Source organism: Schistocerca nitens, chromosome 6, assembly GCF_023898315.1.
Source record: "Schistocerca nitens isolate TAMUIC-IGC-003100 chromosome 6, iqSchNite1.1, whole genome shotgun sequence".
Classification (NCBI taxonomy): domain Eukaryota; kingdom Metazoa; phylum Arthropoda; class Insecta; order Orthoptera; family Acrididae; genus Schistocerca; species Schistocerca nitens.
In genome coordinates this window covers 518,515,467-519,589,787 of record NC_064619.1, presented here as the reverse complement: position 1 = coordinate 519,589,787, position 1,074,321 = coordinate 518,515,467, and the positions used below count along the sequence as shown (strand labels likewise).

At 43.2% G+C, this 1,074,321-nt stretch overlaps 2 protein-coding genes and 1 pseudogene across 3 annotated transcripts; 1 reads left to right on the top strand and 2 right to left on the bottom strand.

Annotated features, from left to right (window-relative positions):
- Nucleotides 1-77,666: 77,666 nt before the first annotated feature.
- On the top strand, nucleotides 77,667-125,578 carry LOC126262923 (sorting nexin-2). Its single transcript, XM_049959844.1, has 11 exons — nucleotides 77,667-77,876; nucleotides 78,037-78,108; nucleotides 78,739-78,807; nucleotides 78,880-79,126; nucleotides 81,636-81,791; nucleotides 83,595-83,716; nucleotides 89,302-89,508; nucleotides 101,855-101,947; nucleotides 104,016-104,159; nucleotides 117,610-117,762; nucleotides 125,098-125,578. The coding sequence occupies exons 1-11, from the start codon at nucleotides 77,781-77,783 to the stop codon at nucleotides 125,146-125,148; spliced, it is 1,410 nt and encodes a 469-aa protein (XP_049815801.1). The 5' UTR covers nucleotides 77,667-77,780; the 3' UTR covers nucleotides 125,149-125,578.
- A 121,853-nt stretch (nucleotides 125,579-247,431) lies between these two features.
- On the bottom strand, nucleotides 247,432-834,646 carry LOC126262290 (homeotic protein spalt-major-like). Of its 2 annotated transcripts, none has more exons than XM_049958813.1 (12): nucleotides 834,173-834,646; nucleotides 298,947-299,215; nucleotides 294,445-294,663; nucleotides 290,322-290,600; nucleotides 280,640-283,172; nucleotides 275,397-275,495; nucleotides 271,945-272,081; nucleotides 264,491-264,712; nucleotides 263,330-263,576; nucleotides 262,559-262,704; nucleotides 251,401-251,574; nucleotides 247,432-249,239 (listed from the first exon to the last, which is right to left on the bottom strand). In XM_049958813.1, the coding sequence occupies exons 1-12, from the start codon at nucleotides 834,240-834,242 to the stop codon at nucleotides 248,841-248,843; spliced, it is 4,794 nt and encodes a 1,597-aa protein (XP_049814770.1). In that variant the 5' UTR covers nucleotides 834,243-834,646; the 3' UTR covers nucleotides 247,432-248,840. The 2 variants fall into 2 exon arrangements, with proteins under 2 accessions (XP_049814770.1, XP_049814771.1); XM_049958814.1 differs by lacking the exon at nucleotides 834,173-834,646 and adding an exon at nucleotides 571,982-572,102.
- Nucleotides 294,119-294,236, bottom strand: LOC126264035 (5S ribosomal RNA; annotated as a pseudogene).
- Nucleotides 834,647-1,074,321: the final 239,675 nt, after the last annotated feature.

The following is a 1,074,321-nucleotide window of genomic DNA, read 5'->3' as shown; positions in this document are numbered from 1 at the left end:
AGAGAGTCTATTCTTTTAAAGCAGTCTTAATTACTCAGTAATAACTGTAAAGTAACTGTCCTTTCATTTTGTGTTCCAGTTCCCTATCGTTGTTTCTCATATCCTTCCAATCATTACACCAGTATTCAAATGCGAATGATGGCTTCATTCCAGTAATAGTTCGCTCACTTCTCTGCTATGGCATGGTAGCAGGTATTATGTTACAGAACACCATCTGAAGAGCCATTTAAACATCAGATATGCATATAAAATATTGTCAAACATTTGACTAGTGCAGTTTGATACTAGTTACTGTATATCTTACACAACAGTTAATAAGGAAATTCTTGTTATAAGCCAAGTGTTTTTTGTTAATACTGAAGACATTAATTAGCTAAATTCTTTAATGACTAGCAGTGTTCACTAGAATTTATATTTGTCTCATATTCTGTTCGCATTGCATACATTATTTCATTATACTTTGTAGTATAATAGGTCACCAATGTAAAATGCTTACAACTTCATTTGTAATTAAAGAGAAATTACGCAGCCCTTTATTACAAATGTAAATCTATACTGATTTTCAACACTACCAATCGTTTTATACTATGTGGCTGAATGAAAGCATACTTAATTTGTAACTCCAATTAATATCAGGAAAAAGACTTGACTTATATTTTCCTTATAAATTAATCAAGTATAATTCGAATTTTTAATTCCATATATTATATTGCTTCACGCTTTTAAATTTTTTATTTCATAAACTACCTATCATTACCTATCAGCAAATAGTGTACCTAAATCACACTGTCCACAGTTTACCTCTGAGTATTAATCTTCTATTGAAATTTTGTAAATTTAGATCTTAAACAATAATATTGATTGTTGCTAAATGTATAAATAGACATGAAACAGCACTGTCATTATGCAGACTGTAGTCAGTTTTCAGAGAGTCAAGATGAAGTCAGTTTGTAACGCCAATTGTTCATTGCTGCACACCACCTTTGCAGTAATAAAAGAATTCATTTCAGCTACTGAACTTCTATTGATGATTTCCATGATGTGAAAGAATTGGTACAGTTTCTTACAGACAACAGACAACAGGAGATCAGTAGCAAAGCAGACATGGATCTCCAAAAGTTGAGTATTAAAGTCTACTGTCAAGTTTACGTCACCCAAGAACTTTATTGACATTTTCATTGTTATTCATTTCAGCCTGAACTTTCGGTGCAAGCACAACACGTTCTGTATCTAGTGAAGGAGCCGTTTCTACACTCCTGGAAATGGAAAAAAGAACACATTGACACCGGTGTGTCAGACTCACCATGCTTTCTCCGGACACTGCGAGAGGGCTGTACAAGCAATTATCACACGCACGGCAAAGCGGACACACCAGGAACCGCGGTGTTGGCCGGCGAATGGCGCTAGCTGCGCAGCATTTGTGCACCGCCGCCGTCAGTGTCAACCAGTTTGCCGTGGCATACGGAGCTCCATCGCAGTCTTTAACACTGGTAGCATGCCGCGACAGCGTGGACGTGAAACTTATGTGCAGTTGACGGACTTTGAGCGAGGGCGTATAGTGGGCATGCGGGAGGCCGGGTGGACGTACCGCCGAATTGCTCAACACGTGGGGCGTGAGGTCTCCACAGTACATCGATGTTGTCGCCAGTGGTCGGCGGAAGGTGCACGTGCCCGTCGACCTGGGACCGGACCGCAGCGACGCACGGATGCACGCCAAGACCGTAGGATCCTACGCAGTGCCGTAGGGGACCGCACCGCCACTTCCCAGCAAATTAGGGACACTGTTGCTCCTGGGGTATCGGCGAGGACCATTCGCAACCGTCTCCATGAAGCTGGGCTACGGTCCCGCACACCGTTAGGCCGTCTTCCGCTCACGCCCCAACATCGTGCAGCCCGCCTCCAGTGGTGTCGCGACAGGCGTGAATGGAGGGACGAATGGAGACGTGTCGTCTTCAGCGATGAGAGTCGCTTCTGCCTTGGTGCCAATGATGGTCGTATGCGTGTTTGGCGTCGTGCAGGTGAGCGCCACAATCAGGACTGCATACGACCGAGGCACACAGGGCCAACACCCGGCATCATGGTGTGGGGAGCGATCTCCTACACTGGCCGTACACCACTGGTGATCGTCGAGGGGACACTGAATAGTGCACGGTACATCCAAACCGTCATCGAACCCATCGTTCTACCATTCCTAGACCGGCAAGGGAACTTGCTGTTCCAACAGGACAAGGCACGTCCGCATGTATCCCGTGCCACCCAACGTGCTCTAGAAGGTGTAAGTCAACTACCCTGGCCAGCAAGATCTCCGGATCTGTCCCCCATTGAGCATGTTTGGGACTGGATGAAGCGTCGTCTCACGCGGTCTGCACGTCCAGCACGAACGCTGGTCCAACTGAGGCGCCAGGTGGAAATGGAATGGCAAGCCGTTCCACAGGACTACATCCAGCATCTCTACAATCGTCTCCATGGGAGAATAGCAGCCTGCATTGCTGCGAAAGGTGGATATACACTGTACTAGTGCCGACATTGTGCATGCTCTGTTGCCTGTGTCAATGTGCCTGTGGTTCTGTCAGTGTGATCATGTGATGTATCTGACCCCAGGAATGTGTCAATAACGTTTCCCCTTCCTGGGACAATGAATTCACGGTGTTCTTATTTCAATTTCCAGGAGTGTATTATTCATTTTTGGTGAGACTGCTAGATGAGATTTCAAAGTGAACATTTATATTTAGCAGTTGTAATAATTATATTTACCCACATTTGCAGCAGTAATGTTACAAGTAGTTATACACTCCTGGAAACTGAAATAAGAACACCGTGAATTCATTGTCCCAGGAAGGGAAAACTTTATTGACACATTCCTGGGGTCAGATACATCACATGATCACACTGACAGAACCACAGGCACATAGACACAGGCAACAGAGCATGCACAATGTCGGCACTAGTACAGTGTATATCCACCTTTCGCAGAAATGCAGGCTGCTATTCTCCCATGCAGACGATCGTAGAGATGCTGCATGTAGTCCTGTGGAACGGCTTGCCATGCCATTTCCACCTGGCGCCTCAGTTGGACCAGCGTTCGTGTTGGACGTGCAGACCGCGTGAGACGACGCTTCATCCAGTCCCAAACATGCTCAATGGGGGACAGATCCGGAGATCTTGCTGGCCAGGGTAGTTGACTTACACCTTCTAGAGCATGTTGGGTGGCACGGGATACATGCGGACGTGCATTGTCCTGTTGGAACAGCAAGTTCCCTTGCCGGTCTAGGAATGGAAGAACGATGGGTTCGATGACGGTTTGGATGTACCGTGCACTATTCAGTGTCCCCTCGACGAACACCAGTGGTGTACGGCCAGTGTAGGAGATCGCTCCCCACACCATGATGCCGGGTGTTGGCCCTGTGTGCCTCGGTCGTATGCAGTCCTGATTGTGGCGCTCACCTGCACGGCGCCAAACACGCATACGACCATCATTGGCACCAAGGCAGAAGCGACTCTCATAGCTGAAGACGACACGTCTCCATTCGTCCCTCCATTCACGCCTGTCGCGACACCACTGGAGGCGGGCTGCACGATGTTGGGGCGTGAGCGGAAGACGGCCTAACGGTGTGCGGGACCGTAGCCCAGCTTCATGGAGACGGTTGCGAATGGTCCTCGCCGATACCCCAGGAGCAACAGTGTCCCTAATTTGCTGGGAAGTGGCGGTGCGGTCCCCTACGGCACTGCATAGGATCCTACGGTCTTGGCGTGCATCCGTGCGTCGCTGCGGTCCGAATCCAGGTCGACGGGCACGTGCACCTTCCGCCGACCACTGGCGACAACATCGATGTACTGTGGAGACCTCACGCCCCACGTGTTGAGCAATTCGGCGGTACGTCCACCCGGCCTCCCGCATGCCCACTATACGCCCTCGCTCAAAGTCTGTCAACTGCACATACGGTTCACGTCCACGCTGTCGCGGCATGCTACCAGTGTTAAAGACTGCGATGGAGCTCCGTATGCCACGGCAAACTGGCTGACACTGACGGCGGCGGTGCACAAATGCTGCGCAGCTAGCGCCATTCGACGGCCAACACCGCGGTTCCTGGTTTGTCCGCTGTGCCGTGCGTGTGATCATTGCTTGTACAGCCCTCTCGCAATGTCCGGAGCAAGTATGGTGGGTCTGACACACCGATGTCAATGTGTTCTTTTTTCCATTTCCAGGAGTGTAGTTTGTTATCTGTTCCACAGATCAAATTTACAATAAACGTTATTATATGGAATGTCTCAACAGAACAAACATAGAACACTTTCAGGGAGGTCACATACAGTCTGAAAATCTTGTAATAGTGTTGCAGGGTAGATTGCACTGAGAAATAATTTTTAAGACGAAATTCAATATGTTGCATCTTTTCTGAGTTAATTAGCATTGAAATTAGCCATCGCAAATTCATGGGGCCCACTAGATACATTTAAAGTCAGTTGTTCTCATAGCATAAATGATAGTGCACGAGACTACTCGCCATTTGACTTGGGTTCGCCCCTTACTACCGTTCCACGACCAATTTTTTTATCTTTATCTTGTTCAGTTACAGGTAAAGAATTGAATAACACATTTTGCGAGAATGTCTCTGATGGGCTACTTGAATCTGCACACACAACTGCCTGATTGGCTAATTTCAGTGCTAATTAACTTGGAAATGGCGTAACACATCCAATTTTTTCTTAATAATTATTTCTCAGCACAAACCACTGAGTAACACCCTTACAAACTTCAAACTGATTCACATCACCCTGTATACAACTAAATAAAAAATAATATTTATATTGATACACGGTGGCCTTTTGTAAGTCTTTTTAATGATTAATTATCTCTACTCGAGAGTTCTACTAAGGTGTGGAAGAAGTTGCTGAGAAAACACATCTACATTTAGGAAAACTTCTGCTACCTGTCAGACATTTATTTCTATGGGTTGACTGTCAGAGTTTTATAGCTGCATATTTCACTCCTTTCTGTGCCAAAATTAGATTCATTGAAGGGTAATACAGATCATTTTTGCTTCTAGTGTTGTACTTGTGGATATCTCTGTTACTCAAATTTAGGTGGATTGTTGATAACAAAATTTCTTAAGTGAATGTATACTGTGAGATAGTGGTTAATACTCCATCTGCTTAAAGAGATGCCTGCAAGGTGTACATGTGTGAACTCCAGACACATTTCTAATTAATTTCTTTTGTACAATGAATACTTCTTGCCAAAGTGAGAAGTAATCCCAGAATATTTTTCAAAAGCATTGAGTGCAGCAATCAGTTTCCATTCTAGCTTTATTAAAGCATATCCAGATTTCTCTTAGTAACTAGCTATTATCAATGCTAAAAATACGAGAAGTACATAGAGCATAATACAAAATATTGCAACTCATGCATATCACATGTACATTGAATTATATACCAGTATTTCAGAGTTGTTATACATGTCCTAGTATCTCTACACCTGTTGTTTGGCCACCTGTCACTGTTCGTTAAAGATTACTGTGTAGTGAACGTAGCCTTTGCAGAGAGCAAGTCAGTTGGCTGTGTGACATCCTCTGTATGAACTATGTACTATGTCACCTTCATAGTAAAGCAACTATGGTCTATAACAAAACTTAAAATTTGTTTAGGAATAAAATAAAGTAAAATTATTGGTATTGCTGTACTGATTTACTGCCATATTTAACATTAGAAAATATAAGAAATGCCAAATTCATTCCTAGTGAACTAATTGTTTTGTCGATCTTTAAAGACATAGGTAACAACAGTTTCATAAAAAAATTACATAAAATTTACAAACCACTACGAGGCACATGTTGCATGTAGTGACTATCGGAACTGATTTGATTTGAATTTTTTTTTCTTGTTGGGGTATCATCCACTATCTGGCAGGCCACACTTTCAAATGCATGTGCCGCCAGTTACACGATTGTGTTTCCAACAGCCATCATCAAAGCATGAGGGCAGGGCCATGAACGGTTATGCACCCGTCAATGAGATGCAAGCATCCCCTCTCCAGAGCTCCAGTGATGCGTGCACTTAGATTCAAACATTCATGAACTGAGTCCATTTTGTGTGTTTGCCAGTTGATAACATTTACAGATTTTCATCGTGGCCAGGGCTCAACATCTTCTGAATAGATATTATACTGAAGAATGACAGATTTGTAAATCTTTTGTGCCTGTATATATTTCTACTTTCAGATCTACTATTAGCAACTAACGCTGCCAATACAGTAGCAAAGTTATGTATTATTTTTACTGTTAGATAGTAGATGTAGAATAAACTAATATCTGAATTCTCTGTTCATAAACCGCATCTGTCCCTCGCTCTTGTATCCACTAAAGAACCACACAGTGGAAAGGAAGACATAACACTTTGTACTTTTTTAAATTGTCATGATGAGGTATGTGTCTTCTCTTACTTATTGAATGGTTCACAGATAGCGCCAAAAGTCACCAAGATACATCGTTGGTGTGATTTGTCAATCTGTAGTGGATGTAGAGAGTATTGATCACTGTGCCACTTCAAAACGACATTTAATTATAAATACATTAAAAAGAACGTACTGAATTGCTGTTATAAACAATGCCCATGCACCTAAACCAACATAACATGGAACAAGTTACATAGGTTCAGTATTATAATCATCATTCTCCTACACTATTACATCAATGGCTGCTAAATATTGGCAAGAAGTCATGACCTATTTCGTAATGCCTGTGTCGTATCTTTCACTGCTTCCAAGCAACTAGTTTTTGAGTAACTCCCAAAAATGGGCATTCTTCGTAAGGATCTGATCATTAAATATGTTGCAGCCAACATTTTTTTTATGGCAAAAGATGGCTACATCTTCTAGGAGGTATAGAGAAACCTGCCCTCCTCACAATTATGCAGCACCCTCACACATACATCACATTTGGCAACTTCTGTTTTGGTGTAAGAAAATGAGCAGCCATACTCGACGTCTCTGTGGCGTCTTTTCTTTACAACACAATGTGTTCCCCAAACCTAATTTGTAGCCTTCTTCCCATTAGGCCAACGTAACAGACCCCACAGTCTGGGTAATCAATTTTGTAAACTCCAGAAGCATTAAATAAATTCTTTGTGTCTACAGTATATTGCAAAATACATCCTAGGTTATTTGTAGTTACATAAGATACTCTCACACTATACTTTCTAAAGACAGATACAATCCTATTTATTTTTGATGGGAAATATGTACAGTTGATGAGATGTTGGTGTTGGACAGAGAGGAGTTTAATAAGTGTATTACCTGTAAGCATATAGCTGAGGATTCTGTCCATAGCGTGCTACACGAGAAATGAAAGGAGCTGATAATATATGAGTGTAAGCAGAATACTTTTCAGCAAATAATGGTGATGCAGCAGGATGGACTGAGGAAACATTTCACAACTCGAAGGGATTACTACCTGCGATGGAGCTCTTTGCTTTTTTTGAAATGGATGGTCAATCCACACTGCAGGAGACAACTTTGTCTTATGCCAATACCCCAGACTGAATCAATCAGATGTGCTCACCTTGGCATTTGGGACTTGACTGAGGATTCGTGAGAAGAGTTTTGTTCCTCTTCCGATCACTTGTTTGTGTTTGTGTTCACCTTGCTGTGTGCAGTAGTCACCAATACCACTCCAAATTGGCAAGAAATGGCCCTACTGCCATTGCTTAAAGAATTGCCTACTACCGATCTACAAGTGTATAGCTGCTGAGGAAATTGTACAGATGCATGGTAAGAAGGGATAGGACAGCAAACTGTCACTGAAGGGTAGGAAGAGTATCCTCCTACCACTATACAAGTGAAATAGCTGTGAGGAACTTGTACATGCACACACACACACACACACACACACACACACACACACACACACACACACACACACACACACCATGGTTCAATACACGTTACTACAACTGATAGAAAATGCTTTACAGCTCTAATTACACGTCGAAATTGTGATGAAAAAATTACTACTTGTAAATAATGGATCTTAATGCCTCACATGCACTGGGAATTGAACTGTAATTACATAACTGCCACAAAAACCGACCCCAAAAAATTTTCGCAAGAGAAAGTGGCGGCAGCTGCACGTGTGTTCACCTCGATATGTGGATACAGACTAAGCAGCTTAGAACCAGTCTTACCTCCCCACCTATCTCCTCTCCTGCCTTTTCTCCTCTCCCCTCCAGTATGTGGGGATGCTGGCTTTCCAGGCTTGCTCTAACCTGTCGCTGATGGTAAACAAAGAGATCCATCTTCTGGGAGTGATATACTGTTTCCGATCTGCAGAAATCAGTCACAGATCGACAAAAGACCCAAGAATAGGACGCTTCCTGAAAGCTGTTCAACATATTTCTCAAAAAGACTGGTTCCCCTGGAACAATAGCGAAATACCTGACTTCCCACAATGGATGCAGAACTGAACGGTCAACAGTGGCAAGCTTTCAAACATTCTGGATGTGTTGGCACTGCCTGAAAATGTTCCTTGGCTAAGTAAAACCAGGCTCATTTAGGAAAAACATTGAAACAACACGTCCTGCATTAATGAGATACATATCTTTATACTAGCCATGTCACTGTGTGCCGATCCACCCACTCAGCCCCCAACAGGCGGAGAGCAGTGTCTGCACTCGCTAGCCTTCGCTATTGCATGTGTTTACAAACTGTCGCATTTATTCTACTTCTTCAGGGAAACTGTCCGAACACTGTCTGGCAGAGGTTTCAGGTGTTCAACTGTACCGAATAAAAGCTTTGAGTGTGTGTGTGTGTGTGTGTGTGTGTTTGTGTGTGTGTGTTCTCATATGCTGTGGAAGGATGAGGTTTTTCGCTCCCCTCACAGAATGTCGGCGTTTTTGTTTTTTGTTTTTTTGAGTCTTCAGTCTTCTGACTGACTTGATGCAGCCCACCACGATTTCCTTTCCTGTGCCAACGTCTTTATCTCAGAGTATCACTTGAAACCTACATCCTCAATTATTTGCTGGATTTATTCCAGTCTCTGCCTTCCCGTACAGTTTTTAATCTCTAACCCTCTAATACCATGGAAGCTATTCCCTGATGTGTTAACAGATGTCCTACCATTCTGACCCTATTCTTGTCAGTGTATTTCTTATACTCCTTTCCTCAACAATTCTTCAGAGAATCTCCTCATCCACGCCTTATCAGACCACCTATTTTTCAACATTCTTCTTTACCACCCTCAAATGCTTCGATTCTCTTCAGTTCTGGGTTTCCATGGTCCAGGTTTCACTGCCAAACAATGCTGTGCTCCAAACATACATTTTCAGAAATTTGTTTTTCAAACTAAGTCCTATCTTTGAGAGTAGTGGCTTTCTCTTCGCTAGGAATGCCCGTTTTGCCAGTGCTAGTCTGCTTTTTATGTTTTCCTTGCGCCATCTGTCTTGGGCTATGTTGTTGCCTAGGAAGAACATTTACTTTGTGATCACCAATCCTGATGTTAAGTTTCCCTCTGCTCTCATTTCTACTACTTGTGATTAATTTTGTTTTTCTTTGATTTACTACTCTCAGTCTATATTCTATACTCATTAGACTATTCATTCCATTCAACACATCCTATAATTCTTCTCCACATTCACTGTGGAAAACAATGTCATCATCGAATCTTATCATTGGTGTCCTTTCACCTTGAATTTTAATTCCACTCATTAATCTTCTTTTTAATTCTGTCATTGCTTCTTTGATGTGTGGATTGAACAATAGGAGCAAAAGACTACATCACTGTCTTACACCCTTCTTAATCCGAGCACTTCATTCTTGGTCTTTCACTCTCATCGTTTCTTCTTGCCTCCTGTACATATTGTGTGCTACCCACCTTTCCCTATAGCTTACCCCTATTTTTAATAGAATTTCACACTCTTGCGCCATTTTACATTGTCGAATGCTTCTCCTAGGTCAACAAACCCAATGAACGTGTCTTGATTTTTCTTTAGTCTTGCTTCCTTTATCAACTATAATGTTAGAACTATTTCTCTGGCGCCTTTACCTTTCTGAAATCCAAACTGGTGGTCATCTAAAACATCCTCAATTTTCTTTTCCATTCTTCTGTACATTAATCCTGTCCGTAACTACAATGTTAGAACTATTTCTCTGGAGCCTTTACCTTTCTGAAAGCCAAACTGGTGGTCATCTAAAACATCCTCAATTTTCTTTTCCATTCTTCTGCATATTAATCCTGTCCATAACTTGGATATATGAGCTTTAAGCTGATTATGGTATAATTGTCTTGTCAACTCTTGTAATCTTCGGAATTGTGTGGACAGTGTTATTCTGGAAGTCAAATGACAGATTGCCAGACTCATACGTTATACCCACCAATGTGAATAGGAGTTTTGTTGCCACTTCCTCCAATGGTTTTAGAAATTCTAATGGAATGTAATCTATCCCTGCTGCTTTGATTTTAAGTCTTCCAAAGCTCTTTCAAATTCTGATTTCAATACTGAATAACCTATCTCTTCTATATCGACTCCTGTTTCATCTTCTGTCAGTTCATCAGATATGTCTTTACGCTCATAGTGGCCTTCAATGTACTCCTCCCACCTATCCGCCTTCTCCTCTGCATTTAACAGTTGAATTCCCGCACAACTCTTATCGTTATCGCCCTTGCTTTTAATTTGATCAAAGCTTGTTTCGACTTTCCTGTATACTGAGTACAGTCTTTCAGACAGTCATTTCTTCCTCAATTTCTTCATGTTTTTCATTCAGCCATTTCGTCTTAGCTTCCCTGCTCTTCCTAAGTGCTTTTTATTTCTGCATTCCAGAATTTACCTGAACATTTTTGTACTTGCCTCTTTCATCGATCAACTTAAGTATTTATCTGTTATTTAGGAAAATGCTGTGTTGACTATGCTCTACAAATGTCGATGGGTGGTTGGAGGCTGCTTCGGAAAGGATACGATAGTAGTAGGGAGTTGGCGGCCTGGATGCAATTTTGATATCAAATTGATATGCAGATTAGTTAAACTGATCAATTAATTAACCTCAGCCACGCGCCACCTCCACCCTCGGATGACGTAATGTGGTTTTCTCAGCCATCACATGGGTTCCAGCCTCCTCCCTGGCCCTCCCCCATTCACAGGTACCCTATTGGTGGTAATTTTGAATTTTGACGGCAATTTCGTATTTTGGCGAGAATTTCGAATTTTGCTGGGAATTTCTTTGTACCAGGATTGTGCCGACGTCCCAAACCCAACCCCTCCCACAGAAATTGGCGGGAAATTAAAAATGGCGGTACCCTTTCCGGGACTAAAACCCTAGTCCTTCTGGACGGAGATCACAAGTGCATCCCCTAGCACATGGAAACTGCCCAGATGCAAGAGAGGAAGGTCACGTTAGTATACTTTGTTTATTTTGGTTGGGAAAATGAAGTAAAGCTCGGTCCTAATTACGTAATTAATCATAAAGATCGACCCTAATTACACAACTATATGCACAGTGCTACACAAGGACCACCTAAAATAGCAATACAGCTCAAAAATTGACGATGGCATACAACATATCCCGCTGGGAAAAAAAATCACCATATGACTCGAAACTAGTGGCAGACATACTCAAACTCTGCCCTTCATCTACATGCTGGTGGGAAAATGACTGGGGTGTGAGATACTATCTTTATTGTTTTTGACGGGAAATATGTTCAACAGAAGAGATGCTGATGTTGGACAGAGAGGAGTTTAATAAGTGTATTACCTGCAAGCATACAGCTGCGGTTTGTATCTGTCGCTGTTTGACATCAGAGTTCACTACAGATGCTTGCTCAATAATCACCTGGCAGCTCAGATAATAGAGACCAATACATGCCACCACAACTGATGTAAAAAACTGCATCACTGTTCTGATTATACATCGAAATTATTGTGAAAAAAAAACAGCACTCGTAAAGGACAGATCACATTGCAACACAAGTACTGGTGATAGGAAAAAAAGCGTCATAATAACACAACTACCACAAAAAACTTGCAGCTGTGTCCTCCTCCATGGGCGCTCACGAACTAACCAACTTGGAGGTAGTCTTACACCCCCCTTCCATCCCTCATCCCTCCCTCCCTCCCTCCCGCTCATCACTGTAGGCAGGGATAGATGTATATTCTATCTTGCTGCTGGTGGTGCACAAACAGATCGCTTTGGTGGCATTGGTATTCTGTCTCCAGTCTGTAGAAATTAGTCAATGATAGACAAAACGCAAGAAGAAGAGAACGCTTCCTGCAATCTGTTATATTTCTTGGAAAGACTGGACCTCTCCGGAACAACAATGAAATTTGAGGAGAACACTCCAGATCCATTTTCAAAAATCCGCTGTTTGGAAAATAAGCATTCTGCCTAAAACAACCACAGACCCCAGAGCAGCCTTGCATGGCAGTCTTCAGTACAATGCATCCCCGCTAGCACTTGGCTGGGCGATCAGCGTTAACGACGCCGACATATGCTACATATACTATAGAGCGTGACGCCGACATGCCTCAGAACAAAACTGTGATAAATGAAGACTATCCTGACCACGGATTGTTTGTCTAAGAGGACAGCTGCGACCTCCTATGGAACTTGGCTACCACACCTCTAGTAGCCCAGCCATTCTGAACACTTCACTGTAACATTTGTATTTAACATCAATACATCTCCAATAATCAATCACCTATTAAAAAAGAGAAACACAATCCTGATGATAATAAATGTCCTCTTTCCACGAAAAAAGGCGCAGTCCATTTTCTTTCAGTTTTATGAGCAAAATCGATATAGTTTTTACTTTAACCCTTTATTTGGCAAATGGTGAAAATAAAAACAAAAAATTTTCAGTGCTTATATTTATTTATTATGCTTAAAGAAATACAATTGAGTAAGTTTTAGAAATTTTTGACAAAAATTATGAAAATTATGAAATGTTGCTTACAAGCAACATTGCCAGCAGTAGACCACATTTATATATATAATAGAAAAAAAGTGTTTGCGAATAAACTCAAGCAAAAGGTTTCCTGTACGTGAATAATTTAATTTATAAACACATGTATGCATTCCTGCTGTGTAATAGAACTGTTTCATTTTCCCTTCTAGTTCTTCTTGCAATGGAATTTTTGAAACAGTTCCTCTTTAGAACGAAGCACAATACTAGATTGCATTTTGAACACATGACTGTAGAAAATCCAGATGGACAATAACGACAACGACCTTTGGGACCATATACAGGCCAATGCTCCATATTATCAAATCGGACATCTTGTGTAACAGTCGGAGCTGTTGGCTTCCTCCTCTTCTTTTGTGTTTGGTGTTATGTCTATTGAGGGCCTTCCTACTTTCCTTTTCCCTGAAAACATCAAACCATTGGCAATATCTGCCCTGAACGACTTCAGTGAGGTCTTCTTGTCCAGAGATTCTCTTCGAAATACCAGCCAGGCATTTACAGCACTCAGATCTAGCATAAATCCAAACAATCTCACGTACCAATATCCAGTTTTCATTGGTAGTCTGTAGAGCTCTATCAGCATACCAGCAACATCAACTCCTCCCATATGCTTGTTGTACTGACGTACAATACTGGGATAGGCCACATCAAGTCTTCTTTTCTCATTGCTGTGCCATCATTTGACTGTTGAGAGTGGTTGGAAACCACAAAATGAGCTTGCAAGTCTCACGATTTTATTGTTTCGAATATCCGCCGTAAGCATATGTAATATACTAATGGCACATGTCCCAACTATGGGCAATGCTGCTCATAGGCAACATAAAAGTTTTATACTATTTGCGTAATTAAAAACAATATTAGATTGAAATATTTCTGCTGTAAACGCACCTCTGGGTATTTCTTGAAGAAAATCTGCTAAGATTACTGCCAATTTATTGAAATCCACTCTTTCATAACCAAAATAAGACACCCCTGTTGCTCACACTAGGAGATCTCTGTAACACCACTACACAAACTGCCATCTCGTGTGGAAAACCTTGAATTATTACAGTACAACAACTGGCATTCGCAGTGTGTAAAGGAAGGTTGCCAGAAGGCAACAATGCCAGTAAAGGGCACTGGGGAGTGTTTGTTGTCCCATAAGGCCAACGTAAGTTTGATGTTGCTTGAGAGCAACGCTGCCAAATAAAGGGTTAAACTTAGGTAAAATGGCGGAAAGTGAAGATGTAGTGTGTGTTAGCTCCGCAAATGTGAACAAAAACAGTGGTAAAAACTGTAAAAAATGTAAAAAAACAAAACATTTATAGTGAAGAGAAATGTGTTACATGCCACATGATTGTAAAAATATCAGAAGAAAGGATGGGAAAATCGACAAATTTCGTTAACGCAATCGCGAGTATAGCGTCCACATCGTCTTCCGATCAACCTCGTGGTGAACATTATCGTGTATACTCAGACAAGTGCTACTGCAACAAGCGAGCAACGAAAGGTATTATGTGTGTTAAATGCAAAACTTTACATCATTACAGTTGTGCAAGTGCTAATCCGAAACAAAAATTCTGGATTTGTCGGGAATGTTACGTAGACGACATCGAAAAAAAAAAAAAAAAACTGATCAGTGCAGAATGCGAAAGTGAAGTGATTGCAATTGTTAACTGAGATCGGCATTTTAAAACGTAAATAAATATGACGCCTTAACACAAGAAGACCTATAGCCTGATATATTAAAATATAAAAGCGAACTGGAAGAAGCAAAAATAATAATAAGTTCATTAACTAATGAACTACAAAGACAGACCTCACACAGAAAACACGCAGAGATCGATGAATTTCAACAGAAAATCCATACCAGCGAAGCGAAAATCTGTGCCTAAGTGAAATATTTGTCTCCAAGAATAAATAAGAAATCTTCAGGAAATCTCACTGAGTTAAATATCTACTCAGATAGCCACGGACGCGGACTGGCGGAAGTACTACGAAACCATTACGATCTGAAAGTATGCAGTCATGTGAAACCAGGAGCACCAATGCGGGAAATTATTAGGGACGTTTTACAGGACAAACAAGACAACAAAAATCGTCATGTTGTATTAATTGGAGGAGCAAATGACGTGTATTGTAACGAGTTAGCTAACGCTATTATCAGTCTCAAAAGTGCCATCAGTTTGATAGAAAACCAAAAAGTAACTGTTATTGGTATACCACATAGGAATGACCTCATATCTACTTCATGTGTGATAGCCGTAATTAAGGAAGCAAATAAACAGATACAAACAGTGTGTAAAGTGTACCCAAACATAAGATTTCTATCAGTCGATTTCCTGGATAGATGCGGCTTTACAAAACATGGCATGCACCTGAATAGAAGAGGCAAGTCATCTCTGTCCAAAGCAATTTACGAAACGTTATAAACATATGAAAAACAATCTATGAGTCAGTACCAGCCATTGTAATAAACTACCAATACATTACTGAAAGCAACCATATAGCAAGTGAATCTGTCTTGGAGACAACAACTAAAGCAGCTGTAGAACCACAAATTGTTACAGCATCACGATCCAATTCAGTAACAAATGCAGCACCAGCAAAACCAGCAACATCTGAACCAGCTCAAGCAACAAGACCAATAACAGTAGCAGCACAAGAAACAGAAGCAGAAATGGTGTCAACAACTGTAGCAATTCCACTGCAGTTTCTGGTAGAAAAGAGGAAGGAAACCACAGTGGGTATTGTATCACTACCTCCATGCTACGCCAAAGTGTTATCAAGTGCCTCCACTCAGCCTGCCCACATAAACTATGTAACATGTGAGACAAACAAGAACCTTGAGAAACAGACAACAAAAATGTCATCTCAATTAGCAGATAAGAAGACAGAAACCTCAGTAAGTATTGTATCATCTCCATCCCATAGTGAAGTGTTATCTAGTGCATCAAATCAGCCATCCCACACTAATGTGTTATCAAGTAGGCCTATATCAAATCCCCCATGCCAGATAAATTATGCAGGAAGTGAAATGAAAAAGTCTGCCACCCGAACTTCAAACAGAACCAAAAAAATACCACAGAGAAGTAATGATTTTTTATGGCCTGCCACAAGGAAGTCCAGCCGCTACCGAAACATAACACCATCACCACACCAAACATGAAGACCAGTGAAAGGCAAACCACCATGTGTGCATCCAGTTGGGCCGAAGACACCACACATCTTCCCTCTTGCTGTGAAAAATCAATATTATTCATGCACATAAATATTAGATCTCTGAAATATAAAGCAGATGAACTCGGTGTTGTACTGAATGGAAACAATAGAATAGTACTATGTATTAACGAACACTGGTTAAGAGAAGAAGACATAAAACTGTATGTACCACCATGTTTTAATTTAATTACAAGTTACTACAGACCCAATGAAGGTTATGGGGGTTCCTCAATATATATAAGTGACAACCTAGGGTTAAGATACGCTGTGCTTGATGTTAGGGACATATGTGTTAAAAGCATTCTTGAAGCTGCTGTCATACTACTACAAACATTGAAACTCACAGTTATTTCAATAAACCATTCTACGGATAGTGATGACGATCAATTTGTAGAGTGTTTAGATAAACTTATTCATCGTACAGAAAAATATACCAAACACAAGACAGTAATTTTAGGATATTTAAATTTTGATGTAAAGAAAAAAACATAGAAGAATACTAATTTGCGTAACATGCTAAGATCCCATAATTTCTTCTGTGCAAATTATAGTCCCACAAGACAACTTTCTTGTCTCAACAATTTTATCACAAATATACATAAAGACGAGTTTGAATTGGGACTCCTTAATGTCGACCATCTGACAGATCACAAAGGTATATGGGTAAAACTAACAATTAATGAAACAATGGGGGATTGTGAACCAACCCGGTATGTCAGGTTATTAAATGATAAAAACATAAATAGCTTCAGGGATAAGCGGAAGGTACTAAACTGGAATAATATAATATATGCTTCCAACAATGTTGAGGCGGCTTGTAGCAGGTGTGTTAGTACTCTATCTGAAATTTTCAATACCTCCTGTCCAATGGTTACCCAACGAAACAAAACTATCGCAAGAAAACATGGAAGAACTACTCCACATTGGTGGTTCACACCATATTTTCAGAAGATAATATTAATGGTTTTGATATGCTATGATAAGGTAAAAAATGGTAGTGTTGACAATGCAACGTATGTTAGCCTCAAGAGACACTATAGATCACAAATCAGATTAGGAAAATGTAGAGCAAATGATAGCTTCATTAAAAACTAGAATAATAAGTGTAAGGCTGCGTGGAGGTTCATTAAAGCAGAATTAGGTACAGGTAGTCATAGTGTTAAAGTTACAACTGATGTCAATGTCAGCCCAGCTGAATTTAACCTCATTTTTATCAATGCGGCAAACCCTAATCCATCTCCTCGTAAGAAGAGTTCGAAATCAAATTCACAATCTACTTATATAAACCAGTTTTTACAAAACTTTGCTGATACTGTGCCAACCTGTAATTGGGGACATGTGGAAATATGTGATATCTGTGGCAAAGTTACGTGACTCCAGATCAGAAGATATTTATGGCCTCTCAAATTTTGTGATTAAAAAATAATCGACTTGATATCATTCCCTCTCTGCACACTCATAAACTGGATATTTGACAGTGGTATTTTTCCAGAATGTCTAAAGAAGACAGTAGTAATTGCATTGCACAAAAAGGGTGATAAAACTGCACTAATAATTATCGTCCAATTTCTCTGATACCTATTTTTTCAAAAATAATCGAATATTGTATACAAAAGCAAATTAACATGCATTTGTCAAAAAACAATATACTGACTCAGTCTCAATATGGTTTTAGGGCCCAGTTATCAACAATTAATGCTGTTGAAAATGTTGTTTCTACTGTGCAATCTTCTTTTGATTCCCAATTATCTGCTGAAGTCTCACTAGTGGACTTAAGCAAAGCATTTGATTCTGCAAACCACACAATACCGCTGGAAAAAATATGGTGTTATGGCGTTAGGGATCTGGAACTCTTCGTCATCAAATCATATCTACAATGGTCTAAAGTCACAGTTACTGAATGTCACTAGAGGTGTACCCCAAGGATCAGTGCTTGGGCTATTACTGTTTATAATATTTATAAATGACCTGCCCAGCAATATGCCATGCAAATCTGTGCTTTAAGCAGATGATACAACTTTCATCAATTCAGGGAAGGACATAAATAAACTGAAGGAGCAAAGTAAAGATTTTCTCAGATTATCCAATATGTGGTTCGAAGCCAATGAGTTAGCTATTAACTGTGAAAAGACTGTAAATATATCCTTCAGCTTATCCAATTCTGATATTGAGTACACTTCTACCAAACGTCTTGGCATATACTTAGATACGAAATTAAGCTGGCAGAGTCACGTAGACAACATATCTCGAAAACTTTCGCGAGTTATCTATCTACTGAAAAATTACACACCTGTGATTCTGAAAGCCTGCTGATTAATTCTTACTATGCATTCTTTCATTGCCATATTAGCTATGGTATTCTTCTATGGGGTAATTCTCCATGGTCCAGGAAAATTTTTATTTGGCAGAAGAAAGCCATCAGGAGGATATCTGGGATTACCAAAAATAACATATCATGTAGGTCATACTTAAATGAATTACAGATAATGACAGTCCCTTCTCTTTTTATATATAGCTGTCTTTTGTACATAAAAGAAAACTTTAACAGTTAAAACTTTAGGCGTCTGTTCATAATCATAACACTCATCAAATGTTTAAGATAGACATACCAACAACTCGACTCAAGAAAACACAAGATAGTTATGAATACATGGGAATAAGGCTTTTCAACACATTACCTGTGCAGGCACATTGTGTCTCTCTTAATATATTTAAAAGTAACACTGAAAAATGGCTGAAAGACAAAGCTTTTTACAGTGTTAAAGAATTTGAAAACTCTTCAAAAATAGACCTTGTAACAGCAACAACTGTACATATAATAATTTTTTCTTCTGATTTTCGATAAATTAGTGTAAGCGATGTTCTGATTTCATTTATTTTTTGTTTCATGCCATTATGTTAAAGAAACTGTAAACAATTTTCGATGTGAATATTAATGTTTATGTCAAATTGCAAGCAATATTATAACAAAATGGAAATGTAAGAAATGTTGAAACTGTTGTAAGATGTTAAAGTTGTAATTGTGCGCCTGGTCCATACGTAGGCAATGTATTAGGATATGTGGAGTGCAAAACCTTTGGTGAATACCCTGTCTGTAGGGGAGCGGTAAAAGGTGGATGGCAGGCGAGCGCGGAAAAATGCACACAGGCGCGGCACGGCATAACGGGCTCAGCAGTAGTAGTCGGAGTTGGGCTTTGATCTGAGCAACACGTTCTGGATCGAGGAGGCTCTCCTGGAAAACGTGATTTCGTTGAGCCTCGGATGTGCCGTTTCCGACGCCTATACAGCATGGCAATATTCCATAGGCACTAAATGGAAAAATATGGCGACGCTATGAAGAAGTAAAGTGCCGATACATCAAGAGCCATAGCTGTGCTTGTATGTGTGCTCTGCGCCTCGCCATCTCGCCGCCCGCCAACCGCCGCATCGATACGAACAGGTTGAATCTTTTAGTACTGTATTCGTGTGGACCAGTGTTACTTTTGTTCCTGACTGTTCAATAACAATTTAACTTTTACCAGAACTGTCCTATCATTTAATTATCCTCATCATTAACCTAGATAGGGTCCTTTCCACATGTTGTGCAACCCAAGTGTCCCGAGCTGAAGAATTAAAGTTTATGTTAATAATAATTACCTGCAGACCTAGATATGTTAGAAAAATGTTTAAAGAACTTTATTGTTAATGAATCAATAAGTAAAGAACAAAGGTCTGACAAAGTTGTAAGATAATGTTGAAATTGGTTTAGTAATGAAGTTTAGTTAATTTGAGACAACAATAATGGTAGTTAAATGAGCAGGAAATAAGACAAAAAGAGTAGTAACTCATATATTGCAAATCTTGAGTGCTTAATGATGTCACTAATCAAAAATTCAGTATGGTGATCATAACAGTTTCAGGGTCCACCCCCCCCTTTTTCTTTTCTATTCGTTTAAATTCTGAAGTGTAATGAACTGATTTGACCAGCAAAGTTAAAGTCAATATAAAACCAAAATTTATTAGTGTTTTACCTTTTTCAAAATTGACATTGTATGTGTGTTTCGAAAGTGCTATTTCTAGGGTAACCTATGCCCGATTTTAATCAGATCAATAGACAGTACGAAGTTTGTAGTAAACATTATAGTGTATTGTTGTGTATTTATGGCTTGTTCATATTAGTACAGAAAGTGAAACTATTAGTTCAATAGATTTTTATGGTTCTAAAATTTACCATATTATGCAGTGTTATTACGTGATGTTTTGTATGACCGTACTTCAACTTGTACTGGGAAGAAACTCAGTTAATGCCTAATTAGGCTGGTGACCATATTATTAACAATTTGGTAGCATCTGCTGTGTTGTTTCTTGTACGTCTTAACGTGTAGTTGCACTTCAGACTTGCTTGACGTATCATTGTTGTTACTGAGTGGGTGAAAGTCTGATTTTGCCTCCATTCAGGTACACGTGGTCAACATATATACCAAAATCCTTTCTTATAAGGTGAAGCCCGTCAACTTACCATAGTACAGGCTTTAAAGAGTAACGTGCGATCGAGCATAGTGTTACAACCTGACGTACGAAACAACTTGCAACTCTGTTTGTACCTCTTCTTAAGTTTTTTTTGTCTCTGTAGTTCCACATTTAACTGTTAAACATGTGGAGAAATCCTTATGTATAAAATGTATTCTTTTATTATGCACATTCTTTAAAATGCACACTTTAGTTATGTGGGATATCTTTATGTATCAAATACATTCCTTTATTATGTATGTTCTTTTACGAGGGCAGTTCAATAAGTAACGCAACACATTTTTTTTCTAAAACAGGGGTTGTTTTATTCAGCATTGAAATACACCAGGTTATTCCCCAATCTTTTAGCTACACAACACTATTTTTCAACGTAATCTCCATTCAATGCTACGGCCTTACGCCACCTTGAAATGCGGGCCTGTATGCCTGCACGGTACCATTCCACTGGTCGACGTCGGAGCCAACGTCGTACTGCATCAATAACTTCTTCATCATCCGCGTAGTGCGTTCCACGGATTGCGTCCTTCATTGGGCCAAACATATGGAAATCCGACGGTGCGAGATCGGGGCTGTAGGGTGCATGAGGAAGAACAGTCCACTGAAGTTTTGTGAGCTCCTCTCGGGTGTGAAGACTTGTGTGAGGTCTTGCGTTGTCATGAAGAAGGAGAAGTTCGTTCTGATTTTTGTGCCTACGAACACGCTGAAGTCGTTTCTTCAATTTCTGAAGAGTAGCACAATACACTTCAGAGTTGATCGTTTGACCATGGGGAAGGACATCGAACAGAATAACCCCTTCAGCGTCCCAGAAGACTGTAACCATGACTTTACCGGCTGAGGGTATGGCTTTAAACTTTTTCTTGGTAGGGGAGTGGGTGTGGCGCCACTCCATTGATTGCCGTTTTGTTTCAGATTCGAAGTGATGAACCCATGTTTCATCGCCTGTAACAATCTTTGACAAGAAATTGTCACCCTCAGCCACATGACGAGCAAGCAATTCCGCACAGATGGTTCTCCTTTGCTCTTTATGGTGTTCGGTTAGACAACGAGGGACCCAGCGGGAACAAACCTTTGAATATCCCAACTGGTGAACAATTGTGACAACACTACCAACAGAGATGTCACGTTGAGCACTGAGTTGTTTGATGGTGATCCGTCGATCATCTCGAACGAGTGTGTTCGCACGCTCCGCCATTGCAGGAGTCACAGCTGTGCACGGCCGGCCCGCACGCGGGAGATCAGACAGTCTTGCTTGACCTTGCGGCGATGATGACACACGCTTTGCCCAACGACTCACCGTGCTTTTGTCCACTGCCAGATCACCGTAGACATTCTGCAAGCGCCTATGAATATCTGAGATGCCCTGGTTTTCCGCCAAAAGAAACTCGATCACTGCCCGTTGTTTGCAACGCACATCCGTTACAGACGCCATTTTAACAGCTCCGTACAGCGCTGCCACCTGTCGGAAGTCCATGAAACTATACGAGACGAAGCGGGAATGTTTGAAAATATTCCACAAGAAATTTCCGGTTTTTTCAACCAAAACTGGCCGAGAAAAAAAATGTGTTGCATTACTTATTGAACTGCCCTCGTAAAATGTATACTTTAGCTTTGTGCGATACCTCACAATAGTTATATTTCTTAATATGTAAATTGTACATTACTCATGACGACATCGATTGCATGTAAATGCTTAAAGATGGATAAATAAATAAATAAATAAATAATAAAAAAAGGATACGATTCGCATCTCATTATTTTGTGACATCCATCTTCCACTCCATCAACAGAGTAAAGAAAAGGCGAGAATTTAACTCTAAAGAAGAAACGTCTATGTTAAGCAATATCTTGCACCTTGATGGACAAACTAAACGACCTGAGAGCGTCTCTCGCCTTCAAATCAGTGTCATGCACACGTCTATTATAAACATTTCAGACAAGTGAAATAACACTAGAGAATACAGTCTTTCATGCCATTAGCTCACAAGTTGGGGAAAAACACCACAATCATCTTTATGTTCGACAACAACATGCTATAATTCAAGAGCATGTTGCTGTTTTGTACATTGTGTCAAGTCCCATTTTACCAATGCGATACTATATCACACTGGCGTTATGAAACAAATCGTGAGAGCCTGTCTTGTAATAGAACCTTCTACAAGATTTTACTGCGACTCTCTCTCTCTGTCTTCCATTAGATCGAAACAAATTACCATCTGCGTGCTTACATTAGACATTTTTGCTGCATAACTATCCTCTACCGACACTTTCCATCTTACAGTAGGTTCTCCTGTTCTAGTTTTGTAAGCAATTTGATTAACACAGCCTGTTTCATGCATTCAGCTCACATGTAGGGGGGGGGGGGGGAAACCAACTATCTTTTCTAGGTTCCACAATGAGCTATAATTCAAGTGGTGTCTACTTTATAATTAGACATTATGAAGTATGAAATAACTCAGGACTTGCGGTAACAACTATTTTTTAAACATGCAATCGTGGAAATAATAATAAAAACAATCATGTTTCCACAAGAATAGATACATCCGATTTCTGTTAGTTTTATGAGAAAAATCAGTGCAATTTTGAGAGAACTGTATACATCCAAACTATAACCAGTTATATCGCTCCTTATAATAGAACCTCGTACATCTCTCTCTTCCTATATATCGAAAAAGCAAGTACCGTGTTTATGTTGACATCGAGCATATTACGTATACATGTATCGCCCCATTGGAGCACGTGACCAGTGCTCAAAGTCGTTTCCAGAGATCTGTGTAAAGTTTTGCCGACTGTACTGGAGGAAGACCATATCCAGCAGACTATTAAACACATGATAGGGTTTCTGAATTGGTCGTTCATAAGCGGTTTAATACATTGTTTTTTTTCCAGCTGTAACACATCTAAGCAGCATATGACGATAGGTTTGTACACGGCCATACACTTAGTTTTTCTACCATGACTTCTAGGTATGTGTCAGGTGCTAAGACGGTATATCACGTTTTGATCCTTTAGCTCTCACAGAAAGCTAAACATCGTATGGTGTAAACTACGCAACTCCCACAACACACAGGTTGGTAGAAATAAAACACAGAGGCGTTGTTTCTCATTGACAAAAATGTGGAAAGCATATGAAAACTGGAAGAGTTTTCGGGATTGTAGGGCGTTTCCAACAGCTATCCGAATGTGATGACCTATACAGTTAATCTCATCTTCGACAGCGACGGGACAGCAGATGTCTCTGTGTTCTGTTTCGACGAGCATTGTTTCCTCATTTTTCAGTCATGTACATGATTACTGTTCCACTGACCGTCGCAGGAAGGTGTCGCTCACAACACGCACGTGGTAGTAGAAATAGAAAGAGGTACTGTTACCTTATTAGTGAAAAAATAAAAATAAAAACATCTGGAGGGCATTGCAACATATGGAAATAGGACGAGTCTGCATCATTGAGGAATGCTTTCAAACAACTGTCTGAAACTGATGACCTCCACATTTAATCCCATGGTCCACAGTGACAAGTAGCAGATATCCAGTGTTCCGCCAAGGCTCCCTCCAGTTCAACCAACTGGTGTCAGCCAATCATTATGTGGTAATCACCAGCATACCAGTGGACGGACGGGAGGGGAAAGACACTGTTGATTTGGGATGATGTACTGTCATACATACCACAGTTTATACAGTTTATAGCATGATCAGTTTTAGCAATGACACCTGTTGTTCCGTAACTTCAACGCCAGCCAATGACACAACGGAATGCTACCCAATTTCTGCATCACCGCTAAATCGCCCTCTCCTACTCTGCAGGTACCATATACTATGTTACGAATGCAGCCAGACGACTGTGCAGTACATCCATTCGAACATATACATCAAAGTATACCAGTTTTTCCGTAGTTTCATTGCCAGCCAATGATCCTGTAGAATGCTTCCTAATTTCTGTATCACCGGTAAATCACGCCTCCACTATTTTGCAGCTACAATATACTAGATTGCGAATCCAGCGTCCAATACCGATGCAATTAGGTTATCTACATATTTCCAAAGCATCGATCATAGTGCAGAATCTATGATTACGACCGTCCATCTCTTTCCCTGTGTGGATAGGTGTCACAGAATACTCTCGCATTCGTAGGATAAAGTCGGAGATTGACTGATTACTTCCCCCCCCCCCCCCCGCCCTCCCCACATTGTCCATTGTCCTTGACCAATCCTCACTGCAGCACCAGCCTTGCACATGGCACCTATTCAAAAGCACAAGACCTTTTGAGATGCGTGCGTTTCGAGCAGGGTAGCACCTCTTATCAATATATAGTAGACATGAGAGTGTTGCGATGATACATCAAATGGTTAAGAAGAAACGTATGGTTTATACATGATGGAGCTCCAGACACATGGAATTTGAAACATTTCACGTAAATCAACCGTGCTATCGATTCTGAAGCATTATTCCACTGTCTGGAGTCAGTACCAGTAAGGTACTGGCATGAGAGAAATGATCATAGAGCATAAATACACCCTCTATGGTTACATGGTTTGCACCTCAAAATGTTATAATGTTAACACCGTACAGTTTCTGAAGTATTAGTCATGCGGAATACAATGCTCTTATTACTCTAATGCAGGATATATTTGTCCAATATCAGACATACAGCAACCCTGCAAGTTTCTTCACCAACTACTAAGGTGACAAAAGTTTAAAATGATAAAACTGCTTCCTTCTACACTATTCTGGTGTCCTAGGATGGCATCGTCAGTGTATATCCACAGCTCGAGGCGCTTATAAACCAACTGGAACGAAGTCTGGAGACTGCAGTTCTTTCTCTTAGGAAATTAAAGGATTTTATGTCTTTTTAAGTCAGAAACGTACGTACCCTCAATCACAGTTCCCACGTCAGCCGTGCACACAGAAAGATACCAAAATATATGAAAAAAGGACATAAAACCGGTAAAAATCTAAGAAAACCTGTTATAATCACGACCAATTGATGGGAAATACGTAAAATTGAGGGAAATACGGGGGAATATGTAAAATCGCGATAGAAGCTTGCAAAATTACTTAAACTGACTGGGAATACATAAAATTAGAGAAATAGAACAGTACCATGAAATGCGGGGAACTGAGTTGTGTTGGGGGATACCCGGACACTCAAGAGCGGGAAAAGCTTAAAAATTATGCTCTGGCTGTATTCACTTTTAACCCTCCCCCTCCCTCTGTAAACTAGGTGGGTTTTCGTAACACATACTCCAACAAAGCCGACGTAAGTATTACACAGGGGCGCCATATTAAAGCAGGCAAAAAATATGCACCCCGATACATAATTGTGTTCTCAGACATGCAATCGACTATAGATGTTTTCGAATTACGGATGGTTCTCACAAAAAATGTTACTCCTTAAGTATTAAGAGGAGAATCATTGCGTTTATCAGACTTAAGCCATTCCCTAGAGTGTTCTGTAGGAGAGTGGACCGATGTCACATGTATCACCTTTAATGTTGTGACTGGGTATATTCGAGAGATGTGGTGTTAAGACGAAATTTCTATATTATCCTACACATGAGCAAAACTATCTAACATGAGACCAGGACTTCTTTGTGTGCGAGGAATGCTACCAGAGCTGTGGTGATGCTATTGTAAACAGCAATAAGACTGTTACATCTCCTTTGTCTAATGATCGTAGTCTTTACTCACTCGTTGTAGCGTCTTTGTGTGCATTTTCCTGCAGCATTGTGTGTCTGTGGTACCTCAATGTATCAGCTACCAAAGATATTCATGTCGGTTTTTCTTCGTTTCCTAGTGAGACGTCGCCACATACGTCAAAATCGATACTGCTACTACTAATGATATGCACAACTGAATGGGAAATGTGATTGAGCGTGAGTACATTTCTGACTTAAATATACATATAAAATCCGTTAATTTACTAAGAGAAACAACTGCAGTCCCCGGACTTCATTCTAGTTGGTTTATAAGCGGCTCGAGCGGTGGATAAACACTGACGATGCCATCCTATGACACCAGAATAGTGTAGAAGGAAGTAGTTTTATCATTTCAAAGTTTGCCACCGTAGTGGTTGGGGTAAGAAACTTGCGGGGTGGTTGTATGTCTGATGTTGGACAAATACAGTATAGTCGATGGTATGGAAGAGAACAGTGTCCTAGATTGGGGGAAATATGTTTGGCGCACTTTAATATAGCGCTTCTGTGTAATCATCATACATTGTTCTGTTGAAGTCATAGTTATGAATCCTCACGTAGTTTACAGATGGATAACTAAAACTGCCCCCCCCCCCTCATGAACCATGGACCTTGCATTGGTGGAGAGGCTTGCATGCCTCAGCGATACAGATAGCTGTACCGTAGGTGCAACCACAACGGAGGGGTATCTGTTGAGAGGCCAGATAAACGTGTGGTTCCTGAAGAGGGGCAGCAGCATTTTCAGTAGGTGCAGGGGCATCAGTCTGGATGATTTACTGATCTGTCCTTGTAACACTAACCAAAATGGCCTTGCTGTGCTGGTACTGCAAACGGCTGAAAGCTGGGGGAAACTACAGCCGTAATATATCCCGGGGGCATGCAGCTTTACTGTATGGTTAAATGATGATGGCCTTCTCTCAGGTGAAATATTCCGGAGGTAAAATAGTCCCCCATTCGGATCTCCGGGCGGGGACTATACAGGAGGACGTTGTTGTCAGGAGAAAGAAAACTTGCGTTCTACGGATCGGAGAGTGGAATGTCAGATTCCTTAATCGGGCAGGTAGGTTAGAAAATTTAAAAAGGGAAATCGATAGGTTAAAGTTAGATATAGTGGGAATTAGTGAAGTTCGGTGGCAGGAGGAACAAGACTTCTGGCCAAGTGAATACAGGGTTATAAATACAAAATCAAATAGGGGTAATGCAGGAGTACGATTAACAATGAATAGGAAAATAGGAATGCGGGTAAACTACTACAAACAGCATAGTGAACGCATTATTGTGGTCAAGATAGATTCTAAGCCCACGCCTATCACAGTAGTACAAGTTTATATGCCAACTAGTTCCGCAGATGACGAAGAGATTGATGAAATGTATGATGAGATAAAAGAAATTATTCAGATAGTGAAGGGGGACGAAAATTTAATAGTCATGGGTAACTGGAACTCGATAGTAGGAAAAGGAAGAGAAGGAAACGTAGTAGGTGAATTTGGAATGGAGCTAAGGAATGAAAGAGAAAGACGCCTGGTAGAATTTTGCACAGAGCATAACTTAATCATAGCTAACACTTGGTTCAAGAATCATAAAAGAAGGTTGTATACATGGAAGAAGCTTGGAGATACTAGACTATATCAGATAGATTATATAATGGTAAGACAGAGGTTCAGGAACTAGGTTTGATATTGTAAGACGTTTCCAGGGGCAGATGTGGACTCTGACAACAATCTATTGGTTATGAACTTTAGATTAAAACTGAAGAAACTGCAAAAAGGTGGGAATTTGATTAGATGGGACCTTGATAAACTGAAAAAACCAGAGGTTGTAGAGAGCTTCAGGGAGAGCATTAGGGAACGATTGACAAGAATAAGGGAAAGAAATACAGTAGAAGAAGAACGGGTAGCATTGAGAGATGAAATAGTGAAGGCAGCAGAGGATCAAGTAGGTAAAAAGACGATGGCTAATAGAAATCCTTGGGTAACAGAAGGGATATTGAATTTAATTGATGAAAGGAGAGAACATAAAAATGCAGTAAATGAAGCAGGCAAAAAGGAATGAAGACGTATCAAAAATGAGATCGACAGGAAGTGCAAAATGGCTAAGCAGGAATGGCTAGAGGATAAATGTGAGGATGTAGAGGCGCATATCACTAGGGGTAAGATGGATACTGCCTACAGAAAAATTAAAGAGACCTTTGGAGAAAATAGAACCATTTGCATGAATATGTAGAGCTCAGATGGAAGCCAGTTCTAAGCAAAGAAAGGAAAGTAGAAAGGTGGAAGGAGTGTATAGAGGGTCTATACAAGTTTTGACAGAGCACTGAAAGACCTAAGTCTAAACAAGGCCCTGGGAGTAGACAACATTCCATTAGAATTAATGATAGCCTTGGGAGAACCAGACCTAACAAAACTCTTCCATCTAGTGAGCAAGATGTATGAGACAGGCGAAATACCCTCAGACTTCAAGAAGAATATAATAATCCCAATCCCAAAGCAAGCAGGTGTTGACAGATGTAAAAATTACCGAACTATCAGTTTAATAAGCCACGGCTGCAAAATACTAACACGAATTCTTTACAGACGAATGGAAAAACTGGTAGAAGCCGACCTCTGGGAAGATCAGTTCGGATCCCATAGAAATGTTGGAACACGTGAGGCAGTACTGACTCTACGACTTATCTTTGAAAATAGATTAAGGAAAGGCAAACCTACGTATCTAACATTTGTAGACTTAGAGAAAACTTTTGACAATGTTAACTGGAATACTCTCTTGCAAATTCTGAAGGTGGCAGGGGTAATATACAGGAAACGAAAGACTATTTACAATTTGTACACAAAACAGATGGTAGTTATAAGAGTCGAGGGACATGAAAGGGAAGCAGTGGTTGGGAAGGGAGTGAGACAGGGTTGTAGCCTCCCCCCGATGTTATTCAATCTGTATATTGAGCAAGCAGTAAAGGAAACAAAAGAAAAATTCGGAGTTGGAATTAAAATCCATGGAGAAGAAATAAAAACTTTGAGGTTCGCCGATGACATTGTAATTCTGTCAGAGACAGCAAAGGACCTGGAAGAGCAGTTAAACGGAATGGATAGTGTCTTGAAGGGAGAATATAAGATGAACATCAACAAAAGCAAAACGAGGATAATGGAATGTAGTCGACTTTAAGTAGGGTGATGCTACGGGAATTAGATTAGGAAACGAGACGCTTAAAGTAGTAAATGAGGTTTACTACTTGGGGAGCAAAATAACTGATGATGGTCAAAATAGAGAGGATATAAAATGTAGACTGGCAATGGCAAGGAAAGCGTTTCTGAAGAAGAGAAATTTGTTAACATCAAATATAGATTTAAGTGTCAGGAAGTCGTTTCTGAAAGTATTTGTATGGAGTGTAGCCATGTATGGGAGTGAAACATGGACAATAAATAGTTTGGACAAGAAGAGAATAGAAGCTTTCGAAATGTAGTGTTACAGAAGAATGCTTAAAATTAGATGGGTAGATCACATAACTAATGAGAAGGTATTGAATAGGATTGGGGAGAGGAGGAGTTTGTGGCACAACGTGACTAGAAGAAGGGATTGGTTGGTAGGACACATTCTGAGGCATCAAGGGACCGCCAATTTAGTATTGGAGGGCAGTGTGGAGGGTAAAAATCGTAGAGGGAGACCAAGAGATGACTACAATAAACAGATTCAGAAGGATGTAGGTTGCAGTAGGTACTGGGAGATGAAGAAGCTTGCACAGGATAGAGTAGCATGGAGAGCTGCGTTAAACCAGTCTCAGGACTGAAGACCACAACAACAGCAATCTTATTTTAATGTGATGCTTGATTTCCAGTGTACGATAAGCCACCTCTACTCTTCTAGACAGTCAAGATGAACTTAATGTTTTTTTCCCCTGCTGTATTTTGACTTAGTAGTGTTTTAATAAGTAATAGGCAATGATAGTAAGAGTTTAGAGGATACTTCTTGGAGATTCTACCTTATCTGTGACAGATTAAAGGCAAATATGGTACAGAAAGACATTAGTCTTAATTTCACTGTAAAACAGTACATATAGTAACTTACTACTCAGACCTGACAAGGTTCTGTATGGTGCAAAATTCTAGTTTTTACTAGTTCCTGAATCATAATATGAACTGTTTACTTTCAGTGGGAGTCCAAAGTTGAACGTGGTCAAGAAGAATTTGATAATATTTCAAAGATGATTAAAAAAAATTGGAAAGATTTGAGATCAACAACAACTAAAACTGAATTCAGACAGAGCATAATTATAAGCTTTTCTCGGTCTTGAGTATCTGGGAGGTTGACATCGTATCAAAACGCACCTAAATGGCATCCATATGTCTATCAAAATACATTCAAACTGCAATAAACTGTTCCCAAAACTACAACATCCATCATCAAAACTCTCAGCTCCTCCAACAGTCGAAGGACCCCCCCCCCCCCCTCCTATTGATGTGATTTTTTTTCAGTACAAGCGACAAAACTTTACACAGGTCTTCGATAAGCCTATGGAAACGAATTAGAACTCAGAAATATTTTATCGAACAGATCTGCCTACGTACTCTCTGTGATATTGGTTGAGATGGATCCATCTTCATAATAATTCATGGAAAATGTTTAGTATTGATCCACCCCACAAATGATGTAAAGCAATGCCCAAAAGGTGGATCTGCCAGCGTTACGTGTTCGGAAATTTTTTTCAAGGCACATCCACCAGTCTATACTCTGGGATAACGGTTGGAGTGGTACATTTGCATAACAAGTCGCAGATAACGTTTAGTATGGATCCGTCCCACATATGATTTGAGATATTGTCAAGAATGTAGATTCTTTTACTTTAGGTTCGACGTTTCAACAATGAAGCTGACGACGATGACCTAGGTGTCAGTGGAGTGAGGGAGAATGGGTGGGGAAGGTCACAGCTTGTGGATCCAACACATGAAATGGCGTAGCTATGCAGTAGTACTGTATGTCTTCACAACGGAATAAGGTCAACACCCTACCTCACTGCAGTAATCCATTTGCGTGCATGTCTGTTTTTCCGATAGGTTATAGATACCACGACTCAGTTAGGTGGCTATGTTTCAGAGTTGGATGGTGTAAAAAGAAACAGCAAGTCACAACCTGTAAGCAACAAGTGTACATACATATACATAAATATCGAAAGTATGAATAAAACGTCACAAAATCTGTAAAATTCTGTTGCGAGATGTTCTTGCTGAACATCAGTATTTATGCATAGAGTGTAGTGGAAATGTGTCAGTTTACAGAATAACTGCTTGAGATATTACCTATTGTGCTGCGTGGATAGGTCTGTGATCGAAATCGTTTCCATAGATCTATGTGATCTGTGTAAAGTTTTGTCACCTGTAATGGAGAAAAGCCAAGTCGGTATGGGGGAGAGGGGTGGTTGTTCTAGTTGAGGAAGAGCTGATAGATGTGATGATGGATATTATACACTGAAGAGCCAAAGAAACTTATATAGGCATGCATGCTCAAATACAGAGATATATAAACAGGCAGAATACGGCGCTGCGTTCGGCAGCTCCTAAGTAAGACAACAAGTGTATGGCGCAGTTGTTAGATCTGTTACTGCTGCTACAATGGCAAGTTATCAAGATTTAACTGAGTTTGAACGTGACATTATAGTCGGCGCACGAGCTATGGGACACAGCATCTCCGAGGTAACAATGAAGTGAGGATTTTCCCATACAACATTTCATGAGTTTACCATGAGTATCAGGGATCCGGTAAAACATCAAATCTCTGACATCGCTGGGGCCGGAAAAAAGTCCTGCAAGAACAGGACCAACGATGACTGAAGAGAACCGTTCAAAGTGACGTAAGTGCAACCTTTCCGGAAATTGCTGCAGATTTCGGTGCTGAACCATCAACAAGTGCCAGTGTGCAAATCATTCAACGGAGCATCATCGATACGGGCTTTTGGAGCCGAAGGTCCACTCGTGTAGCCTTGATGCCTGCATGACCCAAAGCTTTACACCTCGCCTGGGCCATTCAACACCGACACTGGACTGTTAATGACTGGAAACATATTGCCTAGTCGAACGAGTCTCGTTTCAAATTGCATCGAACAGATGGATGTGTACGGATGCGGACAACCTCGTGTTCAAGGTGGTGGAGGCTTTGTAATGGTGTGGGGCATGTGCAGTTGGAGTGATATGAGACCTCTGATGCGACTAGATACGACTTAGACAGGAGACACGAACGTAAGCATCCTGTCTGATCACCTGCATCCATTCATGTCGATTGTGCATTCCGACAACCTTGGGCAATCCCAGCAGAACAATGCGACACCCCACACTGTTCAGAATTGCTGTAGAATGATTCCAGGAACATTCTTCTGAGTTTAAACATTTCCGATGGCCACCAAACTCCCCAGACATGAACATTATTGAGCATATCTGGGATGTCTTGCAACAGTCCTGTTCAGAAGGGTTCTCCACCCCTCGTACTCTTACAAATTTATGGATAGCCCTACAGGATTCATGGTGTCAGTTCCCTCAGGCACTACTTCAGACAGTAGTCGATCATATGCCACGTGGTGTCGCAGCACTTCTTTGTGCTCGCAGGGCCCTACTCGATATTAGGCAGGTGTACCAATTTCTTTGGCTCTTCAGTGTCGTTTTGGGAATAGTTTATTGCAGTTTGGATATATTTTGATAGACATTTTGATGCTGTTTCGAAGCATTTTGATACAATGTCAACCTCAGAGACACTCAATATCAAGAAAAGCTTATAATTATGGTGTATCTGCATTCAGTTTTAGTTATCCATCTATAAACTACTTTTGGATTCGTAACACCGTCTCCAACAAAGACGATGTAAATATTACACAGAAACGCTGTATTAAAGCAGGCAAAACATATTTTCCCAAATCCAGGACACTGTTCTCCATCATATCATCGAATGTAGGTATTATCGAATAAGAGCTGGATCTCGCAATCAGCACTTTTTCTTCCTTAGTATTAAGAAGAGGAACAAATGCATCGAATATATTTAAGCCATTCCCTCTTAAGGAAATTACTCCTGTAAATACAGTTAATGTGCTATATGTGGAGAAAGAAAACTGGAGCTACACGACATCAAAGTTATGAAATGAGAGCTGGCGATAACAACTGTAACTGGAAAAAGAAGAAGCAGTTGTAGATGTGCGAGCAGGTTTATGTATAGCTTTAAACATTGTGTATGGGGAAATCTGGTTTCGGCAGGGGGTTATAAGAATTTACACTAAACAGTAATAGAAGCTGAGCAAGTGATGGAATACAATAATGGAAATAAATACAACTGTGTGTTCTGAGGGAGAGTGGATTTATGATACCTATACACATCTTAATAGTGGGAGAAGAGTGCATTATAGAGATTTTGTGTGAAGACGCAACTGCCATATCCCCCTATGCATGAGCAATACTACCTAACATCGGACCATGACTGTTGTCATACCAAGAACTCCCCCACATGTGGTTACACATTGTAAGCCCTAGAAATGAATGCACCCCGAAAGATACAGAGTGTTGTAGTAATGTTGACTGTGTCCAAAGATCTTGGGGGTCAGGACACTCAATGAGGCTAGCATTTTCTGTTGTCCTGAGTGACATGTAAGTGCTGGATTCTTCCAAGAAAGCCATTTACGTCGCCGCTACAGGTTTGAAAGCACAAGCAGGTTTGGGATGAAGTCTGACTTTTTGGTATACACTCATCTTTAGGATCACACACACAGAGAATGTTTGAACCTTTAGAAGTTTGCGTGAGGGATATTGCTCGTTGTATTATTTTAGTTAACTTCACACACACATAAGTAATGGAGGCGTGATTTACCAATGCTACAGAAATTGAGAACCATTATGTAATGTCATTGGTTGATAGCATCACGGGATTGACACGATGAGACATTTTGTTGACATGATAAGTCGTCGAAAGCAGTGGTTTGGAACTCGAGTAATTGGGTAAAATCCGTTGAAATTATGGAGAACTTGGTGAAATTACGAAAATTGATGGAAAATAAGTAAAAGTGAGGAAAATACAATAAAAATGAGTGTACTTACATGTTCGCCTGGGTATATGAAAATCATTCCATTCTTCCACCAGTGTGATTGACAACTGATGGTGCATAGCATCCATGCTCTATAGGTTTAAAGTCCTGCACACTACAATCTGTTCCTCATGCAGATATGCACACTTATTCTGCGGGACTTTTAATTGATTTTAATGCTACATCTGCTATTTGCACTGTTGCTAGCACAGTATTCATTTTAAAAGCATATTCATGCAGCAAATGAGTGTTTGTGTATATACAGCTACTTTTTTAACTAAATGAACTGACATTACAGCAGTTTAGCTGTTAAGAATGACAACACTTTAGGCAGACACACAGTGTGTTACTCCACGCCATCAATTTCTCCACCGCCTGCACAGCTGGAGTGCTTCTCTTTCAACACCAACGTCCCTCAAAGAGTGTGTGTTTGTATTATATCTGGAGCAGATTTTATCAACTCATGGATGTACCTAGAGTACGGTAAAGAGCGTATTTTACTTAAGTGTATGTGCCTAAATACTGAGATACAGATGATATTCAGTGAGAGAAGCGGAAATTCTCATCATTCGACGGTATATACAAGAACACTCTCTCTCTCTCTCTCTCTCTCTCTCTCTCTCTCTCTCTCTCACACACACACACACACACACACAAGCTGTTATTTGGTGCAGCATATGAAACCTCTATCAGACATCTTTGGACAGTTTACTTGCAGAAGTAGAATAAACGCAAAGGATGATGGGTCATAACCACATGCAGCAGCAGAGGCTAGAAAGTTCGGACACTGCTCTCCACCTGTGGGGGCAGAGTGGGTAGATTGGCGCACAGAGAGATGATTATTATAAAGATCCGTGTATATCTCATTTACACAGGATGTGCTATTTCAGTTTTTTTCCTACATGAGACTGATTTTTCTTAGCCAAGGAGCAGTTTAGACAGTGCTTCCATGTCCATATATTTTGAAATCTTGCCACTGTTGACATATCCATGACGGATATTTAGGTATTTCGTTATTGTCCCAGGGGTGCCAGTCTTTCTGAAAAATATGTTTAACGGCTTGCTGGAAGCGTCCTGTTGTTGGATCTTTTATCCATCTGAGACTGATTTCTATAGACCAGAAACAATATATCACTGCCATCAGACGGATCTCTTTGTCAACATCAGCGATAGGTTACAACGGCCCTCGAAAACCAGTGTCGCCACCTATGGTGGATAGGAGTGGGAGGGAGGAGAGAAGGTAGGAGGGAAGGTAAGACTGGTTCAAAGCTTCTAAGCTGCTTCGTCTGTATCCACACATCAAGGTGAACGCACGTGCAACTGCTGCCACTCTCTCCTGCAGAGATCGTTTGAGGTCAGTTTTTGTAATAGTTGTGCTATTACAATATTTTTTCTCAGTTCCCTGTGCATATGTGGCATTATGATTCGTAGTTTATGAGTGACTGGTTTCTTCATGTGTATTGAACCGTCCATGATCTCTCTCTCTCTCTCTCTCTCTCTGTGTGTGTGTGTGTGTGTGTGTGTGTGTGTGTGTGTGTTTCCTCAGCAGCTATTTCTCTTGTAGATCATTAGCAAGCTTCTCTTACTACACTTCATTGATAGTTTGCTGCCCTATACCTTCTCACTATGTGTCGGTGTAGAAGTTCCTCAGCAGTTATACACTTGTAGATCGGTAGGAGGAAAATCTTCCTACATTTCAGTGATAGTTTGCTGTCCTATCCCTTCTTACCATGTATCTATGTACACCTTTCTCAGCAGCTGTACACTTGCAGATCGTTAAGAGGCAACTCTCCTTACACTTCAGTTACGGTTTGAAGTTCTATCCCTTCTCACTGTGTTTTTGTGTACAAGTTCCTCAGCAGCTATACACTTGTACATCGGTAGTAGGCAGTTCTTTCGGCAGCGGCCCTAGGACAGATTCCCGCCAATATCGAGTGACATTGTGGACTAGGGCACACAGCAAGGTGAACATGTACACTTGCTTGTGATCAGAAAGGGGAACGAAACATATTTAAGGTGCCCTCAGTCGAGCCCCACACACAAAGACGAGTGCCTCTGGTTCTTTAAGTCTGGTTCAAAAATGGTTCAAATTGCTCTGAGCACTATGGGACTTAATATCTATGGTCATCAGTCCCCTAGAACTTAGAACTACTTAAACCTAACTAACCTAAGGACGTCACACAACACCCAGTCGTAACGAGGCAGAGAAAATCCCTGACCCTGTCGGGAATCGAACCCGGGCATGGGAAATGAGAACGCTACCGCACGGCCACGAGCTGCGGACCTTTAAGTCTGGAGTAGAGGATTAGGATGAAATTGTCTCCTGCATTGTGGATTGACCGTCCATTTAAAAAAAAAAAAACACACACAAACAGCTTCAGCACAGACAGTAGTCTCTATGAGTTGTGAAATGCATCCTAAGTCCACCCTGCTGCATCACCATTATCTGCAGAAATGTATTCTTCCTACACTTATACATTACCATCTCCCTCCATTTTTCATGTAGGAGGCTATAGACGAAGACCTTAGCTGTATGCTTACAGGAAATATATATATATATATATATATATATATATATATATATATAAAATTCCTCTCCGTCCAACACCAACATCTCATCAATTGAACACATTCCCCGCTAAAAATAAGTAAATAATTATCTTACATCCTTCCTCTACAGCCTTTTTCCTACCAGTTCACAAGTGGAAGATGGGAGACAGCCCTAGAACTATCTGATACACCCCTGCTCTCCAGCAGCTCAGTGCAGACTGAGTCTTTTTCTCACCAATTGCTAAGTGGAGCAGTGAGAGGAAGTGAGGGAGGGGAGGAGAGAAGCTGGGAGGGGGAATACTTCTGGGGGATGGGGGAGGAGTGATATCATGTGACTTGCCACATCTCCCCTCCCCCCAATAGAGAGGTGGTGGGGGACTCCCCAGGGAAAGCGACCATTAGAATAAATTTGGCAACAATGCAAATCGCGCCAACTTTGGCTTTATTCCCCTTCACTGGGACAGTGCCTGACTTCCAGTGGCGCCACTACACTACATTGAATCTCATGGCAGCAACACTTTTGTACTACCATTGTCATAAAAAAGACTTCAGTGCCTCTATTACCGAAATGCTTTTGTTTGTATAACAGAAGTTTCTCGAGAAAGCTGGAATAATTTTTCTGCAGAAATTAGTGACCATCAAAAAGCCCGTCACCTTCTGTTTTCAGTCCCTCTGCGTAAATTAGAAAGTTGTCTGGTTACTTACTTATAATTTGCAGTGTTAACAAATGTTTTAAAGTAAAAAAGTAAATGTTTAAAAGTAACAAAAGTGATCCAGACAATTGGCTACCATTTGTGGCAGCATTAACGGAGGAGCAAAAGAAGGAATGTTATTTCCAACTGGATGGAGCAACTGCCCATACAGCTGGCTGGATCTTGGAGCACATTTACACAAGCTTCATGTCTGAGAGTGTTGTTAGCAGACGTTAGTCTGGTCGCAACCTCAGCTGGCTACCCAGGTGATCCGTCAGTGTGTGACTTATTTGTGTGAGGAGCCTTCAAGACTAAGGTGAATCGCAAGAAGTGCAACAGAATATTTTGGATGAAACTACAGCAATTCCAGCAGTCCAGCTCCGATCCGCCTTCAGCAACTCGCTGACCAGGGTCCCAAAGGGCCAAGAGATGAATGGTGGTCACTTTCAACATCTGCTATAGTCAGTTTAGTATTGTATTTCCTTTCCTCTGCTGCGCTTTTTTTTTTTTTTTTTTTTTTTTTTTTTTGTGAACCCTGGAACTCTGTTCTCCAAGCCACTTTTATGTACCCCATCCTGTATTACAAAAATCGAAGCTCAAAACATTGTTACAGAGTAATCACTTTCATACACTGGTGTAGAGTTCCATCAAACAACTGATTCTAGTAAATGGTTCCACGACATGTAACTGTAATATAATGCTAGTACCTTTTAGTACCTCTCCCTTCGCTTAGGTATACATGCAAATGTGAGTACTTCTAGGTAAGCTGGATGTTCAATAATCTATTCTTTGGAAAGAAAATATTTATCAGACACCTATTGTATTACTCTGCTCTTTAGTATTTAGTATGAAGTTGTAAATATGGTTCTCATCGAGACGTCGGGTGTTGTGACAATTCCACAATATTTCGTCAGCGCAACTGATCAATATCTTCAGGTGTGGCAAACACCCTGTGCAGTGTGTTTGCTACAACTGAAGATGTCGGTGAAAATTCCATAATATTTCAGCGGCATAACTGACCAATGTCTTGAGGTGTGGGAACACAATGCACAGTGTGTTTCCAACACCTGAAGATGTTGGTCAGTTGCAGTGACGAAATATTGTGGAATTTTCATGACGACATCCAGTGTCTCGCCCGAGAGCCATATTTACAACTAGTCTGTCAGGAAAACCCCTAGTGTAAAGTGCCCCCATAATCTGTCCTGTCTAGAGAGCTCTGTACGTGGTAATCAGTATACTGGGCGTGTCAGCCACAATACTCTCAAAACAGATAGGACGAAGTTCAGTGTCGATTAGCAACTTAGAATTACGGTTCTTACATGTGGCGTCCAGATAATCTGGGTATTTAACTTGCAGTTTTAGTGCAAATTGAACGGACTAAGAACCATCTAAGGCTGGGTTGCATCAAGTCTCTTCTTTGAGAATAGTACAAACAAGAAATTTTCTGTTCATGTTGATAGGCTATTTTGAAAGGCCATTGTGTAACATTCTTCATTGCATTATACAGATCTTCCTCTTATTGATCTTCCAACTGGCGAGACGTTATCTGTGTACTGAAGAATATGGACTAGAGATGGGACAGACAACTCAAGATACAACGAATCACTAATATATATCAAGCGGCTTAGTATTTCTCCATGAGGTAATCTGGATGTGAGTGATCGAGAACCTGCAAATTTATCCTGATACTTAAAGAAGACTTCCTTCTCTGGAAGCACCCTATAGATAAACTGCATGAATTCTTAACCAACTGATGTGATTCGAATTTGTCTGTCAATATCATAAGTACCAACTACATACAGAAAGGAAGCCACATCAACTTCTTTCCATTGTAAGACCGATGTCTAGACTTGACACTGATAAGCTACTTATGGCTCCTTTGTCTTTCCTAAGCCGTCCTGTGTTACTGGAAGCATTTTATTTATTTCCAGCCACCATTCCAGCCTTTGTTTTACTAATGTTCCTAACAAAACATACTTTGAACGTTTGAGTATCACACACAAACATAATGCAAATCAAGTAATGAAATTTCCACCAGAAATAGACCGTAGCGCTAAAAACACTGAAGAGCCAAAGAAACTGGTACACCTGCCTAATATCCTATAGGGCCACCACTAGCATGCAGAAGTGCCACAACACGACGTGCCATGGACTCGACTAACGTCTGAAGTAGAGCTGGAGGGAACTGACTCCATGAATCATGCAGGGCTATCCATAAATCCATAAGAGTAAGAGGCGGTGGAGATCTCTTCTGAACAGCACGTTGCAAGGCATCCAAGATATGCTTAATAATATTAATGTCTAGTGAGTTTAGTGGCCAGTGGAAGTGTTTAAATTCAGAAGACTGTTCCTGGAGCCACTCTATAGCATTTCTGAACGTGTGGGGTGTCGCATTGTCTTGGTGGAATTGCCCAAGTCCGTCAGAATGCACAATGGACATGAACGGATGCAGGTGATCAGACAGGATGATTATGTATGTATCACCTGTCAGAGTCGTATCTGGCTGTATCACGGGCCTCATATCACTCCCAAGGCACGCGCCCTGCACCATTACAGAACATCCACCAGCTTTAACAGTCGCCTGTTGATACGCAGGATCCATGGATTCATGAGATTGTCTCCATACCCATACGTGTCCATCCGCTCAATTCAATTGGAAACGAGACTCCTCCGATGAGCCAATATGTTTCCAGCCATCAGCAGTCCAATGTCGGTGTTGACAGGTCCATGCAAGGCTTAAAGCTTTATGTTGTACTGTCATCAAGGATACACAAGTAGGCATTTGGCTCCGAACTCCCATATTGATGACATTTTGTGGACTGCTCAGCACTGAAATCTGCAGCAATTTGCAGAAGTGTTGCACTTCTGTCATGTTGAACGATTCTCTTCATTCGACGTTGGCCCCATTCCTCCAGGATCTTCTTCTGGAAACAGCGATGTCGGAGATTCGATGTTTTACCATATTTCTGATATTCACGGTACACTCGTGGAATGGTTGTATGGGAAAATCCCCACTTCATTGCTACCTCGAAAATGCTGTGTCCCATCGATCATGCACCGACTATAACACTACGTTAAAACTCACTTAAATGTAGATAACCTGCCATTGTAGCTGCACTAACCGACCTAACAACTGCACCAGACACTTGTTGTCATATATAGGCGTTGCCGACCACAGCACTGTATTCTGCCTGTTCACATATCTCTGTATTTGAATACACATGCCTATATCAGTTTCTTTGGCACTTCAGAGGCATTGCATGCAACGATGTTTGAGAGCACAAACACCCTCTTCCTCCACAACGATCCACTAAACATACCTGGTGAAAAAAAGATCCTACCAATCACACAAACTAGCGATCACGAGCCACACGCCATTCGCTGACTACAGGGTAATCCCGTCCACACCGTCCAGGAGAGAGACCCACACTTTCACAGGCCATGCCTGCCCATACTGAGGGCATGCGTGGTGAAATGTATTGAGAAGCGCTAAACACGAGACACTTAAACCATGATCCAATTCGTAGTAGTAGTTGTTGTAATTGTCGTGGCTAGATGTCGCAGATCGCTATCAATCGGGAATTGGACAATGCGATTGGGTGTTTCAAGCCCTATAGAATTCCTTAATTTGTTCACAGGGCTACATTCGGAAGGCCTACTGCATGATGGGATAGAGACAACAATAACACCACTTCAAGACAGAGTCGACTGTGATGTACTGAGAAGCACTAAACATGACACACTTAAACGACAATCCAGTCTGTAGAAGTAGATGTTGTGGCTAGATGTCAGAGATCGTTGAAAACACTCACACATCCTGCTCACTCATGTGCCAGATTTCCACAGTCAGCACGCCCGTCCTCTCGTACACCACCAGCGCCAACGTTCAGAGGCCAGTGAAAACTACTGCCGCAACCACAGCCACAGTCATAGTCGAGCGTGTATGCCAGAGTACACCACCTCTGGCCATGGAAGGCATCTGGGGAAGATTGAAGGGATAGGAATTAGGATGAGATTAATACATCTGGCGCAAAAACCCATAATTTTGAATCTTCTCTCCTGCAGCACACACACACACGTCCACTTCTGATGTGGGCACAAAGCACACTGGTCTCTTCGACAGCCCTAGTAACCCATGGACAAGTTGAGACAGATCAGCCCATTCTTTGTACCTGTCACAGGCTGAGCTAATGCGTTACTTTCGGTTGCCGACTCCTCGTGACCACCACAGCAGTAAACCGCAGCGCACTGCAAAACAAGTAGCCACAGCTTGTAGATATACAGTAGTTCTGAACAATTCAGCCCCGTCATAGTCTAATCAGTTTAAAAAATCCACTTTACTCGATCTGAGGCAGCGATGCTGTTGACCATACACCACGAATTTCTCATGTGAAATCTAGATTTCCCCCTTTTGTACAAATCACTATCGAAGACAGAGGAAATCGACTCATACACGCATTTTCACATCCTTTAACAGTATAGCATCTGATACATTTCCTCTAAGTAATTTATCATCAGCCTCTAAGTAATTTATCATCAGGTAGGAAAAATTTTTTCCCATCTGTTACATAATGCGTCACGGGACTAGAAAATTAAACTCATTTTTGACTCATGACAGAATGCTAAAATCTACCACTATCACAGGACGCCTCCTCACTTTCGAATTCTCTCTTAATGTAACCAAATATCTCATAACATATGAAGTCTCTTAAGGTAACAGCACAGAGATGTTATAAATATAAGGTTTATACCACATATCAATTTACAAATTCGGTAATACATCTGATTTTATTACGATGGTTGTCTCTCCCCCTTCAGGTGGAAAACTGAAATATCATTAAAAGGTATCACTGCAATGAAAACTACAGCTGTTTACCGCTCCCACTCCCGAATCATTTCCATGGTGCGCTAGCCATCGCCTCCACCTGCCAGGCGGCATTCCACTGACATCAAACTAATAGACTAATTAATTAAATTGATCATGAGAGTCTCTTCGCATGGGGAGTAATTTTTCTTTTTCAGTAGTCGTGTTATATTCACGAGCTAGTTAAAATGAGAATTGGTTCAAATGGCTCTGAGCACTATGGGACTTAACATCTATGGTCATCAGTCCCCTAGAACTTAGAACTACTTAAACCTAACTAACCTAAGGACATCACACACATCCATGCCCGAGGCAGGATTCGAACCTGCGACCGTAGCAGTCGCGCGGTTCCGGACTGAGCGCCTAGAACCGCTAGACCACCGCGGCCGGCTAAAATGAGAATTCCTGGAGAGAATACGATGTTCTTTTCAAAGAATACTATTGAGAACCGTCGTTTGAAGCTGACCACAGAAGGATTCTACCACCAACAACATACATTTCGCTTAAGGACCGTGCTATTAAAAACATGATCACAGCGACTATGTTACCGTCATCCTGCATAAAAAGTGGTCTTGGTTTCACAGGCACACACGTGAGTCACTAATAGCATTACGCTTTCTGGTAGAATTGTTGTGTGCGATTTGGAATCAAATCTGTCCATTCAACCACATACTTGCGCTGGATCCTATGTAGATGTCTTTTAATGGTTACAGCTACTGGTGAATAATATTCGTGCCACTCTCATATCTAGAGGTGAGACACCTTTCTTGTACCTGTTTTGCTATAGCAAGAACTCAAGTGCAGTTTTTTAGACACTTCCTCTGCTTCTTGTAGCTGTTCGTCAGTCTCTGTTCCATCCTCCCTGCAACTTTGTCCGTGTGACTGTCCCAATTTAAGTCGAAAGTGAATGGAAGTCAGAGGTTACTATATCTACCACCTTCTGCAGCCTGTGGAGAAACGGAGTGAGCTGAGTTAATGCAACAGGATCACCTTTTTTGACCAATCAGCGGGAATGGGTACTTGTTGTAGCTCCCTCAACTGTGTGCGATGTGTAAGACTAACGCCAAAGAAAGCTTTTTCCTCCAACATGAAGTAGTATAAAAGACAGTACAAGCAGTTATAGTTGTGTTTCTTATTGACAAAATTAGGAAGACTCCACATCGTACAGGAACTGGAAGAAGGACAAGGATTTTGCTACTGCATTGTGAAGCATCTCCAAACTACATAAGGGTAATGCAAGTCGAAGGAGATCTGTATCCCTCAGGGTGCAGTTGCGTCTATCACTCAAACATTCACACTGCTATCGTTATTTTGTACTATCCAATAGAGAAAAAAAAACTGTGAACTATAAAAATCTGCTCACATCATCTGATAGAAAACTTGAGAAGATTTTTATCGCATTCCTGGTTTCTGATATATTTATATATATATATATATCCTGGTTCTCGACACACACACTCATATATATATATATATATATATATATATATATATATATATATGTGTGTGTGTGTGTGTGTGTGTGTGTGTGTGTGTGTGTGTGTGTGTGTGTGTGTGTGTGTGTGTGTGTCGAAAACAAATACTATCTGTTTACGAGCATTGAGCATATGTAGCGATCCTATGAAATATACATGCATTGATCCATTGGAGCAGGTGACCAGTGATCAAAGTCACGTGCACAAACCATTTTAAAGTTTCATCGTCGGTACTGTAGGAGGAGCATATCTTGCAGACTATCAGTTGGAAGAGAGGGCCAGTGTTTTGTTGTTTGATTCATTTTTTTCTGCTGTAATGCGTCCAAGCAGTGTATGATTACAACTTTATACTGCCATACATTTTGTTTTCATCACCACGACATTGAGGTCGTGTCAGGTTGTAAACTGACATTAATACGTTTTGATCCACTGGCTCTCACAGGAAACTGGACATCGAACAGTGCAAATTATGCTGATGCTGCTTCCACAGTACACAGGATGACAGAGGCGGTGTTTCTTATTGGCAAAAATGCAGAAGACATCACAACATACGAAAACTGGAAGAGTTTTGTGGCGTTGAGGAGCGTTTCCAAACAGATGTCCAAAAGTGATTAATGACCTCTACATTTAAACATATCTTTCACAGTGACAGTGTAGTAGATGGCTTGGTGTTCCATTTCGAGTTATTCCTCACACTATAGTCATGTACGTGATCACTGTTTCAGTGGAGACCATCCCCAGAGGGTGTTACCCCTCCACCAAGGCTCTCTCCATCTGAAACAAATGATGTCAGTCAATCATTATGTGGTAATCAACAGTATACCAGTGACGAATTGGATAGAAAATACACCTTTAATGAACAGTAATAAGCACCACAGTTGGTAGTTTGATCAATTTTAGCAATTTTCCAGTTTTAAAGACCGACCAGCGACATGGTAGCATGCTTCCCACTTCCTGTATCGTCACTAAACCAGCTCTTCACTACTTTACGAGTACCATATACTACAGATGACTATGCAGTACATCCATTAATTTTTAATGCTTGAACATACATACAGGGTGTTTGAAAAAGGACTCCCTAGTTTTAAGTATAAATTTAATGGGAAAATTAATGAAATATTACATCAATGAGTACATATCATAAAAGAGAATTCCTTCAAGTTTTGTTTGATGTTAGTAGACATCAACGTGGGATCCATTTGTTGCCCTGCACACGTCAAGACAATATTCCACTGCTCGTCACGTATTCACCAACGTTTCAGGTGTAGCTGTCCCAACTGCCACGACGATTCTTTCCCATAAATGATTAATGTCTCTGATCTTTTCACTGCACACAACATTTTTTATGTGGCCCCAAAAGGAAAAGTCCAGTGGGGTTAAGTCTGGGCTTCGTGGTGGCCAAGGCATTGGGCGAGCCCTGCCTATCCACCTTCCTGGAAAGCGAGTCTCAAGAGCTGCATGCACATGGTTACTGTAATGATGTGGGCCGCCATCTTTATGGAAAAACACAGGCCCCTTTTCCGCCTCAATATCGTCCATTTAGGGAAAGACATAATCTGTCAATATGACACAGTAAACATCCCCATTTATTGTTTTTTCTACAAAAATTAAAGGACCAATCACACAATCTTCCCTGAAACTGCACCAGACATTGGCTTTGGGTGAGTCATGTTGATGTTGAATAACTTCATGTGGATGCTCTGCCCCCCAAATTCTGCCTCATCAGAAAAGAGAAACATTTTTTAAAAATTGACATCATCATCAATTCTTTGTAGAAAGCCAACAGCAAACTTGTATCTTTCGATTTTACCAATAGATTTTATTTCATGTAACAGTTGCTATATGTAGGTATGCAACTTTAGTCTTTTACACACAACATCACACACAGTACCTTTAGGCACATATAATTTTAGACTACGTCTGGCTAATGACTTCTTCCGGTTCCTAACACACGAAACACGGATCTGTTCAACATCTTCAGAAGTTCTCGGTCTATCTGGCGATTTTGTTTTTAAAACACTACCGGTTTCCTTGAAAGACTTTAGTCAATGACGGATAGTTCGGTGGTTCACCACCATACTGGCATCTAAAACTACATTACACTGTTATAACTGACTCAGTTTTCACAAGCCGCGCTGTGCTTTCTGTCGCGCAGTACACATTGTTGCTGAGTTGCTCTGTGCTGCACGCACGCCTGGACTGAACTGAGGGAACAGAGGAGAAAACCAGCACTGGTGCCGTCTCAAGGTCAAGCAGACCTGCCAAATGCAGGAGAGCCAAACTTGGAGAGTTGATGAATCAAACACCATAAACTAGAAAATTGAATGTCACTTTGTACAGATTCTAGGACATATTAAAACTAGGGAGTTCTTTTTCAAACACACTGTATATATACCAAAGTTACCAGACAGCGATCTACATATTTCCAGCACTTTGATCATAGTACGTAATTTACGATTACCAGTGCCCAGATTTTCCTATGTGGATGGGAGCCACAGAGGATTCTCGCACTCTTATGATAAAGTTAGGGATTGAAGGATCTCCTCACATTATCTGTGACCAACCATCCCTGCAACACTGTCACAGATTTAATTTGCAGCTGACCATAAGCCAGAGGCTACATTCCATGTCTCGTGAAGAAACAGAGGGAACTGAGTCCGTAACTGCTGTTCCGCACCAATCTTACTCACAGTACCCATCCAAGTGCACAAAATCTCTCCAGGTGCATGCATGCATGTCGAGGAGGTTAGCACCCCTTATCGGTGTATAATAGGTATGAGAGTAATGTGATGATATAACAGATTGCTATGAAGAAGTAACGATGTGGTTTTACGCATGACGGAGCTCCAGACGAACGGAGTTTGAAGGATTTTACGTAAATCAACTGCACTATCAATTCAGAAGTATTATTCTAGTGTCTGAGGTCAGTATCAAGAAGGTATTGGTAAGAGAGAAATGATCATGGAACGTAAACACATACATTCCTAAGGCTACACGATTTTATACATAAAATACGCTGTAATGGTAGAGCAGAGAGGATTCCGACATATTACTCCTGCAGAATGCAACGCTGTTAATATTCCAGTGTAAGAAATATGTCCCTACCATGTGAAATACATTCTCCATGCAAGTTTCTCTACGATAAACTATGGTGACAAACTGTAAAGCGATACAACTATTACCTTGCACATCGAAGAAAAAATCGTTTTTTTTTTTAACACAAACACCACATAGGTTTCCAGAGGTGAATAGCACTTGATGTTTGCGGAGTTCAAGCTCTATTACTGTTCAGAAATTATGATTTTTTTTCAGAAAAGCCCTATAAAATGATAGTCGACTGCCGAAAATGCGTACGAAGAAACGGAGACATTTTTCGAGGAAATAAGCACCACAATCAGTAGCTAGAGGAGATGTAACAGTCTTACCGCAGTTTACCACCGCCCGTGGTAATCTCCCTCTTGCACACAGAAGTCATGGCCAGATGTTAGGCTGTATTGCTCATGTGTGGGGAATAATTGCCGTTTCGTCTTGACGCCATGTATCTAGAATGCCTCCTCTCTCACTATTAAGATGTATATATGTAGCATCAGTCTACTCCCCTCCTCGAGAACACTCAATTTTATTGACTTTTCTCAGTGCTCTTTTTATGGTATTTGTCTCTAGTTTTATGTATTCTTAATGAATTTCCGTAATTTTACTTGGTTTTCCTCGAATTTTACCGATTTTACGTCATTTTCCATCTTTTCCCACAGTTTTCCATTTGCATATGGTCATACTGCTGAATACCCTTTTCTGTCTGATTTTATACAAATTTGTCTGCGCATCTTATACACCAGCCTAGTAAAAAATCCTAAGACTTCCCATCTCCCCGATGATCCACTTGCTTGCATTTAGGATAGGACGAACATGAAAAGTATAGTAACAGTTGCTTCGTACCTATATGAAACTAAAGACTCTATTTACGTACAAAATGTGGCAGATAAATGGACTGCTTCCCATACATCTTCGTTCGTCTAGAGGAGGGTGCCGAAACAGGTTTTCCACTGATGGACATGTTTCATCACAATTGAGATAGAAGTCCTCTGATGACTGTGGTTTGGAGAGGTTTGCTGTTAACGATCTCTGGTAGATAGTGCTCTAAGTCACACACAGAATACGTACCGTAATTCTATATGTGTCGATCGCAGGTTATACCACACAAACTGATACACCCCGAGAGAACAATGGGAGAAGTGATTAAATGCGTGTTAAATGGCCTGCAGCGACTTCTCCCCCTCTCTCTCTCTCTCAACCGACCACTCCATCTACTTTCTGTATCAGTTTAGAGGCAAATGGTTGTCTTTTCCAGGAGAACATCAAAGACAGCAGGCAACTTGCATGTATTACTATTACCTCAACAGACATACAGTAGAATGTTGTTAAAAAAACATACAGCAACTGTTTTGTTAGCTGACTCCGGAAGGTTGTGATTGGCGGAGAGTCCAGAGAAGCACATTGTAAATACGTTTTACAGAGTTTAAAACACCTAATCAATCCTGCACAAGTTCAAACATGCAGTTTACCCTGTAGTTGTACTCGTATATTGCAGTCAGACAGCTGGTAGTACAATGCTCTGTAGCTGAGGACACTTTATAAAAATTTATAAGGCTGTTGTTTTCGTTGTTGCCGATAACTTGGGGTCACACCTGGGCTTGTGATTCGACATACATAAAATTAGTATTCTACATTTGGTGGTCAACCACGTTAAACATTTTACTCCAACCATCATTCTGCTATCGACGATTTATATATATATATATATATATATATATATATATATATATATATATATATATATATATATATATATTGTTTCCCTGGTTCCTGGTTCTTCCACGTCAACTTTTTCTCAAATTACTCTTACTATCACATACTCGTTTCCATGTACAAGAACTGTCCTGCACCAAGCAGAAGACATGCAAGTAATTCCTCAATTTCCCAGCATTTCAGCGTATTTTCCCTCAATTTGTATTTTTATAGATTTTTATGTCACTTTTGTCCACGCGATCATGACATCACTTCTCGCTCCATGTTCTAAAATTGTTAGTAAATGTAATAGTACAGTTTCCAGCAGTTAGAGCAAATGCACTATTTTTCTGGTCAGATGGTATACTATAGCAGTGTACTCGAAAGCATCCAGTCACCACCAACCACATATTCTGCAGGTGCTGTGCGTTTGCTGTCTTTTTTGCATGTCTGTGTCTGTGCATGTGTCTCGGGCGGCTCCCATGATCCAGTCCTCCCGCCGGTGGAACCAACTTCGAACATAGAACACATCTTCGGACGTAATGTGTGGTTGATCAACATTCGAGCCCCATTCTGGATGTGACGTATTGTGGATCCGCCTCTGAACATCGCTCTGGATATAGCATGCGGAATGTCCACCTTCAAACCCCATCCCGGACGTGGCATATTCTGGATCCGCATCCCAACATCGCTCCGGATATAACACGTGGCGGATCCACACTCTAACACTAACTCGGGTCTACTCTTGTGTGTGCCTGTGAAACCAAGACCGCTTTTCATGCAGGGTGACGGTAACACAATAATTGTGATCGTGTTCTTAATAGCGCGATCCTTACGCGAAATGTATGTTTCCAGTGGTAGAATCCTTCTGTGGTCAGCTTCAAATGTCGGTTCTCAATAGTGTTCCTCGAAAAGAGCATCGTCTTCCCTCCAGGGATTTCCATTTGAACTACCTGGTGAGTGTAACCCGAATGCTGAAAAAGAATAATTTCTTGCCACGCAGAGTGACGCTCGTGATCCATTTAATTAATTAATCTATCAGTTTGATGTCAGTGGCATCCCATATGGAGGGTGGAAGCGCCACGGAAATAATTCGGGACTGGCAGCAATAATCAGGCGCAGTTTTCGTTGCGGCGATATCTTTTAACGATATTTCCATCTTACACCTACACAGGGAGAGACAACCATCGTAATAAAATTAGATGTATTACCGAATTTATAAAGTGATACGCAGTATAAGCCTTATATTCAGAACTTCTCACCTTAACAGTTGCATACCAATGCTGTATGTTGCACTGGCCAACGCCAATGGGAGGGGTGAGCGACCGACCCCACAACCATCACACATTCTCTATCTAGGATAAATCACATTACTTATGTATTTCCATAATTTTTGCAGATTAGAAGATTAAAATGTTGATTGTTATTACTGGGAAAGGTTTTCTGGGACATTTTTAGTAAAAAATAAATAGTTTTTTTACATTTATTTGTATTAATTTCACAATTACAAGGATTACTCAGATTCACATTCAGAACACTTTACAATACTAACTACTTCTTCTTTCTTGGGGTGTGCAGGGCAGATATACTTCCTGCAAGAAGTGCAAGCCTTCATGTACTTACGGTCTTTGCTTCTGGCGCATAAGTAACAGCGTCCTTTCTTTGGCATAGTGATGGGTTCAAAATGGTTCAAATGGCTCTGAGCACTATGGGACTCAACTGCTGAGGTCATTAGTCCCCTAGAACTTAGAACTAGTTAAACCTAACTAACCTAAGGACATCACAAACATCCATGCCCGAGGCAGGATTCGAACCTGCGACCGTAGCGGTCTTGCGGTTCCAGACTGCAGCGCCTTTAACCGCACGGCCACTTCGGCCGGCCGTGATGGGCTAAACTGCGATTTTCCGGTATCAGTGATATCTGTGAATGCTACTTTTCAGTATCTGTTATTCTTAACTGCGATTTGTCGCAGTTAAGAGTCGCAGTTAAGGAACATAGGTCGTGTATCCCTCCGCCACTGCTATTTCTGCGATTTCTGCTACTTCCGCGATTTCTGCGACTTCTGCTACTTCTGCGATTTCTGTGAATTCTGCTACTTCTGCGATTTCTGTGACTCCTGCGATTTCTGCGACTTACCACTGTATGAAAAAGTTACATCTGTCAACACAGAAAATTGCATCGCAACAAACCTGTCATTGGCAAGTATGTTTTACGTTTTTTCTTCTGTTGGCTTTAATTTTGTATTAAAGAAACACCTGTGAAAATATTAATAGTGTAATTAATATGTAAGTAGCCGTACAGTACCGTAATAGTTCGTATTTAGAAAATGAATTCTAACATATTGTTATGTTCACAGGTACCTGAACTACATTTCAGTCACTCAGTAAAGTGATAACTCAAAATATCATTGTCAACAGATCTGAAGAAATTGCCCCTGCATCTTTAGACCGTTTTCGTCAGACGAGAGGTTAGTTTCTAAGCGTTTCGATGGACTTAATTACTTCAGTGAGATCGTTCTTGCAAATGTGATATTCATTATACTAAATATTAGCAATCTACTCTGTCAATTATATTGCTAGTAATTAATGACAGCAAAAATTGTTTAATAATCCTTGTGTTTTTGCAGACACAGTTCTGAGTCTGATTACTGGTTGCTGTACGTATCTATCCACATCAAGGCTGTTGGGAGAGACTCGTGAAGATTCAAGACAGCTCTTAGAGGATTTGCAGTGTAAAAGTGAAATAATTGTGAAATAAGTGTATGAATGATTAAACTGTGTTTTATTGAAGTTGTTGTGCGATTTTAAAGGAATAATAAATGTCAAATACAGTGAGTGAATAATAAAAATCTCATTTTCCACATGTTTAAGCCGTCCTATACCCATAATTTTCCGCCACTTACTTATTGGTAAACACTTGTTGGAGAGCGACATGCCGCCCCCCCCTCCCCCTTTCTCCACAATCTTGGTGTGACACTGACCTGTAACATATCCCGAAGTCTACAATATGCATTTTGAGGCTGTTGATATGAAAGTGGGAAGTACAGATCTTCCAGTTAAATCAGGAATAGCTTAAGTGCATTACTTGAAAGTAACACAGGAAAAGCTTACTTATGTAGGTGGTAGTAGTGTTGGCAAAAAGTTCTTGTGTGTGAAGTTGCCATGTAGAACACCAGGTGTAAAACTTTTCTCCCGAGTCTTGAACTGTGTCGGAACAAAAGTGAGGCATTCATATGACTGTTTTCATTTCTCTACACTTATACAGATTTCTGAGTTCTGCTGTGTTAACATTGCAAAGTCCTGTAGGCATGTGGAGTATTAACCAAAACTGTCATATTCGAAGCAGAATCAAACACATTTGTTACGTTACTTGATATTTTCAGGAGAAAAGGGCAATGTTGCTTCTTATTAATATAATACATTCAGAGTCACAGCAGTATTTGACCAACCATAACTGATGCTGAATGTGCATGTCGTCATATAATATGAAAGGCTTATTTCAATAGTGGTACAAGTCCATTACCTCCACTTTTCTGTCTATAATGCTTCTGAAATTAGTGATCCAAACAAACATAAATAATGGTTCATCTCTAGCAAGAAGCCATATGCTTGAATATTTCTGGTATCTCAACTGCAGATTTTTCAGCGCTCATTTAACTTTACGACTCTGTATCTCAAAATGAACAAAAATGGACTTGTACCACTATTGAAATAAGCCCTTCATATGCACACACAGCACATCGATCTCGTGAGGCACAAGGCTCTCATAACGAAGTCGGTCAACAGATGACACTAGGAAAAGTATGTTAACTGCGCTTTTTAGTTGCTACTTGCGACTCTTAGTTGCGCTTTGTCACAGAAATCGCAGTTTGACTCGGTAGCGAATAGCGTAGTATGAACTTTGCTCAACAGATGGGAGTGCTAACTGCGCTTTTTAGTTGCTACTTGCGACTCTTAGTTGCGATTTGTCACGGAAATCGCAGTTGGACTCAATAGTGTATCGCAGAGATGGGCGTAGTACGAACTTTGACCCACAGATGGCACTGTTAACCGCGCTTTCTAGTTGCTACTTGCGACTCTTAGTTGCGACTTGTCACGGAAATCGCAGTTAGACTCGATACCGTATCGCAGAGATGGACGTAGTACGAACTTTGGCCAACAGATGGCACTGTTAACTGCGCTTTTTAGTTGCTACTTGCGACTCTTAGTTGCGACTTGTCACTGAAATCGCAGAAAGCAGTGCTAAATTCGACCAATAGATGGCTCACGTCTTTGAATGTGAAATACTTATTGCGACTGCTAACTGTGACTGAAATCGTAGTTAGATTCTGTAAAGTTGCTACTGTGATATCTGTGACTTCTCAGTCACTGTGATTTCTAACAGATACGCGATTTCCTGCCCACCACTACTTTGGCAGATTATGCACAGCTGCACGTGTTACTTTCCGCCGCGGCTCCGTAACGTTGCTTCCTCTGCTCACAACACTTTGATTTTAATTACATTCATACCCAAAAGTTGATAACGCTGTAGTGTATTTTGAGGGTAGGCCTACAGCGTTTTGATCGTGTCTTTTCATGTTGAGGTCATAAAGTTCACGAGCAAAATCTTTCATGTACTTCTTTCTTCCAGAACTCTTTGTCGGGTAATTGTTTGTCCATTCCTTGTGTTTATCTTGAAATACAGCATATGAATTGTATGCTACAATGTCAATCAAGTTGAAAAACACCCCCATTGGCCATCGACGCGTTGCTCGACGGCAGATGTACGTTCTTACACACTTATCGAATGTATCCACTCCTGACTTTGTACAATTGTAGAATAGGATGATGTCACATTCATATGTTGTTGGGTTGACAATACTGTAACAACCTTTCCTTTCTTAGGCACGTATCTGACTAAAGTGGCATCATCGCTAAAGGCAAATCGGATTGTTCCTGGTGTAGCTTTTTTTAGAGAAACAGGACGGAGTTCTGTAGGAACATCGCGTTTGTCACTTCGAATAGTACCAATTGTAGTTATTTTCTCTTTCAAAAGTTCAGATGCGAGTGGAACGGTAGTGAACTTTCTGTGCATGGTAACATTTCTTCCAGATTGTTTCAAGTTAGACATTTCAATCAATCTTCTAACTATTTCAGGGCCACTGTTATGGTTCTTCTCATTAGCGTGCTTTCCAGCGTAGGGATCCGCAGCGAAGCAGTATTTCGTATCTGAATCACATAGCAAGTTCACCTCTATTCCATATTTTCCTGGTTTTGTTGGAATATATAGCCTGAATGGGCATCGCCCATGGAAGGTCACAAGTTCTTCATCCACTGTGACTGACTCACTAGGATTATAAAACTCAGGAAATTTACTATCACGTTCCATATATCCCTGATAGGAGGAAATTTGTCGGTCTGTTTTCTAGCTGCTCGAGTTAGAGCATCATCAAAGCGAAAGCACTTCAGTAAGAGCCTCAGTCTATGCTCCGAAAATGAAGCTCGGTACATCGGAAAGTTTTCTTTACTAAATGTATCACGTAAACTGTCCTTGATCTGTCTATGGACTCCACAGTTCAATAGAATTCCAATTGCTGACACAATTTCTTCCCTTTCAAATGCTTTCGAATTTTTTGTGAAAATATCTTCAGATGATTCCCTAACATTTCCAAGCTTTTGATTGGTACACATGAAAATGTTATCCAGGATGTTATCATCGAAGTACATGAGAAAAGTTTTACCTGGTGAATCAGGTTTTATCCCTGGCTTAGTTCCTTTCGGGGTTCTTATTACATTAGCAACAGACCTCCTCCTTTGATTTACGTAAGGGCTTCTCTTCCATATCCTATTTGATGGGGTCACGATATCTTTTTCAAGTTGATCAATTTGTGCTTTCGGCCTGGGTCGTCTTCTTGTTGGTTGAATATCTAGAAAAATACGAAAACAGAACCGAACACTAGCAAACTAAGCACTCTACCGAGACACACATCCTAATATACTCCAAAATATCTGCAAAAAGTAATAAAAATCTGATGTGTCGGCAGCTGGGCCAACACCTTGTAGATAGAGGTGGCTTAAAGGGCACGCGAGACTAACGCAGACGGGCGTGAAGTACTGGAACAGGATACGTAATTAATGCTATGAAGAAAAGAACGGAGCTTCTCATATACTTATCTTTAATGTCTTCTTGTACATCTCTATGGTGAACACAAGTGAGACTCTAATTACAATCACTGTAAGGCTAATGGCGCCTTGCTAGTTCGTAGCCATTAACTTAGCTGAAGGCTATTCTGTCTCTCGGCTAATGAGAAAGAAGGGCTTCGTACGTCTAGTCGCTAGCTCTGTCGTCCGTACAACTCAGCCGAGTTCGAGTCAGTCTCTCGAGACCTGCCTTGTGGTGGCGCTAGGTTTGCGATCACACAGTGGCGACACGCGGGTCCGACATGTACTACAGGACCGCGGCCGATTTAAGCTACCACCTAGCACGTGTGGTGTCTGGCTGTGACACCACAAAATCAATACTTACCCTGTTCACTTTCATCCAACTCGCTGCTGTCAGAAACTATTTGATCTGGAATTTCCACATCAGTTTCACTGCTTGTGCTTTTGAATAGTTCACCACTAAATACATTGTCTGAACACTCAAGCAAATTTCTAATTTCGTCATCTGTCAGTTTCATCTTCTTGTACATTCAGTCAAATGGCACAAAGATATTACCTTTCACTCACCATGCTGTTTACCGGTTGACTGCGAGTGGTGTTTGTTGACCTGCTACACCTTCAGTTATAACAATCGCTATAACTCAACAATGAGTGTAAACCAAAAGCTGTTCTTATTGTCGATTGTAGCAATTATAATTACGATAAACGTCATATATTTATTAAATAAACTACTGAACACGACAGGAGTTTTAGCCTAAAAACTTCGTTGGAGTCAGTTACTGACCCCCCCCCCCCCCAATTGGTATGCAACTGTTAAGAGACTTCGTTTGTTACGAGAAATTTGGTTACCTTCAGAGAGAGTTCGAAAGTGAGGAGGCATCCTGCGATAGTGGTAGATTTGAGCACTCTGTCATAAGTCAAAAATGAGTCTAATATTCTAGTCCTGTGTTGTATGACGTAACGGATAAGAAAAGATTTTTTCCTACCTGATGAGAAAATACCGGGTGGTTATAATTAAACTTTCCCTATTTAAAACGTTATAACACGGAAACTAATTACCGTACGGGTATCAAACCTGGTGGCATTAATGTCCAGAGCATTGGATGCATGATTTCTATGAGTCACAGCGCCACCGTCCAATTCCAACCACGACCACCAGGTGCGATGACCAGTCAACGTGATTCATTGTCTCACACACATGACCAATAGCAGTGCACTTGTTGACGTGCCAACATGAGCTTGGACAAAAGGAGCACGAAATTATTGGTGAAGCTCTATTATCGAAACAACAGTAATGCTGCAGCTGCATTTCGAGAGTATCGCCGGCTGAACGGATTACAGAAAGGTCCTCTTTCTCCATCTGCTGTATGGAGCATGATGAAGTTTGAATCAACTGGAGAACTGGGCGTCGCTCAAGGGAGAGACCGATGACTGGTTGGATCACAGGTGGTTGATGAAATCGCTGTTGCTGTTCAGACAACGCTGCACGCAGTTCCCGATCGTCAGGTAGTGTTCGTGCTGTGTCTCGACAGCTGAACATCCCATGGTCAACTGTACAGAAGGTGCTTCGAACCGTTCTCAAACGGTATCCATGCAAGATACATATCGTACAGCAGCTTGCGCCACAGGACGCGCAACGAAGTGTTGACTTTGCTCTCCACTTTTTCATAAGGATTGAAGTTGACGAGGATTGGCACTGGAGGACCCTATGGACAGACGATGCTGATTTTTCTCTGTTAGGTGAGGTGCACACACAAAATTGCTGAGTATGGGGATCTTCACCTCCAGTCACTGTGCATGAAGGTCGTCTGTATGGTGAATGTGTCAATGTACAGTGCGGCTTCACGGCTACGTTCGTCACTGGCCCATTATTTTTTGAACAAGTCGGCGCTCACGGACCAAAGATGTGCAGTGTGGCTGGCCAGTGTTACTGCAATATGCTTCGCCAGCATGTCAAACCCGCTCCACAGCAGAGAGACGCATTGAACTCAACATTTTTCATGCAAGATGGGGCCCCACCGCACATCGCTCGTGAAGTTCACCTGATCCTCCGAAACACAGTTGGAAGCGATCGAATTATCAGCCGATCCTTTCGAAACGCTCGGCCGCCACGATCACCTGTTCTCATTCCATGTTATTTCTGGTTGTGAGGCTACTTGAAGGACAGGGTTTAAACTAGGGGAACATTCACACATGTGCTGATCTGAAACGCAGCATATAATGAGAGGTAGCTAGCATACCTACAGACATGCTTCGTTCTGTTGTGCAGAATGCAATCCTGCGCTTTCAGACTCTTGTGGACACTGATGGACGCCTTATTGACCCTCTTTTGTAGCAGTATTGGTTCCGGTATGTAATGATTTGATGTACCATAGCAGCACATTAAAATTGTTTCAACTGAATTGATTCTGCATTATTTCTCTTCCCCGTATTCTTGACATTAATGTTATCAAGTTTGGTCCTCATATGGTACACTACTGGCCATTAAAATTGCTACACCACGAAGATGACGTGATACAGAAGCGAAATTTAGCCGACAGGAAGAAGATGCTGTGATATGCAACTGATTAGCTTTTCAGAGCATTCACACAAGGTTGGCGCCGGTGGCGACACGTACAACGTGCTGACATTAGGAAAGTTTCCAACCGATTTCTCATACACAAACAGCAGTTGACCGGCGTTGCCTGGTGAAACGTTGTTGTGATGCCTCGTGTAAGGAGGAGAAATGCGTACCATCACGTTTCCGACTTTGATAAAGGTCGGATTGTAGCCTATCGCGATTGCGGTTTACCGTATCGCGACATTGCTGCTCGCGTTGGTCGAGATCCAATGACTGTTAGCAGAATATGGAATCGGTGGGTTCAGGAGGGTAATACAGAACGCCATGCTGGATCCCAACGGCCTCGTATCACTAGCAGCCGAGATGACAGGCATCTTATCCGCATGGATGTAACAGATCGTGCAGCCACGTCTCGATCCCTGAGTCAACAGATGGGGACGTTTGCAAGACAACAACCATCTGCACGAACAGTTTGACGACGTTTGCAGAAGCATGGACTATAAGCTCGGAGACCATGGCTGCGGTTACCCTTGACGCTGCATCACCGACAGGAGCGCCTGCGATGGTGTACTCAACGACGAACCTGAGTGCAGGAATGGCAAAACGTCATTTTTTCGGATGAATCCAGGTTCTGTTTACAGAATCATGATGGCCGCATCCGTGTTCGGCGACATCGCGGTGAACGCACATTGTAAGCGTGTATTCGTCATCGCCATACTGGCGTATCAGCCGGCGTGATGGTATGGGGTGCCATTGGTTACGCGTCTCGGTCACCTCTTGTTCGCATTGACGGCACTTTGAACAGTGGACGTTACATTTCAGATTGTTACGACCCGTGGCTCTACCCTTCATTCGATCACTGCGAAACCCTACATTTCAGCAGGATAATGCATGACCGCATGTTGCAGGTCCTGTACGGGCCTTTCTGGATACAGAAAATGTTCGACTGCTGCCCTGGCCAGCACATTCTCCAGATCCCTCACCAATTGAAAACGTCTGGTCAATGGTGGCCGAGCAACTGGCTCGTCACCATACGCCAGTCACTACTCTTGATGAAATGTGGTATCGTGTTGAAGCTGCATGGGCAGCTGTACCTGTGCACGTCATCCAAGCTCTGTTTGACTCAATGCCCAGGCGTATCAGGGCCGTTATTACGGCCAGAGGTGGTTGTTCTGGGTACTGATGTCTCAGGATCTATGCACCCAAATTGCGTGAAAATGTAATCACATGTCAGTTCTAGTATAATATATTTGTCCAATGAATACCCGTTTATCATCTGCATTTCTTCTTGGTGTAGCAATTTTAATGGCCAGTGTAATAAGTTTCCGGGTTATAACGTGTTAAATAGGGAAAGTTTAATTATAACCACCCGGTAGTTAGAGGAAATGCAGCCTATGCCATATTGTTACAGGATTTTCACAACAAGTAACGATACTTCAGCGACGTGAAACAGCGTGTATGCGTCGATTTCTTCTGCCTCTGAAAATAACTTGTATAAAAGGGGGAAAGTTACTTTTTACATGAGAAATTCGAGGTGTATGGTCAACAACATCGTTGCCTCGGATTGGTTCAAATGGTTCAAATGGCTCTGAACACTATGGGACTTAACATCTGACGTCATCAGTCCCCTAGAACTTAGAACTACTTAAACCTAAGTAACCTAAGGACATCACGCACATCCATGCCCGAGGCAGGATTCGAACCTGCGACCGTAGCAGCAGTGCGGTTCCTGACTGAAGCACCTAGAATCGCTCGGCCACAGCGGCCGGCTTCGGATTGGGTAAAGTGGATTTTTTAAACTGAGGAGTCTATGTCGGGTTGGAATTGTTTAGAACCACTGTATACATCCAAGCTGCAGCTGCTTGTTTCACAGTGCACCGCGGGTTGCTGCAACAGTGGTCATGAGAAGTTGGCAACCGATGGATTAGCTCAGCATGTGACAGGTACGAAGTATGCACCGACCTGTCTGATCTTGCCCACGGTAGAGAGGGCTGGCGATGTGATCAGTGTGCTGGGTGAGTGCGACAGAACGGACGTCTGTGTATGTTGCGTGAGAAAAGATTCAAAATGACGGGTGTTTGCACTTGACATATTGGTAACATCCGAATTTCTACCACTCCAATCATCCACGGACGCTCTCCAAGGCTGGCACGACTGCGGCTTACGGCCGTGGCGGGAGACTTCACCAGCCTCTGAACGGCGGCGCTGGTAGAGTACGACGGGACGGGCGCGCTGACTGTGGACGTCTGGGAGGTGAGTGCACGGGATGTCCGAGTGTTTTCAGGGATCCCCGACATCTAACCGCGACAACTACTACTATGGACTGGATTGTGGTTTAAGTGTGTCGTGTTTAGTGCTTCTCACTACATCGTAGTAGAGTCTGTCTTGAAGTGATATTTGCTGTCATGCAGCAGGCCTTCCTCCTTCCGAATGTAGCGGTGAGAACAAATTAAGGAATTCTATAGGGCTTGTAAAACCAATCGTGATGTAAAATTTCCGATCGTTGGAGATCGCCGACATATAGCCACGACAACTAATACTACTATGGGTCCAATCGTGCTTTAAGTGTGTCGTGTTTAGAGCTTCTCAATACATCGCAGCATGAATGCGTTCGGTATGGGCAGGCATGTCCTGCGCAGATGTGGGTCTCTCTCCTGGTGAGTGCGGACAGATGTTACCCTGAAGTCGGCGAATAGTGCCCGCCTCGCGATCGCTGGTTTGTGTGACCAGTAGGATTTTTTTTTTTTAACCAGATTTGTTCAGTGGTGGAGGAGAGTGTTTGTGCTCTCAAACGTTGTTGCATACAAGGCTTCGGATATATTTAGCGATACGATCTACTTGTGGTAGAAATTTCATTACTTGATTTGCATCATGTTTGTGTGTAATTCTCAAACGTTGAAAGTATGTTTTATTATGAAGAAGGATCATCATCGTAAGGCTGAGATGAGTGTTGTAAGCGATATATTTGATTCTCGTAAATTGTTAAACAATTAATCTGATAACATAGTCCACGTGGATTATTTCACTCTACCTTTTACATCGAAATTGGGTCAGCTCTCCCTTTGTCTCTAGCATTAGAAAATAGGAACACTGTATTCTAAGGAAAGGTGAAAACCTTCGTCTGCATGTTTCGAGACGTTGGTTCACAAATACAAACAGGGAGTAGCCTCTTCAGAAAGACGGGAAGCGAGTCTGGAATTTACCCATCAACAGAATGCCGCCACTTGATGCTTTGTTTGGGGGCCGCGATATCAAAGAAAGCTGATATGCGGTCTGTAGTCGGTGGTATTTAGTAATGTGATCCGTAATTCAGACATTGGGCGGGTTTGACCTTCGTGGTGGTGCCCTGATGATAGAAACTCGCACAGAAGACCCCAACGGTGGCTACTTACTGCACTTTATTCCATTCATGATCTGTAGACTCATTTTTCTGGATTCAACTGTCAGTGCAATATGTATGTATGTTTCTCGATTTGTACAAAATATTTTGCCTCAGAGTCTAGTAATTTGTCCGTCTGCAGAAAGTGGCGCTGACTTTCGAAATATGTCATGAACTCTTAGATATGTCACAGTTCCGATTTTCTTGTCTTTGCGAGACACCAGTGTGCTTTGGGAAGTGAGGGAAACAAAAAGTAAGAGCCTTAAAATCCCTGACTCTGACTGCAAATATAAACTAAGCCCACACAGAGTTCTCATGCACGATCAGAATAAAAAAGCGCCGCAGTTGTTTAAATATTCCGTACTACAATCGATTTACCGACATATTCTTTAAATAAACTATATTCCCTGAAGCACCTTGTATCCTGTAAATTATTTAAATTAACAGTATTCCATACACTGCAGTCAATTTCTCAACTAATTCTTTAACTAAATGCCGGCCAGTGTGGCCGAGCGGTTCTAGGTGCTTCAGTGTGGAACCGCGCGACCACTACGATGGTAGGTTCGAATCCTGCCTCGGGCATGGATGTGTGTGATGTCCTTAGGTTAATTAGGTTTAAATAGTTCTAAGTTCTAGGGGACTGATGACCTCAGAAGTTAAGTGACATAGTGCTCAGAGCCATTTGAGCCTTTAACTAAATAAGTGAATTATATTCCAAACATTCTCTAAATAAACAATATTTCACACTCTGTTTTAATTGTTTAAACAATATTCCACACATTATCTAAATTGTATAAACTGTATTCCATACACTTCAATGGATTTCCTGACAAATTAATAATCGACTGAATCTTTTTCCCGCCAATTTTCAGGTGGGGGAAGGGAGAGGGAGGACTAGGTGGTTTCCCAGAGGGGAGGGGTTAATTAATTGATCGATTTAATTAATTCGTCAATCAAATTGATATAAAAAGTGTGCTTGTATCGGCGAGGGGAGTTCTGAGAGGGATGAGGGAGGGGGAGTCAGAGGGAGAGGAGGAGGGGTAGTGTGATAGGTGGGGGTTTCTTGGAAAACCAGTTAACCTAAAAATAGGTTAAGGACTTGCCAATCAAAAGGGAACAGTAGGTTTGCCTTTAAATGCATGCTTGCTCTTGATGTAGGCAACCCACACTAAGAAATTGTCTTCATGCCGCCAGTGCCCTACTACTGTCAGTACCCCCAACTTCTAAAAGAGCTGTCTACAATAGTTTCTAGATCAGACGCCACTCATTATACTTAATAGACACTTTTGTGCAACAAACACTTTTTACCTCACTGACGAGTTACACAAGACTACAATGCCAAAAGTAAGTGATCTTTTTGACATTTTCATCTAATTTCATTTTTCTAAATTTTCTCAATAGTGTTCCTCCAAAAATCGTTGTCGTCCCTCCAGGGATTCCTATTTCAGTTCCCGAAGTAACACGTGCATGTTGTTCGAATCTACTAGTAACAAATCTAGCAGCGTCCCATTGAACTGCCGCAGTATCTTCCTTTAATTCGATCTCATACTGATCCCAAACACTCGAGTAATACTCAAGAATAGGTCCTATATGCGGTCTCCTTTGCAGGTGGACCACATTTCACAAAATTCTCCCAATAAACCGAAATCGACCATTCGCCTTTCCTAACCCAGCCCTCACATTCTCGTTCCATTTCATATCGCTTTGCAAATGTTACGCCCAGATGTTTAAACGGTGTGACTGTTTCAAGCAGGATGCTACTAATTCTGTATCTGAACATCATGGGTTTGTTTTTCCTACTCATCCGCGTTAACTTACTCTTCTTTTTTTTACATTTCGTGCTAGCTGTCTTTGATCACAACAACTATAATTTTTGCATAACTCATCTTATAGCTTCCTACAGTCACTCAACTTCGACTCCTTACTGTGCACCACAGCATCATCAGCAAACAACTGAAGATTGCTGCCCACCCTGTCCGCCAGATCATTATGTATAAGGAAAATAATGGCGATCCTATAACACTTCCCTGGGGACTGCTGGTCGTACTTTTGTCTCTGATGAACACTCACTGTCGAAGACATTATACTGGGTACTTATTACTTAAGAAGTCTTAGAGTCACTCACACATCTGTGAACTTGTACCTTCTTTAACGGTCTGCAAGGGGGCACTGCGTCAGGCACTTTCCAGAAACCTAGAAACGTGGTATCTGCCTATTGGCCTTCATCCATAGTTCGCAGTATATCAAGTGAGAAAAGGGCAAGCTGAGTTTAGCACTAGTAATGCTTTCTAAAATTGTGTTGAATCGTGGAGATAAACTTCTCAGTCTCTAGAAAATTTGTTATATTCGAACTGAGAATGTGTTCAAGGATTCTACAGAAAACCAATGTTAGGGATTTTGTTCTGTAATTTTGCGGGTCCGTTTTTTCTACCTTTGTTATATACTGAAGTCATCTGCGCATTTCCCATTCCCTTGGGTCGTTGCGCTTGGCGATAGATTCGCAATGAATGCAAGCTAAGTAAGGGGCCAAGATAGTAGAGTACTCTTTGTAAAACGTAACTGGGATTCCATCCAGACATGGCGACTTACTTGTTTTTAACTCTTTCAGTTGTTTCTCTACGCCAGGCGTGCTTATTACTGTGTCGTCCATAAGAGAGTCCATTCTATGGTCAGATGATGGTATGTTTGTACAAGTCTCCAGCGTGAACGATTTCTTGAAACTTTAGCTTTTGTTTTGCAATCTTCAGCTGCCACACCAGTCTGGTCAACAAGTGACTGGATGGAACCCTTAGGCCCACTTAACGATTTTACATGGGACCACAATTTTCTCAGGTTTCTTTGCCAGCCCTTTGGCTAAGGTACGACGATGGTAGTTGTATGTTTCGTGCATAGGTCTTTTCACAGACTCACGAATCTCTTCTAATCTTTGCCTGTCGTCATTTGCGTTGTCTTTTTTAACTGAGATTGCAACAGCCTTTGTTTCCTCAGCATTTTCAACTGATTATAATTAATAACTAGAGAAATGTAAATAAATTTACTGAAAGTTTTTGTTGCACCACTGAGCCTGTTTCCTTGGTGGCAAAAATCAATGGCCAAGTTAACAGAAAATGCCACTCCACGCTGACGTAAGAGGGATTACAGAATGACATGGACAGGTGCCGTCAAGTTGTTCTGTCACTAGCAAGTACATGTGAGTGGTGCTGACACAACAGGAGTCACTGCAGGACTATACAGTAATGTAAACTATCACACATTCAAGCCTCGACACCACAGTTGGAATGCAAAACTTCTGATACAACGAAAATACAGAAGCCAGACTGTAGTGGTGATGACCAGATTACCACACGGCCAAGCCTCGCATTGATGCTCTATTGGGGCTTAACTCGTGCTGAAAAATGTCCTGTCAAAATAGGGGAGAGGTGAGCCACTATAAATACCACCCATTTCAACTGTGTCGTGTCTGTCTAGCTACACGAAGTACTCTCCACCAATCATCGATCTATAGTGGATTATTCAGTCTGCTATGCAACATGTCACTTCTGCAAGCTACACTGAGCCATACCTTTCTACCAGAAAAGGCTACCCAATTCTTCAAAGGCAGGAATACCTGCCTGCCCCCACATGGGCGCCGAAACTGTGCTTTTTCACCTGCCAGAGAGTCGACATTGTGACTCTGCCCCACTGCAGCCTGCTTATTGCTGTGAGATGGCCATGAGTAGTAAGGCAAAGACAGCATCACCACACTCTGCATTGTTGCCAAATTTATTCAAGATGGCGCATCCAAGATGGCGGCCATAGATGTGCAACATCATAGTGATGTCATGATGGGAAGTTTAAATTTTGGCGGGAAAACAGGTCACTTGGGCTATCTCCACTAACATAATCGCACCCCCTCCCCCTCTCCCTTCCCCTCACTCATCAGGGAATTGGTGGGAAAATGACTCAGTCTGTGCTGGGCTGCTGAATAGGATGGGCACATTGTTTATTTAAGCAGCTAGACAGTAGCTCCATCCAGTATGTTCACCATGAGGTCCATAGTCCAACTGACCTATTTCACAACACCACCATGAGAGGGCACTGTTGGCCCTCTCCCTCTACCCTCCTGTGATGTAATCCAAGTTGGTAGTCTGGTGACAAAAGTGTGGGAAAAGGACTCAGCCTGTGACTAGCAGCTGGACTGGGAGGATGGATGTAGTTGTTTACTGTGTATACCATGTTTTCAATGGACGAGATGTCTATGCTGGAGAAGGAGGAGTTAAATGGGTATATTAGATGTAATCATACAGCTGAGGACTGTGTCCATAGCCACCTGCACGATGTTTGAAAGCAATGATATTTGGTCAATGTATGAAGAAGACGAATACACTTCATCATCAAATAATGAAGATGGAACAGGATAGAGCCTAGTTACACTTCACAACTGATAAATGTGTGTGCTGTAACTGTAGGTCAATCAATAAAAGTCCAGTCAGTCTTCTGAAGCACAAAAAGCGAGACGTTCACCCACTCTGGTGCAAGCACTCATGTGTACAATTGAGGAAATGCAGGTGATGAGCAGTGATGAATTTAGTAAGTGTACTACATGCCAGCACAGCTGAAGAATGTATCCATAGCCTCCTACACAACGAGTGGAAAGATAAGTTAACGGATGAGTGTGTGGTGAATACTTTTAAACAAATAGTGGCAGTACAGTGGGATGGCGTGAAGATGCTTGAACCCAAACTGCCTACCTTTTTTGAAATTGCCTAACACCTCACATCAATTTCGACCTGTTCCACATCGAACCATAGGTGTTCACACTGAGGTTTGGAGACCAACTGGCCAAGTTTGCAAAACCGCCACCAGAGTGCACTGTTGGCCCTCCCTAACTCCCCTCCCATAACGTAATTCATGATGGCGGTCCAGAAACAAAGGACAATAACCAATAGGAACCCTGAATCTGGTCACATGATAGGCTTTGCCCAATGGGATGGCAGTATATGGTAATGTAACCTGAGGGCTACAGGGCAGGCTCAGCAGCTCCATGGACTCAGTCTCACTCAGTCAGCCAGTAGCAGCAGCAGCAGAAGAAGAAGAACCATGATGCATCAACAGAAATCGAGATCCAGAACAGGAAGAAATGGAAAAGTAAGTATCCCATATCACATCTTTGAGTGTAGTTAGCATTATTATTATTGTTATTATTATTGGTTGTTTTCGTGTCTTGGTCTGTACATAACGTTTCATCCTCTTCGTTCGGCAGTAGCCTTTGACATGTCGAAGCCTGCAGGGGCGAGCGCCAACATGTCGACATCTGCAGTGTCCGGACCTGCAGCAACTTCAGCCGCATCTTGTCGAGACCTTTGGACCTGTGTTAGGAACAACTTCCAGCACCTCTGAACCTGTAGCGACCACGTGAGACCCTGTAGCGGACATAGCCCACTTGCTGGAGGAGTACAAGAAGCTGTTATTGCCCATCCCAGCCATCAATTTTGGTAATGAGGATGCCTAGTCTGTTCCTAACATTTCGAAATCTGCAGTTGGTCCTTAACAACAGCAAGATGGAGGACAGTACCGGTCACTGACATATGAGCCATCCAAGCAGAACATCTCTGTGGTAGTGCAGGGACAGAGTGCAGATACTGTGGATAGGAAGGTTTCAAACATACCCCACTTGCTGGAGCAGGAAATGGAGCTGATATTATCTGTCCTTGTCATCGATTTGTGTGATGATTATGTGCAGTCTGTTCCTGAAACCTCCAACGCTGCTGGTGGTCCTAAACAACAGCAAGATGGAGGACAGTTCTGGTCTCCAACATACAACCCATCCCAGCAGAACATCCCTGTGCTAGCGCAGGGACAGAGTGTAGATGACGCAGGTTAGAAGGTATCAAGCGAGCCTATGCCTTTCATTCCAAATACAATTTAACTCCTAGTGAAACGAAACGAGTAAATGAAGGTACAGAAGCACATCATGACTGAGGCTTGCATGTGAGGATAGAAATTGAAAATGCATCGAAGGGTGTTAAAGTGCCTATTTCTGAGTTGGACTATCTATCAGCAGATGACCACAGAGTATTATCCAACTCGTACCCCCTGCACATTTGCTTTACTGGTGTGACACTATCTACTTCAACAGTATATGATGTCTCAACACTATCTGTGAAATTGAGTGATAGGAGTGTTTATCTATGGCACACCTCAGTTATGAACTTATATGATATGGATACTGTGCAATGCCTTGCATTCGAGAGACTGAGTTGCTGGTTGCCCAACATAGTCTCCTCATACATTGTTGTTGTAAACTTTCAACATGTGCATAGTGTACATGTTGGCTATTAGGAGCAGTACCTTTGTTTATGCATGAATGCAGAACGAAAGGAGAAAAAAGTTAAATGTGCATGTGAAAAACCAGAGTATTGTGAGGTACCCATCAGTTTGAAGGAGATACACGCGGAATTTAATGCATATCAAAAATCTTAATTTGGGAAATACTGTACAGATGTGAAGAAGATGATAAAGAAAGTCTGATGGTTTTCTTAAATACTGCATCTGACGTACGATATTTAAATAAATAATGTTTATATACAGTGTCAATTTGTGTTTGTGTTTTATTTCATACCTCTCACATTATAGTCCAAGTATTACACTTATTAGTATCACTATTCTCAGTGCTGCATCTGTAATCATGCAGGAGCAGACAATTGCCTCAACATCTGTTCTCCAGTCATTGTCAAAATGAATAATTAACTTACTTTTCATGGGTATATACATACATCAAAAAAAGTTTTGCGTCACCCCGGTTCCCAGAACTCCTGAACATAGACATTGACTGTGGATATTGTATCACAGACACAGTCCCATTGACTGTTCAGAGACGTCACTAAACGCGCCCAAAGCTGTAAACAACCATGCATGAGCAGCACCTATTAGAAGGAGGGCGTCCGACAGCCTATCAGTTCCAGTCATTCCACCAGGAAGGAGGTACGTGGCTCGTGTTGTCTGTAGTTCAGCAATGCCTAGACGGTCAATACCGTGGTTCGATCGCATCCACATTGTTATTTTGTGCCAGGAAGGACTCTCAACAACGCAAGTGCCCAGGCGTCTCGGAGTGAACCAATGCGATGTTGTTCGGTCATGAAGGAGATACAGAGAGATAGGAACTGTCGATGACATGCCTCGCTCAGGCCGCCCAAGGGCTACTTCTCCAGTGGTTGAGCGCTATCTACAGATTATGGCTCGGAGGAACCCTGATAGCAACATCACCATGTTGAATAATGCTTTCCATGCAGCCACAGGACGCCGTGTTACGATTCAAACTGTGTGCAAAGGGCTACATGATGCGCAACTTCACTCCCGACGTCCATGGCGAGGTCCATCCTTGCAACCACGACATCATGCAGCGTGATACAGATGGGCCCAACAACATGCCGAATGGACCACTCAGGATTGGGATCACGTTCTCTTCACTGATCAGTATCGCATATGCCTTCAACCATACAATCGTCAGAGACATGCTTGAAGGCAACCCAGTCAGGCTGAACGCCTTAGACACACTGCCCAGCGAGTGCAGCAAGGTGGAGGTTCCCTGATGTTTTGGGGTGGCATTATGTGAGACCAACGAACGCCGGTGGTGGTCATGGAAGACACCATAACAGCTGTACGATACGTGAATGCCATCCTCCAACCAATAGTGCAACTCTATCGGCAGCATAGAGGCGAGGCATTCGTCTTCATGGACGACAATTCACGCTCCCATCGTCCACATTTTGAGAATGGCTTCCTGCAGGATAACGACATCGCTCGACTAGAGTGGCCAGCATGTTCTCCAGACATGAATCCTATAGAACATCCCTGGGATAGATTGATAAGGGCTGTCTATGGACGACGTGTCCCATCAACCACTCTGAGGGATCTACGCCGAATCGCCGTTGAGGAGTGGGACAATCTGGACCAACAGTGCCTTGATGAACATGTGGATAGTATGCCACGACGAATAAAGGTATGCATCAGTTCAAGAGGACGTGCTACTGGGTATTACAAGTACTGGTGTGTACAGCGATCTGGACCACCACCTCTAAAGGTCTCGCTGTATGGTGGTACAACACGCATTGTGTGGTTTTTATGAGCAATAAAAAGGGCGGAAATGATGTTTGTGTTGATCTTTATTCCAATTTTTTGTCCAAATTCCGAAACTCTCGGTACCGAGGTGATGCAAAACGTTTTTTGATGTGTGTATATAGCTAAATTCTCTGTGTAGCCAATATAGTTCAGTTGATGAAGTGACGGAGATATGGTAGCTACACATATTATTACCATCCTTACAAGTGTATCTTACCGGTATCTGACGTGGTGGGTGCAACATTCTCGTCACAAGGACTTTATTGTTGGCGACTGGTCTTATGAAGTTGCAAAACAAGACCTGAAGAAGAAGAAGAAGAAGAAGAACGGAATACTCCTTCCTGATAATATACGAGCAATTATTGTAGATCCATCCAACTGTGGCAGGACTAACGTCCCCATGACGCAGCTAACACTTGTAGATGGAGTCCGATCTGAACATGTTTGTGCACTTTCAAAAACACTGTTTCAGCCCAAGTATCAGCTATTGCGCGGTGTAAAAGGCGTTACATACACGACATCCGTTGAAAGCAGTGATATCCCCCTAACAGAGAAAGTAAAGCCAAACACTGTGTTCATACAGGGTGTTTCAAAAATGACCGGTATATTTGAAACGGCAATAAAAACTAAAGGAGCAGCGATAGACATACACCGTTTGTGCAATATGCTTGGGACAACAGTACATTTTCAGGTGGACAAACTTTCGAAATTACAGTAGTTACAATTTTCAACAACAGATGGCGCTGCAAGTGATGTGAAAGATATAGAAGACAACGCAGTCTGTGGGTGCGCCATTCTGTACGTCGTCTTTCTGCTGTAAGCGTGTGCTATTCACAACGTGCAAGTTTGCTGTAGACAACATGGTTTATTCCTTAGAACAGAGGATTTTTCTGGTGTTGGAATTCCACCGCCTAGAACACAGTGTTGTTGCAACAAGACGAAGTTTTCATCGGAGGTTTAATGTAACCAAAGGACCGAAAAGCGATACAATAAAGGATCTGTTTGAAAAATTTCAACGGACTGGGAACGTGACGGATGAACGTGCTGGAAAGGTAGGGCGACCGCGTACGGCAACCACAGAGGGCAACGCGCAGCTAGTGCAGCAGGTGATCCAACAGCGGCCCCGGGTTTCCGTTCGCCGTGTTGCAGCTGCGGTCCAAATGACGCCAACGTCCACGTATCGTCTCATGCGCCAGAGTTTACACCTCTATCCATACAAAATTCAAACGCGGCAACCCCTCAGCGCCGCTACCATTGCTGCACGAGAGACATTCGCTAACGATATAGTGCACAGGACTGATGACGGCGATATGCATGTGGGCAGCATTTGGTTTACTGACGAAGCTTATTTTTACCCGGACGGCTTCGTCAATAAACAGAACTGGCGCATATGGGGAACCGAAAAGCCCCATGTTGCAGTCCTATCGTCCCTGCATCCTCAAAAAGTACTGGTCTGGGCCGCCATTTCTTCCAAAGGAATCATTGGCCCATTTTTCAGATCCGAAACGATTACTGCATCATGCTATCTGGACATTCTTCGTGAATTTGTGGCGGTACAAACTGCCTTAGACGACACTACGAACACCTCGTGGTTTATGCAAGATGGTGCCCGGCCACATCGCACGGCCAACGTCTTTAATTTCCTGAATGAATATTTCGATGATCGTGTGATTGCTGTGGGCTATCCGAAACATACAGGAGGCGGCGTGGATTGGCCTCCCTATTCGCCAGACATGAACCCCTGTGACTTCTTTCTGTGGGGACACTTGAAAGACCAGGTGTACCGCCAGAATCCAGAAACAATTGAACAGCTGAAGCAGTACATCTCATCTGCATGTGAAGCCATTCCGCCAGACACGTTGTCAAAGGTTTCGGGTAATTTCATTCAGAGACTACGCCATATTATTGCTACGCATGGTGGATATGTGGAAAATATCGTACTATAGAGTTTCCCAGACCGCAGCGCCATCTGTTGTTGAAAATCGTAACTACTGTAATTTCGAAAGTTTGTCTGCCTGAAAATGTACTGTTGTCCCAAGCATATTGCAACAAACGGTGTATTTCTATCGTTGCTCGTTTAGTTTTTATTGCCGTTTCAAATATACCGGTCATTTTTGAAACACCCTGTATATATATATATATATATATATATATATATATATATATATATATATGTGTGTGTGTGTGTGTGTGTGTGTGTGTGTGTATGTGTAACTTTTTCAGATTATTTCTAAGAACACTTCATTATTATTATATGTCTATAAAATGATGTGTCACATACATTTTAAAAATAGGTAAATAAAAACACACATGTTTATACCAAGGAAAAACCAATGTAATATATCTGTAATAAAAGAGTATAAAAATCTACACAATGGTTTGTTCAAAATCGTTAAATCTTCATAAGTTTTTGACTGACTGCTTTGAAATTTTGACACATTGTTGAATGTTAATATGGGCAAGATTTTAGGCAACTACACAGGGTGTCCGAAAAGTCTTTCCCTGATTACATAAATTGATAACTCAGGCTAGTTTGCATCTTTTAAAGAACGTTTCCCAGCCACTTTAGTCAATGTGTTTTCATTAAGTGACACTGTCTTCATTTGCCATGATAAGCCGAAAAATGTACACACTGTGATTTCTCGCAATTATATGTTTAAAGTCATTACACTGATTTGTGGGCTGGCCACCTTTCCTGTGGAACATTTCTTTGAAGAATCGTTCACTGAACTGCACAAAACATGGCGAATTGCGCCAACTACATCAGTTTCAACAACAGAAGCAGAGTGCAGTTTCAGCACTTTAAAAAGAATTAAAACCTTCCTCAGGAACAGCAGGAGTCAGAAAAAGTTGAACTGACTGGCTGTTTGTTCCATTTGTAAGGAAGAAATCAGTGAATTCTTAATTTCAACAACAGAATAATTGACATGTTTGCCAGTCAGAAGAAAAGGCGTGCACAGCCACTGTATAAGTAACCTACCAGGATAGAGACCTTGTTAGTTAACATGCTAGTTGGGTAAGATACGCCTGAAATCACTCCTAGCCAAGATTTTCGCCAGATTTTTTTCCCCTTGCCTGTTAGAAAAAACCCAGGGTCCCTATATTTACTCTCTGGTGCATCGCATTCCCAGTGGGAGCACACCACAATCAGAATGCAGAAACACAACTAGAATAAGGATGAACATCAGCAGAAGGAGTGCTGGTGAACTTTGGTTTGAACCCAAACAGCTCAAACCCCTAAAGTTGTTCACAAAATGTGCCACCACAGCATTACCTCACACACTTACAAAGGTACACGGAAAACCAGTGAAGCTGGTGGACCAGGCTGACTAAAGTATTACAGACACACACACACACACACACACACACACACATACACACACACACACACACACACTTACAAATAGTGAGTTCATATCTCTATCTATTTTATTATTGGATATAGTATTTATAACTGTGTATTTTCCGTATTTCCTATCTTTAAGGTATGTTTAAGCAGTATGACATAAATACAAATTATATAATAAACATCTACTCTACATCTACATGACTACTCTGCAATTCACATTTCAGTGCTTGGCAGAGGGTTCATCGAACCACAATCATACTATCCCTCTACCATTCCACTCCCGAACAGCGCGCAGGAAAAACGAACATCTAAACCTTTCTGTTCGAGCTCTGATTTCTCTTACTTAATTTTGATGATCATTCCTACCTATGTAGGTTGGGCTCTACGAAATATTTTCACATTCGGAAGAGAAAGTTGGTGACCGAAATTTCGTAAATAGATCTCGCCACAACGAAAAACGTCTTTGCTTTAATGACTTCCATCCCAACTCGCTTATCGTATCTGCCACACTCTCTCCCCTATTACGTGATAATACAAAACGAGCTGCCCTTTTTTGCACCCTTTCGATATCCTCCGTCAATCCCACCTGGTAAGGATCCCACACCGCGCAGCAATATTCTAACAGAGGACGAACGAGTGTAGTGTAAGCTGTCTCTTTAGTGGACTTGTTGCATCTTGTAAGTGTCCTGCCAATGAAATGCAACCGTTGGCTAGCCTTCCCCACAATATTATCTATGTGGTCTTTCCAACTGAAGTTGTTCGTAATTTTAACACCCAGGTACTTCGTTGAATTGACAGCCTTGAGAATTGTACTATTTATGCAGTAACCGAATTCCAACGGATTTCTTTTGGAACTCATGTGTATCACCTCACACTTTTCGTTATTTAGCGTCAACTGCCACCTGCCACACCATACAGCAATCTTTTCTAAATCGCTTTGCAACTGATACTGATCTTCGGATGACCTTACTAGATGGTAAATTACAGCATCATCTGCGAACAACCTAAGACAATTGCTCAGATTGTCACCCAGGTCATTTATATAGATCAGGAACAGCAGAGGTCCCAGGACGCTTCCCTGGGGAACACCTGATATCACTTCAGTTTTACTCGATGATTTGCCATCTATTACTACGAACTGCGACCTTCCTGACAGGATATCACGAATCCAGTCGCACAACTGAGACGATACCCCATAGGCCCGCAGCTTTATTAGAAGTCGCTTGTGAGGAACGGTGTCAAAAGCTTTCCGGAAATCTAGAAATATGGAATCAACTTGAGATCCCCTGTCGATAGCGGCCATTACTTCGTGCGAATAAAGAGCTAGCTGCGTTGCACAAGAACGATGTTTTCTGAACCCATGCTGATTACGTATCAATAGATCGTTCCCTTCGAGGTGATTCTTAATGTTTGAATACAGTATATGCTCCAAAACCCTACTGCAAACCGACGTCAATGATATAGGTCTGTAGTTCGATGGATTACTCCTACTACCCTTCTTAAACACTGGTGCAACCTGCCCAATTTTCCAATCTGTAGGTACAGATCTATCGGTGAGCGAGCGGTTGTATATGATTGCTAAGTAGAGAGCTATTGTATCAGCGTAATCTGAAGGGAAACTAATTGGTATACAATCTGGACCTGAAGACTTGCCCGTATCAAGCGATTTCTTCTAAGAAACTCATGCTAGCAGCTGTTCGTGTTTCAAATTCTGGAATATTCCATTCGTCTTCCCTGGTGAAGGAATTTCGGAAAACTGCGTTCAATAACTCCGCTTTAGCGGCACAGTCGTCGGTAACAGTACCATCGGCACTGCGCATCGAAGGTATTGACTGCGTCTTGCCGCTTGTGTACTTTACATACGACCAGAATTTCTTCGGATTTTCTACCAAATTTCGAGACAATGTTTCGTTGAGCAACCTATTAAAGGCATCTCGCATTGAAGTCCGTGCCCAATTTCGCGCGTCTGTAAATTGTAACCAATCTTCGGGATTTCGCGTTCTTCTGAACTTCGCGTGCTTTTTCCGTTGCCTCTGCAACAGCGTTCGGACCTGTTTTGTGTACCATGGGGGATCAGTTCCATTATGAGGTCCGAATCTCTCAATTGCTGTTGCTACTATATCTTTGAATTTGAGCCACATCTCGTCTACATTTGCATAGTCAGTTCGGAAGGAATGGAGATTGTCTCTTAGGAAGGCTTCTAGTGACACTTCATCCGCTTTTTTAAATAAAATCCCAGTGGGAGAACAATTCTGTTATAAAGCTTACTATCTTTTTATCTGGGTCTATCCAAGGAAAGCAAACATGAGCTGCCACTGTTGCTTCCTCCTTTGTGTTTAATAGTGAAATTCCCATTCCACTCTTAATGTTAATGGCCTTAATTTTAATTTTACTGAAGGATGTTTTGACTTTTCTACATGGTGAATCAGTTCCTTCAGTGATTATTTCTTTTTCGTTTCGTGCACATGTTTCCTCCAGCCATTATGCCTCAGCTTCCCTGTAACTACTACATATTTCTTTCTAAGTGACTTGTATCGTTGAATTCCTTTATCAAATTATAATGTGACTCAAAAAGTAACCTTGAAAATCTTTCCATCATTATGAGTTTTTTTGAGTAGTTTTTCCCATTTGTGTTCTCTTTCAGTTAGATCACACAATGGCTATCGATAATTTGTAATGGGTGGTTGTAATTATAGTGTATCTACTCACTGAGGTTCAGTGTGGGCTGTAAATATAGTATGTCAGCGAAACTTGGTAGATATTCTAATGCATTAATGTGGAACAGATTTACACTGGAAAAAAATTCAAATTTTGGCCACCAGGCTCAAATCTGGCTCTGTGATTGCAAGAAGGAGTGTAGAAATGTTTCCATGTGTGATGGATTAGGGACGGGATGTGGGCCGAAAAGGTAAAACAAGTGAAAACAACACAATGTTGATTTTATTATTAGCAGCCACTTACGCAGTTTGCCCAATATGAGCACTGTAGACTTCAATGAGATGCTGTAAGCGGCATATTTGCATCTGGTGGCCAAAATTGAAACTAATTTTTCCCAGTGTAAATCTTTTCCACATTATCACGTTAGCATATCCACTACGTTTTGCTGTCATATGATAACTACAGCCCACAATGCATCTCTGTGAGTAGTTGCACTTAAATTAGGACTACCGAGTATTTTTAACAGCTGATTTCGTGTCCTTTGTGCCTCAGATGACTAAATGAGTACGTCTACATTAATCATTTTTCACAGTTACTGCGTCCTTGATATTGGCACATAAAAGTGCACACAAAATAACCAGGCCTGTACCTGCACCGATAGTGTGGAGGGGAAGGGACAACAGTGGTGGTAGGACTTCCACTGCAGTCAGCCACCACATGTGCGGCTCAACATCTGAAGGTCAGTAATAAGAATAACTTGTAAGCTACAGCTATTGTGTCCGTAAATGACGGTATTATTGCATTACACCAGTACGACCAGTAATCTGAGAAGTCAACCTCTTATTATTATAAAAACACAGTGGATTACAGTATTCAGCTGCAGCAGAAGTAGTAATTTATTTTCCTGTGACTTATAAACCTGCTTTATTTCTCTTGTTTCTGTGTTAAAATTAGCTTGTTCTGCCAAAATGCAACAGGTTTGTACAATTTAACCTCACCATCATGTTAGTACAGTTCCAGTTGTGAGAGAATCCTGACGAAAATATGTTATCAAACAAGCAATCGAGGACATGTCAGATCAATAAGTCAAAACATTAAAGGTGTAATTTTTTCACTTACGTTGTTGCAGATAAATACCAATTCTCATTTTCCCAGCTATCGAGAGCTCTTAAAATAATTACATTATTTCGTTGAAAAAAAATCTATAGTTACTCGTGTATTGTGGTTAATAAGGAAGTTTCTCATGTTAACCATCTGCCAAAATATTCTCTGCTTTTTGTGCCATCATTTGCCAAAAACTCGTTTCGATATCTCGATCTGTTTATGAGCTATGAGGGATGTTATGAATATTTCACTTTCATTCTATTGTTTGTGCATGTGAGTGGGTATGAGTGCACTACAGACAATAAATTTTCTCGAGATTGGAGATAGATATAGCTATCGTCTCAAGTTTAAAGAAAAACTTAATATATTAGTTATATGCAGTCAAGGATTACTCATAGCGACTCCTATTTTCCATTGCAAACTATTCGTATTTCTTGCAGTTGATTAATTAATGCCGAACTACCACAGTAATTATAACCATTAACGAAATGATGGACAGTTCATCATGGAACTGACTAATGAGTCTATGTAACGCAAGAGAATCAAATTTTTTACCGAAGCGTTTCCTTAAAAGCGTTTGAACAAGATTGCAGAGCAGCTGTCGTGCGTACACCTCGTTCATGCTGTGTAATGAGTCGGTAAACGACACATCGAAACGGGCTGAGAATGTTTCATTCATAACGAAGGGGCCCCACAACTTATTGTGAGTATGTCACCAAGGCTCACAGCTAACTGACGCTGCCGCCCCTTTGGAAAAGAGGTTGGACCCTCCAAACCTCCGCGGTGAGAACGAGGATGAGTTTCTGCATGGGGGCCAAGTTATCTTGCGCAAGGTCTAACGGGATCATGTGTATCATGAATTGCATATTTATGTGGCTAAGAAATAATACGTGCATTCGTCTTCTGTGATGGTCCGTATTTCTGTCAAAGGTAACAATTTATTTTCACGGAAGAGAAAAGCAATCAGAACAGCTACATGTTTTTAATTTATGTGATTAAAAAGGTTCGAAAACATCCAAGAAGTTCTAAGAGTGACACCTATCTTGTTGTTTGAGGTCTGCTTTTAGTAAGGCAGATATAAATTTCTCCTCATAAATACTTCGAGAAGGCAGAATCATCGTCCAACAACATACATTTCTCGATACCTGCCGAATCTTACGACTTTCTGGATCCCCGGATAGCCACAAACATTTGATGCATTCTTCTCCCTCTTACAGCTATTGGTAGTAAGGGCAGAAATTGAATCACCTGTCTTTAACTAGGCAGTTACAATAGTCCGCCGTCATTGACTCAATATGCAACTCACGGGTAGCGAAAAGGCAGGAAATATCTTAACAATTTTTGAAGTATTAACGATTTACATGATTATCATTTGGAAATTAACATAGTGTATACTTATGACAGTAATAATCGTGACTTAGGCCTAAGGAGATTTTCAATAGGCTCTTCGCCTTGACTCAGGAAAGTTTGAGCTGAAGCAGTTCTTTGCACTATTGCGCATGTTAAATGAATTTGGATATTTTTATTATCATGGCTTAAAGAGCATTGGATTTTATTGATATATAATTACTCCGTAAAGACGAATTTAATACCATTGGAAGTCGTCGCTAGTGTCCACACCATAGATAATTATGGCGAGTTACAAGCAGATGACGGTGATGTCGCTGTAGTGGCGTTGTCGCAGGCGTTGGGAGATAGCAGTATTCTGTCAGTTACTAGTTATTAGGAAGAATGGCGGAAGAAAGGGAACCACCCCCACTTTTTGATACTGTGGATATAACGAAGAAAGAGGAAGACAATGATGACTTATTCACTTCCGCTATTGAAGTAAACTATAATTTTTGTTCCACAACTGGACTTTGACGTGTATTTGTTTATTTGACATGTATCTTGTTTGTGTTGAAGTGTGTTATGCTAACTGAACCTATTTAGTTTGATTGTTAGATTTATTGAATTCAATAAAAAATATGTTTTCATTTTATCCCAGGATGTAAGTCTCGAAGATGAGAAGCGTGTGCCTTTTAGGGACGTGGATGCACCAACGTTACAGTTGTCAGAGGTGTGTGTGCTATTAAATTTATCGGATAAGCAAGCGTTCAATGTATGTTATTAGCCATTTATTGGAAATTAGAACTGTTATTTGCAATACAAACTAAGCAGAGAATAGTGTTACAGATGTTTCATTTTTCTTCTGATATTGAAATAATGTTTTTTCTACATGGAAATGTAATTTGGTCTCGTTATTAATGTGCTTATACCAGAACATGTCAGCATGTTTGCCCAGTTTACATAGCGTTAATTGCCAGGTGTTCATTGTGAGTTCGTATTAAAACATGCGAATTCATACACTGATTTCGTATTGTGTTCGTTGTTCATTAACAAAAATAACCCATGGGGCAGCAGTGTTATGAGAACGTAATTATGCTGGCTGTTTTACACGCTCCAGGAAGGCTTTAATTTTCTATTACGAGCAAGCCGTAATGTATGTCCGCAGTGCTAATATTTTGTAACACTATGAAAAAATGCTTACTACTAAAAAAATGTAAAATTAACATCAGAATTCCTGAAAAAATAAGAGCACAATATATTTAGGGGCCTAATTGTGGTAGCAAAAAAAACAAGAACTAATTATATTCTGCACTAATGTAAATTTATAAAAACATAATTAAAAAGTTGATTTTATTTTAAGGATAATCCCACCTATGAGACTCCACCAGTTGAAAGACCATCGGTGCTGAAGTCAAACTCCCTAGAAGAGGTAAGACAGTGGATATTGTTTGTTGTTCATGTGTCATTATAAATATAATGGGGAAAAAATGTTTTGTTACAGGTGGAGAAGGAAAATGATGACCAGTTTCTTGAAGTTTCTGTAACTGATCCACAGAAAGTGGGTGATGGAATGGGAGCATATGTAGCGTACAAAGTTGTAACGAGGACAAATATACGGCTATTCAAAAAGACTCATTTTGATGTAATGAGGCGTTTCAGTGATTTCCTTGGCCTGCATGACAAACTAGTAGAAAAGTATCTCAGATTAGGCCGCATCATACCACCAGCTCCAGAGAAGAGTGTTATAGGTTTGTTATGGAAATATTTTACAGTTAGTATAAATTGCTCAGTTTGCTGGATTTGTCTTCATCTTTAAATAGCAATTGCTACTTTTGTTGAACAAACCGTTTTTTTTTTTCATATTGTTAATATCAATAGAATGAGTGCTATTAAATACATCAAAATTAGCATGTTTCTAAGACTTCTAAATTGAACAATGTTTGCTAGGCAGTTAGACTCTGACATTTTTATTCCAGTAAACAGTAAATGTGTGGCTCAGTAGTTTACCAGCTGTCAGATTACATATTCAAAAGTCCAGTGTACAGTTTGGCCTGAGATTTTTTGTCATGTAGCTTTCAGTGATAATTATTCATTGATTTGAAATGCCAGGTTGAAATACGGTTCATAGTTCATGTTAAACCATAGGTTCCATAAAACTGGATAAATGAGTTCGAAAATTGGAAGAAGGCAAGGGCATGCCACCACAGATTTGATCATGCTTAGTAAAGCCTTATTGGTGTTCATACCAACCTTTGGGTTGTTGATAACTTCACCTTTTATAGATAAGTTGCAAATGTTTTTCTCTAAGCAACTCGGGTCCAGTTGCAGCAGGCTGTTAAAAAATATTGGATAGCAAATGGACAATAGTATATTCTTACTTGGTTTGCTTTCAGAATACAGTAATATTAAAACTGTGTTCCTTCTGTCATATTTGTTCTGGGATTTTCATAACCAATTATTATATTTGAAATTGTCACATTTGTCATGTAGTTTCTGTGGTGATTTCAAAGTTTCATTTGTGAGTCAATGAAATTCATGCAGTCAGGAGTTACACCATCTGTATTTTCAATTGCTCCTAAAATCTTGCATTAAATCCAGTTGCTAGATGAAGATACTTTTGCAGCAGGATTGTAAATAATATTTAATGTTGATACATGTACATGTACATCATTAGCAAAGTTTATTTTCTTAACTGTGACTGAATCCGAAATCTGGTAGTGTGCTTGTTGCAAGTATTCTTATATTTATTGTTAATGTTTATGGAAATAGGGCTCTGGCCTTGTGATATTGATTAGTTGTACGTGGAAGTTCACACTATGGTCCTCAGTTACAGACAGGTAATAACAATAAAATGTTTTGGGAAAACAGAAGCATCCGAATCCACCTGTCTGCTTTGACCCATGGCAACACCAATATGGCGGAAACGACCATTCACTAAGACTCCAATATGGCGCCTAAGTCATTACATAAACATGACAGCAAAGACAAAAATAGATCGAAAGACCAACACATGCATCTTCCTCCAAAAATATAATCAAACTAACGGGACAGGCATGCAAAATTGGGGGTTTTTGGTTGGGGAAAAACTAAATATAAACACACACTACCATACCAAATGACACAAAACGATGAAATAAATTGACAACACAAAATTCCCAAATTCCACTACACACAGTATCCTCTGGAATTGGTCACTTCCCTTCACCTATATAGCTCAACCACAGTTATCGATACATTATAAAACTCCAAGACTTACACCATCGCCACAACTATGGGTACCACAAAACCAACACCTTGACAAACAAAATTGTAATCGAACACTTCCCTTAACCTATATAACACCACAGCAGTTCACAATACAAAAACACCCATAGCTACGACCACACATTGGAATCGGACACTTTGCTTCACCCCAACCTAGACCTCTTGAACCAGGTACAATGCCTTATGGAGCGCCATAGGTTGTCCCTACGGCACTGCCACGTGTAGCTGTCCCTGGTCGGAGATATAACTTTTGCCAATCGCCCTTCCTGCCAACACACACTGCACCTAACCACTTCTGCGAGCAGCCCATAAAGTTGCAAAAATTTTATAAGGGACAACACATTGATCCCCATTTCCACACGCAAATGAGTGCTGTTAAATTTGTCCGTCATATCCATACCTAACAAAAGCAGCCACAAATTAACACACGACATACAGCAGACAGCACTACAGTAACTGGGACACATCAAAAACTAAATTGTTAACTCACTGAAACCAATTCCTGTTGCAGCACAGTTGAAACCAATACCTTGCAGGACAAGCAGCAACACCACAATGAACCCAATACACCATGTAATACGCAAACCACAAACACACCACCAGAGGGCACCACTGACTGCAACAAAATATCTATAAATACAACACACTCGTAAACTAAACTCTGCGGCATCGTGACGTCACACACACCACCATTACATCATGGGTCAAAGTCGACGGGTGGGATCGGACGCCTCCGTTGTCCCCAAATTTTTTATTGATGTACGAAGTCCCTAAAATTTATTTACATTAATATGCAGTATCTTAATTTCTGAAACATTTGGTGTTTTCAATATGGAGAAATTGTTTGTTATAAGTAATGCATTTGACGTGTGTTGCTGTACCATTGTGAGAGTGCCTTAATACCTTTCAGAACTGTCATCTGGCAAAAAAAATCTTATTTGTGATACTTCCCCAGCGTGACTTATGCACTGTAACCATCCCATTCTCTTCTAGGTATGACAAAAATAAAGATGTCAAATCAAGCAGAACAGGGCTCTTCTGCAGAGTTCATCGAGAAACGAAGAGCTTCTCTGGAAAGATACTTGAACCGTACAGCAGCTCATCCAGTTCTGTGTGTTGATCCTGACTTCAGAGAATTCTTGGAAGCAGGTATAAACTGTGCAAATAGTGTAATGGCATTTTAAAGTAAGAGTAAGATTTTTATAAATAGTGCTTGTACAGGAGAAATGTTGTAAAATAATTCATTGACAATAGTTCTTTGTGTGCAAGTAAGTGATAAATTTTAAAAAGCCTCAGTGCTGAGTCATACCACAAGTGCTGCTCGTTTGTGAAAGGTGACCGCTGAAGATATCTTCGTAACATTGCAGTTGTGCTAAAGTGCCTTGCACGTTTTTCAATGATGTATACTTTTCTTTTGGTTTAGGTGTGTACCCTCTTTCATATTATCAAATTCTATTGACCACCTCAGTGACAGGATGTTAAATCCTGAGTTTCCCTCCTCCAATGTTTATCACCAGTGCCCTAAACGTTATGCAGAGTTTGCTTGGAAGTAAAGTTTTGGAGGAGGGTACAATTGAATTATATATTTTTGTGACATACAATATGTATCATATGTGAGTGAAAATTAAATTGTATTAGAAGGAAAATTCACTTGAAGAAACTTTAAAATTATGTGACAGAGTTGCTGGCAAGTACTTACAGACACACAACCAGCCTTTCAGACTATTATTTCCTTCCTTACATAGGAAGGAGCAGGTTTTAGAATGTTAATAAGATGGGTGACTCGGACCTTCAGATGAGGGAGCCTCCTAAACTATTTCCTTTTCCTCCCCATATTGCACCATGGAGATGCACCAAGCAATAATAAATCAGCTAAGAAAGTCATCTGCAATGGACCTGCTGCCAATAAGAATCCCAGAAGCTGACCTATGGCTACATCTCAATACAGTACCCCATGAATTTCGGAGAAAGTGGATGACCATCATCAGACCCAGCACTCTGAATAAGTGTGTACCAATATCTAGGAATGTTACTTCTCCCCTCTTGAAGAGAAGGTATAATCCTTAACTCTCACACACATACTTGATACAGCAAGAGAACCTGCTGCAGAGTGACCGACAGACCATGACATCTTCCCGGAAGTACGTCAAGACTTGCGTGACCTAAAACATAGGTTGTCATGATGGATTGTTGCCACAGATCCTAGCTGATGATGGAACAAAAGAAGCTTGCATTTCAACCTTACTACTATTTTCCACATCATGTCTCATTACTGTCTGTAAGTCATCTCTTGGAACAGCATCACAGTTCTTAACCCAACTCTACTCCTATTATTCAAAAAGCTATTTTCTTGGCTTATTGATTATGAAGATATGGGGACTAACTTTGATACTGTTGAGCCCATCTGAAATACCATACAGCCTCTCTTTCCTCTCCAAGGAAGACGCCAATAGTCAAAAAGCTACAAAAGTTTCATGTACATCTGTGTCTATTGGCAGAATTAAAAATTTCATCTTCTGAAAGCTAATACTGCCCAGAAATTCTGTCTCATAATCTTATAGAAACTCGTAACTCGTATTGAATGAATGTAGGAATGCTTTCTTTATAGACAAGACACTATAAGATTTTCTGCATCTTCTAATTAATTCAATGCTTTAGTCAATAAACTTTTCTAAGACTTTTGTGTCATTGTCTTATCTACCAGTTGAATTGTTTGATCTTTAAACAACCTAATTTAGTTTGAACATAAATTTACACATGTGAAATTTTTATGAGAATAATACCTGGCTGTAGTTGCATGAAGAAAAGACAGCATTGGTTATTTGAAATGCATTATTGCATACCACTGCCTAACAGAAAATTGACTGTTAAACAATGTAAGTAATAAAATGTAACTGTCAGTGTTGTAAAATATATACATAGTTAATACCTGTTTTTTTTTTATTATTGCAGATATGGACCTACCAAAAGCTACAAACACTTCAGCACTCAGTGGTGCTGGAGTAATGCGGTTGTTTAACAAAGTTGGTGAAACGGTCAATAAAATCACCTACAAAATGGATGAAAATGACCCTGTAAGAGTTCACTTAACTACCTAAAACTACCTAAATATTCATTCTGTTCTATACGTTGTGTTAGAATAGAGTGAATGTTGGCTGTATAGATTTTCTGCGCCCCCCCCCCCCCCCCATGAACCACGGACTTTGCCATTGGTGGGGAGGCTTGCGTGCCACAGTGATACAGGTAGCCATACCGTAGGTGCAACCACAACGGAGGGATATCTATAGAGAGGCCAGACAAATGTGTGGTTCCTGAAAGGGGCAGCAGCCTTTTCCGTAGCTGCAGGGGCAACAGCCTGGATGATTGACTGATGTGGCCTTGTAACACTAACCACAATGGCCTTACTGTGCTGGTACTGCGAACGGCTGAAAGCAAGGTGAAATTACAACCGCAATTTTTCCCGATGGCATGAAGCTTTACTGTATGGTTAAATGATGATGGCGTCCTCGTGGGTAAAATATTGCGGAGTTAAAATAGTCCCCCATTCAAATCTCCGGGCGGGGAGTACTCAGGAGGATGTCGTTATCAAGAGGAAGAGAACTGGCATTCTATGGATCGGAGTGGGGAATGTCAGATCCCTTAATCGGGCAGGTAGGTTAGAAAATTTAAAAAGGGAAATGGATAGGTTAAAGTTAGATATAGTGGGAATTAGTGAAGTTCGGTGGCAAGAGGAACAAGACTTCCGGTCAGGTCAACACAGGATTGTAAATACTAAATCAAGTAGGGGTAACACAGGAGTAGGTTTAATAATGGATAAAAATAATAAGAATGTGGGTAAGCTACTACAAACAGCATAGTGAACACATTATTGTGGCCAAGATAGACACAAAGCCAACGCCTACCACAGTAGTAAAAGTTTATATGCCAACTAGCTCCACAGATAACGAAGAGATTGATGAAATGTATGATGAGATAAAAGAAAGTATTCAGATAGTGAAGGGAGACGAAAATTTAATAGTCATGGATGACTGGAATTCGATAGTACGAAAAGGAAGGGAAGGAAAAATAGTACGCCTAGGTGAATATGGAGTGGGGATAAGGAATGAAAGAGGAAGCTGCATTGTAGAATTTTGCACAGAGAATGACTTAATCAGAGCTAACACTTGGTTCAAGAATCATAAAAGAAAGTTGTCTACGTGGAAGAAGCCTGGAGACACTGGAAGGTTTCAGATAGATTATATAATGGTAAGACAGAGATTTAGGAACCAGGTTTTAAATTGTAAGACATTTCCAGGGGCAGATGTGGACTCCGACCACAATCTCTTGGTTATGAACTGTAAATTAAAACTGAAGAAACTGCAAAAAAAAAAGTGGGAATTTAATGAGATGGGACCTGGATAAACTGAAAGATTCAGAGGTTTTAGAGTTTCAGGGAGAGCATAAGGGAACAATTGTCACGAATGGGGGAAAGAAATACAGTAGAAGAAGAATGGGTAGCTCTGAGGGATGAAGTAGTGACGGCAGCAGATTATCAAGTAGGTAAAAAGACGAGGGCTAGTAGAAATCCTTGGGTAACTGAAGAAATATTGAATTTAATTGATGAAAGGAGAAAATATAAAAATGCAGTGAATGAAGCAGGCAAAAAGGAATACAAACGTCTCAAAAACGAGATCGACAGGAAGTGCAAAGTGGCTAAGCAGGGATGGCTAGAGGACAAATGTAAGGATGTAGAGACTTATCTCGCTAGGGGTAAGGTAGATTGCCAACAGAAAAATTAAGAGAGACCTTTGGTGAAAAGAGAACCACTTGCATGAATATCAAGAGCTCAGATGGAAACCCAGTTCTAAGCAAAGAAGGGAAAGCAGAAAGGTGGAAGGAGTATATGGAGGGTCTATACAAGGGCGATGTACTTGAGGACAACATTATGGAAATGGAAGAGGATGTAGATGAAGATGAAATGGGAGATTTGATACTGCGTGAAGAGTTCGACAGAGCACGGAAAGACCTAAGTCGAAACAAGGCCCCTGGAGTAGACAACATTACATTAGAACTACTGACAGCCTTGGGAGAGCCAGTCCTGACAAAACTCTACCATCTGGTGAGCAAGATGTATACAACAGGCTAAATACCCTCAGACTTCAAGAAGAATATAATAATTCCAATCCCAAAGAAAGCAGGTGTTGACAGATGTGAAAATTACCGAATTATCAGTTTAATAAGCCACAGCTGCAAACTGCTAACATGAATTCTTTACAAACGAATGGAAAAACTGGTAAAAAGGCGACCTCGGCGAAGATCAGTTTGGATTCTGTAGAAATACTGGAACACATGAAGGAATACTGATCCTGCGACTTATCTTAGAAAATAGATTGAGGAAAGGCAAACCTACATTTTTAGCATTTGTAGACTTAGAGAAAGCTTTTGACAATGTTGATTGGAATACTGTCTTTCAAATTCTGAAGGTGGCAGGTGTAAAATACATGGAGCGAAAGGCTATTTAAAATTTGTACAGAAACCGGATGGCAGTTATAGGAGTCAAGGGGCATGAAAGGGAAGCAGTGGTTGGGAAGGGAGTGAGACAGGGTTGTAGCCTATCCCTGATGTTATTCAATCTGTATATTGAACATGCAGTAAAGGAAACAAGAAAAATTTGGGGTAGGTATTAAAATCCATGGAGAAGAAATAAAAACTTTGAGGTTTGCTGATGACATTATAATTCTGTGAGAGACAGTAAAGGACCTGGAAGAGCAGTTGAACGGAATGGACAGTGTCTTGAAAGGAGTATGTAAGATGAACATCAACAAAAACAAAACGTAGATAATGTAATGTAGTCTAATTAAATCAGGTGATGCTGAGGGAATTAGGTTAGGAAATGAGACACTGAAAGTAGTAGACGAGTTTTGCTATTTGGGAGCAAAGTAACTGATGTTGGTTGAAGTAGAGAGGATATAAAATGTAGACTGGCAATGGCAAGGAAAGCGTTTCTGAAAAAGAGTAATTTGTTAACATCAAGTATAGATTTAAGTGTTAGGAAGTCTTTTCTCAAAGTATTTGTATGGAGTGTAGCCATGTACAGAAGTGAAACATGGACGATAAATAGTTTGGACAAGAAGAGAGTAATAGCTTTTGAAATGTGGTGCTACAGAAGAATGCTGAAAATTAGATGGTTAAATCACATAACTAATGAGGAGGTATTGAATAGAATTGGGGAGAAGAGAAATTTGTGGCACAACTTGACTAGAAGAAGGGATCGATTGGTAGGACACGTTCTGAGGAATCAAGAGATCACCAATTTAGTATTGGAGGGCAGTGTGGAGGGTAAAAATCGTAGAGGGAGACCAAGAGTTGAATACACTAAGCAGATTCAGAAGGATGTAGGTTGCAGTAGGTACTGGGAGATGAAGAAGCTTGCACAGGATAGAGTAGCATGGAGAGCTGCATCAAACCAGTTTCTGGACTGAAGACCATAACAACAACAACAACAACATCAACAGATTTTCTGTGTGTGTATTGTTGTGTAAAAGCCCTAAAACTGCAAAATGAGTTGTTAAATGGGTTGGAGTTTTGTGGAGACTGGTTTGCAGACTGGTTTACCTGCTTCTGTAAAGTGTTAAGTTCCTCTGTTTCCTGAGTTGACTTCATTTTCTGGGAATATAGCACCCCGTTATATTCAGCCAGTGTAGTGAGAAAACAGATCTAGCTCACGATGATGATCATCGTATGGCATTGTGGTAAACACACACAACCTAAATTTGTTGATTCTCATAAACCTGTTTATAGTGTGAACTGTCTTGTTTGTCTAAGACATATCCTACAGATGGAATTTATTTTGTCATTATAATCAGTTGCCATTCATTAATCAAATGGAAATAGATTCAGGGTGAGTGGAGAAGTACTGATCAGCAATGAACGCTGCTATAGTTTAAAACTCTTCAGTGCCTTTGTACAGGGTGATCCACAAAGATATGCAAACATGTTAATATATGTTATTCTACAAGTAAAACTAAAAACAAGGTTGATATAATCATAGGTCCTCAAATGTTTGTTACGGAGTTACGGCTAATAAAAGATTTTGCCCGAAGTTTAGCAACTTCGCTAATATGAAGCCATCACAAAACTGTAAGAGGTTAAAATAAAGCACAATTTCAATTTATTTTGTTATTGATTAATAAAACGTGTTCCAGACGTGTATCTGCAATAGTTTTCCAGAACATCCAGAGCAGCTAAGAAGTAATTTTTTAAAGTTTTTAATTTATTAACTACTTACTCCAATTTGTTTTTTTAAGTTCCAGACAACTGCACGAAGTTTTCAACAGAAGTTGTAGAGAATTTAATTTTGGTAAAATAATGGTAGTAACATTAACTGAAACTGCATGTATATGTCAGATAATCGCTTTCATTAATACCATAGCACACATGAGCTCATGTAAAAACAGAAAATATGGTTTCAGTTAAATACACTGTTATGTTTTTTCACTGAACAATACAGAAAACTAACTCGTTTTAAGGTTAGGAAATGACTGAAGCAACTCTAATGCTTGCCAACAATGACATAAATGTTACTACATTCTTAATGGAAAGTAAACAGATTTACTTGTATAATAATCTTTGCTTCTCTAGATGTTTTGGAAAACTACCGCAGATACACGTCTGGGACATGTTTTATTAGATTCGCCAGACCAATAACGACAAAATAAATGCAAATAGTGCTTTACTTTAATCTCGCACAGCTGTGTGATGGCTTCGTATTATCGAAGTTGTTAAATTTCAGACAAAATCTTTTATTAGCCATCACTCAGAAACTAAAAATTTGTGGATCTATGATTATATCAACTTTTTTCTTTAGTTTTACTTCTAGAATAACATATTAAAATATTTGCATATCTTCGTGAATCACTCTGTACACTACAGAAACACTTAAAGGCTAGGCATGCAAAGCTGAAGAACAGCGGCAGACCGTATGTAGAACTCAACTTGTCAGCTGCTCTAAAAAAATGAGACATGAATGCTCAGATTGTGTCCAGTAGGTTTTTGTCTTGTTGCTGCTTTATTGGTTTGGTTGTCATGAAGACACTGTACTGTGCTGTTCTGTTGTAATGCTTGAAATATTGAGATAATCTACACCAAATGGCCTACCTTTCAATTTATAAATGGTTAGTGTTATAGTACTCACAAAGAAAGTGGGGAACAGGAAGATATTAAAACATTATTTATGGCTTTGGTTGCATTATGATTGTATTTTAAAGGTGGACAGCTTATTTCAATAAGAATTTGCTTGAAGGGTATCTTTGCTGTAAAACTGCTAGATTCTGCGCATTGCTAGGTTGTAGAACAGTTCGTTGATGCAGAGACAGTTGACAAAAGGTTATTCGTTTCTCTTCCTTGATAGTTATACAATAAGAACTTTTGCAAAATATGCAAGGAACATAATTAGTTCCATCTGCATTGCATTTCTTATGAAAAAACTATAATTGCTGCTGTTATGGACCTTTGTTTATTACGCAATAGAATATATTGTTAAATTAAAGGTGCAATATCATTATTCCCCTTGTCATGTCCAGTTTGACATTTTTTATGTATACCAGGCCAAAATATTAATTACTTTAGTTTATAATGTAGTAATGCATATGGATTTCAGAAGCTATTTTATCTATTACAGTGGTTTGAAGAGAAAACACAGCAAGTGGAGAATCTGGATCTACAGTTACGCAAGCTGCATACAAGTGTAGAGCTGCTTGTCTTGCACCGCAAAGATCTTGCGACACTCACATCGTCATTTGCAAAGAGTGCAGCTATGCTTGGCAACTGTGAGGAACACACCTCCCTGTCAAGAGCACTTGCACAACTTGCAGATGTTGAAGAAAAGGTATAAAGCTTACCCTATGTTCTTGTGTGGTTGTAATCTTTAGTTATAACAAATTTGTTGTGGAAATCTGATTGACTTTAGTTCATACAGTGGAAATTCCGGGTTGGAATGTCAACAGTGTATGGAAAAGATAGATTGCTACTTACCATAAAGCAACAGGTTGTAGAGTTCACAAGTAAAAGATTAGCTTTCAACCACAGCCTTAGTCAGCAAGAGAACACACACACACACACAAACACACACACACACACACACACACACACACACACACACACACAGTCATTCAAGCAAACACACCTGACTGCCACATCTGTCGGAGGGGGGTGGGGAAAATGAGGGGATAATAGTATATGGTTAAGTGGGGGGGGGGGGGAGGGGGGCTGGGCTAAAAGTGCTGTCTGGTAGAGTGGGCAGGGGCTGGACTGCCAACAGGTGCAGTGTTGGGAGGCTGTGGGGCAGGGAGGGGGACAGGGAGTGAAAAAAGTGAGGAGCAGGGAAAGATGAACCCCTTCCCCCAAGGGCTTACAGTTCCTTTGCGAGTTCGTGCGTGGTGCACATGGGGCCGTGAACTATTGCAACCCATTCTTCCTTCCCGATCTGCATTTCCTTCACCATGCTCCTCCCTCCCCATCCTCACTACTTCCCTGCTACCCCCTCCCCTCCCATCCCTTTCTGCGGGCCTGGGGGTTAGAATAGGCCAGAGGTATTCCTGCCTGTCGTAAGAGGCAACTAAAAGGAGTCTCTCACCTTTCGGCCTTTGTGATGGTCCCCTGTAGGGTTAGACCTCCATTTTTCAAAATTTTCCTGAAGAGCGAGCCAATTGGGGAAGGATGCCTTACATGGTGCATCGTGACCATTGTGCATTGAGATCTTTAGTTCACTTTCTGGTCATGGCATTGCAGTTCCTCTCATCCTCCATCTCTTGCCAGGTGGCCTTTGCTGTGGTTGGATGGCACCCATGGGGAGGACCCTGGTCGGAGTCTGTGGCATCAGGATGGATGACGCGCAATGAAGCGTTCCACGTCATCACTTGCTGATGATAAAGTGCCATCAGTTTCCAAGCGTTCCAAGTCACAGTACAATGCAAGGAAGTATGATCCTAAATCGTTCCCCTCCCTGGCCACACCATGGGAGGAACACCAGGCTAAGGATGGCAGCGAACCTTATTCATCCTGGTACCTCGTATGTGTGAGAGCTGATGGGGACTCCTTTGTCTTGATGAAGCCTCAGTTTTGTGTAGAGGATTTAGAGGACAAATTAGGGGAGGTAGAGAACTTGTCCAAAATGCAATCAGGGTCAGTCTTGATAAAAATGGCATCCTTTGCCCAGTCACAGGAATTACTCATTTGTGATAAGTTGGGGATGTTCCTGTTGCCATAACGCTTCATAAGAGCATAAATATGGTCCAGGATATTATTTTCCACAAGGATCTTCTTTTGCAGTCTGACGACGAGCTGCACGCCAACTTACAGCGACGAGGAGTTCATTTCGTCCAGCACGTCCATTGGAGTCAGGGGGATAATCAGGTTGCCATCGGTGCCTTCATTTTGACCTTAAAGGGTGACACATTACTGGAGAAGGTCAACTGCTGTGATGTCAAGCCATGTATCCCTCCCCCGATGTGGTGCTTTAAGTGCTGGACGTTGAGCCATATGCATTCCCGCTGTACTTCCAGCATCACATGTAGAGATTGTGGACATCCATCCCATCCCATCCCAATACTCAGTGCCCCGCCTCCCATCTGTGTCAACTGCGGAGAGCATCATTCCCCTTGCTCACCAGACTGCAGGATTTTACAGCGAGAAAGGAAAATCATGGAATACAAGACCCTGGACCGACAGACCTACACGGAGGCCAAGAGGAAATTCGAGCACCTACATCCTGTGGCTACGACCTACTCTTATGCCACCATTATGAGAACAGTTGTAGTCCCATCAGTTCTGCGACTTCCATTCGGCTCTCAGAGCTGGAAGGCTACACCTGCCCCCTTGATGGTTGGGGACACTTCCCTCCCTGTTGCTCCCGCAGCACCTACCTCGGGAACACTATCTCGCCAACCATCGGGGGCACCAGTCCCCACTTCTCAACCAGAGAATCATAAGTCTTACTTGGCTCCTCTCACTAGGAAGGGGTCCCTTGGGTCACTCCCTTTCCAGGTTTCTGCTAGTGGCGGAAGTGCCCAAAAGCAGCTGGTGTAGGGCTTCATCATCATCATCCTCAGTTCCGGATACTGAATCAGTGAAGCCCTCCCAGCCAGAGAAACACTAGGATCAGTGAGAGAAATCCAGAAAGAAGACCCCCAAGACCAAGTGAATTGTAGTGGCACCCACACCACTGTTGCCTACAAGCTCTGTGTCTGAGGATGAGGTGAAGATTCTGGCGTCTACTGAGGACCTAGATCTCGCCAGACCCTGTTCAGGAAATAAGTCTGTGGCAGCAGGTGACCCAGAGATGTAGACTACCTCATTGAGTGTTTCATGCCTTCCCAGTCTCTGCGGAATTGCGGTGACTTTTTTTTCCACCACTTGGCTCATCTATGGCAAATGTTAAGCTTTAAACCTGCTTTCTGCATTGCCCTCCAGGAAACTTGGTTCCCAGCAATGCAGACCCCTGCCATTCACAGCTACAGGGATATTACAAGAACCGTAGCGAATATAATAGTGTCAGGTGGAGTTTGCATTTGTCCTGAACTCAGTATGTAGTGGACCTGTGCCCGTTCAAACTCCTCTTGAAGCTGTGGCTCTCAGGATAGGGACGACACAGGAAATAACTGTCTGCAACGTATATCTCCCTCCAGATGGTGTTGTACCCCTGAATGTATTGGCTGCATTGATTGATCAACTCCCTAAACCTTTCCTACTTTTGGGAGATTTTAACGCCCATAACCCCTTGTGGGGTAGCACCATGCTTACTGGCCATGGCAGAGATGTCGAAAGTTTACTGCCTCGACCTCTGCCTCTTAAATACTAGGATCGCCACTCATTTCAGTGTGGCTCATGGTAGTGACTGTCATTGATTTATCAATTTGCAGCCTAGGACAACTCCCATCTGTACACTGGATAGCACATGACGACCTGTGTGGTACTGATCACTTCCCCATCTTTTTGTCACTCCCCCAGTGTCATGCCCACAGACACCTACGGGCTTTAAACAAGGCAGACTGGGTAGCCTTCACCTCTCCTGTCACCATTGAATCTCCCCCATGTGGTGCCATTGATGTTGTGATTGAGCAGGTCACTACAATGATAATTTTTGCGGCAGAAAATGCGATCCCTCGTTCTCTAGGGTGCGCCCGGCGAAAGGGTCCCGTGGTAGTTGCCGGAAGTCGCTGAGGCAATTAAAGAGCGTCGGTGAGCTCTACAGTGACATAAGGGGGCTCCCTTCCCTAGAGCAATTAATAGCCTTTAAGCCGCTCCGTGCCTGTGTTTGCCTGCTTGTAAAATGGCGGAAACAGGAGTGTTGGGATAGGTACATGTTGACCATTGGGTGGCATACGTTACCTTCCCAAGTCTGGACAAAGATCAGACATCTTTTTGGGTACCAGACCCCAACAAGTGTCCTTGGCATTAACATCAATGGCATGCTCTCTACTGATACACACACTTTGCCCGAGCCTCTGCAACGGAAAACTACCCCTCAGCCTTTTGCATCTTCAAACGGCGGATGGAAAGGAAATTTCTCTCGTTCACTACGCGCCCCAGTGAACCCTATAATGCCCCAGTTACAGAGTGGGAGCTCCTCAGCACCCTTGCACATTGCCCCAATGCAGCTCCTGGGTCGGATCGGATCCACAGTCAAATGATTAAACATCTCTCATCTGACTACAGGCGATGGCTCATCATCTTCAACCGGATCTGGTGCGATGGCGTCTTTCCATCGCAATGGCGGGAGAGCACCTTCATTCCGGTGCTAAAACCCGGTAAATATCTGCTTGATGTGGATAGTTATCGGCCCATCAGCCTCACTAGCATTCTCTGTAAGCTACTGGAATGTATGGTGTGTCAGCAGTTGGGTTGAGTCCTGGAGTCACGTGGCCTACTGGCTCCATGTAAGGGCGGCTTCCGCCAGGGTCGCTCTACCATTGATAACCTTGTGTCCCTCGAGTGTGTCATCCGAACAGCCTTTCCCAGATGCAAACATCTGGTTGCTTCTTTTTTGACTTACATAAAGCTTATGACACGACCTGTCGACATGGCATCCTTGCCACATTGTATGAGTGGGGTCTCTGGGTTCCTCTCCCGATTTTTATCCAAAACTTACTGTCACTCTGTACTTTCCATGTCCAAGTTGGTGCCTCCTATAGTTCCCCCCGTATGTAGGAGAATGGTGTTCCGCAGGGTTCTGTATCGAGTGTCTGTATTTTTGGTGGCCATCAACAGCCTAGCAGCAGCTATAGGGGTGTGGGTATCACATCTGTATGCAGATGACTTCGGCATTTCGTATTGCTCCTCCAGTACTGGTGTTGCTGAGCAGGGAGTCATTCACAAGGTGTAGTCATGGGCTCTAGCCCAAGGGCTTCCAGTTTTCAGTCGCAAAGTCGTGTGTCGTGCACTTCTGTCAGTGTTGTACTGTTCATCCAAAACCTGAATTTTATGTTAATGATGATACTCACTGTAGTGGAGGCGTATAGATTCTTAGGACTGGTTTTCGATGCCCGATTGACTTGGCTACCTCACCTTCGTCAGCTTAAGCGGGAGTGCTGACAACACCTCAGTGCTCTCCACTGCCTGAGCAACACCAACTGTGGTGCAGATCATTTTATGCTGCTGCAACTCTACAGAGCCCTTGTTCAATCCCGCCTTGACTATGGAAGTCGGGTTTACAGATGGGTGGCACCCTCAGCATTGGGTTTCCTCGACCCAGAGCACCACTGTGGCATTTGCCTAGCGACAGGAGCTTTTAGAAAGAGTCCGATGACCAGTGTCCCGGTGGAGGCCGGAGTCCCTCCATTGCAGATCTGACGTGCACAACTGCTCACCAGTTATGTTGCACGCATTCGTAGTTCTCCTGAGCATCCGAATTACTGTCTCCTTTTCCCACCCGTGGCAGTTCATCTCCTGCATCAGTGGCCCAGGTCAGGGCTCACGATTGTGGTTCGCGTGCAATCCCTTCTCTCCGAACTGGAGTCCTCCCTTTACCACTTCTACTTGAGGTCCATTCACATACACCTCCATGGTGTACACCTTGGCCAAAGCTTCATCTGGACCTTTTGCATGGCACTAAGGACTCGATTAACCCCCCTGCTCTCCGCTGTCACTTCCTCTCGATTCTTGACATGTTCCGGGGCTCTGAACTTGTTTACAACGATGTCTCAGTGGCTGATGGTAATGTTGGCTTCACCTATGTCCACAGAGGCCATATTGAACGGCTTTCCTTGGCCACTAGTTGCAGTGTATTCACTGCAGAGCTTGTGGCCATATCTCATGCACTTCAGTACATCTGTTCCTGTTCTGGTGAGTCGTTTCTTCTGTTCTGACTCCCAGAGCAGCTTACAAGCTATCGACCAGTGCTACCCTTGCCATACTTTGGTAGCGAACATCGAGGAGTCCATCTCTGCCCTGGAACGGTCCAGTCGTTCAGTGGTGTTTGTGTGGACCCCAGGACACGTTGGAATCCCAGGCAACGAACTTGCTGACATGCTGCCTAAACGGGCTACACTGAAACCACTCCTGGAGATGAGCATCTCTGAAACTGACCTGCATTCTGTCTCACTCCGCAAGGTTTTTCTGCTTTTGGAGACAGAGTGGCATAACAGTATGCACAACAAACTGTGTGTCATTGAGGAGACTGCGAAAGTGTGGAAGTCTTCCCTGTGGGCTTTTCGTAAGGAATCAATTGTCCTGTTGACTCCGCATTGGCCAGAAGTGGCTCACACGTGGTTACCTTCTCAGTCGCGAGGACCCACCTCAGTGTCGCTGTGGCTTCCAAATGACAGTCTTTCACCTCTTGCTGGGCTGCCCACTTTTAGCTGCTCTGCGGCAGACTTTCAACTTTCCAAACACCCTACCTTCAGTGATGGGCGTCAATGCCTCAAAAGCAGCTTTAGTTTCATGTTTTATTCGTGAGGATGGGCTTTATCATTTTATGCACGTTTTAGCGTATCTCCTTTGTCCCTCTGTGTCCTCTATCCTAGGGCTATTAGGATGGAGGTTTTAATGTGTTGCAGAGTGGCTGGCTTTTATTCTCATGGTCAGCCAGCCATGGTAATCTGCTTTCTTGTTTTCAATCTCCTCTCCCTGTTTCTTGCATGTCTCTGTGGGTTTCTTGTCCTGTTCTGTTTATTGTAGTGTTTGTTGTCCTTCTGTCATTCTGCTTTTTCATTTCTCCTGTTATTGTGCCGTACGTCGTCTTTGTTTTCTTCTTTCCCGTGGGCAATTGTTCTACTGGGAACATGAGACTGATGACCTCGCAGTTTGGTCCCTTCCCCCCTCCCCCCCCTTTTAAACCAACCATCCAATCACCCCCTCCATTCCCTCTCTTGATGTTCTGATTTTTCGACCTGGCTATCTGCATGGTTCCATGTGTTCCCTACAGTTTTGTTCCCCTTACCTATTCTTAAATATTTTTTCCCCTTGCATCTTGATCTCCCCTTCTAAATTCTCTGTCTTTAGCGTGAGAAGTTTGGGGAAGAACTCTCTCCCTAGCATCTACAGCAGCGATTCCTCTTCCCCCTTCCTCCCCTGCCGTAGCACCCCCTCCATCCTGCTAGGTCACCAACATGGATAGCCAGTCCATGTGGTGGGGCTCTTAAGTACCCATCTGACTGAATTTCCTGACAATAAAGGGATCATACTACTGATAACCATGTAAGCCAAGGAGTGGTTTCTTGTCATCCTGGGGCATCAGAACTCCCAGCAACAGCTGCTGTGCCAAGCAGATGCTGTAGTTAGGTGGCACCCATGGGGAGAGCCCGATTGGAGTGGATGGTATCAGGGCGGATGTTTGGTACATGAAGGGTATCAAGCTGCAAAAAAAATTTGCCAGTTTCAAATGTCCGTCTTGAGTGATGGTGGATTATTTAATGCTGTTTCGTATGGCCCTGCAGCCTTTCCTCCCCTGGCTACACCCTGGGAAGAGGGCCAGGCTCATTTTCTTGGGATGAAGCAATTACCCCACTACCTGGTCTGTACTAGGATGGATGGGGACATAGTTGTCACCACAAAGCCTTTGTTTTTTGTGGAGAGTATTGCAGCAAGTTTGGCGAAGTGGAGTCTCTCAGTAAAATGCAGTTGGGCTCCCTGTTGATAAAAGCTTCTTTTGCAGCCCTTCATGCTTGTTTAGACTGCCTTGGCGACATCTCGGTGTCTGTTACCTCTCACTAGTCTCTTAATATGGTCCGGGGAGTGATTTTTCCTAGGGACCTTCTGCTGCTAACTGATGAAGAAATCCAGGCTAAACTGGAGTGACGCAGCATTCATTTTGTTTGATGTGTGCAGAAGGTTAGCAAATACAACCGCACCGATACAGATGCCTTTATTCCGGATTTCAAGGAGGATACCCTCCCAGAGATGGTCAAGGTTGTGTTACCAATGCCATGTGAAGCCTTACGTCCCACCACCCATCAGGTGCTTGTGGTGCTTGCGTTTTGGGCATATGTCTTCCCACTGTACGATGGACCCTCTGTGTGGTGACTGTGGCCCCACCCACAGCTCGAGGAAAGTCCCTGTGTTCTGCCACCTGTATCACTTGATCTTTTGGTTCCAGATCTTGTGGAAGGAGGTCATCTCAGGACAAGACACCCCAGTGCACCAAGAGGTGCCATTCTTCCCTTTTGCAACCTGAGTCTGACATCTTATTTATGAATGTCACCGCTTCCTCATTGGTGACTACCACTGACCCTGTGACATGACCTACCCTTTGCTTCTTTACATCTAACCTGGAGTCTCCCCACACAATAATCCAGTGGAGTTTAAACGGATATTACCATCACCTTCTAGATATATAACAACTTGTTTCCTCTTACTGTGCATTTTGTGTTGCTCTTCAAGAAACACTCTTTCATGATGACCAGTCTCTAATCTTGTGTGTTTATTAGGTAGTCTGTCAGGACTGGGCCCGCCCTGGGCTAGTGTCTGGAGGGGTCTGTACTTTGGTTTGCGAATGACCCCAGGAATCACCATATGCAGTGTCTATCTCCCTCCAGGTAGACCACTTCCTTATGTTGACTGCCATCTTAATACAGCTCATCCTTGGGGACTTAAGTGCACACCACCCCCTGTGGGAGAGTGCAACATCAACAAGTAGTGGTCTTCTAATTGACCAACTAACTGCAGACTTTGATTTGTCTCCTCAGAGACAGTTTCCATACCCATTTCAGTGCCACTCATGGCACATTTTCTGCTATTGCTCTGATGATCTCGTCCCTTGCTACCCCAGGAAGATCTTCGTGACAATGACCACTTTCCAATGATTCTATCATTCCCCTGCTGTCGCCGGGCAGAAACGCCCCCCACATTGTGCATTCCGCAGAGCCAATTGGCCTTTATATGCATCTGATGCCCACTTAAACACCTCTCTCTCTCTCTCTCTCTCTGACTGCATTGATGCACTCATGCAAGACGTCTCTGCCACCCTTCAAGCTGCTGACACTGCTCTCCCCCTATCCAAATGTCCCCCTCGTCAACCGGTCCCATGGTGGACCAAGGATGTAACAGTTGCTATCCAGGACTGCTGACAGGCACTGAAGTGATTAAAGGACACCCTTCCCAGACCAACCTTATCACTTTTAAGCATTTCCATGCTATGGCTCACTACCTTATGAAGCAGAGTAAAAAGGAATGCTGAGAGTGCCATTTTCCTCCCTGAGGATGTATGCCTCTTCAGTGCACGTTTGGTACAAGCTCCATAGCCTTCTGGGCCACCAGCAGCAGTCAATTGTCCAGGGTCTTATCCTACAGGGTGCTCTCTTTAGTGCTCCATCAGTCCTTGCGGGCCTCTTTGTGACACATTTTGCGACAGCATCAACAAACTCTTCCTGTCCTGCTACCTTTCTCTGGCAGAAACGTCAAGTTGAGCCTACCTCTGTTTCAACCCCCAGAAGCTGAATCCTTCACTGAATGGGAATTCTTGCAGGATCCTATCTCTTCACACGACATGACCCCAGGTCCAGATTCCTAATCCAGAAGCAACATCTACTCAGGGTCTTCAACCGCATTTGGTTTACAAGTGCATTCCCCTCGCAGTGGTGAGACAGCATAGTTATCCCCGTCCTTAAGCCTGGAAAGAACCAAGCGTCTTTCGACAGCTACCGCCCGATTAGCCTGAACAACTTACTTTGTAAATTGCTCAAGAGGATGGTTAACTTCAGATTATAGTGGGTACTCGAATCTCGGGGCATTTTGTCACTGTATCAGTGTGGATTTTGGTAAGTACAAGCTCCAACTGACCATTTACTCAGATTGGAAACAGCAATCCTTTCACTAACTGCTGGCACCATTACGTGTTCTTCTTTGACCTACACAAGGTATTTAACTCGGGTTGGCACTGTCACATTTAGCTTTCACAGCCCCCCCTCCCCCCTTCAGGTTTTTATCCACAAGTTTTTATCCCACTGGCTCTTCAGAGTTTTAGCTGTTACTTCTCACCACTCCTCAGATTCAGAAGAATGGTATCCCACAGGGTTCTGTGTTAAGTGTCTCCCTATTGTTCATCGCCATCAGTGGGGTTGTAACCTCTGTTGGGCCTCCGGTTACCCGATCATTGCATGTTCACAATTTTTTCATCTGGTGCAGCTCCCACTCGGTAGCTCCTGCCTTAAAGCAGCTCAGACACCATCTGATGAGCCACTTCATGTGCTGTCTCCCAAGGCTTCCAGTTTTCTCCCTCCAAAACACAGGTTATGCATTTTTGTCGTCAACCCCGATCCAGAGCTTCATTTAGGTGACTGATGCCTAGATGTTGTAGTACAGTCCCATTTCTTGGGCCTTATTTTTGATAAAAAGCTGACGTGGCTGCCCCATATTCGCCACCTGAAGACTACCTGTATGCGGAAGCTTAATGCTCTGCGCCTCCTGCCCCACACAGCCTTGGGGGTGCTGCTCTTAATCTTCACCTCACTCTGGTTTTGTCCAGACTAGATAATGGTTGTCAGATTTATGGCTCGGTAGCTCCTTCCACTCTGAAACTACTGACCCTGTTCATCTTTATGGGGTGTGACTAAAATCACTGCCTTTCACACTAGCCATGTTGACAGTCTCTTCGCAGATGTGGGGATTCCCATGCTTTCTTACCCAATTGCTGTTTGACGATTCCATGACCATCCCATGCAGCCTGTCCTCTTTGCGGAAGAGGATTCTCTCCTCTGATATCTGCCATTGGGTGGGATTGCCGGTTGGAATGCATCTTGTTTTCCTCTGTTGGGATCTCCGTATCCACTCACTAGAATGTGCCCAGTGTATTTCTTCCCACAGCCTGCCTTGTATGGTGCCTTAACCACAGATTAGGACCGACCTATTCCAGGGTCCTGAGGTATCTGTCGCGCTTGTGATATTTGTGTGTCTTGTACGTTCCATCCTTGTAGAGCTCTAGGGTGCTGCCATCTTTTACACTGATGGTTCTAAAATAATAGGTATGTATTGACTCAATGAGCAGCTTGGAGGCTATTGACTCATGCTACTCTAGTCACCCTTTGGTCACTGCTGTCCATGACCTTCTCTCTACCCTTGGCCGTTCCGGCTGCTCTGTTGACTTTGTGGGCCCCAAGCCATGTAGGTCTCCCAGGGAATGAACTGTCTGTCTGTCTGTCTGGCTAGAGGAGCATTCTCTTTCACGATTCCAGGTGGAGATAAGCGGATCCGCATCAAATCTCTTTGGCCCAAAAGTCGTATGACGTCTGGTGCACTACTGCTCTCAGTAATTTAAACATAGCACAATCAAAGAGACTAGTGCAATTTGGCACTCTTCCTTCAGCTCTCCTAGGAAGGAGTCTTACGCTGTCTACGCATTTGTCGTACCAGGCTCACCCGTTGTTTACTCTTGTGTAACGAACCTCCCACACAAGGTGGCTGTGGAGCCAGATGCACGGTGTCCCATATATTGGTGGACTTTCCCTTTCTTTCGGTCCTTACTAAATGTAGCCTTCCAGATTCCTTGCTTTTAATGTTAGCAGATGATTCACAGGTGGTTAAACTGGTTCTTAGTTTCCTACATAAAAGTGGTTTTTATTTTCAGACATAAGGTTTTGCTTTACTCCTGGAGGAGGGGTGGGTTGTTTGGGGCCCCTTCGTGTTTTCTAGGTCTGAGACCCGTGACCCCTCCCTTGCGCAAAGACAGTTATTTTATCCTGCTTTTACATTTGGCCTACCTTTTTATGCCTTCTACTGTGTGCATCGTAACCTATCTCACTTCATTGTTTAATCCATTTGACTCAATCCATCCACTTGACTGACTGAGAGAAATTTTTGGACTAAATGTTGAGACCATCACTCGCACGATTGAAGTCAATCTCTGTGACGGCCTAGATATATGATTATGACCCTAGTGTGTGTGTGTGTGTGTGTGTGTGTGTGTGTGTGTGTGTGTGTGTGTGTGTGTGTGGTTTTTTAATGGCATAATGCTTAACAAGGTTAATTTGACAAATTTATGGTCTGTGATAGTACATAATTATGGTCATGAGGGCACCGAAGCAAATGAATCGTACCTGTACTACTAAATTCCTCACATGGTCGTGCAGAGTTCCTTAGTTACATTGCAGTACATACACTCAAAAGAGAAAACATAAGAGTGAAACACTCCAGTGAGTGTTAACTGGTTGTAGTGCTTGTTTCAAATAATTTCTATATTCTGTGTTTTTAATTGATTATAATTTACACCATAATAGGACAGAAAAAATTTATTGTCTGCCCTCATTTTAGCTTATGATGTTACGGTGACTGTTTGCTTAATTTTATGTAATTGATGCTTTGTTAGGGTGGCTAAATCATGAGTTGTCAGTAATTGGCTGTCCAGAGTGTACTGAAGTGTTGTTTTAACAGTTGTTTTCTGTAAAATGCGGAGATTATTTTGTGTTAAGAATAATTTTCTAGTTATTTGATCACATAATTTTGAATTCCTCAGTCATTCTGATCAGTATCTCAGTCTTTAGTTTAGCCTATTTTTGTGGTATCTTTGCTCAATATATGTTTTGTGTGTTCGATATTTACCATGGTATTATTGATTTTGATTTGCCTTTTCCACATTAAATTTACACGTTATACTCAAACAAGATTTTTTTGTTCAAATTTTTTCCTATGGCTATTCCTCCCAGGAAGTTCATTTCAATTCTTGCTGGGTGATACTGTGTTTCTGAATTTCATTTATTTTTGGCCGTATATTCTAGAACTGCATAGACTGTCACTCTGTGTTGCAGGTGGAAGCCCTCTACAACGAACAAGCTAATTCTGACTTCTCTATATTTTGTGAGCTTTTGAAGGACTATGTCGCATTGTTCGGCGCAATAAAGGTAAATTGCTCAGTCTCATGTTTGTTGGCACTTACCTAATGGAAGAAAAATATGCTGTAGTCTGACAAGTTGTAAAGGTAATGAGTGGCTAACTTGTGTATGCATGCTCTTAACACTCGAAATAAATCTCCTATAATTGTCACTGCATTACCAAAAAGAGCTCACTTTTAAATATATGGTTTTGTGTATTGTCATTAATGAAATGGGTGTTCCATGGTAAGATTCTTCAAGCTGTTATGCACAGTACCCCGTAAAATAGTACTCCACAGCTGCAATAGATTTCTTGAAAGACCTGTTCATATAGTTACACCAACAGCTGCTGTCAAAATCTTAAGTGTATATTATGAATTGTTTGGCCAGTGTCAGAAAATATAGACTGAAACTGGTAGGAACTTAATAAAGTTTTTGACAGCAGCTGATGGTATAGGTGTAAAAGAATGTCTTTCATGAAATATAAAGTCTTTGTTAGGGGGCAGACTTTCCACTTAAATGTTTGATGTTTTAATTGCCAGTTTCAGAACAATTCTTGAAAAGTCAGTGTCTCCTTACTTTGTCTTTAATAAAGAATTAGCTGAAGTATAGGCACTACATGAAGTATATAAATACTTCAGGAAATGGGACAAACAGTAATTTTCATTCTTCATATTTCTGGAGACTAAATACTATTAATGTGTAGATTTGGGTGAAATACTAATTTAACCATACAATAAGTATTGTTCACTCTGTGGAAATGGTTGCACCATACGCTCCCAGTTCAGGAGATTTGGTGATTCAGATTATTCACTTCTAATTTTCATTATTTTATTTGCTGCTCTACAGAATTACATTTAACACTTTTACTTATACTGGTTATCACTGTACCTGAAAATTTCTAGAATCTCTTTCTTTGGTAACTTACCTATAACTTCCCAGTGTGTTTCTTTCTTCTTTCTCTCTGTTATTAAATACCTGAGTTCAAAACAGGATCTAAGGACATGTCATCAATTGATCCCTGAATCTTCTGTAACCATGTTTGTGGCTGCTTTTGTTTAATGTGTCCTGTGCTTCCCCAATTACACATTTGTTTTGGAAGAGGGTGTGAATTAAACCCAGTTTAAATCCATCTCAGAACTCTCTTCAATGATATAATATTAAAAATTCTGTTTCCATGCATTTTAGGAATTTCGTAACTTCTGTGTTCTGTTATATCATTACCTGGTGACATGATCATTGATAAGTAAGAAATCTCTTCACGAAGTGGCAGCAGGGTAAAACACACACACACACACACACACACACACACTCTCTCTCTCTCTCTCTCTCTCTCTCTCTCTCTCTCTCTCTATCTCTCTATTCCTTGCCTTTAATATTAGCAGATGATTCACGGGTGGTTAAATTGGTTCTTAGTTTCCTACCTAAAAGTGGTTTTTATTTTCTGACATAAGGTTTTGCTTCACTCCTGGAGCAAGCTTTCAGAGCCAATGGTCCCTTCTTCTGGAGGGGAAGGAAGAGGGGTGAAGGAAAAGGACTGGAAAGGTTTACGGAAAGGTATACAGTTCAGAAAAGTCACCAAGAATGCTGGGTCAGGGGGAGAATTGCCAGATGGGATGAGAACCTAACCTCTTCAGTCCTTTTCGTACAGCCCTCTTTCTTCCCCTTCAACTTTTCTGACAGAAGATGGAACCACTGGCTCCAAAAGCGCATACAGCATGTTCTTTTTTTTCCCTTTCTAATATTTTTCCACTGCTGTTGGCAACATAGAGGCTCCTCACACTGTAAAGCTTCAGCCAGCATTTTAGTCTAATGCTAGCTTTTAGGCTTTGATACACAATTAATGGATATTTATTTGATCTAGTGAAGCAATTTTTTATGGCAGCAGTTGGTTTGCATAAAAACAGAAATTACCGTGTAGTACAAGGTGCTGTGTTCATCATGCACTGGTTGGTTCAAAGACGGATTTCCCATTGTAAATGTCAGTTTTCTGCAGATTTTTCTGTTAATGTGCATGTAATTAATCAGCATCAGTACAGAAACTTATTACATTAACATTATACCAAAATATGTGCATGACAATTATATAATTTTTCAGGAAGTGTTCCATGAGAGGGTCAAGGTGTATCAAAATTGGCAGCACTCGCAGCAGATGTTAAATAAAAAGAGAGAACAGAAAGCAAAATTGGAGCTGTCGGGGAAGTCAGATAAAGGAGTGCAAGCTGGGATGGAAGTTGTGGAAGTAAGGAGTAATATTTTCTATATCTAATAGTGTCATGTTTCTGTTCACAATTTTTGCAGTATCCAACAATATTTTGTTTAAATTCAGTAGCTTTTGCTGTACAAGGAAACATAAATTTTGAACATTTAAAGAAATTTCTGCAAGTAGGTAAGCTGTGACTGTTGCAGGATAGTTGTTGTTCCAAATCCTTAAAATACTCAAGGTGAATGTGCTAATGGTAATGCAAGACAGTGTTGAACTGCTCTCCACCAGTATTTCGAACACCAGTGGCAAATAAAGTACAGAAATCTAGAAACCTTAGTGTGGTAGACACAATGTTGAGAATAAGCATACATGTACTCCAGCCTATGTTTCAAATTACTTGGTTAGTTGTTACAGACTTCACGGAAATAAAAATGCATGTTTGTAACGGGCCCCAAACACAGCAGTGCAGAGAAGTGAGCACTGAATACTGAGAGAGTACAGAGCAGTATGTTCTGTATTACATTTTATGGGAAAATGATGCTCAGGGTAATGGAGCATTGACAAAGTTGATAAGCACTTCCCTGACAAATATTTACTGTTTTGAGTATTATTGTGTTCATAATGTCAAACTTGGGTTTGTAATTTTACACCAGTTTAGTATGACAGATTCTCAGGTTTTACCCAAAAATTCTGTTATCGGAGAATTTTTGGGTGAAATCCTGTTGCTGTTGGCATAAGAGAGTAATGATACCTATAAATCTTTAAACTGTACAATTTAATGATCCATTCTTTCCTTAGAATATTTAAACTGCTCGAAAAAATGTTAAATCATTGGCATAGCTGCAAAGGACAGCAGGAGATGATAGAGGTATGAGACTACAAAATAACTTGACTGTGGAATAACAACAAATTATTAGCCAGTCACTGTTCTAAAGTGCACGTCTGTGAAATCAAGATCTGATGCTGGGTTAACTTCAATACTATGTTGCTCCAAACCTTGCATTGTAACATACTGGGGTCATTTCATCATGTCCACTCAATGGTAGAGACAGTACTGCTCAAGCTTGTCCCACTCGTACACAGTAGTTGTTAAGTCATCCGGTATGTGTGTAGGCTTTCGATCAACTGCTTCAAAGTATGCTCAGTTTGGTCCATGTCAACAGATTTCAGGTCATCCCAGTTTTTTGGTCATGCCTCTTACCAGAAGTGGTTTTTGAGGTGGGTGTGGTGCATTAGTGCATTATTGTATTGAAAGGAAAAGCCATTGCCAAAATGTATAGTGTAGGGCTGGACAATAGGTTGGTGGAGCTTGTCCTGATGGCTTTGATACTAGTGAGAGGTGTCAGACATCGGTACATGGTGTTGGTCCAAACTGTCAAATCCACTTCCATGATAAACCCATGGAATTGCATTGAATTGTCAAACAGCTGCATACAGTCTTGGTCAACACTGTTCTCCTGGTTGCCTCCAAAAGGGCAGTGCACATTTGCATTGCCTCCTCCTCAGGATACTTATGAACAATAATTTGTAGTCACCAGCTGGCATTGGCAGTGAGCAGCCACTCACGCAAGCAAGCACATCTCATACATACACGACCACCAACAGCATCTCAGGCTGGAATGTAACGTCACATGGGATGCAAGCAGCAATCTGGAAGGGAAGGGGAAGGGATAATAGTGTACAGACAGGTAGAGAGATGAATGCACTCTGGTGGAGAGTGCAGGGACTAGACTGCGAACAAGCGCAGCGTCATGAGGTTGTGGAGCAGGGAGGTGCGGAAAAAGGAGAAAAAGTTGAGAGAAGTGGGGAAGGTGAGTGGATGCATTGGCAGAGGGCTGCAAATAAACAGGGTGGGAGATGAGAATGGGGAGCAGATGGTAGGACAGAGGGGTGAAACTGTTGGATGGAAGTTGGGGGAACAGTATGTTACCATAGATTCTGGCTGGGATAATTAAGAGTGGAGAATGTGTTATAAGGATAACTCCTATCTGCACAGTTCAGGAAAGCTGATTGCGGAGGAAAGGAGCCAGGTGGTGCGGATAGTGAAATAGCCTTTGAAATAAAGTGTTGTTGTGTTTAGGTGTATAGTGTGCCACAGGATAGCCTACTTTGCCCTTGGCCACATTTTGGCGGTGGCCGTTCATCCTGGTGGACAGCTTGTCTGTAGTCATACCAGTGTAAAAGGCTGTGCAATGATTACAGCAGAGCTGGTAAATTACATGGCTGCTTTCAGAGGTAGCCTGGCCCAAGATGGGGTAGGATAAACCTGTGACAGGACTGCAATAGGAAGTGCAGGGTGGGTGGGTTGGACAAGTTTTGAACTTGAGCCTTCCACAAGGGTATGATCTTTGTTGCAAAGGGTTGGGATTGGGAGTGGTATAGGGATGGACTAGGATGTTGTGGAGGTTGGGTGGGCAACAGATTACCACTTCAGGAGGGGGTGGGAAGTACATCGGGTAGGATGTCCTGTATTTCAGGGCACTATGACACGTAATGAAAGCCCTGGCGAAGAATGTGGTTAATTTGTTCCAGTCTAGGGAGGCACTAGACAGTGAAAAAGACTCCTTTGTCTGTTTCTTAGGAGTGGTGGGAGGATTGGGGGTGTGAGGGGGAAATGGCACAGATCTGTTTGTGGACTAGATCTGGGGTATAGTGCCTGTCTGTGAAGGCCTTGGTGAGACCCTCAGCATACCTAGCAAGGGACTTCTTGTAACTGCAGATAGACTATCCCCAGGTAGTCAGGTTATATGGGAGAAATGTTTTTGGTTTGAAAGGGATGACAGCTGTCTAAAATCAGGTACTGTTGATTGGTTTAATGTGACAGAGGTGCAGACGGAGCTACCAGAGATGTAGTGATGAAGATCTAGGAAGGTGGCGCGCTGGGTTGAGGAGGGTGATGTGAAGTGGATGGGGGAGAAAGTGTTGAGGTTGTCAAGGAACAAAGATAGGATGTTTTGGCCCCGAGTCCAAATCGTGGAGATATCTTCAGTGAACATGAACCAGATTAGGGGTTTGGTGTTTTGGGAGGCTATGAAGGTCTCTTCTAAATGGCTCACAAAAAAGGTTGGTGTAAGAGTTTGCCATGCAGGGGCCCATAGCTGTGCCACAGATTTTTTTATGTACCTTCCCTTCAAATGAGAGTTCTGGGTTAGGATAAAGTTAGTAATTTGTATGAGGTAGTGGTTTTGGAGTCTGAGAGATGGTCAGTAAAGCTAGTTTTCAAAATCAGTAAGACCATGGGTTTTAGGGATGTTCGTGTGTAGGGAGGTGGTGTCAACAGTGATGAGTAGAGGTCCAGGAGGTAAAAAGGGTGGGTATGGTAGAGTGTGAGTGAGGGAAGTGGTTAGTATCGTTGACATGGGAGGCTAGATTATGGGCAATTGGTTGGAGGGGTTGGTCAATGAGGGCTGAAATTCTTCCAGTGGGGGCTCAATAACCAGCCACAATGGGGCATCCAGTATTGTTGGGTTTGTGGATTTTGGGGAGCGTGTAGTGTGTGTGTGTGTGTGTGGGGGGGGGGGGGGATGTAGTAGGGGTGACGAGGGAAATGGATTCAGATGAGATGTTCAGGGAAGGACGTAGGGCTTTAAGCAGGGATTAAAGTTTGTGTTGGACTTGTGGGATGGGATCAGTCTGGCAGAGTTTCCAGGCGGAGTATTCAGATAATTGACAGAGGCCTTCTGCCACTAGTCACTACGATTCATAACACTGGTGGAACCTGTATCTGCAAGTAGTGTGATTAGGTCAGGATTTGTTTTGAGGTTGTGTATGGCTGTTCTTTCTTCAACTGAAGGGTTGGTGTTCTGAGGAAGGGACCTGGGGAAGGACGATGAGGCTAAGTTGAAGGTAAGGAATTCCTGGAAGGTGACCAGTGGGTGGTTTGGTGAGAGGGAGGGGTGGCCACAGTTGGATGGTGGTATAAACTGGAAGAGGCAGGGTTCAATGTTGGAATTAGGGTAGTTTTGGTTTGAGCGATTGGTGGCAAAGAAGTGCCTCTATTGCAGAGATCAGGAGAGAGTGAGCTGACAAGTTAGACCTATTCTTCTTCTCCCGGTCCCTGCAATGGAAGCACTAGTTTGCCACGAACCCCTCCAACCAAAACCACATTAATTCCAACATTGAACCCTGCCTCTTCCAGTTTATACCACCATCCAACTATGGCCCCCCCTCCCATCTGACCACCTTCTGGTCACCTTCGAGAAATTCTTTACCATCAACTTAGCCCTTGCCATCCTTCCCCAGGTCCTATCCTCAGAACACCAACCTTTCAGCAGAAGAAAGAACAGCTATACACAACCTCAGAACAAATCCTGACCTAATTGTCCTAGTTGCAGGCAAAGGTTCCACCAATGTTGTTACGAACCACATTGACTACGTGGCAGAAGGCCTCAGTCAGTTATCTGACTCCTCCACCTATAAACTCTGCCAGACTGATCCCATTCCACAAGTCCAACACAAACTCCAACCCTGCTTAAACTCTTAGGCCCTTCCCAGGACATTTTCCCTGAATCTGTTTCCCTTCTCTCCACTATGGCACCCTGCACACTCATCTCCTACATGCTCCCCAAAGTCCACAAACCCAACAGTCCTGGTTATTGTGGCCCCACTGGAAGAATTTCGGCTCTCATTGACAAACACCTCCAACATCAAAGGCACCAACCACTCCCTTTAGACTCTCCACCATCCCCCACCCCTTTGCCTCCTGGATCCCCACCTGTCACTGTTGACGCCATCTCCCTAAACGCACAAATCCCTCATGCCCATGGTCTTACTGCTATTGAACACCACCTTTCCCAACATCCTTCAGACTCCAAACCCACTACCTCATTCCTCATGCACCTTACTAACTTCATCCTAACCCATAACTACTTCTCATTTGAAGGGAAGGTATACAAACAAATCTGTGACACAGCTATGGGCATCTGCAAGGTACCCTCCTAAGACAACCTTCCTATGGGCCATCTAGAGGAGAACTTCCTAGTCTCCCAGAACATCAAACGCTTAGTCTGGTTCAGGTTCATTTATGATACCTTCCTGATCTGGACTTAGGGCCAAGACACCTTATCTTCGTTCCAAGACACCTTATCTTCGTTCCTTCACAACCTCAACACCTTTTCTCCCATACACTTCACATGGTCCTCCTCAACCCAGTGTGCCACCTTCCTAAATGTTGACCACTTTCTCTCTCATGGCTCCACCTGCACTTCTGTCCACAATAAACCAACCAAACACTAACAGCGCCTGCAATTAGACAGCTGTCATCACTTTCACACCAAAAACCCTTTCCCATGTAGCCTGGCTACCCGGGGATGGCGTATCTGTAGTGACAAAAACTCCCTCGATCAGTATGCTAAGATCCTCACCATGGCTTTTACAGACTGGCACTATCTCTCAGATCTAGCCTGCAAACAGACGTCTCATGCCATTTCCCCTCACACTCCCAATCCTCCTCCCACCCTTAAGAACCAGCCACAAAGGAGTGTCTTTTTCATTATCTAGTGCCACCCCAGACTGGAACAACTGAACCACATTCTTTGCCAGGACTTTCATTATGTGTCATCGTGCCCTGAAATAAGGAACATCATACCCGATGTACTTCCCACCCCTCCTAAAGTGGTGATCCATCGCGCACGCAACTTCCAGAACATCCTAGTCCTGCACTCTCAACCTCCAGTACATCCTAGTCCATTCCTACACCACTCCCAATCTCAAGCTCTTGCCACAAGGATCATATCGCTGTGGAAAATAGAGGTGCAAAACCTGCCCAAACCACCCATGCGGTGCTTCCTATTCCAGTCCTGTCACTTGTTTGTCCTACCTCATCAGGGGCCAGGTCGCTTGTGAAAACAGCCATGTTGTTTACCAGCTCTGCTGCAATCTTTGTGTTTTACATTGGTATGACTACCAACCGGCTTTCGACCTGCAGCTGAATGTAACACACTTGATTTCAATGGCTGCTTCACTACCCGAGCCATCAGGATCCTTTCCTTCACCATCAGCTTTTCTGAATGGCACATTCTGTGCTCCTATAATTATCCCGGCCACAACCTATGGTAACGTACTGTGTCCACACCCTCCACCTGACAGTTTCACCCCCTCTGTCCTATCGTCTGCTCCCCATTCTCATCTTCCACCCTGTATATTTGCAATCCTCTGCCAATCACATCCACACACCTTCCCCACTCTTCTCTATTTCTGCTCCTTTTTTCTTCACCTACCTGCTCCGCAACCTCATGACGCTGAACATTGTCCTGTTCACAATTGGAAACTTGGCTCTTCACTGAATTGCACACATTATGCAAATTACCGTTAGCTTCATTACACTGGGGCATGTGCGTAGTTTGCTTGTGGTCAGTGGTATTGGAAAAAGCAGGAGTTCTGATTTAGAAAAGTAAAATTACAAAAAGTACTCAGTAGAATCTTATCACATCATAAAAGTTGTACAAAACTTTTTGGACATTTTAATTTTGCTATTTTTTTTTTTTAATAAGTAAAACTGGGATTATTCACTCGTATTTGTTAGGTGGTTTCTTCATAATTTTGGGTGCCTTGAAGAGCAAAGAAATTTTCCTCTTTTGTTTTTCTTGCTTCTTCTTATGGGGTAAAATGCCTTCTGGAACTAAAGTGGTTGTCTCTGCTTAGAAACTTCACATTATTTTACTGTATTTATTTGATTGTATTTTGACCCTGTATGATTCAGCCTTCCTCACCATTTTGAAGGGGCTTGAGATTTTTTATTTTTAGCAAATCCTAACTAACAAGTCACAGTTATACTGAACGAACTGCCAAGAAAGTTAACACTATGCATTGTGAACACACGCTTTTTGATTAATTGTACATATTTTAATAGAAGAAAAACAAGAAACAGAAAGAAATGGTTTACATGCAGTTTTTCACACATCTGTTTTGCCGATTAAGGCAATAGCTGTGATACTGCTATTTTTTTTATTCATTACAAATTCAGAGATGATAGTTTGTACACCAACTTCCATTTCTTCCTTCCTGACACTCCCATATTATGTTACCTCATGATCCATACATGGCAATAGATACACACCACTTTTTCAATCCTTTGGTTATGGTTTCTCTTGAGATTCACCTGCAGGTAGTAATGATCCATTCACCCAGCTTGGGTATTAGGGCTTTTTTGACTTACCCTTGGAGTGAAAGCATGGTGTCCTTTTGGAGTGAAAGCATGGTGTCACCTGTTTCAGGTGAGCACTGACATGTCTGTTCACAGTAACATCCATCATTTGAAGGTCTAATATATGTTGTCAGGAATTATTGTTAGGTCTGCTTTGTTCTTAACCATCAGCTCTTTAGTGTAGTGAAGTGTCTTTTGAAAGAATTCAGCACCAACATTCTCCTCCCCCCTAATAAAATAGCTGAGCATTATGTTACAAATGCTTTTCAACCAACAAGCCTGCACTTTTCTTGACATGTTAAGTGCTGCAATCGCACTCTTTTGGTGAAGTTCTGCTGTGCAGCTTCTGGGGGAACCTTCCTGCCGTGACCTAGAACACTCAGCAGAACTGTTAGTTTGACCTTTCCATTGTAAGGACTTCTTCTAATACTACTTCTAATGCCCTGGAGTCTTAACATTTGACAACATATCAAAATAAATGGGATTAGCAAATAACCATGCTTCCTTAGAATGATTGTTATGCTGATAAGCAATTTTTTTCATAATGACAATCTTGCTATCAGGTAAGTAAGGAGATTGGTTGTACTTGGCATGTCTTTAAATGGATGGACATTATGACCACATCTTTTGAGTGCATTTACTCACTTATGAAGGTTCTTCCAGCAGGCACAATTTGAAAACCGTAACCCCCATAAATATAAGGAGAAAAAAAAATTTGCAAAAATCATTGGCCACGTACCCATTGATGTGAATATTCTGATAGACAATGTAATTAACTTCAAATGCAACCTGACATAATGCCTGATTGGGCACCCCTACTGTGTTGAAAGATTTACTTGACCTTAAATTCAAAGATTCGTTTGATGCCACTCTTATGTGCTATAGTATAGTCGGTGACAGATTATCCCTGCAAAGCACAAAGGCTGCAGATGGAAAAATTAGTCATCTATAAAGCTGTGATAACAGTGAGGAGGAGGTGTTGCCATAGAAACTTTGATTGTTGAGCTTGATGGGTGAAGCAGCTGCACCAAGCCCACTGTAACTGTCAGGGATCATAACTCACAGACTCTGCTAGGGGCTGTCATTTGCAAGCCTTCTCATCTGTATGTATCTTCTGAAACCCACTTACTGTAACTAAACTGTGATCAACATCTAAAATTTTTCCTCCTTCAATCATCCCAGTTACCAAACTGGTAATCCTCGATGCCTCAGGATGCTGGGGGGTATCTGTTGAGAGACCAGACAAACATGTTGTTCCTGAAGAGGGCAGCAGCCTTTTCAGTAGTTGCAGGGGCAACAGTCTGGGTGATTGACTGATCTGGCTTTGTAACACTAACCAAAACAGCCTTGCCATGCTGGTACTGCGAACATCTGAAAGCAAGGGGAAACTACAGCCATAATTTTTCCCGAGGGCATTCACCTTTACTGTTTTTTAAATGATGATGGCGTCCTCGTGGGTAAAATATTCCGGAGGTAAGGTAGTCCCCCATACGGGTCTCCGGGCTGGGACTACTCTGGATGGCGTCGTTACCAGGAGAAAGAAAACTGGCATTCTAAGGATCGAAGTGTGGAATGTCAGAACCCTTAATCGAGCAGATAGGTTAGAAAACGTAAAAAGGTAAATGGATAGGTTTAAGTTGGAGATAGTGGGAATTAGTGAAGTTAGGTGGCAGGAGGAACAAGACTTCTGGTCAGGTGAATAAAAGGTTATAAATACAAAATCAGATAGGGGTAATGCAGGAGTAGGTTTACTAATGAATAAAAAAAAATGATCAGCTATTACGAACAGCATAGTGAACGCATAATAGAAGTTTATATGCCAACTAGCTCTGCAGATGATAAAGAGATTGAAGAAATGTATGATGAGATAAATAAAATTATTCAGATAGTGAAGGGATATGAAAATTTAACAGGTATGGGGGACTTGAATTTGATAGTTCAAAGGAAGATAAGGAAAAGTAAGTGAACATGGAATGGGGATAAGGAGTGAAAGAGGAAGCCGCATGGTAGAATTTTGTGCAGAGCATAACTTAATCATAGCTAACACTTTGTTCAAGAATCACAAAAGAAGGTTTTCTACATGGAAAAGCCTGGAGACACTGGAAGGTTTCAGATAGATTATATAATGGTAAGACAGAGATTTAGGAATCAGGTTTTAAATTGTAAGACATTTCCAGGGGCAGATGTGGACTCTGACCACAATCTATTGGTTATGAGCTGTAGATTAAAACTGAAGAAACTGCAAAAAGGTGGGAATTTAAGGAGATTGGACTGGATAAACTGACTCAACCAGAGGTTGTACAGAGTTTCAGGGAGAGAATAAGGGAACAATTGACAGGAATGGGGGAAAGAAATACAGTAGAAGAAGAATGGATAGCTTTGAGGGATGAAGTAGTGAAGTCAGCAGAGGATCAAGTAGGTAAAAAGACAAGGGCTAGTAGTAATCCTTGGGTAACAGAAGAAATATTGAATTTAATTGATCAAAGGAGAAAATAGAAAACTGCAGTAAATGAAGCAGGCAAAAAGGAATACAAACATCTCAAAAATGAAATCGACAGGAAGTGCAAAATGGCTAAGGCCGGTATTACACTATCAAATTTCTTTGTCCAATATCTTTGTCAAAGATATTTGATAGTGTAATAGGGATCTTTGACAAATGTCGTCCAATATTTGATCAAATCTAGGCCGAGGCCGTATATTTGATCAAAGAAATCGCTTGTCTTCTGTTCACTGCAATGCGATATGTTACCACGCGGAGCGCTAGCATCGCTGCAGCGTTCTGTCGTCTGTAGTGTTTTTATAACCATTGCCGGTAAATACAATTGGTGTGTGCCGACAACTACAGAATTAATAGAGATGTCTGAAGCTGATGAGGTGCTTTACAACGTGAGGCACCCTGAATACAAAAATAGATTAAGAAGATTGGAGACCTAACCTAAACTAACGTAACATAACCCTCTCCTGTAGCAAGGAATCGGAGTGTTATAGTGAGCCTGTCTTCTGAAGATGTAGCAGTTCTTAAGTGAAAATTGTGCTTTGTGATATGAGGATACACTTCATTGAGCACATACAGAAATGTATGCTCATCCATTCTTAAGTAATTGATGTACGACTTGACGTCTTCCACTGTAAGCTCACGTAACAAGTCTTGTTAATGCTTTTATCGTGTCGTCGTAAAACCTACGGCTTCACCCAGATTAGATTAGTTTTTCGTTCCATAGATCCGTGCTGAGGAGATCCTCGTGGATGTGGAACATGTCAATTTTTTTAAGCTGAAATAAAAATACTAATAGTATGAATAAATACAATACATCATTTGTTTCTATTAAAAATTTCGCCAATGGAGTAGAAGGAGTTGGCCAGTAGTAAGTCTTTCAGGCTCCTTTTAAACTGATAAACTGATCTTTATTTCTAACTAAATTTCTTATGTTTCCTGGCAAATTATTGAAGATGAGTGTTCCTGAGTAGTGGACCCCTTTTTGAACTAAAGTAAGTGCTTTTAAGTCCTTGTGCAGATCATTTTTGTTCCTGGTATTGTATGTATGAACTGAGTTGTTTGTTGGAAAAAGAGATATATTATTTATGACAAATTTTATTAAGAAGTAAATATACTGAGAGGCAGTAGTTAGTATACCCAGTTCTTTGAAGAGGTTTCTGCAGGAGGTCCGTGAATTTACTCCACAAATAATACGTATTACACGCTTTTGGACCTTGAAAACTTTTAACTTCAAGATTTACCCCAAAATATTATCCCATATGACATTATGGAATGAAAGTATGCAAACTTTTTCATTTTTATGTTGCCTATGTCTGCTAACACTCGAATTGCAAATACAGATTTGTTAAGGCGTTTCTGCAGTTCTGTGGTGTGCTCCTCCCAACTGAATTTATTATCAAGTTGTAATCCCAGGACTTTTAAGACTGTCAACCTCGTATGTATGGTTCCATTTTTCCCCCCCACTTCTTTCCCGAATGTGCACACAATGCAATTGGAGTACGTAGAACTGCTGCGGTTAATAACAAGTTGTTGTCAGCCATCTTGAACTTTGACGAAAAATTTGATGACAGTGTAATACCCCTTGTAGCGCTACGTCAAAGCCTTTGTCAAATAAATTGGACGGAATATTGGATCACATCTTTGATCAAATCTTTGACAAAGAAATTTGATAGTGTAATACCGGCCTAAGCAGGGATGGCTAGAGGACAAATGTAAGGATGTAGAGACTTATCTCACTAGGGGTAAGATAGATTGCCTACAGAAAAATTAAGAGAGACCTTTGGAGAAAAGAGAACCACTTGTATGAATATCAAGTGCTCAGATGGAAACCCAGTTCTAAGCAAAGAAGGGAAAGACGGAAGGTGGAAGGAGTATATAGAGGGTCTATACAAGGGCAATGTTCTTGAGGACAATGTTATGGAAATGGAAGAGGATGTAGATGAAGACGAAATGGGAGATAAGATACTGCGTGAAGAGTTTGACAGAGCACTGAAAGACCTGAGTCGAAACAAGGCCCCGGGAATAGACAACATTCCGTTAGAACTACTGATGGCCTTGGGAGAGCCAGTCATGACAAAACTCTACCATCTGGTGAGCAAGATGTATGAGACAGGCGAAATACCGTCAGACTTCAAGAAGAATATAATAATTCCAATCCCAAAGAAAGCAGGTGTTGACAGATGTGAAAATTACCGAATTATCAATCTAATAAGTCACAGCTGCAAAATACTGACATGAATTCTTTACAGACAAATGGAAAAACTGGTAGAAGCGGACCTCGGGGAAGATCAGTTTGGATTCCATAGAAATATTGGAACACGTGAGGCAATACTGACCTTACGACTTATCTTAGAAGAAAGATTGAGGAAAGGCAAACCTACGTTTCTAGCATTTGTAGACTTAGAGAAAGCTTTTGACAATGTTGACTGGAATACTCTTTCAAATTCTGAGGGTGGCAGGGGTAAAATACAGGTAGGAAAGGCTTTTACAATTTGTACAGAAACCAGATGGCAGTTATAAGAGTTGAGGGGCATGAAAGGGAAGCAGTGGTTGGGGAGTGAGTGAGACAGGGTTGTAGCCTCTCCCCGATGTTATTCAATCTGTATATTGAGCAAGCAGTGAAGGAAACAAAAGAAAAATTCGGAGTAGGTGTTAAAATCCATGGAGAAGAAATAAAAACTTCGAGATTCGCTGATGACGTTGTAATTCTATCAGAGACAGCAAAGGACTTGGAAGAGCAGTTGAATGGAATGGACAGTGTCATGAAAGGAGGATATAAGATGAACATCAACAAAAGCAAAACGAGGATAATGGTATGTAGTTGAATTAAGTCGGGTGATGTTGTGGGTATTAGATTAGGAAATGAGACAAAGTACTAAAGGAGTTTTGCTATTTGGGGAGCAAAATAACTGATGATGGTCAAAGTAGAGAGGATATAAAATGTAGACTGTCAATGGCAAGGAAAGCGTTTCTGAAGAAGAGAAATTTGTTAACATCAGGTATAGATTTAAGTGTCAGGAAGTAGTTTCTGAAAGTATTTGTTTGGAGTGTAGCCATGTATGGGAGTGAAACATGGACAATAAATAGTTTGGACCAGAAGAGAATAGAAGCTTTCGAAATGTGGTGTTATAGAAGAATGCTTAAGATTAGATGGGTAGATCACATAACTAATGAGGAGGTATTGAATAGGATTGGAGAGAAGAGAAGTTTGTGGCACAACGTGACTAGAAGAAGGGATTGGTTGGTAGGACACATTCTGAGGCATCAAGGGACCGCCAATTTAGTATTGGAGGGCAGTGTGGAGGGTAAAAATCGTAGAGGGAGACCAAGAGATGACTACAATAAACAGATTCAGAAGGATGTAGGTTGCAGTAGGTACTGGGAGATGAAGAAGCTTGCACAGGATAGAGTAGCATGGAGAGCTGCGTTAAACCAGTCTCAGGACTGAAGACCACAACAGCAGCAATCTTATTTTAATGTGATGCCTGATTTCCAGTGTACGATAAGCCACCTCTACTCTTCTAGACAGTAAAGATGAACTTAATGTGTGTGTGTGTGTGTTTTTTTTTTTTTTTTTTTTTTTTTTTTTTTTCCCTGCTGTATTTTGACTTAGTAGTATTTTAATAAGTAATAGGCAATGATAGAGTTTAGGGGATACTTCTTGGAGATTCTACCTTATCTGTGACAGATTAAAGGCAAATATGGTACAGAAAGACATTAGTCTTAATTTCACTGTAAAACAGTACATATAGTAACTTACTACTCAGACCTGACCAGGTTCTGTATGGTGCTGAATTCTAGTTTTTACTAGTTCCTGAATCATAATACGAACTGTTTACTTTCAGTGGGAGTCCAAAGTTGAACGTGGTCAAGAAGAATTTGATAATATTTCAAAGATGATTAAAAAAGAATTGGAAAGATTTGAGATCAATCGTGTGAAAGATTTCAAGGCAATCATCATTCAGTATCTGGAAAACCTGATGAACAATCAACTACAGGTATCTAATTACTGCTAATCATTAAAAAATTTTCAGTTAAGCTTTACAGTGTGATTGAATGATATACCTGCTAAACTTAATAATCAGTTTAGATATTTGAATATTATGAACATGGCAGAGATCAGAATGAAAGTATTCGGTCAAATGTAAATAATAGAAGAAGAAAAAGCAACATTGCTCTGTAGAGTTCAGATGTTGAGTGCTTAATAGGCACCTATGTTTCCTACACCTACCTCTGAAGACGATCGTAAGAAAGCTTAGCAATGTTTCCAGTCATACTCGTGTGCCTCTTTCTTACTCATGTGCCTTCTTAACACCTCAGCTGAGCAAAGCCTTCCCTCGTTCCTTTATTTTTAGTCCATGTAAGTAAGTTACAGATATCTGCTGCTGCCACCAGTGTTGTATTTCCATGTCTACCATAGCCATTTGAGGCCAATTAATACCAACCTCCATATACTATTAACTGACCAAAAACATGCCTTAATGAAGCAGTTTAGATGAGTATCATAAATGCAACTGATTTCTTGTTTGATTCTTGATAGGACCAAGGAGAAGGCAGTGCAAGCGCACAATCATTGTTTAATCAAGATTATAGTAGTGATAGTGTGCAAATGTGCTATACTGAATTTGAAATTACAAAATCAGTCAGAATACATGGGACTTCATTTAATATTTGGTCATAGATTATAGACACAACCACCCCCCTCCCTCCCAGTGGGCTCGCCACTCTTTGGTGGGTTCTTGCTTGGCTACCATAGGGCCTCAGCCGTCGCAGCACCTTTTCCCTTTGGTGTTGCATGTCTATCCTCCCGCTATTCTTTTTACCCTCCCTTGGGGAACGTGTCGGGATGTTCTGCATTTTCAGTAGCCTGACATCAGAACAGTCTCTCCACTGCTTTTCGCTGATCTTTTCTTTCTTTGTTCCCCTTCTGCTGTCCTTCCTCTGCTTCGGTGTTAGAGGTTCCTCTTCTTCTTCCTCCCGGTGCACTCCTGAATGTCGGGTCACACATCTGATAAGTAACAGGTGGCTGGTTAAGGCATAATTCCCAGCCGTGGCTTGATAGGTAGGATTTGGATGTACCCTCTGGTACAGGTCAGACCCAGGGAGGGGTGATCGCCTGAGCTGTTACCTTCTCAAATTGCCAATTGGTTCCTCTGTTAGGTGTTGGGATGTAACCTGAGGTGTGAACTACCATCTAAGGCGGGTGGGACCCCCGTGAGGGTCAGAGGCGGGCAGGGGGGGGGGGGGAAGGCTGGAAGGAGCACACTATTGGACACGCTGGCAGTTGTGTCACAGTGAGTCACTCATCTCCTTCACAGTCTACATCTACTAAACAGAAACAAAATGAGGCTAACGATTCAAAGACCCTCCCAGCAGCACTAGGGTTCCTCGTGGTTTCACATACTGAAGACGGTCAGTCCTTTGCAATGGTAAATCCGTTCATTATCCAGAAATGTGTTGGAGTTGCCAGCCCTGTGAAATCCCACTCTCATGTACACAATGGCACTTTGCTTTTGGAGACTGCTTGCAGCTTTGCTCCTCCATGGCTACCCTGTCCATGTCAAGGTACATCGCACACTGAGTTTTTTGTTTGGTGTTACTTACACTAGGCTGCTCAATTGTCTGACTGAGGCACAAATCCAAACATACCTCTGTGATCAGGGCATTATTGCAGACTATTGGGTGATAAAAAAGGTAGATGCATCCTCGGTGCCCACACGCATTCTTTTTCTGGTGTAGATAGAGTAGTGCTTCCCTCAGACATCAAAGCAGACTGAGTTATCACAGTCTGACCGTATATCCCAAACCCAATGTGCTGCTAACAGTGTCATCATTACAACCACACTCGCATTTCCTGTCAACGCTCAGCCAAATGTGTAACCTGTGGTAAGAATGCTAACGAAGGCAATTGTCTGCCTGCTATTACCCGCTGCATCAATTGCAGTGGCGATCATGCAGCCTCATCCCAAGATTGTCCCGTGTATCTCGATGAGCAGACCATCCAGGAGATCTGGTTGAAGGAAACGGTGACTTAACCTGTTGCTCCCAAGTTGCTAGCTAGTCAGAAACACTGTGTATTACTTTTCAGCACACAGTATGTTGTTGCTAGATCTCGCTCTATGAAGGACGTGGTCACACAGACCTGCGACCTCAAATTCAGCACTGCTGTTGTAAAATCACTGTGTCATGGTAGCATCCCTGTCTCCTTCTCCAGCTGCACAAGCCATAAAAAATCTGCCTCATAGGGCAGCCACCTGCTACACAACCGGCAGGCCGGAAAGGGCAGAAGGAATACTCTCGTGAAGACTTCTTATGCCCTCAAGCCAACAAACATCTGAATCTTCATCTGCCACCCACAAAGGCTCCAAGCAATCGGAGGCAAATGGTCTTCTTCGCCAACTTGCAGATCCTCTTGAACGGTGTCACCACAGGCTGACCGCCGTGTTGCCAGTGCGCACTGCCAACCATTTTTCTGCCCTGGACCCGACAGACAGACGAGAATGCCGGTGCCTCTCCAGATCTCTTAGAGCGGGATCCTACGGCCTTCCATCTCACATGGGGGAGTCATGCTGCTCATCTGGTGTCACCAGGGCAGACTTTGTCCAGGTTATTGGGCAACTCCCTCAGCCCTTTCTACTGCTCAGTGACTTTAATGGACACCATCTTGTTTGTGGTACTCTCAAACCTGTCATAGAGGTGCCCTCTTGGCTGATCTTCTCAACCAACTTGCCCTCATGTGTCATAACACAGGAGCACCCAAGTTCCTTTCAGACTCAGTGCATACCTATTCCCATTTGGACCTCTCCTTCTGCACTGCCGGCTTGTCCATCGTCTAGAGTAGTCCAGTCTCTGACACACACTCAAGCAACCATTTCTCATGTGCTAACAGTTTGCTGACTTCTACCCCACCTATGTGCACACCTGAATGGTAGCTTTCTAAGGGTGACTAGAGGCCTTACTCCTCCCTGGTGAACTTCAATGAAAAAAATTTCCCCAGTTGTGATGACCAGGTAGAATACCTTACCAACATTATCCTTATCGCTGCGTAACTTTCCATTCCCGCACTTCATCTTTACCATGCCATGTCCTTGGTGGAGTGAGGCATGCCGCAGCACAATTCGTGTGCTGAGATGCGCTCTCTGCATTTTTAATCATCTTCCTCCACTGGCAAACTGCATTCATTGTAAACAGTTGCGTGTGCAGTGTCGTCACGTTCTTTGGGATAGCAAAAAAGAAACCTAGCTGAATTTCATTACTAGGTCTTCCAACAGTTCCACTCCCTCTTCCATCATGTGGGCCGAGCTCTGGCCTCTGGGACTGAGGTCCTTTCCCCAATTTATGGCCTGACCACAGCAGAGGATGTCATAGTGAACCCTATTGCTATCTTCAACACCTTAGGCCGCTATTTTGCAGAGATTTCGAGCTCCACCCACTATCGCCCTTTCTTCCTCCATTGGAAACGAGTGAGAGATGCCTGGGCAATATCCTTCTCTTCTCAGAATTGAGTGCTACAATACCACCTTTACTATGAGGAATCTAGGTGATGCTCTCAATTCATCCTGATCCTCTGCCCCAGGGCCAGATGATGTTCACATTCAGATTTTGCAGACCGTTTTTCTTGCAGACAAGCACTTTCTCCTTCACATGTACAATCACATCTGGGCAGAGGGCACATTTCCCAGGTGCTGCCATGAAGCCGCTGTCATACCGATACCCAAGCTCAGTAAGGACAAACACTTTTCTTCTAGCTACTGCCCCATTTCTCTCATCAGCTGTGTTTACAATGTGATGGAATGTATGGTTCGTGCCCTGCTGGTATGATGGCTCAAGTTTTGCAATTTGGCTTTAGAGTGCATCGTTCGGCAGGTGACCACCTTGTCACTTTGTCAACCCATGTCAAGAATGGTTTCCTGTGAAGATACTGGAATGTTGCAATGTTCTTTGATTTGGAGAAAGCCTATGATACCTGCTGGACTATTGGTGTCCTCTGAATTATCTGTACGTAGGGCTTCCGAGGCTGCATGCCTAGTTTCCTTCAGGAATTTTTAAAAGATGGAGTTTCCGAGGTATGTGTAGGTTCTGCCTTGTCGAACACCTATATCCAGGAAAATCGTGTGCGTCAGGGTTCCGTCCTAAGCATTGTCGTCTTGGCTATCACCATTAACCATATTATAGCCTGTCTCCTGCCAAGCAGCTCTGGTTCCCTTTTCGTTGATTTTTGCCATCTATTGCAGTTCTCCCCGGACTTCTCTCCTTGAGCGATGTTTTCAGCATTGTCTTGATCATCTTTACTCATGGAGCATCGACAATAGCTTTCACTTTTCCACTGACAAGACTGTTTCTTTTGGCACAATTGTTTTCTTCCACTGTCTTTACATCTTAAGCCTGTTGCTCTTTTTGTTGAAACTACGAAATTTGTGGGGGCCATGCTCAAAGGAAACTTTCTTGGTCGTGCCACGTGTCTTACCTGGTCAGTCACTGTACATGGTTCCTCTGTGTCCTGTGTGTCCTCAGTGGTACTTCCTGGTGAGCAGATCGAACCACCCTCCTCCGTGTGTACCAGTCGCTTGTCCGTTCGAAACTAGACTATGGGTGTTTCATTTATGCAGCTGCACGTCCTTCCATCGTACACTGTCTCAATAAACTCCACCATCATGGCATCCATTTGGCCTCTGGCACCTTTTACACTAGCCCAGATGAGTCTGTATGCAGAAGCTGCTGAACTACTGCTGTCATACCACCATGATTTTCTCCTCAGCATATATGCATGCTGTTAGTCTGCCATACCTGGCCACCCATCCTTTCCTGCCTCCTTTTATGACTCCTATCTCCAGGATGGGGCGCATCCCTCTTCTCTACTACCTCGTGGAGTTAGCTTTCAGCTATTACTTCAGTAGCTTAACTCAACACTATTTGCCATTTTCCCAGTGGATGTAAACCCTTCACCACCTTGGCTTCGTGTGACAGCCCATTTTCACCTGGAATTCATTCCCTTCCTAAGGTCACTTCTCCAGCCTCACTCTATTGCTGTAAGTTTCTTGACCTTCACATGCAACTTCGCGGTAGTACCTTTGTGTTCACTGATGGCTCTCAGACTGACTGTGGTGTAGTGTGTGCCTTCAATGTTTTGATATCACCTTCCTGAACACTACTCTGTATTTACAGCGGAGCTCTTCACCCTGTATCAGGCAATGCAGTACATCCTGCGACAGGCTTTTTAATTGTCATCTTCTCCGACTCTGTGCCCTTCAGAGTCTGTGTGTGCTGTACACTGTCCACTCCTTAGTGCAAGAGGTCCAGGAAAACTCTCTTGCTCAGTCTTGAGGGAGCCACTGTGATGTTCATGTAGGTCCCTGGTCATGTTGGTCTGATGGAAAAGGCAGCCACCGAGGCGGCTGCCAAGACTGCAGTCCTCGTACCTCAGCCTGCTAGTTCTTCTGTTTCCTTTGATGATCTTTGTGTTGCTGTCTGTTAGCAGGTGGTGTCGCTTTGGCATCTTCACTGGTCTTCCCTTTATGGGAACAAGCTCTTTGAAATTAAACCATTCCCAGCAGCTTGGACGATCTCCTCTCGGCCCTCTCGCCGTGAGATCATTTTAGCCAGTTGTGTATTGGGCATTGTCTTTTTAGCCATCGTCATTTAAGTGGTGATCCCTCATCACTTTGTGCTCATTGCCGTCAACCTTTGACAGTTGGTCATATGTTCCCATTAATGTTTTTGCTGTCTGAGATATCAGCCATTTTAGTGAATGGCTCCCAGGCTGTCAAGTGTGTTTTACTTTTTACCCGTCATAGCAATATGGCGAAAGACATTTAATCTTTAATTCAGGATATCCATTGTCTCTGACATATTTCATGGACCTTTCTCAAAGTCCCTGTATTTTAGCTGTCGTCCCGTCAATTGGGCTTAACGTGTTGTAGTTTTCAACTCCACTTTTTGTTTTAGTGTTCTATGGTACTGAAGTGCAGTTGTTTTTGCATATTAAAAACAAAACAAAACAAAAATGGACATGGCAACATAAATGATTGTGATTACAGAATCAGGTAATCGCAGAAATAATTTTCATGCATCACAAAGTAGTTTCACACCATTGAAGATTTGTGACAGAGTTGTCATCTATTGAAGCTGATTGTTGCTCAGCAGAAATCTGTATTAGTGTAAAACATATTTTGATAGTCTGCGAATAAATATTAGTGAAAACACATCAGTCATGATGATTTGCATTGATGCTGTTCTAGTTTATTGCTTCTGATCTCACTGAGACTTTGGCACAGATTGAGAATTACAGGGGCTACATTTAGCTGCAATGAATTGTGGTATGTACTTTGGAGAGTTTGGATTGATTCCTGGGAATCTTCTTAAACTTGCGTTTACTTCAAAAAAGCACCAGAAATATTTCCTAGGGGACCTCAATATTACTGCTGACAGTCTTCAGATGTGTTCAGTGGAAAACTGTTAATATGCAGCCCAAGGAAGACAATGTTACAATTTTTCATAGAAGGCTTTAATTTTACCTGTGATACTTTGCTGCTGTGACATGATTTAAAGGGTATTCCCTTGGCCGCTGCAATGTGCTGATGTAGCTGCTGTCAGATTGCAGTCACAACAGTAGCATCTAACTCTCGTGCAGCTATCACTGACAGATTGAAATGATTACTGTTCAGGAACACTACACTTTCGACTAAGCATATCAGTGTCAGAGGTTCACATACCACTTGTAGCTGGCATGTGTGTAGCACATTGTCAAATCTTCAATGCAGACAGAAGCTTTCTTTGTGTGAGCTGAAATATCATAGTATGACAAATTAATTTTCCAGAGGTAAATAATTTGCCCTGTTCATTATTACCCATCTGATACAGCACTCCTTGTCCAGATCAAATGACAACTGCAATCTTGTTTCCTTATTTTGGAAGGCTCTTCACCAACTGATTGCATCATAACATTAATCATTCTTGTAACACAAAAACAGGAAATACAGGTGCAGCTTGTGCATATCTGTGCAATCTCAATACCTTTTGCTGGTAACCTTTTCCATACATCCCCAGACCTTAGATCTGTGTGGACAATTCTTTCTGAATGTTGCAGTTTAATTACAAGTGGTGTTGAAAAAGCTAACCATGTGTAGTAATAATGTCTTGGTGGACCATACAAATCCTTTCGAACAGTAGACATATGTAAAGAAGTTAGTGACTGCATTTTTTTGACTTAGTTGTGAAAGGAAGTTTGGTTGTGAAAATCCAGTGATGTTTGATGAGAAAAATGTTAAAATTTATTAGCAGATGGATATTTAAAAAAAAAAAAATGCTAATGTCATGTCATTTTACATTTTCAGCTGATTAAATATTGGGAAGCATTTATGCCTGAAGCTAAGGCCATAGCATGAACAAATTGGATCAGTGTTCAACCAAAAAACATTCCATATTTCCATTCCTACTGTTTTTTTGGTATGCTATGTATGCTGCATAGCAGTCAAAATGTATCATCAAGTGAAGATGAAACCAAACTGTTTGTGTAAAGTCTGTGGCAGTAAATTGACAGAGGAAATCAAACCAATATTTGTGTTGAATGTTTGCTGGATGGCAGTTTTGTACAGCATTGCTACAGGCATATTTCTATGGCAGGCTGATTCCAGCAGTAATTGTTAAAATGCCTCTGTTCCTTGAGTCTGGCAAATATTTACTCATGGAACTGGAATAATAGTTGTTGTTAATTATATATACGTCAAAAGTTTATGTTAAAGAAAACTTATTTTTGTTTCAGAAATGTGAAACTTTCTGTAACCTCTTTGACAAATGAAATGCAAAGTATATGTATAGGATGTCTTACATGGTTAGTTTCAACTGTTAATTTGTTTAATTGCATTGCTGTATATTTATATAGTTCCTATTGTTTAACTCTGTGTAATCTCATGCTTCTCCTTGAATTGTATTTTTGTTGAATAGTGAATCCATGTGATGAAACTGAAAATATTTCTTAAGTCTCAAATGTATTTCTCTAGTCCTTAGGGGCACTGCTTCAGAGGTTTGTTCTCCATGTGCTGTGAATGTTGGAAAAGATCTTAGTGTCATGTGTAAGAATAATATTTTTGTTCATAAATTGTGTAACAGCATTACAAGAATGCTTTGAAGTACTTTGAAAATGAATCTTTTTTTTTTTAAATGGAATGTTAAGATTCAAAGAACTGCAAATAAATTTTTCAACGTTTTTTCAAACGTTTCAGAGTTATGAATGACTGAATATGAAAAAAAAAAAACCTTAAGATTGAAAGAGCATAATTATGTTGTTAAATGTGCATACAAAATTCTCAGATGTAAAGGATAACAAAAGACAAACTGGCTATTAACACAATTCTAAATACACTGATCATCGTATTGCAACCAGAAGGATCCAGTCAACCCACTGCAGACTGGATGGATATGTTGCACACAGTAAGCTATGCTGATGATTACTTTTTCATGGTCAGCTGCACACACAGTGAGTGCGGGAGAGACCATGAAGTAATGCCTATTGGTTCATATAAAGAGGTCATAAGTGACCACATTAGCCAGTACAGCAGGTGTAATGTCACTGCGTAATGTTCTGAATGTGCACAATGCCGAGGCGACTGTTAGACAGCAGATTGCCCATCTAGATGAGACCACTGCTCATTGTCGGTGGCAGTGATTCCAAGAACAAATGCCTGAATGACATGCTGGATGTAGACATCACACACTACAAGGAGGAAGGACCAATGGATTGTCCACCGAGCACTGATAGATGAAATGACAATGTTGGGGGCAGGTCATCAGTGGGCTGACCTGTCTTCTCTGCAACATCCTGCAAGTGCAGGTATCATTATCAGGTGGTTGAATTATGCAGGGTTAGGTGCATATGGATCATTATGAAGCTCGGCACTCTTGCCCTCACCCCCCTTCCCCACAGCACAGGTAGTCCCAGCCTTCAAGAAGGGTCGTCAAGCAGATGCGCAAAACTATAGACCTATATCTCTGACGTTGATCTGTTGTAGAATTTTAGAACATGTTTTTTGCTCGCGTATCATGTCATTTCTGGAAACACAGAATCTAGTCTGTAGGAATCAACATGGATTCCGGAAACAGCGATCGTGTAGACCCAACTTGCTTTATTTGTTCATTAGACCCAGAAAATATTAGATACAGGCTCCCAGGTAGATGCCATTTTCCTTGACTTCGGGAAGGCGTTCGATACAGTTCCGCACTGTCGCCTGATAAACAAAGTAAGAGCCTACGGGAAATCAGACCAGCTGTGTGGCTGGATTGAAGAGTATTTAGCAAACAGAACACAGCATGTTGTTATCAATGGAGAGACGTCTACAGACGTTAAGGTAACCTCTGGCGTGCCACAGGGGAGTGTTATGAGACCATTGCTTTTCACAATATATATATAAATGACCTAGTAGATAGTGTCGGAGTTCCATGCAGCTTTTCGCGGATGATGCTGTAGTATACAGAGAAGTTGCAGCATTAGAAAATTGTAGCGAAATGCAGGAAGATCTGCAGCGGATAGGCACTTGGTGCAGGGAGTGGCAACTGACCCTTAACATAGATTAATGTATATATGAAGACAGAAACTTGTTCTCGAAAGAACAGTTACTGTTGATGACCGTGCGGCTTTTCCCTGGAATAAATGATGACTAACTGACAACCTCAGCTGCCGACAGGTGTTGTTGTTATACCTCGATGTGGACAGCTGAAAATGTGTGCCCCGACTGGGACTCGAACCCGGGATCTCCTGCTTACATGGCAGACGCTCTATGATCCATCTGAGCCACCGAGGACACAGGTGAATAGCGCGACTGCAGGGACTTATCCCTTGCACGCTTCCCGTGAGACACACATTCCCAACTGTCCACAATTCTACATATGTATTGTACCTTACGGGAATCGCCAAAGCGTGCGCGAGTAATGAGTGGGTGGGCAAATGTCTGTAAGGTACAATACATATGTAGAATTGTGGACAGTTGGGAATGTGAGTCTCACGGCAAGCGTGCAAGGGATAAGTCTCTGCAGTCGCGCTATTCACCTGTGCCCTCGGTGGCTCAGATGGATAGAGCGTCTGCTATGTAAGCAGGAGATCCCGGATTCGAGTCCCGGTCGGGGCACACATTTTCAGCTGTCCACATCGAGGTATAACAACAACACCTGTCGGCAGATGAGGTTGTCAGTTAATCATCATTTATAGATAAATGTAATGCATTGCGAATACATAGAAAGAAGGGTCCTTTATTGTATGATTATATAATAGCGGAACAAACACTGGTAGCAGTTACTTCTGTAAAATATATGCGTATGCGTGTGGAACGATTTGAAGTGGAATTATCATATAAAATTAATTGTTGGTAAGGCGGGTACCAGGTTGAGATTCATTGGGAGAGTCCTTATAAAATGTACTCCATCAACAAAGGAGGTGGCTTACAAAACACTCGTTCGACCTATACTTCAGTATTGCTCATCAGTGTGGGATCCGTACCAGATCAGGTTGACGGAGGAGATAGAGAAGATCCAAAGAAGAGCGGCGCGTTTCGTCACAGGGTTATTAGGTAACCGTGATAGCGTTACGGAGATGTTTAGCAAACTCAAGTGGCAGACTCTGCAAGAGAGGCACTCTGCATCGCGGTGTAGCTTGCTCGCCAGGTTTTGAGAGGGTGCGTTTCTGGATGAGGCATCGAATATATTGCTCCCCCCTACTTATACCTCCCGAGGAGATCACGAATGTAAAATTAGATAGATTCGAGCGCGCACAGAGGCTTTCAGACAGTCGTTCTTCCCGCGAACCATACGCGACTGGAATAGAAAAGGGAGGTAATGACAGTGGCACGCAAAGTGCCCTCCGCCACACACCGTTGGGTGGCTTGCGGAGTGTAAATGTAGATGTAGATGTAGCCTTATGCCCAACTCCCCTGGTGTTGGGAATGATGGACATGGGAGGATCCTGCAAATTGGCAATGTGTCATCTTCAGTGATGAGTCCTGTTTCTGCATTGGAGGTGTTGACCACAGGTTGGAGAGCATGAAGAGCCGTTGTGTGGTCTTCCATATCACGTCCCATCAGTTTGGTGTGGATAGTGGTATATTATGGTGCCCATTCATCACTAGTGTCCCTAATGGGCTCTGTGACAGCCATGTGGTACATGAAGGAAGTCCTGCAACAAATGCCTCTGCCATTCGCAAATGACCACACTTATGCCCTATTTCAACAGGACAATGCTTGTCCTCGTACTGCTACCATCTCCTGAGCATGGCCAGCTGCATCGCCTGATCTCTCCCTGATTGAGAATTAGAGGTGTACCATGGACTGTGTCGTCAGGATTTCAACTACTTCACCCACCTATCTGTGGTAACTGTGCACTCGGATGCAAGCAGCATGGGATGGAGTGTCACATGACTTACATTCAGTACCTGTACAATTACATGCTGTAGCAACTGGATGCTTGTATTTACAACCATGGAGGTGTGACGACATAGTAACATTTATGTTTTGTGGGTGTGTAGTTCAAAGTTAAGTGTTCTCATTTTTCATATGTGGTACCATCTACCTGCCTGCCAGCAATGATCGCAGTCCGCCTTGTCCGTCTAGGTGCAGCTGTTTGTATGGCAAACAGTGTGTAGCCATTCTCAACTGGCGAAAGTAGAACCATACTGATCCATGTGGCATTCTTGTCATTTCGAGAAAACTAGTGTTAGTTTTAAGGAAAAGGGTCATTTTTTATGGTTTAATGTTTGCTAAAATGTTGACTAATACGTTCCAATAAATAAAAAGTTTTATTGGAATCTTCTTATTGAAAGGCACAAAATATTTTGGTTTCTGCATTAAACAAATCGCTTGGATCACTTTGGTACAAACAAATAATGAAATTACTGTTGCATCACATTGAAGCAATGAAGATCAGAGGAGGTAATCTAAGTTGATCATCTCCACATCTGGAGGGTAACACATTTTAATCATCCTGGGTCTCATCATCTCATGAGTACATGTGGAACTGATTGGTAGAACAGACGATGAAATGGTGGAACAAATTCATGAATTTCTTTGTCTTGCATCTTTTTGTGTGGTATTGGCTTTGCTGTCCTAGTCTGTGCAGGTATGTAATTTGAGAGGCTTGCACAAATGCCTGCAAGTCTGTTTCGCTAGGTTTGAAGTCAATCGCTTTATACTTTTCTCTATAGCCATAATTGTAATGCATAATGTTTGAGCCCTTGAAGACTTGTCTTTCACAGTGATATCTTTGCACCCTCTTTGAAAACAGTTGGTAGTCTGTGTGGTAATCTGATAGGCTTTCAAAACCCAGAAACTTGGCAGTCATGTCAGGAATTATTGACAGGTTGATGCTTCAGACAGCCACACAGAAAGTGCATCCTCTCCTGAGGTGTGAAGATGTCTTTTTCCTTTTGCTCTTGACTTAAAAAAGAAAAATCCATGTAATTTGGTAAGTATGTATGGACAAGGTTGTGCATAACAATGTTTTCGAGGTGGAACTATTTGTTGACCAGAAACACTATGAAATGCAACATGAGACAGTTTGTATTCTGTCCAGAGCAGCACTCACTTAAAAGGCACAGGGTTTTGATAGTATTGGGTGTAGAATCTTCTGTATAGTGCTGGAGTAAGGTCATCACTTCCTGAGAACCCCTTCAGGCCACATGTTCATAATTACTTTTTCTCCATCTTTTAGGTAGGAATGTATTCCAAAATTGACCATCTGAAATTGCCTTAGATAATAGACCACCTCTTATTTAAGTACTGAATGGGGTGTGGGCACTCAAAGTTAAAGGTTGTAGCTGTTAAAGATTTATCATCTTTAACTTATGCTTTAGTTGTTAAAAATAGCTTGCACTTTAGTTGCCAGTTTGATATGATCATCTCTCTAGGTTCTTAAAACTAAGCAAATTTCTAGGTCTTCCTCTGCTTTTAGCACTACTTGAGACTTATCACAAGTTTTGCATGTATTTGTTTTAGGCACATGAAAGTACAAATTGAATGTTTTGAATACTTTTTGTTGATGTGCTTTTTTTAGAATGGGCTTTTCCTGACTCGCATTATCTTTGAGTAATTCATACATATTATTATTGTACCGCTCTGGAGTATTGAATGGTAGAAGAGTATTGACATGAAGACTTCCTTTCCCCACAGTTGTGCCTGTACTGAGGAAAGCTCTCTGATCCCTATCAATTTCTCCTTGGAGAGCTTGTTTGAAGATGGTTTCCATCCAGTTTTGCATTTTCAGGAATTCCAGAGACTTCTTTTTTTAAAAAAATCATAGTGCATAATCAGTATTATAGCTTGCTTGGATCACACCAACACAGAAATCTTTACAAACTTTTGTCTCATATGAACTGTCCTGTCACAATTTTGTGGCTAGGTGCCTGATATGTTGTTTGGGCCCTGCAGTTTTTACATTATTACATAACCAAGTCATTTGCGCATCCCATGAAAATAACTGGTACTACATGTTATGTATTTTCCTGCATATAAAGCAGCAATTACATTCAATGGGCACGAATACATTTGCTGGCGCAGTGTTGGTGTATTCCTGACAGGCTGTTCTTTCGCATTTTCATACATTCCTCTTCCATGAATCTGTATTTATTAGCTGTTTCCTTCCTCTAATGTGTTAATCAATGTCCACATCTCCCAAATTACCTGTCACATAAAAGGAACAGTGGCCAGTCTCTTAAAGTATGCAGATGTAATAAAATCTCTGATAAAAGCCAAACCACAGAGACCTCCAGTGCTGGAAGTTAAAATGCAAGCTAGTTAATCAGTCAGTCTGATCTCGAGCAGAGTTTTTCTAGACGAGATATCATTCAGAATTCCATTATCTGATGATTCTTCATATAGGCTTACTTCCATATGTTTCCTGAGAGATTCATGTGCCTCGTCAGGGAGTGGTAGGATGAATGAGCACTGGAAACTTCCGTATTACTTTGAGTCACTCAGTGGACTTCATAATGCTAATGTATTTTCTGCTGTAGAGTGTCTGAGTATGTTGTGGACAGGCTGTTCAAACACAGGAAATACACACAAAGAACAATGGTGTTACACTTGTGAGCAGCAAAGAGAATACAGTGCACTGGAAGAACTGTCGAAACCAAAGAATATAAACACTGCTGAAACAGAAAAAATAATGGACTTGAGATGGTTGAATTTGAAATAAAAAATTTCTTTTGTTACCAGTTGAAAAATTACTCTATAGTCAGTTGTATGAAGTATGTATACGATCATTGTTATACATAAAAAAGCACCTGTTTTGACTTCATGAACTCCAAACTGTCACAAGCATAAGAATATTTTGCACTTGAATCACTTCAACTTTATTAGAGCCATAATGATACAAGTAGGGTTTCTCACTTGGATCGGTATGTCAGGTTGTATTTTTCAAAACAATATCAGTTCTAAAGTGGGAGATTGAGACGTTCTTACAGAAGACGGTGATTTGTGCACTTGGATCAATGTGGCACAAATATTCATATTTTCTCCCACGCATCCACGCAAAAGTTTCTAATAAAGAAAAAAAATGTTGTGAGAATAAGTATGAGTTTAATGTCCCCAATTTGTCACTGAAATCATCTAGCTGCTACATTAACACTTTCGCTACGGCTGACACTTATAAGCATCACAAGCCATGAGCCAGTGCGGCCGATACTGATAAGCGTCCGCTCTCACTGTCGGATTACTCAGTCTAGTTGCAGCGTCTAAACTAGCATCAAAGCGTGTAAACTTTTGTTTTGTGTGGTCAGTTATCGAACGTTTATTGTTTGTGATGGTGGCTAATGAACCAACACCTGGACCTTCCAATGTGAAAAGGAGCAGGAAAAGTGTTAAACTGACAGAGGAACAGTTACTTAGTGTACTAGACGACAGTGATTTTCTGTGTAGTGAGGATGAGGCATACCACGGAGATTGTCATTTAGAGGCTGCAGAAGAACTGCAGAGTGATAATAGTGTGGAAGCACAGCTTTCGAATCTGTTTCGTGACAGTTCCGAATCTGACAATATGGATCGCGATGACTGTGTGGAAATCGACGATGAAAAAGAGCCCGACCTGTCACACGGAGATAATCCAGGTGAGTCCTGGCATAAAGAACCACGTAATATGCAATATCACCCATTTACGAAGGAAGTTTTGCAAATTCATCCTGCTGGCAATTCTCCTATGGATTTCTTCAGATTATTGATAACAGACGAATTGTTGCAACTTGTAGTTGACGAAACGAACGATAATGCAGTCAACATATTGCTGAGCGAAAATACAAAAGAGGAATCTAGGGTCTGTAAATGGAAACCTCTAAGTATAGGCGAATTACTAATTTTCCTGGGTGTTCCGTTACCCGTATGTAACATTAAATATCCGCGATTACAAGACTATTGGAAGAAAGAACCGCTGTTTGAGGATAGAGGAATAGCGATGAATATAAGAAGATGGGTATTTGATCATATTATGCTCTCTGCATTTTGCAAAGAAAGTCCACTTCCAGGAAACCCGAAACCAGACAATCATTTATATAAGACAAGACATAGATTGGATTATTTTAACAGGAGCATTACCGGCCCGCACTTACACATTGCTGGGCCGCACTGGAGAGTCGCACGCCTGCACCGATGCTGCAGCGAAAGTGTTAATTGTATTGCTGACTTGTACTGATAACTTTCTTGCCACAAATTTTGTGCTACAAAATTATACCTGCACTTGGCAAACTGTTGTGCAAGAAAACAGAAAATACGAGATTGTAAAAAGTGATTTCCTAAAACATAAAACTGCTGTTGTAAGGCAAAAAATTAAAAATTTTAAAATAGTCTGTGATGTCCAAAATTATGTTGAAATGGGGATTTAAGGGGAGCAGGCAAATCAATTAAGAAATGTGAGGATTAAATTATGAAGGAAAGCAACGAGATAATTTACACTAGTAGTAATCAACCTGGTCTCTAACACTGACTTATGGGTGTTTCAACTTTCATGGTAGACGTTAGTGGTATTAAAAACATTTTTCATTGGGTTTTCATAAAATTTTGACATAAAGAATATCGTAATTATTATTACATACTTTAACTTGCTGTAACTCTGCTTTAGAAATTTTGTAAAGTTACTTCTCTCCATTATAAATCGCCATTACTGTGGAATAGGTGGGTGGTTAGAAAATTCTACTACTAACCAAGATACAAAGGTAGGTAGTAGGTAGAAAAAATGTTGACTACCTCTGATTTACACCAGTCAGTTAGGAAAGATTGACATGGAACAGTTCAAGGGGTAAAGCAAAAGAATGCATGCAAGGAGCAATCCCACATACAAACCAAATTACAACTATCCCATGCTCTGCCAAGAAATTAAGAAAATAATGACCTCTCTGAAAAGCAAAAACTTCGTTGTGATTAATATCTCAATAACTTTAAGTCCTGTTCTTCACATCTATCTGATGTATCTTATGGCGTATGAACAATACAAGGAAAAGGATAGATTGGTGCTTTCCGTGCAAATAACATGTAGACTTGCAGACAGCCACAATGAAAAGGTGGTTACTCATTAGCTTTCTGCGAAAGCTGTCTTCAGAAAAGGAAAAACACTCTCTCTCTCTCTCTCTCTCTCTCTCTCTCTCTCTCTCTCTCTGTGTGTGTGTGTGTGTGTGTGTGTGTGTGTGTGTGTGTGTGTGTGAGAGAGATTAACAAGTAAGCACACTTCATGCACACATGAGCTCCATCTCTGGTAGCTTGGACCAGAATGCAGCTGTCATGTGGAACGAAAGCAGCAGCAGCAGGAGGTGGTGGGGAAAGGGAAGGGATAGCAGGGTATGGGTGGGGTGCAGGCAAACTGCAGGGACTAGGCATGACAAGACTTCCACCAGGTATAGTATCAGGAGGCTGTGAGCAGGGGGGAGGGAGAGGGAATGGAGAATGGAGGAGGAGAGGAGCAGGGAACGGGAAAGATGGGTAGGTGCATTGGCAGAGAGCAGCAGACAATGCAAGTGAGGAAATGTGCATAGGGAGGAGGTGACAGGACAGAGGGGCCAGAAACTGTGGGGTGGAGTGTGTGGGGGACAGTAGGTTACCGTAGGTTGATGCTGGATAATTTCAGGAGCAGAGACTGTGTTGTAAGGCTAACTACCATCTGCACAGTTCAGAAAAGCTGACGATGGAGGGTAGTATTCAGATGGCCCAGGTTGTGAAGGAACCATTGAATTCACACACATTGCATTCAGCTGTATCTTGTATCACAGGATGATCTACTCTGCTGTTGGCCACAGTTTGGCAGTGGCCTTTCGACCCTGATGGACAGCTGGTTTGTAGTCATACCAATATAAAAAGCTGTGCAATGATTGCAGCAGGGCTGATGTGACATAGCTGCTTTCAAAGGCTGCCCAGCCTCTGATGGGATAATATAAGCCTGTGACAGGGCTGGAATAGGAAGTGCAGGGTGGATGGATTGGACAGGTCTTGCACCTGGGTCTTCCACAGGGATATTATTGGTGTGGCAGGGGGGTTGCAATTGGGAATGGCATAGGGATGGACTACGATGATGTGGAGATTGGTTAGGCAACGGAACACCACTTTAGGAGAGGTGGGAAGGATCTTTGGTAGGATGTCCCTCATTTCAGGGCAGGATGATAGATAAAGCCCTGTCGAAGTATGTGGTTCAGTTGTTAATCGTTGGTGATATTGGGTGACGAAGGGAGCACTCCTTTTGTAGCTGGTACTTGGGGGTGGTGTGAGGATTGGGAGTATGAGGGGAAATGCCACTGACTATTGTAAATGATGTTGCTGATAGCTGCACAATTGCGTTTCACAGTTCTTTACTTTCCTGATCACAACCCCCCCCCCCCCCCACTATTACACACAATCATATGACCTATTTACTATTGGTAAATGGTGATAAGCCTCATTAATAGGTTGCAGGCAACATCAGCATACTGCTACAATAGTTTTCTGTTGAACATCTAGAGCAGAATAAACCTAACCACACAGTTCTTGCAGAATAATACAGTACATGTGACACTACTTTTCAAATAAATTAAACAGACATTGTCATTAATTGTTTTAACATATGGCGTATTTGTGTTGCACTTATTCCACTGTTAAGTTGATGCATTGTTGTTAATCTAACCAATACGTGTTTCACGTCTGGAAATCGGCCGTGGACTGTATGTTTCGGGACCAAAAATCAGGCCTTTATATATCCTCTCAATAATAGCCACTGAAACTATACATTGTCTGATGTTTAAGGTACAGAAATAAAAATTAAAATGTTACTCATTCAGTTAACTGAATACACAAAAAAATCCTTCTTTTTAACACAGGTTAGGTTGAATTATTTGTTTAAATAATGAAATTAGCAGATATAGTTGGATGGATATGTGTGTGTGTGCGAGTGTATACCCGTCCTTTTTTCCCCCTAAGGTAAGTCTTTCCGCTCCCGGGATTGGAATGACTCCTTACCCTCTCCCTTAAAACCCACATCCTTTCGTCTTTCCCTCTCCTTCCCTCTTTCCTGATGAGGCAACAGTTTGTTGCGAAAGCTTGAATTTTGTGTGTATGTTTGTGTTTGTTTGTGTGTCTGTCGACCTGCCAGCACTTTCATTTGGTAGGTCACATCATCTTTGTTTTAGATATAAATTAGCAGATATAGTTATACAAACAATACTTTTGACAAACCTGGTACTTATTTTGGAATTAATTAAGGGCTGGCTTTGCTAATATGTTTTCGAATAGAGCCAAATAAATACTTTAAGAATCCTAGTAGTTTTTTTCTTCCAAATGTTTATAATTAGTACATAATTTATATTTGTTTATAAGAAAAAAAAATTCTCGAAACAATTACTGATTTCACCCTGTAATGATCTGTAGCAAAAGATATTAACTAGGAATGGTTAAAATAAATTAGGAAATTAATACATACACAAAACTAAGCACAAAATTAGACCTGGTGCTATATTTCTTAAGACTGAGGGCCAACCTTTTTCTTTTATGGAAATGCAGATTATACTTGTGCATGTTAATGGTAATTAGGTAAAAATGAAAATAAAATGAATATAAGGAGGAAGATGGCAAAACAACAGAGGAAGTAAAGAGATCCCAGCTTGCTTTGTCACAATTTGTGTGATATATCTGTGAATGTGACACATGCAGAAAAAGACCAATATTACAAGTGAAGGCTTAGCTTTTCTCATAGCTTATTAATCTTTGAGACCAATATTACATGAGGAAGTGTAGCTTTTCTTGTACCTGCATCATGTATATTAATTTAAACTATTAACTTTCCCTATGTGCGTGTTCGTGCTATTTAACGGCGATGTTGCTATTGGCTGACTACATCACATGCCCTATGCTCAGAATATGTGCTGTCATCGGCTGGAGAGATCACATCACATGAGCTATGGATTGGCTTACAAGAGGGCATCACAATTTTGATTTCAATGCTTCGGAAACTAACTTGCTGTTTTTGGTGGAATTCGAATTTACACTGTCATAATACTATATATAAAGTGTTGGAAAGTTCTACGTCAGTGTATAAAACCTTAACCAAGAATGAAAGAATGTCACTTAGCATGGAAAAAGTGTGTTTTCACCTGGGGGAAAAAACAATTTTTAACCAGGGAGAATCCGGGAATTTTTTTTCCTTGTCCATGTATATACCCTGAGGTGGTAAATGCCCAGGTTGTGGACTGAGTGAAGTGGATGGGACAGAAGGTGTTAGTTTGTGGGGGAGTGAGGATAGAGCGTCTTAGCCCTGAGTCCAGATCAGGAAGATATCATCAATTAACCTGAGTCGGACTAGGTGTATGGCATTTTGGGAGGAGATAAGGAAGGTCTCCTTAGATGGCCCATAACAGGTTGGCACAGGAGGATGCCATGCAGTTTTCTATGGCTGTGCTGCAGATAGGTTTGTATACCCTCCTTTCAAAGGAGAAATACTTTTGTTTTAGGGTAAAGTTGGTAAGGTGCACGAGGAATGAGGTAGTGGATTTGGAGTCTGAAGGAGATTGGGGAAGAGGTAAGCCACGGGCCTGGGGGATGTTAGTCTATAGGGGAGTGGCATCAACATTGATTGAGATGGATCCAGGAGGTAAAGAGGTGGGGTGGTGTAGAGTCAGTGAAGGAAGTGTTTCGTATTTTTTACTTTGGAGGCTATACTATAGGCAGTTGGTTGAGGGAGTTGCTCAATGAGGAAGAAATTCTTTCTGTGGGGGCACAATAACCAGGATTGTTGGGTTTTTGGTTTTGGCGAGTGTGTGGAAGCTGGACGTGTGGGGAGTCAAAGGAGTGAGGAGGGAAATGGATTCAGGGGAAAGGTTCTCGGAAGAGCTTAAGGCTTTAAGCAGGTATTGGAGGTTACATTGGACTTTTGGATGGGATCACTCTGGCAGTGTTTATAGATGGAGGAGTCAGATAATTGGCAGAGGCCTTCAACCTTTGTCTGCAGGTAGAATGATTAGGTCAGGATTTGTTGTGTATGCTTTTGCTGCTTCTGCTGAAAGGTTGGTTTTCTGAGGAAGGGACCTGGGAAAGGAAAAGCTGGATGGTGGTATGAATTGGGAGAGGCAAGGCCCAATGTTAGGATTAAGTAGGATTTGGTTGGAGGGGTTGGTGACTAAAGAAGTGTTTCCACTGCTGTTATCAGGAGGAGGAGAGTATGTCCTCAACAAGTCCAAAATGGTTAAATTTTGGTGGAAAGGTTACCAACAGTGTTCCAGAAATGCTTCAGCTCAGGATTTGGTGGAGTGTTGTTAGGGAGTTTTGTGGGATTGTGGCAAGTTGAAAAGGTCAGCTAGGTTGGGTTTGGGGCCTGTGAGAGGCTGATAAAGAGGAACACTCTGGGTAGGGGTTGGATAGTGGTGCACCAAGGCAGCATTAGGATGTCAGCAGGTTGGATAATTTATGAAATTGGTGCCTGGAATGCTCCTCCACCTGCTGGAGAGCAAGGGCTTCAGTTTCAGAGATGTGTTGTGTGTAATAGAGATTGCACAGTAGCAGTATCTTGCAGAGGGAGCAGAGGTGGTTTTCTAATGCCCATGCAAGAGAGATATGTTTTTGCAATACCTGGTTTGTGAGGGCCTGAAACTGGCAGAATCTGAAAAGATGAAGGTCATTGTGCACGGAGGGGTGGGATTCCAGAGAAAGGAATTTTTATGGTTAGGCCATTGGGGTGAATTCCATGGTTTAGACAGCATTTAAGAAACAGGATGTAGGACTTGGTTTCAGCCAAGGAAAGAGATGCTTTTGGGTGAGCTGGTGCAGAAATATGCAGAAGGGATCTGTTGTGGCAGGGGTGGCATAGGGGAAAGAAGACTGATGTGGAAATGAGCAAATGAAAGTGTTATGTGGTCATGAGGGAAGCTGGATGATACAAAATATAAGTAAAAATATGTAAAGATATGCACAAATACATAAAAGTATGCAAAAATGCATGACTACGTAAAAATACAAATATATAAAAATATGGGAGAAAACCAAAGGTTAAGATACATATGGGAGTGTGTGTTTGTTGGGATAAGGGAAGAGAGGAGAGGGAGATTGGTAGATCGAGGTTCACAATTTCATATGGCACAGGTAGATGTGAAAATACGTGAGGATGAGAGTTGAAATGGGATTGATGGGAATAATTATAATTATCATTGGGAAGAATTTGTGGCGTCAGATGTTGCACCAAATCAACAGTTAGCACGGTTACATAGCCATGCGTTGTGTATGGAGGAGGTTGTTGACACCAAGTGGCTAGGAATTTGGAGCATGTGCAGTTTGGAAGGCGATGAAAAATCTCAGGAAGGAATAGAAAGAACGGACACTGAGAAGAGTAATGCCTAAGAGAATAGTAACAAAGGAAAACATCACAGGGTTGTGGGATGGAAGAAAAGTTGTTAGGCAAAATCATATAATGGAAACTCTAAGTATGAATGTCAACAATATAAGGAAAACAATAAATTGCCGTTCACTTTAAAGATGACATGTTGAGTTGCACGTAGACTGTTCTACATTTAGCTTTCAGCCAAAGCCTCCTTCAGAAAAGGAGAAAGAAAACACACACACACACACACACACAAAAAAGCAAACACACGTTACTGCCCTCTCTGGCAGCTCGGACTGAAATGCATTCCACATCCTGTTCCTTAAATGCTGCCTAAACCATGTAATACCCAACCCCCCTCCCCCAACTGCCTAACCATAAAAATTCCTTTCTCTGGATCCCAACCCTCCTTTCCCAATGACCCAACTTTTCAAATTGCACTAGTGACTGACCCTCACAAACCTGGTATTGTATAATCACATTTCTGAGACACAGGCATCCCAGAATCACCTCTGCTCCCTCCACAAGATACTGCTACTGTGCAATCCCTACTACATACATTACATCTCTGAAATTTAATTCCTTGCTCTCCAGGATGTGGAGGAGCATTCCAGACACCAACTGCATAAGTTATCCAACCTGTTGTCTTATGGCATCACTAATCAATCCCTAACCTATCTACAGTGTTCCTCCTTGTCAACCTCTCATAGCATCAAGATCCTGCTTAGCTGACCTTTTCAACTTGCCACATCCCTAAAAACTCCCAAACAACACTCCACTAAATCCAGAGCTGAAGCATTTTTGGAACACTGTTGTTAACTTTTCCACCAAAATCCCCAGCCACAAAGAAGTTTCACTAATATCCAAAGGCCTCACCTTTAGCCCTACACTGAAATTTAACCATGTATGACTTGTCAAAGGCCAGCCTCCTTCTACTGATCCCTGAAGTGGAAACACTTCTTTGCCACAAATCCCCCGAATCAAAGCCAACCTATGCCCAACAGTGAACCCTGCCTCTCCCAGTGCATACCACCAATCCAACTGTGATCCTCCATACCTCCCTCCTAACCACCCAATGGTCACCTCCCAGAAATTCCTTACTTCCAACTTTCCAACTTAGCATCACCTTCCTTACCACAGTCCCTTCCTAAGGACACCAACCTTTCAGCAGAAGAAAGGACACCCATACACAACTTCAAAACAAATCCTGACCTAATCACCCTAACTCCAGATGAAGGTTCCACCAGTGTTGTTATGAATCGCAGTGACCACCTGGCGGAAGACCTCTGGCAATTAGCCGACTCCTCCATCTATGAACTGTGCCAGAGTGAACCAATGCCAGAAGTTCAACATAACCTCCAATGCCCATTTAAAATCTCAGGCCATTGCCAGAACCCTTCCCCTGAATCCATTTGTCTACTCACCCAAAGACGACTTGCACACCCACCTTAGACATGCTCCCAAAGATCCACACACACAGCATTCTTGGATGCCCCACTTTAGCTGGTTATCGTGCCCTCACTGAAAGAATTTCAGCCCTCGTTGACCAACACCAACAACCAAATGCCCGTAATCTTACTTCACTGACTGTCCACCAACCCCACCCCTTTTACCTCCTGGACCCCTATTTGTCAATGTTGATGTGACCTCCCTGTACACCAACATACCTCATTCCCATGGTCTTGCCGCTATTGAACACTACCTTTCCCAGTGTCCTGCAGACTCTGAATCCACTACTTTATTCCTTATATACCTTACTAACTCTAACCTAACTCACAACTACTTTTTCTTTGAAGGGAAGGTGTACGAACAAATCCATGACACAACCATGGGCACCTGCATGACACCCTCCTATGCAAACCTGTTTATGGGACATCTAGAGGAGACGTCCTTCCTAAATTCCAAACCCCTAGTCTGCTTGAGGTTCATTGAGGTATCTGCATGATTTGGACTCAGGGCCAAGACACCATATCCTCATTCCTTCACAACCTTAACACCTTCTCTTCCATCTGTTTCAAGTGGTCCTCATCAGTCAAGCTTGCCACTCCTTGGACATTTACCACATTCTCTCTGATGGCTCCCTCCACACCTCTGTCCACATTAAACCCACCAACCACCAACAGAAGTTGCATTTCAATAGGTGTCATCCCTTCTACATCAAAGAATTCCTCCCATACAGCCTGGCCACTGAGAGACAGCATATCTGCAGTGACAATATGATGAAGATCTCATCAAGGCCTTCAGAGGCACTATCCCTCAGACCTAGCATGCAAACAGATCTCTCAAGCACATATGCTCACATGACCCAAATCGTCCCACCACTGCCAAGAACCAGCTACAAAGGAGTGCCCCCTACATCACCCAATACCAGCCTGGGCTGGAACAACTGAACCACATCCTTCGTCAGGGCCTAATGTGGTGTTCTGTGAACCACCCACTCTCCACAACATCCCAGTCCGTCCCTATGCCAATCCCAATTGCAACCCCCTGCCACATGGATCATATCCCATTGGAAGACCCAGGTGCAAGACCAGCCCAATCCACCCACCCTGCACTTCCTATTCCAGGGCTGTCACAGGATTATCCTTCCTCATCAGAGGCTGGGCTACCTCTGAAAGCAGCCATGTCGTATACCTGCTCTGTTGCAATCGTTGCACAGCTTTGTAGGTTGGTATAACTACCAACCAGTTGTCCACCAAGCTGAAAGGTCAGCACCAAACTGCGGCCAAGAACAGTGTAGACCACCCTGTGGCACAACATGCAGGTGAAGGTAACGTTCTTGAACTCAGTGGCTGCTTCACAACCTGGGCCATCCTGGATCCCCCACCTCCGTTTCCCCTTCACCACCAGCTTTTCTGAACTGTGCAGATGGGAGTTAGCCTTACAAGACGTTCTTCACTCCTGAAATTACCCCGGCCTCAACGTTTGGTTAACTGCTGTCCCACACCTCCACCCACAGTTTCTGCCCCCTCTGTCCTGTCACCTCCTCCCACAGTTTCTGCCCCCTCTGTCCTGTCACCTCCTCCCTATACAGGCCTCTTCATCCTCATTGTGTGCTGCCCTCTGTCAATGCAACTGTCGTCTTTCCCCTTCCCTGTTCCTCTCCTCCTCCACGCCTCATTCCATCCCTCCATAATTCCCTACCCCACACCTCCTGATGTTGTGCCTGGTGGCATTCTTGCCATGTCTCCATCTAGAAGGCTGTGGCCAAAAGCTAAATGAGTAACAGTCGTTCTGTTGTGTCTGTCTGCTACTCAATGTGTCATCTTGTAAAGGTGAGGAGCAATCCGTTCTTTTCCTTACACTGTTGATATTCCAACTTGGAGTTTCCATTCATTGATTTTGTTACAGTGTATTGTGTGACAGGCTGGAATATGCCTCTATCAGCTCCCTTTTAAAGAAAGTTAGTAAGGTAGTACTTACCAGTCTCACTACTTACCGCCTTGAAACTACTAGAAAAGAATGTACACAGAATAACAACATGCCTATCCTGACACACCTGGATATCTGAGTATATTAAGGCCAAATTTCCAGGATTTGGGGAGGTGAGCCTGCTCCAGATGAATTTCGCCTTTTGGATTAATGATGAGAGCTGTTGAGCTGACCAGCCAGGATGCGGTTTATAGGTTGTTTCCTGCAGCAAACTAGGTAAATACTGGGCTACAGTCTACTTTCTGCCTTAGACAGACTATGCAAACATTTAGAAAACTATCTCACATTCAAATGTGAGATTTACTCTAGGTGCACAGATTCTATCCTGGGGAAGGGGAAGGGAGGGGGGGTTGCTAACATTAGAAAAGGCATTCTGCCACCTCCTATCTCTAATATTGCCAAATAATGTATGTCAACTCCATAGGGAAGTAGGAAAAGAAGAAAATGAAAATATCCTGTCTCAATGTGGATTTCAAATGTGGTCTCTTCACAGAGTATACCACTTTTGATTCTCAGATAAGATCATACAAAATATTGCCAGTATAACAACAAAAACAATCAATAATTGACAATATAATGTAAATGGACAGATAAAAAATATACTCACCAAGCAGTGGCAGGGGAACACACACACAAAAGAGTTTAAATTTTACAAGCTTTCAGAGCCAGTGGCTTTTCTGGCAGAAGAGCTGAAGGAAAAGGAGGAGGGGTGAAGGAGAAGTACTGGAGAGGTTTAGGAAAAGGGATACAGTTCAGAAAAGTCACCCAGAATGCTGGGTCAGGGGAGACTTAGTGGACGGGATGAGAAGGAAATACTGATTCCTGGGGACTGCACTAGATGAGATTTGAAAATCTGTGAGCTTAAAGGTGGAAGACAGATAATATGCAAGACAGAGCTTACTACTAAAACATTATGCATGAGTTAATAAGAGTGAAAAGCTATGTACATTATATGTGACAGGAGCGGGATGGGGAACAGTGAAAAATAGACAGGTCGGAAAATAAAAGGTGTAGAAAACTAAAATGGAGTGAAGAAAGGAGTAGTTACTGTGAAGAAATGTTGAGTTGGAAGGAATTAACGTAAATTAAGGCCAAGTGGGTGGCGAGAACCAAGGACATATTGTAATGCTACTTCCCATCTGCGGAGTTCTGAGAAACTTGAATCTGGGGGAAGAATCCATTTGCACTTGTGGTGAAACAGGCACTGAGGTCATGACTATGCCCATTCATCCTGACTGATAACTGGATGGTAGTTACGCCAATGTAAAAAGCCGAACGTTGTTTAAATTACAGCTGGTATATAATGTGTAGTTTCACAGGTGGCTCTCCCTTTGATACCATATGTTTTGCCTGTTACAGGGCTGGAATAGGTGGTGGTAGGAGGATGCCAGGGGCAGGTCTTGCCGCGGGGGTGGTCACAGGGGTAGGAGCCACAGGGTAGGGAGATGGCTGCAGAAGGAGCATAGGATCTGATGAGGATATTGCAGAGATTGGGAGGGTGACAAAAAGCTATTTTAGGTGTGGGCAAAATCTCAGGCAGAATGGATCTCATTTCAGGACATGATTTTAGGAAGTGTTGATTAGGAGGAGGCCAGTTGAGGGCCTTCAATCTACCTAGCTGTGTGCTATACACATTGGACCTACACTTGGATTTATGGTCTGGGGTTTGATTTTACATGACATTAGGAACCCTCTCGTGAGTATTGCATGCACTCTGAATGCAAATTTGTATATCAGTTTTGTGATTTGACTTGTGCTGCCATTCATGATCAGCATAGCAGTGGGTGTTTTCCAACACGATAACTCTTGCCCACATACCGCTGTTGTAACCCGACGTGCTCTACAAAGTGCTGATATGTTGCCTTGGCCTGCTTGATCACAAGATTTGTCTCCAATCAAGCGCGTAGAGGACATCATTGGACAATAACTCTAGCATCAGCCACAAACAGTGTTAGCCATCCCCGTATTGACCAACCACATACAGTACGCATGGAACTACATCCCACAACCACAAACTGACATCCAGCATCTGTACAACACAATGCATACACATTTGCATGCTGACATTCAACATTTTGGTGGTTATATCAGTTATTTATGCATCAGCACTTCACATTTGCAATGGCTTATCTCATGCTTACATTAACCAGTGATCTTGCAATGTTAATCACCTAAATACACTCCCTAGACAAACATATTCCCAAAACTTCATTACTCCACACTAATAACTATTTGGTGTTATGATTTTTTTCCGTCAGTGTATTTAGATTTATGAGACTGTATGAAAGAATTTTTTATCTTCTGTGAATTGTGATTTAACCTCTTATAAACATTTTGTTTGTGTACAAAGTGAACAACATTGTTATTTCTTTTGTTTGTGTACAAAGTGAACAACATTGTTATTTCTTGATTGACCACTGGAAATACAAAATGTGTGGTGCGTTGAGGCTCAATGGACTGCCGACGAGATAGGATATCAGTTGCTGATCTCATGACCATCTACATATCGAGAGGAATAGCAACAGGTAAATCGATGAAATGACTGATGGTCAAAGACATCAGGTTCGACTTGTTGACCTTCTCCGCAAGTAGTTGTTCAGCTAACAAGTGTCAACACAAACATTGATCAGGCAGTATCAGCGTTGGATAATAAGTCTAAGATGCTCAGAAATAAAATTCTCGTTAGCACAGTTATATAAATAAAATGAATTGTTACTTATAGAACAGTTATGTGATCCATGTATTGGGGATTTTCATCTTTTACTTGTTTTTAGTTGGTAAGCCTGCTTACTGGCAATGACCTACTGCATTATTTTACAAAGCCAACCATTTCTGTTACCTCATAAGCTGTAATACAGTTTGCTGATGCAATTCCACTTACATGAGTGTCTACCATAAATGAAAGTCAACCATCTCTGTAGGGCACGTTTATTATTTGAAACATTTAAAGTTTTTGTAGCTGGGTGCACAAAGTTGCATGAGTCAGAAATATTGCACTTGTTCTGGTGTACCGCCATAAGGGCTGGTTGATGCATAACTGCTCTATTTGTGTGCTGCCTTTGGTGCTGATAAATGCAAGCGTTATTTAGTTCATGAAGAATTTTCACCAGTTAGTGATCGCCCTTGGATTTACTTCATGACAACAACACACTTCCAGTTTAGCCAAGGTATGTGAATTTCACTGTGTGCCCTCTTGTATTTTAAAAGTCTTATTGTCAGTTCGACTTTAGAAGTCACTCGTTTGAGTGCCCTATATCATGAGCTGTAGTGATGATGTCCACTTATTTAGTAGCACCAAGTTCACTTCAGAATTCGGTTCAAACATATTTTCAAATGGAAGCATACATTTCATACACTTTCACACAGATATTCATTTAAGGGGAGTATAAATTGACATTTTGATGAAAAATTTTAATTTTATTAAATGCAGAAATGTTATTTGGAAATGCTGATTAATTTGGTGTACAATTTATTAAATTTCGTTGACTGTAAGTTTTTAATTTAATTTATTTTAGCTGCATGGGACATATTTAGGACTTCATGAACCATTGATCAGTTAAAAATTAATATCTCAAGAACCATAAGGTCTTGCAGGCTGTGGTTCGATTTACGTTCTGTTAGAAAACATTGCTGTGTAAGTTGGTAGGACTGGCACAACATTTGTGATTCTTATTTATGTTGTGCCTGCAATATTATTGGTATAATGTGTGCAAGTACTTCATTCTTTGTGCTGGTGTACTGTTGATCTTACATATTGATTATTACATTTGATCATGTTAAGAGCAAAAGGACTGTTCAATAAATGAAAATAACTTAGATGATATGAAAAAGACCTTGTGAGCAAACTATTTCCATAAAATATCAACAGATGACAAGCTGATCTGCAACCTTTGTTCAGGTGACCAGTGCAAATATAAAAGAGCTGAATCAGAAGGAACTTTATTTAAGTTTACCCACAAGAATTCTTTATCTGAGGCTCTCATGTTGCTATAAAGCCATTTTATAGAGATTTGGCAAATCCAGAGCTACTGAAGAAATGACTGACAGGGAAAAACACAAAATGTGACTTTTTATTTATTTATTTATTTATTTATTTATTTATTTATTCATCCGTGGAACAATAAATATTGTATGGATGTCGTCAGTTTACAACACATGAGCACACATTTACATTTACAATGAAACAGGTTTCTCATATTTTGTGTAGTTTTTATAACTAGTCATACACACATTTATAATTACATAATATTTTGGTGATAATGTCATATGTTGCTAATAATCTACACCTATGTTAAATATTCTTTTACAGTATAACAACTTTTACTTACTAAAAAGGTTTTAAGCTTTTGTCTGAAAGTGAGGGGCTCGTTTATTTCTTTAATTTCTTGTGGTAATTTGTTATACAGTTTTATCCCATTATAAAATATACTTTTTTGCGTCTTTGCCTTGTTCTTTCTATCTAGATTGAGGTGGTGATTCATTGAACAATGTAGTGTGCACAAGAGTGCCTAAAATTATATTTGTGAGGTACCACACATGGAAATTGGGTGTGTATGATGCTGTCATCATGTTTAATGATGATAATATAGGTTGATTGAAAGTCTTGGAGGAGCTGAAAGTGAAGACTGGATGGAATATGCGAACCATACTGGAATAACTGGACAATGAGCGAGTCAACAAGGCTGAGCTGCAAGCCCAAAAAGTGTCCAAAGAGGCAAGACCTTTAACAAGAAGGAAGAGGATGCATTCAGACAATCAGAACTTTATAAAGACCACAGAGCTGCCATGTTTTAGCAATTGTTCCTATTAAAAATGAGTTTTAATTTCTCGACTTTTTACAGCTAATTTATGATACCATAATGACACTGTACCTCTAGAACAGTAGAGATAGCTTGTATATTTCCAGTAAAATGTACAAAAATTTAAGGAAAAAAAGTAATAATAACAATATAATAGCAAAAATATTCTATCCGAACTCCTAGAATATATAAACTTCAGTAAAACTAGAGAAGAAAGGACATGAAGCATCTATAAGTAACATGCATAAGTTCCATTAAGTTGTATAAAGTAGTTACTGAGAAAATGGGTCATGAAATCAGCAAATTTTACATTAGCAAGATTGGCCGTTCATACTCCCCTTAACCTTTATTCCCACATAAGAATGAACGTAATTCTTTTTTTATTCCCATGTAACATCATTTTTTTACAAGTGATTTCAACAGCATTTTTGGCTATTTACAGTATATACCTAACTACATATTTTTTTCTTTTTTTAAATTTTATTTCATTTTTCTCATCTGCATGGCTGTGAAGTGTTTAACACATTGGCCAGACATTTATGTATAAAACCATTTCTATCTTCTCATCGATTAGACATACATTTAGAAACTGAGGACATCATTGCCTTGTGTTCAGAACAATGAATCCTAAAATGCCCCTACTAATCAGAATTTAACTCAGAAAAAAATATTACTATATACACAGAAAAAATGCACTCAAAGCTGCAGAAGAAAACTGATTGAGCTAATTATAGTTAGGCACACATTAGATAACTCATGGCCCATACTAACATAGTACCATGATATTTAATGATCTTATTAAGTAAAGCAATTTTAGTAATCATTCTATAATCTTATATGATGAAAATCATTAATCTTATAGTGAACAGAATGTAAAAGTACTTGCTCATATACAGTACCAAATAAAATAAGATTGCAGTTACTTTTAAAGCTAAAATGACTTATTTTACAGTTTTTCTAGGATAAATGGTCCCATGGACACAGAAAATCTGTTTACAACAGTTCTCTTTTGTAATTATGCAATATACCAGAATGTTTTATTATCATGTACGTTATTAGTATTTTTCAGCTCTCATTGGTTTGGATCTACTACACACATACATCCTTAATAGATGGAGTCCATCATTATTTTGCAGAGTATGAATAGCAAAGAATTTTGTAAAACACGGGGAAAAAAGTATTGTTTTCCACTAAGTAACACAGATACAAACTTTCATAAAATCACTGTATAAAAATGAAATAATTGTTTCCTTCATGGTATTTAATGCAAAATAGTCCATAACAATGTGCACAATCGAGTCAGTTTAGAAATGCTGTTCACTTATGATCTATGAATTCATAACTTATTAAACTACAATACATATATCTACATATATGCAGCACAGAAATGTCTGAATTATGTTTCCTTTTCTTGTTTTGGTCAGTTATATGCTTTATCTTTAACATAAGGTCCACACACCCTCATCTAAGTGTACAAGCTTATTACATAGCAACCTATATAAACAAAAATGTAAAATGGATTTGTGTGAGTGTTCTTGACCTTTGAAATTTTGACACAATGTTGCATTCCAGTACAGATGTACATATATATATATGGGCATATTTTTATGCAACATTGAGTCAAAATTTCAAAATATTCTGACAAAAGCTTTTGAAGATTTGCAATTACAAACATTTTTTATACGAGGGTTGGAACTTAAATAGTGGCAACTATTTATTCACAATTGATACAAAAGAGTTACATGTTTGCACCTGTTACTGTCCTTCAAAGTAGTCACCAGCGTTATTTAGAACCCATTGTCAGTGATGTGAAAGGCGTAGTATACTGTTAGCAGAGCCTGTTCTGTTGATGGTGTGAATGGAGCGGTCTACTGCCTGTCGAATCTCTGGAACAGTTCTGAAGTGAATCCCATGAAGTGGTTCCTTCATCTTCGGAATCAAATCAAAGTCACAAGCAAGTAAGTCCAGGGAGTACTTCCCAGTCCCATCGACTGAACAGAGCAGCCACAGCTTGCAATGTATGCGCCCATGCATTGACGTGCACAAAGATGGGTGGGTTGTGCAGAAAGTGTCGCCACTTCTTTCGCAAAGCTGGTCGCAGGTGATGCTCTGAAAATGAACAGTAATACTGTGCACTGACGGTCTGCCATGGAGGACTGTACTGAGTTAGGAAAGCACCACCACAGTCGTACATGAGAATCACCGTTACATTGTGTTAGACTGCTCGCTCACAAGTGACTGTGTTTCCTTCGATTGTGCCCACGCCAGTGACATGGGACGGGCAAGTCCATTTGCTCGGAGATAAGGTAGGTATGTCAACAATGTGTGCTATCAGCGATAATAGTAGATTCCATTGCATAGTGTCTCCACAGCTGTGTTGCCACTATTTGAGTTCCAACCCACGTATAAGTACAAACTTAGATGTTCAGTTTTTCAAAATCTCAAATTGGTTTATGATTACAATGCTATTACAAAATTTGAGTTTGTAATAACAATAAACAAGGTTCAAGGTCAGAGAGAGGGAGGAAGAGGAGATGGACAGAGGGGTTGGAGGATACGGACATAGAAAATGAGTAGGAGGAGGTGGACAGAGAGAGGGGGCAGGATGAGATGGAGAGGGGGGGGGAGGAAATGATGGGCAGGGAGAGGGTGAGGAAGTGGTGTACCGAGAGAGGGGGAAGGTGGAGGAGATGGACAAAGAAATGGGGTGGGAGAGAAGGAGATGGGGACGCATATCCAGTTCCCTTACATGTTAGAAACACGTGCATTCTCTTTTCTTTCTTTTCCATTTAAGCAGACTGAGCCCCTGCAAAAACATAAAATGTTTGACTGTATGTTTTCTGCTTTCCTCTTTGCCCACGGGATGGAGTATGTGTCATGGCGTGACAGTTAAGCCATACCGACAACACCTCACGAACCAGTGCACTTCATGCGGCAGTGGCTACACTGCAGTGTCTTGGAGGACCAGCCTTGCAGCAAAGCCAATGGAGGGTGGCAGCTCCAGGCCATCCAGGACATTCACCGGTATGCACACCTTTAGAGATGCGTGCTTGTGAAACTATCTTCTTCCACCAAAGCGGGAAATGCAGTCAATAGAAAACTTGTTTCTCTATGCCATGGTCTGTTTAGTTTGGTGCAGTGGCCCTCAAAGGCAGAATCATCACAGCCTATGGTCAAGAATCACCACCAACATCACTCCGGACTTCACAGCTCAGTAATCGCCTCACTGTGTGGACCCGTGACGGCATTCTGTTCGGCTCCCTGAAGAGTGGTAACTTGTGATTGTTCCATACTTTGTTCAGGCTGTAGAAACTCTATTTTGGACTTAGAAATATTTCGTTGGTTGCTCAGTAGAACTGAACTCCATATTACAAAGGAACTAATACTGTTAACGTGCAGAACGAAATTTACAAGTTATTTTGCCAAAGAGTGTTCTTAAGTTTAGGTCAAGAAGAAACCTTGTGTTGTGCGATTCATTTCTGCAGTTTCTCCATGGAATGTAAGCCATGTTTCTGTTGTTATAAAGTTTATTTTATGTTCATGAGACTGTGTCAGTTGTCAGACTGCGAATAAATGTGTTAACTGCTAACTGACTTTCCATGTTGGTTACCTCCAGGGTATCAGAATAACAGTATGTTGTGTGACAGTACATTTTGTGAAGAACTACTTCCTAATGTTTAATAATTCCTGGTCTATCAGAGAAAACTTTGATGATAACTTGGCTAGTTCAGCATGCTATACTTCATTTAAATTCTTTGATCCTAAAGGTTTCTTGTGAATCAAAGTCAAGTCATTTTTTACTTTGGCAGCTTTGTGTGACATGTTTACATGTAAGGAATGAGACTGGATACAATCAGTATATAGCACTTGAGCTCGTAACATTTTGATCTTCAGCTATTGACCAAATATACCTTGTTGGGCCTTAGTTCGTAATAATTCTAAGACAATATTCTCTTCATTAATCATAAAATAACATTTTCTACTAGGAAGGTCAATTCTGACATTCCTCCCTTGTGAGAAATCCATTCCGAGTATACAGTTTACAGACAAGTCTTTTACAATAAGAACTTTGCAATATGTTCCTCTGCTTCCGGAATCTATCTTCATCTGTGGCTGTGTTATTATGCATTGTGATCTAACACCAATAGCACCAAAAATCATCTCACTTATCCTCTTGAAAATGTTGCTTGGTAAAACATGTTTACTGTTGCTCCAGTATCAGGTATAACAGTAGTACGTATTCCATCTGCTATTGTATTTACAGCTGCCTGTACACTCTTTTCCCCCCTTTTCTTTGGATGGCTCAGGGTTGTAGCAGACGTCATCTGGTATATCAATACCATCATTACATCTTAACATATTACCTTGTTGATCTAAATTAGTGCCCCCTTCCCCAAATCCACAACTAATATTGGAGAGGTTGTTCTGGGCATGACTGTTGCCGTGGTTGGAGGAGTACGGAGCCTGTTTGCCACTGTTCCCACTGTTACTCTTAGAATATTCCAGAATGAGGTCTGTAGAATCTGATACTGGCAGTAAATTTTCTACATTGGTTTCCAGGACATGAACCAACTTTTCACAAATATTAATGGTAATTTTGTTTTAAGGGGCTCCGGAAAGGCTCAAAATCATGAAAAGTTCAATTTTTACTTTTTTGCGTTTTCTGAATCTGCAGACTATTACCTTTTAATAGATATATAATTTATTCAATTCCGAAGACTACAACTATTTTTAAATTTTTTTTGAAATGTGTTCTACATGGGCGTGACCCACTGTGGCGCTGTTAAACTGCTGTCAAATGGTGTTATTATTAACGTCCGTGTTCATCAGGTACATTTTAGTGATGTGAGATAAAGTATGTGTTGTGGCTAACCTGTGATGGTTCAATATATATCGCTGGTGTGATTGTCAATTGTTTCATGTTTATTTACTCTGTCGTTATCTCGAAAATATTCGTAATTAATTCTGTTTCTTGAGTCTCTGTTTTGTTGAAGTATAATAATGAGTAAAAGTAAAGTTATTAGAAATCCTCTGAAGGCTTTTAAGAAAAGGAGAAATGTTGGAAAGCCAAAGGTATGTGTTATTACTGTAAACAATAAAGACGATAACCAAGTGAGTGAACCTAACCTCTCAAGTACACCTGCCCATAGCAGTCAAAGTGGGAAAGAAAATACTTCACAGAAGAAGCTTGGTTCAATGAGTGAAAACTATGAATGTTTTATGGGTGAATCAGATGTGAATGAAATATTTGATATGTTGGTTCTCAAAGGAATTTTTTCAAACTGTGTAAGATGTATTCATTGTAGTGAAGTTGGTCTGGAACTCTCCATAATAAAGCACGTAGGACTTGCTAGTGAAATACAACTGAAATGTGATAAGTGTTCATACATGACCACCTTTTGGAACAGTGTTGCAGTAACTGCAACTGAAGAAAATGGTAGCAAAATCTACGGACACAACATTAGATTTGTTTATTCCTTGCGTTCAGTTGGTAAGGGTGCTACTGCAGGTGCAATTTTCTGTGGCATCATGAATCTTCCAAATACCCCAACCAAGTTTACGACCTATAATATATTAATAGGGTCTAAAGTAGAAGATGTCTGTATAGAATCTATGAAGAACGCTGTGGAAGAGGCAGTAATGGAAAATAATGGTAACAGAGATTTGACTGCAGCGTTCGATGGTACCTGGCATAAACGGGGACACACATCTCTTCATGGTGTAGTATCTGCCACCAGTATGTATACAGGGAAAGTTTTAGATGTAGCAGTAATATCAAAGTATTGTAGATGTCCACAAAAATATAAAGGTACACATGAAAATAATTGCAAAGCTAACTATAGTGGCAGTAGTGGAGGAATGGAAGTGGCTGGTGTTGCCAGTATATTCCAGCGTTCTGAGGCGTGTGATAAAGTGTGATATGTTAATTACCTTGGTGACGGTGATTCTAAAAGTTTCAAACATGTTCAAGGACTGAAGCCCTATGGTGATGATGTTGTAGTGCAGAAATTTGAGTGTATTGGACACGTACAGAAGCGAATGGGAACAAGACTTCGGTGACTGAAAGCTTCGTACAAAAAACAAAAACTCAGTGATGGTAAAGGGTTGGATGGGAAGGGAAGGTTAACTGACAGTGTAATTGACAAAATACAGAACTATTATGGAATGGCTATTAGGCAAAATACACAAAGTGTCGACGAAATGAAGAAGGCTGTTTGGGCTCTTTTTTTTTCATACTTCTTCAACCGATGAAAATCCCCAACATAGCTTGTGTCCCAAAGAAGAAGACAGTTGGTGTAAATATAACAAAGGATTGCTAACTGGTGAAGTGTACACTCATAAGTATAGTCTGCCTCATGCAATAATGGAGGTGATAAAACCTATTTTCAGAGACTTAGCAGCACCTGAACTGTTGAAAAAGTGTATTCACGGAAAAACTCAAAACCCCAATGAAAGTGTAAATAGTGTTATATGGTCGAGAATCCCCAAGACTGTATTTGTTGGAATAGAAACACTTCACTTTGGTGTGTATGATGCTGTTGCGACTTTCAATGATGGCAACATTGTAAGGTGCAAGGTATTTAGAAATATGGGAATGAAGATAGGTTCTAACATGGTACGAGCGATGCTTGCTTTAGACAAGGAACGCCTTCGGGCTGCAGACAGGGCTGTAAAGAGTCTTAGAAATACAAGCAAGAGTAAACAGGAGGAGGAACAAGAGGAAGCTGGAGGAGGAGTTTGCAGAGGATGAAGGTAATCCATCCTATGGACCTGGAATGCACTAAAAAGTTAATCCAATCTTTGTCGCTCGATTCCCAAAACTTTTATTTTCTCATACTAATTACATGTTTTCTAAGGATCTTCCAAACATATTTGTTTCAAACTTTCAGTAAATGTTACACAGTACCTTCTGCATAATTTAACACAGCCTTTTTCCAAAAAACTGTATATTTTTGAATATATAAATAAAAAATTGCAAAAAAATGTTGTGAATTTTCATTACGATTGAAAAAAAATCATCTTTAATAACTGAACTAAAATTTTGTAAAATCCCTGTGTTAAGTTGTAGCCCATATTCCAATAAATAATCTGTAAAAAGTTCAACTTCCTACCTCAAATACTTTGTGAGGAAAGATGTAATTTATAAGCGTTATTTTAACATTGCAAGTATAGGGCATTCCGGAGCCCCTTAATACTCTCAGGATGTCTCTATGCGAAATTGGTTCACCTCAGTATTGGGTTTTGTTTATACATAATTCAAAATACTGTGCAAGCTACCCTGCTTGCCACAGTACTGTTCAGAATTAAAGACTTCCTTGCAGAGATGCTCTTGAACACAAGGTGACCAATATTTCACCAAAAATGCCTGTTCAAACTATTTGTAAGTAGTACATTTTTCTGCAGTTTCCGTTTCCCAGAGAGCATCTTCACTATGAATGTAGGCTGTGGCAAATTGGATTTTTTGATAATCTGTCCAAGTCCTTGACAAAATGCATCTCTGATGTACTCATAGAAATAATTGGAGGTGAGAGTATGCTGGGCTGTGATACAGAATAAGAGTATACAGAAGGGAAAGCAAACGTTTGGCTACTTCGATTTGTATGAAGTCAAGAATTGCGCTCGACACCATACGGAAACCAAGTAAAAGTGAAATGACAGCGGGTTATTACAATGGCTCAAAATGGACATTCTTACAAAATGGAAGTAATCTAACTGACTAGATGAAAACTTTTGGGAAAAGAAATGCTAATGAAACAATTTGTAATAAATCTTTAGTGAAAAATGTATCACATAAGCGTTTACATTCATTACTGTTAACATGTGCAAGCTGTGAAATGCTACTGCTTATACACTCCTGGAAATGGAAAAAAGAACACATTGACACCGGTGTGTCAGACCCACCATACTTGCTCCGGACACTGCGAGAGGGCTGTACAAGCAATGATCACACGCACGGCACAGCGGACACACCAGGAACCGCGGTGTTGGCCGTCGAATGGCGCTAGCTGCGCAGCATTTGTGCACCGCCGCCGTCAGTGTCAGCCAGTTTGCCGTGGCATACGGAGCTCCATCGCAGTCTTTAACACTGGTAGCATGCCGCGACAGCGTGGACGTGAACCGTATGTGCAGTTGACGGACTTTGAGCGAGGGCGTATAGTGGACATGCGGGAGGCCGGGTGGACGTACCGCCGAATTGCTCAACACGTGGGGCGTGAGGTCTCCACAGTACATCGATGTTGTCGCCAGTGGTCGGCGGAAGGTGCACGTGCCCGTCGACCTGGGACCGGACCGCAGCGACGCACGGATGCACGCCAAGACCGTAGGATCCTACGCAGTGCCGTAGGGGACCGCACCGCCACTTCCCAGCAAATTAGGGACACTGTTGCTCCTGGGGTATCGGCGAGGACCATTCGCAACCGTCTCCATGAAGCTGGGCTACGGTCCCGCACACCGTTAGGCCGTCTTCCGCTCACGCCCCAACATCGTGCAGCCCGCCTCCAGTGGTGTCGCGACAGGCGTGAATGGAGGGACGAATGGAGACGTGTCGTCTTCAGCGATGAGAGTCGCTTCTGCCTTGGTGCCAATGATGGTCGTATGCGTGTTTGGCGCCGTGCAGGTGAGCGCCACAATCAGGACTGCATACGACCGAGGCACACAGGGCCAACACCCGGCATCATGGTGTGGCGAGCGATCTCCTACACTGGCCGTACACCACTGGTGATCGTCGAGGGGACACTGAATAGTGCACGGTACATCCAAACCATCATCGAACTCATCGTTCTACCATTCCTAGACCGGCAAGGGAACTTGCTGTTCCAACAGGACAATGCACGTCCGCATGTATCCCGTGCCACCCAACGTGCTCTAGAAGGTGTAAGTCAACTATCGTGGCCAGCAAGATCTCCGGATCTGTCCCCCATTGAGCATGTTTGGGACTGGATGAAGCGTCGTCTCACGCGGTCTGCACGTCCAGCACGAACGCTGGTCCAACTGAGGCGCCAGGTGGAAATGGCATGGCAAGCCGTTCCATAGGACTAGGCACATGCCGGGATGGTTCCTTTCAAATGGCACGGCCGACTTCCTTCCCCGTCCTTCCCTAATCCGATGAGACCGATGACCTCGCTGTCTGGTCTCCTTCCCCAAAACAAACAACCTCCATAGGACTACATCCAGCATCTCTACAATCGTCTCCATGGGAGAATAGCAGCCTGCATTGCTGCGAAAGGTGGATATACACTGTACTAGTGCCGACATTGTGCATGCTCTGTTGCCTGTGTCTATGTGCCTGTGGTTCTGTCAGTGTGATCATGTGATGTATCTGACCCCAGGAATGTGTCAATAAAGTTTCCCCTTCCTGGGACAATGAATTCATGGTGTTCTTACTTCAATTTCCAGGAGTGTAGCTTCAGATGACAATGAAGCTACTTTGTTTTCTAAATATCAGTTTTTTCTTAGTAGCAATCTTATTTTACTTCTTAATTTCTCTTTTCTGAGACTATGAGCTGATACACTAACTTCGTTTCCAACAGAAACAGCTGTTGCAGGTTCATCTGCAGGTCTTTAGTGTTTATATCAGTGCTAGAATTGCCAGTCATGTTTTCAACCTTAAAGTAAAACACTTACTTGTGTGTCTGGATGAGCAATCATTAATGATGATTGACAGCCATCTGAAATCAATTGGCATGCACAGATAGCCAAAGTGGTTATGACGACTGCTCATGGTAAGTGGGAATCTGGTTTCAATTCTTGGTCCAGCACAAATTTTCATATTTCACTAATAGATGATATAACACAGCTGATTCCAAGATATTCATAGTCAGTGAATTTATTTCAAATTAACATAGATATTATTTTAAATGAATACAGTAGGCTGCGTTAAAATTCAGTTTATGCAAATGTTTTGAATTAGGCAGGGACCTATAAGAATGTAACATGAATCATATCTGTTTGCTAACTTATGACTGATAAGTGCAGCAAAGGAACTTTTAGTCGAGTTTTGTCCTAAATGTGAGACCTGTTTCAGCTTTTCCACGATGTAATTGTTGGTGTAGAATATCTTCTTTTTCATCATATTCTTGTGGCAGCAAGTACAACAACAAACTGTGGTCACTAATTTGAGAATCGCACACCTATTTGCACAAACTGTTTATGTCTGGTGCTGTCAGGCAGTGCACGCACGTCAAATACTTTAAATTCTATTTTCTCCATACTATAGTGAGATGTGGCTTTCCTTCCAACTTTAAAAGCAATTTCGATATGTTAGCTACATTTACCACATAGCAACATATCACCTAAAATGAACCAAACGTAAAATAGCCAATGACCACATTTTTCAAATTCTATGCTGCAGAGTACTAGGAAATTAAATATCGCAGTAACTGTGAGCAACAGCAAAAAATAGACACTTCATTATTGAGCTGTGATATAAAACTAAAAGACACAGAAGAAATCAATTTTTTGCAGCAATTAGTTTTCATATTGGAATGAGAGATATTGTATACAGTAGTGAAGAAAACATACAAAAGCGAAACAATTCTTTTTTAATTTTCTTAAAAGAAAAGGAGAAACTCTACTGAAAAATTAACTCAAGTTGATGTAGCTTTGTTTCATTTACATAGAGTATTTTTACAGATTAATGAGCTTTTACTGTTTATGGCAAGAAAATTGGAAAATCATTTTTCTTGTGTACAGCTGTCAGGACTTCATGGGAATTATTCTTTACTTCCATGTGTTGCCTTTTCTCTTACTTCTGTTCATTATATACTTCTAACCTTAACAGTATGTCAGACAACTGTTAACTTGTAGATAAGCCCAGCAGCTAAAATGCACAATTAATACAATAAACAAGATATATCCATTCACCTTTGGCTTCAAACACAGCTGTTTACTCAGTTTCAGTATGGCAGATTTCACACATGTGCACTAGATTTTTGTGCATGGACTGCAGCTTAGTTCCCATTCTGTTACTCCCTATTCTGTGATTGCAGTTAGGGGAGAGAGGTGAACGCCTGACATGAAGTTGCTTCCCCAACCACCAACTCTTCAGTCCAATCAAAGTTGCATTGCCAACAATCGTGTTTGTGTGATTGTTCCTTTCCATTGCATGTGTATCTTCTGTGCTAAGCTACAAACTATAAAGTACGGTATGCTGTATATTAATACACTGTAATTAAATATATGTCTGAAAGATGCGAATGCCACAATAATCCCTTGCCTGCATGTCAGTGCTTGTATACATGCATTTGAGTCACTCTACATTGCTCATATGCTGCAGCAACATCCTCAAATGGAAATTTTTTAATCACCCCTCAAAATGAAGGACTGTATAGTACATATTAGATTTTGTGGCCTAGCTGAAAAAAATTGCTATCTGAAACAGTTTTCCCCCACCCTTTAGTTCAGTTAAGTGGGTTTTTACTGTAGTAGCCATTATAGCCGCAAGTCTGTCAAATAATTTTGGTATTGGATTTGAGCTTAAGACTGTTTGACAAGTAGTAGCACTGGGTTGTGACTGGGGTTGCAGTTCAGTTTCAACAAAATTAGTACCTACATCATCTGTTGTCAGATTACTTGTATTGCTATCATGGACATGAAATTGGTCTTCACTGTTATTTGATGGTGACGCATTTGTAACTTTCCCAAATTTAACAATAACACATAGAAATAATGTGATGCTTTCCAAATCCATGCTGATGTGTGGACAGAAGCTTTTCTATCTCACAAAAATTTCTTGTGTTAGAACTCAGTATGTGTTCAAGAATTCTGCTGATAGCTTATGATAAGGATATTGGTCTCTAATTATGAGGGGTTCATTCCCTTACCTTTCGTATAAATTGGAATCAGCTGCGCTTTTTTCCAGTCCCTTTGGACTATGCCCTGGGTGAGAGGTCTGCAATAAATGCAGGCTAAGTAAGGTAAACCAAATTGGGATTCCATCTGGATCAGATGACTTATTTGTTTTCAGCTCTTTCAGTTGCTTCTCTACGCCGGAGGTGCCTATTTCTATGTCCTCCACGTGGAAATCTGTATGTCAGTCAGAAGATGGTATGTTTGTACAATACCCCTGTGTAAATGATTTCTTAAAAGAGTAATTTAAAATTTCGGCTTTTGTTTTGATGTCTTCTATTGCCATGCCAGACTGGTCAATGAATACTGGACAGAAGGCTTCAACCTGCCTAGTGATTTTATGTGTGAGCAGAATGTTCTTGGGCTGTTGGCAAGATCTTTCGCTAAGATATGATTGTGAAAGTTGTTGCATGCTTTTTGCACTGACCTTCTTACGGACACACAAATTTGACTATCCTTTGCCTGCTGATGTTTACACATTCTGTTTTTGAACCAAGAGCACAGCAAACTTTCTTTCCTTAACATTTTCTGAATTTGATTATTAAATTACTGGGTGGTACTTCCCATCCTTAATCCACCTTCTTGGCAAATGCATCTTCAGAGTGTGATTTACAATCAGGTAATTCATCAATCATGAATACACAACAAAAGTGTTTAATTTTTAATGATTTAAATAATTCTTCTATATCAAAATTATATAAAGGATTATTATATTTTGTATTATTTCTTTGATTTTTCACGTATTTCAATTCTTTTCCTTTCTTTTACATTATTAGAGTACCTCGTTTTTTTCTTCTAATTCCTCACCATATTTTTTTATTATGAACAGATGAAACAACAGAAGAAATACCATTAATCAACGAACAAATTTCACCTAAATTTGTCAATAAAATTCGTAAAACTCCTCCATTGTGTTTTGTTAATCAAGAACCTTCTTTCTTTATTATAAGATATTCAACATGGTTGTCACTACAGGAATACCTAATGTAAAAAGTAAATTTCTATCACTTTTCTTCTTTCCCTTTGCTTTTTGAGTATCATTTAAAAAAATTATCCATAAGAATTTAGTTTACATTTTTTAATTCAACTGATTTTGGTTCAATTTACCGTTTGGAAGTATATATATTTTCTGTTGCAGTTAACTGTAGTCATTTATCAGCTACATGTTTTTTTTCCAAATTTTTATTGTCTCTATAAGAAATGTTTTTTTACAAGCTTCACCTACTGGATTAATTCCTTTATCATCTCTAGATAATCTTTTTTCTATTCATTTTCTAGGACCACAATAGTTGTAACCAAGAATATGTAGTTTATGAATTAACGTATTAACTAATCCTTTTCTATATTTTTCTGATTTCAAAAATCTAATCAAATACAGAATTCCTTTTGGATTATTAATAACAAAACCAATAAATTTATTAGCTTCATTTGAGTTATTCTAACCTTTTCATTGTGATAATTATTACTTCTGTAAAATTTTGAAGAAACTAATATGGAAATCAAAAGCCCTTTATTATGAGAAGAAAATAGATAATTCTAATAATAAAATAAAAACAATTTGGAGCATTGTAAAAAAAGAAACAGGAAGAGATACAACAAGTAAAGAAGATGTAAATAATATCAGATATGAAGGTACCCTAGTAGATAACCCCAAAACGGTGGCTGAGATTTTTAATAAACACTTCCTGTCAGTAACTCAACAGATTGGTTGCAAGCCCAATGTTGATGAAGCTGTAACTCTTTGTCAAGCAGTATATTCAAACACAATTTCAGAAATGCACCTTAATCCTGTCACTGCAGAAGAAATTCAAAAAATCATCATGTCTCTAACAAGTACGAATTCTGCAGGGGTTGATAATATATCTAGTAATTTATTGAAATATTCTTGTGTATGGATAAGGGACATTCTCTGTCATATTTTCAATGCTTCCCTTCAGAAAGGTGTTGTTCCGAGTAGACTCAAGTATGCCATTGTGAAGCCCCTGTACAAAAAGGGCGATAAAGCTGAACTAACTAACTTTCGACCTATCTCTTTACTGACAGCTTTCTCCAAAATTCTAGAAAAGCTAATACATGTAAGAATTACTGATCATCCCATGAAGAATGGAGTTCTCAGCAAGAGCCAATTTGGCTTTCAAAAGGGCCGTTCAACAGAAGACGCAGTCTACGCACTTGCAAATGAAGTACTAGAAACCCTTAATGAAAAAATGCTAGCACTTGGTGTCTTCTGTGATTTATCCAAAGCATTTGACTGTGTTCATCACCTGATTCTCATGCAAAAAGCAAAATTAGTAGGAATAAGTGGTGTTGCAAGCAATTAGCTACAGCCGTACCTCCAAGACAGAAAACAAAAAGTTGTCTTGAATAGCTCGGGTGGAGTATGTGACACTTCCTCAGATTCTGAATGGAGTTCCATTACATGTGGAGTGCCCCAGGGCTCAATTCTTGGGCCACTATTATTCCTGATTTTTATAAATGATCTACCATCATGTTCAAGCCTGCCATGTAAATTTACATTATTTGCTGATGATACCACAGTTTTTATGAGCAGTAGAACAGACAACAATCTTGAGGAATTCATTAATCACATACTCTCAGATGTGGTTAATTGGTTCAAGGTGAATGGTCTCTCATTAAATTCCAGTAAGACCAATTCAATTCTGTACAAAAACAGAAAAAGAGAGAGAGATAAGTGTGACATGTGGTAATCAACCAATAGTTAGAATGCAAACAACAAAATTTCTTGGAGTGCACATTGACAAGAAAATGAACTGGTCTTCACATATTATTGATCTCTGTAAGAGTCTTAGATCAGCTACCTATGCTTTACAGGTTGTCACTACATGTGTTGACCGTAACACTGCAAAAGTGGCATACTATGGCTATTTTAATTCTGTCATGGAGTACAGAATTATTTTTTGGGGCAACCAGCCATTAGCAAGGAAAGTGTTCATTGCACAGAAGCGAGCTTTAAGAATTATATGTGGATTTCACCCAAGAGACTCGTGTAGAAATAGTTTTCGTAATCTTAAAATATTCACAACTACATGCCAATATATTTTTTCTCTCATGTGTTTTGTTTGTAAAAATATAGAGCTATTTCAACCAAACAGTAATTATCATGAGCATAACACACAGAGGAAGAATGACATACACAGTGAACTCAGAAATTTGAGCTTGGCACAAAAGGGTGTCCACTACATTGGAGCAAAACTCTTCAATGCTCTTCCTCCCAAAATAAAGACAAAGATTCATAACAAGAGTGAGTTTAAGAAAGCACTAAAGATATTGCTGCTAGAAAAAGCTTTTTACAGTCTAGATGAATTTTTAACTAAATAAATTGTAATATTTTAATATTATATAATACAAGTTGACATAATGCGACTAATAATTTTATTTAACCTGAGCTCTGTATCTTTGTGTGCTCTGTATCTGTTTTCTGTAGTGTTTTAATGATTCTAAGAAAATATGTATTTTCTTTTTCTGTATTGCTGCCCAAAGAATTTACTGTATAAATTTTTATATAATTATGTACTCAAACTTCTGTATATGCTATAAGATTATCAGATTGTATTTGTAAAAAACTGACTCGTTCCACGTTCTTGTGTATCCAACACAGTTGTACCTATGGAACACGAAATAAATCAAATCAATCAATAAATCGCTTCCAGATAGTTCTTCACCATGAATTACTGCTAATCTATCAATTAACTACTGAACATAATTCATCCAAATATATTTTAATTAAAGCTTCATCAATTTTTTTCCAATGAACTGTAAGATTTCTCTCTGAAAACTAGGAAAATTTTCTTCAACAACCGTTTTATCAAATTATTATATTTATTTCCTTTACTCGATTTTCTTTTATTTGGATTATTTTCATTATATACTGCACATGATTTGAATAAAATTCTACCATAATTTTGTAAATCAGTGGAATCAGATTTTCACATAAATCATCTATGTTAATCTGTTTTTTAGTTAAAAATTCATTAATCCATCTGTACCTTCATTTTCTGTTTCATAAATTTTTGAGTTATCACCATTGAATCTGACTAGATATTTACCAATATATTTAAAAGTACCAACAGGTCTTAATCTAAAAACTGTATCTTCACTATGGGTGATAAATTCTAACATTCTTTCACTTATCTTTATTTTTTTAAATCTTTGTCTTCTAATTTTTTCTTTCTTTAATTTCTTCTTCATAACTCTTTAACAAATCATGTATTTCTGATTCACTTAAAATATAATCACATTGTGAACATTTATGTTGTTTAATTGGTGGTATATCATTTAATCCTTCTAAATAATTTCGATTATAAGGAACCAATTGTTTTTCTATTATTTTATTATCTTCAATTGCCTTCTAAACTTTTTCTCCTGTACCTTCGATATTATCAATAATAGGTTGATTTTCTTTTTAAATTTTTCGTATTCCATTCTTGTTCCTTCTTTTCCATCTTTTTAAAACTCTTCTTTTAATTGTTCTTTTACTTCATTGTTTTGTCTAGTTTTCTTAATAATGTCTTGGTCATATTTTGTAATCATTTATTAAGGATAAAAAAACGACAAACAATTATATTCCACATTTTTATTTAACGTGCTATGATTATTTTCAACATTCAATATGTGATGTTCAGTGTAGTTGTCAGACATTAAAAAAATTCTTTATCTTTTCTCTGTGTTTATCATTATTAATTTTTCTTGTAATATCCATCATAGTAAAACCGAATTCACACTTTTCTTTAAAATTGTCAAACTTTAAATCACCTCCAACAAACTCATGAAAAATGATTTAAATTTGTGTCATCTTCTAAGAAAATATTTAAAAAATAAGATGATCTAATTTTTTGGTATTTATCAAAATGTTTGAGTTAAATAAAAACAATTTATGCTTTAACTCTACCTCTAGCAAAATATTTTTTAACTACATAACGATTTTCTAGAATGAAATCGTCCAATATAAGAACTGAATTATCTTAAAATTCATCTAATGCTGTAATTTCTTCAATAAAAGTAGTGTTTTGTTCATTAATTGTATCCTTAATTTTCTCACAACTTCTGATAAATTCTTGATATTATGGTTAATCGAAGCTTTTAGAATAAACTTACAAATAGTTAATTTTATTCGATTTGAGCAATCCCAGAGCTAGAATATAATTATCGGTTATTAATGTCGTTTTCCAAATCCATTTGATCCTATTGTTGAACATTTCCATTTTCTTCTCTGGACTTCATATTACTGGTTTTCAATCTGGTTTCATTCATTTATGTAATTATTTGTTAATAAAAATGACTTGTCTTTCTTAGTTGGTATATCATCTGTTCTTAAAAAAGTTTAACGCATCCTATACAAAATACTAACAAAAATGTGGAACTAGTTGGCTTTCATACAATTTTTTTAACACTGAATATTACGCTGAACAATAATAAATTATACACAAACAAAGAAACGATAGAAATTTCTATGTATCAATATAGTTTGAATAACTTGGACAATTTAATTCATTCAAAAAAACTACTATATACATTAAACAATATACAATTTTAAATAGAGTTACTGCTGAAAGAGATGTTAAATTATTTTTAGATACAGAATATAGTGTAGGATGTATTTTAGGTTCTAAACGTCAAATTATTGGACCGAATCAAAAAAAGGTTGTTAATAATTTAACGAAATAATACTGTTCAAAATAATAAATATAAATTTCATCTGGCCAATGGACTGTTTGTTAAATATACTGATTATTTTTATTGAGAAACTAATATTATTTCTTCATTTAAACCAGATGTTGAATTTGGAGGTCCAATAATTTGTGAACAAACGTTCACTTTGTTGATATAACTGATCCTATACCACGTCAGAGTGCAGTATTCTGCAGCAGAGTAGAATAAGGCCAGTGCAGTGGTTCTCAATGTGTTCCCATTCGCTCCCCACGAGATTCCAGCTAGTTTGCTGAGAATGTTGTTACTAGACTTTATTTTCTGGGAAGTTTTTGTCATAGGTTGCTTCTACGTCAACGATCTGTCCAGAGTGACTCCTGGGTATTGTTGTGCCATTGTCTCTTCCCTCCAAAGAAACCTCAAGTTTACGGTTAGCCAACTTGTTGCAAAGATGGAAATGACTTCCGATTTTTGAGGATTAGGACGAAGGCATCATTTCATGTAGTCTTTGTGCATTATTTCTAGGTCTTCTGTTAGCTGGTCACTTGCTTCCTCCAATGTTTGATGTTGGATTGTCAATGCCATATCGGCAGCATAGATAATTTGATACTGCACCACAATAACAGCTGCGAAACTGTTTCCCACATAGGCTGTAGTGTCAATAACAATGAGATACAGCTCCATGCCAGTAGAAAGCACCACTGGGCGTCGATTCCTAGCTACTCGCTAACACCCTCAGCCCTACATACGCCAATAGACGCTCCAGCAGCTAACAGTGAACACAAAAGTTCTGTGCTAAGTTAGATGAAGATCATTTATCTTCATGTAACAGATTTCTGTATGTATAAGCACCTGATGATGAGCAAAACATGCTTGAAATGCTTTGCAGTGTGTTAAATTAAACATAAAGTGAATAACGAATCACTTTGTCTCTGCCTTAGATTGTACTATAATAACGAGAGAATGTTCTTCACGCTCTTGATGCCTGAGTAGCTGAAAGCAATGGGATAAAGCGGCTCTAGTGCAATTTTGATATAATATTAATTATGCAAATTAATAAATTCATCAATTAATTGCCCCTGCACCTTCAGCTGACACCATGGATTTTCCCCACCCGGCATGTGCCCCCCCCCCTCAGGGAACTCCCAGCCTTCTCCCCTCCCCTACCCTACCCCTTGAAACGGTGGGAAATTGAAATTTTGGTAGGATATTCACATTTACTGTCGCAATATCAAATTTTGTGTGTGTTCAAGTTGAGGTTCAGAGACCAACTGGCCTAGTTCACAATAACACCACCAGAGGGTTGGTCCAATAAATGTATATTTAGTGGAATCGCCACTTATGCTTTATGTTAACACCCAGAGAGTATTTGTTTCCAAATATATCAGAAGAGCGAGGTGTGGTAAAATGTTATTGAGTTCTCTATGGAGTGACATTAGGGGAGTTTTTATAGTTTGTAGTTTTTCTCTGTTGGATGGTACAAAATTACTATTATAGAGCAAAGTTTGGGTGATAGACCTGAATGCAACTTGAGGGACACATACTCCTTTAAACTGTAGTACCTGTATGCAGTTTGGAAATGCATCACAATGCAGTAGCAAAATCCTGTCCATCTTCCAGTTCCCGTAAGATGTGGAGTCTTCCTAACACCACTCTACCGTCTTTTCTTCTACAACATGTTGCAGGAGAAAGCTTCGTTTGGCGCTGGCCTTGCACATTGTCAGCCTTCTAACTAACGGAGCAGTGCTGTTGGAATGTGATGGGATTTCGAGAGAATTAGTGGGGTCCATAACCTGTCTGGGGGAGCTTCTTTCACCCATCGAAATCAGGTGAATTCTAACGTTATATATAGAAGGCTGTAAGATTCATGAGAATATGGCAGATAAGCAATAGTGTAATGACTGGTGTAGTTTGAGAGGTGACCTCCATACCGTTTCTTCTAAGCATTGTGGGCAAAGTGTATCACAACCTCTCACATATGTCTCACAAAGTGACTGCAATGAGAAAATTAGGTACTAATGTGAAGGTTGTACAGAGAGACAATCAGCTGCAGAAGTTACGTCTTTTGTTTTCTCAATAAATAAGTTCTTCTGTAAGTTTTGTGTCCCTATAAATGAATGGACTGACTTCTTAATAGGTAGACTAAATTTACATCCATATGCTTACTTTGCAAGCCATTATACGGTGTGTGGTGGAGGGTATCCCATAGCACTACTCGTTATTTTCTTTCCTATTTCATTCGCAAACACAGGGGGGTAAAGAACTATCTATATGTATGCCTATGAGCGCAGACTTTTCGTATCTTATCTTCATGGCCCTTCTGCATAATGTACATTGGAGGAGAACATCATCTTCCCTCCAGGGATTCCCATTAAATTCTTGAGTCATCTGTCCATTAATTTGGCGGAGGCAATAGGAACGCTTCTACTGGGCTGCATTCTGAGGGAAACATAGGTCTGCAGACTCGTACACATTTGGGATGTTGCAATCAGTACTTTGGCATTTTGTTATTACTCCCTGTGTCAGCTTTTCCAGGATATTTCGAAAACACATCTCAGAACGTTTCCTTCTGCAGGAGGGAGGAGGGGAAGCATATTATTCAACATCCCGGTAACAACCCCAGTGACATTTAAGCGCCCAGTCCTTCCAGAAAGGATAGGACAACTTTTGCGAGTCTGGAATCATTAACAGCTGTCTGGCACGCGAGTGGCGCAGTCCTGATGTGTGGGGAGAGGTTCACGTCCCAGTGACAGCTGTTCACATGCAATCAGGGACAGGAGAAGAGAGTGAGGCATCCTACTGCCCCATAGACTGATAGGTCTCAGCAGGACTGATTCGGGAGCAGATACCAGTTTTGTAAATGACTTACTTCTACCAGCATTGTTAGACAACCAAGAGACAGAAACCACAAACTGTTGAATGTTTTCATGTATTTGATGACAGTTACCACTCATTTTGGTATCCGGGGTAGTGCTTACCTAGACTGTGAGACACCTGCAGAGATGTCACAAAAAAAAGAAGCGCCTATAACAGTTACCTGGCGAGTGTAATCCGATTGAAGGGAAAAAAGTTACCACGCAAAGCGACTCTATGATCAAATTAATTAATTAGCCTAACAATTTGATATCAATTACATGCTACCTAGTGGGTGAATCTGCAGGTGACACTACCACGGATTTGATTTGAATGTTGGAATGTTAATCAGGCGTTTTTTCGTTGCAGTGAAGACTTTTATTGGACACTCCACAGGGCGAAATGATCATCGTAATAAAATCAGCTATATAATAGAATTTATAAAGTGACATGTAGTATAAACCTGATATTTATAGCTTCTCTGTGCTTTTACCTTGAGAGGCTTCGTATGTGACAAAACATTGGTTTACTTTAATAGAGAGTTCGAAAGTGAGCAAGTGTTAATCAGACATTTTTTCGTCGCAGTGTGATCTTTTAACAGAACCTGGACAGGGCGAGACGATCATCTTAACAAAATCAAATGTATTAAGGAATTTGTAAAGTGGTACATAGTATTTACAACTTCTCTATGCTGTTATCTTAAGAGACTTCGTATGTGGCGAAGCATGTGGTTACTTTAAGAGACAGTTCGAAAGTGATTTTATGTGCGCAATGAATTGCTAGCAGTGTTCCTTTAACTTTATGTTGATTTTTTAACTGTCCCCCCTGTGCATATCCCCATATTAGTGTGTATTTTAACTCCCATCATCTCCATTTGCTGTGTGTTTTTTTTGTCCCCCTTTTATACACCCTTTCTTGTAAGCACTCCCCTTTAATGTATGTTGTAAAACCATTTGGCTGAAAGTGGTGGACTGTGCCACTGCCAGCCCTCCCCTGCCCATTACAATACAGAAAAAAAGAGGTGCAATGGTTCCTACCAATTGTAACCTTGCCTTGTCCCCCCCCCCCTTCCCAGGCCCCCCTTTTCCGCTCCCCTCCTTCCCCAGAGCAGTTTTTCCTCCTTTCCCCCCACTGAGTCTCTGCACCCCTTCCTTGGCTTTTTCCCTCTCCAATCCTTCCCTCCCTGGCCCCCTCCAGCTCGCCCCACCTGTCTCCCCTTCTCTCCCCCCCTCAAGCACTGCTTGTCCCCTCCATCTTCTCTTCTCCATCATCTCTATACCCCTGGCAGATCCTCTCAGTTTGTCCTTGGTGTACTACATCAGTGTTGTAGTGTTGTGCTCAGTGCTGTTCTACAGTGACATCAAGCTATGTGATTTTAATTCTGTGCTGGACCCTTCCCATAGTGTGGTTGTCCGTGATTGTTCTGCGCTACACCGCCCATTGCAACTTTTATGCTCTGGCCCTATTTTGCCTTGTGTTTTTAATCATCACAGTATATGGTTTTTTTAGTAGACTTTTTTAGATTTTTGTCTCCATTTCTACAGTCACCCCCTTTTGTTGCTATGTTACATTATGTTTCCCCTTTGTTTATATGTCTGTTTCGCCATATTTTCTCCTTTATGTTGTTTTAAATGTCTCCCTGTTATGTACTGTCTCTCATCTGAAGAGCTGCTGCCAGCCCACCCCAGGTGGTAAACTGAAATTCAAGAAAGAAAAAAAAAGTGCAGTGAGACAGTGGTTTGCTATTGTAATATTATTATTACCTATCCTTATGTTCCTCCCAGCAGCAGCTATTCACTTGTATATTGGGAGGAGGCTAATCTCCTGTACTCCCCTGATAGCTTGCTGTCCTATCATTATTTCTCATATAAGGCTATTGCCTAGAATCGTAGGAACGACTCTCCAGTTCTAGACTAATAGTGAAAATATCCACTCCGCATCTAGCTGTTATTGACGAAACTGGATGGAGCTACTGTCTAGTGCTCAATCAGTGGCAACTCAAATTGTTTAAATAAGTAATGTATAGTATTGCACACAAAATAATAAAGACTTACATCAGTAATATCAATCAGGCTGCCCAGCACAGACTGAATCTTTTCCCACCAATTTCGAGAATGGGAGAAGGCAGGAGTGGGCCAACAGTTTTCTCTGGTGGTCTTGTTGTGAACTAGGCCAGCTGGTCTCTGAAACTCAAGGTGAACACACACCAGATTTGATATCTCCGCTATTAAATATGAATTTTCCGTCAAAACTTCAACTTCCCACCGGTTCTGGACGTGGGGAGGGAATAGGAGGGCGACCGACATGCTGGATAGTGAAAACTCATGATATCGTCTGGGGTGGGAAGTAATTAATTAATCAATTCATTAATTTGCATAATTAATTTTACATCAAAGTAGCTCTGGATCCTGCTTTATTCCACTTCTCTCAGGTACTGAGGAATCAAGAATTTGAATAACATTCTCTCATTAGTGTAGTACATACTAAGATAGAGACAAGCAGTATCATTTTTTATTTTATGTGTAATTTAATGCACTGCAAAGCATTTCAAGCATGTTATCATCAGCTGCTTATGCATACAGAAATCAGTTACATAAAGATAAATTATCTTCATCTAATTTAGCATATAACTGTTGCATTCACTGTTAGCTGCTGGAGTGGCTATTGGAGTATTTAGTGCTGAGGTGTAATATCCATGACTATATTTTATTTAGAACAATATTCACGATGGCATTGTGTGTGCAACTCGAGGAAATAAAAATGGTTCAGATGGCTCTGAGCACTATAGGACTTAACATTGGAGGTCATTAGTCCCCTAGAACTTAGAACTACTTAAACCTAACTAACCTAAGGACATCACACACATCCATGCCTGAGGCAGGATTTGAACCAGCGACCGTAGCAGTCGCGTGGTTCCAGACTGAAGTGCCTAGATCTGCTTGGCCACTGTGACAGGCTTTTGAGGAAACATTCTTGTTATATTAATAAAAAAGGACTTCATCAATACAAAAATAACAATAATTAATTATTGTCAGAGTTATAAATTAATTTTCTGAGAAAATGATATCTCAGACAATACTCATGGAAAAAGATAATGGAAATCTTCATTGTTTGTTATCTCTGATAATTCTTGAATAATTATTCTTCTTGTACAAACTGTTGTAATGATTGGACGTGGTTGATGTATTGTAGCACTGAGGTCAGTAAAAAAAAACTGTATTATGTTGCTAAGTAATATTTGAGAAATAGAGTTCCTTTGTCATTGAAATCAATATGTCTGTTTGAACTTTTAGTTTAATATGATTCTCGTTCTATATAAATGTTAAGTTTTATGTTCAGCTACAATGGAGTGCAGCCATTAGCGCCATTGATCTACAACCTGGATTACTGGTTAAGTGCTGAAAAATGAGTGATTAACATGGAGAAATAGTTTTAAATGCTAATGAATATAGTTAAGGTACAGAAAATATTTAATAAATATATTATTTGTTGAGAGTGAAACAATGCCTGAACCAGAATTGATAAGTGACTGTCTTATGTTGGCCGCCACCTTATTGAAATATTGCAGTGGCAGTTTTATATCAAACTACTAAGGACACAAGAATCTTGATTGTCAATTTTCATATAACAATTGTGTATTGGTAGCCCAGAACCCACCCAAAATTCATAAATTCGACTTAGATTATGAATAATCTTTAAATATGGTGCAAACATTATCTTACGTGGTGAAATTGTTCTCTACTAATGTATGAACCCTGATTATTTCGTAAGAACTATAAGGAAATATTTTTTGACAGGAAAGAATACATTATTGTTGTCTGTGGTATTGTGTGTAAAAACAGTTCATTTTGTCTAAGGAAAATGTTGCCACCTTGAATAATAGTTCACTAAATCATGTGAGGTCACAGTTGTGAAAAAATTTAGTCTCATTTACACTGCTTGACAGACAACATTGGAACATGTTCTCAGGTGGAGATTTCTTTGACAGGATAACTATCTTTAGCTGGGAGAGGAGCGATTAAATGAAACCTCATGCTATGCTAATCATAAGTAATTGGTTTTGTTGTAGTACTGCTCACGATTTGTAAAATACCACAATCCTAACCACACGCCACAAGGTGTTAGTGAGTGGCCAGAAATCGACATCCAGTGATGCCTTATGCTGGTGCAGAGCTGTATCTCGCTATGATTAACGCCATAGCTTATGTGGGAAACAGTTTTCCAACTGTTACTATGGTGCAGTATCACATGAAACACTTTTGGTATGTAAAATGTTCACTTACAAGTTAGACTTCCCAAATTAATTTTTTTTCGTACTCTGGAGGATCCGTGTCACAACATAAAACTGTTGCACTGCTTAAGGTGACAGTCATTTCTCCGATAGTATTGCATAAAATCCTGGTTCCTAAACTTAGCAAGCATGGCAACAATTACTGAAGAAAGTAGCAGGTGTCCCACAAAGTAACTGACGAAAGACAACGTAGTTTTCTCATTAAATAACGTTCTTCGAGTCCAGAATTGAAAGTTTCCAACCCGTGTTGTGTATTACACACAAATTGTTCAGAAATGTCATCAAAATTACATGTAAATATCTAGTGAACTGAGTAGGATAATTCAGTTCCAATCCCAGAAGTCAACTGATGTCACTGAATGGCCAAACATTATTCAGATGGTATTTTACACGTAACTCTTTTCTGAGAAAATAGCTTATGAGTCTCCCAGAGAATGTCATGTTTTGCAATCAATGCTGTGTTGTTGCTTGTAGTATACGAATATAAGTTGTGGCTCACTTTGAAAAATCGTATGAAATTTTAAGAGTTAACATTAGTTTCTTGACAAAACACTGTTTTAAGGTTCAAGTTGTAGTTTTGTATACAATATTTATATTTAGCTGTAGTTTGATTTCCTTTGAAAATATTCAAGAAAAAAGGATTCGTACGATGTAGTTGTACTAACTTCGAGAGAACAATTATGTTGAATTTCCGTTTCAAATAGGTTAAACAGTTAATTTTTTAACTCTTTAATTTCATAATGACTATATGGTAAAGTATTTATTCTATATTCTAATGTAAATCTTTAATCATCATTAGAACTGTAAACAAATTTATTACATTAAATAGTAAATAATTCTACTTTAAACCATCGAATCACATTCATTTTTCTACATTACTTTATTTTATTGCCAAGCAATGTTCATAATCTTTAAAAATAATACGTTTTTATGTGAGATTTTTCCTACTCTAGATTTTTATATATTCTTGATCGTTTCCTCTATAAGCATACATTTTCTACCATGAACATAATTTATTCACTACTTTCGTCATTCATTTTTTTTAAACTTTAATGCTAACTTGTGGAATTTAGCAAACATTACTTTCTAGTGTCTAATTCGTTTATTATCCATTTCATGTCTTCATAAAAATATTCAGTTGTTATATCATAAATAGAAGAATCTATATCAATACTTTCATCATATTTTCGTTTCATTACATTATAATCTAAATGGTGCAATTTTAGTTTCGAAAGATCCAACATACTCATTGCAATGTAAATTGGTTTATTGATTTTATTTCGTTTTTTTCATATGAATAACCATTAACTTTATCTAAAATACCATTGTATATTCATAATTAGGTTTATAAATATATTTGGTGCATTTTTCGAGAACTATATTTTTTGTAATACATTGTCTGCTACTCAATTTTCCTTCGTTTTACCGAAAACGGAATTATTCCACAGTTTATAAAAATCTTTTTTGTATTTGTTAGCTGCATCTTTCCTCATTTCTGTATTAAAGATCAATGTATTTTTTAACCAATCCGATTGGTTAAATACTAAAATTCTATAGACTTTTGTTAATTTTAATCCAACATTTAGAAACTCTTTAAGAATTCTATGATGTAACATATTTTAATTTATTATTTACTTTGTTAATAGTTTATTTCACCCTCTGGGTGACAGAAGCTTATCCTTGTGTAAATCATGAAAATTAAATTGTATATGCAAAATCGGCTTCTGAAAGAAATCCACACTTATAATCATCTGATATTGCCAGTGTTTTTCCAGTATTAGAGTTTTATAGATTTAACCACTAGTAATTTTTAGACATAACTCACCAACATAAATTATTGCTGTCCAAATGGGCCATATAATGTGATTCATTTCCTGAAGGAAAAGATTTCATACATTTATTATTAGCTTCAGTGTATATTTTAATACTTTGAGAAATTCCTATTCGAATTTCGTTTTCAGTAAATAAAATCATGTCATAATCATTTATTACACCTAATTCAGTTTCAATCATTTTTAATACTGCATCAGCAGGCAAACCTGTAACAGTAAAATACCAAGATGGATCGAGTTTATAAGATTTAATACAAGTACCTCTAAAATTTTCAAAAAATCTGAAATGTTAAAACATGAGTTATATTGTATAACATTGTATATTCTTCTAAATTTTTAAAATTGAATTTTCCCAGACTAGCCTTGCATGTATATAATCTTCGTCTGAAATACTGGATTTATTGAGTCTCGAATAAAAGCTCCTTTTACTACGTAATTTTGTCTTTTTCAATTTTTCTTCAGAATTCATATATTTGTAAGGATGAACGCCTTCTTTAATTGTTCAATCTGTTCACCTTCAAATATTTTGAAGTTTCTTTAAATTGTTTAATATCAGAAGACAATTTGTCGATACTTGAAACCATAAACTTAAAAGTATCCAAAAATATTAAAGTTAAACCATCTTCAATCGTTTTACTGAAAGAAATATATTTCGGTACAGTATATGGAATAGTAGTAATATCTTCATTATCTATTGCCAATGCCTTAATAAATAAATGAATGTCAAAATTTGCTAAATTATGAATATAAAGTAGATTAAATGAAGGATTTTTTTCGATTGTGATCACAATCTTCATGACTGCTTCCTTGTTTCCTTTTAAATGACAATAAACTCATGTTTCTTTCTCCTTCACTAAATAATTTAGGAATTTTTAAAAAATTTATTCTATCTTGTGTCGTAATTATTGGTAGATTTTGTTAATATAATTTTTTAATTTCTATAGATGCTTTTTTAATGTTTCAACAATTTTTTTGCAGATTCTTATCAGGATACATAACAGGTGGTTCATAATTACCATTAGAATGTTTTATATAATAACTGTAAGAAAATGGTATTTGTTTTCGTTATTTTTTAATAACAGCTTTCTCAAGTTTTTGTTGACAAGTACTAGCATTTTTTAATAAACATTCAAAAGCGCTACAAATGACAAAACATTCCCATAATGAATAATTATAATACTTTAATTTATTTTTATAGACATATTTATTCTTACTTCTGAATGTCCTTTACAACCATTTTCTTGAATGTCCAATTTTTCATGTAAATAAAAAGATCTTAAACATCTATCGTCAGGATAAATTTTTTTCTTTATGTTTAGTTTATTTTGATATAATGCATCTAGATAAATTTTTCATGCAACAACAATGTGATTTAATTTCATATCGAAATAGACAGGATATACAACAAATTTTTAATTATAAGCATAAACGTTAATGGAAGTTCTAGATTTTTCAAATTTTGGAATATCTGTTAATTGAACTGGAAAAAGAACTTTTCTCTTTCAAGAGTTCCATCTAATTCTATTCCAGTTTATTAATGATTACTAACTCGTTTGGCATTAACCTTTACCAGATATAAATCTGTTTTACTGAATAAAGGAAACATTTTAGATCGATATATTCAACATTAATTACGAAGTTTATGTCTTTAATTTCATTTGGTAGATCGATATAAGAACAACTGGAATTGGATTTGGTCTAATAACACTTAATTCTAAATATTTGTAAATAATGTACTCCAACCAGATTTTTTCCTTTGGATTTCTTTCATTTTTGTTAAGAATATATCTGTCGATCTTTCATGATAACTAACTAAATACTCTGTTATTAATAAAACTTCGTTACTTGTTTTAAGATTCATTTCTTGTATTTGTCTCATCTTTTAAAATTGTAATAAAAGTTCATATTAATTTTAATCGATGTCCTTTGTGTTAAAACATTCTTAAATATAGCAATTACTTAATCTTTAATTTGATTCAAAGTTCTTGTGGTTCAACAATATTACCTGTATTATTTATCTGATAAGTTATTATTGTAGATTCAAAAGCTGAAGTTTTTCTCTTAATTTGTTTAGTTGTTTTAAATTCGTCATTGTCAAGATTACAATCTGAAACATTTTTCTGGTAGGTTTATTATTTTATTTCTTCACACTTATCCACTAGAAGTTCTCGAGAATTTTTTTTTTCGATCCATATTTGTTATTATTACCATTATCCTCAGGATTTTCGATTAATTTACACTCAGATTTCCAGTAATCCTTCTTTATTAAGTTTAGAGTAATATTTTAGGTATCTTGTTTTACAAATCTTTTGAAGTTCTTCTACAGTTTTCTGTTTCAGTTGCTTCTTATTATATTTTTCAATGAATTCAGTAAGATCACGTTTGCTTCAATTTGCATAACTGTTAAGTTTATTTGTCTTATAGAAGTTTGATAAATCTTGACACCTTAATAGGAACTCGCAGTTGTTATTCATTTTTTATAATTTTCGTTTTATTTATACGTAAAAAAAGATTATTTTACATTAAAACGTTATAGTTGAACTGTACCTTTGAGTTTTTGAATTTTTCAAAAATTGAAAAGTTTACAGTCAAAATGTACCTTTGAGTTCTGATAATTATATAAAATGCTCAGTTAATATATTTTTTATTTATCATAAGTTAAATTCTTTTACCATACTTCATTACATATGCAAGTGTATCATTCAGTATGTTTTGATTAAAAGTGGCACATAATTTCGTTGTTCTTTTTGTGTAGGTACATAGATAGTATAATTACATAGACAGTATAATTTTCAATAGAACTGAAGTGACAAATATTAAAATTTTATTCAATTGTGTTATTTTTAAAAACTCTCGAAAACCAACATAAGCTTTTAAAAAGTTGTTTGGTGGATCAAGTTTCTATAATTCGTGAGGAAAAGTTCATTTCTTCTGTTTGTATTACACATGTTTTTTAATTTTAATATGATCAAATAATGAATAATCTGGTCACTTATTATTTTTTCGATTACTTTAGAAAACTTCGAAAATAAAGTGGGGCACATCAAATTCTGTAGGAATATAATAATTAATACTAGCTAATTTAAAATTTCTGTTAGCACAATTAATGGTTTGCAGTTAAAAGTAAGAAATGGAAATTTATGCATTTTTTGGCCTTTCTTGTCTACTTTGAGTAACTATCCCAGTTCATATTTAATGACTGTAACATGGATTTCCATCGATTCTAGAACAATTTTACCTTCTTTGGGAAGTGGATTTTTTATTTTGACTCCAGCTTGGTTACAATCAGTCCACCTAAGAATAGAATGTCCAGAACATCACCTCCAACTGAAAATTAGAGTTAAATCTGCTTCACAAATTATTTATTTAAAATCTTAAAAAAATTCACCATATAATTGTAATAGATAAAGTACGTTGTTTTTTAATTTTTTATTTTTCATTTGTAAAAATATTTCCTTCCATAGTTAATTCATTTGGTAGAGAGAAGTTAGTCGAATAATAACCGATGAAGAAATAGCTGAATGTTCTATTTTAGGCAGAATATTGTTTCCTTTTTTAATTGTGGTGACTTCAGACAGTTTTTTTTTGGATTTTCCATCACAAGTTGACTAATCTGTTCCATTGGTGCCAATGATACTGAAATTCATATAAAGTTTTGAGTAATGAGGAAGATTGCATCCATCTCCAATATTAATATTGATTTACTATTCTATGATTGGAATATTTGAATTATTTTAAGTTTTTCCATTAATAGGAAAAGAGTAAAACTGGTAACTATTGATTTTATTCATTTACGAATGAAAAAAATAATTAATTCATTTTTAAATAACTGTGAAGTTGAACCATTCATGTGAATCAAACTTTCATTTTCATTTGAATTTGTTTTTTCGAAATTCCAAACAGTATCAAAAATTGAAATATTTACAGGTACATTTTCTTCACAAATTATTGGTCTTCCAAATTCAGCTACTGGTTTAAAAGAAGAAATAATGTTAGTTTCTCATTGAAAATGATCAGTATGTTTAACAAACAGTCCATTGACCAGATAAAATTTATATTTATTATTTTGAACAGTATTATTTTAGTAAATCATTAACAACCATTTCTTTATTTGGACCAATAATTTTATGATTAGAATCTAAAATACATCATACTATCTTCTGTATCTATAAATAATATAACATCTCTTTCAGCAGTTTATTTTTTAATGTATATATTAATTTTTTTGAATGAATGAAATTGGCCATGTTTTTCAAACTATATTGATACATAGAAATTTCTATCGTTTCTTTGTTACTATGTGATTTATTATTTTTCATTTTAATATTCGGTGTATGAAAACCAACTAGTTTCGAGTTTTTGTAAGTATCTTACATAGGATGTGTTAATGTTTTTTAATAAAAGATGATAGACCAACTCTAAAAGAGAACTTATTTATTATTAACAAATAATTACATAAATAAATGAAACCAGATTGGAAACCAATAATACGACATCCAGAGAAGAAAATGGAAAATAGGCACAGTAAACCTTTACCGAATTCTATTTGATGCTCAATAATAGGATCAAACGGATTTGGAAAACTGCATTAATAACCGATAATTGTATTCTAGCTCTGGGATTGTTGAAATCGAATAAAATTAACTATTTGTAAGTTTATTCTAAAAGCTTAGATCAACCGTAATAGAAGAATTTATGAGGTGTGAGAAAATTAAGGATACAATTAATGAACAAACCACTGCTTTTATTGAAGAAATTACTGCAGTAGACGAATTTGAAGATAATTTAGTTGTTATATTGGACTATTTCATTCTAGAAATCCATCATGTAGTTAGAAAATATTTCACTACATAAAGGAATAGATTCTTCATATTTAACTTAAACATTTTGATAAATACCAAGACAATTAGTTAGAGGTAATCTTATTTTTTTATATATTTTCAACAAAGATGACACAAATTTTTATCATGAGTTTGTTGGAGGAGATTTAAAATTTGACGATTTTAAAGAAAAGTGTTGTCAATTTTTTAATGGAGATGAATTCGGTTTTAGTATGACAAGAAAAAGCAGTAATGACAAATACGAACATAAGATTAGGAATTTCTCTAATGCTGGACAACTTCGTTGAACATCACACATTGAACGTTGAAAATAATCATTGCACGTGAAAAAATGGAGAATATAATTGTTTGTCGTTTTTTATCCTTAAAAATGTTTACAAAATATGACCAAGACATTATTTAGAAAACTAGACAAAACAATAAAGTAAAAGAACAAAAAAAGAAGAGTTTTGAAAAGATGGAAAAGAAGAAAGAAGAATGGAATACGAAAAAGAAAATCATCCTGTTATTGATACTATCGAAGGTAGAGGAGAAATACTTTTAAAGGCAACTGAAGAAAATAAAGAAATTGGAAAACAATTGGTTCCTTATCATCGAAATTATTTAGAAGCATTAAATGGTATTTCACCTATTAAACAACGTTACAGTTCACAATATGATTATATTTTAAGTGAATCAGTAATACAGGATTTGTTGAAGAGTTATGAAGAAGAAATTAAAGAAAGAAAGAAATATGAAGACAAAGATATAAAAAATATTGGTAAGTGAAAGAATGTCAGAATTTATCAATCAAAGTGAAGATAAAGTTTTTACATTAAGACCTATTGGTACTTTTAAATATGTTGGTAAATATCCTGTCGAATTCAATGGTGATAACTTAAAAATTGATGAAACAGAATATGAAGGTGCATAAGTATTAATGAGTTTTTAATTAAAAAACATATTAATGTAAATGATTTAGGATAAAAATCTGATTCCACTTATTTACAAATTTATGGTAGAATTTCATTCAAATCAAATCCAGTATATAATGAAAATAATCCAAATAAATGATTTTTGGGTAAAGGAAATAAATATAATAATCTGGTAAAAGTATTGTTGAACTATATTTTCCTAGTTTACAGAGAGAAATCTTGACGCTTCATTAGAAAAAATTGATGAAGCTATAATTAAAATATATTTGGATGAATTAAGTTCAGCAATTAATTGATACATTAGCAATAATTCATGGTGAAGAATTATCGCAATGAAAGGGTTAGAATAACTCAAATGAAGCAAATAAATTTATTTGATTTTTATTAATAATGCAAAAGGAATTCTGTATTTCATTAGATTTTTGAAATTGGGAAAATATAGAAAAGGAATAGTTAATACTTAAATTCATTAACTACCTTTTGAACACATATTCTTGGTTACAACTATTGTGGTCCTAGAAAACAAATTGAAGAAAGATAATCTAGAGATGATAAAGAAATTAATCCAGAACGTGAAGCTTGTAAAAAAAACATTTCTTATAGAGACAATAAAAATTTGGAAAAAGTATATGTAACTGAGAAAGGACTTCAGTTAACTGCAGCAGAAAATATATATATACCAACAGTCCTTCAACTGGTGGAAAATTAAGTTCAACACTACTGAGAGGAATAATGCATGCAAAAAAAACTGCGAATGAGTATTGAAATTGATGAAAATGGATGGAGTCCATAAAATTCTTTATTAGTTTTTTAATCTATATAAATGAATAACTTTAATTTAAAGTAAAAAATAGTCAATTTAAAACCATTGATAATTTTTTAAATGACAACAAAGGGAAAGATGAAAATGTAGAAATGTAATTTTTACATTAGGTATTCATGTAGTGACAAACATGTTGAATACATCATGATAAAGAAATAAGGTTCTGGATTAACAAAACACAATGGAGGAGGTTTACGAATTTTATTGCCAAATTTAGGTGCAATTTGTTCGTTGATTAATGGTATTTGTACTGTTGTTTCATCTGTTCGCAATAAACAAAAAATTGGAAAGAATTAGAAGAATAAAAACCAGATAATCTAATTTTGGAAAAGAAAGCAAAAGAATTGAAATACGTGAAAAAATCAAAGAAATAATCCGAAAATAAAATAATCCTTTACCTAATTTTGATATAGAAGAATTATTTAAATCATTAAAAATTAAACAATTTTCTTGTGTATTCATATTTGATGAATTACCTGATAAACCATTGCAAATTGAATGTGAAGTAGTTAATTTAGATTTCTTTTATGATATTGATACTCAAATTATTAATTTGTTTGTGATTTTTTTGGTGGAAATATACCAATGGAATTAATTATTTGTTCCAGAAAAATGACTTAAATCATGACACTGAAAGAATACAACATTTAAAAAATTTTATTTCTGGTCATTTATGTTTATTTGTGTTAAAGCATTGGTCATATAATAATAAATTTCTAGATATTTTAAATATAGTAAATGGTCATTTTTGAAATAAGTTGAATCCTAGACACAATGAGAACCGTTAGAACCGAAAATTAAGGGAAAAAAATCTAATTTTAGTAAGATGATAACGATATTAGGATAAAAACCAAAGGTATTCAGTCACTAGAACCGAATATTTAAGAATAATTAACTTCAAAGCTTAAGATTTTTCAATCGTAAATGGAAAATTTCCCAGTAAATGCTGAACAATGCTTGCTTGGTGTAACAAGCTTAAACATTGTATGATTGAACAGTGGATAAATGTTGTGTGAAGTGACGAATCATAGTAAGCACTGTGGCGATCCGATGGCAGGGCGAAGGCTTGGCGAATGCCCAGTTAGCAGCATCTGCCACATGTGTAGTGCCAACAGTAAAATTCGGAGGTGGCAGTGTTAGGTGTGGTCGTGTTTTTATGGAGGAGGCTTGCACCCCTCGTTGTTTTTCGTGGCACTATCACAGCACAGGCCTACATTGATGTTTTAAACACCCTCTTGTTGTTGAAGAGTAATTCAGGGATGGCGGTTGCATCTTTCAACACGATCGAGCACTGGTTCATAATGCACGGCCAGTAGCGGAATGGTTACATGACAATAACATCCCTGTAATTGACTGGCCTGCACAGAATCCTGACCTGAATCCTTTGAGATGTTTTGGAGCACCAACTTCATGCCAGGCGACAGACATGATACCTCTCCTCAGTGTAACACTCCATGAAGAATTGCTGCCATTCCCCAAGAAACCTTCCAGCACCTGATTGAACATATGCCTGTGAGAGTGGAAGCTGTCATCAAGGCTAAGTGTGGGCCAATACCATATTGAATTCTAGGATTACCAATGGAAGGTGCGACGAACTTGTAAGTCACTTTCAGCCACGTGTCCAGATACTTTTGATCACATAGTGTACATTTTGATTAGTGTGTGGTATAGTTGAATCAATTCACAGCTGTGACTGAAACAGTTTTCCTTTATTACATCAAACATTGGTCGTAAGATATATATGATAAATCTATGACTCAACTGCTTTTTCTGATATATTTCAATCATGGCGATAGAATATATGCTTCAAAGATTCTCAAGCTATTTGTCGACATTTCCGTTATCAGGAGTTAAATTCTGACACTCGCCCGTCACAGCATCTCCAAAACAAGCATATCTGAGATATGAAACTTCCTGGCAGATTAAAACTGTGTGCTCAACCGAGACTCGAACTCGGGACCTTTGCCTTTTGCGGGCAAGTGCTCTCATTCTGGAAATATCTGAGATATACTTGCTGTATCACATTCAATTATCAGAGTACTTACGGTATCACATTCAGTTAGCTTATGTTCTTCATAATGGAGTTCATGTAATTTACATCAAAGACACACTGTAGCACTTTCACTCGATATAATATTTCTTTTTCAGGGAAAAGTCTGGTGTTACAGGCTCTATCATACCAGCGTAGCATATATGATTGTTAGAATGGAGTAGTGGTTAAGGCAGTTAGTTTCTAATATGCAGGTAGTGGTTTTGAATCCTATCACTTCCATGAGTTTTACATGGTGGTAAGTGTTATTAGTCCAGGAGGGCAATGACAATTATTAAGTATGCATAATTTTAAAGTATTACATCCACACCGTTGGTCTTGTACCATTTTTTCTCTTTATGTAGTGTGATTTCCACTTGCAGTAAAAGAGAAAAATACCTCTTTTGTGCTTCCATCGGTATTGGTGTGAGAGGTGGCATGAGCCCCCTCTCATATTTGTATCTTACTCTGAGTAATTCGATTTTCCTCTCTAATTGCATATGGTGAAAAGTTGCTATTCCTTCACACACGGACTTCCCATGCAGCGTCTCTCGTCACCCAGGTGGTCTGGTGACAGGCAAGTTCTGCTGAGCTTGAAAGGGTTAAGCCGACGGGTGAGGGAGTCGAGTGGATGCTTTCCAGACGCCGACATTGTCATAAGAGCGGGAGCGACATGCCCATAGGGGCCAGAAGGAGCGGCTGAGCTAGATATTCCATCACTTCGCAGAAACTTAGTGAAAACACTTTCTGGCGGGCTACCAGCGAGGTGTGAGAATGACTTGTGTTCCCAGGCAGACTTGGCGGGCAAATTCCCGCGTGTTCTGCAAAATCGTAACTGTGATTGGCTTGCCCAGGGCATAGCCCCGTGACGTAGCAAAATCGGCGCAGGAATTGGCGCCAAGTATCTCCATTGGTGGAATAGTACTGCGTCAGCAATAGAGGGGAATTTTCCGCCGGTTTTCGAGTTGCTGATTGGAATGTTAAACCACGGCCACTGTCGTGGGGGCGGGAATGTTCTGTATTCGGCTTGTACAGGTGCTCTTGAGAGAGTCGGCTCTCACCTTTCGGTCGGGGTAGGTTACAAGACTGAGCTCTCGCTGCTCTGGACAGCCTGCCTTCCGTTGGATGTATAATATACTTTCATTTAATTGTAACTGTTTGACGAAGTTGCTGAAGTTTCGACTTCAACGTAACTTTCCGAATACAGTTGGCAATTGAGCGTTCTGCGTACAAGCGGCCTATGTTGTCCGTCTTGAGCAGTTTTGGCTAAACTTGACTGTATCTGAGTTACTGTGTGACTTCGCTTGTTAAAATCAATCACTGTACCGTCAGTGATTGTGTGGCGAGCCTTCTTCGTCTCCCTCAGAGGCGCAATTGTTCCCTCGTGTGGAACAACGAGACCAGGATAATTTGTTTTGGGCTATACTTGCAACATTATCATCACCACGACGGGATGTCGAAGCAACCAGCCATCGCTTCCAGTACACCAGATCGTGTCCTTGCAGTTAAGAAGACAGCTTGGTAACGTATGTCCGCAGCACCGGCAGATTAGATAATTTGCTCTTTGATAATCAGAGCTCAGCAGAGTGTGCCTGTTCCCGTCTTTTCTTATGTGGTCCTGTCTTGGATGTTCATTGCCTGAGTTCTCACTACTATAGCAGCAATTAATGTTGTGTTGGCTGGGTGTTTCTCTTAAGATTTGAGTTGCAGGGAATTGGCTCCACATACCACTTGGTCATAAACGTCACAAGCTGGTTTATGGACAACTTCACCTTCACAGCATTTATTTGAGTATCCAATTTGACGTATTGTAAATGTTTCATGTGTTTTGTTTATTATTTTGAGTTTAGTCATAATAAATCAAATTGTTATTTTGGACAGAACTTTCATTCTGTGGATCAGTAAAGCCACCCTTTCATTTCTCACTATGCTAATGAAACTTTCCTTTATCAAATTAAATTATTGCAGGTGCCAAACTCTTTGCTACTCCACTTGCAGGGTCGATTACAGTCAGTTCACGTTTCTTCTTAATCCATGTGCAACAGCAAAAGTTGGAGTTAGAAAAAGGGGGGCTTAGAGCATCATTTCTATATGAAGATTCTAGAAGAATTTAATGTTAAATACAATGCTGGCACCGGCACCTCGGAAGTGTACAGCATGAAGGTGAGTAAAATGAACGCAAATTAATATATACTTTTCGGACTTGGCTAGCACTTGGATGGGACACTGTCTGGATCTGTCAAGTACTGTTGGCAAGTGAGGTGCATTCAGCCCGTGTGAGACCAATTGAGGACCTACATAATTGAGAAGTAGCAGCACCAGTCATGAAGACTGACAATGGCTGGGAGAGCAATATTCTGATCACATGTCCCTCTCTATCTGGTGACACCTAAGGGATGAGGGTGATACGGCAGCCGGTCGGTACTGTTGGGCCTTAAAGGACTGTTCAGGTGGTGTTTTTTTCGATGTAAGAGAACCACATATATTCTCTTTGATTACTTCATCAGCGCTGACATGAAGTGCCATGTAAAAAGAAAAATAGTTTCATGTTTGTTTTAGTATTTTTGATCAAATGTGGTAAAATAATTTTAAATCAAGAGTGTATTGAACGACTGAAAAGAGTGAAATAGACTGCTTTGCTTATATGTGAATTCTGATCACCACGAATTTTCCTCTTCTTTGAAGGAGAGCGAAAGATTCAATTGTCATAAACAATAAATAAACAAAAAATAAAGAAAACATGATTTTGCGACTGGTTGCTGCTTATTTGGTAATTTTATAGTTTACGGTCGCTGCACAACTTGGGCACCATATGGAGCCTACCATTCATAAACAGTTTCTTCCTAACAACACCTTAATTCTGTACTGTGTCCAGTTTATGTTCTCCTGTATCACTGCATTTAGTCACCTGGAAACAGAGGCACAAAATTTCTGAATGAATCTGTTATCCTACAACTCTTCCCATATGTGATGACCTCCTTCAGACAATGTTGTCGTGGTTATCAGCGATGATCTGCAGGTAATAATTGTCTCCATCACTGTCCAAATGTGCTATGTGGGACTGAGGTCAGCACCTTTGAGAGGTCAGTCCAACAGCTTAATGTCTCCATTCATTTCAAACCAGTGTTCTACTTGGTTTGCTGTATGGACAGCAGATCAGGCACGTTGGAATATTATTCTGCCTCCTGAAAATCTCTAACAAACAGAAGGAAGTGTTACGTTCTCAGCATTTCGCAATAGTAATGACCAGTAAAAGTATGGTTCAGTTACATCAGAACGCCGCAACCATTTACTGTGAACTAAATATTTCCCTGGACTTGGACCACTGATCTAAAACTGACCAAGAGGCATGAAATGTTTCCTTCAAGCACACATTAGCAGCAGCAAGATGAAGAAGTTAATAGCGATAACGGCAGTAGTAATTGAAGTATGTAGTAACTTCACACTTTTGAATGTTATTTCTTGATCTAAGAAATTTCTTGAAATAGTAAAAATTTCAGAATGGCATCCAGTCGAGGCTATGATGACTAAAAGCATCTTTATATCCCGCTGACGTGTGACTAGCAATGTTTCTATGTATATAACATTTCTTGCTATTGACACGTTCATAACTATCTGACAAGTACATTGTACCAAATTTGATCTCCTGTGCGATGGATGAATATATATATATATATATATATATATATATATATATATATATATATATATATATATATATATATATACTGTATATAATTATAATGGAGGGTACATGTGAATAACTATCAAGGTTCACCACAATTTAAAATTTTGTTTGTAATGCATTTTCATCGACGAATGGAAGTATTATAATATGACAAGGTTTGTTTTTTGTACAAGCAATTAAGGTGTCCAAAAATCTGTGCTTAAGTTTTGATATACTTAAGAAAAACGTCTACTCAGAACTGAGGAAGGATGATCGAGATACATTTTCTACTTAGAGATTTTTTCTCCTCCTTTTAAATTTCTTCTTGTAATACTGTAGCTTCTTGTTACTGGCTTCCAACAATATTTGCGAGTTACTCAAACATCGTAAACAAAGCTCGAACTGTTAAACTGTTCAGTAATAAAGCAAAGACTGATATAAAAATGTGCTACTATTTGCATCCAAAGTAAGTGGGAAAGGAGTTTTTCTCAGTAAGTTGAGCAAAAACACTCATACATTACTGTTGCAGAGATTGTGTGTTGTAACCTCTCCACACGAAATTTTGTTAAATGAAAATGGAAATGGAGCCAAGTGTAACCTCCCCGCAAAAATTAAGGAATGAAAATTGACCATAAACCAACAATAATATTAATTAAATAATGAACCATGAACGAAATGTAGCCTCCTAACAGAAATAATAATATCTGGTAAATTTTATAAGGACAGCAGCGCTGACCTTCGGCCCTGTATTCTGAATAACAAAAGCAAAAATTCTTACCTCAATAAAAACTGCAACTATTTCTGCTCTTATTTATCGACACAGCTTCGTGCAATGCTGGCATATATATATATTTTTATTCTTGGAAACAATGATAATGCATTGGAAAAATTCTTTAAATTGAAATGAATGCTTTTTCTTCAAAAGAGTTACTTTATATTACAAAAATTATTATTGGGGCATTTTTTTGAACAAATTAGATTACAATTAACATACATTATTAAATATGCGCAATGCTGCTTCTTTACCTTCTACAACAATACTCATCGTCCAGAATCCTGACCAGAGTTGCAAGCAGAGCACACAGCCGACGCATGCCGACACCCGCAGACTACTACCGTCCACTCGCTACTAAAGCCGACCGACTACTACTGTATCTGACTGACTTCTACTGCAGACTCGCGCAGACAAGCGCAGACAGACTTCTACTGTCGACTTGCGCAGACTAGCGACTCGCGACAAGCAACAACTAACAATAAACTACTCTCTGGTCAGAGATTCTGTCATGCCTCGCCCATCGCCGGCGAAGCATACACCTTACAGTGTGAAGTTATTTTTTAAATGAAATGAAGGCATCAGAAATGACGGAATAGAAGGTAAACTGTCCATCCTTTTGCAGAATACAAGTGCAAGGAAAAGAAATATTTTGCAAAGTTTTGGAATATATTTCTTTTTCTTCAAAAATATTATGGGTCATGAGTTACATTGCAAGTGACGACTGTGGGTGCTTATGATGGAGATGTTTTCAAAATGCTCCATTTATAAAAAAGAATAGATTAAGGAATTCTACCAAATGGCTTCTTATGCTATACAAAACCTACCTGATTGGACTTATCAGCGTAAATCCTGTGATGTGAAGAAGTCCAGATGAAGCTGCATGCCAAGATTCTTTCTGCTTCTGTAAGGTGCATGTTAATAATGATGGACAAATATAGGATGTTTATGTATTGTAACGTGTATGTGTATGACGTTGCTCATCGAGCCATATATGTTATCTCGCATTTCTAGCTGCTTCTCTCACACAATTAATGATAAAAATTCAGAAATTCAGGGTCGCCACCAGCCCAAGCCCTTCCTAACCATTTACAAAAAAAATGGAGATGGAAAATTATTAGTTTAATTACTTTAATAATTTAATTACAAGTACGCAAATTTCTTTAAGAAGCCAGATAAATAGCTCTGCATATCATGCATAAAGCAACTTGATTAATTCAGGATTGGAAATCAGAGTAAGGGGGTAAGATCGGCACCAAAGAATTTATCTTTCTCGTAGATTATATATTGTAACTAAATATTTGGTTGCATGTCCTAACTACACTTAACTGGTGGCAGACTCGAAATATTTAAGTAAGAATTACGTGAGAATGAAACAGAGCACAATTTAACTACAGCAAGAAGAAACACAGAAGACGGGGGTGGGAGACAATTATAGTATCATCTCCTTTGCATTAATACCATGAAAATATCTCAGTGAGATTTGCATTACGATTCTATGCATGAACTATTCTGAACAGAGGTTTAACCAATACACAAGGCTGTGTAATTATTTAACATACTAACTGCGTCTGCTGCTTGCAAACGGCCGAACTAGAGCACGTGGTGCATTCTGACTCAAACTGCTGTGCTGCTATGTCGAAAGCGCACGAAAGGACAGATATTTTAGCAGAAATTGTAGCTCATTACACAAGAAAACTGGTAAAATAAACCCATGGTGGACTAGAAGGGTCATTGATTACCAAACACGTGGCACAAAAAATGGTTCAAATGCCTCTGAGCACTATGGGACTTAACTTCTGAGGTCATCAGTCCCCTAGAACTTAGAACTACTTAAACCTAACTAAGATAAGGACATCGCACACATCCATGCCCGAGGCAGGACTCGAACCTGCGACCGTAGCGGTCGCGCGGTTTCAGACTGTAGCGCCTAGAACCGCTCGGCCACGCCGGCCGGCCATGGCACAAAATCGACACACAAAGACAAAAGCAATTTCCACAAAATATAAGATTAAAAATCATTAAAAAAAATAACTCGCTTCACACGCTTCAGTTAAGCTCAAGTTCTTAAGTATTTCACTAGTTAAACATAATGAAGTCCTAACTCAGCCTGATTCCTATCACCAGAAACCCCCCCTTAAAAGCTACGATGCGTACTCACCAAGTGTTCACCGAAGAGTGCCGCATCCTCTTTCGAGATTACCTAGCTCCCCGTGCAGCAGAAACTACCAGAGGGGAAGCCCTCCTTCACCAACCTCACACACAAAAACAGCCTTCGACACAGAACTCGTCCACGATGGGTAAACCTCTCTGTTCAGGTATTGGAAACCTAAGTTGGTTAGTCTGTGCTCTCATTTGAACGAGAAGCAACATCGTCTGCTCCCAGCAGACGATGACCAATTCAGCGATTCCCACAAAACAAAACCGAAGCCCCACATTAAAACACACATATAATAGTCAATAGGCCCTATTTCAGTGCTCAGACTTTCTGGAGGAGTTCGTGAATTGAGCTAAAATCAGGTAGTAAAGTGAATAAGTTGTACCGAATTCGACAATCGTCTTATGAAACGACTTCACAGAGACGTTTCAGGATGTCAATCAGCATTCTTGGCATTCTGGGACTGCATGGCATCACCAACAGACATCTTATTATTCTTAGAAAGGCATTGGCTACTACGGGGGAAACACATGAAGAAAGCAGAGAAAAACATAGCACTAAACAAAACAATTTTAAAGGAGAAACCGTATCTAAAGTGTATTAACGTATGCAGTCATTGAGAGGGCACAAATCAAGTTATAGCGTTCACGATGGAAAACAGTTATATTTACCAGAAGAACTTAATATTTGAAACTTTCAGTTGCTATATTCACAGAAAAACCTCCAAACATTGTGTCATTAGAACAATAATGACTGTTTTTTGTGAGAAATTACAACGTAAGTTTTGGCTCCCCAGAAATAATACGCATTCAGCGTGTGGCAAACTTAGAGGCAACTGTTCTAAGCTTGATATACAGATAAACAACAAGACAGATGCAACTGAGATACAAACTTTGAAAAAATAGAAGCAACAAGTACGACTTAAAATGAACTACATAAGAGGAAAGCAGACAAAATGTACGAGATTAAGCGTTCTGATCGTCTGTACTCCAGAAAATCTGTGATTAAGAAAGTGGTCTGTATGGATTACCAGCCGAAGTTTCATATTAACTCAAGCAGCGACCATTTTATTCAATATTTATTTGCTTTTTTCCGGGAAATCTGTATTTTATACATTGGCAAAAAACTTTCCAACAAATGACCCTATGAAGTGTGTTCATGTTGTGGCATTTCTGGACAGATTAAAAAATGCTGAAGGTAATGTTTCGAGGCAACTAAGAAGGCGCTCGTCAGCTAAAAGTATTTGATGTCATGACAAGTTCGTTCAAGCAGCCGTCAGCGGACTAATGCGCATGCGCAGAGCTAGTTGAAACCGCGTATAACTGCGTCTTCTCCCTCTTCTGACTACTTGGAGTGTGGCTGTTCGCTGTATGAGCAGTGAGAGCAAGCAGGCAGACTCTACCCGGAAAAATTTCTTTGGCGTGACTCGTGTTTTGTTTGTGGCGGGTTCTTCAATCTTTAGGAAGCTGTTGCAGTCCCCGTGTTCGACTATTTCATGTTTACGCTCCATCATTAACTGGAAGGTAAGCATTTTACTTTATCTTATAAAATTACTTTTACTTGTAGAAGTGCAAAAGACTTGCATTTGGATAAACTGCTATTTATTCCGCATGCCTAGCCAATCAGAATCGGATTTTACGTCGAGTAACGAGGAGTTGTAAGTGTTTTAGGAGTTGTAAGTGTTGCATAATACAAAAAAGAAAAGGATCAAAACATATTGGAGAATGTGGTGCTGCAATATAGCGAATTAGTGACATTGAATTTACGGAACATACGCACGTGAATCCAACCAGGCAACTAGATACATGGGAAGCAGGGCAAACATAGTGAGAACAAGATTAGATTAATTACAACGTGCACGGACCGGGGAGAATGGAACGGGAAAAACTCTAACTGGTTCAATGTGACATTTCCTCTGCCATGTCATAGTGGTTTGCAGAGTGCAGTTGTACTGATGTACGTTTGTAGTCTTTGTGGCAGTACCGGTAGGCCACAGTTCGTAACTATTTTCATCTGTCGTACAATCATCATGAATCGATACCAGTACTTTCTAGATCTAATTAACTGATCATACAGATCGTGAGCCTGTAATCGTACGGAAATCATTTGAACTTTCCTTCGTGATGAAAATAATTTTTGTCAATACGTTTTCTTTCCTTTCATAAGTAAAATTCATTAGGCCTGTGCAAATATCTGAGGTTAAAAGCTACATTTAAATTACTTAACACAGTTGTTGCTAAATAATTCTCATTTAAAAGCTCGAAATTAGAAATCTCTTAGCTGTAATCCTTCACTGTATCAATATTTTCAACTGAATATTTAACAGAACGTAATTCTCAGCATGCACAAGTACGCAATGATCGCATAATTATTAAGAATGGCAATCAATTTGACGGACAATGTCACTGTTGTTTTTCTATGGAATGTTGTAATGCACATTCCATGAGAATTACTGGTGACCATATCCGTCGATACAGTGATATCCACTTCTGGGAAATAGGGCATCTTACCTTGTAGCTTCTTGCTGACGTGGCAGTAGTATAAGCCGCAAACTATAACCTGCGGCTCGATTAAATCATACTAGCGTAGTTTCCATTGTCTGAATGCTGCTGTTAAGAAGCTACTTGCTCGTCTAATTGTAACAAACATCCGATACAGGTGATTTCCAGTGTGTTCCTAAGATCATTAGCGTAATATCGTGCGGAAAACAGAGCTGCAGAATAAATATTGTCATAGCTGAAACAGCTACCAGCAAAACCAAGCTTAGACAAAGTCATAAATAAACGAAATTAGTGTCTGCCATGAAAACACCAATAACCTCATTAACAAGAAGGATGAATTTATCATATCCGTACAGCGAAATGAAAGGTCACATCGGTATGCGGAATGTCAGCAGATATGTTGTGCATACCAAGAGCATCACATAGGAGTTACTGAGATGGAACAGATTCATCATGATCGATCCAATCAAATATTGTACCACTGTCGAACCAGTAAGAAGAATGGGGGAGGTGGTATATGTGCAAAAAATTGATTTAAGTCCCAAGACCTTCAAGTTAATGAATAATGTATTGAATAGGTCTTTAACTTTTGTACCTTAATACTGAAAAACGAGAGCGGGAAATATATTTGGCTTCACAAAACAGCCATGGACATTTTCAGTAAAGCTGTGCAGACTTAACTAGAGAATCATTGTTAGCAGAGAATTTAATATTGATTTTTCATCACATATTACTTTGTTTATTTATTTTATTGATCCAGTTTTAAGCATTTGCATGCAGTTGAAGTTGTAAGTTTTACATTGAAGAGTGTCATCTTAGAGAATACAAAGTAAGTTCCTGTATAGTAATACATATAAAACACCAAACTACGAGCGCTAAACAGGAAAAACTGGTGTTTAAAATGATGTTGATAACTTTTTCAGAAATATAGATATTTATAGTACTATTCTTCCCCATTAAATAAAAGTTGCACCTCAAGTAAATGTAAAAATAAAAACGTCAGCTGTTATACAAATGAATTGACACAATTTAGAGAAAATATGTTTATACTGTATCAAATACAGAAAATTGAAGGTAATCGAGGGACTGAGCAGAGGGTTATTGTTTACAATGCCTACTTTGGATGTAAAAAGTACTACAAAGTTAAGCTTGTACAAGCAAAAAAATCAGCTCGTGAAAGGTACTGGTACATAAAATGTACTCCAGATAAGTGCAAGGCAGCATGTGAAGGTACTAGGCAGGATAATTGTTCCAGCAAACAACTCCTTCATTGGGGAGAACTGAATATCTGCTTTGCCACATCATTCGGAACACCTGGCGACAAAGTTAAGGCCACTGACACATCTGCAAGAGATCTGCTTGGTTCCCAGCTGTCTGAAAGGCCTGTCTTTCAGTGAGATATGATCACACCCAATGAGATCTGTTAAACAGTATATAAACTCTCCAATTCCAAAAGCATGAATTGTTAAGTCTATATGTCTGATTACAGTATTAAATAATGATGATAATAATAATAATAATAGCTTAGTCAACATCGAATGGTACACTGCACATGTACAAAGAAACAGTAATGATTAAAGTTATTTGTATAATACACAAGACACATTCTTCTGAATACATCATTAATTTACAACAAAATTACAATAAGATGTTTACTGATTTCTATTCACATAATTTCACAAAGCATTTGTTGTTCTTCATATAAGTGTGGTACTCTTTTAATGTGTAGAAAGGGTGTTTTACTAAAAATTTCTTAAGCTGATGTTTCAGCTTAATTGCAGGAAGATCCATGACTACACTAGGCAGTGCATTAGCTAATTTTATACTTGCGTACTGAGGCCCCTTTTCGTAAAGTGCTGTTCTGTGGCTGCGAATGTAAAATCTTTCTTTATTTCTAGTACTGTACTGGTGGAAATCTGAATAAGTGTTTGGGTGCAGTCTTTTCATAAGCAGTATGGCTTTTAGAATGTATGTGTTTATAACAGTTAACACCTCTGGTTTTGGAAACAAGTTGCGACAAGATTCCCTATATTTTGCTCCACAGATTATTCTCATGCCCCTTTTTTGAAGAATGAGTAGCTTATCTAGATTAGCTTTGGTTGTTGCTCCCCCAAATTTCAATACCATTGTTTAAGTGAGAGGAGAAAAGAGCATGGTATGCAGTCTTTAGGACTACAGTGTCTCTACAGAACTTGCTGACAGTACTGACTGCAAATATATTTTTTGACAACTTAGTTGCTAGGGAGTCAATATGTGTGTCCCATTTCAGGTTGCTTAGGATTGTTACGCCAAGGAATTTTACACTAGACTCTTTCTTTACCAATTCGTTGCCAATGTATAATTTAATTTCATTATTCAAACTACTTTCGTTAAACTCCATCAAACAAGTTTTACTGGTGCTTACATTTAAGTGGCTTTCATTAAAAAACTGTACAATTTCTTTTGTCACATTATTACACTCGGCCTCTAGTTCATTACATGATTCCTTTTTACACACAATCGACGTGTCATCAGCATACAGAACAATTTTGGAATGTATAGTACAGTATTTAATATCATTTACATAGATCAAGAACAGAAGGGGACCCAACACCAAGCCCTGGGGCACACCATATTTTATGCAAGTGATCTCTGATTTGTAGACACCACTTTCCGTTTTAAGTAGAACAAACTGTTTTCTATTGCTCATATAACACTTTATTAGGTCATAAGCAGCGCCTCTAATGCCCATGTTCCATAGCTTGTCTAATAGGATTTCAACATTCACACAATCAAAGGCTTTTTCCAGGCCTAGGTATACACCTGTCACATGTTCCTTGCCTTTGATACCCCCTAGCACCTCGTCAATTAGTTGAGCAGCTGCAGTGCTAGTTGATTTAACTTTTAGGAATCCATTTTGATTTTCGAACATCAGGTTGTGTTTGTTAAGAAAGTTTATAATCCTGTTGTATAAAACTTTCTCAACTATTTTGGAAAAGACAGGAAGGATTGATACTGGTCTGTAGTTTTCTATTTTGTTGTTGTCACCTTGCTTAAAAATGGGTGTTACCTGTGCTATTTTTAGTCTGTCTGGAAAGGTGCCTGATTCTATTATGCTGTTGACTGCTACAGACAGAGGTACATAGACATTTTGGCTACAGGCTTTGAAAACATTAATATTTAGGCCATCATGCTCAGCTGAATTAGAGGGTTTTAGAGAGCTAATGATGCCCATTATTTCTGCACACTTTGTGGGGGCTAGATATATACTATGGTCACATGTATTACCTTTAAAACTATACTGCATGTTTTATGTTTGTCATTTATGGCTTCCCCTGCGGAAGAAAAATTGTTGTTGTTGTTGTGGTCTTCAGTCCTGAGAATGGTTTGATGCAGCTCTCCATGCTACTCTATCCTGTGCAAGCTTCTTCATCTGCCAGTACCTACTGCAACCTACATCCTTCTGAATCTGTTTAGCATATTCATCTCTTGGTCTCCCTCTACGATTTTTATCCTCCACGCTGCCCTCCAATACTAAATTGGTGATACCTTGATGCCTCAGAACATGTCCTACCAACCTATCCCTTCTTCTAGTTACGTTGTGCCACAAACTTCTCTTCTCCCCAATCCTATTCAATACCTCCTTATTAGTTATATGATCTACCCATCTAATCTTAAGCATTCTTCTGTAGCACCACATTTCGAAAGCTTCTATTCTCTTCTTGTCCAGACTATTTATTGTCCATGTTTCACTTCCATACATGGCTACACTCCATACAAATACTTTCAGAAACGACTTCCTGACACTTAAATTTATACTCGATGTTAACAAATTTCTCTTCTTCAGAAACGCTTTCCTTGCCATTGCCAGTCTACATTTTATATCCTCTCTACTTCGACCATCATCAGTTACTTTGCTCCCCAAATAGCAAAACTCCTTTACTACTTTAAGTGTCTCATTTCCTAATCTAATCCCCTCAGCATCACCCGATTTAATTTGACTACATTCCATTATCCTCATTTTGCTTTTGTTGATGTTCATCTTATATCCTCCTTTCAAGACACTGATCATTTCGTTCAACTGCTCTTCTAAGTCTTTTGCTGTCTCTGACGGAATTACAACGTCATCGGTGAACCTCAAAGTTTTTAATTCTTCTCCATGGATTTTAATACCTACTCCGAATTTTTCTTTTGTTTCTTTCACTGCTTGCTCAATATACAGATTGAATAACATCGGGGATAGGCTACAACCCTGTCTCACAACCTTCCCAACCACTGCTTTACTTTCATGTCCCTCGACTCTTATAACTACAATCTGGTTTCTGTACAAATTGTAAATAGACTTTAGCTCCCAGAATTTTACCCCTGCCACCTTCAGAATTTGAAAGAGAGTATTCCAGTCAACATTGTCAAAAGCTTTCTCCAAGTCTACAATTGCTAGAAATGTAGGTTTGCCTTTTGTTAATCTATTTTCTAAGATAAGTCGTGGGGTCAGTATTGCCTCACGTGTGCCAATATTTCTACGGAATCCAAACTGATCTTCCCCGAGGTCAGATTCTACCAGTTTTTCCATTCGTCTGTAGAGAATATGCGTTAGTATTTTGCATCCGTGACTTATTAAACTGATTGTTCGGTAATTTTCACATCTGTGAGCACCCGTTTTCTTTGGGATCGGAATTATTATATTCTTCTTGAAGTCTGAGGGTATTTCACCTGTCTCATACATCTTGCTCACCAGATGGTAGTTTTGTCAGGACTGGCTCTCCCAAGGCTGTCAGTAGTTCTAATGGAATGTTGTCTACTCCCGGGGCCTTGTTTAGACTCAGGACTTTCAATGCTCTGTCAAACTCTTCACGCAGTATCGTAATTCCCATTTCATCTTCATCTACATCCTCGAACATTTCCATAATATTGTCCTCAAGTACATTGCCCTTGTATAGGCCCTCTATATATTCCTTCCACCTTTCTGCTTTCCCTTCTTTGCTTAGAACTGGGTTTCCATCTGAGCTCTTGATATTCATACAAGTGGTTCTCTTTTCTCCAAAGGTCTCTTTAATTTTCCTGTAGGCAGTATCTATCTTACCCCTAGTGAGATAACCCTCTACATCCTTACATTTGTCCTCTATCCATCCCTGCTTAGCCACTTTGCACTTCCTGTCAATCTCGTTTTTGAGACATTTGTATTCCTTTTTGCCTGCTTCATTCACTGCATTTTTATATTTTCTCCTTTCATCAATTAAATTCAGTATTTCTTCTGTTACCCAAGGATTTCTACTAGCCCTCATCTTTTTACCTGCTAGGTCCTCTTCTGCCTTCACTACTTCATCTCTCAAAGCTACCCATTCTTCTTCTACTGTATTTCTTTCCCCCATTCCTGTCAATTGTTCCCTTATTCTCTCCCTGAAACTCTACAACCTCTGGTTCTTTCAGTTTATCCAGTCCCATCTCCTTAAATTCCCACCTTTTTGCAGTTTCTTCAGTTTTAATATACAGCTCATAACCAACAGATTGTGGTCAGAGTCCACATCTGCCCCTGGAAATGTCTTACAATTTAAAACCGGGTTCCTAAATATCTGTCTTACCATTATGTAATCTATCTGAAATGGATCAAATGGCTCTGAGCACTATGGGACTCAACTGCTGAGGTCATAAGTCCCCGAGAACTTAGAACTACTTAAACCTAACTAACCTAAGGACATCACACACATCCATGCCTGAGGCAGGATTCGAACCTGCGACCATAGCGGTCGCGCAGTTCCAGACTGTAGTGCCCAGAACCGCTCGGCCACTCCGGCCGGCACAATCTATCTAAACCTGTCAGTATCTTCAGGCTTCTTCCATGTATACAACCTTCTTTTATGATTCTTGAGCCAAGTGTTAGCTATGATTAAGTTGTGCTCTGTGCAAAATTCTATCAGGCGGCTTCCTCTTTCATTTCTTGGCCCCAAGCCATATTCACCTACTACGTTTCCTTCTCTCCCTTTTCCTACTACCGAATTCCAGTCACCCATGACTATTAAATTTTCGTCTCCCTTCACTATCTGAATAATTTCTTTTATATCATCATACATTTCTTCAATTTCTTCATCATCTGCAGAGCTAGTTGTCATATAAACTTGTACTACTGTAGTAGGTGTGGGCTTCGTGTCTATCTTGGCCACAATAATGCGTTCACTATGCTGTTTGTAGTAGCTTACTCGCAGTCCTATTTTTTTTTCTTTTCTCATTATTAAACCGACTCCTGCATTACCCCTATTTGATTTTGTATTTATAACCCTGTATTCACCTGACCAGAAGTCTTGTTCCTCCTGCCACCGAACTTCACTAATTCCCACTATATCTAACTTTAACCTATCCATTTCCCTTTTTAAATTTTCTAACCTACCTGCCCGATTAAGGGATCTGACATTCCACGCTCCGATCTGTAGAATGCCAGTTTTCTTTCTCCTGATAACGATGTCCTCTTGAGTAGTCCCCGCCCGGAAATCCGAATGGGGGAATATTTTACCCAAGAGGACGCCATCATCATTTAATCATACAGTAAAGCTGCATGCCCTCGGGAAAAATTACGGCCGTAGTTTCCCCTTGCTTTCAGCCATTCGCAGTACCAGCACAGCAAGGCTGTTTTGGTTAGTGTTACAAGGCCAGATCAGTCAATCATCCAGACTGTTGCCCCTGCAACTACTGAAAAGGCTGCTGCCCCTCTTCAGGAACCACACGTTTGTCTGGCCTCTCAACAGATACCCCTCCGTTTTGGTTGCACCTACCTGTATCGCTGAGGCACACAAGCCTCCCCACCAACTGCAAGGTCCTTGGTTCTTGGGGGAAAGGGAAGAAAAATATTCATTAAAAATATTTATAATTTCCAGTTGGTCTTTTATGAGCATGCCTTTGTGGTTAATAGTAAAGTCCATACAGGATTTGTCATTGCAGGTTCTAAAACTGTTTATGACTGCCCAGATGCCAGCAGTTACGTTGTGTGAGTTTTGAAGCTTATTTGCAACATAGTTGCTCCTGGTCTGTGTGAATAAGTCCTTATAGTGTGCTTGATATATTTTGAAGGCTTCCTTTAGCTCAGGAATCTCTCTATTATTCAACATTGCACTGTGGAGTAGTTTTAATTTTTCCCTCGCTTCAGTGACATTACTATTTACCGAAATATTTTTGTTTATATTTTTTGTTTGTTTCTTTTTTGTGATTACAACTGGGTATGTGGCATTAAAGCAGTAATAGAAGTCAGCAGCAAAGCTATAATATGAAAAACTATTATTTTCAAACCATTTTATTTGTGCTAGCATGCAGTTTAGTCTATTTATGTTGTCATGATACATTATTCTTTTAGTTACAAACTGTTGCTTTGTGGTGACAGTGGGGGCCTCATGGAGCTCCAATTTAAGCTGTACTGCATGGTGATCTGAGATGGCTAGTTTTAAAACCGATGCACTGTGGGATAGGTGGGTCATGTTTGTTATTATGTTGTCAAGACATGTTTTACTAATGCCAATTTCTATAGTGGGTTCCCAAATGAGTGGGGTCAGGTTAAATTCATCACACAGGCAATGTAACTTTTTGGTGCTGAGATAATTTGTTAATAAATCTATATTAGATGCCCTGTAACTACAATATTTCCATGACCATTTGGCCCAGAAAATGTTGTGTCTATATATACAAGCAAGCCAGAAAGATTTACAAGAGAGGTATCTGTATTTGCTGCAGATGGCCTGTAAACACCAATAACTGTTATGTTATCTCTACCCCATTTTAGGTTTATTGCAGCAAATTCTGAGACTCCTTCCAAGCAGAAGGCACTCACATCAATAACATTAAAATTACTTTCATTTACAGTGAAAATTGCTACACCTCCTACTACTGAAGGCTGTGCAGAATTTCTTACACAGTGGTTTACTAATGCTAATCAGAGCTTCATTGTACCAATGTTCAGTTACAACTAATATATCAGGTTTGTCAATCTGAGAAATTACATTATGCTTATTTCTAAGACTACCAAGATTCTGGTGTATGATTTTAAGGCTGAGTTTTACCTGCTGGACCTTAGAGGATAATTTTGGACTAGCAATGGGACCAGCAGGCTTTAAAAGTTTCCCTGGCTTGTCAGTGGTGGCTGGTGTTGTGGGAGGTTTTGTTGAGGTGGATTGTACCACCCCATGACAATGGACTTCTTTTCACCACTTTGTGAACAATGTCGCCTGACTTCCTCAATAATTTTGCTACTAACAATCTTTTTGCCTCTTTTGTTCATGTGCAGACCATGAGATGTGTGCAGCTCCCTTTCTAGATAGCTGACATCTACTAGAGACACATTCTGAAATTTATTACATAGAGCTTTAATCCTATCATTTGTTTTATGAACTTCCCGGTTCACAATAGACTGTTACATAAGATCATGCCTCTGTGGAATGTTGACAACAATTGTTTTAGTCATTTAACTTACCCAGTACCATTTTCATATGTCTAAATGCATAATTTTCTTGATTTCTTGCTACATCATATGAACCTCCCATAATAACGACTCAGTCATTGGATGAGAAGGAGTCACAATCCTGCATGCACGGCTTCACCACAGCAGAAAGAGGGGCTCCAAGCTGGATGTGGCATACAGCTGCAAAGTTGTCTTGCATATTTGCGATGTTTTGCGCTATTTCATGTCCATGGCTGTCTCCACATAATAGAATCCAGCCCTGCTTGTGTTTCTGATTGTCGTAATTTCTTCTGTTTTTCTCTAGGGACGATTTCTTGCATGTACTTTCACAGATTACATTTCCTTGGACGGTTTGTTTACTTTCAGTTTCACATTTTGCACACGAGTTTGGGACTTGGTGTTTTCTGAACTTATCACTGACAGTTTTTTTGCTGCTTGAAGGATTACTTCTAGTTTGCACGGACTGAACTTGTTCTTGTTCCACTATTTTGTTGAGAATTTGAAACCTGTTTTGAGTAATGACGGCAGGAAAGCTTTCCTTGGTTTTTAGTTTAGGCCTACAGTCGTTCATCAGATGCTGTTGTTCAAATTCACACACCTTCTTATTTAAGAAAGTAACTTCAGCCTTTAGGCTCTGGATTTCACTTACCATATCGCCGACTAGTACAGATAATTCACACCTTCAGTCACAAATTTTTGCTTTATGATAGTTATCTGAGTTCTTAACGCAGCACTGACTACAGTTCCAGCATGTTATAAATTCATTATTTTCTTTCACAGATGAGTCCACTTTTGCACATCGAAAATTATACGAGTTATTACATTCCTTGCATGTGATTCCGGTTTTCAGTACTTTTCCACATTTTTTACGCTTTTCCCCATCAAAACATGAGTTTTTACGTAAGCTAAGAACTTTACCATTACTATTTGCCACCATCTTGCCATTCACTTGTTTTAGTTATTAAAAGAACACTTCACTTGATAAGTAGGCCCCTAAGTTTTATTTTTAATAAATGTGTAGATTATGGAGTTTTTGAGGATTCACTCAAAATCTGAATAGTTATCTTCGTATTCCGAAAAGGCGATAAACAACTCCCCCAGAACTACCTACCAGTTCCTGCTGTGCCATTATTCTCAAAAATATTTACTGTAGATCATCCATGTACATTCAGTTCAGTAGTTATTTTGAAATCATGTCCTTTGCAACAACAGTATGAGTTTCAGCCAGTTAGAGATACCTCTGCACCTGTTCTTGAAATTGTCAATCAGACTTTGACAGCTATTGAAAATAAGAACATAGTGTTACTTGTTTCATGCAATCTAAGTAAAGTATCTGATTACACCCCTTTAAGCATATTATGAACAAAATTGGAGTATTATGTTGTACATAAATCTACATTAATGGTAATTTCCTCCTAAATGAGCAAAAGAAGACTGTTTGTCTCAGCTGCAACTAGACATTCCCATTTAGTAAAAACTGGTGTGGATGTTTTGCAGGGTTCTGTCATTGGTCCCCTTTTTTCCATTGTGGCTCACAATGACCTGCCACATTGTGTATCACAGTCTGTAAATTGTTATGGTGAGGATATAAATTTACTTATTTCACACCATGACATCCCAGCTCTTGATAAGATTATGGTACACAAGAAACTTGGGTGTCTGCATTAAACTGGTTTGCAATAAACTTATTTGTAAACCAGTTAAAACCCTAAAATTTGTGGTAGAATTGTTAAAGAATATTGAAAATAAATATGTCAGACTTTTAGGAATACAGTGATTCCAAACTCAGGTGGGAAGAGCGTATCAGCCAAGTCTGCAGGAAGGTCTCCAACTTCACTTGGAAACTGAGAGATATTGTCAACAGCAGCTATCTCTGTATGACATGTTTCAGGCTCTTTCAGTCACATATCTCATGCTGCCTACTCAAATGGGTTCATTCCCCCTTGTCTCAGTGAAAAATAGGTAAAAGAATATAAAAAATGTCCACGTAATATTCAAGGATGGTTGCTCTCATTTGCCTTCTTTTTAATAGGCTTGTGGTACTGTTAAGTTGTGAATCTGTACATCCATGTGTCTGCAGTCCTTGTCAGGAACAACATTAGCGATTGTATTTCCAGGGAAGCACTTCACATACCTGACACTAGAAATTAGGCAAACATCGGCATTCTAAGGCACAAGCTAACAATAACAGGAAACTCCCACAGAGTGAATCCCGTCAAAATATTTAGCAAATGTCCTCTTTATGCTTGAGCCATGCCATTTAAAAACTTCAAAACAATATTATATTACTGGCTAAAAGAAGGCTCATCTTGCAATATAAAATAGTTCTATGATGTGGTCAGTGTTGATTTTAATATTAAAGATTGTAGCTGTACTCTTTCATTCGATTTGAAATGTTGATTTTAATATTTAAGAGTGTAGCTGTATTCATACAATTTGACTACACTACTTTTACCTCATATGATGAAATCTATTGCATGTAAAATGATTAATGGCAAATAAATAAAACTTTAAAGATTACACAATCAAATAAACAGATACATGTAAAGAACACTATAGAGGAGCAAAAACTAAATTTTGTGTGTAAAGTTACAATCAGTCTTACAAATAAATGAGTAATTTAAGGTCATCTTCAGCATAGTTTTTAAATTCTTCAAGAGTGGAGAAAGCCTTTTTCTTTCAGCCACTTTTGGGTTTTATTTTTGAAGCCATTTAGTGAGATGTGATATGACCGTGAAGATAATTTATTAATAACCTCCATGCCTAGATATTCACAACTTCACCCTCTCTTCTTATGCCTTGTTGTAGGTATGTCTATTTTTAAAGTTTGATGAGTATTATGCTGCTGCACAGACTGTTTAGGTTATACTGGTATATAGTTTTCTTTTCCATACACTTAGCAACAGTGTATGAAGAGATATGGGATGGTTAATATATATGACTGTTTGAAATAAGGCATATGAGATATTTTAGTTATGGGGCTTCTTCTGCCAGACAAAAATTTTTTGGCCCCAGAAGAGAACGCCATATATTAGATATATATCTCACTAGATCGAATGGTATTAGAACAGGTTTAGTCATTCTGATATTTGGGAAGTTTGAAACTTCCAGCTCAAGCTATACAAAGGAAGTGAGATACAGAATCTCCATGGGAAAGAGAGCTATCGGGAGAGTGAAAGGTTTGCTGACAGCCAGAAGCATCCCCAGTACTCTTAGGAAGAGGTTCGCCAAATGTTTTATGTGGATTGTGGTGTCTTATAGCTCTGAAACATAAACAGTTGGACAGAAAGAACAAAAATATTTAGAAAGTGTTGAAATGTGGTTATCGAGAAGAATGAAGAAACTGAAATGGATCAACAGAATGAGAAATGAGGATGTGCTGAGAAGGGTAGGAGAGAAGCTTTATGAGGATGATACAGAAGAGGAAAGCATCTTGGATGGGACACAATATGTAGGAATTATATGCTACACAGAATCATGCAGGGAAAAGTAGAAGAAAAAAAAAAAAAGGGAAAGGAAGAAACTGAAATGGATCAACAGAATGAGAAATGAGGATGTGCTGAGAAGGGTAGGAGAGAAGCTTTATGAGGATGATACAGAAGAGGAAAGCATCTTGGATGGGACACAATATGTAGGAATTATATGCTACACAGAATCATGCAGGGAAAAGTAGAAGAAAAAAAAAAGGGAAAGGAAGGAGAAAGTTTTGAATAGTAACAAATGTGAAGGAGGGTGATCAGGGCGGAGATATGGACGATGTCCAATTGATACCTGTCTGAGGAGAAATTTACTGAAATAAGATAAGAATTAAGCAACATCTTTTCAGAAACTCTTGTGTGTATTTTACTCAACATAGAAATTACATGTGGCAGCTTTTTTCATGTATACTCTGTATGACTGCTCCAAGTTAATGCCTAATCTAGTACGGGAGATGGGGGGGGGGGGGGGGGACACATTCCAGCAAATTTTAGATTATTATTTTTCTATGAAACATGATATACTACTTACTGCAATTGGAACTATTAATTGCTATGTTGTTGTTGTGGTCTTCAGTCCTTAGACTGGTTTGATGCAGCTCTCCATGCTACTCTATCCTGTGCAAGTTTCTTCATCTCCCAGTACCTACTGCAACCTACATCCTTCTGAATCTGCTTAGTGTATTGATCTCTTGGTCTCCCTCTACGATTTTTACCCTCCACACTGCCCTCCAATGCTAAACAAGTCCTACCAACCGATCCCTTCTTCTAGTCAAGTTGTGCCACAAACTTCTCTTCTCCCCAATCCTATTCAATACCACCTCATTAGTTACATGATCTACCCGCCTTATCTCCAGCATTCTTCTGTAGCACCACATTTCGAAAGCTTCTATTCTCTTCTTGTCCAAACTGGTTATCGTCCATGTTTCACTTCCATACATGGCTACACACCATACAAATACTTTCAGAAACGACTTCCTGACACTTAAATCTATACTCGATGTTAACAAATTTCTCTTCTTCAGAAACGATTTCCTTGCCATTGCCAGTCTACATTTTATATCCTCTCTACTTCGACCATCAACAGTTATTTTACTCCCTAAATAGCAAAACTCCTTTACTACTTTAAGTGTCTCATTTCCTAATCTAATCCCCTCAGCATCACCCGATTTAATTTGACTACATTCCATTATCCTCATTTTGCTTTTGTTGATGTTCATCTTATATCCTTTCAAGACATTGTCCATTCCGTTCAACTGCTCTTCCAAGTTCTTTGCTGTCTCTGACAGAATTACAATGTCATCGGCGAACCTCAAAGTTTTTACTTCTTCTCCATGAATTTTAATACCTACTCCGAATTTTTCTTTTGTTTCCTTTACTGCTTGCTCAATATACAGATTGAATAACATCGGGGAGAGGCTACAACCCTGTCTCACTCCTTTCCCAACCACTGCTTCTCTTTCATGCCCCTCGACTCTTATAACTGCCATCTGGTTTCTGTACAAATTGTAAATAGCCTTTCGCTCCCTGTATTTTACCCCTGCCACCTTCAGAATTTGAAAGAGAGTATTCCAGTTAACGTTGTCAAAAGCTTTCTCTAAGTCTACAAGTGCTAGAAACGTAGGTTTGCCTTTTCTTAATCTTTCTTCTAAGAGAAGTCGTAAGGTTAGTATTGCCTCACGTGTTCCAACATTTCTACGGAATCCAAACTGATCTTCCCCGAAGTCCGCTTCTACCAGTTTTTCCATTCGTCTGTAAAGAATTCGCGTTAGTATTTTTCAGCTGTGACTTATTAAACTGATAGTTCGGTAATTTTCACATCTGTCAACACCTGCTTTCTTTGGTATTGGAATTATTGTATTCTTCTTGAAGTTTGTGGGTATTTTGCCTGTCTCATACATATTGCTCACCAGATGGTAGAGTTTTGTCATGACTGGCTCTCCCAAGGCCATCAGTAGTTCTAATGGAATGTTGTCTACTCCCGGGACTTGTTTCGACTCAGGTCTTTCAGTGCTCTGTCAAACTCTTCACGCAGTATCTTATCTCCCATTTCATCTTCATCTACATCCTTTTCCATTTCCATAATACTGTCCTCAAGTACATCGCCCTTGTATAAACCCTTTATATACTCCTTCCACCTTTCTGCCTTCCCTTCTTTGCTTAGAACTGGGTTGCCATCTGAGCTCTTGATATTCATACAAGTGGTTCTCTTCTCTCCAAAGGTCTCTTTAATTTTCCTGTAGGCAGTATCTATCTTACCCCTAGTGAGACAAGCCTCTACATCCTTACATTTGTCCTCTAGCCATCCCTGCTTAGCCATTTTGCACTTTCTGTCGATCTCATTTTTGAGACGTTTGTATTCCCTTTTGCCTGCTTCATTAACTGCATTTTTATATTTTCTCCTTTCATCAATTAAATTCAATATTTCTTCTGTTACCCAAGGATTTCTATTAGCCCTCGTCTTTTTACCTACTTGATCCTCTGCTGCCTTCACTACTTCATCCCTCAGAGCTACCCATTCTTCTTCTACTGTATTTCTTTCCCCCATTCCTGTCAATTGTTCCCTTATGCTCTCCCTGAAACTCTCTACAACCTCTGGTTCTTTCAGTTTGTCCAGGTCCCATCTCCTTAAATTCCCACCTTTTTGCAGTTTCTTCAGTTTCAATCTGCAGTTCATAACCAATAGATTGTGGTCAGAATCCACATCTGCCCCTGGAAATGTCTTACAATTTAAAACCTGGTTCCTAAATCTCTGTCTTACCATTATATAATCTATCTGATACCTATTAGTATCTCCAGGATTCGTCCAGGTATACAACCTTCTTTTATGATTCTTGAACCAAGTGTTAGCTATGATTGAGTTATGCTCTGTGCAAAATTCTACAACGCGGCTTCCTCTTTCATTTCTTCCCCCCAATCCATTGTCCTTCATCCATCTATCACCTCGCCTGTTCCATTCCAGCACTAGACAGCCCTCTGTACCACTAGTGCATCCACAGTCTTTTCCATCGACCACCTATCTCCCCTGCTCTCCATCTAACCTACTGCATCTAACTGCCCTATCCTCTCCCCACTTTGTCCTTGTTTGCTTCCACAAGTATCACTTTACCGTTCTCAACCCCTAACCTGCTATCACTCCCCCTCTTTGCCCCAGCCTCCTCCTTGCCCCCAACACACAGTTTGCCTCTCCTGTCATGCACTGCTTCTTACAGAGTGACCTGGGCAGTCAGTGACTGTAGTCAAATGTGTATGAGTTGAATTTGCGTGAGTGTATTTATTTATTTATTTATTTACACGTCTAGTTCTGTAGGACCAAATTGAGGAGCAAATCTGCAAGGTCATGGAACATGTCAGTACATGAAATTACAACGTAAAACTAATAACAAATAAAATAAAATGTTTATGAATCAAAAAAAAGTCAAGCCAGAAGTTTTAAGTAAACACAGTCAACAATATAACATAAGAATCAGCGTAATTTTTCAAGGAACTCCTCAATAAAATAGAAGGAGTGATCTATGAGGAAACTCTTCAGTTTTGATGTGAATGTGCATGGATTACTCCTAATATTTTTGAATTCTTTTGATACCTTATTGAAAATGCATGCAGCAGTATACCGCACACCTTTCCTCACAAGAGTTAAGGAAGTGCGATCCAAATGCAGATTTGATTTCAGCCAGGTATTAACTGTGTGAAAGCTGCTAATTCTTGGGAATTAGCCAATATTGTTAACAAGAAATGACAGTAAAGAATATGTATATTGAGAGGCCAATGTCAAAATACCCAGAATAGTGAACAGGAGTCGACAAGAGGTTCGCAAACTTAACACCACTTGTTGAACAAACAGCCCATTTCTGAGCCAAAAATATTTGTTTAGAATGGGAAGAGTTATCCCAATATATAACACCACATGACATAAGAGAATGAAAATAAGGCAAAGTAGACTAATTTTTGTGTTGAATGATCTCTTACTTCAGATACCATTCAAATAGTAAAAATGGCAGTATTAAGTCTGTGAACAAGATCCTGAACGTGGGCTTTCCGTGACAGTTTACTATCTATCTGAACACCTAGAAATTTGTATGGTTCAGTTTCACTAATCATATGCCCATTCTGTGAATTTAAAACATCGTGTTTTGTTGAATTGTGTGTTGGAAAATGTAAAAATTGACTCTTATTGTGATTTAGCATTAGTTTATTTTCTACAAGCCATGAACTTATGTCATGAACTGCACTATTGGAAACAGAGCCAATGTTACACACAACATCCTTTACTGCCAAGCTAGTGTCATCACCAAACAGTAGTATTTTAGAGTTACCTGTAATACTGGAGGGCTTATCATTTATATAAATAAGGAACAGGAGTGGCCCCAGCACTGGTCCCTGAGGCACCCCCCGTTTGACCGTACCCCACTCAGACCCCATAGCTCAGGCATTCTCAACATTGTGAATAATGACTTTTTGCTGTCTTTTCTTAAAGTAAGAGATGAACCAGTTGTGTGCTACTTGCCGTATTCCATAATGGTTCAACTTCTGGAGCAATATTTTGTAATCAACACAATCAAACGCCTTAGTTAAATCAAAAAATATTCCTAGTGTTCGAAACCTTTTGTTTAATCCATACAGTACCTCACAGAGAAAAGAGAAAATAGCATTTTCAGTTGTTAAATGACTTCTAAAGCCAAACTGTATACATACACAGGCTTTTCAATAACTTTAGCAAACACTGATGGCATAGAAATAGGTCTAAAATTGTCTACATTATCCCTTTCTCCCTTACTATTGAGTACTTTCATTGTCCTGTAAACTGGCCATTCTTAAAGGAAAAATTACAAATATCGCTAAGTACAGGGCTAACATGTGCAGCACAGTACTTTAATATTCTTCTAGGCACTCCATCATATCCATAAGAGTCCTTAGTCCTCAGTGATTTAATTATTGACTCAATCTTCCCCTTGTTAGTATCACAGAGGAGTATTTCACACATCAGTCGCGGAAAGGCATTTTCCAAGAAAGTTATAAAATTCCCTGTAGAAGCTAAGTTTTTATTTAATTCACTAGCAATGCTCAGAAAATGATTGTTAAATACTGTACATATATCTGACTTATCAATAAGAGAAATATTTTTACTACTAACTGACTTTATATCGTCAACCTTGTGCTGCAGACCAGACATTTCCTTCACAACTGACCATATGGTTTTAATTTTATCCTGTGAATTAGCTATTCTATTTGTGTACCACATATTCTTTGCCTTCCTAAAAACATTTTTAAGTACCTTACAGTACTGTTTTGTAATGGGCTACTGTAGCTGGACTGTGACTACTTCTAACATATTGATATAATTCCTGCTTTGCTCTACATAATATTCTTATCCCACTAGGCAGCCACCCAGACTACTTTTTACTGCTAGTACCTCTTTTAGAATGTTCTAATGGAAAGCAACTCTCAAAGAGCATGAGAAAAGTGTTAAGGAAAGCATTATATTTCTCATCTATGTTGTTGGCACTATAAACATCCTGCCACTCTTGTTCTTTAACGAGGTTTAAAAAACTCTCTATTGCTGTTGGATTAGCTTTCCTACTTAGTTTGTAATTATATGTGACATATGTTTGAGTTTAAAAGCCTTTTAGTGTTAAAATTTGTGCGTCATGGTCTGAAAGGCCATACACCCTTTACTAACAGAATGCCCATCTAGTAATGAAGAATGAATAAAAATATTGTTGTGGCTGTGCTACTGTTCCCCTGCACCCTAGTTGGAAAAAACATGTTCTACATCAGATCATATGAGTTTAGGAGATCTACCAAATCCTTTTTCTTGCACAATCATATACAAAGTTAATACTGAAGTTATATAACTAATTTCTGATACTTTGTATAGCTTAAGCAGAAATGCTCTGAAGTCAGAGCTAGGGGACCTATAAACAACAACAATTAGAAGTTTATTTTCACTAAATTCAACTGCTCTACACAACATTCAAATATCTGTTCAGTGCAGTGCTGTGATACAGCTTTGGACTCAAACAGAATACTGCTTTTTATGTACATGGCCACTCCCCAAGGAACTCCTTGGAAAACAGCCAGCTAATCTGTACCCTGGTAAAGGATGCCTCTGAATTGTCAAATTATTTAAGTGGTGCTCCAATATACCAATAATGTCAGAGTCAACATCTATAAGCAGTTCAGTAACTTTATCTCTAATACCTCATATATTTTGATGACGTATTCTAATTTCTTCCCTACTTGAATACCTGAGCTCCTCTGAAGGTAATTCCTTAGAGGGATATCCTTTAAGCAGGTATACCTATCAGCTGATTTCAGTCTAAAAAAGGTGCAGCTCTAACACCAAGTACTACAGGAATTTTTCCATGAATGATCCCACCACCACCCACTGTTGTTTATGATGTCTCTTCTGATGAAGACCTGTGTGGCTGATAGATTTGTATGACAGTCTTTTTGCCGTGCCGATCTGTGAGACAGAATCTCTGCCACTTGGTGAGTAGCAACTATCCTTTTCACAATATTGTCATTATTCCATCCTGGATTTTCCATTGTTTACTTTGTAATTTAGGCTGTATTTCTCTTCAATTTACCTTTGTAGCTGTGTCTTGCCAACTCCATAGGTTCAAAATCATTTGTTTGTAATCCTTAAATCATCCTCAGCTGAGTCCATACCTGCACGTCAGACTTGTGAAAGGCGTCCTTCACTTGTGTTTACTTACAGTTCGTTGCAGAATTTTTGTTATTTGTTGTTTAAATTACTACAGCAGACTAACACGCTTCAAAATTCAGTTCTTGTAGCTCTTTAGCTCTTTCACCCATTAACAAAAATGCGGCTGGCTATTATTATTGATCAGAGTATTCAAGAAGTGGGTACCATGGTAGGATTGTAAATCAGAGTTTGTCAGATAGGCTGAAAAAATGAATTAATTAAAAAACATTATTTTATGTACAGCATAAGCAAGTACCTTTGTACATTATATAGAGAATGTTAGATAGGCCCTCCCCCCCCCCCCCCCCCCCTGCGGGTTTGGGGGTTAGAATAGGCCCGCGGTATTCCTGCCTGTCGTAAGAGGCGACTAAAAGGAGTCTCAAATGTTTCGGCCTTATGTGATGGTCCCCTCTCGGGTTTGACCTCGATCTTTCTAAATTATTCCGAAGAGCGAGCCAATTGGGGAAGGGCGCCTTACATGGTGCACTGTATCCGTCGTGCATTGAGACCTTTAGCCGGCTTTTTCGTCGTTGCAATGGTGTCCCGCTCTTGGGCGAGGATACGTCCCTGGGTGCGATTACCACGCTGCATTCTGCAGTGTTGCTTTTAACTGCAACAACGACCTTGGACATTTTTGCACCTAAGATCCAGCATGGTAGCCAGTCCGTTGTGGTGGGGCCGCCATGTACCCCGTTGGTTGTAGCCCCCTGACAACACAGGGATCACTCTACTGATGCCTGCGCCGTTAACTCCCCACGTATGCCAAGGAGTAGATGCCCATCTCCCTGGGGCATCAGGACTCCCGGCAATGGCCATCCTGCCAGGTGGCTATTGCTGCGGCTGGGTGGCGCCCGTGGGGGGGGCTCCTGGTCGGAGTAGATGGCATCAGGGCGGATGACCCGCAATGAAGTGTGGTACATCATGTCTCGCTGGCGGCCAGCTACCAGCAGTCTCTAAGCATTCGAGGGCTCATTTTAAAGCTAACGTTTATGAACCCAAATCATTCCCATCCCTGGCCACACCATGGGAGGAACGAAAGGCAATGAATGACAGTGACGTGTATTCGCCCAGGTATCTCGTCTGTACCAGAGCTGATGGTGACTCGTTTCTATCCGTGAAGCCTCAGTTCTTTGTAGAGCATTTAGAGGACAAGTTTGGGGAGGTGGAGGGCTTGTCCAAAATGCGCTCTGGGTCAGTTTTGATAAAAACGGCATCCTCTGCCCAGTCACGCAGGTTACTTGCTTGTGACAAGTTGGGGGATGCTCACGTTACCATCACCCCACATAAGAGTTTAAATATGGTCCAGGGTATTATTTTCCATCGAGACCTACTTTTGCAGACTGATGACGAGCTGCGCGCCAATTTAGAGCGCCGAGGTGTACATTTCGTCCGGCGCGTTCATCGGGGTCTGAGGGACAATCAGGTAGCTACCGGTGCCTTCATCTTGGCCTTTGAAGGTGATACATTACCAGAGAAGGTCAAGGTGATGGTCTACCGATGTGACGTCAAACCCTATATCCCTCCCCCGATGCGGTGCTTTAAGTGCTGGAAGTTCGGTCACATGTCCTCTCGCTGTACTTCTAGCCTCACATGTCGAGATTGTGGATGCCCATCTCATCCCGATACTCCATGTGCTCCGCCTCCCGTCTGTGTCAACTGTGGAGAGCCTCATTCCCCTTGCTCGCCGGACTGCAGTATCTTACAGAAAGAACGCAAAATCATGGAATATAAGACCCTGGACCGACTGACCTACACTGAGGCTAAGCGGAAATTTGAATGGCTACATCCCGCGCGCATGATGTCATCTTATGCCTCCACTGTCACTCCTGCTCCAGCTCCTTCAGCTGCAAGACATACAGTCAGCTCTCAGAGTCAGAGGACCTCACTTGCCCCCTTGACGATGGGGGCCCCTTCTCTCGCTGTTGCTCCCACACCATCTACCTCGGGAGCAGCACCCACTAAACCACTGGGGACACCAGTTCCCACTTCTAAGCCAGAGAAGCGTAAGTCTTCTTCGGCTTCTCTCGCTCGGAAGGGATCCCTCGGGTCACTCCCTTCCCAGGTTCCTACCAGCGGCACAGCAGACACCAACCAGTGGCTGAAGAAGCCACAGGTCGCTGGTCGACGGGCTTCGCGATCCTCTTCGGTCCCGGAGACTGACTCCAATAAGCCCTCTCAACAACGGCAACCAAAGGAACAGTGATAGAAAACGACTTTGAAGACCCGTAAGACCAAGACACCTGCGGTGGCACCTACTCCACCGCTACCTAAAAGCTCTGCGTCTGAGGATGAGGTGGAGATCCTTGCGTCCGCTGAGGACCTCGATCTCGCTGGTCCCTCAGATGCAATGGATAGCACTTGCACGGGTGCTCCATCGGAGGCAGCAGGTGACCCAGCGGCGTAATCTGCCTTCCCAGTCCCGTCACGCCTTTCTCCGCCATGGACAATACCATCCTCCAGTGGAACTGGAGCGGTTTCTTCCACCATCTAGCTGAGCTCCGCCAACTTATCAGCCTTCACCCTTTCTTCTGCATTGCTCTTCAGGAAACTTGGTTTCCAGCAATGCGAACCCCCACCCTCCGTGGCTATCGGGGTTATTATAAGAACTGGGCAGCATATGAAAGGGTGTCTGGTGGCGTCTGCCTCTATGTCCTTCACACTCTGCACAGCGAGTCTGTCCCTCTCCAAACACCTTTAGAGGCTGTCGCTGTTCGGTGTGGACGCCACAGGCTGTTACCGTCTGCAGTCTTTACTTTCCACCGGATGGTGATGTCTCACAGCATGTCCTGGCTGCGCTGATAGCCCAATTGCCGCCACCTTTCTTGCTATTGGGCGACTTCAACGCCCATAACCCTCTGTGGGGTGGGTCAGTGGCAACAGGTCGAGGCGCCACCGTTGAGCATTTATTGTCGCAGCTCGATCTCTCGATTTTAAATGATGGTGCCTTCACACACTTCAGTGTGGCGCATGGCACATACTCCGCCATTGATCTTTCAGTCTGTAGCCCTAGCCTCTTACCGTCTGTCCAATGGAGTGTGCATGACGACCTGTGTGGTAGTGACCACTTTCCGATCTTTCTGTCACTACCACAGCATCACTCTTCTGGGTGGCCTAGCAGATGGACTGTGAATAAGGCTGACTGGGACTTGTTCTCCTCCACTGCCGCTATTGAGCCTCTCTCTGATTATGACATTGATGCGGTGGTTCAATCGGTCACCACCGGCATCGTTACTGCCGCCGAATCTGCCATTCCCTGTTCCTCTGGGTCCCCTCGGCGGCGGACTGTGCCTTGGTGGTCGCCTGAGATCGCTGCAGCAGCTCTATTGACATTGCAGCTGCTGAACGTCAGCTACAGGGCGCAATCCGCAAGGCGCAGTCTTGGGCTGTAGCGCGTGGTTTTCAGTTTTCGGCTGCCAAGACCCGCGTTATGCATTTCTGCCGGCGCCAAACGGTCCATCCTGCGCCGCGGCTTTATCTTGACAGCGAACTTCTTGCTGTGGTGGAGACCCACAGGTTTTTGGGTGTACTTTTTGATGCCCGGTTGACTTGACTGCCTCATATTCGGCGGCTTAAACAGGCGTGTTGGCGGCATCTCAATGCTCTGCGATGCTTGAGCTGCACCAGCTGTGGCGCCGATCGATCTACCTTGTTACGGCTCTACCAGGCATTAATCCAGTCCCGTCTGGATTATGGGAGCCTGGCTTATGGCTCCGCTTCCCCATCTGCGTTGCGGGTACTGGACCCAATACTACACAGCGGGATACGACTTGCCACTGGTGCCTTCCGCACCAGCCCTGTGGACAGCGTGCTAGTGGAGGCAGGTGTCCCTCCCCTGCGGTTACGGTGCCAACGTTTGCTGGCCGCTTATGCTGCCCATGTTTTTAGCTTGCCCGGGCATCCAAACTATCGTCTCCTGTTCCCGCAATCGGTCATCCATCTGCCAGAACGTCGGCCCCGGTCTGGTTGTAGGATCGTGGTCCGCGTCAAAGAGCTTCTCTCCGGGCTTAGGGTTTTCACTGTTCCACCTCCTTTCCGGGCCACTTTGCGTACTCCCCCATTGTGTGTTCCTCGCCCTTGCCTTCGGCTCGACTTGGCACTGGGCCCGAAGGACTCCGTCCCTCCAGAGGCCTTCCGCCGCCGCTTTTATTCCATCCTGGCCACATATCAGGGCTCTGGCGTTGTTTACACTGACGGTTCGATGGTTGCCGGTCGTGTCGGGTATGCGCTAACTCTAGGGGACCATTCCGAACAACGTTCCTTGCAGGATGGCTGCAGCGTTTACACTGCTGAGCTGGTTGCCATCTTTTGTGCCCTAGAGTATATCCGCTCCTGCTCAGGTGAGTCCTTCGTTATCTGTAGCGATTCCCTGAGCGGTTTACGAGCTCTCGACCAGTGTTTCCCTCGTTCTCGTCTGGTGATGGCTATCCATGAGTCCCTGCATACTCTTGCCCATTGCGGCCGCTCTGTGGTCTTTGTGTGGACCCCCGGTCATGTCGGTATCCCGGGCAATGAACGTGTTGACCGCCTGCCCAAACAGGCCACCAGTGAACCCACTCTAGACATTGGCCTTCCGGAGACTGATTTGAGGGCGGTCTTACGCCGCAAAGTTATCTCGCTCTGGGACGCTGAATGGCACGGTCTGACCACCCGTAACAAACTCCGTGCCGTCAAGGAGACGACGACTGTGTGGCACTCCTCCTTGCGCGTCTCTCACAAGGAGTCTGTCGTCCTATGCCGACTGCGCATTGGGCACACACGGATGACCCACGGCCACTTATTGCGCCGTGAGGACCCACCTCTATGTCGCTGTGGCTCCATTTTATCTGTGGTCCACATTTTCTTGGAGTGTCCGCTTTTAGCTGTGCTCAGGCAGACGTTCACACTACCTGACACGCTCCCTGCCATTTTAACTGATGACCCTGCTATGGCTGGCTTAGTTTTACATTTTATTCGGGCAGGGGGTTTTTATCATTTAATCTGAGTGTTTCTTTTTTTTAGTATTGATTCTGGCTTTTAGCCTCCGATTTTAAACTGTGTTTTTAATGTGTTCTCGGTGGTTGGCTTTTCCTTTTTTTTTCTCTATGGTCGGCCAACCACCGTCACACTCTGTGTGATTTTAATTTGTTTTGTCTGATTTCTGTCGGCGTATTTCTTGTCCTGTGTCATCTGATGTCTTTCCTGCTGTTCGTTTTTATTCTCTTTGGGTGGTTTTAATTTTTTGGACAAAGGGACCGATGACCGTTGCAGTCTGGTCCCTTTAATCCCACAAACCAACCAAATGTTAGATAGCCAATTAGTGTTTTGTGTTGAGGTCAGTGAAAATTAGGTTGTCACTAATATAATAGAAAGTATGTTGCCAGAAGACCATTCGCGGATAGTTTTTGCTAATGAACCCTATGTTTCCTTGACTTGGATCAAGTTGTGTGAGACATAGAAAGCATTAGTTTTGCTAATTGGAAAAGAAGGGTTGCTGAGCAGAAGAGTGGCTTGTGTGGCATCTCTTTCCCTCAGTATCACAGAAATGGTCGATGTGGGTGAGATAGTTTAAATTGTTTTAGGTGTAATAAACCAGACATTTTGTTTGATATTGTCAAGCTAGATTTGAAAAGGTAATGACGTATGATGTTTTTGGAAATGGGGTTAAGGGAGGTGAGCAGAGTAGGCACCCAAGGGTGTAACCATTTAAGTGGAATTAGCAAGTCCTCCCTACTCGTTATCTGTGACACCTTTAACCATCAACAACTCTGTGGTCTCTTGGATTCTAGCAGCAATATTTCCTTGGTTAATTAATCATGATATCTCAAGTGTGGTAAGATATGTAAATTTCCCATCTTTAAGACCACTGGATAAACAGGTCCGGACTGTTAATGGTTAGTCATTGCCTTTATTGGGTGGGATAAGAGTTAATTTAAAATTTCAGCAATTCTCATGGCCTATTAGAATCCGTGTCAGCAAACATTTTTTACTGAGTTACTATTGGGATATGATTTCATAGAAAAAATGGGTTGTGTTTTAGACTGCTTTGGAAACAAATTTGACTTTAAATTTCATCCAGTTAGGGACTATCAGTAATATAGCCATGGTCAACTTTCTCCAGTTAACATTACTGATTCTAGTTATTTCCAATTTGATGTGTAACATTTGAGGGCGGATGAAGTCCAACAGTTATTAAGTGAATTCCATATGTTTTAATGGAAGACTTGAGTGTAACCAACAAAATCAAGTATCGGGTCAGGATACCCTAAATGCATAAGTTAAGGAATATAGTTGATAAACTGTTCATGGAGGGAGTCAGTAGGCCTTCTGCCTCTCCGTATGCTCCCCAGTGTTTGTGGATTCTAAAGGCAACCATGAAGGTTTTAGGCCCATTGCGGACTAACAGACACTTTTTCACTTTTTTAATATTTAATTATTTATTGAAATGACTTTGATCATTGTTTTTATTCAGTTAATGGTTTAAATGTAATTTTTTATTTCTATCCCTGTGTTACATCATTTTAATCATTGTACAATTTTTCATTTGTTCTTTTTTTTCTATGTACCATTCTTTTTTCACTAGGAACTGTTGTGAATGTGAATGTAGTTAATTTAGCTGTAATAATATTTAAATATTTGAAAATACTGATCTGTCAGTTAATAAACCAAAGACAAAATAATCTATGCAATTGTATCAAAAATTATTATTTGTCATTACAAGATGTGCATTTTCTTGGGTGGCAATCATGCTACAAACATTAAAACATAGCCTAAATTCCTATTGCACTATGGGCAAAATAACAACTGAAGATTTAAACAAAAGGAAGGTTTATAAGTAAAATGAAATCCAAGTAAAATGAGGAATAGAAGTACTGAATTCAGTATTTATCTGGTGATTTTTCTGACATTTTGCCAGCCAGTCGTGCTGCACCCTCCAACTGCAGTGGTGGAATGGAGCCAAGCTCGTGGCTGCAGACTATATGTACCTTGCGCCAAAATCCAAGGGCTTCTTCATGGTTATTTCTGGTGTAGTTCTCCTCTTGCTACAGGCAACTGTCATTCGCTGCAGCGTGGGAATCAAGGATCTGTTTACCTTGAGCTTTCTTCTTTCTTGTTGAAGCTATTCTCGTGTTTGTGTATTTCTATAGCTTCTATGAACAAGCGGATGTGATAGCTCTTCTTCACAGCCAGAGCATTCATGTTGGTGGATTTTACTATGTGGTCAGCCTCACACAGCGTGTGCTCTGCCACGCCCAATTTCTCCACCTGCCCCAGCCTGCAATGTCACTTATGTTCTGTGATCCTGGTGTTGATTGATCATCCAGTCATTCCAACATAAACTTTTCCGCATGTCACATGGGCATGCTATGCGATATATGCCTGACATTGCAAGGGGGTCCCGTTTCTCCTTAGCTGTTCTGAGACACTCTTTGAGCTTCTTTGTTAGTTTATAAATAGTCTTTATGCCATGTTTGCACAATATACGGTCAATTCTGTCAATCAGTCTGGGAATGTATGGCGCAAAGGCCGTACCCGACATTTCTTTTTCCAATATGTCTCTTTCCGAGTGTTGACTCTGTTATACTTCTAATATAACTTGTGGCGTACCCATTCCTCCTTAAAACACTTTCCAGGTGTTGCATTTCGCATGTGAGGTGCTGCAGCACACATATTCCTTTTGCTCACATTACGAGTATATTAATCATGCCTCTTTTCTGGCTCTTGTGATGATTTGACAGTTTGTGTAGGTATCGGTCCATGTGCATCGGCCTTTGATAAACGCTGTGCCCCAGGTTTTAACTGTCCCTTGCGACCAGCACATTTAAAAATGGTGGTTGTTTGTCCTTTTCTACTTACATGGTTAATTTTATGTTGGCATGGAGGCTGTTCAATTGTCTCAGGAAGTCATCGAGGTGTTCCTCACCATGTCTCCACGTAACAAAGGTATCACGAAGTACCTGTACCACACCTTAGGTTTACAAGGTCGAGGTTGCCACAAGTTCTGAAAATCAGGGACTTTCAAACATGTCAGGGAAATAAAGGAAATATCAGGGAAATTTGGAAAAAAACACTGGAAAAATCTTGTTTTTGTCTCAGTAAATGAAAGGGTTTGTTTGATGACATGCATCGTCACTGGCTGGGCACAGTGGAGTACCTGTGTTGCTTCCTGCTCCCTCATTCTTACTGCTTCTCCCCTTCCTACCATTCCCCTCATCTTGCAATCAGTGCTGCCACCACTTCTTGCACTAGTCTAGCAACTGCTGATGAGAGGTAGGGAGGCGCGACGAATAGTTTGTTTGAATGTGATTCTCAGAGATCATTGACACAGCGGGTGGAGACAGCAGTCATGTGTGCATTTGTTGTCTGAGTGATTGTGTGTTGGTATATGCATGCTCTCATTTCCTGGCAGAAGCTATGGCCAAAAATTTAGTTGTGAGAGTTTGGTGGCCTTTTCTACGTGCCTGTCTGTGGTTTAGCGATCATCTTTATGGTGACTTGCTATCTATCCTCATTAGTACTGATTCTCAGAGTAGTTTCACAAGTTATCTGTTGCATGGATTGATCACCCCAGTCTCATTCCATCAACATGGTGTCTGTGACACGTGAATAGTTGGCCACATGAGTGGACTTCCAGAACGGGCCAAAACCGCAAGCCATTTCTGTGTGTATCTCTTAATAGATCGGGCCTGCCGATCTGAAGCTTATTGTTTCCCACTAATGCGTAAGCCCTGCCCATTTGATCTGCCTGCAGGCCGGTTCTGTCTGTGTGTGGCATAATGCGGTGGATTTTTTGTGGTTTATCCAAGGACACAGGACTACAGTGCTCCTTGACAGGCCAGAAGCCATAGGTGATGGATCTCAGGAATTGCGACTGTCTCACCACAAGTACATTGTACAGTGCAGCATTTTATAGACATTTTATTTATTCTAGTACATTTTGGCACTTCAAAAATAATTTATATATTAGAAGATATGGACGATAAGACGAAGAAAACTGTGGCAGTCACTGGCGGTTTATACACTATGTACTCATATATTTCTCAGACGAAAAATCACACAATACCTTTAAAGTAATAGACACAACACAGTGGGTAATAACTGTCAATCACAAACATAGCAGAATGAACATTTTATTGATGGTCACCTATAGTGTTGGTTTACACAACTCATGTGTGCCTCATACACTTCTTTCAAGAGGCCTATTTTTTTCTGAGGTTATTTCTTAAATTGGTGAAGGTATTTTAAATCTGTCTTGCAACTCCAAGGAAATGTGTATTTTTGTCACCAAATGCATTTCATTTTATTGAAATAAAATAACAACAGCGGTCTTAATGAAACACATGTACTATTTGACTTGCTTTCTCCATCTAAGGTCAGTTCATTACAAAAGATGTTGATGTTAGTACTCAAGTGAAATACAGAAGTTCTTATGTTTTTTTGTCAACTCATGTATTTACTTACCCCTGCGAACACAAAATTTGTCAGGTAAAAATGCTAAAGCTTGCCTGTAAACCAGGGAAATATCAGGGAATCTCACTTGGGAAAAATTGTGGCAACCCTGAAGGTGCCAAGTCCAGCTCCTGTACTTCGAAATGTTCCATAAAGAAGTTGGTCACCACTGGACTAAGAAGCTACCCATGGTGATGCCTTGCCTTCCAGGTGTTTATAGACGTTGCCATTCTTCATGACATAGCTCATGGTGAGACATGCATGAAAGAGTCCTTTATTTATATGTCAGTCTTCCCCAAGTACGACTGGAGCAGAGAGGCCAGGTGTTTTGCCAATTTATATGTTGGTGAGTGAGGAGCAGTAACAATCAGTCTTAGTGGAATGTTACTCTTATGTATCTTTGGTAATCCATACAGCCGAGGTGGTAGGGATTGCATGTTGTGCAAATCCCTCTGTATGTCTGCCGGCAGAGAAGATGCTATGCTTTGATTAACTAATTCGTATTCCGTGTGTTGGATTTGCACTTAGTTTTTGGTTTTTGATACATCGTTGGATCTAAAAGGTCCCAGATCTTCTGCTCTTAACCTTCGGTCTTCATTATAATGATTGCATTTCCCTAATCAGCAGGCTGTGCCAACATGCTTTTGTTGGCATTAAGACTCTTGATAGCTCGTACCTCTTCTTTCTGCAGGTTGCAAGCTGGTGGCTTTGCTTGGCGCAGTATCCTGGATATTTCAGTGCATATTTCCTGTGTTATTTCGCAAGGGGAAGGGTCCAAATGGCTCCTTTGGTATTAACAATGACATCCTGTATAGGTATAGTTCTCTGGATGATAGCGAAATTCCCTCTATAGGTATAGTTCTCTGGATGCTAGCAAAATTCACTCCTTTTTGAACCACAGACTCTTCTTCTTTGGTCACTTGACGCTCAGTGACGTTGACTACTGTGCATGACATGTCGGGAATTGCCCTGTCAATCTGCTTCTGGCATCTTGCAAACTTTTTCTTACATGGTGCTCAGTGCAGGGCTGGAGTTTGTTTTGTTTGCTCCTGTGAGTGTCGTCTCGATTCATTCTGCTACTTAGTTGATAGAAAATGTCCAAAAGTTCCTCATCCATTCTTGCGAAGTATCTCCGTGAAGTATGAATTCGTTCACGAAGAAAAGCTTGTTCCATTCTGCCATAGATATGATGTGCTTGGGCGGTGGTGAATTCGTGCTTACATTTCAAGAACTTCTGTGTTGCTCCTTCATCCTTGCACCACAACAGAAAGGCAAGAGAGGACATCAGTCACACTTTCTTCTTCTGTCACTGGTCAAGGCATAATTACAATCTGCAAATCTCCTCCCCGTAGAGGTGTAAAACAAAACTGTTAAGGCTTTTGTGCCCACTTGTTAACAAACTGCCGTTGGCTTCTGTCTCAGTTTTGTCGGCCGAAATATCTCTGGTGGTTTTTCTGATGTTTCACCAGCACAAGTGGCTTGCATTGTCAAAGCTTCTCCTTCCATTGCTGGTGGTGGACTAGAGCTGAGCTCGCAGCCGCAGGCTATATGTACCTGGCGCAGCAACATCCAAGAGCTTCTCTGCAGTAATTTCCAGTGCGGTTCTCCTCTCGCTGCCTGCAACGGTTGTTCACTGTAGCACAGAAATTCAGGACCTGTTTACCTTGAGGCTTTCTTCTTTCTTGTTGAAGCTATTCTCATGTTTGTGTATTTCTGTAGCTTCTCTGAACAAGCGGGTGTGATAGCTCTTCTCTACAGCCACAACTTCTGTGTCAGCCAATTTTACTGTGTAGTCAGACTCACACAATGTGTGTTCTGTGAAGGCCGATTTCTCCACCTGCCCCAACCTGCAATTTTGCATATGTTCTGTTATCATCATGTCATTCCAACATACACTTTTCTGCATGTGCATGCAATACGATATATTCCTGACATTGCAAGAAGGTCCCTTTTCTCGTTTGCCGATCTGAGACATTCTTTGATCTTCTTTGTCAGTTTGTAAATAGTCTTTATGCCATGTTTGTGCAGTATACAGCCAGTTCTGTCAATCACTGTGGGAATGTATGGTGCAAAGGCCGTACCCGACATTTCTTTTTCCAATGTGTTACTTTGCTGAGTGTTTGACTCTGTTATACTTCTAATATAACTTGTGGACTGTCCGCTGCTCCTCAGAACACTTTCCAGGTGTTGCATTTCGCATCTGAGGTGCTGCAGCTCACATATTCATCTTGCTTGTGTTACAAGCATATTAATAATACCTCTTTTGTGGCTCGTGTGGTGATTTGATAGTATCGGTCTGTGTGTGTTGGTTTTTCATACACATTAAGTCCCATGTTTTCACCGTCCCTTGTGAGCTGCACATCTAGAAATGGTAGCTGTTTGTCCTTTTCTACTTGCATTGTAAATTTTATGTTGGCATGGAGGCTGTTCAGGTGTCTCAGGAAATTACTGCACTGTTCCTCACCATGGCTCCACACAATGAAGGTATCATCGATGTACTGTAGCACACCTTAGATTCACAAATTGCCAAGTCCAGTGTCTGTGCTTCAAAATGTTCCCTGAAGAAGTTGGTCACCAATGGACTAAGAGGTCTACCAATGGTGACATTTTCAGCTGTTTGTAGAAGTTGCCATTCTTCGTGAAATAGCTTGTGGTGAGACATGCATGAAGGAGCTTGTTGATGTCTTGAGGGAAAATGGAACTGATGTGCTACAGAGTGTCACTGAGTGGCACTTTCATAAACAAAGTAACAACATCAAAACTGACTAGGATGTCGTTTGGTGCAAGTTTTAGTTTCTTCAGCCTCTCAATGAAATGTCCTGAGTCCTGTATGTATGTGTCCGTTATCCTCATGTGTGGCTGTAGCAGAGAGGCCAAGTGTTTCACTAGTTTATATGTTGGTGAGCCAGGGGTGCTAACAATTTGTCTTTGTGGAATTTTATTCTTATATATCTTTGGTAATCCATACAGCCAAGGTGGTAGGGCTTCTGTGTTGTGCAGGTTCCTCTGTGTGTCAGCCAGCAGAGAAGATGCCTTGATTAATTGATACGTATTCCTTGTGATACACTGCGTCAGATCTGTGTTTTGTTTTATGGTATGTTCTCAGATGTAATAGGTCCCAGATCTGCTCATAATCTTCGGTCTTCATTATGGCGGTTTCATTTTCCTTATTGACAGTCTGTACCAATATACTCTTGTTCGCATTAAGATTCTTGATAGCTTGTACCTCTTCTTTCTTCAGGTTGCAAGCTGGTGGTTTTGCTCAGTGCAGTATCCTGGCTGTTTCAGTGCGTTATTTCCTGTGCTCCTTCACAAGGAAGGGTCCAAATGCCCACTTCGGTCTTAGCAGTGATGTGCTCTAGAGGTATAGTTCTTGGGATGATAGTGAAATTCCCTCCTGTTTGAAGGACAGACTGTTCCTCTTCGGTCAGTTTTCATTCAGTGAGGTTGACAACTATGCATGACATGTCAGGTATCATATTGCCATTCTGCTTCTGGCACCTTTCAATCTTTTTCTTCTATCACTCAGTGCAGTGCTGGTGTTCATTCTGCATGTTGCTGTGAGTGATGCTGCCCGTCCTGTTCCAGTTGTCTTGATACATTCTGCTACTTAGTTGATAGAAAATGTCCAAAAGTTGCCGGCCGGAGTGGCTGAGCGGTTCTAGGCGCTACAGTCTGGAACTGTGAGACCGCTGCGGTCGCAGGTTCGAATCCTGCCTCAGGCATGGATGTGTGTGATGTCCCTAGGTTAGTTAGATTTAAATAGTTCTAAGTTCTAGGGGACTGATGACATGAGAAGTTGAGTCCCGTAGTGTTCAGAGCCATTTGTCCTGAAGTTCCTCATCTATTCTTGCCAAGTATCTCCATGTTGTATGAATTTGCTCATGAAGAAAAGCTTGTTCCATTCTTTCGTAGATACGAAATTCATGTTCAGCGAATAATTTGGAGTAATATTTCTTACAGCTGCTAATCATCAATTTGTACATAAGTATCATAAGCTGAGACAATGATAAAAATGGTCTTATTTTCTTGTGGGAGTGTCATTCTCACTGAGCAAGAAGTAGTGTTGTGAGCTTAAAAGGAGGCATACATAAGACTGCAATATAAGAAAGTAGGCTGTGACATATGAGGTTTTTTTCGGGCATGGAGTGTGCATGGATAGTGGATATGGTTATAGTGACCATTCACAATAAGCAGGAAATCGGTTTCTTACAGCTGCTGATCGTCAGATCGTACATAAGTCTCAGAAGCTGAGAAGGGGTATACCATGATAAAAGTAATCTGATTCCTTGTGGTAGTGTCATTATCTCTGAGTGCGAATTAAGAAATGTTGCAAACTTAAAAGGAGACATACATAAGACTACAATATCAGGAAATAGTGTCGTATGGAGGTGTGGATCAGGCAGGGAGCGTGCATAGATAGTGGAAATGCTTAAGGTGATCATTCATGATAAGTAGGAAATCTGGGTTTGAAACCTGGTCCGCCACAAATTATCAAATGTCACAACTGGGTAATACTTCTATACCCATTGCAGCTGATGGGAGTAGGAAACAAAACGAAACTTCATTGGTTCAGAGAGTATGTGATGTTATTGCAGCGATTAAAATACTGTGTCACATTGATGGAGAACTTAGCAGATAGAGCCCACTTATCAGTGTGACGTTTGTACCCCCTCTGGCCTGGACGCATGCACTGATTCAGTTGGAAAAGATGTCATAAAACAGTTGTATCCTGTCATGAGACAAGCTCACCAGCAACTGTTGCACCTTGTCTTAGATATTCTCTAGTGTGATGCTGATAGAACTGTGATTCCTTACTGAACATAATGTGTTGCCGTTTATCAGCAGCTTATTCTTCTCGGTCATGGCACTATGCCAAATGCAGCTGTTTGTGTTGTGGTGTTTATGGCAGCCTAGGTGTGAGAAAGTAATTCCCTAGTCCAACTGCTACTAATAACCGACCAATGTGGTGCAGGGTGGCACACTGTGGTGCAGGGAGTCCAATACTTGGTGATCTTCCCTGGTGGTGGTCAACTGGATCCTTGACAATGAGTACACTTGCCCTGACGTTCCAGTACATTTCAGTATTGGGCCACTGTTATGTCTGAATGCCCCACAATACTGGATATTGTACAGTTCGATCTGCCGGTTGAATGGAGACTCATGATAAGCTCCCTTTCAAACTATATCGGATGCTGATAACACTCTCTCATGTGAGTATGTAGCATATCCTTGTGCTATATAGTGATCACTCAACACCGTACACTGTTCACACTCCTTATGTACCCTACTGGGTTGGGTAACAATGCTAAACATGCACAACTCTGATGCATTCTAGTGGCTGTTCTACCTTTGACAGAGAGTTGTAACTCTAATCACTTACATGCCTGCCAATGGTGTGTCTCTTTATGAAGTTACATTGACATCTGACTGGGAAAGGGGAGAGGTGCCTGATTTGACAGGTTTGATCTCTGTCTAGTCACCTGATGTGTTCCTTTTATAAGTTACAAACTGCTATTCTAGTTATGTCACTATTCCAGACAGGTTGGTTTTGAAGATCAGGTGCTACAACAGTTTATGCAACAACTGCGTCTCCAACAGTGATGGAAAGAAGGGAGAAAGAGAAAAGATTGAGGCTGAACATCCTATTAACAACACTGTGATTGGAGGTGGAAATGAAAGCTTCTGTGAAGAAGGGATGGGGCAGAATATAACCGAAGTCCTTTTCAAAAGAACAAGTACGACATTTGCCTTAAACGACTCAGGGAAGCCATGGAAGGGTGGCTGCACAGTAATTTGAATCAATGTCCTTCTGAATGTTATTCCAGTGTCCTTCCACTATACCACCTCACTTAGTTCCAAAGATGACGAGTCCTAGTCCAAACAGGATATATTGCAACATGCAACCTAAAAACATGTACTTTCTTAGTTGTAATTAGTCAGTTAAAAGTACAGTATATATTATTTCTGAATTGCTGCTGCATAGGCTCAGTTTCTGCAATTTATGCCATTTGAATGGTTCGTTGCCAAGAAGTACAATTCTTTTCATGTAAATCTCTGAGGAATCTAACGCTTAAGAAAAAACGTGTGAAATCTTATGGGACTTAACTGCTAAGGTCATCAGTCTCTAAGCTTACACACTACTTAACCTAAACTATCCAAAGGACTCGAACCTCCGGCGGGACCAGCCGCCCAGTCCATGACTGTAGCGCCTTAGACCGCTCGGCTAATCCCCCACAGCTAATGCTTAACAATAACTTTACTCCACAACCCAGTAGTGCTAATTTGTTTGGAGAGTAGCACAAATTTCCAAATGACCATTTTTAATTGAATAAGAAACCTTCTCTCCGATGACCATAGTTTTATCAAATTTGTGGTTGGTAGGTTAATGTAGGGACAACATTAGAATATATTAGTGATAAATTGTCTAGAGAAATGTGCTCACCTGCCTAATAAATTGTGCACATCTGTGTTAGCACATCTTATTCTGCATTTTTTTCAAAGCATTATGTCACACACACACACACACACACACACACACACACACACACACACACGATGTTATATGAAAAAGAACTTACTAGAGTTTAAAGCCAAGGAAATTACAGTACAAGAAACAATAAACATGTGTGTGCACCATATTGTAGATTATGAAGATCCATTAACAGTTAGTAACTCACAGGACTTATACTATTTAACACTAGAAGGACCATACCTGTCATTCTGATGGGTGCTGTGCTTTAGTAGACTTATTTCTTGTTCATGGTTTATTCTACAGTTTCCATATTCTATGACTTTTGTTAATATATGTAAAGTTGAGAATATGTATGTATGTCTGGGAACTCCTCCCAGGCCCCTGGACCGAAGTGGAGCAATTTTTGCACACAAAACTCTTTGCCCTGGGAGAGCTGACATGGAGTGGGGGGTTTTATGCTCTAACTCTAGTATTTACAGAGATACAGTCCTATCACATTTTTTTAAGCACCTGCAATATAGGCTGTCCTTCACGACAGGTGCATTGTGTGGGAATAGCATTGAGCTGCTCTGCAGTGCAGGCTACATGTCAGGCCCCATATGGGTAATCAGACAGATGACTCGCCATTCATGGCTGTATTACATCCCCAGGAATATGTCATATCCAAGGTTGTGATCATCAGTACATCGCAGCAAGCATGCTACGTGTGTTGCAATTGCACACTCGTAATCTGCCCCATGTTGTGAGGCCACCAGACATATGCCATGCTCTTACACAGGTATGTACCACTGTATTCATCCAATGTGAAATACCAACATGTGTGCGCTGCCATTATACTTACATACAAATACTACATTCATTACACATCTGGCAATGACAACATAGTACGCTGTGCGACCTGGCTGAATGGCATTGATAGTCCCAATAAAAGACCTGAACACCCTTCACAGCTCCTCTATTGCAATACAGATGGTGTACATGGGTAAGAGTGTCCCAGTACCAAATGCAAAGAATGTTACATGTGCAGGAATGTTCTGAAGACATGCAACGACATCATGCACAGAACCAACTGCAGCAAAATGCTGAGTCTTCGAGTATTCTGACGACTGTGCTGCAAGGCTTTAACATCTAAGACACTACACCTCCCACTCACGAGCACGTGGGACTCCACTACAATGTGAGAGACACCTCAAAAATATGCAACATTGTCAGGCAGAGGCACATCCACACCTCTCCATGCTGACCTATCATTATATAGCTCGTGAGACATGATCATAAATACAGACTGTTAATGTTGGTGAAACTTTGGCATTATGTTTACACTGATGTGCAAAACAGTTTCCTGCCAAACAACCTGGCATACGTTATAGGAATGTTCAGATTAAAGTTCAACATCCCCATCCACCACCAGCCGTAATACATGCATTGACACAAGGAGACACGCTGCAGTTGAAACATTATTATAGCACATACAAAAATATAATACAGTGTTCCAGATGATGTCATTCAGTACAATAGCACCATGTACGCACCACTACAGTGGGACCACTTCCAGGATCCAGGGGCAAGTATGTCACTGGGTAGAGTTAGTTTTGCCACCTGAAGGCAATGCATCCAAGTACCTACATTTGTATTTCCTAGCTAACGAGGTCCTCGAGGCAGACAGACTGTGTGAAAGAATTACTTACACAGTCCGGTAAGTGATCATCAGGGGAGCATGATTGCCACTTCAGTCCACCCCAGTTGCCTGAAATTGCAGTAGTCATATTCACAGATGGCACTAATGTCCAGGACATCATTCTACACCTACGCAGTTCAAAAGGTTATGCATATATCCAAATTGCACCGATTATATGAAAGTGTGCAGTAGCCCCTCATCTTTCCCCACAGAGATGATGGCTTCCTTTCTGGCCTCCTGCCTATTGATCCATTGTCCAGTGAGACCAGGCCGAAGAAGGTGTCTGCAATGGAATTTGATGTGTACCAACTAATGCTTTACAATGATGTCTCCAAGAACTTTTTAAACTACCGCCAAATTTGCAACAATTCCTAGTGGATATGTATGCAAAAATTGGTACTGAATGCCTCCAATGCATATGCCAAAGTCAATGACGTTTGTGTTGAGCACTATATCTTCAGAAAGCATTTGAAAAAGACGGAAGTGCCGATAATGTTGGTGCAACAGTAATTCTGTCGGCTATGTTCAGTGGTAGACCCTACCAGATATGTGAAGATACACAAGATGCCTTGACGTACATCAAGAAATATGCCCCCCCCCCAACATTTTTATCACATTTATGTGCAACACCGAGTGGCTCGAGGTCATACATTGCTGAGATGCAGCCACGCTTCAATGATTGCAATGACGTTAAGGTATGGGTATTCCATTGGAAGTAACTGAAACTGAACTGTAAAAAGGATAGATTTATAACAATGAAAACAATCAATTTTTGAAAGTATAATGTAGCTGGATAAATAAAAAAAAATCTGCTTACCAAGTGGTGGCAGAACACACACACACACAGTAAACAAAGTTATAATTAGGCAAGCTTTCGGACTCAGTGGCTCCTTTTCAGGCAGAAGGACTGAAGGGGTAGAAGAAGGGTGAAGGAAAAGGACTGGAGAGGTCTAGGAAAAGGGGTAGATTTCAGAAAAGTTATCCGGAACCGCATGTCGGGAGAGACTTACTAGATGGGATGAGAAGGGAAGACTCATTGTTGGGGACTGCACCAGACAAGATTTGAAAACCTGAGTTAGAAGCTAAGTGCACTGACCTGTGAAACGACACATGTTATATATCAGCTGTTACGTAAACACTATTTGGCCTTTTACATCTGCGTGACTACCACCAAATTATCAATTCGATAGAATGGGCATAGGCAGACGGTGTATGCTGGCAACACACAATACCCTGTTGCAGAGTATGCTCCACTACAAGACAATCATGATCACAGTACCTGTTTTTGAGTTCAATGCATGACACAATTATATCAACGAATCATGCCATAAAAACCTTTCAGAGTTAGAGGCATACTACAGTAACACCAAGTACAGCATCGATGTCTTCAACTGAAAGGTTTGACTTTAAACAGTGAAGTATGGACGTTGCAGATGGCTCATTGTGTTTTTCTTCTTCTTCTTCTTCTTCTTCTTCTTCCTTACTTTCTTTTGTTTCCTTCAACGTATTGGACTTGGCAGCTATTAATGGCTGGGTACTCTATAAGAAAGTAGCTGGTGAAAAGATAAACAGACATTACTTGCATAGAAATTGACTGAAGAGTTGGCTGCGGCATATAGGGCAACAAGGTAACAGAATACACTTCCTAATATAGTGCTGCATTGTGACAACACTTGCAAGAATTGGCAAATTGGAGGATGTAGAGGGAAGAACAGGAGCAAGCATTTACGTACACAATGCAGTAAGTATGTTTGTGGATCATGTATAGGCAACGCAGAATGCACACATATTAGGTGTCGCCATGCAACAGGTGGCTTTGAGTGAGACAAATCAAGATTATAAATCTTTTCTCTGCCATATAGTGTGCTCTCCAAAATTTTATGTTAAAACACATTTTTTTGCTAAGGGGATTTATCCATTTCACATTACGTGATAATATATATTTGGATTTATTATTGTGCATAAAATGTTCATTGTACCATGTGATTCTTCAGAAAAAAGTAAAGCTCTACCCTGTTAAAATGTATAAATAGTATGAAATGAATTGCTATATATGCAAATTTGTTTACTATTTTAAAAAAGTCAGATAAAATTGCACCCACCAAAATGATGACATGGTTCTTCTAGGTATCCCATAATGCCCAGTCCTTATAGTGTTAATTAGCTCCCACTAGTTGTACATGATCTCCCAGAACTTGAATTTGAACAATCACCATACGACTGTTTAGCTGCTCATCCATTCTGCGAGATAAAAGGATGCATTAATCTAGTAATAGTATTGTAATTTTAGTAATTGACCCATTGTATTTTGTGTATATTAACTTACACTTTTAAGCTGCATTTTATTGTAATGTAGCTGTTATTCTATGTGTTTGAATCTGTCTATTGTTGTAATGGCTTAACGAAAATAAAATTATTTTTACTAGTGTGGTGTAACAGGAGTTTCTGCAGAATAACATGTTCCGGTTTTATTTCCTTAGTCCAATGAAAGATGTTCTCAGAAACTGAAAACTTCGATGTTGTTGTTGCAAGTGGAACATAACACTGTGTGCACCATTGTCTGATGTATGTGCAGGTGGATGCAAAAGGAAGTCACCTTGGCATATCAGCAAGGTATGATGGTGAATGTGGATCTCCATTAGCTTTGCAGGCCTGCTTGTGCTTTGGCATCACGGCTTGTAGTATCTTGGAAGTCAAGAAGAAAAGAGCCACTTACGAGAATGTAAACAATGGGACAACTGAAAAATTGGAGTATTGTCATTTGATCTCTATTGTTGAAGTATTAACACAAACATCCTACAATCTATTGTGACCTATAAGGTATGAGTGATTTGCATCACCCGTCATTGTAAAAGTAAATGTACAGTAGAAATTTCACTGTTACAATACAGAAGAGTTATCACATACTTGACTACATAATTTCAGTAGCATAAATAAATCAGAGCTCTCTTTCAACACCTGCCCCAACTGCAGAAGGAGAAGACGTCCCACCGCAACTGAAGCAATAAACTTCAAGAATGGTGACTGCAAATTGTTTGTAAGGTAAAATTGGCATGCATGTGCAACTGTGTGACAGATGGTACATGAAAGTGCTACCTGACAACCCTTGCAACATCCCATTTTGGCACCCTAGTGCAGGATGTGAATTAGTGGTGCAAAAAGAAGAGGGCATTCATGATTTTTCAAGAATTTTGACAAGAATAATAAGAGGAGGTATGATGTTGTTCAGAGCAATCAAAGTCAATAACCAAGAAGTGCTAACTGGGCATAAGCAGTAGTGTTGCCATACTTGTTATGAGTAATCTAAAAGAAATAAGTGTAATGTGGCTACAACCAAAGGACTGTTAACTGATCTCAAGAATCAATAAACGAATGTTAAATGTTAGTTGACTATAGCAATGAAATAAACAGTGAAAGATATGTGCATAAGCAATATATATATATATATATATATTGTGTGTGTGTGTGTGTGTGTGTGTGTGTGTGTGTGTGTGTGTGTGTGTGTGTGTGTGTGTGTGTGTGTGTGTGTGTGTGTGTGTGAGAGAGAGAGAGAGAGAGAGAGAGAGAGAGAGAGAGAGAGAGAGAGCTAGTCAGCTGGCTACGTAATAGTTCATTTCTGCGTCACCTAACCTACGCGGAATGCATCGACAGTGCAGTCCAGCTTGTTGTGTGCCCAATTAAGTGAGCTGTAAATAGCACCAACCATGTTTTTTTTTTTAGTAATTCATTCTGTGGAGAGATGTAGAATTACATTTCACCAATTTTGTGTGCTTGTGTCAAAACAGAGTGACCTTATTTAAATGATGTGAAGGGAAGATATTGTTGTCTATATTGTATGTCAGTTGCTACTGACAAGATGGAAGAATTAATGGCTCTCATGAAGGATCGGACAGAGAAATTAAAGAAATTAGAAAAGTTGTTGTATAGTATTTTAGATTCAAAAAGATAAGGTGAGGAATTAAAAGCACAAGGGGAAGAGGTATCTATAAAAGTAGATGAAATTTCTATGTGGAAACAATAATATTAAATTTGCTTAAGAAGTTACAGACGGAAATAAATAAAATGAAGTGAATGAACAGTATAAAGAGGTGCATGATGAACCAAAGATATAACTTAATCAATTCTCAGCTTCACAAGGTCGGGCAGAGGCATTAGATCAAAGTAAAAAATTTGGTGAAGTAACCGGTGCTCCAAACACTTTGACTAGTTTGGAGAAGTTAGTTAAACAAAAGGTGCAAAAGAAAGTTGAATCCACTAGTGCTACAACTAACTCTTTGGGCGATACTGTAGAAAACCAGAAGGAATTTCAAAAGTTGTGGGAAGAATTGCAATGAGATTCCAAATACCTGAACAATTTTAAGACATTATGTCAGTTCAGTGAGTCTATGAGAAATAATGTACGTGTTCAAGCATGTTTACTGAAGTAAACTCAGTTTTGAAAAATATTTAAGATATAATGAATACAACGATGACTATTTGAGCCTTGAAAGCACTGTAACTGGAGGCACTGTAAGTACATATAGTGACACTAAGATGTGTTTATGTGTTAGGGCTTTTGGGAATAAGTATGTATGTCTTGCAGATTACCTGAGGGAAGCCCTATGTTAGAATTATGTAGTATGTAAGCTGTTGTGTCAAGATACGTCTGTGGAAGGAAGCAAGTTTCATGGTAATGGAATATGCATCATGTCATGCTTACTACATTTTATAGAGGTGAGGGATTTGGTAGTAAAAAGAATATTGTTTGTCAGAGAGGCAGATGGAAGAGAGGGGCTGTGAGGTGTAGCGTAGAGGGCATCTGGAAGCAGTAGTGATATGATGTCTCCTGTGGCCTGGTACAAAACAGTACTAACTTTATTTATTTACTAAAAATGGATAATTATACCTACATCTACAGCTATACTCTGCAAGCCACCTTTTATTTATGGAAAAGGGTATTTTGTGTACCACTCACTGTCACTTTCCCTCTTTGCTGTTTGTCATGGATAGTTCGCGGGAAGAATGATTGACGCTAAGCCTCTGTGTGAGAAGAGATCTCTAATTTTATCTCCATGGTCGTTTGTGAGGTATATGTTGGAGGAAGCAATACATTTGTTGACCCTTCTGGGAATATATGCTTTAAAAATAAACAAAAAAGTGATGTAGAATGCCTTTCTTGTAACATCTGATACTGGAGTTGGTTGATCATCTGATGAACCACTGTTAAAGTTCATTACGTGGCCACCTTCAATAGAGATTATAGCTGAAGAATTACAAAATACGCCGAAGAAAAATTTTCAAAAATAAGTGGAAAATAGGCTATGGAACAACAATAGAAAAGCAATTATACCTGCATTCCAGGCTGATGACTGAGTATTCGTTAAGGATTTCCCTCCTTGTTCTAACTCGCAGAAGGAAACAAGCAAATTTTTCCCACGTTATAGGGGACCCTTCAAGGTATTGGCTCTTCCTCATCCAAAAGTAATATGCTTAGTCGATCTAGAGGCTGGTCAAGAAAAGAGGTTAAACAATATTGATGTGTTAGAAAAAAACTAATCCCCAGGAGAAACTGCGACCTCTGCAGATTCGGCGGATTGACAGCTGTTGTGTGCCAGAGTTAACTGTTTTAGTATTTCACATTTCGTTTTCTCTGAAGCAGTTTCTTCTACTCTCTGTATAGGTTGGTTGGTTGGTTTTGGGGAATGAGACCAGACAGCGTGGTCATCGGTCTCATCGGATTAGGGAAGGATGGGGAAGGAAGTCGGCCGTGCCCTTTCAGAGGAACCATCCCGGCATTTGCCTGGAGGGATTTAGGGAAATCACGGAAAACCTAAATCAGGATGGCCGGACGCGGGATTGAACCGTCGTCCTCCCGAATGCGAGTCCAGTGTCTTACCACTGCGCCACCTCGCTCGGTCTACTCTCTGTATACTTTGATCTTTAACTTGAATACATCTTCCTCTGTCAGGGTGTATACATGGACGAGGAAAAAAAATTCCCGGATTTCCCGGTTAAAAATACACTTTCTCCCGGATGAAAATACACTTTTTCCGTGTTAAGTAACAGTATACTTTTCCTCGGAACTGTAAAACTTATCAATCCTTTCAATGGTTGTGGTTTCATACACCGGCATAGACTTTCCCGGCACTTTAGAAAACGAAACTCAGGGGAAAGAAACACGTTTTGGAAAGATGTCTGATGTGCAGCAACATGTACACTGCGTAATTTCGTATTACGAAAGTATAAATTCGACTTCCACTAAACACCACATGTTACTTTCCGAAGGATTGAAGTCGAGATTGCAATGCGCTTTTGTAAGCCAGTCCGGCCCGATAGCTGAGTGGTCAGTGGGGCGGTCTGTCATGGGAAGGGGCCCGGGTTCGATTCCCGGCTGGGTTGGAGATTCACTACGCTCAGGCACTAGGTGTTATGTTGTCTTCATTATCATTTCATCATCATCAGTGGAAGGCAACGGGAAAACACCACTGGAGTCACTCCCCTAGACTCTCACGCGGTGGACCTCTCTGACAAGGCTTCCCCCGTGACCAGACCTGCCGTAAGGCAGAACACAAAGTTTAAGTTTTTGTAAGCCAGTTGTACCTCATGGCAAGCGATCTCGCCAGCCGATGACAGCGGATATTGAGAGCATAGGACACATGATGTAGTCGGCCGATAGCAAGATCACTGTTAAGTATCGCGAACACACAAATTGGAAAATGAATGGTTTAAATTAATATACATAGTGTTGCTACAAGAAAAGTAAAGCTTTCACATATAATATTGGTCTCTAAGATTAATAAGCTGCAAGCGAAGCTTAGCTTTCACACATAATTTTGAACTTTTTTGCACCTGTTACACTTTAAGATACATCACACAAATGTGCCAGTAAAATTTTTAACAATGACGTACACGTCTGATCTTCTGGGCTCGAAAATATTCTAAATGGTCGTCCTCAAAGATTTGATTTTTGAATGAGAGTCAAACGCTCTATGATTTAAGAAATTCATCGGACTTTCGCGCACAGAGTTCATCTTGTGTAAAAGGAAATTTACTTTGAAAGTAACACTTTTCAAACAACCATTCGGAATATTTTCCCATGACCTGTTAGAAATAGATTAGTTTCAGCAGTTGCCAGAGAGCGCCAGATGACAGGCGTCGCCGCGCTTCCGCAGCTACGATGACGGAGGAAGCCCAAACGTTCTTATATTATGTCATAAAAGAAACAAGAAATTAGAGGATACTCCAAGAGCATGGGGATTTTGTGAACCTTACTAAAATGCATACTTTGGTGTAAAGTGCACATTCGTATGTCCAGATTCAGATGAAAATTTTATTGGAGTACCAGTACCGTATTATCTCATGTTTGGTTCTTTATTATGGCATAATGCCATACGTGTTAGAAGATGAAAACAAGAACTTGAAATGCAGCGAACAGTTGAAACTAGCCAATCGTGCGGATGTAAACACTTCGTTTCAAAAAAAATTGACTGCCTCAGATTAATAAAAGTCAAATTTCTTTAACAAACTGACAAAAATAACTTCATTGCTCTGCAAGGCGATTAATGCTTGACTGTCAGAAGGTGGAAACAAAGTAAAATCTGAAACCAATAACATATTTTAGCCTTCCGTAATTATGTGAATGTATTTTAATTCTCTTGATAGCTCCCGGCCACAGAAATCCGTTTTGTTTACATTTGACGTGAGAGCAATAAATGAAGAGGAAACAAAAAAATCACTTAACGTAAACACGGGTCACGTGGAGGTGTCCCCACTACTCAAACTGCTCTGTGTATCAGGTCTGGATCTACGATATTTCCGAACCGGGGCAGTATTAGATAGTGGCGCTCCCCCTCCCTTGAGCGTTTGAGATAGGACACAAAAAATTAAAAAAATCGACTTTTCAAAAATATCTTCATTTTGTAGCACAAATATTCCTGAAGTGTCTAATATATAAAACATATTTGTTTGAGGGAACGTAAGACATTTTATTTGGTCTTAAGTGAGCCAAAGTGCAGTGCCATGCCTCTTCACACAGCATTCTTCCATTGCACGTCACTGCATTTCGCTCTGTGGAATTCAAGCATGTAATATTTTGTAATGGGTGCCATCAAACTATATTCAGGGCAGTGGAAATTTTAAATATAGGGTACATAAAACGAGTAAAGACAAGAGACAAGCAAGACAGTACACATTTCTTCAATCCGTAAGTCCTAGCTTTTTTTTCTCTCTAATCTTGCCACAGTTTTATATGGTGTACTTTACTTTCTGGGAAAGAATCTATTTACCTCATCAAAGTTTGTCAACGTTTTGCTACATGCAAAAACAAAATGTCGTTGTCTAATACTAGAAAAGCAGTTAATACAAATAGTACCCAAGACTGGCGTGGTTTCTCGATCTGATTACATGTATTATGTCACTGTCTGCTAGATAAAACGAAACAGGCCTGTATAATATTGCAGCAATTGTTACACACACCAAATAAACAAGACTGTTTTGGCACAAATGGTCATTTTCATAACACTACAGAATATAATTCACGAAGTACCAATATCAAATGCGTATTAGGCCCACTGCAAGCAAAAAGTTTTATGTTATGAAATAGTTTCACATTTCATTCATACTCTCTAGCTTCTGAAGCATGAGATCAAAAAGAAGTAGTACGAAATTTTTATATAAATTTGGAATCGTCATATTCTTCCGTAATTTGTGTGGGTCACCGTTTCTTCTCCTTCCTCGTTCTAACAATCAATCTTGTCATCACTAATTCAGTAACTATTCCTGCCAGTGTCAAAATTTATTCTCTAGTTAACTTTACTAACCCTGCCACAGTCCCGCATTTATTCTCCGGTTAGGCGTTATTACGTGTTCGTACATCGCATTTTCCGTGCTACTTATGGAATAGAACTCGGCTACTAGCTGGGGACTGTATAACTGGCCCTTAGTAGTGTAGTGGTCTGGCCAAAAATTTTCTGTCAAAATTTCATTTTCTTGGGTACACGGAGAAGACAATACGTAATCTTTGTTGCCTGTTATTCCTGTTAGTCCTTTATTTCCACTCTGGTAGTCTGAATCTACGGAATGTACTAGTAATTATAACAATGCTGGTCATTTGTAAACCCAGTCAACCACATAAACAGCGATTGTCATTCACCCTTTCGGCTTTATTCGCTCAATTCGTATAGACCTGTCCCCTTTTGTCTGCAGGAAAGTTTATTTCTAGATGCGACAGAGATTCCCCTGTCAGAGACATCACTTACACTATGCACACATTCAAAAATCCACTTATGATTCATTCAGAAATCAACTTGGAATGGGATCAGAAATGTTCAACAACCAACGGGGATGCGTTCAAAATCATATGAGTAATCGATAGACCAACGTGCGCTGGATGCTAGGCGCTTTGTGAAACATGGTCTTTTTCCTCAATAATATGAATTTGCCCCCCAGAAACTGCCGCCTGGAGCAGATATCCTGGTTTGCTCCCTAGTTCCGGGCCTTTTGCGCATACGTGAGTCTGGCAGCTTAGGTGCAACAGTAAAATTTTTCCGGATAGCATCTGGGTATACATGGAAGAACCCTGGAGATATTAAAAGGTATCAGAAAGATTATATAATGGTAAGACAGAGATTTAGGAACCAGGTTTTAAATTGTAAGACATTTCCAGGGGCAGATGTGGACTCCGACCACAATCTATTGGTTATGACCTGTAGATTAAAACTGAAGAAACTGCAAAAAGGTGGGAACTTAAGGAGATGGGACCTGGATAAACTGAAAGAACCAGAGGTTGTACAGAGATTCAGGGAGAGCATAAGGGAACAATTGACAGGAATGGGGGAAAGAAATACAGTAGAAGAAGAATGGGTAGCTTTGAGGGATGAAGTAGTGAAGGCAGCAGAGGATCAAGTAGGTAAAAAGACGAGGGCTAGTAGAAATCATTGGGTAACAGAAGAAATATTGAATTTAATTGATGAAAGGAGAAAATATAAAAATGCAGTAGATGAAGCAGGCAAAAAGGAATACAAACGTCTCAAAAATGAGATCGACATGAAGTGCAAAATGGCTAAGCAGGGATGCCTAGAGGACAAATGTAAGGACATAGAGGCTTATCTCACTAGGGGTAAGATAGATACTGCCTACAGGAAAATTAAAGAGACCTTTGGAGATAAGAGAACCACTTGTATGAACATCAAGAGCTCAGATGGAAACCCGGTTCTAAGCAAAGAAGGGAAAGCAGAAAGATGGAAGGAGTATATAGAGGGTCTATACAAGTGCGATGTACTTGAGGACAATATTATGGAAATGGAAGAGGATGTAGATGAAGATGAAATGGGAGATACGATACTGCGTGAAGAGTTTGACAGAGCACTGAAAGATCTGAGTCGAAACAAGGCCCCTGGGGTAGACAACATTCCATTGGAACTACTGACGGCCTTGAGAGAGCCAGTCCTGACAAAACTCTATCATCTGGTGAGCAAGATGTATGAAACAGGCAAAATACCCTCAGACTTCAAGAAGAATATAATAATTCCAATCCCAAAGAAAGCAGGTGTTGACAGATGTGAAAATTACCGAACAATCAGTTTAATAAGCCACAGCTGCAAAATACTAACACGAATTCTTTACAGACAAATGGAAAAACTGGTAGAAGCCGACCTCGGGGAAGATCAGTTTGGATTCCGTAGAAATACTGGAACACGTGAGGCAATACTGACCTTACGACTTCTTAGAAGAAAGATTAAGGAAAGGCAAACCTACATTTCTAGCATTTGTAGACTTACAGAAAGCTTCTGACAATGTTGACTGGAATACTCTCTTTCAAATTCTAAAGGTGGCAGGGGTAAAATACAGGGAGCAAAAGGCTATTTACAATTTGTACGGAAACCAGATGGCAGTTATAAGAGTCGAGGGACACGAAAGGGAAGCAGTTGTTGGGAAGGGAGTAAGACAGGGTTGTAGCCTCTCCCCGATGTTATTCAATTTGTATATTGAGCAAGCAGTAAAGGAAACAAAAGAAAAATTCGGAGTAGGTATTAAAATCCATGGAGAAGAAATAAAAACTTTGAGGTTCGCCGATGACGTTGTAATTCTGTCAGATACAGCAAAGGACTTGGAAGAGCAGCTGAACGGAATAGACAGTGTCTTGAAAGGAGGATATAAGATGAACATAAACAAAAGCAAAACGAGGATAATGGAATGTAGTCGAATTAAGTCGGGTGATGCTGAGGGCATTAGATTAGGAAATGAGACACTTAAAGTAGTAAAGGAGTTTTGCTATTTGGGGAGCAAAGTAACTGATGATGGTCGAAGTAGAGAGGATATAAAATGTAGACTGGCAATGGCAAGGAAAGCATTTCTAAAGAAGAGAAATTTGTTAACATCGGGTATAGATTTAAGTGTCAGGAAGTCATTTCTGAAAGTATTTGTATGGAGTGTAGCCATGTATGGAAGTGAAACATGGACGATAAATAGTTTGGACAAGAAGAGAATAGAAGCTTTCGAAATGTGGTGCTACAGAAGAATGCTGAATATTAGATGGGTAGATCACGTAACTAATGAGGAAGTATTGAATAGGGTTGGGGAGAAGAGAAGTTTGTGGCACAACTTGACCAGAAGAAGGGATCAGTTGGTAGGACATGTTCTGAGGCATCAAGGGATCACCAATTTAGTATTGGAGGGCAGCGTGGAGGGTAAAAATCGTAGAGGGAGACCAAGAGATGAATACACTAAGCAGATTCAGAAGGATGTAGGTTGCAGCAGGTACTGGGAGATGAAGAAGCTTGCACAGGATAGAGTAGCATGGAGAGCTGCATCAAACCAGTCTCAGGACTGAAGACCACAACAACAACAGCATCTGGCTGCTTGCTGCTATTGCTTATACAGCTAACTGCCACACTTCTGTAGCCAGAAGCGGGAGAAGGTACTACTAATACGCGACTCAACTACGCATGCGCATAAGCTCGCTTGCAATCTCCCAACCGAATCTAATGTAAACAGTTGTGACGTCACACTGTTGGCAGGCGCTTGTATGAGCACTGTGTTTTGTTGTTGTATATGGTGCATTTCCTTTTATTTTCGTTTTTTTCTCTCGTTCGTCTTTTGTTGCTGCAGTATTATTCTGCAGTAGCGAGAAACAGTAAGATCCTTTGTTAGAGTATTGGTTCTTACCAGTCAGTTACAAAAATTTAACTATAAACTAAAACAATGAATTCTAAAAAATTCCTGGGTTTTTCCATATCTCCCAGTTGTCCCGGGTCGTATACACCCTGTCTGTGCTATCCTAATTTTAGTCATAAAATGATATTGAAATTGCCACTGCCCCATTACTTAGAGACTTACCGTATTTCTCTTTTAAATAAAAAAAATATTGCAATACTATAAAGAAAACCTATTACAGCTATGATATATCGTATTGCAGGATAAAAATGATGTATCATATATGTTATGTATAATAAGATATACTTTTTCTATTCTGTGATGCATTAGGGTGAGGTTTGTATGACTTTTTAAATGCGACATTACATGCAATAAGCACATAGCAGCTTGTGGAGATAGTGACAATAGATCGACTTAATTTGAATGTTGACGACATCACGAATTATGACTATGTTGAATAACTTCATGCTTACCATAGAGGTAAGTTAGGATCAATTTTAGGGACCTGTATGGGTTAACCCAAGACAAGTCCATTCTCCAGGGTATGCCCAACACACTTCATCCTCCAACGTTCCACATTCATACATTTCTATAGCTGAAACCTTCTTTTCTTTACCACGATGTCATAATTAAGACCTGTTAATGTAGCATAGCATGGGACAGTAGTATACATATGATGACAAAACAAATGCACAGTCAATTGACGCAGGTGCTATTTTTGGTGGAAATACACATGTTAGGCATGTCACAAGAACAGGAAGAAATGGGTAGGAATGGGAACCATTCTCTAAGTGAATGCAAGTGTGATGTGCTAACATGTAAGTGAGAAAACAGAGATAGTTTGGTAAGCAAATTATCTAGCTGCCATAGTTGAGCATGTTGTTATTTCTGGAGAGAGAGAGACCACTAATGGAGTTGTCAACAGATGAGGAGCAAAAGTAAGATAGAGAACTCAAGTTACCTCTGAAGAGAGAGTGCTAGTGACTAAGTGATTTGAAAATGCAATAAAATGGCTACAATTGTTAATATGTTATACATCTTAATGTGAAATTGAATGATTGATGAGTCATTAAGTAGATGTACATTGTCTTGTAAGAACTGGAATGATTATTTAACAGAGACTAAGAGCAAATATAGAAGTATTTTCAACAAAACTTGTGAAACTACCTGCTGCTGTATACATTGATAGTTTTTCAACTGATGACCTCAGATGTTAAGTCCCATAGTGCTCAGAGCCATTTGAGCTAGTTTTTCCCAAAAGAAATGAAAATTAACAAAATTCACAATAGATTTCATGCAGCAATCTTTTGTGAGTATTGGCTGAAAGGAGCAAAAATAGTAATTAAAAAATAATAGATGTGAGAATGTGAAGACCACCTGGAGAAATATACAGGAAGGTTGTTAGTAACAAATAAGGTAATAAATGTATGAAGAATGCTGCGAGAGCAGGCTTCTTTTGTATATTTTGATATAGGTAATTTATAGCATTGCAGGAAGCAAAGATGGAAGTTATAAAAGAAGCAGTCAGGAAACATCTGGTGGAGTAACCAGGTGGAGTTGATATGTTATGGAAATATTTCATCTTTGGGAGGTGGTAATATTAGGTTATGGGCTGTGCATGCTGTTCTAGATTTAAGATGGATATGCTCAGTTTTGTGTGTTTACTGGAGAGGTAAAGGGTAGGCAGATCCTTGGAAGGGAAGGGCTATACCTAGGTCAGATTAATCCACAGAAGGAATAACCTGAAGCAATTTTTTTATGTGGAGGGGTGAACAGAGGGATACCCACATCGAAACAGCCTGTACAGAGGTAGGCAGCTCTACAGTGACTGTTAGTCACATTGTTGGAATGTTCACCAAAATAGTTAAAGGCTAATAGACTTATCAGGACACTGACAATTCTTTGTCTAAACATTTCTGCATGTGGTTGACTTACCACAGATCTGAGACTTGAAATTATGTAAGGTCAGCACATAAGTCCTAATCATTTTTTAATAAACTAGAATAACCTATGCTCTTGTAATCAATAATTTAATAGCAAAAAAGAAAGGCAGTTATATTGCGGTAACTGTGATAGAATCTAATTAAACAATTCAACTATTTCTCATATTCTCTATGAAAGGGAAACACTAGATACCAGTCCCATACAAAAGGAGCAATAAATGAAAAACAGGATAACCGTAGAATGTATTTAATGAAGGAATGATTGGTCAGACATATACAAATATTTTTAATGAACTATGTTAAGTAAAACTCTATCCTTTGTCTTTGCATTTGATGGAGATTGATTTTTCGAAAATAAAATTGGATTTTGTCTTAATAGACTTTAAGTGCAGAAAATAGTAACAGTTGATATAATGTAAAACCCTATTGTTATTTAAAGAATAATTTTTTAATGTTCTGTGATGTTGCAATTAGTTAAATAAGTTGGTTTATCACAACATCTTTCATCTCATTGGGGGGGGGTTATTTGTGTTGTAACATGAGTTTCAATGGAATAACATTTTTGAGTTTTATTCTCTTAGCCCAGTGAAAGATGTTCTTGGAAACTGAAAACTTATTTTGGGTGGTTGTTGCATGCGGAACATCCCACTGTGTGCACCCTCATTTGATTTATGTGCAGGTGGATGCAAAAGGAAGTCACCTTCGCATATCGGCAAGACACAATAGCAGTTGTGCATCTCCACCAGCTATGGAGGCCTGCTGCAAGAATGTAAATGATGGAACCACTGAAAAATTGTGCTGAGGATTGTCATTTGGTCTCTAATGTTGAAGTATTACACATACATATTACAATATATTGTGAGCTACAAGTTACGAGCAATCTGCATCACCCGCAATTGTGTATGTAAATGTACAGTGGAAGTGTTGCTGATACAATACAGAGGAGTTATCACAAACCTTTCTGCATAATTTCAGTAGCTTAAATAAATCCGAGCTTTCTTTCAGCATCTGCCTAATCTGCAGAAGGAGAAGTCATATAGCTCATTTTAATGGCAAAGCAACTGAAAATTATTTGTAACGTAAAATTGGCAAGCACATGCAACCAAGTGACAGATTGTACATGGAGTTCAGCTCAACAACACATGTAGTGTATTATTATTATTACGAGGGGCATTCAGTAAATAATGCAACACATTTTTTCTCTGTCAGTTTTGATCGAAAAATTCAGAATTTGTGGAACATCACAGAATATTCCTGCTTCAGCCCCTATAGTTTCATGAAGTTCTGATTGGTGGTGGTGCTTTATGTAGCCTTCAAAATGGCGTCCATGACGGAGATGTGTTCCAAGCAGAGAGCTGTCATTGAGTTTCTTTTGGTGGAAAACTGGAGCATTGGAGATATTCATAGGTGCTTGCAGAATGTTTACAGAGACCTGGCAGTGATCAAAAGCGTGGTGAGTCATTGGGTGAGATGTCTGTCATCATCACTGCAAGGCTGCACAGACTTGTCAGACCTCCTGCATGCTGGCTGACTACACACAGCTGTGATTCATGCAATGTTGGAACATTTGGACACACTCATTTGACGTGAACGACAGAAACAACAATCAAACACCTCGCTGCACAACTGGGTAATTCTATTGGTAGTGTTGACATGCTTGTTCACCTGTTAGGGTGCTCAAAGGTGTGTGCTCGCTGGATTACTCACTGCCTCACAGAAGACCATAAGGGGCAATGAAGGTCCATCTGCGCAGAGTTGCTTGCATGTAACAAGGCTGACCGTGACAATTTTTTGTCGAACATAATCACAGGTGATGATACATAGGTTCATCACTTTCAACTGAGAGAGAGAGAGAGAGAGAGGGGGGGGGGGGGGGGGAAACAGCTATCTCTGGAGTGTGCCACACCACACCATCTCTGAAGAAAAAGTTCAAATCCGCAGTCTCAGTCAGTAAAGTCATGGGGACAGTTTTCTGGGACTCTGAAGGGGTTATTCCATTTAATATCCTCCTCTATGGTGCAGCAATCAACCCTGATGTGTATTTATGCTACTCTCAGGAAACTGAAGAAATGACTTCAGCGTGTTCATCGCCACAAAAATACAATGACATTCTCCTTCTCCATAACAGTGCAAGGTCTCACATAAGTCTGTGCACCTGAGAGGAGCTCACAAAACTTCATTGGACTGTTCTTCCTCATCCAACCTACAGCCTAGATCTCACACATTGTGACTTCCATCTGTTTGCCCCAGTGAAAGATCATGCCAGAGGAAACTGTACACAGTTAATGGGGAGGTTACTGATGCATCATGATGTTGGCTTTGACGTTGACCAGTAGAGTGGTACTAAGAGGCCATACAGGCCCTCCCAGTTAGATGGCATAAATCAGTCGCATTGAATGGAGATTATGTTGAAAAATAGGGTTTTGTAGCCAGAAGAGAGGAGGAGGAGGAGATTAGTGTTTAACATCCTGTTGACAACAAGGTCATTACAGACAGAGCACAAGCTCGGATTAGGGAAGGATGGAGAAGGAAAGTGAGCATGCCCTTTCGAAGGAACCATCGCAGCATTTGCCTCAAGTGATTTAGGGAAATCACGTAAAATGTAAATCAGTATGGCTGGACGTGGGTTTGATCCATCATCCTCCCAAATGCAAGTCTAATGTGCTAACTACTGTGCTACCCTACTTGGTGTAGCCAAAAGAGTGTATAATAATATAGTGTATTGGAGTTCTGAATAAATCCAACCTGCTTTCAGAAAAAAGTGTTGCATTACTTATTGAAGGCCCCTAGTATCATCCAGACAGCCAGAACAACGGCACAAAAATCTCCACATGCAATATATTTCCCACCATAATTTCTTGTCAGACCTACAAAATAGTTGTATAATTGAATTTATCTCATACATACCTGCTTAATTCACTGTCTTCATGTCAGAAAGTAATGAAGTTGCAACATTTGTTTAGGTGGAGAAAATACAAATATCATTAATGAGTTAACAGTTGTTTCAAGTGAAAAAGTTAGGTGCCTCACCCTGCAAGTGTAAACTTTGAGTTGAAATGATGAGTCACTATCTATTGCTTGGCTAAAATTAACACTTGTATATGCTTTTTTATGATGATGAGTGTCATCAGGAATAGTATTTCTGTTTTCTCTGTCTTCATGAAATTAAGTCAAACCATTTGCATTAAGAAAATAAATAGCTCCCATGATTTTATGTGATAGTATTCATATCCTTGTGAACTTGAACATTCCTATAGGTATTTCACCCTGTACTCCCTGCTCACTGTTTTGCACAAGAGAAGTGTGACTACAGACAGAAATTCACTTACAAAGAACTACAGTAAATGAAAAATGCAGTTCATTTTATCAATAGTAAAAGACTCAAATGATAATGGGAATTCCAGCATGGAAATAAGATTGTTAAAAGCTATATTTCAGTGATGCATATCTTTTATATTTCATACCTGTTCCTAAATCTAAAGTAGCCCAGTCTTGTACTTCATATAGTTCATTACAGGTGAGTGACTTCTAGCTAGAAAAATGTAATGTTGTAACACCCTGTAAAGAAAATCTTTTAAAGAGATTTTTTGTGACCTCAGACTCCTAATACATAGAAGTAGACATTTCAGCAATGGTTTTCTGAGGTTTCCTTGATGCATTTGACCTGGTTGGAGTCATATCTGACTGTCGAAATCTAGTTCTCAAAAACTGAACTGCCTGTAAGGTTATAGAAATGAAAACATGCCATCAGTATTAGCATGAGCTCCCTAACAGATTAAAACAGTGTGCATAACTGATGATTGAGCTCACATCTTTTTCTTTGAAGGCAACAGTCCATCTACTGACCCCTGCAAACATATCTTTGATCCCATACTCAGCTTTGGTCTGCCAAAGGGAAAGCACTTGTTCTATAGTTCCTAACTTCATATAAGCTCTTCCATGATGCAGCAGGACTAGAACTTCTGTGAGGGGCAAACTCTACTGAAGGTTGGTAGGTTGGTTGGTTGACTTGGGGGAGGGGACCAAACAGCGAGATCATTGGTCCCATTCTATTAGGGAAGGATGGGGGAAGAAGTCTGCCACGCCCTTTCGAAGGAACCATCTCAGCATTTGCCTGAAGCGATTCCGGGAAATCACAGAAAACATAAACTAGGATGGCTGGACATGGTTTGAACTGACATCCTCTACTGAATCTAATGTTGATTTCTGGGTTTGAGACTTTCACTAGTTAAGCTAAGTACCCAATGATATTGAGCCATATGGCACTGAAACTTTATTTCATATCATGACATGCGAACTAGTGATAAAACTTCAGTAGAGGTCTCATCATAAGTAATTTCTATGCCGAAGAATATAGCATCATATTTCCATGTAATAACAACAGTATTGAGCCACAAACACATTATATGTAAGGAGCTTATGTGAAAACTTCAGAAGTAACTATCCTTATTGTTGTTTTTCTGACATGTTCCACATCCTGGAGGACCTACTCACTACAGATCAATTGGAATGAAAGTAAATCTAATCTAATCTAATCTAATCTTTTCTTTTCTTTGTAAGCTTCATGTCTTGTATCTCTTTTTGAAGTACAAATTACATATGAAAGGTTAAGGACTGAAACCTTTCTCCATTAATTTCAGTAGCCACGAGAGAAAAAAATATCAAGTATTCTCTTTTATAGTCCAGTATTGTGCCCTTATATAGAAACATTGCATTAATATTTCAGTTTGCAAGAGAAAATTTGACGGGAAACTAGGGATGAAAATGTAGCTGATGGTAGTGATTCACAATTAACATTTGTGCTGGAGTTAAATCCCCAATAATCAGAGTAAAAGTAAAAAAACAACAACATTGTCCCAATACTTGGTAAATTTCATGGCACTTGTTTTGCCCAGTTACTTTCTCTGTGAATTAAATGTTTTACTTAATAACACTGAATAGTGAGCTTCAGTACGTGTTGTTACAATTTAATACTATTTCCCTCTGATGCTTGACAGTTTTACTGGGACATTTTGTCACATGGAGCAATATGAATTATGTTTATGACTACAAATTTAAATGCATTCCAACAAATATTTAATAATTGCAAGAAATCTTTTGTAATGAAAATTCTGTAGCACAGTCTGCGATGTGCAGTGATACAAAACAAAACTCAACAAATAGTGAATGAGCAATGGTTTTCTATTGCAGACAAAGGAAGTTGGGAAATATTTAATTAAGACTCTCACAGTAAACACTGATACTATTAAACTTGCACTATACACATTTTTACATAATTTTTGATGACGTACAAATAGCTCCCCTTGCTCCCAGTTGCTTCACTAACATGACAAACAAATACAATCTTTTGTTCTTTTACACAGCTGAAAGTGGGAGGTTGACAGGAAAAGCTTAACTTCAATTTCATTTTCATTGTATGCATTTCAAGTATGTACAGTAACAAATAAAAGAAAAGAGTTTAGGTAACAATGGTAAAACTCAATATCTTTATACCATCTTGACAACATACACTTAACAGCAATTGTATGTAATTGAATAACACCAAGTACACAGTACAGTAGCAAATTTATATATAGAGTTCACACATCACCAATGTTGAGTGAATGTTTGAAACAGTCCATAAACATTAATTAAATAAATTATTGGCTGGAGACACTGAAGCGTCAGTTCCAGTTCATGATGGTGTATCACTGAAAGCACACTTGGTGGTAACACTTGCGGTAATGCTGTTATGGCCATTAATAAGTACAACTGTCACAAATTAAGTACAGCTAATTGAAACATGACTGCCACAGGTGTAACCCACATGCATTGCACTCCAAAACCTCTTCTGCAGTTGACATATCACAGCTAAAAATTAAACAAATACAAGGGGATGTGAGATTGGTTACACCCCCAAATTGCCTCAGCCCGATAGTAGCGCACATGTGTTGCTGCCAGAGTCAAGTATGAGCAGCAACATGCCCCTCTCCCTCTTGGTATGAAAGTGGTACATTGGTTCTTTTATTATTTGAAACAAATTTTTCATCTATAAATAGAGTAGATAATCTGTAACAACCTAATTTTCATTTTCATGTTTCTTGATTTTTTTCTATTCTTACATATACATATGCATATATAACTATGGTAATAATATAGATCCGTACAGAAAGTTTTACTTGTTATTGAATAGCTTTGTTTGATATTTATAATTTGCATGTTTTATATTATATAATTCAAGTTCACACATATGACTCTTTTGATGTCACATCTCTATTTAGTACCTTGTTCTTAATAGTGTAGACTAGTTTTATAATAGGAACATTACAGCCGCAGTGGTACATTCAGCTAGCATGGAATTAGCCATGATGAAAAATATTCACAAAACCACAAATTCTATTCACTCTCATTCTTCTACCTGTACATCAATGAATAAATAGTTGATTGTTACAGTTAATGGATGAGATATGTAAACTGATGTACATGGGTCCACATACATACGCGAGTGCGCACGCACACGCCCACACACCCAAACACACAACCCCACACGTGTACACACACACACACACACACACACACACACACACAAACACAAACACACACACAGTCTTGTTACTCAAGGTCCTATGCAGCTAGTCCTTCTCCCCTTGGTGGGGGTTGTGTGTGAGGATTCACATGTCCTGGCGGCGTAGGCGACACTTCCATAGGTTCATCACTGTGACTTGCTGAGGGTTTTCTCTCATAGTGAACATCCCAAACTGCTCTGTCAGAAATGGAGAGGTCACCAGTGATTCGCGGTGGTGAGCCATGGTGACTGCTGCCGAGAGAAAGAGGCGGCGGTGAAGACACTGATGAGGGAGGTTTGTCTGAGAGTGGTGAGCCTGACTGTGAGCGTGCAATATCAGGCATTAGAGGTTTGTCTGAAGGGTAGCCCCCAAAACCAAGCAGGCTTGCATATTTGTTGCCAGGGGGACTGAGACCACTGTTGCTGTTCACACTCTGAATTACAGAGATCTCGTTCAGCTGGAAAACATTGAACATGCATTTGAGTCATTTCAAGATTTGTCTTGTCATAGCAAAACACAAAAACCTATGATATCTTATTTAATAAGTATCAAATGAAACTGTCAAAAGGGAGGATAATTCTGTGTAACTGTAGGTTTAGAATTATGATAAACATAAAAATCATTATTATGTAGTACTTCTCTCTCTCTCTCTCTCTCTCTCTCTCTCACACACACACACACACACACACACACACACACACACACACACACACACACACACACACACATGTCAGCAAAACTTAAAATAAATGTTTTATTTTGTCAGTATTTATATTTGCCTCTCATTGTTGCCAAGCAGACATGCAACATCCTATACAAAAATTCTCAAATATATGATGTAATATTTATCAAAAATTTCTATCAGCACTTGATACATTCCAGAATGAGATTTTCACTCTGCAGCGGAGTGTGTGCTGATATGAAACTTCCTGGCAGATTAAAACTGTGTGCCCGACCGAGACTCGAACTTGGGACCTTTGCCTTTCGCGGGCAAGTGCTCTACCATCTGAGCTACCGAAGCACAACTCACGCCCGGCCTCACAGCTTTACTTCTGCCAGTATCTCGTCTCCTACCTTCCAAACTTTACAGAAGCTCTCCTGCGAACCTTGCAGAACTAGCACTCTTGAAAGAAAGGATATTGCGGAAACATGGCTTAGCCACAGCCTGGAGGATGTTTCCAGAATGAGATTTTCACTCTGCAGCGGAGTGTGCGCTGATATGAAACTTCCTGGCAGATTAAAACTGTGTGCCCGACCGAGACTCGAACTCGGGACCTTTGCCTTTCGCGGGCGAGTGCTCTACCATCTGAGCTACCGAAGCACGACTCATGCCCGGCCTCACAGCTTTACTTCTGCCAGTATCTCGTCTCCTACCTTCCAAACTTTACAGAAGCTCTCCTGCGAACCTTGCAGAACTAGCACTCCTGAAAGAAAGGATATTGCGGAAACATGGCTTAGCCACAGCCTGGAGGATGTTTCGAAAATGAGATTTTCACTTTGCAGCGGAGTGTGCGCTGATATGAAACTTCCTGGCAGATTAAAACTATGTGCCCGACCAAGACTCGAACTCGGGACCTTTGCCTTTCGCGGGCAAGTGCTCTACCATCTGAGCTACCGAAGCACGACTCACGCCCGGCCTCACAGCTTTACTTCTGCCAGTATCTCGTCTCCTACCTTCCGAACTTTACAGAAGCTCTCCTGCGAACCTTGCAGAACTCTTCTGTAAAGTTTGGAAGGTAGGAGACGAGATACTGGCAGAAGTAAAGCTGTGAGGCCGGGCGTGAGTCGTGCTTCGGTAGCTCAGATGGCAGAGCACTTGCCCGCGAAAGACAAAGGTCCCGAGTTCGAGTCTCGGTCGGGGACACAGTTTTAATCTGCCAGGAAGTTTCATACTTGATACATTGTGTCAACATTGCCACAGCAATATTGTTACTGTATGTTTGATGTTTATATTAAGGATCAGAGAACTAGTGAACAAAAAAGTCAACCTTGGCTGTATAATGACAGTAAGGTATAACTAGTTTTGCTAATAATCAAAATTATTAAGAAGAGAACAAGGATGATGTGTGGAATGAAGCTGCCAGTCAGTACAGAAGAAAGGAGAATTAAAAAAAAAACTTGAGAGTAAATACATAAACAGGCTAAGAAAATATTCTCATGTGCAGAAAAAATAATGTGGTTCTCAACAGATATGCCTGCATGATTGTATTCACTGTCATCTTACCGTGTATCATGGCACCATATTTAAGTGACTTGAGCTAAACATCTCTGTGTAAATATATTTTCTATTGAGTTCTATTAAACTGTTCAGACAAGAAGGAAGAGAAGCTTCAGGCTGTAATATTACAGTTCTTATTAATATGACAATGCTGAAAAATTCATAATTTCAAGCTTAAACTTGAAAGTAGAACAATTATATGAAGGTATGTAGTTCAGAGGGTTGGTTGGTGTTAATTTTTCATATTGAGTATAAAAATAACAAAACAAAAAATAAAGAGATTGATGCAACACTGCAGGTATTCTCAGACAGAAACTTTGATACTGACAACTGACATTGTGTGTACATTAATGGTATTGTGAAGTGATGTGCGAATATTCATATTATTTAAGATACTTACTTTCTGTTGCATTCCATTAAGGAATGGAGTTGGAAGATACGGATAGAAAAGATCCGGCCTCCGTTGAAGAAATTCTGAGTCTTTGGGAGTCATTGGGATGGGAGGCAGATCCAGGGACATGCGACGCCCTCGTCGGGATGCTCCATTGCTCCACATGTGTGTTCCCATGTGGACCTTTGAAATTAAAGATACACTTTAAGATTAAAAATAAGAGAGATGCCATGCAAAATATCATAATACAACTTTTCTATTTACTAACAAAAGCAAATTGTTTTTTCTTTGAGTACCATTTTCAGTTGCAGCATTAATTGCTTTTAACATTGTCCCTCATTTGTTCCTGACTTTTAATGAAATTATTTAATTGGGTAGATAAAAAAATCTACTCACCAAGCAGTGGCAGGACACACACAAAAAAGACTGTTGTGATTGGCAAGCTTTTGGAGCCAGTGGCTCCTTCTTCAGGCAGAGGGGTTGAAGGGGAAGGAAGAAGGGTGAAGGAAGAAGCGTGAAGGAAAAGGACTGGAGAGGTCTAGAAAAAGGAGTAGGTTTCGGCAAAGTCACCCAGAACCACGGGTCAGGGGAGACTTATCATATGGAATGAGAAGGAAAGACTGATTGTTGGGGGCTGTATCAGACAAGATTTGAAAACCCGAGAGCTTAAAGGTGGAAGACAGGGTAATATGAAAGACAGAGATTACTACTAAAACACGGTGCATGAGTTAATAAGAGTGAAAAGCTAAGTGCACTGTTTGTAACAGAGGTGGGAGGGGGATGGTGAAAATTAGGCGGGAAAGACAATGAAATATGTAAAAAACTAAAATGGAGTGAAGCAAAGAGTAGTTACAGTGAAGAAAATCTGAGACAGAATAAATTAACATAAATTAAGGCCATTTGGGTGGCAAGAATCAAGGATATGTTGTTGTGCTAGTTCCCATCTGCAGAGTTCTGAGAAACTGGCAACTGGGGGAAGAATCCACATGGCGTGTGTGGTAAAACAGGCGCCAAGGTCATGAATGTCATGTAGAGCATGCTCTGAAACAGGTTATTGTGAGTTGCCAGTATACACCCTCTGCCTATGCCCATTCATCCTAATTGATAATTTGGCGGTAGTCATGCCACTGTAGACAGCTGAACAGTGTTTACATAATAGCTGGTATATGACATGTCGTTTTGCAGGCAGCTCTCCCTTTGATAGTATATGTTTTCCCAGTTATTATAGATGGTGGTAGGAGGATGCATAGGGCACGTCTTGCATCAGGGATGGACAAAGGGGTAGGAGACATAGGGTAGGGAGATGAGTGCAGAAGGATCACAGGGTGTGACAAGAATATTTCAGAGATTGGGAGGGTGACAGAAAGCTATTCTAGGTGTGGTGGGCAAAATTTGTGACCTCAGCGCCAGTTTTACCATACGCGCCATCTGGATTCTTCACCAGTTTCTCAGAACTCTGCAGGTTGGAACTACCACTACAATATGTCCTTGGTTCTCGCCACCAAACTGACCTTAATTTATGGTAATTTCTCCTGTCTCAGCTTTTCTTAACTGTAACTACACTTTGCTTCACTCCATTTTTAGTTTTCTACATATTTCATTGTCTTTCCCGCCTAATTTTCACCATCCCCCTCCCACCTCTGTTATAAACAATGCACTTAGCTTTTCACTCTTATTAACTCATGCACGATGTTTTAGTGGTAATCTCTGTCTTGAATATTACCCTGTCTTCCACCTTTAAGCTCTCAGGTTTTCAAATCTTGTCCAATGCAGTCCCCAACAATAAGTCTTTCCTTCTCATCCCATAGGTAAGTCTCCCCTGACCCACGGTTGTGAGTGACTTTCCCAAAACCTACCCCCTTTTCCTAGACATCTCCAGTCCTTTTCCTTCATCCTTCTTCCTACCCCTTCAACCCTTCTGCCTGAAGAAGGAGCCACTGACTCTGAAAGCTTACCATTCACAACATTCTTTTATGTGTGTGTTCTGCCACTGCTTGGTGAGTAGATATTTTATCTATTCCATTAAATAATTTTATCAATAATTGATTGTTTTTCTTGTGACATTTGATGAAAGTTTTGTGTGCTTTTAATTTTTAATGTAATAAGTACTGATTTTGTACTAATTTCTTCGGTTTTATCATGTCCATATCTCAAAATATGAAAGAAAAATATATTCTCTCAAGCCACATGCTCAATTTCAGAAGCCTGACACCGCCACAGAGTTTCATAATTTGTGTCAGTCTTATTCCTTTATTGTACTATATTTTACTCCTAATAGCCTTACAATACTTAACAATCATGCAAGGCCTTTAGTTAGTGCATAGTTCTTCTGATGGATATTTTCAGAAAACTGAATTACCTTTTGAAATACCAGTGTCAAACCAATGAAAGCTCCCATAAAATTTACAGCATTGTCATTCCTCCACCTTCTGAACATAATCAGGAAACAGTTTAGGATAGACACTTCTTTGGATACCTGGTTGAATGGGGACAAGAGGTACAGCCTGTTGCAAGGATGCATTAAAAAAAAAAAAAAAAAAAAAAGGAAAAGTCCAACTAGAAGAAAAGTTCTCTTCCATTATTTCTGACAAGTGGTTCAAACTACCGAAAAGTAAATACACCATCCAATGCTGTCACACTGTTTACCAACAACACCACATAATGAGTGTATTGTTCTGTGTTGTTCTGGTAATGAAAGACTGGAGCACATTTATGAGCCAATGACAAATGTAAGACGAACAGAAGCTGCAGAATTTTAATTATCATACCATAGAAATGTAGATATTTCGTTCTGAAATGTTGGGTAATGATAAAATTACAAATTGATGATTTTTATAGTGCTGATTCATAATTCTTATTTAATGTTGTCATTATGTGCTCTGGTGAAGTATATACCTTTTATATGTATTTTATGACAGGTTGAGATATACAGTGGTGTTATGGAAAAATGTGATTGGAAACAAAATAGGAGATAATTGTGTTTTTATTACAAACTGCAATGTAGCATCAGAAGGGAAAGAAATATGACATGGAAAAGGAAGCCGTACTTATTAAGGTTTCTTCTCAATCGATTCACACATGGAGTGCAGAATTCATGACTGCTTAAATCTTTCCGTGCACACTGTAATTAGTTTAATCTTGTCTTTACTACCTCCATGTGAACAATACACAAGAGGATTGTAGTATATTCTTAGCTTCCTCACATAAAGCTGGTTCTTGAAGTTTTGCAAGTAGGCTTGCATGGGATAAGTTGCATTCATCATCATATATCTCCCAATTCAGATTTTTCAGCATCTTACTGATGCTCTCCCATGGTTTAAACAAACCTGTGACCTTCAATGCTGCCCTTCAATTTGAGTACTTCGCGAAGACCTTTACTTTTTGCAAATACTCTTAACTGCAAGTGTCCAGCATACAGCATGCAGTTCTGTACATTTCTATCATGCTCATTATGAAACAATTTTGTTTCTGATAAGAGGGAGCTTTTTGTTTCAGCCATTCTTGTTGTTCCTTACCAATCATGAGAATGGTTGCAGACCACACATAAATTCTATGCTTACAATGGATATTTTAAAGCAGCCTATCCTTTTATATCCATAACAAAGAAACAAAGGATTTGTAGTCCACATTTTTGATTAAAGAGACCCAACTAGCTACGACCAGTATGAACTACTTCATACTTTGGTTTATGTTGCTTCACTGTAAAAACCTGAACTTCAGGTTAATATTCTTCTTATTCTCTTTCAGGAATTCATAGATATTTTTGTACTACATAGTTTCTTCAGACAATAATGTGAAAATATTATATATGCAATTATCATCAGATTCAACAATGATGTGGGCATGGCATCATTCGCCTCCCAACACACATTTTTTCTAAAAGTTTTGTGTGGTAGTACTCCTTTGGCTCTGTGATAGATTCCTCTACACAGAATCATCCCAATATTCTGATTAGTAAAATTTCATTGTTGCTAAACTTATACAACTAATTACAAAAATATATTTGTTGTACTAAACATAAGTCTTGGTCATTTTGCATGTGTGTTCATTTGAAACATGAACAAATATTTTCAAAACCATTTTAAAGACTGTTCACAGACTATAAAAATCTTGTATGGTATGTTGTTATGTTGATAATCTGGCTCCATGTTTCATCGTTGTCATTGCCGCTTGTGAGGTATGGACTATCTTTGGGTTGTCATTTCCTTTCATCTGTGTATGAAAAGTAATATTTTTCTGTGAATGCACAAATTATGAACAGTGTAATTGTAGTATGTATTTACCATCATATACCACACTCTACTTACTGGTTATGGGCCCAGGACAGTTAATTTGTGCAGTGAACTAAGTTTGCTATGCTGGTAGGAATATAAATAACTGAACAAGTGTATTGGGTTATGAGACCATGTTGTGAATGATACTTGTTACGATTCGTGTTTTGTCAAACTCAAGGGTGCTTGAACTCTATGTAGTTTTTTGGAAGAAATCAGTTACATGATGTAATGAATGTGAATTCATGTTTCTACAAATGCCTTCACCAAAACACTATTCCAGTGGTAAAAAAACTAAGGAGCAGGGTGATTACAACACATGGGAGTTTGGAATGAAACTAATTCTAATGCATGAAAAATTATTGGACTATGCCATGGGTGCAAGTGCAGCTAAAAATGCAGAGAAGGTTACAGATGTGTGTATACTTATTCTTTTGCATATGGACAAATTTCTGAGTGCACACGTGGATAACACAACATAGGCAAAGAAAGCTTGAGACACTCTGGAAAGCCTGCTTGTAGGTAAGTTAAAACTAAGTGGATGAATCTCAGATGCAGCCAACAAACTGCAGAGCATGGGCAAACTGTTTGATGATGGACTAACTGCACTCATTATGCTAGTACATTTACCAAAAGTTTTTCTGCCTTACTGGATGGGTGTAGAGTCAAGTAGAACAGATGAAAATTTCACATCAGAAAACATGGAAGTGTGGAATACCTCATGATAGACAAATGTGTTGGTGATAGTGCTTTCTTCACAAAACATTGTAAGCAATGACAGCAGGATTTATCCAAAGACAGAGAAGAAAAGAAGAAAAGGTTTCATTTGCAGGAGGGGTGGTCACTTCTAGTCTGACTGTCCACAGAAACAAGACTCATCAAAGAAGCATTCCAAGGGAGCAGACAAGTCATTATTTTGTGCACTTGGTACACTGGATTTCAACATGAGTGGGTGGTTACCAGAAAATTGCAAACAAAAAATTGTGAAGTGTGCTGTTGATGTTGAATAAGTAAGTGAAAAAAAGGAGATTTTATTAGATTTTATTTTCTATTCACTAGATATACTGTATAGTCAATCAGGAAAGTTCTTGTCCTTGGCCCAGCCACTAATTTGTCATCAGTTTCTGTTGTGGTTAAGAAAGGCATAAATGTTGTCTTTGACACAGATGGATATAAGATGTTCAAAAAAGGCGAGCTATTTTATTCTGAATCAGAGTCAAATGGCGTATGTTTAACCTGTGTAATCAGGTAAGAATGCTCTAGCTATCACAGAATTTTAATAATATGGAACACTCATGGCACTGTTGAACTGGTCATGTTAGAGTTTACACTGGACTTATATTTACAGAGTAGAGGGAGGTTGGTGAGCTGTAAGTCTGAACCAGTTGACAAGTGAAAATCATGTGTGCTTGGCAATATGTCTAATTTTCCATTCCCTAAGGGTGAATGACAACATGCAGCTGAGGTACTTGGCTTGGTGCATGTGGAATTACGTGGTCTTGAGGAGTAAATGTCACGTGATATGGCTCAGTACATGTATGTACTAGTTGGTTTGCCAGGACATTCTGTTATTTTCATAAGCATAAAGATCAACATTTGATTTTTTCTGTGAGTTTAAAACATGATCAGAAACTAGGGTTGGTGGACAAAGCTGTTAGATCAGATAATGACAGTGTATTTGAGAACTCTATGTTCAACTCATTTCTCAGTGAAAATGTAATAGACCATTAGATAAGTGTGCCCTATAGTCCAGAACAAACTGGTGTAGTGCAAGGGTCTAACACATCAGTTTATGAGATGGAACAGTGTATTTTATTAGAATCTGGTCAACCTAAGCAATATTGGGCAGAGGCATGCAGTACAGCAGCCTACATAAAGAACAGTGTTCCTCATAGAGCACTTAATGGTAAGACTTCACATGACTCACAGAAGGAAAAGATACCTTCTCTGAGCCATTTGAAAGTGTTTTGTTGTCATACCCTTCTCCATATACCATCATCAAAATAGGCCCACAAGAAACTGAGATGCCAGATCTAAGGAACTTATCTTTCTAAGTTATGATGAAATTACTTAAGGTTACAGACTAATTGATCTCAGAACTCCAAGAAAATTGTGAAAGGCCAGAATGTTTTTTTTTTTTTTCTGGAGAATTAGTGCAGGATTGACAGTACCAGGACACCAGCTGTAAGTGAAGATTACCATACGTTCTAAATGAATAAACAGTATGCTGAACAAAGCAAGGCAGAAGAGTTAGTGGAAGTCAGCAGTGCTGGAAGTGGCAGCTCCTCAAAAAAGAGGAGTTTGAAGAACTGCATGTAACTGGTTTTGTAGATTCAAATTTTGTAGTTGTTTTAACTACTGACTTATCACAATACGGGAGTGTTTTTCTGTTGGGTAAAAATATAATTTCCTGTGAAAGCAAGAAACTGAAGGATGTTGCTGGTGAATATGCAGCTTTAAATTCTAGAAGCAGCATATTTGAGGTGACTGACAAGAGAATTATTAAACAGCAAGCATAAAAGTCCTGTTATCATTTTTCATGACAACCAGAGTTTATTAGGATGTCACAAAACCCTGTGTTGCATTCTAGATTGAAACACATTTGTGCTAAATGACATTTCATTAGACGATATGTAAAGAGGAGTGAGATGGTACATGCAGTCAAAGGAAATGCCTGCTGATGTATTAACTTTCCCATTAGTTAGGGAGCAACACATGTATGTTATTCTTAAGTTGAAAATGTTTTGTCAGGTTAAGTGGTAGTGTTGTTATGTTGCTAATCTGACTCCTTGTTTCTTCTGTGTCATTTCTGTCTATGAGGTGTGGTCTATCTTTGAATCATTGTTCCTTTTGTCTGTATGTGCACTGTAATAGGTTTCTATTAATACATGAATTATGGATAGTGTAATTGTTATTTATATTTACCATGAAAACCACACTCTGCTAACAGTGAAAAAGCAAACCCAATCTTTATTCTGAGTTAGCTACAGCCACACACAAGAAAAATTCAGTTGTGAAAGAAATCACTTTTTGTTAATGCAAAATGATTTTTGGTGCCTATGAGAGCTGCATAAGGTGGCTGATCAAATTTGTCTTTAAATTCTTATGATGTAATCATTAATTATATTACTTGTATTTGTGGGTCTTCTGCACATTAAATCGGTTATTTATGTATGCACATAACATGACTTATTAACTTGGCATCTTGATAAATATAATGAACCCTTTAGCTGACACCAATACGTGTTAGCTGAAGGGTTCATTATATTTATTCAGATGCCATGTTAAAACATTTATAAATTCCAGATCAAAATGAACTTTGAGAAACTATTTCCATTTTTCATTGTGAGTTTCACCATCACAACACCTGGTTTGAAAGGGGTCATATTTTCCAGGTGTAACAAAAAACTAACTAATTTCATATAATAGGAGAATGTGAATATTTTAAGTCACTGTTGACTTTAGAATCACATGTAGTTTATTAGGTTTTCTGTCTCCACTAAAGACGAGTTCTTACCATCACATTCTCCTAGTATCTTCATTACTTTCTTTTTCTTTAGTCAGATTTCCATAGCTTCAAAAGGGAGAAACTTTGACTAGTGATTACTGACACCAGCACTTGGTGAGCACATGTTTTTGTTTGTACTCACAGGTAGAAAAGTTAGTTATTGTTTATTTTATAGCAATGGGAGGTCATCCTTTAGAAGCATATTTACTTATTTATTTATTTGTCCAAATAAATCTCTTTTTTAGTACATATATTGTACACAGGATATTGGACAGAAAACTTTTTTATCAATTGGTTTTTCAAACATCAAACTTACATCACTTAAATTTTTATAACAAATTGGATCTATACAGTTAATAATTACATTTTTTTTAAGTAGTGTGTATTTATAACTTATTTCTGCAATTAAAGAAACAAATTACATTTTTTCTTGCATGATATACTGTGAGCTTGAACAGTAGCAGTTTTTCAGAAGGTAGGCTGTCACAGACTTTGTAGTTAAGGAAGAGATTTTATGTGTCATATTTTTGTTCCTGCATGATATACACACACCTTTTTGGCATAATGTGGTGTTACAATGATTAACATATATGTCAGTGTCTGACCTGGTACTGTAATCACGGACACTTTTGTTTCGAGGAAAAAGGTTTTCTTTTCTCAGTAGTATACTTTTTTTGACATTCGTGACTACTTCCAGTATATAAATGCAGGGAAGGGGTAAGCTCTTTAGATCTTTAAAGAAAGATTTACATGATTTTCTGCCCTTTACTTGTTCCAGTATTCTTATAATTGTGTTTTGTTTCCTGAAACCTGGCCTGGTCTACATTTCCCAAGAAAATGATACCGTACTTCAGTATTGAATGTACATGAGAAAAGTATACAGCCCAAACTGTTTCCGCACTAGAATTGTTGCAAAGAATTCTTACTATGTAGCTCATTTTTGATAGTTTTGAATTTAGAGATGTGGTTTGAGTGTTCCATTTAAGATTTTCCTGGATATGAATCCCAAGAAATTTAGTTTCAACAAGAGCACTAATGTTTTGGTTATCTACAAGTATTACAGGTTGTGCGGCATTTTTATTTTGATCTTTGTGGAAATTTACGAGTATTGTTTTTGGGGATTGACTATTAGCCTGTTTCTGGTAAACCATTCTATTGTAATATCTTTTGCAGAGACAGTAAGATTTTCTTCTTTATTTCCTTCAATCAGTAGACTGGTGTCATCTGCAAACAGTACTGGCTCAGAATCCCTAACATGTGATGGGAAGTCATTAATGTGTACCAAAACAAGAAAGGGACCTAAAGTAGAGCCTTGTGGAACACCCATGACTTAGTCCACATGGTTCTGAAAGGTGTACCTGGAGTTCATTTCCTTCCAGTTATTTAATTTCAATTATCTGAGAGTAATATTCCAGATATGATTTAATCCACATACCCAATACCAATCAAGCTTTTGTTAGGTCCAAAAATAAACCTGAGATTTTTCAGTGGTTGTCCACTGCATTTAAGACATGGTTTATCAGGTCGAAAGTGGCTGTTTCAGTTGATCACTGTGGTCTGAAGCCATGTTGACATCCAGAAATAATACTTTTCTCGTCGAAGAATGTAACTGGTTATGAAAGGAACACTTTTGTAATAATTTTCAAAAACCCTGAAAGTAGTGACACAGGCCTATAGTTACCCATACATTTCTGATCATCTATTTTATGTAGGGGTTCTACTTTTGCCATTTTCAGTTGCTGTTACTTTTATAATATAATATAATCCGTAATATCATCAATACCAGTCATACCAGTCATCTTCAATGAATTAATGGTGTTTAGAAGCTCTGTTGGGCCTATTCGACGCAGGGACAAGGATATATTATTTATTTCAATAAATGAAAGTTCTTTTTCAACATTGTACTAGGTGGATTACCAAATTTTTCCTTCACTAATTTTCCAGCAACAATTGGATAATAAGAATTCAAGCTGTTTGCAACTGTCCAAGGGTCAGTGAAATTCTTGCCATTGTGTGACATCACAATATTTTCGTGAGTTGTCTTCTTCTTTATAAGATCTTGCACAGCTTTCCACATGCACTTAGTTTTATTGGATGACTTCATAATATATTTGTCATTTTTCTTAATTTTTGCCTCTTTTATGACATGTTTCAAAACTAACTTATGTTTTTTGAAATAACTAAGAAATTCTGGTCTGCTGTGTTTTTGAGTGCAGAAAAAGTTCCCACATCCTTTTACAACATACTCTAATACCTGATGTAATCCAGTTTTTGAATCTCTCTGTGCTCTGGAAATCACTTTCCTTTGTGGAAAAGCTATGTCAACATTATGCTTGACAATGTTCAAAAAATTTGGACAGCACTCTTTCAAGAACGGTGATAAATTCACTATGTTTATTTCTGGCAACATCATTTGCACCTACAGAAATTACGACAGTCTTTTGAGTCTAGGCAATAGCCCTGCAGGCTCCTAATTAAAAAATTGAAAATCCTCTGAATGTGGCACATGATCTGTATTATTGCATGGTAAATTTATCCATCTCAGAACAATGTAAGTTTTGTATACATGTTACAATTTGCAGATTGTTTCGTACACTGTCAGTCTTGTATGCTATTACACATGCATATATAATATCATCCACTGTGTTTGTCTGTATGTGAAGGCTCATCCCAGGAAATACTGGAAGTGTTCAAAATGGTTCAAATGGCTCTGAGCACTATGCGACTTAACTTCTGAGGTCATCAGTCGCCTAGAACTTAGAACTACTTAAACCTAACTAAGCTAAGGACATCACACACATCCATGCCCGAGGCAGGATTCGAACCTGCGACCGTAGCGGTCGCTCGGTTCCAGACTGTAGCACGGCCACTCCGGCCGACACTGGAAGTGTTTTGATATGGTTTTCACTAATGGACTGTTGCATGAAAAAGGTTTGTGTGTATCACCTATTACTGCCATGCTGGTCAATTCATCTGGGCTTAGATACTTAGTGCTACCAGTGTGAAGCTGGGGCAGGTTGTGAGTATAAAATAAATATCATTTCTTATGGTTTTCATTCATTGTTGAGATCTGCTGTATTAACTCTAACTTAAACAACTTAAGTACACAAGATGTACGATGTAGCCTGCTGCCATTGTATCAGAAAATTTGTTAGTAGATAAGCTGCAGTGTTACAAAAGCAAACAGTACAGTACTTTTCAAAGCAAAGCATGTATAAGGACATCCGAGTTAATCGAAAGCAGACCCAAATTGTTTGTTTGTATCCAGCACTTTTTGCAATTTTTAAGAAAGAAGAAGGAGAGAAGAGGAATATATATATATACATTTAGAATAGACTGAGGGACAGTAGTCTCCTCCTGAAAAATGTCATGTCAGACAGATAGTTACCTTAAGATTGCCTTTAGTGGTGAATGCTTTTTGACAGATTGTGCACCTGAAAGGCTTGTCGCCAGTATGGGTGCGCATGTGTATCTGCAGTGCTGACGAGGATGAGAAGTTCTTATTGCAAACATGGCACAAGTGTTTTGGTAAGCCTGCAAACACACACACACATCACACCTTTAATCACAGACAAAGGCTGGCTTAGGAGCCTACTGCCCCTCTTTTTGTGACAGTTGTTATTGACAAGCAATCCAAGTTACAAAAGCAACAGGTTACAGTGTGATCCTGATTTCACATTAAATGCTGAAGTTAATGGGTATTGTTTAATGTGACTGAAATGCACCAAATAAAAGTACTAAAAAAAATACACAAGATAAGTTAAGCAGACACATGAGCTAATGTTGGAAAGTTTTGTTCTGAATGTTCTGTACTCATTTTGTCAAGCACACAGACACACTAAACAAAATCTGTTACTATTGTTAGTGTTTTGTGTTGCAAATAAAGTCTTTTCCACACTAAAAAAAGGAGATATGTAAAATCAGGCTCCACTATTTTTTATCAACTTAGAATAGGTTGAAGGCATTGAGTCCCAAAATATATTTCAAGGAAAGATTTGGAAGTATGTCTCATGTTAATGTTAAATAACATTTCCACAAACACTAGGTGTTACTTGCAGGTATTTTAGTACAAGCTAAACACATAGCACATTAAGTAGCTACAAAATGTTTAGTTCCAGTACCATGTACTCTAATATAGCAGTTCTTTATTCAACTCTACCTGGCTGTCGCTTTGGAATTGGAAGCATAGTTTCTCCCTCTGGTGGAGATCGTTTTATGCCCAGATCAGACTTCACTGTTAGTTCCAGAGATGGTGGTGTAGCCATACTCTGTTCCTCCCCACTGGCCGGCTCTTCTTTCACTTGTGTCATGCCTGATGATGGTGGTGGCAGTGGAGGTTTACTTTCAAATAGATGGGAAGGCATGTCACGGATTTTGTGTGTTAGCATGTGCTGCTTCATATTTCCCTGCACATGATCAAAATGTGGATTATTTAATAATGATTGAAGAAGAAAACATTTTATCAATGTCTATAACCTAAGTAATTAGTAAGCATTATGCACTACACAGTTACAAGTATTTGTATAAAACCTCCTAACCAATAACATTGAAGAAAGTTTTTTCAGGTAATGTTTATTGTTTACCTGGTCATATACCTTATTAGTACTTGATCAATACACACTATTACAATATCAAAACTCTCCTGTGAATTTTCCTGTCCTATGCTACAGTAATTCACAAAGCACCTGTGGAGGTGAAAGTCAACAAGAAACAAAATTTATGTCTATTATAAGGCAGCAGTCATAATGAAGCTAGTATTGCTGACTTGAGTTAGGTATGGGTAAGTGAGACGCTGCACAGCTTAGTACAGTTTATGCCTTTCATTCCTAATATTGTGTATGTATTCTAGTATTTGCAATATATTGTTTGTTTAAAAATGTAAGGAAGAAACTGAAATGAATGATAATGAATCTGAAGTGAAACAGTACCCAGAAAAATAAACTATGGAGTTTTTGTGATTATGTTGTGTATGTGAAATTTTTTCAATATGTACAAATAATCTTCTAAATTCAAAGTCAAGACTTATGTGAGTTTACAGTCTGTTTTAAACTGTATCACTGAGAGATTGTGGTTTTATAAAACTCTACTATTATATTATAGTTCTTGCTGCTCCCTTACATAGCCTACAAAAATTAGTGGTCATTCATCTTAAGGTCTACTTGGTGAAATTTATTTCATTAATGATTATAATATGTACATTGCTCTACTACCAAATTTATGTAACAATACTATAATAAGTTAAAATATTTCTCAGTGAGACATGTCATAGAGACTATTAATTAAATATTGAAGTCATTGGTAAGAGGATAGAGACCCTTACCAACAAAGGGATCCAGTCAGCGGCGTATCCAGGGTTGCATAGCAGAGGGGGCAGCCTACCAGTATACTTCTTTCCACTTCTTTTTTTCCTATTTGCATCATTTCTCTTTGTCTGTGCCTTAGGTTTGTCATTGGCTCGACCCCCACTGTTGTCCCGCTGGATACGCCACTGACTCCCAAGGTCACAGATACAATCATGGATCGATTGTTTGTCAGTACTGTCCTGAAATTAATGGAAACAACACATTTTAGATCGAAAGTGTGCAGCGGGAGTCCTTATGGCAGAATCTTTGCCATCATCTACACATACTTTCAAGCTCTAAATTGATTAAATTTCCATTTGTAATTGAGCTATACAAAGATTCATGTATTATACCTGTGTTTTTCTTGTAAAGAATTCTATCGTCTGCTATGAATAGTGTAGCAAAAGTTATATTTTGCAATAAACTAGAGTTTTGTATTTATATGAATAACACGATATAAAGTAACTCAACACAAAGAAGTGAGCAAGTACATATATCATGTTAGTGGACTCGAATGTATACAAACTTGACATACTGTTCTGGTTACAGTATGTATGTCACTACATTGCTTTCAATATAATTATCTTTCAGCATCAGTTAAGGATCTAATAACTCTTCCTGGAGTTGCGGTAAGGCAGAAGAACATACAGAAAAACAGATGACTGGACTGAATGCAAGTATCTGAAATGTTAAGAACTAATACTGGCCAATGAATCAAGATATGACGTCTTTATGATAGACTAATGGAATGTGATGCTGTGTCAACAGAAATATTTCGTAACATAAATTAATTAATTAACACAAATTTTTAATTTTTGATTATGTTTCTGTGCCTGACTTACACAGTTTTGTTCTTATTGTAATCCATACAATGTAACTGTTCTCAGATTTCACTGCATTAAAAACAACTCAAAGAGGACATAAGTTTTTTTTCTTTTTCTTTTTTTCTTTTTTTTTTACTTCGATCAAAAACATTTTCAGCATCTCGTAATTCAACTAAAATCTTGAAGATTTCACCTCTGACCTAATAGAAAGGCTGTAGTTTCATGATTTTAATAGGTTTAAAACCGCTCTATAAACAGTATCTAAATTACTTGAATTATCATAAATTGTGATTGGCTGATGCATCATAATCTGACGTCTTCTAGTTCTGTGCAAGTTTAGCCACTTTTAATTGATTGAAAGTAAGTTTGTTTATATGGAATAATTTCACAAGTTACAAATGGCATGGCTATTTCAGATGCACTTTTAATTTGTTAGGTAGTTTGGAGTCCTTTATCAAATATGAATTAATTACAGAATCACACATGTGTAATGGTAAAAATAACTGGTTACTTCTGCAACTATCCAACTGTTTATAGTTTCATGCCTTCATTTATGGGTAATCATAGTTCAGTAAACTATTCTTTTTGAAAATAGCAAATTTAGTTAATTTATTTTTAATAATTATATATATATATATATATATATATATATATATATATATATATATATATATATATATATATATATATATAAATAAAGATGATGTGACTCACCGAACGAAAGCGCTGGCAGGTCGATAGACACACAAACACACACACAAAATTCAAGCTTTCGCAACAAACTGTTGCCTCATCAGCAAAGAGGGGAAGGAGAGGGAAAGACGAAAGGATGTGGGTTTTAAGGGAGAGGGTAAGGAGTCATTCCAATCCCGGGAGCGGAAAGACTTACCTTAGGGGGAAAAAAGGACAGGTATACACTCACGCACACACACACATATCCATCCACACATATACAGACACGGTAACTTGAAATTAGCTGAGATTGAGGCCTGGTGGGTAACGGGAAGAGAGGATATATTGAAGAGAAAGTTCCCATCTCCGGAGTTCAGATAGGTTGGTGTTGGTGGGAAGTATCCAGATAACCCGGACGGTGTAACACTGTGCCAAGATGTGCTGGCTGTGCACCAAGGCATGTTTAGCCACAGGGTGATCCTCATTACCAACAAACACTGTCTGCCTTTGTCCATTCATGCGAATGGACAGTTTGTTGCTGGTCATTCCCACATAGAATGCATCACAGTGTAGGCAGGTCAGTTGGTAAATCACGTGGGTGCTTTCACATGTGGCTCTGCCTTTGATCGTGTACACCTTCCGGGTTACAGGACTGGAGTAGGTGGTGGTGGGAGGGTGCATGGGACAGGTTTTACACTGGGGGTGGTTACAAGCATAGGAGCCAGAGGGTAGGGAAGGTGGTTTGGGGATTTCATAGGGATGAACTAAGAGGTTACAAAGGTTAGGTGGACGGCAGAAAGACACTCTTGGTGGAGTGGGGAGGATTTCAAGAAGGATGGATCTCATTTCAGGGCAGGATTTGAGGAAGTCATATCCCTGCTGGAGAGCCACATTCAGAGTCTGGTCCAGTCCCGGAAAGTATCCTGTCACAAGTGGGGCACTTTTGTGGTTCTGTGGGGGATTCTGGGTTCGAGGGGATGAGGAAATGGCTCTGGTTATTTGCTTCTGTACCAGGTCGGGAGGGTAGTTGCGAGATGCGAAAGCTGTTGTCAGGTTGTTGGTGTAATGGTTCAGGGATTCTGGACTGGAGCAGATTCATTTGCCACGAAGACCTAGGCTGTAGGGAAGGGACTGTTTGATGTGGAATGGGTGGCAGCTGTCATAATGCAGGTACTGTTGCATGTTGGTGGGTTTGATGTGGACGGACGTGTGAAGCTGGCCATTGGACAGGTGGAGGTCAACGTCAAGGAAAGTGGTATTGAATTTGGAGTAGGACCAGGTGAATCTGATGGAACCAAAGGCGTTGAGGTTGGAGAGGAAATTCTGAAGTTCTTCTTCACTGTGAGTCCAGATCATGAAGATGTCATCAATAAATCTGTACCAAACTTTGGGTTGGCAGGCCTGGGTAACCAAGAAGGCTTCCTCTAAGCGACCCATGAATAGGTTGGCATACGAGGGGGCCATCCTGGTACCCATGGCTGTTCCCTTTAATTGTTGGTATGTCTGGCCTTCAAAAGTGAAGAAGTTGTGGGTCAGGATGAAGCTGGCTAAGGTGATGAGGAAAGAGGTTTTAGTTAGGGTGGCAGGCGATCGGCGTGAAAGGAAGTGCTCCATCGCAGCGAGGCCCTGGACGTGCAGAATATTTGTGTATAAGGAAGTGGCATCAATGGTTACAAGGATGGTTTCCGGGGGTAACAGATTGGGTAAGGATTCCAGGCGTTCGAGAAAGTGGTTGGTGTCTTTCATGAAGGATGGGAGACTGCATGTAATGGGTTGAAGGTGCTGATCTACGTAGGTGGAGATCCGTTCTGTGGGGGCTTGGTAACCAGCTACAATGGGGCGGCCGGGATGATTGGGTTTGTGGATTTTAGGAAGAAGGTAGAAGGTAGGGGTGCGGGGTGTCGGTGGGGTCAGGAGGTTGATGGAGTCAGGTGAAAGGTTTTGCAGGGGGCCTAAGGTTCTGAGGATTCCTTGAAGCTCCGCCTGGACATCGGGAATGGGGTTACCTTGGCAAACTTTGTATGTGGTGTTGTCTGAAAGCTGACACAGTCCCTGAGCCACATACTCCCGAAGATCAAGTACCACGGTCGTGGAACCCTTGTCCGCCGGAAGAATGACGATGGATTGGTCAGCCTTCAGATCACGGATAGCCTGGGCTTCAGCAGTGGTGATGTTGGGAGTAAGATTAAGGTTTTTTAAGAAGGATTGAGATGCAAGGCTGGAAGTCATAAATTCCTGGAAGGTTTGGAGAGGGTGATTTTGAGGAAGAGGAGGTGGGTCCCACTGCGACGGAGGACGGAACTGTTCCAGGCAGGGTTCAATTTGGATGGTGTCTTGGGGAGTTGGATCATTAGGGATAGGATTAGGATCATTTTTCTTCGTGGCAAAGTGATATTTCCAGTAGAGAGTACGAGTGTAGGACAGTAAATCTTTGACAAGGGCTGTTTGGTTGAATCTGGGAGTGGGGCTGAAGGTGAGGCCTTTGGATAGGACAGAGGTTTCGGATTGGGAGAGAGGTTTGGAGGAAAGGTTAACTACTGAATTAGGGCGTTGTGGTTCCAGGTTGTGTTGATTGGAATTTTGAGGTTTTGGAGGGAGTGGAGCTGGAAGTGGGAGATTGAGTAGATGGGAGAGACTGGGTTGGTGTGCAATGAGAGGAGGTTGAGGTTTGCTGGAAAGGTTGTGAAGGGTGAGTGAGTTGCCTTTCCGGAGGTGGGAAACCAGGAGATTGGATAGTTTTTTGAGGTGGAGGGTGGCATGCTGTTCTAATTTATGGTTGGCCTGTAGGAGGATGCTCTGAACAGCCGGTGTGGATGTGGGAGACTCTTTGACTGGCTAAGGTGATGAGGAAAGAGGTTTTAGGTTGGGTGGCAGGTGATCGGCGTGAAAGGAAGTGCTCCATCGCAGCGAGGCCCTGGATGTGCAGAATATTTGTGTATAAGGAAGTGGCATCAATGGTTACAAGGATGGTTTCCGGGGGTAACAGATTGGGTAAGGATTCCAGGCGTTCGACTCTTTGACTCTTCACTTCCGCCTCGATTGACATCTCTGCCCAAACTCTTTGTCTTTAAATATGTCTGCTTGTGTCTGTATATGTGTGGATGGATATGTGTGTGTGTGTGCGAGTGTATACCTGTCCTTTTTTCCCCCTAAGGTAAGTCTTTCCACTCCCGGGATTGGAATGACTCCTTACCCTCTCCCTTAAAACCCACATCCTTTCGTCTCTCCCTCTCCTTCCCCTCTTTCCTGATGAGACAACAGTTTGTTGCGAAAGCTTGAATTTTGTGTGTGTGTTTGTGTGTCTATCGACCTGCCAGTGCTTTCGTTCGGTAAGTCACATCATCTTTGTTTTTAGATATATTTTTCCCACGTGGAATGTTTCCCTCTATATATATATATATATATAAACAAAGATGATGTGACTTACCAAATGAAAGTCCTGGCAGGTCGACAGACACTCGTACTCTCTGCTGGAGGTATCACTTTGCCACAAAGAAAAATGATCCTAATCCTACCCCTAATGATCCAACTCCCCAAGACACTATCCAAATTGAACCCTGCCTGGAACAGTTCCGTCCTCCGTCACAGCGGGACCCACCTCCTCTTCCTCAAAATCACCCTCTCCAAACCTTCCAGGAATTTCTGACCTCCAGCCTTGCCTCTCAATCCTTCTTAAAAAACCTTAATCCTACTCCCAACATCACCACTGCTGAAGCCCAGGCTATCCGTGATCTGAAGGCTGACCGGTTCATCGTCATTCTCCCGGCGGACAAGGGTTCCACGACCGTGGTACTTGATCGTCGGGAGTATGTGGCTGAGGGACTGCGTCAGCTTTCAGACAACACCACATACAAAGTTTGCCAAGGTAATCCCATTCCTGATGTCCAGGCGGAGCTTCAAGGAATCCTCAGAACCTTAGGCCCCTACAAAACCTTTCACCTGACTCCATTAACCTTCTGACCCCACCGACACCCCGCACCCCTACCTTCTACCTTCTTCCTAAAATTCACAAACCCAATCATCCCGGCCGCCCCATTGTAGCTGGTTACCAAGCCCCCACAGAACGTATCTCTGCCTACGTAGATCAAAACCTTCAACCCATTACGTGCAGTCTCCCATCCTTCATTTGTGTGTCTGTCGACCTGCCAGGACTTTCATTTGGTAAGTCACATCATCTTTGTTTTTAGATATATTTTTCCTACGTGGAATGTTTCCCTCTACTATATATACATACAAAGATGATGTGACTTACCAAACGAAAGCGCTGGCAGGTCGATAAACACACAAACATACACACAAAATTCAAGCTTTCGCAACAAACTGTTGCCTCATCAGAAAAGAGGGAAGGAGAGGGAAAGGATGTGGGTTTTAAGGGAGAGGGTAAGGAGTCATTCCAATCCCGGGAGCGGAAAGACTTACCTTAGGGGGAAAAAAGGACGGGTATACACTCGCACACACACACATATCCATCCACACATATACAGACACAAGCAGACATATTTAAAGACAAAGAGCTTGGGCAGAGATGTCAGTTGAGGCAGAAGTGCAGAGGCAAAGATGTTGTTGAATGACAGGTGAGGTATGAGTGGCGGCAACTTGAAATTAGCGGAGATTGAGGCCTGGTGGATAACGGGAAGAGAGGATATATTGAAGAGCAAGTTCCCATCTCCGGAGTTCGGATAGGTTGGTGTTAGTGGGAAGTATCCAGATAACCCAGACAGTGTAACACTGTGCCAAGATGTGCTGGCCGTGCACCAAGGCATGTTTAGCTACAGGGTGATCCTCATTACCAACAAACACTGTCTGCCTGTGTCCATTCATGCGAATGGACAGTTTGTTGCTGGTCATTCCCACATAGAATGCGTCACAGTGTAGGCAGGTCAGTTGGTAGATCACGTGGGTGCTTTCACACGTGGCTCTGCCAGTATTATGATGAATATAATTAAAGAATTACCACAAAATGGAGGACACCAATATTGTGATCAGGAAAAGATACTAGAGCTAAGTCTTAAGGTTTTCATTATTGATAGTCATTATTAATATAGGTGCAATAGTATAATTATTGCAATGTTTTATATATTTTGATGATTATAATCTAAAAAATTAAGTTGATCATGGTATGGTCTCAGTGTAATATTGATAATGGAATAATGAAGGCACTCTCTGTAAGCACAAATGCTCATATATGTGCAAACACATGTACCTCTGACCTACCTACTCCCTCCCTCCCTCCCTCTCCCCCCTCCTCCCTCTCTCCCTCCCTCCCTCCCTCCCTCCCTCCCTCCCTTACACACACACACACACACACACACACACACACACACACACACACACACACACACACAGAGAGAGAGAGAGAGAGAGAGAGAGAGAGAGAGAGAGAGAGAGAGAGAGAGTGTTGTTTCTGGCTAAGTGGCTTGACTTGCTCGTAAATTAAAGACTTCCAGGCTATGACTCAAAATGGGTTAACCACTGTTGCCTACCACTTCCATTCATCATGTTGCTAGTCCTGCTAGTGGGTGATGGTTAAACACTTGCAACAAACATGTATGTCAAATGCAAGTAAGAATTGAAGCACTTTGCTTGGTGGTATGGAGCCAGATTTTCAGTCTACAAGAAATATAGGTAGTGGAATTAATCTGCAGTGATGTATCAGAACATCAGCAGATACATGAATTTTTTATGGGTTCCGTAGCCCCAGTGCTTAGAAAATAGCTCTGTGTGTGTGTGTGTTTTTTTTTTTTAATACCTATTCCACAAAATTTTTACTAGGTGCAATTCTCCAATAAACCACACACTATTAATTATTTTTATGGTTTCTTTTCAAAACAAATGTAGTGACTAGCAAACATCAGAGTGCCATCCCAAATATGGTATGTATATGAAAAAAAAAAGACTATTAGTTCAATACAATTAACTGCTGTATCTTTTCTTACCTTAGTTGAAAATCCACGATCACAAACTGTGCACTTGAAGGGTCTTTCTTTGGTATGACTCCTGTAGTGAATCTCCAGGGCAGAATTACATGCAAAAGTCTTGAAACAAATATTGCATGTGGTGTTTCCTGGCCGCACTGTAATGGAAAACATTGTGTGGAGAAATTACAAATGTAAAGCAAAGTTTCTAAAGGGTTGACAAGAATAGATTGTTCACATATACTGTTTCTTACATGATAAAAAAGAAAAAACTGCATGCAATAAGTTCTTTGTCATCATCAATAACCAGCTGATTTATTTTTGTAACAATATCCAGCTACAAGTGAATTTTGATGTATAAAATATCTATACTACTTGAACTAGTAAATCGATAAGATTGCTTTCCTTTGGGTAAAAATATAAATACCATATATGAAATGGTCAAACCCATAAGTTACAATTGTTGATGCAACATTAAATCCTAATCTTCCTTCCTTCTTCCTTTACTTCACTTCACTTCACTTCACTTCCTTATGAAGGGAAGAAAATCCCACACAGTATTTTGTCGAAGGAAGGAGGTCTCACAAAGACACATATTTTAAATGAATTAATATTCCAGTTCCATTAGCGTTACATCTACATATTCTTTGTACAGTTTTCTATATCCTTTAAAACTGAATTCTTTCTTTCCACTATCTTAAACGTACTTGTTCTCCCTCAACCACTTTTTAAAAATTTTGAACTTCTATTGTCGTAAAGAAGATACCACATCTTGTTTTAAGGATGCTACCTACTCTCATAATGCTATTAATACTGCTGTTTGTCTGCTGTCACAATAGTCACCTTTCAACTGGGACATGCATGTCACATATGGCTATTTCGGAATTGACACCTGTAAACCATTTGAGCCCCAGTATCAGGGGAGATTTTGTGTGTGTGTGTGTGTGTGTGTGTGTGTGTGTGTGTGTGTGTGTGTGTGTGTGTGCGCGCGCGCACTCTAATCAAGAAAATATGTTTGGTAGTTGAGGCTCAGTAATCAACTTCATGTTCATATATTCTAGCAGCTGTTCAATGCATCTTCCATATAGTGAATGGCCATTGTTTTTTCCCTTACTGTTGCTTATGAACTATTTATGTGGAAATAATGTAATCAGGCTGTGAAAATTTGTCCATTTGTTTGTAGGAGTGACTACTTTTTAATATGTGTGACTATATATTTTTACTAACATGTGATAATAATCCATTGGAGATTTCCTGTTGAAGTGTAGATATCTGTTCTGTGCCATACTACAGATATTGATGACAGAACTTTTCGGTCAATAGATATGAAAAGGTAACTGCCTTAAATAGTTGTAAATAAAGATTTAAGGAAGTTTTTTTACTATAGTTCTGTATCTAGTGATTAAGGAAAACAGGAGTGGAACACAATCTGAAGGCACACACCATGTGCAGCATAACAAGAAATAGTAAACTGGAGGAAGAGTCATGTTTCTTTTTTTACCAATTTTACAGTATGTGTTATTTTCTAATGAATGCTGTAAGACAAAACTTCTGATTATGAAACTTGAAATTTTGAGAATTTATCGTATTATTGTTGACTGCCCTACTAAATGTTAACTAAGTTATGATAGTCATTTGCAGTTGAATTGTACAATCTTATTTATGATTTTTCAGATATTATATTGTCTTCTACATTTTGTGTCTGATTTTGTGGTAGAGCTCAGTAACTGCATTATCACAATTCAGACGAAGTGGAGCATTAGGTGTAATGTAATTAATGCTAAATGAATGTTCTTCAGCATTGTGTGTCAAGCAGAATGAATATATTTCAATTCACAATATCATAAATGCTCATATATACTTGTGTATGACATAAGATGGAACTGTATCTGGCATACACACAACAGTTTTAGATAGAATAAATTCTTGACTTTTTGGCTCAGAAGTATTATGTTATGTAAAAATGCAAAGCTCTCAGCAGAGAGATCTCCACATTTTGTGATTGTTGTCTTCTTACCAACATAAGACTATGTTAATAACTGAATCATTCATTCATCTCCTATAATGTAGAAAATTTTCACAGTTATTACAGAAAATATACAAATCTTTTAGGAGATAGCCATGCAACATTTAAGTGGAATAACAAATATTTCAAGTACAGTTTGGCTAGTAGAATATAAGTATAAACTTCCTAGATTAAAGCTATGTAGAGTTGCTACTTTCAATATTAGGAGAACATTATTTGACACAGTGTCTGACAGTATGTAAGATTTTCCACAAAGTCAATAGCACTATGATACGAAGACTTAAAATTGTTTAAATACAAAATGAATAGAAAAAAAATTATATAAAAATCAGGCATATTGTCATTGATGGCATTTGTTAATGCACAAATTTATATTTGTTACTCTTATTGTGGTTTGGTGTTTCATTCTTTCATGAGATTTAACAGAAGCAAATGCAAAAAACCAATTCAATGGCTTACTCTAAAATACCTTACAATACTTTTATAACTATTACCAGTTATTTTTCCATACTTAAAATTAGATGCTATGTTCATGTGAGAGACTGTAAGAAATGAGAACTGAAATAAGGTAATGTTGGTTCATGGCTTTTTACCACTGATTTAGTTATACAAAACCTAATTTCTAACATATTATCTTAAACAAGTTAATAATGTCAGTGCCAAATATTGCAATTTGCAAAAAGATTTTTTTTAATTCCAGAAATAAGTCAATGAAATAGAAATTAAACTGTTCACTTTATTTGTTACATTCAGAAGAAAGCTCATAAATATTTATCTAGCTTTGACAATAGATCAGCTGTTGTCTAGGAATAGTTGTGTTTTCATTGGGTTATTAGGATTCCCATGCCATAAACTGAATGCAGTCAGACAGACATAGCATGCAAATCCAATTGTGAGTAGTTCAGTCAAAATACATTTGTTAGGCACATTGTCACATTTCATTTCTGAATTAGGAAATTTAAATTCAAATAATAAATTCCTGCATATACCTGTAAGAAGTAGTCCCTTTAAAGTTCATTAGTAAGAAGTGACTAGAACATATTAGATAGGGCTAATGCTTTTTTCCATATTCTTAAATGACAGATGATTTTCTGGATATGGAACCATGTAACCTCAAAAAAATATTGGTACTCTCATGCTTTTCTTCTGAATCAGCAAAAGAACTAGTAATGGAGCTGCAGAAAATAAGTACTCTCTGTTCAGTTGTCCTTCCATTTCTTCTGACTTCACCTTTAAGATGTTTATAATCACCTTTTCTTTCAAGCACATGTTTCTTATCCTATGTTTTACATTGTATTAACATTGTATTTCCATATTCATACAGAAGACATATTGTTTCAAATGTGTGTTTTCTGCCCTTGAGAATTGTTTGCAGTTTCATGCTTATGTTCATGTGTTACATCAATAGTATTTATCTTACAAATTTAGGAACTATAGTCAAACTTACTATTGATGTGAGAATCTAGAAACGAGTAGGGTATTTTGTCTCGAAGTGAAGGTGCCAGCGGATGAAATGGAAATCTGCTTCGACCATTGAACTCTGAATCTGAAAGATAAGTGGACTTCATCTTATGATTTTTGTATAGTTTGCATTTTCTGTACAAAGTTTTTTCCTCTTCATGCAGTGAGAAAGAGTTAAAATCTGAAAGAAATAGAATTAATTGTGCTATCTAAAAAATTATGTATGTGACAAAATAAATGTCACAATTAGTGCAGAGCTATTTTTGATATGCTGTAAGTGAAGCTTTCTTTCTCCGACAAAAAATGTAGACATAATTAACAAAATGATACTGTCCTGTATTGCTTATAAGTGTTCGTTATAATTTGAGTTTGGAGTAATAGTAGTAGATTTATAGGTGCCATCTAAAACATTGTTAAAATTTATTTTGCATCTGATACACATACTTGTCAACTGACTCTGGAGTGCTAATTAAAATAATAACTTCATTGAATGTGCATGCATGGCTGTCTCCAGTGTTTTGCGACCTCAGATCTTGTACGCTATTTTTTTTTTAGGGTCACCATTTCATAGACTGACAGTATTCTGCTTAACTTCCAAAAAGGTAATAGGAGAAAAAAATACTCTACCAGCAAATGTTTTGTGAGGATATATTTGATGTAAGAAAATCAATGCTTTCAAGTAAATAGTCTGCCAAAAGAGACTGCTTTTTTGTTTTGGAAGTTAGGTATCATGGCCAGTTTCATAGAGAATTGAATTTCTTCTTATCCGGACATATAGATATTTTCCAAGGTCACCAGTTTTATAGCCCCATACCCTGGCAGTGATTGAGTGTTTGGTGAAAGAATATGCCAGTCTCCTCATAGTGGGAAATGTGTCACTGTGTAGCCAACAGGGATTTAACTTCAATTATTTGCTTACTGGGTCATCTTAGCTATGACAGATTAGAGGAATAGTAATTATACTTAAGTAACTCTGACATTTTTAGAGTATATCTGTTAAAATCCAACTGAATTGGTATAGATACTTTATTTGTCTGAAGTAACTGGTATCCAAAATTCTATAGTCGCTATCGTATATCAAAATGTGTACAGCCTTTCCTACTTATATTGTCCGGTAAGTTCCCTGGACATGGGTTTCTGGATGACTTTTTCGAACTCTCCCCATTTCCTAAACTTCATCAGCCCTTTACCTTCACTTCTCCTTCTTCCCTTTCAACCCTTCTGCCAGAAGAAGGAGCCACTGAATCTGAAAGCTTGTACATTTCTTTAATCATATGTACAGGGTGTACATAAAGTCTAGGAACACTTTCAATTATTTATTGCACAAGCACCAAACCTTGTACAGATATCATACATATGTCATTTTGAAGAGAAATGCTGAAAGTCTTTTTTTCATGTATACTGCCACAACCTAGTTTGGTAATTTGGTGATAGCCAGTGCTAGTCCAAACATGGCAAGTTCAGGTGCAGGGCGAGCTTTCTGTGTGTAGTTCGGCAAAAACAAGTGTGCTGCAGCTGTTCAACAGATGTTTAGAACCAAGTACGGTAAGAAGCCATCAACAAGGAAGGCCATTTACCACTGGCACAACAAATTCGTTACAATGGGTTGCTTGTGCCCGGCAAGGAGAAGTGGACATCCCAGTGTGAGTGAAGTGAATGTGGAGCACGTACGAGAGACATTTATGAGTCCAAAGAAAATGATGTGTCGTGCATCTCTTGAACTCGAAATGGCTCCAGTGACACTGTGGAAAGTCCTGCAACAGAAGCTGTCTTTGAAACCATTCAAATTGGAGCTAGTGCAGAAGCTTAATGATGACAACAAAGACAAGCGTTTTGAGTTTTGTTCGCAGTTGAAATGACTGAATGAGGATGAGGATGGCATTCTTGATTGTTTGTTGAATTCTGTTGAATCTGGGGTACAAAGCATCCACATGAATGCATTGAATTTGAGTGTGATTCCCCAAAGGTAAATGTTTTTTGTGCCTTGTCACGTCGAAAACTGTAAGGGACATTCTTCTTCACCGAGAGCACTGTCACTGGATATATTCCTACTTGGACATGTTGCAGAATGGCTGATGCCTCAAATGCAATCGGACTCTCCGTTCATCTTTCAGCAGGATAGGGCTCCACCCCATGTTCATCGTGAAGTTCGTGGGTACCTGAACACGGAGCTGCCACATTGATGAATCGGCCGTGCTACAGAAGGGGACAGCTGTTTCATGAAATGGCGTCCCCGATCACCAGATCTCACTCTGTGTGGCTTTTTTCTGTGGGGACACATTAAGGATCTGGTGTATGTATCGCCTCTACCACGTGATGTAGCAGAGCTCCGGGAGAGAATACGGGAAGCAACTGTCACAGTTGGCAATGCCATGCTGGGACGGGTATGGCAAGAATTTGATTACCTTATTGACGTCTGCTGGGTCACTCATGGTTCGCATATTGAATGTTTGTAAAAAAGACTTTCAGAGTTTCTCTTCATAATGCAATATGTATGACATCTGCACATTGTTTAGTTCTTGTGCAATAAATAACTGAAAGTGTTCCTAGAGTTTATGTACACCCTGTATTTTCTCCAGCCGCTGCTTGGTGAAGCAATGTCTCATGTTCAAAGAAACATATTGAACAGGAGGCACAGGACTGGTAATAACCTACTCAATAGTTTTCAGTGACAGATTTCTTTGATATCCAAAAGGGAAACACTTTTCCATTAATACACAGATTGTTTCACACACACATACACACACACACAGAATTCTGTTGCCAGGCCCCATTGTAATTATGACAACACATACCATTTTTGTCCACCTACAACAACAGCTGTGAGAAACTTGTACATTCAAAACTAGGCGATTTCACTGTAGTGTTCCTCGGACATGCTGTACTCTTGACTTTTGACACGATGTTCTGTGTCATGTAGAAGAAAACTGACAATCAGTACTTGAAACTTTGCCAATGCCATGGGCTCCCTGTAGATTAGACGGGTCAGTTCGTCTATGCTGTGTGTGTGTGTGTGTGTGTGTGTGTGTGTGTGTGTGTGTGTGTGTGTACACCATGAAGTGGGAGATTTGAAATCGATCTGATCTTCAAACTTATCCAAATGTTACATTTGTAGACATGTTCCTTACTGAAACTCTTGTCTAATAAGTACCCTCTACAACCCCTGAAAGCTTGTAATAGAAATTGTGAAACACCATGTACACCAAACAAATACTTTGATATTATTATAATTATTGTGCAAGACACATTTTCAGACTTTCTTAGCAGTGAGCTTGAGAAACAGCATCTGAATCAATTACTTTGTAAGTTTTCTTTGTGAGTTAGTTCACAGCTCTGGGAGCATATACTACTGACACACTGGCTTGATCTGCCAAATGGTGCAACAATTTTCATGGACTTCCTTCCAAGGCATCTAGTGTAGCTAAAACTGATATGCCACCTGCCAGAGTCTGACTAATGGTGTAGAACATCATCAGCAAATGGAGCCGGCCTCACTGCTATCGATTCATATGCAATGCTGTACACAGAACATGTGTTTTATTTGAAACTTCCGGTATTTATATCACTAAATTTGCGTCATTGGAGCTACTAATTTAGGGCCGGAAACAGAATAGTTCCAGCTGAAAAAAACAAAGTTGATGTCCATTTGTCAAAGGTTAACAGAGCTGCAAAAACAAGCTGTATATTGTTTCGTGAGCCCTTTGTGGCTGTTTCTCAAGTTCATAACACATTATCAATATTTATAGTTTGTTAAGACGCTAGAGATGAAAAATTTATTCACTTGTAGCTTATAGCTGTGATCTATCTTTATATACACTGCCTGAAATGGGAAGTGCTACACCATGAATATCTTGACTAAATGCCATTGAAATGATACTCCAGTATTTCCTCCTGGATATGTTGGTTAAAACTTTGTCCTTATGCGATTCTGTTTTAAGCACAGAAAAAAAGGCATTCCTACAAATGAACGATGATGTGAGTACACAACAGCTATTGGGCATGTCTAACACAACTGAACTTTTTAGGTGGAGATCACAATAGAGATTCCTATAGGGCATTCACAAGCAGTGTATTGCCATCTTTTGGTCTTTTGAGAATAGCTAAATCATTGGCAGGAGGGAGCATCACACCAAAAGATTGCACAGACAGTTGGCTGCAGTACAATGATTGCAGAATGAAAGATTATGAGAAGGATTCAGGCCAATGGTGTGGCAAGAAGGGTAGGTACAGGTCCTTCTAGAAGGACTATGCTTCACATGGATCATAGGATTGTTCAGCTGACTCTGACAGACAGACAGACAGATTATAACAGCTGAAATCTGTACATAGGTTACAGGCAGAGTGCCACCACAAACTGTTAGGAGCGACCACAAACCATTAGGAGCCTATTGCTGAGTGCTGGATTGAGATCTCATGTTGCCTAGATCATTTACTGCTGGAACCGTACCAATGGCAACAGAGACTTGCATGGTATAGAGTAAAGAGGAACATTGAGTGGGTTTTCATGATACTCAGTGAAGAGTCTGGCTTTTGTTTGTGGCAGATGGACTTTCAACCAGTGAAAAGTTCACTAGAAGCAGTGATTCTTGAGACCCACACCCCTCTAACTCTCGGAACCATACTGTGCAGAGCTGTTGGGTGTAACAATAGTACTGATTTGATAATTTTCAAAGAGAGGCTAGGTACTTGCCAGTGTGTGTCAGGAACAGTAAACCTTGTCATTCCCCTCATGATCAAATTGTATATTCCAGTAGAATAATACAAGAACCCACAATGCAGTTCATACCACAAACACCTTGAGGAATGAGTGGGTCCTTAACTAACGTGCCTGGTACCCTCGATTTTCACCAATATGGCATGCGTGGGATGCAATGAGCAGTAACATACTACCATAGCATATGTTTCTGGCATGTTAAGAAATTCCCCCTGATGACATTTGGAGGCTGTCTACTCCAATGCTACAATGAATACAACATTGGTTCATGCACATAGCTGTCACACATCACACTGATGTTGGTGGTGGACATCGGTTACAAATGGAATGAATGTTTCATCATTTTGTACCTGTTAGGTGATTAACATCTTCACCAGTTTGACATGTACCAGACTAGTGTTCCATGAAGTAACAATTTCCATTTCCTAGTGCATAAATCCACAACCAGTCATGTATTTAAGTGCAAATATGACTCTTAGACAGCAGTAGCGCTGCATCTGAAATTCTTTGCTTACCTGCCCCAAGGCCAATGGGACTGAATGCAGTCGATGTGAGAACAGAGGACGTCAAGGCACTGCCAATGGGTCCAGGTGGTAGTAAGCCGAAGCCTGAGAAGGCGCCAGGTGGTGGTGGGGGTAGTGGCGCTGCAGTTGGCCCCGAGGCTGATGTCGGCGGGCCAGGAGAAGGTGTCGGAGCGCCGACAGAGGAAGAGCGTGGCGTTAGGTCGAGGGCGCCACTCAGTGAGCCACCAGACTCCGACGCCGAGGGGCTGGCTGCGGCGCTGGGGCCGGCGGGGGCACCAGCGCTGGGAGACGGCGAGCGGTCACCGTTTAGGGGTGGCGCCGAGCCTGGTGTGGCCGCCGGTGGCGAGCACTTGGCCGCCGAAAGCTGTGACGCCATTGTTGTGATGGTGCGCACCTGGTTCTCGAGTGCCGCCAGGGACGTGCAGAAGATTTGTGGTGGCGGTTGCTGCTGCAAGGCAGATGTGCAAGCCTGTGGTTGCTGCTGATGCTGCTGCTGCTGCTGCTGCTGCTGCTGCTGTTGCTGTTGTTGCTGTTGCTGTTGCTGCTGCCCTCCACCACCACTGCTACTCGAGTTGTCGTCATCGGGGTAGTCGGGCTTTTCCTCTTTGAGCTCCCCGTGTGCAGACCCTGCCGGGAGCTTGGTGTGGTGCTGCGCGGGTGGTAGGTGAATGCCTGGTGGTGGCAGCGGTGGGAAGGCCTGCAGAAAGGAGACGGGACCGGGAAAGGGAGGCCCAGGAGTCGAGGCCGCTGCAGGGAAGTCTTTCACTTCTGCAGCTTGTATCTGTTCCGGGGTCAGATCTGTGGGTTCTCCCGTATGTAGCCTGATGTGCTGCTGTAGTACCAGCGCATTAGTGAACTTCTTGTGGCAGACGGGGCACTGGTGCAGCACTCTCGCCGGAGGCTTGGCACGGTGCACGCCCATGTGCGTCTTGAGGTTGCCCTTGGTGGTGAACGCGCGGCCACATATCTTGCACTTGAACGGCCTTTCACCGGTATGTGTACGGTAGTGCATCTGCAGTGCACTCTTGCACGAGAGGACGCGGTGGCAGATGACACACTGGTTGGGGTCCGTCAGTTTGTGCTCGATGTTGTCGACTAGCTGCTGCAGCTTGGAGGTCTCCGACGTTTTGGTGATCTCGATGAGAGACTCCCACGAGTTGTCGTTGCTACCTGGCCGCGGGAGGAGACTGGTATAGATGGCCGGGTCCTTGGCAGGGTCGATGGCAACTGCACTACCGGAAGACGTCGAGCTCGGTGGTGAGAGCCTGCTGGAGGTGCCCGCGCCCTTGCTCGACAGGTTTTCTGGCTGGTCCTGCAGGCTGTTCTCCTCGTCCTGGCTGTTGTATTTACTGTCCAGACTGTCGTCGTACGGTGAAGACGACGGGAACCTGGCGGACATATCGACATCTTCAGGGTCCTCGGGAGGTTCCCGTTTCGGGCTGAGGCGACCTTCGCAGTCGTCTTCCTCTTGCCGCCGCTGCGTCGACGCGGCATCGTCCATCTCTTCCTGTTTGACGAATGGCGGCTCCTCGTTGCCGTCGTGTTGTTGCTGCTGTTGTTGCTGTTGCTGTTCTTGCGGTCGCGGTTGTTGCTGCTGCTGTTGCATCGGGGGAGGGGGAGACTGCCTGGTTGGCTGAGGTTTCGACAAGTTCTCGGGCGCATCCTGCTCCGCTGGCGCGATGCGCGGTAGCGGTCCGGGCGCGAAAAGGGCGTGCGGCGGCAGTAGGGGAGGTGGGGGCAACGGCAGCAGGTCGTGCGGCGGCACGGCGTGCGGCGGCGGCGCCGGCTGCTGCGGCGGCGGCGGCTGTGGAGGTCTGTACAGCGGGAAGCTGAACGGACTCTGCGGGGGCGGAACTGGCGGCACGGGCGGCGGCGGCTGCTGTCCGTGCGGCGACAGGCTCTGCCCCAGTTGCGCCAGCAGTGGTGGATGGTACTTGTCCAGGTGCTCTGGCACCGGGTTCGGATTCATTTTTATGTGTGGGAACTTGGCCGAGTGCCTCTGGAAGTGCACCTTGAGGTTCCCCTTGGTGGTGAAGCGGCTGCCGCACACGTTGCACTTGAACGGCCGCTCTCCCGTGTGCGACCTGATGTGTATCTGCAGCGCCGAATCGCTGCCGAAGACCTTGCCGCAGTAGCGGCAGCGGTGCTTGAAGAAGGGCTCGTTGCGGCCAGACTTGGAGTCGTACGGCGAGAGCGAGCTAGACTTGCCGCCGGCGCCGCCCTTGCGGAAGGCCAGCTCGTCTGCCAGGTTGTTGGCCAGCAGTCCCTGGCTTGCGTTCTCCAGCACCTCTTGCGCTCGCCGCTGTAGCATCTCCAGGGTGTTGGGTTCGTTGAGTGGCGGCGGCTCCGGGTTGGTGATAATAGACGCTGCCAGCGATGACGAGATGGAGCACGGCAGCAGTTGCTGTGGGACCTGCGCCGGCGGCTGCCCCTGCTGTGGCTGCAGCTGCGAGTGGAGTTGCTGCTGCTGCTGGGGAACCGCCTGTGGAGGCGGGGGTGGCGGTGGAGGAGACGGACCTGCCACCTGCATTTTATATTTATTACTTTATTATATGTAGTACACAAATTACTGGAAAATATTATTGTGAGAGCAACTGAACATTTACGGTTGTGAAATAAAACTTGTTTTGTTCATACAAGACATCTTCTAAACAACAGATGCGGGTGAATAAATATAACCCGTCTTCCTAGATTTGCGAAAGGCGTTGGACACCACCACATTGCCGCCTAGTAACAAAATGGAGCTTCTTCGCAGATATGTGGTTGGCTCGATGAACGTTTGACAAATAGAACCCAGTACGTTATGAATGTTCCGCAGAAACGAAACTGACATCAGCTGTGCCCCAAAGAAAAGTAATAGGATCTCTAATGTTCTCAGTATACATGCACGATTAATCAGACAGGATCAGCAGAATTGTTCAAATGTGTGTGAAATCTTATGGGACTTAACTGCTAAGGTCATCAGTCCCTAAGCTTACACACTGTTGTTGTTGTGGTCTTCAGTCCTGAGACTGGTTTGATGCAGCTCTCCATGCTACCCTATCCTGTGCAAGCTTCTTCATCTCCCAGTACTTACTGCAACCAACATCCTTCTGAATCTGCTTAGTGTATTCATCTCTTGGTCTCCCTCTACGATTTTTACCCTCCACGCTGCCCTCCAATGCTAAATTTGTGATCCCTTGATGCCTCAGAACATGTCCTACTAACCGGTCCCTTCTTTCATACTCCTCTTCTCACCAATTCTATTCAATACTTCATAATTAGTTATGTGATCTACCCATCTAATCTTCAGCATTCTTCTGTAGCACCACATTTCGAAAGCTTCTATTCTCTTCTTGTCCAAACTATTTATCGTCCATGTTTCACTTCCATACAAGGCTACACTCCATACAAATACTTTCAGAAATGACTTCCTGACACTTAAATCTATACTCGATGTTAACAAATTTCTCTTCTTCAGAAACGCTTTCCTTGCCGTTGCCAGTCTACATTTTATATCTTCTCTACTTCGACCATCATAAGTTATTTTGCTCCCCAAATAGCAAAACTCCAAATAGGTTACACACTAGTTAATCTAAATTATCCTAAGGACAAACACACACCCATGCTTGAGGGAGGACTCGAACCTCCGCCGGGACCAGCCGCATAGCCCATGACTGCGGCGCCTTAGACTCAGAAGAATTGTAAGATTGTTTACTAACGATGCTGTTATGTACAGGAAAGTAATGTCGTCGGAGAATTGCGAAAAGACTTGAATAATATTTTCATTTTGTTTATTGAATGGCAACTCTCTTTAAATGCGGTTAAATGTAAGATAATGCCAATAACAAAGGGAAGCAGGCCCATAGTAAGTGAAGAATAGTGATGAATACCGTGACCTCGTCAGGTCGTTTAAATATTTAGGGGTAGTACTAAGAAGCAATATGAACACGTAAATTCAATATTAGCGATGCGAATGGAAGACTTAGATTTGTTGTAAGGGTTCTGAGAATAAGCACTGCATCAGGATAGGAAATAGCGTACAAACTAGTGCGACAGTTCCAGCGTATTGTTCAAGTATTTGGAGTCGTTAACAAGTTGCGTGACAACATACATCGAGGGAATCGGCGAATTCTGAGACGCGCTGCTAGGATCATAACAGGTGTCAGTATAGCCCATACGAAAGTGTACCAGAGATGCTCGGGGAACGTAAATGAGAATCCTTGGAATAAAAATGATGGAATTATGGGGAAACTCTGTTCGGTAAATTTAGACAACCTTAATTCGAAGGAGACTGTGCGACCATTATTCTCTTACCGTTGTACATCACGTGTATGTATCATAATAAGATAAACATTAGGACACGTAAAGAGGCACATAGAAAGCTTTTCCTTGTCAATAAGCAAATGGAATACAAAAGAAAATTGGTAATACTGGCATGTAATGCCCTCCCGCCGTGCACTGCACAGTGGCTTACAGAGCGTACTGTAAATGATTTACTGCGTGGAAGACATTCTCGAGTCATGCTGAGGAAATAAAGACTTCAGTAGTAAACAATGATAAAGGACAAGTTGGTTGTTTTGGGGAATTGCGTGGGAAAAGTTTGGATAAAGTCTCATAAATAAGATTTTCAATTACATGCAACGTGAATTTTTTGTTCAGGTAAGTCATTGTTTTCAAATATATCTACAGTAACCACATATTTTTGAAATGGAACGTTCTACACTATTTCTAAAAACTCATCAATGGGTACTTAAAAATGTTTACTTGCAGACTAAGTGCATTTAACATGGGTTAGCATTAACTTACCACTGTTTACTTGCTGGGCGAATTGACGAAGCTGTACTGTGAAACCTCTCACAAATGCAAATTTAAAAGGTCCGAATTGTTTCTGGGATTGGTACTAAGATCTCCGTTAACAGTTGCTACAGTAATAAAGTACACTCCTGGAAATGGAAAAAAGAACACATTGACACCGGTGTGTCAGACCCACCATACTTGCTCCGGACACTGCGAGAGGGCTGTACAAACAATGATCACACGCACGGCACAGCGGACACACCAGGAACCGCGGTGTTGGCCGTCGAATGGCGCTAGCTGCGCAGCATTTGTGCACCGCCGCCGTCAGTGTCAGCCAGTTTGCCGTGGCATACGGAGCTCCATCGCAGTCTTTAACACTGGTAGCATGCCGCGAGAGTGTGGACGTGAACCGTATGTGCAGTTGACGGACTTTGAGCGAGGGCGTATAGTGGGCATGCGGGAGGCCGGGTGGACGTACCGCCGAATTGCTCAACACGTGGGGCGTGAGGTCTCCACAGTACATCGATGTTGTCGCCAGTGGTCGGCGGAAGGTGCACGTGCCCGTCGACCTGGGACCGGACCGCAGCGACGCACGGATGCACGCCAAGACCGTAGGATCCTACGCAGTGCCGTAGGGGACCGCACCGCCACTTCCCAGCAAATTAGGGACACTGTTGCTCCTGGGGTATCGGCGAGGACCATTCGCAACCGTCTCCATGAAGCTGGGCTACGGTCCCGCACACCGTTAGGCCGTCTTCCGCTCACGCCCCAACATCGTGCAGCCCGCCTCCAGTGGTGTCGCGACAGGCGTGAATGGAGGGACGAATGGAGACGTGTCGTCTTCAGCGATGAGAGTCACTTCTGCCTTGGTGCCAATGATGGTCGTATGCGCGTTTGGCGCCGTGCAGGTGAGCGCCACAATCAGGACTGCATACGACCGAGGCACACAGGGCCAACACCCGGCATCATGGTGTGGGGAGCGATCTCCTACACTGGCCGTACACCACTGGTGATCGTCGAGGGGACACTGAATAGTGCACGGTACATCCAAACCGTCATCGAACCCATCGTTCTACCATTCCTAGACCGGCAAGGGAACTTGCTGTTCCAACAGGACAATGCACGTCCGCATGTATCCCGTGCCACCCAACGTGCTCTAGAAGGTGTAAGTCAACTACCCTGGCCAGCAAGATCTCCGGATCTGTCCCCCATTGAGCATGTTTGGGACTGGATGAAGCGTCGCCTCACGCGGTCTGCACGTCCAGCACGAACGCTGGTCCAACTGAGGCGCCAGGTGGAAATGGCATGGCAAGCCGTTCCACAGGACTACATCCAGCATCTCTACGATCGTCTCCATGGGAGAATAGCAGCCTGCATTGCTGCGAAAGGTGGATATACACTGTACTAGTGCCGACATTGTGCATGCTCTGTTGCCTGTGTCTATGTGCCTGTGGTTCTGTCAGTGTGATCATGTGATGTATCTGACCCCAGGAATGTGTCAATAAAGTTTCCCCTTCCTGGGACAATGAATTCACGGTGTTCTTATTTCAATTTCCAGGAGTGTATAACAACCTCTTAAGAATAATCTATGGTTCAGCATGATAAAAGATAATTATAGCAAGAACCTTATTACAGCACGTAAGGATGGATCTTAACATTTCAACTATCATTTTCGTAAACTATGTTAAGGAACATAACGAAACATTGTTTATTTGCTTAAGTAAGTACTCACATTTACCTTATTAGCTAAAACTTTTGAGGTGCATTGGTGCTCACAGACTTGCTGTGGATTTTTATCTGAGTTTCAGTTATCCACAGCATCTTCATATTTGTACAAATCGCTCCTGAAAAACATTTTCCTGGCACGAACGCCATATTCGTTACCGCTACTGCATCCGTGTTTTTGTCACTTGCACACATCCTGACAAAGTTGCCGTTAGCAAGTATCGTAAATTTGAGCTAACGTTGTCACATCGCTGTTTATTGCGGAACTATCAACTAATATGAATGAACACACTATTTTCCATGTTTTACCTGCAAGAACTTTGTTTCTCGTCGACTGTCCTTCATCATTGTTTACAGCCGAGGTCTTCAGTTCACTCCTGATGTACGTTATTTTCCAATTTTACAATTTCGTTCATTTTCAGTCTTTCACTAATGAATTACGTTCTCTCCTTGCGAGTACTTACAGAGTGTAATTTAGCAGTATCTTATCACATGCTGGGCTGAATCAGCACTAAGGGACCAGGAGAGGGCTTTCATTCAACATACTCTGTTCACGGCGTTCTTATGTATCGTGTGGTCCCCCAGAACGAGCCATTGTTACAAAAATTCGCACGACTTGTCCTTCGGTCCACACACAGCAGCAAGGACTAAAAACGAACGTCTGTAACAGGTAATATTATTTTGGTGCTTCAGAAGCTACCTTTTTTAACTACCTTATAATGGTCGATTTTCAGCCCGCTTTGTTCTGTTAAGTTCATCTTCAGTTGTCGAAGAGGAGCAAACAATAGCTGCAATGTCGTCAGCGAACTGGAGATGGTTCAAGTAAGATCCATTAACACGAAATCCTTCTCGTTTTCCCCACCCGAAGTGCTTCAGAGGGACAGAAATCTGAATACCTTACCTCCAACCTCATGAATGCGAATTCAATCTGTCGTTCTGTTACCAAACTTGCAGTTCTCTGCAATGCACAAAAGACGCAGAACTTGGACTGATGTTGTGCATGTGACAGTTCTATCAGCATACTTCATGTTGAAGACCGTCGTATGATGTTTTCTAGCGTTATAGCTGTTTCAATGTTCTTTTTCTATCGGGCAATGGACCTTCAAGTCTGGACCTGTTTTATCCGTTTCTCCTTCATTTGCCAACATGTTTTATTCAATCTGAGTGTCATGGAGCATTTGTTTATGTAAGCTGCGAGCTAGATTTTCTGCTGCCGCTGTATGTCTTTTTTTGTGGCATATTGGGCTGTGAATTTATTATTAAATGTTTCCCAGATGTTCTCCTCGGTGATCTACGATTTCCGCAAATATACAGTTGAATTTTCCAGTCTAATACGAAGGCATGCTGAAAAGTAATGCCTCCGGTTTTTTTTCTGTTCTCGATATTGTCTGAGTTATGTACATATTACTCGGTCAACGTTCCCGCTTCACTGACGCAATTTGCAATCATCTACTACTAGAGAGCTCCGAATTGTATTCCGTAACATGGCTGTGTGTAACGTACTACGTCGGTGCGTGAGAAACAAATTGCTGTAAACGAGTTTTTAACAGCAAAAACGTACCTCCAACTGAAATCCGTAGAAGAATGAAAGCTATGTATGGTGATGAGTGTATCGACATCAGTAATGTGCGACGTTGGGTTATAAGTGCTCATAATGAAGGAAACAATGGTGCTAACTTCAGCGTATGTGACTGAGCTCGGAGTGGACGACCATGTACGACAACCGAGGAGTCTCATTGGAACCGGGTTGAAAAACTCTGAGAAAACCGAGGCACTCACCGTGCACTCAGTTTTCTGCAATGATGGCCTGCACATGCTCTCGTGAGCTGTGTCTGCGTTATCCGACAATTTTCTCTGGTGGAATCATCAACCCGATTCCGTCGAGTTTGATCGGTTGCCGCATGCGGTCGTCCACCCCGAGCTCTGTCACACACGTTGAGGTTCCACCGTTTCCTTCATTACGAGCACGAACAACCCAACATCGCATATTATGATGTAGATACAGTGATCACAGTACGCAGCTTTCATTCTTCTATGGATTTCAATTGGAGGCACGTTTTCTGCGGTTGGAAACTAGATTATAGCATGCTGTTTCTCATGCACCGACAGATACGTTACACACCGCCATGCTACAACCTACAACTCGGAGAGACATCTAGCGGCAGAGGATTGAAACTTGCGTCAGCGAAGCTGGAAAATCGACCGAGGAGTATGCACTACATGTAATACCCCAACCGATATTGAAAAAAAGAATAAAAAATTCGGAGTCCTTACTTTCCAGCACGCCTTCACATCTACCCTTTGAAGAGTGATACACTGGAGCCCATGAACTTGGATCGGTGTTTTGAAAGGAAATTGGGCAGGTTCAGGTCTTCGGAGATAGCAGTGCGGGGACCTCTCATGGGAAAGAACCGCTGACAGATTTCGCTGAGGAAACGAAAATCTGTGATCTGAAGTTTTCCCGGCGTATTTCTAACTTGTAAAATTCTCTAGCGCCCACCTGGGTCGCACAAGCATAGCATCAATGGCTCTGAGCACTATGGGACTTAACATCTATGGTCATCAGTCCCCTAGAACTTAGAACTACTTAAACCTAACTAACCTAAGGACAGCACACAACACCCAGCCATCACGAGGCAGAGAAAATCCCTGACCCCGCCGGGAATCGAACCCGGGAACCCGAGCGTGGGAAGCGAGAACGCTACCGCACGACCACGAGATGCGGGCAAGCATAGCATCAGTCGGCAGAAACCACCTGAAGATGGGAACAAGTCAGTTGCCGAAATATCTTGGAGAACTTACGACGTCACGCGATCGGACCTCCGAGAATTCTACAACTACAAAGGATAACAGCCTTTTGAATAAACAAATAACGAGGAATTTTTTGTGGTTATTATTTATTTATGGTTGGTTGGTTGTTTTGGGGAAGGACAACAGACAGCGAGGTCATCGGTCTCATCGGATTAGGGAAGGACGGGGAAGGAAGTCGGCCGTGCCCTTTGAAAGGAACCATCCCGGCATTTGCCTGGAGCGATTTAGGGAAATCACGGAAAACCTAAATCAGGATGGCCGAACGCGGGATTGAACCGTCGTCCTCCCGAATGCGAGTCCAGTGTCTAACCACTATTTATTTATGGAAACCATTGTGGAAATGTAGACAGAAGCTGACCTTGAGCTGCTGCTTGGCGGCTGGCGGAGAGGCGGGCAGTGACTGCGTGCTGGGAGGCGTCGATTGCTGCGTCTGTGCTAGCGGGGGGTGCTGCTGCTGGGCCGGTAGAGGCAGCGCCAGCGGGGGCGGAGGGCTGGCGCCGGGGGCGGAGGAGGGTCCCGGGGGCGGCGCGGGCTGCGCGGACACCGGAGGTGGGCTCGCGAGCGCCACCGCCTCCTTGGGGCAGCGCGTGATCTGCAGCTGCTGCTGCAGCTGCTGGATCAACGATAGTTGCATCACCTGCGGTGCGAATACACGGCTTTTGTCAGATGCTGTGCCACTTTGCTGTCTCGACATATTGCTTGTGCTACAGATGAACCGCTGGGGCTGCGAAATTTTTGGTGAGCGAGAAGCTTGTATTCCATGGCGCGATCGATACATAGAAAAAGGTTACATTAGCTTTTCAACAAGCGCTTTTGACTGTAGTAAAGTATATTTTGCATCAGCTGTTCATCTGTGCACAAAATTTGTGATAGTTGCAAGTAAACAAACAAGAAACACGTTCAATATCATAGTATATGTGAAACTACACATAGTTGTCGCAGTGCGTGTTCTGCAGTCCTGACAGGTTATATATGTCTGCCGGATCCATGGTCGCACCTGAGCCTATATCTTTTGAGTGTGACGTTCTACCAGAAACTGAAGGAATGAATGAAAGGAAGAAGATTAGAAATTAACGGGCCGCCGGTGGCGAGGTCAGCAGAGAAAGAGCAAAAGAGCGGAGTCTGAATTGATTGACCACGCCGCACAGCTCGTCTAAAAACTTATAACAGTTTTTGGGAAAAAATATCTTCTGCACGATTTGGAAACGTAGCAAATAAATAATGACAGGATGGAACGCGCCTGGAGGGCGCCGTCTGCAGTGTGCTGGTCGTAAAAGACAGTTATCAGTGTTCGAGTTTCGTTCTGCAAGCGTCTTTACAGGACCGAAATTTATCCCCGTATCGACCAAGCTGTGCCTGAACCATTCACCGGACAGATTTTCGCTCAGAGATACGCTGGTTCAGCATGGAGTTTTTTGAATTCTCGAAAAGATGTTTTGGATAGTATTTATTTGTCCTTTAGTGTGACAAAACAGTTCGTTACACGAAAATAACACAAATTACTAACAGGTAATTCGATTTATGGGGCAAAAGTCTGTGGTGGACAATAAAATGATAAACTCAGGGCAATTTTTTCAGCGCGGTAGGAGAGACAGTAGAGTCAGATATACTCCTACACTTCACTTCTACAGCTGCTGCGAGATATCTCAAGTTCCGGTGGTAGATAGCTGAAGACTTTGCTTCTGAGACAGAGCGATGACGATCAGTCATTACTGGGTAACACCTGGTGTAGTCATACCTTGCCACAGCCACTCACAAGGGACACTCATTGCTAGATTTGCTGTCATGGTAGACATTGCGTGAAAACCACAAGCCGTCCAATACTAACAAACTGGTCATCCACTACCTTTTAATGATACGCAGTATAGTATCCCACTGAAGGTCCATCTGCTAGTTTTCTGTTTGTCGCAAATTATTTAGTGCCCAGGAATGTGATCCCAAGATTATCGTTAAAAGAATGGGCGTATTATTTTAAATCTTAGTGTGTGATGAGATGTTAGTTGTGTCTATTTAAAAATTTTTCAAAAATTATTAAATAATTTTGTGAGGGCAGTTTCTATGAATTTAGCCGTCGTCCAGATTAGATATATTTATGAAAATAAAAAGAATTAGGATGTATTTACATTATATTCTTGTATCTTGCACACCTAAAACATTTATTTTATTGTGATTCTTGAGTTTCTCCCGGCGTATTTGATAATCAAAATATCCACGGGTGTGCTGCCGGTCTATAGTGTCCAACGGGCACAATATTTCGGCGATCATACATGTCGCCATCATCAGGTGAACTGACGGACTGAGCTCCTGTGAATGTGCCGGCACGGAGATCCGTACGCTATGGCTGCTCAGAGGGAACTGGGTTCGGTCGCGGCGGCGGCCGATTTAAATACCCTCCGCCGTACGCGCCCCGCGCCACGGTCGCGCGGTGGAACAGGTTCCGACGGCGTCTGAGATGACGTCGGTGTGATGGCTCTGTCCGCCGTGGTCGTCACAACTATACGTTTGCTCGATTTACTCTTGATTAACCCAATCGCTGGTTCCCAAGCCTTGCTAAGATTATAGCCGCAGTCACGGTTTATGAGGTCGTCATTGGTGCGAATTTCGATGGCCTCTCTAACAACGCTGTCCCAGTATCTCGACGTCTGTACCAGAATCCTCGTTCGGTCATACTCCATGGCGTGATTTTCCGACAAACAATGTTCAGCGACCGCCGACTTGCTCGGATACATCAGTCGAGTGTGCCTCTGGTGTTCACGGCATCGATCCTCGACGGTACGCATCGTCTGACCAATATACGACTTGCCACATTGACACGGAATCTGGTACACGCCGGCCTTCCTCAAACCGAGGTCATCTTTGGCGCTCCCCACCAGTGCACGAGTTTTATTCGGAGGACAAAACACAGTTCCGACCCGGTGTTTCTTCAGAATGCGGGCGATTTTCCCCGAGAGTGCGCCTGTGTATGGAATAAATGCAGTGCCTACCTCCTCCCTCGTGACTTCATCCATCTCAACAGGTTGTGCTGCAGTGGTTGGGCGGAGATCACGTTGAATCTGCCACTCTGAGTACCCATTTTTTCGAAATACAGTTCTCAGATGTTCCAATTCCTGGGGTAGACTCTCTGCGTCGGAGATAGTGCGCGCCCTATGTACCCCATTCCTCTGTGAAGGGTGGTGGCAGCTGTCTGCGTGCAAATACAGATCAGTGTGCGTTGTCTTCCGATACACCCCATGACCTAGGGTGCCGTCAGCCCTTCTCTTGACCAAGACGTCAAGGAAAGGTAATTTACCCTCCGTTTCAGTCTCCATAGTGACTTTGATGTTGGGGTGTATGGAGTTTAGATGTGTAAGGAAGTCAAGGAGTTTATCCATACCATGTGGCCAGACGACGAACATGTCGTCCACGTAACGGAAAAAGCAAGTAGGTTTCCATACGGATGACGACAGGGCTTCCTCCTCGAAGTTCTCCATGTACAAATTCGCTACCACCGGTGAGAGTGGGCTACCCATGGCGACTCCCTCCATCTATGATGGCACCACGTAAGGTCATGATTAACCTCCTTCTTCGACTGCAGGGTCCCCCTGTTCGTCGAGTTCTTCGAGCGTGGAACCGCCCCCAAACTCCAAAATGGACGAAAGCTACGCTGCAACGATTTGGTTGGGAAACAGCGCAACATCCTCCATACAGCCTGGATTTCCATATCTTTGAGGACGTGAAGTAAGTCATGCGTGGAGGTCGGCTTCAGTCGGACGAGAAAGTGCAAGAGTGGGTACGTTTGTGGATTCGTCAGCGACCGACCGCGTTGAACGAAACAGGACTTGATTTTCTCGTCTCCCTGTGGACAAATGCCTTAACGCGTGTGGAGACTACTTTTCAGTGGACCGACGCCATGGTCCTGTCGTGGCGTGTGATCGGTTTTCATTTGACTGCCCGTCATAAGTGCATTATCTGTAATTAGTAAATTAGCTAGCCAAGTTGGGTAATGAACTCCGTCCGAACAGGCCATGCCCTCAGGTGTCACTGGATGTGGATATGGAGGGGCACGTGGTCAGCACACCGCTCTCCCGGTCATATGTCAGTTTACGAGACAAGAGCCGCTACTTCTCGATCAAGTAGCTCTTCAGTTTGCCTCACAAGGGCCGAGTGCATCCCGCTTGCCAATAGCGCTCGGCCGACCGGATGGTCACCCATCCAAGTGCTAGCCCAGCCCGACAGCGCTTAACTTAGGTGATCCAACGGGAACCGGTGTTACCACTGCGGCAACGCCGTTGGCAGCCAAGTTCGGTACCGGAACAAAATTCATCACATAAAAGATCTGCGCAACTTGGAGGTAACAAATCCACTGCAGTCAAGAAGCAGGTATAATTATGGGATAAGTAGAGCTTTGAATCTAGCTGTGTGGCGAATTCAGACGGCCCAGCTGGTAGAACGTTACCTGCGATAAGCTTTGACAGTGTGAGTAAGGCCGAGGAATACGTCACCTGCTGGTGCTGCAGCGTGAAGAGCGTGGACTGGAGTACAGCCAGCTCCTGCAGCGCGGCCGCGTTGTCGGCGTTGCCGGCCATCGCGGTGGCGGCGAACTGTGCGACCGCCACCTTGGTGTTCTGCAGCGCCTCCAGCGTCACGTGGCCCGCCAACGGGAACGGCGCCACGGCCGCCCCGAACGCCGACACCACGCCAGCCGCCGGCGACGCCAGGGCCTGTCGGCGCATCGTGCTACCAGTTAGGAACAGAAATTTCCCTGCGCACACGAATCCAGGGTGCGATTTGTGCTTTTACCAGTGTGTGTGTGTGTGTGTGTGGGGGGGGGGTGATGTCTTAGGGGGTTAATAGAATTATATATGTTACTAGCTTGGACCGTGGCGTTACGCATGGTTAAACAGCTGTTTATAAATAGATGTTACTGCCGAAACTCACTATTCACGCGTATGCACTATCAGAAAAGCCATCCCTTGTTATATCTTTAAAAGTAAATTATAGGTAAAGCTTATTTACAAAATCATCTACATACAGGTATACAAAGGGAATTCAAAAAGTAGAGGCACATTTGTGAAAGACTGTACTTATTTTGATGATAGAAAACTGAAACATATTAATAGTATTAATTGTAAGACTTATTAAAAACTTTCAGTGTTCGGCTCCACAAATTTAAATTATATGTAAAGTTTTACATCCCAGGTTGGGATGCATAAACTAAAACCAGAGGAGGGGATGGTCTGATGCAGAGGGGGGAAAATCCCCCCCCCCCCCTGCAAATCGCACACAGCACGAATCTGACTAAAACCGTCCCCGCCTATACACTCCAGCTATTCTGCGGTGGTAATGCGAAGAGAGTGCCGCACGGCGCAGTTGCCATATCCGGTAACTGTTGGAAACATTGGTTACTATTCACGTTTTACTGTCACCCCCGCTAACATCCGTGGGCTCGATATTATACCAGGATAACTTGACTCTTAGTTGCAATAGACGCTATCGTAGGATAATTTGGGGTTGATCTATCGATTGGATACACAAAATTACAACTTAGACAAATTTTGTTTAAAATGAGAAACAAAACGAGGCCTTCTTCTGTGCTCGACACCGTACTACATTACTAGCAGTTTTTTATTTACACTACTGGCCATTAAAATTGGTACACCACGAAGATGACGTGCTACAGACGCGAAATTAAACCGACAGGAAGAAGATGCTATGATATGCAAATGATTAGCTTTTCAGAGCATTCACACAAGGTTGGCTCCGGTGCCGACACCTACAACGTGCTGACATGAGGAAAGTTTCCAACCGATTTCTCATACACAAACAGCAGTTGACCGGCGTTGCCTGGTGAAACGTTGTTGTGATGCCTCGTGTAAGGAGGAGAAATACATACCATCACGTTTCCGACTTTGCTAAAGGTGGTATTGTAGCCTATCGCGATTGCGGTTTATCGTATCGCGACATTGCTGCTCGCGTTGGTCGAGATCCAATGACTGTTAGCAGAATATGGAATCGGTGGATTCAGGAGGGTAATACGGAACGCCGTGCTGGATCCCAACGGCCTCGTATCACTAGCAGTCGAGATGACAGGCATCTTATCCGCATGGCTGTAACGGATCGTGCAGCCACGTCTCGATCCCTGAGTCAACAGATGGGGACGTTTGCGAGACAACAACCATCTGCACGAACAGTTCGACGACGTTTGCAGCAGCATTGACTATCAGCTCGGAGACCATGACTGCGGTTACCCTTGACGCTGCATCACAGACGAGCGCCTGCGATGGTGTACTCAACGACGAACCTGGGTGCACGAATGGAAAAACTTCATTTTTTTCGGATGAATCCAGGATCTGTTTTCAGCATCATGATGGTCGCATCCGTGTTTGGCGACATCGCGGTGAGCGCGCATTGGAAGCGTGCAATCGTCATCGCCATACTGACGTATCACCCGGCGTGATGGTATGGGGTGCCATTGGTTACACGTCTCGGTCACCTCTTGCTCGCATTGACGGCACTTTGAACAGTGGACGTTACATTTCAGATGTGTTACGACCCGTGGCTTTACCCTTCATTCGATCCCTGCGAAACTCTACATTTCAGCAGGATAATGCACGACCGCGTGTTGCAGGTCCTGTACGGGCCTTTCTGGATACAGAAAATGTTCGAATGCTGCCCTGGCCAGCACATTCTCCAGATTTCTCACCAACTGAAAACGCCTGGACAATGGTGCCCGAGCAACTGGCTCGTCACAATACGCCAGTCACTACTCTTGATGAACTGTGGTATCGTGTTGAAGCTGCATGGGCAGCTGTACCTGTACACGCAATCCAAGCTCTGTTTGACCCAATGCCCAGGCGTATCAAGGCCGTTATTACGGCCAGAGTTGGTTCTTCTGGGTATTGATTTCTCAGGATCTATGCACCCAAATTGCGTGAAAATGTAATCACATGCCAGTTCTAGTATAATATATTTGTCCAATGAATACCCGTTTATCATCTGCATTTCTTCTTGGTGTAGCAATTTTAATGGCCAGTAGTGTATTTACTTTTTCAGTAACTCCACCTTATTCTTCTTCACTTTCCATTTTAGACTATTTACTACCTCTCACTGTTCCCATTTTCCCAGCTACGTGTCACAAAAGCAAAATTTAAATATTTTTAGAAACGACATATAAAAATGGCGTTTGGAGACTCTTAGGTGCGTCAGCAGGTAGGACATAGTCTGCGCCCTAAGGGAATAAAATATTTGTGCGGAATCATTGGTTAGGAGTCCGTTAAGAGAGGTGTTCAGTCGACTGGTACAAGTCTTCCTATTGGAGGCCACTTCGATGACTTGCGTGTCATTGAGCTAACCAATAACCCTAACCAGGGAAAGGGGACCTACAGTTTAACGTTGAATCCGAACCATGTATCGTTTCATGGAATATCTGACGGGGTTTCAATCTCGCGACCTCTCGGTTCCCAGGCATGCGCTTTACCACTCGACCACCAAGCCCGAGACACTCCAAGGAAGGCCGCTGCAACAGGACGAAAACGTCGTTTATATTTGGTATTGTAATAGTTTCAGTATTTTTTGTGATGAAGCGTCCGTATACGCAAGAGGGTGTCAATGAAATGGACACTGCACGCAGAAGTCTGCGTATCGAGCCTCTCTCTTAAATTTTAACATGTATCATTATCTGAAACAAAATTTCTCCTTTCTTCATTGCTGAGGAGCAGAAGCCTAATTAATACTACTGTTGTTAATGTGGATAACGTAATCTACACCTACACCTATACTCGACATGGTATCTTGATGAAAGACACCAAATTTTGCGTCGACACACGTTAAAAAGTAAAAGAATCATAATATTTAAATGAACTAAATTTCAGTGTATAACGATACACAGTGTCCCAGAAACGTTGTGACAAACTTCGAGGGGTTGTAGAGGGTGTCTTGAGGAACCAATCGAGGATAGGAACCCGTGTCTGGAAACGTCATCCAACGACACTTCAGTGTGCCTAAGTTGTAGGATCGGCGCCTGCCTTGTTATTCAGTGATCGAGACCGATTGTCTCGATCGTCATTGAAGAAGATGGAGCTAGCTGCATAGAACGGCTTTGTCTCCTGTGAATACAATGCTCTGTTGCATTGATTGGTGAATGACAGCTTCGGAAACGGGTTTCCATCTGCAGTTCATCTTTCTCATGCACTCCGAAAAACACCGGAGGTTTTAGAATCGCAGCAGAAACACGAATTGCGGATGGAAACCTGTCTCCTAAACCATCATCCCGAGAGACAACAGAGCATCACATTCCTAGGAGACAAGGCCGTTCTACGCAACAGATTGCTCCATCTTCTCCACTGGAGATAGTAGTAACCAGTCGCGACCACTGTGTAACATACAATACTGTGTGGCCTTCTGCCTACAGTCCGTCAGCGTACGAAGTCACGTTCGGTGCCATAAGGGTGGCCTAGTGGCAGGGGCTAGCGCCTTAACTTCGACTTTTTGTAGTGTCGTCGGATGAAGTTTCCGGACACGGGTTCCTACCATCGGTTTGTTCCTCAAGACACCCTCTAGAATCCTTCGAAGTTTGTCGCAACATTTCTGGGAGATCCTGTACATTACAAATGTTTTTAAAATAAAAACTCGCTACTGATGGCGAAATTACCACAGAAAATAGCTTGGAGATTCAAAAAAAAGTGTTTACTTCACTACAAATACTATAACTGTCCCAGAATTTTCGAGAAGTGATTTAAGGGAGCCATAGAAAGACTACGAGAGTGGACGCACATTGTTTAATAGCCACTCTTCCCGAATGTGACTTGGCGTCTCTCGCACAGATCGTACTCGAATGCTTGGCTGCAGAGTGGTTAAGAGTCACGCATACTATTACAGTAGATAGGTCCAAACATAACCCGAGCTGCGACCTACTTATTCGTTTGAGTGACTTAACGTGGCATACAACTGACACTGTAGGATGGCACATGTTGCTGTGTTCCCCGACAGGTGAGCTAGTGCGTACCTCAGGCTCGGCGTCCGGCTCAGGCTCGTCGGTGTCGGCGTCTCCGTCCCCGGAGCCGACGACGCCGTCGCCAACGTCGGCGCAGACAGCGTCCTCCGGCTCGACGTCGTCGTCGTTGTTGTTACGGTCGTCGAGCAGCATCATGTCGCAGTCGGCGTCGGGCTCGCCGTCTGCGTCCACGTCTCCATCGGCATCGGCGTCGGGAGGCTCATCGCAGACGGCCGCCTCCGAGCACGAACTGCCCTCGTCTTCGTCGCCGCACGCGGACACTGCAACACGCCGTACGTGCACGTCTATTACGAGAGCATTGAAGATCGCGCCTGCCTCACAAAAGGTAGGTGGAGCCTTTGCTATGCACTATCTACAGTTTAACAGAGCCTGTCATTATGAAGAATCATACTCTTTAGTGAATTTTCAATGTGTTAATTTATGTTGTTATATGTTGAAGCTTATCCTGAATGTATACTATCCGTTATCTGTCTTATAGCAGTAATAACTACACGGCCCAGTCACGTTAATCAGACCACCGACAATGTTCCACGTCAATGTGCAATAACCACTCACAGATGGCCAGTAGTGGATGGCGTATAAAGCGTATCGAGGGATACTTATCGGCGAAGTGGAACCTAGTTCTGGATCCCCTGTGTTAAATGCACGGACGGGTTGATCGGCTCTAGAAAGGACTGAAGTTCAATAAGCAAAGTAGTAAGTTCAAAAATTAATCACAATGTAAAAGTATCAAGTTTTTCGCATATTAGATGATTATAAGCCTAGATAAAATAACCCAAGCAAACCTTACTACAGAATATTGCTATAGACGCACGAAATCACGGGGATAGCTCACCTCCGCCTGATATGACACACCAGACTAGAGCAGCGTGGAGAGCTGCATCAAACCAGTCTTCGGACTGAAGACCAAAACAACAGCAATGCTGGTTTAGCAGTATTCTTTCGTAGTTACGCGATGAATGCGGGAGAAAACACGCCTGCATTCCTCGATTTACAATGTTTTCGATACTACACACTGCGCGAGTATTTGTGCGCCTGCGTCCCTCAGAAATTACCTCCTTGTTATTATAGCGAACAGACAATGACGATCGCGCGAGCGAAGCATCTCTTCAGGTAGGGCAGATGCCCGGCGTGTTTAGGCGTCCGCTCAGCAACGCGTAGGCAATTTGCGGCCAAAAACAAACAGACGGGGCGCGCGCACGCACGCACACACACAGATCCGCTTAAGATCCCCGACTGCCACTCGTCCCTGAGTGCTTAATGAAGGCTCGCCTCGTGATTATATTTGCATTCCTCCACGCCGCAGACGCGCAAACGAATTGCCGCGGGCTCGCAGCGAACGGGGTGGAGTGGGCTGTCAGCGACGGGGGTGGGACAGACAGGACCTGGCGAGAGAGACAGAGACAGGCGGGCGCGTGTTTGCTTTTTCATCACCTCACAGGCGCCGGTGTTTCGCTCCGGAACCCAAGTGTACACACTCACACACAGCGCGGTGGCAATTTTTTAAATTCCTTTGTGCAGTGTTTCATATAAAAGCACCGCGGCCACGCGCATCAGCCCTCGCGACGTTCTACGCCCGTAACTCTAACCCTTTCTCTAACACTCTACCGATATGACGGTATGGGGCTGCGGCACAGCATAGTGCAAAGCTGAAAAAAAGTGTGTGTGTGTGTGTGTGTGTGTGCGTGAGAGAGAGAGAGAGAGAGAGAGAGGAACGATGAGCGCTGTGTTCGCGGCGTTTGCATCAACAGCCTCCGGGACCGTACCGGCAGATGACAGGAGAGAGAACAACTTTATATTTGTGCCACTATATACGGCGGAACTGAGAGGACAGCGCTTTTGTTTTCGCCGATGGCCCGCTTGTTTTTATTCCAGCGTTAAAAATATATTGCACCCAGGAATGTCTCATTTGCGGCGGCGCGTGCCGCTACCTGGCCGCCGTTTTCTTTGTGTAGCGATATTTAGGTTCGTCGCCGCTGTTGCTGTCGTTTTTTTTTCCCCCTCCCGCGGTTTTTCGCTCTCTTTTTTTTTTGTTTCGGAGCTCTCCGAATCGCAATCGTCGCGGTTATCGCAGTCAGTGCATAAACGGAGCCGTCGATGCCCTGCTCCGCCGCTGTTCGTGAGACGCTGGAAGACTTCGGGGCCCCAGGCGTGTCGCCTCGTCGCTGCGCTTTTGTTTCCCTTTCTGCGAAGACGGAAATAGTCGAGGCCTCCCCCGGCCGCCCCAAGGTATCGCTCCGGAATTGAGCTTTCGGGTGGGATCCCCGCATAACTTTATGGCGGCGATACTGGAAAAGTAGGAGCTACAGAGATGGAGGTAGGAGGACGGCGTGACAGGGCAGACAGGACTGAAATGCTGAGATGAGCGTCGCCGTAGTAGTACTCGGAACTATTTTTAAGAGCACAGAAAAAATAATGGATGCTGCTTGTTGAGGGGCGTTCCGCTAACATAAAGGGCCCATTACCTCGCAGACAGATAGGGAGAAATCGAGAAAACCTTCAGGGGCCCAACTCCTCCCCTCGTGTGGTCTTAGACACAGCGTGTTGAGCTCAATATTTTTTTCTCCAAATGTCCTCATTCACTTTACATGCAACACCCCTCTCCACTGGTCCCACTCCCTTTTTCTGTCTTTCCCCCAAAAAAATAAAAGAAGAGGTTTAGTTCCCAGCACCGTTTAAAGCCATTACCAGTTCTTCACTTCCTCTCGCCTCTCTTTGCTCGTCCGGTGGAGCCATCCCGATTCCCACCAAACCTTCCCGTCTTATTTTTCAGCAGCTGGAGTCTTTGACAGTATAAGAAGGGCGCGACGACTGCGCCGCGGTGGGTGGCGAAAGGATGTGAGATGAAAGGCACGTCTCAGCAGGAAGCTCTCGGTTAACATAAACAAAGATTTTTCCAGGAGGAAAAGAGAGACAGGGAACAGGAGAGGGAAAAGAAAGCATCGCCGATTCAGAAGAGACGCAGCTCTCTCTCTCTCTTTCTCTCTCCTCTCCCTCTCTCCCTTCCTTCCTCCTCCCCCCCCCCCCCCCCCTCTGACACACATACACACACAGATAGAAAGAGAGATAACTGCGAGAGCATAGCATTCTAGTCCCCTTTCCTTTTATTTCTATACGGATTCCTGGATTTTAGCACTGGCTGGCGCTATTCTCGCGACCGGCCAGGAATAGAGCGGAGGCAGATATACGCGCGCCGTGTCAAAGTTGATGCATTTGGATGCGTCCCAAGCTGACATACGGCAGCTGGCTCGCGGCGCGTTAACTCCGACCTGGGAAATGAGTATCCGCACTAGAATGTGCTCCCGTCCACTTCAATTGCTCTCGTGTAATTATCTCAGTAATGTCCTAAAATCTCAGTTTCTCGCCAAAATTCGATCAGTCATTTTTCAGTCCGTTCATTGTGTAGTCTTTTGCAACATATTTTTTTTGTTCCACCTTTCTGTTTCTCAGACATCTACAGTTCATTATAATAGTTTAGTTCCCGTTCTTGTTTGAAACTGTTTTGATCCTATTCCAGATTCTTTAACCGTTGGTTTTCCTGTGAATTGTGATAATGAGAAATTCCCAAAAAAATGCTGTTCCGTTCATACTTAATGGCTACTGAAGTAAGGTATATGCATTATGTATAGCTCTACTGATATCAGACACTGATGCAGATGTGATAAAGCAGTTCCTGAATGTGCACTGGAAGTGTACGCACTGAAGTGAAACATGGACCATGGAAATTCGGGAGGACAGAAGTACTAAAAGAGCAGGGGAGGACAAAAATATCTCGAAGGGCCATACGGGAAGAAGGGGCACGTTAGTGAGACATCTGCAACACCATCCTGGAATGGTTGTCCAGGCGCTGTAAGGAGCAGTGGAGACGTAAAATAGTAGGGACAGGTCATTACTAAAATATTCGAAACAAATTAGAAAAGATGTTGAGAGTAACAGTTATGTAGAGATGAAAATATTAACAGTTGATTGGAAGAGACTCAGGAACATTATCCAACCATTCGAAAGACTGATATCTTAAAAACTGCATTGAAGACAACATCGGCTATGAAAACACTGCTTGAGGACGGTTGATGACGCACCTGACCGTATCGCTCGCTCAGGTGTGCGCACTTGGTGGTCATAGTGAGTTATTAGGCGCAATGTGAGTAGGTCGAATGTACGACGTAAAAATCGTTAGCCTGAACCGAGTGTTTCTTTCGGGTCGAGCACTAAGTCTTAAGTTTGCGAAGCTTGCCCCAGTAAAATGTTCATAACAATGAGAGTCTTTTAAAAATGAGGCTCTTATGAAATGTCCAACATTAATTTAAAAATTTCCGTCCGAAAAGGCTTCCGAAGGCCCAGTGGTACCCACCGACCGCCGTGTCATCCTCACCCGATAGGCGTCGTTGGATGCGGATATGGAGGGACATGTAGTCAGCACACCGCTCTTCCGGTCGCTCTCAATCAAGTAGCTTCTCAGCTGGACTCACAAGCAATGAGTGCACCCCACTTGCAACAGCACTCGGCATGTCCGAAGGGTCACCCATACAAATGCTGGCGAAGCTCAACAGCGCTTAACTTCGGTGATATGACGGGAACCGCGGCAAAGCCGCTGGCTAACATTAAGTTAAAAATATATCTAAAATACCAATAACATCATCTGCAATGTTTTTTTTGTTAATAATCATCTTGAGAGACACAATTTAAAAATTATGTTGATTTTTCTAAGCCATCGTATTGGTAAACGTCGCTCACGGATTAGGCCCTAGTCCTGTTACGACTGCCTACAACACAGTGCGAGGAGCAATGTGTGATCGTGGGACATGTGATCGCCAATCCCCACAGCCGTAGATGATACCGTTGCTTCATTGCTCAAGAAGTTCTCCGTTTGGCCTTAGGAAGATGAGTAGACCCCGATCACGACCTCCATACCGCAGAAAAAAATGTCGGGAGTTGCCAGAAATCTAACTTCCACACCGAAGGCAGTGACGAAAACCATTCGGCTATAGAGGCGGTCTATCGCATTTGCATCATGGTTAAATCATTTTTTTCATACATATCAGAAATGAACAATATTAGTTCTCTAACGGTGGTAGAAACCGTTGGCGAGCTAACACTATACTGCCTTCATACGACACGTAAATGGTACAATTGTAAATTCGAACAAGCTAATCTATGATGTGACGAAACGTACTTTTATTAAATTGAAATAACAAAGAATTCTGAAACGCAGTATTTACTTCCGCTGAACGAAAAAATCCCATGTGTTTATCCTGAACTAATTGTTGGAGTACGATAGTTTGGTAGATTCGTTGTCATGATTCCTGAGTTTTTATGGGCGGAAATAGAAAGCAGCAGCATGGATGTGTAGTCATTTTCTTAGGAGAGAATTGGTCGCTAGAGCAGGAAAAAGTAGGGCAAATTGTGCAACTAAAATTAGATTTATGCTAATTTATATTACCTACACTTAACCTGTCCTGAACTGTAATACCACAGTCTAACTTAGAGTTTAGGTAATGGGCGTTAATGTATCAATAAACTGACGACTGACTTTAATCCAGATCATGCCGAGATGTCATGTTTCAAACACGTTACAATCGTTCATTGGCTGAGCACCAGAAGGCTACGAACTGAATATCCGACTGTTCCCCGCTTGTCTCAACCGTGTCATTGCTTATCCTTAACGAGGTTTTTATGGTAGAAGAGAATATTTGCCAAATAAAGTTTATTAAGTTCGCAAATTATGATAGCTTCTCCCAGAAATTTCCCTTCGGCATCGTCACAGTTTATTGGTTGTATAGAAATAAATAATTACTTATACTTCACTCTTAGTTATTAAGCATGCGGTTCGTGCGCAAATAAGAAAACGGAATGTTAGAGTTCAAAGTTTTGATTGAGGTCGTTAAAGATAGAAATCTGTTGTACCATGTGCGGAAGAAAATACGGCAAGGTGTTTTTGTAGGAACCATCCAGCTACTAGGCTATAGCGATTTAAAGCAACCATAGAAAACCCAACGCAGAATAGTCGGATGGGGATTCGAATCCCACTCCTTTCGAATTGAGTACAGCGTTCGAGCAAAATGTAGTTTCGGAGTCCACGTGATCGTCTGCTATTTAACCATTTAGCAACATGACAGCGGTTCCAACAGGGTTATTTCACACTTGCGTAATTTTTCGGGATGAATTATTTAGTCACATCACACTGAAATAAAACGAGTACAGCAAAAAGAGTTCACAGAATTTATTTTTGAGACTAAAAAGAAAAGGCGAATGCAACGAAAACTTAAGTATTCTTTGAGGAAATACAAGAGAAAAAGTAAGCTGCCAGACGGTGGTAGCAATACGACTACAATGAGTTGACATGCATGAACGAACAGACAAATGAGCATGAGAATAGAAACGATTGTCATAGAAGAAACATGTGGCAGCAAATTAAATAGCGCTGCCATACGGGCCGGCGGGTGGGATCATTTTAAAATAGAGTTCCTGTATTTAAAATTCACTCCGACAGTCCTTTTTTCTTTTATATGTTACAAGGATGTACTCTCGGGCTCAAAATAAACCTTTGTCTGGTTCTATTTTCTCTCTAGAGCCTGGTGTACTTATTTGACGTGGGCGTGCTTGTCATTAATATAAATCTCTGGAAGTGATGTGATATCCTATGAGCCACATCTAAATGAGAACAGTATTGTAGCTTAAGGATTCGTGATGCAATTTCAGCTTGTTTGTGCGAATTACGCGCTGCTTGTCGAAGGTAGCAAATAGCGCGTATACAGATTCAGTTGAGTGCTTTATTAAAATCCCATGTACCACCCGATGCACTTTGCCCTGCCCTATATTTATACGGCTAGCCCATTTAATGATTAAATATCGTTGAATTTTTCATTCAAACGTGTATCACACTACGAATCTGACTACGAAGATTTAAGGATACGAGTTTATATCAGGTTATAAAACAAGGATACTAAACGCACGTACGTCACTGGACACTGGATAGTGATTAAAAAGCTCAAAATGTAATTTCCACCCAGAGAAAAAGGAGGAATCATGAAGCTCGGTGCGCCAGTAATACACGATAATGCTAAACTAGAATGTCGAAGTATCTTTTTTTTTTTTACGCGTACTCATAGAAATTATCTTACAAGGATCAGGAAAGTTCTTAATCACTGATGTTACAGAGAAGGGTAGTTTAATTAAAACTGTTAGGCGTGCACGGACAGTTCTGGCGCATCGATAATTTGTAACTTCGCTGAAGAAGCTGTTCTTTCTAGCAAGAGGTGCATCTAGAAGGAGAACATGAATTTTCCTGACTTTGACGCGTAAAGAACAGCTGACTCTGTGTTGCTAGACTGAAGTCACCACCTGTTGACACCCACAAGTACCTCTTCACAAAGCTACTTTTAGACCTTGAGATCTACAGATACCCCAGAAGAAAAGTTAACTGATATTTTCTTTTAGAGATAACAGAGTACGAGACAGATGGATATCAATGGAGAGCATCTGTAAAAGAAACATAGGTATGTTAAAAATGCACACACTAAACTAAGTGTATCGCATTTCTGCTATCAAATTTCTGACTGGAACGAGAATGATTTGAAAGCGTCATTGTTGCAGCTTGCACAGTGTGACGCATAGGTGAGTCAATACTAAGTATAATCGAGGTGTTCAAATAAAAGAAGAAAGCAAAAAACAAGAATCACTTTCAACAGTCACACTGAAGTTAACAGAGCGTATCCGTCGCTTCCTACTTTTCACATAAAAAGCATTGATACCCTGTTTCCGTGACCTCCTGTCTAAAATGTAACTAAAAAAAGACCCAACGAACCTCTCGCTACATTTTAAATTTTTTGTTTGCGAAGCGTTTCGGAGGCTTTGCATCTCGATGACACCATTGGCTGAGGCTGACACAGCGGTGCTTTCCTTCGGTGTCTTTGACCCATCATCAAGGGGTAGTTCCCGTGTTTAGCTCAGTTGCACTGTTCCCGGGAATCCAGTGAAGTCTAAATATCTGTATTCCTGTGCATCCTCGCTGTGAAATTCCTCGAGTGCGCTGCACTTGAACTTTGAACACTTATTGTTTGCAGACTTCAGCAGGGGTGTTACAGCTTTTGTTTCTTAGGAGCGATGCACCTAAGCTGTACACCGGACCTGCCATCCGATGTGGAACAAAGTTTCCGAAACGCGTCGTAAATAAAAAATTCAAATTCGGTTTTGTTATTTACGCCCCCTTTACCTTTCCATTGACGTATGTAGCAAGTAAATGTGAAACTGAACGTGTCCAAACGTTCTCTAATCTTTTTAAGATTATTGTAGTGGTCTTGCACACAGAATATGCGGCGAGCGATGTACAACGGTTTCACAGGACTCCAGAAATACTGATTCTGAAATTTAACACTCAGGCATTTCTTGCAATGATTTCCATGTGAGTGCCGTGAGCATCTGCGTGACACCTTCATGTTTACTAAACCGTTTGGTCACGATCCCTACATCACCACATCGAATTCCACGTGAACGATTTGATGAGGTTCTCCAGCACACGAGCAATACTGTTGTATAGGTTCTCAGGGCAGTAGTGGATCTAGTGTACGCTTTCTAGAGTGGGGGTTCAAAGTTTGTTACTATGTCTCCCCCCCCCCCCCTCTCCCTCCTCAACGGCAGTTACAACTTGCCGTCAGCCGTTTTCTTTAAAGTGTCGTAGACGTCTACAATAAATTGTAATAAAAATTAATACATAAATTGTTTAATATACATTACTAATAGAGTATTTAATTACGATAAAATATTTTTATGTAATTATTTGTTAATATTTGAAAGTATTATGTTGTTTAGAATACAATTGAGAAACATTTAGCTTTTTCTAAAGCAACTTCATAAATTTTGTGACGTAATTGATTTAAGAACCATAGCAGTAAGACTCCCTCTCCACTTTGATATCGCCATAATGTACACAATACAACATCGAAGTGCGACTCACAGTTATCAGCATTTCGTTAAGCATTGCCATTGTAAACACTGATCTGAAAACTAGTGGGGATCTTTCCATTTCTGTCTGCCCTTATTCAACTTCCAGTTCCTTGCCAGTTCTTGGTCCGAAACGTGTCAGATTTGTTGTCAACAGCGGGTAGAACAGCCTGTGCGCATACACCCTTGCCTGGTTAGAATGCAACCGATTAGGTCTCAAGACCATTCCCGTGAGCAGGCCCTCACAGAAGCAACTGAAAAGTATCCTGTGTTAAACGTACCTCGCAAATTCTTGAATTTTTTGCCATTAGTTTTCAGAGTACAGTATTCTCCCAAAGTTAGCTATTAAATCTGGAAATTGACAAGGGCCGGCCGCTGTGACCGAGCGGTTCTAGGCGATTCAGTCCGGAGCCGCGCTGCTGCTGCGGTCACAGATTCGAATCCTGCCTCGGGCATGGATGTGTGAAATGTCCTTAGGTTAGTAGGTTTAAGTACTAAGTCTAGGAGACTGATGACCTTAGATGTTAAGTCCCATAGTGCTTAGAGCCATTTGAACCATTTTTTTTAATTGATGGGTGTAATCAGAATACTCCCAGAATTCGACGTCTTCATTCCGCCATTTAAGAATCTGATGTTACTGTTCGTGACGCTTAGTATCACTTTATAACGTGACCGCTGTTTAACATTTCAGAAACCGGCCACTTGAAAGAAGATTGGGCCTAGGAAGCCGGCCATTTATGCCATTATTTAAAGCGTTACTGTCACATATGTAATTATGTATCTTCAGGAGTAATAAATATTAAAAACGGGCCAAGCTTGAGGATTTATTTTTCATATTTACTTCAGTTCTTTGATACACTAAAAAGTTTAAAATAATGGCGATAGGAACTATAATTATCCTCCCAAGAAAAAAGTGTGAGGTGAGTTATCGAGTTGTTTCTCCCCTATGAGCTTCCTTTTTCGTGCTCACTCAAAAAAGGTGACGCATTTGTAGCAGAATTACAGCAAACTGCGAAACCTAATAAGACACGCACGAAATTGCGTCACTGTGATCGTATTGGTTCAGATATTCATGACAACAACTGTTGTGTTCGCTGATATTTCCTTCGAAATAATTCTAGAAATTGACAATAGAAGGCAGCACCATTCAACGTGCACGCTGTGAATTGTCCGTACCTTGTTCTCATATGAAATGAGTCCAATTTTCTAGTGATAGGTGACTCGCGCGTCGAGAAAGTCGCGGCCCGATCTATATTCGGGCGCAGACTTTTTAACGCAAAGTAGCAGTCCGAGCTGTGCTCGGGGTTGGTATTAGTAGAGGCGTGTGTAGAACTGGAGCCTGGTGTTCGAGATGTAGCTGTTAATAAGCAGGTTGCAGCTGCGGAGTGCCGAGTTAAACAGTGTGGGGGAAAATCCCGCACAAAAAAAGTGGCGGCAGCTGCGAGTCGGGGTCCACGTGGGCGCCACGTGTCAAGGCGGTGGCGCGTGCGCGGCCGTAGTTATGACAGGTGGGCGGCGCGGCGCTGGCCACGCCCCCTCGGCCACTCTGCACGCTGTCGCCTGCCCACACCTCCCTCTGCTGCGCGTATTAAACTACACAGCCGCGCCGCCGGAACTCTCGCCGTCTGCAGTAACTCCAGAACAGAACTCTTCGTCTCGCTTTGCATCGCCCACGAGCCTTTCGTAGACCTCTCTAGAGCCTCAGAGCTACCTCCGCTTCGAGAAAGGTTCCACTGGGCTGCACAGCTGTTTTATGCACGGACTGCGCGGTCCCCAACAGAGAAACATTCGCGCCCAGTGCAGCGGATGAACACAACAACATCGTGAAACAAGTCTTACACGCGAGGAAAACCGCCACAGACTTCAGCCTGGAGGCGTAACTGTCACGTTTGGACTCCACCGCTAAACGGGGCTTCAGTTATCCCCATCATGTGCATTAGCAGCAGCAGCAGGTGAGACATGTTACATCCATACTCTGTTCAGAATTGCTGTAGGGTTGGCATTTCAGCAGGAGGCGCCGAGCAAAGCTGACACGCCCCGCATCGAACAGCTCACAAATTATTCAGTGTACAAAGATGGCATCGACATGTTATGGAAGAGTTGTACCATGTTACCATTCTAGTTTTGTTTACGACAGCAATTTTTAAGACGATACAGTCGACTCCCGATTGCTCGAAGTTCAAGGGACGTAAAAAATTTTTCGATTTAAGGCAAGTTTAACTGATCAAGGTAGAATGAAGTAAAAAGCACTTCGTCTTCAGGCCACAAGTGGCCCACCGGTACCATCCGACCGCCGTGTCATCCTCAGTTGAGGATGCGGATAGGAGGGGCGTGTGGCCAGCACACCGCTCTCCCGGTCGTTATGATGGTTTTCTGTGACCGGAGCCGCTACTATTCGGCCGAGTAGCTCCTCAATTGGCATCACGAGGCTGAGTGCACCCCGAATAGAATAAAGTAAAACTCGGAATATTAGTACAAGTGAAAATTGGTGCTATATTTTCAAAAATATACTATTCCTTTACAAAGGGAAAAACGAAGTAACCAACCAGAGTCCAAAATAAATTTTATTTTGTATAAGTTTTATTATACGTTTCAAACGAAAGGCAGACATAAATTCCCTTGAATACATAAGGAAACATAACTTCGTTCATTTTTCCGTGCCAAACCGAATTTGTCATCAACGCTCGCATTTCCTCCACAACTCTTTTAAAAAGGAAGTTATGTCGTTTATTTTTCAAAGTTAGTGAGCCACATCTCACATGCGGTGGAGCCTTCAAAGCCGAGAGTAACAGCCAATGACATAAGGGCTATTTTTACTGCGTAACATCCGACAGATATGTTGTGGCCTATACATTGACTAAACCATTTCAATAAGCATTCTTCAAGATGCGGGAAGTCACCTAGTCGGTTTCGCTTTCTCTCTCCTTATGATACTTTTAAGCAATCTCATCTTTCCGCTTGATGGTTGTCGACAGCAAGGATAACGGAATCTCGAAACCCTTTACTTTTTTGTTGCTCCACATTCTGCATGCCCAATAAGTCGCATTTTCTTTTTTGAAGCTATTCTTGCAACTTATTTATAAGCTGCGTAAGTTATTTGAAAAAACAAACGTGTGTCGCAAAGAGTTGAATGACGAAACCATTTATTATCAGAACAATTCGAATCAGCTGATTTCGAATTATAGAGTGTTTGCGATTTAGTCTGTCGTGAAAATCTCTTCGATTTATCGTATGTAAAAAGGCATATGATTTCTTCGATCTATTGAGGTTTTTGAATGACCCTGACAACACGTTCGATGTATCGAGAAATTCAATTTATTGAAGTTTGAATTAGGAATTTTTTGATGAAATTACCGAATTTTCGACATTTGGGAATTTTTTTGTAACTGAATTTATGTGAGCATGCAAAGGGCAATCAAAACGTTTCCGTTTGAAAGCCACATCTACCCATGCTACACGTTGGTTCTTATATAGCCGTCACAGAGGTCCAATGTGGGCTGTAATTATCATACGGCAACGAAACTTGGTAGATATTCTAATACATTAATGCAGAATCGATTTAAACTGGAAAAAAATAGTTTCTATTCTGGCCACAAGATCCAGATTTGCCTGCCGGATTGGACGCGCGGTTCTAGGCGCTACAGTCTGGAACCGAGCGACCGCTCCGGTCGCAGGTTCGAATCCTGCCTCGGGCATGGATGTGTGTGATGCCTTTAGCTTAGTTAGGTTTAATTAGTTCTAAGTTCTCGGCGACTGATGACCTCAGAAGTTAAGTCGCATAGTGCTCAGAGCCTTTGATCCAGATTTGACTCTGTGAATGTAAGGAAGACGTATAGGGATGTTTCCACACATAATGGGTTAGAAACAGGACATTCACAGAAAAGGTAAAACAAGTGAGAAAGGCATAATGATGATTTTATTACTAGCCGCCACTTACACAATTTGTTCGATATGAGCTCTGGACACGCCGACGAGATGCTGTACAGTGACAGATTTGGGCCTGGTGGCCAAAACTGGAACTTTTTTTTTCAGCGTAAGCTGGTTCTGCATTAATGCGTTAGCATATCTACCAAGTTTCGCTGCCATACGATAGTTACAGCCCACACTGAGTAGCTGCACTTTAATTACAACCACACGATACGTACCTTTCATAATTAAGCACTTCATCATACTACAGTGGCTTGTGTTTTGCGACACTTAGCTCTTAGCTCTGCAAGGCAATGTGGATGGTATGGAAAGTGGCGAGAAAAAAGAGGGGTGTGAACAGAAGAGAGAGAGAGAGAGGGGGGGGCGGGGGTGGGGGGGACGGCACGGTCGCTGTGGAGAAGAAAAGGACAAGCACGAGCGGGCGTAAGGTGCTGTGCAGATTGCATCGCGCGGTCAAAGTGTCAAACAAAAGCCGCTGGCCGAGTTTCTCGCCCCGAGCGACCGCACCGCTGCGAGGCGATACCATCGGGCGCGAACCCTAGGCGAGTTGCGCTCACGGCCGACCTATCGCATCTCTCACGGCCTTGCGGAAGCTCGCACAGTTTCCAGCGCTTATGCATTTTACATTTGCTTCTGCTACGCTGCCACGATTTCGCGATGAAAGTTACTTCTTGCATTTTACGGTACTATTCTATGCTTAAAGACAACAAGTGTAACCGGAAGATAATGGCTAATTATTTAATTTGTAGCAACTGCTTCTACATAGATCGAAAACAAAGTCTTATCTGGTTCCATTCTGTTATTTTCCACGTTCCCCTTCGTTACTGATGGGTTACACCACTAACTGGTCTTTTTTATGTACTTTTCATTCTTTTTCTAGAGCGGGTCGTTCGAGTATAAGTCCATTGTGTATTAGCCAAATGCCTGTCGAGCATAATGCGGCAAAAGTAGCCCCCACTTGAGTATATTTGGGACAGGATTTCCAGTGCCAGCATTTGCCTTACGACCCTGTGAAACCTCCGTAAACTTTGCTTAGAGTCGGGGAATTGGAAATATCTTTAATCAAATTCTAGGACAATATGTCCAGAGAAAAAATGAGAGCCTAGTGTATATGGGAGTACAGATGTTTTACAAAGTAAAGTGACTTGTGTCACTGCCTGTAGCAGGTGATATCTAAAATGTTACATCTTTTATACTTTCTGTTACAGGTACATAATTTTTACTATTTTCTGGTTATACTAATACAACAATTATTATTATTATTTCTTTCCTTTCTCAGACGTTATGTTTGGTTAAAAATGGAAAGTGACGCGGACCTTGATCAAGCGCGACTTCCTTTTAACTGTACGGTATATGTTACAGTGCATTTAGGAACTTTCGGGTAATTGAACATGTATCAATAATTACAGATTTCTGTAGTTGTATATATACGTTTGGATGTAGCTGTATTGCGTTGATGTACTGGAGGATATTGTGTAGTATGACTCCTGTAGTTGATAGTATAATTGATATAATGTCAACTTTATCCTGATGCCACATGTCCTTGACTTCCTCAGCCAGTTGGATGTATTTTTCAATTTTTTCTCCTGTTTTCTTTTGTATATTTGTTGTATTGGGTATGGATATTTCGATGAGTTGTGTTAATTTCTTCTTTTTATTGGTTAGTATGATGTCAGGTTTGTTATGTGGTGTTGTTTTATCTGTTATAATAGGTCTGTTCCAGTATAATTTGTATTCATCATTCTCCAGTACATTTTGTGGTGCGTAATTGTATGTGAGAACGTGTTGTTTTATTAGTTTATGTTGTATGGCAAGTTGTTGATGTATTATTTTCGCTACATTGTCATGTCTTCTGGGGTATTCTGTATTTGCTAGTATTGTACATCCGCTTGTGATTTGGTCTACTGTTTCTATTTGTTGTTTGCAAAGTCTGCATTTATCTGTTGTGGTATTGGGATCTTTAATAATATACTTGCTGTAATATCTGGTATTTATTGTTTGATCCTGTATTGCAATCATGAATCCTTCCGTCTCACTGAATATATTGCCTTTTCTTAGCCATGTGTTGGATGCGTCTTGATCGATGTGTGGCTGTGTTAGATGATACGGGTGCTTGCCACGTAGTGTTTTCTTTTTCCAATTTACTTTCTGTGTATCTGTTGATGTTATGTGATCTAAAGGGTTGTAGAAGTGGTTATGAAATAGCCGATGTTTTTATATGAGCGATTGCTTTGTGTATTTTGCTAGTGTCTGCTCGTTCTATAAAGAATTATTATTATTATTATTAAATGTTATATTATAATTGAGAGGGTCACAAGCAAAGAGGTATAAGTACCATTCTAGAAGTTTTGAGGAAACTGAAGTTAAAGTTCGTAAGGTTTCAGAATTCTCGTGAGATAGCAAAATGGAATTTCAATTTTTTTTGTGTACTAGGCATACAAATACTTTGTAGTATTTTCTGTACCCTTGGCCTCCGTAAGAGCTCGTATCTTATCTTCGTGGTCCTTATGCGACATGTATATTGGCGGCAGTAGAATCGTTCTACAGTCAGCTACAAACGCCTGTTCTCTAAATTTTCTTAATAGTGTTCCCCGAAAATAACGTCTCCTTCCCTCCAGGGATTCCAATTTGAGTTCGCAGAGGAGAATGTGATTTATGTTTTTTTCTCTATAATCCTTTGTTATTGGTTGTCATCAATTCAGTTATCATAAAATTGCTATTTAGAGCTATAACAAAACATGCATGAACACTGTGTCTACTCGTCTGTCTCTAACTGCAGATTTTTCATACGAGAATATGAGTGATTTCTGTTGTAACTGTGTGTTCGCTTGGTGTGTTTCTTTGCGTAAGCGTTGCCAATTTAACGAAGTAAATTGTGAAAACCTAACGACTATTCATTTGTATTATCTGTATGTAACTGTCTGTGCTTTTGTGTGTGTGTGTGTGTGTGTGTGTGTGTGTGTGTGTGTGTGTGTGTGTGTGCGCGCGCGCTTGTATGCGTGTACGTGTGTGTTCAAAAAAAAAAAAAAAAGTCTCTGAGCACTATGGTAGTTAACTTCTAAGGTCATCAGTCCCCTAGAACTTAGAACTACTTAAACCTAACTAACCTAAGGACATCACACACATCCATGCCAGAGGCAGGATTCGAACCTGCGACCGTAGCGGTCGCGCGGTTCCAGACTGTAGCGCCTAGAACCGCTCGGCCTATGTGTGTGTGCTTACATTTTATTTGCTTCACATATGTTATCGTTATATTAACAAATTTTGGCGAGAGAGGGGCTGTAAGTATGGCTAGACGTAGAGGGAATTGCAGGAATTTGAATGTGGATCTAATGGCTGTCGCCAGGAAGTAGATAGAGAGTCCTAGGTGTCTGTATGCTTGTATTTATGGTTTAAATATTATTTCGAGGGTACCACGGAAGAATGAGGGGGGAAAGGGGTTTTGTGGCATTATTCTGATGGCCATCTGTTGTGGCGTTGCTCCACTATTTTATCTATTAACATGAGTTGTTTGTCGTGTAAACTTGGTCATTCAAAAGAGTTTTGTTTTTTCTGCACACGCTGATTTTTTCGCTAGATTATAAAGTGCCTTTTATTGTCTATCTGATTATTTTCATGTCTTCTCTAGAGGTTGGCTTGTGGTGATGATGAAGTTCTCTGAGATACTCTGCAAATGTGGAGGAATTTGTCTCATACTTCCAGGCTCTCATGTATTCCTCGTATCTAGCATCGAACGTTCTACTTGTTTGCCCCAAATATCAGCCATCATATGTGTTACATTGTAATTGATAGGTACCTTCTTTTTTCGCATAAGTCAATGTCTCTTTTCAGTTTTTGATCGTATTTATTCTTAGACACAATTGTAAGTTAGTGGCGAGAGTCTGTCTTCTTGTCACACACTCTTTAATTTCAAACAGCTCCGAAATATATCCCTGATTGTTACAATATTAAAATATTTAATAGAGGGTGATTCAGCTGCCCCTACCGCTGTCCCTTTAGGCAAACCGCCATGTTATACCAGGCCTTCGTAAACCATGCGCGAGATCCGATATCCGCACGGTCGCTACGCGTAAGCTATTGGTCTTACAGAAAACATGAGCGAGACTTTTCGTAGGAAATTTAATGTAGTTAAATTTTGTACTGGGAGACATTTTCGCTGGAGACCACGGTTTTCGAATTACTCAAGAAAAACGTACAAAACTGACCTTCAAACGCACCTCCTTTCTCACATGTATCCCTCAACGGTCAGTATTTCCCGTATGTTGTTCATGGCACTCCCTCCTACCACTGTACAAAAATGTACAACTACGCGAACTATTCCCCTTATTCGACCTTTTTTGGTCTCCGTTGATTACGTCACCACCATATAGTCGGCTACTATGTTAACATTATTATTTTAAACGTGCCCGTGAGAGAAATGAATGATAAACAAATTTTGTAAATGTTGCGCTAAAACTAATTACTTTGACAATTCGATGCAGATTTAACTCTTACACCACGGCAGTTTCGTAGTCAAAAGGGCTGATGAATAAAGCTATGTAACTGTACATTTTATGTCCGCAGCTCGTGGTCTTGCGGTGGCTTTCTCGCTTCCTGCGCACGGGGTCCCGAGTTCGACTCCCGGCGGGGCTAGGGATTTTCTCTGCCTCTTGATGACTGGGTGTTGTGTGTGTCCTTCATCATCATCGTTGACTCGCAAGTCGCCGAAGTGGTGTCAACTAAAAAGAACTTGCGATACGGCGGCCGAACTTCCCCGCATGGGGCCTCCCGGCCAACAATGCCATACGATCATTTCATCTCATTGTACATTTTATGCTGTTAACTTCACAAAACTGCCCGTTAAAATTTACACGAGCGTCAATTTTACAATTTGTAAGAGCTAGACTAAGCCTGTGGCGTAATAAGCCCAGTCACTGTTGATCAAAAAGGGTCGTATGTAGGAAATAATTCGTGCAGCCGTAGATATTTGTATCTTGGTAAGAAGGAGTGCCATGAAGCGCATACTGGAAATTGTGACCGGTGTGTGCTGAGTGTGGGAGTGCGGTTGCTTTTGAAGGTCACCTTTGTACTCTTTTCTTGAATAACTCGAAAACTACGGCCTCTAGCGAAAACGTGTCCCAATACAAAATTTAACTAAAATAAATTTCCTACAAAAAGGTCCCATTCATCTTGTTCTGTAGGACTCACAGTTTGCGCGTAGCGGACGAGAGAATATGTAGGCCAGCAATAACATAGCAAGCTGCGTTACGGGCAGCTGAATCACCCTGTGTGTTTTTTTTTTTTCTGTTATAAACGTAGACATCTGTGCTATGTTGGAAGTGGGTGTGGGAAGGGGGTAGGAGAGATATATAATGAACTGTGACTAACCGAGCCCTGCATTTGCTTCTGACGGATCTTTCAAGTCGCGCCATCAGAAGAGACTTCGACGACGCCGCCGCCGCCAGCGACTGCAGCAGGTCATCGTTGGCGGCCGCGGAGCGTCGACAGGATTTAGTGGGCGCAGAGACGCGTCGCATAACTCGCCCCCGCGGGCCGTATACCGTATACTCGGCGCGTCGCGTATTCCCCGCGGGAGCGGCGGTGCGGCGCGCCCGCATAGCTTATCCCGGCCTGATCCCGGGATCCCACCATACCGCCATATTACGGCGCCAGTAATATCCCGCAGGCGTCTCCCGCGTCGCGGCGGCTGCTCTGATTTATGCTAATGTACTGCCTGCCGAATGTAGCCGCCGCCGTCGACGATAACTTTGCCATCAGCGAGTCGTCGCTCCGGCTCCTAACCCCTGCAACCTCCCGAAAGGAAAATATCATTCCATAGTGGAGGCTGCGCGCGCCGCGACATAAATCCCCCCCTCCCTCCCCCCGTCCCCGCTGGCTGTCTTCGCATGTGAATGGGTATCGGCCGGCGGAGGTGCACTGTCGTTCGTAAACACCTCACGGCTGAGTAACTGTTTCCAAACACAGCGCACCATCTTATCTTCCTTGCGGCTCCCATTTTCGCTCCCAATTATGGTTGTTAGGTGAAGCGTTGAATTATCTTAAAGCTCAATCTGCCGACGGAAAGATTGTCAGCGCCAGGAGGCTGCAACGGCTGGGAACTCTGATGCTTCTGCTAACCAGAGCATCTACCTCCTCTATGCGTGTTGAGTCATGAGCCGACCACTCTCCTCTCGGTGCACACAGACTGAGTCAGCCACAATATTTCCTGTACCGTTGAAGATATAAAATCAAGATTTTCTGCCAGTGGCAGTTCGCATAGAAGGATGTATTTTGCTGTAGAAGCAATGCTTGTAACTTTTCGGTGTCGGACTATGTAATTTCCAATTAGCGTCAAAGCTCCTTAAACTAGAGATCGTAGCTTCGACTCTTGCTGTGCTCATGAGTGTGGGTTTTAAATGTGCCTTATTCCACCTCTTACAGGATCTGCTCAGCATGAGTCTACGGAATGCATGTTGCTGGAATCCTGTATATCCGATGTTATTAATAAGTACGTCACGGCTTTCAGAAGGCAGCATCGAAAAAACTACGAGATATATCGAAAAATGACATGTATCAGGGGATAGAGCGTTTCGATTAGTAATACGCGCCGTGGAGTAGTTCCACTAGCATCCAGGAGTTTCAGAACATGTAGCCAAATCATTCGGTCCGTACTGTCGCATCGAATAAGTTCGCGCTTTCAGGCAGGCAACTTAATGAACAGATCTCCAAAGCGCAGAGCAATTTGTGTGAGTGATTTCAGTCAGTTGCACACACGTATTGACGGTCCCACATGGACCCGCCGGGTTAGCCGAGAGCGCTAACGCGCTGCTTCCTGGACTCGGGTAGGCGCGCCAGCCCCGGATCGAATCCGCCTGGCGGATTAACGACGAGGGCCGGTATATCGGCCAGCCTGGATGTGGTTTTTAGGTGGTTTTCCACATACCGCTAGGGGAATAGCGGGCTGGTCCACACGTTCCGCAGCAGTTACACGGCTCGCAGACATTTGAAACACATTCGCACTCTTTCATGATTTACACTAGACAAAGACAGCTGGGGTACCTCATTCCGTCCCAGGGGGTATGGGGTGGCAGCAGGAAGGGCAACCGGCCACCCATTAAAACTTAACCATGCCAAATCCGTACTTGACCCTGCGCACGATGTGGGACCAAGGCAGTAGCAAAAGAAGAAGAGGATTGACATTCCCACATAATAAAGGGTGACCATATTGAGCACCTGTAATGTGTGTTCAGAACTTTGAGAGGAGCTTTATCCACTGATATGTGTCGTCTTGTAGATTCCCTGCAATCGTCTTCTGAAAGCCTGGCGTGAGTAACCCTGTACATTAGAATATCAGTTTTTTTAACTTAATGTATTGTGTGTATTTGGCAATTTGAATCCTGTTGAATAGCTGTAAAAAAGAAAAAGAGGATGTTCCGTTACTGCATTTGATATACTGTTCATTCAGCAGGTCCTTACAACGGATAATTTGTCTAGTGACTGTGTTTTGTTGAAATCTAAACTGTGCCCGGGCCAGAAGTGTACAGCAGACGGCAGTACATTTCACATAAAGTTCACTCTACAAGGTCTTTATTAAAGGTAGCTTCTCTGGTGTCTTTCACAGAATGCGTTTGCTTAAAACCTACAACGTAAGCGCATCTATACTAAAGAAAAGAAATCAATCCAAAAGTGTACAGAAGGTTACAATAAACCGTGGAAGCACGATATACAGGACAAAAATAATCAGATGAGGAAAGTCTCCGAGTATCTGACAGGTGACAGAAAAAGAAAGAAGAAAAATCGCACACGTTATGGATGAAACCTTTACGGATGAGATTTCCCTGGGAGGGAAAATAAGAAAAAAATACGAGGGCGATTTGGAAACTGCTGTCAGATTGTTCGCGAAATGGAAACATTTGTGAAAATCAAGAATGTTTCATTTGCAACAATTATTTACACCTTCCAGCTACTTCCCTAGATAGGTGCCGCTCCGACTTACACATTTGTCGTAGCGTTGTACCAACTATCTAATTTCCTTGTCATAGGAGGCAGATGCCTGTGCTTTCCGCCAATTCTCTACGCTGGTCTACAGCTCACTGTCTGTGCTAAAGTGTTGTCTTCACAGCCAATGGTTCATGTGAGCAGTTATGAAATTCAGGGGCAGTCAATTGCGGGCTGTATAGTGAGTGCTCAAACAATTCCCATAGAAAACGCTGCAGGAGCATCTTCATTGGCCCTGCAGAGTGCGGCCGAGAATATTGTCAGGAAGAAGGAAACGCATGACAGTTATCTTATGTGGGCTGCATGACATCAGGCGAAATCTCTTACCAATTCCTCACACTTGGCGGAAGACTATTGATCTAAGCATCTTTAGGTGCTCATTGTGTGCTCAAAACCGAAAAGAGCGACGTGAGGCAGTCGAGAGGCATAGACCTACTAGAGACACTACTCAATACATCTGTGTAAAGCTTCATCGGACTTTCACCATGGTTTCATTTCGCGCCCGAACTCACCTTACTTTCCGAACAGACCTTATAATTACAGCTGCTATACAAGCATTATATTATTGTGTAATGGAAATGAATAGCTACGTTGGCCTGGACAAGAATTGGTATGTCGAATGTCTGAAGAACAGTAGTAGACCCAAAATATATTGGGTACATAACATTCAGGACGATATGGAAAAACTGAATATTAACAGATGGGTGGCTGATTCTGAAAGGTGTGGCAAATCGGAATGCCAGCAACAAATGAATGGGTGATTCCGAGGATACGAGCAGAATACAGTGAAAGAGGTTTACTGAGCTGGTGTATGGTCGACTAGTTCCCGCCACAACAATGTACAGAGAAGACGATCCACAGAAGTTAGTCGCTATTTGGAACTTCTTACTTGCAGACACCAGATACTTCTTGTCTATAAGAGACTCTTCAGGTTTACGTGTAAAATTCCTTCTCTCCTTTCTTTATGCGAGTGTCTAATTTTAAAGCGAGCTGGTTTATTACAGTTACCGACTGGGGACGTCCCACAATCCCTGCTTCCGGCGTCGCGTTCTCTAATAAGCGTGTGGTGCGGGAGGCGCTCTGTTTCCCCAGATGACACGTCTCATCCCCCCGGCGCCCGTTATTTCCTACTTTTCTGGAAACGGAGCAGGGGGAGCGGTGGCGGCGGTCTGGCATGTGTTGCGTGGGGTTGTTATCGTTCGCCCGGCCAGGTCGTCTGCCGGCGAGCAGTTAGGGAGGCGGGCGGAAGTTCTATATCGTCACCTCATTTCAGCCCCTGGCGCGTGCGCAGACTCCCTCTACCCCCGTTGCCCCTTTTATGCACGTGCGGGAGAGGGCGATAGTTGACACAGCGCCACCCTGCTTCTTTCCGCATCCACAGAAATCTTTTTTTATGACGGGAAAGTTGGGAACGGCGTAGCTGTCTCTCTGCCTTTCTTTTTACTGTGAGCCATTTGTCTACCTCTCCCTCTCCCGCACCGTGTCTGCGTTTCAGAGCTGTAAAATACCGTCAAAATTGGCCACGGGCCCTGTTGGGGAGGGTGAGGATATTCTTTTAAAATTAGAGCGAGTTTTGCGGCCGGGGTTGGGGGCTCGGCGAGTGAGTAGCCACACGCCCGGCTTCCCCTCGCTAACAGCCCCATATGTCACACGCCGCTTCCTGCGCTTATAAATGATGGCCGCACGCGCCGGCAGGAACCGCCTCGCGCCCAGCTTTGTCTGCAGAGAAGCTGTACAGCCGGCGAGAGCCGTCCCGGCATGCCCGCACGTGCCTCTCGCATCAATATAAGCCCCGCGTTCTGTGTTCGTATCTGCAATAAGTCTCTCGACATGCATTAATATGGATGCTGCACGAACGTGTGTCACCTTTACGACAAATGTCCCGGAGTTACGACGTGTCCTGGTATGGAACGAATACCTAGGCAAATGAAATGACACAGCGTTCGATTTATTCACAGGGTGCCATTACTGAGTATGGTCCGCCAACGATGGGAGAATAGTTGATAAGGATTTAAAAAAGATCCGAGCTTACGGAATAGGTTCTCAGTACGTGAGTGGCTGGAAGGCTATTTAAGTAACACTACCCAGCACTTTGTCCTGGGAGAGGTGGGCTCATCGGAGGCAAAGGTAAACACAGGAGTGTCCCAGTTGTAATGGTACTTGAATTACGCAACCATTACGGCACCTCACCTGAACCTCTCGATACCAGTAATATTCTACTGTGTTTCTGTAAAGTAGTTGACATATTTCTGAGACAACATTCAGATTTGATTTCATTAATGTAGAGATACTTTGATGCATCGATATGTTTATGTTGCAATGATATTATTCTTATGTGTATTCTTTCTTTTGTCACTATGATCTTTGACGTACTTGTAACTGTGATTTTTGGGCGCGTAAGGGATTATTAAATAGTTAGTTAGAGAGTCGGACCTTGAGAAAGTCAAGTCTTGGACGTCATGTAGGAAAGACGCATAACGTAGTCAGCTTATAAAATGTGAACTTTAACAGTGAGGAAGATGTTTTCAAGTATGTTTTGTATTGTGAAGTGATGTTTTGTGTGTTACGTGATATTGCAATAAAAGCAATTAAAAGGAAGTGTAACTTAAATTCGGAGTGCTGATTATTTTTTTTACATCACTATTGTGCTAACTTTGAAAGGTTTAATCTTCAAGAATGGTTTGTGAAGCGCATCTACAAAACTTTTGAATATAGTTGAATAAAACCTAGGCCTCTTTGCATCCGAGCTTGGAATCATCACCACCTAGATTTTCGACGATTGAGCCATGATTTTACAACGAGACCAGCGTTGGAAACACGAAAAGATGAGTGCCTAGTTTATTCATTATTACATGAAATGACTTTATTAACTGTGCTCTAATGACACATGCCACATAATAACTTAGTTGTTGCCCGAAAATGCAGCATTTAGCAGCGTGAGCAACACCACAATCGTTATTAAATTTTGACCTTTGTTGTGGTAGATAGTGAACTGTGATAGGACCGCTCTTGTTCTTTGGACAGGGTGTCCCAGGAGGGATTGCCATTATTCAGTGGTATGACAGGAATGATCATTCGAAGCAAAAAGGCCTAGAATAAACACTGGCTTAGAGCCAGCATACATTTCATACTGTGAAATAAATGTCTCCTGTTGCAAGTTCTTTGGTTGGCATATTTTGGGAGGAGATAAAATGGACCAAAGCAAGAATAAATGGTCTAGTAAACATCAGCTTTAAAATGCATACCTTATGAGCTATGAGCACTAGTTCTGTGCAAGAGACGTGTTTCAAAGTAACGAAGATGAGCAAGTGCTGATAGCTCTTAAGTTATCCACTTTAGAGCCCATGTTTACTGGACTTTTTTTCTTGTTTTGGTCCATGCTACCACCTACAAAAACATGGAAAGCAAAGAGCTTTTAGTAGAAGAGATTTGTTTCACAGTATCGAAGACGAAGTGCTCGCAGCTCTTAAGGTGTGCTTTTTACAGCCCAAGTTTGGTAGACTTCTTTGCTTTTCATGGTCGTTCCTGTCACATTCCTGAACATTGATCATTCCGCCTGGGACACCGTGAATACATAAACGATCTGATAGATAGGGTGAGCACGAATCTGCGACTGTTCACTGACGACTCTGTGAATAACTCTAGGATGACTTGGTTAGAACTTCTATTTGGTGCGATGTATGGTGGTTTGCTCTAAATGCGTATAAATGTACGTTAATGCAGAAGAGTAGGAAAAGCAATCCAGTACGATTCGAATACAATATTAGTGGTGTGCTGCTTGACACCGTCACGCCTATTAGGTACCTCGGCTAACGTTGCTAAGCGAAATGAAATGGAACTTGTAGTGGTTCCTAGGGAAGGCGAATGGTCGACTTCCGGTAAAGTAGAAGTTTATCTACAATAGGTTCAGAAAAAGGCAAGTTATGACATTGAAGTACCAATATGATCGTTCGAAAATTTAATTAGAGTGGCCTTGGGTATTGGACTGCTTGAATGCAGAGGTGACGCTGAATATGAAAAAGTGGCTTAGTCAGAGGTTCATACTGATCTCTTCCGCATTTCTTTGACTACTTCATTCAAATCCCACACCTTCACTTTGAATAGTATAGTAATACGTCACGACATTCGTCTTACTACATCGACATTTTGTTTCTTCACGTTACCTAAGCTTCTCTCCTAAACTGCGAATAGGTGATCATTCATATATCTCTCGTGGTAAGAGGCGCAGTTTTGCATGCGAATGGCTCATACTAGTGTTTCGGAATGAGCGAATTATTTTCTAAGTACGTGTTAGTGCGGTTCTGAGCGTTAGAAAATTCTGAAATCAGTATTCAGAACGAAGTCTGTGAATATTTCTGCTGTCTCCCTATCGCTAGTGCAGAGAGTGTGAGGATGAAACTGCACCGAGCGCTAACCGTAACCGTCCATGAACGGTAGTAGAGTACAGCTTAACAAATGGTTCAATAAAAATACCCTCTGTCACGTACCTGGCGGCGATTAGCAGATATGAGAGGAGCTGTGCAGAGCTCTAATCTAACGCAGGTACATTTGGTAGTAGGCAGATTTCTTTTTTTAACTATGGGAATATATAAGAATGAAGCAGAGATCATTAGGGCTGAAGTACTTGTTCAACCCGATTAGTAATATATCGGCATTCGCTTGAAGTGCTTTATGAAATTCACGGAGGACCTAAATCTGTATGTCGAATGGGGATTTGAACCCGATACTCTCATATGCGAGTCTATAGAGTATTAGTACCGCGCCACCTCACTCGCTGACTGGTGGGTGGATATGACGAGTGTTAAAAGCATGCAACAACGCCAGGTACAAAGCATGCTTTAGAGCTCTCTTTTGTGAAAGAGAGAGGAGGAAGCGAAGGTTAGAGTTTAGCGCACTGTAGCCATGGAGGTCGTTAGAGAGAGCGTTCTAGATTGGACAGGACAAGGTTGTGGGAAGGAAACGCCCGTATTGTAGCACAACACTTGCGTTCAGCCGAAGCAATTCCTTTTTTTTTAATTATCCACATCCACAACATGTCGGTTGGTGCGAGCACCACATCGCTTAGCTAGCGTGGTCCTACTGGATGCGGCTTGCTCTGGCATTCCTCTGACCTTTCGGCTGACTTACTCAGCCAGTAATAGGAAGCACTACAGTTATCAGATGGACAGAGGTGAGAGAAGCGATGAGTGACAGGAAAAACCCCAGGATCGACGGAAGACTGAACGATAGAGATTTCGAGTTGTGTGTGGCAGGTACCCACACATTTAACGAACCACATTAATGGAAAAAATGGCTCTGAGCTCTACGGGACTCAACTGCTGTGGTCATCAGTCCCCTAGAACTTAGAACTACTTAAACCTAACTAACCTAAGGACATCATACACATCCATGCCCGAGGCAGGATTCGAACCTGCGACCGCAGCAGTCGCACGGTTCCGGACTGCGCGCCTAGAACCGCGAGACCACCGCTGCCGGCACACATTAATGGATTTGCGTAAGCTTTGTTCAAGAGTTTAATAATGGCAGATTGTTAACGAAATCGATATAAGTAGGCAACTTCACTATTTTGGTCACTCCTGTAATAAAAAAGTCACAAAGTTTCCTTAGCTATTACTGAATGAATAAAACAACTCTTCTTTGACTTTCTAGTTTTGTTCCCGTTTAGCGCTGTAGCTGGATAACGAATGCAGAAACAGAGAGGAACAAAAATATGTCTGTAGCTCCCAGCCTGGGAGCTTATTTATTCAAGCACGTTCTCATGTGGCCTCACGAGGACCCCATTCTAGATCTTTCCACCATGCAAAAATGTTAGGTGGTCACTGGGAATCGCCCCCATAACATCCGTCCAGTGTTCGTAGCGATTACCTATACAGGGTGCTACAAAAAGGTACGGCCAGACTTTCAGGAAACATTCCTCACATACAAAGAAAGAAAATATGTTATGTGGACATGTGTCCGGAAACGCTTACTTTCCATGTTAGAGCTCATTTTATTACTTCTCTTCAAATCACATTAATCATGGAATGGAAACACACAGCAACAGAACGTACCAGCGTGATTTCAAACACTTTGTTACAGGAAATGTTCAAAATGTCCTCCGTTAGCGAGGATACATGCATCCACACTCCGTCGCATGGAATCCCTGATGCGCTGATGCAGCCCTGGAGAATGGCGTATTGTATCACAGCCGTCCACAATGCGAGCACGAAAAGTCTCTACATTTGGTACCGGGGTTGCGTAGACAAGAACTTTCAAATGCCCCCATAAATGAAAGTCAAGAGGGTTGAGGTCAGGAGAGCGTGGAGGCCATGGAATTGGTCCGCTTGTACCCATCCATCGGTCACCGAATCTGTTGTTGAGAAGCGTACGAACACTTGGACTGAAATGTGCAGGAGCTCCATCGTGCATGAACCACATGTTGTGTCGTACTTGTAAAGGCACATGTTCTAGCAGCACAGGTAGAGTATCCCTTATGAAATCATGATAACGTGCTCCATTGAGCGTAGGTGGAAGAACATGTGGCCCAATTAAGACATCACCAACAATGCGTGCCCAAACGTTCACAGAAAATCTGTGTTGATGACGTGATTGCACAATTGCGTGTGGATTCTCGTCAGCCCACGCATGTTGATTGTGAAAATTTACAATTTGATCACGTTGGAATGAAGCCTAATCCGTAAAGAGAGAATTTGCACTGAAATGAGGATTGACACACTGTTGGATGAACCATTCGCAGAAGTGTACCCGTGGAGGCCAATCAGCTGCTGATAGTGCCTGCACACGCTGTACATGGTACGGAAACAACTGGTTCTCCCGTAGCACTCTCCATACAGTGACGTGGTCAACGTTACCTTGCACAGCAGCAACTTCTCTGACGCTGACATTAGGGTTATCGTCAACTGCACGAAGAATTGCCTCGTCCATCGCAGGTGTCCTCGTCGTTCTAGGTCTTCCCTAGTCGCGAGTCATAGGCTGGAATGTTCCGTGCTCCTTAAGACGCCGATCAATTGCTTCGAACGTCTTCCTGTCGGGACACCTTCGTTCTGGAAATCTGTCTCGATACAAACGTACCGCGCCACGGCTATTGCCCCGTGCTAATCCATACATCGAATGGGCATCTGCCAACTCCGCATTTGTAAACATTGCACTGACTGCAAAACCACGTTCGTGATGCTACGTACTGATGTGCTGTAGAGCAATGAGTCGCATGTCAACACAAGCACCGAAGTCAACATTACCTTCCTTCAATTGGGCCAACTGGCGGTGAATCGAGGAAGTACAGTACATATTGACGAAACTAAAATGAACTCTAACATGGAAATGAAGCGTTTCCGGACACATGTCCACATAACATCTTTTCTTTTTTTGTGTGTGAGGAATGTTCCCTGAAAGTTTGGCCGTACCTTTTTGTAACACCCTGTATACATCTAACCAAACATCGAATGTCACTTCATAGAACTTTCTCTGGTTCACTTTCATCCCTGAGGTGCCTGGCAGTATATACAGTCCCATCACCCTAAACTGTGTAATAACTACAAAATTGATTTCTCCTGTCAGGTATTATCAATGAAGAAGCGATCAAATGTAAAGTGCAGCTTTGCGTTTCCATCAATCTAGACGATAATGGGAAAAAGCTAAAATGTTGTACTCGTGGTTCCGGACATCATAGAAGGTCGTCTACATGCTTCTTGAGTATACGAATAGAACTGCTGTGGGCACAGTCTGTCTCTCAGAACATTCAAAATTTTCTGCACCCAGCTAGATCTCTTGTTATGTACACTACTCGGAGGTGGAGTTTTGTCTGACTGTACTGCAGCAGCACTACGGAAAGCTTTGGCTGTCAGCAAGCAGAGGAGAGGTAGTGTTCTGCCCAGGTGGCGATGAGAGACACGGCGCCGGTGACAGTCGAGACGGGGGCAGTGCAGGACGCCGGACGCGTCTCTCATTTGTGCGGCTTCCGCGAGCCGCATCGAATTTCCCAGTTGATGAGGAAACCCCGCCGCTGCGGAAACGCATGTAAACTGTCGATACTAGCCGATATGGCCGGCGCACAGCACTCGTTTCCTGCTTCCCTACTGCTGCTTCTCACGGGTATTGTGTCAACTCAGTCGCGCCGCTGCTGCATTGCCAGCACGATGGATACGAGTTTCGACCGACACAACAAACAGGAGCGTCGTAAACTCATTACGTACAATCATCATAAAAAATGGTTCAAATGGCTCTGACGTAACTTCTGAGATCATCAGTCCCCTAGAACTTAGAACTACTTAAACCTAACTAACCTAAGGACATCACACACCTCCATGCCCGAGGCAGGATTCGAGCCTGCCATCGTAGCCGTTGCGCGGTTCCAGACTGTAGCGCCTAGAACCGCTCGGCCACTCTGGCCGGCACACTTATCATAATAAACTGCAATGTATACTTATGAGACCCATAGCTAGTGTCTCACAAGTACAACATTCCTTTCTGTAACAGGTCGGTATGCCACTTTGAGCGAAAGCGATTAGCATGTTATCACGTTCTCGACGGGAGGTCTTAATCGTAAGTAATGTCTAGGAATAAAATTTTCTTGTAGTAGTTACCGCAGCTATTCATTGGAAGCAGACCGCTGTGCCCGAGCAGTTCTAGACGTTTCAGTCCGGAACCGCGTTGCTGCTACTGTCGCAGGTTCGAATCCTGCCCCGGGCATGGATGTATGTGATGTTCTTAGGTTGGTTAGGTTTAAGGTCTAGGGGACTGATAACCTCAGATGTTAAGTCGCATAGTGCTTAGAGGCATTTGTATTTTTATTCATTGGACCAGTCCGCCTTTTATTTGAGTGTAGTTGAGTACAAGAACATTTTATAAAACAAAATCTTGTAGTAAGTCATTTCCTCTTTCTGTTTAATTAATCGGTATTCAGGCAGTCTAGTGAGCAGAATCGTATGAGTGATGGCAATAATGGGTTGGGGTGGGTTGTGGTGGGGGAGGAGACCATACAGCAAGGCCATTGGATTAGGGAAGAAGGTCGGCCGTGCCCTTTCAAAGGAACCATCCCTGCATTTGCCTAGAGCGATTTAGGGAAATCACGGAAAACCTAAATCAGGATGGCCGGACACAGGATTGAACCGTCGTCCTCCAGAATGCGAGTCCAGTGTGCTAACCACTGCGCCATCTCGCTCAATGATGACAATAATGATGACCCCTAAACATTGTAACAGATATATAACACATATATAAACGTCAAGCACATGTTTATTCATGCAGCACCTGTGTCAAATAAATACTAGTTCAAATTGGATCTTAAGTGCTCCAGGACCGTTAGTGCTTTGACTCGTGGCATAGGTAACGCACGTCCACTGTGGCCATAATTTAGAATTGTATAGGCTGGATGACAACTGTTCGATATAAGAAGCATTAATGTCTGAGGCTTGTGTCATCTGCTGTATAACAAGTATATATCCATTTTTGTCAGGTTGCCTTTGGATCCGTGTATAGTTGCTTCCAGCCGGATACATGAAAGATACAGAGAAGAGTGAATAAAGAACTGAGCTATTCGTCATGATTTTGTTTAGTCAGTGGTAGAGCGTTACAGAAATGCTCAGGAAGCTCCGGTGGAAAAACTGGAAATTTGTGGTAAGCTCCAATGGGACCAAGCAGCTGAGGTGATTGGTCCCTAGGCTTAGACACTACTTAATCTAACTTAAACTAACTTACGCTAAGAACAACACACACACCCATGCCCGAGGGAGGACTCGAACCTCCGACGGGGGAGCCGCGCGAACCGTAGCAAGGCGCCTAGACCACGCGGCTACCCAAGACCGCGCGGCTACCTCGCGAGGCGAGATCCAGTGGGAGACACTTCATGAAATGCGTTGTGCGTCCTGAAGAGGTTTCGTAATTACTGCAATCGAATTATGAAATCATGCAGCTTGTGTAAACAGTTCAAACCTGAACTGTGTAAGACACTAATGCAGAGCATAGTGTTATGTGGATTTCAGCAATCTAGCCGTTTGGAAACGGAAGCTGATGGTATCGGGGAAGATCTGAGGCAAGTGGCTGTGCTGTCTGACGGCAAAGAGCAGCTGACAGGAAGCAATGGGGAGCAGTTTTGTAGCAGCGAGTGGTCTCCTGGTCCTGATCGCGGAAGGAGCTTACTCCTAAAATCGCCGTGGCCTGTGTGTCAACTCGAGTCAATAATTATATTCATTCTCGCAGTACACATCTTGCAGACGATCATGAAAGTAAAATTAGAAACAGTGACACCGACAACTGTTCTTCCTCCACGCCATCTTTGAATGAAACAGGAAGGGAAGAAATGTTTCTGGTAGACTGTGTACCCCTCCCATACCCCGCTCCTTACGCACACGCTACCACACACCATAGTGTGACTTGTGGAGTACAGATGTATACTTATATATGAGGTAGCCTCTCATTACGATCAGCACATGCCAGGTTTACAAATTTACAGTTCTTCTGTTCATTTAAACTGGACTAGCTTCAAGACTTTAACGTTCGGAAGGCTGGTTCAAATGGCTCTGAGCATTATGGGACGCAACTTCTGAGGTCATTAGTCCCCTAGAACTTTGAACTACTTAAACCTAACTACATCACACACATCTATGACCGAGGCAGGATTCGAACCTGCGACCGTAGCGGTCGCGCGGTTCCAGACTGTAGCGCCTAGAACCTCTCGGCCAACCCGGCCGGCAACTTTCGGAGGGACTTTGTGTTAAGTGCGTAATGAGCAACTCGCGGTACTTTAATTTTTGAAGAAACTTAGCGTTGGGACTTAGAGTAATTAGCCGGTGCTTCAGTTTCTTCAATGGGACTCGGTAAAATTTAGCTTTAGTGAGGAAAGTCGCGAATTACGAACATTTATTTAACAGTTCTGTACGGTCGTTTATTGTGTCCGCATAACTGCGCACAATTAAGTAAGTTTATCAACACTCCAATTTCTGTGTTCGAATCCTGCATCAGGCATGGATGTGTGTGATGTCCTTAGGTTAGTTAGGTTCAAGTAGTTCTAAGTTCTAGGGGACTGATGACCTCAGAAGTGAAGTCCCATAGTGCTCAGAGGCATTTGAACCATCTTTTCAGTGTTCCATGCTCTTACAACATAGTATCTGTAGTCAGTTAAGCCCGAATGGTCGTAATATTCACCACCCTCTGCACGTATGCCTGAGAGCAGTAGACAATTAATTGAACTTTGTTTCTCACGTGTCTCAACTACCGTAATTTGAAATCACCCTGCGTTATTATTTGAGAATATTTGCAAGTGTTTTCGATGAACAATATTTTCAGGAACAGAATGTGATGTTACGTGGAAATCCCTTCGACACAGGTGAGCCATAAGCGTTAAATAATTATCCAAGCATCGCGTTACACTGCCGAAGTAATAACGTTGAAACATATTTTTTAATCCCAGGTAGGTACAGTAGCGTCGCAGTCATTGAAATAACGGGATATGAGAAGGCAGCTCACCACTATCTCCAGACTGCAACCCCGATGGAGAAAGTGAGAAGCTACGGTAGACAGTGGCCAATCTCGAGCTTGGCTAGCCGCATGTGTCTGGGTGCGTCCCCTCGCCGCGGTGTGACACCCCGAAGCCGCAGCCGTAGCCGCAGCCGAGGAGCACGTGGCGGGCCGCGCTGCGCCACCAGCCAAGATTCCCCGCAGCAGCCGCTGTTGTTGTTCTGCTCTGCTTGTCGTTAATTAAAGCCGTCGCGCCGGCCGGAGGTATTGGTGTTTGTGCTGCAGCCAATATCGGCAGGCTGGCCGGGGCGGCCGGTTTTAATATCCCCCCTCCCCCGCCGCCCCCACCCGCCGGCCACAACGCGCGCCATCCCGACCGCTTGTTTGCGTTGTGCCGGCGCCGGCCCGACCTAATACGGCACGCCCGGCGCCACCGATATTGCATACTCGGCCACCCCCGCCGCCACTCGTTCACGGCCCGTCCGCCTACCGCCTTGCGGCCTGCCTGTAACCCTGGCCGGCTACACTTCCACTGGCAGTTCGCAAGATCTTTGCCGAGATGCCAAACACGTGACAGCTATGTATCTGTTGCATACAGGGTGAGTCAGCTGCCCCTACAGATGTCGCTGAATGCAACCCGCAATATTATACCTGGCCTTCATAAACCACACGCGAGATATTCGTATTCTCAGGCTCGCTACGCGCAAACTACACTACTGGCCATTAAAATTGCTACACCAAGAAGAAATGCAGATGATAAACGGGTATTCATTGGACAAATATATTATACTAGAACTGACATATGATTACATTTTCACGCAATTTGGGTGCATAGATCCTGAGAAATCAATACCCAGAACAACCAACTCTGGCCGTAATAACGGCCTTGATACGCCTGGGCATTGAGTCAAACACAGCTTGGATGGCGTGTACAGGTACTGCTGCCCATGCAGCTTCAACACGATACCACAGTTCATCAAGAGTAGTGACTGGCGTATTGTGACGAGCCAGTTGCTCGGCCACCACTGACCAGACGTTTTCAGTTGGTGACAGATCTGGAGAATGTGCAGGCCAGGGCAGCAGTCGAACATTTTCTGTAACCATAAAGGCCCGTATAGGACGTGCAACATGCGGTCGTGCATTATCCTGCTGAAATGTAGGGTTTCGCAGGGATCGAGTGAAGGGTAGAGCCACGGGTCGTAACACATCTGAAATGTAACGTCCACTGTTCAAAGTGCCGTCAATGTGAACAGGAGGTGACCGAGACGTGTAACCAACGGCACCCCATACCATCACGCCGGGCGATACGCCAGTATGGCGATGACGAATATATGCTTCCAATGTGCGTTCACCGCGATGTCGCCAAACACGGAATCGACCATCATGATGCTGTAAACAGAACCTTGATTCATCCGAAAAAATGACGTTTTGCCATTTGCGCACCCAGGTTCGTCGTTGAGTACACCATCGCAGGCGCTCCTGTCTGTGATGCAGCGTCAAGGGTAACCGCAGTCATGGTCTCCGAGCTGATAGTCAATGCTGCTGCAAACGTCGTCCAACTGTTCGCGCAGATGGTTGTTGTCTTGCAAACGTCCCCATCTGTCGACTCAGGGATCGAGACGTGTCTGCACGATCCGTTACAGCCATGCGGATAAGATGCCTGTCACCTCGACTGCTAGTGATACAAGGCCGTTAGGATTCCGCACGTCGTTCCGTATTACCCTCCTGAACCCACCGAGTCCGTATTCTGCTAACAGTCATTGGATCCCGACCAACGCGAGCAGCAATGTCGCGATACGATAAACCGCAATCGCGATAGGCTACAATCCGACCTTTATCAAAGACGGAAACGTGATGGTACGCATTTCTCCTCCTTACACGAGGCATCACAATAACGTTTCACCAGGCAACGCCGCTCAACTGCTGTTTGTGTATGAGAAATCGGTTGGAAACTTTCCTCATGTCAGCACGTTGTAGGTGTCGCCACCGGCGCCAACCTTGTGTGAATGCTCTGAAAAGCTAATCATTTGCATATCACAGCATCTTCTTCCTGTCGGTTCAATTTCGCGTCTGTAGCACGTCATCTTCGTGGTGTAGCAATTTTAATGGCCAGTAGTGTATTAGTCCTGCAGAAAAAAATCAGAAGGACTTTTTGTAGAAATTTTATGTAGTTAAATTTTGTATCGTGATACCATTTCGCTGGAAGCCACGGTTTTCGAGTTATTCAAGAAAAACCTACAAAAATGACATTCAAATGCACTTCCATCACCACACTCATCCCTCACGAGTCAGGATTTTTAGCGTGTTGTTCGTGACACTCCTTCCTAGCACTGTACAAAAATTTCCGACTACCGGGCTATTCCCCATATTCGACCGATCTGATCTCCATTCATTGAGCTATTACGCCACGACCTTAGTCTTCTCCTTCGTTGACATTATTAACTTAAACGTGCCCGCGAGGGCAATAAAAAAACTAATTACGTTGACAGTTTGATCCAAACTTAATCCTTACGAGCAAAGTAGATTAGTAGTCAGAAGGCCTGACGAATACAATGATGTAATAGTTTATTTTAGGATGTTGAAATTCACAAAATTGTCAGGAAAAATTTACGCAAAACATCAGTTTTGCAATTTGTAATTGCTCGAATAAGCTGGTGGCGTTATAACGCCTTTCAATAAAGACCCAAAAAGGTCGTATATGGGAAATAATTCGTGCAGTCGCAAATATTTGTACAGGCATAGGACAAAGTGCCATGAACAACACACTAGAAATCTTGACCGGTGGGGGCTAAGTGTGGGAGTGGGAGTAGAGGTGCATTTGAAAGTCACTTTTGTACGTTTTTCTTGAAGAACTCTAAAACCACGGCGTCTATCGAAAACGTATCCCAGTAGAAAATTTAAATACATAAAATTTATTACAAAAAGGTCCTCTTCACTTTTTTCTGTAACACTAACAGTTTGCAAGTAGCGAGCAGGAGAATATGAAAATCTCCCACGAGGTTGATGAAGGCCAACCATATAACATTGCGGGTTGTGTGAAACGCCAATGGTGCATCAGAGGACCACATTTCAGTGGAGTATGTAATGAAACAATAGTCTTTTGGATGTAGGCTCTACAGCCGCTGAGAATTTCTTGAGGGAAGTCATTTCCTGCACAGGCTGTTGTTTTTGTTTTTTTGTAAGTAAACACTTTATTTCATAATTTAGGAATCACCTAATTTCGCCCCCTTTGCAATTATCAAGCTACTGTCTTAGACGTGAACTCCATACGTAAAATAGAAAAAAATGCAAGTTTTATGTGTGTTTAGTTTCTGTGCCAGCATCAGCACATTACAATACATTCATCATCAATCTGTGGTGCCTTCATTATTTCATCTCACAAAGCTATCCATACGTCTTCCACTATATTCATTTCTCCTGTTGTAGCCAATCGTTGCCCAATGCTCTATCTTAATCTTTCAACAGCGGCTGATTCTTCAACTTATCCAAGCCCCATCTCCTTAACTTCCTATCTTTTTGCCACTTCTTGTGTTTTAATGTGCAGTTAATAACGAATAAACTGTGCTCAGAGTCCATATCCGCCCCTGGCAATGTCTTACAGCTCAAAACCTGGTCCCGAAATCTTTGTCTTACCATTATACATTCTAGGAAAAAAAGAAAAAAAACGATGCACCACGACAGAATTATCCGAATGGGACGGAAATTGATAGATATGGTCTAAAAGTGCAAACAAAAAAATGATGGTACCCGCAAGTCAGCAACGCGTTGGTCTACCTCTGGTTCTTACGTAAACCGTTATTCGGCTTGGTACTGATTGTCGGAGTTGTTGGATATTCTGCAGAGAAATGTGCCAAATGCTGCCAGTTGGCGCGTTAGGTCGTCAAAATCCAGAGATGGTTGTAGGATCCCGCCCATAATGCTTCAAGCGTTCTCAGTTGGGGAGAGATCCGGCTATCTTACTGGACAAGGTGAGGTTTTGCAAGTACGAAGACAAGCAGTAGAAACTCACGTCTACTGCGGGCGGCTGTTATCGTACTGAAATGTAAGCTCAGGATGGCTTGCCATGAAGGGCAATAAAACGGGGCGTAGAGTATCGTCGACATACCGCTGTCCTGTAAGGATGTCGCGGAAGACAACCAAAGGGATCCTGCTATGGAAATAAATGGCACCTCAGACCATCTTTCCCGGTTGCTGGGCCGTATGGTGAGCGACAGAAAGGTTGGACAGTCAGGCGGCATCGCACCGCTGGCCATAGCGTCTCCAGACACTGTGCTAGCTAGATTGGTATAATACTATTTTAAAACATTTCAACTGTGTCACACAGGAAGGAGCAACCGGCCCTTGAGCTTTAGGTAAGTAGTTTAGGTCTTCATATTTTTCACGTCCTTTGGGTAACAACACAACTCGACGCACCACGTGACACACAAAGCCAGGATTCAAGCAGGTATTTGAGAGTAAAAATAGCGAATTGAAGGTAGGTATGTAGGGAGATAGATATATAGAGAGATAAAATTCCATTTAGTGATTTACAACATTACTCACTAACTTTGTAAAATATCGTGGAAATAAATGTGCTTCAGAAAGCACGTAAAACCACATGTGCCATTTGAATATGTTTTATTCTCCCTTCTGATTGCTGGTCTGAATCTTACATATCACTTGCCCTGTATCCTTAATGGCATTTAGACGACTGTGCTACGGTTGTCAAGATCTTCTGTATTTCATGGCCTCCTACACGAAATAGACATGAGACAAACCGGTTACTCAGAGGGTCGTTCATTAAGTAATCACCCAGCCCCAAAATCTGTTCCCTTTTTAAATGTTTTTCTGCAGTTCTATTATGTATTTTATTGGCTGTTATTCTGCAGTCTTTTTATCTGTATTTCGCTTTATTGTTTTTGTGACTTTATCGATCAACGCTGTATTTTAAATCCTGTTTTTTTTTTTTTTTTTTTTTTTTTTTTTTTTTTTTTTTTTTTGCGTTCATGTTGCGAGGTGGCGGGGCTATCAGTGTATTTAACACTGAATTCGTTTAGAATCTTCATATGGAAATGATGCTCTAAGCCCCCCCCCTTTTCTAGCTCCGACTTTTGCTGTTGCACATGGATTAAGAAGAAACGCGAACTGACTCTAATCGACCCTGCAAGTTGAGTAGAAAAGAGTTTGACACTCGCAATAATTTAATTTGATAGAAATTAATTTGATAAAAAGGTTTCATTAACGTGGTGAGAAATGAAAGTGTTGCTCTACCGATCTACAGAATGAAAGTTCTGTCCAAAATAACAATTTGATTTATTATGACTAAACTCAAAATAATAAACAAAACACATAAAACATTTACAATACGTCAAATTGGATACTCAAATAAATGCTGTGAAAGTGAAGTTGTCCATAAACTAGCTTGTGACATTTACGTCCATGTGGTATGTGGAGCCAGCCAATTCCTTGCAACACCCAGCCAACCCAACATTAATTGCTGCTACAGTAGTGAGAACTAAGACAATGAACACCCAAAACAGAACCACGTTAGAAAAGACGGGAACAGGCGCGCTCTGCTGAGCTCTGATCATCACGCAGCAGAATTCCCTAATCTGCCAGTGCTGCGGACATACATTACCAAGCTGTCTTCTTAATTGCAAGGACACGATCTGGCGTACCGGAGGCGATGACTGGTTGCTTCGACGTCCAATCGAGGTGATGATAATGTCGCGAGTATAGCCCGAAACAAATTATTCTGGTCTGGTTGTTACAGACTAAAGATTTCCTAGCAACACAAATGCGCCTCTGAGGGAGACGAAGAAGGCTCGCCACACAATCACTGACGGTACAGTGATTGATTTTAACAAGCGAAGTCACACAGTAACTCAGATACAGTCAAGTTTAGCCAAAACTGGTCAAGACGGACAACATAGGCCGCTTGTACGCAGAACGCTCAATTGCCAACTGTATTCGGAAATTTACGTTGAAGTCGAAACTTCAGCAACTTCGTCAAACAGTTACAATTAAATGAAAGTATATTATACATCCAACGGAAGGCAGGCTGTCCAGAGCAGCGAGAGCTCAGTCTTGTAACCTACTCCGAACGAAAGGCGAGAGCCGACTCTACCAAGAGCACCCGTACAAACCGAACACAGAACATTACCGCCCCCACCACAGTGGCCGTGGTTAAACGTGCCAATCAGCAACTCGAAATCCGGTGGAAAATTCCACTATATTGCCGAAGCACTACTATTCCACCAATGGAGATACTTGGCGCCAATTTCTGCGCCGATTTTGCTACGTCACAGAGCTATCCCCTGGGCAAGCCAATCACAGTTATGATTTTGCAGAAAACGCGGGAATTTGCCCGCCAAGACTGCCTGGGAACACAAGTCATTCCCACGCCGCGCTGGTAGCCCGTCAGAAAGCGTATTCACTAAGTTTCTGCGAAGTAACGGAATCTCTAACCCCGGCCGCTCCTTCAGGCCCCTGTGGGCGTGTCGCACCCGGTCGTATGACAATGTCTCGACTCCCTCACACCCCTTGGCATAACCCTTCCAAGATCAGCAGAACCCGCCTGTCACCGGACCACACTGAGTGGGAAGTCCGCGTCTGAAGGAATAGCAACTTTTCACTGCATGCATTTAGAGAGGAAAATATTCATATCTTCTGACTTCTCAATACTAGCCTTGTAATGACCATACTCGGCTATACTTCCGCAAATCGAATTACTCGGAGTAAGATATAAATATGAGAGGGGGCAAGTCACTGTAAGCATTGTAAAGGCATGCCACCTCTCAATATGACAATCCGTTTTCTATTTATTATCGTTTTAACATATTTTAACCACACTAGTCTTTATTTACACTGGGTGGTTATAATTAAATTGCAACTACTCATAGAGGTCCAGTGTGGGTTTAATTGTCGTACAGCAGCGAAACTTGGTTAATATTCTAATACGGTAATGTGGAACCGATTTACTCTGGCAAAAAATTAGTTAGAATTTTGGCTACCAGGTGCAAATCTGGCACTGTACAGCATCTCGTCGACGTCTGTGGTGTTCATATTAAACAACTTGGGTAAGCGACAGTTTATATCACCGTTATGCCTTTCTCACTTGTTTGACCTTTTCTGCCCACATCCCGTTCCTAATCCATAACATATGGAAACATTTCTACACGTCTTTATTGTATTCACAGCGCCAGATTTCCACCTGACGGCCAAAACTGGAACCAATTTTTTTTTCAGGATAAATCGGTTCCGCTTTAATATATTAGAATATATACCAATTTTCGCTGGCATACTGTAATTACAGCCCTCACTGGAACTCAATGAGTAGCTGCACTTTAATTATAATCACTCGGTATGTGCGGAGGCTGAAGACTCAGCGTTATTGACCCCTTAAAGCATTATCATCTTTGTTATCGTTCGATATTACAATGAACACAATCGATAATACTTGCAACATTTTAAAATTAACGAGTATTAGGTTTCCAGTTGTGCCACCGATCAGAGTTACGGCACGTACACACCGTATTCAGTGTGAGAGTCTCTCTCCACCAGTAGACGTACGCTGCGATTTCCGTGGCAGTCGTCAGACGTGGACAGGAGACCTCGGGCATGGCGGAAGACGCGTCCTCGCTTAGCTCGGGCATAAATCTGAGCGAGGGCGGATGCGGCCAGAGTGCGTGCCAAAGCCGGCCGCAGCTGGCAAACGGCACGCCGTTATTTTGAGGCTTCGCGTGAGGCTGTCCCGCTGCGACAGTAATGAAAATCTTATTCTCGACCGGGAATGCGCCTGTCTTCGCGGAACCTCTCAGGAACACGGGCCGACGCGCCGTGGGTAATAGCTGTTACTCGCACGTCACGGATGCTTTGCCACGAGTGCACTTCGTGTCCCAAATGCTAGCCGCTGTTCTGCTAACTGTGCCAGGTACATTAAAACAGAGACAGATAGCAGCGACTGCAAGTAGCAAAGCACGGTTTTGTAGTATCATACAATAAAAAGAGAGCCAGGTAAAAAATTATTGTTCACATTTCGTCAAAAACGCTTACTTGACGTGCCAAGTCATTAAGAATGAATTCGCAAATTGCGATTATGGTTGCACATCAGCTGCAAACTATGTCAGAAGAAATGAGAATTTATGCCGAATCGGGACTCCAACTCGGATTTCCCGCTTTCGCGAGCGGTCGCTTCAACAATTTCGGCTGTCCGAGCACTCTTCCAGGAGTGGCCTAAATGTCAATTTGTCCTGGTGTCTACTCTCCCTTGTGCTTCGTTCTTAAGTGAATGCGGTTGTTGATCGTCAATGCAGTGTCTCAGACACTGCACTGCATTATTTCATGTTATAGCAAGGAAATGACGAGAGAAAACAGTGTCTCACCCTGTGCGGGAATCACGGTAATATAGTAGGAGCACAAGTGAGAGTAGACACCAGGACACATAGAGATTTGGACCGCTCGTTGAGGTGTGCTCGGATAGCCGAAGTCGAAAGACTACCAGCCATGACTATCGGGAAGTTCGGGTTCGATTCCCGGTCCGGCACAACTTTTCACTTCTTCTAAACTGGTCTATAGCTGATGCAGAACACAATCGCAGTTTGAGAGTTCATCCTTAATTGAATTTGGCTGTTGATCGTGAGTGCAGTGTCTCAGACAGTGCAAAGTGATTGGTCTCCGGGAAATCGCCACTCCATGCATTATTAGAAGCCCTGTGTTAAGAAGAGTTTTTTAAAAAATTTTCTCAACAGTAATGTCAATTATGACGATACGAATGCAGGGACAACACAAAAACCAGTACCCGAGCGGCGAAAATCTTCACCCCAGCCGGGAATCGAATACGGGCCCCTTCGCTTATCAATCTGCCGCGCTGCCCGCGCACTTACCGAGACGAGCGGGAAAATTCTTGCGAAAGTGTTTATGCTAAACTTATGCTCATCAGTTTAATCTGGCTTAGAACAGCATACACTCCTGCTAATCAATCTTCAACGGCACGGCACTGACCTAGATGATATGTGTGAATGAAGGTGATATGTATGTGCGTGCGCGCACGTGTGTTTGTGTTTGTTGGTGTGTGTGTGTGTGTGTGTGTGTGTGTGTGTGTGTGTGTGTGTCTGTAATGCACCCTATATGCTTACTATATTTACATCTTGGTCACCTTTACAACTCCTACTGTCTCTCGCCCTCCGTTACCAAACTGACTGCGAGGGGTAATTCTAAGGCTTTACTTATCACTTATCAGCTCCAAAAACTAAAATTACGAAAGATGGTTAAGATGTAACGTCCCTTCGACATCATGGTTGCTAGACACGAAGCACAAGCTCTTTAAGGATGGGGAAGGAAATCGACCGCAGCCTTTTAAAGGAACCATCCCGACATTTGGTTGGCACGTTTTAGGGAAACGCCGGAAAACCTAAATCAGGATGGTCGGTCTCACATTTGAACCGTCGATCTTCCGAATGCGAATCCTGTGTGCTAACGAACTACGTAATTAATTTTTAGTTTGCAGATACATGGCAGTCCTGCGTTTAGCCGTTTTGGTGGCATGTTGCGGTACTAAGGCGAGGGAATTTTGAATGTGTACCACGACTGCAGACATGGACCTACAAAGGTACACACCACTGATACTTCTTGGTAGATCAGCGCACACTCCTAAGCAGAGTGAAAATTTAATCTGGATACAAAGACATTAAATTAAGACGTTATGACTAACTTTGTTTTCCTTGATGTCTCAGGTTGTCTCTTTTCAATCTATCCTGTCTGTCAAATTGTGATGTAAAGCTCTTTTCTCCCCGTCTGATATTCAACATTCTTCTGAGTACATTATTTCAGAAGGCTACTTTGTTCTAGTCGGTGGTGTTTATCGGTAATGCATAAAATTACAATAACAACAACAAAACTTTCGGGAACGACTTCATAACACTCAAATTAATTTCGTTGTTAACATATTTTTTTGGAATTTTTTTCGTGCTATTGCCTGCCTGGATCTAATAGGTTAACACATTCACTGTTTACAAGCTCAACATCTCTGGTAAAGTTTGTAAACAGTAAACGCGTAAAGCTCAAACACAGTGCTGTCGAGGAAAGCACACAATGAAGATGTACAGAACTGCTGATATTTCATCGTCGTTGTTAACACAGGACCAACGCACCTCAGCTAAATAACACACTTGATGATGAGGAAAGGACTCCGGAACGCGTTTTTTTTTTAAAGGGTTATATTGTGGTTTTATATTTTACTTCATGCTGCGTCTTATTTTCTACTGTAATTCTTTCAGCAGCACCTGAATACACTCCATTTCCTTGTTTTACTTTTATTCGTCCTTATTATTCTTCTTTTTCCTGGCCTATCCCGTACCTTCATGGAGTCAACTCGTTTATTATTGGATTTTGCAATGGTAGCGGCAGAGGGTGGCCAGATGTCCTTCCTATGCCCCCCTCCCCCTCCTCCACTCCTCTGGACGGAATGTGTCTACGCTGTCTGCGTCTAGTGTTATCCCAAGTGAAAGTGTGCGAATGTTTTCCATATGTTGGCGAATCGCGTAACTGAGGTGGAACGGAATTCACGTAGTCGCGTGTGGGAAACCGGCTAAAAACCACATCCAAGCTGATTGGCACACCGGTCTTCATCGTTAGTTGCTCGCGACGGGACTGGCAGGCCTCTTCGAATCCCGAAAGCGGCGTGCAAACGCGCGCGACTGTCCGGCCGGTTTCTTGTTTTCGTTTTTATTGGTGCTCACCCTACAACCTCTTCTCAGAAAACGTAAATAACTGAAACGAAAATCCACTGATGATGCTACGGCAGTGGCGATACACGCTCGTATGAAGAAAAACGTAATGTTACTTACTATAAACTAGACATAACATCCAAAATTAATGGTAAAGAAATTCGTGAGGAGGTGATAGCAGAAGGGTTGGTGGGAGGCGCAGCCGGCGGTCGCGTGCGGAGCGCGTGTTGCCGCACCTGGCGGGGCAGCCGCCTCCACCCCCGCACGACCATTGTCCGAGGTTCTGGGGAGAAAGTCTGGCGCGGCCGCGCGTCTCCATTGTGCGGCCGTTTTGACAGCGGCCCTCGAGCGACGCGTGAAATATGAGGGTCATTGTGGTGGACGCTGCGCGGGGTGAGAGCAATAAATTAGCGCCGGTATGACAAAGCCTCGCCTCGCCTCGCGGGGGTGGCCGGCTGGCCGGCCGGCGGCTGACCGCTCGCCGCGCCGGGCCGCAGCTGCGGCTATCCCCGCCGCCCCCGCATACCACTATATAGTTCACCACCAACTGCAACACTAGGCTCAGCCCGCCACGAGACTGCCGCGGACTCTCGAGCGCTTTCTAACATACCGTACTGGCCCGAGAGTAAGCACCACTCTTTATCCAGATTTCACTCTCGAAAAGTTTGCATGCTCAGTGTATCCGCTACCTTACGAACCCTTGCTGCACAAAAAATTATACTCATTCGCCACAGTGCAACTAGCGTCTGTAACTGAACTGGCGCCAAGCCTGTTTATTATACAGCAATGGAAACTTTTACTGCATATTGTTTCGCTATCTTAGAATTCATCTTCAGTTGTATAGTGGTAAGAAAGCCTGATTTATGCCGATATGAACGACCATTTAGAGCGAAAAGCATCATCGAGCGAAGGAATTTGGCGCAGTTACGATGTAAGCTTCAAACTTGCAGTTATGCGTTACGCCAAAACCAACACCAACAGAGATGCCGGAAGAAAGTATGGACTGACTGGAATAATCTAATGTGCGACGTTCAGTTTTGTACAGAAGAATAACGGAAGAAGGCAATTTCGAAGAGAAAATCTTCAGGGGACCGAAATGTGTCAAATAGCCGCAGCTTCAGGTTAAAGTTCTATCCTATGCGCAAGTCAAAGGAAAGGTGGGATGCTTCTCTAACGAGAAATAATCCACCTGAAGGCCTTGGAAATCGCAATAGTCTTAAACGTAAGCATGGGGGGGGGGGGGGGGGTTTCCCGGTAGTCCTCCTTCCTATCACCTAAATGAAATTATACACGGCATAGTTGTCATGTAGAGAAATTGAGAAAGATATTTTGATTTTCAAGGGATACGCACTGTCGATAGTCAACAAGGCCATCGATAGATTTAAACTATTGCTATGTCGATTGCACTACCGGCTGTCGCCCATCCGTATTTAGCGGAGACCCACTACCGTACAGTGTTGGCCTAACTTGGGCTCAGTTATTGGTTTGTTAACCAATTCAGTTCTTACTTGCAATTTAATTTAAACTAAGTGTTGCCGTTTATTACTTTTGTGCTGTGCGCTGTTATGATAGTTTGTAATTATGGATAAGCTTGTAACGAGAAATGAGAACACCGATGTTGATTCGTTCACAAGCGTTCGGGTAAGTTAAAAATATGTACGTGCTGCTGTAATAGCCCAAATGGTTCAAATGGCTCTGAGCACTATGGGACTCAACTTCTGAGGTCATTAGTCCCCTAGAACTTAGAACTAGTTAAACCTAACTAACCTAAGGACATCACAAACATCTATGCCCGAGGCAGGATTCGAACCTGCGACCGTAGCGGTCCTGCGGTTCCAGACTGCAGCGCCTTTAACCGCACGGCCACTTCGGCCGGGTAATAGCCCAATTACCAGCCTATAGCAGTTTAACGTTAGCATTGGAGTCGTTATTTGCAGACTGGCAGAACTTTGGGGTTGCAATATTTAAGTATTTCACAAGGCAGCGGAGCGGCAAACATTACTACAAATAAAGTTAAACTAAGATCAATCCACTCTCGTTCACCTTTGGTGTTTCTAGAGGGGACACCAACAAGCGCTCGCTACCTGCAGGATGTTGTTAGACCCGTTCTTTTGCCGTTGTTGCAACAGGAAAGTGATCTCTTTTTTTCCAGCAGGCTAATGCTCGCCCATACACTGCCTGTGAAACTCAAAGCGCTCTGCAAGAAGTGCAACAGCTTCTCTGATGAGCACGATCTCTGGTCTTGTCTCCAATCGAACCCGTGTTGGAAATGATGGGACGAGAAGTTACTTGTGTGACTATTCAACCAGCAACTCCTACAGATCTACGTAGGATGCAGGCCTGGCATAACGTATTCCAGGACAGTGTTCGCCATCTGTACGATCGACTGCATGCCAGAGTCAGCGCCTGTATTACTACCCGTGGAGACTACACCACATGCTAATATGGGTGTTTCAACATGAGTCGATACCTGGTGCATCAGAATTGCTTGTGCTAAATCTTGAGTTAATTAGAAACTTCTAAAAGGGTAAACTAATGTTTTTCCGGCAGTGTATATAGCAACTTCCAGCGGAGATTTTGCACGTGGCTCGAATTTCGCAGACCCGTATGCTCAATACCAGACAGGCAGCATCATTCAAAGGAGAACTAGATCGATAGGAAGCTAAGAAAAATATTATAGTTCGTTGTAAAGTTCCTTGTGGTACCTACTACCAAAATGAATAAACGGCATCCATTCTACGGGAAGTATGCTTGATTATCATTGTTTAGGTGCACTGACTGAGGTCCTTTTCTATTAACCTAAGTTTTTGTACATAAATTATTGATACAATGATTGAGTTCAATATAGCGACAAACATCACTCCAGTCGAAGTTATGGCATTGGCAGTGTAGGTAGATGATCTCTCCACACCTTGATCGCAGCTGCAGTCTAGTGAAACGAAGTAGCTCTGAAACGCATAGACAGTTCTCTACCTTCACCCTAGATCCACCGTTAATGTCATCAGCATAAAATCTTTGCGTATCCTGGAGAGAGTACTAGTTGAGATGCGAAGCAGCAGTTTGCGCTGCACACAACTTAAGGACAGCATCAGCGCTACCCGATCGGGGGTTTCATTGCTCTGCATGCCTACATTTGTTTTTAAAGGTTACGTTACGGCCTTATTCGAGCACAAAGAGGCCACCCCCGTCACGACCGTAAATGTTAATTGCTATGTGTTTGCGCGGTTTGGCTCCAGTGCCCTCTGATGCGACTGCAATAGTCACTTTCTCCCTAGACTGTACACCGGGCGCGTTTGAAGTCGAAGAGTATGGAAAAAGAAATCGGCCCGTGAGCTCTCTCTCTCTCTCTCAGCCCTCCATTCCTTGTTGCTACTATTGCGACACAAAGTTTCAGCGTAATTGTTTCCCATTCGCCACTTCGCTTTTTTGGCAAATTCTAAAACCGATCACTGTTATATTTCTGAATCTACGAGGGCTATTCTGAACGTAAACTCCGATCGGTCGCAAAATGGAAACCACACTGAAAATAAAAAAATGTTTTATTTGTAGCAGTTAGCTACACTTTCCAGCTGCTTCTCTACATTGTCGCCGCTCCGACTGAGAAATCTCACAGCGTTTTACCAACTTCTCAACACTTTCGTCATAGAAGGCAGCCGCCTGTGGTTTCTTCCTTCAATTCAGAGCATTACACAAAATCAGCTAAACTCGAAAACACACAGAAAAGGAAATACATGATTTGCTGTTAGGGGATATATATGACTTTTCGTACATCCGTAGATTAATTTAAAAGAAAGGGCTAGAACCGCAATGAATAAAACTTTTTATATATGCATTGTGCAAAGTATTAATATTTTACTATCATTCCCTTCGTTTACACTTCTTGTACATGTTTCAGGGCGTATGATCTCTTAGGACCTGTAGTTGCATTGATGATTTGTCAATTTATTGTGTATTGGATGAAGTCCCTCGTAGACAAATCGTACAGCTCTCGTTATGATAAATTCAAAAAGCGTGTGTGTGGACGTAAGGCTTTCGAGATATCTCTGTACACACATACAATTGTAATTTACACATTCATTCACAACTATACAGCGCTGCAAAATGCTAATGTTTGTCATCGACGCCGTTACACTGTAGTTACATCCACAAAGTGCCCAAACCTTTAGCGTGAAAGTTATGAAGGGGTTTGCAGTGTTCTTAACCGAGTACTCTGAGACGAGGAACTGCTGTTCGGGTAATGATATTTGTTGTTTTTATTGAAATAAACAACTAACACTTTATTGCAACAACGAAAGTGCGTGTTAATCGTCCAGTGTGACAGCCGTCTCGTTCGGATGTTCCTCTCATGAACTATAAATAGCTGACATATCCCAACATTGCAAATGTTGCATTGTTCCTAGATGTAGCGCCAACAACATCGATTCAACAAGCACTTGTCACGGAGCATAAGCAATTCACAAACACGTACTGCTGATTCAATATTTCTCACAGTCTGAGATATACAATTCCGGTTATTGGTTCCTTATCTCGAAGTATTTTGTTTAGGATCATCTACCGTCTATATAATATATTTTGACTGTGAAACATCAGCATGGGTTCCGCAAACAACGATCGTGTGCAACACACTTCGATCTCTTCGTCCAAGCGTCTCAGAAGGCGGAGAGGTTGTCATCGTGTTTCTTGACTTCAGGAAGTCGTTCGATACAATTCTGTACTGTTGGTTAATGAACAAGGTAATACGTCATTCTTAACAGAGAGAAATCTTCAAATGTATAGAAAATTTGGGCGTTTCTTAAGCAAGTGGGACGGTCCATTACTATTCCCTTCGTATCTAGACTGTTTAAAAAAATGTTCATATATTTTGCAGGAGGTAGTATTGATCAAAACTAAAAGAAAAATTCCTATAATGATACATGACATGATGAAAAGTATACGAAAACTATTAGTGTACCCATTCCGGGCGGACCGAGCGAGGTGGCGCAGTGGTTAGACACTGGACTCGCATTCGGGAGGGCGACGGTTCAATCCCGCGTTCGGCCATCCTGATTTAGGTTTTCCGTGATTTCCCTAAATCGCTCCAGGCAAATGCCGGGATGGTTCCTTTCAAAGGGCACGGCCGACTTCCTTCCCCGTCCTTCCCTAATCCGATGAGACCGATGACCTCGCTGTCTGGTCTCCTTCCCCAAAACAACCAACCAACCAACCATTCTGGGCGGGAAGGAGCGCCTGGTCCCCGGCACGAACCCGCCCGGCGGATTTGTGTCGAGATCCGGTGAACCGGCCAGTCTGGATGGTTTTTAGGTGGTTTTCCATCTGTCTCGGCGAATGCGGGCTGGTTCCCCTTATTCCGCCTCAGTTACACTGTGTCGGCGGTTGCTGCGCAAACAAGTTCTCCAAATGATTCAAATGGCTCTGAGCACTATGGGACTTAAGTGCTGAGGTCATCAGTCCCCTAGAACTTAGAACTACTTAAACCTAACTAACCTAAGGACATCACACACATCCATGCCCGAGGCAGGATTCGAACCTGCGACCGTAGAGGTCGCGCGGTTCGAGACTGTAGCGCCTAGAACCGCTCGGCCACCACGGCCGGCTCAAGTTCTCGACGAACGCGTACACCACCATTACTCTACCACGCAAACATAGGAGTTCCACTCGTCTGGTGTGAGATGTTCCCTGGGGGGGGGGGGAGGGGGGGGGGAAGGGGGGAGGGGGGGTTCACCGGGGGCCGAAACGCACAATAACCCTGGGTTCGATGTGGGGCGGCGGAGGGGTGAAGTGGACTGCGGTAGTCGTCGTGGACCACTGCGGCTGCGGCGGGGACGGAGCCTCTCCGTCGTTTCTAGGTCCCCGGTTAACATACAATACAACACATACAATTAGAGTGGCCAACCACTGCGTTTATGGCGACTTGAACTTCGCTGGGCACACTTTCAGTGACGTGTCTGAACGTATGATGAGGAATCTCCTAGCCTATTCTTCATCAAGAACCGAAATCAGAGACGGTAGTGACGTTGGACGCTGGAGTCTGGAGCGGAGTACGTTCTAACTCATCTCAGCTTATCTCTGGGCAAGTGCTCGATCAGTCAATCGCCCATGCAACGTGCCGTCTTGCCCAGTGAATCTGTCACTGACAATTCCTGACCAAACTCTGGTAATGAAGCGATACTGATGTTTCACTTTCACGATTGCTCGAGGATTTGCATCAGCCCACACATGCGTTTTGTGGTAATTTACTGTGCCATTTCTTGTGAATCCTGCCAGGCTGTGAGCTGCGGATCTTTACCGTCCTATGCCTCTCGCAAGCGCACAGGTAGCTAGCTGTGGGCACGCGCCAGCGCTGCTGACGCAGCCATACGGCGTATGACAGCGGCGGCGGCGGCCGGCTGGCGACTGCCGAGTGAGAGCTCCGGCACTCATCGATGCGTCGCGGCTGTCGACAGCGCAATAAATCTCCGCACAATCGCGCGGCTGCGCGCTCAAAAAGCGGTCCTGGCCGCCGCCGGCCGCATTTCTTCGCGTGCAGTCGCGCTCCTCGACTGCGCCACCACCAGCCGCAGACTCCGCGGATGTCGCGCCGTCCTCTGCGGACCCACTAGTCGCTGGCGAGTCCGCTCGAGGTGTCGATGGTAAAACGGACTTCCGCGGGAAAAGCCCACACACTTGCGACTTTGAGATGTGTGGTGTTCGGTTGTACTCCATGCAGATAATAACCGCTTTGGTGAGTTCCGAAGTGTTCCGCATGCTGGTACACAATAATCTTTTACAGTTCTGCCCAGTGTTTCTCCCTGTCAGCACCCATATACATATATTTTCATTTCAGAAGTTTTCTCAGAGCTTCCGGGGTCCAGTTGGTTTTTCATTACCACTCTTCTCCACAATACTTCAGCGACCGACGCCGCCGTCTTCGCCGCATGCTACGAGCGAAAGTATAACATGCAGTGTGCATTGCAACCTACGGCAGCTTTCATAAGTCTCATAAGTATAGGCACCAGCCTTTAAACTCCGCCGCTTTTCCTATTATAAGATATCAGTGATTTTTTTTAATTCTCCGATTACGACATGACACAAGCAGCCGTCTGCAAAATTCTAACATCGGAAGGTCCCTGCCACTCTAAAGAAGATAAAACTCTGCCGAGCGAGGGAGTATCGGAGTTTGTTCTCTATACGCTGTGAGCATTCCGCATAATGATAAATCCCCAGGTAGAGAGAAGTGTAATACATTACGCAATCATAATTAATTGGTTCAAATGGCTCTAAGCACTATGGGACTTAACATCTGAGGTCATCAGTCCCCTAGACTTAGAACTACTTAAATCTAACTAACCCTAGGACATCACACACATCCATGCCCGAGGCAGGATTCGAACCTGCGACTGCAGCAGCAGCGCGGTTCCGGACTGAAGCGCCTAGAACCGCTCGGCCACAGCAGCCGGTTCATAATTAATTACTACATCGTTTATCATAAGTAGTCCCATAATATTTATGTAAATAGGAAGTGGAACTAAATAATTGACAGACGTAAAGCTGTCAGTTCATAAGTTACGTGAACTTCATATCAGTGGTCGTACTCACGAAAAGATATGTAATGAAATGAATAACCATTGAAAGAGACGGCTTTGTTCACAAGTTTTCGTGCACGGGAAGGAGTAAGGTGCCGGGGACAGATGGCGCGTGGGAAACTTGCTGTGTGTTCGCTCCAAAACAGAAAAAAAAATTGGAAATTTGTGGTCAGGTCTTATTGAACCAATCTGCTGAGGTCATCGGTCCCTAAACTTACACACCACTTAATCTAACTTAAACTAGCTTACGCTAAGTACGACACACACACCCATGCACGAGGGAGGACTCGAACCTCCGACGTACAAAACAGATACTCTGCACCACCCACACAGGTTAACAAAGCAGTATCTTTGCAACATTTCAAAGAGTTATTGGTCTGCCTCTTCCACAGGAATCCCACCATCCGCGGGTGGTGTACGGCCACGGACTCCACATATTATCAAAAATATTAAATTTCTAGTAGCATTTTTTAAATCGATGTATGTAAAAAAATTGGTTTTTACAAAAGTAAAGATGCGGATACGATTGAATACATCAACGTAGTCAAGCAGAAGAGGTACTCCGATGAAGGTAGGATGGCATTCAATCTTCCTCTCACAGCAAGCCAATATGCCGTGCTTTAGCGTCACTCCACACGATGCCACAGGAACTCCCCCTCTACTCCACTAGTCCCCACTGCCCCCGCCATCACTCACTGATGCTAGTCGCTTTATTGCTGGACGGTGTGATTAATTGGTCGGAGAGCACCCAGCTCTATTAGCGTCCAGCCCCTGTCGGCACCATGCTGCTACTGCAGCCCTCGGTGACTTGACCAACAAGTGACGATTGTTTTGTTACTGTGGAAATTTTACTATTGTAGAAATGCGCGAATTCGTGACTAAGAGAAGATACCTGACAATAAGAACTGCACCAAAACAGAAGAATAATAACCATTCAGTCTTTGAAAAACACTAATACACAAATATTGAAACGAGGAGAGTTAATGTAGATTTAATCGCAATTGAGGAATATGGGGGAAACAAACAGCATCTACTTATTTTTATCTAGATATAATGTCCTTCTACCACGTTTGAATTCCTCAGAGCGCAATGCAGTGACGTGCGATAGAAGACTGCTGTGTGAAGAGGCGTGGCACTGCACTTTGGCGCACTTAAGACCAAATAACAAGTCTTACATTTAACTCAAAATGGTTCAAATGGCTCTGAGCGCTATGCGACTTATCATCTGTGGTCATCAGTCGCCTAGAACTTAGAACTAATTAAACCTAACTAACCTAAGGACATCACACACATCCATGCCCGAGGCAGGATTCGAACCTGCGACCGTAGCGGTCGCTCGGCTCCAGACTGTAGCGCCTAGAACCGCACGGCCACTCCGGCCGGCTTACATTTAACTCTTGAGAAAGAAGTGCACCACAAAATGAACATAGTTGTGAAAAATAGATTTTTTTTAATTTTTACGTCCTATCTCAAAGGTTTGAGTGAGAGGGGTGGGGAGGGGGAGGGCACCATTATGCTCCGGTTCGGAAATATCGTAGATCCGGGTTTGGCTGTATGCCTCTTGTATGCCTTTTCATGTGGTTTATATTAAGTAGTTCATTGTATAGTTGAAAGAAACTGACATGAAAAATAAGGTACAATACTTCCTTCTCAAAAACAACATAACGAAATCTGCGAAATGAGTTGCCCCTTTTTCTGACCCTCGACGGAAGAAACTTTATATTCTTTATGTCCCGTTGATGTAAAGTTGATTTGAGACAAAAAAGGTCGGATAGTATGAGAACTGGGCAGGAATGTGACCGCAGCCTTTTTGAAGAATGTAGTCTGACAGTTGCCTGAAGAGATTGTTGGGAAATGCTTGACACATAAATGAGGGGGTAAGAACGAAAGTTGAATCTTGATCCTCAGCTATATGTGCGCCGCCTTAACCGTGCTCGCTCTTGCATTTGAGTTTAATTCTGAAGCTAAATCGTTAGCAAATTTTTTTGGATGTCAATCTGTATAACCAGCTCCTTTCGCCTAATCCAAAATAACAACTCTTTCATTCCATTTATAAGAAGCGTAAAATAATGAATTAGTATTTAGCATCCGATTTACAGATTAGTAGTCAATGTCTGGAGCCCTTTAACTCGTTTAAATATTTAGTGATGTGATGAACAAGTAAAACTCTAAAAAGAAAGGAAAATGGAAGGAAATCGACGTTTCTCTAGCGAAAGCCTGATTGATGAATTTAAAGAATACTGCTCTACAATTTTTTTGTCACAATCGTATGTCTCGTGCAGAAATCATGAGAGTAAGATAAGAAAGCTTAAGGATTGAGCAGAGACGTATGCACGGTGTTTGTCTGGGGCGAGTAGAGGACAATGAAAGAAGCAAGTATTCCTGATAAACTTAGGTCCGGGAACAAACGGTTTCTCTGATATGGTCAAATTTCCTTCCTGGCCGACATAATGGTTTTGTGTACATTAATTTCCTGCAACAGAAGCTGATCGACTATTTGGATTATGTTCCTGATGGTGAAAGGATGCGAGTATAGTATATGCATGATGGAGCACTGGCGTATTTTCATGTGGCTATTCGGGGATAGCCGGCCGCGGTGGTCTAGCGGTGCTAGGCGCTCAGTCCGGAACCACGCGACTGCTACAGTCGCAGGTTCGAATCCTGCCTCGGGCATGGATGTTTGTGATGTCTTTAGGTTAGTTAGGTTTAAGTAGTTATAAGTTCTAGGGGACTGATGACCACAGATGTTAAGTCCCATAGTGCTCAGAGACATTTGAACCATATTCGGGGATAACAAGCGTATCAGTGATAGCTCGCCAATAGCATGACGTTCCAGGTCCTCCGACCTGAACTAGTTGGACTTTTTGTGTAGAGTATTCAAAACTTTTGCTGTGTTCCAGACGTGTTGATAGTGTCTCTGAGCTTGGTACTGCATTGCGAATGGTGGTCAATACATTCGGAACACGCCTGGGTTTTTTGAAAGTGTACGGGCATCGGTGAGGAGATTTGCTGAAAAGCCTTCATTCATATGAACGATGGTCTTGAGGAATACTTGTTGTAACGTGTTTGACTTCAAGTGCATATCTGCAGTTTGGATAGTCTGGGACCTTGCTATGAGGTGTTCATGTACTAAGTCGCAATAAGTCGTATCGGCGAAACCATTAGTTTCTGGACATATGTTTTCTTGAATTATTTGCTTGTTTCACTGATCTAGCAAATCCTTTTTGTTTTTTAAAATAAAGAACTACTGCCTTCACTCGCACTCGAGATTTTATTTCAAAGGGCGATGCATTTAGAGCCGTGGGGCTCATCGTCAGGTGCTTTGACAGTCTACATCGATTTTTTTCCGGATTTAGATTATTTCTGGTCCTGATTTGTAGTATCTTACTAAGTTAGCACATTGCGAATATAAGTTTACAGAACTAATACAAATCGAAAAATAACATACTGTTTCCAATGGTGTATATATGATTTTGGAGCACAGTATGAGTAAAAATATATACTTTTTCATTCTACAGCACGTTTTGTTAACACAAGTCAAAACAAGTCAAATAATTTAAAATGTTAAGATGCCGCATTTCTACAAATACACAGTTATTAATTCGAAGAAGATACGAAGCTATTACATTATTAGTTATACAGGATATTATGGTAGTTATACGCATATTTAGAAATATTTCAAATATGGATTATGTTATCAAATGCTTCCTAAAGAAACGAATATTTGATAGTGCAACCATTTGGCAACATAATCCACATTTGACATATTCACAAATATCCCTTCTGTAAATAATATCCTGCATAAAGAATAATGTAATTGCTTTGTATTTTCTCTCAAATAACAAAACCTGTGAAACTTCCTGCCGGATTAAAATTGTGTGCCGGTCCAAAACTCGAGCTCGGGACCGATGCGGACGTGAGTCACGCTTGGGTAGCTCAGTTCGTAGAGCACTTACCCGCGAAATACATAGGTCCCGAGTTCGAGTCTCGGTCCGGCGCACATTTTTAATCTGCCAGGAAGTTTCATACCAGCACACACTCCATTGCAGAGTGAAAATTTCGTTCTGGAAACAAAACCTGTATAGTTGTAGAAATGTGGTCTTTTTACATTCAAAATTATTTGACTTATCTTTACAAAGTGTACTGTGGAATGAAAAGTGTATATATGTACATAAACATTTTTATTCATAGTGTGCTTCAAAAGCATGTATCCACCACCGGAAACAGGAAGTTATTTTTTGATTTGTATTAGCTTTGTAAACTTATGTACTTGTATTATACCATGGTAATCTTACCTGAACCACAATTAACCATAAGGGGGGTAGGACGTCAAACGGGACGACTTGGAGCAGGAGAGACACCACAGGAATTATCAATTTCCACTGTCTATACTTTTAAAAATAAATTCATAAAACTTTGTCAGAATGGCCAGAAAGGATTCAAGATTTACCATTATAGTGGTGGAAGTTCAAAAATATAAGAAGACAATTTATTTTTTTTACATCCGTATTTCACCTTTTGTTAACTTACCATTGGCTGCATTTGTTGCTACAGGTAAACTTTTCTTCATAAGTAAGGGAGATTCTTCGATGAATTTTGCACAGCATACAAACCATATTTACAGGTGTATGAAAGTCTAGAATTTTCCAAATCTATTAAAAACTGTGGTAAAAATTGAGATAATTAACTATAAAATTTGAGTTTTTCCTAAGCATGAAGTTTAAAATGTAACAGCACATCCATTTTTTCATAAATTAAATAATTTCTAGAGTCTCATACACCTGTAAGTATGGTTTGTACAAATGGTTCAAATGGCTCTGAGCACTATGGGGCTTAACAGCTACGGTCATCAGTCCCCTAGAACTTAGAACTACTTAAACCTAACTAACCTAAGGACAGCACACAACACCCAGTGATCACGAGGCAGAGAAAATCCCTGACCCCGCCGGGAATCGAATCCGGAAGTATGGTTTGTATGCTGCGCAAAATTCATCGAAGAATCTCTCTTACTTATGAAGAAACGTGTACCTATAGCAACAAACGCAGCCAATAAAAGTGAAAAAATGATGAACTTTCACATGTACAAAAAATTTATTTTGTAATTTTTTTTGAACTTCCACTGCTATAATTGTGAATCCTGAATCCTTCCTGGTCATGTTGACAAAGTTTTATGAATTTATTCGTGAAAGTATAGACAGTGGAAATTAAAATGTCCTGTGGCGTCTCTCCTGCTCCAAGACGGCCCGTTTGACGTCCTACCCCCCCTTAATGTGGAAAAGAAGTCGAAGAAGACTATCAAGGCATCTGAAGATGAGCCCCTAGGGCTCAAAACTCATCGTGTATTGAAGTAAAATCACGATTGTGACTGAAGGTGGTTGTTCTTTATTTTACTAAAGTATTACAGTCGCGGAGGAAACACTGACAGCAATGGGTAAAGTTAAGTCATTTTTTTTCTTTCGCTCAGTATGCGAATGAAATAGGACAGAAAATCGGTAAATTGTTACTAAGTACTCTCCACCACAGAGTACATGTGCAGTAGGAATGTGGTAGCTTTGTGTTCGTTCGCGGTTAGACTCTCCACTAAGAAACCGCTTTGGCCACGGGCTGTGCCACCGCCGCCTCTTGGGTGGCATTCAATAATGCTACCGCGGCGGGGCCACTACATCTGTAATGCTCGGTAAGCCTAAGAGCCTCCTCCCTTTCAGCACGGAAGATAAAGTTATGCGGGCTTAAGAGAAGCCTGCAGTACTTACGGCAGCCTGTATGGGAGGGCTACCGTCACCGATACGGGGCGAATACTGTCGGCGAATGACAGTCTATTGCGGACTGAGAACGGAAACGTAACGACGAGCAGCAACAACAGTGCTTCGAGGGTAGGCGGCTGTTCCCCCGAGCGTCAGGGCACGCCTGGTTTGCCGAGGCACAATGCGCGTGGTTGTGTGCCGCGTCTTCTGCCGCGGCGGTTCCTCTATTGACGACAGAAAGGACATGGGAGAGCGGTAGGGGGGTGAGGGGAGCGCGACACACAAGGACACGGGGCCGCCGCCGCCTCTCCCCCTAAGATGACAACGCTTTGTGGCTCGGCCCGCGACCAAATAATATGCCCCGCCTGTGTCCGCAGTTATGTTTTTGCTCTCCTGCCTCGAGGACAGACGGCTCAAAGAGACAGAGACACACCACTCCACGAGACATGATACAGAAATCTGGGTCTCGTCTTCTCGAGGACGAGCGAGTAGCCTTCATAGAGATCTTATTTTGTTCGTGAAATTCGCCGGCCTGAGGGAAAGAAAACGGAGGAGCGCAGGCGGACCAAGGAAGAAAAGATAAACATCTCGGATTTCTGCGTTTATGTCCTCAGGATAGGTTTGTGTCCCTTCGACCGATGTGACCCGGGACACTAATATACTGCGGAGAGAGGGATATTGGCCCAAGACAAACAGGCGGCGTGCAGCGCCGTGTCACGGGTATTCGCGCGGCTGTGTCCGCAGCTATCAGCGAGGGCCCATCGGCGCCACTCCGGTGAGGACCGCCCAGGCGGAAGAGCGTCCGGCCTTTCCCACGGGCCTCTGGGACTCTGCTGCGGGGTATGCCTTACCTTAAATCGCATACGCGCACACACGTTTACAACTGTTAACAGATTCGCGCTACCTTAAGCGTCTTCTACATCTTCTTGTCTCAATCGAGTAATCGTAGCAAGTGAGTCCACCGTACCGGTCCTGGCGCATTGTGCTTGTATCGAGCCCCACCTGTCACGAGTGGTCTTTATGTTTACACGAATATTGCGCCTGTTGTGAGAGCTGTGTGCTGTGCAGTTTGGCACCCAGACGGTAAAAGGTATCAGGGACCGTCCTTACAGAAATTCGAAATATAGTAACGCAATTAGGGAACTAGCAACGATAATAAGAGTTCCCGCGCCACGAAACGGGTTACCTGCTGCTTGACCACAAACCAGAGTGAAGACATATAAGAGAAGTTTGGTGTTTAGAGCATCAGTGATGTTGTTGAGGTCTTCAGTCTGAAGAAAGGTTTGATGCATCTCTCCGAGCTACTCTATCATGTGCAAGCCTCTTCATCTCCGAGTAACTACTGCATCCTACATCGATCTGAATCTGCTTACTGTATTCACCTCTTGGCCTCCCTCTACGATCTACCCCCCCCCCCCTCCCCATTTTCTCCAGCACTAAATTCATGATTCCTACATATTTCAGAATGTGTCCTGTCAACCGATCCCTTCTTCTAGTCGCCGACCGGAGTGGCCGTGCGGTTCTAGGCGCTACAGTCTGGAGCTGAGCGACCGCTACGGTCGCAGGTTCGAATCCTGCCTCGGGCATGGATGTGTGTGATGTCATTAGGTTAGTTAGGTTTAATTAGTTCTAAGTTCTAGGTTAAGTTCCATAGTGCTCAGAGCCATTTGAACCATTTGAGCATTCTTCTAGTCAAGTTGTGCCATAAATTTCTTTCCTCCCCTATTCTGTTCAGTACCACCTCGTTAATTAGACGATCTAACCATCTAGTCTTCAGCATTCTTCTGTAGCACCACAGACTCTATTCACCTCTCATCAAAACGGTTCATCACCCATTTTTCTCTTCCATACATGGCTACACTCCAAACAAATACTTTCAGAAGAGACTTCCTGACACTTAAATCTATAATCGATGTTAAGATATTTCTCTTCTTCAGAAAAGCTTTTCTTGTCATTGCCAGTCTACATTTTATATCCTCTCTACTTCGGCTATCATCATTTATTTTGTTGCCCAAATAACAAAACTCGTCTACTACTTCCAGTATTTCATTTCCTATTCTAATTCCCTAAGCATCACCTGATTCGACCACATTTCACTATCCTCGTTTTGTTTTTGTTGATGTTCACCTTATATCCTCCTTTCGAGACACTGTCCATTCCATTCAACTGCTCTTCCAAGTCCTCTGCTATTTTCGACAGAATTAGAATTTTATTGGCAAGCCTCAAAGTTTTTATTTCTCCTCCCTGGACTTTAATTCGTGCTCCAAAATTTTCTTTTGTTTCCGTTACTGTTTGCTCAATGTGTAGACTGAATAGCCTCGGGGGTAGGCTACAACCCTTCTCAACTTCTGCTTCCCTTTCCTGCCCCTCGACACTTTATAAATCCATAACTGCTATCGGGTTTCTGTATAGTTGTAAATAGACTTTCGCTCCCTGTATTTTATCCCTGCTACCGTCAGAACTTCAAAGAAAGTATTCCAGTCAAAATGGTCAAAAGCTTTCTCTAAGTCTCCAAACGCTATAAATGTAGGTTTGCCTTTCCTTAGGCTATCTTCTGTGAGACGTTACAGAGTCAGTATCGCCTCGCGTGTTCCTACATTTCTTCGGAATCAAACCTGATCTTCCCCGAGGTCGGCTTCTACCAGTTTCCCCATTCTTCTGTAAATGATTCATGTTAGTATTTTGCAGTTGTGACTTATTAAACTGATAGTTCGGTAATATCCACACCTGTCAGCACCTGCTTTCTTCGGAACTCCTGTCTCGTACATCTTGCTCACCAGATGGACGAGTTTTGTCATGGCCGGCTCTCCCAAGGCTATCAATAGCTCTAACGGAATGTTGTCTACTCCCGGGGCCTTGTTTAGACTTAGGTCTTTCAGTGCTTTGTCAAATTCTTCACGCACTATCCTATTCCCATCTCATCTTCATCTACGTCCTCTTCCATTGCCATAATATTGCCCTCAAGTGCATCTCTCTTGTACAGATTCTCTATGTACTCCTTCCACCTTTCTGCTTTCCCTTCTTTGCTTAGAACTGGTTTTCCATTTGGGCTTTTGATATTCATGCTGGTAGTTCTCTTTTCCCCAAAGGGCTCCTTAATTTTCCTGTAGGTGGTATCTATCATTCCTCCAGTGATATGTGCTTCTAAATCCTTGCATTTGTCCTCTAGCCATTCCGGCTTAGCCATTTTGCACTTCCTGTCATCAGTGATACAATAATGAAATACAGGACCAATTGGTTACAGCACTAGCAACGCGAGCTAGATTCTAGCTTGGTAACTGATACCAGTAGTTCGATAAAGATAATGATGTTCCTGTAAAAGGTAACCGGAAAAGGCCTAAAAACCTAAGCCCTGATTCTTCTTCCACTGGCCATGGCTCGTGCTACAGCTGGCCGAGGTGGTCTTGCGCGTGATTGCCCGTTTACTATACAGGGTGTAAACGATAACTGTTTACAGCGTACCACAGTGGTGCAGGTGATTTTATACAGGGTACTTATGCTCTATCATGCCGAAAAATAACCTCAAAGTGGAGCGCAAAAGCCATCTATACTACAGCGCATGAGATCCACGTGAGATTTTCAATATCATCTCTTATGCCACTGGCACAGTCGGCTATTTCTTTAACATTATTAATTAAAAATTTCGCCTGGACGGAAATGAAAGAAAAAAAGACTTTTGTAAACGTTAAGCAATCCTTAATTACGATTACAATTCGATGTGATCTTAACCCTTGAAAATACAATTCATTCGTAGTAAGAATACAAGACCAAAAATGATTTAATTGTTAATTCTATGCTGTTAAAATCTACAATATTTTGAGGTGAAATTTACAGAAACGACGGTTCTACATTTTTTGATTGTGAGAACTAGGGGTTTTTAATATTCAAGAACTAGGGGTTTTTAATATTCAAGGATGATCTTAGCAAACCTCTCGCGTTGCACGCATGCGCTGTTGCTTGGACGGCTTTTGTACGCTTCCTGGCTTGATAGACCGCAAGTGCCCTGCAGCAAATTGTTCGTATCGTCTTCACCTACACTGTGGTGCGTTGTAAACCATTACCCTATACAAACGATATATGTCGCAAACAAAAGTGGCATAAGGAATTCCGCCAACCTGAATATGGAACCACAGGACACTCACACGAAACGTTCCGATGGAATTCCTTTAAAACGAAAAGGTCTGCCTGAAAATAGAATCAATAATAAACTGTACGTTCTTAGAATGACATTTAAACTCTACTTGCACGTGATATAACTTTAGTAGAAAACATAACTCTTTGAATGCTGTCGCTCTCTCTCTCTCTCTCGAATCAGTCTATTCGTCACCTATCACAGTCACCCCAGTGGTTTACTTCTTTTTCACCCAGAAAGTCGCAACGTAGAGCGGTGTTCAGTTCTTCTTGGAATGAGACGTGACATATTTGGGCAGATACGGACAGGTACTTCGGTCATTTGTGATGAAACTGAGAAAGGACAACACAGCAGGGAGTGGATACAAGTAAACTGCAAATAATTAATCGGACAAGATGAGGCAGTGGCTAACACACAGGTTCTTATCCACGTGTGGCCAATATTATCGAGGTTTCCCAAGGTTTTCCTGAACACTGGGATAGTTCCTCAAACACACCAGTGCAGGATTCTCGCCACGTGCATCTAAATGAACAAGCGCTTTCAGATGATCTCGACTTAACGTCGAATTGATGTCATTCTTGGCTTTCTGTTTAAAATGAGCTCTTTCGAAAGGAGAATTGGGGTGCCCGACTACGTGAAAAGCACAATACGCCGTAATTTAAGTGTTCAAATAACATACGTAACTACAGCTGGGTGATGACGTCGATAAGAGCCGATATTACGATAAGAGCACAGCCTGTCGTTTTCAAGGCGAAAATGCAGCAAGGAGCGATATGCAAGTGAATTTAAAACCTCGCATTACAGATCAATTCCGGAAGTTATCTGAAAGGAAAATTAATAACCAACGGGTGCTGTAATATTAGCTCTATCCCCCCCCCCCCTTTTTTTAAATTTTTTTTTAAGTACTCGAGTGAGAGCAGGATTCCAAGTAGAATTTAAGCAAAAAACTCCAGCTCTGTTTATAAGGTATCTTACTAATTTAATTTCAACTGCTACTTTAATAACACTATCCCAATATGTGGAAGCGCATACCAGAATATCCGTGTTGTTATGTTCCATAGGATGACCGGTGCCAAGATGATGTTCTACAGTAGCAGACTGCTCGACTGTTGTAATAGTGTGTGACGCTTGTACTCAGTACGCCGGTCCTCCACGGTCCTTACAGCATGACCAATAGATGACATGCCACAAGTGCAAGGAATACGATAGACACCCACCTCACGCAAACCAAGATCAACCTTTGCGGAACCTAAAAGGACCCTAATCTTAGATAGTGGTCGAAAAACACATTTCACATCATTTTTCCACAAAATACGACCAATGCTGTCGGAAATTCTCCTTGTGTAAGGCAAAAAGGCGTACTGTTGCCACTTCGGTATTACCATCACTCACCCGGTGGGAGGTTCGTCGATAGCGCAACGCACGTCTGATCTGTCTTTCACTATAATTATTCTGACGAAAGGTGACCTCAAGATGAGCTACCTCATCTGACAAATTCTCAGGGTCTGAGATGATGTGAGTCCTGTGAACCAAAGTACAAAACACCCCTTCATGCTGAGCCAGATGGTGGTAACTATCAGCCTGCAGATACAAGTCAGAGCGAGTAGGCTTCCTATAAACGGCATGTCTCAATGGATCACCAGTCTTCCTCCTCACCAACACATCAAGGAAGGACAGGCAGCCGGTCGGAGTGTCCGAGCGGTTCTAGGCGCTTCAGTCTGGAAACGTGCGATCGCTACGGTTGCAGGTTCGAATCCTGTCTCGGGCATGGATGTGTGTGGTGTCCTTAGGTTAGTTAAGTTTAAGTAGTTCTAAGTTCTAGGGGACTGATGACCTCAGAAATTAAGTCCCATAGTGCTCAAAGGCATTTGAATCAAAGACAGGCAGCCAGCCTTTTCCGCCTACATCGGGAAACGAATATCCGGGTGAATTAGATTCAGGTGTTTTAAGAAGTCGTTCAAATTCTCACTGCCAAGCTGCATTCCCGTAAGTTATTTGAATACTGTGTACGCTGATAGAAACTCAATCTCAGATAATTTAAGTTGTTGATGAGGTTTTGGTAAACTGTAATTAGTTATTATCGCCTACTTTATTAATGCCCATCAATCTCATAATAATTATGGAAAATACGGTAGAAACTAAAAGGAGTAATGCAGAGGTACGGGTCATTCTTTTCTCATGTTATTTTCCTCTTTCACCTCCTCCTACTCCCCCCTTCCCTCCCTCCCTCCCTCTCTCTCGGACATCCTCCGCCCCCCTCCCTCATCTCTTTCTGGAGATACAATCTTCTTGCTGAATTAGATTAATACTCGACCTGCGAGCGTACTCCTTGATTTGCAAAAGCGCGGACGGAACGCACTTAAGCGTGTGAATTAAATCAAGGAATGAAAAATAATTCTACTGTGTATAACTTTGAGTCAAAGGAACAAAACGTAGTATCGTTACTCAGACCTGACTTCCATCCGAAAAGGTCCACCATTTAATTTACAAGCGGGCTACGGATCAGCAGTCGCAAGCGGATACAGAATGGAAGATGCTCGATTTTATGGTTGACATGCGCACAACATTTTATGAAAGGCTAGGACACGTCTCTTTCGCGTTGCCGTTGCTACCCACTCGGGAACAAATGAAAAGTTGCGGGAGCGAAAGCATCTGGCGGTGCGATCCAGACCGTCTATTATATCGCAGTTTAACTACTCGCGTCGTCTTATTTCACTGCAGCGTCCGATGACCCGCTTCCTGGAGCAGTAAAGCTGGAACGCCGTGTCTGTTGGCTGAGATTTATCGTCTTATCATTTCGGGCGAAACGAGCCTTCAGCAGTTAAATAATTTATTTCCGGTCCGGGATCATTACATATTTTACGGCCGCGAGGGAAATGTCTGAAGCGCCGTGTTAAAACAAAGTCGTTTTGATCGCGACTGCCGTGAACAACGTCCTCTGTTTTGGGAGGCTCGGACTGGGGTCTTCCCCTGTGCTAACAGATTTAAGGCGTGGACGTCGTCGTTTTCACTGTAAAACATGTTTCTTGAGGCTTTTGCACTTTACCCAATGTGGTATCGCCAATGAACATTACTTACGAAAATTCTGTCCTTGGATCGCTGCAGGCGTCGATCAGAATCAATCGTAGAACAAAGAGAGAGAGGCGCAAAAAAACCTTCTCATGTTGTCCACGTGTCTCTCGAGTAAAGATTTCTTTAAACACTTAAAACGGCTACGGAAAATATTTTTTTTTACAAAAATACCCCCCCCCCCCTCTGTTCTATCAAACATATATGTAACATTTGAGAGACTTAACAACTCTTTGCGTTCTTGTTCTTCAGCGTTTGCATCACTCGTGGTAATGATCGCTAATCACGGGCAATCATTCATTCACGAAGTGTTTTAGTGTTAATTCCTTGTCCTTCCAGTTGCTGTAAACGTAATTTGACGGTTTTCACATTTTTCCGATCGCTGGAGTCGTCCTACAGTGTAAATTTAATGATATACGTCCCCCTGTCTTTCATATTATTCCAAAACAATGTATTGTATTGTCTTGTATGTTAACCGGACGAGTGTAAACCCTATGTTTGCGTGGTAGAGTAGTGGTGGTGTACGCGTACGTGGAGAACTTGTTTGCGTAGCAATCGCCGACATAGTGTAGCAGAGGCGGAATAAGAGGAACCAGCCAGCATTCACCGTGCCAGATAGAAAACCGCCTAAAAATCATCCACAGACTGGCCGGCTCACCGGACCTCGACACAAGTCCGCCGGGCGGATTCGTGCCGGGGACCGGCGCTCCTTCCCACTCCGGAAAGCCGTGCGTTAGACCGCACGGCCAACCGGGTGGGCCCCAAAACAATGTACTAGTCTTCTACGTTATATACTGAGGTGACGAAAGTCATGAGATACCTCCTAATACCTTGTCGGACCTCCTCTTTCCCGGCGTAGTGCAGCAACTCGACGTGGCATGGACTCAACAAGGCGTTGGAAGTCCCTTGCTGAAATATTGAGCCATGCTGCCCCTATAGCCGTCCATAACTGCGAAAGTGTTGCCGGTACAGGATTTTGCGCACGAACTGACCACTCGATTATGTTCCATAAATGTTCTTCAGGATTCACGTCGGGTGATCAAAACATTCGCTCGAGACGTCTAGAATGTTCTTCAAACCAACTGCGAACAACTGTTGCCCGTGACAAGGTGCATTGTCATCCACAAAAATTCCATAGTTATTTAGGCTCCAAGTAGCCGAACATAACCATTTCCAGTCAATGAGCGGTTCGGTTGGATCAGATGACCCTGTCCAGTCCACGTAAATACAGCCCACACCATTATGGAGCGACCACCAGCTTGCACAGCTCCTTGTTGACACCTTGGATCCACAACTTCGAGGGGTCTGCGCCACAATCGAACCTTACCATCAGCTCGTACCAACTGAAATCGGGACTCATCTGACCAGCCCACGGTTTTCCGATTGTCTAGGGTCCAACCGATATGGTTACGGGTCCAGGAGAGGTGCTGCAGGCGATGTCGCGTTGATCGACTGTTGCCATAGCTCAGTAACGTCAGATTTCGTCGCTCTGTCCTAAGGATACGATCGACGTACGTCCCACGTTGATTTCTGCGATTATTTCAGGTAGTGTTATTTGTCTGTTAGCACTGACAACTCTACGCAAACGCCGCTGCACTCGGTCGTTAAGCGAAGGCCGTCAGCTACTGCTTGGTCCTTAGTGAGAGGTAATGCCTGAAATTTTGTATTCTTAGCAAACTCTTGACACTGTGGATCTCGAAATATTGAATTCCCTAACAATTTTCGAAATGGAATGTCCCATGCGTCTAGCTCCAATTACCATTCCCCCTTCAAAGTCTGTTGATTCCCCTAGCGCGGCCGTAATCACGCCGGATACGTTTTCACACGAATCACCTGTGTACAAATGAAGCTCCGCCAATGCACTGCCGCCATCTGTATACGTAAAGATCACTATCCCCTGACTTTTGTCACCTCAGTGTCAACTCTACGTGCCGGCCGCTGTGACCGAGCGGTTCTACGCGCTTCAGTCCGGAACCGCGCTGCTGCTAAGGTCGCAGGTTTGAATCCTGCCTCGGGCATGGATGTGTGTGATGTCCTTAGGTTAGTTCTTAAGTAGTTCTAAGTCTAGGGGACTGATGACCTCAGATGTTAAGTCCCATAGTGCTTAGAGCCATTTGAACTATTTGTAAACTCTAAGTTGCTGTGCCGCTGAGAAGTCTAGTACAGTGAATAATACACTCTTTGGGGGCATTGAAGGAAACCACTCAGTTTCCCCTGCCCTAAAGATCGATCATCACTCGGAAGGTTACTGAACGAGAGGTATCTCACACACAGGCAGAGGGAGGAGTACTGAAGGAAACACCGCAGACGGGGTTGCAGCCTGAGATGACCGCTTCCTGCGCTAATTGCCACGGCCTTGTCATCGTTGGGGCCAGGCCCGGTTCTCCTTAATTAAATCACTTATCTCTGCGCTGCGGCTGCAATTCCTCACTACCAAATTTATTGGAGCGATTCTTCTCCTTCCACCTTATTTTTTTTTATTATTATTTGTGCTGCGATGGCGATGGTAGTACCTCCTCCTGCAATAAATCTGACAGGCTGGCGTGGCGAAAGGCAAAATCGTGTCCAGTCCTTGTGTGTGTGTGTGTGTGTGTGTGTGTGTGTGTGTGTGGGCCGAGACGGAGGAACCGGGAGCGCGCTTCTCGATGTGCATCGCCGAAATAAATCGCCAGCCTGGAATGAATATTGCGAACAATGGAGCCGGGCGTGTCTGCGCCTGGATTACGGAGAATTCCGTCTCTACGGCTTTCTTTTTCCCCCTTTTTTTATATCTGCCCGTCCTCCAATCCCACACTCCCGGTTTCCCTCTACCTCCCCCCCCCCTCGGCATCCATTAGCGCTCGCCGCATTAATTAAAAAATTTTGGCCGAGTCCGCAAAATGGCCACCACTTATAAGCGGCGCAAACAATAAGATTCCGGAACGCGTCTCGGGATGCCGAGACTAACAAATCAGCGGGCAAAAGGCACCGGTGCCGTGACTGATGGATTCCCGCGAAAGAAGATGGCATGCTGACTTTTCGAGGCGTTTTTACCATCCGCCGCCGTCGCCACTGAGCCGAAACCAGAAACGAAACTCCGGTTTCCATCACCAAACGCTCACAGGATTCAACGCCGAGAAAGTTAAGAATACAATAAGGCTAGAGAAAATTACGAAACTGCGAAATCACACACCTGCACTAGCATGCCTCCTTCAGCTTACATCAATTCTAAGACAGCTAAGAGCTGTTTCTTTAATAATCTATTCTAAAGCATCATTACGCTGTGCCATAATTTATTTATTTGGTGTAGTTACCTTGACAGATTGCTCTCAATATCACAAATTGATGTTAAGGGTATGATAATCAGTATTCAATCTTTGGCTAAAGGACTGTCTAGAAAGGACTAGTCATGAGTGGTGTTAGCAGGCCGATGTAGCGCACGAAAACGAAAGGAACCAAATGGTGCAGGCTACATGTCCTTGTCACTTCAGTCAAAAAATTGGCTTTAATTCCACAATATAGTCCTATTTTCTTCATATAGTAACTCCTGAATGTGTTATGTTTTCGCTGGTTAAAAAATTATTTTTTTCCTGGAACCCCTCCAACAAATCTAAGTATTCCGTTCTCCTTCGTAACAGTGATTTTAGTTGCTCGTCCTATTTCATATCGCTTCTTGGAATTACGATGCTGCGCGCTTCTAATGTTCACCACTAATCTTTTAATCCCACTTTTTTTTCTTTGTGTTATGATTATCCTGCATTTATCTAAATTAATAGAGGTTCCACATTCATTACACCAAATGAAAATTTTGTCCAGGCCTTTCTGCATTTCTTTACTATGGTCCAACGACGATACTTTCCTTTAGACAATAGCATAATCAGCGAACAACCTTATAGTGCTGCTCAATATATCTGATAAATCCTTTATGTATACTGAGAATATTAGCGGTCCTGTTACGCTTCCTCGGGGAACACCCAATGATACACTCATTTCTGTGGTAAGTTCAACTTCACGAGTGTACCGTGAATATAAAGAATCCGGTAAAACATCAGATCTTCGACATCGATGCGACCGGATAAAGATCCTGCAAGAACGGGACCAACGACGAATGAAAAGAATCGTTCAACGTGACAGATGTGCAGCCCTTCCGCAAATTGTTGCAGGTTTCAGTGCTGGGCCATCAGCAAGTGTCAGCGTGCGAACCATTCAACGATACATCATTGATATGGTCTTTCGAAGCCGAAAGCCCACGCGTGTACCGTTGATGACTGCGCGACGAAAAGCTTTAAGCCTTGCCTGGGTCCGTCAACACCGACGTTGGATTATTGATGACTGGAAGCATGTTTCTGGTCGGACGAGTCTCGTTTCAAATTTGTATCGAGCAGATGCATGAGCACGGGTATGGAGACAATCTCATGAATCCCTGGACCCTGCATGTCAGCAGGAGACTGTTGAAGTTCGTGGTGGCTCTGTAATGGTGTGGGGCGTGTGCAGTTCGAATGATATGGAACTCCTGATACGTCTAGATACGACTGTGACAGGCGACACGTACGTCAATATTCTGTCTGATCATCTGCATCCATTCATGTCAGATTTGCATTCCGACGAACTTGGGCAATTCCAGCAGGACAATACGACGCCCCACACGTCCAGAATTGCTACAGAGTGGCTCCAGGAGCACTCTTTTGACGACAGTTATGTCGAAATAAAAAATGAAAGTCTTCAAAAGCATAGGCATATAGAAGTCGTTTCCCCTCGTTCTGTTTGCGAGTGGAATAGGAAAGGAAATGACTGGTAGTGGTACAGGGTGCGGTGGTTTGATGAGTATATGTAGAAATTCCTAAACATCGACACAGACAACATCCGTCATCTAGTCTACTCTACCCTATTCTCTAACACCCCCAGTGTTTGACGTCAAACAGCTTCCTACATGGTCAAATATTTGACGAAGTAAAGTTTGGCAAATTGTTTGGGAGTCTACGGGGACCTTTAATCGAATATTCTTGGAGTCAGTCACACATCTGCTCAAAATGGCTCTGAGCACTATGGGACTTAACTTCTGAGGTCATCAGTCCCCTAGAACTTAGAACTACTTAAACCTAACTAACCTAAGGACATCACACACATCCATGTCCGAGGCAGGATTCGAACCTGCGACCGTAGCGCCTAGAACCGCTCGGCTACGCAGGCCGGCACACATCTGTGAAGATAGTTGTTAAAGACGAGCGAACGACTGGGTAGGTATGCAGCCTGTAGGCTAGCTGCATTCTAGGAGACGGCTGGCTCGCTCGTTCGCTGCCCTCGCAGCGGGGCTGCGTTCGGCGCCGGCGGTATGCCCCGGGGCCGAGTGCAGGACTCCCGCGCTCAGAGCGAGTGCGCTCCGTGCTTGTCTGGGCGGGCGGGCGAGCAGGCAATAGGCGTGGGACGTGTTTAACTGCCGCCCCCTCGCGCCTTTGTTCAAGCTGAACAGCTACAGGGTGCCCAGCAAGCGCTGCTCGCTGCTCGGCTCTCCGTCTCTCTCGCGCCTCGTTACCCTGCTGCCTGCGCATACCAGGCTCCGGTGGCGCCGGCCGGAGGTCATCGCCGGAGCATCTGCCCACGCGGCTCGAGCCGTCGCGCCGGACCCGCCTATCGCCGTATCACTTGCACTCTGCTGCGGACAGAACGCGTAGACTCCACTGGAGCATCTAGTTTCAGCGACAAATGCGTCTGGAAACTCGCTGTTTCGTGTCAGTTTGTCTTGAAGTTCTGCCTGACAATTTGCCTCTCTCGTGTTCGGAATGGGTGAGCACTATCGTTTAAGGCTGCTGAAATTTTAAATGTACTACATAAAACTTATGTATCTAATTCATTATAGGAGTCTGCTATCATGATAGCACTAACTGATATACTTCTCCGCCTTGGTCGTTTTTAGTTTCATAAACAAGCCAAGTTTACGCGTTTCGGGTTAAGCCATCTGAAGTCTCTCAGATAGGAAGAAAAATAGGAGAAGCAGTTTTATACAGAACCCCGCTCCCTCCCCGCACACACACCCACACCCACACCCGCCCACCCACCCACCCACACTCACACACACACACACACACACACACACACACACACACACACACACACACACACACACATAGACATTAAAAAGACGTCGGCGGAAATTGTCCATGGTAAATTCGTATAACGGAAGCTGACGTGATACTCTATATCCTTGTCTTTTAACTCTTTATTGCATGACATTTTATTTTCAGGAAAGCATTTCGGTGAAAAAAAAAATCTGGGGTTGGTTCTGACACACAAAATACTACGTAACAGGTTGAACATAGAAATTCTGATTTAATTTTGATTTACTAAAGGTTTTAAGTTTGGTACCAGACGGCAACAAACCGAAAATACTGTAAATCGTTCAGCTACAGAAACAAGGAAGCACAATCTGTGCTATCATTTAGCATCATTGTGCATAGTTTAAAAATCTAACTAGATATTATCTAATTGCCGGAAATAATTATGTCTTTCAGGCGCTTTCGGGTGTGTTTACGTATGCTCGACTTTCAGCAAAGAAAGTCGACTCCGAATTGTTTTTACCAACATAATGACGCTAAACACAGTCTCTCTCGATGCAGGTAGAGTATGTGTGTTGCACGACGGCCACATCATGCATATATGAGTGGTTTCCTTAACATTGCATGCAAATTTTCGGTTTGCTGCCAAATGGCAAGGCCACGCCATACAGCGTTAGTGCGGTATGTTGCGTAACGTATAGTATTGACAAATGGCAACACGATTCTGCAAAGCGTTAATGCGGTATGTTTCATTATGTATAGTGACGCGTTTGGCTGGAACTTCATGAAAATGAAAAGCCATTCTTACGGAAAACTATATTAAGTAGTTAAATCTAAATTATCTATTCTGTTTCACGACTCCCTTTTATGTCATGTCGTTTCATGGTTTTACTCCTAGATATTTAAATGACGGAAGCGACCGTATGACAACTAAAAAAAAAAATTAAAGAAGTAGATGCTTTCAAGTATCAAGGAAGTAAATTAACCAAGAAAGGAAACACAAAGGATGAAATTTCGGATAGGACAGAAAATTGTTCGAAATTTTATTATTGTGTACCTAGCATAATTAGAAATTGTAAAATATATGTCAAAGCAAAGATCATTATATACAAGTCATTATCTGCTAATTTTGACCTGTGGGTAAGAAGGCTGGATTGGGCAAAGAAGATCTGAGCAGAATACAAGCAACAGAGATGCGCTTTCTACGAAGCAACCTGGGTAAGACGAGAAGGGACAGGATAAGGAATGAAATAATACGAAACACCCTTCGGATTAATCTACTAAAAGAAACTATGGAGAGAAATAGGCTTTAATGGTTTGGCCAAGTAAAAAGAATGGAAGTAGAATGTCATAAAAGAAAAGCTCTAGCACGCACAGATGCTGGACGAAGGCCAATTGGAACACGAACAAGATGGAGAGACCAGGGGAAGATGATGTGAGTCGAAGAGGAGTGAAGTAAGGGAAGATGCTAAATGGTAGACGGTGGGAGAAAAAGAGAAGCTTGGAGGAGGCTGTGAGAACGACCCGCACAAGCAGAAACGTTTCAGGAAGAAGAAGATGATTTAAATGGTATGGGACGTTCTGGAAATTTCCTTTCTGTAGTTATTTTGCACCTATGTGTATCATTATGCATTTCCACACAGTCCTAGTGAAATGATACTTTCCGGCAGAAAAAAGTATTGTCAGTGAACATGTTACCAATCCTACCCGATAAATCGCTTTGTATATGGGAACCATTAGTGGTCTTATTATGCTTATTATGGGACATTCTGTCTCCAATGATGAAGAAACCTTTTTGGGTCGTGGAGACTATTGGGATGCAATTCATCACACGTAGCCGTTTCGCAGTTATCTTACAAGTGCTTCTGTACTCACAACCAGTTCGAATCTTTGCACCATAATTATGGTTCTGAAGTGTGCCATTTGGAAGCGACAGTCAAGAGTTACTTGTATGACAGCTTTCCTTAAGAGTTAGGATTTTCAATCTGTAATACATACATAGCTTAAATACATACACCGACCGAGACGCCGCTATGTTAAAGAAACTAATAAAATATTCAAAACATCTGAAGATCAAACTTTCATCTAGTCATTCAGATTTGAATTCTCCTTAATTCTGTGGAGTCCAATATCAGGACGCATCCTTCAAAAATAACAATTTGCTTTACCCATCCTTGTGTTATTGAGTTAGTGGTCGTTAAGTTGATTGAACAGCCAGCTTAAAAGAAAAAACGCCCGTATGGAAAGGATTAACATCAGGAAATTTGGGTATGTATCGCGTGAATTGTACCTACATTGTCTCCAGAAGTTCGACGTATATTCCCTCTCCTTACAGAAAACCTTTTTCACATTTTCTGGCGGTTTACGAAGAGGGAGTGTTTAGCGTTCACATCAGTATTGATAAGCGTCTTTATTACTATACGTGCGCAGTGTTTCCCGAGAAATTATTATAGAATGTAAAGACTGAGGACGACGACAACGGCGGCGACGACAGCGACGACCACAGCGAATCAAAAAAACCCAAGTGGCCGTAAAAATAATGTGTGGGAAAGCGCCGCTTGAATGGACTCTCAATGGCGGCGTTGTAAATAGTTGAAATAAAGACTTAGCACAGGCCGAAGCAATAGCGAGACGAGTATTTTAAGGACCCGGGGCATTTAACAAAAACCTCTATAAAAGTCTCGGGTGGGAGAAAAAAGAATGGTGAAGAGCGGTGCCGAGGTGAGCCAGTGTGTGTGTGTGTGTGTTTTCCCGGAGGACGGGGACCCGGGGGGACCAATATTTTCGGAGCAGGTAGTATAAGTCCGGAGCAGCTAATAGCGTCGTCGGTGGGTCGCGCGCTGCCCTGGGCCGGCCGGACCGGGCCGAATTTATGACCGCTGTATATGACGTGGGACATGTCCCCTGGGCCGTCCCCCTTCCGCCTCCTCCGCCCCCAGCGCCACCCCCACCATTCCAGAAGACACCAGTTGTAAATTTATGCTGGGCCCCGTACGCGTCGCTGCCGCTGCGGCTGCGGCGGCCGCCGGCGTCAGCGTCCGCGGCTATGAGCGACGTGCCGCGGAGGGCCGCACCGCCCCAGAGCTGCTATTCCGCCCACGCCGCCCGCGCGCCTGAATAAATCACGCCACACGGCGCCAGAGCCGTATCGCACCCACTCCCGTGCCCGTTATTTTCCGTGTCCCGGCCGGACGCGCAGACCTGTCAATCCGCTCGCATCGTTTGATCGGTCGATAGCCACTGGTTGTCAGTCGCGAAAGCCGGGCCCCTGGCAGGTCGCAACATTGCCCACTCCCCTCGAAATGCTTTTGCCGCTCATCTGCAAAGATTTTTTTGTTTTCAGAGGCATTTTCATAGTGCGCTGCACCTACACGGCGTGCCTCTCCTGCCCTTTGCCAGTTTAAATACAAATCTTTTGTTTGTACGACGTCATCTTAGTGTACAGCATAACAAATTGCCTATGTGTATTGCAGGAGGCCTTTATCGGAGTGGTTCATAGTCAGCGAAACACTACATCCGCTGTGGTGCCAAAGTCATGGGATGCTCCCCCAATATCGTGTCGTACCTCCTATAGCCCGGCATAGTGCAGTAACTGAGCTTCCCATGGACTCAGCAAGTCATTGGAAGTCCCGTGCAGAAATATTGAGCCATGCCTCTATAACTGGCCATAGTGGCGAAAGTGTTGCCGGTGCAGAATTTTGTGCACGAACTGACCTCTCCATTATGGTCCATAAATGTTCGATGCGATATATGTGGGGCGATATGGGTGGCCCTAATCATTCGCTCAATATCTAACTTTGTGGCCCAGAGACATGGAAAATGTCATCCATAAAAATGCCATTGTCGTTTGGAAACACGAAGTCCATGAACGGCTGCAAATGGTCTCCACGTAGCCGAATATAAATATTTTCGGTCAATTATCGGTTCAGTTGGACCAGAGGAACCAGTCCATTGTATGTGATCACAGCCCACACCTTTGTGGAGTCACCACCAGCTTGCACAGTGCATTGTTTACAACTTGGGTCCATGGTTTTGACGGCTCTGCGCCACACTCGAACCCTACGATTAGCTCTTACCAACTGAAATCGGGACTCATCTGATCAGGCCACGGTTTTCCAATAGTTTAGGGTCCAGTCGATATGGTCACGAGTCCTGGAGAGGCGCTGCAGGCGATGTCGTGCTATTAGCAAAGGTACTCTCGTCGGTCGTCTGCTATCGTAGACCATTAACGCCAAATTTCACCGCACTGTACTCATGGATACGTTCGTTGTACGTTCCATATTGATATCTGCGTTTATTTCGCGCAGTGCTGCTTGTCTGTTAGCACTGATAACTCGACGAAAACGCCGCTGCTCTCGGTCTTTAAGAGAAAGCCATCGGCTACTGCCTTGTCCGTGGTGAGAGGTATTGCCTAACATTTGGTATTCTCGGCACATTCTTGACATTGTGGATCTCGGAGTACTGACGTCTCTAACGATTTCCGAGAGGGAATGTTCGTGCGTCTGGCTCCAACTACCACTTCGCATTCAAAGTCTGCTAATTCCCGTCGTGCGGCCATAATCAAGTCGAAAACCTTTTCACAGGTATCACCCGAGTACAAATGACAACTCCGCCAATGCACTGCCCTTTTATGCATTGCGTACACGTTATTAGTGCCATCTGTACATGTGCATATAGCTATTCAATGACTTTTGTCACCTCTGTGTAATTAAACAGCTTTCCATCCATTCTGCTTAATTGGAACCATTTACAAACATTAACTGTGTTACAGTATGCTGATGATAATGCAATTTAACTCGGTTAGAAGTGCAACTAGGGTTAATCCTGAATGCCTTCTCCCTAGCGTACAACAAGATTGGTCACATACAGAATACGGCGAAACACAGTTCATTCAACAACCAGCACTTCGAGAAGGACGATGAAATATCAGTGTAACTATCGACGAAGTGAGTCTTCAAATGGCTAATATCTTTCTTTACTGGCGGCAAAGGCGTCCGCAAGGCGACACAAAAGGTTGTACTTATGCCCTCCTGGAATCCTGAGTACAAAATTTTTATTCGTTACATGATTCTCATACACTCCTAGAACTGATTCCCCCTGATTCTGCTAAATATTTTCGTAACAACTGTGAATCTTATATAATTGGTAGCTGCGTAAAAATATATTTTCCAAAAATTTTAGCATTTCATTTCCTTAGTTATTGATCATTCTGTTGGATAAATGCAAGATTTAATCTTACAAGTATATAATTGCAGATCACCAACTTAAAAATGGTACGTTCATAATAATTTTAATAATACACGAAGGTATTATTTGTAGATAATCACGATATCATGTCTACCTGTTGAGTATGAAATGAATGTATCTATAACAGGTACTGAGTTGATAACCATCAGTTCTCTGGGGTATAATAAGTATTTTTTGTCCCTACAAAATTTAGTTCTTATGACATGACACACGACTGACCAACACATTAATCAAAAAATGGCAATTTTAGATTCTTGCCGTCTTTTGTGCTGCTGCCATGCATTTGTTAGACGTCCTTATTCACATTCAGCATTAATATAATGAGGAAGTGGCTTAACACAATGTTAATAAGCCTGACATGTCTTAAATTCCATAGGCTCATTACTTTGTCATCATCATCGATACGTTGCGCCAGCTCCAGCGCCAGCATCGTTGGCCTGCTAGAAAGAGTTAGACAAATTTTATGTGCCGAGATAACTGTATGAGAGTCATATCTCGTCCTCTTCTCTTTCATAAAATGTGAACCGTACAATTACTAGTGTGCGCCCCTGAGCACCGTTTACACACACTCACTCAAGCAAGTTTTAATTTGCAGATACGGACGTGAAGCAGGTTATAGCGAACCACCCAACCGCTTCGTTTGTTAACAGTTCCTCTGTTAGGTGGAATAAGCGCGCGCCGTTTCTTAAACGGTACGCATTACATTGGGAAACGTTAGATCCAATTTGTTCTGGCGACTAGAGCTGTATTAGCCAACACTTAGCGGACAGGCTTTCAGGGAAATGCAGAGAACGTATAGATTCTCATCGGAACTGCTTCTGAGAAAGCCGATTTAGACCGTGTATATCAAGCCTCCGGGCCGGAATGTTGGCCGAGGCGACCGCCTTACCATCCTCCAGATGTGGGAAGGGCAGTCACTTCGGCTGATGGCTGCAGCACACACAGAACCGGATTTCCACTAACTCGGACGCGTCCTTAGCAGATCTGCTTCCAGAAGTCCACCGTCAACCACTATGTTTTATCTGGAGGCCTTTTCTCACTTAAGATTCTTTAAGGGCGATTAATTCAAATTGTTAATAACACTTGAGAAGGAAATGTGAACTATCTCGTAATGAGCAGGTTGTTTAGGTTTACTTGTGCAAGAATATTCGTATCAGTACATCTCGTTATGCCAGTTTTACACCTGAGAAGATCGAATAAGTTTCATGTGGGAGTGGCCAACTGCCTATAAGCCCACAGACTAGAGTCATTTACAAAACAGGCGATACCCTGTGGAACATTTTTATAGGTTCCTTTATATGAAAGGCTAGATGTCAGAAATTTACGCAGTGGATGCGTACAGCATCTTTATGCCTTCTTGTCACACACTTCATGGAAGGGGCTGACTGGACTTATTGAACGATAAGAATTAGTGCTGATGCATCCACAAGTGAAAGTCATGTTGTCGTAGATTCGGTGATCAATCCATTCTAGTCGTTTGCAGGCAATCCTCCTGATTTCAGCAAAGCTGCAACTCAACCATCTGCCTTTCATACTCATACCCGAGCGTGCTCGTTCGATTGCTTCCTTCCACCACACATTTAACTATGCTTCCGACGGCGATATATGTTGTAACAAGCACCCAAAAATTATTTTGTAACACCACGTTCAAAGGCTTCTAATCGTTTCATTCCTATCTTCCTCTCTGTCCACGTTTGGTATCCACACTCAGTTGTGTCCTAAAAACAGCACTTCTCGAACCTTTTTCTGGTCTCCAAGTTTATATATTTGGATGTAGCGGTTGTTTCTTTTTATTTAAAGCCCTTCCACCTTGCGCAGTACTTGCTACATGCGTTTATTACGACTTCCTTCTCTGTCTTTTCTACGTCCTATACAGCAAAATCGTCCACATCTCCAAAGAGTTTCTTGTCCAAGACAAAGATTCAGCCCAATGGGCGTCCACCTGCTACACGTACCACTAATTTTGTTTTAGTTTTGTCTCTGTGCATATTGTATCCGTCTAGCACTTACTTCTCTTCATTAAGCGCTCATCACAATTCCTATTAATTTTCAGTGATAACTGTTACAGTAACAGCGAAACGCAGATAACCTTATAGGATACGGGATCCTTATACTTTCATATTTCTAGCCTATGATTGTTCGGTTTGAGGAACACGCTTAGCGGCGCTATCTCTGGCAGACTGGTTGAATTTGCGCGCACGACGACTTGATTGGCTAAATTCAATGAAAAGTAATCGGAAAACGGCGCACCGTAACGATTTGTTTTTGACAATTATTTCTCAGCATAACCTCCCCTGCAATACCCTTACAATCTTTGCAGACTGTTTCTGACCACCATGTATATTGCTCCCTGTTACACAGACAGTAATGTTGACGCACTGGTTACATGTAAGAGGGGACGTGAAGGTTCTAATATTGGCAGGTCAAATAAATAAAAAAAAAATATCCCTTTAGTATCCCTAACATGGCAATGACAGGATATGTGTTGACAAGAAGCGTGCGAGTAAGTGTCAAGAAGAGAGATGAAGATTGTTTGGGAGACTGGAACCGAAGTGTGTAGTCTGACATCATCGCTGCAATTGTATTTAACATCTAATGGACCGTGTTTTGAATCAGTTTACAAATTTATTTGCCGTCTTGATTAGAACAATAACTTTCTTTTAAGTGTTTATTGCGAGCAAGGGTATAATTAAAATTATTACACTATTACCGCCGAGTCGCCCAAGATGGAATGGTCCATTAATTAATATTAGGGTTACAGAATGATAGATCATTGAAAAGTATGGCCAGTTCATCTTTTGGTACAAATTATAGTTTATTTTTAAATAAGAATTTACACAAAACTTGCAAATTCAGACAAGTGCACGGCGTGCGTCAAAGCAAATCATATGACGAGCTATAATATGCATTAATAATGCACAAATACTATTATGAAAAACCTAAACTTCTCGCTATCGCGTCGCGCCTTACGGTTCGCTCTCAGTACTGGTTGCCCCGAGTCGATGTAAACCGTAGGGCTACGCAGACGAGACATCACCCAGCGCTCGTGCACCTAGCTACTGGCGAAGAAGTACTCAGAGGCATCGCACAAAAGATTCACGTTCGAGATATTTGCATTAGGAAACGATCTCATAAAATGTTAGCCCATAAGCTGACTGGTTAATTAAATGGGCATGCCACATTTCACGGCGCGGCGCAGGCAGCGATGGTAGCAATGGCCGTATCACTGTGTAATTCAAATCCGGGAGTCGGCACCGCGTGTAATTGTCGTACGGCCGGCCAGGCCGGCAATAATGCATGTACCGCTGAATGAGCGCCCCGGTCCGGGGTTGTAATTGGTAGCAGACGCCGAGGGTCCGCCCGCATAATGCGGACACAGCGCCGCTCCGCCAATACGATTATTATTCTGCAGCCCAATTAATAGCCGCCGTACAAGATTCCTCGACGTCCGCCTGCAAGGCAGCCATAAATACTCGCAGGGAATCTCCCCGCCCCTCGCCAGCTCCCGTCGTGCGTCCTTTGTTCCGCCAGTGGTCACCCTAATGTTTCCGCTCCGCCACGCTGCTGTACTATTTGCTAGTGTGATGTAACTCCGCAGAGCAGAGGGCATTGCTCTTAAGAGAATACACTTCGGCGTTCACTACGCCTCAGTCTCTGTTACTTCTTTATACGCGATTGTTTCGCTATACAGGGTGTTTTGAAGTCTTTGCTCGCTCCAGGATAGTTCCTTTGGAAGGGCACGGCCGATTTCTTTCCCCAGCCCTAACAAAACAATCCTATATAACAGAGAAAGGTAGTCCAGGTCGCATTAATTATTTATTTACTGTTCCTGGTAACCTGTTTCAATCTAAGTGACCGTCTTCAGACCAGAAGGTCCTTGGTGACGTGTGGAGCCACTTCACGGAGCTGCTATGAGTATGAACGGTTAACCAGTCAACAACTGCAGCTCCGTGAAATGGATCCACATGTCATCAAGGCACTTCTGTTCCGGAGATAGTCGCTTGGACTAAAACCGGAATTACGAGGGGCATTCAATAAGTAATGCAACACTTTCTTTTACTCTGCCAGTTTCGTTGAAAAAATGCGGAATTTGTTGTGGGACATCATTGAATACTCCTGTTTCAGCCCCTGTATTTCGATGAAGTTGCGATAGGTGGCGGCGCTGTACGCTGCCTTCAAAATGGCGACTAACGGAGGTGCGTTCCAATCAGAGAGCTGTCATTGAACTGCTTTCGGCGGAAAACCAGAGCATCTCAGATATTCATACGCACTTGCAGTAAACGGAGACCTGCCAGTGAACAAAAGCACGGTGAGCCGTTGGGCGAGGTCGCGCAAACCTGTCCGATCTCCTGCGTGCTGGTAGGCAGCACACAGCGGTTACTCCTACAATGTTGGAACGTGCGTACGCACTCATTCGAGCTAATCGACGGATCGCAAAGAAAACCTCGCTGCAAACCTGGACGTCTCTGTTGGTATTGCTGACACACTCGTCCACCGGTTGGGGTGTGAGCCTGCTGGGTTCCTTCTGTTAGAGAAGACCATAAAGAGCAACGAAGGACCATCCGCGCGAAATTGTGTACGCGTTAAGAGGTTGATCGTGACAATCTTTTGTCGAACATTGTCACAGACTATGAAATACGGATTCATGACTTCGAACGGGAAACAAAATGGCGGCCCGTGGAGTGGCGCCACACTACCTCTGTTCCGAAAAAGAAGTTCAAGATGTAACATCAGCCGGTAAGGTCATCTGGGATTCTCAAGGGGTTATTCTCTTTGACGTCAAGGTGCAACGATCAACTCTGAAATGTATAGTGCTACCGTCAGGAAATTGAAGAAACAACTTTAGCTTGTTCGCCGTCACAAAATTGCAAACGAACTTCTCCTTCTCCACGACAACGCAAGGTCTCACACATCCGAGAGGAGCCCACAATTCTTCATCGGACTTTTCTTCCTCGTCCACCCTACAGCCCGGAGCTCGCACCTTCCGACTTCCATCTGTTTGGTCCAATGAAAGATGTACTCTGCGGGAAGCAGTACGTGGATGACTGGAAGGTTATTGATGCAGCGAAACATTGGCTCCGGCGTCGACGGTAGAGCGGCACTCGCAGTACTGTGGCATAAGGCCGACGCACTGAACGGACATTATGTTGAAAAACAGCGTTTGGTAGCCAGAGGAGCTGAGAATAATATGGTGTATTGGAACCCTGAATAACACGATCAAGGTTCAAATGGCTCTGAGTACTATGGGACTTAACATCTGAGGTCATAAGTCCCCTAGAACTTAGAACTACTTAAACCTAACTAACCTAAGGACTTCACACACATCCATGCCCGAGGCAGGATTCGAACCTGTGACCTTAGCGTTCGCACGGTTCCAGAATGTAGTGCCTAGAACCGCTCGGCCACTCCGGCCCGCCACGATCAAGGTTTCAGAAAAAAAGTGTTGCATTACTTATTGAATCCCAAGGAATAAAACATTTATAGCGATCTGGACTGTCTTTTTCTGTTATACTGTTAAATACGGGCACTATCGTTCCGCTATGACATCAAAAATCAAACCGATCCGAGCTTGTGCTCCGTCTCTAAAGATCTCATTGGCGACGGGGCGTCAAACCCCAATCTTCCTTCCTTCCTGCCTTTTTTTTTCAAAGGCTTTTCATCAAATCTCTTGGAGTATGAGATCAAGTCACAGGGAAGAACTTTTGTTAGAGGCCAAACGTTAGCTGACGGTTCCCAGTGACATACAGAGGTGAACCGATTAATACCTGCTGAGAAGAGTGCGTGTGAACCCGTAGGGCCTAGGACAGACCAAAAGCCGCTCTTTAGAAGAGGTTTCCCCGAAGATATGGGTGACTTCGAAAACAAAACAGAGGTTACACTCGTTAGAGCAGCTTGGAAGCACCCGGCCTCACAGAAGAAAAGTCGTTGTGTGCGACGATTTCTATAGAGGCTCGAAGACGAAATGTCAGCCCAGTTGTCATCTGGCACCACAACTTTGCGAACAAGAACATTGGGGACAGTAATGAGCTCGATCTAACAAAAAGACTGTAAAATATACGTGCTCTGCTAAGTGATGGGTGAATACGCACTTTAAACAAGTCGCGGATTTGTGTAGATAAATTGAAAAATGAAACCGGGATGGGCTGCCGTTTTCGGGAACGAGACTCAAATTTTTTACCTCAGCCATGTACTACAGTCACCTACATAGTGGGTCAAATTAATGTGATTGTATACTGGGGCGGGATTGAATTCGGATCTTTGCGGTTCGCCGTCTCGGTACAGAAATGCAAACGCCTCGCACTTGTAATCTGCCAGTTCTACGTTTCTGCAGTTGCAAACTCCACACGGTTCTTCCCTGATTCTTCAGGGGCTACCTATCGTGGCAAAGGGACAAGGCTCGGTATATAGCTTCAGCTCCGATAGATTAGCAGCGACTTTCTGTAGAACCCTTCGGAATCCCGGAATTCTCCTTTAAACTTTTTCCAAATAGATTCCGATTTTGGAGATAAGCAGCCCTCTCCCACCTGATTCAAACAAAGCAAATCGGTGCTCAATGTCAGTCCCTTGTTTGCAATTTAAGCTCAAGACTTTTTTTTTAAATATCAACCTATCAGCTGATCCAGTGAACTGGGTAGCACACAAATGACTGTAGACAAGAATTAGAGTCAATCTTAGAAACACTGATGATCTTTGTTTTCTTTTGGCGATAAATGTGCGGTGGCGAGGAAGCACTACTATTGGTCACATTTCACTCCAAAACACATTCATACGCTTAAGGGCATCATAAGGGATGGAGCTGTAGTTCAGATGAGCAAGAATGGGGTAGGACTCTACCGTGACTTTCTTGAAAGGACAATTTGGCAGCACCAGAATGCGCTTAAGGGGGAACTGCATTCCAATCTAGTTGATTGTGGTCTCTTACTTGTCGGTCCGGACGTCGGCTGCTTCGGGGTTTGAGGTAGTTCCACTGCCATTTCGTGCCTCACGACTGTCGCACATAATTCACTGTAAATAAAAATGGGCTCTTTCTGGTTGCCAGATTTGGAATTAAGTTCTGAAAACGATTAGATCTGACTTGTTTATGTCTTGTGAATTTCTAAGCCCGAGCGGTGTAATTATTTGGCCTGTGACTTGAATAATGGATACAGGAAAGTAACCTGGAATTCACCTTCATCTCTACGGGGCACTTCTTAAATATCTCAGCTATGTTGATTGGCTCGTTACGGCATTCCAAATTAAGAGTGCATAGCGTCTCCAGGAAAGAAATAATTCATCGTTATATCTTGTTGTGAACTATTAGTCTGGCGAAAATCCTGCGGTCACTGTGAAGTATGGAGGTACTGACAAGTGTGGAACCTTCTCTGGCGTAGTTCACGACTGACGAAGTGTTCAGACACTATACGTGCGCCAGAAAAATGGCAGTAGCTTCTACACATGGCAGCTGATGCCAACGCTGCAGCATGAGCTGTATTAACAATGGCCCACATACCACAGTAACATTGACACCACAGAAGTTTTCCGCTAGTAATTCGCTACTTTCATTTCCCCGCTCCACTCGCTACTGTTGTTTACTAAGAATTGATGACTACAAAGAAATACGGTTTCATGCATCTGTATCACTTTGCAGTGTTGTACAACATTCAATAAAAGTTACTTGGTCAGTCATGATAATGTGTAACTTACTTTCTGTAGTCCTCTCGTAATAACTTTTCCGATATAGAGCAGTAGTGCACGCGCTTTTGTGGGTAGCAGACGTGATCTGCTTTGATGCTAGTGCTTTGAAAGATATTCCAGAGTTTTCTATATACTATAGTTTCACTGAAGGGATTATACAAAATACTATACAGACACAAGTGTGTACAACTGCTTTCAGTTTTTGATTCCACTGAAGCAACTATAATTCTTATGTAACTATAGGGGCTATTCTTAGTCAAAACTGAGACATTGATATGAATGGAAAACTGAATGACAGCGTCGGTCCATTCTTTTCCCAATAGCATATTTACTTCGAAATGTACATTTCGAAACAGAATTTCATGTTCATTTCTCCAACTGGAAAATTAGAAATTTGTGGTAAGGTCTTATGAGATCAAACTGCTAAGGTCATCGGTCCCTAAGCTTACACACTACTTAATCGAACTTAAACTAACTTACACTAAGGACAACACACTCATGCCCGAGGGAGGACTCGAACCTCCGACGGGGGAAGCTACACGGGCCGTGACAAGGCTCCTCCAATTGGTTTTCGAAAGACTTACATTTGTTGTCAGCATGCTAGAAAAGCGTATTCGTGATTTTTGCTGGTTTATGTTGTATATGACATCGCAATGAAGTAACTTTCACACTTTTTTTTACGCTAGTGTGTGTACACACAGTTTTCCAAGATGTTACCAATTGTTACGTGGAAGTTACTTCATTGTGATCTCACGTAAAACAGAAATTTACAAAATCCACAGGTAGGCGCACCTTCGATAACCAACTGAATCCCTGGTGATGAGGCTGTAGCTGAAAATATGCCTTGGCGAACTATATTGTTGAGCCAAAAAATTATGATCTACGACCACTACGAGACTGAGAGTCAGTCGTCTCTTCGCATCGCGGGCACATGGCGCGGCAAAGAAAATATGCAAGCTTAGCAGAGACGAGTGGCATAATCATTCTAGCGACGATACGAGTCACAAATTGGGAAAACTACTGACATTTGCGACTTTGGCAAAGGACAGATTGTCATGGCCCAGCGCCTGGGAACGGGCATCACGGAAACAGCGAAGCTAGAAGGCTGCTAGCGAGCTGCTGTCGTGTGCATGTATTAAAAGTGGTTGAAGGTCGCTGAAACAACGAATAAGCGACGAAGCGTTGGACATCCACGCCTCATCTCTGAAAGCGGAGACCAGATGCTTGCCCGCTCAAGTACGATAGGTAGCGATCGGTGGCGGATCTGACGACTGAATACAATGCTGGCGCAAACGCAAGTGCTTCGGAGGGCCTGGAGAGCCCACACTGTTGAGCATGAGGCTCCGCAGCAGACGACGCCTACGTATTCCCATGCTGACCCAACGACATCGTCATTTACAGTTGCAGTGAGTACGGAATTATCGGAACTGGACCATGGATCAACGGGAAGTATCGCCTGGTCGTATGAATTACGTTTCTTGTTGCACAATGTCGATGGCCGTGTTAGGATATACCCTCATCCAAGCAAACGACTGCTCGGAACACACACAGCGCTACGGATGCAGGCCTGTGGGACCGGTATAATGCTATAGGAAAATTCACCTGGGCTGGGACCTTCGGATAGGCTCTCACACACGAGTATATTTCTGTGTGTGTGTGTGTGTGTGTGTGTGTGTGTGTGTGTGTGTGTGTGCGTGTGTGTGTGTGTGTGTGTCTGGGGGGAGGGGGGGGGGAAGGGAAAACTCTTTTTACCTAGTGTGACCTTTTATATTATAATATAAATACAGATTCGACTGAACCTTTTAATAGATCAGACAGGTGGACAAGAATTGATTTGCTGTTTTCATTCGCCCTAAACGATCCATAAACGCGTTAATAGCTCAAATTCCCGCAAAAGTGCTAGATAAATATTTATTTAATTTACAGCAGTATTTCTGAATTGTCGGTCTCTCATAGTACGCACTAGAAAAGCAAATACCTCGAAAAATTCAAAGAAACTGACAGAAGATTGCAAAGTAAAGTCATCGAGGGGATCGAGTTATAACGTCGCGGTTCACATTAACATGTCGGTTAATGGCGAAATATTGCCGCCGAGACCGGAGAGAAATGAAGCTAATTAGCTCAGACCTATCCTTGGGTGATCTATTTTCAACTACGCGGACATCTGAACGCAAGTACAGATTTACGAGTCGTAATGTTATGAAACTGTTCACCATCTACTCTGCTTTACAAGAGTTGAAGCCTCATGTACTAGTAGTTTCGTGAATCTTTCTCTGCTGTTTTTCATCAGCTTCTTTACAGCTGAAACTCCTTTCACTTGACTGAAAGTTGTAATCGAGAATGAATAATACTAATAAAGCTTTTTGGTACTAGAAAATTTCCATTGTACCTAGTATAAGGCCAAACATTTCGGGGGGATGGAGATGGATTGTCACGGGCCCCTTACCTACTGGAACATACCTGAGACTCTATCGGGCTCCAGCTCCGCCTCCACAAACCACCAGTCAGTATTCAGGCGGCAGTGTTTGACCTGTGCACAGACATCTGTTCCCACAAATCACCGGGAATGTACCAAGGACAGGTCGAACCCATTACACGAAGAGTCGCTGCTGTCGCTACATTCCAAAGGTACACCAGCGCGTTATTATCATTATGTTTCGGCTCATTGGGTCAATACTTTGTTGGAAAGACAGTAGACAGAATTCATTGTCAAATTTCCCAACTATAGCCCAACTCCTCGATGTGGTGCCACCACCTGACTAACAAGCCGTCGGCACACGGACCGTGCTGTCGAACGTTAACGTTGAGCGTGCCAAGTTCAACGTGCTGCTGAACGCTCAGGAACGAAGCGACTTGTGCATACGGTACGTGGGCTCCAACGTGGTATACGCGATAGCAACGCACCCCAGCGACATTTAAGGGGTGTTTCTAGTTCGTAAACCATACTGTTTACTCAACGGGTGCGGGCAAAATTCCAGCGTTAACTCTATTAAAACGCACATTTCCTCCATTTACCACGAAAAGGAAAGTACCATGTCCAATAAATAAGGACGCAGGCTTATAAAAGTTCCATTACAAACAGTGTGGTACAAATTTGGAATACTTCTCTGCATAAGATAAACTTTATTTCACCATTCCCACATTTTACTAAAACCCCAAGTTCAGTCTTTACTTGATCACTGTTTCTACCCAGTATCAGAATCTTTGCAACATTTGTTTTGCGGAGCGTAAAAAGAAGAAGGAGGAAAATATCTTCATACAAGTACCGCAAGCTGTCATGTAGATTAAGCCAATCGCACAAAGTCACCCCTCAAAAAAAGGTGATCTTATATTTACATCAAATATTACAGCATATACTTGTATTAAACTAATAATAAAGAATCAGAACCCAATAAAAACGCGAATGTTAGGAAAAAAATTTGGTTTTGTTTGGACGCGAACCACCGCCTCAACAAAGTTCTCCACCTCGGACAGTTACACTACTCGTTATGCTAAACCAATAACACACAGTTGGTCTCCAATCGTATTATCTTACGCCTTGCTGAAAACGTTAATCGTAGATAATTATGTTACTAATTGACATTTAATTATAACAAATTGTACCAAGAACAATGCGTTTTGGGTGGATCTTCAGTGTGTCGCTGCCTTCAAATAGCCTACTCTCATAATACGCAAGTTACAATAATTCTTTTGCCACGTATATGATGTTTCTCATTATTTTATTGGAACGAGTCACACAGTTAACAACGGGCTTTCCAGTGATTCTCAATTTGCTGGTGCTCAGAACGGCATATATACATGTAGACTTGAAATGAATGCCAATATGGCGCCTCACAACTCTGTACTGAAGGGAGACGGCGTGCGTGTGACGTAGGTGGCGTTGTGCCATCTCATTGGTCAACGCTCAGACGCACGCTCAGAATATCTGACATGCCAGATATTGCTCTGCACGTTCGGAAAGACTCCCGAACGTGCTATTCCACGCTATGACATCAGAAACTCGAGTCGCTCAACGCTCAACGTTCGGATGCACGGTCCGTGTGCCGACGGCTTAAGCGGTAGTGTTCCGACAATACCGTGAGGACGGTTTCTGTTGCACCTTCCGGACTGCCGCCAGAGGACTGACATGGCGCCACTGACCACGGCTCGGAACAAAGCTGGCCACCCGAGTCTGCGGCGTCCCACGTGGCCACAATAGCCAGCCGGCTACGGCGCCCGCCCCGGCCGAACCGGGCCGGAAACTCTAAATCACAGTCGCCCCTCATTGTGGCGCTGCTCCCAGCCGTGTTTTCGTAGCGCGGGGGTGCGCCGCCCGCTTCCTTCCTCAAGCATTCCTGGCCGCGTCAAAGAGACAACGACCCGTGGCCGTCGCCTCTGTGTCTCGGCTGCATGGCGCAGAAGACGCGGCTGCGGCGGCGCCAGCTCCCACTGAGAGGTGGCAGAGGCGCGCTGCCTGCTGCCTGGTCTCTTCCGCGAGCGCCGCCCGAGGAAGCCACTGCCTGGACCGACCTTCGGGGTAGATCGGCATAAATCGTCATGAGAAAGCAATTTGGTCGTTAGCGCGAACCGAAGATGTCTCTGCAGTCTTTGCGCTTTGCACACGGCAGTGGTCCTTCGTACACATATACATACATTCTCTGCGAGCCACCGTATGGTGCGTGGTGGAAAGTACCTTTCACCACTATTACTCATTTCCTTTCCTGCCCCACTCGCAAATATATAGAGAGAAAAACGACTGTATGCCTTCGAATGAGCCCCACTACTCTTATCTTAACCCCATGGTTCTTTCGCGAAATGTACGTTGGCAGTGTTGTCTACTACTTTGTAAACAACAGTAAGAAGAGGTGGTTTACAGATTGGTGCAGCAGCTGTTGTCGTAGGGAAGCTGGACGGGAGCAAAAATGATTAACGAACAGATAAATACAGTAAACAGAACCTTTATTTAGCATATAGCTTTCTCCAAGCGTTGCGAAACAACTTTACAAAAGAACAAACAGCAATCAAGCCAATTTCTTACGAGAAGCAAACGAAAGAGCGTCTACAGTGAGAAGCTCCCGCTACTAATGCACGAGCGAGCTGTCGACGGTGACGAAGACTGAAGCCTGTCGAAGACGACGACTGAGGCTATTCGTGTAGAGGCAGAGGGCGCTCTTATTCGGAGCTGCTGAGGACGTCGCTCAGTAGGCGCGCAACATTGGATCGTCTGGGTCCCCACGCGACCGCTATTGGCGTCTGTCGGAAACGTATTTTTCCGCTGCGCCTGTGAGACGCCAGTGAGGATGGTAGCGATCTATGATACCACAAGTGGCAATAGAATCATTCTGCAATCAGCTGCATATGCCGTTTCTCAACTGCGTTTGGTGAGAGGAACGTCATCTTCCTCTAGGAATTCCCATTTAAGTTCATGACTCATCTACCTAAATTCACCGGTAACAAATCTAGCGGCTCGCCTCTGAATTGCTTCGATGTCTTTCTTTAATCCAACCAGGTGGAGATGCTACGCACTCTAACAGTATTTAAGAATGGGTCGCACTAGTAGCAGTCTCCTTTACACACTGTAGCGCCAAAGGAACTGGTGTAGGCATGCGTATTCAAATACGGATATATGTAAACAGGCAGAATAAGGCGCTGCGGTCGGCAACGCCTATATAAGACAAGTGTCTGTCGCAGTTGTTAGATCGGTTACTGCTGCTAAAATGGCAGGTTATCGAGATTGAACTGAGTTTGAACGTGGTGTTATAGTCGGCGTACGAGCAATGGGACACAGCATCTCCGAGGTAGCGATGAAGTGGGGATTTTCCCGCACGATCAATTCACGAGTGTACCGTGAATATCAGGAATCCGGTAAAGCATGAAATCTCCGACGTCGCTGCGCCCGGAAAAATATCCTGCAAGAACAGGACCAACGACGATGAAGAGAATCGTTCAGCGTGACAGAAGTGCAACCCTTCCGCAAATTGCTCCATATTTCAATGCTGGGCCATCAACAAGAAACAGCGTGCAAACCAGTCAACGAAACATCATCGATATGGACTTTCTGAGCCGAAATCCCACTCGTGTACAACGACACAAAGCCTTACGCCTCATCTGGGCTCGTCGACACCGACACTGGATTGTTAATGACTGGAAACGTGTTGCCTGATCGGACGAGTCTCGCTTCAAACTGTATCGAGCAGATGGACGTGCACGGGTATGGAGACCTATGAATTCATGGACCCTGTATGTCAGCAGGGGACTGTTCATACCGGTGGAGGCTCTGTAATGGTATGGGGCGCGTGCAGTTGGAGTGATGTGGGACCCTTGATATGTCTATATACGACTCTGGCATGTGACACGTACGTAAGCATCCTGTCTGATCACCTGCATCCGTCCATGTCCATTGTGCATTCCGACGGACTTGGGCAATTCCAGCAGGACAATGCGACACCCCACACATCGAGAATTTGCTGCAGAGTGGCTCCAGGAACACTCTTCTGAGTTTAAACACATCCGATGGCCACCAAACCCCACAGACATGAACATTATTGAGCACTGCAGCGTGCTGTTCAGAAGAGATTTCCACTCTGTCGTACTCTTACGGATTTATGGACACCCCTGCAGGATTCATGGTATTAGGCGCCTACAAAGTGACTGCTTTCAAAACGCTCGTGCATCTTTGAATATTTCTCAAGCGCGTGCGCAAACCAAATGGGACGACAGGGGAAACTAATCTAATCTTAAAACTAGATTATCGAATGTAACTGGAGCAGCGTGGCATTTATGATGTTAACAAATCGATGCAAGAGGTGAAAGAACCTATAAGTAATAAAAAACAGAAAAAAAAATCACCGAATCAATGTGAGATTGACACCAGACTGGTTGGCTAGTAGTTACTGACTGTGCCACCGAACCCGATATATACAAGCAACTAAACATACACATTCAGTATTTTATTAGTGGGGGTATTTCTTCCTATAAAATTCACGTCAGCAACGAGAATGAAGATAGCAGGTTCTGAATTAGGAAATAAGGAAAGGTAGTAATACCTTCAAAAAGTGCAATGAAGTTGTCACTGGATAATGTAACAAGCTGCTGTTTTACTTTGTCTGATAGAATGGCTTCCGCCGTGTAGGTTCATGATACCTAGAGAGCGTCTGTGCTCTCTAAAGATATCCTGACTAGAGAGACATCGATTCGTACACGACCAAGCTGCCTTTCTTATGACATCATGAACGTTAGCCAATCTGGAGTCCCGACGCCGGCCCGTCATGAAGTGAATCTATCGCCTGACCGCAGTCACTTCTTACCTCTATCGTTAGATACAGTATCTGCGCGAATAGGAATTATTGAGATCCGCATCCACAAGTCCCCTACCGGCAATCTTTCATCCACATCTGCGAATATTAGGATATTGTGAACCTTTTCAAAGTTTGCCCTACGCTGGCGCTCTGACAGTAGGCTTGCTGCTGGCCTGAATTTTCGTCTGCTGCCGTCGGACCTCGTAACTTACATTACATTTATTAAGAAAGTAGACACCGATCGTCACCACATTTTGATGCAACATCGTCTGTCTTATTCCTCATACGCTCCGTGGGTTACAAATCTCTGCCATAATTAGTGAAACTGCCTTTGTGAAGTTGTGTGCGAAACATCTGCACGATAAGAAATCGTATTATAAGTTGTCATCTCATATCCACAAATTTCTTGTTTTTCAGAATTGGTAATTTAGTTCTTTTATTAACGGACTCACCATAATGTTAAATCATGCTAACGTGCTACATTTCTCAGTGTGTTAAGTTCTGGACTGAGTACTTGTGAATAAACAGCAGTGTGCAATATTTAAGGACAAGAGTAACTTTCGCATCGTGTCAGTACCAAGTTGATGAAAATGTAACTGCACATAAAAAAAAACCTGCTGCACTATAGTGCTGAAGGTAACTGATAAAAGCGTGCAATAAAAAGAAAAGGAATGACAGTTTTATTCAAAGAAGTCACCGCGATTTATGATGGTTCCCTGGACATTACAAATGGCGGTATATGGTTCTTAATAGAGTGTGTAATCACTACGGACGGCATAGCATGCCCTGCAGCGTGCTGCCATGGTGGTCACAAGGTTGGTAAAGAGTTCGTGCGGTTGACAAGTGCTGGATGATCGTTGGTGCATATAGAAGTGCTGTAAAACGTCTCCCCAGCGCATCCCAAACATGTTCGAGAGATTGTAAATCGGGGGAACGGGCAGGCCAGGCCAGAGCATTCGCCGAATATCCTTTCGTTCTAAGGTCTCCACTTGCGCTGTTCGATTCGGTTGCACATTTTCAATCTTAGAAATGAAGTGAGGGCCGAATGTATACCTGAAAGGACGCACATGGGGAAGGAGTACAGTATCACAATAGTACTGTCGAACATGATCGTTTTCATGGTCTAGGTAATTTGACATGAACCTAGTTTCGGTTTCTTGAACCGTTAATGATGTTAAGGGTGCACCGGTTCGTGTCAGATTGGGCAGACGTGTCAAGTCTCATTTCAATTTCTCCCATTTACGATTGAACGTAACAGTCTTTTCAACATGGAGACTAAGCGGAGTCCTGTCATATTGTTGAATAAAGAGTCGATCATACCCTTACGTGGCCTGCCAACCCTTCACTTGACAGAATATTGGAAAAATAAATTATTTTAAAAAATTGATAGGCAGAGCGCCAATATCACTATGTATCCAGTGTTATAAGCTGCTCAGCCCTCTTCCCCCCTTTCTCTATCCTCGATGGAATTTTGTTGTGCTTCGTTATAGAAAGAACCGATGTATGCGGTGTGAGATGTCATCTGCTTATACTGCATGTCATTGGAGTGGCGTGTCGGATGGCTTGTACACGTCATAACTTGACTGCCTTATCCTTGTGCTCAGTTATTCGTAGAAATAGTGACTAATCTAGACTAGTGATCACGACAATTTTGTAAGATGGAGTTTTGTTTCTGCCTCCATATCGGAGTTTTCCCGACCACAACTCTTCTGTGGCCCAAGAAGCCACAATACAGGCAACTGTTCTGACACATCTTATAGAGTAGATTTTCTCGTCAATGATTGTTGGTGGGCGTCTAAAATAGTTGGTTAAACACTTCGAATACGTGGGCAGTACCGGATAAAAGCACAAGTAATGCAACACCAACTGTGCCACTAAAAGACAAGGACAGGGGAATATGAGCCGCCCTTTCTTGGCTGGCGGTCGGGATTAGGCTAGGGGAGGGGGCCCGTCGACCAGGAATGCACATATATAAGGAGACGCCCGGACTGACGGATGGCGGGCTTTTTGAAGACGCCGCCCGGCGCCACACGAGTTATGGCAATCGCTGATTGGATTGCTAATTTCTGGTCCGAGAGATACACGGCCCGCCGCCGGCTGTAATACGTCAAAGGCGATGGGAGCCGCGGATGCGGAGGAAGAGAAGGAGTGATGGAGCAGCCGGAGCGAGGCGAGCTACCTGTTATTATACCAGCGGGAAGAGGCCGGGGCGAGCGGCAGTAACTCGGAATATGCGAAAGAATGTTTTTGTACTGCGTGATAGCCTACAATTTGCTTGTTAACTGTGAATTCATTCGCAGGCCAAAAACTTGTACATCTTCGTCCGCTGCGCACAAAACGCTTGACAGCGCCCAGGTCGGCTACAAATCCATCCAGTCGCTTTACCCTTCTTTTTTTTCCTCCCATCTTCTTGTTCCGCAGCGGGATATTTCTTCTGCTTTTTACACAAGCTGCTTCTTGCGGCCTTTCTCAGGAGAGCCACCTTTCCCGCCGACGGGTAACAACGGCGCTCTCTCTTTTGCAGTTCTCTCGAATTGTGACAAAGGTATTTGCCAGGCAGGGGTATAATGCTGCTGCACCCTTTATCCACATATTCGAGTGTCTGAGATCCTCGGACAACGGACGGGTGGACAAGGCGTGAGGGGGCGGGAAGTAGGGGAAGAGCAGGAGGAAGGGTTGGAGGGAAGGGGGGGGGTGAGGGAGGGTTGAAGGAGACTACACTTGGAGCAACGAGCAAATCCCGTGGCGGGCGACGCCTTGTATATCATGCAGTGTCGGCGTATGCCCCAGCGACGAACAATGGCTCGGGCAGGGCTGCGAGGCACGATTTACGATCGCCGATCGACACTAAACTCGGCGAGGACACGCGGTCCGCCCTCCCCAAACCGGCGCGTATTTTTAATGCCGTCTCGCTGGCCTTATTGCTCTCGCTTACGCGCTCACGTATACGTGTGTGCGCGCGCGTCCGTGTGTGTGTGTGTGTCGAGCGGGTCTGTTCGAGACCTGGCATTCTCGCCCTCCGTCCGCGAAGGAGGATAACGAATTAAATAACAGCGCGAGCAGAAGGCCTGGAATGTAATTAAGTGAATGTCAGTTGTTTATGCGGAGCCGATTGCAAATTACAGAGGGAGCGAGAGAGAGAGAGAGAGAGAGAGAGAGAGAGAGAGACAGTGGTGGCTGGTGCCTCTCCTACTGCGCGCCTGTACGCCGAATGACATAACACATAAATCAATGCCCGACCATTATGTTCGCCTTGAATTAATGGCGTTTATTATCTGTTTGCTGCGAGCCGGAACATTCCCTTGCTCTGCCTCTCTTTCTGTCCCTCCTCTCTTTACCTCCATCTTTCTTTTTTACTATTCCCCCGCCCCTCCAACCCACTTTTAACGACCTGCCCTCTTATAAAGTCGTTAGTCTCTCAAACGCGGACGCGTTATAACATATTCTGTGCTCTTTATCTCTCTCGCCCGCACACAATTTATGCGCAGGTGTGACATACTAGCGCCTGGCTGCGAACGTATAGCGGCTCTCATATGTGGCAACGCCCCCTTTGTTCTAGCTGGTACTTCCTTCGGCCCGTATAACAGCGGCGCTTGCAAATGTGGCAGCTAATCTGATATGGAAACTGCGCCGGGATGCATTAGTGTGGAAGTAACGTCATCCATCCTGCGGATGTGTCCAAATCAGAAACTGACAATGGGGAATGTCGAATTGTATTGCTGGGAGGCCGTGGCGAATTCGCAATCGCTGAAATAGATTAATGCGTCATTCTGCAGTGCCAGAGGCAATTCAACGCGGGGTCCGCCTCTCCACCGCTCGCTCGTACGTTATATGCAGATTGCTGTCAAATTATAATAGAAACTCCTGAATGGAGATGATTAATAGCGCGCTGGAACATTTTTATGCTGTCGCTCATTGAACATTCGTCAAGAAGGAAGTACATACAAACCGTAAATTATATCCAGATATAGTTTGTGCCATTCGTGATAAAGTGTAACACCTTTTTAATGTTGACAGTATACTATACCATCAGATAACCATCACACTTACAAACTAATAATTCTTAACATACATATGACTATACTTTATTTACACTAGTTAATTTCAGCAAAGATGGGGATGCTGACTGACATTGGCCTAGTCAGATCGAACCTGAAAATTGCCACGAATGATTTAAGGAAAAGCTCTATGCGGATGGTAGCTGGGGGTTCATCCGAATGTCATTTTTCCCGGTACAGTACAACACTTATTTTCGTTACCGATGAAGGGGATACAAATCTGTCATAGACTTTCTGGTCTAAATGTACAGAAATACTCAGCAAGCCACCGTAAGGCGCACGGTGGAGAATACCTTGTACTACTACTCTCCATTTCCTTTTCTAGTCCCATTCGCAAATATAGCAAATATAATCATTCCAACAAGCCATAAGTTTTCTTCGTGGTCCTTATGCGGAATGTACATTGGAGGCAGCATAATCGTTCTGCAGTCAGCTTCAAATTCCGTCTCTCTATACTTTCTCAACAGTGTTTCGCGAAAAGAATGTCGTCTTCCCACCAGTGATTCCTGTTTAAGCTGACGAAGCATCTCTGTAATACTCGCGTGCTGATCGAACCTACCGGTAACAAGTCTAGCGGCTCGTCTCTGAATAGCTTCGATGTCTTCCTTTAATGTGATCTGGTGGGACCCCAAACACTCGAGCGGTGCTCTACTCGCCGTCTCCTTTATAGATGAACTACATTTTCCTGGAATTCTCTCAATAAATCGAACTCGAGCATCCATCCTCCCCACTATCGACCTTACGTGCTCTGTTCCATTTCACATCACTTTTCAACAGTACGCCTAGATATTTAATCCGCGTGGCTGTGTCAAGCAGCAGACTACCTAGCTGTAGTCGAACATCACGGGATTGTTTTTCCTAGTCATCTGCATTAACTTTCATTTTTCTACAATGGGAGCTAGCTGCCATTTATCACACCAACTAGAAACTTGGTCCAAGTCATCTTGCATCCGCCTACAGGTACTCAACGACGACACCTTCACGTGACAGGCAGGTAAGGGCAGCTGCTAACAGAAATCAGCCAGGTGTCACCGAGCGAAGTGACAAAGCGGTAAGACACTGGACTCATATTCGGAGGAACGGAGAGTAAAATCCCAGTCCGACTATCTAGATTTAGGTTTTCCCGATTTCCCTAAATCGCTTAAGACGAATGGAAGGTCACGGCCGATTTCCTTTATCCATCCTCCCGCAATCCGAGCTTGTGCTCCGTCTTAATGATCACCTCGTCGACGGAACGTTAGATCCTAATCTTACTTTCTTCTTTAAACCCCCTAGTTCTTAAATCGTACCTCAAAGGTCTCTTCAGTGCAAACTTCCTGATCTTGGGAGATGGTGTCGTCCTTAGGAAGCAATACCCATTGTATTATGACGACTGTTAGTATTCCTAGAACTTGCCTTTTACAGCACACACAGCTGAAGACTTTAAAGTGACTCAGGCAGGCACACATCGGTCTTCAGGAGTGAAGGACCATACGAATTATGCGGCCACCTAGAGCTGTGCAGTCTTAAGAAGGTACAGGGTTCAGGATTCACACAGCATACGATACAATGAAAGTAGTTACATAGAAGATGAACTGGTTTAAAAGGGGAAAGTTTCACGGGCAAGGAAAATGCTCCGAACATTGACAGTATGCGGGCGATTCTAGGCGCGCGACAGGACGCTTTACTGATCTTAACGATACTATCCCAAATACCTCATCTCCGTCACTGAAGACAGAAATCATGTATGAATGAACGTGACTTAAGAAAAAGTAAAAAGGAAGCCAGGAACTTAAAGTGTCAACGAAGAGGAGGTTATTAGAGACGGAACACCTGCTTGGGTCGGACGAAGATTTGGAAGGAAGTGTGCCGTGTCCTATTGAAAGGAACGATCCTGTCTATTCGCCTCAAGTGGTGCAGAGAACACACAAAATCTTAAATCAGATAGGTACGACCTGGATTTGAAGCACGCTCCTCCTGTTATCGAGTCCTGTGTCTTAGCCATCGTACCACTTCGCTCGATGTAATTAGCGAGAATCCGAGGATGGGAAAGGGTGCCTTTCACGTGGATGAATAGCCCTTAAAAACACCATGGAATCAATTCCCAATCCATAACGCCCCCACACCTGTATCACCAACCCTTTCTCCCCTGCGTAGCGTTCTTCCACCAGTTGCTTGTGCGTCAGATATCAGTTTTACTTTTTTTGTCGAATGACATATGGGAATCTATAGAACTGTCCCATCAGCAGGTGATCAAGCATTCACGGTAGTACCTCTACTGTCATTTTTTAGTCAATATAAAAAGACAGCTCGTCGTCTGGCTAAGTCACTCCAACCGAACGCGGATTCGGTTCTTTCGAATGGGCCACGCCTGATTTGCTTTTCCTTCCTTGTATAGAAAATCTTATGTAATTAGATAAATAAACTATCTGATCTAAAGTATGCGAATATGTACTTGTGGACATTAAACTGGGGTGTTGCCACCTTTCGCCGTTATGACGCTTTGAACTCTGCTGGAGACACTGTTGGGAAATTGCAGCCCATTCTTCCTCAAGGGCCGCAACCAGAGGAAGTGGTGATGTTGGACGCTGAAATCTGAAGCGAAGTCGACTCTCTAGCTCATCCCAAAGGTATTTCATTAGGTTCCTGTCGGGACTCTGAGCAGGCCAGTCCATTTCAGGAATGTTATCTTTTACAAAATATTGCCTTGCAGAGGCTGCTTTATGACAGGGCACATTGTCACGCTGCTGCAATAAACGTTTCTGAACTGTTCCTCTGCTGTAACAGTACACAATTCTGTAAAATGTGTTCAGCATTTAGGAGTTTTTTGAAGTGAAATGAAGGGTACCACATGCTAACCAGGACAAACACGTCCATACCGTAATACTACCTCCTCCGTATTTCAGTGTTGGCACGATGGTAGAAAACATTCTCCAGGTGTTTGTCAGACTCAAACATATCCCTCGGATTGCAACAGGATACAGCGTGATTCATCGCCCCAAATCAAATGTTTCCAGACACCCACTCTCCAGTGACGTCATTCTTTACGTGGCTAAGCACTGACTGTGGAAATGCGTGGTTTATGTGAGCTACTCGAGCACTGTACCTCATTCTTTTTAACTGTTTGTGCACAGCCGTTGTGCTAGCTTGGCTGCTGGTACCTCTTTAGAACTCACGAATGGTTCCTTCCGCAATGTTCGACGGTCCCTTTCCGTCACTACATGAGTACTGCCTGGTCTTGGTTCAGCTGTGATGGTTCCGCTGCGTTCCCACTTCACAGTCGCATCAATAATAAACGGCTTGGGCACCTTCAGAAGGCTTGAAATGTCCTCATACGGTTGTATGGATACTTTTGATCAGATACTGCATTTATCAGCATACTTGTAAAGTACAAAAAAATTCTGGTACGATGGACGCCACAAAGCGTTAGACGAAACTTGACAAAACAAGGTTATTATACTAAAACAATCAAATATACCATCGATGGTTGAAACAGACCAACTGCAAAGATGCTTTTTTTTTTTTTTTGGGAGAAGCGAATGGCTCCCTTCGTTTTAATGTGAGTGTGCGGGAAACTGCAGTTTGTCCACTCACGTCATCGCTTGTAAAACACTAGTGCGTCCTTCACGGAAACACCCATCGAGGGTTTTGGAAATATTTGTAGCTTTTCTGAAATGGATATCACAAGGAGACGAAATAAGGGCTCGGTAAGTCACAACATGTTTTTTAATCTCCTGGAGAATAGGTCACAGGTATTGAAAACATTCTGAAGGTGGCAGGGGTCAAATACTGGGAGCGAAAGGCTATTTACAATTTTTACAGAAACAAGATGGCAGTTATAAGAGTCGAGGAGCACGAAAGGGAAGCAGTGGTTGAGAAGAGAGTGAGACAGGATTGTACCCTATCCCCGATGTTATTCAATCTGTATATTGAACAATTAGTAAAGAAAACGAAAGAAAAATTCGGAGTAGGGATTAAAATCCATGGGGAAGAAATAAAAACTTTGAGGTTTGCCAATGAAATTGTAATTCAGTTAGAGACAGCAAAGGATCTGGAAGAGCAGTTGAACGGAATGGACAGTGTCTTGAAAGGAAGATATAAGATGAACATCAACAAAAGCAAAACGAGGATAATGGAATGTAGTCGCATTAAATCAGATGTTGCTTAGGGAATTAGATTAGAATATGAGACACTTAAAGTAGTACATGCGTTTTGCTATTTGGGAAGCAAAATAACTGATGACGGTCGAAGTAGAGAGGATATAAAATGTAGACTGGCAATGGCAAGGAAAGCGTGTCTGAAGAATAGAAATTTGTTAACATCGATTATAGATTTAAGTGTCAGGGAGTCTTTTCTGAAAGTATTTGTATGGAGTATAGCCTTGTATTGAAGTGAAACATGGACAGTAAATAGTTTAGTCAAGAAGAGAAACGAAGCTTTCGAAATGTGGTGCTACAGAAGAATGCTAAGATTAGATGGGTAGATCAAGTAACTAATGAGGAGGTACTGAATAGAACTGGGGAGGAGTTTATGGCACAACTGGACTGGAAGAAGGGATCGGTTGGTAGGAAACATTCTGAGGCAACAATTTAGTATTGGAGGGAAGTGCATAGGATAAAAATCATAGTGGAAGACCAAGGCATGAATACACTTAACAGATTCAGAAGGATGTAGGTTGCAGTAATTACTCGGAGATGAAGAAGATTGTACAGGATAAAGTAGCATGGAGAGCTGCATCAAACCAGTCTCTGAACTGAAGAGCCGGCCGAAGTGGCCGCGCGGTTCTGGCGCTGCAGTCTGGAACCGCGAGACCGCTACGGTCGCAGGTTCGAATCCTGCCTCGGGCATGGATGTGTGTGATGTCCTTAGGTTAGTTAGGTTTAACTAGTTCTAAGTTCTAGGGGACTAATGACCTCAGCAGTTGAGTCCCATAGTGCTCAGAGCCATTTGAACCATTTTTGAACTGAAGAACACAACAACAACAACATTGAAAACTGAAATTTGGTAGATTCTCGATGCAATAAATCTGATGTCTCACGAAGCTTACTTAAAAAGTTAAGAGGGATCGATTTCTACTATGCCGAATCTAGGAATACATACCATGTGTGAAAGTGTCATGATAATACTGCTTATATAGAGGCACATAATCAGTCGTTCGGTCACATGTTACTGGAACGGGAAAGGGTCATAAAGATATGCACTTTTGTACCGATGTCTACATCTACACTCTGCAAACCACCGTGAAGTGCATGGCAGGGGGTACGTCCCATTATACCAGCTATTAGGGTTTCTTTCTATTCCATTCACATATGGGAGCAGGAAGAACGATTCTTTCAAAGTCTCTGTGTGTGCAGTAATTATTCAAATCTTGTCCTCACGATTCGTGTCTGATCCAAAGCTTTCAGTATGTCATGCGGGAATTGTGCGATTTGGGTTTCAAACGATCGATGTTATCCGAATTCAGCGGGTTGGCATGGAGGTGGTTAGTTTGTTCGAGATAACTCATTATGTTTGAGTTCAAAATATGTTCTAAGATTCTACAAGAAATCAATGTCAGGGATATTGGACTGTAGTTTTGTGGATCCCTTCTGCTATCCTTCTTGTTGACAGACTTGAACGGAAACACCTAGCCGCAAGACAAAGCGCACTGTATTTTGTGTTGAAGTCCTTTGGTCAAGACAAGACAAACCAAAGTACATTTTTACACTGCTTGGGTCCCCGACAAAAACTAACCAATACTACTCAGCTTGGTTGGTGGATACCATTCGGAATACTGAACTTTCCTGAAAGAACGGTATTTGTTGTTGGGGAATAATCTGTAAAAATCTCCGTTAAACTCTTCTTTATTGTAGACACTATTACAACGGACCTGCCTCATGGTGTGTAATCGTTAGCCTCTAATGCGATCTACAAACCAGAAGAATGTAATAGAAATCGACAATGGTCGCGAAAACCTGCGAACTTCATTCACAATTTAGCTAGAGAGTGCCCAGAATCTCTATCTGCTCCTCTGCCAAAATCGTTGGCAGACTGAGGGTGACCCCATATGCCGGACGTCTTCGATCTCTATAACTGACAAATTTTATTGAAAATCTAAGCAGAGTTTGGGATGTGACCTGGGACCCAGGGTCTTGTGATTAGTAGTCAAAGACATAACACCATATAAATCTACTTTTGTTATAGTGCTTTGGGCATAAAAATGGAAAACGGTAAGTGTTTGTTTAATGGAATCATGTAACGAAGAAGGTAGACTAGCACTCACGCACATCGAAGACGAACGTCTATGCCAGAAGAATTTAATTAAGATATGTTCACGAACTGGGTTACTTTGTCTGCATAGTACCCTACTATTTTAGCGACGTATCCGTCTGTTTTTCTCTCTGTCCTGTGTTGTTTATAGTCGAAATTCTTCGTAGTTAACCCTTTTATTTACATAAAGCACCGATCACTTCACGTGATGTTTGCAATACGGGCGCTAGATTTCATCCGCATATCCGTCTACGCCTTCAAACATTTGTTTCAACAGGAAATTTTCAGTGATATTACGAATTTGGATTAAAATCTGGAATTCCTTAGAGCGTAGAAAATAATAAAGAGCTTATGCTATTGTAACCATTTGATTACTCTGTCTCAGCTATTTGTATGTTGCATTGTATCATATGAGTTTTAAAAAACTGTGTATACTACATCAATTGTTTAAAACGCTTTATGTTTTCACATGCTTAATTTGACAATGTAATCATAGCAGAGTCTCATTGTTGGTTATACTATAGTCAACTGAAAGGTAGTCAAACTGATCGCTTCGGGAGAGACTACTGAAAAGAGACAGTATGTCTTTAAAATATGAAAAGTCTATTTTATGTTCCCTGTAGTTCACCTGAGAACACAATAACACATAGGCCTACGCACCTTCATTTCCATCTTCTTCTGTCTGCAGTATTTTTGTGTTATTCCGGTGGTATGTTTAATGTGCTTCGTCCTATGTATACACTACAAACCTGTGAGCATTAAAACAAAATTCGTCAGAAGCAGACAATCAGAAACGGAGGAATGTTATATCCTAAAGGTAGACCTATATCCCCCTCTGCCGATATTGGATAAATGGTAAGTTTCCTGATAATGAAATCGGCTGAGCAGATGCAGTTGTGTGTAGAAAGGGAATTAAATAAGAATTGTCCTCTCGCTGTCTGTTTCATCATTTCAATTACAATTATATTCAACAGTGAAAGGCAAAAACAGTCGAGGAGTGATAAAAGTTGTTTTTCTGTCAACGCATATAAGAGCCTAGGTTTCATATTTTTTCATTGTTGCTGTATTTTTTTTCGTGTCGTATCAATAAAACCTTTGTACCACAACAATGAAAACAGAAGTCGATGAGCTTCGTAACGTTCATGTCAGAGATATCGCCACAAAAAAATTTTGTGTTAAGATCTTATGGGACCAAACTGCTTAGATCATCGGTCCCTAAGCTTACACACTACTTAATCTAACTTAAAATAAATTACGCTATGGACAATACACACACCATGCCCGAGGGAGGATTCAAACCTCCGACGAGTTGAGCCGCGCGGACTGTGACAAGACGCCTCAGACCACGCGGCATATCTCCACATTTGCTTGTAGATGATTCTGATTAACCAATTATAACGTCAGAATTGCATAGCTCGACCATGCAAATCATACTTTTTTTTTAGTACCTAGGGACGGGGCAAGCACCGAACCATACTGTGGTTCAGAGTGCCGTATACCATGCTATTGCAAACTGTATGCAACTATAAAATGGAACCAGCGTTGCCAGGTTTTCTTAACGAAGTTCCGACTTTTTGTGAAGCTGATACTTTCAAATTGAAGGCAATCGGTATTTTTCGAAACTGACATCTCTAAACATAGAATTAACATATACAGATTGGTGAGTGCAGGTTTGCCAATTAATCTCTCTTCGAACTAAACGGTGAATGTTGATTTCAGTTACGTAAACAAGTTCTCCTCTTAAAACCCACAAAATGAACGAACTTCGTTATCCGGGTGTAAAAGGGAGTCGAGTCATCAACAGGAAAATCGAGATAACCCCATATAGGCTAATGGCCGAAATTTCATTCTACTTTAAGAAAAGTCATCTGTATTCTGTATAGTTGTCCTCTTAGGTGGGGGAATTTTGTTGTACAATATGTGGGATAGTAGAACATTAAACGTATCAATCTAAATTAATAAGAGGATAGGATAGTAAAGCAGGTCCAGTAACATTCAGATGCAGAAGGCAAGGAAGACGTAGGAAAGTAAACGATTTTTCTGGTGGCAGCGTTCCTCCATAAATAAGGCGAATACCACCGGCCGGCGAGTACTTGGGCAATTAGGAAGCAATTTCCGAAGACAAAGGTGAGAAAGGAGCGCACGTCGGCGGCGATTTCGAATCGATTTGTCCCCCCGGGAGGAGGCAGCCGCCAGCGCGCCGCAGCGGGAAGGGGAGCCGCGCGTCGCCATTGGCGATATGCCCGTTATGGGTTATGACGAGCCGGCGTCATTGGCCGGCTACCTGCCGGCTGGCCCCTCCCCCCTCCGCGGACGCCCCGCCCCGCGGCGTGCACCGTCGGCGGCGCGTCGTTGCTTTTTACGCCTCTTTGCGGCTCGCTGCCTGGCGGACGAAGCGGAGCGGCAACAAAAAAACGCGCCCGGCCTGCCTGACGGGTGCTCGCAAGAAAACGCGCCCGCCGCGGCGCGGTGGTGGGGAGCCGCGTCGAGCGGGAAGGGGCAGCTGGCTCACCTGGCGGAGAGCCCCTCACACGGAGCTATGCTCGCGCGACGAGCGGACAACATTGCCGGTTACACTCACAGGGCACGCTTTACAGGCTTTCCGTCGCGCCCGAAACGGACGCTTGTCTAAAAAACATGAGCCGTCCTTACTCTCACTGTCGAGAAAAACGCACTTGCGTATTTTTCCTTGTGAACTGCAAATACCACCCACTATTTTAGTATAATTGTTGGAATACCAAATTAGAGTTATGATGAAATTTGTCTTCCAATGGTTGTTGCTCTGAGGGAAATGAAGCGAGTACTGTAAACTGACAGCATAGTACAAAAATTCAAACGAACCACAGCATATCTTTGGTACCAACAATGGAATTTCTGGTTTGCTCGTCTTCAAGAAAACATCCCTCATATTCTTCATTAACTCTATTCTTTGATGTTAGGTTCAGACATAACGCGTGATAACACAAGGGGTATACAAGGAAGATGTTTCCTGAGGTTCTTTAAATGTGACCGATTTTTCTTTCTCTCTGGATACAACGCTTGTAAGCGAAGGACAACCTATTTTTCCAGCCCTCAGTGTAACAGACGGAATATGATAATTTCACTACTACTGAATAGGTACGATCTATAGCAAGCCTCTAAGTATCCAAACATTTTAGCTGCTGTAAAAGCCAATTAAGGATTATGCTTTAATTATCCTAGTACATCACTATAAAAATATTTACCTTAAAAGATATCAATACTGAAATATGTTGTTTTTGCTTACTATTATCTTGTGTATATTTGCCATAAAAGTGTTACTTCAGACCACAGTCTGCGACTTTCAACTCTCATTATGTTACTGAACAAAAGTGATTTCATTTGAAAGTAGTACACAAATCTGTCAACAGATGGCGGGGAAAGACACAATTCGGGACATGATACGTGTTCTCCCTCGCAAGTCAACCTCTAAACTACAAGATGCACTGCATAACTCAAATAATCAAGCAAACGGCAAACATTAACATGGTCCCTATTCTTACTCAAGTGTCCAAATATCTCCACCGGCGTCAATGAGCAAAGCGCTCGCAACGTATTCTAAATGTTGATCATCACTTCATATTATTCTAGAGAATTACACGATGCATGAAGAAGTTATCATTTGCCTAAAGCGAAGGCGTGTTGAGTGTAATAACTGGGTGCATTCTGAGTAGTCACAACAGCAGAGGCGCAACCCAACTAAGATCGACCTGGCCGTTCATTCATTCGTTTGTAATGTAATACTGGCTCTGCACAACGAACGAAGTGAACTATTGATCCGAGAGAAGCTCGGTAGACAGTTGAAACTAACAAGTCACCAAAGCTCTGCGGGTGATTCTTTACAAGCCCATAAAACCTCTCAGTTTCGGTGCATAGATGGTCAGATTGTCCGGTCAACGTGTAAGTAGGTACTCTTGTCTGTCTCGGTACGTTTGGCGTTTACCAAATATTTTTACCTTGTAGCTAATTCGCAAAATGAAGCTTTGGCAAACGATAGGTCAATTCGAGGCGTGTGTTCACGAAATTGTTAGCTGCAAGATTCAGATACTCTAACAAAAAAATTCCATTTGCCTACATTCTCCCATTGTCCTCGGCTCGGTTACCCATACTCCGCAACTATACAGAAGCTTGGGTGATTGTCATATTACATAATTTCCTTAATGATTCCTATAAATAGTATCTTCGCACTCTAGAAACAATTCCGCTGATTGTTTTAGAAGTTATCTGTATGTGGTGTCGCATCCGAGATTTTTAAAAACTTATTAGCTTTTCTACGACAATATTATTCAAACGTATTTGTGATGCTTTAGTGTTTCGTCGTAAAGAATTCATGTATAGTATTTCACAGTTGCAGGCTTTTAATTCTGTTACGTAAAGCAAAAAGACAGCACGGTTAGGCAGCGGTTTGGGCTAACGTCTATGATCTATCCCATAATATCACGATAGTATTGTTCAGAATACACCACATCACATTAATTAAATGCATTTTTGCTGGTTTCACTTATTTCACCCTTTTCAGACAACTTTTGCATGTATAAACTTACTCTGATTTGCACTGTTTTTACTGCAAACAATCGCTTTGGCTTCAAAATACCTTACATAATTATCACAGGAAAATGTCAGTACTAATAATTTTGGATTATTATACGGAGACTGAGCAAATGGACAGTGTGTAGACTTCACATTTGGCTGTAGTCTAATGAAACGTGGGTGGAAAAACCACAAAGTACGCAGAGAAGAAGCAAAATAACTTACAGCCGTTACAGCAAACTCTGCACGAACAAGAACAGTTTGTGCCGTCGTACAATTTCGTCTGTGTTCACATTTCTTTGGTGATCAACACTGATATGCATGCGCTATCTCCACATCATTCGTTTCCAAACTCCTACTTCACGTAAGGACATAGTTAAAGAATGTTCGCTGTATGTCTGCTACCTAATGTGCCGTGAAATACATGTTATCGCTGTGTTCCTTACAAGGTACGACTGTTGGTGGATATAAATAAATGCAGTGTATCTGCGATCATGATGCATGCCTTTTGATCTGCTGTCGCTTCAGCGGCTTGAGTATCAATTTCGTTGACATTTATTCAAGAGGATTTTCAGTTTTTCTCATTTAGCGCCACGAGGCTGAATCGACCCCTTATAGACTCCCCCTCTGTCATGAGAGAAGATCAAAACGTAACTGATGAACTGGGTAGAGGCGGGCGGGTGGATGGAAGGTGTGAGAAAACACGTTATTGAATAAAATCTCGATTTTCAAGCCGCTTCAATTCGAACAAAATTCTCGATTTTTCGATGGTTAGCTCCGCCATCGTCGTCAGGAGTAAAACTACTGACCGAGAAGATTTTTTTCAGTCATGCCTCCGCGAAGGACTTCGAGGATATCAAGTACGTTAATCATTAAGATGCAAACGTTGAAATTTAACTCTAAGACTCCGTAGCAGAAAGTACCCGAATAGAGAACGCGAGAGGCCAAACTCGCATCGATATGAGCCCACTGTAGCTCACTTCAGTTCGGATTCCCGAGAAATATAGAAACATGCTATCAATTCTGGACCTGCCTTAGAAGATAAGTTAAAGAAAGGCAATCCTACGTCCACAGCGTTTGTAGATTTAGGGAAATCTCTCTACATTGTCGACTGGGAGACACCCTTGGAAAACCTGGAGTTAACAGGGTTAAATTCCGAGAGCGAAAGGTTATTATTACAGCTTTTACAGAAACTAGACTGCAGTTATAAGAGCCGAAGGATTTGAATGATAAGCAGTAGTTGAGAAAGCAGTGAGGTAGGTTTGTAACCTATCCCCGATGTTACTCAATCTGTACATTGAGCAAGGTGTAAAGGAAACAAAATAAAAATTTAGAGTAGGAATTAAAGTTCGGGGAGAAAAAAATAAAAACTTTGAGAATGAGATTTTCACTCTGCAGCGGAGTGTGCGCTGATATGAAACTTCCTGGCAGATTAAAACTGTGTGCCCGACCGAGACTCGAACTCGGGACCTTTGCCTTTCGCGGGCAAGTGCTCTACCATCTGAGCTACCGAAGCACGACTCACGCCCGGTACTCACAGCTTTACTTCTGCCAGTATCTCGTCTCCTACCTTCCAAACTTTACAGAAGCTCTCCTGCGAACCTTGCAGAACTAGCACTCCTGAAAGAAAGGATATTGCGGAGACATGGCTTGGCCATAGCCTGGGGGATGTTTCCAGAATGAGATTTTCACTCTGCATGGTTCGCAGGAGAGCTTCTGTAAAGTTTGGAAGGTAGGAGACGAGATACTGGCAGAAGTAAAGCTGTGAGTACCGGGCGTGAGTCGTGCTTCGGTAGCTCAGATGGTAAAGCACTTGCCCGCGAAAGGCAAAGGTCCCGAGTTCGAGTCTCGGTTGGGCACACAGTTTTAATCTGCCAGGAAGTTTCAAAAACTTTGAGGTCTGCAGATGATACTGTACTTCAGTCGGAGATAGTAAAGGATTTGGAAGAGCAATTGAACAGAGTGGACAGTGTCTTGAAAGGAAAATATAGGATGAACACTAACAAAGGAAAAGCAAGAGTAATGGAATGTAGTCGAAATAAATCGGGTGATGCTGAGACAACTGGATTAGGAAACGAGACACTAGTATAAGAGTTTTGCTGTTTGAGCAGTAAAATAAGTGATGACAGCCGAAGAAGAGAGGATATAAAATGTAGACTGGCAATGGCAAGAAAAGTATGTCTGAAGAAAAGAAATTTTTAAACATCGAATATAAATTTACATGTTAGGAAATCTTTTCTGATGTGTTTGTATGGAGACGACAGAGAGTTCAGACAAGAAGAGAATAGAGGTTTTTGAAATGTGTTGCTACAGAAGAACGTTGAAGATTAGATGGGTAGATCACGTAACCAACGGGGATGTACTGAATAGAACTGGAGAGACAAGAAATTTGTGGCGCAGCCTGACTAAAAGAAGGGATCGGTTGCTAGAACACATTCTAAGACATCGAGGGATCACTAATTTAGCACTGGAGGGAAGCGTGGGGGGAAAAATCGTAGAGGGAGACCAAGAGATGAATACAGTACACGGATTCAGAAAGATGTAAGTTGCAGCAGTTGTACGGAGACGAAGAAGCTGGAGCAGCATGCAACTGCATCAAACCAGTCTTCGGACTGAAGACCACAGCAGCATAGTTCAGTACACCGTCGCTGGTTACCTTCGATAGGGAAAATAGAGTTGTTAACGAATTCAGTGTTTCAGTGCGACAGCAGTCAGGAGCAGACACTGTTGTAACACATTTGTCTGCATTCAGGATCTAGAAGAACTAACAATTACATAATTCGGTCTTCTCCGGTAAATGGCAGCTCCTGCTTATCTACGATTTTGGAGTGCCTATGTTATCCTGAATTATGGTACTAAGTTCCTTTGAGCATGCATGGATGTCCAAAGGAATAGGCACTGCGGCAACTACAGCCGACATGAATTACTTTTGCGAATATGACAACCATCACATGTAGAATGGAATGATGGCAATGAAAATTTGTTCCGGACCGGGACTCGAACCTGGATTTATCGCTTATCTCGAGTGGTCGTCTTACCATTAGCACGTCTCAAGTCTTACCATTAGCACGTCTCAAGGCCACGCCCAAACTTCAAGATGTCTTCAAACATGGGTCTGCAATCTGTACTCGTACATCCATGCCGTACAAGCGACATTCAAGTAAGGTGGCTCACCTATACATGTAGATACATAATGGATGTACGAGTACAGCTTGTAGACGCATGGTTGGTGACATATGGAAGTTTAGGTACAGCCATAAGTCGTGCACGGGAAGTCAAATGGTAAGGCGACCGCTCGCGATAAGCGGGAAATCGGGGTTCGAGTCCAGGTCCGGTATAATTTTCATTGTCGTCATTTCATTCTACAGCTGACGGTTGTCCTGTTTATCTATCAAATTATTTCTGACTGAGACTCTCACCTACAGATAGTTGTTTCGATAGGGCCTCTATAGTCGTATCTGCAATTTCGGCTGTGAATCCGTTCGCGTTATCTTATCGAGAAACTGGAAGAGTTGAGTGATCTGTCGTCCTCCTTTGTTGAAATGTCTTCTTCCACCTAAAGCTTCTGGCGCGCAAAAAGATAGCTACGTTGTTCGTTTTTCGCAGACATCTTTCGCTAAGTCGTCAAACCCGCAGCGCTGCTGAAGGCAGCATTTAACAATGCAGTCGTCACATCTCTCCAAGGACACAGGGAGTCCTAAATTATTTGCGCTAATGATCAGTGTCTGTGACGAAATATATAAACAGAATTGTCCTACATCATTATCAATAAGATATTTTATGATTAGAAAATGCTTTTGAAATGACCAATACGTAGTTTCGTATGGGGGGACTTAAGGAAAGCACATATACCAAAATAAGAATCGATACTCGAGTCATATCCTTATATGTAATTAATCAAGGCTGTCGGCTATACTGCTCGGTTGCTGTTTCTTGCCTTCTCATTAATGTGTATTTTACATCCTTCGAAAGTACCCTAGAACGTACTTAGAGTAATTTCGTTTTTGTTGAGTGTATTCCAAGGTTTCCATATTTTCTTTCAAAGTATTTCGTGCGTTTTCTCATTTCTTTCTTCCTTTTGTCGAACATCTGGCCCTGAACATAATTTGTACCCATTACTACCAAACTGTTCTTTTCCATAATAATTGCCCCACCAGTTTTATCAGGTTATTGTAGCCCTACAGAGTTTCCATCCTACCTGTTTTAATATATGCCCATATCATAATTTTATTTCACTTTTATCGTCCCGGTGGACCTGTCCAGCGCCTTCCGCCTCCTTTCTTCACTACCAAAATTCATCCTCGTAATGTGCTAGGCTTAAAAAATTGCAATTTTAAGAACTTATTGGCAGTTGTAGATGAATGTTTCATACAAGCAGGTTTACTTTCTGGAACGCAGAATTATGCGGGAGTCAAACTTGGAGAATGAGATACCCAATTAAAATTTAAAAAAAAAAAAAAATAAAAATAAGTTCCTGGGTGGTTTTGTCATGCGGACCAATAACAGAATATTACAAATTAAGTGGACAGATAATATACGAAATGGAGACGTTATAGAAAGAATAGAGGGAAGAAGTCTACGGGAAATCTTTACCATAAAAAGGGAAAGAGCTGGTGAGTTATCTTTAGAAACACACATCAGCAGTTAAACTGTAGTTCGAAGGATTAAATAGAGAAAAAATTATGGGCGAAAAAAAAAGATGACAGTATACGCCGTTATGGAGAAGATTGTTCGGAGGAGGTAGATATTAATTGTTCACTCTAGGAAGAACCTTTGCGCATTGGCTGACGGGAGTAGCTGTTTCGATAGAAATCGGAAGACGGTGTTTGACTTCGGAGCGACGTCTACGTTTCCCCGATCGCTACCAACTTAAGCTTTCCAAACAGTGTGCTAATAAGCTAACATTACTACAAAATGAAATGGCTCTGAGCTCTATGGGACTTAACATCGGAGGTCATCAGTCCCCTAGAACTTAGAACTAGTTAAACCTAACTAACCTAAGAACATCACACACAACCATGCCCGAGGCAGGATTCGAATCTGCGACCGTAGCGGTCGTGCGGTTCCGGACTGTAGCGCCTAGAACCGCTCGGCCACTCCGGCCGGCTAACATTACTACAGCCATACTGATTTCATTATAACGTTACCGATAGAGCCCATTCGATTTCAGTCGACAGAGCCACTTTTGTTAGCTACTGCACCGACAGTCTTTTCAGAGTGGACGATTTATGTGTAGAGATGGAAATATTAGAAGGAGACAGGAAGGAACGAGACGCTCCCAAAAGCAGTCAAGCGAGCGTTATACCTTTGTAAAAGTCTGCACTGTTCAAATAAGTTTTGTTTAATAGTTGTTTATTGTGTGGGTAAATTACCAAAGATCATTTCCGAACCATGAAGAGACACGTCACTCGGGCTGTTTCGATGGGATTTTCGTCTCCGTTTACGCACTTTTTGCTTCTCCTGTGCTTCCAGGTATCGCATTCATCACCCCACAGACAATTTCAGGGATACCTCCCTCTCTCCTTTTGTATCAAGTTTCCGGATGTCATATCGCAGGTGCAGACCCCGGCTCCTGTTGGCTCCGTGTTGGTTGCCGTGGCGGACATATTGATTTAAGCGTGCAGCCCTGCTGACGGATGCCGGCCGCCTGCTCGCCCGAGCGAGACGGAGGGCCTCGGACAGCGACGTATTTACGGCCAGCCCCTCACCACAAGGAGAGGAGAGGACGCTACATTCCCTGCAGGGCCTTCACCGCGGAACGGGCCGCGGCCGCGCTCTGCCCAGAGCGGGCAACAGGTCACTGCTGGCCGCGTTCACCGATCCACGCCACCCCGTCTCGGCGTGTTCTCCACCATTCCAGTCACTATTTCAGTACTCTTCTCTTTTCGTCCAGTCGGAGATCATAACGCGGACGACAACGGCACGCCAACAGTCCTTGAATGGTCATTCATTTACAGAAGCCAAGGATGCAGTCCTGTCGATACACAAAATTTTAGTTTTCGCTGACAGCATTTCTCCAGATCAGTGTGCTTCTACCGAACTGTTACAATACAAAATACACTCGGTGAAAACGTGGCCTGTCATGCCCGTAGTTCATAACCACCCCTTTCCCCCCTCCCCTCCCCTCCCCTCCCCCGAACAGCATCCTAGAGTACCAAGTCAGTCCTAAAATCGACAGTGCCCATTTCGGAGGCAGGGCTCGGTAACTTTGTTTCGTTGGTGCATGATTCTATTATTCAACAGCAGAGTTGTAAAATTACAGTATACTACCGTAGACTACCACAAGTAAGCGTAAACTACGGCATTTTTCCTAGCGGCTTTGGTCGGTTAGGGTCGTACACAAGTGACCTGTGCGTTGAGTGTGTTGCATACGTATCAGGCGTTACCTCCTCATAACGATCACTTTCTTTACATAGGCAATCAGTGTCTTACTAGAGCCCCAAAAAATCTAGAAAATGAGTAAGGATGTATAGAGGTCTGAGTAAACAACAAAACATTTTTATTCTACATATTTATCCTCCTGTTTGTTACTTAAGAATAAACAGTATTTGCAGCAAAACTGAAATTGTCAGTGTTTAGTTCAGGTTTTATTCGAAAATTGTTGATTTGCATTGTGAAACAGTAAAAATGAAGAAAACAATAAAGATTAATCACAAAACGCTGGACAACGCAATGTCTTCAACAAAAAGGTAGAATAAAAAGTAACACAAAACAAAAATGTATCAAACATCGCTTCAATACTTCGTCGAACTTACATAAAATATGTTTCTATTATTCATAAACAAATTTCACATTTATCAATAATGACAGAAACCCCTGCATTTGATCGTGATGAAGAACGTTGCAGTGAGCACAAAATGACAACAATAACTGTATTGACTTGTCAATAATATACTTCAGCTATCAGTCGTCCTTTTTAAATTTTAGCGGAAGATCTAGATTTCAGCTACAGACTAGCCATTCTCAATGCACTATCATTTTTGCTCAATGCATATAATGCTTAGTGTGTGTGTGTGTGTGTGTGTGTGTGTGTGTGTGTGTGTGTGTGTGTGTGTGTGAGAGAGAGAGAGAGAGAGAGAGAGAGAGAGAGAGAGAGAGAGAGAAATCCTTTGCTCCCATTTTCTGTCTTAAACATTCATGTATGTTTCTTTCCGTACCAGTTCTGCCAATAGTACTGGTAATCCTACCATTAACTACGTCATGTATGTAGCGTACCAAAACTAGGTACGGTAACCGTAGTTTTGGTAGAGCGCTACTCTGTTCAACAGTGAGCTGAAAACCTTCAGGGGTACTGCACGTTGTGTTTTCTGCAAGCTTCCTTCACTGCTACGTCTGCTTGTTCATTTTCCCCTATTTCCACATGCTCCTCTCCTCATCTCACGCCAATACCGAATTGACGTGCTGCACGTTTCTTATAATCTCAGCTACATTTTTCAGTTTCTGTCTTACTCTGAAATTCTAGGCCACTACTTTCTGTCGCTAATTAATTAATTCGAGGATTCCTACCACCGCCACAATAATATATGTTATCTAATGTTCTGCTTTATTTTCTCTCGTGCATATTCTTTTATTGCTATACTGATAACCTTTTTTACATCCTTTAGTATCCTTTTCTAGACCTTAGTATTTTAAAAATGTATATTTTTGATGTAGGATGTAGCTGAACTCAGCGGCTGTGGTTCGGACAGAAACAAAACTAATCACGGTTTAGCGCCTTGAAATATTTATTACCGTGTGTGCTAATTTGCAAGATACTTCAGACTCACGGAGATGGTGACACGCGCGGGGCGTTATTCTGTGAACTACGTGTATCGACGCCGGTGTTGTGGCTGGGTCGTAAAGGTAAAACCTTACGCAAAATTTTGTTATGTCGATGTAAAACGCGCACCGACGGCGCCAATTCATTAATAAGGAGCCAGCGTAGGCACAGAGAACTTAAAATATAAAATGTAAAAATTTCACACAAAGTTAAATAGAACAGTGGCAACAAGAGCGGGAATACGAACACCAGAGTCACTGTAATGTTACTTCTGTAAACGCTGCTGCCCCTATAGGAAGAAATTTGCGGATCGGACCATCCTTCCCCCTCCCCCCTCCCTATTTGCCTTCTTGTGGACAAATTATTACTGTATGTGCAATATTTGCTCTCTGAAAACCATACCTACATACTCACTCGCAACCTCCGCCTCTCAATTTTTTTCTTCCTCCAGACGCCACAAAACATACCAGCAATTTAATTTTGTACTTTACCTCAGGGTTTGATTGAACTGTCTCGTCAGTAACGGAGGAAACACCAAGGTGTGCTTCCTCTTTTTTTCAGAACACTAAGAAAAGTGTTTATAGCCCATCGTTTTGTGAAGCCATATTTCATTTTTCCCGAACACCTACGCAAAAAAACAACTGAAATATGAATAGGTTTTCGTGCGTGTTTCGACGATTTGAGTGACATCTATTGAAATAATGACTCACAAAATAGCTTTATTCGGGCATTTGGAAACCATCTCGCTTCGTTCAGGATATCAGAGAAATGTTAAATAGAGAGAGTACGGGACCACAAATCTATTCCTTTTACAACGACGTTCAAGGAACGGTAATATACAGGTGCCGTCATGTGCCACCTGTTGTGCAATGGTATATGCTGTCCTACAGAGTAAAAGTAACGATGTCAGAATATATACGGTCTATTGATATTTGATTCACTGGCTGTATAGGAATCCAAAACCAATTGTGGAAACAAAAGGTGTATCCGATGATTCCATTATGCTGCTCAAAAGAAGCCCTCAGAAAAAGAGAAAGCTGGATAGCAACGCTTCATTGACGCTGAAGACTTGATTTCTCCATCTACAGATGCAATGGTAGTATGATCGCCTTACAAAGAAAGCTGGCCTTTCTTGCGCCGTCGCGGAAAGGATACCGGTCACGCAGCCCTTGTCTGCAGCAAATGAAGAACAAGTCGTCCATCTCTGCCGGCCCGTTACATCCCAGGCTTTTTAGATCGAAGTATATCCCCCAGCTCCGGCGTCAGCATACAAGGACGTACCGCCGCGGTCCGATGACTCCAGAAAGGAGACCTGGCCGCGCAAATGACGATGGATGGCCGCCGACGCTCCAATGACTAGCGGAGCAGCTGCAGCGGACGTATGGTTGGTCCTTAGCGCTACGGAACTAACGCACCTGTTCTTCAGTGACGTAGGCAGCCCGCGGAGAGACGGATGGAGACGTTTGCACAGGTGCTCTCCAAGAAAGGCCGCAGCCTTACAACGCAACGCGCTGGACGCTGCTGTTATCTTGATGAGCCTGTGACTAGTATGTGTACGGGGAATATAGTGGAAAGAAGATCAACTAAACATGTGGCGCCAGATGTAAATTGGCGAGATATTATCTGTTAGACATTAAGATTGAAACTTTCCGGTAGGTTAAAAATATGTCGCATATTGGAACTCGAACCCAGATCTTTGCCTCTCACGGGTAAGTGCCCTACCGACTGAGAAAACCTAGCACAATTTTACTTCTGCCAATACTTCTTCCACCTTCCAAATTTCATAAGTCCAAGTCCTGGTCTGGCACACAGATTTAATCAGTTTCAGACCAGCACACACTTCCATAAAAAAACGGTTCAAATGGCTCTGAGCACTATGGGACTTAACAGCAATGGTCATCAGTCCCCTAGAACTTAGAACTACTTAAACCTAACTAACCTAAGGACATCACACAACACCCAGCCATCACGAGGCAGAGAAAATCCCTGACCCCGCCAGGAATCGAACCCGGGAACCCGGGCGTGGGAAGCGAGAACGCTACCGCACGACCACGAGATGCGGGCACTTCCATACAGATTGAAGATTTATTCTGGAGAAATTAAGATGTGTTTGGTGTATAGTCTGGCATTAATATGTATGTTCCACATCTCCTCTGAAACCACTCGATCGAATTCGACCAAATTTGGTACACACATACTGCATAGAAAGAATTACTGTGGGCATAAGTACCACATAGCTCACAGAGGGGTAGGGACTGGAGTGAAAAAGAGTTGGTAATGTCTGAGATCTAGACTGCCCTGCACGACTAACATATCTGTGGGTAGTGTCAGAATGTTTTCTAGGGGGTATACATGCGGAGGGGCAAGGATGAGCAGAGAGAAGGGGAGGGGAAGATAGATAGTGAGAGGGGGAAGGATGAGATGGACAGAGAGATGAGGGAAGAAGAAGATGGAAAGAAAGAGGGAGGTGGAGAAGATGGACAGAGAGGAGGAGGAGGAGTAGATGTGTGGAATATATGTACTGTATGTGTATGTGGGCGAAGCTGCAGGTAAAACGCTAGTTAAAAATAATGCAAAGAAGTATCTCATTTAGAGAAATATAAACTAGAATTACGAAAAAGGGTATTGCGTGAGTAATGCGGCAACCTTCTTGTTAAGCACGTATTCTTTCGTTACACTAACATTCAGTTTATGTATATTCAATTTATTTTTCCGAATATCGACCGGTCATTCAGTCCGTAAGGTTTCACAACGCTGTGGAGAACACCAATGATACATTAAAAAATCGAGAATTAAAAAAGTCAACAGCTGCGATTGCTAAGCACGATCTCACGAATCAACAACAATCATGTCGCACACCTCCGTCTATCTACTGGGATGCTATCATCAAAGAGGCAGTAGACATCAGAATGTGCAATAGTAACTTTAACTAGGACAGCAGGTATAATCTTTGGTGGTGACTTAACTACAGATAAACTTGCGGAGCTGTTTTCGTGCCAGCGTGGGCGGTGTTGTCGCTGGCGTCCCTCTATCGTAGACACTGACATATGTGTCCAGTGGTTGTAGCCTGACATTTACTGATCACATTGTATAGAATTCGCCTGTTTGACTTGTTAGCATCGTCCTAGCATAAGCCCAATATATTGCTTCTTCCTACTTAAATTAGAGAGACTCGAGCTTACACAGATGCTTACCAGCAATTGCTCTGTCCGCGGACTATTTGCGGCTGGAACAGGAACAACTCTTTGCCACACAGTTCTGGCTCGTCCGCAGAATATAAATGTAGATGTAAAGTATAGTAAGAGGTCAGTAAGAATGGGAAACCTAGAAGAAAGTGCTCTGATTAAAACGGCTGTAAGACAGGAAGGTAATCTTTCGGCCCAGCTGTTCAGTTTATACATTGAGGAAGCAGTCTCAGAAATAAAAGAAAAGTACAAGTGTTTGGTAAAATTTGAGGATGTCAGTGATAAGATTCGCTAATGGTATTACAAGGGGCGATCATAAAGTTTCCGTTGGAAGGCCGTACTGTCTAGAATCACGGTGTGCATTAAGGAAATCATCCCACCGAAGCACCAGGTTGGAGAACACGGTTGGTAAACCACCGTCTCCTGCTGCGCGAAGAAGTCTGCACCTCATCGCTGGACAGGAACCGTCGAGCATTCGAGGGCTTTTTTAAAGGACCGAAGGTGTGGCAATTGCATAAAGAGAGGTCAGGACTGTAAGACTGGTGCTCGAGTGCCTCTCAGTTTTGTCCGTAATGCATGAGACTGGTCTCCCACATCGACCGGCGTCTTGTGTCGAATCGCGACCAAACAGAACTTGGTGGTTTTCGACAGAAGTTTTACCTCATATAAATTCTTAATTTTTCGATAGATGTCTACCTTCGGTCGCCAAGAAAAGAATAATAATAGCACGTTGGTCCTGTTTGGTCGCATTTGGTAATAAAGTCGCCATAGTTCACTTTTGCGCATTTATCGCACGTACGACGGAAACGCGTGAATGCCACACGAGGCCCTTGCATATGTGTCGGTGCCTCTATACCGGCATGGAGGTGCGCTGCTTTGCATATATGCCACAGCTATGTCCCGAAACGCAACTTCTTGATCGCCCTTTGGAGGTTGGGTTGTTTGGGGAAAGAGTCCAAACTGCGAGGTCATCGGTCTCATCGGATTAGGGAAGGACGGGGAAGGAAGTAGGCCGTGCCCTGTCAAAGGAACCGTCCCGGTACTTACCTGGAGAGATTTAGGGAAATCACGGAAAACCTAAATCAGGATGGCCGGACGCGGGATTGAACCGTCGTCCTCCCGAATGCGAGTCCAGTGTGCTAACCACTGCGCCACCTCGTTCGCCCTTTGTATTACCCTCAGTGAAAATGAAGAAAAATTACAGGACTTGTTGAATAGAATGAAGTCTAATGAGTACAGAATATACACTCCTGGAAATTGAAATAAGAACACCGTGAATTCATTGTCCCAGGAAGGGGAAACTTTATTGACACATTCCTGGGGTCAGATACATCACATGATCACACTGACAGAACCACAGGCACAAAGACACAGGCAACAGAGCATGCACAAGGTCGGCACTAGTACAGTGTATATCCACCTTTCGCAGCAATGCAGGCTGCTATTCTCCCATGGAGACGATCGTAGAGATGCTGGATGTAGTCCTGTGGAACGGCTTGCCATGCCATTTCCACCTGGCGCCTCAGTTGGACCAGCGTTCGTGCTGGACGTGCAGACCGCGTGAGACGACGCTTCATCCAGTCCCAAACATGCTCAATGGGGGACAGATCCGGAGATCTTGCTGGCCAGGGTAGTTGACTTACACCTTCTAGAGCACGTTGGGTGGCACGGGATACATGCGGACGTGCATTGTCCTGTTGGAACAGCAAGTTCCCTTGCCGGTCTACGAATGGTAGAACGATGGGTTCGATGACGGTTTGGATGTACCGTGCACTATTCAGTGTCCCCTCGACGATCACCACTGGTGTACGGCCAGTGTAGGAGATCGCTCCCCACACCATGATGCCGGGTGTTGGCCCTGTGTGCCTCGGTCGTATGCAGGCCTGATTGTGGCGCTCACCTGCACGGCGCCAAACACGCATACGACCATCATTGGCACCAAGGCAGAAGCGACTCTCATCGCTGAAGACGACACGTCTCCATTCGTCCCTCCATTCACGCCTGTCGCGACACCACTGGAGGCGGGCTGCACGATGTTGGGGCGTGAGCGGAAGACGGCCTAACGGTGTGCGGGACCGTAGCCCAGCTTCATGGAGACGGTTGCGAATGGTCCTCGCCGATACCCCAGGAGCAACAGTGTCCCTAATTTGCTGGGAAGTGGCGGTGCGGTCCCCTACGGCACTGCGTAGGTTCCTACGGTCTTGGCGTGCATCCGTGCGTCGCTGCGGTCCGGTCCCAGGTCGACGGGCACGTGCACCTTCCGCCGACCACTGGCGACAACATCGATGTACTGTGGAGACCTCACGCCCCACGTGTTGAGCAATTCGGCGGTACGTCCACCCGGCCTCCCGCATGCCCACTATACGCCCTCGCTCAAAGTCCGTCAACTGCACATACGGTTCACGTCCACGCTGTCGCGGCATGCTACCAGTGTTAAAGACTGCGATGGAGCTCCGTATGCCACGGCAAACTGGCTGACACTGACGGCGGCGGTGCACAAATGCTGCGCAGCTAGCGCCATTCGACGGCCAACACCGCGGTTCCTGGTGTGTCCGCTGTGCCGTGCGTGTGATCATTGCTTGTACAGCCCTCTCGCAGTGTCCGGAGCAAGTATGGTGGGTCTGACACACCGGTGTCAATGTGTTCTTTTTTCCATTTCCAGGAGTGTAGATCAAGAGTAAACCTAAGAAAGACTAAAGTAATGAAGAATAATAGATATGAGAAGATCGACAAGCTTAAAATCAAAATTGGGGACCGCGAAGTAGACAAAGTGAACGAATTCTGCTACCTTGGAATCGAAGTAAGACTCGACGGACGAGGTAAGGGCATAAAAGGAAGATGAGCAAGAGCAAAGAGGGCAATGCTGGCGAAGAGAAGTCTACTAGTATCAAACATCGACCTTAATTTGAAGAAGAAATTTCTGAGAATGTACGGTTGGAGCACAACATTGTATGGTAGTGAATCACGGACTGAGGGAAAACCAGAACAGCAGAGAATCGAAGTGTTTAAGATTTGATGTTACAGAAGGCTGTTGAAAATTAGTTAGAATGGTAGGGAATGAGCAGTTTCTCCTCAGATCAGAGAAGGAAGGAACGGATAGGAAACACTGACAAGAAAAATGGACAGGACATTAGGGCAACTGTTAAGACATCAGGGAATAACTTTCATGGTAGTAGAGAGAGCTGTAGAGGGTAAAAACTGTAGGGAAAGACGGAGATTGGAATATATCCAACAAATATTTGAGGACGTTGGCTGCAGATGCCGCTCTGAGATGAAAAGGTTGGCCGAGAGGAATGGCTGTATGCGGCGGGACGAGCGGCAAAACACACCCTGTGTTCTTCACCAGTGAAATGTCCTCTGTACCTCAGGTGGCAAGCAATGTTGTTAAAAATGCAATACAACATCCTATCGCATTGGGACGCTAGTGTAGCCATCCGTACAGCTAATACTTATCGGATTCCTTTTTCATTGTTAGTACCCGCATCTGAAAGTGCTTCCCCTGCTTATCATCTAGCACCATGGCGCACGGAAGAATGTGAGGCAGTTGCAGCTAGCATGACAATAAGGCGCCATCAGCAGCGAGGACAGTAGCGTGGCGCGCAGACAGAGGCGGAGCCGAGGCCACGTTCACACCTGCTGGCGCGGAATGGAGCGCTGGCGCGCGCCCAGGACCTCCCAGGGCCCGCCAAACTGTGCGCCTCGTCTGGCCACTGGCTACTTAGGCGTTCCCAGCATCCCCACGGTCACGGCGAGCTTACACCATCGCACTGCCCTTGCGCTAAAATAACGCTCCCAAATGACTGGTGCTTCTGTAAAAATACTAGTATATACGTCTACCTTTACATATATACCCGCAAAACAACCTTACGGTGTGTTGCGATGGGTACTTCATGTACCACTGTCGCTTAACCCTTCTCCTGTTACTCCGGAAGGACTATGGCTGGTGAGCCTCGTTGTGGGCTCGAATCTCTGTAATTTGACATTCATAGTATTTTCGCGAGAGATATTGGCTGACTTTTCTAGGGACGTACACTTGGAATTCTATCAGTAAATCACACCGTAGTGCACAAAGCATCTCTCGCAGCGTTTGCCACTAGTTACGAGAGCATCTCCTTGATTTCGTGCTTGCTGAAGGAATCTGTGACGAAACGCGATGTTCTTCCTGAGGATTCTTCCAAACTCGGTCGAACATCAGCACTTCCTACGATTATTGTTATATGGTTTGCCGCTTTAAATCGATCGGTACGCATGCACCCAGATATAGCATTTGTTCGGGCAGTCGTGCAACCATACAGTATCTAGTCTTTTAGCCTATTTATTTGCAATATGTGACTTTTATTTACGTTGAAAATCAACTGCCAATTCCTGCACCAAGCTTCGATCCTCTGCAGGTCTTCCTGCATTTTGCTATAATTTTTTAGTGTTGTGATTTCTGTTACACAACAGCATAATCCGTGAACAGCCTCATGGAACTTCAGAAGTTCTGTACTACGACATTTATATACAGGGTGCAACATGCACTATGTCTGTATCAGGAACGGTGTCGAGGCAGGCGACAGCCACGTAATCTATATAAGTTCCTTCCCAGACTTTTGGTTGACTGTTAGCAAATGGAATCGTACTGTAAAAAATACGAGGATTGGCCATGAGCTAAACGCTGTGTTTGGACCAAAATATACCTTACTTCTGCCAAACTTATCTCTCTGTAAGTTTATTCAGTTTATAGTGCTTAATCAATCGTAAATGGTTCAGAAACGTTTACTTACAAATTGTGTTTCACGCTCGGAAACAAGGAAATTAACACGAGATATCAAAATGGGAAGCGTGGAAAAGATTAACATATGACTCGCCACATTAATGTGCTAAAGTAATTTCTGCGACATTTTGACAATGTACTTCACATCCCCACAGCGAACTAGCCAAAATCGTTGTTTTGTCATGTGGAGATGATTAAAACGACATCGATAATGACAGCTTAATTCCCTGTTTGTTGTGCATTGTGTATAAATTTTACAAATGAAAAGGAAAGTCGGACACCGCCGTGAACATGCTTCTACAGCTCTCAAATATTCAGATTGTGCTTGAGGTAGACGAAACGCCGCGACCGCCTGTAAAATTCTTTGAACACAATTTTGAACTGGTCTTTAAGTTTATAACGTAATTCTCCTTGTATAAAACCCGAGATATCACTCACCTAAGTTACTTTGCTGACGTACTTTGCGGCTATTTGTGCTGTAATCCATTTCAAAATGTGTAAATATTTACTCTATATCCAATTATTCTTTAGCTGCGAGCACAAATGGTTTATAAGAGGTATCTTTCAGTATTTTAATTTTAAACGTGTGCTTCCTTTCTTGGGAACCATTTTTAATGATATACTCGCGTTGATTCTCACCTCTTTCACCTTAAATGTTCCTTTCCTGGCCGCTTTCATCTTGGCTTCTTTGCAAAATGTATCTTTAGGTTGATGCTTTGCTTGTTTTTAAAAAATCTATCGCAGTACCACAACTTCGCCAGCCGGGGTGGTCGAGCGGTTGTAGGCGCTACAGTCTGCAACCGCGCGACCGCTACGGTCGTAGGTTCGAATCCTGCCTCGCGCATGGATGTGTGTGATGTCCTTAGGTTAGTTAGGTTTAAGTAATTCTAAGTTCTATGGGACTGATGACCACAGCAGTTAAGTCCCATAGTGCTCAGAGCCATTTGAACCATTTGAACCACAACTTCACCGTCAAAAGATACAGGGACATAAGCGCACCAAATGTGAGCATGTCCAGTTTAACTATAGGACGGATATCATACTAAAGAAGGCCTCAGCTAAACTCGGAGTCTCATTGTTGAAACTAGATATTATAGAGAGCTCGTCAGAAATGCAACCCGAATCAATAGTAACCTCATATTAAATATTTATAATTGTTTTAATTATATACACGGTCTAACAGCTACGTCAGTACTGTGTTGTATGTTGCAAATTCATATCATGTTTTCATGGTGTTAGAGATGTTCCAAAAACTTAATACTTCTTGGTGTTGCTTTCACTTATGTATTTTTATGCGCAGCCGAAATTAAATTGCGTAAACGACCACTAGTTCGTAGAAATATATTGATGAAAGATAAAATCACTTTGATCAGTATAGATGTCGGTATTTCAGACAATAGAAAGTAATGCAATTAGTTCGAAGGGCATCACAGAAGGAACGGGGTCTACAAAGAAAGGGTTCAGAAGGACCACGAGTAGGCATGTAGTGAGAAAGGCTGTAACCTGAAAGTGTAGAAAGTAAATAAAAGGGTATGGCAAGCCTAAAATTTTCATAAAATAGTTATACTAGAGTGTTAGTTCCCCATCTTCTTAACTTTTGCCTCGCTTCGGTTTTGAAAAGCTATAGCTGCCACTTCCGAAACGTTTCACACACAACGAAAGCGGGAAGGATATCTCTTCCAACAGATCGATGTCCAGTGCACTTGAATGCGAAGATGTACTCGCTCCATTACCCGGGCGATTTACCGTGACAGAAGCGATTAATGTCGTAATGAGCAACCTGTATTGTACGTTTCACCGCGCCGCAAACTAGGAATTAGTGAACTGAACAAACGTGTCATTTGCCCGTTGTATTATGGTTTGCAGCGCGCTAATGTGGGCGTACAGCAAAAACAAACCGGCACGAGCCTCGCGTCGATTGCTATCCTATTAATGATTTGACACCAAATACGGCGGACGAATTAGCGACGCTGATGGGCAGCGGCCGGTCGTTGGCACCTGGGCGCTCAGGGCTGCCGGCGACATATGGCGCTCTGGAGCCGGTCGAGCCGCACAGGAGAGGAGAGAGAACCGGGCCATATGTTGGCGCTGGGCACTCTTCACTTCGGTGATTTTTTTGACGACACTCTGAACACCTGGCCGCTTCACTGTGCTGAGAGATGGTGCTGCTGATATTGCTCCTGCTGCTGTCGCTACAGCAATGTACACGCCCTGGCGAAGGCGATTGTCGCTGAAGCAACCGGTTTTCGCTTACATCAGTTTTTTCACTCCAGTTTAACCTAATTATCAAAACCACTCGAAATAACCGGTTAATGAAATAACATATTTTAGGTTTTTTATTCCTATCATTTCCTGTATTGTCGTTGTCTTCAGTCCTGAGACTGGTTTGATGCAGCTCTCCATGCTACTCTATCCTGTGCAAGCTTCTTCATCTCCCAGTACCTACTGCAACCAACATCCTTCTGAATCTGCTTAGTGTATTCATCTCTTGGTCTCCCTCTACGATTTTTACCCACCACGCTGCCCTCCAATGCTGAATTTGTGATCCCTTGATGCCTCAGAACATGTCCTACCAACCGGTCCCTTCTTCTTGTCAAGTTGTGCCACAAACTCTTCTCCCCAATTCTATTCAGTAACTCCTCATTAGTTACGTGATCTACCCATCTAATCTTCGGCATTCTTCTGTAGCACCACATTTCAAAAGCTTCTATTCTCTTCTTGTCCAAACTATTTATCGTCCACGTTTCACTTCCATACATGGCTATACTCCATACAAATACTTTCAGAAATGACTTCCTGACACTTAGATCTATACTCGATGTTAATAAATTTCTCTTCTTCAGAAACGCTTTCCTTGCCATTGCCAGTCTACATTTTATATCCTCTCTTCTTCGACCATCATCAGTTATTTTGCTCCCCAAATAGCAAAACTTCTTTACTACTTTAAGTGTCTCATTTCCTAATCTAATTCCCTCAGCATCACCCGATTTAATTCGACTACATTCCATTATCCTCGTTTTGCTTTTCTTGATGTTCATCTTATATCCTTCTTTCAAGACACTGTCCATTCCGTTCAACTGCTCTTCCAAGTCCTTTGCTGTCTCTGACAGAATTACAATGTCATCGACGAACCTCAACATTTTTATGTCTTCTCCATGGATTTTAATACCTACTCCGAATTTTTCTTTTGTTTCCTTTACTGCTTGCTCAATATACAGATTGAATAACATCGGGGAGAGGCTACAACCCTGTCTCACTCCCTTCCCAACCGCTGCTTCCCTTTCATGCCCCTCGACTCTTATAACTGCCATCTGCTTTCTGTACAAATTGTAAATAGTCTTTCGCTCCCTGTATTTTACCCCTGCCATTTTTAGAATTTGAAAGAGAGTATTCCAGTCAACATTGTCGAAAGCTTTCTCTAAGTCTACAAATGCTAGAAACGTAGGTTTGCCTTTCCTTAATCTATTTTCTATAAACGCAGAAATCGAATAAAGCCTAAAAATTTTTACTCTCTCCGTTTCAAGATAAATAAGACTCACAATATTAAGTAGGCAAATAAAAGAAAACTTAGTCCGTGCACCATTCGCTTCTTTTCTTGAAAAGTGATAAGTGGTTGAATACTACAAAAGAATCACCAGTAGCTGTCCGGGGTGGCCGAGCGGTTCTAGGCGCTACAGTCTGGAACCACGCTACCGCTACGGTCGCAGGTTCGAATCCTGCCTCGGGCACGGATGTGTGTGATGTCCTTAAGTTAGTTAGGTTTAAGTAATTCTAAGTTCTAGGGGACTGATGACCTCAAAAGTTAAGTCCCATAGTGCTCAGAGCCATTTGAACCATTTTTTGAATCACCAGTATTCTTCTACTGATTCCAATTTTTTGAAACTTTGCTCAAAAATCATTTTGTAATCGGGTAACATACCACTGTTTGGGCATTACGACTAGTCAGTGCTAAAAGATGAACACAGAGATAGAAGAACTCTGTTTTTCGCGCTATTTTGTCCGTTTTTAAGGTCTAGAAGCAGATAAAGGAATATTATGTAGACACAGGTAGCAGATAAGCTACTTTCTATTTTTACTGTATGCTATGAATGAACTGTTGTCAAGTTTTTAATTTATTACTGTTAATTTATTACTGTTTACTTCCTTTTTTATTTCTTCATGGAAATGGAAGAAAAATCCTTAATCTTTTAAAGCAAATGATACTTTTTATTTCGTTGCCACGTCACTTCATAAAAATATTTCCCCACGAAAGTTGGTTCCATTCTACAAAACAACGGCAACGAGCAACTACCGTGCAGACCAGGTGGGCGCCAGTCTTGCACGCTGCACGTACTCGCGTACCTTAAAGTCAAAGACACTATTGTCTCAGCAATGCTGTGACAACTCTTATGCCATGCGTCTGTTGCTCTTTTCTGTCGGCATTGTTATTAAAATAGTACAGATCGCTTTTCCCGTTTTCTTCAAAATGGTTCAAATGGCTCTGAGCACTATGAGACTTAACATCTGAGGTTATCAGTCCCCTAGAACTTAGAACTACTTATACCTAACCAACCGAAGGACATCACACACATCTATGCCCGAGGCAGGATTCTAACGTGTGACCGTAGCGGTCGCGCGGTTCCAGACTGTAGCACCTAGAACCGCTCGGCCACTACGGCCGGCTTTCCCGTTTTCTATTCCAATGCAGTATTTCAGAAGAATGCAGATTTTACGAATAAAAATTACTCCTTTTGAAAAATGTATATTTAAAAAAGAAAAACTTTAGCATTACTGCTACGGTTAATGGATATTTCTTTTTTTTTTACTCACTTACCATAAAAAAAAATGTAAAAAAGACACATGCTATAAGCGAGACCAAACAAATGTAGAACAATGCCGGTTATTCACAAGTAAAATATTGGTATCGGTTTTAACCGGTCGGCCTTTCCCATCCTTAACACGCCCTCGTAAGTTGCCGTAGACTCCCTCCACTATCAGTAACTTTCACAAATTGCGCACGTTATTGTTTCCCGTTTGTAAGCAAGATTGCTCACGGACAGATGGTTTTCATACCGCATTAAAAGATTCGATCGAAGAAATTTTAAACATTTCGATGCTACTGCGGAAACTAGTCCACCTTCACGATTGATACGTAATAGAACAAACTTTTAAATTTGTTACTTATCTGTCACAACACATTTCAAGGAAAATAACAACGTATTAGTGTTTCTATGTGGTTGTGTTGGAAATATGAGTTTCCTGACTCTGAACATACTGATCATCAGCTTTTTACAGAATACCGTACTGCTGCACGAGAGCAGCTGTGAAGTACCTCTCAATCTGTTACATTTTTGCAAGCAATCTTAATAGTACTAATATTAAAAAGGAAAAACACTTCCTAATGTTCTACCTAATTGTATTTATTTTGTAACGAACCAGCTTTCGTCTTCTCAGTCCATCTTCAGGTGACAATTAAATGTCACAAAAACAGATTATTTGGCCCGACCGCATTTTGCGTGTTACCGAATACAACAATTTCAACACCTGAAGAATTTTAAAACACCGCAACAGGATGTGATTTGAATAAATAATTAGTACAACTGAAGCGGATGTCTATAAAACACATTAATAATCTAGTTCCCTTAATTTATTTCTCTGTTTACAACAACGTTACGGCCACTGGTAGCATCAGATCAGAACTTAGAACTTGTATAAGGAGGCCCAGTGGCTGTTGCTTTCCCAGGCATAAACATAGGCAACTGACACTGAACTTCCTTTTACAAGTTCTAAGTTGTGATCTGATGCTGTCAGTAGTCGAAACGTTTTTATAAATAACGAAATATATTAAGCGAACTAGACGTCTTTACTGGCAAAACAACCGATGTCTTAAGAAGAAAACAGCCCAGCCTACCTTTTGGTGTAATAGAAGATGAGAACAAAATTTAGTGTCTATCGTCCTGACTACGTTTCGACCCAAAAACAGCTTTCCCAAGAACACGAAAAATATTGCTGATGCAAACGTTGTTGTAGTAACGTTTGAAGTAAATGACGACAAGAGTACTATTGAAACAACTTAAGTCTTAGAAACTGGTTCATACTTCAGTAAACCATCAAGACGACGCTGGAAGGATCCGCCCATGCAATCAAATTAAAAAAAAAAAAAAAAAAAAAAAAAAAAAAAAAAAAAACACTCACTAATGTTATTCTAACGTGAGGTGAAGAAGTCCTTGACTTGCAGAAGATATGTCTTCTAAGCTGCGTAAATTATTGCAATATATCTTTTTCCCCTAAGGGTTTATGCCAGATCCTGCGACTCCAATTATTTCGTGTGTATTCACAGCAGTTGTACGTTTAGCATTGTTCAGGAAATGACAGTCCCACCAAAACCTGAAGGGGAGCTTTAGAATTTAACGCGAGTTTAAATTAACTTTCAACACGGCACAGCAATGCCGTGGAAATAATTCCCAGTGGATGAAGCTTCGCGAATGGAAACCTAAAATTATGGTTCCCTGCAGCGAGGACGCGATTATGTTCGAAGTACACAAATACACGGATCTTGCCCATTTTCGTGGGGCATTCCCTGTCGCTAGAATAACAACATACCTTGACGTATATCCGTTTCGGAGCGACCACCATTAAAATGCATGAAGTATGTATTTAATGGCATCGCCGATCTATTCCAACTGTTTATGTTGGAGTTAATAACGGGCTCCAAAGCCTATTTCCAACTTGCGGAGCAATTAAATATTTTATAGCTAATGAAAGCGACGGGCCATCTTAAAAGTGGCAGTTAATAAGAGCCGTGTCGCTGCAATCTGGCGCTGTGAGCCCGTGTCTCCGCCCGCCCCCGCGCCCGTATAAACCGGGGCAATTAATATCACCCGCGTCCGACAGAGCTGGAGTCATAACTCAGGCGCTTAACGCGGCTCAGATGAATGGCGGGGTCGCGCCGGCCGCCTCTGGAGCTGCAATGGCTTCTGCGTGCGCGCCGATGATATAATGCGAAGGAAAAACAAATTATGCACTGATTTCAAACCGAGCAGAAAGAAACGAAGCTGCCACATTACAATGAAAGATATTTTGATAAAATTCCTCTGAAGTGGTTGTGATGTAAGTTGTTAGATTAAGATCATGGACTTATCCCCGATAAAGAATTCTGTAGGTCTTCCGCTCTTATTATTCCGAGCTAACTTATTTTTGAAGGAGCAGTAAGATGAATAAATAAATCTGGGTATTAGGCCACGTCATTATAAAACACTAAAGAGAAAAAAATCCTGAAGAGGACCGCGGCAAGTCTGTTGACACATCTTTGCTTTGGTGTTTCACAATGTCGCAGCTTAATGCCCAAACACAGCCAGTGAAAGCCTACGAGCGCATATGAACAAGAAGATGATTTATTTTATAAAGGCTGCCGCTAAAATCCTTCCTGATCATGGCCAACAGAAAAAGAAATTTGTACTATGAAAAGGTTCTTGTAGAACACTGTTTTACAGCAGCACAAATTTAACATGCCCCTCCTTGGTTTCATTTTGGATTTTAATGTCTCAAATTGCCACGACGTTGGTTACGTTGCGAAATTAAGATTCACTGTCTTAAGTAAAAGTAATTTACTAATGTTCAAACAAGGAAAGCTGCCGTAGTATAAAGTAAACGACAGGTCATCTAAATGGCGCACATGTTGTCTTAGCAGTTTTGACCAATGTTTACCTGTCTTCGGTGTAATTACGTATCCCGTATATGTGTTGGCTGCCTACTGTGCACAACATTCACGGGTGCTTTTCCCATTAAGAACCCCAGTACACGAAATGAGGATTCACTGTCTTTAGTAAAATTAATTTACTAATGTTCAAGCAACGAAAGCCGCTGTAGTATAAAGTAAACGACAGGTCATGTAAATGGCGCACAAATTGTCTTAGCAGTTTTGACCAATGTTTACTTGTGTTCGTGTAATTACATATCCTGTATATGTGTTGGCTGCCTATTGTGCACAAAATTCACGCTTGCTTTTCCCATTAAGAACCGTCAGTACGCGTGTAACTGAAGATAACACAAGGATTTTTTTTTATTTTTTATTTTTCTTTTGTACAGCCAGAAACAATTAGATGTAAACTCCTACTCGATGTAGCACCTACATGAGGAACACACTAATACTTCTTGAATTACACTATCGCCATCTTCGACTTATAACACTATTTTGTCCGTCCCCTATTGCTGAGTGGTCAGCGCGACAGAATGTCAATCTTAAGGGCCAGGGTTCGATTCCCGGCTGGGTCGGAGATTTTCTCCGCTCAGTGACTGGGTGTTGGGTTGTCCTAATCATCATCATCATTTCATCCCCATCGACGCGCAAGTCGCCGAAGTGGCGTCAAATCGAAAGACTTGCATCCGGCGAACGGTCTACCTGACGGGAGGCCCTAGTCACACGACATTTTTATTTTAACACTATTTTAACTGTCAAAGGTGACGACGGTGTTTTTCAAAAAGTTTTATACGGGGAAGAATAGCGACCTCAAAAAAATTAAAACTTAATAAAAGTTGTGAGTGGCTTTACAGCAGACTTATTTGTTAATAGTTTTCACGATGTAAACGACTTGATAAGGGTTTATGTGTTTGGTTATGTGTGCTTCCCTGGCAATAAGTACAACTCCACGACGGATACAAGACGTCGAAAAATAACTAACATACGTTACCACGCCCTCAGCTGGACGCACCTAGTGTGTCATCTACAGTTTGCCCGGCCGCTGTGGAGGAGAGGTTCTAGGCGCTTCAGTCCGGAACCACGCGGCTGCTACGGTCGCAGGTTCGAATCCTGCCCCGGGCACGGATGTGTGTGATGTCCTTAGGTTAGTTAGGTTTAAGTAGTTCTAAGTTTAGGGGACTGATGACCTCAGATGTTTAGTCCCATAGTGCTCAGAGCCATTTGAACCGTTCTCTACAGTTTGCCTTAGCGAGCTTAGGTGGAAAATTAGAGCCCGAAATTAAATGTTTCAAACAGAAGATACGAGGGTAAGAATTTCTGCAACGTGACCAAAGTTGTAATTTGGAGATTCTATGACTCGGTTCTACAGTACACCACTTAACTTATATAACTACACTTGTTTTATTTCTAAAATAATTTTCCAATTTTACAACGGTGAAGCTTTTACGTGCCTGCCCCTCGGGATATATTTTACGATTACCCTTATCATCAAAGTTTTCATTTGCCTTTCAGAAATGATCGATATCCCCTCCACCGGACGATTGTTAAACTTTTGCCAATATGTTTGGATCGCAGTAGGTGAAGGCTTCTTACAGAGGAGACGGTATCTGGCGGGAAAAGCAGTAAACTCCAGAGGACGGCGAAGCTTGATCAGGATCTGTACATAGGTAGACAATTATAAATATTACAAAGTCTCCTGTTGCGTGTGTAAAGGTTAATCTCAGAAATTGTTCTAGGAATTTTTATGGGTTTTCACTATCAGATAGACTGATCCATTAGCAATGTTTGTCTACATAATTTACCAGTGGAAAAATGCTTCTATCGGAGCACAGAAAATGAGAATATGCTCCTGTTTATTAAAAGCCTCTGGCTGAAAAGTGGGGTACCAGCTGCCTTATTCTACTGTCGTCAACATCTTTAAAAAATTTTGGTGTGCGAACATATTCACACTCTTTTTAACAATCAACTCACCTCTCACTTCCACAAGTTCCCCCTATAGTAACTCGCTCACATCCGCTAGTCCATAGCTGTAAGTTGCTCATACCCATCCACTCCCACTTGCCCAGTCTAGCCCATTCATTCAACCCAACTCATTGTTATTAACTATTTGTGTCTAACTCTGTCACTGTCTCCTATCTCACAGCCAACCTCCTTCGTTCTGTGCCAGTAATACTGCCTCCTCTTACCGTCATTGTTTCCTTCTTTTTCTCTGCCCGGAGACTCGAGTTTGTGTTGTCCTTATCATTGCATCATCATCCTCATCGTTCGTGGCAGAGGCTAGATTGAACTGTGAAAAGAAAAAAAAATTGGACTGTGACAAGGTTGGGACTTTCCACGGGAGCTGATGACTACGCAGTTGAGCGCCCCACAAATCAAACATCATCCAACTGTCTCCTACTTGCCGTCTCATGCTGCAACTGTCTCATTCACTACTTTCCACTGTTACTGTCTCCCCTCATTCTCACTAGTCCTCGTTGTCCTTGTCATAGACTCTGCCTCTCACTATCGCTGGATCTCACTCGCTTCCACTTTCTCCTTTCTTTATCCTTCTCCCACTGCCGCTGCCTCCTTTTCTCTCAGCGCAAAACAGGGGGAACACGTTCGGATGCCATAATTTTTGGGAACATTTTTAAAGGTGCTGAGGTAGGTGGAATGAGGCAGCTGGTGTCTTTTCAACAGGAGCATATTAGCCTTCGTTGGGATCCGATAGGATAATTTTTCCGTATAATATATATATATATATATATATATATATATATATATATATATATATATATATATATATACTCCTGGAAATGGAAAAAAGAACACATTGACACCGGTGTGTCAGACCCACCATACTTGCTCCGGACACTGCGAGAGGGCTGTACAAGCAATGATCACACGCACGGCACAGCGGACACACCAGGAACCGCGGTGTTGGCCGTCGAATGGCGCTAGCTGTGCAGAATTTGTGCACCGCCGCCGTCAGTGTCAGCCAGTTTGCCGTGGCATACGGAGCTCCATCGCAGTCTTTAACACTGGTAGCATGCCGCGACAGCGTGGACGTGAACCGTATGTGCAGTTGACGGACTTTGAGCGAGGGCGTATAGTGGGCATGCGGGAGGCCGGGTGGACGTACCGCCGAATTGCTCAACACGTGGGGCGTGAGGTCTCCACAGTACATCGATGTTGTCGCCAGTGGTCGGCGGAAGGTGCACGTGCCCGTCGACCTGGGACCGGACCGCAGCGACTCACGGATGCACGCCAAGACCGTAGGATCCTACGCAGTGCCGTAGGGGACCGCACCGCCACTTCCCAGCAAATTAGGGACACTGTTGCTCCTGGGGTATCGGTGAGGACCATTCGCAACCGTCTCCATGAAGCTGGGCTACGGTCCCGCACACCGTTAGGCCGTCTTCCGCTCACGCCCCAACATCGTGCAGCCCGCCTCCAGTGGTGTCGCGACAGGCGTGAATGGAGGGACGAATGGAGACGTGTCGTCTTCAGCGATGAGAGTCGCTTCTGCCTTGGTGCCAATGATGGTCGTATGCGTGTTTGGCGCCGTGCAGGTGAGCGCCACAATCAGGACTGCATACGACCGAGGCACACAGGGCCAACACCCGGCGTCATGGTGTGGGGAGCGATCTCCTACACTGGCCGTACACCACTGGTGATCGTCGAGGGGACACTGAATAGTGCACGGTACATCCAAACCGTCATCGAACCCATCGTTCTACCATTCGTAGACCGGCAAGGGAACTTGCTGTTCCAACAGGACAATGCACGTCCGCATGTATCCCGTGCCACCCAACGTGCTCTAGAAGGTGTAAGTCAACTACCCTGGCCAGCAAGATCTCCGGATCTGTCCCCCATTGAGCATGTTTGGGACTGGATGAAGCGTCGTCTCACGCGGTCTGCACGTCCAGCACGAACGCTGGTCCAACTGAGGCGCCAGGTGGAAATGGCATGGCAAGCCGTTCCACAGGACTACATCCAGCATCTCTACGATCGTCTCCATGGGAGAATAGCAGCCTGCATTGCTGCGAAAGGTGGATATACACTGTACTAGTGCCGACATTGTGCATGCTCTGTTGCCTGTGTCTATGTGCCTGTGGTTCTGTCAGTGTGATTATGTGATGTATCTGACCCCAGGAATGTGTCAATAAAGTTTCCCCTTCCTGGGACAATGAATTCACGGTGTTCTTATTTCAATTTCCAGGAATATATATATATATATATATATATATATATATATATATATATATATATATATATAATTAGAAACATGTGTGTCGAAGGACAAAATTTGTGCTGTGTTTCACTCTAAAATGACTATATGGCCGTAACTGCAATGGTGGGCTTAAATAAATAAATAGTTTTAACAATCATAGGTGACGTTGACGTCTTTCAAAAATTTTTTATATGAGTGTGAACTCCAATTAAGAAAATTTAATCATTGCTCCACCGTCAGATGGCAACTTTTGCTTTTAGTTCGCCAATATGTACTTTATTCTGCATTCCGTTGAAAGGCCTTTAAAGTGGACCGACTTAATATCAGGTTTTTTTCTGTGAGATTAGTCTCTTCTTTTGCCTGCTAGAGCAGAGCATGTTACTCATGTGAAAAGAACTTGCCGGCCGGAGTGGCCGAGCGGTTCTAGGCCCTACAGTCTGGAACCGCGCGAATGCTGCGGTCGCAGGTTCGAATCCTGCCTCGGGCATGGATGTGTGTGATGTCCTTAGGTTAGTTAGGTTTAGTTCTAAGTTCTAGGGGACTGATGACCACAGCAGTTAAGTCCCATAGTGCTCATAGCCATTTGAAGCATTTTTTTGAAAAGAACTTTATAGGTCATTAATCTTTTGATTGTTTACCTTATGTGAAATTGAAATAACACAAAACTACATAACTTTACACCTCAGATCGCATTTTATGCGCACAAAAATTTTGCACGTGCTTTAACACTACAATAACATGGGGTTTCCAGAACCGTTCTGACGATAACGGAGACACTTCACGACATATTTCTGCGTGCTACGTCATTCTATAAAATACATTTTCGCCTAACACCGGGATTTACGTGCGTAGGGTAACTTGGAACCCCTCTACATCCGAGACGGATAAAGAGACCAAGAAACTTTTCAAGGTTGTTCGACATCAGAATCTTTGGAATACACAATAAAAATTTCAGCCATTTGCTATGCACAGCCGTCTTGGAATCCGCGGCTCGGTTTTGGCACCCAAAAAACGTGTTTTTCGGGTTGTCTCAAGAACCGCTCATGGTGCCTCCATAAACGTCCTAAGGTGCACCGTAGACCATATCTTATGCAGAAAGAACCAACCGATTTGCTCCACTGCCTAAGCTGGAAAAAGTGTGTAATATTCAGCTTTGGCCCTGCTCTGTAGGATAGTTACAGTAAGACTATCCTTCTGTTGGGTACACAAATGGTCCCTAGACTAAGAGCTATCCAAAACACTTGACCCTACCTTTCTCTCACCAATAGAAACTGAGGTATGATACCCGGCGTTTTGGAACACAGGACTAATGGGAAACGTATGCCGTCGCATGCGTACTGGTAGGTGCTACGCCTGACAACTCGTCAGACTTGGTGTTAGCCGATCGAAGTTCGGGCTGGTCTCTAGTAGGCCTAATTTATAAGCAGAATTGAGTATGGTGGGGCATCGTTGGTAGAGGTATAAGAACAGTCAATACTTATGAAATAAGTGGAAGAGAAAAGCTCAGCAGCGAAACAATGAAGCGAAGAGAACATGCTGAGGCATCGTGGGGTGAGATACGCGAGCTGTCCATGCTAATCGAATGAGTGCTAGAGGAAGGTCCATCGCACAAATAATGAAGCGAAGAAGTCTGTACGTCGGTGTTAAAGGAAACGAGACATTAGACGGGTCGGCAGTGCGAGCTGGGGCGTGATGTGGGGAGCGGAAGCGGCGGCGGCGGTGCGACAAAGACCCGGGGGCAGACGAGCAGAGGCCGCTTTGTCGCAGGTAGGAGGTGGCAGCTGCGCGCTAATAGCGGCGGCAGTTGTCTTTCCACGCCAGTTGATCCACAGAAACAGGATAAGCCGCGCCCCCGGCCGCCATTCACGGGCGCAGGTATCGAGCTGATGGCTCGTCATCCGATTGACAGGATTTCAAACAGCGGCGCTCCCCCGGGCCATATCGGGCGCGGCGGCCCGTGTACCGTGTCCCGTCGCCTAAGCCCTGCTCTGCTCTGCTGTGTGCCGTGTCCCCGTGCCAGACAGACAGCGGCCGCTCAGCCCGCGCTGCCCCTACCCTGTCGCGGACGCCAAGTCGTGCATCTCTTCAGTCGCACTCTTCCACCGCGTACGACAGTAACCAAAAGTCATAGCGCGCTCACCAGTTAAATGAACATATTTTAAGGGGCGCCGGACAGGTGTAAGTCTTCAAGTTTTAATTTTTATTATTACACTACAGGCCATTACTACACCAAGTAATGCAGATGATAAACGGGTATTCACTGGACAAATATACTGGAACTGACATGTGAAAACATTTTCACGCAATTTGGGTGCGTAGATCCTGAGAAACGAGTACCCATAACAACCACCTCTGGCCGTAGTAACGGCCTTGATACGCCTGGGCATTACGCCTGGGCATTGAATCAAACAGAGCTTGAATAGCGTGTACAGGTACAGCTGCCCACGCAGCTTCAACACGATACCACAGTTCATCAAGCGTAGTGACTGGCGTATTGTGACAAGCCAGTTGCTCGGTCACCATTGACCAGACGTCTTCAATTGGTGAGAGATCTGGAGAATGTGCTGGCCAGGACAGCATTCGAACATTTTCTGTATCCAGAAAGGCCCGTACAGGACCTGCAACACGCGGTCGTGCATTATCCTGCTGAAATGTAGAGTTTCGCAGGGATCGAATGAAGGGTAGAGCCACGGGTCGTAACACATCTGAAATGTAACGTCCACTGTTCAAAGTGCCGTCAATGTGAGCAAGAGGTGACCGAGACGTGTAACCAATGGCACCCCATACCATCACACCGGGTGATACACCAGTATGGCGATGACGAATACACGCTTCCCCCGCGATGTCGCCAAACACGGACGCGGCCATCATGATGCTGTAAATAGAACCTGGAGTCATCCGAAAAAATGACGTTTTGCCATTCGTGCATCCAAGTTCGTCGTTGAGTACACCATCGCAGGCGCTCCTGTCTGTGATGCAGCGTCAAGGGTAACCGCAGCCATGGCCTCCTAGCTGATAGTCCATGCTGCTGCAAACGTCGTCGAACTGTTCGTGCAGGTGGTTGTTGTCTTGCAAACGTCCCCATCTGTTGACTCAGGGATAGAGACGTGGCTGCACGATCCGTCACAGCCATGCGGATAAGATGCCTGTCATCTCGACTGCTTGTGATACGAGACCGTTGGGATCCAGCTCGGCGTTCCCTATTGCCCTCCTGAACCCACCGATTCCATATTCTGCTAACAATCATTGGATTTCGACCAACACGAGCAGCAATGTCGCGATACGATAAACCGCAATCGCGATAGGCTACAATCCGACCATTATCAAAGTCGGAAACGTGATGGTACGCATTTCTCCTCCTTACACGAGGCATCACAACAACGTTTCACCAAGCAACGCCGGTCAACTGCTGTTTGTGTATTAGAAATCAGTTGGAAACTTTCCTCATGTCAGCACCTTGTAGGTGTGGCCACCGGCGCCAACCTTGTGTGAATGCTCTGAAAAGCTAATCATTTCTACACTCCTGGAAATGGAAAAAAGAACACATTGACACCGGTGTGTCAGACCCACCATACTTGCTCCGGACACTGCGAGAGGGCTGTACAAGCAATGATCACACGCACGGCACAGCGGACACACCAGGAACCGCGGTGTTGGCCGTCGAATGGCGCTAGCTGCGCAGCATTTGTGCACCGCCGCCGTCAGTGTCAGCCAGTTTGCCGTGGAATACGGAGCTCCATCGCAGTCTTTAACACTGGTAGCATGCCGCGACAGCGTGGACGTGAACCGTATGTGCAGTTGACGGACTTTGAGCGAGGGCGTATAGTGGGCATGCGGGAGGCCGGGTGGACGTACCGCCGAATTGCTCAACACGTGGGGCGTGAGGTCTCCACAGTACATCGATGTTGTCGCCAGTGGTCGGCGGAAGGTGCACGTGCCCGTCGACCTGGGACCGGACCGCAGCGACGCACGGATGCACGCCAAGACCGTAGGATCCTACGCAGTGCCGTAGGGGACCGCACCGCCACTTCCCAGCAAATTAGGGACACTGTTGCTCCTGGGGTATCGGCGAGGACCATTCGCAACCGTCTCCATGAAGCTGGGCTACGGTCCCGCACACCGTTAGGCCGTCTTCCGCTCACGCCCCAACATCGTGCAGCCCGCCTCCAGTGGTGTCGCGACAGGCGTGAATGGAGGGACGAATGGAGACGTGTCGTCTTCAGCGATGAGAGTCGCTTCTGCCTTGGTGCCAATGATGGTCGTATGCGTGTTTGGCGCCGTGCAGGTGAGCGCCACAATCAGGACTGCATACGACCGAGGCACACAGGGCCAACACCCGGCATCATGGTGTGGGGAGCGATCTCCTACACTGGCCGTACACCACTGGTGATCGTCGAGGGGACACTGAATAGTGCACGGTACATCCAAACCGTCATCGAACCCATCGTTCTACCATTCGTAGACCGGCAAGGGAACTTGCTGTTCCAACAGGACAATGCACGTCCGCATGTATCCCGTGCCACCCAACGTGCTCTAGAAGGTGTAAGTCAACTACCCTGGCCAGCAAGATCTCCGGATCTGTCCCCCATTGAGCATGTTTGGGACTGGATGAAGCGTCGTCTCACGCGGTCTGCACGTCCAGCACGAACGCTGGTCCAACTGAGGCGCCAGGTGGAAATGGCATGGCAAGCCGTTCCACAGGACTACATCCAGCATCTCTACGATCGTCTCCATGGGAGAATAGCAGCCTGCATTGCTGCGAAAGGTGGATATACACTGTACTAGTGCCGACATTGTGCATGCTCTGTTGCCTGTGTCTATGTGCCTGTGGTTCTGTCAGTGTGATTATGTGATGTATCTGACCCCAGGAATGTGTCAATAAAGTTTCCCCTTCCTGGGACAATGAATTCACGGTGTTCTTATTTCAATTTCCAGGAGTGTATATCACAGCATCTTCTTCCTGTCGGTTAAATTTTGCGTCTGTAGCACGTCATCTTCGTGGTGTAGCAATTTTAATTGCCAGCAGTGTATTATTTTTGATTGATCTTTATCTACGGGATTTCTCCTTTGCAGGGGTATACAGTACATATACACTAAAGCTCAGAAAAAAACAGAACACCTCGAATGTCTAGAGATCGGACGTTCATATTCACACGACATATACATTAGTATGTTCCGCAGAAATGATTAGCATTTGAACCATGTGGGCGCGTATGTTCGAGGTCCACATCTACATCGCAGCGCAACACCATCCACCGGTAAAATGTGCCAGCGGCTCTCGTTTTCTCAATAAACCGAAGGAGTACATCGAAAAAGTTCAAAGAAAGGCAGAACGTTATGTATTATCGCGAAATATGGGAGAGAGTGTCACAGAAATGATACCGGATTTGGGATGGACATCATTAAAAGAAAGGCATTTTTCGTTGCGATGGAACCTTCTCACGAAATTCCAATCAACAACTTTCTCCTCCGAATGCGAAAATGTTATGTTCACACCTACCTACATAGGGAGAAACGATCACCACGATAAAATAAGGGAAATCAGAGCTCGAACAGAAAGATATGGGTGTTCGTTCTTTACGTGCGCTATACGAGACTGGAATAATAGAAAATTGTGAAGGTAGTTCAATGAACCCTCTGCCAGGCACTTAAATGTGATTTGCTGAGTATGCATGTAGATGTAGATGTAATGGGTCAATGTAACTTGAGCAGAAGTGCGTGATGCTTCGCAGACGTATGCGCGAATCGTACCGTCAAATCAGCGAGTTTGAAAGAGGGGGGCGCATTATTGGCGTGAGAGAAGGTGGTGTATCGTGCCGGGAAGTTGCTGCTCGTGTGGGACGAAGTGTTTTGGTACTGCGAAGGGTGTATGCAGAATGGTTTACGGAAGGCCATAGAACACGGTGAGGTGGATCAGGTCGCACCACCCAGCCCACGGCCCGAAAAGATCGACACTTCATCTGAGTGGCATCAGGACAGATCTGCGTCCTCCAAGGTCTGGCGCAACAGTGGAACAGTGTAACACACTGTACACTATCAGGGGTGACAGTCTGTCTCCGTTTATTAGGGCATGGGTTACGTGTGCGTCGTCCACTTCTCCGCCTACCTGTGACGAACGTGCAGAAACATGCTAGACGGCTGTGGTCTATGGAACGTCACTGGGGACAGGAATGGCATCAGATAGTGTTTTCTGACGAATACAGGTTCTGTTTGCTTGGAACTGATGGCCGCACAAAAAAGGCTACTGGGGTGCAGGAAATGGAATTAACAACTCTGCTGAGCGCCCGAAAGCACACCGATAATCATTGACGATGAGAAAACCAGAGTACAGCTTTACCATTTGATTGACACTGCGTACGCACGGAGCGATTTTAAGTTTAACTAGCACATAAAACTAATCCTGGGAAAGGCAGACGACACACTTAAAAAATCTTTGGAAAGATCCACAGGAAGTGTAGTCCACCCACAGGTGAGATAGCTTACGATGACTGTATTGTATCAACGAATTTACTTAAATGCCATAAAATTATAGCAAAACGCAAGAAACCGTGCAGAGGGTTGGAGCTTTGTGCAGGAAGTTGCTGCGGACCGTCAACATAAATAAATGTAAAGGCAAAGCTCTGCGTTCTGGCCCATTCACACCAATTGGGACCGACCGGTCGCCGTTGCGTCCTCAGCGAGTGAAGTCATTTGGTTGCCGTATGGAGGGCGTGGGGTCAGCACACCGCTCTTCCGGCCGTTGCCGGCATTCTAGACTTTGTCACTTACGTAGCTCCTGAACTGCCATCACGAGGCTGAGTGCACCCTGTGCCAGTCCACCTAACAAACATCCCTGGCAGCATCGGAAATCGAACACGAGTCGTCCGTACAGCAGCCACACAAGATGACCACCGAGCTGCAAAGGCAGACTAATTAAAAGTGATATACTGCGCATAAATGGGCAAAAAAATCATTGTTCGTTTACACTGTTCTTCAGCTGGCTGCTAATGTTCTGTAATTTGTTGTTACAGACAATTTCAGCTGTTATGAGTAACTTACCAGCAAAAACTTTCAGTAATAACAAAAAATGACGTTATAAAATCAGTCAGTTGTGAAATAATATCTTCCAGAAAAATTAGTTTGGTTATAGACGCATAAGGTACAAAATTATACACATAAGGTACAAAATTAAATTTTCAAGCAAATATGTATTATCAAGATTACAAATGCGTGGAGCAATGCAGCCACTTGCGCCGTGCTGAAATTTCGATAAAATCGATGGAGATACGTATCAAAAACGTAATTCGCTCACTTCTATCCAAAACCGAGATACGGAACATATTCTTGGATGAAGAAGACGACCTTCTCCATCGCGAGCAGCTTGGTTGGAGACAACGTGAATAGTGAGAAACTCTACGCGAATGAGATCCAGGCGCTCATGGATAGACATTACCCGATCGATTCAGAGTTTAATTTTTGAAAAGAATTCAGTTCAGTAGCGCAACGATTCTTGCTGAAGAAACTCCGGTGCCATCGATATTTGTCCAGTTTTACGACTAGACTGAGGACTTCCTGATATGCAAAATGCAGCGTATTATTCTAGAGGAAGTTATCTACATACACAGAAGTAATTTTCGGTGTGGTCCAGGGAAGTGCGTCAGGGCGAGGACTGTTCGTCTCACATATTAATGACTTAGCGACTGATATTTCATGCAGTGTCAATTTTTCAAAGATGAAACAGTTTTCTGCGAGGGAATGCCTTTCGATGGTAATTATTTGTGCAAGGGACTGAGAAAAGACGGATATGCTCGCTCATTACTGACTCCACCGGTTCTTTTATTTTCTCACGGAACACGGACACCACTTTACTTCAGTGTCCAAGCTTTCTGCAATTAAAAATTAAATGCAACTTCAAATTTCCCTGATTTTAGAGAATGCTTTAATTCGTCATATAACTTTCGAATGACGATTCAGGTTTATGGATGAACTTGATCATCCTACATAATGGTCCGTGCAATGAAGGAAAAAAACTGACGAAAGGGAATACGTTCGGTAAGTCAGCAGTCAGTTTTCGATAACTTAAAGTGTGTCAAGCGAAATACAGATACAGTATCGGCTTATCCTTCTTATAAAGACTTAAGTGCACAACCAGGGGCGAAAATGCACTCGGTAAGGTAATTACAAAAAAGCCATTAGCGTGCGCCTCGAGCAACATAAAGAATGCTGCAGTGATAACTGCTGACACTTGTTTCCTTCGCGGTTAATAATAGCGAAGAGAGCTGGATAGCGCCATTCCTGGAAAGGAAATTGTCGCTGTCTACCACGACCACCATAAAGCAATCACAGATATGCGAAATGAGTTCGATATACAACATTAAACTACTTCCGCTGAGTAGATAAAACATGCTCTCCAGTCTCGGGACATATCAGTATTCTAACCTAATGTAGTATTTTTATTGGAAAATATTATGCTGCCCGTTATTTTTAAGAACTGAAGTTCCTGCAGAGTTAATTAATCATGAAGTTATCCGTGGAAAGTAGTTACTAAGTAACTGGGGAGCTCTGGTATCATAATGAGTCGCATGGAGTCACAGAATAAGTCATTGCGTGTACAAATTTACGATCCTGAAAAGGTTTCAAGTTCGAAACTTGTGTGAATTTTGTAGTGCAAAAATCACTCGAAACAAATTCCTGTGTGTGTGTTTTTGCCCACGCGTTTGCCACGTTTTATAAATTATTCATACAAACTGAAAAATATTTTGGCTTTTTGTTCACATTAGTCAAATGTGGATTTTCCATTGAAACCCTGAACAAGTATAGTGTTGGGCCCACGAAAGTGAAAAATAAGTTAACGACCGAATACTGAACTGCAGTCGTGAATTGGGGTGTGTGCATGCGGCTGACACCCATCACTGTGCGCCGGCCGAAGTGGCCGTGCGGTTCTAGGCGATGCAGTCTAGAACCGCGAGACCGCTACGGTCGCAGGTTCGAATCCTGCCTCGGGCATGGATGTGTGTGATGTCCTTAGGTTAGTTAGGTTTAACTGGTTCTAAGTTCTAGGGGACTAATGACCTCAGAAGTTGAGTCCCATAGTGCTCAGAGCCATTTGAACCTATCACTGTCAACAACCTTCAGCCTCGCAGCCCAAGTTCATAACTCCATCGTATCACAACATTTGTGTAGACAACAATTGTGTCCGTGAGCATTACCGGTCGAGATAAATGTTGCTTACATAAACGTTACTTCATCTCTTCTTAATAGTCGGACGAACATGCCTAGAGAGAGGAGTAAGAAAAATGGCAAAGATCTGATGAGCGATTTCCAGGTCCACTAACCATTTTCGAATGAAGATCGTCACTGGTTGAAGCATTAGTTTATGTTGCTGCATGCAAACTAAAAGTAGGATAAAGTACAACTTGCCGTTGTTCTGTGGACTTTCTACATGTAGCGACGTTTATCAATGATGAGATTACAGAGCTAAGGGTGGAATTTGGGTAGTATTGCATTCAAATCGCGATCTTGCCATCCGGATTCGGATTACGTGCCTCGCTTTAGGGAGGAGCGGTGTTCAAATCTTTTTTCCATGGTTTTCTTATACTATTTAGGGCCGATGTTGCGACCGTTTGCTTAAAAATGCATCATCGATTTCCTGCACTATTCCTATTCAGTCGTAGCTTGTACTCCATCTTTAATGGCTTGATTGTACAAGAGAGTTTCAATCGCAAACTCCCTTTCTTTTAATTTAGATTTACCGCAATTTCGTCCCACGACTGATAATGTAAATTTCGGTAGGAATTATTTTAAGTTAAAGATGACGGGTGGGGAGAGGGAAGGTATTATCTGGTAATAATGAAACGAGGAATTGTGAATGACCTTCAGAGAATAACATCACAAATGGAGATAGCACCATAAACATGGAATGCAACAGATAACAGCTTTCGAAACTGACGTGGAAAAAGATTTTGTGAAAGTGTGAATCCGACTGCTATTGGAATCTTTAGAGAGACTAGAGAAGATTTGTTGGTTACTCGACTAACATGTCACGTTGTCCGTCAGGGACTAACATTATAGCTGCAGTAAACATCCTCTGGGATTCCTTCACGTCTACGTTGGCACTAAGACATAGCCAAGTACATGACCAGCGTTTTCTCACACTAATCACTAACAGGTAACACATGGGCGAGAGGAAATTCTGATGTATTCGCGCCCACACTGAATTTCAAGTGCGGTGCTGTTTTTAATATTGCGAGTTATCTACGTGATAGTTAACTATTATTTTTTTCAGTATTCAGCAACTTTTCCAACTGGTGTCTTGTTATAAAAATTCTTCGTTATTCTAATTTTCTATCCTTGCGCTACTACTAATAGAAGTTCTCACTATACACGTGACACATTTAGAAGTACATCATCACTATCATCAACAACATCATCACCACCATCATCGTCTTACTACAACGCCATAGTGTTCCCGCTGCAACCATGTGTTCAGTTTCCTGTTTCGCTTTCTATAACCTCACAGTTTTTTTTTGTGCGGTCCTCATGTCTTCGAAGAAATGTGTCAGCCACTACAAATTTTACCCACTACTTTAGACTTACAAGAAATAAATGCAAATAAAATGCATAAAACATTGAATTTTTATTTTAATCTTAACATCGTGCCCACAGTTTTTTCCCTAAGATTAGATTTAGTTGTTTTTCAAAAACCTGGGTAGCTGCGGAGCACGCCAGCAAATTAGCGAAGACATTAAGTTAATAGAAGAAGATATTACTCGCTAGATATTGAGTCATATGTATATAATGTTTTTTTACACTCTAAAGCTGTTATGTAAAGCACCGTTATCTTGTTACTGCAACATGCGATCTACTAAGGTCATGTTTACCTACATAACACAAGTTCTAATTTCCAGTATTCCTCTTATCGAAGCCATCAACGTATAGTAGTACTGCGGCGTTGGGCCAAGAGGTACCTGGTTCCACTCCCGGCAGTTGGTGAAATTATCATTATTAGAATTTGGTAGGGAAAGAGGGAATAAGTAGTGTGAGTCAATGTAAAGTGTTTACGTACCAACACTATTCACAGTGTCTCAAGGAATTCTGCGGATGGTGACATTAAGCTCCTGCAGCTCTCAGAAGAAGTCTTTCCGGCTGCTACTCATTTCGTTGTATACTTTGCTGTTTGGCACACAAATAGATCACCATACTTAACACATTCTCAGCACAGTCATGTACACTGAATAGAAACGTTTAAGACAGAAGTCACACATGACACCCTTATGGACGCAATCCGCGCGAGGGAGGGAATCCTTGTCAGTAGACCGCTGTACAACTCCTTACCATGTCAAGTGTAACAATCCCAGGCTTTTTTTTTTTTTTGCTTCCTAAATAGTGTCAGGCGAAAGCCATGTTGGTTCTTTCGAAGAAAACGAAATTGGAGATGATATTCATGTTCATCCAGTCTTATGTTCAGTCCCCAAAGATCACATGTCGATGGTATGTAAATATGAATCCTTTCTTTCTGTGTTACAATAACTGCATAGGGACACATTGCTCATATCGAAGCGTAGTAGCATTTGGAACCGAAACTTGATCGCTGGAGGTTACACTAGATAGCAAACAAGAAGAGAGATTTTGGATTTTCGTATGTACATCTACAACGAGAACAGTCTTATGCTGTGTGAAGGAGGGTAGTTTTTGTACCACTGTTACTCCCCCTCTCTCCCCCCCCCCCCTCATTCGTGTTCCAGACGCGAATGGTTGGTGGGGTGGGGGAGAAATATTCCTGGAAAGCCTCCGTGTGAGTTCGAATCCGTTTAATTTGACGTTAATGATATTCAGCGACGTATTTGTGTGATGAATCAATATACTGATTGAGCCCTAGGACGTTCTCAGTACTTTAACAGTAAACAAAACCTCGACGAACATCTCTCTCGCTGCGTGTGCCACTGGAGTTGGATGAGCATCTCAGCGATGCTTTGGGGTTTGCTACATGACACTGTGACGAAACTCGTCGCTCTTCTTTGGACTCTCTTTCCTCTATGAATCTTACCTGGTACAGATACAAGACTTAATAGCAATAATAAAGTATTGATAGAACGAGTGTTTTGTAAGTGACAAGGAGGGAGGGGTCGAGCACCGTTTATGGGGATTTTTCCAAAGAATCTCAGTCTGGCCTCTGTCTTATTAGAGATTAGTTTTACGTGACCGTTCCACATTAACTCGCTCCGTACGCATGCTTCTAGATAATACACTGCTGGAAATTGAAATAAGAACACCGTGAATTCATTGTCCCAGGAAGGGGAAACTTTATTGACACATTCCTGGGGTCAGATACATCACATGATCACACTGACAGAACCACAGGCACATAGACACAGGCAACAGAGCATGCACAATGTCGGCACTAGTACAGTGTATATCCACCTTTCGCAGCAATGCAGGCTGCTATTCTCCCATGGAGACGATCGTAGAGATGCTGGATGTAGTCCTGTGGAATGGCTTGCCATGCCATTTCCACCTGGCGCCTCAGTTGGACCAGCGTTCGTGCTGTACGTGCAGACCGCGTGAGACGACGCTTCATCCAGTCCCAAAAATGCTCAATGGGGGACAGATCCGGAGATCTTGCTGGCCAGGGTAGTTGACTTACACCTTCTAGAGCACGTTGGGTGGCACGGGATACATGCGGACGTGCATTGTCCTGTTGGAACAGCAAGTTCCCTTGCCGGTCTACGAATGGTAGAACGATGGGTTCGATGACGGTTTGGATGTACCGTGCACTATTCAGTGTCCCCTCGACGATCACCAGTGGTGTACGGCCAGTGTAGGAGATCGCTCCCCACACCATGATGCCGGGTGTTGGCCCTGTGTGCCTCGGTCGTATGCAGTCCTGATTGTGGCGCTCACCTGCACGGCGCCAAACACGCATACGACCATCATTGGCACCAAGGCAGAAGCGACTCTCATCGCTGAAGACGACACGTCTCCATTCGTCCCTCCATTCACGCCTGTCGCGACACCACTGGAGGCGGGCTGCACGATGTTGGGGCGTGAGCGGAAGACGGCCTAACGGTGTGCGGGACCGTAGCCCAGCTTCATGGAGACGGTTGCGAATGGTCCTCGCCGATACCCCAGGAGCAACAGTGTCCCTAATTTGCTGGGAAGTGGCGGTGCGGTCCCCTACGGCACTGCGTAGGTTCCTACGGTCTTGGCGTGCATCCGTGCGTCGCTGCGGTCCGGTCCCAGGTCGACGGGCACGTGCACCTTCCGCCGACCACTGGCGACAACATCGATGTACTGTGGAGACCTCACGCCCCACGTGTTGAGCAATTCGGCGGTACGTCCACCCGGCCTCCCGCATGCCCACTATACGCCCTCGCTCAAAGTCCGTCAACTGCACATACGGTTCACGTCCACGCTGTCGCGGCATGCTACCAGTGTTAAAGACTGCGATGGAGCTCCGTATGCCACGGCAAACTGGCTGACACTGACGGCGGCGGTGCACAAATGCTGCGCAGCTAGCGCCATTCGACGGCCAACACCGCGGTTCCTGGTGTGTCCGCTGTGCCGTGCGTGTGATCATTGCTTGTACAGCCCTCTCGCAGTGTCCGGAGCAAGTATGGTGGGTCTGACACACAGGTGTCAATGTGTTCTTTTTTCCATTTCCAGGAGTGTATTTGTGGATGTGAGTGCTTCCAGTGATCGTTCTGCAATCGTCTGATCTTACAATAATGGGTGTTTCTTCCTATTTATGCACAGCACGCTACATTTGTTTATGCCGATCCACACATCAAGTGCCGGTCCTCTGCAGATCTTCCTGTGTTTCGGTACAACTTTCAAACTTTGCGACTTCTCTGTACACAACAGCAGATAGCCTCATGGGACATCCTAAGTAAAGCACTATATATATATTAATTTATTTGATGTGATAAGTTATGGACCTGCAGATTTCTCTCCGTGATATTCCGTACACTCTTTATTTTATTTATCACGCAGCAATGCGGAACTGTATCGAACGCCTTGCAAAAGCGAAGGAACACGGCATCAACCTGGGCGCCGGTATCTACTGCTTTTTGGGATTCGCGGACAAACAGAGCGAGCTGGATATCACACGATCATTGTCTATGGAACCCGTGATGCCGGCCGGAGGGCCGAGCGGCTCTAGGCGCTACAGTCTGGGACCGCGCGACCGCTACGGTCACAGGTTCGAATCTTGCCTTGGGAATGGATGTGTGTGATGTCCTTAGCTTAGTTAGGTTTAAGTAGTTCTAAGTTCTAGGGACTGATGACCTCAGAAGTTAGGTCCCATAGTGCTCAGAGCCATTTGAACCAATTTGAACACGTGATGGTTCCGGCAGGGGAGATTTTCGCTGTTCAGAAATGTCATAATTCACGAGCTCAAAACATGTTCCACACGAGCAAAAACTTAGAAGTGTTTACTGCCTACGGCATAGCTGGCGAGATAAAAACAGCATTGGGAATTATAAGTGCGAAGGCTTCCGGGGATAGAGTCAGTTCACATAAAAGTTTTCTGAGACACGTACCGTGTCATAACGTAAACAACTAATCTGGAGAAACCAACGCTTCGGTCACAGTTACAATGATGTCCCCAGTTTCTCGAGTATAGTTTTCCACATTATGACGCAGTTCGACACTCAGAAAACTTTTTCGTTAACAGTATTAGGAAGCGCGCTGTTAAAGCGACCACCTTTATTGATTTAAATGTTAAAACACTGAATCAGTCACTTTTACATGTACCTTTTCTTCTAAGCACGACGAGCGTAGAGGGAATTTGGTTGTTAACGAATTTGTCGGTGCAGAATGTTGATAGCGTGCGGAACAAATTGCCCAAGCCCCGGCGACAGCATATGAAATATGGCGGAATTATTATGTGCAAGGGTAGTTCGACCTTCCGCAGCTGTCAATTAGGGTATACAACAGCGGGGGCGATTCTGGTGGGAGGCTACAGATAGTCGGCACACACACACACACACACACACACACACACACACACACACCCTTCATCGTCTGGAGGGCGTGAGAGCTGGCAGCAGCAAAAACAAAGCCTGCAGTGGTCGCGGCGGTCACTGTTGACGTACAATACAAATTACCGAACTATTGTGCGCCAGATAGGGATCGCAGGAGGGAGGTGGGAAGGGTGTGCCGGCTTAACGACGGCTCATTTTCATATCTGGAGTGGGAGGGTGGAAGGGGGGGGGGGGAGTGTGTGCGCGCCGAGGGGGCGGGAGCAGGCGGTGGTGCGTATCTGGCTACCATTGTGCGTAGCGCACGCCCGCCGCACAATGGGAGCGGCCGAGGACCCGGGCGCTGCTCTGGCGGAGGGCGGGTTATCTGGGCGCCGCCATTGCCGGCATCTTGTAACAACTGTTGCACTTCTGCAGGGCCGGCCCGCGCCCGTTATTATGCTAATGGCCGAGTCCCGGGCCGCGTCGCCGCCAGGGCGCGCTTGACCGTTGCGACGATACCGGATCGTTGGCCGACTACCGACACACAGCCTGCCACTCTCACCGCCCTCCTGGACTTGGCAAACATCTGGGTGGCGGAGGAGTCAATGGGCCCACTCTGAGATAGAGGCTACTGCGCTCGTCTACGTGGCCGATGGCGTGTGGATTGAACTTGCATTGGCTCTGACTCGTGACGTTGCGATATGTGCTGTGATACGAGTGGAAGCAAAGATACAACACTGACAATATTTGTTTTTCCAGAAGTAATCTTTCACTTCCTGTTCACTACCCGGCAACTTCCAGGGTGTTTATAAATATGTACCGGACCGCGATACGATCTCGGAACCTTGCCCATCGCGGGCAGTGCTCTTGTCGATTGAACCATCTTTTTTTCTTTTTTGCCCTACCACCCCTACATCTCTGCCTATCTCTCGCCATATACACTCCAACAACCCGAGACGAGAAAAGAAAAATTCCGACGCACCACCAAGGAATTGTCCGAATGGGATGTAAATCGGTAGATGTGATGTACATGTACAGACAGGCAAATTACTACAGTTTCAGAAAAATGGGATGTTTTATTCAAGAGAAAGAGCTCCACAAATTGAGCAAGTCTCTGGTACTTACTCAAGCAGCTACTCGGCTTGGTAATGATTGAGATTTATTAGATGTCCTTCTAAGAGATATCATGCCAAATTCCGTCCAATTGGCGCGCTAGATCGCCAGATGCCGAGCTGGTTGAAGGACACAGCCCGCAATGCTTGAAACGTCCTCGATTGGAGAGAGATCTGGCGACACTGCTGGCCAAGGTAGGTATTAGCAAATATGAAGACATGCAGCGGAAACTGTCGCCGTGTGTGGGCGGGCATTATCTTGCTGAAACATAATACCAGGATGGCTTGCCATGTAGTGCAGCAAAACAGGGCGCAGAATATCGTTGAGTTACCGCTGTACTATAAGAATGCTGCGGATGACGACCGAAGGATCCTGCTATGAAAATAAATGGCACCCGAATCCATCATGCCTGGTTGTCGGGCCATATGGCGGGCGACATTCAGGGTCGTATCCCAACATTGTCTGGGGTGTCTCCAGACACGGACGTGAAAGCCTTCATTGTATGAACTGCAATTCTTGTTATTGGGCTTCTTTTACGCGTCGTGGGTTTCGAATGCTTGCCGTTTGATAACGCCTGTGTCGAAGCGATGGGACCTACCGGTAGGTTCAATAGATCCCAATTACTTGTCGGCTCACAACGCCGTGATCATGCTCATTAGACCACATTTAATAGTTACTGTATGTGCCTTTCCATGGTTCACTGCACACTGTTCCAACGCATGGCAAGGAGTCTGAATGTTTATTTCTGTCACTAAAACTCACGACGTTTGAAACTTCCGAAACTATACCTTCACAAGAACAATATTGTACTCAGTAGTGAAACTTGTATGCCATGTTATAACACAATGGCACACAAAAATCTAGAAGTGAAATTATTGAGATCTGGGCATTAGAACCTCTCATTCAAACAGTTTTTCTGGCGTAACGTCACGTGATGATTTGAAATATCAGTCGCCATCGGCGCAGGCTGGCTGCGCAGCATGCATCACGTACTGTACTCTCTTGGGCGTGCCTTCCCACAGAGGTATTCCGTGGCCGCAGTAGTGGCCCCCGGCGGCCTCACGCTATTCCACGGCGGGCATATTAGTTTATGGCTGCCCGAATACAGCCATAAACACATAATAAGACCGCAGCCGCCGTATGATCCTCTGGGAGAATTAATAACCGCCCGCAGCTCCCAGAGGCCATAAACGCCCGCCCATCTCTTGCTTCACAACACTCGTACTTCACACACTTTCCGTGCCCGAAACAGCGGCGCTGATGGGAACATCGCGTCCTCGGCCCTCTTCACTTTCATCTTTGACTGCCCTGCAATCTTGATCATTTGCACCACTTCTTCTTGATAGGCGCGCTGATTTCTTGATGTGTCTGTACAAACGGAGATCAGGCGATGCTTTCAGTCGTGCTTCTATAAAGGATGTAGGATGAAGAGAGGGTAAGAGATGAAACAGGGTACGCAAAACTAGCAGTCTTGGCGTGTTTGCTGCTCTCTATTTTGTTTAATGAAGAGAAAAAGAAGCGGAAGTTTAACTTCGGTCAGAAATATTGAAATAGGTTATTACAATAAACTTTGATTATCCATGATAATACAGACCAAACAAAGCCTGTCCGAATAACGGAAGAACACGGACAATCCAAAATAAAATGTTTATACCCCGACTGCTACGTGTTACATTTAGAAGCCCATTGCATTATCCACGCATTATTAGCCGAAAACTAATTTACTTACAAAATGACACTTAATACGCTCTGTAGTTCGTATCACTTGCATTCAATTCGCTTTCTGGAAGAATAGTTCAATCTTACTATTTCTAATTTTGCCTAAATTCTTTTAAGTTAGGTTAAGTAGTGCGTAAGCCTAGGGACCGATGACCTCAGCAGTTTGGCCCATTGTCCTTACGACAAATTTCCAAATTTATCTGACGACGGTTCTCACTGACATATTCCACAGCGTCAAAGCATCGGTATAATCAAACAAATTCTCTCCTTCATCTAATAACAGATCAATGTATTTCACCGCCACGGCCTTAAGTAAGCTGGATATTATGGTCCTTTAGCTCCTAGTGAAAGTAATCAGATACGCAGACATGAATCTTCCGGTGACATTTCACAGGGGTAGAGTCAGTACATTTACTAGGAGACGAAATGGGAAACAATGAAAAAAAATTTTGCGATGTCCGACTGCTGTGCTGCGCCCCGCTTCGCCTTACGACGGTAAAATACAGTGTGAATTATATGCGTAATGTGTATTGGAAATTTGTTATAAGCTGCTATGGGACCAAACTGCTGAGGTCATCGGTCCCTAGGCTTACACTCTACTTAATCTAACTTACACTAAGGACAACACACACACCCATGCCCGAGGGAGGACTTTGAATCTCCGACGGAGAGAGCCGCGCGAACCGTGACGAGACGCCCAAGACCGCGCGGCTACCCCGCGCGTCAATGTGTATTCTAAACGAAAATACTCAGTTCCGAAATTACCAGTTTCGTATGTGTGCAACTGCTGTGCTCGAGTCACCTGTATATCTTTCTTCTAGACTTACTTCAAAAATTTTCGACGCTAGAACGAACTATAAAAATATGTTTTGTCAAATCTCAAGAATAAAATTTGGCTGGATCTTTGGCTGCTCAAACTTTTTAAAAATATTGTAGAGCCTTTTTTTCTACAGCAAAACAGCTTATTTGTATCAGAAAATATTCATTAACCTGAGAAACTGGACCTGAGAGACAGTCGTTGACTTTTTAAGGGATCTCCAGACACATCTCTGAAAAAATTAAAATTTTTGGAAGTCAGTAATGCACAAATCACTAATGAACTTTACAGAAAGAGGAAATTCCGTCAGGCAGCGGAGGAACACTAGTGTCCTGGCTAGAAGGAAGGAACGTAGCGACAGTGAGACAGATAACTGATAGTCTATACTGTACAACTGAACATAGTGATATACTACGTGTTGCTATAGTCATGTACAGCAAGCATACAATTGTTATGTGGCATACGTCTGCACAAAACTGGTTCACAACATAACAACAACTCCTTCCTCATGTTCATATTTCGTTACCTTTCTTTCTTCTCCCTTTTGTCTGTGAGAAAATTATTATCTTTGCTCACAACGGGTAAAGAAGAGATGTCTGGTGTACAAAAAGGGCAAGAAGAAAAATATATAATATATAACTAAAACATTAATATCCTTGATGCTTCATTAATTTTACGTACAAAATTTTGAAACGAAGTTGCTTCATTGCAGTGGCCTTTCTACGTTTTGTTATTAATAGGTTTTCGCGGAGCACTTATTTACTTCTTCCGAAACACCAGTGTCCCGCAGAACACAGTTTGAGAAACCCTTCCAGCGAAGACACGGGAAAAGGCAAAGTAGAAATATACAATGCCTGGTTAAATGTAATAGATGGCCTGATGACCCTAAACTTGGCAAGATAAGTAAAGAAACAAACAAATAAAGGATTTTAAGTCAAAAGTGTCGATGATATCATTCCAAAGTAGTAATAATAAGTGGTAAAAGGTAAACGTAAATGATGGCAGAGTTTTACTATTCCAAAACAATGCACGGCCATGTGTTTATTAGTTTATTAATCTGGTCTGTAATCTCCGTGGTGTCAATACTGTGATACGTTCAACCGTTGTTGCTCGTCTCTTGGGCGTACTGAAGGGAAAAAAATCGGAGGTATATTTCATAATTGAAGACATGACGTCTTGTGGAACCTCGACCACTTGCGTTTCTTCGTTATAAAAAATGCTATATTAGTGTGGTGAAGGATCGAGCTGACTACTCAGTAGAAGTGCCCCGCAGCTCCTACGAGCTAGCCTTCCCCGGAAGGCGCGCTAAATACCGGAGCGACGCGAGTGCTGCGGCGGTATGACGGCCGTGCTTGTAATGAGCGTCCACAAGTGGCGTGCACTTGCTGGCTAACGGAGTCTGCCTCTGCTCGCTATGCCGTCAATGCAGCCGCGTGCTCAATGGGCACTGTCCGTGCATCGCCAACCGCCGCCGCCGCTTTGTGCTGCTGTAATAGGAACGCGCCTCATATCGCCATTTTCTCGGCGCGTCGCATCAATGAACGTAGGTTAAATATTTATGAAAGCGCTCGCCGCGCCGTGCGGAGCCGGATGTACCTGCAGCCTCAGCCTCCCTGTCCCCCCTCCGTCGCGGATTGTATTTACTGTGCAGGAATAAAGTCTTCCCTTCTGGCGTGCAAGAAATCCGAACTGCTCCTAGCCAACCTGCGGGCCCATAAGGCCTTTTAGAGGCACGGAGATAAAAATCGCGAAAGGGTATGCGCGCGGGCTACCGGTCTGGATCAGAGACGGCCGCCTCGCCATAGACGGCGGCGCCCTGCCTTTCGCGGCCTCGAGGCGCGTCTAATGGCGGCTGGGCTAGCAGACGCTGCTCTACATACTCAGTAAGCGGCTTTCTAGCCGCCTGCGACAGGTGGAAACCGTCATATCTGCGCTCTAATAACTCCCTCGCCGCGTCGCCAATACCGCAGTAATCTGTGACCGCCCGAGCAAAACGGCAGAAGACGGCCAGGCGGGCGCAACCGAGGAGATGGTATGGTATGCATGGCAACGCAGAGAGTATTAGTCCCGCCGGCATCGAGCTCATTTGGACAAAAAAGTCCACCGCTCAACATTCACTGTTCTCCATTTAGTGGTCTGCAGAGTCAGCAAGCTCAACTGAAGCCGTTGTTTCAACGAAAAGAGTGAAAGAATAAATCAGAAAGTCAGCAATCGCGCAGGAGGAACAGCTACCAATTCTAAGGTTTGCGGACGACGTAGCCGTTTTTGCGCAATAGTAACAAAGATTTAGAAAAACCGTTGAATAGAAAGAGTAGCAAAGAACATCGGTTTGCGGCATAATTCGGCAGGGGTGGCCGAGCGGTTCTAGGCGCTACAGTCTGGAACCACGCTACCGCTACGGCCGCAGGTTCGAATCCTGCCTCGGGCATGGCTGTGTGTGATGTCCTTAGGTTAGTTAGGTTTAAGTAGTTCTAAGTTCTAGGGGACTGATGATCTCAGAAGTTAAGTCCATAGTGCTCAGTGCCATTTGAACCATTTTTTGCGGCATAATTCTTCAACAAATTCACTAGTCGAATAGAATAAATTTCATTGACACATAAAAGCTCCTGTCCACAAAACAGCACAGACTTAGAAAGCATCGCTCGCGGGAAACTCAGCTTTCCTTTCCTCACACGACATCATGCGAAACATGGCTGAAAGGCAACAGACGGATTCCATATTCCTAAATTTTCGGAAGTGCTTGACGCCGTGCCCCACTGCAAGAGCATACAAAATAGGTTCACAGATATGTGAGTGGCTCGAAGACTTCTTAAGTAATAGAACACAGTATGTTGTCCTCGATGGCGAGTGTTTGTAAGAGACAAGAAAAAGGTGCCGGCCGGAGTGGCCGAGCGGTTCTAGGCGCTACAGTCTGGAACCGCCACGGTCGCAGGTTCGAATCCTGCCTCGGGCATAGATGTGTGTGATGTCCTTAGTTTAGTTAGGTTTAAGTAGTTCTAAGTTTTAGTGGACTGATGACCTCAGAAGTTAAGTTCCATAGTGCTCAGAGCCATTTGAATCACTTTTTTTTAGAAAAAGGGCGAATTAGGAGGAGAAAGAGGAAAAAATGGTTCAAATGGTTCTGAGCACTATGGGACTTAACTGCTGAGGTCATCAGTCCCCTAGAACTTAGAACTACTTAAACCTAACTAACCTAAAGACATCACACACATCCATGACCGAGGCAGGATTCGAACCTGCGACCGCAGCGGTCGTGCGGTTCCAGACTGTAGCGCCTAGAAAGAGGAAGAAGAAAGGAAAGGAAAGGAGGACACTAAAACGCAAAATGGACGGAGATGTATGCAAGGAAATCATATTGAGATTAGAGTTGGACGTTGCTGAGCAACAGTTCCGTAAGACCTGCTTCTTCCTGGAACAGAGACGCTTGTTTCTTGTTTTAAGCAACTGTATGGACCCACTCTCGTTATGCCATGTGAGTTTTCGCATCGGAAGTGTAAACTGTATGTTTTGCTTTTGATGTTTTGTTTGTTTCTGCTTTGCGTTGATCGGCGGTGAAACAATGAAAAATTATCGCGTTATTGTCACAAGCAAATCGACTTTTGACTGTGTGTTGTTCCATGATTTGAATTCTATCACGCGAAAAGGAATGACTGAAACGTGTACACTTTATTTCATTGCAAAGTAGTGTTGATCTCAATAAAAAGGCTGATAATTAAATAAGGAGCAGGGAGACAATTGCACGCGGAAACGGGGGACAAAAAATTGAAGTTTGCCCACGTTCTGTTGTCACTCACTGCGTACATACACAGCCAAGCCTGTACAGATAATGGAGAGATACGAGAGAGAGAGAGAGAGAGAGAGAGAGGATGAGAAAGAGAGAATGGTAAGTGAAAGTAAACGCGCGTGCCCCTGTTTGTGTGTGTGTGTGTGTGAGAGAGAGAGAGAGAGAGAGAGAGAGAGAGAGAGAGACCGTAAAGTAAGATTGACATACATCTTCAAACATGTAAAAGAGAGAAAGGGAAACGAACTGGAAAGAAAGAAAGAAAGAAAGACTGAGCAGGCGATAAGCCGACGTCGGTGGGTGAGCGAGACGTTTTAATTTAAGTAGAGCAACACAAACATCGTTACACACACACACACACACACACACACACACACAGAGCAGCGGCAGTCTTGGCAGCAGACGTTGTTTCCCGCCGTGAGTCACCTGCTATTGTCTCCCGAAATAATACATATCAAGAAAGTGGTAGGATCGGCCATCTGACTGGGCGGGCGGAACGCTGCCTGCCCGTAGAAACAGCCACTCACTCGCTGCCAGATGCTTCCCAAACGTTAAGATTTAGTTCCACACGCCCCTACCACAGCATATGGCACGGGTTGCCGGGTTTCGCACTCACTGCACGTACTAATGTCATAGCATTTTCAAGGTTAAACTTGACCAGAGAACTGCATGAAACGAGAAGAAGGGAAGGTTAGAGTTCAAAGTATTAGCATCGAAGTCCTTACAGATGAAGCGGAAGTTCTGGTTCGGGGTGAAGGGGAAAAAATCTGCCGTACCATTTCGGTTTGAATCGAGGGGTACAGAGAAGCAACTAACAACCAAAATCATTGTTCCATTGCCGATTGTTGTAAAGTCGGCGGTAAGGCAGTCTTGTGGTAAAGTGCGTGACTGGAAACCAACAGGTCTCAGGATCGAATCCTGGCTGGACCATGGAATATTTCAGTCCTCGTTTTATCTAGCCTTCTTCTCTAAGCTATGTGAGGGGTCACCAGGATGACACGTGGTTCGTATCCCACATCAAGCTGCAGGTCCCCGTTCCCCGATTGGAAAACTGTAGTAGATTAAGCCATTCCTCGCCTGCAAGCGATCTGCTACCATGTGGATAGTCGCCCACACAGTGCACTCCATCTATCACCTAGTGACACACCGAGAAATTACCATTTCTGGCCTTACCTATGGGACGAACACGAGAAAAAAGAAAATACCAAAACATGAAGAAAATTTTATCATATTTAAATCATTTCATTAGACATTGCCTTTAAAAAAACTGTGGTGAATGCTGGCAACCAGGTTGATCAACAAATTGTTTAACAAAAACAACAACAACAAACCGACGGGTTTCTGTCAACATCAAGACGCAGCAACACAGTGCGTCAAGATCGAGGTAGGAGGAAAGCTGCAGCAACCAGACGAAAGCGGCACCATTCTACACGGAGTCAACCTCCCACTAACCTCAAGCCAGAATGAACTGCGTCAAGTGTAAGATTATCTCCAATTTACAGTGTTGAATTAACTATGTAAGTTCACAACATAATAATAATTTAAGTAATATATTATATTATTACATATGGTATGTAATATTATATTTAATTATATAATATAATATGCTATAATAATAACAATTTATCAAAAAAAGATTGAAACATTTGCTCTCGGCCACTGCCTTACACGAAATTATTATTATTATTATTATTATTATTGTACAGTCGTAACATACAAAATAACAGAATTAAAAAGTGCTCTTTACGCTTTTGTTGCGCTGCCGTCGTTGACTTGCCGTAAAGAAAGTGTCTCCGTCTAATAGAGGTAGGCCTTACGAAACTATTGCTCAGCAGAGTCCTATTTGAATCTTCTCATAATTTCCTTTCGCACTTTACACCTCTTTTCCATTTCAGTGCTGTACAATTACACCCCCCCTCTTTCTTCTTCTTCTTCATCACCTTCTTCCTCTTCCTCTTGTTCTTATTTTTCTTCCCCCCCCCCCCCCCCGCCCTCCTAGTTCACATTGCCTCTGCCCATTTTCTCTGGCGTCTTATACTGGGCGAGGAAGTGTACCTCCGTATTAGTTCTAATTTCTCGGATTTTCTCGTTGTGGTCCTTTCGCGAGCTGTATGTGAAAGGAAGGCATATACTGCCCGACTTTTTTCGGAACGTGCTCTCTCACAGATTCAGTAGCAACCCTTCCTTTTAATACACAACTTTTCTCTTGTAGCGTCTGTCACTGCAACTTACTCAGCATCTCCGTAACGCTTTCTCGCCTACTAATCGTTCCCGTGACGAAATACGCCGCTCTTCGTTCGATCTTGTCTATCTCATCTATTAACTGAACCGATTATGGTTCCCAGACTGATGAGCAAAACTCAAGAAACTGTGGAACAACTATTTTGTAAGCCACTTCTTTCGTAGATGAATTTCATTTTCTAACCGCCCTTCCTGCGTATCAGCCTGGTACCTGATTTTCGTACTACTTGTCTTACACTCCCTCTCCACTTTAGGCCGCTCCCGATGCTTACTCCTTGGTATTTTGTGATGGTTACTGTTTCCAGCTATTTGTGCCAACAATATAATTGTACAGCAGTGGATTTCTTCCTTATTTATACACACTGCATTACATTTACTCACGTTCAGGGCCAACTGCCAGTCTCGGTGCCTATCATTAATCCCTTGCAAGTTTTCCTGCAGTTTATACAGTCTTCCGGCGTTGCTATCTCCGTATAGACAACCGCATCATCTGCAACATCCTTATCGAGCTGCCGGCGTTGATCACAATATCATTTGTAGTGACAGCAGTGAGCCGGCCGAGGTGGCCGAGCGGTTCTAGGCGCTACAGTCTGGAACCGCGCAACCGCTACGGTCGTAGGTTCGAATCCTGCCTCGGGCATGGATGTGTGTTATATCCTTAGGTTGGTTAGGTTTAAGTAGTTCTACGTTCTAGGGGACTGGTGGCCTCAGCAGTTAAGTCCCATAGTGCTCAGAGCCATTTGATTTGACAGCAGTGATCCTACAGCAGTTTCTGAAATTATCTTTACGTCAGTCCTTCCAAAAGGACGCAACCGAGCATTAACTCCGTCTGACGCACTCGTCTTCGGGACGTTAATCTCAAATTTACCGTGTTTCGAATTGTGACAGACCTAAGTCACATCAGAGATGTATCACGGAATGGAACAAGTATCATCCGAGGTAGAGCTTCGTCTCTAGGTACTCTAAAGACCAAGATTCATTCCTTCCGACAGATTTTATCACTGGAGTCACACCAGTCACCGTACCTGAGGTACCGCAGAGCCGTTCGGGAAGCGAGAGAGACGTGGAGAAGCGGGCAGTGAGAGGCGTGGGTGTCGGGCGACAGCTGCGGGGCATCTGCGCGGCGCGGCGTGGGCGGACAAAGACGCATCCATCTGAGCGCGGCGGACAATGGCCTCTCACTGTGCGCGCCGGCAATTACCGCCGGCTCGCACTTTACTCAAACCTTCGTCATTAGCGGCAGGGCCGGGCTAGCCACCCCCGCCGCACAACGAGCTGCAGCTAGGCAACCTAATTGTGCTCAAAATTCTCGGCATAGCTGCCGCATGAGGAGCCAGCTGTCGATAATAAATCGTCGGCCGCCGCCGCCGTAACGGCGAACACGGGTCCCGGCGCGTGCCCAGTCGCAGTCGCAGTCGCAGTCGCGGCATCTGGCGCTCGTCGCCCTTCCTTCCTCTGCTACAGTGTTACCGCGTACCTGCATTGTGCTAGATTTTAATCACTCGTGAATACTTCTGCAGACACTACACTGCTACAGGATGTCACAAGTTAATTCTTATGGCTGGACGGTATCGCGGTTTCCTTAGCTTTGCTAATCGTCACTGAGGCTGAAAACGGTAAAACTTCAAGTGTATTTCACAACACGTGTTAGACGGGCAAGTGCCCAGCGTAGTTGTGGCGGTTGAAAGTTGCTGTGAAAGCAAAGAGAGTTTCAGATTTTATTTTCATCGAAGATAAAGTTGAGACTCAGTATGTCTCCAGGAAAATGTAATTTCATTATATCAGCAGATCACCTATGCTTGCTGTACAGGCAGGATTTCCCAATTACGTACAAAACTGGGGTGCTATTCCATTACCGGAGAGCCTCGGCAGTACTGACGATTTAATAAGAGGAAAATCAAGATGGTCTGAAGTGTGAATTGAAGTCTGTGTTAGGGAGGGCACTGGACTAGGGTAATCTGTGCATCTGTACTAAGCCACAATGCCAGGGTGGTGTAGTGGGTAATACCTCTGCCCAGTAAGCAGGAGACGCAGGTTCAAATACTGGCCATGGCACAAATTTTAATTCATTTCTTCACTTCCTATCTTTATCGAAGATAAAGATGAGATTCAATATGTCTCCAAAAAAAAAATGGTTCAAATGGCTCTGAGCACTATGGGACTTAACATCTATGGTCATCAGTCCCCTAGAACATAGAAGTACTTAAACCTAACTAACCTAAGGACAGCACACAACACCCAGCCATCACGAGGCAGAGAAAATCCCTGACCCCGCCGGGAATCGAACCCGGGAACCCGGGCGTGAATATGTCTCCAGGAAAATGTAATTCCATGAGATCAATAAAGCGAAGTCAAAGTGTGTTTAAGGATGTTAATGCGAGAGGAATTCATTGAAGAAGAATACAATATCTGCTCAAGTGAACCCTACAACTTTTTTTTAAGCCCTTCTGCAGACACTACACAGCTACAGAAAGTCTGGAGTCAAGTCTTACGGCTAGACAGAATGTTCAGACTGGCCAGATTTCTTTAGATCTACGGACCATCATTGAAGCTTAAAATAGCAAAAATGTGAGAGTATTTCACAACACACCATATGCAGACATACGCCGAACAAATTTGTGGCTCCAAGGTTCTGTAGCTCTAGTTGAAGGTTACGACAAAATCTCAGAAAACTTCAGCACAATGAACAGAGAAAGCCTTGTTGACAACGTAAAGCTGGAGGAAGTCATAATGAACGTAAAGATAGTAATACGAGAAACTTTCGATAAACTGGGAAATAATGTTTTATTACGCGAATTGACGCAGGAACCTAAAGCGTATTGATTTTTCGTAAAGTCAGACGTTCGAAGCCGCCAATGCGGTCACATTTATCACAGTGACAGCGAAATGGAAATTGAAAGTGATGAAGACGAAATATAGAGTTTTATCTTCCGACATGGTTTCACCGTTGATTGTCCGACTCATTTTGGTCCTTTCGATCGTAGTACGAAGGCTGAAACGAGGTAAGCCATTTTGAAACTGAAAACTCAACTACAATCGGTCAATTGAGAAAAGGTTACTGGACCTAATTGGATGCCGGTTCGATTCTGTTCACGGAAGATGCTGTTAATATAAGCAAGGATCAATTTTTTGTGAAATGCAGAGGATCGACGGGATCCGAGGTCTGGCAGGTAACTTCAGCACAGATTCATATTACGGATTCCGTTTGTTTGTCTCCATTATTATTCATTGGCTCCGTTAAATACAGTTTGAATGGCATTTTGTTTCTCCCCATTAAATGCCCCCCATTAAATGCTTCCTGCAGTATTTTCGTTCGTGGTGCGCACCGAGGACATTAATGAGCCTTCTACTGCTGTGACTATATTACTGACCGCCCTGGATATTAGCATTTGTTTATATATGACGGTCGTAATGGCATACCAGGTACCTCAAACCTATATACTATCCAAACTATATCCATGACACTATTAACGCTTATTTCATTGCCATTTTTGGTCAGTAGATGACAGTAATTTGTGAATATTGTGTCATTCATAGTAGATATTACGATGTTTTCGGTAAGTAAATGATAACACGGAATTAAGCAAAAGTTGTCTAACATTGCTGACTTTGAAATTTTGCTACGCGAGAAGAATGACACACGTCTTCATTTTCTTTACTTTGTGCCGCTGCAGTCGGATTGAAATTATCAATACTTCTGTTACACATATTTGTATGCTTACTGAGAAACAGTGGCGCAACGTGCACTTTCTTGGAGGTTACCTGGCACGCACTTGTTCGCTTTCCATTCTATTCCATTCGCGGACAGAATGTGGGGAAACGCTCGTTGAAGTGCTTCCGCATGCGCCGTGCGACCCGATTTCTCTTCCTCGTCATAATCTTTATAGGCAATATCGTTGGTGTCTGCCAACAGCGAGTCTTCTTTCCTTAGAAAGCTGGTCTACGGTGTCTTTAAAGGCATAATCGTAAGTTACAGTCCTTTGAAATGCACGCACGAGTCGTTTGTATGTTGTGCTTTCTTTATTTTTAAGAACGAAGGAAAGAAGGTCGAAGTGCACCATGACAACAAAATATTATCGTGGTTGCTGGTAGCTATCCTGATTGTGAATTAATATCTAATATACTACTGTGGAGTGGAGATACTTTCGAAGGCGGATCTAAATGTCCTAATGCAACTGTCCTGCTCCCTCCCCCTTCCGCATCATCTTTCAAGTTATTGGGAAGAAGCCCTTGTCAAACTTTCTCTTCTGTGTTCGTTGTGGTGAGCTAGTAATATCAACAGACCGAAAAGTAACCTGAAGTTCGTTGAATTGAAGGGATGTAGCATCCAGGTAGTGGCTACATTCCCGAATGTTATCTGTTTGCGATTAAGATCCAGTTCACGGTTGTGTCTTTCGCTATTTATCCTGATCCAGCATTACTGTTGATTTTTTAACTCACTGCGTCAGAAAACACGAAAAGTTTGTGAATTTAGAACGGTTCAGTGCTTCTGTTATCTAAATGCCTACTTTCAGGTCTGCTTACTACAGCCTTGGAGTCATCTTTTTCTGGAGACTTGGCAAATAGTACTCCTTTGCTTCTGAGGAGGCATCGTCAGGTGCCATATACTGGAGACTAAAAAAGAAAGAAACTTCTCGTACGGTCGATGCTAATTATACAGGATGACGTTTTAAAAATGTGGGGATAGGTCCTAACACGAAAACAAGAAAAAATGTCCAGAAAACAAAGTCTCTAAAATTAGTAACTTAAGAAGTATGAGCACTTGTTCATCCTCAATAATGTGAAACACAACTCTTCTATTGCAAACTCTTTGCCTTCCAAATTTTAGGAGAAGGTAGTATGGACTAAGACAAGAAAAAAAGTCCAGTAAACATGGCCTTCTAAATTGCATACATTAATAACTATGTTCAGTAGAAGAGCCGTATTTCACAGTAGCGAAGATGAAAAAGGGCGCGTAGCTCTTATGATATGCCACTTAGAGCCCAGGTTTACTGGACAGAGGTCTGAGGAACCTGTCACCACATTTTTAAAACATCGTCCTGAAACACGCATTATATTTATGACAGTAGACTCCACATGCAACATTTTGGCGATAGTAAAATGATTCACTATGGAAACACGTGTCATGTTTCAGAGAACCACTCATGAGAATGTCATCTACGAATTAAAACAATAAAAATCAGTCTTTATAGCTTCGAGAGATTCCTGCGAGGTAGAGAAGTCTTTTACGTAGCCTCCCAAAACAAGGTCTCCAAGTACGAGGTTACGATATTGCAGTGACCGTGTTGTTCAATTAAGATGCAGTGTTCCATAATTGCAGTATCGTATTTATTCGCTGACACCAGACAAGCGAATTAATTAAAATGTCCCCCCTGTATGGGAATAAACTGTTCGAGTCAGGTTGTAGGCACATGGCTAACAACATACGGAAGTTTGGGCCTGGTCGCGGAACGTGCTGGAATAGTCTAACGGTAAGGCGTCATTCCATTATACGGGGTGTTCAAAAAGTCTCTCCGCAGTTCCGTATGATTGTTAGCCGTGCGTGCCGTATGCCGCAGTGAATATACCGAAATGAAACTCAGTGAAATACAAGTTATTAATTTATTGAATATTCATTTTTACTTACAAATTTTCACATTAAATGTTTGTTGTGTACATAGTTCCGCGTAGTCAGCGCGTACACAACTTTTCCACTAGAGCGCGCCCCGCTAAGCACAACAGCGCAGGCGCAGCGCTCGTCCGTCTCCGCACTACGAGATGGCGCTGCCTTAGAGACGGACCAAATTCTGCTTCCGCCGATCCGCGTATTAATAAGTAACGCAGCCAATGAGATTGCTGCTAACGTAGAACCTTTTCTCCTCGCGGATCACACTCACGCAGTGATACCTGAACGCGCGAGGTATTATAACGAGTGTACAGACCTCCGATTACCAGTCTGCATTAGTCTGTACCAGCCTATAGTCAAGTTTCAATCTGCACCTAATAAGATTATCAAATTCCTGTACATAGCCATGAATAGAAATGTATAGACACTTTGTCAAGTATCAGAGATATGAATAAGATTAATGTACCAAGACTAAAGGAACGTCAGATTGTCAATTGTAAACAGCATCCAGAACCAAGTTAAGTTATTTTTATGCTTGTTATTATTTTAATAAATTTTTGTTTGAAAATCAATCAAGTTCTGTTTAAAGTTGGTCACCATCAATCTGCTACTCTAAGCGTGCAAGTGGCATTTCTATTGTCTGACCTAACGGCAGAAGATAAACACGCCACAATAAGACCACGAGACATATTGCTGACACTCGCCTACTTCGTTAGAGCGACAAGTCAAATAATCTGATGGTGTGTGTACGGAAGGTCTTACAGTACGCACACCACAATGTTGAAAGTGTCCCCCCTGTTGTTGAATACACAATTCAATTCCCAGGCAGGCGAACAATCATACGGCACTGCGGAGAGACTTTTTGAACAGCCCGTAGAGCTGATGGTTGTCCATATTCGCAACTGCGAATACATTTCATGTAAGTATTAGATTGAGCGACTTTGGTGCCTACGTACGAAATTCAAAATCCTGGGTCGTCGGCCGAATAATAAAGCCACGAGATACGTTACGAATAAAAGTTTCAATATCCTTTTTAGCCTTCTGACGTAGTTATAGCCGGAGTGGTAATTGTGAGAAGTAGTTTCATTTACTTTTTATTATATCCTCTACCGTTTCCATTTAGCACCAATGCCCGGTAGTTAAACCAGCCTTTCTGATCCCCGTATAACACAAGGACGGCAGCAACTGAAAAGGTACGATTCGCCGAATGAAGGATCGGGTTTCACGCGCTGGATGGCTCAGCCATTCTGCTGCCCGGGGAACAATCCGCTCATTGCCGGCGCATTTCAGCGGCGGAAATCGAGCGTAGTGAAGCGGCGAGATCCGCATCTGCGGGGGCGGCCATTAAGGCGAGAGGGTCGAGTGGACTGGCATAACGAGAGGTGACGGCCAGCTGCGTGCGGTGTGAGCAGTCAGTGACAGCTGCGGCTGCGGCCGCGTCCATCTGGCCCGCGGCGGCGCGCTGGCGTCGTTAAGAGCGCGGCGCGGGGAAAAACTCGACCCTTCCGGCGCTGTGTGCCGCTGGCTCCACGCGGTCGCGCCTCGGCGTCAGTCTGAGGCTCCGCCCGTTTTTACGCGTCTGTCGCCCCGTTGCATTCCGGACGACACCTCGCCTGCTACCTGTCGCCAGTTCCGCTAGCTGCTCGCTTACTCGCGCTGCGTGCCAAGACTGTTCTGCTCCGCGTCGCAGGTCTGTCTAAAATGCGTGCAATACTTTATATTAATTTTATCGACTTCCTGCTCATCAAGTCCAAGAGACACGAACTCATTTTTGCTATCCAGGCATTCCCAAACATATTGTCGTGTCCTGACATAGATGGGAGAGGGAAAAATGGGGTTACTGGTCAGTCTGCGCTCCCGAGCGGTACAGAGCAGGAGGCAGAAGGAGAACTCACAGTGAAGGCATTTGATTGTTTTCTTCTGCCCGAGCCGACACTGGTACAGGCGTTTACTAGAAATGCAGGTGGTGAGACTCGGTAGGGAACTCATTGTGGGCCGGCCAGGGTGGCAGAGCGGTTTTAGGCGCTACAGTCTGCAACCTCTACGGTCGCAGGTTCGAATCCTGCCTCGGGCATGGATGTGTGTGATGTCCTTAGGTTAGTTAGGTTTAAGTAGTTCTAAGTAGTTCTAAGTTCTAGGGGACTGATGACCTCAGAAGTTAAGTTCCATAGTGCTCAGGGCCATTTTTACACTCATTGTGGAGACTCTTGGACAAACAGGGTTTTGAAATAGCTGTTTATTCCAGACAGGACTAACTAATACACTGGAGGCTAGTTCTAGGGTTAGGAAAAGCATGAATAACACTGTTACAACAGAAGCCAGTGCAGAAGTCCCAGGAGTGGATGCTAACGACAGTAGCAAACACTAGCAGCATCTTACGGCAACAACTTACAAGGGGAGGCCGCCAATTGTGAAATTCAGATTCGATTCATACTGCGCATAATAAAAGCTCATGGCCAGAGGTGTAATGTGGCAAAGCAACAAGATGCACCTAAGCCGTTGTCGAGAAAATCGACAGTTAAAAGAAACCGTTGCGGTGAAATACTCTCTACGATTAATTGTTTTCTACAGCGTCGTGGCGCAGCGGTAAGCGTTCGGGTTCGTAATCCGAAGGTCGCCGGATCGAATCTCGCGCCATGCGATTTTTTTTATTATTGGTTTTTTGTAATTCAAATATATATATATATATATATATATATATATATATATATATATATATATATATATATATATATGTGTGTGTGTGTGTGTGTGTGTGTGTGTGTGTGTGTGTGTGTATACACATTTGAATTACAAAAAACAAATACTAAAAAAAAACTGCATGGTGCGAGATTCGATCCGGCGACCTTCGGATTACAAACCCGAGCGCTTACCGCTGCGCCACGACGCTGTGGAAAATTATTAGTTGTAAAGAGTATTTCACCGCAACGGTTTCTTTTAACTGTCGATTTTCTCGACAACGGCTGAGAAGTGCATCTTGGTGCTTTGCCACATTACACCTCTGGCCATGAGCTTTTATTATGCGCAGTATGAATCGAATCTGAATTTCACAATTGGCGGCCTCCCCTTGTTAGTTGCAAAACAAAACATACTGAATGTGACAATGTTCACTGAGGCACTCCAAGTGAGAGAGCAGACTTACGCGGAGCTGGACCGAGGCTGGAGTCGACGGACGTGGATTCGGCGCCTACATCGTCTGACTGGGAACTCTACCAAAATGCGGAATCTAGGGGTTTCAAAGAGGCGCATGGGGGCACTGTTTTCCCACTTAGCACCCAGCCAATCCCGAAGGTCTCTTGCAGGTGCCTGCCAATCACGGTTTAGTTAGGTCCCCTCTACTGGTCTTAAGGCGCGGATGTTAATGCAGTTGCACTAAGTCCGTATTTGGTATCAACATTGTTCAGCTGAAAGCTAAAGGTAGTTGCTCTACCAAATAAGGCTTGCAACATTATTGTTATATGTCATTTAGCCTGGCCCCTCGGGTTCGCCGGTGTAGGGACTGCTAGGTTTACAGTTTTTGGCGTTTTCGCTCTCTTTCTAACCCTTGTGAGCTACTGACTGGTATCAAGTTGGCTTTATATGCTACTAAGTGCCTTTTGGTTACAAAGTTCTACGGTGGCAACCTACTACAGCGTCTAGACGGCATATGAAGTTACATGTTAATTCCTTGAAGAGTAACTAACGCCCTGGGACTGCGTCTTGGGGCGTCTGCATTTTCGCAAGGTTCTCCCCTTACGGTTAACTTCATGTAAAAATATCTCTCCTAGTTTGGTCTGCTCTCAGCATCGTCTCTGCTTCCGCCCCTTGGAACGCCTGCCCTCCTTTCTCACAGCTTCAAGGTAACACTACAGTGGGAAGGAATAATCAGTGTATTATAATATTCATCACCAATTAAATGCTCGTAAAGAGTGAACATACAGTTTCTTTCCCTTTTCATGCAACGTCTCTCGAGGCAGGCACCAAATTTGAAAAGCTACCAAGATCGCCGCCTTTTAAGCTTTGTGCCCTTACATAGCACACTAACTGATCTTCCGGTTACGCAGTTTTTTCAGTATAGTCAGAAACATTCTGAAAGGCGTGCAAAGGTGTTGCAGGGTAGGTTGTCATGAGAAATAATTCTTAAGGAAAAAATTAATTACGATGCGTTGTTTCCGAGTTAAGCAGCACTGAAGCTAGCCAGTCAGACTATTGTGTGCCCATATTGAAGTGGCCTGTCGCAGACGGTGTCGCCAAACGTGCTCTTCTTTTGGTTTCCTAAAACCGAACAAGAGAGAGATAAAAAATTGGACATGGGTCGTAGTAAGAATTGAACCTATGATAAAGACTGAGAAATCTCTCGTGCTATCATCCATGCTGTGAGAACAACTGACTCTAATTGTATCTGATGGGCTGCTTGAATTTGCTCGTGCAATGCCCTAATTCGCTAATTTCAGTGTTAATTAACTTGGAAACGGCGCAAAGTAATTTTTCTTAACAATTATTTCTTAGGGCAACCTTCCCTGCAACATCGTTGCAAACTTTTCGTACTGTTTCTGACCACCCTGTATATATTTCCAACACTATCTCGGCAACAGAGCACATATGTCGTCGGGTTGGCGCCACCAATGAGCCAACAACCCTGAACGCCTTTCGATATAACAGTAATATCAGTAGTTTTAGATTGTTTCTCACGTCATCATGCGGCCACGCCTATCCTCACCCCTACGCGTGGATATTACGCAGTTCTTCCTCTCACTCCTTTTTTTCCAAGCAGTGAGTGATACTCCGAGGAAAAGATTTTCTGAGAATTCACGTTTGGAGCAAGTATTGTATAGTAGTGAATCATAGACTATAGGAAAATCGGAACGGAAGAGAATCGAAGCGTTTGGGACGGACGTAGTGCAACAGAAGGATGCTGAAAATTGGGTGGACTTTTAAGGTAAGCATGGAGGAGGTTTTTCTCAGAATTGGCAAAGAAAAGAACATATAGAAAACACTAACAAGAAGGAGGGACAGGATGTTAGGCCATAAATTAAGACATCAGGAATAACTTGCATGGCATTGGAGGAAGCTGTAGAGGGTAAAAGCTGTGAAGGAAGACAGAGAGTGGAGTATATCGAACGAGTAGCGGAGGAAGTGTCGTGCGAGTGCTACTCTGACATGAAGAGGTTGGCAAAGGAGAGGAATTCGTGGCGGGCAATATTAAATCAGCCAGAATTTGTGCTTCAGATTCTCTACCTTTTGACGCCTCCTCCACCCCACCGGGGCTGTTGCCAGTCTGACTCGCTACCCAAAATACTATGCGTACAACATTAAGATTCATCATTTTGTTGACTTTGTCAGCTGAGGTTGTGACATACATATGCACCAAAACTATCTTCCATATAGAAAAATAATATGTTTATCTGTTAATACTCAATGTTAAAAATTGAAATGTCATACCCAGTCATTAACTAAAACAAAAATGCAGAAAACTCGCCAGTGGCTAGCTTACCAAAGTCGCTAAAGCACTCTCAGTTTTGCGTCCTCTGCTTACGGAATCAGCTTGTAACAATGTATTGTTCTCTAGATCTGGGCGCTAAGTTATTGGAGCTCCTATATCAGTTATTAATAGGTTCTTGAATAATGGTCAAAATTAATTAAATGTTGATAATGGGTTAAGGGAGTGAGGAATAAAAGATTCCATGTCACGGACTGCGCGGCCCCTCCCGCAGGAGGTTCGAGTCCTCCCTCGGGCATGGATGTATGTGTTGTTCTTAGCAGACGTAAGTTTAAGTTAGTTTAGGTAATGTGTAAGACTGTGGACCGATGACCTCAGCAGTTTGGTCCCATATGACTTCACACACACACAATAAAAGATTATTTGTTAATCGGTTGTTGTCATTTAATAAATGGCTCTGGGCACTATGGGACTTAACATCGGAGGGCATCAGTCCCCTGGAACTTAGAATTACTTAAACCTAACTAACCTAAGGATATCACACACATCCATGCCCGAGGCAGGATTCGAACCTGCGACCGTAGCAGCCGCGCGGTTCCAGACTGAAGCGCCTAGAACCGCTCGGCCACTCCGGCCGGCTGTCATTTAATAGACAAAACGCATTGCTAGTTCCGTGTGAATTTTTTCCTACCGCTGTTTGTGCACACAATAGTATCCATCCTTAGTGTGACGATAAAAGGTTTTTTCATATGTGTCGTTACATGACTGAGCACTTTCGTCAGATTCAGATGATCACTTGCGATTCCCTCAATCTACGCTTAAAAGCCGGCCGGGGTGGCCGAGCGGTTCTAGGCGCTACAGTCTGGAACCGCACGACCGCTACGGTCGCAGGTTCGTATCCTGCCTCGGGCATGGATGTGTGTGATATCCTTAGGTTAGTTAGGTTTAAATAGTTCTAAGTTCTAGGGGACTGATGACCTCAGAAGTTAAGCCCCATAGTGCTCAGAGCCATTTGAACCATTACGTTTAAAATGGAACCTCGTGGCTTCGAAATCATATGAAATTTAAGTGAAAATCATACAACTATTATGATGCAGGAATAAGGAATAGTTACTATACGGACTCAAAATTTTGGCAGTTGATGTCCTCCACCTCGTCCACCACTACGTGATATACGAGATTATCTTCCTTACGAATATGGATGAAGACGAAAACCACATTGTCGCTAGCAGCCAAATCCTCCTGACAAATGTACAGGTGTCTCTTGTAAGCGATACTGCCTCCAGCGGGGGGGCCGGCCGGGGTGGCCGAGAGGCTCTAGGCGCTACAGTCTGGAACCGCGCGACCGCTACGGTCGCAGGTTCGAATCCTGCCTCGGGCATGGATGTGTGTGATGTCCTTAGGTTAGTTAGGTTTAAGTAGTTCTACGTTCTAGGGGACTGATGACCTCAGCAGTTAAGTCCCATAGTGCTCAGAGCCATTTAAACCAGCGGAGGGCCCAGCAGACGCTAGGAAGAAGGCGACCGGCGCTCCAGCGGCTGGAGACGGTCTGCTGTGACCTGGAGCTGGCCTGTGGCCAGGAGGCACCTGCGACCGGCGACCGGCGCCGAGCCGCCAGTTTTTACCAGCGCCTGCGCCAGGCGCAGAGGCGCTGCGCTGTGCACGTGGTCTGTTGTGTCTCGCGGCCCCTGGAGCGCTGCCAGCGGCGCCCGCCTCTGCCGGTGCCGGCGCCGGCTGCTTAGCGACCGACGCTTCCGCAGACCGCCACGCTATCGCATCCCTCTCCGTATCCGTCTAGTGGTACGGCGGCAGGCTAATCTATTGCTCGTTTGACTACTGATTACTGGTGCTACTTGCCCCAGCTGAAGCACGATAGAGTGACTGCGCTCGGCCTTGCGGGTATCTAGTTCGAACCCCGATAGTGCAAAAAACTGCTCATCGGTACAGTTTCTAGAATGAGATTATCGCTCTGCATCGTGCGCTGATATGAAACTTCCTGGCAGATTAAAACTGTGTGCCGGACCGAGACTCTGGACCTTTGCCTTTCGCGGGCAAGTGCTCTACCAACTGAGCCACCCAAGCGCCCCCGTCCTCACAGCTTTACTTCTGCCAGTACCTCGTCTCCTACCTTCCAAACTTTACAAAAGCTCTCCTGCGAACCTTGCAGAACTAGCACTCCTGAAAGAAAGGATATTGCGGAGACATGGCTTAGCCACAGCCTAGGGGCCGGCCGGAGTGGCCGAGCGGTTCAAGACGCTACAAGGTGGAATCGCGCGACCGCTACGGTCGCAGGTTCGAATCCTGCCTTGGGCATGGATGTGTGTGGTGTCCTTAGGTTAGTTAGGTTTAAGTAGTTCTAAGTTCTACGGGACCGATGACCTCAGATGTTAAGTCCCATAGTGCTCAGAGCTATTTGAACCATTTGAACCACAGCCTAGGGATGTTTCCAGAATGAGATTTTCAATCTGCAACGGAGTGTGCGCTGATATGAGTCGTGCTTGGTTGGCTCAGTTGGTAGAGCACTTGCCCGCGAAAGGCAAAGGTCTCGAGTTCGAGTCTCTGTCCGGCACACAGTTTTAATCTGCCAGGAAGTTTCATATCAGCGCACACTCCGCTGCAGAGTGAAAATCTCCTTCTGGAAACATCGCCTAGGCTGTGGCTAAGCCATGTCTCCGCAATATCCTTTCTTTCAGGAGTGCCAGTTCTGCAAGTTCCGCAGGAGAGCTTCTGTAAAGTTTGGAAGTTAGGAGACGAGGTACTGGCAGATGTAAAGCTGTGAGGACGGGGCGTGAGTCGTGCTTGGGTGGCTCAGTTGGTAGAGCACTTGCCCGCGAAAAGCAAAGGTCCCGAGTTCGAGTCTCTGTCCGGTACACAGTTTTGATCTGCCAGGAAGTTTTATTGGTACAGTTTGTCGAGCAAAAGCAAGAGATTTGACGAGGTAAAATGCTTCATGTAGTCAAACATTGGTCACTCTACAATTTTTATCATCCCCTCCGTTCCTCACTCAGAAAAACGCACACTTTCCACCATTACCAAAGTCTTGGGAAAGTAATGGGCAGCTGTGGGTGGTCCTTTTCAGGATGATATTTCTTTTCAACAACGTTCTGTTTATTCTTGAGTACAGCGTGCAATTTTTCACGCCCAGGGCACAATACCAGACCACTAGCCAGTCAAGGTGGCAACGGAAAGATGTCTTTTTGTGTAGAGGTAAGCTCCGAAACAATCAAGAGCGAAAGCGGTGCGTAGGGGCTTGTCGGTCAGCGCATTTTACTGAAAGAAACATCCTACTCGTGACGTAGGGCGAAACGAATTGTTCTCGAACATCGCAAACAAAAATATAAGTGAAACTTCCTGGCAGATTAAAACTGTGTGCCCAACCGAGACTCGAACTCGGGACCTTTGCCTTTCGCGGGCAAGTGCTCGCAAAGGCAAAGGTCCCGAGTTCGAGTCTCGGTCGGGCACACAGTTTTAATCTGCCAGGAAGTTTCATATCAGGGCACACTCCGCTGCAGAGTGAAAATCTCGTTCTGGAAAAATATAAGTGTAAAAACATCTGGAAATAACAATAAAAATTCGCGGTATCACTTGCACAGAAACCCACAATCCGGGATTAAACTGTAAGTCTGTTCACAGTGGTTCATGCGCTGAGGACATGTGAGTTATTGATGATTATTCGCTCTCTGGATGGGAGGTCAAACAGAGCAGACCACGTGGTATTATTCGGGCACACTGGGCTATGGGCAGCATTGGGCTTCATCCTCTCCCGACTTTTCACTTACACAAGTATTTATAACTACACTATGAAATATGAACGGTAACAGGACAGGTAAGAAGGGCGTAAAACGTCTGAAATGTGGTGTTTCTACAGAAGTAGACTAAAGTTTACATAAGTAGATCACGTGACTAATAAGGAGGTACTGAACAGAGTAGGGGAAAAATTAAATTTATGACATATTTTGACTGAAAGTAGAGAGAGGTTTGCAGGACGCTTCGTGAGACAAGCAATCGCGACTTTGGTAATGGTGGAAAGTGTGCGTTTTTCTGAATGAGGAACGGAGGTGATGCTAAAAATTGTAGAGGGAGACCAATGTTTGACTACATTCAGCAGTTTCAAATGGAGAGCCGGCCGGAGTGGCCAAGGTTCTAGGCGCTAGAGTCTGGGACCGCGCGACCGCTAAGGTCGCAGGTTCGAATCCTACCTCGGGCTTGGTTGTGTGTGATGTCCTTAGGTTAGTTAGGTTTAAGTAGTTATCAGTTCTAGGGGACTGATGACTCAGATGTTAAGTCCCGTAGTGCTCAGAGTCATTTGAACCTTTTTTTTTTCAAGTGGAGATGCGTTCCAATATTTATGGAGAAACAAAGGAACTTGCACAGGATAGACTTGCGTGGATAGTTGCATCAAACGCGTCTTCAGGTTGAAGACAACGACGGCGGCGGCGACGACGACGACACTATGGGACTTAACTTCTGTGGTCATCAGTCCTCTAGAACTTAGAACTGCTTAAACCTAACCAACCTAAGGACATCACACAGATCAATGCCCGAGGCAGGATTCGAACCTGCGACCGTAGCGGTCGCGCTGTTCCAGACTGTAGCGTCTGGAACCGCTCGGCCACTCCGGCCAGCGAGATAACAAAGTGGAAACACACAGAGCCGTATTAGTGCAGACAGGTGTTTGCATTTCCCCCTGTCCTCGCCCTGGTAGGTTTTCGTTGGTTTCCATAAATCATTCGAGGTGAAAACGGAGATGATCGATCAAAACTGTGTGCCAAACCGAGCCTCGAACGTAGCACAATGACTTTCGCAGACAAAGCTCATACCGCCTCACGATCCACTCTCAAAGCTTTAGTTCCTCAGTAGCTCACTCCTACCTTCCAAACTTCACAGAAGTTCTCCTGCATATCTCGCTAGCCTAGCATTCCTGGAGCAGTCTAAATTACTCCAGCGAAAGCTGGAGCTACTTCTTCAACAGCAGTCACACACTGGAACATCTTGGCTAGTAACTCATCACTCTTTATGTTACTGTCACGAAGTAATAAATTATAAATAAATTAAGCCAAGTTCTTTATTTTTGTGTATCACGTAGTCACGGATGTTTCCGAATCTATACCCGTAATGCGCAGCGCGCTAGCTTATGAGACAGCGAGGTGAGCCAGACCAAGATCGAATCCGTGCGGAGGGTTAACGGTCATGGCTGGTGCACTGCCAGACCGAGTGGGACTTTTAGGCCGTTTCCCGCGAAGGTTTGGCCGCAGTCACGACCGGTCCCCGGTTTCCGCGTCAGAAAATACCATACACAAAAAGTTAGAGCTAAGTTTATAGATGTCACTGGCACGTAGTGCACATGACTTCTACCACTTATGTGACTGCGGGTACAGGAAGGCCATCCGGCCACAAAGTTAAATAAACCTGCCAAATCTTGGCTACAGCCGAGTCCGTCCTAGACGGGATGAACGCTAACAAATGAAGTCACAGTATTTCCCGACGTGGGGAAGACCAGCAGCTCCAAAAAGCTCGCAGTGTGCGACACCGGAAACAGTAGGCTTGTAACGTGAGCTCTCTCTCCAGCCGCTTCTCGCACACCATTTGTTTGCAAACAGTGGAAGAGGTGCGCCACAAACACGTGCCGGCTCGTACTTCCTGTTTGAACTCGAAGCGCTTCGACACCAGTAGGCAAATGATGCGCCGAGGAAGAAGTTGGACGCGCGGTTAATAACGATGTGGCGTGGCGGATCTGGCCCGCTGTTTACGGAGCGTGCGACCGCGCTGCGCTCCTTGATATTCGCGGCGGGTTCGGCGACGGGCAGGAAAGCGCGCTGGAAGGGCTCCAACGTCCGCGTGTGGCGCCACGGCCGTAGCTCACGTCGCCCGCTCTCAGAGATGCGCGGACGGGCGGCGCGCGCATGCCAAACGACCGGACCGTACACATCCGAGAGTATTTTCATTTACATATTGATACACGCAAACCCCATTCTCTAGGTTCTAAAAGGGACCGTACTACTCACCAATCAATAGCTACTTTGCACAGTGCTGCTGTGCTTCCTATTTTAATCACATTTACTCACTTGCAATACAGGGCGTCAAACAGTTGATTCCATATTTTGGGAGGTGGTAGTATGCACCAAAACAAGACAAATATATGCAATAAATATGGCCCCCAAAATGCATGCATTAAAAGGCGTGAACACTTGCTCACGGAAAAAGCTGTTTTTCGAAGTGCCGAACTCTTTAACTTCTAGAGACGTATATGTCCGTGCAAAACCGTTGCGCCTCCAGTGCAAACGACTTATAGCCGCACGGGATAAGCCGAGCGGTCTAGGGCGCTGCAGTCATGGACTGTGCGGCTGGTCCCGGCGGAGGTTCGAGTCCTCCCTCCGGCATGGGTGTGTGTGTTTGTCCTTAGGATAATTTAGGTTAAGTAGTCTAAGTTTAGGGACTGATGACCCTAGCAGTTAAGTCCCATAAGGTTTCACACACATTTTTTTTAACGACTTATATACGTGACGGGAGAGCCAACGACGTGTCTGTCCTCTCGGGCGCTATTCATGTGGGGGCTCTTGAGATACTGCACGGCGCTGAGAATGGCTCACCTAAACTCATCGATTCCAGTTCGCATGACAGTTGTGGCATCCCGACCAACGTTAACAGCTGTACCGTGGAACGATAAACCGCAGTCTCAACCTACGACTACTTCACTACCCTGCAAGTGACACTTAAGCGACTGGCAGAGGGTTCACCGTACCACTTTCACACTATCTCTCTACACTTCCGCTCTCTAACAGCGCGCGGAAAAAGAAACACTTAAATCTTTTAGTGCGAGCTCTGATTTCTCTAATTTTGTTACAATGAATATTTCTCCCTGTGTATGTAGATGTCAACAAAATATTTTCGCATTCTGAGGAGGACGTTGGAGATTGAAATTTTGTGCAAAGAAGTCGCCGGAACGAAAAAGCCTTTGCTTTGATGATTGCTACCCCAACTTGCGTATCATATCCGTAACAACCTCTCCCTATTTCGCAATAATACACATCGAGAAACCCCACTTTGAGCTTTTTGGATGTCCTCCGTTAATTGTGACTGGTAAGGATCCCATACCGTGCAGCAGTACTCTAGCAATGGATGGACAAGCGTAATGTACGCAGTCTCTTTAGTAGATCTGTTGCATCTTCTATGCGTTCTGCCAATAAAATGCAGTCTTTGATTTGCTTTCCCCACAACATTATCTATGTGGCTGTTCCAATTTAAGTTGTTCATAACTGCAATTCTGAAGTATTTAGTTGAAATGACAGCCTCATAGGGTAACCGAATTTTAGTACCATGTGGATGACCCCACAAGTTGCCTCATTGACAGTTGCCACTTCCCGCACCAAACACATGTCTTACATAATTCATTTTGCAGTAGTTTTTGATCATATGATGACTTTACTCGACGGTAAATGACAACATCAGCTGCAAACAATCTTCGCACAACTGAGACGATACTCCAAAGGCAAGTGATTAGAAGCCCCTTATGATGAACGACATCAAAACCATTCTGTAAATCTTTAAATGTGGAGTCGATCTGAGATCCGCTATTGGTAGCACTCATTACTTCGAGAGAATAAAGAGCTAGTTGTGTTTCACAAGAACGATATTTTCTGAATCCGAGCTTATCTTGTGTCAACAGATCGTTTTGCTCGAGGTAGCTCATAGGCCGCGGTCTTCCTCCTGTCGTATTCTGACATGAACACATTTCTCCTTTTTGCAAGAGGCATATCAGAATTTTCTCACGAATAACCAATATTCAGATGCGACCTCTGAATGAGAAACGTGCTGATTAGTCTTTCCTTATATGCAGAACGTAGATAGAGTTATTCCTACCTAGTTTTTGCGGTTGCCAGAATTTCCAATTATTTGTTCAAATGTTCAAATGTGTGTAAAATCTTATGGGACTTAACTGCTAAGGTCATCAGTCCCTAAGCTTACACACTGCTTAACCTAAATTATCCTAAGGACAAACACACACACCCATGCCCGAGGGAGGACTCGAACCTCCGCCGGGACCAGCCGTCCAATTATTTGCTTGTCCAAGCATGTAATATACTTTTCCCCGGTTTTACGTTTGTTCCATGCCGTCTTCATGGTGTTGAAATTTTAACCCTATAAGTAACACTGGTAAATATAGATACCACGTGTCTTTAGTGGTGCTTATTTCTTTATTTACTATAAACAGTAAAATGTGTTGGTGCTAATATATTCACCGTAGTTTCTCTGATGAGTATGAATACTATTTTCAAGTTTCTGAGTAGGTAGCCTTGAGATATAGGCGAACAAATGACTAATAGTATGACTATTTACCGGTGGTCTTTGGGGCACTCATCTTCAGAAATGGTTTTGTTTTCACCTAGCTTTTGTCATCTGTGAATTTACCCTTCTGCTATCATCTGATATAAACAACGGTTAATTGAAATAACAATCACATTCCGTGCATTATAAATCATAAAATCGATAAGGGAGTCGTTTGTAAGCATATTTACAGCTACTTTTCTTCCTTGCCATACATGTAGGGAAATAGACTGACCTGAATTCAGTTCATAGTTACATCCACTTTTACTGATTATGTACTTTGTAATTCCTCTTCTAATGAATAATGAATATTGCAGGTAATATTGTTTCACAAATTAATTCGAAACTGTTAGTCGCTGAGATATTACAAATTATTTCTGCCGACAGTGCGCTTGCAGGATGATTACTGAAAATGTGCAACATGACGAAAACAGATTAAAACTGTGTGCTGGACCGAGTTTCGAAGCTGGGACCTTTGCCTTTGACGGGCATGTGCTCTACCAACTGAGCTACCCGAGCATGACTCACGACCTGCCCTCATAGCTTTACTTCTGGCAGTACTTATCTCCTACCTTCCATAGGCACAGGTTCTGGGTTCGAGTCCCGGTCGGTCACACAGTTTTAATCTGCCAGGAAGATTCATATTAGCGCACACTCCGCTGCCGAGTGAAAAATCCATTGTGATGGCGAAAACAGTTTATGATCGCACTTGAATGTTATAGGCATATTATTTACTCACTTTTGGTCGGTTTTAATATTTGGAGGGATCACTTTGACATTCGTAAATATTTCCTTTAGATTTATAAGAATGACTTGATGAAGGTAGCATAGCTCAACGACAGATGAAGTTTTGTCTGATTGTGTAATGAACTGCTGGGAAGAGGCTGCGGAAGAGGACGCAGATGGTTCAGACTCTGGAGGAGACCCTGATGCAGTAAATGTAGGTACTACTTCCACACTTTCAAACCCTATTGCAGTAGTTGATGCTAGTCTGGGTAACACAGTGTCAAGTGGACCAGTGCCTGAAACATCTAATACAGATGCAACTGATAAGGTAGATTGCTTGTCTGTCCTTGGAGAAGAGTTTCGTGAAAGTCGTGAAACTGACTGTGGTACTGAGATGACTGCAATTGTGGATTTATACATATAGTCTAAAGTTGGAGCCGTGCGGGATAGCTGCGCGGCGATCTAAGGCGTCTTGTCACCACGGTCCTCGCGGCTCGACATCCCTCGGGCATGGGTGTGTGTGTCGTCCTTAGTGTAAGTTAAGTAAGTTAGCTTAAGTTAGATTAAATATTGTGTAAGCTTAGGAACCGATGACCTCAGCAGTTTGGTCCCATAATACCTTACCGCAAATTTCCAAAATTTCTAAAGCTAGCTGTGAACACCAGTGCCTTGGGAAATATCTTCCTCCTGAGGGCGTCTGTTTACTAACACAAGTTGAGACTGCTAATTTCCTGCTCAGATTTTTTAGTTATCTTCAGCACAGATTCTTTGCTCCTGATTCATTGGTACGAATATTTACCACCCCATAACCCATGGTGGACTTAGAAATACGTGATAAATTGAGCAGCTTCATTGATTACTCTTCCCAAAGAGTACGTGCTGACGTGTATTTCATTGTTATGCTCAATAAAACATTTCGTCGCTTCAGGGGAGTAGGACGTCAAACGGGCCCACTTGGAGCAGGAGAGGCACCACAGGGCATTTTAATTTCCACTGTCAATACTTTTACAAATAAATTCATAAAACTTTGGCAGCATCACCAGGAAGGATTCGGAATTCACACTCATAGCAGTGGAAGTTCGAAAACATAACGAAGTAATTTTTTTACATGTGAAATTTCATTATTTTTTTCACTTACTAATGGCAGCATTTATTGCTATAGGTACACTTTTCTTCATAAGTAAGAGGGATGGTTTGATGAATTTTGCACAGCATACAAATCATACTTAAAAGGTGTATGAAACTCTAGAATTTTCTAAATCTATTAAAAACTGTGGTAAAAATTGAGGTAATTAACTACAAAATTTGTGTTCTTTCTAAACATGAAGTTTAAAACGTAACAGCTCATTCATTTTTTCATAAATTATATAAATTCTAGAGTTTCATACACCTGTAAGTATGGTATGTATGCAGTGCAAAATTCATCGAAGAAGCTCTCTAACTTATGAAGAAAAGTGTACCTATAGCAACAAATGCAGCCATTAGTAAGTGAAAAAATGATGAAATTTCACACGTAAAAAAATTATTTTGTTATGTTTTCGAACTTCCACTGAAATGAGTGTGAATCCTGAAAAATGGTTCAAATGGCTCTGAGCACTATGGTACTTAACATCTGAGGTCATCAGTCCCCTAGAACTTAGAACTACTTAAACCTAACTAATCTACGGACATCACACACATCCATGCCCGAGGCAGGATTCGAACCTGCGACCGTAGCGGTAGTGCGGTTCCAGACTGAAGCGCCTAGAACCGCTCGGCCACAGCGGCCGGCTGTGAATCCTGGATTCTTCCTAGTGATGCTGAAAAAGTTTTATGAATTTATTTGTAAAAGTATAGACACTGGAAATTAAAATGTCCTGTGATGCCTCTCCTGCTCCAAGTCGGCCCGTTTGACGTCCTACCCCCCTTAAAGGGTTAATGGCCAGTGGTGTAGATGAAGAAGCGCTGAGAAACAGAAGGTACGTACGAGATCGTACGTGTCGTTGCGGCTTGCTGTTTTGGGAAGAGCGACAGTGGGCTAGGTTTGGCGGTGCTCAGCTAGGGCGATGCTCTGCGCTAAGCGCCGCGGCACGGCGATTAGGTGGCTGGACAAGTCGGACCGGGGGCCGTGATTCAGCCGCGATGAGGGGCGAGGGGCGCGGCCGAGATGTGAAATGACGGGCGGTGGGGCGGCGGAATGCGAGCTATTCATAAGGACGGCTGGCAGCGCATCAAAGCTGACGGCGCGGCCGGTCGCGTTGTGGTTTTACCAGCCAGCCCCTCGCCCGAGGGACGGGCTTTTATTAAATCGGAGGAAGTGGGCTGAATTGTCTTGCTGCCCCTCCATTCCGGCCGCGCATTGTGCCACCGGGGCAGAGGGGAGGAGACGTATCTCATTCCTGGTTGGCCTTGTCATCTCAGCCTCCACTCCGAAATATTCATACACGGCTGGGGGAGAAAGCCGGGTAGGTAGGCAGCGAGTGGGGGTTCTGCAAGCATGGCCTCTACCGCCATGTTAGACCACGCACCGATGTAAGCGCGTAACGCAATGCAAACGCCAGAAACTATTTCGTGGCAAGTCGTTTCCGAAGTTACAAGGGATACGTAACCAGATAACTACAGATGTGTACTGGAAAAGGCTTTATACGTTAAATTTTTAACGACACTAAAGTACTATTTTATTTGAAAATGACGAGAAGAGAGCAGGGGGGTGGTAATCCGAATTTCCATGCAACTACTATCTCGTCCCATTCCTCAAAGTCAGAGTTTCTGTGTGTGTGCACTAGATACTACTGGAATGGTGTTTATAAAACTTTGAAGCATTCCAGATTATTTATTGTAGTTCGTCAAATAATATATAGGAATAACAGGACTACTGAGTTTGTGAGCTACGAGGAAAAGGGAGTGAAAAAATCATTTCGAAATGCCTTTGCTAGGGTAATGATTCACAACAGGTAAAGGTATTTTTGACATTGGGTAACTTATGACCAAACTAACGCTAAGTTTTTGGACTGTGTCTTTTGGATGGAGCACAGCGAGAAACTCTAAAAGAAACTAGTAAAACTTATACAGGTGTGAAAAATGAAAAGAACTACGTACATAGGTGACACCAAGATAGTAAGAAAATTTCAAACAGCTCAGTCATGAAGGATTTGAAAACAAAATTTACGTTAGTACTATGGAAAGAAGGGAAACCAGGCATAAGTGGCAAAGAAAGGTATAATCATCACAAGCAAAGGAGACGGTTTGATGATAAATGAAATAAGGCATGAAACTAGGCCTAGCAGGTAAAAGTTGTGACCGGTGACAAATATTGATATATACAACGCTCATTACTAAGAATATAAAGACTTAAAAAATTAAATGGTTGTCACAAGTATACATGGAAGCTCCCATCGTTACGTAGACTCATTACAGCTTTTTTAAAATACATGTTAGTTGTCTTAATTTATTTCTTACGGAACTATGAATGTGATCAGGTGACCAGGTAAGGTGGTATATTGTGTGGTATCAAGCAAAAATGAATAGGACAAAAGGATTTACATTAGGTGATGATTTATTTTGCGGAGTGAGTCTCATGCATTACATGACACGGTTAGGGCAGTGCACTTACCTAATAACGTCCAGGCTTTCGAAAAACTAGACTTCTGTAAGCCAAAAGTAGAAGGCTAATTATCTTCACCATTTCACCCATGTCTCCTCCATCCCCTTCCCCTTTCACGCTCCTTTCCTCGCTCACATATTACTATTACAGTACTCACACAAGAACAACGAATAACATACTGAAAAGCTGTAGAGAAGTGAATGGGTTAATAAGACATGTAAGGCTAATAAAGTGACAGGCAAATCATGTAGTGCATTCACGTCATGGTTCAGTCGCAGGAAGGACGAAAGATTAGGATTTAACGTACCAACGACGACGAGATCATTAGAGACCGATTGGTTAAGCACTTGAAGGACTGGAAAGGATATTGGCCGTGTCCGTAAGCGATTTAGAAAAAACCACTGAAAGCGCCACTTCTCGGTTCGTCCACTCGATGCGCTAATGACAATCATATCGGGAAAACGACACTGTTTTCCTGCTCCTTTGGCTGAGTTTGAGTTGTGCAGGTCGCCGTATACTCGGAACATAGCTGACTGAAAAATGTCGCTGCACAGGAGTGGTGGGTCGCTACACAAAACGCCGCCCCGGTTTCCTAGTCGCGCTCCCCAGTGCCGTGCGGAGACGGCGAGATGGCAGAGCCGAACAAAGACGCACGGCGCGATCCGCCCTTTTTACGACACGGGCCGCCCCATATTTCCGATGAGAAGTCCTCGGGCAGGAGAAAGGAGGAAGAGCGCGCCGGCGACAGGCAACATGTTAATCTGCCGAGAGAGGCCCCCGGCACCGACGCCCTTATGAACAGATTTTGGGCGTGGCTGCGCTGGCCAGCAGTTTTATGTGGGCTTTCGGCGAGATGAGGCGCCGGCGGTGGCGGTGGCGGCGCACGCTATACGCCTGACACTTATCGGCTGCCGCTGGGGGGGTCGCGATCGCAAATCTCCCGGCCGACCTGTCGTTCCGGGAACAGGGGCTGGGCGCGCCGCGGCGGGCTTCACCACTGTCACCCGGGGACACAGTCAGGCCACTGGCGTGAGCATCCTAAGTTACTCTGCCTCACACCTACCTTGCCATATTACTGCTGGCTCACCTATTTTTGCTTCTCCATATACACTACTGGCCATAAAATTGCTACACCAGGAAGAAATACAGATGAAAAACGGGTATTCATTGGACAAATATATTATACTAGAACTGACATGTGATTACATTTTCACGCAATTTGGGTGCATAGATCCTGAGAAATCAGTACCCAGAACAACCACCTCTGCCCGTAATAACGGCCTTGATGCGCCTGGGCATTGAGTCAAACAGCTCTCGGATGGCGTGTACAGGTACAGCTGCCCATGCAGCTTCAACACTATATTACAAAAAATGGTTCAAATGGCTCTGAGCACTATGGGACTCAACTGCTGAGGTCATTAGTCCCCTAGAACTTAGAACTAGTTAAACCTAACTAACCTAAGGACATCACAAACATCCATGCCCGAGGCAGGATTCGAACCTACGACCGTAGCGGTCTTGCGGTTCCAGACTGCAGCGCCTTTAACCGCACGGCCACTTCGGCCGGCACTATATTACAGTTCATCAAGAGTAGTGACTGGGGTGTTGTGACGAACCAGTTGCTCGGGCACCATTGACCAGACGTTTTCAGTTGGTGAGAGGTCTGGAGAATGTGCTGGCTAGGGCAGCAGTCGAACATTTTCTGTATCCAGAAAGGCCCGTACAGGACCTGCAACACGCGGTCGTGCATTATCCTGCTGAAATGTATGGCTTCGCAGGGATCGAATGAAGGGTAGAGCCGCGGGTCGTAACACATCTGAAATATAACGTCCACTGTTCGAAGTGCCGTCAATGCGAAAAAGAGGTGACCGAGACGTGTAACCAGTGGCCGGGTGATACGCCAGTATGGCGATGACGAAACAACACGCTTCCAATGTGCGTTCACCGCGATGTCGCCAAACATGGATGCGACCATCATGATGCTGTAAACAGAACCTGGATTCTTCCGAAAAAATGACGTTTTGTCATTCGTGCACCCAGGTTCGTCGTTGAGTACACCATCGCAGGCGCTCCTGTCTGTGGTAAGCTAAGGTCTTATGGGACCAAAGTGCTGAGGTCATCGGTCGCTAAACCTACACACTACTTGTTCTAACTTAAACTAACTTACGCTATGGACAACACACACACTCATGCCCGAGGGAGGACTCGAACCTCCGACGGGGGGAGCCGCACGGACCGTGACAAGGCGCCAAGACCGCGCGGCTACCCCGAGAGGCGAAGTGATTGGAGGCTGATGTGTAAAAGACTTGCTTAGTTTGAAATGCAAAACGAGTGTAGCGAAGAGTCGAACAAATCCGCTGAAAGCCCGATGACAGAAAGTCCAAAAGACAGCAGTAAACACGTCACCGACATGACAGGGCGATAATGGAAATGCCCGTGATAATAAGCTATCGCAGAAGCCTTCTGACGCTAACGCGAGCTTTCACAAAAGCGACGTCGCTGGTGGAGATATAAGTACAGTCAGTGTGACAGAATGTGAAACCCCTTCTTCGGCTAGACAAAGAAATATTTTGAGTCTATTTTTTTCCTTATTAAATAGGACTGGTTACAGACCGCAACCGACTGATATGGGAGTAAGGAGGGTTGAGGATTGCAGTATCAACGATTTCAAGTTACAAGGTCGGACTGGGCAACAATAGGTCAAACCTTGTTAAAATAACCATCTCAGATGCGGTTTAGGGAAACCATGGACAACATAAATTAGGTTGGGCTGACGTAGATGTAGACGCTGCTTCTCCCAAAACTCTTGGGTTCAGTCGCGGGTAGAGAGGGGTATTTTTCGTTGTTCCAGCCCCTCTAGAACGGCGGCAGGCCCACTTGAACCGGAATGAAATGTTGGGGTAAGTCGGCCGGTGTGGCCGAACGGTTCTACGTGCTTCAGTCTGGAACCGCTCGACCGCTACGGTCGCAGGTTCGAATCCTGCCTCGGGCATGGATGTGTGTGATGTCCATAGGTTAGTTAGGTTTAAGTAGTTCTAAGTTCTAGGGGACTGATGACCTCAGATGTTAAGTACCATAGTGCTCAGAGCCATTGTTTTGTGGGGGTAAAAGCCAGCTGGGGCGATGTCCCCCTCCCTCCTCTCCCCCCCCCCCCCCCATAAACTTTTCCCTCATAGTGCCGCTGCGAAGAAAAGCCTTACTGGGTCAGAGCAATAGCCCGGTCACGCTCTTGCGACACTGACTTTTTACTACCCAAAAGCGAGTCTAGTTCCTAAAACATTCCTCTCGGTCACTGACTAGTGTGATTGGTGCTATAGTTGGTTTAAATAAACACTTTTAATACATAGTCGTCAACTGATTTAATTTACGACAATAAGTACATTTATTCTAGCTTATTAGAGTAACATGAACAAATTGTGTCAGCAATAGTAGTGAAGTTTATTCGAAAATCTCATAGAACCTGTTGTCAATACGTACTCCATCTTCCTTTTTTTTCCCATACTGAACGCTCAACGAAAGCACACTTGGCAGCTTGGTTGGTTGCATTGATTAGGTAGCACACTTGTGTGGTAGATGCTGAGGAAGAAAGGAAGGGTACACACACATTTCACGTTTCGTCGACGACGATGCGATTAGAGATGGGGCATAAACTCGGGTTGGGGAAGAAATTCGGCCGTGTCAGTTTTCAAAGGAACTATTCCGGCTTTTGCTTAATCGTTTAGAAGAAACTAGGGAAGATCTCTTTCTGGATGAAGGGGATCTGAACCAACGTTCTCTCGAATGCGAGCCAAGTGTCACACCACTGCGCCTCCTCTTTAAGTGGCTGAGAAAACAAAGATCTCACTGATTCCTCCGGTAACATCATTCTAGGCGTTTTATCTTTCTTTTATCTTCGTTATACCTCCACTTTTATGTTACAGACCCGTTTAAAAATACATTGGGGCTATCACAATAACGTGTGTTTACCTTTCATTGAGAAGACGAAAAAGGTAACGCAAATATTTGAAGATCACTGGGATAAAAGCCCTTATTATCTGCGTTGAGTGTCTTTGACGAGAAGTCACATGTCTTACGCAAAATTTGTGCATAAAATACAAATAACAGTAATTATGACTTTGGATAAGGAGTGATTTTGTATGTTTAATATACAGAAAGCGGAATTCCATAGACAAAAACTTGCGAAATTTTCCAGATGTCATATGTAACACAAAATATGAGTATACGTCTTTCATTCCAAGCTGTTTCTGTAATAATATTTGAAACGAATGCATAAATTTGTTTTTTAATTCCTTTAAAAAGCTTTGGTTTTGTCAGGTACTACCTTTTCCATCTAAATGCACCAAATATAATCTATATCAGATAACCATCGTCTGATCCACTACTCTGTGTCAAAATGTGTTACTATAGTATGTATGCGGTAATGAAAATGTGAAACAAACGCCAGTTAACGTATCCTGTAGCTTGAGATATTGTTATCGCTGTAGATATAGATATCTTTCTACGAATTGCTATCGTTTGTTTGCTTGTAGTCTACGACCGCGACCAGACGTGCGTTATATGTTCAGAACTAGTCACAAACAGAGCACAGTTGTCTTAAGACACCTTAGCAGACACATTCTGGATTAAGATGCAAAGGAATTACACACATTAGCTGCTAGTGGGCACTGATTTAAATCAGTGGGGAAAGCTGAAAATTTGTGCCGGACCGGAATTCGAACACAGGGCTCCTGCTTACTAGGCATATGCTCAGACTATTAAGCCATGTGGACACAATGGTCATAGGAACTGCACGGACTACCCTAGCACGGTCCCGGCGTACTCAAATTTTCAACTCATCCTTACACTACTAACGTAGTGCCAGTTGCCCATTGTTCTCATTAGTAGCGGCATCTCGCGGATTCCAAAAAATGGTTCAAATGGCTCTGAGCACTATGGGACTCAACTGCTGTGGTCATTAGTCCCCTAGAACTTAGAACTACTTAAACCTAACTAACCTAAGGACATCACACACATCCATGCCCGAGGCAGGATTCGAACCTGCGACCGTAGCAGTCGCACGGTTCCGGACTGCGCGCCTAGATCGCGGATTCCCGTAAGAGTTCTAGCCGGGCGTGCATCCGCACTGAAGAGATAGATAATCGATCGTTCAAATGGTTCAAATGGCTCTGAGCACTATGGGACTTAACATCTGAAGTCATCAGTCCCCTAAAACTTAGAACTACTTAAACCTAACTAACCTAAGGACATCACACACATCCATGCCCGAGGCAGGATTCGAACCTGCGACCTAGCAGTCGCGCGGTTCCGGACTGAAGCGCCTAGAACTGCTCGGCCACCGCGGCCGGCACATCGGTCGTCCTCTCGTAAATTATATATGTGTGATTTCTGTCTTTTCGGACATGTCCACGAAAAAGTTTTCGACTTTCTCCACTGATTTAAATCAATAATCACTCGCAGCCAGTGTCTGGAATTCCAAAACTCATAATGTCTGTTGGATAAAAATAGTGTCTGTCTTGTTCTGAATTTGGTCTGTGACACTGAAACGTGATGTGTTTGAAGCTTTCGTATTCAGTTCTGTGGTTGCATGTGTCTAAGGATAGATAATTTTCCTTAAATTGTTGTATTTTGTATTTCTACGAATTATCAGCTTCAGCGTTTTGCAAGTATAACTGCAGGTTTAGACAAGCAATTTCCTATTATCTTTCATGAGGGAAATATTATTTCTTTCTAGGTAGTAGACATACAAATCAGTTTCGCTCATTCATCACATTTTTGTAAAATAAGTATCTCTGAACACAATCTGAAGTAATTAGGCGTAAAAAAAAGACCTTAGTAGAAGTATATTGCTGAGTGAAACTCTCACTTCTACATCTACATCTACACTCCGCAAGCCACCTGACGGTGTGTGGCGGAGGGTTCTTTGAGTACCTCTATCGGTTCTCCCTTCTATTCCAGTCTCGTATTGTTCGTGGAAAGAAAGACTGTCGGTGTGCATCTGTGTGGGCTCTAATCTCTCTGATTTTATCCTCATGGTCTCTTCGCGAGATATACGTAGGAGGGAGCAATATACTGCTTGACTCCTCGGTGAAGGTATGTTCTCGAAACTTCAACAAAAGCCCGTACCGAGCTTCTGAGCGTCTCCCTTGCAGATTCTTCCACTGGAGCTTATCTGTCATCTCCGTAACGCTTTCCCGATTACTAAATGATCCTGTAACGAAGCGCGCTGCTCTCCGTTGGATCTTCTCTATCTCTTCTATCAACCTCATCTGGTACGGATCCCACACTGGTGAGCAATATCCAAGCAGTGGGCCAACAAGTGTACTGTAACCTCCTTCCTTTGTTTTCGGATTGCATTTCCTTAGGATTCTTCCAATTAATCTCAGTCTGGCATCCGCTTTACCGACGATCAACTTTATATGATAATTCCATTTTAAATCGCTCCTAATACCTACTCCCAGATAATTCACGGAATTAACTGCTTCCATTTGCTGACCTGCTATATTGTAGCTAAATAATAAAGGATCTTCCTTTCTATGTATTCGCAGCACATTACACTTGTCTACATTGAGATTCAATTGCCATTCGCTGCACCATGCGTCAATTCGTTGAAGATCCTCCTGCATTTCAGTACAATTTTCCATTGTTACAACCTCTCGATATACTACAGCATCATCCGCAAAAAGCCTCAGTGAACTTCCGATGTCAAGGTCATTTACGTATATCGTGAATAGCAACGGTCCTACGACACTCCCCTACGGCACATCTGAAATCAGTCTTACTTCGGGACCGAGCGAGGTGGCGCAGTGGTTAGCACACTGGACTCGCATTCGGGAGGACGACGGTTCAATCCCGTCTCCGGCCATCCTGATTTAGGTTTTCCGTGATTTCCCTAAATCGTTTCAGGCAAATGCCGGGATGGTTCCTTTGAAAGGGCACGGCCGATTTCCTTCCCAATCCTTCCCTAACCCGAGCTTGCGCTCCGTCTCTAATGACCTCGTTGTCGACGGGACGTTAAACACTAACCACCACCATCTTACTTCGGAAGACTTGTCTCCATTGAGAATGACATGCTGCGTTCGGTTATCTAGGAACTCTTCAATCCAATCACACAATTGGTCTGATAGTCCATATGCTCTTACTTTGTTCATTAAACGACTGTGGGGAACTTCGTGTTTCTATGAACAACAATAGTTGTAACTTAAACTAGAAAAGCGAAAGTTTAGGCTTTAATAACTTAGCGACGGAAGTGTTTTCTGGAGATCCTAAGATGCGTAGTCCTCTGCTATAATAGAGGCTTGCGTTTAATGTAAATACAAAGAATAATTTTTTGTCTTTCATTTTTAGGCTTCTCTTTTCTGACAGGGGAAAATGAGACGGTGGAACCTTCGTTTCGTCAAAGCACGCTGGACCTCAGAGAACAATAGCGCAATTCAGAAACGCTCCCATGCCGAGCGGCATTAAGAAGGCGACTGATAATGGGTTATATGCGATCCCGGAATAACGGCAAGCTGGCAGCGACTGCCTTCTTTGCTGTGCACCCGCTCACGCAAGGCTGTTCGGAAAGAAGCGAGTAAAAACAAAGGGAAAGTCGTGCGGATTCCTGAAGGTCATAATATCATAATGGGTGAGTCGCACCTGCCCGTGGACAATGCACAAAGGCTGGTTGGACGAGCGGGTGACGGGGACGGGGAATATGCATTCTCAGCGCGGAAAAACGCCGCCGAAGGCCGCCGCTCGCCGTTTCCGCCGGTCGGAGGCTGTCCTACCGCGACCAGCTGCTCTAGCAGGTGCCACGCGGGGACGCGAGGAGATACCGCGAAGCGAGACATCGCAGCAGTTTCCGGAACAACATTGCATTCACGAGCAAAGGGATCTGATTGCAAACACCGATCTGATCTGTATCGTATGGTGCCTACTATATATCAATGTGCCCAAATCCACCATCAATCACCTGTACAGGATAGCAATGACCAGCATCTCTCCTGTATCTTCTTAATGTTATCTGTTCTGACATTGCAAATAAATCGTGTTCACCTCGACAATTTCTGAGAAACAGCAGGACGAGAACGGACTTGATTGCAAACCTCGATCTGATCTACTTTGCTTAGTCAGATTAATGTGACCACCTGTCAAAAGCGTGAATAGCCATCTTTGGGAGCACAGAACGCTGAGAGTCAGTGAGATTCTGGAGTGTACCGACAGGCAAGTCGAGCAATGTCGACTCCAGTACCGCGGCCAGTTGCGCTAGGTTTCTCGGATCAGGTTCCATGTCGCGAACAATCCTATCAAGGTTGTCCTACAGATTCTCCATTGGGTTCTAATCCGGTGAGTTTGGTGGCCAGGGGATCAAGCACGTACACTGTGAGCTGTGTGACACGTTGCATTGTCCTTCTGGTGTGCGAGGAAAAACACACTTCATTGTAGGGGTGACATGGTCGCTAAGGATAAATGCATACTTCTGTCGATCTACTGTGCCTTACAGAAAGACGAGATCACACGGGAAATGCCGGGAAAGCATTCCACAGACTATAAAGCCCCCCCCCCCCCCCCTCCGTTTGATATCAGACATTTCACGCCGTAGACGCCAATGACGCCGAAAACGTGATTCATTTGGAAAGGCCACGTGTCGCCACTCAGTGGACGTTCAGTTGCGGTACTAGCGTGCAAATTCCAGCCTACATAGTCGATGATCCGCAGTCAGCATGGGTGCATGAACCAGGTTCCTGTTGCGAAGGCTCCTACGCAGCAACGTTCGCTGAACGGTCGTTAAGGAAACACTCTTGGAAGGTCCTCGGTTCACCTGGGCGGTAGCTGCTTAAAGCCCATCTCACACGGAGCGAGATTCGCTGTAAGTTTCCTTGCTGGCTCGCGCGACGGCTACCTCGCGGGCTCCGTCGTCTGCTAGCGGGCTACCTTGCTGGGAACCTTGTAAGATTTCCAGGATAGATCCGGTGCTATTTTTATTGTAAGGTTCCCTGCGTGCTACCTGCGTTGGCCAATCATGAGACGTTTCGTTTGTGACGTCAGACCCGGAAAGCTTGGGTGGGAGGCCTTTGTCGATAGTCGCTTTTCTGCTGTTGTGAGGTGCGGTAGGAAGTTCTTATAATCATTAAATAATGGCACCGCAGTGGTCCAAGGAAGCGATTGAAGCATTGATATGTACTTATAGGGAAGAACAGTGTCTGTACGTCGTGAAAAGCGCAAACTATTATAATAAACACTTGCGTGCAGAAGCACTCGAAAGAGTTGCAAGTGCCGTGTATCTTGTTCGACCATATACATCCATTCGTATAAAATTTGCAAAGGATGTACGATCTTCTATCCTATAAAATAAAGTCGTATATAACAGTCATTATTGGTATAGTTATAAAGTCAAACAGTAATAAAATGGTGATACTTTTTAAATTAAAGTAGGTGTTATGCGAACTAACCTCAACTCTTTATGAAGCATGGAGAGCACACCTTTTCCAGCGTTTTTCCTCTCAATCCAGTTTTTCGTCCATTCTTTCTTTCTTCTTCTCTCATTAGCATGCATTTCTGTATCGTTTAGCACCAAAACAGCTAATAACGCCAGTTTGCTCTGAACATCTGAACCTGAAGCAGCCATCTTCGTTCGATACAACATGCAGCCGATCACAACACGACTAGCTGCCAATCCTGCACCGTGGGAGAGCTTCGGCATGGAAGATAGCCGGCTCCTTTCCCTGCAAGCCGGCAGGCATGCACGCCATCTCGCAAACTTGCGGCGAACCTTGCTCCGTGTGAGACGGGCTTAACAGTTGCACTTTGTAAGTCCGCATACATTTCTTCAGCTGTCATCCACCCGTGTCATCTACGGCACACGGTACATCACAGTTGCCTCGGCGCCTGTTTTCTATAACACCGTTTTGTCATCCTAGGTATATTTTAACCCTGGCGTAATGCAAACATTTGACAGACTTAACCATTTCGGAAATACTTCTTCCTTCGGCCAGAAACCCAATAATCATGCTCTATTGGACGCCAGATTAATCGCTCCGTTTCCGCATTACAACATCGACTGCTCTGCTTTCCGCGTCCCCCGACACTGCTAGTGCTGCCACTTCCCGCCAGTGTGTGGTTGTTGCACGTTGACCCCAACATAGGCGGTGGTCGCATTAATGTGACGGGACAGTGTATGTCATGTGTCAACGATATATCACTGTGCGGAAGGCCACTGACCGATAGCTAGTAATTACAGGAGGACACGAATTACCTTAATAGTGTAGTGGTACGCTGCTCTGCTGGTGGACGTGCCTTGGTGTTACGAAGGTAATGTGGCTACCACATGTTGTACTCCGGATCACTGCCCGGATCACTGCCCCGGATCACTGCCCGAGGCAGGATTCGAACCTGCGACCGTAGCAGTCGCGCGGTTCCGGATTGAAGCGCCTAGAACCGCTCGGCCACCGCGGCCGGCTACAATCACATGAGAACGCCAGCAGAACAGAGACGAGTTTTCGATTAGTTGACCACAGAGCTGTGGAGGTGCATTCCTGCGCCGTAGAAAGTGCTAATTTCGTTCCCAGTGATGTTCCGACGATTCTACGGCCACAGAAGGCGCTCCGCAGAAGCCGCAAGAATCGGCGTCAGTGTCGGGCGAGTGTCACGTAGTAATAAGAGTGGCCGCACACCGGCGGACGGAATGGCCGACCGCGCTACCGTAAATCGCGTTTATCTGGCGGCGCGCCGGCGGCGGTCAGGTGGCGCGGCCGGTGGACGCCGCCTGGCCGGCCGCCGGATGGATGCGCCGCAGGCGTCGTTGGGCGTCGGCGTAACGCGCGCCTCGCGGCCACTCGTCACGGCGCGCACTCGATAAACGGCGTAAATTCCGCAGATTACGAGCCTCACCCTAATGGCCGCCGCCGCGCCGTGGCCCCCGCCGCGTTATATCAATCTCCTGCGGCGTGGCGGCGAAGAGCTCGCCGCGCCGCGGGGCAAGGCCACCGCCAACTTGGATGAGATAGTGGGGACCGGCCTTCCCGGTCCGCTCCGCTTTTTCCTCGCCTCGCCTCGCGGAGCGTACGTCTCCATTTGCCGGACGTGGCTCCACCCACGGCGGCAGATAAATTTTGATAAGCGGTACCGCCATTGTTGGTAGCCGCCCCTGCACACCGGTGGGCGTCCTCTGACGGATCGAGACTTACTAAAACACGGACGGAAAAAATCGCAACACAAAAATATAATTAATGGAGAATAATGAAATCTCGGGAATACAAGAATAAATCTGTCTAAGTAACATATCTGAGTGATTAACGTAGCAAGATCACAGGTTAATATAAGCGCGAGATAAGCCATTACAAATGTGAAATGCTGATAACTGGGTTAGCCGCGCGGGATTAGCCGAGCGGTCCAGGGCACTGCAGTCATGGACTGTGCAGCTGGTCCCGGCGGAGGTTCGAGTCCTCCCTCAGGCGTGGGTGTGTGTGTTTGTCCTTAGGATAATTTAGGTTAAGTAGTGTGTAAGCTTAGGGACTGATGACCTTAGCAGTTAAGTCCCATAAGATTTCACACACATTTGAACATTTGATAACTGGGTTAATGCGAGGATGTTGATGCGATCATGTAAACGCGAATGATTTGGGATGTGCAGGTGTTGGAAGTCAGTTTGTGTGATGGAGGTGCCGGCCGCTGTGCCCGAGCAGTTCTAGGCGCTTCAGTCCGGAACCGCGCTACTGCTACGGTCGCCGGTTCGAATCCTGCTTCGGGCATGGATGTGTGTGATGTCCTTAGGTTAGTTAGGTTTAAGTAATTCTAAGTCTAGGGGACTGATGACCTAAGATGTTAAGTCCCATAGTGCTTAGAGCTATTTTGGGATGGAGCTCCATGCCTGTCGCACTTGGTCGGTCAATACAGAGACAATTAATGATGTTTGTGGATGATGCTCGGGTTGTCGTCCGATGATGTCCGATATGTGCTTGACTGGAGGCAGATCTGGTGATCGAGCAAGCCAACATGTCGGCACTCTGAAGAGCATTGATCCTTCCTGCCATATACTAGTATGATGATCATTCTTCCTGGGACAGACTGTAGAGTCCAAGTTAAGCAATGTATTTCGAAGGTAGATCACAATGGAAAGAGTAGGACAGTAGTGTGGGTGGATGCGGGCAAATAAACTTGAGGATAATTAGCATTAACATTAATAGTACATAACTAAACGTCATCGATATTTCTAAATTAAAAAAAGTGATAGTAGTATCAACAAACGTACTTGTAATTAATTTGACCGGAGCTGAGTAGCTATCGTAACGATTTCACGCAGTAAACAGCTAAGAGGTCAATGTTCTATGTGAAAAATTCTGATTCAATGCAAAATGCTTCAAAACGACAACAACATTGTTTTAAAATAATCATTCGGCTCTAATTTTTTACTTGCTTTATTTGTCAGTTTCTACCTTCTCATCGTGGTACACTGTCTCGTTATCTCATAAGCTAGTGTTCTTCAGTGGAACAAACAGTTTCCACGTTCATCGAACTGTATAATATATTATTTCATTGGAGAATGGATGTAAATCGAGAGGCTAAATCAAACTACTTTTTAGAGAAGCCTCTCAGTCATAAATGGAATTACCTTATTCGGTATACGTATCACTAAAGCAAGGAAAAAATGTTCGACAGCTTTTTTTAGTACCGCAGCAACTTGGGATGTGAAGCGTCATTCGTACAACGCATAAGATCTCCAAGCTCGCATCTCCTCAACAAACACATGGTTCAGTCGCATCACGTATCCACCGAGATCGTTACCGTCCGCCGTTAAACACGGTGCCGTGCGATGTTTTGCAGATCCGGACTACGACGGGTCCAAGATCTCTTACCGACCATTAAGTTCAACAACGAACGGCAAGAGAGATACCTATCTAGTCTCACGATCCAAAATATTATACTTTATATCTGAGGCACTATTTATTGCACATTAACTTTACAGCCTTTTCATGACCCTGCAACCATAAAATTTTATCTGCGACACGCAACTCAAACACGAAACAAAAAGACAACAGGAAAAAAAGAAAGACGAAAGAGTAAGAGACTTATTACCCTTTTGATGCCTTCTATAACACGCAAACTATGAAGTCCGGTAAAAAAGCAACGAATTTTCGAGCCGGGGCTGTAAATTTCTGGGATGTTTCCTCGGCGAAGGGGCAGCGTTAATTGGCGGAGAGCTCTCCCGGCTGTTTTCGGTGGTGGGAAGAGAGGAGGGGAGAGGGGGGGGGATCACAAATGAGCGGGAGGCGGAGAAGATTGTTCAATAAAAGTGAACGTTATTAATTGCACCTGCGTTCACCGTAAAGTTTTATGCGGCGCGCTCCGTCCGATATGACGCGAATCTATGGGCGCGCAGTAAAGAGATACCCGCACAATTAGGCTCGGGACGAGGCTCGCTGCGTCCCCGTATATCAGCCCAGTATCGGATGCCCGAGGCAATAAAACCAGCCCGCAGGCCGGGCTGTGGGCGTTCCCCGGTTCCCACATCCAACTGCCAAGGCAGTGCGCCGCCTTCATCGATAGACAACACCTGCTCGCGTGTCATTTCCACATCCAGCTCTCACATCTTTTTCTGTCACTTGCGCAGCCGCCATCACCCCAGTCTCCATCTTACACACTGAGGTGACAAAACTCATGGGATACCTCGTTATATCATGCCCGGCATTGTGCAACAGCTCAACGTGGCGTGGACTCAACAAGTCGTTGGAAGTCTCCTTCAGAAATATGCATGCTCTCTCTCTATCCGTTCGTAATTGGGAAAGTGTTTCCGGTGCAGGATTTTGTGCACGAACTGACCTCTCGATTGTGCCCCGTAAATATTCGATGGGATGCACATCGGGTTTTCTGGGTGACCAGATAATTCGATCAAATGGTCCAGAATATTCTTCAAACCGGTGACATGGCGCTTTGTCGTCTGTAAAAATTCCATTGTTGTTTTAGAAGGTGAAATCCATGAATGGCTGCACATGGTCTCCAAGTAGCCGAACGTAACCATTTCCAGTCAATGATCGGTTCAGTTGGGCCACAGGACCCTGTCCACTCCACGTAAACATAGCCCACACCCGTTATGGAGCCACCACCAACTTGGACAGTGCCTTGTTGAAAACTTGAATCTATGGCTTCTTGGGGTCTGCACGACATTCGAACTCTACCCTCAGCTCTTACCAACTGAAATCGGGATTCACCTGGTCAGGCCACGGTTTTCCATTCGTCTAGGGTCCAGCCAATATTATCACGGGCCCAGGAGAGGCGCTGCAGGCGATGTCGTGCTGTTAGCAAAGGCATTCGCGTCTGTCGTATGCTGCCATAGCCCATTAACGCCACATTTCGCCGCACTGCCCCGACGGATACGTTCGTAGTACGTTCCACATTGATTTCTGCGGTTATTTCACGCAGTGTTCCTTGTCTGTTAGCACTGACACATGTACGCAAACATCTCTGCTCTCGATCGTTAAATGAAGGCCTTTGGCCACTCACTTGTCCGCGGCGAGAGGTAATACCTGAAACTCGGTATTCTCGGCACGCTCTTCACGCTTTGGATCTCGGAATACTGAATTCCCTAACGATTTCCGAAATGGAATGTCCCCTCCACGCGTCTAGCTCTAACTACCATTGCACGTTCAAAGTCTGCTAAGTCCCATCGACGTAATCACGTCGGAAACCTTTTCACAAGAGTCACCTGAGTACAAATGACAGCTCCGGCAGTGCACTGCCCTTCTATACCTTGTGTACGCGATACTACCGCCATCTGTATATACCGCTAACCCATTTGTCACCTCAGTGTATTGCTGGTCAGTCTGGATCCTGTACCAGATAGAGTTGACAGAGGAAATAGAGGACCAAAGAAGAGCAACACTTTTCGTCACAGGTATGTTTGGTAAGCACAAAAACGTCACTGAGATGATCATCCAAATCTGGTGCAAACGTTGTAAAGCCGGCCGCAAGATGAGACGCAGGTCCGTGACGTGACGCAGGGTGGCTCACGCCAAATTTCTCACGGCGGCGTGAGTCACGGCGACAATCACCGCAAGTTGGATCGCAGTTTCAATACGCAGTTTGCTGCGGAACTTCGGCTCTGGCAGAGATGGCGACTACTTCTGCTATGTTAATAGATTTAAGTTCAGAATCGGATTCCGATTCTGAGTTCGAATTCGAAACAGTGTGTTACATCGCTTTGATGAAACAAAAAGCAGAAAAAAGTGCATACATGAAAAGAAGACTAAGTCATGGGGAATTCGCTTTAACTAAGGAATTTGATGATGAAAAATTCACGAACTATTTTAGATTAAATCGTGATCAATTCCAAGAAGTGCATGGTCTCATCAAGAATGAAATTGACAGAGAGGGATGCAACGCTACAAGGCCGATTGGAACCGAGGAGAAACTAGCTGTGTTTTTAAGGTAAGCTATTATGATTAACCTATATCTATATCTCTATAGTGCGTTTAAAATTACTTGCGACGTTTGACGGATTCTTTGTCGCCCCGTGCTGCCGCTACACCAGCTGATGCTAACCACGCCGCAACAACGGCGGTTCCTTTGAAGTAACAATGTGAGTTATGCGGACCACGCCGCCACAGTGGCGGATCCTTTGAAGCAACAATGTTTCCTAAGACCGACAACCCCTCCACTCGCTCAACGCCGACCTGTCAAAAGTCGCAAGTAATTTTAAACGCACTATAAAATTAAAAATTTGAGTTGGTTTGTGTATAGCCATTAATGTGCGAAACACTTTATTGAATGAACGCTTTATTGAATAAACATAAATAATATTGAAATGGCCAAAATGTTCTGTAATAGCACATAAATTCACTCTGTACATCAAATGTGAATAGCAAAGTTTTTACTAAAAATCAGTTTTCAGAGAAATTATTAATAAATGTGAGCAAATTGCTTTGTTGAAACTCACAATTATCTTCTGTTGTAAGCGAGGGACTGTTGGATTGTAAGGACTGGGATGGAGTTGAACTAGTGTAGGATGGACTGAGGGTTTGGTTACTGTACGGTGATGATGGCCGCTGAACTGTGTTGGACTGTGGAGATCTCACGGGAATGTTCAGCAACGAGGCCTCCATTTCTGTAACCACACGGAAAATGTCATTTCTGACGACATACTGAGATGACGGTGGCATGCGTCTGGTCATCTGGTACATTGACATGAAGAAGTGGTACAGAGGATCACTTGGAGCACTCGTTTGTGCCAACAGATTTCTTCTTTCCTCTGATCTCGATTTTCTTCGTTCTTCATGTTGTTCAATGCTTCGTTTGAGTAATCCAGCAATAGTGTCTTTCTTAATTTTTTTTGCTGATGTCGGTTCTTCTGGCGGGGGTGAAATTTCAGGAAGTGCCCGTGACTGAAGATCGTCCCGAGCACTTGTGATTCCCTGCTGCATGTTCAGTGATTCCTCACCCTCGTCGACTACATCAGTTGGACTATCAGTGGCAAAAGTTTGTGGTGTTGTTTCACTATCGTCATTGCATTCGATAAGGTTCCCCTCTCGTGCTTTATTGGCCATATATGGTTGTAGAAAACCCATCTGCTTTTGAAATTTCCATTCTTTAACCGATTCAGCCGGTGCCCCACTTTTCATGGATTTTTGCTGTCTTCTGAGAGCATCTCTCAGCGAATGTCTCAATTTCTCCCACAACGCCTTCGCTTCAACACCTGCAACAACCGCGTCAAATGAGAATTTCGCTATGTCAATTATTCACTTTTTAATTACAAACGTAAAAAAATACAGCTACAAATTTATCATTCCTTTTTTAATTTTTTTCTTTTACGTTCTAGGTATTTGGCGACAGGAAACACATACAGAACTATTGCTTACAGCTACAGAATGGGAGAACGAACGGTCTCTAACATCGTATCAGAAGTATCTCAAGCTGTATGGAAAGTAATGCAACCAATATTTATGCCAGAACCCACAAAAGAACAGTGGGAATCAATCGCAGCTGGTTTCCAACGAAGATGGCAATTCCCACACTGTATAGGCGCCATCGATGGGAAACATGTAGTAATAAGAAAACCTCGTAAAACTGGATCCTCCTATTTCAATTATAAACACACTTTCTCCATCGTGCTAATGGCTACCGTAGACTACGAGTATAAATTCACTACAGTTGATGTTGGGTCACAAGGGAGGTTCAGTGATGGAAGCGTTTTCAACACAAGCGTTTTGGCGAAAAGAATGGTGAAACGCACTTTACAGCTTCCGTCACCTGCAGCACTACCACAAATACAGGAGGCAATCCCTTTCGTATTTGTAGGAGATGAGGCGTTCCCTTTATGTGAGCATTTGATGCGGCCTTATCCTAAACGAAGCGTCACTGACAATTATGAAAACAAAGTGTTCAACTATAGACTGTCAAGAGCACGCCAAACGGTAGAGTGCGCTTTTGGTATACTTGCTTCGCGTTTTCGAGTTTTTCGAGTACCATTTGAAATTAAAGTAGAAAGTGTTATCAGTGTTGTCAAAGCAGCTTGTGTGTTGCACAACTATTTAATTACTTCTAAAGCTGAAATATGTGGAGACGACACTATGGAAGATATGCCAGAGGATCAAATGCGACCATTATTACAATCAAATGTAACACGATGTTCACAGAAAGCTTTCACAATTCGACAGAACTTCACTACATACTTCAACACTACAGGAATGGTTCCTTGGCAAAGGGAAAGTGTTTTTAAAGGAAAGTACTGAGAAACTAAGAATATCTATACAGTTACAGTGCTACGACATAATGTTTCAAATATATAAATAAATATATAAATTAATTCATAACATTTATGTCATCCTTCTATTTTGTGAAACAATACCTTGGTACATGTTAATTGTAGTAAAAGTCTTTGTGATGGGCTCTATGTTCATGTAAAATGTTAACAATGAATTACAATGCAACTTACCACTTCGTATGTCCGTTTCCTTGGCCACTTCCTCCCACTTCTCAGCTTTCAGCTTCGTTTTCAAATAATCTTCATGGCTTGTATCATACAGTACTTTGCGAACACGTACGGCTTCAATTAGCTTCTCCTCCATTCCGAACTACGAAACGCTGAACGCGAACAGCCAGAATCACCGTGAGCCTCGCAGGAAACTGCGTACAGGAAACTGCGCTCCGCAGGGTCACCACGCGCAGGAACTGCGCCACGTCACGCTGCGCTCTAACGTGCGCTGCCCCATTCAACTGTGTGGTTCGCAGAAACTCACCGTGAGCCACCCTGCGTCACGTCACGGACCTGCGTCTCATCTTGCGGCCGGCCTAAGAGAGGCGTCGTGACTCACGGTGTGGTTTACAGTTGAAATTCTCAGAGCGTATTTCCCTAGAAGAAAAGATCGTGAAAGTAAAATGAAAGAGATTCGAGATCTCATGGAGGCGTATCAAAATTCGTTCTTCCGGTGAATCATACGCCAATGGAGAAGGGAACAGTAGAAGTGGGAATGGTAAACAAAGCAGCCCCTACTACACATTATGAGGGTGATTACAGAATATGGCTGTTATAGGTATAGAAATCTGGACGCAACGTTTCCGGTTGTGTAACCGATATTGCTCAAATGCCCTTCATAAGGGTGGTCTGTTACTGAGCCAGTGCAGCTTTCAAATCTTATACAGGGTAATTTTGCGAAATGAGGACAAAGTGCAGAAAACTATCCCTAGAGGACAAGTAATAAAAAGTGGTCAGTTAATGCCGGAATAGCCTCCCAAGGGACCTATAACCAACTGCAGGTGGACATAAAAGACCTTTGACAGCGACCATGGTATCAGCACCACGGAGGTGGTTTGCCTCCGATTCGACGGTTTTGTCGCTGGTTCGTCGCACAGGCAACCATGGTGCTGATATTCCCGTCATCCATCCTATTTAAAGTTGTGGGTGCCTTTACTAGGAGCGGTATCGCCAACCTTCACCCTTCACAACACCCACCTGTAGACTACGGAGAATCCCCTTGGTACGATGACCTCGCTGTTTGGTCTCTTCCCCCGAAAACCAACGAACGAACCAACCAATCCCCTTGGTATAGTGGCAGCAAACGTCAGCACTTGTTGAACCTTAGTGTGTGGGCGGAGATTATTGGTGACTGTCTCGGGGAACTAGTCATCTTCCACAAAACCTCACAGACGACGCATATCTGCACTTCCTATGGGTCATCCTGTCTCCCCTGCTGGTGGACGTGCCTTGGTGTTACGAAGGTAATGTGGCTACCACATGTTGTACTCCGGATCACTGCACTCTTGAGTGTGGAGATAAAACACTAGTACAAACAGAAGAGTCCCACTTTCCTGGTGTGTTTTCATGGATATTTTCAATCATTGTAACGTAAACTGACAAAGATGTTATCTCTCTCTCTTCAAGTGGATGTACTCTCCTTGGAAGCATTTACCCATGCCGCTTGTTCTCTTAGAAATCGTTTTCTTAAAGTTTCTTGCCATTTAGCAAACGTAGTGTCGATCTGGTCGAAGAGGCAGTTTGTCAGGAACATTAGTGACCCCTAGTTTGATGGCTGGCAGGGATGGCAAGGCAGGAGCTGACCATCTCTGTTGGTAATGGGTATTACCTACTGTCTGGTATCAGCGAATGAAGCGCCAACCTGTGAGGTAGTGTTTTGCTCCTGCTGTTCCTGATGAAGGTACGTGCAACAGTGTCCAAAACGTTGATTTTATAAACAACACGGCGACGCACTCACGTACCCGGAAACATTTTTCTGAAGGTGCCAACGACCGCGGAAGCCTGTGCACGCATAACCCTCGAAAGTGTTTAAATGTCGGGCACTAATACTGGGTAATATTGAATGCCAGCGACTGAGGTCAAGAAAGATGCGTTATTTTTGCCTCACATCAATCGAAGCTTGTATACTTCGTGTGTCTCAAACGTGCAAGTGCTGTACCTGCTGGAAACAATGCCAGTAAAATATAACTGAACTTGGTTACGTTTCATTCTGTCCATGGGATACCTCTGTTATATCTGCTTGCTTCTAATCGTCGTTTGTGCTGCTTGCATTGCTGAAGCTCGTACTTATATTGCCTTGGTATACGTGATACCCGCAACATCATCTATATTATATCTGTTTATCTTTACAGAATTGAGACATTGTTTTGAGTGATGCTGTGTTATCAAGCCTAGACGCATAGTAATAAGCCCAGCTGTCACTTTAGTAGCACTAGCCTTCTCATTAGAGGTAACACTTCAAATCAAATGGCTCCAAGCACTATAGGTCTTAACATTTGAGTTCATCAGTCCCCTTGACTTAGAACTATTTATACCTGACTAACTAAGGACATCACACACATCCATGCCCGAGACAGAATTCGAACTTGCGACCGTAGCAGCAGCGCGGTTCCGGACTGAAGCGCCTAGAACCGCTCGGCCACAGCGGCCGGCAGAGGTAACACTGCTCTTTAACGTTGTTCTTTTGCCTGTAAGAAAAGTCCAGCGATTGTGGTTCATGAATTAGGATTAGATTACAAAGAAGTGATGTTTACTGGAAATATATATGGATGCCTAGTTCGATTTTTAGCTTAGTATTCCGTCGTTTTTAAAAGTGATGAAATGTTTTTTATGTGACTCAAGTCTGAAACACTATAATTATCCGGCATGCCGATCTAGAGGACGAATGTGAGGATGCCATACATTGGATTTATAGAACAAGAAAAAGTATCATTAATATCGTAAAGAGTACATTCGCTAGTATGTTCTAGATGACCTTTAAGTTACAGACGACAGGTCAGTTCTTAATGGTAATTTCATAACGTAAATCTGTCGCAAGTCCTGCTGTAGAAATAAGTGAGAACAGCTATGGTGGTGACGTGAATGAGAACGACCGCAAAATCTCAGGTGTGGGCAAAGCTAACGACAAGCTTCAAGTCACTGGCTCGACGTACAGAAACAAATTTGAAAATGCTGTGTATCTAGCAATAGCCTGTAATACTGCTGCGGCGTTGCTGAGTAAGTAAAAGAGGAGAGATAATCTGGAAATACGGGGCATTAAACTCCGCGAAAATCTGCATCGATCAACAATCGTTTATCCTACAAGGAGAGATGGGAACGATTGAAAATAAAGTAAGACGTTCTTCTTAAAGAACTGCACTAGTAAGCTATATACTTTTCAAGAAAAGTTCCTTTAGGCATAAAAGTTCATCCACCTAAGCGACCTATCTTGTCATCACCAACACGATAGGCTGGTTTTATTCATCGGTCGGAGAGAGGACAGAAAATCGAGACCATATCAAAAACCTATAGAAATAAACTACTTCTCATTTACAGCCAGTTAAGTGCTCTATGACTTCGTGTACACAGCGTGAGACACCAATCTTCATAAATAATTTCGATCTCGTGTCCCTTATACGGCACGAGAACCAGCGTCATATCGTTGCCTGCTTAGCAGTGACTCGACTCGTAGCGGCCACGCTGCAGCTGATTCATGACTCACGGCGGTGAGGCACCTCTCACTTTGTCTTTATAGGCTTTGATTCTGTTGTTGACACTAATAGCTTTAGCCAAGTCCGCGACTATTCATCTTTGTTTCTAAGGCTTGCACTGCATTGAACGCGAACAGTGCGAATTATAATGTACACAACTCACCGCCAATCTTAGGTCGATCTCTGTTAAGAATGCCGATCGAGTTAAATTTATTGTATTAGAGACGGAAATAGCATTGATGTCGATAAGGATGATTATCGCAAGCCTTCTACATGGACATTTCTGGTTTATTTAATGTTAAAAGAGCCACTAAGGACTCGCGCCTGGGATAGACGCTCCCCATCGAGCATTATTCTGTCTATCACTTCACGAATGTGGTTCATGCAATCTGCAGTGTATAAAACCATGTTTTACTTGGTGGTTTAATTCCATTAAGAAATTATTTATGAGACTACTGAAGAATAGAACGAGTGTCCATTTTCCACTGTGATAAGGGCTTGTAGTATATGCTCTCCATCTTTGCGATTCAAGGTTTGTTTTAACGAAAGAAGAACCAATAGTCCAGCAACGAATACATGTACTCACTTGCACATATCGTGGTTGTATTTCCACTTTTATTGCTGCCAGAACTTAACGAGCAGCTGTGAATGTCCCATTAAAACGAGTGATCAGATTTTTTCGTAGAAAATATATTTCATAGATGAAGTCGATAGTTCCTTATTCTCGACCGCAGAGGGAAGACGATAGTAAAAATGGTTATAACTGCGTCCGAAACTTTGTTGCCTTCACGGTAACTGCTGTATTAATGAGCTATTCGAGCAAGACTTGTCTGTTATCATTGCGCGATACATTAACAACAAATCCAGAACTGCTCTAATGAATCACATCAACAAGCAGGAGAAGTAAACTATGAACACTTAAAGCAAGACTTGGGCCATGGAAATTATTGAGGCAGTTAGCGCTCCACACTGATGTACAAGTGGCATGTGATCACAGAGCTGTGCAAACTGAACCCTTACGAAGAAACGGAGTGCGTCGACTGGAAGATTCAGATAATGTTGCTCGACGTCATTATTGCAACTGGTAGTTGCACTCTGTGACGCTGAAGTGTTATTTATTTTATGAAGTAAGGCTGTATTTATCGCAATGCGTGAACTTTCTGAACATTCGACGTTGATTGGATTTGAATGCAGTCAATGATGAAGAAAAAAAAAAAAAAAAGAAGGGAATGTGGTGTAGTGCGACACGAATCCGTTCGGGTAACCAAGCGCGGTAGCATCCGCTTCGGAGGTTAGAGGAGGCGCGCCAGCCCCGGATCTGTTGGTTGGCTGATTTGGGGGGGGGGGGGGGGGGGGGACCAAACAGCGAGGTCATCGGCCCTATCGGATTAGGTTAAGGATGGGGAAGGAAGTCTGCAGTACTCTTTCAAAGGAATCATCCCGGCATTTGCCTGAAGCGGTTTAGGGAAATCACGGAAAACCTAAATCAGAATGGCCGGACGCCGATTTGAATCGTGGTCCTCCCGAATGCGACTCTAGTGTGTATCCACTGCGCCAGTTCGCTCGGTCCCGGATCGAATCGGACGGTGGATTAACGTCGAGCACCGGTATCGCGGCCAGCCTGGACGTGGTTTTGAGACGATTTCCCACATCAGACTGTGTGAATACCCGGATGCCACGACTCGCTTCAGTTACACGATTCGCAAACCCTTCGCATACGTTCTCACGCTTTCACATGGGATAACACTAGACGCAGACAGATGGGGTACACAAATACAGACATCTGCTACCCTCTGCCACTAAAACTGTCGAATCCACATCAGCATGCCGACTCCGTGAAGATATGGGATAAGGAAGGAAAACTAAAGAGAAGAATGAGTGCAATACGTATTGTTGAATGGCTCTTTCTCCATCTTTTTGTGTCTCTTTCTGACGAAAAATATTAACTGAATGCTTTCTACTTTTCTTTGTCCCGTCCCTCTTCATTATATATACTGCTCGCTTCGTCCTTTTTTTATGTCATCCTTTCCAGTTCTTCCCTGCAATAACTACCTGTTGCAGGAAATTTCTTCACAGTAGACGTTCCAGAAATCTTATCATTTCAAATAGTTTCCTTTCCTCTTTTATTCTTACAATCACTACCTCAATCGCCATTGTCTGTCCAGAACTGACAGAATGATAGTAACTATCCTTGAAGTAAGTGCTAAATGGCGCAACTGTTTACTCAGACTTCTACCCAAGACCTATCCTAAGTTCTGTAGAGTATTCAGGGCTAAAACGGATACGCCACCTGCTAGAGTCCTAGGAACGTGTCGGAGCGTTTGGCTCCTGGCTTCATTGCATTGCTTCCCGTGCAAGGCCGGACCCAGCGTTTGCACTGTGTGAGAACCATCTTGTACAGTGCCCAGTTGATATCTGACTACCAAAGAACTTTTCCATGTAGATGGGGTAGGCTGACAACGTGTGACACTTAGGTAAAAAATGATAAAAACTATTTGGAAATGGAATGCACTTTCTGGCTACATTTGATACAACGCGAACTGCTGATGCAGGCATCGTGCAGCCGAAATGCGTCATGCCAAATCTTCTTCGGTTATAATAAAGCCACCGAAATTCTATGATCCGTTGCAGTACGAGACTGGTGTAACGTTACAATGTGAGGTGAAATATGTCGAAAGATGGGTATAGGAGAGATACTATACATCCATATATTTTTTACGTGAGTTTTGTCGGAGACAAAATTGACATATCAGTTATCCCCAAAATTGAAAGAAAAGAAGAAGAAGAAAAAAAAGAAATGCTATGTTCCAAAGTTTATACCCATCAAGCATAATGAGATACAGAAGTCTGTATAAATCCGCAATCGAAAGAGATAATCTAAGATACAAAAATGAATATTTGCTTGCTCGTCTTGTTTACGTTCCCATATCATTCATCTGATTACGATGAAACTTTGGTGTGCTGATGTTCTCACTCCGCGAAGGCTTCTGTAGGGGTAAGAACCACCTACCACCCATAGGGCAGAGTGTGAAAGGAAGGTGATATAGAAGGTTAACACAGAATGGTCTGGAGCATTGTCAATCGTCGCTGGTTTGAATCCTGCCTCGGGCATGGATGTGTGTGATGTCCTTAGGTTAGTTAGGTTTAAGTAGTTCTAAGTTCTAGGGGACTGATGACCTCAGCAGTTAAGTCCCATAGTGCTCAGAGCCATTTGAACCATTTTTTTGTAAGAATATTTGACAGTGACCGATATTAGCATTAGTTGGTTCGCTACACTGATTGATGACAGTCAACACTGCAGTTGCAGAAACAGTGACATATCAATATATGCTTGTAACACCTGAAGCAATTTCTGCCAAAATTGGCACACGTATGACTTGCTGTTTAAAAACTTATTCCGACAGGTGGGTACCCCTGGCACCCATACGGGCAAGAGGTTAAGAAGACTTGACATAAAAGCGTAACACAGGAGCACCTGGAACAATTTCAGCCAAATTTGGTACATAAAGGTCCTGTTTATTTTTTTTCAGGGCTAATAGTTTGCCCGTAGAGGGCGAGAGAATATGAAAATCTCGCGCGTGGTTTTTGAAGTCCAGGTGTATCATTGTGGGTTGCATAAAACGACATCGGTAGGGGCAGCTGAATCAGCCTGTGATACGTTTGAAATGTATGTGACATATGCGCACACGGACAAAGCAGCGGGCAACGCTAGTTTTGTACTAAACGAAAGAGGAAAGTGTTTGAGTGTTAACAGTTTTTGAGATATGACGTGACAGTCTTTAAGGTGTCTCCCAGACTGAGAAGTTAGGGGGTAGGACGTCAAATGGGCCGACTTGGAGCAGGAGAGGCACCACAGGACATTTTATTTTCTACTGTCTATACTTTTACAAATAAATTCATAAAAATTTGTCAGCATGACCAGGAAGGATTCAGGATTCAGACTTATAGCAGTGGAAGTGCAAAAACATAACAAAATAATTTTTTTAGGTATGAAATTTCATCATTTTTTCACTTATTGTTGGCTGCATTTGTTGCTATAAGTACATTTTTCTTCACAAGTAAGAGAGTTTCTTTGATGAATTTTGCACAGCATACAAACCATACTTACAGGTGTATGAAACTCTAGAATTTTCAAAAAATGGTTCAAATGGCTCTGAGCACTATGGGACTTAACTGCTGAGGTCATCAGTCCCCTAGAACTTAGAACCACTTAAACCTAACTAACCTAAGGACGTCACATACATCCATGCCCGAGGCAGGATTCGAACCTGCGACCGTAGCGGTCGCGCGGTTCCAGACTGTAGCGCCTAGAACCGCTCGGCCACAACGGCTGGCTAGAGTTTTCCAAATCTATTAAAAACTGTGGTAAAAATTGAGATAATTAACTATAAAATTTGATTTTTTTTCCAAACATAAGTTTAAAACGTAACAGCTCATTCATTTTTCATAAATTAAATAGATTCTAGAGTTTCACACACCTGTAAGTATGGTTTGTATGCTGTGCAAAATTCGTCGAACAGTCTGATGACCTCAGCAGTTAAGTCCCATAGTGCTCAGAGCCATTTGAACCATTTTTTGAAAGTTCTAGAGTTTTATACACATGCAAGTATGGTTTGTATGCTGTGCAAAATTCATCAAAGAATCTCTCTTATGGAGAAAAGTGTACCTATAGCAACAAATGCAGCCAATAGTAAGTGAAAAAAATGATGAAATTTCACATGTATAAAAAATTATTTTGTTATGTTTTTGAACTTCCAGTGCTACGAGTGTGAATCCTGAATCCTTCCTGGTCATGCTGACAAAGTTTTATGAATTTACTTGTAAAAGTATAGACAGTGGAAATTAAAACGTCCTGCTCCAAGGCGGCCCGTTTGACGTCCTACCCCCATTAAAAACGAAGTTTACACAACCACGGCCATAATTAAAAATTAAGAACAGAATTTTGACATGCTTAGAGATTTTATAGCGATCCATACCGTGAGTGAATTTAAGACTTTTTACGTGATGTTTTTTTGGTAGAGTGAGACTCTGAAGCGAGATTCTACCGTCTCAGGCAGAGAACGCAGTAGCGGCTGTCTGTAGACAGTGCCACTCGCGACAACATAGCAGCACTGGTACTTAAACTTAAGAGGCCAGCTAATTTAAATCAGACTGTAGTGAAATTCGTGAACAGAGTTCCATTATGAGATGGCTTGCCGGCGATCCTAGGTAGCGGGTCTGCCGAAAGCGCCCGCTCCCGCCCCGGCAGCGCCACCGCTAGCACGCGCGAGGCCCCCGATGCGTCGTATCCGGAACGGTCATAACTCTAATAAACGGCCACTCCGCCACCGCTGCCGCCTTCCATTTCGTAATGAGGGGCATTATGGATTTATGAAATGATAAGGCGCCCCGTTGTGCGGTCGACCAGGTGGGCGGGCCGTATCTCAGCCGGCCGTGTCAGTCGCGCGCCGAGTCGATAAATATCGAAACAGCGGCTGCGGACTCCTGCTCGCCAGCCGGCGCTGCGGAGAGAGTCGCGCGCCGAAAGCCGGGCCTACCTCCCAGATTGCTGGTGCATATTTGAAAGGAGTGGATTGCTCAGAAAGATATTTCTCGCTATAGGGTTTCCGGCCTGGGAGGGGGGGGGGGTGAGCCGTTTTGTGCAGGGGAGAGGAACAAAGAGACAGAGAGAGTGAGAGGGGGAGAGAGAGAGAGAAGCAGCCTACAGGTTTTGCTGGGCTTGCACGAAGATGAGATTTTCTGCGGAACCAGGGCTCGTCGCGAGATGGAGCCACTCCTCCGAATTGTCAGCGGAGGGGGAAGCTCGTCTTGCATGGAGAAGTGCCTGGAGACAGCCAGACAATTTCGCATTCACAGTAGCGTTGTTCGTATAAATGTCCCAAAAATTTATGGATACAAGTATTGTTACCGAAACACGAACATTTGCTGCCAATATTTTCTTTACTGAGTCGTGGTAATCGGAAGCGTTGGCAGTTATTGGTGCTGCGTAATCTCAAATGAAATGATTTCTGACTATTCGGTGTATTCTTAAGGAGATGCTTCTCTTCTGAGCTGCTCCTCACAGTGCAATCGTCCATTACGATCACAATTGCAATGCCTGCCTGTAAGCCGTACGAATGCTGATGACATCCAAGAATGTACATTTTGGCAGCAAAACTACGAAGCGTGTTTGGTCAAATGGCTCTGAGCACTATGGGACTCAACTGCTGAGGTCATTAGTCCCCTAGAACTTAGAACTAGTTAAACCTAACTAACCTAAGGACATCACAAACATCCATGCCCTCGGCAGGATTCGAACCTGCGACGGTAGCGGTCTTGTGGTTCCAGACTGCAGCGCCTTTAACCGCACGGCCACTTCGGCCGGCGTGTTTGGTCACAATACTTAAAACTATTACAGTCATAGAATAATCAAATGGAGACAACTGTAAACATAACTTATTTTTTCTGTAATGTATAATGTTGTGGTGTAAGTTTTCAGTTAACAGAGAAGTCTGTGTACAATCCGATGTACCTTAACAGTTATCTTTGCACTTAGTGTGTACAAACAGCACTAAGCAGTACATGTAAGTGACAGAACTGAAACAAATGGTGACTGTGATATCGTCAGAGAGGAAACAGTACATTAGTCATAAATAACTAATATTCCTATTAGAATCGTCCAATAAGTAATGCGAAATATTTTCTCGAAGCAGGATAGTATTACTCATAATTTCAACGCAGCACGCTGTTTCCCAATTTCTTGCCTACAAAACCCTATGTTTCATCGTCATCTCCGTTCAGTTCTGTGACCGTGTGCCGCCTCAATGTGACATCCTAAATACCGTCATGGAATCAGTTTACTGGTGTGCGTCCCAGCCAAGTTATTGGAGCATCAACACCTTCCCCATCATTGCTGTAATGTCTCCCTCGGTGTCTATCCTTCAGTGGATCAAAGAGATGGAAGGCAGGAGGCGCGAGATCCGGGCTGTAGGGCGGATGAAAGTTTCGTGGTTTCCTCTCGGGTGTGCAGACCTGTGTCTGTCGTTGCGTTATCGAGGAGAAGGAGAAGTCCGTCCATATCTTTGTGGCCACGAACGGCCTGTAATAGTATCTTCAGTTTCCCTAACAATCTCGCAATAGTCTTAAGAGGTCATTTCTTGACTATGAGGAAGGACATCGGACAGACTTACCCTTCAGAATCCCAGAACGGTGTAGCCATAAGTTAACCAGCTGAGGGTACTATTTTGAACTACTACTTTGATGGAGGGGTTCTGTGGACTGCCGTTTTGTTTGACTCAAACTGGTTAACCTATCTCTCACCGACTGCGCCAATGTCTGACAAGAAATCGTCACCTTTAGCCTCATAGAGAGCAAGCAGTTAGGCAGGGATGTTCCTTCTTTCCTCATTATGCACTTCAGTTCGACGTCAAGGAACACGGCGAGTGCAAAGCTTTGAATACGCTAACTGGTAGTCAGCACTACCAAAAGAGGTATCAAACTGAGCACTGAGTAGCTTGCTGTTATTCGTCGACCAACTCGAATAAAAGTGTCTGCACTTTGCAACATTGTAAGCGTCACACCCGTGTATGGCCGACCTGTGCGTAGGGTATCAGAGTGTCGAACCAAATTTCTCGGTGACAGTTTTACATTCATGACATATTAGGATGCTGCGGTTCAGCACACACAAAAAAAAAAAAAGAACGTGCTTGCAGATATGTACCATTTCGGTAACTACGTATAAATGCTTCAAGATGAAGCCTTAAAATGCTTCGAAATCGATTGCAAATAAAATAAAAAAGAAACGATGCTGAGTGAAAGGTAAATATGAAAATAGCATTTAAAGTTGTAATTCACTGACCATCGTATTGATGTATTCGTTATACTATTCTGTTGATTCAGTGGCAATATCTTCACTGGCGAAGTTATCTTCTATAAACCGCAGGAAATAGTTGTTCTGCTCTTCAGACCGACGGCGGCTTTGTTGCAGTTCTCCACGCTACTCTATCCTGCACAAGCCTCTTCATCTGCTGCAATCTACATCCATTTGAAACTGCTTATGTTTTTCGAGCCTTGGTCTCCCTCTACAATTTCTACCCCCCCCCCCCCCCACCTCTTTCAAATGATTCAAATGGCTCTGAGCACTATGGGACTTAACTTCTGAGGTCATCAGTCCCCTAGAACTTAGAACTACTTAAACCTAACTAACCTAAGGAGATCACACACATTCATGCCCAAGGCAAAATTCGAACCTGCGACGGTAGCGGTCGCGCGGTTCCAGACTGTAAGACTGTAGCGCCCAGAACCGCTCTGCCACTCCGGCCGGCTCACCTCTTTCCATTGTCAAACTGACGATTAGTTGATGCCTCAGAGTTTGTGCCATCAACCGATATTTTCTTTTATTCGAGATTTCCTCTAGTCACGCATTCTTCGTGAATTCGGTTCAGTATCTCCTCATCAGTTACTCGATTTACTGATCAGATCCGCAGCATTCTTCCGCAGGCCGAAATTTCTCTTCTTGTCTGAACTGTTTATTCTCTACGTTTCACTTCCGTACAAGGCTACACGCCAGACTAACCGCTTCAGAAAAGATTTCCTGGTATTTAACTTTCTAAATAACAAAATTCTATTTTTCATAAATGTTTTTCGTGTTCTAGCTAGTCTGCATGTCATATCCCCTCTACTTCGCCCATCATCAGTTATTTTGCTGCCCATATAGCAAAACTAATTTACTACATTTAATGTCTCATTTTCTACTCCCATTCCCTCCGCATCCCGTGTTCTAATTGGACTATATTCATTCACAGTTGCTTTATTTTTGTTCATGTTAAAAGCTCTTTTCTGTTCATCTACATCTACATCTACATGATTACTCTGGAATTCACAATTAAGTGCGTGGCAGACGGTTCATTGGACCACCTTCAAGCTATTTCTCTACCGTTCCATTCTCAAATAGCGCGTGGGAAAAACGAACATTTAAATTTTTCCGTGCAGGCTCTTAGTTCTCTTATTTTATTAAGATGATCATTCCTTCCCATGTAAGTAGCCGCCAACAAAAAATTTTCAAACTCTGAGGGAAAAGTTACTGAATGAAATTTCGTGAGAAGATACAACCCGAACGAAAATAGCTTTTTTTGAACGACTGCCAGCCCAGTTTGTGTATCATATCCGTAACACTCTCTCCCCTATTTCGCGATAATACAAAACGAGCTGTGGTTCTTCGGACTTGTTCCATGTCATCCGTCAATCCTGTCATCCCTATGGTAGACCCGTTGCGTTTTGTTTTGCCAATAAATGGCAGTTTTTGATTCGCTTTCTCCACAGATTATCTATGTAATCCCAAAGTATTTTGTTGAATTTGCAACCTTTACATTTGTGTGTTTTATCCAGTAACCGAAATTTAGCGGATTCCCTTTAGCACCCACGTGGATGACTTCACGCTTTACTCTATTTAGAGTCGACTGCCGCTTTTCGCACCGTATAGATATCTTGTCTAAATCGTTTTGCAGTTTGTTTTGATCATCTGATGACATTATAAAATGATAAATGACAGTATCTTCTGCAAAAAAGTGCTCTTCCGAAAACCTTTACTGTAATCAACGGCCGCGCGGTTAGAAGCACCATGTTACGTATTTCGCGGTCCCTCAGGTCGGCGGTTCGAGTCCTCCCTCGGGCATGGGTGTGTGTATTGCTCTTAGCATAAGTTAGTTTAAGTAGTGTGCAAGTCTAGGGACCGAGGACCTCAGCGGTTTGGTCCCTTAGGAAATCGCACACATTTCAATATTTTGCAATCAACGACAAAGCACAATTATTATTTATTCTTTCTGAATTGTAACTCCATTTCCTTGTTTCTGCAACCGTGTGGTGTTCCTTTCGCAAAGGAAGAAGAAATACAGAAGTGATTTTTTGGTTCTCTTCGTGAGAAAATATCGCTACAGTAGTGCAATGTTAATTCCGCAATCAGGTAGGTATGAAAAAAAAAGAAAGAAAGGCTCTGAGCACTATGGGACTTAACATCTGAGGTCATCAGTCCCCTAGAACTTAGAACTACTTAAACCTAACTAACCTAAGGACATCACACACATCCATGCCCCCGGCAGGATTCGAACCTGCGACCGTAGCAGTCGCGCGGTTCCGGACTGAAGCGCCTAGAACCGCTCGACCACCACGGCCGGCAGGTAGGTATGCATTTAGGACCAATTTCACTCTGTACATAAGAGCTACCATCGCCTCTAGCATGATTACACAGCCAGGAGGTATTCTGAAAATACGGTTGGAGGATGTCGATTGCGAATTGTAGCAGGCGTTTCCCGGAAGCAGCGAGTAGGCTCTGATTTCGAGTGTTTTCCGGCTGCTCCGTCTCGCTGCGACGGGCTCGTTCCGAGCACTGGCCGGCGCCAGGTAGAACGCGCGAAAATGGCATTCCCGTCAAAACGGGCCGTGGGAACGGCCGCGCCACTGGCGCCAGTATTTGCCAATGCGCTTTCGAAACGCGGCCGCATATCGTAACGGCGCGGCGCGGCGCGCTGGAAAGCCCGGCTCCCGCGATGCCGCGACGGCCGGTGCATACCCATCGCGATCCCGCGCTGCGCCGTGGTGGGGGCCGCGATAAAATGGCCATCAGTTCTGCCGCCTGCGGCGATTGGCACCGCTCCTGGGGCAGGCGCTGGGCGCAGCTCGGCCGGACGGAGGCGTCACTTTTTGACACCAGATATTTTACTCCGCTCAGGCTTTCTCTAACGGGCTACACACAAAAACTACAGCGATGGAACCCTGTCCCTTTCACCTGGAACTAAACGCGGAACGTTTTCATTGAAATACCTGATGCACTACATACCACGTGATTTCTTTTCCATCTGTTTTCGCCGAAACTCTGTTTGACGATTTCCACCAGTGCTGTGCTGATAGTTCAAGCCGTGTGTACCTGCTACTGTCAGCATTTCCAGTTAATTTGCTACCTGACCTAACATTTTTGCTACCTAAAATTCGCTCTTCTTTGGGCAAAAGGATGAAAAAAAAACGAAATAGTATGACTCTCTTAGGGCGAATAGTAACAACTTTGACCAAAGGGTATAAGCCTATTTTCAATACAAACAGGAAGAATTTTTTAGTCTTGATGGTAATATAAATAACCTTCAGATGAGAGGATATGTGTGTTTCCAGTTAAACTGAGGAATTTGTACTAGTTCAAATGGTTCAAATGGGTCTGAGCACTATGCGACTAAAGGAGGTCATCAGTCGCCTAGAACTTAGAAATAATTAAACCTAACTAACCTAAGGACATCACACACGTCCATGCCCGAGGCAGGATTCGAACCTGCGACTGCAGCGCCTAGAACCGCACAGCCACTCCGGCCGGCAATTTGTACTAGTACCATTCTGCCGAAAGAAGAGTGAATTATCGTAAGCCTCCAAGGCTACGCGGTTAGCTAATCTCTCACACAAGGACCCGAGCTCGATTCCCGATACCGCTGAGAACTGGTGCTGTCTGAGGGCAGGAACTATGTCCTTTCAGCCCCGTAAATACAACTTCGAAGCTATACAAATGATAAGTTACTGTTTCTGTTCGAAAATCTGTGTATTTCACTCTATGCGACTTCTTTTTGAGAGATCTGTTATAATTTATGAGGACTCTGCTAATTGTTACAGTTAATACTAAATGAATAATGTGTTGCCCGTTTGATGGTTGCAGTAGCAACGCAACAGAATTCAGGGAGTTGGTAGCAGAAAGGATAACGAGTGTACAATCTCGTTGGTTGGCTCCTAGCGTTGGACATCGTTACCAGTCTTGCCATTTCTTTACAAATGCGATAATTATCTAGACCAGGGTTTCCAAAACTGTGTGCTCAGCCAAAAGCTATTAATAACATAGCGGCTGTTTTCTACATTTTGGTGATACGAATTATGCTTTAAAATTGTTTATGACTTTTGTATTATTATTTATGATTTAAAATTGAAGTTATCATGAAATAAAACAAGTTTTTCTCGTTTTTTTTAAAGTTACTAATCTTCAAAATAAAAAAGGTGTTCCATTAAAGTGCATTACCAGGATTGTGAAAATATTATGTCAGAGGAAAAGTTTGGGAACCCCTCAACTAGTTCATTTTGAAAAGTTAGCGTCATTTCATCCAGCAGACGATCAGAGTGAAATACATTACTCTAAGACGCAAACGTAACTTGGATTGTAAACTACTCAGAGACTAATTTTGTTGCTTCGACAATGCTGGATCTTAGCTGATAAATACCTTATCGCGGAAAATAAAATCTATTTATTCTTTTTATCATTATTTTGACATCTAACCAGCTTGCGTTATTTATTGGTTTTTACTATTTCCAAATACTAAATAGCAAACGGCAACAGTCAATAAATCAGCTGGTCGGCGAACAAAATAGTAATAAAAGAAAAAATAATTTTCAATTTAGTCTCCGAAATAAGGGCTACAAATAGTAGTAATTTTGAAACACACTGTGCAGCGTAGATATTGGAAAAGTAACTTAGAAGCAATTTTCTACGCTGGTTTTAGGTTTTTCAAGCTGGAAACAAATTTTGGTACTGTTGTTTCCTGTTTTTTTTTTAAACTTTATTGCTGTCAAATTTTTTTTGAGGATGGTTTTAAGGACCAAATATGGAATTATCAAACCCGTCTGCCTTTTTAAATAGAGTTGTGCTGTTTACATGCTCCACTTAAATGACACCGTACGCTGATTATACGAAGGGCAGTCAAGAAGTAAAGCAAAACGTTTTTCCCTCCGCCGAATTCCGTTGAAAAACTGCGGAATTTGCCGTGGGGCACTGTCGAACACTCTCGCTTCAGTCCCTATAGTTACATTAAGTTCCGATACGTGGCCTTGTAACGGAGATGCGTCCCCCAGATATCCGTAGGCGCTTGCTGAATGTCTACGGAGACTTGACAGTGAACTAAAGCAAGCTGAGTCGTTGGGGGAGGCGTCTGTCATCATCGCAACAAGATAGAGCAAACTTGTTCGATCTCCTGCTTGCCGGCTGGCCACACACATTTGTGACTCCTGCAATGTTGGAACGTGCGAACACTCTATTTCGAGATGATGGACGGATCACAGTCAAACACCTCGCTGGTCAGCTGGACGTCTCTGTTGGTTGTGCTGACATACTCTTCCACCATTGGCGTATTCAAAGGCTGCGTGCCTGCTGGGTTCATCGCCGCCTAACATAAGACCATAAAGAGCAACGAAGGATCAGCTGTGCGGAATTGCTTGCAAGATACGAGGTTGATCGTGAAAATTTTTTATCGAACATCGTCACAGGAGATGAAACACGGGCTCATTGCTTAGAAGCGGAAACAAAACTACAATCGACGGAGTGGCGCCACACCATCTCTCCTCCGAAGAAATAGTTCAAAGTCACATCTTCGGGAGGTAAAGTCCGGACGACATCTTCTGGGATTCCAAGTGGGTTCTTCTGTTTGACGTGCTCGCTCATGGTGCAACGATCACATCTGAACTGTATTGTGCTACCCTCAGGAAAAGTGGAGGTGTACGTTACCACAAAAATGCAAACGCAAGACCTCGGACAAGTCGGCGCTCCCAAGGGGAGTTCACAAAGCTTCATTGGATCGTTCTTCGACATCCACCTTACAGCCCGGGTCTCGTACCTTCCGACTTCAATCTGCTCGGCCCAATTAAGGATGCAGTCCACGTGGAACAGTATGTGGGTTATGGGGATATTAGTGATACAGCATGACGTTAGCTCCGACGTCGACCAGTAGAGTTGTAAAATTCGGGCATATAGGCCCTCTGTGTCACACTGAAGAGAAATTGTTTTGAAGAATAGGTTTTGTAGCCAAAAGAGTGGGGAATGATACGGTGTACTCGAATCCTGAATAAAACCAACCTGCTTTCAGAAAAGAAGTGTGTTGCGTTACTTATTGAACGTCACTCATATTATCCTCTTCATGTAGCACATATGGTTAGGAGCAGCTTAAATTTTTTTTTGTCGAAACTGAGCACGTATGAGCTGAAAATAAACAACGGCCGTCTGTTCCTGCGAAGCTGCGACGTTGTTCCTTTTCTTCTGGTGGCAAGTACGCACGCTGCAGCGGGTAGCTGCCGCAGATCGTATCCCGCGCCTCACAGCTGCCGCTAGACGCGGAATAAAGAAATGATCTCTTCCGCGCATGAACGAGCACGGTACGTGCGCCGCATGCGGGCCCGCCCGATTCGGCACGCAGATGCATATTAATTTTTGTCGCCCGCAGTCCGTCCCTCGCTTCGCTACGCCGCGCCGGCCACGTTCAGAAACCGCGGGCCCCGAGGCGGCGGCCGTGTCGTGACTCGGCCGCTACCCGGCCGTCTACGAAAAACGCAACAGCCGTGTACAAAGGGCCTGTGTCTGTGTACAGGCGCGCCGACCGGCCAGGAAGCGCTTCGGTTTCCTGTGAAACAGCTGCGGCTAATAATCTATCGTAACGACTGTTCGTCACGCGGGTCGACTAATTGATTTGTTTCTTCGGTGTTTTGCGGACGCCGCCGGAGGGAATTACTCTGTTGTCTGTTTTCCACGGTGGTGGGAATACACATTTCTTCACGCAATATTTATGGAAGCACCAAAACAGATTTGTCCATACCCTGAAATAAGAAAATCTTGAAACACTTTCATAGGGTAACAGAAGACGTTGCCATAAAGTGACAGGCGTTTAAGAGGAACTGTGTTGTGGCATCCTCCCGTGCTTGAATAGGAAAATCGAAAAGAAAATTCATCCCAACGCCACGAAAAGCTGTCACCGAATCCTGGTTCTCTATTTTATTTTTCCTGTGTAACACCTGCACTAGTAATCAATTGTGAGGATTTGATGATCAAAATTTTTTTGTGTTGTACCGCGTTATTGTATAAAATCTTTAATTATAAGCTCAAAGCGCGACTGCTACGGTCGCAGGTTCTAATCCTGCCTCGGGCATGGATGTGTGTGAGTAGTTCTAAGTTCTAGGGGACTGATGAGCTCCGATGCTAAGTCCCATAGTGCTCAGAGCCATTTGAACCATTTTATAAACTCAAAACCAACGTTTCGACCGTATTACAACGCCTTCCTCAGTGCAAGACTAGTTGGTGGAGTAAAAGGAGTCTGTCTATTGCAGGCGATGAGTGTGTTGGGGAAAGAGTCGTGGGCGCGCCAGCGGAAAATTCAAGAAGCGATTGAAATTATTAAGCAGCTTGACAACATCCACAGAGAGGACGGCTACAAACTTCCCGCGTCCTGGCTGCCGGCTAAACAAGTCCGACGGGCCGGTCGCGCGGCAGAAGCCTCACGGGACGCGGATTCGACGGCCTAAACAAACAGCTATAGGGGGCATGTCACTGCATTTCCGCGCACAGCAGAAGCCAAGCCCTTACTTGAAGACTATCGCCAATCACTTACAAACTGGATAGTCCATCATCAGCTTCTTCCCTACAGTCCCGTTCGTTCATGACTAGCCTATTATATTATAGGGCCAACAAGTTAAAAAAAGACTAGTCTATTACATTTTAGGGCCAATAAAGTTTCAATGTTTCAAGGCACCCATCGATTGCAATAAATAGAGCCGTCTTTCCCTCACCAAAACCAGTCTTGTCCTGAGCAACGCCGTTGTAATACGATCGAAACGTTGGTCTTAAGTTTATAAGTAATGTTTTGTATACAGTGTGCAACACCCAGAATAATTTTAACCATCACGACACCGGCTGCGGAAGCCTAAGTGGTTGTGTATTGTAAAGACTGTTCGTCATGCCACCGACTGATCTATTTCTTCTGCGTTTAGCGGACGCTGGCGGTGGGAGCACATATTTCTTCGTATAACATTTCTGAAGTAGCCAAAGCAAATGTGACGACATACACAGTAAGAAAAAATCATGAAAAAGTAATAATAAGCTAACAAAAGACATTGCGGTGACGTCCCAAGCTTTTAAGAAGTCTTTTTATGGTCTCAATCCTGTGTCTGAATAGGAAAACCAAAATGAAATTTTCTCCACCACCACAAATATCTTGAAATTTGCCTACAATGATAATGTTTTCGGCATTTGACGTATTGTATTCCTTCTGGATAAACTACTGTAATTTTGACAGTGTAGCCACTGTCAAGTGATTCGACAATTAACATAGACATACATGTTTTTAGTACATTATTATAACATTGCAATTTACACCACGAAAAGTCGTACCGAGTACACTATTGATACGTAACGTGCTGTTATTGTTCTTTCGCAATTACTTACTTTGCGTGTCGTAGTACATCCCAAGAAGATCACAGTCTTTATTTCACCATAAAAGGATTATCGTGCTAATGCAACTTATATTGTATGTTAAGAGTATGAAGTGAAAATATCATATAGATTGTCAACAATTTTACTCATTGATCTAGTTCTATACTGACATCATACGTAAAGTTTCTCTTGTAAATTTAGATCTTCAATACCGGTATTTGTAACAGGGCATGTGTTCCATGAATTTTACTAATCGCCACAGATTTACGGTTAGGAAACAAGATCTTTATCTTTTACTGAATGGCGACGATAGCATATGTAATCCATACAAATAAGGCAAACTTAAATGGTGTAATTGTGCTGAGATGTGTATATTAATCAGTTGATTATGTCTACAATACAGAAACTGTAATACTGTCTCCAGAACAACTGTAATAACAGTTAAATGGCGAAAGTATAGTTATGTAGATAATTCTACGTGATTGTGGCTGTAATGATTAGAACATAATCGAATTCTGAGAGTTCATTTTATTTTACCGACCGAGACTTTATTCGCCCGACTGTCTTTTAGTAGTCACAGACAACAAATAATTTGAAACCTTATGGCAAATTAATCCTGTCTGCCGGACCGCGACTCGAACCTGAGATCTTTGCCAGTCTTGGTTACAGTTACTGATTATTCTTCATATTCTCCTCTATTGGCACCTTGTAAATATAAGGATGCTCTGTGGAATGGTATTCAAAATTACAGTTTAAACAACGTATTACTTGCAGTTAGAAACAAATCGTGCCTTCGGTTGACATTGGGCGTCGCATGGAACACCACAAGAGCAGTTTTTGTGGGCAGGCTCCACCTACACTTTACAAAAAATAGATTTGTAGTATTTTTCAAAACAACAACTACAGGATGGTTGTCAGCTCTTAGCAAATGCATATGTTATAATTATCACCTAAAGTACAGAGAAAATCTCTTTAATAATTGTTTAAAATAAAAAAATATATATTTGCCACTAGTTCATAGTACGCAGAGGCCTGGATATTTTGTTATACAATTAAAGTTCGCAAGGAAGAATTTCTTCCCTTACGAACCGTAATAACATAGCAAAACTTTCATAACATAGTCGATTTCTCTAGTGAAATGTTGTGCACAAATAATTTGAATAAACTGCGTACATGATAAGGGGCGAAAGACACGATTGTGGAAGCATTTAGAGCTGCTCTGTAAATGGAAGTTAATATGAATTTTCCGTACATTTGGTGTTGTCGTTGATAGAAGAAGATATTACCTAGAAACCCCGAAGGACGAGGGCGCGGCCGACTGAAAGTCAGACGGATATATGGTACTCAAGAACACCCACAGAGAAGGGGTTATATGTTTATCGCTCGTATACAAGAAATCTGCCACTTAGAAACTAAAGCAGACTAACTTTCTATTGTTTATAATAATTATTACTTTATAATTTTATTTGTTAACAATTTTTAGATATAACAATTTCCATTAATTACTGGGATAACACTACTAGGAAACTAAATTAATCGACGAATTAACTACTTGCTAATTATGGTTTAGGTCCTTTCTTGAGTGCAGTTCACTTCAAAGCAGGTGTAAGGATTGGGAAGCACTGGTACAAAATGGGAACGTCTGATGGAAAATCGTGAAAAATGTGAAGGCCCACAATCGATTGTAGAGTCTTAGAAGAAGACTCATCAAGTCCAGTTGTAAGTTGCGTCTTTGAGGAGAGGTTGTTGTATCACTAGCTATTTCACAAAGAGCACAAGTTTTACGCCGTCTCCTCAGGCTGAAGTCAGACAAATTCTTACTGTGTCAGAGAAGTTCTTACTGCCCGCTGCATTGTTCTTTTCTTATATAATCTGTAAAAGGAGTGAATTACATCTAAATTTTCTGGCAGTAGCATCTTTAGTCTCAAATTATTCAGAAAGGGACCAAAGAAGCTCCGACTTAGTCTCTGAGTACGGACTGAACTTGCTTACTTAGTAGCGGTGTGAACGAGTAAGACATTGCTTGAAACGCTGCCGCCACAGCCGCTACTGTCAACACCTTCGCAAATGTATTGGTTTGGTGCGTAAATTCGTAGCGTTACACCATAAATTTAATAAACAAAACAGATATACATAACAGAGAATTTAGTATCAATAGTATATTCTCATTCACTATTTACAACGGTCTGCCAACGCTGGGGTAAGTTGCGACCAATGTTCGGAGCGCATTTCCATCTGGAAAGGAAGTTCTTTGAAGGTTTTTGGGCAGACAGCGGAAAAGGTGAAAATCTGAGGGCGTAACATTGGATGAATAAGGCGGGTGCGGGATTGCTCCCCAATCCAACTTCTTTATAATGTTTTTTGTCAATCCAGCAGAATGCAGGCGGGCGGTATCGTGGAGTGCATCACTTCAGGCAGTCTTCCAGGACTGCGTCTACAAGACATCTCAGTTGTTGATTACGAACGCCAGCGCTGTTGTTTACACCTCTGGGAAGCCATTCGTAGTATACTACATCGTTGCTGTTCCACCAGATGAATAACATTATCTATTGTTGATGCACGCAGATCTCTGTATTGATAGTTGCTGCTGTGTTTGGGCTCAACCATTCTTTTGTTGGCCGGCCGCGGTGGCCGAGCGGTTTTAGGCGGTTCAGTCCGGAACCGCGCGACTGCTACGGTCGCAGCTTCGAATCCTGCCTCGGGCATGGATGTGTATGATGTACTTAGGTTAGTTAGATTTAAGTAGTTCTAAGTTCTAGGGGACTGATGACCTCAGATGTTAAGTCCTATGGTGCTCAGAGCCATTTGAACCATTGTTTTCTTTTTGTTCATGTTAGCATAAAGACACTATTTCTCGTCACCAGTAAAGACAGAAGACGGGAATGATCGGTGTTGTTCACGAGCCAGCTGATGACGAGCAAGGTATAGATGCACTAATGGCCACCTGCTGATTTTTATGATTTTGGCTCAGAGCATGCTGTACCCATACATTCGATTTTTGAACCTTCCTCTGCTGCATACAAATGTCACACGAAGTTGGAACGAATATAGTTCAACACATTTGTCAGTTCTCGAGTACATTCACGTGGATCATTGTGGATCAACGCGTTTAAATGATCTTCATCGAACCCCGAAAGTCTTCCTGTACGTAGAGTGTCACTATCGTCAAAACGATGCTCTGTCCAATGGCATTATCCCCATACACGACGCAAATGTTTATGGCCACCTTTGCTGCATTCACTCCGCTACTGAACTCAAACAGAAGAATATGTGGGAAATGTTTAGATTTCTGCACTTGGCACTCCATTTTCTAGTGTCCACAGCTCTACGCACTACCTCCGAATGACAAAATGACAATATGTAAACTCAAATAGCAACAGTGGACTACAAATACAATCGATAAATAAACTCAAAGCTACAGGAATACCAACATGCAAAACAAAAACGCCAACAACTTATGCACCAACCTAATACAGTGATGTAACGGTAGAGTTCCCTCGACAACGGGGAAGCGAAGACGGCGGAGTAGGCGAATAATCACGCGAAGTGCGGTGATGTAATGCGGACGGACGGAAAGCCGGACGGACGAGTTGGCGTGCGGGGTCCAGCGCAGCCGCGCCGTCTGTCGGGAGACGAGTGCTGAGCAGGGCCTATAAAGCAGCCGTGTAGCGACTCAGCCGCAATTACTGGCCGCGTGCGCCTGCGGGCCAATTACCTGCCAGCGTTCGGCTCTGCTCGTGGTCGGAGTGGCCGTTCGGCGTTGCGATGCCCGCAACCCCGCGGCTCGTCCCTCCGAGACGCTGTAAGCCTCCCTATTAATCTGTCACAGCCGGGCTGCCCCGCCATAATTGCTGACCGCGGCCCAAGATCTGCCCGGATGCAGCTCTCCACCGTATGACGTGAGGAACAGTTCTCTACACAGATTTCACGCTGACGAATTAATCTGTCGAAAAGTAGGTGTGTCTAGACGAATGTTTCAGAACGCGGGTGTACGAGCTACTTCGAGATAAAAACTCCGTACAAAGTACCGTCAAAACTCGTGTGGCTGCAGATCAAAATTCGCCTTTGAAAATTAGAAAATTTCCGGTAGCTAAGCGTGTAGCGGTGTAGCGTGGCAGTCTGTTAAGTCTTGGCCGGCCGGAGTGGCCGAGCGGTTCTGTGCGCAGAGCCATTTTTGTTAAGTTTTTTTTTTAATATACTATGGGACCTAAGCACATCACACACATCCATGCCCGAAGCAGAATTCGAACCTGCGACCGTAGCGGTCGCGCGGTTCCAGACTGTAGCGCCTAGAACCGCTCGACCATCCCGGCCGGCTTTTGTTAAGTCTTGTGTTTAATTCTCGGTCGTAGAATTTTTTTCCTTTCAACCCTGGGGTATCATAATTAATTTAGATAGATCCGCTTCTGTTATACTACTTATTTATCCAAAAAACGACCAAGTAGTTACCGTTCCTACCGTGCAGCTGTCCGGCGGCGCCAACAAGCACTAACTGGAACTCTTGCACTGACTGGCTCGATCGTATGGTGTTACCAATACAATAATTTCATAAACCTGAAGATGGGTCGTGGTTCGAATAAGTAACTAGTACAACAGAGGCGGATCTTAAGTGAATTTTATCCACAGAGGATGTTGTCGAAATCCGTTGCTATTCCGTCACAGGATGTAGAAAATTTCCGTTCCTAGTCACAGTGAAAGATTATTTTTACGTCACACGACCGGTTTCTGGTTTTTATATACATTCACGTACATGTTTATATTGCTGGAGATCACTGTTTCAATACGAAGAAAATTATTTGCTGCTGACTACATAAAGATGATGTATCCTTATTGGTGTGGTGACAGTTTTTCTATCACAGAATAATTATAATAAGGATACTCCATCTTAATGTAACTACAAATATATTTTCGACAAATGCTGCCTTGTCACTGACAACTGTTCCACTTGTATCTATTGAGTCACCAGCAAATAATTTTGTTTGTATTCAAACAGTGATCCCTAGCAATATAAACATGTACATAAATGTATAAACACCTGAGGATGGGTACAAGCCAGAAACCGGTCGTGTGACGAATAAATAATGGTTCAAATGGCTCTGAGTACTATGGGACATCTGAGGTCATCAGTCCCCTAGAACTTAGAACTACTTAAACGTAACCAACCTAAGGACATCACACACATCCATGCCCGAGGCAGGATTCGAACCTGCGACCGTAGCGGTCGCGCGGTTCCAGACTGAAGCGCCTAGAACCGGTCGGCCACAACGGAAGTTACGTCGAAATGAAGTGGAAGTGGACTTACAGCGGAGTTATGTTGACATCTCTAGAATGCGTGTTATGAGAAAAGACACCACAAGGGAATACACCGGAGGCAGGCACAAATGAAACGTAACGACATCTCCGTTATGGACATCTGCAAAGGATGAATTGAAGCTACTGATGTCGTCTTCAGTCGGAAGACTGGTTTGATGCAGCTCTCCACGTTACTCTGTCCTGTGCAAGCCTCTTCATCTCCGAATAACTACTGCAACCTGTATCCATTTGAAACTGGTCACTACATTTACCCCTTGGTCTCCCTCTGAAATTCCTTCCCTCCACGCTTTCCTTCTTTACGAAACTGACGATTCCTTGACTCAGAATGTGCCATCACTTCAATTTTTTCCCCTTCGATTCGGCTCAGTACCACCTCATTAATTATGTGGCCCAGCCATCTAATTTTCATCGTTCTTCTGCAGCACCATATTCCTAAAGCTTCTGTTCTGCTCTTGTGCGAACGGCTTATCTTCTGCATTTCACTTCTGTATAAAGCTACAATCCTTAGAGATACCTTCAGAAAAGGCTCCCTAACACTTATATCTATAACCGCTATTAACAAATTTCACTTTTTCAGGATCGCATTTCTTCCTATTGCCAGTCTGCATTTTATAAGGGGCAGCCAAATGAAAACGAGACAGATGGAAAATGTTGGTAAACTGTTTATTATTTCAAAAGCAATTCCCGTAACTGTTAATACATTTATTCCACTGTGAGACAAGACAGTCAATGCCCACATGTTGCCAAGGTTGTTGCGATTACGTTGCAGAAGTTTCTGTGGAGAGCTCTTACACATCCTCCACACAGTCCCGATACGTCCCCATGCGATTTCCAAATTTTTTTGAGCCCTGAAGAAATTCATTCATGGTTGTCGGTTTGCTTCGGATGAAGAAGTGCACGCTTGGGTAGAACCACAGTTCTGTAAGTAACTGGAAACATTTTTCCATGAAGGCATTGATTGTCTCGTCTAACAGTGAGGTAAATGTATCAACAGCTATGGCTATTACTTTTGAAATAATAAACAGTTTACTTACTTTTCTTCATCTGTATTTTGTTGGCCAAAAAACAAAACTCATCTGCTACGTTTAGTATCTGATTGCCGAATCCAATTCTCACAGAATCGCATAACTTATTTCGAGTACATTTCATTATCCTTGTTTTACTTCTGTTGAAATACATCTTATAACTTCTTTTCAGGACAATATCCATTGCTTCCAGCTGATCTTTCAGGTCCTTTGCCACATGTGGCAGAACTACAATTTCATCGGCAAACTTTGAAGTTTTTATTTATTCTACCTGACCTATAATTCCCGTTCCAAATTTCTCCTTGATTACCTTCATTGCTTTGTTATTGTACAGATATAATAACTTTGGGAAGTGGGTACAATCTTCCCTCAATCCCTTCGCATTTACTGCTTCCCTTTCATGCCCTTAGGACCTAATAACTACAATCTAATCCGTAAAACGTGTAGGTAATTTTTGACTCCCTGTATTTGACCCCTGCTACCTTCAGAATGAAATGGCGGTAAAGAGCGTGCAAGACCGTGAACCTTGTACGCAGTATTGCAGTGCACTTGCATAATGATAATTGAAACCAACAGCTGTATTATAATCCAACATCGTTTATTCAAAACACGCTACCAGTTTTGACAACAAAAAGCGTCATCTTCAGGCCCCTTTTTATGTAAACACGCATAGCATGAGAGAAAATTATGAGAGCACAAACAACAAAAATCACAGTTTGTGGATAAAATGGAATAAATCACATCATTAAATTACGTACTAGCAACATACTGTCGTTACCGATGCAACGCAAAATTCAGCATCTGTTTCTGTAATTTGCTGTGTGCGTGGGTTCCCCTCGGGTACGTTGCATCACTTGAGTATATGATTACTGGATAAAAAAAATTAATCAATATAAATTAGACGTTAAATTTCGCTTTTATGAATAACGATAGTACATTTTATTATGTAATTTTATGACGTAAATTATCACCGATTGAGTCAGAAACTGTTATTTTTGTTGTCTGTACTCTCATGCTTTACTATCATGGTACGTATGTCTCTATATACATGGGCCTGAAGATGATGCTTTCTGGAGTCGAAAGTGGTAGCACGTTTTGAATAAAGGACACTGGATTACAATACAGCTACTCGTCCAATTACCATTATTCAAATAGTGCACGTCAGGCTCCTGTCCCACTGTCCTCGATGGATTACCGCAGTGTTACAATGTTGTCAGTGCGATGACAGCAGGGAGACTGGCAAGATCGGTAGCCGTGGGGGTTGGGAAGCAAGGAATGAGGACAGTTGCAAAACATAATAAAACAGAGTAATGCTCGTCCAGCGTGACACCGCTGCGAGTAGTGTTTTCCCGCGTAGAAAGCTGCAAGTGGAGAACCTCGTAGGCACACGCAGGGGGAACAAGGGCGGCGGGACAAGGAGAATTTCACCTCGGCTCGTGTCGGGAGACACGGCGCGCCGGCTCGCACCTGTTTATTCAAGCGCAAGCAACACGCCATCCAAAAATACGCAGTTAGGACCCACACTTTGTCTGAGCGTTTATATATCCTAGCGACTGATGTAAAACAGAGGTAACTGGGATAGCCTAAATAATAGAGAGGCTGTGCTGTGCGCGGCGGCGCGGCGCCCTCGTGGGGCGGCCGCTGTGTGTTGGCCGGGCTGTCCGACTGTCAGGCCGTTACAGCCACGGATTATGACTTAAACGAAAACAATTACACGGCCCGCCGCCATCCGAAATAGTTGCGGCGGATTTTCATCTCTCCCCGACGTCCCTTGTCAAAATATTAACGCAAGCCTGGCAGAACGGCCCGCGGGATTTGTAAATATGAGCGACGGCCGGCTGACACTCGGCTGCCGTGACGTATGGCCGGGACTAATAATACCTGACGTTTAGTGTTTCGTGTTTGTGTTGGTAGCCGCCCGGAACAGCAGCCACTGTGCCCGCCGGTAAACAATCCCACCGGCCGCTCCTCCCGCCGTTTGTAACACTGTGAACTCGCGCGCCCGCTTCGTGTATGATTTGTAGACAGTAGCAACCCTGCCTCATCTTCCGAGATGCTGCTCTCCCGCCCCATATATCTCCTTCCTAATTCTGTTTCTCTCTGTTGGTCTTGAACTTTTCTCATTACCACAGTGTCTCACAAGGGAAGCATACACCCAACTGGCTACCGATTTTGCTCAACTTTATTACACGATTGTAACACGTACGTAGATGTAACAGATGCTACTCTAGTACGATACGCTTCAGAAGCATCTTCGAGAAACCGAGGTTCAAAGTTATACGACGCATACATTAGCGCCAGATGTCGAGGAGCGTAGTTAGCGCAACCAGTTGTAGCTGCTTACACTAGACGTTAGGTGCAGGTAAAGTTTCGGACCAATCGGCCGCCGTGTCATCATCTACCAGTGGATGCAGAATGGATGGCCGCATGATCAGCACATTGCTCTCCCTGTCGTGGTCGGGTTTCTTGACCTTGTAACCACTACTACTAGATCAAGTAGCTCCTCAAATGACATCACGAGGCTGAATGCACTCCTTTCCAGTCCTCTCAACAAGGAAAAATTCCTGGCAGAACCGGTGATCGAAACTGGGTCCTCCGCATGGGAGTCAGCTGTGCTGACCCCATCCCTTTTTTTAATCTCATCTTGTTCATTATCATTCGTTACAATTACTCGGTGCGGAAGTCCCATGACACCCGCCGGCCGGAGTGGCCGTGCGGTTCTAGACGCTACAGTCTGGAACCGAGCGACCGCTACAGTCGCAGGTTCGAATCCTGCCTCGGGCATGGATGTGTGTGATGTCCTTAGGTTAGTTAGGTTTAATTAGTTCTAAGTTCTAGGCGACTGATGACCTCAGAAGTTAAGTCGCATAGTGCTCAGAGCCATTTGAACCAACCCATGACACCGTTTCAGGTTCATCGTTGATCCATTCACTCAGTTTTTTTAATTACAGAGAGCAGCTAACCCTCTGACCGAACACGCTGAGCTACTGTGCCGACGTCCCCTCAGCTATGGAGATAAATTTTTATATGAATTGGGGAGAAACGCTCTAATAAATGTGGTTCATGTAGTTCTAAATGCTCGAGTTTCGGCACCTTTCATTGAATTCCCCCTCCCCTCTCTACAAGGATGATCGCTTAATGTCTTTCGATGTGTGCGTGAGCGAGCCTCTATCAGGACTGTCTGCGCCCTAACAATCACGTCTTGAGGTAAGCGCGCTTCTCAACAATATTCTCAACCAGAGTGTTTCTACGCGAAAGATACCCATCATACAACATTAATGTTCTTACACACACACACACACACACACACACACACACACACACACACACACACACACACAGTTTCTATCATCATTATTGGTTGGTTGGGTTAAAAGAGGGGGGGGGGGGGCGACCAAACTGCTAGGTCATCGGTCCCTACCATCAGTATTCTCTGGGACCATCTGACGTACACTCTTGGATAAAGGTCTCCTCTTGTCACTCCTATGCATTATAATTTTAGCTCCTGTATGTTTTCTACCCAACTGCCATTACGTTGTCATTTCTGACTTTTCTTATCTCTTGGAATTCAGTGCTTTCAGTTACGTCACCTATGTCAGCATCAAATAATTTGCCTTTTCTGTTAAATAGTGAACTTCAATACTGAATATGTGGAAACAACCTGAAGATGGGTATAAGACCGAAACCGTCTTCAGCTGTGACGGGTAGCAAACGTTCATCAGTCTCCCCATTTAAAGGAACAGTCACTGTGTTTAACAGCACCCATTACTGATAAAATTGTCTTCATCCATTTGTTTGTTCTCCTGTCTTCTAATAATTTCCAAAGTGCATCTCTCGGTTTATCGCTGAGGAAGCCTCAGTTTTTGAACCGATTTGCAATTTAAAGTCCACGTTTCTCTGACACGTGTCAAAAGTCGCCAATACGCACCGATTTTGTAAGCTTTATTTTTCAGATACATTACAGTCTTGGTTTCGAAACCATGTTTAATTTACCGAAAGTGCACCAGGCCACCTTCTATGTTTATTTCTCTTGAGTTCCATACAGTCAGTACTTTCACATGCCCTAAATATAAAACTCTACAAATGATTCCACGCATTCACTGTTAATTTGTAGTACTTTATTTTTTTATATACTCGTTATGCGCTAATTTTGGCTTACTACATTTTTACTTCAGGCCTAGTTCCAAACTTACTATATCATATTTTTTCCGTAAGTATTAAAAATCATTTGCAGTAGAGGGAAACAGTACACTGCCGTCAGCAAAACGAAAATCGTACAGACACGTTACTTTAAACATGTTCATTTTCCTGTTTCAGAGTCTAGGGATCCGAAACCTCTACGGCTGCTGAGAATTTTGATGATGACATGGATTCTCGAACCCTGATTCCTGTTTCACAGAATTGCCCATTATCTTGATAAAGTCTACTGGGAGCAGTAGTATGACGTACATTTTCTTTCATATTCTAACGTAGACTGAAAACAAAGCTTTATTTCTCGAGTGCTGTCAGTACAGATTTTCTGGGATATGGCATGGGGGAGGAGAGGAGAGAGAGAAAGGGAGTTGTGTAAGTGAACAAGTTCTTCCACAGAGACCATTTCTCACTTGAACATGTAAAGTACACGCGGCAAGTTGGCCTTACTGTGTTGTGGGCTAGTGGTACAGACAGCAGGGCGCGTGAACTTAGAGTTGCTGTCAGGCGCAGTATCCGTCGAAGGCTCTGAGGCGAAGCCGTGGAGATTCCCCCCCCCCCCCCCCCCAAAAAAAAAAGATATATCAAAATACATTTTTCAGTAATCTACAAAAGAATTTAAATTATGGAGAAGCGTGATGTACTACAGAATTTAAATTATCGAGAAGCTTATCGAATATTTTCTACGTAGTTTTATATAACGAGGGTCAACTTTTTTTAGAACTGTTGATGTACACTGAAATTTTTCAAACTGTTGGTAGCTAGTCTTAAGGCTGCAACCTTGACATACTAATTAGCTCCGTGTAGCAGAGGTTTTGGCGCGTGGCTTTTATGGAGCATTGTGGTTATGAGTTCCAGAAGTTCAAGAATAGTACGAAACGATGGGGGATCAACAGAGTGACTGACTCTTCAGTCTCGAATTCTTGTCTCCGTTTTCATTCGCTTGTGGTTCGAATCGTCATTAATGGAAATTTTATCTTTATGTTTTGTTTGTGGTAAAGACAATTACTTGCTTCTGGCATTGGCAGTTGTATCCACTGTAGTAAAGGCATGGTAAAGGTACGTGAAAGTCTCAGTAGAGTGTACTACGGTACGGTAGTCACCATCAAGCGTAATTCTTCCGAATGAAATAAGGGCGTCAAACATGTTTCGTTACTAACAAGTACTTTCCTTGCTGACGGGGTTTGGTTGATACAGTACGTTATTTGCAATTCTCTTTTTGATTCATGAGGTGCACTTTAACGGTATTACCGACGTGTGTGTTAGATAGAACTGCAAGAAATATGAATTCTGACACACAAATTGAAGAGGAAAAAAAAAGAAATTGGTAAGATTCTGCGGCATTTGAGGATTGGATCTCACTGGCGAAACTCCACAGCCTTTCCCAGTATGGTCGCCACGTCCCTCTTGCACCGGGCAGAGTCGGCTCCCTTTTCGGAGGAGGTGACGACGGAGACGCGGCAATATTGTGATTGCAGGCGGCGCTAGCGCTGTATACGTGGGCCGCGGGGCCAAAGCCGACACCGCTGACGGAAGAGAAGCGTACATCGCGACGACGGACAGCCGCCAACGCCTGCTGGCGCCATCTCACTTGTTATGGTGGCGCCAGCAGCCAGAGCCTAACCAGCAGTTACTCGCTCGCGAGACGGGCACACAAACATGCTGAACATCGTTATGATTTTTCAGAGGATTCGATAATACTCAAATTCTTTGATTCGAACCGATTACCTCTCCATCACAAATGGCGAGTACTGTAATAATAATTCTGACATGTTCTTCAGAAAGCTCACTTAAGGAGTCCTTTTTCTGCTTGTACAACAAAAATATGTATCTTAACAGCACAGTGCAGTAGTTCTTCTCCAACGGCAAGATACATAATAGCTTCACGTAAATGAATTAAAATGGCCGCCAGGGCGATTGTGGATGACCGCGTTGGAAAAGTTGGAGGTGTCTGTAGTCTCTCCCTCTTCATAGCGAAATATTCAACCAATTAATATTGAAATCCAAATATATTTTCTATGTAGGACCTAGCCAGTTCAAGGAAACTGTTTTAAGATGTTTTTGTTATATCACTTTCTTGTCTGACTGTTAGGTACAAATTTTGCAATGGATTGTAGTCCAATTTGTCGATGAGCTACAGACATAAGCCTTTCAATATAGCTCAGTACTGGGTCACAATGCAATATTAAATCGCTTTCTTGTGTGGTGTGAGCGAAGGGTACTTTATCTACCACCGCTATTTCCTCCTTTTCCTGCTACAGTCGCGAATGTTTCGTGGTGAGAACAATTGCTTGTAAACTCCCATGTGAGGTCGATTTTCGCTCATTTTTACCTTCACGTTCTTTCCACGAGATATACGTAGCAGAGAGCAACATATTGTTCGACTCAGTTGAAGAGAAACTGGAATATAAATGAAATTTACCATTATCTCTCTGTTATACTGAAATTTACCATTATGTCTCTGTTATACTCTCATCAGAATGTTTGAAATCGATTCATAAATTTCACACTCACAAATCTAAAAAGCAGAAAATGATGACTTCACCAAAAACTTTCTAATGCAACACGTTTTTGAAATGGATTAAGAAGTATGAAACAATTTCTTCTCGTCCCGTACAGATTCCTAGCATCATACAGATAGTCCTGAAAATTTGTGCTTGTGAATTATTAATATCTATGACAAGATCTGTAAAATTTAAAAAGAAAAACGTGGGATGTGTGCAGCACGTAATAATGAGGAATGTAGAGAGTAGTTGTTGTTGAAGAAAATGACGCAACTGGTTCATATTATTTGCAGTGCAGTAAAATCGTTAGTGAGTTAGGGGATCTATTCACACATAAATTATCTACGCCATTCGCCCCACGTTTTTCTTTTTAAATTTTTGAATTATTGTCATAACTATTAAAATTTCACAGGCACAAATTTTCTGGTCTGTGTGTACGGGGGTAGAAATCTGTATGGGGCTAGGAGAAATTATTTTATGCTATGTAGTCCGTTTTAAAAACGTGTTGTGGTGAAACGTTTTTTAATTAAACAATTATTTATTGCTTTATGACAGAACAAATCCATATATATTTTACATTTTTCGTAATATTTCTTTCCCACGGAGAAAAACTGCTACACGTACTGTTAAGATAATATATACATTGTGTACAACAGTTATGAGTGAACAGCGAACAAGAAATATGTATGCGTTTGTTGTGCAGGCAGAGAAAGACCACTAAGTGCAGTTTATATGTAGAAATTCTCATATACGAGCGTTTGTTCTTTAATAGCAACAACTATTTATTTTTACAGCTTATACAAAATGTACATTTGTTTCAAAGTTTTACTGTCTTTCAAAGTAGCTACCAGCACTGTGCATAACCAGGTGCCAGCGATGTGGAAGTTGTAGCATATCCTTACCAACACCAGTTGTGTTGGTTTCTTGGCGAATATCTATAACAGTTCAAAGTCGAATGCCATGACGAGTTGTCTTCATTTCAGGAATCAAGTTGAAGTCACAGTGAGTATCGTGGGTGGTACAGCACCTCCCAGCCCCAAAGATCGAACGAATCAGTCACAGATTGCGCCATATGTCCGCGATCACTATCCTGCAAACTGATGGGCGGGTCCTGCAAAAAGTGCCGCCGTTTCTTTATCTACGTTGTTCATCTTTGGAACACAGCCTGCGATCAGATTTACCGGAATTTGTAGACGCACATTCGTTTTTCGAAGGAACCATTCTGTTTGTTGGACCACAATAATCGCCGCGTTCACATGAAGCAATACCGATGCAGATGTCGGGATACAGATTGCCTTTTCGAGCAGAATGGTTATAACTACGTTGTTCCGAATGCGTATATGCCCACTAGCGTCGGGCAAGCATTAGAAATAACCCTTTCTACGATTGTCAGAGGAAAGAAGGGTGTGTAAAATCCTTATGAAACTATGTTCCCCAAAGACCTACTTCATCTTTTCAAAGGTCACTCGTGGATTCCTCACGTTTAACACAAAACTTGATCGCCTAACGTTGCTCTAAATTTCGCTGTTCCATTTTCGTAACACACAACAGAAACACAACTCCACTGATAGCGCTCTCAAAAATCACATGAGTGTTGTACGGAGCTGAAATTCTAACTGAGCATCTGGAATGGATGAATACACTGGTCTACACAAGTTCATAAACAAGTGGCCTTGGTTTACCGTGTCGTGGAGGTACTCAAACGTGCAAAGCCCTTTTCGATTTTATACGAGTTATGAAATTTGGTGTACTACCAGTTATGTATTATCAATGCTCCCCAATCTTCGTGAAGTTCTTTTTCATATACTACTTTTCGACAGTTGGTATCCTTTCGAGATTCTTTAACTGTAGCTATTGTGCCTATGTGGATACTGTCAAATAATCTTAAATCATTTTTTAGACATTTTATATTACGATCTCTCCGTACATGTGCTTTTACGTTTGTACCGAACTGTAGCAGTATTTGCAGAATGAGATTTTCACTCTGCAGCGGAGTGTGCGCTGATATGAAACTTCCTGGCAGATTAAAACTGTGTGCCCGACCGAGACTCGAACTCGGGGCCTTTGCCTTTCGCGGGCAAGTGCTCTACCAACTGAGCCACCGAAGCACGACTCACGACCGGTACTCACAGCTTTACTTCTGCCAGTACCTCGTCTCCTACCTTCCAAACTTTACAGAAGTTCTCCTGCGAACCTTGCAGAACTAGCACTCCTGAAAGAAAGGATACTGCGGAGACATGGCTTAGCCACAGCCTGGGGGATGTTTCCAGAATGAGATTTTCACTCTGCAGCGGAGTGTGCGCTGATATGAAACTTCCTGGCAGATTAAAACTGTGTGCCCGACCGAGACTCGAACTCGGGACCTTTGTCTTTCACGGACAAGTGCTCTACCAACTGAGCCACCGAAGCACGACTCACGACCTGTACTCACAGCTTTACTTCTGCCAGTACCTCGTCTCCTACCTTCCAAACCTTACAGAAGTTCTCCTGCGAACCTTGCAGAACTAGCACTCCTGAAAGAAAGGATACTGCAGAGACATGGCTTAGCCACAGCCTGGGGGATGTTTCCAGAATGAGATTTTCACTCTGCAGCGAAGTGTGCGCTGATATGAAACTTCCTCTGGTAGAGCACTTGCCCGCGAAAGGCAAAGGTCCCGAGTTCGAGTCTCGGTCGGGCACACAGTTTTAATCTGCCAGGAAGTTTCATATCAGCGCACACTCCGCTGCAGAGTGAAAATCTCATTCTGGAAACATCCCCCAGGCTGTGGCTAAGCCATGTCCCCGCAGTATCCTTTCTTTCAGGAGTGCTAGTTCTGCAAGGTTCGCAGGAGAACTTTTGTAAAGTTTGAAAGGTAGGAGACGAGGTACTGGCAGAAGTAAAGCTGTGAGTACCGGTCGTGAGTTGTAGCAGTATTGTTTAATAAACCCAAGCCAAATGAGAAGCGTTATTTCTTGCCTTTCATGCCTCATTCTGATGAACCACGAACTGTTTTAGAATGAAGCATCTAGTTTCCCATTGTGGCCAGTAGGGATTCCAAGTGTTTCGAACTAGGTGCATTGTAGGTTGAAGTTGCATTCTGTCAGCATTTCACTTCCAGAGCTCTCTTGCCAGGGGCAATATATGTTTGTTCCAAGCACTGTTGGTAGTCAGTTCCTCGGTCTGACCGTCAGTCACGCAAGTCGATACTACTGTACTCTTCATAGAGAATAAGATTCGTAATACAGAAAATAAAAGCATAACATAAATAGAGGATGGACGCTACTCTCTCCCGGAAGGGTAATAAAACAGATGCCCGCTATGTGTGGCTCCACAAGCACCGAAAATCAGCGCTGCCCTCTGCTAGTTATGGCCACACTGTTACGTGGTCGGTCGTTTCAGAGGCCACACAATACGAAATGTCCATCTCTGCTTCCTGGCCTCCCTCGGGACAGATGGAAGGATTCGAGGGAAATTTTGATCCGTCGTACATTTCCGCCGCGACAATAAAACATGCGAAAATTCTAGAGTCAGCGCACGGGCCATAACCATATTACAGTAGCAGCAGCAGCAGCCGGAGCTAGCGAGCGGCATGTCGCGACTCCATAACCGTAACGCGGAACGCGCATGGTTTATGGGGAGGTCGGCGCGGTCGCCACCATAAAAGCTGACAGTGCCCTGGGGACCGGGATTCCGGGAACCCAGGGGGTGGTGGTGGTGGGAGAGGGGAGCGGGGAGGTTCGCGCTGCCCGGTTTTCTATTCGGCCACCGAGGGGCGAGGGGCGCCACTGTTATGAGAAGCCGTGCAGACGTCCAGCGCAAAAGGCGGCCAGCGTCGTGCTTACACGCGGCATTCTCAGTTTTGTTACATGTTGCAATTTGAAACTGCTTCACTTTCCATATTTGGCTGAATTGTCATAAACGAGATGGAACTGTACAGAACGAAATGAGTGAAAAATCACTTCTGTGTGTGAAAAATGTTGCTCGAACGCAATTTAACCACCAAAATGAAGGAAGAGATATTTAAAAAAATAATTCCATTGTAAGTGAGACACTAAAACTAAATTTTATAAAACTATGTCGGTTCCTGTACTTCACTGTAAACGGCGAGAATTGGACCCTTGTCAAATGACAGAGAAATAAGATTCAAGCGTCTGAAACGGCATTTCTAGGAGCTGCGGAAGAATGTACAAAATTAGATAAAATAAAGATTGAAGATATCAAAAAAACTTGAACAGATCAACGATGTAATAATTGAATGTAGAGGTAGATGGAAGGATCATGTGGACTGTTATGTCAGAGCTCCAATTACCCTTACAAATCACCAATTAAACTTACTTCAGCAGCTCCCTTATACACACCGGGCTTCGGCTAAACTGTCTTATTCTTCATTTTGGCACAGTTTGCGAATTACTAAGTTTTATTCCAACGGCTGCTCTGTTCTGAAGGTTTCTCACTAGCACATACAAAATCTTTGCTTGTTATATTTTTGTTGATTGAAGCTTTGCACAACTCCGTTATATCTTCTTTGAAAAGATTCGCTGTGGTATTTTTCTTTCGCTTTACGACTCCCTTTGTTAATTGCGGAAAACGACATACGAGAGTATTTTTATAGAACTTTTGCTCGTTTCTTAATTATAAACACTAGGAAACATGTTTTATCAGCGTAACTTTCATTACTAACCAAGTATATATGCCTTAGTTCCGCAGAGAATGGAGAGACTGAAAGGATCCATAGTGAGATAAAAGAAATTATACAGACAGTTAAGGGAGAAGAATATTTAATTGTGATAGAGGCCTAGAATTCGACAGTAAGAAACGGAGTAGAAGGAGAATAGGGACTGAGGAAGAGGAAGGAAAAGGAAAAATCTTCAGGTTGAATTTTGCATCTAGCACAATTTAATCATGCCAATACTTGATTTAAAATCATGAAAAAAGCCTGTACATATAGAAGATATCTGGAGACACCGACATGTTTGATATTGATTATATAATGATAAGACAAATACTTTGGAACCAGATTTTAAATTGTGAGGTATTAAGTGAGAGAGACATGTGTCATGACAATAATTTATTGGCTACGAACTGCAGATTAAAAGTAAAGAGATTGCAAAAAGTTAGGGAATCAGTAACATAGGGCCTGGATAAGTCGATAGAACCAGAAGTTGGTGAGAGTTTCAAAAGGAGAATTAGACAACTATTGACTGAAGCAGCGATAAGGATGAGGAGTGAAGACGAATGGATTAAAGATGAAATAGTGAAGACAGCAGAGGTTCAAATAGGCAAAAAGACAAGGCTCGGTAGAAATCCTTGGATCTAAGTGACGAAAAGAGCAAATATCAAAATGCAGTAAATAAAACGGACAAAAGAGAATACAGACGTTTAAAAAACGAAATTGACAAAAGCGCAAAGTGGTAAAGTAGGAATGGCTACGCGAGAAAGGCAAGGCTATATAAGCACTCAAGACCATGGGAGTGATAGACGCAGCGTGTAGGAGAATAGAAAGAAAATCATCTGTATGAAAATTAAGATTCAAATGGTTCAAATGTCTCCGAGCACTATGGGACTTAACATCTATGGTCATCAGTCCCCTAGAACTTAGAACTACTTAAACCTAACTAACCTAAGGACATCACACAACACTCAGTCATCGAAAATTAAGAGCTCAGACGGTAAACCTGTACCAGCACACAGTGTCTTCGATCAGCGGCTTCTCATTAGGTTTGGCTACGTTAATTGTGGTTTGATCATGGTCATTATAACCGAAACCGCCTGCGACTAATAGGAAAAAAAATAAACTGCGCTTTGGATTAATACTTTTTTCCTCTTAGTAATGCGTAAAAACACATTGTATTATAGGAATATTATCTACAATGCCAAAAGATAATAATAATAGTCCAGTTGCTTGCGCAAAATTATACTACAGGTGCTCAAGGTTGCTTCCACAGACTGCTTGGACATGTATGCTTGTCAAGCTTGCAGTTATATGTGTATAGTCGAGCTAGCGTAAGAACGTCCCTTACTGCTGCCAGCTTTCTGCTGCAAACGCTAACGGCCGTCTACAGAGCTATGACAACACTGATCATAGAGACGTTTACAAAATCGCGTTACGTTATTGGTTGACGTAGGTCTGCGAGGCTGCCGCGCTAGCCCACTGCAGCTGTCGGGGATCAACTTACGACTTATGCCGACTCAGCTACAGCACCTACAGCCATTTGCTGATAGTGTGGTGCTATCCTACAGATGATGCAGCGTTCTTGCACGCTCGTCAAGCTTGCAGTGCGGCGCGTGGCCTCCTTCAGCCGCCTGCTGTGCAAGGCGGTCGCGTTGCGCCTGCGCTGGCGGCCGCTCGCCGCACGCTGCCGCCGTCCCGCTGCCTACACCGAGGCGAAGGTGACGGCGACGCCGACCGCAGGCCCACGCCTGCTTGCCGCGACTATAAACCGATTTCTGCTAGTGGCACTTGAGTCTCAGGACGTAGCCCCCACATAAGGAGCGGGCCTGCGAGCCTGGCCAACACCTGTGGCGCACTTGCTGCCGCGCTGCCGGTTGGACACGCTCCGGCGCTGGTCAGCCACTGAGTTGGTCTCAAGGAGCTCGCTCCTGCTGCTCTGCTCTGTAAACCAAGTGCGTGGCAGAGGGCACATCCCACTGGACCGCCTATTAAGGTTCCATTCACTTACCGATCGTGGGACAGACGATTCCTTAAATGCCTCTGCGCGCTGTAACGAGTCAAATCTACAGAATTGATATATAGGGTGTTGTAGTTTAATGTAAGGAGGCAGCTGTTCTTTGAGCGAAAAAGGTGGCCTGGCAATTGGAATAGAAAAGGGGAGAGCGCGGGTTGTGGAAAGGGGGAGGGGATGGGTTGCGAACGTCTATCCACCCACAGAAAGCTGCACCCTCGGCAAACACATTCCATTAACGATCTTCTTCTTCTTCTTCCCCTTCTTCTTTTTCTTTGGCTTTTTCCGTTACTCTACGGGGTCTCCATTATTGTACGTGTTTTATACGGCTTTTGGCCAGTTGCCTCACCTGAAGCCGAGACTTTCCCTGCGACGGAATTGTGTACCTCATATGTATGCGTCTAGAATACATCCCATGTCCAAGTGAAACTATATGGGTGTAGAGATCGTTTCAAGTCTCTAACACTTAAGATATACACATACAGACTGAAGCGACGAATGAAAATCTGGGATTCGAATCTGGGTCTCTTGCTCACTAGCCATACGCGCTAACCACTACGCCAGCCTGGCAAAGTAGCTTCGCAAAACTGCACGGAATTCCTTGGCATGTCTCCCTCCTCAGTCCAAATTCCCATTCACGTCTCAGCTTACCCCTTATGTACAAGAGTGATGGAGTTCCCTGATATGTTTGCGTAGGGTATAACTGAGGTGAAACGTGGAAAGAAGCTCGGTATTTATCTATCTGGACGTGGGAACAGCCTGAAAACCACATCTACGTTGGTCGGCTCACCAGCCCTAGTTGTTAATCCGCCTTGCGGTCTCGGTGTGGGGGAGGCTCGCCTCACCGAATCCCGGAAGCGGTGCGTTAACGCGCCCCGCTATCCGAGTGGGTCACATTCCAACAACAATGAGGTGTTTTTCCCAGAAAGATCCTCTACATGGTCGGCATCACTTTCACCCGCTCCTTCTATCATCGAGCACTTGAATGAACAGAGAAATCATGGGAAGAGACTATGGCACGAAATAATGAATCTATTAGCACAGTGAGAGACGTGAAGCAATATGAGATTTCGAAAATAAAAATATTCCTATTAAAGGAAGAAAAATAAATTACAAATGTTACACAATAAATCAGTATTTGTAACTAGAGGAAGTGGCCTGAATTATGGAGGGGAATATGGCAAATCCAGTTGCTTCATTTCAAAATTGTACATTTAAGTACTGGTTCGCGCGGCTCACCCCCCCCCCCCCCCCCCCCTCCCTGCCGTCGCCCAGTCGGAGGTTCGAGTCCTCCATCGGGCATGAATGTGTGTGTTGTCCTTAGCGTAAGTTAGTTTAAGTTAGATTAAGTATTGTGTAAGCCTAGGGACCGATGACCTCAGCAGTTTAGTCCCATAGGAACTTACCACCACCACCACAGTTAAGTACGAGGCAAACGCCAGCCCCCTAAAGCCGCTGTGCAGGACCACGCTCTTGGCTGCGAACTGAAAGAGGCAGGACGTGCCCTAAGTGCTCCATGGGACTGACTGAATACAAGGTCAACGGAAGTGCGGTAGCACACACGGATTAGTCTCCAGGATCAGCTGTGGAGACCTTTTGTATTATTTCTAAGATTTTTTGTCAGTACGTGGTAACAAAGTTATTTAAATTGAATGCCGATGAAAGCTTATTGTGTCTCGTGAGGAGAAAGAATCATCACGGCTTGTATGTTCTGCAGGTTGACGGTATATGATTGGGAAAGGAGAGTCGCTTCTCTGAAGTAGACATGAAGAGCAGATCTTACTTCTTTATTTTATAGGTAGTAAAGCCTATGTACGACTCTGTTATTCAATATTTAATTTATTTTCATCATATTCCAGAATCACCCGTTGACTTGCACCAGGGCCTTAGTGATACTGTAATAACAAGACGTGGGCACTGCGGGAAAACAATGGAAGTGCTTAAGTAATGAAGCGGCTCAAATTTTGGAGGAAAAATCTCAACTAGCCACTAAGAAAATACCACATAACTCCACAGTAGTACATTCCAAAGTTCCTCACGTAATGCAGGTTCCTGAAATTTTGTAAGTTGGTTTTAACAAAATAATATGCGTCGATCTTCAAGCGTCTGCTAGTCACGGTTTTTCAGCTTATCCGTGACGCCCTCTCATAGGTCAGACAAGCTTGTCACAATTCATGCTTCCATTCTTTGTGTACCTTCAATATCTCCTGTTATTCCTATTCGCTAATAGTCCCAAACAATTTGGTAATACTCTAGGATAGGCCGCACGAGGGTTTCGTCAGCAGTTTCCTCTGTAGACTGACTACATTTCAGTATTCTACCAATGAAATGAAGTCTGCCACCCGCTTGACCAGCGATTGCGCCTATCTGACCATTTCGTTTCATATCCCTACAAATCGTTACACCCAAGTATTTGCTTGAGTTGCTTCCTGCAAGGGAGGACATTGTGTCTTTTCCACCCGGAATCTCTCAGACGTCGCCTCTGCTTAAATATCGTTTGCGAATACATGACTTTTACTTGATATAAATCTCTATAAGTGTCTGTATAGCTGAATACCGGGGCTTGTAGGATTATACTGCATGCTAAGACAGGAAACAAGGCGCGTCTAAAATGGCCGGTTACCGGCCTGACACCTATGTGGCTACACACCTCTTTGTACATCAGCCTGAAGAGGTATGCTAAGAAGCACGACGAAGCAGTGGAAACATTGATTGAACTAGAGAAGTTCTGTCTGCTCCGACATAGTGAATGTACCGAATGTTGTGTGTTATACTGCAGCAGTAATGGATGTCGTTTTAGAAATAGTTTGGGACCCGATACTGGAGTCAGAGCTTAGAAGAACTGCGAGCAAACAAGGTGGAAAGCAGAATGAGATTTTCACTCTGCAGCGGAGTGTGCGCTGGTATGAAACTTCCTGGCTGATCAAAACTGTGTGCCGTACCGAGACTCAAACTCGCGACCTTTGCCTTTCACGAGCAAGTGCTCTACCAACTTGCCCGAGAAAGGCAAACGTCCCGAGTTCGAGTCTCGGTCCGGCACACAGTTTTAATCTGCCAGGAAGTTTCAAGGTGGAAATATATTTCTTCGGGTTTTCTAAAATCTTTTTAGGACGTGGCAAACAAATGATCAGTCAAATTAGTGTATAGAATCTATGATACTGGGGACATAGCGTCGAACTTCCTGAAGTATATCATGCACCTCATTCCGAATATATCAAAGGACAGTAATTGCGAGAACTGTAGTACACTCTGCTTAACAGCTCTTTCATCTTAGTTGATAACAAGAGCAGTACACAAAAGAATGGAAAACAAAGTTGAGAATCTACTAGATGAGGATTAGTTTGGGCTTAGAAGAGGTTACGGTGCTGGAGAGGCGGTGATAATATGGAGCTTGGTAATACAAGCAAGGTTTAAGAAACATCAAGACGCCTTCAGAGGATTTATCGACTTAGTAGAAGCGTTCGGCAACGTAAAATGGTGTAAGGTAAGTATGAGGGCCATTTTTATTTCATCCTCCAGTCGGTTGCGAAATTAAAACCACACATAAAAGCCTGTGAGGCTTTGTGCAGATGTGTTGCGGAGTGTCTCTAGTACGCCCATCTATCACGTCTCGTCACGCTTTTCAGTCCGAGCGCACAGTGAGCACGAAAAGATGCCTAGAAGCTAGTGTCTCCCGCTGTTTGTGAAATGCTGCTGAGGGGTTTCGACCGATTTCGTGCAGCTCAAATAACATAACCGTCATGTGTTTCCTTTTTCATGACAATCCTCGTCCGCATACTGCAGGTGCAACGAAGGCGTTCCTGCAGCGTCTACAATGGAACGTGTTTGGTCACTCTTCAGAGTGGCAGACTTGGCCCCCTCTGATTTATATCTCTTCACTCATATGAGCCGCTGGCTATGAGGACAGCATTCTGGCACAGCGGCTGCCTTCTGAAAGGAGGGTATTGGAAACTTGGTACCACGTTACGACAGATGTCTAAGTCGGAGGGGCGACTGTGTGGAGAAGGCTACGTCCGGGTGAGGACCATGTAACTTGCATGCTTTACTGATCATGGATACAATGCAGACTACGAAAAAGTGAGAAATTTGGTTAAAGAAAAAGAATTATACACCTTTAGCACACGACCGAAAATGAAAGCTCAGTCTTTATCCACAAAAAATTGAAACATTCCAAGTATCCACCTTGAGAGGAAACTGTTTCTATGTCGAAAATAGAAACACTTAGGTTAAGATAGCGTAACTGTAAAATTCTCGCACTTAATTACACACTAAAACAAAAAAGAAAGCAGCGAACGACTAAAGAGAAGTAAAATGCTCCGCTTTGTTTTCAGATGGTGGGTGTAAAGTGCGTGCGTGCTTGTTCGTGTATGTGTGTGTGTGTGTGTGTGTGTGAGAGAGAGAGAGAGAGAGAGAGAGAGAGCTGTGTTCCTACAAAGATGCCTGTCACAGAGGCTATACTCTCTGAAATTCGTGTTGAATATCCAAGAAATGTTAATGGCCTCTGCGTTCAAAGAAACGGCCAACTGCTCGCACCCGTTCCTTTCAGTTCACATTAAAATACATTTTTTACTGATGGAAACGTGTAAATGTTTGCGCAGGGGAAACCTCCGAACAAAAGCGCTTTATGATGGATTGAATTAGCGCTCCGTCCCACTTCCAGCGAGCGGATTACGACGAAATATCAACATTCGCCGTTTCTATGTCGCGAATATCTCGCTGACAACCGGATATACGAAATTAATGTCTGTACTGTTTTTAAGAACATTAGGCGTAACTGTTCGAAATTAGCATACTTTACGTATGCAACAACTGCTATTGAAATTGACAGCCGTCAACAGCAATTTACTGTGTACAAAATATCTCTAAAACACCTAATGGAACCACAAAACTAAATATATTAACAATACCGGGCTGAAACTGTGGAAAATTTGATTTTAATTATTTCTCCGGAAAAATTTAGAGTTCACAATACTCTGTGCGCAGTGCTGTGAATCAGAGCGACAAATGGTAACTCCGACTCACGGTAAGTTATTGTGACATCTCTTGTAGCATCGAGTGCCATGGCTCTGCAGCTTGCCAATTTTAAGAACCCATTAGCGCGATTCACAAATAGAAAATAAATGTTTTATAACTGACTATCGGAGTGGGTACTCAGTATTTACTCGATAACCTAGCGTTCTCTCAATAAATGTTTCATTCCCGTAGTCGTCAATTGTGCTCCGTCCTGGTAGGAAAAACCCTCTTCGTGTGGATAGTATCGAACGGTCGCAATTATCGCTCTACTGGAAACTTGATTGTCATGTATATGTTGATCTGATTTTTACTATACGCCCCCATCAAGTTCGTATGTACACTTGTGGCAACGTAAACTACAGTTTCCGTGGGTGTTCGTTGAATGGAGCAGCGATGTTAGGTTTGTGATGCCCTAAAAGGGAAGCAATAAACACCTACCAATTCTTACTTATCAATTTTTAATGACGATGTCTGAAAATATATTATTTTCTCGGTCGACATCGCTATTAGTTCTTGTATGCACAGTTGTCCGAAAATTATTTTTATCTACATTCTACGCTAAGTTAATACAGAATGTTTTAGCTGTGTGACTCAGATAGTGTTATTCCTTAATTAGGAGCAATTCCACATTCATTTAAGTATGTAGCTATCACTCATTTCACTGTGCATTGTCAGTGGGTTGTTGCAAATGCTGTAATTATGGAAAACCTTGAGATTCGTTGTTTCTCTGACTGTCCTAACTACATTAGGTTAACCGTAACATTTTAAGACTGTGTGTCTTGTGCAAACTCGCACCGATGCGATAGCGGACACATGTTCAACTCCGTTTCTCTCTCTCTCTCTCTCTCTTTCTCTCTCTCTCTCTCTCTCTCACACACACTCACACTCACACAAATAGTCGCCAAAGTTCTTAGTTAACCTTTTTTTTCTGCGTTACTAACATTGCTTTTATTCAAATAACGTAAGCATTATTATTGGATACTCTCAAATAGAGACAAAAAATCGCTCTGAGCACTATGGGACTTAACATCTGAGGTCATCAGTCCCGTAGGATTTCGAACTACATAAACCTGACTAACCTAAGGACATCACACACATCCATGCCCGAGGCAGGATTCGAACCTACGACCGTAGCGGTCGCGCGGTTCCAGACTGAAGCGCCTAAAACCGCTCGGCCACACCGGCCAGCAAAATAGAGACAGTTTGGTGTGAAGTGGTTGGTAAATTAAAGTTGATTTTCACTACATTAGATTAATCATAATATTTCGAGACTGCGTACATTCTCAAATGCGTATTTGCAGGACTAGGAGGAAACTGTATTTCAGAATTTATCGCCTTTTTCTCAATCTCTCTTGTGCCAAATAATCCTTTCAGTGATTGCCTTGCTCACCGACCCTCTCCGTGTGTCTGTTTATCCTGCTTCTGGTTTACGAATCATCTCACCATACGATCACTTTCTAGGAGAACATGGGTCACTACATAGATTTTTTTATTATTATACGAGAGCTGACCAGCTGTCGCTAGAAAAACAAAACCCTGAAGATCAACGGAATCGCACTCATATCTAAATCTAGGGCCGTTCCAATCTAGCCTGACAATTTATAAACTCTCATTCTCAGAGGCAGTCACGAAAAATCAAACAAGTTGATAAGTTGGAAAACTTAATAACAATAATAAAATAGGACTTACTGTCTTCAAGCATTTTTGCTATGTGAATGAACATGTCGAAGTTGCAACTTCATAATCAGAGCTTTCTGTTGTTATGTAAGGACCTTCACTGCTATGTCAACATGCCAGAAACGCACATCTATGGGAGCTACAGCGCACTCTTAAGTGCACTTTGCGAATGTGTGCGGGAATATATAAAGATTTAAAGAAGATTATAAGAAAATTTTTGTTGAAAATCACAGCATACATGTGAAATTTATTAATTTCTTTCGTAAATGACATAGCAATGAAGCGACTCCAACTTGTTCAATACACACAATTTTCAAACATGAGATTACAGGTAAAAACAAGAGCTCCCACAGATAGACTCTTCTGGAGTGTTGACATCGCATTGAAGGTCCTTACCATTAAAAAAAAAAAAAAAAAAGCTCTGATGATGAATCTATGGCTTCGAAGTATACATCGGCACAGTGAAAATGCTAATTGTGACATTAGACGGATTTAATTATTAAATTTTGCAGTTATTCGATTGTCGCGGTTTACCAAGAATAGTCGCTATGGTTACCACGAAAGCTGACGAGTTGACTTTTTAGGTACATCGTTTTCGGGAATAATTAGTAAGTGCAAGGTTTGGCAATCCACAGATCAAATATTTTCCTGCCACATATATCTTGTACGAGACTATTGTTATTTCCCCTGCAGTGATACGAGAAGGCGGAGCTTGCAACTTCACAGGCCCCTGTGGTTTGCGGCAGCAGGAGCGAGAGCAGGAGAGAAAGACGCAGCGCCGTGGCGTGGCGGCAACAGCGGCAGCGTCTGCCCTCGAGTGGGCGACCGGCAGCTGGTTAATTACGGCGAGCAGCTTATGATGCGCTATGATATGTGGCCCGGAAGTTGTCACTTAGGCGCGCCCCCCACGACCGCACGCTCTCACGCCCACATCGGAGTTATGGCTCCGCCGTTACGTCCGCTGCCGTGCTGTGACCACTTGCCGCAATAAGCACTGACTGCCCGCCTGCATCACATACCCCCCCAAAAGGTAAAACTTTTTTGGAGCACTCGGTTACTTTTCGCAATACTTTTCCGCTCAGCTGGTTTGTTGTTACATCTATCTGTACGTACTTGACACTCTGCAATTCATCCTTAAGTGTTTGAAAAACGGTTCGTAGAACCGTTCCACTCTCGAACAGCATGTGGCAAAAATGAACACTTCATCCTTTCTGCGCGAGCTCTCATCTCTCTTATTTTATTACTACGGTCATTTCTCCCTGTTTACGTGGGAGCCAACAAAATATTTTCGCATTTGGAGGAGAAAGTTGGTGATTGTAATTTCGTGACAAGTGCTCACGGCAAAGAAAAAGTCTTTGTATTAATGATCGCCATCCGAACTCGCGTATCATAACCGTGAAACTCTCTCCTCTCTTTCGTAATCATACAAGACTACGCGTCCTCCTTTCAGCTTTCTCGATGTCCTCAGTCAATAATATCTGATAAGGATACCAAACCGCGCAGCCCTACTCGAGAAGAGGACAGACAAGCGTATGTTTCATCTTCTAAGTGTTCTGCCAATAAAATGCAATCATTTCTTCGCCTTCTCCACAACATTTTCTTTGTGATGCTTCCAATTTAAGTTGTTCGTAGTTCTAGTACCTAGGTACCTAGATGGACTGACAGCCACTCATCTTAAGTGCCTCGCACTTTTTATTGTTTAGACTCAATTGCCACACGCAGATACCTTGTGTCAATCATTTAGCAATTCATTTTGATCTTATTAAAACTGTAATAGACGGTAAATGACACTATCGCCTGTAAACATCCGAAATGGGCTGCTCAAATTGTCTCCTAAATAGCTTGCACAATTAAGAACACCTGAGGGTCTATAATGCTTCCTTGGCAAACTCGGATACCACTTCTGTTCGTGCCAGTGACTACCTATGACCTTCCTGACACTCGATTTCGGAGTATTTCATGACTTTATCATAATGCATTTGAGCAGTTATCGAAATGAAATATAGCTGTACGTATACCGTATGTTATTGGTGCACTACAGAATCCACTAATATAGCAAATATAACATTTACTATACGAGAGGATGCTCTGATAAGGCAACAAGACATTCTTGATGACGCATTTTATTTCGATAAGTGTCTAAATGCCTGAGAATCAAGGCGTAAATGGCTTATAAATCGACTGCAAATAAAGTAAACAACAAACACAGCACGACGGAAAATTAGTAAAGAAATAGACTGTGTGCTCCAAAACAAAATAATTCGTAACTGAAGTCCCCATTATCCTTGGAGGCATCAAGACAATCAACATTATTAGCTTATCTGACCATTACTTGGCTTTTACGAAGGCATTGAAAGACTATAAAACAAATGATTATTGCGTTACACCAGTTCGTCCAAATTATATCTGAAAAGACTTTAGATGTAATTCCCGAGATAAAAAGAAAAAGCGTAACCCAGCCACTGGCGAATGCTGCCCTGCATAAGTGAGACTAAAAATGTTTCTGCTATACACACAGACGCGGAAAAAGAAGTTACAAGTTAAAAGTTAATAAAAAAGTTGTATTGTGGAAGTTATAAATGTATTACGCCAATTGACGATGTATGACAGGCGCGGGGTAAAAGAACAGTTTACTAAATCCATTTATATTTTTGCATACAATAATTTTCAAACCCTTTAGTCTTCTGTTGGAGAAAAACGTAACTTGGAAACCGAGGGGCTGGATAATGGTAAGGAATTCCTCTTTTTGGTTGCCCTTCTGAGGGGTGGTCCACGTGAATGGGCTGCCGCCTTACTGGCTGGAATAAAAATTCCAGATAGGTAAAGGCGATCATGACACGTTGAACATAACTGTCGCCAACAACAAATGCGATACCGTTTGTGACTTCAAGGAGGTCACTATGGCAAGACAGAGGGGGAAAGGTCTTCCACTAAGAAAATAGTAAAGAAAGATAACCATGTCGCAAACTTAGGTGGAAATTACTGATTCTGGTGAGTGCAGCCTTAGATTTATATTGTGTGCTGTTATAGTTGTTCACTCAACAGCATGACACACGTGTATCTCAAATTTTGTGACAAGCATTTTTCGAATGATGTTCTTTTTTTAATTTCAACTTTTTGGGCTTATGCTGTACAGATGTTCTAAGCACAGACGGAAGTAAGTTATATTAAAGCAGTTTATATACTGTTATTTATTGTAATATTTTATCGACCTTCAGCAACTGCAGTTGCATATATCGAAACAATTAACAATAATTTAAGAGCTTTTATTGTAATAACGGCTGCATTATTGTATTACTTATTGCTCTTTTTTTTAAGACCACAGCAATATACTGCATGCATCGTATTGTTGGCACTCGCAAATAATGCGATAGTAATAAGTATGTACCATTTTTTTCTTTAAATTTTTTAAAACTTTTTGTCCTTAATTTTAATACGCTTGTCTAGCTTCTACTTATTTGTGTATTTTTCTGTACAGCCTTCTGAAGGACATTATGTGCCTAAACCGGTTAAGAAATTAAATTTCCTTTTTGCAACTGGTTACTGATTATTTCGAAATCTATTATTAAGTTACTGTTATGAAGATACTAGTGATCTGTGGCGGTGTGTCACTTGAAACAACGACAATAATCCGTGACTGCAGTGCGAGGAGGGGGGGGGGGGCGAGGGGTGAGGGGGACACAAATTGACACTGAAAGTAGGCTACATACTGAACAATAGAAAACAAAACTGCAATGTGAGGTTAGGGGTCTCTTTCTCTCATCGTCCCTGACCATAACATAGACGCCAAAACTGGAATATATTTTGAAAATTACCCTAATCACGAATAAACGGTGGACCACATGAGAACGGAACCTTGGATCCGCCTCTGATGGGTGACAGCTCGAAGCGGTTCTTAGGATCAATAAAGCTATATAAAAATGGCCGACTTTTGTATTTCTTCAGGTAAGTTAATCCACAGTCACGGAACTCGACCACGACTAAGATGAGTAAATTAATTTTAATCGTTTACTGGTCGCAGGACGGGAATATTCAGTTCTTAAATGATTCGCATTGTTCAATATTGCTCCAAATTATACTTGGGGCAATCTGCAGTATTTGCGTACCATCTCTAAGTGTGCTTTACCTTCGCTACGGGTTTATCTATTAGTAAGAAATACAGCTACAAAACAGAACAAAAAAATCCAATAGGATCTAGTTTATTTTCGTTTACGCTAGAGAAGTGACTGTTCAGATAAGACAAGAACGGGAAGGGTCCCAGAACTGAACCCTGTGGGACACCAGGACACCATCAGTAATTTGTCTCCATAAAAAAATAGTTGTGATATACAAGTAAGTTGTACCCTACAAAATATATACCTACCCTATGTATGTACCCTACAATATATATATATATATATATATATATATATATATATATATATATATATATATATATATATATTCATTGACGAAATTTGTTAGTAATCATGAAGTCTTTGAAGCCAGCAAAAGAGGGCAGTAAGAAAATATAGAACGAGGAAGGTCACAAGCGCGCGAACGAATTAGAATTCACTTTGCTATCTGTGCCACAAAGGTGCTTTAGTAGGAGGAGGAGGGGAACGAGGAGAAGGAAGGGTGGGAAGAGGTCGAAAAGTGGGAGGAAGGAATAGAGGGCGGGTAGCCCTTATTAATTTCAGCCTGGCAGCCGCTACTGGTAGGAGAAAGAGAAGTAGCAGTAAGAGAGAGAGAGAGAGAGAAGAGCGAGAGGAAAGTGGTAGATAGGGCTGCGCCGGGAGATTTACACTGGCGATACGCGTTAATAAATAAGCAGTCGCGAGCCCGCGATAACCCGGTCCGAAATGGCGTGATGTATGCCCGCCGGCCGGCCGGGGGCGGAGGCAAAGTGTGTAATATCTGTACGCCGGCCGCCGGGGGCCAAATTCATTTTCCGAGCGGCGCCAAGTAGAGCACAGCGGCGCTGGGTAGCGCGGCCGGAGGGGGCGGGGGCGGGCGGGGGTGGACAGCAGGAAGCCGCCGCGGGGGCGGGGAGGCAGTAAATTGGAATCCGCCAGCGGCCGGCGTGACCGGCGGCGTGGAAACGGAGTAATTTGAGCCCGCGCCCGGCCTTATGACACGCGCGCGTGCGTATGCGCGCCGCGCCGGCCATGCAATAACGCACGGGGCGCAGGTGGCGCTCGCCGACCAATTCGCAGGCGCAGTCCCAGAAATTGTTTAATGCCGAATCGCGGCAGCCGGCGATTAATGATGCAACCGGCGGCGCGCCCCTGTGCTGGCCACAATCCCCGCCGTACATATACGTCGCGTTCGGCAGCGCCAGGCGAGAAATGTTGCCGACAGTGTCACGCCAATTGCTCTGCGCGTAGCACCCTGTCGGTTGACGAATCACGCTACGCTACTTTCTATTGCACAGTAGACGGGATACCTAGCATCCGTACTTTTAGTGTGCTTTCTCAAAATATGCTTTACCTTCGCTACAGGCTTATTTATTACTAAGAAACACAGCTACAAAAAATCCAGCAGTATCGGGTTCAGTTTCGTTTACACTTTCCAAGTGAGAGTACGGATATACAGGGTGAATCACCTAAAACTTGTGCCGCAAAAATTGCGGAAGTGGAAGGTGCTATTGGTGTGCGATTTTTACACAATTTATTGGTAGTCAAGAACACGTATTGTTTGCCAATAAACAGATTGTAACGATACTTGGAAAGCGTATTTTTTCTGCAAACATACACTTTTCAAAATGGAACAATGCCTATTGACATTAACAAACTAAAGTAGGGTAAATTAGAATGTCATTGGTCTTTGTTGCAAGATTCTAGTGAGAATCGTTTAGAAGATATCGTATTTTGAAAAGTTTCCACTTCGAAGCTCGTTTGTGCCATTCAACCTGCGTACTTGCTAGGTATGACGTTGTTACGTTTGTTACAATGTGCTTATATGTTCCTTGAGTGCATTGCAACATGATACTCAGTTAATGTGTGACAGTCCAAGTAGTAGGCCGTGAGTGGACGATGAGATTTACCAATGCAGTTATCAACCTCTTCAACCAGTCAAATGAAAGTAGTAGTGTAACACGTAGACGACGATACAGAGGAAACAATAGACGACAGAAGAGGGGGGAAGTAACTTTTTGCTGCTGTAGCGGTTGATCCGCGCGTCAGCACCCGCGCAAATCGCACGAGGATGTGGCATGAGTGAGCAAGTGTCTACGCATTCTCCATCGATATAGGTCCCATCCCTATCACATCTCTCACCATCAAGAGCTGCATGGATATCTCGTAAACGACTCACACTAGAATCCTGCAAACAAAACACCATTGACATTCTAATTTCTCGAACTTTTAGTTTCTTTATGTCAATAGCCATTATTCCATTTAAAAAAAGTTTATGTTTGCACAAAACTGCACTGTCTAAGTATTACTGTAATCTTTTGGTTGGCTAATAGGACGAGCCCCTGACTGCGAATCCATTCTGTGAAAACCGCACATCAATAGCACTTTCCATTGCCGCAATATTTGCTGTGCAAGTTTTCGTTGATTCACCCTGTATACCAAGAACAGGACTGGTCCCAGAATTTAACCCTGTGGAACACCAGTAGTAGTTTCGTTATGAGAGCTGGATGAGCTATCTAACATGACGCCTTGGTTCCTATCAGCTAAATACGGAGTAAATGAATTATTCAGTGTTGGCCAGGGGTCCCAAACTTTTCCTCTGGCGGAACGCTTTGAGAACGCCGGTACTCTCATGGAACACTTTGTTTGTTTTAAAGTTTAGTAAAATGTTTAAAAAATGAGAAAAACTTGTTGTACCTAGTGATTACTTGAATTTAAAATCACAAGTAATAGCACAGAATCATAATAAAATTTTTAAATAAATTAGTATCGTCAAAATTTCGAAAGAACGTCACCTTATTAATAGCGTGGAGCACTTATTCACTTCCAGCGGAAAATGAAATCACTTTTCAATCATCAAATAAAATTTGAGATTTACGAGAAATATGCACAACTGGATCTAACAGATAAAGAGTGAAGAACACAACTATAAAACCCTTGTTAAGTTTATGTACGCGTGAAATAGAGAGATACTGCCAAATGTCCAAGAAACGGTAGTGCGTTTCAACTTTGGCATTTAAATAGTATGTTTGTTTGCACGACCATCTTCAGCGGTAGATATTATTATTGGTATTTGCATATTAAGTTAGGTGCTGTTAAAGTGTATGTTTCTCCAGATGAGTTTCAATTTTATTTATAAAGTATCTTTGTGAACATTCTCTGAATATAATACAGATAATATGCACCTGCAATTATAGGTTAAAAGCAATATTTATTTATAAAATTGATGCAAAATTGATTACAGTTCTAAAGTTGAAATTACTGACCTGGAAAGCAAAATGTAATATTTGGTTTAGGTGTCCGCGAAAGAGCAGCGTTTTTACAGTGTTACTTTACAGAAATTGGGTCTTATGTGGTTTCTGTAGTCTAATTTTGTTTCTTGTACCTACATCGCAACATAGCAAAATTTGAATTCATAGAACCGCAATATTGGGTTTGTTAAAGAGGAACGGATGTTGGACGGCATCTTGATGTCGAGAAATTGCTGAATTTGGAAACAGAAGCAGAGAGAAACAAAACCTCTTTTTGGACAGGTAACAGTACGTGTGAACCTGAAGTATTACCTCCACGAAAGCGAAACGTATCAAAACCTACGTTAAACCTATGAAGACGCTATTCATACATTGCAGTCATTTACGATAGTTATGTTTATGTAACAAGAGTTACGCACGAGTAATGTGCAGTTTCTTTAAAAAAATTGAAATCAAATGATACTGTTCTAATATTTTTTTATTACACCGTATTATCGCATGTGTCTCCACAATGATTACCAGTTTCTCATATTGTGAAGATCTCCAGATTTGACAAAACAAGTAAAAGACATGCAAAGTTTAATGCTAAATAACTAATCTGAAACATGTGTTACTGTGAGTTAACTATAAATAACATGGAAATCAGAAAATTTTGTTCACATTTCCTGTCACCTCACACATACAACATATAATTCTGTTTTTAATTCTTCAATTATTTTCACAATCATCAAATCTGAGCTAATCACAGAGCTATATCTCATACACAGTAACAGCAGGCGACATCATGGAAAAGACTACTATTGAGACATCAGAAGATAAGCATTGCTGTTTGGAAACAGCTTTTTCTCGAAACAGGGAAAGAAATTTTGTGGAATTATGACTGTTGAAGCCGTTTTTCATCATGAAACAGAGTTACTAAGTTAGATGAAGTGATGAAAATCCTTGGATGTTCTTCGCAGTTTCTATGTGCTGCGCGTAAAACTAATGCCCTGTGGAATTGTGCAGCATGTGCCCTACCGCCACCGAAAAAACTTACGAGTAATTTAGTAACTTTTTCAGAGTATTTTGGAACAAGGGACCTACTCTCAGACAATATCCCTGGACAACTTCCGAAATTCGAGAGACACTCATGCTCGCTCATTTTCGTATGTACCTGTATGAGGCATGTGACACTACAACTTTCAAGGAGCTTCATTGTATCGATGAAACAATAAGTCGTCAACAAGGTGCAGGCTGAGACTTGATAACGTGGCGAGAGAGCATGTGACTTGCCGGACTTAGCAATTGGCAAACTCCGACTGTTTCGAGGGACGACATATGGTGCGCCATGAACTGCGAGCTACATTTCCTCCTCTTTTTGCACATTTAAGTTTTACAACCTGACGCATCCGGCCGCATACATTGCGTTCCGCACACAAAGAGCCGGTGGTTATCGCGCCACAAATTATTCCGGGCAAAGCTTCCTGTAAGCGAAGGAGCAGCGCGAAGTAGTTAATGCTGCCCCTCAATTAACGCATTCGCATGCGAGTTAGTGAGTTTACGGGCTGGATGAAGAGTTCAGGTGCGAAACGGTGGCTAGTCGCTGTCCGGAGTCGTGTGACACGTCGCTGTTTATACGTTAGTAGGCCTGGCCAGTTGCTAAGTGGGAAAAGCGCAGCCCCCGGCGGGGCGGAGAGTAATGGCGGGAATTGCTGTGCACGATGCGTGCGGCATTCGCGCCGCGGTGCGTGGCGTGCGTTTCCATGCAAAGCGGCGGCGTGAGAGCGCACCGCGCCGCCTATCGGCCGGCGGGCATCGCCTTCCCGCAGATACATCAGCGCCAGCAGAGGCCGAGCATTGCTATGCGCGCACAGCACAGCACAGTACAGTACACACCGGAATATTTCACCCATCCCTGAAATCGAGGGTCCCGACTACTTTTGCCTCTTACCGACACTGATACTGGCAAGATGACGGTTCCGGGAATTCCAAGACTTTCGAGAATGTTTTAATTTAATGGTTGAATTAGGATAACAAATACAAAAGAATTTTTTTCGTGTGCTGCAATAAAAAATTAATAATTTTCTGATTTTTCCCATTTACCTTTTCTGTGAAACCTTGCTCCTTGCCAAATTCTGTAATTCTAGGTCAACCGGAAGTACCCTATAGCTTCAGATGAGTGAGTTTGCGAGTACACCTTTGGGTTCAGTTCAGAACCCTGTGCAGGCGAGTCCGCCTCAGGAACGTTATTGTCCACAAACCATTGCCTCATAGATGTTGCTATGTGAGAGAGTGTGTTGTGATGCTGATACAAGCATCGCCTCTGAATTGTTCCCATATTGTATGCACTACCCAATGCTGTAAAATGTGTTCCTGTCTCTTCGTATTTAGCGTTTTCCTCAGCGCAATAACTGGAACACACCATAACCTCGGAAACCACCCCAATACCGCAACACACTTCCTCCGTATTTCACTGATGGCAGGCAACGCTCTCCATGCATTCGCCAAACCGAAACCCTTCCATCGGATTGCCACAGGGTACAGCGTGATTAATCACTCCAAGTCACTCGTTTCCATTGATCCTACTGTTCACTGGTGTCTCTCATTATACCACCTCAAGCACCACTTAGCGTTAACTGCAGAGATTTATAGCTTGTGAAGAGTACCTCAACCATGGAACCCAGTCCTTATTACCTCTCTACGGACAGTCACTGCGCCACTTGGATTGCTGTTAGCACTTCGGAACTCGCAAGTGTTTTTTTCCGCTGATTTCTCGCGATTTTTTACAACCACACTCCGGAATGCTCGACGCCCCTCTCCGTCAATAAAGGAGGGCTGCCTCGTCTTGTTTTAGTTGTGGTCGTTCCTTGGCGCTTCCGCTTTACAGTCGCATCAGCAACAGTCGACTTGGGCGGCTTTAGAAGGGCTGAACTGTCCCTGATGGAGTTGATGTTCAGATGACATCCGGTGACTAGCCCACTTCAAAGTCACCGATCTCTCCTAACCTGCCCATTCTGCTGCTGCTACTATTACGAGGTGCATTCAATTTCTAAGGCCTCCGATTTTTTTCTCCGGAGTGGAAAGAGATAGAAACATGTGCATTGTTTTAAAATGAGGCCACGTTCATTGTCAATACGTCCCAGAGATGGCAGCACCGTACGGCAGATGGAATTTTACCGCCAGCGGCGAGAATGATAACTGTTTTAAATACTTAAAATGGCGACGTTTTCCTTACTTGAACAGCGTGCAATCATTCGTTTTCTGAATTTGCGTGGTGTGAAACCAATTGAAATTCATCGACAGTTGAAGGAGACATGTGGTGATGGAGTTATGGATGTGTCGAAAGTGCGTTCGTGGGTGCGACAGTTTAATGAAGGCAGAACATCGTGTGACAACAAACCGAAACAACCTCGGGCTCGCACAAGCCGGTCTGACGACATGATCGAGAAAGTGGAGAGAATTGTTTTGGGGGATCGCCGAATGACTGTTGAACAGATCGCCTCCAGAGTTGGCATTTCTGTGGGTTCTATGGACACAATCCTGCATGACGACCTGAAAATGCGAAAAGTGTCTTCCAGGTGGGTGCCACGAATGCTGACGGACGACCACATGGCTGCCCGTATGGCCTGTTGCCAAGCAATGTTGACGCGCAACGACAGCATGAATGGGACTTTCTTTTCGTCGGTTGTGACAATGGATGAGACGTGGATGCCATTTTTCAATCCCTTTGCGTTCCAAAGGGCACTACGGTAACAGGTGCATACTACGAAAATGTTTTGAAGAACAAATTCCTTCCTGCACTGCAACAAAAACGTCCGGGAAGGGCTGCGCGTGTGCTGTTTCACCAAGACAACGCACCCGCACATCGAGCTAACGGTACGCAAGAGTTTCTTCGTGATAACAACTTTGAAGTGATTCCTCATGCTCCCTACTCACCTGACCTGGCTCCTAGTGACTTTTGGATTTTTCCAACAATGAAAGACACTCTCCGTGGCCGCACATTCACCAGCCGTGCTGCTATTGCCTCAGCGATTTTCCAGTGGTCAAAACAGACTCCTAAAGAAGCCTTCGCCGATGCCATGGAATCATGGCGTCAGCGTTGTGAAAAATGTGTACGTCTGCAGGGCGATCACGTCGAGAAGTAACGCCAGTTTCATCGATTTCGGGTGAGTAGTTAACTAGAAAAAAAAATCGGAGGCCTTAGAACTTGAATGCACCTCGTACTATAGTGACGTCACAATACTCCACTAGGAGGTCCGACATGCGTGACATCTAGTGGTCAATTCTGCATTACTTCAGGCTGTCAGAATACTTCAGATCAGATTGTGTTAGCAGAAGAGGTGGTCAAAGCTCTACAAGCCGGCCGTAATTGCGGGTCGCGGGTCGCTGCCGCGAAGCCAGGCAGCAGCAGGTGTTTGCGCTGCTAACAGGATCTGCCGGCCAAAGCCGATCGCTGCTGCTTCTGCGTGCTGGCAGCGCGCCAGCGGCGCCCATTCAGCCGCGTCGCCACCCATGTCTCATTGTTACCAGGCCTGAGGCGTACACCGTGGTAAAAACGCTACTGGGATGCGACGTCTGCTGGCGACTTAAGTACGGAAGGGAGATCAGGGTCTAATGTTCCATCGACGACGAGACTAATAGTAATGCAGCACAAGCACGGGTTAAGAAAGTTTGGGCCATACCAGCAGTCACGTAACAATTTAAGAAATTAAAAGTCACATAAAAACATAAATCTGTATGCCGGGACGGGGATCTGAACCACCGTCTGCCGAAGACTTCGCTCGGTAGGTACCTGTACAATGAGACAGGTCTGCTTCTGTAAGTATTTCGTTCACTGCTGCCACGGCTATAGGAAGAAATTTACCCGAGGTGCGAAAGGGTGTTTAACTGTTTATACAGGGTGCTCTAAAATTTCATTTACAACTTCGGGGAGTTGTAGAGGGGACTGAGCAGACAATATTTAGAATCGGAACCCAAATCCAGAAGCGTACCATTTCCGTGCTACAGCCATTTGTAAACATGTTTTGAAATTTAGAATTTTGTGGTAAGGACTATGGGACCAAACTGCTGAGGTCATCGATCCCTAGGCTTACGCACTACTTAATCTAACTTAAAACAAACCTACGCTTCGGACAACACACACACACACACCCATGCCCGAGGGAGGACTCGAACCTCCGACGGGGGGAGCCGCGCGAACCGTGACAAGACGCCCAAGACCACACGGCTACCTCGCGCGGCCGAAACATGTTTGTTACATAGGTGTGCAACAGGGTAGTCATGGTATGCGGTGTTTACATTGGTTTGGCTGATGTCACTTGACGTCTGACCTACCTCTCTGACCTGATTCAAGGCTCATTCACGTATCAAGACATGTGGTTTCAGCATGTCGGCGCATCCGCTCACTTTTCGCGTCATGTTCGTTTACATCTGGTCCAACTATTCGGATACAGATGGATAGACCGGGGTGGTTCAGTCACGTGGCGTCCGCGATCATCGGATCTGAGTCCATTACACTTTTTCTTCTGGGGTCGAATGAAGCGTTTCGTTTATCAGACTCCTCTGTAGACAAGGAATATCTGGTGGGACGAGTTGTGCCCGCTGCAGGACAGATTCCAGAGACAACAGGTGTGACAGAGCGTGTGTACCACAACATAAATCGTAGATACAATGTTTCGCTCCGATCTTGGTGGTCGCCACGTCGAACCTTACTTTTAGTAGATGAGAGTGCTAACCCTCCTAAAACTAATTAAGTTTCCTTTTTGTTTCTTTGGTTATTAATGAGTGGAATTGTAAAACAAGTGATGTACTGTGTCACATCTAATAAATTACTTGTAAAAGTAGTGGCGTTGTCAATATGTTTTCAAAAAATTTGTAGCACGAAAACGGTACGTTTTCGGACGTGGGTTCCAATTCAAAATATTATCTGCTAAGTCACTTCTACAAGTCCTAGAAGTTTGTAAGGTGAATTTTAGAGCACCCTGTATACATCTCTGATGTAAGTGTAACGGTTACCGATACCGTTGTGAATTACTCTCGCAGTATCTGTGGAAAGCGATGTATGATGTGTTGAACATCATACGTCATCTGCATTTACAGCTGCACTGTGCAGGTCCGTTTATAGTGTGGGGCGGAAAGTACTTGCGGTACCATTGGTATTTCTCATTTTTCTTATTCCATGAACAAGTCGTTTGTGGGAAAGGCGACTGTCGGTATTCCTCCGTATATGGTCTCATTTCTATAATTTTTTCCACCATGATGGTAATTTCGTGAGAAGTGTGTTGCAGGAAGTAATATGGCGCTTGACTCTCCTTGGAACTTACGCTCTCGGGATCTAGACAAAAAACTCCTCCATGCCTCAGTGATCACAGTGCTTCTCTTGTAGCGTCTGGAACTGGATGAGCATCTCCGTAATATTCACCCGCTTTCTAAAATAACCCGCGAGAAGACACACTGCTTTTCTTTAGATCATCTCCAACTTCTGTATTTCCCCTACCTAGTAAAGGTCCCAGACTAAGGAATAGTATTCATGAACTGATCGAAGGACTATTTTGTAAGCCACTTCTTTCGTGGATAAATTACATTTCCACAAGATTCTTCTATTGCTTCTCAGCCTGTTATCAGCGTTTTTGCTACAACTAGTATGACGCGGTCGACCCACATTAGGTGACTCCCAATGGACCCTCCTACATATTTTACGGTTGTTACTGTTTCCAGTGGCCCACGTTCGCACTTAGCGGTCTGGCGACTGAGCACCATACAGAGGAACCTAGTTCAGTTCCCGGTACTGCCAGGGATTTTTCCTTGGTGAGAGTCTCGTGATGACAGCTGAGTAGCTACCGGAGTGACGAATAGCGGCTCCATGGTTTGCAAAGCCAACAACGGACGGGAGATCGGTGTGCCAACGCCACATCCTTCCATCTGCTTCCAAATGACGCCATTGGCAGAGGATGACACGACCGTCAGTCGATCCTGATTGGCCCGTCTGGGTCAGAACGACGGCGCTATGTTATACTATTTGCAGTGATTTTTGTCCAATAGTGTATTTGGGTGCAGCATTTGGTCTTTCTCCATACTTATGCACAGTGCTTTGCATTTATCTACGTTGAGGTTCAATTGTCGATTCCTGCACCAAGTATCGGCTCTCCAGAGGTTATCCTGCACTTCGCATGAAGATCACCTTCTGAAAGATCTAGCGAACAACTACCGCCTGCGCCGGCCGTTGTGGCCGAGCGGCTCTAGGCGCTTCAGTCCGGAACCGCGCTGCTGCTGCGGTCGCAGGTTCGAATCCTGCCTCGGACATGGATGTGTGTGATGTCCTTAGGTTAGTTAGGTTTAAGTAGTTCTAAGTCTAGGGGACTGATGACCTTAGATGTTAAGTCCCATAGTGCTCAGAGCCATTTGAACCATTTTTGAACTACCGCCTACTGTACCATAACCTGCAGGCAGCCTCAGATTCGAAGCATGTAGAAGATTTTCTTAGTTGAAGGAATATGTGGATGGAGCTGAACGTGTTCATCTAAGAAACGGCCTTGTGATTTTTCTAAGACGAGAAGCTACAGAAACCTAAAGGAGATTACTAGACTTGGAGTTGAATACTGCTCCTTCAGAATACAAATCCAGTATCCCGTGAATAGACCTAAAAACATTTTACCACCTCTATCAGTTAAAGTAGTAATTTTGGTCGGTCTAAGCAGAAAATTCAGGAAAATAAAGCAGTCTAGGCTTATCAGACACCTAGACCAGCACGATGTGTGTGATAAGAAATGACTCAAGCACGACGAGGCTGAGATGAATTCGATATTATTACAAACAGGGTTTCAATGTCTTGTACGTTCACCTCACTGGTAGGCTCAAGACAGCCAAAGTTCTATGTAGGATCGAACTTGTCATACGAAATAGAAAGGCAATAGGTAAAATTCTCTGTGTCTAGAATGTTCAGAAAGATCGGACGGTTGGATTTATTGCGGCTATCCGAAACTGCAAACGAAAAGAGACGAGTGTTGATGAGAAGGTGTCAGAGAGAAGTGTGAGTGTCATCTGAGTTCCTTCCCTAAACTAGGAGGACGTTTCTGAAGAGTGCACGCAAAGGCAGCTATGTCCTTAACAACGTGTATATAAACAAGGTGCTAAATACCGGGGCGTCGCTGTAGACGGACGCTGGTTGCGGCGACCGCCACCGACGCCTTCCACCGCCGTTGCCGCCGGTGGCTAATGACAGAATTCCGGCGCTCGTGCTTGGCCGCGCTCCAAGCGACACGCCGCACGTCGCCTGTGTTATTCTCGCTTTATTACCGCCGCCGTCTGACAAAAAACCTCGCGGCGCGCCTCGGCCGCCTCGCTGTGGCCACCACGTTGCCTAGCAACGTGTGGCTATGGCACGCGCCGTGCCTTCATCCCAACATCTTTGATGAGCCCATATGACTAACTACCTACATGCATCGAAAAGTGACGAAGGTCGAGGTGCTCCTATAACGGTTCGAAGTGATGAAAATACTCTGGTGCGATATTCGGGCTGTATGGAAGGTGAGTCCCTCGGGAATGCCAACCAAAACCATGCACAACCGAGTCGCCTTTTGCAATAGTTTTAGACTGATACAATAACTGGCATATTTCACTGATTGCATGCTTAAGGAAAGATTGTGTGGGTAAGGAAAGATTGTGACCATAACTTTGTTCAAGGGTACCACTGGTTTCAACTTCTAATGGGAAGAGACAAGGTATGTCTCATGCCACCGATGCTCTCTTTCACGACGCACCCACAATTCGTCCCATTTGACGATACGATGCAGGAATGGACTACACATACACCTGATACCGCGGTAAGAGCTTGGCTTTTGAGCCGTGCCGGCTCGTATCGATAGCGGTTGTCCACTGTTATCTGTGATAGTTACCCAGCAACGGGTTCGGCTGAATCCCACGAGAGTGCGCGAGCTGTCCCCTTGAGAGGGTTTTACAGGGTGCCGCGGAAGCTGGGATTGATTCTTTCTTGGCGTTCGGATTTGAGAGGGTGGACCACGCACTGGAGCTGTGCAGACACGCGACATCAAGCGAACGTTCTGGCAGGACTCTACTATGCGAAAATGTGTGGTACTCTGAGGGCACCGGACTGAGGAAATCGCTGCTGTGAATTCCATCTCATATTTCAGCTGCCCGCACCAGAGTAATAAAATTTAGTGAGTGCGTTTCTATACATTCCCTTCCGATGCTTCCACGTTCTGCAACCCGAGCCTGTTGACACTGATCCTAGCCAGTTTCGGTTAGGCTGTCAAGCTTTATCAGTCGCTGTAACGTCTGGTTCTCGTATTCTATTAGGTGCGTTGACCTGCCTTTGCTTCTCGTTATAACAGGAGCCTATGAACTTGCATTAACTGATGGCTCTTCTATGTTTTGGAGCGTAACAAACCGATTAACCTTACCTGTTTCTTTTTTTTCTAGTGCTCAAAAATGTTATTTCATAAACTGCTGCGTGGTTTGGAACTTAAAAAACTGACTGACTTCACCTAGTGTTTTCCTAAAATCAAAATTGTAATTTCGTAATTTTTGATGGGTGAATCCCGCAGGTTAATCGCCCTATTGATTGTATTAGACAAAATAACGCAGTTTTTTTAATGTTTGTTGATGTTTAATTTCTTTCTAAATACTTCTGCGCCCAAGAGTTCATGCAGGTGTACGTCATGTTTATTTGGTGAAAAATTGTTATGCCAAGGTTTTAATGATTTTCTCTTAAATTTATTTAATGTGGTAGCCAGAAACCTAAATGTGATCGTATTTACTCAAAAAACAAAATGTATGACCACATTTGTCGAACCAATTAAATGCAGACTGGAAGTGGATGGAAAATTTATTCAACAGGTAGTGGCATTTAAATATCTTAGTATTGAACTATCCAGCAGTGAATATGTCGAAAAGGAAGATAGAGATGTATGACATAGAGTAGCGAGAGCAAACAAAATTGCAAGGGGGAAAGTGTTTAAAGATACTATTTGAAAAAACCGTAATAACGGCCTTGATACGCCTGGGCATTGAGTCAAAGAGAGCTAGGATGGCGTGTACAGGTACAGCTGCCCATGCAGCTTCAACACGATACCACAATTCATCAAGAGTAGTGACTGGCGTATTGTGACGAGCCAGTTGCTCGGCTACCATTGACCAGACGTTTTCAATTGGTGAGAGATCTGGAGAATGTGCTGGCCAGAGCAGCAGTCGAACATTTTCTGTATCGAGAAAGGCCCTTACAGCACCTGAAACATGAGGTCGTGCATTATCCTGCTGAAATATAGGGTTTCGCAGGGATCGAATGAAGGGTAGAGCCACGGGTCGTAACACATCTGAAATGTAACGTCCACTGTTCAAAGTGCCGTCAATGCGAATAAGAGGTGACCGAGACGTGTAAACAATGGCACCCAATACCATCAAGCCGTGGATACGCCAGTATGGCGATGACGAATACACGCTTCCAATGTGCGTTCACCGCGATGTCGCCAAACACGGATGCGACCATCATGATTCTGTAAACAGAACCTGGATTCATCTGAAAGAAAAATGACGTTTTGCCATTCGTGCACCCAGGTTCGTCGTCGAATACACCATCGCAGGCGCTCCAGTCTGTGATGCAGCGTCAAGGGTAACCGCAGCCATGGTCTCCGAGCTGATAGTCCATGCTGCTGCAAACGTCGTCGAACTGTTTGTGCAGATGGTTGTTGTCTTGTAAACGTCCCCACCTGTTGACTCAGGGATCGAGACGTGGCTGCACGATCCGTTACAGCCATGCGGATAAGATGCCTGTCATCTCGACTGCTAGTGATACGAGGCCGATGGGATACAGCACGGCGTTCCCTAGTACCCTCCTGAACCCACCGATTCCATATTGTGCTAACAGTCATTGGATCTCGACCAACGCGAGCAGCAATGTCGCGATACGATAAACCGCAATCGCGATAGGCTACAATCCGACCTTTATCAAAGTCTGAAACGTTATGGTACGCATCTCTCCTCCTTACACGAGGCATCACAATAACATTCACCAGGCAACGCCGGTTAATTGCTGTTTGTGTATGAGAAATCGGTTGGAAACTTTCCACACGTTAGTACGTTGTAGGTGTCGCCACCGGCGCCAACCTTGTGTGAATGCACTGAAAAGCTAATCATTTGCATATCACAGCATCTTCTACCTGTCGGTTAAATTTCGCGTCTGTAGCACGTCATCTTCGTGGTGCAGCAATTTTAATGGCCAGTAGTGTAGTTCAAATGGCTCTGAGCACTATGGGACTTAACATTTGAGGTCATCAGTCCCCTAGAACTTAGAACTACTTAAACCTAACTAACCTAAGGACATCACACACATCCATTAGTTAGGTTTAAGTAGTTCTAAGTTCTAGGGGAGATCACACACATCCATGACCGAGGCAGGATTCGAACCTGTGACCTTAGCGGTCGCGCGGTTCCAGACTGAAGCGCCTAGAACCTCTCGGCCATACCGCCCAGCTTTTGGTAACCACGGAAATGAAAATTCTGTGAAGTATTAAAAGGGGAGACACTGAGAAACAGAGAAGTGAAAGAATTAGAAAAATAGTGTAAAGTGGACTCCATTAATCAGTGGTACATAAGAGAAAGCAAGAATGGAGCGAACAAATAGACAGGACGGATGAACGGAAGACTGTGGAAAGCGTAAGAAATAAACCACCAGCTGGTAAAAGAAATATAGCCGGTCAAGGAAAAAATGGAGCGACAACATCAGGATAGACGGATGGATACTGAAGGAAACAGGCTTTAGCCTAGGAAGAAAGGAAGAATAAGAAGAAAACTCTTGTTTCATTACTTATCGATCCACCCTCGTACGTGTAGGCGTTACCAGTTGATTGCGAGGGAAGGTGACTGGCCTCGCCGCGGCGCGTGACGCGGGATGACGAGCAGGAACGCCTGCTTGTGCAGGTCAATCAGCGACAGAGGTGTCGCTGGCGGCGGCACCCACCATAGTACTTACTACCGGCCGCGGCAGGCGCGGGCGGCGCCGTCATTAATTGATTATCGCGGCGGACGTTATTCCAATTGGGCTAATTGCTTTTTCGAGGCGGGTCGGTGAGGCTTGTCGCAGCTGGCACCCGGCCGTGCGCTACACGTCACGTCCATCAGGCTGACACGGGCCCGCTCATTTAGTCGGGGGCCGCGCAGGTTAACGCGAACGGCTCATTTCGCAACCTGTTCCGCTTTTTTATAACGGCGCTGCTCTTCTAATATCGTTAAAGGCGGGAGTGGCTGTCGATCGCCTAATTGCGCGGACCCGCCATTTACGACGCTGCGGGCGAGGGAGAGACGCATTAGTATCCGTTGTTCATCTGGGGGACACTCTCGAGTTAAGAAATTAATGTGGGCAGGCGGGAGGCGCGGTAAGTACCAGTTCGGAAGAAAAATAGCTAATTATACGTAGTTAGCGTCCAGTGAGATTGCGGTTTACGTTAGCTTTGGAACGCAGGCATCATAGTTAACTACTGCGGAGCTGTATGAAGTGAGCGATGCCCACTGTCAGAGTACACGCCAGGGAGACGCTTGGTAGCAAAACGCGTAATCCACTTCTACGTCTACAGCTGCAAGTGCATGCAGCAAGCATGGAGCGGTGAGTGGCGGGAGGGTACACAGTGAACAGCAATTGTTGTTGTTGTGGTCTTCAGTCCTGAGACTGGTTTGATGTAGCTCTCCATGCTACTCTATCCTGTGCAAGCTTCTACATCTCCCAGTACCTACTTCACCCCACATCCTTCTGAATCTGCTTAGTATATTCATCTCTTGGTCTCCCTCTACGATTTTTACCCTCCACGCTGCCCTCCAATAATAAATTGGTGATCCCTTGATGCAACAGAACATTTCCTACCAACCGATCCCTGCTTCTAGTCAAGTTGTGCCACAAACACCTCTTCTCCCCAATTCTATTCAATACTTCCTCATTAGTTATGTGATCTATCCATCTAATCTTTAGCATTCTTCTGTAGCACCACATTTCGAAAGCTTCTATTCTCTTCTTGTCTAAACTATTTATCGTCCATGTTTCACTTCCATACAAAAATTAACCTCTCTCAAATCAATTGTGGATGACAGGAATCCGTTGCACCTGCTTCCGACAATGGTAAAATGAAATAGTCAGATGTGTATCTACTCTTTTTTCTTAGCACTGTCTTTTGAGGACCTAAGGACCGACTCCGTGAGTGGAAGTATCCTCTGTGTTCATTGCGCAAAAGGAAACTGCCTAGCAGTACATTTCAACACACCATCATCGAATTCGAGGTTTCTAGCCTCATAATGTCTCTGGTACACACTGGGTGTTTCACAATTCCTTTATATTCTTGTGGCGTTTGTAGAGAGCACTAATCTACTAAGACCATCTCCGGAAATGTGCTGTTTGGGTGTAAAATAAGTTCAGTGAGCTCTGACCTGTGTGCTACACAGAACACATGACTTGAGCAATGTTTCGGGCGCTTATGGTCGAGTTCTCTCCAAAGTGACGAAGGACGCCTTCTACAAAGTCAAGAGCGCAGCATGTCTGTGAAGTACCACAGTCAACCCTACTAGTTGCGAATGTACCAGTTCATCGCGACGGCTAATGTAGTGAAAACGAAAATGATATATGATGTAATTACAACTGGAACTCAAAACTAATTTCCAGACATGGATCCTTATCAACACTTTTATCTACCAAGTCCCCTCTACAACCTCTACAATAGTGTAATACGAATTGTAAAACACCATGTATACATCGAATTGATACATCTTATTGAAATCAAATGCTCTTCAATAACGTACACTGCCGCTCGGCGCCTCACTTCGTCAGTGGTGTTGTGGGTCCTTGGTTCGACAGGGGGACTAAAAGCCTTACGTGTGGATGACCCTGCAACAGGGAAAGTGCTATCGACGTTCCAAAATGCCACAGTTGTTAGATACTGTATACTTAAGGTATTATTGTCGTCTACTGTTAGGATAATAAATATCTTCTTTCTATCCGGAGTATTTGGAACATTTCATGTGTTAGGACTCGAAACAAACCTGTGGCTGTTTTCCTGGAAATGCGATGAACGACTAACGTCTTCGGCAGTGCCACATTCCTTGATACAAAGCGAAGACATTTAGGACTAAATGGAGGGCTTTCACGTAGAATCTGTCAATGAGGAATTGCAGGCTACCAGCCCTCCTCTCATTCCCTTCAAAATGAAGAAACTTTTAGACCAGACTTCGAACCGGCCACTTCCCGAGTCGAGCGCCACAGCACAATCGCGCCTTACCTCTCCCATCTACGGATGCTGATACGTACACAATCTAATCAAAAGTGTGTGGACACCCCTACGTAATTGGTTTTACCACTAGATGTCACCGCCAGTACGAAAGGAGACGGAGGCTACTGTGTTGTCAGCAGAGCAATAACAGCGGAATGGGTCGCCCAGGAGAGGTCAGTGACTTCGAACGTGAACTAGTCACTGGTGTCACCTGCGTAAAAAAATCCATCAGTGACATTTCAACCCTTGTAAAGCTGTCCACGTCCACTGTGACGTGATTGTGAAGCGGAAAGAGAAAGAACAACCAGAGCTAAACCAAGATCACGTAGACCTAAGATACTGACCGACATATGCAGTTGAGCATTGCATAAGGCGCTCGTGAAACATCGCATGAAATCAGCGGAGGGAGTCACTCGCGAGTTACAAAGTGCTACCAGCGGTGCAGCTAGCACAATCACTCTGCGTAGGGAGCTAAAAAGAATGTGGTAAAGACGTCGAGCAGTTCAATCATAATCTACATATTTCTGTAGTTGCTGCTAAGCGACGTTTCAGGTGGCGTAAAGAGTGACGCCACTGGTTAGTGGATGACTCGAATGATTTGAAGCGATCAGTCACGCTGTACCCTGTGGCAATGAGTGAAGCTTTGGATTTGGCGAACACCTTGAGAACGTCACCTGCCATCATCATCTGTAGAGTCCACAGTGAAGTACGGAGGACGTGGTGTTACAATAATGGGGTGTTTCTGGTGGTTAGGATGCGGTCGCTTTATTGTGCTTAAGGAAACGCTAAATGCTAAAGGATATGAAACCATTTTACAGCCTTGTGTCTTGCGTACAGTAGAGGAACAGCTTTCAGACGATGGTTGATTGTATCAGCATGACAGTCTCTCATAAAGCACCATCTGTGAGATAATGGTTTGTGGAGAGTAGCATTGCTGATTGGGCTCGTAAACCCAGAGTCCTTAATTGAACCCAGGGGAACACTTTTGGGATGAGTTAGAACATCGACTCCCCTCCAGACCTCAGTGTTCAACCTCAACATCTTCTTTGGTGTTTCGGCTCTACGGGCTGCCATTCCTCCACAGACATTGAGACACCTTATTTAAAGTGTCCCCAGAAGAGCTTACGCCATCATTATGGTGAAGGGTGGACACCTCCCCCTCCACCCCACACCCCCCCTCCCGAATTAATGTCCACTAGGGCCGGCCGCGGTGGCCGTGCGGTTCTGGCGCTGCAGTCCGGAACCGCGGGGCTGCTACGGTCGCAGGTTCGAATCCTGCCTCGGGCATAGGTGTGTGTGATGTCCTTAGGTTAGTTAGGTTTAAGTAGTTCTAAGTTCTAGGGGACTTATGACCTAAGATGTTGAGTCCCATAGTGCTCAGAGCCATTTGAACCAATGTCCACTAATAGATAATTTTTATCAAGTATTGTATGTATTGCCTGATTTCAACGTATGTGATCTACCGGCAAGCTTCTCTTTGGCAATTGTCTTTCGACAACCTGCAGAGCGTGTCTATTGGTTGGCGGCGAAGTAGCAGCGGCTAACGTTGTTCCCTCCTGGCGAAGCGCCAAGGTACGGAAGGAACGGAGCCGACGCGAGAGAGGGGTGGGGGCGGTAAAGAAGGCGGCGAGATGCTGATATAAAATTTGCAATCCCAGTCCCCGGCCACAGTCTGCCTTATCTCCAGCTCGGGGCGAGTCTAGGTGGTTCCGGCTGCGCTGCGGCGATGCGTAAGCGCCCGCCGGTGTATTAAGGCCGTAATGGCACCGGGGCGGGCGCCTGATGAAGGTCGCATATTACCGCCGATATCCCCATTCCGGAGTTACGGGAAACGATGATGATCACGAGATGAGGCAATCAGGAAAATGAAATAACTTCTGCGTCGACTCCTCGTGCTCACGAACCCGCAATAAACTCCAGAAGCGCTCTCCGCCCGCGCCGTCTGCTCAAGTCAAAGGCACACGAAAATGCTTCAACGGATGATGCTGTTATACATGACATTTACAGCGAAAGCATCAACAAAGAGCGAATTATTGCCATGAAATAATTTTTGTCCTGTAAGCAATGACACCAACGCAGAATTGCAGACATATGGTAACATTTACAGAACGGTATTTGATGTACCACGAGGAGATAGTCTATGAAATTTCTTCGTCCTAGGAGAATGAGCGATGTCCAGTTTTGCGAGAATGGAATGAAAAATCATTATTACAGCATTCATAACGCAGTAGCCTAGAATTAGAAGGAAAAAATATTTCCCTAATTTTTTCTGTTCATGAGCCCTTCTGCGGCTTTCTTGTTTTCTCTCATTATTATTATTATTATTATTACTATTTAGTTTGACCCTATAAATGGCCTGTAGAACCACTAGTTGCCTTTGGTCTTGAGGTTCTTATCTTCCCAAAGCTTCTTCACCCTGCTATTTAAAAAAAGTCTGTCTTCATCTAGGGCCCACGTTTTCTTTCGTTTCTGTCTTCTTTCGGTTAGGTGTTTTGGCGTGAACTTACGAGAGTCACTCTTCCGTCTGGATGTCATGGTGTTGAAAATGTTTTCCCTAATTGTGAGTACTCCATTCGTGCTACATATCTATAAAATTTCAGGCATCTTTTCTGTGCAAAGGAACAATTTTTTTCCCTCAGGGAATATAATTCTTCTGAAATTTTTCGCACCGACATACTTTCTTGCATCTTGTATCTGAATATTTTCCACAATATCTGTCGTTCCATTTACTCACTGACATTGTGAGCAGCGGTTAATGGTGATGTCTCAACGGTATTGAGTACTTCTGAGAGAACGACTGTTTGGTAATAGCGTATTTTGACTTCGGTGGAAAGGGATTTCTTGTCATTAGTATTTCAAATGATTATGTAAAGCGTATGCGTTATTCTGCACAAGTTTCATTACTCACCTTGTCATTCTCAGTTTTCCCAATAACTTTGTCTAAGTTGCCATATTTTGTAGTGAGGGATTTCATGGCTGGTTGTTTGGGGTCCAAGTGCTGTCTCTTCTGTCATTCATTTACAAATACACTTGCTTTGTACCCATTAAACAAGACTGACAGTTAACCGATTAGTTATACACACGAAAGACTTGATAATAGTGCTCCCACATTTGGCAGTGTGCCGAAGCATAAAATATGGGCTTCTTGGAAAAACGAAATGTCTCACAGGGTCTAATTGCAAACATTCAGATACTGTTTGATAATTATGGGAGCAGTGCACAAATAGGAGATGGGAAGTCAAAAGCTGCTTAAAAAAAAGAGAGATATGTAATAGCATAGTTCCCTTTCATCATTACCCCTCATCACACCCATGGATACCATAACGAAATGAGGAAAGAAGACCTAAATTGTCTTGTACTTGCGGGTCACCTCTCCATTTTGAGTGAAACCAACGTGCATATACAGAGGAGGGTGATCAGTGGAAGATCGAATTCAAAGAGTTCGGGTTAGTTATGAGCAAAAACAACAGAGGAAATGCGAATGCGTAGAACACCCACTTCCTGTAACCCATTGTTAGAGGGTAAGAAGATTGGGAATGTTGACGTATCTAGGCAGAGTTGTGGCAAATGACGGGAGGAGCAATTGTTTAGTTCTGATAAAGGTAATCAAAGGATCGAAATTCTTCAGTCTAATACGAAGACTTGTCTGCAATATGTGATCATGCGGGAAAGACTGAGTGCAGAGGGACTGAAGTGATGTGGTCATGTGAAGCGGATGTAGCCTAACCGAATTCCCCATCAGTTCTTGGAAAGAAACCAGCCGGGACGAAGAGTAATTGTGCGTCCAAGAAAGAGCTGGCACGTCCACCTCTCTGTTGGACCAAATTAAAGACTCTTGAATGGAAAGGAGAGAGATGGGATACTGTGGTAAGGGAGGAAGTGCACCAAGACGGAAACAGGTGGAGCAAATCGTTCGGAAACATACTACCCGGATAGCTTAGTGGACCGCCTGACGAGCATGATGATGGTGACGGTGATGACAACGAATGAAGTCCCCCATGTCACAGGCTGAAAGAAGGAGAACCAGGTCAGCACACGTGACCCAGCTGCTGCTGAGAAAGATCGTTGGTGACGCTAATAAAAATATTAACAGGACGGTCGCCGAGGTAATTAAGTGTAATTATATAGCGGCTGCTCGGCGTGCAGCGGGCCGCTTTCACAGAAACACTCAGCGCGGGACTGCGCCGTATGCGTTCGACGAAAAGCCTAGCAGTCAGCGGCTGTGACCGACTTACTTCACATCTGAACTCACCCACTGCCAGCTCGCGCAAATCAGCCTGCAAGCTACACTGTCTGTACTAAATGTAATTTCGAAGGTCAGAGTTTCGCATTTTGTTGAGTAAACAAGTAAGCACTGGTTCAGTGACGCAGGGAAGGGCGAAGGAAATGGTTTGGCCTTTGCCAAGGAACTACACTATCATTGAAGTGGACGCCGTTAGCGGACACCACAAAAACCACCACTCACTATAGCCGGAAAGAGACTTTAACTTCGTACCGATCGAAATGGTTCAGTGTTTGGCACGCTGGACTCTCAACGAAGTTCAGGTTCTCGTCTGGACATCGAGATTTACCTATCCGTGATTTCTGTCTCTTAAGGCTAATGCCAGGCTAGGCAATAGCCGGTTTCCTGCCCCCTCCTTGTCCTGTCCGAGCAACTCTCTCATTATCACGTCGTCGACATTGCCTTGAAACCTAATCTTCCTCACTTCACCTGTTGTCTTGCATCCCGCTTTTCTGGAGTTTGAGTCCAACGACCTCACAACAGCACATTCTTATTCGGTTTGAAACGCAGAGAAAAGACTTTTCGTCTTTGTTTCATCTACGATTAATTCGCTCATATTAAACTTCCTGACAGATTAAAATTGTGTGCTGGACGGGAACTCGAACAAGAATCATTGCTCGCACAGTGTCAAAATATTTTGACAACTCTTTAATAAAGCTAAGACAAAACCTACTTTTATAATAAACAAGATAAAAGTACCCCAATACACAATGAAAAATATTATAAAACGCCTTTATAAAAAACGTTTGCGAAAGTGGTTTCCTATCTTCACAGACCCTACGGGTCACTTACCGAAAAAAAAAAATCACCCGCTCTTCTGTCTTATATACTTTCGCAAGAGTGTCAAATGTCTAACAATGTGGGTCAGAATGAAAAATCGTGAATAACCGCAAGCTCGAACCGTTTTTCAGTTGAGAACCTGAACTATAAGTAGTAGACAAAGACATTTTCCTCACTGACTTTGCTTTTCAGCTTCAGATAGTGTATACGACCGTCTATGTACAAAGTTTGTCTCGCCTCCATTACGTTGTGAAAGGTATGTCTCAGGAACATATTTTTTGGTATCGTCCAGAGACACAAATGCCACATCAAAATCGGCAATGCGAATCGGTACCACAGACATTAGCGAAGGCTCGTTGCAAACCACAACGATGTACGGGAGGCCCTCCAGAAGACACCACCTCCCTCCCAGGAACAGCAGTGTCCCCACACTGAGGTCAATATAGTGTTGAGCATGCAGGAAGTCGACCCCAGTTCGAGACCTCAGCTACAGGCAGTCAACATCATCGTATAGGATCAATGAATCATGAAAGTTTCAGGTGAACTTGTAGTGTTATCAATGTTGAACATTGTGTACCTCAAGAGAACAGTTTGTTAATTAGTGCATCAAGTGATGCTTTGTTAGCCCATGACAGTTGTAAATTACCCAGTACTCTTATAGCAAGGAAGTGTTTCAATGTTAAGTAAATCTTTTATTCATTCATGTAGTAAAGTGAACCAATATTTCATGCGTTCTACTTTAATGAGCCTTCTTCCAGAACAATGAAAGAATTTACAGTTGTAGCTGGACGAAAGTTGGTTCACCACAACAGTATTACTTTAGTTAAAGAGGGAATAATTCAAAAGCATATGAACTGCTTTTCTATATCTTTATTAGTCTCTGGGCAGAGATGCTACATGAGAAATTTACGCGTCTTTGCGATAGTAATGTAGATTTCTATAAGATGGCAAAAGGGGCAATGATATTCGACTTGAGTAGTTTCAAAACGCAGGTGCGTTGTAACAACTACAGTGCGTTCAATAATTACAGTAAGCTTAGTCTCCCCAGATTATCAAAGCACTGAAACTACGTTAAACCCATTTACAATAGCATGTAGGCACACTTAAAATCCGTTGCGAAGTTCTTCGAATGACAAAGTCATCTTTTTTGGAGCTGTATCTGTGGTATCAATTACAAACTGCAACACGTTAATACTGAATTACGAAGATTAAAAATGGAGCATGTCAAACAAGGCGCTGTTGTATCGTAAAAAAGAAGTGAAATAGAGGCTTTTTGTGTTTACTTTTGTCATTTGTTAACAAATAGTATGACTTCCAATTGTGTCCTGCTTATTCTAGCAAAAGTGTCTTATAAAGGAGACAATGCACTCACGAGTATAATTAAAAAGTAAATTCGCTTCAAATGATACTAAGTAACTAGAACTTGTGTCCCTTCTTGAAGGCAAAATGTGACGTGGAACGCTGAAGTTTGCTTCACTACATATAAATACAGTGTTTTAAATTACTGTTAAACAACAGACTTGCTGGACGAGACGTAATTAAGAATAGCTAAATTGATTATGATTGGAAAGTATAACTAGTAGAAGAAAAGCATAATCACTCAACCGCAAACTGCTCGCTGAGGTATTTATTTTCTGGAAATTCTGAAATGGTGAACTAACTCCCACTACTTTTTCTTGTATTAGAAAATGCAGAGGGATTTTTCCTTCTATTCCGTTGTCACTGTTCGATGCAACTAAACGAAAGACGAAAAAAAAAAGAAAATATTTATCTGATGTTACGCGTAAGTACACTGTACTGCATCGATTGCTGACCACTCGAGAAGCTGAAATCAGGGTCCAAATAGGGTTGCAAATCATAACAGTCAGATAGAGTCATACGCCACATTGGCAACATTTAATTACTTCATAAGAATAAATGTTTTCTGCTTACGTGCAGCGGCGAAGGTCAGCCTCGTAGTCTTTGGCGATGCGACGCATTGCAGATGACGCTGGGGTTGTAAGTCTCTTTTATCGTGATTTCGAGAGCGAATACTGAACTGGTAACAGGCCACTTCAGAACACGGCGAAGCTTGCTCCGACTTACCTGAAACAAGCAAAGATGACGTAAGTTTTTATATATTTACTTATAATGGAAAATTATAATTGTTATTTCTTAACAAACTGTGTGTAATCTTCGGACGTCTGACGGGCAGTAACGAGAGAAACCAACAGATAACACAGATGACAGCTTTAAAAGGACGAGTGGAGGAACTGCCGACCATATTTAACGAAGAATCAGAACTATCGCTTATCTAGATTTTCTGTTTTAGCCGTACCAGACGCGAACGCAGACTATTGTCTTAAGTGGGGATTTACTCTTCGTACTAACAAGGGGAGGCTGTGACGTTCGGATCACGGCTGTACTTCAGATTTTGTACTTTAAACTTAGTAGTCCATTAGGAAAACATAATGTGCAACTAGTAAGACGTACCACTCAGGCGTTTCGGAAAAAATCGCAAGAGAATTTTTAAGGGTGATCGGGTGAGATACCGAGAAATGGCTTTGCGCGTGGACGCTTCGGTCTGCAGACACAGATTTCTAGGAAGAGTGACAGGTTTGCAAAACCCAAGTCAAACACCGATAAATAAAGGCTTAAAAAACTTTATTCAATAATAGAGTTAGTTACAATACGTTGGGATATGAGGATAATGTACGATTAATGGTCGGATGTGGCTTCGACGCTGCAAGACGCAGGATGATATTTTTCTACAGACACGGAAAACATAAATTAAAACGGCATCTACTATAACGAATGAATGCAGTGTTCCCACGTGCACAAGAAATCGTCAGAGTTTCTAAGGAAAAACAAAGCTCTTTGACAGTTTGAAAACTTTCTCTTTTTTCTGACAGTGTGGGTAGAAACAGTGCGTTAACGCAACATTTTCGTAAATGGAGGTGACAGAAATTGGCGATGTACGGTTGAATGTATTTTAGTAGCGACTTCACGAGAAGTAATTTCTCGTTAGTTGTCAGTCGAAAATGAACAAGTCAGTTGGCATTTGATAAAGTTTTTAACTTGCCTGTATAAATAAAAGTCGCTTAATATTTGATGTAATAAGAAAAATTAGTAAACAATGAAATAACATTGGAAACCCCAAAAAAGTTTATGTAAATACACATCTTTTCATCATATTACCTTTCAAATGTAATATGTACGAAATAATATGACTGGTGTTGAAAAAAATGTAAGTTCAAAAGCCCAACTCGTTATCTGGGTCGCAACGCACCGGACACCGTTGACGCGTAAAACTTCTCTGGCCTTAACTACCTGCACATCATGTTGTCCTAATGTACTACTAAAAGTGTACAAAGTTTAAAGTAAATCCATGGTCCGAACGTCGTGGCCTCCCCTTGCAATAAATTTCGTCACGTCTCATGCTTCGATAAACAGCTTCAATCTGCCTGTACACGAATCTTAAATTCGATATATCTCCTACATACATTGCTGGACTAGCTTCAGTGAGAGATAGGATGCACTGCGCGTCTAGGCACGAGATTTCATTCCGCGCAATTTTAGAATATCAGCTTTTTTGCAGCGTGCACCTTGCGGCTCATAACGCATTACCTGTCATATTTTCTGCCAAGAGTGGTAGTTCATAAGAAGTTGATGGTTTGAGCAGAGTCATTAAAGGTGCTCCAGTTGCTTATTGCATCGTTGCCCCCCCTCCCACCCCGCCCCCGCTCCACCAATATTTTTTGATAAGCAGTTTCGATTTTTTGCGCCTTAGTTGACAAAAGTAACACCGTTGAACGAATATATCCAAGCTTAATTAATTATACACACGAAAAGCTGTGAGCTGTGCCGCAGTAACAACTGATGCTTTGTAGGATTTACTAATATGCCAGTAAATCAAATACATCTATATTATCCACTAAAAAGACAGTATTCTGAGTTTTAATGAACTGCGTTAGTACGACTATGAATGATTAAGGAGTGGGGTGGATAAGCACGAATCTGCTTGGTTTTGCTGTAAGTTTTAGTAAGAGGGATGGCTAGGAGACTGACGGCTAACAATCGAACGCCACGCGACAATCGCTTAAAGTCTGGTATTGGTATAACAATAATCAGAGCATCTATGAAGATGAATTGCTACGAACAGAGTTCGCGGCAAATTACCAGTAGCCGGCTGAGGTGGCCGAGCGGTTCTAGGCGCTACAGTCTGGAACCGCGCGGCCGCTACGGTGGCAGGTTCGAATCCTGCCTCGGGGATGGATGTGTGTGATATCCTTAGGTTGGTTAGGTTTAAGTAGTACTAAGTTCTTGGGGACTGATGACCTCAGAAGTTAAGTCCCATAGTGCTCAGAGTCATTTTGAAATTACCAATATTGTCTTTTCTTAACAAACAAAGGAATGATTCAAAGAAAAAAATTCATTGGAAAATATATCCCAATTTATTCATTTTTGCCACTGGAATGTGGTATCGAGCAAGTCAAGCAGAATTTAATTTGAAATATATTCAGTTTGAAACAGTTTCCATAGTTCGTTAAGACGCAACAGATAATTTTCTAATAATCTTACACGCAGCGATGAAAAAATTTGCATATTAATAACAAATAACTTTTTTTTACTCTCTACTCGCAAAATTCGTTCTAGTCCAGGCTTAAACTGGCACGCTTTAAGAGTTTTAAGTCTGGTCTGAGGCGCCAACAATGTTCCAAAATATGGTTTTAGGGCCTGATTTATTCGACGTTTTTCAAGGGGATCTGCCGTTTAGATCCCCTTATGATCTATACTCGATGTATTGAGTCCTCGTCCCCAGTAACTTAGTGCAAGTGACGCGCAAGGTGTTTTACCAAATGGAAGCCTCCGAGACTGTGCGCCCCGGCGGGAAATGTCGAAATCTATGGGACCCTCTGGCGCTCTGCTGCTCTCATTTTGGTCTGAGGTCGAAAATACGTCGTATGGCAGCGCAGTGAGCGCGACGGCCACGGCGTGAGCACGGGGCGCCGGGTAACGGTACAGCGCAGTAGCGCGCGTGGCCACTGGCTGTCTCCTCCGCTGGCAGCGCGCTGCGTTCCCACGTCACGCCGCGAAGCCGCGGCCAGCGGAGAACACGGGCCCCGCGACGAACTTGTGACGTCACACTAGCCGGCTTGTCCGCCACGCTTCGTGAACACTCGGCTCCGTGCAAGGCCCACAGGAAATCAATATGAAATTGAAAAGATTCCCACTAATGGTCTTAATTTTGTCGTGTGCTATCGAGAGCTTGCATGCATTTAAACGAGCAGTCAAGAATTAAACTCGGCTCCCCGCAGTGCTGACACTAGTAACGTTAAGCGTGCCAAATTCAAGGTGCTGCTGAACGCTCAGGAACGATGCGACTTGTGCATACGGTACGTGGGCCCCGGCGTCGTATACGCGATCGCAACGCACTCCAGCGGCAGTTGAGGGATGTTTCTAGTTCGTAAATCACACTGTTTACTCAACGGGCCAGCGTAAAATTCCCACGTTAGCTCTATTAAAACTCACATTTCCTCCATCGTTCACGAAAAGGGAAGTACTATGTCCAATCAATAAGGACACAGGCTTATAAAACTTCCATTACAAACAGTGCGGTGCAAATTTGGAATACGAGGGTTGTTTTTTAAGTAAGGGCCGTTCGCGCGTATAGTCCCGTAGTTTGCGCGGACGCCGCAACAAGCCACCGCGCCAATTGCCGGCATCTTTCCCGTTCACACTGATGCAAGTTGCAGCTCTGTAGCTGACGTGTACGCATCGCTGTGCTACTTTATAATGTTTATGGCTTGAATGCAATGAGTGAAGGTAAAGTGCGTCAATGGGTTCGAGAGTTTAAAAATGGCCGTCAAAACGTCCATGAGGAAGAACGCTCAGGCCGGCCCTCTGTGATCACTGATGATTTGGTGGCTGCAGTCGAAACAAAGATTCGTGAGGACAAAAGATTCACAATTTCCACTCTTTCTTTGGAATTTCCACAAGTTTCAATATCGGTTTTGTACAAAATTGTGTCTGAAAACCTAAACTTTAAGAAACTGTGCTCTCGGTGGGTACCCAGACTCCTCACAGAGGACCACAAAGGGAAGAGATTTGCCACTTCAATGGACTTTTTGACTCGTTACGAGGAAGACGGGGATGACATGTTGAGTCAAATTGTCGCTGGAGATGAAACATGGGTATCCCATATCACTCCCGAAAGCAAGCGACAATCGATGGAATGGCGACACACAACCTCACCCGTCAAGGTCAAATCCAAACAGACGCTGTCAAAGCGCAAGATTATGGCAACTGTGTTCTGGGACCGGCGCGGTGTTTTGCTAGTGGACTTTATGCCACGAGGAACGACAGTCAACTCAGATGCCTACTGTGCAACTCTAAAGAAGCTCCGCAGAGCAATTCAAAACAAAAGGCGCGGCATGCTGACAAAAGGAGTTTTGCTCCTGCACGATAACGCTAGGCCTCACACCTCTCAAAAGACTCGGGATTTGATTGATACTTTTGGCTGGGAAGTTTTGGACCATGCACCATACAGCCCCGACCTTGCTCCTAGCGATTTTCACCTTTTCCGGTACCTGAAACACCATCTTGGCGGGCAGCGCTTCAATGACGACGATGAAGTGAAAGCAGCCGTGAACTCTTGGCTGTCGGAGCAGGCGGCCGAATTCTTTGAAGAGGGAATTAAGAACTTAGTTGTACGGTATGACAAGTGCTTAAATAAACAAGGCAACTATGTAGAAAAATAGGTAAAAGTGTGTAGAATCAGAAAATAAAAGTTTTTTTACAAAAGTATTTGTATCTTTTTTAAAAAATAAAAACGGCCCTTACTTAACAAACAACCCTCGTACTTCTCCGCATAAGAATAATACATAATGTTTATTATTTCATCATTCCCACATTTTAGTAAAACCCCAAGGTCAGTCTTACTTGATCACTGTTCCTACCCAGTAGCAGAATCTTTGCAACATGTGAATTACGAAGTGCAAAAGAAAAAGGAGCAAAATATCTTTATACAAGTAGCGGAAGCTGTCTAGTAGATTAAGGCAATCGAACAGTCACCCCTCAAAAAAAGGTGAACTTATATTTGCATAACATCAAATATTATAGTGTATACTTATATTAAACTAATAATAAAGTATCAGAAACTAATAAAAACGCGAATGTTAGGGAAAAAAATGGAAGGTGTGACTCTACTCATTACGCTTTTTTTTCTTTTTTTAACTCATTTTGTTCGCTTTTGTCCGTTGCATGTCCTCGGGGCGGACGTCGTAAGACACCCGTTAAAGTTCGTGGTTGATCGATTAACTCAGTTTTTTTATTACAGAGGGCAGCTAATTCTCTGACCGAACACGCTGAGCTACCGTACGACTGATAGTTTCTTACTCCATGCTGGAAACCGTAATCGTTGATAATTACTAATTGAAATTTAATTTTAACAAATTGTAGCAAGAACAATGCGTTTTGGGTGGATCTTCAGTGTGCCGGTGCCTTCAAATAGCCTACTCTCATAATACGCAAGTTACAATAATTCTTTTGCCACGAATATGATGTTTCTCATTATTTTATTGGAACGGATCACACAGTTAACAACGGGTTTTCCAGTGATTCTCAATTTGCTAGTGCTCAGAAACGGCATATATACATATAGGCTTGAAATGAATGCCAATATGGCGCCTCACAACTCTGTACTGAAGAGAGACGGCGTGCGTGTGACGTAGGTGGCGTTGTGCCATCTCATTGGTCAACGCTCAGACGCACGCTCAGAATATCTGACATGCCAGATATTTCTCTACACGTTCGGAAAGACTTCCGAACGTGCTATTCCGCGCCATGACGTCAGAACCTCGGCACGCTCAACGCTCAACGTTCGGATGCACGGTCCGTGTGCCGACGGCTTGAGACCAGCAGTGTCACGTGCCCTGACGTGCGCGCAGTGGTCGACCACTGCGACACCTATTTTCGTAGTGATACCATCCCACCAGCGGTTAATTTACGCGTTTTCCTCGCGGAATGAAATTTATACGCCCGCCAGACAACTACCCTTAATATATAAGGTGATAAATTCGACGTCGTTATTTTAATGCGGCGCGAGAGACGGATGTCTGCGAGCGACTGGCTGGCTCGCGAGCGAACGGGAATGAATGGCTCTTCTGCTTAGCGTCACTCGACCTGTGTTCGCTGAAGAGGTGGATAGTCATTTCTGAAGCGCGATGCTTCGTTTGTCGCCTACGATAACCACAAATACTAATCTACGTGCATCTCGTTGCTAGTCAGTTACAGATGAACCGCATCGACAGCCGAGCTAAGTAAACTCTCGTGTATTGAAATTTCCCGGCAGATTAAACTGTATGTCAGACTGAGAATCGAACCTGGGACCTTTGCCTTTCTCGGGCAAGTGCTCTACGGACTGACTATCCTAGCACGACTCACGATCCGCCCTCACAGCTTTACTTTCGCCACAACCTCATCTGATAGTCTCACAAAGTATGCAAGAGGACGTCTGTGAAGTTTGAATGGTAGGGAATGAACCACTGGCGGAATTAAATCTGTGAGGATTGGTCCTGATTCGTGTTGAGATAGGGTTCGGTGAGCTGCCTGGCACAGGGTTTTAGTCTTCCAAGAAATCACAAAATCAGCGCACACACCGCTGCAGAGAGAAAATTGATTATGGGAACTCAGGGGTACGTGGTTCGAATAACGGTCGTGAAAAAAGTTTTGTTGTCAGTACTTACTCAGCAAGAAGTCCCCATTAACTAGACATTGCGCTTGTATACTTTGTTAAAATGTAAGTAAAATGGAACATTAGTGACCGGAAAAAATATTGAAATAGAAACAATACCGCTGTTTAGACTAAGGATTTTGGGGGAAAGATGGAAGATCCCTCCTAAGTACACACAATTGGGAACAAACCTTGCTGCTTTCCCAGGCTACTATGATTTTACATGAAGCAACAGAGCTCACTGGAATCTGAGTGGCAAAAAACTAAAGTGCTACAATTCCCTGCGTGCATACTTGGATTCAGGGTGACTTTTCGGTACATGCAGAAAAATCGCCTGTAGAAAGTACACAAGACGATACAAACGAAAATTTGTCTTTCGTTTTATTCTTTGGTCAACGGTTCAACTTTCAGCAACTTTCAAAGGTGCTGGTGTCTAATAAACATGTGCTTTAAAATGCATGCCTTAATAGCTGTGAGCATCTGTTCATCTTCGATACTGTGAAACACATATCTTCTTCAGCAAACTCCTTGGTTTCCTTATGTTTGGAGTAGGTATTATGGAGGAACACAAAGAAAATATTCATTATTTATGGGCTCTAAAATGCATACCTTAAGAACTATGGGCAGTTGTTCAGTGGAAGAGATGTTTTTAACAGTATCGGAAATGAACAAGTGCTCACAGAACATAAGGTATGCAGTTTAGAGCCCACATTTACTAGACATTTTTTTCTTGTTTGGTTTGTACTACCACCTCTGAAAGTTGCCTACCGTGCAACCTTAGTAACGACATACCGTTACGTGTGTTCCACGTCAGCTATTTTATTTTAAAACTTTCAACTTGGTCATTTCCGGACCAGGTTCCCTTACCTCTAATTAATGATTAATTTACGTCTCTCCATCGTCCCTGAAAGTTTGTAACGTCATCTCGCGATCATCCTGCATAATTTCTACACTCTAAGTTGAAATTAGTTCCAGGATTCTTCCCCACGCCCTAGCCTCTTTGCTTCACAGCGAATGCTATCGCGTCTCGGGGGGCTGCCTTTGGTTGTACGTCAAATGCCGAAACTGGGAAGTCTCTTCCAAATATTCGCAACTGTCAATATTCTTTACCTCACTCCCAGCTCGAGTTTTAACTGAAATAAAGTTCTAAAACAGACGGCACATCTGACGAGGAGTGCCATCACGCAATTACCCAGAAACTTCGCTCTGTGGAAGAGCAGTCAAAATAAGCAAACCCGTATCTCGGCTTCTCCGCAGATAATCGATCGTTTCTGAAAAAAACAACGGTCAAAGTTTTCGATGTACTTTATATGCCTTTTACCGTGTAGGGGGTGGAGATCTCTTCTAAACAGCACGTTGCAAGGCATCCCAGATATGCTCAATAATGGTCATGTCTGGGGAGTTTGGTAGCCAGCGGAAGTGTTTAAACTCAGAAGAGAGTTCCTGGAGCCAATTTGCAGCAGTTCCGTCTCATTGTCCTGCTGGAATTGCCCAAGTCCCTCGGAATGCACAATGGACATGTATGGATGCAGGTGATCATACAGGATGTTTACATACGCGTCACCTGTCAGAGTCGTATCTAGATGTATCAGGGGTCGCATATCACTCCAAGTGCACACGCCCCTCACCATTACAGAGCCTCCACCAGCTTGAACAGTGCCCTGCTGACATGCAGGGTCCATGGATTCAAGAGATTGTCTCCATACCCGTACACGTCCATCCGCTCGATATAATTTGAAACGAGAGTCATCCGACCAGGCAACATGTTTCCAGTCATCCCAGCATTGAAATCTGCAGCACTTTACGAAAGGGTTGCACTTATGAGCGATTCTCTTCAGTCGTCGTTGGTCCCGTTCTTGCAGGCTCTTTTTCCGGTCGCAGCGATGTCGGAGATTTGATGTTTTACCTGATCGTGATATTCACGTTACGCTCCTGAAATGGTCGTACGAGAAAATCCCCAATTCTTCGCTACGTCGGAGATGCTGTGTCTCATCGCTCGTGCGCCGACTATAACTCCACGTTCAAATCTTTATAACCTGCCATTGTAGCAGCAGTAACCGATATAACAACTAAGCCAGACACTTGTTGTCTTATATAGTCGTTGCCGACCGCAGCGCCGTGTTCTGCCTGTTCACATATCTCTGTACTTGAATACGCATATGCCAGTTTCGTTGGTTGTTCAGTGTATAATGTATGTATGTTTGTATGTATGGTATGGTATGTAGTATGGTATTTTCTGGCATTACAGTCTTTTTAAATTCCCATATTCTCGTATTTCATTCTCATATCACTTCTTATGTTAATTCTTACGTTTTATTCTTACGTCTTTCTTCATGAAGATTTTGTGCATTGCCTTGAATGATATCGGTGGTAGAAACATTAGAAATATGGAAATTTCGAACACAGTGAGCAGCGCGCGAAGGGAGGTTCGCCGCAGTGACAGTTTCTTCGCATGACTATTACTCCGGAGGAGGGAACGTCGTTTACATCACTGAAGAATTGGCACTAATTTAGCGGCAAACCACGCATAACCGATCATTTTTCCGAAAACTGGCGATAGCAATCGTTTATGAATCACGATACACTGCAGGAATTTCACCGAAGACAGGTTCAAATAATTTTCTCATTTATTTAGTTTTTTAAACTCTTTCACCAGACAGACATGTAGTAGGCGAATTATGACAACGCCGCTTCAACAACATTCGTCTAGTAATCTTCTACAGACATGGGTAGATTATTGAAAAAAATAAAATAAAATAAAAACAATAATCTCATTTCCAACCGCAACGCTAGCAATGTGTCAACACTTCGTCTGAACTTACTGTGTGCTAAAAGGTACATAAATTACAGTGGAAATTTGAACGTAGTTTTATCAGAAATGGTCCAGTATCTGCGGATAAGCTGAGACACGAGTTCGCTTATTTTGGTCCCTCTTTCACTGAACGAACTTTCTGAGAGATCGGGTGACGGCACGTGCCGTGTTCTGCTCAGGTGTACGAAATGAAAGGTTAAGGGAAAGACAGAGGAGACGCATTATTCACCTGGTTTCCCGACCACCGAAAAAAAACTATCTAAGCATTACCGACAATCGAACCCGGCTCCTCCGTTTGGTAGTATGCGCGAGTGTGACCGCCCAGCTACATGTTAGGGAGAATTCAAACGGTTCATATGTAGCTCGCTTCGAACTACCCACGGAGCAGCAGCGCCAGCACCGGGGTCTGCCCTCCGTCTTGAGTAATGACAGGCGTCTGAGGGCTGTCATAACGCTTCAGACGCCGCACCGAGATGCGCTGCCAGCGCTAACACGGCGCCGCCGGCAACAGGACGAGCAAAACCGCAGCACTCAGTCATAAGTCAACGCCGGCGAGAATGAGATGTTTTAATAAGCGGCCGTAAACACGCGCCGCGTCCCACAAAGCAAATAATCGCCGGCCCCGGCGTCAGTGTTTTGAAAATATATCAGCCGCGTGTGGCGCCGAGACGCGCCGCTCCGCTACAAAGCGACGCCGACGCCGACGTCTGCGCTGGCAGGCCGGCGCTGTCCTGCGTGTTATTTCGTCCGTGATGTCTGGAGATCACTGCGACTGTTCATAGTTATAACGATCAAGTGGCTCCCGGTCTAATGCGAGCTTCTAGATTTGATGCCACTTCGGTGTGGCGGGCTTGTCCATCTCGCTGCTTATTTCTTCGGACAGCTGCTCATTCGGCTAACCGCTAGTCCACCGAGGTGGAAAACTGCTAACCGTCTCACTTTCGTTAAATTACTGATCTACGTCCCTTTAATTACTTTTGTACGCGGACCTATATTTCTTGTACAAATTACATTTCTTCCTTTTATATTATGATCAACTTTTTTAAGTATATTACAGGTATTTGAAATCCGTATGTGCAACTGCTGAAAACTGTATTCATTTTACCATAGCCTTTCCTTTTCGTTTAATTAATTTAAAACATCTATAGCAGTAGGGAGCGAAATACACCCTACAAAAAAATGTGAAGCTCGTGAAAATGTGAAATTCGCATTTCCAAATATGGATGATATGAAAGGAGAACATCTTGAACAAGAACTAGAAGATTATAAATAGCCGGCCCGTGTGGCCGACAGTCCGCTGTTAGCAGCGGTGGGGCAAGGTCGCCGTGCCTGTGTCCCCCTGTTAGCGCACCGCGCGCGCGAGTGTTTACTGTTTACCTTCCGCTGCGGCGAGTGTCACGCGTCCGTGTCTCGGTAGTACCATGGCACACTCGTATCGCAAGTCCACCATTAAGATCACATTTCAAGCGGACTATGCAAGACCTCGAGCACTTGACTTTGAACGTTTCATCCGGGAAGAACTTCATATTGCACCTCAAGACATCACTGGGATCCACTTTTCTATAACACAAAGTGTCGTCTACATAAAAATGATCAATGAAAAGGCGTGCACTGATGTTGTGTGTCGACACGCTCATGGACTTAAATTCAAGCATTCTGATGGTCACATAGGAACTGTCACGATCGACCACGCTGGATTAGGCCTTCGCACTCTGAGGGTCTTCGAGCTGCCATTCGAAGTCCCGCCAGATGTTGTGGTGACAGCTTTCAAACCATACGGCAACGTGCTAAGCCACTTGGCTGAAGAATGGCAAACGTTTGAAACGTACCCCGTCTTAAATGGAGTGCGACAAATTAAGATTGAACTGACGAAGCATGTGCCATCCTATTTAGTAATTGGCGGCTGCAGAGCCATTGTCATGTACGACGGACAACCGAGTACTTGCGCCGGCTGTGGCCAGGAAGGACATGTCCGATCGGCCTGCATTCAACGCCGACTGACTCAGACACCGGTTGGTGAAGTTCCATCCCCGGCGACGCCTACTTCACTCCCCATCACTTATGCAGCGGCTGCAACCGCAACAGCTGTTCCTGCCCAGGATCGTAACACCTTATTGCAGTCAGTGGTCGATGACAGTGTGGCGGACAGCATATCCCCCTCTACGACGTCATCGGTAGACTTGCCTCAAGACGGTGATCAATTGTGCCACCAAGACGAACCTAAAGAGAAGATGGAAGTAGAAACTGAAATTGTCCCGACCTCTGCCTTCCTACCAATGGAGACCGCATCAGATGATTGTCGCCCGCACTCTGACACAGAACAACATGTCCGGAAACAACGGTCCCCTCGAAAACGCAAGAAACGGCGCCATACGCCATCCGATGATTGCCTGCTTCGGATGTGTGACCCGGACGAACATCCGGAGTCGGACGACAATCAGGACTCTACCACCACAACTCACCCTTCCCGTCACGATGCTACGGCGGATACAATTTCTGAGCCTCAGTCTGACAACATCACTTCTGCTACTGAACATGCGCGCGAGCGCTCTACTGACAGCACTCATCAACAGTTACCAATTGCTGCATCTGATTCTTGGGCGGATGATGTCGAGGATGAGCCACAGCACCAGGAGGATGCAGAAGGCAGAGATGCTCCCTCGGCTGTACCCAGCACCGACCAACAACAGTGACTAAGGCTGTATCGTCAGCCTCTGTGGGGCCGCCCCTGCCGCCCACACCTGGCCTCCTACACAACCCAGTTGCCGACCTGGCTGACCAAACGTACCGTCTAGCGACGATTAACATCAACAACATACGTGCCCGACATAAACTAAAGATGCTACAGGACCTGCTCAACGCAGCAGACATCGACATTGCGCTCCTTCAAGAGGTGTATGTCACAGACTTCAAGGGACCCTATGGCTACAAGACTTGGGTCTCACACGCGTCTGCAAATGTCAGTGGTGTGGCGATCCTCCTCCGCGAAGGTATATCCGCAGAAGACGTAGAGTATCTCCCTGACGCCAGAGGCATGGCTCTTACTATCCAAGGAGTCAAACTTATTAACATCTATGCACCGTCAGGATCTGGTCGGCGTCGCGAACGATCCACCTTTTTCGCTCATACAATCACGCCCCTCTTTATGGGCCGTCAGGACGCCTTGATAATGGGAGGGGACTTTAACTGTAGCCAAGCACCTAAGGATCAGTTACCACATCATTCTCCCTGCGCAGAACTTACGACAATTATAAATAATCTTCAATTGGTGGACTCGTGGGAACATGTTTGTGGCGATCGGCCCGGATTTACTCACTACACCAGCCATTCGTCCAGCCGCATCGACCGGATTTACATCTCGCGCTCCATAGCGGTGGGGACAAGAGCTGCCGAAGTTTGGCCCACAGCTTTTTCTGACCACGAGGCCTACATCTGCGCTATTACCCTCGGCCGCCAGAAGGTATGGCACAGCCGTGGTCCTTGGAAGTTGAACGTCGCCCACCTCGCTTCTCAGGAATGCCGCCGCCTTATAGAGAACACGTGGGACTCTTGTAGCCGCCGGCGTGGTACCTACCGGTCTACACTGTCGTGGTGGTTACTCTGCGCCAAACAAGCCCTCCGGAAGACCTTGATAGGCTACGGCCGAGATGTTGCAGCATGGAAGAGACATACCATCGACTTTTACTACAGCATCTTAAGGGAATGTACAACACTGCCGTACTCACCTGCACGGCAGGTGACGGTGAACCGTGCCAAGGCACAGATCATCAGATTAACACGTTGCCACCTTGAGGGTGTGATCGTCAGAGCGCGCACTCAAGACAGAGTGGCCCAGGAGGAACCGTCTATGTACCACGTCATTGCAGAACGACGGCGCCGACGCAGGACACTGATCCACGCTATCACGACGGAAGACGGACGACGCCTTGATACCCAGCGCGACGTAGGAAACGCCCTTCATGCTCACTACACTAGGCTGTACTCGGAACATCGACATCCCCCAGAGGTGATCGCCGAAGTCTCTCAACTGACTTATGGCTCGATCTCTCCGATAGCGGCGGCGGATTTGACTGCAGATGTAACGGAAGAGGAAATCATTGAAGCAATACAGGCTGGGGCTGCTCATAAGTCCCCGAGACCTGATGGCCTTCCTCTGGAATTTTACCGGACGTATCAACAATTGCTGGCACCAGCATGGACTGATATTTGCCACGATCTTATGTCTCCCACGACGCAGATACCTGGGGCCTTCCTAGAAGGACTGATTGTGCCTATACACAAACCACGAGGCGGATCCAGGATCAGTGACTATCGGCCCTTGACCTTACTCAACAGTGACTTCAAGATTTTCACCCGGCTTCTGGCGGCACGCCTAAAGCGATCAGTACGATGTGTTCTGTCGCAGGACCAGGCATCGTTAGGTGGTGACCATAATATTCGCACTGCATTGTGCCGATATAGAGATATGATCGCGCTAGCCAAAGCTCGCCAACTGCCAGGAGTTTTGGCCTCACTCGACTTTAGCCAGGCCTTTGACAGAGTCGACCACACATTTTTGATGGAGGTACTGCGACACATGGGGTATCCGGACGTCATAGTTAATGTACTGATGCGTCTCCTACGCGGCGTGACGTCCAAGGTGTTATATAATGGCCGTCTTACACCGCCGATACAGATCCAGCGATCGGTGCGACAAGGCTGCCCTATTTCGGCGATATTGTACGCCCTCGTCTTGGAACCACTCCTCTGCGGCCTCCGACAACGCCTGACTGGAATGTCCCTTGGTGGACACACTTTTTGCTGCACTGCCTATGCGGATGATCTGGTACTCCTTCTTCACAATAATGACGAAGTCCGTGCAGCACTGGCGTGGGTGGCGACCTACGGCGCGGCATCGGGGAGCCATCTCAATCTCCACAAATCACACGCCCTGTCTATAGGCAGAGGCCTACCCGACGAGAGTGTCGCACCGCTAAGAATCAGTGACACAATCCGCTGTCTTGGCATTGATTTCACATCTGACATGAAGCGTTCAACAGCCCTTAACTACAGGCGTTTATTGAATCAGATGAGAGCAGGAATAAGTGACCACCGACTGCGACATATAGACCTCCTGCAACGGACACGATATGCTAACGTCTATTTGGCGTCACGTATCCCCCATTTTGCACAGATACTCCCCGTACCACCTACCCTGGCTCACCGCATGTTGGCGGTTTTGGGATCCTTTGTTAATATGGGCATGTTATTTAAGATTCGTTACGAGTCCCTAACCCTCCCGAGGAGCAGAGGGGGTTTAGGCCTTTGTCATGTTCAGAACAGAGCGAAGGCCCTGTTCGTCAGCTGTCACCTGCAACTGTGGCGACGAAGTCCGACGTGCCTCACAAGTCTCTTACTGGAAGCCTTACGACCAATCTCACTCGCACCCCCTGTGATGATATCGGACATCCCAGCACCTTTCTTCTACATTAGCCAGTTCTTCCCTGAATTAAGCTACATCCGCACCGCACTACTACCCACACGCTTGATGATGACGAGGGCGGTATATGCTGCCATGCAAATGAACAGGACGCCGAATGTGATTGAAAGCAAACACCCCAACACCAAGTGGCGCGCTGTGTGGCAGGCAGTGAATGCCACCACCCTTGATACTAACGTGCAATCTGCATGGTACGTAACTGTTAATGGGAAACAGTTGTGCCAGTTCCGCCTACATCACATCCACCTAGCTGATTCACCCTTGTGTGCCACATGCCAAGTGACTGATATGGATGAACATCGTTTCGAATGCGGGTCGGCAAAGGACGTTTGGTATTTGGTGCGTCAGATATTGGCTTTTCTCACACGCACGACTCCCGACAGGATAACTACCCGATCACTTCTTTTCCCCGATAAGATTTATTTCCCAAGAGCAAAAACGAACTCTGTGACGTGGATCAGCGACCACGCTGTTCACTACCTCTTCGGTAATGGCGAAAAGACAGTACCCGATTTTTGGTATTACCTCAACGAACGACATTGTGCGATCGTCAAGAACCCTAAATATGGGCAATATTTTTCTAACTTTCTTTGGAGCGCATTCCATAATCCGCCTCGCAGCTGGATTATCGATGACATGAGAAGATAACCATAGCACCTCTTCCCAGTTCCTTTTTTTTATGAGATTGAACAAACAACGGAAACAACACAGCAACGAGAAGACAGTCATCGAAAAATTCGCAGCGGGCTATAGTATGGAGCATCCTTTGTCGTAACGGGACGACTTCCTATTATTCTGTTTATGTAGCCGAAGAGGAACGGCCTTCCTTTTATCCATGTGTATAGAAAATAAAATAAAATAAAAAAAGCAGAAAAACAAACCTTCCAAAATCATTTTTCCCTTTTTTCATTTTTGTTCAAAAACAAAAAAGTGGCTAGGATAGCTGAAAAAAAAGTGGTCGCGTTGTTGGACCATAAAGCGGAGGAACCGCGTTTTTTTTTTTTTAAAAAAAAAGCGGCTCTAGGCGCGTCAGTCTGGAACCGCGCGATCGTTACTGTCGCAGGTTCGATTCCTGCCTCGGGCATGGATGTGTGTGATGTCCTTAGGTTAGGTAGGTTTAAGTAGTTTTAAGATCTAGGGGACTGATGACCTCAGAAGTTAAGTCCCATAGTGCTCAGAGCCATTTGAACCATTTTTTGAGATTATAAATAAATAAATGAATGTTCTGTATAGTGCACGCAAATAAATTACATTTATTTGAAGTTTGAGATACTCACGTGCAAGAAAAGCATTCTTTTTTTTTCACCTTTCGATAAATTTATCTTAAGTGTATGCAAGTAATACACAAAAGAATGCGAAGGAAACTAAGGTTCTGATAGATAGCTATCTGGATCGTTTTCGTAAAGATAAATTCAACAGTGAGACAGCTGTCACTGGGATCGGGAGTGTAATCAAGACTGACGAAAAATCGAGACACCCTTATAAGATTCATCGACATAGAAAAAAGGGTCAACTGTGTAAAACAGGGCAAGGAGATCGAAATTCTGAGAAAAATGGGGTAAGGTAAACGGAAAGATTGTTAATGTACACTGTGAACCAGGACCACGAGGGAAAATAGGAGTGGAAGACCAAGAACGAAATGCTCGGATTGTACAGCGTGCAGTCTTTCGCTTCTACTTTTTATGTATCGAAGAACAATGGTAGAAATGAAAGAAAAGTTGAAGAGTGGGATTCTCACTGAAAGTGACGAAGAAATGCAGGAGCTGTTGAACGGACGAACAATCTAATGAGCGCAGAATGTGGATTGAGAGTGAGCCAAACAAAGGCGAAAGTAATGAGGGGTACCAGAAATACTAACATAAAAATTGGAGACCATGAAGTAGACGAAATGAAGGAATTCTGCTAGCTTGGAAGCAAAAAACACATGACTAAACAAGCAAGGAGCGCATGAAAAGAAGACTAGCACAGGCAAAGAGGGAATTTATGACCATAAGAAGTCTACTACTACCGAACATCGGCGTTAACTTGAGGAAGAAAATTCTGAGGATCTGCTTTTGGAGCACAGCGTTGTGTGACAGTGAGTCATGGACTGTTAGGAAAAACGGAAAAGAAGTGAATGGAAACGTTTCGGATGCGATGTTATATAACGAAGTTGAAAATTGGGTAGGCTGATGACATCAGGAATGAACAGGTTCTCCGCAGAACTGAAGAAGAAAGGAACGAATGAAAAAACAAACTGACTAGAAAAAGGGACAGGATGACTGGACATCTGTTATGGCACCGGGAAGTAGCTTCCAAGGTGGTAGAGGACGTTGTGGTGCGCGGGAAGACAAGGGAGTGGAATATGTTCAAGAAATAATGGACAATGTATGGTGCAAGTGGTACTCTGAGATGAAGAGGTTAACATAAAAGACAAATTCGTAGCGGGCCGTATCAAACCAGTCAGCAGACTGATGGCCCAAGAATGCAATTGAGCACCTATATTCTTCCGTAATAAAGCGGAATGAATAGGCAATTTTCACAAGAAATGCTTGCTTAGTTTCCAAACTAGTTTCACCAAAATAAATCGATGATGCGACGCAACAGACTGTCGACAGTACTTTGCGGTTAATACCACAGTGTTTAGTGACTTCAGGACAGGGCAAACGACGGCAGGGTGGCAAGACAAGACGCCCTGCTGGCGAGCTTCTGTGGAGAAGATTAGGCCCTGCGGCGGGCTGATACGAGGCCGTGATTCAGTGCGGCTGCGGCAAAGCGCGCTGGCGCCAGTAGCACGTGCTCGCCGGACATTCCTGTGGCGCCAGCGCGCCGTCGCGCTGTTTAACACGGCGCGCACCAGCGCGGCATTCTTCTCTGGTAAAAATTACGCGGCAGCCGAGCTTCTTTCCGGCGCTATCGAACTAGCTCTTTCATAGTTTGTGCACACCGACGACGACGTTAAAATAACTACAATGATTAATGTTAACCGTGGTTCAACTATTGTTACTCCAAGTCTGTAGATAGGATTTCAGCGGGCCCGACTGCCACACGGCGGACCCGGGGTTTGCTCCGTAGAAAAGAACTTGTTGGGAAGACTAAAAGCAGTGTGAATCACATTTCTAATGTCGCGTCCGGGTATGACCTCATCCAGGCAAATAAGTGAAAGAAATATGAAATATGCACATACGCAGGCCAGTGGGGGCAGTATTATGCTAGACGGACATTCGGTTGGGCTTCCGTGGGACTGGGACTTGCGTAAGTAACCGAAGGCACCATGAGAGCTGTTGATTACGTGAGCTTACCTGCGGATTACCTGCGATCTATTCATGCTTGATGTCTTCCTCAACGGCGACAGAATTTACGCCAGGATAACTGCATGATATCGTGCAACAGTGGTTTGATGAGAAAGATGGTGAACTCGCGTTAATATTTCGATCACGAAATTCGCCAGATTCGAATCCGATGGCTGTCGGGCGCTAGTTCGTCATGTAGAGAACAGCGGTTCGTAATTTACGGAAAATGAGTGACATTTCTTTAGATGTTTGTTGCCACATACCTCCGGAAACTTAAGTAGGACTTGTCACAACCATGCCACGCTGAGTCGCTGTTATATTTGGTGCCAAGGGTGGAAAAACACGCTACTAACCAAAGGTCATAATGGTTTGGCTCATCAGTGTATTGTTCAAGATACAAATTGAAAATACTTCTAATCCTCTTATTCTGAATAGTTTTCGGGGTGTGTCCCTCGGTTTTAAGGCAAGTACAACCACTGGAAATTCCTTTCCAGATATACCGGACTAATCTTCTATCGCAGTTCTAGTTCGATGGTAATAGGTAAAAATATTGCAGTTCTCCAATGGGCCAACATCACAAACAGTCTCTCGTGTGCAAGAGAGGAAAAAATTTAACGAAAAATAAAATGTAACAAGAGTTGTGGCATGATGTAAATCAAATGAGAGCAAACGGCTACACGTTTAAACTGAACAAAGTTGACAGACTTACTTGCCAGATACTGCGAACCTACGAACATTATCTTTTATACTACACTTGACAAAAGGGAATCGATGACTGACGGATTTATAACCCAGTCTGAAGCCGAACTACCATTCTACGTGCTATCTTTTTTTAAGTTGCCATGCGACTTGAATGCAGCGTGAGAAGGCGAACGCTATTCCCCCTAACAAACGATCGTGGCCACATCAGATCGTCGCCTGTTCCCTAATGTTTATTTCGTTACCTGAGCCGCGTCGAACATCTGTGCGCCGTCCTGAACTCGCGCCGAACGGCGGATCGAATTACATCGTTGCACTTCCTGCGCACCTGCAGTATTTTTCCAGCCGTCGGAAGCGGATGAAGCGTAAAACAAGGAGCAGGCGAATAAAATTTACTCTGTTGCGCATTAAATGAAGCTTTTTTAGGTCTATTTGCCTTTGAGTACTGCGAATAACGGTAATACGAAAGTACTGCTCCTGACTCCTTCTGATGAAAATGACGCAAATTACTTACGAACATTTTTGCAGGAAAATGTGCAGTTTTCGTATAATTTGTTTTAGTTCTAGATATACCAAATTTTACAGTGCCTTGCCATAAGCTGGCAGCTGTCCTTGTCTGGTTTCAATCTATAGTTCCGTTTGTTAGCATTACTGTAGTTCCCCCTCATAAAAGACGTTTATTTGTGTACAGAATAGCACAAGAATAAGTAAACATACTAAGAACTGGACTACACAAAGCCAGTAATTACCACTTCTCTCCCACTTATTTAATTTCTTCGAGCTGCCTATTTCCGACAGCCTCCGGCCCTTCTGTTACTGCTTGTGTATGCGTTTTTGCAAAGCACTTGGCAGCGAGCCACTTCATTTCTGTGCCTCGTGTCTGCAAATACATTTCAGAGAGAAATGAGCCTTTGGGATGAGAAGGGCACGCCGTTAAATAGTTTACGTTTCCAATTCCAAGAAAATGCGAGTGCGCCTGAGAATCCGAACGAGTTTCGTCGGGAGCAATGCATCGCGCGAAGGCCGAGAAAAGACAAACGGACTTGAGACTTACTTGAAACTTTACTTTAAATGGCACCATTTCAAGAGTACACCTGTAAGTGATGACTATTGTGTATACGCAGTTCGACCCAGGTAATGGTCAATTTGTCAGAAGTCGAGAGAAAAAAAACGTGCTATTTTCGACGAGCAAAACTGACAGCTGGCTGTAGCAAGAACGGCTGCAGGGTGTTAATTGTTGCTCTAGCTCGCTCGATGCTGTCAGCCTGATCAGCAAATTATATCCGTTTAAGACAGTTGTTTACCCTGATGGGGGATTATATTATTGTATGTATTCTCTAGCTAGCGTTGGAATTCATTACCACAAAATGTATTTTGTTTGGAAGTAGGAATGTGGTGTCTCATAATTTTTGAAAACCAGATGCTGTGCTATTGTCATAGGGTAAAACTCTAATCTCTTCGTAGTGTTTCATAGAATGAGTGAAATAAGATTATGAATGGTGATTGGTTCATCGGACTGTCACTTTCGTTGGCTCCCATACTGTTATTTGAGTAGGCTGTGTGCCCGCTCTAGGTTATCCCCCCCCCCTCCTCCTCCTCTCATCCAAACCCCTCAACAACACTACACTGCACTGCACAAACAGTCGTCGTCCACCAACACACTCTTATCCGTAACAGGTCGGAGTAAAACGACGGCAAGCCACGTCCACTACCAACTTGACGACGTTATTAATGAGCGATTCGCTGGAACGGACTACTCAGCAGCATCCCTATCAGCAGTGATCATTGTAGTGACTCAGTAGAACACGAGAAGCTTTGAGGAGCATGTTCATCTGAAGACATGAGACAATGACGCCTCCCAACAGACCAGCCTGGTTTTGACGAAGGAATGAACCATCCCGACATCAGCGTGAACGGATGTAGTGAAACCACGAAAACCTAAGTGAGGATGGCCTGATCGGATTTTGAACTATGGATCCTCCGAATACGAGTTCAGCTTCTAAACTACTCCATCATTTCTCTCGTTCAGTGCTGATCCATGATGAATCCATGGTAGACTAGAGGTTGCAAAGATTTGACGGAGAACAGTCTTATGCATCCACGTTTCTCTCATCAGTGCTCTGTGCAACTGAGATCATTTGTCTACACCATCTCGGCAAGGTCAAACGCTGATCCATGATCATTCAGTTGTAGCATACAGTTAACAAAGGTTTGTCGAAGAACAGGTCTATGCATCTACATTCCTTTCATGAGCGTTCCAGAGGAGCAACTAATATCATGGACCATAGCGAGAAACCAGGTATGGTGATGTCCGTGGATAGTTCGTTTACCCTAAACAGTACCCAAGAAATGAGGAAGTGCACTGGCTTGCAGAATGTAACGCTGTTCATTGAAGATCTGTAGACGAATCAATGGATCTGCTTCATTTGCTACTCTTGTCATTTGCTCTTGAGCTTAGACAGCTGTAGAAGTATTCCATTTCATTTCGCGTACTCATATCCCACAGGGAATCTTCGGTGCCCCAGTTCCATTATGAACTAAGGCTACCTATTGGTGACCCGGTAGGTGAAGGATGCGACTCTTTTCAGGGTCTAAAGCGTCATTGTGCATTTCACGCAGATTACACAGCAGCTGTAGACAAAGTGAGAAGCGAATTAAAATTATTAACGTTTTTATTGTATTGAACACAGCTTAAAGGCGATTGCTTAAACCCTTGCTTAATTTTCGAGATTTTGTGAAACGTGAAATCCCGGAACTTGACCTAATGTCAAAAATTCGAATTTTATATCACTCGGCGCAGGAAAATAAACATTCAGAACAAAAAAAAAAGAAAATAAAACACACATCACAGTATATAAATCTATATTTATTTAGAAAATTTAAGTATGAAACAGCGTTATCAGCGGCTGACGAAGTTTGAAAGGCGCTTCATTGCACGTTTCCATTTGGCCGGATGGTTGAATCGTGCAATATCCACATTCTTGGGACATTCATATATGACAGTGACCTGACGTTGGGTTGCATGAGAACCAAAGGACAAACATACTCGCCGTCAAGGATCCGACTGACGACGCCCGACCACCCCTAGGGAGGATAGTCGTATTGTGCACCAGCCACATAGCAATTCCCTCACTTCTGTGCCTGTCATTGGAGAAAAAGTATTCTGTGTCATTCCGCACCACTGGTCGGGGACACGCAGCGGCCAGACTAGGGAATTACTGTCCAACGAAAATCAAAACATAAACGTTTGCTTTTGGAGTTGTGCCATGGCCGGGACGCATTGTGTGCAGCAAAAACCTGTTTTGCGCAACTGTCGTGAGTGCGGCAGCGACCTCAGGAGGGATTTCACTCCCCCAGTGTTTTGGAGAGGCACAAAGGTGTTACTCCTGGCTTCACGGCGTGGAGAGTCATAATGTATGACTACACGTCACGGTAGGTAGTGATTGAGGGAACTCTGACAGCACAATGGTACGTCACAAACGTACTGCATCTTCATGTGTTGCCTCTCCTGCGATAGCATCGTGGTGTCATTTTTTGACAGGACTATGGTCGTACACGTACGCACGAGTCTCTACGAACTGTCTGAGTGACGCTGAGGTATCCTCGTGGCCAGCAAGATACCCAGTTCGCACGTCGAGTTGTTAACCAGCTGTGGAGCCACCTTGCCTCAGGGGAGGATACAACGGCTTTACGACACCCTTAAGAAGCGTATCAATCCATGTATCCAGGGCAGACTGGGTGCGACGTCGTACTGATAAGTGACCTCATACTTGCAATTTCTTCGTAAATTTTACTAGATTTTGTAATTACAGCATCAGATACAAGGGTATCGTCAGGAGTGGCCCAGGGAAGTGTGATAGGTTCAAATGGCTCTGAGCACTATGGGACTTAACATCTGAGGTCATTAGTCCCCTAGAACTTAGAACTACTTAAACCTAACGAACCTAAGGACATCACACACATCCATGTCCGAGGCAGGATTCGAACCTGAGACCGCAGCAGTAGCGCGGTTCCGGTCTGAAACGCCTAGAACCGCTCGGCAGTGTGATAGGAGTGCTGTTGTCATTTATATATATATATATATATATATATATATATATATATATATATATATATATAAATGATTTGGATGACAAGGTGGGCAGCAATCTACGGTTGTATGCTTATGATGCCGTGATGTACGTAAGGTGTCGAAGTTGAGTGATTATAGGGAGATGCAAGACGACTTAGACAAAATTTCCAGTTGGTGTGATGAATGGCAGCTAGCCCTGAATGTGGAAAAATGTAACTTAATGCTGATAAGTAAAAAGATCAAATCTGTAATTTTCGGGTACAGTAAGTATCCTGCTTGATTCAGGCAAGTCGTTTAAATATCTGGGCACAGCCTTGCAAAGCAATATGAGGTGGAACGGGCATGTGAGAATGTGGGTCGACTTCGGTTTGTTGGGAGAATTTTAGGAAAGAGTGCTTCAACTGTAAAGGAGACCGCATATAGGACGCTGGTGCGACCTATTCTTGAGTACCACCGGAGTGTTTGGGATCCGTACCAGGTCGGATTGAAGGAAGACATTGCCGCAATTCAGAGGCGGGCTGCTAGATTTGTTACCGGTAGGTTCGAACAACGCGTAAGTGTTACGGAGATGCTTCGGGATCTCAAAAGGGAATCCTTGGAGGGAAGGAGATGTTCTTTTCGAGAAACACTATCGAGAAAATTTAGAGAACCGGCGTTTGAAGCTGACTGCAAAACGATACTACTGCATCTTACATACCACCAAGATAAGGTGCGAGAAATTAGGACTCATACTGCGGCACCCAGTCAGTTGTTTTTACCTGGTTTTTTTGCGAGTGGAACAGAAAAGGAAATAACAAGTAGTGGTAGAGGGTACCCTCCGCCACGCACCGTACTGCGGCTTGTGTAGTATCCCTTCCCGATTGATTAATTTTTTTGGTCTGCTAGTGTATTTCGTGATTGACCACGAAATTATCATGAGTTTCCTCCCTCCCTCCCCCATCCCCACGGCCACCACCACATTTCTCCTAGCTTAGACCCTGGATACGCTGTTGATGGCAGTTGTCTCTAGATCAACTACTCTTGTCAGTGCATTTTCGTTATTGTCAGTGAAACCGGAGGTAGGCTGTTGCCCTCATTACAGCGCGACTGGAGCTCGTGCGTTTGCCCAGACGCCAGTTAGTGCAACGCACGGAGACGCAGCGTGATTCCTCACGGAGGGAGGGCCAGCGTGAGTGAGGGATTTACTGGTCGGGCAGCAGCGCGGCGGAATAGCGGACACGATTTGCGCCGAAGCCGGCACGTCTGCGCCCACCCCCGGTAGCGGAGGCGCGCTTTCTGTTAATGCCAATCAAGTGTCTTGCAGCTGGCACCACAATGTGGGCGCGAAACGCCGGTCGCCATTAGGGCTTTATTTATACAGCCGCGGTCGCTGCACCGCAGGTTAATATGCGGCGCTGCGCCTCCGTGCCGCCCCGTCATCTGTCATCGCGGCCCACGCCGCTGTGATAGCCTTTTAGAGCTTTCGTAAAATGTTGGTCATTTAGCTCAATTTATGGATCATTACGGTGGCGGCAGCGACTGATGACGTCGCCCTGCGCTCGTGCATCAGCGCCCCTATGACAGAGGGCTAAGCGCGTGTCGCGCGCGGAGTCAGTTTACGGTAATTAACGGGAATATATGTACCCGCCTGCGCTGTTGCTCCACCGCGGGAAATAAAAGCACGTGGCGCCGAGGAAAGGCGCGAGATTTAGGCGGAAGACCCTAGCGTTATAGCCCAGTGAAACGGACATAAAACACGCGGAGGGCTTGCGCAAGCTGGAAGAATGCCGCGGTGCTAGGTATCGCAGCATACTGCTATGTCTGTTCGAAGCTCGAGATGAACATTTGACCATGCCCATATCTCTTCTTCAGGCCGCTAAATGACAAGAATTCACTTGTCATAAAAACTCTGTTGACACATTATGGACATGACATGACCGACAAATAAACTTGCTACAAAGTACCGTGCCAAGAGATAAATCTACTAACGTCGATCTCATTGAGGTATTACTTACAAATGGATTCTTGTTCTTTAGCGACCTGACACTTTATCAGGTGCGTGCTCAGTGAATCGAATCATTAACATAATCAGCCAATTCAATCACTTTGTGATGTGACCTCTTACAGTTTGCATGCAACGTCGGATCCCTACATGTTCTTCTATTTTTGCCGATCTTCAGCTTGTTGTTGCCTACTGAAGCCAGCTGTCTTTCTTTATTCTCTTTCCCGTCTTGTAAACTGAAATCCAGTCCAGTGTTTCCTTGATACAAACGAAATGAAGACATCAGATGCCTCTGGGTATTGAAATACAGCAGTAGGGGAAGTTGAAAATCTGTGCCGCACCGATACTCAAACGGGATTTTTCCGTTTCTGGCGAACGTTAGCCTTGACCACCTCGGCCATCCGGACACATTCCCTGACCGACTCAAATTTCCAACATAACCACACACTACTGACGTAGTGCACCTGCCCGTCGGCCTCACAACTCGTTTCGATTTCTGATTCTCGTCGGAGTGCGCGCGTGTATGTTACACCGCACCGAAGGGATCATTGGGCCGTATCGTCCAAGTTATATTAAACGAAGTCTGTTCTTTGCGATGTGTATATAGTGTTTCATTGACCATATGTCATTCTTTCTTCGAGCAACACAACCAACCCATTGACATTTCAAGGTATTGTCTCTTTCTATTATGTCACTGACCTTTGTTGTACCTTTCACGTCTACTGCCTTCTGTCTGTCTTTCTTTGTGTAGGCCGACATTGATTTTTCCATTTCTGTTTGAGCTACTATGAATTTTTTGACAGTGAACGCACTTAATGCTCATGTCTTACAGCTGTAAATTATTACTGGCAGTGGGGATTATGCATTAATCAATAATTGTTTTCTTCAGCTCAGCCGACGTCTTAGATTTGAAAACTGAAAAATATCTTTCGTAAACCTGCCTCCATATTATAACTTTAGTTTCATTTGTTAGAATACAATGAGACCTTATTGCCTTTTTCTCTACCAGTACTATTACTGGAAGAAGGTGCTGTGTGTGGTGGAAATCTTACTCCATACAGTGATAATATTTTACTTTGTGGGAGCTTCAGAAATACTTATTATGTGGAAACTATTTTGTCATCCTTGTCAGTTATTTTCATCAGTTTCGTATACTTCTAAAGATTTCTTCGTTGTATGCATACGGTTTTGTCCAGCAGAGTATTTATGCTCAGTGTCACCAAGAATGTTTCTGTAGTAAAAGATAGAGTTTACATCCTGTCGACAGCTCGGTCATAAGAGTCGGGTTCCTCTTGCGAATTACAGTTGCGATTCTCGTTTTGCTTGTACAGCAGAGAGACCTAGGATTTTTTGAGTTTCGTTTGTGCCAGTTCTTTATGCATACGGGAAATAAATAGTTGTGCTGCGGTTAATATTCGACGTTATATTGTAAGTCATTGTCTGGTTTAGGCAGTACAGAGAAGATAGTCCCATCTTCGATAGAACCATGACTAACAGAACACTATACTGTTCAAAGCAGTCTTCGGCTGATGACACATGTCTTTTTTATACTGACCTCTACTATAATAAATTCACTGATGGAAAAAATCCCAACATCAAGAAATAATTAATGTAGGGTAATGATATTTAGGGAATACTTTTATCTGGGTAATATATTTAAGTGATTGACGTTGCACGATCACGGGTTAATGTATGAGCGAGATAAGTCATTGCAAACATGAAAAGCTGGTACATAACCGGTGTAGCCGCGCTGATGTAGAATGCAAGCATGCAGACGTGCATGCATTGTGTTGTACATGTGTCAGATGTGAGTTTGTGAGATGGACTTCTATGCCTGTTGCACTCGGTCGGTCAGTACAGGGACGGTTAATGCTGTCTGTGGACGTAGCTGGAGTTGTCGTCCGATGATTTCCCATACACGCTCGACTGGAGGTCGATCTGGTGATCGAGCAGGCCAAGGCAACATGTCGGCACTTTGTAGAGCATGATGGGTTACGACAGCGGTATGTGGGCGAGCGCTGTCGTGTTGGAAAACACTCCCTGGGATGCTGTTCGTGAGTGGCATCACAACAGATCGAATCACCAGACTGACGTACAAATTTGCGGCGTGGGATCACCACGAGAGTGTTCCTGCTGTCATACGAAATCGCACCCCAAACCATAACTCCAGGTGTAGATCCACCGTGTCTAGGCCGCAGCCAGGTTGGTTGTAGGCAACATTCGGCCATAACTGGTACCGAGGCACAACTGGATTTCATCAGAAAATAAAACAGACTTCCAATGAGCTCTCGCTTGGTACCACTAAAGACGCAAATGGGGTGGTCTGTAGTTAGTGGAATAGACGCTACAGGCGTCTGGCTCGGTGCTGTCCTTGAAGTAACCAATTTGTAACAGCTCGTTGTGTCACTGTAGTGTGAACTGCTGCTCGTTTTGCTGATGCATAACGGAGTAGGATGAGCCACAGCCATACGCCTTCCCTTTCGGTAGTGCCACGTGGATTCCGGAGCCTGGCGACCGTGACAACCGCTCCCAGCTGTCATGTGCAGTGGCTACGTTCCTGGCAAGTCTTTCTACAATATCGCAAAAGGAGCATCCAGCTTCTCGTAGCCCTATTACACGATCTCTTTCAAACTCAGTGAGCTGTAGATAGTGGCGTCTTGGGTCGCTTTAAAGGCATTATTGACTAACACCAACTCACTACGTCCAGTCTCAAAAGTAACTAATGCTCACGACCGTTACAACGTTTATTTACAACAAACCTTGTGTGGATGCTCGCAGTGGTGCTACTAGCGCCACTCTGATGCGACTGGAGTTAACCTGAGTAGACGTCATCTTTCATATGTAAAAACACGCCTACCATCGTTTTCTCGCACATCTCTTTCTTAGGGTTGGGATTTTTTTCCCGTCAGTGTGTTATGTAGAGATGGATCGTTCGCGAACTAATGGGTCCAAAGGAACGGTTCACCAAGATGAACGGAACGAGCGAGGAACGAATTCCAAGGAACGGTCTTTCGTAGTTCACTTCGGTCGCGGCTTTGTACTTATACTTCCCGGGAAAGGGAAACGGTCGGTCTCGTTCCCGAACGGCAAGCCGGCCGGTCTCGTTCCAGCCTCGGTCCCGTTCCCATCCGTCTCGGTCTCGCTCGGCTGGACTCGTCGTTCTTCGCGTGGCCACTCGTCCCAGTCCCACTGCAGACTGCCCATAGTTCAGAATCGAGTTGTTGATCGTTTCGTTCGCTTAGCACGCCCGTTCTAAATCTGTTTCAAACCTTTTTTGAACTGTGAACTTCTTGTTCTTTTCATATTCTACTCAGCATCCACGAAATGTATTTCATAATTATGTAAACTGCATAAAAATTACGTGGTATGTAATACATACATCTTTTCAGGTAACAGAACGGCGTATCAGCGTACTTCACTATTTCGATAAACAGCAGAACAAATACTTGTAAAACGGCCATATTTTTTGTTATTACACATGCAAAGGACGTCGGAATGGCACACACGTGTGGCCATTTTCCGTATTTTTTTGATCCAAGGTAAAAGATCATGTTCATTGTTATGGAAGGAAGACCGACTTACAGCCGAATGAAGCCCGCACTTTGTAATCGAGTGTATGGTCTCATATTTTGCAAAGAGAATATGAAACTCCTGCAATATTTTTTCAGTGGTACAGGGTGGCGCACGAAAAATCGGGCCCGAGTACCAGACTGCTCATTATCGCTTACCAATCGTCATCTATTGTTTCGAAGTTGTTTGCATTAGCTTATTTGTTATTTCTTCACTGCCTAATTATTACATGTTTATCTATTCTGCTCGTAGCGGTCAACAAATCGTGCGTAATTGGCGAGCAATCTGTACTCGGGGCCGGTTTCTCGTGCGCCACGTTATATTATTTCACTGCGTTCAGCCGCATAATGCCACATTTGGCTAAACGAGATGTTCTGCAGAATCACGAAAATTACAAGTGTGTGAGAATTCTGTTATGAATAAAAACTCTGTGCTCCAGAGGGGAGGCAAGTGTCCCCTCTTTGTGCCTCCCATTTTCAGTCACCTATGCTACTAATTTTCAATTTTTCATAAGAACCATATACCAAGCACAATGAATGGTGAACGAGTAAAAATGAACGGTTCCCAAAAAAGAGCGTTCGCCAGTGAACTAGTTCCCAAGGATGAACGAGTTTGCCCATCTCTAGTGTTATGAGGTAGGCGCTAGAGAACCATAACTCCCAAACGAATGCAAAATCTTTTGGTCTCAGGTGTTGCGGGCGACTTTTACGACAACCCTTTCGTTGAGTGTCGTGGAAGTATTTACGGTTTTGCAGCGTTTAGTGCTCTTCGGATGTAGAGCGGAGCTGATGGACACGCAGTGTCGGGGAGACTGCGTGGCGGGTGACAATTAGAGCTGCAGCGGCGGCCACGGTGCGTGGCGCTGCGTGGGCGATGAGATCACCGCGTTGCGTGCCGGCCGCGCCGCATCTACATAAATCTGCAGAAAAAACACGGCGGCAATTTGTAGCGCCCGCCGACTGTCGCTGCCGCGGCGCGCATGCGCGTAGCCCCGTGTCTCCCCCACCGCCCTGCCACTGCTTCTTCGCGTCTCTCTCCGTGTGTGTGTGTGTGTGTGTGTGTGATAGAGACAGAGAGAGAGAGAGAGAGAGTGATGCAGCAGGCATGTTAGCAACATTTGTGACGTGCACCAACCGTTTATTAAATAGAAATATACGAGGTGAACCAGAAACCCTCAGAAAAATTTTCTGAGGTTATTCAGGGATACCTTCTGAGTAATCTGGCTCGAAGGACCCACGGACTCAGGTTGCTCGGTACAGAGTAATAACGTAATTATGATTTATTCGATTTGTTACAACAATCATTCTCGTTCCTGTGAAACTAACTTCAATCTGTGAAGGAGCCTCCAATATGCAATAACTTAAAACACACGACAAACAAGACATAGTAATACAACAACGTTGAGACGAGAACATGTACAGTTTCATCACAGAGTGTTCTGTCTGTTCTGTATACTGTACAACACGTAATAAATGTAGAGCTGTTTCGTTGCAGGTACTGTACAAAATTTCGACGGCGGTGATTACACTGACGAACCATTGTCTGTCTTACACGCTCAAGAATGCCAGGAGTTGAGAGTACGACTCCCGCAGCTGCGATGATCCTATCAACCAGTTCCGTGTGAGTATAGATCGGTGTCTCGTAAGGTAAGCAAATGGAACAAGTTTATTTCCAAACAAGACATATAGCACATGCCATCGACATGTTATCTGTTTTGCACTATTTTCAGTGCCTTTCAAATTCGAAGGTAATTGAGGCAAGAAACCAAACGACACGCAGTAACCAAATGGCTCTGAGCACTATGGGACTTAACATCTGAGGTCATCAGTCCCCTATAACTTAGAACTACTAAAACCTAACTAACGTAAGGACATCACACACATCCATGCCCGAAGCAGGATTCGAACTTGCGACCGTAGCAGTCGCGCGGTTCCAGACTGAAGCGCCTAGAACCGCTCGGCCACTCCGGCCGGCACGCAGTAACCCTGTAAGGAATCGCTAGCGACCATGGGTTCCATGTACCAAAATACACTCTAAGAAAAAAATGACGAATCACAAAGGGGTTACCCGAATGGGATGGAAATCGGTAGATGTGACGTACATGTACACACAAAGAAATTTCAGAAAATTTGGATGATTTATTAAAGACGTAGAGCTTCACAAAATAAGCAAGTCAATAACGTATTGGTCCACCTCTGGTCGTTATGCAAACAGTTATTCGAGCTTGCCATTAATTGAAAGAGTTGTTGGGTGTCCTCCTGACGGATATCGTGCCAAATTCTGTCTGGCACGAATCGCGAAAACTAATGAACTGTTCCGCTGATTTTACGTAAAACCACAATCTTGCCCCACTTCTTGGTCTACTTTCTAGGGCAGAAACCACATATACATAATTTGCAAGACCAAACAAATTTACGGAACAATAGACATTTAACATCTCATACTGCCAATTACAAACACCATTCGCTTCTCCCTGTCGTTCTAGCCTGGGCTCAAATTCTACGTCATACCACACTGCTAGTTGTCTTCGCCGCTTTTCGCAGACTTCTTTCAGTTTATCCTAGCTGTAGACAGGAATTTCCATCGGATATCGGCACGGAGAAGAGCAGCACTTATGAAAAAACGAAGTCATTGTATTGCCTACGCGATCAAACATTATCATTAACTAATGCAGTAACTGTTAACATCCGTTGCAAAAACTGCGAAACTTTGTGTCACAGTGATGTATATGATGAATGTCGAGTACTGAGATGGAATAGGATGCTATCCAAATGAACACGGAGGTAGCGAGAAATGTGTCTGTCACAAAAGTCGTGCGAACTCTGCTGCGTAGAGGGCCACTGGAGCAGATGCCGCATGCATCAGTGGGAGTTACGGGTAAGCTGGCGTGTCTAACGATATTTTTTGCGTGTGCTGCAAATTAGTTCTCTGCGTATTCAATCTTGATTTTCTTTCTTATTTGACTACCATTTCCGTGAATAATCGAAAGGATTTTTAAACTCTTGTCAAAAAAAAAATTCGCTTCTCTTATGCCTGAAGCATCGTCAGTGGTGTCTAACACGCAATTTGGTCATACACTTGAGATGTGTCAATATGTTTTTCAACAGTGTAATGTCAGAGTTTTTAGCATTAATTTCGTAGTAGAGGATGTAAACAGGTAATAAACCGGAAATTTCTAGACGCAGGAGAACTAATACATTACTTTACTTTCCAAAGGGGATAACCAACCCAAAGACTAATGTTATATGCCGATTGAATCCCCGAATGAAAATTTGTACTAAAGCTAGGATTCGAACTCGGGTCTCCTGCTCATTAGCTTTGCACAACTGCATCGACTACCCTAGCACGCCTCGCTGTCGTGATAAGATAGTCTTTGCTGTTGAGCAAAGCCACTGTCCTAGGGTGGCGTAGTGATTAGTGCATCTACCCAGTGACCAGGAGACACGTCTTCGAATCCTAGCCTTGGTACAAATTTTTATTTCTCATTTCAGTCTGCACAAATGCATGATAGATGTTTGAGAATTGAAAAGGTCTTTAGACGACAGTTTCATTTAACACAAAAATTGTTTGGAACTGCACAGTACATTATTAACGATGTTCCTCCTGGAGCTAATATGACCTCGAATTACCGAGAATCTAAGACACGTGAACAGGTTTAAGGAGGTATGATTTCGGTTCATGGAGTTAAACATGGGATCTGAAGCACGGAGCAACTTGGTATTTTGCATAGACACATTTAAACTCCAGAGCTCGAAATCGTCCTAATATCTACATTCAACGAAGGAACATAACCATTTGGATTTTCCCCCTGGGTTTCAGCCACTGAGCACTGAGTAATGTGAAAGTGAATTCTATCAACACTGTGCAATTTCCACAGCCGAGTGCTGCAGTCTTAAAAATCTCATATTCCGATCGAATCAGCATCGGTCTTTCGCAGCCGATAATCCGAGAAAAACTGTGTGGAACGAAAAAATCTGGAGCGCTGGGAGCGGGTATGGCTCTCTCTACCAAAAAATCCACACCGAAGCTGCACTGCGCGCGTAACGTAAATGGATTTACCGTCGCCCCTTGTCTGTCTCCAGGGTCCTTTCCAGCAACTGGACCTGTCCACCCCCTGCCTTTTATTTACCGCGAGGCTCAGAGAGACAGTCGCCGGTGGCAGCAGTAACAATACATTTTTATATTCGGTGCGCCGGTTGTGGCGTTGTAGCTATTCCTGACGGCGGCGCCGCTGATGGAATGGACCGCAGTCGCCGGAGGAGGAAGTCGGAGAGGTAGCCGCGGGGTAAATCCGATCCCGGCCGGCGGGGGCGGAATGGCCGCCCGGATCGCTCGCCGCTCCCAGCACTGCTTGAAATTCATGGCCGCGGACCGCGGGCGCGCCCGCACCCGGCGACAACGGCGCGGCCCGGTTCTCATATTTAGAAGGCGCCGACCGGTAATGGCTGTTTTATTGTCGAGTTTAATTCTCTAGGTGGACAGGTCTCGCTGTCTCCGGGTTTCTCGACAAGTGACGTTTACTCCGCTTCATTTCGAGGACTCTCCGCGTGTAATTTGTTGCACAGCTCCGAGGAACAACGTCGTGAGACCCGCTGCGTAGACAGCGTGGCTATTCTGAGCTACAGCTGCTCCTTAGCATTTCAACCATCCCATTTCATCCACATTAATTTAATATATTTGGGGAGCATTCTTCGCCATTGCGACGACATCGTTCCAGGTACAAGTTAATAGCAAGTTTTACACTGGGAAGTCATATTATTTTATCGCTGGCCTTTGTGGCCGAGCGGTTCCAGGCGCTTCAGTCTGGAACCGCTCTGCTGCTACGGTCGCAAGTTCGAATCCTGCCTTGGGCATGGATGTGTGTGATGTCCTTAGGTTAGTTAGGTTTAAGTAGTTCTAAGTTCTAGGGGACTGATGACCTCAGATGTTAAGTCCCATAGTGCTCAGAACCATTTGAACCATTTTCTTATTTTATCCACCCGTTACTACGCAGGGGGGCACAAACAATAGCTAGACGAAGCCGTACTAGGTACCGAGACGCTGATGTATCTCATTGGATATCAGAAACACTTGTTCACAATGCTTCCTTTAGCTGCTGGAAAGTGCGAGCTTCATTAGCTAAACGATTGCAGAAATACACTTTTGGGTTCAGGTCTCAAGAAATTTGGTGACCAAAGGACTTCCAGAGCCTTTCTGGGCACTGCCGGATGTGGACCAAGGTGTATTACTTTATTGAAAGTTTTACGACCTTTAAAACGTAGACAGCTATACAGTACCTCTAAGAAAGTATTAGTTAACCAAACTGGCCAAGAGTGCCTCACACTTAAGCACAACAATTACCCCATTGCATTATCTTCATCCAGCAGTAGTTCCAGACCTTCTTCTCCCGTTATTTCTCGCTAGCTCTTACGTGGCGGAAAATATATCTGGAACAGTCATGTTTCGATGCTAACGAGCAAACTGAACTCTGTTTTTTCCGCTGATGCACGGTCAATAGTATGGGTAAGCTTTTTTTACAGTGACGACGTATATGACGGGAACTTCGCGTAAATTTACAATCTTCTCTCAACCGACTAGAAACCTTCCCAGATTTTAGCCACTAAAGTTTTATACGCCTATTTTAAAACCGAGATGTATACTTGGGAAGCAAAGAGAGAATATACTATCCATAAAGATACACACGAAACTGGCATAATTCTACACCATGTACAATAATACACCAGTGTCCTGTGTGTTTTCATTCGTAATATAGAAAATATTCTACTAAGAATGCCGAAACAATCAATCACTGCAAAAACAGAATAATTTCCTGAATCGAAATTATATGTTACGATCGTGGTCAGTACGTAGCCTTAGAGGAAGCGGGGATACAGTTTGCAGCTAAGTGTGATGATCGTCAGAAGTGGCCTTCAACCAGCAACACTGTACGAACATAGTAGTAGTGTTTTGAGACGATCGACTGACATAAGTGTTGTCAACATAGGCGTTCGCAAGGATGACGATGATGTTTCGCTTGCGGGGCTTTCAACTGCGTGGTTCTCAGCGCCCGTACAAATTCCCAACCTTTGTTCAGTCCAGTCTCGCCACTTTCATTAATGATCGTTCGCAAGGAGGGGGCTATTTAAGTTTGACACTATCATACCTTAAAAACATTTAGTCAACACGTATCTGTAGTTTGGGGGCAACGGCCTTGCCGCAGTGGATACACCGGTTCCCGTGAGATCACCGAAATTAAGCGCTGTTGGGCGTGGCCGGCACTTGGATGGGTGACCATCCAGCCGCCATGCGCTGTTGCCATTTTTCGGGGTCCACTCAGCCTCGTGATGCCAATTGAGGAGCTACTCGACCGAATGGTAGCGGCTTCGGTCAAGAATACCATCATAACGGCCGGGTGAGTTGTGTGCTGACCACACGCCCCTCCTGTACGCATCCTGCTCTGACGATGACGCGGCGGTCGGACGGTCCCGGTAGGGCTCTCGTGGCCTGAAGACGGAGTGCTTAGTGCTTTCTCAGAGTATGATACGTTCTCAGAGTCACCGAATCAGGTGCATGAAAGGCTATTTTAGAATGTTGACCCCTCTTGGATAAATTACTGGGGACGTCCAGATCGCCCAGAGCGAATGATTTACAAAACCTTAACAAGGTTTCAGTTGCAAACTGGTTGTGAAAGGTTTTTCGACATCTTGTTGAAGCAAAACATAAAATGTGTTGTCTTCGTTCTTGTTGCGTTATACTTGTAAAAATTCTTAACCTGTATATGGTTTCCTCTAGCGTCTCCTTCGGGAATGTAGAAGTTACCGCCCCAAATTTATTATCTTTCTTTAGTGTTAGCATAAGCTGATTTCTTGGCGTAACATAAGCTGGCGGGTTAACCTAAACCCGACGTGGCAAGAAAGCCCAGAGATCCACGAAGGACGCCCTACGCGAAACATTCAGGCGGAAGAGGCTTTCGGACGGGGTTCGAATATTTTTGCAAAAAAGCGTCGACATCGAGTGGCGGCCATAGTTGGGCCCGCCTTCCAGAAACTGTCCATGCGCGCTAGGAAAACGCTGCGGCGGCAGGCGTAGGCCGACAGTGCGGTGTTTGCGCGGTGCCGCCCTGTGTATACAGGAGCTCATTTCGGCGCAAACCGCGGTCGCGCATGTACACGGAGGCCAACAGCGGATGTATCGGAGCGAAGTGAGCCGAGTTTTCGACGCGGAAGTAATTAATTACTCAGCGGAGCGTCACACGGGCAGTTCAGTTTCACAGCCATCGATTATTGGATACCACAGTGGGGGCGTGGAATACAAATGGCGCGGAACAGTCATCCGCTGGCTCTTCGCGGATATGTCTCGCATCACTAGGAAATTTATGAGTCCATAACCGGACAAAATTACGCGGCAGAAAGCTACGCAACCTGAAGCGAAATCCTTCTGTGCTGTGCGTTTATCGTGAAAATGACGCTTAGATGCTACCAAAGTTTTCTTACTTTTAATTTTTCTCCCTTAATTGCAGTTGGGGTGGCTTAAAATCCAAGTCATCACATTGTAAGCGCAATGCAATCAGGAGTGACAGTCATGTGGCTAATTTGCCTGAAATAAGAAATGTTGTAACAGTGTGCTAGTTCCTAGCAGAGTCAACGTCGTTTCGCCTTAAATGTGTGCCATTATCTCTGTAGTAAGCGTGTTTTCTGTTACATTATTGACAGCACAGAAGAACAAACACTAGATGTAATCGAATTGTGATGGACTATTGCCACAGTTAAAGAATACAACTTAAGAAAATAAGGTACGCCATGCAGAATAACAAGAAATTTTAAACTCTTATTGTTACTTGTATAAGAACACAGATTATGTGGTGTGTGTGTATCAACAAATATTGCAGGCTTTTTCCACAAAGGTCTGATTTGCTGCTTTTTTCGAAATGTCTGAACATGTGGTTATTCCTCCTGGTACAAGTGGGGCTATTTCCGCTCAGTGAAATGATTAGTTTATTGATGTTTTACTGCGAAATTCTAGAGAACACGTTTTTTTTGGTTTCGTTTTAGATAGTCCGTACATCCAAAGGGAAAAAGCCAAGTGCTTCATGGTCCGAGGAAGATATCAAACACATAGTAACAAGTGTTGTAGGCAACTCCTCTTGAATAAAGTGCCAGCAATGTGATACGTGGTTTCACGAAGTGTATGTGGGTGTAAAGCGACGAAAAATGATTACTTGTGCTGAATGCTTGTCATGTTGACACTGGAATACGCTGGGCGGAATAGCGTCTTGACAGGGTGGAGTAGCCCCACCATTTTGATATCTGCCTTCTTCAGATGTTTGTTCAACACTTTGTTCGTGTAAAGGAATTTCGACCTTTCATATACTGGAATATATTCAAAATTAACATACCATAATTGCATCACACTGGCAGACTTTTTGCAAGGTTTCATGTCATATTATATAGGGCATAGATCTGAAATGAGTGTAATAGCTTCGCTGTATCCTATCTTAAAATACTACGTTACCCAGTATTACGGCAGGCCAACTAACTAGTATAGAATGCTGCAGTACACTTGAAACGACTCAGATACATACCATTATTTTTCAACACAGTCACAAAGTCTCTGTAAACAAAGATTGTAACGTTCTCCCAATTATTCAGTTCCTCGACGACAGAAATCCACTCCTTGGTCTCGGATTCGAGAACCGCTTTGTGAACAGCCTCGTTTTGGAAAAATCTTTTTGCCCCCATTATTTCTACACCACTGAATGACATTGTGGTCGATGCCGATGGGTCCGCAGCTCGTGGTCGTGCGGTAGCGTTCTCGCTTCCCGAGCCCGGGTTGTCGGGTTCGATTCTCGGCGGCGTCAGGGATTTTCTCTGCCTCGTGATGACTGGGTGTTGTGTGATGTCCTTAGGTTAGTTAGGTTTAAGTAGCTCTAAGTTCTAGGAGACTGATGACCATAGATGTTAAGTCCCGTAGTGCTCAGAACCATTTTTTTTTTATGCCGATGGTCTTCCTTCCCGATCAGCATTATCCATGTCTGTGTAGCCTTGGTCAAATTGTTGGCATCATTTTTCACTGCGGTGGGACGTTACACAGCATTTGGTTCATATAACGCCAGATTTTCACTGTGAATCTGTAGCCAATTTAGACGTTTTGCCGCCAAGAATCGTACCTCCTGCGTGTTTCAACTTCCGAGTAGTTTTCCAGTTGCCACGCCATTTCAGTCGCACTTTCTGAGGCACTGTTACCCGCACCGGAGCAGAACTGTGTCTGCAGTTAATCCAGAACACGTACTGTATTCTGACTGTGCGCCACTCTTGTTGCGTAGTGACCTTGACGTGTTTGTTTTCTAACGTCTGGTCAAAATACAGTATTTGTACGACTAATAACATGCCACCTTGCGCGAGATGGCGCAATGGTTAGCAGACCGGACTCGCATTCGGGATTTCGACGGTTCAAACACGCGCCCGACCATCCTGATCTAGATTTTGGGTTATTTCCCTAAATCTCTCTAGGTAAAACTGGGATGAGTCCTTTGAAAGAGCACGGACAATTTCCTTCCCAGTCCTTCCATAAGCCGAGGTTGTACTCTGTCTCTAATGAGTTCGTTATCGAAGGGACGTTAACCCTATCTGGCCCCATCCCTCCCAAATACCACGCCATTGTTTACGCCTTGTCTCTAAAGATTTCAAATAAAATAAAGAACGGGATGTTAAAATAGACAAATAGATGTAACATGACAAGTAGTCTGTCCGTAAATACCTGGTTTTACGCTGTAACTCGTAAAGATACTTACATATGTATTACTGTTCGCATACGTAATGGAAACATTCATGTAACTTCGAGCTTGAACCAAAATAGCTTTTTGTATTGTAGTGTCAGATAGTGCCACAGGCTACCCAAAAGTCGTAATAGAATTTAAGGAATAAAACATCAATTTGTTAACTTCTTTCTCGTGAATAAATCATCCACTTTTTCTGAAACTGTAATTACTCGTTTGTCTGTTCATGTAAATCACATCTACCGATTTCCGTCCCGTTCCGATAATTCCTTCGTGGTGCGTCGCTTTGTTTGTCTTAGAGTTTATTATATACAATTTTAAACATGATTGTGACCCAACAACAGTACAAGAATATGATCTGTATCACATAGACAACCGCTTGCAGCAAGATTTAACTTGATGGTTTCGATACCGACTATAGGTGTCTTTATCAGAGAAAACCAAAACCAGTCACATGGAGTGACGGTTGAAAACAGTGTAACGAGAAGGATGCTCCCTTCCTATGAAATAACTTTTTTAAAATTTTGTCCTGGGACACGTTTTCGCTAGTGGCTGTAGTTCTCGAATTTTTCAAGAAAAACGTACAAAAGTGACCTTAAAACGCATTTACCAAAATCGAAAACCGTGGCCTCCAGCGAAGTAATATGGCAGTACGAAATATAGCTACATTAAATTTCCTACAAAGAATCCAATTAATTTTTTCTGTAGCACTAATAGTTTACGTGTGGCAAACGAGAGAAAATGAAGATCTTGCGTGTGATATTTGAGGCGTTGCGGGCTCCATACAGCCCAGCGGTTGCGGCAGCTGAAACGCTGTATAATAAAAATGACTTACGGCAAGTTGAGTTTTGTTTCTGGCAAGAGGACTCAGCCACGAAAGTTGCAGAAGTACAGAAAAAGTTGAGGGAAAAGGAAAGGGGAGATGATTATGGTCCTTCACTATGAGGGCAACTAGCAAGTACGGAGGTGACAGAATAAATGGTGAGGGGTTTGAAAAGTGGAGGCATATAGTAATAAATGGTGAGGAACGCGAAAGAATACCACCACGTTTCAGGGCTGCAACGGTGTCCGCTCGCTCTCTCGCGTTATGACCGTTCTGGGAAGCTGCTGGTCCGCGGGCACGCAAGAACGGCCGGCGCTCTTCTGATGTTCCAGCGCTGCCCGGCTGCTCGCTTACTCGGAACTCCCACACATCATCACAAACACTGAGGTCAGTGGCCCCAAAATACGTAAAGCATTCAACTGGCCTTACCGTACCGTCTCCTGAGTCCTACTTCTTTTCATCTTCAAACATTCCACACCGTTGTATCTTACGATGCGCAATATCTGCATTTCTTTCTTTCGTTTAACTTGCTCCTAATTTTTTTTCTTCTTATTCTGCTCATAAAGAAGCCCTGTTTTAGCTGTAAGCGCCCAAATTACGGGTTCGATGAGCCGAGACACATGAACGCAGGAGGATATGGATTGTAATGAGGCTATATCTAGAAAAGCTTTGTGGTATTTAGAACAGCAATGCTTCCGGCACATGAGACGAACAACATGATGCTATGGTCTCTTTTCCCGCCCCTGAGCCCTCAAAGACTGGTTTTGCCGTTTTGTTCGACCACTGTCTCTGGATATCTGATATTCTATGGAAGGCGGATACCATGGCGCTCTAAGGCAGAACAGCAAGTAATATCGATGCTCGTCAATAGCTACCAAGATTGGGTAGGAAGAAAGGAAGGTTCCCGTTGACGACAAGGTCATTAGATGTATATGAATGGAATCGTTTCACTTTCGTGAGGTCGCCAACTACGGCAGAGCGTCTGCTCAGCATGCCATTAGAAGTCTGAGCGCTGGAGTCAACGCAACATCTGCGACGGTCTGTCGAATGGGAGAATAGCCATCATCATAATCATCATCATCGTTAGATAATAATCTTCACGACACTGTTCTTGCGTTGGGGCTTGCAGTAATGACTTGATTAGGCTACTCATGGGTACAGTGGGTACTGCTTGCCTCTTGATTACGGCAGAGGAACTCTTGGGTAGCGTGGAGTACTCTAATCACTCTCAGATACGAGATGGCCATGGCAGACATATCACTTTTGTAAATTTTTTTCGTGCTCAAATAATATAATGAACAAAACCATGTAGATTACTATTTTTATGCGTATTTCCTTTTCCAGTTTTAGGAGATTGTATATACTACTGTCCTGTATCTTCTGTTCCACTTGCTCTTCAGTATGTTTTTCTGACTTAGACGAAAATAGAAAAAATATATAGTTGATTACGGTTTCATTATTCTGTTACTGGTGTGTTAAGCACACAATGGAAGACTTGTGACGGACACTCATACTGAGTGCCAAATTCGTCTTCGGGAAATTTTAATCTTTTAATTATCTTCTAAATTCAGTTAGAGATGTTTTGAACAAAAGTTTTTCCACTCAGTTAACGTTAACTCTTATATAACGGGAAATCAAAAAATTTCCGTTTGAGGGCCTTGCTGCAGCGTATATGGAACCTAGCGCTGCTTCGTGCAGGTATATAAGCACCGACATGTACGCAAGGGGTTAGTGTGGTATTTGAACGTAAATCTTTCGATCGCTCCTTATATAAATATGCAATGAAGAATTATGTTCACGAAAGACTGCCTTGGTACTCACGTAATTAAACAATGTTTATGATCCAAAAATCACTAAAAAATATGTTTCGAGTTTCTCAGACATCTTAAAAAACTGAGCTTGAACGCAAAAATTATGTTGACTGTTGTGTGTAAAACAGAAAGTAGCTGCATCGCATCGGAAAATAAATGAAATGTCTGAATAGACTGAAAAAAAAGGCCTTCCGTGGCACGCCCTAAGATTTCAGTTGTCTGCTTTACAGTACAGACATTTCATGAATTTTTCGGACGTCTCAATCATTTTGCGTAAGCACATATTTATATCATATTTCAGTTGTTTCAATTTTTTATCGTTTCGTTTTCAACCGTCACGCATATATTCGCGCCCTGCAGCTGCACAGCTTCCACATAGCAGAGACAAATTTGAAACTCAGATCCATAGCGGGGATTTGATTCAGGCACAGATGCAACTCAGACCACTTAAGACGCGTCGGCGGTTTTATGCGACACCTTGGCGCTTGTAAGAAATGTGTCGTTTATTCAGATCGTACACAGGATTCGTGTGACGAGGCAACTTGTATACACTGGAACTACGGTGTTTAGAAATACGTGCCGAAGTAAGTACGTGAAAAACTGTGAAACGAGGGATTTTGAGTAGAATGAGGGACTAAATATGTGACTGATGAGATGCTGATGGAAAGCTCTTTAGTTTCCAGCCGGCAGGCAGTGCTGAGATACTGTGACGTTTTGATGAGTGGTATAGCCAGCATCTCGTTGTGAATAAGGTAATAAGACTCGTCAAAACGTCACGGTTTCTCAATGCCTCCTGGGTGGAAACTCGAGAGCATTTCATCTGCAGAGTACGCCGAAAAAGTCTGCATTCACACATGATGACGTGTTGGGAGCATATATTGCAGATTATTGCGCTTCGTAGTCATAGAAGTGATACAGAGTGTGAGAACTGTAGCGGAAGAGATGGAGTTGAACAGGACTGGTGACAGTGCCAATACGCGGTCGAGCAGAACGGCACCTCAGATGAGTTGAGAGAATCGTACTAACTACTGGCAGATAACAGATGTTACAAAATTGCGTCGATTGTAAGCTTCGCATAATATAGAAGGAAAAGTGTGCGAGAATCTTCAGAGCTGGAGCGATAATGAAGACTGGTAGAGGAAGGGGAAAATAGAAGGAAGAAGAAGAAACACCATCAAGAGAATAGAGCCAATAATGAGACTTGCCACCCGCATCGCAATAAATCTGTCCCACCTGCCGGATTACACAGTCTCTCTTGTTTACGATACAGCTTGGCATAGTCTCTTCTCTCATCTCTCCTCCCATGACGGCGAAAATAAGGTAAAAGAAAACATAAACAGTGCTTTACGCCCACCTTAATTATGTGATGCAAAATCGCTGAGAAAATGTTAATTAAAACTTGAGAAAACCGTCTGCGGAGCGGCTAAATTGCTATGCAAGAAACTATTAGCCGAGGGAAGGGGGGCGTGCATACAGAGAGGCAGAGCTTGGCCGGGCCCTGCACGCTCCGCTCCGCTACCCCGCAGGTATCCGAAAGTTCGCCTCGGCGCGGTGGCGCGCTTGTTTGCCGAAGCCGCCGCCTGCCAAACGGAATAACGCTACCTGTTTTGTACGCAGCCGAGAGGCGAAACAGCTGCTCAGAATTTTCGATCCTGCAGACGGAAAAATCTCGTTACAAATGAAGCACCTCTCGTGTCCGTTTTTGAGTTTACTCGGATCTGCCCAGGTCCATTGGTACTGTCAGGCACATAGTCGTCCATTCGTCACTGTGATGGGGCCAAAATATTATCTGATTGAAACAGCCTAAATATACAGTGTACTGAATGAGCAATCGTCATGTACCCGGTGTAACGATACCGTATAAACTTGGATGCCATGCCATGCACTCAGATGGGGATTCATGGACCTAGCGGAGGCTTGGAGAATTATATTTCCCAGAGCGTTTTGTGACGACAGTGAAAGCCGGTGGAAATAAGTGGTGATCTATAGTTGTTTCAAGTCATTTTCACTTGGATCGCTAGCTTCGTCTTTAGAAGAATGAACTCCAGAGCTTGTGGAAAAGTTTTAGATACGGACGTTCTTCCCATAATGTGGCGACACTCTGGCATCAGAAACTTTTTCATCAGCTACATAATGCTCCTATTCACAGAGCAAGGGCAGTTGCGTCGTGGCTCGAAGAAAATCACCTGGATTTACTGGAACGGCCCCCTCCAATTCCCGACCTAAGCCCCGCAGAACATGGCTCGGACGAGCTAGAATGTCTATTCCATGGCATATAATTTCAACCAAAAATAAGAGAGAAATATTCCCCACGCTTCGACTACAGCAGAAAAGTGTTTTACCTATAGCGTATCATAACCTTATGCAAAGACTTCCCGGAGGATTAAATACTGCAACAGAAGCAAATAGAGCGCGTACGAAATGTTCGTCACTCTGCTGCCGTCTTTAGAAAGGAGGTACATTACGTCTCCAAGGACTATTGGCACATGGTGTAATTATTTTTTTTTACTTTAGAACGTAATTAAGAGTTCGTGGTGAACTGTATTATATTAAACGGAGACTGGTCGACAGAATCAAAGGTAAAGACGCGCGTACCCTACATCCTTAGTACAAGGGTTGGACTCGAATTCCACTAACCTCACACTTTATACCAAAATCGTATATCATCGTTCTGTTAGAAAACTGAAAACCATTCACTTGTTATCCGAATGACGCCACTGTGTACGGGAAAGTATCGTCGTTAGTTTTCTTCAAGGAAGCTCAGAACAGATATGGACATCGATAAAATTTTCTTCAGCATCTGAAGTCGAGTATGTGTTATTCTGGATAATATATTTACGCCTGAGACCACATGCAACATTCCGCCACAGAAAATTTTCCATGGTTGTAAGTGAGAATGTACGGAAGACATTAGAAGTTTTCCACTAGAAATGCATTCAACAAATTTAGAGAACTGATATTAGAATGAGGCTACAAAATTCCCCACGGCTTCAACTATATACTTCGTATGCGCAATGCAAAACCAGTCAATGCGACAGTAACGCTTGCGAGGGTATTCAAGTACGTTATTTTCTACTCATTTGATCATAGAGGTAGATGTAGAATCACTAATAATCGTTCAAAGAACATAGTATCATGTACCGTACAGTGACTTGTAGCATTAATGTGCAACTGTAGATTGTATTTGTATTACCGCAGGAAAAGTTCCACTCATGATTTGACTTCATCTTCGTTGCAAGTTATCTATTGATCTGTTGTTTACAGGAAGCATATCTAACAAGCTGTACAGTAACAGTTTGGATCAGCCGGAACCACTACTTGAAAATTATTTAATTTCACGGCTAAATGCGTAGTTACTAACTTTTGCTCAGCAATCGCGGTGACGTTCTGCTTTTATAGCTAACGGTTCGGTGTTTAATTGATACAACTACCGCCCGCTAGCAGCCACAGAAGCAGTGCCACTTTCCAACACAAAGCAGACACAAAATTACACTGCGGTGTCTTTCAATTTAGAACAACGATTTTCCGCCATCTAATAATAGAACCCTACTTTCACGTTTCGGTGGCTACTGAACATCGAATCAGACAGTTCTCTAACAAGATCTGAAACACGTGTGCTTTATAATATGGTCGGAGCGGCAGTTAAAATTAGCAAGTCAATTACATTGTCAGCCAGTTGCCGCTGGCAAATGTGTCTCAAGAAATAAAGACGTGTGCGGGAGGAAGCAAAGCACCTGAATACAGACGAAGTGATGAAATTATAGTGCCTTAGAAAGGCTGCTTTGGTTTGACATATAGTTGATTGAATCATCTCTGAATCTGAATGTCCCTGAAAAATATCTTGTCGCCCATGAGCGGTAGCATACGCAAGCCATTTGTGAAACGGGGTGTCTCATTTGCTTATAAGGATTACCACTGCAACAGCACATACTCCTTGCTTTTAATGTTGGTGTATAATAATCTCCGAAAACGTAACTTGTTGCCTTGGTGAAGATAACAGCACGTCTCACTCACGACGTGGGGCATAGAACTAGAGTCCAGTCACTAGGAACATTTTAACGAGTACGGGTGTGAATTACCAGATTGTTTAGGCTTGTCACACCTGCTATTTCGTTTTCTCTCTTTGTGTAATGGTGGTAAATGTATGGCGTTCCTTCAGAAATACAAGTTTCTAATTCGGGAGCATATTTAAGAAGACAGGTCCCGTTTTCATGTCTTATCTGCCTGGTTTCAAGAATTTCGACCGCTTAACAGCGAGATTATTAGCAAGTTTGATCTTCAGCTCTAGCTCAGCAGCTGTACTTTGACTGACTTCCTGTGTCTATCTGTTATCAAAACGGTAGTAATAGCACAGCTGCATTGAAGGAATATCACCGACAGGAACAGCTGCGAAGAGGGCCCAGGTGAATAAATAAACTAAAGTACATGATCAAGAAATGTAAAGAAACGGGCGAATTAGGAGGTGCAGCAGGGAGAGGCAAGCGGCCCATTCCCATGGCAGCTGTTGACGAACTTGCTGTAGCTGTAGCGCATGCCTCAAATTCTGCAGCCAGTGCTCGAGCTGTCTGATCGGAATTGTCTCTCCCCTTGTCAACAGCTGAAGAGATTTTGCAGCGAATTTTACTGCGGTATCCCTTCAACTGTATGAGACAGGCGAAATACCCTCAGATCTCAAGAAGAATATAATAATTCCAACCCAAAGGAAGCAAGTGCCGTTAGGTGTGAAAATTACCCAACTATCAGTTTAATAAGTCATGGTTGCAAAATACTAACACGAATTCCTTACAGGAAGATCAGTTTGGATTCCGGAGAAGTGTGGGAACACGTGAGGCAATACTTTTATAACATTTGTAGACTTGGAGAAAACTTTTGACAATGCTGACTGGAATATTATTTTTCATGTTCTAAGCGTGGTGGGGTAAAATAAAAGGAGCGAAAGACTATTTACAATTTTTACAGAAACCAGATGGCAGTTATAAGAGTTGAGGGGTTTGAGAGGGAAGCAGTGGTTGAGACGGGAGTGAGGCAGGGCTGTAGCCTAGTCCAGACATTACTCAATACGTGCACTGAACAATCAGTAAACGAAACCCATCACATCTTTCATCCCTACAACGGAACTGGTCTCTAGCTGCATAGATGGACTATATTTCAAATTGTGATTAATGTCTTGTGTTCTTGATATTCTCTTTTAATCTGTGAGTTGTCGAGTCTTGCACCACAGTCGCTGTCTTCCTTGTCTTTGTGTTTCCTGCTTACTTTAACTTTCATTAAAAACTGAATAAAATGCAGGGTGTCGGGGCTAGAGGTATACAAGAACATTTGTTTACATTTCAGTACCTACTAAGGTTTATGACTTTATCTTTCCAACATTGTACACAGGACCTCAAACATTTTTATGCCTGTTGGTACAGTTCTGTGTGGACATTCTGTGGCTCGACAGATATCGAAAGGGCACTACTACTCGCTTGTTAATAACCGTCTGCGCCGTAGGTCTGTTGACTCAAATCTACCACATCTCGAATCTTTGTTCTATAAAAAAGCCGGCCAGTATGGCCGAGCGGCTCTAGGCGCTTCAGTCTCGAACCGCGCGACCGCGACCGCATCCTGCCTCGGGCATGGATGTGTGTGATGTCCTTAGGTTAGTTAGGTTTAAGGAGTTCTAAGTTCTAGGGGACTGATGACCTCAGATGTTAAGTCCCATAGTGCTCAGAGCCATTTGAACCATTTTTGTATAAAAAAGTCGCCCATGCACTGAAATCCAGCGAAATCAGATTGGGAGACGTAGGGGGCCAGGCATTGGGACATCCCCCCTCTCCCCCCACCTTCTGATCCAAAGCTCAGGAAACGGCTCGTTGAGGAATATGGTAATATCCCCATGATAGTGAGCGACAGAAGGGGGGAGCACCATCTTACTGGAAAATGACATGGGGAGGCATTTTTAGTTCACCAGCAAGTCGAGACATGTGCACCATGCTACTCAGCGTGTGGTGTCGCGTATCCATGACACCTGACGGGCATCCCACAGGGGGTAACGGAACTGCAAGTCGATAGCAGGCGCGCGGGATCTGGCAGAGCTAGTGGTGCACACCTGCTGAGCCACGTCTCCAGTGAGTCTGGGCTATAAGAGCCCTCTGCCCCACTTGCACTTGGAGCCTCATCGCCATGACACAATCTTTCGTGCTTAGTAAAGCCTCATCCTAGTTGCTACTGTATGAGCTGGTTCAAATGGCTCTGAGCACTATGGGACTTAACATCTGAGGTCATCAGTCCCCTAGAACTTAGAAGTACTTAAACCTAACTAACCTAAGGACACCACACACATCCATGCCCGAGGGAGGATTCGAACCTGCAACCATAGCGTTCGCGTGGTTCCAGACTGAAGTGCCTAGAACCGCTGGTCCACACCGGCCGGCGTATGAGCTGGACTCTGTTTCTTGCAGCATTATTTGTGATGAGTATGCTTCGAGAAATACAAGTTAAGTGGATCTTCAGTTCGTTGAGATATACTGGGTGATCAAAAAGTCAGTATAAATTTGAAAACCGAATAAATCACGGAATAATGTAGATAGAGAGGTACAAATTGACACACATGCTTGGAATGACATGGGGTTTTATAAGAACAAAAAAAATACAAAAGTTCAAAAATGTCCGACAGATGGCGCTTCATCTGATCAGAATAGCAATAATTAGCGTAACAATGTAAGACAAAGCAAAGATGATGTTCTTCACAGGAAATGCTCAATATGTTCACCATCATTCCTCAACAATAGCTGTAGTCGAGGAATAATGTTGTGAACAGCACTGTAAAGCATGTCCGAAGTTATGGTGAGGTATTGGCGTCGGATGTTGTCTTTCAGCATCCCTAGAGATGTCGGTCGATCACGATACACTTGTGGCTTCAAGTAACCACAAAGCCAATAATCGCACGGACTGAGGTCTGGGGACCTGGGAGGCCAAGCATGACGAAAGTGGCGGCTGAGCACACGATCATCACCATACGACGCGCATCTGTCGGACATTTTGTGAACTTTTTTTTTGTTTTTCTAATAAAACCCCATGTCATTCCAAGCATGTGTGTCAATTTTTACATCTCTATCTACATTATTCCGTGGTTTATTGAGTTTTCAAATTTATACTGACTTTTTGATCACCCGCTATTTTTCGCCTCACATCTTGGAGAGCGTCTCTGTCGATTGTGTTTTTACCCAACAGCATGAAATGTGGAGTTCTTTCGTTATAATCATTTGTTTGTGTACACCTCTAGCAAGGACACCCCGTATTTCTGTCCCTTCTCAAACTCTGTATGTTGATTTTAGGGAGATTACAGCGCAGGCATTCGTACGAAAAATTAAACGACAAAAATGAGCAACTGTTTTAGGTACAGCTATTGAAAATGAGTGGTTGTCCGTTTAGTTGTTCGTTGGAAGCAGGGAGGTATGTTCACAACTAATTTTACCTTCTGTATTTTCTCTTTTTTACGGAATGAGAAGGGAGGCGAGGGAAAAAATTCGCGAGGAATTTACAAACCGGAATTCGTCACAATTGTCTCCCCTGACGGAGGATTAAAGCGGCGGAGGCCGGAGAGCGAGGAAAGAGAAGGTCAAACAAATCAGATTATGTCAGCGGAGGGCAGCGGACGGGAAGAATGCCCATCAAGACAGCTGCGGGGGAGGGGCCTGCCCTGCGACCCGTTTTATTAATTTAATTCGGGCGGGCGCCATCTATCATTTCCGGGCCCGACTGCCGCCGCCGCCGCCGCCGCCGCTGCTGCTGCCCCCTTTAATCAGGAAGGCGGCCGTCATATCGGCTGGGCTGTCCCCGGCAGCGCGGCGCGTCACGCCTGCTCATAATTTTACAAGCCATTAACCCCTTGCATAAGGGAAGCAGGCGCCCGCAGCGCACGCCGAGGGGAGGGAGGACGCGCCGCTTCCAGCCGTTCGGCTGTGTCATCGCTGGTGGCTGCGCTGCGCCGCTCTGCTTTGCTTCGCGACACCTGTGGGGACGACCTGCGCTACTACCACAGCGGTGTCATTCTGGTCCTACACGTGTTTGCTACGACTCCGCCGGGATACATTGCAGTATTCTCTCCATAAGCAAGGTACGGGATATGTCGCTGTTGAATGACTTTTGGAAGGATACACGATGATTCGGATAGACTTTCTACGTTGGGCGTTCAGTAAGTTATGCAACACATATTTTTTCTCTGCCAGTTTCGGTGGAAAAAACGCAGAACTCGGCAGGGCCATCGTGAAGTATTCACGCTTCAGCCTCTACAGTTTCATGAAGTTCCTATAAATGGCGGCACTATACATAGTCTTCAAAATGGTGTCTCAAACGGAGGTGGTTCAAAAAAATGGTTCAAATGGCTCTGAGCACTATGCAACTTAACTTCTGCGATCATCAGTCGCCTAAAACTTAGAACTAATTAAACCTAACTAACATAAGGACATCACACACATCCATGCCCGAGGCAGGATTCGAACCTGCGACCGTAGCGGACGCTCGGTTCCAGACTGTAGCGCCTAGAACAGCACGGCCACTCCGGCTGGCTCAAACGGAGGTGGGTTGCAAGCAGACAGCTGTCATTGCGTTTCTTTTGGCGGATAACCAGAGGATGCAGATATTCATAGGCGCTTGAAGAATGTCTGTGGAGACCTGGCAGTGAACAAAAGCACGGTGAATCGTTGGGCGAGGTGTCTGTTATCATCGCAACAAGGTGGCACTGGCTCGTCCGATCTCCTGTGTCAGCCGGCCGCACACAGCTGAGACTTCTGCAATGTTGGAACGTGCGGACACTCTCATTCGAGATGATCGATGGATCGCTCAAACACCTCGCTGCACAACTAGACGTCTCTTTTGGTAGTACTGACACATTCCTCCAGTAGTTGGGGTATACAAAGGTTTGTGCCCGCTGGTTTCCTCATTGCCTAACCAAAGGCCATTAAGAGCAACAACTTTGACCCAATTAAGGATGCCCTTCGCGGTAAGCAGTACGTGGATGATGTGGAGGTTATTCATGAGGTAAGATGTTGGCTTTGACTTTGACCAGACATTGCCCCACACTGCCAGCCGGCCGGCCGGAGTGACCGAGCGGTTCTAGGCGCTATAGTCTGGAACCGCGCGACCACGTCGGTCGCAGGTTCGAATCCTGCCTCGGGCATGGATGTGTGTGATGTCCTTAGATTACTTAGGTTTAAGTAGTTCTTAGTTATAGGGGACTGATGACCTCGGCAGTTAAGTCCCATAGTGCTCAGAGCCATTTTTTGAACACTGCCAGCCACTGAAACTCCCACCAGCACATGGCCTTCTGGTCACGTATATGGTAACAGTATGCAACGGGAATGCACATCGAGCAGGATGCAGAAGGATGCAAGTCTCCTTGGCGGCCGCATAAGCGAGTTCATTTAACACGGATACCTAAGTGCCCTGGAACCCAGCAGAAAAGTATGTCTTTTTCCCGCCGATGCCAGAGAACTAGAGCGTCCTGGACGGCCTAGCACCATCCTATGATCTGATGGGTACATCTGACCAATAGCAAGAGGGTCACTTAGCGAATGAGTCCGGTTGAGGAATTTCTTGCCACGTTGCCGTCTCATCTGCTCCAGTGCCCTAAGGGTAGCAAATAGTTCCTCATAATTAACTTTCAACTGCGCCAGGAGCCCTATTCGAAGAAAAAAAGTCGGGTAACACGACGAAGCAATCGATAAAATTCCCCTGCTTAGACCCACCTGTGTAAAGACTTTTAAATTCAGATGGTGATTTAAAATCTTGTAAAATTGAATTCTAAAAATATGATATGAGGTACAATTTTTAATGTACTCATTCAACTCAAAGACACAGAGAGTAGTGAACCGACATTAGCAACACAGTTCCATGAACAGAGGAAATGCTAGAATAAATTATGCAAGGATTTAAAAATGATTTACTTTGGCTCATAAAAGTGTATACAGGGTGTCCAGGCGGAATGGTCAACATTCGTTAGAAAGAAAAAAGTCTAGTAACCATGCGTTCTAAAGCGCATACATTAAGAGATATAACCACTTTATCTTCGATACTGTGAAACAAATCTCTTATACCGCAAACGCTTTGCTTTCCGTATTACCAGCGGTGGTAATATAGACCAAAACACGAAGTAACTGTTTAGTAAACGAGGCCTCTGAAATACATACCTTAAGAGCTACGAGCAATTGTTCAGTAAACGAGATGTATTTCATTGTAGCGAAGACGAACAATTCCTTTCCCACGACCGGGTTCCCGGGTTCGATTCCCGGCGGGGTCAGGGATTTTCTCTGCCTCGTGATGACTGGGTGTTGTGTGCTGTCCTTAGGTTAGTTAGGTTTAAGTAGTTCTAAGTTCTAGGGGACTGATGACCTTAGATGTTAAGTCCCATAGTGCTCAGAGCCATTTGAACCATTTGAACAATTCCTTATAACTATTCAGGTATGCACTTTAGAACCCATCTTTACTGGACTTTTTTTTTTTGCTTTGGTCCATATTGCCACCTCTCAAAATATGGGAAACAAAGAACTGTCAGTAGAAGTGATTTGTTTCAATGTATTGAAGATGAAGAAGTGTTCATAGCTCATAGGTATACAATTTAGAGCTCATGTTTACTAGAATTTTTTGCTTCGAGTGATCGTTCCTGTTATCTTCCACAATACTGACCATTCCTCCTGGGACATCCTGTATTATTCAGTAATACATATTTTCAACAACTTTCGATCAGCTATATAGTTTACCTACTAATAAACTACAGTTTATGGGGAGCCTAAAGGATTTATTGCTGGTCAATTTCTCTTACTCCACTGACGATTTCCTTACAGGTGTCAAATGATATTTTTGTATGTATGGCTATTAATATCAAATAACATTATTGTTACGCAAAATCTTTTAGAAACCTTCATTACAGTGAAGTGATGTGTAAAAATTTTGTAAACTGCTAACTGTTTGTTGATGATATGTGACTGTGACTATAGTAGCCGGAGGATTATTTTATGCACTTCAGTATATATACTTTTAAATGTTTTTGACAAGTTTCATATTTATTCTGATGATAATTTTAATGTTGATTGTATTTCAGCATCAGAGACTATAGAGACACCAGTGAGTTCAATCCGTCCGTCCTTTCGCGACGCTTCTATAGTCATGAGTAAACATGAGAGTCCCTTAAGGAAAAACTGAAACTCGTATTAATCTATTTGTATGGATTGTAATGAACGACGCGGTGTTCGCGGTAAATATTGAATATTCTTGTTCGAGAGAGACAATACTGCGATCAGAATAATAACCTTGAATATTTCATTTCAGCGGAGAGAGAGATATATGCGTACAAACACATAAATCCTTTAATGCTGCATTCACCTGCCTGGCCATGACACACGCTATCGGAGTTATTACCCACTGACTTCGTCCGCGGGAGATCGAACATGAGTAGGTTATACGCGCCAGCGATTTAAAAGCATGACGGCCCTAATTAACCGAGCGCTAAGCGACCGTGGCGGCAAGAAAGGAGAAGCAGCGTGCCGATATCCTGAGCAGGATCCGAAAATTGTGCAACAGCTCGTAACTTTTATCCGCCCTCGTCTCCGTACGGCCGAGACACCATCAAATCACTAGTAAGATCCGGGGAGACAAAGCACGAAGCGGTGCCTCATTGACGAAGAGTTGCAGTTCAAGACATAACCTTAAAGGGCGGTATGTAGGAGTGTTTAAGGAACTGGACAAACTTTCTGGAGAAATCCCGTAGTTTTTTTCCGATGTCGCGTAAGGTGAATTCCGAGATAGTTACTTTTAATAGTTATCGCCGATTTCCTAACCCATCTTTGTTCAACCTGATTTCGTGCGATAATGCCCATTATGAAGTGTGTAAGACACATAACTCCTTCTCCGTTCATATTTATCAATTTCTAAGTGCGCCCTGGCATCTCCTTTGTTTCTCATTGTATTGCTTCGCCTGCTGCCGCTTGCAAGTAACATGACTTTCGACTATCGATTCTTACACACCTTGTCTAACATTAACCTTCCATCAGTTCAGCTATGATGTTTGTGTCTCTTCCACTTCAGGTGGTGTATGGGGTAGTGATTAACCAAAGCCAGCTTTCATCAGCATTATGCGAGGAATGTTGAAAATGTTGCCATTAGTGTTCTGCTTCAACAAGACATTGGCACATTTGCGACGAGAAGACGTCGCATGGAAACGAGTTCTGATTGCAGGAAGCATGCTTCAGTAAATGATTACCGCCTTCCAGAATGAGGTTTTCACTCTGCAGCGGAGTGTGCGCTGATATGAAACTTCCTGGCGGATTAAAACTGTGTGCCCGACCGAGACTCGAACTCGGGACCTTTGCCTTGTTTTGGAACAGTATGCAAGCTACGAACACATTTTTTAAATTGTGTTCACCGTTGTTTTCTGGTCAAAGTAAATTTTCCAGCCTGAATACTGTTGCCTGTGATATGCCAGACCAGGTAAAATAGTTAGTACTGCTTTTTATAAGTAACAAACCTTCGTCTCATACCTTTTTGTTCTAAAAATGGTTCAAATGGCTCTGAGCACTATGCGACTTAACTTCTGAGGTCATCAGTCACCTAGAACTTAGAACTAATTAAACCTAACTAACCTTAGGACATCACACACATCCATGCCCGAGGCAGGATTCGAACCTGCGACCGTAGCGGTCGCTCGGTTCCAGACTGTAGCGCCTAGAACCGCACGGCCACTCCGGCCGGCTTTTTTGTTCTTTCGGACATGTTTCGTTTATCTAGTGGCTTGGATTTTTGGTTTTGTTATTTAAGACTTGGACTAGGAAAGCTACTGTATTAAGCCTTTTGTCAGACTGTCACTATTTAAATGTCTCATACAAAAGGAATTTTTAAAAAAGTGTTTAATCGTAGCACGATTATCCCTCAATTCCACAAATTGCATGCTTTTGCTTGAAGCAGAAAGCCTTCAAATAAATGTTACTAAAATATATCCCTTCAATTTATTTAAAATAATACCAGGAACAGACTTAGCCTCTCAGATTGCTATTCTGTTCCGTTTTTTTTGCACAGGTCATAAAACTGAAACATTATCAAATTAGTTAATAATTCATTTGATATCTGACATTTATCAGAGGTGCCTCATTTCAGCCTTATATACAGGGCGATCAGAAACGGTCTTGGAAGCTTGTAAGGATGATTAAGACTAGGTTGTGCTGAGAAATAACAGTTAAGGAAAAAAATCGATACATTGCGCCGTTTACGAGTTAATTAACATTGAAGTTAGCCAATCAGGCCGTTGCGCACGCAAATTCAAGAGACCCGCCACATACAATTAGTGTCAATTGTTCTCATAGCGTAGATAATAGGGCGCAAGATTGCTCAGTCTTTGGCTCGTGTGCGATTCTTACTACTGCCCCACGTACAGTTTTTGTGTCGCTCTCTTATTCGACTTTAGGAAACCAAACAAAGAGCGCGTTTGGTGACACCCCTTGAATTTACGCGTCAACGGCCTTACTGTCTAACTTCAATGCTAATTAAGTCGGAAAAGGAGCAACGTATAGTTATTTGTCATCAAAATCTACGGTGCAATTCTCTTAGAAGCTTTTCAGATTGTTTCTGACCCGATAGGACTTTAGTAGTTCATCATTCCTTTTAGTATATTATTGTGCTTCTCGGCTCTGTATCGTAGAAGCAAACAATCATAGATTGTAGCTAATACTCGTACATGATAATTAATGTATGTTTCGGAACACAGCACCCTTGTCAGATGGGAATGTCATTTATTTGTGCACTTTGTCTGTCCTTGTTATTGCGTACAAACAACAGTCTGTGGTACGCTACCTGATTTATTGGCAGTTCCTCTCGTAACTGTCAGAGCGTTGGTAAGACTTTGCAGTGGACGACTCTGAGCTCCGAGAACAGATTGTTGGCTCTGTATTATGGAAGATTGCCAGTATGTTGGTGTCTCGAGTGTGACACGGTTCTAGGTGATGACAGTGAACACAGCCCGTGTTAATAAGATAAGGAACGTCTGTGGATTAAGAGCTGTTATCAGTACATTACTAAAGGAATCTGTCTCGGTTTTGATGAAGAAACTTTGCTGACATCCACTGATGCCACAGAACAACTAATGTCAGCAAGATTCCAGCAAACATTGAAGATGGATTCTGTGGCACTCTCTTGCTTGGCCTTGGCAGTTAACTAGATGATAAATGAGTGTCCAGGGAACAAGGAAAATTTCTAGGAATCTTCAAGGCTAGAGTGTGAAATGCAACCGTGGAACTACGTTATTATAAATATAATTCTAACTAGAGATGACAGTGTGTTGCCGTTCTCTGGCGTAATGACGAACCTCTCCTATTATTAAACAGTTTTGTACGGAGATGCCAGGTACCACTTTTTTTAATTAGGTATAAGTTACGTAATCAGTAGCGCGTGGTCCACACGTTGGAGAAAGGAATAGCCATAACACATCCAACGGGATCATGTCTTGTAATGGAGTGTGGTGTTAAAACTAATCTTCAAGGTAATATCTATTCATTTTGTGAGCTCCTGGATGTTAGTATTGGCTTTCGAAACCGGAACGTATTCCTAGACTGAGTATACCCAGTTCTAGCCCTGCCGAAAATAATGGTTCAAATGACTCTGAACACTATGGGACTTAACATCTGAGATCATCAGTCCCCTAGAACTTAGAACTACTTAAACCTAAGTAACCTAAGGATATCACACACATCCATGCTCGAGGCAGGATTCATTCCTACTACCGTAGCGGTCGCGTGGTCCCAGACTGAAGCGTCTAGAACCGCTCGGCCACAGCGGCCGGCCCAATTATAATAATAATAATAATAATAATAATAATAAAATCTTGGAAGTGTCGGAGACCAAACATGGATCTTCTACATGGTGGAGACCTTTCAAATAATAGAAACACAAATTCGGTATTACATTAAGAAGGTTTTAGGTTTTTTACCGTTCATAAAATGCTTTTATAAAATTCTGTGGTATTTATCCCGTAATATGTCTACTTATTCTGGTGGTTGTAAATGCTGATTAAATGGCGGTGGTCGCAGAGGGAAAAAAAAGCACTTCTTCATGGTAGCAACTCCCCTTACACAAAGTCCTCCAGGAAAGCATACTGAGGTTTACTGTGGTTACTTCACTTGTAACGTTCACGTACATGCATGACAAAACAGCAGTTTGCAGCCTTCGGTCGAATATTTGTATCTCCTTCCCCGCTTTAACTGGGAAACTTTTGTGGCGAGAGAGACAAAAAGTCTCCTATGTGCATATCTGCTTCAAATGTCGACGCGTTCCTCATTGCGTCGCCCCCCCCCCCCCCAGACAAAGCCGGGTGGTGGCGAGGTGAGGTGCAGTAATATGCGGCTGTGTACTGCGCAACACGCCTGTCAATAGAGGTTCAAATGGTTCAAATGGCTCTGAGCACTATGGGACTCAACTGCTGAGGTCATTAGTCCCCTAGAACTTAGAACTAGTTAAACCTAACTAACCTAAGGACATCACAAACATCCATGCCCGAGGCAGGATTCGAACCTGCGACCGTAGCGGTCTTGCGGTTCCAGACTGCAGCGCCTTTAACCGCACGGCCACTTCGGCCGGCGTCAATAGAGGAATTCCAACAATACTGTCTATAGCGAGCGCGTAAGTGTGTGTGTTGCACATTCAGCGTTTTTTCCGTGATATTTTGTCATTTTTGTTTTCTTTAGAGGTGACACGTAAACCACTGCAAATTTTAGGTGAACAACCAAGAGCAAGTGTTACAGTGATAGGAAGTGCTAGAACTAAGGGCACTGTCCCCACGTGAAGCGTGCCTCAGCCCTACCAGGTGGAAGGAGACAGAAGGGTTATCGCGCGTGTAGCGTGACAGAGACAAACAGCGAACTGAGGAAGCAACTTAATAGTCTCCTTCTACCGCTGCGCAGAATGCATCAAGCACTCAGTTGCTTGCGCCTCACACCAACAGCCTCCAAGAGCTTCTGCTTCTTATCGGAGAGAATTTTAGCCTCGAGGTGGCCAAGACTTTATGATTAATTTTAAACCGCTGTTATGATGCGAATTCCTTGTACAACACGGTGTGCGCACTGGGAATGTATCTGTCGTGTAGGTCATTCAGCTGCTAAATCTTTTGGTACGCACGGAGGTTCTCATCGCTTATTTGGCACCTAGCCGTATCGTCCTTGTATCCAACAAGTCACGAAGACATTGCCCTTTGTCCCGTCTGTACATGCTGGTTTCTCTGCGCACTTCAAACCATCAGCAGCCTCTCAGGCTTTTTTTCCCTTTCTTTCTTAGTGGCGCTCAACATCAAGGCCACCGACATTCTAACTAAAATAATTTGAGATGACAAAGGCTAAAATATTTAAAAATAAATTTAAAAATTTAATATACCATGTAGAAATTTGAAAATACAATGTAGAAATTTGATGCGCTGTTCTCGACTTTCATTCACTATTTCTCGCAGAAGCATAAAATAAAAAACTCTTATCTACAGTAATCCTGTATAATCCATTGTTAAAATACACAGCCTACACAACAGCTGAAATAATGTAATAGGGTACTGTGAATGGCTGATCACTGGAAAAAATAGGATGAGCCAACGACTCTGAAAACACATCAAATCTTTTACGTACGAGTAACAGCCTTTGTAGTGTGTTAGACGCTACACGGGATCTTAAAAACCCAACCACATTCGTATCATCGTCTCTTTCAAATGGTTCTGAGCACTATGGGACTTAACATCTGTGGTCATCAGTCCCCTAGAACTTAGAACTACTTAAACCTAACTAACCTAAGGACATCACACACATCCACGCCCGAGGCAGGATTCGAACCTGCGACCGTAGCAGTCGCGCGGTTCCGGACTGCGCGCCTAGAACCGCTAGACCACCGCGGCCGGCCATCGTCTCTTTAAACAGTGTGCAACTCAGCAGGTAAATCGACTGCAGCCGTCGTATATATATAAGACAGATAGAGTTAAAATGTAATGTTCAGATATTGTTAACATATCAGAAGCAATGCATTCTGAATCTTTCAGCGTAGCGGTGCGTGTTAAAGGTCGGCTTCCGGGACGGGGAGATGCACCGCCCCACATCGAATTTGTTCCGTGAATTAACGACGAGTGTCCTTGTGCCGGTCAGCCTATATGTAGCTTTTAGGGTGTTTCCCCCATCCCACTAGGTGAATAACTGGCTGGTACCCAAGGGGGACGGTCCAGTTACGAGATTCGCAAACATTTAGCAAACTTTCGTTCACTAAACGCAGAAAGTGGGGTACACGTACACTACTGGCCATTAAAATTCCTACACCACGAAGATGACGTGCTACAGACGCGAAATTTAACCGACAGGAAGAACATGCTGTGATATGCAAATGATTAGCTTTTCAGAGCATTCACATAGGGTTGGCGACGGTGGCGACACCTACAACTTGCTGACATGAGGAAAATTTCCAACCGATTTCTCATACACAAACAGCAGTTGACCGGCGTTGCCTGGTGGAACGTTGTTGTGATGCCTCGTGTAAGGAGGAGAAATGCGTACCATCACGTTTCCGACTTTGATAAAGGTCGGATTGTAGCCTGTCGCGATTGCGGTTTACCGTATCGCGACATTGCTGCTCGCGTTGGTAGCCTGTTAGCAGAATATGGAATCGGTTGGTTCAGCAGGGTAATACGGAACGCTTTGCTGGATCCCAGCGGCCTCGTATCACTAGCGGTCGAGATGACAGGCATCTTATCCGCATGGCTGTAACGGATCGTGCAGCCATACCTGAGTCAACAGATGGGGACGATTGCAAGACAACAAACATCTGCACGAACAGTTCGCCGACGTTTGCAGCAGCATGTACTATCAGCTCGGAGACCATGGCTGCGGTTACCCTTGACGCTGCATCACAGACAGGAGCGCCTGCGATGGTGCACTCAACGACGAACTTGGGTGCACGAATGGCAAAACGTCATTTTTTCGGATGAATCCAGGTTCTGTTTACAGCATCATGATGGCCACATCCGTGTTTGGCGACATCGCAGTGAACGCACATTGGAAACGTCTATTCGTCATCGCCATACTGGCGTATCACCCGGCGTGATGATATGGGGTGCCATTGGTTACACGCTTCGGTCACCTTTTGTTCGCATTGACGGCACTTTGAACAGTGGACGTTACGTTTCAGATGTGTTACGACCGTGGCTCTACCCTTCATTCGATCCCTCCGAAACCCTACATTTCAGCAGGATAATGCACGACCGCATGTTGCAGGTCCTGTACGGGTCTTTCTGGATACAGAAAATGTTCGACTGCTGCCCTGGCCAGCACATTCTCCAGATCTCTCGCCAACTGAAAACGTCTGGTCAATGGTGGCCGAGGAGCTGGCTCGTCACAATACGCCAGTCACTACTCTTGATGAACTGTGGTATCGTGTTGAAGCTGCATGGGCAGCTGTACCTCTAGACGCCATCCAAGCTCTGTTTGACTCAATGCCCAGGCGAATCAGGGCCGTTATTACGGCCAGATGTGGTTGTTCTGGGTGCTGATTTCTCAGGATCTATGCACCCAAACTGCGTGAAAATGTAATCAGAAGTCAGTTCTAGTATAATATATTTGTCCAATGAATACCCGTTTATCATCTGCATTTTTTCTTGGTGTAGCAATTTTGATGGCCAGTAGTGTATTCCATCCCGGGGATAACGAGCTGACGACAGGAAAGCCATCCGGCCGCCCATTAAATTAATCATTAATCCGTTGATAAACATGCCGAGGCACGACAGGGGAACAAGAAGAAGAACAAGCAGTACGCCATGATGGGCCCTGTCGACAACGGAGGAACCTAAGTGTCAGAGGACACAGCCCTGTCGTTTTTCTTTATTTATTCGTATGGCTCACATGCAGTTTAAAAATACCCATATAAAGGATAAGTGTACATATACAATAAGAATACAGAAAGGTTCAAATGGCTCTAAGCACTACGGGACTAAACAACTGAAGTCATCAGTCCCCTAGACTTAGAACTACTTAAACCTAACTAACCTAAGGACATCACACACATCCATGCCCGAGGCGGGATTCGAACCTGCGACCGTAGGAGCAGCGCGGTTCCGGAGAGAAGCTTCTAGAACCGCTCGGCCACAGAGGCCGGCAATACAGAAAGACAAAAATACATATAAAACTAACTAAATGTCAAATGTAGCAGCAGCGCGGTTCCGGAGAGAAGCTCCCAGAACCGCTCGGCCACAGAGGCCGGCAATACAGAAAGACAAAAATACATATAAAACTAACTAAATGTCAATATCTAAGTTCCTGATATATATAAAAGTTGTATCATCAGTTTTCGTGAGGTCTTTCCTACTCCCCTGATAGGAACGCAAGGGGCATTCATCTCTAATGTGCTTGATTGTCTAGTTCGGAGCCCCACAGTCACAGACCGGAGACTCTGCAGCATCCCATTTGTAAAGAGAGGCTGCGCATCGTCCTTGCCCAGTGCCAGCTCTGTTCAGTTTCCTGTCGAGTTCTGTGCCAGCATTATCACAGTTATACTTTCGGAACCATATTCACGCTCTTCAGGATTTTCAAGAAGTTGACATTTCTGATCCCACAGGCCTCTCATCCCGGTATTACTGGAATCTACTTGTTCTGATTGCTGTAATGGTGGGTTTCTTGAACGGAGTCTCGACGTAGACTTGGTATGTCTTCCCATCTGCGTAGTTTCAGGTGTATTTTGCGGTATTCTCTAAGCAAGGCCTCGCTTCTGCGAGTTGCGGGTGGATAGACGTTGCTCAGCAGAGGAAGCGAATAAATCGGATTGTCCTAGTTGTTAACCGCATAGTGTGGCTCAACTGGACGTAGAATCGAGTTGGTGTGGCAACTGTTTAGCCACATCGGGGCACAACACTCGGCTGCTGAGAAGACCAGCGCAATGTATGATGCGTGCAAGGTATCTGCTGAAACTCCCCATGTAATAAATAAATAAATAAATAATAAAAAAATGTCGTTCTGAGCACTATGGGACTTAATATCTGAGGTCATCAGTCCCCTATACTAAGAACTACTTAAACGTAACTAACCTACGGACATAACACACATCCATGCCCGAGGCAGGATTCGAACCTTCGACCGTAGCAGCAGCGCGGTTCCGGACTGAAGCGCCTAGAACCGCTGGGCCACAGCGGCCGTCTTCTCGATGTCATTCCACACAATTTTTGAATAATATTGTTTCGAGTTTTTATCTTGGCATCAAGATGTTTTCTATATGAAAGGGTGCGGTCAAGGGTGACACCAAGGTACTTAGTGTACTTGCTATGGCAAAGAGTGAGACGTGTGAAGAGTACTTCTTCCCGCCTCAAAGACCGTACAGGGGAGCGCCGCGGCTATTTTCACCGACAGCTGCTTGTTGTTCCTCAACGCTAACCACCTCTTCTCCTACAGAGATATGATCTTGCGTAGCGACAACAAGTTAACGCCTCTACGGAAAGGGGTGGGGGAGGGGGGAGAGCAGAGCATCGTGAAACTGCATTTACCATCCTGGTATCCCTAGCTGCTTCATTACCCCGAATTCCCAGTTTCTTGCGCTTATGAGGAACTGAGTAGCAGAGACGACGGGGACACGAGTGGCTATGCTCTCGATGCAGACAGTGATCCACGGGCGAAGTGCCCGTCTCCGGTGCCAGGCGATCACTTGCGCGCAGAGGCGGCCAGCCTGTGACACTCAGATAAGACGCGCCTCGGCCAGATTTGTTTCCGTGACGTCCACCCCGCGCTGGTCACGCCACGGGCGAGCGCCCTCGGAGGGTGTCGTTAATTGTCAGCCGGCGCGTGCTGTCCGGGACAACCACCGCGCCAGACAAACGGTCCGGGCGGATCTTCATCCGAGAAATACGATGCACGGCCGACAATGCCGGCAAGTAACTGCGCTGACTGGCAGACGTTTTATTGCGGTCTAATGAACTCGTAAAGTGTTTCGCCCGAACCTTACAGGAACTCCGCGGGGCATACGGAACTGTGAAGCGCAATTAATTTAACTAGCTGACATACATTTGACTAGATTATCTTCACAGAGAAAGCTAGGAATTATCTTTTCCACTAAGTAGGCAATTAAAAGACGTTCGTAAAATTTACTGATGTGTACTCTTCTAGGTTCTGTGCTCCGAGGGTACACTATCACTACGAACACGTCATGAAGTATGCAATTCGTATAGCTCGTGACACTACAGGTGCGTTGACGAGATCGAAGATTGACCCTGATACGTTGGACCTGGAAACAGACTCTACATGTATATTCATACTCCGCAAAGTAGATGGCAAGGGGTACTTCTTATTGGACCTGTTATTACGGCGCCGGCCGAAGTGGCCGTGCGGTTAAAGGCGCTGCAGTCTGGAACCGCAAGACCGCTACGGTCGCAGGTTCGAATCCTGCCTCGGGCATGGTTGTTTGTGATGTCCTTACGTTAGTTAGGTTTAACTAGTTCTAAGTTCTAGGGGACTAATGACCTCAGCAGTTGAGTCCCATAGTGCTCAGAGCCATTTGTTATTACGGCTTTTTCCACAGACATTCACGTATGGAACTCGCGAAGAACGATGGCTTAAACGCTTCTGTGCACTCAGTAACTAGTCCAACGGTGTCCTCATGATCCCTACGGGACCGTTACGTAGTGGGTTGTAGTACACTCATAATTGGTTCTTGAAACTTACTAAGCAGGCTTTCACGCGATTATTAGGGTTCATCTTCAAGTATCTGAAAATTCAGTTCTTCCTGCGTCCCTGAGAGGCTCTCCCATGGGTCAAACAAACCTGTCACAATTCGTACTGCCCTTCTCTGTATACGTTCAGCATGTCTTCATGATCCTATTGGGCACAGGTCCCACACACGTGAGCGATATTCTAAGATGCGTCGCACGATTGTTTTGTAAGCAGTCTGCTTTATACAGTGATTGCATTTCCCTAGCATTCTACAACTAAACCGAAGTCTGCCATCTCATTTACCTCCGACTGCGCCTATGTGATCGCTTCATTGTATATCCCCACAAATTGTTACACCTAAGTATATGTACAAGTTGACCGATTCAAACTGTGATTCACTGGTGTAGACACAGGATATTACGTTTTGTGAAATGCATAATTTTACATTCCTGAACATTTAAAACAAGCAGCCAATCTTTGCACCTTTTTGAAATCTTACCAAGATCTGAATGAACATTTGTGCAGCTTTTTTTGAGACAGTAAATAAACTGACGGGTAACTACATCATCTGCGACAATTCTAAGGTTATTATCCTGTAAAAGTACACAGATAATGGACTGTTACATATGACTTGAACCTTATGTAAGTGCGAATTCGTTCATTCATTCATTATGGTTTGTGTGTGAACTCTCGCTTACTTGACAATTTAACGTAAATTTTCTAGTCAGGTCTTGTAAATGATTGTTTACTACTTAAAATTTTAACGATTCGTTTGAACAGTAAACTGGGAATATCACTCGCTTGCGGGACATTTCTGGAACACCAAAAAATGGTTCAAATGGCTCTGAGCACTATGGGACTTAACATCTGAGGTCATCAGTCCCTTAGGCTTAGAACTACTTAAACCTAACTAACCTAAGGACAGCACACACATCCATGCCCGAGGCAGGATTCGAACCGGCGACCGTGGCAGCAGCGCGGTTCCGGAGTGAAGCGCCTAGAACCGTTCTGTCACAACGGCCGGCGGAACACCAAAGCTTATGAAACGTTCTCACGTGTATAGTGAATACACTAGTTGCGCATGTATGAGCTTTATGAAAACCTTAGTTTCTAGGTGATAGTAAACTACTGACAGCACATGAGGGCGAGAAACAGGAAGGATGAATACGGTTTAACGTATCGTCGACGATGAGGTAATTAGAAACAAAATTTAAGTGATTGTAGCGGGAGATCCAACCCATACGATAGAGTGGAACAGCTCAATTTGCAAAGTAACTCAGGGACCTAACAAAAGACAGAGAGCATCTTTCAAGAGAAAACTGAAACTCTTAGGGTAAACGAACGGATGTTTTGGACGGATCCGGTTACAGGAGAAAATTAAATGTTAGGACGTGGTGCGTAACACTTTTAGCCCTCCTGGCAGCAGAAGAACGGCCCTCTTGTCCTCCAGTAGCGTCGCACATAATTCAATCTGTACATCAGTGAAACAGCTTAAAAATATTAACAAAATACATCATGTCATGGCAGAATGGAGAAAAAAATATCCTTTGAGATTTTAATTTGTATCGCTTTTGGTTTTAAGGCTGATATAACTACTTTAGATCCTCACTATTATGAATGATGATGAAGAGTCCCATACTTCTTTACAGAGCGTAGGGGAGCGACGCGGGAGACCCGCGCCGCCTTACTAGGCAAGGTCCTAGTGGAGGTGGTTTGCCATTGCCTTCCTCCAACCGTAATGGGGATGAATAATGATAATGAGGGCGACACAACAAGACCCAGTCATCTCGAGGCAGGAAAAATCCTTAACCCCGCCGGGAATCGAACCCGGGACCCCGCGCTCGGGAAGCGAGAACGCTACCGCGAGACCACGAGCTGCGGACTCTCACTATTCTACTTGCGTCCATAAGTTCACATCTTGTTCAGCTGCAGATGTCTGCATGCTCAGTGCTAACATTTTTTACATATACATTTGTTAATTTGTAAGTTAAATGAATGTTTTGATTGTCTGGTGAAACTAGAGACTGAAGTGCCTCTTATAAATCACTTCCATCCCGTGTGTCTGTTTTTGCGAAACCGTTCCCTGATACTCATTCATTATGCTTCGTGTGCGGAGTCACACTGTTTGCACAATCAGATCTTGTAAATAGTAATTTATCACTTAAAAGTGTGGTTTTATTACGCTCAAGGTCCAGCATTCGGAAACAAATATAAACGGTGCTATCGAGATGTTACACTTAATTACCAAATGCGAACGCGCGGCGTTCTTTAAGAGTCCTCTATTGATATCAATTGATATTATTTTCTCCTGGTCAAGCTACGTTTGATATACGAAACAAATTTTAATTCTCACGGAGCTTAAAATCAAAGATAATTCCTGTAATACAGGCTTTATTTGAGTTAGGTGAAAGAATGATTTTTGAAAGACACACATTCGGTTCTGTCCTGTGCACTGCGCTATTAAATTCTTTCTCATCATCGTGTATAGAACATAAAATTTTTCTGAATTTGTCTTTTATGAAGTTGGTTCTCCACCGTTTCGGTATTTCTAGCGCTTCTGTAAATTTCTATATGTAATTAAAAGCATCGTGTTGAGAAGTCTTGGGCGGAAATAAAATCACTGGATAAAGATTTTTCAGCAGTAAAAAGTTCTGTGAACGTAGTGCCAACAGGAAGAGCGCCATGAAAGAAACAGTGGGGATGATGGAGGTGTGGAAGTGGCTGAAACAATATCTCGCTCCTGCAAAATGAACTCATGGCCTCCCCTGTTTCCACGATGAGAGGGCGAAAGACAAACAGGGATTTTTTTTATTCCTTTTTTCATACGGGCCTCCCTCGCTTTATGCTAACATTGGCAGTATGATGAAGTCACGGTACAATATGGTGTTCTCCCGACCGTGTGAAATAAAATACGAGGAACAGAAGGACGAGAGCACACAAAGGCCTGCTATATTAGCTGCACGCAGACGCGTCGAATTTCATATTTGCCAAAGTCAACACGACCCCCACTTGCGGGCGCCAGTTACTCTCCCGGAAGACATCGGGCTCTCCGTGGGAGTAGTGAAGCGCTGTACGGCGCTGGCTGCATCTCTCTGGCCTGTTAACTTTTTAAAACGTCACGGCCACCTTTCCGAATCGCAGGAACGTCGCTTTTCTCCTTCTGTGAGGGAAGTGCCAGAGTGATCCGCAATTTCTTACACAAAATTTACGCTCTGGTGTTTTCATAGCAGACTCCACATCTACATCTACGCTCTGCAAGACACCTTCAGGTGTGTGGCAGAGGCTGGTTTGTGTCCCACAGTCCCTTTCCCCTTCTCCTGTTGCAGTCGCGTGTGGTTCGCGGGAAGAGACAATTGCTGGTAAGCCTACGTGTGGGCTCGAATCTCTCTGATTTTATTTTCATCGTCTTTTCGCCAGATATACGTTGGAGGAAGCAATATATCGGTTGGTGCTTCTAGGAACGTACACTCTCGGAATTTTAACAGTAGACCATACCGTGACGCAGAACGCCTCTCTTGCAGCGCCTTCCACTGCAGCTGACAGAGCATCACCGTGATGCTTTCGCGCTTATTAAATGTACCTGTATCGAAACGTGCTGCTCTTCTCTGGATCTTCTCTATCAATCCTGTATAGTGCGGATCCCAGTCTGACAAGCAATATTGAAGGATTGATCGAACGAATGGTTTGTAAGCCACTTCCTTTGTTGATGGAGTACATTTCCTGAGGATTTTTCCAATGAATCTTAGTCTACCTACTGCCTTACCGGAATTAATTTTACGTTGTCGTTCCACATCTCATTTCTCCTTACGTATATTGATAGATATTGCATGGAACACAGACATACATTACTAGACTGGCAAAGACGTAGCTTTTACTGAAGCTAGACGTTTGGTGAGGTAAGACGGCGGTGTCAGCAAATTTGTGAGTGACCCTAACACGATTTTCTGAAACGAAATGGTGTTGTAAGCTTTACGAAGTGACTTACAGAATTATTACACTTGAGCAAATATTTGCATACTAGTTGAGTTTAACATACAGTGTATAGTCCTGTCATGAGAAGAGCATCAAGTTACATACATACACGTTTAAAGCAGACTACAGTTTTCGTGAGAACACACGTTTTTTACTATTTAGATCAATCTGAAGATGATCATAATGATTGAAACCGGTAAATGATTATAAAATGCTTTTGTTGTTTGGCCTCATGGCAGTCAGAATTTGTGCAGCTTTGTGGAGCAAACAGTCCACCCGATTGTTCGCTTCACTATGCAGGTGGAAAAGTATGATCACTTTCCTTTCGTTGATGTGTTGGTCAAGAGGAATGTAGTAGGTACGTTGTGACATACCAGCTGTATAAATCCAGTGAAAACTGATTTTTATGTTCAGGCTTATAGTTGTCTCTATATAGCTCAGCGTGAAGGGGTGCTTCGTACGTTGGTTCACAGGGCCCACGTCAACTTAGATCCTGGAAGTTTGTCAGCTGAGTTATTCCACCTCGAACCACCTTTCTCCAGAATAGTTATAGTGAAAGACGGATCAGACGCGCGTTGCACTGGCGACAGATGTGAATCGAGTGAGTGATGAAAATAACGAGGTGGTACGACATAACAGGACTACACACTGTGTGTTAAATTCAACTAGTATGCAAATATTTGCTCAAGCGTAATAATTGTGTAAGTAGTAAAGGTGTTTTGCTATTTGGGGAGCAAAATAACTGATGATGGTCGAAGTAGGGAGGATATAAAATGTAGACTGGCAATGGCAAGGAAAGCATTTCTGAAGAAGAGAAATTTGTTAACATCGAGTACAGATTTAAGTGTCAGGAAGTCGTTTCTGAAAGTATTTGTATGGAGTGTAGCCGTGTATGGAAGTGAAACATGGACGACAAATAATTTGGACAAGAAGAGAATAGAAGCTTTCGAAATGTGGTGCTACAGAAGATTAGATGGGTAGATCACATAACTAATGAGGAGGTATTGAATAGAATTGGGGAGAAGAGGAGTTTGTGGCACAACTTGACAAGAAGAAGGGACTGGTTGGTAGGACATATTCTGAGGCATCTAGGGATCACAAATTTAGCATTGGAGGGCAGCGTGGAGGGTAAAAATCGTAGAGGGAGACCAAGAGATGAATACACTAAACAGATTCAGAAGGATGTAGGCTGCAGTAGGTACTGGGAGATGAAGCAGCTTGCACAGGATAGAGTAACATGGAGAGCTGCATCAAACCGGTCTCAGGACTGAAGACAACAACAACAACAACGACATGCAGCATTTGCGATTGGTCGTATTCTGCGGAAACACTGCGTGATGCGTATTTTTCTACCACTGTCTATGATTAGCGCCCTTCTCGAGTTAGTGATGGATGATCTCGTTTTGCATAAAGCGGTCGTCAGCCACATTGCATGCACTGTTGGCATGTCATACATGGATCACGGCATCAGGACCACGACGAACCCGTGTGCTGAATATAAGTATCAACCGAGCAAATCTGATACTGCAGAGGAGTACCTCGGTATCGGTTATTCTATGGAACTTCACAACCTGGAGATTTTGTCATGTAGCTCCAGCTATTGGTATAGTCTTATTAATAGAACCAGTTGAAATTAAATTAGCAAATTAATTGCACAAATTCTGCTTCGAATCCTGGTCTTTATATGGCCAAACAACAGATCCATCCGTTGGTAATTAATATTCATTATTGATAACTTCTGATGACAACCTTTGATTTTATGGTAGCGCTAGCTATTTACAGTGTGTCATTGTGTGTGTGTGTGTGTGTGTGTGTGTGTGTGTGTGTGTGTGTGTGTTGTCTTTCTGAATATGCCGTATTATTGTTCTTGGTCTACGTAGTCCCTGCTATCGAGGGTTTAAATTTCCTTGCACAGCCTAGGTGGGGTGTTTACCTGTCGAAATATCGGCGAATGTCGCCAAAGTCACGCGGCTGCGTTCCCGCAAGTTGAATGAAGAAATTGCATTAGTCTCCAGAGCACAAGTGATGTTGTAGCTGCAGAAGTCACGACACTAGCTCGTCACGAAGTAAAGGAGCAAACTTCTGCGAAGGATATAACCCTTTACACTAATTCGGCAGGTCAACATCGGTCTGGCGAAGTTACCAAGCCACTCTTTCCCTGTACCGGGATCCTTGAGAGCAATAAATGACGCCTTGTTTGGGTGAGTCGCGCCCGCCGCTGCCCGTGTTACGGGGGAGCCGGGAGGGACGACGTCGCGTGCGCCACCTCCGGCCATGTTGGCGGCAGGCTGGCTCCGCCCCCGCGCTGCATCGCGCATATTCATCGCGAAATATGGGGCGCCGCCGACGCCGGCGCCGGCGCCGACGCCACCCACGCCGCCGTGTTTATATTGGCGCCGCAACGCCGTGCCCGCCACGGACGGCCGCGCAGGCGCCGTTCGTCCACCGTGGCCAGATTAGCAGCAGCCAGGAGGGGCTGTATCGCAACGAACACGCTGCTGGCAGCGGCGTGCACAGGTGCCCAGAAAGAAGTCTGTGAGTCATCAGTGCAGAGCAGAAAGTAAAGAAGGTTAGGCATCAGCGTCCGTCCGCAAAGAGGACCTAGTCCCTGGCTCGGTATAGTCACTATGCCTTATTCGGGCAAATTTCGCGCAATTTTCATTGAAACTATTATAACACAACAAATAAACAACTTCTTATGTATATCATCAAGGTAAGAAAACATACTACCAGTCTCTTACCTAATATGTTCCAAAAGGCCGCGCATAAAAACAGGATTTTCCAGTTCTCATACCTCGGTTTCTATTGGTGGTAAAAAGGTAGGATCGTGTTTCGAATAGAGGGATGGACTTAGTCTCACTGTCCTACAGTACAGGGTCAAAGCATGAATATTACACACTTCCTCCAGCTTAGGCAAATGGAGCTAAACGATTGGTTCTTCTTGCATTGGATGTGGTCTACGGTGGACTTGATGGGACTTACGGAGGCACCACTGCTTCGTGGGTACTTCACCGGAGAGCCCCAAAAATTTCCCAGAAGGCTATGCACAACAAATGGGTGAATTTTTTGCGATATATTTCTAAAGCCGTCGGCACACGGACCGTGCATCCGAACGTTGAGCGTTGAGCGTGCCGAGATTCTGACGTCACAGCATGGAATAGCACGCTCTGGAGTCTTTCCGAACGTGCAGAGCAATATCTGGCATGTCAGATATTCTGATCGTGCGTCTGAGCGTTGACCAATGACATGGCACAACGCCACCTACGTCACAAGCACGCCGTCTCCTTTCAGTACAGAGTTGTGAGGCGCCATATTGGCATTCATTTCAAGCCTATATGTATATATGCCGTTCAGAGCACCAGCAAATTGAGAATCACTGCAAAACCCGTTGTTAACTGTTTGATTCGTTCCAATAAAATAATGAGAAACATCATATTCGTGGCAAAAGAATTATTGTAACTTGCGTATAATGAGAGTAGGCTATTTGAAGGTAGCGGCACACTGAAGATCCACCCAAAACGCATTGTTCTTGGTACAATGTGATATAATTAAATTTCAGTTAGTAAAATATCTACGATTAAGGTTTTTCGCGAGAGGTAAGATACTATGATTATATACAGGAAGTGTGGTCTTGGATTAGCGTAATGAGTAGCGTCACTGTTTATTAATGAGGTTTTTGGTTGGGGCGATGGTTCGTGTCCTGACACAACAATTTTTTTTCCTAACATTCGCGTTTTTGTTAGGTTTTGATACTTTATTATTAGTTTAATATAAGTATGGATTATAATGTTTGATTTTATGTAAATACAAGTTCACCTTTTTTGAGGGGTGACTTTGTTCGATTAGCTTAATCTAAAGGACAGCTTACGCTACTTGTATAAATATATTTTGCTCCTTCTTCTTTTACGCTTCGTAATTCACATGTTGCAAAGATTCTGCTACTGGGTAGGAACAGTGATCAAGTAAGACTGACCTTGGGGTTTTACTGAAATGTGGGAATGATGAAATAATGTTTATGTTATGCGGAGAAGTATTCCAAATTTGTAACGCACTGTTTGTAATGGAACTTTTATAAGCCTGTGTCCTTATTGATTGGACATGGTACTTTCCTTTTCGTGGACATTGGAAGAAATGTGCATTATAATAGAGCTAACGTGGGAATTTTACGCGCGCCCGTTGAGTAAACAGTGTGATTAACGAACTAGAAAGATCCCTCAACTGTCGCTGGAGTGCGTTGTGATCGCGTATACCACGTTGGGGTCCACGTACCATATGCACAAGTCGCATCGTTCCTGAGCGTTCAGCGGCACGTTGAACTTGGCACGCTCATCTTTAACGTTCGGCAGCACGGTCCGTGTGCCGACGGCTTAAGCTTCCGATCTCGAACTATGTTGACAATGTTCTTGATATTTTAATCCATTTCCAAGATACAGAGGGTCATAGTTACCGCACTTTCATGGTGAATTCTCGTATGAGGCGAAATCTAAAAAATAAACAACGGCATCGAATTGCTTAAATTTTAATGATGTATTCTCTAGGTATTCATCTCCTCCTTTTGAAAAAAAAAGTTGTATCCGCTGTCGAGAAACACTTAACGTACTTGTAAGATAATCAGTAACAATCAGAGAGGCGTCAGCGTACAGGCCGCTGAAAAGCATTTAACTCTGATCAAATTGATAAAGCAACTGGATAGGTTGTGATGAGATTGCGTGTAGTGGACATAAAAATATGTTCAAAACGTACTTCCCCTGGCAAAGTCGCATCTGTAAATACAGGTCCACTTAGGGTCACTTGGTGTTTTGTATGGATGTGAAATGTCGCGAAAAATGGCAAATAATACACACAAATATGAATAAATCGAAGATGGATTAAGTTTTAATGTCGGTAGTTGCTAGGTATAATGGTTCATTGTGGAGAAGCGAGAAGGACAACATGCATAAACTACACAAAATGTTAAAAAAAGTACGTACTATTCGACAGCAAAGGGAGGCAACAGAAAGGAATTACCTTCACATGATGTTAAAAAGATGAAAAAAAAAAAACAAGAATACAGTTTAACGTCCCGCCGACAACATGATAAGAGCCGCGGCACAAGTGCGGATAGGACAGGATGAGAATAAAAACGTCAGAGTCCTTTTCAAAAGGAACAGTTTGCGTTATTCATATTAAGGGAGAAAAAAGAAACCAAAAGTATGGGCGGACGGACGCAGTCTTTTGTTCTGCTATCGCCAGATACACGTAAAGTGATTTCCTGTTAAGCAAGTAGTACGGGACTTTGACAATAGTTGTCATATGGACTGTTTTATATTAGTATAAATGGAGGAGGTGAAGAATCATGGAGCTTATGTCGCGATTAATCCGGTGAATCTCAGCATTTCGATGAAAGCTCGTTTGTTCAGTCTATGACGAATCTTGAAATGATGTGTATGCACCTGTTCCATAAATTTTATATCCTGTCACGAATTTCCCACGACAAAACAGTGCACCTTGTAATCAGCTATTCGTGGAAGCACCTTTGCTCCTCTGTTTCGATGCTGTGTGTGCCTCTGGAAAATTGGTTCGGATACCGCTAAGGTAGAGCAGCGGCTGCAGTCGGCCAACGTTCGCCGAAGCAGTCTGCGTTCCGGGTCGGTGAAAGGCCACGTGATTTCTGCGCACTGTGAGCGAATAAATAAGACCTCCGATGGGTCGTGAGCGCACTGCCGCAAGAAAGGCGCCCGTCGCTCCATTTAACAGGTCGCTCCGGCCGATTGAGACTGCCGATAAATATGTACATTCATTTCGCGGTAGAGCGTTTTAAATTGATGTGCTACTTACCGAGATGCAGGGCGAAAAATGTATGACGTACAGCCACGGTACAGGTACCCGCGGGAACGCCGCATAGATGCGATCGTGCGGTAATGTATCTCGCAGGAGTCACGCAGATAAGCCGGCTGCCTTTATGAAGAGTATTTATGACGAGCGCGTAAGTAGGCCTACTGCAGATTTGTCACGCGATCCCAGACGTGTTCAAATGGTTCAAATGGCTCTGAGCACTATGGGACTAAACATCTGAGGTCATCAGTCCCCTAGAACTTAGAACTACTTAAACCTAACTAACCTAAGGACGTCACACACATCCATGCCCGAGGCAGGATTCGAACCTGCGACCGTAGTGTAGACGTGTAGTTCTACTTAAGGGTTGCGACGATGAAGCAGTATAACCTGCTATGATACAGTCAAGATTATTGACTAGCAATGTAGTTGTGCCTCGCATAATTCAGGAATTTCCTGGAAAGCCTACAGTTCAAAATTGTTCAAATGGCTCTGAGCACTATGGGACTTAACATCTGAGTCATCAGTCCCCTAGGACTTAGAACTGCTTTAACCTAACTAAGCGGTCGTGCGGTAGCGTTCTCGCTTCCCACGCCCGGGTTCCCGGGTTCGATTCCCGGCGGGGTCAGGGATTTTCTCTGCCTCGTGATGGCTGGGTGTTGTGTGCTGTCCTTAGGTTAGTTAGGTGTAAGTACTTCTAAGTTCTAGGGGACTGATGACCATAGATGTTAAGTCCCATAGTGCTCAGAGCCATTTTTGAACCTAACTAAGCTAAGGACATCACACACATCCATGCCCGAGGCAGGTTTCGAACCTGCGACCGTAGTGGTCGCGCGGTTCCGGGCTGTGGCACCTAGAACCGCTTTGCCGCCGCGGCCGGCAAAAGCCTACAGTGATCCTCCTCTGTTACATATTTCGTTATTTGTGCCAAAATATTGTCTTCGTAGCCAGCGGTTCACGTGAGCAGAAATGAACAACGGAGGGAGCCAATTAAGGGATTATTGTGGGTGATCGAACACTTCCCATCGAAAACGCTGCTGGAACGTCTTCATTGGCCCTGCAGAATGCGGCTGAAACTTGTACTGAAGAAAGAAACGCATGACATTTATGTTATGTGGGCTGCATAGTTTCAGGCGAAATCTCTCACCAGATCCACATACTTGGCGGGAGATACTGTTATTTTAGGCGTTTATACGTGATCACTTTGCACTCTGAACCGAGAAGAGAGACGTGAAGCGATCGCAGGCACACTAAAGACACTGCTCAACACATCTGAGTAAAATTCCACCTGATTTTCACAGTGGTTTCCATTTCGCGCCTAATCGAACCTTACTTTCCGAATATACTCGTATATATGAGAGCTAATCGGAAAGTAAGGAACGATCGGTAGCTGAATGGAAACCAGTGTGAAAATCAAAAATGTTTCATTTGCAACTGTTAGCGACACCTTCCAGGAACTTCTCTACGTAGTCGGCGCTCCGACTTAGACATCCCTCACAGCATCATACCAGCTCTCCAATACCCTCGTCACAGAAGGCAGCCAATATATTGTCTTCACAGTCAATGATTCATTCAAGCAGAGATGAAAATGAGAGGGAGACGAGTCCGGGTTTTATGGTAGGTGATGAAATGCTTTCCATCGACGCTCCTGCCGCATCCTGCTTGCCCCTGTAGAGTGCGTCCGAAAACTGTAATGAAGGAGGAAATGCGTGACAGTTGTGTTATGTGGGGTTGCATGAAATCAGGCGAAACCTCGCAGCAATTACTCTCACTTGATAGGAGAGACTATTTTGGATCATTACTTAACTGGTGGCGTTCAGTGTCGAATTACGTCTCAGTTACGCACAGGGCAGCGTATCAGCTGATTAGGATACACCAGCGTGGTTGGCTGAAATCTGACACAAAGGACGACGACTTAAAAATCTGCGCTCTCCCTGTCTGTAGCAATGTAGCCCTACTGGGTAGAGGTGAGTGCAGCCAACCTGATGTGCAGTGTGGGTCACTGGGACGAGTGGGGGGCTGAGGGTGGACGCCGACGCATCCGATCCCCAGGGCGTCGTACGAGACCTCCCTGCTCGACCCTCTTGTAAGGCTGGTCGCTGTCGGAGCAAACCAAGTAAAGCCACCTTGTTCTTTCCGCATTTGACGTCGCGCGGTGGGAAGTGACATTGAAAGGAGGCGTTGTTGGACGGGGGAGTCAAAGAGACAGTTACATCACCCTAATGGGGTTCTAGAAGACTGGGAAGGCGTGAAAATTGCTTCTTAAATGGTTCAAATGGTTCTGAGCACTATGGGACTTAACTTCTGAGGTCATCAGTCCCCTAGAACTTAGAACTACTTAAACCTAACTAACCTAAGGACATCACACACATCCATGCCCGCGGCAGCATTCGAACCTGCGACCGTAGCGGTCGCGCGGTTCCAGACTGTAGCGTCTAGAACCGCTCTGCCACTCTGGTCGGCAACTGCTTCTTAACTACAACTTTTCAACGTAGGTAATTATTTCTAACTGGTGCATGTGCACGTGACTTTCGATGTATTTATTTTTTTTTAGTATCTGATTAGCCAGAAAAGATGTCAAAACACAATGATTGCTTGCAGCATGTCCTTCACTAATACCGTTAAAAGGGTCGTTACGATTAGCTTTACTATCGCGTCACTATCGCATGGGCGGAGTATCATTAGCAGCGTCTTTTATGCTCATACCAGGAGACTGGCTCACCCTTTCTTTTCTATGCTCCAAATTCCGGCGATAAAAACTTTTATTGATGAACTTGTGCTCCTTAACTGATTAATATAAATGTTTATATTAGTATAAATGTTGGCTGTATTTCAGGCAGCTTTATTACGTTACAACAGGTTTCGCTCTAAATGAACATCTAAGGGTGACATCGGAAGTTCACCAACAGTCTTCTGAACTAGTTCTTGCCAAATGGGAAATATGTGCTGGCGTCATGATTCAAAAATGAGTAACACACTCAGTGTGCTCTTTATGTTACAGATGTGCCTGTTAGGTATTTCTGAGTGATGACACAGGCAAGTTTCTGCCAATTTGCGAGAACTATTTACGAAGGCTGTTGGTGAATCTAGCGTCACCTGAAAACGTTCAGTCAAGACGAAACAGGTTGTGGCGTAATAAGTGTTTCTCAAATACAGCTGTGGTGCTTTTCATTAACATTTACATTTAAAGGTCTTTTCATACAACACAAGATTTCGCGGAAAGGTTGTTACTTTCTTGGTGCTATATGGGATTTATTTCTAATTTTTGGCCCGCTGCATCAGGGCAAAAGATGTGTGTATATATTAAGGGGCATTTATTAATTAGAATAAGCAATTTTCCCTCTCTCTTCAACTCACAATAGTAATTACACTTACTGAAGTAGCTGTTCCAAAACTTTCTAATAGCCTCCGCTACTCTTCAGTCCTGGTACACTGATGCCTGTCTATAGCAACTCTTTCTGCCAACTATACATTTACACACATTCCACAACCTCACCCAAATTAACTTCATCCGTCTGTGCTTTCTTATGTTTCCACTGAGTATTGACAGATCGTAAAGTCAGGAGTGTCCAGACATACTTCGGTTCCATTTTTAGGCAAAAAGAGGACCAACAGTTCTCTTGGACTCTGAATCGACACCAGCCAACGACCATATCATTACCAAATCATAAAATCTGTTCTGAGAGACTTTCCTTGCCCTTTCCACACCGGTACTCCTTTCTCTGCTATTGCTATGCATCGGCTTAGAATTCATAGTTGTCGCATCGCTTGTCACTAAATAGTTAAAATATCTATACCTCTACATGAAACACACGTGCCACTAATGCTGTGCGTACACTATTTATCACATTAGGCAACTCCCTTCTCTTCAAAGCTTTGCATAGAACTGTTTTTCTTTCGCACCTTAAAAAAGCTACTAACTCCCATTATCTTAATCCTCTTATGAACGCCAACTCTTTCTGATGTTGTAAAATTTCAAATCAATTTTCTCTTTTCGCACATAAATAAAAAATGCTTCGTATTTTACTTTTAATAGCATGTGAGGGGAGATTAAGACTTTATCTGTTACCATTGGCTGTCACAACGTAAACTTTGTGTGTTTCTTCTCCACTTTTGATTCCTTCTATAATGCTGCACACATTTCTGTTAGCTGTCATTACAACAAATACAAGATGTCTGTGTGTACACCACCTGATGCTGGGATGCTTCCTTTCAAAGGATTCGGCCGACTTCCTTCCCCATCATTCCCTAATCCGATGGAACTGATGACCTCGTTTTTTGGTCCCCTCCGCCAGATCAACCAACCAAGCAAACAACCAACCAACGAACACTAGCTCACAAACCCGGCATTATCACAGCATTCATTTTGCCACTTTTATGTTAGAAACGAGAGCAAAAATTGAACTGTGTTTGTAGTGCGATATCCAGGACAGTTTTTGTATGTTGGGCGCAGCTGCTTTGCGTGTCTTCAAAGCTACTTTGTAAACACCTCTTGTAGCTCTATAGACGGAGATTGTTTTCCCCTACAGTAGTTTGCGCTTCGCTCTTGAAAGCTGTTAAAAGCGCTACCAGTAATCACGGATTTTCTTAAGCTGACTCGAATGTACTGTAGGTGAGTCTCAGCAGTAAAGAAAAAGTGTATTAAAATTTCAGCCACGTGCGGCATTTTTTCAGGCATCTCAGTATTTATGAAGCCATACCTCCTGAATTATGACAGGTTGGCTGTTCTTACTATGACAGTAAGGGATACGTGTGCGAAGTTTGGTTGAATCGGTTCAGTGGTTTAGGAGCAGACGTGGAATATACATAATTATACACACACACACACACACACACACACACACACACACACACACACAGAGAGAGAGAGAGAGAGAGAGAGAGAGAGAGAGAGAGAGAGAGTGGTGAGAAACAGTCTCAAAAACTGCAGGATAGTTTGTAGCGAGAAATATGTGTTAAAATGTTATATATGTTGCGCCGTTTCCGAGTTGATTAGCACTGAAGTTAGCAATCAGGCCTTTGGGCGCGAGAATTCAAGCGGCCTCTCCAGATACAATTTGTGTCAGTCATTTCCATAGCGTAGATGATAGCACACGAGACCGCTCAGCCTTTGGGCCGGGTTCGATCCTTACTGCCGTCCCATGTCCAGTTTTTGTATCGCTCTCTCGTTCGGTTTTAGGAAACCAAACGAATAACGCGTCTGGCGATACTGTCTGTGGCGGGCTGCTTGAATATGCGCACTCAACGACTTGATTGGCTAATTTCAGTGCTAATTAACTCGGAAACCGCGCAACGTATCGAATTTTTTTTGAACAGTTATTTTTCAGCCCAACCTGGCCTACAGCAACACTCTTAAAAGCTTTTCATACTGTCTCCAACCACCCTGTGTATATGTAATCTTAGCAGATGAAAGAAGTGCAGAATTAAAGTTGGCTTCAAAATAAATCAAATGGCTCTGAGCACTATGGGACTCAACATCTGAGGTCATCAGTCCCCTAGTACTTAGAACTACTTAAACCTAACTAACCTAAGGACATCACACACATCCATGCCCGAGGCAGGATTCGAACCTGCGAGCGTAGCGGTCGCGCGGTTCCAGACTGAAACGCCTAGAACCGCTCGGCTTCACCGGTCGGCTCAACATGGAGCTTGGTTTCAACAGCTTTATCAGGTGTGATCCCATAAAACGTGGTCTACCCTTCTTAGATCATTGAATTGACCAGTTATAGGAGAGCTGAAGTGTTTACATGGATTCCGATTCACAATTGAACTGGACATTCCTTTCACACATAATTCGTATCAGAGGTAAAATAATGAGTGAGTTACAGCAAAATTTCCCAGACCAGCTGAGAATTAAACTCCGGACAGCCATTGAGCCTCACCAATATTTTACGTAAGTTTTGTTTATGACTAAAATGTTTGGTAGGTGTTTACGTTATGGTGACAACTGATGCACGGTATCTCTACCTGTTCGTATGGCGCGAGTCCAGATGAAACGAGGACAATGGGGAGTTGCTGACCGCAACAATCCCGTTCCAGTTAATGTTTTGACGCTTCAGACTGTCCTCGGCTGCCCCACCGGCAGCGGGCACGGCGATTCAGCTTCGAACCAGTTGCAACTTTCACACGTCGATTACGGCGGCAATAGATAATTCCACGGGTGTCTCGCGGCCCGCGGTGGCTGCGGCCGACGGCCACAAAGGTGCCGCGGGCGACATCAAAGCGGCGCGATATAAATAGAGCGCGCCTCTGTGTGGGCTCCGCGCGGCCCTTCATTATAGACATGCTCGCCGTTATTTATCGCCACCCCGGACTCAAATTGGATGTTATTATTAATATTATTTTGTTTGGAATGGCGCGGCGGCTGCCCGAGAATAACTTTTCTTTTGAAGTAGTGGCGGCCCGAGCACAAAAGGTGTCTGTACTGCGTCTCGCGCGTCGCGACATTGTCGTTATGTGTTCCTAAGATCCGCCCCCAGACCTGGGCGCTGTTCTTCTCTTGTCTTTATGGTGCATTAGCGCCTGACACCAAACACTTCTCGTAATTTAGCCAAGAATTTAGCAGTATTAATTTAGGGAGCCCCGGCCGTTATACGCGTGGGACTATTACCGCTGTCTCGTGAACGAAGGCGAAGATTAGTGAATGGATTTACGAGCTGTCTGTAGAATGCAGACTATAGAGCAGTGGTCGTTAAACTTTCTTGCTTAAGAGCTAATATTGACATTGTATGGCGATACTCTGGCCGGGGATGAAGGGGGGAGGGGATAAAGAGGCTACTCAATGAGAAATTCAATGTTCCAAAACCACCGTTCCTGACAGAAGCTTACTCATTTTTAATCTACATATTATAAGGTATCACATCGAATACTCTAAAGTGAAAAAGAAAACAAAGTATTGGAACTAAATGCATTTCTCTGAACGGTTACATGGTGACCGTTCAGCTACTGTGGCGAGTGCCATCGCAACAGGATGTCATTTTTGTTTTTCTGATATCTGGACACATTTTCTAGGCCTCTTAACGCCCTAATATCTGATAAAATACCACGCGGCTGCCGCAGCCTTTTTGAACTTGACTTTTGTAGTAGGTCAAATAGAACTGCGTCGCTTATGATTAATACAACTTAATTATCTAAAAATAGTCACAAAGGGATACAATGACAGATGACAACTTTGTATATAAAAGGGTTTAGAATTCAGTTTTATGTAATGTAATATGCCCGTTTTTTTGAAGTAATTAACTCTTATTGGGGTGAACATAGGGTTGCCATATCTAGCTGGGACCTCGTCGGGACATTCTGGGATGGGTGTGAGGAAATGAAGTAACATATTTATTTAATGTAATTACGTTTTATTTAGATAAATAGGATAATTAGTTGATGAATGAATTGGAGGAAACTGAGCGGAGTACTGTGTGATAAGAAGGTCAGCTGCAAAATGCAAGGAAAGCTTTAGAAGGCTGTGTAGCGCAGAAACTTGGCCAGTTACAAAAACCCAAGAGAGAAAGATGGAAGTAGCAGAAATGAGTATGTTAAGGTGCCCATAGGGAAGAAGACCCAAGAAAGTAGGCTAAGATGGTATGGACATGTACTGAGAGGAGGTGAGTACTACGTGGGGAGAAGAGTTGAAGACCTAGAAATCGAAGGATCAAGGAGAAGAGGAAGTGCGCACATTCGAACAATTAATGGGGGGTTTACAGCAGAATTACCATAAACATAACAGCGCAAGATCTTTAAGAGAGAAATTGAGTGGATTAGTGCAGAAAGCCAATGAAACTGTTGAAGCCTTTTCTGACAGAATTCAAAAAGTGAACACGCAGACACATGAGTTGACACAAAGTCCAGAAGAGGATCAAGTCATGCTCAGAGAAGAAGAAAATAGTTCTAAGTGATTACGAGAGGTGTGGCAAAGGATGAAACGTGCCAACACTAAGGCTTTGAAAAACCTGGAGCATGGGAGCTGATGCAGGAATCCTGCATCGCTTTGCTAAGCAAGGTACTAGGGGAAGTCGTTTGTTGTTGCGTTCCTCTGGGCATTTATGAAGCCCCAAGTTCGTATCCGTGTCGTGTGGATAACTGTGATGTGAGCTTGCGTAGTGTTTGTGTTGCTATCAATGAAGGGACCGACTGGGTTAAACCCAGTGCCGGCTCCTCTCGAACAGCACCGAGGCGGCCGCCGAACTTAATGTTTCCACCAGACGGATGGATCACCATCAACGTGTCACATGCCCCCAATTCATGAGATGCTGCGGAGAGGTTTTGGAATTTAGTCCAGGGCATCGGCGCAAAGAATGGTGATCGGGAACTTTACCCTACTATCTCTCCTCCCCTTTGCGGCGAAATACTGTCGGTGAAAGTTTTCCACCACCGGAACTCGAACCGGCTTATCTCCGAGGCGAGCGCTGTCGCACAGACGTGCATCAGCGAGCGCCGCTGCAGATGCCGCACAACTTGAGTAAGAGAAGCGATCGGTTAATAGAACACGTCCTTCCCCATGGTACTGGGCGATTCAACAACACATTCAACGCTACCCTCGATTTCTCAACTTGGCGCTCACGAGAAGAGAAATTGTTACTATTGTGTAAATGCAGTGAAGAGCCAAAGTTATGGTGATTCTCGTGTACGACTGTGATTGTGTTATCCTAACGCATTACGTTCCTGCACAGCAGACCGTCAGTGCATAGCATTACTATTCGTTTTTGGAGCATCGCCTGAGACCAGATTTGCGAAAGAAGCGGCGAGACTTTGCGCGCAACCCATTCATCATTTTGCACGAGAATGCGCTGGCGCATACAGCGCGAGCTGTGGCTGCTCTGTTCGGTCAATGGGACTAGGAAATACCATCCAGCATACTCCCCGGACATAAGTCCTTGCGGCTTTAATTTGATTCCGAAGATGGAGGAACCACTTCGTGGCTTTCGCTTCAGAACTGTTCCAGAGATTAGACAGGCAGTAGAGCACTTCATTCGCACCATCAACAGAACAGGCTCTAGTAACGGTACACGCCTTCCACATCGCTGGCAACGGGTTCTACACAACTCTGGCGACTACTTTGAAGGACAGTAACAGGAGAAAACGTGTAACTCTTTTGTATCGGTTGTGAATAAATAGTTGCCTCTATTTAAGTTCCAACCCTAGTATTTGCCATTTCATTCGTCTTTGTAAAAAGGATCTTTAAAATCTGATGATATCTTTATACTTAATTACGAATCTATACAAAATTTCGTTGCTGTTATTGTAATGGTGGAGACAAATGAGACAAATGTACTTTATTGACTCCGTATTTCCGTTAATTATGTTTTGCCGGCCGTGGTGGCCGAGCGGTTCTAGGCGCTACAATCTGGAATTGCGCGACCGCTACGGTGGCAGGTTCGAATCCTGCCTCTGGCATGGATGTGTGTGGTGTCCTTAGGTTAGTTAGGTTTAAGTAGTTTAAGTTGTAGGGGACTGATGACCCCAGAAGTCCCATAGTGCTCAGAGCCATTTGAACCATTTAACTATGTTTTATAGTTGGTAAAGACGTTAGACCAATACCCTATTCGTTTCAATATGTGTGATAATTGTACCTGGTGAAATTGGCAACTCCTGAAACCACATGAAATAAAATAAAATGAAGAACGCGTCCTGAGGTTTCAAAATTGTAGAGAGTGACTAAGGTCTATTTCAGTAAGCAGGTTCAAATGGATATAGATTTGCAATAGTTATATAGAGATGAAGAGGCTTGTACAAAAAATGCTTCAAATGGCTCTGAGCACTATGCGACTTAACGTCTGAGGTCATCAGTCGCCTAGAACTTAGAACTAAATAAACCTAACTAACCTAAGGACATCACACACATCCATGCCCGAGGCAGGATTCGAACCTGCGACCGCAGCGGTCGTTCGGTTCCAGACTGCAGCGCCTAGAACCGCACGGCCACTCAGGTCGGCCAGGCTTGTACAGGACAGACTAGTGCAGAAAACTAAATCAAACCAGCCTCTGCAATGAAGACCAAAAAACAATAAACAAAAAATAGAAAATGTAAAATTTACCATGCGTTTTACAACGCAGGCTTTCGGAGTAGTTATTTGTATCTTATATAATTTTTCCCTTATGTAAACTGTAAATGAATGTGACATGACAGTAATTAAGTCAAAGGTTGGGACTACAAAAAAATCCAGGAATCGTTACTGTGTCACTTCGGCTGACAGTACCCTTCTTCGGCGAGCTGTGCTCGTTGCACTGGTGACGAAAAGCGTTCTGTGGTTGACGTGTGTATTGCGCCACTGCTTTAGGACCGCCTACGAAGCCAGCACTAGAGCCTCTGGTAGTTATCAAAACGGACGTCGGCGCCGGAAAAATATCGTGGCCGGCGGGTAAATTAAGGCCGGACACACACACACACACACACACACACACACACACACACAGAGAGAGAGAGAGAGAGAGAGAGAGAGAGAGAGAGAGAGAGAGAGTAATGTCGCGCTGCTACCGACGGTATCCGCGTCGGCTACGATGCGCAGCCGAGATGAATCTGGGGTCGCCATTAAACGAACAATTGCGTCATATTTCACAGGCGAAGTGTCGCCTGCGGGTTTATGAGTAATAAACCGCATTTAGCCCGCCGGCTGCCGCGAAAGAGCAGGACGGCGCAGGGCCACCGCGGGCGCGTGACGGGAGGCACTCACTGGTAGTGGTAGTGGTAGCAGTTGCAGGAGTTATTAATCCGTGGATCGCTCTTGGAAAGATATCGGAAACGACGTTTATTACAGTTTCAGGACAGAAGAAAATCATGAATGGTGTCCCATTTATCTTGACCAAGCCACATAACTTCCCGTCCAGAAGTAAAATGAAAAACGTATCAAGCAAACGTTGTTTGGCTACTATGGGGGACACAAGGCAGCATGATTACCTTCCCTGTAACTTCGTTCGGTACAAAATACACTAATGGCCATTAAAATTGCTACACCACAAAGATGACGTGTTACGGACGCGAAATTTAACCGACAGGAAGACGATGCTGTGATATGCAAATGATTAGCTTTTCAGAGCATTCACACAAGGTTGGCGCCGGTGGCGACATCTACAACGTGCTGACATGAGGAAAATTTCCAACCGATTTCTCATACACAAAAACAGCAATTGACGGCGTTGCCTGGTGAAACGTTGTTGTGATGCCTCGTGTAAGGAGGAGAAATGCGTACCATCACGTTTCTGACTTTGATAAACGTCGGATTGTAGCCTATCGCGATTGCGGTTTATCGTATCGCGACACTGCTGCTCGCGTTGGTCGAGATCCAATGACTTAGCAGAATATGGAATCGGTGGGTTCAGGAGGGTAATACGGAGCGCCGTGCTGGATCCCAACGGCAGTCGAGATGACAGGCATCTTATCCGCATGGCTGTAACGGATCGTGCAGCCACGTCTCGATCCCTGAGTCAACAGATGGGGACGTTTGCAAGACAACAAACATCAGCACAAACAGTTCGACGCAGTTTGCAGTAGCATGGACTATCAGCTCGGAGACCATGGCTGCAATTACCCTTGACGCTGCATTACAGACAGGAGCGCCTGCGATGGTGTACTCAACGACCAACCTGGGTGCGCGAATGGCAAAACGTCATTTTTTCGGATGAATCCAGGTTTTGTTTACAGCATCATGATGGTCGCATCCGTGTTTGGCGACATCGCGGTGAACGCACAGTGGAAGCGTGTATTCGTCATCGCCATACTGGCGTATCACCCGGCGTGATGGTATGGTGTGCCATTGGTTATACGTCTCGGTCACCTATTGTTCGCATTGACGGCACTTTGAACAGTGGACGTTGCATTTCAGATATGTTACGACCCGTGGCTCTACCCTTCATTCGATCCCTGCGAAATCCTACATTTCAGCGGTATAATGCACGACCGCATGTTGCAGGTCCTGTACGGGCCTTTCTGGATACAAAAAATGTTCGTCTGCTGCCCTGGCCAGCACATTCTCCAGATCTCTCACCAATTGAAAACGTGTGGTCAATGGTGGCCGAGCAACTGGGTCGTCACAATACGCCAGTCACTACTCTTGATGAACTGTGGTATCGTGTTGAAGCTGCATGTGCAGCTGTACCTGTACACGCCATCCAAGCTCTGTTTGACTCAATGCCCAGGCGTATGACGGCCGTTATTACGGCCAGAGGTCGTTGTGCTGGGTACTGATTTCTCAGGATCTATGCACCCAAATTGCGTGAAAATGTAATCACATGTCTGTTCTAGTATAATATATTTGTGCAATGAATACCCGCTTATCTTCTGCATTTCTTCTTGGTGTAGCAATTTTAATGGCCAGTAGTGTATGAAAGGCATGTGATAGCTCAGTTAGTGAGACTATAGTCTGGAGATGTAGTTAAACATTATACTGGTCTTGCTTCAATCAAAAGAGAATTCAAGCGCGACCTCTGGAGTTGTTGTGGAACCATAGCGGTTCTATCGAAGTGTAAAAGGATGGAAACGGTTGTTAAAGGATGTGAATAAAATCCTTTTCACCTTCAATTTGTATTGCCAAGTTCCTTTGACAGTTAGTCTCTCCACTTGTGTGTGTTATGTCCTATGTGCCGTCATTTTCTTTTCATTACCGCCATAACGTTTTTATGGAGAGAATCGATGTTTAAATACAGTGCTTGTATTTCTGAATTGGTTTTCCTCCTGTTAGGCGATCGTTATGAAAGGACGCTGGGTCTTTTCGGGTGCCAGATGGACCAATGATTTTCTTTCGGAATAGTTCCCTTTGTCTTAGGATGTGAAACTTTTATAGTGAGGCTGGCGACCCAAATACCTTGGCGGTGTTGGGAGAGTGGGTATTAAAGGCTGCAGATAGCAATGAACTTGATTAAGTAGTACATTTAATGGCGGGACAGCTGAAAACATTACGTCATTTTTGAAAATCAGTCTTATTTTTTTATTCGCAAATCCACTTCCTCTTCTCAGAAATGAAGTGAACACTGCCATAGTAAAAACGTAACTCAAGACTGACTTCGACTCTGCTGTATTAGCATGCATTACTGTTGCCAGCGGTGACGTAAGTCGTTCACTTCCAGCAGTTGACAGTAAACGAAAGGAAACACAAGGAAAACGAGTATCTTCGTTGCAGTTGTACTGTAGTTTGATTTCATCACCTTGTTGTTAACGGTATTGGATTCGTCACACGTCAGTTCCAACACATTTATAACCCTGTATATAAAGGGATTTTCAGTCAAACAGGTGCTAAAAATAGTTAAGTACTGTTAGAGCAGGTAAAGAGTCGCTGAGTAAGAAATGGAGAGCTGCCGTCACCCTCGAGCAGAAACCTGGTGCTTCCAGTGTAGCAATAGGTTCCGCAGTCGTGACAGTTGCCTCTGTTGGTAATTTCAAGAGTCCAGACTTCTACAAACACGCTTTGTAGCTCGTGCTTCCAACAGAAACACTGGTTTATAACCGTCAGTACAGATATACAGGGTGTCCACATGAAACCTCCCTGATACCTAAACGCAATTAAAACAGAAAAATCCGTCACACATATGTGTTTTCGGGTTACGGCATCCACAATGCCAGTTTACTGCCAATTTCAGCCTACTCCCTGCTGCTGTGGCCGACACTAGGGTGACATGGTATTCCCAAAGAACACCCGTCGCCCAGTGTATATTTGCTAGCGTATCTGCCTTTTATAGTGCGCGTCATTTATGACGGCGGCCGAGTTTAGGTTCGTTCTGTGCATCTGACGTAACAAAATACAGTCAGACAATGAACAGAGAACGACGTTGCCAGAGCTGGACTGCAGTGCAGATCACGGACGAGTGTCTTCAGTTTTAGATACGTTCAGTCATAAATAAACTAATAGAACAAAAGCAATGTCTTGATAGCAGACTTCCTTTTATAGAAAGTTTGGAAAAAGCATTCTTTATACCAATTGCTTCATATTCTATTAATTAATTAAACCAAACAAGCAATAAGCCTCCTAATTCAGGCGATAGCAAGGAAAGATGTTTGTATCAATCTCACGAACCGCTTTTTCGCAATAAAGAACAGCGGTAATTGTTTATTACCTATTATACTTCGACGAAGCGTGAGTAATTCATAGTCATACCAACAGTGTTTGTCAATATTTTGCGTCACGTGTTAGAGTCCTCAAGGAGGTATGATGGCATGCAAGCTGCATTAGCGTAACAGTTAAGGTGTTGGGCTACTAAGCGAGAGGTTATAAGTTCGTAACTTATGCGGTGCTTAATATTTTCTTTATTTAAAAACAATATCGAAGTGTCTTACTTCACGAATTTTATTCGTTTGACTGTAATTTTTTGAAATTTCTAGTGCTTTGTCTCTTCATTAACCCTTTCGCTGCTACAAAGACGTGCTCCCTGCATTCCGCGCTGTGCGCGATTTTGTCACTGCACTGCTCGCCTGTGCAGACACATCGTGTTCCGACTGCTTTGACACACTTATCATTCGATTCCACAAAAAGTATTTGACCCAAAAATTAGATTTTTACACATCTTCTTGACTGATACCTTCCCCCCATAAATGACTTAATTTTGCTTCGATGTTCAACGAAGTTATTGTGCAGCGTTAAATGTAGTAAACCATTGCACGAAATTTTGAAGAGTTTGCAGAGGTAAAAATCCATAGCGTATACTTTCCGTATGGTCGATTTTAGTTGCCACAATGTTGAGAATTAAATGTGGACAAGGTACCTGAATTTCATATAAAACTTACTGTATAACAATATCTCATTTAATTTAAGTACCACATAGGTGTCGTATGTAATATTGAGATATTCCGTCTTTTACCTCTGCAAGCTCTTCAAAATTTCGTCCAGTGATTTACTACATTTAATGCTGCACGATAACTGCGTTGAACATCGACACAAAATTAAGTCATTTATGGGGGGAAGGTATCAGTCAAGATGATGTGTAAAAATCTAATTTTTGGGCCAAATAGTTTTTGTGAAATCGAATGATAAGCGTGTCAAAGCAGTCGGAACACCATGTGTCTGCACTGGCGAGCAGTGCAGTGACAAAATCGCGCACAGCGCGGAATGCAGGGAGCACGTCTTTGTAGCAGCGAAAGGGTTAATGCGGCCTGGTGGCTTCATGAACTGCGCGCTCCCCCCTAAACGTAAGTTTGCGAACTATACTATACTATGGCGCTGCTTCTCTTGGCGCATGCGTCGTGTGCAACTGGCAATGCAGCAATCTCCCGCATCTGGGCGGGCACGCGCGAGCCGCCAAGATAAAAGAATTGAACTATAGTGAAAGAACAGTTTCGACTGCGATTCTATACCTGCTTTCACAGTCAGTTAGTGGGCTCAGAAACTTTCACCAGCATACAGAAATCAAATGCAGAAGTACTAATTATATTCACAATCATTGATGTTTGTTTTTGTTACACACATAGTTTCGTGTATTGCTTTTAAATTGAATTGATTTTGTACTCTAATTTGAATAGCGGGTGATTAATGAGGTTACAGAGCAATTTTGGAAAAACTGTAAGTAACATTGCCTCCGTATGCTGTACTATGCTCAAAGGTAATGTCGCTTATTACGTTCAACTGAGACCCTGAAACTGTTTAGTGCAGCTACCGTAGTGGTCCTCCTCGTAATCTTCTCACAAGGGAACCTCCCCATCGCCCCCCCCCCCTCAGATTTAGTTATAAGTTGGCACAGTGGATAGGCTTTGAAAAACTTAACACAGATCAATGGAGAAAACAGGAAGAAGTTGTGTGGAAGATTATCCTACCTGGCCCTATTTAGGTTTTCTTGTGGATGTGATAATCACTCCAAAAAAGTGATCGCATCGGACGGACGGATGGACAGATAATAATTCTCTGAAAATAAAAAATTAAACTTTTCACTTGAGGGAGACTTGAACCAAGGACCTCTCATTCGGCAGCTGCTCACGCTAACCGCGAGACCACGGCGCTCCGCAGCGCACATTGTCCTTGTTGTTGCTTATGTTACGGATGGACTACTCAGTTTGTATATTTTGCTTATTTTTTTCGTAGTTCCACACAACTTCTTCCTGTTTTCTCGATTGATCTGTGTTCAGTTTTTCAAGGTCTATCCACTGTGTCAACTTATAACTAAATCTGAGGGGGGTGCGATGGGGAGGTTCCCTTGTGAGAGTCTGATCGAAAGGTTCGGCACGCGAGTGGATCAGCGTTCTGAGGAAACGGCAGCGGCCGTGGCGGCCGCGGTCCCAGGCGGACGGGTGCGTGTGGGGATGTGTCCGGCACGGCGGCACTCCGGAATTTGCGATGCGCGGCGCGGCGCGACGCGTGAAGAGCGGCGGCGCCCGCGGCTGTCCGTCAGCGTCGCGGCGCTCAATATTGATAAAATGTACACGGCGCGCCCTGACGCGGCGCACTCTGCCCGATTAGCGCGTCACTCCGACGCCGGCGCCGGCGCCGCGCGGGGCCCGGCCTGACTGACGGACGAGCCCGCGACGTGCGTCCGCGGTGAATCCCCGCCCCGGCCGCGGGGGTCTCGCTCCCCACCTGACAGCGAGCTGTCTCGCCCCACCAAGCCAGGAGTCAACCTAATTTTTTAAATTTTTAAATTTTTTTTTTATGAGCGCGGTGTGATATCGACTTGGTTCACTAAACGAGACGCAGAGCTCAACTGCTTGTGTTCTACACTACTGGCCATTAAAATTGCTACACCAAGAAGAAATGCAGATCGGGTATACCCAGAACAACCACCTCTGGCCGTAATAACGGCCTTGATACGCATGGGCATTGAATCAAAAACAGCTTGGATGGCGTGTACAGGTACAGATGCCCCTGCAGCTTCAACACGATACCACAGTTCATCAAGAGCAGTGACTGGCGTATTGTGACGACCCAGTTGCTCGGCCACCATTGACGAGACGTTTTCAATTGGTGAGAGATCAGGAGAATGTGCTGGCCAGGGCAGCAGTCGAACATTGTCTGTATCCAGAAAGGCCCGTACAGGACCTGCAACACGCGGTCGTGCATTATCCGGCTGAAATGTAGCGTTTCGCAGGGATCGAATGAAGGGTAGAGCCACGGGTCGTAACATATCTGAAATGTAACGTCCACTGTTCAAAGTGCCGTCAATGCGAACAACAGGTGACCGAGACGTGTAACCAGTGGCACCACATACCATCACGCTGGGTGATACGCCAGTATGGCAATGACGAATACACGCTTCCAATGTGCGTTCACCGCGATGTCGCCAAACACGGATGCGACCATCATGATGCTCTAAACAGAACCTGGATTCATCCGAAAAAATGACCTTTTGCCATTAGTGCACCCAGGTTCGTCGTTGAGTACACCATCGCAGGCGCTACTGTCTGTGATGCAGCGTCAAGGGTAACCGCAGCCACGGTCTCCGAGCTGATAGTCCATGCTGCTGCAAACGTCGTCGATATGTTCGTGCAGGTGGTTGTTGTCTTGGAAACGTCCCCATCTGTTGACCCAGGGATCGAGAAGTGGCTGCACGATCCGTTACAGCCATGAGGATAAGATGCCAGTGATCTCGACTGCTAGTGATACGAGGCCGTTGGGATCCAGCACTGCGTTCCGTATTACCCTCCTGAACCCACCGATTCCATATTCTGCTAAAAGTCATTGTATCTCGACCAACGCGAGCAGCAATGTCGCGATACGATAAACCTCAATCGCGACAGGCTACAATCCGACCTTTATCAAAGTCGGAAACGTGACGGTAGGCATTTCTCCTCCTTACACGATGCATCACAACAACGTTTCACCACGCAACGCCGGTCAACTGCTGTTTGTGTATGAGAAACCGGTTATAAACTTTCCTCATGTCAGCACGTTGTAGGTGTCGTCACCGGCGCCAAGCTTGTGTGAATGCTCTGAAAAGCTAATCACTTGCGTATCATAGCATCTTCTTCTTGTCGGTTAAATTTCGCGTCTGTAGTACGTCATCTTCGTCGTGTAGCAATTTTATTGGCCAGTAATGTACATCTGCTTATATATTCTACAAGTCGTCTTAAGGTGTGTGGCGGATCCTGCTTTGTCTACCTCTGTCACTTCACGTCCTGTTACAGACCCGAGCGATGGAGAGTACGACGATCGTTTTGTTGTAAGCTTGTGTGTGAGCTAAAAATCTTTATAATTTTGTCTTCACTGTTTTTTCAAGAGGTACACATAGGAGCACGCAATATACAGGGTGAGTAAGGTGATTCAGTTGGTCCTAACGCTGGTTTTTATGCAACGTGTAGTGCCTTTAAATACCATAAACAAAACTGTTATATTCTCTCGCTCGCTACGCGCTGGCCCGGAGAAAAAGTGAGTAGGACCTCTCTGTAGCAAATTTAGCGTAGTCAAATTTTGTTCTAGGATACGACAGAGGCTGTAGTTTTCGAATTATTCAAGAAAAACGTACAAAAATGACCTTCAAATGCGCTTTTCTTCAATAACACTAAAGAAGTGGCCTCCAGAGAAACCATATTCCGGTACAAAATTTAACTATATTACATTTTCTACAAAAAGGTCATGTTCATTTTTTCTGTAGGACTAACAGTTTGCATGTAGTGAGCGAGGGGATATGAAATTATTGCACGTGCATTTTGAAGGCGCTGCAGGCTGCATAAAAGCCAGCACTAGGGGCAACTGAATCACCCTGTGTACAATGACATTTCTTAGAACCTATTTCCTAGAAACATTTACAGTGGTGCACAAAGCTTCAGAGTACCATTTACCAGTGAATTTCGAGAACCATCTACATCACGCTTTCACGATTACTAAACGATTGTATGACTAAATGTGCTCCTCTTCTTACAACTTATATTTCTCCCATCACACCTAGCTGATAAGGGTCCCATATGAATGAACAATACTTAAGTATCGGTCGAAGGAGGGTTTTGTAAACAAAATCCCACAGTACAGCAGACGCAACCCCACGCTCATGTAATGGATAGCTTCAATTTCGTGTGCTGTATATTTACATCTGAGTGTACACGCCATCTTACTGTGTGTGGCTGAGGAAGTGTAGCACAGTCACTTCCCGCTTTCCTGTTCCAGTCGCGAATGGTACACTGCGTGGGAGGAACGATCGTTGGAAACCTCTGAGTGAGCTGTAATTTCTATATATTGGTTCACTCTTATAAAAAAGGGAAACTGATCAACTGAATTTTTACGTTTTTTGGACAAAAGAACCAAGGGGTCCAAATTAACCTAGGTTCAACGGATCGAAAAGTCGGAATCACAAATGAAACACAATCAGTTACGAAGCCCTTTCCCGAAGAAACGTGGAACACACAAACGTTTCCAAGAAATGCGAAAGTTGGAAACTGACAAGACGTTGAATGGAGAAAGAAAGGTCACAGAAACAAATATGAGAATAACAGGTGCAAGCTGAAGCTCAAGGAAACTCACGGTGGCCCGCTCTGGCCAAAACGAAAGTAGAAGAAGGACAGTGATGTTGATGGCGTGCGATGTTCGCTATCGGAGACACAGCCAGTGACAGGTAAGTGGTGCTAGGGACAGCTGGGCCTGGCTGCTAACGTGAAGCTGGAGACAAATCCTTGACGCTGGTCGGCTACAGGACACTTCGACTAGAGCTGTGCTAAAGTCACTACATCACATACTCTGTACTTTCGTGACGTGGCTCCCTACTGGATTTCAACGGAACTACATTTTAGGTTGGTGCTCTGCAGCCCTGGACTATCCTGATTATTCCCTTGAAGTGTTCTACAATTTTTGACGACCTGACACAGACTGGAATTGTTAACAAGCCGTGAACAAACTATTTCAAGGCACACCTTATTTCCTGCCTTGCTCAGTAATTTACGCATGGGTCATGCGATCGAGTCACTCCACAGGGCGCGGATGTCAATAAGATGCCTACGCAGCCACACGCAGGCTCATGCCGAGATTAGCTGTAGTGGTGCAGCGCAGCAAAAAGGGGTCTGAAGACCGGCACGGAATCGGTGTTATTCCGTGTATTCGCAGGACTCAGATGTAGATGTACATGTAGGCGTGCACCTGCTGTCGCCATCAATCAAACAATGCAGCCCCACTGGAGCAGTCCCTCGGGGGTTGGATTCTGACGGCGAAAGCAGTCAGATCCTGGAGGGAGTTCGGAACCGCCGTCTGAAGTGTGGAGCTGATAGTGTGGAGGTAACAAAGCAGTGGGACTGTGGAAGGTCAACACGGGGTATGGGTAACTGTTAACACGAGGCGTCATTTGGCTGGAACAGAAAGTGATATTTGCCTCCGCACTTCCAGAGGCTTAAACAGCCGGAAACTTGGACGTGTATAGGCGGACTCGTTCCGTTTAATTGTGTTGGCCTTTGAGTCCACGCTCGCATTAATGAATAACCAAGGTTTTGAACTGACTAAGCACAGTGGTCAGCTACAGGCCCATAGTATGTGCAGGAGTGCTTTGAATAATTGTATGGCATTTGGACGAGGCATGGCGAGGCCATTGTGAGACTTGAATATTGTAAACAGAGAATTTTTTGAGGATATGTACATTAGTGATGAACCTTTTTAGCGACTGAAGTCTTTTTTTTATAAATTTTTATTACGGTGTAAGTAGGTTGTTGTGTCATTAAGATTCTTTATGTTTGTACATGTTGTCTGACCGATGTTCACTTGAGTTGCTGGTCATAGCCGGATGCGCTTGTGCTGCCTTTTTGGCTAGTGTGTGTTGTTGTAGACTATTTTAGTGCCCTCTTTGTAAAGCTGGTTTCAGGAAGTTGAAGTAATTATTGTGAATGATATAGAAAAATGCTTATTAGGCTAAGATCCTCTGTTTCTGCATTCAGTGGGGCCTCCTTGAAATTTGTATTTATTATTCTGAGACAAGTCAGGTTATTTCCGTGGAATTTTATACTGCTTATTGTTGTATTAGAGGTTAAGTTATTTTGAAAACTCAGCGCTAATTCATGATTTTTTTATGCATACTCTTTGGTATAGTGTGTTTTTCACGGTTAATAAATTGAAGTACGGTGGGTTAAGAGCACATACTTACACAACCCGCAGCGAAACTCCATTCCCACAGAAATCCTATCAAGTGATTACAGTGCATCCATATTTTCTGTATAATAAAGAGGGTTGTGCTCCATAGCAGGTGTAAGAAGAAGAACAAGAAATAGGAAAAAGTGTTTAGTTTCATTGTACGGATATAGCGAATCATATCTCCATTTTTGGCGTGAGATTTTCCTGGCTGTGGAGGCTGGACAGTTGTAGCTGTAGTGGCCAGAAAATCATACATAATAATATGTTTCTAATGCCTGGCTCTTGCCACACAGTTCTGTCCTAAAGTAAATTGGCGAGGCCGCATGCCATCAAAGTTATTTAGGGGGACAAGCGAAGACACACAGCGCCTGTATGAAATATATGTCGAGGGGCAGGCTGCCAAATAAATAGTGAGATATTAATTAGCACTGGGCCGTAGATCAGCCATAATTAGTCAGAGCGAGTCCATCCATCATGGCGGGAGGCCCTGGGCACAATGCTGGAGCCGCGGCAGCCGTCACACGTCTCCTGTCGACGTCATCGTCATGGTGGCTGTCACGACGAAAACGCGGACCAGCATTACAGGAAATACTGATTATAATTATTCATTCCCTTCTTCGTAACATTAGGATCCGCACCTGATGTATCTCATCTCATCGTAAATCTGCTACTTAATTATGCTCTTTGCTCTTCTCACGTTACATCATCTCAATCTAAAGAAAGGAATTTCGTGTACATTAGAGACCATTGAATCGTCGTAACTCAGTTCTGCGGGTCTACTTTTCAGAGATGGGTGGAGTGGGGGGGAGAAGTAACCAGCAGTCGGCTAAACTGTTGTGGGAAATCTAAAAGCGACACACCTACTATACGACTTCTCAAATAAATGGCGTTGCACGGAGCACAGGTCTGATCAGGGTCTGGCCCACACTGTACGTGTTACAATACATGCACATATTACATGGAATATTTGGGACGTGCTGCAAAAACTGCTTCGAAAATGAGTTCTACTACTCATGGCACACAATATTTTTGCAACAAGAGGCGTTGCTTTCTTAACAGATATGCTGTAAGCCATCATACTTTCTACATTCACTCCGTGTGCTTCAAATCGTGTTATTCATCTGTGATTCTAATTTAATCCGACAATCAGGCAAGACAATACGAAGGGGGTTAGGACATAAATGAATTACTAAAGTGGTTTTGGCATGGATTTATTTAAATCTGTCTCCTTTGTGACCTAGACAATGCTCTGACTCATTAGAAACTTGGTATAGCAGATGTATGTATTCCTGTGTGCATATTTGCATTTGTGATGTTTACTTTAAAATGAGGAATACTCGAAATTGCAGTCGAAATAAATAAAAAAATGTTTGACAGTAATACTCGATAGCCACTACGTTTAATAGTTTGTAATGTGTTGCAGTAATAGCATTATTCGATAATTCACACTTCCCTATTGCAAAGGTATAAGGCCAGAACTTAACTGAGCGTCTGGTTTCTTGTGAATTCAGCGTTTTCTCATTCCTCCAGTTTCGATAAACAGTGTCTGTAGCTTTCCGTTACTTTCCGTAAGGTATAAAGCAACTGCGGCTCTCCAAGATACAGTGTGAATGTTCTGGAGTGAGGATTCAGATGGACAGAGCGTTTGTTTGTCGACATAAATCGACTCCAAAAGTCACGTGACTGTTTGGGCAAAGTAAGGTTTGTTCGTAAGCGCACTGCAGATTTCGAATGTCATTACATTGCTTGTATCGAAAGATCTCGTTCAAAGGTATCTTGGTTTTCTACACGCGTTTCACAGGCATTTCAATATTTTGCATTCGATATCTCGAATGAACTTGGCATAGAGTCGGAGAATTACAGGAATTTCACTTGTTTGTGACGAGAGTTACAGATTGTACATATCTACATTTTATTTGTTATAAGAAAAGAACCCAACACTATCTTCAGGGTTTGTATTGCGCTTGATCGTACTCCCTAGCAGGAAGCAGCTATCTTAATGAACTTATTACAATGTCATTGCCAGATGGGTTCCTAGTAAACAGAAGTGAAAGTGTTCCAAAAAGTCATCGAATCTGGAGGAATCTCATGAAGCGAACTAGCGATTTATCACAGTGTGAAGGATTTTTACGGACGAAATTTTTCCACTTTTTTACTTTCTGATGTCATGTGTTTAGTCTTAGTTTTCCCTTACGGACTAAAATGTTGATTACACATAATCCTTCTCAATGTCTGAGGTACTAGTTTACTCTTATAACTGCTTTAAAACAAATGTAATGATGTGGAGAACAGTACAATGCGGAGGTAATAATTAGCTTGCCATATACAATCTTTTCTGCAGCACGCGCGCGCATTACCAAATTTATATGGCACTTTCGTATATATATGTTCATACAGTCACATGAAGTAGGCCTACGATACCAACACTTTATTACTCTGCGTCTCGATATTGATCAACATAAAATACCTCTTCTTACTAACATGACAACTGTAGACCTTCGTGGTACGTATCTACGAAAAGTAACTTGTTCTCTATGGGGAATTTAGACTTGATTTTGTGACAGCAACAATTCAGTACCATTGCCGTTAGTAATAAATACAAGCGTGAAAACAGTATAATATTAAAGTTTCGGTCGAGGCGCAAAACCAACTACTTCAGTTTGGTTCTTGCGACTTGCGCAGTGGCTATTTATGTTATTAAGCGCACGAATCCAGATTGTCTATCTAACGGTTTCCAACGGAAACGAAAATTCAATATTCAATTTAGATACTGACCGAACGTAAAAGTTTAAAATACTGATGTAATCTCCTCATTATGAGGTATAATCTCATGTGGAAGGTTCAGCGCAGTAAGACAGCTATTACAGTTATAAACTGTGTATACGTCTGGAGCCAGTGTAAGTCTCCGCCCGCGAATTCTCAGAGTATATTTATCCAGTATTTGAGAATGAGAGCATTTAATGCCTTGCAACAAACTTGTCACATAATTTCAAACCTTCGCGAAGCTTTTTCTCGCTGACATACCGCACAAAATGATGAAAGGAAAAAAGTGTATCCCTTACTATACTTTCGTTGACCATGCAGTAAAATTGTCGTGTCAGGCATCAGGCCTTAATTTATTTTTTCCTTACTACTTTCTGTATTCGCAACGCACTTAACAGGCAATATGTACATGTACCAGTGAATGTGCCTGCCAAATTATATCGTTGTACGATATATGGTTCGCAAAATACGACGTCATAAACACTGAGACTCGTGAGAAACTAATTTTTTCTTGGAACGGAGTGCAAATTACCCAGAATATTGCCATCAAGTGTTTGAGAATGAGAGCACTTAGCAACTTTTGACAAACTTAAAAAGTAATTTCAAACCTCTTCTCAACTTTTTCTCGCTTATATACTTAAATGTCAAAACTTTAATCTGTAAGCACACTCGGCATTAAAATGTAACCGGGTAGCCTTGATGTTTTGTTACCAGTTTTAGATAAATTTTACACCTCTGACCTTCCACATACCTTTCAATCAACTGTCCTTTTCATGTAACGACGTTTAAGTCCCACTCTTTGACGCAATGTCTTGTTGAGTACAGGCGTATCTTCTAGTGCTTGGTAAAATAAATAAATAAATAAATAAAAATCCAGCGTAGGATAACGTAGCCACTGAAACCTCTGAACTTTGGGAATAGATTGCACATTCGGACATGATAGAGACACAGCTACCTATGTAGAACATTAGCAGATGAATGTAAGATAAATAAAGAGTGTGAGAACGAAAGTGACCACATTTCAGAGAGTGATAATAATACAGATACGGAGTAAGACGGAGAAGTGATGATTCAGAGGATGTGGCTGCAATATTTCGAACGAGCTATAAAGGAAAGGATGATAACTTTCTGTGGAAAAAATCTGCACAACAAAGAAGCACTTGCCCTCACTTATCAAATCTGCTGGAAGGTCCACGACTGGAGTCGAAGAGCCAAGACAGAAGCAAGCTAGATTGTCTTTTGGGAAATTTGATGTGTCCCCCGAAAAAGACTGGAAAACCGAAACTACGTGCTACGCTTGCTACAGATTAATATGTAAGGAACATAAATTTTCATTTTTTTTCATAGCTGGGATTCACAGTCAGGTGAAATTTCTTGAAAGACATCATGTTTACGGCAGTGATTGTTAAACTTTTTATTTCACTATGGCCTTAGCCCACTATCAAGTGCAGACGTTTTGGCTTTAAGCCATGTCTACTTTATACAAGCTGACACATTTAAATGTCGTTGTCATTTGCGTTACGAATGTATATAACAGCAAATGACAACGACATATAAATGTGTCAGCTTGTATAAAGTAGACATGGCTTAAAGCCAAAACATCTGCACTTGATAATGGCCTAAGGCCGAAATTGCGATAGTGGAAATAAAAATTTAAACAGTCACCGGCGTAAACATGGTGCTTTCTATTACTTTTCAGTTTGCAAAGAATATATCAGCAATGATTCTGGTTAGATATAAAAGATAAACTCTCCAGAATACAATGTTTTTGTGAGATTTATTTTTTGCCGCCATGAGAAGTGAGTGTTTACATCCTAAACATAATTAAATACATATTTAAGAAAAAGAGTGTTCAAAGTGAATGACCCGATTTCAAAATGCCGTATTTATTGCTAAACATACTACAAACATGGAATGTATTGGAACATACTGACAAAATATTAAAGTTTTAGCTACGCTGTTATAAATTCTCTGTGTGTCCAGAAGTAGCAGCACGAACAAAATCTAGACGATAAATAACTTCGTCATAAACTTTACACACTGCATCTGACTCAACAGAAGTTATGGTAGCTGTTATTCTGTTTTCACTTAATCTATGCCAGGAGGTAAAGAGGAGGTGAACGCAGTTTCCTTCACATATCACTACAAGAAAAAATTGCATGGAGTCATGTCCGGCGACCTTGGAGGCCAAGAATGCAGGGCAGTGTCTCGGGGTCTTGTGCGCTCTATCCATTATTGAGACAGAGCGTCACTGAGAAACTGACGCACGTTGTTGTGACAGTGTGTTGGAACTCCATCCTGTTGGAAAATGAAGTCATCGGAGAGCTCCTGAAGTTGTGGATAAAGCGAGTTGCACCGCATCTGTAGGTAGCTCAAGGCTGGATAGGGCGCACGGCAGCCCGAGAGACTGCCCTGCATTCTTGGCTTCCAAGGTCGCCAGATGTAACCCCAAGCGATTTCTTATTGTGGGCATATGTGAAGGAAAGTGTGTTCATTTCCCTTTTACCTCGCAGCACAGAAGACGTGAAGAACAGAATAACAGCCGCCATAATTTCTATAAAAGCTGATACACTGTGTAAAGTTTATGACCAAGTTCGCTATCATCTAGATGTTGTTCGTGCTGCTACTGGTGGGCGCATAGAGCATTTGTGACAGCATAGCTGCAAATTTAAGATTTTGCGAGTATTTTGCAATTCATGACATATTTATTGTATGTTTTTATTTATAAATATGGAGTTTTGAAATCAGATAAATCTTATGCTATTTTGTCTAAAACTGACATGGTGAGACCGTGGCTGTGTACAATTAACGTAGGTTAGTTCTTACAAAGAAGAAAACAGCAACCAGCCACTATTAATACTGCTATTTATTTAGGTAAATAGCGCCGTTACCGGTTTCGAACTGGCAAGTTCGTCATCAGACGGCTGTTCCCATGATTTCCAAGGTACACTTTACATTATCGTCCGTTTTCGATTTTTATTATTCCACTGTGGCGAAGTATTTTTGGTGAGTTGTTGCCCTACGGTAGAAAACAGTGTTAGAAGCACCCTATGTGAAAATTACTAACCTCCAAATAATGAAATACAGCATAAATATGTGGGGTTAAGTGGTTATGGAATTTTCGACGTAAGTATCATAACCACTTAACCTCACATATTTATGCTGTATTTCATCATTTGGAGCCGGCCGAAGTGGCCGCGCGGTTCTGGCGCTGCAGTCTGGAACCGCGAGACCGCTACGGTCGCAGGTTCGAATCCTGCCTCGGGCATGGATGTGTGTGATGTCCTTAGGTTAGTTAGGTTTAACTAGTTCTAAGTTCTAGGGGACTAATGACCTCAGCAGTTGAGTCCCATAGTGCTCAGAGCCAGCCATCATTTGGAGGTTAGTAATTTTCACATAGGGCGCTTCTAACACTGTTTTCTACCGTAGGGCAACAACACACCAAAAATACTTCGCCACAGTGGATTAATAAAAATCGAAAACGGACGATAATGTATAGTGTATCTTGGAAATCATGTGAACAGCCGTCTGATGATGAACTTGCCAGTTCGAAACCGGTAACGGCGCTATTTACCTAAATAAATAGCAGTATTAATAGTGGCTGGTTGCTGCTTTGCTCTTTGTAAGAATTAACCTCAGATAAATCTTTCTGAAACACCATATGCTCTAATGTTATGGTGTACGCACGTACATTCAAATTTCCCGAATAATTTCATGAAAATATATATTTTTTCTAAGTGGGGTAAAAACCGACGCGTGTAAGGACGTCACAAAAATTTGCTCACGGGTTAATACATTAATTCATTTTTAAAGTTATAAGAAGTGCACGAGAGTTCGATTCTTTGAAGAATAGGGGGTTCACTGGTTCCTGTTCTACGGAATGTATCGAGTGCTGCTAATGTACTGTTGGCGCAGACGGAGAAAGAGTTGAGTTGTCTCTGGCCCGCGCGTCAAAAGCGCCGCGCCGCTGGGAGCAGGCCGGCCGCGCGTGACAAACTGGCCACCGGGCGTCATAACACTGGGATTTACTGCGCTTATGAATGGGGTTATTAGTGCCCGGATAAACGTCGCCTTGTTGATGCTCCTCGGCGCGAGTAATTTACTTCCCGGCGCCGCGTAAACACCGGCGCGTTCAGTGCGGCCGCGATACACACGCCAAGCGCGGCTGATAAATCATCGCAGACGAGGGCCACAGCGCGCACCGCCCGGAGGTAACACCAGTCGCCTCGCCGGCCCGGCACCTCGTGTGGCCCGGACTACCGACACCGGGAGCCCTCCCCAACTGCGGGCTGCCAACTCGTGCCCCGACTCCGGTATGAAAAGACATGGATGTCATTTTTAGAATGTATGTATCCTCGTGCTTGGCATGATAGCTCGCTGGTTATTTTTGACTACGTAACCCGGCAGTTGCCAGCATTTCGAAACACCCTTGCCCAAGCTTTACACCAGAGAAAGTACTAGTATACCTCCCAAGTAAGCTCACTTGTGTATAAACTCAGCTCTCCCAGCAACAGCGGCAAAATAAGATTTAAATATTGGCTCTAAGCACTATGTGACTTAACATCTGAGGTCATCAGTCCCCTAGACTTAGAACTACTTAAACCTAACTAACCTAAGGACATCACGCACAGCCATGCGCGAGGCAGGATTCGAACCTGCAACCGTAGCAGCAGCGCGGTTCCGGCCTGAAGCGCCTAGAATCGGTTGGCCACAGCGGCCGGCTTTCAATGTTAGTCTGGTGCATAAGTTCGTAACGTTTTTGTTTTACATATTGGCATTTCGGTTGCTGTGGGTTTATTCATCAACTGTCATTTTTTTTTTTTTTCACTTTTCTTGAGTTAACATACTCTCGATCTGTCATTTGGAGATAGTGAGTCGTCGCGCGGGATTAGGCGAGCGGTCTTAGGCGCTGCAGTCATGGACTGTGCGGCTGGTCCCGGCGGAGGTTCGATCCTCCCTCGGGCATGGGTGTGTGTGTTTGTCCTTAGGATAATTTAGGTTAATTAGTGTGTAAGCTTAGGGACTGATGACCTTAGCAGTTAAGTTCCATACGATTTCACACACATTTGAACATTTGATAGTGAGTGGAGCAGCTGTGGACGTTAGCAAATGGCGTGCCAGTTGGAGAAATGTAATATTTCCCACAGATTCTTCTGTTGGAGTTCAACAGAGGGCGCGGTGGTCTAGCGGTTCTGGCGCTGCAGTCCGGAACCGCGGGACTGCTACGGTCGCAGGTTCGAATCCTGCCTCGGGCATGGGTGTGTGTGATGTCCTTAGGTTAGTTAGGTTTAAGTAGTTCTATGTTCTAGGGGACTTATGACCTAAGATGTTGAGTCCCATAGTGCTCAGAGCCATTTTTTCAACAGAGGGGTGACAGCAGTGGAGGCAGCTAGAAACATTCCCGCTGTCTATGGGGATAATGTCATTGGACAGAGCGCGGCAAGAAAATGGTTTTCTCGTTTTATGAAGGATCATTTTGACATCAGTGACTCTCCCCGTTCAGGAACACCTTCGGAGTTTGATGAAGATCGTTTAAACACATTAATGCACAATGATCCACCCGAGAACTGGCAGATGTGATGAACTGTGATTGTATTGTATTGTATTGTATGTTAACCGGGGACCTAGAAACGATGGCTCCGTCCCCGCCGCAGCCGCAGTGGTCCGCAACCCCACGACGACTACCGCAGTTCACGTCACCCCTCCGCCGCCCCACACCGAACCCAGGGTTATTGTGCGGTTCGGCCCCCAATGGACCAACCAGGGAACGTCTCACACCAAACGAATGTAACCCCTATGTTTGCGTGGTAGAGTAATGGTGGTGTACGCGTACGTGGAGAACTTGTTTGCGCAGCAATCGCCTACAGAGTGTAACTGAGGCGGAATAAGGGGAACCAGCCCGCATTCGCCGAGGCAGATGGAAAACCGCCTAAAAACCATCCACACACTGGCCAGTTCACCGGACCTCGACACAAATCCTCCGGGCGGATTCGTGCCGGGGACCAGCCGCTCCTTCCCGCCTGGGAAGTCGAGCGTTAGACCACATGGCCAACCGGGCTGGCGAATTGTGGTCATTCGACCATTGTGCGACATTTGCACGCAGTGGGGAAGGTTCATAAACTGGGTGTAAGGGTAACACATTCTCTAAATCAAAATCACAAAAATCAGTGGGTGGCCTTATGTGCAACTCTGGTTGCTCTTCATCAGTTGGCTCGTGAACAACACCGACCATTCGTATCCTGTATCGTTACTGGTGACGAGAAATGGTGTCTTTAAGCTAGCAAATGAAAAAGAAAGGAATGGTTGAGCTTGAGCCCAAACAAAGCAGTAAGCCCTTTACAAAGACCTACGCACGTTCACAAAAGCTCATGTTACGCACCTGGTGGAATAACGACGGTGTGGTCAACAACGAATTGCTTCCCCGAGATGTAACCGTCATTGCTGATATTTATTGTCAACAACTGAGTTGTAGACGCAGTCCAAGAAAACGACCGGGAAGACTGCGTGAAGTGATGCTAATCCACGCTAACGTCCGCCCCCACTCTGCTGGACTGACAAAAAAAAAAAAAAAAAAACCACACACACTAGACAGGAGTTATGGCGGAAAGTCGTCCCGCGTCACCTCATTCATCTAATCTTGCACCCTCACCTTTTCACCCTTTCCGCTCTCTATCGAACAACATTCAAGGAACTTCCTTTCAGGATGACAATGCGCTCCGAACATCGCTCGACAAGTTCTTGGCCCCAAAACATGTAATTTCTACAATCACGTAATCGAAAAGTTACCCCATACTGTTGTAAGCAGTGAAATACAATATATTATTGATGACTAACGTCCCTGTTACGTGTATCTGTTGTGTTGCGGTGGCCGAGCGGTTCTAGACGCTTCAGTCCGGAACCGCGCGACTGCTACGGTCGCGGGTTCGAATCCTGCCTCGGGCATGGATGTGTGTGACGTCCTTAGGTTATTTAGGTTCAGGTAGTTCTAAGTTCTAGGGGACTGATGACCTCAGATGTTAAGTCCCATAGTGCTCAGAGCCATTTGAACCAGAGCCGTTTGAACCAGAGCCATTTGAACCATTTGTTGTGTTTATTAAACTTTCGCAAAAACGCTACGAACTAGTTTTGAGGGAGAAATCTCTATCGCAAGTGACACAGCTAAAGAGTGCCCTACAGCCTGCGCATAAGTCCAGTTAATTTGTTAATATTGTTTTTGTCAACAAACAGTAAGGGTGAATAGTTTGGTGGTTATTTGTTTGCGCCCACAGAATACATACGATAGAGACAACTTACATATCTATTGGTTCGGTGTTCTTGAATCTCAGACACTCATGAACATCTTTTAGTTGCATGTGGGTTCTCAAACGAAGGAAACAAAATATTTGAAGGATAACGTTGTTCCGCACAGTAACATGGCAGTTACTAAGAAGAGTCCACAGCTCGTGGTTGTGCGGTAGCGTTCTCACTTCCCGCGCCCGGGTTCCCGGGTTCGATTCCCGGCGGGGTCAGGGATTTTCACTGCCTCGTGATGACTGGGTGTTGTGTGATGTCCTTAGGGTAGTTAGGTTTAAGTAGTTCTAACTACTAGGGGACTGATGACCATAGATGTTAAGTCCCATAGTGCTCAGAGCCATTTGAATTACTAAGAAGATAAAAATAGGCTCCCTCGACGTTAGCAGAGAGTTTGTCCATTCGGTATTTCATGATAGGAACTGTCTGTCTTTGACATAACGGTTTGAATTAATCAATATTAGTGTCAAAACGCTCAGCCAAGATTGCCGAATAACTTCCAAAGCCAGTCATTTTGAGTTTAGTCTTTTGAACGTATTTTGACATTTAAAAGTATTCACCATCAACCGTATCGTGTTTATAAACTGCCCATCCGAGAATGAGAAGCTGAGTAATGCAACGGATATTGACGACGAAAACGACAGATGGAATCGAATAAATTAATAAATAAATTGATGCATTATGCGTGAATATTGAACTACTTTGCTCTGTTATTCGCTTTTATTATAGCTATAATAATCTCAATCAGTCACTTGTTTTTTTCCTACTATTCATTTAACAATCATGTTAATTTTCAAGTGGACTAACACTCACCTTAATACAGGTGAAACACCGGTTGATAGAATAGTTTACACGGCAGTATGTGACAGTAGCTTTAGATGTGATGCAGTTATTCGTAATATGAACGAATGTTATAAAAAAAAAAGGTCAAAACTGATACGTATCACTGCTTGGCGTAACTGCAGAAACAGGTGATGGCAATACAAGAATGTTCACATAGTCCACAGGAGGACCAGCTGTTGGGCATGCATGTTTCAGCAATCCGAAGATGAACTGTTAATCACTTGAAACGAATTATGGGTTTTAAACAAAGGAAAGAATAGTACTTGGTTGCAGTTATTGTAATCAAATATGTAATAAATTAACAGATGCCAGAGAGCCATCTTCGAGGCGAAGCTGTCTGAAATACTACAGTTTCGTTGCGATATATTTTACTTTATTGTGTAAAACAGCGCCCTGATCCCTATAACGCGCGCGACTTATGTGAAGGAACTGCGACTCTTAAGTGTGCCTACGATAGTAAAAAAAACGTATGCCTGACCGCAGACGAATCTATGATGGGAACTCAGCTTGAAATGAGATGAGTTCGCAATTAAAATTATAAATCCGATTATTTCCTATAATACGTAATTTTAGTCCAACATAAAACATAACGATGAGAAATGGGTCAATATCTAGGACAAATTAGTTCACTGAGTAGAGAAAAGTTTCTGTGGCCATGTTCAGAGTTATTTCTGCTCTGTTTGACGTGGAAAAATTCTCTTCGTCAAAGCTCGGTGGCTGAGTTTACACTTTCTGATTTCTCCCACAATTTTGAAATGAATAAATCAACAAAACGAAACACATATATGTGTGAGACGGGGCACACGATGTTCGTTTCCTCGTGTCTACGCCGTGTTGTAGGCAGCCTAAGCATATGTCAGTGGCACGAGTGTCCCATTTAATAAAGGCGGCTGCATCGGATTTAGTGAAGCCCTATTTCTGTCCGTGCAGCGCTTGCCAATGTGCGCAGGAAAAGGTTTCAGTTATTATCTAACTGTGCCTCTAACATTCCGCGCGCATCGTTGCGCCGTAATAAGCCCAAATGCTGAAATGAGCCCGATCCCATCACACTATCAAATTAATTTCATTTTCTCGTTGTATAAAAGGAGCGAAAAACTCAATAGTTTATGAAACTAGTCCCAGCTAAATACTTAACTTTCCTTCCCTCGGTTCATACATAAATTTTCCTGTACTGTGGTCTTTCACGAAGATTTGCAAACTAACAGGAACGTCGACTACCAGTATGAGCAAGGTTTGTTGATGCAGTTACTCGGCCACTTACACAGGTGGTCAGAAACAGCTTGATAGTGTTGCAAGGTATGTTGTGCTGAGAAATGATTATTAAGTAAAAAGTTCATGCGTTGTGTCGTTCCTGAGTTGATTAGCGTTAAAGATAGCCAGCCAATCAGACGGTTGCGTGCTCAAATTTCAAGCGCACCGCCGGACTCGATAACGCCGAACGTGTTCATCGTTTGGTTTCCTAAAACCGAACAAGAGAGCGATACAAAAATTGGATATGGGACCGTAGTAAGGATAGACCGTAGTCTAAGGCTGAGCACTTTCGTGCGCAATCATCTATGCTATGAGAACAACTGACATTAATTTATTGTATCGGAGATTCCTCTTGAATTTACTCGCGCAACAGCCTGTTTCGCCAACTTCAACGTTAATTATCTTGGAAGCAATTCAACTTATCTAATTTTTTTTGAACTATTATTTCTCAGCAAAACCTAACCCGCAACACCCTTACAAGATTATCAGGCATGTACAGGGTGTTTCAAAAATGACCGGTATATTTGAAACGGCAATAAAAACTAAACGAGCAGCGATAGAAATACACCGTTTGTTGCAATATGCTTGGGACAACAGTACATTTTCAGGCAGACAAACTTTCGAAATTACAGTAGTTACAATTTTCAACAACAGATGGCGCTGCGGTCTGGGAAACTCTATAGTACGATATTTTCCACATATCCACCATGCGTAGCAATAATATGGCATAGTCTCTGAATGAAATTACCCGAAACCTTTGACAACGTGTCTGGCGGAATGGCTTCACATGCAGATGAGATGTACTGCTTCAGCTGTTCAATTGCTTCTGGATTCTGGCGGTACACCTGGTCTTTCAAGTGTCCCCACAGAAAGAAGTCACAGGGGTTCATGTCTGGCGAATAGGGAGGCCAATCCACGCGGCCTCCTGTATGTTTCGGATAGCCCAAAGCAATCACACGATCATCGAAATATTCATTCAGGAAATTAAAGACGTCGGCAGTGCGATGTGGCCGGGCACCATCTTTCATAAACCACGAGGTGTTCGCAGTGTCGTCTAAGGCAGTTTGTACCGCCACAAATTCACGAAGAATGTCCAGATAGCGTGATGCAGTAATCGTTTCGGATCTGAAAAATGGGCCAATGATTCCTTTGGAAGAAATGGCGGCCCAGACCAGTACTTTCTGAGGATGCAGGGACGATGGGACTGCAACATGGGGCTTTTCGGTTCCCCATATGCGCCAGTTCTGTTTATTGACGAAGCCGTCCAGGTAAAAATAAGCTTCGTCAGTAAACCAAATGTTGCCCACATGCATATCGCCGTCATCAATCCTGTGCACTATATCGTTAGCGAATGTCTCTCGTGCAGCAATGGTAGCGGCGCTGAGGGGTTGCCGCGTTTGAATTTTGTATGGATAGAGGTGTAAACTCTGGCGCACGAGACGATACGTGGACGTTGGCGTCATTTGGACCGCAGCTGCAACACGGCGAACGGAAACCCGAGGCCGCTGTTGGATCACCTGCTGCACTAGCTGCGCGTTGCCCTCTGTGGTTGCCGTACGCGGTCGCCCTACCATTCCAGCACGTTCATCCGTCACGTTCCCAGTCCGTTGAAATTTTTCAAACAGATCCTTTATTGTATCGCTTTTCGTTCCTTTGGTTACATTAAACCTCCGTTGAAAACTTCGTCTTGTTGCAACAACACTGTGTTCTAGGCGGTGGAATTCCAACACCAGAAAAATCCTCTGTTCTAAGGAATAAACCATGTTGTCTACAGCACACTTGCACGTTGTGAACAGCACACGCTTACAGCAGAAAGACGACGTACAGAATGGCGCACCCACAGACTGCGTTGTCTTCGATATCGTTCACATCACTTGCAGCGCCATCTGTTGTTGAAAATTGTAACTACTGTAATTTCGAAAGTTTGTCCGCCTGAAAATGTACTGTTGTCCCAAGCATATTGCAACAAACGGTGTATTTCTATCGCTGCTCCTTTAGTTTTTATTGCCGTTTCAAATATACCGGTCATTTTTGAAACACCCTGTATATGAATGAGTGCTTGCACGAACTTAATGTCCCTCAGTAGCATTATCGATTTCAGTATACTCCATGCTGGACCGAACCCGACTGAGAAAAACAGTGCTTTGATGTGCCGTCGCAGATAAACGAACGCGAAGTGCTATTGAAGACTGAGCTACACGTACCTGCTAAAATGGGGAGGAAGTTGGCTGCCGAGCAGACCAGTTCAAAATTTTCGTTACCTGAAAGATAACAAATTACGATATCCGAAATTTGCATAAAATCTTTTCTTTTAGCCGAAACACTGGGAGGGTGTGTATAAAACGAGGAGTGAGAGCATAACTAGCTTCTTTACTAGTTTATTGCTATCTCTTCCTGACAGGCCTGAGACGACCGACCAGTTCCGCGATTAATGGCGCCTATTTATGGATCTCTTCGCTACAGTAAACACAATACTCAAGTCGACAAATGTGATTAATCACACAATGTCAGTATCATTTCCTCGCTCGATGTCTGTTTTCAATTCGTCGTGACATATGCCATTAAGCACCGAGTCTTTCAACGAATACTGATTTTCAAACAGCAGTCTCTTCGGCCTGCGTACTTGTAGTTTCACGGGACGTACGTCCCATCGCCGCCGCGTGACAGAAATCACTATTCATAACAGTGGCTGCAGGCCACCGATGAGAGCCACCCATCAGTATTCCGCCGCAGCGACGCGCCTGCGTCCACTTGCATTCAAGAAGCGAGCGCTCCCCGCCAGTGAATTTCTGCGCTTACAATCGTTGGCAAGGCAATCGCACTGAGGAGGCATCAGGGGGTGACACCTGGCTGTGAAAACGAGTCGTAGCTGCTCGGCTCTCAGTAAGTGTGTTACTGTCTTTTTTTTAACGAATCCATAATGGTTTCACCTGGCACACAGAGAAAGTGAATATTTTATGAATAAAAGTTCCTCGACTGTCTGTATTTCGGTTATTCTGTTTTCATTTCCTTTCGGTATTCCAGAGCAGAAGTTTCATCGTCAGGGTTCCAAAGATGAGGCTTTATGTCATGGGTCTGACAAAGCAGACACACCTAAGGTAGATTATCTTGTTGTGTAAATGGAAAATCATACGAGCGCTAGTAAAAAGGAAATTATAGCACTATAAAATACCTGCTTATCGAAAGAACCTGCGGTAATGGTACTTTTCATTACTCAAACGGCTCTAGCACTATGGGACTTAACATCTGAGGTCATCCGTCCCCTAGACTTAGAACTACTTAAACCTAACTAACCTAAGGACATCACACACATCCATGCCCGAGGCAGGATTCGAACCTGCGACCGTAGTGGTCGCGCGGTTCCTGACTGAAGCGCCTAGAACCGCTCGGCCACTCTGGCCGGCTTCATTACTCTAATATGTCGTTAACAAACAGAAGCATGAAAGCATTGAGAATAAACATGCTGTGCGCGCTAAGATACACACTTAATGTGGTATTATTCTATAGATAGGATACATCGGATAAACAAGATTTCTGTCAAATATAATTTTCTAGATATTATGAGAAATTATATACATCGTAATGAAAAGAAGTACAGTGTTTTTTTTTCGATTAATGTTTGTGACGAGTTCATTCTGAAGGAACAGATGAAGATGAAATAAGAGTTAACAGTCGGTGGGACCCGTTAAGCCAACTTTCTTGAGCGTGTTGAGAACTGCAGTGTATTCGCTGTCTATCTCTGCCTTAAGTATGTGCTGTGATAGTGTGCCTCAAAACTTTTTCAGTGTTTTAGAATGTCCAGTTATCGGATTTTGTTCTGTGTAACACTTCTAGGTAGATAGGGAATGTTGCAGATGAACAGCAAGGTGTTTATTTAAACCTCGCTCTAAAATTTCTACCTCTCTGAGCTATGTAGAAATGGCGCAGTTTTGACGATTGACCTTATGTATTTCAAACTGTTTTGGCTTGTCTGTATTACTGCAACTGTTTAGTGTCTTGTGTGAAAGATCATATAAGAACGGGACCAACGACAACTGAGGGAAATCGTTCAAAGTAATAGTAGTGCAACGCTTCCGCAAATTGCTACAGATTTCAATGCTCGGCCATCAAAAAGTGTCAGCGTGCGAATCATTCACCGAAATATCATCGATGTGGGCTTTCGGAGCCGAAGGCCCACTCGTGTACCGTTGATGACTGCACGACAGAAAGCTTTACGCCTCACCTGGACTCGTAAACACTGACGTTGGACTGTTCATGATTGGAAACTTTGTTGCCTGGTCGGACGACTCTCGTTTTAAATTATATCGAGCGGATGGACGTGTACGGGTATGGAGACAACCTTATGAATCCATGGACCCTGCATGTCAGCAACGGACTGTCCAAGGTGGTGGAGGCTCTGTAATAGTGTAGGGCGTGGTGCAGCTGGATCGATGTGGGACCCCTGATACGTCTAGATACGACTGACAGGTGGCACGTACGTAAGCATCCTGTCTGATCACCTGCATCCATAAATGTCCATTGTACATTCCAGCAGGTCAATGGGGTAGAATTGCTACAGAGTGGCTCCAGGAACATTCCTCTGAGTTTAAACACTTCCACTGGCTACCAGACTCCCCAGACATGAACATTATTGAGCATATGGGGGATGTCTTGCAACGTGCTGTTCAGAAGAGATCTCCACCCCATCGTATGGACAGCCCTGCAGGATTCATGATGTCAGTTCCCTCCAGCACTACTTCAGACATTAGTCGAGTCCATGCCACTTCTTGTTGGGCACTTACGCGTGCTCGCGGTGGGCCTTATACGATATAAGGCAGCTGTACTAGTTTCTTTGGTTCTTCCGTGAATTATGGCACGTAACTTTCTCCAGGCATTTCATAGTATAGCCGTAGGATACAGCGTGATTCATCACTTCAGCTCACTCGTCTCCAGTCATTGACTGTGCAGTAGCGTCACGTTTTACATCGCCCCAATAATATGTTAACACTAACTACAGAAAAATGGTTCAAATGGCTCTGAGCACTATGGGACTCAACTGCTGTGGTCATTAGTCCCCTAGAACTTAGAACTACTTAAACCTAACTAACCTAAGGACATCACACACATCCATGCCCGAGGCAGGATTCGAACCTGCGACCGTAGCAGTCGCACGGTTCCGGACTACGCGCCTAGAACCACGAGACCACCGCGGCCGGCACTAACTACAGAAATGAATGTCTTATGAGAAGAACGATTATTGTACCCAATTCTTTTTAGCTCCCTAATCACAGTGATTGTGCTAGCTGGATTGCTAGTGGCACTCTGGAACTCACGAGCGATTCCTTCGACTGGTTTCATACGACTTTTCACAACGACCCTCCGCAATGCGTCAGTATATGAGGTCTGTCTGGTATTGGTTTAGCTATGGTTCTTCGTGTTTCCACTTTACAGTCACATCACTAACAGTCGTCTTAGTCAGCTGTAGGAGTGTTGAAATGTCCCTGTTGCACAGATGACATCCAGCGATTAGTCCGTATTTGAATTCACTGAGCTCTCATGACTGAACCATTCCGCTGTTACTGCTTCATAATTCTTCCCGCCTTCTTTTAAATTGGCGGACCCGACTCTCGTGATATCTAGTAGTCAGCTCCGCATTACATAGGAGTGTCTAGATATTTTCAATCAAATAGTGTATATTCAGTTTACACTTGACTATGGCGTTTCAGCGTCTCGGAATGCCAGCGTAAGACAGCGGCGAACAGTCGCCTTGGTAGACAAGCATCGCCTGCCACGACAAGTACCCGCTTGCCGTACCGTCGTAGACGGCGCGCAGGGATCGCCGCGACGGAGGGCGGTGCGTGGCTGTGGGTGCGCGGCGCGGCGCTCGCCCATTAGGCCCGCCGCGTCTTGCCGCTTTGTGCGGCTGCGGCCTCGCTTTGTCAAGGCGTGCAGATTAATAGGCTGCCATCGGCACAGCGCACAGTTTCGAATGATAATTAACGCACATTTTTACATCCGGGCGCGGGGAAAAAAAAATTCTCGTGTTACCCAGCTGCGCGGTAACTCGAGAGCTGATTGAGCCTGGACTGCGGACGAGGGGAAAGGGGTAAAAAAAAAAATATCCGCAGCCCTTTACTTCGTTCTCGCCAACTGGCTGGAATTTTTTCGGCGCTCGTAATTTTGTCCGCGTGCCACGTGTTTCCCATAGATATTCGCTCCTATAACTAAACACTTCTAGTGGTCCTCGGCATGGTGCACGTAACAGTTTAACAGGATAATATACTCGGAGAGTTACGACTCTGCACAAAAGCTGTCCAACCTATAAACTTTCAAGGGGAAGATACGCGGACCTCATTCAAAGAGAACATCTCTAGTTCGACCTTCAAAACTGCAGCGGTGATGGATCAGTATTTTCTTTAATTTGTTTTCCTACTTTCCTCGCGTCCTTGAAATTCCACCAAGAATAATTTGCACAAGCGGGACCTCAGGTTTAGTATATCCTGTGGAATATATGTGTGGCGACTGTTGGTCTTGGCTCTCTGCAGCGTTGTGCGACAAAAAGGAACACGAGAAAGTGAACAGGGAGAAAAAAACAGAAGGAAAGCGGGTGTCTACATTTGCAGTTCCCGTTGTACCTTCACGTGTTAATTTGATTTTTGGAATAATATCTTGCAAACTTGTCTACTACTTAAACTGTTTGTGGAGTAATCATAAACTTGTGTAAACTCTAGCCGTTGGGAAAGCGAGGTACCAATAACTGTCATATTCACTTTCACTTAATAATAATGCTTGCTTGTGAGACTAGGTGACCTGGAACTTCAAAATTAACAGAATTATTGTGTAATTAACTCCAAGAGAATGAGGTGAATTTATATTACTTATATTCTTTTAACTGTACTCAGTAGGTCAGTTCATCAATTATTAAAGAAAAAGCAAAAGGTTACAAAATACGAAAATGAGGAGGAAAATAGCCTGTGGCTCATCCAAGGTTTGTTTTCATGATTTCAGACTCATTGCACTATTTCCACAATTTTTGTCCGACATCCAGATCAGACGATTTAATTATGTTGCGGGAGTCCTCTGGCGTTGCCGTTTCGTTTCTGTTAAACTCATTCAATGTAACATCATCAACAGTAAAATGTTGTGGTAATACCATTACTTTTTTTCTATGCAGTCATTTTAGTTTCTTTTGGCTGTAATCATAGATTTTTTTCCCTATGCTATCTTTATCTACTGCGCCCTCATCGCTGTTATCGCGAAGCAGTAATTTACTTTGGAGGTTACTCCTGACTGATCGCATTGCGTGGTAAGAGGGTAGAAACGGACACAAGTATAAAACACCTAGATAGTAGGAAGGCGGATGGTCGATTTCGGTTTATTGCGAGAGTTTTAGGAAAGGATAAATAGGGAGAGGGGGGGTTAGCACAATGGAATCGCATTCGGGAGGACGACGGTTCAAATCCACCTCTGGCTATCCTGATTTAGGTTTTTCGTGATTTCCCTAAATCGCTTAAGGCAAATGCCGGATCGTTCCTTCGAAAGGGCACAACCGTTTCCCTTCTCTTCTTCTTCTACTTTCACTGGTGCCATGTCGCACGCTGACGCAGGGTCGACATTGTTAGGAACGTATTTGGCAAGGCTAGTGGAAAGGGATGGCCAGATGCCCTTCCTGCTGCCACCCTGTACCCCCCCCCCCCCCCCCCCCCGGGATGGAATGAGTGTACCCCTGCTGTCTGCGTCTAGTTTAAGTCATGAATGGAATAGTGCGAACATGTTCAGAGGTCTGCGAGTCGTGTAACTGAGGCGGAACGTGGGGACCAGCCCAGTGTTCACCTAGCGGGATGTGGAAAACCGCCTAAAAACCACATCCAGCCTGGCCGGCATAGCGGCCCTCGTCGTTAATCCGCCGGCCGGATTCGACCCGGGGTCGGCGCGCCTACCCGAGTCCAGGAAGCAGCGCGTTAGCGCGCTCGGCTACCCTGGCGGGTGATCGCTTTCCTTCTCTATCCTCCCCTAATCCGAGCTTGTGCTCCGTCTCTAATGACCTCATTGTCGACGCGACGTTAATCACTAACCTCCTCCTGCTCCTCCTGTAAAGGAGACCGCTAGTACGACCCATACTTGAGTAGTTCTCAAGGGCCTGGGATTCCCTACTAGGTCCAATTAAAGGATGATATCGAAGCAATTCAGAGGCTAGATTTGTTACCGATATTCGAGTGTTACGGAGACGTTTCGTGGACTGAAATCAGAATTCCTCTAGGGAAGACGAAACGTTACAGAGAAAATTTAGAGTTGCAGTTGACTGCAGAAAGATTCTTTTGCCGCTCATGTACATTTCGCGTAAGAATGGCGTAGAGGAGAAAATAGAGCTCATGCAGCGCTTGATCGACAATCGTTCTTCCCGTGCACCATTCGCGGATGTGACAGGGAAGGTGTAGATGTAGCTGATGTGACTAGATAGGATAAACGACCAGATGGAGACGGATTAGTACCGTGGTGCATGAAGCAGCGGGCTAGGTAACCCGTGGTGTCGCAGTATTTTGTGAGTCTCACGCGCGTACCTCGCCAGTCATTATTTCTACTCTCTGCGCGCAGCTCGGTGATCAGCCACGAGATCGGGCAGAGGCGCCCCGGGTCCGGTGTCGGCGCTCCCCATTGTCCTGTGGGACTGTCGCGTCTGTCCCCGTGAAGCGGCTTATAAATAATAAGGCACGGGCAGGAGTAGACCGCGCGGCCAGGTGCTCGCCGGCTAATCCTGCTCATCTGTAGCGGGTCCCGTCTGTCCTAATGCGGCGCCTTTGTGCGCGTTATGATAGTTTTATGATAGCCGGCCCCCCGCGGGCTGCCGCTGCAGACTGATGGAGCATGACAAAGGGCGCCGCGTTAGCATAATATGACAAATTAGGCGCCCTATCCGGCTCGGCATCGCAGGCGCGTCCGTAGGGCAGGGACGAAACAAGAGGTGAGGCGGGGCGGCGGTCGGGGCGAGGCACGTGGGCACTCGCCTCCACTCCTTCACCGGGGATACGACTCGCTGGAAGCGTGCAATACTGACATAGCCCCGTCACGCACGTATAAAACTGTGGTCTCTTAAATCGACGGAAGAATACACAACTAACGATAGTTGAAAATATAAGTCTAGGCTTCCGCGGCCTTTGTCACAGTCCATTTTTTCCGAGGTTTCCGACACAATTGCAAGTGGCGTTCCTCAGGATGTCCTTTACGCTAACCTCAGATTGCGAAAAAGATACCCTGAGAAATGCCACTTGCTGCAATAGTGGCCGGAACGTCGGAAGTTTTACACACTGAGAATGCTGTCACACCGAGTGAGGTGGCGCAGTGGTTAGCACACTGGATTCACATTCTGGAGGACGACGGTTCAAACCTGCGTACAATCATCCTCATTTATGTTTACCGGGATTTCCCTAAATCGCTTCAGGCATATGTCGGGATGGTTCCTTTGAAAGGGCACGGCCGACTTGCTTCCCCATCCTTCCCTAATACGATACGACCGATGATCTCGCTATTTGGTCCCCTCCTCCACATCACCCAACCAACTGACCAATGCAGTCATCTCCGCCCCCCTCCCACCCTCGGATAGCTGTGCGTGTCTAAACGCTATTTTCGAGACAGACTGGTGCGCCAGCCCCGGATCGAATCCGTTCAACGGATTAACGATGAAGCTCGGTGTGCAGACCAGCCTGGATGTGGTTTTTAGGAGGTTTCCCACAGCTACCGAACGGGATACCGCGCTGGTTTCCAAACCCTGACTCAGTTACACGATTCCCAAATCTTTAGAAAACTTCCGCTCACTTCCACATGACTGACACTACACGCAGGCTGTTGGGATACAAGTATTCGGTGGCGAAATCAAAGGCACCCGGGCGCCCTTTAACCATGCCAAAACGATTGAAGACCATGCAGACCTTGCGCCTATGCGGGACAGAGGCACAAGAAGAGGAAGATGAGACGATGTCCCGATATTCTACATCTACATACATACTCCGCAATCCACCATACGGTGCGTGGCGGAGGATACCTCGTGCCACAACTAGCATCTTCTCTCCCTGTTCCACTCCCAAACAGAATGAGGGTAAAATGACTGCCTATATGCCTCTGTACGAGCCCTAATCTCTCTTATCTTATCTTTGTGGTCTTTCCGCGAAATGTAAGTTGGCAGCAGTAAAATTGTACTGCAGTCAGCCTCAAATGCTGGTTCTCTAAATTTCCTCAGTAGCTATTCACGAAAAGAACGCCTCCTTTCCTATAGAGACTCCCATCCGAGTTCCTGAAGCATTAACCTACCAGTAACAAATCTAGGAGCCCGCCTCTGAATTGCTTCTATGTCCTCCCTCAATCCGACATGATAGAGATCCCAAACGCTCGAGCAGTACTCAAGAACAGGTCGTATTAGTGTTTTATAAGCGATCTCCTTTACAGATGAACCACATCTTCCCAAAATTCTACCAATGAACCGAAGACGACTATCCGCCTTCCCCACAACTGCCATTACATGCTTGTCCCACTTCATATCGCTCTGCAATGTTACGCCCAAATATTTAATTGACGTGACTGTGTCAAGCGCTAAACTACTAATGGAGTATTCAAACATTACAGGATTCTTTTTCCTGTTCATCTGCATTAATTTACACTTATCTATATTTAGCTTCCATTCTTTACACCAATCACAAATCCTGTCCAAGTCATCTTGGATCCTCCTACAGTCACTCAACGACGACACCTTCCCGTACACCACAGCATCAGCGGCAAACAGGCGCACATTGCTATCCATCCTATCCAAAGCATCATTTATGTAGATAGAAAACAACAGCGGACCTACCACACTTCCCTGGGGCACTCCAGATGTTACCCTCACCTCCGATGAACACTCACCATCGAGGACAACGTACTGGGTTCTATTACTTCTGTTCCAAGAAAAAGACGAAGACTTGCGTCATGCAGTATGCTGTCTGAATTATCTTTGTAAATAATAAGACGTTGAGATTTCTAAACGCAAGAATAAAGTGATGCGTTCTGGGGCAAAGATCTGATACGACTAAAAAACATTGTGGGTGAAGTGAGTTAAAGAACGTGTCATACTTCACTTATTTGCAAATGTCAAATTGCAAGCAAAGTTTTTTTATGGACCTTACTATAATGGTGGTTACTTTGTTTTTGTTTTTGTCTTTATTAAGGTTCCTCCACGCTAGCACGTGGTTTCGAGATATACGGTAGACTTTTAAGGATCTCCCTCCTTAAAAAAAAGGGGAAAAAAAGAGTCATCGCTTATCTGGGAAAATGAGAATAAAATCCGTTCACAAACTTCATGAGGGTTTATTTAGAACATGAACGTTACGAACTTACGTGCTTCCCAATAAAAGTAAACCACAGATTCCGATTGCATTTCACCAGAAAAAAAAAAAAAGGGAGAGAGAGAGATCTGTCGACGTAACCAATAAGCTGAAGGCCACTCGGGACCGTAGGACGGAAATAACGCCCCTGGAGCGTTTTTTCATGGGTCGCCTCGTTATAGGAACTCTGCCAGGGCTGACGATTAGCTAAAATTTTGAAACACGTCCGGCGGCAGTTGACGAGCAGAAATTGGGGCAGCCAGTGACGGCTTGGTGCGACGCTCAATAAGTAATAAACATGACGCGCGATAGCGGAGGCGGAAGCGCCGGGGGCCGAGGAGGAGGCAGTGGCGGCGGCGGCGGACAGCGCGTGAATAAATGGACGCTCGGCGCGCCAATGGCTGCAGAATCGTGCCCATCAGCGGGCCCCGCGCACAATGGCGCCATCACATTAATGTTCCACGCTTTTCATACTCGAGCGAAAACATGCCGCGCGCGCCGGCTGGGGAAGCCAAAACCCTACAACGAGTCCGAATGGGAAATGTATGTTGCTATTGAAATGGGGCATTATCCCCAGTCACTGGAATAATTCGCGTTGTCTATATATAATGCCGGCTGCGGAATCGCCAATGCCCCGCTCGCTCGCTCTCAGTCGCTCTCTCTTGCTCTCCCTCTCCCCCTTTCTGCGCGCGTATTCTTTGTTTTGATTGGACGCAGGTCCGGCGTGCACCGGCAGAGCCCTCTCTGCCTCTCGATAGAGTCCATTCTCGATCATAATGAATATTGCCGCCGCGTAAATGCTCGGAAGGGATTGCAATCGGCTGCCGGCCGCCATCCGCGCAGACAGAAAGGCGAGCCAGAGAAATGCACGGTAAATATGGCAACCCACATTTTCATCCTAAATTTCGCTTTGAGTGTTGAATGGAAGGGCTCCGAAAAGAGCGTCTGAAAAATTCCGTCCTGTTGTTACGGATCCGTTGCATGTTGGCCAGCAGGTAGGACAGTGTCTCGTCTCTTTGCAAGCGATGTACTGTAGTCGCACGTTCGTTTCAGCGTTCTTCAGCTACTCGATATCACATCTCAAACACAACTAAAATATTAACACTAGAACCTAAAAGCGGGGAAAATGTTAAGTTGTTACTAAACCACTGTAAAATTTACTACTCCATGTTTTATTCAAACTCATAATTTATAACTTGTGCACTAGTTAATTACAGTTATAAGGTCTCCAGCGGTACGTCATATACAAAATAAGTGCAAAATATCCTGTTTTACACAATATACTGACAATACCAGATTGGCGGGAATCGCGACATAGTACCAATGGCAGTCGTAAATTTTAGGAGAGTTTAATAATCTATGGTTAATTTAAATGGTTCAAATGGCTAAGAGCACTATGGAACTTAACTTCTGAGGTCATCAGTCTCCTAGAACTTAGAACTACTTAAACCTAACTAACCTATGGACATCACATACATCCATGCCCGAGGCAGGATTCGAGCCTGCGACCGTAGCGGTCGCGCGGTTCCAGACTGTAGCGCCTAGAACCGCTCGGCCACTCCGGCCGGCTATGGTTAATTCATGACAGGCATATTCATATAGTTGCGCTATCTGCTGCTGTCAAAAACTTGAATTTATTACTTGTTTCGGTCCTATACGCAGAACACCCTCTGGTACTTGTCAAAAAGTTCGTCATAGCAATTTACTTTTCTCATGTATTACAAATTATTGTCTGAATGTTGATCTCAACAGGCAAGCATCAGTGTTGTTAGAGCACGACACTAATACACACTAGACACATTTGCACTTTGGTTAGTAATAACTACACTGATGATTGCCTATTTAACTTAATTAATTATTAATTAATTAATTTGTAGTGCGTGAGAAAGAAAAAATGCTGTAACGAAATTGTGTTACTGGCACCAGTACCAACAATTTCGGCATTACGGCAATTTCAGGTACCTATGATACATTTGTTGACAGTATAATCGTCGACATTCACTGTTGTATGCCATGGCCATCTCTTGCCCACAAATCATGTGTGCAGCTTTGTATTTCTGAGTATAGATGCCATGTCTATTATAATTAAAACTGTACAAATAGCACCATTAGTATGGCAGCCTGTCTCAAGCCTAATGTCACGTACATTCGATATACGTTGTGTTTCGTTTCGGAACTACATAATCGAAATTTAAATAAGCACTATACAAAATCGAGACTTAAGTTTCTAGTCTAAATAGACAAAAGATGCACTTATTACTTTATCGATTTTATCTTCCCTCTGCACTCTCACATCTGTTGTCTGAATCCGTGAGAAGCTTGTGCATCCACATTATCACTCATCGAAAGTTAAATGGCGCAGCAGGTTTTCACCGAATAGACTAGAAATAATTAAGCATTTTTATTAGAGGCGGTTTGTTATTATTGAATACCTTACGCTCTAAGATTGTTCTCAGACAATATTACATTTGCGAAAAACAAATACGTTGTGAAGTGACTTACAGTTAATAAGAAACATAAGCAAATACGATAAAGTGGTTATAAAGTAGGTTCGAAAGCTCAAACTTGTCTACTGTCATTGTTAGATGTGACCTTTCAAGCCTTTCGGTTTAAATGAAGTAAACATCTTATTACATACGTCCTATCACTCTAGCTTTCTTCTGCCTCAGCTGTGACATGCCGATGTAAGTTGTTTACCATTAGCACGACGAGAACTTTGGAAGTTTCTTTTCAATAAAATGCTTCTGGTTGTGTCACCGCATCATACGTTATATAACTCCGATATGACAGTGATAAATTCAAGATGACAATATGAAATGAAAAAAACGTATTATTAATGTAGGCGTTAGAAAGAACAGACATGGAAAAATCGTTACCAGTAGCAGGCACATGTTAAAGCATCCAAGATTTCTTGGATCTGGAGGGAGTAGTAGATGAACATTATGATGAACAAATGTTATTAAGTGTAGAACCAAATACGGAAATATCTGATGTGCTATATGTTTGTAGAAGTGAAAAATTAGCCCAAGGAAGACATTTCTACTAAAAAAAACAGCCGAAATAACGATGTGTGAATAAAAGAGGGTTAGTTGCACTTTTCAACTAAATTATTCCAAGCTGATATCTTGCTCCTTCAAAACTAACATTTTCTACTTGCCCCACTATAGCATAACTTCTGTGAAGTCGACGGAACCATATAACTTTGTAAGAAATTCTTTATCTGTGTAATACGACACATTTTCCGACAAACATTACACATCATGAGAAAAAATTCATTCCACTTGCTTCCCTTGGAGACTTAAGTAAAGGCTTTCAAATGGTTCAAATGGCTCTGAGCACTATGGGACTTAACATCTGAGGTCATCAGTCCCCTAGAACTTAGAACTACTTAAACCTAACTAAGGGGGCCGGCCGAAGTGGCCGTGCGGTTAAAGGCGCTGCAGTCTGGAACCGCAAGACCGCTACGGTCGCAGGTTCGAATCCTGCCTCGGGCATGGATGTTTGTGATGTCCTTAGGTTAGTTAGGTTTAACTAGTTCTAAGTTCTAGGGGACTAATGACCTCAGCAGTTGAGTCCCATAGTGCTCAGAGCCATTTGAACCATTTGAACCTAACTAAGGACATCACACACATCCATGCCCGAGGCAGGATTCGAACCTGCGACCGTAGCGGTCTCGCGGTTCGAAACTGAAGCGCCTAGAACCGCACGGCAGTAAGGGCTTTGACTGTGGCAGTGTCCACTGGTCATTCCACAGAAAGTACGGGGACAATTTACAAAATTCCACTAGAACCAGTTGCGCTACTTCGCATTTCGATCCGTCACGACGTTTATTCGGAAATGGTTGTGGGCAATCGAATACTGAAGGAAGAGCTCACGCTCCACCACTCGTCGAATATAAGAAAGGAGCTTCCCCGAGCATCAATAACTCGCCGCGCGCACATTAGCATTCAGCGGCAGCCGCCGCTTGCCATTCTCTTCATAAATACAGAACACCTGCTACGTGGCAGCAAGGTCGGCGCGATTTGTAAGAGCTCTTATAAAGTATGCGAGTTAAAATATTCTAATTCGTTTCCGTGTAAGCAGGAAGAGTCCTTTGAATTTTAATGAAATTGGCACGTACCGATATGACGATGCTATCTGCTTGCAAATGCCCGCGACAAACAAGAGGCGGTGCTTGCTCATTCCTCGCGGCGCCACCGAGACAATGCGCGCCGTCGGCCGCTCATATCGGAGGCGCATCTCGCCTCAGGGATCTCACGTTGGCGCGTGCTCCGTAATCTATCGATAATCTGTAAAAATGAGCTCGAGTTCATATGCAGCGGTAGTCCAGAGCGACCTGGTAATGGCGCTATGCCTGAAAGAATAATGCATTCATTGAACTCCCTTGTTTTGCCAAGGCGGAAACGCCGACGTACAAATTCTTCGTAAGCCCTTGTCTGCGTGCGTTCTGATCTCGCGAGCCAACTGTCGTGCGTCACCGTTCGTGCCTTTCATATGGCGTCATCAGCTGCACACAGGCCGGGCGATAAGATTTGGTTGGATGTGGGAGGTGGCTAGTGTATGTGCGTGTGTGTTTGGGGGGAGGGGGAGAGTTGGACATAATTTTGTTGACCTTCCTACAAAATAACAGAAGAAAGTACGAACTGTTCCCTAAGCGAGATACGGCTATCGTGAGTAGGTTGTTGGGATGCATGTCTCTGTAAATTTCAAAGTTGTTTTTAACAAAACTGAATGTAACGTCCCATGTAAGAGACGTTGTCATCTCAATTATCCATGGAAGTAAACGTCCCCGAAATTGAATGTATGTGATCATTCCGCATAAATATCCCTTCGGCAATTTGACCTTTCGCACCTGATCAATGTGACTGCAACTGGTCGGGTATTATCGGTGTTATATCTCCACACTAGCGCGAGTTGGTTCTGAGAATTGAGGCAAGGTAATGTAACTACAGCTACAGCATTGGTGAGCAGTTAATAATGTGAATGATTCCTCCACTTAGAGAGAGAGAGAGAGAGAGAGAGAGAGAGAGAGAGAGAGAGAGGGGGGGGGGGCTATTTTGCGGTGTCGACGTTTCTGGTTCAAATGGTTCTGAGCACTATGGGACTCAACTGCTGAGGTCATAAGTCCCCTAGAACTTAGAACTACTTAAACCTAACTAACCTAAGGACAACACAAACATCCATGCCCGAGGCAGGATTCGAACCTGCGACCGTAGCGGTCGCGCGGTTCCAGACTGTAGCGCCAGAGCCGCTCGGCCACCAGCGGCCGGCCTCGACGTTTCTGTCTTCGTCCCTTACCACATATGTAGCTTTCCTCTCTCCTGTCAGTTAGCAACCCTGGGATATTCTCCACGTGTCGCTTCTAGTGCTTCTAGTGTGGTATCAAGTATTGATAGCACACTATGGATGTTGGAGTTGGCAACGGAATTGCAAGTTTCTGTCTGGCGCCGATAGCGGGTGTGTGGGATCTGGCGGACCCAGTGATGCATGCCCGCTGAGCCATGCATCCAGCAACTCAGGACTACGAGCGACCCTTACTTTTGCCGACGCTCCCTAGTCGTGGCTCCGGCACCGTCATTCGTGCTTTAGTGCAGAGAGTCTTTTCGTTGTTGACGTTTTGAACTATGGACTCTGTTTCTTGTTGCATTATTTGCAATGAGTTTTCGGATGCTTGGAGAAAGGTAAATAAATCTTTCGTTCACTGTGTTAACTGGTTCGCTAATCATTTATGCTCCTGTCTAGCTCTCCTACAACATCAGTTGCTGCACCACACCGTAGCTCGCCTCTCTGTACCATTGTGTGCGAAGTCATTCACAGCATATAATTTTTCCGTACAACCAGTATACAAGCTTTCATTTTAACGAATACTGTTGTTTTGTGCTACCCTTATGCCGCCCACAAAAAAAACTGTAATGGTAAAACAGCTAATATCATACAGGGAGAACATGAAAACCGACGCTGAGTACTCACGCACACCCCGAAGTTCCAGCAACGAATAGAAACCACCACATGATGTGTATGGCAGATGCGTCACTTTGAACAATAGTTCCTGCTGCGTAGGAACTTCATAAAGTAAGTTACACAATAGTTCCTGCTGCGTAGGAACTTCAGCAAGTAAGTTACACACTTCGTGGCTCTGAGCACCAAGGGACTTGACATCTGAGGTCATCAGTCCCTCAGAACTTAGAACTATTTAAACCTAACTAACCTGAGGACATCACACACATCCATGCCCGGGGCAGGATTCGAACCTGCGACCGTAGCGGTCGCGCGGTTCCAGACCGCTCGGCCACAGCGGCCGGCTACTCACTTCGTCCCACGTTGAGACCATAGCTCAACAAGAACAGCGCACTGTCGGAAAAGAATACATGTCCCGGGTTCCGTGCAGAGACACTTGTGGCAGAGACAGTGCTGCCGCGGTACGGGAACATCTGCATCATAGTGTGCAAGCGAAATGGCACGGCAACTGGAAATCTACTCCAAAGTTGAAGTACGCAGCACAGTAAGAGTCTTGTAGGTAAAATTAGACATTTTACCTACAAGAATCTTACTGTGCCGCGTACTTCAACTTCCATTTCCAGTTCAACACAGATTCGTCGTGAACTTACGGTGGTTTGCGGATGTGTTGAGCCCAGTCTCTGTATGTCAGTCTTTTCAGAGATGGATGCGGGACCTCGGCTGCTCAGTACAGAATGTCAAATCAAACACCACTCAGCCGTCCAATTCCTAAAATGTTATTTTATTGGATGATATATTACGCCATCTTCAGGCCCCTGACCGAAATTAGGAAGATTACAACATCGGTTCCGGTCAAAATAGGAGCCAGCATTCAAAGACTAGTGTCTGTAGATTTCTACTTTATACAGAGATCACTTGAAACATCATCTTCCGACTGCCGCCGGATGTTTCAAGTGATCGCTGGATATCTACAGATACCAGTGTTTGAATGCTGGCCCCTATTTTGACCGCAACCGATGTTGGTCACGGGGGTCTGAAGATGGTGTTGTATATCGCCGAAATCGGTAGCCCAATAAAATAATAGTTTGGAAATTAGAGAGCTGAAAGGTGTTTGATTTGACACTCAGGCGCTCCATTCGACGTGAAATGGTGTCAACAATTTGACGAAGGCCACAGAGATGTGAGTGATGCTGGTCGGGAAGGAAGGCTATCGGTATCGACGGCAGGTGACAATGTCATGTAATCGAGGTAGATGCGGGGGAGGGGGCATAAGATTTCCATTTTCCAACGATGAGGACTTCACACAGTGGTTCTCTCAGATGGTTCCGCGACCAGGAAGCAGACTTCCTTCGTCTAGAAACTGTGCGATTGGTAAAACAGTCCTACAATTGTTTACAGAGACTTGTGAACTATGTTGAAAAATAGTGCCATGTATCTGTGGCACTTCGATGTCTATTACAGCGTTCAATAAAAGTTTGTTGCTCTGCCAAAATAATGTGTAACTGACTTTATGTAGTCCCCTAGTACCCTGCATCACATCACCTAACGCCGTGGTATGTAGTCACCAGCCTTCACTATCCTGGTGGCATCCAATTGAACATTCCGATTCGTTACCACATTACCTTTCTTATAATATCCAGGTCAGCTGACTTTATTATTTTTTTTTTCAGAGCTGTGTATTGTTTGTTATAAAAACATAAAGTGCCAACAGTTCGCTGAGTCACAGCGCTGCGTCACGCGCAGGTAGTGCGAGAGACAGCCTGTGATCGCGTTATACACGGTGCGTGGGCGTAAGCTTACGGAAGGTGACCCCGCGACTGCCGCGGTGACCCCTGGGAGGTGTGACGTGTGGCAGGGCGCGCCGCTGGCCTTTGTGGGCAGTCGTTTTTCTGGCCCCCTGCGCGTCCACCTGTCCGCGCCCCCCCCCCCCCCACCCCCCCCCCCCCCCCCCCACCCACCCATCGTCACAGCCCGCTGACGCCACCGGCTGCAAGTCACGCCGCCAGCTCCTACCGCGCTACGTCCTCTGCAGAGGAAAGCCTCCCGAAAGTCTCTGGTACTCACGATGCAGTCTCCCTTTTATCAAACTTATTTACCGTTAATTTTATATCGTAACTTGACTCCTTGTAGACCAGTTACAAGGGTACTACACTACTGGTCATTAAAATTGCTACACCAAGAAGAAATGCAGATGTTAAACGGGTATTCATTGGACAAATATATTATATTAGAACTGGCATGTGATAAAATTTTCACGCAATTTGGGTGCATAGATCCGGAGAAATCAGTACCCAGAACAACGACCTCTGGCCGTAATAACGGCCTTGATACGCCTGGGCATTGAGTCAAACAGAGCTTGGATGGCGTGTACAGGTACAGCTGCCCATGCAGCTTCAACACGATACCACAGGTCATCAAGAGTAGTGACTGGCGTATTGTGACGAGCCATTGACCAGACGTTTCCAATTGGTGAGAGATCTGGAGAATGTGCTGGCCAGACAGTAGTCGAACATTCTCTGTATCCAGAAAACCCGTACAGGACCTGCAACATGCGGTCGTGCATTTTCCTGCTGAAATGTAGGGTTTCGCAGGGATCGAATGAAGGGTAAAGCCACGGGTCATAAAACATCTGAAATGTAACGTCCACTGTTCAAAGTGTCGTCAATGCGAACAAGAGGTGACAGAGACGTGTAACCAATGGCACCCCATACCATCAAGCCAGGTGATACGCCAGTATGGCGATGACGAATACACGCTTCCAGTGTGCGTTTACCGCGATGTCGCCAAAGACGGATGCGACCATCATGATCATGTAAACAGAACCTGGATTCATCCGAAAAAATGACGTGTTGCCATTCGTGCACCCAGGTTCGTCGTTGAGTACAACATCGCAGGCTATGGTCTCCACGCTGATAGTCCATGCTGCTGCAAACGTCGTCGAACTGTTCGTTCAGATGGTTGTTGTCTTGCAAACGTCCCCATCTGTTGGCTCAGGGATCGAGACGTGGCTGCACGATCCGTTACAGCCATGCGGATAAGATGCCTGTCATCTCGACTGCTTGTGATACGAGGCCGTTGGGATGCAGCACGGCTTTCCGTATTACCATCCTAACCGCAATCGTGGTAGGCTACAATCCGACCTTTATCAAAGTCGGAAACGTGATGTTACGCATTTCTCCTCCTTACACGAGCCATCACAACAACGTTTCACCAGGCAACGCCGCTCAACTGCTGTTTGTGTATGAGGAATCGGGTGGAAACTTTCCTCATCTCAGCACGTTGTAGGTGTCGCCACCGCCGCCAAGCTTGTTTGAATGCTCTGAAAAGCTAATCATTTACATATCACAGCATCTTCTTCCTGTCGGATAAATTTCGCGTCTGCAGCACGTCATCTTCGTGGTGTAGCAATTTTAGTGGCCAGTAGTGTAAAAAGCGGTTCATCTGGAGGCAAGTCTCACAGCTAACAGCTTCGGGACCAATTTTGTACTCTGCCTACTCCATTCCACTGGTGAATGGTGCGAGGAAAGAATGACTATCTATACTCTGTATTACTCTTAGCTCTAATTTCTATAATTTTCTCACTACTATCGTTTCGCGCAACATATGTGGGAGAAAATATTATGTTGCCGAACTCTCCCCAGAATATACCTCGGAACTAGAATAGTAAACTGCTTCGTAATTTCACTACGCCTCTCTTGCAGCGTGTGCCATTGCAGTTTGTCGAGCATATCTGTAACGTTCTCGGGCAGAATAAAGGATTGCGTGACGAAACGGGCTGCTGTTCGTTAGATTCTGTCTATCTATCCTATTAATCCAACCTGACAAGGGCGCAGCATTCAAGAACTTGACGAACAGGTGTTCTGTAGGCTCCTCTTTCCTGGATAAATTGCCTTTCCTTAAAATTTTTCCAATGGGCCTCATGCTGGCGTCTGATTTTCCTACAACTTATTTCTTATGATAATTCCACCATGTGCAGCAGACGGATACTGTGGCTGATAATGATTAGTAACAATCGGAACTAGCAGCGATAATGAAGGTTTTCATAGTAGCTGGTGGTGGTACTGCACGATTTTCGATAAAAGAACAGACATTATTTATTTGCCACGTTTGTGTTTTAATGTTATTATATGGCATTTCGCAAGTCACGTAGAGCGCTATTGCTGCAGTACGAATCGTCGCTTTTTAAGTCAAGGCATTGCTGTTAAAGCCAGTCCCGTAATTTGTTGAGATAGTTTCTTTAAACAGACAGGACAGGTAGAGAATTTACGAATTTACGGTGCTTGGAATTGCGAAATCATGCGCCACCTCTGAATCAACTTGCTGAGATTAACTGCAACCTTGGAAACAGTAATGAATGGTAAAACAAAATGAAATATTAAAAATAGGTTTAATGTGGCTTTGTTTACACCAGTTAAGTAAGAAGACTATTATATGTAAATTTATAATACTAGGCAGCTGATAAGCATTATGTGCGATCTGTTTCGCAAATGATGTAAAATTAATGTATTTATAGAAAATGTAATCTTTTGGTTTTTTTATGATGTCAATAACTGACAGATGGGAAAAGAATAACTGTATCTGTGGCCGTAATCGTAAGCGCCTGATTTCTCATAAAGCGGTCAGAGAGTGGAACATAATGACTGATAAAACGGGAACTAGGTATACACAAAAAAGAACTAAGCTTAAATGAGAAATACCTTTGTTTCTGCAGCCACTTTCCGCAGTGACTTTTAACAGTCAAGAGGTAACTGCTTTATTTTTTTTTGATTTTTTTCCTTTACTAGCAGGTTCGGCTGCAATTATCAATACGAGGACCTGACGTTCATTTCTCGTGATACGGTAAAATAAAACTATTGCTTGGAGTCGGATTCTCTTTACGTCATCCTTAATTAATAAGAAATGGTTGTTTCCAGAATGAGATTTTCACTCTGCAGCGGAGTGTGCGCTGATATGAAACTTCCTGGCAGATTAAAACTGTGTGCCCGACCGAGACTCGAACTCGGGACCTTTGCCTTTCGCGGGCAAGTGCCCTACCAACTGAGCTACCGAAGCACGACTCCCACCTGCACTCTATAAAAATGCATTACACGCATATGTGCTTACGCTACAAGCAAATTAAATCCCTCTGGCTGGTGATTGGTTTACCCTGAGCTCCCTTGTGCGGCGTAATAACACTCAACAGCGCATTTCCAGAGCTGCATGCCAATCGCAGTTATTTTTCAATTACAATTACGGAACGCCCGCCTGTGAATCTCGGTAGAATACTTGCTGCTCCAACGAACAAACGGCGAAAGCAGAAAGAAGCGGCGGTAGCGGGTCTCGAGGCGTGCCCGGAAAGAACAAGGAGCGCGCCTGGGCGGTCCGGAGTCGACTTTAAGCGGCAAGTTCCTGCTAACGCAGACTTTCTTCTTTTTCTGGGCACAAGCAATTTCTGCGTTTCCGTCTCGACAGGCCCGTATCCGCACAGACATGATAATTACTAGCACGGCCACGGTATGAGAAAAGCGAGGAAGACGGAAAAGAGAAATTTAAGTGGAGGTACAACACACAAGTGATCTAGCACGAACATTGTGTTGGAGACAACGGTCTGTAAGTGGATAGGCTGCCGCTGCTGGAGCACTTCTAGATAAATGCTTTACTATGTAAAATAACCCAACGTTTCACCAATATATCAGGTGTCCTTCATTGAGACCATGTGGGTCACTTCAAATCTCTCTGGTAAGAGTAGAGCGATAGAAATGCTACGGTGCTCAGATATTACTAAAACAATGCTGCACTAGCGTAACAAGAGTGTCAAGAAACAACTCCTACCAAGTTTTTCATGTTCTTATAATAAACAAAGCTTACAAATTTCATTGTTGTGGAATTAGAGACATACATTATTTGCGTTATGCCTCATAAGGGGATGAAACCGAGGGGCAAACATGTATACACTGATTTCCAAAACAGAGTGCGTCGTGCAGCAACACTGGCAGAAGAAAGTGAATCCACAGCTACAACATCAAAAGGGCAATTCAACTTTTTTTTTTACTTTTTAAAGAACATGCACGATGATTACAGACTTTTTGCAAGGAATAAACTCATGCTTGCAATTCGACCAATTTTTACTATTCGGCAGTGAATGGATGGAATAATCATCGAGGCAGTCTGAAAACCACGACGATACTGTCTGACACGCGAGAGTAAACGAAATCAGAAGTCTGCGGGAATTTGTATGTATCTGCGAAAGTGAAACTTTCTGCTTTCTGCCCAACTGAAATCTTGCACTGCAAAAAACTATCATTGGATTCTCCGTGATGCCCACAAGAATTTGACGTGATTGCAGCCAGAGTGACAAAAGTGGAAAGAAGTGCCCATAAGAGAGATTTTTAGTGCCTCCAGGCGTCTGAATTTTGGAAGACACGGTTGATGACAAGTTTGGGATTGAGACAGTGTCGACCTAGCGATGAGAGTAACTAAAATTTTTCCACTCCATTAGGCCGTCTGGTACAGAAATTGTATGTAGTATATCTTAATTAAAAACAGTCTTCCAGAATGAGATTTTCACTCTGCAGGAGTGCTAGTTCTGCAAGGTTCGCAGGAGAGCTTCTGTAAAGTTTGGAAGGTAGGAGACGAGATACTGGCAGAAGTAAAGCTGTGGGACCGGGCGTGAGTCGTGCTTCGGTAGCTCAGTTGGTAGAGCACTTGCCCGCGAAAGGCAAAGGTCCCGAGTTCGAGTCTCGGTCGGGCACACAGTTTTAATCTGCCAGGAAGTTTCAAAAACAGTCTTGTTTGCAATTAATTTTTTTATTAACAACGCGTTTCGCCTTCGTAGGAGATCTGCAGATTATCAATAGGTATAAGAAAATAAGCAAAAATTTGGGTATAATCTTAGCTTGCATGATTTTGAATGCGAATAAGAACCTGCAATGATCCAGTCAAAAAGACTAATATAATGGCGTGTAACCACGGGACAGAATGCTAAATAAATGCTCAAAATGAACGAGACATAACTTAATAAATATGATTCGACGAGTGCTTCTATCTAGCACAGAACCGTTTTACTTTTTTTTAAATGTTGGTAATAGAAATGGTCTCGGCGAGTCCATCTGGTTCGACTCGTGCTTTAGTACAGCACAGAGCTGTTTTATTATTTTTAATAAGTTGTAAAAGGGAATTTTTAATGTTTGTAATAATTTCTTATTTATATTTAGAATCGTGCAAGCTAGTGCCTGTGGCGGTAATTTTTAAGTTGATTAAAATACGCACTTTCTGACCGCTAGGTAGCGATAACATCTGTGACAGCGATAAAAGATAGCGAAGCCAGAGATGAGCAATCCACGGCGCACTAATGAATTAGTAGCTGCCTGTCTGTCCGTCTGTCTGTGTTGAAATCTAAAAGAGAGTGAGAAGCATGTGTAAAAAATTGTATGCACGCCACGTATTATTAACCTTCTGAATGTATTACGTAAGGGTTATGTGTAAAAATATATTCAGTATAGTTTCAAAAAGTTGTTTATATATTTATTTATTAGGTCATGAAAGCACTGTGTAACAAAGATTTGGGCGATCGTGAGGACCTGCGAGGACACCAGTAATAATGGAGGGAAACACCAACGTGTCACAGCAGCCATGAAGAGATGTAAGCAATTATTTCAGGAAGGGACATAAGAAATATATTTAATTTTTATAACTATGTATTCATAACGAAACCTTATTGTTCAATTTTTTATTTATTAGCTACAGTGACTGTTCGCATAGCCGAAATTATCCGATAATACATACCGGAATAATCTTATTAAAATAATTTAATCCTTTAAATAGTATTTCCTTTATTTCCTAATCCGTTTTTCCCAATAATTTTCCTACCGACCACGCCCTAATTTTTGCTTATTTGTTATGTCCCATGAAGAAGAAACGCGCTGTTAATAAAGGAATAAGTGGCAGTCAAGATTGTTTTTAATTAAAATATGACAATAATTCTCGAATTGAGGTCCACTTTTAGTTCCGCAGCGAATAAAGTTATTTCTTTCTTTATTTATTTTTACAAGCGGCACAGTAGGCAGAAATCTCGGCGGCATGAAGATCAGTTAACAGAACTTTGGCTCGCAAAACACCCGATAAATCCTTGTGTTCGGCTGAAGTAAGTGTAAACGTAGGATGCGGCCTAGGAACTTTGCTGTTCGGAGAATGATTGCAAAAGTGTGTGAAGTGGAAAGAAGAAGAAAGCGGTGCAACGCTGAAGTGGGTAGCCATTCATGCAGTGGAAAAATTTGCTTGCGAATAGGTGCCTTGTGTACAAAACTCAGCTTTACAAGATACAATCGTCTAGTGATGAACGTCAAGAGTTAGTTACTTCACTTAACCAGAGCTTACATGTGTTACGAATCTTCGTGAGGCGGAGTGCTGGAAGGAAGAAAGATGAGAGAAACAGACCGTAATCTTTCCAAAGGAAAGACTGAGAGAATTGTATGACATTGTGGGCTCAGTATCTCCGAGGGTACGTTCAGCAGCTTAATCGGAAAGGATATCTTCCCAAGTCTACAATGGCGCCTATACTCGCTTCGTCCGAGAGTTGAGTCCTATGTGTTTAGTGCAGGTACTGTAATAGATGCGTGTGTAGTACAATGTTTTGTTGGTGTTTTATGAGGTTGAGAGAGAGAAGGTGGTACATGGCCTGCTCCTCTCGAATAACATTTGGACTGGTCATCGTTAACAGTGTCACATGCCTTCATTCCAAGGCACACTGCGTAGAAGTTGGGAATATCGCCCAGGAGATTGGCGCAAGGTCTAGTTATGCGTGATTTTACGCTGTTGGAGGTGGCAGGTTTCTCAAAGGAATCATCTCGCCATTCCTCTTAATCGGTTTCGAAGAAAACAAGGAAACCGTTGGGGGTATTTTGAATCCCTCCCTCCTCCCCGGATGCTAGCTGGTTCGAAAATTTTGGAGTGCTTTCGTCTCTCGTTTGGGGGTAATCAGACACTGAGCCAATGTAGTCTCTCCTGTAAAGTCATTATAGTCGAAAACTAAAAAGGAATACTGAATTCTCTTTCGTTTATAGGAGAGGCGCTAGGAACTACGAGGGCTGATCAATAAAGACAGAAATTGATTTTTTTCACAGTTGTGTATTACTCCGTTTAAGTGTTTACATGGTCTTTTTCAAAATAGTCCCCTCCTACTTGAATGTACTGTTCATACCATCTCTTGCCAGTCCTCGATCACATGGTGCAGGCTATTCTTTGTCAGGTCCTTGGGAATCGCCTCACTTCTCTTGAGCACTGCTTCAGAGTTCTCAAATCGAATGTCCCTTCATTTTTCCTTTAGTGTTGGAAAAAAAAAAGAAAAGCGGATGTGATACTCAGGTAATGTTGAACTGAGCCAGAAAGTGAATGACTTGATTTGCGATTTGAGGCCGCACGTTATCATGATGAAGTTGCCACCCAGTTCGAGAAAGTGCTGGTCGTTTCCTTACAATGTGCTTCCTCGATTTAGCCAATACTAACGCTTAGTATTCTGCAATTCTGCAGTAACAGTAGTGTGAGGGAGAGCTCCATGTTGGTAAATCATTCTATGACGGTAAAAAAAAATGTGATCACCATCACTTTCCCTGCGAATGGAGCAACTTTCGCCTTTTTTTTGGTGTTGGAGAACCTGGCGATTTTCACCTGTGCTATATCGATTTCCAGCAAGATCATAATGATGAGCCATGATTCATTACCGGTGATAATATTCTAGAAAAGCATCCCCTCTATCAGCAAAGAGACGCGGCACCTCACGGCTTGTCTCCATTCGCTCCGCCCCTTTTGTTTCGGAGTCAACAGACGTGGCGCCTAACGGGCGTAAACACGGGTCATATGCTTAATCATTAAGACACTATCGTATGAAATTCTCAACACTTCACTGAGGTTACGTAATGTTATCCGCTGATCCTCACGCCGGTCGCAGCAACTGTGTTGATGTTCACTTCAGCTACAGCAGAAGTGGAAACACGAGGCCCACCTTGCTCATCATAGACAAGTCGGACTTCTTTGAAGTCACTGAACCACTTACACACTTTACACGGTATTGTATGAGGAAGTGCATCTTCATCTTATGTTTGGTGCAGCTTTTCGTAAGGCTCATTGGCTGTATGGTTTAAACAATCCCAGAATCTTACGGCGCAGTACTCTTCGTCTTGCGTCACTTCCACTATCTGGTATGCGTAATGGTAAGAGCACTACAAATTGCTGGGTGAGTCAAAAAGGATTTTACAACTTTGGAATGACATGGAATTTTATTGATGTATTTTACAGAATCGATAGATGTGTCAGTTTTAGCAAACAACCTCAATCTCCGCATAAAACTGTCTCGTGTCATTTTTGTTCGATGTGGCTACCATTTGTGATGCAGCAAACATCCCACCGGTAATTAATATACTCCCACACTCGTTGCAGAAAATCAGGCGTAACTTGGGCCCATGATTTTCTGCAACGGTATGGTAGAGTTGATTTTTCAGGTCGGCTGAATTGTTTGTTAGGGGAGGGACTTTCACACGGTCTTTAATGAAACCCCAGAGAAAGGACCAGCGGTGTCAAGTCTGGGAAGCGAGGTGGCCATTCGATTGGCCCTTCACGGCCAGTCTAACGACCTGGGAAGCGATTATAGAGGAAGTCTCGAGCTTCTTGTTGTGTTGGCTGAAGAGCCAACACCGTGTTACTAGAGGAGGCCGAAATGCACGCGTTTTAGCTCACGCAGGCTGGCGTGAGGAGGGAAGAACTATACTGACGTGAGGTCTGGAACATGACAAGGAATGAGAATTCAGAGAGCGGACGTAATTAGTTTCATACTTAACTTTAACCCATTAATGATGAACGTCGCTCTTGACGGTACATGATTCACAATATTATCTGTTCAGATTATAGTAACTGAATATGGCGCCTTGCTAGGTCGTAGCAAATGACGTAGCTGAAGGCTATGCTAAGCTGTCGTCTCGGCAAATGAGAGCGTATGTAGACAGTGAACCATCGCTAGCAAAGTCGTCTGTACAACTGGGGCGAGTGCTAGGGAGTCTCTCTAGACTAGACGTGCCGTGTGGCGGCGCTCGGTCTGCAGTCACTGATAGTGGCGACACGCGGGTCCAACGTATACTAACGGACCGCGGCCGATTTAAAGGCTACCACCTAGCAAGTGTGGTGTCTGACGGTGACACCACACTTCTTCTTGCTGGCAGTAAACTATCCCATCTCGGACATCCTCATCGGTCTGTGGAATTAAAACGTTGTGGCAGAGTTCGTTTGATGAAACCAAAATTAACAGCGAGCACACTTCGCACCAGTGAAAGTAGCCATTGTAAGTTTGCGCGACGCTGGCGCCTCCTGGTGGCGAAATGGGGTACTGATGCAGTGCATTAATCAAGGTTGAGGTTGTTTGCCGCAAAATGACACATCTACCGACTCTACACGTTATCTTAATAAATAAATTTATGTATCATTACAAAGTTGTAAAGTTCTTTTTGACTTACCCTTTAAAGCGTTACTACCAACCTAACGATACGACAGTGCTGCCGACTATGGACATTATACATAAAAACCTACTCTTTCCAAATATTCACAATACAGATGGGGAACTACCACGGAAGCTACAGAAAAGAAATGTCTCAGTCCTCTTTGATCATCCTTCCTAAAATTGATTTGCGGTGGAGGTGAGGAGATACCTGCCGTATTGTGTCAAGGAGTGTCGGAAGGGGAAGTGGTGCAGCTGGGCGCTTCACAGGCGGCCGGTGCGGTCTGCCGGGGTCCTGTCGCCGCCGCCGCCCTGACCTGCGCCAAGTGGCGGAGGCTGCGAGAGTGGAGCCAGTGGAGCGCCACACCCGCGCTATTATTAGCACACGGGAGCGGAGCGGCGAAGATACGGCCGTCCGATACAGTGGCTACCGTGCGTGACCTAGACCACGCCACGGCGCGCGCTCCCTCCCGCCTTCACACACACACACACTCAGAGAGAAGCCAGAAAGGAGACTGGCCGGCCGCTGCCGCCCGCCGGCTGCTAATTATAGGAGCACACAAGACGCGCGGTAACGTGCCGGGGAGGCTCGCGTCCTCCGCATTCCCACGCCGCGGCCGGCGGAGATGACTCGCCAGGCGGAGCCACGGCGGCTGCCCCGCTCGCCGCACCGATAGCCAGCTTCCCCAGTCCAGAGGCAAGGTCGCCCGCTCGATCCTACGGATACCAGCCGTCTGCTTTAATCTGTGACTGTGGTATCGCGTATCGATACCTCACTACCAGTGTCTTTAAACTGGCAACGGAACTGCAAGCTTCCGTCAGAGGCCAAATGCAGTCGCGCCGGATTCGGCAGAGCCAATGGTGCGCACCTGCTGAGCCACGCCAGTAGCGGCTCTGGACTACGATCGACCTCTCCCGCCACTATATAGGACTGTCGGCGGCAAGCACTCAGCCCACTTGCACTAGGAGCCTCTTTACTACGATACCATCGTTGATGCTCAACACAGAGCCGCGCGGAGTGGCCGCGCGGTTTGAGGCGCCATGCTCGGATTGCACGGCCCCTCCCGCCGAAGGTTAGAGTCCTTCCTCGGGCGTAGGTATAAGCTAGTTTAAGTAGTGTGTAAGTTTAGGGACCGGTGACCTCAGCAGTTTGGTCTCTTAGGAATTCAAACACATTTGAACATTTGAGCTGAATACAGAGAGTCTGCCGGCCGAAGTGGTCGAGCGGTTCTAGGCGCTACAGTCTGGAACCGCGCGACCGCTACGGTCGCTGGTTTGAATCCTGCCTCGGGCATGGATGTGTGTGATGTCCTTAGGTTAGGTTTAAGTACTTCTAAGTTCTAGGGGACTGATGACCAAAGAAGTTAAGTCCCATAGTGCTCAGAGCCATTTGAACCAACAGAGTGTCTCTTGCTCGTTGAGATTGAGAGAGGGACTTCACTTTTTACTGCTTTATTTGTGTTTTCGTATGCTTGGAGAAATACGAGTTAAGTGAATCTTTTGTTTACTGTGTTAGCCTGTTAGCTTACCATTTCTACTCCTATTCAGCTTTTCTAAGACGACAGTTGCCACACCACTATACATTCCACCTCTCCCTACGTTGTGTACGAAGTCATACACAACAGTGACTCCGTCATAAGGGCAGACATATAACACTCAGTGAACTGTAACAGGTGGAAATAAGCGTCATAACGATAATTATAGTTATTCTCGTGGTACCACATTCATTGGCTTCGCCAAATCACAACTTCTCACCTTTCACTCTAACCTAGGCCTCGGGCTATAATACAGACTAGTCTGTACTTACAACTTACATAAAACAAAATGTGTGATCAGACTAGCATCCAAAACCGAGGAACGTATTAATATAATAAAACATTCGTTTCCCTTGCCAGTAATTTCTTATTTATTGCACGACAGCTTTCAAATTTGTAAGCTTCATCTTCAGGCGCCACCGGCTGGGAACAGGAGGAGGAGCTACTAGCGCACAAGTGGTTGACATACCGAATGAAAGGTAAAGCAGTGAAAAGTGGTGTACTTACGTAATCATGGAAAAGGCGCTAACATAGGGGGAGGGATCTGGACAAATATGTATGCACTCACGCACAGGACCAGCGACTACAATGCTCTGGTTACTTATTTGTTTATCTATTATATGAGTTCATTTTTGTCCAGACCCTCCTTCTATGTTAGCGCCTCTATTCCTGTCCCATGCGTTTGTTTGACGTCGATGTATTCCCCCACGATTGACTGGCCTGACCGCCACACATTTGTGTTTCCATAATTACACGAGTACACCACTTTTCACGGCTTTACCATTCATTTGGTATGTCTACCACACAGTACTTCTACGCTAGTAGCTACTCCTCTTGTTGCAGTTGGTGGCACCTGAAGATGAAGCTTTAGGTTTCGAAGCCGGTCGTGCAATAAATAAGAAATTACTGGCAACTGTAGCGGATTATTACTATATAAATTACATGAAACAGAAACAGATTAATACTTTCTCTCACTAACTGTAGATCACTTTATTCAGACTGTCAGGCCCACAGAATGAATTCATAAAAATGAATTTATAAAAATATATATAATATAATAATAATAATAATAATTATATAATATGTAATATATAATAATATAATTATAATATAATGTAATTCATAAAAATGAATTCATAAAAATATATATAAAAGCCGTAAATCATCGCAAAGTAATAACGCACACATATGATGTCACACGTCAATTTATTAGGCCACGTCTCAAAGCCGACACCCAGAATCAGTAGGTTCAACCAATCCTCCTTAAGTTTCTGGCCGGCTCTTTAACGCATCTTCGTTAATGTATTATTATTACTGTTATTATTATAACTGTATGTTGGGATATTATACTCCCAACAGACACAATGTCAGACTCGTGGGGAGAGAAGTGGATGCATTTCCTTTACGGGAAACGCCGTAGGGAAAGCTCAAAGTAACGAATCTATTGCTTCTGTCGTGTATCTCGCCTGAGAGTAATACAAAAAATAAACAACAATTTGCAGTAAATGCACTATCTCGGAAACCATTCGGTGTAGGGCGTATGTGCGTATGACGCTTTTTTGTTCAGTATGACTGATACTTTCAGCCCTCAAAGCATGTACTTTTTCTCGTGACTCACCCTGTATATTGACCCATTACGACATTGGCACGATACACCTGATGTGTGCTGAAAGCGTACAGTTAGTCACGGCACACATTCAACGAATTCATAGCGCATGGTCGGTGGTACACTCCTCAAGACGTACACATATATTTACTACTGATAACGTACACTTTGCTGGTTTACCCTTGAAGTTTCTCACTCTGACATTACAAACTTGATATTAATGGTTGGAACCCAGATGATTTGGGGTCCATGAAATCAAGTGTCATTCTTCATTCCGCTCACTCAAATTAAAATCTGTTATGCTGGGTCGGGTTGCGATAATCACATGGTGTCAGTCACAAACTGTGAGCATTTGGCTTGATTAAAAAGCCACGTTTGTCAACTGTTAGACTGATGTTTCGTAATAACTGATGGTAGATTATGTCATCAAAAAGTGGTTTAATTAGCAGCTTAATTTGTTGTGTATGATATCAAAAATGCTTCAAATAGTTCTGAGCACTATGGGACGTAACTCCTGAGGTCATCAGTCCCCTAGAACTTACAACTACTTAACCTAACTAACCTAAGGACATCACACACATCCATGCCCGAGGCAGGATTCGAGCCTGCGACCGTAGCGGTCGCGCGGCTCCAGACTGTACCACCTAGAACCGCTCGGCCACCCCGGCAGGCTGTATGATGTCCTTTACATATTTACTAGCTGTAGCGTATCACTTACATAAATTTGAAATCGCCAGAAACTTGGATCGTTAAAGTAGTTAAACAGCATGACGAAGACTAAGCGCAAGAGTTTCTTTTCATGACGTAGCTATGGACTTGTATAGAATAGTAACACACTTCAAGGATAAAATCTTTGTATCCAGTGTCCTCCATACACATACCCGATGAAACGTGGGAAATGAGAATGGTATTAAGGGCTCGGGCGTCACGTATCGGAAACCAGCGTAGCGTGAATGTCAAAAGTAGTGTACAGATGTTTCCATGTCAACGGTAGTGTATAGACGTTCCCACAACACATCCGTACTGTGAGAGGGTGCACTGTGCGTGTTGCCGCAGTGACGGCAGCGACCGAGTAGCGAATCAGACAGCTGATCGTCGGTAGGCCCTCTGGCGGGCCTCGGCCACCCAGCTGCGCGACAGAGACCGGTGGGCTGTATTTTTAGCTCCGCCCTAACAAACGGTGTTCTGCCCGGCCACGTGTTCGCCCGTAGAGCATTGTACTCAGGCGTGGTCCACAGCTTTAGACATAAACACAAGTTTCTGCTTCTCGACACCCGATCCACTGCGTTTCATAAACACAAGTTTATTTCGTCGCGCTTCCGACCTGCTAGACCAGCTGTTTAAGAAGAGCGCTGTGCTCCGGAAGGGCACATGGGATGCATCCAGTCTGAATCCTCTCGCTGGCCTGTGGGACTGCATGGGCATAGAACTCGGGCTATTTTCACGGCCTCTGTATCAACGCACACAAATAGTAAGAAGCTGACGTGCACAGTTCTTACGTCGACACAATGAATCAAAGGCTATTGGCCTGTTTAATGTTCGCGAGCAAAGGCGGGATTGTCGCATTCGTGGCAGCCAGGAGAACACAAACAGGATATGTAGAAGCTAAAGGCGAAAGATAAGTCTTCGTATCACCACTGAAATTCTCTGCGTTATCGCATTACGAATAAAAAATAGCAAACTTTCTATATCGTTGGCAACTGTTTCTTTTGTAACAAAGAGGCAGGTATACCTTTCTGCATTAGAACACCTCTGTGGCCGAGCGGTTCTAGGCGCTTCAGTCCGGAACTGCGCTGCTGCTACGGTCGCAGATTCGAATCCTATCTCGGGCATGGATGTGTGTGATGTCCTTAGGCTAGTTAGGTTTACGTAGTTTCAAGTCTAAGGGACTGATGACCTCAGATGTTAAGTCCCGTAGTGCTTAGAGCCATTTGAACCATACATTAGAAGATACGGGTAAGTTGCGGTCTGAGTCTGAGGGAGTATTGGAAGAAGCAATTACCACCAAATCAGCCTTTCTGAATGAGATAACTTCGTAGTTACTGGAGTCACTTAAGGTTTCGGAAGTGGCTGGTTCTCGACACAGCAGCAAAAATATATGACAAACTTTATTTTTATAGTGCGTGTCCCTTCAAACATGCAGGGGCGAAACGACGGGAATGATAACGTTGAACGCCGGCCGAAGTGGCCGTGCGGTTAAAGGCGCTGCAGTCTGGAACCGCAAGACCGCTACGGTCGCAGGTTCGAATCCTGCCTCGGGCATGGATGTTTGTGATGTCCTTAGGTTAGTTAGGTTTAACTAGTTCTAAGTTCTAGGGGACTAATGACATCAGAAGTTGAGTCCCATAGTGCTCAGAGCCATTTGAACCATTTGATAACGTTGAACACGTTGTTATCTCACTCTCCCTATTGCGGAAATCCAAGCAATGTTGCGACCATTAGGAGATGAGTGGTGGAGTTTGGGTCGGTCCGAGGAGCATGTACGGGTAGTCGAGCTGCCTAAGCCGACCGCTCGCTACAAGCTGGAAATCCGGGTTCGAGTCCCGTCCGGCACAAATTTTCATGTGTCACTAACAGGTAGCGTAGCTACACTTAATACAGCTAATGTCAAATATTTCACAACCAGCGAATACATTTCGTACTGGAAAACATATGAAACTGGAGACGAATGATCACTCCTTTTAAAAAGAAAAGAACTCCGTCAGTCTACCTAAAAAGTGACGAACAGATGAATTTCAAATGATCCCACACTCAGTTCGACTTTCTGAGCTTTTAAAATTCGAGTAGGATATTAAGTATAGCTAGTGAAACATAAAATGCGGAAGTTTTCAGAGATCAGCCAATCCGGTTTGAGAAAAGTCATAAACATCGGATGCAACTGAAATATACTTATACCTCCACTTAATTTTTGTGCGAAAATTACCGGCCGTGTGTCTGTTTCGTAGTCAAATACGTAAGCTACTACACAAGAACAATTTCTTTGGTTGGGTGGGTGACTCTTAGCGTGATAAGCCAATGAAGAAGTATCATTCACTAGTAACCAGCATCTGAAGCTGTCCCCACAGTCAGCGACTCATTCTTGGTGGTCATAAAATTTTAGAGTCAGATAAATTTGACAGTGAGAAATTAACGGAATCTGTTGTATAATGGTTATGCTTATCAACAAGTTTATAGAACTACAGTCACTGCAAGTAATAATACTAACAACAGTAATAATAATCATCATAATATGCACAACTTATCTGACAAAACAAAGAATTGTTTTGTGGAACATTGTTGTAATGCACATCATTAAGTACAGTACAGGACAAGAACGAAATAGTGTGCAAGCTTCTGAAATTCTCCTCACAGCTTTACTTTTTCCGTTAACATTTTGAATAGATTCAACATAGTTCATGCTTACACTGCACACGAAAGCAGATACCCGCAAACAACCAATTCAAAACACAAACTACCGCTTGTGGAAATGATTAAACTCAAGTTGTACAGTCTACAACATGGTCACTTGATTAGAATAATAAAAAAAAAAAGATTCAAATGGCTCTGAGCACTATGCGACTTAACATCTGAGGTCATCTGTCCCCTACACTTAAACCTAACTACCCTAAGGACATCATAAACATCCATGCCCGAGGCAGGATTCGAACCTGCGACCGTAGCGGTCACGCAGTTCGAGACTGAAGCGCCTAGAACCGCTCGGCCACTCCGGCCGGCATTAGAATACAAATGAGGCGCTGAGATCCATAGGGGCCTAAAGCACACCGACGTCGATCCCACATTTAACTGAATATCACAGAAACCGGTGATACAGCTTTTCGTTAATTTTCATATACACATTGTGGGCCTGCTGCACAGATAAACGTGACTCACCCTAAGATCAACAGATCTCAGAAACATGAATAAATGCTACAATCTCACAATCGACGGTAGCCTTACTTTAAGCCCTTATGATTCTCAGCACCTCAAATGGATTAATGTATTATACAATTCAAAACTTAGTGTACTATAACACATTCAGAAACACACAGAGTAGTTTTTTCTGCCAGCATAATTGTAACATGTACTGATGTGCGATCTAATTTTCTGTATAGTGAGTGAATTGGCATATCTGGGGAGTGTGCTATCATCTAGTGGGATTTGTGCCGAGCGAACGGCGATAAATGTCTGCCGCAGTGTGCTACCACCTGGTGGCACTGCCGTAAACCTGTAAGGGCTAGCTGGGCACGTAGTGAACCATACACGTTGCTTATCAAATCCATATGTATTAGGCCCATAAGTCAATTACGTCACACCAATTGCGCATGCGCAAAAGCTCCTTAAAACGTGCACAACCGAAGGTGTGTTCGCGACACTTATGCCAATTTTCAAGGAGTCTAGAGGAGCAGTAGCGCAGTAGATTTAAATGCCGTATCTTTCAGATTGCACATCCATGTCACGTTTAACAGCATTTAAAGAAAAATAACCCATAAATCCGCAAGGTGTCGAAAGTTAGGTTGCTCACGAAATGCACTGAGAAGCGTATTTTTTTTTCCTACCTGAGAGGACATTGTTTACCAGTATTTATTTCTGAATTGTCTGACAGTCACATAAGCATCGTACATACAATGAACAAAGTATGAAGTTTTCTTGTTTCACTAAGGGGCAATGACAACATGTTCTCTGAAGCTGCGACAGGCAGTAGCAACGAACAAGTTAACAGAAGAGAATCTCAGTAGCATAGTCTATGTTTATGAACATTTGTTTTATTAAGAGGTCGAGATTTCCATCCTTTACGTCGAGTTGAATTGTCTCATCTGCAAGTGCGCAGTTTTTACGCACGAAAATGCCCTGCTTGATGTACTCAGGGGGCTGTAAGGTTGTAGTATAATTGCTCGAATGGCCAAACAATTAGCAGGCCGGCCTGTCAACTAGCCGCGGCAGTGACAAGTGTGACACACATCCGCGGCACGCTCCGACAGCACTCGCATGCATATTCCGCGGGACGCGGGACGCAAGGGGAGAGTGGCGTGCTGGAACGCCACATAAAGGCGCAGCGAGCGGCAAAATTATTTCAATGAGCTTGTGGCCTTCCAGGAAGCGACATATTACGCAGCAATTCAGCTCATTTAAGGCGTCTCACTTCTTAGAAGCGCACAAAACTGTAAGAGGCAAAATTAAATAATCATCGCTTTCAATTGCGGTGCTTTGTACACGCACGCGAATCCGGCACGCTCTCACGGACAATTTGGGTTTTTAGTAACCGTCATACAGTGAGATACTCCAGTTGATTGTTACATATGGCTTAGAGAGTTCGTCCAAACTTACGACATTTGTTATTTATAATCCACTTGGGCCCGCTGCAGTCTTACGTTTGGGGTAAAGTAATTTGGAATGTCCGCCATGGTTTCATTTCTGGACCACGTCTTCTCTAACATTCATTAACGACTGTAAAAAAATATTTGCTTTGGTCTCTAATGGCACTTTTATTTTGTCTAGCGCTACAGGTTTCAGTACTAGTAGTCACTAGTCAGAATAAAAGTGTGGCTGTAGACTATTGCTTTCAGTACTACACGGTCTACTCACATTAATGTTTCGGCCGGCCGGTGTGGCCGAGTGGTTCTAGGTGCTTCAGTCTGGAACCGTGCGACCGCTACGGTCGCAGGTTCGAATCCTGCCTCGGGCATGGATGTGTGTGATGTCCTTAGGTTAGTTAGGTTTAAGTCAAGGCGACTGATGACCTCAGATGTTAAGTCCCATAGTGCTCAGAGCCATTTGAACCACATTAATGTGACCGTCGCCAATGTTCGACGTCAACGTGCGATAACCACTCACAGATGGCAGCACTAGCAGTGCAGGTTATGTGAAGCGTGTGCATGGGGGGGGGGGAGTGCAATCTTTGTTGTAATGCGGAAACGGAAAGAGATTTATCTGACGTCCAAAAGGGCACGATCAGTGGCCTGCGGACCAAGTGTGGAAGCACTTCCGAAACGGCTAGGTCTGTAAGCTGTTCGCGTGTCGCCGTGGTTAAAGTAGACAGTGCATGGCAAAACGGCGTTACACAAAAGCAGCCTCGTGGCAACTGTGGTGCACCACGGGCCATAGATGACAAGGATGAACGACGGCTGCAGGGATGTGTACAGGCGAACAGGTGGAACTGGCGATCAACTGACAGCCCAGATGAACCAAGAGTTTACCAGCAGCGTCTCCTCAACGACTTTTCAGCGAACGTTGGTGTGTAATGGACATTCGCCACAGGCACCTGATTCATGCACCCATGATAACTACTGTTCATCGGCGACGAAGGCTGGAATTCGCGCATCCAAATCACAACTGGGCGTCCACTGAATGGCGACAGGTGGCTTTTTCGGATGAATCATAATTTCTGCTCCATCAAGAAAAAGTTCAAATGTGGTGAAATCTTACGGCACTTAACTGCTAAGGTCATCAGTCCCTAAGCTTACACACTACTTAACCTAAGTTATCCTAAGGACAAACACACACACCCATGCCCGAGGGAGGACTCGAACCCCCGCCGGGATCAGCCGCACAGTCCAAGACTGCGGCTATGCTGCATCAGACAGATGACCTTGGGCCGCTCGGGATTAGCCGAGCGGTCTGTGGGCGCTGCAGTCATGGACTGTGCGGCTGGTCCCGGCGGAGGTTCGAGTCCTCCCTCGGGCATGGGTGTGTGTGTTTGTTCTTAGGATAATTTAGGTTAAGTAGAGTGTAAGCTTAAGGACTGATGACCTTAGCAGTTAAGTCCCATAAGATTTCACACACATTTTTCTTTGATAACCTTGCCGTGTACGGCATGAAACGTCTGAAAGCAAGCACCGTGCAACAGTCATCGGTAGGATACAGACCGGAGAAAGAGGCGTTATGATCTGGAAAATGTTTTCGTGGCGTTCCCTGGGAGGTATCGTGATTGTGAAAGGCACAGTGTACCAACACAAGTATATACCTATCCTTGGGGACCATGTCCAACCTTACATGCAGTTTGTTTTTCCTCGACAAAATGGCATCTACCAGGAAGACAATGCAACGTGTCACACAGCTCGCAGTGTACGTGCGTGGGTCGATGAGCAACAGGGTGAGTTTACCCTACTTCCCTGGCCATCAAACTTCCCAGATTTAACCCAATGGAGAATCTGTGGGACCACCTTTATCTCGCTGTTCGCGCCGCGGATCCTCAGCCACCAAACCCAGTGCAGCGGCAGGCCACTGGAACTGGCATGGTTCCACATCCCTGTCGGAATCTTCTAGAACCTCACTGAATCTCTTCCAGCTCGTCTCGCAGTGGTCCATTCTGCAAAAGGTGGTAATTTAGGCTTTTAACAGGTGGTCGCATTAGTGTGATTGGACAGTGTAGTAATCAGTAGGGAAAATAAAAAGCCGGCCGGGGTGGCCGAGCGGTTCTGGAACCGCGCGACCGCTACGGTCGCAGGTTCGAATCCTGCCTCTGGCATGGATGTTTGTGATGTCCTTAGGTTAGTTAAGTTTAAGTAGTTCTAAGTTCTAGGGGACTGATGACCTCAGAAGTTAAGTCCCATAGTGCTCAGAGCCATTTGAACTATTTGAAAATAAAAATGACGCTATAGACTAAACCAATTAATTTCTTCTGTGTTGGTAACTGTTCCAGCCGACAGTATATCGGGAATATTTATCAATTGCTTACTACAGACCGTTCCAACACTTTCAAAGTCGTTTGATAAAACTCTCCCAGATTCAAATCAAGTCGTGACTAATAAATCAGTGAATGTATTTAGAAACACACATTCTGATTTGTAGGTTATACGTTACAATGAAATCCTTATATTAAATATCTCACAAATATTTCTATGAGGGTTGACAACTTCATTAAAGTGCTGGAATGATTAGTGGGCTGTGCTCTTCAGTCATCTGCAATTGAGAATAGATGGGAATCTCTCATGAGTACCATCGTAAGATTGACGCATTTAGCTTTACCACCAGAATTTCGTCCACCGTCAGCACCTGTGATACGCTTCAGCTGACTTACTTACTAAGGTCTCATTCCTTAGGATTAAAGGGGAATTGTTTGTGGTAAAGGATGGTTCCAGTCCTTAATTATCTCATTCGGTCCATAAGCGGTGTTAATTATTGAACCTTATCGCAGTATTTAGCAAGCTGAAGAATCTTACACAGGCATCGCTATACGTCCACTCGTAATTCAGATTTGTGTATGCAAGAACTGTATTTGTTCTTGGATACGAGAATAGGGAACATAACTTTCTTTGTCGTTCAAAAAAGTGTGATTTTCTCTATGACATACGTTTTAAGTTTCTGTAAAACTAGAAACAACAAGTTTTTACGTCCAGATTTCAACGTACTCGTTTGGCAAACTTACTTTATTCTCTGCAGCATCACTGAATTTTTAACGTTAAAATTTGTTATTTAATTAAGAAAATTTGGTTCTTGTAATGAAAACTTTTGTGTTTTGGTATGTCTGTCGTTTTTCTTTTCTCTGCGCCTTCATTTGTAAACACAAGTTAACCACTTATGCAGACACATTATTATTATTATTCACTGAATTATTTAACTGGGAATTAGTGCCGTGTGCTTATCAACAAAAATAAAACGCGAAACTATATATCAGGATTGCCGAAAATTGTAGCTGTCTTATAATGTGTCTTTCTTGGAGAGCCATGACGAATTTCGAAAACGTACTAGCAGAAAAAAAATCTGTTCGGAAAGCCACTATGCTTACTGGAACAGAGAAAAAGCAGCGGCAGCCTGAAAACCACTAACACACAAGGGTAAGCTACGAAGCGAAAATCGGCTCGAGCATTTTTGTTCCCCAGTTCTGAGACCTAACATTCTTGATTCAGGAAGGCAAGTTTTCGTAGGTGACATATCAAACCAATTTGTTCGTCAACTAACTGCTCGCGTACCATTTAGAGCTCTGAATAGAACTGAAGCATGAATCACGCAGCTCTCTATTCTGTCGCAGTTGTGGTAAGTAAGCTCCGCACTCCGGAACAGAAGTTCCACTCAGGTTTGCGAGAAATACTTCCACTCAACTGCCCCGCATAGGGCGACGGTACGGTGCACTCCACACTGCCCGCATCTCCAATTAACTCGGCATGAAGCATTACTGACAGTTATTCGAGTAAGGGTTGGAACCGTGGGAAGGGGCACAGACAATGAGAGCGTCGTTGTCGTTAGGTTGTGTAAATGAGGAATTAGTGTCGTTACCTACGTGCAGTGGCCCACTGCTTGTCGCTATGCCCAACGTACAGTAGAAAAAAGTACCCATCCCTTCTTCATTTTAACACTTTCGTCACTTTTCTCATCGACATTTCCACTTGTCTATTACTGTTGATCAGTAAATTTAGTGTGTTTAGCCCTCTGACTACCAGTTTTATTTCAAAAACGTTTATGTATGGTTATTTTAATCAATGTTTTAAACAGAAGAAACAATATTAAAAGAATACTTCTCATCGTTTGGTTTTCCAAGATGGTTGGGAGGAGGGGGGGGTATGGGGTACGACATACAAGATTAGTCATAAGTACCTCCAGACCGAGTGGGGCAGGGGCAGGGCGTTGGTTAGCACTCTTGACTCACATTCGGGAGGACGACGGTTGAAACCCGCGTCCGGCCACCCTGATTTAGGTTTCCTGTAATTTTCCTAAACCGCTCAATGCAGATGCCGGGATGGTTCCTTCGAAAGGGCGCGACCGCTTCCCTTCTCCATCCTTCCCTAAGCCGAGCTTGTGGTCCGTCTCTACTGACCTCCTTATCGACGGGACATTAAACACTAATCTCCTCCTCCTGTGCAAGTACCTCCAGAACTTCAGAAGACGACTGCGCAAAACCTGTAAGACACACATCCTGTAAGACTCACATCAATGGACAGATAATCTCGTGAAGTTTGTCACACACACTACAGGTGCTCAATAAAGGCTTCGGCCGTGATCTGCCAAGAGTCAATTATTGGGTGCAAGTCGTTGACGCAATGTGTCCGGGAAAGGGCGTAGCCAGCCAGCTTTGCGAATCTGGTAATTCGGTAGCCTGTCTGCAGGTGCGAACTAATTCGAGGTCGCAGTACGGGATCAAGGATTAACAACGTAACTCGAGGACAGCGCAACCTACATGTGCAGTCTGTAAATATAAGAATTCTGCTAACTGGCAGCAGGTTTCCCTTTCCCAATTATTAGTGGGACACAGATACGTGACAGCGACATGCATAAAATTCCAATTGGTTCCCTGATAACCTATCGTGGGGCACAGACGTCCCGTTGGTAGTCTTAGGGCTAAGAATAAGCACCAGTGTCTCTACAAGAATGCATTTTCTATTATTTGTTCCTACGCGTAACTGCAAAATAAGAAACATCGTACCGTTCTAGATGGTCCAAATGGCTCTGAGCACTATGCGACTTAACTTCTGATCTCATCCGTCGCCTAGAACTTAGAACTAATTAAACCTAACTAGCCTAAGGACATCACACACATCCATGCCCGAGGCAGGATTCGAACCTGCGACCGTAGCGGTCGCTCGGTTCCGGACTGTAGCGCCTAGGACCGCACGGCCACTCCAGCCGGCGTACCGTTCTAGAGATAAATGTGGTTGCACCTTCATCTACTTATAAACTCCACAAGTTGCTGTACAGCGCATGGCAGAGGTTACGTCCGATTTCTGGTCTATTCAATTCGCGTATTGGGGGACGGACAAATGACTTTTCTATATGTCTCTGTACATGCAAATCTCTCATTTTTTCTCATGATCCCTACGCGATATACAGAATGGTGGGAGCATAATGCTCGCAAGAACCTTGCTCGATTACAGCTTCTCTACATTTACCCTAGTGCTCCAAACATCTCTGTTACATTAGCTTCCACATGTAGTGGTCCACAGCATCGACGTGATTTCTAAATGATTAAACCTTTTCAAATATGCACCGTAAACAGCCAAATTCCTTAGACAAGATGGTTCAATTGGCTCTGAACACTATGGGACTTAACATCTGGGTTCATCAGTCCCCTAGAACTTAAAACTACTTAAACCTAACCAACCTAAGGACATGACACACATCCATGCGCGAGGCAGTATTGGAACCTGCGACCGTAGCGGCCGCGCAGCTCCAGACTGAAGCGCCTAGAACCGCTCGGCCACTCCGGCCGGCTAGACAAGATGACCTTATGACATATTGTACTAAGTTACACTAATGGGCGGTTTCATCCTATTTATGACACTGACTTGGGTGAAATATTTGAAAACGTACGACTAAATAGTTCTACCGTTCCTTAAGATCCTGGTAGCACTATTCTGAATTCATTCGATGTCTGTTCTAATGCCTCCAAACAGTGGAATAATACTCTGGAATTGGTGATCACGTGACCAAGAGAACGTCACAGTGGACTTCGCCCCGTGAATCCCTATTCCTTTTCCCTTGTGTCCTCCCACAAGTTGCTATGGTCTCTGACAAGGTGGCAATCAGTCGTTCAGAGGCCTGGAGGGAGAACGGGACGATACGCCGCGTAGAGACACCTGGTCGCGGTGGAGCTTCTCACGTGACGTAACATCGGTGGGCACAGTCGACCGCACGCGACCAACAGAAGCGCAGAGGAGACCGAGCAGCGAGCGGCACGGGGAACTCAGTGCGGGGATAAGCACGAGCGCTGTATTATTCTGAGCCGGCAGCGTTTTTACTGCGGGGTGGGGGCGGCGGCGACACGTCCGCAGAAAGCGCACGCGTCTCTCGAAATACTGCTCATAAAAGCCCGCGCGCTGCCGCGGAAGCCGGCGGCTGGGTGCCGGTCGCTGGAAGGACGGTCCATCCTGCGGGCTGCGTGCTGCCGCGCCAGCGGTGTTAAAGCGCGCGAATAAAAACGGGAGGGGCCGCTGCCTCGTAAACGGCGACGCCTTAATTGCCGGGCCTCGGAGGGCGGCGTCGCGACGCCGCGCGACTCTTTCGGCACGACGCCAGCCGGCGGGCCGCACCACCGTCTCCTCTCTCTCATTCTGCGTAAGCCGAGTCGCTGCCGATTTAATGCGTTTTCTTCTGAGGCGATGGGTGACGGCAGGGACACTCACCCGTCTCGTGAGCAACTCTACGGCTGCAGGACTTAGTGAGAGTGTAGAATAATGGTCGCTTGTATTTCATTAAGTAAAAAACGGAAATCTCTATAGAGAAAAGGCAATGTCCCGACTGACTGAGTCATTCACACACTCGTCATTTCCCAGCCCAAATCGCAAAGCATAGAAACTTGAAATGTGCAGAGGGTAGTGATCTTACTTTGCAGGCTTCGTTTAAGAAGAGATTCTTCGAAAGTCCACCCCTAAGGTGGTGAAATTGAGGAAGAAAGGTCTCTTTAAAATATGTCGCCATTAAGACAATTTTGAAGCTAGACCTACGAAAACTGGTATTTCATTTCTCAGTCAGAAATAAATAAATACGTGTTCCAGTATTTTCGGAAATTCAACTTCTGTGGGATTGAAATAGGGGATGAAAGTTTTTTTTTTGGAAGATAGATCATTATTAAAGAACTACTAAAACGTTTTTAAACCTACATGTATGAAAATTAGATCTGACTCCTCGGTTACAAATAAAATAATAAGTGTTTCAGTATTTTTGGAAATTCAACCTCCTAAGGGAATGAATAGTGCTATGAAACTTTTTGGCTTTTCTGTCTCTCTCTCTCTCTCTCTCTTTTTTTAATTAGTTCATTGTTACTGGAAATTCAATATACGAGTGGGTGAAATAGGGAATTATAATTTCTAAGCTAATATTTCGTTGTATCAAAAAAATTTAAAGCTACATCTATGAAAAAGACATTTGTGTTAGTGAATCAAAGTTTACATGAAAATATCTTTCTGCACCCTATACGAGATCGGAATAATAGAGAATTGTGAAGGTGGTTCGATGAACCTCTGCTAGGCACGTGAATGTGATTTGCAGAATATCCATGTAGACGTAGATGTAGATAGATGTAGATGAGTAAAAGCACACAAAAGACATGATAAACAAAAATCTACGACTTCAGCTACCAAAATCACGTTTTGATCGGAAGTACATTCGGAAGTACATCCGAGAAAGATCATGCTTCTCTGGCCTTAATTAGTGTGAAACGTTTAGAAGGTTTGTAATTTATGAACAACATAAGTATTCAATTAATGGAAAAAAAGTCTGTGCAGGGCGTAATCTACGCGAGCGAAGCAGCGGACGCTAAGCTAGTAGCTGTATATTTGTATTTACCACATCTACCACGGTACGGCGTGTCATTCAGCCTGCGTCAAACAGTCGTGAAAGTCTACAGGGGAAATAAATGCAATTTTTTAGCAGCTGCAGCGATGCTAGAGCTCCAGGCGGCTAACTTGCAGTAACAGAAGAATGGCTTAATATATATAAAGTGAAAATGGGTATTTTTTACGCTGTTACTTCTTTATTTTCAAGTCACCATACGGGGCTGTGATTTTTCCAGTACGATTATGCTTTTCTGTTAGTATCAAAATATAATAATAAATGGTTCAAATTGCTCTGAACACTATGGGGCTTAACATCTGAGGTCATCAGTCCCCTAGAACTTAGAACAACTTAAGACTAATTAACCTAAGGACATTACACACAGCCATGCCCGAGGCAGGATTCGAACCTGCGACCCTAGCAGCAGCGCGGTTCCGGACTGAAGCACCTAGAACCGCTCGCCCACAGCGGCCGTCTTGGAATAAGAGCGCTCTATGTTTTGGGAGTAAGCTTCCCTTCTATGGATAACGTTTTCTTGTAGGTTGCTGAATATTTCCGTTGTTAAATTCAGTGTTAACATCAGTTCTAAAGGATATCTAATTTCTAAAGTAGCTCATTCCACATCTTTACGATACATTGTACAACTAAACCTGGGCATATGGTACTGTATACAAATGACAATAACGATTTGATCATTAGTGTAAAAGAGTTTGTGTTTATTATAGGCTCACTACTTGTGTTTCCTTTTTTTAAATGTCCTGTAAGTAACCTCGAAAGTGAAAGCCTTCCAGTCGCTTAAATAATGTGAGAAAATGGTTACAAGCTGTACTGACTGGTTTGCCAATACTTCTAGATAGCTTTCAAATACGGAGAGGTCTAAGTGAAGAAGACAGTGAACAAGAAAATGGAATGAGTGAGATGTGTGTGTGCTGGAGGGTGTGAATAGCTGCTACACGTCCTGTATAAAGAGGGATACATGATGTTAGAAAAACTTTGTACGCCAAAATGAACTAAAACACAAGATTAATATTCACGGGTACTGCTAATGATGCGCTGTGATAATTAACAGGCGATGGTGAACCCTACATATATAGATAAGAACAAAGTTCAAACAGGAAGAAAACATGAATTAAATGCAGTGAGACTCATAATATGATCTGTTCCTCTCTCTCATTGACATATCTTTCGCAATTTTTCTACTGCTTGATGTGACAGAACTTCTCCATCCTCTATGTTTCCCTACGCTGAGCCTGAAGTGTTGTCAAAATTTGACCAATGCTCCTGGTTATTATTACTAAATTAAATTAAAAATGTGCTTGGAGCTCATTTCAGCATTTATTATATCTGTTGCATCTTTCAGATAACACAAAAATAATAGACTCTGAAATATCATCTTCATTCAATTGAAAATCAAGAAAATGTGTTTTAGCGTGAGCGTAGGTAGTGTCTGTCATTGTATTTTATTTCATCCATTAACCGGGGAAAGACCAAAGCGTGTTTGTAAAGACGAATCGAACACAACTTGTCCACCTGCAAACAAATCCGATTTGTTGTTACCACAGAAAATACAAATGTTAATGAGTCACGTATGCATTCTACATATTTTACGAAGTCCCATGGGTAATGCGACACTGTTCCTTTTTGCTGAATAATAATAAATAAATAATGACAAGAATACACAATTCTGTGCATTAAACGTACTGAATATTCGCCGCTGCGGAAACAAACGAAGAAATATCACCTTTTGTCATTGAGGTCAGATGGAGCAGGTTAGCGAAGAACTCCACCATGCTGTATATAAGGTGTTACAGCGTCATTCATCCGATATTATTTTATGTGAACAGTAGAAGAATTATGTGAGGAAGTCTGGGTGGAAATCTGGACAAGCCACCTCTAACCAAGCCACACAGAATGGTTAGGAACAGGCTACGATCAATGACCGGAGGAAAACAGCAAGGCGCATATTCTCCATATGGGTAGTAGCAGCGCGAAACGACTGGTCCTCCGTGTTTACCTAATGCCAGCAATAATAAGCTAAAGGCCGGCTCCACACCCTGCAATTAAACGTGACCCCAGCTAATGAAGAGAAGTCGGCCGCTTTGAAACTCGATTTCCAGCGGCAGCGACGCGTGACGATAATGCAATATTGCGGAGCGACCGGGGGTGGGACTTGCCACCTACAGCGGGTGAGACCCCAAGGGGTTGCTAACGCGCATCCCTCAAGCACCGCCGCAGTTACCCTCCCCCTGAGCCACACACCCCCAACCACTTCCGCCATCACTGAGGACAGCTCAGCAGTTGGAAAATGCCGGTATCTGTGGTCCGTATCTGCCGCAATGCGCTCACCTCTCGTCTACACCTACGATTACATCCTTATTGACCACAATATCTTTTCAAATTCTTCTCCTCAGCGAGCTTCTCGTCCAGGCCCTGAAGGCTCAAGCGATGTCGACAAGCCGCCGTGTCATCCTCTGCCCTGCAAAGTCATGCGGATGCGGGGCATGTGCTCAGCACATCACCCTTCCTGGCCCTTTTTGCCGACATTCCTTACTGTGGAATCACTACTTCTCAATCAAGTAGCTCTTCAGTTGGCATCACGACTCTTGAGTGCACGCCGTGCCAGTCCTCCCGCCATGGAAAAATCCTTGGAAATACTGGGCATCGAAGTCGGGTCCCCCGCATGGCAGCCATCTGCGGAGGGAGACCTTATCTTCACATTCACTGATCAGACATCCAAATAATGCAATTTACTTTCATTCTTACAATCACGTCATTACAAGGCTGCGTGTGGAAGAAAGTAGTAAGTTCCATCCGTAACCTTGGAAGTGTGAATTTACTGGCAGTATATTTGTGTCGTGGAGAATGTGGTGTTTCCTATAGAGCGTGATCAGAACCAGTCACAAAAGATCGCAAGGTTGCCGCTGAGAAACTGTTAAAAACAAGGTCAGCGTGTCGTGCCGTTTCCGAGTGGATTAGCAATGAAGTTTTCCAATCATAAAAAACTGGACATGAGACGGTAGTAGGAATCGAATCCGGGCAAAAGGTTGAACAAAATGGCTCTGAGCACTATGGGACTTAGCTGTTGTGGTCATCAGTCCCCTAGAACTTAGAACTACTTAAACCTGACTAACCTAAGGACATCACACACATCCATGCCCGAGGCAGGACTCGAACCTGCGAAAAAGGTTGAGCAGTCTTGTCCGCTATCTTCTGCACTATGAGATCAACTGAAACTAACTGTATCTGACAGTAGCTTGAATCTGCGCGCACTACGGCCTCGGTGGCTAACTTCAACACTAATTAACTCGTAAACGGTGCAACTCATTGAATTTTTTCTGAGCAATTATTTCGCAGCACGACCTACCCTCCAACATCCCCACAATCTTTTCAAATGTTTCTGACAATCCTGTATATAGTAGTTTCTTGAGCATTTCCTTACCACCATTTTCACAACGCAAAATCTTGTCCATCTCATCTGTGAATCCAGCTTGTTAAGGATCTCCAGAATGACGGACAAAACTAGAAAACAGGTAGTACGAGTGGGTTGTATCAGAAATTTTTGAATGCTCTCCTTCGAAAGACAAAAACGACACTGTCTCCCGATAAATCTGCGTGCATTAGAAGGCACAAATGCAGACGTGTGGGGACGTTGTGGATGGCTAAAGTGACACATTCAAAATTTAAAAGTTTATTACAATGTTTAAAAATGAAACTTCAAACAAATTACCATTCTTTTGCCAGTATTTATATAATGCGAAACAGTTTCCAGCTTATAAGCCAATCTTCCAGCAACAACTATTTATTCAGTAAGCTGAAAGCCGTTCCTTAATAATAAAGAAAGGATACTAGCGGAACAAATACAACTTTGAAGTATGAAATACTTCTACCACGAATCGAGAAAGAAACTAATAAAGATGAAAATAGACATACCTGTGCTGTGTAATACCCCGACAAGAGGTCTTGATTTAAACGTATTAAGTAGAAACGCCATCATGCGAATACGTATTATTTTGCGGCCTATACTACACACTCGGCCGCGCGGGTTAGCCGTGCGGTCTAGGGAGTCTTGTCACGGTTCGCGCGGGCCCCTCCGTCGGAGGTTCGAGTCCTCCCTCGTGCATGGGTGTGTGTGTTGTCCTTAGCGTAAGTAAGTTACATTAAATAGTACGTAAGCCTAGGGACCGATGACCCCAGCAGTTTGGTCCCATAGTCCTTACCACAGATTTCCAATTTCCTGCACACTCGACAACAACGGAAGTGATTTTAATCCAAGTGTGCCCTCTCTAAGACACCATCGCGGCAAAGCCTATTGATAAGCAACTAAAAGTATAAGCGGAAGACTGTACCACGTGAGTTCGCTCTGGGACGTGTAAGACTTGCTGCGTCTATCAGTAGGAACTCGCGGACGGCGACCGCGCGTGGCCTGCGTTGTAGAAACGAGTGTAACGTGCCGGGCGGATTACTTTGATGTCGCGATTAGTCGCAGCAGGCGCGGAGGGGAGCGCGAGAAAGGGGTACGGCGGACGAGGGCGCCAAGGGGTGCGTGGCGGGTTGCGCATGCGCACGGCGCGCCCCGGCTCGGCGTCGGCGTCGCTTCCCCCTCCACGCCGCCGCCGGCTGTCATATTAGCATGCTGCGCGCCGCGTTGCACAACAGAGCTCGGAGCCGCTAATGGGATTATGATACGAGCGAACAGCCAGCATGGCGGCCGCTCCCATGCACGCACGCGCGGGCGTATTTAACCAGCGGTGCTGCGGAAGGGCTGGGAAGAGCGGTGATCGGGATCGGCAGCTACAGAATCAACTGCTCTGTGAATGCAACGCGTCATATCGTCGTTTGCGTCGTCTTCAACGAGTGTGTGGTAGGATGAATTTGGAGCATAGTAATGAATGCAACGGACATATAAGTATGATGGTTGCCACGTACTATGGACACTTATTACATAAGATTTACTTCCATCTTATGTCGTTCTATGTACAATAGCTACTACATTATTACCTGACATCTTACGACCATACAAACGTTGTTAGGAATTTCTCACTGCAGTATAACTTTTAATCCGTGTAGACTGACCACTTGCTTCCCTAGTAGCTTCATATTAAACGTTGAAGAAGTCACATACAAGAATTAAGAAAGGAAGAAACTTCTTCAGACTGCAGTTAAATGGTCTTCATTTTCTTATGGCACAATCGATGTACCTGTTATGCCGGCCGGAGTGGCCGACCGGTTCTAGGCGCTACAGTCTGGAACCGCGCGACCGCTACGGTCGCAGGTTCGAATCCTGTCTCGGGCATGGATGTGTGTGATGTCCTTAGGTTAGTTAGGTTTAAGTAGTTCTAAGTTCTAGGGAACTGATGACCTCAGATGTTAAGTCCCGTAGTGCTCAGAGCCATTTGAACCATTTTTTGCAACGTGTTCATCTTTGGACTATGTCATGCTGAAATCAACTGTCCTTCAGTAACGTGTACTGTCAAACCAGGGTCCCACAGCACCACTGACGAAGCTAGCTGCAACCAACTGCCTAGGTTGTCGCTTCTTGAGTGGTGCCATGTGTCCTTGGTTCGACAATATACGTTACTGAAGAACAGCTGACCTCAGTAACAGAGAGTCCTAAGCGGAACATACTGCACATCCATCTGACATGAATGTATCGGGCAATTTTGATGATAGGGCTAGAAGCACTGAAATCGATAATGGTATAATGAAATGGAGACCATTTAATTGCAGTCGGTAGCAATTTATTTTTTCCTTATTAAACATACGACTGCGTTTTCCACAGCCACATTAACGACGGAAATCTTGAATCATATACAAGAGTTATGTGACATACACTGTGTGATCAAAACTATCCGGACATCTGGCTGAAAGTGACTTACAAGTTCGTGGCGCCCTCCATAGGTAATCTTAGAATTCAATTCGGTGTTGGCCCACCCTTAGCCTTGATGACAGCTTCCACGCAGGCATACGTTCAATCAGGTGTTGGAAGGTTTCTTGGGGAGTGGCAGCCCATTCTTCACGGAGTGCTGCACTGAGGAGAAGTATCGGTGTCGGTCGGTGAGGCCTGGCACGAAATCGGCGTTTAAAAACATCCAAAAGGTGTTCTATAGGATTCAGGTCAGGACTCGGTACAGGCCAGTCCATTACAGGGATGTTATTGTCGTGTAACCACTCCGCCACAGGCCGTGCATTGTGAACAGGTGCTCGATCGTGTTGAAAGATGCAATCGCCATCCCCCAACTGTTCTTCAACAGTGGGAAGCAAGGGGGTGCTTAAAACGATAGTGTAGGTCTGTACTATGACAGTGCCACACAAAGTAACAAGGGGTGCAAGCCCCCTCCATGAAAAGCACGACCACACTTAACACCACTGCCTCCGAATTTTACTGTTGGCACTATATACGCTGGCAAATGACGTTCACCGGGAATCCGCCATACTCACACACTGCCATCGGATCGCCACTTTGTGTACCGTGATTCGTCACTCCACACAATGTTTTTCCACTGTTCAATCATCCAATGTTTACGCTCCTTACACCAAGCGAGGCGTCATTTCGCATTTACCGGCGTGCTGTGTGGCTTATGAGCAGCCGCTCGACCATGAAATTCAAGTCTTCTCACCTCCCACCTAATTGTCATAGAACTTGCAGTGGATCTTGATGCAGTTTGGAATTCCAGTATGATGGTCTGAATAGATGTCTGCCTATTACACATTGCGACCCTCTTCAACTGTCGGCGGTCTCTGTCAGTCAACAGACGAGGTCGATCTGTACGCTTTTGCACTGTACGCGTCCCATCACGTTTACACTTCACTATCATATCGGAAACAGTGGACCTAGGGATGTTGAGGAGTGTGGAAAACTCGCGTACAGACGTATGACACAAGTGACACGCAATCACCTGACCACGTTCGGAGTCCATGATTACTAAGGTCACTGATATGGAGTACCTGGCAGTAGGCGGCATCATAATGCACCTAATATGGAAAACGTTGTTTTTAGGGGTGTGACACCTAACCCAGTTTAGAAGAATTGCCTCTTGCTGCTGAGTATGGAAGTGTTGATGTTTCAAACATAGGAATTAATTTTTCGAAGAACTATAATTTTTATGTTCCCTGTAGCAAAACAAGAAGTTCAGTTTCTTGATTCCTTTCCATGTACGATAATCACAGCCACTAATGTCTTTTCGAAGACTGCAGAACTTTTATGAATATTCAACAGTCTATCAGTTGAATATGTGTAGAGAATAGAGTGAATTTTATAGGTCATTCGGACACATTTACCAGGGATTTGAGTATTTTTCTTCCCATAATGCCCGAGACCAGAAATTCAAAAGTCCACAAAGGATGAAACATCTAAATTGTATGATGAGATCAAAACTTGAACAATCGCTGAAAGAATATTTTTATGTTAATGAGCTGCAACCTAAAAAAAATTGAATATGAAAAAGAAAAAGCATATTAATGGCAGCATATTCGTGGAGGAGTAGGGGAGAAAAGAAAGGAAAGGGAAGGTATTCATGATGTCAGCTGCATCGCGACTTCATTCGAAGTCAGCGACGACAAGTGAAACTATGTGAGGGCGGGTTTTCGAACTCAGGATCTCCTGATTACTAGAGAGTTGCGTTAACCACTGCGCCACCCGGACATAGTGTTTACCGTAACTGTGTGGACTATTTCGGCACGCCCCTCGGCCGACCCACATTCTCACCTAGCGAAACCCATCCGTAGTCGAGGTCCATGTCCCCTTGCTTGCTAATTTGAGATTCCCACAGGAGGTCGAACGCGATAGTGCATTCGCACTGAAAGTGGTGGATTCATAGCCCATTGAGGCTGTTATATGAATGCGTGGTGTCTACTCTTTCGGACATGTCCAAAAGAACAGACATCACGCATTCATAAAATTTATCCTAATGCACAAGAAAAGCGTATAGAAATATGTAAGCAAATTCCAATGAGACAAATGAAGGTATTTTGACGATTAGGGAGATAAACCATGATGATGGTATTGACAACGGAAACAGGGAAGAGTTTTTGGTCGATGAGATTAGGATTTGTTTCCGTACCAGAAAATTTTCTGAAAAAAGTAAATAGACTAAAATTTGTTCCCCGCAGCTGTGATTCTGTGTGTGTGTGCGTGTGTGTGTGTGTCTGTGTGTCTGTGCTGAATAGATACTAAAGTCTCACTGAAATTTTTCAGTAGTAGGCAACGAAGACAGTATTTGATCAAAGTATTCCTGCGACTCATGACAACAAGAATCCGACCTGCTGCCAAAGGTAGTTGTATGCCTAATACGTTGCAGCTCGGTGCGAGGGACCTGTTTACTAATTGCTCTCTAATGGCCCTGTAGTGTGGCCTCGGGCATCGTTGCGTGCTGTGCGACACAAATATAAATGGCTGACAGATTCTCGGGTAAGACAGCGTGAACCCGGATCTGCGGTTGCTTCTACTGTCAGGCATTAACAGATGTCAGTTCTAATGCCGAAAGTGTGTTGGGGGTGAGAAACCAGAGATGATGATCTCCTCGTAAATTTGGGTCTATATTCAGGTTGTGGTAGCGAACAGCTGTTCATGAATTCATTTTTTAAAGATCAATGGCGGGCTAGTCGATGGTATACATTTCTGCTAAAATATTTTGGGCGTAGAAAAGGGAAAGAGTAGTCACTCTTTTGCGAAACTCCATTGTAAACCGAGCGAAGTGGCGCAGTGGTTAGCATACTGGACTCGCATTCGGGAGGACGACGGTTCAATCCCGCGTTCGGCCATCCTGATTTAGGTTTTCCGTGATTTCCCTAAATTGCTTCAGTCAAATGCCTGGATGGTTCCTTAGAAAGGGCACGGCCGATTTCCTTCCCCATCCTTCCCTAATCCGAGCTTGTGCTCCGTCTCTAATGACCTCGTTGTCGACGGGACGTTAAACAGTAATCTCCTTCTCCTCCATTGTAAACAGGTACGCTGGGTCAAGCAAGAAGTAGAAACTACAGTCTTTATCACGAAGGTCGCAGGTACAAGGACACACATGCTATTTTGTTAATCCACAATATTGAAGCATGCATTTGATGTTGTTTCCAGAATAGGTCAGCGCTCTGCATCTGAATAATCTGTCTCACTCTATCGTCTCAAAGAAATTACAGCGACATTTTCAAGCCTTTTCCCACGAAAGATACAGGGTTTGGAGCCCATCGCTAGATAACTTTCACTTTCTAAAGTTGGCTGGCGTAACAAGATTTTTTGTGCTTTATGTGGGCTGTGTATGATTAATAACGTACGGGTTAAACTATTTTCTCCGTCAATGGGGCCGGTGAAGAGAACTTTTTCATTTGAGCAGCTCACACGAAAATAAACACGAGATAAAATAAGAAACGACGTTCTTACATTATTCTTCACTGTTCCCGACAATTTATTTTCTGCAATAAAATGGGTATGGTTCCAAATTACTTCGTGAAGTGACTGGTTGACCACTGGTTAATACTAACAAATATCGAAATTAGTTTCAAGGATTCCGGTAAAAAGCAAGTTATATTAAAAGTGACAAGTCTATGTAAGTGAATAATTATCTGAAGATTTTAATTCTCTGTACCAAAACGGCTGATCACTGAAGGTCACTGGTATAAGGACACACATGGTATTTTATTTTAGTGTATATGCAATCCTGATTCTTTTATCTCAGCCAAGGCTACCTTAGCTCAATTATTTGGCACAGTTCTCTACTGCTGTTAACACACTCTTGGTCTTTCTTCCTTAGTGCTATTAATAATCAAGGGTTTTATTTTAAATTATTAGCACACTAAAGGTTTTACTATTTAGTTCATAATTTTCATAGAAGCTTAGTTGCCGGCAACCCGAAGACTGGTTTTAACATTACAGTGCTCTAAGAAGGGTGACCTTGGAAGTGACTTAACGTAGCCAGCTGCAGCGTGCCCCGCAGTTCGAAGTGGACACCGAACCACCTTGCGTGTGTTGCATATATACGAAAGTGGAATGTTTTATGGATATCCATTGACATTTCTGGAAGAATATCTGAAAGGAAACTTTTCTGTATAAAAGATTCCAGTGAACTACGTGACACACAAGACTTCAGTTCCTGCACTTGGCATTGTTGCTAATGTAACTGAGGGACAATGATAAGCCATGAACTGTAGATGGTGGGAATGAATGGACTGTTGTTGTGATATTGAGGGAACTATTGCATAATACCTGTAGTAAATGATTTTGTTATCAGAACACTGAAGACGTTGAAACAATTAGGCAACATATATTTGATTAGAAAAAAGAAATAGAATTCAGTTGAACAAGCCGCGTGATTGTTGTTCTTATCTACAAGATAGCCAGCGTAGTGAACTTATTTTTACATAACATTATTGAGCCGTGTGGCGGCTCGCGTTGGTGCCGTTGGTAGGTAGGCATCGTGTAATAGGGATAGTGGTGTCTCGTTTTCTTCTTGTGTTTACTGGCGCCACTACGTTTGCTAGCGTTGTCTGTCCCCGAGTGGCAGCAGCAGCGGTTATCGATATTTAGTACCATGATACTATCTTTGGAAGGACGGCCTTCAGCTGTCAATGCAACTCCTACGAATGTTTAATTAGATATTGTCTCTCAACTTTGATGATTGTGTTTTTTTTTTGAGTTATTACTATTGGGCCTTCAGCCGACGAATAATTTGAATTTCTGGTCAATAAGGCCTTCAGATGTGAGTGCAACTTGCTTTTTATTAGACATTGTGTCTTAATAGTCAAATTTGATAATTGTTCCTTATTGTCAACCTCATTTGCAATTGGTTCCAAATAAAGTGTACGTGATTTAAAAAAGAAACTGAGCAACTAACAGTAACTGAGTAAGGCCCCGTCCAACCGAATCCTGCCTTTCCCTAAGTCCCATGTTTCAATTATAGATACATTTGATTATTTTTTTGTTTCTTGTTTTATTGATAATTGGTCCGTAAGACCTTACAGTCGTCCTATTTGCTTACATATCACAATTATCTACTAAATTTTTAAGTTAGAATCTTCAGTACAAAATTTATTCATTGAACCAGTTACAGTACTCATCTGGGACCGGAGATGTTAGTTTACAGATCATGTGAAGAATAAAATATCAACCCCAAGATGTTGTAGCTATGGTGTAATTAAACGCGAAATCAAATAGTAGAGCTGCTTTTCGATGTAAATTCAATGATTGCTGTAAGAACTTGGTCATTGTTCTCACTGAAAAGTGAAACTTTTATTGTTTTTCTGGTAAATACGTAACTGAGCAATGACAAATGAACAAGTATTTTTTTTACAAAAAGGAATAATGCAACAAACAGCAGTCAGTTCTCATACACTATCTGATCAAAAATATCAGAAAAAACCTATGTAAAGAGGAATTGAACATTGGAAATCAGAAGAGACGGGCCTATTAGTATAAAAGTAGGCAGTGTTATGTTGTCAGCAGAGAATCAGTAAAAGCAGAATTAATCTGTCAGAAGAGTCCAATAACTTGAGCGACTACTAGTCGCTGGGTGTCGCCTGAGTAGCAAATATGACAGGGACATTTCAATCCTTCTAAGTTGCCCAAGTCGACAGATGGTTTAGCTGTGGTTGTTCCTTTGCGCTTCCACTTTATAAAACACCTCACCAAGACCCAACAGGCGTCATTTGCTGATGGAGAGGAACCATCGAGCTTTGTGAAGGTTTCTTGTAAAGAAAGGCATGAAACCAATGGAAGGAATCACTCGCGAATTCCATAATGCTACTACAAATCCAGCTAGCACAATGGCTGTATAGGAATGGGGTACAATAATCGAGCACCTTCTCATAAGGCACTTATTTCTGTAATCAATGCTAAGCGACGCTTGAGGTGGTGTAAAGAGTGACGCACTGGACGATGGGTGACCGGAAATGAGTGATTTGGAGTAATGGCAATCTGATGGTAAGGTTTGGATTTGGCGAATGCCTGGAGAACCTTACCTACCGTCATGTGTAGCGTGAACAGTGAAGTATAGAGAACATGGTGTTACGTTGTGCGACGGTTTTTCTTGCTTAGGGCGTGGTCTCCTTATAGCGATTGGGAAGCTAAATGTGACAGAAACACATTTTATAGCGTGGTGTACCGGGTACAGTAGAGGAGTAGCTCGAAGACGATGCTTGTTTTTATCAGCAAGACAATGCGCTCTGTCATAAAGAAGCTACCGTGAGACAAAGGTTGGTGGGCCACATATTCCTGAAATGGACCACCCGCTAGGTTAGCCGAGAGCGCTAATGCGCTGCTTCCTGGACTCGGGTAAGCGCGCCAGCCCCGGATCGAATCCGCCCGGCGGATTAACGACGACGGCCGGTGTGCCGGCCAGCCTGGATTTGGTTTTTAGGCGGTTTTCCACATCCCCCTAGGTGAATACCGGGTTGGTCCCCACATTCCGCCTCAGTTACACGGCTCGCAGACATTTGAACACTTTCGTACTATTCCATGGATTACACTAGTCGCAGACAGTTGGGGTCCACTAATTCCGTCCCGGAGGGTACAGGGTGGCGGCAGGAAGGGTATCCGGCCACCCCTTCCACTACCATTGCCAAATCCAATTAACCATGCCGACCCTGCCTAACTACAGGAAAAGGCAAACGCGAAAGGAAGTGAAAGAAAGATATTCCTGAAACGGACTGACCTGCCCAGAGTCCTGAACTGAAGCCAATGGAACACCTTTGATATGAGTTAGAACGTCGACTTCGCTCCATACCTCAGCGGGAAAAATCGCTAACTGGTTTCGACTCTTGAGGAAGAATGGGCTGCACTCTTCCCTAGATGTTCAAACACTTGATCGAAACTGTCCCTAGCAGAGATTAAGCCGTCATAAAGACAAAGGATGTACACACCCCATATTAACGTCCAGTAATAGGTTTTCCAAGGCGTCCAGATACTTTTGATGAGACGGTATATCTGTGCAATGCCTGGTGAAGTAAATACCAACGGTGAGCATCTTCTCAGAAATCCAGCGGACGTTCCCCACCCCGGGAATGGGGAGGGTCGGACAATACAGAAATGAAATAAGTTCTAATTTTAATAGTGTGCCCGGTGGCCATTAGTTTTACAAGTGGCTGTTGGGCGGTGGGCGCGAGCATGTTCGGTATTTACTGCCGGTCGGAGCATAAACACGCCGTGGGCAGCCCGCCGGATCAATGACAGGACTTCACAGTCAACCGCACCAGGTAGGACGAGCCGCGCCGGCTCACAATAAAACGCCGACCAAAGAAAGGAGCCCGGGATTAAAAAGAAGAGGCGCGCACCTCGGGTACGGCGGCTAACATATGTAGCGTATATATGGATATGGTAATGGCTTTTTGCGAGGCGAGGAATTTACGACGTTTGTGCCGAGGCTATGCGTGGCTCGCGTGACGCCCTCACCCCCTCTCTCCAGCCGTCCTTCCGCCCTCTATCGCGGCACAGATTACTCGTCCGCGCAGTAAGTCCTACTGTGTATCGGACGTGGGACCAGAGCCGCTCGCCTTACAAAGTCGTACATCGCCGAGAACATTTGGTATGATTCTCTTACACGCTCTTCGACATTTAGCCTAGGCCACTGGTTAACGAAGGATCAGCGCTCTATTTTCCACAGTTCTCACCAGATTGCAAACCACGATGGCTCATCCCAAGACTCCGCTGTTCACTAAAACAACAAGGTAGGGAGGGTGGGGGCGTAGTACAGAGTGAGAAATATTCGTAACGGTGATTTATTGTTATGGCGCTAGAATAGAGAACAAAGAGACAACCTTCTACATTTTATACGGTATTCGTTCGCTAGATTTCTACCATATCATACCTGACGTATTTGTTTTACAGAAGTCATCTAAAATGCTTCAAATGGCTCTAAGCACTTAGGTCATCAGTCCCCTAGACTTAGAAGTACTTAAACCTAACTAACCTAAGGACATCACACACATCCATGCCCGAGGCAGGATTCGAACCAGCGACCGTAGCAGCAGCGCGTGTTCCGGACTGAAGCGCCTAGAACCGCTCGACCACATAGGCCGGCCAGAAGTCATCTCTGCGCAGCGAATAAATAGCAACATCAATATTTGTGTTAGGGAAGGCATTGGACAAGTGTAATTCCTGGAGCACTGTTCGCCGCAATGCCAGGGTGGTATAGTGGATAGCTCAGCTACCTAATAAGCAGGAGATCTGGGTTCACGTTCAGGCCTTCGTACAAATTTTGATTCATTACTTCAGCTTCTATTCTTATCAATAATCTATATTCGTTTTTGGTACAAATGGCTGCTACTGTCTCCTGTTCAATTTACAATATCCAGTTTTATGAATCGAAAGAAACATTTTTTCAGCCATAATATTTATTTCGAGATGTCTTGAGTACTAGAATTTGATGTAATTATCTCAATAGAAATGTCGATACGCTATTACATTTTTTAGGTTCGCTGTTATTTATTATAAGCTGTGTATTACAACAGCACTTGCGACGTGAAAATTTATTACTGATGCCTTCGGTTACTGATAGAATGTTGACTCGTATACGGAGGGAGTTTCTAGGATTTTCTATCACGTCAGATACGTTTCTAAATTCAAATTTTCAGCGACGTAAAAAATGGTTCAAATGGCTCTGAGCACTATGGGACTTAACATCTGAGGTCATCAGTCCTCTAGAACTTGGTACTACTTAAACCTAACTAACCTAAGGGCATCACACACATCTTTGCCTGAGGCAGGATTCGAACCTGCGACCGTAGCAGTAGCGCGGTTCCGGACTGAAGCGCCTAGAACCGTTCGGCCACCGCGGTCGGCTTTCAACGAGTCTGAAGAAGATCATCTGGAAACTCTTTAAAACGTGGCTTCAGTACGGCGACCGATGACGCGAGGAGAGTTCATCTGTAAAATTTTTCGAGAAGGGCTCCCTCTTCACTCAAATTTTATTCCTTCACAATTAAAAAAAATTGTACAATATTTCCGGAAAGACATAAGATCTTTATCTTACAGGTAATCTGAATTTCAATGGAAGTTGAGCAACGTTACTGTAGAATAACTAGCATAGCTAAACGAGAGCCGTTCGTTTTCAGCGTCATAATGTAATCACTGGAATACATAATGTCCTATTGGCCGCCCGGGCTTATCTCTCGAACGGGCCCACATTCGTTCGGGACACGACATTTCTAAAAATAGACGCGAATCCGTCGCCAGGTATGGCCGCTCAGCCGAGAGCGCCTGTCGCCGTAATAAATTATGCACTTAATATTATGACGGCCGCCACTTTGTGCTTCAAAATGTGCGCGCCAAAGAGCGTCGAGGCGATAGCTCGAATAATTTAATAACCGTCGCGGTCGTAAAAGTCGCAGAGACACAGGACGGAATAAGAAGGAAAAAGGAAGAGCTTGTCGATGGGAACCGGTTGCGCGCGCGGCCCCAGCCGGCGGTATGATTCGCTGAGGCATCGCTAAGCCTTAGCCGGCTGGGGCTCTCTCGCCTTGTCGCCTCTCGCTAACGGCTAATAAACGCTCCGCGATCCGCCGGCTGCGCTGCACTCCGCGGCTGCAGACCTGCGCGGACTTCGCACAGCGTAGAGGACTTCTGCACGCTGCCCGCATGAAAACTACACATTGTGGGACAGCGTTCGGCCCAATGTGCCCGCCTGCAATGAAACTGCACGCCCTCGAAGGGAATATCGGTGACTCTGTACTCGCAGTTACATTGTCTCCAGTTTTCGAAGACGGCACGAAAAATCAGAAACTACCAAACTGGAGAGAAGGACTTTTTTTTTGTCTCCTACTCGGATCGAACCGTGTGTTCCCCATTAGGTTACGTTACATTAGTTGTTCTGCATGCATTCTATGGAGAGTGATTTTTCAAAGTGAAAAGCAGTCGAGGTTGTACGTCTAATTTAATATAAATTGAATATAGTGAAATGACATCACATTACTGTATTGCAGTGCTCAGTTAATTATACATTAAACTAAGAATAACGATTATCTGTGAAATGACATGATCGTACGACATTATTGGTCTGGAGACATGTCTGAGGTTGTTCGAGCGACTGGTGCAAGTTTTTTTTATATATATTTGATGCCTCTTCGATGACTTACGCGTCATTGGAAATGAGATGAAATGATTGTGACAGCACAAATACCCAGTCCCTGCTCGAAGAAAATCTCCGTCCCGGCGGGGAATCGAACCTGAGACCCGCGATCTAGAGGCAGCATAGCTAAGCAATTTTATTCGTTTCTTCTAACTATCAACTTATCTATCTAATTTAATCTTAAACAAATGATAATTTTAATTATGAACAGCCTCAGTTGTACCGTTTACCTAGAATTTACCTAAGTTTCAGTCGGGATAACCCAACCTTCTTCAGAATAACAGTATCTATCGTTTGTAATGGTTCCATTACAGCACTCGCGGCTGCCGCATCTCGGTCGCGAAGTGGGGCCGTGGCAGTGCCAGATAAGTTTTACAATCTGAAGATAATTTATGGATTTGTAGTTTTAGCTTGACGATATCCGCTTTGGACAAACAAAGATACTGTTATTCTGAAGAAGGTTGGGTTATCCCGGCTGAAACCTAGGTAAATTCTAGGTAAACGGTGCAACTGAGGCTGTTCATTATTTAAATTAAAATTAATATTAATACAATTGCTGACAGGGCCGCGAAATGTTGAAGATATTAAATAAATGAAACAAAACACACAATTACCCATACTTGGAACTGCCATTTTTACCCTACCATAAAAAGTAAACTATCTTCCGTCAGGTGTTGCCCGTAACCACTTCGCCGGCCGCGGTGGCCGTGCGGTTCTGGCGCTGCAGTCCGGAACCGCGGGGCTGCTACGGTCGCAGGTTTGAATCCTGCCTCGGGCATGGGTGTGTGTGATGTCGTTAGGTTAGTTAGGTTTAAGTAGTTCTAAGTTCTAGTGGACTTATGGCCTAAGATGTTGAGTCCCATAGTGCTCAGAGCCATTTGAACCCTAACCACTTCCAAAAATTCTCCCAAGGCGATGGGGTCCATTGTGCTACAGTTATTTTTCACTACATGACTATACACTGATGCGCCAAAGAAATACAGAGATATGTAAACAGGCAGAAGACGGCACTGCGGTCGGCAACGCCTATATAAGACAACAAGTGTCTGGCGCAGTTGTTAGGTCGGTTACTCCTGCTACAATGGCAGGTTATCGAGATTTAAGTGAGTTTGAACGTATGTTATAGTCGGTGCATGAGCCATGTAGCGGGGATTTTGCCGTACGACACTTTCACGAGTGTACCGTGAATATCAGGGATCCGGTAAAACGTCAAATCTCCGATATCGCTGCGGCCGGAAAAAGATCCTGCAAGAACGGGACCAACGGCGACTGAAAAGAATCGTTCAACGTGACAGAACGGCAACCCTTCCGCAAATTGCTGCAGATTTCAATGCTGGGCCGTTAACAAGTGTCAGCGTGCTAACCATTCAACGAAACATCATCGATAAGGGCTTTCGGGACCGAAGGACCATTCGTGTACCCTTGATAGTACATGTTGCCTGGTCGGACGATTCCCATTTCAAATTCTATCTAGCGGATGGACGTATACGCGTATGGAGACAACCTCATGAATCCATGGACCCTGCAGGTCAGCATGGGATTGTTCAAGCTGGTGTGGGCCGTGTGTAGTTGGAGTGATATGGGACCCTAGATACGTCTAGTTACGACTCTGACAGGTGACACGTACGTACGCATCCAGTCTAATCACCTGCATCCATTCCGAAGGACTTGGGCAATTCCAGAAGGACAATGCGACACCCCAAACGTCCAGAAGTGCTACAGAGTGACTCCAGGAACACTCTTCCGAGTTTAAACACTTCCGCTGGCTACCAAACTCCTCATAAACGAACATTATTGAGCATATCTGGGATGCCTTACAGCGTGCTGTTCAGAAGAGATTTAAAGCGCCTCGTATTCTTACGGATTTATGGACAGCCCTGTAGGATTCATGGTGTCAATTCCCTCCAGCACTATTTCAGACATTGGTCGCGTTCAATCCATGTCGTGTTCCGGCACTTCTGCGTGCTCGCGGGCGCGCTACACAATATTAGGCAGGTCTTCCAGTTTCTTTGGCTCTTCCGTGTATGAGGAGGGATTATCCTATATAAATTTTAGTAATATTTAATTATGTCTTGACAAAAAGCTCACCCTCTTGCAAACACTGGTAATTAACTCTTATTGTACCTAAAGGCAAAATTACCCATTTGACGTAGTTTAAATACGTAGTAGACCTTCGATTACTAGATGAGCCATTAGCTATGTCTTAAATTAGTTATATCTTAAAATTAAGTAACAGCATGTAGATGCATGAAATGGGAGTGTCTTAAGTTTAAGTTAGTTGCAAAGCAAACAGCAAGATTGGATTTGTTGGCACGATGCTAGGAAACTGCATTTTGCTTACGAAACAGTTGTATAGTGTACAGGGTATTTCACAATTTATATTACATACTTCTAGATGCCGGCCGGGGTGACCGAGCCGTTCTAGGCGCTACAGTCTGGAGCCGCGCGACCGCTATGGTCGCAGGTTCGAATCCTGCCTCGGGCAAGGATGTGTGTGATGTCCTTAGGTTTAAGTAGTTCTAAGTTCTAGGGGACTGATGACCTTAGAAGTTAAGTCCCATAGTTCTCAGAGCCATTTGAGCCATACTTTTAGATGCTGTAGAGGGGACTTAGCAGATCAAGTTTTACATGGGAACCCATGTCCGGAAACGTCATTCAACGACGCTAGAGAGCGTCAGAGGTATAGAAGCCGTGGCCTATAAGTGTATGTACGTACAGCGTGATTCCGTGGTGATGTTACAAAATTTGTAGGATGATGGAGAAGGATAAATGTATCAATTTGAGCTTAACGAACGAGTCGAAAGTTATGAAGGAAAACCGTTCTGATACCTCTTGACAGTGGAATACACATACTGGTACTGTAGTTGCTAAGATTATAGGATAGGCAACATTCCATCTTAGCATGGACCAAAACAAGGTAAAAATGTCTAGTAAGTATGGGTTCCAAAATGCATACATGAAGAGCTATGAGCATTTGTCGCCGGCCGTCGTGGCCGATCGGTTCTAGGCGCTACAGTCTGGAACCGCGCGACCGCTACGGTCGCAGGTTCGAATCTTGCCTCGGGCATGGATGTGTGTGATGTCCTTAGGTTAGTTAAGTTTAAGTAGTTCTAAGTTCTAGGGGACTGACGACCTTTGAAGTTAAGTCCCATAGTGCTCAGAGCCATTTGAAGCATTTGTTCATCTTCGCTGCTGTGAAACGCATTTTCTCTACAGAGCAATTCTCATAGCTCTTAAGTTATACATTTTAGAGCCCATGTTTACTGTGGACACTCCCTCTTCCCTATGTTCTCATCTCTCTCCTCCTCCCCTCCTCCTGCCAACCCTATCTTTCTCTCTCTTTGTCTCTGAGATTCCGAGCTTCCGTAGAGAAAGGGACTGTCCAAAATGTGCTGGCAGTCCGAGGCTGTGAGGTAGGTCAAGAGGGCTTAGTTGACAAGGCGAAAATTCCGGCTTAAATATCAAGCCTTTTAAGTTGGATCTTAAAGAATCTCACTTCTACGGCTGGAGTAACAGAGGAGCAACGCAGGAAATCCCTAGTATCAGTGAATAACAAAGAAACGGGCATTAACTGTCAGATAACTTATTTTTCACTACAGAACGCATGTGGAAGTTTATACAACGAGTAATGCGTTTTCAGTAAACAGTGCGATGACCTTTGGTGGAGGCTCAAATCCTGTTAATACGACACCTGCAGCATAATCGTCTTCCGATCTCACGTTGGTAGTGTGTTTACAGGCCGGACAGGAACCGGTCTCGCAACCCACCTAAACTACTTATTTAAATGAGGAAACAATTTTTCTGTCGCTAACGAGTAATGTATCCACTTCTCTGTGTAGCGTTCAGATACGAAACGGTGCGAGTGGTTAAGACAACTGAACCCTAAACTCCAATTACGAGAGAAAACGCTCTTCTCCCGCTTATCTGGAAGAAGGCAAGTCTTTCGCTATTTCTTAAGAAAGTTTTTGATCTCACCGATGAAAGTTGTTATCGCTACGTATTACGATGTTTAGATGTGATGAATATTGTGTTTCTCCGGCGTGACAAGTACTTTAACAAGCTTGTTGTTTGTAGCAAATTACGTCGCGTGGTTTGGACTTTGCTAGCGGGTTCGCTACCACACATGTCGTGACGAAACGAGACTCAGCAGGGTGACTGTAAGTCGTTCAACTGAATTGCAGTGGAATGCCGAACTGAGAAGAACATCGGGTAAAAGGTTGCGGAATCCTGTTCGAAAGGAGGCTGCTTCATTTCTCTGACTGGCCATCCAAATTCAGGTTTTTTTTCTGCTTTCCGTAAATCACTTAATGGGAATGGCGTTATGGTTGCTCTTTCTCTGACCCGCCCGGCTAGCTGCACGACTTAGCACGCCACTTTCGGAATTCGGGGAGGCACACAGGCCCCGGATAGAGTCCGCCCGGTTGGTTTAACGACGAGCACCGGCCAGCTTGGATGCGGTTTTTACCGGTTTCCCACATCCGACTATCTGAATACCGGGCTGATAAACGCGACCCGCCTCAGTTACACGATTCGCAAACATTTCGCACTCTGACATGTGATAACGCTAGACGCAGAAGATGGGGTACACAAATTTCGTGCTGCCAAATCCAGTTCAACATGTCGATCTAGTGTGGTCTCGGGCTTAAAAGCCAGAAAACGATGGTATGATAGCTATCTCTGGGCGACGGACCAACTGCCAGATATGAGCTGCTGCTCCGTTTCTCATGATCTCGATGTTGACGGGATCGTAATTTCAAAAAAATGGTTCAAATGGCTCTGAGCACTATGGGACTCAACTGCTGAGGTCATTAGTCCCCTAGAATTTAGAACTAGTTAAACCTGACTAACCTAAGGACATCACAAACATCCATGCCCCAGGCAGGATTCGAACCTGCGACCGTAGCGGTCTTGCGGTTCCAGACTGCAGCGCCTTTAACCGCACGGCCACTTCGGCCGAAGGATCGTAATTTCTTGGGTTACTTATAACGTTGTCTTATGCACAGTATATGACTGTGATACAATCTGACATTAAAGCAGAGAAAAGAGTTACAAAAGCTGTGTCTTTATAAGAGTGTAGGCTTTCGCGACCAGAGTTTATTCGTTAAAATCCTTGTGGATATGTGACAGCGTCATGATGTGATAAATCTATCCAAGTTTCCTTTGCTATTGCCGGCAGCCGTCATCAGGTCAACTACTTGCGATTTGTGGCCACTACTTTGTATACATGATCTGAAAAGGGCTGAGCGGCCTGGCATGCGATATTTTGTTTTGGTGACAGGTTCGGGCGGGCGGGGGGGGGGGGGGCGGGCGGGGGATATCATGTTCTTATTGCAGGGAATATTTGATATTTTTTTATGGTTGTCATCGACAAATCCGGTGGAAGGTGCTACCGTGACACAGTACTAGCCGGTGGCTCCTGAGGTCTACCAGTACTTTCTACTAGCTCAGTTTGGCTCCACGTTGCGCTACGTCACGATAGCAGTTTCCACCCGGTTCTCCGTTGACAACCGATAGAAATTAATACAAAATATTCCGAGCAATAAGCATCTGACATCCGTCGACCATGATTCTGCCACCCAAGCAAAATACAGTATGCCATCGAGTCCAGTCATTTTCAGATACTGTACGAGAGTTATTCGGAAAGTAAGGAACGATCGGTCGCGAAAATGAAACCACAGTCAAAATCCGATGGAGTTTTGCACAGGTGTGTTGGGCAGTGTCTCTAGTATGTCCGTCGATCGCGTTACGTCGTTCTTTTTAGTTCTGAGCACACAGGGAGCCCATAAAGTTATCTAGAACAATAGTGTCTCCCGCCAAGTACGAGGGCCTGGTGAGAAATTTCGCCTGAAGCTATGCAGCCAACATTACATAACTGTCGTGCGGTTTGTTCTTCAAGACAATTCCCAGCCGCATTCTGCAGGGACAATGAATATGCTTCTGCATCGTTTTCAGTTGGAAATGTTTGATTACCCACAATACATCCCGTAATTGTCTCCCTCTGAGTTTCATCTCTGCTCACGTGAACCGCTGGCTATGAAGAAAACATTTTGGCACAGACAATGAGCTGTAGGCCAGCTTAAGAGAATTGGCGGAAGGCACTGGCGGCTGCCTTCTTTAACGAAGGTATTGGAAAGTTGGTACAACGCTACGACAAACGTCTAAGTCGGATCGGCGACGCTACAAATAAGTAGTTGGAAGTTGTAGATAACAGTTGCAATAAAAAAGTTTTGATTTTCACTGTGGTTTCCATTTCGCGACCTATCGTTCCTTACTTTCCGAATAGACCTCGTATTCATAACAGCAGCCACAAAACACAAGTAGTCACTCTGATGAAAGCTGCCTGCAATACAAACGGAAATATTAGATAATGTTCTGGAAAGTTATATTTATTTGGTCACGAAGCAGCTTTCGACATCTCATGACGTCTTCAAGTGACAACTGAATGTCACAAACACAGACAAACATGACAGCCGGACGTGGTGGCCGTGCGGTTCTAGGCGCTACAGTCTGGAACCGCGTGACCGCTACGGTCGCAGGTTCGAATCCTGCCTCGGGCATGGATGTGTGTGATGTCCTTAGGTTAATTAGGTTTAAGTAGTTCTAAGTTCTAGGGGGACTGATGACCTCAGAAGTTAAGTCCCATAGTGCTCAGAGCCATTTGAACCATTTTCGAACCACGAACACGACAAGCGACGTACGCAGATATTATTTGTAAATAAGATACAAAAATGACGAAGTGTTTACATCAAAACTTTGCTGTGATTACTGTAACTACATCCCCACTTCCTTTTTAATTAATGTAATTATTGTAATGTTTTCATATGAAAACACTTTCTTATTTTTGTATCCTCTACACAAGTAATATCTCTGTACGTTGCACCTAATGTTTGTCTGTTTTTGCGACATTTAGTGGTCACCTGAAGATGGGCTGAGAAGCCGAAAGCCGGTTCGTGAAGAAATAGATATAATTTTGTACGACATTAGGAATTGTTTTTCTTTTTAATGTTGCTCTCATTTTCTGCCAATTATCGGCTGAAAATTCAGTTAATGTTATTAGTAGTTTAATGATTTGATGATGTGGTCACTCACTCATGAGAATTTTATTGTAACTCTATCATTGCTATTCTTTATTATTTCTGTTTGGATGAATATAGACACCCGACACCCACCCACCCACCCACAGACACACACACACACACACACACACACACACACACACACACACACACACACACACACACACGTCTCTCTCTTTCCCCCCGTCCAATAAGGCCTTGAAAGCCCCAATGGTACCGACCAACCGCCGTGTCATCCCGAGCCGACTGGCGTCACTGGATGCAAGTATGGAGGGGCATGTGAGCAGCCCACCGCCCTCCCGGCCTTTGTCAGTTTACGTGGACAGCACCGCTTCTTCTCAGTCAAGTAGCTTCTCAATTGGCTGAGTTCACCCCGCTCCCCAACAGCACTCGGCATAGCCAGGCAGTCGCCCATCCAAGTGCTAGGCAAGCCCGACAGATCTTAACTTCGGCGATCTTAAAGGAACCGGTGTTACCACTGGGGCAGGGCAGTTGGCTGGAATGAATGTGAAGCTATTAATAATAAAAAGTCTTCATTTTGCAAATTTTATTCAGAGCCATGGAAGGTAAATGGCGGTCTTGGCCTATTACTAGCAGCCACAACGAGCTCTTACAGTATGATTGGGGAACATCTAAAAATCTTGAGTGTACCGGATTAGCTAAACAAGTATTTATACTCTTAATATTAACAATATGTCTCCATTTTTCATCAGTTTCCGAGAGTCACGTCTTGTGCTGACATGTTTCGAAATGTCTTGTGGGGTCGTCAGACTCCCGACTACACAAATAGTTTACGTTCGTGCCACGTTTGCCTAGAGTCTGACAAGACTCGTGTTCTTTGCGTTACTCGGGACTCCCCGCACATCACTCATTTGGAGAGCGTGTACTCAAAGGTCTAAGTGCCGCAAAAGACGGGTAGCCCTTTCGGGTGGGAGACAAGATAGGCTTTCCGAGAAGGGGCACGGTTATGACGGTCGCCTCTGCCGCCGCGCCGCACAGAAAAAGGGGTCGCGAAGCGAGTGCTAGGGCCGACAGAGGCCGCGCGCCGTGCATGTGCTGTGCTGCGCTGCCCTGCGGCCGCGATATGCGCGCCAGCCGTCCTTTTACTGCCGGGAGCCGCCAACAAGCACATTCTTTGATGTTTTCCTCAGCTCATCAACACTTTTGATTCCCTGCCGCGGCGGGGCCAGTAAAACGGGCAGTAAAGATGTGTGGCCACGTGTTGTGTGGTTTGTGGGACCTCCCAGCGGGCACCACAAAGCCCGCCATTCAAGGTGGTTGCTGGCCGGCGTCTGCCAGACACCCGCCTCGCCAGCACCCGGTGCTCGTGCGTGGCCCCCACGTGGTGGTGCGTCTGCATGCAGCCTGAGAGATCTGGCGGCGCCAGTACCCGATAGCCTAAACCTGGCTACCTAGGCAGAACGTTAGACTTTCGTTCTTGCGACCGATTCCAATATCTCATTTCACTTGCTCTGCTGTCTTAGAAATAACGTCGAAATATGTCCCCCCCCCCCCCCCCCCACACACACACACACACATACAGAGAGAGAGAGAGAGAGAGAGAGAGAGAGAGAGAGAGAGAGAGAAGGAAGGAAAGAAGGAGGGTAGGTTCAAATGGTTCAAATGGCTCTGAGCACTATGGGACTTAACTTCTAAGGTCATCAGTCCCCTAGAACTACTTAAACCTAACTAACCTAAGGACATCACGCACATCCAGGCTCGAGGCAGGATTCGAACCTGCGACCGTAGCGGTCGCGCGGTTCCAGACTGTAGCGCCTAGAACCGCTCGGCCACCCCGGCCGGCAAGGGGGGAAGGTTAAGGTTTAACACCCTATCGACAACGAGGTCATTAGAGACAGAGCACAAGCCTATTACAATGCAGTTTGGGGAAGGAAATCGGCTGCGCTCTTTCAAAGGCACCGCTCCAGCATTCGCCTGGAGTTAAACAGGAAAATCACGAAAACTCTAGATCAGGATCGTAAGACCCGGATTTGAACCGTCGTCCTCGCGAATGCAAGTCCAGTGGTTAGCACGCGGGGCCAACTCGCACGGCCTGAGAGAGAGAGAGTGAGGGAGGGAGGGACGGACGGAAGGACGGAGAGAGACAAGACACAAGGAATGTTTGAAAATTAATCTTGATACTAATATCCAAGATGTACAGGCTCTTATGAAAAATTATTCCATATGTTGAATGGTGGGTAGTATGACCAAAACAAGAAAAAAAGTCAAGTAAATATGGGCTCTAAGATGCATATCGTAAGAGCTACGAGCACAGCTAGGTCTTCTCTACTGTGAAACCCATCTCTTGTACTGTAAGCTCTCTGCTAGTATGAACCGATTTGCAGAACGCAGCGCCGGCCGCTGTGGACGAGCGGTTCTTGGCGCTTTAGTCTGGAACCGCGCTGCTGCTACGGTCGCAAGTTCGAATACTGCCTCGGGCATGGATGTGTGTGATGTCCTTAGGTTATTTAAGTTTAAGTAGTTCTAAGTCTAGGCGACTGATGACCTCAGATGCCATGTCCCATAGTGCGTAGAGCCATCTGAACCATTTTGAACAGCGAGATATACCAGTATCGCATAAAATATACCGTTTAATCTATTTGACTCTCGCATTTTACGTATTTGCACATGAAAGAGGAATCATCTAGAAAGATGAATGAGATGCAATACCAGACGCTTGCGCATCAACTGTCTGTCGCCTGTCGTAATCGGGTGAAATAATCGATAGTGGCCTTATCGAAATAAATACGAGGGTTGTTCAGGAAGTAATACACCTCACTTTTTTTTCTCAGCCGAAAACAATGGTACGAAGGTAATATGTTACGTATATATTATTTGAAGTCTCCTGATTGAGCGCGCCAAGTTTCCGTCACTTCCGCCAGATAGCGTAGCTGCAGGGCAGTTTCAAAATGGTGTCTGTAGGTGATGTACGTTACAAGCAACGTGCCGTCACTGAATTTCTCACTACAAAGAAAGACACTGCGGGAAATATTCACAAACGCTTGCGCGAAGTCTAGGAGCTTCTGCTGTCGACAGAAGTACAGTTAGTCGTTGGGCACGGAGGGTGAGGTCATCAGAAGGCGGTTCGGCGGAGCTCCACGATTTGCAGCGGTCGGGGAGACCATCCACGACTGTCGCACCTGACAGCTCTGACCTAGCCCCCTCGGACTTCCACTTGTTTGGGCCATTAACGGATGCCATTCGTGGAAGACATTTTGACGACGATGAGGAGGTGATTCACACAGTGAAGCACTGGCTCCGCCACCAGGACAAGTATCGGTACCGAAAGGGCATACACGCCCTTGTTTCGCGCTGGAGGAAAGCCATAGAACGGGATGGAGATTACGTAAAAAAATGGTGTGTGTAGATAAAACGCCATTCCTTCGCGTGTGTAATTCTCATTGTGTTCAATAAAGGATTGTTGAAGAAAAAAATGCGGTGCATTACTTTTTGGGCAACCCTAGTATATGAAATATCGCTTAACCTCATTTAGGGATATCATGGAAAACACATATTGTGAGCCATATTTTGGCAGAGTATGCAAGCACATTTAACGTTGTGATTTAAAGTTTACTAATCTTTGTTACTGAGCAAAAAAATTAAACATCACGGTACGGGCTGAAATGTCACATTACATATGCTTCGAAGTGTTACTGCAATCAATATAAGGATGGCTCTGATTTAGAGGATTAAGAGGGGCCATCCCTGTGTTACAGCACTCCGAGAATAACTGAACCGTCGTTAATGCATCTCAAATCCAGTGGCTCGAAACAGGTTCCCAGCGACTGTGTAAGTTGACTGTCTGTCGTTTCGTCCCGTTACCTTTGCGCCGCGTACTTCCTCACTATTCTGTGGCGTGACTGGAAATGTGGAGGAGCACAGGTGTAACAGTGCCGGACGTAAAGACACGGAGAGAACATTACTTCGGCGCTGTACTGATTAGGCAAGTATGCTACCGAGCTGACTTTCTCACGTCAAACGCTCCGAATGGAATGCGAGGGCTGATCCTCGTTTACGGCAACTGGTACTATGAAACACGCGGCCCGCGGTTCAACGCTTCGTCGAATGTCATTATTTTCTTAACCTCAGTAACTGTTGAGGCCATCGCATTGGACAGCGAGCAATAAAAATTACATTTTGACAGCGAGATGTACAAGCATCGTATAGAATATACCGTTTAACATATTAGGTTCTCGAATTTTACGTATTTGCGCGTGAAAGAGGAAACATCTAGGAAGATGAATGAGATGCAATACCAGACGCATGCACATCAACTGCTGTGCGATAGAAAGAATACAGAATCACCTTACAGCAGGATGTGAGCTTACTGGCAACTTAAAACTTGATCGAACCACGTGGTGAAGTTAGATTTGCTGGCAAAAAAGTAAGCAAGAACGCTTCTTAAAGAAAGTGGAGTAGCAGAAATGGCGAATCGTCTATCGAGTCACTTCGTGGTATATGCTTGATATTCCACAAACTTGATCGCTGAAGGCAAAGACCGCATACTTAGAGCTTCATTCGGTAACTAAAAAAGCGTGCTGACGCGCAACTGCTTTTGTCAATGACAAAATCTTTTCTTATTTTCTCCTTTTTCTGCGGAAGCACATTACATGACAACCTAGCATCGTTTGGTAATTTTAGGACTACAACATCAGAAATGGTCCCCGACCTAGATATTATACACTCGTGTCCAGAGCCGGCCGGTGTGCCCGAGCGGTTCTAGGCGCTTCAGTATGGAACCGCGCGCCCGCTGTGGTCGCAGGTTCGAATCCTGCCTCGGGCATGGATGTGTGTGATGTCCTTAGGTTACTGAGGTTTAAGTAGTTCTAAGTTCTAGGGGACTGATGACCTCAGATGTTAAGTCCCATAGTGCTCAGAGCCATTTGAACCATTTTTTCGTGTCCAGAAGAAATTAGAACATTTTGAACGACTAGAGATAGGACGTTCATATTCACAGGACATGTACATTAACGTGTTCCGCAGAAATGATTAGCATTTCAGTCACCTCGGTTCAGCATGCGTCCTGTTGCCTTGTTGGCACTGGGTCAGCCAGGGGCCCTGATAACTTAATCCATGCGTGATGGCCTCGACGCGTATAAGGCGCGAATGGCGTCCTGCGATATAGCCATCCATGCTGCATTCACTTGTTTCCAAAATTCATCTGTGGTGGTTGGCATTGGGTCACAGCGCTGCACCTGCCGTTTCACCATATCCCAGGCCGGCCGAAGTGGCCGTGCGGTTAAAGGCGCTGCAGTCTGGAACCGCAAGACCGCTACGGTCACAGGTTCGAATCCTGCCTCGGGCATGGATGTTTGTGATGTCCTTAGGTTAGTTAGGTTTAACTAGTTCTAAGTTCTAGGGGACTAATGACCTCAGCAGTTGAGTCCCATAGTGCTCAGAGCCATTTGAACCATTTTGAACCATATCCCAGACAATTTCGATTGGCGACAAGTCTGGTGATTTGGCGAGCCAGAGCAAAAGGCTGACATCCTGTGACACCAAGTAGGCACGTGTTCTTACAGCAATATATGATCGTGCATTGTCTTGCTGAAAAATGACTTCTGCGATGTTAAGAAGGAAGGATATGGTTACGGGTCGCAGGAAGTCATTCACATAGGTCACACTGGTCACAGTGTCCTGGACACACACCAGCTACGATTTGCGATTGTTCCCAGTGGCATCCCTCACCATAAGGCCTTGAGTTGGCGCTGTATGTCTTGTGCGAATGCAGTCACTGTGATGCCGTTTCCTCTGTCTGCGGCGAATCACAATGCGGCCATCATTTCCAAAGAAACAGAACCTGGACTGGTCCGAAAACACCATCTGATTCCATTCCTGTCCCCAGTGACGTCGTTCCATACACCATTGCTGTCTAGCATGTTTCTGCACATTCGTCAAAAGTAGGTGGAGAAGTGGACGCGCACGTGACTCATGCCGTAATAAAAGGCGACGGACTGTCATTCCTGGTAGTGTACAATGTGTTACGCTGTTCTACTGTTGTGATGGAGCCAAAGAGGACTCAGATCTGTCCCGCAATGCCTTTCGCATTAGGTGTTAATCTCCTTGGTAAGTGGGAGGGCAAGGGCGGGAGGTGGTCTGGATGGTGCGGCCTGACTCATCTCGTCGTGTTCTACGGCCTTCCGTCAACCACTCCTCTGACACCCGTTGCACTGCCGAAACACTTGGTACCACACGAGCAGCAATTTCCCAGATGGATGCATTCATTCTCTCACGCCAATAATGTGCCCTATTTCCAACTCATTACATTGACGGTACGGTTCGCGCAACATCTGCGAGGCATCCTGCACGCCTGCTCAAGTCACACTGATCTGTTAGGGTTGGGGTTGGGTTGTTGTGGGGGAGGAGACCAGACAGCGAGGTCATCGGTCTCATCGGAGTAGGGAAGGACGGGGAAGGAAGTCGGCCGTGCCCTTTCAAAGGAACCATCCCGGTATTTGCCTGGAGCGATTTAGGGAAATCACAGAAAACCTAAATTAGGCTGCCGGACGTGGGATTGAACCGTCGTCCTCCCGAATGCTAGTCCAGTGTGCTAACCACTGCGCCACATCGCGCGGTCACACTGATCTGTCACCTTCGCTTTATAGCGACAACAAGAGCGGCAGGCACATTTTACCAGTAGGTGGTATTGCGCCGCGATATCGATGTTGACCCTGAACCCGCGTTCCAACATGGTTCAAATGCTAATCATTTCTGCAGAACATACTAATGTACGTGTCCTCTGAGTAGGAAGGACTTACCTGTAGCCATTCTAGGTGTTCTTTTTCTTCTGAACATGACTGTATTATTCAGAAATTTTTCCTAGATGTGGACTGAGTATCGATGAGCAGTGGTTAATGCGTTGCACACGTAATACGGAGAATCGGAGTTCAACAAGCTATTCCATCATCGATTCCCCCTGCCTTCCCTAAAGCGCCTAAGGAATATGTCCATCTGATTTCCCTTTATATGCCGTGGCTCATTTTCTCCCCCAGCCTTGTCCAATCCGGGCATGCATTCGATCTCGAATAACCTCGTTTAGGATACGCGGAAAACATGCAGTGGGATATGAACACTGTTCCTGAAAAAATACGATGTGAGTAAGCAGAATTCTAAACATTCTTCATCCCCCTAAGCGGCAGTGCAAAGGAATATGAATCACTTTTTTTTAAATAGAGAATGCATGCATGAGAGAACTCTGATTTAAATGTGCGGCTGTGATTTTCTCTGGGAACGTTAGCCTCTTGTATCAGCTGTCACAAGAACGGGCAATGAACTGACCGATAAGAATGAAACAAATATTGGATCAGTATATGAACGCTGGCTGGAGACCTGATAGTGCGTATGATGAGCCGGAGAAGGCAGCCGACGCAGCTGCGCCGCTGCCCGTCTGGCTCACTTGTGCCCTGGAACGAAACACGTGTGAAAGCTGGAATAGCGACCTGAGGGCTGATAGCGTCTTTGGATCGGCGGGAAAGCGGCCACATATCGTTCTCACTAAGATGTGCAGCCGAGAACCACAGGCACACTAATTTCAGTCCCTTGTTTACTAAATGTCCCGTGTCGGCTCTTGAGGCAGACTAGCTAATTATGGAGACTCACTTTTGAGTCGATGTGTGATACAACTGGCAATTAACGTTCATTTACTAAAGGAAATTATTAACAGCCTCAAGTTACTGCGAAATATGCTAAAAAAGGAAACTGAAATGTCATCGTAATGCATAACATGCTTGTATAACATCGTGTTGATGGCCACACTAACATTTTGTGGCGAAAAAAAAAAAAAAAAAAAAGGTTCAAATGGCTCTGAGCATTATGGGACTTAATTTCTGAGGTCATCAATCCCCTAGAACTTAGAACTAGTTAAACCTAACCAACCTAAGGACATCACACACATCCATGCCCGAGGCAGGATTCGAACCTGAGACCGTAGCGGTCGCGCGGTTCCAGACTATAGTGCCTAGAACCGCTCGGCCTGTAGCGAAAAAACTGAGCTTTTCTTTCACTTACAAACATGGCAGAAGAAATAATATTGTAGCGGAAAAATGAGAACCAATAGACCTCCACGAGAATAAGTATTTTATTTTTAGAAGTGAAATAGGGACTACTGATGGGTGTCCTAGTGAAGGAAAAGTATGCTATACTGGCGTAGTTCTACTAGTATTGAAAGATGTCATGCTAGAAACAGCAATACAGCTAGTGTTGGTACAAGTCAGGAAAGGGAGAGAGAGTTTTAAAACGCACGGCGGTTGGATAAAATACATGAAAACACCGCGGGAAATGCTTGTTTGAACGTAAATTCTGATGCTAGTCAAACTTACAGGTCGCGCTATTGTATTTGACTACGAGCGGCACCAGTGCGATTTCAGTACGTTTCAAGTATCGGTCTTGGGTTCAAATGGTTCAAATGGCTCTGAGCACTATGGGACTTAACTTCTGAGGTCATCAGTTCCCTAGAACTTATTACTACTTAAACTTAACTAACCTAAGGACATCACACACATCCATGCCCGAGGCAGGACTGGAACCTGCGACCGTAGCGGTCGCGCGGTTCCAGACTGTAGCGCCTAGAACCGCTCGGCCACTCCGGCCGGCCCGGTCTTGGGCAGAACAGTGTTCTGTGTAGATGTGAGTGCATTATGTTGCAGCTACGTGGGTTCCAAATTGGAGAAACTGTTGGCTCTCTTGTGGTGGGTGCTTCCGTAACCAACGTAATCGAAGTTGTCCGTGTTTCAAGAGGCACCGTGTCGAAGATTTATACCGCATACATGGTAAACAGAAAAAACATCACACCTACTAAGTCACAACGCTGACGAATGTGAGTGCAGAGTGATCTTGATTAACGGTCCTTGAAGAGGACTGTAGCCAAATATAAGACGACGACAGCAGCGTAAAATACTCCAGAACTGAATGTCGCACTCGCGAACCAGTACGAACGGAGTTCTCTTAAGCAGGGAACTGCAGTGATAGCTGGCATTCCAAAATCACACATCGGCGATGCAAATGCCCGTAAAATGAAAATTTGATGCCGAAGCCCTGAAGCCTGGACTCTGGAGCAAAGGAAGAAAATCGTTTGGTCGGATGAGTCTTGTTTCACACCATTTCCAACTTCTGGCAGAGTTCACATCCCAGGAGTGGAACATGGCGGGTATCCAACGATGATTTGGGCAGCCATGTCCCACGGGCCTCGTGGCTATTCTGTAAGGTCTCGTTACCCTGCTAAGGATCATGTGACCATTTTGGTTGATCAGATCCATCCCATTGTGCAATATTTGTTCCGCAATGGTGAGGCTGTGTTCCAGGGGGACAGGGCCCCTCTCCACACAGCTCGCATGGTCCAGAACTGGTTTTGTGAGCGCGAGAATGAATTGCCGGATCACCCCTGGCTACCACAGTCACCAGATCTCAAAATTATTGAGCTTGCGTGATCAACATTCGAATGAAAGGCGCATGATCACCGTCCATCTGTATCACTTTTACCTAAACTTGCCACTATTTTGCTGGTATAATGTTATAAGATCCCCTTGAAAACCATACGGGACCTGTATTTACCCATTTCGAAAAGGCAGGAAGCTCTTTCGAAAGCCAGCGGTTTTCCTGTACTGAATTAGGTATGGTATGTGTGTTTAGCGTTTCCATATTTTTGTCCAACCCTTGCGTGTAACGAGTGGACCAGTTAACGTTAAGCGGTAATATGGAGCCTGTGTGGTGACATGGAAAAGCTACATAAAAGTGGAAGAAGTAATAGCACTTCTAACACTAACAGAGTTGTAACAATAGCAGCATGGAAGTGTAACTGTTAATATTTACTCCAATTTGGGCGTTAGTCATGGTAATAAGCCCTCGATTAAGTTTCTAGGTTGCACACTAAATTCGTGAATTAGTAGCATTGGTACAAGCGTGAGAGTCTTGCCACGCTAATCCGTGCAGTGGCTTTTTAACGATGTAAATACAGGTGCCATGCGACTACCAAACGACATTAGTGCACGTGTCTACGGGTAACATTAATACTGGCTTAGAACGTTGTACGCTATTTTGAGCTAGGAATATATATATATATATATATATATATATATATATATATATATATATATATATATATATGCTAGAATCAGTATTATTACTAAATCATTCGGGCGGAAATAACATCGTCAAATTTTATTCTTGTCCGAGAAATGTCACCAAGGTATTTGTCACGGCATGTGCAAAAAATTGTTTCGAACAATCCATTTCAATTTTGCTGAAGAGAAAGGAAGCGACACAAAAGGCTCAGTATCGCTTAATTTGACGGAATGAATCATAATTACAAAGTAAGGGGGCTCTGCATTGATTCATGAGCAGCGGCACACGTCCGCTCCAGATGCCGTCCCGATGTGTCACCAATTATTGTGAAGTAAGTACACTGTCTTGTATTCTTGACGGTTGTATCTGCATTATTTATGCTCTGGTTTGTCCAACGGGTGAGCGAAGAACAAGTCTCCATCACAAAATTACGGACACTGCGACGAAAGATTTCACTTCCTGCACAAGACCAGTCATCATCAGAAGTAACATAACTGGTTAACGGACGTAACGACGTATCTTTTCGCCAAGTACAAGTTGTTTTGCGTCCAGTATATATAGTTATGGAGATAGTTTTATTTTTGTCTTCCACGGCCTGTCGTGCTGTAATCATTAACACAAGAATTCTATTCTTTAAACTATAGGAACAGGAGGAGTACTTTATGGTTTTACAGAAACTAACTGTCAGAAATAAGTAATTACTTTGTGATTCTACAGACGCTCGAAAGTAGTTGTTGCACAGTACATAAGCAAAGCTGTTTGTATTTTACCATCCGTCACGTAATATCAAACATAGCGCGTTCATAGGAACTTAGACCACAGTGACGAAATTTAGTATCAAAAGAATACAAACAATTTTGCCAGAAGTAAACAACTTCTATGATCAAAGCAAAATCTGGGGAAATGAATTTATGTGGTTTCAACATTCGAAATACGGATTTATTACGGGAACCTTAAAATACAGATTCAGAGGATTTCATGATTCTATGGAATCAGCAAGAAATCAGCGATGTTGTGCTGTCGTTATAAACGTGTCTTATGTATAAAAAATGGAATTTACGTAATATCATTTTAGGTTAGGGTCAAAGAGTGTGTTGCTAGGTGTCGTGATCGCTTTTGCTTCAATAATTGGTAATCGGTTATGAAATTATATCACAATCTGGTATTTCCAGGAAAACAATAGATGGCGATGCATTCGTACAACTTTTTTCTGATCTGACATTTAAATACAGAGTGTTCCAGGAGGTAAGGTCAATACTGAGGGATATGAAAGTAACGATCATTGAAAGCTAATTAGTCGAGTTAACACAGGCTCTTAATGTACCCCTCAAGAGCTATGAGCACTTCTTCATCTTCGATGCTGTGAAACAAATCTCTTCTGCTACAAGCTCTTTGCTTTCCGTATTTTGGGAGTAGGTAGTATGAACCAAAGCAGGAAAAAAATGTGAAACAAACATAAGCTCTAAAATGCATGAGCACTTATTCAGTAGAAGAGATGTGTTTCACATTAGCGAGAATCCTCTTAAGGTGTGCATTTCAGGGTCCATTTTTGCCAAACATTTTCTGCTTCGACCGATTTTCTCATCATATCTCCGAATATTGATCATTCCACCTGAGACACCATGTATAACCAAATGACACTTTTCGAATACTGCTCGTATTTTATATGATTTCGAGAGTAGTTCTTCAAAGAAAAGCAAAGTGTTTTACTCTAAAACTGGAATAAGTCAAACAGTTTAGCGCACTTTTCATCTAAGGAAATGAGCTTTTTCACTACTAGGCAGAATGTGATACTCCTTGCCTTCGTGAGCAGGATCCGGCGGAAACTCACATCGTTTGCTAATCTCTGAAATTCTCAGACGACTACATACGCCACCTTCAGCTGCTGAGTTTTATTTTATTTATGTGCTATTGTACCATTCCGGTCTTCGGTCATTTTCAAAAACCATTCATTGGCTGTTTGGCCAACCAAATTTGCCGTACAGGTCTATTGTATGAGTTGTACAAGAAGCACACCATTTAGCCTAGAGCTTCTTAGTGCAAAAGGGCATGTGTATGATTAAACTGTCGCAACTAACACCTTTGGTAGATTCTAGCTTACACCTCGAATGTGACTATGTGTTTTACCATTATGTGTGATTTTAACCTAGTGACGTGCTACCATACCCGTTCTGCTAATTGTAATGTTTTAATCATACCTAAAACGTTTTCACTAAAATGTTCTAGGTTAAGTTGTGAATTTCATGTTCAACGGATACGACATACAAGTATGGCAGTATTAGTTTTCAAAAACTTTTGTTGGCCAAACAGCCAACGAATGGTAGTTGAAAGTGGGCTAAGGCTGTCATTGTGCAATATAGCACAAATAAACTAAAACTGTACAGTCGAAAGAAGCATGGAATAATATTGAGAACTTTATGGCAAATGTGGACCCACCTTCAAAATAAAGGATTTATGTTCAAATGTGTGTGAATTCCTAAGCGACCATACTGTGGAGGTCATCGGTCCCTAGACTCACACACTACTTAAACTAAATTACGCTAAGAACAACACACACACCCATGCCCGAGGGAGGACTCGAACCTCCGGCGGTAGGGGCCGCTCAATCCGTGACACGGCGGCTCAAACCGCTCAGCAAGGATTTATGAATGTAAATAGCAGTGAACCTATCGCTATGCCCTGTGGTATGCCCGACACTACAAGAGCTTTTGGTAACTTTTTCTCATCCAAGAAGGCGTTTCCCAGAGCTGCCAGGAACTCTGATAGAGGATGGATGTTGCAAATATCAGTGGACCTAGTACTGTGTATACCCGGCACTACAAGTATTTTTGATAACATTTCCTCTTCCAATTACTCGTTTACTGATAAGCCAACCAGCGCCGCCTGGAAGTCCGATAAAGAGGGGATGGATGTCCTATGGTACTCCTGGCACTACGTGTGTTTTTATAACATTTCCTCTTTCAAGAAGACGTTTCCTGATACGCCAACCGGACTGCCTGGAAATCTGATAAAAGGAGTCAGGATGATAATGTAATCGTTTCCTGAGACATCTATGGAAGTTGCGAATAGCAGTGGACCTGTGCCCTGTGGTAAACCTGGATCAATTCCTCTCTCGGGAAATATTTCCTTATATGACAACTAGAGCTGTCTTGAAGTCTGATAAAGAGGAGGTCAGGTTGAAAATTATAGTTTCTCCAGAGCTATTTGTGGATGTTGCTAAAAGCAGTGGACTTAGCACAGTGCCTTGTGGTATATCTGGCACTAAGAGTGTTTTTGATATCATTTACTCCTTCAAGAAGGCGTTTTTTGATACGCCAACTGGAGCTGCCTAGAAGTCTGATAAAGAGGGCTCAAGCTAAAAATGAAATCATCACCTGAGCCATTTATGGATGTTGCGAATAGCAGTGGACCTAGAATTGTGCCTTGTGGTACGCGTAACATTACACGCGTTTTTGGTATCACTTCCTCATCTAGGAAGGCTTTTCCTGGTACGTGAACCGGAGCTGGCTGGAAGTCGGCTAAGGAGACGAGCCGCGGCGGCCCGCCATCGCGATGCGGCGACCGTCTTCTCGGCGGCGTTAATGCGGCGACGTGCCGCCGCCGCCTTATGCGCCACGCATCATCATAGCCGGAGCTGTCTCCATGTAGCAACACGCGCGGCGCGGCGCGCCTGCAATAGCTATGAGCGAAAACGCGCCGTGTCCGGGACTGCGGGAGCCGACAGGTGCTTTCTACAGTACCTGCGACCCGTGACGGCGCAGAGCTCGCGATTCTCAGTTGTGGAAATAGTTATGGAAATAAACTATCGATACACTAAGACACTGATGGCAGCTGTCTGTAGCTACAACTCATTTAATACACAGTGCAAGTATCTATAATGAATGAGATTGGTGGTGGTAAGTTCCTATGGGGCCAAACTCCTGAGGTCATCGGTCCCTAGACTTACACACTACTTAATATAACTTAAACATGCCCTCCGACTGAGGGAGCCGCGCGAACTGTGGCAAGGCGCCACAGACCGCACGGCTACCCCGCGCGGCTAATAACCTTGTTTTAAATTCCGGGAGCCGCGCGAACTGTGGCAAGGCGCCACAGACCGCATGGCTACCCCGCGCGGCTAATAAGCTTGTTTTAAATTCCCAACTTCGTGTTTTCTCCAAACACGTTCTTGACGCAATATTCTCTTTCCTTATGAATGCATTGTGACAATTCAAAATGCGTCTAGATTTCCTGCTTCCTGAGAACAATCATCTTATACACTGATTACCTGGGGACATCTCCAGACCTGATTTAAATGTTTGTCATGTTTGATGTTTCCATCTATTATTTCCAGTCAGTACATCGAGAGGTTCTTCCTGGAGGGGAGCGGAGGAAGCCACCATGGTGGTAGGAGGTCGGCGGAGGAGGCAACTTACCTTGCCCCAAGATTTATACCAGGGCGAGGTGAAAAGCAACGGCCCCGAATTTTTTATGCGAAAATTGTTAAAGCTTTTTAAAGAAAACAAATGTTATTAACATTCTACATCTCTATTCTTCATGTCTGCATGTTTATTTCTCAATATACTTTCCCTGGCGACGAACGCATTTCTCTCAACGAGAGACCAGTTTGTTGATACCGTCACTGTAGACGTTTGACTTCGTTGACGGAGCCACAACCTCACCTCTTCTTGCACCGCTCCATCACTGTCAAAGTGAAGTCCTAGATGGTTCAAATGGCTCTGAGCACTGTGGGACTTAACTGCTGAGGTCATCAGTCCCCTAGAACTTAGAACTACTTAAACCTAACTAACCTAAGGACATCACACACATCCATGCCCGAGGCAGGACTCTAACCTGCGACCGTAGCGGTCGCACGGTTCCAGACTGTAGCGCCTAGAACCGCTCGGCCACTCCGGCCGGCTCCTAGATGGTGTTCATTAAGTTTTGGAAACAGAAGAAGTCGGATGGGGTGAAGTTAGGACTGTATGTAGGATGATCGGTTGCAGTAAACCCAGGACGTCGTATTGTTGCAAATGTTGCAGCGCTCGTGTGTGGTCTAGCACTGTGGTGCTGAAGGATAGGGCACTCGATTGGTAGAAGAACTCCTCGAATTCGGAACTCGATTATAGCTCGCTGTTTCTCACGCACCGACGTGTTTGGGTTACACATCACGATGTTATACGCTACAATTCGGAGACGTCTAGCGTGAGAGGGCTGCAAATACTATATGTAGACATGAATATAGAGGCAGAATGTTAATAACGTTTGTTTTATTTTAAAAGTTTTAAGTTCCCACATAAAAAATTCAAAGCTACTAATTTTCAGCATGTCCTTGTACACTGGGTTTTTACCGTCAGCTTTGCCCATATACGCTTATTTAACCTATAATTGCTCATATCTCCTCCCCCCCCCCCTCCTTCCCTGCCCTCTCTCTGTCAGCCTACTATGTCATAGTGTGAGCTAGTTCTTACACTCACAATACCTCTTCCCCGACGATAAGTGGTGTGTGTACCACGTTTAATTGAAATCGATCCACTGGTTGAGGAGGAGATGTGGCACATGCATAAATAAATGCATTTTATAACATATCTGAATTAATAAAATGGATCATTGGGATGAAATCTATGAAGATTCAGTGAACTGAATACATATCAGAGAAAATCGATTAGAAGCTCGCTTGCAAGGAATATACCATTATTACAACTCCAAAGCCAGGTTCATGGATTTTGATGTTGCTTAGAAACTAATGGAATAGTATTAGCACTCAGTAGTATTTAGTAGAATAATGAGAGTATTAGTTACTTCGCCCGGGAAAAACTGTGTATTATACTTTGAAGTAAAGCTTGTCCATTTTGTGAATAGAACGTAGTGATCCGCTAGGTTACCTTAAGTCTGCATATTTTTATTCAAATTGTTCAAATGGCTCTGAGCACTATGGGAATTAACTTCTGAGGTCACTAGTCCCCTAGAACGTAGAACTACTTAAACCTAACTAACCTAAGGACATCACACACATCCATGCCCTAGGCAGGATTCGAACCTGCAACCTTAGCGGTCGCGCAGTTCCAGACTGTACCGCTTAGAACCGCTCGGCCACCCCGACCGGCTACTTTTATTCTGCTAATTGTTACTGACCTGTAGTATCCGATGAAAGACATTCCAGTAGAAACTTACAAGATCTGTGGAGTCTGTAGCTTAGCATAGCGTCGAAAGGACTTCATTTTGAAGGATGCATCACGGTAAAGATCAAGGCTTGATCGAGCGCCTGTCACATTTTCAATAATCGTGAGCTTTTACAGAAGTGCATCCCATCATTCAGTTTTGCACCTTATCACCAACCAACATATGACCTATCAAATGTTTAACTTGCGTTGTTGTAATAATAGTCGTGTTAATTTAAAGTCCGGTAAATAACATCAAGCTTAATAATGTTTACGCTAACAATTATTTTCTGTTATTCTTTCACATGTAAGAGCGTATGGTGCTGTTACTGTGGATAAGACGGGCACAGACACAGTGTGCTAGTCGTCAGAACAGCAATTGTATATTTAGTCCGAAGTTTCAGTCATTAAGGGAACAAATGAGAGAACGCGCGTTCGACCGAACAAGAGGAACAGTCCACTGGCTCAGCTCCCAGCAGGGCGTATCAGAAGAAAACACCCCAGAACACAAGTGGCTACGTACTGAGTGTAGATTAATGCCAGCAGTGGCTTGTCAACTTTCTGGCTCCTGCCGGAGGGAAAGAGGTCATAGGAAAGAGATTATGGTCTATGTAAAGCAACTGGGTGGGAGCTATATTCAGTAGGCTAGAAACAGATGTGCCGTGAAACTGCTGATACTGCCTGCAAGCACGCAATCTGGTCTATCCTGCAACAGGCAAGACACCTCGGCCTGGCAAATGTTCCGTCATTATGAGGAGAACGAACCCGGTTACTTGCTACCTGACGCGTGCACGGAAACGGAAATTACAGTTACTAGAAACGTAAAGGTCTAAATGGACAGTGTTATCAGAAGATTAGATTCCTCTACTTTTAGCCTCAAATGAAAACCGAACTGGAAAGGAAGATACCGCACCGTTATACGATTTGAATGCAGTCTAGTATCTGGTGGTAAGGGAGGGTGTTGGGCTGGTTTTCAAGTTGCATCTTACCATTGTTGTTGACGTTCGTCTATATTGGCTGTGTAACTTACCTCAGTGGCGTATACATCTTTCACAAACAAACAGGATTCTCTTCTTTACCTGTCATTGACTTTTCTCTAATACTACAAAGTAACTAAATAACTCAGCTGCCTTAATTATACGAAATATTCTGCTGATGAGATGTACTATTCTTCTAGTCAAGATGCCTACAGCAGCGAAGATAATTAAATTATCATTCTGCATCAGGACGCAAGCAGAATTTTTTTTATTCTGTTTAAAAAATGGGAATTTCACAATTCTGATTAGTAGGGGGATGTTTGTGCGACTGGTGTTACTGAATATAAAATTAATTACAGCAAGTATTCATTTTGCTAAAAGGAACCACGCCACACATTTCACACATTCTCAAACTTTCTCGACACCTCGTTCTCTCCTGCAACAGTTTGTCATTGGCGTACAAACTTTGGTATCACTTCCGGTATTGGGCCTTAACTTGAATGTTGTGTAGATTTTATATTCCAGAAGCTGTTATACAGGCCTTCTGCAATTTCAGTGTTAGTACATTTGACCGAAGAAGAATGGCCGTTCTTGGGAGAACAGTTAATGAATACAAGTTGTTACGTTGTCTCGTGTAGGCGAAGAGAAGCGATATTGCAACAATGCAGACACTACGTGCTTTACGACACAATAATTAAGTAAAATTTTCATTGGGGAATGAGAAATATGATGCAGTATTACAACCAGCGCAAAAATGCTTCTATCGGAGGACAAAGGAGGCTAAATTGTTCCTGTTTTAGAAGAATCTGATAAGGGGGAGGGGTACCAGCTGCCTCATTCTACCTTCCTCAGCACTTGAAATTTTTCCCTAAAAATTTTGGCATGCCAACATATTCGCGCTCTTTGTAACTCACCTTTCGCATCTCACTTCCACAAGCCCCTCTAACTGTAACTCGCTCACACTCACTAGTTCATCGCCGCAAGTCGCTCATACCCATCACCCATTCTCACTCAGTCCTTCAGCCCTACTCACTGTCATTACCTCTTTGTGTCTCTCTAACTGCTACTGACTCCTATGTCACTGCCACATCCTAATTCGTTCTCTTCTACTACTTCTGTCTACTCACTGTCACTGTCGCCCTCTTGCTCTCTCTTACTGCTACAGTATAATTCATTCCTTCGTACTGCTGCGGTCTTTTCTCACTGTCACTATGTTTCTCTTCCTCGTTGTTAATGTCATAGACTCTGTCTCTCCTTGTCACTGGCCCTCAGCCAATTCCACTTTCTCCTTCTCTTTATTCCTCTCCCACTGGCACTGTTTACTTCACTCTTTTCCTAGCATTGTTCTATCACTGCCATCTGTTCCACTGTCACTGTGCCCCTCTCTTCCTTTCACACTACTATTGTCTCCTTCGCTCTTTCTGTACCACAACCACAGTCTTTACAATTTTCCAGTACTTATTACTTTTCCGTCTTTTTACTACTGTCAGTGTCTCCTATTTCTCAGCATGGAAATCACGAGTATGTTCGCATGCCAAAATTTTTGGGAAAACTTTTAAATGTGCTCATACAGATAAAAATGAGGCAGCTGGTACCCCACTATTCAGTCAGACACTTTTAAAACAGGAGCATATATGCCTTTATTGTACTCCGATAAGAGCATTTTTCCGCTGGTTCCCTTCTTTTCTCTGTTAGAGCAGGTCATGTCACTTATATGAAAAGAATATTACGGGTCAGTAAAATTTTGATAGTTTGCTAACGTGCAATTGAAAGAACGCAGAACTAATTTAACACCTCAGTCAGGATTTTACGTGCACGAAAATTTTGCATGTGCTTTCGTACTACAACATAGGGTTCCAATGATAACAGAGATAGCTTACAGCATATTTCTCCAAGCTACGTCACTTTATACATTAAACTTTCGCCTCACACCGGGTGCTACGTGAGTATTTTACATGTACAAGTGGGGTAACTTTGAATCTCTGTGTCTCGAAAATGGATAAATATACCGGGAAAATTTTCAGGGGTGTTCGAGATCGGGATATTTCGTCTTGGAATCCACGGCTCGGTGTTGGTACCCAAAAACCATGTTTTTGGGGTTATCTCAGGAACCGCCCATGAACTAAATGGAGCCCCCTTAAGCCCTCTAAAGCGCCGCACAGACCACATATAATGCAGAAAGACACAACCGATTTGTTCTATTTGCCTAAGCAAGAGGAAGTGTGTAGTATTCAAATTTTGACCCTGTACTATAGGATAGTTACAGTAAGACGATCCTTTTGCTGGGCAATCAAACGGTCCCTAGCACGATGACTATCCAAAACGCTTGACCCTATCTTTCTGTTACCAACTGAAACCGAGGATACGCCCTGGGACAACCCGGTTTTTATGCGCGGCGTTTAGGAACATATTACGTAGCGCATGCTGTTGCATACGTACCGATATACTAATAGAAAGGTTTAAAATTTAACTGTTGTGTGGAAAGCCTCATTAATCAGTTGAGTGCATTTATCAACGAACTTCATACTGCTGAATGGCTGGGTTTGATTCAGATAATTCGGTGAACGGTGAACGCAAGAGACTGAAAATCATTAGTAACAATTTTACGTTTTTATATGGTTTATCACTTCCGTGATCTAGCTGGCTATCGACATGGAGGTCCTGTGTTCGAGTTCATGTTGTCACATCACATTTTTTATGTAATGGGGCCATTCAGCCTTGTGAGGTGGAAAGATGACCTGCTTAGCTAAATTAGTATCAAAACTGACGACCTGGCTCGCGAAGCGGCGCCTTGTCAAAAGAGGGGAAGGGAATCACACTACATTTATTTGCTTACGTGATGTGCGAGAACTGACTATCACAGAAACTACAGTCCTCTTGAGAGGTCAGTCACACAACAGAAATTACATATTGTTTATAACGAAGAAGGAAACTTAGACTCTTTGTCTGTCTTGGTTAGAGTTGCCACGAAATAGGCCGTATGTAAATTTTATGTTTAAGAACTGTTTCACTTTAACGATCAACGATTGGTAGCGCTAACAGATAAATAAATTCCAGTAAAATAGCACAGCTTTTATTGAAACGAAACACATTTTTAGAGGAAAATTCTCAGTAATGCAAGAAGTTTTTTGTAAATATTTCAAATTGTTACTACATTTTTATACGCAGAAATTGTCTATTTAATATAGATCTTACAGTGGGCAAATCCGATTGTGACAGACGTTGATCCGCCGTTTTACGAATCGAAAACACACTGTCTGAAAAGTCAGTGACGTAAGCAGTATGTGAAAGCATGAAGTCGCAATGAATTCGTACGCCCATGAATTCTTCATCGGGCAGTGGAATCTTAAAAAGCATCAGACCGCAAAACAAACGAAGGGAAAGAGGTACCTGGCTGCATCTAGAATGTGCCGATGGAATGCTAGTGATAAATTACCAAAGCACTCATAAAAACTGGTTTCGGCTTTTTTTGTCTGCAATTTAGTTTATGTCCGACTTTAACGGGCGGGAACTCTGCATATTTCTCGAATGTATGCTGATAAGCCGAATAAGATAACTTTTAAAAAGTCCATGCCTGACAGCCATTTCCGAACTAAAAGCGGGTACAGTTTATGTCTGCGATCTCCGCGGAAAAATTAACTCGGAGAAATATGACAGCCAAGAATTTTACGGGTCCTTATAACCTCTGCTTCAAGCGCACTGACAGCTATCGACGTAAACACTGCAGCGAATAGAGGCGGCCAGATATACTGCCATCTAAAAGTTAATAATTGCTCAGTCTTTTTGACGAACTCCTATAAGCCGAATAAGTGAGTGTACAGAAGAGGCTGCTTCAAGGCCGTCAAAACAGATCGACAAATGTACGGAAATTAGAGAATGCGCAATAAGTCTGCCAGCAGTCCCATACTGAATCATAATTTCTTCTTGTATTCATGATATATTGGACCACATTAGGCCCCATTCTGTACTATACTCTATGGATTGCGCATCGACGGAGGACACCGAGTATGGGCAACCACTGACACAACGAAGCAGCAGACACTTTCTACTTAGAAGAGTAGTTATTGCAGAACTCATTTATCGCCTGTATAATATAGGCCATAAGATTGTAAAGTCTGGTTGCTGGTTAGTACCGTTTGCCTAACCAAAAGGAGAGAACGGAAACAGAAAATTTTGAAACCACACAATATAAAATGAGCGCATTTTATGAAAGTCCATACCGTTAAACATATGATAATTATTGTACGTGGACAGATAATTAACTTCAGATAGAATCCATTGAATTATGATAAATGGTCTGTTCTACCACTATGTCATTTTCAGCAATTCTACATTTTTATTTCAGTTACATAGTCAAGGTTTTTGAACTACTTCTATGTTAAGCAATCGACAGTACATTGAGTGATGTTATCCAGTATTGCGACCAGGCTAATATTAAGCCAAGAATGGGACAAATGTTGTTTCAGTCTTTATTTAGAAAACGGAAAGTCTTAACCAAGGTCTGCTTTTCCGAATACTGTAATATTACAAGAGGTAATTATATGGTTTTAACAGTAAACTTCCTATTGTATCGACAGTCACTGGAAACTGATTAACATCTCGGTAAGCTTGTTGCGGCTCTTCGTTGGATCTGGTCTCTCTCTCTCTCTCTCTCTGTCCCCTCGCTACTTGGTTAGAGTCCCAAACCTACGAAGGATACTCACGAATTTTTCAAATTGATTAGTACGCCACTTCTTTCGTGGATGTACTGCTGTTATTCAAGATTCTTCAATTGAATCTCAGCCTGGTGCTAGAATCATTCGAATCAACGTAAGGGCAACATTTTCGTGCGTCTGTGAGTCCTTTAATGTCGCGAGAGCCACAGATCAGTTGTACGTCGTATTTGGGAAATACTAATGATGGAAATATCAAATGAATTATCCGATGAACTTGACGCCAAATGAATTGCTAGGAATGTAGGTATTTGGTCCACTTTTTACCCCAAGTTAGTACGTGGGTGTCACTTCTGCCGAGTGCCTTCCGGTAGTTAAGCAGAATGCACGGTGCATCATGGTCGTGAGAGTGCGTCTAGAGTGAAAGGTAAAGCTGGCCTCAGCTCGAAGGTAGGTTTGAACACTGGAAAGCTTTGCCCGGTACGTTCTTACTGGTGGTGGTATGCCCTAGCCAGTGAACTGTCTTCTCCAACTAGTTATAGGAGACGCTTATTGTACGTGGTGGACTCGAAATCACGGTTAAACTTTGTATTTTCATGTATAGAAAACATTGTCAGATATGATCAAAACAATGAGTTTGTAGTGATACGAAAATTTTGATTCGGTACCACACACCCCGCCGTCTACTAATACTATGTGCTTTTCGATATGGTTTCAAAACAGTCAATGACGTGAGCGAGGGAGATAAAAGGAGACAGCCTCTCGCACATTTGGCGTCACTTAGCGCTTGGTTGCTGTGTAGGAGCGATTTTCCGAGAATCAGATTCCTAAGTTTATAAATCCTTTTGCGGAATAAAAACAAATAATAGATTGTGTGTAGCTATCCCGACTCGTTTTGGAAGTCTGAAATGGATCTACAGTCACAATATTGCTGTCAGTGCACTGCAACTAGGATCGAACCGATGTCCTTGGATTCAGAGCTTTTCTGATAATACTATATACTTTTGACTAAAGTCCACAGACTGTATTTCGGTACTTAGAATTTTACTTTCGATACGTATTTCGGGCGAAAGCTTCTTCTTGATATGGTGAAGCAGTTGCATCTGAGAGATATTGTGATGTTATATGAACGTAAAACACACACGAGCGTGTGTGAAAAACGGCAAAAAACTCTGTACCGTTTTTCAGTATCATTTACACAATATCTCGTTGTAGTAAGAAAATTATGGCCTCCAACAGCAGTTATTTCTCTCCAATGTCTCGTACCTACAGAGGAGAACTTCTGTAATCGAATATCTTTGGTCACAATGTTTTTTTTTTATTTTCAGTGTTTTCCTTCATACATTTGTACGACGTATGCAATAAAAAGCAAACAGTCTCGAGGATTTCTGCCACTGGCCACCAGTGAAGCAGTTTCTCACAACATTCACATATTTTACAGCACCGTAGTGTGCTTTATAATGGCGCTCGTGTGTTTTTACATTTATGTATCAAAATAACATCTTTCAGGTGCGACTACTTCACCAATTCAAGACAGAAAACATCATGTGAATGTTGAAACCCTTCAGGACGAAACTTTCACTCCGAAATACGCATGCGAAACAAAACTCTAGGAACTGGAATAAAGACAGTCGGCGTCTTTTATTCGTAAGATAGATCTCCACGTGAAACCATTATGGACTCATCAAAATTTGTGAATAGCATTTCGAAGGAATCATCGAGTAATATTATTCTGGTGACCGACTTTTATCCGTTTACTAGATTTTTATCCGCGGCTTCGTCCGCATACGCTTGTCAGATAAATTGCACAAGTCCATGATTCTCTGCTGTTTTACACAGTATGACTACAGACAGAATGTTCATCTGTAGTATTCAGCAGTGTGTCTTGATCTTAGGCTCCGAAACAAGCTGACAAATTGATTGGCGCTTCGCAGTGTTCTTTCTCCGGGCCTCCTTGACACATCCAACAGCACAAGTAAGAGACAAATTGCACTTCATACTTTTAAAAGTATTTCAAGTCATCTAAATGTAGGAAATAAATACCAACAGGTCGTTTCAGAACATTTTTGCTTATCGCCCCCATCTCATCCTCGCCCCATGCTTTCTGCAGCCTCACAAAACGACTTGGCCACCATGCATTACAACTTCACGCCAAGTCTGTACGTGATGAAGCAGAACAGAGATACTATGTAAAGAGGAAAGTTACATCTTTGTCATAGACAATCGCTGGAACATTTTGAAAACTTTTATAGATTTGAATTTACAGTGTTTTACGTAACATCTTCAAACTAGTTCTAAGGATATGAAGTATAAACGTTTAATAATAACTACATTTTACGGACGTAGCTTTCGTATGAACGTTTCGTTTTGTAAACGAAGCTATCTATACATTGTAGGATTCCGAATATGTTACAGACTCGAATACGTTATGACCACCACCTCCCAAAGTTTGTCGGAGTAGTACTGGTTCACCCTGTATACAGATTTCATCTACACATAAAGGCTCAATGGGTAGAAGTAATCAATGAGCCTTGGGTTTATTACAGTGAGGTGGCAAGTCATAGAATAGCGATACGCATTTATAGAGACGGCGGTAGTATCGCATACACAAGGTATAAAAGGGCAGTGCATTGACGGAGCCGTCATTTGGAAGTAGGTGACTCGTGTGAAAAGGTGTCCGATGTGATTATGGCCGCAGGACGAGAATTAACAGAATGGTGGTTCTAGCTAGACGTATGGGACATTGCATTTCGGAAATCTTTAGGGAACTGAATATTCCGAGATCCACCGAGTCAAGAATGTTCAGAGAATAGCACATTTGAGGCATTAGCTCTCATCATGAACAACGCAGTGGCCTACGGACTTCACTTCACGACCTAGAGCAGCGGTGCTAACCGACAAACAAAACTGTGTGAAATAGCCGGAGAAATCAATGTGGGACGTGCGACGAACGTATCCGCTGTGGCAGTGCGGCGAAATTTGTCGTTAGGGGGCTGTGGCAGCAGACGATCGACGAGAGTGCCTTTGCCAACAGCACTACATCGCCTGCAGTGCCTCTTCTGGGCTCATGACCATACCGGTTGGACCCTAGACAACTGGAAAACCGTGGAGTGGTCGGATGAGTCCCGATTTCAGTCGGTAAGAGGTGGTGGTAGAGTTCGAGTGTGGCGCAGGCCCCACGAAGCCGTAGGCCCAAGTTGTCAAGAAGGCACTGTGCAAGCTGGTTGTGGCTCCATTACGGTGCCCCCCTACTTGGAATGGACTGGGTCCTCGGTTATGTTCGACTACACAGAGACCATTTGCAGCCATTCATGGACTTCATGTTTACAAACAAGGATGGAATTTTTTATGGATAACAACCATGTCACCGGGCCACAACCGTTCACAAATGGTGTGAAGAACATTCTTGGACAGTTCGAACGAATTAGCCACCCAGATCGCCCCACTTGAATCCAACCGCACATTTATGGGATATACTTATGTGGATATGGTGTCCGTTCTTTCGGACATATCCGAAAGAACAGACACCGTTGATGACCTGCAGCCGTTTAGAACGAAATTAGAATTATATTAATATCTTCTGCTGCTAACGAGCGTTGATATATATCAACGGGAACAGGTGAAAATGTGTGCCCTATCCGGCACTCGAACCCGGGATCTCCTGCTTCCATGGCAGACGCTCTGTCCATCTGAGCCACCGAGGGCACAGAGGATAGCGTGACTGCAGGGACTATCTCGCGCACGCCTCCCGCGAGACCCACATTCTCACCTTGTATGTCCAAACACTACATTCGTAGTGTCCCACTCCAACACACTCATTACTCGTGGAAGACATTCTTACCAAGTCCCGTAAGAGTTCGTGGAATATGTGTGCACCCACACAGGAGAAGAAGTTCATGGCCGGTGTTGCCAGAACTATATACTTATATGGATATGGTTTCTGTTCTTTCGGATGGACACATATTCCCCGAACTCTTACGGGACTTGGTGAGAATGTCTTCCACGAGTAATGAGTGTGTTGGGGTGGGACACTACGAATGTAGTGTGTGGACACACGCCCGCAGCTCGTGGTCGTGCGGTAGCGTTCTCGCTTCCCACGCCCGGGTTCCCGGGCTCGATTCCCGGAGGGGTCAGGGATTTTCTCTGCCTCGTGATGGCTGGGTGTTGTGTGATGTCCTTAGGTTAGTTAGGTTTCAGTAGTTTAAGTTCTAGGGGACTGATGACCATAGATGTTAAGTCCCATAGTGCTCAGAACCATGTGGACACACAAGGTGAGAATCTGGGTCTCGCGGGAGGCGTGCGCGAGATAGCCCCTGCAGGCACGCTGTCCTCTGTGCCCTCGATGGCTCAAATGGATAGAGCGTCTGCCATGTAAGCAGGAGATGCCGGGTTCGAGTCCCAGTCGGAGCACACATTTTCACCTGTCCCCGTTAGCAGCTGAAGGTATTAATATAATTCTAATTACGTTTATGGGATATGATCGAGAGGTCAATTCGTGCATAAAATGTATCGGCAACACTTTCGCGATTATGAACAGCTATACAGAGAGAGCATGGCTCAATTATGTCTGCAAGGGACTTCCAGCGACTTGTTGACTCCATGACACGTAGACTGGCTGCACGTCGCCGGGCAAAAGGAGTTCCAGTTCGATGTTAGGAGGCATCCCATGACTTTTGGCACCTCAGTGTGTTCAGTGTCAGGTGAGACTAGCGGGGAGGGCACGGCCTCGAAGCGCGCAGCCCTCGTCTGCGCCGGCACGGTCCACGCAGCTGCCCGCTCGCTCGGCGCGCTATGAGAAGCGGCAGCAAAAACTGAGTGGGGGCATTCCGGCGGCGGCGACGGTGGCGGCGGCGGTCATGCACGGCCTTCGATGATGTGTGGGGCAGGCGCGCAGCATCAATTCGCGTCGCCTTGTGTTTATCCGAGCGCAGTTCCCGCCAGCGCCCAGGTGCGGCGCGCGACAAAAGCGGCGCCGTACGAGTGTCGTCCCGGCTTCTTGCCCCGCACCTCTTCTGCCCGGCGTGAAATAACGCAGCCCATATACGCCTACGTCCCCAGAGTCGACCCCTCCCCCCGTCCCCCCACCCGCATAAAAATGCGAGGTTCCCCTGCATACTTCGTCACAGAGCCTGCTGTCGCCTGAGGCGCCGTGACAGCGATATTATTTCTGTGCATTACTTGCACGACTGGTGGTATAAAAATAAGGGGTTCTTTACGCCGACCCGGATCCGGCGCACATTGATATTTTTCCCCGCCACGCCAGCTAGACGGCAACCGCCGCGTGCTTCCCCTCCCCCTCCCCCCCTCCCACCCCCTCCTGGCACCACGTTCAATTTTTGTGTTGCTGCCGGAATGGCGAATTCGTCACAAAGGAGACCGCGCAGACATCCTGTTTTCCGCACTTCTAAACACGGCTCATTGTTTTAATCGTGGTGACGTCACTTGCGCGGCCACTCTCCCGGAACGATCTGTGTATTGAAAACGTGCAGTTATTCAACCGAATTCGTTTCTCGTTGTTTAATATCCGTAGCGCTTTTTCCTCTCAGTCGGTACTATTCGTGCGCAAACCTGCAATGAAATATGTGTGTTACATAGTATTTGTAGCCGTTTCCTCTAAACCTGAAATACACTATTGGCCAATAAAAATGACGTGCTACAGACGCAAAATTTAACCGACAGGAAGAAGATGCTGTGATATGCAAATGATTAGCTTCAGAGCATTCAAACAAGATTGGCGCCGGTGGCGACACCTACAACGTGCTGACATGAGGACAGTTTCCAACCGATTTCTCATACACAAACAGCAGCTGACCGGCGTTGCCTGGTGAAACGTTGTTGTGATGCCTCGTGTAAGGAGGAGAAATGCCTACCATCACGTTTCCGACTTTGATAAAGGTCGGATTGTAGCCTATCGCGACTGCGGTTTATCGTATCACGACATTGCTGCTCGCGTTGGTGGAGATCCACTGACTGTTAACAGAATATGGAATCGGTGGGTTCAGGAGGGTAATACGGAACGCCGTGCTGGATCCCAACGGACTCGTATCACTAGCAGTCGAGATGACAGACATCTTATCCGCATGCCTGTAACGGATCGTGCAACCACATCTCGATCCCTAAGTCAACAGATGGGGACGTTTGCAAGACAACAACCATGTGCACGAACAGTTCGACAGCGTTTGCAGCAGCATGGACTATCAGCTCGGAGACCATGGCTGCGGTTACCCTTGACGCTGCATCACAGACAGGAGCGCCTGCGATGGTGTTCTCAACGACGAACCTGGGTGCACGAATGGCAAAACGTCATTTTTTCGGATGAATCCAGGTTCTGTTGACAGCATCATGATGGTGGCATCCGTGTTTGGCGACATCGCGGTGAACGCGCATTGGAAGCGTGTATTCGGCATCGCCATACTGGCGTATTACCCGGCGTTATGGTATGGGGTGCCATTGGTTACACGTCTCGGTCACCTCTTTTAGCATTGACGGCACCTTGAACAGTGGACGTTACATTTCAGATGTGTTACGACCCGTGCCTCTACCCTTCATTCGATCCCTGCGAAACCCTACATTTCAGCAGGATAATGCACGACCGCATGTTGCAGGTCCTGTACGGGCCTTTCTGGATACAGAAAATGTTCGATGCTGCCCTGGACAGCACATTCTCCAGATCTCACACTAACTGAAAACGTCTGGTCAATGGCGGCTGAGCAACTGGCTCGTCACAATACGCCAGTCACTACTCTTGATGAACTGTGGTATAGTGTTGAAGCTGCATGGGCAGCTGTACCTGTACACGCCATCCAAGCTCTGTTTGACTCAATGCCCAGGCGTATCAAGGCCAGAGGTGGTTGTTCTGGGTACTGATTTCTCAGGATCTATGCACCCAAATTGCGTGAAAATGTAATCACATGTCAGTTCTAGTATAGTATATTTGTCCAATGAATACCCGTTTATCATCTGCATTTCTTCTTGGTGTACCAATTTTAATGGCCAGTAGTGTAATCCAACCTCCCCTTACCACCTTCCGCGGCGGATATACTCGGAAAAAAAATTCATTGTACGAAAATGCTAACTGGAACGTCTGTTGGGGCTATTCAGTCAGCTTCTTGAAAGGATTTCTCTCTACGTGCCCACTGACATAATTACAAGGTGACGTGTGATTGTTTCCCGTAAAGGTATGTGAAGATATTTTTGAGATGGTAGTGAGACAGCAGTTTATGCGACGGGTAGTCACTTAAAAAGAGGTTACGAGATCAATAAAAGCAAAAACAGGTAATTACGTCAACTGATAATATAGGAATTAGATTAGAAAATAAGAAGCTCAAAGTAGTTCACGTGTTTTACTATTTGGGCAATAAATTAATGGCACATGTAAAGTGTATATAAAATGTACAGCTGCAATAACGAGTAAAGCTTTTCTGAAAAAAAGAAAGTACTTGGCCATTAAGAAATAGTCGACATCGATTATAAATTTAAGCCTTATATGTACTTGTCAGCAGTGCAGCAGCATCGGTGTAAATGAAACGTGGACGACTAATACTATGGACAGAAAATAGCAGCTGTTGGAATGATGTGTAACAGAAGAGTGCTGAAGAGTACACGGGATCAGTAATGGAGAAGTGCTGAATCTGATTGGGGACAAATTATCTTCAGGGCACAACTTGACTATAAGGACTAGATTGTCGAGAGAGACCGGGGCTTGAACATAATAACTTAGTTCAAATGGCTGTACGTTGCAGTAATCAGAGACGAAGAAACTTAAACGTGATAGACAGTCGAAGTCCGCTGCATCAACCTCGTCTTCGGACTGAAGACTACAATAATAACAAGAATAACGATTGTGCTTGGTGTAACTGACTGCGAAGAGGGTGGTTGATGACTGAAGGCGAGTAAGATGGTTCAAATGGCTCTGAGCACTATGGGACTTAACATCTCAGGTCATCAGTCCCCTAGAAGTTAGAACTACTCAAACCTAACTAACCTAAGGACATCACACACATCCATGCCCGAGGCAGGATTCGAACCTGCGACCGTAGCGGTCGCTCGGTTCCAGACTGTAGCGCCCAGAACCGCACGGCCACTCCGGCCGGCTACAAATGAGTTTCGTATTCTTATATGTGGTACCATAGGGGAACGTTATCTGGGATGTATGTCATGAATTGATATTTCTGCGTCGTTAGGCTACTGTTATATTGTGTAACAAAAATCAAAGACCATACACATCCAAGCCAGATCGACCTCTTTCTACCTCATCTCTCTGTGTTCTCTGACGCACACACACACACACACACACACACACACACACACACACACTGGAAATTATAGGAGGTAGCCAGATTAAAATGTGTGTTTGTCGAACTGAATTTATGTAAAAACTATTCAATAAAGGTAATGAAGCCCTCGCGAACACGATTAGGATGCCATGAATAAATTTCCGAGATGTACTAGTCACTTAAAAAGCAATGTCTCACAGATATTCAAAGGGAATATTTACAGTGCTGATTTCGTCTCTTTAAGTCTAGTTGTGATTGAAAGCAGGTATAGGGGGGGGGGGGGGATGTAAGCAGGTTCTTCTTTATAGTCTAATTGTGAGTTCAGAAAGCGACTGGATGACAATGTCACTGTCCCTCAGGAAGACAATAGCAGATATTTTTGTTTCATTTCTTTATCACTATGTGTCCAAGTGTTCCCCGCCAACGAATCAAACGCATTTCTGGCACTTACAGAAATATCACGGCCCATTGTTCAGGCACTGTATCGTTGAGTCAGCCCGACAAACATAAATGTACTGTTATCTTTCTCTGATTACCAAAGTCCTGTTTACAATATTGAGAAAAATAACCTCTGATTCTCCAAAGAAAATATTTCCTTTGAGCAGTACAATCTTTCCCCGCCCGTTGTATTTATCATTTGATGGTCAGAGTAGCGGTGCTGAAACAACTTTCTAGTACATCATAATACAAGTGCGTATAACCCAGGCACGACGAAAACTCGGCATACGTATCTATGTTGCTTACTGTAAGACACACTGCAGAAATCTGGAAGTATTATGTTAATGACAGGAACATAGAAGATTTTAGATTTTACAGGACTAATAGCTTTGATGACTGACGTATTATTGCTGCTGAAAGCATCCTTGTGCTAACTGCCAGCAACACACGATTAATTGAAAATGCATTTTAGTCATATAAGCACTATCTAAACACTAGCAGCAGAACTTATTGCGCAAACGAAACACAATGTGAACACTTACTTTTGAAAAGTTGTTTGGTCTAGCTCATCGTACAAGTGTTTAACATTCTATCCTAATAGCATTATTCTTGTTTTGGGCAGTGTTCCATCCAGTTCGCCATAAGGTTTTACAGTATCGTCACTGCGACTTCTCCTCTGGTTTTCTGTTTGACTTAAATAGAATTCAAAATAAGGAAAATTAAAATCGGGTGATTATTAGGACAAGCAAGCCTCCTTAGTAGAGCGTAGTATGGTGACTTATCTACGATGTTAAAATTTCTCTTTACCTCTACATATCCTTCAGCACAATGAGTCGTATTCTAAAGTGTACTGTGCCAATTGCAGATACCATATTGGTAAAAACAGATAAGACGATTCTGAAACATTAGAACCCAGCCCAAGACCGATCGAGTTACCAATGCCTTCCAGGCATGTCTAAACCAAACCAGAACGTAGAAACCGACTCACCTCTCATATATTATTTAGAATGTAATTATGAAACTTGGAACAATTTTACCAACAACTTAAAAAAACACTCATTTAGTATCATAACACTTAAAATTTGTTTACCATTACGTGTTACCGAGCGAGGTGGCGCAGTGGTTAGACACTGGACTCGCATTCGGGAGGACGACGGTTCAATCCCGCGTCCGGCCATCCTGATTTAGGTTTTCCGTGATTTCCCTAAATCTCTCCAGGCAAATGCCGGGATGGTTCCTCTGAAAGGGCACGGCCGACTTCCTTCCCCATTCTTCCCTAATCCGATGAGACCGATGACCACGCTGTCTGGTCTCCTTCCCCAAAAAAAAAACGACCATTACGTGTCAAGATCGTGTTAGTGTTGTTACATATGATATCTCTTGACGAATAAAATAGATATTTCAAAAAGTGTGATGCAGTGAAGCATCATATCTTACACTTCGATATACTTGGTGTTTAAGTAGCTGTAGCATGTAAACCTCATGAGTCTAAGTGCTGTGTTTCAAATCTAGTGTGAAACTGATACTTTCATAGTGCATTTCTTCTAACATTCTGTATCTACATATAAGTAATAGTAATAACTATCCAGAACTTCTGCATATTTTCCACAAACACCACCTATATTCATATATTTTCACACCCAGAATAAAGTTTCTGTGAATGTGCCCCATCTGATGATAGCTGGCCAATGGATTCAAAATCGTTTCAAAAGATTGCGAAGCGACTAGTTGCGACGATTAGCATTTTCTTACTTAGTTGGTTTTTTGGTTCTTTTATATTTGTGCCAATTTTTCATGTTTAGGACACCGATCATAATTGATAACCTGTTTTACGTAGTCCAATATTATCGGCTCCTGTTCTCCTTATTGCCCCTCCCCCTCCCCCTTCCCCCAAAAAAATCCCTATTGCAAGGGTTAAGTTAACAGTTTCCGAATACCTTTTCGCATCTATCCGATGTTTTATAGAATGTTGCCTATTTTTTCTATAGCGATTTCGTTGTCTTAGTTACTTGACCATTTAAATTTCAGTTTCCGTACACACATGCACGCATGCACGTGCGCACATACACATATACAAACACACACAGACACACACACACACACACACACACACACACACACACACACACACACACACAAAGGCATGGAGAGCGAGAGAGAGAGAGAGAGAGAGAGAGAGAGAGAGAGAGAGAGAGAGAGAGACAGGTTGAAAGAGAGAGAGCACTGCTGTTGATACTTCTCCGATTATTAAAGACCCCTGAGCAACACAGCGATATATAACATTTAATTAGATGTTGCCACGACGATATAACAAGCAGTTACTTAACGCGCAATTTGTCGTAAGACATCGTGGTCGTACAGCATGCGAAAGATCGTAGGCAGAACTTCCAGTGTCAGATTTGCTCTTTGGATTAGAACACGTTCAGATAAACGTGAAGAAGTTCTAGCAGAGATAGAAGGAATGGTTATTGAGACAATTCGCGAAGCCGTGAGGCGGCAGCACGTGCTCTGTGATTGAGAAATCTCGGCGCGGCGCGGCGTAAACGAACCAGATGGCTTCGGTTATAAGGCAAGCGACAAGTGGGACGGTGCTGACGATGTGTTCGTACGCTGAAACACGACGCTGCTTCCACCAAGGAGACACCTTAACAGGCGAAGCTCGAGTCCTCGCGGGAGGGACCGCACTTTGCGCTGCTCTACTTCTAGAGAGGAATGCGCTTTCTGAACTCTTTGACAGTTGGAAATAATCGCAACTGATGCAATCTCGGAAATTACCACCGGCGAAAGCAAGTCGTTCTCAACGGAAGGGGTGCTGCGGCGCGCGTTCGGTGCACATTTTACGCTCGTGTTCCTCTGCTTATGTCACGAATTTGTACAACTGTAAACGTCTGATTTCCTTACAAGACCACCTGAAAGCGTCAGTATTCTGTTTTACATCATTTGAATGGAACGCAAAACAAAATTAAAATTTTTTTTTGGCAAGGTGGGCATTCGTATTCTACAGCATGCTACATGCTATGCACGAGTACATCCATAGCTCGATAAGACGGCGACGTTTAATAGCTGTGAATTGTATTTTACCGATGGAGATCTGAGTATCAGATACTAATCCAATTGAGGGAGACATTGCAACGATCGTTACCAGGTATTAACGCTTCTTTCTGAGTCTCTCACGAGTGTTACTTTGGATCAGCCCTTTTCTCAAAAACCTTATGCTCGTCATTCGGACTGTATACACAACTGTGATTTCTTACGACGCCAACATTTTCATTACAGTGTTGCTGGTGACTACGCATCAGATTATAGCTCGACGGACTCGTAAGTAGATAAGAGGACTTGCTATCCAACCAGACGTTCACCTCCGCCAATGCGCAGAGTATCTGAAACATGTGAAGCCCTTCCGCGACTCTGGTTCTGTGTTAATAAATGATTAGGACAGCCGGTTGTACGGACGAAGGAAGACGATGTATCCTCCTCTAATTATATATTGTCTGATAAAGCTTGGTAGTGCTCAAACTAGCCAATCCTTTGGTAACTGTTGGGGGAAACAAAAAAATGTTAAAATGTGTGTGAATTCCTAAGGGACCAAACTGTTGAGGTCATCGGTCCCTGGACTTACACACTACTTAAACTAACAACAACACGCACCCCCATGCCCGAGGGAGGATTCGAACCTCCGACGGGAGGGACCGCGCAGTCTGTGACATGCCGCCTCAAACCGCGAGGCTGGGGGAAACAATCTGTATATTGTCTATCTCGACAAATTAACACTTCACAACTACATATACACAAAATTACTTGGATCTTTGTGATGGCCAATTGCCTTTGTTTTGTGGTATTGTCGTACCTCGTAGAGGTTGCTTCTGGTCTAGATGCAGGCCTAAAATGTGTCATTACTATTTATGTTCCGAAAAAGGCAAAAAATTATGATGAAATACTCATAGGTGTGTGTGATAAAAACATATAGAACATTATTGTACTAACAAGACATGTGGGAACATCGATGCAAGCACAAGAACTGACGAGATGGCTCTATGACCAATGTGAATTAATTAAGACAAAGCTCTTTAATGAATTATCGCTGCATTCTCTCGCTTCAAAGACTGAAAAAACAGATACGGCTAGTTAAGAAAGAGTCATATAGTGGAATTTATTAAAGAAAAAAATTTCTAGAGAAAAAATTACTTTCTTTTTGGAACCGCAATTCCTGTCGTGCGTCTTGCACACAAGGTATAGAAGTGAAATGTGGAGGCTGTAGGTCGCATTTTCATGAGAAATTTCCGCATATAACTTCATTAATCAGGTAACACTATTACCTAACTACAGCACACAAACACACAAACACACACACACTCACACTCACTCACTCACTCACTCACTCACTCACTCACTCACTCACTCACTCACTCACTCACTCACTCACTCACTCACTCACTCACTCACTCACTCACTCACTCACTCACACACACACACACACACACACACACACACACAAAACTTTCTCTTTTACTATCATGTTTCGTTTTATCTGCAAGGAAACAGAGAAATCTGAAGTATTGCTTCCTTGTAAATATGATCACGTCAATGTGCAACTTATGGTTTCCTCGAGAACTGAAAGCAAAATCAAATGGTTCAAATGGCTCTGAGCACTATGGGACTTAACATTGGGGGTCATCAGTCCCCTAGAACTTAGAACTACTTAAACATAATTAACCTAAGGACATCACACACATCCATGCCCGAAGCAGGATTCGAACCTGCGACCGTAGCAGTCACGCGGTTCCAGACTGAGCGCCTAGAACCGCTCGGCCACCACGGCCGAACAACTGAAAACAAAGGGAAGCATTATTAATTCATACGAAGTTTGTATAGGAAAAATGTTTCCAGTATGACGACACTTGCGATTCCGATGCCGTCCCGTCCACAAGCGGAAACCCCTCGCTAAGGAGCTAAATCATAAGTTTCCTTTTTGTGTCTATAATTATTTCGTATATCTCAGTTACTTACAACTTCTCACAGCTACTTACAGCCCACTAAAAATGCAAATGGCGAGATTTCTTTTCTGCCCTTCACAGTACCACAAGACTAAACATGTTGCCCAAAGCAAGTGAATTGCTATTAAATTATTGTTAGTCATCTTTCATAGAGCTCGCTAGCATTAATCCTTCTGCGCGACGCTCTTGCTCACATGAAATCAGTTTTGCTTGCTGACAGAAATATTAGCATACGTCAGCTCTAGGTAGTGTGCGGATCCCCCTTCCCGTGTCGTGGGAACATTAAACAGTGAATCAGTTGCGCTTAGCTGCGTTGAACTTTAATAATAATGACCTGAACAGACTGTTATTATTGATTCGGCATAACCCAGCAGACGGCTTGATGTTGTTCTTACTCGAAAATGCTTGATATATGTACAATAGTGCCGGCATTTATGATCGTGGGGTAGCTCGTAATAGATGTGACAAGGACAATATTAACAGCAGACAGAAACGCACGAGCAGAGGAGGGGCTCGAGAATAGCTCCGTGAGGAAGTGCATGTATAACTAAATGACGGCTTTCAGCACGAAAATTGATGTCAATCGGCTCTTTTTTCATCCTCTTCTTGCCTAGATGATAAAGGTAAACAAAATGAATAATATCTAAAGGAAGGCACTTCGCTGCTGTTCTACAACTAACATTTATTTGCTCGCAAAGTGGTTCCCTCCTTCTTAGGACATCTTCAGCGATGAGTGCACGTCACAGCAGCAGATAAAATGACGTACGACTTACAGAGATACAAGTACAGAGCTCTCACAATAATATATATATAGTCACATTTGAAAACGAATAAAGAAGTTCATTTTACTGCTGTTTTCTTACTTGTGCATAATTGATACTTGCTATAAAAGAAGAAGGAAGAGAATTGTGTTTTGCCATTTGTGTGTTTTCTTTTTGTCAATATTGTCATGTTATGCCAAGCACCAACGGAGAATACAGCTAATTTTTTCAATTAAATGGTTTGGAACTAAATGTCTTATAACATTTTCATCTGCTAACTGAATTGGAAGACACAGAAACACTAGGTGTGGCAATAGTGACGTTATACAATTGCTTTCAAATGCAAATATCAATTACATTCACTCTGTGAGAGAAATCGTTCCTGTATTTTTTTGTTCATTATTATTTTGGAGTTTAATGTAAAAGCTATGGGACTATGTAAACAGAAACTTAGGAATGAGGGTTGATTTATTTCTACATACACAATTAAAAAAGTAAATATGTGTTTGGACGTTCGGAACATATTCACTGATGCATCTGTTTTTCTATTGTATATTCACATGACCGACAAAAAAGGAAATACGAGATAATGAAAGTTAAATGTCCTTGATACTTATACAGGAAGCAACTACAATTCAAAACAGTGCAATTAAAACAGGAATTGTCATGTCTTCAGTGCAAGATGTATTCCAGTACGTGACCACAAATTAAAATCTGTTTCCGTATCCAGAACACAGAATAGTTGATCTACAAGTATTCAGATGTGTAAGAAATAATTTGAAACAGCCATGTTTTGTGGAGTGTGTGTGTGTGTGTGTGTGTGTGTGTGTGTGTGTGTGTGTGTGTGTGTGTGTGTGTGTGTGTGTAGGGGGAAGGGGATTCAGCCATATAAGCGATAGTAGTTAGGGGCTAATCAGTAACTGTTTTCTTCGGCGTCTTTGGCGGCCCCGTATCGCCAGCTATCTGATAAAAAGCAGTAAATTTGGAAACCCGACGGCTGCACAATTATACGCGTTAGCTGAAGTCAAAATAGTCGAAAGCTTGCATAAATTGCTGGTCGATTTTCAGACTTTGAAAATACTGCAGAACATGCCTCCTATATAGCCCACAAAAGAGAATAGCACTATTCAGTGCACCATCTAACAGATTAAGAGTTAATGAACTGTAGAAAATCTTCTATAATTAGAAGTCAATAAATGGGTTCGTGAGGAGGACAATGATGTATTGTTCTGTAAATGTCAGCAGCTAATTTCAAATTCTTCATTATTTTTTAATCCATCTTGGAAGTGTCTTAAGCGTTGTGTTACAACCCGTCCGTTCAATTTGTCTGCAGCCTGACACCATTCTGTTCTCAAACTTAATTATAGATAAGTCTACACAGTTTTACAGACAGATGGAGCTCTGCTCTATTTATTTCAGTTGGTGATGATAAGTATTATTAGAAATCTGTCATTAAAATTTAAAAATAAAAGCCGGCAAAAGATGAAACAGGAACATTGTAAAATAAGCGGTACCGGATGTTTGAATGAATCGTTTTAACTAAACCATCCACAATGCAAACGAAATAGCTATGTCAAAAACCGAACATGCAAATTAACTTTAAGCATCTTTCTAACCCCCACAAAATTATGTCAGTCGAATTTTGAATCTGTTCGTTGTATCACCGTCATAATATTGTTCAAACATTTATTGATATCCATCTCTTGCAATACTTCGATGGAAGAGAGTGTGAATATGCCAATTACAATAACAACATTTTTAAATTATATATTGTTGGATAATAGCAGGCAAGAAATCATTAAAAGTAGTGCATCTAATATTTACCACTGTTACTGTCGTGTTAACAGCTCAATAAAATTAACGACTACGTGAGTAGGTGTCTACAGATCATGTACTTAACTAGTAACATAAGGAGAAAGTAAAAAACATACTTATCAGAAGGTTCTCATAAATGCAAACACACATTCCTTACAGAAGCGAGTTTCCTATACATAACGAGGAAAATCCTCGAATTATTGCTGAATATTTTACCAGCAGGTCGCACAGAGAAAGTAGTTCGCTTTTCTTGACGGCTCGGTCAATGATACTCAGTTGACATCATACTATTCCATGTGAAGTGTAATTTTCAAATGATGATGACTAAATGACTCACAATAAGCACAGCAATATTTTCGTCCCTGTCGGTCGGCTAGCTTAAGCGAATGTTTTACCGCTCTAGTAAAATGTGCAGTTCATATCGTCTTCAGAGCACAGCATTTTTTTTTCAAATGGTCCGAATCTAATATGTTGATGGGTTCGTACGTAACCACTATAAGCCCCGAGGAAGTATGACTGTAACGCTCTTAATCGTGTAGATCCGCGCTCAGTTCCCAAATAGATCACTTCTTTTCAGAATTTTCTTATTTGCTGAAAACCAGTTTGATTTGTTAACTTTTATCAATTGAGTCTGTGAGTAGCTGCGTTGTCTGTACTCCGGAGTTAAAGAAACGTTGAATACTAATAGCACAAATATTATTTAACTATTGTTCACGACGTGAAACAGCTGGTCCACCATCTTTGAATTTCAGTGAGTCCTTTATTAGTAACTGTTCAAAATTAGAAACTTTTGGAAATGATAAAATTTTAATTGTGCTTTACAGTAAAAGAGGGCCAAATCCAGTTACGGAGACGAAATGCCATGACGAAATACCTCCAGACCAAACACTGCAGAATGTCCTTACCGACACAATGAATAAGTGTCGCCAAGAAAACGGTTCACGTGACTAACAATAGATGGCAAAGCTTTGAATGTCGACATGGCGTGTATGTCTTCCCCACAACAATATCGAATCTAGAAGTCGTGGCGTCGCCGCGAATGAGGGAACAGTAACTGTGAGCATGTTAAGTGGTATCTGAGGCGTATCTACAAGCTCAATGGAGACAACATTGTATGAACGCTTCGAATACCAAATGAAGGAAAAGAAAGTTTAGTTTTCCGTCGACTTCGAGGTCATAAGAGACGAAGAACTAAGATACACTTGGCTGTGCATGCGACATTGGTATTGGATAATAATGATAATAATGCTAAACAAGTCCAGCACGCATCTGCATTTATTTGGGAGGATATAAATATGGATAATCGAACCCAGGTTGGAAACGTAACCTCAAAACCAGATCATTTTGACAGAGATGGGAACGAATGGCAAGGATAGGCTACCGAAAGTGTCAACTGTTGACAGCTTTATCTCTAACGTAATTTAGAAATATGTACTTGAGATATAGTTATGAATAAAACATGCCAGTTTAAAACGCTTGTTATTGTGACACTAAAGACCTTATCTCTCCATAAAGTATTTGTCCGAGCATCCTGCACGAACTACCACTTGGGGCTTAACAAAGAGGAAGCTATTTCGCATTCTCGTTGCAGAATAATTATACATCAACAGCATTTTGTCGACAGCGGAAGGAAAGATAGCTGCGTTTCTCATCACCATACTGTAGCTGGTATCCTGAGGTCAGTGCGAAGCCATTCCGCAGTGTTTCAAGAAGTGAAAGCATGTTACTCTGTTGATGGTGATTCGCCCGTTGAACTGGGGAAACCCCTTTGCAGCTATTTTAGAAGAGTAGTCTACGCTCAAGCACCTACCCCCTTCTTACATCTTCATCGAAATCACCAACACTCTACCTGAAATCGTCAGTTGTCTACAGTGAACAGACACATCCATGACAGTGAAGAAAATATTTTCAATTTAGGATGCTACATCTCAATGTAGACATCACAGACAATTATAACTTAGGACCTTTAATTCTTCTTCTTCTTCTTATTATTATTATTATTATTATCATCATCATGTGTATGTATAAGGAAATTATGGTAATTAAAAACGACCAGCTATGTCCATACTTACAACACCAGAAGATAATGATCATTATTACTCATTATGATAGCTGCCAGATGATCAGAAAGGAGTTCAATATGCACCAAAAAATTTTCTGATCATCCACCCTATAATATAAAGTGTCTGACAGTCAGCAAAACAAGTTTTAAATCTAACCTAAAATCATTTCTTTTGGACAACTCCTCCTCTTCCATAGACGTAAAAAATGGTAGCTGTAAAACAAAGAGCCTAGTTTTAATTGTAACTGCGTGAGGAGGACTGACAAACAATGTGTTTATTAATCTTAAAACTAATCACATTAAAAGGAATCTTGTATACCCATCCTGTAAACTGATATGTCCCACATCATTAAAAAAAATCTTCAGGTGGTCTGTGGCACATGTAAATAACTAACAATTTTGTACAGTTCATTACGCATGTAAGCTTTCTTTTTTTTAAATGTTGATGAACTTTGTAGAGAGGAATCTAATACAAATGAGCTCACAATCGCTCTCACGTATGCTGCTTAAACAGCAACGTGCACTGGCGGTTTTAAGTACCGTACATGAAGTATGTTAAGTACAAGTTGTAGCTTTATCGTAAGATGAATTCAAAGTGTAGACTTGTGGCGGAACTGGTAAGTGAGAGCCGTACAAAGTTTCGTTGGCCTGTTAGTCCTAAAATTTGTCCCGACGTCTACCCCGCATTTCATGCGATTATACTATATTTAGATTCTCAGATAACATCCAGGGTGATATGGCTCATCCAGGAAGAGGAGGGAGAGGGAATATCATAACCTGTGTGTGACCATTCCCAGTAAAACGCAGTATTCGAGCTGACGACAGATGGCGTGCGTTCAAGGTCTACTAACCAAGAATTCGTTAACCGGTTCTCCCTACCCCCAAGCGTCAGGCACTGTAACCTCACAATAATTTTCCTTTGTTTTTATTTCCATCCTATGTATTTGCATCAATAGACTACCAGGATTATCGTCACATTGCTTTAAACGCCTCACCAGAATGACACCGTGACCGGGTAGTGCAATACAAGGCATTGCGAGTGCTCCATATGCGCGTGACCAGTCAGCGACTAGCTGACCGCTGCCTATGGCTAATATCTGAACGCTGCCCGTGTCAGCGCAGAAGTCTGCTGTGTGGCGCTAAGCCAGGCAGCGGTGGGGTGCACTGACAGCTGCCTTCTGCCTTCTGCCTTCTCCTACCCCGTTTCTACCCCAGCTCCTATCAGCTCCGGACCGAGCATTGTTCTCATGCCATTTTAATCGTTTGGTAAGGAGCAAGAATAAGAGTAAGTACATAGTTTCTATTAATAGCTGATACAGTACTTATTTCCTCGGATGTTGTGAGTTTATTTGCGTAAGCGGGAAGTAAAAATAGTGACTGTTTCAATAAAAAATACTTGAATACTTTGCTAAATTTTAACGCCTATTCAGTCTTTAAAAAACACGCAATAGTTTGATGCCTTTGTTTGGACATTTTTCAAATGAAAAATTGTCCGTTATGGGCAGTACAAATTTCAGATTTATTTGCTATTGGCCAAATTCGACTTTTACTCATGATAATTTTGTTAGGTTTATGTATCTATGATGAAGACACTAGGTGTGTGAAGACACCAGGTGTACTGTATTTCGAAAATGTAGCACGTGATTATCCCCATTCCTTGCCTCTTGAACAAAGAGCTTTCTTTAATGAATGCCATCTGTAGGGTACACAGTATCGATATAAGCCTCGAGTGAAACAAAGTCTAATAATATGTTTGCTTTACAGCTGCTTTTTACATCTCTCTGCATGTGGACATACCAGAAGAGTAAATTTGAAGGATGGTGCATGAAATGACGTGAACTCTCAGTGGGTAGTAGGTACTTAAATTATACTGTAGGTGGTTCTTCCTCATGCATTACAAACATGTGGCTCCACCTATGGGCTGGCGGATTCGCTCGTAAACTACATGTGTTGCGACGTGTTACACGAAGGTTACCTGAATGTAGGTATCCCAAGTTAAATTGACAACGCTGTCATTTGGTGTTTTTATATAGTTTCTTTTACGTAAGTGCAGGCTCTTTTCCATTTGTGGTTTGGTATGTTGTAGATTGTTTGATAATCAGTAAACTGCCGCAATTGGCACCTAACAAATAAATTTGAAAATAATAGTAATAATAATAATAGTAGTAATAATATTAATCATAATTTTGTGTGATTGAGCGGCCTGGTGTTAAGTCTTTCAGATGGACGCCACATCGGCGACTTGCGCGTCCCTAACCTATCCCACATATCCAGCTGGGGATAGGGGCACCTACAGTTTAACTTGGAATGTAAACCACGTGTCGTTTCTAGCTACTCCTCACATGACTGGAAGGTAAAAGCCACGTTGAAACGCTGACTAAATCCGTAGTCCGACAGGGATTCGATCAAGCAAGCTTTTCGTTTCCAAGTCACGCACTTTCCGCTGGACCGCCAGGTTGACGGCTTAAACGTATTAGAGCCTATAACCGACAATGTTTCTATCTGACTTAACTATCTGCTACTCTCCACGTCTGGAACTACCCCTCGCTTTGCACAGAATTCAGTGCCTTGTTGCTTGCAAGAAGAAATTGAAGTACTTCCTTCTGTCAGCCTCATAACGTTTTCCCAAAAATTACCGTATATGGCCAGTTTTCGCTCCGTCAAACAGTACAGGAAATGCTCCCATGTTCTCCAGTTATGGTTTTTCTCTCGTCCAGTAGCGCTACTTTCTTTCTCGTATCTCCACTATTTGGGTTTGGATCACTTTGCTCTTTCTCTCCTTCTTACAGCCCTACTCTGATGTCTGTTTCTGCTAGAACGCATAGTTTTTTTCGAACATGACCGGATATCTGCGCTCCTTAGCGCTCTGCTTCCGGGATTCAGGAAGGCGCCCCTGCTCCGCATCGAATCCGCTCGCCGCATTAACGGCGAGGGCCGGTGTTCCGGCCAGACTGGATATCATTTTTAGGCGGTTTTTCACATCCGACTACGTGAATACCAGGCTGTTACTTAAGTGCCGCCTCAGTTACACGAACATTTCGAACACGTTCGCACACTTTCACATGGAATAACGTTAGTCGCAGACAGGTGGTTCGCACAAATTGTGTCCCAGTGGTGGGAGACAGGAAAGGAATCCTGGCACTATCTACCACTAGAACTGCCAAATACGCGCCTGAAGACATGGTACAAAACCAGTGCCCGTAATTTGTCTTGATTTCTGTACGTCTCATGAACGAATCTCAGCAAGTTTGTTTCTAAACTACTTATGTCATAGGAAATTTCTAAATGTAAGATTCAAGATATAACATGCTTATCGTAATGAAAGTGCAAAATATGTAGAATGCCTGGTTAGGGTAAGAGAGGACCTAACGGCCCCTAATATTGCCAGGTTAAATAAATAAAAGTGTTAGTAGGCTAAAAAAGTCTTGATTTTTTGAACTTTTTCTAGGGGAACGGCGGCTACTGTAGCCCACTCGAGCCAAAATTGCTACAAAACTTTTGTTGTTGTTTTGAAATAAAGTATAACTGCATAAAACCTTTGCTTGGGCATGTGTTTTGGTCTAAATAGGAGGAAAAAAGATTTCGAATCAAAAAGACCTATAGCAAGAAAAAAATTTTCCAAGACTTACAATTCAAGCTATTAACAAAAGTGTTGTGTTGGAAGGAGCATGCAAGAAATTAATGATTTTTTAATAAAAAAAGTGTTTTGGGGTTCACAAACTAATTACTCTGTTTACATATCAAAACTGCAAGAAAATAAAAATGACGCAAGATCGGAACTGGCTAATCGTACAAAATAAATAAAGAGAATTAATATACAGCCTACAACGGACCGTGCGTTCATTTGTAAGATATTTAGAAGCTGTGGACCCACACAGACAAAAAAAATTTTGATAAATGATAGTTGAATAAAAACCATTTCAACTTGTGATCGATCAAACCTGACAAAACGCGTTTAGCATCTGGGCTAGGAGCGTTAACCTTGAATCTAATCTTTTAAGTGTGCATTTCTCTGTAATTATTTCAAATGTTGGTTTTTGGTTTGAGAAATCCCGTATGAGGTGTCATAGATGTCCGTTGATTTCCTACAACCTATATTATTCAGTGTAGTTCGAGGAACATTACAACGATCGGTCATTTTGCCTTCCAGAATACTTGAAATTGCTTGCTTCATTGCAGTCTCAGATCTCGTCTTTCGACCGTCTCCGACCGGCTCGTTTTTCAAATTTGGCATCGTTCCCTAAAAACAAAAAGCAAAACTGCTTATGTGGCCCATAGTTTGTTACGGCTGCCTGAGCGACATTGCACATTTGAAGAGGGAGGGAACGAAACCGGCTTGAGTAAGGGGAGGTTCATTATTACGATAAATCTATATTAGACAACCTAAAATTAATACTAGTATGATAATAAAACTTCTTACATTTAAAAGTATAAACTAATGCTGAAAATTACACCATTCACCAGCATCGGCACTCAGAAACTAATAAAGTCTACTTGTGACACAAACTCAACAGCTGCATCCCTCAGGTTCTAGCAAATGACGGAGTGATGTCTGTGCTTTATTCCAAGCACTGCAAGCGTCGGTTGTTTTGCGTCAAACACAAGAAACACCAAGTGGCGCACCCTGCCCGATGGCACATGCTAAACGCCACTCTCCTGTAGAAAGAACTTATTAAATTATTTGTGTAAACTGTATGGCAACTACATCTCTTCCCTTTCTGTTTTCATTACAATGAATAGCATACTGAATGTCACAATATACTGAATTCCACTGCTCTCTTTTAACTTCTCTAGAATTCCGGGAGAAATACTGCTTTGAGGTGCGTGGTGGTAAAGTTCCTATGGGACCAAACTGCTGAGGTCATCGGTCCCTAGTCTTACATGCTACTTAATCTAACATAAACTAACTTATGCCAAGGTCAACACACACACACACACACACCCATTCCTGAGGGAGGTCTCGAACCTCTGACGGGGGGAGTCGCGCGAACCGTGGCAAGATGCCTAGACCGCGCGGCTACCCCGCGCGGCTGAGGTGCGTGATTACGTGGAAAACGGATCTTCAATCTGACGCACATAAATTACTTAAGAGGGGAGGGTCTGACGTGTCAGTCACCGATTTTGCTCAATTTTTGCAAGGACTTTCTACATTCAAAATAAAGAGATACGTGTTTCGGCTTCTGGCTTGACACTTCAGTTTTTGAAGACAAAGAAAAGGTGTCAAAGGTAATGAAGATAAATCATGTTTTCAGTGCTATGCAAAGAAAGAGCGTCTAAAAACAAACATTTTTTAGATTAAATATAGGGGTCCAAAGTTAATAACGTTCGATTTATTATTTTTTTTTTGTGTTTTCATGCTGTAGCTAGTGTACCCGTCATTCTGTGCGTCTAGTAGAGCGAGGTCGGCGGTTGATGCGTTAGACTACCAAACCGCTGGTCCATGTTCGATTCTTGATCGTAGTTTTTTTCATTCCATCTTTTTCGGTGTATCTGATAATATTCTGATAATGTGAATACTTCTCCTTGCCTTTTTTGAAGTACATACTTATCCGAATATTAATCACTCCACGCCATGTTTTACTTTTAAAAAAAGGCAAAGAAAAGTATCCCGATTATCGGAATATTATTAGAAGCACCGAAAAAAATATCGAATGAACAAAAGCCCCGAACAGGAATCGAACACGCACCAACGGTTTGGTAGTCTAACGCCTCGACCGCTATTCCCCCGACGCTCTACTAGACGCATGGAGTCATGGGTAGGCTACCTTAACTACAGCAGGAAAACATGACAGGGTTAAGAACTCTAATATTATTAACTTTGGGTGCCACATGATGTCACCGGCCGGAGTGCCCGAGCGGTTCTAGGCGCTACAGTCTGGAACCGCGCGACCCCTACGGTCGGAGGTTCGAATCCTGCCTCGGGCATGGATGTGTGTGATGTCCTTAGGTTAGTTAGGTTTAATTAGTTCTAATTTCTAGGGGACTAATGACCTCAGAAGTTAAGTCTTATAGTGCTCAGAGCAGTTTGAACCATTTGAACCACATGATGTCAATACAAATGATTATTTACTGAGAGTCTTTCGATGCACAGCATTAAAAATACGAGTTTCCACCATCAAATTTGATCTCGATTTTTTTTTCAAAAACTAGTTAGTGCCTAGCAAAAAGTTGAACCATGTGTCTCTATAAATCGTCCTTGCAAAATTCAATCAAAATCGGTGACCAATATGTCAGACCCTCCCCTTGTTAGAAAGTCTCTTAAATGTGGGTGAACCCTTGTTAGCATTTTTCTTCCCTGCAGGTGGCCAGCACACACACCTACGGGTGCGTGTTAAGTAGCTCGCATGCAGGGCGGAGAAACCAGCACGGTTACCCGCTGCAGACTTTGTCAGGTGACGGGCAGCAGCTGGAGGCGGGGGCGGAAGGCTCACTTGGCGCCTCCGGGCCGCCGGGCGGAGCTGCCGCCCCCGCCGCAAATATTGGCTGCGAGCCGCCCCCCTAACCTAGCGCCAAACCCCAGCAAACAAAAGAGCCGCAGCCGCCGCAACTGCCACCCCACCCCCGCCCCTCGCCTCCGCAGCGTTTATATGAAAAGCGCGACATGAATGGCAGGAGGAGAAGGAGGCGGCAGACGGCGGAAGGCTGTTGACTCTTGCACTTTGGCGGTGCCGAAGTTTTCGTCAGCGTAGCGAGCACCCGCGGCTCTGCCGCCCGCGGAGATCGCTCGCTGCCTCGCTTCATTAGCTGCGCGGTAGGTAATCCCTGCGCTCGGCTGATACGAACAGGGTCAGAGGGGGGCGACGAAAAGGACATCGGAGGATGGAGGAGGAGAGAAATGGGCTACAGCCAATTAAGTGGACTCAGATTCGCGATCGTTTTATCGTCCCAATATAAAATGCAGAACCGTCGCGAGATAACGCTAAATAGCTGCTCCTAGTAATGCGAGGAACCACGTAGGGAACCGAGCTATCCCGCAAATTGATTCGCCTTTCCGTTTTATTTTCCACAGCCTTCCTTCCGACGTCTTGTGCGCCTTGTCTACAACTTTGCTGCAAAACGCGGCACTTATATATTCTGCCGTTCCTTGCAGTGTCAGTTGTATGTCAGTACTTCGCTTTCGAATGGTAGCCACAAATTTGTACTGGCCGATACATGTGGTAATTATTACATAGTTCAAGATCTTCTTGTATCATTAAAGCAACAGTGAGCAAATGCTGCCATATCTCACGCCCGATTTCGATCTTGGGAGGTCCGCACGCTTCATCGCAGTGACAAATTAAAAGCGAGAATCAAACAGCTTTCCCCTGACAGGTTGACTGCATCGAAGATAAAAGGAAAGAGAGATTAGTATTTAGCGTCCCGTGGACTGCGAGGTCATTAGAGACGTTGTACAAACTCATACTGAAGAGGTGAACTGTCCACGTTAGTTCCAACGAAACCATCCTAGCATTTGTCCTAAGCGATTTAGGGAAATCGTGGGAAACATAAATGCGAATGGTCCGACGGGGGTTTGAACCATCGCACTCCAGACAGACGCCAGCCGTGTTTTGGGTAATACTTATATAATCATATCTACAGAAGCATTCATTGTCATTTACAAGTAGTTTATTTACTTTAAAATATTATTGAAACTACGTAAATTTTTAGAACAGTTCAAATATGATCGCATCCTCTAACTGGATGAGACTGACATGTTGTCCGTATATACTCGATTGCGGAATTCATTCATACATACAACAGAGAGAAATTCCTTAATTTGCAGATCCGTTGTATGCTGGGCGTTTGATAGGTTCACGGAACTTTGCATCTGAGTGCCGGGATGCGAAGAAAAAGAGGAAGCAGGCCAGAATTCAATTGGAGTAGTTTAGGGAAGCTATGGAAAATCTAAGTTTGGATATCTCGAAGAAGATTTAAGCATTGACGCAAGTCCGACATCTCAAATGTTGCGTTAGTTTCCAGGCGCAGTGCTAAGCTTCATGAACAAGTACGCGAATACTGCGACACAGTTGCGGTGGATCAGGATTCAGCTGTGTCGACTTGCGTTGTCGTAAAATTATTTAAATGTGCGGTATGCTTTCTCTAAGATACTTTAACTGAGGTCAATGATAAAATGAACGAGGATGGAACACTTCGATTTGACCAGGAGCGTGTGGATAACAGTACAGCGTTTTGAAATGAGGTCACGTATTTTAGTCTGCCCCGTGGAATTTGCTGCAGAGCAGGTCAAGCACTGAGTATAACGATAGTGAAATACGGAGCCACTTTCGTGCTTCACTGTCTTAATAGTGAGGTGGTATCGTGGTGTTGTTGGCTTTCATCGATGACTATAAACGCCTTTAACAGTGTGTGAAGATAGGCATGAGAACATGCAAAATAACTTCAAACACTTGAAAAGAGTGGAAGATATGTTTCCAGTGGAAATTGTATGTCTATAACTGTTGCGGTACGTCACACATATTTTATGAACACCTGATCAGTACGTAGGTGCTAACGTCATTGAGAATATGTGAGATGAACTCCACAGTGTGACAGTATGGAACATATCATAAACGTTTAAAAAGACGTACAAAAGAGGCGTACATGTAAGGGACGACCAGCGCAAAAGAGGTTAAAAGAAACTGTCTACAGAAGAGGCGCGCACAAAAAATATTTACACTCGTATTTTTGGTTATATAATAACAACATTTTAAAATTATCCTTTCTGTTGGAGTACGTTCTTGCCTGTGTTCAGCTGTTGTGTTCAAAACATTGCGTGTCACTAGTGCTTAAGTTTCAAAAATATGAAAAGGTTCAAGACATCTGTGCATCAACATTTGGCATAATTATGTGTACTTAGTATTGAGAACACTACTGCGCTATGTTGTGATGCGGGGAGGAAGGCAGGAGACGGAACTGTTTGTACTCAACGAAACTGAAAAAAAGTAACAAAAGTATATCACTACTATTTTGCTCTTGGAAAACAATAAAAACGAAAGATTAGACGTCCAAAGAATATTGCAGTAATCTTTATTTATTTTGCATTGCAGTGCTGTCCTTCCAGTCGCACGCTTCGCTAGGCCAGACTGTAAATTTCATTTCATGTACAATTAGTATTACTTTCGCCGGACTCGGTTGTCCGCAGACGGTGAAGATAAACCAGCGAAGTACTATTTATACACGTCGCTGAAAATTGCTCACACTGTACACAAAGTCGCAACAGTAAATCTTTAATCGTCAGCGTTTAGAAGCTAGGCGAAGACCCTGTTTTTACGAAATTTGTTATTTGCAGCAATGAAAACGAAAGGCAACTATTTTTGTTTCTACAAATGATACTTGCAATAATTTCGCAACCGTTGTTAATCCAAGAGATTGTAAATCAGCAAATTCCAAGGTTGTTATTAGATTTGTAATACAGACATGTCATCAGCAGTTCTAATTAAGGTTAACATTTCCTTAAGGTTAACATTTCCTTATAGTTTAGGACTGCAATACATTGAAGACGAAGTGAAATAAGTCACAGTGTCAGTTGGTTATTCGCTAGTTCACGCATCTGATTAACATTCAGTTTAGACATTAAAACTGTCGTACAAAGTGCTTCCTACTATCTCTCAAATCTAGCACATAAACGTTTATAAGAGGTGCTAATTGTTTATGCTCGGTTACTTTCTCCCTATGAATAACGGAAGAACGGTAGGGACGACATAAGCTGTTAATAGGTGTGCATGTCTCTTTAATTTGGACTTCAAGGCTCTGAGCACTATGGGACTTAACATCTATGGTCATCAGTCCCCTAGAACTTAGAACTACTTAAACCTAACTAACCTAAGGACAGCACACAACACCCAGTCATCACGAGGCAGAGAAAATCCCTGACCCCGCCGGGAATCGAACCCGGGAACCCGGGCGTGGGAAGCGAGAACGCTACCGCACGACTACGAGCTGCGGACTGGGACTTCAAATCATTGTCTATTGTGACGGGTGACTATGTCTTCAGTATAAGTGTTCGCAACGGTGACGACGTAAAGTGCTCGTTATTTTAAGACCGTTTAAGGTGAAACATTAAAGACAGTGAATGTTGGTGCCGGTGCATACCCCACTACTCACGGTAAGTGCCAAGGAGAAACTCGGATTTCAGGTTTACGTGCGACGAATGAATCACCATAAAGATGTCTAATCTCACTTCACATGCGATATGGATTTTAATTCAGTACGCCTACATCGAAGCACATTCAGATCATCAAGAAAGGCACGCTGTCACCCTTGTCAACCAAAGAACGGTGACCTACGTTATTTCTGCCACATGCCAATCGAAATGCATGTTCGTTCGGTATTTGGGGTAACTGCAGATAGGCGACCTTTGTCAGAGACGTGTAGTTTGAACTTTTTTACTCTCCCCGCATCGATTACGTGGACGGATTCCAATACACTGTAAGGAGCTCTAACTGTACTTTGAAAGAGCTCCGATATTGTTCAGAAAGTCTTCTATTGTTCATTATCGTAAGTCGAGAACAGCTGATAAAAAGGCAAAAACAAATGAATTCAGCCATACACCTCATGCAGCTGAAGATTCTGCTGCTAAAATTTGTTTTATCACTAAAAAAATATATTCTTTGGCTGAATTACCTAGATTAGTACTGAAGAAGACACAATTTTTCGAAATATTCTAAACAAATGAAGGATGTCTATTGGCATAGCATGAATTCCGTTGGGAATTCTAAAGTTATAATTATCTTCGTTCCGATTTGACAGATGACAAATTAAATAAGAGAGCTAAAGTAGTAAATTACCGTAATCGACTCACACAATTTGAAGTAGGCTTTTTCTAACTCATACATTTATTATATGGGTTGGAGAAGTGCTATCCGGTTTTGTGTTCATAATTCCGGGTCAGTGTCATTATCTAGCAGTAATCACAGAATACTACGAAATTCTCGAAATTTTAAAAGAAATATTGTACTACAAGTATCCCATAACGTCGGTAATCCCTCAGTGAGCAATATTAGAAAAAAAACTGCTGTGGAATTGTTTGAGGTAATAACATAAAGAAGTACTCTCTTCCGTTACAAAGCTTTGTACAAAATTGCGATTTATGTTACAAAAGTACTACGTACTTTCTGAGAACATACGTCAATTAGAGTTGTATGTCCCACATACCTTAAAATTCTTACATCCTGGCAGGGAACGTGACGAACTCTATCATTAGTCTTTGAATGTGCTGATAGTTTGTGACTTACTACAGTTCATGGGAATATACGAAGGTGATGTTTTTGAACAAATCGAAAACCAGTTCTCTCAAAAAAAAAAAAAATTGTTCGTGATATTAGCTATAGTGAATGTCTTTGACTGATAAGACCCTTGGGACCTTTGGTAGAATTTCGGCACGAGAACAACGCCTACGGGACGCATATCCGAACTCGAGCTACGTTATTATCCCATAAACGATATCAAGTTGAATATTATTTTCTTTATAGAAATTAGCAGTGGAGAAATAAGTGCAACAGTAGCTGAGAATACCTGGAATTGCGTTCCGTGATTTGTTTGCTGGAGCGGATCGGAAGAGAAATGAACAAGTATTCAAGTCTGAAACCACGAATGTAATTACATACAACGAGTGTTTGTTCTATATTCTTCAAACTCTTTCGTACGCACAGGAAGTGATTTAGGAACAGGGATGAAAACTATTTTCTATCGCCCACACGTTGGCGTTTCCTTAACGTAAGAGGAAATGGAGTAAATTTAACAACTGTCAATGTGCTATCGTTGCAAAAGGAAGATGTAGAATAATTGTTTTGAATGTTTTCCAAGCCGTCATTTTTGTCTCGGGTGGCTTGTTTTCTACTGTGTTAAAAATTCTGCTGTAGCTACAAGCCCTGTCTTTATAAAATTATGTTATTACTAAAAAAATTAGCCTTTTGAAGTCCCATTTTGTTTAGTTTTATACCTTGTTCAAATCTAACATACATCCAGTGTTACATGTATCATCTGTTGCATGATAGCTAATTGTATTTAATAATTTTCACTTCCTGAAACTGTGACTAATGGTTGCGTTGACACTATGGTATAACTGAGCTGTTAAACTAAAACTTATCTTAGAATAAAACGAGGGTAATATTTAGAACATCAGTATTCTAAGTATGCAGAGGACGACCAAGGACTTTCGAATAAGGATCACTGGATGCCCAGATCTAATAACAGTTGAAAAAATGTGTATTCTAAGGATGACCTAGGAGGGAAAACGAATGTGCTTCTCATGACAACACAGAGCAGCCAAGGACAGTGTAGACGGCAACTGATTCACATTTGGGAGGTGCAAGATTCGTACCCCTGTAAAGCCATTCTGATTTTTAGCTTCCATGATTCTCTTGAATGACTTGCGGCAAACATTGAGTTAGCTTCTACAGCAAGAACACAATGAAGTGGCGTTGCACTGCCTCTCCAGTGACCTGTTAGCATATATTTTATTTTGTTCTCTGGTAACAATTTGATGAAAGCAGAGAATCCAGCGGCAAACTTCAGATACGATATGCGGGTTACAGCCGTCGCAAAGAAGTACTAAATGTACTATGATAACATTCTATATGCGAGTCGACAAACAAGCACAGCGCTTCGGTTCAGTAAAGGAATAGGACGCAAAACTTGACTAACAGTTATTATCTCTGTGTTTATTAAGCTAATATAAAATCAAATGAACAGAATCGATCTAGATAACAGTGCTACGGAACGGAAATGTCGCTATGTGAGCATACAGAATAAGTGACTTAGACGCTGTGTTCCTTATTTGCCTGGTATCTCCTAGTTTATCTTGGAGCAAATGGAAATCTATGTTCACGATTTATCAACCGCCTCGAAACCTGGACACGGATGCATAGAGAAACGAGGTGATCAATCTGTAGGTTGAGCCTAGCGCGATGACAGGGAGAAAAGGGAAACACACGAGTCGAATCGAGCTTCCTGGCTTTGAGAAATAGCTCGGAACGACGCGAATGTAATGGAACATTCCGATGCGCCAGGCGGTGCCCAGCGATTGGAAAATCATCCCTGTCGCAGCTGTGCGGCGACGTACGCCGGCTGTGGCTATCAGCGCTCAAAACGCGGCGTCGGCGATGGCGGTGGCGGTCCGCTCCATTTAGTGGATGCTGGGGCTGGCAGTGAACCCGTTCGTAGCCACTGGCCTTCAACGGGTAACAAAGGCTAGACGGTCTCTATAGTTTCTAACAGTGTTGGAGACCGAAAGAGATTTGTTAATACGCACACAAGCACGTTATCGAAACGAGGTTGAAGGTAAATGAGAAACGTAGAGGGAGACGCAAGTTTGCTACACGGTTAACAGTCTTAACTCCTGCATAAAGCGAGATATTAAAACAAGTATAGATTTTAAGTGCAACGATATCTTCTTTATTCTAAATATCACTGTTGGGTCTGAAACTCTTTCGCGTAAGTTCACGAGAAACATGGTCAAACTGAAAAATCAGACGATTGGAATCGGCTAATCAGGTATAAACACCTACAAGTGCTGCACTCGTGCCGGGCCCCACCGTTGTATGGAGCAGGGAGGAAGCCTACGCTACTGAGATAAAATGTATTTCCTACTGGCCTTTATATGGCAGTAGTAAACCCGGCAATGCTTCACAATTGCCAAATATGCATGGAAATTGGATATACGTCCTAATCTCCTCTCCCCCCGCCCCACTCTGTCACTCCCCTCCTCTTCCTTCCTTTTCTCTGTCCATCACCTCCTCACCCATGCCTCTGCACCCCCACCCCCGCCTCCTCCTTCTCGTCCTCTCTATCCATATTCTCCTTCCCCGCTCTATATCCATTCCCTAATCCCGTCCCGCCTACCCTCCTCACTGCCCTCTCCTCTTCGCCCTCTCTCCGACCTTGAGTCTTGTTTATTGTTACTGCCAACGAAACCTTGATTAGGAATTGAAGTCACTTAAAATGAAAGGGTAAATCAATTGGGATCATCGATATGTGAGTTATGAGAGACCTCTCCCGCTGCTGGGTCTGTGAGGATAGTAGCATCAATGACAGAATTTCAGATAGTGTTAATCTGCAAACGCGGAAGATTGCAAAGTTTCGGACGACTCAGATTCTGTATATGTATTCTAATCATAAGCCGATAAGACATAAATACAGCTTTCATGCGAGAAAGAAAACGAAACAACACATTGTTGTTTATAATTTTTGTGAAATAGTATAATCGTATTACATTATAGAAGAGAAACAGTTCGTCTAATGCTTTAAATTCCCTGATATTGTGGTTAAAATTGAGCCCGAAAGAAAACAAAAAACACGAAACCGCACATTTTTACATCATAGCGTAGAAGAGAATTTCTTTGCTTTCATTTTATTTTAATAGAAAATCTATACAATTGTGTTTAAAAAAATTATAATGTATGTCTGTCCCAATGTTTATTAGTGTATGATGCAAAAATTGGAAGTAAATTGCTCCAAAACTTTGTGAGATTTTTTATAACAATGTTTCCCCTTTGTATATAGTACTATGTGTTTACATACCACATATATTAAGGAATATATAGTCTATGTGAATCCAAATGTTTATGAAAGTAAACATTTGAAGTAAGTCATCAAAACCTATCGAGACTTTTGGAACCGCGTTAATCAACGACTAGTCTCTGTACGTGTGTACGTTAGTACTGTAGATGTAGATAAGAGGTATCTGCATTTTTTGTAAATAGAACTATACGCTGACTTGTAGCATATCACAAGAGGCCTAGCAAAACTGTCACAAATGTGTGTGTATGTACGTATACATCTTTGCGGAAGCAAGTGAAGGCTTGGTACAACGATGTAGCATGGTATAAGCGCGGTGTGTACATTGCAAAAGTCACTTCTGGCCGCCTAGCCTCACAATTTTAGCATTTTCCTCCGATATTTTTGCAGCCAGTATCAGGGACAAGATTATGAACCGTTAAAGCACTGCACTTGTATTTCCATGAACTGTCGAACATAGGAATGCAGAATCAATGTGCCGGTTCAATTTTACATGTATGATGGAAGAATTCCTTCGTGGCGCACTGAAGGAGCCACCTTGAAAGTTGACAGAAAATCTAAGTCAGACGAAGTATCGACTGTTGTATCACGGTTTTACAGTTTTATTATAACTATTAAAGAATTTTTCGTTTCTTCCAGATCATATAACGACAGTCGGTTTCTAATGCACTTACTCATCTTTAGAGCAGAGTTAGATGACGCTGTTCTTGTAGTTAACCAGCAGACATATCCAGGAATGACCCGAAAGAGTTCCAAATTCACATCTGTGCATCCAGACATAGATTTTCCGCATGTGGTGACGGGTGTCTGAGTGGTTTCAACAGCCATTGTCTTCCCCATTTGTGTGAGTCGCTTCCATCTTTAATGGTATTCATGTCCACGGAAATTAAAATAACTTTTGTTACTCCCATTACTAAACTTATATTTCTTTCACTTGCAATTAACGTTAGTCTGTCTCATGAATTTTTGTTTTTTTTTCTACTTTTCTTTCTATATTTCTCGATCATTTTAATGTTCACTGTTCTTTTCAGAGCACCAGGCTGAACTTAAGCCTTGATACAGTCACTGCAAAATTTCCGTCTAAAATATAAAAACTTGTGTAAGACTCTCATCTCTTTAAACACTGTAATAATAATGGAAACACTTGTGTAGAAACAACCGAGTGTGGAATCTCCATTATCGTGCTGTTTGACTGAAGGATGCACGAAAGCTCCATCATTAACGTTCGGTTTGCCCTCTTAGCAAGGTTAAGAGTTTAAAGTCCCATAAATCACAGTCTCATTACAGTCTCTCATTGGTCTTGTCACAGAAACGACAGTTGATCTCTCCTGATAACATTAGAAGAAACTACTGAAAAATCTAAGTATTTTTGACTAGACAGGGATTAGAACACCGCATCTCCGGAGATTTTTTGAGAAAATTATGCTGGATATCTACTGATAATCTGAAAAGTCTGGCTGGAGAGTGAGGTCCCGTACTGAATTTAGAGGTAGTGGATACATTAGCCCCACCTTATGTCCATAAGCCAGCATTTATTTTCTTTGTCTGAACAGTAGAAGCAAAGAGGCTCTTATTCTAAGTGATAAGAAGTGATTCGTCAAAGAAACGTTGCTGCGACTCAGTGGCGAATCTTGGCGATAAATTATACGTTCCCTTGTATCAAAGTATTGCACACGTATCTTACGTTTCCGTACTTCAGCCGTTGGTAGATACCCAGTGACGATATGAATGATTGCTTTCGGGGTTTCAGAGCGTCTATATGACTTATCGTGTTTTCAGAACACTGCACACTCGCAGCACGCTAATAAACGTCGCCGGTGCGGAGCGGTGTACCAACGTGAGAGAAACAAGTGCCGTACAAGAAAATCTGGCTTTCGGTAAAAAAAGAAAGCAGTCGACAGCAGTAAGAGAAAGCAAATTTCACACGCTGCCAACAGGGAGAACAATCAGGAATCGGAGCACGAATCACAGGACGTGAACACTGATTTTGGGACACTAGTGCAACGCCTGACGCTTGCTCGATAGCTATGTAGACCTGATAGAGCAATCACATTAAAATGGAGGCTACTCGTACGTAACCGTGCTCCCTTACCTGCTTAAAAATACTGGCAATAGTTGAGTATGCTTCATAATTCGAGCTCTGAAATTTTATTTTTTAAGCATTTTACACTTTATGTAATGTGAGGTGTATCAGATAAAAAACAGTGTTATTAAACCGGACAATTTGTTCCGAATTTAATTTTTAAGCAATGAAATCACTTGATGAGAAACGCCAGCACTTAAGGAATTCTGTGCACCTGAGCCATTTTACTCGTAGATGGATATTCAGTCGACGAGAGAAAGAACCGTATCAGTGCAAAGAAGTTTAAATGAAACTAAACTGGAAGCAAATGGAAAAGCTCGACCATTGTCTATCACGCATGAAGTCCTTCGGCATAAAATTCAACGTCAACGATGTTTGTATGATCACTGCTCAGACTATTACAGAGAAATATGTGGAAGATTACGGTATCTATACAACGGCTTAAATTGCGAAGAGAATTTCTTGGAAGTCTCACATCTGTCTACACATGGCTGAAAATCACAATGCCGCGAATTTTTTATTTTTTTTTTTACATTTTTACGAAAGAAAGGAAGGTAAGTGGCTTGCCTGTAGTCGTTTCAGTATACGTTATTGGATGAATGGCCTCCTTGAGAATAGATGATTAACAGATAAATTACGAAGTATTATGCTCATTTCGTTTACGAACAAAAACGGTATTTAAATCAAAGCAGTTTAATGACTACAAGGAGAGCAATGGTCAGGGCAGCAACAGCAATTTGTTGCATACATGCATATTTCTTACTGGCAACTCTGACTTGATAAATATGGTAACGCTGCATTTGAATGTGGGTGACTATGAACTCATTGTGTTACACCCATAGGTACTTAAAGTTACTGAAGTCAGGAATAAATTCATTCCGTACAAAAGCACAATATATAGTGCCTCCTTATCTGTTACCAAGATAAGAAAATCTTTACAGTTATCTTATTATAAATATTTTGATTCATTTTCTTTCTTGTATTTGTTTAATCGCTTTTTCGTACAGCATTTAGTGTATAGATCTTCTGCAATAGATAACTGACATGTATTTACACTTGAAGTGTTTCGCTTATCATTAACAATATGCATCGCCAGTGAAAGAGCTATAACTGAAGAATAATATCTGAAATTGTATTATTTACTTTCATGTGACGTACATAGTATTGATGAATAATACAAGATTTTGAATTATTGGAAAGACAGTATTATAGGGGATATGCTTAAGTATTTTGCAACACTTTGTAAGTGTAAATTGTTAAGATTAGGTTATCGTCCTTGTGCAATAGATAACTGACATGTATTTACACTTGAAGTGTTTCGCTTATCATTAACAATATGCATCGCCAGTGACAATTATTCAGTAATTACTACGTTGCCACAGGTAATGCCCTTGTTCCTTTACTACAAGGACTGGTCACTTCCTTCCACAACATAGTATCACTAATCTTACAGCGAAGAGCACTTACCGTACACAATGGACAGAATTCGCCAGACATCGGTTTCGTAAGAGATCGCTGCCTCCACATTAAATTTCAGTTTTACATCACATCACTTCGAACAAGCAACAGCAAAACTACAAAAGATAATTTAAACACAGGTGTGTTTTGACAAATCTATTACTTTTCGCTTCCTGAGCAAAGAATACCCGAAAAAATACGCTTGGAATGCAGCCTACGCAGGCCACATTCTTCAAAGCAACATGATGGTATGCGAACCACTCACCAAGAGATGTTAACTCAACATTTATGAAACTGACAACGAATATTATTCACTTATTTTTCATCACAGCTCTAACTGCTGGTTTAACTAACGAATTAGCGTTTCATTTGTGCCAGTGTTTAACACCGGTGTTTTCATCATATTACAACTATCAGAATTTACTGGACGCGTTGATTGTTTTCCAGTTTGCTATTGACGTTCTACCGTGTTTTAACACATGTCACGTTAATGTAGTGAATAGTAGTCTTTTGTGCGTCAGTATCCTATTGTAAAGTGGAACTGGAACTTTTACAAGTTTATACTTCGGGATCATGATATAGGTACTAAATTTATGGGGTCAGTTCATAAAGTTCCTATTTCAATAGAACAGAAAAACATAATTAATTAATGTCTCATTCGGGACAACTTTCTCCGTCTATTGTAATCACAGTGATTTCCGCACAAACAACAAATGGAACCGAGTATGTGATATAATTATATTACACATCATTCACGGATGTAGATGAATAGCAATGAATGTCGTTTACTGACTGGGGACTAATTTCACGAATGGGATAGGATACGAAACGAGGCTGACTAAAGACGTGTATTCTAAGAGCATACAATTACCAACGGTGATGAGCTACACGGAAGTACTGAAAGAACGAACAACGTTACAAGATAGGAAGACAAATCCGCAGAGCTACAGCGATTCCGGGATGATATATGATCGCAGATGTGTGCATATCAGAGGACAGTTACTTCAGCACTGAAGAGATAAAGTAATTGCTAAAAACATGTTTGGCTAATGTAAAGTTTTATAAACTTTGTGTTTACATTACGTAAATTTTTCGGCAAAACAGTCAACGATGAGTTTGAAATTATTATCATTTACATAAGAATTACACTCAGGCTCACTTAACATCTAGTTAACAACAGGACTCTACAAAAGTATCGAGTATACATTGAAAATACAGTAGTAGTAACATCACTTGTATCTTTCTTTACTTTCACTTCTTTTTCCCTATGTGCTAAATTTTGACGTCCTCTTTCTTTGGTTTGACTATCACGAATAGGAACCAGAAGGTACTGCCTTCATTCCTATGTTTCCTACCCACTCAATCTTCTGATTAGCAAGTTTGTCCCTTAAGTGAAATACTGTACACTATGGTAGTACTAACTTCAGAAATAATATAACTAGTATTTTTTTATCTGAGAGTTTTGAATTGAAACTAAATTGCTGCCGATTTGCAGCCTTAAAACCTTCAATAACGAAGAGAAACGAGAACCTGTTACTTCACAGAACGTGAACGCTACGGGTTTTAGACTGCAATGTTAATAAATCTCAACATCTCACGCAAATTGTGGGAATATTAATTCTTAGGCATTGACAATGAAATGATAATACAGTATCAGCTGTGGTACGGAAAAGTGTAGGCTTCTATTCACTGCTAAGACTACCACAGCTTTTATTGGTCTCAGCATGTCACGTAAGTCTAGGTCTTCCACGACCTGTGCTGGTATATTCTGTAAGTGCGTGGTATCATTTTAATGTTGGAGTAAGAATGGGCAGCGAATAAATGCAAAAAGGGGCGGCGCGATCGGTTACTGGTTTCTTTGTGTGGTTAAGGAATGTAACAAAAACGTGGAATGTATGAAGTGGACGACACTAGAAGAAGAAAGCTTAATATCTTGCGAGAACTTGCTTAGAAAATTTCAAGAGTCAGTTTTCAGTACGATATCTACGTGTATTCTTGAGCCCCCTCCATTTAATTCATGTAGTGTCAGAGTAGATAAAAGCTGATTTAAAAAGCTGCCATAGAGGCTTATAAGGAATAGACCATCCCACGCCCCTCACAGTAAATGGAACGGAAGGCTATCTCAGTACATGGGACAGTGGAAAATGTGTTACAGAGATTTCCAGAGTATAGCTGTTGCAGGTTTAGTCATTAGAAACACAGCAATACATTAAAGGAATTAAGCACTGTTGACAATCGATAAAGAGAAAACTCAAAATAATTGATAAGAAGAGAAAGTCAGTGTTTACGATTCCGTTGGTAGACAACTAGCTTCGACGTCGATCAAAATTCCTGACGTAAATAATCGGCATATTACTGTAGCGTCGTATTGCTGCTTCCTAGAGAAAACAGACCTCGTTACGTACTGCAAGAATGAGCGATTACAACACTTCATATGCTCCTTAGACCACTAATAATCACAACCCTAAATGTCTCTCCTCTAAAACTTGCGATCCTTAGATTTGAAATCACTTTTATTCTTCTCTCATACCACAACTGCTGACACCATGTCACCTGTGTTGCAGACACTCGACTGTGGCTTTATCATCAGAGAAGGTGTAAATTTACCAAAGTTCAAAAAGAATCAGAATGTTATAAGAGTCATGTCGGAAAATAAGTCAGCGACGAAGTAAATCTCCCTATTGTTTCACTTGTTTCGATTTATAAGATCGTCCCAGTTCACAAAACATCACCTTAGCACCCGTTCGTATAGTCTGATTTCGATAATGATCTTTACGTCTCAGGTTTAAAAACATGTAAGGGTAACTTGATGCAGAAAGTTCATTATCGAAATCATGATGAATTAAAAGACTCCCTGTTTCTTCTTTCTCATTTCATTTTAGTTTTTCCTCTTCGTCAAAAGGTTTCATTTCGTACAATAGATAAAGATAGATCCAACGAGGGAAGCTATCCCCCTCCGCCGTTGACTGAAAATTATGATCTTTGGAAACCGAAGTGGCAGCCTGTCTCGTCACACATGCCGAATTCAGTATCAGTTGGAAGAACGTCACAAAATGTAAGCGATATTGACGGTAGCAATTTGTCGTGAAATCTCAAAACTATTTCACAGTTCCCCGCGATGCTCCTTGCAGCTCGAAATACCAAATAGCTCTGGGTCCTACAAGCATCCAGTAATATTGTATATTCATTTCGCGGTGTTATCCCTTTTATTGCCAGCCAAAGTCAAAAACTACTAATACTATTCACATATAACTGAGTGTCATGTACTTGATAGGAAGATAGTATGTACAAATCTCGTACAAACTTCATTTTCACATTTAAGAATTTTATAGGTGGCTGATACCTATTATGAAGTGTGTCTGGTAAAGAGAGACACAAGTTTTATATAGTTTTGCGTTTTTTTCTGTAAGAAATTGTGCACAGTTTCATTCACCCCTTCATCATCCACGAAACTAGTGAGTTGTAACCACCTGCCCGCAACACACACACGCGTACGCGCGTTCACACACACACACACACACACACACACACACACAATGTCATAGCTCTGATTATGTGTAAGCTCTTAAATTCCTACTAGATCGTGGTTTAAGAGAACACATCTAGACGGATGATCGATTTCGAGCATCATTAGACTCTCCTTTAACTAAGCCTTTTTTCTTCTACGTCTACATAGAAATAACATTTGGGGTTGTCCTGTATGTGTGTATGATCCTGATGTAAACCACATATTGTTTTCGTGGACCAAATTTGACTTTGAAAAATCGGAATTTTTGAAGACATTGATGAGTATAGGGTACCGGCTTCATCAATCAGCTTCTTCTCTTTTATTTGCTAAAGACATTAACCTTTATAAAGCGATTGTTAATATTCTTAAGAGTATAGGGAAAAGATCGGTAGACTTTCATAGTGTTAATATTTTAATTTTTACGGAAATTGTGTGGATTGGTAATCAAAAATTTTAAATGTAATTCTGCTTCTACTGGCAAAATATTTATTGTAATAAAACTTGTGTCACCTTGATCTTTTGCATCTGTAATTATGCATTTATGTATTCTTTTCTTTGACTAGTAAATATTCAGTGTAAACGTGTGCTTTAGATGACTGAAAAGAGCACAGTGTCTGGTGGTCAAATAAAAAAAAGCTCTTTACAACAGATATCACTACATAGTTCGGTTACATGCACTAGTGTATTGCTGTTCATTATTAAGAAAACAGATGTGTGCCTATAGTGTAACATGTGAAGTATCTGGTCCCATGTAGAAAAATGGTTCAAATGGCTCTGAGCACTATGGGAATTAACTGCTGAGGTCACCAGGCCCCTAGAACTTAGAACTACTTAAACCTAACCACCCTAAGGACATCACACACATCCATGCCCAAGGCAGGATTCGAACCTGCGACCGTAGCGGTCGCGCGGTTCCAGACTGTAGCGCCTAGAACCGCTCGGCCACACCGGCCGGCGGTCCCATGTAACATGCAGCACAAAGGCTCTAATCCGGACAGGATAAACAGCAAAATTATGAAACGTAGGAGCATTCACTCAGGTTTGGTAAGAGGAAGTTGACCGTGTTCGTTTGTGCGGAATATCGTCAACGGTCCTACCGACGTGGGTACACCGGTTCCCGTCAGATCACCGAAGTAAAGCACCATCGGGCGTGACCGTATACTTGGATGGCTGACTATCCGGGTACGCTACGCACTGTTGAAAATTTTCCCTTTTTCTTTACGGCAAAGGGGATGGGAGATGTGGTGGCGTAAAGTTCCTGATCAACAGTCTTTTTGCCAATGTCTTGCATTCAGTTCCATACCTCTCCAAAGTGCCTCACGAAGTGAAGGTCATGTGACACTGTTGATGGTGATCCTCGTTAGGCTCGACGGCACCCCTGATGCTGTCTGAGAGGAGAAGGCTGTGTGTTTTGTGTTTGCGCCGGGTTTCACCCTCTACCTTCTCTCATTTCCAGCACGAACATGCTACACTACACACACACACACACACACACAACACACACACACACACACACACACATTACAGTCATCTAAACTTGAAAGTTACGCCTCCACACATAGCTCATCATACGCGAAGGAAAGGTGTGTGCGGGTAGGAAGGACAGGGGAAATCTGTCCCATTAGGCGGCCGAACATGCTCTTCGGGATCTTCAAGCCATTCATACCATACGACTCAACATTTTTGCGGAATCTGCTTGAGACCATTTGGATGCATGCAGTTCCTTGACAGCACGGCTCTATGGCGTTACTTCGCTCGTGCTGGGTGGCAGGGGAGGATGGGTAAGAAGAGAAAGAGACGAAGTTTTTACCAGCAGTGCAGACGGAAACTTTCGCTCGGCAGTGATCTTCCGCTGCCTGTTACACGCGCACACACACACACACACACACACACACACACACACACACACAAACGGAGCGGCCGACGACTGCGGTGGTCCGTATAGCTGTGGTGTTGAGTCGCGGCGAGGTTTTGAGTGACCGGCCGCGAGTCAATAAGCGGCGAGACAACAGGCGCTGGGCGGGTAGGCGGCGACGAGAGCCCGAGGTGAGGTGCCAGGGTCCAGCCGCGCCTTTCCCAGAGGACAGTACCTCCCGTCGTGCCCGAGTTCGGCTCCCAGCCGCTGTTCTCAGCTGGTGGCGAGCCGGTGCTAACGGTCTCTCCGCTGGAGCCGAGCACAAGAAATGTGTGCCGACACCTCTGACAGCATTTCTCTTAGTACCCTGTAATTATACGGCATTTCGATAAAGCCGGAATCGACTGCTGCAGGACCTACTTCATTGTGAACCTCCGGATTACGCTTCGGTAGTTTCCTCCGCCGCTGCGTCCCCATAAAAAGACAGAACGAGGTACTGACAGGTCTGAAGCTTGAGTCGAGCTACGAATCGTACGTGGAAATCATTACACCTGTCTACATCGACATACGTACCCTACACGCTATCATACGGTGCATGGCGGAGAGTACCTCGCAGTACTACTACTCACTCCCTTTCCTGCTCCACTTGCAGATGGAACGTGGGAAAAACGACCGTTTCCAGGGCTCCGTACGAGACCTGATTTCTCATCCACTCCTACCGGTCGTTGCGTAAAATGTGTATTGGCTGCAGCACAATCGTTCTATAGGTTCTCTGAACTTCCTCAATAGCGTTTCACGAAAAGAGCATATTTCCTGCAATGATTCCACTTTGAGTTCACGGAGAATTTCCGTAATTCTTGTCTGATAATACCTACCGGTATCAAATCTAGCCAAATGCCTCTGAACTGCTTCAACATCATTCTTCAGTCCGATCTGGAGGGGATCTCAAACACTCGAGCTGTACAAGAGAATCGTCACACCAATTTTCTGTATCCGGTCTCCTTTGTAGACTCCGTCCCTTATGACATCGATATCGACTGAACGTTAAACTCTAATATTACTTCCTTCTTTTATAGGGGAGTTACACTACTCAAGAATCCTTTCAATAAACTGAAAAAGACTTCGCTTTTCCTGCAACAGCCCTTACTTTCTCGTTACTTTTCATGCCGCTTTGCAGCGTTAGGTCTGGATATTTAATGGATGTGACTGTGTCAAGCAACGCGCCACAACCATTACAGATTGGTGTTCTGCATTTACATAAAATCGGTTATTAACCATAGAAGACCACAAACCAAGCTGCCAGTGAGGTATGATGTCCAGAAGAGCTATCAGTTTGACCGATTTTCGTGGAATTCGTTACACTAACTCAGAGGCAGCTACCTGCTACTATGATAACTGAAGAAAACTTCACAAGCCAAGATTGATAAAAATGCATTTTATTGGGTAACTGGTTTCGACAGAGCTATGCTGTAATCATCGGATCTTATGCCTTAAATTTGTTTAAACATGTTATGTATCGGTCTTGCAAATTGCTTCACATTGCTCATACACTTCTCACTACCATCAAGATCACCAACATATAGTTATGTTTATATCTATACATAATACTTTTACATTTGACATGCCGATGTACCGTGATCTTCATGATAGTGAGAAGTGTATATGCAATATGAAGCAATTTCCAACACTGCTGGAAAACGTGTAAAAAATTTTTAAAGCGTAAGATCCGTTGATGACAGCGTAACTCTGTCGAATCCGGACATCCAATAACATACTTCTTTTTTAGCGATTTTGGATTGTGAAGTTTTCTTCGGTTATCATAGTAGCAAGTAGTTGCTGCTAGATTGACCATGCCAGGAATATATTCTTGCTACAAGGTGAGGCCAATGCATCGCACAAATGTAAATCATAAAGCAGCCATTTTTTCAATTTTATAGAGAAGTCATCATACGTGCATGAAAAAATTAATAATAAGCCAGATTAAGACGACATATGGTTAATCCCCCCCCCCCCCCCCCCATGAACCATAGACCTTGCCGTTGGTGGGGAGGCTTGCGTGCCTCAGCGATACAGATAGCCGTACCGTAGGTACAACCACAACGGAGGGGTATCTGTTAAGAGGCCAGACAAACGTGTGGTTCCTGAAGAGGGGCAGCAGCCTTTTCAGTAGTTGCAAGGGCAACAGTCTGGATGATTGACTGATGTGGCCTTGTAACAATAACCAAAACGGCCTTGCTGTGCTGGTACTGCGAACGGCTGAAAGTAAGGGGAAACTACGGCCGTAATTTTTCCCGAGGGCATGCAGCTTTACTGTATGATTAAATGATGATGGCGTCCTCTTGGGTACAATATTCCGGAGGTAAAATAGTCCCCCATTCGGATCTCCGGGCGGGGACTACTCAAGAGGATGTCGTTATCAGGAGAAAGAAAACTGGCGTTCTACGGATCGGAGCGTGGAATGTCAGGTCCCTTAATCGGGCAGGTAGGTTAGAAAATTTGAAAAGGGAAATGGATAGGTTAAAGTTAGATATAGTGGGAATTAGTGAAGTTCGGTGGCAGGAGGAACAAGACTTCTGGTCAGGTGACTACAGGGTTATAAACACAAAGTCAAATAGGGGTAATGCAGGAGTAGGTTTAATAATGAATAGGAAAATAGGAAGGCGGGTAAGCTACTACAAACAGATTAGTGACCGCATTATTGTGGCCAAGATAGATACGAAGCCCACACCTACTACAGTAGTACAAGTTTATATGCCAACTAGCTCTGCAGATGACGAAGAAATTGAAGAAATATATGATGAAATAAAAGAAATTATTCAGATAGTGAAGGGAGACGAAAATTTAATAGTCGTGGGTGACTGGAATTCGAGTGTAGGAAAAGGGAGAGAAGGAAACGTAGTAGGTGAATATGGATTGGGGGGAAGAAATTAAAGAGGAAGCCGCCTTGTAGAATTTTGCACAGAGCATAACCTAATCATAGCTAACACTTTGTTCAAGAGTCATAAGAGAAGGTTGTATACCTGGAAGAACCCTGGAGATACTAAAAGGTATCAGATAGATTATATAATGGTAAGACAGAGATTTAGGAACCAGGTTTTAAATTGTAAGACATTTCCAGGGGCAGATGTGAACTCTGACCACAATCTATTGGTTATGACCTGTAGATTAAAACTGAAGAAACTGCAAAAAGGTGGGAATTTAAGGAGATGAGACCTGGATAAACTGAATGAACCAGAGGTTGTACAGAGTTTCAGGGAGAGCATAAGGGAACAATTGACAGGAATGGGGGAAAGAAATACAGTAGAAGAAGAATGGGTAGCTCTGAGGGATGAAGTACTGAAGGCAGCAGAGGATCAAGTAGGTAAAAAGACGAGGGCTAGTAGAAATCATTGGGTAACAGAAGAACTATTGAATTTAATTGATGAAAGGAGAAAATATAAAAATGCAGTAAATTAAGCAGGCAAAAAGGAATACAAACGTCTCAAAAATGAGACCGACAGGAAGTGCAAAATGGCTAAGCAGGGATGACTAGAGGACAAATGTAAGGATGTAGAGGCTTATCTCACTAGGGGTAAGATAGATACTGCCTACAGGAAAATTAAAGAGACCGTTGGAGATAAGAGAACCACTTGTATGAACATCAAGAGCTCAGATGGAAACCCAGTTCTAAGCAAAGAAGGGAAAGCAGAAAGGTGGAAGGAGTATACAGAGGGTCTATACAAGGGCGATGTACTTGAGGACAATATTATGGAAATGGAAGAGGATGTAGATGAAGATGAAATGGGAGATACGATACTGCGTGAAGAGTTTGACAGAGCACTGAAAGACCTGAGTCGAAACAAGGCCCCCGGAGTAGACAACATTCCATTGGAACTACTGACGGCCTTGGGAGAGCCAGTCCTGACAGAACTCTACCATCTGGTGAGCAAGATGTATGAAACAGGCGAAATACCCTCAGACTTCAAGAAGAATATAATAATTCCAATCCCAAAGAAAGCAGGTGTTGACAGATGTGAGAATTACCGAACAATCAGTTTAATAAGCCACAGCTGCAAAATACTAACACGAATTCTTTACAGACGAATGGAAAAACTAGTAGAAGCCGACCTCGGGGAAGATCAGTTAGGATTCCGTAGAAATACTGGAACACGTGAGGCAATACTGACCTTACGACTTATCTTAGAAGAAAGATTAAGGAAAGGCAAACCTACGTTTCTAGCATTTGTAGATTTAGAGAAAGCTTTTGACAGTGTTGACTGGAATACTCTCTTTCAAATTCTAAAGGTTGCAGGGGTCAAATACCGGGAGCGAAAGGCTATTTACAATTTGTACAGAAACCAGATGGCAGTTATAAGAGTTGAGGGGCATGAAAGGGAAGCAGCGATTGGGAAGGGAGTGAGACAGGGTTGTAGCCCCTCCATGATGTTATTTAATGTGTATATTAAGCAAGCAGTAAAGGAAACAAAAGAAAAATTCGGTGTAGGTGTTAAAGTCCATGGAAAAGAAATAAAAACGTTGAGGTTCGCCGATGACATTGTAATTCTGTCAGAGACAGCAAAGGACTTGGAAGAGCAGTTGAACGGAATGGACAGTGTCTTGAAGGGAGGATATAAGATGAACATCAACAAAAGCAAAACGAGGATAATGGAATGTAGTCGAATTAAGTCGGGTGATGTTGAGGGTATTAGATTAGGAAATGAGACACTTAAAGTAGTAAAGGAGTTTTGCTATTTAGGGAGTAAAATAACTGATGATGGTCGAAGTAGAGAGGATACAAAATGTAGACTGGCAATGGCAAGGAAAGCGTTTCTGAAGAAGAGAAATTTGTTAACATCGAATATAGATTTAAGTGTCAGGAAGTCATTTCTGAAAGTATTTGTATGGAGTGTAGTCATGTATGGAAGTGAAACATGGACGGTAAATAGTTTGGACAAGAAGAGAATAAAGCTTTCGAAATGTGGTGCTACAGAAGAATGCTGAAGATTAGATGGGTAGATCACATAACTAATGAGGAGGTACTGAATAGGGTTGGGGAGAAGAGGAGTTTGTGGCACAACTTGACCAGAAGAAGGGATCGGTTGGTAGGACATGTTCTGAGGCATCAAGGGATCACCAATTTAGTATTGGAGGGCAGCGTGGAGGGTAAAAATCGTAGGGGGAGACCAAGAGATGAATACACTAAGCAGATTCAGAAGGATGTAGGTTGCAGTAGGTACTGGGAGATGAAGAAGCTTGCACAGGATAGAGTAGCATGGATAGCTGCATCAAACCAGTCTCAGGACTGAAGACCACAACAACAACAACAACATGGTTTTAATAGAGAGCTATAAAAGCCAATATATTCATTATTTTGGCAATTTTACATAGAAATTGTAATTTAGGAATAGAGACGACGGTCGTCAACCAGTCAGGACGGCAAAACATTAATTTTAAATGGTAATTGTTAATTAACGTGTTTACCATACCTAGAGACCGAATGGCTCAGCCGATAACGTACTTCCTACCAAAGGTTTAAGTCCCGGTTTCACGCTCCGGACACAATTTTAATCTCGGCATACATATTTTGCTACACACTGCATAGTAAGTGGTGAAGATAACTTCACTGAAGCAATAATAAACACAGGACAATGGCTAAAGTGCATTAATACGATGTGCCATAACCTGAGAGTAAATATCACAATATGCTCACAAACAGCAAATTAACAGATAAAAACGTCTGTTGTATGCTTTGGAGTTTGGTCATTCGATTCAGGGAGGTGTCTTACACAAGAACGCATGTTGGGGATCTGTTTGAGGAATAATGAAACAAATAATCACACACTTGCAGAAATTATGAAAATTCGTAAACACATTTTCATTTACAAAACTAAGAATTTCTTACATTCTTAAATACCAAAACCAGTAGCCAGTGGTTCGCTTTAGTAACCTAGTCTTGAACGAGAAGCTGTAACCACTGTGAGACGGTTGCCGTCCAAATGCTGGTTCAGTCATGCTGGTACTTATTTTCTCAGGTTTCTGAATATTCCTCCAGACCACGGCACTAAGGTAACATTACGTAAGTCCATGGCAGAACTGCTTCACTGTGATTATCTGTCCACAGAGTGTGTACCCTTCCTAATCACCATATCGTCAACAAGAAGCCAAACAGTAATTAATAAATTAGGGGCACGAACAATTCACACCTATGGGTGGCACACGAGTCAATAATTGGTGTTAATATGTATGTATGTCGTCTTCTGCTATTTCTCTTCCACGACAAAGGAGCTCCTTGCACTGTTGTGTCCTTCCTTGTAGCAGTTCTTGGATCGAGTCTAGTGGCTGGAGAAGAGCGAATGTTCATAAATGATTTACAACAATCACTAATAGTTTTGATATTTAACGTGTAAACTTGCTATATAAAATCTTAGTTGGCATTAAACTGCCTTGTCTTCATATTTAAGTCTTCATCAACATAGTTGTTACATTTAACATACAATTCTGCGTCTGCCACATTTATCAGTTCATCCTCTATTTAGCCCCACACCCAGTCCCCTTATTTTCAGATAATTTGTAGTGCTCCAACCACATCGATAACGAAATGATTACATAGTAAGCGCCATTGTTAGGCATTGTTTAGTCTGCTTATGGAAGTAGGAATGTTAGCAAAATAGCTGGTATATCATCAGTTTCACAGCTGTCATTAATGAGTGAATTAATGCATTACATTATTGTCCGCAAAACGACTATAAATAACATTGCTGGGCTTTACGTAATCATTGGAATAAAATCCGGAATGAATTACGTTGTCGTCGCACTGTAGTATGGTATCAAATAGTGTGCATTGTGTAGCGTACTCCTAATGGGGTGAAAGAGAGAGAGAGAGAGAGAGAGAGAGAGAGAGAGAGAGAGAGAGAGAGCAGTTTCATTAACGGTGTGTCCATGCAGAAGTCAGTACAAGAAATGTATCCCATATTATGTTTAATAATGGTGGAAGTAACAAATAGAAAAGGCCGTAATTATGACGTACACACTCGCAAAAATTCAAGATCAACGACTAAGTTGAGGCAGTCATCTGTGAGACTCCCGAGAGTCCTATCAGAAAGAGACGTAACATAGTGTTACAGACACTTAAGAAAAGTCTGCCATACATGATTGTCACATATGCCGACCAATGGATCACATTACTTGCTGAAATAATCTGTCATGTGCGTTAATCAAGCAACCAGTGAGTGGTATCGCTTGTTGCATTGGTGTCTGGAGCCAAGATCTGCGAATACCTTGCCTCAGTAAAAATGTTACATGAACTAGAATCTTACAGTTTATTGTTCACAAAAGCTGTTGTCCATCTCCGCTAAAGACACTTCGCAGTGCGAAACTTTGATATTGATGTACATTGTGGCAGGATGAAATAGAAAAAGTTCGAAGGGTTTTCATAGAAAAAAAGTAACCTCTTACCGTGAAGCTAGAAGAAAGAAAGGCAACTCTGTTTTATTTTGTTAGTCTCAACCTGTTTCATGACGCTAGCCAATTTCAGTCGCTGCAAGTCAAGGGGCTATTGTTTGTGCCGTTCGAGAATTGTGTCTACTAGGAATCAACACTTCTCCTTTCGAAACTACCTGGCAGATTAAAACTGTGTGCCCGACCGAGACTCGAACTCGGGACCTTTGCCTTTCGCGGGCAAGTGCTCTACCAACTGAGCTACCGAAGCACGACTCACGCCCGGTACTCACAGCTTTACTTCTGCCAGTACCTCGTCCCCTACCTTCCAAACTTTACAGAAACTTCTCCTTTCGTTTAGCACCTTAGCAATGTTGAGATATGGACACAGATAATTACGATATTAGGATATTGCTTTCAGGTACCGCTGCATCGTCAGCAGAGCGCTACAGCAACCACTATAATGCTTCCTTCCTCCCTAGGTCAGAGACGGCAGACGCCATAACTGTGTTTAATTGCTATGTCTTAATTGTGAAGCGCACAGCATCCAAAAATGAGTAGCCTGAGTACGGCTGTGCTTGATGACGTCCAACGCGCAGCACAAACCACAAAAACTGGGACACTGACGGGGCAATATTTATCATGAACAATAATAACGTGGTACGCCCCCTCCTTCCTCATTCGAGCCTATTGCCGCTTGTGGCTGCCGTAACAGCTTGTCTCTGCCGACAGGGAGAATCAAAAACACACAAACCGCAGGACTGATGAATTGTCATTGTGGGAACGTTTTCATCGAAAGCACATGTAACTTGACTACTGAATTTTGTGAGTATGCAAAACATATTTAAGAAGTATGTCTATATAAATCGTCAAAGGAACGAAGGATTGGAAAAATAATAAATCTGCTTTTATTTCTTCATTCAAGCAACAAATTCCTTCCCAAGTCTATATATAATGCGTCTGAATATTTTTACCCTAGTAAACCAGTATTTACCATTCTGTTAGCTTAGAGAATGTGTTACAGTTAAGAACTGACTTGACCTTACGACAAATACGATAAATGCTGTATCGCGTGATCAGCTGGACTATGTTTATATGGACAGTTGTTATATTCTGTCTTGTCTATATACAATGTGTTGCAATATGCTTGACATGTTCACAATAAGCAGTGAACATATCAAGAAAATTTTCCAAGTTGCTTAGAGAATTAATTACAACCGATTACACGTAAGAGTTGCTTTCTTCCGCGATTTTCAGCTAACGAAAACTAAATTCACCAAGTGGACCTATTACGCGAAAGACTATGAAAACTCTTATTTTTAGAACTAAAGAAGTGTGCTACATTGAAAGCTCCACGCAGCTCAACTGCGAGAGGCAGCGGTGTGCACTTTTAAGAAATAGTACGATAATAATCTAAAAAGAAATTCTTATCACATCTGAAGACTTCATCTTATATTAGCGGTAGTTAGAAAGTTACCATTTCGTATGGCTACCATCTCATATACATCACTGAGTGTTTTATGAGTATGAATACGTATGCATAGTAATCATTCACAAGTAATACGTTAATCAGAAATTTCATTGTCGAAAGGCCATGTTAAAACATAACACCTCCAACTTTCTTTACCCCTTTTCTACAACGAAGCGAATGACGTTCGTAATACGGAAACGACCACTTCTGTACTTTACGAATAATTCGCTGCCAAATTTTGGTTGTAATCTTAGCTGGAGATGCAGTTCCAATAGACAACGAAGGGTTTTCTTTATTAGTGTAATGAGAAGCTCTACGGAGCATGATATTCCAAGGAAAGGTAGAGAAAGCATGCTTTCTTAGATGTGAACGTAATAAGGGGAACTTCTTACATGTAGTGTTACAAGAATGCGACAAAGAAAGGAAAAATATCTTAAAGCGGCAAATGTACGTAACAAGCTATATGACGAAAAGCTAATAGTATCAGTTTCATTAGGTTTCCATTCCTAAGTGGGTAAAAACACTTATTGACATGCTTCAAAGGCATTATTCTGATCGCATATCAATAAAACTACGAGACACTGAACGCTGATATTGTTGTGGCTACCAGTATCAAGAGCTCACCCAGAATCATAAAGCGGCGTGAAGATGGTGTATTGTAACACCGAAACCGGTAGCATATGAATAAAACCAATGAATATAGTTGATGATGTTACCCTCACCACAGTACGTGTAAGATACAATGTAATAGCAACGGAAATAGATATTCAGTGACCTAAGAACCATTAGTAGGCGTGTTCCAGTTATTAAGTAGCTAACCATTACATTGTGCAAAATTCACGGTGTCAGTTTCGATAACCCTCAATGTAAATGTAATTTTTGAGTCAGAAATTAATGTAATATACATTTCGTGCCTTTGCAGTTGATATTTCACACGCAACCATGGACGTCTCCTCGTGACTTACGAGATGTTGGAGAAGAGCACAAAACAAGACTAACGAAGTTTGGACTGACCAACAAAATACAAATTCCGGTATTATTTTCCGAATATGCGCTCTGGTATTATCTAGATTGTAGCCCTCAAATGGTGTTTGCCCAGTTTAAAAGTTGTAACCCATTGGTGAATTGTATTTCGCTAGAGAGCATTTTTTTCTGAATGCGCGACGTATGACACAAGCAGTAACTCAGCGTAGTGTACTATGACGCTGAAGGCAAGGAGTGAGTCTTAACGGCGAGAAAAATAGTGCGACCGGTCGCAGTTTCATCAGGCTATAACGCTTTAATTACCTGTAACAACTCGCATATTTTTTCATGCGGAGGAAACGTGTCAGTTATACACACACGCCTGCTCTTGAAACAAGATCATTGATTCGTTGGTGGAATGGGGTGCTCGACTTGCAACGTCCACATTTCCACGATAAAAAATGAGTCGGCGTCCAAAGTAACTGCGAAATTGCTACAGTTGACTGATGTGCCTAATTAGTAAGAATATAAGTTCCACAATGAGAACACTTGATTTCCTAAAGAAAGGTTGGAAAGGTCGGAGCATTAGTGGTGCCGCAAGGCGAACCCAGAGGTGTTCAGGGAAGGCAGGCATGAAACATCTGTGGTCTTATAACAGAAATCATCCCGGCATTCGCGTCGATTAATGTAGGAAAACCAAGGGAAATATCCTTTTGACCATACTCACAGTGCATTCTGGATTTAACTTTCCAAAATTTGTACGAAGTCTAATAGTGGATGACAGAATTCTGCGAGGACAGCAGACGAAAACTGGTAGCACACTCCAAGTGTCTCAGCAATAGAGGCAATGACTTAGAAAAGCAATGTACATTAGCTTACAGGGTGTTTCACAATGTTTTCACAATTTCTAATTTGAATAATGCACGCCAAAAACAAGATACAACGTCTACTAGTGGTAAGGAGTGTCACGTTTCATCCCACATAAAAGTCAGTAATTATGTCGTACTTGACCGAAGCAACATCGTGCGTTCGTGGAGGAGTGCTATTTTCGCTACGGCGAATCTGTAGCTCGCTTGCCACGTGCCTTAAGGATTTCAAGATGCAGGCGCGATATCCAATTCCAGCTCGTGGAACAATATTGAACCGGGGCAAGAAACTTCCGGGCAACTGCCTGTACATCGAATCGGAAGTCAGCCAACCATCGGAAAACCGTCCGAACTCCCGAGAACATCGAACGTGTGTGTAAAAGTTTACAGGCAAGTCTTCGTCATTCATGGCGAAAACGTGCCCAAACGCTGAACATTTCGCCGGCGTCCATTCATCGTAAAATACGGCGTTTTCTGCGTGAGCGTCCGTATAAATTAGCTGTGACGCAAAAGTCAGGCTTTGGAAAATCTCGAAAAAGAAAAATATTCGCCTTGCAGATGCTCGAGAAAATCAAGGACAAAGAAACTGACCTCCATCAAATTTCGATGACGGACGAGGCGCAGTTCCATTTAACTGGCGGAGTGAATAAACAAAATTATCGCTAATTGGGCTCCTGAGAATCCCGTGTTATTCAAATATGAAATCTCCAAAACACTGTATCGGAGCTTGATTCCTGGGTGCTGCCCGCCCGTATTAAAATTACTGAAACACCTTGACTAACACCTAAACCTCCAGGTGTCAAGACACTCAGATCGCTACCAAATGCTGTATGTCGACGGAGTATCACCCAAAACTCCGATCAACTTCGCACTATGCTGTCGCCCAGCAGAACGGGCGTAAACGTTAATTAAAAGCAACACCAGACCTACGGAGACCTGTGAGTCGTAATTTAGCATCACTTCCGTGAGGGAGTTGGTAGAGCGTTGGATCGTCGTACCAAGGGTCCTGGATTCAGACCCCAATCATGACATTTTTTTCTGTATTATGCGTGACAGTGTTATTTGGGACAACATGTCTATGACATGCAAAAGGGCTATATGAAGTTAACAGTAACGTTTTCTTGGCAGTCTGCTCTCGCTTCGTTTCTTTAAAAGTAGTAAACCTATAGACTACGTTTGTAGTTTCACAGAATATACAATCAGAACAGAAAAATTACGAAACAATTGCATCACACGTGAGGAAGTAATGGGAGCGGGAGTAGTAGTAGTTGCTGTTGTAGTAGTAATAATACACATAATAAAACCAACAGTAGTAATAACGCACAAAATAATAGGCACATAACATTCTAAAATCAATCCAATCTCGACACCCTCCACCCCCCCCCCCCCCCCACACACACACACAGCGTCATTCACTCAGGAACAAAGGCTTCGCAATAATGGTTGCATTCTAAGAATTATGTGAAGTAAATTACATCTTTCAAATTCTAAAGGTTGCAGGTATCAAATACCGGGAGCGAAAGGCTATTTACAATTTGTACAGAAACCAGATGGCAGTTATAAGAGTTGAGGGGCATGAAAGGGAAGCAGCGGTTGGGAAGGGAGTGAGACAGGGTTGTAGCCCCTCCCCGATGATATTTAATCTGTATATTAAGCAAGCAGTAAAGGAAACAAAAGAAAAATTCGGTGTAGGTGTTAAAGTCCATGGAAAAGAAATAAAAACGTTGAGGTTCGCCGATGACATTGTAATTCTGTCAGAGACAGCAAAGGACTTCGAAGAGCAGTTGAACGGAATGGACAGTGTCTTGAAAGGAGGATATAAGATGAACATCAACAAAAGCAAAACGAGGATAATGGAATGTAGTCGAATTAAGTCGGGTGATGCTGAGGGAATTAGATTAGGAAATGAGAAACTTAAAGTAGTAAAGGAGTTTTGCTATTTGGGAAGCAAAATAACTGATGATGGTCGAAGTAGAGAAGATATAAAATGTAGACAGGCAATGGCAAGGAAAGCATTTCTGAAGAAGAGAAATTTGTTAACATCGAGTATAGATTTAACTCTCAGGAAGTCGTTTCTGAAAGTATTTGTATGGAGTGTAGCCATGTATGGAAGTGAAACATGGACGATAAGTAGTTTGGACAAGAAGAGAATAGAAGCTTTCGAAATGTGGTGCTACAGAAGAATGCTGAAGATTAGATGGGTAGATCACATAACTAATGAGGAGGTATTGAATAGAATTGGGGAGAAGAGGAGCTTGTGGTACAACTTGACAAGAAGAAGGGACCGGTTGGTAGGACATGTTCTGAGGCATCAAGGGATCACAAATTTAGCATTGGAGGGCAGCGTGGAGGGTAAAAATCGTAGAGGGAGAGCAAGAGATGAATACACTAAGCAGATTCAGAAGGATGTAGGTTGCAGTAAGTACTGGGAGATAAAGAAGCTTGCACAGGATAGAGTAGCATGGAGAGCAGCATCAAACCAGTCTCAGGACTGAAGACAACAACAACAACAACAAATTACATAAACAGTGAAAAAAAGAAAAACTGTCGTGAGTGGGATTTGAACGAGGAATCTTTGATATGACGAGCTCACGCTCTACCAACTCATCCACACGAGACCTGCAAATAATTACCCACAGATACGCTTTTCCTGTGCTTCGTAGTTCTGGGGTTACTTTTAATTTATGCACGTTCTTATAGACGACAGCCCATAACACGAACTAAATCGTTGGTTTGCTTGATACTCTATCGACATACAACGTTTGGTACCGATGTCTGACATCTAGAGGCTTGGGTATAAGGACGTACGGTAATTGAGTTCCTCATCGCATGTGTTACAGCTAATAATAAAGGACAGAGAAGCTTTTATCATTATCTGGACAGTATGGTCGCCGAAAAGATGAGGTAAGAAAGTTTCCAGATGTTCCTGTGTACATGCGGGCCGTGGTCACCGGGCGGTGCCTAGGTGCGGCCACAATGGGCTGGAAGTGAGTTTTAATTTTAGACCGCGGCAGAAGGAGTCCCCAGCCAGCGACGCCGGCGGTCGCGCGGAGATGGCGGCGGATACAGCGCGCAATTTCTCAGCGCCCGCCGACGATCTGCGCGCCGTGCGTGATTCACGGCTCTTCCCGCCTCCGCGGACGACAAATACGCCGCTGTCCGCGTATCGCGGAGCCGCCGCGGCCCCCGCTTAGTCACTTTGGAGCCTCTGGTAGCGTCTTTACCTCCGGCGCCCGCTGCTGGCCGCCTACCGAAGTCTCGCAGCCACAAGCCACCTCCCTGCGGAGCAAGCTGCCCTTGCCGGAGTATCTTGCTGATCCGATATTTTCTCCGACACACCGGCAACAGTCGCCGCGAGCACTTTCGCAGGCGGGACAAGAAAGGCGCGATATTTCACCGATTTGAGGTAATGCTAGTCCTCAGCAAAGAAACATTCCTGGTTACTCGGAGATGCGTACGAGAAATACAAAAGTAATGTTCAAATGTGTGTGAAATCTTATGGGACTTAACTTCTAAGGTCATCAGTCCCTAAGCTTAACACAACTTAACCTAAATTATCCTAAGGACAAACACACACACACACCCATGCCCGAGGGAGGATTCGAACCTCCGCCGGAGCCAGCCGCATACAAAAGTAATCTTTGAGGACATTAGAAAGTAGCTGAAAACGGATTACAAACACTCTCGATCGCTAAGTCATTTATTTCGATGATTACCAGTTTCTATCAATATCTGACCATCCTCAGACCGCCACACCTTGATAGTAGGCGGTGACGGTGAACGGAGGGGGTGATGCGACTCCAAGAACGTCGACTGCACTTGAGTATCTGAGGAATGTCGATTATTGAACAAAACCTGTAACCATCGAAATAAACGTTTTTGCAGTCGAGGCAGTATGTATTTTATTTTTAAAATATAATTTTTTTTATTTGCAATTGTTTTGATCGCGTCTTGTGTCTTTTACCAGTTTTCACTCTCAGTGCCTTGTTGGGAAAATTAACACGTAGAATAGTCATCTGGTGCCCGTCTTGCTCACTTGGAATCAACTTTGATACCTGACGTAAACTAAACATTAAAAACAAAGATAACCGTCAACACACATAGAATCTTTGGTCGTGACATTATGTCAGTACTCGTCCGTCTCTCATGTGATTCACTACTTTGTGATCCAGCACACTGCAGTGCTAAATTACTCGTACAATTTATAATTGGTGCATTACATGACTAACGAGCGCTCGATTTGACATTTCACACTTAATGTCATGACCAAACATTCTGCATGTGTCGACTGTATATTTGTTTCTAATGATTCGTTTCCTACACATTAGTGTCTCTAATGGACACTACACAATTGTTTCCTGACGACGGCTCAAAAAGGCGAAAGTCGCCTCGAAAATAAAACGTGAAATTGCCCAGAAGTGACGGAATAATACAAAAATACCACTTTCGTAACAAAATTACTGGTTCTGATAATGACAAAAGTAGGAACCTATAAATTATTATAGATCCGCCAAGACTATTGTGATAAAAGAAGTATTTTTCAAAATAGGCCACATGTTCAAGTTTGATAATGTCATATTTCGTGAAATACGAAGGTGCTGGGCAAGGGTTTGGGACCTATCTCATTCTAATCAATCCGGAAAAACTACAGCCGGGTTTAAAAATTTGTTGAGGTTAACTTGTTAATTTTTGTTGTTCGTACTGGCGCTAAGTAGACATTTCGATCTAAAACAATAGTTTCCCTAAATTGCAAACTTATTTAAAACGAGAGAAAATAATACGACACTTGTGTAGCATTTATCTGAAGGGCACCGACGTTTTACAGTCTTAGACAGGCGAAATTGTGCAGCTGCTCGTAGCTCCACGTATCTTCACGTCTGTGAACTTAACGAAAATTTTCGTTTTGTTTGAACAGTGGGAGGAAAAAAGAAATGCTGATCAGAAAATGCTTTTCTTTTTAAATATTTCAGATGCTGAAATAGTCTTTGGAGACATTTTCATGCGTCGCTTAACAGGCAGGTTTGCGTTTATAAATATTTATATTAAAACATTAGATGCCCGATACTAAATGTGGCACATTTTTCGCTGTGCACAAAGCAGCCGTCTGCAGAATTTTTTATTGATCGTATTACAGTTATTATCTAGCGAATAACCTTTGATCAATTAATATTTCAAATCCGAAACTGTTGAATATCAGATAAGAATAACATAATAATTAGGAAACAGAAATTAGCTCCGACTGAAAACTGGTACAACTATCAATATTATTTACTGTTCGATAATGATTTGAAACTATCAGAGGTTCTTCTAAAAGCATAAACTATATGGGTGAGGTAAATGTCAATATCCGTAAGCTGCACAGGATAATATACAATATTTTCTTTGTTGGCTACTTAACAACCTATGATTATTTACTACTTCGCTGTTTGCCACTTCATATGATAATGTGCCTACAATTCCTCGTTTTGCTATAGATGAAATATGGCAATACGACTACTACACTCAGATTTATCATTGCTGATGTTAATGCGACTTCGATGGAAATTGTAACTGTGATGAATTACTTACAACGTACTATTGACCAAGACATATTCTAGCAGAACGTTAGTTACTATGAGATATTTCACTTATTTTTAACAATGCTCTCGCGAATCTTGATTAAACATAACCGCGCAGTTTTATTTACAGCTCGTAATGCCGCTGACAGGTTCAAGAGCACTTGCACTTAAGTTAAATAAAACCTAAAATGTTAACCAACCCGGGAAATGGTCTGCGAGGCACATTTTTAGCTGATGCAAAGCATCAACTGTGAAGTACGCCTGCTTCGAGTTCTGGGCGTCACAGTTTCACTTCCCGACCCTACCGTTGTACTACCTAGTCTTAGTTACACAGTTCCGCTTGTGTGGGTACTATGATGTGTCAGAGCTGTACGCCTATGACCTATTTCTAAAGAGGCGTTGGCTGCCGCTTTGTGGAACAGTGGTGAGAAATGGAGGAAAATGGTTTTCGAAATCGAAGCAAGAATTTGCTGAAAGTGCTCGGAGAGAAAAAGAATTGCGCAAGCCGTACGCGAAGCCGGTGAGCGGTTAAGCGGCCATCAGAGGCGGATGGTGGCGGCGTCAGGCGGTGGCGCCACCTGTTACCCTCCCCCGCCAACAGACGCCTCCTGGAGTCTGCTGGACCGCTTCGTTTCCGGGAGACCAATTCCCCGCTTCCCTACAATCCACGACCCATGCACAGTCTCTCTCACTCGGCTAGCGCGCCTTTCTTAGCCCGGAATACGCGGCCAACGAACGAATGAACTACTTAACGTTCAGAAGCTGACACCTGGCCAATAAGCAACAGGCGCTCAGGAGGGTGTTACAGCTCTTAGAGCGCGTATTCGGTCTTCCATGGAGTTTGGTTCTCTAGGTATCACACAGTCTGCCTACACTAGCGGATTTTACTTTTCTGTATTGTACAGTACGTAAATTTTCACAGTGGTTGACTATTTGTATGTCTTAGCGACGACGCCAGTGAACATGCTTTGCAGTAAATTTAACACAGTCTGTCATGTCATTAAAAATATACTTATCAAATTAGCACGTTGCATCTCGGCAATACACTCCCATCTTCAGGTACCTTACCACTGGCTTACACTAATGTTTCACATTTGCAAGGTAGTATTCACAAATACCTCGTTACTTTTCTTAGTTTGGCACTGCAGGAACAAACATCTTCAGACCTAGCAGAATGTTCAAATTTGACTAAGACAAGAGACGGGAGAGATTCAAAGAAGAGCCGTGCGATTCGTTGAGGATTTGCTTAGTCATCCAGAGATGACAACAGTATTCCACAAACTCAGTGGGAGATGCTATGACAAAAGTGTTGTGCATCACAGAGTTCCTTAAAAGCCGAGACCTCACCTCCCAATATGAGTCAAGAAGCATATTAATTTATATAAAAATCTCCTGTAACTGCTACGTCGGGAAAATTAGAGATATTTGATCTTATCCTGAGATTTATATCGTTATATCGACACGTATTCTTTCAACTATCATTCGAAAATGAAACTGGTGCCCTCCGCCACGCATCGCACGGCAGCTTGAAGGCTACATTGTAGATGTAGAACAAATCCAAAAAAAACAACGTGCAGCTCTTTGTCCAAAGTATCACACAACCGTATGATTGTGAAGTACACGTAGGGACTACAAGAAAACATTACCCAACGTATGAAAAAAAAAAAAAAAAACCATTCCGTGAGACATGTATAAAAGATTAGACGCTAACCATAACCTATTGCTTCGACAAACCATTGTTTGCTGCTATTATATTACTACAATCACCGTTTGCTCCTTCGACAGCCATTTAATAATAACACTGGTATAATCCATTTCGTCACCACGTCGCCTGCCCCGAATGACTTGTTATTGCCTCATGTTACTGGTTTACATTCACGCAGTAGTCTCCAAACGGCTCTGTTGCGCACTTTTACGTACGCTGAGGATAATACGCGGGGCACAGTGCCATACAACCACAAATAACTCCGTATGACGACAGTGTATGCATGAAGATATGAAGAATTAATGTGAGGCAATAAAAAGAGACCCGGTGGCGGTATCGCGATACCTTAAGGCAACGCGCTTTTTCAATAAGTAAACAATCTATTAAAGACAAAACTGTGTGTAATTCATTAAAAGTTACTAGGCCTTACATAAACCTCAATTTTCACAATGGAGAAACGGCACCTTCAACAAATTTCTGCCGCTTGATGAGAGGCCATTCAGCGGTAGAGTGCATTATTAAAATCTGCCTTTCGACTCTCTCAATTTCCATTTCTTATTTATAAAGTCGCCGAACCAGTGTTACATGGTAATGCTAGAAAATTATCTGCGAGGGAACGTAACTGGAACACTACCTGCAAGTTATGGGTGAAGACACCTTTCATCACATCGAAAGACGATTGCAGAATGATTAATGTTTTCACCAACAAGAGAAAGACTAATGAACGCTGACCACTGCATCTATTATTGTTGTTCATAGCCTAATGCTACACAGTTCGTTCCTCTTTTGATATAAATTATTTTTCGAGTGTTCGCGTGGTTGACATCATCTCGTGACAATTCGTACATCAGTTGTTTCATTTCCTTTTCTTCTATTTTGCATCAAGATCTGTACTTCATGGGGTGTGTACATCTACGAATTCTACTCAGCATTAATCACTTTGCCATCCTCCGATCTGGCTTCGTGAAGAGAAAATACGAAGTTTCACAGTCCATGCACAGCAAAGCTCGGTCACTACGTTTGACTGTCGCAAATTATTGTAAACCGCTATCTTTTTTCTGTGTTTTCACTGTTTTCATTTTTAAAAACCAGGCAAGATGAGACACTTCTGAAACATGAGTAAGAATAATGGTGTTTTGCAAAATGTACTCACAAACCCTGCATTGTTATGCGATTACGGTGAAATATAAATGACAATTTTTTTTAGCCTACGTTCTTCTTACATTAATTGTATGAAACAAAATCTGCCATTGGTATTTTCAGTGGTATTATTTTCATAAATTATACAGAAACGAAAACACGGGATTTTTCCCTTTTCATTTCACATTCGACGCTCACCGACAAGTACTGTGTTAAGTGGTTTTGTGGTTGCAGTTTAATATTAATTCAAATGAAACATTTATATTTATTTATCCTGTACGAATAGGGACTTGACGATAACGCGAACAGAAACAAGACACAAAACGAGACAGCAAAATTTTAACGAGCGTTCATGTGTCGAAAAACTGCTAGGGTTGCAAGGAAGGTATTGTAAATGTTACAAATGAAAACTTCCAGCAGTAAAATGATGAAACATGCTGAACCGAAACAAAGCGCAATTTGGGTCTTGATTAACAACCTGGAAGTCGAAACTACAGCTGTAAGCAGCGAATCCTGCGTTCAACATTCACTAGGTTTCGCCTGTCAGAAAAAAGTTGTACTTTGCCCATAAAACTATCGTGATTTCTAGAATTTTATGTGATTCATTTCGTGAACGCAGGAAGATAACCTTGCTTTAGTCGCGATACAGTAAACTTTTATCTTCCGCCTGTTCTAGTGACAATTCTTTGTTTCATAGTGAGAACACAAATATTGTGTTTTATGAAGCTAGTACTTAAGATATTCACATGTCAGTTGTAAATGATACGTACAGTGTTTTCAAGGAGTGACATGTGTACGCAGAGTAAGACAACTGCAAAAACACAAAAAGTAGCCGAACTAATACGAAAAAAAGTTCTAAAAATGAATAAAATTTTAATTAAGGTATGGCGCAGAAGCTGATTAAGGAATCAAAAAGAACTTGTATTTTGTAGGTATCTTCTGTAATCCATTCCGTGACGTGGGAATCAAGCTATGATTAATTCACGTTTTTTTCCTCTTGACATAGATTCTCGCAATGATGTTAATGTAATCTCTGATAACAACATCACGACTGAATGTTACCGCTCGTTGGATCTACAACCTGCGGCATATTTTTCCTAGGATTTACCCCCTCGGGTCGACATCGGAACGTCGAGGTGCATATCAACGAAACGGCATCATTTCAAAATACAAAATAATTTCGGAAATTGTGTCATGAGTCACTTCAAAGTACAAAATAATTTTTGACGTGAATGCAAAACTACTGGAGCGTCTTGAAAGACGATCAGCTCTAGAAATTTCAATTTTAAACGCTTTATTGCTCGCTGAAAACAAGGAAAACTAATTGAGGTTTTCGCATATATGGTTATGATTCTGAAACGCGCTGCCATGTATGTGCCGATGCTTAGAAACAATATGACACCGTACTTCAAGCGAAATTTAGCCCTCATTCAACAACCATAAATGAGTGACTGCGTCCTTTCTCGTTCTGCCTGTAAGTTATAGCTCTTGAGTATAGTAAACGCATTCTGTTGACCCATACTTCCTGCTTTTTATCTTTTAAATAGAGGACAGAACAGACGTATTCAATTAATTTGCGTATAGGTCATCGAGTTCTAGACTAGATAAAAAAGACACAACGCTGAGGTAAAGAAAAATAAAGGCATTGTCCCCGTAAGAGGGAAGAGTACCATCAATAACACACAGGAGAAAAATCAGCAGAAACAAAAAAGTGAAAATTCTAAGAACGATGTCTGTCTATGTAGAGTGAATATTATACAAATGGAGAAAGAAACAGAGGAACCTCTAGAAACATTAAGAGTCGAACAGATCTGCATTCGAATGAATGCAGTAGTAAACCACAGACATGGAAGAACTGATGTGAATGCACTTGCTCATGACGATTTGCTGATAGGGATAGCAATACTAATTACCACAAATGAAAAAAAGCTCTGATTCTGGATTGGATTAATGAAAGAAAAAGTTTATATGACACTACTGACGCTTCCAGAGTATTCTCTGTCTTAAGGGAAAAAATAAAAATTTTGACCAAACGTCTACATTCATTTTCACAGAGTGTACGACAAATTAATAGCATTTTATATGGATAAAATTAAGCGTAATCAAGTAAGTAACTATGTTTGAAGAGTATTTTGACGATCATCTCTGTTTGGCAAGTTAGATAATGCAGAATAAGCGCGAAGGGGAAGGGCCGTCAGCAGAATGTTTGCTACTCCTGAACTACGAAAAGAGTTTGCGAAGTGTCAATTTTTTTTTTTAGTGGAAATTCGATTAATGTTAAGTGCTATGTAAAACCACAATGACTGGCTGTGGTAAACGCACGGTATTTTTTTTTAATCATTAAAAATAATCTTTGGGTATTAGTACCGCACGAATGCGCGTCCGCATTATCGAAGCGTATTGCAAAAAAAATTGGCAAACGTTTGCAGTGACATGAAAGATTAATTACGAATTCTAAACACTAGCGAGGTCACCTGTAGTCGATCTCCCTTGGAATCCACTAATGCACATTTTTAAATTGTTTGCAGGCGTTCAGATTTTTTAAAGCAGTAGGAATTCACACCTTGTGACACGCGTATAATACTTCCAACATATGTAGTTACGTTTTTCCTGCATAAAAGAAATCGAAATAGGACACAGAAACATCAACTACTTTAGTATCTAGACACAGTTTCTTCATCATATACAGTATATACTGTGCAAGTATGTGACCCAACTACAACTGTTAATAGGGGGAAAAAATCCCTCTAACGTTCCTCGACACTCAAGACATTTTGTCTCAGTATATAGAACTGGTTTATTTTACTCAACCATATTAGTTGCGTAAAGCCTCGCATTAAAATAACGGGTTAATTGCATGTAAGGAGACACGCAAGCTTTCCCACTTAAAAACATGTTGCACTCATGCGTATTACATGTCAAACACTATTTTTCTTATTTTATCACTTGATGCGGTAGAATGTCACTATGAAAATTTCACTACAATTTTTCAGACATGCTGGAGAAAGCTAAGTCTGTGATGAATATTTTGCGTAGCGTGTTGTCACATATCCAACTTTCGTACACTCTCTAATATTCACACACGCTATGAAAGTATTCTACGATATGGTAATCAATTTCAACGATATGTCAGGAATTATTGTTCAGTCAGAGTCGGTGATGTCTCTTTTTATTTCCGTAGTGGCTTTCTCATCATAGATCTAAGAATAAGGAAATTTAGTTCAAAATCCCGAGTTCACGCCACTAACCAAGCTTTCACTGCACTATGACGACAAATCACTTTTTGCAAGAATTATGGAAAATCCAAGTTGATTTTATTTTCATACAAATGATTTCGAGTTAGTTTATAACCAGAGCGTTCTTGTAGGGCAAAAACAAACTCCTATATGGTTGATAGGAATAAATTACTGATTTTTTATTTGTTTATTTATTTTTTAGCATTGCTACTCTCTACAGCCCCTATAAAGAGTATAGAAATCTAGATTGTTAATCACACTCTTGCAAACAAACTGAAACAGCCTATAAAAAAACCGGAAATATTGTAAAAATAAAGTCTAACAAACAATGAGAAAGCGACTCCACAGTTAAGGTGGCGATTTTCTAGCAACCATTCTTGTGGTAGCATAGAAGTCAACCGTTGATATAGGCGAATGGCTTAACTACAAAAACGTAATTACCTTTCCAAAAACAATAAAACAAAACGTTTCACTCTCTCCTTATCAACTGTCAAACTGCTATTACTTAGTGCCGTGTCAGTAATGAAGCATGTGTTTCCTGGAAAGAAACATAGGTAGGGCACTTCGATTTACATCGTCCGGTTATCGCTGCTCTGGTATCCTACAATCAATTTTATTCACTCGAGCATTGGCAGTTTTTGAATTGGTTATCTTCTCGACAAACCTAAGATGACACCCCCAGCGAGAGTAACAGCGGTGTTCGAAAAGCGCGATGTTCGTAATTCACATTCGAACGACCGTACCTGTAGCGTCTTCAGAGAAGAAGCATTAAATCCTTTCAGAGTTATCAAATACTTATTTTTCATTGCCGATTCCTTTCTTAAAATGTACAGAATAACCTTTATTATTCACTGAAAGACCCCGTATTGTGACTCGAAACTCATTTCCGTTTCGCGGTATTTAACATCAATAGTGTGATTTCAAGGTTTTATAACTTATTTCCTGCGCGTAACGTCACGAAGAATATAGCAACAGAGAATACGATGAATTTTACTTGATTACAATATGTCAGAGGTAATGCAAGCATTGAGTAGAAGACCACAGTCGTTATTAGTATGAATAAACGTTTGGCGCACATTTCAAGGAATATTTTCTCGGAAAATTTATAGAGCTTACGATAGTTATCCGTGTTAATCGTTTGCAAGAGCGTCGCCTGATTTTTTTTATTTTTGTGATCAATTTACATTTGTTGACATTTCATCCATTTCCTCCGCTCCGATACTTTGAAAATGCGGGGAACGTATCAAATAACTTTCGATTTTATGAGTTCTGCATCGCAGTAATAATCACTGATTATAATACGAAAATATTTTTCGTTTAATTTCATTATTTTGACTGAAGAGGAAATGACAAGATAAAACCAACACTGACTAGGACGTAAACATACAACTCATGGTGTCATAAAACATTTCTCAGAAATTTTTCGCTATGACGGCAAGAACACTATTAATATATATACTTCCAGGGGCATAGACTGAAAAATATTTCGTTAATTCGGCCCAGACACGTACTGATCCGAAGGAGTGCAAAATTATATTTTATTGTGGGCTTTCTTACGCAACTTTCGTCCTGAGAAAGCTAAACATCCCAAATGGATAATATTTGTTAAAGCCCTTGTGTTAAAATATTCTAACAAACGTCTTTCTGAACAGCAGAATAAGAAATTTTCGTCCCTGGGTTAACAACAAGTCATGAAATACAATCGCTATTATTTCTTATTATTTTCTTTGGTTTCTGCCTTTGTTGGGGTAGGAATTAATGTATCGTAAATACTATAACAGAGGCACTTTTCAACGAAATACACCTCCGACTCTTATAGACGAACTAGAAGCAAAACAGCGTCTGAACAGTCACGAATACTGATCGCATGACAACGTAAGATCAAAATATCACTGATAACGCATATCTGCTACGTAATCATATAGCTTATACTTCAGTCACTGCTCTGTCCGAACGAAAACATAGTTATGTTTACCAAATTTTCTACGGTTATCAGCCCTGTAACAAGTTAATCTTTTCGGCAGGTTTCTCGCTCATCATCTTCTGGACAAGAGTACCTCTAACGGAAGATTACGAGTAGGAAACTAGTCGAAACGTTGCTGTTACGCGGCTGGAAAGCCGGCAGATTTCATTGGTGAAAGTCTGCGAGGAAGTCTGTAATAACACATAAATATATGGTAATGTTCGACGTAAAGTAAAGGCTGTTACACGGGGAAGTCGTGCGTTGATTTCCGCGCGGCGGGTAGGCGGATCGGTGTACTGGAGAGGGTGAGGGAGGGACTCACTGCCAACAAGGGGGCGTGTTTTGCACGCTGGAATTTTGATCGTACGCGGACTCTGTAGCGACACACTGGTGGAACTTCACGACACATGGGCACTGCACGAGGCACTCGCTGGCACGGCTGGCGGCGTGGCGGCGGCGGCGGCTGCGGCGCCGACGCCCGGCGTCCGTGTCCGGTACTTACCGCTGGCGAGCGCGTCCTCGGCGTCGGCCTCGAGGTGTCGGCTGGGCCGCGCCTGCTTGCGGCGCGACATGTCAGCGCGGCGCTGCCGGGGCGCTGCCGGCGTCGGCTTCGGCGTCGGCGTCGGCGTCGGAAGGTCCTCCGGGGCTGTCAGCCGCCGTGTCACACCCCCCAGCGGGCGCGCGCGCCGGCGTCACTCGCTGCGTGGGCGCGTCGCCGGGACAACACAGTTCGCGCGCGGCCACGCCGCCTGTCCTGCGCCACGCCGTCCGTCGTCGTCCAACTCGGCGACGGCGGCTGCTGTAGCGTCGTCGCCGTCGTGTCCGGCCCCCTCCCTCGGACCTTCGCTATCTCTCTCTCTCTCTGTCCTTGTCCGCGCCTCTCTCTCTCTCTCTCACTAGTTCTCTCCGTCACTCCCCCACCTGATTTATATCGGCACGTCGGGCGCTCAGCGTCGCGCTGCAGTGTCCGGTGGCGAGTGGCGCGCGCCGCGGCGGCTGCGGTGCCGTGCGGCCGGCCGCCGGCGTCGGCGTCGCGGGGGCGCTGGGTCGGGTGTGCGTCGCCGTGGCCTCCGGGCCGCGCCTGCTCTGTTCTGCTCCCGTGTCCTGTGGGCTCGCAGTTGCGTGCGCCTCTGACGCCCGACAGCCGCGCCGTCACCGCCGAGCCTCGTCAACACTCGGCGCGGCTCGGCCGCTCTCGGGCCCGTTCGTTGAGGCGCCGGCCGCTGGGCGGCGCGCGAGTCGCCGCAGGGAGCCGCGCGCCGGGCTGACCACGCGGGCGTGTCTTGTCGTGGAAGGGGCTGGGAGGGGCGGCCACTGGCGCCCTGGTGGGGGAAGTTGTGTCCGCGGGAGGGGGAAAGGGGTGCAGGTTAGCTGACCTGTGTGCTTTCTCATTCAAATAGCCCGCCGGCGCCAAGTGCCACAGCCCCCAAATTCTACGAGGAACAGAAACCAGTCGCCTTGACTTCTTTTCTTAATGAAAACTTTGCGTGTATGTCAACCCTCGAGCGGGCACGCTTAAGTATAAAATGCGCCAGTCACTAAAAAAAAAAAAAACAGTTTTTTGTACCATTCCATTATACAAGAGTGAGCCCTTACGTATTCCTGCATTACTGCTTCATCTAACACAGTGATCACTTGTGTTGTCATCCTCCAAGTGAGCTGCACTAACATAAAATAAGTAGCGAGCTAGGCGAGAAAAAATTACTATCCGCGCAAGAAAATCACCTAGATTCCGAGCTAGGAGCGTAATCTCACACTGAGGCAGTTGTGTACGAGGTGATTAGTAATCAAATTAACGACTGACAGGGATCTGATGCAACAGCGTTGTTTAATGCTCCGAGTGCGTCATTAGCGTGGGGTAACACTTGTACGCAGTAACAGAGTGATATACTGAAAGGGAATTCTTGTACTGTTGAACTAAACAGTGATTTAGCTCATATAATGTAAGTTTATGCTATCGTTGGTACGCCGCGCGGCCGCTCTTGTTCTGAAAGGATCACTCGTTAGCGACAAGTTTCCGTGATATTCTTACAGAGGAGATGCACGTACGTTGCAGATTGTTTATTTATTTATTTGTTTATTTTGACAGGATCAGAACCACAATTTTCGCATAAAGGCAAAGCCGCTGTAGAAGGATTTATGCTTAATGTGGTATACAATACTTAGATGTAACTATGATACGAATTATGGAAATACGGTTCTGCCTTGAGCAAAGTTTGCTCGAAGCAGAAGCGTATTGCTGTAATTCTACATCAGAAGTAAACATGAGCTTCAGTCACAAGACGAATATAACAAGAACAGTGGAAAGCAATAGTAACTACAGTAAAAAGTTAATGAGAAGCAGAGAAGCAAAGGTAAATTACAATGAAGGTTGTTTTTCGCCTCTTTAGCCGCTTGACAGCAGCATTTCGTCAAGTTTGCTCTTCCTTATTTTCCGGTGAAGGCATTTTTCGCCAGAGGGTGATATGCTACTATCCTGTCGGAAGACTACGTTGTTACAGGTCTAAGACTACGTAGAAAATTTGGTAAACGTAAACGTCTGGATGAAGCAATAGCTGAAATGTAAGCTATATGATTACAACGAGTTTTGTCTACGAGGTTTTAACAATAAAATTATGCAAACTTTTGGCTGTATACTTTATTTATTTAAAATTTATTTGTGGTTGTTGACGTCAACCATGTCTAAAATCGTAAAATTACAATCACCTAAATTTAAGCTAAGTGCAGTGGCAGGAATGGTGTTGCAGAAGGGGTGGCAGAGGGAGAGAAATAGGATTGTGATAGAAAAGCAGGGAATGAAGAGAGGCGCAGAGACAGTGGCGTAACTGAGGAACGAAACGAGGATGAAACATAAATGGGAGAAGATGGAAGAGTTTGCTTTACTGTTGACAGGGAGAAAAGTGGCCGTATATGTGTATTTAGCGGTAAGCTATGACGTTGACAAAAGGAAGAGCAGCCCCTTTTTTCGAAATGCAACAGGTCGTTATTCCTTTAATATTCTATTCTTCAGTTTGCTGAAGCAACATTATAAACGTCATACAGACCGTATCATAAACAGTAGTGAAAACTGACACCTATGAAAATATACAACAATTCAAAGATAAACGTTTCCTTAAACATGGGTTTGCGCTGTTTTTCTATTTGTTTATTTATTTTGGCTTTCGGCATCAAAGACCAAACAGCCAATAGCATTTCCGAAAGTGTCAATTAAAATAATTACAATTTCCACAGCAGAATAATAAAAAGAGTTCGATGTACAAACATAAGTTCTTAACGTAAAATAAAAACACTAAAAAACGAACACGATGTAGCCAGTAGTAGTTAGAACAGTGCCAAGGTGACATTAGTGCAATTTTCACAGTAGAGCAATGATAACAATGTGAAGTGCAAAGATAAGTTCGTTATATAAATCAGAAGACAAAATTACTACTAAGTGTTCCAACCGGTCCTGTTCCAGAGGAGAATGGCATCCACAGCTGCTTATATCTGGAAGCTGGACAACGGTGTTGCTTACAAAGATAAGTTCTTAATGCAAAGTAAAAACACAAATAGACATCCCGGTTTCCCAACCGGACTGGTTCCATGGGTGGACCAGATCCACACAACTTAGGGGGACCTAAGATCAAATGTGGATATCGGCGTCTTTTAAATAGTTCACGAGCACGTTATACCTGTGTAGTACAGGTATAATATAGCTCTTCCTTTTGTCAGCGTCATAGCTAACCCCTAAATACACACGTACATCAAACCGTTGAAGTAAAACAGATACAAGTGTAGGGGTGGGTAGCTTGGCGATGATTTGCTAGATTACTGCGGTTATGTGGACATGCGCTGCGACTCACTACACCATGGAATATTGTCCTACTTAGTAGAAATGTATTTGGGTCAGATTTCACTTGTGGTGTTCATAAACAAGAAACAAAATGCTGCTTTAGCATGCTGCATGTTACAATTTACTGTAGACTCGTGCCCGCTGAATGACGTAGTCAAATCATCACCCCTGTGAGAAACGTAAGACTGTCAGGCTATTTTTAGTTTCTCATCAGCAAAGTCTCTGCATTTTTGCTCCGTTTTTCTTCTCTTTCAATTGACTACACAGCTCTATTGAATTTATTCAGTGTAGCTGAGTCCTGCCAGCCATCATAAAATATTTTCATTGTTAAAAAGAATTAAGAGTAACAAGAAAACTCGCTTGTGTCCTGACCGTGTTGTTGTATAGGCGCAGAAAAGGATAGAAAACGCGCCGTTTCTGTGCTTGGAAGAACAAAATCATTTTGGTGAGCTATATAACTGAGACGCGTGTTTTTATTCAGATAACGTTATATCAGTATCTGAATTCAAGCCAATTTCCAGTGGCAGTCGATTTTGCGATAACAATATCTCACCGCTAATAAGAAACGTTAAAAGGAATGACATCCACGGTAATTGAGAGAGCTGTATACGGTAGAAACTGTAAGTGAAGACAGAGGTTGGAATATATACAAAACATAATTAAGGACGTCGGATAGTAGAACCCAGGATTTTGGTCTGCGGCGGGGGAGGGGAGAAAGGGGGGGGGAAAGGGAAGGAAGGGCTGGGCTCAAGGAAATTTTGTCACTGTGCTATCTGCTATTTCTCTAAACAAAGGTGTCTTCCTAATGTAATATAACACGAACTACAATAGCGAGAAAATATTGCAGACTGTTAAGTCTGAAAGCTATGTTGCAAACAATCGCCTTCTTTTTCTTCTTCTTCTTCTTCTTCTTCTTCTTCTTCTCCTCTTCCTCCTACTCCTCTCTCTCTGTATCTCTTTTTTTTTTAGATTAAGAAAAATCAGGTGCAGTTCTGGGGAAGTCTACAGCCCCATACCCATCCTCCGTCCCCACTGGGTTCGCTCTGATACTCTCAAATAAAGAGTTTGGCACTAGAAATAAGTTCGTGACAGGCCGCATCAGACCGGTCAGAAGACTGTAGTTTTAAAAAAAGGTGGCTATATAGGTTTTTGAAAGTGAGCTGGACTCTCAGAAGTGTTCCAGGTGTCTTCCTCGCATTTGGATGCAATACTGCATTCGTCTCATACACTGGGCTACGAATTCTTTCGAACACCCGCGGATCATCTCGTAAATCGTGACGAGACGGTACAATCCGCTGTTCCAAACGTTCACAGGGATTTCTGTACACTTCACTTACCCCAGACAGGAAAATCCAGAGGTATGAGGTCAGGCGATCTTAAATGCTAAGCGTGAAAATCTGCTTAGGAAGTTTCTAAAGCCAGCTTTAACAGGGCAGTCTAAGAATATACTACCCCCCTCCCCTGTAAGTATCTCTCCAATAGGAACCACGGAGACAAGACTAGAGTAATTACTGTACGCACAGAGGCATTAAGCAGTCATTCTTCCCGCGATACATACGTGAATGCAACGGGAGAAAGTCCTAAAAGTTGGGACAGTGCGACGTATTCTCTGGCATACACTTCACAGTGATTTGCAGGGTATAGATGTAGATGTCGATATGGGTGCAGGTACAGGTCCTCCTTGACATTTTCATGTTTTTTAAAAAATGTTTTAATTAATTAAATAATGATGATTAACTGACAACCTCAGCTGCCGACAGGTGTTGTTATACCTCGATGTGGACAGCTGAAAATGTGTGCGCCGACCGGGACTCGAACCCGGGATCTCCTGCTTACATGCCAGACGCTCTATCCATCTGAGCCACCGAGGACACAGATGAATAGCGCGACTGCAGCGACTTATCCCTTGCACGCTTCCCGTGAGACTCACATTCCCAACCGTCCACAATTCTACATATGTAATGTACCTTATAGACATTTGCCCACCCACTCATTACTCGCACACGCGTTGGCGATTCCCGTAAGAGTTTGGGCAACCTGTGCGCATTCGCACAGACGAAGGTCAATGGCTGGGTAGCCTTTAACTATATATATGAAGACAGTAACTTGTTCTCGAAAGAACAGTTACTGTTGATGACCGTGCAGCTTTTCCCTGGAATAAATGATGATTAACTGACAACCTCAGCTGCCGACAGGTGGTGTTGTTATACCTCGATGTGGACAGCTGAAAATGTGTGCCCCGACCGGGATCAGGGAAAAGCTGCTCGGTCATCAACAGTAACTGTTCTTTAGAGAATAAGTTACTGTCTTCATATATATAGTTAAAGGCTACCCAGCCATTGACCTTCGTCTGTGCGAATGCGCACAGGTTGCCCAAACTCTTACGGGAATCGCCAACGCGTGCGCGAGTACTGAGTGGGTGGGCAAATGTCTATAAGGTACAATACATATGTAGAATTGTGGACAGTTGGGAATGTGAGTCTTACGGGAAGCGTGCAAGGGATAAGTCTCTGCAGTCGCGCTATTCATCTGTGTCCTCGGTGGCTCAGATGGATAGAGCGCCTGGCATGTAAGCAGGAGATCCCGGGTTTGAGTCCCGGTCGGGGCACACATTTTCAGCTGTCCACATCGAGGTATAACAACAACACCTGTCGGCAGCTGAGGTTGTCAGTTAATCATCATTTACTCCAGGGAGAAGCTGCACGGTCATCAACAGTAACTGTTCTTTCGAGAACAAGTTACTGTCTTCATATACACTCCTGGAAATTGAAATAAGAACACCGTGAATTCATTGTCCCAGGAAGGGGAAACTTTATTGACACATTCCTGGGGTCAGATACATCACATGATCACACTGACAGAACCACAGGCACATAGACACAGGCAACAGAGCATGCACAATGTCGGCACTAGTACAGTGTATATCCACCTTTCGCAGCAATGCAGGCTGCTATTCTCCCATGGAGACGATCGTAGAGATGCTGGATGTAGTCCTGTGGAACGGCTTGCCATGCCATTTCCACCTGGCGCCTCAGTTGGACCAGCGTTCGTGCTGGACGTGCAGACCGCGTGAGACGACGCTTCATCCAGTCCCAAACATGCTCAATGGGGGACAGATCCGGAGATCTTGCTGGCCAGGGTAGTTGACTTACACCTTCTAGAGCACGTTGGGTGGCACGGGATCATGCGGACGTGCATTGTCCTGTTGGAACAGCAAGTTCCCTTGCCGGTCTAGGAATGGTAGAACGATGGGTTCGATGACGGTTTGGATGTACCGTGCACTATTCAGTGTCCCCTCGACGATCACCAGTGGTGTACGGCCAGTGTAGGAGATCGCTCCCCACACCATGATGCCGGGTGTTGGCCCTGTGTGCCTCGGTCGTATGCAGTCCTGATTGTGGCGCTCACCTGCACGGCGCCAAACACGCATACGACCATCATTGGCACCAAGGCAGAAGCGACTCTCATCGCTGAAGACGACACGTCTCCATTCGTCCCTCCATTCACGCCTGTCGCGACACCACTGGAGGCGGGCTGCACGATATTGGGGCGTCAGCGGAAGACGGCCTAACGGTGTGCGGGACCGTAGCCCAGCTTCATGGAGACGGTTGCGAATGGTCCTCGCCGATACCCCAGGAGCAACAGTGTCCCTAATTTGCTGGGAAGTGGCGGTGCGGTCCCCTACGGCACTGCGTAGGATCCTACGGTCTTGGCGTGCATCCGTGCGTCGCTGCGGTCCGGTCCCAGGTCGACGGGCACGTGCACCTTCCGCCGACCACTGGCGACAACATCGATGTACTGTGGAGACCTCATGCCCCACGTGTTGAGCAATTCGGCGGTACGTCCACCCGGCCTCCCGCATGCCCACTATACGCCCTCGCTCAAAGTCCGTCAACTGCACATACGGTTCACGTCCACGCTGTCGCGGCATGCTACCAGTGTTAAAGACTGCGATGGAGCTCCGTATGCCACGGCAAACTGGCTGACACTGACGGCGGCGGTGCACAAATGCTGCGCAGCTAGCGCCATTCGACGGCCAACACCGCGGTTCCTGGTGTGTCCGATGTGCCGTGCGTGTGATCATTGCTTGTACAGCCCTCTCGCAGTGTCCGGAGCAGGTATGGTGGATCTGACACACCGGTGTCAATGTGTTCTTTTTTCCATTTCCAGGAGTGTAATTAAATAATATTTTATTTTATACGGTTTCGACCCCAGGGTCCTTACGCCCAACTACGTACCGCTCCGTATATCTAGCAGAAAATGACAGTAATGGGGCAAAATATTTGCCACGGAGGCAACAAAGACGCCACAGCATGACAAAATACAAATGAGTATAGAACATGAATTCAAGTCTTGCTTTACAAGGGCTAGGTCATTAGTAACTATAAATAATGGAAGGGAATCAGTGATCATAAGGCCGTTGCAGCATCCCTGAATATGGAAGTTAATAGGAATATAAAAAAAGGAAGGAAGGTTTATCTGTTTAGCAAGAGTAATAGAAGGCAGATTTCAGACTACCTAACAGATCAAAACGAAAATTTCTGTTCCGACACTGACAATGTTGAGTGTTTATGGAAAAAGTTCAAGGCAATCGTAAAATGCGTTTTAGACAGGTACGTGCCGAGTAAAACTGTGAGGGACGGGAAAAACCCACCGTGGTACAACAACAAAGTTAGGAAACTACTGCGAAAGCAAAGAGAGCTTCACTCCAAGTTTAAACGCAGCCAATACCTCTCAGACAAACAGAAGCTAAACGATGTCAAAGTTAGCGTAAGGAGGGCTATGCGTGAATCGTTCAGTGAATTCGAAAGTAAAATTCTATGTACCGACTTGACAGAAAATCCTAGGAAGTTCTGGTCTTACGTTAAATCAGTAAGTGGCTCGAAACAGCATATCCAGACACTCGGGGATGATGATGGCATTGAAACAGAGGATGACACGCGTAAATCTGAAATACTAAATACCTTTTTCCAAAGCTGTTTCACAGAGGAAGACCGCACTGCAGTTCCTTCTCTAAATCCTCGCACAAACGAAAAAATGGCTGACATCGAAATAAGTGTCCAAGGAATAGAAAAGCAACTGGAATCACTCAACAGAGGAAAGTCCACTGGACCTGACGGGATACCAATTCGATTCTACACAAAGTACGCGAAAGAACTTGCCCCCCTTCTAACAGCCGTGTACCGCAAGTCTCTAGAGGAACGGAGGATTCCAAATGATTGGAAACGAGCACAGGTAGTCCCAGTCTTCAAGAAGGGTCGTCGAGCAGATGCGCAAAACTATAGACCTATATCTCTGACGTCGATCTGTTGTAGAATTTTAGAACACGTTTTTTGCTCGAGTATCATGTCGTTTTTGGAAACCCAGAATCTACTATGTAGGAATCAACATGGATTCCGGAAATAGCGATCGTGTGAGACCCAACTCGCTTTATTTGTTCATGAGACCCAGAAAATATTAGATACAGGCTCCCAGTTAGATGCTATTTTTCTTGACTTCCGGAAGGCGTTCGATACAGTTCCGCACTGTCGCCTGATAAAGTAAGAGTCTACGGAATATCAGACCAGCTGTGTGGCTGGATTGAGGAATTTTTAGCAAACAGAACACAGCATGTTGTTATCAATGGAGAGACGTCTACAGACGTTAAAGTGACCTCTGGCGTGCCACAGGGGAGTGTTATGGGACCATTGCTTTTCACAATATATATAAATGACCTAGTAGATAGTGTCGGAAGTTCCATGCGGCTTTTTGCGGATGATGCTGTAGTATACAGAGAAGTTGCAGCATTAGAAAATTGTAGCGAAATGCAGGAAGATCTGCAGCGGATAGGCACTTGGTTCAGGGAGTGGCAACTGTCCCTTAACATAGACAAATGTAATGTATTGCGAATACATAGAAAGAAGGATCCTTTATTGTATGATTATATGATAGCGGAACAAACACTGGTAGCAGTTACTTCTGTAAAATATCTGGGAGTATGCGTGCGGAACGATTTGAAGTGGAATGATCATATAAAAATAATTTGGGTAAGGCGGGTACCAGGTTGAGATTCATTGGGAGAGTCCTTAGAAAATGCATTCCATGAACAAAGGAGGTGGCTTACAAAACACTCGTTCGACCTATATTTATTGCTCATCAGTGTGGGATCCGTACCAGATCGGGTTGACGGAGGAGATAGAGAAGATCCAAAGAAGAGCGGCGCGTTTCGTCACAGGGTTATATGGTAACCGTGATAGCGTTACGGAGATGTTTAGCAAACTCAAGTGGCAGACTCTGCAAGAGAGGCGCTCTGCATCGCGGTGTAGCTTGCTCGCCAGGTTTCGAGAGGGTGCGTTTCTGGATGAGGTATCGAATATATTGCTTCCCCCTACTTATAACTCCCGAGGGATCACGAATGTAAAATTAGAGAGATTGGAGCGCGCACGTAGGCTTTCCGACAGTCGGTTATCCCGCGAACCATACGCGACTGGAACAGGAAAGGGAAGTGATGACAGTGGCACGTAAAGTGCCCTCCGCCACACACCGTTGGGTGGCTTGCGGAGTGTAGATGTAGATTTACAAATAATAATACAAATAACTATGGGACAACAAACATTGTGAAATAAAAGAGCAAAACACAATTCGCAGTGCACAATACTGCAATTACAGCATGACAATTTGTTACAGAACATTATTTACAATGATGTGACACCGACAACATGCACAAATATATGAGAACAATGGTTAGAATAGTGCACACGGTCGTCGGCCGCAGTTAAGATTACCGACGCGGTAACAACTCCAGCTTAGGACGTTTACGTTTGTGCTGGCCATTGATAGCTTACGTGGGTGTATTGGTGGAGGAAGGAAGCTGTCATAAAAGCTTTCGGATATGGATCCGATCTCCTCTGGAAAAGTGTTTACCTGTAAGACATCGTGGATCGTGGTGTTCCTTAGGAGGCGTGGAGCATTTAATATGATGCCCAATGCTATCCAGGTTGGTGCGTTAGATGTCACATGACGCGAGCAGCAAATTGTGCCAGTACCTCATTACTCGTGTACTACATTTCGCACTCATGGGCTACGGGTAAAATCTGAATCCAATTAGACGCATTCCAAATCCATTTGTACTGAATAGGACAACATTTCATAACAAAATAAGTGGCGGTTCGAAATCACAAATTCGCAGTTTTCTGCAAATGGCTCTTTTTCAATGTTCTCAGTAATGTTTTTGTTCCTATTATCAGACACTTTCTCCCAAGTCACTTTTCGCTGTTAACTGTGAGACATCCTGTATAATCAAGCGTAACATATGTCACGTAAATGTCTACCTTTACAAATGTAGAGAAATGCAACCAATTAGCGGTACGTTGTATTTGATCTGCGTTTCCCAGCAGTCGTACTAACCAGACAAACATCTTGATGTTTTGAAAGATAAAGAAGTCTACCATTGATGATGATGTGGCTGTTGTTACGCGTATGTCTCTGTCTACAAATTCAGCCGTACTAGTACTTACAGGAACAGGATCATGAATGGTGCTTATTCCAGCTTATGACTGGTAAACTGCTGATCTGTCTTCTCTGATCCGTCCCATGTTATTTGAATCCAGTGGTGCTCCTCTTTGTGCAACGTACAAAAAATGTCCATCGCACACTAGAACCATAAGTCTTTCAGGGCAGAAACCACGAATATTCTACAGCCCTCCTACGTATATATTCTACACCTAAATTTACTTGATTACTCTGTAAATCACAATTAAATGAGTAGCAGGGAGTTCATCGAATTATTTTCAAGGTATTTCTCTATCGTTCCACTCTCGCACGAGCACTTAAATCTGCCCAGTGAGAGCTCTGATTTCTCTTATTTTATCATGGTGATCATTTCTCCCTATGTAAGTTTGCGCCAACAGTATTTTTGATAACAGAGGAGACAGTCGGTGACTGAAAATTCACGAGAAGATCCTGCCGCAACGAATAACGCCTTTGTTTTAATAACTGCCACCCCAATTCACGTAACATGTCCATAACACTCTCTCGCTTATTTCGCGATAATACAAAACGTGCTGCCCTCCTTTGAACTTTTTCGATGTCCTCCGTCAGTCCCATCTGATGCGAATACCACACCGCACAGGAACACTCCACAAGAGGGCGGAGATGCGTGGTGTAAAGCAGTCTCTTTAGTGGACCTACTGCACTTTCTTAGTGATCTGCTAGTAAACCACAGTCTTTGGTTTGCTTTCACCACAACATTATCTATGTGATTGTTCCAAGTCATCGGTAAGTGTAACCCCTAGGTACTTAGTTGAATTCACAGTCTTTAGATTTGTATGGTTTATTGTGAAACCGAAATTTAGCGGATTTCTTTTAGTACTCACGTGGATGACTTCAAACGTTTCATTATCTAGAGTCAACTGCCACTTTTCACACGACCATATATGTTGTCTAAATCATTTTTCAGTAGGTTTTGATCATCCGATGACTTTACTAGACGATAAAAGACAGTATCATCTGAAGTCAGTCTAAGAGGGCTGCTCAGATTGTCTCCTATGACGTGAATCAGGAACAGCAGAGGGCCTATAATACTTTCGTGGGACACGCCAGAAATTACTTCTGTTTTACTCGATGACTTTGCGTCAATTACTACGAACTGTGACATTTCTAAAAGCAACCCATCAATTCAGTTGCACAACTGAGGCACGCAATTTGATTAGAAGGCTTCTCGAAATCTCAAAATATGGAATCAATTTAACATCCCCCGTCTACAGCACTCTTTAATTCGTGAGGTTAAAGAGATAGTTTTGTTCCATAAATACGATATTTTCTGAATCTGTGCTGTATATTTGTCAACAGATCGTTTTCTTGGAGGAAGTTTATAATGTTCTGACACAGTATGTGTTCCAAAGTCCTACTGTAATTCGACGTTAGTGATGTGGGTGTATAATTCAGTGGATTACGCCTATTTTCATTCTCTGGTATTTGTGGGATTTGTGCAACTTTCCAGTCTTCAGGTACGGACTTTCCGACTGACCATGCAAATAAAAATAACATACAGAATCTCGTAGAGATGGGTACAAGCAGCAACTCTTCCCATGAAGCACTCGTTAACATGGATGCGTTCTTAACATAGATCGTCCATTCAAAAAGTTCCGGGACTGATTTTATTCTTGGCGCATAAGCGACATCAGCGTACTAACTACGGTGGCAGATTAAACTAACAACTGTAAGTAACAGATGTGCATTCGACCCGTCTGTTGTAAGCAGGCAATGTTAAGCAGTGGACGTGCTGGCGTAGAGTGTCAACGTTGTTATGTCACAAATCACAATGAAGCAAGATCTCTGAATTAAGTGTTCAAGACATTCTCTACAATGTTTTGAAGAAGAGAACGATGATTGTGAATTTTGTTCCGCACACGATGCCTTCCGAAGAAAAACAACGACGCGCGAATGCCTGCCGCGACTTGACCGAAACCCAAACGCGGACAATTCTTTTCCGAAAAAAAACTAACGAATACGTACCTACCACAAAACAACACGGTGCAGAAATTCACGTGAAAGGTCAGCGTTTTAACATTCAAGTCAGTGTGAAGCGCGAGTTGAACGATATCCCAAACAACACTTTTATAACAGTTTCATATGCTTGTATGGACATTCTGCGCGTTTTACTCAGAGGTGGGGGAACTATGAGAACGCCTGAAACATTAAAAACTCCATCTAAACCTTTCTCTATTTTTCACTACTCTAATCTCGAAACTTTTTGGACTGACTGGTTATCCGCATCTACATTTGTACTCTGCAAAGCATTGTGAACTGCGTGATGGAGGGTACGTCCCATTGTACCAGCTTTCAGAGCTCTTCTCGTTCCACTATGTATGGAGCACGGGAAGAATGATTGTTTAAATGCCCCCGTGTGTCCTGTAATTAATGTAATCTCGTCCTCACGATCCTTAAGCGAGCGGTACCTAGAGGGTTGTAATATATTGAATGGTATCATTTTTTAAAGCCAGCTCTTGAAATTTTGTTAGTAGGCTTTCTCGGGATAGACATGAACTATCTTCATGAGTCTGCCTGCTCAATCTCTTCAGCATCCCTGTAACACTCTCCCACGAGTCAAACAAAACTGTGACCAATCGTGCTGCCCTTCTCTGTATGCGTCCAATAGGCCTATCCCCTGTTAATGCTATCTGTTGTGTCTAGACAAGACAGCCTAGACACAATGAGAGGAAGCCGAAAGGCACGCGCTTAAACTCACGCAGGCTGGCGTGAGGTCTGAAACAGGATACGTAATGAATGCTATAAAGAAAAGTACGTAGATTCTGGAATACTTAACTTAATCCACATTTGTAGAACATCGCTCTTGATGATACATTAATAGAATATCAATATCAATTGAATACGGCGCCTTGCTAGGTCGTAGCAATTGTAGCTGAAGGCTATGCTAACTATCGTCTCGGCAAATGAGAGCGTATTTGGCAGTGAACCATTCGTTGCAAAGTCGGCTGTACAACTGGGGCGAGTGCCAGGACGTCTCTCTAGACCTGCCGTGTGGTGGCGCTCGGTCTGCAATTACTAACAGTGGCGACACGCGGGTCTGACGTATACTAATGGACCGCGGCCGATTTAAAGGCTACCACCTAGCAAGTGTGGTGTCTGGCGGTGACACCACACTGTCTGCTGCGGGTCAGACATACGAGGTGTGGCTAGAAAAAAACCGGACTAGTACTGGTGAAACAATAAAACGAATGCAATAAGGCTGAAAGTCGCGTGGCCTGTCACGTGACTCTCGCTCCGCCTACTGCTCGAGTTTCATGTGCCTCCTGCACTCAGTCTGCCCGTGGCGTCTGTTTTAAGTAGTTGACGTTTTGTCTGTGCGTCGGAAAATGTTGAGTGTACAGAAAGAACAGCGTGTTAACATCAAATTTTGTTTCAAACTAGGAAAATTTGCAAGTGAAACGTTTGTAATGTTACAACAAGTGTACGGCGATGATTGTTTATCGCGAACACAAGTGTTTGAGTGGTTTCAACGATTTAAAGATGGCCGCGAAGACACCAGTGATGACACTCGCACTGGCAGACCATTGTCAGCAAAAACTGACATCAAAGGGATTGTGCACATTGATTGGGTACCAGAGGGACAAACAGTGAATCAGCATTACTACATTAGCGTCCTGGCTACCCTACGTGAGCGAGTACGGAGAAAACGGAACGATTTGTGGAGAAAAAAGTCATGGATCCTTCACCAAGACAATGCCCCAGCTCACAGTGCGTTGTCAGTGAAGACGTTTTTGGCAAAACACAACATTCCCATCTTAGATCATCCACCCTACTCACCTGATTTGGCCCCCTGTGACTTTTTTCTTTTCCCTAAAGTCAAGTCAGCTTTGAAAGGAACTAGATTTGAGACTGTTGAAGCAGTAAAAGAAAAAGCGACGGAAGTAATGTATGGACTTACCGAAAATGATCTGCAGCATTGCTATGAACAGTGGAAAATTCGTATGGAGCGGTGTAGAGACCGAGGAGGAGATTACATTGAAGGAGATAACATGAAATTGTAAATAATTGTAAATAAATGTTTTTCCAGCATCAGTCCGGTTTTTTTCTAGCCGCACCTTGTACTTGAGCAATATTCTTGCATGGGTCACACGAGCGATTTGCAAGGAATCTCTTTTCTAGACTGATTACATTTCTACTGTATTCTACTAATATACCGAAGTCTGCCACTTGTTTTACTTAAGATTTAGCCCATGCGATAATTCCATTTCATATCTCTACAAAGTATTTGTATGAGTTAACCAATTCCAGCTGTGACTCACTTTTATTATAGTCATAGGATACTACGTTTTTTCTCTTTTTGTGATGTGCACAGTTTTAAATTTCTGAACATTTAAAGCAAGTTGCCAGGCTTTGCACCACTTTGAAATCTTATTAAGGTATGACCGAATATTTATGCAGCTTGTTTCAGGCAGTACTTCAAAATAGACAACTGCATAATCTGCGAAAAATCTGAGGTTACTGTTAATAATGTCCACAAGGGCATTCATATAAAACATGCATAGCAAGGGTCGCAACACACTTCTCTCGCTGCCGCGCGGGATTAGCCGAGCGGTCTGAGGCGCTGCAGTCATGGACTGTGCGGCTGGTCCTGGCGGAGGTTCGAGTCCTCCCTCGGGCATGCGTGTGTGTGTTTGTCCTTAGGAAATTTAGATTAAGTAGTGTGTAAGCTTAGGGACTGATGACCTTAGTAGTTAAGTCCCGTAAGATTTCACACACATTTGAACTTCTCTGGCTGCACCCGAAGTTAACTTGCTGCGTCCTCCCTACTAAAAAATCCTCAGTCCAGGCACAAATTTCGCTTGATACCTCAATGAGATCGTACTTTTGACAGTAAGCGTAGATATGGTGGCAGAAATGATAGCCTCTGATACGCACTTCACATTCACCAAGTGTAGATGTAGATGGGGAAAAAATGTATACTAGTGTGCCTTTTGAGTTAAAGTCTGTTTTAAGACTGTATCTTGAAATGATTAAGGCTAAATGACTATATTTCGACAAAACACACGTGTTTTATGGAGACAATCAGGACTGTTGTGCGAGGACAAAAACATGTTCATCATACCGCTTCACCATCTGCTCCACATCCTGCAGTTCTCTTGTCAACGGTACCCAGTCCGGCAATATCCATCACTTCATGCACGGCTGTAAAAGCACTACACATGCATTTGCCAGAACAGGGGTTCAGGTTCTTGTCTGGTGATTCACATTTAGATTTTCGTGGTTTCCCTAAATCGCTTTGGGTGGTATCTGGGATGCTTCTTTTGAGAGAACCACGCACGACATTCTTCCCCATTTCGAGCTTTTGCTTCGTCCGCACTTACTTCGTCGGGGGACGGGATGTTAAACCTTTCCTTTCGTTTTCTTTATTCTTTAGTTTTCTTTATGTATTTCATTTTCTTTTCTTATTATTAAACTTTTTAGTACTCGTAAGCTCATTTGGTAACTAAAAACAGTACCGTACTGAAATAGTGCTGAAGAAGCATCATAAGGGTAACGTCCTACAAAATGCTTACATATTTTGCATTTGTATTTTGGAAGGTTCCATCGTAACACTATATTATCTTATTACATGAATGCGTTGATAATTATAGCAATAAAAGTTTCGTAATATAATTTTCCTGAAGCATTATTTCATAAACCATAGCTAACGTTCATTTTCAATGGAAAGCTGGAATTAGTGGACGATCCATCATTACCAGGATCACCGAATCTAAACGACAGTACAGATTGTGACAGGTGGAGAAATCGGCCGTTGGTGAAAACATGCTGTGTGAGACAGACCACATAGTAAAATTCGCTGACACAGAGGATTTCGCTGTGGTGAAGAGCTGCCACGCTCTCTTGTTTAGGGAAGCCACAGAAATTCAGAAGCATGAAAATAACTTCAACAGGAAAGCCTCAAGGTAAACGGATGCTGTATTCCTGTGCTGCAGCGAACGACCGAACGACCGTTGCAGGTATCAAGGGCAGAACCACTGCGGGAAAAGAGCTCAGACGTCCACGCTACAGGCGCCTGTAATCCACAGTCACCGGTTCGACTCCTGTCCGCCACCACCAATGGAGGCTGGAACTTTGACAGCTGTTTTAAAACAAGATTATTGTTCCAGATTTGTAAAAAATAATAATGAGCATGCAGTTTTCGAAATGAATAAATGTAATTTGTCTTTTACCACATATATTTTGCCTCCATTTATTTGAAATGGCTTCAGTTATCTGCAAAAAAAGTACTTTTCTCTTGCCTGCAGCATTTTCTGTTTGCGTATTCTTACATTGTACTTGCACCTGATAAGCAGGCCTGGCTCTGGCGATTTGTGGCCTATTTCATATTTTTACTTAGGGTGTGTGATGATGTTGCACTACATTGAGCTTGCTTGTCTGCTGGTGGAATTGTTCCACTACTTCCTCGCTACACCAACTGTCAACACATCACACAAAATGATCATACACTTTTCCATCATGCTGTTGTGTGTTATTTTCTTCAACGTTAACAACTGTTGAACATATTTGTAAGTGACAGTCATTTGGAAATGAGACAGATGGAAAAAAAGTAAGTAAACTGTTTATTATTTCAAAAGTAACCTCCATAGCCGCTATACATTTATCCCATTGTGAGACAAAACGATCAGTGCCTTCATAGGAATATTATGCTGTTGCCTGCAGAATCATAAATACCCGTGCGTATAGCTCTTCGTCCGAAACAAACCGACGACGACGAATGTTTTTCTTCAGGACCCTCAAACTAAGGAAGTCGGTGGAGAGAGATCGGGACTATATGCACCATGCTTAACGGTTTCCCAACGAAACTTCTCAGAGTAGTCGAAACAACCTTGGCAATGATTGGACGACCCACATGTTTTATCCAGGATTAGGACTGGCTATGTACATGGTACATAGGGACGTTTACATGATTTTGTTATTTTACGTTTTTCCTTTTTATTCCTTTCATTTTTTATTTTTTATTATTTTTATATTTTTTCTACAACGTTACTGCAGCAAATGATTAAACTTCTTGTCCTAGTTTATAAATTTCAATCCCCCTCTAAATTTTTGTAAGAAAGTCAGAGACTTTAAAAACCTTCTTAAATTTCTCGAGTATTTATGAATTATATTCTTACTATGTCTTTTGACCTTTGTCAAAATCTATGTATTTTTTCTTCTTATTTGAAGAGACCAGTTAGAGGGAGGGAGGAGAGGTGAGGACACTCGTGCTGCGAACCGTCAGAAAAATCATTAAACAAACTCGGCGGCAGATCCCGGGAGTAAAACCAAGAGGCAGAGCGTCAGCTAGTGACCAGAAAGACTGAACAATTTCGCATTCTTCAGCTTCTGTTGGGTGAAAGAGCGGTAGTAACGTAATACGACTCTGTTGTTTGTTAGTTTACGTATAACCTAACGCCTAATGTGATAACAATACCGGGCGCTTACAATAATAAAGTACGGGAAGAACCATAAGTGGAAGAAGAAATTCCGAGTTTGTAACGTGACACGTGAAAATTGTACAGCTCGTATGCAGCAGGAAACCTCCGATTCTGTAATGAATGGAACTCCCACGAATAAAGCAGCTTTTCTGTTTACTTTACAAATGATTTAAGTGTTAAATATTTGATGCTTAACAAGTAAATGAGCAAAATTTTAGAACAGGTTTCAAATTACGTTTAAGGTTTGTTGGAGGTCGCTACGTGCTTTCATATCAAGCAGTGCATGAGTATAGTCCGGGTAATTTGCGCTTCGCTTTAAGCAAGAGCTAGCTTTTCACGCATCTCAAAGGTTATCATCTCATATCACCAGAACTAAACGCCGTACATTGATATAATTTTACGGGTACATCAGTGATGTATTTGGGTTCTGTTTGGAAAATGCTTGTTGTAAAGAAGTAACAAATTGAGTCATCATGACTAATGTAGCAGTTTTACTGCACGAATAACGAAAAATGAAGAGACAAACTTTTTTCCTTTCATCATTTTATGGAGGAGATGTCAGCGGGAAAACGTTTCGTAAAGGTTTGAAATTATGTGTAATGTTCGGTGCAAGTCACTAATTGCTCTCCCTCTCAAATAGTGGGTCAATTTAGTATGGGTATTTGCGCTCCGGAGTTATGTTGCTTCGAGACATATACACAATATTTAGCTGTAATACTTGTCTTACTGCTTTGTGCTTTTTGCATGATATACCTCTTAATCAGACTCTTATGGCAGCATTTTAAAATTTTAAATTCGGTCAGTAATTATACGAAATGTTGAAAATCAAGATTTTAGCACCTGGAAACCGTCAGATAGGCAACCTGCAACTCGATCCCTACACCGTGAATCATGAATCGGGTTAGTCTGTTAGTAATAGAGGCGAATGCCTCACCTCTGCGCATACCTTCTGCGTTACATTGATTACTTGGAAGTTTTTAAAAAAGGACAACTAGTTGGCTGTTTTGAAATGCGACATTACTATTGTTTTAAAAATTAATTTATTGTGCTTAATACAATGGCACCCTCGGACTGGTTGAGTAGTTTGTTTACAGTGAGAGTTTATACAAACAGTGTAATGAAAGAAACGTAAAGTCACGCGGATGATTTTTTATTATTTTCGTAACGATGCCTCAAATCAGTTCGATCAACTTTTGTTAATACATCACCTTCAGAAGAGATTGTTTTCAACTGGTCTGCAGAATTTCGATGTGGTTCTGCTTCGGTCAGAGAAGAATATCCGGAAGGTCAACATAAAACGATAGTTGAAAAGGACCGGCTCAAAAATGGTTAGTTCGCGAAGCACCTCCAAGATATTGATCGCTTGTTTCTTTGGTTACTCTGCACCGTTCAGAGGATCGACTAACAGTTAATGCGGATTGGTATAACTATACAATAATTTGGCTATCACGAGTCATACACGAAATCAGGAAGTCGATCGAAAATGTTTCATCATTCACCATAGAACATAAGCTGTCACATATCAGACTACTGATTATTGGACTGAGAGAAGCATCGAATTAGTGTCTTACAGCCCTTGGCTTAACGATTTCTTTTGGACACCTTACGCCAAATAAAAAATACATGAACAACCATTAACATTATCTCGAGATGCTGTTGAATTTTTCCAAAATAATCTTTTTGATTTACCAGCATCAGGGCGGTAAAAATGTTTCCCGTATTTGTTTGAATCCATCCAAAAGCTTATAAATTTCAAGTAAATATTTTAAGAATTTTATCACAGAATGTTTTCGTTCCATTGTTACTATAAAAACTTAAAGAGCAGTGCTCTCAGTAGTTACTGCAGTCGCAGTATATTACTATTCTTCATCCAGCCGGCATTTGTGTAATTGTAAACACATGTTTGCTGCCGAAGCACAGAATCATTTCTTTCCTGGATATGTGTTCTTATTGAAATCATTTATCCATTTTGAGTTACCTGCGTGTCACATGACCTTGTAAAGGGAATTCACAGGCACCACCACTACTAACAATACTAAATCACGCGGTTTTTGAAAACGGGAATAACGTCGAGAGACTTACTTGTTACTTGTTGCTACGGTCTTCAGTCCGAAGAAACCCTCTATGCTAGTCTGTGTAAGCCTCTTCATTTTTTCCAAAGTACTATAACATCAGTCTATTTGAACCCGTTCATTGTAGTCAATCGTTGGTCTCAAAACACATTTTAGCCCCCCCCCCCCCCACATCCACCCTCTACCACTACTTACTTCCATTACCAAATTGATGATTCCTTGTGTCTCAGTATGTGTCCCACCGACTAATTCATTCTTTTAGTCAAGTTGTGCCGTGTTCTTCGATCCTTCCCAAATCGACTGAGTTCCTCCCAGTCAGATATCTAATTTACGTATCCCGTCTTCAGCATTCTCCTGTAGCAAGCACTACATTTCAAAAGCTTCCATTCCCTGCTTGTCGCCGGCCGCGGTGGTCTCGCGGTTCTAGGCGCGCAGTCCGGAACCGTGCGACTGCTACGGTCGGAGGTTCGAATCCTGCCTCGGGCATGGCTGTGTGTGATGTCCTTCGGTTAGTTAGGTTTAAGTAGTTCTAAGTTCTAGGGGACTGATAACCACAGCAGTTGAGTCCCATAGTGCTCAGAGCCATTTGAACCCTGCTTGTCTGAACTGTGTATCATCTCCATTTCATTGCTGCACAGGGCTGCACTACAGTCAAACAGTTCCAAAAGGCATGAGAAAACATAAAATTTTAGCCGATGTTAATAAAATGGTTCAAATGACTCTGAGCACTATGGGACTTCTGAGGTCATCAGTCCTCTAGAACTTAGAACTACTTAAACCTAACTAACCTAAAGACATCACACACACCCATGCCCGAGGCAGGATTCGAACCTGCGACCATTGCCGTCGCGCGGTTCCAGACTGTAGCGCCTAGAAGCGCTCGACCACCCAGGCCGGCCGATGTTAATAAGATTCTTTTCAGAAATGCGTTTCTATCACTGGCAGCCTGCGTGTTAGATTCCCTCTACTTCGACCGTCTTTAGTTATTTCGCTGTCCAAACAGCTAAACTTATTTACCACTTTTAATGTGTTTTTTCCTCATCTAATTCCTTCAGCATCAACTGATTTTAATTAACTACTTTGCGTTATCTTGTTTTACTTTTACTGTTGATCGCATAATAATCGCTCTTCAAGACACTATCCATCCAGCTCAGCTGCCCTTTTAAGGTTTAACGTCTCTGACAGAACTGCAGAATTTCTTCTTTTTGAACTACAGTTTCATTTCCAAATTTCTCCTTAGCTTCCTATACAGTTTGCTTAGTGGACAGGTTGAGTAACAATGGGGATAAGCCCCGGTGAGATCTATACACGGGCGCTGGATGAATCACATATGGCTTTCGTCATAGCTGTAAAACTCCCGTTAGTCTACCAGAATAGCAACACAGACACGAATACCAGACCCTCTTCTCTCTCTCTCTCTCTCTCTCTCTCTCTCTACCTGCTCGGCCCCTTTTATCATTCTTTTTTGTCGGGGCGGAGGATGTCGGAAAGGACGACAAACAATTCGCACCCCAGAAGGCAACATTTTTCTGGAAACATCAGGGGTGCGCTTTCTCTTTTATGAGGGTGCGGCAATATTGTGGGCGGCCGCGGCCGCGGCGCGGGGTCTGCTTATTCATCGGCACGACGGGCCGGCCACAAAAACCGGCAGAGCACAGCAGAGCACGGCTGAGCGAGGGCACCTGCAGCCGGGTGTCAGCACGGACGCTGCTTTGACTGGCCGCAGGCCGCCGCAAGGGTAGGCGTTACAGGGCATCGCCAGTGGGACACATTAAAGGAATTCGTAGAACACACGAGTTTGGAGAACTTACGGAGGAGGCGGTGCGTTGTAGGAGTATCTTCTGCCAACGCTCGGCGACAAAGTGGGTAAAATGCTGCTCTTAGGTGCAGTCTTCGTTATACAGCGAACTAATGAGACGACAATGAGGCAAGGAACTGTAGCTAGTTTAGGGGTCACCTCTAATGAATGGTTTATTAGCTCAGCATTAAAAGAGACAAATCTGTCATTACTTTGCTAATGAGACTTCTAGCACACAGAACATCAAGCACGTTTTGTGTCACACCTTATTAATTGACCTATATCCACCTGATAAGGGAGGTATAATCCTCCGAAACACAATGGGAGGAATAATGAATTGCGACTCATTACAGTAACTTGTAGTATCAGTTCGTAACAGAAAGTGGGAGAATACTGTGCACTGAAGAAGAAGAAGAAGAAGAAGAAGAAAAGAAGAAAGAGACGTGCATTTCCATGTTTCTACAGTAGGTCACTTAAGGAGAACAGTACTAATACGAGTGGCGTAGGTCTCTATATTTAACTAACGATATGTCTAATCAGTACTAAATTAGATATGTATTATCAATGCAGTGATAATACACTACTAAATAGGATTGATTAGACCTTTTGGTGCTAATATATAATGTCTTACTTTAATTACAGGGAATGAATAATAATGGATTTATAAAAATAGAATGAAATAAAATCCGTCTAAACGCACCAGCGAATAAGCCAAGAACACCTGACGTACACACTGCGCAGGTACTGCTGATCGTGGTTTCATGACTGTCTTGGAGAAACTAAAAGGCACGTTAGTTGCTTATTGTGCATCTAACCTTCAACAGCAAACCAATACTGACAACAATAATTCAGGTGTGCATGCCGACGCCGCAAGCAGGACATGAAGAGAGAGAAAGTTATGAGTATACAACGATACCGAATGAGTAATTCAGTACGTAAAGGAGATGAAAATCTATTAATCATCGGTGATTGGAATGCCGTTACAGGGGATTTAGTAGAAGAAACGGATATGAAAAAATATGGGAGTGGTAATAGGAATGAGAGAGGAGGAAGACTAACTCACTTCTGTAAAAAATTTCAGCTAGTAACAGCGAATACTTTATACAAGAATTACAAGAGGAGGAGACATTCCTGAAAAAGGTTCGGAGATTTCAGTTAGACGACTTCACGGTCAAGCAAAGATTCCGAAATCAGTTATTGGATTATAAGGTATACGCACTAGTAGATGTAGACTCAGATCACAATTTAATAATGATGAAGAGTAGCCTGATGTTTAAGAGACAAGTCAGGAAGAATCAATGCGCAAAGAACTGGGATTCAGACACGCTAAGGAATGAAGAGATGCGACTGAAATTTCCTGAAGCTATAGATACTCCGATAATGAATAGATCAGTAAGGAATAGGCAGTTCATCTGAAGAGGAATGGACATCACTAAACAGGCCATGATAGAAACTGGAGAGAAAAAAGTAGGTACAAGGATGGTAACTGAGAAGAAACCTTGGGTAACAGAAGAAATACTTCTGTTGATCGACGAAAGAAGGAAGTAAAAAAGTGTTCAGAGTAATTCAGCAATATGGAAATACGACTCACTCAGGAACGAAATAGAAGAGCCGGGAAGCTAAGGTGAAATGGCTGCACGAAAAATGTGAAGAAATCGAGAAATAGTTGGTTGTCGGAAGGACTGACTCAGCATATAGAAAGTCAAAACAACATACGGTGAAATTAAAAGCAAGGGTTGTAACACTAAGAGTGCAGTGGGAATTCCATTGTTGAATGCAGAGAAGAGAGGGGGTGTGTGGAAAGGGTACGCTGAAGGTCTCTATGAGGGAAATGTATCTGATGAGGTAGAAGAAGAATTAACAGTCGCCCGGGAAGAGATAGGGGATCCAATATTAGAATCGGAATTAAAGCTTTGGACGACTTAAGATTAAATAAGGCAAAAGGGAAAGATGACATTCCATCAGAATTTCTAAACTCATTGGGGAAGATGGCAACAAAACGACTATTCACGTTGATAGGTAGAATGTATGATCCTAGCAATATACCGTCACAATTTCGGAAAAAAAAACATCATACAAACAATTCCGGAGATCGCAAGAGCCAACAGTTGAGAGAATTATCGCACAAGCAATTTAACAGCTCATGCAAAAAAGTTGTTGGCAAGAATAATATAAAGGGGGGAATGGAAAGAAAAATTGGGGATCTGTTAGATGACGATCAGTTTGGCTTTAGGAAAGGCAAAGGCGCCAGAGAGGCAGTTCATAATGGAACCAAGACTGAAGAAAAATCAAAACAGGTTCATAGAACTTGTCGACCTGGAAAAAGGGTTTGACAATGTAAAATGGTGCACGATGTTCGAAATTTTGAGAAAAAAAGTGATAAGGTATAGGGAATGGGGGGTTGAATAAAATGAATAGTCTAATGAGTACAGAATGTGGATTAAGTATAAATCGACGAAAAACGAAAGTAATGAGAAGTAGCAGAAACTAGATCACTAAGAAACTTGACATCCGAAGGTCACTAAGTAGACGAAGTTAAGGAACTCTGCTACCTGGGTAATAAAATAACCATAGATGGTCGGGTCTAGGAGGACATATAAAGCAGACTAGCACTGGCAAAAAGGCATTCGTGGTGAAGAGAAGTCTACTAGTCTCTAACATAGGCCTTAATTTGAGGAAGAAATTTCTGAGAATGTACGTTTGGATCACAGCGTTGTGTGGCAGAGAAAGATGGTCTGTGCGAAATCCGGAACAGAAGAGAATCGAAGCAGTTTGGACGTGGTGTTACAAACAAATATTCGGTGGACAAGTAAGATAAGGAATAATGAGGATCTCCACAGAATCAGTGAGGAAAGGAATGTATGGAACACACTGAAGAAGGGACTGGATAACACGATATTTGTTAAGACGACGGGGAATAACTTCCATGGGACCGGAGCGAGATGTAGAGGGTAAACACTGTAGAGGAAGACAGAGATTGGAATAGATCCCCCAAATAATTGCAGACATATGTTGCAAGTGCTACTCTGAGATGAAGAGGTTGGCAAAAGAGAGAAATTCGTATTGGGGCGCACCAAACCAGCCACAAAACTGGTGACTGAGAAAATAGAGAAAAAGAAAGAAAAAAACTTCGACTACTGTGTGGCTCCCAAAGTATGTAGGGGTTGAGAGATCGATTACAATTAGTTCTAGAAGAGTTGCTTTTGCCTATCGTATACTACCACTGTACTAGACGTCAAGCTTGAAAAAGTATGGTTCACTTGCATAATCACGTATATCACAAAAACTGTTACGACAGAGAAGTAATCTCGTTTATACACTCCTGGAAATGGAAAGAAGAACACATTGACACCGGTGTGTCAGACCCACCATACTTGCTCCGGACACTGCGAGAGGGCTGTACAAGCAATGATCACACGCACGGCACAGCGGACACACCAGGAACCGCGGTGTTGGCCGTCGAATGGCGCTAGCTGCGCAGCATTTGTGCACCGCCGCCGTCAGTGTCAGCCAGTTTGCCGTGGCATACGGAGCTCCATCGCAGTCTTTAACACTGGTAGCATGCCGCGACAGCGTGGACGTGAACCGTATGTGCTGTTGACGGACTTTGAGCGAGGGCGTATACTGGGCATGCGGGAGGCCGGGTGGACATACCGCCGAATTGCTCTACACGTGGGGCGTGAGGTCTCCACAGTACATCGATGTTGTCGCCAGTGGTCGGCGGAAAGTGCACGTGCCCGTCGACCTGGGACCGGACCGCAGCGACGCACGGATGCACGCCAAGACCGTAGGATCCTACGCAGTGCCGTAGGGGACCGCACCGCCACTTCCCAGCAAATTAGGGACACTGTTGCTCCTGGGGTATCGGCGAGGACCATTCGCAACCGTCTCCATGAAGCTGGGCTACGGTCCCGCACACCGTTAGGCTGTCTTCCGCTCACGCCCCAACATCGTGCAGCCCGCCTCCAGTGGTGTCGCGACAGGCGTGAATGGAGGGACGAATGGAGACGTGTCGTCTTCAGCGATGAGAGTCGCTTCTGCCTTGGTGCCAATGATGGTCGTATGCGTGTTCGGCGCCGTGCAGGTGAGCGCCACAATCAGGACTGCATACGACCGAGGCACACAGGGCCAACACCCGGCATCATGGTGTTGGGAGCGATCTCCTACACTGGCCGTACACCACTGGTGATCGTCGAGGGGACACTGAATAGTGCACGATACATCCAAACCGTCATCGAACCCATCGTTCTACCATTCCTAGACCGGCAAGGGAACTTGCTGTTCCAACAGGACAATGCACGTCCGCATGTATCCCGTGCCACCCAACGTGCTCTAGAAGGTGTAAGTCAACTACCCTGGCCAGCAAGATCTCCGGATCTGTCCCCCATTGAGCATGTTTGGGACTGGATGAAGCGTCGTCTCACGCGGTCTGCACGTCCAGGACGAACGCTGGTCCAACTGAGGCGCCAGGTGGAAATGGCATGGCAAGCCGTTCCACAGGACTACATCCAGCATCTCTACGATCGTCTCCATGGGAGAATAGCAGCCTGCATTGCTGCGAAAGGTGGATATACACTGTACTAGTGCCGACATTGTGCATGCTCTGTTGCCTGTGTCTACGTGCCTGTGGTTCTGTCAGTGTGATCATGTGATGTATCTGACCCCAGGAATGTGTCAATAAAGTTTCCCCTTCCTGGGACAATGAATTCACGGTGTTCTTATTTCCATTTCCAGGAGTGTATATACGGGTCCAGCGCAGCTGTAAATTTCTTGGGGGAACTACTCATTTTCCTGAGAAGGAGTTTGTATTTCTGAAATAATCTCTTTATTTCCCGCTTCAGCTATTAGCCAATTTCACCTTGGACATTTTCGGGCAATCTCTGTTTTTTTGCATCATAATAAAAAGCTGTATGCATTTAGAATCCCCACTTCTGTGAGGAGGAAATAAAATCTGATAGCGTCCTTAATAAAAGTTCCTTTCGACCATGGTAATTAAGGGCACAACCGGTATATACATGACATCTCAGACGTGAATTCCATATACAAAAAGAGAGCATTGTGAACATTTTGCGAGTTTTGACACTGTGCCAGCGTACAACACATTTTGATTTTAAAATCTTGACCAGACCATGTGTAATTTTATTTGAGATCTGAAACTAATATATTTTAATGTGTGGTACGCTGGTATCGGCATAATGGTCGTAATTTTCTCTGTTTTTTTAAATATGGCATTCACTTCCGAAATATGGTGCACATACAGGTTTTGTCTGTCAACTACAGTGAGCGTAAGAAATCCTTATTAAGGACGGCGTTAGATCGTATTCCTCCTCACAGATTTGTGGAACGCAAGATGCTATGCTTAAATTTTTTCACTATGATGCAAGTAACAGAGGCAGCATGAAAATGCCAAGGGAGCGAAATTAGTTAATAGTTAAACCATGAAATAAAGCATTTCAAAATTAAAAATAGCCTAATCTCATCTGGTTGTAATTTACAGTTGCAAGGTTTTTCGCCATGCTCAGAATATCGTTAGCATCATAAATGGCGCCAATGGAACCGTTTATTACGTCATAACATGAAAGCCTCTCACAGCTTGAGAATTTATGTTGAGTATTTATACTTCGGATTATTGTTAAAACTGTTGTGTCTAGACAAGACAGCCTAGACACAATGAGAGGAAGCCGAAAGGCACGCGCTTAAACTCACGCAGGCTGGCGTGAGGTCTGAAACAGGATACGTAATGAATGCTATAAAGAAAAGTACGTAGCTTCTGGAATACTTAACTTTAATCCACATTTGTAGAACATCGCTCTTGATGATACATTAATAGAATCTCAATATCAATTGAATACGGCGCCTTGCTAGGTCGTAGCAAATGTAGCTGAAGGCTATGCTAACTATCGTCTCGGCAAATGAGAGCATATTTGTCAGTGAACCATTGCTATGAACGTCGGCTGTACAACTGGGCGAGTGCCAGGACGTCTCTCTAGACCTGCCGTGTGGTGGCGCTCGGTCTGCAATTACTGACAGTGGCGACACGCGGGTCCGACGTATACTAATGGACCGCGGCCGATTTAAAGGCTACCACCTAGCAAGTGTGGTGTCTGGCTGTGACACCACAAAAACCTCATGGCAAGTTTCTATCGGATTATTTGAGGAAAAATGTTGATTAAAGCAATGACGTGTATTCGAAGTTCCAGTGAAAAGAGACTAGGAATTTTGTAATGCTTTAACGATGGCCCGACCACTTCTCTTGGATCAACGCTACTTAGCTTCGCAATGACACTTTTACAAACATTTCGCACTCGTATCACGTAGCGGGAGCCTTTCTTTGTATTTGCTAGCCATTAACATTTGAATCGTTTTCAAGAACAAAGCTTTACGAGTCGAATTGGCTGTGTTTTGCTAATGAAGTAATAGACTGCAAAACAATGTTTACATTTACTTTGTATTTGGTTATACAAGGTGACAGAAGCTTCACAGAAATGGCAGACAGCGTTTCCGTTGCTTCGAATCTCCAGCTGAGTCATTGTGACAATACAGCGGTATGTTGATTTGAGGGTTGTTCATACAGGTTCGAACAGAATGTTTTTTTAGCAGCAGCATCGGCAAAACAAATTTGATTTGTTTGGTCGCTGAAGTTGTGATACGCAGAATTACACCTCAGGCCACTTTTTTCGCTAAGACGATCTGGTTAAAGTTCATCAGCGTCTATGCGTGGCGGCATTGTCACCTACGAAACAGGACCAAAATGGCGTCTTTGAGGCATGGGAATGCAAACTTTACAGCCTACACTCTTCTCGTGAGGAAGTGAAGAATGACTGAGATGTTACGGATTTCATGCAGTGCTTCCTTTGTCGTTAAAATAATTACTCCTTTCTTACATAGACAGCATAATTCCAGTTTGTCGAAGGAAGGAAGGAAAATTATGGTTTAATGTCCCGTCGATTACGAGATCATTAAAGATGGAGCATAACAGGCTGGGACTGGAAGTTGATAGGGAAGTAAATCAGTCGTGATGTTTCTTAGCACCACGCGAAACCAAAATGTGAATGGCAGGACGTGGATGTAAACTGACGTCCTCCCAAGTACCCAATAAGTCGGTGTCTTTGCACTGCGCCTCCTCACTCTGCCCAGTTTTTGGAGAAATCTTGTCAGTTACTTCTTCTTAGCGCCTTCTCGTTGGACTGCGGTCCGCTGCCTGGATTAATGCACGCTATTTTTTACAGTACACTTCCCGTTGATTTAAGCTTCTTGATGTAAAATCTGATTTTATACTGCCTAGGCGCCGTAAATTAGGCCTTCCACGTAGTCTCTGGCCTTCGACAGTGATGTGATATGCTGAGCTGATTACTGAAGTAGGTGGTTGGTGCCCGTATGAGGTGTCCGTACCACCAGTTTCTCCATTCTTGCTTCATTGATTGGAGCTACTTCAAAATCTTCAGTACAATTTAATGAAACACAATAAGAGGAAACGATGCTTTATTCGTACACAGCATAATTTATAACCGAAATATTTTGAACTAAAAGTACATCTTATACATTGTTCTCCCCAGGACAAAGTATTCATGAATAGCAGAACTCTCTAACCAAAATTCACAAAGTCTTGTTTTCACTTTGATTACTTATTAACAAAAATGAATTAACACAGAAATTACACGATACGTAATGTACTGATAATATCATAGAGCGACCACACATATTCTGTCGCATTCTACACATACCCACCACAAAGCTCCCTTTTTTTTTCTACAACTAACAAAATAAAAACACCTCGAAACTGACTCGGATAACCATAATTTCCAATACAAAATGACAGAACACTCTTATGTCGTAAAAATCACAGGGATTCTGGCCCCATTAATCACCACCTGTTAACTTGGGGCTCCCTAGACACCGCTAGCTATCTCTCTCTACTCGTGCAAGCTTAACACGCATGCGAATTGTGTTAAAATAGATACCGATACTAAAATTTCACATAAAAATCTGTTAGTGAGTCAGCCTCGTCTGGAAGGCTCCTTTCTACATTATTTTGTTAGATCATATCAGTCCTTGCTGTATTTGATAATTAATTGAAACCCTCAGCTGCCGACAGGGGTTGTTGATATACCTCGATGGGGACAGCTGAAAATGTGTGCCCCGACCTGCACTCGAACGCGAGATCGCCTGCATACATAACAGACACACTATCCATCTGAGCCACCTAGGACACAGACAAATAGCGCGACTGCAGGGACTTATCCCTTGCACGCTTCCCGATAGACCCTCATTCCCAACTGTCCACAATCTACATAGGTAGCGTTTCCAGTAGATAGACAGTTGGGAATAAGGGTCTCGCGGGAAGCGTGCAAGGGATAAGTCCCTAAAGTCGTGCTGTTTCTCTGTGTCCTCGGTGGCTCAGATGGATAGTGCGTCTGTCATGTAAGCAGGAGATCCCGCGTTCGAGTCCCGGTCGGGATACACATTTTCAGCTGTCTCCATCGAGGCATATCAACAACACCTGTCGGCAGTTCAGGGTTTCAATTAATTATCATTTATTCTAGAGAAGCTGCACGATCATTAATGGTATCTATTCTTTCGAGAACAGTTACTATCTTCATACCTTGCTGTATTTGGTTAGACTGGATGCGACAGGACAGGCGACGCGTTTCTCTCTCGCTCTGTTTTCGCCATCAGTTTCTTAGCCACTGTAGTCTTCAGTACCTCTCCTCATATGTCACATATCTATCACCATTCCACAACTGCAGTACCAGATAAGATAGGTCCAACATAAGATTAAATCTTTCTCCATCTCCTTCATTTCAGCTGTACGGTTGTGAAACAAACTGCTCTGTATCTTGTGCCTTATGCAAAATCATACTGCAATGAAGAGATGATTAAATCATAATCTACATCTACATCTACATCCATACTCCGCAAGCCATCTGACGGTGTGTGGCGGACGGTACCTTGAGTACCTCTATCTGTTCTCCCTTCTATTCCAGTCTCGTATTGTTCGTGGAAAGAAGGATTGTCGGTATGCCTCTGTGTGGGCTCTAATCTCTCTGATTTTATCCTCATGGTCTCTTCGCGAGATATACGTAGGAGGGAGCAATATACTGCTTGACTCTTCGGCGAAGGTATGTTCTCGAAACTTCAACAAAAGCCCGTACCGAGCTACTGGGCGTCTCTCCTGCAGAGTCTTCCGCTGGAGTTTATCTATCAACTCCGCAACGCTTTCGCGATTACTAAATGATCCTGTAACGAAGCGCGCTGCCCTCCGTTGGATGTTCTCTATCTCTTCTATCAACCCCACCTAGCACGGATCCCACACCGCTGAGCAGCATTCAAGCAGCGGACGAACAAGCGTACTGTAACCTACTTCCTTTGTTTTCGGATTGCATTTCATTAGGATTCTTCCAATGAATCTCAGTCTGGCATCTGCTTTACCGACGATCAACTTTATATGATCATTCCACTTTAAATCACTCCTAATGCGTACTCCCAGACAATTTATGGCATTAGCTGCTTCCAGTTGCTGACCTGCTATATTGTAGCTAAATGATAAGGGATCTTTCTTTCTATGTATTCGCAGCACATTACACTTGTCTACATTGAGATTCAATTGCCATTCGCTGCACCATGCGTCAATTCTCTGCAAATCCTCCTGCATTTCAGTACAATTTTCCATTGTTACAACCTCTCGATATACCACAGCATCGTCCGCAAAAAGCCTCAGTGAACTTCCGATGTCATCCACAAGGTCATTTATGTATATTGTGAATAGCAACGGTCCTACGACACTCCCCTGAGGCACACCTGATATCACTCTTACTTCGGAAGACTTCTCTCCATTGAGAATGACATGCTGCGTTCTGTTATCTAGGGACTCTTCAATCCAATCACACAATTGGTCTGATAGTCCATATAATGTTGATGAGACTGAAATTTCTTAAATTCCATATACACATAATGGAAAAAAGAACACATTGACACCGGTGTGTCAGACCCACCATACTTGCTCCGGACACTGCGAGAGGGCTGTACAAGCAATGATCACACGCACGGCACAGCGGACACACCAGGAACCGCGGTGTTGGCCGTCGAATGGCGCTAGCTGCGCAGCATTTGTGCACCGCCGCCGTCAGTGTCAGCCAGTTTGCCGTGGCATACGGAGCTCCATCGCAGTCTTTAACACTGGTAGCATGCCACGACAGCGTGGACGTGAACCGTATGTGCAGTTGACGGACTTTGAGCGAGGGCGTATAGTGGGCATGCGGGAGGCCGGGTGGACGTACCGCCGAATTGCTCAACACGTGGGGCGTGAGGTCTCCACAGTACATCGATGTTGTCGCCAGTGGTCGGCGGAAGGTGCACGTCCCCGTCGACCTGGGACCGGACCGCAGCGACGCACGGATGCACGCCAAGACCGTAGGATCCTACGCAGTGCCGTAGGGGACCGCACCGCCACTTCCCAGCAAATTAGGGACACTGTTGCTCCTGGGGTATCGGCGAGGACCATTCGCAACCGTCTCCATGAAGCTGGGCTACGGTCCCGCACACCGTTAGGCCGTCTTCCGCTCACGCCCCAACATCGTGCAGCCCGCCTCCAGTGGTGTCGCGACAGGCGTGAATGGAGGGACGAATGGAGACGTGTCGTCTTCAGCGATGAGAGTCGCTTCTGCCTTGGTGCCAATGATGGTCGTATGCGTGTTTGGCGCCGTGCAGGTGAGCGCCACAATCAGGACTGCATACGACCGAGGCACACAGGGCCAACACCCGGCATCATGGTGTGGGGAGCGATCTCCTACACTGGCCGTACACCACTGGTGATCGTCGAGGGGACACTGAATAGTGCACGGTACATCCAAACCGTCATCGAACCCATCGTTCTACCATTCCTAGACCGGCAAGGGAACTTGCTGTTCCAACAGGACAATGCACGTCCGCATGTATCCCGTGCCACCCAACGTGCTCTAGAAGGTGTAAGTCAACTACCCTGGCCAGCAAGATCTCCGGATCTGTCCCCCATTGAGCATGTTTGGGACTGGATGAAGCGTCGTCTCACGCGGTCTGCACGTCCAGGACGAACGCTGGTCCAACTGAGGCGCCAGGTGGAATTGGCATGGCAAGCCGTTCCACAGGACTACATCCAGCATCTCTACGATCGTCTCCATGGGAGAATAGCAGCCTGCATTGCTGCGAAAGGTAGATATACACTGTACTAGTGCCGACATTGTGCATGCTCTGTTGCCTGTGTCTATGTGCCTGTGGTTCTGTCAGTGTGATCATGTGATGTATCTGACCCCAGGAATGTGTCAATAAAGTTTCCCCTTCCTGGGACAATGAATTCACGGTGTTCTTATTTCAATTTCCAGGAGTGTATATCCATTATCAAATATGTTGTCAATATTGTTATTATTATTATTATTATTATTATTATTATCGTTGTTTTAGTTATGTTACTCGTACTACATATAAATTGTAACGTTGACTCACTAAAGATGCCTAGTTACATAAATGACGCTTAACTGTAGGAATTGGTGAATGTAGTGTTTTTACACCACGACCTAATCTGGAGTAATGAATTGCCTGGTGACAATGCAGCAAAACAACATCATAGGGAGAGACATGCTCCTATCTTGTAGACTGAATGATATGAAGCAAGAAGACATACTAGGAATGCAAGAGCATTTTTTCAGTATGCCGAAATTGCAAAATACACCCGCCACCGCTTCTGAGAAGTGACATTTGGGCACCTTTTAAGCTATGACAGAATGTCCAGAAAAACTGACTGGAGGAGAAAACAAGGCCATACAAATCACCGTTACTCAATGGTGGCGGCCAAACACGCCAACTTATTTTGTTTCTGGGCTAAAGCACAGTCAAGAAGAAAACATTCGCCAGACTGCTAAATAAATATGACTCGAGACAAACCCTCTCTCCTAGATGTGCTCTGATCTGCTTACATGTTTGCATTGAGCATCCAGGCATATACACAATGCTGAGTGACACTGTTAATGCTGATCATTAGCGCCAAGATGAAGACCGTTTGCAGTACACAACAGTGCAACCAGTCACCTGCTCTGTACTTCAGCTTGTGCTTGGCCGGCACTCGCCATACACGACACACAGTCTCCGTCAGCTGCTGCAGTCTTGCTGACATAGAGGGCGACACTGCATGTGCACACAACATCTCTGGCGGCCCTGCTGACGTTGGAACACTGAGCTTCTGTGGCTCACGACTTCATCTCAGGGGCAGTGGTCCCCACTCCAGTGATGAAATGAACTCTGTACCTAACATAAATAAAGGACTGATTTATTCAGCAATGTCTTTCTAGCTCTTTGTCGTTCGATTCCAGCCATCATTACTCTGAACCCCCTTTCAGGTGCAGGAAGTGGTGCTCCATTCTGACAGTCAAACAGCCGATTCCTCCGTTACTGGTGGGGCTACCTTCGAGTCCCGGCATTCTGGTGTCAGAAGTATTTACTACAATGTGAGCTGCTGCTATTACTCGAAGACATTTTCCGTCTGCAGTGTCATCGTTCGCACTTGCTTACGATTTTAGTTGTGAGAGTGTGGTGATTGGGATTTATATTTATGTGCTCTTTTTGTTTTGTTTTTGTGCACAGCCATTAAGGGAAAACTGATATGCGTAGGAAACTGTAGGTGCAATTTGTGAACCTGAAGGACTTGCAGTTTAAGGGAAACTGTAGGGAGCGCTATTTACAACCATTGTAATTTGTCAGGTCGTGAGTAACTTGTACAGAGTCAATGCGAGCTACAAATGCAATGAAACTCCGGCTAAACCCGCTGGGCAGAACAGCTGACGAGGATTGTGGAAAGGGCCAAATAAGGTTACTGTCAGTTTCACCTTCTAATTGGTGGTAATTTATTGTAATTTAATAACTCATTTACAACCAAAGCGGCACATAGCCGAACCTGTACCAAATGCAACTCTTCCACGGCTGAAGGCCTCCAAAAAAGAAATCTGAACAAATCAACAAGATAAAAATCCAATTAAGATAGCAATAAAATAATTAAAGAAACATCTATTGCAGCTAGGTGGAAAGCCTCAAAGCAAAGTAGATAGAAAAAACATATGCAAGGTGCAATACAAATGGCAGAAGGCCACAATTAAGTTTCAAAATTTTAGAATATATTACCTTAGACTTTTAAAGACAGAAGGCCACAATGTTTAAAAACAAGAAATTGTAAAAATCAAGAAGATAAAAACGCAATTAAAAAAAAAATAAAAAAATATAAAACGTATATCACGGCTAAGTGGAAAGCCTCAAGCCACAGCAGATAGAACAACATATGCAAGATGCAATACCAATGGCTGAAGGCCACAATTAAGTTTCAGAATTTTAAATAATATATTATCATAATCTTTTAAAGGCAGAAGGCGGCAATGTTTAAGCTTGAAAGATAATTTTAAGAATAAGGTTGCAAGACTGCAAGCCCACAGTTAATTTTGGAAAAATTTTTAAGAAAAAAAGAAAAAAATAGCCATAAGCCTTGAATTTTAAGTAGCTGAAAACAGATAATTGCACACCGGTGGGAAAGACAATAAAGACAACGGCACTCAGAAGCCTCCAGGGAGATCGGTCTGCCCTCGTTCACTTAGGCGAGACAGGTGGCGAGCCCAACTACACTTGATCCGTCGTAACCCAACCAGGGGAAAGCCACGGACCGACCGACACAACAACTTGCTTCCCATCAATCAGTACATGAGAACTCAAACACAAAAGGTTACAAACGTGCTAATCCACAATGGAGTATGTATTAGCTGTCAAAATTACACACCATGTTGGGGAGCGACAACAGGTGAGGATAGGACGCTGCCTGAAATTACGTTAGTGGCCAGGGCAAGTAACCGGAACACTAACGGCCACTAGGCAGAAAATTCCACTGGTGCACACGAATTGTAGTCAACCAGTAGAAACACTCGGTGTTGCTCACAGGAAAAGCTCCCCAACAGCAAACCACCGAAACGAACCACGACAACAGGAATGGACGTGAGTTGGGTAGTTGAAACCACTACCCAACTTTGACGTCTTGGGTCGGTGAAGCACGAAGCTCGTAGCGATCGGACAGCTCCACACACGCTCTGACACTGCGCATGGACCGCCAGCGGACCCAGCCGACTGCACCGTGCGGAGATAACTTCCCTCGTCTGCAAGAACCGACCGAGTCCCGCAGAATGCCGAAAACATCTAAAATCTGCCAGGAAGTTTCATATCAGCGCACACTCCGCTGCAGAGTGAAAATCTCATTCTGGAAACATCCCCCAGGCTGTGGCTAAGCCATGTCTCCGCAATATCTTTTCTTTCAGGGGTGCTAGTTCTGCAAGGTTCGCAGGAGAGCTTCTGTAAAGTTTGGAAGGTAGGAGACGAGGTACTGGCAGAAGTAAAGCTGTGAGTACCGGGCGTGAGTCGTGCTTCGGTAGCTCAGTTACTAGAGTACTTGCCCGCGAAAGGCAAAGGTCCCGAGTTCGAGTCTCGGTCGGGCACACAGTTTTAATCTGCCAGGAAGTTCCATATCAGCGCACACTCCGCTGCAGAGTGAAAATCTCATTCTGGAAACATCTAAAATAGTCGTCAGTGGAAATAACGCCAACAATACACACAAGCTGACAAACACTTGCATGAAGACCTGAACGATACTCAACAGTAACTAAGCATGCACGAAGACAAATCGTGAGTCGATGCACACACATACAGCCGACTCATGAACGATCGGCGAGCCAAAACGCGTCGTCTGGTAGGATGACCGACCGACGATCCACCAAGACCGTGGGCTGGCTCAAGTGATGCGTGGCGTTCATGGTCGGGCGAGCCACAACTCCCCGACTGGCAGGTCCGGACTGCCCTCCAGACGCGTTCCAACTGACTGGCAGCCCGAACTCGCGACCCAAACTCACTCACGACAGACAACGACCAGGACGTAATAGCAGTCGAGCAAAGATGCTAAGAGAGGGGACATATCGATACGCGCTGCTAACGCCGCTCACGGTCAGGCAAAGCAGCAACTCAGTGACAGCAGTAATTTAAATTAACGTAGTGAGGTGGAACTACGTTAAAAACCGGGTGTAATATACATGATGGCGCGAACACGAGCAACGCACGGCTCATAGTTATTTCTTACAATATGGACACAAGGCACATCAATGTATGGAATCAAGGAGGTTAGCTATTCGCCGTAAAGACTGAAAGCATTTCTTCTTGTTGTAACGTCTGAGTGCTTGTAGTTGTTATCTTTACATTTTTTGTGTACTTCAAGTGTATTGTACTTTTTGTGGATAGAGTTTGGACAGATACCACCAACGACGAGCGATGTAGACGCAGCTAGTGATTGAATCTTTGATGAAACAGGTAAGCAAGCTGAAGGAGGCTGGTTTGAAAAGGCAGGTGGGAACTTCGATGGCAAACAGTATCCGTAAACAGGGTGAACGAGCTGCTACAGTAGAAACAAAAGCTTCATTCAGTATACTCTGTCATCTTTTGAATTCGACTGCAGCAAGTCTAGTGATTCCCTTTTCGGGTAAAATGGCTGAGGATGTGTGATAATTTATTAAGAATTTGCAAGCTGCCGCGGTTCTGCCGGACTGGTTGGATGAAGTATGTTTGAACACAGCCATATTACAGTAACGGTTGAAGATTTATGTAATTTACCATGAAGGGTCGAATGAGGCACGTACATTTGAACAACTTAAGAAAGGGCTCTTTCATTACTACGGCAAGCAGGACAGTGCCAGGTTCTTTAGAGAGCAACTCAATGGAACGAGTGAGAAAATGAACGATTTAGTGGTAATTTTATTGGAGAGGATCATCAAAACAAATGCAGTAACTTACAAGTTAACACAAAATGAGGAACTGGATAAAATTATCTTGCAACAGGCAGAACACAGAGTGCTAGATGTGTTTTTGAGGGGGATACAGAGGAAGAATCCAAAGGATTTGGCTGCTGCCATTAAGGCTGCTATGCAACTGGAGGAAGTGGACTCAGCAATATGGGTAGGGAAGAAACGTAGTGTTTTTTCCTCACAAGTAAAGTGTTGTAGATAATGACGTGTGGGGAAAATTTAGAAGCAATGCCACCAGCCACAGTGCTATGCTTTCTGGGAGGTAGGACATCACGCATGGTATTGTTATTGTAAGAAACAAAGAGGGCAACATCATGGTAAAGGTTCACTGAACAACAACAGGAACTTCTGGACTCCCAGACAATAAAGCACAGTACTAGGAAGACGTAGACATAGGTGGAGCGCTAATTGTTGAGCATGTTAAATGGTACAGAACTTTAGATTTTAGTGGGCACAAAGGCTCATGTGTCGGCAGTGAAACTGGACCTCTTGAGTAGGAAGGTACTGAATTCCCCATGCTATATTTTACGTGGAGTGTGGGACAATGGTGTGGCATCATTTGGGTTAAAATTTCTCAATTCCTGGAGGGAGAAAAGAATTTTTGGGAGTAAATGGAAGTATTTCCGCATGTCAGTGAGTGGTACCGTGCAATCTTAACGTTGTATTTCTTGACTAGGAATTAAGCAAATATTGATCTTAGGCTGAACACTATCGAACTCAGTGGGACATTTTTTCTGGTTGGGAGAGATGCTACATCTGTCGCACTGTCACATAGTTCGCCGATCATGGAGACAGAAACGAGTAAACTGCGTACACAGGTATTAAGGCTCAATTCACATGGTAAAGTACTGAAGGGCCTGGGAAAGCTACTCTGGCTAAGAGTGGGTACCGACCTACTGAACGATATTTTGTGTGTTATAGAAGCACTGGAATGCAACTGACGCATTGTTTACTTCACATTGTTTCGTATGCAGGAGCGTCCTACACATGTAGGATATAAATGGAGATTACATGGTTACAGTTAGTGTGGATAATTTTGGCTCTGATGAAGTGAATCTGCCAAAAAGATTATGGATTGCCAATTTTGATGTCCTGGATGAGGACGATTTAGACAGGTTGAGCGGTGAACTTTGCCACAAGCTAACTGTCAGTGCATCTGCATTATGCGAAAAAGTGCAGCATTGGAAAGGGAAAGACAGGGACCTGTGGTATCGCTGTTGATGTGGTTTGCAAACTTGTTCAGTCCTAATGGGCCATTACTAGCGATACCAGTGACAAGACATAAAACAGTAAATGGTACAGTTCTCCTGTTTATGTAAAACCATACAGAATATCTCGAAGCCTGTAACCAATGATGAAGGTATTCATCAATCAACAATTAGCAGCCGGCCGCGGTGGTCTCGCGGTTCTAGGCGCACAGTCCGGAACCGTGCGACTACTACGGTCGCAGATTCGAATCCTGCCTCGGGCATGGATGTGTGTGATGTCCTTAGGTTAGTTAGGTTTAAGTAGTTCTATGTTCTAGGGGACTGATGACCACAGCAGTTGAGTCCCATAGTGCTCAGAGCCATTTGAACCATTTCTTGAACAATTAGCTGGTGGCATTATTGAAATTCAGTTCCTTCAAATTCTGTAGGTGACAGGGATAAAATACAGGGAGCGAATGGCTATTTACAATTTTTACAGAAACCAGATGGCAGTTATAAGAGTCGAGGGGCTGAAAGGGAAGCAATGGTTCAGAAGGGAATGCGACAGGATTTTAGCCTACCCGACGTTATTCAATCTGTATATTGAGCAAACAGAAAAGGAATAAAAAGAAATATTTGGAGTAGGAATTAAAATCCATGGAGAAGAAATAAAAACTTTGAGGTCTGCTGACGACATTGTAATTCTTTCAGAGACAGCAAATGATCCGGAAAAGCAGCTGAACGGAATGGACAGTGTCTTGAAAGGAGGATGCAAGATAAACATTAACAAAAGCAAAACGAGGATAATGAAATGTAGTTCAATTAAATCAGGTGATTCTGAGGGAATTAGATTAGGAAATGAGACACTTAAAATAGTAGATGAGTTTTGCCATTTGGGGAGCAAAATAACTGATGATGGTCGAAGTAGAGAGGATATAAAATGTAGACTGGCTACGCAAGGAAAGCGGATCTAAAGAAGAGTAATTTCTTAATATAGACTTATGTGTCAGGAAGTCTTTTCTGAAAGTATTTGTATGGAGTGTAGCCATGCATGAAAGTGAAACATGGACGATAAATAGTGTAGACAAGAAGAGAAAAGAAGCTTTCGAAATGTGGTGCTACAGAAGAATGCTGAAGATTAGATGGATAGATCACGTAACTAATGAGGAGGTAATGAATAGAACTGGGAGCAGAGGAATTTATGACACAACTAGAAGAAGGGATCGATTGATAGGACACCTCAAGGGATCACCAATTTAGTATTGTAGGGAAGCGTGGAGGGTAAAAATTGTAGAGGGAGACCAAGAGATGAAGGTGGAAGTAGTTACTCGGAGATGAAGAATTTTGCACAGGATAGAGTAGCATGGATAGCCGCATCAAACCTATCTCTGGACTGAAGACCACAACAACATTAATGAAGAGAGTGATAGTCCCTGGGCGGCCCCTGTTGTCATCATGGACAAAAAGAATCAGACTGCACAAAGAAGTACAGCTTTCGTTGTAGTTATCGATATCTAAACACGAGAAGAGTATCAGACCCACATCCTGTACTGAATGTAACAGACACACTGGACAAACTTTTAGAGGATCCATGACTAAGGAGGACATGGGACTGTGGCTAGTCAGAACCCTGAAGAAATAAGGAATACAACAGCCATACTTTTTACAAAACATATTAATTACGCAACCAGTTTTGACACTGCATAGTGTCATATTCAGGCCCCTGTTCATCAGAAATGACAAGACAAATATCTAATGTATTAAAAGTATTTCGCAAGAGTTGGTAATATTGTAATCATAAAGTAAGGCACCATAAAATTGTTATTTGAAAAAATTAAAGCAGTGTACGAACTGATACCTGCAGTTATGTACATACTTAATGTACAAATAAAAGCAATTGTTTAGATACTGATAGGTACTGTTAAAACAAAATAGATACAATACATTAAAACTACAAGAGAAGTGAAATATTACATCAGACGTATGAACAAATGTAACATACATAATACTCTGAAGAACCAAAGAAACTGGTACACCTGCCTAATATCGTGTAGGTCCCCCGCGAGCACGCAGAAGTGCAACAACAAGACGTGACATGGACTCGACTAGAGGGAACTGACACCATGAATACTGCAGGGCTGTTCATAAATCCCTATGAGTACGACGGGGTGTAGATTTCATCTCAACAGCACGTTGCAAGGCATCCCAGACATGGTCAATAATGTTCATGTCTGGAGAGTGTGGTGGCCAGCGGAAGTGTTCGAACTCAGAAGAGTGTTACTGGAGCCACTCTGTAGCAATTATGAACGTGTGAGGTATCGCTCTGTTCTGCTGGAATTGCCCGAGTCCGTCGGAATGCACAATGAACATGAATGGATGCCGGTGATCAGACAGGACGCTTACGTACGTGTCACCTGTCAGAGTCGTATCTAGACAAATCAGGGGTCTCATATCACTCTAACTGCACACGCCCTACACCATTACAGAAGCTCCACCAACTTGAACAGTCCCCTGCTGACATGTAGGATCCATGGATTCCTTGTCTCTTTACCCGTACACGTCCATCTGCTCGATACAGTAGCCGGCCGCTGAGGCCGAGTGGTTCTAGGCGCTTCAGTCCGGAACCGCGCTGCTGCTACGGTCGCAGGTTCGAATCCTGCCTCGGGCATGGATGTGTGTGATGTCCTTAGGTTAGTTAGGTTTAAGTAGTTCTAAGTCTAGGGGACTGATGACCTCACATGATAAGTCCCATGGAGCTTGGAGCCATTTGAACTATTTTGAATTTCGATACAATTTGAAACGAGACCCGCACGATGAAGCAACATATATCCAGTCATCAACAATCCAATATCGGTGTTGACGGACCTAGGCGAGGCGTGCAATCATCAAGAGTACACGATTGGGCATACGGTTCCGAAAGTCCATATCGATGATGTTTCATTGAATGGTTCGCACGCTGACACTTGTTGACGGCCCAGCACTGAAATCTGCAGCAATTTGCGGAAGGGTTGCACTTCTGTCACGTTGAACGATCCTTTTCAGTCGTTGTTGGCCCCGTTCTTGCGGATCTTTTTCCGGCCGCAACGATGTCGGAGATGTGATGTTTTATAGGATTCCTGATATTCACGGTATACTCGTGGAAAATCCTCACTTCATCCCTACCTCAGGGATGCTGAGCGCCATAGCTCGTGCGCCGACTATAACACTACTTTCAAACTCACGTAAATCTTGATAACCTGCCACTCTAGCAGCAGTAACCTATCTAACGACTGCGCCGGACACTTGTTGCCTTATATAGGCGTTGCCGACCCCAGCGCCGTGTTCTGCCTGTTTACATATGTCTGTATTTGAATACGCATGCCTAAACCAGTTTCTTTGGCGCTTCAGTGTAATTCCTATTGTAGAGTATATGCAAAAGTCCAAATGAATCTTCTTAATAATATTAGGGCTTGAAAAGGGAGTAATGTAACTACAGTATCGGGGCAAAATGTATACAATAAGAAAATAATTTATTATTATGAAGATGAAATATATGGTAAAAGATTATATCCATACATTTGGCTGTGTATCATTAATAGTTTGGCGTCTAGTTACTGAATGGGTAAAAAGTATCTAACAAAGAAAACATAAACCATAGGAGGACAAACATGAGTGATGTCCTCTATGGTTCAGAGTCTGGGGATACAACGAGAATAACTGTATTACTTTGGCAGTATACCGTAGGACGGTTTGTTAAAGAGTTGTATACAAGGAAATAACGGTAGCTTCTGTTTCAGGCACTCACAATACACATATCAACAAAAGTTTTGGATCACCCCAGTTCTCAGAACTCCTGAAGATAGACGTTGACTGTGGATTTTGTATCACAGACACAGTCCCTTTGATTGTTCAGAGATGTCACTAAACCCACTCAAAGGCGTAAACAACCATGCATGAGCAGCGCCTATTAGACAGAGGGGGTGTAACAACCGATAAGTTCCAGTCATTCCACCAGGAAGGAGGTACGCGGCTCGTGTTGTCTGTAGTGCAACCATGCCTAGACGGTCAATACCGCGGTTCGGTCGCGTCCGCATTGTTACTTTGTGCCAGGAAGGCTCTCAACAAGGGAAGTGTCTATGCGACTCGGAGGGAACCAAAGCGATGTTATTCGGGCGTGGAGGCCGGCCGAAGTGGCCGTGCGGTTAAAGGCGCTGCAGTCTGGAACCGCAAGACCGCTACGGTTCCAGGTTCGAATCCTGCCTCGGGCATGGATGTTTGTGATGTCCTTAGGTTAGGTAGGTTTAACTAGTTCTAAGTTCTAGGGGACTAATGACCTCAGCAGTTGAGTCCCATAGTGCTCAGAGCCATTTGAACCATTTTTCGGGCGTGGAGGAGATACAGACATGAAATGCCTCGCTCAGGCCGCCCAAGGGCTACTACTGCCATGGATGGCCGCTACCTACGGATTATGCCTCGGAGGAACCCCGACACCAACGCCACCATTTGAATAATGCTTTTCGTGCAGCTACAGGACGTCGTGTTACGAGCCAAACTGTGCGCAATAGGCTGCATGATGCACAACTTCACTCCCGACGTCCATGGCGAGGTCCATCTTTGCAACCACGACACCATCCAGCGCGGTACAGATGAACCCAATAACATGCCGAATGGACCGCTCAAAGTTTGGAGGCAACCCGGCCAGGCTGAACGCCTTAGACACACTGTCCAGGGAGTGCAGCAAGTTAGAGGTTCCCTACTGTTTTGGGGTGGCATTGTGTGGGTCCGACGTACGCCGCTAGTGGTCATGGAAAGCGCCGTAACGGCTGTACGATAGTGAATGCCATACTCCGACCGATAGTGCAACCAAATCGGCATCGTATTGGCGAGGCATTCGTCTTCATGGACAACAATTCGCGCCCCCATCGTGCACACCTTGTGAATGACTTCCTTCACCCGATAACGACATCACTCGACTAGAGTGGCCAGCACATTCTCCAGACATGAACCCTGTCGAAGATGCCTGGGATAGATTGGAAAGAGCTGCTTATGGACGACGAGACCTTTACGTAACTTTTGTTGATGTTCTATCTTATAAACTCTTTTCAAGAAACTATCCATTTAGTTCCAAAGCTCTTCCAAGACCTTTGCCGACAGTGACACTGGGAAACCCAAAGCTTTATTTCTTCTTCTTGAAGTTAAATTCCCTTTCCAAATTTGTCTTGGATTTTCTTTCCGGTTTGGGCAATGCACCGACGGAATAACATCACGGACAGACTATGATCCTACTTTACTCTCTTCTCAACACCGCTTCCCGTCTATGTTCTTCAATACTTATAAATACTAGGCACAAAGTAAAGCAGAAAAGGAAACCTAGCGTTCAGTTCCGGCAACCGAGATACAATAAACTAAGCACCGTACAGACGACGCCTACGTGCATTTGTGGTAAGCGACCTGGCATAAGATCGCCAACACAATTGCCTGCAGCAGAGTGTATCTATCCAGATTCACTCCATTCGACTTATACTCCTTGGACTTGTACGAGATTCTTTCTTAGACTGATTCGTTTTTTTTATTTAATGATGACTGCATGCTGCTTTCATGGACTTTTAGTGTGGACACTGACGACAGATCGACCATTCGAACTTGTTAGCTTCATGATATTTATGCCTGATGTATGTACGTGTAAACTGTCATGTAACATAATCTCATAAACAGATATTGGAAAAACCCTGAAAATGTGTAAGCCATTCACGAAGGAGGTGGCTTACAAAAGCGTCTTTCGATTGATACTAGAATATTGCTCGCCAGTCTGGGACTCATACCAAAAATGTTTCTTCGAGGAAATAATTAAGAAATAAGAGCGACGTGTTTGGTCACAGGTAAGTTTACTAAGTACGGAAGTGTCACAGAGATGCTCTGGCGTTTCATTGGCAGACGTTAAGAAGGAGGCGTTGTGGCTCACTGTTTAAATTCGACGAGCGTACTTACATTGAAGGGCCAACCAGTATATTGCTTGCTCGTACGTGTATATGTGTATCTCGCGAAACGACCAGGACGGTGAAACCAGATTGATTCGAACTCACACAGATAGTTACCAACATCCGATCCTCCCGCGCACCATTCACGAATAAAAAAGGAAAGGGGGGATAGTGGTACACAAAGTACTCCTCCTCACACATCATAATATGCCTTGTGGAGTAATGATCTAGATGTACAAATAGATGTAGATGTACAAACAGTGTGTGACAATCCAAACTACAAGTTCAACGTGAAGACAAAAAAATTGGACATACTTAAACTAATTCTAATATAAAGATGTCAGTTTACGTGTGATCATTCTGGAATACTATCGGTAACCACAGAGAAAAATGAATAGTCTGATTCCGTCTAAATTATTGTTACCTGCCACTAGGAATTTAAGGCGGATAGGAAACCCACATCTCGAGGCTAATGTATCAATTTACTGTTGCTGTAGTAATAACTACAATGGGAAGCACGTTCTTGTTCGTATCTCACTCGTAAAGCTTATTTCGTTTTTGAGACATCAGTCTTCTGACTGATTCGATGCGACTCAGTACGAATTCCACTCTTGTGCCAACCTCTGCATCTCAGAGTATCACTTTCACCCTGTCCGCCCCCGGTAGCTGAGTGGTCAGCGTGACAGAATGTCAATCCTAAGGGCCCGGGTTCGATTCCCGGCTGGGTCGGAGATTTTCTCTGCTCAGTTACTGGGTGTCGTGCTGTCCTAATCATCATCATTTCATCCCTATCGACGCGCAAGTCGCTGAAGTGGCGTTAAATCGAAAGACTTGTACCCGGCGAACGGTCTACCCGACGGGAGGCCCCAGTCACACGACTTTCACCCTACGTCGTTATTAATTTGTTGGATATATCCCGATCTATGTCATCCCATAAAATGTTCCCCCTCTTCAGTTCCCTCTAGTACCATGGATGTTATTCCCTGATGCGTTAACTCATGTCCTATCTGCCTGCCCTTCTCCTTGCCAGTGTTTTTCACGCGTTCCTTCTTTGGCTGATCCTGCGGAGAATCTCCACATTCCTTATCTTATTAGTCCACTCGATTTTCTACAAAACTCGATTTTGTAGCACCACATTTCAGACACTTCGACTTTGTTTTCCGTTTTTTCTACAAACTATGATTCACGACCATACAGTGCTGTGCTTCAAACGTACCTACTGAGAAACTTCTTCCTCAAATTAAGTAGACATGTCTTGACCAGAAATGCCTCTTTGCCTGTTCTAGTCCCCTTTCTATGTCCACTTTGCTTCGTGTGTCATGCGTTATTTTACAACAAAGGTAGCAGAATTCCTTCACTTCCATTTATCGCTAACCTCATTTTGGCTAGTACTCATTCATTTCGTCTTTCTTCAGTGTACTTTAAACCTATATTGTGAACCAATTAGGCCAGTGGTAGTCAGCCTTTTTCGCTGAAGAGCCAAAACTGAGATTCTGGGATGGTGCCTAGGATCGCGTATGTAACGATCTTATAATTAATTGGTAACCTACATAAATTATCCTCTTATAAGTCCCAAGTAGACTAGCTACAGTAAAGGCGCTTTTGAGCTGGCCGCAGGCTCCCAAGTGCTGATGGCTAAAAGTTGGACCTTTCGGAACACTTCGTGTCTGTTTCAGATTGCTGCCACTCTCAGTGACCTCAAAGTTATGACACTGATACTGCCTAATTACAGCGTTGTAAATACAAAAATAATGAAAAAATACACAATCAAATTGGGTAATCATCTTGGGGTTGAAGCTCTTTTTTCCGTGTTTGCTTTAACAATACGCATGTTTTTGGATAGGGTCCGCCTTTAGGAAAACACAAATTTGTTTTTTAACCCAAACGTAAGTGAAACATTATGTAAATAGACACACACACACACACACACACACACACACTCAACGAATTAATAAATTTCAGGCATAGAAATAACAATTTCAAATCGTAATTTTGGCTTAAACAATTGATCTACTTTAAGGTGTAAGTGGTTGCAAAAATAATGAAAAAATACACAATCAAATTGGGTAATCATCTTGGGGTTGAAGCTCTTTTTTCCGTGTTTGCTTTAACAATACGCATGTTTTTGGATAGGGTCCGCCTTTAGGAAAACACAAATTTGTTTTTTAACCCAAACGTAAGTGAAACATTATGTAAATAGACACACACACACACACACTCAACGAATTAATAAATTTCAGGCATAGAAATAACAATGTCAAATCGTAATTTTGGCTTAAACAATTGATCTACGTTAAGGTGTAAGTGGTTGCAGATGACAAACTGTGGAACAAAACAGTCACTGTAGAAACACAACACATCACAAAAACCACACCATGTGGTAAAAAGGTACGAATTCATAATTTATGCGTTTTTTCAAATATCTGTAATAACGATTTAAAAACTAATAGTTACATGTATACAAACAGTAAAGAACATTCTTTATCTTCAAAACATGAGAAATAAAAGCCAACTGAAGATGTTGCAACTACAGTGAAACATGTTTGGGTTAAAAAACAAAATTGTGTTTTCCTAAAGGCGGACCCTATCCAAAAACATAAGTATATTCAAATTGGGGTAATGCAGCAGTAGTTTTAATAATGAAAAAGGAAATAGAAAATCAGGTAACGTACTACGAACAGTATATTGAATGCATTATCGCAGCCAAGATAGACACAAAACGCACACTCACCACAGAAGCACAGATTTAGCTGAATAGCTCCGCAGATATGAAGAAACTGAAGAAATGAATCATGAGGTAATGGAAATTATTCAGATAGTTAAGGGAGATGAAAATTTAGTTGTGGTGGGTGACTGGAATTCAATAGTAGCAAAAGAAAGAGAAGGAAGAATTGTAGGTGAATACGGACTGGGGGAAATTAATGAAAGGGGAAGTCACCGGGTAGAATTTCGTATAGAGCATAATTGAATAATTATTAACAGCTGATTTAAGAATCATAAAAGAAGGTTATATGCCTGGAAGAGACCTGGAGACACCGGAAGGTTTCAGATTGATTAAATATTTGTAAGACAGAGGTTCCGGAACCAGATTTTTAATTGTAAGACATTTCCAGTGGCAGGTATGGACTCTGGCCACAATTTATTGGTTAAGAACTGTAGATTAAAACTGAAAAGATTGCAGAAAGTTTGGAAATTAAGGAGATAGGACCGGGATAAGTTGAGAAAACCAGTGGTTGTCGAGAATTTCAGAAGAATCATTAGGCAACGATTGACTGGAACAGGGGAAAGGAATACAGCAGAAGACGAATGGGTAGCTTTGAGAGATGAAATAATGAAGGCAATTGAGGATCAAATTGGCAAAAAGGCAATGCCTAGTAGAAAAAAATGGTTCAAATGACTCTGAGCACTATGGGACTTAACTTCTGAGGTCATCAGTCCCCTAGAACTTAGAACTACTTAAACGTAACTAACCTAAGGACATCACACACAACCATGCCCGAGGCAGGGTTCGAACCTGCGACCGTAGCGGTCGCGTGGTTCCAGACTGTAGCGCCTAGAACCGCTCGGCCACTCCGGCCGGCCAAGGCCTAGTAGAAGATGTTCAGTTTAACTGATGAAAAGCGAAAATATAGAAATGTAACAAACGAAGCAGGCGAAAGGGCAAGAATACAAAAACTCATATTGAGAAGAAGTGCAGGCACGAATGGCTGGAGGACAAATGTAAGGATTTAGAGTCGTATCAGGAAAATTAAAGAGGCCTTTGAAGAAAATAGCAATAGCTGTATGAATATCAAGAACTCAGACGGAAAACCATTACCAAGCAAAGAAGGGAAAGCTAAAGGGTGGAAGGAGTATGTAGACGGTCTAGGCAGATGAACTTACAGGTAATGTTACAGAAATAAGAGAGAACGCAGATAATGAGGAGATGGGAGACATGACATTGCAAGAAGAATCTGACAAAGCACTGAAAGACCTTAGTCGAAACAAGGCCCTTGGAGTAGACGACATTCCGCCCGAACAGCTGACAGCCTTGGGAGAGCCAGCTATGACGAAACTCTTCTATCTGGTTTGCAAGACGTAGGTCTATGACGCAGGCGAAATATCCTCAGACTTCAAGAAGAATGTAATAATTCCAATTTCAAAGACAGAAGGTGCTGAAAGGTGTATGACGGAACTATCGGTTAAATAAGGCATAGTTACAAAATACTAAGACGATTCCTTACAGAAGGATGGAAAATATGGTAGAAGCCGACCTTGGGGGGAGATCAGTTTGGATCCCGGAACACGCGTGGTAATACTGACCCTATGATTTGTCTTAAAATAAAAAATAAAAAATAAAAAAAACATTATTGAAAGGGAAAACTATGTTTGTAGCATTTGTAGAGTTAGAGAAAGCTTTTGACAAAGCTGAGTGGAATATTATCTTTGAAATTCTGAAAGTAGCAGGGGTAAAATACAGACAGCAAAAGGCTATTTAGACCCTGTACAGAGGCTGCAAACACGAGAGTCGATGGGCGTGAAAGGGAAACAGTGGCTGGGAAGGGAGTGAAAAATGTTGTAGTCCGTCCCCGATGTTATTCAGTCTGTATATAGAGCAAACAGTAAAGGAAACCGTAGGAAAATCTGGAATAGGAATTAAAGTACAGAGAAAATAAATCAACGCTTTCCGATTTGGCGATGACATACTATTTATGTCAGAGACAGCGAAGGACTTGGAAGAGCAGTAGAACGGAATGCAGGATTTAAGATATCAACAAAACCGAAACAAGGATAGTGGCATGTAGAAGAATTAAATCAAATGATGATGAGGGAATTACATTGGATAACGAGACACTTAAATTAGCAGATGAGTTTTGCTATTTGGGCAGCAAAATAACTGACGATAGCCGAAGTTAAAAGTATATAAAAGCAGACTGGCAATGAGAAGAAAATCGTTTCTGAAGAAGAGAACTTTGCTTACATCGAATATAGATTTCAGTGTTAGGAAATCTTTTGTAGAGATATTTGTGTTCACTGTAGCCATGTTTGGAAGTGAAACATGACAATAAAGGATTTAGATAAGAAGAGAATAGAAGCTTTTGAAAAGTGATCGCCGGCCGTGGTGGCCGTGCGGTTCTAGGCGCTGCCGTCCGGAACCGCGGGACTGCTAGGGTCGCAGGTTCGAATCCTGCCTCGGGCATAGATGTGTGTGATGTCCTTAGGTTAGTTAGGTTTAAGTAGTTCTAAGTTCTAGGGGACTGATGACCTAAGATGTTAAGTCCCATAGTGCTCAGAGCCATTTGAACCATTTGAAATGTGATCTTACAGAAGAATGCTGAAGATTATGTGGATAGCTCGTCTAACTAATGAGGATACAGTGAACAGAAATGGGGATAAAAGAAATTTACGGGACAATATGATTTAAAAAAAGGATTGGTTGTCAGAACACATTATAAGACATAAAGGGATCACCAGTTTGGTATTAGAGGGAAGTTTATGTGTGTGTAAGTGTGTGTATGTGGGGGGGGGGGGGGGGTGTAAAAACCGTAGAGGGAGACCGGAAGATGAATGCAGCAAGCAGATTCAGAATAATATAGATTGCAGCAGTTATTCGGAGAGAAAGAGCCTTGCGCTTGTGCATGATACAGTAACATGAAGAGCTACATCAAACCAGATCACAACAACAACAACAACATCAACTGCCTGATGAACTACTGCTGTGTTGTCTGTGTGAGTGAACGATTAACTGATAAACAGTTGTAATTCTACTTGTATTTAAACGATTCATGCAATATGAGACACTATCACTAATAATGCCATTTTTCTTCTACTCATTGCATTATATTACAATAACCGTAATTTAATTTCATATTCCTTGCTACAAATAAATAATGTATTTGCAGATGACCACGTGCACATTCACTATTCCGTATTAGTTCCGTTTGAAATTTATACTTTATTGGCTGATCGGTACGAGGCACACACGCCAATGAGTTGTCAGTCTTGGACCACAAACAGTTATTCTCACACCCTCTAACCCTCTGCCCCTGAGGTTGGCGGCCCCGTTATATTAGACTGCACTTACCAGCGTCAGTTAAAATATTACTCTGTTCTTTTCCACCTTCATTGGGGATAGTCATTTCATCACTGAATCTTCTCTTTGATATCCTGTCACTCTGAATTTTAATCCCAGTCTTAAGTCTGTCTTTAATTTCCATTATTGCCTCTTCGCTGTATAGACTGACCTGTAGAAGCGAAACATTGCAAGCTTACTATTGACTCTCAGTATCCGAGCAATCGTCAGTACATAATATTCATAGCTCATTGGGCAGATCATTTGCCCGCGAAAGGGTAAGTTTTCGGGTCCTAGCTTTGGTTCGATACACATTATTAATCTTCCTGAAAGTTTCAATAATGTTCAGATTATGAACGTAATTCAGAAATTTGCTCTGCTACAGCCGTATCCTACGTCGATAACTTCACGAGCACTCCGAGGCATCGAGCAAAGTAAAGTACGTGTATCTTCTCGAAAAAGAAGCCAACGGACAAAGTCGCTTGCTTATCGCCGATTCCAATGATTCTGACCACATCCCTGAACTTAAGACATGGAGCAACGTGTGGCAAGAAATGTGCCGTCACAGATAACTCCAGTACTACAGCTGAAAGGAGCAGCTCGTAGGATCGTTGCTGTGTGCGTGTGACGTGTAGGGGCTGGGTAGTGGAAAGTGTTCTCTGCCTGCCACACTTGCGTGCTCATGACACACGCGGCATGCGAACTGGTGTAAACCTTATGTTGCTTTAACCCAAGAAAATTGTTACTCACAGAAACTGAAACTGCTCTGGGATTCCAAAGGTGAGAAAAATAAATGAGAACAAATCTCTTCAATCGTTTCTCATGCAAATTAATCAAATTTCCCACCGCACATTCCGTGTAGAGGCACCTGCCTTAAAACGGAAATGCACCACATTAAGGACACAATTAACTTATGCAGAATAAATCGGTCATATTTCTTTATTGTGAGTCGCCTGATCTAATTCGTTATAGGAGAAAAACAAATAAGTTCTTTTACATAGTACATTCATTTTCCCCAGATATGTTCACAGTGAAGCGAATATTTTCACGAAAATGAATCTATGGACAGGTTCTGATTTAATGCTCAGATAAGAGACAAATTGTCTCTGCAAAAATCTAACAAAATCAGTTTCCATAATGCAATGTACGTTTACGTGCCGAAAATTAATATAAATGATCGTTTGAGAAAAGCTCACTTGGGGCAGACTGTTCTGCTAACACGTGGTGGACACCTCTAATTGAACAGACGACTGTTACGGAACAGTGACTGGCTTTCCAAACTCTGTGAAGCTCGCATCCGCAGGTTAAAACTGGATCCAAGATCAAAACAAATAAAGACATTGGAAAAGCAACACGTGTTTCCAAATTTACCTGGAAAATTGCGAGCTGCTCAGAGCAAAAGCAAGTCTAGCGCGGAAAAGGCGACACTCGATCGAGTCAGCATAAACTGCCAGGCTGCAGCCACTTGCCTCCCTCTCTCGATGCGACCTCTCGACCACGCGTCCTCGCACCGATTCCACGAGTGACTAACTTTCCCCTCCGCTTCCAGAAAACTACCACCTGGTGGGGAGGATTTACAACTTTCGCCACAGTGACGACTATGAATTCCTCTCAACACGCTGAAAGGCCAGAGAAGCTACCAAAACTTCTCCGCTATCGCTTACAGCATGCCCATTAAGTATCAGAGGTTGGTACACTGCATATGCTGTGTCGCCACTCATTTATTCATTTACGCTACAGTGCCTATGGCGATGACTCTTCTGATTGGCAGACATCATCTGGACAGTTAGATATTAGAATTTTCCAACACTGAACACGGCACAATATCGGTGACGCATATTTGCAGCCGCCGACAGGAAATGCAGATCCGTCACCCGAACATTGCCGAGAAGAGTTGTAGTCGCCCAACTGTCTTTCAATACCGAGCCACCTCGCGACACCAGAAGTCGGCCAGCATGTTGCCATATCATTGCTGGGAACCAACAGTTCAGCAGGGGAGAGCTTTAGCCGCCCCGTATTCATAGCGCTGCGATCAGCCAGGTCCGTCACCGTACGCTCACAGGCCTACCTCAGCGAAGGGAATTCACGAATCTTCCACCAGATGCTAGTAACGATGTATTTCCCCCAAGCACAGTTAAGAATTTTACTGTAACAATGTTACCCATTATCGGAAAGCTATGTATGTGACGGTACTGTCACACACCCACCACACTCTTTTGTGAGAGATTGGTCGTCACCTTTCCGTGAACGCTAGTACGATTATTACTGAGCAGGAAATATTCACTTCAGCGCTACTGTTGAAATACATCACACAAGATTTCAGATTCATCGGAGTCTCCAGCTGTGACCTGCATCAGACACCGGGTGGTGTCGCAACAGAAGCGCAGCTAATTGTAAGAAAGACGCGACCGGAAGCTGATGTAACAACGGCTGCTGTGTTCTCGTAATGCGCGTTAAAGCCACTTAGTTGCTAGTCTCGAACTCTGGAGATTACGACATCGATGTTGCAATTACGTCTGCAGTGAAACAGGTGCAGGAGTGTAGTGCCTGGCAAGATAGCTCTGGTTGTGGAGTGTTCAAGTGCTGCAGTGCATTAGCGCAGTGATCTCTGACGATGCGATTCAGGGCACTTTGCATCACGGTCTTCGGATGCTATTCCAATTTGCGTAGGGACGAGAGTGGTTAGAAAGAAGAAATGCAAAAAGTCTTTGCTGTTAAAATAAAAACGTACCTTTAAAACATACAAACATTTTGTGGTTAGCCGGCCGGGGTGACCGAGCGGTTCTCGACGCTACAGTCTGGAACCGTGCGACCGCTACGGTCGCAAGTTCGAATCCTGCCTCGGGCATGGATGTGTGTGATGTTCTTAGGTTAGTTAGGTTTAAGTAGGGGACTGATGACCTCAGATGTTGAGTCCCATAGTGCTCAGAGCCATTTGAACCATTTTTTGGTGCTGTAGTTTAATTTCTAGACTCGCATTCAGGCCCCCTAGGTTTATTTATTTATCCTGGTAAAGTTAAGGTCAAAAGGGTTAACAGAACGTTGTAAACATTTTAAGTTATGTTCGTTGTAACACACATAGCTTAGAAATGTGAAGCTGTTATCCCCATCGGTCTCACCGTTCCTGTATAGGATTTGTTGTTGTCAATATTGACTAATTCAGAAGAAACTGCAACATTCATTCAGTGAATACTAGACGCAGAAACGATATAAACTTGGATAAAACTTCCTAGTGCATTTTACAAAATGGCTCTGAGAACTTAGAACTACTTAAACCTAACTAACCTAAGGACATCACACACATCCATGCCGGAGGCAGGATTCGAACCTGCGACCGTAGCAGTCACGCGATTCCGGACTGAAGCGCCTAGAACCGCACGGCCACCGCGGCCGGCTGCATTTTACAGAAAGGTGCGCTGTATTCAGTACGTTTCAGCTACAATAGGCTTCCAGCAGAACTGAAAATAAAAGAAAAATTGAGTGATAAACCCCACGTATTCGAAACCAAGCTGGAAGGTTTCCTTGAGGCTCTCTCCTCCGATTCTGTACACGATTTACTCGCCATAACTGAGAACTTTCCTCTGTATTGTGTTATTTATTCGTTTACTCTCTCACAAATTGTTTCTGATTCATTATTAAGTAATTTGATTCGCAAATTGCGGATGTGAATTGACTTTACCTGTACTATTTATTGGTGACACATGAAAATTTGTGCCGGACAGGAACTCGAAACCAGATTGCCCGCTTTACATGAGCGGTCGCCTTAACCACACCGACTATCCGAACACGCCTCCAGGCCCGACCAAGACTTCCACGTGTCACACTTGTCTGTTTACTAATTTCTTAATGCTTTTGTTTATAAATTTTCTATTCAGGATTCTATGAACTGTGTACTGGTTCGTTCCACGATTAGACATCTTTGGGTCGCATTGTCAGACGGAACCTGATAAGTAAATAACAAATTGGCCAAATGCGCGTAGGATCCGCGCACTTCCGTACCAACTAAATTATATATATACACAGTACACCCATTTGTGAAATCGAGAATCTCGACAATTTTTGTCTGTTATCGAAAATGATACTAGCAAGTTACTGGTCCCAGGGATTGCAAGACTTTCGAGGATGTGTTAATTTCAAGTTTGAAGTCGGATAACAAATGACAAAAGAAATATTTTTCGTGTGAAGCACTTACAAATTACCAATTTCGAGTTTTTTCGTTTGGCTGTAATGCGTAACCTTGCTTCTTGACAAACTTCACAACTCTAGACTAACGGGACGTTTTGATGAGTGATTTTGCTACTATCAAAATATGATATACTCGTAAACAGCTGTATCTTTTGACTGCATCGACTTAGAAGCTAACGTTTATTGTACTACTAAGAGAAGGTAGAGCTTAGTATGTGACACAAGATTCAATTTGACACGTCTACCCAATCAAATGGCTCCAAGCGCTATGGGACTTAACATCTGAGGTCAGCAGTGCCCTAGACTTAGAACTGCTTAAACCTAACTAACCTAAGGACATCACACACATCCATGCCCGAGGCAGGATTCGAACCGGCGACCGTAGCAGCAGCCCGGTTCCGGACAGAAGTGCCTAGAACCGCTCGGCCTCAACGGCCGGCTGACACGTCTACCCTTCCTGAGAAAAACGGGTCTTAACAGACGGACGGGCAGACAGATCGTCTGATAACAAATAACAAAAAAAATTTTCCTGTGGTGTAATTGCAAATTTATAATTCTCTCATTTTTTTCCTTTGGTTGTAGTGTAAAATCCTGTTTCTTGACAAATTTCGTGGTTCAGCACTAATGAGGTTTTTATGAGTGAGTTTGCAAGTATCAAATTATGTGACATAAGCGGCCTTATCTTTTGGCTCCAGTGACTTAGGAGGTTCACTTTTTTATATCGCCAAGAGACCGTAGACCTTAATACGTGACATAAATTTCAACTTAATACATCTACCATTTCCTGAGGAAAGAGATTTTGAAAAGTCAGATAGACGGACGGACAGTACAGCGATTCCAGAAGGGTCCCGTTTTTACCGATTGAGATGCGGAACCCTAAAAGTGAAGAAAGTAAGAAGTGTACAAGTAATACGGGATACAATACTTAGGGAAAACTACACTACTGGTCATCAAAATTTCTACACCAAGAAGAAATGCAGATGATAAACGGGTATTCATTGGACAAATATATTATACTAGAACTTACATGTGATTACATTTTCACGCAATTTAAGTGCTTAGATCCTGAGAAATCAGTACCCAGAACAACCACCTCTGGCCGTAATAACGGCCTTGATACGCCTGGGCACTGAGTCAAACAGAGCTTGGATGGCGTGTACAGGTAAAGCTGCCCATGCAGCTTCAACACGATACCACAGTTCATCAAGAGTAGTGACTGGCGTATTGTGACGAGCCAGTTGCTCGGCCGCCATTGACCAGACGTTTTCAGTTAGTGTGAGATCTAGAGAATGTGTTGTCCAGGGCAGCAGTGGAACATTTTCTATATCCATAAAGGCCCGTACAGGACCTGCAACATGCGGTCGTGGATTATCCTGCTGAAATGTAGGGTTTCGCAGGGATCGAATGAAGGGTAGAGCCACGGGTCGTAACACATCTGAAATGTAACGTCCACTGTTCAAAGTGCCGTCAATGCAAACAAGAGGTGAACGAGACGTGTAACCAATGGCACTCTAAACCATGACGCCGGGTGATACGCAAGTATGGCGATGACGAATACACGCTTCCAATGAGCGTTCACCGCGATGTCGCCAAACACGGATGCCACCATCATGATGCTGTGAACAGAACCTGGATTCATCCGAAAAAAATGACTTTTTGCCATTCGTGCACCCAGGTTCGTCGTTGAGTGCACCATCGCAGGCGCTCCTGTCTGTGATGCAGCGTCAAGGGTAACCGCAGCCATGGTCTCCGAGCTGATAGTGCATGCTGCTGCAAACGTCGTAGAACTGTTCGTAAAGATGGTTGTTGTCTTGCAAACGTCCTCATCTATTGACTCAGGGATGGAGACGTGGCTGCACGATCCGTTACAGACATGCGCATAAGATGCCTGTCATCTCGACTGCTAGTGATACGAGGCCGTTGGGATCCAGCACGGCGTTCCGTATTACCCTCCTGAACCCACCGATTCCATATTCTGCTAACAGTCATTGGATTTCGACCAGCCCGAGCAGCAATGTCGCGATACGATAAACGGCAATCACGACAGGCTACAATCCGACCTTTATCAAAGTCGGAAACGTGATGGTACGCATTTCTCCTCCTTACACGAGGGTTCACAACAACGTTTCACCAGGCAACGCCGGTCAACTGCTGTTTGTGTATGAGAAATCGGTTGGAAACTTTCCTCATGTCAGCACGTTGTAGGTGTCGCCACCGGCGCCATCCTTGTGTGAATGCTCTGAAAAGTTTATCATTTGCGTATCAGAGCATATTCTTCCTGTCGGTTAAATATCGCGTCTGTAGCACGTCATCTTCGTGGTGTAGCAATTTTAATGGCCAGTAGTGTATAAGAAAAGAATGGAAATATAATTACATTAGAAAAGGAAAACACATTTTATGTTATTTCATGGAGAGTAGAAAAACCAATTGGAATTACGCACGGGTAGATTCTAGCGATGTTTGCCAGACAGTGTTGAGAGAACTGCACTGCGATCGTTCTCGCCGACCTCCCCCCGCTGAGAGACGTGCCGGGGCACTCGCGGCTGCTGGCGATTCTGCCGATGCTTTTTTTCTTTCGAGCAGAAGAAAAGTGAAGAGTACGTCGATGGCCGCCAGACCATAGGTCACGCACATTAGTCGCGCCACTCTGTCGGAATAGCTAATCAAAGGTCGGCCGCTGACTTGTGCGGAATTCGTTATGAATTATATATGACAGCGGCGGGAAGAGGCCGCATCTAGCCCCTGGAATTGGTGGCTTTATCGATAACTAGCGTCATGGGGCTGAGAAGGCGCCGGCAGCATAGCCGAGGGACGAGATCGCCCGAGGGGGAAAGACAACGCCGCTGTGCGTGTAGGGGGCGCTGAATGCAGGTGTTTGTGTTCAATTCTGCCCTCTACCAGGCGTGTGCTACCGCTAGACTATATTCCCGTTCAGTTAATAGGAACTGTACACTATTTTGCCTCTAGGTCCTGATATTGCCTGGGATGATTAATATGAACTCCTGTTTAGGAACAAGGATGACGACCGAACCTCGGAACTTCGTGCTTGTAAGGGCAGTTTCAGTCTTACTGTTCTGACGGATTCGGTATTGGTTCTTTTTCCTTACCAGATTCTGTGTTATCTTTTTTTTTGCCAGATTCAGTGTTTCTTTTGCAAAATTCGATGGAATTTTTTGCTACATACGGTGTCTTTTTGTCAACGTCACTGTAACTTTTTGCCAATTTCGGTGTCTTTATTGCCAAATTCGATATATTTTTTTGCCAACTTTGTGGTATGAACGTTCGATACCACAGTTGTTACGGGTTGCGGTTATCGACCGCGGTTCCGTACTAGTATCGCTGGACCCGCGAGTCGAGACTAGCGCGGCTTGCAACAAGTCTCTAGCGTGCGCTCGGCCTCTCTTGCTCGGGACGTCAAGTAGGAAAGTAGTATAGCCTTCAGCTGATAGGAAGCAACCTCTAACAAGGCGCTTAGTTAAAGTATGGCCTATGCGATGCCTCTATAGCTCTCTGTTTGTAACTATATTCCTCCTGACTATGAAGACTCCTGTACCACCAGTTAAGTACAATATATTATTTTTTACCAACGACTTCTCATTATTTTAGTCGTTGTAGACCCAGACCATACAGCCAGCTCCTTATCGACTTCGCTGACAAACCTGCTGTATATGCAAAGAAGATATTTGTATGTTTTTATTTAGCATTGGCCACCAGTCATTCACATTGGCTACGATTCGTTCGTCGTTATGATAACAAACTTCACTGCAGTTGTTGACAATTTCTGTGCATATTTATGCCGAATTTGGTGTTTTTTTGTACACCCTCGTGGCCAGTTTTGTAAATGCCTCGTCGCTACGGATGTGGAGGCGAAGTTGCCACTGTTGATACGGTAGGCCTAGTTTGTGAGTTCGTGAAACAGTTTCCGGTGCAGTAAACCGTGAAGACAATTTCTCCCTGCCACTATTACACAGATATAACCCCGGATTATGTAACAGGATAGGAGAACGAAGGTTTTACAACACTCCAACAAATTAGCAACAAAGTCAGACAAATGATTTAAAAACGTTTACGTATCTTTATGACTTGTTGAATAATGAAGTCTGCCAATACTGCTTGTAATATAACACAAGAGAGTCCCGCAATGGCTAAGTGCAAATAATGGCAAGTAAACTTCACAGTACATAACAAATGCAATTTACAACTGTCTGTTAACTTCTGAGAGTTCACTAAACGACGTTTCCTGTTTAAGTCAGCAGTGGACGCTGAGCTATAACCAAGTGGGCGAGAGCTGCTCTTCTATCTTCCGAGTAGCCTTCTATCCGTTGTCGTCCGATCATTGGCGGATTGTGCTCGACCGGCAATTGGCCGAGGCGAAGTCGATATCTTCATCCTCAGCGTCGCTCGTGGCGCTGGTGGAACTGGCGCAAGTGGCGATTCTCTATGGCACTGGCACCAGCTTGCGCCTGCGGTGTCTTTGCCTTGGCTGTGCCTTGTTCGGACGTCACAGCAGTGTTATTTTTTGCCAAATTTGGTGTTATTTTTTGCCGAAGTCGTTGTTTTTTATGCCAATTTCGTGGTTATTTTCTTGTAACTTTTGATGTTTTTGCCTGTTTCGGTGCTATTTTTGAAGTCATTTAATAGTTCGTTACACGGAAAATGAATTGCCGTTTTAAGATTAAACACGAACCTTAAGCTTGAGGAAACAAAGGCAAAATGCAGTTTCAACATTCAGTAAATATCACTTACAAGTATTGATAAACTGTCGTCCACGCATTTATAACATTTTTAATACATCAAAATGACAAACTTCACGATATTTCATAAAAATTTTCGATCTTGTGTTATTACCCTAAATACATTGTTCAAAATGTTTCTGAGAACTATGGGACTTAACTGCTGAGGTCATCAGTCCCCTAGAACTTAGAACTACTTAAACCTAACTAACCTAAGAACATCACACACCCATACCCGAGGCAGGATTCGAACCTGCGACCGTAGCGGTCGCGCGGTTCCAGACTAAATACATTGTATTTATAGCTATTTTTCGCGTTATCATTCTCGCAAAATTTTCTTTTCTCTTCTAATGACTACCTGCTTAAACAGCGTTATTGGGGATCGTTTAAGTCATAAGGCGGCTGCGATGCTGCATGGCATGGATTCCACAAGATACTGACACGTTTTTGTAGGCATATGGCACCACATGTCTATGCACGGGTCACTCGAATAGGTCGCACCAGCGTCATTTATCCGGTCTATTCTACACATGAAACACACTTTCCTAAAATTCTCCCAAAAAACCGAAGTCGACCATTCGTTTTCCCTGTCACAGTCCTCACATACTTGTTCCATTTCAAATCGCGTTATAAAGATACCCCCAGAGATTTAAACGAGGTAACTGTGTCAAGCAGTACACAACTAATGCTGTATCCGAACATTACAGGTTTGTTTTTCCTACTCATCCGCATTAACTTCCATTTTCCCACATTTAGAGCTAGCTGACATTCATCACACCAACCAGAAATTTTGAGTCATCACTTAAAAAATTCGGAGACATTACTTCTCAGCATGACCCCGTAATTTCAGCCTACCTAGGGCGTTAAGTGTTATCTCACTTTCATTTTTATGCCTCCAGTGTAGGAAGTTTCAAATATTTTCGATATAATTTAAAGATAATGTCCTCTACGACCTGTAGTGAGGCAACGATGTGTTCTCTCTCTTTGAACGCTGATCTGTCTCCCTCTTTACGGAGACGAATATGGCTGCGGAGAGAACAGTTTGGGTACATCAGTTCGTTGAATTACATGCATTTGTGACAAGCAGCACAGTATAGAATTATCCTCCAGCACAAGAGGCATAAGCATTTGAATATTGCGCGGGAAAAAATACTAAAGTCAAATATATTTCAATTTTTAACATGAGTGTGTGGGTGGAGCTTTTGTTACCTAACTGTGCTCGGAGCAACAGTAAACCAAAAAGACAAAAGAAAATCCTCTTCCGTTATTTGTATATGTGAACCGAACCACTTAGAAATTTATAATTCAGATTAATTTGCTACATATTGAGGAAGTAAAGAATCATTGCAAAGAGGTTACACGGTGATTCAATTAATCCTAAGACGTGGCAGATAACAATATATTATCCAGGCCAGATAATATAATTTCATGTTGTGAATGAGGAGAAAAGATATATAAGAAGCAGAGTTAACATGATATCAGATATTACAACTTGTTTCTTAATTGTCCGTCTGCGTAAATATCAAGGATACCAGTTCGATAATCAATTCAGTCGCGCTGAATTTGTTGTGACATCTCTCTGTCATTTAATTCAATGTGTTACCAATCACTTCGCCACCGGTTCATGGTGTCATTTATACATCCATATCTATACTACACAGTTTGGTTACGCGAATTTTGTGTGCCATTGGCGCTGCAACTGCGATCGTACGTGACGATGACTGCATCATGACAGAAGTTTTGGGGTTTGATATATATGTAACATATGTCGGAAAACAGTTCACGAGCACTGTCCAGGAAAACTCATCACTTGACTGCAACGACATCAGGCAATATTTATCAAATTGTAATAGGCGATTCAGTGTGCGTATATTGATAAGCAAATATAACACAGCAACGGAAAATAAATTGGATCGAATTAAAGTGACATAGAAACAATTGCCATGTGCATCTTATTTGATATAAGGCGCCTGACGATGAGGGCATGGCCCCGAAATGTTTACTGTCGATCAAAAAAGTAAGAATAAAATACTACTGACATTTTCATTACAGATAGTTTTAAAACTTCAGTAAATACAGCTGTTGCGACTACTGTATTTTTCATTCAGTTTTACACTTAATAGTTTTAATACTTGTATGTAAACACTTGTGTTATACTGTATGGTTCAAATGGCTCTGAGCACTATGGGACTTAACATCTAAGGTCATTAGTCCCCTAGAACTTAGAACTACTTAAACCTAACTAACCTAAGGACATCAGACACATCCATGCCCGAGGCAGGACTCGAACCTGCGACCGTAGCGGTCGCGCGGTTCAAGATTGAAGCGCCTAGAACCGCTCGGCCGCTCCGGCAGGCTATACTGTATGAACAGCCAATCAATTATGTATATTTTCACTATAGTTTCATCTTCAGACAGATGTATAGTGTTTCCACATCATGACTGTTTAGTGGTTTGGGTGTGAATGGTGGGTAGGTGGATTATATTTCTTTTATTTATGTCAGTGAGAATGTGCTCTCAAAAACTCTTTGTCGATGCCTCCACCGTGACTTAAGAAATATAAGACCGTCTTTAGAACACAAGTGATTCAGTTCTTTTTGTCAGTACAGACCGTTCTTGCCAGTTACCTTGCAAGCTAACTGTCCCACTGTCGTCACGGTGATAAGGTTCTCGTCTGGCTGCATCTCGGACGCTAGAGATTGACAATTTAGATCTATTTCGTTCCGCCGTTGTCTCGTATCTTTACCTCAATCAACTAGTCTTTTGCGGAGCGAAATGCACCATGGCGGAACACTGGACGCTCGGCCTTATTTGTTCCGGCCAGTGCTTCGGGCGTTCCTTTACATGTTAATACTTTGAATGATTGAAGACCCGGCCGGTAGAGAAATATGCGTCCGCTCGCCGGACCCCGCCAAAGAAAAGCAGAACGATCGGGACAGGGAGACGTGCGCGGACAGCGCCAGATTAATATTAGCGGAGAGAGAGAGAGGAGCCGTTTATACGGCGAATATTTAGTAGTGAGCGATGCGAGATCGTGGATTTGTCCAAGAGTTATGACGCCTGGACGGACGCGCACCTGGCGAACGGTAGGCGGCGAGCGGCTTCCCAAACCAGTTATAGAATTCAGAATGACGGCGGCGAGATCCCATCTGCGGCGCGGACAGAGTTATGCGCCTGTTAGCAGCGCCGCGCCGCGCCGCGCTCGGCTAGGCGTGGCCGGGTCGGGAGTCGAACCCGGGAGCCCGCGGCGGCGCGGCTGCTCAGCTCGGCGACCCCGCGAGCGCTCCGCGAACGGCTCGGCACGGCCGCCTCCTACACCTCACGTCGGCGCCTCTGCTAAAATTTTGAGCGGCCGCGCGCGTCGCCCGTGGATTTCTCCGGAGACATTTCCACACAATGGGAATCTCGGAATTTGTTGGCTCCGATCGCAGATAAGGCGGTCCTTCGGTTCCCTCACGAAATATGGCGCAGATCCGTTCCAGTCGTGTATCGCTGCCCGCCGGACACCTCGCCGCTGACGGGACAAAGCGTGAGATGAATCATACAGCTATGCGGAACCTCTTAAGGCGCGAGATTACCTTCCGTCCGTGGGACTTTCCCACGAGCTATCGACTGCGCGTGTTCTCCTACAGCATTATACACAGAAATTCAGATTTTTCTACCGGCAGATGTGAGTGCTAAACCAGAAGCACACTCCGTTTATTCTTTGCCTCCATTTTTGCACTGAGGTGCCAAAAGTCGTGGGGTACCTCCTTTCACCCGGCGTAGCTGAGCAACTCGACGTAGCACGAACTCGAAATTCGTAGGAAGTCCCTTGGTTAGTACTTAGCCATGCTGTCTCTATAACCGTCCATAATTGCGAACGTACTGCCGGTGAAGCACGAACTAACCTCTCGACTATGTCCCATAAATGTTCGATGGGATTCATGTCGTGCGATCTAGGTGACCAAATCATTCACTCAAACTGTCCAGAATGTTCTTCAAACCAATTACAAACAACTGTGGCCCGGTCACATGCCGTAATGTCTTCCATTAAAATTCCATCGTTGTCTGGGAACGGGAAGTCCATGGATGGCAGTAGATGGTTTCCAAGTAGCCGAACGTAACCATTTCCAGCCAATGATTAGTTAATTTGGACCAGAGGACGCATTCCATTCCATGTAAACACAATGCAGCCACCACCAGCTTGCACAGTTCCTTCTTGACAACCTAAGTCCACGGCTTCGTGGGGTTTGCGCCACACTCGAACCCTACCATCACCTCAAACCAACTGAAATCGCGACTCATCTGACGAGACCATGGTTTTTCAGACGTCTAAGGTCGAACCGATATGATCACGAGCTCAGGAGAGGCGCGCTGTTAACGAAGGCACTTTCGTAGTTCATCTGCTGCGATAGCCAAACTTCACAGCATTGTCCCAACAGATACTTTCGTTATGCGTCCCACGTTTATTTCTGCAGTTATGTCACACAGTGTCGCTTCTCTCTTCGCTCTGAAAACTCTATACAAACGCCGTTGCTCTCGGTCGTTAAGTGAAGACCATCGGCGGTTGAGATGTCTGTGGCAATAGGTCATGCCTTTTGACTCTATGGATCACGGAATGTTGAATTCCTTAACAATTTTCGAAATGAAGTGTACCTTTCGTCTAGTTCCAATTACCATTCCGTGATCAAAGTCTGTTGATTACCGTCGTGCAGCCATAATGACGTAGGAAACCCTTTTCACTTGAAGTACGTGAATACGAAGCTACCGCCATATGTGTGTATGCTCTGCCCTTCTGCATGCCAGAGATAATACAGAGGTCCGGTCATCCGTCTTCAGTCCCACGTATGATCTTTTTCTGGCGTATATCGCAACTTCTTTCCCTCCTGGAAAAGCTTTCTGTATGTGAAAAATGCCTGGTACCCATTTGACATTAAAAGTTGATGGGTGAATCAGTTTACAGTGCAAGATCCCGTCGCAAAAAATAGTTCAAATGGCTCTGAGCACTATGGGACTTAACTGCTGAGGTCATCAGTCCCCTAGAACGTAGAACTACTTAAACCTAACTAACCTAAGGACATCACACACATCCATGCCCGAGGCAGGATTCGAACCTGCGACCGTAGCGGTCGCTCGGTTCCAGACTGTAGCGCCTAGAACCCCTCGGCCACCCCGGCCGGCATCCCGTCGCAGTACCGAACCTCCATTATTTACTAGGTGCGTTCAGTAAGTAATGCAACATATTTTTTCTGCCAGTTTCGGTTGAAAAAATGAAGAATTTATTGTGAGACATCGTGGAGTATTCCCACTTCATCCCCTACAGATTCATGAAGCTCGAATTTTTAGCGGTGCTATACGTAGCGTTCAAAATGCGTCCCATGCAGTGCTGTCATTGAGTTTCTCTCGGCAGAAAACCAGAGCATCGCAGATATTCATAGGCGCTCACAGAATGTCTACGGAAACCTGGCAGTGAACAAAAGCAAGGTGAGTCATTGGGCGAGGCGTCTGTCATCATCGCAAGGTCGCCCAAACCCGTCCTATCATCAGGGTGTTGGGCGGCGCCACTGCTTCTACAGCGGTGAAAAATACCGACATTCTCATTTGAGGTGATGCAAAGGACCTTTTCCTTCTCCATACAACGCAATGCCTCACATAAGTCTGCGCATTCGAGAGGGGCTCACAAAATTCATTGGACTACTCTTCCTCATCCATCCTACAGCCCGGATCTCGTACCTTCCGACTTCCATCTGTTTTTCCCAATGAAGGATGTACTCCGCGGGGAACGGTACGTCGATGATGGAGAGGTTGTTGATACAGCAAGTCCTTGGCTCCGACGTGGAACAGTAGAGTGGTACCATGCGGGCGTACAGGCCCTCCCAGTGAGGTGAACGGAGATCATTTCGAAAAATAATGTTTTGTAGCCAAAAGAGTTAAGAATTATATGGTGTGCTGAAATTCTGAATGAAGCCAAGCCATTTTCAGAAAAAAATGTGTTGCATTGATTATTGAACGCTGCTCGTAGTTAGCGGTCCACAGAGAGTGCTCTTGGAGACGAGCATTGTAACTTTTTTTTTTTTCATTCGACGCCACATTGGGCGACCTGCGCGCCGGATGCGGATGAAATGATGAGGAAGACAACACAACAACCAGTCCCTAAACGCAGAAAATCCCCGACCCAGGCGGGAATCGAACCCGGGCTCCTTAGGACGGCAGTCCGTCACGCTGACCATTTTTTTTTGGTACTTATCAAGCTAAGCACTAAACCACTTTTTTTTGTTTTGCTAATGCTCTTCGACCTTTTTTGTAACATTTATTTATTGGTATTCTATTTGGATACAAAATTAGGCAGTTCACAAACACCAAATGAAAAGCATCCTCTGCAAAAAAAAAAAAAAAAAAAAAGGAAAAAAAATCATTTTAAAACGAATCACAAATTTAAAGGAACATGGATGTTGTTTTTTTTTATTTATTTATTTTCAATAAAGATCACTCTGTTAAAAGGAACATGTAGATCATTTCATGGTATAGTATGTGCATTACATATTGAATGGTGAGAGAAGCGTGAGGTTCATCATCAGCTGTCAAATGTGCACACCGACTGCACCCGGCACATCCCAACTGCGTGGGGGGTCAAGGAAGACTGCCTGAAGATAATTGGCAAAAGTTTTCCGATAGTGTGACCATCTATGAACCTCATTGCGGGCTTGCTGCAAGAAATACCAAAAGTCAAGTCGCGACTTGGCAGCATCCCCATAGAGGTACGCGATCGTCCAACTTTGATCCAGATGATCGACTGTGATTTAGTCGCCGGAAAGTAGTCACTCTCCGGATGTAAGAAGGAAGCAGGGGTAATATGTTGCGGGGTCACACGGAGGTAGCAAGCCACCATCTTTCTTCCTAGGAGCCAGACGTCCTCCACCGCGATACAAGTTAAGCGGTGATGGTCGTCATCCACTTGGTGACATTTCAGGCATAGTAGAGTGTCCACTAGTCCAATTGCATGGAGCCGTTGGTTGGTGTTGAACTTGCCACAGGCGACAGAGAACCACAGTGCCCGAACGAAGGTAGGAAGGAATTTTTGGTGCACATGTCTCCAAATCTTCGGCCAATGCAACCTGGGGTGTTTGAGTTCAATGACATTACGACTTATCCGTCGTAGCAGCCGAACATAAAAATCCTTCGCGCATGGCGGTCTCGTGCGCGGAAACTCGTCTCTGATATAACTAAGTTCCACGATAAATGTTGAGACATGCGCAAAATGTGGCGTAATGTTGCCCACCGCCACCGGAGGTGTGAGGGACGCTGGAACCAGGAGATCCAGTAGGCGGGATGTAAGGGAATCACGTCCGCTACGCCATTGCTTGTACATCGTGGCTAGAAAGAGCGCCGTCGCTCGGCAGTGAACATTCGTAAGTCCGAGTCCCCCCTTGTCCGTAGGGAGAGTGAGCGTTTCGTATCGCACCTTGAGGGGCGATCCAATCATCACAAAATAGCCTAGTGCTGATTGAAGTCGACGTCCGAGCGTGAGTGGTAGGGGCAGGATCTGCGAAATATGCACCATTCGAGAAACCACATAAGTGTTCGGGTACTCGACTCGCTGCAAAGGATCAAGGCGCCGTAGGAGATGTTGTCGGACCATGATACGTGTTGTCTGTAAAATACGTCGGTAGTTAACTGCCGCAGTATGTTTTACAGATGAGGTAAAGTCTATGCCGAGATAGCGGAATCGTTGCACATAAGGAAACGGACTGATTTCTTCCGGCGTAAGGCCCCTTCCAACCGGCATTGCCGCCGATTTGTTCATGTTCACTGCACTACCCGCCGTCACACTGTGGTCCAACAACAGTTCAAGGACCGTCTTCACCTCTTCCTCAGAACGAACGAGCAGCAGGAGGTCGTCCGCATAGGCACGACATTTGAAGGTGTAGCCCCGTAGTTCCATCCCAGAAAGAGAATTGGTGAGCCTCCCAATTAATGGTTCCAACGCTATCGCGAACAGCAGCATCAAAAGAGGGCAGCCCTGGCGAATGGATCGTCGAATTTGAATGGGCCCTGCTATACGCCCATTAACCTGTACCAAGGATTGTGCGCCCCCATAAAACCTTCTAATGAGACCAGTAAAACGGTGTGGAAAACCCATTTGTTCCAGTACAGCATACAGATAGTTGTGGCGCACCTTATCAAAAGCACTGTCAAAATCAAGCGCCACCATCGCCGCGTTAAGCCGGCACTCCTCCGCCAGCGCTATCACATCACGGCATTCGCCAGTAGCTGTTTGCACATTCACCGATCCACCCGGTGTCGTCTGTTCTGGAGAGAGAACGCTACGAATTAACATACGACACCGGGACGCTAGCAACCGTGCAAAGATCTTATAGTCGGCATTAAGCAGGGTGATGGTGCGATAATGTGTGACCGTAATTCCTGGCTTCGGTTTATGTACTGGCACCAGGAGGCCTTCCATAAAAGCCGGTGGAATAGGCGCATCGGAATTTAACATCTCGTTGTACATTTCCGTCCATCGTGGTGCCATTTCGTTGCGAAATTCTCGATAAAATTCAGCAGGAAGTCCATCAATGCCTGGGGACCGATTCAACGCACCTTGTGCGATCGCGTCATGTACTTCCTCACAGCTAATGGCTTCCAGTAAGGTTCCCGCTGCTTCCACCGTCAGTGTACGGGAGACGGACGTGGCTATACGGTCGAGGTCATCGACAGAGGCTGCCTCTTCCCGATAGATGTGTTGGTAATGGCAGACGAATGCAGAGACAATGTCCGCTTGACGCGTCACTCTTCGGTCTTCGCGGGTAATTAATTCCCGTACCAAAACGCGTCGTCGGTGCTTTCGTTCATTCACGACGTGGTGCATGGAAGGAATCTCGTGCCTTATCGTATCGTGACATCTGGCACGCACCATGGTTCCCTGAAGATGTTTCCGAGCTAAAGCCACTAGTTTAGCTTTTATCCTTTTGCGTTCGATCCAGATGTCCTGTCCCGGCGGACCATCATCTAGGTCGCGCAGTGCTGCAAAATAAAAGTCGGTAGTACGGCGGCGCCATTCTGCCATCTCCCTGCTAGATGAGATGAACGTACGGCGAAGCGCCGGTTTAGCACAAGTCAGCCACCAATCAAGCATCGTCGCATACCTTCCAACCCTTCGCTCGCACATCGTCCATGTCTCAAGGATCCGTTGACGGCATTCATGATCATGTAGATGTTGAATGTTTAGTTTCCACGGGGCCTTACTGTTCCACACCTCTCTACGGGGAAGAAGCACCGTACAGATGTAACCATCCCGGCATTTGCCTGAAGCGGTTTAGGGGCGGGGAATAGTGTGTTGTCAGTAGAGAAGCAGTAACAGGAGAACCAGTCTGAAGAAGTCAGTGACTTGAACGTGGACTAGTCAATGAGTGTCACCTAAGTAACAGACAAATCCATCAGGGACATTTCAACCCTTCTGAAGCTGCCCAAGTCGACTATTGGTGATGTGATTTCGAAGTGGGAAAGCGAAGGAACAACCACACCTACACCAAGATGAGGCACACCTCATGTAGTGACGGAAGGGGCCATCGAGCATTGTGGAGGGTGGTTGTAAAAAGTCTCATGACGTCAGCGGAAAAATCACTCGTGAATTTCAAAGTGGTGCCAGCAGTCCAGCTAGCCCATTGACTGTGTATACCGAGTTAAAAAGAACTGGGTACAACGGTCGAGAGGCTCTTCATAAGCTACACATTTCTGTGATCGGTGCTAAGCGAATCTTGGGGCAGTGTAAAGAGCGTAGCCACTGGACGATGGATGACTGGGGAAGAGTGATTTTGAGAGTTAAATCACGCTATGCTCTATTGCAGTCCGATGGAAGAATTTGAGCTGGTGAGTGCCTGGAGAACTGTTTACTGCCACCGGCGAAGAGTGGAGGAGGTGGTGTTACGGCATGGGAGTATTATTCACGTTATGTATGGTCCGCTTATTGGTTTAAGAATACGCTAAATGCGGAATGACATGAACGCATTTTAGAGCATCGTGTACTGCGTACAGTAGAGGCTCAAAAATGGTTCAAATGGCTCTGAGCACTATGGGACTTAACATCTGAGGTCATTTGTCCCCTAGAACTTAGAACTACTTAAATCTAACTAACCTAAGGACATCACACACATCCATGCCCGAAGCAGGATTCGAACCTGCGACCGTAACGGCCGCGCGGTTCCAGACTGAAGTGAACGTACAGTAAACGCGCAGACGATGATTTTATCAGCATCTTTGACGCAATGGTTTGCGGAGAGTAACATTCTTGAGTCCAGATCGGAACACAGTAGAACACCTTTACGATGAGTCATCGCTCCATACCCCAGTGTCCAGCATGACTACGTACCTTGTCTAGTTTCGGCTCCCGAGGAGGACTAGGCTGCTATTCCTCCATAGGTTTGCAGACACCTTATGGAAAGTGCCCCAGTAGAGTTCAAGCCGTCATGAAGGCAAAGGATGAATACACTCCATACTGATGTTCAGTAACAAATTTCCGTACTTTCGATCAGTAAGGGTGTTCAACATTTGAATGTTACCCAACTGTGTCACTGAATGTGTGCTATACTCGACTGACTAAACAGTGCCACAGAACGCAAACGAATCATATCTTGTACATGCTTGGTACGTTACTCTAAACAAATGGTTCAAATGACTCTGAGCACTATGGAACTTAACATATGAGGTCATCAGTCCCCTAGAAAGAACTACTTAAACCTAACTAACCTAAGGACATCACACACATCCATGCCCGAGGTAGGATTCGAACCTGCGACCGTAACGGTCGCGCGGTTCCCGACTGAAGCGCCTTGAACCGCACGGCCAATGCGGCCGGCTTCGTTACTCTCCACTGGTCTAGTAGATACCCATACTTTTATTCAGAATCATTTATTAGAGAAAATACTGTTCTCGCATTATGGTGATACTGAAGAAGTGCTCTCTTCCTGTTAATCACTAAACAGAAGGTACTTCTCCAATGGGACAAAAATCTTTCCGTAAACCTACCTAGAAGTCGCCCCAAGAATTGGCACATATGTGTTTTACATCTGATGATGGTCTCATCACATGCTCATGGCCTTGAAATAACAATTTTATGCAGTACTGTCTTCACCTCCTCTGCTCTACCTGGACGTAACTTAACACGATACTGGTGTCGGAAGAAATACTGCTGCTCTGTGTTGTGCACAGGATGGTCTCTTCTGCTTGCGACTGTGGTGCTAAAGTGCAAACCATTCCGATTTTTGTTTTAACTTTATTTTCTAACCCGAAGGGCAAGGCAGGTGGTTTGACATTCGGCACATTGTAAAGTAAGATTCGTTTCTGCCAAACACTAGGCGAGCTGTTACCTTCTCGGCGGCAACTTGACGAATAGTACTGAGGAGTATCGCAGCTCGGCTTATTTTCTCTTTCTGTGACTATGTGCATTAGTCACAGTGGGAGATCTCCACACAAGCATCTAAGAACGCCTTCCTGGCGATTTCAGTTCTCAGTGACATCACTACAAATGAACCTCGGCACGTACAACTCAGCTGAAATCGCACTGACTGAATGCCTAAAAACGACGTGCCTGCCTTCAAGCTCAGTTAGATCTCGCTCAGTTATCCATTCACTCGTTTTGATATAAAATGAGTTTATAATGTCGATCCATATGCCTAAACTTTTGGGTACACAACAGAAGGTTACGCGGAGATCGTTAAGGAAGGCCTGAGTTTCATATCAGAAGACGTCGACGATATTCACTCGACTGAAGAGTTACTAGCAAATACAGCCCAACGTAACCATCTTAACGGAGAGAAACCTTTAAAGGAACTTCGGGCTTATCCCAAGCAAGTGTTACAGGACCAGCGCTTTTAACAATTATGTAAACTATGTTGTGGATAACGTCGGAAGTTTGAAGAGACTTTTCGTAGATAATGATGTTATATACATAGACGTTTCAACGATAGAAAATTGCAGCGCAATAGAGGAAGACCTGCAGAGGATCCACGATTAGTACGGGGTTTGGTAGTTGACCATCAACATAACCAAATGTAACTTCGTGTCGTGCAAAAATAGGGGGAACGATTCCTTATTGCATGATTGCACGATAGCAGAACAGTAACTGGGAACAGTCATATCCATTAAATATCTGTGACTATCAGGACGGAGCGATTTAAAGTGCAACGCTCGTATTAAAGTAATCGCAGGTTAGGTAGCTGCCAGGCTGCGACTCACTGGAAGAAACCTCTGAAAGTGCAGATAATATACGATAGAGGTAGCTTAAAAAACCGTCTTTCTACTAGTACTTGAATACTACTTGTCGGTCGGGGATCCGTACCAGTTAGGACTGGTAGAGGAAATAAAGAAACTTTAAAGAATAGCAGCGCGATACGTCACAGGTACGTTCAGCAAGCGTGAAAACGGCACTGAGATGCTCAGCCAATTATAGTGACAGGCGCTGCAAGACAAACGTTCTGCATCACGACGTGGTTTACTGTTAAGATTCCAAGAGCACACATTCCTAGAAGAGGCAACTACTGTACTGTTTCCTTCTGAATACCTCACGCGAAAAGACCACGAAGGCAAGATTAGACAGATTCGAGCTCGCACACAGGCTTAACTTTCATGAATCACTTACCTCACAAAAATCTTCGTTACTCGAACTACGGCAATACAGCGAGCGCCAATACTGCCAGCTAAATAAAAGATTCTAACTACTGAAGGCACTAACTACTGATAGGCATATCGTTAGCAAAGGAAAGATTTTGATAGAGCACAGCCGGCCGGGGTGGCCGAGCGGTTCTCGGCGCTACACTCTGGAACCGCGCGTTACCAACATAAAAACCTAAACAGCCTACTTACATAGCACCCACGCTCCCCACAAAAAATTTTTACAAATTGTTTTGGACAGTGGCAATACTTATTTGCTAAAATTTTTAACATTAACAAAGATATCAAATGCACACACTTATTGATACAATGTTGGTCAAAAGCAAAAATTGTTCTCACAGTCCATAAAAACGGTTCTGATCATTCATCAGAGTAATAATGATAGTTTTATGCACAAAGTCTGAGAAGTAAAAGAAAATGCACACAGAAGCAGTGGATTTCCATGCCGTCTTGAAGAAGTAGCGTTGTCCTTCCAACGGAAATATAGGTAATGACATGCAGACAGGTAATGGGCCACAACAGAGAGAACCCACAGCAGAGTCAGTCGAAGTTTTGAAGAATGTTGATAGGTAGGTCATCACAGTGCAGACCCACAGTATTTCTCATAGAGGTAATGGTATTGGTGGGCCACCAAAGGTGCAGACCCAATGTAGTCCTTGTAGAGACTATGGTATTGGCGGATCTGACCCAATGTAGTCCTTTCAGAGATGGTCAGCAGCCATCCGTTGTGACTGTGCAGTTGCACAAGCACCATCAAGGAGTCTTGCAGATAATATAGCAAGTCCATGAACCACCACTTGTGCTCTCACAAACTTTTGGAATGACCTTAGAGCCAGCAACTCTGTTAACCGGTCCCTTGCTGAATTATCAACACATGCGCGAGCACTAACAGTCCTTTTTTTTTTTTTTTTTTTTTTTTTAGCTTCTCACATATTGTGCGTATACTATGACCAACAGAAATGTGTGCCGTGAAATGAATCCCTACTAGTTACTTAATTTGATGAACTGGAGTCAATTACAATTTTAAAACATGAGAATACAATTACAAAGGTACAGAAAACATAATTAAAGAGCATAATAATACATATAACATTTGTAATACAGGCTTTACAAAAGAACAGAAAAAAACATATGCATCAGTGTTGCAGGAATTATGACACAAGTAAATAAATTAAAAAAATGTGAATATCTTTCGAAACATTAACTTCGCACATGAGCATTAAAATAAAACATAACAGAATAAATAATGTCTAAACATCTTCACAAAGTAAAGAACATATTATTAATGCAAATTATGTTTGAGGATAACAGTATTCCTCATCATAGTAAATGCAGCGTAGTATTAGAAAATTCTACAAAATAAAATTATCATATAAACACATAAAGACAGGAAGAACATAGACAAACAAGGGTACACATAAACACATAGCGGAATAATACAAAAGGGAAGGACAAGGTCTATTTTCAGTGTAACATTTGGTACTGAAGTCCAACTCAAAAGTTCATTCCATAGATCTTTCCTCTTATTTCAACATTTTTTTTTCGCAGAAAGGTCCTATCTGTACGTGTTTTATGTATTCAATTCATATCCTCTTTCAAAATAATTATTCTTCATTATACACTACTTTTTTGGCCAAACTTTTTCATACAACTTCTAATGCATTCTTTCCCTGTTCTTCATTGTTAGTTTCTCATATAGTATCCCCCTTCTGAATCTAACTTAAGTCTACTGAGCTCAGATACATAAATTAAGGGAAGAGGCAATGCAGCAGCACAAACATTAACACACACAAGAATGAGAAAAAATGCATAGTGGCAAAGCAAGAAGCAATAAATATAAATTAGCAAAGCAGATGCAACATTAGAACTAACATAAGGCAATGAGCAGCAACGAGAAGAAAAAATCAGTAGTAAAACTGGCTTAGCAGAGTAATACAAAGTGAAATTCAGTAGGACTATGCCTGGTGAGCAGCAGCAGCAAATGCAATAACTTATACCTAAACATGACAAAGCTCAAGCAGAAAAAATATTACAGTAAAGATAGGAAATGTCTAATACCTATGACACATCTTAACACTAGAGGGATGAATCATGATAACTTACTCTACCAAACAAGTTACCAAATTATTGAAAAAATTATGTATGCAATTCCTGTGAAGGGAAATGTCTATTTTTGCTTCCTATTTTTTTTAAGAAAGTATATCATAAAATTATTATTTAATGGATTTGTAGACAGAAAATATTTACATTAGTACATCTATTAAATTTTATTTTAACCAATACTGCAGCACAGCTTGAAACTTTACTGTATGATTAAATGATGATGGCGTCCTCTTGGGTAAAATATTCCGGAGGTAAAATAGTCCCCCATTCGGATCTCCGGGCGGGGACTACTCAAGAGGACGTCCTTATCAGGAGAAAGAAAACTGGCATTCTACGGATCGGAGCGTGGAATGTCAGATCCCTTAATCGGGCAGGTAGGTTAGAAAATTTAAAAAGGGAAATGGATAGGTTAAAGTTAGATATAGTGGGAATTAGTGAAGTTCGGTGGCAGGAGGAACAAGACTTTTGGTCAGGTGATTACAGGGTTATAAATACAAAATCAAATAGGGGAAATGCAGGAGTAGGTTTAATAATGAATAAAAAAATAGGAGTGCGGGTTAGCTACTACAAACAGCATAGTGAACGCATTATTGTTGCCAAGATAGACACAAAACCCATGCCTACTACAGTAGTACAAGTTTATATGCCAACTAGCTCTGCAGATGATGAAGAAATTGATGAAATGTATGACGAGATAAAAGAAATTATTCAGGTAGTGAAGGGAGACGAAAATTTAATAGTCATGGGTGACTGGAACTCGTCAGTAGGAAAAGGGAGAGAAGGAAACATAGTAGGTGAATATGGATTGGGGGGAAGAAATGAAAGAGGAAGCCGCCTTGTAGAATTTTGCACAGAGCATAACTTAATCATAGCTAACACTTGGTTCAAGAATCATAAAAGAAGGTTGTATACCTGGAAGAATCCTGGAGATACTAATAGGTATCAGATAGATTATATAATGGTAAGACAGAGATTTAGGAACCAGGTTTTAAATTGTAAGACATTTCCAGGGGCAGATGTGGATTCTGACCACAATCTATTGGTTATGAACTGCAGATTGAAACTGAAGAAACTGCAAAAAGGTGGGAATTTAAGGAGATGGGACCTGGATAAAATGAAAGAACCAGAGGTTGTAGAGAGTTTCAGGGAGAGCATAAGGGAACAATTGACAGGAATGGGGGAAAGAAATACAGTAGAAGAAGAATGGGTAGCTCTGAGGGATGAAGTAGTGAAGGCAGCAGAGGATCAAGTAGGTAAAAAGACGAGGGCTAATAGAAATCCTTGGGTAACAGAAGAAATATTGAATTTAATTGATGAAAGGAGAAAATATAAAAATGCAGTAAATGAAGCTGGCAAAAGGGAATACAAACGTCTCAAAAATGAGATCGACAGAAAGTGCAAAATGGCTAAGCAGGGATGGCTAGAGGGCAAATGTAAGGATGTAGAGGCTTGTCTCACTAGGGGTAAGATAGATACTGCCTACAGGAAAATTAAAGAGACCTTTGGAGAGAAGAGAACCACTTGTATGAATATCAAGAGCTCAGATGGCAACCCAGTTCTAAGCAAAGAAGGGAAGGCAGAAAGGTGGAAGGAGTATATAGAGGGTTTATACAAGGGCGATGTACTTCAGGACAGTATTATGGAAATGGAAGAGGATGTAGATGAAGATGAAATGGGAGATAAGATACTGCGTGAAGAGTTTGACAGAGCACTGAAAGACCTGAGTCGAAACAAGGCCCCAGGAGTAGACAACATTCCATTAGAACTACTGATGGCCTTGGGAGAGCCAGTCCTGACAAAACTCTACCATCTGGTGAGCAAGATGTATGAGACAGGCGAAATACCCACAGACTTCAAGAAGACTATAATAATTCCAATACCAAAGAAAGCAGGTGTTGACAGATGTGAAAATTACCGAACTATCAGTTTAATAAGTCACAGCTGCAAAATACTAACGCGAATTCTTTACAGACGAATGGAAAAACTGGTAGAAGCGGACCTCGGGGAAGATCAGTTTGGATTCCGTAGAAATGTTGGAACACGTGAGGCAATACTAACCTTACGACTTATCTTAGAAGAAAGATTAAGAAAAGGCAAACCTACGTTTCTAGCATTTGTAGACTTAGAGAAAGCTTTTGACAACGTTAACTGGAATACTCTCTTTCAAATTCTGAAGGTGGCAGGGGTAAAATACAAGGAGCGTAAGGCTATTTACAATTTGTACAGAAACCAGATGGCAGTTATAAGAGTCCAGGGGCATGAAAGGGAAGCAGTGGTTGGGAAAGGAGTAAGACAGGGTTGTAGCCTCTCCCCGATGTTATTCAATCTGTATATTGAGCAAGCAGTAAAGGAAACAAAAGAAAAATTCGGAGTAGGTATTAAAATTCATGGAGAAGAAGTAAAAACTTTGAGGTTCGCCGATGACATTGTAATTCTGTCAGAGACAGCAAAGGACTTGGAAGAGCAGTTGAACGGAATGGACAGTGTCTTGAAAGGAGGATATAAGATGAACATCAACAAAAGCAAAACGAGAATAATGGAATGTAGTCAAATTAAATCGGGTGATGCTGAGGGGATTAGATTAGGAAATGAGACACTTAAAGTAGTAAAGGAGTTTTGCTATTTAGGGAGTAAAATAACTGATGATGGTCGAAGTAGAGAGGATATAAAATGTAGACTGGCAATGGCAAGGAAATCGTTTCTGAAGAAGAGAAATTTGTTAAAATCGAGTATAGATTTAAGTGTCAGGAAGTCGTTTCTGAAAGTATTTGTATGGAGTGTAGCCATGTATGGAAGTGAAACATGGACGATAACCAGTTTGGACAAGAAGAGAATAGAAGCTTTCGAAATGTGGTGCTACAGAAGAATGCTGAAGATAAGGTGGGTAGATCACGTAACTAATGAGGAGGTATTGAATAGGATTGGGGAGAAGAGAAGTTTGTGGCACAACTTGACTAGAAGAAGGGATCGGTTGGTAGGACATGTTTTGAGGCATCAAGGGATCACAAATTTAGCATTGGAGGGCAGCGTGGAGGGTAAAAATCGTAGAGGGAGACCAAGGGATCAATACACTAAGCAGATTCAGAAGGATGTAGGTTGCAGTAGGTACTGGGAGATGAAGAAGCTTGCACAGGATAGAGTAGCATGGAGAGCTGCATCAAACCAGTCTCAGGACTGAAGACCACAACAACAACAACAGCTTGAAACTAGATATCAAACAAAATGAGCATATATAGGTATAAAGCAAGGCATGGAACATCATTAAAATCTCTCAACTAGAAAGACAGTAGTCATAATCAGGTGTGTAGATGTAAAATATTTTTCATCATTTTTTTGGCATTTCAGTAAATATCAGAAATTACGAGCTCCAAAGTGTAATCATATGTTTTCATGTATGAGTGTGTCATATTTGCGATGCTTTCTACAAAGAAATGTCAATATCAAGGTTAATGGCCTCTTTTTTCTACACCTGCGCCTCGGAAAGGCACACAATAATGGCTTTTGTCCAGATGACTGTCGTGCAGCTGGGCGCCCACAGTGCATTACATCAAGGTCACTCAGCTTCTTTGCTGAAATATTTATGACGGTAGTTTCTGCTACAGTGACACTCTCAGATAAAATAAAAAATTTCACAGGTTGAAAATCTACATTAGAAGTGTGTAGAAACAAAATCTCATATATAATGATGTCCAAAATGTTTTATCAGCGTTGTGGAGCTCACATTGACATATAAACTCACATCTCATAACTCTTAATGTACAATTCTATAATAACATCACATAACAGATCAATCAAATCTCAAAATCGTCGTAGCTTCCTTCAATAACCTCAAAAACTTAAAAAAAAAGCTCTCTGCTCGTTTCAATAGAGTCATCTACCTCAAATGTACTTCAAAAAACATGATCCCTTACAAATACACCATTCAAAGCTCTCATAGTATCACAAATTATCAAAAAAAAAATGAACAGTTCACAAAGTACAGAAAAAATACAATTTCATAAGTGTGAAGTTATCCAACTGTGTAATTGCGTAAACATGTACCACTGATGTAGTAAAAAAAAATTGTCTCTCAGTTAAATAATCAGTTAGCTGTGTACTTCTGTGTTAGAGAAATATGGTACTGATGTGTAAAGTTGTATAAGCAAATACCATATTAGCTAGGGCTCCTTGCACTTGCCACACACTTAGTACACAAGTAAATGTGTACCCCCTGAGGGTTAATGTAATTATACCCTCAGGTGTTACAGATTACAGCAACTGAATGAAATGTCTCACTGACAACCTTCTTTGTTTCTTTGGAATTGAAGAATCTCTCTAAAATTTAATCAGTCAAATGCGTTTCCTTTAGTGCAAAACTGTGTGTCTTACTGTAAGATAATGTCCGTCATTACTTGACGGTAAAAATGTGCCAAGTGTCATAGTTATCGTCGTCCATAAGCAAATGTTCTTACCTCATCACAAACAAAAGTGAAATGCTATGCATATAGATGTCGTAGTTATTATATTCATTGCTGTGATCAAGAAAGTACTGTACTGTAACGTATTGTTGTGTTATGGAAAAGGCTGTCTCATCGTACCTATATCACAAAAGTTACTACTAAAACATGTTTTGCTTTCCATAAGAATGTAAAAAAACTGTGCAGATAAAGAACAGATACAGCGCAAAAGCAATAATATAAATGCTGTCACTCATTAACAGCATCGTGATATAATCGTGTAGCTGTCAAACAAATAAAATACTAAGTCATCTGTAATCTCTCAGGAAGTACTTTAAATAAAGAATGTCTTTTCAAGTAAACCAAAATGTTGCATTAAAGTCTCATTAGCAGTATATGTTCTAAGTATAGTCGTTATGTAATCGTGCAACTAACAAGCAAGAATGTACACACAATAAGACTGCGTCGTCTGTTCACTATAACAATGCATTTGTAGTTAATCTAAATAAGTTCAAAATGACTCTGAGCACTATGCGACTTAACTTCTGAGGTCATCAGTCGCCTAGGACTTAGAACTAATTAAACCTAACTAACCTAAGGACATCACACACATCCATGCCCGAGGCAGGATTCGAACCTGCGACCGTAGCGGTCGCTCGGCTCCAGACTGTAGCGCCTGGAACCGCACGGCCACTCCGGCTGGCTCTAAATAAGTTCCTTAGGTTCTTGCCTGGATAGTTGACTTCAAAACATTGTTGCATGTTAACAGTTTGTAAGTGTGACAAAGCGTACTAGTAACGTGAACTGAAAAATTTTATGGCAAAGAGTAAGTTATCTCCCAATAAACGGTTTTACTTTACTTCGTATGCAAAGTGTCAACTTCAAAGCTATTATCATGCCGTATACGTCGGTAAAGAATACTGCAATTTTTCTCAAGGTTAGCTTCTAAGTTATTTTTCTCAGGGCCAGCCGGCGCACGTGGCTGCCTGGGGTGTGAGTCATTGTATACTGTTTCTTCGTTGTCGCGCGTTGTTATTGCGATTTGGGGATCTAACTTCTACAGTTTCGACATGTCGAGAGGGCCCTGCCCTGCTTGAATCCCACCAGTTCTGATGAAATTCAGGTGTGTCATTATGATTATAGCGTCTGTCGTCATGTCAGTAATTTCTGTAATTCCTTTCATGTCGGTCACGTGGTGAAGAATTTCTCCCGGAATAGTAATTACGAGGTGGGCTGTTGCGTCTGAAATTATTCTCTCCTTTGATAATAATAGTTCTGGTTCTCATATTGTCTGTTTTGATGATTGTCTCTGTCATAGTCATTACCGCAGAGAGGTGATCTTTCCCTGTAATTATTATTACTTTGCCAACGGTTGTCATACGGGTAGTGTCTGTTTTGGTCACGATTTGCGTTGTAAGAATAGCCTTGTCGTGTCCAGTTATTATTTCTGTCGTCACGGAATTGTGACGGATGTGACCTGTAATTGTTGTTTTCCTGGTTTCGCGTCCCGCAATTGTCAGTGTCAATTTCCAACTCTTGTAAGAGTCCCTGAAAAGTTTCGATATCGTCTTTGCAACATCCTGCCAAAATAATGTCATAAATGTTCAGGCAATTTGATTAAGCAAATGCGGATGAGTTCTGAGGGGCTGTATGGGTTTGACAGGTACTGAATCTTGTGCAACATGTCTTAAAAATATTTGACAAGACTAGAGATTTCAGATTGTTCGAAGTGTTTCATCCTTATGATGCTATGTTTTACTCGGTCTTGAGTAGCTTGAGACCAATATGCTTAAAGGAAGGCATGATAAAATTCTCCTTCAGTGTGACAATCGCGAATGACCGAACGCATTCTTCATCAGTTTCATTTTCCAAATAGCCACACATAAATTCCAATCTGTGTTCTAATGACCAGCTGGGAGGAAAACAATGAGAGAACTGATGAAGCCATGCTTGTGGATGAATGTCGTTGCCGAAATTCTTAAATGTTTTGAATTTACATGTCGTAATGAACAGCTTGTAGGCAAAGTCGCATATCGGTCATTGTGACGTCGTGTCGGCGGTTCTATCTCAAAATTTGGTGCATCTTGCCAATTTCTTTCAAAATTTCCGAAATTCCCTGTGTTATTACTTTGTGGCTTTTCCGTATTTCTAAGTCCCTTTTTCCGTTTAGGAGCGCAAGTACCCTCTGAAATTTGTAATTCTTTCATTACGTGTGTCAACTGATCTTGTACCTTCCGCATTTCTCTTTTGTACTGTGTAATAATTTGATTCTGATTCTGTTTCAATTTCTTAATTTGTTCATATTTTCTGTGTCAGTGAAGGCTACCGGTCTTGTATCATTCAGATCATCGTCTACCTTTGTAGATAAGTTAGTGAACTGATCCGAAAGTTCGGCTACTTTTTCCGATAATGAACTAATTTCCTCCGTGTGTTTTTCTGAACCAAGCATCAGAGTGTCCATTTGTGTCGAAAGCGTATCTACTGTGACCTTTAAGTTTTCTTGAGTTTTTGCAAGTTGCGTAACCAAATCGGTAGATGCAACTGAGTCAATTTTAGCTTGCATGAACCATGGACCTTGCCGTTGGTGGGGAGGCTTGCGTGCCTCAGCGATACAGATGGCCGTACCGTAGGTGCAACCACAACGGAGGGGTATCTGTTGAGAGGCCAGACAAACATGTGGTTCCTGAAGAGGGGCAGCAGCCTTTTCAGTAGTTGCAGGGGCAACAGTCTGGATGATTGACTGATCTGGCCTTGTAACATTAACCAAAACGGCCTTGCTGTGCTGGTACTGCGAACGGCTGAAAGCAAGGGGAAACTACAGCCGTAATTTTTCCCGAGGACATGCAGCTTTACTGTATGATTAAATGATGATGGCGTCCTCTTGGGTAAAATATTCCGGAGGTAAAATAGTCCCCCATTCGGATCTCCGGGCGGGGACTACTCAAGAGGACGTCGTTATCAGGAGAAAGAAAACTGGCGTTCTACGGATCGGAGCGTGGAATGTCAGATCCCTTAATCGGGCAGGTAGGTTAGAAAATTTAAAAAGGGAAATGGATAGGTTAAAGTTAGATATAGTGGGAATTAGTGAAGTTCGGTGGCAGGAGGAACAAGACTTTTGGTCAGGTGATTACAGGGTTATAAATTTAAAATCAAATAGGGGTAATGCAGGAGTAGGTTTAATAATGAATAAAAAAATAGGAGTGCGGGTTAGCTACTACAAACAGCATAGTGAACGCATTATTGTGGCCAAGATAGACACAAAGCCCATGCCTACTACAGTAGTGCAAGTTTATATGCCAACTAGCTCTGCAGATGATGAAGAAATTGATGAAATGTATGAGGAGATAAAAGAAATTATTCAGGTAGTGAAGGGAGACGAAAATTTAATAGTCATGGGTGACTGGAATTCGTCAGTAGGAAAATGGAGAGAAGGAAACATAGTAGGTGAATATGGATTGGGGGGAAGAAATGAAAGAGGAAGCCGCCTTGTAGAATTTTGCACAGAGCATAACCTAATCATAGCTAACACTTGGTTCAAGAATCATAAAAGAAGGTTGTATACCTGGAAGAATCCTGGAGATACTAAAAGGTATCAGATAGATTATATAATGGTAGGACAGAGATTTAGGAACCAGGTTTTAAATTGTGAGACATTTCCAGGGGCAGATGTGGATTCTGACCACAATCTATTGGTTATGATCTGCAGATTGAAACGGAAGAAACTGCAAAAAGGTGGGAATTCAAGGATATGGGACCTGGATAAACTGAAAGAGCGAGAGGTTGTAGAGAGTTTCAGGGAGAGCATAAGGGAACAATTGGCAGGAATTGGGGAAAGAAATACAGTAGAAGAAGAATGTGTAGCTCTGAGGGATAAAGTAGTGAAGGCAGCAGAGGATCAAGTAGGTAAAAAGACGAGGGCTAATAGAAATCCTTGGGCAACAGAAGAAATATTGAATTTAATTGATGAAAGGAGAAAATATAAAAATGCAGTAAATGAAGCAGGCAAAAAGGAATACAAACGTCTCAAAAATGAAATCGACAGGAAGTGCAAAATGGCTAAGCAGGGATGGCTAGAGGACAAATGTAAGGATGTAGAGGCTTGTCTCACTAGGGGTAAGATAGATACTGCCTACAGAAAAATTAAAGAGACCCTTGGAGAGAAGAGAACCACTTGTATCAATATCAAGAGCTCAGACGGCAACCCAGTTCTAAGCAAAGAAGGGAAGGCAGAAAGGTGGAAGGAGTATATAGAGGGTTTATACAAGGGCGAACTACTTGAGGACAATATTATGGAAATGGAAGAGGATGTAGATGAAGACGAAATGGGAGATAAGATACTGCGTGAAGAGTTTGACAGAGCACTGAAAGACCTGAGTCGAAACAAGGCCCCGGGAGTAGACAACATTCCATTAGAACTACTGATCGCCTTGGGAAGGCCAGTCCTGACAAACCTCTACCATCTGGTGAGCAAGATGTATGAGACAGGCGAAATACCCTCAGACTTCAAGAAGAATATAATAATTCCAATACCAAAGAAAGCAGGTGTTGACAGATGTGAAAATTACCGAACTATCAGTTTAATAAGTCACAGCTGCAAAATACTAACGCGAATTCTTTACAGACGAATGGAAAAACTGGTAGAAGCGGACCTCGGGGAAGATCAGTTTGGATTCCGTAGAAATGTTGGAACACGTGAGGCAATGCTAACCTTACGACTTATCTTAGAAAAAAGATTAAGAAAAGGCAAACCTACGTTTCTAGCATTGGTAGACTTAGAGAAAGTTTTTGACAATGTTAACTGGAATACTCTCTTTCAAATTCTGAAGGTGGCAGGGGTAAAATACAGGGAGCGAAAGGCTATTTACAATTTGTACAGAAACCAGATGGCAGTTGTAAGAGTCGAGGGGCATGAAATGGAAGCAGTGGTTGGGAAAGGAGTGAGACAGGGTTGTAGCCTCTCCCCGATGTTATTCAATCTGTATATTGAGCAAGCAGTAAAGGAAACAATAGAAAAATTCGGAGTAGGCATTAAAATTCATGGAGAAGAACTAAAAACTTTGAGGTTCGCCGATGACATTGTAATTCTGTCAGAGACAAGAAAAGACTTGGAAGAGCAGTTGAACGGAATGGACAGTGTCTTGAAAGGAGGATATAAGATGAACATCAACAAAAGCAAAACGAGGATAATGGAATATAGTCAAATTAAATCGGGTGATGCTGAGGGAATTAGATTAGGAAAGGAGACACTTAAAGTAGTAAAGGAGTTTTGCTATTTAGGGAGTAAAATAACTGATGATGGTCGAAGTAGAGAGGATATAAAATGTAGACTGGCAATGGCAAGGAAATCGTTTCTGAAGAAGAGAAATTTGTTAACATCGAGTATAGATTTAAGGGTCAGGATGTCGTTTCTGAAAGTATTTGTATGGAGTGTAGCCATGTATGGAAGTGAAACATGGACGATAACTAGTGTGGACAAGAAGAGAATAGAAGCTTTCTAAATGTGGTGCTACAGAAGAATGCTGAAGATATGGTGGGTAGATCACGTAAGTAATGAGGAGGTATTGAATAGGATTGGGGAGAAGAGAAGTTTGTGGCACAACTTGACTAGAAGAAGGGATCGGTTGGTAGGACATGTTTTGAGGCATCAAGGGATCACAAATTTAGCATTGGAGGGCAGCGTGGAGGGTAAAAATCGTAGAGGGAGACCAAGAGATGAATACACTAAGCAGATTCAGAAGGATGTAGGTTGCAGTAGGTACTGGGAGATGAAGAAGCTTGCACAGGATAGAGTAGCATGGAGAGCTGTATCAAACCAGTCTCAGGACTGAAGACCACAACAACAACAACAACAAGGTGTCGTGATTTTCATGAACAATAGTTTGCAGTTCTTTTATGGTTGTTTCGTGATTCTATAATGCATTTCCATGACGCGAAAAAATAAGTTGAAAATGTTCACGAATTTGTGATTTTACGTCTTTACAAACTTTTTGACATTTAGATTCGATGTTATGTAACTCAGTAGTTAAATCTTAACGTGTTTGTTCAAGCGATTGCTTCATTGAGTCTAACTTTTGAAGCTTTTGCTGTGTTTGTCTCTGATTTTGTTCCATTATGTCTAACTTTTTGAAGCTGTTGTCTCATTTGTTTCTGATTTTGTTACATTCTTTGCATGAATTGCAATAACAATGTTTTAGTGTCTGGAACATGTTCCTTTATGCTTTCGGCAGTGCATTTGCACCGGCAACATTCGCATTTTGAAAAGCAGAGAGTGAGTCTTGACTTAATTGGAAAAAGGTGAGGACGCAAAACCTGAATCTACGCTATTTGCAAGATTTTGTCCTTTCATTTCGGATTCCTGGGGCTAACTGTTGCCGACCGATCGATCGACAATTCTACCCCGTTCACTAGCTGTTTCAATGTCTACACCATTATTTATTGTCTGGTCCATTTCCCTATGCACAATTACCAGATTACCATTCTGAATATTTGTTAATTCATTTCTCAATTTACTTTGGAGCCTACTGTTACGTTTTTCAGACGTCATAATTATCACATATTTCACACGATAACACAGAAAAGCACAATTTGAAGATCAAAACAAGAAAACATATTAAAATAGGACTGAAAATAATATCTACTTAATTGCAAGCGCGGCTGCGAAATACTTGGTCCTAATTTACTTGTATGTCACAACTGTTTTACTGTACAACATTGAAAAACTACAACTAGAAAGGAAATTCTCTCTACAATTACGGGCTAGCAATAAACAATAACGACACTAATTACTCAAATCACAAGAAAAAATCAGAAGATTCCAGTGAGGTATCCTCGGCTAAGGGTTGACATCTGAAACTTCCCCTTACTATGTGAAGAATTACAGTGCAGGAAAAGCTCTTACCTTATTTGGTTTTCAAACAGCTGAACGAAACTGAACGTTCTCAGTTCTCTCTTTACTTATTCTGATCATCACTGAACTGACACACAGTATTTTTAGCGCAACGCAATCTGACTCTCAATAATCCCTAAAAAAGAATGGCCCTGACTAACCATAACCTATACCTTTCATGAAGCACTTACCTCACAAAAATATTCGTTACTCGAACTACTGCAATACAGCGAGCGCCAATACTGCCAGCTAAAAAAAAGATTCTAACTACTGAAGGCACTAACTACTGATAGGCATATAGTTAGCAAAGGAAAGATTTTGATAGACAACAAACAATGTATTTACCTTAATAGTGTTCAAAAGTCATATATATGTCAGCTCGTGACATCCAGTCTTACAAATTTCCTTTTTCTGACTGACATACGTCCAGATCGTCCGCTCATAGTAACCTCTCAAAACTCTGGCATCTCTGTCACCACATCCACCACTGCTGGCGGTTCACCTCCAACTGCCCAACGCTACGCTCAGTTCACATCCAACTGCCCAACGCTACACTAACGAATATTCCAACAATGAGTCCAACCAGCCACAGACTGCACACAGCGCAGTCAGTGATTTTCATACAGAGCACTAAATGGCGTTACCAACATAAAAACCTAAACAGCTTACTTACAACTTGCTGAGTAGAGATTTATATGAAGTTAGTAGTGGCGGACTAAGTGCAAGCATCTACATCTGGACTCCTTTTTTTGAGCCCTCGGTCTTCTGATTGGTTTGATGCGGCCCGACACGAATTCCCCTCCTGTGCCAACCTGTTCATTTAAGAGTACCACTTGCAACCTAAGTCCTCAATAATTTGCTGGCTGTTTTCTAATCTCTGTCTTCCTCTACAGCTTTTGCCCTCTACAGCTCCCTCTAGTATCATGGAAGTCTCTAATACGATGATGCCTTAAAAGATGTCCTATCATCTCGTCACTTCTCCGTCTGAGTGTTTTCCACATATTCCTTTCCTCTCCGATTCTGCGCAGAACCTTCTCGTTCCTTATCTCATCAGTCCACCTAATTTTCAACATTCATCTGTAACACCTTATCTCAAATGCTTCGATTCTCTTCCGCTGCGCTTTTCCCACAGTCGTCCGCAGCTCGTGGTCGTGCTGTAGCGTTCTCGCTTCCCGCGCCCGGGTTCCCGGGTTCGATTCCCGGCAGGGATTTTCTCTGCCTCGTGGTGACTGGGTGTTGTGTGCTGTCCTTAGGTTAGTTAGGTTTAAGTAGTTATAAGTTCTAGGGGACTGATGACCATAGATGTTAAGTCCAATAGTGCTCAGAGCCATTTGAACCATTTTTTTCCCACAGTCCATGTTTCAGTTTTTTGGATTTTTCAAGAGAAATGCTCTTAGTTTTTTTTAAGTTTTTTGGATTTCTCATGGGTGCTGTGATGTGGGGCTACCTCTTAGATTTTTCATGCACCGAAGTGCAAGGTTAATTTGGATGAAGTACGGAAAATGGTACATCGATCTTTACAAAGTTCAGTCATTTTCTGTGCTAGAACACATCACATTTTAAAGTCCTTAAATATTTCGCTTTATACTTTAGAATTCCTTAAATATTTCATAGCTATGCTAATGCAGATTAAGTCCGCTCTATCATAAATAAGATTTCATTACTTCTAAAGTACATAGTTTCATCGGGTTATTTAATAAAATATTTCTCAGTCTTCTTCACTGTTGTCTTCATTGATCTGCAGCAGATCTCCAAACCCGCCGAACAGCGAATCTCCGATTTTGAAGTTTTTCGAGCCGCCTCTTGAATAACTTGCAACTCTACTCGATTAATCCTGGTATTCATGTTGAGACTCTGCTTCAGTTGTTTGCTGTTGACGTCAGCTTTAGCGAGAATGTTACCCGTTGTTGTACCCGCCTCTTCTTTTGACTTGCGGTGTACAATCATTCGGAAATGACACACATTATTGCTTGTCATCTCCATGCCTTTGATCGTAGGTTCAAAATGCAAGTTTTCTCGCCGTGCTGCAGATAAACTGTTGTCCACAGCCCTGCAGCCCTCGTATACGTTCACCATCTTCGTAAATCTGGTAGCTGGGTGTTGTGATGATCCGCCGGCTGCTGTTCGGCTGCGACAGTTGAGGCAACGTAGACTGCATCCCATCACGCTCAGCCAGGGCGTATCTGCAGCGCTCGCCTACAGCAGTGGCACCCAGAAGATTTCAGAGCCTATGAAACGTGACTGACTACGATGTTAATATCGTCATGGACGCAGCTTCTCGCCCCATCGGGTTGTTTGGGCGGTGACAGCATGTTGCCTCAGGATGGTACACGAACTGTTGTGTATCACAACTCAGCATGGAGAATATGAAACATAAAGAAGTGCATATATTTTGGCAACAGCTGGGTATCAGCTCAGGCCCAAGAATAAACAATATTATTACAGACAAGACACATATATATGTATGTATGTATGTATATAGATAATTAGAATAAGTCCTGTAACGCTTTAGCGACTTCCAACGATGTCGTTATCAACAATGATTACTTCATTACTCAGATAAAATCATACTAACGATAGTTTCACGAATTATTACGTTTTGTTCCACACACGTAATTAGACATTTATATTGTCGTAACTTTAAGTTTACAAGCTTAGATTCTGTCTTTAGCAGTTCCGAACCAGTAATGCGATCACAAGATACATATTCACAATCGGCATCGAGTCCGGATTGTGTCCATTGTCAGTTACGAACACGTAACGCACTTTCTACTCACACACTTAATAGTTCGTCGCGAGTTCGGATTCCGTCCACGATCAGCTCAATATTGTGGATCGGAAACAGTTAGCTTCCCATTGTAGGATAAAATTCTTCCGGGCTATACTTCTATTAAACCCCCCAGTCCATCATAATGTTTTTACAAAATCACGCCTGGTGAACTGACTTTACAAAAGAGGCATCCTTAAAACTATAATACATAAATTCCAAGAGAACATAGTACTACGAAACAACAACAATTAAAAGACTCTCTTTACTACGTAGACTTGAAAATAACAAACCTTGAATAGAATCTTGAAATTATTTTCTAAACCCTAAAACTTATTCATAGAATTTTTTCAAATCTTTATGAGGAAATAATCCCCTCTTGTTAACAGTATTATCGATATCCCGTAGCACATAGCTACCAGCATGTGGTATGTCCACAAAATGGTAATGACCCATATACAAATGTTGCCATTTCTTGTTCAGTCTTTTGATAGCTGACGATTTTGTATGTTTTCTTAGCAAGACCTTATCGTCGATGTTATAAGTACATACTCTTATTCGTTTTTTGTCATATTTCTTTTTACGTAATCCAGCTTTAGCTAAGGCAAATCGAACCCGATCGAGAAGAACTGGTCGTCAATATCCGGTTTCACTATCCATAGTAGATGTTTAAGCCACTCGTCGTTTGGTTTTTGGTTAAACTTAAACTTCTACCGGACTAAAACCGTGGATGAGTGAGGCCGTCCATTATGTATGTTTCCAAATAAACTTTCGTATTCTAAGCACCGATAACGATTTTTCTCAAGACAAGTTCAGTTAATATACTTCATACTAATTTGAAATTCTTGCAGGATTAAAGCCCACCGCATTAATTGGGTGTGCATGATCCTGCAAGTCATTAAAAAGGTGAAAGCCTTATGATCACAATAAATATCTGCTTTTCTAGCACACAGAAAACATGTAAATTTGTGCACAGCCCACACAACAGCCAAAATTTCAAGTTCTTCAAGTTCTGTCGTCGTACATGCTCTCTTGCACTTGGATAACGTACGACTTGCAAACGATATTACACGAATGTCCTTCAAAATTATCAGGCTCTTTAACTTGAAACAATACCGAGCCAATGCCAGTGTTGGATTTACAATAGGTTTGATGCGTGTAGACATCCATAACATATTCATAATCTTTAATAACGCCTGGTTTAGTATCAAATACATTAATATACGCATTAAGTAAAACTGCTAAATTACCTCTCTGTTCGTCCGATAAGTTTTCGGACTCTAATGTTTTTTGAGATACTAATTCTTTTATTTCCGACACAGGCTTCTCAGTTAATGAACATAGGTGATAACCATTATTCAAGTAAAGAAATTTTACTTCTTTACTCTGAACTATTATTATATTACATATATTTTGCACATATTCACGCTACCATACTAGATGCAACGTAACTACCTTACCCTGATTATTCAGAATACACTTTCCTTTCGCGATGTCGAGCATTACGTCTCGTCCATGCATAAAGTCAGTCCCCCAAATACAAAGAAAAGATAGTTGAGGAGCCAACAAGAAGGTACATTCTATTATTTCCCCTTGTGCTTCTGCAGCCACTTATACTTGTTCTTTAATGACGACGGAGTGTGGTCCCAACGCTCCACACAAGGTGCAGTTAGTTACAGGTATTACAGGTAACTTTTGTTTAGTGGCTAAATATTTAAACAACGCAGTATTCATCACACTGAAGGCAGCACCGGTATCTAACAGAATTTCAACATCTTCGTCAATAATTTTGACCTTAACGACAGCCTGTACTACTTCCACGGGACTATTATGTATTTTTCCTGGGTTGTCTAACAGTTCGTCTCTTATGTCTGCTCCCTCATTATACCTTAAAACACACAGATTAATATTGTCATAGCCTCTCAACACTCCACCAGCCACACTGGGAAGTCTCAGGGCGTTTGGTTCTAGTTTGTTGTATTATTTGGCTGAGGGCTATCCGTCTCGTCGAGCACCACCAACCGAACTCCCAAACTTTGCCCGTTCCATTCAGTGTTATTATTGTATTAGACTCAGGTCTAGGGAGTACCGGTGTTGGCACATATTGACTATTTGCCATTATCACATTCGTAGGAGCCCCCTCGCCTCCCCCCCACCCCCACCCTCCTGTACATTCCTGCTCTTTCCCGAAAATAACACGCCTATCATTAAATGGTCCATGACTCCCCTGCGGTTCATCATAATTCCATTTACTATTAATTCCCTCGGAACTATCTCTCGATGCATTGGAAAAATTTCTGTTATTACGTTCGTAAGGATATTTTCTACTCTCGCCTTTATTTTGACTAGAGTTATCAGGCCAATAATTTCGGCTTCCCGGATCATTATTTTTACGATCATTGTAGAGTTCATTGCGATTCCTCTTACCATAGTTGCAATTCCCATCATTTTTCGCTTTTCCGTTTCTATTTTTACTGTTACCATGTTGCGAATAGCAACCCCCATTAGTATAAAATTGGTTTCCCATGCTTTTTGCGTCTTCCATAATGACATCCAATGAATCAATAACTGATAGAAAGTTATCTACGTCATCTGCCGGTACGTTTACCAGCTTTTCTCTTACACGTATGGGCAGTTTTCCGATCAGTATTCTAAGTACCTCACTATGTTTGATAGGATTATCCAGTATCTGGTTTTATTAATGTATTTTTCAAACTATTTCCTGAGTGTACCCTTCTTGGCATTAAAAAATTCTGGACAAAAATTTCATTCCTAAGCCTATTTTGTTTGCTTTGCGACCAATATTTCGCTACAAACAACCTTTCAAATCTTTACACGATCGACGTTTCTCAGCAGCTTCAGACGCCCACAAAGATACTTCACCACTTGTTTTTGATACAATGTACTGAATTTTATCTCGTTCTCCCCATTAACGCGGGAAAACATTTTTAAAACTTTTTATGAAAACCATGGGGAGTACGGAATTCTTATCATTAGAAAACGTCTGAAACTGTCTATATTTAAATATACGATGTTCAACCTTCGATGACGCAGTAGCCCCCCGATACACTTACCTTTGTTCATCATCATCCATCTCATCGCTACTACGTTCATTATCATTATATCCTTCACACCATTTAGGTTTCCTTAAAGGTGACCCATCATGATAATTGACATCTGAATAGTTGTCCATATAATAATGTTTCCTACGCAGAATATTGCTTTTATTTAGTTGCCTATCCACATAGGCAGTTCAGACATAACTTTTTCCTTTATTAAATTGAATTCTTCTTTAACCTTATCTGCCGTTTCAGATTCGTCGCGCTTTGGTGCATCTGCTCTACATTGTTGCCTCACATTATTAATCGCGCTATTAACCTGAGTCTGAACCTCCACGGATTTTGCTTCCAACCACTCAGATACATCGTCTTCCAATTTTTTTGCTTGTTTGGTCTGATAAGTCATCAATATTCTCCTGGCCGACTACTTGCAACTTCTTAACCTGATCAGAAACCTGTTCGATCTGTGTGGTCATTTTATCATGTTCTTTATTAATGTCATTTACATTCACTTCTGGATTAGCTACCGAAGCTTTCAAGGAATCGGTGACACATTGAGTTGATTCTACAGTTAGTGATAGCTTACTTAAAGTATCTAACAATTGCTTATCTCTTTCTCGATTGGCCTTTTCAAACTTATTAACTAAGTCGAGCATTTCCTTCTTAAAGGCATAATCTCTACGTTCTTGTTCCCTAATAGATTTCATTATTTCTAAATTCTGTTCCCACAAAGCTTTATATTTGCGTTCTTGTTCGTTATTAGAATTAACTAAAAATTGAAACAACATTTTCATACTTATTGATGCAGAGCACTCAATGTCTACACCCACAGTTGGATTGGCGCTAGGCACGCCTATAGTATCTAGCTCATCATGTTCATTCTGTGAGCTAGTCCCGCCGAACCTCTGTTAATCAATTCAGATTCCTCAATCTCCATGTTATTATGTTTAGCCACATTTTCTATACAGCGCTCATCTCTATGAGCTTCATCGAATTCGACATCTGACGTGTTGACGTCAAGATTGGACCTCAGCTGATATGTACGCTTCATTTTGGTGGGTTATTTTACACCGAACACCAGTATGAAAATCACTATTACTACGTCACTAATTACTTAAGATACTCCTGAGCTGCGAATCCGCCTCGCTCAAACACAGTACTATGACTAAATAAGCACTATGAAGAACTGCTTTATATGCGATCTGAAGTTTTCCCGGCGTATTTCCAATTGGAACAGTTCCCGGGTATCTGATCGGGTAGCGTCGTAATTTCTCCACAATGGAGAATTTCGAGGAGAAGGCACTAGAACAAGCCAAACAAAACCCAGCTTGTTTCTTCCGCTACGTGGATGACACGTTCGTTGTTTCGCCACATGGACGGTACAGCTTAAATGAATTTCTCGAACACCTCAACTCGCTGCACCCCAACATACAGATGATGATGGAGGTGGAGCAGGATGGTGCCCTACCGTTTCTTGACGTCCTGATGAAACGGAAACCCGACGGCAAGCTGGGACACAGTGTATACAGAAAACCTACACACACCGATTTGTACCTAAATGCCTTCAGTTGCCACCACAATTCCCAGCGTGAAGGCGTTTTGCGCACACTTGTTCACAGGGCACGATCAGAGCTGCAGCACCTCGAGACAACATTTCGGAAAAATGGGCACAACCAGAAGCAAATAAGACACGCACTCTGACAGACTGCGCCAAGAGAACAAGAAGAAGAAACAGAAGAACACAAGTCATTGGCGTGCATTCCGTTTGTCGGAAACACCTCAAAAAAAATCGGTAGACTCCTGGGGAAACACAATGTGAAATGTGTATTCCGACCCCCTGCAAAAACCTTGACTCTACTGGGTTCAGCGAAAGATGACCTAGGCCTTCGAAAACAAGGCGTTTATAAATTCCCTGTCAGTGCGGAAAATCATAGATTGGGGAGACAGTCCGCACTGTAGAAGAGAGGTGCGCGAACACAAGCGCCATACCTAATTACGCCTGGCCACTAAATCAGCCGTGGCTGAGTATTGTATAAAGACTGGCCATATTATGGACTATGAAAAAACAAAAATACTCTGTCAATCCTACTTCTGGGACTGCACTACTAAAGAGGTCATCGAAATCCGACTACAGGACGATCTAATTAATAAAGACAGCGGCCTTCAACTTAGTCAGGCCTGGAACCCTGCACTCTGCTTGGAGAGAAAGATGCGGTCCCAGAGATCGAGGACCGCCCCCGAAGGCGGCAGCAGGGAGACTGCAGACCCCAGTTCAGACCCAAGCGCCGCTTCCCCCACCACATCCAGTAGCCGCCGCGCCGGCAGCACCGAAGACACCAGGAGAGGAACGGTGGAGGGGGTAACGGCTAGTATATATAGGGCGCCGACAGGAAGCTCATACAAAACAAAGTACTCAAAATCATAAGCAATGCTCCACGATACACACGCATCGCGGACCTTCACCGGGAATACCGACTTGAGACTCTCACGGAGGTAATCCACAAACTCACCACAAGACTATACAGAAACTCCAGACATTCGCAGAACCCGTTTATTCTGAATCTGGGGAACTACGACCACAACCATAGATGGAAACATAAAAGACGAAAAGACATACTTGCAAGGACATAACATCTATGGCCAAGCATACGCAAACATAATGGTACAGGCGAGACCCTGTTAATCAGACGCCATTACTGGATATCCAGCTGAAATACACTGTCGAATAACTGGCACCACACAAGGAAGCCGTACCGTACACTGCATGCAAACAAGCTCCACACATCCCCCACACAGTGAGATGATCTACGGCCGATCTCCCACTACTGTATAACGATCTTGATTGTTCCAGGAATGTAGCAGCTGCAGCAACTGGGATACATCGCCATCGCTTGTCACGGTAATGATGCATGATACCTATACTAACAAATCCAACCTTGCATGAACTATCGCAGCTAGTAAGCCACTACTGCTCTTACTACCCATCCCACTGCCGCAGAGGTTTTTTTTTTTCCACGGCACGAGCCATGGCACTTTTTTCCCTCTGCTCTTGAAGTCGCTACCCTCACTCGCGTTTCGTCCACTATCTATCACCTGATGGACCGTGTTAATGCGTAGTCTTACCCAGACGCACGGACAACATCACAGCCCAGCATCCTGTGATCCACTTACTAGATAACTAACATGTTTACGGTGGTGACAGTAGAAGTTTTGGTTTGGTCACCACGTTGGTGCGGGCGTGGAGGGGCCCCATCTCTTATTAAAACAGCACAGCATTCGTCAGAAACCACCTGAAGATGGCAGCGTGTACGTCTGCCGAAATATTGTGGAGAAATTACGACGCTACCCGGTCGGATACCCGAGAACTGTTCAAACTGCTTTATAGATCAAAATGATTCTATACTCAACCCAAAATCTGCGCCACAGAAGTGAACTGTTTCCTACCTGAGTTTCTTCACGGCTTCCGATATCACTCAGCGATGACTCGAGAGACAGCGCCGCGTCGTCAGCAACTCCTCGCAGACGACAGCGCCAACAGAAGACAGCACGCTGGTTGGTGGTCCTCCTTCAGACCCGCGTCGATCGGCGTACGTTATGACTGAGTCACAGCCACGTCGTGGCGTCGTCGTTGAAGCAGTCGGTGGTGACGGCAGTAACTCCAGTTACTCTCGTCGATAGTAACGCGGATATTCCTAATTTTCACGTGGCTTTATATCCGTGATCGGGCCACGCGCTGACTGCGCCAGTTTATGCCCGCTCGCCCACCGTCGTCGCAACTGCTATGATACCGCTTCGACATTTCCCTGTTCGGCAGCGGAGCTGATCTCACAAGTTTGTGTATATATTGTCACGGTTACTTCAGAACCATTCCCTGCCCTGTGAATCTAATTGTGTGAACTAGCAGTTGGGAATTGATCTCGTTTTTTATTTCCAGAGTTATTTCATACACTTTCAACCACGACGGATTCAAAGACAGTGATTTTATTTATTACTCGGGAGTAACATAGCAATCGTGTGCCAGTCTATTTTTTCTAATTTTTGTTTCCCAAATAATTTGATTTAGTTACCTTCGTAGTGAAAATAGCTTCGTGAAATCCTATTATCTGTGTGTAACAGGTTGACCAGCTTTTCTCAATAACCCTTGAAGGGGAATCAATGAAGGAGTTGATCCTAGTGTGTATTGTACCACATTTCTTCGCGTTCCTATCACCAAAGGTATGATTTCCATGAAACTGTCCTTTACTATTAATGTCTGATAAATCATAAATATGTCGCTGGCTTTACAGTGTCTAAGCTCCTTAATTCTCCCGACACGATATTAATTATAAGTTCGAGTTCTTTCAATGTCTATTTAGCACAAATTTTGGCTTTTCACGGGCACTATATCTCACGTCTCGTTTATTAGCAGAATCGCCTTGACAACGCTCAGCAAAAATTTTAGTATGGGAAGGTCCAACTATTTTCCGTCCTAATATCTTAAAATGATCTATTATTCACCACTCCAATGTCTAACCCAGTTATCAGAATGATATTTAATTAGGCTTTTAATCCCTAGCTTCCGACTACCACGGAAGACTGCGAACATGCACCATTGAAAACAAAGACTCAATAGAGCTAACAACGCTGCGCATTGGCTTATATTTTACGTTCAAAACAAAACGCAGCTCAATTATGTCTTCCTTGGATTCCCTTTGTAATACTTTGCGTCACTATATTTCGAATATCTACTCTTTGTAAAATTTTAACTAACTATTTCTCGGAAAGACTACTACCATTTTTTGGCTCTTGGATAATTTCGTATTGCAGAATTTAATCTAATATTCGTTTCTGAACACCCATTCTCTAAAGAGCGGTTACAACTACCATACAATGCAGTGTCCCAAACGTACATTCCCCGACATTTCTTCCTCAAATTAAGGTCTATGTTCGATGCTAGTAGACTTCTCTTGGTCACGAATGCCCTTTTTGCCAGAGCTTGTCTGCTTTTGATGTCCTCCTTACTCCGTCCGCCATCGATTATTTTGATGCCTAGGTAATGATATTTCTTAACTTCATCTACTTCGTGACCATCAGTCCTGATGTTAAGTTTCTCGCTATTGTCATTTCTGCTAATTGTCATTACTTTCTTCTTTCTTCGATTTATTCTCAGTCCATATTCTGTACTCGTTAGACTGTTCATTCCATTCAGTAGATATTGTAATTCTTCTTCACTTTTACTCAGGATAGCAATGTCATCATCGAATCGTATCATTCCCATCCTTGCACCTTGAATTTTAATCCCACCCCTTAACCTTTCTTTTTTTCTCATCATTGGTTCTTCATTGTACAGATTGAAAAGTAGGGACGAAAGACTACATTCCTGGCTTACACTCTTTTCAATCCGAGCACTTCGTTCTTGGTCGTATACTCTTATTCCGTCTTGGCTCTTGTACGTATTGTATATTACCAGTCTCTCCCTATAGCTTACACCCATTTTTCTCCAAATTTCGAACATCTTGCACCATTTTACACTGTCGAATGCTTTTTCCAGGTCCACAAATCCTATGAATGTCTCTTGATTTTTTATTATTCTTGCTTCCATTACCGATCGCAACGTCAGAATTACCTCTCAGGTGCCTTTACCTTTCATTTAGACAAAAGTCATCGTCATCTTACATATCCTCAATTTTCTTTTCCACTTTTCTGTATACTAGTCTTGTCAGTATCTTGGATGCATGAGCTGTGAAGCTCTTTGTGCGACAATTCTCGCTCTCGTCAGCTCTTGCAGTCTTCGGAAGTCTCCAGACTTATACATTTAAACAGACGCAAAATCCCCAAGATGGGCGATCCTTTACAGAAGCTCGAAACTTAGTGCAGAATTCAATGCGAGACGCCTATAACAGTTTCCACAACGAAACTTTGTCTCGAAATCTGGCAGAAAATCCAAAGAGATTCTGGTCGTATGTGAAGTATGTTAGCGGCAAGAAACAATCAATGCCTTCTCTGCGCGATAACAATGGAGATACTATCGAAGACAGTGCTTCCAAAGCAGAGTTACTAAACACAGCCTCCCGAAATGGTTTCACAAAAGAAGACGAAGTAAATATTCCAGAATTCGAATCGAGAACAGCTGCCAACACGAATAACGTAGAAGCAAAAATATCCTCGGAGTAGTGAAGCAACTCAAATCACTTAATAAAAGCAAGTCTTCTGGTCCAGACTGTATATCAATTAGGTTCCTTTCGGAGTAAGCTGATGCATTAGCTCCATATTTAACAATCATATACAACCGTTCGCTCGACGAAAGATCCGTACCCAAAGACTAGAAAGTTGCACAGGTCACTCCAATATTCAAGAAAGGTAGTAGGTGTAATCCACTAAATTACAGGCCCATATCTTTAACGTCGATATGCAGCAGGATTTTAGAACATATATTGTGTTCGATCATTATGAATTACCTCGAAGGAAACGGTCTATTGACACACAGTCAACATAGGTTTAGAAAACATCGTTCCTGCGAAACACAACTCGCTCTTTATTCACATGAAGTGCTGAGTGCTATTGAGAAGGGATTTCAGATCGATTCCGTATTCCTGGATTTGCGGAAGGCTTTTGACACTGTACCACACAAGCGGCTCGTAGTATAATTGCGTGCTTATAGAATATCGTCTCAGTTATGTGAATGGATTTGCGATTTCCTGTAAGAGAGGTCACAGTTCGTAGTAATTGACGGAAAGTCATCGAGTAAAACAGAAATGATTTCAGGCGTTCCCCGAGGTAATGTTATAGGCCCTTTGCTGTTCCTTATCTATATAAACGATTTGGGAGACAATCTAAGCAGCCGTCTTCGGTTGTTTGCAGATGACGCTGTCGTTTATCGACTAATAAAGTCATCAGAAGATCAAAACAAACTGCAAAATGATTTAGAAAAAAATATCTGAATGGTGCGAAAAGTGGCAGTTGACCCTAAATAACGAAAGTGTGAGGTCATCCACACGAGTGCTAAAAGGAACTCGTTAAACTTCGGTCACACGATAAATCAGTCTAATCTAAAAGCCGTAAATTCAACTAAATACCTACGTATTACAATTACGAACAACTTAAATTGGAAATAACAGACAGAAAATGTTGTGCGGAAGGCTAACCAAAGGCTGCGTTTTATTGGCAGGACACTTAGAAAATGTAACAGACATATTAAGGAGACTGCCTACACTACGCTTGTCCGTCCTCTTTTAGAATACTGCTGCGCGGTGTGGGATCCTTACCAGGTAGGACTGATGGAGTACATCGAAAAAACTCAAAGAACGGTAGCACGTTTTGTATTATCGCGAAATATGGGAGAGAGTGTCACAGAAATGCTACAGGATTTGGGCTGAAAATCATTAAGAGAAAGGCGTTTTTTGTTGCGACGGAATATTCTCACGAAATTCCTATCACAAACTTTCTCCTCCGAATGCGAAAATATTTTGTTGACACCGACCTACATAGGGCGGAACGATCACCACGATAAAATAAGGGAAATCAGAGATCGTGCGGAAAGATATAGGTGTTCATTCTTTCCGCGCGCTATACGAGATTCGAAAAATAGAGAATTGTGGAGGTAGTTCGATGAACCCTCTGCCAGGCACTTAAATGTGATTTGCAGAGTATCCATGTAGATGTAGATTCTACACACATACTCCAGAAGTGATTTTTAGAAACCACGAAAAATCTCTCTCCGGAGACTCTTAAACATATCATGTAATTCGAATTCTTACATTGTTTGCACCTCGGCACCGAAATAATGCTTATGACTAACACGTCAGGAAGGTGTGGCGTTCTAGGTCGCACAAACCTCCAGAGTTTGTGGTTTTGAAGCGTTCCTCAGAGAACGTCCTATGCTTCTGACAGGAAGAGTCTCGTGAGTGGGTGGAGAAGGGAACGCCTGGTGAGGCCGTCGTATGTGGAGACGGATCAGAGCGAGCCGAGGGGCAGAGCGAGCGGACGTCGTCGTATAATAAGCGTAATGACCGGTTATTGTTTGGTGACCTCGGCGCAGTTATGAAGCCGCCACAAAGGCGGGCGGGCTATTAGGGCTGCCGCGTGTGGCACTTGTATCAATCACCGTGAGCGGCCGGAATCTGGACACGCATGTGTCAGCGCTCTTTGTTGTCGTCTGGGGAAAATATAGCGCCGCCAGCCCCCGTCTCCTCCCCTCCCCCTCCGTCCCCTCACCCATCCTCTTACTCATATTTACATGGGGTATTATTTAGCTGTCATTCCTCCAGATGGCTGTCGTATGAAGTCGTTTGGAGTGGCTGTTCCTGTACTAGCCGTGCTGAAAACATTGTACTCTCGTGTTCCTCTTTCACGTGTTGCTCACAGTCCAAGATTCAGAAACAGCAGAAATGTAAGCCTGAAGATGAAAAATTGTCAAATTACGTATAAGGCATAATTTCACAGTCCGTACGAGTGCGTTCCGAAAAGTAATGTCTCCGAATTTTTTATGTGGAAACTCTTAAGGCTTTTTAAGTAAAACAAACGGTATTAACTTTCCACATCTTTATTATTCATGTCTACATATTTGTTTCTCGACATAGTCACGCTGGGGACGAACACATTTCTTGCAACAAGAGACCATGCAACGTATTGCTATGTTTACGACGTTTCTCATCGAGCCATATACGTTAGCTCGCATTTCTAGCTGATTCTCTTACAGAAATAATGATAAAAATTCAGAAATTCAGGATCGCCACCAGCCCAAGCCCTTCCTAGTCATTCAGAAAAAACGAGGCTGGAAAAGTATTAGTTTAATTACTTTAATAATTTAATTATAAGTAGGCAAATTTCTTTAAGCAGCCAGATAAATAGCACTCCATGTCGTGCAAGAAGCAACTTGATTAATTCAGGAATGGAAATCAGAGCATTTATCTTTCACGTAAATTATTTATTGTAACTAAATATTTGGTTGCACATTCTGAATACACATAACTGGTGCCTGACTAGAAATATTTAAGTAAGAATTACGTGAGAATGAAACAGAGCACAATTTAACTACAGCAAGAAGAAATACAGAAGACGGGGGTGGGAGACAATTATACTATCATCTCCTTTGCATTAATACCATAAAAATATCTAAGTGAGATTTGCATTACGATTCTACGCATGCTCTATTCTGGACAGAGGTTTAACCAATACACAAGGCTGTGCGATAATTATTTAACATACTAACTGCGTCTGCTGCTTGCAAACGGCCGAACTAGAGCACGTGGTGCATTCTGACTCAAACTGTTGTGCTGCTTTGTAGAAAGCGCACGAAAGAACAGATATTCTTGCAGAAATTGTAGCTCATTGAACAAGCAAATTGTTAAGCAAAAACCTATTGCGGTGCCGTGGTGAACCACAAGGGTCATTGATTACCAAACACGTGGCACAAAATCAACACACAAAGACAAAAGCAATTTCCACAAAATATAAGATTAAAAATCATTAAAAAAATAACTCACTTCACACGCTTCACACGCTTCAGTTCTTAAGTATTTCGACAGTTAAACATAATGAAGTCCTAACGCAAACTGCTTCCTATCACCTGAAACCCCCCTTAAGAGCTACGATCCGTACTCACCAAGCGTTCACCGAAGAGTGTCCCTTCCTCTTTCGAGATTACCTAGCTTCCCGTGCAGCGGAAGCTACCAGAGGGGTAGCCCTCCGTCACCAACCTCACACACAAAAAGAGCCTTCGACTAAGATGGGTAAACCTCTCTGTTCGGGTATTGGAAACCCTATGTTGGTCATCCTGTGCTCTCCTTCGAACGAGAAGCAACATCGTCTGCTCCCAGCAGACGATGACCAACTCAGCGTTTCCCACAAAACAAAACCGAAACCCCACATTAAAACACACATATAATAATCAACAGGCCTTATTTGAGTGCTCAGTCTTTCTGGAAGAGTTCATGAATTGAGCTAAAATCAGGCAGTAAAATGAATAGGCTGAACCGAATTCGACAAGCGTCTTATGAAACGACTTCACAGAGACGTTTCAACCAGTCTGTTGATACCGTCACTGTGGAACGTTTGACCTTGTTGATGGAGCCGCAACCTTACCTCTGCTTTCATCGCTTCGTCTAATCAAAGCGAAGTTCTCGAAGGTGTGCTTTGAGTTTTGGAGACAGATGAAAATCGGGGTACCGAGTCTGGACTGTATGGCGGATGATCGATGACGGTGAACCCAAGGCGTAGGATTATTGCAGATGTCGGAGCGCTAGTGTGTGGTCTGGCATTGTCATGCTGAAGCTGACGGTGCTCCACGTGTAGACGAACTCTTCTAATTCGTGCTTTCAGTTTTCAGAGGGATTACAGCACTCTGCTTCTCCCGGCATGGTTACGTTACATACCACGTTACAATTCGGAGCGGCAGAGGGTTGCAACTTGCATCAGCGAAGCGTGAAAGTCGAACGAGTAATACGAGTATGCATGAGGGAAATTGAGAATAGAAAAAAAGTCCGCCCCTGGTAGCTGAGTGGTCAGCGTGACAGAATGTCATACGTAACGTCCCGAGTTCAATTCCCCTCTCGGTCGGAGATTTTCTCCGCTCAGGGACTGGGTGTTGTGTTGTCCTTATCGTCATCATTTCATCCCCATCGACACGCAAGTCGATGAAGTTGCGTCAACTCGAAAGACTTGCACCAGGCGAATGGTCTAACCGACGGGAGGCCCTAGCTACACGGCATTTCCATTTCCAATAGAAAAAAAAGTTCGGAGGCATATTTCAGCACGCCCACGTTTGTTGTTGCCTTCAGTCCGAAGTCTGGTTTAACGCAGTTCTCTATGTTAGGCTGTTCTGTGGCAGTCGCTTCATCTCTGAATAATTGCTGCAACCTACGGCGTGTAATCATGTGTCAGTTATCACCTCGAAAAAATCATGTTACGTCCATAAACCATTGTGATGTGTTAGTCCTTCTCTGCTTATTCACCCTTCAGTGTGGTGCAATGTGCCAACGGTAGAGATCTTGATTCCAGAAGTATCAATTTTCAATGTTCAGGAAACTTTCTACCTCCAAAATCACCTAGCCGTCACGCTGGAAATGCGTGCCATGTAAGGGTTTCTTCCTTCGAAGAAAAAGAAAAAATACACTGAGAATGCAAGGTTTTAGGCTAAATATGATAGCCCATAGAAGCAGCGTGTGTGACTGTCACGTGCAGCATGAGCGGGAGCCTTACTGTGGAGCGAGAACACCTCCTTGCACAGCTTCTCGCTATGCTTCGCATTGTAACCTCGTCAGATGACATCGGTAATATGCTCCTTTGATGGTTTTCCCTTACTGAATGTAATGTCTTAGCCCGGTACTACCAGAAACACGCAGCATTACTTTGCCCAATGATATATTTTCGGCACAGGTTTCCACTGCTTGCTTCGCTCCATTGCGTCGAGGTCATTGTGGTACATCCAGTGACCTTGCACGGTGATAAGGTGGCTGTAGAAGTCGTTTACATTGGCCCGACCAGACACAGCAGAAATATTTCCGCTGCTGCTTCAGTGAGGCGGGCTTCTGAATGGCTGTGAGCGGTGGAGGAACCCATCTAGCAGTGACATTTGCCATGTTCAAAATGCCGTGCAAGATGTCGAAAAGTGGTACTGAATGATTTTCAGTCGCCACGATACGCCAGTCTTCGGGTACCAGGGCCTCCACTTCTCTGTCGGTTACCGATTTTTCACAGAGAGCAGGTCTGCCACTTCACTCTTCATCCCTCGGTCTCGTTTGACCACACTGGGAGCGTCTGCGGCACCTATCGGTTGCGTCATACGATGGTCCGTTGCTGTTGTACTCCGACCGTCCCAATATGGTTTGTTGCAGCGCCGTTGTCCTTCAAATGCAGAAAATAAATTACCAAGCGGTACTCCGCTTTCTCAGTGGGTTGCATCGGCGTACTACGGTACTGGGGCGCTGCGATTTTAATACAGTGCGTCCGTGAACACTTGGTGCGGTTACGAAAGCTTTTTGTGGCTAACAGAAACGAAAGGAAAGGCTGAAACTTGCTCTACATTGGACATATCGCAATTAGTTTCTGTAGCGTGATGTTCAATGGTGTGCACGTGCAGTTGATGACGCAACACAGCGAACCGTGTAGCAGCAGCGGATCAATTCACGTCAGTCGAAGTAGGGACCATACAGAGGAAAGTCCAGAGTATTTAAAACAGAGAATCACAGACTTTTTCACTCTGTTACACTAGATTTACCGTTTAGATGCGTGTAGAGCAACGAATAGAAGCCACAGGTAACTGTGCTGAACAGGTATTTACAATGGATAGTTTTCCTTTCATTTCCATCTTGGTGCACATTTTTAATATTGTTTCATTGCTATTCTATGAGCTATTAAAGCTGCACCATGCCTTCACGGACGCACTGTATGTACCTAGACTGCAGACATGTACCTGCAAGTAATCAAAAATTAATTATCTAACACCATGTTTTTCGACACAGTTAAAACAATATGACTTTCTCTCGCACATTCCTTTGAACCTGCCTGCCGTATTCAAGGCTTCGAGTCTTTTTGCAATTTTTACCCCTTGAAGTTCCCTTTATCACCAAATCAATTATTCCTTCATGTCTCAGGGTGCATCTTATCAACCTACCCTTCCTTTTAGTCAAGTTGTCACACAGGCTCCACTATGTGTCGAGTAGGGATGAGATATGAATGGATTGTGCCACACTAACGATCTTGTAGTCTTGAAGGAAGTCATTGCCCTTCCTAGGCTGTTTTGGGTATTTTCAAAAATAAAGTAAAAAATGTACAGAAAAACGTTTTACACATCTCCGTAAATGTGAAAAACTGTGATCACGTATCTTTCACACATCAGTGAGGATGAAGCGTCATTTCATGGTCTCTCTAATAAAGGCTACAACCTGCTTGAACATCGCTAGTTAGCACAGTTCACTCAAAAATCGTAAAAATATGAATTACATTTGGCGTTGCCATAAATTGTGGCAACTAGTATATGCAGATCGTGCCCCATATCACCACGTTCGTAAGTAATCTTTATTAGAGATACAGTTAGACGGCGTTTCCTTCACACTAATGGGTGACTTTCTACGACAAGACCCAAGGATCCCAACTGAACATCCCCCATAGCATAGTACTGACTCTACTAGCTGGCGTCCGTGATCCGTGCATGATCCCAGCACTCGATAACCTGAATGGTGACTGTCAGGACAAGAAACACGACCTTGTGCCACAAGAAACTTGATTCATCCGATCAGGGGACACTTTTCCATTGATCCATCGTCCAGTCTTAGATACCCCGCGTCCAGTGCAATCGTAATTGACGATGTTGGTTGGTCAACATTAGAACACGTAAGGGCCGTCAGCTACGGATCCCAATGACAAGAATATGCGCTCAACAGTGTGCTTCGAAACATTTGTACCTGCAAAAGCATTGTACACTGTAGCCGCCCATTCTGCTTTACAGACCGGGCGAGCCACCGAAGCTACATTCTCTGATGAGATGAGGACGTCCAACATCTTGTCCCCTACTCCTGGTTTCACCATCCTTCTGCCACTATCCATAGATGCTCACGGCACTATCAGGCAAATGTATATCAGCTTCGGCATTTTTGAGATGCTCTTTCCCAGACCCTGGGTCGTAACGGTCTGCCCATTGTCAAAACCGCTTATGTTAGTTTGTTTGTTTTGTTTTAGGGCGCAAAAACAAGTGGGGTCATACGCGCCCAAGTGAAATCTATAGAACACGAGGACAGAGAGGAATTATAAAACGACTACACGTCAATCCCAATTGACATAAGAGAAGATAGCTAAAAGCAGGCACGTGGAGAAAGGGCTACAAAAGACACCATACGAAACGGAGGTCCAAAACTAAAAATTAAATGGGCTTCGCCATATTGCTTTGACGGATAAAAAGTAAAACGTGGTTGACATCCCGTGCGTCGTTTGCTAAAACGGCCGATAACTCAGACGACGAACCCAAGCGGGAACGTAAACGGTTAAAAAATGGCCATTCCTTCAGGAAGTGACGGACAGTTAAAACTTGGGCGCAGTGTGTACAAAATGGTGGGGGAGCGCCACTTAACAAATGGAAATGGCGAAAAAGGCAGTGCCCATACGCAACCTAGTTAAAACGACCTCTTCCGGGCAGGAGGGCCGAGAGGAGGTCGTCCAAGCGGCTGGGAGGGGCTTAATAATCCGGAGCTCGTTCTCACGAAGGGAGGACCAGTGGCGATGCCAAAGTGACACCGCCTCCTGACAGACGGCAACACAGAGATCATCGGCGGGACTATAAGAACTGGTGGGGTGAAGTACAAGGACTGCATCCTTGGCAGTAGCGTCAACAGCCTCGTTTCCTGGCAGACCGACATGACCAGGAACCCACATAAACATCACAGTGGCTCCATCAAAAGTGAGGAAGTGACAGTTTTCCTCGACCCGTTGCACTAAGGGGTGGGCGGTGTACAGCGCACATAGACTTTGAAGGTCCCCGAGAGAGTCTGAGCAGATTCCCTATTTTCTGCCCATATTGTCGCAAGAATGATACCTTATTCGTCTCTTCTCTGCCTATAGTGTGCGTGTGGTTTCGGATCTTATGGGCGCCCAACGGCGAGGTTATCAGCTCCCTAACAATGATTAAAATAAACGAATGTGAATAAGAACGAAAACTGTCTCACACACATGCACACGAAATGACCACACCGCGCAGGCACTGTCACAGGCACTAAAACCAATGAGGAGGCAAGATAGCTAATCAAGAAATTAAAACAGAAGGAAAACAAAACACAGAAGAGCTAAAAGAACAGCACAGGGAAATGTGACTGGCTGACCACTTACAGAAAACTTGGATGAGCCAGCCACCCTGTTGAGACATTAAAAACATTTCCCTAAAATCTTGTTGAAAACTTGGGACAATTCTCAAAACATTAAAACGCGAACCACATTCGTTTCATCATTGCATAAAATAGACTACATATCCGCCGGCAAACACGCTGCAGTCCGCTGGTCAGCAAATAAAATGCAGTCCAATAAAATATGGTGCACCGTGATCTGCACGCCACAAGCACCACACATCGGAAGGTTCTCTCGCTGGAGTAAAGATCCACGCGTCATAGGAAGACGAGTAAGGAGGACGTCGTCCCGTCGACGTGGCTGGAAGGAAGTGTGCCACGGCCGAGTTGTGGGCTTGACGACACGGAGCTGGTTGTCGGTCACTTCAAGCCACTCATGTTCCAAGCGACACAAGACTTTATACCGCAACAGCGAGGTGAGGGCATGCTGGGGGATAGCACACTGAAAGACCTGACGGTCACGACACGCCTCCTTGGCTGCTCGGTCAGCCCTTTCATTCCCCAGAATTCCCATGTGCCCTGGTAACCAGAAGAAAGAAGACACCTCCTTCCCCAGTCGCTGTAGTTGGAGGAGGGCGTCCTGGATAGTCTGGGTTACTTTATCTGCTAGGTACAAACGCTGGAGAGAGTAAAGGGCGCTCAAAGAATCTGAACAGACGAGAAATCTAACGCTGGGAGAATGTCTCATCTGCTCCAATGCCCGCAAGATTTCTTACAATCCGGCGTCAAAGAAGGTAAATTCGGGAGGCTGTCTGACCTTGAGAAGACGATCCGCGAAGACGACAGAGCAACCAACGGAGTCGCCCTGTTTGGCCCGTCCGTAAAAACAGCTACATGGTCTTGGCACTCAGATAAAACGGTAGAAAAGACCGCATTAAAAACGGAAGCAGGAGTGCTATTTCACCTGTACCGCACCAAATCTAAAATAATTCTGGGTCGCTCCAGTAACCAGGGTGGCAGACGGTTAAAACGCTGGACTTGGGGTCGCACTGGCGCCACACCGAGTAACTCCAGCACATGCTGCACACGGATCCCAAATGGCATCGTGGCTTGTGGACAGTTGGAAAAAAGGCGCTCCAGATAGTGTTTGGGTGAAGTTGGAGTTGCGAGGAACTTACATGCTTTGATGGTAAGTGGCGGTTCCACCGCCTCAGCAAAGAGGCTGGGTATGGGACTGGTCCGATAAGCGCCCGTGGCCAGCCGAATTTCCTCATGGTGGACAGCGTTAATGATCCACAAAGAAGAGGGCCTCGCTGACCCATAGACCGTGCACCTGTAGTCCAGCCGCGAGCGCACAAAAGCCCGATAAAACTGGAGGAGACGCGCCCTGTCCGCTCCCCAAGATCTGTGGCCAAGGCACTTCAGGATGTTCAGCGCCTTCAGGGTTAGGGCTTTTAAGTCTCGTAGGTGTGTCATCCACGACAATCTGGATGCTTTCCTAACATTGCCATGTCGATGAAAAGCCACAAGGCGGCAGTCAGTAAAATGGTTCAAATGAATCTGAGCACTATGGGACTTAACATCTGAGGTCACCAGTCCCCTAGAACTTAGAACTACTTAAACCTAAGTAACCTAAAGACATCTCACACCTCCATGCCCGTGGCAGTATTCGAACCTGCGACCGTAGCGGTCGCGCGGTTCCAGACTGAAGCGCCTAGAACCGCTCGCCCACTGCGGCCGGCTGGCAGTCAGTACCCAATGAGCTGTGATCATAATGTCTTGGTTCATCTGTATGGGTTCTCAACCGTAACAGCAGACTCTTAGTACCTCTGGATTACAACAAAGAAGATACTCTTTTAAAAGGCCAAGTTGCGATGACAGTGCCGTATGAAGAAGCGAGCGGGGCTCTGACGGGCTTTGTTTCTGCAGTTGCGTCGGTACATTTTTCTCTTTCACCATCCATATTCAAGATGCTGCCAATCTTGTGTCAGAGACCATTCTGCTCAAAAGCATAAGGGACATGCGGCGTTATTAGGGTCTGAAATCGGATGTGATATACATGTAACACTGAAACAGACTTCCAGTACTCGTTTTTGCAGAGCTCCTTTAGTTCTGCTCGCAGGATGACCTTAAGAAAAAGCTAGATTGCCAAAAAAAAAAAAAAATATTAGGAACGGTATTAATACAGTGAGCTACCCCTTGGTGGTGATACGCAAATATAGTAGAAGTTCTAAGCTCTGCGGTAATTTCAACAATATCGTGAATACAGAGACCGAAATAGGTACTTGTCTCATTCTGGGGCACAAGAATTGATAGAAATGCTCATAGGGGCACGTATTCTTCTAAAATCGATCTGTCCGATGCATCTCTATAAATTTCTTCGATGAGGTTCTCAAAAGGCTTATGATAAGAGACCCACCGTTACCACTGTACGTTTAGAACCACAATCCGTTTGGGGTAGCTACCCGACAGTACTTACTATAACTGCTATCAGGGAACCCAGGTTGCGTAACTTACCTCGTTAACATTGTTGTCACATATATAGTGAGCGAATAGCACATGCAAAACCTTCAAACCTTGCTTCAGAATCTGCGGTTCAGCTGAGTGAAAAGTTGTAGAAGTAAATGCTGCTTCCTCCAGCCGACAGCTGCATGGTTAAGGCATATTATAAATAGTAGTACTAATTTTTGCTGTTGTTTTAAATCCAAAGACTGGTCTGATGCAACTCTCAATGCTATTCTGTCCTAAGCAAACTTCTTAATCTCTTTATAACTTCTGCAACTTGAATCTATTTGAACCTGCTTACTGTAGTAAAGACTTGCTCTCGTTACACAAGTATTACACTAGTTATTACACCACCTACTTGCCTGTATTAGCAAAATGACGAAATATTGATGTCTCAGAATGTGCCATACTAACCGATCCCTTCTTTTAGTCGAGTTGTGTCATAAATTTCTTTTCGCTCCAGTTCGGTCCATAACTTCCTCATCCGATCGATACATCCAATTTTCAAAGTCTACTATGGCATCACATGTCAAAAACTTCTATTGCATTCCTGTTTGCACTGCTTATTATCCACGTTCCAAAACACTGCAAGGCCAAGATACATTCGGATACCTTCGGGAAAGACTTCATAATGTTTAAATTTATATGTGATGTTAGCAAATTTCTCTTTCAGTATAGCTTCCTTGCTGTTGCCAGTCTGCATTTTGTATTCTCTTCACTTCGACCACCGTCATTTGTTTTACTTTTCAAACAGCAAAAAGTATTTACTACTATTAGTGTCTCATTTCCTAATTCCCCCGGAATCGCCCGATTTAATTCGACTACATTCCGTTATCCTTGTTTTCCTCTTGTTGATATTCAATTTATATCCTCCCTTCAAGACACTTTCCGTTGTGTTCAGCTGCTCTTCCAAGTCTCTTAATGTCTCCGACAGAATTACTGTGTCATCGAAAAAATTCACGGTTTTGTTTCCTCTCCTTGAACTTTAATTCCTTCTCCAAGATTTCTTTGGCTTCCTTTACTGCTTGCTGAATGTACAGATTGAATAATATCGGAGATAGACTGCAACCCTGTCTCGCCCCCTTCTCAAGCACTGCTTCCCTTTCAGAGCCTTCGTCTCTTATAATTACAGAGTAGTCCTCTATAAGTTGTGACTAATCTTTAGCTCACAATATTTTGTCTCTGATACCTTCAAAATTTCAAAGAATATATTCTAGTCTATCTCCAGATCTTCTTAGGTAATAGCAGGGTTAGTTTTGCTCGAGCGTTCCTGCACCTCTCCAAAACTCAAACCGATCTTCCCCGAGGTCGACTTCTATTTTTTCTATTCTTCTGTAAATAACTAGTGTTAGTATTTTGCAATTTTGACTTGTTAAACTGATAGTTGAGTGACAGTTACACCTGTGAACACTTACCTTTATTGGAATAGGATTAATGACATTCTCTTGAGGTTTGAGGATATTTGCCCTGTCTCATATATCTTGCATACCAGGTGGCATATTTTGGATATTACTGGCTCACCCAAGGGTTTAAATAATACTGAGGCGATGTTATCGGCTCGAGGTGCCTTTCTTACACTAAGTCGTTCAGTGTTCTGTAAAATATTCTCGCATTATCGACTCTCCCACTTCATGTTCAACTAAATCCTGTTCCCTCTGTAATACTTTCTGTAAGTTCCCTACCCTTATTTCTTCTTCTTCTTCAGTAGCTCTACAGCCCTTGGTGAGCCTTGGCTTCATCAACAATCTTCCTCCACACTTCTCGGTTATTTGCTGCTCTTTTCCACCCCCGGACTCCCATATTGCTGATATCCATTATTACCTCATCGATCCATCTTCTTCTAGGTCTCCCTTTTCGCCCAACTGAATGGATCATACCTTTCATCATTTTCTTTGGAATTCTATCCTCTGCCATTCTCTCCAAGTGTCCTAGCCATCGTATTCTCTGTGATTTCACAAATTTTACTATGTCCCTGCCTTGTATTAACTCTTGTAATTCGGCATTGTAGCGTATTCTCCAGCCTTCTTCCTCCCTTATTGGCCCATAGATTTTGCGTAGTATTTTCCGCTCAATGCTTCTTAGAGCATTTTTATCGTGTTCTGTCAACATCCATACCTCTGAGCCGTATGTGATAACTGGGCGGACTAGGGAATTATATACTAGCAGTTTAGGTTTTCTTGTAACAAGGCTATTTTTGAAAAGCTGCATATTTGCAAAGTAAGCTCTGTTTCCTGCTTGTATTCTTTCCCTTATAGCCTTTCCAATACTGTTATCATTTGTTATTAGGGCTCCCAAGTAGTTAAAAGAGGACACTCCATTGAAGCATTTCCCATTGATGTTTAGGTTTTTAGGGGTTCTTCTGGCCTCAGATTGTGACATTACCATGTATTTTGTTTTGTTTTCATTTACTATGAGGCCAATTTTTAAGGCTTCTGTTTCCGTTGCCCGGTATGTTTCTAGGAGTGTATTGGTATTTCTTCCTACTATAGCAATGTCATCAGCGTATGCACATATCTGGCTAGTTTTCATAAATATGATGCCTCTTTTGTTGATTTTATTTACTGCACTATGCAGGGCTATTTTGAATAGGACAGTGGAGAGACTATCCCCTTGCTTCACACCTTTATTAAAGACAAAGCTTTCACTTGTTCTGCTAAGGACCTTTACTTTTGCTCTTGTCTCTGTCATTGTCATTCTGATTAGTCTTATTAATTTAGCACATATACCAACTTCTTTCAGTTCTCTGTATAGTTCTTGCCGATTTATGCTGTCAAAGGCTTGTTTGAAATCGATGAATAAGAAATGCAGATCTATATCATATTCATAGAACTTTTCCATCATTTGCCTTATCACAAATATTTGATCAGTTGTTCCTCTGCCTGGTCGAAAGCCACACTGATATTCCCCTAGTATGCCTTCTGCACACTTCCGTATCCTTTCGTTTAATATACTTGTGAAGATCTTATAAGCTGTACTTGGGAGTGATACACCTCTATAGTTTTCACATGCTGTTCTGTCCCCTTTCTTATAAATGGGGACTATTATTCCAAATTTCCAATTATCTGGCATAGTTTTTGTTTCCCATATATCTGATATTAATGTGTGCAGTTCCTTTATTACAGCCTCACCACCAGTTTTTATTAATTCAGCAATTATGCTGTCTTCCCCAGGGGCTCGATTGTTTTTTGACTTGTGCACAGCCTGGGAGACCTCTTGTCGTGTTGGATTTCTTGTCTCATTGATTTCATTATATACTTCCAGCTCCACTCTTCCCTCCTGTGCAGCTGTCTCTTCATCTTCTAGGCTGGTGCTTAGTGTATCTTTGAAATACTCTGCCCATCTTCCCACTATCTGTTCTTCCTCCCTTATCATTTTCCCATCTTTACTGGAACAGGCCATTGTTTTTGGTTGGAATCTATTCTTCATTTTGCCTATAGCATGATAGAACTTTCTTATTTCACTCTGCTCCTTTAGTTCTTCTAGTTCTTGAAATTTCTTCTTATTCCTCTCTCTTTTCTTTCTCTTGCACAGTCTGTTAGCTCTTCTCCTTAATTCTCTGGTTTCTCTCTGTAGCACTTTTGTTCTTGCCCTGTTCGTTTCCTCTATTGCTGACTTGCAATCTTCATCAAACCACTCCTGGGTTCTTCTGTTCCTTCTTATGCCTATTATTTCCTCTGCAGCATCCTTAATGGCTTTTTAAAACCTGTTCCACCTTTCATCTACTCCTACTGTGGTCTCTTCATTGCTCAACTTTCTGCTTAGTGTTACTTGGTATTTTTTTACTTCATCAGGGATGTTCAGTTTGTCTGTATTCCATTTCATCATCTTTCCCATTCTGTTGCCATTTGCTAGTGACAGTTTCTCTCTCACGACTGATTTTATCAAAAAGTTGTCTGAATCACAGTTTGGTCCTCTGCAGCTCCGTACATCCGTAACTGACGTGGAGTGGCGTGCAATCACTAAAATATGGTCAATCTGATTGACTACTCCATTGGCTGCAGACTTCCAAGTACCCAGATGGATCCTTTTATGTGGAAAGCAGGCACTATTGATAATCATATTATTCCTTGCTGCGTATTTACATAGTAAGTCTCCATTCTCATTGTTTTCTTCATGTAGTGAATATTTTCCAGAAACTCCATACGGATGTTCATTCCTCCCTATTTTTGCATTAAAATCTCCTATTACTAGCATCAGGTCCTATTTAGGTACTGCACAGTATACTTCGTAGAACTGTTCTTTAATCATATCCTCTTTTTCCTCTGTTGGTGCATGTGCATTAACTATTGATATATTCCTAAATTTACCTTTTAGTCTGAGTCTACACATCCTTTCATTTATGGGTTCAAATTCTAGAAGGCTTTTCCTAACTTCCCTAGTTATTATAAATCCTGTTCCAAGTTGGCCTGTTCTTTCTTCTGGTCCACTATATACCAATGAGTACTCAGGTTTATCTATCTGCCCATTCCCCTGCGATCTTATTTCCTGTAGCCTTACAATATCATATTTGAATTTAAAATTTCATTGGCTATTTCTTTCATTTTTCCAGGCTGAAGCATTGTCCTCACATTCCATGACGCTACTGTTAGATCCTTTATCCGTTTCCTTTGCCGGGGTCGTGATACATGCTTTCCATCCAGTTTCCGAGGCTTCTGTTGAATTTCCGTAATATTCTTTTTTTTTAATGGGGTTATTAGCCCCATGCCCAACCCCCAACCTGGAGGACCAGGATTTGTATGAGGTTTACTCCTCTAGGGAAGCTGGCTTCACTACGCCTCTAGAGTCCTCCCTGCCCTATGTTGTGGGACACACTTTGTCTGGCTCCTCTGTCGAGACCAGTCCGGCTTGGGAGACCCTGCCAGTAGCTATGCTACCGCCGGCATAGCTCCCGACTTCACCGAAGCACGCAAACCGTCCCGCCCGGCACTGAAGGTGCCTACTATAAGGCGGTGTCCCCTGGGAGGGACCCTTATTTATTCCTTTTATATTTTCCTACTACTCTTTCCTTAGCACTGGCTTACATGTATAGTCTTTATATTCTCTTTACTCCAAGGATTTCTTAAGTTTTCTACTGGCCGCATCTACCTTTCATGTAATCGTGTCTGCTTTTACAGCTACTCATTTGTTCTCTAGCGTTTATGTATTATTATCATTTTGCATTTGCTACATTTTTGTATTTTCTTCTTTCATTATTAAAATTTAACAACTCCTGTATCATCCAAGGACCTTATCTATTTGCCTATTTGACCCTCTGGTGTCTTCTGTATTTCATTTTTCGAAGCTACCCTCTTATCTTCAATTTTATTCAGTCAATAGTTGTCCAATACCTTTCTTTTTCATTAATGATAATTTGTATTTTCCAAGCCTGATGATGGCATAAATGTGCTGAAAAATGTTGGACCAAAAGCAACACTGGCTGCTTGGGTAATAGACAGAATCAAATTTTAATGATTTAGTCTGATAACACGGCTGCTGCCAGAGAACCAAAAAACAAATATGATGTAATACAAGTTAAACTTGTTTTTGATTTATTAGAATAATAGCGCCGCTTTTGTCTTTAATAGGAAAGCAAAAGCCGTAGCAGGATCTAAAAGTCACTGCAAGTCGTACTTGACACGGCTTTTCTTAAAATTGACCTGTAATGCCGTGTAGTCCAGTCCCGGAACGTCGGAGCCACCCTCTGAGGTGACAGAGAGCGAGCACACGCTGGCCTCCGTCACGGCGGCCCCGGGCCCACAGTGGCACACAATGCGGCCCTTATTCCAGCGTCAATGCAGATGAGGCGGAGAGGTCTGACGGACGTCTGCGCTGTCAGGCTCCCGTCTCAGACGCCGGGCCTGGATTTGCATTCAATATACGGGATGACGTATTGGACAGGCGCTGCGAGCCCTTCGGTATGTTGCCCACGTCAAAACTGACATTGAAAACTTGTTAGACCATTGTCACAAGGGACTTGAGAGCTAACGTGAACATGGAGCAGGACGAGTTCCTTGAAGTCACAACGTAGAATTTCACGTTGCGGAGCATTCCCAAAAGTGAAAGAAAGAATCACACGCATTATATTTTTTGCCTCCTTTTGGTTTTTATTTTTTACACTTACGAGCAAAAACATTGCGACCTCTGACCACGCCTGCTGACGCTGCGGACACGTGACACGGCAAGGGAAATTCACTACTGGCCCTTAAAATTGCTACACCAAGAAGAAATGCAGACGATAAACGGGTATTCATTGAACAAATATATTATACTATAACTGACATGTCATTACATTTTCACGCAATTTGGGTGCATAGATCCTGAGAAATCACTACCCATAACAACCACTTCTGGCCGTAATAACGGCCTTGATAAGCCTGGGCATTGAGTCAAACAGAGCTTGGATGGCGTGTACAGGTACAGCTGCCCATGCAGCTTCAACACGATACAACAGTTCATCAAGAGTAGTGACTGGCGTATTGTGACGAGCCAGTTACTCGGCCACCATTTACCAGACGTTTTCAATTGGTGAGAGATCTGGAGAATGTGCTGGCCAGGGCAGCAGTCGAACATTTTCTGTATCGAGAAAGGCCCTTACCGCACCTGAAACATGAGGTCGTGCATTATCCTGCTGAAATATAGGGTTTCGCAGGGATCGAATGAAGGGTAGAGCCACGGGTCGTAACACATCTGAAATTTGACGTCCACTGTTCAAAGTGCCGTCAATACGTATAAGAGGTGACCGAGACGTGTAACCAATGGCACCCCATACCATCAAGCCGTGTGATACTTCAGTATGGCGATGACGAATACACGCTTCCAATGTGCGTTCACCGTGATGTCGCCAAACACGGATGCGACCATCATGATTCTGTAAACAGAACCTGGATTCATCTGAAAAAAAAATGACGTTTTGCCATTCGTGCTCCAGGGTTCGTCGTCGAATACACCATCGCAGGCGGTCCTGTCTGTGATGCAGCGTCAAGGGTAACCGCAGCCATGGTCTCCGAGCTGATAGTCCATGCTGCTGCAAACGTCGTCGAACTGTTCGTGCAGATGGTTGTTGTCTTGCAAACGTCCCCATCTGTTGACTCAGGGATCGAGACGTGGCTGCACAATCCGTTACAGCCATGCGGATAAGATGCCTGTCATCTCGACTGCTAGTGATACGAGGCCGTTGGGATCCAGCACAGCGTTCCGTATTACCCTCCTGAACCCACCGATTCCTTATTCTGCCAACAGTCACTGGATCTCGAACAATGCGATCAGCAATGTCGCGATAGGATAAACCGAAATCGCGATAGGCTACAATTCGACCTTTATCAAAGTCGGAAACCTGATGGTACGCATTTCTCCTCTTCACACGATTCATCACAATAAAGTTTCACCAGGCAACGCCGGTCAACTGCTGTTTGTGTATGAGAAGTCGGTTGGAAACTTTCCTCATGTCAGGACGTTGTAGGTGCCGCCGCCGGCTCCAACCTTGTGTGAATGCTCTGAAAAACTAATCATTTGCATATCACAGCATCTTCTTTCTGTCGGTTAAATTTTGCGTCTGTAGCGCGTCATCTTCGTGGTGTAGCAATTTTAATGGTCAGTAGTGTATATACATTGCCGGAAAAAGGAATCGCAACATCAAGCGAAAGTTGGTAGTCGTGTTTCTACATCTGAAAGATGATATCTATTCAAATTTCGCGCCAGTCGCTTAAGAATGGCGCTAGCAGGGCCACTATGAGGATGCAAATCAGGTTTGCTTTAAATACATGCGGTAAAGGTCGCGAGAGTTAGTTACCTTTGAGATTGGACTCGGTGAGTTGATGTTAGTCAAGAATGCTTTTCAGGTGTCAAAGACGCCAATATCAGCACCTCGCTGAGTTTGAAAGAGGTGGTGTAAAGCGGCTACGAGGAGCTGGATGTTACTTCTGTGATACGGCTTGATGTCTTGGTAGTAATGTAGCCGCTGTACATGGGTGCTGGCAGCTGTGGACACGAGAACAACGAACTGCTACAAATCGTTACTTCAAGGACAGCTCCGAGCCAGAAGCCTACCGTTGTAGTAATCGAACATGGTCTACGGAGTGTCGACGTGTTGCCTTGGTCTGTTCGATAACTAAATCTGTCCTCAATCGATGACAAAAGGGACATCATCGAACAGTCACTCCAGCGACATCCACAACCAGTATTAATCGTCCCTGTCTTGACCGACCAAGTACGACAGCCATGGAACTACATCCCAAAAATTGACATCTGGCAGGTGTACAACACCAAGTATGCACGTTTGCGTGCTTGCGTTCAATATTTTGGTGGCTACACCAGTTATTAATATATCAGCATTTCACATTGGCTATGACTTACCTCTCGCTGACGTTAATCTGTGATCTTGCAATGTTAATCACTTAAACATGTTACCTAGGCAAATGTATATCTGGAATTTCATTACCTATATTAATTATTGTTTGGTGTTGCGGTATTTTTCTGTCAGTGTACTTGGGGGTACACAATGGCGTAAGAGGTGAAGTATAAATGATGTTCTCTGCTACAAATCGTTTGTCACCGAAATGAAACAGAGTATTAAACCACGACGAGTGTAATCTGGTCTACTGCGGACAATATCATTTCATCGCCAACTTTGGATGCTAGAATAAGCAACATATTAGCAGCCCGAATGGCAATACCTCTACCGATTCAGCTAGGGAGATAATCAGCCAAGAAACGGTGCTCACACTTATTGGGATTAGGGGGTAAGAACTGTACTGGCCCAAAGTCAGTAAAGCTGATACGTTGTTGTTGTTGTGGTCTTCAGTCCTGAGACTGGTTTGATGCAGCTCTCCATGCTACTCTATCCTGTGCAAGCTTCTTCATCTCCCAGTACCTACTGCAACCTACATCCTTCTGAATCTGCTTAGTGTATTCATCTCTTGGTCTCCCTCTACGATTTTTACCCTCCACGCTGCCCTCCAATGCTAAATTTGTGATCCCTTGATGCCTCAAAACATGTCCTACCAACCGATCCCTTCTTCTAGTCAAGTTGTGCCACAAACTTCTCTTCTCCCCAATCCTATTCAATACCTCCTCATTAGTTACGTGATCTACCCACCTTATCTTCAGCATTCTTCTGTAGCACCACATTTCGAAAGCTTCTATTCTCTTCTTGTCCAAACTGGTTATCGTCCATGTTTCACTTCCATACATGGCTACACTCCATACAAATACTTTCAGAAACGACTTCCTGACACTTAAATCTATACTCGATGTTAACAAATTTCTCTTCTTCAGAAACGCTTTCCTTGCCATTGCCAGTCTACATTTTATATCCTCTCTACTTCGACCATCATCAGTTATTTTACTCCCTAAATAGCAAAACTCCTTTACTACTTTGAGTGTCTCATTTCCTAATCTAATCCCCTCAGCATCACCCGATTTAATTTGACTACATTCCATTATCCTCGTTTTGTTTTTGTTGATGTTCATCTTATATCCTCCTTTCAAGACACTGTACATTCCGTTCAACTGCTCTTCCAAGTCCTTTGCTGTCTCTGACAGAATTACAATGTCATCGGCGAACCTCAAAGTTTTTACTTCTTCTCCATGAATTTTAATACCTACTCCGAATTTTTCTTTTGTTTCCTTTACTGCTTGCTCAATATACAGATTGAATAACATCGGGGAGAGGCTACAACCCTGTCTCACTCCTTTCCCAACCACTGCTTCCCTTTCATGCCCCTCGACTCTTATAACTGCCATCTGGTTTCTGTAAAAATTGTAAATAGCCTTCCGCTCCCTGTATTTTACCCCTGCCACCTTCAGAATTTGAAAGAGAGTATTCCAGTTAACATTGTCAAAAGCTTTCTCTAAGTCTACAAATGCTAGAAACGTAGGTTTGCCTTTTCTTAATCTAGCTTCTAAGATAAGTCGTAGGGTTAGCATTGCCTCACGTGTTCCAACATTTCTACGGAATCCAAACTGATCCTCCCCGAGGTCCGCTTCTACCAGTTTTTCCATTCGTCTGTATAGAATTCGCGTTAGTATTTTGCAGCTGTGACTTATTAAACTGATAGTTCGGTAATTTTCACATCTGTCAACACCTGCTTTCTTTGGGATTGGAATTATTATATTCTTCTTGAAGTCTGTGGGTATTTCGCCTGTCTCATACATCTTGCTCACCAGATGGTAGAGTTTTGTCATGACTGGCTCTCCCAAGGCCATCAGTAGTTCTAATGGAATGTTGTCTACTCCCGGGGCCTTGTTTCGACTCAGGTCTTTCAGTGCTCTGTCAAACTCTTCACGCAGTATCTTATCTCCCATTTCATCTTTATCTACATCCTCTTCCATTTCCATAATATTGTCCTCAAGTACATCGCCCTTGTATAAACCCTCTATATACTCCTTCCACCTTTCTGCCTTCCCTTCTTTGCTTAGAACTGGGTTGCCATCTGAGCTCTTGATATTCATACAAGTGGTTCTCTTCTCTCCAAAGGTCTCTTTAATTTTCCTGTAGGCAGTATCTATCTTACCCCTAGTGAGACAAGCCTCTACATCCTTACATTTGTCCTCTAGCCATCCCTGCTTAGCCATTTTGCACTTTCTGTCGATCTCATTTTTGAGACGTTTGTATTCCCTTTTGCCTGCTTCATTTACTGCATTTTTATATTTTCTCCTTTCATCAATTAAATTCAATATTTCTTCTGTTACCCAAGGATTTCTATTAGCCCTCGTCTTTTTACCTACTTGATCCTCTGCTGCCTTCACTACTTCATCCCTCAGAGCTACCCATTCTTCTTCTACTGTATTTCTTTCCCCCATTCCTGTCAATTGTTCCCTTATGCTCTCCCTGAAACTCTCTACAACCTTTGGTTCTTTCAGTTTATCCAGGTCCCATCTCCTTAAATTCCCACTTTTTTGCAGTTTCTTCAGTTTCAATCTGCAGTTCATAACCAATAGATTGTGGTCAGAATCCACATCTGCCCCTGGAAATGTCTTACAATTTAAAACCTGGTTCCTAAATCTCTGTCTTACCATTATATAATCTATCTGATACCTATTAGTATCTCCAGGATTCTTCCAGGTATACAACCTTCTTTTATGATTCTTGAACCAAGTGTTAGCTATGATTAAGTTATGCTCTGTGCAAAATTCTACAAGGCGGCTTCCTCTTTCATTTCTTCCCCCCAATCCATATTCACCTACTATGTTTCCTTCTCTCCCTTTTCCTACTGACGAATTCCAGTCACCCATGACTATTAAATTTTCGTCTGCCTTCACTACCTGAATAATTTCTTTTATCTCGTCATACATTTCATCAATTTCTTCATCGTCTGCAGAGCTAGTTGGCATATAAACTTGTACTACTGTAGTAGGCATGGGCTTTGTGTCTATCTTGGCCACAATAATGCGTTCACTATGCTGTTTGTAGTAGCTAACCCGCACTCCTATTTTTTTATTCATTATTAAACCTACTCCTGCATTACCCCTATTTGATTTTGTATTTATAACCCTGTAATCACCAGACCAAAAGTCTTGTTCCTCCTGCCACCGAACTTCACTAATTCCCACTATATCTAACTTTAACCTATCCATTTCCCTTTTTAAATTTTCTAACCTACCTGCCCGATTAAGGGATCTGACATTCCACGCTCCGATCCGTAGAATGCCAGTTTTCTTTCTCCTGATAACGACGTCCTCTTGAATAGTCCCCGCCCGGAGATCCGAATGGGGGACTATTTTACCTCCGGAAAACGAACAACAATTTTAGACCACGCTTCATTAAGTTTATAAGATGTCTAACATCTAAAACGCAAATTTGTTTTCTGATAAAAATACAGCTAACGTTAGAAATTCGACAACAATCGTTAGAAATTCTTATATTTTATTATTTCCTGCGATATGTGTATGTGTGTGTTTCAAGACACCACGGTCACACTCGACTTGTAGAAAAGTTGTCTATATGAGCGAATAGAGATCACTTGGCACGGAAACTTCGTAAGAGAATGTACAATTTGTAGTATTCCGATTTTCCTTTAGCTGCAAAATTTATAAAATTTATGCTCCCCGAGCAGAAGATGCCTCAGACAAACCTTGATTAAAAGATTGCATGACCAGCTTGCAAAATCACATTGCGCTGAATATAACAACAGTGTCGAAGATCTCCAAATTTATAAATATAAATACCTATGAGAATTTATGTTACGCTTCTGCAGAAATCCGAAATTCAATTTGAAGCCTGTGGTCTGGGTGCCATGGATTCCCGGAACTCAGGTGTTTGTTCATGGCTTACCTTCTAGCTGGTATTGTTACCCCTTGTTCTTGGTAAATTTTACGGTTTTATTGAGATTTTCCTGACTTGGGATGGACACATTTGTGTTGATCGCCAGTTGCCTCGTCTCTGACTGACGATAAGCAATGGCATCGGGCGCTGCAGAACCCCTGCATTGTTGAGAAATTCATCACGTCACTATATGTTGTATGCTCTGAGAGGATATGCAAAAAATAATAAATGAACATATAAGGAAACTGCGCAGCGATAATAACGTAATGCCCGCAAAGTTAAGATGCCTCTGGAATTTAAAAAAAAATAGTAAAAATGACACTGATCATTATTTAATCTGCAGTGAAATTGGGATTGTGAGGCCGAAAGTGCAGGAGGTCAGGTCCATATGTAGGAGGATAAGAGTGGAGAAACTTCAGGATAAGGAAATCAGGCACAAGTACATAACAGCGATCTCAGAAAGGTACCAGTTAGTTGAATGTAGTCAATTACAGTCATTGGAAAAGGAATGGACAAGGTACAGGGACACAGTACTAGAAGTGGCTATAGAATGCCTTGGAACAGTAGTGTGTAAAAGTAGGATGAAGCAAACAGCTTGGTGGAATGACACAGTCAAGGCAGCCTGTAAAAGGAAAAAGAAGGCGTATCAAAAATGGCTACATACTAGAACTCAGGTAGACAGAGAAAGTTATGCTGAAGAAAGAAAAAAAGCCAAACCAAAAAAAGCCTTGCAGCATCCAAGAAGAAATCTTGGGAAGACTTTGGAAACAGGTTGGAGACTATGAGTCAAGCTGCTGGAAAACCATTCTGGAGTGTAATTAGCAGTCTTCGAAAGGGGGGTAAGAAGGAAATGACTAGTAATTTGGACAGGTCAGGAAAACTGCTGGTGAATCCTGTGGATGCCTTGGGCAGATGGAGGGAATATTTTGAAGAGTTGCTCAATGTAGGTGAAAATACGATCAGTAATGTTTCAGATTTCGAGGTAGAATGGGATAGGAATGATGATGAAAATAGGATCACATTTGAGGAAGTGGAGAAAATGGTCAATAGATTGCAGTGCAATAAAGCACCTGGGGTTGATGAAATTAAGTCGGAACTCATCAAATGTCAGGTCTTAAATGGCTACACAGGATAATTGAAATGGCCTGGGAGTCGGGACAGGTTCCATCAGACTGGACAAAAGCAGTAATCACACCAATCTTTAAACATGGAAACAGAAAAGATTGTAACAACTACAGAGGTATCTCTTTAATCAGCGTTGTTGGTAAAATCTTCTCAGGTATTGTTGAAAGGAAAGTGCGAGTATTAGTTGAGGACCAATTGGATGAAAATCAGTGTGGGTTTAGGCCTCTTAGAGGTTGTCAGGACCAGATCTTAAGCTCACGGCAAATAATGGAGAAATGTTATGAGTGGAACAGGGAATTGTATCTATGCTTTATAGATCAAGAAAAGGCATATGACCGGGTTCCTAGGAGGAAGTTATTGTCTGTTCTACGAGATTATGGAATAGGAGGCAAACTTTTGCAAGCAATTAAAGGTCTGTACATGGATAGTCAGGCAGCAGTTAAGAGTTGACGGTAAATTGAGTTCATGGTTCAGAGTAGTTTCAGGGGTAAGACAAGGCTGCAACCTGTCTCCACTGTTGTTCATATTATTTATGGATCATATGTTGAAAACAATAGACTGGCTGGGTGAGATTAAGATATGTGAACACAAAATAAGCAGTCTTGCATATGCGGATGACTTAGTTGTGATGACAGATTCGATTGAAAGTTTGCAAAGTAATATTTCAGAGCTAGATCAGAAATGTAAGGACTATGGTATGAAGATTAACATCTCCAAAACGAAAGTAACGTCAGTTGGAAAGAAATATAAACGGATTGAGTGCCAAATAGGAGGAACAAAGTTAGAACAGGTGGACGGTTTCAAGTACTTAGGATGCATATTCTCACAGGATGGTAACATAGTGAAAGAACTGGAAGCGAGGTGTAGCAAAGCTAATGCAGTGAGTGCTCAGCTACGATCTACTCTCTTCTGCAAGAAGGAAGTCAGTACCAAGACTAAGTTATCTGTGCACAGTTCAATCTTTCGACCAACTTTGTTGTATGGGAGCGAAAGCTGGGTGGATTCAGGTTACCTTATCAACAAGGTTGAAGTTACGGATATGAAAGTAGCTAGGATGATTGCAGGTACTAGTAGATGGGAACAATGGCAGGAGGGTGTCCACAATGAGGAAATCAAAGAAAAACTGGGAATGAACTCTATAGATGTAGCAGTCAGGGCGAACAGGCTTAGATGGTGGGGTCATGTTACACGCATGGGAGAAGCAAGGTTACCCAAGAGACTCATGGGTTCAGCAGTAGAGGGTAGGAGGAGTCGGGGCAGACCTAGGAGAAGGTATCTGGATTCTGTTAAGAATGATTTTGAAGTAATAGGTTTAACATCAGAAGAGGCACCAATGTTAGCACTGAATAGGGGATCATGGAGGAATTTTATAAGGGGGCTATGCTCCAGACTGAACGCTGAAAGGCATAATCAGTCTTAAATTATGATGATGAGTAAAAATGAAGAAAAATTAAAATGGGAAGGAAAAGCGAATAATTTAGTAAACGACCAGTCACGAACAGTCTTTCACTACGTTAAATGAAATCTTTTTGGAAACGATTGTGAGTTAAAGATATGAGAATCATTTATCTGCGATACTCAGATAAAAGACCAGGCTGCATTAGGATACAGAAATCAGTTAAGTGAATACATAGAACGAAAGGGACTGGATGTGTGGAAGCATTCGCCGAGGGTATGATTGAACAACTGTGAGCGGCGTATACAGCGGTGTGCTAAAAAATAATCAAGTCATAATTAAAATTTTGTTGTTAAAGATACTGTGGAGGCTAAACAGTTGAGAACACCTAATTTTTTTTTCGCAGTATGTTACGGTCGTAGAATTTGTTAACGTGTTCCGTGAGAACTTCAAAAGTAATGGCAAAGACACGGACGCACTGGACTAGCAAACAGGAAAGTGTATGTAGACTTACGAATTCACTGACTTTATTAAGGCTCTCCGACAAAAATTCGTACGAGTAATAAATGTGACGTCGAAATGTAGCAATAGGTCTTCAAAACATAATATTACCTTTTCAGAGTGAATATAAACCGCTAGAAAAAATTAATACATCACCCAACGCCTTACAATTTGAAAGTGTGGGCGTTGAAGCTTCGTATGATTCTTTAGGAACTGCGCTGTCAGAAACAGAGGAGGCAGGTAAAGGTTTAACATCCCGTAGACGGAACACAGGCTTGGGTAGTCGAAGGGTGGGTGAGGAAATCGGTCGTATCCTCTTTAAAGGAATCAGTCCGGCTTTTGGGCCGAAAGTACGGAAAAATTCAATGGGGATGGGCGGGCGAGGATCTCAATCACCCGAAACCGTCAACATCTGTCAAAGAGAGGCCATTGAGTGTAACTTGCCTAACAAACGAATTAAAGCAGCAGAGAAACACTTCGATGAGTTTTGCAGAGCCGATAACTGGGCTTTTTTATCCAATGATTATTAACAATTAAGTACCTGGTTTTAAAGAATGAAACGTGTTAAAGACTCTTTCGTAGCAGTATACCCTTTTTCATATCTACCGCCTGTGTCGAAGTTCTAAAAAATGAAGCACTTAAGTTTTTCAGTGACACTTTTCCATGAGAATTTCCCTTGTTTCCAGCATAACTCACTTTGATGAGAACTTCATTTATAGTCGTCCTGATGCACCTAACAGAACCACGGCTGATTCAAAAGCTGAGCTTTCGTTTCCCTAGCTAAAAATATTAATGATAAAATTCTTACATTCAACAATGAGTTATGAATGGTTATCCGGTTCGGAACTACTATCAATAGGAGAGTCCCCTAGCAGGCACCATATTATGCTTCCACCACAAATCATACCTATTCGTCAAAGCTATGCGGTGACGCCACATAGGGCGCTGATATTAGCGGCTACAGCCAGCTTCCGGCTGATTGTTCCCAAATGAACATCCATCCGCCGACCGCGAAATTAAGCGGACGCCCAGACTGACGCGGCCAGTTGCCATCAGTTGCTGCAGTCATCGTACACTGTCGTAGAATACGCCGAGTGTCACCATGCGCTTTATTAACAAAGCTAGACCTTAGATGCAGTTACTGGCAGCAGAGTCAGACTTCACTTACTGTTAGATTAGTTAGTTTTCATTATTACCGTTAGCTTTGGATCAGAGTCCATAACTTCTTCATCTACGTCACGCCTTCAAATCATCATCATCACACTGAAGCTGAACACACACACACACATTGATGAGCCAAAACATTATGATCACTGCTCACAGCGAGGTTGAATGCCTCCTGGTGGTGTTGCGGCCACGTGACACAGCAAGGAAAAAATGTAAGAGAAAGAGAGACCAATGGCAGTCATTAAAGCGAAAATACGGAAATCCACTGATATAAGAGGTTCTGACAAAACGCTGGAAATGAGAATCTCTGCTCGTCTGTCGGCATACTACTGTCTCGAGCACCTATGAAAAGTGGTTGGAGGATGGTGAAATAACGAGTAGGCCGTATGGCATTAGAAGACCACGTCTCATAATGCAGCGTAGAGGCCGGAGCATCCCCCACGGTGTAATCCAGTACAGGCAGCCATCTGTGGCAGGTCTAATGGCAGAGTACAATGCTGGTGCAGGCACATGTGTTTCGGAGCACACAGTTTAAAGGCCATTGTTGGACAAGGAGCTCCACATCACATGACCCCTAGGTGTTTGTGTGCTGACCCAATTACATTGTCAGCCATGATTGCAGTGGGCACAGCTTCACTGAGTTTTCACCGCGGATCAACAGAAACGTGTCGCCTGTCGAATGAATCGCATTCCTTGCAACACCAGGTCGACGGTCGGGAACTTCACGTCATCATCCGGACGACTGGCTGCACGAAACATGCACAGCGCCACAGGTGCGGCCTGTGAGAGAGCAGAAATGTGCTACAGGGTTCGTTGAGTTGGGCTTCCGTGAGATCTGTGGTGTTAAACGAAGGCATCATGACAGCAGTGAACTACGTGAACATTACTGCGGGCCATCTGCAGCGCTTCATGCTTGAAGTCTCCCCCACCAGGAAAATGTCTGTGTTGCAAGGTGAGAATCGTGCCGTTGTGGTTTGAGGGGCATTCTAGAGAACTCGCATTGATATCTTGGCCAGCAAATGTACCTAATCTGTACCCATTGGATTACATATAGGGGCCCAGTTGTGTGCCCATAAACCGAAATTGGCGAGAATTGCTTGATCTGTGAGTATAGATCTGGTGCCACATACTTTTGAATCCTGTCAAGTACTTGTAGAATCCATGCCAAGCAGAATATCTTTTACACCGTGTTTGAAAAGTGGAACAACACGCTATTAAGCGGGTGATCATAATGTTTTGGCTCATCAGTGTATATATTGTTATATTGTGGTCTTCAGTTCGAAAATTAGTTTGATGGAATTCTCCATGCTGCTCTATCCTGTGCAAGCCTCTTCATCTCCGAATAACTACTGCATCCTACATCCTCCAGAATCTGCTTACTGTATTCTTCTCTTGGCCGCCCTCTGCGATTTTTACACCACGCACTTCCCTCCAATATTGAATTGGTGATCCCTTGGTGTCTCAGAATGCGTCCTACCAACTGATCACTTCTTTTGGTCAGGTTATGCTACAAATTTCTTGCCTCACCGATGCTATTCAGTACCTCCTGATCAGTTATGTGACCTGCCTATACAATCTTCAACATTCTTCTGTAGCACCACATTTCGAAAGCTTCTGTTCTCTTTTTGTCTAAACTTTCACTTCGATACACCGCTACGCTCCAGGTAAATACCTCAGTAAAGACTTAAATCTATATTCGATGTTAACAAATTTCTCTTCTTGAGAAACGATTTTGCTTTTTTTTTGCCACTGCCAGTTTATATTTTATATTCTCTACTTCGGCCACCATCAGTTTATTTCGCTGACCAAATAACAAAACTCATCTACTAATTTAAGTGTCTCGTTTCCTAATCTAATTAACATCACCTGATTTAATTCGACTACATTCCGTTATCCTCCTTTTGCTTTTCTTGATGTTCATCTTGTATCCTCCTTTCAAGGCACTGTCCATTCCGTTCAACTGCTGTTCCAAGTCCTCTGCTGTCTCTGACAGAATTACAGTGTCATAAGGGAACCTCAAACTTTTTATTTCTTCCCCCGGACTTCAATTCCTACTCCAATGTTCCCTTTGGTTTCCTTCAAGACTTGCTCAATGAACAGATGGAATAGTATCGGGGATAGGCTACAAACTTCTCTCATACCCTTCTCAACTACTGCTTCCCTTTCATTCCCCTCGACCTTTATATAACTGGTGTCTGGTTTCCGTGCAATTTGTAAATAGCCTTTCGTCCGTGTATTTTACCCCTGCTACCTTCAGAATATATATAATTTTAGTAAATGTTTGTTAACTGTTACTCATTATTTTGCCAGCATTGTATTTCCTGTAGTGTAGCGTTCCCCGTGACGAGACTAACTGCACCGTGCAAGCACGATGCGTCAATATAACTGTTACTTCCTGTGTTATGGTTTCACTTCCTGGTGCTTTGTTTGGTGAATACAACAGTGATATTATTCAGCTTTTCAATTACTTTTTATGTTATTATTCTCAACGTAAGGAAATTGTCTGACGAGTTAACAAAGACTCTCATGAACATTGTGGTTTTGTATGTAATTAAAATGTTTTTCAGATAGCGTGCAGTGTCATGTGCAATAATGTAAGGATCAACAGTTGGACCTTCTTCGTATAAATCTGAGAAGAATCATTAAATTTATGTCTGACTTCACCAATGTATTTAATATACGATGGTTTTTTAAAAGTTTCTTTACTTATTTCACTTTTTGTCTTAGTTTAACGAAAGCGGTCTTTGAGTGGTGGACTTCAGACTGAATGTACGTAAAGGGAAAGGAAGGGATAGGGGACTACCTATGAGAGTCGATGTATGGGCGGTGTTGAGTGGGGAATAGGCCGGAGTGGGGGTAAGCATGTAGGAGGAAAGGGGTCCCCACTTTATATACTTGTCCGGTGCCCGCATGGCTGTAAAAACTTCTCTCTCTCCAATTCAACAGTTTCTTTCGTTCATAGTATGAAGGCTTTCACGACCGGATGACATATCTTCTGGTAAACCTTCCGGGATGTAAGGTCGTGGTCCATGAAACTCTTCAGCTCCTAACGTTTCGTCCAGAGCTGTGCTGGACATCTTCAGAGGGGGGAAACACCCCTCTGAAGATGTCCAGCGCAGCTCTGGGCGAAACGTTAGGAGCTGAAGAGTTTCATGGACCACGACCTTACATCCCGGAAGGTTTACCAGTTTCTTTCGTAACAGCCCTTGAGAAACGAGATACTAATTCAGTCTAAGTTAGTATGCTGCAAAACAAAAACGTGAACTTTGTTTGTTAGTTCTACAGATCATATTCACGACAAGTGTTGCAATACTGAACCACGTTTATATGAACCTTTTTCTTTAGTTTTTCTTGTAAAATAACATATTAAAATATTTGCATATCTTCGTGAATCACACTGTATAATTAAAACAGGCGATCGTTTGAGCGCCAATCCTTAAAGGCGACAAGAATGAGGGATAGAAGATTCCAGTAACCATGAAACAACGATTTTTGTTTTTCGTACTAGCTCCGTTCGTTGGCCTGCACGTGTCGGTGCACCATACCATGGAAGATGATCACATCTACATCATGAAAAGGGGAGACGCGGCACAACCCGACTGTGGAGAGGATGGTTGGGAGAGGGTCAAGATAGGCTCTTTGGAGATATCCTGCGAAGGTTCGTCGGTAATGGGGCGACCGTGTGAGCGTGCTGCGCGCGATCACAATCCACTCAGCTGCTCTCATGTTATAAAGCAGACAGTTATTGTCAAAGCTACAGTAATGTGTTTCACACCATTTAGTTAACGATACACGAACTGTGAGAAACGAGAAAACCGAAATATTTCACTAGAATACGGGCAAACTTTTCGTAAGTGAAAATAAAGTATCAGGTGATCAAAAAGTCAGTATAAATTTGAAAACTGAATAAATCACGGAATAATGTAGATAGAGAGGTACAAATTGACACACATGCTTGGAATGACATGGGGTTTTATTAGAACCAAAAAACTACAAAAGTTCACAAAATGTCCTACAGATGGCGCTTCATCTGATCAGAATAGCAATAATTAGCATAACAAAGTAAGAGAAAGCAAAGATGATGTTCTTTACAGGAAATGCTCAATATGTCCACCATCATTGCTCAACAACAGCTGTAGTCGAGAAATAATGTTGTGAACAGCACTGTAAAGCATGTCCGGAGTTATGATGACGCATTGGCGTCGGGTGTTGTCTTTCAGCATCCCTAGAGATGTCGATCGATCACGATACAATTGTGACTTCAGGTAACCCCAAAGCCAATAATCGCACGGACTGTCTGGGGACCTGGGAGGCCAAGCATGACGAAAGTGGCGGCTGAGCACACGATCATCGCCAATCGACGCACGCAAGAGATCTTTCCCGCGTCTAGCAATACTTTGTTTTTTTTTTTTTGGTCTAATAAAACGCCATGTCATTCCAAGCATGTGTGTCAATTTTGACCTCTCTATCTACATTATTCGGTGGTTTATTAAATTTTAGTTTTCAAATTTATACTGACTTTTTGATCACCCGGTACGTTTCCCAAGCTATGACCAAGTGACAGAACACACGGGTTTTGGCATGTAGTAGAGATAAATGTTAGCAACATATTATCTATGTACCAACTGTGGTGTGAACGGCCCGAATCGATCAGTATCATATACAAAGAGGAAATTGTCTTAGTGAACGACTTTTGAATCCTTCTCACAAGAGCGCTAATTCCGCAACGTGCACTGTCTGATAAAAAGTATCTGGAGACCACTACGTAAAGCGGTATTGACCACTAGATTTCACGAGAGGCGGACCCGCCAGTATAAAAGTAAAAGGAGGCGGGGGGGGGGGGGGCATTGCAGAAGCAGTGACAGCAGGAGGGGTTGGCTAGGAAAGCCCAGTGCCTTCGAATGTGGTACTTGGCATTGGATGTCATCTCAGTAACAACCCATTAATAAGCCATGGCTGCACAATACTAACGCGAATTCTTTACAGACGAATGGAAAAACTGGCAGAAGCCGACCTCGGGGAAGATGAGTTTGGATTCCGTAGAAATGTTGGAACACGTGGCGCAATACTGACCTTACGACTTATCTTAGAAGAAAGATTAAGGAAAGGGAAACCTACGTTTCTAGCGTTTGTAGACTTAGAGAAAGCTTTTGACAATGTTGACTGGAATACTCTCTTTGAAATTCTAAAGGTGGCAGGGGTAAAATACAGGGAGCGAAATGCTATTTACAATTTGTACAGAAACCAGGTGGCAGTTATAAGAGTCGAGGGACACGAAAGGGAAGCAGTGGTTGGGAAGTAGTGAGACAGGGTTGTAGCCTCTCCCCGATGTTATTCAATCTGTATATTCAGCAAGCAGTAAAGGAAACAAAAGAAAAATTCGGAGTAGGTATTAAAATCCATGAAGAAGACATAAAAACTTTGAGGTTTGCCGATGACATTGTAAATCTGGCAGAGACAGCAAAGGACTTGGAAGAGCAGTTGAACGGAATGGACAGTGTCTTGAAAGGAGGATATAAGATGAACATCAACAAAAGCAAAACGAGGATACTGGAATGTAGTCGAATTAAGTCGGGTGTTGCTGAGGGAATTAGATTAGGAAATGAGACACTTAAAGTAGTAAAGGAGTTTTGCTATTTGGGGAGCAAAATAACTGATGATTGTCGAAGTAGAGTGGATATAAAATGTAGACTGGCAATGGCAGGGAAAGCGTTTCTGAAGAAGAGAAATTTGTTAACATCGAGTATAGATTTAAGTGTCAGGAAGTCGTTTCTGAAAGTATTTGTATGGAGTGTAGCCATGTATGGAAGTGAAACGTGGACGATAAATAGTTTAGACAAGAAGAGAATAGAAGCTTTCGAAACGTGGTGCTACAGAAGAGTGCTGAAGATTAGATGGGTAGATCACATAACTAATGAGGAGGTATTGAAAGAATTGGGGAGAAGAGGAGTTTGTGGCACAACTTGACAAGAAGAAGAGACCGATTGGTAAGACAAGTTCTGAGGCATCAAGGGATCACAAATTTAGCATGCAGCGTGGAGGGTAAAAATTGTAGTGTGAGACCAAGACATGAATACACTAAGCAGATTCAGAAGGATGTAGGTTGCAGTAAGTACTGGGAGATGAAGAAGCTTGCACAGGATAGAACAGCATGGAGAGCTGCATCAAACCAGTTTCAGGACTGAAGACCACAACAACAACAACAACAAAAACGAACAAAGGCCGTCGATTACTGCGGTCGGTGGTTGTTTACAATTCCCACTGGAAGGAATCACTCGTGGGTTCCAGAGCGCTACCAGTAGTCCAGCTAGCACAGTGAATGTGTGTAGAATGGTAATAAAGAACGTGGTACAATGGTCGAGCAGCTCCTCATAAGCCACAGATTTCTCTGGTCAGTACTGAGCGACGCTTGAGGCGGTGTAAAGATCGACGCACAGTGGGTGACTGGAAACGATTTATTTGGAGAGATGTATCACGCTATACTCTGCCACTGCGACGAATGGGTTTGTTTTTGGCGAATGTCTGGATAACATTAGCTGCCATCATATGTAGTGCCAACAGTGTAGTACGGAGTAGATGCTGCTGAAGGTATATGGGTGTTTTTCCGTACTAGGGTGTGGTTCCCTTATTGCGCTTAAAAAAACGCTAAATGCCGAAGGGTATGAACACATTTTACAGCACAGTGTACCTCGTGCATTATTGGAACAGTTGTGAGACGATGATTATTTCTATCAGCTATACAGTGCGTGTAGTCATAAAGCAACATCTGTGAGGCAACAGTCTGTGTACAGTAATGTTCCTGAGATGGACTGGCATGGCCACAGCACCTACCTGAAGCCAATGCAACACCACTGAGACAAGTTGGAACGTCGACTGCGCTCCAGACTAGAGCGTCCAGTATCACTGCCTTCTCTGGTTTCGGCTCTCGAGGAAGAATACACTGCCATTGCTCCACAGCATCACCTCGCTGAAAGTGTCCCTAGCAGAGTTCAAGCCGTCGTAAAGGCGAAAAGTCGACTCGCTTCATATTAATGTCCGTTAACGGGTGTCCAGATACTTTCGATAAGATGGTGTGCGCAGGAGAAATACGAAGCCTGAAAAGCAAGAGAGAGCTAAAGGCGGAGTAAGAGTGAAGGTGTGTTGCGAGATGTGCCTGAGTAAGTCAGTCGGTTGGCTATGTCCCCGACAGTGACGAAGGTTCTAGGTTTCAGTCCATTTGCAGAACACATTATTAATCATCGAGAGAGATACATACTGGACCGTGAATTTACTTTCAAAATCTTTTCTTAAAGAATTTACTTTATTTACTAGCGATTCATCAAGAACATTAACACATTTAATCACACTATGTGAGCGTGGAAGTAGTTGTCAGTGGGTAACTGATGAAAACAAATTTCTTTCAACCTATGGAAATTTTATTCCTAAAAATCCTTTCTTTTTTTAAAAAAACATTTATAATCAGAAAGCACCCTCAAAATATCAAGTTACAATTTATTCAGGAACAAAAATAACAATTTTTTTGACAGTATGAGCTTTTGGGGCTGAGAACCTTGCCGTTCCCTTTTAACACGGCCATAGTCACGACCGCTCACAACAACTTCTGAAAGACTACACTGGTGCAAATGTGCAACACACCAGATAACTTTAAACTAAAAATTATAACAACTCACACAAACACATAACTATGCACCCGGTAGGAGGGATGGAAATGTTACAAACACTCACATTAAAAAAATTACTTGCCACTGAAAGTGCAACTTGTTTTTAAAAGAAAACTCTTACAGTGGAAAGGTGGCAATTTTATATACTAAAATGACCATTTAAATAAAAACCCATGAAATGCAGTCTTACATGAAATGTACAAACATGCTCTACATTACACATATACCGCCTATCAAGATGATAGGCAAGATAAAAACATATTTCAGGAATTCGTCCTTTACACCTTAAGCAATAAATTCGTTAACACCGAAACCGACCAACATGACAGAGGCAGCTATTAACGTACGGCAGACCGACAAGCAAACAGACAGACACTAACTGCCTAACAAATGCGGACGAGAGACAGACGAGTAAGCTGGGGACGAGAGACTAACCAAGAAAACAAGTAGAATTTAACAACTAAATGAAACAACATATCATGAATGACTCAACTTTCGATAAACTGCGATGTCTGGCGAAGACCTGGCGCAGCACCCCCAAAACGCTCTCCCGAACCGTCCGCTGCCAGCCGCTTCAACGGACGCAGGAAGGCGCGCCGATCTCCCGTCTCACGGCGTCGCAGCTCGCGCTGGCCAGACCGATGTCGCGGGTTGACTCCTGCTGCCCTCGTGTCGGCCGCGAAGACACTACCCCTCGCTATACGGCGCGGCCCACTGGACTGACGTGGCGACCTCACATGCGCCGACGCTCAAGACGGACAAGTCATCTTGTGTCTCAGTGTGCGACCGACCAACCGATCGATCCAACCGCCAATGCCCATTGCCTGAAAAAACTCGAGCAGACTGGCGGCCTAACCCATACTAGCTCTCCAGACGACAGACAGACACTGACTGCCCCACACTGACACGGCTGACCAACTGACCAGACTCGCTGAGACTGACAGACTGACCGACTGCCGAGTATTTTTTCTTTATTGTGATTTCATTCCCCTGCCCCATATGGGCAGGGGAGGGCTGTCAGCGGCACAATCCGCCGCTCTTCAGCCGAGTGACACGACAACTAAAACAAGAATAAATTGATGCATACATAAGGCGATGAAAAAGGGGAACATAAAACAGAGTAAGGGGAGAAAATGGAAGTAAAAAGACTGACATGGAGACGTTCATGGGGGACAGTTAAAAAAAGTCACCAGAAAGTTAGAAAACACAGTTGGCGATTCTTAAAACACAGAGAAGACACTGAATGCGCATGCACAGGTTAAAAGTCGGCCACATTATTAAAAACACTCCGGAACAACACGCTTAAAATCCATTTGGAGCACACACGGCAAAGAATAAAACTGCCAGGTGGGACCTGCTGAGGGAAAGGTCAGAGAGGATGGAAAAGGAGGGGAGAGCAAGGGGCAGCAGGGGAAGTGGCGGGATGAAGAGAGTAGGGGCGTCAGCAGGTACACTAAGAGGCAGGAGACATGTGGGGCAGGAGATGAAGAGGGAAGACAAGGCAGGAGGAAGTGCAGAGACACTGAAAGGGGCACAAGAGAGGGAGGGGGAGTAGGAGGGGGAAGCCGCTCAGGAGGAGGGAGGGGGAGGAGAGGGAGCCCTGAGGATGAGGCAGGAAGATGGGGTTAGTGTTGGTAGGAAGGGCAGATGTCAGGGCGTAGTTCATCATCCGGGAGGGGTAGATGGCGGAAGTTGCGTTGGGAAAGGAAATGGAGGGTGTGGAGATGGACTGAGGGTGGGACACAACGGTAAAGGCACGGCAACTGGTTGCGGGTGGGGAGGAAGGGCGACACCAGGGGGTGAGGGGGATCAAGGTGGCGGACAGTATATAGTGTGCGGATGTGTTCAAGGAAAAGGAGAAGGTGGGGGAATGGGATGAGGTCGTAGAGGATGCGCATGGGGGACGGAAGGCGGATGCGGAAGGCGAGGCAGAGCGCAAGGCGTTCGAGGATTTGGAGGCCTTTATAGAACCGGGGAGGGGCGGAAATCCAAGCTACGCTGGCATAACAGAGGATGGGGCGGATCAAGGATTTGTAGGTGTGAAGGATGGTGGAAGGATGCAGACCTTACGTCCGGCCGGACAGGAGTTTAAGGACGCGGAGGCGGTTGTGAGCTTTGTGTTGTATGGTAAGGAGATGGGGAGTCCAGGTGAGGTGGCGGTCGAGTGTGAGGCCAAAGTATTCGAGGGTAGGAGTGAGGTGGATAGGACGGCCATAAATGGTGAGGTAGAAATCATGGAGGCGGAAGGAGCGGGTGGTGCGGCCTATAATGATCGCCTGTACTGCCGAGCTCATAGCGCGCCTTAAATGCACCTGAACAGGCAGCTTTTCCCCTTTCCCACCAGAGGGAGACAACAAAGCTGCGATTTCCACAGCGGCGCCACCGCCAGAAACGGAAGGCGCCTGCTTTACACTACACACTGCGGCGCGCTCTTCAAAACAGCAAATTTTACCACGGCTCACATACCTCTGTTATTCCAGAATAAAAGAAATTATGATGCCTTTAATATAAAAGGGTAAAACGTGTCTGGAAAGTAATATTATGTTGGTGAATGAAAAAGACATTTGAATTAAAAATGGGGAATGGCATGTATTAATGAAATTGTCAATGATTTTTTAATCTGGGGTCCTTGTTCTAAAGACATACAATGTTAAGCATTAACATCTACCACTACTTGCTAATCTGGTGGTGGTGGTGGTGGTGGTGGTGGTGATGGTACCCCTCGTGCACGCAGCGGCGCCAGATGGACGCAGTGAAAGCGAGGCAGGGCGGGAGGACGGCTCTCAGCGCGGTGACGGGCGGCCCGTCTGCGGAGGAGTTGGATGGAGCGCGGGCGGCGCTGACGGACAGCTGACGGCGAAAACACAGGCCACAAAAAGCGGCGCGGCGCCACGCCACGTCGCACGCGAGCCCAGCTCCAGAGCTGGAGCTGGAGGCGGCCACTTAGCCGCCCTCCACCTGGCCGGCTCCTCTAGTGTGTTTTCACCCGCTGGCACCAAGCCCTGGAAAAACAGTCTTGGGTTTCCAGTGACTGAAATAAGCACGGCGGAAAAAAAAAATTAGTCATAGCACGATGACGTCATGCTTATGCCTAGTCTCGATGATGGCTTCAGGTCGGCGGACGGGGGAGTCCACACTTGTCATCAGGTATGACTTATACAGTAAAGCCCGCATATCTGTAAAACAGCAGGGGAGTTAATTGGATCATTTCACTCGGTGTTCCAAATAGTTCCAGACATTTTGTATGGGATTAACGTCGCGTATTTCAGTGGAGCAGTCTAGGTTAGGATGGCTGCTATCGCTGAAACAATGGGTTTTCATCGGTTTTTCATCTCCAGTTTAAACTGACTATAACGGTTTCTAAAATACCCGATTTTCGGATTTTTATTGCTACTATTTCCACCAATAAATCTACACATCGAGCAAAGGTTGAAAAATTCTACGACTCTATCAGACTTTTGCGTTATATGTTTCAAGATACATACACTGATGGAAAAAATCGCAACACCAAGAACAAATTATGAGACCTAATTGAGAGTCCGTAGGCGTCTTTCTACATCTGAAAGATGATGTCCAGACAAATTTCGCTCCAGTGGCATATGGGTGGGGCTAGAAGCGCCCCTATGAAGAGGCAAATCAGAATTGCTTTAAATACACCCTGTAACGGTGGTGACCGTTAGTTATCTTTGAGACTGGACATGGTGAGTTGACGTTAGTCAAGAGTGCCTTTGAGACGACGTGGACGGCCTTATCAATACATCACAGAGTTTGAACGAGGTCGTGCAATAGGCCTACCAGAAGCTGAATGTTCCTTCTGCAGTATTGCAGAAAGACTTGCCAGCAATGTAGCCACTGTTTATGACTGGTGGCAGCGGTGCTCACAAGAATGTACAGTCACTAGAAAACCGGACTCCGGACGGCTACGTGGCACTACCGAGAGAGAGAAGACCATCGTGTTCGGCGTATGGTTCTGGCGCGTCGTACCGCATCTGCAGCAGCAATGTGAGCAGCATTTGGCACTACAGAGACACAACGAACTGTTACAAATCGGTTACTTCAAGGATAGCTCCGAGCCAGAACCCCTGTAGCGTACATTCCACTAACCCCAAACCACTGACAGTTGAGACTTCAGTAGTGTCAAGCGAGAGCTGAGTGGTGGGCGCGCTGGAGGTCTGTTGTGTTTCCTGATGAAAGCTGTTTCTGCCGCAGTGCCAGTGGTGGCCGTGCGTTAGTTAGAGGAGGCCCGTTGAGGACCTGCAACCAACCTGTCTGTATGCTAGACATACTGGACCAACATTTGGAGTTACGAACTGGGGTGCGATTTTGTGTGACAGTAGAAGCACTCACGTGGTTATACCACGCATCCTGACTGCAAATTTGTACGTCACTCTGGTGACTGGACCTGTTGTGCTGCAATTAATGAACAGCATTCCAAGGGTGTTTTCCAACAGGATAACGCTCGCCCATATATCGTTGTTGTAACCCAATATGGTCTACAGAGTATCGACCAGTTGTTGTGGGACCGGCCGGAGTGGCGCTTCAGTCTGGAACCACGCGATAGCTACGGTCGTGGGTTTGAATCCTGCCTCGGGCATGAATGTGTGTGATGTCCTTAGGTTAGTTAGGTTTAAGTAGTTCTAAGTCTAGGGGACTGATGACCTCAGAAGTTAAGTCCCATAGTGCTCAGGCCCTTTGAACCATTTTTTGTTGTTGTGGCCTGTTCGATCACCAGATCTGTCTCCAATAGAGCACATATGCGACATCATCGAACGACACCTCTAGTATCATCCACAACCAGCATTAACCGTCCCTGTATTGGCCGACCAAGTGCAACAGGCATGGAATTCCATCCCACGATCTGACATCCAGTACCTGTACAACACAATTCATTTACGTTTGTATGCTTGCATTCTACATACTGGCGTTATACCGGTTATTAATGTACCAGTACTTCACAGTTCCAAAGGCTTTTCTCGTGCTTAATCACTTGAATATGTTATCTAGACAAATATATTCCCGAAATTTTATTATCCTGCATTATTTATTTTGATGTTGCGAGTTTTTCCCGTCAGTGTAGAATCAAAATGTCAAATAAAATAGGTAAATAAACAAAAACTTAATCCGTCCATAGTTCGCTGCTTTCCTTGAGAAGCACTACAAAAAATTCCTCAGTATTCTCCTACTGAATCTGATGTTTTAAATCTGTTAAAAATCACGTTCTCATCGAGAATCATACCAGTATATGACATTACGAATAGTCGGTACCAAAGGGTTTTCGTGTAAGTTGTCCTTTTCCAAAGGTTACAAGCAGATAAAGCCATATTATGCAGACACATGCATCAGATCACCTACTTTCAATACGTCTTTACTGTTAACATAACATCCTTTTTCTTTTAGTTTTTCACAGAAATGACAGATAAACGATAAGCTTTTGTATAAAAATTGTAGCGTTCTTTTTCTTTAACTATTTCGAAGGAAAACCCCGTTTTTAGTCAAATGTATATCTTTTCTTTTTATTGGGATTTGATGTAGTTGATTTTTTGAAGACAAAACAAAAAATGGTCTTTCAAAAGATCAGATGAACAATTTAAATAGTAGGCAAAATACAAAATTTATATGACAATAGTTAAAATTTCAATAATGAATTTGCTCAATGGAAAATATTTACTGTCTACTCTGTTAATAAAGACCTGTTCTAGAGTATTATGTGTTGGTCTGTAAGATGACTCCTTTCATCAAAAATAATATCATTCAAAGACAATACAAATCCTTCAGAAGTCACAGAACGGCCTACCAAACTCGTGTTTTTGTAAGTTTTATTTAAAACCAAAACTTTTAGCACAGTCATACGGCAGACTATATATCTGTTTAGCAACCGGTTGTCAGTAAAAGAGAAAAATGCGAGATCTGTTCAGAAAATCCCGGAACTTCGTCCAAAAAATTTTTTTGCGCTTACCTTTCACTTATTGTGTGTGGTCTCTTTCGAAATACTCTCCTCCACGATTTATACACCGCTCCAAACAGCGTTTCCTCTTCCGGAAGCGGTCTTGGTACCCCTCTTTCTGGTTTGCGCGAAGCGCCGTCTGCGAATTTTCTTTTATCTCGTGCATCGTTGCAAATCTTCGTCCCTTCAATGGGGTTTTCAACTTTGGAAATAAAAAAAAGTCCGCAGCTGCGAAATCTGGATAGTACGAAAGATGACGCAGCACAGTGATTTCGTTTTTCGTGCACTAGTCACGCACCAACATGGATGAATGGGCGGTTGCTTTATCGTGATGCAAGGGCCACGAATTGTCTCACCACGTTTCAGGTCGTTTCCTTCTCACACTTTCTCGCAAGCGTCGCAACATCACAAATTAACAGTCTGCCCCTATGGCACGATTGCATGATGAACTATTCCTTCAGAGTCAAAGAAACTGCCGTCATGGCTTTGACATTTGACCTGACCTCACGAGCTTTTTTTGGTACTGTAGAACCTTTGCCTACCCATTGTGAAGACTGAACTTTGATCTCTACATCATAACCGTAGACCCACCTCTCATCATCAATTACGATTCTCTTAAGGAACATCTGGTTCTCATTTGCGCGAACCAAAAGCCCTACACAGATTGCGAGGCGAAGGTCTTTCTGGTCTTGCTTGACTGATGAGCAGTGGGACGAAGATACTGTGTCAGGATTTCATGACATGATGATACCGAAATGTTACATTCTTCTGGAATCTCTCGGACAGTCAGTCTTCGATTGGCACACGCAATTTCGCTTACGTTCCTGACATGAGCGTCGTCGGTGGACGTCGAAGGGCGTCCTGAACGAGAATCATCTTTAACTTCCGTCCAACCATTTTTAAACCATGCGTAACAGCAAGAACAGCTGAAGCACTCATCACCGTAGGTTATCTGCATCATTTTGTGTGTCTCTGTAACGCTTTTCTCGAGTTTCACGCAGAATTTAATGGAGATGTGTTGCCCCTCAAACTCTGCCATCTAGAAATTCGCTAACTGTAAGACATAACGTTCTACTCAGTACAGCACAGAACAATAACTAACAGACATACAACAATGAAACTTCCGGCAGTTACACATTAAATACAGACGTGTGCGGGGATGCGAACCACATTTCAGTCCAGCACATTGGAATTTTTTGAACAAAAGTTATACATGTTATAACCGAGACCAAAGAAATACTGAAAAATACCGGTTGTTCAAACCAAAACACCGGCATCGCTTTTAACTGGTCGGTTTTCCACATCCCTAGTCGAGGTGCATAGGTTGCCTGAGTGTTCGTCGAACTAGGGGCGTATGAATGCAATCCTGTCAATAAGGCTGTCGTCATCATCGAAGATGTGCGCGTGCATAGCATACCCATCATTGCACCGTGAACTGGTGCTTCATGGCGCAGTTCAAATGTCTCCCCGCTAGCCAGTTGGCGACAGCGCTGGTGATGCGTTCCCTCCACAACAGAGCGCACACGAAACTAGAAATAGCCTACTATGATGTTGTAAATGAGTGTGCCATGATGACGTTATATGGACCGAAGCTGGTTGTTCGATACAGAAATTTTAGCAGTAGATGTGTCAAACAAATGTTGACAAAGTCTGGGTGATTGGTTTGCAAGATCAGTTTAAACTCTTGTGTAACTGCAGTCTCCATCTCCATATTCATTAAATATACATGTCTGTGAGAATTTATGTTCCCAGAGAAAGTTCCGATCTGTTTTGCACCGGTGTTTTGGTTGCCACGGATTGGCAGACGTCAGATGTTTGTTCATGGCGGGAACAGAGCAAGGTTCAGTTCCACCCGTCTGCTTTGACCAATTATGCTATATTACGCGTAAAACCGGTCGTTTATCTTAGTTACTTAGAAAACCATGGGTATAACAGTTAACAACAAGCCGATTACATCCTACAAAACGGTGACCACAGGACATACGCTTACGATCGGAAACAAACCCAATAAACAGGCGAAATGTATCAGTCAGCTAATAAAATCAAATTAACGGGACAACCGCGCGAATGAGGGGATTGTGGGCGGAGACACACTTAGAAGGAAGGGTTAATGAAGGTAAGTTCATTCGAGAGCAAGCAAGGCATCCAAACATAGGAGACGAACGCATCTGGAATATTCAAATAGAAAGTAAATCGAAAATAAAAAAAAATGGAATGAAAAAATTCTCTTCACCTACACAGCTGAAAGGAAGACAGCCTTGCCAGACAATCCTCTCTCCGAAACAGCAAAGAAACGGAAAATTTACGAACACAAATTTTTCTAGAATAAACCAAACACAGAAGCACAAAGATCGAAATATCGGAATCGACTTTTTCTTGACATATAGCTCAAACGAAGCCGGCGATATCAGATACCACAGACTGAACCATCAGAAGCAATATCGTACTTTCGTTAGGACTATACTCGTATGATTGAAACGCATGTACTGGTGTCGAAAATACAGCCCTACAAGTGACAATACCAGTTCAGTAAACTGAAAACCATCAATGAAAATAAATTTCCCTTCCAGAAACGATATAGAAAATTAAAAGAAATAAAGAAAAAACACATCGAACATTTCGCTTGACCTATGACTCAAACGAAGACAGCGATACCGCACACTGTCCTACCATACAAGGTAATCGAGAAACGACACACAAGAATTTCACGAGGATTAACCGGATATAAAAATACATGAATCGCACAATTAGAAACGAATTTTTCACTTGGATGATAGTTCAAAGGAAGACAGTAATATCGGAAACCGCAAACGGAGCCACAAGAAGCAATATCACGGTTTTTGTCTGACGTATATGACTGGAAAGCAAGTATCGATACCAACAATATATCCCTCGAAATGACAGGAACAAAACATTAAATAGAAAACCATGACTTTTTTTCCAGAGGAAACAAACAAACGTAAGCACTCACCACAAGAGTACTTCACCGCTTACTTCAGAAAAGTGTGCTATTTGTGCTTTTACCAGTGGGGGGAGGGGGGGGGGGAATGTCTTAGGGGGGTAGTATAATTATATATGTTACTAGCTTGGACCGTGGCGTTACCCATGGTTAAACAGTTATTTATAAATAGATGTTAATGCCGAAACTCACTATGAGTATGCACTATCAGAAAAGCCATCCCTTGTTATATCTTTAAAAGTACGTTATAGTTAAAGCTTATTTACAAAGTCATCTACATACAGGTATACGAGGGGAATTCAAAAAGTAAAGACACATTTATGAAAAGCTGTACTTATTCTGATGATAGAAAACTAAAACATGCGTTATTTTTCTAAGTAACCTCCATGGACTTCAATGCAGTTTTCTCAACGTTTTACGAGTTTTTTTTTATTTCATTAGAAAATTCGTTTTCCGGTTGCATCTGTAACCAATTTTGCACCGCAGCTATGACGTCTTCATCACTTTCAAATCTTGTTCCCTGTAGTGCTTCCGTTAAGGACCCAAACATGTGAAAATCGCTTGGAGCCAGGTCTGTACTGTATGGTGGATGTTCCAGCACCTCGAATCTCAACTCCTTTATTGCGTCGGCTGTCCGTTTGGAAAAATGTGGGCGAGCGTTATCTTGCTGCAGGATGACACCTCTTCACAGTTTTCCACGACGTTTGGATCTGATTGCAGGTTTTAGTTTCGTACGCAACACATCACATTCACCATACAATGCAGACCTGGCTCTAAAGCCTCGTTTATGCAGGGGCGACGTCTTGCAACATTGTGGCATGCTACGGAAATGTGGCGTGCGTCGTCTTGTAGCATGCTACAACAGGCAACATCTTGCGGTGTATGTTGCATGCGGCAGGTTAATTTATACCAAAGCAACAGAATTTGTGCCACACGTGTGTCGGTCTTGCAGTAAAATGGATGATAAAGTGATCACAGCGGCGGCCTACTTGGGACTTGCACATGCAGCTAACAACGGAAATGAAAACCAAAGGAAAAGAAAACGATGATGGAAGAGAAGAGTATTTAAAGAAGGTCCACGAAATAGTATCCTAGGAACTAGAAGCAGACGATGGTGCGTTATTTAGAAATTTTACGAGAATTTCGACTGAAGACTTTAATTACTTACTGCAGTTAACTACACCTCTTATTGTAAAGAAAGATAACAACTGCAAAGACAGTGTTTCACCAAGAATTCGATGAGCCATCACATTACGATTTTTAGCCACTGGCAATTCATGCAAGTCACTAATGTACTTATTTAAGGTATCATATTCTGCTATTTCCCTCAAAGTGCCAGAAGTATGTGAAGCTATTTAATTGGTGTTGAAGAATTACATAAAGGTAAGCACGCAACATTCAATACTGATTTCATTTAAGTAATGTTTTATTGGCATTTTTAAGCAAATTAAAATGGATATTAAAGAACTGTTAAAAATACTTATTTCTAAAATCGAATTAATTCGAGCTCTTCTGTTTCTCTTTGAACAAATTCGTCACAATTATTACTGTCCACATATACAATTTTACAGCTAGGTTTTTCAACCAATGTTTCGATGCTCGGAGTTTGCTGTTCATACTCCCCCAAGGCCGCTTTAAAAAGAAAATTTGAAAATATGTGCTTGACTCATGTGGGAGGCACATGTTCTTCAAATCTACATCGCCGTCATCTTTTGATACTGTGTCCTCTGTGTCATTAGTCTGAAAAAATAGGGAAAGTAATGAGTATATTTTACTTTTCAGATTCCAAAGGAATGGATGTGTGTGATGTCCTTAGGTTAGTTAGGTTAAATAGTTCTAAGTTCTAAGGGACTGACGACCTCAGAAGTTAAGTCCCATAGTGCTCAGAGCCATTTTAACCATTTGATAAGGTATGTTACGCTTTCTTGTTCCAAGCCGAGTATTTCACATGCTTTAAAAATTCTGCTACCTAATAGAGACAGTGAATAAGTAATAATGCCCTTAGGATTTTCCTAAAATGAGAACGATGAAATAATTTACATCCTTTATGGAAGAGTATTGTAAATTTTTATCGCACTATTTGTAACGGAATTTTTATAAGCTGATGGCTTTACTGACTGGACACGGAACTTCCCTTTCTGTCTAACAGGTTCATGGATATTGAAGTTTTTATTTATGTATAATACAGAGAGAACAAGATGACTACTTGTGACCGTTTGCTGGCGTTAGTCAGCCAGTCAGGCAGCAGTAACCGGCCGAGACACAAGCAGTAACAGAGAAGTAACGGATTTTGTGACTTTTACGAGTTTCTAACCAGGAGCGTATGTTTTAGTCCCACCTGTGTGCTTTAATAGTTTAGTTCCTTGAGTTTCTGCATGTTTATTTAATATCTAATAGCCACAGATCTCGCGTTTTCGTTTGCGTTGGAAAGTAAACCGATTTTGTGACATATTACAAGTTCTAAATCAGGGGCGAATTATTTAGTATCACCTGAGTGCTTCGGTAGTTAGGTTTTTAAATCTCTGCGTGTTAATCTCATTTATTAGACACAGTTCCTGCGTTTTCGCCAGGATCTACAGCAGAGTCGCGCAGCACGTGCCGTTAGTCTGTTTATCTGCATAGTTTAGTTTTCCATGGTCTTTAGTATGGACAGGGACTGCGATTGTTTTGTGCGGATGCGAGCCGAGTTGGTCGCACTTCGCTCTCGGTTTCAGGCTGTGATGGCTTCGGTTACACAGATTGAGGATACAGTGGATGGGCACCACTGTTATGGGCTGGCCGTGGGGATCCAACGGACGTCCAGCACGTTCGAGTCCTCAGATCGGCCCTCACCGGTGGCCAACCCAGTTACTGCTCGCACGGAGGTTGACTGCTCACCTGTGGTCGAGTGGGAGGTCGTTCCCGGGCGTAGCAGGCGGCGAAAGACTTCCCAAGCGGACTCAAGTAAGGTCTCCCCGGTTTGTCTGACAATCAGGTTCCAGGTGCTGTCTGTAGCTGACACTGTCACTGAGCCAGATGCTGTCGCCTGTTCTGTTTCAGAGCTAATCTCTCAGCCTTCAAGATACGCACAATCACAGAGGGTGGGATTATTGATTGTTGGGAGCTCCAACGTTAGGCGCGTTATGGGGCCCCTTAGGGACACGGCTGTCAAGAAGGGAAAGAAAACCAATGTGCACTCCGTGTGCAAACCGGGTGGAGTCATTCCAGATGTGGAACGGGTCCTCCCGGTTGCCATGAAGAGCACAGGGTTCAGCCAACTGCAGGTGGTTGCTCACGTCAGTGCCAATGATGTCTGTCACTCTGGATCGGAAGAGATTCCCTTTGGTTTCGAGCGGCTAACGGAAGTGGTTAAGGCTGCCAGTATTGCTTGCAAGGAGAAAGCAGAGCTGACCATTTGCGGCATAGTCGACAGGACTGATTGCGGACCTCTGGTACAGAGCCAAGTGGAGGGCTCAGACGGTTCTGCGACCGTGTAGGCTGCAGATTCCTCGACTTGCGCCAAAGGGTGGTTGGGTTTCGGATTCCGCTGAATAGGTCATGTGTCCACTATACGCAGGAAGCGGCTACACGGGTAGCAGGGGCTGTGTGGCGTGGACTGGGAGGTTTTTTAGGTTAGTGGGCCTCTGAAAAACACAAGAAGGGCTTCAATCACAAAGGGTGCAGGCCGAACACAGGAAGAGCGTAGATACAGGAACCATCGATATAACAGTTGTTAATTGTCTTAGCTGTGTTGGGAAAGTACCAGAGCTCCAAGCGCTAATAGGAAGAACTGATGCTCAAATCGTTACAGGCACTGAAAGCTGGCAAAAGCCGGAGATAAGCTCAGCCGAAATTTTTGCGAAGAACCTAACGGCGTTACGAAAGGATAGGCTGAACACGGTTGGCGTTGTCGTGTTTGTTGCTTGTAGAAGCAGTTCATCTTGTCGCGAATCTGAAGTAGATAGTTCCTGTGAATTAGTATGAGCAGAGGTCATTGTTGGCAACCGGAATAAAGTAATAATTGGATTCTTTTACCAACCTCCCAATTTAGATGATAGAGTTGCTGAAAGGTTCAAACACGTACTAGACTCATACGATTATAGTTGGTGGTGACTTTAATTTACCCTTGATATGTTGGCGAAAATACATGTTTAATTCCAGAGGTAAACATAAAAAATCATCCCAAATTGTGCTAAACGCATTCTCTGAAAATTATTTCGAGCAGTTAGTTCATGATCCCACGCGAATAGTAAACGTTTGTGAAAACACACTTGACCTCTTAGCAGCAAATAAACCTGAGTTGATAACGAGCATCAAATCGGATACAGGGATTAGTGAACACAGGGCTGTCGTAGATAGATTGAATACTGTAACCCCCAAATCCTCCAAAAATAAACGAAAAATATACATATTCAAAAAAGCTGATAAAAATTCACTTGACGCCTTCCTGAGAGACAATCTCTACTCCTTCCAAATTAATAATATAAGTGTATACAAGATGTGGCTTGAATTCAGATAAATAGCATCGGCAGCAATTGAGAGATTTATACCAAATAAATTAACAAACCACGGAGCTGATCTTCCTTTGTACACAAAACGGGTCAGAACACTGTCGCAGAAACAACGAAACAAACATGCCAAATTTAAACAGACGCAAAATCCCTAAGATTGCGATCTTTTAGAGAAGCTCGAAATTTCGGGCGGACTTCAATGCGAGATGCTGATAACAGTTCGCAAGACGGAACTTTGTCTCGAAACCTGGCAGAAAACCCAAAAAGATTCTGGTCGCATGTGAAGTATATTAGCGACAAGAAACAATCAATGCCTTCTCTGCACAATAGCAATGGAGATACTATCGAAGATAGTGCTGCCACAGCCGAGTTACTAAACACAGCCTTCCGAAATGTCTTCACAAAAGAAGACGAAATAAATATTCCAGAATTCTAATCAAGAACAGCTGCCAACATGAGTAATGTAGAAGTAAATATCTTCAGATTAGTGAAACAACTTAGATCAGTTAATAAATGCAAGTCTTCTGGTGTAGACTGTACACCAATTAGGTTCCTTTCAGAGTATGCTGATACATTAGCTCCATACTTAACAATCTTATATAACCGTTCGCTCGACGAAAGATCCGTACCCAAAGACTGGAAAGTTGCAGAGGTCACTCCAATATTCAAGAAAGGTAGTAGGAGTAATCCACTAAATTACAGGCTCATATCGTTAATGTCGATATGCAGCAGGATTCTGGAACATATACTGTATTCGAACATTATGAATTACCTCGAAGAAAACGGTGGTCTATTGACACACAGTCAGCATAGATTTAGTAAACATCGTTCTTGTGAAACACTACTAGCTCTTTATTCGCATGAAGTGTCGAGTGCTATTGACAAGGGATTTCAGATCTATTCCGTGTTTATGGATTTCCGGAAGACTTTTGACACTGTACCGCACAAGCGGCTTGTAATGAAATTGCGTGCTTATGGAATATCGTCTCAGTTATGTGAGTAGATTCGTGACTTCCTGTCAGAAAGATCACAGTTCGTAGTAATTGACGGAAAGTCATCGAGTAAAAAAGAAGTGATTTCTGGCGTTCCCCAAGGTTGTGTTATCGACCCTTTGCTGTTCCTTATCTATATAAACGATTTGGGAGACAATCTGAGCAGCAGGTTGTTTGCAGATGACGCTGTAGTTTATTGACTAATCACCAGAAGATCAAAACAAATTGCAAAACAATTTAGAAAAGATTTCTGAACGTTGCGAAAATTGGAAGTTGTCAAAAAATGTTCAAATGTGTGTGAAATCTTATGGAACTTAACTGCTAAGGTCATCAGTCCCTAAGCTTACACACTATTAACCCAAATTATACTAAGGAGAAACACACACACCCATTCCCGAGGGAGGACTCGAACCTCCGCCGGGACCAGCCGCACAGTTCATGATGGCAGTTGTCCCTAAATAACGAAAAGTGTGGGGTCATCCACGTGAGTGCTAAAAGGAATTCATTAATCTTCGGTTACACGATGAATCAGTCAAATCTAGAGGGCGTAAATTCTACTAAATACCTAGTGATTACCATTACGAACAATTTAAGCTGGAAGGAACACACAGAAAATGTTGTGGGGAAAGCTAACCAAAGACTGCGTTTTATTGGCAGGACACTTAGAAAATGTAACAAATCTACTTAGCAGACTGCCTACACTACGCTTGTCCGTCCCCTTTTAGAATACTGCTGCGCGGTGTGGGATCCTTACCAGATAAGACTGACGGAGTATATCGAAAAAGTTCAAAGAAGGGCAGCACGTTTTGTATTATCGCGAAATATGGGAGAGTGTGTCACTGAAATGATACACGATTTGGGCTGGAAATCATTAAAAGGAAGGCGTATTTCGTTGCGACAGAATTCTCTCACGAAATTCAAATCACCAACTTTCTCCTACGAATGCGAAAATATTTTGTTGACCCCGACCTGTACAGGGAGAACCGATCAACACGATAATGGAAATCAGAGCTCGTACAGAAAGATATAGGAGTTCATTCTTTCCGCACTCTATACGAAATTGGAATAATAGAGAATTGTGAAGGTGGTTCGATGAACCATCTGCCAGACACTTAAATGTGATTTGCGAAGTCTCCATGTAAATGCAGATGTAGATGTAGACTAGCATGTGCACAGGGAAGGAAATGTGTGTTTTAATAGAGTTAACATGAAATTTTACACACAACATTTCGTAAACAAACTGTGTGATTTGCGAACCAGATACAACTGCCACTGGAGATCGCCGCAGTCGTGAATCATCATGGTATATAGACGAATCATATAAACATCATGTCCAACGTGACAGGCGTACTGTATTTCGTATGGCGGCTCCCTGTGCGGTTAAAAGAGTACTGCTACGTATCCCAGAAAATAATAAACCGATGGGTCTCAGGGAGAACGGAAATAACATCGTAAAATGACTTTTCGAAATGGAACGTGGAACATTCAGAGCTTGATCAATAAATTCCAAGAGGTGGTTCAAAGGCTCTGAGCACTATGGGACTTAACATCTGAGGACATCAGTCCCCTAGAACTTAGAACTACTTAAACCTAACTAACCTAAGGACATCATACACATCCATGCCCGAGGCAGGATTCGAACCTGCGACCGTAGCAGTCGCGCCGTTTCGGGCTGAAGCGCCTAGAACCGCTCGGCCATCGTGGCCGGCTCAAGAGGTGTTTTTAGAGGGTGAGAAACAAGTAATTCAGTTTCTATCCTTATCGAAGATAAAGTTGAGGCTGATATGTTTCAAGGAAATTGTAATTCCATCAGATCAACATGTAGATACTTTTGAGAGCGACAAAGAAGAAAGGTAGAGGCAGAGAAAATGTTAAGTAATATTATCATATATGGAGTAGTGTTGACAAAGGCACACGGGCTACAGCTGGGATGTCTGTATTGGTAAAGAACAGATGAAAAGGAAGAATAAAGAACAGGGAGGAGATAAATGAGAGATTCTTGAAGTTGGTAATTAAAATGTTTGTTAGTGAAGTGAATATTCTGACTCCCTTAGAGATATTATTGAATCGTCATTTCCACATCAGTAACTGTTTGTTCTGTGTGACTTAAACAATGCAGTTGGATCTCGGTTATACAATAGTGTGATTGGGAACTTTGGCGAAGAAACATGTGCATGAACCAGCCGCCTGCTATGGAGGCCCATACACACCATTGTTCGCTGAATGGTCGTTGAGGAGACACTCTTGGTAATCCCTTGGTTCATCTGGGCGGTGTCCGCCCCTGGTAGCTGAGTGGTCAGCGCGACGAAATGTCATACCTAATGGACCGGGTTCGATTCCCGGCTGGGTCGAAGATTTTCTCTGCTCTGGGACTGGGTGTTGTGTTGTTCTTATCGTCATAATTTCATGCCCATCGACACGCAAGTCGCCGAAGTGGCGTCAACTAGAAAGACTTGCACCAGGCGAACGGTCTACCCGATGGGAGGCCCTACCAATTCGGCGCATTTCCATGTCTGGGCGGTCAGCTGCTCAACAGTTGCACGTCTATTTCCTCGTACACATCTCTGCAACTGTCGTTCACCCCTGTCATCTGCGGCGTGTGGTGCCCCACAGTTGCCTCAGCGCCGATTTTGGATAGCGCCATTTTGGTACGCATGGTATATTTCAACAACGGCGGCTCGCGAACAATTAACATACTTAGCCGTTTTGGAAATGCTTCCACCTTTGGCCCGAAAGCCAATGATCATCTCCTTTGGATCTCAGATAAATCGACCCGCTTCCGCAATACGAGAACGACTGCACTTTCTCCGCGTTCCCCGGACACGCTTTATATACCCTCCACTGCTAGTACTGCCAACTGCCATTTGTGAGTGTTTATTGCACTCTGACGTCGAACATAGATGGTGGTCACATTAATGTGACTGGGCCGTGTAGTTATGGCGAAATTCTATTTTATTACGTTAGTCCATAACGTATCGCGGCTTTTAAATTTGTAAATTATTCCCATTCCATATACTAAGGCCTTTCGGAAGTTAGCAGGTCTCTGACATATTTTATTTTACTTGGATCAGAAGCCATACAAAACTGTACATCACATAACTGTACAACATGATGGGATACTGAGAGTTGACAATACGCTCTTAGGATTTAAAGGTTGGCTACAGCACGCATACACAAGCTCTGGAATCTAAGATATTGTTGTTGCGCTTCTCAGCGCACGGATTAACTAGTAGCAATTTGGAGGCCAGTGTAGGAGCCCGCCTGCTGTGGTGCGCACGTGTGTTGGGCGAGGGGTCGTCGCCGAGCTGCCGCACTGCTGTGTCCGCCAGCAGCGACACAGGATTTGGTAGTGAGTTGATATTTTTTATAATTTACAGCGCGCTTATTAATTTAAAGAAAAGGGTTTGTGTATGTGCGTAGCAGCAAACGGTAATTTTGATAATGATAGGAGTTGAATTCTTAAGGGAAACCATTGTTAGGCGAATAGATCAAGTATTGATTTTTGTGATTGATTTCTTTTGTAATTGTCAGGGAATTGTTTCACTATGTACTTAATTGAGAAGTATTTCAGTCTGTCTCAAGAGTTTGATTAATTTGTAATATTGCTTTGATGCCACTGGAGGCAGATTTACATACGAAGCGATTATTCAAAGAGCTTCTAGCGTTTTGTTAATTGAATGAGAAAGAATCGCTTAAAGAATACAGTTTTTGAAAAAAAGGAATTACTTGTTTGGGTTATCATTTATCGAGTTTAATTTTGATCAAACCCTTTCTCTTGAATTGCATGTAGTTGTAGTATGCAGCAGCAGCCGCAGCAACAGCAGGAGCCGCCATACAGAACATGCATTGCACTCAGCATGAATAATAGGTTTTTTATGTTTTTGTTAAATGATGGAATGCAGCAGATCAAGCAGTGGCAGCAGAAAGACCAAGTAAGTTATCTGTTGCGCAAAGGACCAATTTAAAAAAAAAGTTTAGGCGATCTCTGTAATAGTAAAGTTAACAAGAGTACAAGCACGAGATTTTCAGTAGAAAACACGAGATAAGAAGATAGAGCTCGCGACTTTCAGTACTACGAAAACAACAGTTTACGTAGTTTACAATTTACATAGTTTACGTGATGGAAATGAGCGTTTGGCGTCATTGGCAGGGAGGCCCCTTACGCGCAGGTCCGCCTTGGTGCAGGTCTTATTACATTCGACACCACATTGGGCGACCTGCGCGCCGGATGGGGATGAAATGATGATGAAGCAACACAACACCCAGTCCCTGAGCAGAGAAAATCCCCGACCTAGCCGAGAATCGAATCCGGACCCGTAGGAAGGCAATCTGTCATGCTGACCATTCAGCTATCGGGGCGGACGTAGTTTACGTCATGAACAAAATGATCTTTTCCCAGCATCGTGCTACAGCAACTGAATCATATTCAGCCTTCATCAGCTCTTCATCACTGCACGACTCAGGGCAGCAGGGTCAGTGTCATGTTAACCTGTTCAATGAACTCGAGGTGGGCCAGTCTAAAGAACCTCCGGCGGTAGACACTCAGCAGGTTTCATCAACATTTGAAGTTGGTCACGTCTAGCTGCCTACGGTTGTTCTCTGGCAGCGCGTGAAGACATAGTGCTGACGTCGAACTAAGGAAACTTCTTCTGGATTTAGACCTAAATCTTGGTGGCTGGTGGCCATGATGAGGTTGTAAATGATTTAGCTCGAAGTACTGCAGCTACTTTAAGACGTGTATCAGGTGGTGCAAAACCTGCAAAGCTGATCCAGGATCGCTCGTGCAGTTTAATTCTATGCGACGTCCACTTGCTCTACATGGACAGAGCTATGCCGTAAAAGGGACGCATACTCCACTGCAGAGAAAGGCAGTGACATGGCGGAGGTTTGATGGTTTAAGATTGCGCTCCCCATTTAATGCCTATGAGTTTCAGAACAATGTTATTTCGGACTGTTACTGTTGCCTTGTTCCTGAGACAGTGTTTGCGGCATGTTAAAAGAGCTTTCTACAGTGTCTCCGATGTATTTAAGTGTAAAGCAGTGTTCCAACTCATTGTCGCCCTAATGCATAATTACTGATACAGCTAAATTCCAGCGGCAGTAGTCCACCTGCTTAGCTGGGTGGTAACGTGCCTGCTTCCCACGCAGAGGAGCCCGGGTTCGATTCCCGGCCGGGTTGGAGATTTTCTCCGCTCGTGGACTGGGTGTTGTGTTGTCCTCATCATTTTATCCTCATCTCCGGCGCACAAGTCGCCCAATGTGGATCGACTGTTTGGATGTCCTCCTAAGGGATATCGTGTCAAATTATGTCCAATTGTTGCCGTTGATCGTCAAAAACCCGAGATGGTTGCAGGGCTCTCTCCATAATGCTCCAAACGTTCTCAGTTGGAGAGATCCGGCGACCTTGGTGGCCAAGGTAAAGTTTGCTAAGCATAAGACCAGCAGTAGAAACTCTATCCGTGTGCGGGCAGTTACTCTCTTGCTGAAATGTAAGCGCAGGACGGCTTGCCGTGAAAGGAAACGAAACGAGACGTAGAATATCGTCGACTCGCCGCTGTGCTGTAGGGGTGACGACCAAATGAGGTCCTGTCGAAATATCGGTGGTTGTTGACGATGTCATCCGGCTGCATTCCCGTAAGCTATTTGAACATTGTAAACGCAGGGAGAAACTCAGGTCTAAAGTGGATACAAATTATTTTCTACGTATTGTCAATCAGCAACAAAATTTTCGTTGCCAAATCAATGAGACAAGATTACCAGATTTGTCATCGAATGCATACAATGAAAATAAGTAAAAGAAAACATTATGTTGATGATTGAGAAGGTCCGTTGACGACATCAGAGATTAGAGATTTCCGTTGACGATGTATCGCTGGCGGCGAGGTGTCGGGCGTGGAGCGCCGAAGCCTCAAGGAGGAAAAGCCAGACCGGGGAGCGACAACTATGACACGCGAAGGTGGATGTCGCGGCTTACACACGGAGCGGCTTGCTGTGCTTCTCTCGAATTTGACTTTACGACAGGACTAAGTGATGCGGTGGTGTGTACTTTAATAGTTGTAGACAGCAGTGGAGATCGAGCGATGTCGTGAAGCGTTATTAGCCCTTCGTGTACAGGCCTGCATGCACATACGGCGCTCGGCATGAAGTGCCACTTTGCAGAGGGGTGAGTCGGCTCTTGTAACCGCGGCCTTGTGTGGCTCACAGAACATAGAATACGTCAGTCGCTGATACGGATAATTGCATTATTTGAACTTCTGTTGTCCAAACAGTCGCAGTTCCTCACAACAATCCAACATGGACGACATAAGGTAAAGATGAACTGCACTTCGGCACGACATCGGTGAGCGCCTGAAAATCTATAAACTTGCTCGTGCTTTAACTATTTTAGTGAGTTTCACTCTATTCAAATGGTTCTAAGCACTATGGGACTTATTAACATCTGAGGTCATCAGTCACCTAGACTTAGATCTACGTAAACCTAACTCAACTAAGGACATCACACACATCCATGCGCGAGGCAGGATTCGAACCTGCGACCGTAGCAGCAGCGTGCTTCATGACGGAAGCGCCTAGAACCGCTCGACCACAACGGCCGACCTTCACTCTGTTTCTAACAGCACTGATTTATATTTATTTTATGGGAATTTTGTAAGTTATTTGAAGGCAAAGTAGTAAATGACCAAACTTTACAAGTGCTTGGGGGTTATCTAATTTGAACAAAAACTATCATCGGGTTAGTTGGTAGGGAGAGTCTGCAATGTGTCCAGTATTTATGTATCTGGTACGCAGCTTAATTTCAGTATATGTGTGAGAGTTGAGCTCGCATATTTTTACTTACACCACCCCATCTCTACAGCGAACCAAGTTAATGTTTGCACGTCATTTACAGCAACGAGTCTAGCATGTGACCCAGAAGTATCGACTCTTATGATCCGATCCTTGTGTGGAAGACAGAGAATTTGTTCATTCTGAAAGTGAATGTAGCAGAGGGTACTAAAATCCTTTTGCTTTTGATACCCGAGATTCACATATGAATTAATATATTTATACTCATGAAGTAACAAGTGCTATCGACAGCGGATGTCAAATTGATTCCATCTTTTTAGATTTCCAGAAGGCTTTCGACACCGTTCCTCACAAGCGTCTTCTAACCAAACTGCTTGCCTACGGAGTATCGCCTCAGTTGTGCGACTGGAGTCGTGATTTCCTGTCAAAAAGGTCACAGTTCGTAATAGATGGAAAGTCATCGAGTAAAACAAAGTAATATCCGGCGTTCCCCAAGGAAGTGTTACAGGCCCTCTTTTGTTCCTGGTCTATATTAACGACATAGGAGACAATCCGAGTAGCCGTCTTAGATTGTTTGCAGATGATGCTGTCATTTACCGTCTTGTAAAGTCATCAGATGATCAAAACGACTTGCAAAATGATTTAGATATCTGTACGATGGGAAATGTGGCAATTGACCCTGAATAAAGAAAAGTGTGAAGTTATTCTGATGAGTACTAAAACAAATCAGCTAAATTTCGATTACGCGTTAAGTCACACAAATCTGAATGCTGTAAATTCAGCTAAATACTTAGGGATTACAATTACCAATAACCTAAATTGGAAAGATCACCTAGATAATGTTGCGGGTAGAGCAAACCAAAGACTGCGATTCATTGGCAGAACACTTAGAAGGTGCAACAGTTCTACGAAAGAGACTGCTTACCCCACGCTTGTCCGTCCCATTCTGGAGTATTGCTGTGCGGTGTGGGATCCGCATCAGGTGGGACTGTCGGATGACATCGAAAAATTACAAAGAAGGGCAGCTCGTTTTGTATTACAGTGAAATAGGGGAGGTAGTGTCACAGACATGATACGTGAATTGGAATGGAAATCATTAACACAAAGGCGTTTTTCGTTGCCACTCGATCTGCTCATGAAATTTCAATCACCAGTTTTCTCCTCTTATTGCGAAAACATTGTTAGCACCCACCTACATAGGGAGAAATGATCATCACGATAAAATAAGAGAACTCAGGGCTCGCACAGAAAAATTTAAGTGCTCGTTTTTCCCGCATGCCGTTCGAGACAGCTTGAAGGTGGTTCATTGAACCCTCTGCCAGGCAATTTATTGTGAAGAGCAGATAAATCACGTAGATGTAGACGTAGATGTAGAGATATACTACACATTCCAGAAGAAAAATCCCTCAAGGAAATAAAATTACACTATGTATTAAATTTTCTCAAGGTTGAGATGAACTGTCCCGTTGAAAGGCTAGTAGGAACCTAATATTTACTTTCTTCAACAAGACGGCTACGAGATGTATCACGAAAAGCTTTGCGCATACGAGTGGTTATCTCATTGGAGCAAGATTGTTAAACGCTTTGGAGTCACCGAAAGAATACCTCTGGTCAGTCGAAACTAGCTGCAACAGTCCGCCGGCTGTGGTGGCCGAGCGGTTCTAGGCGCTTCAGTCCGGAACCGGGCGACTGCTACGGTCGCAGGTTCGAAATCTGCCTCGGACATGGATGTGTGTGATGTCCTTAGGTTTAAGTAGTTCTCGGATGTTAAGTCCCATAGTGCTCAGAGCCATTTTTTTGCAACAGTCCACTTGACGCCATTTGAATAGATTTCGCCCAGTCACAGACCACGGGAACTGGGAGAATGCCTGCGTCGAATGCATTCACGTGATTCCAACAGCTGCAACAGTTCTTTCTCAACAACCACTATTAACAGTGTGGTAACGACACTGAGAATCTTTTTATTGCCACTGGGCATATTATTGTTTTATTTCATTGGTAGTAACGACAAGAGATAAAGCATTTTTAATAGAAATCCTTTAAGTATGTAAAGCAGTGGACCAAAACAGAATTGTCTGCCAAAATAAATGTTTGTGACAGTCCAATTACATTCTTGCACTCCAACAAATAAATAATGTACAGTAATGAAACTCGGGAATACATTTGTGTAGGTGACATATGTAAGTAATTAGGATTGCGATATCATAGGTTAACGTAAGTGCGAGTAAAACCATTGTAAATGAGAAACTCTGGTACAGTAATAACCGGTGCTTGCGTTGTGTTGTATGAGTGATGAATGACAGTATGTGGGATGGAGTTCCATGTCTGCTGCAGTTGGGCAGTCAATACATATGTTGAAATTACAATGAAATCACTACGCTTAGCTGCATACAGACGTTGATATACGTCAACGGATAGTCGAAAGTGTGTGCCCCGTCCGGGACTCGAAACCGAGATCTCCTGCTTACATGGCAGACGCTCTATCCATCTGAGCCACCGAGGACACAGAGGATAGATTGCTAGGACTTATCTCCGGCACACCTCCCGTGAGACCGAAATTCCCAACCTACTGTCCCGCACTATATGCATAGTACCCCTGCCCATTATATATAGCGTCTGCCATGCAAGCAGGAGACACATTTTCGACTGTCCCCGTTGAGTTATATCAACGCCTGTATGCAGCTATGCATAATGATTTCACTGTAATTTCATTCTAAAAACGAGCTGCATGGTCATCGATATGCACAATACATATGTGCTCGACTGGAGATAGATCTGACGATCGTACACGCCAAGGCAACATGTCGAAAGTATTTGAAGCATGTTGGGTTACAACGACGGTATATGGACGAGCGTTATACTGTTGGAAAATACCCCCTGGAATACTGTTCACGACTGGCAGCACAACGGGTTGAATCACCAAGGTTGAAATTATGATGTTTGGTATAACCACGAGAGTGCTTTTGCTGTCGTTCGAAATCTTACCCCAGACCATAACTCCCGGTGTAAATCCAGTGTGTCTAGCACGCAGACAGGTTCGTCGTATTCTCTCATCTGGCCTCCTTCTAAATAACACACGACCATCATTGGCACCCTGGCAGAAACAGCTTTCATCAGAAAACACACAGCCCTCCAGCGAGCTCTTGCTTGACACCAGTGAAGTCGCAAATGGCGATGGTTTGGGCTCTAGAATGCACGCTACAGGGTGTCTTGCTCCGCGCTGTCGTTGAAGTAACCGATTTGTAACGGTACGTTGTGTCACTGTGGTGCCAACTGCTGCTCATAGTGCTGCTGGAGATGCAGTACGGTGCGCCAGAGATGTATGCCGAACACGATGGTCTTCCCTCTCGACAGTGCCACGTGGCCGTCCAAAGTCCGGTCTTCTTGTGACCGTACAGTCCTGTGATCATCGCTACCAACAATCATGTACAGTGGCTACACTCCTGCCAAGACTTTCTGCAGTATCGCAGAAGGAACATCGAGCTTCTCGTATCCCATTACACGACCTCGTTGAAACTCAGTGAGGTGATGATGATGTCTTTGTCACCTTAAAGGCATTCTTGACTAACATCAACTCACTATGCCCTGTCTCGAGGGTAACTACGCTCATAAACGTTACAGCGTATATTTAAAGCGAACCTCTTCTGCTTCCTCGACGCTGCTAGCACCACCCTTACGCGAGTGGTGCGAAATTTGAATAGACATCATCTTCCAGATGTAGAAACACGTCTACCAAGTTTCGTTTATGCCGCACAAGTTCTTCTCGGTGCTGAGATATTTTTCCGTCAGCATATTATGCAAATGCCGCACTCCAGTGCAAATTAAATTATTATCTTTGCAAACCTACCAGAGCGGCAGCGATCGCAATGAGATAGTAATAAAATATTATTTAAAAGTCTTGACAGCATAAAAATAGTTTTATTCATCTTCGGACCAGTGCTGACGTGTGGAAATGATGGCATAGAGCTGGGAACTGTGGAAGCCGCCCATTGAGCAGTTGACTGCTAGCAAAAATTTGCTTGTAGGATTGAACTTTGTAGGTTATCACATGCAAAATGTAAACGTATGACTTGTTTTTAAAATACTGTTCAACAGGCCTTTAAATACTCAATAAAATGAAATGAAATATTATATTCGTGTTATACGATTATGAGGATTGAATGGAGAGAATGAAATCCAATGTCAGCACATAGCTTACTCCTCTGGAATAGCACCAAAGGGGCCACTAAGCTTTATGTCCCTATCCACTGACGGTTCACACTCAACGGTACCAGATGGTCTCTGTGGTATCATGTACCAGTTACTACCCCACGGCATATTAGGGTTGGAAACAGAATGGCGAGTTCCTGTCAGATGAGGCGGCATCTGGAAGACCCAAGGAGCACGTCCGCTGAGCCACATCTCCAGCAGCTCTGTACTACGACTGCCTGCCAACATCTCTCCTTCCCTTGCCAGTCAAATACTGGCAATGAAAAATTCGCCCACCACTAGGATTCGAATCGGCTTACCTTCGAGTCGAGCGCCACCACACAGGCGTATATTAGTGACCTCGGCTACAGAGTCGCAGAAAGCGTGATTGTACGAGGTGCATTCAAGTTCTAAGGCCTCCGATTTTTTTTCTAATTAACTACTGACCCGAAATCGATGAAACTGGCGTTACTTCTCGACATAATCGCCCTGCAGACGTACACATTTTTCACAACGCTGACGCCATGATTCCATGGCAGCGGCGAAAGCTTCTTTAGGAGTCTGTTTTGACCACTGGAAAATCGCTGAGGCAATAGCAGCACGGCTGGTGAATGTGCGGCCACGGAGAGTGTCTTTCATTGTTGGAAAACGCCAAAATCACTAGGAGCCAGGTCAGGTGAGTAGGGAGCATGAGGAATCACTTCAAAGTTATCACGAAGAAACTGTTGCATAACGTTAGCTCGATGTGCGGGTGCGTTGTCTTGGTGAAACAGCACACGTGCAGCCCTTCCCGGACGTTTTTGTTGCAGTGCAGGAAGGAATTTGTTCTTCAAAACATTTTCGTAGGATGCACCTGTTACCGTAGTGCCCTTTGGAACGCAATGGGTGAGGATTACGCCCTCGCTGTCCCAGAACATGGACACCATAATTTTTTCAGCGCTGGCGGTTACCCGAAATTTTTTTGGTGGCGGTGAATCTGCGTGCTTCCATTGAGCTGACTGGCGCTTTGTTTCTGGATTGAAAAATGGCATCCACATCTCATCCATTGTCACAACCGACGAAAAGAAAGTCCCATTCATGCTGTCGTTGCTCGTCAACATTGCTTGGCAACATGCCACACGGGCAGCCATGTGGTCGTCCGTCAGCATTCGTGGCACCCACCTGGATGACACTTTTCGCATTTTCAGGTCGTCATGCAGGATTGTGTGCACAGAACCCACAGAAATGCCAACTCTGGAGGCGATCTGTTCAACAGTCATTCGGTGATCCCCCAAAACAATTCTCTCCACTTTCTCTATCATGTCGTCAGACCGGCTTGTGCGTGCCCGAGGTTGTTTCGGTTTGTTGTCACACGATGTTCTGCCTTCATTAAACTGTCGCACCCACGAACGCACTTTCGACACATCCATAACTCCATCACCACATGTCTCCTTCAACTGTCGATGAATTTCAATTGGTTTCACACCACGCAAATTCAGAAAACGAATGATTGCACGCTGTTCAAGTAAGGAAAACGTCGCCATTTTAAGTATTTAAAACAGTTCTCATTCTCGCCGCTGGCGGAAAATTCCATCTGCCGAACGGTGCTGCCATCTCTGGGACGTATTGACAATGAACGCGGCCTCATTTTAAAACAATGCGCATGTTTCTATCTCTTTCCACACCGGAGAAAAAAAATCGGAGGCCTTAGAACTTGAATGCACCTCTTATAGGAAAAGGTCTGATGGTCCTAATCTAGACAGGTTAAATAAATCGATAACCAACTAAGTCCAGGCATTTGAGGTCGCTAGCAGAAAGAGCGCCACTTCCATTCAGCAAAATCTGTCTATTTTTCCTAATTGAAAGAGAGTTCCAGTAGGAGTTCAATAGTTTCTTTAATGTTCCTTCGAAAACCAAAAATCTGTTCGTCACAGGTTGTAATTACAAATTAGCTTCGCATCTTCTGCAGTTCCAGACGAAATACGATTCTGCGGATTCGGCTGCATCTGACAGTGTAACTAAACACTGAAATCATCAAGACTCAAAGAAACCTGTTTTACAACACAGGACGCTACTTCTCTGCGTTGTGATGTCCTGACCGACGGCACGTCGACTGGAGCTTAATTGAGGGACTGCAAGCAGTCGAATCATGACTCGACCAGCTCTCGTCAACGGGCGCTGTCCGCAGTGATTTGTTCTCCTTTATTGTTATTTCAATTCACCAGAACCAAAGTGTGCTGGCAGCGTATAAGATCACCCTTCAGTCAAAGGTTACAAAACTATGTTTAAAGATGGTTGAAATGCGTAAAAGATGAGAAAAACAGATGATTTTGTAAAAAAAAAAAATTACATAGGTGGACGATTTTGGAGATTTTTACATAAAAACAGGTGACAATAAACGAGGATTTTGTAAAATACACACAGATGCAAAAGAGTGATGGTTTTTAAGACTTGTTGTCGATTTTACACTGAGTCGCCAAAGAAATTGGTGTAGGCATGCTTATTCAAATACAGAGATATGTCAACAGGCAGAATACGGCGCTGCTGTCGGCAACGCCTATGTAAGACAACAAGTGTCTGGCGCAGTTGTTACGTAGGCTACTGCTGCAATGGCAGGTTATCAAGATTTAAGCGAGTTTGAACGTGGTGTTATAGTCGGCGCACGGGCGATGGGTCACAGCAAAAAATGGTCAAATGTGTGTGAAATCTTATGGGACTTAACTGATAAGGTCATCAGTCCCTAACCTTACACACTACTTAACCTAAATTATCCTAATGACAAACACAGACACCATTGCCCGAGGGAGGAATCGAACCTCCGCCGGGACCAGCCGCACAGTCCAGGGTCACAGCATCTCCGAGGTAGCGAAGAAGTGGGCATTTTCCCGTACGACCATTTCACGTTTGTACAGTAAATATCAGGAATCCGATGAAACATAAAATCTTCGACATTGCTGCTACCGGAAAAAGATACTGCGAGAACGGGACCAACGACGACTGAGGAGAATCTTTCAACGTGACAGAAATGCAACCCTTCCGCAAATTGCTGCAGATTTCAGTGCTAGGCCATCAACAAGTGTCAGCGTGCGAACCATTCAACGAAGCATCATCGATTGGGCTTCCCTTGATGACTCCACGACATAAAGCTTAACGTCTTGCCTGGGCCCGTCAACACCGACAGTGGACTGTTGATGGCTGGAAACATGTTGCCTGGTCGGATGAGTCTCGTTTCTGATTGTATCGAGCGGATGGACGTATTCGGGTATGGAGACAACCTCATGAATCCGTGGACGCTGCGTTTCAGCAGGGGTCTGTCAAAGCTGGTGGAGGCTCTGTAATGGTGTGGGGCGTGTGCAGTTGGGGTGATACGGGACCCCTGATAAATCTAGGTACATCTCTGACAGGTGACACGTACTTAATCACCGTGTCTGATCACCTGCATCCATTCATACCCGTTGTGCATTCCGACGGACTTGTGCAATTCCAGCAGGACAATGCGAAACCTCACATGTCCAGAATTGATAAAGAGTGGCTCCAGGAACACTCTTATGAGTTTAAACGCTTCCGCTGGCCTAGAAAAACTCTCCAAACATGAACATAATTGATCATATCTGGTATGCCTTGCGACGTGCTGTTCAGAAGATATGTCCACCCCCTCCCAGTCTTACGGATTTGTGGAGAGCCCTGCAGGATTCATAGTGTCAACTCCCTCCAGCACCAATTCAGATATTAGTCGTGTTCGTGCCACGTCGTGCTGCGGCACTTCTGTGTGCTCGCGAGGGCCCTATACGATATTAGACATGTGTAACGTATTACTATCTTTACGACGTTTCTCACCGAGCCATATACGTTATCTCGCATTTCTAGCTGCTTCTCTCGCACAAATAATGATAAAAATTCTGAAATTCAGGGTCGCCACCAGCCCAAGCCCATCCTAATCATTTAGAAAGAAATGGAGCTGGAAAATTATTAGTTTAATTACATCAATAATTTAATTACAAGTATGCAAATTTCTTTAATTAGCCAGATAAATAGCACTCCATGTCGTGCATGAAGCAACTTGATTAATTCAGTTTTGGAAATAGGAGTAAGTGGGTAAGATCAACACCACAGAATTTATCTTTCACGTAGATTATTTATTGTATCTAAGTATTTGGTTGCACATCCTAACTACACATAACTGGTGCCTGACTAGAAATATTTAAGTAAGAATTACGTGAGAATGAAACAGAGCACAATTTAACTACAGCAAGAAGAAGCACAGAAGACAGGGGTGGGAGACAATGATACTATCATCTCCTTTGCATTCATACCATAAAAATATCTCAGTGAGATTCGCATTACGATTCTACGCTTGCACTATTGTGGACAGAGGTTTAACCATTGCACGAGGTTGTGCGATAATTATTCAACGTACTAACTGCGTCTGCTACTTGCAAACGGCCGATCTAGAGCACGTGGTGCATTTCGAATCAAACTGTTGTGCTGCTTTGCAGAAAGCGCACAAAAGAACAGATATTCTTGCAGAAATTATAGCTCGTTAAACAAGCAAACTGCTAAAATAAAGCCTATTGAGGTGCCGTGGTGGACCAGAAGGGTCATTGATTACCAAACATGTGGCACAAAATCGACACACAAAGACAAACGAAACTTCCACAAAATATAAGATTAAAAATCATTAAAAATTATACTCGCTTCGACACAGTATTACACTCACGTACGGTTGAAGTGATCCTAACTAGCCCGCCTCTCGTGGTCGTGCGGTAGCGTTCTCGCTTCCCACGCCCGGGTTTTCGGGTTCGATTCCCGGCGAGGTCAGGGATTTTCTCTGCCTCGTGATGGCTGGGTGTTGTGTGCTGTCCTTAGGTTAGTTAGGTTTAAGTAGTTCTAAGTTCTAGTTGAGTCCCATAGTGCTCAGAGCCATTTTTTTGATCCTAACTAGCTTTTCCTAATCAGATTTACCATTTGAAATTCTACTTCATCGTTGTTCTAAATGAACAAAGTAACTTCCACACTTTTAACTCAACCACCCAAAAATCGCCTATTTAAAGCAATATAATTAAGGTACATTCGGAAAAATAACTCACTTCACACGCTTCAGTTAAGCTGAAGTTCTTAAGTATTTCATCAGTTAAACATAACGAAGTCCTAACTCAACCTGCTTCCTATTACCTGAAACTCCCCTTAAAAACTACGGTCCGTACTCACCAAGCGTTCATCGAAGAGTGGCGCTTTTTCTTTCGAGGTTACCTAGGTCCCCGTGCAGCGGAAGCTACCAGAGGGGTAACCATCCGTCACCGACCTCACACACAAAAACAGCGTTCGACTAATATGAGTAAACCTCTCTGTACAGGTATTGGAAACCTAAGTTGGTCATCCTGTACTCTACTTCGAACGAGAAGCAACATCGTCTGCTCGCAGCAGACGATGACCAACCCAGCGTTTCCCACAAAACATAACCGAAACCCCACATTAAAACACACATATAATGAAACTTCCTGGCAGATTAAAACTGTGTGCCGGACCGAGACTCGAACTCGGGACCTTTGCCTTTCGCGGGCAAGTGCTCTACCAACTGAGTTACCCAAGCACGACTCACGCCCCGTCCTCACAGCTTTACTTCCGCCAGTACCTCGCCTCCTACCTTCCAAACTTTACAGAAGCTCTCCTGTGAACCTTGCAGAACTAGCACTCCTGAAAGAAAGGATATTGCGGAGACATGGCTTAGCTACAGCCTGGGGGATGTTTCCAGAATGAGATTTTCACTCTGCAGCGGAGTGTGCGCTGATATGAAACTTCCTGGCAGATTAAAACTGTGTGGTAGAGCACTTGCCCGCGAAAGGCAAAGGTCCCGAGTTCGAGTCTCGGTCCGGCACAAAATTTTAATCTGCCAGGAAGTTTCATATCAGCGCACACTCCGCTGCAGAGTGAAAGTCTCATTCTGCATACATATAATATTCAATAGGCCCTATTTGAGTGCTCAGTCTTTTTGGAAGAGTTCGTGAATTGAGCTAAAATCAGGTAGTAAAGTGAATAAGTTGAACCGAATTCGACAAGCGTCTTATGAAACGATTTCACTGAGACGTTTCAGGGTGTACGAGTTTCTTTGGCTCTTCATTGTGTATTTCAGTTAAATGCGAATGATGCCAGGGCGTCGCAGTGATCCATGGGTTTCCTTAAACAGCTGTTTTTCAGGAAGAGACGTGCTGCACCCTTGCAACTCGTGACCGGATGTAGGCGTGCTCCTGCGACGCGACCGGCGACCTCTTGCTGTTGCTCGGCGAGGTGCCTGATGGTACGTTGATCTCGATGCACCTCCTGGCGGTCTGTGGACGTACGTGAAAATCCCTCGTGGCTGCTACGGACCGCGTCAGCGTTGTTTCCCGTGACTAAAGCCGTCGGAACACGGACCGTGCTGTCGAACGTTAACGTTGAGCGTGCGAAGTTCAACGTGCTGCCGGACGCTCAGGAACTATGCGACTTGTGCATACGGTACGTGGGCCCCAGCGTGGTATACGCGATCGCAACGCAATCCAGCGGCAGTTGAGGGATGTCTGTAGTTCGTAAATCACACTATTTACTCAACGGGCGCGCGTAAAATTCCCACGTTAGCTCTATTAAAACGCACCTTTCCTCCATAGTCCACGAAAAGGAACGTACCATGTCCGATCAATAAGGACACAGGCTCATAAAAGTTTCATTACAAACAGCGTGGTTCAAATTTGTAATACTTCTCTGCATAAGATAAACATTATTTCATCCTTCCCACATTTTAGTAAAACACCAAGGTCAGTCTTACTTGATCACTGTTTCTACTCAGTAGCGGAATCTTTGCAACATTTGAATTACGAAGCGTAAAAGAAAAAGGAGCATCTTCATACAAGTAGCGTAAGCTGTCCTGTAGATTAGGCCAATCCAACATAGTCACCTCTCAAAAAAAGGTGAACTTATATTTACATAACAACAAATATTATAGCGTATACTTATATTAAACTAATAATAAAGTATCAGAAGCTAACAAAAACGCGAATGTTAGAAAAAAAAAATCGGAAGTGTTACGACGCGAACCACCGCCGTAAGAGTTGTTGGACAGACACGCTAATCATTATGCTAAACCAACAACACCATACGGGTTAATAACCAAAGTGTCTTACGCCTTGCTAAAAACGTTAATCGTAGATACTTATGTTACTAATTGAAATTTAATTATAACAAATTGTACCAAGAACAATGCGTTTTGGGTGGATCTTCAGTGTGTCGCTGCCTTCAAATAGCCTACTCTCATAACACGCAAGTTACAATAATTCTTTTGCCACGAATGTGATGTTTCTCATTATTTTATTGGAACGAATAACACAACTAACAACGGGTTTTCCAGTGATTCTCAATTTGCTCGTGCTCGGAAACGGCATATATACATATAGGCTTCAAATAAATGCCAATATGGCGCCTCACAACTCTGTACTGAAGCGAGACGGCTTGCGTGTGACGTAAGTGGCGTTGCGCCATCTCATTGGTCAAGGCTCAGACGCACGCTCAGAATATCTGACATGCCAGATATTGCTCTGCACGTTCGGAAAGACTCCCGAGCGTGCTATTCCACGCTGTGACGTCAGAAACTCGGCACGCTCAACGCTCAACGTTCGGATGCACGGTCCGTGTGCCGACGGCTTAACGCGCTATAGCCGTCATGTGTGTTGCGGGTGATGCACGTGGACACCGCAGCACATTACTTTACCGGGAATCTTAGGTTTCGCAGTTTACCGGACATCACAGCGCTCCACCATCACAGGTTTTTTTCACCTGCTGTAAGGAGTCTCGAAGACAGAAGCATCCGGCATCGGGACTGGCCGCGTACTCCCGGACGCCGACGCGGCTGGGACACATTAGCGCAGGCGCGGAAACGGCGGTCCGCACCTCGAGAGCGCCATTAATCGCGCCGCATTCTTACCGGCGCGAGACACGTGTTCGCGGCTGGAGAAATGCCCGGTACCGCGCGGCGCACTCTGTCTTGCGCCGGAATACCTGGCCGCTGCCCGCGGACGTGTCGAGCCCGGGACTCGGGCGATTAATCTGGCCGAGCGCCGCGGAGAACGATGAGCGATTCACACGTGACGCAGCCGGACCCGGGCGCGGGCAACCGGCAGCCCGTTGCGGCACTCACTGTCCGTGTCCGAGATTTAGCGGGGCCTGTACGGCCGGCGAAGGCGATACCGCGGCCGCCGCGGAGGGGGGCGTAAGTGATGAGGAACGCGCCGGGGAATGCGGGCCTGGGAACTAGGCCCGCGCCGCTTTTACCTTTGTCAATATAATCGCGCATACTTCTGCGCCGACCCATACGTGAGGCTCATTTTCCGGCGCGGTTATAAAACAAAGCCGCAGATAATGTTCTGGACACAGCGGTCCGGTAACCTCGGAGGAAGTGGAGAACCAAAGGCGGCAAAAGGAGGAAAAAAGAAACTGCAACGGGTGGGGGGAAGAGAAATATCTGACCAGCTCGTAATTCAGATCTCTCCACTTGTCTCCTTTCCAGAGCGGGAGAGGTCGCGAGATGGCGTCCGAGGCGTTTTTTAAACTGGAATGCCATTCCGAGAGTGTGGAGTGTACGCGGCTCGAGATACCTGCGGCGCGCAACTGTTTGACGAGTGTGGATAAATAATATGGGGCGAGTGGCGGTCGCGCATAAACAACGGCAGTTACCGCGGCGGAGTCGTGTAGTCTCGCGGGCCGTGTCATAGCTCGTTTTTGCAGCGCCCGCCGCCGGCGAGCGGATGCTGGGAAAGGCTAAAGACAGACCTCACGCGCTGCACCGGCTTCCCTTCCTGCGAAATTTTGTTTCTTCCACGTGTAGTGAGGCGAAGATAGTAATTAAAACTGAAAAGTTCCTTCCTCGCTGCTTGCGTGGCACCGGTTCGTGACCTTGGTACATCTGAGTAAATTAGCTTACCACGCCTATTTTCATTCTCTGCTTTCGTATGGCATCATATTCTGGGGTTCAAATGGCTCTGAGCACTATGGGACTTAACATATGAGGTCATCAGTCCCCTAGAACTTAGAACTACTTAAACTTCACTAACCTAAGGACATCACACACATCCATGCCCGAGGCAGGATTCGAACCTGCAACCGTAGCGGTCGTGCGGTTCCAGACTGAAGCGCCTAGAACCACTCGGCCACACCGCACGGCCTATTCTGGGGTAACTCATCATTTAGTAAAAGAGTGTTTATTGCACAAAAGCGTGTAAGCAAAATAATTGCTGGAGCTAATCCAAGATCATCCTGCAGACACTTATTTAAAGAGCTAGAGATCTTCACTGTAGCCTCACAATATATATATTCACTTATCAAATTTGTTACTAACAATCCGAACGAATTCAAAAGTAATAGCAGTGTACATGGCTACAACACTAGGAGAAAGGACGATTTCAGTACTCAAGGTTAAATCTAACTTTGGCTCAGAAGGGGGTAAATTATGCTGCCACAAAAGTCTTTGGTCACTTACCTAATAGCATCAAACGTCTGACAGATAGCCATGTAACAATTGAAAGGAAATTAAAAGAATTTATTAATGGCAACTCCTTCTACTCATTAGACGAATTTTTGGATATAGTAATGGGGTAATTTCCCCAACGCCCACAACAAAATTGTAATGTAATATTTTGTGTAATGTAATATCTTGTATAGACACCTTTTATTAACCTGACACGTTCCGCATTATTACGAAGTGTCGTATTCATGATCTATGGAACAAGTACTAATCTAATCTAATCTAATCTTGGGACTCTTGGCCATGTCCGGTGCGCGAGACAAATTTACATCTTTTTTAGAATCTGATTGTAGCAGGGATAAAATACAAGTAGCGAAAGGTTATTTACACAGCGTGTAGAAACCAGACTGCAATTGTGAGAGTCGAGAGATGTGAAGAGAAAATTGTAGTTGAGAAGGGGGATAGCCATAGTTCTAGCTGCAACGTACTAAAAATGTCTTTCGTCACACTTTATCTGTGCGTCAAAAGGGTTTAACTAAGTCCGCCACCGTTTTCTAAAGTTCACTGGCTTCGTATGTATCTGGCGGATGGGCGCACTCCTATCACATTATCCTGTTCTTGTTCTCATAACGTTTTACAACTTGATTAAAATTGCAGGCAGAATTATGATGGTGATCCCTGCGGGGTAAGGGATTTTCTCTGCCTCGTGATGACTGGGTGTTGTGTGATGTCCTTAGGTTAGTTAGGTTTAAGTAGTTCTGCGTTCTAGGGGACTGATGACCATAGGTGTTAAGTCCCATAGTGCTCAGAGCCAGAAACATTTTTATGATGGTGAATTGAATGGTTGACAACACAAGCGGGCACCGTTTAGTAATGTAGAAGCTGATTCGATCCTTGCTTAATATCGCGAAAATAACGACACATTGAACCACTAGCTCAGTTAAGAATGGTGGTGGTACGTTCTCATGGGACCAAACTGCTGAGGTCATCGATCCCTAGGCTTACACACTAATTGATCTGTCTTAAACTAACTTACACTAAGGACAACACACACCACCATGCCCGAGGGAGGACTCGAAACTCCGACAAATCAAGTTGCCGCTCAAAATTAAAGCTCAAAAAATCGGTTGTTTAAAACTTCTAGAAGTCTAAAAACCTGTTCAGAACTTTCAGAAGTTTTTAAATACGATGCAGCAGCTCGAAGTCCACGAAACTATGCGGAAATTTCACAGTTCTGTAACCGCTCTCCTTATCAAAGTACATGAGTGTAACTTTCAGAAACTTCTCTAAGTTTCTGAACTCCTGGAGGAATTTTACAAGTCCTTAGACCTGTCACCAAAATTTTAAACACTTTAATCACGACTGACACACCACTCATTAGCACATGTCTGAAACCGTCAACCTATCACAGCGAACGGAACCAGGCAAACATGCCCACTGCCGTGTACAGACTCGATCAATCGTTGCAAAACCCACAAAATTACACATACAGTACTTATTACTGTAAAAATCACGCATCCAAACACTTTATGTGGCTTGCACTTGCGTGTTGATCCCAGTGAGCTCTTAGTAATTCGATTTGGGAAAGTATAGCCGAGTATGGTCATTACAAGGCTAGAAGGTATGAATATTTTCCTCTCTAATTGCATGCGGTGAAAAGTTGCTATTCCTTCACATGCGGACTTCCCACACAGCGTCTCTCGTCACCCGGGTGGTCTGGTGACAGGCAGGTACTGCTGATCTTGAAAGGGTTAAGCCGACGGGTGTGAGGGAGCCAAGTGGATACTGTCCAGACCCCAATATTGTCATAAGAGCGGGGGCGACACGCCCTCACGGGCCAGAAGAAGAGGCTGGGGTTAGAGATACCGTTACTTCGCAGAAACTTAGTGAAAACACTTTCTGACGTGCTATGAGCGAGGCGTGGTAATAGCTTGTGTTCTCGGGCAGTTTTGGGCAACAAAGTCCCGCGTTTATTGCAAAATCATAAATGTGATTGGCTTGCTCAGGGGATAGCTCCGTGACGTAGCAAAATCGGTGCAGAAATTGGCGCCAAGTATCTAGTTGCTGATTGGCACGTTTAACCACGACCACAGTCGTGGGGGCGGTAATCTTCTGTGTTCGGCCTGTACGTGTGCTCTTGAAGAGTCAGCTCTCGCCTTTCGGTTGGAGTAGGCTACAGGACTGAGCTCTCGCTGCTCTGGACAGCCTGCCTTCCGTTGGCTAATATACTTTCATTTCCAGAATGAGATTTTCACTCTGCATCAGCGCACACTCCGCTGCAGAGTGAAAATCTCATTCTGGAAACATCCCCCAGGCTGTGGCTAAGCCATGTCTCCGCAGTATCCTTTCTTTCAGGAGTGCTAGTTCTGCAAGGTTCGCAGGAGAGCTTCTGTAAAGTTTGGAAGGTGGGAGACGAGATACTGGCAGAAGTAAAGCTGTGAGGAGTGGGCGTGAGTCGTGCTTCGGAAGCTCAGTTGGTAGAGCACTTGCCCGCGAAAAGCAAAGGTCCCGAGTTCGAGTCTCGGACGGGCACACAGTTTTAATCTGCCAGGAAGTTTCATACTTTCATTTAATTGTAATTGTTTGACGAAGTTGCAGAAGTTTCGACTTCAACGTAACTTTCTGAGTACAGTTGGCAATTGAGCATTCTGCGTACAACCGGCCTATGTTGTCGTCTTCAGCAGTTTTGGCTAAAGTTGACGGTATCGGAGTTACTGTGTGACTTCGCTTGTTAAAATCAATCACTGTACCGTCAGCCTTCTTCGTATCCCTCAGAGGCGCATTTGTGTTGCTAGGAAGTCTTTAGTCTGGAACAACCAGACCAGGATAATTTGTTTCGGGCTATACTCGCGACATTATCATCACCACGACGGGACGTCGAAGCAACCAGCCATCGCCTCCGGTATGCCAGATCGTGTCCTTGCAGTTGAGAAGACAGCTTGGTAATGTATGTCCGCAGCATCAGCTGTTTAGGGAATTTTGCTATGTGACAATCAGAGCTCAGCAGAGCGCGCCTGTTCCCGTCTTTTCTAACGTGGTTCTGTCTTGGATGTTCATTGTCTGAGTTCTCAATACTGTAGCAGCAACTGATGTTGGGTTGGCTGTGTGTTTCTCTTAAGATCTGAATTGCAAGGAACTGGCTCCACATACCACTTGGTCATAAATGTCACAAGCTAGTTTATGTACAACTTCACCCTCACAGGATTTATTTGAGTATCCAATTTGACATATTGTAAATGTTTCGTGTGTTTTGTTCATTATTTTGAGATTAGTCGTAATAAATCAATTTGTTATTTTGGACAGAACTTTCACTCTGTAGATCGGTAGAGGAACCCTTTCATTTCTCACTACGTTAATGGAGCTTTCCTTTATCAAATTAATTTCTATCAAATTGAATTATTGAAGGTGCCAAGCTCTTTTCTGCTCCACTTACAGGGTCGATTACAGTCAGTTCGCGTTTCTTCTTAATCCATGTGCAACAGCAAAAGTCGGAGTTAGAAAAGGGGGGAGGGGGCTTAGAGCGTAGTTTCCATATGAAGATTCTAGAAGAATTTAGTGTTAAATACCCTGTTAGCCCCGGCAGCTTGCAAGCTGTTAAAGGATACGAGTTTAATTTTTTGTATCAGAAAATACAGTGTAAGGCCTTTCGCTTGTTGCTCATGAATCTCATAAGCTTGTAAAAATTACTTTTACTTAATTGCTACCGTAAGTGTTGTACATGAATTAGGGATAGAATTCCTCCAGCACTTTTCATCACATAAGTTTTTTGCTGGGATTCTTACTTTGCGTGTTTTTGTGTTATGAGATCGTCGAAATTAGCATTATTGGAAATCAAGGTGAAATTTTGAAAGGCAATTTAAGTCCAGATAGAAGTAATAAAAACATTGTATGAGAAAATAAAACACCTCCAGCCGTCTTATGATCTAATTTATTGTGTAGCTACCAGTTTTGGCACTTCTATGCGCCATCTTCAGGCCTCAGTTGACGCTCAAGGGGTTATCACGATCCATATATACCATGTATCAGTGACCAACATTGTTTACGCAGACTATAGGTAATGTCAGCACTCCAACCGTCATCTGACATCGTTACAGATTGTCTGCGTAAACCAGTTATGTTGGTCACTGATGCATGGCATATATGGATCGTAATAACCCCTTCAGCATCAACTGAGGCCTGAAGATGGCCCTCCGCTACACACCGTCAGGTGGCTTGCGGAGTATGGATGTAGATGTAGATAGAAGTGCCAAAACTGGTAGCTACACAATAAATAAGATCATAAGGACGGCTGGAGGCGTTTCATTTTCTTGCAGTAGTGAAAGGCCGTGGTCCGCAAGACCTCCAGTCAGAAGGATGGATGGACATACAAAAGCATTGTGGTATGCCGATGACGTAAATTTGTCACAGACAGTAAATGACTGGGAGAGTACGTGAACGGAATGGGTAATGTGTTGGAAAGACATTACAATATGAAGATCAGCAAAAGTAAAATAAGGGTAATATAAAGTAGTAGAATTGAACGAGGGGATATTGAAGGAATTAGATTAGAAAATTAGACACTAAAAGTAGTATATGAGTTTGCTATTTGGGCAAAAAACATATAATGCTGATCGAAGTAGAGAGGATATAAATGCAGACTGACTATAGACCGAAAAAAACTTGTGAAAAAAGAGGTGTTACTTAACATCTAATATAAATTTCAGTGTTAGGTTGATGTTCCATGGAGATATTTGTCTGGAGTGTAGACTTTTGAGGAACTGAAACATGGGAGATAAGCATTACAGGCAAGATGAGAATAGAAACTTTTGAAATGTCATGCTACAGATCAATGCTGAAGGTTAAATTGCTAAATCGTTGAGGAGGTACTGAATCGATCTGGGAAAAAAATCGGAGATGAAGAGGCTTACACAGGACAGAGTAACGTGGAGAGCAGAGCGAACCAGTCTCCAGACTGTTAGAAACGTTTATTGGCGGACACGAATTAATTCTCTGCCCTATTACAAATTGACTTCCAGCCCCAGTAAGTATCGCTTGCCTCACTTTGACTCGCAAGACAAGATTAAAATCTAACTACTCGTACACCACTAGTCAGTGACTTGCAACCGTCTAACTACTTTCAAAAGACCCTCAGAATCGACCACGAAACTGGAAAAATAGGGAAAGTCTACAGTTGAAGAGGAGCACACACACAAACACACACACACACACACACACACACAGAGAGAGAGAGAGAGAGAGAGATACAGTGTCCGCTGGAACTAATGGAATCTATTGTTTTCTATGGGACCTTGCTGAGTCTGCCTCGTTGTTATGAAACACTACCTCCAGATAACTGATGTGCGACCGTCCAGCAGGTAAAAACGTGAATGTGTGGCACTGTCGGCTGGGATATGCGATGGGGTATGTTCAGCAGCCTATCGGAAACAGCGAGCTTCCACCGCGCTTCCCAACCCCTATTCTCGCGACTATGTGAGAGTTGTGTCGTATGTTATTAGTAGAGGTAACTAACTGTAATGGCTGCGTGTATAGTGTAGTTCTGTGATTGTGTTGTATGATGGTCGACATAGCAACAAGCAAACCTGGCGTAGAGAAACAATTGAAAGATCTGAAAGGAAAAGAATCGCCATGTCCGGATGGAATCAGAGTTCGTTTTACAAAGAGTACTTTACACCGTTGGTCCCTTACCCAGCTTGCGTTTATCGTGAATATCTCTCCCATCACGAAGTCCCAAGCGACTGGGAAAAAGCGCAGGTGATTCCAGTATATTAGAAGAGTTGAGGAACGGACCCGCAAAGTTACAGGCCGATATCCCTAACTTCTGTTTGCTGCAGAATCCTTGAACATATTCTCAATTCGAGTATAATAAACTTTCTTGAGATTGAGCTGTCAACGAATCAGCATGGTTTTAGAAGGCATCGGTCGTGCGAAGCTCACCTCGCCCTTTTCTCACATGATATACTGCAAACTATAGATGAAGAACAACAGGCAGGTTCCATATTTATAGGTTTCCGGAAAGCATTTGACACGGTGCCCCAGTGCAGGCTGTTAACAAAGGTAACAGCATATGAATTAAGAGATACGCTCATGGCTCGAAGACTTCTAAAGTAGTAGAACCAGTGTGTTGTCCTCGACGGCAGATTATCGTCAGAGACGAGGGTTTCTTCAGGAGTGCTCCAATGAAATGTGTAGTTCTCTATATACTTAAATGATTTGGTGTACAGGGTGGGTAGCAATCTGCGCTTGTTTGATGGTGATGATGCTGTGGTCTACGGTAAGGAGTCGAAGTAGGAAGGTGCAACACGGCTTAGACGAAATTTATAGTGAAAAAGGTAAGTTAATGTGAATTAGTAGGAAGAACAAACCTGTAAAGTTCTGTAACAGCATTACTGGTGTCCTGCTTGACACAGTCAAGTCGTTTAACTATCTGGGGCCGGCCGGTGTGGCCGAGCGGTTCTAGGCTCTTCAGTCTGGAACCGCGCGACTGCTACGGTCGCAGGTTCGAATCCTGCCTCGGGCGTGGATGTGTGTGATGACCTTAGGTTAGTTAGGTTTAAGTAGTTCTAAGTTCTAGGGGCTGATGACATCAGATGTTAAGTCCCATAGTGCTCAGAGCCATTTGAACCAACTATCTGTGAGTGACGTTGCAAAGCGATATGAATTGGAACGAGTATGTGAGAACTGTGGTATGGAAGGCGAATTGTCGACTTCGGTTAATTGGGAGAATTTTAGGAAAGAGTGTCCACCTGTAGAAGAGAGCACATACAGGACGCTGGTGCGACCTAATCTTGAGTACTGTTCGAGTGTTTGGGATCCGTACTAGTTCGGATTGAAGGAAGACATCGAGGCAGTTCATGAGTCACTGCGGAGAGGTTTGGAATTTAATGCAGGACATTGGACACGAACTGATGTCGAGAATCTTAGCGCCACCACCGCTCCTCCCCTTGCCGGCGAAATACTGGCAGTGAATTTTTTTTTTTTTTGAAAGGGTTCAGTACCGCCCGACATTGAAAATAGGTACAACATACTTCATTATTTTTGTCAGAACAACACATTTTTTTTGTAAAATAACTCAATTTCAATTAATACAGCGAAGCCGGATACCAGTGTGGGAAAGAATGACAATTTATTTATTTAATTGATCACATGTGCACTACCACAAAGTAAATCCCTACATCCAGTTTGGTGAGATCTGTGAAATGAATGAATGTATGGTCGTCTGCTAACCGCAGATAGTGAATGTGCAATATATGATCATCTTTGAGACGATCCTTTGGCCACCTTTGGTGGGACCAAATAGATGAAATTTACCTGAGCTTTGAGCGCCAGAAATGTGGCTGACCAATATGGTAGCAAGGTGCTCCCCCACTTCGGGAGAGGTGCGAGAGAACCTGAAGAACGGCCATGTTTCAGCACTCTGCCGCTGGATCTTGTGCTGTTAAGACCTGTCTTAGTTGTGCTCCATAAAGACAAAAGAGTGGAGACATGGTATGCATGTGGAATATTTAAGAGTAGTTTGAAATAATAATTTCTCTATTTCAGGAACTTTTGTGGGGAGAATTAAATGTCAGGCAGGTAATATTAATGGGATCGTAGTAATCTTCAGAAGTGACCAATGGTCACAATGAAGCCACATGTAGCAATAAGTTGAAATACTTCCGAGTGCTTAAGTTAAGCTGAATTACTTGCGTATGTACTATAAGTTGGATATATTTAAGAAATGCAGGACTTGAAATTAGAGACGAGTACTTCCACGTGGTGAGTACTGTGTGAGTCCAAATCTGTGTATGAGACAAAGGATAAAGAGAAGTACTCGTCCATGGTATCAGTTGAGGACTCGCGTGAGTGATGAATATGTTCTTAATATTACTTTGCGTGCTATGATTCCGTGTGAGGCTTGATTCAAACTATAACACTCTGAGAGAGAAACAAGGTGAGTCAACTGTCTATCCAGCAACGCCACTTGGCTTGCATTGCACAGGAAGACGTGCATATATCTCCAGAGTTCATAGTAGGAAAGTAGAATTACGAAGTGGGGCAGTGTCGTGTGAAATTGGGATAAATATTAATTGAAGTGGGAAAGCTGAAAGTGATAATTTTGTGACTATTCCCTGTGTAGTATTTCATGTTGTAGTGTGGTGTATGTCATGTAATTTAAGTATGTGTGGTTTGCATGGGAGAGTAGCAAGGTAGTTTCAGAGGTAGTGAGTTATGCGTGTTCCTTTCGTACTGCTCGGTCTGGAGGAAAGTTTCGTGATGATGATTGTGAGAGTCGAAGTGTGAGAAATAATAAAAGATCCACCATCCTACCCAGAAAGTGCAATGTAGCGTTAAATAATTACGAGACCATAAGATAGAGATTCACCAACGTAAAGCCATGGCCACTGGGCGGAATTTCTCATGTGTTATTGTTGTAGGTTATAGAATTTATCGGAATAAATAAGATAGTGAAAAGAAAAAGATTGGTGGCCTTTTCCTTCGAATTGTATATTGTAATGATATCCAGAAATTATAATGTGTGCGCCACTCATATTCAGTGCGATGACCACGTGTTGATAAAAGCCATTAAAAAAAAGAAAATGTGGTATTGCCAGTGTGTAATGAACAGAGTTCTGTAAATTACTGATAGATGTGTGTTTCTGTTGCGTATTATTCATACAGGAGGATAATTTGTAACTTAATTGTGAGTACGAGAGTTCATGTTACTCGATAAATAAGAATGAATCCACTCGCTTGGCAGACCACTCATCTTGCAGGCCTGACTCCTTGATGCCACAGTATGAGCAAGGCATGTGGGTGCCTCTCATAATCTCGACCCTGCCAGGATATTTTGCCAGGATATTTTGCTGTTAGGGTTTGCTGTTAATATTTTTTTATTTTGATGGAATATATTGTGATAGCGCTAAGAAGTAAAATTTTTTTGTTTGCAATTTCTTTCTGGATTGCTGAGGATCTTTTATTTTTTTTATGTAATGAATTGCTATATCGTCCAAGGCTGGAAGATCGTTGCATAATTTTTTCTGCGTAATGTCCGTAGTAACTAGGTGGCAGTCGAAAAGTGTAGTCACCATGGAGAATAGTGATTCTGGGGTGAACGTAGCAGTGCAGCAGGAAGTAGGTGTCGACATTGGGTTAATGAGCGAGAACGGCAAACACTCGGAAGGGGCTGAATTGTTCAGCGGACCACGGTTAGGTGATCCTTTATGCGGCGGGCTTTGTCCACAAACGGGGGCTTTTCCCGACGACGCGGGCGAGCCGGGACTAGGTCAGGTATGCAGTGAAAGTGAAGCTACCCTTGGCGAAGCTAAGGTTTCTCAGGCGAATGAGGTGAGCGCACCGAGAGTAGCAAATGACAATGTGCTACTGCAGTTTTTACAGAGGATGGATAGAGATAATAAGGAACGATTGGAAGCGATGAATAGAGATAATAAGGAAAGATTGGAAGCGATGGATAAAGATAATAAGGAGAGAGATAGGGAGAATAAGGAAAGATTGGAAGCAAATAAGGAAAGACTGGAGGCAAATAAGGAAAGATTGGAGGCAAATAAGGAAAGATTGGAGGCAATGGATAAGGGAAATAAAGAGGCAATGAGGAAGCTACACACAGTTATCGATGAGCGTCTGTCCGCAGTTAATAATCGGGTAGATGAGGGGGAGAAGAATCTGGATGCGTTGAAGCAAGTATGTGATGCCGTGAAAGAAAAAGCCAATAATTTGGAGGTACGAATAAGTGCAATAGAGAGTGATATTACAGAACGTAGGGACGTGTTGCCGGATGAGCGAATCAAAGAGATAGTAGAGGACTTACTTGCAGATAAACAAGGGGCATTAGACAGTGTGGAAGCTCAAGTCACCCGGCAGGAAGTGGCGCTAAATAAACACAGGGATGAAGTTGCGGAGGTAGTGGTCAGAATGAATACGATTAGTGCAGATGTAGAAAAGATCAATATAAGAGGCGAAACAGGTTCTGACAGTACGCAGCGAGAGGTTTATGCCGACCAGGAGGAGATACAATCACTATTACAGTTTAAAGAGGCACAATTAGAAACAAATAGGAAACATAGGGAAGAACTAGCACAGTTGCAATTAGCGTGCAGAAGCGAAGGTGAAACACCACCAGGTAGACTGCAGAGGGAGAGTGAGATAAATTCAAAAAACGAAAATAGGCAGAAAGAGGAAGACGAACTCAGAGAGTTAGAAGAACGGTTGTGTCGGATAAAACAGGTGGCAAACCCAACTGGGTATAGTCCAAGGTCGGAAAACATAAATGCGGAAGAAGAATGTAGGAGGCACTTCGTGTCGGTACAAATGTACACTTGTTTTCCGGATCCTGATAATTACCAACATCCATGCCTGTGGCTGTCTCAATTTCAAGATTCATTACCTTCATCGTGGGGACCGCTCCTCAAAATGAAGTTTGTGTGTAACCATTTGAGGGACGAGGCTAGAGCGAAAATGCAGGAAGTTATTAAAGACTGTAGTAGCTACAAGATATTTTGTGACAAGTTTTTAAATGAATTCTGGTCGAAAAGTAAGCAGGACCAGGTTAAGCAAAGCATATTGATGATGCCAAATTGTAACGAAGGTGGTATAAGAGATCCAGTGTCGTGCTATTAGGAAATGCTGAGACGAAATAGGTATTTGGATGTGCCATACGAAACTGGGGAGCTCATTAGGATCTGTATAACGAAGTTGCCGGTGAGATTGCGCAGAGATATAGTGATAGCAGGCAGAGGCTTAGACGATTCCGCGTCATTTCAGCACTTGTTACAGGAACTGGGTAATGAGAGCAACATTGTGAACGGCGACACGACTCATAGGTCACACAGAGTCGAGGATAGGAACGGCAGAAATTATCAGAATGACAGGAGAGCATGGAATCAGAGGAATGACGGAAATGGAAGATGGCGAGGAAATAGGGGGCGGAATTCATGGGGATATCGACCGGCAAACCGGGAAAATAGAAGATGGGACAGAGATGGAAGAAGAAGGGAAAATGAAAATGAGGGGCGAAGAGAGGATAGGCAGTCATTGGGTTCACAACAGGACAATCGCTGTCACAATGACGGAGGGACAAGAAGGTGACTACATGATAGACGGGTACAAACCAGGACTATTAATGATGTAAATATTAGGTATATCGATTACGGAAAACTAAGGGAGAATCTGTTAGAGGAGGTAGGAGATGTGGGGAGTGAAGTCCACCCAATAATTAGCGTAGAAATAAATAATATAATCGTACCTTGTGTCATCGACACAGGCAGTGTAATGAGTGTTTGAGGGAAGATGTGTTTAAGTGTTGTAGTCTTACAAAACCATGGCCAACGTTGCCATTGCAAAGGACAACAGTGAGAGGGGCAGTTACAGGAAAGGGAATTGAGGGGAAGTTACAAGCCCAGGTAGACTTTGTGTGCCAGGCGAAGAGGTTTAGTACAGTGTTCATGATTGTGTCATCTCTAACTGTTGAAGGGATATTAGGCGTTAATTTTTTGAACCAATATAAAGCAGTCGTTAACATGAGAAATGGTTCGATGGAGTTGAAACGAGATTCGGTGGAAATTACATTAAGATTCGAGGATTGCTTATATGCTAAAAATAACGCACACTTAGCATTATGTCTGGCGGTAAAGTCCGGTAGACAGGCACAGAATACGGGGTTCGAACAAGAGAAGAAGGAAATTCATAAATGTTTGGAGGAAGAGATCAGGGAGAAAATCTGGCATTTACGAGGGACCACAGTCTACGGGGAATTGCAGAAAATTTTATACGAGAATAGAAAGGTATTTAAACATGCTGCGGGTACAATAAGAAATTTTGTGTATAGATTCAAGGTCAAGCGTCATAAACAGTTTAGGGCCCAAGTGTACCAGATGCCTGTTGTGTACAAAGAAAGAGTGGAAGCTGAGATCGAAAGCATGCAACAACAAGGGATTATCGAACCAGCATCCAGTCCGTACAACAGCCCTTTAGTTTGTGTCGAAAAAAAGGATGGGTCAATTAGATTAGTTTTGGACGCAAGAAGGATTAATAAGATAATAGAGCCAGAGACAGATCGTCCGCTGACACTTGAAGAATTGCTACAAAAGTTTCACGGGAGCAGAGTTCTCAGCTCAGTTGATTTGAGAATGAGTTTCTGGCAGGTGGAGTTGGATAGGGGGTGTAGAAAATACACTGCTTTCTTGTGCTACGGGAAATCGTATCAATTACGGAAACTACCATTTGGGTTAAATGTATCACCCGCGGCATTTATCAGAGCGCTAAATACTGTCATTCCTAATGAAATAAAAGATAAGGTAACACAGTACGTGGATGATGTCCTGATAGCCGAAATTACGGAAAACGGCTTTGCTCTTCACACATACATACGGCAACTCTTTGGGTTTTCTGTAGACGTCTGTCCCACCAAAGAGACATATGTATGTACGTATGTACGTATCAATTCACCATAACTTTGAAGAAAACGAGAACACTTGAACACGTTATGGTTATTGACTTGCTTATTGACCAGTAGCACCTGTGTCCCAAGTAATCTGTCGTAAACTAAAACTATTTCGTCAGTCAGCGGGTAACAAGCACGAGTTAGGTCAGATTCTGAATACGCTCTAGTCCTTCCCTTTAAGATATTTGTAACCTTTGATAGATACCTGCACTATTGGGTAACTCTCCTTCCTGCGCTTCATGGAATTTGCTGTTTGCAGTGTACAATTATTCTTTCATTTAGTGCTTTTATTCATTCCGGTTAACACAATTACGCTCCTTCCCATTATTTTCAAATATTCAAACTCGTTTTTGGGTGTGGAGTACGAGTTCCCAAGTTTGTAGTATTCACAGCGTTTGAGACCGCCGGTGTTACTTCCGCGGCTTGACGTGAAGAAGACATTTGCTTTGTTTCTCGTAAGGTGATGGGCGGAGGGCCACTGCGTCACTCACGAACCGGGTCTCAGGCAGGATTTCCTTGAGGGCTGCCTTCTTTAGGTAAACTGCCTACGGTAACCAGGAAATGGCTGTCGAGCACTATGAGACAGGACACACTTGCTTCAGCCCTGGAGGGTCCAGTGTGGGAAGTCTCTCCTGCAGCTACGTAAACGCTGGCGCAGATGAACAGTGTGTCCAGACACACCAAATCCCAGCACACCATGTTGCAGCGGAAAACTGTAGAGAGATAATCAGAATTGATGTAAAGCATATTATATTGGCCATCTACAATGCCCTCATTTTTGCAAATGTTGCTGGTTTCGGTTCCACACATATCATTTTCGGAATTCAATGTGTGGGTGAAAAGAGTAGCACGCCGAATTAATCAGCAGCTTTACATCCTACCTCACAATACGCACGTCTCTTGGAATGGTTGTGAGAAAGTGCACCGCATCTGTGAAAGAAGTCACTTATAAGGCCCTTATTTTACTATTTCTGTAGTACTAATCCAGAATTTGGAACCCTCGTTATCACATACAGATAAGAGCAGACATCAAACGTGCCGACAAAATCTTACCACGCCTGTATAATTATAGAAGAGTGTAACGGAGGTGCTCAGGTATCGATAGAGGAAAGGGCACTTTGTTCTTGCCAAAGCCTGTTGTCAAAATTTAGAGATCCAGTACTCGAAGAAAAGAGCTGCTTCCACCGAATATTGCTCGATGAGACCACTAGAAGAAGTTAAAAGTAATTAGGGTGCCTGCTGAGACATGTAAAAAGTCATCTTCTCTCTCGTCATTAATGAATAGATCAGGACACAAAGCCGCAAGTTTCGGCAGGAACTCACGCAACCTTACATTGTACAGTGGATTGTAGAGTATATGTACACAGGAAGATGAACTGATTCTTAATCAACATGCAAAATATCGGTGAATGCAGGGACACAAAAAATGGTACCTATAATCTGAATAAGAAGTACTGAACATTCCTAGCAATATGTTGTTGAGCACTGCTCTATTAAAACCCACTGAAGAAATATTATTTATTTTGTACATCAATACAGCGTTCTCATAGTATCTCGCTACTGATTTTCATTGTGTTGGTTTACTAAACTGCAAAATATAGAGAACTACAGTAACTACGGAACACGGCACGTGTTAACAAGAAAACAAACAAAAACTCACTTCAGATGCTGTAACTTCAGTAAAATATTTCTGGGTGTAAAAGATAAAAAACTGCATTTTCTCAAGGTGGAACCTATTTGAACACTAAATTAAACTAACATATTTGGTTCGTGTGTACCGGTATATCGCTAACCGTTTACGTAAATAGTGCGGCACGGCAACCTATACGCAAAATGAGCTTTCGTGTAAATGACACCAAAAGTATTCTAAAAGTTATGTACCATGGAAAACCATAACCTTCTCCCTTCCGCAAAGCTGTGAAAGCTTGTACGTTCCAGAGTCTACGCAATCCAAGTCTTCGCGACACATGTGTTTCCGTTACGAGACGTAATTACACCACTGTCAGCGAAGGGATTCGTCGGATCCGTGGAAACTCTCTGCACTGATATGTTCATTAAGAATCGCAAGGATCGGCTTAATCAGCGAGACAAGATTAAAATGTTGCAACTCTGAAGGAACTGGTCGCTAGCGTTTAGCAACCCGAATGAACTCACGTGAATTCCAAGATACAGCCACTGGGTTGGAGACATGTAACGCTAAAAATCTCCGTTAAGCCCTCAAATCACTGTTTACAACGTTGTCGACAGTCTCAGCAAGGTAAAAGCTCTCGGGATGATAGTTCCAATACAGGGTGGTTCAGTGACTATGTTACAAACTTTCAGAGATGATGGACAAGCGTGAATGTATCAATTTGATGCAAGGGACGCTGGCCCGGACACGACCACCTCGAAAGTTATAAGTGTAAATCGTTTAAATACCTCTGACAGAGGACCTCTTCTACAGCGAGCTCTTTGCTTTCCATGTTTTGATAGGTGGTAGTATGGACCAAACAAGAAGAAAAAAAGGTCCAGGAAACAGGACCTCTAAAATGAATACCGAAGGAGCTATAATCACTTGTTCATCATTGCTACTGTGAAACACTCAAATCTTCTTCCGAACAAGCACTCTTAGTTCTTGAGGTATGGATTTTAAAGTCCATGTTCGCTAGACATTTTTTTTGTTTTGGTCCGTACTTTTTCCTCGCAAAATATGGAAAGAAAAGAGCTTACAATAGAACAGGTACACTGTGGCATGTATCAGAAGGATTTTCGCTTATCACTTTCGACAGGTCGTTTCCTGGCCAGGGCCCCTTATCTCATTTTGACACATTTACTCTTCCAAATCATGCTTGAAAGTTTGTAATATCATCACGGAATCACCCTGTATGTGAAGACAGCCACACCAAACACGTAATTCAATTCCCCGAAACGCAACGCTGACAGAAATAGACGAGTTTGGTATTGGGGCAGCAAAATAAGTGAATTCTCGAGAAGTAAAAAAGAAAAGAGGATGTATAGTGTAGACAAGCAAGAGCAAGAAATAATTTTCTGGCAAAGCCAAATATGTTAATTTCGAATGCAAATTTATGTTAGCAAGTATGTTCTGATTCTTTTTTAGTGTAGCCGTAGAAAGTGGCCGATAAGCGCTACATACAAGAGAAGATTACACTGACGAAAAATATCACAACAACAAAAAGTAATTAATGTAAAGTAATGAAATCCTGGGAATACATTTCTCTAGGTAACATATTTAAGTGATAACATTGTAAGATCACGGGCGGATGTAATCTTATGGTAAGCCATTGCAAAGGTGAGACGCTGGTATATTAATAACCGATGTAACCAACTGAATGTTGAACGCAAGTATGCAAACGTGCGTGAATTTTATTGTATAATAGCCAGATTTGAGTTTGTGAGATGAAGTTCCATGCGTCCTATACTTGGTTGGTCAATACACGGATGTTGTGGATGACGCTGAAGTTGTAGTCCGATGATGTCTCATATGTACTGAGAATAAACGGATCTGGTGATCGAGCAGGCCAAGACAATATGTCGATACTTTTTAGAGCATGTTGGGCGACAACGGCGATATGTGGGCAAGCGTTATCCTGTTGGGAAACACACTCTGCAATGTTATTCATGAATGGGAGCACAACAGGTTGTACCACCAGGTTGGTACGAGGTTAGAGCTTATACTAAGGCACATAGGCAGTTGTTTTTCCTTGCTCTATTTGTGAATGGAACAGAAACGGAAATGACAAGTAGTGGTACAGGGTACCCTCCGCCCCGCACCGTACGGTGGCATGCGAAGTATCTATGTTGACGTAGATTTAGATGTAGACGTACAAATTTGTGGTAAGAGTGCTGCTGCTGTTGTATGAAATCGTACCCCAAACCATAACTCCAGGTGTAGGTCCAGTGTGACTAGCCGGGATGGTTGCCCTCAGCTGGCCTCCTTCTAACCAACACACGGCCAGCAGGTTATTAATGGCGCCAAGGCGGAACGAGTTTATATCACAAAATACAAGAGACCTGCACCCTCTCTTCCAATGAGCTCTCGCTTGACACCACATAAGTCGCAAATGACGGTGGTTTGGGGTCAATGGAATGTACGCAACGGGGCGTCTGGTTCAGAGTTGTCCTTGAAGTAACCTACAGAAGCAGTTCGTTGTGTCACTGTGATGCCAAATGCCGCTCTCTTTGCTGCTGCAGGTGCAGTCCGATGCACCAGATCCATAACCCGAAAGCGATGGTCTGATGTCGGCAGTACCTGGTGACCGTCCGGAGCCCGATCTTCTTGCGATCGTTTCTACTGCTGCCACCAGTCATGTACAGTGACTACATTCCCACCAAGTCCTTCTGCAATATTGCAAATGGAACATCGAGTTTCTCGTAGCCCCACTATAACCCCTCATTCAAACTCTATTAGATGTTGATCATGGCGTATTTGTCACTTTAAAGTCATTCTTGATTAACATCAACTCACCACGTCAAATCTCAAAGATATATAACGCTCAGGACCGTTAGAGCGCGTATTTAAAGCAAACCAGATTTGCATCCTGATAGTGGCGCTACTAGCACCGCTCTTACATCACTGGTACGAAATTTGAATAGAGATCATCGTTCAGATGTAGAAGCACGCCTACCATCCTTAGTTTGCGTCGCACAACTTCTTTTTGGTGTCGCGACTTCTTTCACCATTCGTGTAGAATGTTTAAAAATTTTCTACTACAGAAGAGTGCTAAAGATTAGGTGAGTAAAATGAGCAACTAATGAAGAGATACTGAATTTCATTTAGGAGAATAAAGCTTTACGACACGTTACGACTAAAAGACGGTACGTGTTGAAGGGACACGTCCTGGGGCATAAATTTAATTTACACAACCGGCCATTAAAATTGTACACCACGAAGATGACTTGCTACAGACGAGAAATTTAGCCGACAGGAAGAAGATGCTGTGATATGCAAATGATTAGCTTTCCAGAGCATTCACACCTGGTTGGCACCGGAGGCGACACCTACAACGTGCTGACATGAGGAAAGTTTCCAACCGATTTCTCATACACAAACAGCAGATGATCGGCATTGCCTTCATTCGATTCCTGCGAAACCCTACATTTCAGCAGGATAATGCACGACCGCATGTTGCAGGTCCTGTATGGGCCTTTCTGGATACAGAAATTGTTCGACTGCTGCCCTGGCCAGCACAATCTCCAGATCTCTCACCAATTGAAAACGTCTGGTCAATGGTGGCCGAGCAACTGGTTCGTCACAATACGCCAGTCACTACTCTTGATGAACTGTGGTATCGTGTTGCAGCTGCTTGGGCAGCTGTACCTGTACACGCCATCCAAGCTCTGTTTGACTCAATGCCCAGTCGTATCAAGGCCGTTATTACGGCCAGAGATGGTTGTTCCGGGTACTGATTTCTCAGGATCTATGCACCGAAGTTGCGTGAAAATGTAATCACATGTCAGATCTAGTATAATATATTTGTCCAGTGAATACCCGTTTATCATCTGCATTTCTTCTTGGTGTAGCAATTTTAATGGCCAGAAGTGTATTAGCGGGGGAGTTTATGAGTTTGGGGGGGGGGGGGGTTGAAATTGTTGAGATACGGCAAGGCTGCAACAAAGTGAGCAGCTTCAAATTCAAGAGGTTGTAAGTTGCAACAGTTGTCCAGGGATGAAGAGTACTGTACAAGATGGATTATCATGTCTTCCAACGAGTCATGTGAATGATGTCTGCAAAAGCCGTAAGTCACGAGGCCAAATGTACCACGTTTCGGCACCATCGCGAGGTGTCAGAAAAAAGCTGGGTGTCGGCACAGTGGTGGCAGCTGCCAGTATATCTCGGGCAGGAGCTAATCCAGAAGGACGGCGCCGACAAAGCGTGCAGAGTGGCAGCAGAGCAGCGCACCAGCAATAACGAGCGATGGGTGGAGGCGGCTGCAATAAACGTCGGGCAGTATGGGGCGGTTGGTGGGGGGGGGGGGGGGGGAAGGGAGTGAGGGAGGAGGCACCTGGCCGGCGACGGAGCTCCGAAGACGCAGTAAATCGATTTGGGGCAGCGGCGCGGTCCGGGATGCCTGCTTTATAGCGGCCATATAGCCATTGAGGGAGGAGCCGCCGCTAATGCCCATTCCTGGGCAGCGCGCGATTTGTTGTTCTAATAGCGGAGCGCCGAGAGGCCGCGGTGTGGCGTGGAGTGGCGCTGGACGGCGCGCGGCCTCATCGCGGACAGGAATGCTGCCGGTCTGTGCAGGCCCGGCCGTCTCACTCTGACGCTGTACAGAGAGCGGCCGCCAACTCTCGAGAGGACTGCATCGTCCTAAACGTCCCACCAGAAACGGAAGGCAGCTAGCAGGCTGGCGAAGTACCCCCAACTTCGGGAAGAATGACAGGGGCGAATGTTACCGGTCAGTTAAATAAATCAAAATAGTGAAATATTTGCACGTATTATATAGAGATGAATGGAAAAACCGTTAGATGTCAGACTGGGAGAAGATGAGTTGCGATTCCAGAGATAAGTAGGAAATGCGAGGCGATATTAGAAGATACACTACTGGCCATTAAAATTGCTACACCAAGAAGAAATGCAGATGATAAACGGGTATTCATTGGACAAATATATTACACTACAACTGACATGTGATTACATTTTCACGCAATTTGGGTGCATAGATCCTGAGAAATCAGTACCCAGAACAACCACCTCTGGCCGTAACAACGGCCTTGATACGACTGGGCATTGAGTCAAACAGAGCTCGGGTGGCGTGTACAGGTACAGCTGCGCAAGCAGCTTCAACACGATACCACAGTTCATCAAGAGTAGTGACTGGCGTATTGTGCCGAGCCAGTTGCTCGGCCACCATTGACCATCCGTTTTCAATTGGTGAGAGATCTGGAGATTGTGCTGGCCAGGGTAGCAGTCGAACAATTTCTGTATCCGGAAAGGCCCGTACAGGACGTGCAACATGCGGTCGTGTATTATCCTGCTGAAATGTAGGGTTTTGCAGGGATCGAATGAAGGGTAGAACCACGGGTCGTAACACATCTGAAATGTAACGTCCACTGCTCAAAGTGCCATCAATGCGAACAAGAGGTGACGGAGACGTGTAACCAATGGCACCCCATACCATCACGCCGGCTGATACGCCACTATGGCGATGACGAATACACGCTTCCAATGTGCGTTCACCGCAATGTCGCCAAACACGGATGCGACCATCACGATGCTGTAAACAGAACCTGGATTCATCCGAAAAATTGACGTTTTGCCATTGGTGCACCCAGGTTCGTCGTTGAGTACACCATCGCAGGCGCTCCTGTCTGTGATGCAGCGTCAAGGGTAACCGCAGCTATGGTCTCCGAGCTGAAGTCCATGCTGCTGCAAACGTCATCGAACTGTTCGTGCAGATGGTTGTTGTCTTACAAATGTCCCCATCTGTTGACTCAGGGATTGAGACGTGGCTGCACGATCCGTTACAGCCATGCGGATAAGATGCCTGTCATCTCGACTGCTAGTGATACGAGGCCGTTGGGATCCAGCACGGCGTTCCGTATTACTCTCCTGAACCCACCAATTCCATATTCTGCTAGCAGCCACTGGATCTCGACCAATGCGAGCAGTAATGTCGCGATACTATAAACCGCAATCGCGATAGGCTGCAATTCGACCTTTATCAAAGTCGGAAACGTAATGGTACGCCTTTCTCCTCCTTACACGAGGCATCACAACAACGTTTCACCAGGTAACGCCGGTCATCTGCTGTTTGTGTATGAGAAATCGGTTGGAAACTTTCCACATGTCAGGACGTTGTAGGTGTCGCCACCGGCGCCAACCTTGTGTGAATGCTCTGGGAAGGTAATCATTTACATATCACAGCATCTTATTTCTGTCGGTTAAATTTCGCGTCTGTAGCACGTCATCTTCGTGGTGTTGCAAATTTAATGGCCAGTAGTGTAGATTAGATAAAGGTAAACGCAAAGGCGTCCACTAGAGAGGTATGGGGGGAGGTGTGGGTTAAGACGGGACATTTGCCGCGTCCTGACATTTGGGTGCAGAATTCTAACACTGGCTGGAAATTATACGTTCTCTTCGGTGTGATGGTTGTTTGTTCTTCATTCGAGGAGGACGTGATGATGTATAGAACATTGCGAACTTATTGTTCCCAAACTATTCTCCCACCTATCCTCGTACAGTCTTTATGACCTTCAGACAGCTACCAGCACGCGAATTGCGGCGCCTACTCTCTGCGTTAAAAACCATCGCTGCAGGACACCTGCCCAACGTCCGTCTCCAATTCCTACAAGGACACTTCTTCCTTCCGTTGCACAACTTAATCGCAAGAATAATCAATCTTTTGCCGCTAGTCAAAGAAGACCCACCACGTCTTGCTGAGATCACATTCAGTATTTCAATCGTAGAGCGGGAAAAAGTGTGATAAAAGTAGGGAGAAAAGTCCCCACTGCAAGTAATGGAAACTTCTCAAATTCCATAGGGTGCATGCAATACAGCATGACATACAGTCACAGAATTACGAATTCATCGGTCCGGTTGGCAAGCTTGCACAGTAATGTGTTAAACTGGGAGAAGGCGAGATAAAATACCTTGATTTCGTGGTTCAGTTCTAGGCCCTTGAGAGTCTATTGTTCCGTGTAGGTTGTTTTGGGAGGTTCCCCACATTTATTTTGTTGAATGTTGGCCTTGGGTACACTTCAGCCAAACACGTTAAGGGGCTCCGGAAAGGCTCAAAATCATGAAAAGTTCAATTTTTACTTTTTTGCGTTTTCTGAATCTGCAGACTATTACCTTTTCATAGATATATAATTTATTCAATTCCGAAGACTACAACTATTACTAAATTTTTTTTGAAATTTGTTCTACATGGGCGTGACCCACTGTGGCGCTGTTAAATTGCTGTCAAATGGTGTTATTATTAACGTCCGTGTTCATCAGGTACATTTTAGTGATGTGAGATAAAGTATGTGTTGTGGCTAACCTGTGATGGTTCAATATACACTCCTGGAAATTGAAATAAGAACACCGTGAATTCATTGTCCCAGGAAAGGGAAACTTTATTGACACATTCCTGGGGTCAGATACATCACATGATCACACTGACAGAACCACAGGCACATAGACACAGGCAACAGAGCATGCACAATGTCGGCACTAGTACAGTGTATATCCACCTTTCGCAGCAATGCAGGCTGCTATTCTCCCATGGAGACGATCGTAGAGATGATGGATGTAGTCCTGTGGAACGGCTTGCCATGCCATTTCCACCTGGCGCCTCAGTTGGACCAGCGTTCGTGCTGGACGTGCAGACCGCGTGAGACGACGCTTCATCCAGTCCCAAACATGCTCAATGGGGGACAGATCCGGAGATCTTGCTGGCCAGGGTAGTTGACTTACACCTTCTAGAGCACGTTGGGTGGCACGGGATACATGCGGACGTGCATTGTCCTGTTGGAACAGCAAGTTCCCTTGCCGGTCTAGGAATGGTAGAACGATGGGTTCGATGACGGTTTGGATGTACCGTGCACTATTCAGTGTCCCCTCGACGATCACCAGTGGTGTACGGCCAGTGTAGGAGATCGCTCCCCACACCATGATGCCGGGTGTTGGCCCTGTGTGCCTCGGTCGTATGCAGTCCTGATTGTGGCGCTCACCTGCACGGCGCCAAACACGCATACGACCATCATTGGCACCAAGGCAGAAGCGACTCTCATCGCTGAAGACGACACGTCTCCATTCGTCCCTCCATTCACGCCTGTCGCGACACCACTGGAGGCGGGCTGCACGATGTTGGGGCGTGAGCGGAAGACGGCCTAACGGTGTGCGGGACCGTAGCCCAGCTTCATGGAGACGGTTGCGAATGGTCCTCGCCGATACCCCAGGAGCAACAGTGTCCCTAATTTGCTGGGAAGTGGCGGTGCGGTCCCCTACGGCACTGCGTAGGATCCTAAGGTCTTGGCGTGCATCCGTGCGTCGCTGCGGTCCGGTCCCAGGTCGACGGGCACGTGCACCTTCCGCCGACCACTGGCGACAACATCGATGTACTGTGGAGACCTCACGACCCACGTGTTGAGCAATTCGGCGGTACGTCCACCCGGCCTCCCGCATGCCCACTATACGCCCTCGCTCAAAGTCCGTCAACTGCACCTACGGTTCACGTCCACGCTGTCGCGGCATGCTACCAGTGTTAAAGACTGCGATGGAGCTCCGTATGCCACGGCAAACTGGCTGACACTGACGGCGGCGGTGCACAAATGCTGCGCAGCTAGCGCCATTCGACGGCCAACACTGCGGTTCCTGGTGTGTCCGCTGTGTCGTGCGTGTGATCATTGCTTGTACAGCCCTCTCGCAGTGTCCGGAGCAAGTACGGTGGGTCTGACACACCGGTGTCAATGTGTTCTTTTTTCCATTTCCAGGAGTGTATATCGCTGGTGTGATTGTCGATTGTTTCATGTTTATATACTCTGTCGTTATCTCGAAAATATTCGTAATTAATTCTGTTTCTTGAGTCTCTGTTTTGTTGAAGTATAATAATGAGTAAAAGTAAAGTTATTAGAAATCCTCTGAAGGCTTTTAAGAAAAGGAGAAATGTTGGAAAGCCAAAGGTATGTGTTATTACTGTAAACAATAAAGACGATAACCAAGTGAGTGAACCTAACCTCTCAAGTACACCTGCCCATAGCAGTCAAAGTGGGAAAGAAAATACTTCACAGAAGAAGCTTGGTTCAATGAGTGAAAACTATGAATGTTTTATGGGCGAATCGGATGTGAATGAAATATTTGATATGTCGGTTCTCAAAGGAATTTTTTCAAACTGTGTAAGATGTATTCATTGTAGTGAAGTTGGTCTGGAACTCTCCATAATAAAGCACGTAGGACTTGGTAGTGAAATACAACTGAAATGTGATAAGTGTTCATACATGACCACCTTTTGGAACAAAGTTGCAGTAACTGCAACTGAAGAAAATGGTAGCAAAATCTACGAACACAACATTAGATTTGTTTATTCCTTGCGTTCAGTTGGTAAGGGTGCTTGCTTTAGACAAGGAACGCCTTCGGGCTGCAGACAGGGCTGTAAAGAGTCTAGAAATACAAGCAAGAGTAAACAGGAGGAGGAACAAGAGGAAGCTGGAGGAGGAGTTTGCAGAGGATGAAGATAATCCATCCTATGGACCTGGAATGCACTAAAAAGTTAATCCAATCTTTGTCGCTCGATTCCCAAAACTTTTATTTTCTCATACTAATTACATGTTTTCTAAGGATCTTCCAAACATATTTGTTTCAAACTTTCAGTAAATGTTACACAGTACCTTCTGCATAATTTAACACAGCCTTTTTCCAAAAAACTGTATATTTTTGAATATATAAATAAAAAATTGCAAAAAAAAATGTTGTGAATTTTCATTACAATTGAAAAAAAAATCATCTTTAATAACTGAACTAAAATTTTGTAAAATCCCTGTGTTAAGTTGTAGCCCATATTCCAATACATAATCTGTAAAATGTTCAACTTCCTACCTCAAATACTTTGTGAGGAAAGATGTAATTTATAAGCGTTATTTTAACATTGCAAGTATAGGGCGTTCCGGAGCCCCTTCAGAAACGTAGCTTTCTAAACTTATTTTATTAATCTTTAATTACGTCAATCAACTTTAAAAAATAGAAGTTCTGTAAATAATGCAACAATATCCATTAACAAAATCAGCTGCGAAATATTGTAATCAAACAGTGAATGTCGTAAGTTGAATAATCTTTCTTAAAATTTATTTCTTGTTTCCTCACTTTTAGGAGTATTAATCAGCTTCGTTTTTGCTGGTTATTTTTGTTAATATTCGACAGGAACTTCTCAAATTTTCTGACATCAAAAATCTCAATTTTAGAATTTTGCACAGTCTTGCATAAATATTTGCGGGCGCCCATGAGCAAACCTATGCTCATGGCATTTGTAGACTTTGAGAAAGCTTTTCACAACGTTGACTGGAATATGCTCTTTCAAATTCTGAAGGTAGCAGACATAAAACGTAGGGAGCAAAAGGCGATAACGACTTGTACAGAAACAATAGTGCAGTTATGAGAGACGAAGGACTTGAAATGGAAGCAGTGGTTGAGAAAGGACTGAGAAGGATTGTAGCCTATCTCCGATGCCATTCGGTCTGCACATTTTACAAGTAATAAAGGAATCCTAGAATAAATTTGGGGTTTTAATTAAAATCTGAGGAAAAGAAATAAAAATTTTGAGGTTTTCCAATAACAGGGAGGGAACCTACAAGAGCAGTTGAGTGGAATGGAAAGGGTCTCGAGCAGAGTTTGTAAAATGAGCATCAACAAAAGTAAAACAAGGGTAATGGAAATGAAGTTCCATGCTTCTTGACAGACGTAGGGGAACGACGCGGGAGACCCACACCGCCGTTCTAGGCAAGGTCCTAATTGTGGTGGTTTGCCGTTGCCTTCCTCCGACCGTAATGGTGATAATTGATGACAATGAAGACGACACAACAACACCCAGTCATCTAGGGGCAGGTGAAAATCCCTGACCCTGGGGGGAATCGCAACTGGGACCCCGTGATCGGAAAGCGAGAACGCTACCACGAGACCACGAGCAACGGATGTAATGGAATATAGTCAAGTAAAACCAAGTATAGTGAAGGAAACAGATTAGAAAATGAGGCGCTAAAAGTAATAGATGAATTTTGCTTGTTGTGCAGACAAGTAGCTGATAACGCCTAAGTAGAGAGAGTGTGAAATGCTGGCTGGTTATAGTGCGAAAAGTATTTCGGAAAACGAGGAAATTTTAAATTTAATTGTTAGGATTTCTGAGGGTAGAGGTGAAACATGGGCGATAAGCCTTTCAAGCAAGAAGAGAAATGAAGCTTTTGAAATGTAGTATTACAGTAAAATCTGAGATTAGATAGGTAAACCGAGAAAATTATCAATAGATAATGATTGTAATTGGGGGAACAAGTTTATGACACACCTTGACTACAAGAAGCGTTCAATTGATAGGACACATCCTGAGGCATCAAGGAGTTGGGTAATTGGACGGAAATGTAAAGAAGACCAAAGGATGGATACAGTAAGCAAGTTCAAAAGTATCGACGTTGCAGTTGTTATGAAGATATCGAGAGGGTTGGACATTATAGACCATCATGGAGAACTGCATCAAACCAGTCTTCGGACTGAAGACCATGACAGCATAATGCTAAGGTTTCAGCTGAGAAATGAATGTTTCACAGTTGTCTCTGGTGACGATCGTGGTGGTTTGAAACAGAGAACTTTGAAAGAAGAGTAGTTGGCTTGTTTCGATCAATGTAGAATTTAGATAGTACCAGACTGCGATCGGCCCTGAGGCCTTAAATGCAGCAGACAGTCTGAACTTCATAAGAACATGATTACTTAAGAGGCTCGACCTTCTGGAACGAAGGATCCTCAGGAGACTATTGGAACCTCAAAGAGGAGAAGACGGTCACTATAGAAGACGAGCGATCCAAGAGCAAAATGACCACATAGAGAGAATTCAGTCACTATGAGTAAAAGAAATATCATGTTCTTCGCACACCCACAGAAGGGTGACATGTCACAGAATGTACTCGAAGTTTCTTCTGAACAGGAAAAACAAACTACGATGGCTCCTAGAGGTACAGAGAGAGCTAGAAGAACTGAGAATGTGGAAACAGAGATTTACAACAAGAAGACTTTCAAATAAAAGAATTCGGGCTGTTATAAGTTTCCAGGCAGAATTAGAGCCAGAGGAGAACCATCTTAGACAGAAGAGCGTAGATAGTTACAAATTAAGAGAATGAAGTAACACTGCACAAGGACACAGAACAGAGAAATGAAGCTGATTCGAATTAATGTGAACCTTAGATGTCTAAAATTAAAAGAAGTAGAAGGGTAAGAAGTCGGCATTTGGCAGCTAAGGAGCTGAACCACTACCACCACCAAAACATTCCTGGGAGCCTGGCCTGGCATTGTCGGAATCCACTGTATTGCAGCTCCCCTGCGTAAAGCATTATTACTACCAGACGTGATGTAGAGATCTTCTTCGGAAAGCGAAAAACGTGCGAGGGGCCGGGACAAGCAGTGTATTTAATGCGAAATTCTTCTAGGATCTTCATATGGAATAACGCTCTAAGCCCTCCCTTTTCTAACTCCGACTTATGCTGTTGCACATGGATTAAGAAGAAACGCGAACTGACTGGAATCGACCCTGCAAGTGGAGCAGAAAAGAGTTTGACACCTGCAATAATTTAATTTGATAGAAATTAATTTTATAAAGGAAAATTTCATTAACGTAGTGACAAATGATAGGGTTCCTCTACCGATCTGTAACACCCCACCCGTCACTTACCTGGTTCTGGCGTGTGTTCACCCCAACTAATTGACTAACAGATCAACAGAGAGTGCAAAACTGCCGCAATATCGGATAACGCAAAAAGTAATATGGCCCTGTGACTCCTAAATGAACTGTAGTGGCAGTGTAGACATTAATTTATTCAGAATTGATCACTTTTAATTAAAAAGGGGTGCACATTGATGTTATATTCAGCTATTGAACACCAGATGCAAATGTTGAACATAAAGTCGATTAAGAAAGTTACTTGGGATTTCAACTACTTCATTGAAAACAGATGCAGTCGATTAGCACAAATTTATTTTAACTCCCGACCTTCAATCATCACATTACAAGACTCTCCTATCAGTCAGTGGTAATAAATTGCGGTTGCGTGGAGTAAAGTGCGATAACTCAAAAGTAATTCCTATCGACTGACCCAGGCGTAATGCGAAGTGCGAGAAGAATTCTACAATATACGGCCCATGAAACCCTCGTGGAAACCTTTCTGACGTGATCCAACAAATTAATCAGTGGCCAGAGCGGGTACAATATCACCAAATACAACGTGGCGGAGCGGCGGCGTTGAGTGGACGTCGGCCGACCTCGTGGTGCTGCAAGGCTGCGCTTGTCTATTCACTCCTAGCTATCTTGCTCAGTATATAGCTGAACCAAAATTTTCTATCTCCAAGCTCAATCGTTCTATTTGCTAAGTCCTAAACTGCAGAGATGCTCACTTTTTCTCAGGCAAGCTGAGTAAAGAACGCCATGTCCGCACTCTAGGCAAGCTGGGAACGGAAGACCTCTACGGAGACTTCTCCCAGTCCGCTATTCGCCTCGGTTTCCTGTCCAGCAAAATCACTTACGCCAATTGCAGCGCAAGTCGCGTTAATTATGCGTCGCTTCCCAGCGCCGACCAATGCCTGTTCTGGGAAGTGAAAAAATTCCCACAAAATTTCCCTTCCTCTCAACTTCTGTTATTTTGCTCCTAGCAGGCCACCCATCAAGGTTGGCGTCTGCACAACACCAAGTTTTCCGGAATTCTGACTCCCAGGAGAGTACTTCAAATTCCTTGGTCCTACGTTCCCATCGCAGGCCGGCGTATTTCATGCTGTCGCTCTTCACCTGATTTACTTCAGGCTCTGTGGACCGTGAATTCAGCGTGAAGTTGCTATAGTCACGAACACGCAGATTTTGACCTCTGTTGACCTCTCCACTGTAGCATTGCGCGGCTTTCTCGCATGTTTCACAGAAAACGGGACGACGGGCATTTATCAACAGTCGTACAAGTTCTCTGTCTGCTTCCCGGTACACCAGCATCGAGTCGGGGTCAACCACCCACTCACTGTCACTCATCTTAAGGCTGCTGGAGGCCGTGCCGCGTTACCGTTTTCTCAGAGTTTGAGCTACCCTAAGCTGCCTATTGTTGCTTCCCTTCGCCGTTCCCCAGCCGGCCACGGTCGACTCTAAATGCTTCCCTGGGGTGAACTAGAGTCCAGTAAATCGAATCGTTTCCACAAAGTTTTCATGTCACGTGAATTACTTTAAAACCATCATCCGACTTCAATTATTCCAATACGTTCATACTATACCCTCTACAAGATGCATTGTGCCTTGTCAGTCATTTTTTTGGTCAGCCCTACTGTGCACTCAACATGAGTTAGGTGATCTTTAATGACTTCATGTAAGGGGCATAGTTCTTGCCATCTTACAGATCTACAGAATGTCCGTAGCTCGTGGTCGTGCAGTAGCGTTCTCGCTTCCCACGCCCAGGTTCCCGGATTCGATTCCCGGCGGGGTCAGGGATTTTCTCTGCCTCGTGATGACTGGGTGTTATGTGATGTCCTTGGGTTAGTTAGGTTTAAGTAGTTCTAAGTTCTAGGGGACTGATGACCATAGCTGTTAAGTCCCATAGTGCTCAGAGCCATTTGAACCATTTAGCTCTACAGAATGAAAGTTCTGTCCAAAATAACAATTTGATTTATTATGACTTAACTCAAAATAATAAACAAAACACATGAAACATTTACAGTAAGTCAAATTTGATACTCAAATAAATGTTTGTGAAGGTGAATTTGTCCATAAACTAGATTGTAACATTTATGACCAAGTGGTTTGTAGAGCCAATTCCTTGCAACTCAGATCTTAAGAGAAATGCCCAGCCAACCCAACATTAATTGCTGCTACAGTAGTGAGAACTCAGACAATGAACACCCAAAACTGAACCACGTTAGAAAAGACAGGAACAGGCTCGCTCTGCTGAGCTGTGATTATCACATAACAAAAATTCCCTAAACTGCCGGTGCTGCGGACAACATCTGGCATACTGGAGGCGATGGCTGGTTGCTTCGACGTCCCGTAGTGGTGATGATAATGTCGCGAGTACAGCCCAAAACAAATTATCCTGGTCTGGTTGTTCCAGACTAAGGACTTCCTAGCAATACAAGTGCGCCTCTGAGGGAGACGAAGAAGGCTCACCACACAATCATTGATGGTAAAATGATTGATTTTAACAAGCGAAGTCTCACAGTAATTCCGATACAGTCAACTTTAGCCAAAACTCCTCAAGACGGGCAACAGAGGCCGCTTGTACACAGAACGCTCAATTGCCAACTGTACTCGGAAAGTTACGTTGATGTCGAAACTTCAGTAACTTCATCAAACAGTTACAATTAAATGAAAGTATATTAGACAGCCAATGGAAGGCAGATTGTCTAGAGCAGCGAGAGCCCAGTCTTGTAACCTACTCCAAGCGAAAGGCGAGACTCGACACTACCAAGAGCACCCGTACAAGCCGAACACAGAACATTACCGCCCCCACCACAGTGGCCGTAGTTAAACGTGTCAACCAGCAACTCGAAAACCGGTGGAAAATTCCATACTATTGCTGAAGCACTACTATTCCACCAATGGAGATACTTGGCGCAAATTTCTGCGTCGATTTTGCTACGTCACGGAGCTATTCCCTGATCAAGCCAATTACAGTTCTGATTTTGCAGAAAACGAGGGAATTTATCCGCCGAGACTGCCTGTGAACACAAGTCATTCCTACGCCTCGCTCGTAGCCCATCAGAAAGCGTTTTCACTAAGTTTCTGAGAAGTGACGGAATCTCTAACCCCAGCCGCTCCTTCAGGCCCCTGTGGACTTGTCTCCCCCGCTCTTAGGACAATGTCGGCGTCTGGACAGCATCCACTCGACTCCCTCACAGCCGTCGGCTTAACCCTTTCAAGATCAATAGAACCCGCCTGTCACCGGACCACCCAGGTGACGAGAGATACTGCGTGGGAAGTCCGCGTGTGAAGGAATATCAACTTTTCACTGCATGCAATTAGAGAGGAAAATATTCATATCTTCTGAGTTCTCAATACCAGCCTTGTAATGATCATAATCAGCTATACTTCCCCAAATCGAATTACTTAGAGTAAGATATAAATATGAGAGGGGGCAAGTCACTGTGTGCATTGTAATGGCTTGTCACCACTCAAAAGTAATAATTAAAACTGCGAAGATAATTTTTTACATGTTTAGAGGCCTGTAGAGATCTATGCCAGAAGAGAATTGGTTTTTTAAATGATTTTTTGCAGATGACATACATTTAAATTGTATTAACTCGTCAGTTTTTCCAATACTAAGGTTGGATGCGACCGGGCAAGTGACATGATTTTCACATACTGTTCTTACTTCGTTGGTTTCTTACTCAATGGTGTCCTCAATACCTTTCCCTACATGTCAAACATCTATGATCATTCCACAACTGCAGTGCCAGATCGGATAGGTGTGGTATCTTGGCAGCCCCTTTGCAGTACATTAAATCTTTCTCCAACTCCTTACTCATTTCAGCTACAGGACTGTGAAATACTTTACAATGTAACTTGTGTCTTATCCAAAACCACTCTGGATTCAAGAATACATTAAATCTTTATCTTGTGTCATCGGCGTTGCTTCCCTCTCTACGCTTTCATCATCCCCTTCTATTACTGTCAGAAGGAACATTGCATAGTACTTAGGGACGACAAGCACTGCAACAGCGTATGTATCCACCATTACTGGGCAAGCGACTTTCAATTAAATGGGTCCCCTGTACAAGAATATACCAGGTGATCAAACAGTCAGTATAAATTTGAAAACTTAATAAACCACGGAATAATGTAGATAGAGAGGTAAAAATTGACACACATGCTTAGAATGACATGGGGCTTCATTAGAACAAAAAAAAAAAAGTTCACAAAATCTCCGACAGATGGCGCTGGACAGCAAAACGTCAGTGACTGCGCATGGCAATCGTTTATAAAAGTAGCTGTAATGAGAGAGAGCCAGCAGTCGCAGCATGTTGACGTTTCCTGAAGAGGCGCTTTTAGTGAAGCTGTATTATCAGGATGGGGAATGTGCTAATTGAGCGTTACGATCCTATCGCCATAGGAAGGGGATTCGAACGGGTAAAGATCCGCTGACAAATGCAGCTGTGGCGAGAATGATTTTGAAATTCGAAGCCACGGGTTGTTTAGACGATTGACCCCGTAGTGGCCGACCGAGAACAAGGCGTAATGCTGCTGAGACAGTTCAGGAATAAATGGATACTGTAGTGCGTTCGTCTACGCACGGGGAAATCAGCGCTCGTGCAGTCGCACGTCGCACCGGCATTCCATACACTACTGTTTGGTTGGCACTGAGGCGTACCCTCCGATGCTATCCGTACAAAATCCATCGGCATCATGAACTGTTACCTGGCGATTTAGTGAAGCGCAGGGCATTTGCGGTGTGAGCGTTTCAAAAGATGGCGGAAGATGACGATTGGTTGAGTAACGTGTGGACCGACGAAGCTCATTTCACGCTCCGAGGGTCTGCCAACGCCCACAACTGCAGAATTTGAGCTATCGAAAATCCTAGAACTGTCGTGGAAACTCCACTGCACGACGAGAAAGTCACGGTATGGGTTGGATTTACCATATCTACCGTTATCGGGCCTTTTTTCTTCGAGGAAATGCGTGATTATAGTTTTGTAACTGCTACCGTGACGGGTGAGAGGTAAGCCGATATGTTACAGAATCGCATCATCCCCAGCCTGGCTGATAAACACCTGCTGGAACGTACGATGTTTATGCAGGATGGCGCTCCACCCCACATTGCTAGACGCGTGAAAGATCCCTTGCGCGCGTCGTTTGGTGATGATCGTGTGCTCAGCCGCCACTTTCATCATGCGTGGCCTCCCAGGTCCCCAGACCTCAGTCCGTGCGATTATTGGTTTTGGGGTTACCTGAAGTCGCAAGTGTATCGTGATCGACCGACATCTCTAGGGATGCTGAAAGACAACATACGAAGCCAATGCCTCACCATAACTCTGGACATGCTTTACAGTACTGTTCACAACATTATTCCTCGACTACAGCTGTTGTTGAAGAATGATGATGGACATATTGTGCATTTCCTGTAAAGAACATCATCTTTGCTTTGTCTTACTTTGTTATGCTAATTATTGCTATTCTGATCAGATGAAGCGCCATCTGTCGGACATTTTGTGAACTTTTGTATTTTTTGGTTCTAATAAAACCCCATGTCATTCCAACGATGTGTGTCAATTTGTCCCTCTCTATCTACATTATTCCGTGATTTATTCAGTTTTCAAATTTATACTGACTTTTTGATCACCCGGTACATAATGGATGTACGAATACAAATTGTAGACAGTTGGTTGACGACATATGGAATTTTGGGTCTCGCCGTGATTTGTGCTCGGATAGCCTAATGGCTAGCCGACGGTTCCCGATAAACGAAAAATCCGGCTTCGAGTCCGTCTCCGGCAAAATTTTTCACTGTCGTCGTTCCGTTGTTCGTATTCGCAACAGTGAATACAAATGATGTTAACAGCTGTAGTTGCCGCAATGTCTGTTCCTTGGCACATGCATGCATGCCCTAAAGAACATTGCATCATACTTCGGAACAACACAGGCACTGCAATATCGTACTAATAATCTAGGTTGCTATTGTTATTGGTGCTGTTGCTGTTATGGTCTTCAGTCTGAAGACTGGTTTAATCTAGCTCTCCATGCTAGCCCATCCTGTGCAGATCTCTTCATCTCTGCATAATTACTGCAGCCTTCATCCAAGTGAAACTGCTCAGTGTATCGTGCATTGACCTCACTCTACAATTTTTACCCTCCACCCTTAAACACACATACACTTCGTTCCATAGCCAAATTAACTGTTCCTTGACGCCTCAGGATGTGTCCAACCAAATGCCTTTCCTTTAGTGAAGTTATTCCACAAATTTTCTCTTCCTCAGTTAGGTTCAGTATCTCCCGATTAGTTATCCGGCTTACCCGTATAATCTTCAGTATTCTATTGCAGCACTACATATCAAAACTTCTGCTCTCTTCTTGTTCCAGCTTCCATGTTTCACTTCCGCACATGGTTAGACTCGAAAGAAATACCTTCGGACAAGACTTACCGACAGTTAAATTTACATTCAGTGTTTAAAAATTTCTCGTTTTCCATAAATGAGTTCATTGCTTCTTTTATATCCTCTCTGCTTCGGCTACCGTCATTTACTTTGGTGTCCAAGTAATAAAACTCATTTACCACTTTGAGCCTCATTTCCTAGTCTAATTACACTAGCATCGCTTGATTTACTTCGTTTAAGTTGCATTATCCATGTTTTACTTTCTTAATGTTCATCTCTTAACGTATGTTTGCCCTCTTTAAACAGTCGTAGGGTCAATACTGCCTCACGTATTCCTATATTTCTACGTTAAACCCCCTTTACTCTTAAATCATGTTCAGTTCAAGAACAACAGGTCTTGTACTAAGTACCACAGAAATACTTTTGTAATTTGAAGATGACGAAGGAAGGAAGAAAGGAATATTAGACTTAACGTTCAGTCGACATCGAAGTCATTAGAGACGGTGCACAAGTCCGGATTGTTTTAAGGATGGGGTAGGAAATCGGCCGTGCCCATTTTTAAGGGAGCCATTCCGACCTTTTCTTGGAGTGATTTAGAGGAACCACCGAAAACCTAAAACTGAATTTGAACCCTCGGCCTCCGGAATGCGAGTCTAGAATACTAACCACTGCATCACGACGCTCGCAAAATTGACGATTAAGAAGAAGAAAATAATATTATTAGTAAGAACAACAGAAGGAAGAAAGAATCAATGAATAAAGAGGTTATAGAGAAATGGAATGCAAATGTGTATCAGCATCCATCCGAGAGAATTAGCTTTCGCTTGGGAATGAAGTTTGTCTTTTAACGAACAGTTCGAAAAATGCTTATACTGCGCCTCGATCTGTAAAATTGTATGCTATGTCCATTGTTAATCACCGATTGGAAAATTGTGCTAATTACTGTGGCCGAACTGTTGTAGGCGCTTCAGTCCGGAACCGCACTGCTGCTACGGTCGCAGGTTCGAATACTGTCTCGGGCATGGATGTGTGTGATGTCCCTATTTTAGGTTAGTTAAGCTCTGATGACCTCAGATGTTGTCCCATAGTCCTTAGAGACATTTGAATTATGTTCATTAGTTTATCTAGTTAATTAACGCTTCGAACATGTTCAACATTTATATCAATCCTTTCCTAATTAAGACGCGAGGCACTTGTATGATTTTGTCGCTGCATCGAAGCCGTGTGAGACTTGATTAGTTTATTCAGTCTTCATTCCCGGCGGACTTCATCAGCGTGCCCTTGCTAGGTTTCCGCAATCGTCTACCAGTGGAAGCGGACGTTTATTGCCAGATGCGGGACATGTGCGAAAGGGAATCGAAGATAAACGCGTCTGCTCCTGTAGCCTTAGTAGTGACTGTGAAACGTCGGTGGTCAGACTGGCGTAGTGAAAGCAACAGATTAAGCAGGGTTGCAGTATGTCTCTCACGAAACGAACTACTACGCTCATACACGTCGGATGAAACTGCTTGGAAATTATTTTCCTTATTATTGGTGCTGTGTTTCTACCCGGTTTTGCTGTGGAATCTGTCTCTTTCAGCCGGCCGGTGTGGCCGTGCGGTTCTAGGCGCTTCAGTCTGGAACCGCGTGTCCGCTATGGTCGCAGGTTCGAATCCTGCCTCGGGCATGGATGTGTATGATGTCTTTAGGTTAGTTAGGTTTAAGTAGTTCTACGTTCTAGGGGAATGATGACCTCAGATGTTAAGTGTCATAGTGCTCAGAGCCATTTGAACCATTTTTTTGTCTTTTTCATTCCCGTGAATGATGAATCCTATCCGTTTCCGTAAGAAGTGTCCAGTCCTACTAGTCACATAATGAATGAAGGAATTAACCATATTGTTACAGTATAAAGCACAGTTGTTCCACATGGGAACTTACGGAGACTGGTGCGCCTAATCGTCATTTGGCGTGCTCTTGCAACCACGCATGTAATGGGTCGGAATGCTATCAGCACTGATGCAGCCTAACGTTGTCGGTAGCGTGTATAGGAGGAGCACTTCTAGACATCATGACTTCGATCTGCTAAAGATGTTGGTCTCTGTGAAGAGAAGTGACGGTATAGCAGGGAGAGAGGTGCAGTCTAGCAATCACTCCCACATGCTTCGTTAACCTTCGGGCCGCCGTAGAATTTAATCAGAGAGTTATTCAATGGTAAAGGAATTTGGTTATCTCAATAGTTGCAAGTAAATTCATCACTGTGAGAAGAACTTCGTATGTGTCCATTTAAACTTCGAAGAGATTCTTACAGATGTCATCCACAATACAAGGTAAGAATCAATTATAAAATTGAACTCCACGAACAGTTATAACAAAATGCTATCCACTCTCACTACCATATATCTCTCATATCCAGATTATTATTATCTGATTCATTCCTGTCAGCAAAGGATAACAAGATAAATGAAATTGAACTTCAAAACTTAACTCAGCTATGTAAATCGAAATTAATGCATTAGCGTTATCACAAAAGATATGGAAACATCAGAGTACCACACGTCTAAACCAATACACCTGCACTTACATGTGAGCTAATAAACATATAAGACTGTCTGCAAAAGAATCAGCACAACAATAAAAGTTTAATTCCGCCTATACAGGATGTCCCGCAGGATATATGTCGCTCACCAAAAATAACTTTTTTAAGATGCTTTAAATGAAAAATTGTTTCAAGCAGTGTTTTTTTTAATATCATTGAGTAGTTCTTGTTGATGGTATACGTTCATTGTATCCCCACAGATGTAGTAGATACGTGGTAGAGGTTAAATTTTTAAATACAACCATGTCATTTTATTCAAGTACACTTACCCTTTCCAAGAGCTATTGAAAAATGTATGACACTGTACCGTTTTTGTGAATAGGATGTAGATATGCAGACGATAAAGTGTACACATGTTGTGAAGAAACCTGGCTATTACCGCCTTGATTGTAAACATTACGTACCCAATGTAGTGCTGTAGTAGAGGTGTGGGTTTTGTTTATGATTTCTGACTCATGTAAATACAGGTCCACTACTTACTCCCCCCTCCCTCCCAGCCCCCCTCCCGCGCACCAAATTTGTTACAGTACACCGCATACCAGTGCAGTTGTGCATCAGAGTAACTGAGTAACTGCATGGCGACAGTACACATTGTGAATACATTTTTAGTTTTTACGGGCATAACGATAAGATAAAAATGCTGCTGATCTATGGAGAAAATACGTTGACAGGAAATAATTTATTAACTTACCTTTCTAAGTTCAGTGCTGCTAGAGAACATTACGATTATTATATTATTATATCTATCTTGCAGTCTATTGTACATACATGTACTGTAATTTGGTGTAGGCGGGCGAAATTCTGTTCAGGCACAACTACTGTACAGCAGACGATTCGCTGACAAGCAATTGTCTTCTCACTGAATGTCTGGTCGTCTCATTTCTCGTCTGCGCGAAATGGGAAGTTTAAATGCAAGACCCCGAAATCGTCGTAGAACGCGAACAGACGAAGCTATTGAGGCCGCTGTGTTCGCCGCCGTAGCCCTGAATCCTCAAGCCAGCACACGACGAATTCAACATGAAGTAGATATTTCTAAAAGACGTGCACATCGCATTCCGCAAAGTCATAAATTTCTTCCTTATCATGTTAATTTACACCAAGAACTTCATGGAAATTAATTCAACAAAAGAGTTCAATTTTGTCAATGGGTTCAGCAAAAACTTCTGACTAATCTTTATTTCTTCTCAGATGTTCTTTTTACAGACGAGACGTCATTCTCCAAGAAAGGAATTTTCAATATGAGAAAAATGCATTATTGGTCCATCAACAATCCACGATGCCTCCGACAGGTAGGGCATCAACGTCCAAGGAACGTTAATGTTTGTTGTGGAATTATTGGAGATACTATTATCGGACCTTTCTTTGTAAATGGCAACCAAAACGCCAGACAATATGCCCGATTTGTAAGACACACCCTTCCTCTTCTCTCGGACGCTATACCTCTGGATCAGGAGATGGTCATGTGGTATCGGTATGAAGAATGCCCTGCACATAACGACTTATGTGCATGACGAATTCTGGACTGTAAATACCCTGGCAGGTGGATTGGGCGTGGTAGGCCAGTTAGTTGGCCTGCCCAGTCTCCGGACCTTACACCACTGGATTTTCTTCTATCGGGAGAAGTTATGGACGATCTCTACCAAAATGTTCCAGCAACACCAGAGGACATGCAGCAACGCATTACTGATGCTTGTGCAGCCATCACAGAGGAAGTAGTAACACGATGTAGGGCTTCTTCCATCTACAGAATCACTCCATGTATGAATACCAATGGTCACCATTTTGAGCATGTGATGTAAAAGCTCTGTTTTTCACTTAGTGGTAGTATCACAGTAAAAGCTACTACAAGAGGCCATGTTTACTTCTACACTGACATAAATACTAGAAAATGGTACTGTACAATGACGAGAACCAATTACTGTGTAGCGCAGTACTGTTGTATTCAATATTTATTGGTAATTTGTAAAATGTTCATCGCATAACAGTGGCGCAAGTAGGGCCACTATGAGGATGCAAATCAGGTTTGCTTTAAATACACACTGTAACGGCCAAGAGCGTTAGTCACCTTTGAGTTTGGACGTGGTGAGTTGATGTTAGTGAAGAATTCTTATAAGACGACAAAGACGCCATTATCAACGTCTCACTGAGTTTGAACGAGGTCGTGTGATAAGGCTCCGAGGCGCTAGATGTACCTGCTGCGATATTGCAAGAAGACTAGGCAAGAAAGCAACTACTGTACATGATTGCTTGCAGCGGTGGTCAAGAGAAAGTACGGTCACCAGAAGATCGGACTCCGGGCGGCAACGAGGTACTATCGAAAGGGGAGGCCATCGTGTTCGGCGTATGGCTCTGGCGCATCGTACTGCATCTGCAGCAGCAATTTGAGCAGCTGTTGGCACCACAGTGACACAATGAACTGTTTCAAATAGGTTGTTTCATGGAGAGCTATGAGTCAAACGCCCTGTAACGTGCATTCAGAAGATACCAAACCAACGCCAGTTGCGACTAAAGTGGTGTCAAGCGAGTGCACATCGGACAGCAGTGTGGAGATCTGTTGCGTTTTCTGATGAAATCTGGTTCTGCTTCGGTGCTGGAAATGGCCGTTTGTTGGCTACAAGGAGGCCAGTTGAGGGCCTGTAACCAACCTGTCTGCGTGATAGACACACTGGACCAACACCTGGAGCTATGGTCTGGGGTACCATTTCATATGAAAATAGGAGCACTCTCGTGGTTATCCCATGCACTCTGACTGCTAATTTGTACGTCAATCTGGTGATTCGATTTGTTGCGCTGCCATTATGAATAACATTGCAGGGGGTGTTTCCCAACAGGATAACGCTTGCCCCCATACCGCTGTTGTAACCCTTGGCCTGCTCGATCACCAGATTCGTCTCCAATCGAGCACATATGGGACATCATCGGACGAAACTCCAAAATCATCCACAAGCAGCATTAACGGTCCCTGTACTGACCGACCAAGTGCCAAGGCATGGAACTCCATCCCACAAACTGACATCTGGCACCTGTACGAAACAATGTATAAATAATTCAAAAGCCACGATCGCTTAAATACTGTTTACTGGATAACCGGTTTCAATACATTAAAGGTGGCATAGTTGGATCTGAATGTAGCTTAACATTTATAAACCAGTAAGCTCTATTTAAGCGATTTTGGCTTTTGAATTATTTCTACAACAGAGTGATCGCCCCATTACGCACTATGTGTTCACTGCAAAGCAATGTATGTTCGTTTGCATGCCTGTATTCAACATTCTGGCAGTTACACCAGTTATTAGCGACCAGTATTTCACATTTGCAATAGCGTATCTCACGCCTACATTAACTTGTAATCTTGCAATGTTAATCACTTAAATATGTTACCTAAATAAATGTATTCCTGAAATTTCATTGCTCTACATTCTTTACTTTTTTGGTATTGCCATATTTTTTTCCACTTATGTGTGTGCTACACCCGTGTACATATGCGATACATACATTACACACACCTCTTCCTCCGCCTCCCATGGTCCATTTCCTCCCCTCTCCCCTCTCCCATTTCCAACCCCATCCTCTCTGACCATCCTCTCTTCTTCCTTCTACCTCCCCTCTTTACTCATCTATTCTTCATCCCCCCCTTCTGTTCGTTTTCTCCTCTCTTGCTCTCTGTGCCCATCTCATCCTGCCCCAATCTCTCTGTCCATAACCTCCTGCCCTGATCATCTGCCTCCTCCTCTCCATTTCCTCCTCCCCCCTCTCGTTACCCATCTATTCTTGCCCCTTTTCTACACACCTCCTACTCCTCATCTCTCCCTATTCATCTTCTCCAGCCCTCCTATTTTCCATCTCTTTCTGCCCTCCTCTCCCTGTCACCTCCTCCTCCCCCTCTTTCTGTCCCTCTCCTCTCTCCCCACTTTCTCTGTTCATCCCTATTTGCTGCCCACTCTCTGTGCATCCCCTCCTTCCCCACTCTATCTATCTCTCCTGCTCCCTCTCTCCATATCCAACCCTCCTGCCCTTTCTATCTCTATCTCTCCATCCCTTCCTCTATCCATGTCTACCTTCCTCCAGCCATGCCCATTCACACATGTAAGCCCTGCAAAGCAGGCCACAGATACTCCCACAACAAGCTTGTCACGTAGTGCAGCCTACACACCAGGGACTTGTAAAACTGTTATTTGCGACTGAGATATATGCTGCGATGCAGGGCAGATCGATATGGCAGGCTGATATTGCCCACATGACATGCATGTCATACATCTCTGCCCATATCTCTTCTCTCATTGGAAGTAGGAGGTTATACACCTTGCAGTGTTGATACTCGTGAAATTTGCTGTTTATGTTCAAAGTGGATAGAGAGAGTGGAGGAGAGGGAGGTTGCATGAGGAAGAACAGATCCAGCGGTTTGGAACGATATCCTGAACACAGATACATAAATACATTGTTGTATGGGGTGATCAAAAAGTCGGTATAAATTTGAAAACTGAATAAATCATGGAATAATCTAGAAAGAGAGGTACAAATTGACACACATGATTGGAATGACATGGGGTTTTATTAGAACCAAAAAATACAAAAGTTCAAAGAATGTCCGACAGATGGCAATTCATCTGATCAGAATAGCGATAATTAGCATAACAAAGTAAGACAAAGCAAAGGTGATGTTCTTTACAGGAAATGTTAAATATGTCCATCATCATTCTTCAACAATAGCTGTAGTCGAAGAATAATGTTGTGAGCAGCACTGTAAAGCATGTCCGGAGTTATGGTGAGGCATTGGCATCGGATGTTGTCTTTCAGCATCCCTAGAGATGTCAGTCGATCACGATACACTTGCGACTTCAGGTAACCCCAAAGCCAATAATCGCACGGACTGAGGTCTAGGGCCAGCCGAAGTGGGCGCGCGGTTCTGGCACTGCAGTCTGGAACCGCGAGACCGCTACGGTCGCAGGTTCGAATCCTGCCTCGGGCATGGATGTGTGTGATGTCCTTAGGTTAGTTAGGTTTAACTAGTTCTAAGTTCTAGGGGACTAATGACCTCAGCAGTTGAGTCCCATAGTGCTCAGAGCCATTTGAACTGAGGTCTAGGGACCTGGGAGGCCAAGCGTGACGAAAGTGGTGGCTGAGCACACGATCATCACCAAACGACGCGCGCAAGAGAAGTTTCACGCGTCTAGCAATATGGGGTGGAGCGCCATCCTGCATAAACATCGTACTTTCCAACAGGTGTTTATCAGCCAGGCTGGGGAGATGCGATTCTGCAACATATCGGCATACCTCTCACCCGTCACGGTAGCAGTTACAAAACCAGAATCACGCACTTCCTCGAAGAAAAAAGGCCCGATAACGGTAGATGTGGTAAATCCAACCCATACCGTGACTTTCTCGTCGTGCAGTGGAGTTTCCACTACAGTTCTAGGATTTTCGATAGCTCAAATTCTGCAGTTGTAGGCGTTGACAGACCCTCGGAGCGTGAAATGAGCTACGTCGGTCCACAACACAATACTCAATTAATCGTCATCTTTCGCCATCTTTTGAAACGCCCACACCGCAAATGCCCTCCGCTTCACTAAATCGCCAGTTAACAGTTCATGATGCCGATGGATTTTGTACGGATAGCATCGGAGGGTACGACTCAATGCCAACCAAACGGTAGTGTATGGAATGCCGGTGTGACGTGCGACTGCACGAGCGCTGACTTCCCCGTGCATTGACGAACCCGCTACAGTATCCATTTCTTCCTGAACTGTCTCAGCAGCATTACGTCTTTCGCTCGGTCGGCCACTACGGGGTCGAAATCATTCTCGCCACAGCAGCATTTGTCAACAGACCTTTACCCGTTCGAACGCCCTTCCTATGGCGGTAGGATCGTAACGCTGAACTAGCACATTCCCTATTCTGATAATACAGCTTCACTAAAAGCGCCTTTTCAGGTAACGGCAACATGCTGCGACTGCTGGCGCATCTGATTCTCTCTCTCTCTCTTTTTTTTCTTTATTGTGATTTCATTCCCCTGCCCCATATGGGCAGGGGAGGGCTGTCAGCGGCACAATCCGCCGCTCTTCAGCCGAGAGACACGACAACTAAAACAAGAATAAAATGATACATAGATGAGCAGATAAAAAAGGGGAACATAAAACAGAGCAAGGGGAGAAAATGGAGGTAAAAAGACATGGACATGTAGACATTCATGGGGGACAGTTAAAAAAAAGTCACCAGAAAGTTAAAAAACACATTTGGCGATTCTTGAAACACAGAGAAGACACTGAATGCGAATGCACAGGTTAAAAGTTGGCCACAGTATTAAAAACACTCCAAAACAACACACTTAAAACCCACTTCGAGCACACACGACGAAGAGTAAAACTACCAGGTGGGACTAAAACTACCAGATGGGACCTGCCGAGGGAAAAGTCATACAGGATGGAAAAAGAGGGGAGAGCATGGGGCAGCTGAGGAAGCGGCGGGATGAAGAGAGGAGGGGCAACGGTGGGTTCACGAAGAGGCAGGAGACACGTGGGGTGGGAGAGGAAAAGGGAAGACAGGGCAGGAGGGAGCGCAGAGACACTAAAAGGGGGCACAAGAGATGGAGGGGGAGTAGGAGGGGAAAGCCGCTCAGGAGGAGGGAGGGGGAGGAGAGGGAGCCCTGAAGAGGAGGCAGGAAGAGGGGGTTAGAGTTGGTAGGAAGGGTAGATGTCAGGGCGAAGCTCATCATCCGGGAGGGGTAGATGGTGGAAGATGTGTTGGGAAAGAAGATGGAGGGTGTGGAGATGGAGAGAGGGAGGGACACAACGGTAAAAGCGCGGCAACTGGTTGGGAGTGGAGAGGAAGGGAGACACCAGGGGGCGGGGGGGATCAAGGCGGCGGACAATATATAGTGTGCGGATGTGTTCAAGGAAAAGGAGAAGGTGGGGGAAGGGAATGAGGTCGTAGAGGATGCGCGTGGGGGACGGAAGGCGGATACAGAAGGCGAGGCAGAGTGCATGGCGTTCGAGAATTTGGAGGGCTTTATAGAACTGGGGAGGAGCGGAAATCCAAGCGATGCTGGCATAACAAAGGATGGGGCGGATCATGGATTTGTAGGTGTGAAGGATGGTGGAAGGATGCAGACCCCACATCCGGCCGGACAGGAGTTTCAGGAGGTGGAGGCGGTTGTGAGCTTTGTTTTGGATGGTAAGGAGATGGGGAGTCCAGGTGAGGTGGCGGTCGAGTGTGAGGCCAAGGTATTTGAGGGTAGGAGTGAGGTGGATAGGACGGCCATAAATGGTGAGGTAGAAATCATGGAGGCGGAAGGAGCAGGTGGTGCGGCCTATGATGATCGCCTTGGTCTTGGAGGGATTAACATGGAGGAACACTGGTTGCACCAAGCGGTGAATCGGTCAAGGTGGGTTTGGAGAGTACGTTGGGACCATTGAACGGTAGGCTAAAGGGCTAGGAAGGCGGTGTCATCAGCGAACTGGAGAAGATGAACAGGAGGGGGAGGTTTGGGCATATCAGCAGTGTACAGGAGATAGAGGGGAAAGGACAGAACCTTGGGGCACGCCGGCAGAGGGGTAGAAGGTACGGGAGTTGGAATTGTGGATAGTCACATAGGAGGGACGATGGGAGAGGAAGGAAGCAACGAGATGGACGAAGTTGATGGGGAGAGCATAGATCTGGAGTTTGAAGAGGAGCCCGGGATGCCAGACACGGTCATAGGCGTTCTGGAGATCAAGGGAAACAAAGATAGCACAGCAACAGGAGGTAAGTTGGAGGGAAAGAAGATTGGTAAGGTTAAGGAGCTGGTCGTCGGCAGAGAAGGAAGGCCGGAATCCACATTGGGTAATAGGAAGGAGGCGGTGCTGGTTAAGGTGGCGGTGAATACGGCGAGAGAGGATGGCCTCAAAGACCTTACTGAACACGGAGGTGAGACAGATGGGACGATAGGAAGAGGTAGCAGAGGGGGGTTTGTTAGGCTTAGGGAACAGCAGGACACGGGAAGTCTTCCACAGGTCAGGGTAAAATCCAGTGGAGAGGAGGATATTGTACAGGGTAGCAAGGACAGACAGGAAGGATGGTGGGGATTCCTTGAGGTGACGGTAGGCGACGCCATCATGACCAGGGGCGGTGTTGCGTTTGGAGCGGAGGACGAATGTGATGTCTTGCGTGGTGATGGGAGTGTTGATGTCTGAGGGGGGTAACCGATCCAAGTACTGGAAGCTAGGAGCGAGCGGGGGGACAGAGGTGTCAGTGCGGTCAAGGACGGTGGGGAAGAGGGAGTAATCAAAATGGGGATCGTCAGGAATGGAGAAGACCTCGGATAGGTGGGAAGCAAAATGGTTAGCCTTACTGAGGTTGTCAGGAAAGGGTCGATCGTCATGGAGGACAGGGTAATGCGGGGTGGGAAGGCTACCAGTAAGGCGGTGGAAGGCTGACCAGTACTTGGAGGAGTTGACAGGGAGGGTGGAGTTGAGGCGTGTGCATGTCTGACGCCAGTCCCGGCGTTTCTTTGCTGTAAGGAGTTTTCGGGTATGTCGCTGTAATTGCCGGTGGCGGGTGAGAGTATCCCGGTCATGAGTGCGGAGGAAGGAGCGGTAGAGCCTGCGGGATTCACGCAGAAGAAGGACGGCCTGTGGAGGAAGCGTAGGGTGGTGAGGGTGGACGAGTTTTGTAGGGACATGTCTGATTCTCTCTCTCTCATTACAGCTCCTTTTATACACGATTGTCATGCGCAGCCACTGACGTTTTGCTGTCCAGCGCCATCTGTCGGACATTTTGTGAACCTTGTTCTTTTTTTTTGTCCTAATAAAACCCCATGTCATTCCAACCATGTGTGTCAATTTTTACCTCTCTATCTACATTATTCTGTGGTTTATTAAGTTTTCAAATTTATACTGACTTTTTGATCACCCGGTATATATATATATATAATCTTTCTATCTCTGTCTAGTTCCTCCTATCCAATCTCTTTGTCTGTTCATCTCCTCTGTACCTTCTTTTTCTGTTTTCCCACCATCTCTCTTGGGCCATATCTTTGTGTCCCTACCTCTGACCATATCCTCCTATCCCTCTCTCTTTCCATCTCGAACTTTGCCACCTTCCTTTTCCACCTGCCCACTACCCCTCTACAGCCTTGACCTTCCTCATGCATCTCCCCCTCCTCCACTCCCTTTGTTCATTGTCTTCTCCCCCTCACTCTGTTCCTCTCTGCCTCTATGCATAACAATCTGTCCCCAGTCATGCTTATTCTCATCTGTAACCCCTGCAGTGCAGTTATATAAAGTAGGCTGATACTACTTATACAAGATTCCTGTATTGTATGCTAGGCTACATACCAGGGACTTTCAATCATTTATTTACACCTGCCTTACAAGCTGCCATGCAAATTTTATCGATAAAGCAGGCCAATGGTACTTCTGTGTGCCTGTCTTGTAGGTCAGCCTACATGTTGAGTCCGAACATTTAGGCCCCAACAAGCAGGTTGGTTTGGAGAGCCCACGCTACTCACATACAACATGCCTGTTGTACAGGGTACCCCATTTCCCAGGATCTGGAAAAACGTTTATGCCCATACCCCTTCTACTATGGGAGCTAGGGGGTTGTGTACCCCAAAGTGCTGATACTCATGAAACTCGCTGTTTCTACTTTTCTTGGCTGAAAACAATCTAGAGGTTTGGGAAGAGATCCCAGGCATACACCTTCTTTGTATGTGGGGTGTTCTTTCTTTTTTGAGACAACTAAGCATCTACAAAGCAACACATTGCACGAAAAATATGTTTTATGCGAAAAATTAATATTAGTAAAGGGGACATCTGTCTGTACAGTAGCTGGTCACATTCTAACCACCCCTCCTGCATGGCAGGGTCAGCTTTGTATTTCCAAATGGGAACCCCCATTTTTATTGTATATGCTGATTTTACACGCAAAATATGTACGGTTTGCTCAGACCACTGTTTTACATTAATGCTGGATGCCACTGTTATCTACAAACTACCTGTTTTTGCAATTAAGAACTGACTCATTTGACTCTACATTTCATTTGCGATGTAAACGTAAACCTCTGTGTTTTAACGGTTGAGGCTGATGTTCGAACGTCACTTGAGTGCTGCGAATGTGATTGTACAGTACAAGTAATATGGCTAGACATTGACATTCCTGGCAAGTAAGCTACATGTGTAATGCCATAGTTTTATGTTCCCTGTGTGTTTGATTGTGAGTTCCCAAAACTACTAAAATGCCTGATTTCAGTGACCACCCTTTAAAGAAAAGAAAAGATTATGGAGTGTAAAGAAAATTTATGTAAAGCTGACATGTTCCATATCATTACGAAATGTCGTATTCATGATATAAGGAACAAGTATTAATGTAATATAATCCCGCCATCAAGGTGACTGATTTTGGCGTGTCACCATCCAAACGGCCGGCCGCGGTTGTCTAGCGGTTCTAGGCGCTCAGTCCGGAACCGCGCGACTGCTACGGTCGCAGGTTCGAACCCTGCCTCGGGCATGGATGTGTGTGATGCCCTTAGGTTGGTTAGGTTTAAGTAGTTCTAAGTTCTAGGGGACTGATGACCACAGATGTTAAGTCTGTAGTGGCGTAGCAAGACAGCCAAGCCACTCGGAGGTAGCCAAAAGGCATGCGTTAAGCTCACGCAGATTGGCGTGAGGTCTGGAACAAGGTAAAGTAATTATCCTATAAAGAAAAGAACGTAGTTCTTGGAATACTTAACTTTAATCCACAATTGGAGAACATCGCTCTTGTTTAGACATTATTACACTGAATATAAACTGGTAATGGCGCCTTGCTAGGTCGTAGCAAATGACGTAGCTGAAGGCTAAGCTAACTATCGTTTCGGCAAATGAGAGCGTATTGGTCAGTGTAGCTTCGCTAGCAAAGTCAGCTGTACAACTGGGGCGAGTGCAAGGACGTCTCTCTAGACCTGCCGTGTGGTGGGGCTCGGTCTGCAATCACTGACAGTGGCGACACGCGGGTCCAACGTATACTAGCGGACCGCGGCCGATTTCAAGGCTACCACCTAGCAAGTGTGGTGTCTGGCGGTGACACCACATTCCTCCCCCACAAATCGGCGTACGGTTGTGTCATAAGGCTTCCGCTTGCCGTGGGGAGGACCCCATGTTGACGTATGCGACGAGGTAGGGAGCCTAACAACAGGCGAGGCTGTGCCACCAGCACCCTGCCATTCGGTCCGAGGGGAGCTAGGAAACGCCTGAAAACCTAGTCCAGGGTGCACGCCAACATGCGGTGTATGCGCCCTTAGAGAGACAGGAGGGGCCGAAGGGTCGACCTCCATCGGGGCGGTGCACCCGACGGGCGAAGACGACATCTGGTCCGGAGCGGGCAAGAGTTCCATGTCGGAGGACAGCTGGTCACGGGAAGCGATCGGCGGTGCGTGACCCAGGGAGGCGCCTGGCGGTTGCAGCGACGCGTCCACTGCGGGCGTCGCCGGCGGGAGGACCGGTGGCGGCGGCGGCGGCGGCGGCGCGTCGCCATGGGGCAAAATGGAAGGCAGCGTCGGTAACACCTGGGGATGAGGCGAGCCAGTAGATGGGTCCCCAGGGCGCTGACATGACGGCACCGTCGCTGAAAGCAGACGGGGAGTGGTAGAACCCGTGCGACGACAGAAGCGCAGCTGATTGAGATGCCGACGCACCTCACCAGAGGCCCCCAAAACCAGATACACAGCGCGGCCGAGGCAGCGAAGAATGCGCCCTGCGAGCCAACGCCGTGAACCTCGATAGATGCGATAGTATACAACGTCGCCTGGAGCAAAAGCAGGTGGCTGCCGCTGCACAGGAACCTGATGCGGCGGATGTAGCAAAGACATCAAGGTTCGATGAGGACGACCGTGGAGCAACTCAGCCGGCGAGCGACCATCTCGGGGATGAGAGCGATACGAGGACAAAAAGAGCAATAACGCGTCCTCCCGAGAATGCGACTCTTTCAACTTCAACATCTGTGACTTGAAAGTCCGGACCAGTCGTTCAGCGGCACCGTTTGACTGAGGCGAAAACGGCGCGGATGTCAGATGTTGAATACCATTGGCCTTGCAGAATGACTGAAATTCTGCGGACATGAATTGTGGGCCATTGTCGGAAACAATAGTCTGTGGAAGACATTCAATACAAAAGATAGCGGATAACGCTTGGATGGTGGCAGATGACGTCGTGGAAGACATCTTGACAACAAAAGGAAAATTACTGAAAGAATCGACCACGACCAACCATCGAGCATTCCAGAATGGGCCAGCAAAATCGAAGTGCAAGCGTTGCCAAGGGGAAGTGGCTTTCGGCAGGCAAAGAATTTCCGCGGTGGTGCGGATTGTTGTTCGGCACACGCCATGCAAGAAGAGCACATATTCGGAATCGCAGCATCGATTCCGAACCAAGTACAGTGCTGACGAGCAAGTTGTTTCGTTCGCACTATACCCCAATGTCCTTGGTGGAGAAGCCATAAGACAGAGTACTGTAACGAACGTGGGACCACGACCCTGGACTGATCATTATCAGAACGCAACAGCAAAATACCACGTCGTACAAAAAGTCTCTCCTTGTGTGCAAAAAATCAGCGAACCAACGGATCCTCGATCCGTGACTTTGACAAGGGCCATTGCGTAGCAACAAAACGCAAAACGGTAGCAAGGACAGGGTCAGCAGCTGTGGCTGTAGCTACACGACGAAAATCAATCGGAAACGATTCGACCACGTCATCGGTTTCCGAGTCAATGAACATGCAAGCAAGTTCGGAAGAATCGAATGCTCTATCCTCAGCAACAGGCAAACGGGACAACACATCGGCGTTTCCGTGCTTAGCAGTGGACCGATACAAGACATCGTAGCGGTACTGCGAGAGGAAAATAGACCAGCGAATGAATTTCTGCGCTGTACATGGAGGTACAGGCTTATTCGGATGAAAAAGCGATGTCAAAGGTTTGTGGTCTGTGATGATGGTAAAGTGAAGACCATACAAGAAATTATGAAACTTTGTAACACCAAATATGAGAGCCAATGCTTCTTTCTCGATCTGTGAATAATTTCTTTGCGCAGACGAGAGCAATTTCGACGCAAAGGCAATAGGGCGATCATGTGATCCATCTTTGTGCGCAAGCACAGCACCGATCCCGAATTCCGATGCATCTACCATCAACAAAAGGGGTTTCTGGTGATCGAATGGCGGAAGGCAAGTATTTGAAAGCAACGCTGAGTTCAACTGGCGAAAGGCGCGTTCGCATTCCGTCGTCCAGACAAACGGAACACCTTTACGGCGTAAGCGATGAAGCGGAGCTGAAATGGAAGAGGCATGCGGTACATATCTGTGGTAATAATTAATTTTTCCCAGCACACTCTGTAGCTGCTTCATATTCTGCGGGGTAGGCAAGTCTTGTATGGCACGGAGGTGCTCTGGACTGGGATGTATGCCTTGGGCATTGATTACATGTCCCAGATAGGGTAAGTCACGAGCAAAAAACACACATTTGTCCTTCCGCAAGCGAAGACCATTTTGTCGCAAGACCTGAAATAATGTTCTGAGATTGGCTAAATGTTCTTCTTCAGTCTTTCCGGAGATCACAATATCGTCCAGATAGTTTGCTGCAGTAGGGACCGACGCACAAACTGTTCGCAGATATTGCTGAAACAATGCAGGGGCGGATGCACACCCAGATGGCAGTCTTTTGAATCGGTACAAACCAAAATGCGTTTTAACCACCAAGACGCGCTGGGATTCGTCGTCCACTGGTATTTGCAAGTACGCATCTGCTAGGTCCAACTTCGAAAAACATTTACCCGGGCACAGTTTGTCAAAAAGATCTTCCGGGCGGGGTAAAGGATAAGTTGCAATCACTAGTTGTGGATTCACCGTTGCCTTGAAGTCCACACAGAGTCTCAATTTTCCGGAAGGTTTTGGCAAAATTACTAAGGGTGATGCCCAGAGAGAAGCCTGCACACGTTCAATCACACCTTGTGATTCCAAATCGTTTAATGTTCTTGCGACCTCATCACGCATTGCGTGGGGAACATTGCGCGCTCTGAAAAATTTCGGTTGCGCATTTACTTTCAGTTCCAAATGTGCTTTATAGTTCTTAGCGCAACCTAGGCCCGGTGCAAAAATGTCTGCAAATTCTTCACATAGACGAGAAACACTGGCTGAAGGCACAGTCTGGTTCACTGATAGGACCTGATTGACTATAGACAAGTTAAACAACTGAAATAAATCCAAACCAAACAAGTTCACTGCAGAAGAAGAACGAAGGACATAAAAAGACACAAGTTTTGTTTGTCCCTTGTATGTTGCAAGAAGGCTGCACTGTCCTAACACAGGGATAGCTTGTCCTGAATATGTAGTTAGCCTAACATTTGCAGCACGCAACGGAGGTTTGCCCAGCTGTTTGTACGTGTCGTTATTGATCAATGAAACTGCAGCTCCGGTATTGAGCTGGAATGGTATCACGTTGCCAAGAATGTCCAAGTCTACAAAAAGTTTATTGTCCTGCTGATGACAAGAGCGACTGTCTCGTGCTACGTGAACCGACACTGGTACAGAATCACTTGCGACTTGACGTGATTTCCGTCGTTGACGACGCACACTATTTGTTGGACGAACACAGTCACTGTGAGAGAGAGTGGCACTGGGCGGAGTGGATTGAACTACATGAATATCCATGGGCGAAGGTTCACGAGCCGGAGTATTCTTGGTTCGATTCCGATTCCGGCGCGAAGTAAAGGGCCTGGAGTGGTTGCTAGTGTCCGATCTGAGCTTTTTCTGGCAAACACTTTGAACATGTCCTTTTTTATTACAGAAAAAGCAAATAGCTTGGCGTGACGGGCAATTCTCACGCGAATGTCTAGTAGCACACCGCGGGTATGATTGTAGCACTTCATTTGCATGCTTGCGCGGCACACGTAGCGGAGGGCTTGGCGGCAGCTGTGCGGACGGGCACGAGGGCTGTTTACTGTTCCGTGCAGCGCGCCCGGCGGGCCGGTTAACGTGACACACGGCTGGTGAAGTTTCAAATGATTCCTGAGCAAAGTCAAGTGTGTCTTGCCAATCCAATATGTCCACCACTTGTTGAAGGGAGGGATTGACTAGTTTCAAAATCTGTTCCCTTATACGAACATCAAAAACGTTCTGTGCAATTGCATCACGTACCATTGTATCTGAATAAGAGAGTCCATATTCTCACTCAAAAGCACAATCCCTAGTAAGGCCTTGCAAAGTTGCAACCCACTCCCGATTAGTTTGACCAGCCGTACATTTGGTACGAAAGAACGTATACCGTTTGGCAACTACATTGACTGATTCTTTGAAATATGCATCTAATGCAGACAAAATTCCGTCGTAGGACAGAGTTCCTACGTCGCGTCAGGGAAACAATTTCACTATCACACGGTACGTGTGCACCCCGACGGCTGCCGCTCGTTACCTTGAATTCTGTAGGCGGCGAGATGGAATCCAAATTGGCGTGACCACTCCGTCCAGCTTTCCAGTGCCGCATCAAAAGGACGAAAAGGTGGTGCAACTGCATGTTGTGGCTGTGGTAGCGGTGGAGTGGCGGCTGCCGCATCGTTTTGCATCACAGGTTCACCCTGGACTAGCTGTCCAAGGGCATCCAATAACTCCTGCGACTGCTGATTGTGCAAGCGATAAAATTCAGACAGTACATCTGGAGATTGTTGCGAAGCCATGACACAAGTAAATTTAGGCAAGATCAATTGGTAAAAACGCGAGTTAGCTCGTCGCCAACTGTAGTGGCGTAGCAAGACAGCCAAGCCACTCAGAGGTAGCCGAAAGGCACGCGTTAAGCTCACGCAGATTGGCGTGAGGTCTGGAACAAGGTAAAGTAATTATCCTATAAAGAAAAGAACGTAGTTCTTGGAATACTTAACTTTAATCCACAATTGGAGAACATCGCTCTTGTTTAGACATTATTACACTGAATATAAACTGGTAATGGCGCCTTGCTAGGTCGTAGCAAATGACGTAGCTGAAGGCTAAGCTAACTATCGTCTCGGCAAATGAGAGCGTATTGGTCAGCGTAGCTTCGCTAGCAAAGTCGGCTGTACAACTGGGGCGAGTGCAAGGACGTCTCTCTAGACCTGCCGTGTGGTGGGGCTCGGTCTGCAATCACTGACAGTGGCGACACGCAGGTCCGACGTATACTAGCGGACCGCGGCCGATTTAAAGGCTACCACCTAGCAAGTGTGGTGTCTGGCGGTGACACCACAAAGTCCCATAGTGCTCAGAGCCATATGAACCATTTTGAACCATCCTAACCTGCAACTCTCGCCCAACCCGCTATGTGGCATTCGGCGGAATACAAACTGCAGCCACTGTAAGAAGGTAAAATGTGCATGAAGTGATAGCGACAGGCTCACCTGTCTTGGAGAATCAGCGAAATCAAGCACCCCAGTGGCGAGAGGCTAGGGGGCTCACCGATACCAATCATACCAATGCTGAGAGGCAAAGGGACTCCCCGATATCAAGGATCCCAATGCTGCAAGGCAAAAGGACTCACCAATACAAAGCATACCTATGGGAATAGAAAACTATTCCAGCCACGTCGTTGTTCACAGATCACACTAAACGTAGTTTCGAACCAGATCCTGAAAAGGGTAGCCGTATTGTACTGTACGATCGAGTTTGCAATGTTAAAATAAATTTCAAAGATAAATATCAATCGCCAGAACCCAAAGGTTTGTATTTACATCGTAAATGAATTGTAGAATCAAATGCGTTGGTTCTTGACTGCAAAAATAGGCAATTCGTGGATTACGTCACCATCTCCTATGAATGGGAAACAATGGTTTGAGTAAACTGTACGTATTTTTTGATGTAGAATCCGAATATATAATAAATATAGGATTGCCATATTTGAAAATGCAAAGTAGACCCCTCCACGCAGGAGGGGTGGTTAGGAGGTGGCCAGTTGTAGCACAGACTGACTTCCTCTTTACTAATGCTGACTGTTCACCTAGCACATTTTTTTCGTTCCATTCATCTTTTCGAGATATTTAGTTGCCTCGAGATAAAACAAGCGCCCTGTGTACACAGTGACTTTTTCCACCGTGTACAAACTCCAGGGATTGATCGATGAGGGGATACGGAACAAAAAAGGTCTAATGAACTTATGTCCGCAAATACATGGTTTCCATGATAGAGACCATTTATTCTATCATACTTTGTTACAGAGACTGCGGTCTAATACGGCCTGTACCATGCAGCCACCGTTAGAGTATGCATGCTTTCCTCCTAGAGGGTGGTACTTTTCCTCATACGTGATGCGTTAGCGCCCTGTCCTGCCATAGTAATTGGTAATGTTATGTCCGATTCGGTCTCTTGCTGACTCACCTTACAGTGGATGTGATACACCGTTGTACACATTGGTTCCATGTTCGAATCGAGAGGTTGCCGAAATGGTGTTTACTTACGGAAAGACAAATGGCAACGGGCGTCGGGCAGCAAGGCTGTATCAGGAGTCCTATCCCCGCCAAAAACAACCACAGCATTCACTGTTCGCAACAGTGTTTGGCCGTTTGTTTGAGGCAGAGTCGTTTCAGGAAGCAGGAAATCATGAAGGACCTACCCGAAATGTTCGGTCACAAGACTTGAAGGAAAATGTGATTAACACTGTAGAAGGCGACCGCCGTGTTAGTAACGGACAGTTGGCCCGCCAGTACAGGGTAAGCCAGACGACCGTCTGAAAGATTCTCTGTGATTATTACTACTACCCTTATTACTTACAGCGTGTGCAGGGCTTACTAGCGACAGACTTTCGACATCAGGAGCAGTTTTGTCACAGGTTTCTTCATCAAGCAACCACGATTCTGGAATTTGTGTCATCCATTCTATTCACTGATGAGTCCACCTTTATGCGGAGTGGTGCCTTCAAGTGTCATAACAGTCATCTTTGGGATAGTCTGCAGAACCCTCATGGTATGGTGGCAGCGAATCATCAGCATCGGTGCAGCCGGATTGTGTGGGCCGGGATTATTGGCGACCGTATTTCGGAACCAGTCTTCCATGCACGTCGCCTAACAGGCCGGAACTATTAGCGTTTCTTGTGGGTGACTTTGCCTCCCCTGCTGTAAGAAGTGCCACTGATGATTCGACGGGTTATGTGGCTGCTACATGATGCTGCTCCCGCTATCTTCGCCATTAACGTCAGGACACGTCTCAATCGTGTCTTCCCTGGTCGATGGATCGGACGACGGGGTCCATTTGCATGGCCTGCTCGTTCACCGGATCTCAACCCGTCGATTTCTATTTATGGAGCCATATCAAAAGTATCGCGTATGCAAAGCCCATTCCAGATATGGAGACACTGGAGCAGCGTATTAATGCTGCCTTTGACACTATTAGGATGCAGCCTGGTCGGTGTGAACGTGTGAGGCAGAACATTCGTTGACGCACATAGAAATGATTTTCAACACTATTGTAACTGTGGCTGCATGGTACAGTGCGAATTATACCGCAGTTTATGTGACAACGTAAGATTGAATAACTGGTCTCTAACATGGAAACCATGCATTTCCGGACATCAGTTCATTAACCTTTTTTTGTTCCGTATCCTCTCATCAATCAGCCCCTAGATTTTCTACACGGTGGAAAAAATCACACTGTATAACAGATGTATACAGTTGACAAACCAGAATAACTCAAAAAATAATCTCCACACGAAAAAAATGTGTAGAATCGAAAGTTGATTATTTTAGAGGGAGACATTTGCTGGTGCAAAAATTAGCCCGCCACCCGAGCCCCCTCTGGGTGGGGAGGGAGGCAACTTTAAAATTTCAAACGTGAACCTCCATTTTTTATTACAGAATCAGATTCTACATAAAAAACTACGTAATTTTGTCTTAAACATTTGTTTTGATTCTTGGTAGTTGGCACTGTAATTCAAGAAAATCCTTGTCTCATTTTTGCGTGGAAAATGGTTACGGATAAATAAAAAATACTTATTTACTTCTTAAATTTTGATTCCCTTAAAGTAAAATCTCCCTCTCTAACCATAGGGTGGGGTTTGCGAGAGAGGAATTAGAGTTTTACAAATATTGACCCAAATATTAATGTTTTCCGCAGATTCGAGTAAGTTTTGTTTGTTTCGTGGTCAGGAGGCCACACAACTTTTAATTATCAAACAAATCATCTGACTAGCTAATTAGCTAACCAAACATCCTACTTACTAACGAGTGAACTCATTACCTAAAAAACTGACTTACTCACAAACCTAATTTTTTATTAGATTCGGAGTAATCACTGTTGTTTGTCGAGAAGTCTCACAACTGGGGTGCTTGAATTATTTGAGACTTTCAGTTTCGGGTGGGAAAACGTAGAAAAGGACATTAATTAATGTATTGACTTAAATCACATTGTTCACACCTTTATTTTATTTCGGAATATCGCGGCTGTTACTTCGTTTACATTTTTAGAATTATGTGCGATACTCGGTATCCCACTCAGCCCTGATCGATAATCGATGCTCTTATCCAGCCCTTGCTGATGAGCGGTGTAATGTTTCGGAGTGCCGCCGATAGGTAGCTCAGGGACGAGAAATAAGACTGGGCTTTAGAAATTATAAGTGTTAATGTAGTAAACGCACAGTATCTTTTACCCGTCTGAGCATTCAGGCAGCAATGCATCGTTTATAACTATTGTCTTTTGGGCGAGTTATGTTTGATTACCTTGTGTGACTGCGTTCGCGGCTTTTGCTCGCTACCATTCGCGGTTGACGCGGAGTTAGTACTGCTAGGCGGAATTACGCCGAGCGAGCCGCTTCTCGCTTCTAGAAACTCTAACCCTGCCTTTCTCGACGCCTCTTATCTTTCCTCTCTTGAGATTAATAGGCGACATATGTCATTATGAATTATCTTTCTGTGGAAGAAAAAATTGAGATGGTGTACAGTTATGGAGAAAGTGGGAGAAATTTTGACGAGGCAGTCGCGCTTTATGTGATGCCTTTTCCTGGCCAAGTACGATCACGCTCCTCTTTTGTTCGAGTTATTAAACAATTTACTGCGGAAGGTAGTGTGAACCAGAAAAAAAAGAACACGTGTAGTTACTGTTTGTGGGGAAAACAATCAAGTGGCAGTCCTAGCTGCTGTGTCTCATAAGCCACATGTGAGCACAAGAGAAATATCAAGGCAATTAAGAATTTCACACATGAGTGTCTGGAAAATCGTGAAGCTCCACGAAGTTCATCCATACCCTGTATCCATGCATCAGGAACTACATGGCGATGACTTCCAAAACCGTCTAACGCTTTGTCACTGGGCAGTTCAGCGGATGCAAACAAACTAGAACTTGTTTCCCGGAGTACTTTTTTCCGATGAGGCAACATTCACAAACCACGGCGAAGTTAATCGCCACGACATGCATTACTGGAGTGAACAGAACCCACACTGGATTCGAGAAGTCAACCATAAGCGACCTAGGTCAGTTAGTGTTTGGCGTGGTATAACTGGTGATAAACTGATCGGCCCATATTTTATCGACGGTAATTTCAATGGCAACAAATATCGGAACTGACTTGAAAATGAACTGCCAGATCTACTTGAAGACCTGAGCATCGAACTTTGACAAAACATGTTGTTTCATACCCCAGTCCATTACAGTCAGATCTTGCCGGGGCAACAGAAAATGTGATATCAACAAGGGTTGCGTGCATTAGGCATCATGAATGTGTGAGCGACTGATCCCGTGGGTACCTACCACTCTGTTAACGACGGAGCGTTTGCTTCCAGTACGCCGGCGTGTACAGCGAACTCCAGCTCACTATACGACCGTTTCCTTTGTGGATCGCTCCGATTACTTTGAAGAGACACAAAAAGTGAGCTTTTATTTGGCGGAAAGGGTGCTCTATTTAGTATCGATGTACTAATTTCTTTTTGACTAAACCTTGCAAGGAAGGATGTAATGTTGTTGCTTTAATTTTCTCTGAAAGCGGTGCTGATATTCAAGACCATAAAAGTGGGTTAAAAGCTGTGAGCTATGTGGGGAAGTTAACCTTGCATTACTGCGCAACTGTTTCACCAGGTATCCAGTCTAGCTTACCAAATTCCCAACCAGACTAACATTAATTATAATCTTTTAATCGTCATTCGACAACCGGTGATATATATATATATATATATATATATATATATATATATATATATATATATATATATAGAGAGAGAGAGAGAGAGAGAGAGAGAATTTAAATAAAAAGAAATAAATCAGTTTATATTTGGAAATTTATTTTAACATTGATCATTGAAATTTCAGCGTATTAAACTTGATTCATAACTGAACTGGTGCCTTATATAGGATTGTGAAAGTGTGAGTTTGTAATCTTACAGAACACATCAAATATGGAGCCAAGATTGGGAGACTGCATACAACACTGCATTCATAAAATAACACACGAAGAACGTTGAAACATATGCAAGAGGAAATTAACCACAACCAACCAATTCAATTTTCACCCAAAGAAGTTACATTCGTAGCGCAATCCTGTCCGTCATGTAATTACCACACACTGGTATACTAAATTCATACTAACTCTCTGTGAAATCTTCCTGAAAAGAATAGCTGAGGGCTACTTTGATGATTACACCACATGCTTCACGTGGTCAACTTGGTTTACACAAAGAGTGTAACTCCACAATAATTTTGATAATTAAAATAAATTAGATCGAAAAGCAATTTACAAAAGAAAAACCTCAAACTGGTTACTATCGTCTTACTAATTACCTGATGGGTCAAACAACTGTATAAACACGTGGTACTGGTTTCACAAAGTACTGACAAAGCAACTACTGGAAGATATTCTGAACTTCACACTCGAATTACACTGCGTTGCAATTTAAGATAACATTAGATATTTTAGAGCTAAACCTGAAATAAAGGTGATTAAATTTTCAGTTAGGCTGAACTTAAGAAATCCATTGTCGTACGGACATAGCAGACACGTGCTTAGCCAGAGATCTTACCACTTCAGACGCTCGCCACGGACAGACTGCTCTGGGCTCCTACCGAGCGTGCTTAACCGATACAAACGGAAGTGACCAGAGAGGCAGCTTCCTATACCAACATGACAAGGGATGGACAGGACCATACTAAGAATAGAAACCTCTCTGCTTTTAGAAAGCGTAGCTACCTGTTCCGACGTTGGTCCTACTGTTCTCTAGCAGACAGGCTTGTCTGCTATCATCAAGCATGCAACTAGAAATACATTTGGTCATTCATCCTCTCACACAGAATGGAAGGGGATGACAGTATTTTATCATATACAGTATATAAAAGAAAGCGGATGTGGGTTCCGTATGAGACTGTGTGACATGAATTACATATAAACTGTGTTTCAAAGTGTAGTAGTGTGACAGAACGTTCTTGTTTATGTGTAAAAGTAACACGTTTCACTGCTCAGTCTCCTCCGAGATAGTCAGAAACACCACAGTAAACTTAGAAGAGGAATTTATGCCGTAAATGACAACAGATTTAAGAAATTAACATAAAAGGAATCCAACAGAGACCTTTCAAGGAGCTTCAGACGCTTGCCGCATGGATGCAACGAAATAAATACTATGTAATGTAAGAATTCAGATAGCTGAAGATGGGTGTCGCGCTCACAAACTATACCACAATATTTCTTCGAAGCAACTCCTCGCTATGTCAGGTGGTGCTTGCTTGTTGCTGTTGCAAGCAGTAACCACAGAAAACAGTAAGTAAAAAGCGCAAGTCCTGCGTTACAGAATGGGAACAAGGAATGACAGCAACGTCCCATGTAATATAAACTGAAGAAAATGAAAACATTGGGGATTGCATCCTGTGCAGCATATATAGTACGTTTCTATTGTAATTATAATTTCACTAATATCATTTTTATGATCTTCCGAAACAATGTTTTTAGCTAGCATCACAATAAAACAATTTGAAACGCAGCTACAACAGCAGTGACTTTAACTCACCTTTATTATAATACTAACGCTATTTTTAATGCGTATTTTAGGAAACTATCAACGACTGATTTCTTTTACAAAATTTATACATCTTAAAAAAACTGTAAATGCTTCAGTACAAAGGAAAACTCAGATTAAGAGAGAAGTATCACAAATAGGAAATATGGCTTAAGAAATTAAAAAAATTAATTAGTATTTTTTAATTTATTAAGTACATAGAATAATGTCTCACAGTTTCACTCTTTTTGATCAATTTCTTATTAACCACATTCATTCTTTTATCACAGATGGTGTTGTTGCCTGTACGCAAAACCCCACCTTCCTCATTTACAGATGTTTCAGATAAGAATGCGTAATCACCATCTGTACATTCATTTTGAGAGGGAACAAAAGACTTGCAATTGAATTGCTCTGCACCAGTTTCACCTGATTCACTTCTGGTATCAGTAGCTACAAAAGGAACACGTGTCAGACGTCTTGGAAACGCACCCCTATTTAGCCTATGCCAAGTTTTGCTTGGAAAGTATTTTTCGGAAAAAGGGGCCTCACAAACAAAAACACTAGCACAGTTAACAGCAGGTGACAGCTCATAAACACTTTTCCACTTCAGAAAAATCACTTGAGGTTTCCTGGGAAATTTGTAGAAACGCTTGTTATTAACGTTCTCCGTTGAAAGGACGTAATATCTAGAAAAAGAGCCTGGGAATTTTCAGTACTTCAACATTAATTTCTTGCAGTGGATATTCGGAGAAACAATTTCTTGATTACGTTGTCCAAAACAACTGTTAATGACACATGCGTCCACCTCCTTAGCTGAGGGGTAGCTCTGTGGTGACAAATAAACCAACTTGACACGTAAAAAAAAGGGGTAACGTGCTGAAGATGGGTGTCGCGCTCACAAACTATACCACAATATTTCTTCGAAGAAACTCCTCGCTATGTCAGGTGGTGCTTGCTTGTTGCTGTTGCAAGCAGTAACCACAGAAAACAATAAGTAAAAAGCGCAAGTCCTGCGTTGCAGAATGGCAACAAGGTCGGTTGAAGATATTCTCCGCCCGTGGGCTGGGTGTTGTTTTGTCATCATCATCTCATCATCACCGACACGCAACGAATAAACAGACGGAATCCACACAGTTTAATTCTTAATAGAAGCTAATACATTTCATTTGTATGTAATTAAAATAAAGTAAATATTTCACCTTATTAATTATTGTGGACATTTTTTTCAGCAGAAATTCTCTCCAGTTCCATTGTGAAGGCAATGCAAGGCATGCAGCAGGCCCGGGTTCGCTTCCCGGTCGGGTTGAAGATATTCTCCGCCCGTGGGCAGGGTGTTGTTTTGTCATCATCATCTCATCATCACCGACACGCAACGAATAAACAGACGGAATCCACACAGTTAAATTCTTAATAGAAGCTAATACATTTCATTTGTATGTAATTAAAATAAAGTAAATATATTACCTTATTAATTATTGTGGACATTTTTTTCAGCAGAAATTCTCTCCAGTTCCATTGTGAAGGCAATGCAATTTAAAGTATAGAATCTTATTATAACGAAGATGTAGACAAATATATAGTAATATACAATTGTTTGTTGTTGTCTTCAGTCCTGAGACTGGTTTGATGCAGCTCTCCATGCTACTCTATCCTGTGCAAGCTTCTTCATCTCCCAGTACTTACTGCAACCTACATCCTTCTGAATCTGCTGAGTGTATTCATCTCTTGGTCTCCCTCTACGATTTTTACCCTCCACGCTGCCCTCCAATGCTAAATTTGTGATCCCTTGATGCCTCAGAACATGTCCTACCAACCTGTCCCTTCTTCTTGTCAAACTGTGCCATAAACTCCTCTTCTCCCCAATTCTATTCCATACCTCCTCATTAGTTATGTGATCTACCCATCTAATCTTCAGCATTCTTCTGTAGCATTTTTATATTTTCTCCTTTCATCAATTAAATTCAATATTTCTTCTGTTACCCAAGGATTTCTACTAGCCCTCTTCTTTTTACCTACTTGATCCTCTGCTGCCTTCACTACTTCATCCCTCAGAGCTACCCATTCTTCTTCTACTGTATTTCTTTGCCCCATTCCTGTCAATTGTTCCCTTATGCTCTCCCTGAAACTCTGTACAACCTCTGGTTTCGTCAATTTATCCAGCTCCAATCTCCTTAAATTCCCACCTTTTTGCAGTTTCTTCAGTTTTTATCTACAGTTCATAACCAATAGATTGTGGTCCGAGTCCACATCTGCCCCTGGAAATGTCTTACAATTTAAAACCTGGTTCCTAAATCTCTGTCTTACCATTCTATAATCTATCTGATACCTTCTAGTATCTCCAGCATTCTTCCATGTATACAACCTTCTTTTATGATTCTTGAACCAAGTGCTAGCTATGATTAAGTTATGCTCTGTGCAAAATTCTACCAGACGGCTTCCTCTTTCATTTCTCTCCCCCAATCCATATTCACCTTCTATGTTTCCTTCTCTCCCTTTTCCTACTCTCGAATTCCAGTCACCCATGACTATTAAATTTTCGTCTCCCTTCACTACCTGAATAATTTCTTTTATCTCATCATACATTTCATCAATTTCTTCATCATCTGCAGAGCTAGTTGACATATAAACTTGTACTACTGTAGTAGGCATGGGCTTCGTGTCTATATTGGCCACAATAATGCGTTCACTATGCTGTTGGTAGTAGCTTACCCGCACTTTTATTTTTTTATTCATTATTAAACCTACTCCTGCATTACCTCTGATTTTGTATTTATAACCCTGTATTCACCTGACCAAAAGTCTTGTTCCTCCTGCCACCGAACTTCACTAATTCCTGCTATATCTAACTTCAACCTATCCCTTTGTAAATTTTCTAACCTACCTGCCCGATTAAGGGATCTGACATTCCACGCTCCTATCCGTAGAACGCCAGTTTTATTTCTCCTGATAACGACGTCCTCTTGAGTAGTCCCCGCCCGGAGATCCGAATTTGGGACTATTTTACCTCCGGAATATTTTACCCAAGAGGACGCCATCATCATTTAACCATACAGTAAAGCTGCATGTCCTCGGGAAAAATTACGGCTGTAGTTTCCCCTTGCTTTCAGCCGTTCGCAGTACCAGCACAGCAAGGCCTTTTTGTTTAGTGTTGCAAGGCCAGATCAGTCAATCATCCAGACTGTTGCCCCTGCAACTACTGAAAAGGCTGCTGCCCTTCTTCAGGAACCACACGTTTGTCTCGCCTCTCAACAGATACCCCTCCGTTGTGGTTGCACCTGCGATACTGCCATTTGTATCGCTGACGCACGAAAGCCTCTCCACCAACGGCAAGATCCAAGGTTCATGGGGGTAGGAATATATAAATAGTAGATATGAAATGAGATACACTATAAAAACTACCACAAACGCAGACTGCAGCACGCAATTGACACGATAGAACCAGCTGCCATTGGACAGCTTTGATAAGCCAATTAGACGGTTTCAATGACCATAGTAGCGGTCCCATGGGATATGGAGATGAACTATTCGGCCTAATTCCAGTTTTTCCAAATACACTACTGGCCATTAAAGTTGCTACACCACGAAGATGACGTGCTGCAGACGCGAAATGTAACCGACCGGGAGAAGGTGCTGTGATATTCAAATGATTAGCTTTTCAGAGCATTCACACAAGGTTGGCGCTGGTGGCGACACCTACAACGTGCTGACATGAGGAAAATTTCCAACCGATTTCTCATACACAAACAGCAGTTGACCGACGTTGCCTGGTGAAACGTTGTTGTGATGCCTCGTGCAAGGAGGAGAAATGCGTACCATCCGTTTCCGTCTTTGATAAAGGTCGGATTGTAGCCTATCGCGATTGCGGTTTATCGTATCGCGAGATTTCTGCTCGCGTTGGTCGAGATCCAATGACTGTTTGCAGAATATGGAATCGGTGGGTTCAGGAGGGTAATACGGAACGCCGTGCTGGATCCCAACGGCCTCGTATCACTAGCAGTCGAGATGACAGGCATCTTATCCGCGTGGCTGTAACGGATCGTGCAGCCACGTCTCGATCCCTGAGTCAACAGATGGGGATGTTTGCAAGACAACAACCATCTGCACGAACAGTTCGACGACGTTTGCAGCAGCATGGACTATCAGCTCGGAGACCATGGCTGAGGTTACCCTTGACGCTGTATCACAGACAGGAGCGCCTGCGATGGTGTACTCAACGACGAACCTGGGTGCACGAATGACAAAACTTCATTTTTTCGGATGAATCCAGGTTCTGTTTACAGCATCATGATGGTCGCATCCGTGTTTGGCGACATCGCGGTGAACCCACATTGGAAGCGTGTATTCGTCATCGTCACACTGCCGTATCACCTGAGGTGATGGTATGGGGTGACATTGGTTACACGTCTCGGTCACCTCTTGTTCGCATTGACGGCACTTTTAACAGTGGACGTTACATTTCAGATGTGTTACGACCCGTGGTTGTACCTTTCATTCGATCCCTGTGAAACCGTACATGTCACTAGGATAATGCACGACCGCATGTTGCAGGTCCTGTATTGGCCTTTCTGGATACAGAAAATGTTCGACTGCTGCCTGGCGAGCACATTCTCCAGATCTCTCACCAATTGAAAACGTCTGGTCAATGGTGGCCGAGAAACTGGGTCGTCACAATACGCCAGTCACTACTCTTGATGAACTGTGGTATCGTGTTGAAGCTGCATCGTCAGCTGTACCTGTACACGCCATCTAAGCTCTGTTTGACTCAAAGCCCAGGCGTATCAAGGCTTTTATTACGGCCAGAGGTGGTTGTTCTGAGTACTGAATTCTCAGAATCTATGTACCCAAATTGCGTGAAAATGTAATCAGATGTCTACATCTACATCTACATCTACATTTATACTCCGCAAGCCACCCAACGGTGTGTGGCGTAGGGCACTTTACGCGCCACTGTCATTACCTCCCTTTCCTGTTCCAGTCGCGTATGGTTCGCGGGAAGAACGACTGTCTGAAAGCCTCCGTGCGCGCTCTAATCTCTCTAATTTTACATTCGTGATCTCCTCGGGAGGTATAAGTAGGGGGAAGCAATATATTCGATACCTCATCCAGAAACGCACCCTCTCGAAACCTGGCGAGCAAGCTACACCGCGATGCAGAGCGCCTCTCTTGCAGAGTCTGCCACATGAGTTTGTTAAACATCTCCGTAACGCTATCACGGTTACCAAATAACCCTGTGACGAAACGCGCCGCTCTTCTTTGGACCTTCTCTATCTCCTCCGTCAACCCGATCTGGTACGGATCCAACACTGATGAGCAATACTCAAGTATAGGTCGAACGAGTGTTTTGTAAGCCACCTCCTTTGTTGATGGACTACATTTTCTAAGGACTCTCCCAGTGAATCTCAACCTGGTACCCGCCTTACCAACAATTAATTTTATATGATCTTTCCACTTCAAATCGTTCCGCACGCATACTCCCAGATATTTTACAGAAGTAACTGCTACCAGTGTTTGTTCCGCTATCATATAATCATACAATAAAGGATCCTTCTTTCTATGTATTCGCAATACATTACATTTGTCTATATTAAGGGTCAGTTGCCACTCCCTGCACTAAGTGCCTATGCGCTGCAGATCTTCCTGCATTTCGCTACAATTTTCTAATGCTGCAACTTCTCTGTATACTACAGCATCATCCGCGAAAAGCCGCATGGAACTTCCGACACTATCTACTAGGTCATTTATATATATTGTGAAAAGCAATGGTCCCATAACACTCCCCTGCTGCACGCCAGAGGTTAGTTTAACGTCTGTAGACGTCTCTCCATTGATAACAACCTGCTGTGTTCTGTTTGCTAAAAACTCTTCAATCCAGCCACACAGCTGGTCTGATATTCCGTAGGCTCTTACTTTGCTTATCAGGCGACAGTGCGGAACTATACCGAACGCCTTCCGGAAGTCAAGAAAAATAGCATCTACCTGGGAGCCTGTATCTAATATTTTCTGGGTCTCATGAACAAATAAAGCGAGTTGGGTCTCACACGATCGCTGTTTCCGGAATCCATGTTGATTCCTACATAGTAGATTCTGGGTTTCCAAAATCGACATGATACGCGAGCAAAAAACATGTTCTAAAATTCTACAACAGATCGACGTCAGTGATATAGGTCTATAGTTTTGCGCATCTGCTCGACGACCCTTCTTGAAGACTAGGACTACCTGTGCTCTTTTCCAATCATTTGGAACCTTCCGTTCCTCTAGAGACTTGCGGTACACGGCTGTTAGAAGGGGGGCAAGTTCTTTCGCGTATTCTGTGTAGAATCGAATTGGTATCCCGTCAGGTCCAGTGGACTTTCCTCTGTTGAGTGATTCCAGTTGCTTTTCTATTCCTTGGACACTTATTTCGATGTCAGCCATTTTTTCGTTCGTGCGAGGATTTAGAGAAGGAATTGCAGTGCGGTCTTCCTCTGTGAAACAGCTTTGGAAAAATGTGTTTAGTATTTCAGCTTTACGCGTGTCATCCTCTGTTTCAATGCCATCATCATCCCGGAGTGTCTGGATATGCTGTTTCGAGCCACTTACTGATTTAACGTAAGACCAGAACTTCCGAGGATTTTCTGTCAAGTCGGTACATAGAATTTTACTTTCGAATTCACTGAACGCTTCACGCATAGCCCTCCTTACGCTAACTCTGACATCGTTTAGCTTCTGTTTGTCTGAGAGGTTATGGCTGCGTTTAAACTTGGAGTGAAGCTCTCTTTGCTTTCGCAGTAGTTTCCTAACTTTGTTGTTGTACCACGGTGGGTTTTTCCCGTCCCTCACAGTTTTACTCGGCACGTACCTGTATAAAACGCATTTTACGATTGCCTTGAACTTTTTCCATAAACACTCAACATTGTCAGTGTCGGAACAGAAATTTTCATTTTGATCTGTTAGGTAGTCTGAAATCTGCCTTCTATTACTCTTGCTAAACAGATAAACCTTCCTCCCTTTTTTTATATTCCTATTAACTTCCATATTCAGGGATACTGTAACGGCCTTATGATCACTGATTCCCTGTTCTGCACATACAGAGTCGAAAAGTTCGGGTCTGTTTGTTATCAGTAGGTCCAAGATGTTATTTCCACGAGTCGGTTCTCTGTTTAATTGCTCGAGGTAATTTTCGGATAGTGCACTCAGTATAATGTCACTCGATGCTCTGTCCCTACCACCCGTCCTAAACATCTGAGTGTCCCCGTCTATATCTGGTAAATTGAATTCTCCACCTAAGACTATAACATGCTGAGAAAATTTATGTGAAATGTATTCCAAATTTTCTGTCAGTTGTTCTGCCACTAATGCTGCTGAGTCGGGAGGTCGGTAAAAGGAGCCAATTATTAACCTAGCTCGGTTGTTGAGTGTAACCTCCACCCATAATAATTCACAGGAACTATCCACTTCTACTTCACTACAGGATAAACTACTACTAACAGCGACGAACACTCCACCTTTGTAAAAATTTCGGCAGAATTTATCTCTGGCTTCAGCCAGCTTTCTGTTCTAGTTCTAGTATAATATATTTGTCCAGTGAATACCTGTTTATCATCTGCATTTCGTCTTGGTGTAGCAATTTCAATGGCCAGTAGTGTAGCTTCAACCCCTGTGCTAGGGGTGGCCAGTGTTAACGTTAGCCTGACGGCCTGTCATGTAGGCCTCTTTTGAAAGCCGAGCTTGGGGGATCAAATAAATTGTAGGCGGATGAGGTAGCGTGTTCAGAGGCCACTACTGGGAACGTAGCTTTGGCATTCTACACCTGCTCCTAGTGTTACTATGGCTGGGAGCCAAATCAAAATTGTAGCCCAACTATTCTGTTGTGTGTCATCAGAAATTATTGATCTTCTCTATAGATAGAGGTGCAAGTGCAAGAATTCAGGTTGTACTTTTACATGGAATACTAATTATTTATTATTTTATTCGTCGTGCGAATGTGCACTGAGGTGACAGAAATCATCGGATACCTCCTAATATCGTGTCGGACCTCAATTTCCCCGTGTAGTGCAGCAAATCGTAGTGGCGCGGACTCAACAAGAAGCTGGAAGTCTCTTGTAATTGAGCCGTGCTCCCTCTATAACCATCCATAATGGCGAAAGTGTAGCCGGTGCAGGGTTTTGTGCACGAGCTGACAACTCTCAAAATGGTTCAAACGGCTCTGAGCACTATGGGACTTAACATCTGAGGTCATCAGTCCCCTATAACTTAGAACTACTTAAACATAACTAACCTAAGGTCAGCACACACATCTATGCCAGAGGCAGGATTCGTACCTGCGACCATAGCGGTGGCGCGGTTCCAGACTGAAGCGCCAAGAACCGATGGGCCACAGCGGCCGGCCTGACGTCTTTGTTATGTTTCATAAATGTTCGTTGAGATTCGTGACGGGATATCTGGGTGGCCAAATCATTCCCTCAGTTGTCCCGAATGTTCTTCAAACTAAATGCGAACAACTTTTCCTCTGTGACATGGCGCATTGTCATCCACAGAAATTGCATCGTTTTTCGGTAACGTGAAGCCCATGAGTGGCTGTAAATGGTCTCCAAGTAGCCGAACATAAACACTTCCAGTCAACTTGTTCAGTGTTCAGGGGTGCCAACGCGAGTGGCAGTAGCAGCGTGTGTGTCGGCGGCAGGCGTTATGAGGGGTATAACCCCCGCCAGATGAAAACATCCTGCCCAGTGCGCACCTCCCGCGGTGAGTCACGGGGGGCCGAGGCTCGTCCCGCAGGCAGGACGACCTGCTCCTGCATATCCGGTAGCCGCCCGGCCAGCCCCTAATAAGCCATTGTGCTGCCACTTGGGCCCCGCTGGCCGGCCCCTCCGCCTGCGGGTGGCGCTAATACACACCTCTCCCCCCGGCGTAACAGATACGTACGCACAGCGCACGCTGCCTCGGCGAGTTGACGGGTCTCATATCCCGTCAGACGCTCGGCCCAGTAACGTCTTACGAGAGTAACGATGAATATCTTTTCAAAACGACAGTGGATTCCTCTTGTGGTTTTTAATGTGCTGAATCCTGATATGACAAAAGCCATATCAGCCAACGCTGCCTTGGCCAAAAACAGTCATTATTTTAAAAAATCAATTTTATGATTTTTAATTGTACAGGGTGTAACGATAAGTTTTTACAATGTACAAAATTGTTATGGCTTTTGTGCCATTTGTTGACAAACTCCCTGTTATCTTCTGTCTTGGTTTCATCGGCCGACGTTTGTCTAATGATTTTTGTGACGTTTCCGCCACCAGAAAAGGAGCATGAAGCTTAGACAATCCCAGACACTAACAAATTATAATAATAAAGACGCTGCACTATGCCGTCTATCGCCGGCGACTGCTAAGGTCGCAGGTTCGAATCCTGCATCGGGCATGGATGTGTGTGATGTCCTTAAGTTAGTTAGGTTTAAGTAATTCTAAGTTCTAGGGGACTGATCACCTCAGATGTTAAGTCCCATAGTGCTCAGCGCCATTTGAACTATTTTTTAACAATAGATTGGAATTTTTTTATTTTACGTATGTATTTATTTTTTAATCATCAGTATTCGGAATAGCTTGATGCGGCCCGATTTGAATTCCTCCCCTGTGCCAACCTCTGCATCACAGAGTAGCACTAGCAACTTAAATTCTAAAATATTTGTTGGATGTATTCCAATCTCTGTTTTCCTCTGCAGTTTTTATCCTCCATAGCTACCTCTAGTACTGTGGAAGTTATTCCCTGATGTCTTAATAGATGTCGCACCATCCTGTTCCGCCTTTTTGTCAGTGTTTTCCATACATTCCTTTCCCCTCCGATTGTGCGCATAACTTCCTCATTCCTTACCCTGCCAGTCCACCTAATTTTCAACATTCTCCTGTAGTACCACATCTCAAATGCTTAGATTCTCTTCTTTTCGGTTTACCCACTGTCCATGTTTCACTACCAAACAGTGCTGTACTCCCAACGTACATTCTCAGAAATGTCTCCCTAAATTAAGGCATGCGTTTGATACTAGTGGACTTCTCTCGGTCAGGAATGCTCGTTTTGCCAGTGCTAATCTAGGAGTCTAGGGGTGCTGCTCTCTGTAATAATAATAAAAAAAACTGAGTGAAGGGATCAGCAATGAACTTCAACAGATGTCACGTGACGTCCGCTACGATCAAATACAACAAAAAGGGGTAGCGTCTTTCATTCATAATCAAAATGTCTTCTGTCCCGGGTTCGAATCCCACCACTGGTTAAATTATTATTAGTGATCAGCATTGGCGGCCGAAGATTTCCAGCATAAGAAGTCACCCCTCATTCTGCCAACGGCCTTGTCAAAGAGGCAGGAGGAGCAGACAGAGGTTCAGGGCACTCACTTCTTCTAGGGGTGGGAAACTGCCCCTAAAGGTGGAAGAATCAGCAATTGTCAACAGCATGAGGATGCAGAAAGCAATGGAAACCACTGCATTAAAGATACGTAACGTGTATCCACACGACATGTGGCCCGTAATTGAAGATGTGTCATGATGATCTCTCCATTGGCAAAAGATTCCGCAATAGTCCCCCATTCGGATCTTCGGGAGGGGACTGCCAAGGGGGAGTATACAATGAGAAAAAGACTGAATAATTAACGGAAGGGTAACGTTCTAGAAGTCTGGGCGTGGAATGTCAGAAGCTTGAAAGTGGTAGGGAAACTAGAAAAATCTGAAAAGGTAAATGCAAAGCCTCAATCAAGATACAGTAGGGGTCAGTGAATTGAAGTGGAAAGAAGACAAGGACTTCTGGTCAGATGAGTATAGGATAATATCAACAGCAGCAGAAAATGGCGTAACGGGAATAGGATTCGTTATGAACAGGAAGGTAGGGCAGAGAGTGTGTTACTATGAACAGTTCAGTGGTAGGGTTCTTCTTATCAGAACCGACAGCAAACCAACACCGACAACGATAGTTCAGATATACGTGCCAACGTCGCAAGCTGAAGATGAAGAGATAGAAGAAGTGTATGAGGATATTGAAAGGATAATACAGTATGTAAAGGGACATGAAAATTTAATGGTCATGGGAGACTGGAAGGAGTAGAAGAAGAGGTTACAGGAGAATATGGGATTGGGACAAGGAATGAGAGAGGAGAAAGATTAATCGAGTTTTGTAACAAGTTTCAGCTAGTAATAGCGAATACTCTGTTCAAGAATCACAAGAGGAGGAGGTATACTTGTAAAAAGCAAGGTGATACGTGAAGATTTAAGTTAGATTACATCATGGTCAGAGGAGATTCCGAAATCAGATACTGGATTGTAAGGAGTACGCAGAAGCAGACATGGATTGAGATCACAATATAGTAGTGATGAAGAGTTGGCTGAAGTTTAAGACATTAGTTAGGAAGAATCAATACGCAAGGAAGTGGGATACGGAAGTACTAAGGAAAGTCGAGATACGGTTGAAGTTCTCTAAGGCCATAGATACAGCAATAAGTAATAGCTTAGTAGGCAGTACAGTTGAAGAGGAATGGACATCTCTGAAAAGGGCCATCACAGAAGTTGGGAAGGAAACATTGGTACAAAGAAGGTATCTGCGAGGAAACCATGGGTAACAGAAGAAATACATCAATTGATCGATGAAAGGAGGAAGTACAAATCTGTTCCGGGAAACTCAGCACTAGAGAAATACAAGTTGGTGAGGAATGAAATAAATAGGAGGAGCAGGGAAGGTAAGACGAAATGGCTGCAGGGAAACTGTCGGAAGGACAGACTCAGCATGCAGGAAACTCAAAACAACCTTCGGTGATATTAAAATCAAGGGTGATAATATTAAGAGTGCAACGGAAATTCCACTATTAAATGCAGAGGAGAGAGCAGATGGGTGGAAATAAAACAATGAAAGCCTCTAAGAGGGGGAAGATCTGTCTGACGTGAGAGAAGAAGAAACAGGAGTCGATTTAGAAGAGATAAGGGATCCAGTATTACAAACAGAATTTAAAAGAGCTTTGGAGGACTTAAGATCAAATAAAGCAGAAGGTATAGATAACATTCCATCAGAATTTCTAAAATCATTAGGGGGAGTGTCAACAAAACGACTGTTCACGTTGGTGTGTAGAATGTATAAGTCTGGCGACATACCATCTGACTTTCTGAAAAGAATTACTCACACAATTCCGAAAACGGAAAGAGCTGACAAGTGTGAGAATTATCGCACAATCAGCTTAACAGCTCATGCATCCAAGTTGCTTACAAGAATAATATACAGAAGAATGGGAAAGAAAACTGAGTATGAGCTAGATGATCTGTTTGGCTTTAGGAAAGTAAGGGCACGAGAGAGGCAATTCTGACGTTGCGGTTAATAATGGAAGCAAGACTACAGAAAAATCAAGACACGTTCATAGGATTTGTCGACCTGGAAATAGTGTTCGAAAATGTAAAATGGTACGAGATGTTTGAAATTCTGAGAAAAGTAGGGGTAAGCTATAAGGAGAGAACGGGTCACGTACACTATGTACAACAGCCAAGAGAGAATAGTAAGAGTGGACACACTGGACTCGCATTTGGGAGGACGACGGTTCAGTCCCGCGTCCGGCCATCCTGATTTAGGTTTTCCGTGATTTCCCTAAATCGCTCCAGGCAAATGCCGACTTCCTTCCCCGTCCTTCCCTACTCCGATGAGACCGATGACCTCGCAGTTTGGTCTCTTCCCCCAAACAACCCACCTTACCCAATAAGAGTGGACGACCAAGAGCGAAGTGCTCGTATTAAAAAGGGTGTAAGACAAGGATGTAGCCTTTCGCCCCTACTGTTCAATGTGTACATTGATGAAGCAATGATGGAAATAAAAGAAAGGTTCAGAAATGGAATAAAAATTCAAGCTGAAAGGATCTCAATGATACGATTCCCTAATGACATTGCTATCCTGAGTGAAAGTGAAGAAGAATTACATGATCTGCTGAACGGAATGAACAGTCTAATGAGTACAGAGCATGAAATGAGGGTAAATCGAAGAAAGACGAAGGGAATGAGAAGTACTAGAAATGAGAACAGTGAGAAACTTAACATCAGGACTAGAGATGGGCAAAACTGTTCTTTTCAGAGATTGGATCAGAACTGTTCGCTCCCTGAAATGAATTAGCTCTTTTTCATGACTCACCACTCACTTACAATAGAAAATAAATGGAAGGCACATTGCCATTTAAACTTGGTTTATTCCAGTACTATACCTGTATTTTGATCTTATTTGATCCTATTTTGAAGTAACACAGATGATGAGTAAGAATTTTGTATTGTTTATTGAAATTTCCACGATATGACAAAGTTTTTG

Coding starts and splice junctions, on each gene's coding strand:
- LOC126262923 (XM_049959844.1), top strand. CDS start 77,781: ATGGCGGAAGAAAGGGAACCACCCCCACTTTTTGATACTGTGGATATA. Junction 79,127..81,635: donor TCCAGAGAAGAGTGTTATAG/GTTTGTTATGGA, acceptor ATTCTCTTCTAG/GTATGACAAAAATAAAGATG. Junction 81,792..83,594: donor CAGAGAATTCTTGGAAGCAG/GTATAAACTGTG, acceptor TTATTATTGCAG/ATATGGACCTACCAAAAGCT.
- LOC126262290 (XM_049958813.1), bottom strand. CDS start 834,242: ATGTCGCGCCGCAAGCAGGCGCGGCCCAGCCGACACCTCGAGGCCGAC. Junction 290,601..294,444: donor TCACGCTGCAGCACCAGCAG/GTGACGTATTCC, acceptor TTCGCACCGCAG/GTGATGCAACTATCGTTGAT. Junction 275,496..280,639: donor TCCCATTGGCCTTGGGGCAG/GTAAGCAAAGAA, acceptor CTTATCTTTCAG/ATTCAGAGTTCAATGGTCGA.